Raw genomic sequence first — 1,153,433 nt, 5'->3', positions numbered from 1 at the left:
GAAGAGAGACCAGGAGAGAAAGCAGAGGGAATGGGCTGCCTGAAGCTAGAAGTCCTCTCTCTCCAAATTTTCCTAAGCCTGATGTCTAACAAAAGAGGAAAAGTTTTGACTACCTCCAAAAAGACCCAGCCCCTTCTCTTCTGGGATTTGAAATCACTACTGTCTGTCCTCAGGAAGCTGATCTGGAGTCTGGGAAGCAGTGGGGAGGGAGGCAGAAAAGCACGAGAGGCACCTCTACACATCCATTCATGCTTCATGCCTTCATTCAGCAAACGTTCATTAGAGACAGTGTGAAAAGGAAGTGATATGCTGATGTAAATGTCACAGGAGACCCTGACTATAGGACAACCTAGTGGGAAAGAATGAGAAAATAACTAGGCAATTAGATACAGTGCAAAAACTTGTATGATATGTGCAGTCAGGGATGGAAGGGGACTCATACAGATGGCATTCACTCAGCATTGAAGAGTCAGACAAGGTATCAGAGGCTGAGTCTCAAGGAAGCACAGTGGAAACCAGGGGTAAGCGGCCAGGCGTGACATTCCAGGCAGTGGAGCAATCGTGTGCAAAGGCTTGGATGCAGGAGTGATCAAGGCCACTGGAGGAATTAGGAATGAAATGCAAGTCATTATTATGGCTGGAAACTAGCGCGGGAGGCGCAAGAATGGTGAAAGGTAAGACTTGATCACAAGTGTACGGGGAACAGCTCATAAAGGCTCCTGTGGACCAAGCTGATGGGCTGGGCCTGAACACAAGGACCATGGATCATGTCTACTTATTTCTGCTGAAAGGATGGTGGCAGCAGCCTTGGTGCATTATTGTAGAGTACAAGTTTTTTGACTAGTACAGTGGTTTAGTTTTTGACACCCCATTAGTCATTCTGAAGTTCTAAAATAACCTATTAATGTGTCCTGAGGAATAAGCCAGAAGGATTGAACTGTAGCTAGAGCCAGAGGTGAACTTGAACACCAACCTAGTGCCACTAAAAAAAACATTTTCATTGGTATCTTGAGAAAGAAAGAAAGAAAGCTCTGTGTTGCTTTGGTAGAGAGCTTCAAAACCCTTTCCCTGAAATGAGGAAATGCCAGAGATAAAAGCCAGCTCAAGTCTGGCCAATCAACACATATTAATCCTATGGCTTGTGAGCAGTGATCTCACTGTAAAATATAACAATAATTCATCTCAGGGAATTATCTTTCAGCAGAAAGTCAAAACTGCACATGTTTTCAGTATGTACTTTTTGAAAGAGGAAGAGGCAAAGAAAATATAAAAGTTAAAAGGAAGGAAAGAAAGAGACAAAGAAAAGAAAGAGGAAGGAAGGGAAAAAGGAAAGAAGGAAGGAAGGAAGGAAAAGTAGATCTGTATGTATTAAATCTTGGTGAGGTTGGCACTTAAAATTCGAGGAGTGTTTTCAGTAATGAGCATAACATTTGAACATATTCTATAGTCCCCACAAAATATAGAGTTCAGCAGTTCCTCCCAGACCCCAAGGTTTAAATGAAACCCACAGGTGTCGTAAGGAATCAAAGGGTCTCATCCCAAAATACTTAAGGTGTTCTTCCTATTGAAGTGGAGCCTGTAATATTCAGTGGGTTCCTCTGTTAGGTTGGTGGGAAGGACTCATTGTAATTGTTGGGTTATCAGCCTATTTAGGGACCGGCTGTCCTCCACCAAATTCCTCTGAGTCAAAAAGGAAGTGACACAGTAACAGGAAAATGTCTTCTTGTAAATTTCTTTAAGCATAGACATACTTTTCAAAGGCTAATTCCAAACATCTCAACATGTGGGTTATTGACTATTTCAAAATAAATTTAATAGAAAAATGTTTATCATTGTCCTAAAATCATCTTCTAAAAGAGATGATCACAGAAATGACTCTTGTTTTGAGATTTTTTTTTTTTTTGCGGTAGGCGGGCCTCTCACTGTTGTGGCCTCTCCCGTTGCGGAGCACAGGCTCCGGAGGCGCAGGCTCAGCGGCCATGGCTCACGGGCCCAGCCGCTCTGCGGCATGTGGGATCTTGCCGGACCGGGGCACGAACCCGTGTCCCCTGCATCGGCAGGCGGACCCTCAACCACTGCGCCACCAGGGAAGCCCGGAGATTTTTGATGACAAGAAAGAGACTCAGTAAAGTTGCCCCAGAAAGAGGGTTTTCTCGTATAGTTATGCTAGGCTATCAGGAATCTCATTCATGTGGAACCCAGCCTTGGGAAAGCCAAGCATCTAGGATTTATGGAAAAAAAAAAAAAAAAATTGCAAGGGACCTGGACCAGATGGCTTGAGGACCGGGTCAGCGCCTTCTGTTCTCAGTGGCAGGACTGCTGATAATTTTTCTAGCACTCTACTATGAACTACCCTGAAATTCCCCTTTGTATTTCCTTAACCCTGTGTTTATTTGCTTCTCCTTTTGCTACCAGTTCAGTGATTTATTTCATCATTTCTTAGAGAGAAAATCTGATTTGCTCCTTCTATTACATAAGAAAAATATTGTTTACAAAGTCTCTGTCTACAAGAAAATTCTATAGCTAAACACACACACACCAATTAGCAAAACATCTCTTGCATACTTTAATGCATAAAATAATTAAAATTGAAACTTCACATTGGTGAGTCTCTTAAAAAATTGCACATAGCTTCCCCCATAAAATTCTGTAATGCGTAAGTGACTGTGCTAGGTGTGGTACAATACACTGTAAAGGCAACTGAACAGTTCTTAGGCAAGTTGACTCTTTTTCTTACTTTTGAGGTCTTAGAGACGTGCAGAGAATTCCCTTAGTGCATTTATTTTCTTGTCCTGATAAAGCGTATACAAATTGCAGGAATATTTATAATTATTTGTTTGGTGTTGCTAAAAATATTTTACTGTGTTATAGTTTTGCTTATATGGTATATTCTATGTATGCTGTAAGGTACTGTATTAGGTTGGATCGTATTTTAATTTTTTCTTGGTGAGGGAGGGAGCAATATTAAGTATTTATTGTTGATACGAAGGATATAAGGGCTGCTGGGAATTGGGGGTCAGAGAAACCCCTGGACTTTCTGGTTTGAGAAAGGACATGATTCCTAACCCTGCCCTGCTGATTCTAAGTACAGGTTTCCCCCGAGATCTGCAAGCAGGGTGTTCTTATAAAACCTTTCATAAGCCAAAGTGGCAGAAAGCAAAGAAGCAGTTACCTTAGGACACATCTTGCTAACAGATGCAAAGAGTAAACCGAGACAAAGCACAGATGCTCTCTCACAGACACAGTTCAAAGCTATGGCGGCTTGATGCTGAGTGTACTTCCTGAAGAAGGAGCTTGGTGGTGCCACTCTCGCTGCTCAGGGTGTGTGCTGCCTCTGTTAAATGCTTGCTGCAAAACAGATGCCGACGCTATTTTCAATTTTCACCTTTTTTTGGTAAAAGTGAAAAGTCTCTTTGGATTTCTATTCGTGAAACAGGTAATAATGTAGGTCCTTCATAAAAGTGAAGTGGCATAAAGCCGGGGACGCGTGCAATTGGAAATTGTCAGGAAGAAAACATAAAGATCCTACAGTGAAATCGCAAAAGGGATAGAGGTCTTAGACGCAACTTGGCCTCTGCCTTAGTCTTGTGGCCAAGAGGCAGAGTAATTCCAAGTTTTCAGAGAGTGGATTTGGAAACTGATCGTGACGCTGTGCTCCTGGGGGCTGGCTTGGCCCCGAGGCAGGGGCTGCGGGAGAGAACCTGGAGGGCTGCCACGAGGGGACCCAGGCCAACTTGCTGTGGAGCACCAAGGAGGGGCGCTCCTCCACCCTCATACCCACAAGAACCACTGTGGCCTTGACGGGGAGCAACTCTGACTGTGGCAGCAACAGGCACCAAAATCTCAGCTCCAAACATGTGGGCTCAGAGATGTCCACTGACAATGGCTGTAACAAATAAGGACTGAGCAGTTCTGCTTCACGTGGAAGCAAGGGTGAATGACTCCCAGATTCAGCTGAGTGGCAAGAAGAAGCTGACTAGTTTCTTGGTATTCTTAAACATTAAGGGCTTTATTTCCTAAAAACTGGTGTGGAAAGGAAAGAAGAAGAGAGGATGAGTCCAAATGAGCTTGAATTGCTGCCGATCTGGTCCATGGGAGCTCACTGATGTTTACGTAGGTCACTACAGGGAGGCCCTATTTTGCACCCCACAGCATAACATGAGGTAACCCCGCTAACAGGTAGCAAATAAACATTGATGCTGTGCACCATAAGCTCATCTCATTGTATCTCAAGATTCCTGGGAACCTAGAAAGATAAACTCACCAGAAGTCTAAATAAACGGAGATGTGGTGATGTCAACGGAGTTAAGCATTTTAGACTATGTGATGGGGAAACAAAAAGTACGAGCCAAGATTTGCTGAAGGTATTTGAAAGTTTCACTGCATTATTAGGACACCGAGATTATTTATCAAACTGCCCTAATTATTACAAATCTGTCTCGCATATTACGTGCTAGAGTTTTCCCAGGAGTCGTATCCTATGATTTTTACTCATTTATAGTGAACTGAACCATTAACTTATTTATTTATTTATTTGTTTGTTTGTTTTTTGTGGTACGTGGGCCTCTCACTGTTGTGGCCTCTCCCGTTGCAGAGCACAGGCTCCGGACGTGCAGGCTCAGCGGCCATGGCTCACAGGTCCAGCCGCTCCGCGGCATGTGGGATCTTGCCAGACCGGGGCACGAACCCGTGTCCCCTGCATCGGCAGGCGGACTCTCAACCACTGCGCCACCAGGGAAGCCCCTGAACCATTAACTTTTAAAGGACTTTCTGTAAAAATTTATATAGCTAATTATAAGATATCTAAGGGCTAATTATTCATTTTGTGGATAGCTCATTCGTCCTCTTCCTTACTACATACTCATTACTTACGAGCTGATCAAAAGATGAGCAATAAAATGTAGAGACCATAGAACAACGGTTCTTGAATTGCAGTTCTCTAAGTCACCTAAGATCTTTTCATTAATGCATAGTCACCCATTTTCTGCTCCCTTCCCAGCCCCCAATACCTGTAGAGACCTGACACTGTTGTCCTGGGAAAAGGGTAAGGATTCTGTAGTTTAAATAAACACCCCAGGTGGATTCTGACCCAGGTGCTCCCAGGACGGTGCTTGGAAAAAACATACCAGAGAGCTTTGATTAAATAGCTTTAACAGCTCTGCTATAAAGTTTAGTGAGAAAACAGGGTAAGGAATTCCTTAGCCTTGTGTTTTTGTATGAGGTTATGCATGCCCTTATTACCTCCAAAACCAGGTAGGAAAACTGAGGTATGAAAAAATTAGTGGTTATTTAAATGATACAGAGATACCCTTGTGGGCAGAAGAAGAGAACTGCAGCCTGCGCTTTCTGGGCCCCCCCCAACCTTACACAGTATAAACTTCAAACACAATAGGATGACAACCAAGTGTAGATCATCTTATTTTGGTTGGCTACAGTGAAGCCCATTCAGTCCTGCTCAAATGTCATGTGGTAATACATCCTCAATAAAAATAACAGCTGCATATCTCCTATCTTGATGTCTGTAACCCCTTGTTACAGAGCATTATAAAGTGAGACTGGAGCCTTCTGTACTACAAATGAGAGGGTTTGCTTAAGAAAGAATTACAAGCTCTTTAATTAATCATACTCTGGTTCCACTTCCTACTGGAGCACTAGATCTCATTGTTTTCAAAATATTGGTCCATAGTTCTGAGAACAGAAGCAGAATTTTAGAATTTCTGCTGACATATCAAGCGTATCAGCACGTTGGTGCCCTCCAGAAGTAATCCAGCATTTGATTATACTCCCCTCAGATACTTAGACACTTGCTTTGCCCATGCTGCTTAAACAACCCTGGTTGCAAAAATAACTGGATCTACTGAGGCCAGTTAATAAGCACATAACTCTCCAGGCTGCAAGAGAACTAGGCGAGGCCTTATGTACTTCAGCAAGGATTGCATTGGAAAATATTTTTATTGCATTACATCTGGAATCATTTTTGGGGGGACATGGGCTGTGGCATGAGTGGTGGTCTTCTCACTAAATTTAATTTATATTTATTAATTAATTCACAAAGCAGGAAATAGGATTTTTTTTTTTTTGACTAGCTCAAACTTCTGGATATTTCCTTTCCTCTTTATTCATCCAACAATCCAGATTTCTGGTTCTTCAAATCGAATTATACCATCTTTTAAGTTTAGAGAGTGGATAGGAAGACATTTTTCAACAGTTGCCTAATTTAAAGATGTTCTGACACAGTATTTTGCTTACTTATTTAGATTTTGGTTGCATACTTAAAAATTAATTCAGTTATCACAGTCTGAGGCCAAAAGATATTTCGCATTGCCTATTACTTCAGTGGAATCCAATAATGTTCGGTTACTGAATAAAAGAACTATGAGAATGAACCAAATTTGTAATAGTAAAGTAATTGGTGTGTGGTATATGCTTCCATGGAAATTATGTCATTTTCCAGTGCATAAAATACAGTCTTTTCTTAGGGTCCTCTATGTGAAAAAAGAAAATGATGTTAGAATGCAGAAACAACAAGCTTGCATGCTTATTTTTATATCCAGAATCATGGTTTACATGCAAAAGGAAAAGAAGACCGTGAACCCTGGGCATAAGCACAGATTCCCAAAGCACACCTTGGTAATTCTGAGACCCCTCCCCTCAAAATATTCTGCATAAATTACTGCACACAGAATTTTGAATGTATTTCTGTGTTCCCTGGAAAATAAAGTAAATCTCCTATAGCCAAAACCACAAATGGAATGGTCGGTAATATGCAAACAAGGAAGGGGAAGATTGTTCTGAAGGCACATTCCTTTATCAGAGCTGTGATTCCAAGATTAAACCTTCTGTTGGCCTCAAGATGGAAAAGCTACCTTTGAACATTTCCTATTAGGCAGAGACCTTTTAGAAGGTCCAGGATTAGGATTTAGATTGTTCCAGGATGATAGCATTGTCTGCTTTCTGGCAGAAGCAAATACAAATCATATCTGTAATTAGGCCTCAAGAGTCCCAGAGATTAAATTATATTCAGTGCACACAATGAAAAAGACACTGTGACTGGGGTCAGGAGAAATCACAATGGATCTAAATCTCCAAAAATTTTCTAAAGCAAAATATGAGATTATGATAATTGCTAAAATTATAAAATAAAATTTTACAAAATTATTCTGAAGAAATGATTAATGATGATTTGAATTTAATGAATGAACAAGGAGCAAGTAACTATTAAAAAAAAAAAGTCCAAATAGGTTTGGATAAAGAACCATAAAGAAGTGTTATATCTCAAACAAACTGAATTAAAAAGTCAACTGGTGAATTATACAGCAAATTAGACATAGCTGAAAAGAGAATTAGAGAACTGTAAGATCAGTTTTAATAGATTATCCAGAATGCAGCAAAAACAGGTAAGGAGATGAATTATATGAAGGATATTAACAGGCATTAGAGAGAGAATGATAAAGTCTAAGCAAAGTATTGAAATAGTGGCCTGGTTCCTCCTGATGCTTATAATAAAATGAGAGAAGGGAGAAATGATTTACAGACAAAATTGTTCAGAATAAAAAGAAGCAAAGCTTAAAGATTTGAAAAATTATCAGCCTAACCATACTGTAAAAAATGCAAAACTGGAGCTGAACGAGAACCCTAAAGGTGTGGCCAATGACTATTTCATAAGGTGATTAGTACGGATCAGCCATGTCCACAGACGCCAGGAGTTATTCTCCAAGATGATAGAAGAATGACCTGGGAAGATAGTTCAGCGATCTGAGGTACTGCCATTTCCATCACAGGCTCAGAGTGTACGAGAACAGGGAGCAGAACGGCTTCAAAAAGGGGGCCCGTGCTCTCTCTTTCAACACGCCAGAAGTCCTCCACCCGAAGTTGGTGGGGCAGGGCTGCCCAGAGCCATGGGGTCCCACCCAGAAGAGGAAGGTGGCTGTAAGAAGCTTCAGGGACTTGGGGAAGAAACAGGAGAGAAGAAGAGGAGTTGATGATTTATATAGGAAGGGATGAGCACAGGGATATTATTAAACTTATTAATTGTTTGGGGTTGACACGGAAGATGGTTGGAAGATTTTAATGAAAGAATGATCATAAAACAGCTGGATAAAAATGGTTCACAACCAGTATTTTCAAATGACTAAAAAGAGGCACAGATAACTGAGCTACAGTGAAAGACAGGAATACAGAATGGAAATAAAAGTTCTGCAGTTAGATATTCCACATTATGAGGGACAGTAACTCAAAGTACTGTGGAACCCCTAGGTGGCGGAGATTGGTGTCATGCCAAGGAAAGGGGCCACCGGTCTATTTGTTACCAAATCTATCTGTAGTTCTAACATTTCCATCCACTCCTCCAAAACCGTGCCTTGGGACTCAGGCCCCTTCTCAGGAACCCAAGTTAGAATCAAACTCTTTTTCGATCCACTCCCAACTCTTTGACCAAAATAATTTTCATCTAGTCTGGAGTAGGAAAAAGTAGGTCCTAGTTGATTTTTTGTGTTCCTTCAAATTTACTGATCAGTGCCTGAATCTCAGATTCAAGACTAAATTCCACACAATTGAATACTTACAGCAATGAGAATTAACTATCTACAGTTACATAGAGCAAGGTAGATAAATCTCACAAATAATGTTGAGTAAAATAAACTACTACTATGTGCAGTAATTTATGCGGACTATTTTGAGGGGAGGGGTCTCAGAATTACCAAGGTGTGCTTTGGGAATCTGTGCTGGTTCCCAGTGTTCACTGTCTTCTTTTCCTGTTGCATGTAAACCATGATTCTGGATATAAAAATCAGCATGCAAGCTTGTTGTTTCTGCATTCTAACATACATGCACATACATGTATGATTTCATTTATATGAAGTACAAAAACAGGCAAAATTAGTCTTGGCTATTTGAAGTAATTTAGCCTTGGGAGAGTATAAGAACTTCTGGCATAGTGGTATGTTTTCTAAGGCTTAGCCAGTGTTAACTGAATTCCTGAATGCAGCCATTCAGCACTCTCCATCTGTAAGGAGTGGGTGGATAGGTGAGCTAAGGCAGTTCTCTAGGCTTTCAAGGCGTGGAAAGGTTGCAAAGAATCCAGCGGTTTTGTGTGTTTGGTTGGGAGGACATTTCTGTTGCTGGAAGTGCCAGTGGGTATACAGAGATTGGAATCTGGGTGAAGATGAAGCCATGGGTATGGTCCTCCAGAGTAGAGGCAAATGGCCAGGACCAGGGCCCTAACAGTGCATGCCAGGATATTTTTGCTCAAAGTCAGGGGCCATCAGTTCTTCCTAAGAGGTCACTAACATGATTATTAATCAAACAATTCCCTCTGATAGCAGGAATGTGCAAATACCCAGAGGACCCCATGGGCATCCAATGTAGATCTGAAGATTATTTGATTCCTATCATTATGGGTCAATGAAAGCCACACTGTGAACCCAGATGCTAGATATAAGCCCAGGTGTAAGGAGAGGAAATCTGAAAGACTGTGCATTTTACCTAAAGAGCTGTGCGTTTATCTATGTTTAAGGGATTGCAATGGATTAATTTTATTGCTTTGGATGGCTTTGGGCTGAAATCTAAATGTTCTTTGCTTTTTTTTTCTTAACTGATGACTGGGGCAGGGGAGGGGAAGGCACCTAAGAGAGATCACAAGAGTTAAAGGCTGAAAAAAGAGACCCATTTTCTTTGCATACCTGAGTAAAGTGAGAGAAAATGTGTGTCTCCATTTCACCCGAAAAGTCCTTTCCTAAAGGCAGGGCCAGCTCAGCAAGACAGTCAACGTGAGCGGAGCAGAGATTAGCATTCTAACTAACTTAGACGTGACCCAGGGAAAGCAGGTCCCTCTCTGTGGGTCACAGTCCTGAGAGCCTTCTGTCACATGGCTGTTGACTCCTGTCTCAGGAGGGGAGGGGGTCTAATCGCCAAAGTACAGGGAAGTGCTGACTTTCTAGTCCTAGTTCAGCCTCCATTCAGTGAGATCCGTGGGTTCTAGATTCTTGATTAGGTAACCACTGAAGCTGGTATTTTTTCAAACAAGTGTGAAATTTTCTTCAAGATAGGACAGCCTAAATAGATATAGTGTCTCCTACTAGCATGGCCCTTGTTTGATCATTTTGAAGCAATTACTCTGCCTTTTCTGGCTTCGTCTGAACCTTGGAAAAACAAATGCACACACCACTGTAGCATATATTTCCACCTTGGATTATCCACTTGTTAACTTTAGTCACTAAAAGATTATGGGTTTGGTCATGAATCCTCTTCTATAATCTCACCCTCATCACTTTGCCCTGCATCTTCCCTAATCCATCTTCTTATTGCTCCCTATCCCTTCCCACTGTTTTCAAAACCACAGTTTCCTTGCAGAGGGTTCTCTTTAACCTTTACTAACCTCTGTTCCATCTACTTCCCTGATTTAAATGAGTTGACTCTCCCTTGGTGACACCACGTCCCTCAAAGCAGCTTAATCTCCCACAACCACATATCTCCCAATTAAGGGATGAGATTGACCAGCTCCGTCTTCCTCTTTGATGCTGTACCCCATCACCCCGCATCGTGCTCAGTCCCTGTTCTCTTGGGATCCTGTTTTCCAGGAGAAGCCTCTCTCACCCTTCCATGGACACACTTCCTAGAGCTTGCCCTCATTTACTGCAGACTTGGAGGTTCACAGCCTCCCTCCTCCCCATTCCCACCATCACTCAGGTAAGGTCTACAAGACCAACACACACAGTTCCTTCATCTCCTTAACTTCAAACATTTTCTCCTTTCATCTTTGGCAGGACTAGAGCTCCCGTCCTCACACAAAACCCCTTTCTCTGACTACAATCATCTGTGTTTACTTCCTCCTTTATTTTCACTACATCTAGCCAAGTCACTCGGGTGACCCCAAGAGTCAGCACCACCTCCCGTTTTGTGCCATAGGCACCTCACTTACCTCACCCTAGTCCCAGCTACGATCCTATTTCATCCGGATTGTCAGGCTACTATCCTTCCGTTTCACTTCTAGGCAAAACTCTCACTCAAAATCAACCCAGCTGCTTGCCTTCTCTGCTTCTTTATCTCCTGCTGGAGATGGACTACTCAACTGCACATACTGAATTCACTAAAAATTCAAGATTTCCAACCTGAACTGAGGACTCAGTGTTGTCACACTTCTGAGGATGGGTGTGAGTTCACACGGCCATTCCCCACAGTGGCTATCCCGCCGTTTAGCTGTCCTTTCCCAGCAACTCCAGTGGCACTGCTTTCCTGGATTCCACGACTGAACAGGGTCTTCTATTGCTGTTCTTGGAAACTGTGCATCGCCCTGTGAGAGCACCCATCACTGTGTGTTCATGACCTGATCCCTCACCAGGAGTTAAGCTTGTTGAGGACAGGCATATGTTCAGTACCTAGAATAAGGTCTCATTCATACTAGACATCCCATATACATTTTGAAGTGAATCAATAAATTAATGAACAAGGGAACTTACTAACCATGAGCCTTTCACCCAGGCCTTTGAACTCAGACCAGTGTTCACTTAAGTGTAAAACAGAAAAAATAGTGCTTTCTGATACTTAGTAAAAAGATTATTGTGTCGGGCTTCCCTGGTGGCGCAGTGGTTGAGAGTCCGCCTGCCGATGCAGGGGATACGGGTTCATGACCCGGTCTGGGAGGATCCCACATGCCGCGGAGCGGCTGGGCCCGTAAGCCATGGCCGCTGAGCCTGCGCGTCCGGAGCCTGTGCTCCGCAACGGGAGAGGCCACGACAGTGAGAGGCCTGTGTACCGCAAAAAAAAAAAAAAAAAAAAAGATTATTGTGTCATTAAATGGGGTAAACCATGTGAAAGTACTTCGTGAGTAGCACAATTGCTTCACAGATGTGGAGCAAAATATGGCATTGCTATGTTTACCTTCATAGGCCATTTTTTTTTCACATCATCATGGTTTGTAATGATGACATCATTTTCAAGTGTCTCAATTTTGAGGCCATGTAGCCAAGGAGTTGCAAGTTAGATCACAGAATTATTCAATAATGAACTTGCCAAGTTATGTTTTCGTAGGATATTAATTGAGCATTAACCTGGAAAGCTGAGCCCTACAAATCATAGTAGAAATAACCCCACATGTGAATCATTAATGTTTACTGTTTTTAATAAAGGATTATAAAAGAGATTTTAGGTTTTGTTAGGAAAAGATCAATTGTCTTCAAGTTTAACAAAATCTAAATCTATTAGAATTAAAACTCTGGAAAGAATACATTTTATGTTTAGCAAATCATAACTATTTTATGACATGATTATCTTGAGAGTCATTGAGATACTTTTATAATTCTTTGCAGTTTAAATTTAATGGGCCGTGGATCTTACTTCAGAAATTTTACAGCTTATTCTTTTGACCTTTCTATGAATCAGTTGCTTACATATATTGTTACAATCTTTGCTTGTGATGCTTTCAATTTTTCCACTAAAATAACCTAAGAAAAGGAGAATTTTTAAAACTAAAATTATGTATAAAAGAAATTAAGTGCCTTATTCCGTATTATAAGAACAATAAAATGTAAACGTATCAGTAATCCTTTTCAGTTTGATTCTTTTTATTGAGCACTTATAATTATTGAGTAAGATATAGCTCCTTCCCTGCTAGCATTTACTAAGGAAAATTAAGTTTGGAGCTTTCATGGAGTTCATAATATATCAAGAGAAACAAATCTATTTTTAACTAACTATAAGTCAAATGTACTATAGAAAAGGTATAACAAATAAAGTTCTTTGGAAGGAAGAAAAAGTAACAGTTCTGCCTAGAGAAACTGAAAAGTCTCAGGAAGTGATTACTTTTAAAATGATTTCTGAAGGAAGAATAGGCATTTTGGAACCAGAAGAAGAGCTTTCAAGATATAAGAAATTTCTAGAGCTAAAGTATGAGGGTATAAAAGGATGTGGTATGTTTGTAAAAATGACAAACTGCTATGCTTAGAGCAGTAGTTTTCAAACTTCAGCACACAGGCTTGTTGAACCCCACACAGCTGATTCAGTAGCTGTGGGGTAGGGCTTGAGAATCTGCGTTTCTAACAAGTTCCCAGGTGATGCAGATGTGGCTGTTTTGGTAGGACAGTGACTATACTTGATAAAAGTTGATACTGTCCAAGAATTTTAGAAGACCAGGTTTAAAAAAAAAAAACGGTTGTAGCCAAATTATAAAGATACTTGATATACGAGCTCAGGTATTTTTAGTTTGTTTTAGCTAATTGGAAACGCAGGATTGAAACTGTATTTTACAATAGATTGGAGTTGGAAAAGCCCGTAGGCCATTGAAATAAATGGCCTAGTTATTAATAGGGGATTAGATGGGAAAGCCATCAAGGATACATGGCTGACAGGGCCTTGCAATTTCTTGACTTTGGAAAAATGGGAGGAAGAGTCTTAGCGTTTTTGTGAGTCTTAGCATTGGTTACCTGGGGATTTGGCCATTCACCAAGTTAGGAGCCCCAGGAGCAGGCACACCTCCAGACTAGGGGTGGGTGCAAGGCAAGGGGAGGGGACTGAGAATGTGACAGGACTGATTTTAAGGTGCTAAAGCACACCCAAGGGCAGGGGCCAAAGAATTACTTGGAAATTTGTGTCTCGAACTCAGAAGAGTTGGAAGGAGGTTTGATGGATATGCACGTCCGAAATAAGGAAAGTCAGGAGAGTGGGTGAGATTTCTCAGGGAAATATTGTGATCAGTAAGAGGGGAGGATTAAAAAAATAAATCCAAGGACTACCCAAAAAGCACAGGGAAGAAGCCAATGTGGGTTGCAGAGCCTGGAACTTTCCAAATGTTGATAAAATATGAACTTAATATTTTGAAACAAAAGAAATTTTTTTGTGTGCTTGCTATCCATAAAATTTGGGGAATTTTCCTGAAATCTGGCATTACCCTGTTGAATGTAAGCATGCTTTTCTGAGTGTTTGTGGACTTGCTATAATGAATTCTGTTCAAAAACACAGAAGAATTTTTAATTGAGGTTAGAGGGATTAGGAGGCTTGTTAAGCTATGCCAAGATATAAAGCCCTAAAAGTTTTTAAGCGGAGGATGACATCTTGAAACATTTGTTTAACAAGATCTTTTTGGCCCTTGGAGAGGAGAATGGATCTTGGAATGTGGACTGGATACAGGGAGACATCTGGCTTAGAATATGTTGGTGGAAATAGAGAAGTGGTGAATGAAATGAAGGGGTACTAGAGATGTATAATTGACCACCTCGCATTTGGATGCACTTGAGATGTGGAGAAAGTGAGACGTTAAGAATAGCTTCTTAGTTTCACCAAACGTAAAACAGATAGCTAGTGGGAAGCAGCCGCATGGCACAGGGAGATCAGCTCGGTGCTTTGTGACCACCTAGAGGGGTGCGATAGGGAGGGTGGGAGGGAGATGCAAGAGGGAGGAGATATGGGAACATATGTATATGTATAGCTGATTCACTTTGTTATAAAGCAGAAACTAACACGCCATTGTAAAGCAATTATACTCCAATAAAGATGTTTAAAAAAAAAAGATTGTTAATAAAAGAATAGCTTCTTAGTTTCTTATTTGAGGACTCAGATGGAGAGTACCACCACTGGGTGAAATGTAGGGAAGAAAAAGGTCTAGTTCATTGAGGTGAGTATAGAGACAGAACTGAGGATTAATGTAAAATGTTCAATTTGTTTTCTGAATCTCAATTGAAAGAACTATTCCAACACTACAAGGTTATCCATGAACTCACTGTTATAAAATAACATGGAAAAAAAAAACCAGGCAAATTCAGGTATGAACTTAAGTATATATTTTGACTTTAAATATTTCAATGGAAAATAAAACTTTAAAAAATTACTTGACCTCTTTTACCTATTTCACTTTTCAAGAATTGTGGGGAACATGGGAATTTTGATTAATTTGAGAACTTTTAGGCCTAGTCTACATATGTACAGTATAAGAAACTTTTAAAAATGCGAAGACTAAAGCTAAAATCAAACTCCAGGATTTGTTAAGTTTTTCTTGATGATTTGAAAATGTCCAAATGAATGAGCATCTGATCCCTTCAGGAAGCCTGATGATAACACAGGAGAATTATTCACTCAGAACGAAAGCTCCAGAATGCGTTAGGAGCAGTTGGAAGCAGATACAATTACATCAGGTGAAGTTCTTTCATGACTGCTGGAGTTGCTCCGAGGTGAAAGAGAAATGCAGAAACTTGGGACTCCAGATGGCAGGAGATCTATTTTTAGGCCAACAGAAACTTATATTTGGTTGGGGCACTTAATAGAATGAGTAGCAGAAATGTGTTGAAAACGTAATTTATACCTGCATTTGAGAGTTCAGCATGGAGCAGATGGGAGCAGGTGCCATGGAAACAGTGTAGGTCAGCCAGCAAGTAGAAAAAAAAGGGAAAAGAGCAAATATTTTAGTGACAAGTTACTCTGAAATTTTGGTTTTTCCTAATCCTTGCTGAGATATTTACAAGTAAAAAAAAGTGGAAGTAACCAGTATACAGGAAATTTCATTCTATGCTGGAAAAAAAAAATTCGAAGGTAAGCCAATTATTTAGAACTTAAGACTCACCTTCCCAAGGGAAAAAAATTTTTTAAAGTCATAATGGTGGTTAGATTTTCAGGCTAGTCAACAAAAAGCTCCTTTAATAACTGCTGATCTATTTTACTGTGAGTCTGAAGTTAGGTTCCTGGAAGCAAGAGATCCTGGAGAAGATGAGGAAGAGGAAGAAAAAGAGAAAAAAGGGAAGTCCTTTTGCTTTTCCAAGTGCATTTTTTTTTGATGGAAAAACTGAGAAACATCTTTCTCCAGGGCCACTCTCTATAGCCCATAGTAATAGCTCAAACATCCGCAAGACTGTGTGGCTCCCACTCAAGTCTGCTTTTCTCACCTGCTCCACCGGGTTTAGGCATCTCCTCTCTCTGTGCCTGTCAAGTCCCTTTCTCCCCAACAAGAGACAGAGCTGAGGCCCATCCAGGCATCATGACAGCTGAGAGCACATGGGATTTGAAATGAGAAAATCTGGGTTTAGCTATTGGCTATAAGTCATATGAAATTTAGAATTGGGGTGCCATCTCAAACTCTCTGCTTCTGCTTACACATTAAAAGCAAAGTTGTGACTAATTTAACGTCACAGATTAGGGTGAGAACTTACTGGAAAAAAAAAAAAACTATGTAAAAGTGAATTGCAAGGTGGAAACTGTAGGGTGCAAAAATTGTTAGTGTTGTTATCAAATTTTATATTAAGAAAAAAAGTTGACTGAACTAAATTATCTAAATGTGTGAATTTCTTAAGAGCCGACTCTAAAGGCTACAAGGTATGGATTGGTTTGATTTGTTAAAAAAAATTTTTAACCAGAATAAATATCTAGTTAATGAAATTTTAGGAAAAAAATTAACTGAAGTGAAAAAAGAAGTTAGAGGAGAAGGTATTTTTAGCTACTGAGATCCTGCCAGGAAGTATACCACTGTGGTTACTAAATTTCCCTCTGCATAAAATTGGACTGATTGTACCTGCTTCTTGCCTACCTGCCAACATTTTGAGGCAAAGTTTGTACGTGTGTGTGAAAATACTTGGCACCCTTAATAGTAACTGTGCTATGTATGTTATTGTTACTATTCAAGTTCATTTACCATCAAAGTTAAAATCAGATGTCCGAAAAAATCAGATTAGATACAAAATATTTTACTACTCTGTAATATTAAAATTTACATTTTCAAGGTGATAGTAAGCATCATTGCAAAGTGTTTCTGATGGTTTACCACTTACTTGTATGACTTAGTACTTTAACCAGGGGATAGGGTTGTCATCAAGCTGGGTAAGTAAGAGTTATGCTTCTGCTAAGTAGGGCACTTCAATCCCTGTCCCACAGAACCATGGGCACTTTATTTCCATTCTTCCTGTACTCCTTTCCTCATCTTAAGAAAGAAAGAGATAGAAAAATGATGCTATACTTAGGAAAACCTGGTCTCTTGTAGGAAAACAGAAAATCCAAACTAGCTTGCAAGGTAACAGAACCGAAAACTGAAGGGAAAAGAGAGAGTGATTTTCCAAGATCACTAGAAGTCTGTTTTAAAGCTAAGTTGCAACAGGAAGGAAGCTGCGATTTCAAATAGGGCTTTAAAGTTAAGGATCCAATCCAAACTGTATTACTGCGAAGATCCTATTGTGATGGTAATGACATGGTACGTGGGAAGTGGTGGTTTTACTTGGAATGGAGAGAGAAAGAAACTTGCCATGATTGATGTACCATATGAGGGTCAAACCAGAAAATCACTAACTTGCTGACTGTCCAACTAAGTGAAATTGGGTTGCTTATTTTCCTAAGAATTCCAAGTTTTGTATATATGTCTGTGCTTGTGGGACTACTTCATAAATTGAATGCAGTTTCTTTGCAGGGGAGGGGTGTTATAATTAACATTAGAGTCACTTTCTATGGGTTTATGAGGGGTCCCTAATCCAAATCAGAATTGTCCACTCACCAGTGCAACGGAAGACCACCCAAGTGGTCTTCCGTGGTTTGTCCTAAGTTTCCTACATTTTAGCAACAGGCTATTGAAGGTAGCTAATGGGAGATTATGTGTCACCAATCCAAGTGTTTCACAATTTGGCTTGGGATCCAAAAGAAATAAATTCGAGGTTCCATTATTTTCAGAGCATTTATAAGACATTACTAGAACCATTAAGGGGATTAAGTATCTTTTTGATATTTCATATTCATTTTAACCTTTCCAAGCAGATTAAAGTGTATGAACACATTTGAAGGTGAGCCATAGCAGTAGCAAGTGCTTCTGAAGGATGCTCCTGGACATCCTTTCTGAGTGAAACAGGGGAGACTGGTGGTTGAATAAAGAAGGGGTCAGCATTTTTCTAAAGAACCATCACCACCAGGCTTGTAGTGCTCACTAAAGAGAGAAATGTAAACTCGGGCTTCTCAATCCAAGATGACTGAATTTTACCAGATAGGTTAACGTTCTGGTAAAATGAAAGAGCCTTCAAAGAAAAAAATAAATAAATCAAGACTGCATTTTACTTTCTGGGGAAAACGGCTAGACTTCGACTGAAAAAAAAATGACTAAATATAAAATAACTCATCTTTCCAAAAGAGGGACTTAAAATCAGATCTGAGACTCTTTTAAGTTTTTCCAGAATTCTTAGGAATCCACTTTTCATCAGCTCCAAAAGAACAGTTCTTTGAGAATACACTGCTGTAGACTTTTCTGAAACACAATAACCATTTCTTTCAAAATAATTTAAAACAGTTAGGCACCAATATAATGAATTATAATGGAATAAAAAGTAAGAAGTCTTTGAAAATCTAATATGTCTTTAATTGATTTTAATTTCTTTAGAGGCATGAAATAACAGTTAATAGAGAACTTGCTATTTAGTGTTTAATGAAACAAAGCGATCATCTTGAACTTTTCAATTTCCTGTTAATACGTTTTGAATTTTGAAAAGCTTGAAAAATGCTTAATAGCTTAGATCATCTTTTCTCTACGAGGGTTCCTCTTCTGAATCACAGAATACAGAAACTGAATGTAGTGACAATTTCCTCGATTCTGTCAAGGATGGTACATACTAATATTGTTCTTCATCTTCGGAGAAAAGTTAATTCATTACATACAATGCATAATTTATAGTTCTTAATGCTTAATCTTCTCCTGGGGTTATATTTTAACTGGCTTCTTATTGGGGTGTTCCGTGGCACTATTTCATTTTTTAAATTAATGAATTAATTTATTTTTATTGAGGCATAAGTCACATACAACATTAGGTTAGTTTCAGGTGTACACCATAATAATTCAATATTTGTATATATTGTGAAAAGATCACCACAATAAATCTAGCTAACGTCCATCACCATACATAGTTAAAGAATTTTTTTTTCTTGTGATGAGAATTTTTAAGCTCTACTCTCTTGGCAACTTTCAAATATACAGTCCAGTACTATTAACTCTAGTTGCCAAGCTGTACACCCATGGCACTATTTTAAGTGCATGCCATCATGATACATTGAGGGTCCATTTTTATTTAATATGTTCTTCTCCTCTCTGCCTTTTTGTAGTAAAACACTTAAGGTCCACTTGTAAAACCCATGTCAGGGGAAAGAAGTAATGTGTTGGGAGAGCTTTAGTCATTGTACCCTCCCACCTCTCCCACCTCCAGTGATCTCTTTAGCTCTCTTCCGCCTTCCTGAAAAATTTAAAAATATTAAAAGAGTCTTCATACGAACAATTTGGGGGGTCAACCTCATGTAAGGTTTCTGTGGTCCACAGGTCAATGCCCTGATCAGATACTTTAAACTAAAGCAATGGGCTTTGCCAAGTTGCCAGAAACTTAGGTCCTGTCCCTCCTGTAATCAGTAAACTATAAGAACAAATGGCTCATCAGTCACTGGTTTCCTGACACTGTAGAACTGTCAGCTCGGTAACAAATACTTCACTGTTGTCTATAATTCTAAAATATTAATGGTCAGTTAATGACAAGAGAAAACTTCTATACTACTGACAGGTTATATTCCAATAAAACCTGGCTTGGCCCATGAATATTTGAGTGTTAGAGTTCTTTTTTTGAGAAGAAAGCTAAGGAAAATGTAACCTGCAATATGTATAACAAGAAGTCTATTGACACTCGAACTTGCGATTCGATAAAATATATTTGCTCAAGAACCAAACTGTGAAGAGGGAAAAACTGAAGAGGGATAAATGAAGGATAAAGGAGATGGTGTTTAAATTACGGGAATATTTTCAATTAAAATCCTATTATGAATAGGTTTGTCCATAGATGAACAAAAATGTTTTCTATATAGTTGGTTTGAGGGCTATACATTACAAAAGAAAGTATTTTAAAAGATTCTAACTTGGCATCAATTCTTACAACCCTGGGCTGTAGACAAGATGGAGCAAAGCTAGAGAGAGAGAAGACAGACAGAGAGACAGACAGAGGTAGAAAACAATTCCCTGTGTTAAATCTGAAATAAGAGAAAGGCTATAAATTACACTTTTAAAATATCTAAGGAAATTGTTTCGAGAAAGTGTGGGTCCTCCTTGGAAAATTAACCTCCAGGGTCAAGTTGAAAAGAATCAGCCAAGAACTCAACAGGTTAGACTAAAATCCCATCCCCACTTCCATGCTGACTGTAATGGAATAGCCTTGTGGATTTTCCAATACAATGGATTTCATACCCTTTCTTGTAATCATTAAAGAAGAAATCTCAGAAGGCTTGGAGGGTTGGTTCACCTGAGTTTATTGAAAGATTGAGTCCTTCACAAAATTACAAAGCCTTCTCTTCCAGTCAGATTAAATAATAAGGAACCAAAAATACGCGTTCTCGCAAGTAAAATTCTCTCTATCACAAACGCAGAAATGTTACTACACCATGAAAAGAGTTAAAGGAAAGACTCCCTAACTCCAGATGATGTATGAATATCTGTATACCAAGAGCTTCAGTTATGAAGATGTGGTACTGTCCTATGAATGTAGTTCTATATCTGTGAGGGAATAAGATACCTGCTAAGTTCCACTCAGGGATCCAAGAAATGTTTGTGTAATTGGACGTTCTACTCTGCCAAAATGATAGAAACATGAGGAGAAAATTGTGGGGGTCTCTAGACAAACAACTAGACTTGCTATGACCCAATGTAAATAACTCACTCTTTCTGATGGAGAACCAGCCAGGCTCAGAAAAAGCTGTGAATGACTTCATGTCATTGGGAAGTCAAAAAAGAAAAGGTGTAAAGAAGGCAGTGAAAGGAGAGAGATTTTTCAAGATGCAAGCAAATGATAGGATGATCATCATGTACACACTACTTCAACTGCACTCTCATTTTACACAGAAATATATAATTGAAAACTTAAGTAGAGGTGAATTTAAAAATCAGCCCCATAAGCCTGTTTTACGTCTCATTTCATTTAAAAGAAAGGCAAAACCAAAACAAAGTAAAACAAACAAACAAAAACATCTAATTGGGTAAGACTCTACATCAGATGTTACCTTAAGGTCATTGTTATCTGCAATTCACAGGAATTTGGCAAATGCATTTATAACTTCAGAAAACATATACAAATAATATTTTAAATTATGAATTGGTGCTATGAAAAACAGATGACTGACTCTACCTAAAGTATGACTCTCAGACAAGACAAAACAGAGTTTATCAATACTAAACTGACACTAAGAAAAATGTTAAAGGGTCTTCTCTAAGTGGAAAAGAAAAGGCTATAACAAGTAAGTATCTATAGGAAAGGAAAAATCCCACTAGTAAACGCAAATATATAATAAAGGCTGATGATCAACCACTTAAATAAGCTAGTATGAAGATTTTAAAACTTGTAACTCAAGTATAAATACAATAATCGGTAAAAGGATACAAATGAAGATGTAAAATATGACGTCAAAAACACGAAGTGTGGGGGAAGGGAGTAAAAAATGTAGATATTTTGGAATGTGTTTGAATTAAAGAACTCCCTGTTTAAAACAAATAGATATGTTATAGGCCGACATATATGAACCCCATGGTAACCACAAATCAGAAACCTGCAATAAATACACAAAAACAAGAAAGAAAGGAACACAGGCACACTACTAAAGAAAATCATCAAACTGCAAGGGAAGAAACTAAAAGAAGAAGAAAATAACATGGAAGACCTACAAAAACAACGGGAAAAGAAGTAATAAAATGGCAATAAGTACATACCTATCAATAATTACTTTAAATGCTCCAATCAAAAGAAATAAGGTGGCTGATTGAATATTAAAACAAGAACCATCTATATGCTGCCTACAAGAGAATCACTTCAGAACTAAAGACACACACAGATTGAAAGCGAGGGCATGGACAAAGATATTTCATGCAAATGGAAATGACAGGAAAGCTAGGGTAGCAATACTCATATCAGACAAAATAGACTTTTTAAAAAGTCTATAACAAAAGACAAAGAAGATCATTATATAATGATAAAGGAATCAATATAAGAAGAGGATATTATACTCATTAACATGTATGCACCCAATACAGGAGCACCTAAATATATAAAGCAAATATTAACACACATAAAGGGAGAAATTGACAAAAATAGCTTAATCGTAGGGGACTTTAACATCCCCCTTCCATCAATGGACAGAAAATCCAGACAGAAAATCAATAAGGCAACAATGGTCTTAAAAAACACAATAGACCAGCTGGACTTGACAAATATCTATAGGACATTCCATCCAAAAAATAGCAGAATACAAATTTTTTTCAAGTGAACTTGGAACAATCTCCAGGATAGATCACATGCTAGGCCATAAAACAAGTCTCAACAAATTTAAGAAGATAGATATTATATCTAGAATTTTTTCTGACCACAGTGGTATGAAACTAGAAATCAATCATAGGAAGAAGAATGGGAAATGCATGAATACTTGGAGACTAAACAACATGCTATGAAAAAATAAGAAATCAAAGAGGAAATCAGAAAATACCTTCAGACAAATGAAAATGGAAACACAACCTTCCAAAATCTATGGGACATAGCAAATGCAGTTCTAAAATGGAAATTTATAGCAATACAGGACTACAACAAGAAACAAGAACAATCTCAAATAAACAACCTAACCTACCAACCAAAGGAATTAGAAAAAGAAGAATAAACGGAGCCTAAAGTCAGCAGAATTAAGGAAATAATAAAGACTGGCAAGGAAATAAATAAAATAGAAACAAAAAAATAGAAAAGATCAAGGAAACTAAGGGCTAGTTCTTTGAAAATATAAATAAAACTGATAAAACTTTAGCCAGGCTCATCAAGAAGAAAAGAGAGAGAACCCCAATAAACAAAATGAGAAATGAAAGAGGAGAAATAACAACTGATACCACAGAGATACAAACAAATCATGAAAGAATACACAAAAAGTTATATACCAACAAGTTGGACAATCTAGAAGATACGGACAAATTTCTGGAAACAACCTTTCAAGACTGATTCAGGAGGAAACATAATCTGAACAGACCTATCACTAGTAGTAAAATATAATTTGTAATTAAAAATAACTCCTAGCAAACAAAGTCCAGGACCAGACGGCTTAACAGGGAAATTCTACCAAACATATAAAAAAGAGCTAATACCTGTCCTTCTCAAACTATTCAAATAAATTGAAGAGGATGGAACACTCTCAAATTCATTCTATGAGTCTACCATTACCCTGATACCAAAACCAAAAACTCTACAAAAAAAGAAAATTACAGGTCAATATCTTTGATGAATATAGATGCAAAAGTCCTCAACAAAATATTAGCAAATCAAATCATACACCATGATTAAGTGAGATTCATTTCAGAGCTACAAGGATGGTTCAATACTCGCAATCAATCCATGTGATACACCGCATTAATGAAAGGAAAGATAAAAATCACATGATCATCTAAGAGACAAAGAAAAAGCATTTGACAAAATTCAACATCCACTGTAATAAAAACTCTCATCAAAGTTGGTATAGAGGGGACTTAACATAATAAAGGTCATTTATGACAAATCCACAGCTAACATCATCAGTGGTGAAAAGCTGAAAGTTCTTCCTCTAAAATCAGAAACAAGAGAAGGATTCCCACTATCTTTGACAACTTTAAATGGAGTATAAATAACCGATAAAAATATTGAATGTTATACACCTGAAACTAATATTGTAAATCAACTATACCTCATTTTAAAATAAATGAATACGAAAATATTGCTTGAAAAAATAAAAATAAAGAGGATGACTCTAATTTCTACAGTTTATCAGGTACATTCATACTCCAGCTTTAATTAAAGTGGATTTATATAAGAAACAGTTTTAGAATTAGAGGCACAGAACTGAAAGGGACTTTGAAGATTATGAAATAACTAAACTTATCTCTTATGATTTCTTTTCTCACAAAGGCCACTTTGAAGGGATTAATATTTTAGGTAGCACATGTGCTCAATTTATGAAAATTATCTGTGCAAAGTGTTAATTTATAGATTTCCTTATCCATCACTGCAAAAACCAAGTTATTCAAAAATAGGTTAACTGTGCCCAACAGAAGGCAGACATTTGTTCTTTAACCTTCAATTTACTAAGAATCTTGAGACTGACCAAATGGGTACAACCAAGAACTGATGATTTTGATTTCCTTTTCATTGGGAGAACCTCGAATAAGGCTGGAAGGCTGAAATTGTAACAGAAACAATGGGGAATGTTCAAAAAAAATATTCCTAAAAATTAGCAATTTTGATGATGGAGTCCAGATTGTGGGTATATTAATAAACAAAATGTACATATATAATAATAATGTAAACATTTTCTTTGCACATTCTTATAGTCATTCAAAGAATCCTTAATACTTCTCTGTTTTTTAAGGAAAAATTAAAATATAATTAGTTGTTATGTGGTGCTAGAGTCTAATACTTTATAACAATTTGTTTAAAATGATGAAATGTTTCACCGCAAATTATTAACAGTAACCCCCAAAATGTGAATGAATAAGCAAGATTTTTTTCTTGCCTAACTTTATTCAAAAGCTTTACAACTTAAAGCTCAAGAATTAAACATCTGGAGTCTGATATTTTTTTTAAATGAAGAGTTTAGTATTCCATTCCTGTCTATGGCAGAGTAGTTTCCATCAGACACCAGTCCTCCTGCTGAGGACAACTAGAAAAACTGGATAAAATATTTAAAAATACATGAAGCATCATAGAGCTTTCAAGGCAAGACAACTTGAGGGAGCAAGGGACACATGGGGAAGTGAGCCCAATAGTCAAGTTTGCTTTCCCCTGCAGGCATTTGCTGATTCTCCAGTGACAGGCTAAGAGATAGAAAAGTACAGTGGGAGCATTCAGAGCCTCATTAGTATGGGAAGTCAGAATTGGAGTTCAGGGCCCAACAAAGAGTAGGCATTCTGGTGATTTTCCCAGGCCTTTTGTTTCAGACACAATAGTAGTAAGGAGTAACTTAAAGAAAAGGGCACATGGTGAATTCACCAAAATAGACCACATGCTGGACCATAAAACAAGGCTCAATGAATTTCAAAGAATCAATATCACATGGAGTGTGTTCTCTGTCCACAATTAGAAATCAGTAACAATAAAATAGCTAAAGAAAACTAAAATATTGGAAATTAAACAGTTCTAAATAATCCATGACAAAAGTAATATGATAAATTATAAAATATTTTGAACTGAAGGATAATGAAAATATACCATATCAACATTTGCTTTTTTATTGCTTTTAATTGCTTTACATGTTTATATTAGAAAAGAAGTCTAAAATCGATAACCTAAGGTTTCACTTTAAAAAACTAGAAAAGAAGATCAAAGTAAAGCCAAAAGAAATAGAAGAGGATAGCAATAAAGATAAGAAATAGAAAACAGAACTAGAATATCCAGAGCAATCTTAAAAAGAACAAAGTTGGAGGAATTTATACTATTTGGTTTCAAGATTTATTATAAAACTATATTAATCAAGATGCAGTCACACTGACATAATGGTTGACAAATTCAACAAGCAGCAGACTAGATAGCTGGGAAAAATAACCACTTAAATGGTCACTTGATTTTTGACAATGACAGCAAAGCAATTTGATGGGGGAAAGGAAAGTCTTTTCAACAAATGGTGTGAGAATAAGTGGATATGCATTCCTACCTCATATCACACACATAAATAATTTAAGATGGATCACAGACCTAAACACAAAATCTAAAACCATATGCTTTTTAAGGGAAAATATAAGCAAATATTTGGTCACTTAGAGATAGGCAGATATTTCTTTTCTTTCTTTTTTATTGAAGTATAGTTGATTTACAATGTTGTGTTGGTTTCAGGTGTACAGCACAGTGATTCAGTTTTATATATATATATATATATATATGCATATATATATGTATATATACATATATATATACTTCAGATTCTATCCCTTATAGGTTATTTACCAAATATTGCGTATAGTTCCCTGTGCTATACAGTAGGTCTCTGTCGGTTACCTATTTCACATACAGTAGTATGTATATGTTAATCCCAAACTCCTAATTTATCCCTCCCTCCCTTTCCCCTTTGGTAACCATAAGTTTGTTTTCTATGTCTATAGGTCTATTTTTGTTTTGTAAGTAAATTCATTTGTATCTTCTTTTAGATTCCACATATAAGCAATGTCATATGATATTTGTGTTTCTCTTCTGGCTTACTTCACTTAGTATGATAATCTCTAGGTCCAACCATATTGCTGCAAATGGCATTACTTCATACTTTTTTATGGCTGAGTAACAGTCCATTATGTATGTAGATATATATACCATATCTTCTTTATCCATTCATCTGTCAATGGAGATTTAGGTTGCTTCCATGTCTTGGCTTTTGTAAATAGAGCTGCAATGAACACTGGGGTGCCTGTATCTTTTCGAATTATACTTTTCTCTGGATTTAAGGCAGATATTTCTTAGATGGGTCACAGAAAACAAAATCCACAAAAAAAATGATAAAATAGGTTTCATCAAAATTAAAATAGTCTGTTATCAAAAGATACCATAAAAAATGAATAAGCAAGCCATGGAGTGGAGAAAATACCTGCAGGTTATATACAAGACAATGGAGGGGACACGGGGTTCATGCCCCGGTCCAGGAAGATCCCACATGCCGCGGAGCGGCTGGGCCCATGAGCCATGGCCACTGAGCCTGCGCATCTGGAGCCTGTGCTCTGCAATGGGAGAGGCCACAACAGTGACAGGCCCATGTACCACAAAAAAAAAAAAAAAAAAGAATTCTGATTACCCAATAATAAAAAGACAAATACCCCTATCAAAAATATGGGCAATGATTTAAACATACATTTAACAAAAGAACATAAATAGCCAATAAGCAAAAGTGTTCAGCGATATTTGTCATCAAGGAAAAGCAAATTAAAATAAGATACTACAACATATCTACAAGAATGGCTAAAAAAAAAGTAATAATAAAAAATGATGACAACACTAAACATTGGTGAGTCTGTAGAGTGGCTGGAACTCTCAAACATTGTTGGTGGGGATGTACAATGGTCAACAATTTTTGAAAAATAGTGACATATTTTTATTAAAGTAAACATACATAATTCCACTCCTAGGTATTTTGCTCAAGAACAATGAAAATATATGTTTATAAAAAAGACTCGTATGAGAATTTTCACAGCAGCTATATTTATCATAACCAAAAACTAGAAACAACTCAGGTGTCCATCGATAGGAGAATGGATAAACAGACTGTGATACAGTCATACAATGAAATGTTACTGAGAAATAAAAAAGAAAAAAGTACACAAAAAACATGGATGAGTCTCAAAAACAGTATGCTGAGTGAAAGGAGCCTTAGACGAAAAGGTATAAAATACTAGAACAGAGAAAACAAATCTATGGTGGAAAAATCAGAACAGTGGTTGACTCTGAGAGGGTAGGGACAGGGGTTGACTGAGAAGCATGAGGGAACATTCTTTGGAAAACACCGGTGTATGTATTTGTCAAAACTCAGTGAATTTACACTTAATAGTTAGCATTTTATTGTATAAATATTATATCAAAAGAAAAAATAAATAAAAACCAAAGAACTTTATTTAATTAAAAAAATCTAAATATTTATTTATTTTTGTTTGTTTGTGGTACACGGGCCTCTCACCGCTGCGGCCCCTCCCACCGCGGAGCACAGGCTCCGGACGCGCAGGCCCAGCGGCCACGGCCCACGGACCCAGCCGCTCCGCGGCATGTGGGATCTTCCCGGACCGGGGCACGAACCCGTGTCCCCTGCATCGGCAGGCGGACTCTCAACCACTGCGCTACCAGGGAAGCCCAAAAATCTAAATATTTAGAGAAAAGTATATTAATGTGTGTAATTTACTTTTAAACGCACCAAAGAAATCCCATGGATTAGTGAAATGATGAGGATGCAGATCGATGGATATGTGATATTAATAAAGCAAGTGTAGTAAAATACTCATATTAGAATCTACATGGTATGTATACAAGTTTGCACTACAAAATTCTTTCAGCTTTGCTGGATATGTGAAAAAATATAACAAAACATTGGAAAAAATGAAGGCAAAATAAAGTCATTTTCACACACACACACACACACACACACACACACATACACAAGACAATTTACCACCAATAGATTTCACTAAATAAATTAGTAGGGGAAATTCTGAGACAGAAAGAAAATGATCCAGGTTGGAAGCATGGAAATTTAGGAAGGAAAGAGTGTAACAGAACAGGTCAATATTTGGATAAACCTAGACTATCACTGACTGAGAAAACGATATACGTGAAATGAATACATGAAACAACAGTGTTCAAGGCAGAACTGGAGTGAGTGGATTTAAAATGTTCTAAGATTCTTTCATATATTTGGTAACAGCACCAATTTATATTGGGCTAAGTCAAAGTTACATTTCATAACATCTAGGGTAAACACTGTATTAGTTTCCTAGGACTGCCATAACAAATTACCACAAACTGGGTGTCTTAAAGCAGCAGAAATTTATTCTCTCACGATTCTGGAAGTTAGGAGACCAAAATAAGGTAGTGGCTGAGCCATGGTCCCTTTGAAATCTCCAGGGAAGAATCCTTCCCCATCTCTTCCAGCTTCTCGTGGCTCCTGACAATCCTTGATGTTTCTCAGCTTGTGGCGGCACTACTCTAACCTCTGCCTGCACTGTCACATGGAGTTCTTCCCTTGTGTCTCTTTGTGTGTCTTCTCTTCTTATAAGGACAGCAACCACTGGATTTAGGGCCCACCATGATCCAGTATGACCTCATGTCAACTAATTACCTCTGCAAAGACACTATTTTCAAATAAGGCCAAATTCTGAGGTTCTGCATGGACGTGAATTTTGGGGAAACACTTACCAACCCACTTCAAGCACTAAACGAAAAGGAAAATATGTAACGAGCTAATAAAGAGGGAAATGTAAAATATAAAATACTTGTTAACCCAAAAGAAGTAAAGAGAAGAGATTAAAAGAACTATCAGCAAATGGATAAATAGGAAATAGGAAGATAGGGGATTTAAATGTCAAATATCAGTAATTATAGCAAATGGAAATTGACTAAACATTCCCATTTGAAACAAAGATTTTCAGACTAGGGGAAAATCTCAATTACATGTAGAGTTAAATTATCTGAAACAACTGCATTAAGGGCAGAACTGTTGTCAGTGGAGTTACATAAAATATAAGAATACAGAATGTAAAATAAATAAATAAATAAATAATAAAAATTTTTAAAATTAAAAAAAAGAATACAGAATGTTTGAGAGTAAAAGGATAAACAAAATACTATGTAAACACTGATCAGAAGAAAGCTAATATTGCTACACTAATATCAGACAAAGTAGCCTTTAAGACAAGAAGCATTATTACAGATAGAGATATATTTCATAATAATGAAAGGATCAAGTCACCAAGAGGATAAAAAACATTCTAAACGTACAGGCATATAATAACATAACCTCAAACATGTAAAGTAAAATATAAAGAACTTTTAGGACTGATACAGAAATTAACAATCTAAACATCTCAGTAACTGATGAAAAAAAGACAAAAAAATCAGTAAAGATATAGAAGATTTGAAGAACACAATTAACTAACTTGAACAAATTGACACTTATAGAACAGTGCAACCAATGGTTGCAGTATACTTATTCTTTTCAGAACCACTTGGAACATTCACCAAAATTGCAGGGTCATAGCAGTGATCAAAAGATTTCAAAGTACTGAACTCATTGATGAAATGTACTCTGAATACAGTGAAATTAAATGAGAAGCCAATATAAAATGATAACTAGAAAATCTCTAATATTTAGAAATTGAACAACAGAGTTATAAATAATTTGTGACTCAAAAAGGCAATCTAAGTAGAAGGTAAGTAACATTTCAAAATGAAGTGAATGATAATGCAGCCATGACATAAATTTGTGGAATACAGGTAAAGTGTACTTAGAAGGAAATGTAAACTTTATTTATTGGCATGTATTAGTCATTAAGAAAAAGTGAAATCAATAAAGAAGTAAGAAGAAAGAGAGGAAGAAAAAACAGAAGAAAGAAGCAGAAAGTAATAAACTGGAAAACAAACATTCAATAGAGAAGAGTACCAAAAGGCTAGTAAATTAATAACATTTATAAGGCTTCGGCAAGATCGAGAATAAAAGAGAAAATACAAATTACCCATGTCAGAGATAATATAAAGAGAAACATTACTAGATCCTACTGACATTACAAAAATAAAAAGAGGATATTACTTTTTCGCCAATAAATTTGAAAAGTTAAAAAATGGACAAATTCCTAAAAAACACAACTGTGAAATTGTCACAAAAAGAAATAGAAAATCTGTATAATTCTATATCTATTAAAGAAATTGAATCTGTAATTTAAAACTTTCCTACAAAGAAACTGAAGGTCCAGATGGCATCACAAGTGAATTTATCCAAATTTTACAAAAACAGGAAATAGAAAAAGAGAGAACACTTCCAATTCATTTTATAAGGCCAGCATAACCTTGATACAAAAACCTGAAAGGATATTTATGAGAGAGGAAATTGCAGGCCAATGTCTATCAGGAATACAGTTGCAAAATCTCACTAAAAATATTAGTAAAGTGAAGCTTGCTATACATAAAAAGGGAACTAGGTCATGACTCAGAAGTTTTATTCCAGCAATATGATGTTCATTGAACACATAGTCAATTGACGTACTTATCACATTCAGAATATAAAGAAAAAAATCATATCATCTCAGTAAGTGGATCAGATTTAATAACGATTCATGATTTATTTGAAAAAAATTTCTTAGCGAACTAGAAACAGAAGAGAACTACTGTAATTGATTTTTTAAAAATCTACAAAAGGGCTTCCCTGATGGCGCAGTGGTTGAGAGTACGCCTGCCAATACAGGGGACACGGGTTCGTGCCCCGGTCCGGGAAGATCCCACATGCCGTGGAGCAGCTAGGCCCGTGAGCCCTGGCCGCTAAGCCTGCGCGTCCGGAGCCTGTGCTCCGCAACGGGAGAGGCCACAACAGTGAGAAGCCCACGTACCGCAAAAAAAACACCAAAAAACAAAAACTACAAAAACCCTACAGCAAATATTAAACTTAATGGTAAACTATTCAAATCCCCGCCCCCCCCTCCATCCCAGAGATCAAGAGTGGAACAAGGATAGCCCCATCACTTCTGTTCAACATTTTTCTAAATATCCTAGTTAATGCAAGAAAGAAAGACAAAGAAATAAAAGGTATAAAAATTGGAAAGAAATAAAACTATTATTTGTAGACAACTTGAATATAGAAAATCTAGATAAACTATTTCATTTAGTAAGCAAATACTACAACCTTGCTGGACACAAGATTCAAAAATTAATAGTATTTTAAAATAAACCATTCCTAAATAAACAATTAGAAAATGCAACTTGAAGACAAAATTAACACTCACCTGGCATCTCTACACATCAAATATTAGGAATAAATTTAACAAAAGATATGAAGAACCTCCATATAGTAAAGTGTAAAACATTATTGAGAGATAGAAAAATAATACCTAAATAAGTGGAATAAATGTACTCTGCATGAATCAGAAGAGCTATTATTTCACAGATGCAGACTGCTCCCAAATTAATCTATAGATTCAATGCAATCCTAATCAAAATCTCAGAAGACTTTTCTTTCAATGAAAATTGATAAATTAATTATAATATTTATGTGGAAATGTGGTAAAGTGGCAAATACTGGACCAAGATTAGACCAGATATTCTAGAAGAAGAATAAAGTCAAAGGATTTACACTAACACATATTCAAAATTAATATAAAGGAATAATAATTAAAAGTGTGGTACTGGTGCAAAATTAGACAAATAGACCGATAGAACAGAATAGAGAATCTAGGACACCCACCCATATGTGGATACCTGATTTATGGTAAAGATGGCATTTCAGAGTGAAAGAACAGTCTTTTCAATAAATGATACTTGGTCAATTGGATTTCCAAATAGAAAAACAAATGATTCTTGATCACTACCTCCTACCATAAACAAAGAAATCAATTACAATTAGAGTGCTCATCCAAATGTGAAAGGTGAAACAATGCAGCTTCTAGAAAATAACATAGATTATTTTATAATCTCAGGAAAGCAAAGATTTTAAAAATAGAACGTAAAAAGAAGTACATAAAAGAAAAGATTAATAAGTTGGACTGTAAAAACTACTATTAATAAGAACTACTATTTATCAAAATACACTTAGAATGAAGAGGTAAATGGCTAGAGAATATCTGTAATGTGTATATAAAATAACAGACATATCTAGTATATACTGAAGAACTATAAATCAATAAGAATGTATGGATAACCCAATTTTACAACTGCATTGAGTAATGACCAACACTGATTTATTGTTTTTAAAGCACTAAGGAGGAATAGGAATAGTCTCTTCACAGAAAAGGATATCTAGTTTGCCAATAAATATAGGAAAAAGTGTTCAACCTCAAACATAAGAGAAATGAAAACAAAACTATGATAAGATGCTAGTACGCCCCCATCAGAATGACTAAAATTTAAAAACTTAACAATCCAAAATGTTGAGGAGGATGAAGCAACTAGAATTCCCATAAACTGCTATGTGGAGTATAAACTGTTGCAACCACCTGGAAAATTGAAAGTACCTACTAATGTTAAATATGTACATAACCCAGCAATTCCATCTATAGATATGTACCCAACAGAAATGCCTTAAACATGCACCAAAAAATCATGCAGAAGAATGTTCTTGACAGAACTATTCATAACAGCTGAAAGCTAGAAAAAAAATGAACTGTCCATGAAAAAAATAGAATGGGTAAATAAATTGTGGGATTATATAATCAAATACTTGATAATAATGAAAACCAATAACTTACCACTACACCTAGCAACATGCATGAATTTCCCAAACATAATGTTGAATAGAAATGTCAGATACAAAAGGCTACATGATGAATGATTCCATTTATATAAATGTCTAAAAGAGGAAGCACTAATCTATGGTGTTAGAAGTAAAGATAATGGTTATTTGAGGGAGAAGAGGTTACAGTGACTGAAGGGGTTTTTAAGGATGATGATGTTCTAGTTTTTGCTCTGGGTGGTGCTTACTCAGCTATGATCACTGTGAAAATACACAAGCTGCACACAAATGAGTTGCATACAACTCAAGCTGCATACAGATGAGTTGTATATATTTCTGAATCTATTTCGTACTGCAATAAGAAGTTTACTTAAAAATAAAAATTAAATCCATAAATAATGCATTTTTGAAATACTTTTCTGTCACTTTCCCAAGTCATTAAACTGCTTGGATATAAGTAGACTTGTTTCTTTTTTTTTTTCTTTTATTTATTTTAAAATTACCTTCAGTCTTAAAGCAAATATATTCCTTGAAATTTGAAAATGAGAGTTGTAAATTGATACAGCCACTATGGAGAACAGTACAGAGGTTCCTTAAAAAACTAAAAATAGAATTACCATATGACCCAGCAATCCCACTCCTGGGCATATACCCAGAGAAAACCATAATTCAAAAGGACACATGCACCCCAATGTTCATCGCAGCACTATTTACAATAGCCAGGACATGGAAGCAACCTAAATGCCCATCGACAGACGATTAGATAAAGAAGATGTGGTACATATATACAATGGAATATTACTCAGCCATAGAAAGGAATGAAGTTGGGTCATTTGTAGAGATGTACCTAGAGACAGTCATAGAGTGAAGTAAGTCAGAAAGAGAAACACAAATATCGTATATTAATGCATATATGTGGAATCTAGAAAAATGGTACAGACGAACTGGTATGCAAGGTAGAAACAGAGACACAGATGTAGAGAACAAACGTATGGACACCAAGGGGGGAAAGCGGGGATGGTGGTGGTGGTGGGATGAATTGGGAGATTGGGATTGACATATGTATAAAATAGATAACTAATAAGAATGTGCTGTATAAAATAAAATAAAATTTTAAAAAAGAGTTAACTAAATTCTTAGTATAGAATGAATTCCACTACTAGTTGCTTATATATGGATCCCAAATATTCTCAGTAATATTTTGTCATGGATTTTTTTCTCATTGATGTTGTTATTTTCTATGTTCTGTCACATTACAGAATAAAAGGTATTTAAAATGGAAAAAAAAAAGAAAGTTAACATGATCTGCACAGTTCTTGAGGAATCCAATTAATCCAATTAAAAATGAAATGAAAGCTTCTCATTTGGTTTCACTTTCCCATCTTGCATTAATACAACTGTCATGGTTTATTCCTTGTTAGCTATTCCCTATTCTCCCTATTCTGTTTCTGCAGCCCAGTTAGACTTTTTTTTCTTTCTTCAGTTGAAGTTTAGACCTTGCCCCCTCCAAACCCTATCGAATTTGCCTGAAATCCTTGAAAAAGGATGCTGGAAGCTGATGACTTTTGCTCTGGGTTTATCTGTATTTCTTTCTTAGGTGCATGGCAGACAGTCTGGTGGCGAGAAGGTTGGTTGATTTTTTAAGAAGTTTCAGATCTAGACTAGTCCACTACCAAAGACTAAATATTCCTAGTTAATGTCTACAATGCATTGCATAGTAGTAAAAGAATATGTCCTGTACAATTATTCTCTAGAACTGAAATTCTCACACTTTTTGGTCTCAGAACCTCTTCACACTCTTAAAAATTATAAAGGACCCCTAGGAAGCTTGGTTTATGTGGTTTATATCTATCAATATTTACCATGTTAGAAACTGAGAAATTTTAAATATATACATATAAATTATTTTAAAAATAGCAATAATATACTCATTATATCTCAACACATGCAAACACATGTTGATGAAAAATGATTCTGTTTTTCAAAACAAAAGTGAAAAAAGTTAACATTGTTTTACATTTTCACAAATCTCTTTAATGTCTGGCTCAGTAGAAGACAGCTGGACTCTCATGTCTGCTTCTGCATTAAATCTGTTGAGATGCAATATATCATGAAGTTTTTAGAAAACTCCACTGTATCCACATGAGTGATTGAGAGTGAAAAAGGCAAATAACATCATATACTGTAACGAAAATAGGTTTGGCCTCGAGGATACCCTGAAAAGGTCTTCGGGACCCCCAGGGATCCTCAGACACTAGGACTTGATCTAGAAAATTTGTCATATTTCTTTTTTGACTACCGTATTTCGTCAATTTTTATAAATGTTCCATGTGGTGTTGGAAAAAAAAAGGTATCGTAGGAAATTACACCTGTAATGTAATTAATATAAATGTAGTATCAATTATTTAAATATAATATGAAATAAGTTTGCTGACCTTTGATTTATAAATCAAAGGTCAGCAAACTATGACCTGTTTTTGTATGGCCTTTGAGCTGATTATGGCTTTACATTTTTTCAAGGGTTGTTCACACACACACACACACACACACACACACACACACACACACACACAGATGCATATGTAGCAGAGACCATACATGGCCTGCAAAGCCTGAAATATTTGCTATCTGACTCTTTACAGAAAGTTTGCAGACCGCTAAATAAACTACCAATTGTATTACTCAGATCAGATATAACCATATATATTTTTTCTTCTGCTTGGCAAAATTTAAAAAAAAATCAGTTTGTTAAAAGCCTCCCAGTATGAATATGAGTTTTATGGCATCTAAGAAGTTTTAAGTTTCGTATGTTTTGACAAGTAGAGTTTTTTCCACTTCTATCCTTGAATTTTATTTGTTCCGATTTTAATATTGTCACTTAAGTTTTTAATATTCCTCATTTTAATGTGTCTCTTGTAAAATATGTTGTTGGATTGTATATTTTAATATAATCTGAGAGTATATGACTTTAAGTGGGTTCATTTGGTTCATTCATATTTGTTGTACAAGTAATATTTGCTCTTTTTTCAGTCATCTCAGTATCTCACACTCTTGTTTTTAAATTTACTTTCTAACTTTAACCATCTGCAATGCATGTTCTTTGATTTTCTTAATTCTCTACTAATTTGTAAGGCATATGATCCATTGTAATACAATTAGTAGTTACTAATATCCATGCAAATACTTAAAGCACCAATGTGAAGAGTAAAACTATCTATTCAAGAAATCCAAGTAAATGAGAAATAAAAATTGCCATAGCTCCCATTAATTCTGTCAGGGTCTGTGCAAAGCATTTGCATAAATCAGCTCATTTAATCCTTAGAGAAGTCCTTTGAGTAGGTTCTTCTTACAGATGAGGGTTCATGGGGCTTAAGTAAACTGTCCCCAGTCACCCTTCCAGTAAGTGGCTGATGTGGAAGTCAAAGACTGTCTGGCTGCCTCTCCAGACCCACCATTAGCTATATACTTTGGGCTCTTGCCAAGCTGGCCAGTCTGTCCCAGAGAGCCCAACAGGCAGGCTCTTCCCTTGCTGCAATATTTTCTCCCATTCTACCCAGTCTAGAAGGAGTTATGGTGGATTGTGTCTGTGAGATCCACTGCTCCCACAGAAACACTTGTGGACTCCTTAGAAGTGTTGAACAGGTTCACAAAACACCCCAGAGAACTTGGGAGGGAGCTCTAGGGTTTTAGGTCTGATGGGGGCCAGAAAGGATGGTTATTCTGAGCTCTCAACACACCATTGTCCTTTAAACTCCAAATTCAAGCTACACATCCATGTGGCCCCTGCCACCTTATTGGCCCATTTTAAGAGGGCCTGATTGGCCCTCTTAGAACAAAGGTGTTCAAATTTGCAGTATCTACCTATGTCCAAGGTCTCTGTTTCTTAGTATTTTATTTTATAACGTGTGGTTTTCCCTTCTTTCTCTTTTAGACCATAACCTACTTAGCATTCAAATGTGCCTTAAAAAAAAAAAAATCCCACAGCATTCTAAATTCACATGGAGCCAAATAGTTTATAAATGTTCTTGTCTGACTACTCCTTATAATTTTTAAGATAATAAGAAATAAATAATGTTAACATATAGTTTGAATTTTGTCATAAAGTCAACCCAAAGATGAAAGGACAGATTATGTCATTTACATTCTCTGTCATCCACTTGAATCATCCATAACTTTTTCAAGCAGCCTACACTTGGCATTGATCCATGCAGATCCTTCAGTGGGATGGAGGAACAGGCACCTGAGAGGTGCTGACTCACATGCTGCTCTGAGCAGCAGGCTGGCATAAGCCAGCAGGGTGGAAATGGAAGGCCTTGGCCACCCAGCAGGAGGAGCACCCAAGTGCCTGCTTAGTCTTCTGCATCCAGCCCAACGCCCAGGCAGCCTCACCTCTTGTGTAAACAGAGCAATGGAAGCCTACTGGCTAATCCTTCAAGGCTCTCTCTGGCTCTTTTCGCCCTGATCGATGAGAGTAAAATTCTGTACAACAGAGTATGGAACTTTAGATAATGTATTATGGCTACAAATCACCCCTATTTTAAAAGAAACAGCAAAGGCTAGTAGGAAAGAGCTTCAGGGTTGTGGTTGGCTTGAATCTCGGTTGTGACATTTATTAACTATGAGATTCACTTGTGCCTCGGTTTTTCCATCTCTAAAATGCAGTAATAATAGCACCTCCCTCACAGGGTGGTTGTGAGGATTGAATAAGTTGATATATGCAAATTACTTCATGTCAGCAACATGGTGAACATTTAGAAGACACAGCCATATCATTATCTTCATTTCTATTACATTTTTATTGCTTCTTCACCTCTACCCTCTTCTCCTCCTCCTGCCTGTCCCTCTCACCTGATTTTCTCAGTGACTTAATTTTTTATGTGATCTTTGTAAGCGGCCTCACACCCTTGAGAGCAAGATGGTTTTACAAATACATTCTTACAATAAAGAGAAGGAAAGAAGGGGAAGGAGAGAGAAGGGAAGAGAGGAAGAGAGAGAGGGAAGAAGAAAAGGGGAGGATTGTGTATGGAATTAGTCAGGGCAGAACTTTCACTTACCATTTATTTAAGGTCACCCACTCCCTAACTTTCTTATCTAAACCCTCTGGTCTCCTGGGAAGAAGGGAGTGTGATCCCTTGAAACATAGGACCCTGCCTCCTGGGACATCTCTTCCATCTCTGGCCACAGCGCCCTGTCTTTGCCTTTCCTCAGAGGCCACACTTGATGTGTATCTAGTCACTCTTCCATCTCTAATTGACCAAGAATTCTGTCCCACTCTCAGGATCATTCTCCAGCAAGCACTAGGCAGTCATCACCCATCAGAGCTGGCCTGTGACATAGAGCAAAGACACTGACGCCACCTTTCCATCTTGGTCAAGGCATTGCCATCCCAGGAAGCCCACTGGCCTCCCTTACGGTTTTAACCTCATTAAACACTTTGGAGAGGGAGCTCGTGATTCTCTCTGCACATTTGACTTAAAGCAGAGTGTGGCTGGAGTGGGGTCGAAGTGCAAAGCATCACTGGAAGGAGCTCCGCAGATACAATTAATATCTACACCCCACTTCTTTCCATAAAGGATTTGTGGACTCTGATTAATTATTACTAATAAAGTTTTGGAAACTAGCACCACACTTCCCCAAAATGAGCGTACATATAATTATTTTGCCTTTGAAAAAGGGAGTCATGGAATAAAGAGATTGAAATTCACTAGTAAAGATAACATGATTGATGACCGTGACATATTTCATATTGAATACTCTGTGTAGTTTTGGGGCCACGAATCGCAAGAGCCTGGGAGTGACAGCTACTCAATTTTAGGAATCAGTCAGCAAGCAACATACTAGGCAGAATCTGATGTGGGTACCTGACATTTAATGCTGTGTAAACGAGCCAGAGGGCTCACAGAATCGCTTCTGTAGCTGTGTGACTTTTAACGAGTCATTTGATCTTTCTACTTCAAAATCTTCTTTTCTGTAAAAGGAGGGAGATATTCGAAGAAATCACTAAGAAACCTTCTTTTCTGGGATTTGACCCTTGTAAGTCCCACATTACAATTTAATCATATATCTGTTAAGTTGATTGACATGCTTTAAAGAGATACTTGAAACTTTTTCTGAGCACCTCTTCCCTCCTTCCCTTAATTTCCAACTCTGTAACAGCTTTAACTCTAAGAATAGAACACGGCATTGAAATGAGCTGTATACTTCTGCATTTACATGGAAAAATTCTTATAGTGGCTTTATTTGCCTTGTGTGGCTAGATATTTAGCCCCTTAATTTCAAGGCAATAATTCATCCATTTTATTCAACGATGAGACAAGTGTGTATCTGATTCTTTAATTACAGTCACAAGGGACACCATTCCAACTGAGCTCTGCTTCCTACTGAGAGGCCATGTTTTTTCCCTGCAAGATTATACGTGAACAATGGTTACTGAATTAAGTGAAATCACAGAGTCCCTAAAAATAGATACAGGTATATTTCTTTCTACTTGCACCTCATCTACACGGTAGCGGTTCTTCTTACAGGCATTAACTTGCTGTGGTTGATCCTTTAAAGAGGTTCTTGATTTGGTTCTTCCTTAAAATTATCCTCAGGAGAAAAATACCAGAGAAACCTGAAGGTTGCGAATTAACTCAAGCATAGTAGCTTTCTCCTGCTGTAACTGCCACTTGCTAACTTCCCAATTAATTCTTCGCACCCGCCCTCCACCCACCTACACCCTTGCATATGATCTTAGTTATTTGACACAATCTACTAGAATCAGTATAGTAGCACCTTGATTAGTATTCACAGTAATTGCTATTCCACAGATCCTTAGTAGAATGTACTTATTTTCTTCCAGCAAATTTTCAGGTTGCTTAAGGTCAAGCCCATTTCAATGCAGGAGGAGGCATTTAATAAACACCTTATTCTTAGACACAAATAATTCTTTGCTTTGTCGAGGTTTAATTCCTCAAATTGCATCCTATGTGGAAGGACCACATAGAAGGGATCATTGTTTAAAGGGTACAAGGTGAGTTGGTGAAAAAAAAAAAGAAAAAGACTGGGAGACTGGGATGATCTCTGATCCAGCAGCAAAGAAGTTCTGAAATGTGGAAGTGCTTCTCCACTGGAAAAGCCTAATTCTCCATTAGTGGATGACAAAAGAGATTTGGAAGGAATTATTTTTTCTAGGCGGGGTGGGTCCAGTCCCTCTGCTTCAACATAATCACAAAAATGCCCAAATAAATGTGTGAATACATACACATGGGCACAGAGGGCAGTAACTCAGAACTCCAGCAAATATGTCCACAGAATAATTCTACTTTTGATGCATTAGGAAGCAAGCATTTTAAAGACTTTTGTCTTATTTGACTTTCTATCCCCATTCTCTATCATGGCTTCTGTAAATGGTGGTCAAAATACATGTCACTGACCAAGTAAAGATTAATAACAATAACTAAGCATTTTAATCACTCGCCTTTATTTTATTTAATATAATACTAATAAAATGCTAAAAGGTATATTTTTTAGTATCCTTATTTTATAGAGAAGGAAACAGATTTAAAATAATAGTTTACTTGTCTGAGGTCTGTCCCCACCAGAGACCATGATCACTTAAATCACTAAGACTACCTTTTTTCCAGGTGCTTCCAGGAAAACTCTGAAAAACAAATTACTTACATTTTCCAAAAGATTTTCTTATAGTCATTGGAAATTGAAGGCTTCTGCTATTCTCATTTTAAAGGCTTGTAAAAGAGTAACTAAATAACTTCCATATACACCCAGCAAAAATTAGATGGAAAAGAACATCATTTTATGTTTTGTCTCAATGCTCATTCCATAGGATTTGAACTGAAACAGTCCTTCCCCCCATTGTACTGAATATTTTATTAATAACTGCTGTAGGCTCAGTTGAATCATTGGCCTTTGTCAGATTTTCCCGGATCTCATCTTGTCTTTGCTGGCTCTCATTTTGAGCCTGGATTTCTGCTTAATATGATTTCAATTGATTAGGCGGTACTTTGTTGTCTTTTAGGAAGGTCATACGAAAGGCAATAACAAGTACAGTATTTCACAGAGTGGAGCCTACTGCTGCCTTCTCATCTGCTATATTAGCCATTTGTTGTATTTCCTGTGTTGACAGTTGAGACCCTAAAGGATCAGCCTTTACAAACTTATATTTACTGTTCATTCATCTCAGCAGTTTATAAAAAGGGTTATTCCTGAATAATTCAATGTAAAAACCTGAGCTTGGGAGAAAAGACTACTACTGGGGTGGTAAGCTGCCTGATTTAGTTACACACAGCACAGGAAAAAATAAACCAAATATACTTTGTAATTTCACTCTAAAAGTCGTTTCTTTCCTTTACAGAAATAAAAATTTGCCTATAATATATTCCTGCTGGGCACTCTGTTGTCTTGTGTCATTCAAAAACAATACTCAGTTTGTCTCACCTGCAGAGATTTATAGATTAATCTTTAAATCTCTGATTAGAAATTCATATATGTGAATGAAATGCATGTTGGTCTTTGGCTTTTCATTAAATATTTTTTCTGATTATAAACAATTATATTCTCATTCTGGAAAATATGGAAAGTGCTAAAAAGAATAAAGTAGGAAAAGAAACAAGTTACATTTCTTTCAATTTGTTGGACTATTTAAAATTAAATCTCAGATTGCTTCAGTGGGAAAAGAGGAATTCTAGAAGTAAAGACATAGATATTTTTTTGTCTGGGGTAGAGGAACCAAATTAGTAAGTGGAACTCAAAGAAGTATTTATTTCACATGGAATCAAGAGTCAGAAGGGTGAGCGGAATAAACGTCATTACATACAATAGAGTTATTTGGGGTTTTGCGGAATCCAGGCCCTGCTCTTGGCCACCAGCATCACCAGCAATGAGAGAGTTGGTCAAAACCAACAGTGGGTTGGAAATACCTATATCCTGGTATAGCACTTTGAAATCCACAAATCACAAATAACTGACATTATTTCATCCTCTAACAATGCCATGAAATAGAATTTATTATCCTTTTAGAGAAAAGAACACTGAGTCTCAGAGAGGTTAAGTGGCTTTACCAAAGCCACAGACTGATAAGTGATCAAATCAGGACTACAAACTAGGTCTTCTGACCCTTAGAGTCGTGACTGTTCTGTTAGATTTGGCTGCGTCTACAGGATGATGATGATGATAATCACAGTTGTGATAAAGCCAACATTTCTTGAGCTCTTATTGTGTGCTTGGCACTGTTCTAAATGCTTTACATGCATTAATTCATTCAATAACATGATGGAATAATCCCCCCCAAAGTTCACAGTACAAAATTCTTTCTGCGTTTACAAATATGTAATTCCCCTTGGCATTCTGCAAAGTTATCACCTTCACGGTTCTGGAATCCAGAGAATTTATGCTAGATTGTGTGAAATGCTAGACAGAAGCATGGAAGAAGCAGATGGCCACCCTCAGGCCTAGAAAGGAGAAAATGGACCCTGACTAGGGAGGGAAATCAGTATTATTTCATACAATAAAAAGGCTGACTCACATTCCAAACAAAGTAAACCTAGCATTTTTTATCATCTTTCTCTAATTTGGAGCTATCGGAGAGTACAGTTGTCTTTAAATTTGATTATATATAAAGTCAGCTTGCAGAGGATTAGTGATATTTCATTACTTTGAAATTCTTGTTCAGTTGTTTCTATGCAAAGCATTTATTGAGGAATAATATGTGAGTTTTACTTTAGCAAAAACAGCAACATTTAGTTTTAATCATGGGTAATAGATGTATATATAAAACCAAAACTACTCTATAAAATATCTGTTGAAATTTCTTCAATTTTTTTTCCTTCTTTTGTTCCCGGCCCAGAGAATTCTTACAGAGCTTTTAAAAGTGGGTTTACCAGCTGTATGAGACACCTGTTGTGTCCAGTTTCACATCCATTCAGCCCACCTTTTCTCCAAACCTTACTATGGAAACCAGCTGCTAACAGGTGTACCTGGTCCGACAGCGCCACAAACCTCTCACTTTTTCATCACAGCACAGATGTTGTGGAAACCTGCCTGGCATCTGCCTCACAGCAACCTGGTTATGCAAAGGAGTCAGCACTCTTGACCAATGGGGAGCAGGTGTGGGTAAATGCTGTCTTCTATTGTGCAGGTGGGCAATTCCGAAGCAAATTCTGCAAGGCTTCTCCGAGGGTCCTGATGGAAGGGAGTCCCAGTTGCCCTCAGGCTGACCAACAGGAGAGCATTTATTTTTCTTTGCACTGGCCTGAACCCTTCCCATGGTTCACTCTCCCCAGCCTCCACTCTTGTTCTTTGGAATCACTTCCTAAAATAAACTACCTGTACACAATCCTTGGCTCCAGCTCTGCTTTCTGGGGGACCCCAGACTAAGACAGTCAGTTTTGCAAGTGGCCCTAGAAAACAGACCCTCAGGATGAGGTTTGGATTAGGATCTCTTCCTGGTCAGATGGTGGTAAGAGCTGCGTTGCTGATACAGCCTCCTGGGAATACTCTGGGCCTGCAGTAGCCGCACAATTCCTAAGACTCTCAGGGTAGCCAAAGGGAAGAAGGTACAGTTAATAGGTGAAGCCATAGCCTACGGCGCTTGAATAGTGCTGTAGCAGAGATCATCAAAGGACTGTGGAGTTGGCTGGCCTCCATCAGTTGCTTTTAAAACCTTAAACAATATAAATAAAATGACTCAAGATAGCCAACAATCAACTCTAAACATGCTGTCAAATCAGAAGGTCTCCATGGTAGCATTTTAAGAGATCTTCATTTTTGCAGCTACAAGGCAGACTCTGATGAAAATGAGACTGAGGATTTAATTATAATGGTAGTCAAACAATAAAAGAGATTGAATATACCTCCTCAATAGGCCACATAGGCAAAATCAGCCCAAGGAGGAAAAGAGTGGAATCCTAAGACCTAGGATGGGGAAAATTGGGTGGATGAGCCTGAACAAACTGAACTTCCAGATTCCCCTGTACCCTCTGGGAGCTCAAGGGCACAGGGCATATGTCATCCACTACAATTACAATGTATAATCTCCTGCCCAGTTTCCAGACCTAAGGCAGTTCACAGACACAAACCCCTTGGCTTAAGGGAGAGTTAGTCCCCTTGAGAAAGGACCTGCCATGACATCAAAAGTATGTACAATAAATATAGCCCCAATCCTTCCCAAAGGACATGTGTCCCTAGAATAAATAATTTGGGACTCAAGGGGTAGGAGTAGGATTGGTCCCTCTCACCATGACTCCTGTGATCTCTCTACCTGTGTCCCACCTGTGGAATGTGCACTCCCGTCTCCTACTTTAGGGTCTCTGAGGTCAGGGAGAAATACTTCCACCTGGGGATACTCACCTAAGGCTGTGACTGCTGCCTGGTCATTCGTGGCCCAACGTGCCAACAGAGCAGCAAACCAAGAAAGGAGTTGCCATACTGGAGCGGGTAACTGATTCCTATTACCACGAAGAGCAAGATTTGCTATGACACAGTGAAGGCATGAAGCCTCTAGCTGCTTCCAGGCCTAACAACAACTGTAAACGGCCAGTTGTAGCAACCTCGGTCAGACATGTGCCTGGCAAGAGATTCAACATATAGGGATGAAGGTCTATGTCTCTCTACCTGGGAAGCAGTAGAGATCAGCTGAACTGCTGGGCAAGAATGAGGGAAACCTAGAATAAGCAGTGCTGTCGGGAGAGAGCGATGAGCGCTTTCAGGGTTGGGGGGAGTGATTAGATGGAGCTTGCTGCATCAACCTCCCTGTGACAAGGCTTTTCACAGAAAGTCGCTGGCTGCCTTCTGGAAGACTTGATCATGGTTTGCACTTCATGGAGAGCACAGGTGGCTCTGGGTGGTTCAAAGTATAGCCAGTGCTGGCCTCTCTTGTGTGCCAGGGCCTCCTGTCTTCAAGGCCCATCTCTCACCATCACCATCACAATGGCACTAACTTTGCACAGACACAACCTGACTTCAGCCCACCTCAGATGCACCTCTTAGCTCTAGTTTTCTGCCTGGAGCTACTCTGATGCTGTGAGATGGGACTTCTTGGGGAGCTCTTCGGAATTCACCCACACCCAGCCCAGAATTGTGAGAGTTAATGTCATGCAGGGCAACCCTTAATAAGTGGGGAAGGGCAAGCTGTGGATAAATGCTCCACCTTCCCTCCCCTTGAACTATGGCTCAGGTCTGGGCCATAGTTCAGCAGTCACCTCAGAAAGTCCTGGCAGGGCCAGACCCTTGTTGACCTCAGTGGTAACCAAGCTAAGAACAGACCCTTGTTGGTTTTACTTTCTTCCTTATTTTACTCTTCCCTGTGCCTCACTCCTGATCTCTGGGATCACCTCCCCCAGAACCAACTACCTTCATGCAAACCTTTGTCTACTCTCAGCCAAGGGGGACCCAGGTTAAGACACCACTTAATATATTGCTATGTCCTGTGTTAAGTGATACCAACCCAGAAGTAATAGAAATACGTTTATGCCAAATTCAATTTTCCTGATAGTGGGCACCCAACCACTCACACTGTCCTCAAATCACATTCTTAAGGTATCTCTGCATCTTTTTCATTTTAAACTGTAAGTGGGAATTTTTTTAGATGGGTTTTTATGGGTGCAAGAACCAAAGGTTAAAGAAGTGCCGAGTGATCACAGGTGGAGCCTTATCCTTTGGATCACTGAATCATGGGTCTCAGACAATCAGGTGTCTGAGGCTGCCTTTCATCTGCTATAGATCGGCCCTAGCTCCCCTTTGTAAAATAGACAACTAGGGTTTGCTGACTCAAACTGACATGGCTTGGAATCTGCTGGGTAAGGATCACATAATTTCACAGTTGAGCTTGAAATCACTGTGCAAGACAATAACAGAGAAAGGAATAGCTTTTCTTAAATATTCTGCCCTGCACAAGATTACTTAAAATTTTTTCAATGCAACAAAATATGGTAGATAAGAACAGGTGTGCTGAGATGGGGAAGAAGCAGAAAATGCTGGAGCAATTTTTTTTTCTTTTTATTATTATTGCATTCAGGGCTCAGAGTAAACTTGTGCTTTTAATAGCATAATGAGATAGCTCATGAAGGCCCACATTTTGTTTCTTGAAAATTTTCTCCTAAGTGTTGCTAAAAAATAGAAAAAAATATTTTTCTTCTCAGATTTTGCCTTCTTAGAACCTACTTTCTGCCATAACTTATCAGACAAGCAAAACAGATATTTTTCTTAAAAGCTTCCCTCCCCATCCAGAACTGTCATGCCACTCACATTATTCCACCTCCTAGAATGTCTTGGAGGTGCTGATGTGGGTCACAGTGGCATCATATAATAGAATCAATGGGCAGTTATTTGTACCTAGGTTACTTGAGGTAAGGTTACTTGAGACAGGATGGTAACGAACGATTCAGTAGAGATCAGGTAAGAGAATTACCCATGAAACTGAACTTGTCCACTATAAGAAAGCATATATTACAATCAAGATTTATGAACTGAAAAATTAGTCGGCTATTTTATTACTTTCCTAGGGCTACCGTACCAAACCGAATGGCTTAAAACAACAGAAATTTGTTCTCTCATGGTTCTGGGGTCCAGAAGCCCAAAATCAAGATGCCAGCCGGGCCAGGCTCTCTGATGCTTCTAGGGGAGGATGCCTCCTTGCCTCCTCCAGTTTCTGGCAGCCCCAGGCATTCCTCGGCTGTGATAGCATCACTGCAATCTCTGCCTCCGTCATCACTTAGCGGTCTTCTCTCTTCATGTCTCTGCATCACCTTTCCTCGGTGCACGTCTGTGTCCAAACTTCCCCTTCTTTTAAGAACACCAGTCATATTGGATGAGCACCCACCCTAATGACCTCATCTTAACTAATTACATCTGCAATGACCCTGTTTCTAAAAAAGGTCACATTTAGAGGTACTGAGGGTTAGGATTTCAGCATATCTTTTGGGGGGACACAGTTCAACCCGTAACAGGTGTAATCTTTGCAAGCATCTTAGAAACAATCCTGCAGTTTCAAGTTCTCACAGTGAGCTGCTCTCAACTTGGGAGGACTCCATTGTTCATGTGAGAGGCTCTATGTGAGGACATACTGAAGCGCCATGGGAACGCCGGGAATTAGGTACTAGGACTGCCCTTGCTCATGAACTCATGTGCTACCTGGCAGCTCTACCCAATGTAATAGAGACCATTCTATCGATACAATAACTTGTATTTTCTTACGAGAGAACAAATATTACTACAAGTTCACTTCTAATTCCTCATTTCTTGTCTTTTGTGTGGCTTTTGCATCAGCTACACTTTACTGCCCGTGGATCTAATGATAAACAGAAATCACGAATAATGTGATGGCATTCTGAAGAGAAAGAAAAATTTCAGTAAATTTGTTTTATGATTGCATAAATATATGTAAGTATTTACAAATATGTATCGAGTGCCCATTATATTCAGAGACTTACTGATCACTTTTCCAGATACTATGTTGGGGGCTGGGGATGCAATAGAGAACAAGATTTATGATTCTTATCCACATGGAGCTTTGTGCCTATTAATTATCTTGCTCCTTTTAACGCTGCATCAAGACAGCAGAGTTTCAAGGTGGACTGGCTGGACATTAGTACCCATGGACAAAGACAGAGTTACCAGAATGTATGTGAACTCAGATTTTTAAAGATGAATTTCAGTGAAAAAGAAACTTAAAGCATCTTGTTGATACAAACTGTAATAATGTTTGTATTTATGATACTGTCACTTCAATTTCTTTTTTTCCACTGGATCTCATTCACAATGAGTTCCTTATGGCATAAATATTAGTGAATACTCACTTGGAGACAATGGGATTTCTGACAGAGATCATAGAGGTCTTTAGTAGAATGTATTAGGTACACAGTCATAACAGAGAGAAGGAAATAAGCACTAAATCCAAACTCAACATTAACACTAAAGAAGTGACAGGAATCACCATTTGACAACTTGCTGAAAGATTTCTGAATGACCCAAACCAGTCTGAAATGCAGTGGAACTCAGAAATAACAACATGATAAACTGTAAAAAGGATACTTCGAAAATATGTATATGTATGAATTTACGTGTATATATTTATAAGTAAATATATACACATATTATGTACATATGCACATTATACACACACACACACACACACACACACACACACACATCTATGGGGCTGTAAGGGGCCAATTCTCAGAAAACATGCAAATAAGGTCATGGCCTATTCTTTTCTTTCCCAGGGTTGTCAAAAATTGTTTTCTTGCTCTAGAGTTGAATAGAGCTTGTTTTTTGTTTTTTCAGAAAATTCCTGGGCTCAGGCAAGCAGTGTTAGGTGTCCAGATCGCCTTTAGAAGAATTATTTACTAAAGAATAATTGAGATCACTGCAATGCACCCAGAAACAGTAAATATGAACTGTTCTGATATACTGTCATATACACATCCTTACCCTCTGACTCAGCTTACTGGGGAAGCAGTGTGAATAGGGTGACTAGGCTTTCCAGGGAACTTTGCTTGGGGCAGTCCTGGTTTATGCTTGTTGCCCTGGCATAATTGTCAGTAGCACCCTGTTTTACTTCTAAAAGTGTCCTAGTCTGAACAATAAATTATTGGTTACCCAATAGACACAGAATCTGAAGACGAACTGTTAGATTTATCTAACAGATTTGTCTAAAATTTCACCTCATCCACACATGAAATAGGTCAATTAAACTCTAAACCTCAGTTTCCTCATTGGTAAACTATGAATACTCTTAATAACAATCTCTACATCCTAGTGTTGTTATAAGGATTACATACATTGATTAATAAATACCTGGCACTGTGCGTAGTTCACAGTTACTGCCCAATAAATACTAGCTGTTATTTTTATCACCACTGCATGATGCTGTCCTGATTTAAAACAGGGAGCACAGGAGCCCATCTCCCTTTCCAAAGCCACGTCTTGGAGTTGTACCTCTACCCTCCAAGTGCAGCCACCATTCTGGGTCTCTCTTTTAGAGTGTCCCCAAAGGATTTACAACCTGGATCTCTTTCCTTTGTCAGAAGTGAAGCCACTTGGCTTGTCTTCCAGATCTAGTTCTAAGCATGTCACTTTCAAGCTAAACCCCATCATTGCCCACTAGTTTTAAACTGAATTTTTGAAAATAGCTTATCGTTAGATTTCACAGGAAGTCGCATCCGTCACTCTGGGATTGCCAAGAAGGAGTGCTGGAACTATTCCTAATCTGTCTTCTGTTCTTTTCTGAGTGGGCATTCATGCTTGTACAGCCTGCGTCTTGGCCAGGAAGGCTTACCTCTGCTGGGAAGGTTAGGTGGGAAAGCAATGAAATTGTAGCTGGGAGCGGATGCCAGTGCGGCAGTGGCACGACGATCCAGCAATATCAGAGTTCCCGCCGAGAGAGAGATGGCGGTGGAAATGACGCTTTAATTGTCCTCGACACTGAAGCTCAGTTCATGGAGAACAGAAAACTGTTCTTTAAACAGATGGCAAACCTGTCCATCCATAACCAGGCATTTAATGAGATAAAACAGAGCAGCCAGGGCTGTAGGTGTGTGAGTCCAGACCATTTTGGAAGACATCAATTTAATTGCTCTTCTATTTTCGTGAAAGCTGTTCCCAGATGCCTTCGTTACCCTCTATTCTACCTTCCTTCTTTATTTTTATCTTTCCTGCCTTTCTGGTGTTTGGATCACAATCAGATGGACGGTTTCCTTTCCGGACTCCCAGTGCCATAGGTTTTAAATCACGAGCATAATTGGGGCAGCCTGGTGAAGCTGATGCCATGTGGACTCTGATGCCAGAGAGACCTGGGTGTGAATCTCTGCTCATTTAGTGGAAGTTTCCTTTTCTATAACATAATGATAGCACTTTCGTGAAGTTTGAAAAATGCAATACATGAAAAAAATACCAAGTATAGTTCCTAACCCTTAGTGGGTGTTCCATAAAAAAAAACAAAAACAAAACAAACAACAAACACAACAGTGGCTGCTATTATTACTATGCCCAACTTTTCTTACATGATGTTGAAATTAGGCTCTCCTAAGCTGCTCTTCTCCATTTATTTTAGGCCTTCAGCATAATACCCAGGGTCATGCCCAAGGAAATACAATTATATGGTACTCACGACCACTTTATTATGTTTACTCACTGTCCCATCCGAATTTCTCCTGCCCCTGTGTAAAAGCATTGCCCTTTGTACTGCCTCATGGAGTAGAAGACCAACTAGTTGATCCCAAGCAGTTATTTAAGTCCTATATATTCAATTCAAAACAATTAGGTTCATTTCTATGAATGTCCACATGTGTAAAAACTGAATGCTACAGAGGCAGGGAGCTGGGCATATGTCATGGCCCCTGCCTTTCAGGTGCTACCTGTGAAATAGTTACACCTGAATAAATGTATAAAATGATCCTCTCGAGAAAAAACCAAGATTCTCTCTTGGATAAATAGTTCTGTTTCTATTCTGTCCTTGGACGTTTTATAATCCCCGTGGTACCCTGTGACGTTTGTGAAGTACTAGCATCATTTCCGAAACAGTATCAGTTTCTGGAGAAGAAGCTCTTCCATCGTGGAGCTTTAGTACAGCTAGGAACAGAATAACTTAGCTATACCCTATTTTCCAAAGCTTAAAAATGAAATTATAAAGTAAACCAGAAGTTGAAAAGGAAAGAAAAAGTGATAACATGTGACAGTTAGCTGGGTGCCCATCTGGGAAGAACTAGGCTGAAAATGGAGCACAGGTCAAGGTCAGGAGTCAGCTGGGTAAAAGCCTGAACCACAAGAGCGGAAGTGGGAGAGGGAGGGGACGTAGGGTTCAAGGATGTTTGACCATGAGTGGCTCAGTGCCTGCAGGTCCTATAGTGTTGTTATCCCACAAGAAGGCCAACTGGCAGCAGGGATGCCCCCTGGGCAGGTGAGACAGCAAGGGGAGGGGAGCGTGCAACACAGGTGGCACGTCAGCTCTGCATGGTTTGGACAGTGGGCTGCTGCCAGACTCCTTTTTGAACATCTGTCCACTGACCTGGCAGATGTGCCACTGCTGGTCTTCATTAGGTGCTACGCACAGGTGGCGTCCAACCCAGAACAAGTCCCACCGTCCACTTTTGGTGAAGGTGGCCTCTCCCTCCCCCTGGTTTGCACCATCTCTTTAACTAGCAAAGCAGCACCCTATCATAAGGTTCTGATTTAAGAGATGACTTCATTTTAGCAATAGTGAGTGCTGTAGATAAAATATTTAAAAGCCTTATGGTTTTATTAACATTTTAAGAGTTCAAAGAATTATAGCTTTTAACATCCAGATTTTTTTCTTTTTTATGTTTTAGTATAGGGAAGGGATTTGGGTATATGTCCTCTCTTTCAAATCCTGATCTAAACCAAACAAGAGAACCTTCCTCACGCTAACAAGAAAACCTTCCTCATGCTAATTAGCTATAGCTTTATCTTAACAGTTTTAGGTTAATGATGAATTCTCTGTGAAATGGGATGGCTTTTTGCCCTAAGGCTAAGAGGAACCAGACCCAAATGCAAATGCTTTTAGGGACCAGACACCAATACAAACGGCAGAGTTTAAGGGCAATAGGCAATGGTAGAGGTGGTGGTGAAACAAAGGAATGCAGGCCCCACCTAAGGAGATTCAAATGCAACTTTTTTTTTTTTATGTGAAAAATAAAACTCTTCTGCAGGCTACATTTGATCAAAGGCTTTCATTTGCAAACCTTGCTTAAATGATTCGATATATTGCTTACAATCTAAATTTTTATTGCTAGGCATTTTGAAGCTTTGTTTATAAAACACAACATGTTGGTTCCCTTTCAAAATTCTCTTATTTCAGTAGATCCAACTTAACTTTCATAAATTTAGATATATTTTTGCAAATCTCTATATGACCTCCTTTGTTTCCACTGACTTTACTTTTTCAGACTGAAATGTGGGGTATGGCCGGTTGAGTAGAAGTGCAGTAGGCTCAGAGACATCTTGCTTGATTATATATATTCCAGTATTTGAAATTTACTTGAGAGCATGAGGTACACACATCTCAACACTGAGCAAATTCATTCATTAAACTGTTACTTTTCTGTTAACTCTTAATTCACAAACACTTAAAGAACACCTTCTATGTGAGGTACATAGTTTTCAAGTGAATTTTATTCTACAATGAATATACAATGTGGTAAGTTCTATAAAGGAGGACTGGATAATTTGATATGATTAAATAAGAGGTATCTTTTTTTGCCAGTTTGCCAGCCTGGCAAGTGGGAGAAAAATCACCCATTCTACAGAAAATTCTGTAAAGCAACATCTTAGCATAAAAAATTTGGTTCAACTCTTTGTCTTCATGCAGAACCCTTGTTTGTAATGGAAATTGGTGCTGTGGTTTCCAAGACGGAGTGCATAGGATAGTTTCAGAGGTTAGGCACTGCTTTGGAAAGATCATGAGATATTCTACCCCAGTACCTAGAACAGTACCTAGCACACTGATTATAGATACTCCATCAGTATTTGTTGAATAACTAGGTGAACGGATCATTCAAGGTTCACTTAAGAGGACTGGAGAGCTTTGTCTTGCTTTTGACACATGAAGCCCCTGAGGAATATGTGGGCAGTACTCACAGTGTCTGATATACATCACTGAGCTCACCAGGCTGTTTCCATGTGTGAAGAGAGATCTCTGCAATCACCTGACTCCAATTATAGGCAGATGGTCAGCGACAAACATGAGTTTACGGGGGAGCTCATTCTTCCCCTTTGGATAACTTAAGTGTTTCATACTATGAAATAAAACTCACTGATTAGGCATTAGATTCTTCAGTGCCTCCCAGAATAGCCATTTTAAGCACAGTGTGCATTGGAGTTTTAGAGTGGCAGGGCTAATTCAGTTACTTTGTGTTTGAAATTGGATTGGCAAGGTCTATGCTTTCTGAATTTCCTTGTGTAAGAGAATATTTGGTTTATCACAATACTAACATGTAGTACCCGGTAGTCAGTAACAATAAGAGATGTATGATATTGACCACGCTGTATGTTACAGCTACAAAGCACATAGCTATGGATCCCAGCCTGTCAGGGGATAGTTTAGATCCCAAACGTTCTGTCCTGGCCTCCTCATAATATTAACATTAACTGTCATTGGCTGAGCACTATTCTTTGTGAGGCCCGTGTCAGGGGCTTCATTTGCATTGTCTCTCACGTTAAAGGTGGCTCTTGCTATATACAGGTTAAGATGAAATAGCTGATGTACAAAGAGAAAAGTGCCTTGCCCCAAATCACGTACAAAGTGTCAAAGTCCTTGGGCACATTTGCATTTCATTGATTTTGTCTTTGGTTTCAAGTCCAGAAAGTATGGTTACTCTGTATTTCATTTACTAAGACTTACTTTATCACACATAGTTACAGCAATATAAAAGGTATAAAACAGAACTTAAGTGAACAAAAGCACAATAGGAGCCCACCACAGTCCTACCCTGGTGTTTACACTTACAGGCACAGAGACCTTCTGTCAGTTTTCTCCACACGAAACGCTTTTCACTTTCACACGTGTTGTTCCTTCTGTCTGGAGCGCTATTCCCTAAATAATTACCATCTTCCTATGACACCCCTATCTAAATCAGGTCACCCATTCATTTTTCCTCGGTACCCTGTAATTTTTCTTTAGAGCACTTTCTACAGTTTTAGTTGGTATTTAATTTTGTGTTTATTTCGTTAATGCTCATTTCTCCCACAAAGGTAGGAACCACATTTGTTCATGTCTTAGTCAGCTGTTGTAACAAAATATCATAGACAGGGTGGCTTAAACAAGAGACATTTACTTTTCACAGCTCTGGAGGCTGGAAAATCTGAGATCAGGGTATTAGCATGGTTGGGTTCTGGTGAGAGCCCTCTTGCTGCGTCCTCACATGATGAAGAGAGAGGGAGAGAGAGAAAGCTCTTTGATCTCTTCTTATAAGGGCACTAATCCTATCACAAGGATCCCACCCTCATGATCTCATCCAAACCTAATTACCTCCCAAAGGCCTCACCTCCAAATATCATCACGTAGGGGATTAGGGTTTCAACACAGGAACTTGAGAGGGCATACTTCAGTCCATAGCAGTTCACATAGGACAGTGTTTACCATAACACAGTTTCTCAATATTTACTTAATGAATAAATGAATGAATTAATTAAAAATGTCCAGAGATCTCTATGTCCCTTTGAAAGTTGCTAAATTACAACTGGAATCCAGAACAGGGGGAGTGCTCCAGCAACAATGTAAGTAAGTAAGTCTTTAAGCCAAGAGGTAAGTTCAGGAGCTGCTGAGAAACCAAGGCTACAAGTGAAAGAGCTACGACAGCAATGCTTAGAGAACTCTGAAGTGAACACCAGTGTAACAGTGGGTTACAGCCCACCGCTGGGGCTACCACGGTGAAGATCTGACTTTTTCTTTGTCTTCTCTCTCAGGCAGGGCTAGCTACATGATTTGTGTGGCTCAGTGAAAAATAAGAATGCAGGACTCCTTGTTCAAAAAACAGGGGAAGGTGCCATTAAAAGTACTAAAATATAAAGCCCTTTCCTTTTGTCGATGGTCTCTCTCAACTTGTTTTATTTTCATTTGCTATTTAATGTTTTTTTGTTTGTTTGGGTTTTTTTAGAAAGGGTTTTTTGTTTTTTTTTTGGCTGCACTGTGAGGCATGTGGGATCCTAGTTCCCCAACCGGGGATCAAACCCATGTCTACTGCAGTGGAAGCACGGATTCTTAACCACTGGGCCACCAGGAAAGTCCCTTAATGTGGTTTTAAGGTAAAACAAAATTAAACATTTTAATTATTAGCATGAATTTTACCACTGTGCAGTCAGAGTTTTAGATGTAAATATCAGAGCATTTAACTCCTACTTGAAATCACCAAAATTAGACAATTCATATTCTGCACCTTGTAGGTGCATATGTATTTCATTCTTACCAGCACTTCAGAAACACTGCACAAAACCAACTCAACTACTTTTATTTTATTTTGTGATAAGTGCACACTTTACCAACACTCTCTACCTTTGGCTTATTGATGAGTAAGGAAGGACAGAAAGGAAAGAGATCAATAGGTTGCCCTATTTTTCCCTCTCCTTCAATGTCATCATTTTCAGTGTATGTGGTTGGCTACTACAGGGAAGTACCAGGGCTAAGAAAGGATACGCTAGGATTCCTTGGCTGGCTGTGCCTTAGAACGCAATTGCCTTCTTTCTGGTTTGAACAGAAAACATGGGCTCTCAGGGATGTCAGTGTCTCCCCTTAGTTGTAAACATAACATACCTTGTCCATACAATGAGCCTCACCAAACTCCTACACATTGGGATTCTGTGCTCATGAATGAGCACAGAATGAATGAGGTGGTAAGGAACTCACCATCATGCTCCACTGTTCCCCTGGACTGACTTACAAAACAGAAGTTCACAGTCAACAGTGACAGGAAGGGAAGAGCATGAGAAGATGGTGGAGGGAGGTGGGTGGGGAAGGGAGGACCAAGACTTAGCCTGTTGTCTGAAATCCCACGTGTTCTTTCTTCTGTGTCTCCATTTTTTTCCCGATCATTTTTCATTTTTCAGTGGAGATAGCACTCTGTTTCTACTTCCTCCCTGAATCACACTGTTCAAAGGCAGCCTGCAATGGCCAGAAGAAGCCACTACCTTTGGCCCACTTTTCTAGCTAAGATCAATAAGGCAGTGGCGGTCACGGGGACAGGGCTCCCTGTGGTCTTGTACACAAGACTTTTGCCCTTTGTGGAGCCACCCATCTTCACTTAATGGCTTAAACTGTTTCTTTTTTTTTAAAGGTCACGTGAATTTAGGCATTAAACAAACTACCAGATTAGCCAACATCGAAACCTTTTTTTTCCTAACAACAACAAAGGCTCTTATAGCTAACACCCCTAAATAAAGAAGTACTTTAAATTAAACATATATGGTTTAAAAATTTTGCCTATAAATAATAATCATTGATAATTATCCCTCACCAGAAACTAAAGAATTGGTGTGTTTCCCATGTATAAACACTGACAACTACTCTATTTGCACAGAGCGTTACACAAGCAGAAATAGTTTCATTATTTAAATATTATCAAGAAAATCCTTTAAAAATAAAGGATTGTACTATACTTTATATCACATGAAAATGTAAGGTAACATGTGCAAACTGTTTAAAGTGCTTGTTAAAGATTCTTATAATAAGAAAGGCTGGGAAAAGTAGAGTCACATCTTATCAAAACAATCTAAGAAATCTTAAGAATGCTGCTTTTCTAGTAATACATAAATATACACGAACATGAGCAAGAATCCAAGTAAAGAAACAGTTCTTATTCATAGGATTGACAGTTTTATTATTACACCAGCCTGAAATAACATATAATGGTGTGTGAGTGTGCACTGGAGTTTCTAAAAGCAGCTTTTAAGATAGGCTTAACGTGAGAAGGGTTCAACTTTCTTCTTTAAATTCTGGAGGATGGGGTCTCCTGGGGATAAAGGGGAAAAGTGGAGATAAACTTTTAATGCAATCTCTATTCTTGCCACAATTTGTTGTATTTATTTGTTCAGCTCTATTTATTGTGTAGCCGCCATATGCCAGGTCCTGTGGATACAGTGAGGGCCTTGACAAATACACACTCAGCCTTCAGGAAGCTCAGAGCACAGGCCAGAAATAGTCTAGCACAGAGAACGTCACAGGGAAGTAAAAGGTATTTAGGAACACTTGGTGGGGGAACCTAGCAAGACCAAGGGTGGGGCGTCAGAGAAATCTTCCAGGAGGAAGAAACATCAAAATTAAGGGCCCTGGGATAAGTGAGACGTGACCAAGTCTGCAATGGGGGAGTGGAGAATGCTGAATCAGCAGAAATCCTGAGAAATTCTTTTAGGACCTGGTTTCCCCAGTTTTTATTAATCAGGAGCTGAGGCTCCTTTTAGATGATTTGAAGAAATTTCTAGGACTGAAAAAACTAAGTGCCTGTTATGATTGGTCTTGCGTTAGTTTGAATTTTGAATGTGTGTAAATAATTGATGAGGTTGAATCACAGAGGTAAACCAGCTGGGCACCTTTAGTGGGGGCCAATAAGAACCACAGCCACACCCAAAGAGTTGCACAAAAAGGAAGTGTGGTGTCTTCTTTGGGCCATGCTTTTGGGCACTAGGGAATGCCATCCTTTCTGGGTGAGGGAGCTGGCAATAAAAGTAGGTTATGAGTTGGACCTGGATGTACGTATGGGAGGGTTTTTTTTGTTTTTGATGTTATATACATCTAAAGGAACCTAAGACACACCTGTATTGAGGTGACTGTATTAGTCAGGGATCTCTGGAGAAATAGAACCAATAGGATGTACACGAGGAGATTTATTATAGGTAGTGGCTCACACAATTATGGAGACTGAGAAGATCTGCAAGATGGAGAACCAGGAAAACTGGGGGTATAATTCAGCCTGAGACTGAAGGCCTGAGAAGCAGGAGTGCTTATGTCTGAAGGAAGGAGAAGATGGCTGAACAAGCACAAAGAGCAACTTCACCCTTCCTCAGCCTTTTGCTCTATTCAGGCCTTCAACTGACTGACTGATGCCCACCACACTGGGGAAGGTGGTTTTCTTTACTCAGTCTACCTATTTGACGCTAATCTCCTTCAGAAACATCCTCACAGATACACCCAGAAACGTTTTACCAGTTATCTGGGCATCCCTTAGTCCAATCAAGATGACATAAAATTAATCATCACAATGATCCAACTGCCAACCACCGGCCATCAGGTACTGTATTCCAGGCAGAGGGAATAACATATTAAAAGACCCAGAGGCTAAGAGGCACCAACATCTCCAGGTGACAGGAAGTACTTAAATAAGGGTGGGCCAAGTGTGAGGCAGCAAATGGTGAAGGGTGAGTCACAGAGTAACCAGTAAGATTTCAAGTGTGTTGAGATTTTAGAATGCTGGAAATGGAAAGCCATTTAATACTTTAAGTAATGAAATGATATCATCAGATTTGCCGTTTCAGAAGAATACCCTGGCTGCAAAGTGGAGGCTGGATTTAAGTGAAGGCAAGACTGGAAGGAAGAAAAGTAATTTATCAAGGAGATGCGAGTGGCCCAGAGTTGGGAGTGGCAGTGGGCATGGGGAGATCTCGGACTGATGCACCTTGGTGATTTACCAGATGTGTGTCTCTGGGTGTGTGTGTGTGTGTGTGTGTGTGTGTGTGTGTGTAGTGAAAAAAGAGAGAGGTAAGGTTGACTCCCATGTTTACTGTTATGAGAACTGGGTGAATGGCTGGTGCAATCACCAAAAAAAAAAAATGGAATATAGAAAGAAAAGTTAATGTGTATAGGGTTATTCCAGAGGTTATTACTACATCTTACATGTCTCCTTGTATGAGAAATGGAACTGAGTGTTGCCAGAATAATGACCATAGCCATTTGAGGGGAGTGTTTTGGAAAATAAAAACATTTGTAAGGGAGAATGCACTTACATATTTGTTGCTGAAAGTAACTCTGACCTTGACTTCAACCTTCCCACGTCAACATCCATTCCCAATCCCACCCACCTAAATCTTGTCCTTCCTTTTGGAGCTCTAGGTACAAATCTAACTACTATGAAACATGGCAGCGCTTTTGAAAGGAGCCAGCTGGCTACTTCTTTCTCCAATGTAAAGCATAATGGACCTCCAAGGACAACAAAGTTCAAACAGATCTAAGCGAAAGATTAAGACTCAACCCAAGCCTTTGTTACTCATTTTATTAATATTCCTTTTTTTTTAATACCAAAACTTAGGCCTAATGTCCTGAGAAGGGAAGATTCATGCATATACCCTTAATATTAAAAAGCATTTTCTGGATCAACTGGCAAGAAAGTACTGTCATAACAACATCACTAATAATGATAATAATTTTATCTGCCTTTATTTATTGTCTACTATGTGCTAGTTGCTTCTTGAACATTATTTCTATACTCATATAAACCCTACATGTTTATTATCTCCATTTGCCAGATGAGCAATTGAGAGCAATGCTAAGTGGACCACAAAGGGAGTGCAGACCTTCAATGTGGTTTCCTTTCTATGGTCTAACCAATTACCTATACCTATAAGATAGTAAGAGCATATTTTGGAAATAAATCATTTGAAGTAAATAGATGTGGGCAGTGCTTTAGGCACTGTCTTAATCTTTCCCTCAAGCCTAGGAGTTTTGACATAAAAGGTTCATGATTGCTTAGCTATGAATAGACCACAATTTATTTTTTTTTCACCTGTTGATGGACATTTGGAATGATCTATTGATATTTAACATATTTTAACATGATATTGATGTTTATCATAATATTTAACAACATATTAAATATTCATATGTTGTTAAATATTCATTCCATTTTATTGCTGAATTGTATGCCACTGTATGAATATTCCACAATTTCCTGGTCAATGGGCAGCTTTCTTGCATGCAGTGATTTTAGGCCCAGGTCTTTTCATTCTGTGGTGTCACAAAATAAATAGGTTTGATGCCTATGCATTGAGTTGGCAAACAGATGTAGAGAATGTAGAGGTCTATAGTCACCTCGGCCCAGAAATAACCCCTTCTCACACACATACTCCACTGGCGAGAAATAGTCATGTGCCCTCTCCTCAATGCAAGTGTGTTGGAAAATGTAGCTGATTGGACAGCTGCTTCCCACCATACTCTATACTATGTAAAGAGGAGGTTGAGATTGGTGGACAGTTTTATGTCACTGTCATGGATGTTTAACCCATCAATCTTTTTTCCTTTAAAGTTTTTAACTTTGGAGTCATGTTTAAAAAATAGTTCTTCACTCAGGAATTAGAGAAACATTTGCCAATATGCTTCTAACAGTTACATCTTTTTAAACCAGGTAGCCTAACCTTAACACCATCCACTCTCCCCATTAATATGAAAGCACACTTTAATCAAATACTGAAAGAATTCTAGGGCTTCCCGGGTGGTCCAGTGGTTAAGAATCCACTTAACCCTGCCAACACAGGGCACACGGGTTCGAGCCCTGGTCTGGGAAGATCACACATGCCACGCAGCAACTAAGCTCGTGGACCACAACTACTGAGCCTGAGTTCTAGAGCCCACGAGCCACAACTACTGAAGCCTGCATGCCTAGAGCCCGTGCTCCACAACGAGAAGCCACCACAATGAGAAGCCCGCGCACCGCAACGAAGAGTAGCCCCCGCTCGCCACAACTAGAGAAAGCCCGCCCGCAGCAACGAAGAGCCAACGCAGCCAAAAATATATATATAAATGAATAAAATAAATTTTAAAAACTGAAAAATAAATAAAATAAAATAATTCTAACACACACACTTGGCACCCTTTATGAACTTGGCTGTGTTCTATTTCACTTTTGTCTTGGGCTCATACCAGCCCTTGAATATTTTAATTATAAAAGTTCTGTAATTAAAAAAAAATTCTCTGTGCCTCTCCCTCCAAAATTAGTCTTATTCTTTCAAAAAAAAAAACCTTTCCCATCATACGCTCATTTATACATCAACATAAGTATCTCTCCAAATCTCTCCCTCAATCCTAAAATAATCACAGAAGAGTTTAATTAGTAGATAGATACATACATACATACAAACATATATGACAGATAAACAGATCATAGACACATTTGGAGGATAACTGATATATTTTCAATGTTGACTTTTCTCATTTAGGAGCTTGGTATTCATATTCAAGTTTTCTTATGTGTCCCTCATTATGCTTTCAACATTACAAACCTGGTAAATATTAAATAAATACATGCTGAATGGATCATATTACCATACTGTGCACACCTCTCATTAGATTATTCCTAGGTATTTTATATTATACTTTTGTTGCTTAATAGAAATATCTTTTTCTATTACAGATTTAAACTGGTTATTGCTAGTATATGAGAAAGCTAATCACTTAGAAGAAATGTATTATGTTGTAAAACTTTCAGGACTGAGAACGTGTTTCTGTTGCTTTCATAAATGAATGATAGTTTCAATGGATATAGAATTCTAGGTCAAGAATATTTTCTTTTCACTGAAAACTACAGGCATGACTCATACTACCTAATAATATTTGTTACTGAGATGTCTGAGGTCAACTGGATTTTTCTCTCCTTTTGTTTAGCAACTTATTTTTCTTTCCCTGCTTATTTTTCTTTCCCTGTTGTATGCTTATAGAATTTTTACATTATCAGAAATTAAAATATGTTTATGTCTAATTCCTTCATTAATTTTTTTCCTCTGTCATAACCTAAAAATCAAATTTTTAACTCAGGGAATTTTTTTCAATGATTTAATAATTTTTGCTCCTTTTTCACATGCCTTGTGAATAATATGAATTTATATTATAAATATATTGATCTCCTAGGCATTTCCTCCTTGTCTCTATCTTTTCTCCATCATAATTATCTCATACTTTTCCTCTAAGCTACAGAAAAATTTTCACTATTTGACTTTTATTTCACTATTTTGTTGAAGTAGTGAATCTATGCTTCACTACCTCTATTGTATTTTAATTTGGGGAATTTAAAAAATCTGAAGTCAAGCTTTACTTTATGTAACTGATGTAGTTTAGCATCAGTTAAGAAAACAATTCAATATATTTTAAAAAACATTTTACTATTAATCTTCTAGTAAGTTTATTTCCTGGGGTGGGAGTGGTGATGGAATATTTCCTCTAAATTCCTTATACTAGTGCCTGTGTTTGGAACTAATAAATGTTTCCATAAATGTTATTTTTATAACTTAAAGTTTGTTCCCTTTTACCAACATCTCTCTATCTTCCCTTCAACTTTTTTTTTTTTTAGATTCTACATTTAAGCGGTACCATGAGGTATCTGTCTTCCTCTGAGGATCTAATATCTAACACGATAACTATAGCTGATAACACTGTATTACATAATTAAAATGTGCTAAGATTAAAATTTAAATGTTCTCACCAAAAAAAAAAAAAAATATCTGAGGTGATGGAGGCATTAACTCAGTGGGGGGAATCCTTTCACAATGAATAATGTATCAAATTGTTATGTTGTACACTTTAAATATCTTACAAACTTATTTGTCTATTATACCTCAAAAAAGCTGGGGAGGGGGGAGAATGATTTTTTTTCCTTGCAGTTTACTCATCCTTTAAATGGTAATCCCTGCTTGTTTAGTGCTGTTACTTAACACGAGTTGAACCAGAAATTGTCCCAGGACACAATTTACAGTTCCAAACAAAACCAGAGGGGCTTTACTTTTAACAGCTTAATTGTATTCAAAGTCCATTTTCTATCTGTGATTAGTAGAGACAGAACCGTAACCAGAAGACCCACGCTGTGACTTATATATGGTGGGAACCTGGAGTTAGCTGGGTACCACCCACTTCTCTTACCGGTGTGACTGCCTTAGTGATGTGTACAAGCTCCCACTTCACTCAACAGGCCTTCCTCACCAAATTAAGTCAGAGCTGCCACTTCCTAAAGTTCTGGCTAAAGGAAGGTTACACTAATCTTGTTTTATAATCATATTTCTTTCAGTAGCGCAAAGATAGCTGGGACATTTCTCCCTTTCTCTAATTGTAGACAACTGCTCTTAAATGGAGCTCACTGTCTCAATGTTAAATTTTAGTTAGGGCACCATCCAGGCAAAGTGTAGGCAGGCTGAGGGCCAGGGCCTGCAGTTCTGAGGATGGTAACTGTAAAGCCTCAAGTTCCCTTCTGGCCTTCCCTGGCTTACTGTCATCTCCATCTCCCTTCTCTCTTAATCTTAAGGGTACCTGTGGATTTCTGTCCTTTTAAGTCCCACATAGGTTCTTCCTTTGCATGAAATAAAAGTCAAGCTGGTTGATTTTCACCTAGGTTAGGGCTTACCTGGATTCTATATTCCTGAATTCCCTCCAACTTTCTCTTTGGTGAATAGTAGGTATCCTTTCTTTTCTTCTTTTCTTTATTTTCTTTCTTTTCTCTTCTTCTTTTGAGTGCCCAATCTGACGTTTCTCTATTTTTTCTAATGGAGAGATCAGAAAAGAAGGTGCTAAATATGTGTCATCAAATTATTATGTTGAACCGAAAGTCTACATTTCTGTATTAGTTTTCATATTCTAGTCCCATTAGCTTTAAATAGAGGAAGAATTTTATACCATGAATCTGAAGAAGGAAAAAGAAAGAAGGGAGGGAGAGAGAGAGGGAGGGAGGGAGGGAGGGAGGGAGGGAGGGAGGGAGGAAGGAAGGAAGGAAGGAAGGAAGGAAGGAAGGAAGGAAAGGAAGGAAGGAAGGAAGGAAGGAAGGAAGGAAGGAAGGAAGGAAGGAAGGAAGGAAGGAAAGGAAGAAAGGAAGGAAGGATGGACCCAGACAGCAAAGCTATCGAAACACCACACTGACCGGTGAATTTACAAGGATTAACTTTTTCTAACTGACAATAGTAAGACAGCCAATTAAAGCAGTGGAGGACACCTGGCAATATTAAAACATTTTGAAGGAAAAGTAACAGTAAAAAGAAATGTACTAACGTATGTCTAATTTCACTATCCAAGATAAACCCTTCAATCCACCAGATTCATCCTCTGGGTTTACAGCAGGCCAAAGTCAACGCTGACCTTTGAGAAACCTCATGTTGATGCCTTTGGTCTTTGTGGAAAACACTGGAGTAGCTTTAATTTAAAAGTTTCTCTGTCAAACAGCACAACAACTTGTTAAGGTGTTGCAGACCAAGTCAATCCCTCCAGCTTTACAATACCATCTTTTAGATTGTAAAACTGCCCTTGAAAATGGCTGGGGCAATTCTGGGCACTCTTATCAGCTCTCGTGGCCTGTTGGCATGAGAACTCTTGGAAGACAGATTGGTGTCCTGCAGCAGTTCACTGTGCTGGATGGACTCAATCCCTCCCCGGCACTCTCTCCAGCTGTCCTCCCTTCACACATGGCTACCTGGCCCTGCCCCCGGAGCTCTTCCTGCATTCCCAGTTACCTGGTATACCCTTCATTCGCTTGCCGTTTAAAGAATTCCCGTATTAAAGAGTCAAATGAAATAAATCCTCTCAAAGTTTACTTGCAAACAAACAACACTGCTAAAAAGTTAAGTTCCAAATAGTTTACTATAGTATACTGTGATGCAGATATCAAAAATGCTAATGAAGAAATTTTTAATGTAAAATTATAATGATATGGGGAAATTCTGCAGCATAAAGCAAAAATAAAAGGTTTACAGGGAAGTATATATCAACTGTGGAAAAGGAAAATGTATTCAAAAAAGAACGACAGAGAGTATACTAAAATGCTAATAGTTGTTGCCTCAGTATGGTAGCATTATGCATGATAGTTTTATTCCTTTATAAATAGCTCCATATTTCTATAAAATGCATCTTCTTGGACAATTTGTATTTTTTAATGATTTAATCACTTCAGTTTTTAATAACTTGAAATGTCAAGTAGATCACAGCACTTTATAAAATTGTCTACATAGTATGATTTCAACTAAAAATAATGTATAGATGACTTGATGAAAATATGGGAAAATGTTAATAGGCAATCTCTTCTCTAGGTGAGATAATGAGTGATTGCTACTTCATTTCATTTCAAAGTTCACCTATATTTTCAGACTGGGCACACTGGTGGTGTATTAATTTTATATTAGAAAATAATGCCTAAGGCAAAGGAGAAACAAGAAAACTGCTACGCTCCTAATACTCCTAGTAAACCACTGTGCTACAAATACTTTGGATAAAAGTTAAGAGTTGTTTTCAGAAATTAAAGATATTAGCTTCACATATTTCAAGATAACATATTTCACATTCCCCAGTTCACAAGTAGCAAATAGTTTCTCAAAAATATTTTTACCTCAAAGTGAAGTCAACTGAAATGAGGGGAAATCCTGTGAGAAAATTAAAAACAAATAAAAATAGAAAAGGTCTAGACAAAGGTTCATCATAAAACAAGGATTCTGGCAGGACTCTGAAATGGAATGAGAAGGTTCGTGAACATACACCTAAAGTCCAGGGCCCCCACTGCCGCCTTCTTCCACTGTTTTTTGTTTGTTTGTTTACAGCCTTTGGGAAGACATTTTGATCCACAGAGGCAAGTGAAGAATTAGATCTTCTAATTCTTTCTGCAGTGGAGATGGGTATGCTCGCTGCTTTCTCAGTCCAGGGAATTCACTGTTAAGGAACTGTGTATGTACATATCACCTGGAGAGGTATGGTGGTATGTTTCTTGGTGGGTGAATTAGGAAATTTTGTTGCTATTACGAAAAGAAGAAGTGTGAATATCGTCCAGTAGAGTCATCAAGCCATCCAAATTAGACTTTAATCCAGACATTTGCAAAAATCTGTGGTGACTTGATGGTTCGTGTGGAACTATACAGAGCCTCTATCTAAAACAAAAGGAACAGATGATTTATCCATTCAGGAAGAATGAGACATGATACTCAGAGGATGAAAATAAAATTCAAACAAATACCTATACTAGAGGACACCAGGCTTGGACCATAACTTCACTATGTCTATGCAAAGCAGAAAAGGAGAAAATAAATATTGAATCTACTTCTGTATTTTGTCATACCCTCAACCCTCCATGTAAAGAAATTAAAATCTTTATTCCACTCTCAGTAATTTCTTTTGGAAAAGAGATGCTTTAAGAAAATACTGGCAGTAAAGCTAAAACTTCTTTTTCATCTCCGATGAGAATTTGTTTCATGATTCATTTTGAACCATTGGACTCTAAATTGTTCTTTTATTTTTGTGTGTTCTTTTTAAAAAAGGAATTAATACATTTAGACACAGGACAATACAACAAATCCCATTTTACTATTCTCTGCATTCATACACAGAACGCTATTTTTTCAATTTCAAGGACAATTCACCATCAAAACATATAAATATTTAAACACATATAGACCCAAATAATGAAACTAACAATGCAAACATCAATTAATGTGCATATCCTACACACTTAAAGTTCCACACCACTTGAAGTGTATTGTCATTTATCTTGTATATAATTATAAGTTAGAAAACTTAGTATGCCTTAATTTTTTTTCAAATTGGAGAAGTTTATGGAGGGAATATTATGAAACATTAAGTGTACAACAAAGTGTTTGATTTTTATTGCCAGAATAATCTGTTCACTTGCTTCAAAATTGCCAATTTTCAGCTAAAGATCTTAAGGGAGCTCAAGGTGGCTTTTTCTGTTATACTTTTAACAAAAGTCAGAAAAAAAACTCAAAACAAACCCATGAAACCTTCAATACTTTCAAGCTCAAATTTCAGCCCACTGTTTATTTTTCTTTGTCCTCCCACTGCGCTAATTAAACAAAGAGCTTGACATTCAAAGCTGGTTTGGGAAAAGAAAGAGGGGACACAGCCAGTTGGGATTTGGCCCAACTACCAATAAATATGGAAGATAACAGTCATCTTAAGGGCTTTCATTATGACTTTATATTCATTCACTAAACTTTTCAAGATAGTAAAATGAATTAATGGGGAAAGGGAAAAAAGAAAATCTCACAATTATCCTACTTAGTGTTTAGGTTAGAGAAATTATACCTATTTGAAAGCAAAAACTTTAAATTATTATATTTCAAAATCCATTAGTTTCCGAAGAAGAATCTTCATTATACTGTTTATTTTCAAATTGAATCCAACTGCTCCACATTTTTCCTTAATACACTTTTCTATTTTATACCCCACCCCAAAAATGTCAGAAATATACTCAAATAAATAATTTAGGAAGCTTTTTAATCTCTCTTAAGAGTTTGTGTTAAATTTAGATAAACATAATAATATTTGTGAAACATTTCATCTAGAGAAGCTACACATTTTTATGACTCCCTTTTAGTTCTATAATTTTTGTTTTAATATTTTAAAATAAAATACTGAATGTAAAATTAATATATTATTATTTAAACATTCAAATTATATAGAAGTTTTTTTGTTTTTTTTTTTTGCGGTACGCAGGCCTCTCACTGTTATGGCCTCTCCTATTGCGGAGTACAGGCTCAGGATGCGCAGGCTCAGCGGCCATGGCTCACAGGCCCAGCCGCTCCGCGGCATGTGGGATCTTCCCGGACCGGGGCACGAACCCGTGTCGCCTGTATCGGCAGGCGGACTCTCAACCACTGCGCCACCAGGGAAGCCCTAGAAGTTTTTTTAAAAAGTTCCTATCCCTCATTTCTTCTCCCCTCAAATCTACGAGTTGGGTGTCTGTCTTGTCACATCTCCTTTTATAATACAGAAACATACAGAAACACACACACACACACACACACACAGATGGGGTATGGATCTCTATAGACAGTGCTTTACATGTGATCTGTAACTTAATTTCTTCTTTTATCCTTTCATTCTGGACATTCTTCTGTAACAGAATAAATAGAGCAACCCTATTCTTCTCATTAGAGGTCATGTATTCCATTTTAGGACTGTACCAGGATTTATTTAACCAAACCCTTATTGATGAGTAAGTCAGTTTTACTCTTAAACAAGTACACATGCATATCTGTAAGTCACACCACATGAAATAGTCTAAAAAAAAAAAACGTAAGCCCTCCTGCTTCTCCTCCAAAAGATCATCAATTTTAAAGTTTCTGGGGTTTTTTTTAGACTTTTGATGGTTAACATTATAACTTTTAAACAATAAATTTAAATGTGTTACTTTATGTTACTTGACACAGTGTTAATTTTCTTTAATTAAAATGAATAATTTAGCACACTTACAACTATCCCTTGCTTTGCTTCCCCTTCCCCTTTGTCTTCATTTTATTATTTTTATATTGTTAAACTTTGTAACTTTTATATTGTTTTGATAAACACAGTGAAGTCTTCCCTGCCAGTGCTTAAAGTGAGTCTAAGATCCAAAGGCAGTGAGACAGCATCTGTGGTACTTTGACCGAGTGTGGCTTCTTTGCTGCAGAGCCATATGGTGTGATGTGCCCATGAGAAGAGAACTCGGTCCTTGGTGCATACACACAATTTTTCCAAACGTTAAGGTCCAAACGGCTCTTCTCTAAGTTTGTTTTAGCTCTCTGGGCTGAATTCAGGTTTAATGGTAAGATGACAAAGCTTAGAAGCTGTGTGACCCACAGGTAAGCCCTTCTGTTTTCTGGGCCTTGTTCTCATTTATAGACTGAGAGAGAAACTAGTCTGCCTCTGCTGGCTTCAGCATTTTAATATTCTAAATTATTGAATATCACCTAGAAATGTGTTGCAGGTACAATGACACTGCAGCCCTAAAAGCAGAGTTCTAACAGCAGAACTTAATTCCACTTTTCTAAGTGACCCTAAGTGATTGCCAAAGACATGTTCTCCTTAATGCCTCCATCATTTTAGTCCTTGGGGATATTTTGAAAATATGAGGCCATCACCTTTAATGGCCTCATTGGGTGTTTTGGTCTGTCTGTCTGTTTTGCTGCAAAGAAGAACACTCCTATTAAATCCTAGTGTGTGCACTTTAAAATGTGATATTATCGTTTACCCTTTCCACGATAATCAGAGCTAACAATATAGATAAAGCTGGGATAATAGTAATACATTGTACTAAACAGAGCAAACAATGTTTCTTCCACACTTTTACACCCACAGCCTAGAATCATTTTCATTTCTCTCTCTCTAATCGTTGTGGGATTAGCACTGGAGATGAAAGATGGTGATTCAAAAGTCTGGATTGGGGCATACCAAGCAGTTACACTTGTAACCCAACCAGGGCCTGTATGCAGAGTCTTCCAGCCATTCTTATCAGGTCAGTAATCTTTCCTGGTAGACCTATCACTGCTGGTGTGATTTTGACACTTCCCTCTCTCTTTCTTCACCGGGGGGTCGGGGGTGGTGGGGGTGGGGGTGGCGACCCAACACTTTGGCCTTATCAGCCCCCACAAATGCTGCTCAGTGACTCTTCCGGCCAGTTCTGGCTCAGCGCGGTGTCTCCTAGACCCACTGACTGTTGGTTGCCATAACGACATTCAGCAGCCGAGGGAGGCCTGGCCGAGCAGCAACTGGGCCAGGTGGAGAGCGGGAGGTAGAACAGAGCTGAGCCACACCGGAGCCCCAGCAAGGATGATCAGGAGGCAGGTGGCCATAGGAAAGGAGGAAGCCTCTGCAGGGGCAGGGGTGGCGAGGAAGAGGCTGAACCCATCATTGCAAATTAGCAGGGTCTGGCCTCAGATGCTGCTGAAGTTAGAGAGGAAGAAGCTGGTGGGGAAATGCGGAAGGAGAAAATAAAAAGGTCAAAAAATATCACAGGGAAGCATAAGAAAAATGGAAACCAGAAAAAGAGACATTTCTGCAACTGAAGAAATGTCAACCTCAGATATTGTGAATATAGTAAAAGCATTCTTCTCCGTGGCCCATTTATGCTTACACCAACATTGTTTTAACATGAAATTAGAGGTAAAGGGAGAGACCAGCTCCAGGAGGGAAATATGTACCAGTCTTGGGTATGACAGACTACTGGTTCAGGCCTTATTTAAATTTGTAAACCATGGTTGAAAATACCTAATTTGCCTTCTTCCCTGAATTGTTAATGATTTCAATGAGTTGTTGAATATTCAGATACTTGGTAAACTCTAAAACATTCTACTGCTTGATGTAATGGCTCATCATTGCTTGATTTTATCATTATCAATATTTAATGGGCTTCTCTTTCACTCTTCCAATCTCATTTGAACCACTTCTGGAAGATTCTTTTCTTTCATTAATTATAGGATATTTGGACTCATATTCTTCTCACAGGAGGAACTGAGATTTATAATCCAATAAGGCCAGATAACTTTCATCTGCTCTAGTTACTATCAGTAGAAATGATACAAAGTTGTAACCTAATTCAATTCAAACATCCCTATCTATATTCAATCAAAATTTCTTGATGCTATGTATCTTTGATGGATTCCTTTTTCTCTGACCAAACTGCCCAGAACAAAGGAAAGCAAAATAAGGTAAAATATATATTGTATAAATGTATATTAGAGCGCAGGGCCAGAGCTGAAAGTGACTTTGGGGAACAACTAGTACAATGCTCCTTAAACTTTAATTTGAGATGGGTCATCTAATGATCTTGTTAAAATCAGATTCTGATTTGGAAAGCCCAGGGTGGGGCAAGACCGCAGTTTTAACAAATACCCAGGTGTGCTGATACTGTAGGTCTTTGAGAGGCAAGAATCTATTACAGTGGTAATCAAAGATTTTGAGTTGCAGAACACTTACTTTTAATAAAATCTGATAAAACAACTAAAATTACACCTGTGCACACTAAAGCAATGGTGGGAGGCCCAGAGACCTGGCTGTCCTCCCACAGTCCCCAGGGGCTTTTGAGTCATTTTCTAAGCACTTTCATGGAAGATCTTAAAATCTGTGGAACATGATATGAAATGCACAGGCTGATCTAAAAAATTCGTCTAATCATAAGAAAACAGTGTCTCAGGAGAGTTTAAATATCAATAAATGAAATCATAAGATTCTCTATCCATACACATATATCCAATACACATACACAAAACATTCACATGAAGGCATGTGTACAGGCACTCCAGAGAACGGTTGCTGCTTTTCAGCATCCAAACTCTATTTGGAGGAAGCAAACCAGAAGATTAAAGCTGACACTGTCTCTCTCTGTCCCTTGGCAGGTAAGGTGAGAGCAAGTGACCGAGATTCAGCCAATCACAAAAGCTCATTCCAGGGACTTCAGACCTAGATGGAATGAAGCTAAAATTCAGAAACAGCTATTTATCATTCATGGTGGTGACACTGGAAGCAAAAGTTCAAGAATGGTGGTTTGAGGAGTTACTATTCCAGGTTAATCATGGGAAATGATTGTAAGAAAAACAGAGTGACCAACATGATGAAAGTAAAGAAATGTAACAAGTGGAACAAATAGAATATAAAAAAGTGAGAGAGCAGAAGAGCTTAAGATGATTGGAAGAAGGGTTTCATATTGGTAAGTACACAGGAATGAGGCTCACGTTTGGGTTGTGCAGGCTAGCCCAGCTGCTACAGGGGCTTCAGTGGCACAACACTTTGGATAGTCTCTAAACTCCATGAGGGCTGGATTTTACCCACAAACCTTTGCAAAAGGTAAGTCTTTAATATTTGCCAAATGAATGACTGACAGATACACATCCAAACAAACATATATTCAGTATTTCTTATATGGTGCCATTTACAAACATGCAGGATAATAAGCAGAAAAGTTCACAAGGTGAGATTAGGACACTGACTACAATATCACCATGAACTTCAAAAGTAAAAAGAAATGAAGTCAGAAAAATCCTTCCTAAAATTTCTATGACCTTTTGACTACTGCTGGTAAAATTATGGAGAACTGTGGAATGGGAATGTATTTCTGCTTCCTTTAAGAAGCTTTCCAAATGAAAGGAAATAGAAAACTATCAAATTTGAAATAAAGACAAATGGTTGCTAAGGAATTAAAGGGACAAGATCACTGTGTTTAGTTTTTGGAAAGGGGAGTGAGCTTGGGCCAGAAGTAAAACTTCATCAAATTTTAGTCATGTTTATTTACTTATGATTTTCATTTTAATGATTTCATTAAAAATTTTTTGTTTCCTTGTTATTTTATTTGTATGTTTTCAGATTTGTTTCTTAGGTACTCAAGTTTTCTTTTACTGTTTATAATTTGGAAATCATTTTTCCCAACTAATGGTTAATTTACATGTAAAATACCTTTATAGGTATTTATTTAATTCTATATCTTTACCACTTCAAAAATAAAATACATGGATTTGAGAATTCCCCCACCCACACACATAAAATGAAACATTTTGCAAGCAATTATTCACACTCCTACTCTAAGATTTTGTTGGTGTTATTTGGAATTTCATACCCAGAATATTATCATTTTTTTAAACATTTTTAGTTTCTTTTGGAAGAATTACTTAAATGTTTTTCTATTGTTTTTAACTTCTCACCATATTAACAACAGAGATTTAAATATTGATTCTTTGATTGGTTTCAATTACTCACTACCCTTCTTTTTACAACACTATCTAATCCCCATTGGTTTTAATTATTCACCATATTTTCTTTTATAACACATAATCCTCATTATTTACTTTTTTAGTTTGATTCATTCCTCAGTCAGCTGGAACACTTTTTCAAGTTTTTTTTTTTTTTTTTCAGAAAAGGAATGTGGGTGAAAACATTTGGAGTCCTTTTATGTCTATTATTATGACTCTACTGCTTTCAAATATGAATGATAGCCTGTCTGGCTATAACATTCTTGGGTTTCAATATATTTCTCAAGAGTCTTGTGTTCGTTTCTCTTCCGTATTTTTCAAATTGTGGAGAGTCTGATGTCAACTTGAATTTTTTCCTTTCATAAACAAACTTCCTCCCCTGTCATCTTGAGGCTTTAATTTTTCTTTAATTCAGGATTTTCTTCATCATAATCTTAGATAAATGGTTTTCCCTGAGTTTTAATTCCCCACCACCAAGAAAACATTCTACCGTTCTTTCTTTGGGAGTTGCTTTTCCCGTAACCGCTCTGTTTTCTCCTGCATGTATCTGTGACTTCTCAGGGATGCCCTTTGTATTTCTGATTAGTACACTTATCTCCTTAATTCTTTTACTCTAAATTCTGGGACATTTTCTCAATCTGGTATAGTAATTCACTGATTCAGCTTCCTGGAATATTCAACATATATTTTTTGTTTTCATGCCATAACCAACCCTTGTTAATCATTCTTTTCATCTGAAAGCTATCTTTTCTGATAGGTGCCTTGTTTGGAGACATAATAGCTCCCTGAAATCACAAAAAAATTTTTTTTAATATTTTCACTCATTTCTTGCAGTTAATCTGTGCCATAGATTTGGAGAAGCACTTATTCTTCCACAGGTTTTCTGCTCTTGGATTACTGGCTATATATTAGATATCTGGTCACCTTTCTCTTTGTTCATCTTTACAGTTTGTTTATGTTTTTCTATTTTGTTCTATTTTTCAGTACTAAGAGAGTAAGGTGGTAACTGTAAAGTACACTGTGCTACTCTCATACACCAAATCAGTGGGAAAATAGAAGTATAGGTTTGCAGTAGATTTATTTTGTCACTTCAGACTTTCTCTTGACTGGGATAAAGGACAGTTCAAGGTCAACCATGCCAGTCGTCACTATTTCAGAGGATGTATTCACTGTGACTCTTGCTGGAGACCCTTTCTCTAAGTTGCATGACTACGTCCATTAGGCACTGGATGAAGCAGCGCGTGTTACAAAGCATGATGTCAATGGCACACACTCCTGAGAGAGAACACTGCACGTGTGCATCAGGGAGCTAGTATCACTGCACTTTCTCAGGGACGTCAGTACTGCCCACTCACTTCGCAGTGGCTCACCTTTGCTCAGGTACCTGTTGCAAACTTTCTGACGCCTGTGGGGTTTTCCCATCACCTCAGATTCTTGTTCCTCAGGCAGAATTCTCTATTGCATCTGTTGACTCATAGATTGATCAGTCCTATCTCAATCCTGTCTCTCCTCACTGTGTTTTATGAAAATTCTCCCAAGCACCTGATGTGAAAATGTTATCTTCCCCTCACTTTTAGTACTTTATGGGTTTTATTCAATTTGTATATCTTTTTAGTCATCTTAATTCTAAGTGGATGAGTTAGACAGTAGATGAAGATTTCCATCTTTATCCTGAGTGTCTTGCTTCTCACTTTTTTTTTTCACATTTCTGACAGTATGAAAACAAACTAATGCTATTTTTTTTTAAAAGCTGATCAGTGAACTGAGATTAAACTGGGATCCTGAAATCAGCTCTGTCCAACAGAACTTTCTGCAATGAAGGAAATGTTCTTCTGATCTGTTCGATTCAGAAGCCACCACTAGGCTCATATAGTTATTGAGCACTTGCAATGTGGCTCATACAACTGAGAGACTGAATTTTAAATTTTATTTAATTTGAATTTAAATAGCCACATGCACCAAGCAGTTAGTGTATTAGATAGCTCAGTTCTAGGTAAACATCATTTAAGTTTCAACATCTGAAATTGGAAGTCCTAGGCCTCACACTAAACTTATAAAATCATAATCTTGGGTGTTCTGGCATGGGGGGGATACATTTTTTAAAAGTTCTCTCCATGATTCTTAATGTGCACTAAGATAGTCTTAGATGGTAGGTTTGATACCAGGAATAATGGAAATGAGACTTGGAAGGGTAATGACCTTGTGTTCTACCGAGCTTTAATACAAACTAAGTAACAATGAGCTGTGCACATTAGAAGCTTGACTAGAAAATACTACACCTTTACCACTGTCCCCCTACCTTATCTGAGACAGACGTTGCCTGTCAATCACTGTGGACTTTTCTATGCAACCCACAAACAGAGTCCTTCTCAAACAGGATCCTGCAACCCCTGAGGATCAGTCCCAGAGGAGAATCATGTTTGCTATCTAGATCAGGGGTCTACAAATCTTTTCTGTAAAAGGCCAGATAGTAAATGTTTTAGGTGTTGTGGTCCATATGCTCTTTGTCACAACTCATTTTGTCAATGGAGCATGAAAACTGTCATAGACAATACATAAAAATGCGTGACTGTGTTCTAATAAAACTTTATGCATAGTGAAGTTCAAATTTTATATAATTTTCCCATATAAGGAAGTATTCTTGTTTACTTTTTCAACCATTTAAAAATATAAAAACTATTCTTAGCTCTTAGGCATAAATAAACAAGCATTGGGCTGGATTTGGTCCCCGGTGGGAGTTTGCCAACTCTCATCTAAATGACACCTAAGGTCTCTTCCATTTCTAATATTTTAGGAGTCAAAGCCTTTTTGCTAAATATTTCCTAGAGTAGGACATTAGTATAATACTTGGTGGCTCTTTGCGTCTTCTTATAACATAATATCAGGATCTGCACAATTCAGTATACAAAACACAGACATAATAGTGATAACTTCCTAAGGTAAAATCTCTACAACATGAGTGATTAATGTGAATATACGTATGAAGGCAAATATAGTGATGTCTTAGCTTTTTGCCCTTCAATTTGCTTAAAAAATTTAAACATTTTCAAGTAAATGTCTACTGAATTTTATTCCAACAAAACTTTTAATTGGAAAATACTCTAGTCATGCTATTTTTTTTAAAGAACAAACATTCTACTTATATCTAAATTGCAGTTATGTTCTAAGTTAGAACAATATTTATTTCTACAAATCTACTACTAATTTTAGTCAACATTTAACTTCTTTCTATGCATTTAAAGTGGATGAATAAGTAACAAAAGCAAAAGCTTCTTAGGGACCTGCTAGGAGACCACTGTGAGGAGTGTTCCCCAAACATCAGCTGCTATCACCCAATGACCCCCATTCACCATCCTACCCCCCAACCTATGTGACTCATGTTTCTAGGTCGGAACGTGTTAGTGTGATTGAGCATCAATCTCAGCAGGGCTCTGAGTTCGGGAACAACATACACTTCACATTTCCCAAACACCTACACATTACGCTTTGGTTATTTGCTTACCATTACTATTATTGCTGCCCATATATTTTATACTTCTTTTCATATTTCATTTATTACACAGTCAAGATAATAGAAGACAGTTAAACATCAATATAGGATTCTAAAGCATCCAAATTTTAAAAATAAGGACATTCTACTCTTTTTCAACTAGTATTGTGGATTTTTAAATTTTGTTTTGATTGTTTTTCTAAAGACTTGAAACACATTCTCACACATATTGGGAGGTCAATAATAATTTTTTTTATAAAGATTGCCTTCTTTTGAAAACTTCTATTTTCTTAACTTCTAGACTTGAATTTTAATTTTATTTTGCTTGTTTCTTTTTTATATATACTACTATGTTGAATGCAGTTTCAAAAGTCTTCTCTACCTAATACTCTTGATTCCAACTTATTTAATAAAATCTTCTTCCCAAATAAATGGGAAATTACTAGCAACCTCTGACTGGGTTGTTAATTACTATCCTGGGGCCAAGTTGATGTAGCATTGTCAACAATACTAAAATACAAAACCAAACACACACACACACACACACACAAAAACTGACCTACAGATCTTAAAACAAATATACTGAAGTTAAATAAAGAAAACATTTCATTATACTTGTGAGTCAGCACTTTTCTTCAGTAAAATTTGCTAAAAGACTGAAAATGAAAAAAAAAAACTTCATTAGAAGAAAAATACAGAAGCAACACTTCTGTACATGAATTTCAAACATAAAAAATAAGTAAGCATTATATAAAAATAAGAGGAAGAAATGGCAATATATTTCAAATAAAATGCTTAATGTTTTGCCCTATCCTGTTTAATCTACAAGATGATATTTAAAGGGGAAATATAGGAACTTTATAGCTAAAAGAAACTTTAAAAATCCCTTTATTTTATAGATAAGAAGCAAAGTCTGGAAAATGATGTGTTCATTAGCAGTAGAATCAGTACAGGAACACTTACAAGGTACTTTCTTAACCTGCCTGTGGTGGTGAGTTCCATTTAAATGATTTGATTTCAAGTGGCTTCTCTGGGGTCACTTATAAGTTTGATATAAAAAATAGCTCACATTTATAGTATATCTGCTGTATATATTACTTGTAGGCTGAGATCACCAGTATGTTAGTATTTCACCCTAAGGCCCACTATATAAGTAGCAACACTCATACAGAATTATTTCATTATTTTAGCCATCAGTGGGTAGAGGACTGTGAACAAATGACAACCATTCATCATCATCCACTTCGATTTTGTTCTTACAACAGAAAATACACATTGCTACAAACCGGTGCGCCTGACATGAATGACAAAGACTACGAGAGTATTTTCACTTAGGTAACAGGTATGGTTAAGTCAACACTTACTAACTGGGGAAAAGGCACAGACTTCGGAGTCTGAAATATCCAGGTCCAAAGCAAATGGTTCCCAGTACAGCCTATGGGCTCATGAATCTCTTTTCCCACATGTCAAACAAATTTATAATAACAGATAATATAGTACTATTTGTGAAGATGAATGACATTGAAGATAAAATACCTGGTAGAGTACCTGAAGTAACATTCACTTAACGACAGTATTCTTTCTCCCGTCTGTTACTCCCTGTAGGAGGTCCTGCAGTAATTTGCTAAATATTACCATTTTGGTCTGACAGAATTATTACAACTTTACATGCTTAACTGCTACAGTTACTGAAACAAGGATGATATATAATTGCTGAATTATAAAACCATTAGCCCAAGAGATTAAAAACCATCACAAGAAACTCAAACTTCTCATCTCTCAAGACCACAGAGCTGAAGTAGAGTGGGTGACTTCCCTTCTGTATCTTATGAGAAGCACAGAAATAGAAGTTTGGAAGAGTCAGACTTCAGACTTCTGGTGAAATGAAGCTAGTAGGCTACTTTTCTTTTTTTGTCTTTGCAGAAAGAAGAGGTTGGGGATTTGTGCTCTAACAGCTCCTTCAGTGACTCTCTAGAAAGCGGTGGGTAAAGAATTTGAAAATCTAAACTTGAAAGGGAAATAATATGAACATACCTCCATGCAATAAATAAGCAGCCCTGACTTACACACCAACCCTGACAGCTATTATTAGACCCCACTGGTTAATTAGACAAACATATTTGGCTAATTTCCCTTCAAATTTACCATCAGTGTCAACACATTTGGATAATCCTAAAAGGCTGGGAATTTACAAGTCATAAACATTTAACAAAATAGCTAAGCTTCTTAAAATACTTTTCCCATCTGTGTTAAACCACAGAAAATCTAACCGGAACAGCATTATATCCCCCAGCCTACACAAGTTTTTATTAGAGATAGTAAGTCACTTAGAGCTCTATGCTTTAAAGTGTAGGGGAGCAACACAACACAACACAATAAAAAAAAAAAACACACACACAAAAAAAACAACAACTTTGACCCAACTTCTATTACTTTTTTTTTTTAAGTTTCTTAGAAGTTTTATTCATTTAGGAGCGAGTTTATTTTTATCTTTAAATGTTTTTTCACTGTCTCCCTTTAAACCATCTTCTGCATTGTGAAGCCTGGCCTTTCCCCTATGACCTGGTCACCCTGTCAGTCCTCTTATGGATACTCTTATTCCCCTACTCTGCTTAATGCACTAGAAGTCTGGGCCTCGCTCCCCAGTGCAGCTTTCTGATTACTGATCAGTTCTCATCGTTTCACTTTTCTACACTGGAAGTCCACAGCCTCTTCACCATCGTTTATCACCCTTCCCCACTCACCATCTCTCTGCCTGATTCGTTACCTGCTGCCCCTTTCCTTTGGTCATCACTAGTGACTTAAACGTTACAGTGGATACTCTGACTCACTGCTGTTTACCTTCCTCCACCTTTCCGACCTTCCATTCCAGCAACCTCAGCCTCTAGTGAGTCCAGTCATATCCTATGGATCCTGACCCAACGCCTCCAAGATCCCAAACATTCTTATCTTCTCTGAGCGTGAGCTGATTATAGATCACACAACCCTTTATCTCCATTTCCTAAAAACTCTTTTGCTTTTGCTGAGCTCTCTAATTACTCATTTTCTAATGATCCCCACCAGTAATGCCTCTTGCCAGTTGGGGCTCTCTGGTTAGTCACTTCAATACTGCCCTCCCTGACAAATTAGGCACCAGATCTCTAGGCCTCCACTCACACACACGTTGCTTTTCTCAACGTTTTATTGCTTATGTTCCCAAAGGATGAGTGTCTAGGGGGTTATGTCCTGGTCTTCCCAAAGTGCGCAATCCCCATGGAGCTCAGCTTGATGGCAGAGTGGGAAGGAAGATGCCCTTCTACTCACTTTTCTGAATACTGCTTTTGTCACTTAGTACTCAGTGACAGGATTTTAGGCTCAAAGTTCCACATTTTTCCCTCCCATGAACAAACTCATCTGCTAAGACACTTCTCCAGGAGACATCTCCCACCACATACACACAAACAACATATACTTATACAAACTAAGCTAACAACCCCATATTATCAACAACAACAACATAAGCAACAGTCTTCCATCTCATAAGCTCTCCTCAAAATAGCCTCCCTGCCGCAACTCCCCAAGAAGCTTTTGTTTGCTCCGTTCATACTGACATTGCATTTCTGTTTTTCTGGAGAACCACTGCCCCCTACACATACACACACACACACACACACACACACACACACACACACACGGAAAAAAATACTATGTCCCCAAATAGATTTTAAAATATCTATTTGGCCTTCCTATTATACTAAATGCCAGCCATTGAGTACAAACTAATTGCTTTCTCTAGAATTAGTTAATCCATCATAAGGGTATAAAAATTCCATGAGTCAAACAGATTCGTGGCTCCCAATCACAGCAATTCTGACTTAGTAGGTCTGGAGTGGGGACTTGACTCTGTGTTTTAATAAGCACCCTACCTGCTTCTGATTCATGATTTTAGAATACTGCTTACCACACCCCAACTGTTGCTTGAGGACTAGCTTGAATGAGACATCAATCAATAGGATCCATAATACTATGGGTCTGCTCTTTGGGACATTTGTGCCATATGCCAACCACCCACCAGATTTATGATAGGAAGGCCTTCTAGAAGACCAATTTCCTTACATTCCTTTGAATGTTGCAGTAGACTAAGCAACTCTGCTAACATAAGACTAGCCAACTCTATAAACGCATTGCTGACCCCAAACATGTTCCTACCAAGCTCCCCTTCCTCTGGTTTCTATGGCACAAAGAGCACGAATAGAGGTTGAGACTGAGCTCACTGTAAAATTTCCTCTGTATGTCACAGTGATATAGTGATATATTATGTGCTTCTTTCTGATGTTTATGATTCTATTCACAGTCCAAATATTATTGCATTTATTAGAACATTCAAAATAATATTAAAAATAATGGCAATGATGAGCTACCTCTTTTCTTATTGACATTATTCTTCCTTAAAAAGAGCTTACTTGTAGTGCACAAAGCACTACTTTGATAACACTTGTATCAAAACATCATGGGGTTCTTGTTAAATAATCAGATTCCTGGGTCCCATTAAATGGTATTAAAATACTCTCTGGAAATCTGCACTTTAATACATACTCTCAGGTGGCTCCAATACCCACACAAAGCTCCCTGTGCCAGCACCAGCCTCTTGTTGCTAATCAGAATCACCTGCAGAACTTTTATAACCTATTCAAGCTCATCCCTGGACTTAAAAATCAAAAACTGATGGGATGGAGAGAAAAAGAAGATGCTGTTGGAAGGAGCTCCTCAGATGACTTTTTTTTTTTTAAAGTATGAAATTCAGGCTGAAGATGGAGTTAGTAAAACTTTCAGTTTGTGGCACATTATCATTATTGACCTGTGCAAGGCCCCCTTTTGTTTGGTTTGATTTACTTTTTCCCCCTTCAAACCACTAGCCCTTCTCCCATTTCATGTCCTTTGATATGTATGGTTATTGTAAAATATATAGGGTTGTTTTGCGGCCTATGAACTCTTAATTTGCATAAATATAACACATGATAGATTTTTTCCTACTGTTTTCATTCAATAATGTTTTGAACAGTTACACATGTTGTTGCATGTTCAGAGTAATTCATTTGCTAATCAGTTTCTCACTGTCGTGAAGGATTACACAGCATGCATTCGCATCAAAGATATTTCATTTAGCCATTTATCCAGGTCCCTGAGGAGCGACATCTAGGTCACCTCCAGTGACCCACCACCATAAACAAAGAGAAATAAGCATTTCACTGGACAACATGCTGCGTTATGAAAATTTTTCATGCTTAGTTTAACTGAGAACTGCCGGATTGCCCCCCAGACTGGCTTCATGTGTTTACATACCTACTTGCAAGTAAGGCTGAGCACTTCATGTACCTGTTAGTTACTCAAGACTCCCTCTTAGGAATCACCTATCCATATATATGGACCACTATTCTATTTGATCATGTATTTTTCTCTTTTTCATTTTCTTTTTTTTTAAACTGTTTGAGGCTATGACTGACATACAAAAAAGCTGTACATATTTAATGTGTAGATCTTAACATAAGATCTAGCTTCTTGACAAAAATTTAAGCGTACAATACAGTAGTATTATTAACTGTAGGCTCTACACTGTACAGGAGATCTCTAGGACTTATTCATCTTGTGCAACTGAAACTATGTACCCTTTCATTAATACCTCCCCGTTTCCCCCTCCCCCAGCCCCTGGCAACCACCATTCTATTCTCTGCTTCCATGAGTTTGACTATTTTAGATGCCTTATGTAAGTGGTATAATGCAGTATTTTTCCTTCTGTATCTGGCTTATTTCATTTAGTGTACTGACCTCCAGGTTCATCCATGGGGTTGGAAATGGCAGGATTTCCTTTTTTAAGGCTGAATAATATTCTACTATATGTATGCATTACATTTTAAAGAATAAATCTCTTTGAACGTGTGAACTTGTTAGTTTTGTATGTTGCAAATACCACTGCAATGTGTCATGTCTGTTTGCTTTGCCTATAATGACCTGATTAAACAGAAATTCTGAATATTATGACAAATACATCCTTTTCTCCCTTTAGTGTTTGTGCATTTGGGTTCATTGAGATGTTTAAAGAGTCCTTCTCCACACCAAGATACAAAACCATTAGCTTATAAATTTTTTTAGACTTATATTTTTATCCATCATCTTTAAATATTTAATTCTCCTGTGCTTTTTCTCTCACTTAATGGAATAGTCTAAACTTATGTTTCTTTATAAAGTGAGGCAGTTTCAACACTCCTAAGTAACCCACACTTTCTCTCAAGTTTTGTGCTATCTACTTCATATACTAAGTTTCCACATTTACACAGATCTATTTCACCATGAGTTGTGTGTTCCTGTGCCAACATTTTATCAATAAGACTTTACAACTTGTCTTAAATCGTTGTGGTGCACGTCATCTCTCTGTCCTACCTTTTAAAAGTGGATCTAGTTATTTGTGATTCTGTGTCGTGTATATGAATTTTACAGTGAGTATGTAGAGTTCTTAAAAACATCCTATCATAGTTTTTATTAGAACTGACATGAATTTACAGATGCATCAGTATTCATTCCACACATGAACATGCTATTCCTTTCCATTTATTCATTCTATTCCTTTCCATTTATTCATTCTTCTCTGTTGTTCAATGTACTTTTAAGTTTATTTCTTACTTGCTTTACACATGAGTTATGATATATTTTCTATTCTATTTATTATGATACTACTGCTGGAATAGCCGAATAGTTAATATTTCTGTTAATCTTGTGTATATGGTTATTTTGCTGACCTGTTATTTCTAAAGGTTGTCTGATGCTTTTGAGGGATCTTCTTTGGTAAATGATCATATAGTCTATTCATAAGTAGAGTTTGCATCATCCCTTCAGATATTTACCTCTTATTCCTTTTTCTCATCTTATTGTCTTGTCCAGGACTTTTGAAAATATCTTGAATGAAAGTGATCATCATGGGCATCTTCATCTGGTCTCACATTATAAAGTAAGTTCTTTCATACTTTCTTGAGTTAAATGTTTGAGCCAAGTTTTTGATAAAAGGCTTTATTAACATAAAGGATGATTTTCTTTTGTCTCTGATTTTTATTATAAATATGTGCTATTTAATCAAATTTTATTAAATGTTTTTTTTTCTCAATTTTTAAGATAATCATGTGTTCTTTCATGGACCATTAGTGTGGGAAATCATGTTGATTGCTTTTTGATGACCAAACCTACTTGTCTTCTTGGGATAAACCTGAAGGTGATATACTGCAATATTATATATAATCATAAATATATACACTTAGAATAATATATTATAAATGTATGTGTAAAACATATGTATTATACAGAAGATATAGACTACAATACAGATTAAATAAGCTAACATTTATGTAGCACTTTGCCTGTATTTTAATAAGTGAAATGGACTCTACATTTTGTTTCCCTATATTAACTTATCTTCTGTTGGTATCAAAGTAATACAAGTCACGTAAAATAAGTTGAGAAATTCTCCCTATCTTTGTATTTTTTTTAAACAACTTGTATAAAATAAACATTATCTGATCCTTGGAAATTTGAAAGAACATATATAAAATAACACCTGAGCTTCTGCATTAGCAACAAAGGAGGTTGAATAGTATTTCCATTTATTTAATGGCTTTTCTCTTTTTTTCTTGTGCCACGTTGGCAATATTAGGATAAAGATATATATTTTAACAAGATTTTAAAATATATTTTCATATAATTGTTCATAGAATTTTTACTTTAAAACTATTATAGTTATTTTCTTTTTAATTCTTGTTTTCATATTTTTACCTTCTACCTTTTTTCCTCAATGCCAGATTTTTCCATCTTATTTATCTTAAAAAAACTCCAGATTTTTCTTTAGTTAATCTTCCCTATTGTTTTTATTCTCTATGTCATTAATTTCTGCTATTATATTTAATATTGTGTCTAATATCTTTGGGTTTATGGTGAAACACTTTCTCCCACTGAGTTGAAAGCTTTGCTCATTTACTTTCCATATTTCTTCCTTTTGGATAAGTATATTTAATACTTTCAGTTTTTCCCTATGTGCTTCTTTAACTGTATCCAGGAAATTTTGATAGATTTTCATTCATAAAAATAATTTTGTCATTTTTAATAGTTTCTTCCACAAAAATGTTATTAAATAGTACAGTTTTTAGTTTTTAAGCCATTATTTCATTATTGATATCTAATTTTATTGCCTTAAGTTTAGAAAATAGTCTGTATGATGTTGATATCACACAACAGTTTATGTATGCAGGGGGAGGCGTTACATGAGTGTTCAAAAATAATATGAAACCTCTGTTTGTTGAACATAAATTTCCCTATATATTTATCAGTTAAAAATCTATTACCTTGTCGTTCTATTCAATAACTTTGAGTACTTTTTGATCTTTGTTTTTGATGTTCCTAAATTTCATTTTAATAGATTTGGATACAGTTTCCCCCTGCCCCCTTTAGCAATACTCTTTCACTCTCTAAGTCATTTTGACCTGAGGGCATTTCATTTTTCCTAAATTACGGTAAAATCTCTATGGTTAGTTTGACAATTAATTCCTTTCTTCTACTTATTTTAATCTCATTTTAAGAATTCTATTATATGAATGCTGACAATTCTGCCTTTATCCTTCCTACTTCTTAAATTTTATTTAAAAATTTCCATCTCTTTCTCCTTTCTTGTTGGCTCCTATAATAATTTATTCATCTGATTTTACAGAAACTTATTTGTTCGGTGGCTGTATCCATTCTACCATCCAATGACTTTTTATTGTTTCTAATCTACTATGCCATTTCATACTTAATTTTTCCAATTGGCTCTTGATAACTATTCACTTGTTTCTTTTTATCAATATCCTTTCTTACCTCTTTAAGAAACTTTCTGACTTTAAAAAGTTATTCTCTCTAGACGATTCTTCATAGGGATAGGTTGTTTAGTTTTTTTGCCTCTCAAAGGAGTTGTATTACTCAGAGGTTTTGTTATTATTCCCTAGGATCTCATATTTCCTTACCTGGCAATATACACCCGTAGGGAGGGACTGAAGTCCAGACCCTAACTTGTGCCCCTTCCGATAAGTTTAGGGGTGTGTGTATCAGGGCTCATTGAAAAAAGCCCCTGTCATGAAAGTCTGGGTTCACTGCTCTTTATCGAACAGACCCCCAGCTGATGGCCCTGCCACACAGAAAATTCCTATATCCCCATCTGGAAACTGCTTCCTCCCCAAAGCTACACCCCTCGCTTCTAATCACTTAGACTTTGGGGTGGATGGGGAGGAATAAAGGAAGGAATACTCATGAGTTGACTGGGCTACTTGTAATCCACTAACAGTGTAGGGAACAATCCCTGGACCGCCCTTGGGAAGTGTGGCCTGTGTTCTATCTCACAGTAGCACAGGAAAGGACGTTTGCCTTGTGATGTGTGTGGAAAGGCGGTTTGTAAACAAACACACACACATAAATGCAATGAAAAGGTCTAACCCCTTGGGCTCCTAGACTTTCTTCCTCCTGGGTTGCTGCATCACCCTTTGCCCAATCCCATCTTCTCTTTCCTAGGGGTTTCTCAGGATGTAGCAATATGGCTCTTGGTTTTATGGCATCGATATTATTTGCAGCATCTACAAGAAGGGAATCAGAGGGCTATATTTGTTCGCTATCTTGCCGGAGAGTAACATCTATCCCCAGGTATTTCTGATAGGTGTATTTCCCTCCATGTTGAAAATCTTTAATCTAATCTTTGTCCACTACAAACGATTTTGGCTATTAGTTTATAATAGATGGTGTTTCTTTTATTAAAATATGTGTCAACGTGCTTTTGTAATTACCTGAAATCAATGTTTTTTTTAGGAATGTATATGTATTTTTTCAAGACATCTATAGGAACTTTATGCAGATTGCATTATATTGACAGGGTCTCATATCTAAACATCCATATTACTGGATATATTTTATTTGATTATGGTGGATCATTCTTTTATTGTGTATTATTTACTTTTGCTTGTTTCATTTAAGGCTTTCTTATCTACTTTTATAAGTGAAATTTATCTCTATTTTCTCAAATTATTTTTATGGAATATTATTATTTAATAAATTGTCACATTTTCATCCAGAAATAAAAGGGATGACCACCTATAACTTTCCCTCGAATGTTGAAGGAATTAACCAATTAATCCGTCTATGGATTGGACTACATGAGATTTCCAATATCCAACTAGTTTTGACCAGGAAAACAGACATTTCATATGTTTTTATCCACATGAATATTAGAGGGAACACTCCCTATAGTTCTCATCAAGTTTTTACTTCATTGGGAGTAAACACTGATATACCGGTATATCATTTTGATTAAATGGAAAAGCATTCTTAATTTCTTTCCCAAACCTACCACACATATTTGGAATGATATACAGATGTATACTTTAAGAACAGTTCTAGAAAAATAAAAAAACCTATCCTTTTACTTACTAATCTTCTGGCCTATGATGTTCTAGACAAACAACACAGAAAAATTAAGTTTCATCTATCTATTGTCTTGTTTATTCTGGTCTTTCTTTCAAGGCAAGGTACATGGGATAAACAAATAAAACAGTGAACCAAGAATTCATGGGAGAGTCTTTTGAGTTCATTTTCTGGATGAGTGTTTCTCTACCCAAGCACCAGAACAGAGGAGCTTCCAGGAAGTTAGAGAATTGAAAAATAGGGCTAAAGAATGAGTCACAAGAGGGTCTTACCCTTTTACTAAGAGGGAGATTGGATAAAAGATTTGGAAAATCACTGCAACTTACATATACGTGTGTAGTTATCATGGACTATTCTATTTCTCAAATGCAGCATCTACTATAATTATTTTGTGAGGCTATGAAATTCTAGAAATAAATAACATTAAAATGCCACAGGTTGTGTTAAAGTAAAATAATATATTATTTATCATAAATTAAGCTGCATGATAAAAATTTGGGGGTTTTAATGATGAAGTACCCTTGGATAGAGTCCAGTATAGGCCTTCTACATAAAACATGTTTCAAAAGTGAAAGATAGAACAGTTATGTTGCCAGGGCAAAGTATCGAAAAACTGTATGTGACCCCTGTGTTAACCTCAATTTGCTCTGTGTATAGAGAACAATTTTAAAAGGTAAGATAGTGGAGAGAACTAAGTATTCACCCATTGTACCTTCAGAAAATACACTTCAGGATGTACTCACTGATTCCAGGATGGTTCAGGCTCATTAGAGCTAAGTTTGTGTTTGAGAAACCTCCTCTCTGTGAACTTTGTTCTTGCTTTCCCTGTGGTTATGATGGCTCCCAGCCCTCCTGTGCTGAGAATCCACATCTATTGCTTCTTTCATGACCTGTTTCAAAGCTCATGTTTTAAAGAAGGATCTCCTAAATATCCCCCCCACCAAAAGAAAAAAAATATTTCCTACCCTATTGACAACTCTCAGGTAAGAAAGTTGATTATAAGTCCTAGGAGAGTGAGCCATGCCCTTTATACTCCACAAAATTCTCTCTCACTTCTTAACTTTTCATTACTAGAGACCCTTTTGTGCGTTAGACATCGCCCTCTCCTTGAAATCCTCTTTTGAAAATACAAGTATCTGGAGAAGGTCAAACACGAGACCCTTAATATTGGATTCAATCTGGCTGGACTGAAAATATATTATTGTGATAAGAACAGTAACACTTGGGGTTTACCTTGATAATACCATCTCTCTGATAAACTGGAAGCATTCTATAAACCTTGCCAACTATAGTATATAATACTTGTTTCACATGGTTTTAAACTGGGAAATTATTCCCATTTAGGACAAAAAAAGACATTTATTAAATGGCACTAGGTGATAGGCAGTGTGCCCAGTGTTTGGGAATTATGAAAAAATGAAAGACACAGTTCCTCTCTTAAGTACAGCTGGGGCTCCAGTCCTTAAGTACAACACTTTTCCCTACCTGGTCTTAGGGCACCACTCTCCTTTCTCCATGTTATCTCATAGTGAGAATGATTTCATAATCACATATACAAGTTTTGTTCACGCCTGGTGGCAAAACTTATCAAGGCTTTTCTTAGTGCTGTTTGATCCTACTCTTTCTTACCATGAGTAGAAATAGCCTCCTAATAACACTGCTATGTAATTTGCAACAGTAACACTTGCTATGGAAAGGTCGTTAACCTCAATCAAAAAGATAAAAACAAGTAGGAGTAAAATCATTATCTTTTCTTTAAACTGTGTGGTGTTATACAACCTCTGAACAACAGGGCTATCCATACTTTGTCCACTTTCTTATACCAATCATATGTGTAAAAATCTTATTTATCTATTTATTTATTTGGTTGTGCTTAATTAACATTTGTATGAGTTTATTCTGAGCTTTTCCTGGTACCATCTTCAGGGCTACATAGCACTCTCTGGCCTTCTTTTGTGGTTAAATACACATTTTCTTTTTTTTTTTTTTTTTTTTTTTTGCGGTATGCAGGCCTCTCACTGCTGAGGCCTCTCCCGCCGCAGAGCACAGGCTCCAGACGCGCAGGCTCAGAAGCCATGGCTCACAGGCCCAGCCGCTCCGCAGCATGTGGGATCCTCCCGGACCAGGGCAGGAACCCGCGTCCCCTGCATCAGCAGGCGGACTCCCAACCACTGTGTCACCAGGGAAGCCCAATAGACATTTTCTTTTGAAATCTGAGTTCATAGAAAATCTTCTTCCCAGAAGCCATGTGCTCTAAATGATCTTTCAGCTTTCTAGTGAGAACTGGAATGACATGATCATTTATTTCCCAAGGTCCTCCTCATTTCCTAATCACCAGCCACTGAAGGACACCACCGTGGATCCAACAGCATGGACTCTGAAGCCAGAGTTTCCATTCTAACTCCCTGCATTAATAATTACTGCCTGTCACACAGTTATAAATCTGAGTCTTTACTTCCTCATCAGAAAAATAGGGCTAATAAGTGCTTCTTCAGTTGGATTCTAAGAAGACTTGATGAGCGGCTGAGTCACTTTGCTGTGCACCTGAAGCTATCACAACATTGTTAATCAGCTATACTCCAAGATAAAATGTAAAAATTTAAAAAAAAACAACACGAAGACTTCGTGAGATGATGGCTATAGAAAACTTGGAAGAGTCTGATGAATGTGAGCTCTTCCATCCCATTTTGTTGACTAGACTCAAGGCCAGAGTAACCATTCATCTGTGGATCCTTCTGGCTCTTCAGTCATAAGATTCTTCTGGGTACTCAAGAATCTATCAATTGCTCAGTATTTAGAAGAATGACATTGTCAACAGAAGACTAATTTCAATTCCAAAAGCATTTTGCTGTAATCTAAGGGGGATTCAAAGGTGAGAGAGATAAGGTTTCTGACACTAATAGCCTGAATACTTGAGTTATAATCTACATGAGGAAAGCATCAGCTGTATCTTCTCTCTCTCTCTCTCTCTCTCTCTCTCTCTCAGCAGTCTGTGGTGTGGTATCTCTTGGCAACATCATTTATTTTTTTCTCTCCTCTTATTTGTCCATATCCATTTAGAACATTGTTTAACATATCAATGTACTTTTAATGCCAATCCACTTTGTACATTAGATCTCTTTTCTTAAGACGGATTTCACCTCCTTTTCCACTGCCGTCATATACCCCTAAGACTCATCCCACCAAACCTTAGTGATAGCCATCATAGGGATTTTACTTATGTAAAACTGACTATATTAATCAAACGCCAGATGTCGAGTGGTTCATATCAAAACCAAAAATGACAATTTAGCCTCAGTGAGGTTCTACAGGTGCCGAAGGTGAATGTCATAAAGTGACAAAAGGAGGCAAATGTCATAAAGTGATGAAGGAGGCAGAAATATATCTAAGAGAAGATGAAATCAGACATGGGGCAAGAGACCACAATGAGTGAGGAGGGGGAGATAGAAAAATAAAGGGTACAGTTTTAAAGCTGAATAGGAGAGCAAACAACCAAGTCACCAGGCTAAAGAGATGAACAAGGAAAAACACTGTCATCACAAGTTGAGGGCTCAGGGGAACTATGAAGTCAGAAGGAAATCAGGAACACAAGAGTGAGAACTGGTCAGAGGAATTAAGGAGATCAAGATTTTGAGACAAATCAGATACTTTCCGAGGTAGCCTCTTTACTAGTCCCCGTTCCACCCAGTTTTTAAGGGGTACTACTCCAGACTCACTGAGGACTCGTATGAGTCCCGACGAGCTCAGCCTTAGTTATGCATACCGCCCACGAACTATCTACAGCACTTCTGAGAATTGCACTGTAATGTCCCATTGTACATCTTTGGTTGTAATTCACCTTCCTTCACAAATTTTCAAGACCTGCTTGATGAATTTGGGCAATCTTATGCCACACATACTTCTCCCTCAAGTGGATCTCAGCTAATAATACGGTACAGTTGTTAAGAAGTGAACATAATCACAGATACTTCTAATATTAATATAAATTTACAAACCAGATAACAGAACTTCTGGAACTTATGGTTTTCAAATCTTACCTAGAGTTCTTTGTGAATTTTTGGGCTGTGCCTTTAAGGAGTCTTTGAGAGGGCTTCCCTGGTGGCGCAGTGGCTGAGAGTCCACCTGACAATGCTGGGGACACAGGTTCGTGCCCCGGTCTGGGAAGATCCCACATGCCACGGAGTGGCTGGGCCCATGAGCCATGGCCGCTGAGCCTGCACATCCAGAGCCTGTGCTCCGCAACGGGAGAGGCCACAGCAGTGAGAGGCCCGCGTACCGCAAAAAAAAAAAAGGAATCTTTGAGAAACTTTAAAAAGACCACCAGAATGGTGAAAGCCCTGCACATTATTTTATAATTGAAATGTTTGATGGACCTGATTTTTATTGAAGATACTGAAAGGAGACAGGCTAGCTGATCTTGATATTTGGAATATTCACCTGTTAATAGAATAGATTTATTCTGTGGTATGTCAGAAGGCAGGACTAGGGGAAAAGAGAATGAACATTATAAGGAAGGAGATTAGAGATTTATACATCAGCAATACAGGTATCAAATCTTTCCGACAAAGCCTGATGCCTTGAGAAAGTGTGCATTCTCAATTTAGTCTTCAGCTCAACATCTCTCCTTAAAGTTCTTATACATGCCTTCAAAGAGGCCAGGTGCTGCACTAAAAATAGACATTCTGATTTCTAGTAACTAACCCTTATTACCTTTACTCTCAACTATCATTTCAGCTCTTGCCTTACTCTTCATACAGTTTTGAGTATTTTTTTTTCTTCCCAGCTACAATTTTTCTCTTCTTGACAAAAATGATTATTCTTCCCTCAGACTCCTCCAAGTTTGACCCATCAACCCTGTCACCACTCCCCTCCAATCTGCATTTGGCATTCATGCAGAAAAAAGGAAACTATATATCAGAAATTATATAAAAAGAGCTCGCACTGAATAAGAAATTTAACACCTAGGATTTATAATCCCTTTCAAAGGTAGGACACACTGTCTTATAAAATACATTTAAATTATTGGCATCTCTAAAAAATACATTTCTTTCTTCTGGGAGGATAATTGAAGAGAAAATCTTTAAATTTTTAGTTGTTTTAACCAAAGTAAAATTATATTTTACTTTGTGGATTGAAGATTAACAATTATTGAGGTAACAGATGAAAATATATTGGGATTTTTTATTGATGGCATGGTGATTCCACAGAGGCTAGACACTGCTGAGCAGGGATTTTCAGTCTTCTTTGGCATTCATTTTCACAAGTAAAGCACATGCTTATACAATTTATAAATAATATTTAAAGCAAAGATTGTGAATAAAATTCACTATTGAGCCCTTGCTCACTTGCAGTCTGGTCTGCTTTCTTGTGTTGGGGTAATGGGGTGGGATTCGAATGAATATAATGGCACTGCATTCAATCCTGGACAAGGGAGCTTGTTTCTGTCGTGTGTGGTAGTGGGGAAAAAACGAAGGTCTTATCCTTGCTTTAGCTCAGATCACCAACTATCTGTGTCACCTTAAAACAACCCATTATACTCATTGGCACCGTTTAAATAAGGAATCTGTTTAAATCAAGGTAATCTTGGGTCCCCAGAAAGCTACAGAAACCATGGGAGTTTGGGATCAGCAGATGCAAAATATTGTATACAGAACGAATGAACAAGGTCCTACCGTATAGCACAGTGAACTATGTTCAATATCCTATGATAAACCATAATGGAAAAGAATATGAAAAAGAATGTATGTATACGTATAACTGAATCACTTTGCTGTACACCAGAAATTAACACACTGTAAATCAACTATACTTCAGTTGTTTTTTTTTTTTTTTGCGGTACGCGGGCCTCTCACTGTTGCGGCCTCTCCCGTTGCGGAGCACAGGCTCCGGACGCGCAGGCTCAGCGGCCATGGCTCACGGGCCCAGCCGCTCCGCGGCATGTGGGATCTTCCCAAACTGGGGAACGAACCCATGTCCCCTGAATCGACAGGCGGACTCCCAACCACTGCGCCACCAGGGAAGCCCTATACTTCAATAAAAAAAATTTTTTTTTAAAAAAAGACAAGACGAAACCGTGGGAGCAGGCCAAGCAAGCCAAGCAGGGCAGGTGGAGAGGCATAGACACCAACCTTTACCTTGCAGCTTCTAAGACGTCAGTGGGGTCCCCCGGACTTGGTTTTCAGGAGTTGAGGGCCCGGCCGCAACGCACCTGACAATGCTTCGTGAGGCCCCGGGGAAGCGCCAGGGTCAACGGGAAACAAAGGCCCTACCCAGCCGCCCCCGCGGGAGAGGCTGGGCGGAAGCGTAAGGCCTGCCGGGACGGAGGTGGGCGGGCGCCGGCTTGCCGCGAGGCGCTGCGCTTGCTTGGCGTTCTTTTTGACTTGGTGCCAGGGAGCCTGTGGTTTGTTCCAGGTCGGCTGAAGCTGCCCGGGGAGCTGGACTGTGAGTGCAAGCCTGGCAACCAGACTGCAGCTCTATGAGTTCGTTGGCCTTGCGAGCAGGCCTCCCCCGGGTGGGAACCGTGACAGCAGCGGCACCCGTGGTTGACCGCTGCTAGATGAAGCCTCGAAGCACGCGGACTTGATGGCCTTAGTCTCCTGCGCGCATCCCTTACTGCGCGGGTCTCGAAGCTGTCATCAACCAGGCCGAAAGCAAACTGCTCAGAGCCCCGTAACAGGTGCTGCGCCACATCCTGCTCTGGTCCATGGGCCTGGGGAGGAAACATTTTCTGTGTTTACTGTCTCTTCTGGAAGCTCTTGCATGACACCAGAATGACATGTCTTGGGACAGAAATAATCATCAGTCGTAGGATATTGCCAGCTGAGCAGCAGTGACAAAAGGACCATCCCGACTGTGGGGTTACCTAGGCCCTGGCTGCAACGCCTCTGTATTCAAAAGCCCTTTTAGAAAGGGCTTTTTCAGTGATGTATCTTGAAAAGCACTCGGTACTTCTCGGTCGTAACCCACCAATCTACGTAAGGAGATGTGGATATAAAAAGTTGGAGAAGAAATGAAAACGATTGGAAGGAAAAGAGTACACTTCAAGTTTAAGGAAGCAGATACGCAGAAGTAAGCAGTATGGTGAGTACAAGAAACAAACTGCACAAAGAAAAGTACCTCTCCCAGTCTCCTCCACAACGCTTCACTTACACCCCAAAGGAAATACTAGGCTTTCTGCAGTATGCGCTCACCGGGGCATTTGCACAGCAATCTGTATGAATTTAGCCTATAGTATCTACAAAGGATGAAGCGTTAGGGACCAATTATAGTGGGAATTTCCTGTCAGACTCATTCTGCTTTCTCTGTGTTTTGTTTAGCGTTTGTTTTGTTTAGCGTTTGTTTTGTTTGTTTGTTTTGCATATGGGTAGCCAGAAGGGGCACACATGTGTGTGCATATAGCTGAATGATTCATCTGCTGGAGCTGCTACAACTAATATTTTTAATGAAACAGTTATTTATTGTGGTTAGCATTTGGCTTTAGTCAGGTGATGAGAAATGAGATAAATCTTCCAGTAAAGCCTATATTTTGAAATCCTGCCCCTGGGATTAGAGAGAGAGGATACAAACTTGCAAAATGCATAGAAGTTGGTAATGTACCTGCCTCCACCTTTTTATTCACTATTCATGATTCTTTTCACATGGGCTCTAAATAAGTGTTTCCTATTGCTGGCTGACTTAGCCTTGTTTGAACAACTTGTGAGCACAGAGGAAAACACTACAGTGAATTGAAAATGCATGAGCTGTTCAGTAATATTTAATACCATATGTGTTTCTGTTAAGACACATTTGGGACAAAATTTCTGGTTCTGTCCTGTTTCCATTGTTAAGTTTCCTTAACAATGTGTCATTATTTATGTCGTTTACATCCCTTATCCTAAAAGGTCTTAGCTGACTTAGAAAATGAGTAATAGGTAGGGCAAGTAGAACTTCTCAGAAAAAGTCCTCCATTTTTCATAGATTAAAAACACAACTATCTTTGGACATCTTCAGTAATTTAAAAAGTACACCCCACTGGTTGAGGAAAATAATTTAAATGATGGCCGCAAGCATGTTTAGACATTGGAGCATGAGGCAAGTTTAAAGGAGTTGCAAAATAAGCTCTTAAGTTTTTATTTTTATTTTTACAAAGTTGTTTTTGTTTTTTTTTCAATTAAATACTCCCTGTCCTGCACCCCACTCCACCTCATTTTCAGAATGTTCTCTTGCAGTGACAGTTAGCAGTGCAGTTAGTTATGGCCAAGGGGCTAACAAAATATTCCACTGGGGTTTTAGGAGCTTAATTTGTGGCATAAATCTCTGTTCTCAGGCCTCTGGTCTCAGACCCCACAAGGCTGTCAAGTGGTGCCAGAGGGCAGTAGGACTTAGTTATAAGTTTCAACTTTTATAGCATTTAACGTGACTCTAAGACAATTGTTTTCCACTGGATTTCAGATGAAGCTGGTAGTTCCTCAGGAGTCCCCCATCTGGGTTTCCATTAACCTTAGTAACAGGCTCAAATCCTTTTACATTCATGCTTTGTCTGCATCTGCAGCAGGGTGACGGTGGATGGAACAAATTACTCTTATTGTTTCCTGATATCCTTGCTCATTACAAAATCTTCCATAAAAGATGGCATCTTGTGGGTGGGATTTGTAAAAAAGACAAAATAGGAATGGCTTAAAGAGATTTTGTATTAAAATACCCTTTTGTAGAAAGATCTTTGTGCGTGTGTGTCGGGGTAAGGTGTTAACATAAGGATTACTGAGGTTAACTTAGATATAGAGAACTTCACCCTTTATGGGTTTATAGTTTATGCATTTTATAAGGCATATATTATATAAAGCAAAATCTGCCCTTTTTAGTGACTAGTTGCAAGCACAAGTTTTTACAAACGTGAACAGTCATGTAGCACTCCTGAAATCAAGCTATAGAATATTTCTATTGATCCAAAAAAGTTTTCTTGTTCCCTTCTGTAGTCAATTCCCTTCTCTTACCCTATACGGTAACAACCACTGTTGTTACAACCACAAACACAACCACAACCACAAAACCCGACGGTTTTGCCTTTTCCAGAAAGTCCTATCAATGAATTAAACATGTATGTAGCCTTTTGTGTCTGGCTTCTTTCAGTAAGCATAAAGTTTTTGAGATTCCTCCATGTTTTTACATGTGTCACTAGTTCCTTATTTCTTTTGAGTATCATTCCATTTTATGGGTATATATTTACACACATACACTTTTGTGTGGATGTGCCACAATTTGTTTGTTTACTTACTAATAGATGGACTTTTGAGTTATTACTAGTTTTTGGTTATTATGAAGAAAAAGACTATAAACATTCACATACAGGTTTTTGTGTGGACAAATGTTTTCATTTACCTTATATCAAATACCTAGAAGTGGGATTGGTAGATTGTGTAATTGTATATTTAACATTATAATAGGCTGCCAGACTTTTCCACCATGGCTGAACCTTGCTGGTGATTGTATTCCACCCAGCAAGGTATGAGCATTCCAGTTGCTCCAGATCTTCACCAGGGCTCAATATTGTCATGTTTGGGAAGTGTGTGTGTGTGGGGGGGGTGTTTGTTTTTAATTTGCCGTTCGATGTGTGTAGTTATATTTCTTTGCGGTTTCAGTTAAATTTGCCTAATGACTGATAATGCTTTATATGTGTCTAAGTGTGTCTATGTATAATGATGATATATATGCATGCATATATTTATTTAGGGCAAGTGTTACAATGCACATACTGTTTTACACAATGAGGACATGTTTTGTAATCCCACCTTGGGGGATTGAGTTTGACACAGTGGGAAAAGTGAGGACTTTGGAATTGGGCAGATAAGGGTTCGAATTCTGAGCTGTGTCACAGGGACAGGGACCACATGTTATTCACCCCTGTATCCCTCTTGTTGAACACCATCAGGCTTGAGGTCAGTACCACTGCCTGGTACCTTGGTAGTGTTGTACCTACAGCCTGAAGGTTGGTAGAAGGAAACCATGGTTTGTCACAGGACTGACAGCAGCCAGTGTTTGGACATTTAAACTTATGTTTTATCAGAGGATTAATGTTTCGTGTCAGGTTTACGTTCTCTCTAGCTGTTGTTTATGTACTCAGTTTGGCAAACTTAGGTGCAGAGCTCCACGAGGCTGTGGGAGAGTATATATTTGTCCTTGCTCAAGCCAAGAGCACATGTAGTTCTGCTGCCCCCAAACTCAAGTAGCCCAGGTATTCCAGGGAAACCTGCCCTTTGAGATAAAGGATGAAAGTGACTCAAATCCTAATCTATAAGCAGAGGGAGCTTGGATTTTGCTGATTCATTTTGATTTATGAATTATCATTGCTATACCATGTATGCTCTTCCTTTGTCAGACAACAAAACAAACCACATAAAAGCAGATATTAGACATCCCCATGCTCATAAAAATTCCTGTTTCTTCAAATTCAGTCCAGCATCCTGGTTTTCTGCCCAGATTTCTTTCTTCTGCCTATCTATCTAAACTAAATAAAACAGCAAAACCTTCTCTTATGAAAACCAAAATGTTTCCATTTTCTTATAAAGATTATCTCTTCTCTTTGTTCTTACCTCTCTTGTACAGCAATTTCCATTTCCGTGATTCTGGTTCTAAACTTCATCATTTCTTTTAAGACTTTCCTATAGCCCCTTATTTACATCCTTTTAATATGACCAGGTGTCTTTCTAAAGTATAGTCACAGACTCCTTGGGGGGAGAGGGGATGCCTCATGTCCCTTGCTTATAAAATAATTACAAGTTTCTTGCTATTAATATCTAAAATCCTTCGCAATCTGGCCACAAATTAACTTTTTCCAATGAACTTTTAACTTAAATATGTGAAAATAATTCAAAACTCTTAAAGTATGTCCCTAAGCTACTTCATTTTGTGAGTTCAAGACCAACATTTCCAAATGCCTTAGAGCTATTCCTCATGAATGTCTCTTACAAACACTTCAAGATCAAAATGGCCCAAATCATATTAATCATTTTTGTTATTTTATCCTCCTAAAACAATCCTCTAAGGATTAGTAAATGATAGACACGTTATAAATAGAGATAAGTATAACTTGACGGTGAGCACATAAACAGAGTTTGCTTCTTAATGTCCCTGGAATGAATAGCTATGGGAATTGAAGGTATTCTGATATGATTAACTAGAATATTTCTTGTTGGATCTTGCATATTTTGGGGTGGGAAGAGTTACCTGGTTAAGCAGATTTAAAATTTTTATCATTGATTGATTGATTGAAACTGAACTTATGTAATTTGCCACTTAATGCTAGGTCTGGAAGCATCAGTTGAGTGGCCTTTCTAAAGTAAGAGAGCCACAGGCAAGTTGTTTTGCATTGCTTTAATACACAGGTGTTATAGCTTGACAAATGGTATCCTTCTCAATACTCCTTTTATGCAGAGCTAGTTGCTGGGTGTGAATTTGCATAGGAACCAAGGAACCTCCCAGGAGCACATGGATGGAGACCACAACTCCTTCAATTTTGAGTTTCTATATTATTAGATATTTTCTGAATGATTTCAATACATGCAAATGAAATTCCTTGCCAGGAAATGAGTACTTTCCCATGTGCCTCACCCCTCCCCAACCTAAAAGGATGACAAAAGGAGATGGTGGGGTCTTATGATGGAAGGAAAGGAGTGTGGACTGAAGATGGGCCTCAAAGCCAGAGCCTACCTTGTCTGTTGAGTGAGGAGGTTGGTCTGCATGTGACATATGAGGAGGTTGGTGTGCATGTGACATATGACTGAGTCCTAACTCCTCTTGTGACCCAGCTATGCTGGCACAGTGGGTTTGTTTGGCAACAGTGGCAAAGCCCCAGGTACCATGGAATGTAAATTAATGAGGTAACATACAGTAGTGGTCAAGCACATGGAGTCTGCAGTCGATTGCTGACCTCAAAATCCATTTGGGGCAAGCTACTTGTCCATACCTCAGTTGACTCACCAGTAATATGAGAATATTAATATTACATATTTCCTAAGATTGTGAAGAGGATTAAGTGACTTATTACTTATAAAGTGCTTAGAATAATCTCTTGTTCATAGTAAGTGCCATATAGGTGCTTGTTAAATAAAATGAAATCTCAGGAAGCCAGTGGCATATCAACCTTGATCAAGTATGTCAGCGGTCGAACTGTCCTCTCTCTAGAAACTAGATTTGTTTCATGGAGATTAAAATATCTAATGCTCCAGTTACCTAATATATAAGACATTGTTCTCCTAAAATACAGTTTCATTTTAATTTTGTTTCCTTGTATATACCTGGATATTTTTAAAATTAGAATACAACATAGCTCTGTTGTTTTATTTAAAAATCCATAACTGAGTATCCTCTGACAATTCAAACAATTTTTCCCAGTAATGGTTTTTAAACCAATTGTACAGATGTAAATAAAATGCAAATGTTTTGATAGTGTTACATAAGGCTGTAGTCTTTGTGTGTACAAGTAGTCACATGTATGTAAGTCTGGCAAGTTGCAATCCCTGTTTATAATCAACACCAGAATAACACCAGAAAAAAAAGGTAGACTGTTTCAGAGTCCAACCCTATTAGAAATGACGTATCACATTAATTCTTCTCTCGTTTTGTGGCCTGAAACTGGACATTGTGCCATTTCGTTAATCTCAATAGATTCTGTCAGACATTTGGTCATCCTCTTTCACTAAAACTAAAAACTACGTTTCATTTTTTAAAAATGCATTGTTGGCCTCTCCCAGTAACCATGATGAAATGGCAACACCAAGGAAATAAAGCAGCATTAGCAAATTCAAACACAGTGTTTCCTTTAATTGCTTCAGGGACCTGAAAGACTAAAAGAACTATTGTATCCCCAGACAAGGTTGGCCTCTTTAGGAAAAAGCCAGGGACTTAAATAATGAGATTTCTGCACTTGGTAATCCTTCTCAGCAGATCATTGTTATAAAATCAAGCAGGATATCTTTTACACCTGAAACGTAAATGAAATGACGTCATTCTTGCAAAATATAAATGAAATGACATGTTAGTTTTGCAAAATACGAGTGCTTTAAATTATAGCTAGCACATCTTTTATTAACTCACTTATCCACGGGTCATTAAACAGTTTAGATCTTTGGAATATGACCACAGATATGAAATTAAACAAAAAGGTGGCCAATAATGACCACAAAGTTCATAATCTTTTTTTTTCAGGTTCCCATCTAGTCCTACTTTAAATCTAATTCCAACAAGTTTGAGAGACTGACTTCTCAACCCATGCAGATTAGAATTTATGTGTTTTAGGAGGGTAAGGCCAGAAGACATAAGTGTAGTCAGGTCATCACCTACTTGGCTTTGACGATGCTGGAAAACCATAAAAAACATACAGCATCTCACAAAAAACATGAAGTCATTAAGTTTAAGGGTAAGTAGCTATTTATACTTCAATAATACTAAAGAATATTCTACTGAACAGATATTTTTGAGTCATTAAAAATAGGTTATTTTAACACATTTTAGGAAGTTTCCATTTAAAAATATTTAATGGAATAAATTAAATATTTATGTGAGGGTGCTTACAGTGGCAAACTCATATAACTGAAAAATCCACTTATGTCCAGCAGCTCATTCTCTGTGGCCATTTCGTGTCTGTGGTTCTAACCTAGAAACACCATAAAACATACTCATCTAATGTTTCCTAATATTTTATCCCCATTTTTAAGTCAGAAAATATAGGAAGAAGATCTATATCATATAGAATAAGCTGAATTCAAGCCTAAGAGTTCATGAAATTATTTTAGAAACTCTGTTTATCTAGAGTTTCAACTATTTTCAGTGTCACAAAAGAGAACAAGAAGATGGAAGGTGATTTTTCCTTCCTCTACCACCTTATTCATTTTGCAACTAATTCATACAGCCATCACTCAGTATCACAGGACCTCTGTGGATACCAAAATCCGTGGATGCTCAAGTCCCTTATATAAAAATGGCATAGCATTTGCATATAACCTATGCATATTCTCCCATATACTTTAAATCATCTCTAGATTACTTATAATACCTAATACAATATAAATGCTATGTAAATAGTTGTAAATACAATGTAAATGTTACGTAAATAATTGCTGGTGTGCAGCGAATTCAAGTTTCCTTTTTGGAACTTTCTGGAATTTTTTTTTTCTGAACATTTTCTATCCTTGGTCAGTTGAATTTGAGGATGCAGAAGCTGCGCATACAGAGAGCCAGCTGTAATTGAGAGGCTCTGTGTAGTGCTTTATTCTTCCTCTAAATTTACCCTTGCTTGATAGAACAGAAAAACTTGTAAAGGTGCACCTTAAGTGCAGAGACGGCTAGAAGCATGGGAGCTAAAAAGGAAACCAATTCCTAGAACATACCAGAAAGAATGATGTGAATGAAGTGATGACAATGGGGGACATTTATCAACTGAAACCATATTTCAAAGATTATGCCTCAATAATGTAAATTAGTACTGGCATGCCCAATTTTTGTGTGGCTGAGGAAAACTTCACAAATTCAGTTGCCAACCTATCACAAACTAGTACAAGTAATATATATGTCCTCCACCAGTGTAGATTTGCAAATAGCACTCCAAAAAGTTCAAGGGCAAGACAGTGCAAACTGGTGATGAATTCAGATATGCCATTGGCCCTATCATTGCTCTAACGTCTCACAAGTATCCTTATTACATCTAGGTGGTATTTCTTTCCTAGAGTCAGTTATGGCCTTTAGAACACAAATGAACATCAGTAAACTCATTTTGTTTTGTAAAATTTAAAATTGTTCCTCCTTCAGCATATGAAAATATCTTATACAAAGTACTTGAGACCCATCAAATTAACCCTTGACACTCGTACAAGCGTGATAATCACACGTCCTTTCTCTGTTGACATTTTGAGTGTACTTGAAGAGAACACAAAAGGTGATTTGAACTGTGAGACCAGTGGTATATAGTCTCATCATACCACTTGCACTCTGAAAGATGATTTTGATTTGAGTTTTTATTACTTTGTTAATGTTTCCATTTATGGGATTTTCACTGTTTGGGATTAAACTTAAGGATGTTTTTTCGGCATTTACAACTGATTTGTTGGAGATGGTTTAAATTTGACTGCAGGGAGTCGAAGTGAAAATTTCTCCTTAGAATTTGTATGAAGTTTATATTTGATTATAATTTTAATGTCTTAAACCTTTAACAGCACAAGCTGCCAGCATAAGAAGAATGTTTTACATCATGGGGTCATTGAGTAGATTGTAGAGTTTCATTAGTACAAGCCTTGGGTAAAACTGGAATAGGTGACATTTGGCTTTGCTATTCATAATCTCATCTTTTTTTTTTTTTGCTTTCTCTGAAACTTGGTACAGCTGGTATTCCTTCTGGCCTCGAGCACCCCTGTGTGATCTCCTTCTTTCTATCGACCCACACTTGTTGCCTTAGGAAACGTCTGATTTCAGTTTTCATCTCTTTGTATGAATTTAGGTCTAGGTGTTACTCACATTGTGGAGGCAAAATTGATTGATTGGTCTCCTACTTAAAGTATTTCAGGCATCACTGAAGGTGGGAGAGGGGGCAGAGGGCCTCCCCAGTGACCTAGGGGTAAGGTCAGCCTTGATGTCATGAGCTCAGGTAGTCCAAGGGGGGAAACATTAAAAAGAAAGAAATATGAACCAAACTTATCAAATATTAATGAGTTGGGTAGAACTGAATTTTTTCATAGAATTTATTGCACTAACGTTGGCAGGCTGAAAGTCAGTTTCTGATTTATTTCTTTCCTGTTACAGACCTTAATTTGATTCAGGCAAACTATTTTGCAAACCACCCAGCATTTCTATGTTTTCAAAGTGAAATTAATCATCCTTTCCACCTGCCCATCCTTAGGCTATCACTGTACTAAGGACACTGGTCAAGGAGTGCTTTTACAAATCCCCAAGTCAGGTGTGGCTACATGTGTGCAGTAGAGATCAGTGAGGAAAAAATTAATGGCCGGAGGAGAATATGACATCGTCATCATTAGGAAAATGTTGGTCAAATAACCTATTTTGTCTTTACATAACCAGCTGCTTTGCATAATTAGATAGCATCTTAAAATACATATTACATGAAAAGATTATTTTGATAAATTTATAAAAGTCTGGATCTGATCCTTTTACCTCACTGATCTGAATGCTTCGTAAACTAAGCCCAGCTTCCATTCTCAGCCTTACCTCTGGACACAATTTAGTCATACTTATTTATTTGAGTCCATGCTTCTCAAATGAGGTGCAATGGCATAAACTCTGAGGTAGTAGTTTATGAGGTAGCCAGGACAACACAAAATTTATGAAGTAACCAGGACACACACAAAACCCAAGGGACACACTTGATACATCTTCCCAGAGCTTCAAATATTCCTAAAGAAAACATTGATTCACGTGGCAAGCAATTTTAAAACATTATTTATAAACAAATACAGGTTAAGTTTGGACTAGAATTCCAGATACTAATCTTTACTAATTTTTAAAATAAAGCAAAAAACGTCAAAGAAATTCTACTTTGGTAAGATTATTTCCATCCTGACCCTAATCTTGCATAAAAACTTTCACTCTATTCTTTAGGGGTATTTAGGAACAGATATCTGAGAAGTACTTCATTAGCTCCACCAGATTATTCACAGGTTCCAGAGCATTCCAGACGCTTGCTTGCCTCTGTACCTTTGCTCTAAGTAAGTGCCTTATTCTAAATAAGTTCCTTCTATTTAGAAGGAACTTGCCTCTGTACCTTTGCTCTAAATAAGTTCCTTATTCTAAATAAGTTCCTTCTATTTAGAACCCTTGCCCCATCTCATTTCTCTTAAGAATCCTTACTAAAGCATTGAGCCTGGATCAAAAAAGTTTTCTTTTTCTTTTTTAACGTTCCTTGAATACATCCCATCCTAATTTACAAAATAAACCTTTCTAACCCCTTAGCATTTTAATGGACAACTATTATTATATATATATTATACTGTATTATAGTTACATATTTAACTTCCTTTCCTTAGACTTGAGAGAATTTTAAGAGAAAGGACCATGACACTCTGGTTCCTTAGATCTTTTATAGTTATCTGTGTTAAGCATATATCAGGTGTTTCTTTTTCTTTTTTTTTTTTTTTTTCCTTTGCGGCACGCGGGCCTCCCACCGCTGTGGCCTCTCCTGCTGTGGAGCACAGGCTCTGGACACACAGGCTCAGCGGCCATGGCTCACGGGCTTAGCCGCTCCGTGGCATGTGGGATCTTCCTGGACCGGGGCACGAACCCGCGTCCCCTGAATCGGCAGGCGGGCCCTCAACCACTGTGCCACCAGGGAAGCCCTCAGGTGTTTCTTGAATGAATAATGAATTTTATTAATCTAATAACAGTGGCATATATATTGGTTCTCACACATGGTGGCTTCTGTGAGACTTCAGTTAATGTATTTAAAGATAGCAAATATTTTGAAATCAGGCCTGGGTTTGAATCTCAGCTCTGCTAGTTCTTATTTGTGTGAATTTGGGAAATCATTTAATTTATCTAAACCTCAGTTTCTTCATGTTCAAAATAGGGATAATAATAACTCCCTCAAGGTGTGGTTGTATGGATTCTGAAATGATCCATGCAAAATGTCTGGCACCTAGTAGGTGCTAAATATTGTTTCCTCCTCTAGACCTATCAATCCCTGCCTACGTGATATAATTTGAAGAGTGATGAATAAACTCCTAGCTCTATAAACACCCAATCCCAATGAGTCGGAGTCTCAGAAACCATGGTCAGGAGAGGGAGTGGGCTGGTTGAGTCAAAGACTGGGCAACTGGGACAAAGGGATGAAGTAAATGAAATATCATGTCTACAGTGGAATGTAAAACGTAGGAACAGCTCCAAAGCTGAAGTTCTACGAGTGAGCATCCTGACTGACTATAGATCCTAAACAAGATGGAATGTGTTGAATGGAGGGGCAGGTCTGCAGGTGCCCTGTGAAGCATCAGTAGGGGTAGGGGGTCAGCTTTGCTTGGAGCAGCTTTCACTGACCCCACAAGAAAAGAGAGGGTCTGTTAAAGCTTTTGAGATATTTAAAGACTTACCGAAAATACATCCCCAAAGCTTTGAATCTCCACCCATCGTATTTCCTCCTTGGGTGATTTGTGGAAATGGCCATTTTTTAACCTGAATTAGTCAAATCTGGCGGAAGAGCAACTTGGCATTTGATCAGAGATTGTTGCATCAGATTTAAAGACATGACAACAGTGCCTGCTGTCAGTCAAGCAGAAAGCAGAAGCTTGATGGGGTAAGAAAGAGAATGGGTAAATTTTGAGAGAAAAGGAAGTTGGGGAATAATTTAAAATGGGACACTGTCTAGATTCCGTTGGAATATTATCCAGCTATGAGATACACCGTGACTACCCGGAGGAGCTAAAAGGAGAGGGGTGTAGGATTGGGCAACTGCAGACAGGTGCTGGGGACATTGCGTCACGTCATATCACATCAGAGGGCCTCGTCAAGGCCCTCTCACTTCCTGCAAGCCCTTGTGAGGCTGGGAGCCTCTGCTTGGACCCCAGTCCACCATTCATCTGGTTGAAAATAAGAGGACTCGTTTATCCACTCAGTGGAAGTGGATTAAAAGAGTTCATAGTGGGTTTCTGAAGGATCATTCCCACACGTTATTGTCCTTTCTCTCTACTGTCCATCAGATAAGGCCATGCTGTAGCCAGTTTGGTGTAATCCTGTGTCTGCCCTTCTCCTCTCTCTGCTCTTTCATTCACATCCTCTGTTCCCTCCATCTCCCTCCTGCCTCACAACAGTGCCACACAGACAGCACAGCAAGATGAACCTGTGTTTTCCAAATATCAGGGCCCGAAATGGTATGTAGAGCAGCAGTTCTCTTTTCAGACTTTCCCTTGCCCTAACTTCACACCCTGAGTTCCTCTTTATCCTTTACCCATTTACACTAATCCCATGGTTTTAATAGAAGGTTCACTGACATCTGATATTTAAATGTTCCTTCTTGAAAATATGTAAACTTCAACTGATTAATGTAATTAAAGTAAAGCTCATGGGCACCACTTTGGAACTGGATAAAAATATTATCCAACAGAATAAAGATAAACTTGCTTGTTAACCACCAGTTCTCTTAGGAACATGTTCCCACATGGGATCTCTGTAACTGGTATGGTTCTTTTGGTTTGAGGCAGAGATGCTTTAAGGTATCATGTTGAGCCACGAAGGATCAGTTACCCAGAAGAACTAAGGGGAATATACGGTGTCTTTGTTATTGACACCCAGGCTAAAGTCAGGGAACAATTCAATAAAACTAATTAATGCTGATTTGATTCCACCTACAAATGTCACTGGCATAGCATTTGCGGTCATCTTAAGAAAATGTAGTCCTTCCAAGCATGGAAAAGCAAAATAGAGTACTTGTGAATTAAATAGCAAAGTAATTTAATAAGGTACGATTCTTGAAAACACATTTGCTGAAAAATTCCATAATGTTACATAGAATGTAGTCATAACTCGGCACAATTCTAAACAATCACTGACTTATTAGCTTCAAAAGACGTTTATGGGGTCATCTAATTGAACTTCAGCCACAGACGTACCCAAGATAGCTCGTTTTCTAGCATTCTGCTAAGCATATTTGAGACCAGAGATTTTGCAGTTTTCCCTCAGTAAAACAGTGTGAGGTGGCTGAGTCATCCCCTGACTTTACTGAATAGCAGTGGCTCTGCACCGCAGAGGTTGGAAGCGGTCTGCTCCCTCCCAGCCGCAGAAAATAGCAGGAAGGAGAATGAGCTGCAGAAAGGAGAAGGCCAGGTGGGGCCAGCCCTGTGGAAAAGGCTGAGTGTGACTTGAGTTGCTGAAGTTTATCACTTGGGAGAGTTAGGAACATGCTTGGCATTTATCAGGGATCGCTTGATCTGATTTAAATATATGAGCACTGCCACCCACTGTTACTACTACCCACTGTCATTGGGGGATGTGGTTCCACACCCCGGCAGCTCACGCCTGTTGTTTATAATTTCGTGAAATTACTGAAGCTTGCGATTTGGATCACTGGGTCTTTACTGGTAGCTTGAAATTCTTCCTGCAAGGGGATCTTGGTTCAGTTTGCGTGACTGTGACCTCCAGGTGTCCCACGACAGCCTCAATACTGTACAGCAAGGCTTCATCGTCCTTTTTGGAGCAGAGCCTCCTCGTGAAGATGAGGAACACTGTATATATATATGTACAGGATACACAGAAAGCTATGCAGACAGTTCCAGGAGGCTTGCAGACCCCTTGGCATCAGCCCGTTGGTCAATATCTGAGTCACCTCAGGCCACTGACATTACAGAAAGTAGCAAGTGCAACTGGCCAGACTGAAGACCTCACATTTTCTTTCTCTTTCTCTCTTTCTTTTTTTCTTTCTTTCTCTGATTTTAGAAACAGCACCACCAGGAGCAGGGACTTTCGCATATACAGTAAAAATGTACAGTATCTTCAATGCAAAGTTGGACAGGTGCCAACCCCCTCCCCCTCCCCACCCAGAAGCATCTTCATTTGAATTTAAAGGGGTGGATGAGTGACAGCAAGACTCTGTTCTCCTTCTGACAGGGCTTTGGCAGATCATTGGTTGTCATCAAACCTATTCCATTTCTTGCTCCCTGCCAGGAATTCCACCTACATGCCTGATGGCAATTAGTCCCTCGTAGGTGCTAATGAATAAAACGCAGCACGTAGACTTCACGAGGATGAAAAAGCCTACGATCCAGATCCAGAGAGTCACTCCAAGTATCAGTCCCCCACGCTGGTCCCCCGTCAGCTGTCGCTCTCACCCTGTCCAGCACGTGCTGTGCCAGGGCCGGCAAGCCCGCCCCTCCTCTGCGCACTTGGGCACAGGGAGTAGAAGGGAGCTGTCCGATGAGGACACAACTCAGCAGAAAGCACGATTTTAGAACCTCAAGTGTTAACCTGTTTTTCTGTTGCTGTCACAGGCCATGATGCTACCAGTTTAGGACAGTCTGTGTTGGGGCATGCGAGCTGAATCTCCAAACCAAAAATGCTTTAGAAGAAGCATTTAGAGACCTCGTCAGAGAGCATTCTGCACTGGGTGGGTTTCGGGGCTTGTATTATCAGTGGTTCCCAAGACTGGTTGATAATCAGACATCTCTAAGCAGCCTTTAAAAGTACAGATTCCTTGGTCCTGTCTCTGGAGAGTCTCTGCTGGGAGGTCTAGGATAGAGCCTGAGAATCTAACTTTTAAAAAAAATCTTCCCAGGTGAATCTGATACTCATGCCGGGATCGATACTCTGGGATTAGGTGAGCTCCTGTATCCCATCTAACTGGAAAACTCCAGGACTAGGTGTTGACTGAAAGACTCTCAAAGATTGTGCTCACTAGTCATCTGCACCTTTACTATGTTTTGCTGTTTAAAACGAGCAAAGCAGTTCTCTTTTGTAATGTGACCACCTATCAGATATAAATCAGTGTTCAAAAATTATTTTTAAATGAAGCTGTAGGTGATTTTTAATTTTTTAATACTTTTATTATAATTTCTAAATTTTATAACTTTACTGAAAAATGAACATGTATTTTTTTAATAATAAAAGCTCAAAAAATGTTATTTTTAAAGATCTTTCTGCATCCCAACAGAAGCTAATTTGGTCACAGAGAAAACTATATTTTAGTACTGTTGACGTCTTTTAAATCCTATGTGTTTTGACTTATGCATTTAAAAATATTGCTTAGAAAAGGGGATTATAGACCTCACCAGACTGTCACTTAGATAGTCCAACTTAAAAAAAAAACGTTAAGGACCCCGATACACCAAAGACCAGTTTGTTATTCATATTTCGCATGTACACAAACATTGTCTTTCTAGGATCTCAAAATATGTCATCAAACAATTGCAGCTAAAAAGCCTTGGAGTGACACCCATGCTTGCAGTTTGGTCTCCTCTGATGGTAGCAAACCAAAGAAAGTGATGAGAAAGAAATTTTTCTTCTAGTTTGCATGGGCTTCAAAAGTTAAGATAGTTTGAATAGGAATCCCTGGAGCATTTAAACTCCATCATGTTTATCAGAAAGAGAACTTAATCCAAACCCTTTGAGGTTTGTTCTTCTCTAGTCAATATCTATTACAGCAAAACAATCATGGTTCTAAAGTATAACAGTGAAGCGAGGAAGAAAAGAGAGATTTTTCTTTCTGATAGTGAAATGGGCAGGTGCAGTTGAAACTGAAAGGCCATAATTAAAACATTGTTCAGCGGAGGCATGGTAGAGGTTCATGCAAGACTGCACAAATCCTCCCCTGCCCCACACGGACGAGTTCAAGGTTTTGGCAGGAAAGGAAACCGAAGGTGCACTGCCATTCAAGAAACAGAGTCCTGGAGCCTGAACTTTAGTACCCTTGAGGGACACATGGCAGAAATTCTACACTGCTGGACCTACAAAATTGGCTTGTTTAAATCCATACATTTTGAACCACCTAAGAAAGGAAAGGAAAACAAACATTTTTAATTGAACATATAGTTACATGGCAGGACTTAGGCATATAGTAGGTTTTCAAAGCTCTAATGGAATAAGTATTATTATTTCTATCATATAGATGGGAAATTAAGCCTAGTTGTATAACTTGTCCAATGTCGGAATCAAATATATTTTATTTTTTACTGGCTGAATTATAGGATGGCCATTGACTACGTCTGTATATGATCAGATTAGAACATGCAGACTGAGAAAAGTGATGAGAACTGCGTTGGAAAATTCCTGGCACATCCCCTCAACTCATACCTGAGGCAGATCTTGTAAATCGATCACTGCGTTTTTTTTCCTTTCTGGCCCAGAAACGTGCCCAATGAAACATTCAAGGAAATCACTACAGATCACCTAGAGTTACCACATGGGTAACACCTAACACCAGGGCAGCCAGGAGCGGTAGGCAGGGTGAGACCCTAGAGAAGGTAGTCAGGGGCTGGTTGATGGAGCCCCAATTTCTAACCTCTTCCCCAGGCTCCATGGAGGGGCAATTCCATAGCAACTCTGTACACTCCTTAAAAGATCACCTAAGTGAGAAGATATTATCCTCTGATAATAGTTTATTGTGTTAGCTGTTCCACTGAATCATTTACAGGCTCTACATTCAAAGGAAATAGATTGCTTTAACACAAAGGATTTAGTCTCTGTGGAAGAAGTGACTTACTCCTTGACTAGAGGTTAAGGCGGCTTTCTTTCTTTCCTTTTATTTTTTATTATTATTTTTTAAATTTTGGTGGAGCATTCCCACATCCCTCGTGGGTAGCTGCCTCCTCTGCATATGGGTAAACCAGCTGTCCTTTGTTATGACACCGGCCCTCACAGTGTCATGGGTTAAGACTGGTGGGAGTTGACTGAGAACTTTGAACAGCGATGACGGGTGGAGGCTACTACCTGGGCCAGGTAATATTTTGCCAGGGTTCAAAGCCAGAAGGCCAAGACTTTTGACCTGGACCACCATCTTTCAGGCTGCAGGCCAAGGATTGCTGAGGCCTAATATAGGCAGGGAGTCAATCAGGAGAACTTAAGAGGGAAAAAAAAAAAAGATTCTGCCTTTGCTTAGTTCTCCAGATTGGCTCTCCAGATGGCCCTCTTTTCTCTGGTAAATTATGCAACAAGCTGCTTCAGCCGAGTTTTGCAGACCTGGATGATCTTGAACTGATTTCAACAAACGGGCGGACTTGTGGGGTTGCAGGGCTTTCTCCTAGTCCTTTCATCTGAGGAAGAACACTGGGGAAAGAAAGCCAGACAATTTCTGGCACCAGTCATAGAAATAGAGCAATAAACATACATAAGCACCATTGCTTTATGTCCGCCTTCATAAAAGAAATGATTTTGAAGAAGCTAAGAGGCTGTCTCATTAGGCAAGGTTAGAGTTCATCATGATTACTCCACAAAGAGGAATTTGGCCTTGCAAATTCTCACTAATTAAATGCCAGAATCGTTCTTCAGTAATATTGCTGGAATTGGAAATGAAGAAGGGTTGCTTTTCAACATAAAGAGGTATGAGGGTCTCACTCTCTGCTGTTATTAACATGTCCTGGAACCAAAATCAATAGTGCATGCAAATGAGCCTCTGATTATTTCTTTGATTCGGAGAATGTCTCCTCCCACCGTACCCTCCTGATTGAGGCAAAATGGATTAAGCTCCTCAAGCCCTGGGACTGCTCTGAGTGCTGAGGAAGGCGAGGTGGGGAGAGGCCACTCTGTGCCTTCCCACCCCCAGAAGCAGAATCGCGGCCCTGACACAGCTTCTTCCGGTCCCTGCACTGGAAAGTAGAGGCACTGGGACCAGATTTGCCACTGAGCAGGGAGGAAGGCAGAGTGAGAACAGGAGGGAGAGTCAACAGACCAGGTGGCGGGGGGAGCAGATGGGTAGGTGGTGGCTGAGCTCAAACTACAAAGTGAAGAGTTTTAGGAAAGAGGAACAACCCACTAAGAGCAACTTGGGAACTAAAATGAAAGAGGAAACAAATAGAAGATTCCATGGCAAAAAAAATTTTTTGAGATGATGAAAGTGTATAAAAGCCAAATTACAATCCACCCAGTCATCCATTCAAAGCTTGTTAGGCAGCTTTCAGACCCTGCACTGTGTGTTGGAACACAAATAGGAACAAGATATGGTCCCTGCTCATAGTCTTGGTACATAGGTAAGACCTTTAAAGGAGAATTAAAATATGATGTGATAAACTGCCTAAAGAGAAGCATCAGGTGATAGAGGGAAGAGTGACTCAACGGGTGAAGGTTACAGGAAACGCGACAGAAGAGGAGTTGCTTGAGTTGGATCATGAAGTTGATCAGGGTTTCCCAGATGACAAAGGGGAGAGAGCATTCTCAGCAAAGGGAGCGGCAAGGCAATGGCATGGATGAAGGGGTGGAAGACCCCACTCGAGGGTGAGACAGTGGTACTTCTGAGACAGTGATACTGCCTGAGAACAGGCTGTGGAGACAGGAAGTGGTCATCCAAGAATATGGAAGCAGGCTAGTACCAGCCTTACATGTCATGCTAGGAACTTTGGATTTTCCTTTGAGAGTATAGCACATTTGGAAGAGTTGGAAAGATAAAGTGATAAGTTTACTTAGTAGAGGGTAAGAGAAGGTAGGAAGGGAAAGGATTAATGAGTGTTTAAATTCTGGTTCCCCAAACCAGAGCTTCCTTAGTTTCCCTTCAAGCTTAAAGCCAATAGATACCTAGTAGAGTGGGGCCTGATCAATTTACTGACTCCAAATATAACTCACAGCTGATTTCATTATTAGTTATGCTTCTGAGAAGGACCACTGTAACCAAAGAGTGAAGAGAATGCTAGTGTGAATAATTACTATTTATTTATTCAAACACTATTCCTAGGAACACATTCTACAGGGCAAGCACTATGCCTGGCACCGGTTAAATGATGAAGAACATTACAGTTGTGTTCTGTGACCCCTTGAAGCTTCTGTTGACAAGGGAAAAACAGTAAACATATAAGTAAATACATAATTATAAATCATGATACATCAAATGAAGGAAAAGACCAGAAAACCAAAAGAGAAAGTAACAGGGTAGAGGGAGAGGACCAGTTTTACATGATATGTGAGTAGGAGTTTCATGAAAAGGGTAAGGTTGTAGGAGGTGGAAGGAGAAGGGTGTGTGATAGAATGAGTGAGATGACGTTGGAGAAATAGTGAGAACCAAAGTAGGCATGGACTTGTAGGCAGCTTAAGGGGATAGTCTATTATTCTCCATGGAATTGAAAACCATTAAATGGGATGCTTTAAGTTTTTTAAAGATCACTCTGGCAGTGGTGTAAATGGATCAGAGGAAGGAAAGATTAGAGGTGGACAACACCAGCTAGAGGGCAGTGGTCTAGGGAAGAGAAAACAATAGCTTAGAGAAGAGTTGCTCACGGAGATCCGAAAAACAGATGAGTATGAGTGTTTCTGAGGATCCGGTTAGAAAAAGCAACTAGAAAGCACTCTAAAGTAGAGGAAATGTAATCTATGGAGTTGCTTGTCAGGCAATGGAAGATAGGAAGCCAATAGGGGAGAGTGAGACAACCTTGAGCTTAAACAAGACACTTTTCATCCCTTTCAGCGAGAGGGACCAGGAAAGAAGGTGGCACCACTGGAGCTCCTGGGCTAGAATCACCTGCTTGAAAGTTGGAGCCATTGCAAAGATGCCACCTATCATGGGGTGGAGGAAGAAATACCCTTTTCTCTCCCTTCTTCCTGTTCTCCATTATCCTATCAATGCCCTCCATTTATGCAACACAGCCAGAAGCCATCTGGCATGGGAGCCTGGAAACATAATTTTCAGGGTTTAAATCCCCTATAGTACAGAACAGAGAAGATAAAAGGTAAAGAGTGACTCTGAGTACAAATAGACCCAGGACTGGTATAATATGTTACTTGTATTTTAAGGTAGAATTGACATGACATGGTGATGAGTAAGGAGTAGGGAGATGAGCAGGGAAGAAATGTCAAGAATGGTCGCTAGGTTTTTGGCTTGAGCTGCTGGTACCATATGCAGAACGAGGAAGATGTGGGACAGAAGTAGATTTGGTGAGGAAGAGTATAAAAAAAAATTCAGTTTGGGAGGGGTCAAGTGTAAGATGCCCATTAGATGTATATTCAAGAAGCCATTTAAATCAGGAAGTTGAATTTATAGATCTTGAGCTCAAAAGAGAAGTCAGAGCTTTTGATTTCAAAGTCGTCAACATTTAGGTTGTATTTACGGCCATGAAAATCAATGAGGTCACCAAGGAAGAGAATTTAAAGTAAAAAGATGGGGGCTTCCCTGGTGGCGCAGTGGTTGAGAGTCTGCCTGCTGATGCAGGGGACACGGAGGAGGAATAGAAAAGGAGATGGGGAAGCCCATGTTACCAAAACAAACAAACAAACCCTACCACTCTTTTTTTTTTTCCCAAGAGCAAATATATTTATTTTATGATAACATAAGAATGTAAGGCAGGTCACTTTACAGTTATATTTTATAATAAGAACAATAAACTAGAACTTAAATGAAATTCTTAATATGAAATGATTCTGAGAGTTACCATAAACCTTTCATCATAAAGTCTTCTGTAAAGAGTATGATACTAAAATTTCATGTATAGCTTCATCTTTCCAAGGAGTAGTTTGTAGAAGGAAATACTGAGAATAGCATACATGTATTTAGTACATTACTATTTTCAAAGCACTTAAGATTTTTTTAATTGATGTAAACAACAGTCCAGTGAGATAATTTTTACCTCTCATTTTATAGATGATAAAGTTCAAGAGTGATAATATGTGGAGAATCACCATAATTTACTACTCTTTTCCGTTTTAATTGATCCGAATATTTTATTTATTTGCATTTTAATATTATGCTGCGGTCTTATAAACAGATAAGTATCCGTTCACTCTGATAAACAGTAAAGAATAAAGGTTGCATAGGTAGTATTCCTTGGGAGAATGACAGAATTATAAAGAACCTTAATGAGCTAATTCAGTTTTTAATCTCTGTTTATGGGACTGCTCTAAGTAGCAGTTTCTCCATGTATGCAAGGTAATTTAGCTTATAATCAAAGATAAAAGTACGCTGCCTTTTTTCCATTATTTCAGATAGCAAATAATATCGAGAACATTCAGTGTAAGGTAAAATAGAGCTGAGGCACATTAAATGAGAAGGTAGGTATTTTCATTTAGTCAATCAACTGAATCAACCTTCAAAGCAGGTGAAATTGTACTATATGAAATCAACCCCTACCACCCTTGACAGCAAAATGCCTTCTGGCTACAAGCTACTTTTCTGCTCCCTTTTTAAGCAGAACTTCTTGATTCAGTTGTCTTTACTCACTGTCTCCAATCCTTCTACTCACGTTCTATCCTGAGCGCTCTCTGCCCAGGCTCTTACCCCCATGGCCTCCACCGCAACTGATTATGTCGAAGTCATTAACAACTTTCACATTTCTAAGTATGAATCAATCCTCAGTTGATCTTACTTGACCTACCATTTGGCTGACCACCTCACTTATAAGAATGAAAGGTGGTACTATTAATAACTATGCCAAGACAACAGGCATGATAGAAGACTATGCTGGGCAAATCACGACCGGTAGTCTTCCTGTCTATCAGCAGCAGTAAACACAGGTTTTCACTCCCTGCCTGATGCATGTGTCTTACTTGGCTTTCAGTGTGCCACATCTAGTTTTCTTCCTGCGCCACTGTCAGTTGTTCTCAGTCTCCTGTGATGTTTCTCTTGTCCACCAAACCACTTTGGAGGGCACTCCAAAGTGGCCCCAGACTTCTTTTCTTCTCTATCAAAGCCCATTTTCTTGGTGATCTCATCCAATAGCCTTGCTTTCAGATCTACCCGTGTACTAGTGTCTCTCAAATGTATCTCTCTAGTTTGAAAATCTCTCCAAACACAGATATTCAATTACACTGGTATACCATCTCTACAGCCAAAAACTCTGAACGTCCTCCCCAAACTTGTTTTGTGATCCTTCCCATTTCAGCTAATGCAACTCTGTGCTGTTTTCATACGGGTCAAAAAGCTTGGCGTCATCCTTCTCTCTCTCTCTTGCTCACAGCCACATCTAACCCATCAAGAAATTCCAGCATTTGCACCTCCAGGTATTTTCAGAATCCAGATGCTTCTTACCACATCTACCATAACCACCCTGGTCCAATGACTGAACAGCGGTATCCACCTCCTTGCTCCTGTCCCTGTCCCCAGGTACTCTTCTCAGCTGGCTTTTGCCAGAGTGATTCTGCGAAACAAGTTGAATCATGTCACTTATATGCTCAAAATAACCCAGATTTCTATGTCACTTAGAATACAAAGCCAAAGTCCTAACAAAAAACCTACCAAGCCCCCAAATAACGTTTCTTCTCACCACCTTGTCCTCATGCCTGCCATTGCCTTCTTCTCCTTGCTGGTCCTCGACAAGCTGGGAGTGCTTCTGACACTGGGCATCTGCTCTGGCTGTTCCCTCGGCCTGAACAGATCTCCCACCATTTACTCACGTGGCCCCTCCTGCAACTTTTTTGCTCAAATATCACTTCAGTGAGGTCTTCCCTAATCTCCCTCCTCGAAATTGAACCCCTTCATACCTCTTCCTAGTTTTTTCTCTTTTACCCTTATCATTATCTAATTAATATACTGTACATTTTTGTATCTATTTTATCGTTTGTCTCCCCACACTGGAATACAAGCTCTGTGAGGTTGGAGTTTTTATCAGTGTTGTTTACTGCTATATCCTAGCTCTTGGAATATAATGTAGAGTATAAACTCGATAAATATTTGTTAAATAATGATGAATAAGAGGAGCGGGTCGTAGAAAAAAAGAAAACCAGGAGGGGATTGTGTTACAAAAGCCAAGAGAAGGGAGTGTTTCACAAAGAATAGAGTGATCAGTGGCATCTAGTGCTGTTGAGACATCTCCTGACATGAGATTTGACATCATGTAGGTCCCCAATTATCAATGTATCGGAAAGAGAAGTTTCGGTGAAAAGGTGGAGGAAGAATACAGGCTGGAGGGAGATACAGACTGGAGGTTGTGCAGATTGAGTGGGAGATGATAAAGGGGATATACTTCAGCACACACAGCCAAGAAGCCTGGCAGTGACAGAGCAAGGGAGGGGGATGAAGATGAGGCAAATCAATGCCGTCATCAAAACCCAATTAGCCAAGTTCCAAAACAAAGAACTTTCTTTGATACTTGATCTGTCCAATCATAAAGTCCTAACAACTGCATCTCAATTCAATTCAATTCCATTTCAGTTGTTAGAAAGACCTCTCAATCCTACTCTTTCTTTCTGTTGTCATAGTTCCAGCTCTTATTTTAACAGTATTTCAATGGATTTCTTACCATTGGTAAATGAGCTAGCCTCAGGCTCATCGCATTTTTGGAATTCCCCTCAGGGGAATTAAATAGGCTATGATCACAAGATTAACAGAAGTAAGAACTGAAGAAAATGGACCAGAATAGCAGGGCTAATCTTCAAGCTCTTACTCCATCAACCCAACAGTCCAAAACCATGTACAAAGAGGTGCATCAAATTTAGGTTCAACCCTTACCTAAATCAATAATCAGTGGGTAATGAGCGTAGGGAAAATTGGGTGTGGTATCCAGAGCTCCAGGTGGCAGCTCTTCTCTGTATGTGGTGATTCTGCAAGCCACGGTAGGGCATTCACGTAAAGAAGTGAGAATACTGGTTGCATGGTGTATCCCTAGATAAAAAGAAACTGACAGGAGTAAATGGAGAGCTGATGGCATGGAACGATGAAATGCGTACAGAGAATAGAAGGAAAAGAGTGAATGGACACCTAGAGCTTGAACAGAGATTTCAGGCACAGATGGGTCACGTGGGGTGAAGGTAGACAGGGAGACTGTAAATCCTGGCTCTTGCTGGCACAGGACTCCAGGAGCAGGGCAGCAGGATATTTTCAGACCCTATTTTCTGAGGCAAGGAGACTCTTCAGTGTATCACCTGGTCTAGTTTTCATTGAACCAGGCTCTGACCTGGTGAAAAACCTAATCATGGATGCTGAGCTTGGGCTGCAGCAGGCTGGGGCTGACACATGTCTTCACACCCTTCATGCTCTCCTTTAGTTCCATTCCCCCCTCTTCAGGGATACCAGAGTTCTCTTCCTCAGGCACATTCTGATCACACCACTTTTGTGACATCAGTCACTTAATCATTTTCCATTTCACAGCCTGAGTCTAACTTAGCTTTCAAACTTTCATGCCCTTCCTGCTCTCATTTCCTAATCATGCAGAAAGGGCCACTCTTTACCTCATTAAGCTCATCTGATGCCTTTGCTACTGCAGTTCCCACTGTTGCAAGGCTTCTCCTTTTCCATTCTCTACCAGACAGACTCTTATTCATATGTCAAAGTCCATTTTACCATGTTTCTTCCCCAACTGTATATATTAATGTGTACTAATGAAGGACTACATCAAGTGCCATAAACTACAAGCAAGTGTCTTAACACTTGAAATAACTGCTCAGTGTTTTTTTATAGCATTTTAAAGCTATGAAAATGAAATGACCCAGATAAAAGTTGCAATAAAAACACTAGCGTTTCGCATCATCTTGTACTCAGGTGTTTCTGCGACACAGCATGTTATGAGACCATGGTCCCATATTTTTAAACTCATTTTTTAAAAAGACATCTTTAGAACTCATTAACAGTATCCCTGGCCTTTGTATTAGGTGAGGGACGGGTATGTTTAAAACAATAGTTCTCAACTGGGGGTGACTTTCGTTATGCAGGGGACATTTGGCAATGTCTGGAGACATTTTTGATTGTTGCAACTGGGGAGGGGAATGCTACTGGCATCTTGTGAGTACAGTCTAAACATGCTGCCAATATTAAGTTGTTATGGAGTAATTTATCTTAAAGAGAACTTTGAGAAGCCTGGAATGAGCACAGTACAGAGACAGCTTCTGTCTGATGCAGAGGAGGGAGCAAGGTGGAGTCAGATGCGTGAGAGCAGCTGACTGGGGCAGGAGGTGGCCCCAAGTGGACACTGCCAAACACAGCTCCACAGAGCTCAGCTAGGAAACCACTAACGTAGTGAAAAGAAGATGGGGGTTTAATTCATTTAGATCTGTGTTATAATCCTGAATCCACCACTTAGTAATTTCATAAATTTGGCTAAGCTCTTTAATCTTACCAAGTCTTAGTTTTCTCCTCTGAAAAAGAAGAATGGCAGTGATCACTTCACGAGGTCATTGTGGAGGTTAAATAGAATGTTTGTAAAACTAAGCCATTGCCTAGGAAATGGTGCTTAATATTTTTAAATTTGTTTTAAAATAAATTCTTTCCATACTAAAGAATGCCGCAGTTAGCCCCAGAAATACTGACTGGAAACTCGTTAAAGTTTGAAGTTTATGATTATAAATTTCACTTTTACCATTTAAACTATTAAGAAAGACTTTATAGCAATATTATTTTTAAAAGGAAGACATTTCAAAATCTACAATTTATAGGACTACCCATTTACCAAAACAATCGACAGATTTTATAAATAATGATTGATTGCATATTTCTACAAAGCAGAGGCGTGTGAGCTATTATGTACTGTAGACACACAAAGTATGAATGTAGATGTTATTGTAAGAGTGGGGCAGTAGACATCTATTGTTTCGCTTTCCTAGACTAGCGTACACCTTTCTGCTGGGAAATCTTTCTTCCGCCTTAACTGTGGGGTGTAAACAGGAGCTTCTCTTGGTTTATAAATCCCTCCCCCTCACCCACTGTTTATTGTTCCAGGGGAAAACATATAATCCAAGCTGGAATGATATTCTTGTCACCCTCCAGCTTTTCTGTACAGGTATGGACTCCAGATCCATATTATACCAATAAAGCCCTTTCCTGGGATTTTTGAGCTCGAGATCAGAGAGAGAAAAAGCAAGTCTTAACTCTCTCTGGTGGTGAAATTGGAACATATAAATCAGCAGGTGGATTTCCTTCAATCTGAGAAAATGAAATAGGAAGCAGAGTTGTGGGCATGTGTGTATACTGTGCCGGGTGGTAGGGACAGTGAAAGACTTCCTCATTCCAGGCGTACATCTGAGGCCTGGCTATGCACCCAGCCGAACGCCCTGCCTTTCCCCACGTGTGGATGTGAGTCAAGGAGTTCTCCCTTTGGCCTAATCTTGTTCTTGGATTTCTGTCACCTAAAACCATAAAAGTCTTTACTAATTCAAGTGAGTTATGCTTAGTCAAAAAATAAAAAACACTCTCTCTCTGCAAGTATCTAACTGGAGGCTATTATGGTGAGGGCTGAAAGAGTAAAAGATTTCTTCAGATAAACTACAATTTATAAGTTACAAGTTAGTTGTGGAAACTTTAAAAAGTTAAATAGATTAGTTAATCTATGTAAGTTTTAAGTTCAGTTGGGAGACAGAAACCACCCCAGTTATTTTAACAGAGAGAATCCAGTGTAAAGGGTTGTTAGTTATGTGTGAAAGAACTAAAAGAGTGAAAGGAGAATTCTAAGGTATCATGAGGTGGCAACTGCAGGAAACAGCCACTGCCCACAGGGCCGGGGGAACCAAAGGAGGGTGGGAATTATTCACACTTCCAAGCGTAGAGGAGCAGCCTGCTGGGGCCAAAAGCCAGGCCTTTGAGAAGGTGTCCCTCAGCTAGTGCTGGTACCTCTGAGGGGGCTTCAGGAGACCTACTCTGCCAGTGTAGGAAACACTGCCAGCTAGATTCAGCTTCTGCTCCAGTGCACTGTCACTGCTGGGGTGAAGAAGCATTGCTCCGGTGACACTCACCGACAGGGAAAGCAAGCCCTGCAGCCTTGCAGTCCCCTTCTAGCTTTCTCTATCAGCAGAGCCTAATATGGGGCCCACTGACAGGCAGAAATGCACTTTCAGAGTCCCAGGCCCTGAACACAAAGCTGATCATAGAAGATGGATTTGAAGCTGAGGGACAACAGCTTAATAATTGGCAGTCTATGAGGATGATGAAATATACGTCAGCAGAATTGGGGGCATATTATTGACATTAGTCTAAGAAGAACATTCCCTGAAAAGGAGTAGTTGTTTCATAAAAATTGTATCTCTTCTTCCAGTGAAAATTCAGTCTCATGAGGCCACTGTTAGAGGTGCCAAGGTCTTGCCCCTCCCCAGGGAGACACTAGTCATTTGTCTCCATTAGGGTCCGTGTGATGCCATCAGATCACCTTCCCAAGTTCTAGCTCTAATTATTCACTTCCAGTCTGTTCCCTGCAATTCAGATTCACCTTTCTCTTTCATCCTTTGCCTTCATAGAATGTCTTTTTCAGCTGTTGTCTACCTTTAAAACCCAACACATATTCTTTTCCCTTTGGGAGCATTTTCCAAACTAAAGTGATTTTTCTGCCTTCTTAGTTCCTAGTACGTTTTCTATGTTTTTCCTTTTTTTTTTTTTTTTACAAATAATGGTGATATGCTTTGTAACGTGGCTGGGGTCCATAGCCAGGCTCAGATCTCTCTGAACGAGAGAAAAAATTGGAAGAAACTGGAAGGAAATGTGAAGGAATTGGTGGGGAAAACTTGTGGCCTGGGCAGAAAGGCTCACCAGGCAGTCTGCATCCCGTGGTGGGGCTAGGAAGTGAAGCTGAAGCAATCCGCTCTTACTGGTACCGAGTGCCCTGTTCACCTCCAAGCTCTTGCACCTTAGGCATGGGACACTAATAAACAATCTCCAGTTCCTAACTGTTCTTGAGGAAGAATGTAAGGCTAACCTGCTGATCCAAGTTTGCTTTAATTCCAGGACCGGGCATGTTTAAGGCTGTGCTTGAGTATCATTATGGGCTTCTGGAGTTTGGCTAAATTTGACATTGCTTAGATTAGACAATACTTTGTATCCTCATGGGTCTTTACGTAGTTCTTTAATAAGCTACTATGTGTAAAGGAATTATATCCAATCTTTCCTGTGAAGATCTGCCTCCCCTATGGATTGAGAAAGAGACTTCTAATCTCTTTCTAATCTCTTAACCAGTTCTGTTCCAGGACTGAAACTAAATTAGATCTGGATAAAATCTGAGATATTATCTTATTTATATGGAATCCCCACAGTTGACTATGGACCAGACCATAATTACCAAAGACATTCTACTCATGGTAGAATCTAGAAACTGTATAGAGGGGCAAAAAGTTCTACACATAAACACTGCATTCTTCCTGGAATAAATCCTTCCCATGGAAAGATTTCTTGTGACAGGTGATAACAGTCTTCCCCAATTACTTGTAAAAGTAAGTTGACAGTACAAAATTTCTTTTGAAGATACTCTATTAAGTACACCTCAACCAATGTTTACTGTCAAGCCAGGAATTTATGCCAGACAGGTAGAATCATTTTCCTTTATAAACCTATTATTAGCATCAGATAGACAAGCAGGCTGCTAAAAGGGTTTTCATTAGCATTTGCACATTACCAAGAGACAAATATTTTATCTCCTAGTCCCTCCATATATAATCCCCAGTGAAAAATATAACTACTATTTATCATGCCATGTACCAAAGCCTGTGCTAAATGGTTTATGCTTGTATTTGACACTAAGATCAAATACTTAAATGGGTTGAAATCCATGGCCTTTGATAATTTTCAGGCCATGTACTTTATGTCAAGTGTGTTCACAGTTCATTGGTTTTGCTAGAAATACTTATTGAATGCAGTGATTTCCTCTTATTTCCTTGGTTTCTCCTTTCTAGGCAAGCAGTGAGTAGTGAAATGAGGAAAGATGGTTTCAAAACATACAAAACCTGTTCCTTGTGTAGATACAGCTTAAAGAATATAAACAGATGGGTTTCTCCCACAAGGACAGGTCATCATACCATCAGGGGAAAATGAGTTGGCTGCTGCTGAGTTAAGAAGCAATGAAGTCATTGCTATGCACATAATTAAAATGTGATATTTCAAGAGGAGTGAATCCAAGGAGGAAAAAAAGAAAAATTGCAGATAATACATACTGTGGTTGTGGCTTTGAATTAATATGTGCCTGGGTGCAGAAGAAGTAACGCAAACAAATGTCAGCCATTAAAAATAGGCAAAATAGGGCTTCCCTGGTGGCGCAGTGGTTGGGAGTCCGCCTGCCGATGCAGGGGACACGGGCTCGTGTCCCGGTCCGGGAAGATCCCACATGCCACGGAGCGGCTGGGTCCGTGAGCCATGGCCGCTGAACCTGCGCGTCCGGAGCCTGTGCTCCGCAACGGGAGAGGCCACAACATTGAGAGGCCCGCGTACCGAGAAAAAAAAAAAAAAAAAAAAGGCAAAATAACAAGACATTTAACTTGTAACCTTTTGCACCCCACCTTCCTCAACATACACCCTTAAAGCTAGTATTATTTACTTTTGCTAAGCTCCTTTGAACTATATAAGTGTTGTTAGACTGGATTTAGGACAGGTAGAATTGCTTGATGCACACCATTCTACTGTCTAATAGAAGCCCTAGTCAGGATATAATAAGACAAACCAATCCAGAAAACATGCATCCAGTTCACGCCCCTCTTGATGTTGCAATGACAGCTCTTGCATCTATATCTGAATTACTAAATGGACCCATTTAGGAAAGAAGCTCTTCTTGTCATAGCCGTTATCTGGCTTACACAGGTATTCACCTTTCTAAGCAGACTTAGGCCTAAATAAAGAAAAGAACACTATAGGATTTTGAACAATGGATCCTGTGCCCTTCCTGTCCAGGAAGCTGCCTAGTGAGGAGAAAACAGCAGATGCACAAGCAACTGTTATCTTGGGTAAAAGAGATGCTTTTCTTGGGACCATATCAGTTTCATGTTTATAGCTCCTTAGAAGGCTATATCTATATGATGACAGGCTTTCTGGTGAAAGCTGAGAAATTCAGTTGCAAATCTGAATGCTACAAAATGTGTGGCTATTTGGCAACGGGAGGATCAAACATCTGGATCTTTGACTCAGTTTTTCCATTTTCACCCAATATTTTCATATCGTGAAAAACACCAATTAAAAAAAGCAGCCAGTCTGGTGCTTTGGCTTTCTTAACAGCCAATTTGTATCTCAGAATGGTTGGACCAATTGATTGTTCTGCTCTACATGGCCAAAATGAACAGATCAAGATAAACATAGTTGGTCAGGTAGCTGTTCCGATTTATTTCAGTTGATATACTGGTATTGTGAACTCTAGCTAAGTGCTTTACAAATGCAAATAATTTCTGACATCTCAGAATTCAGTCCTCTATCAGGAGGTAGATAATCGTCATTTCTCTCCAGTTCTCCAGATAAAGAAATGGCACCAGGAGTAACATGATTTTCTTTGGGAAAAACACAAGTCAGTGTGTTCATTCTCTGTTAGCACTTGTGGGTTCCTCTCTCAGTGGGGCCTCAAACTGTCCAAATGAGACCAAACTACACATGAGTATTCACAGACAGCACACCACAGTTTACTTCTGAGGCTCTGAGGAATAGAATTACTGCAAGACTAAAAAAAGAAGAGACAGAAAAGTAAGAGAAATTGTATTGAAATTCTGTTTTACAGTGTACTATGTTGGAGTTTCCAAATATTCTAATTCTGGAGACTAGCCTACATTTTTTCAGGCTATCAATGTTAATATACTAAATGCATTTCATTTAGGAAATTAAGGGGTATGTGGATCAGGATAGAAATTATTGAGGTTATGATACAGTTTAGGTACAATTTCACTTGAGTAATACTAGGTCTAATATTAAAGTGGTAAGAGCCCTAGTCAGGGAATAGATTGTTTTTGGTAACATTTACATAATCAGGAAATGTTTTAAAAAGAAATGTAATTTATATACCTAAGTAGATCACCTTTGCATTATATATGCCATTCTTTTCCAGTAAACCTAGATCTACAAATACGAGTATAACCGTTTTTGTAGGCCGGCATCTAGGTTTCCATATGATGATGACTCTATAGCTGCCTTCAAGATGACATTTTTTTTCCTTCTGGCAAGGAATATGATGCTATGGAAAGATTAAAAAAGAAAAAAATACTAAGTCAAAGAATAAAATTGAAATAATATTTAAGGAAAATTATTTTCTTTCCATGTATTTTTAAATTTTACAGCTTTCAAAATAACCCAGCATACAGTACCCCTCAGATTGACTGACTCATCTCCATGTCCACACACTTTCTTTAAAAACAGAAAAATCATTTTTGAAAATGATCAAAACATAACATTTTGCTGGAACAGATGCCGTGCCTGCGCTCTGTGCCACATTTTTGTAGTATTTAAAATGAATGTTTCAGTTTTAAACACCACGACATGACTAATCGCCAGTGAGGAGGAAAGGAAGGTCCTAGAGGAGTCAAAGCTGGGGTCCTCCTGTACCCCACTTGTGAGAAACACTGTAGCGCTGGTCTGTGTGCACCTGGCACGTGTCCTAGGGCCGCCCCTCTCATGCTTTCTTCCCAGCAAGAAGTGTTTGTGAAAATTTAACTATCTTGAGATTCAAAGAAAAGGGGGCATGTTTTTAAATGTCTAAGACTGATATGCACTTTGGGGGGGATCTGTTTGTAATTTAATTTTGCATCTCTTATTATAGTCCATGCATCCTTTTAAGTACCATCTGAATTTTAACTTTTCAGGTTATATGCTGAATCCCAATTTAGCATAATATCCCAATTTATATGTGCTTTGCCAGCAAAGTATTTACAATGGTCGTTTTCCCTTTTAAAATTGGCCTGATTTGGAAGATAAAATATGTTGTGACCCAAAGTACAAAGAGTCTCTGTCCAGGGAAAAAAAATACACGGTACATTATTTTTCTTGTTACATTTTTTATGTTAGTGGATTTAGTGATGGATGGATAAAAATAGATGACACTTTAAATCAGGCTTCTCCACATTTCTGCAAGTTTGGAAGACCAGCTATGTGATCTTTTACTCTTCACCAGGGTAAGAGATCAATAGGGCTTTGCCCTCTAATATTCTGCTGATTGTCATATTACAGTTGACTTCTGTGACTGGCACAGTGGCTTTCCTCTTCTTCTCACACTTCCAGCTTCACATGCATGCCTCTGAAACCCGAGGAATCACTGAAGAAAACGTTTTCCAAGTAAAGGTTTTATAGGTCACTGTAGCATGTTAGGATCCTATGGATATCCCAACCATGATGACAGTAATAATAAGTATTCTTCAGTATCAGTCTGTATGCAGTAGGACTAAAGACCTCCTTCTATTTATTAATAAATATTTTGCTCATTTCTAATCTTAACACACATGTAGGTTTTGGCCTGCTATGAGCTCCAGAGTTTTTTGTTTGTTGGTTGGTTTTGTTTTTGTGGGATTTTTCTTTGTTTGTTTTGTCCTCATGGAGTTACTCAAATTCTGTATATTCTGGTCTTTGATGGGAAATGTGGGTTCATGGAGAGACACAATCAGACAATTCTGTCCCAATTTTTATATGTTTCTAAATGTGTAAGGCAAAATCTAGGATCTACCATTATGCTATGCCAGTCCACTGGAATCTTGTAATAATTATTAAGAGTTAATTTACCAACAAGGTTTCAATGGAAATATGGACAGAATGTGGGTGCATTTCATGATCCACAGTGTTGCAATTAGTGATAAACCACTGATACTTCATCTTCCTTACATAAAGTATTCGTCTAACCCTGTGTCTAGAGTATTTGTCAGGGACTCAATCACACATTACATAATACCATATTTTCCAGAGAGGAGTCATGGCTCACACCCTCAGAGCAATATGGTGAATGTATAGAAGGGATATAGCCAGGTGTGGAGCCAGACAGGGATGGGGGCTATGCATTCATATTTCTTTACGTCATCCTGATTTATCATTTTGGGGAAAGTTCTATTTAAGTGGATTCTTGAATAGCACAAGAAACCCTATGTCTCTCCCTAATGGATGGTATTTATAAATGAGGAAAGGGTTGATCATAAGATAGAATATGGAAATGGAGAAATCGTCAAAACATTAATCCAAGCAGAAACTACCTAACTCTATTGTTCCCACTGAAGCTCTGCAATGTAAAATGATCAATACATTTCTAGAAAGTATTTACATTTCATTTACTTTGTTTTGTTTTTTGTGGTACACAGACCTCTCACTGTTGTGGCCTCTCCCGTTGCGGAGCACATGCTCCAGACGCGCAGGCTCGGTGGCCATGGCTCACGGGCCCAGCCGCTCCGCGGCATGTGGGATTTTCCCGGACCAGGGCTTGAACCCATGTCCCCTGCATTGGCAGGCGGACTCTCAACCACTGCGCCACCAGGGAAGCCCTGTTTTCTTTTTTATACTAGAAAAGCTTTGGGAAGCTTATACATGTACTATATGCAAGAGGAGGTCAGGAAGACTAAAAAATATGACTCTTGGGCATCTAATGACCTAAAATGCTGTTGAGAATCAGCAATTTGAACTTATTATGGGGGTAAATAATTATTTGATAAATAGTGTCACATGAGAACATGTCACGTATATTTGAGACTATCTCAGGTGTTCCAGGATATTTCATATATTCCAGAATTATAATGATTTCTAATATTTTATTTCATTCTTTCATAGGTGCCTTTTCATCAGATGAACATTTTTTTTGGATTAGATAATATAATCACCGTTAATATAGCTTGGAAACCTTAAAGGCATCTAGAGAACAATTACATTAATGAATATGTGCATGTTTAGTAAACGCTTCAAGAAAGATAGAAAATAAGTTGGGACTTAAAGAATTACTGATTGGTTCAAGGGGAAAAGTTGAATATTTCAGGCAGTCAGAACAGAACAAGGAGGACCTAGGAAACTGGGAGATGGTAAGAACAGTAGTTAGCAAAGTCAGGGAATAGGGAGTGGAGGAAAATAAGGTTGGATGGACGGGAATTCTGGAAGATCTTTAAAATGAAGTAATGCAGGAAAGATTTGCCCTGGGGACCACCCCATGCTTTGATCAAGAAAAGTGACCACTTATTGTTGGACTTAGAAAGGTTGGTCTGATGGTGATGTGGAATAAAGCAGGGAAAGGACAGAGTTGGGGCATCCAGGCCAGAAGTTAGTGTAATAGTCTAGTTATGAAGTGACAAAGACCTCAGTAGCTAATTTTTCTTTTCAGTCATACAGAGATACTTTGCTGTCGACTTATAACAGCCCGGCGTCATCAGTCACCTCATTCAACAGACACAGGGTTGAGTGAAGGCAGTTTCTAAAAACCGAGCCACCTCCTACCAGTGAGGGGGCTCTAGCCTGCAGCATTTCCAGTCAGATTGGACCACAACACTTTTGTTCCATGTAGCATATCCTGGGACCAGGGGGCCACTGAACATAGTAAGAAAGGCTCGTATATGCAAATAAAAGAATGCAATATAGTCTCATGTGTGATATGGAATATAGATAAAATATAAAGATATATGGACATATAATTTCATTAGGATGGAATCATTTCATAACTGCAAGGAATTCAAGTAATTCAGCCTTTGCTAATTGCCTTTGGCTTTAAGGCTTGTCAGAATTCTTCTGCTCATTAAATTCATAATCTCTCCTTATGAGGGAGCATTGAGGACTCCAGTGAGGTGGTTCACCCACTCACAGCCCCCAAATCAGGCTGTCCATCATCTGAGTGTTTTTCTTCAAGCACACAAAGGCACTGTTTTCTCCTGGGCAGGGGCTTCCCCTGACCTCCCACCCACCCCTGTTAGGTAGGGAGCCATCCCCAGAGAGATGTGTCATTCTTGGAACGGAACATCCCTTGGCGAAGATTCACTGAGTAATCATTCAGCTAGAAGCATAAATCCACCCCGAGGGTCGGAAAAACCCATAGTGCGTGAGAATAATGGGCAAAGGGAGTTGCATTCCAGGCTATTAAAATAGACACAGACACTGAAGTGAATGTGCTGAGATGAGACAAAGGGAATTCTCCAAAATTCAAACATGGAACTCTGGGTGATAAACTCTTGCCTGGGTCGTGATTAACTCTTCAGTCACTCAGGAAGAGATCATTCTTGCCTTTTACTCAGGACAGTGAGGTGGTTTGATCTACACTGAGCCATTTTCTGTTGACTTCATGGAGCCTATAGGGAACACAAGCTTTCTTCCTTTTCCTCTTTCCTTTCTTCCCTGCTCCCCTTCCATCTGTGGCTATCACGTTGACCCTGAAAAAGACATTAGACAAAGGATTAGTCAGAACTCAGGATTCTCTGGTGAGTCAGAGCAGCCTACCTGCAGCCAGACAGGCCTGGGGCAGGGAGCAGAGTTGGCACCAGCCCTGCTCTGTAGGTTGGAACAGGAGCTGAGAGAGCTGTCCTTGCTGCAGAGGCTGGCGGGGAAGTTACTGCTGGGTGGGCTAGGCACAGGCCCAACAGGGATCAACATGTTCCCGTCACGATTCAGACAGACGCCTGGCACCAGGGGGTTCCAAGCTGGAGCCACCCAACAGGTGGGCAGAGCACTGCTCAGAAATTCAGACTGGCCAGGGGCTTGATTATTAAAAAGACAGGATATGGAAGGAGTGAGAACATGGACCCCTGGTCTCATTTGCCTCCCTTCTAACTATGTGATTAGGCAAATTACTGAACCTTTCTGAACCTCACTTTCAAATAATGTTACTAAGGCTTTTATTATTTAAGGGTGAAATGAAATAATAAAAATATCTAACATTTATTCAGCACTAACTATATGTTAGGTACTATGCAAAGAGCCTGCTATGTATAATCATATTTAATCCCCATGGCAAACCTATGGGATAAACGTCACAATGATCTCCATTTCATATGTGAGGAAACTAATACTCAGGTCATCAGCCGATAAGGGATGAATCCAGATCTGGCTTCAAGGACCGAGAGTTTAGCCAAATGTATATCCCCTCTGAAAAATCTAACACCCCTACCACTGCTGTAGGGGTTGGGGATGATGTTCCTGGCCCAAGTCCCTAGTGTACAACTCCAGTGCTTGGGGTGAGAGAGAGAGCAAAAGATCATAGCAAGGCTCTGGTCTTCTTCTTAGTCCAGAGAGAGCGCTGGGGTCCTGCTCAGTTTGTTGGAAAGGGCACCAAAAACAAAGTTCACCCTTATAAACTGTAGCACATCGAAGGGACTTGAGTACTAGGATCCATCAATAGAACTCAGTCTTCAAAATGGGGTGCCATGTGGGTGGGCAGGTAGCAAAGGAAGAGCTCAGGGATCAGCCCCAGGGGCAGTGGCCCTGGATGATCATCCAACACAATCAAGGAAATTAGGAAAGAGTAGCATAGACTGCTACGTGGAAGGTAGTTGAACCCTAACGCCCAGGTCAGGAGGCGTGGGAAATGTGGGACAGGATAGGGTCAGCATCAGTTCAAGAGCTGGAGCTGGACTGAGCTTGCAGGTTTGGGATATCAGCGGACTCTGGCAGAACATTAGAATTTATTCAGGCTGTTTCTTTAATATTATCATGTGTGATTTAGCATAGCGTACTGTAGTGCAAAATAGTGTAACGGAGTAGCACAGTAGTGTGTGGTGTGATGCGGTGTTGTGCCGTGTGGCATAGTTTGTTGCAGGGTGGTGCAGTACAGCATAATGAGGTGTAATATGGTGGCGTAGTGTATTGTAGGGTAGAGTAGCGCAGTGTAGCCCAGAGCAGCGTTGTGCTGTAGATCGTGTGCTGTAGCGTAGTTTGTTGTAGTAGACTGTAATGTAATATAGTGAGAGAACCACTGAGCTAGAAGTCAGGAAACTTGAGTTCTCATCTTGTCTGTGCCATTAGTAGCTCTGTGGCCCTTGGATAAATCACTTAGCCCTTTTTGGCTGGAGTTTCTTGTAACATGTAAAATGGGGAGGTTGGAAAAGATGATCTTGAAGGTCAGTTCTGAAACATCCCACAGCTTGGTCTTACTCATGAGACCTCTAACAACTTTATTCTCTGCCAAGATTTAGAGGTTGCTTAAACAGACTTTCCCCAAGTTTAGAATGCCAGATAATGTTCCTGGAAGAAAATAGAAAAGGAAAAAGCCCATAAATAGATTTTAGTACCAATCTAACATTAGGAACTAAATTAAATGAAAGGCTAACTTATTGCAATCCAATTCTGGTCATAATTCTTTGTGAAGTGAAAGGCATTCTTAGCCAAAATACTGGGAGGTCTGGGTAGCTGGAAACCAGTTCCAGAGAGTTTCCTTTGTTATACCCTTGGTACAAGCACAACTGCAGTACCTGGAGGTAAGCACTCAATTTGGTCAAAATTGCTGGACCAGATGATCCTACCAATCCAGATTACTGTTATCAGTAGTCAATTTTGACTGATTTATCCGCCAGAAGAAGTATGAATTCTGTACAATATTTTCAACTGAATTATTAATTGATCTAAAAATAAATGTACAAGTTTTAAAGTTAAATCATATGAAGAGGCTTATTGAAAAGCATAGAGGTTCTTTGTCTTACTCCTTTTGTCTTGCTCTAATCCTCCTGCCCCAAAGCAACCACTTTTGACTGTTTCACCTATTACTTCTGGTATTTACACAGTTTCATATTTATTAAATAATGTTATAGTACTCTCTTTTGATTCATCAATTTTAGACATTATCTGTTGACTTCCTGTGTTGATAGATAAGGCTTTAACTCTCTAACACCAACATTCCTTCTGAGTCCACTCTCCCACACTCATAACTTAGTACCATATTTTGAGATTGAATCAATATTCAGTGTTAACATTATTATGCCCCAGAAAATAGGGTGTACTGTGATTCCATTTCCTTCCTTCCTTTTGATTTTCCTTAATACAGGCCTTATTTTTGTTAATTTTCTTTGTATGTATTGTTAATTGTTTAAACATCTTCCAAAAACTTGTCTGTGAAGACTAATTTTTCACAAGGTAGATCACATCAGTTATCTTTCAGTGCCTTGTTCTGTTTCTTTTTGTTTTGAGACATCTCTAGGTCTGTTTCATAACTGTCACCCTGGGATATCCCTTTGTCCATCATCCTTAGAATTCCCTTTCTCCTTATTTGGGCTTCCTGTTCCCTGTGTCTCATGATGCCGTCTGTAATGACATGCTCCTTTGTTTTGAAGGAGCAGTTCCTTTAGCCATTCTGTCAGATTACAAATATAGTATTAGAGCAGGCATCATGATGATAACATGCCCTCGACACGCCTGTCTTTTGAGTCACAGCTTTCTAATTTAGACTGATTTCTTCAGTTCTGGGGACCGTTTTGTCATCCTGGAATTTCCCTTCTTCATCATTATGAATATTTCCTTGCTTCTCTTCTGTGTTGACTTGTCTGTTGTCTGAATCCTTTTTCTACCTTAATCTATTTCTAGGTTACTACCTCCTCTGGTGGAGAACTTCTTCCATTAGCTTCCTGAAAAAAGGTACAAGGGAGGCAAAATATTTGAGACCTTGAATGTTTGAAAATGACTTTATTTTTACCCATACAATTGATTGATAGTTTGGCTAGGTATAGAATCCTAACAGGGATTTCTTTTCCTTCAAAAGTTTAAAGAAATTACTCTATCACTTTCTTGCTTTCAGTCTGATCTAGAAAAGTCAGATTCCATTTTGATTATTGATCCTTTATGTGTATTTTGTTTTTTCTTTCTGGAGGCTTCTAAAACTGCTGGTTTTGTTCTTTTTCCTGGAAGAGTTCCTTAACTTTATTTTCTAACCCACTATTGAGTTTTTCCATTTCTGCTATCTATAATGTTTTTAATTTCCAAGAGATTTTTTTTTCTATGAATACACACACACACACACACACACACACACACACAGAGTTGATCCTCCTTATTCACAGAATTTGTAGTGGCACTTCTGTGATCATTCATAGATGTGTAGAACTTCAAGAAAATTTGAGTAAGTGGTGCACACATTCCCAGCTGAGGTCAAAAAAGGTGATACTTTGCCTTCTTTTTTCAGCTCTCATACCGTAAACAAGTGTCCTTTTCATGGTATAACTAGTGCCTCATATTCCACATTTTTGTGCTTTTTGTTGCTTATGTACTGATCAGTTGATGAAAATGTTGTCAGAGGCTCAAAGGAGTCTAAACCTGTATTTTCCCCTAGGGAACAATGATTCAGTATTCTCTACTTCAGAGTTGTAGTGACATTACAGAATATAGCCACCACTAATAATGAGAATCAACTGTATATATAATATAATGTATGTCTGTGTGTGTATGTATATGTGTATTGGTATAGTTTTCTTCTCCCTGCATAGTCTCTGTTTCTTCCAAGTTGCTTTTATTCTTCAATGTTAAGTGCCTCCTCGGTTATTTGATAGTATTTAGTTTCTTGATCATGATAAAAGTGAAAAACTAATAAGATGATTACATTCTCAGAGTGTGTGTGGAATCATGTTGACTTTGGGCTTCACTATTTTTGAAAAACCCAAGTATGTCAATATCCTTACAGTTATTTTTGGTTGGTCAGATTATCTAGAGATTACTTCTTTCAAAGAGTATACTCTTTTAGTTTTATGAATAATCGTAAAACTTTTCACCTCAATTTCCCTTTTCAAAATAAACCCTTAGAAAAAATAAAAAGGACAGATAAAAATTTAAACAATGGGGCTTCCCTGGTGGCGCAGTGGTTGAGAGTCCGCCTGCCGATGCAGGGGACGCAGGTTCGTGCCCCAGCCCGGGAAGATCCCACTGCCGCGGAGCGGCTGGTCCCGTGAGCCATGGCCGCTGAGCCTGCGCGTCCGGAGCCTGTGCTCCGCAATGGGAGAGGCCACAACAGTGAGAGGCCTGCGTACTGCAAAAAAAAAAAAAAAAAAATTTAAACAATGAATAGGTTCTTTGCAGTATAGTCATTTTGAGAAACTGTCAACAGCCTATATTCTCAATGATCAATTAAATAAGAAGAACATACAAAAAAATCTCCAGTGGAATATTACACAATCATCAGCTATTATATTTACAAAGAAATGTTAACATCAAAACAAATGCTTATCTTATAATAAAAACAAAGAGAACAATGTAAAATCTGGTGGGATCTAAACAATGCCAGAATACATGTGTAGATGGAGTTATGTCTAAATAGTAGGATTATGAGTGACTTTTATGTTTTTCTGTGTGTTTCATCATTTATTTAGCAAGTTTCCTACCATAAGCATGCTTTAAAAAGAAGAAAAGTTTATATCTGAGAACTAAGTGCTGATAGTAGTCTGCTTTCCTTTACTCCCAGTTTTCTATAGGACATAGTAGTAACCAGAACTAGGGTTAGCAACCATCTTGGTTTGCTTGGAACTAAGAGATTTCTCAGGACGTGGGTATTTCATTGCTAAAACTGGGACAGCTCTGGGCACACTGATTGCTGGTCACCTTATAACCAAAACGCTTAATGGCAGAAATATATGGCAACATGTAAAATTGTTTTGAAAACCAGATTATATTCTTCTAAATATGCAAAAACCATAAAAATCTGTTAACTCTGCACAGAAAACAAGTTTCATTGAATTATACTTACAAACACATTCAAGATTGCCTAAAAATTATAGCATCAAATATTTGGATTTGTGAAAGTTTAATTGTATTTTATGTTTTACTTTCTTTTATATTTGGTTGTATTTTATAGTTAACATGACACAGAGGGACTATGTTGTATTGTGTAATGCTAGAAAAAGTTGGGAGCTTGCCTCCCTCTTGACTTCTTCTCAATTTCCTTCTCCTTCTTTGCTCCATCCACCCAATTCCAAAGTCCGTTCCTGTGGTCTCTTCATCTATACTCTATCAGTGACCCAAAGCTATAGCTTCAGGTCTCACCTTTACACAGAGACTCTCAAATTTATCCTTTCTTCTGATTTCCAGTATTTAATTTTCATCTCTATATTTCCTGTCATTTATCATATCCCAAACTACTTTTCCCTCCCTAAGTCACCAAGACCCTGCAGTTCTCCATTCAAATTAATCACTGTACCAACATTCAGGTTTCCATCCATTTTCATTCATTCTGTCCCCTCACCATTCCCAAAGCAATCTATTGCTAAGCCTTGCCGATTTTAACTTCATAATATCTCTCTTCTTTGTCTATTTTGATAATTCCGGACTTTTTTGGCCACTGAGTGGTACTTTTAATATAGCCTCTAGCACTACTAGGAAGGCAAGCGTTTTGTTCTTTTAAATAGTCAGATGCCCGTACATTACTCTCTCTCCAGGTTCAGCAAAGTCTTCCTGCATCCCTGACCTCTTGCGTTTCTGAACTTGACTTCTCTACTCCATTCTAATTTTTATATCCACACCAGTCAGTGCTGGGCATATCTCTGACCTTTGCTTTGCCCTTCTACTTTGCCAATGTTTCCTGTACTATACTTTAGACAAACAAAATGTAGTTCTGTGGACACAATCTATGCCTCTACTTGCCACCTGGATGCATGCCAGACCTTGCTTGCCTGAGTATATCAGAAACTTGCAAATGACACCAGGAGACTTTCAGGATTTTCCATGTACTTTACCCATATATGAAAGTCAGGAAGATACATTCTCATCTTCTTTCCATTGGATCCCAGAGCAGGAGGAATATTAAGGATACAAAGAGGCTCCTGACAGAGCAGTAGAGTCCCTTCTTGAAAGAGTTCCAGAGGTATTTGGAGATCCTTCTAAGTGGCAGATTTCCAACTAAGCTCCATCAAAGGTAAATCTCAAGCCAAAAGGATACTACTATTTTTTGCCTCTTTTTTTTTTTTAACATCTTTATTGGAGTATAATTGCTTTACAGTGGTGTGTTAGTTTCTGCTTTATAACAAAGTGAATCAGCTATACATATACATATATCCCCATATCTCCTCCCTCTTGCATCTCCCACCCTCCCTATCCCACACCTCTAGGTGGTCACAAGGCACCGGGCTGATCTCCCTGTGCTATGCAGCTGCTTCCCACTAGCTATCGATTTTACATTTGGTAGTGTATATATGTCCATGCCACTCTCTCACTTAGTCCCAGGTTACCCTTCCCCCTCCCCGTGTTCTCAGGTTCATTCTCTATGTCTCCGTCTTTATTCCTGTCCTGCCCCTAGGTTCTTCATGACCATTTTTTTTTTTTTTAGATTTATAGCACCTAAAGCAGAAATCATACCAGCAGAGTTAGGTGGATCACTACCTCCAATGAAATAACTTGGCCTATGAAACTCTGAAGCACATCAGGTTGGAAGGGAGTCACAGCACTTCATAAAGTCTCTTACCTGTGAACCTGGTACCCATGATTAGCCCATTTGGTCGCCTCAGATAGAGAAAACATGTAACACTTGTATTGAGATGTCAGGATCAAGCTATGAGTTTGATTCCCAAGGGTACATACAGAAAAATCTTGCATGCATGGCAAATACAGAAGTGGTTTTCGACAGGACATTTTTTTAAAAGTAGTGGAACTCTCTCTTTAACAATTTTATTTGAAATCAAAATGTAAAGCAAAATTGGAATTATGTGCTTAACGCTGGTTAGGCATCTCTTGGTAGATTCCATTATAGCCTTTGGAGAACTCTAGTGTTCTAGGAAATTATAATTTGAAATAAATCATAATAAAGATAAACTTTGTCCACATTTCCATAGAGGAAAAATTACATATGCAACTGTCCCCCAAATTAACTCTGTCCCCTTTCTCCAAATACCTTAATGACGAGTTCATGATGACTTGGATTTAATGTGCTTAAGCTGATTGGGTTGGTGCCCTAAGGCACTATGCAAACCCCCAAAATCTAAGTTGATGGGTCTTCACTGACCTATACAATGGCATAGACATAGATGCACAACCTCAGGGTCGGTCCTAGTGCTTTCAGATTATCCCCATGTGCATACAACAATCAAACATTTTTTTCCATAACAATAGACTGGCTTATTATTTGCAGAAACTGAGGATTGCTTTATTCCACAACATTAAAAAAGAAAACACCTTGTTTTACCACAGAATACTTTTCACCAAAGAAATATTCAAACTTTCAATTTCTGTAGAATTGATGTCAGGTAACAGGAGTAGAGTGTACTTGTTGCCCAGTTTTAGACTCCTAGAAACGCCCTTGCACTTTGCTTTTTAAGTAAGGAGGAAAATTTTGTGCCTTGTTCCGGAAATTGAATTTCTTTCTTTCCTTCAGTTTTTTCTTGCCATACCAACAAATGGCATATCTTTAGAAAACAGGAAAACGTAGGAGTCTTCTCTTGAGAGAGATTGCCTACAACTTATAAAAGTCCAGTGATGCCTACAATTTATAAAAGTTCAGTGATATCATTTATCAGGTCAGCCAAATCACCCCTGTTTGTATCTGTAAATGCTGGACATGAGTCAACAAGTTATTGTGTAGACTTGGATAACTGACCAAATAAAATGTGAATTCAAAGCCCCTTTTAATTCAATTGCCCACTGATTTCTTCCTCAATTCTTAGAGCTGATGATCCCATAAACATAATTAGTAACTTCTTTTCATTTAAATTCTACTTTAATGTCAACAAGTCAGCAGCCCTTTCTTATTAATGTAGTTCATTCCAGAGTAAAATATAAATATGCTTTGCAGAACAGGATGTTAAAACTAAAATTTCTGCTGAAGTGACAAGATTCAGTCTTGAATCTCAAAATGAAGGGCCACACCAAAATGCAGAATTCATAAAGGAACTTATGGAGAACCAACCCCACAATACCTTCATCAAACTAAGGCCAGAAAGGGGGAATCAGAATAAGTAAAGGAGTTTTGAGGCATTGTCTTTCAAGAGAATTGTTATGTGAATGAGCCACTTCCAACCTTAAGGGGATTTGTTGGGGAGGTGGGGCTCTGGGAGTGGGATGTTGCTGCGTACTCTGCCTCACTTATAGAGCCATATGCAGAGCTTGAAGCATGTTCTTGGAATATGGGTTCCTGTTGGATTGCAGCCTTTATTCATGCCTGTGAAGGCTGTATGAAGGAAGTGGTTTAAAATGGTTTATGGCAGGAAAGAGAGAATAGAAGACTGCATTTGGGAAGTACTCTCATTCATTCCAGGGCAAATGGCGTGAGAGTTTTTCTCAAGTACCACACAGAAAAGAGAAGGCCTAGAGCTATCTAAGTCCTACTTGAGAGGATGCTTGGAAGGAAGGAGATTCATCAGAAGAGAATGGGCATGGAAAGGACCACCTGAGAACCATCATCTGAGTGGGAAGGGGCCTGCTTACCAGTCACCGGCTGAATAAAATCTCGGGGGAAAGGAGAGAAAAGGCTAACCATCCCCCTTCCCAGACGGTAGGTGGTTGTCCAATATAGGCCTTAACAGGAGGACGGGATGGAGGCGTCTAATCTTAGAATGAAAACTGAAATTATAATTGTTACCTTAACCTGGACATTCTAATTTCTCAATTGGCCAGTTTGCAATTTAAAGTGATTTTAGGTCTGCCTGTGACCCAGGATTGACTGGAAAAGTCTTAGTAGTAGAAGAAACAACCCCTTACCCCCAAATAAACTTTAAAAGAACAAAGGGAGACAAAGCAAAGTTGCATTTGATTACATTTTGGGTGCATTTTGGTCATGAGTTTTCACATATTGATTTATATTTGGATTGTTGAATTCAATTCAGTGAATATTTATTAGGTCCTTACTACAAGGAAAATTAATATTGTTTAGTTTAAAAAAAAAGTATGTTCTTTGGGGTCAGAAAACCTGCCTTTGAATGCCAGACTTTCACCTAACTCACAGTATTGTCTCAAGGAACTTGACTTCTCAGAGCCTCAGCTTCCTCGTCTGTTGACTGAGGAAAAGAAATTGAGATTATTTTGAGGATTGAATGGGATAGTGGAAAGACCAACAACTTCTTGGCATTTTGGAAAGTGCATTAAAATGGTCACTCTATAACACATAGTCCTAGGTATGTACTCTTTAAGTGAGCTCAAAGAAAGAATACTGGTATTTGTATCAAGAGATCATTTCTTTGTAATTTTGAACAAGTTCTTTCTTGTCTTTGGAGGAATTACTTTTCAAATGCATTAATTAAGCAGTCTGCAGACTCCTCTCCACAGTCATATAAGGACAGATATACACAGAATAACAGTAATCGTCAGTCGTATTAATACTGGTTAGCCACAATGACACACACCTCTGAAATGGTTATTCAAAAAGAAATGTTAGAAAATATCTTTTTAAACACATGTCTCATAATAATGAGTACATCTTGAGTAGTGCCTAAAATAGACTGACCGTGTACTTTTTTAGTGTCTAAAAAACGTAGATTCAGCACATCTAAAACCTCAAATGACTTATTCCAGGCTGTTGAAACCCCCATCAGTGAAAAGCCACTCATATTTTGGTGAAGGATGAGCCTACAAATTCTGCTTATTTTCTTCTACATTTAAGATCCTGAGCTATAACTGTGTGGACATTAAGATGACTAATACAGACTCTCTGGTCCTCAAGGAACTTAACAACAGAGTTGGGTAAACACAGCCTGGATGAACACAGTTACAAAGAAAGACATTTTATGCCAAATTCCAGGGTGGGGTGAGGTGACAGGGAGGCAGGTAAGAAAGTACCACAAAAGTTCTAAAAGAGTCAGGCAATTATCATTCAAACTAACCATCCCTGGCCTCCACCTCATGCTTTATAATTATATGGTCCTCTGACCCCTCCCCAGCTAGCAGTTTCCAAAAGACGGTAGAAATGCTCCACTGTGGATGACGTCATCCTTTGGCATTACTCACTACACTTGCAAGCTAGCCGGGACAAGGAATGTGATCTAGCCCTGTCAGGAGGATGCTGTACTTTCTCTGACCTGACTGAATACTTCACGGTCCTCAGACCCCTTTTTCATCCCTGGCCATCTCCACACACTTTTAATCATAGTATTATGACAAGGCACACTAACCATAATTCATATGTGGCACCATCAATCCCTTATAGGGGGCTGCAGTAATTTCCTTCCATTTACACTCATTCAGACTCTCTCTTTCTGGTTCCCAGTCTTCTCTTTATACTGTTTATTCTCAATCTGTGCTGGAGACTTGGGAATTTATTTTTCCAGTCCCTCAGAACTCTTTCTGTCCTAATGCCGCTAAGCTTTATATAGTTCCTTTTTCTAGAACTTTGACCCTGTCTTCATTATTTGACATTTCTTCACATGGAATTTCATCTGTCAGTTATCAGAATATGTTTTCCATTTGTCTTTTCACATCGTCCTGAATTTTACCACTGGTCTTCTCTGTAGGGATCTAATTCTTTACTTTCATCACCTTATTACAAATAACTTTCGTTGGGTAAAGTTATTCAGTAAGAACACATTTAAACATGCCCTTATGCCTCCTAGCAATCACTTTCCATCTTTCTGTATTTAGAAAAGTCAACAAAAAATTAACCTCCTCCAAAGGCAACAGCATGTTCTATATATTTATGTGCAAATGCAAAGATTGCTGCTTAAATGTACCTGCTATCCTTAGGCATCATTCTCCCAGAGAACAAAATTCAAAGGAGTGTCTTTGGGGATACCATTTTTAAAAGGGTCATCAAAAACTGTATGTCTCCTTCCGTTGAATATTTTATTATAACCACTTTTCAGTAATTTATTCATTCACGGGTGCCCCTAATTTGCATCAAAGTGTTAACTCCTTTCTAGATTCATTAAAGCTCTGATACCGTCTCTAACCCCTTAGCAGCATTTGACACAGTTGAGCACTGGCCTTGGCTTCTTTAACACCACACACATCTATTAGTCCTCATACCTCCCAACCACTCTTTCTTAATCTCTTGCTGGTTCCTTCTTCTCTGTCTAACTTGAATGATGAAGTCCTTGGGGTTTAGGTCCGGACCCTATTTTCTATGCACATTTTCCCCCTCGATGTTTTCATCTTATCTCATAGCTTTAGATACCATCCATATGATGATATCTATCAAAGTAATGTCTGAATCTCTCCTCTGAGCTTTTTTAAATTGAAGTATAGTTAATTTATAATTCTATATTAGTTTCAGTTGTACAACATAGTGATTCAATATTTTTACAGATTATAGTCCATTTAAAGTTAGTATAAAATATTGGCTCTATTCCCAGTTCTGTACATTACATACTTGTATCTTATTTATTTTATACCTAGTAGTTTGTACCTCTTAATCCCGTTCCCCTGTAATTCCCTCTTCCTAGAAAACTCTTCCCATAGTTCTTCTTATGAACGGGTTATTTTCGTATTTCAGGTCTTAACTCAGATATTACTTCCTCAGAGAATGTTCAGTGATTATCCTATTCTTCTTACTAGCACTTATCACTATCTTGTACAAGAAGAAAAACCACATGTTAATGTCAATAGATAACAGAAATAGAATTTGGCAAAATCCAACATCCATTCTTAATAAAAACTTCAACAAACTAGGAATTGAAGGGAATTTCCTCAACTTGATAAAGAATATCTACAAAAAACTTACAGCTAACACCATATTAATGGTGAGAAACTAGAAACCTTCCCATTAAGGTCATGAACTAAGCAAGGATTTCCCCTCTTTCTACTCTTTCAACATTGTAATTGAAGTCCTAGCTAATGTAACAAGACAAGAAAAGGAAATAAAAGTTATACAGATTGGGAGGGAAAAAATAAAACTTTCTTCACAGATGACATGATCATCTATGTAGAAAATCTGAAAGAATTTTTTAAAAAACCTCCTGAAATTAGTAAGACATTATAGCAAGGTTGTAGGATACAAGGTTAATATATAAAAGATAAAAGTCAGTTGCTTTCTAATATTTATATCACTAATGAAAAAGTGGAATTTGGAATTAAAACACAGTGTCATTTACATTAGCACCCACAAGGTGAAATACTTATGTATAAATCTAACAAAATATGTAAAAGATCTATATGAGGAAAACTACAAAACTCTGATGAAAGAAATTGAGAAAGAACTAAATAAATGGAGAGATATTCCATGTTCATGAGTAGGAATACTTAACATTTTCAAAATATCAGATCTTCCCAGCTTAATCTATAGATTCACTGCCATCCCCAAATCCCAGCAAGTTATTTTGTAGACATAGACAAACTGAGTTTAACATTTGTATGGAGAAGTAAAAGACCCAGAATAGCCAACATAATATAGAAGGAGAAGAACAAAATTGGAGGACTGGCAGTACCTGACTTTAAGACTTACTATGTAGTCAACTGAACTTTGACAAAGGAACAAAGGCAATACAGTTGAAAAAAAGTTAGTCTTTTCAGAAAACTGTGCTGAAATGACTGAACAACCGCAAGCCAAAAAAAAGAAAAAGTATCTAGACACAGACATTACAGCCCTCACAAAAATTTACTCAAAATGGATCATAGACCTAAATGTAAAATGCAAAAACTATAAAAATCCTAGAAGATAACATAGGAGAAAATCTAGATGACAATGAGTATGGTGATGACTTTTTAATCCATAAAAGAAATAACTGATAAGCTGGACTTTATTAAAATTAAAAATTTGCTCTGTGAAATACATGGTGAAGAGAATGTGAAGATAAGCCACAGACTCAGAGAAAATATTTGCAAGAGACACATTTTGCAAAGGACTTTATCCAAAATACACAAAAATACTCTTATAACGCAACAATAAGAATATGAACAACCCAATTAAAATGGGCAGAATATCTGAACAGACACCTCATCATAGAAGATATACAGATGGAAAATAAGCATATGGTAAGACCCTCAACATCATATCTCAGGGAATTTCAAAGTAAAATAAGATCTTGCTCTATACCTATTAGAATGGTCAAAATCCAAAACATTGAAAATGCCAAATGCTGTCAAGGATGTGGAGCAACAAGAACTCTCATTCATTGCTAGTGGGAATTCAAAATGCACTGCCAGGGCTTCCCTGGTAGCGCAGTGGTTGAGAGTCCGCCTGCCAATGCAGGGGACACGGGTTCGTGCCCCGGTTCAGGAAGGTCCCACATGCCGCGGAGCGGCTGGGCCCGTGAGCCATGGCCGCTGAGCCTGCGCGTCCGGAGCCTGTGCTCCGCAACAGGAGAGGCCACAACAGTGAGAGCCCCGTGTATCGCAAAAAAAAAAAAAAAAAAAAAAAATGCACCGCCACTTTTGAGGACATTTTGGCAGTTTATTACAAAACTAAACATACTCTTACCATATTATTTACCAAACATGTTCCTTGGTATTTATACAAATGATTTGAAACGTTATATCCACACAAAAGCCTGCACGTGAATATTTATAGCAGCTTTATTCTTAATTGCCAAAAACTTGGAAGCAACCAAGATGTCCTTCAGCAGGTGAATGGGTAAATAAAGTGTAGTACATCCAGACAATGGAATATTATTCAGCACTGCAAGGAAATGAGCTATCAAGCCATGAGAAGACATGGAGGAACCTTAAATGTATATTGCTAAGTGAAAGAAGCCAGTCTGAAAAGTCTGCATATTGTACAATTCCAACTACGTGATATTCTGTAAAAGGCAAAACTATACGGACAGTAAAAGAATCAGTGGTTTCCAGGAGTTAGGGAGGAGGAAGGAATGAACAGGCATAGCATAGAGGACATTCAGTGCAGTGAAGCTATTCCGTAGGACATTACATGGTGTGTACATGTCCTTATATATTTGTTGAAATCCATAGAATGTAGGCCACCAAGAGTGAATCCTAATGTGAACTATGTACTTTGGATGATGATGATGTAGCAATATTCATTGATCGTACAAATGTACCATTCTGGTTTGGGATGTTAGTGGGGAAAGCTGTGCAAATGTGGAAGCGGGACGTATATGGGAAATTTGTATCTTATGTTCAATTTTGCCGTGAACCTAAAACTGCTCTAAAAAATAAAGTCTATTTAAGGAAAGTTATATGTGATTTACATTGTCAGGAGAAACAGGATCCATCCCCCCCCACCCTGCCCTGAAGTCTGGGAAGTGTCCACTTGCCCTACTGTCAAGTTTGGAATCCAGCTTATAGGAAAAAGATGCCATAGAGAAAACAATAATCAACAGCAGTTAACAAGCTGTGATTGAACCATGTACAATTATAAATGACAATAGAAGTCAAGTTGTATGATTTAGTGGATTCAATAATCTGACTCACAAACCCTTAAAAAATAAAAGTTATATTTGAACATGTTAGAATACAATTTAGAAATAGTGTTTTCCAGTTTGGAAGTAGTGTGATCCAAACTGTAGTTGACAAAAGTAGTAATAATAATGGCCCTAACATGTCTCTAAGAAATGACTGTTTGAGTCTCAATAGCTTGGTCATTCATTTTTAAAATCCTTCTTATATGTTGCAACATTATGTGTACTTTTAATGTACAATTTATTTTTGGATTTTCAAAGTCTGTAAACCATTTAATGAAAAACATGAAACATAACAAATACAAAAGTCAAACAACATTTTTAAACAAACGTTCTTTGAGGAAAGAAAAAAAGTTGAATTAATTTATATAGCAATTTACTTTTAAAGCAACTCTGTAGTAACTAATACCAGTCATTTAACTGAAACTATTAATTGAATCAAAGAGAGGAAAAGGACCGTGAAGAGACATTTATGTCAGGTCAATTCTTCCAGATTGTAGGTTTAAAATATTAATTCAACAATCAATTTTTTTCACAAGGAAATTGAAATGCTTGACAATTCAGTTCCTTTAGGCCCTGTTTGAAGTCTTGTGTGGTCTGACTTTGTGTGGCCATTCATCAATAAGATGATTCATCAGTGGTTTTAGCTTCCAGCACACCAGAAGAGTTTAACTTGGGCATTGCTAGGAGTTACTCATAAAGCTGGCTTCTCTACTCTGTAAAGGAAAGGAAACCGAGAATAGAACCTTTATTTTATTATGTAGCTATAATTTTTTACATACTGGTGGCTTTAAAATTTTCATTTAAGAGAATAAGTTGTATCTAGTGGGTCTCAGTCAGGGTTCAGTTTATATAGGGAGTTAGCAAAAGAAAGAGATGTATCTTTCAGAAATCCAGAAAGTAGGTTGAAGGTAGTAGTGAGGACCTTTGACAAGCACTGATGAAACGAACTTCTCATCCTGAACCTCCCTGATGCTGTTTCCCCCACGTACTTTAATAATGCAAATCCATCGAGGGCTAGCTCTTAAAATTTTTCTTCCTTCCGAATAAGTTGTTGCATTACAAGTTTGATACCCACTGGTCCAATTAATAGATCTGTAAATAATTGCTTTTATTTATTTTTGGTTATCTGTGCGCTCAGGATGCATTTGTTTGATTTTTAATATAATTGAAGAAAATAATCCACTCATAGGTAGCTTTAAATTTACAGGGCATGGACACAATATAGAAAATTTAAATCTTCTACTAGGGCTTCAAGTTTAATTATATAATTGAATGCCTTTGTTAAATGATCAATAAGTAATCCATTTACAGTTCACTCTAGTCTATTTGACAAAGGAAAATTACATAATAGAGTTCCTTCTGGCTTGTGAATCCTCCTCTTAAAACATAAGCAGCCTTACTGACAGACAGACAACATAGGAATGCACAAACCCTCTTTGTGGAAACTACCATGGCAATTTCTAGCAAACAGAGACATATTTGCTCTGTTGTATCTGGAAGGTACTAGCAATACGTGTCAGTCTGACCTCTTTCTCTAGTCTCCTACATAGTTGGGCTTGGAACAAATCCCCATCTGTGTTATGGCTGTAGTACTTCTAATAGTTTGGCTTATGAGGTACATTTTTTTTTTTTTTTTTCGGTACGTGGGCCTCTCACTGTTGTGGCCTCTCCCGTTGCGGAGCACAGGCTCTGGACGCGCAGGCTCAATGGCCATGGCTCATGGGCCCAGCCGCTCCGTGGCATGTGGGATCTTCCCAAACCGGGGCACGAACCCGTGTCCCCTGCATCGGCAGGTGGACTCTCAACCACTGCGCCACCAGGGAAGCCCTTATGAGGTACATTTTTAAAGTGGGCTGCAGGCTTCCCTCCAGACAGACTTTTAGAGCATTAGAAGAATCCTAGAGCATCCCACACTTCTTCACAGTCCCTCACCAAGGGCCAGGTCCTTCAAAAGAGGTATGGCACAGGGTTCTCGTGAATGTCCGACAGAGGTTCCTCAGAGCCTGAGAGGACAGGGGCCTCAGGGATTGGTCAGACAACGGCACCATGGATCAAGTGTGCCTTAGTCAGAGGGTAATTACATCACACAAAGCAGCGAATGAGGAAAAGCTCAGAAAACAGCAATTTGCACAAATAACATGGAGATTTTTAAAATAGATTACCCAATCTGCTTTTGAGGATTGAATGGGAAAATGTGTTCATTAACATCCTGCGGGGTGTGTGTGTGTGTGTGTGTGTGTGTGTGCGTGCAGGTGCGTGCACGTGCGTGGATGTATGAATTTAGGTGTTATTAATATAGTATTGGAAATTTATTGTCCTCCAGGATAAACTAGTCACTCATGAGGAGATATTCAATGAATAGTTGATAGACATATCAGAATCAAAGTTAGATCTAGTATTGTAGTAGATAAAGTTAGTAATAGTAGATAGTAAATAAAGTTATAGGATTGGATTAGATCACCAAATGAGAAAATATGGAGACCATCTAAAAAGAGTACCAAAAAAAATAAGGAAGAGTACCTATGAGGATTGCAAGAGGCTTCATGTAGGAAGTGACATCTGAATTTAGATGTGAAATACTGATAATATATCAGTAGGCAGAGAGGTCAGAAAGGAAATTTCTGGCAAAATATTCAAATGTAGGAATATGTACTCAATGTTCAAGGAAGAGAAAACTGCAATTTGGAAAGTACACAGGTTGTACAGAGGCTGTATTCAAACATACTGGTGTAAAGTTAGGTTGAGGGGAAATGCCATACTTGCCCTATTAAGGTAGAGATACTTTAAAGATTTGTTCATGCTATGACCAGTTAATATAAAAAATAGAGATGATAAGGGGAAGAGAGGAGAACAGAGGAAATACAGAAAAGGATAATAATATGAAATAAAAACTGGATAGTAGTAGGGAGAGAAAGACTCTAGAGGAATAGAGAAAACTGAACAATGAGACAGACGAGGCTGAGATAAAGGAGAGCCTCTGGGAATTTAAGATTAGCATTCGAGGCCCTACCCTGGTGCTGTGCTGGACATGAGGTCCTTGGCCATGTAAAGCATCTATTAATGACTGGTTAGGCATGGCTGTCGGACGGCTCTCCTCTTCAACTCGAGTCTCTCCTCTGCCTGATATAACCATGTAAACACCACAGCCTCTAGGAGAGTCATTCTTGTCTGCCCTGAAGCAGAGGTGACCATGGCAGAAAAAACAAGTCTGAAGGTCAAGTCTGGCTCCTCAATCACAGGTTCCTCATCAAATACTAAACAGACTCAAAAGTTAGCAGTTTTGGGGCTTCTCTGGTGGCGCAGTGGTTGAGAGTCCGCCTGCCGATGCAGGGGACGCGGGTTCGTGCCCAGGTCTGGGAGGATCCCACATACCGCGGGGCGGCTGGGCCCGTGAGCCATGGCCGCTGAGCCTGCGCGTCCGGAGCCTGTGCTCCGCAATGGGAGAGGCCACAGCTGTGAGAGGCCCGCGTACCACACACACAAAAAAAGTTAGCAGTTTTACCCGAATGACAGTCTGTCCTTCCGTGTAGGAAAGAAATCTCAGCCTCCAAAAGATGAAAAGAAAATTCCTTTTGCAGTATGTATACCCTGGCTAGTCAAGGATAACAACTATTGCCTGTACTCTATGGCACACAAAGAGAAAATTCAGCAGATTACACATGGGTATTTTTGCCTTGTCACCAGGAGTCTCCATTTCTGGACCTCAAGTTAAAGTGCTGCCACATCCCCTTGTTGTTGTTGTTGTTATTCCCATACACTGTGCTGAACCATGGGAAGCACTGTGTTCTGACCAACCCCAGACTGCGTGGTCTGCAGCCTGGGCAGTGTAGGGTCCGCTAGACCCAGTAATGTCATCCCCCTGTAGTTGGTGCAACTGGAGATGGGGCTGTTATCTGTGAACTTGTGTCATCCCAAGATTTAATTCACCTGATTCATTTCCGTGCTGTGTTTTCCAAACTTCTCTTTGCAGGTTATTGAGACTCAGAAAAGCAGACTTTTGCTTAACTGATGACACTGAATAATAACTCTAGTCTAGTTTGCTTTCACATCGTTAACCTTATCACATTTCACACCAATTACAAATGGTTACTCACAATTGCAGCATCCTGCCCACCCCTAAACTACAGGACACTTTCACACTTCTCCTGATAAGTTATTTCTCTAGCAGGCCAAAATACAACGTTCCGAGGGCCTTAAGACTGTGGATTGCCCTGTCTTTTTGAACTAGGAGGGAGTGGGTGGGGCTAGAGAGAATTTTCTGAGTGTTTTCTAAGTACCAGGCAATGAACTAGGCTCAGTACATATTTTATCTCATTGAATCCTCACAGCTCTGCAAAGAATATATCATTATACTTATTTTATGATATAATGGATCCTTTATAGGTTGATTAACTTGCCAAAGATTTTACAGCTAGAAAGAATATGCTCATCAGTAAAGATCAGAAATGTTTATGATGTTATCTCACGATTCTGAATCTAGAAGCAAGGCTAGAGTTGAACAACCCCGCAAAACAGGGACACCCAAACCCAGGATACCTTCTTGTGTGTGTGTGTGCGTGTGTGTTCTTATTCTTTGGGATTCTTGTGCTGCAAACCCACAAGTTTTCTTAATATATACAAGTCTCTTTAGTCACTTGGGGAAGAAATTTCTTTAGCAAGTAATCCAATATTTCAGAAAGCTTATTTGGGTCTATTTGCCATAAGCCAATTTGTGTTTTTCAGGAGTCCTGACCTTTGTGAGTAATTATTATTGAATTTGAATGTGTTAAACTTCTTACTGTGTATTCCCATTTTTAACTATCTGTGTGGTGCATATATTCCGTGAAGGTCAGATTTCTGTGTGGTCCATATATTCCCTGATGGTCAGATTTTGGACTTTCATATGGCAGCTATCCCTCACAGACCCTTCCAAAAAACAAACATAGAAACAAACAAATAAATCTTACATTTTACTGCACTAACTCCTCAGTGGGCTTTCCCACCTATTTTCTCATCAGCTCCCCACAAATTCTTGAGAGATAAATATGAGCTTCCAATCAAATGACAAAGACCTTTTAACCTGCGGTTGAAGTATAATTAGCGTGCCACTTATGCAGAATGAACTTGGCACAGAGTTCCAAATACAACACATTTTAAGGGGAAAAAACCCCCACTGATTTCTAATTTCTGAACATTCCCAAACTCTCAATTACTGAGTTCATCAGAAGCCCCAAACTGCCCAGCCCTGAAACCATGGCCTTGGGCGTGAGGGAAGCTGGGTTGTTGTTGATAACTGGACATGTGTTTTTTCCACATGCTTTTCTCAAATCACAACCTGACATGGCTTGCTTTTCAAAATCATTATTGGCGTTCCTCAAACCCAAAGCACTCATCCTCCAGTGCGTAGCTTTTTAGCAGTGGAAATAATAGTGCTAGTAATACTTTATTCACTCCAATAATCCCAGTGATTTTTCCATACATCACCTCAATTACTCAATTGTCTGCTTGTTAATCAGACTAGCTTCTCTCCAAGTGTGGCCTGGGGGTAGCTGTGGGTCCCTGAAATTCTATAGAAGATCCTTGCAGTCAAAACTATTTTCTTAATAATAATAAGGCATTATTTGTCTTTTCAAATTCTCATTTTCTGAAGAGTGTACAGTGGAGTTTTCTAGAGGCTGCTATAACACCAATAGCAAAACAGATTGAATACAGAAGCAGATATAAGAACCTAGTGGTCTTCTATTAAGGAAGACATTGAAGAGATTTTGAAAAATGTAAAATCTATTTTTGTTCTGGAACATATAGTTTCTTAATATGTTATTTATGTTAACATGGGATAGGTTTATTATTGTTATTTTAATAAATTATTAAACATTTTAGAGTTTCTTCAGCTTTAATTTCTAATATGGTAACTATATAATTCATATAAACAAAAGCTCTTTTTAAGAGTGCAAAGTGGTCCTGAGACCAGAGAGTTTGAGAACCACTGATCTTAGACCAAGGTAAATAATTTCTTGTCAAGGAAGAAGCCAAAAACCTGATATGAGTCTGATTAACTTTTTTTAGAAATCTTACTGGATGAAGCAGCCAGAACAATGATATCTGGAAAAACTACTCCTGTCTCCACTGCCACCTTCCAAATACTTCCTCCTGAGTGTAAGCAAACTGCTTTTGCACACTCTTTCCTAAACCCCATCCGTGTAAATATATACATTCGCTCTGATTCCTCACTGTTGGAAGAAAGTAATTTCTTTTTACACACACACACACACACACACACACCCTTATAAACATAATTCTCTACTTTCCTCTTGTAACTTTTCTCACCACTCAGCTGTGTAGGTCAAGGGTTCACTGTTAGGACTTGATTTGCACCCATTCCTTATACCACTGGAGAAAATAAGGCAAGATTCAGGGGAAAAAAAAACCACTATTGAACAGTGCGTAGAGGAAGGGATTTGGAACACCACAAAATCCTTTTATTTTTGCCATTTGCACCAGACACTGTGAGTTCACACCAACTGTGGACTTGCAGAAGGGCTGATTTTCTTTCTCTGTGACCCAGCAGTAATGGCCTGCTCGCCTCTCTTACCCTCTTTCTCAGAACCTGGGAGAGAACAATGCAGCATTCTGGAGGTGTCAGGTAGCAGCTAGAGCTTGCCAACATGCTTGACACCTGAGTCCTCTAGTGATGGATACAGTAACTCCTCCTTTGGAGGTGGCCAACTCACTGGTGCCTGGAGACATATGGTGACTTCTTCCCTGCCAAAGAAACCAAGCCCCTGTGCCAGGGACTTAGCCAACCTTCCCAGGGGACGATAAGTGAGCACCCCCCGGCATTGTTGTTTGTTCGGAGTCCAGCAGCCCTCTCTGGGCTCCCGGGTATCACCGTGTCAGGCACACAGAAAAGGAGAGAATTCGATCGATTGATAGGAGAGACATGATAGAGAGGGCAGCATCCTTCTCTGATCTCTCTGCAGATAGGAGAAGCAACACAGTGGCGCCCACGTTCTGCTCCAGCAAGTCAGTCCCGTAGGCCAGCTCAGGAAAGGGGGCGCAAAGCAAAGGGCCTCCTGCTCTCGGGGGTTAAGTGACTTCAAGTTTCATCACTCCGTGCCATAGCGAGAGATTTATGCCAGCCTGGGTCATTTTTCCCTGGAGTTCCTGAGGACGCTTGGGATCCCTTCCTTTTTTTTTTCCTTCTTTCTTCTAAATTTTCTTATTTGTTTCATCAAGAAAAATAAAAAATCTGCATATGGTTTTTAAAAAATCAAACAAGTACAGAAAGTTATAAAATGATTGTAAGTATCCCATATTCCAGTACCCAACTTTTTTTTTCTACCCCTGGTGGCTACAACTAATAATTTTTTGTATCTAGGAAATAACTGTGTGTGTGTGTGTGTGTGTGTGTGTGTGTGTGTGTGTGTGTGTGTCTCTCCCCACAGCACAGTGATTAACAGTCCACAGTGCAGGATTTAGACTTGCACTGCCTGGTTTTGAATACTGGCTCCATCATTTGCTAAGACCCTGGGTAATTTACCTTGGCATTCTGACTCACAGATGGCCTACCTTTTAGAGTTGTTTAAGCGTGTAAAGGGCTTAAAATAGTACCTGGCACACAGTCATAATTAAATAAGTGCTGGGCATTAATACTTTTTATTATTAATATAATTAATATAATTATGATTTACATATAACTCCTTTTAAAAACTTGACACATACTAAACATTGATACTTTTAACTTTGCTTTATTTTTTCATCAAAATGAAATAGCTACAAGATATTTCCATGTAAGCACAGATCTACTTTATTCTCTTGAAATCGCCTTTTATTGTATGCATATACACTTCAGAAATTTAATTAGACTTCTATTAACTGGCATTTGGGCGTTTCCAGTTTTTTTCTATTATAGACAATGTTTGGAAAATTATTAACGTATCTCAGTGGTAAATTTCTAGCAGTGGAATGATATGGTCAAAGAATAAATGTATTTTTTAAATTACTTTTTCATTTTTAGCATTTGAAATTTTAATCTATTTGGAATTCACTTTTAGTAAGCTGTGAGGTAGGGATTCAGTCTTGTTTTCTTCCAGATTGATGACCAATCATGCAAATTTTATTAAATAAAACATGCTTTCCTCACTGAATTGAAAGCTTATTTGTTATATATTAAATTCTGGATCTTTTTTGAAAATTATATGTTTCAGATGTATAGCATTATAACTTGACATCCGTATACACTACAAAGGATCATCGTCACAAACCTAGTTACCATCCGTCACCACACAGTTCACCTCCTTCACCCATTTCACCCACACCCCATCCCCTTCCCCTCACTAATATGATTTCTGTATCTATGAGTTTGTTTTGTTTGTTTGTTTTGTTTTTTAGATTCCACATAAGAGTGAAATCATATAGTATTTGTCTTTTCCCTTCTGACTTACTTCACTTAACATGATACCTTCAAGGTCCATCCATGTTGTTGCAAAAGGCATGATTTCGTTCTTTTTTATGGCTGAGCTGTATTCCATTATTGTATATATACCACATCTCCTTTATCCATTCATCCATCAGTGGACACTTAGGTTGTTTCCATATCTTAGCTATTGTAAGTAATGCTGCAATGAACATGGGGGTGCACGTATCTTTTTGAATCAGTGTGTTGTGTTCTTCAGATAAATATGAAGAAGTGAAATAGCTGGGTCATATGGTAGTTTTATTCTTAATTTTTTGAGGACTCTCCATACTGTTTTCCATAGTGGCTTCACCAATTTACAATCCCACCAACAGGGTATGAGTGTTCCCTTTTATCCACATGCTTTTCAACGTTTGTTATTTCTTGTCTTTTCAATAATAGCCATTCTAACAGGTGTGAGATGATATCTCACTGTGGTTCTGATTCGCATTTCCCTAATAATTAGTGATGTTGAATATCCGGGTCTGTTTTTAATCTTTATTCTATTTCAATGATCTGTCTTGTTATTCTTATATACCATTTTCATTAGATGGTAAATACATTTAAAAAGGTTATAAGTTATGCCAATGTGGCTTATGGAAATGCTGAATCAATGCACAACTCCCATTTTCCCACACATGCCCAACTCTGGATATTATCAATCGATTTTTAATTATTTTTGTGAATCTGCTAGTTGGAAAATAGTATTTTTTATTTGAATAATTCAAAAGTAGCATGAACTACTTTTTTTTTTACAAATTTTTATTTGTATCTTGGTTTCTATCAGGTTGTTAGTATTCTTCATATTTATTTTTAAATGTTCTTTCTATTTCAGTAAATTAGCTTTTAGTCAACAATGTGTTTTAGTATTTTAAAAATTTATCTTTTAATTTCACTTTTTATATTTTTATTATACATTAGTATTTTATATAATGTTTAGTATTTTCCTTGATAGGGTCATGATTGGGATTTCTGCTTATAAAGATTGTTTGCACTCCTTTACACACACACATTATAGATGGATATATCTCTCACAAATTGTCTTCTAGATCTTTTGTGAATTTATTTTTGTGTGTACCAATTTTTAAGGAACTGAAATTTCTTTTGGTATAAGACCTCACAGGTCTTCTTCACAAGCATTTTGTTTGTGTTTGAAATGTGCAGCCTGTTCTTAACATTGTTTGTTGACTATTTTGTCTTCTTAATACTGATTTGGAATTCCAGAATTATCAAATACTGAAATCCACATGTTTACATGATCTCCAGTATCAAAATGAATTCATTATGAGAGCTCCACAATATGATTAATATCTGGTTTGATGGATATTACCTTCTTTCTGTTTTTCTGCATAATTTTGGTAACTACTCTTGCACATTGGATTTTTCCAGATGCAGTTTAATATCATTTTCTTAATTTCCCTAGCAGAAAAAAAAAATAAACAGGTATCAAACTGTGAGTCATTTAAACAAATCAAATTGTATAGGCTGGGTATTAAGATTATTAAAGTGTGTGATCCCTATAAAATATAGTCTGAGCATGTCTCTTCTCTACTCACAACCCTTCTAGGGCCCCCGTCTCACTCAGGCTGCAAGCCAGAGTTGTACTTGGCCAAGGGACCTGATGTGGTTCACTCCTGGCTGTCTCTCTCAACCCATCTCTGGTTACTTTCTCTCTTACTCCACACCAACCATTTGGGCCTGCTTGCTGTATTTAAACACCTGAATCCTCTCTCACTTCAAGGACTTTGCACATGACTTGCATCCTTGCTTCCTTTGGTCACAGCTTTAGATGCCACTGGTCAGTGAGGCCTTCCCTGACCATCCGGCCATGCTGTTTGAAAGAACACACTTTTAGGCAAATCTTCAGCACTCTATCTCCTTCCGCTGCTTTACATCTCTTCACAGCACTCATCCGCATCACTTATGGTATACTGTCTGTCTCCGCTCGCTAGATCCCCCTCCATGAGGTCAGGGACTTTTGTCTGTTTTGTTCACTGCTGTCTCTCCTAGGCCTAGAACAGTGCTTGATGTATACCAGATCCTCAATAAATACTTTTTGAGCGAGTGAATGAATAAATGAATGAATCTTTTCAAAATTCAGTGTCCCTATTCAAGACATGAGGTGGTTTAACACTTGAGTTTTCTTTCAAGTCCTGTACTTACATAAAAATATATAATTCCTATTTTTCTATTGTACAGGAAACATTTTTTCCAATCTATTTTTAAGTGGGTATCATTTGCACCCGGAAAGGCTATTGATTTTTTTGAGTTTTAATTTTGTAAATAGCTCCTTATTAAATGATATCATTCTAATCATTTTTCAATTCATTCTCTTGAGTTTTCTGGGTATCAATAGTATATTATGCAAATAATGATAATTTTTGCACCTGCACTCCAATTATTATACCTGATTTATATGTGTTCCTTAATTGCCTTAGCTACTATTTACAGAAAATGTTAAATATAGTAGTTACAGAGGGCATCCCTGTCTTGATTCTTAATAAGAATGCTTCTAGGTATTTCATCTTTAACATGGTGGTGGCTTTTTGTTGCAGGTATTTATACATATACATATAAAATACCCACATACATATACACACAGAGAATGTCACAGGAGTATCCATTGAGTTCTGTCAGTGCTCCTTTTTTTTAATTAGCAATTAATGTTGAATTTTATTAAATTATATTTTGATATATTTGAAATAATTATGTTTTTACCTTTTAATCTATGTATATGATGAATTATATGATTCATTCTTGAGGAAAAGCTATTCGATTATGCTGTATTTTTCTTTCAAGGTGGTGTCGAATTTTATTTGCTAATGTTTTAAGATCCTTGAATTCATATTTATAAATGAAATTGATCCCTAGAGTATATTTTGTCTACCATTTATTGGGTTTTCGATTTCAAATATATCACTTATCTTTATATTAGTTATTGCTTTCTAAAATTGTTTTAATCCCATTTTTTTCTGCATTCTTTCATTGATATAAAGCCTTTTTCCTTGTTTACTAATTTTCAATGGTGTCCATTTGGTTCTTGATATTTCTGATTTATTTAGTGATTCTGTAATTGCTTTTTTTTTTTTTTGATCCTGTATTTGTTTCCTTAGCTTTGAAATTGTATTCTGTTGTTTTAATGTTTTGTTCTTGATGTCTTTCTTTTTTAAAACTTTTTGTTCTGTTTAAGTTCCAAAAAGAAAAACACTCATTGCAGGGAATTTCCAGCCAGTTCCTGGCTGGTATCATCTTACAGAATGCAATCATTACCTGTGTTAGGCCTACTTTTCCTTTCCTCCATACTTATCGCAGCAGAATTTTTGCGTAGTTACCATCAGTGGTGTGTGAAGCTGATTCACAAGTGTCAAATCTTCACATCTCTTCCCAACTTCACATTCAGTGATGTCACTTTGGCAGGTTGAATTGGCTCTGGTGGGAGTATTTACCCCATGGCAATTGGCAAATGTTACATATTGGGGTTTTTTTCCCCCCAGAAAGCGTATTGTTAAAACATTTACCAGCATGATCCTAGTTACCATAATATAGACATTAATACCATGTAACCAGTTACCATAATATTTCTTTTCACCTCATTTATTACGAGCAAGGTGTAACGTCTATTAGATCTTTGTTCTGATAACATGCAGATGAATTCTCCTGGACATTCTGTCACCTTTTCTTGACTTTGTCCTTAGAGCTTCAGTTTGGAGTCAGGATAGTGTGTGTTTTCTTGAACTTTACTTCTCTTCCCCAAGAGTTTGGAGGGAGTAAGAGAAGGTGGCGCTTTTCTCCCTCAATAAGCCACTGTGCCTGGAAGCCTGATCTTTGCTACGCCTCCACCAGCTTGGTTAAGGGGTGTGCGATAGGGTTCACTTCCCCTGGCCTGGGGCCTCTCCTCATCTCCCTCCCAGTGCAGAAATCCCTTCTTCCACACCCCTTCAAGGTGGATCCTTAGAGAGGTATGTAATCTGCTCTCAATGTTCCCCTCCTCCACTTTACCCACAGATCTCCAGCAGCTTTCCCCTCCCCCTCCTAGCAAACAGAGGGGTCTTGCCCAGCTTTTTGCTTTTTGACCTCAGGTGAGATTTTGGAGTGTTAAAGAGGGTCTTCTAATTTTTCATAGCTTTCCTCTTTCTCCCCATCTCCTGCCTAAATACCTACACAATCCCTCTTGTCTAAGTCTCTCTTGGTTGGGCGATATTCATGAAGTTTTATTCTGGGTTTTTTCAAATCTTTTCCCAAGACTAACTCTGAGGGTCATGACTAAGAAGCATATCAATTTCCAGAACTGCTTATCTGTTTTTCTCTTTCCTCATTCATGACTTTGCAAAGATTATGATCTAAAGTTGTGCCTTTTTTTTTTTTCTGTAAGGTTTTGTGTATGTTTGATGCTGTATACTCACTTTGAGTTCATTTTGTTACATTTTAGTAAATAGATATTATATGATCTTTTTTCTCTTTACCATGTTTCCTGCCTGAAATCTCTTCCTTCTGGCCCCATTTTTTGATTATACTTGTCAAAGAAAAATAAGATATGATATTAATAATGTTATTGAGTGTGTCATATAGAAATGGATGAGCATTTTTCTTACCATTCTCCATTTACTCAAATAGGGCTGATTCAAGTTCAAGAAAAAATGTGGCTTCCGGTTAAATGCATATTGACTGGTTTTAATTCATAAAAGCCTTTCAAGTGACTATGAAATTCAGATTGGATTGGAATTGTTCTGTGGGGAAAACAATAGTTCATTAACTGTGTATGATAAGATATTAGGAATTACATTTAGTTATTTTAGACAACACGAAAAGCTACCAATCTAGTATCCACTATCCTACCTTGAAATGCACATATTTAGATCAAGTGATTTTTATGTCAAAAGTACAATTATGTATTTACAAGATATAGGTAAACACTTGTGACAGTTCTGCCCATTCCATTTCTCTTGACCAAGTTTGCAAGTTCTGTAAGGATCAGAAAACCTAAAGATGCTAGTTTCTATTGCTATCAAGGCAGGCAAGACCTGTAAGCATTGCCCTAAATAATCTTTGGTACCTAGTGAAATTGGGCAGTTCAAACAAATTCTGCAACAACAGAAATTTTGTACTGAACTCTCTGTCTTATACTGGAAGAGAATAAAATGATAAGCAGAGGGATTTGAAATTAGTCCACCAACACTGAGAAGTTTGATCAACATTTGCTGGGACCTACTTTCGACCACGCTCTACATATCTTGTATCATTTAATTGTCATGACAACTCTGAGGTGCAGGTGTTAGGATCCGCATTTGACAGTATGGAAATGGAGGCCCAGAGAAGTGGTGGAACTTACTGTAGATCACAGGGCTAATAAGGGGTGTTGGCAGACTTTTGGTGGAACTTACTGTAGATCACAGGGCTAATAAGGGGTGTTGGCAGACTTTTGGTGGAACTTACTGTAGATCACAGGGCTAATAAGCGGTGTTGGCAGACTTTTGGTTTAAGTCTGAACCCTTTTGGTTGTTCTATAACGCTTCCCCAAGCCGTCAAGAACATTCCATCCTTGGAAACTGCAATTACTCTCAGGAATGAATTACTGGGGCTTCCCTGGTGGCGCAGTGGTTGAGAGTCCGCCTGCCGATGCAGGGGACACGGGTTCGTGCCCCGGTCCGGGAAGATCCCACATGCCGCAGAGCGGCTGGGCCCGTGAGCCATGGCCGCTGGGCCTGCGCGTCCGGAGCCTGTGCTCCACAACGGGAGAGGCCACAACAGTGAGAGGCCCACGTACGGCAAAAAAAAAAAAAATGAATTACTTAGTTCTTGTCTCTGTGGCCACAGAGAGTCAGACCTACGGCCACTGTAGTTGGTAGGACTTGTTATTTAGACGCTGTCTGGAGGCTATGAGGGAGATAAAAAGTAGTCAGCAAGAGTTAATGACAAGGGACAAGGACAATTGACCTTATAACCTTGTTTTCCTAGACTCACTGAATCTTTACAAAGGCAGCCAAACTAACGAAAACAGAAACTTTGTACATTTTGTCAGTGTCTGAAGCATGCATACTTCTCCGTCTTGCAGGTAATGTCATGAAAGTTCACACAAGAATCATATATGACTATTTAGGTCAAGTGCCAGACTTAAGAAGTGGGTGTAAAAAGGAAAGAAACAAAATAAACCCTTCATTGTATTATTTTACCTCTATACTACTCTCCATTCGATATAGCTGATTTTGTTCATAAAATTTACTGCTTTCAATAAATGAATTATTCAGATGTTAGTCAAATTAAGTTAATTTTGGTCTATTGGTGCAAAAAAGAAAGTTGTGTCCATAACAAACATGTGCACCTACCAGGTACTTTGGAACAAAGGACACGAGGTGAGAATGACATTTCACTGTTCTCCAGGATCACCTCTACATGTAAAAATACAGGAAAATTGTCCTTCTGTTGTTTGAAGAGAATTGATTTTTATCTTGCCTCCTCTCTCTAAAAGGATGATGCTCAGTGTGTGACAAGGAGAAACAGAAATATCAGTATTCTGAGAGTGGGTTGCCATGAAAATTTGGCTTCCAATAACTTGATTAGAGAAACATGGAGGAAAAGCCAGATGTGGAGTCTTGAATACTTAATGGGGAATCCCACTGCTCCCTCCAGTCAGAGAGCAAGACTGAGCCAGATTTAAAGCCTGAGGGAGAGAGCCAGGGGGTCAAGGCACAGGGAGGTCTGGCCCAAAGAGCCTGGAGGATGATCACAGGATGGAGGAAATATCTGTGCAGAACAGATACACCCTAATACAGTCATCATACATTTAGCGTCTCTATTTAGGATGGTCTCTTATTAAAACATTCAGGCTCTCCAGGGAAGCTCATAGACTCAGGAGAGCTATTGCTTTGTTCTAGACCGAAGTCTGAACTGTTACTTGAGGGTCATTGAGAATACATCACAAGGGTGTCATCTGTTCCAGTGTTTTCATAATTTTCCCCCTATGCAAGGTTGACTGGGATAAAATCTAGACATAAAGTTAATGACCACATAGAGAAGGGAACAAGTTAGCTATTACCTTGCTCATTGACTGGATATAAACAACAGTGTCAGTGATTTCTGGCCACAAAACATGCCTTCTGATCTAAATTTTCTAAATTTGTTTTCCCTAAAATGTCGGTTTATGAAAAATTCACCTCCAAGTTCATCTATGTAGATTTACAAGGACTTTGAGTGTTAAGATTGGTGTAAAATTTTGAAAACCATTAAAACGATGACAACTTTCTAGTTCCTGACAACTGGAACTTATTCAGCACAGGTGTATTTTGATGAGGATATTTACTTGTGATGAGTGCTAATTATAAAAGAATAAAATTCAATCTCATTTGTAATGGGTATTAAAATGTCATTAAGTGCAGGCATTTTCTCTCATTTCCTTCAGGTGAGAGGGAGAAAACTATTTTCCTTTAGGTATGTTAAAATTATGGCCACTTGCCTTGATCCAGTTGCAATCTCATGGACCAGCTGCTGATCAGAAAGAGCATTTTTGGTGCCCAAAATGCCTGATTCTGATGGATTCCAAAGACACTATTACAACCTAAGATTCTGATAAAATGTGCACATGGTCAGGTTTTAAGAATATTGAATTCTGACAATCCACTAGCCTCAATGAAGTGGGCATTAGCCTGAGGACTATCAGACTCTTTCCAGTGAAAACATAATCAATCTCTTTGGTCACTGATAGAGCAAATAACCAGAGGTTGATTTCCAAATTTCAACTTACTTGTAGACCGGCCTGAACTTCATTGGAATATTCTGTTGAGGCCAAAGACCAGGGGGAAATCTCCTGAAAACAAACAACAAACAAATACAGTCCTTGTAATGATAAGAAAATATACAAGAAGCATTTTTTTTTCAAGCCTAGGCAAACAGATATATAGAAAAGGTATGGTGATTTTAGAAGTAACCTTATTCAGATTCATGATGGTTTGAGATCCTTGGGTGATCCTTAGTATGTACAAAAATAACTAAACAAACAGGGAGGAAATACAACTTCAGGAGCTATTTGAAGCACCTTTATTTGAAGTTATTACTATTACAATTCAAGATGTCAAATGCCAAAAGACATAAATTCAACATAAAGTTCAGCTATCATGTAGTTGTCCCAAATGTTAAGAGAGATTGGCTTATCTGTAAATGAAGAAACCGTGAGGACTGTATAGCTTTTCTTGTTTTGTTTTGTTTTTCTTTTAAAACATTACTGAGCTACATGCAGTATAGCTTTGGCTTGTGGGAGGGAAAGCCGATGTGATCCTTGTTCTGCCTCAAAATGCCTTTTGGATGACTTCCTAACTCCTTCTTTACTCCTATACATTTGGCATTAATTGTGCTTAAGGTTTTGGATGAAGCAGGAACCCAGAGAGACATTAAGTTGTATCACCCAATAAAGCATTCTCTGTTCAGCCTGATGCATGGCCTTCTGGATCTTGGTGGGGTCACTGTTGGAATATCAGGGTCTGCCTGTCCTGGGATAGCAGGAGCCATAGGAGAGCCAAGATGGAGACCTTCAAGTACTGGGCCACATGGGCAAACTTGCAACTCTCTTGATTGGGAAAAAATAGCTGAAACTTGGCTATTGGAACAGCAGATCCAATTGGCCTGAGGAACAGCAGATCCCTGGTGCCTTCTTCGAAGTGCTTTCCACCTTTAATTTAGATATTTCAAGGGAAATTTAATCCATATGTTTTGGATTCATTTGGACTTAACTCATAAATATGCTTCATCAAGTACTGCCAAGCTCTGTGTTCACCAGAATCAAGTAGTTTCATGGGACAATAGTGCAGAAGGAGGAAACTTGATATACAAGGGTCCATCACCCAAACAAGGAAAAGAAACCCTCTGGTTCAAACCACTATCTATAAATAATCTTAGAGTAGTAATTTACCCTCCAACACTGTCATGGTAAAATAAACCACTTATGACTGCATGGGGCACATACAAGTACACATACAATAGATATATGCCCTTTCCCAGAGAAATATCACAACACGTGGTCTTTCTCATCATCAGTTCCAGAAAAGTTAACGACTCTAAGAGGGAAATAGAGGGATCTACCTATTTTAGCAGCTTTTAAAGTCCTCGCAGACTCTTTTCTCTGTGTATCTCACTTTATGTCTCTTGCTTTCTGTCTCTGTCTCTGTCATTACATAAGACTGGGGCTCTGCCAGGCCACAGGCTAAAAGAACCCTTTTACCTTCCATGTATTTCTATTTGGTCAGATAATTTTGACCAACTTTACTTTCCCCAATATAAAATGATATTATATCATTGAATATGCTTTCTTCCAAACTAAATCTCCCTTGCTCTGAGATGATTTTACAGCTCCCTAGGGGGCTGTGCCCTGCAGGCTAAGAATCCTTGTGTGGTCACTGCTCAGAATAATGCAAAGGAGAGTGGCTCAGTGAGAATAGTATCACAGTCCCTCCCCATTCGTTTTTTTCCCTAAATATTAAAATGTGATAAGATTCAAGATGACCAGCTTCTATGTACTTTTAAACAAAAACTGTATTTCGGAGCAATATGTGATTTTAATATTGTCTGTGCTATAACATCTCTGTTCAGAGTTTTCAAAAATAAAGAAAGGGAATTTATGGCCTATTTCCAAATCAGTTCAAATTTCTTGTGCCAATGGCACCTAATACCTCAAAGGATCCGAGGGCATCTAATAACCAAATACACTTCAGGTAGTAGAGAAGCCTTTGGCAGGGTTGTTATCTTCACATTCTCATATTATAGAAAGTGAAAGGGGAGAGAATAGTGCAGGGTGATATGTCAGATGGGATTCCCAGATTCACGCACGCTGAATTCTCACTTTTCAGTGAGGATGGACAGTCGTGCCATGATGGACAAAGCCCTGCAGTGCAGAGTTAAGTTGGCCTGCGTTAATGTTCTCATAGGCCACATTCCCTGAGCATTTCTTACCTAAGACAGTGTAACAACAATTATGACGTCTGTTGGTTAGAAAGTCTGATGACATAGATGAATAATAATCAGATTGGGCAACTAGATATTAATGTAAAATATTATATAACTATCTTTTAAAATGCATAGCATCTTAGGCCAAATGTCCAGAGATTTTTGCCTTGTACAAAAGAACAACACTGCACATTTCCCCTTTCACAAGAAAGGACTATACATCTTTTTTTTTTAAGATTTTTTTTTTTATGTGAACCATTTTTGTGTGTGTGTGTGGTACGCGGGCCTCTCACAGTTGTGGCCTCTCCCGTTGCGGAGCACAGGCTCCAGACGCGCAGGCCCAGTGGCCATGGCTCACGGGCGCAGCCGCTCCGCGGCATGTGGGATCCTCCCGGACCTGGGCACAAACCTGTGTCCCCTGCATGGCAGGTGGACTCTTAACCGCTGCACCACCAGGGAGGCCCTATGTGAACCGTTTTTAAAGTCTTTATTGAATTTGTGTTTTTTTGTTTGTTTTGAATTTTATTTTATTTGTTTTTTATACAGCACGTTCTTATTACTTATTCATTTTATACATATTAGTGTATATATGTCAATCCCAGTCTCCCAATTCATCACACCACCACCACTTCCCCCCCGCTTGGTGTCCATACGTTTGTTCTCTACATCTGTGTCCCTATTTCTGTCCTGCAGACCGGTTCATCTGTACCATTTTTCTAGGTTCCACATATATGTGTTAATATACGATATTTGTTTTTCTCTTTCTGACTTACTTCACTCTGTATGACAGTCTCTAGGTCCATCCACGTCTCTACAAATGACCTAATTTCATTCCTTTTTATGGCTGAGTAATATTCCATTGTATATATGTACCACATATATTTGAATCTGTTACAATATTGCTTCTGTTTTATGTTTTGGTTTTTTATCTGTGAGGCATGTGGGATCTTAGCTCCCCGACCAGGGATCGAACCTGCACCCACTGCGTTGGAAGGCAAAGTATTTACCACTGGACCGCCAGGGAAGTCCCAGGACTATGCATCTTTTATTTTCAAGCTGGAGCAAGAAAACAGGTTCAAAACAACACAGAATTGGGCTTCCCTGGTGGCGCAGTGGTTGAGAGTCCGCCTGCCAATTCAGGGAACACGGGTTCGTGCCCCGGTCCGGGAAGATCCCACATGCCGCGGAGCGGCTGGGCCCCTGAGCCATGGCCGCTGGGCCTGCGCGTCCGGAGCCTGTGCTCCGCAACGGGAGAGGCCACAACAGTGAGAGGCCCGCGTACCGCTAAAAAACAAAAAACAAAAAAAAAAACACAGAATCAACTCACATTGTTCTTGTCCTCAGGCACAGCGTGTATCAGATGAGGCTCATTTTCCTCCCCTGTGCACTTTTACAATCAGAAACCCTGGTAGAGAATCTTCGAGGGGCCAACGCGGAAACGGTGCTTTGCCTACAACCCTAAATCCTTCCTGGTGGGTGTGGTGATTTGCTGAGGTATAACAAGCTCTCAAGAAAAGGAAAGCAGAGACAAAAGATGAAAGGGAGAAGAGAAACCAAGTAAGTAAAGAATGTTGACTGGTTTCCTAGCTGGTGAGAGCCACCAAATCCCTTTCCTGGTTCCAATGCAAGACAAACAGATTCACAAGGAAGGAATTGTACTTAGCAGCGGACTGAGGCAGCCTTAGCCTGCACAGCCAAACCCCGCTCAGAACCTTGGCCAACTTACCTGGGTTACTTCACCAGCCCTATCTACCTCCTTCTCCACCCACAGCCTCCAGGCATTAAACTGCTTCTGAGCAGCTGAGCTCCGCCCTACCCTGAGCCACACAAAGCCTCCATCTGCACATCTCTGTGTCACCAGTAAACCCTTCACAGTGCGGCGGTGGCATCACGGTTGGCGGTCACACTCCGGTGTCTTTCAAAGGGCAGTTTCAGCTTCTAAAATTGAATTTTCTAATTTTTGCAACACATCTGTGAGGTAGGGAGATCCAAGGTATTTCCCTCTAATTGAATTTTTCACGTGTTAAAGGTGATTAGAAGTGGTTTCCATTCAACCTTGTGTGGGTTTCCCTTTTTAATACTCAGAAATGCCCCAAATATATTATGATTGAATGAGGTGGGATGTCTCCCCTCAACCGAGGTGGATTTCCCTGGAGAGAGGCTCCTGTTAAGGCCAAGTGCCATTCTAAACTGTGAGGCACTACATTTAGTGTCGGCTCTAGTTCCTTTTCGAGGATTACCAGAGAAGAGGGGCCTTTGTGGAGAATGCTGGGGGTGGAGAAGTAGTGGCAGAAGGAATAAGGTCTGGGGAGCTCTTAGGAGAAAATGGGGGAGCTGCAACCTACTAGCTCAACAAGGAAATAGCGCCATCAATCAAGAACCACGATGGGAAAGATTTTAGAAAACCTGGGAACCCACGCAACTTTGGTTTTATGCCCCTTGTGCTTGTATTGGGATCAGCAATTGAATCCTTGTCCTGCAGGAGACCCAGCACCAAGTGGGGAAGCTGGGGAGACCACGCCACAGCCCACAGCCCTATGTTGAGCCACAGCTCGCCGAGGTTCTCCTCAAAGCGGACAATATCCCAATTCATCACTGGGATTGACATGTATACACTAATATGTATAAAATGGATAACTAATAAGAGCCTGCTGTATAAAAAAAAATTAAATTAATTTTTTTTTTTAAAAAAAGCGGACAATTTCTAAGAGGAATGCCAAGTGAGCCCTGAGCCAGAGAAGCAAGTCAGGCTAAAAGCAGACTGAGCTGTGGGGTTCTAGGACCCTCAGTTTTATAGTGTGACTGGTGCAGAGTCGCCATCACACGGAAAGGAGGTAAAAGCCCAGTGGGTTGTGGAGCGTGGAGAAACAACACCCTTCTTGGTCAGAAGAAAACCAGTCATTTCAGCTCTTCAGTCCTGGGAGGTTTCAAGCTATTAAAGCAGACACTTGATGTGTATGTCCATCTGGACCCCATCCTTTCTCTTTTGGTAATAGCACCTTTATTTTACCTGTGGAAACTCTCCCCCATTCTCAGCCCACCCCACTCTCCGTCTCAGTGTAGACAGGTACCCCAGCCTCAGTCAATTCATGCTGCTGGGCAACAGTGATTGGTAAAGGCTGGAGCATGTGAACGATTTGGGATCAAAGAGAGAATTGCTTAAGATTGTGTCAGCTGTTAGTAAAGAAAAGCTCTGTTCCCCTTGGACTTGTACCTGTGAGGCTGAAAGTCTGAAGTTCCAGGGACTAGGCAAGGTAAAACTGAATCCTCCTGACACCCTTTGGGTTCCTGAATCAACTCTGCTCCTGGACTTTCCAGTTAAGCAATCAGAAATAGTTCCTTTTCTGTTTCAGCTGGGTTCTGTCTGGTTTTCCATCACTTGCACCTAGAGATCCTAATACAGAACAGCATCAAGTTAAAAAAAAAAAAGAGCGGGGGGACTAGTACAAAAGCATAAAATTAAAAAATGAGCAAGCAGATTAATTTAACTAGAGTGAGGGTCCATATAGGAGAGTAATGAGAAAACCATATGATCGTCTCAATAGATGCTGAAAATGCATTGGACAGACTCCAACACCATATGTGATTTTTTTAAACAAAAGACTCAAGGAGAAATGGATGACTACTTCCTTATCATAATCAGGAACATCTACTTTAAACATCATACTTAGTGATGAAACAGTAAAGGCATTCTAATTAAAATTAGCCACAAAACGAGGTAGATAGATAGAACAACAATTTATAGATTTGATATTTGCACAAATTCCTGAAATGATTATTTTTCTTCTTTTGTTCTTGGAACTTTACCAAATGGTTTTAAAGTTCATGGGGAAAAAAAGCAGATGAGAACCGCTAAGACTTACTCTAAAAGATATTAAAATATATTTTAGTACAACAACAATACAAATGGTATATTACGGTATAAAAATTGACTGTAAAATAAATCAATGGGATTGTTCAATAAATTTGGTTTATGAAATTGATGATTTGGCCAGAAATGAAGTTAACTTTTATTTATTAAATATTTAATATTTAGCTGAACTTGCAATAAGTACAAACTTTCTAAAATTAAAAGATAGAAAAATAGGAAAGACAAGAATGTACAGGAAGGTATTGCACAGGAAATGATTAGTAAGTTACCTGGGCTATATACAACACATTCTAGGAAAACACAGATAAACATCAAACTGGAGAAAAGAATTACAACAAATATCTGAAGCTTAATATTCTTCATATATAAACTTTTTTTTTCCAATTCAATAAAGAAAATATGTATTTACTAACAGTCCTAACTAAAGGAGATGAGATGATCATTCTCAGGGCAAGAGATAAATTGCAAATGATCAATACAGGAAATGGGAACTCCTGCAATCTGCTAAAGGGAAAGAAAACTGTTTAAACCTTCCTGGAAAGCAATTAGGTCATGAGTGTCAAGACGTTAAAGAGTTCAGACTTTTTGACCCAGTGACTCTGCTGTAGGATGCATCCTGAGGATACAGTCAGAGGTCTAAACACACCAGTAAGAACAGGATAGTTCAGGGTGGCTTTACGTAGAACAACAAAAATGGACCCAACTGAATAAATAAATTTTAATACATCCATTTCAATTTTTTAAAAATCACAAAGATATTTTCTAACAATTTTTGAAAGTTATATAATTTGTAACATTATAAAGAATATTATTTATTAAATGTAGGTGATATAATTATAGGTTATTTTCATTACTATGAAAGTTTTTTTCAGATCCTACATATAAGTGAAATCATATGGTATTTGTTTTTCTCTGTCTTATTTACTTAGCATAATGCCCTTGAGGTCCATCCATGTTGTTGCAAATGGCATTATTTCATTCTTCTTTATGGCTGAGTAATATTCCATTGTATATATGTACCACATCTTCTTTATCCATTCATCTGTTGATGGGCACTTGGTTTTTTCCATATCTTGGCTATTGAAAATAATGCTGCAGTGAACCTAGGGCTGCATATTTCTTTTCTAATTAGTGTTTTTGTTTTCTTTGGATAAAAACCCAGGAGTGGAATTGCTATAGCTTATGGTAGTTCTATTTTTAATTTTCTGAAGAATCTCCATACTGTTTTCCGTAGTGGCTGCACCAATTTACATTCCTACCAGCAGTACATGAGGCTTTCCTTTTCTCTATATCTTCACCAACACTTGATCCTCTGACTTCATTCATTTTATAGCTGAAATTTTTTACCCTTTTACCAACCTCTCCTTATTTCCACCACCTCCCACCCCTAGCAACTACTTTTCTACTCTCTATTTCTATGTTTGACTTTTTTTGTCTTTGTTTTTAGAATTCACATATAAGTGATAGTGCGCAGCATTTGTCTTTCTCTGTCTGGCTTATTTCACTTAGCATAATGCCCTCAAGTTCTATCCATATTGCAAATGGCAGGATTTCCTTCTTTCTCATGGCTGAATAATATTCCATTTTATGTATACACACACACCCACTTCTTTATCCATTCACTAGGTTGTTTTCTATTGTAAATAATACTGCAGTGAACATGGGGGTGCAGATATCTCTTCAATATCCTGTTTTCACTTTCTTTGGGTATATACTCAGAAGTGAGATTGCTGGACCATATGATAGTTCTATTTTTAATTTTTTGGGAACCTCCCTACTGTTTTCCCTAGTGGCTGCACCAATTCACATTCCCACCAACAGAGCACAGGGTTCTCTTTTCTCCATATCCTCACCCACGCTTGTTCTCTCCTGTCTTTTTGATGATATCCGTCCAACTGGTGTGAGGGGATATCTCACTGTGGCTCTGATTTGCGTTTCCCTGATGATTGGTGATGCTGCACACCTTTTCACGTACCTGTTGGCCATTTGTGTGTCTTCTTTGAAAAAAAATGCTATTCATTTCCTCTGCCCAGTTTTTAATTGGGTTTTTAGGGTTTTTTTTTCTTCTTCTTCTTCTTTTTTTTTTTCAATTTATTTATTTATTTATTTATTTTTAACATCTTTATTGGGGTACAATTGCTTTACAATGGTGTGTTAGTTTCTGCTCTATAACAAAGTGAATCAGCTATACACATACATACGTTCCCATATGTCCTCCCTCTTGCGTCTCCCTCCCTCCCACTCTCCCTATCCCACCCCTCCAGGCTGTCACAAAGCACCGAGCTAATATCCCTGTGCCATGCGGCTGCTTCCCACTAGCTATCTACCTTACTACGTTTGTTAGTGTGGCGGTACGTGGGCCTCTCACTGTTGTGGCCTCTCCCGTTGCGGAGCACAGGCTCCGGATGCGCAGGCTCAGCGGCCATGGCTCACGGGTCCAGTCGCTCCGTGGCATGTGGGCTCTTCCCGGACCGGGGCACGAACCCGTGTCCCCTGCATCGGCAGGCGGACTCTCAACCACTGCACCACCAGGGAAGCCCTTTAGGGGTTTTTATTTTCAATTGAGTTGTGTGAATTCTTTATATATTTTGGATATCAACCACTTATCAGATATGTGATTTGCAAATATCTTCTATTCAGTAGGTTACCTTTTCATTTTGCTGCTGGTTTTCTTCGCTGTGCAAACGAACAGACAAAACAGAAACAGACACCTAGATAGAGAACAAACTGGTGGTTGCCAGAGGGGAGGGGTGGTAGGGGGATGGACAAAATAGGTGAAGAGGATTAAGAGTTTTGTACAAACTCCCGGCTACAAAAGAAATAAGTCACAGGGATGTACTGTACTCATAGGGAATATAGTTGATACAACTTTGTATGGTGACAGATAGTAACGGTTTTTATTGCAGTGATCATTTCATAATGTACAAAAATATCGAATTCTGTACACCTGAAATCAATGTAATATTGTATGTTAATTATAACTCAACTCAAAATATTTTAGTTTCTTTTTTTATTAAAGGAAGATCAGGAAGGAAAATAAAAGGCAAAACTGTAGTTAGTCATTTTAGATTGTCTCCTATTAATATAACAACCTGAAAGTGTCAGGAGTTTTTGTTTCCTTAATCAAATTGTACATTGATTATACATAAATGTGTGAATTTTTTATGGCATGCATTTTTACTTTTCATAAATTGGATTTATTAACATACAGTCATACTTTTATATATTTTATTTAAAGTTAACCTCAACTTAAAAATGTCTTTTTTAGAGACATAATTTGAGATAGGATCACCAAGGTCAGTTGTGCATGAATTGTTTATGTGGATAATTTCTGTCACCTTAACTATAAAGGAGAGAGGGAAGGAATCACTCTTCTTCCAGAGGTCTCCTGATACCTGTGCTTAGACAACATCTATGGGGTAAAAGATTAAAGATTTAAACTTTGAAATTAAGTGTCTTTCTTAGGTGTTTAACTCTCTCATAATATGTGGTATCCTATTGGGTATTTATTCATTCTGTTAACCTGTAGGTGTATTAGCTAAGCAAATGCTTTCACCTTTCTAAGCCTCAGTTTCATCATCTGTAAAATGGGAATTATGTGACACTATCAATGTCTAAAAGAGTGCCTGGTCACAGCAAGCACTGTGGACTCCAGCTCTGCTGACTCTCACTGGCATCCCTGGCCGATAGCAGTGCCACACGGCAGGTCACAGAAGTAGAGCAGCATGGTGCCAGCTCTGTGGCTGGGCCCATGTCCCAGATCTTCTTCTGCCCAGGCTGTGTTTCATTTCAGAAGAACATGACCTGGACACGCTCAGGGCAGAGGCATCTGTCCAAGTGGCTCTGATGGTTGGCCCCACGGTTAGAAATGCATTCTTTTGTAGGCCTTGTAAATCATTTACTGATAGCAGTAGTAGGTAAGGAATTCCCACGCTTGTTGCGCAGGTATTGTCTGTCACTCAAACACAAGGCCAGTGTACGTGAAGACAATTCACACCCTGGTTGCCATTGTCGTTCATGCTTCATAATGGCCTAAAGTTTAGAATAATCTGAAGTTGAGAATGTGCTGTATTAACTGCTAGCAAACTACCTGCCCAAGCGTACAGGCATACTGCCTTGGGCCCTTTCCTGCATGTGCCTGGGGCTGGGCTTTGGACTGGGGGGTTCTGATGGACAGAAGGAAGGACTTTATTGTTTTCTAAGTGATTCGATTTTTAAAGAAAGTTTTTGCTAACAATGCTACCTTATATTCCAGGAACAAGTGCCAGTATTAAGGTAATCTTTAGGCAGGTGCCATTGCCCATGGTGTGTTTACTTTCCTACAAGTCCCTTTTTTTTTTTTTTTTTTTTTTTTTTTACGGTACGTGGGCCTCTCACTGTTGTGGCCTCTGGACGTGCAGGCTCAGCGGCTGTGGCTCACAGGCCCAGCCACTCCGCCCATGTGGGATCTTCCCAGACCGGGGCATGAACCCGCGTCCCCTGCATCGGCAGGCGGACTCCCAACCACTGCGCCACCAGGGAAGCCCCAAGTCCCTTTTTAAGACCTCCAACTGAAGCACTGTTTTCAATAAGTTAGAGACTAAAACCACTTCCTCTGTTAAAATGCAAATACACATGGGGTGGGCAAAAGACATAGTATACCCTGTCTATTGTTCCTACCTTCCTGAGGACAGTTTCTGAGAGCAGGCTTACTGGGGCAAGTGGTGCTAGTCTCCGGACAAGAGGAAATGGTGAGGATGTAGCCCACCGCTGGGGAGGGACATTGGGAGGGGGCTGAAGACCTTGCCCTTTATCTCCCATGGCTGCTCCAGGCCACACCTTGCAGCACAGGGCACAGGGGTGTAGCCCCCTCTGCATGCACCCCCTCTCGGGGGCTCCACCCCTTTCATCCCTGTCCCTCTGTGACCCATGGCAGGCCCTAGGGATGTTTGTATGTTCTTCCTCATGGTTGAAGACATTTTCTTATTTCCTTCATAAAACCGGACGCTTGCACATCTTGGTCCCTGCCTAAGCTAGAGTTAAGGAAGCAAAATAAAAGGTCCTCTTACCCTTTCATCACATCTGGGTCAGAGACAAAGTGGGGAAGAGTGTTGAGAGTGCCCAACATCGGCAAGTCCCAGTATTATAGTAATCTCACTTTCTGTTTTCTCTAAAATTTGTTTAATCTTTTCCAGATTTACCAGCATAGACGATCACCTCATGGCCTGACCTTCTCCTGCCACACTGGAGGCTGGGCAAGGGGAGTGACTTCCCAGAGAAGAGGCTGCCCTTTAGCCAACGTCCATTGCTGCTAAGTTGTCCAGGAAATGGCCATTACAGTAGGTGCTTTTTTGAACTTTCTCATGTCCCATCAGCACCTTGATACCAGCACAGTTGGGGGCTTTTAAATATACCCGGTGGATAGGTAACTTATTCCCTTTTTCAAACTCAGATACTCTTGGCTACTCACTGTAAACTAAATACTTCTCTCCTTGGAAACCTCAGAATAGTTCTGTGTGATATCAAACACCTATGCTGGGAAGAACAGGAACAAACAAAGCCATAAGGGACTGCCTTTGAAATGGAGCCTGGGAACCCGTCAGCCACACTGAGTATTTGTTTGCTTCCCTTGTTTCCCCAGAACTGTGCTCACCTGGAGGCAACAGCCTGTACTTTGTCGTTTGTTGGGATGAGGCGGGGCAAGGGAAGGGAGGCACTTTGGCTGGCTTGTCAAAGCATCCCCAACAGGAGACGGTTTAAAAAGTTCCTATCTTGACTAACCCTCAACCTGCTGTTCCTTTCATTGGGGGACATGCCAAGGGCTGTGGCTGACTCAGCTTGGGCCCAATTCTGCTGTCATTACTTAAACCCAAAGCTCCTGGTTCCCTGGCTTTGGTGGGGAGTTTGCCCACACAGAGAGGGTAGGGACAGCACCCTGGCTAGGACTGGCTTTGCATTAGGTGCGTCTGAGGCTCTCATTTTCCTCTGTGAGCTCTAATTTCTGGCATCAAAGGAATGAAGGAAGCAAGGAGTTCTCTTTTCCAGAAGCAGCCCAGTTGAGGACACATAGGTTCCTATGTCACTCGAGCAGGAGGGTGGAGAGGGGGACATTGACTCTCCTCCCTTGATAATGGAACAAGAGGCAGAGTCTTTTGAACCTTTCAGGTGAGAACAGATGTAGTCCAGTCCCTTTAGTTGGGAGCTACTTCTTATAGGATGAGAAAGGAAGGGACTGTTTGGGTTTTTTTTTTAATTTTAAAATTTTTTTATACTGAAGTATAGTTGATTTACAATGTTGTGTTAGTTTCAGGTGTACAGCAAAGTGAGTCAGTCATACATATACAGATACCTATTCTTTTTCAAATTCTTTTCCCGTATAGGTTTTTACTGCGTATTGAGTGGAGTTCCCTGGGCTATTACAGTAGGTCCTTGTTGGTTATCTATTATAAATATAGTAGTGTGTATCTGTTAATCCAAAACTCCTAATTTATCCCTTCCCCCCATCTTTCCCTTTTGGTAACTGTAAGCTTGTTTGAGAAGTTGGTGAGTCTGCTTCTGTTTCGTAAATAAGTTCATTTGTATCATTTTTTTAGATTCCACATATAAGTGATATCATATGGTATTTCTCTTTCTGACATACTTCACTTAGTATGATAATCTCTAGGTCCATCCATGTTGCTGCAAATGGCATTTTCCCATTCTTTTGCATGGCTGAGTAATATTCCACTGTATATTTGCCTACCAACAGATGAATGGATAAAGAAGATGTGGGAAGGGACCATTCTTTACCAGGGTTTGAAATGCCATGTAGGACAAAGCACAGACCTGGCTGCCTGTGATTTTCTCTACTCCAGGGCTCTGCCATCAGGGTGCTGTGTCATCTCCCTATCTCTGCAGTCAAGTCATCAAGTTACTATGTAGCTTGGGTTCTAACTCCCCAAGGAATGATCTCGTTAGTCACCATCTAGTATAGAGTGTCCTGTTGACCAGAGCTTCTCCCTCGTCTGCCAGTTGGCTGACCTCTATCTAGATGGCTGCCTTTGGCCCCGATGCCCATCCCTGGCCCACAGGTGAGACCAGCTAGTGGGACCACATGGTATGCTTCATTTATGCATGAGGGATTGCCATGGCTCATGGCCTTGGATGGGGGCCATAAGTGTGGCAAACAGTCGGTATCATATTTTGTCCAGTTCTGCAGAGGCAGCATTGAGGTGGTGGTGGTGTGGGAAAGGGTGGTTGTTTGCTAAATACTCTAAATAATTTGAGGCACCAAAAGTTTGGCTTTGGTTCTCCTCTCATGGTCACACGAAAGTAAGGTGAGAAGCATTTTCCTAATTACTGGGAGGGACCCTTAGCAGCTTTGGCATATGGGGAATTTACCACAGAGCTAAGCTTTAGCACCCCAAGGATGTCAGTGCCTCATAGTGAATGTGGCCCATATGAGGGATCAGAGGGAGTGAAAGAGGTGACACTGGATGAGCCAAAGCAGGAGAGGGCTAGGATACTGGGTGGTTGAAGCCTGAAGAGAATGGACTGTAAGAACATATGGAAACCCTACAATGACTCTAAGACTTGATTGTGCAGCCTTTTGGGAAAGGCTGGGGCCCTAAACCGGCAGGTGTAAGAGGAGCCACTAAAACATGCGCTATGATAAGGAAAAGGACAAGAAAAAGTCCAAAGAAAAGGAGTAGGGAAAGAAAGAAAAATGAACTAAGGGGTAAGAACTTCAGCTTTGTACCGTGTAGGAATCAGCAGGCATTCTGAGATTTCATTCACTCAGGAGTTTAGAAAGAGATCCAAAATAAAGCCCAACCCAAGAGCAATTACTGTCACTCTTAGAGCAGTGAAGAGACCCAAGAGGTCATGTATACATCATGCCAGGTGGGGAGCAGCGTGAGTGAAGTTATAAGGAAAGTGCCATAAAGTGAAGGCTTGGGGCTAAAAATGGTGAGAGCTTTAGAGCTGGAATTGGCAGAGAACTCATGTTGTAATCCTGTGTCTTGTGGGGCAAACCGACTTGCCAGCCCAGTTGAAATCATATTCCATTATATGAGCTGCTGGCCTGCAGTTGTGCACTCTAGACATTGACGTCTTGACTATAATCGCCATGCCAGCCCACCAGGCCATGTGTTTGCCTGTAAAAATACCTGCAAGTGTTCCTTAACTTGAGGTCTTATGACAATAAAAGAAGAGATTTGTTGAATTATATTTTAATATACTAGTCAATGCAATTAATATATACTATAAATCATTCAATGATTTTTTAAAAGTGGCCCTAGGGCTTCCCTGGTGGCGCAGTGGTTGAGAGTCCGCCGGCCAATACAGGGGACATGGGTTCATGCCCCGGTCCGGGAAGATCCCACATGCTGCGGAGCGGCTGGGCCCGTGAGCCATGGCTGCTGAGCCTGCGCGTCTGGAGCCTGTGCTCCGCAACGGGAGAGGCCACAACAGTGAGAGGCCCGCGTACCGCAAAAAAAAAAAAAAAAAAAAAGTGGTAAAAGTGACTCTAGTATAAATTTGCAGTTTTTCTTCACTTAGGAGCTGTTGGGAGCTCATACGCTGGGGATGGTCTGCTCTCAAGCTCTGCTGACTTTCCTCCACCTAGGCGGTGCTCTTCTTAACAAGTAGATCTTTAATCAAGACTCCGTTTTATTGTGTCAGGGCTTTTCCTCGTAATTCCTGCTGACGAAGTTGCTCCAAGTTAACTTTCAGGACAGTCTTCATCAGGAATGGCTAATACTTTTTCTTCCTGCCAATCCCATCTGGAAATATTGACAGTCTACTGTGCTTGGGGCCCCAGGGATTGGCATTCTCTCCATTTCCCCTCCAGCTCTTCCTCTTTCTGTGTGGTTCCACATTAGCCCTGAGTTTCCTGCTTTGTATTCTCTGCCGCTGGCGGCCAAGGAAGGAGTTAAATTCTGCCCCTTGGGTTAGGTCAGAGCATCCCTGATACTAAACAGAAATACGAACTTGATGCCCCTTTTTGTGTAATGCTGGCAGGAATCCCCTCAATAACTGCAACTCGGGAATTGTTTATGTTGAGCCACTTTATACCTCCTTTAGTGAAGGTGTTAGTTATTTGAGCTTTAAAGCGGTTCAAGGTCTTCTACCACCACCCCCATCCCCCAATATTATACGTAGTTACTGAAATGTTCCGTACATACCTCCCATTATAAGGACTACTGCTGCCTACGCCACCGCTCCAACCATCATCACCACAACTTTGCTACCTTATACTTATAAGTATATACTTATACTATATTACTTCACAGTTTTCAAGGTACTTTCACAATCTCTACCCTATTTGATCTGCACAACCTCCTATGACCTATTCATAGTACCTGTTACTACTCTTTTTCCAAGTGAAGATCCTGAAGGTTACATGTCCCAGGGTCACGACTTGGCCCAAGAGCACACGGCTAGTAAGTGGCAGAGCTGGAAAAGAACAGATGCTCAAGGCATTCACGGTGCTCAAAGTCCTTCCATAGTTTAACGTCTTCCCCATCATTTGCCCAGCTCCGGAGAGAGCTGCTCTCTGAGCGCTGGGAACATGAAATTTGAAAAGGATCTGACGAACTAATCTACATATGCTAACATTCAATGCTGATAAGTTTCAACATGTCACCCCTCTCAAGGACATTGCATTTTAATGAGCTTCATTCGGTTATATAACGTGAAGGAATACTTTCCCAAATATAAAATTGCAGGCATAAGTGAGAAGTTAGCCGGGGACGTATTGGTGGAAAACGGGAACGTTCTGACATCCCTCAAATCACATCATGTCGAGGATCCCCATCTGACGAACTCCCTGTTCCTCACGAGGCTGCCCCACCTGGGAGGTGTGGATTTACACACCTGCCAGGAGCTTGAATACAGGCCTCCAGCTTCCTTTCCAGCCATGCATGGTAGGGTCTGTGTTTGCCTTTGAACTCACTCTTCAAACACACATTGGCTCTTCTCCTGCACTCTCCCCAGCGCAGTTTTGCTCCAGGGCTTGTCACACCCGGTGCTATCAGATCTCTGACCATGAGAAGAAGCAGCCCGGTGACCCAAACCTTGGCGCAGTGGCAAGCAGCAAGGGTTAACCGGTTTTGCACGAAGCAAGCCTGGCTCAACCCTGTGAATCTCTTTTTCACATTTGCTGCTTATTCATAACCCAAGCCCATCTGCTGCGCAAGTAACCATCAGCCGCTCCTGTTTCAGGTGTCAACCGCCCCAGCTGTTTCTCTCTCTCTGTAAACATGAAGGGGGGGAAGCAATTACCACAATATTAATATTCTGGCTTGATTATCTCTATGCAATGAAATGAAGACCGATGAATTCCCCTTGGGGCCCACCGTCACTTCAGCCCCACACAGAGCACACCTACGCAGCGTAGCGCAGGCTATCACCTCCCAGGAAGGCCCAGGTGAACCTCGGAGCTTCTGCCGTGACCCTGGCCACCTGGAAATGCCAAGGTGAATATGGTGTGTTCAGGGAAAATTGATGAGTCGCTTGGATCGTGCAGGGCTTTGAGAGTGAAGTCTACGTTGAAGTTAAGGAATGAGGCTTAAATATACCCCATGTAGCTCGGGATGACTCTTAGATCTGTTTTGATAGAGATTCCAAGAGTCATAATTTCTTCCATCAGCATTCTTTGGTTTAAAGTAAATGTCAGACAAAAGCTATCATCAAGAACATGTTTCCCTCTCTGGTTTTTCACTGCCATCCCGAGGCAACAGGAACTGGAATGATCTGACTCATCAAGAAAGCTTTCTTCATTATTTCCTAAATTTGTATTAGGCATCGGCACATCCTCCCTCGGTCATAAGCAGGCACCCAAGCACCTCGTATGAGGAGCTCCGAGATACAAAATTTAATGTGGACCGTTTCCTGCCCTCCTCAGACTTCATACTGCCTGATACTGGGGCAAGAACTTTATTTTATTTTTCTTTTAGGCCATACGGCATGTGGGATCTTATTTCCCTGACCGGGGATCAAACCCGTGCCCCCTGCAGGGGAAGTACGGAGTCTTAAACATTGGACCACCAGGGAAGTCCCAGGGGTAAGCACTTTAAAAAGGAGGTTGAATCAGAATCGGTCTGCCTGGCTCTGCCGCTTTCCACGTGTGACCTTGAGGTCCATGACCTGCTGGTGCCTCAGTTTCCTCATTTATAAGATGAGGATAGCACTGTTGAGAGGATTAAAGGAGTTGATAGGCACACAGTGTTTAGAACAGGCCCTGGCCACACTCAGTGAAGTATACATGTTGCTATTGTGCTGCGTCTCATATCTGAAAGGGATTTCATGTGATGGTGTCTGGGTGCAGGTACCGGGAAGGCCCCAGAGAAGAAGCATGTGTAAGCCATGCCTCAGACAAATGAACTCAAGAGTAGAAGAGAAACTGGAGGCCGCGGAAAACACATGGACATAGTGATGAAGGAATAAGAGTTCTCAGTATGTTCGAAGTTAATTGTCACCCAGGGGACAAGAGAGTTGGGTGCATGGAGGCAGGAAAGTGAGCAAGAGTGAGCAGAGGATTTAAGTTTGGAATAGATTAGAAAAGACCCCGAGTGATAAACCGAGGAATTGGGATGTGTTCTTATAAGGAACGGGAAGCCTTGGTAAGTTTCTAAGAAAATAACCTAAATAAATTCATATTTTGAAAAACTGTAGGAGCAGGCAGTTCGGAAGACTAAAATGGCAAAAGCACGGGGAGACTCCTGCCCGGTAAGTCAAGGCGGAGTCTGACCCAGGGCAGCAGAATGAAGACAAGTGGACAGGGCAGTGACCAGAGGGCCGAGGGGGTGAGCGAGAAGTTCAAACGGAAGCAGACCGTGAGGCTCAGGGTCCTGGCACGTGGGAGGAGGGAGACCCCCCTGCTGGCTTAGAGGACACAGGGGGACGACGTGAGTAGCAGTGAGACTCCCCTGGGGGCTGACATGGTGTTCTTGGTCACTGTGGGGGATTCCTGAGGTGCTCAAAGGCAGAGAGCAGGGCCTTCCCTGCAGCTGTACTTGAACAAGCCGCTTCTCCCCCCAGCGGCAGGTGTGAGCCCTGAGATTCCACCCACCTCCCAACGGAGCCAGCCAAGCACCGCCTCACGAAGGGAGGGAATCCTAACAGACTCTTCTTAGGCATGGAAGTTTGCTCAGCTTATTCTAGCTTGCTGTAAGAGTCCTGCATTTTATAATGGACAGTCTTATTTCATGAAGCAGCTTCTTCTGGTATATGTGCACGTGTGTATGTGTGTGTGCCAGAACACAGGTGTGCATGGGTGCACATGCATGTGTATGTGTGTGTGAGGGGAGGGGGTGGGTCCAATAAGAAGAGTTGAATTTGCCTGATAAAGTGTCGTGGGCTTCTAACCCCATCCTCTCACCCATCCCACTGCTCTGGAATCTCGTGAATGGCGACTCAATTCTTTCTTTCTGTTCAGTGTAGCCATACGCACCACAGTGGGGAACGTCTGTGGGTAGAACACCCTTCCTCTCAACAAGACAGCTCTGTGACCTTGAGCGGGTTACGTACCGTACCTGGCTTCCTCACGTGCAAATGATGATAACTGCAAGGGTTGTAAGAAGTATTGTAAGGATTGAATAAAATAAGGCAGCAAAGCCTCACGTCTGCTAAGTGCAAAGTAAACGTAAGCTGTTATCGTTGTGACAGGATGCTGACAAACTGACACGGCTCACGGTCAGGGGTGGGGTCGGACAGGGTGCCTTCTCACCCCAGGCCATGCTGTGTGCTGGAGAAGCCTGCAGTTCCAGCTCCGCCCCTGCGTGGCCTGTACCCCTCTGTGCCTGAGCTTCCCTTTGTGCAAAATGGATATGCTGACCACGCACCTTCTGCATCGACTTACTGTGAGCATGAAATTGTGTAAAGTGGTGTGAATGGTGCCTGGCGTCTAATAGGTACTACTGATACTTAAGTTTAGCTGCTGATACTTCTAAAGTAGAGGAAAGGCAGAGACAAGGGGACTGGTGTGAGGGAAGGTGTCATTGGTCCTGTCATTGAAGATCAGCTTTTCTGATGACTAGGCCCGAGGACACAGCAGTACTCTAGCTGTCCCTGGAACTGGCGTGTTGTGACTATAGGCTTGGTAGGCTGTCCTTCTAGTGTTGTTTCCAAACTGGAACTAGAAACAACTCCCAAAGTACCCTGCCAGAACGTTTTAGGTTGTCTCAGCATGATGACTTGGAGGGGTTGGCATTCCTTTGGATCTATGAATTCAAATTTCTCTTTTTAATTGAAGTATAGTTGATCTACAATGTTGTGTTAATGTGATTAATGTTGTGTGAAGACATTCAGTTATACATATATATACATTCTTTTCTCAAAAATATTTATTAAATATTACATTCCTACCCCGTCACCACTTTTTAAACAGTTAAGAACAAGATGGGAAGAAGAAGAGACACATGAAGCTAGCCCCAGGCCTAAGAGTTGCTGCTTGCCTGTGAACATGGGTGTCCCATTTTGAGAAATCCCAATACACATCAATCAAAAAGCTGCTAATCTTGTAAAAAAAAAAAAAAAAAAGGAGTGTAGTTTTCTGGAAAAAGAGTGAAGAGAATCAACATTTGCATTATCAAAGGATTCTTTGCTTCACGGGGAAAAGAAACCACAAAGAAAGAAAGAAAAGAAAAGAAAAAGTAAAAAATAAAATTGAAAAGGATTCCCCACATGGTCTGTTTAAATGGTATCCTTTCTTGGTGAATTTCAACCCTGATTCAATTTGCAAATATTGGATTTAGACTGCAGTGCGTAAACCATATGTTCCTGAGGAGGTTTAAAAACGTGTAAAGTGAGGTACCCCTGTAGGAACGATATTTAGGAGAAATTAAAGCAAACCAGAGAGAAGGAGCACGTTCCTTTGTAAAGAAATCGGGTAATTGAACTCAGAGTATGTGAGCTTGAACATCAGCTGAAAAACAGCTGCTCTTCAGAGGCGGATGAGCCAAAAGAGTGAGGTTGGGAGGAAGTTGAGATGAGAACTGTTTAGTTCTTTAATGCTCCTGTGTGTGGATAAAAGGGTGAGAAGGAGGGGATCTTCTTTGGCCCCAGCAGCGGTTCCAAGCAGTTCTAGAAGCTTCTGCCTCCCTGAATATGATCTTCCCGCATGGCGGCTGGAGTGGAGGACCAGGGTCACACACATGGAGCAGTGATGTAGCAGGGCCAGCGGGTCAGGCACCTGTGAAGCCGCAGCCATAATACATTCTTCAGGAGCTGCTTTTTGACTTAATCGAGCACAATTTTCCATCCCATATGTGCAAAGCATTTTATCCGTTAGCGTCTTCTTGGCTCCTTTGGGCTTCTTTCTTTCCATTCAAAAAAAAAAATCAAAAAATCAAAACTCCCCATACTTCAACTCATCACACACAAATATTTTGCTTCTGAAATCCACTCCATTTTCTCCTTGACGACTGGCATATTTTAACCTGTAGAGGTTCAACCGCCCTCATCTGCTTTTGATTAATGCAAGTTCTCTCTTTCCTGGGTCTGAACCCAATCACATTAAACAAGGTACTTTGCTAAGTGTTCTGAGGCGTAACAAGGGATCACGAACAGCTGTCTTAAAGGAGCTTACATTTTAATTTAATGTAATTTAACTTTAATTTAATTTCCATGTAACTGCCTGTCTGATTTTCTCAATTTCTACCGTAGAGTACCCCCTCCAAAAAAGAAAAAAAAAAACAAAAAAACACCAAATGCTTCTAGAAACTTGCAAACTGACACTTTAACTCTTGTGTAGTTGGGGAAGGTGGGGAATACACGCGTCTATGTGCATATGTGCGCACTCACACACACACAAAGATGCACAGATATCCAGAGTAACAACCTCAGATTCTATGTTGTAACCATGCTTTACTTAATTTTTAATTTAAAAAAATAATTTTTTTAGCTAGGAAATGCTGAGCATCACTTTCCTTGAAATGGTACTTTGCAGTTAACCAAATGAATGACATAGGTTGTGTCTTTTTTTTTATACCTCCTTCACCTATTTCTCTGACCCTGCCCCCCACCCCTGGCAACCACCAATCTGTTCTCCATACCTGTGAGCTTGGCTTTTGTGTGTTTGTTTGTTTTTTAAGGTTTGTTCGTTTTTTTGTTTTTTTTTTTAAGATTCCAGACATAACAAAGAGCACACAGTATTTGTCTTTCTCTGTCTGACTTACTTCACTTAGCATAATGGGCTCAAGGTCCATCCACATTGTCACAAATGTCAAGATTTCACTCCTTTTTATGGCTGAATAATATTCTACTGTGTGTGTGTGTGTGTGTGTGTGTGTATATATATATATATATATATATACACACACACACACATTTTCTTTATCCATTCATTTATCAATGGATACTTAGGTTGTTTCTATATCCTGGCTATTGTAAATAATGCTGCGATAAACACGGGGGTGCATTTTATCTTTTCAAGTTAGTGTTTTCTTTTTTTTTCAGATAAATACCCAAAAGTGAAATTGCTAGGTCGTATGGTAGATCTATTTTCAATTTTTTGAGGAATCTCAATACTGTTTTTGACAGCGACTGTACCGTTTTACATTCCCACCAACAGTGCATAACGGCTTCCTTTTCTCCACATCCTAACCAACATTTGTTAATTCTCATCTTTTTGATAATAGTCATTCTAACCAGTATAAGGTAATATCTCATTGTGGTTTTGATTTGCATTCCAGGTGACTGACGATGTTGAGCATATTTTCATGTACCTGTTGGACATCTGTATGTCTTTTTCTGAAAAATGTCTATTCCAATCTTCTGTCTATTTTTTAATTGGATGTTCTTTTCTTCTTTTTGCTACTGAGTTCTATGAGTTATTTATATATTTTGGATATTAGCCCCTTAACATATAAATGATTTGCAAAAATTTTCTCCCACTCAGTAAGTTGCATTTTCATTTTGTTGATGGGTTCCTTTGTTGTGCAGACGCTTTTTAGTATGATGTAGCCCCACTTATTTATTTTTGCTTTTATTGCTTTCACTTTTGGTGTCACGTTAAAAAAAAAAAATCATTGCCAAGACCATACTGCCTATGTTTTCTTCTAGAAGTTCTGTGGTTTCAAATCTTACATTCAAGTCTTTCATACATTTTGAGTTAATTTTTGTATATGGTGTAAGATAGTGATCCAGTTTCAGTCTTTTGCACGACTGTTCAGTTTCCCTAACACCATTTATTGAAAAGAACGTCTTTTCCCCATTATATACTTGGCTCCTTTGTTGTAAATTAATTAGCCATATATTCATGGGTTTATTTCTGGGCTCTCTGTTCTGTTCCATTGATCTATGTGTCTGTTTTTTTTTGTTTTTTTTTTTTTGCGGTACGCGGGCCTCTCACTGCTGTGGCCTCTCCCGTTGCGGAGCACAGGCTCCGGACGTGCAGGCTCAGCGGCCATGGCTCACAGGCCCAGCCGCTCCACGGCATGTGGGATCTTCCCGGACCGGGGCACGAACCTGTGTCCCCTGCATCGGCAGGCGGACTCTCAACTACTGCGCCACCAGGGAAGCCCTATGTGTCTGTTTTTTATGCCAATACCAGTCTATGCTGTGATCACGCTTTACTTTAAACAGTAACAACATTTTTTGGAATCTAGAATGAAAGGGCCTTTGACCTCAAGACCACATGTAGCCCAGAGGTAACTGACCATGGTGAAGATGATTTCAAAGGGGTAAATGCTGGACGCAGGAAGAGTAGCAAAGGGCACTGTTGCAGTTGTGCAAGAGTGAAATGACAATGACCTAAACAAGAAAATGATTGTGGGAAGGGAATGGAGTCAAGATATATTCAAAGATAAATTTGTAGGACTTGGTAGTTCCATGGATTGGGGGGGATAAGCAAAGTTTTGAGTCTCCGTTCACTCCCTTTTATCTGACCAGATTGTTAGGAAGTTGGCATTGATGTTCATGGAGATACAGAGCTCATGGACTGGAACAGGTATGGGGTGGAAACAGAACGAATTAAGTGTGGGACAAATTACATTTGAAATTACCATGGGAATTCCAAGTATATATATGCAGCCAGCCCTCATATATGTGGAGGAGTCTGAAGCTGAAAGGAGAAATCCCTGCTGGAAAGTAGAAGAATGACCCATTGGAGAGGGTCATGTAAGTCAACAACAGAGCAAGGATTAAGGAAGGGTGAGTGGACAACTATGTCGAGCAGCGTGGGTATCCTGTAGACAGGGATTGGGACACATCCACTAGATTTGGCAAAATGGTGGTTCTCCCCAGGCACCTGCTGTGACATGTTGAGAAAGTAGACAGCAGAGAGTTTGGGAGTTGGTAGAAGGCTGTTAGGCAAATGGCCATGACTGTAGCCACACAGATCATCACAGTAATCTTGGCATTTGTTCTGCAACTGCATGGCCTTTAGTTACAAAAGGGATTAGAAAAGCTTGGGACGCTCTCTGTGTAAAGGCAGATCCACGTGAATGCCCAGGAAACGCACTGAGTGTAGAGCATCATTCTAGTCTCTGGTTTCATCTTAAACCTGTCTCTGTCAAAGACACACGTACACGGCCAGATATGTGTGCCCCAAGAACGTGAAAGGACTCAGATTCTTTTCAATGTAGAATGGTAAGAATTTTAAAGATCAATACACATTGATGATCCTAGGAACATCAATGTATTTACAAAGCTCTCTCCACCCCTTTTCTGGTGTCGGATAGCAGGTTGGTAGATGACTAATACCAGCATTTTCAGGTGACAGATGATGTAATCGAATGGTCAGGAATCCTTTATTTACAGTTAAGAGGCATGAGATGTGATATTCAGAGATGGCTAGAACTCCAGAGCCTCACTCGTGTGCAAGAGATTTTGCAGGGATATCGATTCAACTCAGTTTCTCTACCAAACTCAGTCTCTACAAATCCTTGGATCCTTTAAAATGTAGATTAAGCAGTTCTAACATATGACAGAATTACAGAGCAACTCCGTATTTCAAAACACCTCTCTGAACAGGCTGACCTTTATTTTCAGAGAGTATGTGGTCAGTGCTTCCTGTAGCAGTTGTGATGCCTGTGTGTTGATATACCCATGTGGGCTGGCTGGTTCCCTGGGTACACAGCAGGCACTTAGAAAATGTGTCGGGTGGTTCGTGGAAAGTGTGCATTTCTAAATACCTGGCTAGGGTGAGATGTAGTCCACAGCTGTAGATCAACACTTTAGACCTTCTCTGTAACCCCAGATTCCCTCCCCATACCCCAGTCAGGATGACAGCTTCTGGTTGGTTCTCCTCCCATCTGAAACCACACTTGTGTAAGTCTCCTTCATCCATGGCTAGATGTACCCACTCACCAATTTCTGCCCCTCATAGGGACTATAAAAAAGCTCATAAAAATACAGGTGACTTAAGTGTGTGTTTCAGTTACTAGTTTTGTCTCTTGACCTCCTTGATCTGTTGAGCTTTGGGACCTTTGCCCACCTTTGCTAGATGACCTCTGACCCCTTCTAGGTAGAAGCAGCTCATCCCAGTGGTGGAGAATGTGACCTCTGGCACTGCCTGGGCTGACTTCCTAGTTCTGCCACCTCCTATCTTTGTGCTGTGGGCAAATTGCCTAGCCTCTCTGTGCCCTGGTTTCCCCGGATCTAAAATGGGGCTAAAAATAGAACGTCTCATCTGGTTATTATGAAGGTTAAATTAGTTAATACATGTTATGCGGCTGGAAGAGTGCCAAGCACATGGCAGACAGTCACTAGAGGCACTGTAGTTGCGGAGTTGTGGTTATTACCTAGTGCTCTAAGCTTCTGGGCCTATAGCTCCCCATTTCTGACCCCATGGAGTGGCCGATGGAGGAGCCCTGCGGAGCCTGGGACTGGGTGTCAGCTGGCCTCGCTGCCGGCCGCCAACGGCACAATGCACACTTTAGCCACAGGTTCTCGGGCAGCTCTCAGTAAAGACAAATGTTCACTTGGGGTTCGGAATTGCTCTCCTGACTGAAAGGAGGTGCAAAGAAGAGGAAATTCAAATCATTGTTCCCCTCAAATTATCTTCTATTGTACAGTGTTTGCTGATCCTTCGAGTTTTTAATTTACTCGCTCCTGACCCACTCAACTTCCAGGGGAAAAGAGAATTTCAGAGATGTTGTAGGATTGAGCAGGGGCGAGACACATAACAGGAAGACATGTGTCCTTCGTTTACGAGTCTTAATTTGTGAAACTTTCTTCATTTACACCAGTTTCTTAACCCCTCAGACAACTGGCGTCACCCATTCTTGTATGAAACTGCTCTCTCTCCATCACTGGAGAGGACCGAATCCAGCTGTCCCAGGTGATCTTCACAAGAAGCATAGGTGAGAGCCACCCTCCAACAGAGCTCCCAAGCTGCAGGTCCCCAGTGAACCCAGGCATATGATCCCCGTGGGGATCCTTCCCACATTTGGTGGGAAGGCACCCACATCAGCAAGCCCTAGGAAGGAAAAGGAAATCTGTCTTTTCTTACTATAACTCACAGGCCCTTCTGGGAAAGGGAAATGATGGTCCAGGTAGCCTTGGAGACATTGCTGATAACAGAGGCAAGAGGCTGGGGATGCAAAACTTAGTAGTGGCTGCAGCAGCAACAATGGCAGCTTGATTTATTGAACACTTACTATGTGCCAGCCATTGTGTTTAGTGCTTTATATGCATCATCCCATTTTATCCTCCCAAACCCCTCCTGTAGATGTTATCTAGTGAGAGACAACATCTAGTGTAGATGTTTCTTAGTGGTGGCTAAGAGGACAGGCTCTGGGGTGGGGTTTCTCAACCTCAGCACTGTTGACATTTGGAGCTGGGTAATTCCTGGTTGTGGGGACTGTCCTGTACATTGTAGGATGTTAAGCAACGTCCCTTACTCAACCCTGTAAATACCAGTAATATCCCTCCCCTGTCCCAGTCGTCACAGCCAAAAATGTCTCTAGACATTGTCAAATGTCCCCTGGGGAGCAAAGTTACCCCTGGTGAAGGATCATGGCTCTAGACTCTCAGAAAAAGCACGAAGAATCCTAGCTCCAACACTACTGGTATGGCTGTGGGTTAGTTTCCTCAATGGCAAATGTACACACCACATATTTCTAAAAATTTAACTGAAATAATTTCTGTATCGTGCTTAGAACAGCACCTGGCCCAAAGGAAGTTTCAGTCGATGTTAGCTCCTTTAATTACTTGAAGTTTTACCTTTCGATATATTTTTGTAAACAGATGAAGAAACTGAGACTCAGAGAAGTTAAATAACTTATTACATTCTCAGCGGAGGTGTGGCTGAGCCAGGTTCAAATGCAGACCATCTGCCATCAGAGTCGCATGCCCTCAACCTGGCTCTCCTGCGGGGTAAGCTCGGAGTCAGCCAGGCTGTAAACTGTCCAGCCACTGGCTCGGGGCTGGCTTCCTGGGGTCCTAGTGGGACACAAGCCCTGGAGCCTGGTGACTCTCCCTGACAGCAGCAGGGGCCGCAGTGGCCCGAGCAGCTCAGCCAAGGCGGCCACTGCGGTTCCCTGGCCTTTGACATTGTTTGTCAGCATCACAAGTGGCCGCTATCAGGGATTACTATTTGCGTATCCATGAATCACAATATACCAGATTCATAAGAGCCAGATGTCACAGCTGACCCAGACGAGGCCTCAGACAGATCCCACGCGTTTCATGTGTCAGGCCTATATCCATTCATAAAACAGCTCCCTTCCAATCCCCAAATATAAGTCTTGAGAAAAAAAATTCAAAGTTGGATGTGCAACTCTGAGACTAGTTGCAATTGATTTCCAGACCTCACCCCCCTCCACCATCCCCAGCCCTGCAGTCATCTTATACTTTTAATTCTGGGTTAATTCTTCCATGGTTCAAAGCGGAAAGAGGGGCATGGTATCCATCATTCGATCCCAGAAAAGGAAAGAGGAATTCAAAGACATATGTAGGTGAGCATAGCATAATATTAGTTTTGCTGTTGTAAATGTTAAAGCTACAGAAATAATTTGTGGTTAGACTCAGGGGAGATGTGCCACTAACACCCTCCCCTCTTTTTCTTTACTGTTTTTGTTTTTAAACTGTTTTTGGAGCCACTTTCTCAGAAGCACAGCTGAAAACCCCTTAAAAACGCACACACTCATGCACACCAGAGGGGTCTGGAGTAAGGATTTGAGAGGTTCAAGTTGGCTCCCCCTGTTAAAAATTACAGCTGCACCAAAGATGGTACAGAATATCAACCCAGGGCTCAGGAAACTCGTCTGGTTCTCAGGAATGAGAAAATGTATCTGTGCTGGATCAGACAGAAGGTAGAGGGTCAGGCTTCCCTCTCCTGTCACCACTCTGTCCAGAAAGAAAGGTCAGGGAGATGCCCACCGTGTCTGGCAGCATCCTGGTGGCTGGGTGCGGTCAAAACACAATGTCTGTCATTCATGAGTGGTCAAAAGACAGGGACGCATTTAAAAAAAATATGCGTGAAAAATCAACCTGGCGTTTAGTGTTACTCGGTTTTCGTTTCCACTTTTTGATTTCCTCCAGGGGCTGAAATTTAATCTCTCTTTTAGCAAACTGGAGCTGGCTCCTTCTCTCCCTCTGGCTTTTTCTCCCCAGTGGGCTCTCAGTGCCTACCCCACAGATACGCTCAGCCGATTAGGAAGCCTGTGCATTGTCACCAAGACCTGTTGTCACCAAGGAAATGTGTTGGGGCAGGTGCTTTCCATCCACCCCTCCGCACACCTTCAGCCCTGCTGACCCTGCTAATCTTCAGGTTCAGCAGTTGTCAGGTGCTGACAGAGAAGGCATCCCTTTACAAAACACACCCACCCTGGGGGTGTCCGTGCGTGCGAGCCTGTGTGCGTGCACCTGTGTGTCCCACTCTCCCACAAGGTTCCACATTTCCCATGGGTCCCACTAGTGCAGGAGTCGAAGTGACACGGCCTCAGTAGCTGTTCTAAGAAACTCTGGCCAAGGGCTAAGCTTGCCCCTCTTCCGAGGGTGTGCCCCCGGACATTCCTCCCCTCCCCAAGAGTCACTTTTGGTGAGACAACACAAACACCCTCACCCACTGTGCCCCCGCCCCTTGGCTTGATGACCTACATTACTGGCGAGCACAGAGTCATTTCTTAGTTTAACTTACATCCGGTTAGACACAGAGATATTTGTTAAGGCTACTTTGTGGCGGGTAAGAATACATCAGGGGTCACTCCAAATCCATTCCAAATCAGTCTTGCAGGCCAACCCCGCAGAGAACAAGAAGGAGGAAATGACTCACTCTCCGAGCCCATTGCTCTCTGTAATTCCTGAGACTCTCTCCTGGCACAGAGAGCCAGGGGCCGTCGCCGAGGTTCAGCTGCTACTTGAAATCAAGTCCTGCCTCTAACAGCACCCGTGCTCCCTGCTTTGCAGAGGAAGGCCCTGCCCTAATGGCATGTGTCTACACCCTGCCATTCTTGGATTGTACGAAAAGTGGACAGAAACAGCTTTCCCACCCACTCACTTTCTTGATAACCCTTAGAATGTCCGTTGTTGAAATAAGGTAGATTTAGTACATCGATAGCAAATGAGAATCACACATTTTCCCCAACTCACAGTACTTCAGCTCTGTTGTTTTCAAGCAAACAGATAGATTAAGTTGGAATTGTATAATCATGATACACCATCCTTCATTGGCCAAAACTTAGATTTCTTTACTCACTTGTCTCTCCAACCATCTACCCATTCATTGGAAAACACGTTAAGTGCGGGATCTGCTGGAAACAGTGAGACCCAGGGCACAGACATGAAGACACAGTCCCCGTCGCTGATGGGTTGGCCGGGTGGTAGATAGAGATGGGCAAGCAAACATGCACAATTATGTTGGCATCACGATCTGGATCTTCTGAAGCACAGGGCAGTGACATAGTGCAGGTGGTCAGTACCACCTTCAGGCATCAGGAAGGCTCCCAAGACTGAACGAGCAGGGATTTCTGGGCATGAATGTGGGCAAAGGTTAAGCAGACAGTGGGAACCCTTGGAGCTGTTTTGTGCCTCTGCCCTTACTCCTGGGGCTTTTTCTGCCTAGAGTCCCCTAACCCAGCATTAAGGAAACTGCTGGCACATAGTAGGCAGCTACTGTATGCCCACTGGGGAATTGATGAATAAATTCCTGACGATGGGTAGTTAAAGAAGCTGATAAAGATGTAGTAAATCAAAGAAAGTGGAGGCAACTACAGACAAGGCCCAGCGAACACATGGCACGTGAATAGCTGCCCCTGGAGTCCTCGTCCACGGCGGATACCATCCATGATCAGAGGGGTTTTCTGGTTGTGTTTAGACGGCAAAGGACTCAGCTCTGCACAACAGAGCGCTTGACTGGTGCACAAAGTGGAACCTATTTGCCATTTGCCTTTGTAGACTATTCATAGGAGGCACTTGACAAGGAAGAGTAAAATACATACATACATAGCATTAGAGATGAGACTAATTTCTTCATAAAGAGCCTTTGAATATACCTGGAGAAAGAATATGAGCTAGAACGTCTGCATAGCGCTCACATCTCGTATATAGTGACAAGAATAAGAGAAACAGTTCTAGAATGTCTGTACTTTTTTTCACTGTGATGTTTGTTTCTACACTGAACAAATGATTTGGATTGTCTGTGGGGTCCTGGGCTGTCCGAGGGTAAGATGAGGTTGGTGGAGTTGTAAGGATGAAGCGCTATGGAAATGCAGAGGGAAAGATGTGAACCTTCCAGCATGAGCACTGAAGACTGCTCCAGAGGACGTAAAATCGAGCTGCACTTGAAAACACGGGTCAGGTTTACACAGGAAGGAATTGTTAGAGAGATGACCTTTTAGGGAGGAAAAAGTAGCCTGAAAAAGAAGTCTAAGAATAAAAATTTGAGGCATGGGGGGGATTACAGGGAAGAGTATAATGTGTCCAGAATATGCACCATGCTAAGTGCATCCTGGGCATTAATTAACTAAATCATCTCTTAATCACATGTGGTGTCAGTCAGTACAAGGGTCAGGCAGACAGTATGCTCATATATTCATACTTTAGGGCCTTAAAGAAAATAAGTGACATTTTTAGGAAACAGAGGTTATGACAGTCACGGCCGATAAGAGATCCTTCATCATATCTATTTGGTCCTGGGAGAAAAGTCTGAACCACTGGCTCAGCACAGGGCTGTCTTTCCATCCCGGGACAGGACGGGTATACAACCAGATTTCCCAGCCTCAAAGGACTGCTGTAAATAGTAGATAAAATATATGAGTCTGGGACAAAGCCGGGAGCCCAGTCTGTACTTGGAGCACAGGAATTGTGGATTGTGGACAGTAAAGGAGTGTTTCTAGCTTCACCGGTGCATCAGGATCACCTGGAGGCTTCTTAAAACAGATTTCTGCCCCCCCCCCCCCGGGAGTTTCTGATTCTGTAGGTCTGGAGAAGGCCAGGACGTTAGCATCCTTGGGCAATGCTGCTGGCCCAAGGACTGCTCCGCGGGGACACCCACACTGGGCCACACTGCCTTTCTGTGCTGTGTCACTTGACACACCCACTCTGAGCCTTTACTTCCTTCTGCAACTGTAGACTCAGAGAGAGGGAGTTCATAAACTCATCCAGGGAAAAGTTTCAGACAAGCCATTAATTTACTACCTATTACTTAATATAAATGAGGAAAATCCAATGGTAGAACTTATTTCAGGCACTTTCGGTCATGAAGTGGAAAAGGATTTGGAGGAAGGAAGGATTGATAATGCTTTTGAAATCATACCTCTCTTATAGGTGAGATGACTGGAAGTCTGATGTAGTCAATATTCCTACGTAGCAAAAAGATCACTGCCTTCACCTGGCCCATGAATACCGCAGAATTCAAGTCCCTTTTTCATCTGTTCTTCTTTCCCCCTCCCCCTACCCTCCCCACCTAGGAGAGTACTGACCTGGGCACTCCAGAACAGCTTTGACTGACCCTTTTGCAATAGACAAAGCATCAGTTATCATGATATCCAACCCAGCATGGACAAGTTGGCACTGGTGGTAGGTCAAATACATTCCTCAAAATCTTATGCTTCCTCTTGAATGTCTAAATATTAAGGTTTAAGAACAGAAAACCCTAACCCCAGTCTGTCACTCAAGGATCCTGCGATTGCCGAGCGGAGGTTTAGAAAAGAAGCTGAGATTTTTTTTCTGGGAAACCACCAGTATTCCAGCAAAAGCCACAGCATAGTGAGAACTTCTGAGTAAAACTAGGAAATACCAGCTATGGAAAGAAATGGCAGTATGTTGACCATACATGTAAATAATTTCCTGCCCCCCCTCCCCCACCAGCCATCATCTCCAGGGGAAAATAAGCACATCTGTGTGGGAGAGTGTCTGCCTTCTTCTGAACACAGGTCAGGAGCCAAGTCAGTTAGGAGAGCCCCATGGAAGCACAAGATACACAGCTTCGAAACATCACTGGCCTCTCTCTCAAGTACAGTAATTGCCAGGGATGGTCCACAAGGTACACTCCTTCCTGACATGAGACCTTCCACATAGACCTCATTTCCAGTTGGCCCTCACTGGTGTGTGTTCATGAATATTAAGTAAAGGAACAAACATTTATTGAGCACCTTCGACGTACTAGACTTTGTGCTAAGTACCTTACACATAGTGATATCTTATTTAATCCTCACTCCAACCCTGTAAGGAATGTCCTACATTAACAGATGAAGCATAGGCCTAACCAAGGTCGAGCCACCTACTGAACATTAGTGATGTGATAAGATTCAATCCTGGACCTGCTTGAGGCAGAACAGCATCCAGCCATTGCTTTCAACAAAAGACCTGTCTCTTCGGTTGTTTTTTAAAAAATTATGTTAAAATACACATAATATAAAATTTACCATCTCTGCCGTGTTTAAATGTTCAGTAGTGTTAAGTATATTCACATTGTTGGGCAATCAGTCTCCAGAACTTTTTAATTTTGCAAAACTGAAATGTTCTACCCACTAAACAACAACTCCCCATTCTCCCTCCCCACATCCCCTGGCAACCACCATTCTACTCTTTGTCTCTAGGATTTTGACTACTCTAGGGACTTCATATAAGTGAAGTCATACAATAATTATCTTTTTGTGATGGGCTTATTTCACTGCACGTAATGTCTGCAGATTTCATCCACGTTGTAGCATGTGTCAGGATTTCCTTCCTTCTTAAGGCTGAATAATATTCTATTATATCTGCATATCACATTTTGTTTATTCATCTATGAATGGACACTTGGATTGCTTCTTTCTTTTGGCTATCATGAATAATGCTTCTGTAAACATCTGTGTGAAAATAGCTTTTCCAGACCCTGCTCTAATTTTTTTCTGGATATATATCCAGAAGTGGAATTTCTGGATCATTTGATGATTCTATTTTTAATTTTTTGAGGAACTGCAGTACTGTTTTTCATAGAGGCGGCCCCATTTCACATTCTCACCAATAGTGCACAAAGGTTCCAATTTGTCCATGTCTTTGCCAATGCTTGTTATTTTCTAATGGGTGTGAGGCATTATCTTGTGGTTTTGATTTGCATTTCCTTAATAATTAGTGATGCTAAGCATCTTTTCATATGATTGTTGTATATCTTCTTTGGAGTAATGTCTATTAAAATTCGTTGCCTATTTTTATTTTTATTTTATTTATTTATTTATTTATTTTGCGGTACACGGGCCTCTCGCTGTTGGGGCCTCTCCCGTTGCGGAGCACAGGCTCCGGACGCGCAGGCTCAGTGGCCATGGCTCACGGGCCCAGCCGCTCCGCGGCATGTGGGATCTTCCCGGACCGGGGCACGAGCCCGTGTCCCCTGCATCGGCAGGCGGACTCTCAACCACTGCGCCACCAGGGAAGCCCTTGTTGCCTATTTTTAAATCAGGTTATGCGTTTTATTTGTTGTTGTTTCATTTTAGAAGTTGTTTATATATTCTGGATATCAAACCCTTATCAGAGATATTATTTGCAAATATTTTCTCTCATTCCATAGGATGTTTTTCACTCTGTTGGTTGTGTCCTTTGATACACCAAAGTTTTTAATTTGAATATAGTCCAGTTTATTTTTTCTTTTATTATTGTGCTTTTGATGTCGTATCCAAGAAATCATTGTCAAATCCAATGTCATGAATCTTTTCCCCATGTTTCTTCTAAGAGTTTTATAGTTTTAGGTCTTATGTTTAGGTCTTTGATCCATTTTCAGTTACTTTTTGTATATGGTGTAAAGTAAGGGTCCAACTCCATTCTTTTTCATGTGCCTATCCAGTTTTCCCAGCATTGTCCTTTCCCTACTGGATGGTCTTGGCATCCTTATAGAAAATTATTTGACCATATATGCAAAGGTTTTTTTCTGGGGTCCCTCTTCTATTCCATTGGTCTATACGTCTGTCTTTATTCCAGTACCACACTATTTTGATCACTGTAACTTTCTAATGAGTTTTGAAAGTCAAGAAGTGTGAGACCTCCAATTTTGTTCTTGGTGAAGGTTGCTTTGTCTATCAAAAAACCTGTTTTGAAGAGATAATAATGACTTTATTATTAAAAATCCAGAAAGGGAATGGAGTTCTTAAACATACAAACTATTTCGCTTGCTTAGGATCAGTGAGTATAGATGTCAGAACCATCTTTCAGTTTGAGAGGATCATGTTTCATAAGAATTTGAAAATGTTGTCCCCTCCTTCATAAGTTAGGTCAGCTGACTTTAGAATTAGCCCTGCCTTGTTCCCCTGTCTTATCCCTACTCAGGGTCCTGGCTGAGTTTCTTGTTAGTTGAGCTGCTCTGGATGGAAGTTGTACTATATTCCCAGCCTCAAAATTGGGAGTCCGGGAGCAGCAGGGCAGAGGATATCAGTAGTAAACAGGAGATTTGTGGAAGCTCCATAGAGGGTTGGGGCAGTTCAAAAAAAATGGAGTTCCCTCTCCAGTTTTCAGTTTAGAGGCAGAGGGTTAAAGCCTGACCGAATAAAAACACCAAATTCCATAGGAAATACCTGTTTCAGTCCAAGGTACTGTGGCTGGATATGTGGAGTGGAGATGGAAACCTTTTCTCCTTCCTTAAAAAAAATACAATTAAAGAAATATGAGAAAAGACAATACTATGTTAGCGCATTGGAAGAGAGTGGTGGAAGAGAGTCCATGGGAGCCTGGAGACCAGTTGTCATGCCAGAGCTGAGGAAACATGAGCAAAAAGACAAGAACAGCAGTGATGGGAATAAAAGAAACCCAGGTGGTGGTTACAGAGATGTCTCAGGGTCCCAGCGCTAACCTTAAGTATTGTCCTAAGGCACCAGCAGGCTTCCTAAGGTAGTCTGAGGCACACGGTGGAGCATTACTCTGCTCCATAACTCTCCCACCCCCGGAAGCTCTCTCCTTCCCAAGTATTCCCAGTTCATCATCACTGTGGTCTCTCCTTCCAAGATATCCTTGGCTCCTAAATAAACCCTCTCCTCCCCCCACCTCAACCCCTAACAAACCCTAGACACGTGTGCACACACATACACACACACACACATAAACACACACACATACACACATGAGTCTCCCTTTTTCCTGTCTTGAGCCTGGTCTCACAAGCACCTGCTCCCCGGGTGTTGCTCACCCAGGGGATGCTGAAAAATTGGCTGTCAATGGCAAACACTTGATTGACAGGTGGCCTCAGGATACCTTCACTTGGATAAGCCAGAGAGGCATGGGGGACTTGGAATTAGAACAGGGTTCTCTGACTCTGCTCAATATATGTGGCAGCCTGGATGGGAGGGGAGTCTGGGGGGGAATGGATACACGCATATGTTTGGCTGAGGCGCTTTGCTGTGCACCTGAAGCTATCACAACACTGTTAATCGGCTCTGCCCCAATATAAAATAAAAAGTGAAAAAGAAAAGAACAGGGGTCTCTGTAGAGAAAGAGTTGCCAACGAAGAAGTGAGCAAAATAAGAGAGGTAAAGTAAAACAATAAAACCTATTTAAAAGGACTTGATAATTATGCTTTAAAGAGCAGTTTGTATTTCCCTGCTCTACCGCACACGGGCCCTGTGTACCAGGTCGTTTAATTCTGATAACTGCACTGCACGGTAAATGCCACCGTCTTCAGTTTGCTGCTGATGAAACTGAAGAGGAGAGAGAGGAGACCCATATGCTCTCTTTTATGGAAACTATGAGGTCGGGTCTGACCGGCAGAGATCTGGCCTCCTTTGATTAACCTGTTCTCCTTCTGTGGATAGACCCAGCTTTGGGGGAGTTCAGTCTGGGTTTATTAAAGCACAGTCATACTGCACAGGTCTGTTGAGAGAGGCGACTCCTCTCCCTCTTCTTTCTGAAACCCTTATTGAGCACAGAAGGGGTGAGTCCACAACTACTGAGTAAAATATGCCTGCTTGGTCTATTCAGAGCAGCGTCATTCGTATCCCACGTACGAATAGGTGTGAGGGGCGTACCCTGAGGGGTCAGAGACAAGAAGCCTCACCTGGGCTTTTGGCCAAGGTGCCATTTTTGAGGGTTAACTTCTCAGGGCCTCAGTTTACTGTCTGCAGCATGGCGGAGGAGAAGGCATCAGGGGGAAGTCTCCAGGAGTCCCTCAACACCCCCAAACAGCCCTGCAGCAACCCTTTGCTCTCACCCAGGAACCACAGAAGGGGACGAAGGGAGGGAAGAGGGACTCCTGGGGACTTCCCCCCGATGCCTTCTGCGTGTTGCTTGTCCCTTATTCTTCCCTCACCTCCACCTCCCTTTCCTCCTGTCCCAGCAACGGACTGGCATCCTGGTGACCTGGGCTGTATAATTCTCAAGGTCTTCTCCCAACCCTTCCCTCTCGCCCCCCAGTTCAGGATTTCTTGGGAAGAAAAATACAAGGATAAGAAGAACCGTTCGCCTCCCTTGCAGGGTGTGTATGGATTATAAGATAATTCTTTTCCTTTCCTGTGTTCTGAGTGACCCGACAACATTCCTTCATAGCAACTGCACTTTTATATGGATTAAGAACCAAATGTTGAAAACACAACAGAAAAAGGAATCTTATTGCAGTTTCCAATATCTGACCTGCCAAGAACCAGGAGCTTCAGGGAAGCTAAATCAATTACCTAAGAAGTTTCCATCTTTTCAGCTTTTCTCAAGAAAAGTTGGAGGGAGCCTCCAACCTATCTTTCCAAAAAAAAAAAAAAGTGCACACACGGCAGTGAACGGATAACAAAGGCATTTCCACCAATTCCGCATTGGATGGGAGGGCCTGCCTAGAGATTTGCCAAGAACACCGAAGCCAACTCCAGAAAGCTTCCTGGGATTGCATTTGAAATAGCCCTCTTAATTAGTGAACTTTCCCAGGTTGGTTAAGAAATTTGCACTGTTCCCCTGTCAGCAAACTCAATTTTTTGGAATTCAGCACTTTGAAGCAAAAAAAAAAAAAAAAAAGATCTAAGATCATGGACTGTATTGTCTTCTTTCTAGAATCTTATTGAAAATGTGTATTTTGTCATTTTTTAATTAATTTTTATTGGAGTCTAGTTGCTTTACAATGTTGTGTTGGTTTCTACTGTGCTGCAAAGGGAATCTGCTATATGTATACATATATCCCCTCACCTTTGGATTTCCTTCCCATTTAGGTCAGCACTGAGGATTAAGTAGAGTCCCCTGTGCAATACAGTCTGTTCTCATTACTTATCTATTTTATACATAGTATCAATAGTGTATATATGTCAATCCCAATCTCTCAATTCATCTCACCACCTCCCTTTCCCCTATTTTGTCATTTTTAAAAAGCTGCATTCTACCCAATGCAATTCACCTAACGTTTTTCGAATGCCTAAGTGTGTCCGGTTTGTTGAACGCCTGATGTGAAAATTCAGAGATTCAGTGTGAATTCAGGAGCTCACGATGTAGAGGGGAAGGCAGCCTGCAAAGGGAGATCTGTGAAGGTACGGAATCCATGCTTCAAGGAAGGGGGTGTCTCTGTGGGGAAAAATGAGTCTGCTTCAGGGAGTCAGGACAGACTGGAGAAAAAGGATAAAGATGAATGCCCTTGGCTGGCAAGGGGAAGAAGTCATTCCCAAGTGAAGGGGCTTCCTTTGTGCCTCCAATTTTACATACTTTACCTCTGTTCATCCACACACAACAGGTGGGTTTCAGGTCTTACAGAATTAGTCTTTCCACGTTATGAGTGAGGAAACTGAGGCAACGAGAGACAGTTACGTGTCCAGGGTTACAAAACCGTAAAGCACGGTTTGCACAGGCATCTAAGTCACAGTCTGGGAGTTAGATCTAGATGGAGGCCAACAGGCTTTGGTCAGAGGTGAAAGGAATGAATTCTGCTCTGAATACGGCAAGCTCGAGGTACACGTGGGAATAGATTAGCTAGAAATAAGGACCTGGGATTGGAAGAGAGCTGGGGGCGAGATTCAGGAGCATGGGCAGGTTGGTGACAGCTGGGGTATGTGTGAGAGTGAGTGAGATTGTCCTGGGCAGGCATGTGGTGAGAAAAGCAGCTGTAGATAGAACCCCGGGGCCACAGGAAGAGCCCGAAGACGGACAGAGAAAACGGGAGAGTGGCTGAAGCAGTAAAAAGAGAGGCAAAGCCATGGAAACCAAGACAGAGGAGAGTCTTCAGGAATGAACAGGGCCAGCCAATGCCATAAATGCTGCCAAGAGCTTACACGGGATGACAGCAGCCATTCCGTGGATGAAGACAGGAATGGGCATGCTAAGAAAAACAATTTAAGTAGATAATTTTTTCAAACACATTCTGTGTGCCCAGTACTGTGTTAATAGCTTTATATATATGGGCTGTTTAAATTTTCCCAGTATGAATTGTTGTGGATGTTACCTCCAGTTTACAAATAAGGAAACTGAGGGTTTGTTAAGAAACTTGCCTCATATCATCAAACTGGTTTGTCAGAACCAGATTTAGAACCCAGGTCTGTCTGTCTCATAACAGCACGCTCTTAAATATTACTTTTTTCCTGATGTAGAGAGATTGCTAACATAAATTGTCACAAAAGGTTTGATATTTACAAAAACTTTCTAGAAAGGGGCTTTAATGTGATTACCCTCCTGATGAGGTGGACGTGAGCTGTTCATCCATCACTTGTTCACCCACGCACTCATTCATTCATTCGTTCATTCATTCCACAGACATGTATTTCTTCGAGCATCTATAATGAGCCTGACATCAGGCAAGTCAGCAAAGATCCCTATGTGAAGGAGACCTGATTCCTCCCTGGAGGAGCTTTCAGCCTCAGAGCAAACATGTACCACAAAGATGTCCACTGCTCTGTGGTAGGCGGCGTGCGGGAAGACGGTGTTTGCACCCAGGGGCACCGAGGGCAAAAGGTTGCCCTTCCTGAAGGTCAGAAAAGATTCAGAGAGGAAGTGGCCGGATCTGAGTGTCAGTGGTGAGTCGGTGTTGTGTGGACTGCCCTTGGGGCTGGGACCGCAGGCAGGGGCAGTCCTGTGAGGGGAGGCTTAGGGCCAGGAACAGTGTAGCATGTGGAGCCACAAAAAGCCCAAGTGGGCTAGAGTGAGTTCTCAAGCATCAAGAAGCTGCCCTCTTCCTGATTTTTTGATATACCAGCATGCACCTGCATAATTATCTGAGGGCTATATTTATTTATGCCAACTCTTTAAAAATCATCTAGCTTCAAATTTAAAAAATCCACAAAATTGCTGTTTTGGTCAGTGGTTATTTATTCTTTTGTAAGATGTTAAAGTAAAAAAATATCCATTGGTATATCTTACAAATCACCTGTCGTGTGCATAATAAAGTATGAACCCCCTTTGAGAGCACAGAGATTAGAGTCCAGATTGGGGGGGTCTTAAACTTTCGGGTCTCATACAGCACTTGGAGAGTATAATGAAAACGATGGAGCCTCTCTATGTCACCCTGTGGGTACTAGCACACACCCTCACGTGTGGTATTTTGCATGTTATTTAAGAAACTAGCGGGGGACTTCCCTGGAGGTCCAGTGGTTAAGACTTTGCCTTCCAATCAGTGCAGGGGGTGCGAGTTTGATACCTGGTCGGGGAGCTAAGATCCTACATGACTTGCAGTTCAAAGACCAAAACATAAAACAAGCAATATTGCAAGAAATTCAATAAAGACTTTAAAAATGGTCCACACACACACAAAAAAATCTTAAAGAAAAAACAGAAGAAGGGAGGGGGGCAGTGGTTCCTGGATGAGAGGTCGGGGTACCCTGCTGTAGGAGTAGGCGGGATGCAATATGAATGGTCGTGTTAAAGCCTGAAAGAGCAAAGCTGAATCCACCTGCTCTTCCTCTTATTTGGATCCCCGGAGGCCACCTGGTTGCACTCAATAGCCAGAGGTATCATTTCAGAAACTTTGTCCTCTCAGCAACAGGAAAACGGCAGCCTTAAGAGGTCCAGGCAAAACTGCTGTAGAGTGCAGGGTTCCCAGCTCCGTGCTCTGTGGTGACTTCGATGGATGGGATGGGGGAGGAGGGAGGTGCAAGAGGGAGGGGAGATATGTATACGTGTAGCTGATTCACTTCGTTGTACAGCAGAAACTAACACAACATTGTAAAGCAGCTATACCCCAATTAAAAAAAAAAAAAATGCAAAATCAGCCTCGGCCTGCGTAGGTGGGGACTTCAGCCCTCTACTGGCTGAAGGGAAAGACTGAGGTAGCCCAGCAGGCAGCTCGTGGCAAAAAAAAAAAAAGCCACCGAGGTGCAGAAGCAGGGCCACTGCCCCCAGGCACGAGCAGGGAGGTAGGCACTTGGCAAGCCAAGCTGAGAGCGGGGGAGAGGGAAACTGCAGCCACCAACCAGGGGCAGAGCCACGCTATTCAGTCTCTTAGCTCCATTGCTGTGGCCGGGGCCCCATTAAGGGATGCCCCCCAGCATCCACAGAGAGAGGGCCAGACAACAAGTAATGCTTGTCTTCCGCTGGCAGAACAAGTCCACTAACCGGCCACTCTGCCTCCCCCAAAAAGGCCAGAAGAAGGGCAGACGGAAGGAAGAGGGAAGAAAGAAAAACAGGGAAGAAGGATCGATGGACACACAGAAGAATGTGTCTGCTGCTCCAAATGTGGCACCGTTTAAGCTCCCGTTAAATGGTGAGTCAACAAAAAGGTCAGCTCGTCCAGGGACCCAATTACCCTCCGCTTGGTGCCCAGGAAGGCCCAATTAATCCTCATTAGCTCGGCTTTGGTGGGGCTCTGAGCTCTCTGGCTCCTCCAGCTCCAGCCCGGGTTGTGGTCCTGGGTCCAAGCACCCTGCTGTGAACCTTGTTTTCTCAGAGCTCACACTTGGCTTAAAACTCTTGCTGGTTTGACCCAAGAAAAAAGAGCCTGTGGCCCAGAGGTAATGAACTGTTCTAAGTCTGTCTCATCTTTCTCTAAAATAAGAATTCTGTCGACTGCACAAATATGACACGAATCAAGACACGCCACACCCCCTCTCCCTTGCATACACTTACACTCAGTCTCCTGAATGCACGTGATTTGATTCTGAGTGAGAAGCTGGACCCTGTCAATATAGCCTAATGCAAATGCTTTAAGCAAAATGAATAGTATCATTAAATTGCTTCTGTCTCTTGTGTTCTATTGGTTTAACACCTATGATGATAAGCCTGCAGCCCTTAAGCTAAGCAGACAATTCGGTACTAACATCCTGCCCCTGGAAGGTACAGGGACAGGAATGACAGGTCCAAACCTCTGTGGGGATGGACACTTTGTCTTCTGACAGTTTCATCCTTTCATTTTAGTATTCTCATTCCCCCTCCCTCCTGCCCATTTTCTTTTCCCACATTCCTTATTCGCAACCCCCAGCCGTGCCCCTGCCCTGGCTCGATTTCAGTTTCCTGTTCCTAAAACCTTGTTCTCAGGCGAGGGCCAGCTTATTCACACAGAGCCATCACAGGCCCACCATGGGTCAGAGTTCCCTAAAGTCTGATCCAGGGACCGCCTGCAGCTGAAACACGTGGTGCGTGTCAACAATTTAAATCCTGGGCTCCACTCACTGAATCAAAATTTCCAGGAGTGGGAAATCGAAATAAGCATTTTAATTGTTTCCCAGGTTATTCCTCTGCGTACACACACACACACACACACACACACGAAAAAACCCGCTAAGATACAGCATTTGGCCTCCCAGGGCTATACGAGAAGTTTGTAAATCATACAGACTTGGCAATTCCAGGACAAGGAATGCTCTACGAGTTGGTCTCAGCTGGGAGATGTACGCACGTGTGTGGATGATAGAGTTGCTGCTCTGTATGTGAGCTTCTCACATCCAGTTCTCCACAAAAGGCCAACTGGAGAAGTTCAAGTGGCCATACCTCATCGCCCAAAGGCCAAAAGAGGGAGCTAGTCTGGTAAGAGTGAATGGGGGAAGGAATGCTGGCAAAGGCAGATGCGACAGGAAGGGTGAGGGGGGAAAGGTCTGTACTTGTTGATCTGAGTTCCTGCAACTTCCGAACATGTATTAGTAGGATGTCCCCACCGTGGTGGGATTAAGTGGGCCTGGAATATTGAATGACTAGACGCTCCTCCATTCAAACGCACTCACTTCAGGAGCCTGGAGATGAAGCCCTGGGTCATTTAGAAATTGAGCTCCTCATGGAACACAAAGTCTGCTGTGGCTTAACCAGTTTCTCTTCCTCATCCAATGACACAGCTGCAGGTAGGGGCTGCCACCTTTTTAAAATCCAAGGCTCCTTCTGTCTTTCTGACCTGCCCTCCTTAGAATGCAGCCTCGTCCTTACGGGGGTTGTATCCTCACCTTCCCTCTGTATTCCAGGCCAAAAGAGGAAAAGGGAAAGCACAAGGAGGAAAGGTGCCACTTCTGTCAGGAAAACGCAACTTCCCCTGAATCCCCAGAAATCTTCTGCTTCTCACTGGTGAGAACTGCCTGTAATAGCCGCCTCAGTTGCAAGGGAATGTGATAAAGGTAGCTCTTGTTTTAAAAATCTGGAACACTGTCTCCTTGAATAACATTGGGAAGCTTTAGTAAGGAAGAAAAGACACCTGGATACTGAGGAGGTAAGCAGCTTCAGATGCTCGTGGTGGACCTGGCAGAGGCAGGGGCTTCACAAGCTAAGGGACAGTTTCATGGACGTCCATTCACTCAGTGTCAGCCTAACACTGCTTACTCGATAAGGGTCGAGTAAGGGTCGATAAGTCCCCTGCAGAATCTGGATGCAAGCTCTCCCCTCTGACTTGGGGGTGTTCTAACATGTGACTAGGAATTTTCAAGGAGACATGACCCCATTGTCTGTGCTAACAAATAGCACTGTCCTCATAAGTGTAACATTTTGAGAGAGGTGACTCATGCTCACGTCAGAGTCTTCAGATGACTGGGTTTTCAGGTCATCACACGGCATGGAGGCTGGCTGGCTGGCTGAGGAGTCTTCATGGGGGCTCCCACGTCTCTGGGGACCCCAGGGGAGGAGGGCAAGAGGAAAGGCTGACAGAAACGGGCTGCGAACAATCAGAAAAGCTAACCCTTTGATCCATCGTCTGAGAGACGCGCCGAAAGTGTGACTGTGGTGCTGCTGTGTCCTCTGAGCATAGAGCTTCTCTGGGGACAAGCTAAGGAGAATACAGGCTACCACTACCGAGGACTGAACATTCAGCACTTCAATAAGCCCACAAGTGACGCACGAGTGATAACACGATGCTATACGTGAGAAGACCTGGGCTTACAGGAGGTGAAGGGACAGGCCTAAGGCACCCAGCCAGAGCACACTGTGGGTGCCTGTCTCCAAAGCTGGAGAGATGAGTGGATTAGACATATTGATTTCCACATTAGTAACCCAGGATGGCCTGTGATGAGTTTAGTCCTCTCGGGGATTATTTAGTGTTCAACAGAAACAGGAAATCCTAATGCTTTTCTTTTCTTGAGGCCTTTCTTAGACCTCCCCTGCTTCCTTTGTTCCATGCTAGTTTTCCCCACATATCTAGGCTCTCAGCCTCAGAGGAACTAAAGCTTACCTCCTTTCTCTTGGCTTCTAGGTCTACTGCTGTAACATAGGTACCCTCCACACTGAATTTAGGGGCAGGAGAAAGGGTCCAGACATGCGAGGCCCCTGCCTGACAGCCTGTGCCCTAGTCATCCACCAAAGGCTTCCCGAGTGCCAGGTTCAGAGCTAAGCGTTTTTCATGCAGGTTCTCATCTCATCCCCGAAACCTTATGATGAAGATCCCAATATCACCCCCGTGTCCACAGATGTGGAAAGTGAGACTTGGAGAGGTGAATTGCCTTGCAAAGAGGCAGAAGGCGTGGCAGCACTGTGATGACAACTGTGCTGTGCCAGACTCTTTTTTATTTTTCAATCTGCCTTTTTTTTAACTTTTTATTTTCTATTGGAGTACAGTTGATTCACAATGTCATGTTAGTTTCAGGTGTACAGCAACGTGATTCAGTGATAACGTATACATGTTCCAGATGCTTGAGTTCCACATGTGATAATGTGTATCTACTCAGCGTAAGCAGACCAAGGAGGAATGTCAGTCTTTCATATCGCAGACTCTCTGTGGTCTTTAGATGACATTAAAAAAATCAAATATGTCCCTGTTATGTCTATTTTCTTCTAATGTTTTCCCAGTGGGAGTTCGAGACGTCTCCACGGGAGACAACTGCGTTATATTCCCCAGGTGCCCTGCGGCATGTCAAGAGTGACGTTGCCATTGCCCTGAATGCCCCCGATTCCCTCATAACCACAGAGCACAGTGTGTGCAAAACGCACAGACAAACTTCCTGTATATTTGTCCCCTCCATTCCAGGCATGCTTCTTATACCACAGAATGTTATATGTACCCAGGAATTAATGAGTCTGCAAAGGGGAACTCCCCCTCCCCCCAATATAATACAAGCTTCAAACCTAGGCAGCCACAAGGCAGGATAAGCATTTTTCTGCTCACGAGCACGACAGAGCCACCAAGACTGGGAGCACCAAAGCCCTGGGCCCATCCTCAGCCCGGCCCCAGGAGAGGTCTTCCTTCTAGAACTGGTTCCTCCACTCATGGCACCCAGAGCCATCCTTTCCTCCTTTCCCTGGGATTCTTGCCTTAAAATTCCCCGAGAAGTCTACGGAAGGCAGTGGCAAAGGATGAAGCCCGGAGATTTTTAGAGGACCAGCCCTTTAAGGCCCTAGGTGGAAGGCCTGAACTTCTTTTTCCAGAATTGCTTCAGCTCCAAAAGTGAACCTCTGCTGGGTTCTGGAAATAATATTGATCTTTTAAAAATAAAAACACTTTTCAAGTATAAAACCTAAGAATCAGATACTCAGTATCTATGAAAGCCAGCATTAGGAAGGTGCCTTTGACGTGGATACGGATGGTATGTGACTTTCCACCTAGGTGTGTGTGTTAATGCTGTGTAAATACAATCAGATCGTATTTACCTAAATACACCCCAAATAATCACTTCTGAGATACCATAACTGTATCTCTTCTTCGACTTTTACTTTAAGTTCTTGTCGTGAGTTTCACTGAAGATAGACAGAATTAGCATGTCAAAATCAAACTGAATGTGGTCTTTTGCCCCAGACACCAAAGTTTCCCAGAGCTCCGTGGCTGAAGGGCAGCTTTTCTCCAAACCCTCTTTAGTGCTACAGAGATGGATCTGAAAGATCAAAGCTGTAACATAGAGGCAGCCAGTGCAGAGACCCGCAGAGACCTGGCAAGTAATGTAAACGGGAGATGCCATGTGAGTGTCAGTAGCAGTGGTGACCAGGAGAGGAACGAAGGCCTTTAGACACAGGCCGTCACCACTCTGTTGGTGCCACGAGCAGCCTCGGCTACGTGATACGAAGGGCTCAGTGCAAAATGAAAATGCAGGGGCCTTTGTTAAGACGGCAACGGCAGAGCATGAAACCAAGCACGGGGCCCTTCTCAGTGCGGGACAGAGTGTGACCATGCAGGTCAGGGGGCCCAGGAAGCCAGCCCTGGCCACATGGGTATGTCAGGCCAAGTTGACAAAAGCAGCGCACAGAGACTAGAGCTTGTTCGCTTCTTGAGACCTTTAAACCCAGATGAATGCCCAGCCTGGATGTTGTAGGAGGTGGCCTGGCCTGCTGAGGGGTCAGCACTGAAGGGCCCCGTCCTCTGCTGCCTTTCTTGGGGTCCACCCTCCACCGCTACCACCTGCTTCCAGACTTACAAATGCACACCTGTTCAGAGAGCCTGAGCTCAGCTGCACCTGAGTCTCTGATAACCTGGCAAGGAACTTTTCCAGAAGCTGTGGGCACATAGGTAGACTCAGGGTAGAGACCTAATACATCTTCCTTTCTCGTCCTTCCATTCTAAAACAGAATGGATGTCTTACAACCATAGTATTAAATGTTTTCACCTTTTTTTATACCTCATTGTATATTTAACTTTTTGTTTATTTTATAATTTGTTATTGTTTCATTTTAAAATTTTTATGCGTTGATTCTCTTAAACATGCAAAAGAATTACATTTCAAATAGAATATACAGACCTCCAAGTATATTTAACCTTAGATTGAATAAATGATGGCATCTGACCTATTTCTTTCAGATCCATATCTTTGTTTTAAGAAGGAGATCTTGCAGATATATTTGAAATGTTCCATATACTCCTTTCTCTTTTACCCAGAATTAACCACAGTCTTGAAGTTTTTATAACTTTCCCATCAAAAGTTTTATGTTTTGGGCTTCCCTGGTGGCGCAGTGGTTGAGAGTCCGCCTGCCAATGCAGGGGACATGGGTTCGTGCCCCGGTCCGGGAACATCCCACATGCCTCAGAGCGGCTGGGCCCGTGAGCCATGGCCGCTGAGCCTGTGCGTCCGGAGCCTGTGCTCCTCAATGGGAGAGGCCACAACAGTGAGAGGCCCGCGTACCACAAAAAAAAAAAAAAAAAAAAAATTTTATGTTTGGACACTTAAGTAGATGTATACTATTATTTTCTTTTTCTGTTTAATTTACCAAAATCATATATTTGCAAGTTGTTTTGTTATTCCCTCAACGTAGAATAGATCTATGTTGATACAGTAGATCAAGGAGTATTCATTCTAACTGCTGTTTAGTAAGCCCCTATACATATGAAGGAAAATTTATTGATGCCTCATGTGTGAGTCTTTCTGTTTCCTTCCGATTTTTTGTTGTTGTGAACAATGTGCAGTGAGGGTCCTGCTCTTTGGGTCTTCGTGCGAGCAGGTACATTTCTCAAGAATCTGTATCTAGTGGTAGTCTGAACATCGGCAAGTTGGGAGCAGCTTGGTGATATCCATCAGAGGCTGTTCCCATTTACTCCCCACATCAGATCTGAGAGTTCCCAAGCCTCAGATCCTCACCCACACTTGTTATGATGAGACATTATTTTTTGGTCCAGCCAGTGGGTGTGAAGAGACACTTCATTGCTGACTGAGTCTCCATTTCCCTGCCACTGATGGGATTGATATGTATTTCCATATATTTATTGGTCACTAGGGTTTTCTCTTCTGCTAAACACTTATTTGTATCCTTTGTCACTTTTGTAAAAAGTGGATTGTTTTCTCTCTTTTACTACTGTGAGGGAGTTCTTTATATGCTGAACATGGATTCTTTGTTGGTTGTAAGTGTAGCAAATATCTTTTCAGGGTCTGTGGTTTGCTTTTTCACTTTGGATTGCCTTGTGTTACACAGAGGATTTTAATTTGAATGTCACTAAATGTATCATTCTTTGCTTTTACCATTTGTGGTTTATGTTTCTTGTTTTGGGAATTCTTCTCTAATTCATGTGTATAAAGATACTCTCCAATGTGTTCTTTTGTTTAAACTTAACTTCATAATTTTATATGGATTATTAAGTATTTGTCCATAAGCATGTATTTTTTTTTAAATTGTGGTAAAGTACACATAAGAGAAAATTTAGCATCTCTCCAATATAGTCTTTGAAATATTTCAAAATTTACTCTCCATATGTATGTCTTTAATCCTCCTGGAGTGTAATTTTCTGTATTACAGAAATAGGTAATATTTCTGTTAGGTAGGATGTAATATTTCTGAGTATTTCTAACATTTTTTTTTCCAAATGGAGTTTTCTCAGGATTATCTATTTAATCGCACATTCTGTCTCCACTTACTTGTAATGCCATTTCTGTCATATATCAATTTCACGTATGTGTAGGTTGTCTTTCATTGGTCAGCTTGTGTGTTTCTTCACTAATACGCTGCTGTTTTAATTGTCATAGCTTGATCATGGTTACCGATACCAAATAAGGCAAGTTCATCTTTGTATTGTTAGGATGTTTTGGGCTGCACTGATACTGACAGAAGAAATGGGGTTTTATAAAATGCCATATAATAATAAGTCTGAAGGAAAACGGCTAGTTCTACTTCCAACCATCACTTTCTCATGAAGTCCCATTCAAAGACAGAACGAGGGGTGGAGACTTAAAAGGCATCCCTTGATTTTTATTAGGAAAAACCTATCCTTTCCCAGAAGCCCTGGTAGGGATTGCTCTTTACATGCCATTGCTCAGTTGCAGGTGAAATAGACAGCCATCCACCTGTACCTGGCAAAGAGAAATAAGATTGCAATGATCGACATATTATTGTGGCTTTGTCCATCTCTCCTTGTAATTCTGTTGTCCATTTTGACTTCATATGTTTTGGGGCTGCGCTGTTAGAACTTTAAAGATTCAGGATGATTATCTTCCCGGCAGATTGTTCCTTTTATTCTGATATAAGAATATATTTTCTATTTTTCTTCTTTCCCCTTAATAATTGTTTGTTGTCTTAAAGACTGTTTTACCTAACAGTAATATCAATATGCTGGTTTTCTTTTGATTAATGCTTTCCTCTATCTCTTGTCTCATCTCTTTCCTTTCAAATTATATTTCTTTACATTTTACACCTTTCTCTCACATATATCAGTGAGGATGGGTTATGTTATGCCGTGGTAATAAACAGTTCTAACATTACAACAGCTTAAAACAACAAAGATGTATCTCTCTCTTTCAAGCTGCAAGTCTCACAAGGCACCATGGGGAGCTCTGTTCCATTTCATCCTTCCCCTGGGGTTCAGAGCAGTCACTCTCCTAATCAATGCTAATGGTTGTAGCAGAAGAAGGGGGGAAAGTGATAACATCACGCACTGGATGTGAAGGTTTCCACCCCAGTGTGGCACACATCCCTCCAGCGTATGCTTTACAGGTCGTAACCAGCACCTTCCTCTCATTCCTAGGGAGCAGGCAAGTGAAATCCAAACCATGAGTTCAGAAGGAGAGTAAGAAATATTTAGTGAACAGCATTAATAACTATCATAAGTTGTATTTGAATTGTTAAAATAAAATTCAGTTTGAGAGTCTGTATCAATTGGTAAGTTTATTTTATATTTACTATGAATGCTGATATATGGGATGATTTGTGTTTTCTATTTATTTCCCTTACCGTTACTTTTTTTTTTTTTTTTTTCGGTACGCGGGCCTCTCACTGCCGCGGCCTCTCCCGTTGCGGAGCACAGGCTCCGGGCGCGCAGGCTCAGCGGCCATGGCTCACGGGCCCAGCCGCTCCGCGGCATGTGGGATCTTCCCGGACCGGGGCACGAACCCGTGTCCCCTGCATCGGCAGGCGGACTCTCAACCACTGCGCCACCAGGGAAGCCCTCTTTTTTACTTTCTAGCTATTCTTCAGACCTTCTCCTTGTCTTTGCTGCTCCATAGCTCCACTACAATGTGTCTAAGGGAGGATTTTCTTTTAATCTATGCTGTTTAGGATTCACTGGGATTCCTACATCTGAGAATTGATGTGTTTCACAAATTCTGGGAAATCCTCTGCCATCCTTTTGAATGTTGCCTCTCTTCACTCTATTTTTTCTTTCTGAAATTTTAAAAAAATTTTCCACATTCTAGTATTTTATTTTTATTTTTAATTTTTGACCATGTCGCATGGCATGTGGGATCTTAGTTCCCCAACCGTGGGATCAGACCCACAACCCCTGCATTAGAAGCACGGAGTCTTAACCACTGGACTGCCAGGGAAGTCCTCCATTCTGAAATTTTAATTTGACATATTTTAGACTGCCTACATCTATCCTGCTTATTGCTTAACTTCTCTTTTACCTTTCAGGTATTTCCAGATGCTGCATTACAAGTAATTTCCCAGATTTTATATTTTTGTTTGTTGATTCTCTTTTCTACTATATTTAATGTGGTCTTTAGTCTATCCTTAGAATTTTTTTATTGTATTTTTTTCTCTTTGTAGAAAGAAGCTCAGTTAGTTCTTTTGTTTAATTAGATTGTTCTTTTACACAGCGTCATGTCTTTCATCATGTTTTCTATTTCTTTTAAATAAAATATCTAATAATTTTAGATAATCTTGTTTTCTGGTTTCTTTCAGATTGTTCTATTTCTTCTGGTTCTTGGAGGAACGGGAGACATTCATCCTCTTTTGACTGTCCCTGTTGACCTTCCTGTGGTGAGTAATTATTTGTATTATGTGCAATGTTTTTCTTCCAAGTGCATCTTGACATTTTTCAGATTGGCATGTTTCCTCCTGAATGGTGATTTCTTACATAGAAAGTAACTCGTTGTCTGATTCTAGCAACATGTAGACCCAAACTATTGCAGACTCACCTTCAACTACAAACATACAAAAATTTTGGATAAACTATAACAACAGCACAGTTTTAAAAACCTATCTGAGGGGGAAGAATAGACGGCATCTCTTTTTTTCTCTGTAAGTCTCTTTAGCCCTGAGTCCTTAATGGTTTTGTGTTTTTAAGATACCCAAGCACTTCACCTGGGCGAGAGCAGCTTTCACGTTAATTTCTGAGTTGAGATTCTGCACCAGCTACAAGTGTTCATTTGATTGTCACTGTGCATGTGGCAGGCTGGACACTTATTTCTTTTTCTGTTCTTCCCTGAGCCCTGGGCAGAGCAAGCTAGGTGCAGCATGCCAGGTTGGTCCTGGTGGTTTTTCTGTGAAGGTCTTTCACAGAGTCAGTAACCTTCTAGGGTTCAATGCCAGTCTCAATTCAAGCACCATGCCTCATGGGGCCAAAGTCCACGTTTCCTGTCAGGGTGTGAGCACCAGTATTTCCGCCCATGAATGGTAGGACACCTTTCTAAATCTTATTACCCCACTACCACATCAGGCTGCCTCTACGTTAGGTCTGTGCTGGCCGGGAGTTCTCTTTTCATTTCTGGCAACTAGAGATTCATTTTAATATTTATTTGCTCCCCTTGATATGTTTTAGAAACTGCTGTGTTGTTATAACTTATCCAGAATTCTTATGTTGTGGCGAAAGGTGCAATAGTTCAGTGCCCCACGTTGCTAGAACCACTCGGTGCTCTATTTTCTAAGTGAGAAATCACTGCTCAGGGAAAAAAATCGCCAACCTATAATTACTTTTATAGAAGCTTATTAAAACATTGAATTTTCATAATGACGAAAACCTGGAAATACATATGTGAGTGTGTCAGAATGGCATCTACACCTCCAGGTAAGAAAAGTGTTCTCCATTGCATCAGTCACTTTTACCTTTTGTGTGTTAATCCAAGGCCACGTTGTTTTAAACCTGTGTTTCGATAACGAAACTTTTCAAAATTAACATATGGAACCACACTTTTGCTAAACTATTTACTTCTCATTTCTTGTTTCCAGGTTTAGTTTAATATTATCCTTCACTTCAGCTACCATACTTTGTAGAAAATGCGTTCTCTTGCAGAGCCAAAGAAATGTAAAACAAAAATGACACACACACATGTCCCAAAAGTGTCCATCTGTTCATTCACCCTTCTGGAATTTAGGAATTTTTTCATATACTAGTATGGAGACTTTTCCCCTTTAAGACTCATATATTTGATATTCTGTGGGACCTGGTAAATCCATAACATAACCTGAGATAAGTTCCAGGGAGTAAGATAACATTTGTTATTTACAATCCATTCAATCCCCTTGACAATTGAATGTTATTTTCACTCTAAGAGAAATGGTAAAACGAATGAGAATGAAAATTAAGTGCTGGGAGTTGGCAAAATAGGACTCTTATGTTGGTGAATATTGAACACAGGGAGAATGACAAGTGACAGCCAGCTAGGAATTATATTTCATGGGAAGGTACTTCATAGCCAAATATAGACAGAGGAGATTACTGCTCATTGAAATCCTGTTTTGAAATATTCCTTCAGATTGTTAAGAGATGTGTTTGTTTTCCTATAGCCAAAGCCCCCAGAAAACCCATAGCAGTTCTATTCCTTGCACCGTTCAAGACAAGAACCATTACCAATAAAACCCCCTCAGTCAGAAGCTATATTTACTGAATCAACCCTAATTACAGCTTTAGCTGAGGTTGTGAGGTCAAGAGAAGCAGTCACATCTTTCTCAGAGGAAAACATGAGGTTGGAAAATTTGATCTGCAGAATTTGTTTTCCCACCCCAAGTATAGGGGATCTATCCAAGATATACAAATAATGGTGCGTTTTCAGTTCTCTCTTGTAATCCTGAAAACTACAAAAACAGCGTTAAGGCAGCTGCTAATACATGAACAGGTTGGATCTCTGAAATGCATTCGTAAGTATAGGAACAAGAATGAAGGGAAGACCAGCTCAAAAACTGGGTGACAGTTTAGTCCTTTGAGAGTCACATTGTAAATCAACCCACAAGGGATCAGGGTCAGGAGAGCAAAGTCACTTTAAGACGGCAGAACTTGAAGGTTCCAATGTATCTATGACAGGTGCATGCGTGGATGACATGTAAATTGTTGTGATTCGGCAATTTATTGCTAAAGTTTTCATCATGAATCTTAACCTCGATCCAGTAACCTGGCACGTTGTGCTAAAGAGATCCTTAAAGATATACAAAGTAATCACATCAGTGTTGTTTACAGAGAAAAATAAAAAATAACCAAAGGTCAATGATGCTGGTTAAAGAATTGTTAATACTTGTTCACAATTATTTGTAAATGTTAGTAATTTCAAAATCATGTTACAATATAGTGCATGAAACCCAGGGAAATTCTTCAGTTAGCATCTTTATTTTTGTCTTCCACAGCTTCTTCCGACTTTATTAGGTAGGGGGAATTCTCCAGATGGAAACTTAGGGAGCCCCATGGTTTTTGTTTGTTTGTTTGGTTGGTTTTTTTTGCGGTATGTGGGCCTCTCACTGTTGTGGCCTCTCCCGTTGCGGAGCACAGGCTCCGGACGCGCAGGCTCAGCGGCCATGGCTCACGGGCCCAGCTGCTCCGCGGCATGTGGGATCTTCCCAGACCAGGGCACGAACCCGCGTCCCCCGCATCGGCAGGCGGACTCTCAACCACTGCGCCACCAGAGAAGTCCGGAAGCCCCCATGTTTTGTTTTAACCATTCTTAGCACGTAATTCTCAAATCTTAACACCTGGTTTTTGTTTTTGTTTTAGCACCTGGTTTTAATATAAAACTTCTCTATCTAACTCGGACCCTCTGCAGGCAAAAAGTCTGAAAGGGCTGGTGGTTCTTACTCATCCTCCACTCTGTCTCCTCACTTTCCCCCCATCTTCCTGAACTGTTCAGGGTTTTGGTCAGGGAGGGCAGGAGGAGGGAACAGGAAAGCTTTTGACTGGTTCTGTAATGAGAGGAGCCCTTCTCCTGGAGCCTGTTTGGAGGTCGAAGCTGTCTTTCTCTGGTTGGCCCTTTGCTGGCCTTTCCTGAGACCCACCACTGGACTTGCTTAATTGCATTTCTCTTGATTCTGTCATGTGTTCCTACCACTTAGCCACTCTCTTCACAGCAGCCCACTAGACAGAGACTTTATCAAGTCCCAAGGCCCCCAGGAAATCCTCTTGGGCTGCATTAAAGATGGTCTGACCAGCTTTCCCTGACTATGAGGCCACATCTGGTCCATAAGAAACATCCACCTTCCTTTTCTCTGAGGGCGGGTAGGCTCAGCCAAGTGCCCAGCTCCGCTTTTCAGTTTTCCAAGCAAAAGTCAGACGTCAGCCTAGTGCATCTCCCCCACAGAGGAGAACATATATCAAATCAATTCTGAGTGGTCCTTGAAGCTTTTCTCTTTTTTTTTTTTTTTTTAATTTTTTTGCGGTACGCGGGCCTCTCACTGTTGTGGCCTCTCCCGTTGCGGAGCACAGGCTCCGGTCGCACAGGCTCAGTGGCCATGGCTCACGGGCCCAGCCGCTCCGCGGCATGTGGGATCTTCCCGGACCGGGGCACGAACCCGTGTCCCCTGCATTGGCAGGTGGACTCCCAACCACTGTGCCACCAGGGAAGCCCCAGAAGCTTTTCTCTTTTAATCAAGAACTTGACGTGGAATGGAAAGCATCCCAGGCCCCATATTGGGATGTGGATTCTTATAGCTCCCTAACTGCTCTATTCATTGAAGTCCTTCTAAAACCATTCTCGATCTCCATGCTTGTCTCTTTATATACTTGATGTGAGGAAGGGGCCTAAGAACTATGAAACTCATTTTTTTAACATCCCCTTTGAAACCCCCACCATGTGGAATGTCTTATTTTCACTCCCTTGTCTTTGCCCTGCGTTGCATATCTGTATCTCAGTGGAAACTTCATGCCACATCTGGGGATGTGAACGGCCCTTATCCAATAACTCCAGCCCCTTTGATAATGTCAGTGTCGAAGCTTTGGGGGAGACTTTGTGTATAGAAAGGGAATTCCTGAAGTTAAGTTTGTGGGAAAGGTCTTTAGTCAACTGAACTGTTTTGTTAGAGGGAAAAAAAAAAGTGAAGAATATGATTTCTGTTTGTGAGAGGGAGAAAGCAAAAAGAGATTGGGAAGAGGGGAGAAAGTGCATGGCTGAGTAACATGGCTTAAAAACCGATGATCCCTAAGGAAAAGGATGTCTAATATTCAAGTGTAATGGCCTTCACATCCTGAACTTGAAGTCAGCTACGCATCAAACAAATCCTTGTTTGGATAATTTGTTGTTACTCACCAGTCAAGGAAAGAGCCTTATTTCCACATTTGGGTCTATGGCCAAAGCAAAATAAAGGAATAGCTGTAAGCTAAAGAGTGGAGAATGGAATTGAGAAGAAGCAGGAAGTTAGAGTCACAGGTGATCATTAGAATGTGAGACCCCAGGAAGTTGCCAAAATCCCGAGGAAAGCAATGAAATGAAGGACCAAGGCCTATTATCTAGATCACAAGGAGCAGAGAGACCCTGCTGACACCTGGCTTACGCATACAAGTGTACATATTAAAATGTCTGGAAGATGTTAACTGTGGTTATTGCAGGATGGTGGGATTATAAAAGATCACTATTTTCTTCCTCATTTTTTCCCACTAATATATGTTTCTTAGATTCTTCTACCATATTTTTGTAATTAGAAAAAAAGCAAAGTTGAGTTTAAAGGAAAAATAAGAGAAAAAATATGAATCAGAACCAGGTGAGTCAGGGAGACAGGAATCCATGGGCTCTACCTTGGCAAGTCCATTCTAGATGTAATGACCTGTTGGCCATGACACATTTAAATGTAAAACGGTATATTTCTATTTTGTTTTATATATGCATCAGTCTCTGAGATTAGGTAACATGCATCCATCCTGAAGGTACTTACCAAACAATAAAAATAAAGACAAATAGTAATTTTCAAAAATGTATTTCCCTGAAGAGCCAAGAAAGCTAAGGAACAAACATCAAACTGTAGTGACTTCAATAAGGAAAATGTTCTCTTACGGGGCCTTTGGATAGCCAACCACAAGCTTTGCCAAGATACATCTTGGTGGGTGTTGGGAAGGTGGGGACATTTTGTCCCCTAAGAAGAAAGCCAGGCATAGTGGTGGGGCTGGTCCTCGGGTTCCAGCCTGGCAATGGCTCTCTGATTTTCACAGAACCTCCCTCCACGTGTCTGCTGTTTCCTAAGGGGTATAGAGGGGGAGGGTGGCTGCTTAGGGGGCAGGTCTTCCAATGGTCATGGCAGCTGGTAGCCGAGGCTGTAGGTGCCAATGGGCAGAATTGTTTGCAAAGCTAGTGCTACTTGTAAACGAGAGTGGTCCCCAGGTAACCACACTTGGAGAGATGAGGTACATCTTGCCTTGTGTATGGAAAGGTCTTACTCTCCACCTCGATCAGAAATATAGGCTTAGCAGGGGACATGCCAGTGTCCTGGCTCCTCCTGGAAAAGGGCCTTGGGTTAGGTGAGTAGACTTTCCTTTACTAGGGCATCCTAACAGATGGAGAGAAAAGGAGAAGGAGGGCGGGAGGAGAGCAGTAGAGAGCTGTCACTGGTTCAGTCTAATAAAAAAAAGTAGGTTGACGGAAGTGACACCCAGATAATACAGTGGTACAAGGTTGGGCTCCAGAGTTTGACTGCTTGAATCTGAATCGTGGCCTTGCCACTTAATGACCAAGAACACATTTCTTTCTTTTTTTTCTTTTTTCTTTTTTAAACTTTTATTAGAGTTAACTTACAATGTTGTGTTACTTTCTGCTGTACAGCAAAGTGAATCAGTTATACACATATCCACTCTTTTTAGATTCTGTTCCCATACAAGTCATTACAGAGTATTGAGTAGAGTTCCCTGTGCTACACAGTAGGTCTTTGTTAGTTATCTATTTTATATATAGTAGTGTGTATATGTCAATCCCAATCTCCCAATTTATCCACCCCCCGCCTTTCCCCCCCGGGTAACTATAGATTGTTTTCTATATCTGTGACTCTATTTCTGTTTTGTAAATAAGTTTATTTGAACCATTTTTTTAGATTCCACATATAAGCAATATCATATATTTGTCCTTCTCTGCCCGACTGACTTCACTCAGTATGACAGTCTCCAGGTCCATCCATGTTGCTGCAAATGGCACTAAATCGTTGCCCTTTATGGCTAATATTCCACCACACATATGTACCACATCCTCTCGGTCCATTCCTCTGTTGAGGGACCCCTAAGTTGCCCATGACCTGGCCATTGTAAATAGTGCTGCAATGAACATTGGGGTGCATGCATCCCTTCGATTTATGGTTCTCTCTGGCTGTGTGCCCAGGAGTGGGATTGCTGGATCGTATGGGAGCTCTATTTTCAGTTTTCTAAGCAACCTCCACACTGTTCTGCCCAGTGGCTGCACCAGTTCACATTAAAGAACACGTTTCTTAACCACTCTCATTTGTGAAATGGGGATCATCAGGGGGCCAGTCTAACAGGTTACTATGAACATTAGATAAGCTATTGCAGAAAAGCACTTACCACGGTGCTCAGCACAGAGTCCATGATCAATGAATGTCAGCTCTGAGGACAGGTGTTAAGGCCTCTGGGTGGGCGGTCATAAATCTCTCTCTGCACCCACCCCTCTACCCCACTTCCTAACTTGCTTTCCCTCCTGGGTCCTCCCTTGTTGACCACCAGGCACCAATCTTCTTGCTTCTTACCTGAGATTGGCGTTCTTGATTTAATGAAAATCATCAGGGTTAGCCTGTTCAGTCAGTACTGAGCTGCCAGGTCGCCCAGATGTTCTGCACTGGTCTCCACCAGCCAGGAAGAGGGGTAATTATACAGGCTGTTTTTAATTGAATCCACTCAACAAGCTCCTCAAATAAGTATTATTATTAGTCTATTTTTATAAAATGTGTAAACCAGGGCTCAGATAGGATAACTTACCCAAACACACATAGGAAAAATAACCCAAACTGTTTTTTTTCTAATTTCAAGATGAGTGTCTAATTTTTGAAAATAAGACTGGAAAAAAGATAGGTTCTTTCTTCTTTTCTCTTCTCTATGAATATGTGAAAAAAAAAACCCAAATTATTTAACTTACCACTTTTTGAGTGTAACATTATCTAAATGCCGTTGAAGAATCACTAGTTCCACAAGAAGTTAACGCATAATAGACAAGAAAGGGAAAAAGAAAAATGCAAACAAAACACATTTCCAGATCAAAGCAGTTTGGGTGATGTTGGATTAAACCAAATGAGAAAAATTGATTTACTGTGGGAGTTCTCAGACTCTTCCACATGTAGATCTACAGAACTGTGGTATGAAATACTATATTACCCAAACTATTCTGGGGAGTTTTACATAGGAAATCCTTTTTGTTAATGGGAAATCTTTCTGGATTAATAGTCCTTCGAAGTTCTAATCTATTACCATTTGGTGAAGTTTTCAAATATATTTGACAGATTCTGTACACAACATTTTGAGATGACATGGAAAAGGGGCAAAATATGATGAAAATAAGTTTCTGTGGAAGTTACTGTTGTTAATAATAGAGTTCGTGATATGAAAATCTAAAAGTAGTGATCCCAGTGAAAACCAGGTGAGAGGTTTCCTGAATCCTGTGCGTGTGTATGCGTATGCATGCGTGTCTAAGGATATGTTTGTGTGTTTTAGCACAGAGGTATAAGAGCTTTTAATTTTTGCATTATTTATTGTTTTGGTCCATGTTCTTAGAGGAGCATAAAGCATGGTATTAAAAAGGTAATATAAGAATTGTTCTTGAGACATGATCACTCTGAGATGAGGAAAGGTAGAGGGAACGTGTAAGTAAAATAAATGAGTGTAAGGGGAAGACCAGAGTAATAATTTCTCAGTAGACAAAGTGGTTTTTCATGGCTATGGCAGGAAAACCACTGTAGTAGGGTTTCCTGGCACTCACTTTTTAAAAATTTTAAACAAAAATTTTTTTAAAACAGTTTTAGATTTATAGAAAAGTTATGAAGGTGGTACAGAGAGTCTCCACGTGTCCCAGACCCAGATTTCACTATTATTAGCATCTTACACTCATATGATACACTTGTCACAATTAGTGAACAAATACTGATAGCTTGTTATTAACTAGAGCCCACACTGTATTCAAATTCCCTTAGTTTCTATTTAAAGTCCTTTTCCAGAATCCCACCCAGGACACCACGTTACATTTACCTGTCATATCTCTTTGGGCTCTTCTTGGCTGTGACAGGTCCTCAGACTTTCCTTGTTTTCGATGACTTTGACAGCTTTGAGGAGTCCTAGTCAGGCATTCTGTAGACTATCCCTCAATTGGGATTTGTGTGATGTTTTTCTCATGATTAGTCGGGGGTTATGGGTTTGGGGGAGGAAAACCTCACAGATAAATTCATTCTCATCACATCATATTTTTAAAGCTGCCAAAGAGATGGTGGCAAAGACTATGTGTTCACCAAAACCTGTTTCTATTTTTACCTAAGCACATAGCTAGCCTACATTTCTTAGCCTGCTTTGCTAAGCGAGGTCATGAACCTGGGCTCTAGCTAACAGAATCCCCAAGCTTTAACCACAAAAAGCGTCCCATGGATTTTCCATATTATTCCCTCATTTCTCACCTGCTGGTCTAATGCAAAGACTTCAGTGGAGGACTCTGAGACCCTGGGAAATGGCAGAACAGTGAGAATGAAGGATCCTGGGTCCCTGAATGACCCCGTGGAGCACAGCCCCACGTGGCTTGCAGTACACTGGGATGGGAATAAGAAGTTAACCTTCGTTAAGCCACTGAGGTTTGGCGACTGTAAGAAACAGAAGTTAACCCTCCCTGAATCATATAGAGTTGATCAGGGTGAAGCTCTATGCTGGTCACAAGGTTGAGAAGAATCCATTTTTGAGTAAAACCCCTTCTCCTTTGTCAATCTGGCCAGTCAGGGTGTTTTCATAAAGAACCAGTCTTATGAGTACCCATTCCCTTTAACAACAAGTCCTTCCAGTCTGGAGGACTCCCTGAAACACAAGATCTTGGAAACCGCTCTGAATGCAGACACCGGGCTGAGAAGGGGTCTGCCCTGAGGGCCTGCCTCCTGGCAGACACACTCCTACTGCCACACACAGCCTGGGGACTTTTTGTGTGGTGAACTGTTGGCATTCAAGGGAGGAAGCAGGAAAGAGATTTGGGGGGATATGTGTAAATGGATTCCTGGGTTAAAATAGACAAATCTAGAAATAAAGTCACTCTGAATGTGTTTCCCACACAGCAGAGAGTTCACACTGGGTCTGCCATTGTCTCTGGGAGTTCATTGTCTGAAAGGCTCCACCAGGAATGGCCCATGGACAGTCTTGTTACCTCAGCGCAGTTGAATAGAAATGGCCTAATGCCAGTGTCCCTTGAAGGATGGGAAACTGAAACATCCATTCATTCCTACCTAGTTCTCCAAACCTGAGTGATACTAAGAATCATCTGGGGAGCACTTAAAAATCTAGAATTTAGGGCTCTACTTTCAAAGATTCTGACTCACAAGGTCTGGAGTAGGGCCTGGGAATCTACACTTTAAAAACACTACAGGAGGTAATGATCAGCCAAGTTTGAAAATCGCTGATCACAACCGTTTTCAGTAATCATCTACACTATTTTGCTGCATCAATCGCTTAAAATCAGCATGTGTGTACACACACACACACACACACGCATGCACACGCCATCAAACCATGCAAAGCAAAAAGCCTCCATTCACGCCACTATCAATTAATCAGTCTTCTTTCTGAGACAAGAGGCTCTTATTTGAGTTCCAGCTCTAATTCATTGTCCGTCTTTTCACTCCTGACTCCTTCAATGACCAACCAGACTGCTGGGGAGAAAAAGTCTTCTCAGTGTTAAGGATCCACATCAATATCTCCTGCCTGTAATTGTATCTCCCCTTTAATTAAAAAGTTCTGCTTGCAGTAATACTTGTCCTTGTGTTTAAAAAAAAATTCACAATTCTGGGAATTCCCTGGCAGTCCAGTTGTTAGGACTCCGCGCTTCCACTGCTGGGGGCCCGGGTTCGATACCTGGTTGGGGAACTAAGATCCTGCAAGCTGTGTGGCATGGCCAAAAATTTAAAAAAAATGTTTTTTTTTAATTAAAAATACCCCACAATTCTCAGGTATGTTATTGGGAAATGAATAGATTTCCAGTATATGCCATACGTGGGCTAATCTATGCTCTACATTTTCATTTGGTCATTCCCAGTTTCTCCAACCTGCTTCTCTGGGTATGAATGCTGTGTCAGATCCCTAAGGTATTATGTCTGCCATCTTCCTTCACCTAGCAGTAAAAGAAATCTAATGATAAAAACAGAAAGGGAATTCAGAAAGCTGAGTAAAAGTTTTCTTAGGGATCTTGTGTGGCCGTGCAACTCTCCCTAGTTTCATTTTCCGTTGTTTAAAAAAACATCTCTTTAGTCATCAGTTCAAACTGATTCCTGGGATTAATGTCAAGTTTCGTAGCTTTTCCCTTCAGGGATTATCACCTCCAGCCTGGCAGTCACATCCCCAAGTCCTCTCAGTAGCCTGGAAGAAACTGGAACCCACCAGGAGAGGCTGGGATTCTTTTACAGTTTTCAGATCCCTTTTATCAATACTTATAATGGTTTTCCAGTATGAAAGTGGTGAAAATTGAGGTGCAAGTAAAATGCCCCTTCTCACTTCTTAAATCTGATGTGAGACTGATGGGGCGGCCGCGAATTAATTAATAAAAATATCTAAATTTGATGTTTCTTTTTTAAACAGTAGCTAATATATGTAATGATCAAACTTTTATTAAAGAGTCACTGGACGTTCCACCAGAATATTGGCCATTGCAACTCAATCCATTCACCACATCGTCCACCCCCCCACACACACACATGTACTCATATACAGCCACTTATAATTTTTTTGGAAACAATTAGATTCACTTGCAGTTGCAAAACTTCACAGAGACATCCCGTGTACCCTTCATCCAGTTTGCCCCAATGTTTTCGTTTTAGGTAACCACAGTTCAGTATTAAAACCAAGAAACTGGCATAGGTACAATGTTGTCACACTTTAAAAAATATATATTATTATCTGCTTCTCCAGGCAAAGGCTCCTTCTCAGAAGCCGCTGACTTTCGCCAAATCAGCATCAAATCACAACTGCCCTCCCGTGTGAACCCAGGTTGGTGGATTCAGTCAAATGTTTTGGTTTGTCTTGGAATTAGATTACGGTTCCCCCAATTTAAAAAAACTCCCCAAAGGGGAAAAAAATCATCAAGCTAATTTCACATGGTGTGTACTCCAGTTATCCGTTGTTGTGTAAGAAACCACCCCCAAATGGAGTAACTTAACCACATTTATTTTGCTCATAAATCTGTGATTGGGACAGGATTTGGTGGGGACAGTTGATCTCCGCCCATCTGGATGAGTCCGTCTCGACTGGGAGGCTGGCTGCACCTGACATGGGCGAGGGCAGCGTGAGGGTAGGGCGCGGGGTCGTCTGAAAGCTCCCTCAGCCCCGTGCAAGTTTACTGCCTCAGCTGAGAAAAGTCAGAGAGCTGGGAGCTGGACCCCTGCGCTTCTCGGGCACGGCTCCCTCTGCAGTGTGGTCTCTCCTCAGGTTGCCTCCAGCACGGCAGCTTCAGGGAGAGTGTACTTCTTTTTTTTTAATTTTTATTGGAGTACAGATGTTTTACAATGTTGTGTTAGTTTCTGCTGTACAGCAAAGTGAATCAGCTATACATATACATATATCCCCTCTTTTTTAGATCTACTTCCCATTTAGGTCACCACAGAGCATTGAGTAGAGTTCCCTGTGCTCTACAGTAGGGTCTCATTAGTTATCTCTTTTATACATAGTAGTGTGTATAATATAGGTCAATCCCCATCTCCCAGTCCATTCCACCCCCCCTTTCTCGCTTGGTATCCATAAGTTTGTTCTCTACATCTGTGTCTCTACCTCTGCTTTGCAAATAAGTTCATCTGTACCACTTTTCTAGATTCCACATATAAGTGATATTATGCGATATTTGTTTTTCTCTGACTTACTTCACTCTGTATGACAGTCTGTAGGGCTGTCCACGTCTCTGCAAATGGCACTATTTCATTCCTTCCTATGGCTGAGTAATATTCCATTGTATGTATGTACCACATCTTCTTTACCCATTCCTCTGTCGATGGGCATTTAGGTTGCTTCCATGACCTGACTATTGTAAATAGTGCTGTGATGAACATTGGGGTGCATGTCTCTTTTTGAATTATGGTTTTCTCTGGGTATATGCCCAGGAGTGGCATTTCTGAGTCATCTGGCAACTCTATTTTTAGTTTTTTGAGGAACCTCCATACTGTTCTCCATATCGGCTGCGCCAATTTACATTCCCACTCACAGTGTAGGAGGGTTCCCTTTTTCAGGGAGGGTGTACTCCTTACATATCAGCTCAGGGTTCCCAAGACATGTGGGAGAGAGGCTGAGAGAGAGAGAGAGAGAGAGAGAGAGAGAGAGAGAGACAGAGAGAGACAGAGAGAGACAGAGAGAGAAGCTGTAAGCTCTTAATGGTGCAGCCTCAGAAGTCATGTAGCCTCACATCCATGATATTTTATTCATTGGGGTAGTTACAAAAAGGCACACTTTCAAAGACAGGGGATTTAGACCTCACCTTTTGTTGAAGCGTTGCAAAGTTTTGGAAGAGCGTGTGAGACCAGAAATGTTGTGCGAGATCAGGAGGATAAACAAACCACCGGAAAAAAAATCTAAAGAGATATTTCTCTTTTTTTTCAAAGCAGATAATCTATGTCATGATCAAACTTTTATTAGGTAGCCCCTTGAAATTCTTTCAGAATATTTGCCTTCCTCCATTAGCTCATAACTACAGCCATAAACACGCACACGCACATGCACACACACGTACACACATGTACAAAGCTTGATTTCAGAGCAGATAGAGACCAAGAAACCATGGCATTGAGTGTGCTGAGTCCAGACAAATGATATTTACACACACATCCAAATTGGAAGAGAAAAGGTATTTCTTTAGGTTTCAGACACTGTAATAGATAGAAAGCAAAAATGAAAACCCGTTGCAAAGTTCTAAAAAACAAAAATACATGCATATGTATACCTATGCACACACAGACATCACTTTTTTTTTTCTATTACTGTACTTTTATCTCTGTCCTCAGCCAAAGCTTCCTTCTCAGAAGTCAGAACTGACTCACTGGCTGTCCCTGAATCCAACATCAAGACACTACTCTCGGGACTTCCCTGGTGGTCCAGTGGTTAAGAATCCACCTTCCAATGCAGGGAACGCAGGTTGGATCCCTGATCAGAGAGCTAAGATCCTACCTGCCATGGGGCAACTAAGCCCACGCACTCTAAGGCCGGCACGCCACAACTGGAGAGCCTGTGCTCTGCGACAGTGACCTGACGCAGCCAAACAAATGAATAAATATTTTTAAATGTACACTTAAAAAAAAAAAAGACACTCTTGTCCCCTGATGTGGACTCAGGCTGGTGGGTTCAGCCAAATTGCTTTTGGTTTGTCTATGAACTGGGCTGTGGCTCCCAGGAGAAGGAACTGAAATGATCAAACTAATTTCACGTGATGTACTAAGAACGCAGTGCTACATGAAGGAGGTCAGTGATTAGTTTACCAAGCCATCCAGCCCTATGTAAATGACCTGTGATAAATGACTGGTCAGCCAAAAGAGCAGAAATCATGTCGTATTCCCACAGTTTGTAGTGAGATGCCATTTGTGTTTATCATTGTTAGGAAACAGCACAGTCGCTTGCGTGGGACAAAACTTTCTGCAATCACAGAAGTGACTTTTTAGTTAAAAAAACAAAATCACAGTATAAGATTTTATCAGACATTCTTTACTTGGATTATCAATGGTGGCTTGCAGACGGCCTTAGTGTGCTGACAGCCGTGTAATCCGCTTATACAGATATTGACAAGAGTTCTGAATGTGGAAATACTTAAACAAGGTCGAGCTCTTTGCCTTTTATTTAGGATTTTCATCGTAGATCCTGAGAGTCAGAAAGTACACCCACAGCTTCATCATGATACACTTCCTGACTCTGCATTCTTTTACTGGATTTTTCTTTCAGTTTCTCTGGATATAAGAGTAGTGCAGTTGAATAGACAATCTTCTCACCTAAAACCTACATGAATCTTAGGGTAGCCCTGTCCAGAGAGAAGTGAAGTAATCACAGTATAAATGAGGCATTTGGATAGACTGATGCTTCTTATAAGTCAAGATTATCTAATTTACCATCAAAGGTAAAGCTAGCTGTCACTTATCATTTTTTGAGTACTTGCCATGGGCAGGTGCCATGCTGACAGCTTTAGGTAACATTGCCTCTTTGATAATGACAAATTTCTATGCAGCTGGTATTATTATTACCATTCTACAGGTAAAGAAGCTGCAGCTCCTAAAGACTGAGGAACTTGACCAGGGCCACAGACACCTGGAGCCAGGTTGAACTCAGATTCGTCAGACGTGTACTGCTGCCCTAAGTCAGGTTAGTGCCCTGCCCTTGACAGAGACTTAAAAACTACACAGAAAGGCAATAAGGAGCTTTTGAGATGATGGGAAGAGGCACAGTGGAGTGTGAGCTAATCGAGTCTGGACCCTCCTGAGGAGTATAAGAAAATACTTACGAGTGATGGAAAGCTCACTGGAACTAATGTGGGAGGGTCCCTAGGCCCTGGAAAGAGGCTGGTTCTTAGAAATTTCCACACTTGAGAAACTGGGGGATCATTATTTTTCCAGCTGAACGGCAAATAACTGTGGTTCTAACTGTCTTGATTTGGCTTTGCCAGTTATTGGTTGACCTGGGGCTGCACTCAAGAAAGATTCAAGAGTGGAGTATGAAGTAAAACAGGGAAAGAACATAAAACATAATTGATGAAAGGAACTGGGTGTAATTCAGGGAAAAGACAGTAGCTCTGAAGTCATATTGTAAAGAAAACAAGCTGATCTGAGGTTGGACACAGCAGAAATTCTCCCACCGATGCACTCCCAGGGACTTCTATTTGTGTGCACAAGTGTACATCTGTGAGTCTGAGTCTCCATGGTTGGATATAAGTGGGTGGGTCTGCAGTAATTCTTGTAAACTGTCCAAGTTCCACTGGCAGGGGGGTGGGACTACTTACGCTGCTTCCTGTCCCAGGGGCTTACAGTCATTCTCTCACCTCTAATTTTCTCACCTCTAATTTTCTCTTATCTACTTTGCTCCAGATCTTCTGACACAGCGCTTCTCAAACTTTAACATGCTTACGAATCATTTGGGAAAGATTGTGAAGGTGCAGAGTGTTCCTTAGTAAGTCTAGGGTGAGGTCAAAGTCGCTGTATTTCTCAGAAGCCCCTGGGGGTTATGGATGCCCCTGTTGGGGAACCACACTTTGAGTCATGGGGTTCTAAACAGTGAAATCGTCCTAGCACAGGAGGATGAGGACGGTGACTGTCTCAAGAAAACAGCATTTTTCTCTGTCTTCCCACTCTTGTTGGGCCACTACACACCATTTTCTATAGGTTCTAATTTGTGGCGAGGGCTGAGGAAAGGACGGGCAGTAGGTGCCACAGTCCTAGGCTTGCTCTCTTGCTTTCTCTCCCATCCTCTCTTTGTCTGATCCCATCTGGATGGCTGGCCTTCCTTCCCCTCCAGAGGGAATTCCACTCAAACAGCTGCTTCCTCCTGGGTCTCAAGCAGTGTTCTTACAGAAGAGTTAGACTCTAGAGCTTGGAATCGAGCATGCAAAATCAGCTGTCCTAGCCTTCCACCCTCATTAGGGGGATGTCTAAACCATTCAAAGGGAGAGAGATGCCTATTTTCCTCACCCAAACCACCATCTTTTTTTTTTTTTTTTTTCCTTCTTAGCTGTTCATATTGTCAAACATTGGCGTGGGCCTTTGTTCAGCTGGAGACTCGGTCATCAAGACCACATTTGGATTAATTTGGTTCCAGGTCAAACAGTCCAACTTCACACATTTATCCCATGATTTCCTAATGCTATTGAATGACACATCGTTTTATTTTTCCCTTTGTTTTTCTCTTTCAACTAATTTATTTAATGGGTCCAAAATGGGGGACTGGACCATAAAAACATGTGGTATTCTAATTGGATTTTGAAAATGTGTAAACATGGCCCTTCAGTGGCTTCGTGTTACCATCTGGACCAAATAGAAACTTCTGACCCTTGATTCCAACTTGCCTCCACTTGCTCCACCTCGGTGTCCCATCTCATGTGTTCCTTCTCTCCAGGGTCTCTCTGCTCCAGCAAAGCTGGGCTTCTGATTTTTCAAAATCCATTTCTCAATTTCTGCTTCAAGGCCTCTGCCTGAATTAGTCTACAGAGGAGCAGCAAGTTTCTACTTTCCATTCTCTACACCTTTCAGAAAGGTTTTCAGATTTTGGCTCAAGATTGATGCCTCTAGGAATGTTTCCAAAATCAACCCCGACCACTCTTCAACCTTCTGTGATCCCCAGTCCATTTCAGTGCCTTCTGATTATTTTGGCAAAATTTGTGTTCTACTCATATATATTTATGTGTGGGCTCCCCTGGTGGCGCAGTGGTTGAGAGTCCGCCTGCCGATGCAGGGGACACGGGTTCGTGCCCCGGTCCGGGAAGATCCCACATGCCGCGGAGCGGCTGGGCCCGTGAGCCATGGCCGCTGAGCCTGCGCATGCGGAGCCCGTGCTCCGCAACGGGAGAGGCCACAGCAGTGAGAGGCCCGCGTACCGCAAAACAAACAAACAAAAACAAAAACATATATATTTATGTGGCTCACTGACTTATTTTTTTTTTTTTTTGCGGTACACGGGCCTCGCACTGTTGTGGCCTCTCCCGCTGCAGAGCACAGGCTCCGGACGCGCAGGCCCAGCAGCCATGGCTCACGGGCCCAGCCGCTCCGCGGCATGTGGGATCCCCCTGGACCGGGACACGAACCCGTGTCCCCTGCATCGGCAGGCGGACTCTCAACCACTGCGCCACCAGGGAAGCCCTCACTGAGTTCTTAACAGAAGCTAACTGCATGCTTCTTACGTGCTGGGTACTAATCCAGGTGCTGGGATCACAGTGAACAAGCAGGCAACGTTCTTAATATCGAAGAGTTTACATTCCGATTTGTAAAGGTGGAAAATGAGCCAAAAACAAATAAATAAACAATAATTTCAGATGGTGAAGAGTTCTTGCTATTGGGTGGTATAAGTCTATCGGGCAGGGTTAGGGTTAGTCAGTTTACTTTTGATCTGAACTCTCTGAATGCACTTTACAGAAACCTTTCACATACTGAGCAAACACTTGTAGACTCACTTTATTCAGATGTGCACATTCCAGTTTGCATGTGAATAAAACACGTTGGACCAGGTCTCAAGGGAAGGTTCTTCACGAGGCCATTCATGCCTGGGAAAACGTCACTGATGAGGCTGACCACTGATTTCACTGGTGAGAAAGGGCCACACTATAGTTTGCAGTGTAGCCCAGAGTTTCACAAACTTTAATTTCTCATTAGTTTTCCAAACTTTAATCAGATTTATCTGGGGTACTTGTTAATACTCCAGATGATTCTAGTGCAATTGACCTGTGGACCACATAATTAAACACTGTGTTATAACAATTTACTTGATAGCAATCAGGACACGGAGATGGATGAATGGATGGTGTAAGGATGGAAGGAAAGATGGATGCGTGGGTGACCCAAAGATCTTTAAGCTGGAAGCTGGAAGCTGAATTCAGGGGGCATGTGATACAACATATGCTCATGACTCTACCTTTATCCATCCTGTGGCTCTATGCCTGCGATTTGGGAAGGTGAGCTCAATTCAGCCTCTTTTCTCTAATTTTCGTGAAGAAAAAGCTTATTCTTTGAGCCCCAAATATAAAAAAGAAAACTGGTTTAAACAGGGTATGTGAAATGTAATCTTTCATTCAATTGCCCATCACTTACCATAGAACTTGAATTTTTTGGAACCACATTTCCCCCCCCCCCAAACAAGTCACTTTTAAGTCATGTCCAATTTTGCTAGTATAACAAGATATTTAATACCATTGGAATCAGAGGTACCTTCATATTCTAACAAGACCCATAAAGAAACCATCGTGCATGAGGACCGGAAACTACACTTTAGGGTGTCTGAGAGGCAGTAGGATGGTCCCACTGCCACCAAGCACCATCCTGCCAGGCCCTCCCCAGTCTAGAGGAGATGAGGGGGCGATGTGGGAATGACAGTACACTGGTACCAGTCTGTTCTCACCCTAAGCCAGGGGCTGGGAAGAGTATGTCTCCCCTTCTGAAACAAAGTGAGGGGGGCGGGCTCCAGAAGAGTCATTTATAATGACTGGGGTACTTGCAATAAAGGGGAATTGACATTGCATTCTTTAATTGGAGGCCTTCCGAACCTCCAAAGGTGTCAGACCTTCCCTTAGGATGTTTCCATTGCAGAGTGGCTGCTAGAGCTCTTGGGGGAGCTTGGTGTGCAGCCCTGAGGGGCGGCAAAGCATGTAGGAATATGCAACCTGTGGCCCTCTTCTTAAAATAGTTTTAAAGATTTTTTTAATGTGGACCATTTTTTTTTAAGTGTTTATTGAATTTGTTACAATATTGTTTCTGCTTTATGTTCTGGCTTCTTGGCTGCCAGTCATGTGGGATCCCAGTTCCCTGACCAGGGGTTCAACCAGCAACGCCCCACAACATTGGAAAGTGAAGTCCTAACCACTGGACCGCCAGGCAAGTCCCTGACCTTCTTTCAGCCTAGAAATTTCTGACGGCATGAGTATCAGAGCTTGGAGGAACTGTGGTGGAAATACCTAGGAAGGGCAGGATGGTCCCCAGCCCACCTAGTTTCCTTCCATTCTTGGATGATGTGAAAGAGGACCCCTGCCTTTCACTGGCTCCACCTGAGGGAGCCCAGATATTAGCAGAGGTGCTGGGTGCAGGAGCCATGGGATTCCTTCAATAGTCACCAAGTCAAGACCTGGGATGGAGAGCTAATGGCAGACATGGCTGAATTGGGGAGGGTGGGGGGAAGCTTAAAAACCCACATACTCCACCTGTGGTGAAACCACCAGTAGTAGATGGAACCAGGAAGAATCAGAACAATGTCCAGAGGTACCTCTCTCCCAAGAGTGAGTGGACATTTAAGGAAGGATTCTTGAGTCCCCTAGCCCTGCTTCAGGCTCCCAAGTATCTAGGTCTAGAGGAAGAAGAGGACAGCATTGATCCAGAGCCAGATCTTGCCCCCATCCTCTTTCTAAACAGTCAGAGTCGCAGCTCTAGCTGTAAATTGGATATGCAATTAAGGGTTTAAATTAAGCCACACTAAGTTTTAATTACCAAATGTGACCAGGAAGTTATGGAATACACCCAAGATTTTGTTAAGGGAGGAGAAAATAGTGGCTTCTACATAGCACAATTGAACACAGAGATTTAAAAAAAAAATACATACGGCTATCTCATTTTTCTTTGGATCTCAGTTGCAATTCCTTCAAGACCCCATTGTCATAGAAGGCTTTATTGAAAGCAATTTTCATGCTCTCATGGTCAAATAATCCAAGAATGTTTATTTCCCTTTTCTTTTCCTGACTTTTTGCACACTTCTGGTATTGCATAATACACTTTCACTCATCGATCACCCCATCTTAAACCTTTCCTTAAAATATCAAAGTCAAGGGCTTCCCTGGTGGCGCAGTGGTTGAGAGTCCGCCTGCCGATGCAGGGGACGCGGGTTCGTGCCCCGGTCCGGGAAGATCCCACATGCCGCGGAGCGGCTGGGCCCGTGAGCCATGGCCACTGAGCCTGTGCTCCGCAACGGGAGAGGCCACAGCAGTGAGAGGCCCGCATACCGCAAAAAAAAAAAAAGTTCAAAGTCAAGTATTTGGTCATTTGCAAGAGAATCTATCTGGCATTGAAGGCTAGGGCTCCAGAGTGACGGGATTAGAAGACAAGCCACAGCACTGCATCCGGTTCCCTGGGTGATATCCTAAGGCAGGCACACAGCAGAAATGATGCTCCAGCCAGACTCGGAGAGAAGCATGTGAGCCCCCATTCTGAGCGCATAGCTTGAGTTGACCTTTTGTTTACATTTAGTCACTCTTGTATATACTTAGCTTTATTCTGGATTAAGGAGGCCTTGACTTGATGTAAAATGCTTTTAGAAAAGTCTTTTCAATGAGGGCAATCTCCACTGATCAAACCAGACTGTGCAGACTGATCGGTAGGTTAACAGTAAGTCGGGTTAGTGGACAACTTGAGGCATGAGACCCACCCTTTATTTTTATCTGATGACTCTGAGAAAATCTTTGTTTTATTGTTACCAAAGTTAAAAACAAATATGTTTGAAAATGAAATCGTATTTGTGTTTCTATTCTTCAATTTTAAAAATAAATTTTGAATCTCTAATTCTAATATTTTTCCAGATCAATAAAATAATGTTTTCTTTTCCAGGAGCCTCCCTGAGGCCCCTCTTCTTTGAATTTATGTCATTTGTCTAACAAACTAATGAAGATGCATGTTATAATGGATCCCTTCACTTCAGGGGATGATTATGTAACTTTCAGAAATCATTCCACAATCTTAGAATAGTCATTCTTGAATCAGCCAAGATATTCAGTCAATAAATGCCATTCCATGTGATCATTACTATGACTGCCAAACTGTGCAATCTTAAAATGTAGGGGGGAAAAAAAAAGCAAGAAGGGTGAATATCCAGGATAAGACCAGGTATTTTGGGGCAGGAGGCTTTTCAGGTAGACCGGTCAGGTTCTACCTAAGTCCATTCCTACCTGGAAGTCTTCATCGTTGTCTTAAGCCTGGAGTCAACGACCATCATCCCCCTGAGAGTCTGAAACCTGAAACAAGCATATTTCTTTAAGCACCTTTGCAAAACTGCTTAATTTTCCATGAGAGCTCATTGCCTTGACCTGGCTCCTGGAATTCAAGAAAAGGGTGGAAAGTCGAGTCCAATAAATGAATAACTTTCAGGAACTTCAAACTTCATTATTTCTGATGGCAACCCAACGCGTTTTCCATTGTAAAAAAGGGGGGGGAAAAGGGCAGGTATTTTGTGCTCAAGTAGCTCTTTCTGAGCGAATGAACGCACGCAGTCCTCTTTACCCTGGTTGAGAGCCTCACATTCTATATCTTGTTGGCTCAGCCCGTCTTTGTTTCAAGTCCAGCCCCTGGTTGAGGGTCAGCTAACAAAAGACAGAATGAGGTTCAAATTCTTTAATTAGTTTTGTCAGTGATTCTCTGTGGTTGGCAAATAAAAGAAATACTTTCTGGGAGATCAGGTTCTCACACTGGAACTTTGGACAGGATAAAGCACTTGAAAGGCCAAGATCATTTTCAGCCCATTGTCCTAGCCTGTCTCTGAACTGGGCTTTTGCTAAAGAGCTTTGGAGCCAAAATTTTTATGTCATCCCCAAAATCATGGCCCACAGGTACCAATAAGAATCTCTCTTTCAGATATTAAAGCACAGAGACCTGCCGTCTTAGAAGGGCTTCATGAAACAGTGAACTCCGTGAGCCAATTGGGAGAAAAACAGTTTTTGTTGGTGAAGGTTTGTGAATGAGCACGGTCTGGGATACAGATTTCCTGAAATGCTCAGAGGTTGAGTCCTCCAAAGTGAGAGTACTTACAGCAGGATGAGGGTGGCTCACCAAGGATGCTGAAACTCGCTTAGAAGTCAATGTTGAAGGTGAAGGGAAAAAAAAAAAAAGGAAAGAAAAACTTTCAAAGAAGCATCTTTGGCATGACCATGCCCTTTCATACCAGAAAGTTCTATTCTTTAAACTCGATGTAGGTCCTTCTACGACTGACCACATACCCTGATACAAAGGCAATAACTAACCTAAAAACTATGCAACTTCGTTGATATGGCCATGTCCCGAGACAGAAATTCTTCGTATAGCACAGGATAAAAACAGGATTCCAGTTTTATCTCAAAAATGGGACACTGCAAATTCAGGCAAAACCCACAAAGGAGAAGTGACCATGTCTTTCCGGCTTATGCAGCAGCTGGAGCATGTCTGGAAGGAACCACACCCGCTGCCTCTTCTCTGACTCACCCCCTCCTCCCTCCTTAGGGAATACCCGCCTCACTTCCTGAGCAGGAATAGGTTTCATACGGAGGCACCTATTCTCTGCCCTCTGCCTCGGGGCACGGGGCAGGGAGAAGGTGTCCAATCTTACCCTTTCACAAATGTCTCTCTTGGGCAGTCTGACTTTCCTCTAAAGGCCTCTAACAAACCCAGATCACACATTCAGTTGAGGGGGAAGTACTTGATTTCAGTTGAGGGGGAAGCATTTGATTTTCCTTTGAACTTGACTGTCTAGGAAAAAGAAAAGTAATTCCTTGGCTAAAATAAGGGTACAAATGAACTTATCTACAATACAGAAATAGAGTCACAGATGTAGAAAACAAACATGGTTAGCAGGGGGTAAGGAGGGGAGGGATAAATTGGGAGACTGGGATTGACATAAACACACTACTACTATATATAAAATAGATAACTAATAAGGATCTACTGTATAGCACAGGGAACTCTACTCAATACTCTTTACCCATATGGGGAAAGAATCTAAAAAAAAAGAGTGGATATTGTAAGGCCAACTGGCCCGAGGCAGGGGAACACAATCAGATTCACAGGTTGCATCAGACCGAAATTCTCCGGACCACCCAGTTCCAGAAACTGCCCTGGAGACATTCCGGACCACCCAGTTCCAGGAACTGACCTGGGGACTTTGAACCCAGCCCAGCCTTCCCGCCTTTCGAGGGGCGGGACTAACGGTCCCCCAGGATACCCGAAAAGACCACCAAATAAGGAATACCCTGCGCCCTCCCAGATTCACCACACCCCTTTCCCTTCCTCCCCTATAAAATCTTGCCCAACCCTTGCCTGGGCGCGACTTCTCTGGCCCCTTTCTCTCGGACCAGTGAACCTCGCCCGGGAGCGCTCCCTAATAAAGCTCACTTGAAGCTTTCCTCTGTTTCGCGGTGCCGTTTGTTAAGATCCGACCTTACAGATATATGTATAACTGATTCACTTTGCTGTACACCTGAAACTAATACATTATAAATGAACTATACTCCAATAAATTTTAAAAAAAAAGTAATTCCTTGGAAGTATCACTTCAGACTTGGGGCACCAGATGACTCTCAAAACCATCTTGGGACCACATCGTGTTCACTGAGAAATTCAAACATCAAGACAGAAAACAGAAGAACATTGAGATACAGGTGATTTCTTTTCACAAGGGCAAAGCACTACACATGTAACTTGTAGAATATTCAACTGCATGGTGACTTTTCTGTGTTATTATCTGCCTCTTAATCCAACACACTGGACAAACGTTCCCAGAGCGCAGAGAAGACAGAACTTGTAGCTCACTGATGGGCCCTGACAGCTCTCCTCTGTCCTACCCTGCCCGCTGGGCCTCTGGTTATATCCGCAACGGTTACTTTCTGAACCCAGTGGTATTTGTGACTCTGCCCACGATGTCACCTGTTACTGATGTCTGCACATCAGGCTGGCCTCTTGGCTGCAACAATTACCTCCCCGTGCCCCAGTTCTGCAGCAGGGTTGGAAGTTTTCGTGCTGGGTCTTTTAAATTATTTCTTCTGCCTCCCCTGCTTTGGATTGCTCGAAAAAATAGCAACTAACAACAGTAAGGCTGTCTTAAATTTGCCCAAAAGAAATTGCCTGGGACTTTTCAGAGGCCACATTCAATTTATGAATAAATGAAATGGATCTTCTCGACCAGCCATGACAATAGGCACTGGCCTACATATTCAGGGCCTGAAAGAAGTTGAGGCAATGGGCCTAATGAGAAGCAGTCAGCGAATCTAATGAGAATCAGACAGAAGGCCTAATGAGACATTTAACATGCTCCCCCTCTCCCTCCTCTTCTGTTCGGTTTTCATGGGAATCTGTGTTTGGGGAGCTCAGTTGCACTGGCTACAACGGATACATATGGCCCTAGTGGGGTGATCCAGGAAACAGTAGAAAGGCATGGAGATGGCCAGGGATGGGGGGAGGGTGAACTTGGAAAATATACCCCCAGGCCATGATAATGTGGCTGGGGGTGGGGTGGTTAGCTGTTTCTTTTACTTATATTTTAATTGTATCTATGCCTTTTCCAGAATACCATAGAGTCATTGAGCTATTGGTGATGATACAGTAAACAGGCAGAGATTTCAATCTCATTACATCACTGCTTAGAGAGAAATCAAGAGGAAAAGTATGCAGGGCTGTTTCTGCGGCTGACGGTCGCCATTCAGAGAACAACGACTGGAATGTAGGTGCTGCACAAAGGGGGATGCCAGGAATAAAGTCCTGATGAGGCAGCGGTCCTTGGAACACTAGGTATTTTCATTTGTTGACCTTGGATGGAGGTGGCAGCTAGAGAAATAGCAGGAGCACAGACTTTCCTGAGTTACAGCTCTGTGTATCAGTTACCTGTGCTGGCGGTATGCAAAGGAAATACGTATGTGTCCGAGCCACCGTTTGAAATGTTGTCTGACCCATGGATCTATCGGTTTTGTAGTATAGCTTGGCTTTGACACAGTAGGCAAGATTTCTGTCTCATTATTTAGCTTGCAAGCCCAAGAAATTTGCACTGGTCCTTGTTGCCTGCCTATCCCATAACAGTCTCTGTGGATACACATACTCTCTTTGTTTAATTTGCTTGCCCCAGTACATGATTGAAATGCAACTCTATCCCTCTCTCTAGCCACCTATTTATTTATTTATGACAACTCTTCTTTTGGTTGTCAAGGTCTAACTTCCACTGGCCCACCTATATCTTGAGTTAAGGATCTGAAAGTAAATGAAACAGTCTTGTTCTTTAGTGGCGCCACCTAGTGGCCTCACATGGCAACACAGTCTCAGCGGTTAAATGACTAAGGATTTAGAGATCAGATTATCACCTGGGTTAGTGGGGCGTGGACAGAGCAGATGTGCACCAGCATTAATACGTTCCAGGTACCAGGCTCAGAATTCACATATTTCAGCTTTTTAAAACTTTACAAAAATTCTATAGAGTAGATGATATTATTCTTGAAATGCGGCTGTTCATATTGCCTAAAATTTCCTATGCGCAGAGGACTGTGCTAGATGCTTTACATAACATTGCCTTGTTTTTCCTAATAATGATATTATGAGGTGTGAATGATGTGGTCTTTTGAGTCTAATTGCTTGGATCTGTAATGGGCTCCAGCCCCTACTTGCTGTGTGACCTTGAACAGATTACTTAACTTCTCTGTACCTATAGTAACAGCGATATAGTAATAGTACATATCTCATAAAGTAAGCACTTGTAAAGTGTTTTTAAAAGTGTCTGACACATAGTAAGCATTCAATATATACCAGCTAGTACTATTATTAATAATAGCAGCCACAGCTACTGCCTCAGTGCAACTAAACATTGCTGGACAAAAACCCCACTATAACGACTGGTCTCATACATTTCATATCCATAAATCTCAAATGGACACTCAACAGTGGCTAGACCATCCTACATGTATTTCCTTTCCATGTTCACTTTTAAATTCCCCCAAACAACTATTTCCCACCCCTCTATCCTCATATCATTTACATCATGACCACTTCCACACTCAGCTGATGAACTTGCCTCATTATTGAGAAAACGATTAGCTAGGAGCTTTTTCATTTCTCCCCAGCCATATCTGCTGACCTACCTGTTCTCTGCCCTCTGTCTTTGATAAGGGATGAAGTTCCCATTCCCATCAAATGGTAACGGCTCTAGTCACACACACACCTGGATCTCATGTCCTCTAGTCTTTTCAAAGACTTGGCTCCTGTATTTGCTAAATCATCACAATTTTCCTTTCTCCTGGATCACTGCCATCAGCATACAAACATGCATCCTTAAAATAATCCTGCCTCGAGGCTATAACCCCTCCAGTTAACTCCCATTTTCTGCTCCCCGTTGTTCTAGATACAATGAGGATAAAAACCAATTCATTCTAATAGACCTCTATTTCCACCAAACCCATCAGTCTGCCTTGGTCAAGGTCACCCATGACCTCTATGCCACCAAATCCATTGGCGGCCTCTCTCTCCTGGCTTTACCTCTCAGCAGAATTTAATGCATCTTCCCAGAGTTGCTGGGACAACCAAGCTCGCTCTCCTGCTTTCACTCCCCACTCACCCACCTTCTCAGAGGAACCTTCATGTGTGGATGGGCTCACCTGAGAGCTCCATCCTAGCCCTCTTCTACTCTCTATCTGTATCTTTAACTTAGGAAATTCACCCAGATCCATCACGTTAAATATCACTTTCATAAGAGCTGAAACAAGGTCTCCCCAGTCCTGCCTTTCCTTGAAACTCCAGATGCAGATACCGCCTCCTGACTTGTCATTTCCATTGGAAACACACTGGTCCCTCAAACTGCCACAACAATAATTTTGATACCATCTTCAAACATGGTCCTTGTCCAGTTGTTGTTTTTTTTTTAATCGTTTGATTTTTGGTCTTTTTCGTCAGTAAACAGCATGACTGTTGACCAGTTTGTCATGTCAAAAGCCTGGGAACGTCTAGGAGGAGACTTCGATGCTTCTTTTCCTTTCTCGGCCTTAAAAACATGCTCTGCTTCTGTCCATGGCTCCCTACATGGACATTTCCCACTAGCAAAACCCAGTCATTCCTTACATGGCGGCCAAAGTGTGTCTCCTAACTTACCCTGATCTCATCCCACACATTTACAATCTACTAGCCATGCAGCAGCTACAGACGTTATCTGAAAATATAAATCAGATCACTTCCATCACTTCTCTCCTTTGAATCTATCTGATGGCTTCCTGTCACATTGTAACTTAGCCCAAATTTCTCACTCTGGCTTTCAAAACACAATAGAGCAGAGTATCTTCAAGAAAAATGACATGAGGCTTTTCCTTAATTCCGAGAGTTCTCCAGTAACTTTCCAACAAATTCCTTTCTTAACCTAAGTTAGCCAGAGTCTTAGTTGCTTAAAGTTGAAGAACTATAATTATATAGCCTGGGACTAGAATTACATTGAATGTCTGGCTCTTCATAGGAAAACGTTTGGGATGTGGGTGAATTATGGACCTATCAAGCAGATTGTGTACGTGCGTGCGTGTGTGTGTGTGTGTGTGTGTATGTGAATGTGATGAGAATGTACACAGGCACTCACAAACATAGTGATACTTAATAAGAACTTGTTGAATTGCTTTGAATTTGACTTATAATTTCTCTATGAAATCTGCCTTCTCCCAAACCTCAAAAACAAAACAAAACAAAACCCTCCCATCTTGTCCTGGAGAGGAAAAGAACTGGCAAATAAAGGCCTTTAGTATGAGACTAGGGGACAAGAGGCACATTGCCGTGGGCCCATGATACTTTTAGGAGCCCTCAACAATGTTTTACGTTCTTTTTAATCAGAAGAAAAACATAATATAATAATAATGAATACAACTTGTATTATGTTCGTCTTTATACTAAAGCAGTCATAAAATGTAATTTTTAATATTTTTTGTGGAGGAAGGGGTCACTGAAGGCATATATGCTGGAAAGGCCCCCATGAAGGTCGTACTATTGTCCTGTTCCTGGAAGCCTTGCTCTCTGCAGAAAAGACTGGGGAAGGGGCTTCGGGCTTTCTGGTCCCACTTGAATTTCACTGATTGGGGAAGGCCAAATGAAACCCAAATGGACACAGAGAAGCAAAAATAGAGGATTTCCGCTACATTTATTTTTTTGTTTGTTTAACAGACACTTATCTAAAGCTCACTGGATGCAAGACACTATTCTAATTGCTTTGCAATCACTAAGTCATGTAATCTACTGTCTCCTAGGTGAATATGAAGTGAGTATCAAACACCTTCACTTAAGCTCTGCTAGGCTACTTCCTTCTTAAGGTGGATGTTCTTCCAGGACCAAAAGGAATGTAAACACAGAATTTCTGAACTTGTAACTGCAATGTAGCAGGCATGAAATAGCTGAAAAACAACCACCAAAAAACTGTTTTTAAGCTTAAGCTATAGTGTCCAGTGTTGACATACTTATAATGTCCTTAGTGATGTTCATCTTGTTTCAGGAAAACAGAAAGAAAAGGACGAAAGAGAGAAAGAAGAAAGGAAGAAAAAAAGAAGGGAAGGAAGGAAGGAAGGGTGAGCTGTGAGCAATCTGAGAGTGTCTTGTGTCTTTCAAGGAGCTCCCTCACCCTAGAAGATGTCCTCCAACCTACCTTAATGAAGACCAATCTCCAAGTTTTCCCAAATATGAGATCAAGTTAAACATGTGTCACTTCAGCAGGTCACAGCACAGCAACGCCTGTCACCCCGCATTCTCTGGAGGTATGCACGTAACGGGTCATATTCACATTGGGTTTATATTTACGTGTGCCAGTGCCCATCAGTGATTAAATTAACTGTTAGAAAAACATAAATGTGATCGTTTTGTAGTCTTTTTCTTTTCTTTTCAATGAATTCCTCTCAGTGAAATTTCAAGCTGAAGCATCATTTGAAGCTGTGCTAAAGACAGATCACCTGAGCTTTTGTGAAGTCCACAACGAACCAGACTTGCTCTGGCTGGAGAATCAGATGGGAAGAAGCTCTTTGTAGACCATCCCATCTCAATCGTGGATGCTCAACAAACCAGGGGGCTTTCTAGAAGATCCCAACACTCAGGCTCTACCCAGACTGGTTAAATCAGAGTCTTCGGGATTGTACCTGGGCATCAACTTCTCTAAAAGCTCCCTAGGCTATGCTGGTATGCAGCCAGAATTCAGAAAAAACACTGATTTCTGTTTTGTAAATAAGTTCATTTGTACCATTTGTTTAGATTCCACACATGAGCGATATCACGATACTTGTCTTTCTCCATCTGACTTATTTCACTCAGTATGACAATCCCTAGGTCTGTCTGTGTTGCTGCAAATGGCACTATTTTTCTCTTTTTTATGGCTGAGTAATATTCCATTGTATATATACACCACATCTTCTTTATCCATTCATCTGTCAATGGATGTTTAGGTTGCTTCCATGTTCTGTTTGCAGCATGTAAATAGTGCTGCAAAGAACATTTTTTAAATTATGGTTTTCTCCAGATCGATGCCCCCAAAGAGAACTAGAGTCACAGATGTGGAAAACAAACTTGTGGTTACCAAGAGGGAAAGGGGGGGGGTCGGCAAATTGGGAGATTGGGATTGACACGTTTACACTACTGTATGTAAAATAGATAACTAATAGGGACCTACTGTATGGCACAAGGGGAGAAAAAAAAACAAAAACCACTGATTTCATACCAACTGAGTACTAGGACTACTAACGTCCCAGCTCTTTGTATCAACGGGGTGCTCTACAGCTGTGGCCTCTTCCATGTAACCCTACGTTTCTCTGTCTTTATTCTGGGATGACTTTTTAATTTAAAGTGATTATCTACTCAACTCACTAGTCCTAGTTTCAAAGTCATTTGGGAATTAGATCCTCATTGAAAAAGTGTGTTAGAACCGCAGAAAGGCTACTGAGAGCCCAGGGCTGGATCCCAGGACAACTGAGAGGTCCCCTAGGAGTCAGGATTGAAGTGCTCATTCACCAAGACACCAAGAGCAGCATCACCAAAGGGCAGTCTGCACCACTGTCAAGGCAGGGAATAAAGTCAAGGGATCAATGCAAAGAATACTGGTTTAGGGGGAAAGTGAAGATAATCATTTCTGTCCAACAAAGATTTCTTGAGGACCTACTGTGTTCCAGATATTGCACCAGGCACTGTAGGTACAATCCTACTGCCTAGGAGCTGAGAGTTTAAGGAGATATCACCAAATAATTTCAAAATTACATGGGAAGCTATAAGCAGAATGAGAAAGGATATCTGGTCCCAAGTGATGCATGTGAGTAGAACTTCTAGAACATACAACCTTACACAATCCTTGAGAAGTGAATGTCAGTGAAGCAAGTTACGGATGCCCAGGAAGTGGACAAAGCAAGGGCCAGGTGAGAGGTGGTGGGACCAGGACAGGACCAGTGCCACTGTGGTAAAGGTTGGTGTGAATGAGCAGAGTCAAATCATCAGAACTTCAGGACTGATTGGATGTGTGGCTTGAGTGGGAGAGAGTAGACTCTAAATTAAAAAAGTCAGGCGCCGGGAGAATGCTGCTCTCGGGACATGGATTTTGAAATGGGTGGAGACGGGCAGTCTAAGATAAAGGCTATGAACCACATGAGGGTCAGGGGTGCCAGCTTTTAATGGGGTGCCAGCTGTGTGGCTCAGGGTGGTGCAGCCTTGAGTGGTTAAGCTGGATGCGGCGTCTTCAGAGAGTGAGGTGGAAAGCTAGGTGCCTGTGTCCTTCCCTTTGATTCTGTACTTTACTCATCGCGTTGACAGTTGGGATTAGTATTTTCCTAATTCAATTGTTTTTGTAAATCCCCATTGGTCTGATGATTGATTACAGGTGGCTATAAACTAAGAAATGGTGGAGCATGGCTTAGCCTCCCCTTTCTCCTTCCCTCAGCAAACCAGAGGCCTGGAAAATCTTGGGGTTGCCTTGGGAAACGAAATGCACTCTAAACGAGGAGCTGAAGGAAGGTGGAACCTTTAAATTAACCTCCAGTGGAAACCCCAGCCTACTTGTTATGGTCATTCTTGGCACCAAAGGCCTCCCATATTGGCTCAAATCCAGTAACACAAAAATGGTAAAGTTGCAGGACAGAAAGTTGGCATGGACCCTGTGGTGATTTCCCTGTCCCACTGACTCCCCTGCCTTGGAATTCTGTGTAGACTTGGCTTCAAGGCACATTCCTTCAGCGTTCAGTAGGCAGAGGTGTCCGGCTCTTGCAATGTGTACGTGATTTTAAAAGAACTAAGAACAGGCTCTCAACCACTGCTTTCTTTTTTCAACCACTGCTTTCTAAAGGTCAAATCTCACTGCTCCAAGTGTGAGCGGGAAACACAAATATATTCCAGATCACACAGCCCACAGGTGCAGAAGCGGAGTTCTGCAAATTTCATGTGCAGACTGGCGGGGTCCTTTCTTTGAGTCTCCAGATGCACAGGGAATGTTTTACGTACAGGAAGACAGAGGCTACACAGGGACAGTTGGGCTTTGGAGAAAAAAAGTATGGACATGTAGTTAACTCTACCACAAATCCCCATATTCAAGCCACCAAGATAGGAGGGAGGAAGGAAGCATGCAGGGGGATTTCATCCACACATTCATTCCAAAAATGTGGAGTGTTTACTATATGTCAGACGTTTTCCAAAGATATTTTCCTGCCTGTGACAAAGTTGCTCACACTAGAGAAATGTGTTTCTTGCCACTTAGAAATCACTATGCAATTCAGGGAGTTAGAAGATCGGCATACCGTTTGCCTTTGATTAATGACATCACCAGGAAAGTGATTTTATGATTTTTCCTTTTATCTAACTAAGCTAGTCACTTTTCATAAATGCCCTGGAGAGAAACATACCCTGAGAAGTGGGTTTCACGAAGGAAGCAACCTGCCTGAAGGAGGTTGGGAAATGTCTAATTGAAGTGCAATTATTGGTCTCCCTTGTTCTCGATGAACAATTGCCAGGAGGCTCTTGCCATGGACAGCCATGGTCTTCGAATTCTCCACAAATAGAAATGCAAACCATTTTATGTGATGGTTATAGTAATGATGACGATATGACGATATGATGATATGATGATGGTAGAATAGGCTAAGGAAAATATTGAAGGAGGTAAGAAGAGTGAGAAAAAAGCACAATAATCTAAAACAATAAGGTGACGGCAATGTTCATGGACATTGATACCAGGGTATCATTCAATCAGAGGTATTTATTGGGCACCTATTATTTTCAGGTCATGCTAGGTGGTGGGGATATAATAATAAACAAAGAAATCAGACTTTCATGGAACTTGCATTATAGTGATGGAAGAGAGAAAACAGAAACAAAACAAAACATAGGATGCCAATTGCTGAGATAGAGGAAGAGGTACGGGGGAGGCCATGTGTGTACATGTCTAGGGGTGGGTGTTAATTTGTTTAATGGTGTTGGAGAAAGAGACTCCTAGAAGATAACATTTCAGCTGATTCCAGTGGCTAAAGGGAAGAGTCATTCTTTGGGCAAACAGAGCTGATTCTTTGACCTCCTCAGCATTTCTTTTCCTAGATTTGGAGCTGAGCTGGTGTACCCTTCATGTTCAGTATCATCAGTTTCCTAGGGAACACCTTTTGACTGTGGGACCGGGTGGACTGAGACACAGGGAGAATTTACAACCAGTGCCCACCTTCTGTGCTCTCCTCCGGCCACGTCCCAGATCTCCTGCTCTGTATGCTACATAGTTTCTGAGCTATTCCCTGCTTCTTCCCAAAATGTCAAGAAACCTATCCAGAGCTTGTGCACCAATCTCTTCAAAATAAGGCCATGGGGTTTGTTAATTCAGGTCAAGGAGCTGGAGAAGAATAATGGTAGGAAGCTGGCAGGCTTCCAGAGTGGGTGTAACTCTTTGGGAGAAGTGGGCCGTGAATACTTTCTTTGTTCTTTTCCCTCCTTACATTGGATTGGGTGTGTGTGTGGGGGTATTTTCATTTTTAGTATCAATGATACGGAAGAAACTGGACTACATCCTCTTACTTGGATGTGCTTTGTTAAAGTAGGTAGATGTCTTTACCTTTAAGCTAAGTGCACCCTGCACACAATTTGCAGTCTGGCCTTGGCTGTCCCTGTCCTGATTAGCGTCCCAACCTTGGGGGCAGGAGTGACCACACCATGTGAAAAAGGAGGGTACACAACAGATTTCCTGAGCAGCTTACACACCTTTCTCTCTGCTTTGCCCCTTCCTCGGGTATATTTAGGTCCCACCTAATAAGATTTGACAGTCTAGGACATAATCCTATAGTCAGGCAATTGGGTAGCTAAGCTGCTTCAGAACCCTTGTCTCAATACTCCTTTATAATTGTATAATGTTTTATTTGTTTGTCAAAGTTCTCTCCTATTTTCTCACCTGTTCTTCACAGTAGGGTTGTTAGAAAGCTTGTGCTATTTGAAAATCTCTGTTTTACAGATGAAAACTCTGGTCTCAGGGAAGCTGGGTTGCTAGTCCAAGGACATGAGAAGGTCATTTGGGAGCCCTGAGTGACATCTAGTTCTTCCGACTCTGAATCTGTTGCTCTTCAGCTGCATCTTAAATGTGCGGAACCCTGGGATTGGATCTCGGCCACAGGTGAAAATTCTTGCCAGTGGGAAACAAGTCACCTTCTTTCCTGCCTTCTCCCGGGGAGTGATCTGATCTCCCTGCACTCATGAAGGAAACTGCAGATGAAGCTGTTTCCTGTGCAGTGAGAGGGGAACATCCAACAATGGTGAGGACTGGTGACACCGAGAGCCTCTCGTTTCCCACCTCTCCTCCCCAGAAACCCTCCACCCAGGGCTTGGCCACGATTCCACCAATGCTTTCTGACTCAGGAGCTCAGCTCCAGGCGAAGGAGTTTCCAGTTAAGCTACACAGGATAAGCAGAGGCGATGGGGCATCCCCTTCACCTGCCATGACTAAGCTTTGTCCTCTATGCGGTGAGCAAACATAGCACACAGAATACCGAACACATCCAGGAGTGCCATGTCATGGGTGGCAAGGAGGGCTTCTAGGGAGCGAAAATAAGGGTGATGAGGTCCAGCTTCATTCATGACCTAGAACCTGACTACCCAAGTGCTCCACAAACCGGCAGGTCAGCATCACCAGGAGGTGGGGACTAGAAATGCAGAAACTCAGGCTTCCTCTGCAGCCTCTGGAATTGGAACCTGCATTTTAACAAGATCCCCCAGCCCTGACTCCTCTGTTATCTTGGTGTCTGTCCGTCTAACTCACAACACTTTTGCTCTGGAATGTACTTCTGGAATTCCTGCAACTTGCAGATGTTTTCTTTCCCCTCTTTATAGACAGCACTTCACTAGGGTTAAACTGCCAGTAAGCGCGACTGTGCCTTTGTCTGGTTCACTGCAGAGCCAAACCTCTTCCCTCAGTGACCAGAACTCTTCCACACAAGGCCTCTCTGGCCCACTCTTTCCAGGGAAGCCTTTTCAGAACAAGGGAAAAGCAGTTTCTTCAACTGTAAATACCTACTTCACAGGGTTGTGGTAATGGCTAGAGATTCTACACATGGAGCATCTAGCCCAGTGCCTGAAAAAAACAGATGTCCTCAATAACTGACGGGTTATTGCGGTGGAGATACGGGAATGCGTATCATACCTGGGGTGGACTTTTGCCATAAAGCTACGCAACATCCATATCTTCTTAGTATTTTGGAGGAACCATGGGGGAGAAGAGGAAGGCTCACCTTCCACTATGGGTGCTCTAAGGGAGGGTCCCTGTATGTGTGTGTGCGGAGGAGAGGGGGCAGGGGACACGTGGTAGAACTCAACCAATCAGAAGCTCTGCCTGGGGCTCTGAATCTGGAAGTGACTGGGCGCAGGGGCACCGCGCAGCACCCATCCCATCGGCCCACAGGAGGAAGCCTTCCTCCATCAGGTCAGGGCTCCCCCTCCGTGATCAAAACATGGCTGAGGGGGGCTTCCCTGGTGGCGCAGTGGTTGAGAATCTGCCTGCTAATGCAGGGAACACGGGTTCGAGCCCTGGTCTGGGAAGATCCCACATGCCGCGGAGCAACTAAGCCCGTGAGCCATAGCTACTGAGCCTGCGCGTCTGGAGCCTGTGCTCCGCAACAAGAGAGGCCGCGACAGTGAGAGACCCGCACGTCGCGATGAAGAGTGGCCCCCGCTCGCCGCAACTAGAGAAAGCCCTTGCACAGAAATGAAGACCCAACACAACCAAAAATTAAATTAATTAAAAAACAAAAACAAAACAAAAACACGGCTGAGGGAACTTCACAAACTTCACCACTTCAAACACCATCCAAAGAAAGAAAGGCCCTTCTGATATCCGCTTGTCCTGGGATCCGTTATCACTCATTGGCCCAGATTGTTTCGTTCCCATTATTATACTGATCACAGGGCTGAAGGTGGAAGCACTGACAGATATAAACCACTTAGGGTACACTCCTAGGACTGCAAGTGGCATCTTTCCACCCAATGTCATGGCTCAACAAGAGGAAATAAGTCCCCCCTCACCCTCACCCCGACCCCAAATCAATAAGGATACAAAAGGTGAAATGAGAATATATGCTGAGGAGGAAACCAAAAAACCTCTACAAAAATTAAAACTGTGCTAAAAATATTTTTATGGACAAGGTCGTATATTAACTGGAAAAAAAAATCAAGTCGTAAAAACAGGATTTTCAGCATTCTTCTGTTTCTTTAATTATCTATCTATAAAACAGGATATATAAAAGAATGCTAAGAATAACAGGCTTATGGGGGATTTTTATTTTATTCTTGATGCTTATCTCAATCTTTTACTTTTTTCTCTATAACAAACATATTTTTAAACACGTACTTTGTTTCTTTAGCATCATTATTATCCTCAACATCAGTATCCACATTTTAGCACCCATCCAGTTCTACAGTATTGTATAAAATTAGTTTGGGTTTTTTTGGTATCATTTTACTTTTTTTTTTTGCCTTTTTAAAAAAAATTTATTGGAGTGTAATTGATTTACAGTGCTGTGCTAGTTTCTGCTGTACAGCAAAGTGAACCAGTTATACATATACCTGTACATATTTCCACTCTTTTAAAGATTTTTTTCCCAGGTAGGCCATTACAGAGCACTGAGTAGAGTTCCCTGTGCTATACAGTAGGTCCTTGTTGGTTATCCATTTTATGTATAGTAGTGTGTATATGTCAATCCCAATCTCCCTATTTATCCCTTCCCCGCTCTTACTCCCGGTAACCATAGTTTGTTTTCTATATCTGTAACTCTATTTCTGTTTTGGGGCATATACTGGGAGAAAACCATAATTCAAAAAGATACATGCACCCCAATATTCACTGAAGCATTATTTACAATAGCCAGGACATGGAAGCAACCTAAATGTCCATCGACAGATGAATGGATAAAGAAGATGTGGTATATATATGTACAATGGAATACTACTCACCCATAAAAAAGAATGGAATAATGCCATTTGCAGCAACATGGATGGACCTAGAGATTATCATACTGACGGAAGTAAGTCAGACAGAGAAAGACAAATAGCATATGATATCGCTTCTACATGGAATCTAAAAAAAGGGTACAAATAAAATCAGTTTTGTTGAAACATCTCTTTGTGATGTTATTTTCTCAGTAGCTTAGTCCCTTCTACAAAAGATGCCTTCAAGGAAAGCACATCTTCTTTTAGAAAAACGAAGCCCAGAACCTGTTAGCCCTAGAAGGAGAATCTTCTACATGGGGGAGGGGTGATGAGGCAATTAAGTCTGCCTTCCTTTCCCTGGGATCTGCCCTTCCGTAAGGCCTCAGCCCCACCTACCACATCCACGGCGCTCTTAGACTTTAACACTTGTGCTCACGTTCAAACCAAACAACTTCTCATAGTTGCCTCTTTGCATAGCTGAAAGCATGCTGGAAATTTTACAAAGAAAAGAATTTACCAATGAATGACAAAAAAATGAATAAACCCCAAACACCATGATTCTATTACACATACCCAGCTCTTTAGGGAGTAGAGACGGAGCTCACACAAGTTAAACCATCTAGAACAAGAGGGTGGCATCCTACTCCTTGGATCCACCCCAGCTTTCTCCAAGCTTCCTTTTCTGTTCTTGAGAGGGAGAGAGAGAGAGAGAGGTTTCAAAGTGTTTCAATTAACCTCTCAGTTATAAGAATGGCTTCCACATAGGCCTCAGAACATCAACAGAAGTATTTATTTTATTTCTATTGGCTCCTCTGAGGGGATAATATATAAAATGTAGAATTATGGTTCCTGCTCTAAGAAGCTTACCATTTCCAGTGGGAATATCCAGCAAATGCCTGTAATTCTCGTTGGAGCCCCAAGAAGGAAGTATGGAAATGTTCTCCATTTATCACTGGGCTCATGGTTGGACGGTCTGTCTCCTGATCACCGCTTCCTCGACTCATACCTGACCCTTACAAACCAGGTGTAGTGGCATCTCTTCCACGAAGCCTTCTCTGATCCCCTGCTCCAAAATCACAGGATTCCTTTTCTTCTGAACTCCCCACATATACTGTGCTGTTCTTGGGAGACATTTCACAGTTTAATGAAACGATTCCTCACTGGGGGAAAGAATGGGGGGGACACACCCTCTGAGAAGCATAAAATCATAGTGACAAGAACAATAAATGCCCTGTATTGAGAACTTATAACCTGGAATAATATAAGTCTCTTCACAGTATCTCACTTAGTGATAACATCATATATGCTTCAAAATGATTATGTAACTCATCAAAATCACACAGAGAGAAGGTCCCATGCTTTAACTCCTGTCTGCTTTATTTATTCCAAAGGCCCTGCTTTGAATCACCAATTCCTCCTGAGAGTTTTCAAACGCCTCCCCAGACCTCCTCTCCTTCCACCCCTCCAGCCTGGGCTGTGGCCAGCACGTCAGGTCCGTACACACTTTGTCAACCAGTGGGTCCCCGGGCTTGGTGGCAGGGGGCTGCCTTCTGCTCAGATGCTGAGCTGAAACAAGACTGAAGACCACGTTTAGATCCTATTCATCTGCCTTGTCCCCCCTGCTGGGTTTGTACCCCTGCAGGGAAGTACCTTTTTTCATCTATCTGCCACCTTCCACATATACCAGCCCTGTGAAGTCTAGAACAATGTCTCACGCCTATCATTTCTGTATGAGTTTTTTAACTAACATATTTGAGTACGGGAAAGAACACAGGATAAACAGATTATGGAAGTGAAAATAATGTCAAGTGCATGTGATAACGTTTACCAGGGAAAGAGAGGCTTCCTGGAGGAGGTGATATTTTTCATTTCTTCTGGCTGGGAGGATCCTGACTTAGGAGAGATGAAGATGAATGGCAGCCTAGTTGGGGAGGATTGCATAATGGTCTGATGTAAAACATTTCTCGATGTTGATGAGAAATGATGATGCTGATAGAGTTCCTATGACCATAGAACAGATGAGCAAAAACATTTAATTCTGGGAATTTCTGTTTTCCATCCCAGGGATTATTCCTTGGGCCATTATCGCTTCAGTGGAGGAAGGTACTGGCTAAGAATAGGCTACTAATGTTTTCCTTAGAATTACAGCACACGTCAGAAGCGACTAATGACCCAGCGCTGCACTGTTTTCTTTTCATTTCAGTTGGCCTCAAACAAATAAACCCGATAAATATTATCAGAGTCACATATGCTCATTAAGGGTTACAGTCAGTGGCTATGTTTGTTTTACTGTGTAATAGATGATGAAACCATGGTGATGAGTGGAGTAAGCTGGGATGGTTTTCATATTTTCCCATCTTAACACTGGAGACTGGCTCATTGTTTTTTTCACTGGCTTGTATTAGAAATAGAACAGCTTACTAAAACACTTATTCATTTTGACATGTCTTAATGCAGTCCACACTCACATCTTCCAATCTACTTCAATGATACATGATAGATGTTTGAAAGTGGTCCTTAAATATAGCGTTGAATGGGAAATAAGTACTTCCAGGGCGTGGACAACCAGTGTAAAAGCTTTCTGTTAGGAATTAGTATTCTTTAATAACTTATTAATTATCCATAACCGAGGATTTTGTTGTTAATCATTTTATGGGTTAGAGAACAAAATCTGGCTCATGCTATATAAAATTTATGTTCTAAAAAGTCAAGATATACTGTACTGGCTTACTGTCCTTTTTCTTTTTTTTTTTAAGATTTCAGGCCAGTAAAAGAAAATAAGCACTGCAATTATTTCCTAATGAAAATACTACACATTTTCCTATCAGATCCTTACGGGCTTCATATATTTAAGGAGACTGTGAAAAACGATGTCTTCTCATTCCTCCATAAATTCTTTCCAAAATGGTAAAATTGTACCTGTAATCTGGCTGTCTGTAAAGTCTCCTGTCCCCTTCTGGCTCTAATTCATTATTCTGTCAACAGAGTGGACTTTCTAAAATACAATCTGATCACGTCCCTCTCCAGGTGAAAACCTTCAGTGGTTCACTATTAACGTAATCCAAGCCCCTTGCAGGACATATATGACTATTCATATCATTGCCTCTTTTAGCTCCTTTTCAAATTCTCCTTTCACTCTGTTATTACTCCCTTCCTATGTAATTCACAGTCATCCTGAACTCTATATGTTCTAAAACTTGCAAACTTTTGCCCTTCAGCCTACAAATAAACTCCCACTTAATGTTTCGGTTAAATTGTTTCATTACAACTCCACTCAAATGCAACTTCTATGATTTTTTTTTCACCTTTACCCCCAAACATCTAGTCATTCCCTTCTCTGTGCTCCTCTAATACATTCTTCAGGCGTTCATAACATATTTCCATCACCCTGCATTTTCATTATGTTTTAATGTCTACTTTCCCCCAGCCACACCCCTACACCCCCTGCTGAGGATTTTGTCTTTTTTGTAAGTAAAAGCTCAACACTGATATAATTGCTGGCCCCAAGCAGGTCCTCCATAAATGTCCACTTACAGCACAATTAAATGAATGAATCACAAACCACCCCTCATGAGGAAGAAACACACCCAGAGCATATGCGTTTTAATGCCCTGATACTAGTTGCTGTTCCAGACAGGAGTTCCAGACCAAAGCCAGAGACATGGTTCTGAAAAGTGTCCAGGGAGCTTTAGTTTCTAGTTAAAACCACATGTGCCCGAGAGAGCATCAGGGGTGATTACCTGAATGACGCCCACCTCCGAACTTTGTCCACATTAAAGTGGCGTGAACACATACACTGTCTTCTTTGAAAAGTTCCTTTGAGTCTCTGCTGAGAAGTATTCATTTAGAAGAAGAAAGGGTGATTATTAGCATGTCACCAACCAGACAGCAGGGACTGTTCAGCGGCCACTTCCACCGGGATTCAGGCCTGTGGTTAATTTCCAAACAGATTACAGAGACCTGATTTGGGAGGTGAGGTACGATCTTCTGGGGAAGGCTGCGTAAGGCCAGAGAAAATGGTGTCACACTTGACACTGATAAGGGTTCCACCAGCATCATCCAAACCTTCTCTGCAGTTATGCACTCAATGCCATTTTAAAACGGTAACCAACAGAATATAGTTCTAGAAACACAGAATGACACAGATGAAAACCTTAGAGAGAAATCTGTCAATACCCTCTATTATTCAGATGCAGACATAACAGTTTAGAAACAAGTTCTATCTGCATAAACTACTTGGGATATGGAGAAAAGAATATGGAGAAAAGGATTTAGGTGAAAATAATACATAGAGGCGGCAATTTGATGGAGTGGACGGGCCACAAGTTCTGGGGTCAGATCATCCTGGGTTCATCTCTTACCACCTGTCTGGCCACAGGCAAGTTACGTAACCTCTTCAAGCCTCAGTGTCTTCAACTGTAAAAAGTACTTCCTGCTATTTACTTCACAGGGTTGTGGTAATGACTAGAGATTCTACACATGGAGCGTCTAGCCCAGTGCCTGAAAAAAAACAGATGTCCTCAATAACTGACGGATTATTGCAGTAGAGATAGGGGCATGTGAATGATACCTGGGGTGGGCTTTTGCCATAAAGCTACACAACATTCAAATCTTCTTAGTATTTTGGAGGAACCATGGGGGACAAGAGGAAGGCTCACCTTCCACTATGGGGGTTCTACGGGAGGGTTCCTGTGTGTGGGCGGGGGGAGGAGAGGGGGCAGTGGACACATGGTAGAACTCAACTAATCAGAACCTCTGCCTGGGGCTCTGAATCTGGAAGTGACCGGCCACAGGGGCACCGCCCAGAACCCTCACCAGTCTCCTGCCCTGACCACATCCTGTATGAGGACTGGCTATCCGGACCCCTTTGGTTCCTACCTATGCTCTGAGTCTGAAAACCCGGGAGCTCTCTGATGTCCTCCAGCAAATTCCTCATTTGTTTAGGTTAAATCAACTTGATTTCTATTTCTGACTAGTAAGACTCTCACTATCGATACAATTCCGATAGAGGCAGACCGATTCTTACCAATCTATTTACCGCCTGCTGTTAACACACTTTGCACTATATCATTTCCTCAGTTATGACCACGGCTTAATTTTCTGTGTTCATGGAGGAAGAGTAGTCTACAAAAATGAGAAATTGGGAGATTAGGATTGACATATACACTCTACTATATAAAAAAATAGATAACTAATAAGGACCTACTATATAGCACGGGGAACTCTGCTCAATATTCTATAATGACCTATATGGGAAAAGAATCTAAAAAAGAGTGGATATATGTACAGGTATATGTATAACTGGTTCACTTTGGTGTACAGCAGAAACTAACACAACATTGTAAATCACCTACACTCCAACAAAAATTAATTAAAAAAATGAGAAACTGTGAATGAACCACAAAGTTTACTTTGAGTCACAAAATGAAGTCATTATATATACAAACCTAGGCTGAGAGCATCTCTGTATACTCTGAGTTCAAGGGTCTGATTGAAATGGCAGTGGGAGTGGGAAAGGAGAAGCCCGCAATATCCAGTCTCACTGAGTGAGAGCCAGTTACAAAAGAAATGGTCATCTAGGGCAGACATCACTTTGCGCTAAGTAACCAGTGACTCTCCAATGTTTTTAAGTTGGAGCGAAATATATGACAGATGTGTTGGCGCTAGAAACAATAAAAACAGCTCCTTAGATCGCCAAGAAGTGGGGGGGTGAGAAGGTAACACAATACAGGATAAATCAGGAGGGAGTGGGCAGGGCTGTCTGTTATGGTTGAGGGTAGCAAGGGGATGATGTGGTCGGTAGCAGTAACCAAAGCAGAAAACTGCCCTGAACCCCACCCTGAAGGAAAAAGATATACAACTAGAGGAACACAAGAGGGATAAAATGCTAACAGAAACTCACATGGGGCAATAACATTAAAGCACATACAAATAAATTTAATAAAACATAGGGAGGGAAATAATGACTCAGTATCCTGTGCTGAGTTCCCTGGTGGCGGTGGTTCTTAGCATCTAGGGCACATCAGAATGAGCTGAGTTAAAAATGCAGATTCCTGGGCCTCTTGCCCAATAGGGGCTGCTATAGTGCTTTTTGTGGGGGGCCTCGGATGTGTATTTTTAACCGGTTCAGAAGTGCTTCTAGTGCAGGTAGCATTACCTGCTCCAATCACAGATAAGCCCAGAAAGTTTTCTTAGTTTCCATAGGTACAATGTCAGGTTCATATTGTCCTGGGGTCGGGGGGCAAGGCTGCCTTTACGTCAGTTTCAAAGATCAGGATTGCCACCCAGCTGCACCCTCGCAGATTGCCACGTGTGTGGGCTTACCCCACCGATCCCTGGAGGCGACGCTGCCTCTCCCATGGGCTGGAGTGAAGCATCAAACCAAAGAGGATTATTCTCGAGCTTTAAGAGCTAATGAATTTGCCTTGCTAGGTTTTGAACCTGTTTGGGACCTGTCAGCCACTTCTTCCTTCTAATTTCTCCCTTTTGAAATGGGAACGTCTGTCTTCTTCCTGTCCCACCAATGCATTGTGGATGCATGCAACTTGTCTGGTTTCACAGGTTCACACTGGAAAAGAATTTTTTCTTTTCTTTTTTTTTTTTTTTTTTTTTTCCCCGCACGGCATGTGGGATCTTAGTTCGCTCCCTGACCAGGGATGGAACCTGCACCCCCTGCATTGGAAGCGCAGAGTCTTAACCACTGGACTGCCAGGGAAGTCCCTGGAGAAGAATTTTGCCTCAAGATGAATTATGCCTGGAGTCTCACCCTTATCTGGTTTAGGTGACATTTAGGTGAGACTTTGGGCATTAGACTTTAGAGTGGATGCTGGAAGGAGGTAAGACTTTGGGGGCTATTGGGGTGGAAGGAATGTATTTTGCATGTGAAAAGGTTGTGATTTTGAGGAGCTGGGGCAGAATATTACAGACAGAATGTTTATGTCCCCCTGAAATTCATGTGTTAAAGCCCTAACATCCAATGTGATGGTATGTGGTGATGGGGCCTTTGGGAGGTAGTTAAGGTTACATGAGATCATGAGGATGAGGCCCTTATGGTGGGATTAGTGCCATTGTAAGAAGAGACACCAGAGCACTAGTTCTCTCCCTCTCTCCCTCTCTCTCTCTGTCTCTCTCTCTCTCTTCCATGTGAGGACACAATGAGAAAACAGCCATCTACAAGCCAGGAAGAAGAACTTCACCAGAACCTGTCCATCTTGATCTCAGAACTGTGAGAAATAAATTTGTTGTTTACCATAAGTTGCCATCCAGTCTATGGTGTTTTCATATGGCAGCTCAAGCAGACTAAGACACATACCTAGGAAATGGCTGAGTTGGGATTTGAACCCAGAAGTCTGATTTGAGGACTTTTCCCTCGACCAACGACACTAGACTTTCAATAACCCTTTTTGCCAAAAGATATCTAGGAAGCAAGCCTTATCTTTTCTTAGAGTATGTTTCAGTCTCCAACATTTCCTTTATACCAAGGGACAGAAAAAAGTGTGACTTGATTGAAGGTTCCAGGTGCTAGGATTTAGTCTTCCTTCTGTAGCTAAGTGGTGGGACAGAAACTCCCTCACCTTTCCCCTCATGAAGCTGTGTAGACAGGCCACCAAGGCAAGGAGCAACTGAATCTCTCACTACAGGACTCAACCATGTCACCAACACCTGTGCCGAAATGAAGTTTCACCAGAGGTAGCCTGGCCCCCAAGGGGACCGCATAGCTGCCGTGAATCCAGGAGGGCCCATGGATGACACATACTCCAAGCAATGCGTCAGACCACTGTGCACTGACCTTCTGTGGTCTGCCAAGTAGGGAGCACTTGGAGAAAACACAAATATACATTTAGGTATAAAGGTAAAGCATTTTGCAACAGCATTCCTGGTCTTTAGATTAACAAGTACAATATATCAGGTTCACAGGTATTTGGGGGCCAGATGTGCATCTTGGTAAAGAGTTGGTGCATGGTTATAGGGTGGTGTGATGAACATCTTGGAAGATGTTCACTGAGTATTTACTGAGTGAATGAATGAGATGAAAGCCTCTGTGACAAGAGCTGAGCTATCCCTATGCGTGCCAGGATGTGGCAGTCCCCTGACAGGAGTCAAAGGAGCCTGGAGAGTAAGCACTGCCTGACTTGCCCCCTGGCCGACCTCTCGGTGACACTTGGGCTGGAGGGCAAAGAGAAAGGTGTTGCCGCCAATCAGGGCCATGGCGTGCATCCACGTGCAGTGCAGGGGTGCACCTGGGGGCTGAGGACCAGCCTGCGTGCCACGTGCCGGCCGTGTGCCCTGGCTCAGCTGTCTCAGTCCGAAGAGGGATGCTTTCTAGTCGGTCTGCCAAGAGCTGGGAGCCTTTGGTAATTCACATAAAGACACAGTAGGGCCATCCAGGACTCTGTCAATAACCCAGGGGAGTGCAGACCAGCAAGCCAGGTGGGAGCAGAAAGAACTTGAGTCTCAGGATGGCTGAAGTTGAAGGGTCAAGCGGCCGGCCCATCAGGCTGCAGAGTTAGCCTTTAGAGCACAGAAGGCCAGTAGCCGGATCCAACATGAAAACTTCCCACGGAGGCAAGAGTTGGTGGCACTGAGTAGGAGTTCACTGGTCACGTTAATGCACTCTGGCCCTACCTAATTTGGAGAGAAAAGCAAACAGCAAGGGAACCAGAGAAACAAGACAAAGGAGAGTAACCTTGTCTTATTTCTTTATCAAAAACAACATGCTGATTGGAAGGGGTGGTTTCCATTTCTGGTCAGAGTAGCAGCTTCATAAGTTTGGGTCCTCCTCCCCCCTCCCCCATCAACCCTAAGCATCTTGTCACCAAAGCATCCCTCCTTCCTTTATATTCCTTTTCCCATGGGCACAGATGGACCCAGGGAAAATGAGCACATGCAAGTTATGAATTTGCAAAGACTCATGACAGACTTTAAATAATCTACCCCAAGGGAAAACTAAGGGGATGGAAACATTTGCAAGGACGTTGTCATTCTTTCTAGTAGTAGTGCTGGGTCTGGCCCCTTCAACCTCAGAGCTTCATTCTCTGGGAGACAGATCAGCGGCTCCCTTCTGCAGATGGTCTATTGCGTTTGCTGTTATTAGCGACATTGCAACCTGTTCCCTTTCCTCTCCCTCCCAGCAGCAGCCAGAGTATGGACCAGTCGGCCCTTGAAAGAGGAAAGCTGTTCTGGGCATGAGTCTGCGGTGGGTTGTCTGTGCGTCCAGGCCTCCGCCTCGTACTCACTCCATCCTGATGGGGGCAGGAGGTGGAAACATTGCTAGACAGTCTGTTTCTGAAAAGGATCAACCTGCTGCTGAAAGATTTATCGTCGGGGAACTGTGAGGCAGGAGAAGGCCTTTACTTGAGCCAAAATTGGTCATTCAGAGTTCATTCTGTAACCTGATCATTTATTTATATTTTATGCACCTTCTCCCAAGGAGAAGAGGATGCATGTGGGACCATGACCTCATTGAATGTAGCGTGGTCAAGTGACTATCTCACCGGACAGCCTGTTAGATACTTTTGTGTGCAGCTCCTTGGAACGTTGCTTTAACCCTTTGGGTTCTGTGTGAGCTCCAATGAGCAGGGGAAGATCAGGTTTTGCCTCCTCTACTCACATACACTACAAATGATGACACACAGCTCTTGGTTCCAGCAGACGCACGCTCTAGACACAAATGTATCTCTCCCCATCCACTCCTGAAAGAGGACATGGCTGGTGAGAAGTGACAGAAGGCCTGGAAAAACTGAAGACGGGTTGTGGAAGGAAGATTCTTTTTGTAAATATTAATGGCCATTGTTCTCGTGAGATCACATTCAGTGACATGAAACATAACAATGGCTGGCAAAGGCAGTCACAACTTGGCACTGTTCTGGAAATCATAACAACACCTTCTCTGTCCACAATGCTTTCGGCCTGTCAGAGGGTGCTTATTCCATTTCTATCCATGGGTATTTCTAGTCTTACTTCATGCAGGAGATAACGGAGGTCTAAGGAATGAGCTGCCCAAAGTCATTGGCCAGAGCTGGGATGTGAGCTTGTTTTTGGATGCTAAGACCAGAGCTCTGTTCTTCAAGGTCCCTAAAACCACCTCAGGAGGATACTGGGGGCCATCGGTATCTTCAGGAAGCAATCTTGGAAGAAGCTGCTTGCCATTCCCATTCACCCCCTCAAGGTTAGGTGGGCCCCCTGGCTGGCTCCCTGACTCAAAATGAGCCTCCTTCTCTGAGAATAGCCATCAATTCATCGGGTGACCCCGTGCCCCCATGAATGAACCGTCCAACTCTGACCCTCAGCTAGCAGGCCCCCTAATCATGATTAGTTCACGTTGGGACGGACACCTCATCCTGGGTTGGCTATTTAGGTTGGAACAAGGTGACACAGACTTGGGCTTCCATGGAACTTATTTAAAATGGCTGAGAAGGGAATGCCCATAATCTCTTGTTGCTGAATCTCAGAAGCCACTCTTATCTCCCTGTCTCCAAGTCTCGTTTGGGATTCTCCAAAAGCTTCCTCTTCTTCCTGGAGATTGTGTGGAAGACAGTGGAGGTTGGTTCAGTTAACACACATTCTCAACCAAGCCCTTCCTTGCATTCTTCTTGTTCTTGCATCTAAGGGGAGCTATACTGTGGAGTTCTGGCCAAGGAGATGTAGGCAGCACTCCCTGGGCTGGATTATGGGATACAAAATAAAAAGGCAAAGATGTGCCCTTCCCATTTCTGGCTGACTGGGAAGTAGATGTTATGCCTAGAGGGGCAGAAACCATCTGGAAAACAGCTTTTTAAAAAAGCTGCACAGCTGAAATATCACTGAATCAGGATATCAGCCCTGGAAAGCCTACCGTAGACTTATAACATATATAGAAAGGAAAATACAACTATCATTTTACTACCTTGTGAGTTGGGTATTCTGATATCTGCAAAAAGAAGTAGCTTCTTGAGCTTAGAACAGAACCTTGCAATCCCTTTTAAACATAGCAAGCTGACTTAAATGATCTGAATATCTCAACTGTGACATGGGGACCAGGGAAGCCATCCATATGTAGAGATCCAGTGGAACACACTGTGTATTTAAGAAGGATGGCCCCTGAGATGCCTGCTTCTACATTTTCATTCCTTTACAGATTGGAACTCGATGAAGGTATCCTGATCAGGCATCTTTAGGCTATTTGAAAAGAAATGTATAAAAAACCTTGGGTAAAAAAGGTTATTGCGAATATAGAAGAAATGTGGAATGATCTGGAAAATTGACCAGACACTATAGTCAGTTTACATTCCATTTACTGCCCATTCATTCATTCATTCATGGATTTATTCATCTTGCAACTAATGTTTATCGACCACAAAGAGTAATGCCAGGTTCACGGATTCACAGTAAATATGATTTATCCCCTTTCAGAAAACTTTAACGTCTAGATCTGAAGGCAGGTGATCAAGCAGTTACTTCCTAAAAAGTCTGATGAGCATCTGGGTAGTTAGGATCTGCATATGTTTCATAGAAAAATGGGAAAATAGCTCAGCACGGCTAAGAACAAAAACTTCAAGCCCGCATCATCACCTTTTTTTTTTTTTTGGCTCACCTAGCATTTGTGCTTTCCCAAGAAAAGATTTGAGAGGACTGGTTTGAGACCAGTCAGGGTGAAATGCCAGTCTTGGAAGGTGACTGGATTCCCTCCTGCCCAGTCATGGTGGCTGTTTCTGGAGTGTTTACATGACTTTGCCAGGGCTGCTCCGGCTGCCATGACAAAATACCACAACCTGTGTGGCTTCAACAACAGAAACGTCTTTTCCCACAGTTCTGAACATTAGAAGCCCCAGATCAAGGTCCGGCAGGTTAAAGTTCTGGTGAGAACTCTCTTTCTGATTTGCAGACAGATGCCTTTTTGCTGTGGTCTTACATGGTAGAGAGAGAAAGCACTGCTATCTCTCCTTCTTCTTATACAGGCACCAACCTTGTCAGATTAGGGCCCTACCCCGTGACCTCATTTAACCTTTTTCACTTCCTCTCAGGCTCTATCTCCAACTACAGTCACATGGGGAGTTAGGGCTCTAATGTATGAGTATTAGGGGCGGGGGGGACAGAAACATTCAGTCCATAACAATGACTGATTCTTCCTGCCTGGAGAACATTCTTTATGGACATTACCGCAAGATCAGGAAGAAAGTTAGGGCCAATTTTCTTCAAACGTGGCTCTTTAGGTACGATGGACTTTTCCTTCAAACATTTCAATAGGAAAGGATGTGCTTCCCTGGTGGGCGGACACAAATAAACCACCTGGAGGGCACAGTCCTCAGGGTCTCTTCCCTGCAGAGCATCCAGCTTATCCACGTTAAGGAGATACCACATATGGCCAACAGGTATTTCAAATGATGTGTCCTGATGTGCCAGGACGCGCATGGCAAACCATGAAGAGTCACTGCTGGCCGGGGGCCTGGGTGTAGGGGGTGGATTAAGGAGAGAGGCACCCCGTGGAATACAAAATGTGCCTGAGGATCTACACTTGAGTCTCACACACATAAATAAAAGCCAGGGCTTCTAAGGTGGTTCTCTAATTGAGGTCAGGGTCAGAGATTCGCATGCTCATTTGACAGAAGAGGAAACCAAAAAGAAGTGAATACACCAAAGTCATGGGAAGAGTCTGTGATAACAACAGAGTTCCCCATATGGCCCAGACCACTGCAGCCACTACCAGGACGCATGTACCAGAGTCCTCGCCCAGGGGAGGCTTTGATCCAAGGACAAACCTTCCGTCCTGATGTAACTCTCTGATGGTTCAGTCTTGATTTTAGCAGTGTTAGCTACTGCTCCAGGGTCCTCGCCCGAAGTTTTCCTATATATTAAAGACAACACACCCGGAAAAGAGCGAGCACTTTCAGCAATAAAATTCAGATTGGCACAGACCAAGAGCCCCCAGGGAAGGAGAGTAAAAAAGTAAGAACTGCGTATTTCCACATCTGCTCCCAACGAGATTTATGTCAAATATTTTTATTATTTGACAAAAGCAATCCAAAGAATTATTTTGTTTTTCAGGATGCCTTGAAATGTCATTAAAATTCACCTACAAGCACACAGATACAACATACCACCTGTCTGCACTGTTAGATCAAATGAGAAAACAGAGCCCTGGGCCTCCTGAATAGGAAGAGACTTGACCTGCTACAGGCAGGGTAGGCTGCGGGGAGGAGACGCTGTTGCTTATCTTAGCATTTCTGTTCCCACCAACCTGGGGCAAGCAATCTATTTTCAGCTTGACACCAATCAGGAAATGGCTCTGCTAAAGTATCCCCCCTGTTAATACAATGAGACACATCCCTGGAAAAGTGGAGAACACCAACATGGGCCTGAGCGCTCAGATGAGAGGAAGTCATTCCTGGGCCAACATGGGAAATGCAACAGTCATTTTACAGAACACAACTGAGAAAGCAAACCTGCAAGAGGAAGTTTCTAGAAGGTCATCTGGTAACAAGTACAGAATGTCTACAGCAGTGCAAACTCTTTGGTTGAGTGATTTCATTCCTCTGTATTTACCCTAAAGATATTTTTCCATCCTTTTTTTTGGGGGGTCGTGCTGAACAGCTTGCGGGATCTTAATTCCCTGACCAGGAATTGAACCCGGGCCCTCGGCAGTGAAAATGCCAAGTCCTAACCACTGGACTACCAGGGAATTCCCTCCTAAAGATATTTTTTCATGTATAGGAAAGGATCCTTATTGTTCAGAGACAGTCCTTCACTGTTCTCTCGTGCTCCTGCACGCCTTGCTGGGTATGACAAGAATGCAAAATCCTTACCACTCTTTACCCAGGCCATTTCTCAGACTTGTGCTTAAAACAAGGGACCTTGAAGGATGAGGTAATGTCTCCTCCCGGCGCAAAGAGCGGGCTTGCTTACTGCTTACCCAGCAGAAATAGATTCCCTAAGCTCGATATTCCTCAGCTGTAATGCCAACCCACCGCAAGCACAGCATCCATCTGGGTCCATGAAATCACTGCTGTGGGGTTTGGGGGCCAACGGAACCAATGCCACGCTGATACTCCTGCTGTATGTTGTGCTGTAGGTAATAAAGTCCCTTGTCTCTGATCCAGGAGTCTTGTGTCATCTGCCAGCATCCACAAGACAGCAACAACATACTTCTGAGCTGGTAAGTAGGGTAAAATCAAATTCCAAACTTGACACTTAAGACAGTATTGTTTAGTAAAAAACAATGAAACTAAATGGCTCCAAGGAAAAACTGATGAGGTTAATTATGGTACATATGTACCCAAAGTAGGATGCAGGCATTTAAAATGACTTCAAGTTGCATATTGATTGACATGGAAATAATATAACTATTTTTGAGTGAAAAAAAACACTTGAGGCATCATGCTAAGTGAAATAATCCAGACAGAGAAAATCAAATTCTGCATTGTATCACCTATATGTGGATTCTAAAAAAAAAACAAAACTCACAGAAACAGAGAGTAGAAAAGTAGTTGCAGGAGCTGGGAGTTGGCAGGAAATAGGGAGAGGTTGGTACGAGTGCCCAAACTTTCAGCTACAAGATGAATAAGGTCTGAGGATCTAACATAAAACATGGTGACTATGGTTGACAGCACTGTATCATGTTCTCACACGCAAAAAAAGATAAATATGTGAGGTGATGGGTGTGTTCATTACCTAGATGGGGGGAGCGCTTGCCCAATGTATATGTGTACCAAATCTCCACAACGTACATTTTAAATATCTTATAATTTTATACGTCAGTTATCCCTCAGTAAAGCTGAAATTTAAAAAGACGAGATCTGCCACCACTATGAATTATACCATAATTCATCCACAAAGTCTGAGAGTCGGCCCTCAGTCTTGCTGACTCATGGCTACGTGGATCCTTTTAAAATCTCTTAGGTGTCTCCCCTCCAGCTCTGGCCCGATCTAGGTCCTCCCCAGCATCTTCCTGGAGATTACAATCACCTTCGAACTGGTCTCTGTCTCCATTCCACATCTCCCTAGCCCATCTATAACTCTGCTGCCACATTAATTTTTCTTAAAAAAAAAAAAAAAAAAAAAAAGCCCAGAAATCAGAGCATGTCACTTAAAAAAATTTTTTTTCTTGTGGTAAAAGTCACATAATATAAAACATACTATTTTAACCATACATAACTGTACAGTTCAGTGCATGGCCTTCTTTTGCTTCAAATACTTCAGGGCCTCCCAACTGCTGACAAAAAGTCCCCCATCGTCTGCTCCTGCTGGCCTCACCGAGTTTCTTTGATGTTGTCCCCCTCGCTCGGCCCCCCAGATGCATTCCTTTTGATTCCTTGCCCCTTCTTTATGGAACGCCCCACCCCGACCCTGTTGGGCAAATGCTTATTTCAAGATTCAGCTCCCCTGGGGAAGTGTGTCAGAACTGCCTCCCCAAGTTGAAATCCCTCCTCCTTGGAGTCCCAACGAGATCATATGCAAATTCATCAAAACACTTACCAGGGGTTTCCCTGGTGGCGCAGTGGTTAAGAATCCACCTGCCAATGCAGGGGACACGGGTTCGAGCCCCGGTCCGGGAAGATCCCACGTACCGCGGAGCAACGAAGCGCGTGCGCCACAACTACTGAGCCTGTGCTCTAGAGCCCGTGCTCCGCAACAAGAGAAACCACCGCAATGAGAAGACTGCGCACCGCGATGAAGAGTAGCCCCTGCTCGCCGCAACTAGAGAAAGCCCGCGCGCAGCAACGAAGACCCAACGCAGTCAAAAAAAAACAAACAAACAAACAAAAAAACAACTTACCATCCTGTGTCCTATCTTTCTCTCCTATTGGCTTGTGAGCTCTCTGAGGGCAGAGAACACATCTTATTTATATCATCCACATCTAGTCTACTCTGGGAACAAAAAGACTATTTATACATAAATGAAAAAAATACAGTGAAAACTTCAGAGCCCGAGTTCACTCATACTATCAAATCTTAATTCTGAAAAGTTCTAAGTTGAGGACCCCACCTGATGGACTCACTGTGCTGCCATCAATATTTTGCGGCCCGGAAAGGAATAAAGCAGGTGATTCCTACCTGCAAAGAATGTTGCTCTGGAAATATTTGTTTCTGTCTGACACAGGGTGGCCCCCTCTGCTGCCATTGGAGGGAGAACGAACACCTTGGCAAAGTCCACAACCCTGGGACAAAAGCCATGGGGAAAAACTGACCCTGGAATGGCATACTATGCGTCATGAGATTATCTTAGGAACTGAGCATACTAAGATGCTTTAAGCCTTTTCAATAATTTATTATTAATGAAAACATTCAAAGACAGAAACAAATGGCAACCTGGGCAGATCAAAGCAGGTGTGGGAAATAAAACAAGCAAAAGCCTTCAGACAGAATGAGTGATCCAATAGGACGTGAGCCTGAAACTGGACAGCAGGTTTCTAGATTCCATTGAAAACGTATCATTTGGGACTGGACTCTAAAACACGGACCAAATGTAAGTTTGAACTATATTTCTTCAGGATGACCCCTTTATCTGAAGCAGAGCATCACGTACGTAACAGTGCTTCCCAAAAGGTTTAAAAACATCAAGACGGATCCTGTGATAGGCCTTGACAAGCCATTTCTAGCACGAGGATTTTTGCCAAGAAAGGCTCTCCAACAGCCAGTGGCGTTTACAGAGCTCTCTCTTAAGTTAGGAGCAGGACAAGCCATCCTGACACCCATGTTGACCTGAGCTGGCCTCTCAGCTGGTTAGAGCAGGAGCTGGAAGGAAGGCATAACAGAGGGGCTGCTGGAAGGGACTGGGTCTCTGGGGGTGGCCCAGGACCCACAGGGCTACAAGCAGGCCACCAGAGAAGCCACGAGGCGAGCTTTAAACTCCCTTAGGCCTCCATATTGGCAGCGCTTAAAGTAGGAGTCTTCCGACAACCTGCGGCGGGTCTATGGCAGCCAGCCCTTGAAGGTGGAGCAGCAGCAGCCTTCTTGCTACTTGAGGTTTTGCTTCTGAAAATGCTTTTGCTCACCCCGCTTTGGATGCCTCCATCCTGGTTTACCAAACGTTGAGTCCTGAATCCTCACTCTACCTTTAGCAAGCACAGCCTTTTGTCTTATGATCAGCATGACTTCTTTTCCCACAAGCCCTGGAGGACTTTGGTTATCTGAAGTCTCTTTTGGCCTCAGGAGCTGCCCCTCACCTTTGAGGTGGTCTCATCAAGGTTGGAAACTAGTAAGTCTGGACTCCACAATGCATCAGTTCCTCAGCCACCCAGAGCTAGAAGCACCCTCCGAACCACATATACAGAAGTAGCATATTTCACTGATGGTGACTACCGGTGCTACCGCGGTCTGAGCTCAGCCATGACAACAGGAGGAGACTGACCTTGAAGCACTTGTCACAGCTGACAATGGCAAGCTCAGTGCCATTCTTTGATCCAGAGTTATGGGCACACGAAGAGGATGGTTCAGTCTGTGACCTAGTCGGTGAGTGTTGTAAATGATTTGTCGTACACGGGTTTATTTCATAAACATGTCAGAGATAGTGAGATTATCTTACCCTATGTCGTTCATTCTAGTTTCACAAAAGTAGGTAAATAAGACTCAGAGATAGGGACAGAAAGAGGCATTTGTTCTGACCCTTATCAGGTCCATTGTTCATAGAATAGCGTGTGTTTCACTTGGAAATTTCCTTAGTTTAATGAAAGAGGAAAAATATGGGTGGGTTATAGAGAAATCTATTGAAATTATTAAAATCACGCTCCACAGATTAGAAATAAACATCATATCCATGTTTTCTTCATTTGATTTCAGTCATAGGCTCTATACTAGGGAAGAAAAAGTGGGGGAGTGTCTTTTTATGGTTATTTCATGTATTTCTAGATGAGAAATCACTGTATTTTATTTCCAGAAATTCCCATGATTTGGGAAAAGTTATTCAAAGCTGCATAGCCAGAATTTATACAAGTATATCGTCGACTTCATTTTGATTGAGGGTGGGGATGTATGAGATCGGGAAATGGGGAGGCTATTTTATTTTAATTGCTTGGGTGGGAACGGATCTGGTTATCAGTTTCCTATGAGATGCACTCCGTGCTGAGGGGTTCTTGCTTGTCGTCGTCATTCAATGGAGATTCTGCGCTTCTCTCATGACTTACACATGAACTTGGTGACTTACAATAACACTTTGTGATCCAATCTCAACTTGCTCTTTTCCATCTGTGACAAGGATAACATCCCCGGCTCTGGGGCGCCTGGCAGCACCTTTTCCCTGCCAGTGAGACTGAGCTCTGACCCGTGCAGAAGCAGCAGCTACAGGAGGGAGAGCACAGGACTCGACAGTAACAGGAGAGATTGCCCAGGGCATGTCCATTTTCACCCCATTTGGGCAACATGTAGCTTCTCTGAGTAGCTCCTAAGTTGTGCTCCACGGACATTGAGCTTGGAGAAGGATATGCTCGGTCACGTCCAGGGTCATGGGATGGTAAGCACCAAACTTTCCAAAAGATGGCAGAAGGGAAGTACTACCAGATCTGATGGATCCACAAGTTCATTTTTCTAGGTAACAGATAAAGAGCTAAGTTAAACACCTCTGGTCTGGTTGAAACAGCTTCTAGAACAGTTTCATATGTTTTCTCTCCATTTGTTCCTTCAGAAACTTTTTCAGCCAAACCATGAATCTCTTTCCAACACAGAGCAGTCCTATTGCTCTATGGTTAAGTTAAACTTTTGATCACTCCTTAATAAAGTCCTTAACTTCTGAAGGGGTGAAAGAGGACAATCCATTACCAGTAAGAAAATATTCCTATCATAGGATCACTAACGGATGTCCAGAGGATGATGCAAAACAGTGTTGTTTGTTTATTAGTTTGTTTTCAATTTCTCCATTAATGCAGAATCCTCCTTGTGAGTCCTTTCTCTCCTGTTCTCTCTTCGAAGCCTTTATGCTCTGCTTCCTTCTTCCCAGAACCCTGCCTCCCAAGTAGTTGTCCAATTTACTTTTCCACCTGTAAAGTCACCATCAAAAATTCAGGGTCCTATTCGTCTTTTAGGTTCTTCAAAATTAAAACGCGTATGATAAACCTTTGTCTTGTTAATGCTACCCACTTCTTATTGCAGGACCTTGAAGTTCTCTGCATCTCTATTCTCTGACTAAAAAGAAAGAAAAGTTTCTGAGTAAGAAAGTGGTGGAAAAGGAAAGGAAAAGGGAAAGGAAAGAAAAAGAAAGGAAAGGAAAGGAAAGGATAGAAGGAGTGAAGAGAAAAAACGAAAGAAAAGAAAAAGGGGAGTGACAATAGAGGGAAAACTCTGTTCTGTGACATTTGAAACTAGGCCATTACCGTGACTAAATTCTTACAATTTTTTTGATTTTCAGCCACTGTTTTTTTTCAGTCATAGTATCTGCAAATTAGTGACGTTGAGCTAATATAAATAACTTTTCTTTTTCATTTTTTATTCTTTGTTTTAAAATGAAGGATTCAATCTCTGATAGTAGCTGCATAGATTATCTGATTCTATATCAGTTCTTTCAAAAGGGCGTAATATGTCTTTCAGAAATAGAATTGACAAATTCCTGAAACTTAAATCTACCAAAACACAAAAGTGTTTTTTTTATTTTATCTACTATGTTTTAATGTAAATATATAAAACTTTAAAAGAAACACCATATGCAGCTCAACTAATATGATTCATGGTGTTGTCATTAGAAATTGGCCAATAATCATGTTGAGGTGAAACAATCTTTACTTTGAAAATTACCAAACATTGTTCTACTTTTTAACAATAGTAATGTATAGGGCTTCCCTGGTGGCGCAGTGTTTGAGAGTCCGCCTGCCGATGCAGGGGACGCGGGTTGGTGCCCTGGTCCGGGAAGATCCCACATGCCGCGGAGCGGCTGGGCCCGTGAGCCATGGCCGCTGAGCCTGCGTGTCCGGAGCCTGTGCTCCGCAACGGGAGAGGCCACAACAGTGGGGGGCCCGCGTACCGCAAAAAAAAAAAAAAAAAAAAAAAAGGTAATGTATCTCTGCCTCTTTTCTCACAGTAATTGATGAGGGTAAGACTAAAATAAATAAATTCATGAAGAAAGGAAAAAGAGAAAGAAAAGAAGGAACAATGATAAAAGAATGAAAATACAATGGCCACGTGGGCTCATATAGCCACACATAAAAATTTGGCTTGAAGTCCCCGGGCAGCCAAAGCAAAGAAAGGGAGATACGGTCTTATTATTAGATAAGAAGAAATGTACTAGTTCCTCAGGGAAGCAAATGTATTTTTCTTGTATTAATGTCACAAGGAACTCATGCTGGTGGGGTCTCATCTGGGGAACACTGAGAGATGAGTTCTACAGGCGAGGATGCCACACAGAGTCCCCCTTAAAAATCGAGAGTACAGCATTAAAACACAACCTAATTTAGGCAGTTTTTAAACCCAAGTGTGAAGCTTTCTGTCCGCCAGCTTGGGTGAAGGCACTAATGGAGTGCTTAACCTTTAGACACTCTTGTTGAGACTAGATCACAGGCGGTTTACTATTGCCTTTTCAGTGCGGGCGTGGAAGGCCAGCAATGTGATGCGATAGTTGAAAGCAGATCCGTGGTCTAGACCAGAGAAACTCAACCAACCACATTCGGGGCTCTTACCACCAACCACATCTGGATCTCCGGCAGCTGTTCCACTCATCCATGGCTGCCCCACTCCCCCCGGAGTTAGGCCCTAGGGGTAAATACGGACACAACTTCTCACAGGGAGTTATTTCCAGCATATAAAGGATTGAGTATGCGCCTTCTGCAAACAAGGAGGAGCATATTCTTGGAGCCTATGCAGTTGGGACCATCCCTGTGGAGTTGCAGAGACTGAGACTGGAACAGCTCTAGGGGACAAAGCATCCTCACCCATGCTGCACACCACTGATGATGGTTTACAAAGTGAGCTTTATCATGCAGGGTGACTGGGTCCCAACCAGAGGGGGCCCAGTGCCTGTGACATTTGAGGCACTTTCCTAGGCTGGGCTTTCCTCAACCCCTCCCCAGAATCTGGGTCTCAGAGCCTACCCTCTCACTGGTCAGCACAGCACTGGTCCCCACAAAGATCTGATTTACTTCTGATTTTAGGATGTAATACAGTGTTTAAAATCAAGTTTAAATTTTAGTAAGTTCCTATCTATTTCCCTTCATATACTGTCCTTTTGACCTAAATGGGGATTTTTGCACCCCAAAAGACCTTCCCAACCAAGAACTAGATAAGCAAGATCCATGTTTATTCAAACATAGTGAGACAAATCTTTTTCAATCTATGGATGGTTCACTGATAGGAAATGAATAGGGAAGTTAGTAAGACATTTCAGTATCTTCACGACGACAAGAAATACTACATAGAATATGAAAACCTTTCTGAGAATTCCTAAAACCACTTGTTTGATTTGTCATTTAGTGGGCTGAGAGACATTGCTTCAAGGTGAAGGAAAAATAGTTGCTCTGGACAAGTCCAGGAAATCTCTCCTGGTCCTAAGGTCCTAATCAGGATAGATCAGCTTCACGTAAATGTGATCTAAACCTGCATTTGACATCTCTTCAAAGGATCAAAATACTGAACAGCATAAACGGACACACGCTAAGGATCACATATAACCAGAATGAGCTGTACTAGACTATTGATATATGCAAGTAATATTTCCCCATATTTATCCCATAGAGTGCCATTTAACATTATTAAATTTTGTATGCAAATGCATTTGGAAAGGAGTGTTCCATTTAATTTAACACAGCTCTCCTTAAGGAGAACACCACACAAACATTTTCCCCTACAAATTGGCTCCAGGTAAAGGCATGAAAGCGTATCCTACTGTTCAGGCTTCCAGAGACAATTCCGGAGACACATTCTTAAAAGTGGAGGAAAAAAACTGACGTCAAAAAGCTATCTACTTGGAGCCTAATACTGAAGTAAATCATGCATTAGTTGCATTGGAAAAAGTAAAAATCAATGAAGAACATCTCCGTCTCATTAGGAAGCTGATTTGGGAGGCGACACGGTCTCGCTCAGTGGGCAGAGGACCTTGGTGACAGCCTGCACTTGGCCAGCCAACACTATATTTATATCTGTTAAAAACATCTCTCACTTCTGGGTACACAAACCGAAATACTTGAAAATGAAACAAGTGTAATACGTACGTGCGGGAATAATTCAAATAATTAAGAACTGGGTACAATTTGAAATCGTATAACTTAGAATAAAGAACTTGTGGAAATTTCCAGCAAAGGTGCCATAGATGCTTAAAGTACAATCCCTTTGGTTTGGTCAGTTTCTTCTTGGCCATTACTAGAAGGGGAGGAAGCTGGAAATACACTCTTCTCCAGATGATCCTCCTGGAAACCTGCCTAAAAGGGCGACATGTAGATTTGAAAATAAACAGGCTGAGGCCGATTAGGGTAGAAATGTTTCCAGGAGCTGATCTGTGACATTTCTATCTAACAAGAACATTGAACTCTGCCATGTTCCTTATCGAAAGTCAACCTGGAGCTATTGTGTGATCTGCCCAGGAAGGGCCAAGTCACCCACCTATTTCCCATCGAAAAGCATGCTATTTTCATTACATTGATGGTGGACTTTTCAACTTCGAACTCCCCAAGCAGTCATGCAAGTGTGCTGCCACCCAAGCAAAACTCACTATTTTCTTGCGTGCTGCTGTTATTGTTGTTGTAGTTGTGTGCCTTCGTGTATCTGTATGTGTGCGTATGTGTGTGTGTGTGTGTGTGTGTGTGTGTCTTTGAAGGAATCCACATGGTAGGGGCTGGGAATTCTTGGGGAGGAGTCTATTGAACTGGGTGTCACTCAACTTGAAAGATCTGGAGACACCAACTGGCCACTTGAGGAAAGAGGACGGCAAGCACCCAGCTCGGTTCTATCTTAGGTTTGATTGTATTTGAAGCAAGTATAGAAGAGCTGGAGTCTTCTGGGTCTTCCCCTGACTCTTCATCAATGAAAGGTGGGAGAAGAAGGCCAGCCTAGCAGAAGCCAAGGCCAGGGAGTGGAATGACTGATAACAAAGGAGAAAAGCAAGAGACAGACGACAGGGTCCTGGAGGCACCAGGGAGTCCTCAGTGAGGGACCTCTTGGTCACACTTCTTCATCTTCTTTGCAGGGCAGGGAGGGGTGTTGTGTATGAACCCATCTGCCTTCAGAGCCTTCACTTAGAGAGCACCAGTATGCAGACAAGAAGTTTAGCCTTTGAAAAAGAGTTAACTTGGACTTGGTAAACTATTTCAGTTTGAAGCCATTCAAGATTTTTTTTTTGGCCTCACCTCGTGGCTTGTGGGATCTCAGTTCACACCAGGGATTGAACGCAGGCCACGGCAATGAAAGCCTGGAATCCTAACCACTAGACAACCAGGGAACTTCCGCCATTCAAGGTTTTTCAAGTATTTCTAAATACTTTTTCACTATGTAATTGGAAGTGACCTGATATGGGGGACGTGGGGAGAACTCACATCCATTTACAGTAAACCCGGATAGTGGTATTTCCTAATATCATCTGTGTGTACACAGTATTTTTCCCTTCTAAGAGAGCATCCAAATCTTGCAAGAATAAACATTCACCTTCAAAAATCCTTAGGGTAAGTTAATACTTTTCAGATGTGCCAGCTCAGATGTCATATCACCATTGATGTGTGTATGACTGCTGCTGAACACTCACTGAAACACATATATATGTGTGCGAACTGATGCATTAAAGTTAGTATATACATAATGAAATATAATACTGAAAATTTCATTTAAAAAAAGAGAAAGGAATTCCCTGGTGGTCCAGTGGTTAGGACTCTGTGCTTCCACTGCAGGGGCACGGGTTCCACCCCTGGTTGGGGAACTAAGATAGATCCTATATGCCACACGGCATGGCCAAAAAAAATTAAAATAAAATACAAAAAGAGAAAATATGTAGAGGCATTGGAAAGACTGGAAGAAGAACAAATGGAAAGAGACACTCCAAACTTCTCCAAGTTGATGTACCATATATTTGTAATGTTTCTCTTTAAAATAAGTATTTTTAGTGCCACTAAAGATCAGTCCTCTGAATTTCCAACATCTTTTAGATTCATGGGGCATTTGAAAGTATTTACAGCATCTTGTGTATTGAGCAAGACTTTCTCTGGTTTCAAACAGCATTGTCTGGGCCTGGAAGCAAAATAGAGTATCCTTCTGATGGCACTAATGGGACCCTCCTTCCAAATACTGATGTCATTATGTACAATGGCTGCAAGAATAAATTTATATGGGAACAAAAGACTGACATGAACACAAAATATATATATCTCAAGTCTCAGCTCCCAAAGAAATAGCCAAGACCACTATGAGAAACAACCTTTGAAGTGGGGAGTGCAGATGAGGTGCTACGCCCTTTTGTGGGTAGTTGTTTTTCCCCACCACACGAAGGGCTCATAATCTAATGGTTATCACTGGCCGTTGAGCAATGGAACATCAAAGGTTTCTGGGGGAGTAGAGTTACTGCCAGGTTTGACACTAAATCTGTTTGTGGGTCATATTGCAGTGTGAGTGACATGAATAATAGAATGATGGAGAAAGTTATCCATTAAATGTTGCATTAGTGATCTATCTTGCAACTAACTACCTTGGAACACAATCACGGGTGGCAATTCTTTTAAAAATTATAGCCGTGTTGGTAATTTCATGTGTAGAAGGAATGGCATGACTATAACAAATAGATAAACTATAAAAACTATTTTCTGTTTCACATTCAGACTTGTGCAATATCACAGTACATGAGGACCTCCAAGACATCCATGGGGTTGCTTTGTAGAAACAAACTAGCCTAAGGGTATGTCTGTACTTTGCCAAACACAGAATGAGAAAGGATTAGCCATTTTTTTGCGGTCTTCAAAATGGCAATGGAGGCTTCACTGGCTAAAGGAGAAGAAGCTGTCTTGCTGCATACTGGATACGATAAAACTCAGACATTCCTGCTGTTATTCTTTATTCTACCAAGAAACTGCGAATGAACTTGATGCTCTACAGAAGCAAGAAGAGATATAACAATTATAAACACATGCACATACAATCAGAGCCCTAGAATACATAAAACAAAAACTGACATAGCTAAAGGGAAGAACATACAATTCATCAATACTGGTTGGAGACTTTGATACAACACTTTCAATAATGGTTACAGCAACTACAAAGAAGAATAACAAGAATATAGAAGATTTCAATAACACTGTAAACTGACTAGATCTAACAGACAACTATAGACGTCACCCAGCAATAGCAGAACACATATTATACTCAATAGCCAGACTTATCAAGAAAAAAAGACAAGACTCAAATCAATAGAATTAGAAATGAAAAAGGAGAAGTAACAACTGACACTGCAGAAATACAAAGGATCATGAGAGATTACTACAAGCAACTATATGCCAGTAAAATGGACAACCTGGAAGAAATGGACAAATTCTTAGAAATGCACAAAATTCCGAGACTGAACCAGGAAGAAATAGAAAATATGAACAGACCAATCACAAGCACTGAAATTGAAACTCTGATTAAAAATCTTCTAACAAACAAAAGCCCAGGACCAGATGGCTTCACAGGCGAGTTCCATCGAACATTTACAGAAGAGCTAACACCTATCCTTCTCAAACTCTTCCAAAATATAGCAGAGGGAGGAACACTCCCAAACTCATTCTATGAGGCCACCATCACTCTAATACCAAAACCAGACAAAGATGTCACAAAGAAAGAAAACTACAGGCCAATATCACGGATGAATGAACATAGATGCAAAAATCCTCAACAAAATACTAGCAAACAGAACCCAACAACACATTAAAAGGATCATACACTATGATCAAGTGGGGTTTATCCCAGGAATGCAAGGATTCTTCAATATACACAAATCAATCAATGTGATACACCATATTAACAAAATGAAGGAGAAAAACCATATGATCATCTCAATAGATGCAGAGAAAGCTTTCGACAAAATTCAACACCCATTTATGACAAAAACCCTCCAGAAAGTAGGCATATAGGGAACTTTCCTCAAAATAATAAACGCCATATATGACAAACTTAGAGCCAACATCGTCCTCAATGGTGAAAAAACTGAAAGCATTTCCACTAAGATCAGGAACAAGACAAGGTTGCCCACTCTCACCACTATTATTCAACATAGTTTTGGAAGTTTTAGCCACGGCAATCAGAGAAGAAAAAGAAAAAAAAGGAATGCAAATCGGAAAAGAAGAAGTAAAGCTGTCACTGTTTGCAGATGACATGATACTATACATAGAGAATCCTAAAGATGCTACGAGAAAACTACTAGAGCTAATCAATGAATTTGGTAAAGTAGCAGGATACAAAATTAATGCACAGAAATCTCTTGCACTCCTATACACTAATGATGAAAAATATGAAAGTGAAATTAAGAAAACAATCCCATTTACCACTGCAACAAAAAGATTAAAATATCTAGGAATAATCCTACCTAAGGAGACAAAAGACCTGTATGCAGAAAATTATATGACACTGATGAAAGAAATTAAAGATGATAGAAATAGATGGAAGAGATATACCACATTCTTGGATTGGAAGAATCAACGTTGTGAAAATGACTCTACTACCCAAAGCAATCTACAGATTCAGTGCAATCCCTATCAAACTACCACTGGCATTTTTCACAGAACTAGAACAAAACATTTCACAATTTGTATGGAAACACAAAAGACCCCAAACAGCCAAAGCAATCTTGAGAAAGAAAAATGGAGCTGGGGGAATCAGGCTCCCTAACTTCAGACTATACTACAAAACTACAGTAATCAAGGCAGCATGGTACTGGCACAGAAACAGAAATATAGATCAATGGAACAGGATAGAAAGCCCAGAGATAAACCCACGCACATATGGTCACCTTATCTTGATAAAGGAGGCAGGAATGTACAGTGGAGAAAGGACAGCCTCTTCAATAAGTGGTGCTGGGAAAACTGGACAGGTACATGTAAAAGAATGAAATTAGAACACTCCCTAACACCACACACAAAAATAAACTCGAAATGGATTTAAGACCTAAATGTAAGGCTAGACACCATCAAACTCTTAGAGGAAAATATAGGCAGAACACTCTGTGACATAAAACACAGCAAGATCCTTTCTGACCCACCTCCTAGAGAAATGGAAAGAAAAACAGAAATAAACAAATGGGACCTAATGAAACTTAAAACCTTTTGCACAGCAAAGGAAACCATAAACAAGTCGAAAAGACAACCCTCAGAATGGGAGAAAATATTTGCAAATGAAGCAACTGACAAAGGATTAATCTCCAAAATTTACAAGCAGCTCATGCAGCTCATATAAAAAACACAAACAACCCAATCCAAAAATGGGCAGAAGACCTAAACAGACATTTCTCCAAAGAAGATATACAGATTGCCAACAAACACATGAAAGAATGCTCAACATCATTAATCGTTAGAGAAATGCATATCAAAACTACAATGAGATATCATCTCACACCAGTCAGAATGGCCATCACCAAAAAATCTAGAAATAATAAATGCTGGAGAGGGTGTGGAGAAAAGGGAACCCTCTTGCACTCTTGGTGGGAATGTAAATTGGTACAGCCACTATGGAGAACAGTATGGAGGTTCCTTAAAAAACTACAAATAGAACTACCATAGGACCCAGCAATCCCACTACTGGGCATATATCCTGAGAAAACCATAATTCAAAAAGAGTCATGTACCACAATGTTCATTGCAGCTCTATTTACAATAGCCAGGACATGGAAGCAACCTAAGTGTCCATCAACAGATGAATGGATAAAGAAGATGTGGCACATATATACAATGGAATATTACTCAGCCATAAAAAGGAACGAAACTGAGTTATTTGTACTGAGGTGGATTGACCTAGAGACTGTCATACAGAGTGAAATAAGTCAGAAAGAGAAAAACAAATACCGTATGCTAACACATATATATGGAATCTAAAAAAAAGAAAGGAAAATGGTCAGAAGAACCTAGGGGCAAGATGGGAATAAAGATGCAGACCTGCTAGAGAATGGACTTGAGGATATGGAGATGGGGAAGGGTAAGCTGGTAGAAAGTGAGAGAGTGGCATGGACATATATACACTACCAAACATAAAACAGATAGCTAGTGGGAAGCAGCCGCATAGAACAGAGAGATCAGCTTGGTCCTTTGTGACCACCTAGAGGGGTGCAATAGGGAGGGTGGGAGGGAGGTAGATGCAAGAGGGAAGAGATATGGGGACATATGTATATGTTTAACTGATTCACTTTGTTATAAAGCAGAAACTGACACACCATTATAAAGCAATTACACTCTAATAAAGATGTTTAAAAAGAAAAAGAGAATGCAAAAAAAAAAGTGCATAGAAAATTCTACAGGATACATCATGTTAGGCTATAAAAGGAGTCACAAAAAATTTAAAAGGATTGAAATCATATAAAATATAACATTCCATACAATGAAACAAAGTAGAAATCAATAACAAAGAAATTTGAAAAATTAAAAAATATGTGAAAATAAAACAACACCCTCTTAAACAATCAATGGGGCAAAGAAGAAATCACAGGGGAAATTAGAAAATATTTTGAGATGAATGAAAACAAAAATACAACATTTCAAAATATATGAGATGCAGCTAAAACAGTATGTAGAAGAAAATGTATAGTTCTAAATACATATATTTAAAAAGGAGAAAATCTCAAATCAACAACCTAACTTTCTATCTTAAGGAAGTATCAATGAGACTTCCCTGGCGGTCCAGTGGTTAAGACTCTGGGCTGCCAGTGCAGGGGGCACGGGTTTGATTGCTGGTTGGGGAACTAAGATCCTGCATGCCACAGGGCGCGGCCAAAAAAGAAAAAAAAAAGGATTGAAAGGAGCAAACTAAATCAAAGCAAGAAGGAGGAGGAAAATATTAAATAATAGAACCTAAATAAATGAAATGGAAAACAGAAGAATAATAGAAAAACCAACAAAGCTAAAAGTTGGTTTTTTGAAAAGATCAACAAACATGATAAACTTTTAGCTAGACAGGCCAATAATAAAAGAGAAAACTCCAATTACTAAAATCAGGAGTGAGAGAGGGGGCGTTACTACTGATCTTAGAGAAAGAAAAAAGGATTTTAAGGGAGCACTATAAACCACTGTATGACAACATTTTATATAACTTAGATGAAATAAGCAAATTCCTAGAAAGATACAAACTATCAAAACTGCATCAAGAAGAAATAGCCTAACAGTTCTAGAGGCTGGGAAGTGTAAGATCAAGGTGCCAGTGAATTCAGCTCCTGGTGAGAGCTCTCTTCTTGAGTTGTAAATGGCTGCCTTCTCACTGTGTCCTCACAGGGCAGAGAGGAAACCAGCAAGATCTCTCACGTCTCTTCTTATAAGGACATCAATCTCATCGTGAGGATCTCACCCTCATGAGATCTTATCACTTATCACCTCATCTAACTCTTATCACTTCTCAAAGGTCCCATCTCTAAATGTTATCACATTGGGGGCTAAGCCTACAACACATGAATTTTGGATGGACACAAACATTTAGTCCGTAATGCAAAACAAACTACTTGAACCTAGCAAATTTCTGATTGCCTTTATCCCCACTTTTCATTTTTGCTCTTTCACATTCTTCTGGTTTCTATCAGCAATTTCAGGAAATCACCTGATCCACTATCTATAAAGAGCCCATAAAGAGGAATTCTGTGGATGTTTGGCTAACACCAAACAAAGAGTCTAAGAAAAAGACAATGTTACTCAATTCTCAAGAGCTCTTTTCTGTTTTCCATTATAAGCTAAGAAGTATAAGCCTCAAGATTCCCATTATTATTATTGAAATATTGAGTAACAGCATGGCCCTGTTTAGAAAGAGTCAAACTGTATTAGATAGTATTTACTTAGCGTTAACTAGCTACTGTTAGTTCTTAATTAGAAAAATGAGCAATGGAGTGGAAATTTTTAAATGATAATTCATCCAATGTTCATTTTGTTAGGCTTGAGTATTAGGCTCCCTGAATTCTGTGCTTCAAGGAGAACACCAAAGTTGCACTGTGAAGAGGCCATTTTGGAGGCAATAAGAAGCCATCCAGTTTCATTATCTTGGTCTCTGGTGCAGCTACTCTGTCCTCTCCACTCTGAACTGGAGGTCTGCCAGTCTCACGCAAAGCACAAACCCCAAAGAGCTATTTTTGCTCATGAGTGCGTTTGTCGAGCTCTATCTGAAGGGCTTTACAGAATAGAGAATGGTAACACTTGGAATAAATGGTGCTAATATCACAGGAAAGTTGAAAGCATGCTGTAGTTTGTCACAATGGTTGTCTCCGGGAAGATAATATAGATGCGGATAACTGAGGGAGATGAATGCATTGTGATTGCATCTATTAAGTGTATTAAAGGGTAAGTCAAACAAGGCTCATTCCTTTCCCTGAAGCAATTCAAATTGCAGGAGTCATGCAGAAACCAGGCTTTACATGGGGGAATACCAGGTGGGCTCATCCCGTAAGATGAAAAACCATTCTCAGTGTGAAAGTTTAAAAAAGAAAGGAAGAAAAAAAGCTTTAATAAAAGAGTCAGGATGCACTTAAGAAAAAAATAAAATGATTCCAAGGGAAAGTCTTGGAATCATAAGCTCACTCATAACCCAGAGACATCACCAATTAAGCTTGGCAAGCTGTGGTCTGCTACAGTTCTCTTCTTCCTTGAAACAGAGACCACAAAGAGTTCTGGGCATAAACACTAAACTTAGAGAAACTTACATGTGGTCCACAAGGACTATTCATAGCAGCATACTGTCCATGTGACTGGAGAATGGATAAATAAATTATGATGTTACGATAGAATATTATATAGCAGTAAAAATAAGTGTGCATATAACACCATGATAGTGTCTTAGAAACCGTGAGTGCAGAAGGTTCACCTTGACTTCACCAAAGTATTGATGGCACAGAATTAATAAGCAACAGGCACTCTGCATGTTTCCTTCCTCTGTTCACATCACCTCGAGAGACTATGCATGTCTTGGGCACGTAGACTGAGTTTTACGCAAGGCTGTGTATTCGAGCCCCAGAGGTGGTCTTCCCTGCTAAATGTGCCCTGTAATGGGCACCGAGGTGAAACAGAGAGCTGAGGTCCTTGGACCTAGGCTGATGGCTGATGGGCTAATCCTCCCATTCAGTCCAGGGAGATCAGGGTCCTCGGCCTCAAGAGTGACTTGACTGAGTGAAGGTTAGAAGAGAGACCGGGATTCACTTAAGCAGAGAACGTAACTCAAAATGGGATATGCAATACCAAATGCCAGATTTTTGTTAAGGATGCAGGCGACAGTGCTGGACTAGAGAAAACTGCAGATTTACGGAAGAGATTTATGGTCCCAAAGAAGAACCTTGACCAGTCAATGCTCGTGTCTAGGAAAAGGGCAGATTGAAGAGCCTTTGGGTTTCTTCTGAAGCTAGAAATTATAACAAGTATTTTCTTCCTCTTTGGATTAAAGTAAAAGCACATGCTTCTTTTACCATCATTTATTGATGGTAAGTCTCTGGCTAAGTTCTTTATATGTATATGTGCTGTGGATGAATGAATGAGGCAAAAATGTGGTTCATTATCACCAATGAGCAAACTAAAGTCACTATGACTTAGAATTTGAGTCAAAACTGCTTAATGACCTTGATTTTCTGATTCTTCAAGGGCATTTTCCAGACCAAATATCTCTTGCATGGAATATCTTCAACATACAAAGCACGCAATTCTCTGATGGCTTCTGGCAGTCACTTTTTGCTAAGCAACTCTCATGTTTTTAATAGATACATGTATAACTGAATCAATGTGCCATACACCTGAAACTAATACAACATTGTTAACCAACTATACTCCAATATAAAATAAAAAGTTAAAAAGAAAAAAATCCAGGCGTGGGACCAGGGGTTCTGAGTTCCCAGATGGAGACCCCACAGGGTACACATCCTGAAGGAAACATTACTTATCTTTCTTTTCCTTCTACACACCCTCAGGCTAAGGAGTTTTCTTAAACTCCTTATATAGAGGCTCCAACTGAATCTCGAGTGTACCTGCCATGCCGTCCACCTCCCACCCTGGCTCACTTTCTGACCTTTCCGAGAGCACGTATGAAATGACCTTGTACCAGAGTGCCTGCTCCGGGTCTATCAGTATAGCCAAGGGCTGGGGCTTCCGTGACAGCTCAGGAAGCAGATCTCCCACTGGTAATTACTTCATGTTGCCCATGCCTGTGTAGAGCAGGCAAAAAGCAGTAAATAGCAATGGGACACACAGGGGAAGTAGAAGCCGATAAGGGCAGCTACATGGTCATTTTCCTGCAAGGTAAAGGCTACTCACTGTTATCAGCAAGTTGCTAACTTGAATCCCGCTCATTTGGGGATGAGATGAAACATACCGGCGGGTTCTTTCCAGGGAAGAGACAGTCATGGGGGACTTGGAGACAGGGAGGAAAGCCAGAGTTCTTTGCTTCTTTACAAGCAGGCGTGTGATTTGTTTTGCCTGAGGCTGTTGCCTCCGGCTCCTGAGTGAAAACCGAGAACTCTGCCCCAGGAGTCCGCACCCGACCACCAAGGTGTGAACTCGAAGGCAGGCTCCAAGAGCCACCTGACGGAGAAGGAGGGCATTTCCTTCTGAAGCGCCCAGGTCTCCAAAAAGGGCTGAAGGGCTTCCTGATATCTGGGCTGGGGTGCTGGTACTTCCTCCACCAGGGGTGCAGCTGGATGACATCTCTACCGCTGGTCAATTCTACAGAGACGCTGGGGTACGTGGCAATCATTTCACTAAGCCCCAAAGGGATCCCTGGGAGACATATAGTCCAATTCAGAGAAAAGTTAACCTTATTCATCAAAGAGCCCTACACTCCTCTAAACCCTGGCATAAAAATCAAGTGTCTCCCCTCACAGGTGTGGATAACCAAGAGGAAACAATTCAGGAGATAGCAAGATTTTTTTTTTCATCATATCTCAGCTAATACTGGAACACCTCGAGTCTCCTTTGAATTTGCAAATTAACTGACTCTAGTGGGGTTTATATTAATATTGTGGAAATAGATCACTTCTCCAGGTTGGAGTGGAAAAGACGGTAATATCAGATTTTAATAAATGTCTGGGGCCTATTGTGAAGTCGCTCTTTTCTCCACTCTAAAATCTTCCTTCATTTGATAATCATAAACACACACACACATCTCCCTTTCCAGCTGGGGCCCCGGCGAGTCAGGAGGGTACAACCACCACTACTCCTGGAAGCTTCTGGAAACAAAGGCCTCTGCAGCAGATGCTGGCTGGGGAAAGCGGAGGCATTTACTCCTGTTCTTGGGCCCTGACTGGGTCCTTCTTTGCCCCTGGAGAAAGTCTAGTCTCCTCACCTGGCTACAGTGGCAGTTCTTCGAGGTGAAAGCATTCCTGCCCACACTAAACCGGCCTCCAGATGCTGCCTCCTCTCCCCTAGGCCTGGAACCTTCCTTCCCCTAGGGGCTGGTCAGAGCCCCGTGACCCCTCAGAACCACTATTCATGCAGACGTCGGCTCAGGAGAAGGGGCACCAAGCCCAGCCTCTCTCTAGCGCTGTGGAGATTCCATTCCAGAGGCCTTGTAATTCCTCTTCCCCAGGACCTTTTTAACTCAGACAGATGCCAACAACTTTGAACTTTAAAAACACAGGGTTCAAGGACCCGTGCCTCCTTGGCTCTTAGGAGGGATCTGCTTTCCATGTGCAAATTTACCCACCATTCTTTGTAACAACAACTCCTCTTGGGAGAAAATAAACAAAAATAACAATTCCACCTTGCTAGCACCTACTAAAGCGAGTCTTGCAGGCATTAATGTTTTCAGTTTATGTTAGTGCATTTCCATCCATATCTCTAGAGCGCTGGCATTGGAAGTGCCAATATTGCCAGACCTATGGTGGGAGATGCATGCACAGAGGCTGCCCCTGAGGTCCCCAACAAGGAACAGTGACCCTGAGGTCCACACCAAGCTGTCCACTTCCAGCCTGGTTCCTTCTTCAGAGGAGCTCAGAGCGGGAGTGCTCATCAGAGAAACAGGACTGCAATTCAATTACCATCCGAATGAACATGTTTGACTTTTCTGTTCTAAATTTCTCTCCAAGACTTTCAGAAAACAAAGCTATTAAATATTTCAATCTTAAAGCTGCTGATTTTTCATTTACCTCTTGGCCACATCTTCTCACACTCTTTCTCTTTCTCTCTCTAATAACATCTGAAAAGCTGCCATCCTTTCTCTTCCATCTGAGGATTCTGGGACACCCCTGAGATGAAACAGAAGATCTGCCAGTTCTGGGCCTGATGATTTTCTTGCAGAGACAGGGCAAGAATAGCAGAAGAGGGAGAAGAAACAAGAGCGACCAAGACATGGTTCCTTCCCCTGAAAAAAAAATAACCATCTAGCAGGTGAGCTGGACCCATACATCATTTCAATGCCAGGTCATAAGTGGCTGAATTCTAGAACGCCTAGGACACTGTGAGGTCCCATGGAAGGACCTTTAACCCAGAAGAGGTGGGGGAAGGTAGTCGAGGACAAAAGTCAAGCACCAGAGAAGGTGTCCCTAGGCTGAGTTGCACAGGACAAGTAGGGGACATTGTAAGAAAAACCATGGAGGAAGAGAGGAGGAAGACCTGCAGAAGATGAATTCAGAGAATCAGGGGAGGCCAGACTGTGGAGAGCTGAATGCACTCTGGGGCGGGCAGGGCTTTGCGGGTGAGGTAACAGGGAGTCACTGAGAGGTTTTGCATGAGGCAGTGAGATGGTCAGATGGATCCTTCTGGCAGGAATCTGGAAAATGAATCCGGAGGAACGGCCGGTGGTTGAGAACGCTGGGACAAGACCTGTCAATCAGTTTTTACAATATTTGTGGCTAAGAGGTAATAAAAAGTGACTTAAGAACCCCTAGGGATGGGGTTATTTATGAGGCAAAATTAATAGGACTTTTTGAGTGATTACATGGAAAATGGGGGTGATGGAGGATGCAAAAGCAACTCCCGGGTGAGTGACTGGATGGATGATGGCCCCCAGCAATAGCATAGAGAAGGGAGACGGAAGCTGATTTTGAAGGAAATAAGGACATCAGGCAGCTTGTGCTGGCAGTTCCCGGGGACTTCCTGGCGGATGGCTGGTAGGCACGGGGCATAGGAGTGCGGGGCTTGAAGAGAGGTCATAGTGACAGAAATAGATGTGTGAGTCATCTGCACCTAAGCGGGGGACGAGGGCATGCGATTCAATGACTCACTCAGGAATGAGGAGAGGGGAAAGGAAAAACTCGGGAAAACCTCAACAGTGAAGCCCAACGCTTTCCATTCCTCTGAATTACATCAGAGTGTTTAGGGTCACTTTTGTCCCATCGCCAATTGTGGGGGGACTTTTTCATCTATTCAGAACCCCGCCCCCAGGCACCTGATCTTTCTGACAATGCAAAGAAAAAAAAAAGATTTGCACCAAACAATAGTATAAGAGGTTAAAAGCATTACCCCTCCTTGTGAAATTTAGACTCTAGGGGACTATGGCTGGTTGAATATTTTAATGCCAAGGAATCAACCACTAAGAATGAAATTTCAGGGGCAAACAGTTTTGAAGGCAAGGTGGCAGCAAGGAGTACATTCCCTCTCCTCTCCATTCTTGCCCCATCGTTTTATTCCAACTTTCTCCTTCCAGGATTCTGGTCTCATTCAGGGGATGCTGTGCATTTCACCCTGGAGAACAGCTACAAGGTCTGTCAGAGTGAAGTGTCTCTAATACAAGTAAATCATTCTCGTGCTAATTTGGGTCTCTTCTGGTAAGCATAGCCTTGATGCTAAAATAAACTAACAGAGTTTCTATATTATTCCCCTTCTTACTAAAGATTTCAGGAGGGTGGGGTTATGTGGTAGAGACTATTATTTTCCATCCAATTTCATTCTCTTCTCTCTAGGCTCATGGCTAGGCAACACTTCCCACTTCCCCTGGCAATGACCAACTGACTAGGTTCTCACCAATGCAAAGAGCCTGACACTCCTGCACATAGACCTTCCAGGATGTGGACAGGCTTCTCCTGTCCCTACTGCAGGTAGAGCCTGGGCATGGCTGCGCCTCAGACTCTACCATGCAGACGATGACAAGACCCTAAGGAACAGTGTAGTCACAAGATGAAAGGAATCTGGGTGCCTGCTTGGATCCCACCAGCCTTGAACTCTCACTTTGAACTTTAGAGAAAAACAAACTTTCTGTTCTTTGAGTCTCTCAATTTGGAATACCTTTGCCAAAGCAGCCTACCTCCCCTAACTAATGGAAGATAGAAGTAGTGGGTACGATGGGTAATAAAACCAAGATCTCCTCCTTCCTTTCAGGGGAGACTGACCATTAAAAGAAATTATAGAGAACACTGGAAGGCCGTTTATTAATGATTAGATGTCAAAGATATAAAGAAAGTTTACCAGATATTTGATAGCCATGCATTTTTGTCTGAAGTTGTCCCTATGTGGGGCTAATGCTTCTCAACTCAGAGGAAGAGAAATGGAAATTGTATGATGGAGAAGCTCTTGATGTTCCTAAATGAAGCCTTTGAATAACTGTTTGAGTAACTGCTTTGCTTATTGTTGTGTCAGGTATTTCCAGGCTATTCTCAGTACTTGACAAATTCAGTCTCTGAATTTCTACTGTCTTTTCTGACTCCTTCTGTACTTGAACTGATAGCTTCTGCCTTTTTCATTCTTAGTGATGGTCAATCAAATATGTGTCTTACATCCTACAACTATTCCAGACTCCTTACAGTTTTGTCAATAGCTTCATATATGGATATTTTAAAAGTATATTATCTGTGTATACAACGAAACAAATGAATAATAAATGTTAAAAACCTATACTGTATCACACTCAAAAAGTACCAGTAGCATGTCTCATCTTTGCTGACACATATATACAGACACCGAGTGGTGGCATGTAATAAAAATGACAGCCCACTGGTTCAGTAACAGAACCATTCCAGGCTGGACGTAGCTTTGGTTTTGAGAGCATGCCATGACTCACATGATGTTAGCAAGATTCAGTTTATTTCTCTTTATCTGCTTGGCTCTATTCTCAAAAGGACTCTTCTCTCATTGTCACAAGATGTCAGAAGCTCATGGGGCTGCATAATCTTAGGTTCGAATCCAGTGTGGTAACTCATAAGGGTCTTCCCTAGCCTTCTCAGAGTCCTGGGATTTACTTTAATTGGACTTGTTCTGGTCATATCCATCCCTCAATCAACCACTGTGAGCAGAATGCAACACAGTGATTGGATTAGGCCTCCATTCCTAGGCCTGTAAATGGATCCATGCCCAGACTGTGTGGACTGAGAGAGAGGAAGGAGTGAGCCTGAAACAAAATATTAGGTCTGTTCCTGAAAAAAGCGGAAATAGGTAATAGACAAACAACAACCCTCTACTATGATACACTTTTTAGCTGTCCAGCATTCATATACAATCTTAGTACTGTTATTTGTATATATATATATATTTTTTCCTCCTTTAATGTCTACATTAACATACTCAGTCCCCAGAAAAAGAAATTAAAGTCTCATTTGAAGTCCTGAACCCCACTTCAGGTTTGGGATTACTGGGTGATGTGCAGTCCTCACAGCCAGGCACCCAACACACGCAATACAATACTGGAGAAAGAACAGAAAATCAGAGTGGGTGGGAAACATGAGTAGTCACTGCTTCATTGCACATATAAACTTCCGTTTTATTTACTCATGTAATTCTATAACATTGGGACCTAGTAGGTAACTAGTGTTTGTTGAATGAATGAATGAATGAATACTCAGCTGGACAGGAAGAGAAAGGACTTCCTGTCCCACCAGTGGGAATGAGTACTTGCTCAGCTGGTCTAGCCATCCCTGTTCTCCTCTCTGAGGGTGACTCCAGTCCTCTGCCTTAGTGGCCAACCTCTCTGCCCTTTGATAGAACCTTCCTGATCTACTGTCCTCTGTGGCCATATCCTGGAATGGCATTGATGAAAATGCCCCCATATAAGCCCACTTTTTTGTTGCCATTTCTCAGATCTGAGGGCTTTCTTAGAAACTAAACATTCATAAACAATGGTTCTGGTTCCTCCTTTAGAAATGTTTCAGGTTTTACCCAGTTCCAAATAGAACTGCCTAGGCTAGTATCCAAAGTCAGAGATCTGGTTGGGTCATGGTCCTTTAAATTGGAATCCCACCGGAGAATTTCTGTTTCTCAGGAATAGGATAGGTGCCCTTTCCACCCCTGAAGTCCTTCCTTTAGTAACCTTCATCTTTGTGCTGCCCCAGAACAATCTGAAACAATTGTTGAGGTAAGAAGACTCCTCTGGCACTCAGGCAGCAACCACACATGCCTTATCAGTGTGGATCATCATCCTCTTTGTCATGTAGGAAACATACGACAGGAGGAGCTTGGCAGTGATATGAAAATAGGTTTGCCTCATATTCTAATAATAACTTCTGATATGGTTCCTACCTTTCTGACTTGCTTTGCACTAACTTTCGATCAGGGTAGAGAGTAAACTTTACTAACCCCCCAAAGATCCAGAGTATCCAATTCTCAACTTTCTTTTTTTGTTTATTTTATATTGGAGTATAGTTGATTAATAATGTTGTTAGTTTCAGGTGTACGGCAAAGTGATTCAGTTATACATATACGTGTATCTATTCTTTTTTTAAATTATTATTATTTACTTATTTATTTTTGGCTGTGTTGGGTCTTCGTTGCTGTGCGTGGGCTTCTCATTGCGGTGGCTTCTCTTGTTGCAGAGCACGGGCTCTAGGTGCGTGGGCTTCAGTAGTTGTGACACATGGGCTCAGTAGTTGTGGCTCACAGGCTCTAGAGCACAGGCTCAGTAGTTGTGGCACACGGGCTTAGTTGCTCTGTGGCACGTCGATCTTCCCGGACCAGGGCTCGAACCCGTTTCCCCTGCATTGGTAAGCGGATTCCCAACCACTGCGCCACCAGGAAGTCCCTCTATTTTTTTTAAAAGTTCTTTTCCCATTTAGGTTACTACAGAATATTGAGCAGAGTTCCCTGTGCTATACAGTCGTTCCTTGTTGGTTATCTACTTTAAATACAGCAGTGTGTACATGTCAATCCCAACTTTCTTATTCTACAGCTTTCATGCAGAAGCTCATCTTTCAGCAAAATTGCACTTTCCTTCATTTTTGATTTCAGATGTGCCAGCTTCAACATATTTTTTTTTTTAATTCTGGTGGGACCTTTATTTGTATTTTTTAAAAGGCCACTAAAAGTGGTTCACGTATTCTAATATCCTGAATTTCTCCTACCAACTCCCCAGTGAAGCATCTGTAGACATCTGGTCTAAGGTCCAAGATGCAGCAGTTTAAGAGACGGCTCCCCTACTGAATAACTTGGTTCGCCAGTTCCCTGCCGTGAATAAGTTCTCAGTGCTTTACACCATTGACTCAGCTCAGCATTTTCATACTTTAGGTCTGTTACTTACTATGCCTCACTCCTGGTTTCTGTGTCAGTCAAGATAGTATCTATGCTTCAGTTCCTAAATATAAAGTATAACAAGTAAACACATTAATCGACTCACAAAACTTGGAAGTCCAGAAGAATGTATGGCTTTGCATATGACTTAAAAAAAAGTGAGTTCTTGTCCCAGCTTTAGCAACCTGTCCTAAGACACACCAGTCACTGCGACAAAGGGAAAGCAATGTGCTCTCTGGGTCACGTGCTGGACTCCCACTCTTGGGATGAGGGTGGAACCCTCCCCAGGCACTCAGGACTGAAAGGGCGGGAGGGGAGAATACCTGGAAAAACTGGATATGTGGAAATAGCAGTGTTGCCTGGGTTAACTCAAAAATGAGCTAAAAAATAATAACCAAAAAAAAAAAACCTCTAACAGTTCTTTCAGTCTCTTTTTCAAACTTTCTGTGATAGTTTGAATTATTATTATTATTTAATTATTTTGTTCAGCAAATATTTCTTTCTTTCCCTTTCCTGTGTGGGTGAAGTTTATTTTCCTGCCCCACTGGTGCTTAGCTTGGCCCTATGTTTTTCTGTAGCTAATGGAATGTCAGTGGACAGGTCTTCAATGAGTTTGTGCATTTTGCTTTGGCTCTTCTGCTTTGGGAATCTTCCATGAAAAGAGCCTGCTGCAGATAGAGAGGCCCTTGCAGCCTGCATTCCAGAATAAACACAGGTACAGCGGACCTGAATCCAACTCACAGTGCCTAGAGGAGCCCGTTTTAGATCTGCAGCAGTCAGCCTGCAGAACTGTGAGCAAAGAGGGCAAAGCCTGGTGTCGTCAGCCGCAGAGCCTTGAAAGAATCACGCAGTGTTATTTTGGCAATAGCTCATTCAGACATTCTCGCAGTAGATGTACCTGAATTTCTTTCTAAAAGCAGAAATCTGTTAGGAATATGGGACAAAGGAACTTATCTTGAAGTTGCCTTTACAGAGCAAGGACACTGTTCTTATTTAGATTGTATATTTACTGGGGGCAAGCTAGTTGAGATTCGGGGATGGTGCGATGGTCTTAGTTCTAAAGTGTACATTCTTTTCCACTCTAACATTGCTGGACCAGGATGTGTTATAAAATCAATGTGCATGTGGCCTTGTGGTCGATGAGAGAGTTTCTTCATTTCCTCAGCCCCACCCTCGGTGTTGCGTCCTTGAACGGTAGTATCTTGCAGCCCAGCAACTCAGAAGAACAGTAGGGCTGGCAGGGCTGGAGCAGATCAGGGGTGTGCTTCCAGACCAGGGCATCAAGTGTTGAAAAAGCATCATTAAATATTGACAGAGTACAAGTTAACTGAAAGCAATGGAGCATTCTGTTGTGAAAACGAAAGTCCGCATTGGAATATGGTGAAGTCACCTCTTCTGGAGAATACGCTTAATGGCCTGAATGTAGTCTTTCAGAAACCAGGTTACTGTATCATGTAGTAACAGAGCAATTATTTTCAATTTGGAAATGTTTCAAAACAATTCTTACCAATAGGCCATCTTGACCATAAAAGCAAGCGTGGCCCCATCCAGCATGGGGAACTGCACCGTATCAATTCATGATGGATGGAGTCACTTAGTTCTTGCCTCATGAAAGTTGGAGATTGTCAACTGAAAATTTTCATTTTAGTTTATCTGATATTAAGCTGCTCTTTTTGATTCTAGCTAGTCAACAGTTTCAGCTGCTGAAGTTTTCCCACGGAACAATGTTATAATTAGTTGGATAATTGGAAGTTGTGTTCCTGACCAAGGACTCAGAAGCAGATAAATCATAGATATAACCAACAATATGTCATACAAGCAAGATACAGTTACCAGAAACCTCCAAAATCATTTGAATTAGTAAAATTATGATCCCAGGCCCATAAAATGGGCAGGAATTTACAAATAACATAAAATACAGGCCTAATGTATCATAAATTTAGCCAATCTAAAACTAATAGAAAGACAGCTATTGTAAACTTTGAATTAAGACTTTCGTAGGATAATGTGTATGGCCTGGGTCTTCAAGGAAAGAAAAGGAATTTTTCACAGTAAGTTTGACCGATGCATTCTTTATTCCTTAGTAAATTCTGCTGCTGTAAATATGTCAAATAAAAGCCAATACTGTTTCTTGAAATGCAAGACCTTGGGAAGACTGCTTAGGACAAAACACCAACAGATCTTAAATTTTAATTATTGACATGCCCATCTATCTCCGTATATAATTAGCTGGCTCGTGGGACATGTGTGAGCACGCGTGCGCACACACACACACACACACACACACACACACACCCTCCCTCCTCCATAATTCCTTTAGTGTCCATCTCTAAACATTGGAATGTGAGAAACACCACCAAAAAAACTCCTTTTGATGGTTCCTTTACACCAGCAGTTCTTAATTAACATGAATTTTCTTGATATTGAGTATGTCTGGAGACATTTTTGGTTGTCAAAACTGGTTGGTTCTACTGGCATCTAGTTGGTAGAGGCCAGGGATGCTGACAAATAACCGACCACGCACAGGGCAGTCCCCTATAACAAGGACTTGTCTGGCTCTAAATGTCAGTGTTGCCAAAGTTGAAAGACCCTGCTTTACACAAAGGTTCGTATTGTAGAAGAAAGGTGGATTCAGCCAGTCAGCTTACTTGGATAATTCTTGACAATCTACCTTATTGTTCAGCAGGAAGTGCCACTCATCAGTAGCCCTATCACAGTTAACGTGCAAAGAAAGCAGGAAACTGGATTATTTTGTTCATCACAGTGATCTTAGCCCAGTGTCTGGCATGTTAAGGTGGTTTAATGAATATTTGTTAAGAAAAGGAAGAAAGAGGAAGAAAGAAAGGAAGAAGGGGGAAAAAAGGAAGTGGATGGTGTTAGGACCAAAGTTTGCTCGATTTTGGTGAACTTGCTTCCCTTTCCTTTACTGTCTTCCAGAAAATCAGTAGGCACAGGTTCAGCTCACAATTACTGTTTACTAATTACTGCCATTAACGGCATATCATATTTAACTTATTGTGTTAGTAGTAATTAAAGGACTGTTATTGACGATCACTATACAAGGGTTCTTGTAGCAGCTCACAAATCGAAGATTTTTAGATAGTGTCATTGACTTTCAATGGTACTCAAAATTTAGAAGATTATTTTCAAAAGAGCAATCACAACATCTAAATAACCTAGGACTTCAAGCTTTTGGCAGGTTGTTTGTTTGTTTGGCATTGTTTTGCTTTGTTGTTTATCCTCTTTGGTCTTCTGGGTTTTCCCCAGCCATAAGCAATATCCTGGCAAAAGAGTCACCCTGGCTACTTTGAGGGAAGTGTACGGGAAAAACTGGAAAGTTATGCCTGCTAGCCATCTCACAGGGAAGGGGCTGGAAAGGGGAGGGGGACACGATGATATATATTAATAAAGTCCAGCCTTATTTTTAACACCTATTATCAGAATGCTTTCCTTCTTTCCCTAAATCACAATCCAGTGTCAGCATGGTCGCTGTCACAAGAAAACAATCAAAAACTAATAAACAAAACCCCACAGGTTTCTCTGTAAAGGCATTCTGACTTTGTTCAGGGCCTACCATAGTTTCTATGTGTAAAAGTCAATCATTAAATAAATGCTAAAATATTGAATGTATTTGGGATCTACCGTGTGCTATCGGCTATACTGGGTACTGGACACAGAGAGAGAAAGAATGCTTCTTGAGAAGGGAAACATGGATTACCATAAATAATGAAGCGCTGATCCATAGCTGGAAGAGCAGAGGAGCAAAATTGGAAGGCAATACAGCAAAGGCTGATTAGAACTGTCAATTTCACCAAAAGAACTGCATCCGTCAGCGCACTAAAATTCTTGGTCAACATTAGGCACACAGACAGTTATTCTTACTTCCTATCCCTTCTAAATGCCCTTATGTCACCTCTCAGTTTGCATTCCAACCACACCTTAAAAACATGAATCAACTGTCAAGTTTGTATCTCATTATAAAAATGGTCCATATTTTTATAGGCATCTATAGGCAGGCATCTCAATGTCTCTTAAACCCAACACGTGATAAATTAACTCTTTTCTGCAGATAGCAAGTAGCAACCTAAGTTTATAATTCTTGCTGCCTTCCATTAAAAGTTCATCTTCTCAGCCTGGGCATTTTGCCATTCTTCTCATATTTTGACCTAACATCCATCATCCTTGGTCTTAATCTTCCGTCTACAGTTTAAGATATATTTCTGGCTAAGCCTATGATTGCTTCCTGTCTCAGAGGCTTCATCTATTCAATGGGCCCTTTATAGGCCGTGCAAGAGCACTTTCCATGCTGAACACACACACAAAACCTCGACGACAACAACCAACAAAACCCAAAACACCGGACATCCAGGTTAATACAAGAGCAGCTGGATTAGATTGGAATTTTCCAACTCTGGATGCTTCTCTTCTTGTCACGAGCTTCCAACATGGAAACTGAAAAGTAAGTTAGGCCGTTGAACCCCAAATTAAGGAGGCAGCTGGCAATGTGAGCGCGTCCCTGGAGGGCGCCCTGGGGTGGGCTCCTGTCTAACCAGGTTGCTGTTTTTAGACTCAGACACATTGGCTCTAAAAGCCACCACTCTGTAGGAATTTCGTACAGATGAACCGCCTCTTCTGGAAACGTCCCTGACAAAGGCACTGGATGAGTCCAAACTACCTCATAACCTTGGAAGGTGCCAGAATAACCAGACAAGTGGCCTCGTCAAAACCTCTCATGAAATATCTGGAAGCAGGTAATAAGGAGAAAACGGAATTCCAGGTGAAGTTATACAGAAAGAAAAGCCAAGCAAAGGCAACCACGAGTGCAGGAGACCGAGGATGTTTCAGCATCAATTTCCCTCCCTCCCTCTCCTTCCTGGGATGTTGCGGTGAGATCAGCAGCTCACACCTCTGCCGTCTTCATGCTTCACTGCATCTAGTGACCGGCTCTGACTGTCATAAAATAAAACAACACTCAGCAAGTGCGCACTGGCCCACGGCCCGAGACCAGGAGCTGAGTGAACCCAGGGTGACACACAGCTGCCCCGTGGGGTAGTAAGTCAGAAGCAGGTGAAGGGACATCCCGTTTGTCCAAGTCACACTCGGAAAGCAAACCCAGTGTCCAGCAGCCTTGCTCCCAAGTGATCTATGGCTTTCCAGACCTCAGCCTGCCCTGGGCAGAGCCCTGGCCCAGGTGACCCGAGGAGGAACTGTTGATTCTGGAAAAGGCTGGGGCCGTATTTCTGCCACAACAAATGATCGGGTCTCCACTCTCTTTGACTTAATACTAATGTTATTACTATGCTTGCAGTATACGTTCATTTTAGAAAAAACACATGAGAAAAAAGAGTAAGTGACCACCCAGACATAGTTTTGTGGGATTTTAGGGTATTCCATTCCAAAGATTTTTTTCTGCATAAGACAGACCGGTGTATATTCTCCAAAATTGGAACCCTACTATCCAGAGTACTTTTTTTAAATGTAAATAAAACATGTATACAGAAAAGTGCACAGAAACGTGAACAACTCAATACAATCCCTATTATGTTGTAAAGCCTTCCTTCTTTAATAATTCATTGTGGTTTCTACAGCTACAAACAGTCCGCTGGGTTTTAACAGCCACTTGGTATTTAATTAGAGGGATCTTCCAACATTTGCTTAACCAATTTTTTGGTCCATATGTTTTAAGTGACTTTCCTGATGATGCCTTTCCCATTTTTCTCTTAGACTGAGGTTGAGTGTGAGTCTTTTTCTTACTGATTTATATACATATCTTACAAAAAAATAGTTACTTCTGAACATTTTGAAAATATAAAATAATGAAACTAGACTTCTATTTATTAAAGTTAAGAATTAAAAGTAAGAATTGACTCTCCCTCATAAGATAAATTAATTAACAAAGTTTTCTTGCTTTACTCTTTCAGTTGTGGTGAGGATGCCAGACTTTTATCTCAGGTTATAGCTGTAAAGTACAGTGTGTCTCAAGCATCATCCACATACCCTTCTCATCTTTACACAATTCCGAGTCAAAGATCCCATCCAGAAATAACATCGTGGTTAACTGAATGGGCTGTGCTGTTAAACAACTCTGGATTCGAGCTCCTTCTGTGACCTACTAGCCGTGTGACATTGGCAATATAATGTACTTAATCTCAGTTTCAGTTTTTTCAGCTGTGAAATGGGAAGAGTAATAACGCCGATTTCATAGGGTTTTTGTGAGCATTAGATGAGGCAACTTGCATAAAAATAATAAGAGCTACATGACAACTACATTTAGGCACAGCTTTACAGTCATAACGCCTGACACGGAATGATAACTTAATACGCAGTGGCTGTATTACACTCGTATTATTACACCTGTTCTTCACGGGCTCTAATGATTAGAATGAGAAATTCCAAGCCCAGGGAGGTAAAAGCTAGATTAAGCACCACCTGCTATAGAACTCTGTCTCAGTGACACTGATTTCTGTCTGCGAGTGCGACACAGAACATGCTAGTAGGTAGGCTAGGTCAGGGTGCAGAGATTGCATTTCTGAGCTGAGAAAGCATCTAATTTTCAGTGTGCTCAGGAAGGAGTGCAGAAGCCAGCAAAGCTCATGATCACACACCAGAAGGCCAAGTCCCCACTCTCACAATCTCTCTCTCTCTCCCTCTCTCTCTCTCTCTCTCTCTCTCTCACACACACACACACACGCACACACTCATACTTAGGACAAATGTTTCTCCTGATGAATAGATCCTTACTTCCAACAAAGAAAATATTTAACAATTGTATTCCCATTAGAAGTTTCTTTACAACTGAACTTCTAACTCCACAAATTTACCATTTTACAGAGATTGAAGTTGAAAGTGATGACATTATTTATCCACAAAAAAATACTGTCATCTAGGACTTGGAGGGCATTATCCTCAGTGAAATAAGTCAGACAGAGAAAAACAAATACTGAACGGTCTCACGTCTATGTGGAATCTTTAAAAAAAAAAAAAAAACTCATAGAAAATGAGTAGAATGGTGATTGCCAGGGGCTGGGGCATGGGGGAGAGGGGGAGAGGTTGATCAAAGGATAAAAAGTTCTAGTTATAAGATGAGCAGATTCTGGGGATCTAATATTCAGCATGGTGACTATAGTGAACAATATTGTATTATATACTTGGAAGTTGCTGAAAGAGTAGATCTTACATGTTCTCACCACACACAAAAAAGTGTAATTACATGGGCTTATGGATGTGTTAACTAAACTTAATGTGGTAACCATTTCATAATTTATATGTGCAGCAAATCAGCATGTTGTACACCTTAAACTTACAGAATGTTCTATGTCCATTATATTTTTTTAAATTGGAGTATAATTCCATTATATCTTAATAAAGCTGGAAAACACCAAAAAATAAATAAATAAAGCTAACTCACACAGATCTAAAACTTCTCTCTACCCTTTTTATTCCTTTCTGTTATCCTGAGCTTTATTTTAAGCACATGGCAGGAATTTTTATTATTTATTTTATTTTGAAATTTTATAGCTGTTCATTGATAGCAATTCATGGGCAGAAAGGACCCCTTTAAAAAATGTAAAGTCTCATTTTTGCTTTCAGGTGAGCAAACTTAGACTGAAACTTACTAAATATCTGGCCCAACTTCTAAGATGAAATATCTGAGCATTTATCTGGTTCTGGAATACAGCATAGAAAACTGTTTATGTTCATAGTTAAAATGTTTAGTACTTCTAAATATGTATAATTTTGTTTTTGCCTTTGCTTTTTGGAATAGGCCCACTGAAAAAGATATATATGTTACATAAAATCATAAATGTAACTCAATAATTCTACTTTTATTCCATTTTATATTAAACAATTATCCCTATCTATAGATCATTTAACATTGCTTTATTCTACTTTAATTACATTTGTTTAATTATAAATTTTAAAACGAAGTTTAAGTTTAGTTACGGTTATTATTATTTATGTTTAATAATAAGCATTACTGAGGATTGAAAAATAAAATAAAAATAAATAAAAATGCCATCTTCCACTGTTACTCAAGCAAACCTGGCTGAAATGATAAACCTAAAATGTTTTAATTGTCTTATACTAACCCTGGATATCAGTGTTGTCAAAGACTAGAATAGGAAGCCAAATATGTGTTTTAAGAAAGGGGTTACTATATATATTGTTTTTTCTCCAATCCAAAATCTCTATCCTGTACCTGAAGACAGTAGTATATGTCTTCATCTTCCAAATAAAAAAAATGTATTGTGGTAATATACATTAACATGAAATTGCTCATTTTTAAGTTCAGGGGCATTCACACTGTCGGGCAACCATCACCACCATCCATCTCCAGAATTTATTTTATCTTTCCAGACTGAAACGCTATACCTCTTAAACAATACCTCCCCATTCCTCCCTCCCCCGCAGCCCCTGGCAACCACCATCCTACTTTCTGTCTCCATGAATTTGACTATTCTATATACCCTATAGAAGTGGAATCGTACAATAGCAAAGAATTTTTTTAACTGCAGTGTAATTATCTTAATTTTAGTACAGTTAATCAAGCAAATTATGTCCTTTAAACTATAGGATCAACCCATCCTTGGTACATATACAAAGACCTCATGGTTTGGCAATGAAATCTAAGCCTCGGCCCGATGGGGACCTGCTTCCATCAGGCAAACACAAAGCCCCTTTCTTTACCCTATTTAGTTGAACCCTAAACAGTCTGACTGGCGTTCTGGGTTCTGCCTATATGCTTTGTGTTTCTGATGGTGCAAACTCAGTCATAAAAAAACATCTACAGTACTCGCTTTAAAAGTACTTGCTGCCACTTAACTGTAAACAGCCTTGTAATCTGGCTGTAAAAATTCACGACTTGCTGAAAGGAGCTATAATAAAGTCATAATGATTGCTGGTGTGAGCGCCGTCGGAGAGGCCGTGAATGGTTGGCTGGCCACGAAGCATGGTATGTCCGCTGGAAGCTGGGCGAAGAGTGGGTGACAGCCACACGGGACTGCCCTTAGAGAGGTTCACCTTTCCCGTGATCTTCAATGCCCAACTATATCAAGTGCTGATGAGTTCACGGTCGTTGGCCAAATGGGTCAACATTATCAGCCTTACTGGGGGGACAGAGGCTCCCTTCAAGACCCTCAAGTCCTTTGAACGCTGATCTTTCTTTTTGACAAAAGGATGTGGAGCAAAATTTGGAAATGAAGGCTAGAGATGGAGGCCATTTCATGCTAAAAACTGTCCTGATTGGGAGTCTAGATGCCACCCTTCACCTTTTGTGTGACGAAAGAAAGCTTCTCCTTTCTCCAGGGATTGCCAGAGGAAGGTTTAGCCAAGAAAGAAGGTTGTTTCTATTTTTTCTGAGGTGGGGGGGATATAACCAAAATGCGAATTGTGTCAGAAGTGACTTCAGGACCGGGAGTGACCTGGTACCAGTGGGCCTGTGTCTGCCATGCAGGCTCGGTGTCCAAGGAAGTTCTCAGAGTGAACCTCAGTCTCAACAGACCAGAGTCTGAACAGAGCTACAATCTCACCAAGACCATCCCTCTCTTCCTTCCCCGGGGCTCTTTTCTCCCCTTCTCAACTCTCTCTCTCACTTTCTGTGAGTCTCTACCCAGGGGACAGTGTGGACGTGGGGTCCCCTGCACTGGGAGCTGTCCCTCAGGTGACACTCGTTCTGGCTGAGGCCCATATAGATTTACTTCTCACCCCAGAAACAGCTGCACAGCCCTTCAGAGGAGGAGAGTTAGACTAAAGAAAACGGCTGCCTTGGGACTTCCCTGGTGGCGCAGTGGTTAAGAATCCGCCTGCCAATGCAGGGGACACGGGTTTGAGCCCTGGTCCGGGAAGATCCCACATGCCACGGAGCAACTAAGCCCGTGCGCCACAGCTACTATCCATTTCTCACTAGTGACCTCCCCAGTCATTGGTCACTGAAGTCTCTGTGTGACTATACCAATTCTTTGTAACCAAGCTCTGCTTACAATTCACGTCAGAGCTGGAAGTCATCTGGAATATCTACTCTGTAATGGACTTCAAGCTTCCCAAAGCCAAAGAGAATATGAATCACAAGATGAAACACCTGAAACAGCAAGGTCAGAGTCGGGACACCCTCCCCCATCCCACCCCTGCAAAACACACACACACACACACACACACACACTCACACACATCCTTCCAAATGTATTTATTTATTTATGCCCAATGGGCCAAATATAATCTCCGGACTTATTATTATATGTATATTTGCCCTCGTTTATCATGTTGAATTGCATGTGCTTTTGAAAACCACCTAAAATCCTTTGAGGAAAAATAATGTACAGACCAATCACCTCCTAAATGAAAAATCGACAAGGTGCCATTTTTCTGGCGAAGGCCCCCTCGCCCCTGCCCTGCGGTTCTCACTCTGTCCTGAGTTCCTTCAGCTCTCTTGGAAGCAAGCTTCTCTGCTCCCTGTGGTTTCACGCACACAGGTAGTTTCCTGAGAGGACCCCATGCTCTCCGTGGACGAGGCCCCTCGTATTTCTTCTGCATTTTTCTCAGGGTCCCTTGGCACCGACCCAGCCCAGGCCTGGGCCAGGAATATTCCTTTGATAACCAAACAAGCTCTATTGTTTTAGCCAGCCAGATCTGTAGAATGAACTCTGGAGATCAACAGCCTCAAAGGCTAGTTTTCTTTCACATCTACTAGGCCCACGGTCATGGTTTAAGTAATAGTTGTTGAGGACCAAGTGAGCATCTTTGAAGAAGGTGGTAGTGAGTGAGACAGCACGAGTCTGGGCAGCCTGCTTCACAAAGGCCACTTCCCCCTGGAGAAAGCACTGTTCTTTCCAGTGTCCTGGGCCACCAGGGGACTAGTTAAGTATGGGAATTCCCAGCTCCCCTCAGGGCCTGATGCAGAAGGCCCATGCTGGGTTCAGGAGTCTGCAGCGTTAAGAAGTCACCTGTCTGATTCTAAGCCGGGTTTTCCCAGCAAAACGGGTTAAGGATAAAGAGTAGCTTGGAAGGAAAGTCCTGTCCTCCTGGGAAGATGACACCTCCACCCCCAAGCCTGATGCCCTCAGAGCTGGGCAGGAGGTGGGTGCTCTAACCAACTCCACTGCCATTGCGCGGTATGAGCTTGGACCCGTCACTTCTGCTTCACGGTTGTAAGATGAACAAGACAACTGTCCACATTAACCTCCGGCATGGCACACGTAAGGCTGGACGTGGAGAAAAACGTTAACAGTTTCTTCAGGAAATCCAAAATCTCTCCTTTACCGTGAAAACACACTACTGAAACACAGGAAAGATGAAACCTCAAATGAGCATTATTCACTCTCATTTCAAGTAGGATGCTAACCAAACGCACACTCAGTAGCCCTGCAACACCTGATGTCTGCAGGACCCAAACTTCTCTATCTGCAAACCGCTGAGAGGCAAGAGTGGGCAGTAGAGGCTGAGGCTTTGGTGACGGATGGACGTGGGGTGACCCCAGCCACAGCTTCTCCTCACTGCAGGGACCTTGATAAGCTACTTAACCTCTCAGGGGTCTTGGTTTTCTCACCTGCAAAATGGGAGCGATAAAGCCAACCCTCTTGGGAGGAGAGAGGAGCTACGATCCCAGCGTAAGAAACAGAGGTGACCAATGCCGAGAAAGAAGTGCAAATAAGCGATGAGCTTCCGCAAGAGCCTGTGGGCTAATGAAGTCCGGGGCCCTGACAACGGTGTGCATTTTGGTCCTCCCAGTGGCTGACAGGACGCCGGAGGTGAGGAAGCAACTCAGGCAGATTGCACTGGCTACGATCATAGGCAATGAGGATTGAAACTCACCAGGGGCCACGCCCCAGGCTAAGTGTTTCATGGGCACCATCTCACTTAATCCACCCAACTAGTTCACCTTACAGGCAAGGTTCAGTAATCTGTCCAACATGGTGGAACATGGCCGTGAACTCCGATTTCAAAATCTGAACTACAGGTTTGCACGGGGGCAGAGAGGGGCCGGAGGAAGAAAAAGCTGGGGGCTTGAAGATGGCTTCACGGACACCATGGTGCTTGCCCTGGACCTTGCAGGACAGCAAGATTTGAGACAAGCAGAGATGGGGAGAGGATTTAAGAAGAAGCACAAGCCAACCTGGCAGAGCTAGAGAGCACAGCCTGTCCCGTGAGGGCTCTCTCCTCCTGGTGCACGCGGGGCAGCAGCTCCACAATGACAGAGGCTGTGGTCCCCGTGCTACTGTGATCCCCAGCCCTGGTGGGCAGCTGACGTGGAAGCTCCTCCTTGACTAGGCTGCCCTTTGTCTTCTGAATCAAGCTTAGTTTCTGCTTTGGAGCACAGCGATATGTAACAGTGCGCACTGCCGGGCTCGGGGAGGTACCAGGTTAAAGACTCAATTTCCTGGCCTCGCCACTCTGTGTCACCCTTTTTAATGACATTTCAACATGGAGAGGGTTTCTGGTTGGTTTGTTTTTTTCCCTCTTTAAATTAAACAGTAGGTGTTTTGTGTTTAATTTCCTTAAGAAAAAAGTGTATTGTGGGGGTGAAATGTTAAAAAAACATGTAGCAGGGAGTCTTGGAAGTTTATAAAAGCTGTATTGTGTGCTCGAAGGACTGGGGTTACCTTTTGGGAGCCTTTTCATTCTCTCGGGAACGCCCATAATGTAGTCTTATGAGTTTTGTTTGTGGTTGTATTTTCGCCTTCATTCTTTCTCTCCTTTTCGGCCAGTGCGTTTAGTCACGCCCTGAGTCGCTGGTCTTTTTATGTATTTCTCCGAGAGGTGTGCTGCTGACACAATAGCCCGGAGCCAGCAGGCTTTGAGCCACTTCTGTTCCATCACGTCATTACCTTCACACGGTGTATTTATAGCAGCCGGGGTGCCAAGGGGGACTTGGAGGTGGATGGAGGGCCAGGACGGGTAGGGAGGGCCTCACAGAGCACTTCTGTCCTGCCCATCAGGCTGGGAGGGGGCCAGGGGTGCCAGTCTGTCTGCAGAGAGAAGGGCGGAGCTACACACTGTCAAGCTCTCCCGCCCTGCCCCTCAGAGCCCGGGGTGCTGTCAGAGTGGCTGGGAGGCCACAGCTGGGGAGGAGAAGTACTGGGGGGGACCTAGTGGAGGGGGCAGGCCTGGCTCTGGACCCCTTCCCTGGCCCCCAGTGAGAGCCACTCCACTTTGATCTGACCCGTCATGGAAGTTCTAATTTTGTTTGCAGAAAGTCTTCTTCAGTTACCTAAAAGGTTTGTCCTTTATCTATGGGAACTCTCCTCTCCTAAGAAATGAACCATCTCAGGGCCCCTTGAGGCATCACCAAGTTTGCTCTCTGGCTCCCCTACTCCATCCCCTTCTCTGCTTCCCGCCCTTGAAATCCTCCAGGCCTTGTCCTTCGCTGAAGGCTCTTGGTGACCTGCTGCAACGGTCCCCCATGGGCTCGCTGCTTCTAGGAGATACAACCCACTCTCCCCAGCCACTGGAGTGATCATTCTACAACACAACTTAGATCCTGTCCCCAAACCGGGTGAAGCTCCTCTGTGGCTCAGCCACCTCCTAGAAGGTCAAGACCAACCATATTCACACAGACCCAAGGGCCTGCACACTCTGAGCCTTACTCGCCTCTCCAGCTGCTCCCCTGCTTCCCCTTCATCCCTCAGTATAGCAATCTCACGGACCCTTTACTGACCCAGTGATTGATTCGTATTTATTGAGCAACTATTGTGTGCCTGGCATGCTGTCCATGCTGAATGAGAAATGGAAAGATGCCTGCCCGCATGGAGCTTGCCTTCCACAGGAGAAAAGGGACAGAAACACGACCACACAAATCATATGGCCGGCAGGTGTTTCACAGAAAGCAAGGTAGGGGAGAAGAGAGGGGCCATTTAGTATAGGGTGTGAGACTAGGACTCTTTGGGCAGGTAACCTGTGAGCAGAGACCTGACAGGTGAGCAGCTAGGACAGGATCTGAGGAGGCAGCATTCTGGGGGCCCAGAAACAGGAGAGGAAGCCAGGGAGGTGGGTGGGGTCAGAGCCAGGGGAAACGGTTAGGACTGGTTCGATTGTGAAAGGAAACTATGGGAGCGTTGGAAGAAATTTCCATTTTTTAAAGACGGCCCCCCTCCAAGTTGCTGTGTGGACCAAAGTGGTAGAGGGGGATGGGGGAGGGGTGGCCTATTCAGGACCCCAGGCCTGTGCACCAAGGGGGAAGATGCTTCACAGCCCCCCTTCCTTCCCACCCCTGCCCACTGGCAATTTCAGAAGAGAGGAGCTCGGGCCCAGGAACGAATGTGAAGTAAGAACGAGGGGACAGATCTTTCCTGAAGTTTTGCTGGGAAAAGACCTCGTGAAATAGGACTGTGTCCAGCAGGCAATAACAGAGTCAAAGGAGGTCAGTTCACTTATTTTTTGGTTGGAGGAGATGTTGGTGATGGTGGGCTGTACTATGGGTACACGTGGGATTCCACGGCAAGGGATCTGAGTCTGTGAGGGCAAGAGCCCCCTCCCAGGCCCCCAGGAAGTGTGAGGAGTGGGGTGTGAGGCCTGGCCATCGCTCTGTTTCTGCTTCTAAAGGCAGCGAGGGCTCGTGGTCAGACAGCGCAAGGGTCCCCAGGAGCCCTCGTGTCAGGACTGCGGTGCTCAGAGATGAGGTATGAGCATCCCAGGGCCCTGTTTCCCAGCCCGCTCCTCTCGGGAAGGCCGGCCCCGCAGAGCACACAGCCCTCAAGTCTGAAACTAGCTGTGCTCCCAGGGAGCCCTGCAGGCCGTGTGCTTCCAGACCACCTGGCCCAGCCAGAAGCCACAGATCGATGGCCCCTGCTTTCCAGATGTCCCCCCGGGGCCACGGTGGCCGGTCAGCCCACCTATAGGTCAGGCAGGGCCCGCATCCCTGCCCACTGGGCTCCGCGCTGCCAACGCGGCCTGTGGACCTGTCTCGGGTCGCGGCTTAACGCCGGGATCTCCCAGCTCCCTCCGTCACAGTGTCACAGTCAAGCTCTAGCGCGACTGCATTTCCTTCCCTGCATTTTCTTTGTGCCACAATAAAATCAGTCAAATGAAACAATCACGGGGCATCAGGCCACAGGCTGTTTGTCTCAGCCTAACTCACTCTGACAGGGTGGGGAGGAGGGCAGCAGCCAGGGCTCAGGGTCCGGGAGCAGAATGGCCGCCGCCCTGCCCCAGCTGGATGCGTTCAGTACATGCAGGCTGGGTCACAGGGCTCTGCTCAGGCTTCTGCCGGGCACCTCGCCCCTCCTGGGCCTCCCCAACTCCAGCAGAGGCAGTGAGCAGGCCCATCTGGGCTGTACCTTCTTCCCTCTGAGGTCCGGGAACGCACAGGTCACCCCATCCATCCATCCTTCCATCCATCCATCCATCCATCCATCCATCCATCCATCCATCCATCCATCCATCGGGTCCCCGCTGAGATATTCCCAGCTGCCATCCCCAAAGGGCATCTGGCCTTCAATATTCTGTGACAGGGCTTTCAAGAAACCTATGTCCCTGCTTTAAAGCACAAGGCTGAGAATGTCATTCATCGTTGCATCCTATGCAAATCAAGCTTATCTGGATGGTCCAAAAACACTGCTGCCACCCTCACGTTGGGTGTCTCTCTACTCTGTGGTTCAAACTTCATGGAGAGCCATTTCTATATCTTCCCAGAGCCTCTCAATCCACACTGTGGGCAGAGGGGGAGAGAAGGGCTGCTGTGGGCCGAGAGACATGGATTTAAGAGCAAGGAAGCCCCCATTTCAACCCCAGCTCTGCCACTTCAGGGATCAAATAGGATGCTTAGTGCCAAACGCTTAGAGCCATGCCTTCCCAGTGAGCACTTAGGGCACCTGGTCCTGTGAGAGGCCGGCCACGTGGGAAGGCACTGGCCCCTCCCACTTCCAGATGCCACACCCCCTTGCTTTTCATCCAAACTCTCTGAACGCTTCTTTTCCGTGTCCTTTGCCTCCCCCTCCCAAACATGAAATTTCGGAGGTACTGGGAGTTAGTCCCAGAGCTCTGGCCCTTTCCTCTCCCCTGGGAAGCTCGGCCCTCCCACTTTTGTGTCTCCAGCCCACACCACTCCTGAGACACCAGAAGGTCCTAGATAAACAAATGCCTCCTTGAGACACTATTGAAATGTCTCAAAAACAGAACTCTTTATTCTCCTGCCAAAGCAGATCCTCAAGCCATATATTCCATTTCAGTCAATAATACCACTCACGGCCTGATGGCTGCATCTAGAAACTTAACAGGTTGTGTCGATTCCACCCTCTCTGTCTTCACTACTCTTCTAATCCATTATTGAACTCTGTGGTTCTATACCTAAAATAAATCTGAATCTAGACTTGTCCACATGACCCCCGCCGCGACCCTCTCAGCAGTCTAGATGATCATCACCTCTTATTCCGACCACCGCAGTAGCTTCCCAGCTCATTTCCAGCTTCCGGTCCTGCTACCACTCAGCCCATCTTCCAAACAAGCGTGGTCTTTCTTTCTCAAAAGTCAGATCATGTCACTCAGCCACTTCAGTCCCCCCTGATGACTTCCTCATTATATATAGAATTCAGTTCACATTACTCTCCAGGGCTTGGGATGCTCTATAGCATCCAGCCTTTGCTTTGCTCTTCAGCTTCATCCCAAGCCACTCTCCCCACCACTAGCTATGCCCAGTCTCCCCTGGTCCTCTTTCCCACCTCGAGGTGACAATCCGAGCCCACCTCTGCATGACTCTATCATGCACTGTCTTAGCTGTTGCATTATTTTGCCTCATTTACAAGCATGGCTTTCTCTCCCACAACCCTTGAGACTCATCTTCACATATCCTAGGCCTCCACGCCATATGATACACTGACACTTTTTGGGCAGTGCACTGTTAATAGGCTGGTTTCTTATTGTGCTTCTGTAAAGTCTTTTAAAAGGGGGAAAAAAAAAGGTGAAGGTCCTTCCACAACAGCATTAACATTTTGTTGTAATGAGAAAAAGTCGGGAAATTGATATCTAAATGTTCCCAACGCCGACATTAGTTTAAGTTCTCATCCACACCCTTGGCTGAGGCAGGCCACACCAAGTCAAGTCATCCTGCCCTTTGGAGCCCATTCATTAGAGAAGGGAAGTGTTTACATGGCCTCGGAATGATATAATGATTGCCTTCCCTCCCAGCAGGTCTCACCCTGTCTCAGGAAGACATCAGGGGTCAGCATCAGGCCGGGCTCCAGGCTGATGAGCCACACTGGGAGAAGGCCAATCATCACAGAAGGAAGGTTAGCTCCAGATGACTGAAGAAAGGAAATGGTACCTTTCCCTTGGAGGACTGAGGTTGAGTCTGACCTCAGTCTGATGCCATGGAAAACCACCTGGTCTGTCTGGCTGGGGATCCAGGAAGGGGAACGGGGGTCCCCAGAGAGGAAGACTCAAAGGCCAGGCTCTAGCCAGGGCTCTTAGGAAATCTTCACCTCCAGGTCTCTGAGGAGCTCAGGTGAGGCAGGTGTTGGGAATATTGACCCGTCTTATTTTTTTCCATTTGTAGGTCTGGTTGCATGAAAAGCAGGCAGAAGTGGCGGACAAGTGCACTTTGGAGAAGGCAGTAGAGGGGTGAAGCCAACAAGCTCTGGTTCTTCTCCAAGCCAGTACCTCTGCTATGGCACCCTTGAAGGACCATTGAATCAGGTGGTGAAAAATCTAGAGCTTACTTACATTATTGCCTCTTCTTCCTCTGACGCTATGACCATCACCACCACCTGAACACCGTCATCACTGCTCCACACCCCCTCCACTACCATCACTGCCACTGGCTGCCCTTTCGTGCCACTGAATTATTTGGCAGGTACCACTCGAGGTGCTTCGTGTTTACTTTTCATTTAATGTATCTTTAATAATGAGGAAACCAAGGTCCAGAGAATTCAGGCAACCTGACCACGGTCTATATCATGCAAGTGCAGAGCTGGAATTCTCACCCAGGTGTGTCTAACACCAGGGCTGTGCTCTCAACAACTGTACCAGATGGAAGATTCCCTTCAGGGAAGAAAAGAAAGGTTCAGGTGAACAAGCAAACCACCATAAAGCAAAGGCCAGTCCTACTGCACGCCTCTCCTGTTCCCAGTCACTGCTCTCCTTCTACTCACTCTATGTTCGGTGACTCCACCACACTCTTTAGAATGACCGGTTGTCTTCCTGTCCCTTGGGGCCGTCTCTCCCTTGCCCATTTCTACCAAGCAAAAGGTGCTCACCACGTTTCTACTAGTCTAAATTGCCACGGCCATTCTTGCATCCTCAGCAGGTCACTGTGACCTCTGTTTGAAAATTTCAGGAAAGAATAATTCCTTTCAAAAAAGCTCCCCACCATCTAGCATAGCAGGAAACACGAGCTGAATCTTAAAAGTTGAGGAGTGAACCAAGCTGAAGGGCATCCGCCAGCCTCAGCTGTCCACTGAGCTGGGACTGCACAGTCCGAGCGAAGGCCCATCTCTCCAGGAATCCCAAAGCATTTGTTCCCTCACTGGAAGGTTATAGGCGAGGGAAAAACAGACAAGTCGGGAAGCCTAGAGTTTCATTTTCAATCATGAACTGCAAAGAGTTAATGTTGACACAGACCCTTCCAGGGAGATAAGCAGTCTGTGGAAGGTTCCTGAGTGTTTTCTCTGCCTATGCCAGCAATTAAAGAGAGGATCGGCCAGGTAGCAGCTCCTGTTGCTGCCTTGGAAAATTTTCCAGTGGGCTTATCAGGCATAAACATCTTGCAGTGAGTCTGATCCCAGTTAAAGAACCAAATGTCAGGAAAGCCAAACATAAAACTTGCCTAGGGTAGGGATTCCTTGACAGACTTTTTTTTTCACTAGGTTTACAAGAGAGAGGATGTGAAAGGAAAGCCCAGTCTGATTTTATGAGCCATAATCATAGTATTCCTCTCTCTGGAACACAGAACTTTTCTGTTATTGAAGCTCCTGGAAACTGAACGAACTGGAGACCATGTCTGTGGTTGTGTGTCTTGCTTCCCCAGTCGGGTGCCAGGTCAGTGGGACCCTCCCTGGGGTAAGCAGACACGGTTTTTCTGTCCCTTCAGGGCTGAGGAAGAACTACATCAACTGCCTTAGTTATAGGTAAAACTGACACAGAGAGGTTCAGAAACGTTTCTAAGGTCACACAGAATATATGTCAGAACAAAGGTGTGATCTTAAGGCAGTTGGATTCCAGGGTCTACGCGATTAACTTCCATGTAATGTTGCCTATGGATCAAAGCAACTGACTCTCAGTGGAATTGCTGATCCCACATCCTTAAGGTCCTCAAGTCACACACAGAGTTGAGGAATAAATAGCAGCTGAGTGACTAGAGCCAAGGTCCCAAACCACCAGAGGCATGCTGCTTTGATTCCAAATACACATGGGAAAGGTCTTCTTCACCTCTTGCATCTCATGAGCTAGATAGATACCTAATTAACAAGCCTGTGTTGTTAACAAGCAAGCATGGCGAGGCCTAGTGAACTGACCACACAAACTCAAGTCGGGGACGTCAAGTTCTGATCGCCATGGTGTAATCTCTTGCTTTCAGTGAGGCAAGACAGCTGAGCCATGAGGAGGAGACTCAGAGAGCGAGTTGTGAAGATAATTCTCACTGGGCACTCTGTTGTCTGAGCTAAGGACTAGGTAGTGAAAAAGCTCTGCTGAGAAGGAGCAAACCAAACGACCCACATAATCCAGGAGGGTGGAAAAGAGCCAGGGAGATACGGGTCCAATTTTTTGAGGCCCCAAACCATAGGGAATCTTTCTAAGAAATAGCCAAGGACAAATGAGTGGTTCTAGAATAAATGAAATAAGATGAAACTGGTTTTACCTGCTAAAACACCAATTCTGATCACTCCTTTTTCTCCCCTTTAAAATCAGACCAAGAAATCGGCGACGTTATTGTTCCGTTTATGCAACAAAATGGATACAACTTCAAAAAGGCCAATGTTCCCCTGTAGCATCTTTATTATTTTTAAGTCAACTTTAACCCGAATTCAATGGGAAGCAGATTTTACATGCCCTTGGTGTGACTAACCCTCTAAGAGCCTTATTGTTTGTTCTCATAGTGAGCACGTCTATGTTCGTCTTCTGTTTATGACACTGGGGATCTTGAGAGCTCACTCAGACACACACACACACACTCTTGATGTGTGCTACAAATAATATAAATTCTACAGTGATCATTGGGTATTGCCTTTCATAGGGGGAAAGAGGATCTGTTTTCACTGAAGGGAATGGCTAAGGCGGCTAAGATGGTCCATTTATAACCCGACCATAAAGAAATCCCATCAGTTGATTATGCCCCACAGAACAACTGGGTCATTTTGACTGCTTTGGACTAGGAGTAAATAGAACTTTATGTAAAATTGTTTCTACTGGCCAGACTTCAAGAACTTAACGTTTAGTGTTTGATATTTCATAATCTTCAGAAATTAATGAATCCCCCCCCCCCAGTTTCAGCCTGATGGATCATCCCCTGATGCCTGGAGGGTAACAGGAGAACTTCCTGTTGGTGGCAGGTCTAGCCAGTTGCTTTCGTCTCTACAAGGACATTTCATAGCTTCCAAGACTTTGTCTAAAAGGAAACTTGGAAGCAAGCAAAGGTGTGAGAAAAGGAACCTTTCTCAGGGATTGAGACAATAATTAGAACCAGTGTTGGTTTACTTAGCAAACCAAGTGACTCTCTTTCTCTGCTGCCTTTTGCATCTGCCTTTTTACTACATTAGCCCTTAATGTTGCCTTAGATTATGCCACTTCCCAAGGCTTCCCAATTCAGTTTTTCCTGCTGCTCTTTCTGCAGTCGGCTTTCCCTAAAGTGGGAGCAAGGACCTCAGAATAAACACAACCCTTTTAACAACAAGGTTCCATCTTCACTCTCTCCAGGACCACCCTATTTGGGAGAAGCCAGTGTCAACTTCCACATGGAAAAGGATGTCTGGAAAAGACATCTGAGGTTATCTCCCAGCCCGCTGCTTTACTTGGCATGGCTAGAGTCATGGCAACTCTCATGTTAAGAAAGGGCGTGACAATATCCTCTTTCATATCGGGACACGGGGCCACCAGCATGTCCAAGCTAAAGCAAGAGAGGGAGCATTTGATAGGCAATAAAGTCGACTGTCATTCAGATGATCCAGTCTCCTAAACCCCATAAACAGGTGTCTGAGTCACAAGAGAGGAAGCAGTGGGTGCAACTGGAGAGGGCTGTTTCACTCAAGTCCCTGTAAATCGTTGAGTGCCCAACAGAGTAGCTTTTCTATTTGTGTAATAAAATGGAACATAAGTATGGAGGAAAGGAATTCTTCCTACTTAGAAGGAGATCAGAGCAGCCCACCAGGGAGTTCAGAGAACACAGCAGAGCTGTGTTCTTCAGGAGTGGCAGGTGATGGTTTCAAAGCAGCCAAGGCTTTGGGTGATGGGTCATGAGTGAATGACGGATACCTCCATGTTTCTGAGAACATGGGAGAGCATGTTATCCCATAAAACGTGGGAATAGTTTCAGGGTACTTTAGAGGAAACTAAAGGTCCCACAGTAGACGATGGGAGGAAGAAAAGGGTAGAGGGTATGTTTGTTATGCTTTTTAATCCCAGTTTTATATCTTACATACTTGTACAACTTGGCATAAAAATCATTCTACATGGCTTCTAAGAACTGAAGGCTTGAACGTCATTCTCCCTTGGGTCAACAAGAGGCTGATGGCCAGGGCGACCGTCCATGGCTTCATCATAATCCAGTCTCCTCCAGAACAGAGGGAGAATCTAACTGGCCACCTTTGTGCCATCACAACAGAACCTCTATCAGCTGGACTTCTTTGTCCTGTCATGAAACACTGGTTCAGCACAGGTCACAGAATCATAAACCGTTAGCGCTGGAAGGTACCCAAGAGATCCTCCGGCTCAATGATTTCTAAACTGATTTTAGTAAAATTTTTTCAAATGAAATTTTTCTTACACCTAAAAATATAAAATAAATACAGTAGCTATAATTCAATATGGCAGTTTGACCATAACTTTTTATTATTCTTATCTAATAAATAAAGATAGATTTAATTAGGGAAAAAAATCATCATTTTACAGTCACCAATGAAACAATGGATCTAGGCAATAATCACAAATAGATGCTGAAAACGTAAGATGGGAGGTTGATGGGGAACTTTTCAATGGAAGGGTTAATTCAACTGAGCCCATGGGTCAAATTTAGCCTTAGTAAAAGTGGGTTAATCAACTATATTGTGACTTCAGAAGGTGGCGTGACAGGAAGTACGTATGAAAAGTATCTATGAAGTACTCTTGCCTAAAAAATATTGAACCCTAATCGAATTAATCCTAAATATCAGTTTCCAGGACATAAAAAATAAATCAAGCAATACCATGAGGAAGCAATCAGCTAAATTCAGACTGTAGGACAGTCTGGCTTCGTCTCTCTACTTGATCAAAGGCATGTGCAGTGGACTTTATTATTTCCCAAATATTCATTCCCCCTTCCTGTAAGAGGAAGGATTATACATTTGTAAAAGGATCACACATTCATGCCTACTGCCTTTTGGCTGGCCACTCTCCTGGTGGAACTGTATACCTTCCTGCCCCATCAATCTTGACGGGGCCTCATGACTTGCCTTGGCCAATGGCAAATGAGGAAAAGAGACTATGTCATGTCTAATCAAAGCTTTGCCCGTCACTGCATGATCAGCTATGTTGCCCTTTCACTTCTGCCACAAGAACATCCTTACACAAACAGCCTGGGTCCCAGAATAAGAAGACCCATGGGGAGAGGCTGAGTCACTGCCGAACTCTGAAGACAATGTACAGTGTGAGCCAGAAAGAAAAACCTGTAATCTTTTTTTGTTATGGACATTGAGATTTGGGGGTCATTTGTTACCATGTGAAGCTGATAAATTTAATACCACACACACACATACATACACACACACACACACACTCACACACACAAAGAAGAACTGTTACAGAATAAAAGAAACTTAATAAATGTAGTCATTGAAGACATGTTGTGGACCATGATTGGACCTCAATTAAAACAACTCAATCTATAAAATTATTTGGGGATAACTGAAGCAATTTGGATAATGTTTGTGTACTATGTAGTATTAAAGAGTTATTGTTAATTTTGTTAGGTGAGAGAATGCTCATATATGCATGTATTTCTCAGGTAGAGATGTATACTGGGGTATTTATGGGTCAAATGGTATGGTGTCTGGGTTTTCTTTTGAATATTCCAAGAAACAATAGTAAGGGAAGAGATAAAATGTTCACAAAATACTGATAATTGTTGAAGCTGGGTAATGAGCACACAGAGGTTAATTATACCATTATCTCTAATTTTATGTATATTTTAAAATATTCCTTACAAATAAGTTTTAGATCATATCAAATAAGTTAAAAGGCATTAACAAGCAATGACAGACAAGACATGATGGGAGTCCCCTGTAGACAAAAAATTCCAAAATTTCTGGACGATGTAGTGTTTGGAAGAGTGGTTATTTAGAAAGTAAAGTTGAGAAAGTGTCATTCATGTGTGTGTATGTGTGTGTGTGTGTGTGTGTGTGTGTGTGTGTGCTGGGGGTTGACAGGGAAGAGTATCCTTAAAATGAGTGTGACTTTAAAAAAAAAGTGTGACAACAATGGGTGTGAGAGAGTCTACAAAAGCAACAGTTTATAATATCCACCCATCCACACACCTACAAACAGAATGAATAATGCCCAATAAAGTGTTTGTCTTCCAGGTGAAAAACAGGCTTCCAAACCAAAACAAAACCTGCTAATGTAGGCACTGATGCCCAAGAGCAAAGCACTCCAAAATCTGGCATTTTCAGGTCATGGTCAGCTCGCCACATATTCACCCTAAAGTAGAGCCTAACAGTTAGACAGTCATCCCTGCCCAGAGGAGGACCAACCAGGTCACCATTGCTTCATTCATAAATGTGAGGAGACTACTAAGGATCTCACTGTCCAACTAGAGAAAACGTGCAGCGTGACAGAGATGAACACGGAGGAAAAATGACGCAAGAGAAAACAGAAATAATTAGGAAACAGAGGACAATTTGTTTCTAAAAAAGGAAAAACTTTTGGTGAACAGTCTTCAGAGATATGAAACAAGATGGCATCCAGAAAACAAGAATAGGTTTCAATGAAAAAGGAAATGTCAGAGACAAAGAAAGTACTGTTAGAAATTAAAATGCAACTTTAACCCTCACTCTGTCCCATCCAAACAAAGAAGAAAAGATAAAAGAAGATAATGTAGGCCCTACCAGAAAAGAAAGAGAAATAGGATACTCTCCATCACTGGGAAGGTGAAGGAAGTATTGGGACACACAGAAGAGGGATAAAACTAAGTGAATAAGAGGAGGGTGGAATAGCCATTTATCTGTGAGAACAATGGACACCAGAGCTTTGTTTAGATATTTGGTGTTTTCATCATGTCTGGTTTGTCACCATGCATTTTCTGAATATATGGCACACACGTGTGCAGAAACAATTTAACGTGATGAGCATATTGTAGAAACGTTAAGCCAAACAAGAGTCAGTATCATAAGAAGTAAATCCTTGAGTATCTAATAACTCAGCCAGGCTTTTATTTCTAGATCCAAAAATCTCAAAGTCTAGCCTCTATATTAATTGTGAGCACTTGGTATAGAAAGGTTAAGGTTCCAAAAAAAATCTAAAATTCTCTCACATTGAAGTCAATTCCCTAGAGAAATTTCTGTGACCTTAGTTTTGAAAGTTGGCCGTTTTTGGAGGAGAGTTATGTTTGAAATTTTTGTAAAATGAAAAAAGTTACATATTGAGAAAAACTCTACTCACACCCTCCACCACCACCACCCCGACTCACGGAGTACACATTCATGCCTGCCGTACATTACTGAAAATCCACAAAACATGTCAAAATTACTTTCACACAGGCTTTGTCTAAAAATGCTTATCAAAGTGTTAGAAGCCACTTGGTAATGTCTGGGGAGAAAACATCCAGTGATGAACCTTGAAATCGCATGTGATTTCCAGTCAACGCACACAGACCCAGACACACATGTGGATATGACACGGAAGATATTTTCTGGAAGCTCTCGCTAAATTGTTTATTACATTTTATCTGAAGATCATTTCAAGTTTTGATGACAAGCCGTAACTCAAGAGAAACTCTGTTCAACTGAGACCATCCTTTGGCCAAAGGAGGCTTCAAGCTGGTTAAAATGATCAATACACAAAAGGAAGTTATCCCTTAAAAAAGAAATCACAAGTAGCCCTCAACTTCAAACGTTTTTGAACTTCATCCAGGCTCTAATTTAAAAAGGGGGTGGGAATCCCTGTATATATTGAAGAAGAGAATGTTTTTTATGAATTCTGGGGGAGGGTACTGTCAAAAAAGGAATGGCTGACCCAGGGGAAGTTAGAAGGCTGACAATGTGGAATCCTGGAACGGCTCCCCCACAATGGCTCCAGGAAACACAGGCCCCTCCAGAAGCAGCACAGACAGTGTCTGTTCACAGTGGGGACCCTGGTGCTGAGCAGCATTTGTCAAGAGTGGCAGCCCTGGGAGGGACGCACGCTCACAAATTCATTCCGCGCAATGATTCACTCACCCAACCCAAAGGGCTTTACTATCCCAGCAAACCAAGTCCACCTTCCACAGGCCTGAGACAACCTATATGGAGTTTGCAGAGGAACGTCTGATTTACGGTGGTGAAGCTTTCTTTCCTTCTCAAATAGAGCTCCAGCCTGCTGGGAGGAAAGAAGCCAAATAAAACACTTTCTGTATGTAGACTTCTAAGTCACAGGTGGCATCGGACGCTTAGTTATGTCTTCAGCTTGGTACAGACACATAATCCCCTTCCCTTTAATGTGTTAAAAAAGACTTCCTAGAAATTCAAACATGCCCAGCCTGTACATTTTTCTTGTTTTTTTTCCTGTGGAATAAATTGACAGACAGCTTGACTCTAGCATAATGTTTAAGAGAGTGGGGTTCCTGAGTACAAATGACAGCTCCAATGCATAAGTGCTCCATGACTTTTGGAAATTTGCTTCAGCAATCTAATTCTCAGTTTCCTCCCCTGAGAAATGTGGATGAAGGTCGTATCAACCTTGAACAGTTACTATGAGGATTAATTGAGATAATCTTCATAAAGTTAAAATATTCCCCTGCCCAGAGGTATTGTGGCTGCAAACAACGGAAATAGTAACTCAAACTGGCTAAAACAATAACTAAATGTGTGTTTCATACAGGCTGGAATCCAGAAGAGCAGGCTTCCAGCACAAAATGATTGACAACTTGATGGATTGTCAAAAACCTAGGTTCTTTCCCTCTGCCGTATGCTATTCTTGGCATGGGTTCATCCCAAAGCTGCTTCCTCTCCTGGTCACATTTTGGCTTCCTATGGCAACTAGGACTACATTATTTCTGATTCATAGTCAATAAAAAAGGGCAAGGTAAACCTTGCAGAAGCTTCCAGTAGGATTCTCTCATCCCAGTGGCTAGAACTGGATCACAAGCCCATCCTAAAATAATCAGTGCAAGTAGAACAGGATCACCATGACCAGAATAAAGTCATCTTTGGAGAAGAAAAGGATGTAGGGAAAGATCATTTACATACCTGTAAAGGTTGCCTCTTATTAGCATTATTGTCCATGTTATGTTGCCCCTACAGTTTTACAGACAGTTTTTCCAAAGATGCAACTGGCTATCGCTTCAAAGGTCTTGAAATAGAAAATGGATTTGTGTGTGTGTGTGTGTGTGTCACTTCAGGTTTATTTCTAGTAGTGGTCTAAAGTGATGCTTAAGAAAGATTCTGAGATGCCACCTACGCCAGGGAGGGGAAGGTAAAACAATCAGTTACAGGAATTGGCCAAGGGTGCAAGATATGGCTTCATCAATGCCAAGGGTAGAACTGAACAGCTGGGCATGTCCACTTGCATTCTTTCTCTGCCACTTTTTAACCTTTGGAACACACAGGACTACCTCTTCAAGACTTTCAGACTAAAACCAGGAGTGCATCTTCACCACTGAAGAATGAGTTCAACAGAATGGCTGGTCGCCCACATTTCGGAGAGTGTGAGCTTTCTCAGCAGACCAATTCAACAATATTCACTGAGCATTCACTCAGCTTCCTATTCTGTGCTAGGTGCTTAGCAGAATCCAAAAGAAGTGCAAGACACAAACTCTGTCCTTAAGAAATGTCCAATCTATCTCGGAAAAGAAAGCATATGGACAGTCAAGTGTTAAATAGTAGAACAAGGCAACCTAGAATTCAGGGTCCAAGGAAATTGCTAGAGCCATTTTAACTGGCCATGACTAAACTAACCAGGGAGAATCCCATAATTAACTGCAGCGCTGTTGTGCAGATTGGCATATGGGCTCGGCCTCAATCTGTACTAGGGACTGGTACTTTCCACGGAGCAGGCAGACAGATGGCCTCAGAGTTTTTCAGACTTTGCGTCAATGTCTCCCATGCGCTAACTGTAATCACAACCTTGACTTTATATAAATACATTTTCTTCCAGAGAAGGATGAATCCTGAAGCCTGATGAGGTGGTAAGTTTCTAGAGCTCTGAAAGTGTGGCAGTGGTTTCTCAAGGCTCCATCTTCCAACAAACCCTCCGGATTCACAGCTTGAATATGATTGATCTGATCTAAATGGCTCTGTACCCTTGGCCCTAGAGAATATATTACAAAGAGAATATATTGGAAATCACAAATACTCACGTGATTGCCCATCCCGATGCTGTGTGTTTACAACCTATGCGGAGCAGCTAAGTCTGATAAAAATGTATCGAGTAATAATAACATTTGCTCACCAACAGACAATTAATTCTGAGCACTGGATAGACAAGAAGGGACATGCTATAAAACTAGGGAAATGTATTTCTGGTTTACAAGGAATTCATAATCTGATTAAGCTGATATGACATAGATGTATGGAACACTATGTATAAAGCAACATATAAGACTACCACCTCTGGTCCAGGCCCTTACTGACTCACAGTCAGATCATGGCAGTCAGTCCCTTTGGAACCAGTCCTTTTATAATCCGTGTGCTCTATCACATCCACAGGGCCATCTTCCCAAAGTACAGCGGTGGGCAAGTCACTTCCTTGTTGGAACAACTACGTGGCATCCCAGTGCCCACCAAAAAATTACCCTCCTGGCTTTCCAGTCCTCCAGCTACCCTCTAATATCTGCTCCTCTCCGGTCTTCCAGTCTATTGCCAATAGAGCAGCCCTCTTTCACTAAATTCATTTACTCAAGGTCTCTATTTCCAAATATGTCATGGTTGCCCTGCCTCCAAAGCTTGCTCACCTGTGCATATAATACTCTTCCTGCCTTTACTTATTTAAGTCTCACTCTTCTTTGAAGAGGAAAATCTGTTTCCTACCTCATTACTTTCCTAAACACACTGGATTACAGAGACCCTTCCCTCCGCTGAACTCCAAGCGAACTGGCATTTCTTAGGTAGCACTGTGAGTCATTCTGCATCAATCTTATATAAGGGTCCTGCCTTCCCATCTAGGTTTCCAGTTCCTGGATGTTTAGGGCCTTGTCCCAATCCTATCTGCCCAAAGCTTAACAAACACAAGATCTTCAACAATGCTGTTGACGGTGACATAGTCAGGCACTGACTATGGAGCAGAGTAATCAGTTACAATCAGAGTGGACTAGAATGAATTTTCAAAAGCCTTACTAGTCAGGTGACTTTGCAAACTGCGTTTGGAAGAAAGGACAGGAATGGCAGAAGGGCAAACAAGAAGAGTGTGGGTTAAAATGGAGATGGCGGACATGGGAAGGAATGGGTGGATCTGAGAGCCTCACCATGTTCTGATAGTTGAGTAAAATCAACAGATTGGTACGGAAGTCTGGTGGCCACATGCCCTTCCCTTTGCATATCTTCTAGGTGTAACTTGCTTAGGGCCATAGAGTTGGCAATTAGGGCCAAGAAAAAGTCATCATCTAGGCTTAAATTCTATCTTATGACCTTTAAATGTGCTTCTTCTATTTAATTCTTTGAAATATTATTTCCTTGGGTGAGGTAACTTTTTCCAGTGGGAAGCTTGTTCGTGAGTTGTTTGTTCCTCATTTTAACCCTGTCAGAACAATTGGGCAGAACCGCAAATGCTGATTACTGTTTTGCACACATCCTTATTCTGCTTTTCATGTTCTTGGGTCCCCCTCGAAAACTCCACGTTGTAGCAAAGACCCTGTGACATTCATATCTAGGTTTTCAGGGCTGTCAGGGGATATCACGGGGCATGTGCTGCTCAAGGGGTCAGCTGGGTTCCACTGAGGCTGAAACTGAGATCCAATCCACTAGGTCTGACCTGAGATCCTTCCCATGCGGAACACTTCGACCTCAATCTCATCTCAACTCTTCCTCGAGTAGCCATCTACCGGGTCCATACAGCAAAGAGAGGAAGATGTGCTGAGGAATGTGTGGATTATATCCTACGTATTTAACTTTGCAAACTTTCTACTTCTCTACAGTTCTGGATCACCAGATACCCAAAAGGGGTCCTCTTAATTCCTCATTTAAAGTGCCTTTCTTCTTTAAACAGTATTATTCAAACCTGTCCATCAGTTTTGTCTATGTGTATGGCATTCTCCGTGCATCCACAGTATGACCCTAAATGAAAGAACCATGGAATGCAAGAACTTGAAATCTCAGAAGGATCTCAGAAATCATCTCATCAAAGCCCCTTCCTCTGTAGAGTCACCTACGGCGCTGGAGGGGAACACGGCCTGGCCACTCTCACCTAAGCATGTTACAGTTCTCTGATTCTATTAAGGACTAACACTTTTATCCTACAATTTGACCTGTGTCCTTAATGCAACTGCCGTTGTGAAGAACAACTGAGAATGTCTTGCTCCTTCCACTATAGAAGCACACTTACTGCAAAAAGTCAAAACAAGGATTTCACATTTCCATCAAAAAGAAAAAGAAAACACGTGTAGGCTTTATCTGGAGATCGTATTATAGCTCAGTGAGCCCAATTCCCTCCTCTCTTAAACTTATGTAATGTAAAAGAAAAAAGGACACAGAGGTGATGAGTCAGGCACCTGCTCTTCTCTCAAGTATCAGCTTCCTTCAGAACACTTTCGCAACAGCATTCCTATTAGTATTTCAGGTGAACAATTCTCTGTTGGGGGCTGTCTGTTGCTTGTGTTTATCACCATCCCTAGCCTCTACTCACTCCCTCATCAGGAGCACACTATCCTTGTGCTGCCCCTGTTATGAGAACCAAAAATGTCTCCAGACATTGCCAAATGTCCCATGGCGGAAAAGCTGATCCCATCCTTCTTGAGAACCAGTGGGTCTAGAACACACCATGAATGCGGAGGTGACTCTGAGGGGTCCTTTCAGAAGTTTCTTGTCAGTATTTGTGTTCCACAGGCTCCCACCTGCCAACTCTGACATCACTGCTATCATTTCCACCCTGGACTCCCACAAAGAGGCCAACACACAGCAGGCAACTCAGTCCCTTTTTCTCTATAATGCCTCCTCACAGGGCTGTACAGGTGTATCACACTTAACAGTGGAGATAACTGATGAAAATCATCACGTCAAAAGGTCAAAATTGAAAGTCACACATTAAAAAAATGACTTTTTGCCATAATCTAATGGGGAACTGTATTTGTGATCTATCGCTGTGTCACAAGTTGCCCCAAACGAAAGCTAACCTAATCTATTAAAAATAAAGCTGAAACAACAAATATGTATTATTTCACACAGTTTCTGAGGGTTGGGAATCTGGGTTAGCTGCACGGTTCTGAGATGTCGGTACGCTGTTGGCTAGGGTTGCAGTCATTGTCAGGCTGTACTGAGGCTGGAGGATCTGCTTCCAAACTCACTCGTGTGGCTCTTGGATTCACTTCCTCATTGGTTGTTGGACAGAAGCTTTAATTCTTTGTCATGTGGGACTCTACATAGGGATGCCTCACTCCATGGCAACTGGCTTTTCCCCAAAGTGAGCGACAGAGAGAGACAGGGACAGAGAGAGGCAGACTCAGGGAGACAGAAACAGAGAGAGGCAGAATAGATGCTTCAGTTTTTTATACCCTAATCTAGGAAGTGACGCACCATCCCCTCTGCTCTATGCTGTTGTGTCCACAGACCACCCTTGGTACAACATGGGAAAGCCCAGTGCACAAGTGTGAAGCAGGGGTGAGGCTCACTGGGCTGCCAGCTTAGGGGCTGCCCACTGTGGAAACCCCTCAGTAACTTAAATCTTTCTGGAGTTTAAGCTCTTCCCAGATTGAGAACATGACAATTTCTGATCATAAGTGTCCTCAGTTTCACCTGATGGTGGGAAGGAATTTGCATCTGGTCAGAACGATGACCTGGGGCACAACATCATCCAAAGAAACACATTCCGTTCCTTCCAGGACAATTAGTGGGTCAATTCATTTTAGAAGAATTTTCAACCAAAGCAGGTTTTTGGTTGCCCTCTTTCAATAGGAAAAAATAATTTAAAAACCATAGCACATATTATTCGCTATTTCAATCAGTCACGGTGCTGTAAAAACATCAAGGTATAAGTAGCAAGCCCTTTCCAGATCCATGGTAAAATAAAGGGCATCAAGCTTAGCCTCCTATAAGAGATGGTCTCTGATCTGTCTCCTGGCCAAACACAGACTTGTGAGAAGGACTCTGAAAGCACTCAAGTAACAATGGAGGATCCAGTGGGCTCTGGTCCCTCATGCCCTTCCTATGTGCTGCTCTGTGGATGGTAACTTGACAGTAAGCTGAGGGGAACATCCCCTAGCCCCGTCTTCCCATCACTATAGCTGCATGCCCCTCCCCATGGCTCAGCCTCCACTCCAGAAGGAGCTGATGTTCCCAGAGGCTGGGCACAGTGGAAATCATAATAAAAAGGTTGTGATGCTTAAAAAAAAAAAAAAAAAAATCTCTTCATCAAACAACATTTAATATTGAGATCCTTCTCTGAGTTAGAACTTTGCTTATAACAAACCACAACACAACAGTGGAATAAAACCACCTTAGTTTATGTGGGTCAGAAATGTGGGTAAGGCTCAGCCGGGCCATTCTTCTGCTCCACGGGGTAGTGGCTGCTTTCGATTACTCAGTTGTATTCATGTGATTGCAGAGGCGGGCTGGAAGTCTGGGAAAGATTCACTCACATATCGGGTGTCTTTGGGCTCCTCGAAGTGGCTCCTCTCTGAAGAGAGTGGCATGGGTATCACGGGATTCCTCAAAGGGTAGTGGTCAGAGGCCTTTCATGGTGGTCGATTTCCAAGAGCAAAAGAGGATGATGCTAAGCCTCTTCAAGGCTCAGCCTAGAACTGGCACTGTATCACGTCTACCCCATTCTGTTGGTCAAAATGAGTCACTTTTGAAAAGTTCTCTCATGTCAAACCCCCTCTGTGCTTAAAAATCCCTGGCCTAATGTCTTTGACTTCTAGACTCAGACTTAAAGGACTCATGTGATTGGGTCAGACCACCCCCAGACAATCTACCTATCTTATGGTCAACTGATTTTGGACCTTAATTATAGCTGCAAAATCCTTCCACAGCAGTACTTAGATTAGTGTTTGACTGAATAACTAGGAGAAAGTATGTGTACATCAGGGGCTGGGAATCTTAGGGACTATAGAATTCTGTCTACCAAAGTGAGACAACTGGTAACATTTGAATAATGTTTGTACATTAATTAAGAGTATTGTATCAACGGTAATTTGCTGGCTTAGCTAATTTTGTACATTGGTTACATAAAATGTTAATATTAGTGGAAACTAGGTAAGCAGTATATGGGAATTCTAAGTATTATTTTAATAGTTTTTGTAAATATAAAATTATTTAAAATAAACAGTTCAGAAAAAAAAAAAAAAAAAAAAAGCAAGTCACCAGACCAGCCCAGGTTCCAGGCGAAGGAAAAGAAAATGCATCTTTTGATGGGAAGACAGGCATGTGCCTATTGGGAGGGAGGAACTGATGGTGACCATCTTTGAAAAGTGTTTATTACAGGCACTATGAGTTAAAAAAAGAATGAACATCATAACCAGTTCTTATCTCATAGAACATGTAAGCTGGTGAGTGAGAGAATGTCTAGTGGACAGATACTTACTGTGTGTCTCCTATAGAGTAAGCATCATGGTAATCACTGGAGATGCAGCGGTGACTAAGATACCCACAATATTACACTTAATAGGAAAGAGCAATTGGTGACTAGTAATTATAACTCAGTGTGTGATAACTGTTATGGTCAGATAAATACAGAGGCCTGAGATAGCAAACAAGATGCAGAAATCACTTCCAATTGTGGAGATCAGAAAACGCTTCGTTCATGGGTTAAGACAAACACCAAGATGTACTCCCCTCTCCCCTCCACTCCAACCCTCTGAAATTGCTCCAAACGAATCGAGAGAAGTTATCTGTATGGTTCACTGCTGTACCTTTTATTTGGGGGGAATTACATTTTTCACTGAATTTGCTTATAGAGTAGATTTTTACACAAATGAGTATTTTCCTACTAATAAAAATTGTAATTCAAGCTGGAGTCATATATATCATCCTAGATATCTGTCGTACTTCTTTCATCTGTCCAAGGAGAATCTGAAATTTCATCGGAAATGGGCGTCACTCATTTCCTGACGTTCAGTACCTCTGATAAGCTATCCTTTGTTTACACTGACGTCTCTCTCTCTCTCCAGGTCTAGATTTCAGCAGTGTGCTGGTTGTTCTCTAGGGCACTAAATGGTGCCCCCTACGTGGTTAAGTCCAAGTGTTCTAGGCTCTATCATTTTTCCCAGCAACGGCCTTTGGGAGAGCTGCTTTTGATCCTACTTCATCAGCAACCTTACGGCTCCATTGAACCTTTAAAAAGATTCACAAATGGCAGGCTATCTCTGTAAATTCATACACAGAAAAATCTTCTGGAGTGGAGGGAACATTTTCAGGTCCTCTTTGGTAGACGTATATGTTCTTAGGATGTTTAGCAGTTGAAAAACTGTGATATCTCCCTGAGACGGCAGCCTGAGGAGACTTTCCTGAGGGTTTTGCTGACAGTGTTTGAGTTAAGCTGATCCTTTTGGGAACCCTGTTATTTCTAGAGCATTTGCAAAGGTTGAAATGAATGGATTAGGGTCTTTCTGCTCCTGATATGTCTTGCCCTTTACCCCTGATCCCCAAGTCCTGGGGTGCATGAGCTGTAGGGACACAATCTGAGGGTAGTGTCCGTGGTAATGATGGCAGGGTATCACTTAGTCACACTGAAGGTGATGGAGCAGAGGACCTGTGAGTGTGTCCACTTTAACATGATGGCCTCCGTCTTTTTCTTGTTTCTCGTGGCTATGCCATGCAGCATGTGGGATCCTAGTTCCCCGACCAGGGATCGAACCCGTGCCCCCTGCACTGGAAGCGTGGAGTCTTAACTGGACCACCGGGGAAGCCCCGACCTCCGTCTTCAGGCAGTAGCCTTCAGGGCTTCCCAGACACATTGAATAAGTGCATTAGTACACATAAATCTATTAGGACAGTGCTTTACATATAAGACCTTAACAGATATTGTTGTTGGTGTCATTATTATTATGATTAAGCATCAAATTTAACCCCAGTCACAGAACTCATAAGAAGATCTTCCAGCATTGCTGAACTATATCTATCATGTATCCTAAGAGGGAGAGAGAGAGGAAAGAAAAGAATAATAAGAGCTCTTATTTCACGCGGATGCAGAGTAAGCCTACTTCAACTTTGCACAGGAAATGAAAAGTACTAACTCTACCAGCAGAATCCTCTTCCTCCCCCAGCTGGGCCTATTCTAGCTCTGACTGTTCATTCTCCCAAGTTAAAAAACCTTCCCCCAGAAATGTACCCACACAGAGGCCCACCAAGCTACTCATTTCACCACATGTCAGCTGGGTCGTATGAGTGTAGCTGCACAAACTGATGAGTTTTGATCACTGTCATCTCTGCAGGGTTTTGTCGGTGACTTCAGCTAACTGAGTCACATAGCGAGGCCTGAACACCACCTCTGCTCGCGTGCTGGGCCCGCATCCTTTCACTTAGGTTTTCCCAGAAAGGAAATTTGGAGAACCAGACAAATGTTTGGGATGCAGAAGATGGGAAACAGGGGCCCAGAGACGGAAACCCTAGCGACTGGATATTTCCAACTCTGTCATATTTTTTAAGAATGGAACACTCTCCCATTTGCACAGTTCAGCAAATCAAGCTGAGAAGATTCAGGGTCCTGGGTCACTGGGCACTGTTTACAGAGGTGACCTGTGGGTCACTGCATTTCTGTTTTGCCCCCTCACCTGTGTCAATGCCATTGCAAGCATTTGGCTATCTATAATGACAATCCTGGAAATATAGTTCATTTTCTACGCCCCCTAAATAGTGAATCTTTAGCAGTCCCCCCAAAATAGACGCTACAATTTTCTTGACCCTCTGAGAAGAAAGAACACAGCAATGTCCATTAGTAGTATATTTCAAAGCTTTGATCAAGAACAGCCAGGAAGTCCTTTGTAAAACCTACAAACATAAATCCAAGTCTACTGGGGTGAATGTGTGTTACACATGTTGCCATGTCCCATACCAAGAGATGCTACGGCAATCCGAATTTTTCTCTAGGGTTCAGAAAGAGGTAAAGGGGAGGACAGAAAGATATTTTCCTGTGGCCGTTTTACATTAATTTCTTTCCTCTCAGTTGTGTGTTCTGAAGCTATGTCTTGCTTCATGGGCAGCATTTGTGCACAAGTTCTGGGTGACAGCAAGTTGTGCTCATTCTGCAGATGAGCAGCAAGAAAGCTTTGCTCCTCCAACCTCTGTGGTCAGGAGCCAAAGAAACCAATATGAGTTGAACAGACTGTCATGTGGTTCATTTGCAAAGAAAAAGAAAGGGGTGGGGGGAGACAGGAGGGGTGCGTCTGAGTGTTTTTCATCCTGTTGAAAGAAGAAAGCAAAGGGAACTAACTGTGAGGACCCAGCCTGCCTGTTTCACAGATGGCAAAGCCAAGGTACCGCCTTTCTGGAGGCCGTTTGACAGCAGTGATTAGGGGCAAACTACTAATCCCCCTTGAAGGCGGAGTAGCTGCCTTCTCCAAGAAAAAGCAAGAAACAAAGGGACTTCCCTGGTGGTCCAGTGCTCAAGACTCCACGCATTTCCACTGTAGGGGGCACAGGTTCAATCCCTGGTCGGGGAACTAAGATCCCACGTGTGGCAAGGCCAAAAAAACAAAAGAAAAGAAAAAGCAAGAAACAAAGGCCAAGGCTGAGTGCTGGAGCAGAAACATCAAGCTTCATGCCCTCCTTCCCCCTTCTCTGATGAGAACTCAGTCACAACAGCAAGACCCCAGCTGTCACAGAGTCTAGTCTCTGCTCTGTATTACATTTTATTTATTTATGTTTTTCTTAGCACTGGGGGCATGTGACAGGTAGCAAGCCCGAGGGCTCTGCCCCAGACTGGGGTGACATCTGGAACACTCCTTCACTTCGTTCCCTGAGTTTTGAGGGAGAAGGAGAGGGAGCCAGTTATTCAGGGCTCACCCCGCCCATGGATTAAGCCAAAATCGCTTGTGGAGCTGAAGTCATGGCCAGAATTACCACTAGTTATCCTCCAGATCACTGAGCAAGTCCTATTTTTCTCGAGGTCGGTGGTGGCTTTTGGTGTCCATGCTTATGTAACTTGGACAAAAAGAGAGAAAGAGAGAAAGAAGCGGAGGAGGAGGGAGAGGAAGATAAAGGAGAAGGAGAAAGAAAACATTATTGTAGAGAAAGGATGGGGAAAAAGTGAAAAGTCAAAAAGGAAGTGGAAATAAAAAAAGAGAAAGCAGAAAAAAATGGACTTACAGGGAGGTGTCAATTAGTCACTTTGCATGGCAACGATTCTCCTGTCACTTTAGACTTTCAAACCAAGGAAGAGCAGCCTCCATATTAGTTTCCTATTGGTGCTGTGACAAAATATCACAAACGCCGTGGCTTAAAACAGCACAAATTTATTATCTTACAGTTCTGGAGATCAGAAGTCCTAAATGAGTCCAAACTAGGTCTCACTGGGCTAAAATCAAGCAGGACTGCTATCCTTCTAGAGGCTCTAAGGGAGAGTCCTTTTTTTTTTTTTTGTGCATTTTTCATCTCCTAGAAGATGCCTACGTTCCTTCATTCGTTTCCATTTTCAAATCCCATAGCAATCGGAAAAGTCCTTCTCCCATCATGTCACTCTGACACTGACTCTTCCACACTTAAAGGCCCCTGTGATTGTATCAGCCCCACCAGGAAAATCCAGGATAATCTCCTTGTTTTAAGGTCTCCTGATTAGCAACCTTAATTCCCTCTTGCCATGGAAGGTGACACTATCCACAGGTTCTGGGAATTAGGACATGGGCCTCTTTGGTGCCTCTATCACAGCCTCTTATTAAAAAAAAAAGGATACAAATGACCTTATTTACAAAACAGAAACAGACTCACAGACTTAAAGAATGAACTTATGGTTACCAGGAGGCCAGGAGGGAAAGGTAGGCGGGGAGGGATAGATTGGGATTGACATGTACACACTGCTCTATATAAAACAGATAACCAACAAGGACCTACTGTAGAGCACAGGGAACTCTGCTCAACATTCTGCGATAACCTATATGAGGAAAGAATCTGCAAAAGAATGGATACACGTATAACTGAATCACTTGGCTGTACACCTGAAACTGACACAACACGGTTAATCAGCTATGCTCCAATATAAAATAAAAAATTTTTTAAAAATGTTGCAAAGGGTCAGGAGGCTGGGTCGTCCCTTTAATGTTAAGATCTTAAAGAATGGGAAAAAAGAACTATTTCTCCAGAAAAAAAATTTGAGGTGGGTGAGTTCCGTCTCCTGGGTAGCATTTGAGTTCCCCCCAGTGCCTGTCCTCCCTCCCGGCATTCACACGTCAGGTCAGGCTAGGCTCACACTGCGATGGGCTCACTAGGGTCCCCAGGGCCAACACACCCTTGGGTCTCCCTGACCTGGGCGTGCTCTCTCTTCCCTTCCACCACAACAAATTCACTTATTCCAACTCTCCTCCCTTCAAAACTCACATTCTCTCCCCCTAGTGTGTAGAATAAATGTATGGCTTCAAAGTATTTGCATTCATTTGTCAATAATACGTTAACTTCCTCGAGTGATACTAAAAGACACGGTTTTGAATCAGCTTTGGGGGAAATGTGTCTGTTGGAGGTGCTTATACTCCACGAATCCCACCACATAAACCTGTCCTGCATAGAGCCGGCCTGGTTTAAAAGTTCAGGTCCATTTGTGCCCAGAAGATAGCCTGGTATGTCTACACAGAGAAACCATTTAAGCATCATATGAGAGTAGGAATTTATAAAACACTGAACCCTGGTATTCCTCTACTAGGACTGTAAGAAGTAACACAATTTTATCCTGATGTCTGAGAAAAGTTCTACATTTCCCCTGTGATGTGTTTTTTATTTTCCCAACAGCTGTTTGAAATGGAATTATGTACCTTTTTTCCAGACCTTTTCATCCTCCTTATCAAATAATGATTGCACCACAAAATAGAGAGGGAAAAGAAGTGAGCTTGACATTCTGGCCTCCTAAGTGTCATTGATACTACAATCAAGGTGAACAACCATTTTCCGCTGGCATCCCGTGTCTGAAGAATCTCATGAATTTAAGGACTCACTATAGCGGATATTCTGCCACGAACAGAAGCAAATGCAAGAAAAATCTATTAATCTTGGGGGATGAGTTTGAAAATGAATAGCCCAGGGCCAGGGAATGGAGGGTGAGGACTGTGCCTTTCTTTCCCTCTCGTCTCCTTTGCCACATGAGCTGTCAGAGCAGAGGCAGACGATCTGGACCTAACGTTCTTTCTCAGCACCTGCTGGCCCAGGATCTGGAGAATGAACGGGTCCTGTGGATAAAGGCAGCATTGAGCCACATGGGACAGTGACAAGCAAGACTCACATCCATAAAAGCAGACCACATGCCGACGTCATGGGACCAAAGAGTCAGTGGTGAGCTATCAAATTCAGGTGAGATACAAGCGGGTGTGAATTTCCGTGCAAAAGGCTGAAAGCAGGGGTCTTGAAGTCTTATGCAAAAGCCCCCCACTGTGGGGTTATCTAAGAGGTTAACCCCACATAGTCTAATAGTCTAACGAGCTAGTATGAAATAACCTATGTGAGACCTCCCTTGTTTTTCTGTTTTTTGTTTTTTTTTTAATCATGATTGGGCTTCTAACTCCTAGTAGATGGACTGAACACGAAAGAACACCAAGTAACCCGGGGGAGTCACACAAAACGGGTCAATGTTCATTTCTCTTCTTCTGGGGAAACATTCAGCATATCAGAATGCATGATGGAAAATATGCTTGATTAACCAGAAAATCATGGCAGCAGAAAATTTAAGAAAAAAAATCAAGGGAAGGAAACCAGTTGCTCGTGGACACACATAATGATTAACCCGCGAAGTTTCAAAGAACTTTCTAGGCCAACCTCAGACACAAATCTGCCAGAAGGTAGGTCTTGACACAAAGTGAACTGGAGCATATGGTATCTTAATAGTATGTTTGGCTTTGGAAATGCATAAGATAATAGGTCCTGATAATTAAAACAGCACATTGTTTATAGGTATAACTTGATCTGGGACATGTTGCTAGAAACTGTAGCAAGCACAGTGTTTCTTGCAGGACTACTTATCTATCTGAACTTGAAACATATTCTAAATTACTTCTCTCACCTAATCAGTTGGGTAAGTGCTATCTGTTGGGTAATGAACAGGTTCAAAGTTCTCCTGGATCGTTTTGAGGTGTGTAGGTGGAAATCTGGACAGCTACATATACGATTACACTGGAGACAGTCTCCAATGGCAACTCTGCTAGGGACCAAGACTGCGCAATCAACCAACCGTGATTGATTTCAAGGTTTTAGAGGCATTTTGTGACCCTCTCTAAATGATCAACATCCTGCTACATATGGAGACCCGGATATTTAAGGGTTATTGCTCAGTAACCAAGTAATTTGCATTTCAAGACATCTACTTGGCTCACTAGGAGAAATGGTGGAGAAACGTCTTTCAAGGTATGTGTTTTGCCAATTCTCTGTCATCCAGCCTTTTACCATTTTCATTACTAATTGTATATACATGGAAGAATTTCATTTAGATGTCTGGCCTGAAGTGAATGTCTCCAAATATATATCTACGAATTAGCCACTGGGGGAAAAGTACTGAAGAAGGTATCAAATTACCCTTGCATGATGAAATTCTAACTAGTGGGATAACAGCGGGAGTTCTTCAGAATAAGTTGTCCACAAAGAGGAAAGCAGAGAGGACAATAAGTGTTTCAAGAATTAGTAGGCATTCTTCTAAAAAGTCCCAGGAGGCCTCATGAGAAGACAAACTTCCTATTTATTTGGAGTCCTTGATTCTACAAACATATTGGGGCTTACAGCATGCATAAATGGCTTGAATCTTCCCAATAAAAAAAGAACACCATAAGAAAACTAGCTCTAGGGGCTTCCCTGGTGGAGCAGTGGTTGAGAGTCTGCCTGCCAATGCACGGGACACGGGTTCGTGCCCCGGTCTGGGAAGATCCCACATGCCGCAGAGCGGCTGGGCCTGTGAGCCACGGCCGCTGAGCCTGTGCGTCGGAGCCTGTGCTCCGCAACGGGAGAGGCCACGGCAGTGAGAGGCCCGCGTACCGCAAAAAAAAAAAAAAAAAAAAAAGAAAAGTAGCTCTAAATCACAGTTTGAAAAATGAACATCTGTAATTTAATTTTCAATGACCACTTGGCATGTAATGACATGGCTTTAAGATATATGTGCCTAACAGCGTGAATTGTGTTCATATGAGGATACTCATCATGGGGTCATCTGATTCCTTGGTCTGTACCTGGGCTTGGGTGATTGGCACTCTGAGTGACAATTCATCCTGGAACATATAGGCAAATCAGCTACCACCTTCTGGACAGAAGATGTTTCTATATTTCGAATTCACCGACAAATACTTAAATGCAAATACTTAATATTAAGGCATGATATATTCTTCTACAGTGGATACTCAGATCACAAAGAAATATTTTCCTTTCATTCTCCAATTTATCATTATTTAGACGTTATTTAATACCGAGATAGTCATCTGGCATTCATTTAAAAACCTGTTGCACTTGTACTTGGCTCAAAATAAGGTACCAATTAAAGAACCACTCTTCACCCCCTACATCCCAAAATTCATTGGTGGAGACTGATTTTCTGCCATGTCTCATGAAATCATCAAAGAAATACAACATAAAGCCATTATTTACCCCCATAGGGGAGAACGGAGCTCAGTCTTATAATGGACATTAACAAATTCCATGGTTTAAATTACAGATTAACAAAGGGTTCATGAGCTCAAAATTAAGTTATTCTGTTTAAAATCAATCACCGAGACTGTCATTCTGCTTATTGCTTTGACTTCCTAACAAAGGTTTAAATGAGGACTTTAGGTGCAAGTAAAGAACGTCAAGAGATCTGCTCTTTTTCAGACCTGCGTGGGCTGGAGGGGCAAACGTTTAGGCTATTAACGTAATTAGAATGAGGAATGTATTTTTCCAGAAAAAAAAAAAACTTCACCCCCCCAAAAAAAATCCCACAAATCCACAATTAATCTATTATCTGGGGGTAAATGGTAAGGAATCAAAGGTGGGGTGCGTTTAGAAAGCACTAGATTCACTGATACCAGCGCCATTCTGGAGAGGCCAGGCAGGAACTCTGGAATCCCTCTAACTCTTCAGTGGCAGGCACCAGAACTGGGGAGCAGGGTCTGGAAAGGCGACTTTACCTTTGCTAGCAAAACGCATTCCAACTGTAGTTTTGCAAAAAAGCGTATTTCCTTTGTCACTCAACCTCATGTTGGGTCACCACTCCAGCGCTGAGCAGCTCTGTGATGGCCCTGTCATCGTATCTGAGGACCTCCTTCAGGATGTGCGTCGTGTGCTGCCCAAGCAGGGGGGGCGGGCTGGCCTCTGACATCTTTAACTCACTGTATCTCACAGCTGGGCCTGTCAAAGGGGGAGGAATGCAGGAAACCTGTTAATGACTAACCCTCAGAAATTCATCACCCAAAAAAAAAAAAAAAAGAAATTCATTACCCAAGCAGCCTGGGGTGTTTGCGGTGAATGCCAGGAATATCACTGCCGGTTACACCCTTGCAGATGGACCATCATTTTGGAAAGAACTGCATTTGCACACATGGCTTTTCTTGACTTAGCTTTATCCAACTGTGCAGTGGTCATCTGACCTGCCCACCACCATGCAGGGGGCCACATGAATATGCCTGGCCTGTCACAAAGACCCACAGGGGTAGGTCACTCAACTGAGTTGACTTTCTGGGTCCCAGAGAACAGTGGCCATGGGTACATAGTGTCTCTCTGAAGCTGGAAATCTGACCCCAGGTGAAGGTAACACAAAGGTTTACTACTCAGCATCTACTGTAGGGTTCCAAGATTCAGTTCAAAAGACCACAGATCAACTACACCTCAGCCAGACCCTGGGTGAAGCCTTTAGGTGGCAGAAGAGGTTATGGGTGCAAGCTTCATTGTCAGAGAGACTTCTGTTTGGATATCAGCTCTTCTACTTTCGAGCAGCGCCATCTCGGACTAATTACTTAACGTCTCTGAGCCTTGTGTTCTGCAACTAAACTGGGTATGATAAAGTTTACCACATAGACTTGATGTAAGGATTTAAATGAGATAATGGACAGAAAGCATGAAGTAAGCATCCCCTAACCCACAACAATGCACAAAACCTGCCGGCCACTATGATGACAAAAGCTGCCCCATCACCTCCCTTGATGCTTTGCAGTGCAAGGGGAAAAGGATGTTTATTGTCAGCTCTTTGCTGAGCACTGAGCCACTGCAAATAGGGTAACTCAAGAAATGCTTTCAACACCTGTTGGGAATGGATTTTATCATCCCCAATCTTCACATAATGACACTAAAGTTCCCAAAGCTAATAAGGTTTTGCTCAAGGTCACATGGCTAATAATTAATAGCACCAGGAAGCAAATCCATGTCCACCTGAGCTGTCTCACATTGAAGACCATGTACTTTCCATAACCTTAGCAGCCTCGTCTTGCTTCTCACTCTTCCATGGACAAGCTGGGGAACATGCTGTTTCAACAGATTTTACTTTTGTTGCCTCATTCAATAAATGGTATTTATGTTGGCTGTCCTTTACGTCTCACTTGATTAGGCTTCGGGAAAACAAATTAGGGAGTCACAAGGAGACTACAAAACAGTACATTTCTATCTCATAAAAATTCTTCCAGCCTCCTCTCGATTTGGGGAGCTCATAGGAAGAACAAATAAAACCAAAGCACATGTGGGTAACAGAATGTCAGTCAGTAAAGCAGCAAATGTGCTCCCGGCTCTTCGGAGAATTCCATTCAGAAAAGGTCATGTTGAGGAAGCCATTGTTGATGGAGAGAGAGGACACAGACCTCCTAAAACCATCCACCCCTGTCTGTCACCCATACCATGCACTCCAGATAAATGGCAACTTCCAACTGATTGCACAGTTTTCCTTCTCTGAAGCTCAGGGAAATTCCTTTTTTTTCCCCTTCTCACACTTCCTTTCAAATGCTCCAGTGTATGACTGTTTTTTCACGGGTTGGTCCCTTTTTAGGAAAGGAGCACACATTGGGAAGCAGTGTCCCCTACGCTCCCAGGAAAGCTGATAATTTGGTGTTTTAGGGATGTGTTCCATTTTGACATTAACCATGGTTTTCATCTAAAACTTGTCTTTCAAAAGAAGGACTCTGCTGAGCGAATACAAGGCTGAAGTCGAAGTCAGGTATGTGTTCCTTTCCTACTGGATGACCTGAAGCAAGACGATCAACTGGAAGATAATCACTTGACTCTTCAGGAATCTGGGTTGAAACACAGCTACCATTTACTGCTATTGCTGCTGCTGCCAGGAGTATTAGCAGTGGTAGCTACCGTTTCCTAAGAATCTAGGATGTGCCAGCCACTGTGCCAAATGTTTTACATACATGATCTCCTATAATCCTCACGGCAATCCTGTATGGATGTTGACGGAGGTTTAAGGTAAAAGGGTTAAAGTTAGGATCCAGGTTAGAAAATGAGAATAACTTGCCCAACATCATACAGCTAGGAAAAGTTGTCCTAGTCCAGGTCTGTTCCAAGTCCAGGTCTGTTGGGTTTAGGAACTTGGAGTTTTGTTAAAAAAAGAATGGGTTGAGGTGAAATTCACATAACATAAAATTCACCATTTTCAAGTGAACTATTCAGTGGCATTTAATACATTTGCAACGCTGTGTGACTACCACCTCTATCTAGTTCCAAAATATTTCCATTGCTCCTGAAACGGAGCAGGGCCCCACCTGTGGTCCTTGGCCCCCATGTCCTCCGCCTGCCTTTTGTCTGTGGAAAAACTTTAACCAAAGAATAAGTTTAATCAGAGAAATGAGAAAATGCAGAAACAAAGGAAAACCGTACAACAAGACTAAATAATAATAGTTGAGTCATTAAGCGCAGTTAAGGACCTTTAGTTCCTTCTCAAGGGCTATAGATAATATTCTGAGCCCTATCCTGTGAGCTGTCTTATAGACGCTGAAACCCCATCAGGTGGAAGAAGTTAACTACGTGATGGCCAGACTGTAGCCGTGACATTAGCTGCCACAATTCCAAGAATTGGCCTCAAGGAAATGGGAACAAACCGACCCTGGAACTGAAGATTAACTGTACTTAAAACAATCAGGATGACGCTGGTCAGACCAGCGATGACCGATTTCAAGATGACTGTCAGAGCTGACTGTGCTGTTTCTGCATGTAGCCCCTTCCTTCAACCTATAAAAGCTCTTGCCCCCTGACTGTGAGGGGTGGAGTCGGCCTTTGGACAGGCATCCGCCCTCCCCCGCATGGCCCCCAGTCGCCGGCATGCAAAATCAGGCAGACTTTCCTTTCTGCCAACCTTGCCTCTTTACTGGCGAGCAGCCAGATCCCACTTTCAGTTACACTCTCAGCAAAACCCTCATCCCTTAAGCAGTTTCTCTCAATTCTCCCCTCCCCTCACGCCCCTGGCAACCACTAACCTTCTTTCTGTCTCTAGGGATTTCTCTATTCTGGATACTCCGTATCAATGAGATCATACAGTATGTGACCTTTAAGTGTCTGGTGTCCTCCACTTAGCATAATGTTTTTGAGATTCATCCACATTGGAGTACTGTGATATTGGTACTTCGAACTTGGGACTTTTAACCTCCCTGCAGGGATGATGTATAAGGGAATTCTTCAGGTCCAGCCATAGGAAAGGGCAGTTCAACTTGTGTCACCCTCACTATGCACCATCCTTTCCTGGGAGCTTCCAGATCCACACCGAACACTATGCTACCAAGTTTGGGATGAAGGGCGTTTAACACTTTGCACAAAAAAATCTTAGAGAATTTAGGTTGGTGGAATGGTATTACTTGGTAATTTTTAGACTTGCTAGGATAAAGACACCTGGAAGATACTATATATTTGGAAAGCTTAGGCTTCTTTAAATAAATATAAGTTACTAAGTAAGCCATACTGCAGTTTATGAAATTGTATATACTTTTTCATATGCCCCTTCAGAAACCAGGTATTTTGCATATGACTGATTTTAGGAAGATTCTGAAGCTGGGGTTTGTCCATGTAATTTAATATCAGAGTATGGTATAGGTATCTGTACTGTACTGGCCGTTTTCACATTGTAATTTTCTATACGTTTCCTAAATACAGCAGTGCTCCCTTATCTGTAGGGGATAGTTTCCAAGACCCCATGTGGATGCCTAAAACCACAGATAATGTCAAACCCTATGTATACTCTTTTTTCTTATCCACACATACTTATGATAAAGTTTAATTTATAAATGAGGCACAGTAAGTGATGAACAACTATAACTACTGATAACATAGAACAATGGTAACAATATACTATAATAATAAGTTATGTAAAAGTGGTCTCTCAAAATATCTTACTGTACATATTTAATGCTTTTTCCATCTTAACTAAGCACCTATGACACACTGTGGCCTTAACTTTTGCAGTTTGAGGTGTGACAGCAAAACTAGCACAAATTTCTTTTTCCTTCTTCACAATTTCACAGATAGAAGATGCGCTCTTACTGTAGATCTCAGCGACCTCAGCTTACAGTTTATTCTTCTTTCCTTATTAAGTTGAGAACGTTCACCTTTTCACTTAAAAGAAGCTCTTTACAGCTTCTCTTTGGCATATCTGAATAGCCAGCATCACTACTCTTGTGCTTTGGGAACATTATTCAGTAAAATAAGGGTCACTTGAACACATGTGCTGCCACTGACGGACAGTCAATCTGATAACCTAGAGGGCTACTAAGTGACTAACGGGTGGATACGCTGGACAAACGGATGATTCAAGGGACAGAGGGGGATGGCAGGAGAGTTCATCACTCTCCTCAGAATGGCACACAATTTAAAATTTATGAATTATTTTTTTCTAGAATTTTCTGTTTAATATTTCTAGACCACGGTTGACAACAGGTAACTGAAACTTTGGAAAGTGAACCTGGGGATGGGGCAGAGTGAGGAGCTACTGTGGAGGATCATTTTGCCACATGGTTCATAAAAACCAGAAATTTACAGTCCCGTAAAAATATACATAGACACGCACAGTGAGACAAGGAAGGCAATATCTAGATCCCAGAGAAAGCTAAGTTCTCATGGGTCCATTGAATCCTGTCCTTGTAACCCTGTGCAATAATCCTATGTACCTGGGACGTCCCTCCCAGTCTAGGCTTTGCATGGAGGGTTCTTCAACTATTTGTTTCAAGAAGTAGAACATGTTTGACATAATTATTTACATCTAAGGTCCAGAAAGAATGATCTGATTTTCTGTTTAAAAAGAACGATGAGCAGATAAGTCACATGTTCTTAAATTACTTTTGGGCAAAGCAATATCCACACCCGCATATGCTTTCAAACACTTGAAAGCTGTGTGATCTTGAGAATTCTTAAAAGTCCCCGAGGGCTTCCCTGGTGGCGCAGTGGTTGGGAGTTCGCCTGCCGATGCAGGGGACACGGGTTCGTGCCCTGGTCCGGGAAGATCCCACATGCTGCGGAGCGGCTGGGCCCGTGAGCCATGGCCGCTGAGCCTGCGCGTCCGGAGCCTGTGCTCCGCAACGGGAGAGGGCACAACAAAGAGAGGCCCGCGTACCGCAAAAAAAAAAAAAAAAAAAAAAAAAAAAAGTCCCTGAGTCTCAGTCTACAGATTTCTAAAGTGAGGCTGGCAATACCTACGGAGGATTGGTTTGAGCAGTTGGGTAATACAATATGGGTAATAACATCAGTAATAATCAAATAAATGTGTATGAAGATAATGAGCCCCAATTTTGTTTATAAAACTAGCAAATCATCTTGTGGATGTCATCTTAGTGTGTGTTTAAGACGTCCGTGATTGGGACTTCCCTGGTGGTGCAGTAGTTGGGAGTCTGCCTGCCAATGCAGGGGACCTGGGTTCGAGCCCTGCTCTGGGAACGTCCCACATGCTGTGGACCAGCTAAGCCTGTGCGCCACAACTACTGAAGCCTGTGTGCCTAGAGCCCACGCTCTGCAACGAGAAGCCACCGCAGTGAGAAGCCCCCGCACCGCAACAAAGAGTAGCCCCCACTCGCCGCAACTAGAGAAAGCCCGCGAGCAGCAACGAAGACCCAACGCAGCCAAAAACAATAAATAAAAAATAAAAGAGGTCTGTGATTGGTAGGAATGCAAATTGGTGCAATCCTTCTGGAGGGAAATTTGTCAACTCAACATCAAGAGTTTTAAAAGTGTTCACACACTTAGATGGAGAAATCCTGCTTAAAAAAATTTTTTTTTCTATGGATGTAATCAGGAATATCGACAAATTTTATTGGCAAGGATCTAAATAAACAACTTTCTAAATCTCCTTAATACTCTTAATACCTCTCTCCTTCCCACAAGGCTTTCTAACACACAGCCTGTGAGGGTTCTTTGTGGGGCATTCTGAACTTAAAAAAAAAAGAAAGAAAGAAAACTTTTCCATCTTTTCTTAGCTTCCAAAGGTTACCTTGTTAAGAGTAGGTGTTTAGCAATCATTCCCTCATGTACTGTCCTCAAAGGCCTATCTCTAACCGCTTCCTTCTAGATAAAAAGGTCAAATAGTTGTAATACTGAAAAAAAATTAGGAAAATATGTCCAAAACTTTGGCACTGGTTCAATAAATTACAGTAACTCTAAATGATGGCGAACTGTACTATAATTTCAAGTTGTGTATTTTGGGGCTTTGAACGGCTATAACTGCCTTCACTCTCTCCTGATAAGCCACTGAAATAAAAGTACATGAGTTAAACAAACAAACATAAAACTTCATATGAGGAAAAAGGATGGGAGAGAGCATTACTAGTGAATGGGATATTCCAACAAATTTAAGAATGACATGGATGGGATCATGTTGATGGGGAAAAGAGGTAGAGAAAGCTGAAGCACAGAATATTCTACAAGGACACTGAGAGGAAGTCGATGCCAATTGGTCTACTTCACCTCCCCCAAAGCCTCTTTTTTAAAAATTTAATGTAATTAATTTATTTTTTTATATTTTTGGCCACTCTGTGCATGGCTTGCGGAATCCTAGTTCCCCGACCAGGGATTGCACCCGCACCCTTGGCAGTGAAATCGCCGAGTCCTAACCACTGGACCACCAGGGAATTCCTGAGCCTCTTTTCTTAAAATCAATGATTAAGAGAGAGACAGATCTTAGACTAGAAGTAGGGCTGAAAGCAGAAGGATTAAACGCCTCAATATAGACTAGTCTCACTGGTTTCTACTAGAAACTAGAAGAAAGTGAAGCTTGCTTTCAAATTTCTAAACGGAAATGACGTTAAACCTAGAATTGTATATCCAGTCAAATGGTTAATCAAATATGAAGGTATTTTCGAACTTTCAAAGATTAAACTTACTAAGTATGTTTCTTGAAGTTGACTCCAGTAAAACACTGGAGTAAATGAAATAAGAGGAAAATGTTGGTACGCATTGAGGACCAGCCAACAAGTGTAGGGAAGGAAGGTCCCAGAACGACAGCTTGGACAAGGCAGAGATGGAGAAGGACAGAGATCTTCAAAAGGGGGAAGTCTAAGGAGGCAGAAGAGCCTTAACTGTATAATCAGTATGACTGAGAGGCTGGAAAAAGTAAAATAACCAGATAAAGCTACATACGCAAGAAAAAAAGTAAGAACTAGGAACTCTGGAAAAACACAAAATTTGCCTAAGAAAATCAAGATTCAAATATGAAGCAAATTACAATGTGGCAAGATTTTAAGTAACTGATGGAATATAAGTAAAGAAAATCCATTTGACTTTGATGCCCAGAACATTCAAGAAGCGCTTATTATCTGTGTATCCTCTATAATGGCACAAAGCATAGTGCATTAGATTGTCTGTTAGTTGCTGTCTGCCCTATGCAGGCAGGAAAATGTCAACTGTATTTGCTAATTGGCCCTCAATGCCTTTTGTGGTCCTTCTAATGAAGATAACAGCAAGCATCTTCTCTTGAACACTTGTGATGACTGTGGACTCCGCTTTTTATTTGCATTATCTCACTGGACTTTTCAACTTATACAACAGAGAGCATTATAACTCGCATTTTACAGATCAAGAAATTGAGACCCTTTAAAGGGTTAGTTTGTCTAAGGTTACCCAGCTAAGTAAGAGATAGAACCAGGACAAAATGTCCTATACGTCAGACTCCACGGTCCATGCTCTGTCATTCAATACAAATGTGGTGAACTAATTATTGCTAACAATTAAAAATATTTGAATAAATACTATTTATATTATTTTATTAATTCATTTATCCACTAATTTATTCTACATATAATTTGTGAGTATCCCTGTGTCAAGATCTGAGCTATATAAGCTAGATATATGTTAGCAAACAAAATGTATCTAGACACTCCTTTCATGGAATTTACATTCTGATTCGGAAGACAGACAAATAGGCAAACAAATAAATAGTTTTAATTTGATAGAAATTATTAAATGAGTAGAAACCTAGCTGAAAAGAGGAGAATATTGCAGGCACGGTGGAGAGGGGTCATGGGGTAGTGAAGGACTACAGTAAGTTCCCTACATCCGAACCTTCAATTTGTGAACTTTCAAAGATGCGAACGTGCCCCTGGATGCCAGCTGTTGTACTGGACTACTGTACTTTTCAAGGTACTGTACTGTAAGATTAAAAATGTTTATTTTTGTGTTTGTTTTTTATGTGTTATTTGTGTGAAAAGTATTATAAACCTATTACAGTACTACAGAGCTGACTGTGTTAGTTGGGTATCTAGGCTAACTTGTGTGAACAGGCTTGATGTTCAAGGCACTGAAAAAAGTTCCAGGGTGGCTCAAACATCATTTGGTAGTTTCTAGATGAAGTTGGAGGGAGAGGCACAGGGATTTATAGGCTATGGTAGTAAACTTGGATCCTATTCTGAGTTCACTGGGAAGCAGCTGGGGCTTTAAGCAGAGCAGTGACAAGACTTAAATACTCGCGTTGCTGGGCAGAGAATGCGATCAAATGAGCTTGGAGGCTGTTCTGGGGAGATCAGAGGAGACGATGGTGGCCTAGACTAGGATGGTGCCTACAGAATTTAAGAAAAGTGGATGTATTTGAGAGCTATTCGGTGATAGAATGAGACGGCTTGCTGATGAAGTACAAGGCCCACCCAACGTAGTTGAGGAGGGAGGGAGAGGGATCAAAGGAGAACTCCCCTTTCTGAGTTGAGTAACTGGCGAGGCCATTTACCAGATGCAGAAGGCTGAATGGATTCACAGACAAGCCTGGGTGGAAGCAGAAGTCAAATTCTTTTTTGAAGATGCTGTTTGACTTGCCAATGAGATATCTGAGGAGAGAAGCCTTTAGCTATGCAAGTCTGGAATTCAGGGAAGAGTTTGGGCCAGGATATGTAAATGTAGAGGTCATTTACCATCTAAATGTCTTCATTCCAAAGCAGTATATTTCCAAGGCAATTGTATTTATTCCAACATCTCTGATGCTGAGGTTTTAAATTCGTTATTCAGGCAGCCTTTCCTCTATTATCTAAGTTCTATATCAAAATCTATTGCATCAAAATGGTTTGTGTCCCCAGGAAGCAAATTAAATGAATGAAAAATTAATCTGTATAGCTCATAAATTCGGAGATAAATGCATTTCTTGCAAAGAGGAATTCTTGGCCTTGAACAGACACATCTCCACTGACTTGAGGGGTAGAAATTAGGGCAGTTTTACTTGTGAAAGAGCTGTGGACACTGTGCTCACAGAAAGAGGCAGAGAAAGAAACGCACAGTTCTCTGAGGCTGAGTCATAGACACTCAGGGATTCCCAAAGGTGTGGATGTTTTTGATCTGCATTAATAAAGGCAATCAAACCAAAAAATGCTGAAAGAAGTGCACGCCACAGCAATCTCCAGCACTTCAGCTGGTACCAAACCTGGAACCCCAAGTGCTGTCCTTGTGAGGAGTCTACCTAGTCTAAGGATTGGTGGGCAAAGCCCTCACCAGGAAGGGGGCTGAGTGGCACAGCTTGTGGGTTAGACCCACTTCTCCATGAGGACTGTGTGTGAACTGCCCTTGGTCCCTCAGGAACAGTGTGTCAGATTCTAGGAAAGTGACAATGCCTTTGACCTCAACTTCTGCGGATGCCCATTCTTGGGAGGCTGAACTAATAAACCTCCAGGAACCCATAGGTCAAGAGCTGGAGGCTGACAAAATGCAAAGGTAGATGAGGAGGAACCTGTCCCAGTCTCTAGTCATACACGATGACATTGGCAACTACTACTTAGTGAGCCCTTACTGTATACCAGGCCTGGGGCGAAGAGTTTTGTATTTGTTAATCTAATTTGATCCTCACAATAACCTTAGAGAGTTTTTGCATTTATCAGTGCCTTTTATTCCTATATCACAGAAGAGGAACACGCAGCTCAGAGAGGTTATGAAACGTGTACAAGGGCACACAGCACACAGCAGACGCACATATAGATCTGCTGACTTCATAGCCATTGTTTTCGAGAAGTGACATGGCAAGAGGGTTAAGAGCGTGGGTTTGGGGAGCCAGAGGGTCTAGATTCACATCCTGGCTCTGCCATGTATTGAGTGTATCTCCTTGGGTAATTTACTTAAGCACCTGTGCCTCAGCATCTTTCTCTGTACAATGGGGATGAAAATGGTCCCTTCCATATAAAGTTGTGAGGATTTTTAGAACTTCTTAGAACAGAACCGAGCACACAACAAGCACTCAATACATGCTAGCTGCTGTTGTTACCTTTCCTTCTTTGCTGCAGTGCTGACCTTAGCAACCTAGATTCCTTAAGTAGAGCCTTGGTCACCTGTTAATTTCAGACTTCTACTTCCCAGAACATGGACAAGTGAGCTGCATTTCAGATTCACGACAGCAAGTTGGGGATAAAAGCCTTAACTTTTAAAAATCTTTAACAGTCAAGGATACGATTATTTAAAGGAAAAGGAAAAGGAAAAGGGAGGAAGGAACACTTTTTAAAAAAAAAAAAATCAATTCTATTCGTTCATTTTAGTTAAGGGCAGCTTTTTTTGTCTTCAAATACTAATTTTTAAAAAAGTTTTATTTTATATTGGAGTATAGTTGATTAACAATGTCATGTCAGTTTCAGGTATACAGCAAAGTGACTCAGTTATACATATACATGTATCTATTCTTTCTCAAATTCTTTTCCCATTTAGGTTATTACAGAATATTGAGCAGAGTGCCCTGTGCTATAAGGAAGGAACCTTTTCTTAAGCAGAACTTTTCAAATGTTTATTTCATGTATTCCTCACTACAACCCCTTGAGATAGGTATGTTTTCCCTTCCTACAGATAACAAAAGGGAGGCTAAGGGAGGTTGAATGATTACCTGATCATCTGATAAGTACATACTTACTATCTCCAACGGCATCATAACATACACCAGAAATTAATTTTATACTCTCTCGAATTTTAACTAGTTATGTTAAAAGGAACTTTGGAAACATGGGACTTATTTTACTTACTTAACAGACAACTTACTCTGTGCCAAACACTATTATATGTGCTTTTCACATTTGATTCATTCAGCCCAGAAGGTACTACTATGATCCCCATTTGTAAAATCGGGAAAACTGAGCAACACAGCAGGGAAGTCACAGAGCTAAAAGGGTCGCAGAGCTAAAAGGAGCTGAGCCAGGATTCCAAGCCAGAGAGTCTTGCTCCAAATCCCGAATCTTTGCCAATGGGCCACGCTGCTTCCCAGTAAAGAGGAGAAAGCAAAAGAAGAGAGAATTATCTAAGCTGGAAAATAAACTCGGGGTCTTGGAGTAGAACATGCCAGCTTCAGATTCTGTCTTCTGACAGTCGATTCCCTCTGTGTTTCTAGATCACAGTTCTACCAGATTTCTTATGCAACAGGTACTCATTACTACTTCATCTTTTCACATTAATTTGTCATACTCTGCCTATTTCGTTGTAGGAGGTCCTGGAAACACAGCAGCATCGATACGTTCTGATTTCTCATGTTTCTGAGTCAGGCAATGCTCTCCAAAGCTTTCCTCTCTACCCACCCCAAAAGGAATGAAGCCTTCACTGTGTTCTCTGTGGAAAGTTATCTGGTTCAAGACACAGGGAGGGCCCAGTTCCTGGTGTGCCAGAAATTCCTCAGACTAGCCCTGTGTCGTGTTTTCCATCTGTGGTTTGAGGCCCTTTGGTAACAAGACCCTGACTATTCTGTCTCATCTCCTCTTAGAAACCTTCCACGATTCTCTCAGGCTGAAAAGGGAATCTACCCCATATATGCAAACATCCCAAGCTACTCTAACTATACACAGAGTTTGAGCTACGTTTCTATAATCCAGACCAACTTAATAATGTAAACAGTTTCAGGAAACAGAGGTAGCCAAAAACATGTGGGAAACCATAATGAATATTCAAGTAATGGGAACATAATATCACATCATCACGAGGGAAGGGACCTCAACAGTCCTTTTTTCCAGAACTCCACGCACCTTCCGTCTTCATGATGCATTTCTAAGGCAATGAAACAACTTATTGCTCAACCTCACAGCAAACTGGCAAAGGATCAGTACTAAGGGTTAAATTAATTAACATAGCTGACCGTCCAATCATAATGGAAGAGAGAATGAATACAATTAAGATTAAGTGTGTGGGGTCTTTTCATTGGCTGGTTTTTTTTTTATGTCTGATATGGGTGTCAACTTTTTTTAAAAAATTAAGAATACTTAAAAGCAAACATCTGTTTCATAATATATGAAATGCTATATCGAAAGTTTTTATTTTGACTTCTTTGGACTATTGCTAAGATACGTACTATAGATACCATTTAATCTTCGAGGCTTACTACTGTAATAAGAAGCCAAGCTTCATTTCACTGAAAATAGTGACAGCTCCAGTACCAAGTTATTTCACAATTTCCCCTCCACTGCTTGAACTCATCATCACAACAATAACAATATCTTTTACATGGTGCCTCTCAGCCACAGTATCCAGGGCGCCAAAGGGAGCCATACAGTTAGAACACATTAAGCCCATTAGACGTGAGATAAAAACAGATAAAGCCATTTCAACTAGCATGGAATAGTGAAAAAAGGCCACAGAGAATAAAAATGGCTTTGGACATCTTGAACAGAAGGACTCAACTGATGGCACTGCTTATATGGTCCGGCATCCCAGAAGCTCGAGGCAACATGTGGTGTGTACCACCAACTTGGATGAGTCACCCCGTCTTGCCCAGGGTTCAGAAGCACCATGTATCACTACTGCTGTAACAGACTTTAATTCATTATTTTGGAGCTCAATAAAGATGCCTCAAGCCCCACTACCTACGAGGTAAGAGTATATTTTCAACTATGTCTGTGGTCCTGTGGTAGGCATCAGTGTTCATCAGATGTCCAGTTTCCACCTTCCAGGGCCACGATAGTGTGACATGTCCTGATCCCTTTGTGTGAGGCCGTGGGATTGGCCAACAAATTGTGAATGGGAGGGAAGTGTATGCCCCACCTCCAGGCCAGAACACTCAATGTCGAGGTAAGCCCCTCCAGGTCTCTCTGGTATAACAACTCCACCTTGCAAACCATGATGAACATGGGATGTGAGCAAGGAATCTATTTGTGTTGTTTTAAGCCAATGTTATTCGGGAACTGTTACTACAGCATGATCTAGCTTAGGGAGACTGATTCTATGCCTCAATTTTAAAACAGAGACCTATTTGCCAGAACCAGAGGAGGGACTCATTCATCTAGTCCCTCAGCACTCCTTTCAAAAGCATTCAGTTCAGATGTTCCAGATACTCTGAAACTCTCATTTTGTGTGGAGTCAAATTTGACCAGTGGAATGATGAGAACAGCTATTATTTATTGAGTACTTGCATGTGTTAGGCATTTGGTGGAATGCTTTTCATATATTATCTTGTTTGATAGACTAAATGACTTTTAAAAGTAGGACGATTATTATACCGTTTTATCAACAAAGGAAAGTGGGGTTAAGTAACGTTATCAAAACAACACAGTCAGTCAACTGAAGAGTTTTGTTAGAATTGAGGCTGGCTAAATACAAAGTGCATGCTCGTTAACACTAGGATATATTTCCTCTCTGCATAATGTGGAAGAAAATCTGTTCGCATATCAGTGGCTGAATAAATACCATTCTTTGGCAGATGGTGTTATAAAGCAGTACTGTATTATAAATACTTATATATTTCATGATTGCTAATCCATTAAGGCATTTATCTCTCATTTGATAAAGAAACAGGGTAACTTGCATTTGATTTATCTATCTTGTTCCAACCCACTGAAATGTCATAGTAGATTATCCACTTCCTGCTGGAAAAAATATATGGCCCATAAGGAAATGCTATCTATATTCATTAGCAAACACGCCATCTCCCCTCAAAGTGTGCTCCCCCAACTTTCAGCTGAGGTCTTTGAAAAATGTCGGGCTGGAAGAAACTACCCCCTGAGTGCTTCTTTCCAACATTTGTGTTTGCTTCTAATTATTTTCAAATTATTTTCAACACTTCTGAAAACGCTAGGAAGGGTGAAGAAACACCTTGCTGACAATGTGCTCTTTGCCAAAGTAATCAATCCTCCAGCTTCTTTTGCTTTCTAAAATTCTAATATTCAATACAAGCTCTTTGGGCACATTCCCAAGATTTTGTTTGGTTCGACTTCACCATGGAAAACAAAATTGGTTCAGCTGAAGTCTGTAGCCAGAACGTTTTAAGCTTCATAGACCTTCAAAGTAGTGACCTTCTCCTCACCCCCTCTGCCTCTGTGCTCCATTAAGGAAAATACCGGAAGAAGTTTCCAGGCGGAGAAGCCAGATCGCATTTAGGTTCAATTTTGAGAGGAGGAACTGAACAGAGCTGGAGCAGGTAGTTATTTGTGGCTCTTACCTCAAATGAGCTTTGAAAAGTTCTTCTGTAAACCTTGGAAGGTCTTTTTAAATTTAATAAAAATTGCCTGTGCTTCTTAGCCTTTCATCTTAAAGGAATAAGTCTTATATCTACCATATTCTTTCCTTTTCCAGGACTTTCTTAGATCACACAAATCACAGTCACAGCCCAGGCAAATAGAAGATCAAGCAAATTAGATCCTCAAACCTGCTGCTGGGAAAATGGGGGTGCTCATTATTTGTCACAAGAATTGATCTTAGTTTTTCTCTTTCACTTTGTCTCTGCAGTCCAGATGGAAAGACTATAGGAGAAGGTCCTTTCCCTCTATGCCCCTGTTTCCGTTTTGGCATCACCAGCCTCTCAATGACAGCACCCTAATCCTCAGCCTTCCCTCTGAGACCTCGTTACGCCAGTGGTCCTGTCCCTGAAACGTCTCTCACACCTCCCCACACTTCTGATCTTTTCTGCCACCTCCCTGGCCCAAAGCACTCTGAAATAGGAGGACCACTTGTCTAATCTTTTTGCCCAGCTGTTCCCTCCAGGCAACCTGTCCTCATTCTGCCTTGGACTGGATGCTGTGCGGGTCCCTGTGCCCACCTAGAAGGCGTCTCAGGTTGGCGATCCTCAAACCCAATTATTCTGAAAGATCTGTTCAGGCTAACTTGATGCTGAGCCTTTCCTTTTCTTCACAGTGCAAAGGGACAGCTCTTTTCTCTGACTCCCTGTAACATCTGATATGCTTCTCCTTTACGGTGTATCTCCACGTCTAACAGTATTGCCTCTTATGATCTTTTTTGAGACCATAATCAATGTTTTGCTCATCTTCCATCCCCCACTGCACCTACCACATGGTGAGTGTTCAGTAAATAATTAGTGGAAGTATTAGACCAAAAAACCCTAACATATTCCTAGATTAAGAAATGAGACTACTAGAAATATGTGAAATACAGAAGGAAACAGACATTAAGACTTGCAAATTAATATATTTTGCCCTAGGCGTCTAAATGGAGTCACCTTGACTCTTCTCTTCCTCTCACATCCCATTACCAACCCATCGGCAAATCCTTCTGGTTCCACCTTCAAAATATATACAGAATCCAACCACTTTTTACAACCAGCCTATTCCTGGCCACCATCACATCTTGCCTGGATTTCTGTGAGAGCCTCCTACCAGGTCTCCCTGCCTGCATGCTTCCCTGCAGTGTATTCTCAACAAGGCAGCTGCAGTCACCCTTTAAAAACATAATTCAGATCAAGCCACTCCTCTGCTCAAAATTCTGCAAAGTTATACCTTTGTAATTTTTGATGGCTCAGAATTTTGTTGAAGGATAGCCATCTCTCCTCCATAACTGTAAAAAACATTTTCATATTTGGTTTATAAACCCCAAACAGAATGATGGATCCAATTAACTTTTTTCATTTCTGTATCATCTGTTTCCTTGTAAGCACTTTTATATACACACCAGACTTCAGGATTTGTCCACTTATGTACCATATCAAGTGAATTTTGGTGCACAAACATAAAAAAAAAAAAAAATCTGCAAAGCTTTCCCTGTTTGACTCTTGACAATGGGCTCTGAGATTCCAAATAACCTTCTAACCTTCCCACTAAGCAGGTACCCCTGTGACCTCCCCTCCTGCATTCCTGCCCTTACTTACTCTGCTCCACTGTGCTGGTTTTCTTAACCAGGCATGCTCATCCTTAAGGGACTTTGCTCCAGCTTTTCTTTCAGCTTGGAACATTCTTCTTTCTGATATCTACATAGATTGTTTCCTCAAATCCACCAAGCCTTCACTCAGTGAGGTCTACCCTAACTAACTACCACCTTTAACATTTCTACTTGCCATTCTGACCCTGTCACTTCCAATCATCCTCACTCTGCTCTACTCCCTCTTTCTTCCATAGTACTTTTCAAATATGTCTGCCATTCTTTGCCTCCCTCTGCTAGAATGTAAGCTTTACAATGTCAGGGAGCTACGACTGTTTTCCTCAACAATATATTTGCTGAATACAAACGTATGAATGAATAAGTGAGTGCTTTAGTCCTAAATTCAGTTCTCAGGTTTCTTAAACAATGAGGTCATACCCTCAGACCTCAAGATTCTAGAAAAAGAAATCTTGTCAAATAGACCCAAAAATAAGGTGAAGCAGTGTTACTGACTATGAACCAAAACAGTCACATGTAAGCAGAAAAGCGTTCAATGCAATGTGTCTGTTCTCACTGAATCTGGCCTATGCAATTGTGCAACTTGCATGTATGCTACCCATGAGGACAGACACCTGTGACATTCTAAAGATGCAACATTCCAGCAGCTGTGTGGCATTTTTGAGTACAGAGATTCATACCACAGACTGGATGAAAACAGGTGTTCAGGAGAATTATCAAGCTCCATGAGGGCAGGAATCATATCTGTTTTGTTTGCACTGTCTAGAAGCCGGTAAATTGGGATGCTCAATGCATATTTGTTATGTGAGTGTAGGAATAAAGAGAAAGGATCCCTATTATTTTCAGAAATAAACAAGGCAGTAAAAAGTAATTTTGCTATTCACACAAAGGAAGGTTTGACTACCTGGACGTTGGTACAATGATACCAAATTTTACCTCAATTTAATTTGTTTAGAAGTTAATTTTTTATTATGACAATAATATGGGGGACTCTATGAACAATGTAAAATAGCTCAGAAAACACTGACAGACTTAAAAAATTGTTTATTATTCCTTCTTGGAAAGACAGAAGTTCTTTTGGATTTTTAATGACTGCTTTTCTGTTTCAAAAACGTAAGTCTTGGTTTTTATTTATATGAGAATATAATTTTTACAATTGCACGTTAATTTAATTTTGATTCCCATGTTCCTCTTTGTTAGTGGGTGTTGTGAATTTCACATAATAATAATAATACATGTCTGTTGTGGTGTACAAACACTTTCCTATTTATTGCTTCTTTCCTTTCCCACATGCTCCTCATTAGCTATTTAGAGTCTTACTTACAAAATGCTCTGCTGACTCTCCTGCACATGAATTCTGTGGTTATTCTTTCCTGGTATCTTTCGAATTACTTAAAAGCATTTAACAACAGTAAACAGGGCTAATAACTACTGAATATCTGAAATGTTGTTTTCGTTTTTTACAGTTTCACTGTAAATTTGAAGATAGTCATTGACTTTTTATATATTAATTAAATGCACGAGTAATATTCTTTCCCCTCATGGAGCTCTTTGCACAGTTTCCAAGAACACAAACTTGGTTCTCTTCTTCCGCTAAAGGTAGGGCTGGCTATTGTCTATGAAATACGTTAGGATATCTTCAGTGAATGCTGAGTGAGAAGACATTCATACCACATTGGAACTTCATTAATTTTGCCTGAGTAACAATCCAGCTTAAGTAAATGAAAAATATGAAACCTATCATTTCTTACAAATAAATGAAACTAGGCCAGAGATGTCTTGTAAATCCACAGTAAAACTTCCTTAATAATATACACAAGTGGATTGTAATTAATAAATCAATTCTTTGCCCACAAAAGGTACTTCTTTGTTTCAGCATGCTTATTTTTAGGAGCAGGTGAAACATTTCCTGTGTAATCATAATTAAGCCAATAATTCGTTCAGGAACTTTTTTTAAAAACAAGATAGCACAAAGATAAACCTCAAAATTATCATCTAAATATCTAAATGGTCATATATTCCAAATTAATGAGAACCAAATTTAAAATGTTACTCTTCTTAGGTCTCTAAGTTCACAAGGTCCATAAAACCAGACCTGGTCCCAGATAATAATTTGTAGATTATCATGAATAAGAAGGTCCTTGATGAGCAGTGATATAGGAATAATTTATCATCTGTATCCTTAAAAAAATAAATAAGAAATACTCCAGTGAAAAGGTTTCTACGTGACATTCTGAATCCCGGAGAAAAAGTCTAAACAATAATAAGTTTAAGAGTCCTCCCTGGATTAAACTTTCTCTGAAAGTTTTTGTACCTTAAAATTACATGAAGGGGGGGTTCCCTGGTGGCACAGTGGTTGAGAGTCCGCCTGCCGATGCAGGGGACACGGGTTTGTGCCCCTGTCCGGGAGGATCCCACATGCCACAGAGCAGCTGGGCCCGTGAGCCATGGCCGCTGAGCCTGCGCTCCGCAACGGGAGAGGCCACAACAGTGAGAGGCCCGCGTATGGCAAAAAAAAAAAAAATTACATGAAGAGGTATAAAACAGTTTATGTGAGGAAAGAGACTATTTTTGTTCACTAGAAAAGGATTTGGAGGTGAAACTCTATATAAAGAATATTATGGACTTGAAAACATCCAAATACATGATATATGTGTTAAGGAGAACCACAATTTTGTTTCCTATGAAACAGAACATTCAAAAAACCTTTAAGTGGCCACTCTAAAGTGAGTCTGATTGCCCAGCCCAGTGGTATGATGGCAAATATGTAGTAAACTGCACAAAGCATGTCTGAGAACGTTCTGAGCATCTTCTTGGGCAAAATCCAGAAAAGGGGAGCATCTCCAAATTCCTGTTTTCTTTAGAAAGAGGAGGTGTGCTTGTTTACTCCACCCTTTGTTGGTCAAAGCCATCCTACCAGAGACAAGACAGACGTCTCAGTGCCTTGGGGTTTGTCAAAGTGTGAGAAAAGAGCTTCCTACCTCAATTTTCCAGCTTGACAAGTCAAAAATGCATACTGATGGGCCTGGCCTTATACCTAGTACATCAGAATCTTTGGGAGGAAGGCTTGTTATCTGAAATGGAATGAGCATTGAACTTGAATCACTAAACTGGAAAAGCCTTGCTACTTCCTAGCTTTGTGGATTTGGGCAAATTACTCAACCTCTTTCAGCAACAGTGTCCTCATCTATAACATGAGGGTGATAACCGTATCTAGTTCATAGGCTAGTTTGGAGAATTAAATGAGAAAATGCCTGCCAAGCACTTAACCCAAGCACCTATTAAGCCCTTGCAAACTGTTAATTCTTCCAATTTGTCCTGTTGTAATTAACATCACAGGGTCTGAGGGGCAGGGGCAATGAGAATTGAGTTTCTGGCTTCATGATGGCTACTAGCAGTGATTCAAACTCATGCTTAGGATCTAGTCTGAATTTTAGTACAAAGAGACTCTTTCTAAAGGGAGGCTGTTTATTTCACCATTAGGAAATGGACAGTGAAATCTTAAAAATGTATTACATAAAAGAAATACCTTAGATTTTCATTTCTGACCTCTTTCCTCCCAAGTCCTTCCTCTTGCAACTAAAAAACTCTGGACATAAGGCAACAAAAAGTATAGGAAACAAGAATACGACTGCCAAGAGATCTTAAGACTTGAGGAACAACACTGAGGAGATTTTTCTGGGTTTCTCTGTGGCCTCCCATACATCCTGGACGGGACACTACAAAATCCACCAGCCCCAAACCACCAACAGACATAGACTAAATAAATGCCAACAAAAGCCTATTCCTCCTAGCCAGAAGACTAGGAAAAGGGTGGCCTAATGAACCCTAAACATTTTTTGTCAATATCTGCTGTACTCTGGCCGAACACCAAAGAGGGAGACCCCTCTATCACCGCTGCTTCATGGTTCCAGTGGAGCCAGGCTGAGAGCTGATCTTCTATCCTACCAGCCTCACCCTAATCCCACAGAAGCAGGCAGTGGCTCTCTGATTTCCCAGCTCTGTAATGTCACCAAAACCAAGGGTGAGCAAATCTCTTATCTCCCATCCAATAGGGCAGATGGTAATCTACTTACTCTGCCAGGATAATGTCATGGAAATCTGGAAGTGAGCTGAGTGGGGTTGAGAAACCCAGTGGGAAGCTGACCACACACACCAACTTGGCCTTCACACTATACCTCAACAGGGGGATAGCCTGCTTAAAAAAGGGAAGGTTGAATAGGATACAAAATCTCAGAATACAATGTCCAAAATGCCCCAGATACAACTGAAAGTAACTCATTATAACCACAACCAGCAAAATCATAACTTGAATGAGAGAAGGCAATCACCAGGTGCCAATGCCAAGATAAACCAGATGTTGGATTATCTGACAAGGATCATAAAGCAGACATCATAAAAATGCTTCATAAATTATCATGGGTTCTCTTGAAACAAATGAAAAAATATAAAACTCAGCAAAAATAGAAATCATGGAAAAGAACCAAAAGGAAATTGTAGAACTAAAAGACACAATAATCAAAATAAAAAAAACTTACTGATGGGCTCAACAGCAGAGCGGAGATGACAGAGGACAGAGTCAGTAAACTTGAAACCAAATCTATAGAATTTATCAATCTAACAACAGAGAGACAATGTATTTGAAAAAAATGAAGAGAGAATCAGGACAATAACAAAAGAGTTAACATTTCTATCATTGGAGTCTCAGAAGAAGACAGGGAAAGAGTGGGATGCTTTGAAAAAGTATTCAAACAAATAATGGACAAAACTTTCCAAATTTGGTGAAAAACACAAGTTTATAGCTGTAAGAATTTGAATAAACTTCCAATAGAACAAACCCATAGAAACTCATGCCAAGACACATCATAAGTAAACTTCTGAAAACAAAAGACAAAAAAAAAATCTTGAAAGCAATCAGAAAAAAAAAAAAGCACATTACCTATAAGGAAAAAACAATTCAGACGATGGGATTTATCATCAGAAACCACAGAGGACAGGAGAAAGTGGCACTTTTAAAAATTACTGAAAGAAAAGAACTGTCTACTGTAAATTCTATATCTGGCAAAAAAATATCCTTAAGAAATGAAGAGGAAATCAAGACATTCTCAGATGAAGGAAAACTAAAAGAGTTTGTTAGTAACAAACCTACCCTTAAAAAATAGCTAAAGGAAATAATAACAAAAGGAGACTTTGAGCTTCAGAAAGGAAGGAAGAATATCCGAATGGGTAAAAATAGGGGTAAATATACAGATAGTCCCCAATTTACTGTGGTTTGACTTACTTACAATTTTTCAACTTTACAATGGTGTGAAACTCATACGTATTCAGTACAAACCACACTTTGAGTTTTGAATTTTGATCTTTTTCCTGGCTAGCAATACATGATACAATAGTTCTTTGTGATGCCGGGCAGTGGCAGCGAGTCACAGCCCCCAGTCAGCCACACAATCATGAGGGTGAACAATCAAGACATTAACAACCATTCTGTACCCATACAAAATTAAAGGACTTAAATGGAGTGAAGGTCTCTATACCTCACTCGAACTAGTAAAATGTCAACACCAGTAGACTGTGATAAGTTATGTATATATTACATAATACCTAAAGCAACCAGTTTAAAAATTCTATACAAAGATATACTCTAAGTAAATGAAAGCGGAATTCTGAAGATGTTCAAATAACTCACAGAAAGGCAAGAGAAGAGAAACAGCAAAAACAAACAGAGAAAAAAATTCTTAAGCTGTAACATATCCCTAATTACTTAAATGTAAATGGTCTCAACTCACCAATTAAAAGACAGAGATTGGCAGTAAAGGATAAAAAAAATACTGACTATTAGAAACTCATTTCAAATTTAATAACAGAGGTAAGTTGAAAGTAAAAGGTCAGATATATATCATGAAAATACTCCTTTAAACAAAAGCAGTTGACTATAGTAATATCAGACAAGGTAGACTTTAGAGCAGAGAAAATTACTAGATACAAAAAGGGAAATTACAGTAAAGATGAAAGAATCAATTCAACAGAAATACATAAGAATCCTAAATGTGTATACACCAAACAACAGAGCAGCAATGACACAAAGCAAAAACTGATGCTACTAAAAAGAGAAATGAACAAATACACAATTAGAGTTGAAGACTTCAACACCCCACTCTCATAAATTGATAGAACTAGACAGAAGATCAGCAAGGATACAGAATTGAACAACTCAATCAACCAATGTACCTATATTAACATATATAGAACATTCCACCCAACAGGAGCAGAATATACATTTGAAAATTAGTAGGTTCAATCCACCATACCAACGGGTTAAAGAAGAAAAATGTTACAATAGCATCAATTCACATAGAAAAAAGCATTAGACAAAATCCAACACCTATTTGTGAAAAAAATTCCTAGCAAAATAGGAATACAGTATACATCCTCAACCTGATAAACAGCATTTGCAAAACCCAACAGCTAACATCATATTTATGGTAAAAGACTGAATACTTTCTTCTAAGATTAGGGACAAGGAAAGATGTCTCATCTTACCACTCTTATTTGACAAAGTACTCTAAGTTCTAACTGTCATAATAAGGCAAGAAAAAGAAGTAAAAAGCATGTGAGTTAGAAAGAAAGAAATAAAACTCTCCCTCTTTGCAGATGACATGGTTGCCTATGTAAAAAATCCCAAGTAATCTACAAACAAACCAAACAAAAACCTCTCAGAACTAATAAGTGAGTTCAGCAATGTTGCAGGATACAACATAAATACACAAAAAGTCATCACATTTCTATGTATTAACAAGGAAAATGTGGAAACTAAAACAAATAATGTTTCCAATCACTCCAAAGAAAATAAACTTAATCAGTAAACTCAACTTGTACAGAACAAGTATGCTGAAAATTACAAACTGCTGATGAAGAAATCATAGAAGAACTAAGTAAAAGCAGAGATATACTGTGTTCGTGAATTGGAAGACTCAATGCGGTAAAGATGTCAATTCTCCTTAAACTGACATATGTGTTCCAGGCAATTCCTATCAAAATCCAAGAAAGTTTTTTTTGTTTTGTTTTGTAAACACAGGCAAGCATACTCTAAATTTTATGTGGAAAAGTAAAATATCTAGAATAGCTAAAACAATTTTGAAAGAGTGAAGTGAAAGGAATCACTCTACCCACTCTTAAGTATTATATACAGCTATAATACAGTGTGGAATCAGTGGAGAGATAGAAACATAAGTCAATGGAAATAGAGAATCCAGAAACAGACCCATACAAACATGGCCAATTGATGTTTGAAAAAGCTGCAAAATGAATTAAATAGGAGAAAGATGGCCTTTTCAACAAATGGTGCTGGAGCAACTGGCTATTATAGGCAGCCTAACCTCAACCTCAACCTAACCTCAACACTCTATAAAAATTAACTTAATGTAAAAAATTAATTAATTAATTAATTAACTTAAGTCACAGAGATAAATGTAAAATATGAAACTATAGAACTCAGAATAAACACTTAAAAAAAGTCTTTGGGACCTAGAACTGGGTGAATAGGTCTTGACACCAAAAGTAAAATTCACAAAAGGAAAAACTGATAAATTGGACCTCATCAAAATTAATTTTTTTTTTTCCATGAAAGACCATGTTAAGAGGATGAAAAGACAAACCACAGACTTGGAAAAAATAGTTGCAAACCAAATACTGACAAACTGAAAAACAGGAAATATCAAACAATTCAATTAGAAAATGAGCAAAAGACATTTCACGGAAGAAAATATATAGGTGGCTAATAAGCGCATGCAAAGATGTTCAATATAATCAGTTATCATGGAGATGTAAATTAAAACTGCATCAGAATGACCAAAATAAAGAATAGTGATAGCATCAAATCCTGGTGATGATGCAGAAAACTTGAATCGCTCATACACTGCTGGCCGAAATTTGAACTGTTGACACTCACTCTGGAAAAAAGTATGACAGGTTTCTTTCAAAAGTATCCATACATTTACCATATGATCCAGCTACTGTACTATCGTGCTCCTGGACATTTACCCCAGAAAAATTACAATTGGTGTTCATCCAGAAATCTGTTTGCAAATGTTCAAAACAGCTTTATTTGTAATAGCAAAAGCTGACAATAACCCAAATGTCCTTCAACGGGTGAAGAGTTAAACACTGTTAACATTCATTCCATGGACTATTATTCAGCAATAAAATGAATGAAGTACTGATACAAGCAACAGCTTGGATGGATCTCAAGGAATTTATGCTGAGTAAAAAAAGCCAAAATCAAAAAGTTACATACTGTATGCCTCCATTTATAGAACATTCTTGAAATGACAAAACTATATAGATGGATGGAGCGGGACAAAATTCTTGAAATGACAAAATTATATAGAAGCGGGAAGGGTGGGAAACGGCAGTACCTATAAAGAGTAGCATGAGGGATCCTTGTGATAGAGCCGTTCTGTTTTGGCCACTCTGGTGGTCACATGAATCTACATGTGTGATAAAACTGCACAGAATTAAACACACACACATACTAATGAGTCATGTAAACTGGTGAAATCTGAATATGATCAGTGAATTGTATTAGTGTTAGTTTCCTGTCTATAATTTTGCCTTATAGTTATGTTAGGTGTTACCATTGGGGGAAACTGGATGAAGGAATTATTTCTTACAATCTCATATAAATCTACAATTATCTTAAAAACATTTTTAAAAGCCGTAAAAAGACAATGAAAACAAACAAAAGCAATAACTTACATTTGATTAGTGATTTTCCTTTTTTTTTTTTTTTTACTACAAATTATTTCCTATATAACTCCACATCTCAAGAAAATGGAAGATACTAATGATTTCTTCCCAATAGAAGATACTGGATATTTCTCTAACCTAACTGGATGGATCCTGAAATTGGGGCATGGAGAAGTAATTTTTCTGGACCAGAGGGCTTAATAATAGGTCAATGAAGATGTACATCAAACCAAGAATAAACTTTGCTTTGAATCCAAAAAGATGTTTATCTTTTTTAAAAATTTGAAGCCAAATGAGAATATACAATACAACCATCAAATATGTTCTCCTGCTGAATTGTTGGGAAGCCTTGGGGGATGCCTACCATGTCACACAAATCTGTTCATACTGGGTTGGGGGCAGTTAACGCAGGTCCTTTCTTGGAAACACTCTTTCTGAAGATCTGGCAGCAAAATGTGGGTGCTGTCAGAAGGAAGGTACTAACAGAACTTAGCATTAAGTTAACTTAATATGAATTGCAGAACTTCTGCAATCAATATTTCAACATGCAAAAAATGAGGGAAGGTGTTTTGAAGCAGATAAAAAAAATCTGAAGAACTCAGGAAATATTCAGAAGCAATATAAAAAATAATAGTCCACATTTAGTAATCTGAAAATTAGACATTAATTCTGTTATACATTTGCTTTTAAATTTTTCAGTGAATCTGGATGAGACAAAGGACCAAATTCCAAAGCTGTTAGCAAGGATACCACCAAAATAACAAAAACAACAACAACAAAAATTAAATGCATGTTTCAGGTGCTCAGAATATGGAAGATTTGTCTTTTCCCTTATTCTAGATATTATACCTCTATTTTTACAGACTAAAATCATATGGTATCTTTTAGTAACCCCACCAATCCGTTTATTTGCACTGAGTTTTCAGTCAAATAAAACCCTGCAATAGGGTTAATGTGGACATTGCTCTAGCTAATTGAAATTTTTTTGTATCCTAATTCTAATAATGTCTCCATGAAGTGGACCACTTGCATACTTGTGAATACTTCAGGTGCCAAATTCAATTAATGTCATTGGTTTTGTAACAGATGCAAATTTATGGCCTCCTACACCTTTCCTGATGTAACTGATAAAAATGTTGACAACAGGAATGAGGATATATCCTTGGAAAACTCTCACCATCACCCACCCCTAGCCCCCAAATCATCACAGTTTGGATCCAACCATCCTCAACTCAGTTGGACTCTAACAGTATCCAATCCATTCTACTCTGTTTTATCCACAAAGACTTTCCTGGTAATCGAGATTTTTTAATTGAATTTCCTACAACGTATGTTACCTTTTCCAGAAATCTAAAAACAGATGCTGAAATTTTTTTTGTTTGTTTGTTTAAGAAAAGTAAGAGGCTTTTACAGCCCAAAAGACAACTCATCAACCCTGGAGAACAGAGGATGCACTTAAGAGTCTTGGCACCCCGGAGTGGGCAACTGTCACATTTTATGTTAAAACAATGCCGAGAACAATGTCTAACAATCCTACTGATTTTCAAACATTAATAAAGGTGAGGTCCTGCTAACCCTCTTGTACAAAACTATCTGAACTGGAGGTAGAAGACTACGCACTGCCTTCACCACTGTCCAGCTGGGATGTTTTAGAACCAAATCTCTTATTGACTCCTTCAGTCTAGAGACAAATAGAGCAGCTGATCTCAAAGCAGGCAGCTATACGGTAATGATGTAGCATGTGCCACCATCCTGAAAGGCATGCTTGTAGAGAAACATTGCAGGACACCATTATTTTTAACGTTTCTCCAGCTTGAAAATGGTTTGTGTCCATGACTTCAGTTTTCAAAAGACACAATGCAGTCTGGGACTTTAAGAGAATGTGGCTAATTAACCAGTAAGTTTATGAACACATGTTGAAGTGGCCAAGCACTAACTAGGTTGCATTCTCTTACAGAAAATAGTCATTTAAAAGGACTCAATCAAGTCGATGTTTACTTTCCACGTAGAATTTTGCGTCACAAACTGGAGAGAAATAATTCTGCAGGTAGGAAAAAAAATGCTTTCCAAATAGGAAAGCTTCTTGAGTTCTTAATGTTTCTTGCTCTGTCCAGGGTCTTGGAATACAAACTATCTCAATTCAACATTCCTACATTTGGCGTTTGGATAAAGATTTGTTTTTCCTCCAAGAATCTGCAACTAAAATGTGATCTGTTTGATTATTGTTTGGAGAATTAAAAACATAAAGGACTATGTATTAGATTCTCCTCTAGCAGGACAACAAAGAAAAAATAGGCTGTTGGAAAGGGAGATTCTGCTAAAGGGAGAACATGCAGCCAACAGAGCACAACGTTGTGTGTTCTGAGGCAACCGCGGCAAGTAGACGTGGAGGACCAGAGGTAGAGTGGCCGGAAATGGAGATGGTCTGGAACAAATGCGGTGTCTAGGCCGAAATCTTCCTCTTCAGATAATTCTCTGTTGCTACGAGTGCTTGAAAAAAACCACAGTAGATGGATGGAAGTTTGTGCATGTCCCTCCCTTCTTTGTTTTGTGTCAGGACAAAGAATACTGGAGTTTTGGAGACCGTGTATTCTACTGTGTAATACTAGATATAATACTAATATAGCATTGAACGGGATAGAAAGTGTTTTCACACGCATATCACAACAACAGATGCTCACAATGACCCTGTGGAGTTAAGGGTGATTATTCTTCCCACTTAACGTTAAAGGAAAATAAGGCTCTGAGAAGCTATGTGTTGCCTAGAGTCCCCAGTTAAGGAAGCAGAGCAAGGACTAGGGCCTTAGGAGGGATACCTGTTCTGGGTACTTTTCGTGACTCTGCACTGCCACCCACATCATCAGAACTTTCCAGAGACGTCAGGACATACACATTGGCCATGCTCCCGACTTACTGTTCACGTTCTGTCATGGCTCAGCCTGCTCAGGTCACTGTACCACATTACAGAAGACCCTCCAACACACTCTGGGCCCTGAAACTGGAGCCACTACTACACATGGGTTCTAAGCACAGCCTACTGCCCTGCCAGAGGACCGTACTTTGGGAGCCCTCTTTTGCTCCTGGAGCCCTTTACTCCCCGCTCCTTCAAATGCCCAGTATCCTCCACCACCCAAGGCTGACAGACAAGCAGCCCTGTTGAATCCAGCTGGGCTGGGGGCAGTGGCAAGGAGCATCTTACCCAGAGACAGGAGCACGAGCTGAAGCATGTGAAGAGAAGTGGCCCTGGTGTCCCCATTTGGAACTCAAAAGCCTATTTTCCCGCAGAATCGATGTGACGGATGCTGACTGGCTAGCGAACTTCAATAATTCTGGAGGATCTAGTGGTATCTTGGTTGGACATTACACAGGGTTTCATGGATGACCCCAAGACCCCATCCATCATTGATAATATTGTTTCTAAGGGGAAATGTGTTTCGAGTTTCACATGACAACCCCTCCAAAGAAGTTCTAGCAAACAAACCCATTTGCAAGTCGGGCACCGTCTGTCTTCCAGTACTAGCTGTTCTCCCACTTGTTCCCCTTGACATAACCTGTGTTCTCACATCCAACTTCTGGGTGGCCCACGAAAACTATTGCTCCTCTGAGACTACAGCAGGTGTAAGCAATGAGTAGAAGGTGAAAGTTCTGGGGAAAGGTCTCCGCAGTAGAGGGAGGGAGTGAGGAGAGGGAAGAAGGCAGAGTTGGGCTCATTCACGGGACAGCAACGATGGATCAGTAAGCCTGTGATGCTGACAGGCTACAGGGACGGCCTTTTACGGGAATTAAAATGGAACTTTTAGGCAAGCAGGATGCATGTCATTAAGAAAGCACAGGCTGTGGATGAGGCAGGCCCGGGGTACATCCTGTCACTGAGGAGAATGGTCATTTTAAGCTAAATATTTAACCTCTCAGAAGATTCAATTTTCTCATCTCTAAAATGGAGATAAGGTTTACTTCTCAGAGTGTTTGTGAAGATCATAATAATTTTGTAAATGTGACCAGCACAAGCCCTGGCAGCAGACAGCAGGGATGTTACTTTTTCTAGCTTTCCTTGAGAGATGCAGTGTGATGCAGGGGACGATTAGAGTAAAAAGGAGTGGGTTCGAATTCCACTCTGGAATGGGCACCAGTGAGAGCCTGTGGACATCCTCTGAGTGTCAGTCATCTGTGCTGCTCCAACAGGACTTCCTCAGAGGGCTTTGGTGGCTAGTAAATGAATTAATGTGTGTGTGAATGCCTGCCACCAGCTGGTGCTTGAGAAGGATTATGAGTTCAACATTTCAAGAACTGTGTTTTGACTGCCCAACTATGATCTAGAAAAATGATTCTGGAGTGTGGGGAAAGAAAGCCACAGCCTGTTATGTTAGATGGGTGGCAGGGAAGTTTCTCTGAATAGATGAGATTTGAGCAGAGACCCAAATGGATAGAAGGAGAAAGAGAGAGAGACAGAGGTAAAGAGAAAGAGAGCCATAAAAATATCTAGGTAAAAGGATTTCCCCGGCAGTCCAGTAGTTAAGACTTCATGCTTCCAATGCAGGGAGCGCAGGTTTGATCCCATGGTGCAGTGTGGCCAAAAAAAAAAAAAAAAACTAAATTAAAAATAAATAAAATTTTTTTAAAAATCTAGGTAAAGAGGCATCCAGGCAGAAGGAAGACCAAGGCTACAGGCCAGGCCCCTGGGGCGTGTGTGGGCCTGACTGAGAATCAGCGAGAAGGTCTCAGAAGGTCATGGTGATGGGGGGCAGGGAGCAGGGAAATGATGGGCGTTGGAGGCCCCGGTGGCCCAGAGACTGTGCACTCTGCAGACACAGAAAGGACTCTCTACTCAGTTCTGAGCATAGGGAGGCCCTGGGAAGGTTTCGAAGAAGCCATCTAGAAAGGAGACGGAGTGGCCCAAGCACTGGGAGGTGACGGCCGTCAGTGGTGAAGGTCAGAGGTAGCGGTGCTGGACCAGGGGGGCAGCGGCAGGAGGCCCAGATGTGTTCTGGTCGGGTGTGGATTTTGAAATAGAGCCAGTAAGATTTGCCAGTGGGTTGGTTTGGAGAGGGACAGAAAGAAGGGTGCTAAAAACAGAACTGAACTGTTTTCGCTCTAAAGGTGATGCTATTTACTGTGATGGGGAATAGCTTGTGGGGGATCAGTGTTCTATTTTGAGCAGGTTGCATTTGATGTACCCTTTGGCGGTCTGTGTAGAGAGGTAAGGCAGACCCTGGAGCGTGGGGAAGGGTGCAGGTCTGGAACAGACACTGTGGAAGCCTCAGCAGGGTAATGGTCTGAAAGGCAGGGACCAGACCCGGTTGTCTGAGGAGTGGAAATAGAGAAAAAGGAAGCAGACTGAGCCACCCCGGGGCAGCATTAAAGGTCTGCAGTTGGAGGAGACACACTCCATCAGTGGAAATTAGCAGAAGGGGCCCTTTCTAACTAAAGGTCTGCATGTTTCTTTTGGTTATTGCTTTTGTTTTCTTTTAACTAAAAAACAAAAAAAAAATGAAGCATTTCAAACATACTGAATACCAAAAATAAAATGACTGACACTCCACCCCAATTTGTAATTTGTGAACACTCTGCTATGTTCGTTTCAAATACAGCAGAAGTCACGCCCTTCCAGCCCCACCCTCTCCTTTCCTTTCCAGAGGCTTCAGTGGGCCGATGAGCCTGGCATGTGGAAAGTTCTCAGTAAAGGTCAGGCACAGTGATGCTGGTGAGGAGTGACATGGTTGTTACCGTTATGATGACACTGATGTGGATCCTCCTCATGCAATTTCTAGCTTTTATTACATAAATATATCTTCATGACAATGTACAGTTCGGTGTGGTTTTTTGAAATTAACATAAATGGTTGATTTTTGGACTATATTGTTTTGTAACTGGCTTTTTTAAACTCAATACTGTGTTCTTGAGATGTCATTTTTTTTTTTTTTTTTTTTTTTTTTTTTTGGCCGTGCTGTGTAGCATGTAGGATCTTAGTTTCCCAACCAGGGATCGAACCCGTGTCCCCTGCAGTGGAAATGTGGAGTCTTAACCACTGGACCGCCAGGGAAGTCCCGAGATGTCACTTCTTAATCTATTAAGTCAGACACAGTTTAGGAAATAAGAGGAAGAGGAGGAAACAAACTCTGCAAAGAGAGTAACGTGAGGGAGCTTGGGAAATCCCAACAGACACACCAGCACCTTTGTCCATCCCTTCATTCTTTTCCTCCCTCCTTAATTGTGTAGCTATTTCAGGGGAAGGGGGTCTCACTCAATGTTGAAGCCATATTAAATGCTAGCTTCACAAGCACTCAAGCCAGGAAGGAACCCTAAAGACCACGTGGTCCCATAGCCCCCAACTCGCTCCACTGCCCGAGCCCCAACTGTTACCAACTAGAGTTCTTGGCCTTCCCCAATCAACAGAAATTGACTAGAGGCCAGACAAGAAATTCAGGCAAGGCTTTATTGGGGTCCCTGCTGCAGCAGGGGGGAGCGAGAACAAACCACAGGTACCCCTGCTTGCTCGCTCCCTGAAGCGGGGGCAAGCTTGTTTCTTATATGGGGTGAGGGTAGGGGTGTGTCCAGGGGTCTGGCCAGAGGGGTGGCTTGGGTGTTCTGCCCACCCCTTAGGTGGTGTTGCGTGCAGGGGGCACGCGCAGTACCCTGCTTTTACTCCTGACACCATTTTTTGCTCCATGTTCTTCAAAAGTGGCAGTTGGGTTTTTTGGTGTTTTTGTATCTTTTGGGTCCAGAATTTGCCCCAGCTGGGCATGCACGCAGTTATTTTTAGTCCCATTCAGTTTCTTTGTATTTTGTTCTCCAGGAGAGGTGTGTCCAGGTGCAAGTATTTGCAGCAAAGTGTCCCAGATCCCAGCCTGTCTCATGACAAAGAGCCATACAGCGGGTGACAGAGTCCTCACCCCAAGGAGTTTCTTGCGCTAGAGCAGCTTCATTTTACCCATGAATTGACGAGCACACTCACTTCTGCCAGAGAAGTAAAACTGAACATAGAAGTGATACTTGCTGGTTACTGTTATTCTTCTGCTCTCTCATATTCCAATTATGTTTTATTTTTATTTCAGAGTCTTCATAGAACAGGCAATGTTTGGATTTCAGCTCCAAAGAGATGTGGGGAGACAGAGGGCACATTCCACATAAGGATCCAGGCATGAACTTCCAAGTGGCAGTTTGACCCTCGTCGTCGTGGAGCTGAAGCTGGAGGACAGGACTAGTTTTCAAGCCCCTGCTGCCAACGTGCACTGGAATGGCAACCTCTACGCTGGGGGTATCAAAGCAGCGCGAAGAGACAGGCAAGCCCCTCTGTGGCTGGAGGGTCTCCATGCTGTGGTGGAGTTTTGTTGCTGTTGCTCTTGTGAAGTTCAAGTTCCTGTGGCTTTTTCCCTCTTGCCAGCCTTGCTTGGGCCCCAAGGAGAGTTGGATGGTAAAGACTCCCTTGAGGACAGGCTGGGCATGAGGGCTTTTAACATGTTAATTGATGTTAATTGATTAGAGAAAAGCCCGGGCGCCCCAAATCAGAATCAGCTTGCGGCTGGTGAGCAGAGAATCAGCACTTTGGCCCCTAAATGGGAGCAGCTCCGTGGGCCCCTAGCCTGTGCCAGCCTGGACTGTACCTGCCTCTCTGCTCCCTCCCTCCTGCCAAGCCATTTAAGGCTTCTCGCCCTTTTCCTGAGGCTCCAATCTTAAAGCAGCAGGTGCCTGATTCCAGTGGGATCTTCCCACCATGGAATGTCTCAGAGCCAAGCAGCACCTGCCTCCCATCCACCCTATCACCTCTGGTCCTTTGCCACACGCACTTGTGGGTTTCATCTGACCTTGCACCCTGACTTCGCTCCAGAATCTGTGTCTTTGTGTTTTTCTTTCCTATGCTTTTCTTTCTCTCCTGTTTACTGTGGCCCAAGCTCTGGAGCTTCTTTCTTTGTTTGTATGAAGGGGGAGTTCCTTCAAGTCCCCTGTTTTGTTTTTAAATTATGTATGACACAAAGATGCGTCCAAAAGAAAAATAAGACAGGAGAATCTAGTAGATTTGGCGGGGGGGAGGTGAAGAAAAGCAAACTTGCATCCCATTTTCCCAAATCTCGACCATATTTCTTTTCTGGGCCACATTCTCAGTTACTCACCAAAGTCCACTTATTTTGTGCCTTAAGGGATAGGCAAAGACGCCTTCCTGCTCAGCACGTACTTAATACTTAAAAGAAATGCCCTTTCTTTGTCTGGTGAGGTACTTGTTGCCAGCAGTGGAAAGTCAGGGCACCCAAGAGGCAAACTCTCTGGAAACCCGGGGCCAATTCCTCTGAAGATGGACGCCTCATGGGTGATTCAAAAACAACCCGAGTCCGAATGAACTGCATTCCCCACATACTGCTCAAAGAATAATTCTTTCTCTTGAGCTGTGTACTTTCTGAAAACCATTTCTCTGGCCCTCAGCAGGCCCGGGCTTTGGTTGTGAGGCCCAGAGGTCTAGCTTCTTCACCCAACGCTTGCAAAATATTTATAGTAAATTCAAATACCTTCCATAGATTACTCTGATTCTCCGACTGATTTCTCCGCCAGCTGTTTTCTGCCTGATTCATTGTGCAGATTTCTTCCTAGTGTAGTGGATATTCCCTAGTTACCTCCCGTAATACTAGGTCTTACAGGTGTAGAGCATGTTTGTAATGCTTGTTCATACACTCTCAGGGAAAAAAAATCATAAAATGCAATCTTATGTGTAATTTTCCTGAATACTAAGTGCTTTGCCCTAAACTTTAAGATAGTGTATCAGTTGAAGGATGCCAGGAATGACTTCACCTCGTGTACATGTACCTGTTATAAATTATATTCATTTTAAAATTAATTTCAAAGCCAGCTGTTATTGTTGCTAAAAGTAATCTCTGATGGTATGCTTTAGCAACTACCATTTAAAACTTAGAGACAACTAGCTGAGCAATCTGAGGATTTAAAAATACACAGCCTCTGGATTGCTTATTATGGTTTTACATTTTGAGTGTAAGTTTCCTTCTTCATTATGTTGTCTGCAGCACTTAATAAAATGAACTTTTATGGAAAAGAAGAAAATACATATACATAATGTTGGAACTTTTGAGTGATTTATTTTTCCTTATTTTTTCTACCACACTCATTTAATTATCTCTACAGCAATGCTAAAATTGAAAGGCTGGTTCCTATTCCACGGGAGTTTGTTGGAAGTTCTAACTGGCAATGCAAGTACCTATGCAATCTTAATCCAAGGAGACAGCTCCTCTAACTGGAAGGTTGTCTGTTTTGACCATCAGATAGCTGGGCAGGATGGGGTACCTTCCCTAACTTACTCAATGAGCCGAGTCAACTCTGACAGTCAGAGCTGGGAGGAAGTATCTCCTTCAAAGTGAACACACATTGAATTCCACCCACCATTTTCCCTTATTCATGGGGAGTGGTAGTACTTTTGAAAAGTCAGGTTTTTTTTTTCCTTTTTGAATGTAATTGACACAATGAATATATGTAATATGAAAGATAAGAAAGAAAGAAAGAAAGAAAGAAACAAAGAAAGGAAGGAAGAAAGGAAAGGAAAGAAAGGAAGGAAGGAAGGAAGGAAGGAAGGAAGGACGGATGGACGGAAGGAAGGAAGGAAGGAAGAAAGAAAGGGGCTTCCCTGGTGGCGCAGTGGTTAAGAATCTGCCTGCCAATGCAGGGGACACGGGTTCTATCCCTGGTCCAGGAGGATCCCACATGCCGCGGAGCAACTGGGCCCATGGGCCACAACTACTGAGCCTGTGCTCTAGAGCCCGCGAGCCACAACTACTGAGCCCGCGTGCCACAACTATTGAAGCCCGCATGCCTAGAGCCCTGCTCTGCAACAGGAGAAGCCACCGCAGTGAGAAGTTCTTGAACTACAACGAAGAGTAGCCCCCTCTCACTGCAACTAGAGGAAGCCTAAGTGCAGCAACGAAGACCCAATGCAGCCAAAAATAAAATAAAGTAAATAAATTTAAAAAAAAAGAAAGAAAGGGAAAGAAGAAGGAATCTTCAGCTTATGTTATTCATTTCAAATTAGGTTTCCTCAGAAAATCTGCAACTTTAAAAATGTTCTTCACTCAAGTCATAGAGAGATACAAATAATAAGTATATAGATTCAAACTCTTCTAAGTAATGCTAAAAACAAGGCAGCCAATGCTCCAACAAGGGCAAGACCTCACCCGTCTCTTATCACTGTCCATTTTAGCTTGACAAAAGCATGACCACATGTCAAAGACAATGCCATATGTTCACCAAAAACAATTTAGTTTCCTCCTGGGCATACAGGAAGCTACATTTCCCAGTTTCTTTAGCATTTAGCTTTGGGCCATGAGTCTGAATTCTATCCAATGGAACACAAGTGAGGGTTTTGTATGCCACTTCCAGAGCTGGCTACCAGCCTCTCTCCCCTCTGCCCCTTTAACCAGTAACCAGTAACCAGGGGACCACATATTGAAGGTGGATAAGAAGAGCCTAGATTCCTGAAAGACTGCATGAGATGATGTCATTTTCCCCATCACCACACTGGACTATAACAGGGGCAAACAAGAAATAATTATTTGAGATCAGGGTTTGTTTATTATAGCAGCTAGCATTACTTCCCAAATAATGCACACCATATTCTACCACACATGTTCTCTGTGTTGTTTATTTCCTGCCTCACCCATAGTCATCATTTTATGATTAAAAATATAGGAAAACTACTTCATCCACACAAGTGCCTCTCCCTACCTGATGTTTTTCCTCTTTTTCTTTCCTTCGTCCTTGGCTCCCCAACACACACACACACACACACACACACACACACACACACACACACACCACATCTTTACCTTTACACACCCCTTTTCAGTTTTGAATTGGTATGCAGGCTTGGCAGCACAGATTTCTTGGGCTTTCAGAACATCAATCAGCTTCATGGCTATAGGCAAAGTTCTTTCCTTAGGGAACACTTTTTATAAAGCAAGGGATATATTTTGCTTTCTCCAGTCAGAGTAAAGTTAAGGATCCTTGTCACAAGCCTGAATAAGAGGGAGAAATTTTCTGTTCACCGCTCACTGTCATTTTCTCTTTCTAACTTCTACTTCCCCTGAATTATTGATTAATCTAGCAATTACCCAGTGACCACTTTAACGTGAGTTCTTTGAGGAAAAGGACCAACGCTTACTGCCCGTTTATCCTCAGTATTTGGCACCTGCTAGGTGCTCAATAAATGTTGGCTATTCTTTAATGATAACATTATAAATCAGGAAACAAATCAGCTTTAACTCTATCAAGAGGAATTAAGACAATTTCATGGGACTAGGACAGCTGTCTGGCCCTTCTCATGGTTATTTGAATCCCAGATCTGAAGCTGAAAGGAAATGAAATTTTAAATATAAATACCACTTTTTAATTCATCTTCAAATAACTTCTCTTTCTTTTTCTCTCCTCTCAAAAGAAAAAGAAGGAAGAGGAAAAGAAAGAAAAGGAAAGGAAACTTCTAAGAGGCTCATTTTCTTCTCCAAGCAGAAAATGGAGGTCTCAAATGCTTACAAAATCTGCTGCTTCCATCTCACATTTACAATCAGCAGTGAAGTAGAGATAGGTGGAGGAAATGAAAAACTACAGGAGTAGAAATTGCGTTTGCCGAGTACAAATGTAAAACTCCAGTTTCCACCTTCATTCTCCAGTGTTAGTTTTTGAAATCCCCATAGTAGGAAATCCACTTGAAATACGTTTGCCTTTGGATCTATTTTTAAATGAAAAAATCTTAGTGCTTCTGGTATATGTATGTACTAGAGACAGTCTTAACCTAAGACATTAAGAGAGAAGCCTGGGGGCAATTTATCAATGACAGAGCCCAACACCAGAAGAGAAATTCTAATGGCTTTTTAACAAAGGTTCTATTTTTAAGACCTAATTGGCTTATCCACAGGGATTATTTCTGGTATTAAAGTTTTCAAAAAGAGATTGTTCCAAGAAATTCAGACAGGATGTATGGTAAAAATCATCACTAAGGTGATACAACAGCAGTAAATATTTATTGATGGAGAATAAGAAGCTCTGGAATACCTGGGGACTTGCCTGCTATTGTTGTGAGTTATGAGAGACATCACAACCAAGGCCTGCTGTAGTTTTTCTTCTTGCAGCCAGAGAAATAAACGCAACCCTGAGAGTCATCAGAACATCCAAGGGGACTCATGACCTGTCCCCTGGGAATATTTGGTCAAACTCCTGCCTACAGATTCTTCAGCTTCCCAGTCTTCCTCTTTTCCTATTCCCTTTAGTCCTCCTAGCTGTCCACTGGCATGGTATTTCTCCATTTCTTTAACACACTCACTTTTACATTTTAGTCCTTCTTCATATTGCTCTCAGAACTTCTCCACACCCAGTAATATCTGGCTGCCTCAGATAGGTGAGTCCACTGGGGAGTGTAAATATGGATCAAGTGAACGACGGTGCTCTGCCAGGTTCCCTTCCAGCTCTTTAGGGACCCTGGACTATTGATCATCTTCTCCCCTGTATATGCAGCCTTTGTTTCTCTCTGCTCATTTCTTCCTATTACAAGTATCTTCTATCTTAAAAGACAATCTTGTCTTGGAAGCATATATTCTATTAGCTCTGGTACTGTATCTTCCTACCTTCCTTCCCACAAAGACTGGTCTATATTCCCTGTCCCTACTAGCTCACTTCCCATTAACTCCTCAACCTACTAAAATCCAAAACCCGGCTTCTGTCTCCACCATTCCACTGAAGCTATTCCCCTTGGTAGACCAATACTTCCACATTACCAATGTCCACGGTACTAAAGAAGAGGCTTTAAAACAGGTAGCATCTTCTGGATCCACTGCCGCTTGCTGAAGAAAGCAGTTCTTGGTGGTTCTTTATGAAGAGGTAGTTCATATTGCGGGTACCACGTTACCTTGCCTCCTGGCTACAGCTGACCCCAGGGGGTGGGTGTATACCAGTGACCCAAAGACTAGCAATCTATAGACTAAGAGGTCCCTGTCTAATTAGAAACATGGGGGTGAATTAGCCCAACTGGAATCTGTCCTTGAAAGACTGGTCTAGAGATGGAATATGGCAGTGCAACCAAAGCACGCAGACCTCCACAGACAGCCAAAGAGTTAGGTTGATGGTAGGCAGCCTAAAGAGAGATCATGAAGCATCTCCTACACAAAGGGATTGTGGAACCTCCTCTATGTTCCCATAGTTTTTTTCAGGAGGCAACAAGATATCCTGAGTGCAAGAGTTTATTTGTATCTTGAATGGACTTCTAGTTTCTGGACTGTCTTCCATACTCTACGAGGCCTGACTTTTCTGGAGTTCCTATTCTCCCTAAACCTGGCTGCATAACTGGCGTTCCTGTCTACTTCATTTTCCTGAGTGTGTACTTACAATAAAGCCACTATTGCTTCATAAAACTTGAAGGAACATAGTCTTTGGTAGCAAAAAGCCCACATAAGTAATAGAGACACCCAGCAGACATTATCTTATGTCTGTGATATTTGACTCTGCTGATCACTACCTCCTTCTATAAGTTCTTTTTCCCTTGGCTTATGTACAATTCTTCTTGGTATTCGAATTCTATGGCTCTGTCTTTTCTTTCTTCACTATCTCTGTTTCCTCATTTCAACCCTTAAAACTGGTTATTCCTCAGGCATACCATGATCCACTTTTCTTAAATCTATCAGTATATACTATCTCCCTTAAGAAGTACATACATTATTCAGTCATAAAAAAAAGAATGAAATAATGTCATTTTTAGCAACATGGATGGACCTAGAGATTATCATACTAAGTGAAGTAAGTCACACAGAGAAAGACAAATACCATATGATACCACTTATATGTGGAATCTAAAATATGACACAGGGACTTCCCTGGTGGGGCAGTGGTTGGGAGGCATGGGTTTGAGCCCTGGTCCAGGAGGATCACACATGCCACAAAGTTAAAAAAAAAAAAAGAGTACATACATACATAGTCATGGCTCCAACCTCCATGTAAATCCTAATGACAGCTGCTTGCTGGACAACTTATCTTCATGGCATATCACACAAGATCCTCCAGTTCCACATGGTGAGAACCAAAGTCACCACGATTTTGCACAAAATACCTCTTTGTCTTGAATTCCTTCCATTAACAGATGATACCCTTGTTATCCTAAGAGCCCCAGCAAGTAACACAATTCTAAATACAACACAGGCTCTTTATTTATTTATTTACTGGTTGGCCATGCCACGTGGCATGCGGGATCTTAGTTCCCCAACCAGGGATGGAACCCATGCCCCCTGCAGTGGAAGCGTGGAGTTTTAACCACTGGACCGCCAGGAAGTCCACTCCATGCTTTAATTACTTCCCAATAGATCTTTACCCCGGCCCTCCTCCACTGCTGCCTTGTTCTGGTTCTTCTCCCCTGAGCCCCCCTTGATCACTGCTCCTACTGGGTACTCCCACTGTGCCTTCTGTATACCTTCCACAGCATCAACCTGCTGTACTGACAGCTGTTGGCTTCCCCATCTGCCTCTGTTAAGACTGCAAGTTCCTCGTGGGTAAAGATCCAGGTTTAGCCTCATTTGTACTTCTACCACTGAGCACAATGCTGGCATACTACAGGTACATATTAATGTTGAGTAGATAATAAATGACTAAACAAATAAAAAGTCAGACTTGCCTGCACTGTTCCAGCCTCCTAGCTGCATCAAAACCCATTCAACTAAAACTGGGAAATGTAATATTGAACAACAGAGGGGTTAGTTCTGTCGACTGAAAAAAAATGCATAACCTAAAAGTTGAGAATTAGGTTTTATTTGGTGGTCTTTCTGAGGACTTCAAGCTCAGGAAGCAGCCTCTCAGATAGCTCTGAGGGACTGCTCCAAAGGGGTAACGGAGGAGCCAGGATATACACGGGGTTCTGCAACAAAGACCAGGCAGTGGGAACATCAGAAGATTACTGTTAATTAAAGAAAATCAGACATCTCAAGTTAAGGAATTTAGCGCTTTTCTATGTATGGAAAGATGCAAGAGTCTGGGTTCATTGAAATCATTCCTTCGGTGTGCAGCTTAGGTATCTAGGGCTGGTATCATGTTCCTTCCCATCCTGAGTCCCCTCAGGGCCACTGCTGCAGGTGGCTGCAGTGGCTGAGGGCTTGTGCGGCAGACATATTTCCTCTGTAGTTCATAATCTCCAAACCTCTCCCCTCAAAAGGGCCTCTCTTCCCAAAAGACACTAGAAGACAAACACGTCCTCCTGACTCCCATCCCATCCCCTTCTCAGAGTCTCTCCTTACAAGGCCTTCATGCAGCTCTTATTTGACTTATGTGGGGACTCCTACCAAACAGAGCGTGGCTCTGAAGTTAATGGCCATAGCTAATACTGTAGAGCTGTGATGACCTCACTCGTCAAGGTTCTGTTCATTCCATATGTAGGGAGGACCTTTACTTTTGCACACAATGGGGTTGCTGAAGAATGGCCTTAACAACTTCCTTAGTCTGAAAACTTGAACTGTTGTCTTCATGGGCCATTGGTTCAAAAGGAAGGATTTGTGAAAGAGCTCGAGGAACGAAATACTAGTATGATGCCTCTTTACTTAAGTTAATCCTAGACTCTGTTGATGGTAGGAAATCCAGTTACCTTTTGCTGTGTGTGTGTGTTTGTGTGTATGAGAGAGAGAGAGAGAGAGAGAGAAGGAAAGAAAGAGAGGCAGGAAGAAAGGAAGGAAGGAAGGAAGGAAGGAAGGAAGGAAGGAAGGAAGGAAGGAAGGAAGGAAGGAAGGAAGGAAGAGGGAGGGAGGGAGAGAGAATACATGTACGAACACAAATGTACTTGTATGTGTAGAATAAAATATAGAGTCACCATTGCCCATTTTGATTTGCCCCCACTAACGGAAAAAGGTATTAGCATATATGGTGGAGAAAAATAGATTTATATAAAATTTTACATGAAAAACTATAGATGGGAAAAATAATATGAGCTAAAATTTATTTAACACTTATAATATTCAGATACTATTAAGAACTTTACAAGCATTATCTTTAAAAATTCTTATAACAACCTTGTTTATAGATAAGAAAACCAAGCCTCTGATGTAGCTGAGTCACTTGGCAAAGTAACAGAACCAGGATTTAAAATTAGGTGGATTCATCTTCAAATCATGTTTCAACAGCTATAACACGCTGCTGATCAAATTTACCTTATCAAGTCCAACTTGCTAAGTTTCCAGATAACAAAACTGAGGCCCAAAGGTGTGAAGCAGTTTGTCCAAGGTCACACAGTTGGTTAGGGACAGAGTCAGGACCAGCCATGAACTACCTACGGGTAGCTTGCCTTGCCATGGAAACACGTGATTCCTGAAGACCGATAACAATGAATAAGAAAGAAAAGTCTGGGAAGTGAGCAAAATAAAGTCAGATGCTTTCTGCTTCTGCCTGACTTTGGGATGGCCTGCATTCTGTTTCCTATAAAATTGCCAAGAGACAACAATTACACTCATGGGAAGGAAAAACAGTCTGTTTGAATGACACATACAAGAGATATTTTTGCATAAAAGCAGGGAATCGGGCCACTTACAGCCTCTTAAAGATCAAAAGGCCCTTGGAAGAATGTTCTTCCTCACCACCAGCTCCTTATCCCAACCCACAGCTGACTGACTTCCTTATTAGGCTTGGACAATGGAAGGGCAAAGAATTTAAACCAACTAGGCCTTGTGAAGCTCAGAAGAGTAAGGCTTGGGGAATGGAGGCAATGTCCCCTGGGAGCATGGCTGGAAGTAGACCGTTTGGGCCATGAGGGTGGAGACAGTGCCCAAGCACATGGATGCCTCTGTATTCAGACCTGGCTGAACACAGTCCTCTCAAATCTAAGGCTTCCTAGTTTTCTAGATAGCTCTTCCCACTTGTCCGAGACCCCAGGCTTCTGCTGCAGGCTATCTGATATCCTCCACTTACAGGTGAGGCTGGGGGCCAGTCTTCAAGAAAGGAGTCCTTCCAATGCTCCCAGGAATTAAGCAGCTCTCTGGGACTTGGAATCCACTGCTAAGCCTACTCCAGTGCTTTCCCTTGCTGGCAGACAGGGTAAGGACAGGGTGGCCTAGGGACATGTCCAGTATAGCTATATGGCCCTTCCACCCTTTCATCAAAACTCAAACTGCCCCCAAGTTAGCCTCTTCATGGTACTGAGCTTCTGTCTGTCCAGCTCCCTCCCATAGACCCTTCCTCAAGGGCTATTATCCTTTCCTAAATCTCAGCTCATTGACTAAGTTTTAGTTATATGACCTGGTCCTTTGGCAGTCTGCTTACTTCTGCTGAGAAACTGAGTAATTTCCTCCAGACTCTACCTGCCTTGGCATTGAGCTCTCCACGGATTCCCCCTCCTCAGTGGCCCTGGTTTATTGGAAATCTATCAGGTGAGGCCTCAAATGCTAATAGAACTGGCCTGTGGGTTGTCAATGATTCTCTCCAATTTGTGAGATTATAAAGAAACAGTTACTGCAACCGCTGCTAAGCTCCCATGACTTCTACTGCTACCATTACTAATTACCATCCTTTGGGTGATGGGCATTGTGCTAAGTGCTTTGCATGCATGAACTCATTTAATCTTTACAACTTTAAGAGGTAGGTAGTGGATATCCATCTTATTTCCATTTGGTAGATCAGGAAACTGATATATAAATGTTGAAGTGGTTCTACATGGAGAATAGCTTAGGAGTCTTCTGAGATATTCATCATCTCATCCCTTAAGGCAGCTGGGCCAGACTCTCTGGCCTCTGCCTCAAGCAGCCCCAACTGTTTACTCCAGGGTTCTTACCCCAGCATCTGTACAAATATTATCATTTTTAAACGTATTCCATGACATTAAAAATGTTGCGAAGCCCTAGCTTAAGCAACTTTGTTAAGTGGTAGAGCCACTCTGAATTCGAATCTGTGGAAATCAGAACCTGAGCTCAAGACAAACATTCATAATGATTTTTTTCCTAGTGAAACAAATAAAAGGGGAGGGAGTAACAAAACCAAGATATAATTCTCCAAGGATGAGTATAAGAGAGCAAGATTAATCAGAATCACCATAGTTTCAGTAATTTTATAAAACTGAGAGAGAAGAGTGACAAAGTCCAGAAAAGAGAGGAAAATCAGGTTGAAGAGGGAGGTTAAAATGATGATGGTTGAGAGGAGAAGGCTAAACCTGTCTTGAATAGAATCTCAGTACTCAAAGAGTTCCTCAGGAATAAATCACACTCAACGGACAGGATAAAACAGGGTGGACTTTGGGGTGAACATCTGTTAAGTCTTGACCACGAGTCTGATGAAACCCTGAAACTGACTCTTCAGGACCACCTGGAATCCTCTGAGAACAAAACCCTGTCAATACTGCAGGGTTTAGACATCCTCCTTCTTAAAAGCTGGAATTTAGTCCAAAATCTCTAGCCCTAGGTACTTATAAACTTGAAATTTCTTTAAGCTTTTAGTTTTATTCTATAGACAAAAGATCTCATTAAACTTAGTGGTTTTCACTTGGATGCTTGATATTTTTGAGGGTTTGGAAGTATATCTACTCATTGCTTCTCAGGAGGTTCCCCAAGTGTTTTCCATGACGCATGTGCTGTCTCAAGGAGCCTTTTCTTCTCACTGCTCTACACTTCTGGTGTTTGTCTCTGAGGCTCCTTAGATAACATTACACACACACACACACACACACACACACACACACACACACACACACACTGATTTTAGACCAAGTCAGAGCAACACCCTCATTTTATGTTACTACAATAGCTTGATAATACACATGGAACCATTTACTATGTTCAAAAACAAAGCACTAGCATTTTTATATTAAAAGCAACCCCAAAGGAATATGTGCTCTTTTCACAAGGACATGAAACAAATGACAGCTGCCATTAAGTCAACTGCACAGAAGAACTACTGATTCCTGACAGTGGAAGCATTAACAGTTTCCTAGGCCGGATTCACGTTTGAATGATACCAAAGTGATTGCGCCCCAAATGGTTTCCAAGAACTTGAACTTTGTAAGAAAAGCTTCGAGAAGGTTCAAACCAGTCTCAGTGTCTCTGTCATACCCTCATGGCCACAAGAGCTTGCATATACCCCTCTCTGCATAAAAGCAAGTCTCGTTGCTTTTAAGGTGTGGTCAGGTTGGGGGTCAGCTTGAGGTGAAGTGGAGAACCCCAAACATATTTTGGCTTCCAGACAGGAAACCAGCAAATGGTTTTCTTTCTAACTAAACCCAAGTAAGAAAAATGTTCACGTCTGTTTTGATGAATGAGTTACTCAGAAGCAGTGAGCTCATCTGTTTTGGCGTCCAGAAATTGGTGAAGGCCCACAAAAATAGTAAACAATGCCTTTCTAGCTTTGTGCCTCAACCCAAACAGTATGTTACATGCAGCCAGCCAGATTCTACCCGTGGACATACCAGGATGAGTCCCACTGTAGCCAATGAAAATTACGTGAGAATTTCTGGGGGGCAGAGTTCAGCTAGGGAGCTATGCACGAGGATCCAAGGACAGGGTTTGAGCCCAGAACTTAGCTCAATGGGTTGGATGCACGGGCCTTTCAAGACAATGCCTTTTTTCTTTGCAGTCTATTAACTAGCATGCTTCATGCAGGCATGGGAAAACTGATCCAGGAGCCAGTGAACCCTAAAACTGTCCAACTGTCTGAAGTCATACTATAACAAGACAGAGTCATTTTACTTCTGATGTGTGCTTTCGTGTAGACATATCTAAGCTGACCACAAATAAAAGTGAAAACAGATCCAGAGAAGTACAGCAAACAATGGAAAACAAATGGATTCTGGAGTTCAGATGACAAGACTGGTTTCGTATGCCCCCATATTTTGCCTTTTTTCCCCTAAAACTGTTTTCTTAGCATTTCTAGCATTATTAATGGAATTAAATTATTCCACATGGGTGCAGAATCAGTCCCATGGTGCCAACATTCGTTTTCTGCACTCCAGCTGGGAGAAACACGGCACTTTCATGACAGCGGCCCTGATCTTTTATTACGGCAGTTTAGGACTCGGTGTTTACCCATGGGAAGGCGGGCATCGTTCGGAACATACAAATGACAAGGACTTTGTTTGTGAATACCTCATCGTGTTTTCTAACAGATGCTTTCACTTAAGGTATTCAGTCCTTGAATCCCCACAATGTTGATTACACCGAAAGAATGTGTTTGTCTGAGAAGGGCAACTGCCTGGACAGTCATGTTCTTAAGAAGAAGGAGGACAATCCCACTCTTGCCCCCCTTAAATATAGAAATAGATGCAGGGCGAGGTGCAGTATCCCCTGGATTCCTTCTCTTAAAGTTCACATTATCTAAGAAATACTTATTAAGCATCTTTTACGTGCCAGATACTTTTCTAGATGCTAGAGAGATAGCAATTAATTTAAAAATCACCAAGTGACCTCTCTCATGGAGCCTACATTCTATTTGGTGTGGAGAAAATAAACAAATGTATCAATACTTCATTGCTCAATTCAGCATTTGCTTACATTTTTGCTCAGCATCTCTTCTCTAGTTTTAAGTCCAATGCTAGATTTCTGCCCTAGGTGTATAATGCTGCCAAAGTGTGTAAGCTTTTGGAAGGCAGGATGAGGTCTAGGTGCCTTTCTTTTCCAGGCAATCATCAATTCCTAAATGACTATGATCAGCATCTTTGAAACAATGAATAAAATACTATTGTCTCAAAATCTCACGTTCCATTCAGTCACTCTACTATATGGATTAAATTCTGTGCAGTGAAGTGGATCTTTTTAAATGACTAGATAGAAAAAGTCATAGGAATCACTCTTTTCTTCCTCTTCCAAAAGCAAATGTAGTCAGTGCACTACTCTGCCCACTATGGATTGTCATAATATGCTTTATACGCTCAAATAAAGCTAGCATTTAAAAAATACCAAATGCGATGGCATGGATGTGCCAAAAATGGTTTTCAATTTACTATATGATTTTCTTTAGAACTACTGCTTGATTTCTTTCGGTTCACCTAAAACAAATGTCTCCCTAGGTGCGTGATTATATTGTGTATGTGACTATTTATATAGCTGGCAAAAAAATTAATGGTAATAGTGTCTACTATTTTTAATAGTTCAAAAATCTTATTTTGGAAGATACTCTTGTTTCCTTCTTGAGGATGGAATAAGAAGACACGACGTGAGGGAAGGAAGGACCACAGGAAATGTGATTTCATTAAGATTTAAATGAAAATGTGTCTTTCTGAGGCATATGGCAGGTAGTTAACGACACAGGCTTTGGAGTCAGAAAAAATTGGCTTGACTCCTGCTACACCAGTTGTATAATTTTAGGCATAGTTGAACCTCTCTAAGATCAATCTTCCCATCAGTAAAATGAGAACATTTTTCTTATAGAGATAGCAGTTGTGAGGGTAAAATGGAACAACATCAAATGGAGGACTTGGAGCAAGGTCTGGCATGTCTGTAAGTACTCTATACATGGTAGCTGCTTGTTATTATTACTATAATCAGAAATATTGTTATTTTACTTTACTATTACATGATCAAGTAGAGAATCTTGCTTGATCTTGACCACGTGCAGCAAGGAGAAGAAGAAAAAGTATAATAGAAAAGTTTTGTCTTCCAAAACACAATTACAATTGAAAATAAAAATTGATATTTTTATTATATCTCGCTATAATCAACAACCTGGACTAAATATCTTTTTAAAAGAAACATGAACCAATTTCTAACTTCCCATAATCAGGGAGTGAAAGTTAACATGTTTAAATGGAAAACCATAAGTAATCTTTTAATTTCATTCGAATTTCTTATTGTAGCGAACACAAAATAGAACAAAAAAATAAATGAAATCCAGTCATTTATAGATCTTCTGGTGCAAAGTGGGCTGAACTCTGAATAGGAAGTAGGGCAAATGGTTACACTGAATGTCCCCACTTTGAGCTTCAAATTCGCAAGAAGTTGGCTCTTCAATATTGTGCTTTCTACCAGCTAGCCGTGAAAGTATGTGCTGCCCAAGGGACGCAAAGGATGCCCAGTGGTTTTATGGTGGGTATTTTTAATGAGCCTGATGAAATGTACAGCTTCTGTATATCCCCACTTGATGGGAGTTGGGTTATCCTCTTGGTTCCCCAGTGGGTCTCAGAGAGGAAGCTCTTCTGCTTACTACTTGGAATCACTAGGACACATTGGGGGAAGGTGTATACACGGCTTTAAAAATGACAAAGGGGAACTCAGAAGGATTTTATAGCCTGAACAGAAAACCTAATCCATAATGAAGGAAAAGGGGGATCAGAATAGACAGTAAATGTAGACCCATCAGTAGAAAGAGGCTTTTGAAGTTTTAAAATGCTATTTTGGTGATGATCAAATTGAGAAGTCAGAAAGGAGACAATCTGAAAGTGCGTGACTCTGTGTGTGTGTGTGTGTGTGTGTGTGTGTGTGTGCGCGTGTGTGTGCTGACACCACTGAGGAAATTTCCATAGGGGATAGAGAAAAAATTCATTCACCCATTCTCTACAACCCTGCCTCTCACAGCGTATCTTCAAGTCATTTGTCTGGTCTAGTTTGAAATGACTAAGTGATGGGGTTTCCAAAATGTTCCCAGAGAGACTATTCTACAGTCTACAAAATTTCACTGTTTCCTCTTATTTAGCTTAATTTTACTCCACTTCAATTCACTGTTTCTATTCAAGGGGAAAAAAAAGGAAGCCTGTTCTTTAAATTCATGTCATAGGAAACAGTTTCTGTTTTCTTTTCATTTTAATGATTGGGTTTCTCTGAGGCTATGCCTAACGTTTGCTAGAAGGGATACAAGACTATAAGCCAGTTCTTTTCTGGTTCAAAAGAGCTGTATTGGCTCACGTGTGAGGTCAAATCCTCATCGAGCTCAACTGTGAGGGCATTTTTAGTTGCATCTACCCTGGCTCACAGGGGCCTGAAGAACATCTGATAAACCATACATTACATAACATCTTTAGGGTTGTTTTTTTTCCCCATTCCTATGCCCAAGATACATAAATAAGAGTTTAAAGTTCAGCCCAATTTGAAATGTCCACAAGCTTTCATTTCTAAACTTACTTCCTCAGAGGAGCACACTGACATCTGCTGTGCCTCCCAGAAGAAGGGGCAACCTCTCTTGAAAAAAATCAAGTCTTCATTTTCCTGGTTAAGATCTTAGACTATTGCCAACTTCTTCAAACCCCTTCCCTCACTGCCCAAGTGAAACCTGCCCAGGAAGATGAACTTGAATTCTACAAAGTTTCTTATCTAGGACACCTCCAGAAGACAGGGGAGAGGTTTAGGATAAAATTTTAGTTTCTTTCCATCCTCTCTGAAATAAACCAAGCCTTGTGAGTACAAGGCACAGATCTCTAATGAAATATATCTCAGGCGCCCTTAAGATGCTCTGAATTGATGGGAGTGATTACATTAATGTAGACCCCAGGCTCCAAGACATGCTGGATCAGAAACTCCTGCAAATGGGGGCAAAGCTAATAAATGCCCTGGGGGATGTGTATGCACGCTCAAGCACGAGGACCTTGATGGAATCAATCTTTTTGACTCCACCCGGGAGAGTGTTTAGAAACTTTTGATATTTATGCACTTCCTTACATGCATTGTCTTTCCCTTTTCCCCTATGTATACTCACAATGGAACCATCCTCCATGCGGACAGCTGATCTGGTTCACATGAAATGCAGACAACCAGAACTGTGGGACTGCTCTAGGTCAGCACAGCAAGGGAGTTGGGAACATGAAGCCAGCTGCCACTTACTGGCTGTGTGACCTTAGCCATGCCGTCTAACTGCCTGTGTCTCGGTTTCCTCATCTCTCGAATAGTAGTAATAATAGCACCTACCTCATGGGCTAGTGTAAGGACTATATGATTCACTTAATTGATATTTGTAAAGGGCTTAAAATAAAGCCTGAGATACAGTAAACCACTCTCTATAATTGCAGACACAGCAAATTTAGGACTCTGTGGTTTCAACTTCTGTACACAGTATAGCACCGTCTGTAAACCCTGTACACCTTCTTGGGTAGAAAATAAAGAAACAGAGAAACTTGAATCTATGGTGAGCAGTGGCAGAAAAAAAAAAAGAAAGCTTGGTCTCTGTGGAATCTAGAAGGAACAGCAAAGACCTTACCAGAACATGAGTGCAACGCCCCAGACCACAGACACCCTCAGACAAGGCCACCCCTACCGTTCAGGGCAGAGAACATTAGCGAGAGGCTGCCAGACAGCTCAGACCCCACCGTCATGTAAAGGAGAGGAGTACGTCCTGCTTTTTGGCTGGGTAGGCAAGAATGAATCTTTGGACACTCATGACAAGGACTCTTGAATGTCAGAAATGAAAACCAATGTCTGCCTGGAGCACAGTGTCATTTTCGAGGCCCACGGTGACTAAAGCCACCCTCGCACTTGTGCTAACAAAGAATGCCCCTTTAGACAAAAAGATTCTGAAGGAAATCTTGCTGACTTTCCGGAAGAGAGTCCTTCCTAAATTTGTTGCCTGGCTTTGTCTGTGACAGGTTCGCGATGGTAATGACTTTTTCGCGGCAGGTATTCAGTATTCTGCTTGTTTCACAAACTTCCTTCACTGTGTTTCGCAAGCTACTGCCAAGGGGTAAGGCTTCTCCATGCCAGGTTTTCTGAAAAATTAATAAATCTACTGCCATAATCCTCACTGCCTCAACTGACAAATGTAATAAACGACAGGATACAAAACCCAGGTTTCCTAATGGGGTTGCTTTCCCGCGCCACTTTTTTTTTTTTTTTCTGTCTTTGACAAGTTTTACAGAGTAGCACTTCTGAGACGTGGTCAAGTGCTATAAACCTAACCCTTAGCAGTTTCCTCCTTAGCTCAAATAATCTAAATATTTTATTAATGGTAAAGGGTTTCACATGTCAACTCTCAACCAACCCACCCTGGTCTATCCCTTGCCTCTGTCTCTTCTTCTGGTTGTTTGGATAATTTTCTTTAAAAAAACATACTTCTGTCAATATTTCAAACAAAACACACAGGATATTTTTTCATACCCTTTCTTTAGAAGTTTTCAAAAGTAGCACGCTATTTCTAAGCACATCTATCAAAATGTTGCAGTAAAACCTTGATGTCGGTTAAAATGAAAACGTGTTGGCTTAAGTGTGTGGATATGTCAGAGGGCCGATTCCAGGAGATCCAAAGGGCTTTATGGTGCACAAAGGGAAGGGGGCGGGTGGCTCCAGACTCCCTGCTTGGGAGAAGCAGTTCTGGCAATCTTTCGGGACTTTGGAGATGTGACTGAAGACGGGTTTGGGCCCAGGATCTACTCTGCCTTGTAGGAGCCCCTTTGTCCAAGATGGCTGTGGGCATCCTCTAGTATAGCAAAGCTATTCATCCACGTAGGCAACAGCCATCTTCCTATAGCAAAGATCTGCAGAGATTTACAATGGTGCCACGGTAGTTTTTAATAAGGAATGACAAGTTATTACCTATTTGTGAACCTAACGTTTTGGAGGTAGAGTCCATTTAACAAAAATATTTTTTTAAACAAAAGAGAAAGCAACATTTATTACTAAGTGCTATGTCAGCCAGTGTTTGAGGAACTTAGATATTTTAGCTCCTTGGATCCACATGATAATTATGATAATTCTGTGAGATAAGTTTCATTTCCCTCACTTTAAGGTAAGGATTATGCTCAGAGAGATTAAGTAGCGTTCACAAGGCATGTACGGTAAAGAGAAAATAAATGGTGGTATTTGAACCCTATAGCATTAGACAAAACAATGTATGTTCATTTAAAATCCAAGATACCAAAACACTTCGAAATGCTACCCACTAGCACTAGGAGGTATTGTTTGCTAAAACGGATTAAAATTCACTTCTTATTTTGATTAAAGCTATGTTAGCAAGTGATGAATGCTGACTTTACCTTTTACTACAGTTAACTTAAAAATATTTTTCCTGTATCTTCTCACTTTATTAACATTCTGCCTCAGCAATCCTAAACACATAGTTTTTTTATGTTTATTCATTTGTACAGATCTCAAAGTAACTCACAAAAAGGAGTGCACCACATAAAACAACAGAATTTGTATCAAAGGTGCCAGAGTCATTCGTCATAATTAATTAATCTTAGCACACTCATTCATTCGACATACGCATTAATTGATCCAAGCTTTATGCAAGGAGCTCAGGATAAAAGATAAATAGAATACGGGTTTACACTCAAGAAAGTCACTGGCTAGAGAGGAAGACATAATAGCAAGTTATTATTATAACACAGTTTGATAACTGCTAAGAAGTGTAAGGAGTGTAAGGCAGCTTGGCGAATCTGTGTGTGGCTGGGGATTCCGTCAAAGTTGCTGATGCTTGAATTTTGAAGGAGGGATTACAGCTTTCCTGGTGTGCACTCCAAGCAGAGGAAATAACATGAAGCCATGCATCTGCACAATGCTGCAAATATGTCTGAGTGGCTCATGCATGCAGCAAGAGTTTGGGAGTGGAGCAAGACAGGCAAGGAAGGTGGACAGGGTCCTGCTTATGAAGTCTTTGTACTCTAGGCTATGGCATTTGAATTCTGACCTGTAGGTCAAGGGTATACAGGGGGGCAATCTAATATTGAGAGGCCCAGAATCTTACAAGTACCTACCACTTATTTGCATCACTTCTAAGCAAAGCAACCACTGGCCATTCCTTCCGGGATCCATGCTTTTTATCGTGTGATCCTGGGAGCTTGAAAACAATAAACTGGGTTGGGAATCAGTGCCTGACTCAAACCAGTGGACATGAGAAAGTCCATTCGCCTACCAGGTAGATAGGATGGGAAATTTAGGGATGGAGAGGAAGGGATCGATTTGAGAGGTGTATAGGACTTGGAACTGAGGATTCTGTTGACCGGATGGCTGTGGGGATTGAGGGGAAAGAAGGAGCTTAGGATGGCTGCAAAGTTTCCAGTGACAGTGACTGATAGGACCCATAATTCAGAGACTAGGCACAGGAAGAAGAAGGGATTTCAGAGGATAGATGACCCGTGTAATCTGAGAAATCTTGAGTTAGGAAACCGAAATAACTGAGTTGTATATTATGAAGAGAGTGGTTATATTTTCCAAATGAAAAACTGGTTTATAAGGACCTGCCTAGGATGCAGGGGTTTTTGTGAGAAAATAGGGAGGTACATATTTCAACTTGGGCTATTACGAGAGCCCACTGCTGTGTACTTTAAATTAAATACTGATATCAAAGGTTAGTTTTATAGTTTAAAAAATCAGTTCATGTTGTGCTATTTCATAAGCACTAACCTAAAATGCATAGAATTAAACTGTGCATCCCTACTCTGCTCTCTATCCTATCAGACGTAGGAAAAGTTATCACAGGACTTAAATGAGGCCCCTCAGTTTGCCCTGTTGGCTACAGATTGAGGAAACTTAGTCATGACCAGCAGAAAATGCTTTTGCAGAAATGTCCTGATCTGCTTACGACTTTGCTCACACCCCAGTCAGCCCTGGCTCTACCGTGCCTTTTGCTCTTCAGATGTTCAGCTTCCAGGCTGCCCCTGGCTCATCCCCAGGGACCAGCCAGGGGCTCAACCATTGCTGCTCTCCACTCACCACCATCCTCTCTTTTCAGCACCTGCCTCACGCCCTAACCGCTGGGGTTACCAGTTGGCGCCAGGCTTTCACTGGTTCACTGGTTTCGAGTCACTGCATAAAGTCAAACTCTTTCTCCAAAATGGCAAAGATATAAAAAAAGATATGAACTGTAGCCACACCTGCTGTAGAAGGCAATACAGCTTTGTGATGAAGACCGGGGCTGTGGTGTCAGAAAAAAAAAGTTGGGTTCAAATCCCTGATCTGCCATTTACGGTGTAAGATTTTGAACATGTTACTTTAGCTTGGCAGTTCTCTAAGCCTCATTTATAAAATAGGGATAATGATGATAGAAGCAGCCTCCTAGCTTTTGATGTACAAATACAATAATACGATGATATATGACCACTGCCTAACCTGGTACCTAACAGAGAGTAAAAGTTCAATATCTCTTCTTCTCTTCCTCTTCTGTTTTCTCATTATTATGAATTCTCCAGAATATGCTTCCTGTTAATGCAAAAATCTACCAAGTTGCCATCTTACAAAACACCTTCTCAGAAATGCTGAGGTCACTCCCTACCTTTCAATTAGAAGTTCTCTCCTTAAAACATCTGTAATGTTTTCATCCCCCTGGAATCTCTTTGTATATATCCACTTGTTTACATGGGTTTATGGCTAAATGGGACACCAACCAATTGGATTCCAAACCCAATACTCACCCTCACCCTCATTGTCCTACTTCAATGCTATTAGACATCGTTTACTATTTAGGGGACTCAAGGCACCATCTTTTTTTTTTTCCCTGAAAAGTATTTTTGGTACACAGACAAACAGAGAAAGGGAAATTCTGAAAGGAAAGAATTCTGAGGTCTAGGATCCAAAGGGGTTATTATAAACAACTAAGAGTGTTTAAAAAAGAAAAAAAAAAGAAACATTTAAAAGAAGTCGAAAAATTACCTCGACAGGACCCTTTTCATTTATATTGCTTCAAGTAAAAGATCACATATTCAAAATGTTCCTATTAATTTTCATACGCTGCACTCACTCAGAATGCTTGACTATTTCGCTTCATAATGTTTTGGCACAAAAATGTAAATAACATTGCACTTCACCTTCCCAAGTTCCCACAGTCTATTTTCTGGGTAATAGAGGGAAGAATACACCAAGAGTCAGAAACTGTGAACATTCTGCTGGTTGGAATCCAAACGTAGTTTTTAAAAAAGTTTTCTGTCACAACTTGTTCTTGGGAGTTTGCTCCCTGCCAACCAAAAACTGATTTTCAGGAGAGCACAAACCCTCTTAAAAATCAGACAAGATGACAATATCTCTGCATTGATATGAACGGGAACCCTATTAAAATATCAATTTTCTACTTCAGGTTTTATTTTCCTTAAGAACTTCTGGAGCATTCCTATTTAGCTGTTTTCAGGAATGGTGCCAACGTTCCTGTCACTTAGCGAAAGACAGGCTCTAAAAGCATCTCAATTTGAGGATGGGGTACTACTGGAAATAGCAGCTACTTACAGAATGTTCCACTGTCATAATAAAGAGGAAGGGAAAGTTAAAAGAACTGGGTTCTAGTCTTGATTCTGCTATCAACTACTTCTTTGGTCTTAGGGAGTTCATTTTTACTTCATGCCAGCTTTCCTCAAGTGGCTCCGGAAGTACACCCATCCTATGAGTTACCCTACTCTCAAAGATGCACACGCATATTACACACAATTTCTTCACTAAGGAAATCTGTAACTTTGTTTAACTCAGTGTTTCCCAAGCTTATTTGACCATGTAATTACAGATTAGTGTTCCACAGAACTCACTTTGGAAAGTATTATTTTAGGTATATATTTACTCGATAGAAAAAAAAAATAAGGGTATTAGAAAAGATGTACAGGCATACCTTGTTTTATTGCTCTCTGCCTTATTGCACTTTGAAGATAATGTGTTTTTTACAAATTGAAGTCTGTGGCATCCCTGCATTGTCAGATGATGGTTAGCAATTTTTAGCAATAACGTATGCTTTAATTAAGGTATTTTATTGTTTTTTTAGACATAATGCTATCGCATATTTCATAGACTACTGTATAGTGTAAACATAATTTTGACATGCACTGGGAAACCAAAAAAGCCCTATGTGCTTCACTTTATTGCGATATTTGCTTTACTGCAGTGGTCTGGAATTGAACCTCCAATGTATGTCCATATGGTAAGATTTCTATAAACTTTTGCATTGCCTGATTGCTCAAAATGTCTGTGGCATGAAATGAGAATTGGAGAATGAAAAAAAACTTTTAATTAAATTTTAAAAAGGACATGGAACCTCTGGTTATGGAAATAAGGTGGATTAACTATCATGAAAAAACCTCTTGATAAAAGATATTTTTAAATGTTAGGATATATTTTTAAAATAGTTTACATGTATGGCTGAGTTAAGAAGAAAGGACAAGAAATCCTTTGGTGGGGGGTAGGGAGGGCTTGGGGGAGGTAGGGAGGACCCAATAAACAGAGAACATCATAAAAAGTTAATTCAGTGAATTCTGAAGCCAGCAGCTGCCCCAAGAACATTTACCATTGCTTACTGTCCTACAGTTGTGGTATAAATGACCACTAAATAATAGAAAACATAGCCTAAGGGTTGTACAAGGTGAGAGGTCATATTTGGGCCCCATATTCCATAAAGCTGAGATCCACCCAAACTGTTATAAGCTCAATAAAATGGTAAATTAGCAATAAAATTCCACCTCACATGGCACAATGGCAAGCAAGATTCTATGTCTCATTCTGATGAAGATTAATAAAATAATTTCCTTGAGAATGTACAACCACAAGTCAGTCCTCATACAGGTTTGAAGCTTAAATTCATACCATTTTGACAGTCACAAAAACTATAAGGTGAAATGTAGTTTAAAGAGTCATTAGGTTTGAAGTGCCATATGTCTACCAGAATCCAATACAAAGGAAAGTGCTCTCAATCTAGGCCTCAAAGAATTCCGACAAAGTCCCAATGAACAGAACACACAAAACATACCTGAAAATAAGAGAGCAAAACAAGTAAACAAAGAGATATTCAGTTATTTCAGATATTAGATTATCAGTTGCAGTATATAAATATGTTTAAAGGAATAAAAGGAAGAATCAAAGTTATAAGAAAAAAGCAAAAGTCTATAAGAATGATCAGAAGTATTTGAAAACACACCTCCTAAAAGTGAAAAATAAAATCATTAAATTAAAAACTCAGTGGAAAACTTAAACATCATTAGACACAGCTGAAGAGGCATTTAGTCAATAGCAAAACAGAACTGAAGATACTACTCAGCATACAATGGAAGGAACAAAGAATTTAAAAATATGAAAGAGAAGCTAAAAGACATGAAAGATAAAGTGTTAAGGGTTAACACACATCTAATTGGAGCTCCAGAAGGAGAGAATATAGAGTCCACACTGGAAGAATTTTCCAGAATTGGTGAAAGACATGACTTCTCAGATTCAGGAAGCCTAACAAATTCCAAGATAATAATGGGAAAAAAAATCAATAAATCCATATTCAGACACAGCTCAGTAAAACTGAAAGAAAGAAAAAGGCCAAGAAAAAAGTTTAAATTGAGCACGAGAGAGAGAAAGAGAAAAAAATTCCTGCAAAGGAACACAGATAGCTGACTTCTCAAGAGCAAAAAATGAAGCCAATCTTTTTTAGATTCTTTTCCCATGTAGGCCATTACAGAGTATTGAGCAGAGTTCCCTGTGCTATACAGTAGGTCCTTATTAGTTATCTATTTTATATATAGTAGTGTGTATATATCAATCCTAATCTCCCAATTTATCCCTCCCCACCACTTACTCCCAGTAACCATAAGTTTTCTACATCTATGACTCTACTTCTGTTTTGTAAATAAGTTCATTTATACCCTTTTTTAATATACTTATGTGTATAGCTGATTCACTTTGCTGTATACCTGAAACTAACAGAACACTGTAAATCAACTCTACTCCAATAAAATTTGTTTTAAAAGTGAAGCCAAGGTATGCTACTAGTTGGTGCAAGTGACCACATAAAATATTCTGCAATCATGAAAACAAAGTAAAGCAAATGAGAAGCTGATCAGTTAAGTGACTAACTAGAGATAGGATATCATTAATGTTGCAACCATGGTCACACGGACCAGATAGCTACCTTAAGTCCAGTATATTCCATAAGCATATTTTCTTTTGGGGAATTGATAGGTTGCTCATGAATGCAGAATCTGGACAAGGGGAGTTAGGTCAATTGAAGATCCCTTGAAATATTTCTCTCACCAAAGGGATGGTTTTCAATACAAGCTCAGAATATTCAAGTCTGTTGACAATGACCAGTGTTGTGGACAAGGTCAACGGCTTCAGGAGCCTCCTGACAATTGGGCTGACGGTACTTGGACGGGATTGTGATGGGCACAGGTGACATTGCCTCTGTAAAACTCCCTAGCTCTCCACTCTAGCCCTGTTTCAGATGAAAACGTTTTTAATATACATTGCTCTTTTCTATTCTAAGACAGGAGCACATGTTCATATTTCTAAAGTCATGATGTGTCTTAAGATAGATGTATAGATTTAATGTGACTTTAAAAAAATCACATCAATGCAGCTCTGGCCACCAGACAGGAACTCTCTCTTCCATTGTAACTGAAAAATTTCATGTAATGCCTTCTATTTACCCGTCTCAGGTCAACCCTTAACCAGTCAAGTGTGGCCAGAGGGGCAGGATCAAATTGGTTGCTCACAATCTCCATGTGTGGGGGAGGAATTTCCCCAGAAAAATGAGAGACTAGACCAACAAGACAGAGAAGTAAGACAGAAGTGTGTAAGGCCAAATAGGTGCTGTGTTCATAGTATTCTTAATTCCAAAGGGAGCATCTGTCAGAAACAAACCAATTCATTAAAGTAACATGTTTATAAGAGCAGGGTGGCAGCCCAGGTGAGATCTTAAATATATTTTTATATTGTTTTAACAGTAGGAATTTGAACTGAGGTAAGACAAAATGTAAATCCAGGAATAATATTTCCATTTTTTATTCCTTCCTGCCTTTATTAAACATTGGCCTTGGGGCTTCCCTGGTGGCGCAGTGGTTAAGAGTCTGCCTGCCGATGCAGGGGACACGGGTTCATGCCCCGGTCCGGGAAGATACCACATGCCACGGAGCGGCTGGGCCCGTGAGCCATGGCCGCCGAGCCTGCGCGTCCGGAGCCTGTGCTCCGCAACGAGAGAGGCCACAGCAGTGAGAGGCCCGCGTACCGCAAAAAAAAAGAAAAAAAACAGCATTGGCCTTGATTGCAAAAACTTGCCAACATTCTACTGTTTGTTTACATGGGACCTATGGAAACTACCATCTTGCTCTTAAACACTTCTAATGTGCAACATTATGGTTACTCTTTCAAGCATACCAACTTGATCTAGTTAGCAAGCCTTACAGACCTCTGATCACTAAAGTAAATCCACAGTCCCTGCATTTATGGAATAAAATATCCAGCATGAAATAGTAGTTCCTGGAAACAGATCAGTTAGAACGATGGTTAAGCAAACTGGCCAGTAAAAACATTCTTTAATTTTTAATAATTTTGTTTCCATCTTTAAGCAAAATTACTCCTCTATGATGTATAGACAGTAAAGAGTTGCACAAATAGTTTACAGTAACGGTTATTTGATGAAGACAAATTTATGTTACACTAATTTTAATCCAGTGGTCTTACCTTTATCATAACAACTTTTATTTTCTTAATTGAAAAGATACATTTTATGTAAACAGCAAATGCATTTTCTGTCAAATATAATTAATGTCTTATAAATAAAGTTTATGAATTTTGTAAGAGAAAAGATTTTTGTTTGGCTTTTGAACAATCTTTGCAAAATAGCTTTCTCTGCTCTTTTGACATCTGTTAGCATCTCCATATCCTGGAAGCATTAAGTGTATTATGCTTTCAGCTGGAAACAAATAAGAACAAATCTCAGCCACCTCATTTTATAAATCATTTAATCATTCGTAATATTCTTTGACTAGCATATAAAAGGACGGCATCAAAAAAGCAATTTAATTCATTGCTTATAGGTGGAAGTAATGACCATCAGTCATTGTCTGAGGACAGAATACAATACTCTATCTAAAACAGATCACACTCATATAGTTTTTCATCACCCTATAAATTGGAGTGCTCCTGAAAAAATCACCGATGATATCTCAAATTTATATTTTTCCAAGGTAAAGTGATCAGAGTTGTGCACATAAGTAAAGATGTAGTGACATAATATTCTTGAATTATTTCAGTATTTCATTGAAATTAATTTTATTTGTCTGAAAATAATTTCTACTGCCCATCCTGTTATTCTATTATCCATTGGAATTGTTCTTTAAATCTGAATTAGAATTTCAGAGCAAAGATATTTTAATAAAATCCTTCTCTTTATATGTTGGCTTTTTACTAAGTATTTGGTTTTTCATATTAGTATATATCTAAAAGTTGTGCAACAAGCAGTGCAAATTCAATGATGGAGAACTTACTTGCAGTACATTTTATCTTCCTCATATATATATATACAGATAAATCTTGCTTTGAAGGCAGTCTTTGGGATCAGCCATTCTGACCTTGAATTTTACCTCCGGCATTTACTAATCAAGGGAACTTGAACACTTTCCTAACCTTTCTGAGCATTGTTCTTTACTCATTTGTTCAGTGTGGAAATCACACTCACCACACATTGAGTTTTATGGGGATTAGGTAAGTTGATCAGTATAATACCTAGTGCAGTGCTTTGAAACAAAGGGTACAGGATAAAAATCAGTTTCTTTCTGGGACTTCCCTGGAGGTCCAGTGGTTAAGACTTCGCCTTCCAATGCAGGGGGTGCAGGTTCAATCCCTGGTTGGGGAGCTAAGATCCCACATCCCTCATGGCCAGAAAACCAAAACATAAAACAGAAGCAATATTGTAACACATTCAATAAAGACTTTAAAAAATGGTCCACATCAAAAAACAAATCTTAAAAAAACATCCATTTCTTTCTATATTTTAATCAATAGAATTATAATATAAAATAGACATTTTCTCTTTAGAATTCTCTATTTTGGGGGGGGGGCTTTTTAAGAAGCAAGTGACCTAACTCAAAACGTAACTCAAGCCCCTCTCCTCAGGCAACCACCAGTTTGTTCTCTGTTTCTATGAGTCTGTTTCTGTTTTGTTTTGGGAGACAAGCAAAATAGGTGAAGAAGATTAGGAGGTACAAACTTCCAGATGAAAAAGAGGTATCTTTGCCAATAGTTCCAGCAAGAATTCCAGAATTTTCTCTGATTATCTTATCTGGTTATGTGTCTAACCCTGAACTAAATTCTTTGGCCAGGAGACTTCAATAGACTCATGATTCCTCATTGACCAAGGGAGAAGGTAGCAGCCCTACCTGAACCATGATGAGAAGGAAGAAACATAAGAGGGACAACTGGGAAGTAAAAGCTGACACAAATGTGAGAAATGTCTAAACTTGAATATATACCCCATCCCACACAGAGATTCATCTGAAGAGAATGGAAACTTTATAGGCTCAATATGTTTTATCATTTCCCTTTGGTCCTTCCTTATATGTTCTGTTTCTTTGCATAGATGTCTATCTCATTGCTAAGATTTTCTACTTTTTCCTTGCTTTCAAGTGTGTTTGCAATTGCTTGTTGAAGCATTTTTATGATGGCTGCTTTAAAACCTATGTTAGACAATTCCAACACCTGTGCCTCTTCAGTGCTGGCCTCTGTTGATTGTCTTATTCAAGTTGAGATTTTCCTCATTCTTGGGATGCAGAGTAATTTTTTATTGTATCCTAGACCATCATGGGTATTACAAGACTCTAGATGTTATTTAAATCTGTTATGGCAGGGGAAAGGAGGTACTGCCTCATTACTTCAAGGTGGTGGTGGAAGCCCATATTCCCCTCTTGGTCTCCATTGACACCTTGTGGTGATGGCGGCAAAAGAGATGGGAGAAAGCTCCTCAATACTGCTAAGCAGGGGTGGAAGTTCAAGTTCCCACTAGGTCTCTGCAGATACCACTCTGGCCCACAGAAAAAAAGAGTGCCTGGTTACTCCTATCCATGTAGCTTCCAGTGACATGGCAGGTGGAACGGGTGGCTTACCATTACTGGGAGATAATTAAAGTTCAGGCTTTCTACCTGGCCTCCTCTGACACCACTCCAGCATGGACGGGGAAGAATGCCTTGTTACCACTGGGTGGGAATGGAGGTCCATGTTCCTCATGGGTCTCCACTTTCACCATGGGGGCTGTCTTCATTACAGCCAGACAGGAATGAAGGTCCAGGCACCCTTCCTGGCCTTCTCTGACACCAACCTATTATGGGTGTGTGTTGTGGAAAGGCTCTCATTTCAGCTGGGTAAGGGCAGAACTCTAGGCCTCCTACTTTGTGTTTCCTGACAGAGGTGGGAGTGGGATTGTGTGTGTGTGTGTGTATGTGTGTATGTGTGTGTATTTGAGTGAAGTAGGGAGGTTATTGTCGAAAAGCCCGACAAGTCTTCTGTCATTCTGGTCTGCACCTTTTCTAGTCCTTTGGCAAGAGAGAACAGGCATTTCTTGCGGCTTGTTTTTTTCGTGGGATTTTTTGTCTTAGAATTATTTGGTTGCCAGCTTCTTCAACACCCCATTGGGGATACATGAGGCAAAAAGAAATCCCAGGGAACTCACTGCCATGTCGATCCCTGGGTCCCTAGATCCCTAGCTGGTTTGCCTTCTTTTGGCCACCTTTTAGTCTTCTTATGTTTATCTCTAATATTCACTTTTCTCTGAGATTTTGGCCCCTTAATGCAGACTGCCTTAAGAATCCCTAAACTCAAACCCAGTAAAACTGGTGAAAGCTCTAAGTAACCACTTTCTGGTGGGCTTCTATGCTGTGCATCAAAAATGGTACTTTCTTAGGTGGGCAAAATGAACCAGTGTATAGGTGTCACTTTAGTACATTTCCCTTCCCTTTGAGATGTTGACCCTTGAAGTCCTAGCTTTCTTGGTAGTTCCTCAGTGCTTTTCAAACAGATTTTTTAAATTTACCAAACTTTTTTATTATTTTTATTATTCAATTGAGGGTTGGTAAACTACAAGCTAATCTTCCCATTACCAGAAATGGAACTCTCAGATATGTCCAAAGGGTGTTTATATAGCATTGTACCTGGTATTTTCTTTCTTTGTACCTGCCCTGGGCTAATAAATTAATACTGATGGTGAAGGCCACGGTTAGACAGATTCCATTTGTAAAGTTCACTGGGAAATGAATAAGATGTTTACTAATGGGCTAGTAGGTATTTCCTATGGCTGATATTCAGCTTGTGTGCACTGGTACATCCATACTGGTTACTAAAATATCCATATATTAATTACTCAATAATTGCTGCCCTCCATACCTCCTTGGGATCCCACTGAACTTTCTAATGATCCAAAATATAAAGGTCTAACAGCGGATCAGGACACACCTTCAACAGTACTGCTCTGATGTCAAGCCTAGCATCCTACCATTTTTGATGAGGGTCCAGGCTTAGCTGTTGTTAAGTATTTTGAATACCACTCCTGCATACACAAGAGCCATGTTTGTTTTTTCTTTTGTTGTAGGGATTAATTCTATTTTCCTCTTGGTTATTTCCATAGAGAATTGTTTGGCATGGCTTTTTCATTTATTTGAATGATATGCAACAATACAATTAGCAAAAATATTCAGAATTGTTTCTGCTAATGAACTCTATTTTAATTTCTAGTCTATGAATATCTTTACCTTTCATTAACATAATTAAAATCAAACCTAATTGCCAGGTTAAGCCAAATAATTCCTGATAAGGCCAGCCTCACAGCTGAGATAATTTTTTCTTGTTAATCAAAAATGCTATGCTGAACACATGAAAATAAGAACACTCTATAACACGTCTTACAGAAAATAATCGTTGCTAATTCATTAATAGTGGCCATCTTTATTTTTCTATTATTCATAGTAATTACTTCTCAAACTGTGGTCTCAGTGTATTATTCCCATTATGCTTCTGTGATAACATGCTCAAGTTTCACAAGAACATATGAGAATTTTGTGTTGTGTTTCCTACCAGCCTTAATCAATATTTCACTTATTAACTTTCTATAGGCAGATTCAAGGCATTCATTAAGCTAAATTATTTTGTTTTGAACTAAAATACAAGCAGAAGCCTAAGTAATGATTTTGCTAAATTGTAATGCAGTGGCAAAATCTCTGCTCCCTCATATTTTTTCACTCTGAAACTGACCCATTTAGAGGATATTGCATGCAATATTTTAATGCCTTAACTTTTTTTTTTTAAATGCCTTAACTTTAAAAATTCTTTTCTTCATATGCAACTTTGGAAATGGTGCCGTGCACCGCAAGTAAAAGGGCAAAGTGCTTATATATGTATTACTAGGGCAAAGTGCTTATATATGTATTAGTAGTGCCCACTTTTTTTCACTATTGTGAAAAAAAAAGCCTTGGAGGCTTTTCTTGGATCTACCTCAAGTTCCTGGTTACTAATTGGGTGCAAAGAAATCTCAATATCAAATTTATCCTGTCTAACTAGGACTAAACTTCTTTGTGACTGACATATCTGAAACTACTGTAATGATTGGGTTACTAGATACAGGAAGACTGCCAGCTGGTCGGAATTCATTTCATTGAGCTAATTTAGTCATGCTTCCTACCCCTAAAGAATTAGTGAAAAACAGGTAGCCAGACCAAGTGAACCTGTAAACAGCCCTCTTGTCCGTGGACAATAAAGCAGTTTATGCTTCCTTATAGACGAAACAGTTCATATCAATTTTGTACACATTCTGGCTCACTTTGAGAGGCAGTTTTCAGCTGATAAAATGTACACAGAAAATGCAAAATTTATCAGTATCAGACGGGCCTGGGGAGAATGGCAAGGCAGGAATTGACAGACTAAAACCACCTAGCTGTTGGCCATGATTAGAAATGTGAATGTTCCCTTCTAATTGGTCTCTAAAAAAATATTTTGCCATCAAGATGTAATATGCACTATTACCTTGTCTTTATGGGATCCTATAGATAGATGTATGTTAATATTATTGATTTCTGACAGTAAGTAAAGCTTTATTTATTTCAGAGCGAGGAAATGGAAGCTCAGCCTAATTGGTGACCTGTTCAAGGTAACAAAAGACGTAAGTAGAAAAGCCAGATTCTAACTCTTAGTTCAATGTCCTTTCCATTTGACCACAGTCTGAGTAATACCTGCATATACTCTAATCACGTCTAATAATGCTGTTCCAATAATTAACAAGGAATTTCTAAGTCATTTCAGTATTACATTCATAATTGTTTTAAACTTATTTTTTTCCCTCAGTCCTTTTTACAGAAAAGATGAACTAGACAGAGGTCAAAGAAGGGGCACCCTCTGGTCAAAGAGATCAGGAATTCCCAGGGTATTAATAAGGGATTAGTCTATGAGAATTCCTCCCCAAAGCAAGTGAATCTAGTCCTCCGAATTTAATCTTTAGTAATGTAGGATTTTAATGATATAAAAGTGTTAGAAATAGCTGTGAGAAGAGAATGACCTAAGCAGTGCTGAATGGTCCACTTGAAACACTGAAAATGAGAATGACAAGAATGCTGTTAGCCCTGTCCAAGGGAGACATCATCAGAGGAGCTTAAGTCTCAGATAACTACAAAGACACACCGATGAGTGGAGCAGAAATAATCTTTCACAAGGTTCTGAGATCACTCTCGCCCAACAACTGCTCTAAACTCTCTGCTTCTATTTGCTCTGAAACCAGGCTCAAACCATTTTGCTAATACCAACTTGCCATACTAGGTTTTTAGACTAAGAAGAAGGTGCTAAAGGCATGGATAGAAATATCCAAGCATTGTGAAAGGCTTTTCCTGCTCAACAATTTAATACATATTCATTCAACAAGCACTGATTGAATCACACACCCATGCTCAACACTGAGGCATCAAAATAAAATAAAATAAAGATACCATTGCCTTTTACAAGCTTAGAATCTAACTGGCTTTTTGGTGCAAATTACTTTTATGTGATTTTAAAAGGCATGAATCAATTTTCTCAGGGCCTAAAACCTCCTGTGTGAGTAAATCACAGCGATCCAGGTCGAATAACTGAGGAAAACTCTGAGAAGCTCAGAGGCGAGAGCAAATCTAGCATCCCACCCTAAATATACTGACATTCAGTCATATCCACATCAACACTGGTATGTTTTCTCAATAATTCACCAAGGGCCATTTCCTTTAGTAGGACATAGTCAGGGGCCTTCAGAAGTTAGCACCGAACAGAGAGTCTACCACAAGGAAGGGGCATCTTACTACTACCCCTCCTGGGCACGCCTTACTGCCTCTCTCTTTAGTGCCCTAAAATAGACATGAACCAATTAGTTTTGTTCATTAGTTTCAGCTAACACTGGCTGAAAATGTCTGAAGTTTCCTTCCTCAATATTAAAGAAGAACAAAGGAGAAATAAGAATATTAAACATTCAAAGTTTTTTATTCTTACCATTTTCCTTGGAGAATATTTTAGTTTTCATTTTTGTTGTCATTTTGTTATTTTCAGCTTTTTTTCTCTCTCTGTTTTTTTTTTTTTTTAATTGAATTATAGTTGATACACACAGACAAGCTGATCAGGAAAAGCTTTCTGACTGTGTCAGAGCCAGTTGGCCTGTGGGGTTTGAAAGTCCTATCCCCTTCTTTATGGGATTCCCTGAAAAGGGGGTGACTACTTAGACCCCAAGAACTAAAGCAACTCCACCAACAAGGAAGCCCAACGCCCCCTTCCTAACACCAGCTGGCCTCCACACGTAAGCTTCAGAATGTTGTCCCCATCCAGAGTTTTTAACAAAAGACACAATTTCCATTCCAGTTTCTGGCTGGAGGTCTGATTAATCATTGATACCAGGAAGAAATCCCTGATCAAAATGAACTTTCCTCAGGGCAGAAGCAACCAAAACCCGTATCTGACAACAGCATTGTAACCACACAGCCCTGGTGTGGGAAGAGCTACACGTGGGAACGTATCCCTTCACTCATTCCTATTGACTGTTGCCCTTTTCCACAAAGGCATGGTAGGGAAGGAAAAGGCAACTGGTTGTTAGAAAGACTAAATAAAGGAGGAGAATGAAAGTGCTTGAGTTTGCTGGACATCCCAAGCTACTGGGGTAAAAAGAACCTTCATCGTGAAATAACTGTGTTCTTCCAGTCTCCTGTTGCTCTTGCTAAACAAGAATGTGGCAATGTCATGAGATGGATTTAGTCTGGAAAGGGGCAAAGAATGAGGCCCATGGCACTACTTTTAACCTTGACAACAATGAAATTTTTTCTGGATCCTCCTTATTATTTTCAGACCCAATGAACCTGTGTGCCAATCCAAATACATGCAGCCCTCAAATTTTTTTTTCTAGGCTTTTTCTAGTGCTTTAGTGTGAAATTAAAAGCAATGATCGAAGTTTGGTGGCTGCAGGAGCACTTCTGCTAAAGATTTTATTTGAATCCTTTGGTTAGGAAAGGAAGGAAGCTTACAAATCTCATGTATTTACTGTTTAGCTTCTTTATGTCATACACCACAGACAATAACCAAAATAAACTGGTGATGATACCTGAAAATTTTTGCATAGGTTTACCTTACTAGACTGTCTGAAAGTGAAAAGAAAGGAAACAAAGCAAAAATATTTATACTGGCAATAAAAGTATGAGAAAACTTAAGAATTAGAAGTTATTGATGAATTGGTAAAGCACACTTAAAAAGTATGGATATAAAAAAATAAATACAAGGATATAAAGGATACAGTAGCACTATGTAAAACCCTGATAAATGTGTATTGAGAAAAAATAATACTTTAAACTTTCTAGGAAAAACAATGGTCTATTTATTTATACTGTACTTCTAAAAAAGGTATATACCTTTTTCTCTTGTTTTCCTGGAAATATTTTTTTTCTAAATTTGAAAGTAATATTGTAAATATTTAGAAAAAAATACTGAGTAAAATAAAAAAGTTAAAAATTACCCATAATCTTGCCACCCAGAAAGAGTTGTTATCCTTAACATCATAACATTATTATTCATATTTTGATGTATTTCCTTCTTCTAGACATTTTTTTGGGGAAGGCATAAACATTATATCAATTATATAAAAGCTTGAATATTACATAACAATCTAAAAATTGAGTTTTAGACAAATAACAAGCTCTAACACCTTGATAGGAAAGAAGATTAAAATAAAAGAGAGATAACTACCATTTGACGATAAAAAGGCAGCTAAGGAAGCTAAGGAAGTAGTCTTGCCTGCGAAGCTGGTAGACTTGCTAATTCAGTGGTAGGGAAACAATTGCTAACTCATTACTGTACGTTCCACTTGGGCCACATTAGTCCTGAAATTTTAAAGAATTCCATTCATTCTCAGAAAACATTTATTCTTTCTGTTTTGGTCTGAACTCATACAACTACTGGTATGCCAAAGCCTCAACCCATGCTGTAACTCAACACTCCACTATAATACATATACGTGTATATATATAAACACAAATATATGTGTATACCAATGTGTGTATAAGTATATATGCTATGTGTACATATATATATATGTATATATGCACACATATATATGTGTATATATACATATACATATATATATATATATATATATACACCCTGTACCAGAAACCAGAACATTTTATTAGAATTTGTTTCTTAGTCCTGGCTCATCCCTAGTGCTGGTGGACAACTGAAGCATTTTTCCTGAGCCTGAAGATTTGATTGTTATGTAAGTTTTATTATGATAACATGGCTATCATTGTATTAAAGGAGGAAAGGTTATCAATTCTGATGATGTCCTTTTAATTCCAAGGGAGTGTAAGATGGAAATGTATTGTCAGAAGCCCAAGGCTAAAAATATGCAGTCAGAAAGCCTTGAGAATAACTATCTTGGGTATATATAAACAACACTGCTACATTATGTGCATAACTAAAGAGAAACAGCTAGCTGATACCACTTCAAGGAGAAGGAGACTATAACTGTACATGGAGAAGAAAAACTGAGATGAGCTCTCTTCAAAAGCCCATGTGACACCAAAACTAAGTAACAAAGTCTTTAACATGAGGAACCCAATGCCCAAAGAATGCAGAAAGATAAAATCAGCGATGTTGTACTTTCTTTTTTCTTTTGGTGAACTTCATCCTTGGAAATATTTCCCTTCTTCCATTTCGAAGATTTATAATGTAATCCTTTATGCTTTAATGAACTTCAAACTGTTTCCCCAAAATGTTTAAAACTTTTCAACGTTGGTGTTTTTAAATTTTTTAAAGACAAGAAAATTTAAAAAAATAGAAAAGAAAAGAAAAAACCCACACTAGGAACTCCAAGTCCTGCCAATTTTTCCTTCCTGCCAAGTCCTATTAGTATAAATGAAGGGTTTATTTTAAGAAATGCCTGATAAATTACTCTACACAATCAGTAATGAGGGTACTGTCAGCAAAGGAGAATCATTTCCAAAATTTTCCTTGGCATTAAGGAGCTAGAGCCTTCTAAGCTCAAACTGGGTTATGTGGCCCCAGCCCCTGTGGAATCTATAAATCTCTCCCTTCTCCTCAGAGGACAGAGGAGTGGGCTGATATGTGTAACTACCGAGGTTTCTCTGTGTCAGCTTACGGTTTCTGAAAACTGCAATGAAACACGGTCATTTTCAAACTTTCCCCGTCAACAGTTTCTACCACTCTTCAGCGTTCCTTTTCTTCTTGGGCTTTGCCCCAGAGGAAAATATTAAAGACCTTAGGTTTTTATAGTAAAATGAAAAATACAGGCCAGGATGAAACAGAAAACCAGCATGATGTAAAAAGGAAAGGGGCAAAGAGCTTCATATTTCTTTTAGGCCATAAACATTCACTCGGTGCACCCGATGTGACTTCGGAGAAATACAAAGGGTAGTGATGTAGAGACCACAAGTCACTACTCAAACGTAAGAGCAAAGGAGGGCAACAAAGGACCACTTCTTTTGGAAAAAGGAAGAAAGAAAACTGCATCAGTTAAAGAATCTGTGGATAACGAAAACCACGATGGTTACCATTCAACATGGGAGTCGAGAATCATCTTCATGGCTTCTCCGCAGCCCCCCCATGGCTCTCTGTTCCTCTTTACTCAGCCAGCGTGTGAAACCCATTGCATTTTTATTAATGAAAACCCTGAACCGAGAGCTCAGAAATAAGAGACATGCAGTGGTATCCTCCATCCCTAAACACTAATGGAAAACTCCCTTGTCTTAAAGTTTTATTTTTCTAAAGGGAGAAATAGGTGGATGTTCTTTTTGATTAATTATGGCAGCAAACCCCTACAAAGCTGTTGGGGGATGAAGAGTTTAAAGTTTGGAGTCTGTTATCTGTAAAGCTTTTTTGTGCTCTTTAGAGGAACAGCATTATAAAAGTTAATGTGCAAATAAAATAAACAAATACCTCCAGGCCTTGCCCACCCATGAGCAGTGCAGACTGGTCCCCCTCAGTTTTGCTTGGCCCACTTATAAATCCCCCAGTGATGGGCTTCCAGTACTTCTGCTGTAAGACTATCTTCCAGCCACCGACTAAAAGACTTCCACTTACTCTTAGCAGCATCTGTATAATGTTTGTGGTGACCCTGCATCAAAATCTTGTTAGGCCTCCAAGTAGGAGACCAAAGTGTTTCACACAATTTATACTACTCATATTTTGTATTTAATATGTTTAAACACTAGGATCGGAGTTCAGCGTTTAATGCAGTGCAGTCTGTACACAAGCTGACTAAATTACAGATGAACAGAGGAGATGCTGCATACTTCCTCCAATCTTATAGCAAGAGCAAAGATACCAGCTCTTCTTAGGAAATATTTATAAGTTCCAAGCATTCTTAGCATCATTAATAGCAAACCTCACAATGGTCCTTAGAGGTCATCGAGAGGAACTGATTCCCATTTTGCAGATGAGGAAACTGAGACCTGGAAAGAGGTTGGGTGACTTTTTCAAAGGTAAGGTCAGAAACAGAGACAGAACAAGCAGGACCCCGCAGGATCTCAGACCCCGGAGCCATCCTGCCTGATCTGCTTCTTCAAGGATGCTACTCACAGGCTCACTGGGCTACTTACGTCCTCTTCTCAAGGTAGGGGGTGAGAGTATTGGTCAATGTCCATGTTAACATTTCTTAGGAGGCTGGAAGGAGGCCAAAGGGGCTGGATAAATGGCCTGTAATCATGGCTTGACTTGTACTTGGTAAAAGCCATCCAGAACATAACAGTGGAGTGGAAAATCTCCCCCGTAACCAAGACTCTCAGCCTCATCTTGCCTACCACAGAAACATGTTCCTACAAAAAAAGAAAACTTACTTCTCAGGTCTGATCCCTAGTTGCTACTAACATCATGTATCATTAATTAGAAAAGTCAGGGTAAGAAAAGCATAAGCTTTTTACCAAGCAGGTCCACAATATTAATTAATATTCCTCAGCCTCCAAGCCTACGATCCACTGATTATTTTCTGATCTTTGACAGAGTGTACAGCAGAATGTAGAGTCCTTTCTTTGTAGTCTCCCCTTACCTTTGGGTGACAGAGAGCATTCCTAGATCATTAAATTATGAGATAAGCCAATGGCAATACTTACAGGAAAAATGAGTGCTTCTGAAAGGATTCTATCTCAGCCAGAGGAAAAACATAGTGAAGATGGATGTAAATTTCACATGGTCTAAATTTCTAAACATAACTTTAAACCTACTGTCAACCCTCTGGAGCCAGCTTTGGAAGCGGCTGGCTCCTGTACTGTTACACTCTTCCCCAGGCAAATCCAATCTGTTCTTACGATTCTAATTCTGGCCTTGGTCATTCTATCCTCATACCTGTAAGGGCGCTGGGAGCACTGGTATCCTGAAGAGGCTGCAGAGGCAGCTGTGATGTGTATGGTCTGATTCTGCAACCTCTGGCCATAGCTGATTAAACCAATAGAGCCCTGACTCAAGGGGAGCTAAGGGGTCTCCGTCTGTGTGATATTATGATCAGTGGGTCGGCTTGGAAAAGATAAGTGGTCTAAGTCCTCTCTGTGGAATCAGAGGTGGGAAGCTAAGCCTTGCAACAAACAGGTAGCGGTAGGCGGAGCTGGGGTGGCCATAGGGGTCAAGCATCTGCTGGATTTATGAGTGGAGAGTGACTACGGATGCACAGAGGAAGCCAGGTGGGAAAGGGAGAGGAGAGTAAGGGCATGATGATTCAGAGAGACAGAGATGCCAGGTTGGTGCAGCTCAGCTTCTGCCCTTGCTGAAGCTGGTCATTCAGCTTCTCCCACGCACAAACTTTCAATAAATCCTGCTTCCCGTGAGGCAACTTAAGTGCATGTCTGTTTCTTGTAACCAAAAGAGCCTTGAGAAGAACAAAGGCCCCCAAGGAAATGATTAAAGACCTTCTGGGATAGTCAAACCTTTGCATCCACCAACAGGCACACACAGCTCTCCCCAGGCCCAGGGCAATGTCAGGACTCCTGGAAGAGGGCGCCCCCTAGTGCAGCTCCTGGTTGCTTAGACTACTTCAAGCCATTTGGTCATTCTTCCTCTCAAGTTAACAAGAAGTGTCACTGAAATGTAATACTACTCATACTTAGATTAAAAGATGACAAAAACAAAGCCAATGGATACGAAAAGAAATCCCACCAAGGAGACACAGATAGGGATACAGCTATTCATTTTGGATCTGATGTCTTTTTACTCTAAGACTTAACAAGGATGTTAAGTGGTTAATTTTACCACTTCCTAAGGAGTACTCCTGATGCTCATGGAAAAGGTAACAGCGCCCCATCTGATGCATCCCTCCATACGTGCCTTTGTGTTCAAGCTCAGGAGAAAAAAAAAAAAAAATAAGTAGGAACAATCCCTAGAGACTAATATCTGGGTCCAGGCACAAGGATATGAGATCTGTGAGTGTTTGGTGAGTGTGAATCCAAGCAACCTGTCCCGATGAAGCGTAACGAAAAGCCATCTACAGTGGAAAAGCAAATACTTCCTCATCCTTGCCTCTGCTAGTGAGATTTTTAACTCAAAACTTCATTTCTTCACAAGGTATTTTTCATAGATGAGCTCCCCATGACACCCTTCTAGAACTTTTAAGAACTTTAGGGCCTTCTCAGTGGATTTCTACTCTACTACAAAGTATCTTTTCATTAAGGTTTCAGCGTGCTCCCTGAGGAGAAAAATCTGTTTGTCTTGGTGTTTATTACACAGAGCATGGTTCCACGAATGGCAAATTGATTTTATCCTGCATGCCAACGCCAAAGGATTGTTTGAGCCCTGTGCAAAGAAGGGTTCTTTAAAGCCAAATGGCCTCTATACTTGGTAAGAAAGAACCCAGGATCGATTAGCAATGTCCGGCACAGGCAGGGTATGGAAAAGAGCCAGCGTGCTAGAAACTGATCCCCTTTAGTTTACACCTTAAATGTATCGGCAAGTGTTCGATTTAGCACACTGCATTTTTAAGCTGAGCCCAAAACTTTTCTGCTTCAACTTTCCCTTCCAGGTAGAGGTGCTGACATTCAAAACTAAAATAATATACAGAAAATAACATTGATATGAAATGTTGCCTCTAAGTTCTGATAAAGTAACAGTAACTAATTAATAACTGAAACTTCCAGAAGAATATGAAAACTCAAATCCAAGAAGTAAGGTTTTTCTCATGATTTGAAAGAATCATATGCCAGTTAAAGAGAAATAACCATAAAAATGAGAAAAATAAAAAGTAATGATATAATAAACTTGGGCTTAAGTCCTAAAAAAACTCAAAAATTCTCTCACTCCAAGGCTAAGTTCTCCCTTCAGAACATATGTGTGTTTTTTTTTTCTTTTTTCCTTATTTTGATAATTGAGAAACTGAGGCATAGTGAAAAGGAAAAACTGATTCAAAGGTCCCGATGTGAATCAGTAGCAGATTCTGGGCATAGAATATAAGACTTGATTTGGAGCTGACTTGTTTTAGCTCTCAGACACCTGGATTCCACAGCTGACTTTGACAGAACAGGATCAAGGCAACCGCTGGGCACCTCCTTGAAAACTGCAATATGGCCCGGCAGGAGACTGGCAGAGGCTCATGGTGGGCGGGGCTCAGGTGAGTGGTCAGGAAATTACTGGTCTGAAGGACAGTATTTCTCAACTTAATAGAGTCTTCAGAACAGAAACTTTAAAATCAGGAAAAGAAGCGCAGTAACAATTCCAGAAGCTGAACCATTTCTGAAAGCCTCATCTGTGTTCAAAATATGTATCGAGCCCCTCCCTCTGACATTATATGATGACTTGATTCTATGTTGCTGCTTCTTCAAAGGAACTGGGAAGACTGCACCTATACTGGCTTATTTATACTTTCATGAGAGGGGATAAAGTACAGAAATAATCCACTTACTTTACACTTAAGCCGGAGACAGTTTAATATCTTCGGCTTGCCCTCTGAAAGGATAAAGTGCATCTGTCTAAAATCAGACCAGATTCTCCCCACTGGAAAAGGAAAGCAAAAGGTTGGTACAGTGCAGTGATTACAGAATCAGACTCACTTCAGCTGGAATACTGGTCCTGTAGCTCACGAGCTGTGTGACCTTAAACATATCCTTAGTCTGAACCCTGGTTTCCGAATCCCTAAAGCAAAGAAAATAGTATCTACCTTGAAAGATGAAAGAATATTTTTTAAATAGTGTATGTTAGGCATCTGATCCAATGTCTGACAGAGAGTACTCAATGCATAGTAACTATTAGCATATAGATATAACTCTCAGTATTGTCACCTGAGAATGCTTGTGGATGTTCGCTTTCCAGGAAGAAAAACTGGGACTCAATGTCCTGCCAAAGCCTTCAGGTATAAGTCAGTGGTTACACCTACTTGTAAGTCAGGTATGTAATTGGACCAAGGACACCCCACTCATTATGAGCACAGCTCATTAGAATGTGCTGGCCCTTAAGACCACCTCCTTTTAGTACAAGTTACATTAATGGTTATTAATGGTAAAGTAGGTTATTTTCAAAACCTTCAGAGGTATTCAGGCAACTCTTATGGCTCTCAAATAAATGTTTTTGTTTTTTGATCTGTTTGTTTTTGCTATCTCTTCCTTGCAGAAACAAACCCCAGTAATACCACAGTTGAAATTGCATGGTATGGGACTTCCCTGGTGGCTCAGTGGTTAAGAATCCACACGCCAATGCAGGAGACACGGGTTCGAGCCCTGGTCCAGAAAGATCCCACATGCTGCGAAGCAACTAAGCCTGTGCGCCACAACTACAGAGCCTGCGCTCTAGAGCCCGCGAGCCACAACTACTGAGCCCAAGCGCCACAACTACTAAAGCCTGTGCGCCTAGAGCCCATGCTCCGCAACGAGAGAAGCCACCACAATGAGAAGGCCGTGCACCGCAATGAAGAGTAGCCCCTGCTCACCACAACTAGAGAAAGCCTGCGTGCAGCAGTGAAGACCCAACACAGCCAAAAATAAAAATAATTAATTAATTAAAAAAAAAAGAAATTGCATGGTATGGCAAGCTGTTACCAAAAATAAGTATCAAATTGTGAAATACGTGAAATATGCATTTTCCCAAAACAAGCATTTGGTCCATTTGAAGCAGCAAATTGTCTTGCAATTTAAAAGATGTGAACCATTTTATTTAACTTTTCCTCCCTTCTTTCCTGAATGCTACTAACAGGAGAACACTAATGACCATGAAAATTCAAGATACTTAACATCTTGAGGATCAGGACAAATTTGTGTTTTTTGCCAAAATGCCTTAGTTGTTATATTTCACAATTGCAGTATTTGGGGTAATTGAAAATATGAAATTTGTAGCAAAAAACAACATAAAATCAAAACCCAGAAGTCTTTTCAAGGTTTTATAATCTGTATTCAAATACCATCAACACCAGAAATAACTGTTAGGAAATTTAATTGCATTTGGGCAAGACACAGTGTCTTTGACCTACAGGTTCTATGTGAGCATCTAAAAACCAAAATGCAGCAAAAATCCACATGATCAGCTGTCTCCCCATCTCTATAATGAGATGAGAAAACGCCAAATTAATTTCCTGGAACAACTGACATCTGGGAAACTTTTAGGGTTAATGTTTAACATCTATTTCTAAAAGGCAACATATATATATAGATATAGATATAGATAGATAGATAGCTATAGATGTAGATATATACATAGATATATATTAAATAATCTATATAGTATTTGTGAATCATCTTAACTTCATATAATACTTATATATAAATATATTTATAATATGTAATATATTGTACTTATTGAGTTCTCTTTTATATAAATTAGAGCAAATCTTTCAGTTTTTGTTTTGCCTGCTACTTTTGAAGGCATTCTTTTGGCAACAATAATGTTTGGGCACTCACTAGATAATTTAAATCTACTTTATAGAACTCCTTATCTCCCCTGTGACTTGTAGAAGGATTGTTTTGTAACCTTTGATAAAAGGGAAGCAAGACTGATTTCCAAAACTCTGAAATAATCACAAACTTTACACAATTTTGGTGAGTCTTAAATTAGGGGAAAAAAAAAAACCAAGTGTAACAAAAGAAAGATTTTGTTTCCCAGATGAATTAGGCAGTATTGTGGAATCCTAAAATCTAATGTAGTACATTTGCCCTCACTAAAAGTTGTTCAACACATTTCTGTACAAAACAGATTTATAGCATCCATTTTCACTCTGATTTCCTGTTTCTCTGTCCATCCACCAAGCAAGTATTTGGAAGACTACAATGGCTATGTGGAGTGTTTTAAGAGTTGACCTAGGAAGTGAGCAACCCTCTGGGAGCAATTTGATTGGTTAATAGTAGTTCTGAGCCCCATATGTGAATCTTTATGACCGCACAGCTTCAGGAATGAATTACTTGACCTCAACTTTCTCCATAGGGGTGCACACCTTAATTTTCCACACTAATTTTCAAATGGAATTACAAAAACACTTTACTTATCTAGAGGTCAACTATTCTACAAACTTAACTACCTGGAACACAGACAAAAAGCAAGCAAAAATGTCTCCGTGCAGCCAAAAGTGATGTCATAAAAACCCACAGATTTTCCCCATCATAGTTTCATTTACCTGGATTTTATTTACAGTTCTGATGACTATACTGAAGTTGTTTTTGAACCTGCAGCAGATAGGAAGAAACAACTCATAAGGGCAAAAGAGGGACTGTTTGAAGCATTTAAGTAAGAACAATATGCTAATTTTAAAAAGCACTAATTTAAGATTATAGCAAAAGGACAAACAACCGCATATGCCTAAGTCTATGAAGACATCACTTATTTAAAACATAATAATTAGCATTCTTAATGATTATAAAAACAGAAAACTTTTCAGTTTATTCAAACCACATTAATTAAGAAAGCCAACCAAGCATTTAAGTCATTTTATAAAATTTCATCAAATAAGAAAAACACTTCAAAAGGATTATCAAAAAGGATAAGCTCTGGTGATTTATCTATCGTCCATCGATTGAGAAATCAATACAGGATATTCACCTCTGTACCATAACTCATTCCCTCAGGGGGGAAAAAAAAAGATTTTTAAAGGCCAAAATCTAAATTAATTACAGTAGATCGAATTACTGAATTTGGAAAAAGCATATCTATCCAGTGCTGGATGATCTAATAGTAATTTAAAGAAATGTTTTTTTGTGAACTCAAACATGGAAATCTTTTTTTTAAACCAGAAGCACGTTTTCCTCCAAAGAATAAAGGCTTTTATCTACAAACCACAGGAACTTGAAACAATCTGCAAGGCTTGAGTATGGGCTAATACTCAGCAGGTGGTAATAGGAAAATCCGAACCACAGCCAGAAACTGAGCTTTCAGGAAGAGTAAGTTGCCCTCTTTCCTAGTCTTACATGCTTTTGGTGTGGAAAGGGAGGAACAAGGGAGAAGTGAGGGACGTACATCCTGCTGAGGATGGAGAAGCAGGCTATGTACGGCCAACTCCAGGGAGTGAAAGGGGCACTACTAATGATCATGCTGAGATAACAGGCGTACATTGAGACAGTCCCAGGCAAACTAGAACATATGGTCACCCTAATTTTAAGGAGCAAGTTGAAAAATACTCTGCTAATTAACTGTACTCTAACAATTCTTGAGGTAGAGGATCGTGGAAACATATGAACAGGTAATTCACAAAAGAATTCCATAGAATACCCTAAAATATGGTCTCCCAGATTCTTACGGTCATTCAGTCATTCCCTCAGTTAACCTCAGTTGATAGCTACTGTAACACATTACCATTTTAAATAAAATCTCTCTTCCCTACTAGACTACAAATTTTTTTTTTTTAAGATGTTGGGGGTAGGAGTTTATTTATTTATTTTTGCTGTGTTGGGTCTTCATTTCTGTGCAAGGGCTTTCTCTAGTTGTGGCAAGTGGGGGCCACTCTTCATCGCGGTGCGCGGGCCTCTCACTATCGCGGCCTCTCTTGCTGCGGAGCACAGGCTCCAGACCCGCAGGCTCAGTAGTTGTGGCTCATGGGCCCAGTTGCTCCGCGGCATGTGGGATCCTCCCAGACCAGGGCTCGAACCCGTGTCCCCTGCATTGGCAGGCAGATTCTCAACCACTGCGCCACCAGGGAAGCCCAAGATTACAAGTTTTTAAGAGCAAGTATCATGTCTTTTTTTTTTTTATTACATTGACTTTCAAGTCTGGTGTATTTTATTTCTTCAGTAGATGATAAATATCTGTTAATGATCGAAAGAGTATCCTTAAGAAAAATGAAGACCTGTATACTGAGAACAATAATGACACTTCTACTGTCCCATCTAATCTTAATCTTACTAGGGTCAAACTAGTTGTTTGAACTGAAAGAGTGCTATAGGATTCTAGATTTCTCCAGACCATAATACCTTTCTAGTATTTATGATCTCATGACACTGTTAATGCACATTTCAGAAAAGAGGGATATCAGAAGAAAGATCGCTAGAAACAAAATTATGTATTTTTATCACTCAACAGATTTCTACTCAATAAATTTATTAGTCTACCTCTTAACTGGATAGTGTTACAGTTACCTACATAATTTGGTTACATTAATACAGATTAGGGTCCACATGCAATCTGCTGCATTTTAATGGATTAAATTGACATAAACTTCCCTTGATCACATTTTTTTCTAAACTATCTTTACAGGGAAAAGTGAGGTGGGAATGTAAAGGAAATCTAAGTACAGTATCACCACCCCCTTCTCCATGGGGGATAAGTTCCAAGACCCCCAATGGATGCCTCAAACCTCAGACAGTACCAAACCCTATGTATACTATGTTTTCTCCCTATACATACATACCTATGATAAAGTTTAATTTATAAATTGGATACAATAAGAGATTAACAATAATAATAGGGCTTCCCTGGTGGCGCAGTGGTTGAGAATCCGCCTGCCAAGGCGGAGGACATGGGTTCGAGCCCTGGTCCGGGAGGATCCCACGTGCCGCAGAGCAACTGAGCTTGTGCGCTGCAACTGCTGAGCCTGTGCTCTGGAGCCCGTGAGCCACAACTGCTGAACCTGAGTGTCACGGCTGCCGAGGCCTGCACGTCTGGAGCCCGTGCTCCACAGCAGGAGAGGCCGCCGCGGTGAAAGATCCCCGGTTGCCGCAACTAGAGAAAGGCCCACGCGTGGCAATGAAGACCCAACGCGGCCAAAAATAAAATAGATAATAAATTTTTAAAAATTTACACTTAAAAAAAACCAATAATGATAAAATAGAACGATTATAACAACATACTGTAATACAAGTTATGCAAAAGTAGTCTCTCTCAAAATATCTTATTGTACAAATTTAATCCCTTTTCTACCTTAATTGTGGCCATAACTTTTGCAATTTGAGGTGTGACAGAAAAACTAGCAGGAATTTCTTTTTCCTGCACAATTTCATAAATAAAAGATTCGTTCTTACTGTAGATCTTAGCAACCTCAACGAACCTTTTTTTTTCTTATTAATTCGAGAACTTTGAACTTTTCACTTTAGGCTTTCTCTTCGGCATATCCGAATTGCCAGCATCACACGCTTGTGCTTTGGGGCCGTTATTAAGTAAACTAAGGGTCACTTGAACAAAAGCACTGCAATACGAGGACAGTGGATCTGATAACCAAGACACTACCAAGTATGGAGCAGGATACGCTGGCCAAAGGGGTGAGTCATGTCCCGGGCAGGATGAAGCAGGATGGCACGAGATTTCATCACTCTACTCATAGACTAGCACTCCGTTTAAAACGTATCAATTGTGCAGGGAACTCCCTGGCAGTTCAGTGGTTAAGACTCCATGCTTCCACTGCAGGGGGGCACGGGTTCGACCCCAGGTCAGGGAACTAAGATCCCACATGCTGCACGGTGCAGCCAAAAAACAACCAAAAAAAGTATGAATTATTTATTTCTAGAATTTTTCATTTAATATTTACTGACTTCGGTTGACTGCGGGTAACTGAAACTGTGGAAAGTGAAACAGATAAGGGGGTACTACCGTAGGTCTTGTCATATGCAGAATTCTAACTTTTAGAACCATAAAATACACACATACACACACACGGCTACATTGGCTATATGTTTGGATGTACACTCTTAAATAATTTCCTAGGAATTGCTGCAAAACTATTTTAAGAGCATAAAATGCAGTACAGCTTAAATTAAAGTATCTCCTCAAATCTCAAAATTTCTGGGATGCTGCCATCTGAAAACTCTGGGGTTAATCTATTCATTCACTCAGTATAAATAAATTTTTATAGCTACTTTGCTAGGTAATACAGTGACAAAAACTGAGTTCCTGCCTCAAATTGTTCACATTCCCATGTAACAGACAGCCAAGGTAATAAAGGCATTTGACACAGGTAAAGTATTCACAGGATGTATGGGAGCACAGAGCAGGGACAACTAACACAGTTGGGGTAAGGAACATCTTCTCAGAACAGGAACCACATAATCTGAGTTTTAAGTGATAGTGTGACAGATAATGGTTCATTGTCAATTAATATCCCTTTCTTTCCTCCACAGAAATAGAGCATCTGGTTTTTAGTATGGTCAATGCCACCCCTCACCCCAAGATAAAAACTACATTACCCAGCCTCTTTCCAAGTGACTAAGTACTTGTTAATGTATGTGAGTAGAGGTATAATTTGATAGCTTTCAGGAACCTTCCCCCAGAAGACAGCTGGAATGTGCTCCTTTTCCTCTTTGTGCTTTCCTCCATCTTTCTGACTGGAATACAGATGTGATGGCTGGAGCTCTAAACACTATCTTGTACTATGAAGACTAAGACATACTCTAGGGGAGGCAGAGCAATGAGCTGGAAGAAGCCTGATTTCTTGTGGACATCCCAGAGCTGAGATGCCACACCAGTGCCAAACTGTCGTCTTCCAAATTGTCACAGGAGAGAATTAAACTTCTATTTAATAACGTTGTTATCTGGGGTCTCTGATATAGCTAAACATAATCCTGATGGAGGCGAGTAGAAGTTATCTAGACAAAACAGAATATAAAAGCCATTCACTACAGAGGAAACAACACACGCAAAATAACAGAGGCAAAGTAGCATGGTGCTTTAAGGAAACTTGTGAAGTTCAGCATGACAGGGGTTCAGGAAGGAAATAGATGGGCAAGTAGCAGGCTCGATCGTCATGCTAAGATGTTTGGATTTAATTACACATGCATAGAAGTCATTCCAACACATATGTAAATTAAAAAGGAAAAATCCATTATAAAGGAGCAACTTTACATAAGGCTCAATCTAAGAACATAACTGGTATTGGGGGAGGAGAGTGAGACGGCTATATTTCTTTCACTGACGTATGTATTTTGGCCTTGGCTAGCTTGCTTAGGGCTCAAATAAAATTCCAAACACAGTCCAGAGAAAGGTAGGTATATTAGTTTCCTGTTGTCACTGTAACAAACGATCTCAAAATTAGTGGCTTAAAACAATCCAAATTTATTTTCTTACATTTCTGGAGGTCAGAAGTCTGAAATGAGCCTCACCAGGGTAAAGTCAAGGTGTGGGCAGAGCTACATTCTTTCTGGAGGCTCTAGCAGAGCGTTTTTCAGCTTCTAGTGGCTGCCTACATTCCTTGGCTTGTGGCCCATTCCTTCATCTTCAAAGCACATCACTCCCACCTCTGCTTCCACCATCACATCTTCTCCTCTGCCTCCAATCCCTCCTGACTCCCTCTTATAAAACTATCCTGAGGATATTCCAGGATAATCTCCCTAACTCAAGATCCTTAACTGAATCACATCTGCAAAGTCCTTTTTGCCATATAAAGTAACATTCACACGTTCCAGGAATTAGGACATGGGCATGTTTGGGGACTACTGTTCAGCCTACTACACAGCAGGGAATCAGGCAAAAAATTCAGATTACAAAATGGAAAATTCACTCACTTTAAAAGCCATTTAGGTCAATTCTCTACTCTATACTTAAATATAACATTCCCGCTAAGTCCCCACCCACTGTCTACTTTGATTGAACTCTACACTTACTGCCATGTTCACTATCTTTCCAGGAAATCTACAGTCCGCTCTCCCCTTTTTCTTTACTGCTCCACAGGTAAAAAGTTTGTCCTTATTTTGAGCCCAATTCCCTACCCTATAACATCTCACAGTCTCAGCTCTGTCCTCCGAAGGCATATGCCTTGCTAAGTTAACCACTGTATCTGAGATGTCTAGTAAACTTGCCCAGGGCAGGACCTGAGTTCCAGGTCCTCACTCTGCTGGCTGCTCTCTCCTTACAGAACAATTCGTCACACGTGCCTCCCCCGTCCAGGTACACTGTGCGGTAGTCCGACAGTGCAGGGTGCTGATGCTTGTTTGGATGCATGATCAGGCGTCTACATACAAAAGGAATGTCATAAACAGATTAGGGGTATCATGAATGTGTCGCCAGCAGCATAAACCATAATGAACGTGAAGGTGTTTGGACTGTAATATGGCAAACGCAACGTTATTTGAAAGTAAATAAACTGTAGGGCCCAGTTGTTACGCATCCAGCATGGTCTTCACAGCAAATATTCTTTTAAAGAGCACCATTCGGTCTTGCTGAACACTTCCTAGAAATGACGACAGAAAGATAGGGTGGTGTATGGGTTCTTTAAAACATATTCGTTGTTGGCATCTAGCTATCCAAATAAACTGAACAGATTTCTGGGTGGCTTTGCCCTCTGGTCAAAAGATGACTCCCGTAGAGTGGCCTAGGAAAACTAAAACTTCACCTTGATATCCTGCAGAGAGATCAAGAGTCCAGGTGGCTATTAAGGACCCCAGGAAACTCCTGGGGACTGGTTCAGGGTGCAGGAAACAGCCTTGAACTCCTGCACACTGACTGCCGGGATCCCTCCAGGAGCAGTTACTGCTTCCACTGAAGCTGAGAAAGTTCTGAGAAATAGCTTGTTAAGCAGCTAGAGGCCAGCGCCTCTGAACTCTACTGAACAGAGAGGAAAACGCTCAAGATGAGCTGGAAGCAGGTTCGGGGTGATGCTCTGCTTGGCTTTCTGTCCCTTGATCCTCTTCCCCCACTTCTGCAAACTCTGGGGACTGTGCTCAGAAGATGCGCAGCTGGTCCAGTCCTCACTGCGTGCTGCACCCATCACTTGCTCGACTTTGCCCTGAAGCCAAGCCTTGCCTTTTTTTTTTTTTTTTTTTGCGGTACGCAGGCCTCTCACTGCTGTGGCCTCTCCCGTTGCGGAGCACAGGCTCCGGACGTGCAGGCTCAGCGGCCATGGCTCACGGGCCCAGCCGCTCCGCGGCATGTGGGATCTTCCCGGACCAGGGCACAAACCCGTGTCCCCTGCATCGGCAGGCGGACTCCCAACCGCTGCGCCACCAGGGAAGCCCAAGTCTTGCCTTTTGCTCAAGTTTTGAAGAGTAGTTTCTGCCTTCTCCCCGGGAGCTTCGTTCTGTCCTTAAAACCATTCTGGCCACCTTGTCCTTCCAGAATCTGGGAAAATCGATGATTCCATCTTGCTCTTGCCTTCTTCCTTCTTATGCCAGGATTTGACTTCTGCTCCTGAGCTCCAGCCCTGTGGCTGAGGCCTTGCCAAGCAGAAGGATCTACCTGAGGTCCACTGCATACTGTTTGCTAGGGTTCTGTGATGTTCCTTGAACCTACAATCTCTGTTTGTGTGTTTTGTCAGGGCCCCTTGCCATCTCTTGGTAAATCGACACCGTATTTACCAGTTATCATGCCCCTCCTGATGGGCTGGCATTCTCTGCATTGCCCATGGACAGGCTGTCCCCTGCCATTCCGCTGGCCCACCCCAATGAATGTGTCCAGGTCCAAGTTCTTACATCACTGGGCTGCTCCATCCTGCTAGGGTGACCAACCCTGCCACTCTGCTCTGTGGTTTGATATAAGACCCAGGGATCAATGAACGATCCTTCAGATTAATGGCATTTTTCAAAATGCACCATTAAGATAGTTTTTGGAGTGCTAAGTCTTCGGAATACCATACAATTTTCTTTTATAACACATGATTATATAATTTTCTTTTATAACACAGGTGGTGTGATGAATTGGGAGATTGGGATTGACATGTATACACTGATGTGTATAAAATGGATGACTAATAAGAAAAAATAAAAAATAAATAAACATAGACAGGTTATTTGTGAGTTAAAAAAAAACAAAACAAAACACATGATTTACATTCTAGATGCACATCTTGTGTGTATGGAAGTATATAAGGAGGGTTTTTTTTTCCCAAGTAGAGGAATCAATATTATACTTTTTATTAGAAAATTCTATGAAGAGACCATCTATGTTATTAAAAAGAAAAAAGATAGGTTAATTTCTACTAATCTATTTGTTTTTAGCCTTATGGTTTAGGTGAACTTTTCTCTTTGCAAAATACAGACTTAAAGGTCTTAACTCACTGAAACATTTTCAAAAGCACCTAATAAGTAAATAAGGCAGACAGTACATATTCACACATTTCTTACTTTAGTGGTAGAGATGTTGTATTATACAATGATCATTATTAAAATAAGGTCTCCCTTAAGTACAGACTCCAGTGTTCATGCCTACACTACTATGCTCAGTCCGTTGTCTCCAGCTAACATCACTAAATTTTCCCCAGCACAAAGCAGACCTCGTATACGTAATAACAACAATAACTGACATTTGTATAATACTTAAAATATTTAACACAACACTTTCAAATACGTCACATAAATACACATACACTTCAAATTGGGTATATTAGCCAGAAGTATAGGATTGGATTACTTCTATTAAAAATATGTGTATGTATATATGTATATCCGATAAAAATATGTATATCCACTAAAGTCTAAAACTGACAGATTTTCCAGACAAAGACAAATATCATAGGGTATCACTTATATGTGAAATCTAAGAAAATGATACAAATGAACTTACTCACAAAACAGAAACAGACTCACAGACATAGAAAACAAACTTATGGTTACCAAAGGGTTGGGGGGAGGGATAAATTAGGAGGTTGGGATTGACATACACACACTACTATATATAAAACAGATAATCAACAAGGAGGTACTGTATAGCACAGGAAACTCTACTTAATACTCTCTAATGACCTATATGGGAAAAGAATCTGAAAAAGAATAGATATATGTACATGTATGACTAAATCACTTTGCTGTACACCTGAAACTAACATAACATTGTAAATCAAATATACTCCAACATAAAATTTTTTAAAAATTTAAAAAGATATTTAAAAAACGGACAGATTTTCAAATAATCCAGTAGTCCTAGTAGAGTGTTATAGGCGGAAAAATATGTTTCAAAGGCTTAATTCTCACTAACATATTGAGATTTACATTTTTATTAGAAAAACAAAAGTAAATCGACCTTAGGATTCGCAGGAATTAGGGGGAGACAAAAACCCAACAGGCATTAATACCTATAATATAAAAATATAAAACCGAATTTTGTTGTTAACACCAGGATCGGCACCAGAATTTGTCTATGGATGGTATAGATTGCTTTTTCTACAGTTTTTGGGGTGTCATGGTTTCAACCGCCTTTTAGATTTCAACCATATATTACACTGCAAAGATACGAAGTTATAACAGAGTTCCATGTGTTTAAGTAGAAGAGTACTGAAATAAACTTCTCCCTTTTTCCCACCTCACACGAAAGTTTAAATGTTGACATTCCCATTCATATATGTGAAGTATTTAATAAGGGTAAAGAAGAGCGGTCCAAAGAAAATACATGGCTGAAAACTTAGAGGGTGATGCTTGATATTCAGGAAAAGCACTGGAAGAGGCTGGGTTGTCAGAGCATTTCCCTGCATATAAGAGAAGGTGCACTGGTTGACAGAAGTGAAAGATTTAGACCATTTCAGAAACCGTTCAAATATGTGTATCCACTCTATTTTTTTCCCTCATGAATTCCAGCTTTTTTTCCCCCATGAATTCCAGCTTTTTTTCCCCCTTTATTTGCCTTTCTTTAGTCTTCTTTGTTATTACCTCCTATGCTCCTTTAAATAAAGACAATGGAAACCAATGGTAAACAGGAGTCAAATTTGCTTTTTACATTGGTTTGGAAATCTCTGATTCTAAAGTTAATTTTTCTTTTGGCTCAAATACTCAAATAGATGATGTGAAGGCCTAAAAGTAAGTTATTTTCTATGTCATGGGAGACACACAGTTTTTGTTTTCTTTTTTAAAACATCCTGCCCCTGAAAGCATCTGTATCCAACTCTGGATCCCAGGCAGAGGGTTTGAGGGATGACTGAATGCAAAGAGCCCAAGAATCATCTTCAAGCAAAGTTTGGTTCGGTTTTGTTTTTTAATGAAAAGAATCCAGTGTCATAGAAAGTATCTTGGTATTTCAACTGGAATGGCTACCTTTGGTTTGGAGTTCCTATAGCTTTGGTTTAAGACCAATGTGTTTAAATGACACGTCTTTTGTTTTTTTGGACTTACTGGAAGATTTCACAATTCAAGATGTAGGAAAACAGAACAGAAAGAAAACTGTCTGTAATTCACTGCAAATGCAGGGACATTAACTAATTAAAACTCATGGATCTCAAATGTCAAATATGGAGTAAGCTGTCACTTACACTTTCTGAGGACTCAGGGACCCTACTGCTATACACAGGCAAAAGATACTGAGGAAAACCTTGGTGCCATTCGGAGTATAACTTGAGCTACCATAAGCACAAAGAATAATATATCTACAAAACAGAAATAGAGCCATACATGTAGAAAACAAACTTACGGTTACCAGGGAGGAAAGGGGGGAGAGATAAATTGGGAGATTGGGACCGACATCTACACACTACTATATGTAAAATAACGAATAAGGACCTACTGTGTAGCACAGGGAACTCTACTTAATACTCTGTAATGACCTATATGGGAAAAGAATCTAAAAAAGAGTGGATATATGTATATGTGTAACTGATTCGCTTTGCTGTACAGCAGAAACTAACACAACATTGTAAATCAACTACACTCCAATAAAAGTTTTTAAAAATAAATAAAACTGGAATAATAAGTTCTCTCCTCCGAAAGAGCATGCTGCCACAACCCGTGGTCTGCTTTAAAGAGCTGGGTGAGAGTCCCAGCTGTAATCTTGCTCATGTCCAAGAAATTGACAGCTCACCTTAAACTCCAGGCCACAGAGGGAGGAAATCGGACTGGGGTTACTTCCACGGGAAGCGCTGACAGGGTAAAGGCCTTACCGGGTCCAATTCAGTGAAACGGCTCCAATTAAATTTCATTTAAAAATATAATCTTCAGGATTATATTGTCTTGTTTTTAAAGTCTACTCCACCCTACTCTCTTGAATGATTCCAGAAGAATTGTTTAAGTAACTTATTTTTTTTAACCTTCCTGTCAGATCTGGTTTTTCCATCAGTCTTAATATACCGTTTATATTTTTTTTTTTAGGAAAAGAAGAAAGCATTATAAAGATAGCCAAACAAGATGATATATATCATCTCTGCTAAGGTCCTGCTATGGAACTGAATTCCTTAAGTTTGAAATGCGTTCCATGAATGTAAAAGACATAAGCAGTCAGTCCTGATGGCTAAAAAAGGCGAATGAGGTAACAGCAACACGGATGGCTGTTTGTCTCAAATGTCCTATAAATAGGAATGTGAAATTAATTTTTTTTCAATCTACATTCTCTCTATTGAAGGAAAATGCTCTTCAGTGGTAAGCTGAGGTTAGGTGTTTAAATTAAAATTTGAGTTGTCATTTCCATGCTTGTCATTTGGGAACTTCTTACTGAAGTAAAAACGATACCAAGGTGCACATTTCCTAAATTTCCTGTAAAACTCTTGAATGCAGGATGCCACTTTGCATCTTCTAATCGGGTCTACTGGATTTATCTCCCCCTGCTGTATGTGCACTGCAGGACAGTTGGAAAGAGGGCTTACCCGAGGCCTGCTATTGTGACAGCTGGTGGCTTTGGCATTTTCGTATAAACATGCAAGCCGAAGAGAAATTTCTCCTTTATAATTGGCCCCATTTCCCCCTTCCTGGGACATTCCACAACGCCACCAACAATGAAGTGCTCAGAAAGGAGGAATTGTTTCTGTTTATGTGAAAATCGATCTGAACTCCGTGAGGCAAGGGAAGGAATAACAAAAAGCTTCAAAGACCACAAAGAGAAGTTATAATCAAATCTGGATGCTGTTTCTGAGATCTGACAGAGCTGCTCCATACACCCACTCTGAATGCGCAGGGAGCTAGGACCAACTGCCTTTTCGTCTAGCCCTGCCTGCTTCATTCCCTGCATCGCCCTGGCCAAGCTGCTTGGTGAAGCCGAGCCATGGTCCTGCCTGGGTTAAGCGCGGGTAATGCTCTTAGCGACCACCCAACTCTCAATCGCAAGTGAAGCGCCTCACACGCTAAGCCGCTGGTCGCAAGCTTATAAAAGCGATGACCAAAGAAGCCTTCAGAAGGCAGCAAGAGGACATGGATGTTTGAGTCACTTGGAATTGAATGCAAACTCACTGCCACTTACTGGTCGTGTGACCTCGGTCAGCTTACGTGATTTCTCCGAGGCTCAGTTTGCTCATCTGTAAAATGGGGATGCTAGCGTCTCTCTCAGAGTGTCCATAGGAAGATTAGCATCTATATAGGTAAAGCACCTAATGCAGAGTCACAAAGAGTTCGCTAGTTTCATCAAGTGCTCTTGATGGTAACTACCCTTACTACGCTTTCCATCATAAGCTATATCTCCACACACAGTGTAACAGAATGCACAGATTTTCTATGATTCTTACCAGCCAGGATAGTACTATAATTCAGCTTAAGGGAAAACACATGTAGAGGCTTGAAGCAATCCTAAGTGTTGTTACCATCTCACAACATCCTGGAGCAAATTAACTATTGTGCTCTATTCTTCAATGTCTGCCCCTAAGAAACATGAAATGTATGCATCCTTTTTAAAGGAAAAAAAAATGTTGACACCAGGATATAAGAAAGAAAAGTTTCATCCTGAATCTTTATCCAAATAACTCCACTGACTTCCGCTGGGATGGCAGTCGAATCACCCTTACGGGTAAATACTGTTTCCCTGATAGGCTTCAATTCCAGCCTCCCTTTTGGTGCTTAAAGCCCATTTCTTCTCATCTGCCACATTAGGCAATTAATTGGGTCTTTATAGGCAGCTATCATACACCCCACTGTCATCGCTACTCAGTCATACATCTTAAATTCTCCACATCTTGCTACTTAAACCCTACCCCTTAATCACCTCATCATCTTTGTCACATTTAAAAAATTTCCTTCCACTTAATCAACTCCATTTTCTAAGCTAGAGTACGAACAATTGTGCAGGATTCTACTAAAGCAGCTTTCCTGAGGCTCAATGAAGAGGAAGCATTTTCTTCTTAAGTGATTTCTTTAGATCCCAGGATAGTTTTTGCTTCTAGTGCAAGAGCATCACCATGTGAGCTGTTCCTGATCTGCACTTCGGTGTTGCCCTCAATCCATTTCCATTTTTAATGCCTTTGAACAAGGCTCTCACGGGTGGAGGCTGCACCAGCTTGAAGTAAAGGTGCCCCACTCCCACTACAGCCACTCAGCCACCCAGACACCCCCGTGGCCGTGCTCCTGGCTGACCCTCTCCTGCCTGGTGTTCATGGGTGTTCAGCCCTCACAGGAGAAAGAAACCTCTCCTGACATTCTTCAGGACCCTTGGTCCCTCGAGCTAAGAAACAATAAAAACTTCTGATCCTCAGAAGATGGGCAGCTTTCTATTTTGACTTCCCTCCCCTTTTGTTAGTGTCAACTAGCCAATTTCTCCAATGAATGACCATTACAACCTGTTCCATGTGGCTCCAAGGGACACACGTGCCCAGTGGAGTGACCCACAAAATGCTTTTCCATGGGATCTGAGTAAGAGCTCTGGAAAGAAAAGGGCACCACTGTCAAATAACTTCAGGAAACATGACATCTCCCTCTTGGAGACTCAAAGCTGTCTTAGAACGTTCATGGATCTGAGAAATGCCAAGGTAGAGAAAATCCATGGACCTTTGTTTAAGGCAGTTTCCCAACGGTGTTGGACAAGAGAGTCATTTCTTGGTGAGACAGCTATGAGGACGTCAAGAAGCTGTAGGGTGTGCAGAGTGTATTTTGGAAATGCTGCACCGTTCTGCGGTCTTGCTCTCATTCCCCCTAAACAAGCTGTGACCTTCTCATCTGCAGCCTCTGAATCATTTTCACCTGCACAATCTGTCTAGCACAGTGCTGTTTCTGGAGGATGCTCTCACACCGCTGTGGTCTCCACTGACGCTGTGTGTACAACACATTTATCCAAGAGTTTCAAAGCTGGTTTGGCCCTACACACATATCTGGCAGCGACGGTCCAGGGTTCCCCGGTCCCCACTGCATTTCATTTGATTGGTCACTGTCAAACGCCCCATTAGATGAGCTCCTTGTCAGTCAGCACTTGGCACAGAGTAGATACTAGATAAATGTTCAATGAAAGAATGATTTGTTTTACTGTATTTCTCTAAGAAATATGCATGATTATTTCAATGTCCCATGTTTGAAAAATAACTAATAATGTGGCTAGTTTTATTTTCCCCCAAGAGTTGTGGCTACTGTAGACACTGCTGAGAGTTTATTAATTATCTACAACGTGCTTCCACTTACTCCTACGTGCTGGGTCCTTGGCATGAATTGTTATTTAATTATCGTAATTATCTTAAGTGTTTGATCTTCATATTGCAGAGAAGACAGATGTCACTGAGACAGGTCAGGAAGGCTGATCAGGAAGGCCTAGTATCGCCAACCATTTCTGGCAGAGCTGAGTTTGTACTCAGGTCTCCCTGACGGAGCCTAAATGCACTCCTCTCTACACCACACATATACGCCCCATGCACATGGGAAAACAGCATAGAAGTTAGCTGATTTTTTCTAGTAATCATATATTTTATTGCGGTAATATATATAACACAAAATTTACCATTTCAACCTTTTTTCATGGGTGCAATTCAGTGGCATTGAGCACATTCACATTGTTGTGCGACCATCACCACCATCATCTCCAGAACTTTTCCATCTTCCCCAACTGAGACTTTTCACCCATTAAACCCTAACTCTCCATTCCTCCCCCACCCAGACCTGCGGAACCACCCTTCTACTTTCTGTCTCTATGAATTTAACTACCCTAGGTCCCTCATATAAGTGGAATCGTACAGAATTTGTCACTAATTTTTTTTTTTTTTTTTTGGCAGCACCGTGTGGCATGCAGGATCTTAGTTTCCCAGCCAGGGATCAAACCCGTGCCCACTGCAGTGGAAGCACTGAGTCTTATCCACTGGACCGCCAGGGAAGTCCCTAACTTTTAAATTCCTGCTCTGGCCATAGTAGCAACCACTCACTTGGAAAAAATATCACTGTAACGTTCTTGTACCAGCACAACACTGTTTGCAGGTTAATTAAAGTTGCTTGAAGGGAACTGGCTTTAACTTGAAAATAAACCCAGCCCCCAGCGAGCAAGAAGAAATTTGCCCACATAGTACCAGTGCCACAGAAAGGTCACTGCAAAGATGAGAAATCTGGGTAAGTCAGCGTGGCAGCCTAACATCACGGGTCTTTTGATGATTGAAACCTGCATATATGTCCCAAATAATTCCCCCCCCCCTTTCAAACTGCTTTTCTGTTAATGTGTGAAAACAGCACAACTTGAGGGAAATGTAATCCACATGTTTTGGTGCATTTACACTTATATGCTCTTGAGACTTGAAATGGCCTAACAATATATTTTCTGATGGCTTTTTTTTTCATAGAAACACAATAATAGACTGAAAACCAAACTTAATCCCCAAAGGACGGAGGCTCAAATCAAAGTTCAAATTCTTGAATTTTAACATTCTTTTTTTTTTTTCCCGGTACGCGGGCCTCTCCTGTTGTGGCCTCTCCCGTTGTGGAGCACAGGCTCTGGACGCGCAGGCTCAGCGGCCATGGCTCACAGGACCAGCCACTCCGCGGCATGTGGGATCTTCCCAGACCGGGGCACGAACCCATGTCCCCTGCATCGGCAGGCGGACTCTCAACCACTGCACCACCAGGGAAGCCCTTAACACTCTTAAATAAATTTCCAAGCTCCTCTTTAAATGAAACATTTAAAATATGTTAATCAGCCTTTAGACTAAAGTTGTAAGATAAAAAACTCAATAACTGGCTCAACCTTCCTTTTGGGCTCAACTTTAGGGGACAGTAGGAAATAGGAAAAAGAGGACAGATTTCAGAGATACTCAGATCTGGGTTCCCATTGGTGCTGCAATATTTAGCAAGTCTCAATTTTCTCAACTGTAAAATGGACGTAATAATGTATGGCTTACTGAATTTTCCTAGAGATTAAACAAATCGTAGGCATAAAGGGCTCAGAGAGAGACAGAGAGAGAGAAAACTACTCAACAGATGTTCACTTACATTCCCTTGTTTCAAATTTGAATATTCCACGGCAATGAAGCTATTAAAATCTATTCACAAAATACCTTATATGCAGTACTGTAAATTACATTTTTCCTTTAAACTGAAAGAATGCAAAAATCAATGTCATCAAAGCAAGACAAGGCACTAAAAGGTGAAGTCAGTTACTTAAGTTCACGTATCAACTTGAAGGCCCAGCAACCAAGAGAATGCAGTTTATGAAGAGTTTATGGGAGGTAAACTGTCGAGGATATTCTGTAAGTCTATGTGGGGTAGGATTTCTCTAGCTTTTTGTGCCTGCAGCATCTTGTTGATGCTTTTATCTCACTATACTCTCTTCTGAAATCCCCCAAATGTCTTGTACTACCTTATTTTTCATTTTTAATCTAATTAAAATCAGGTTTTCTCTTAATTGCTTGAAAAGCGTATGGCTTCTTGCAATAACCTGGAGTATAGGGTTCATTGGAACACTTTCAACAGACACAGGGTTCTGAGTAGTTTTGACTAAAGGGTCACCCACCCTGAGAGTCACATGGCCACCGTGACTTACATGATGCTCTGATGAAGGACAAGTTGGGAAGCATTTCAAGGCCCCTCATCCCTCCCCCTCTAGGCAGTGTCCTAATCTTACGCAAAGGATGAGCCCAGGGACACGGTGACCGCTAATGCCATACCAGATAAAGATATGACTATAGGGGGATACGGTCCCAAAAAACTCGGTACAGAGCTAACACAGAGAAGACAGCATTCACTCCTGCTGAAAAGGAGATAAGCAATGAATTTCAAGACCCAGCTCAATGCCAAATAAATCCTTAAGGTTTGGAGGTGATGGCATAAGTGGGATATTGCACATGACCCCTTGGTTAGGTTAAAATATCTGAAGGTTCTTATTTAACCCTTTTACTACCATTTCTTCACCTCCACCAACACTTATTAATATTTACAGTACAGTGTGTGCCTCGTCAAAATTAAACTATAATCCTTTGATATAAGAAGATAGCTAACTCTACTGATATTTTCTCTGGCTAAGTCTTCTTAACAGGAGTAAATCTTGACACCTTAAGGAACCATACTTAAAGAAAACAATTTTCCCCTGGGATGCAGCCCACTTGTCATCTCTTCATGGACCACAGAGTCCCTGCCTGGCAATGCTGGAGGACAGCAAAGCCATTCCTCTCTCAGAGAGGACTAAAATGACCCCTTCTCCAACCCTAAATAAACCCGGCAATGAGGTCAAGCAACTCCTCCCGGCTGAAGCCCACTTGGAGGCAAAGTTAATGTCACTTCCTAATTATCCAAGTTAACTCCACAACACGGAAGTCCAAACTGGAAGATAATTTCAAGCCTTTTGTATTTAGCTATTACATAGTATCCGATTCTACTTCTCCAGCCAGTTCACATGCCTAATTACATTTAATTAATTTATTCTTTAAAGATCTAGCATAAAGTCAGTATTTAAATAAGATCCAGAAAAAGACTTCTCTGGGTACCCAGTGAAAGCTGGCAGCAGCGAATATAGCAAGGACTCCAGAATTGATCCCAGAAAATGCCTGATCCACCTTTTAAGACAAAAATGACAAGAAATGCTTTACCATCATTGAGACTTCCACTCTTCCGGTGCTTCCTGTGGCTTTTTATTTTTGTTTTTATTTTGCTTTGATTTCTATGTTTGGGGTGACATTCAGTGGTCTAATCAGATGATGTCAAATACACCTCTAACCTCAGGGGTCATTCTGCATAGTGATACTTGAGAAAACACCCCAAACAATGTAGAAGTCCAATTAAGTATGCACCCAGGAAAATTCTTTAGCCATATTTAGAAATATGAATTTCTAATAGTGAAAACAACTCTGCACCCCAGAACTTCACTGATAACTCAGGACTGATTTGGAACATGAGTTTCTGGCCTTTTGGACAGATGCACTTATCTTAGCGCCTCGGTTGATGAAGATGGTTGAAGAGGAACAACTGAGATCTTGGCCACCTTCCCAGTTCCGAGTAACAGGAACGTGAATTCCCTGAGCGTGAAAGCCCAGCTCTCACGGAATATTTCTTCCTCATGGCACAGATAAGCATCGTTGATGGAGATCCCTAAGTCATATCAGCGATGGTAACTTGCCTCTTAGGGCTTCTCCAGTTGCTGATGGAAAGACATTCCTGGGGATGCTATTCCCTCCTCCTGTTTCCTCCCTGCTCTCCTAGGAAGGAAAGTCACTCTGGCTATTCATTTCTCACTGAACGGTAACAATGTCTACGACCCTGCCTCATGGGAACGGGATTTCCAGGGAAGGCTGCAGGCACTCTGTCAAATCACCTGAGAATATGCTGATTTATTTAACTCTCAGGGCATTGCCGTGGGTTAAGGGTTTAATCAAGTTAAAAATAATCGAGGACTTTGGGAAGTACCATGGCTAGTCTATTTGAAAATCCACTTCCCTGCCAGCTCTCTCTCATTCTGTTGACAGACTATAGACCCTTCTTTTCATCTCTTTCCTCTTTTTTACCACTTAGCCTGGTCCCTGAAGGAGTATGCTCTTTCTAGAACATAGATTATGCACTATACACAATGCGAAAACTTTGCACACTCTTCCTGTTGTCATCTGAAAGATTTTTCTACCTGGAAGGAATAACTTATCTCACCTTTCACTCTCAGATTGGTTTTACTTAAAATTCCTTATGAGAACCAACATATTTAAACTTTACGGAGGAAGACAAGCTGAAACTTTTGTGCCTCTTTAATTTGTCTTTTTCCCTAGTAAGATTTGTGACAGCTTTCCCCATTGCTGTTATCCATTACTGAAATTTAACTAAACTTTGAGGATTTGTGATTTCAGAAGCATCATCTAATTTTCTATGTAAAGGGGAAAAAAAGCTAAAAGTAACGGGGAAAGCTGAAGGCGTGTATAGCACAGAGAGGAAGATCTGCAACCATGCCAGAGACTAGGTGGTGACTCCATTTAGTATATGTACTTCAAACTGGAAACAAACTAAGAAGTAAAATAGATCTCTTTCAGATAGCTTCCACAGGTAGTCAATCTGTTCATAAAAAAATGCATACTGCTTTAAATTGTCACAAATCATCTTTTCAGTTATTTTCCATCTAGTAGCTTTTTTATCCTAATTATCATCCAGAAAACGTCTGTTAGGTACTTCCTTGGTACAGAGGGCGCTGGTTAGAGTTTAAATGACAGCATCTTTGCCCTTCAGGAGCTTTACAAAAGAAAGGTGTCTTAGATCATCACTTATAAAAAAGTCTTGCAAAACATTTGGAAATACAGTATGTTAGATAATCAAATAAAGAAGTACATTCAGCTTCTTAGAAAGTCACTATAAAAATCCAAATGTCAATATTCGAATACTTTGGTTTGAGCTACATTAATTCATAGTGGGGACTGTTCTTCCTGTATCCAACGCTCACTAGCTAAAAATTGTGGCAGGTTCCAAATACAAATATTAAAATACTGTGGGGAAAAACTTAAGAAAAGTTTTATTTAAAAGAACTTAGAGCTGCTTTCTGAAAACACAGATCAAGGGACCAGCAGGCAAGGGTAATTCAATTTAAAATCATTTTGCACGATAGAAGACGGCTTCCCTCTCACAGCCCTGACACACTCACCACTCAAATACTTCCCAGAAGTGCTGCTGGAATCAAATGACCACCGTGCACATTTACGGGGAGGTATTGGTAAAAGGTTATGGTGAGAAACTAGAGGTGTGCATCAAACTCTACTTCAGTGACATCCTTTGAAGTTTGGAACTCAGCACCAAGGCTGTTCTGGCACCTACACACTACACGGAAGGACAACGTGTTCCTTTCTGGCTACAAGGCCAATAGCCAGCGGTATTATAAGAAGATGCAACTAGTGAACGGCTCAGTGGAGAGTGGCAGTCCTTTGGAATGTGATAACTAGTGTAAGATCTTCCCACTAAAATCACAAATAACGTGATGTTTATATGATGGCCCACCTCTTATTGAGGAAATGTCGTAGGGCCTTTAATGTCCTTCTTCACCTCCGTAATTAACAAATGAGAATTTTATCAGTTTCACAGTTTAAAATTCAGGACATTAGAAGTTTTATAAAAATTTTCAATGGAGTTAGAAGCATTTTGGAAATTACACCTAAAAGCAGTCAGTGAGAACACCTGCCCAACCACGTTTGACATTCCTCCCAATTTCCTCCTCTGGGTCCCACGCCACCCCCAGATAGGAGAGACCTGAGACCTCAGCATAGGTCTCCTTTACATTTTGATCTGTTTGTAATGTGACCATTAGCTCTATCTGAGGTCTTATTCTCCTGGCCTCTGGCTACCTCTCCAGGGTCATCTCCATTCCTGCCCTTACTCAGCTCCTCCGGCACCACGCTCAGCACCTCCCCATCCCTCCCTCAGCCCACACCAGTTTGGCCCAGCTGACAACTGGTCGTAGGTCACGTGTCTGCTTACATTTCATTCTCAGGGACACCTTTGCTGATCCCACGCTCTAGGTGAGGCTTCCCTCATCTGCGCTTTCAGGCCATCCTGCTGTTGCCTCTGGTTCTCCACGGAAACGCCCATCTCACTTTTCTGAATTTATTATTCAGAATAACAAAAAAATTTCCTGGCAAACTGTAAGCTCCATGAGTGACTGGGCCCGTCCTGGGTACAGCCCTAACACCAGAGCTTCATATAACGTATGGGACACGGTAGGTTTAGTGAGTTAAGTTGTGTGTGTGAGTGTGGGTGTGTTTAAAGTTTTAGCACTCAACCAGGTTACCTTAGTTAATTATGAGCAAATTAGTAGACTGTGCCCACTGTGCTGACACTTCTGTCACTAAACGAATGGTGAGCTAAAACTACTGACTGACTACTCCACTCACCAGGGGCTCACAGAACACCAGATTACTTAAGCTGGGCAAAGAGATATGATGCATCTTCTCATTTATACTCCAATTAATAACTAGTTTTTTTTGTATCTTTCTACCTTTAACTGTAAAATAGGATTTAAAGGTCGAATGAGAGAGTAGTTTAATAAACAAGAATGAAAGAATGATAGTATTAGCAGAACTACATTTCGTATTTAGAGATAATTCATGACTATTAACTAGTTTGCATGTTTTAACTATGACACGTATATACACAAATGAAATTTCTGTCTTAACTGTTTACTAGAGATTGGAGGTGGTGGGAAACGATATGAAAAGGGAGCATGTTACAATAGATATAAATTAACAAAGGAGATAGTTTGGACTATACTACTTCATTTATTATTTTAATATTGGTAATGGTTACAAATATTGGAACAATGTATTAAGTGCTGACGATAATTATTTAAGTAACAAAAAGAAATTTTGAAGAGGTAAATAATTTCCCATTCCTGTTCAAAGTGTCTTCAACATTGGTGGACGAGCACCTTTAAGGTTTTAATCAATTAGCACTCTCCTATACAGGAATTCTAATGTGAGAATCTGAGGGAATGCTGTGGATTTATACATCTCTAAAAAAGGTGCCATAAATACTGTTCTCCAAGAGACAAATTTCTCATAATGACTAAGATGGAAAATCCTTCAGGCAAATTAGTGCAACATGTAGAAAATTCAGTACTGTTCACAAGAGATTCATTAATAACAAAAGTAATATAAATAAGTAGTTTTAATTATGATTTTCACTGTAAATATAAAGATGCAGACATATATGTAAATCAGCAGAACTACATTTAATGAATCCAAAAATGTGTGTCCACTGGCTAACTAGAAAACAGTGCAGCATAAACACCACTTTTAGCTACACCCACCTGTCCTGTTTTAGCAGATTCGCCTCACTGAGGCATTGTGGGAGAATCTGAGTTATTTCTACAGCATTCATGAGGTTCCCAATGAGGACATTCCTTACAAAAAAAGGTGGAACTATCATCCGTAAATAATATCAATGAAAAGGACAAACCACAGGAAAATTTTAAATTATTTACTGATAAATTCTCTTTGCATTTAATATCTCATCCTGTCTGAGTGGTCTCTTACTGGGATACACTGAATTAGGAGATACAATAGCAACTTCTTATCTTATGTCTATGAGCAGAATTGTCTCTCCCCTTCATGGGGAGTCCGGATGTGCTGCCCTCTAAAGACACTCAGATACTAATTCCAAAAACAATCTAAACACATCCATTTCATCTCAAATCTGAGACTTCCTTTGTTGGTAATTCTATAGAGAGAATATAAGGTCAGTCAATAAGACAGATATACCAAAAAGATGCCTAAGCCCTATAAAAATTAAAGAAACAAAAATAAAAATTTCCAAAAGGAGATTAAAAAGAGATTGCTGTAGACCTGAGAATTATATTGTAGTAAATTGAATTTTGGGCCCTAGTTATTTACCCCTCCCTCTGCCCATGCCTTCACCATGTAACTTTACAGTTTCTCTTAAAAAGAGAGATATATTTTCCCCAACCCCATATAGCCTAACACTTGCTTTGGCCAATGAGTTGTGGGCAGAAGGGTCTGTTAGTTCTGCAAAAGCTCTTAAGTGGCATTGGGGTTTCTGTTTGCCTTCTTGCTCTTCTGGCATTGCCATGAGAAGAAATGAGAGGCACATGGAGCAGAACTGGGCCTAACTCACACTGGAGCCAAGTCCAGCCAGACGTGCATCTAGAAGCAAAGCCACCCAGGCAAGTCCAGCCTCGATCAGTCATCTACCATCCAATCCACATGCACGGAATAAATAAATGCTTATGCTTGAATGTTACTGAGATTTTTGTGGTTATTTGTTACACAGCATTATCGTGAGAATAGCTAACTGATACACATACATTAAAGTGAGCAAAAGAGGTATGCATTCTCCTTTAGGAGTCTGAAAAAGTATTTCCTTCTTGATTGACTATTTATTTACCAAGGAAAGTCAGTAAATGCACATCTGACTGACAGAGAGTTACATCCAATGAGTTCATTCTAGGTTGGCCTCTGACTTACTTTTTCCCTTACTATCATGCTAATAACTGTTATTAACTTTCAAATGTTTATCTTATTCTCTCATGTGCTGGGGATATCAATGTGGTATGACCTCATCTGTAAACTTGTGGAATTAAATTAGATCGGTGTTTCTTGAATTATTCTTTAGGGACCCATGGTTCCAAAGAGGTGTTTGGAGGAGTATAGCATGATGAAAGCAGGGGAAAAAAGGTAAAGAGTTGGAGTGCTAACTTATCAATTGCAAAATTCGACTTTGATCTGTTTTAGATAGTTAGACTTCATTTGAGAAATCAGTTCCACTGTTTAAAAATTAAAGTCAAAAACTACTGGACAAAATGCTTTTTCAAGTCTTCTCATACTGAAAGCACTATGATCACATTTTTTGGCTTTGACTACCCCCTTCTCTTTCTCGCTATTACCACGTCCTTAATTTCAGATGCCGACTGTAACCTGAAGTCTTGTAATAACTTCCTAACTTGGCTCCCTGCTTTAAGTTACAAGTTGTGTCATTTCACTCCTCTGCTTAAACCTAGAGTAAAACTAAACCTAGTGGGGCCCTGAGGCTCTGCTTCTCTCTTCAGTCTCCATTCCTGCCCCTATTCCTTCACTACTTATTTATTCATTATTTAATTTTTAATTTTTAAATTTTTTAATCTTTATTGGAGTATAATTGCTTTATAATGTTGTGTTAGTTTCTGCTGTACAACAAACAAAGTGAATCATATATCCCCATATTCCCTCCCTCCTGAGCCTCCCTCCCACCCTCCTTATCCCACCCCTCTAAGGTGGTCACAAAGCATCAAGCTGATCTCCCTGTGCTATGCAACAGCTTCCCACTGTTGCATTTTACATTTTACATTTGGTAGTGTATATATGTCAATGCTACTCTCTCACTTTGTCCCAGCTTCCCCTTCCCCTCCGTGTCCTCAAGCCCGTTCTCTACATCTGCATCTTTATTCCTGCCCCGCCACTAGGTTCATCAGTACCGTTTTTTTAGATTCCATATATGTGAGTTAGCATACGGTATTTGTTTTTCTCTTTCTGACGTACTTCACTCTGTATGACAGACTCTAGGCCCATCCACCTCATTACAAATAACTCAATTTCGTTCATTTTTTATGGCTGAGTAATATTCCATTGTATATATGTGCCATGTCTTCTTTATCCATTCATCTGTCTATGGACACTTAGGTTGCTTCCATGTCCTGGCTCTTGTACATAGAGCAGCAACGAACATTGGGGTACATGACTCTTTTTGAATTTTGAGAAAATTTGAATTTTCTCAGGGTATATGCCCAGTAGTGGGATTGCTGGGTCATATGGTAGTTCTATTTTTATGTTTTTAAGGAACCTCCAAACTGTTCTCCACAGTGGCTGCACTAATTTACATTCCCACCAACAGTGTAGGAGGGTTCCCTTTTCTCCACACCCTCTCCAGAATTTATTGTTTGTAGATATTTTGATGATGGCCATTCTGACCAGTGAGAGATGATACCTCATTGTGGTTTTGCATGTCTCTGAGTGATGTTGAGCATCTTTTCATGTGTTTGTTGGCCATCTGTATGTCTTCTTTGGAGAAATCTTTCCTCACTTTCCGTTCTCGTTTAAAGCATACCCAGCTCTTTCCCACCTCAGAGCCTTCTCATAAGCTGGTCCCTCTGCTCGAATGCTCTTCCCCTATTCTTCAATGTCAACTTCTAACTCTCCTTCAATTCTCAGTGTCCAAGTCATCCTCTCAGAGAGGCTTTTTCTGATCAACCTAAACTATCACAGGTCCCTCTGTCCCCGTTACTCTCTACGAAGCACACTGTTCATACCCCTTCTTTGCACGTATCATGACTTACAGTTACAGAAACATTTCTTGGTTGCTTTTACTATATGACTTTCCATTGAGTATGAGCTTCATGTGGCCAAGGGCCAAGTTGCCTGGTTTATTTTTGCATTCCCAGGACCCAGAGCCTGGCACATAGTACATACTCAATAATATAAATGAATAAATGACTTTCTTAGCTTTTATCAACATTCTTTTTTCCCACTACTTTTCTATACCATATAGCATTTCCCTGTTAACATGTGATCCCAGTTTCTGATATGCTTATACCTGCTCTCTCTCTTAGTTACCTCCCTTAATTCATGTATAACGTTCCTTATACTCCTGAATATCAGAACTTTCTCCTTCAATTTGCTTTATTCATCATACTTCCTTCCTCTCATTCTTTTTGTTGGCCAGTGGCCATGATCTGATCTGTTCTAGGACATTATTATCCAGCTGATCCCAAATCTTACAATTAGGTTATACCCACAACCAACTTAACAATAGCAGTTATTCAAGAAATGAGATCTGATACCTATAGAAGTAAATACTTATGTCATTTGACAGATGTGACTGAGGGATTTGGGAAATACCCAAATTTCAAGCAAGGCGACCAGGATATAGTTTCAGGAAAACAATGACCAAAGTTATATTCTAACTGATTTCCTTATTCTCTGTCAAAAGAAGAGAAAAAAAAATGTGTATGATTTGTGTATAGCCTAGAAAATAGGGATGCGATGGACAAGAATGTGGAGTGTCTTTCTAGCAATGACCAGAGTAGAGACAGCAGATCTGAGGAACGGTAATGTCACGATCACTAGAGAAGTGCAGTCTGTTGGGGCCAATAGGTCGATCATAAGCTCTCACTACAGTTTGGATGCTCTGAGAGTCAGGCCTGAGGTTTCTCCCTAGAAGTGAAAAACCTGGCACTTTGACTTAAGGCCAAAATGTCTTCAGTGAGTTTGTTTGGTATGAGTCAAGTTACAAATATTCAATATATTCTGAGTTTACTGAAAACATTTAGTTTCTTGATCGACAAAGCTAAGATCCATACCTTAAACCACAGTTCAGAAAAAAAAAAAAAGAAAAAAAAAATGCCCTGGCCTGAGCAGTCAGTAGCCTTGCTTGGACACCACCTCTATGGTGCCTGCCTTTCTTTCTCATTCTCATACAAACCAAGCGTAACTTCAGAACATTTTCCATATCTATCGCCATCTATCCGTTGGCCATAAAGCACTTGTGTGAGTACGTGATTCCACAGAATGGAGTTAGGTAATACAAGCATTTTTTTGTCACCCAGACAGAGTGAAGACACAAGTCCACAGCCTCTGCAAACACGCTTGTGGGTGTGATTCTAGGGTTCCCCTTTTACCCAAAATGAAAAGTTTAGATAATGTCTTGACAAGTTGTTTGGAGGGTCATCAACTACTTGCAGTGATCAGCACAGGGGACAAGTTCATGAAGGAAGGAGTTAAGAAAAATAAAAATTTTCAAACCTGGGACTGATATCTTCCCCACAGTCGGATGTTTCATCTCCATAACGAGGCCATTGTGCAACACCTTAAAACGTAAAAACAGAGAGAAAAATAACTTACAAAGTAAAATTATCTTCAATCTCAAGGAATATGCAAAGCCACCTGTTCAATCCATTGAAGAAAGATATTGCAAAACAGATTTGTTTTAACATCTTTATTGGAGTATAATTGCTTTACAATGTTGTGTTAGTTGCTGCTGTATAACAAAGTGAATCAGCTATACGTACACATATATCCCCATATCCCCTCCCTCTTGCGTCTCCCTCCCACCCTCCCTATCCCACCCCTCTAGGTGCTCACAAAGCACCGAGCTGATCTCCCCATGCAATACAGCTGCTTCCCACTAGCTACCTATTTTTCATTTGGTAGATGTATGTCCATGCTACTCTCTCACTTGAAATGTTACTTTGAAAGTAAATATTTGAGGTTAAAATGTTTCCATCTTATATTAAACCCAGTGAAGCCAAAAAGAATTAGAAGACTCAAGGGCTAGCAAACTTGACTTTTATAAAGTCTTCACACCCTTAAAAATGTTATTTGCTCCTAAATACAGGGTATGATTTTCCCCCTTTCATCTATGCTTGATCCTCTGAATATTAAAGCTCAGCCTTTGCCTGCATGACCTCATAGCAGGATTGGGCCAAGGTCAACTGCAGAAGGACAGGATGGGAGGAACCAGGAACTGGAGCCCTGGAAGTTTATTCAGCGGAAGGGGTGGGGAGTCAGTCCAGTTTGAAAGGTGAATCAGAGTATCCAGAAGGCCCAGTGACTGTGGGAAGTAGAAAGATCAGAGCTGCTGTGACAAGCAATGAGCAGAGACAGCTGACAGGGAGTACAGCGTAGGACCAGGTCAGAGGCCTGAGCAGGAGACTGAAACCAGAGATGTTCTCAGTGGTAACAAGGCCTTACTCATAAGACTAGGTTTCATAACTAGGACTCCACTACCCTGGAGTCAGGGGGATGGAGACAACTGAGAAAACAAAAAGCCAGGAACCCCATCCTAGAGGGCTGATTCGATCTCATGCATTGGACCAAGATAGGTATTTGGTGTCCCATCAAGAACACAAGGTAGACTTGGCCTCGGGGTTAAGACTCAAGGCAGTTACTAGGACAGGGACATTCTAGCAGAGCCCAACCAATAGAAATGTGACTTGATGCTGAATTGCTCGGCTACAGAAACAGAGCTACTTAAATCCTTGGCACCGTAGTTTAAATCCTTTAAACTATATAAATCCTTGGCTGTAGTTTTTCCCAGGGGGTGGGCAGGAAAAGAAAATCTGCCAGAGATCAAGTGCCCTCCAGCTGTAGGTAAAGGATGAGATGACGGTATGGAACTAGATTCTAGAACATAAAACATGAATTACTGGAGGCAAAGTGTTCTGTCATACGCAAAGGAAAATGCTACAAAGTTGTCTTCTTTTGTTAGTTTAGTTTTTAACAACTGGAGGCTACCTGAGTATACTGTTTCAAAGAACCCCCAAATTCAGTTTTTTATTACTATTACTGGATCTTCAGTGAGACACATATGGGTGACTTACATATGAATAGTGCTTCACCTGCACTATCTACCAAATGCAGAGCTTCTCTCTTCCTGTTCCACACAAAGAAGTATTTCAGTGGCCCTGTGAACTTGTGGACCACAATTTCATGCTATCATCCCAAAGAGTAGCAGTAGTAATGGTTCTCTAGCATTTTGAGCCTCAGGTAAAAGCAAGATCTGCACATGCCTATCCTTATCATAATCTTTCCACAGAGCAAAAGAGCATGAAATAAATAAACCAATAAAAATGTTTTCTCACTTGGAATACTCAGGGAGAGAGGACACATTTCTTGGCTTTCATCTATTTCCGGTGAGCTTATTGGTCACGTTACGGAATAAGCCATCCATACGACAACCTCCTGGATGACTTTTTAAGGTTAGAACTATAACTCTGCTATGGCTAAATATCCTGGCTTCCACTGTTTTCTTTGGGAATGGTCGCCACTTTGGGGGTGATGCTCTTTACACGACCATGTCAAACCTCCCCATTAAGGGTGATGCCACACCATAAGGAGATCTTTCCAGGGATGCCTTGCCTTTCTTTTGGAATTGCCAGTTTTGCACCCAAGAGCTGGCCAGAGAAAATTCTTGCCGGTGTTTGAGCTGTGCTATAATTTAATTCTGGTGTGCCTCATTCTCAGCACCCGCCCAGCACAGCCTCCTCCTTCGTGGGGGTGAGGGCTAAAAGCCAACGCGAGGTGCTAAATCTCAGTTCTACTGAGGACAGGAACAAAAATACCACGCTAAATTTCACTCGAAACAATTATCTGCACACTGAATCATTCTTCTCTTCTCGTATCTCTGTTGCCCTCCTGACTACCTCTTTGTAATAACGCTGCAGTGCTACTCACAAAAGACAAAAGTGAGTGTTCTCAGCTAAATATAACTTAACTGATAGTGTTAAAATTAATTAACGCTGAATTTTAATCATGTAGCAAACGTTAAGTGTCAAACGTGAAGGGGTAGTTGTTAAAGGTCAAGGGACATACGTCAAAGTTTGTAAAGCAAAAGCTAGCAGTTGATTGAAGTTTTTCATGGAAGCAGCTTAAGGAGTGTAGTTCCTTCAGCTCTAACCCTCACTGCTGTCTATAGGTGACAATCCCAATATGAAACTTTCTTATCTAACTGGATCAATTCCTTTGCATTGACAATTGTTCAGTTTTAAGCAGAAATGCAAATTCTTCTTACGCTTGAAAGGAAGGTAACTGCAGCCTCTCATTTTCTGTAGTATTTTATACAATTACGAGGCAAATGGGCTAGTCTGAGCTCCCATCTTCAGAAAGAATTGACTTATCTCCCTGCTTGGTTGCCACCCACCTTTTTATGTGAAGTCTGAGGTCCACCAAATTCCATTGGCTTTCTTCATGAATCAGGTCAGATTATCTCAGAACAACTGAGGCTGTGGCACTGCTGTCCCTGGAAACCCTGCCTGATGACTCGGAACCTTGGAAAACTCTCCAGCCTTGTTTGTTGGGCAAGTCCTGCTCTGCTTCATGACATATTCAAGAATCCCAGAACCCAGGCAGTCTGTCTGGATTTTCACATAACTCTCTCCCGCTGCACTTCAGGCCTGTGTCGCATCCTAACTTCACCGGAAATGCAGGAACTGCCACTTGTCACCGTTTGTACGACATTTCTTTGGGAATAGTTACTAAATGTTTCCCTTTCCTTTCCTCATCCAGGTGCAACGCCCCATTCTCTACTACCTTAACCAAGAAATTCAAATGTAGAGTGCTTCTTTTTCTGACCACTAACAACGCAATGGGGACCTCAGCCTTAGGGACCTCAAACTGCCATTTTCCTTGAAGGGAATTTCATGCCTGGATCCGCAGTCTGGCCATTCAGGATATTCTTTGTTTCATAATTAGTTATTTTAAAATAAGGCAAGGGGCCTTCCCAAGAACTCTGATGTGGATTTTGTCCTTCTCTTACTTATTTTATCCTCCTTCGATCTTTCATGGATTGGTAGCTCTTCTAAATTTCATTTCTTCTTGAAATTTCAAAAGCCTATTCTTGACAAGAATAGAATTGTAGACACTGCACCCATCTCTCCAGCACAGTATCAGGCCTATTTAAAATAAGGTCTCTCTTCTTCAAGAGTTTAACAGATTGACAGCCTAATGACAGAGTCAAATGGTAATGTATTAATGATGGGGGGGAAGAGAAAAATGTATACCTTAAAGCAACGTGGGAAATAAAATTTGAAGGGGAAGTGAGAAAGTCTTTTTATAAAGTCCTATGGCAGGAATGGCAGCAAAAAGTCTGTAATACAGCAGTAGCAAGAAAAAAAACGTTGAAAAAAACAAAAATCAATACTCACTATATAAGCAGTGAAAATCTCTACGGAAAGCAAGAGATCTGAGTCCAGAGTAGAATTAGCAAGCCATATTCAAATAAAAAGAGTGCCAGCATTAAAAGATGGACACAAATGATATGGGTGAAGACCTTATCAAAAATCAATGGGGACTTCCCTGGTGGTGCAATGGTTAGGAATCCGCCTGCCAGTGCAGGGGACACAGGTTCCACCCCTGGTCCGGGGAGATCCCACATGCCGCGGAGTAACTAAGCCCATGCGCCACAACTACTGAGCCTGCGCTCTAGAGCCCACGCACCACAACTACTGAGCCCGTGCACCACAACAACTGAAGCCCGCGTGCTCTAGGGCCCGTGCTCTGCAACAAGAGAAGCCACCACAAGTGAGAAACCCGCGCACCACAATGAAGAGTAAGCCCGCGCTCGCCACAACTAGAGAAAGCCCGCACACAGCAACAAAGATCCAACATGCCAAAAAAAAAAAAATCAGTGTAATACCCTCAATGACATTAACAATGATGCACAAAAGATAATCCATCTATCCATTCGCCATGAATAGAGACATGACCTATCCATTCAATTTGACAAACATCATAGAGCACCTACATACTAGACGATATGGAAGGGCAGAAACTAAAAAAGATGAATGAACTGGCATTCAAAGTGCCTATAATTGGAAGGTAGGCAATGAGACTTGAGCCGATTTTTATAACAGTGTACGTTCCATAATGAAGGAGTAATATCCAATGAGCAAAAAGTAAGTAACTCTGTCTACCTTGGAGGAAGCTGAGGTTGTAAGTCAAGAGGTCAGTAAAAGTCACAGAACAAAGAAGATACTGAAATAAAACATTAGGTTGACAATTACAATGATAAATATAATAATGGCGGCTATCGCTCAACAAAACTCCTTAAGGGTCAGGCACTGTGTTAGGAGCTAAAGAGTTACCTCTTAGTGAGACGATTAACTAGACTAGGTAGAATTACTATCACCTGCATTTCCACTGATAAAGTGACGGAAGCCTAAAGAGGTTAAATACTTGCCCAAGGCTTCATAATTAATAAGTGGCTGACCTTGGATTATAATTTAGGTGTATCTGATCCTAAACTCTTAGCCAGCTGGACATTTAGTAAAAGGAAAAAGTAGACGAGCATAATTTGATTTACCATTAAAATAACTAGCTGATGTGGTCAATTCTGTAAAACAAATCAGTCAGTTCATTGCGGGGAGGGGACAGGTAATCCACCAAATGGCTGGCTTTGCACCATGCAGCCCAATTAATTAATGAACTGAAGTGTTCCCTTCTAGGTGGCCAAGGATAGTCTGGCTCCCACAGAAATAAAGGCTGTGGAAAGAGGAAGGATTTTGGTCCCAGCCTAGCACAGATGTTGAAGGGGACAGACCTAGAGGGTGACCTTGGGCAAGACACAAGTTCTCTGAGGCTCAGAACCCTCCTCAGTCAAAAGGGGGCAATGATACCTGTATCTCAGGCATTTGTAAGGATTAAGTGAGATGAGGACTGTAGAGCGGTGAGCATGGTGCCTTGGACAGAGTAAGCTCAAGATAAATGGCAACTGTTTATCATTACTGAAAGACTAGGTTAAACTCTGGCTCCACCAAGGATGAGCTGTGTGGCTTTGGGACACATTCACTCATGCAACAAACAAACGTTAAATGTATTAACGGTCATGATTAATAATAAGTATTAAATGCATATGAATGTGCTGGACATTGTTAAGTGCTAAGGAAAAGAAAAACTGGGTCACAGAACAAGCAAGGTCCTTGCCCTCAAAAAGCTTATAGGCTGTAAGGGAGACTTCTGAATTAAATGATACACACTGGTCTATTATTATTACATAATATCTGTTTAGTTCTCTGTTATATTTCCAGTGCCTTGAACATTATCTGGCACTATCTGGTAGATGCTCAATAGTATTTTGTAGGATCTATTGAATTAAATTTATTTATTTATTTGTTTGTTTGTTTAATTAAGTAGCAAGTAGCTCCTCCTGGTTTCTTCATTATATGGGTGGGGGAGTTGTAGGGAGTTCTCTGTTTTAAGCTTTTAATAAATACCTAAAGTTCTCAAGACACAGAACTATTTTACTGGGCTTGCAAAATATATTCACTTTTAAGAACTTAGTTTTTAAGTCCCATTGTTGCCCTGCAATTCCCTCAGCTTCCTAAAGCTTTCCAGGTGATGTTGAATCTGTCCTAGATACTGCGCATTCCAGAGGCCATGGTGAAGAAGCTCTGCAAGGATCATGGCCATTAACCATGAAGAAAACCCAAAAAGGGTGACCTACGAATTCAGCAGAAACAACGGGCACGCACATTACACATGTACAGTCCATCTGCCACACTTGAAGACAGTAATCACAGCATTCTTATTCGTTGGGAAAACTCAGAAAACCATTTTCAAAATATGCAATAGCATCTTAGGAAGCAAAAGAAGCACTGGAGTAATCTCATTTACTGTATAGTAGTATATTTTATCAATGCAGTCATTCCTTTAGCTCAATAGAAAATAACCTTGGAATAATACTTGGAAAGTTACATAATCAAAGGCATAACTTACAATTAACAAATTCAAAGTTAATTCAACTGTTACTGAAAACTATGACTACAAAAAATGCAAAAAGAACATATAAATTCATTAAAGAACTGACATGTAATCTCCTAACTTTACTTACATAATGGAAATCAGGTTTAAATGCTGACATTTTCGGGTTTCTTATTTCTTTTGAAACAACTACTGTAACCTTTTTTCTGGTGCTAATAATGCACACGACTCAGACTTTTCCTTCTTTTCTCTAATTAAAAATATGAATACTAATCATCCAAAGAGGTATTATAATATATATTATTGTTTGAGTGCTAACAAAATGAACACCCATGCACCCAACACCCAGCTTAAGACACAGAACATCACCAAAATGTTTAAAGCCCCAAGTTTGTCCCAGTCCCTCCCTCCTCTACCACCAAATAATCACTCTCCTAAATTTTTTATCATTTCCTTACTTTTAAAATATTTGTACTCCATATTCATTTTCTCTAACAATTTAGTGCTTGTTTCCACCTATTTATAACATGTATATCAGTGAAATCATGAGTATGTATTCTTCTCTGATTTGCTTTTTCTCTTAACATTGTTAGTGAGATTCATCTATTTTGAAGCTTGTGGCCATGGGCCAATTATGGCCATTAATGTAAACTATACTATTATACAAATGTATCGTAATGTATTAATTCATTCTGCTCTTAACGTTGTTTCCAGTTATTTCACCATGACAAGCAATGCTGCTATTAACCCATCTCTTCATGCAACATACACCTAGAGCTAGAATGGCTAAGACTTAGAGCACATGCATCTCAACTTGTTAGGTAATTTCAACTTATTTTTCTAATTGGTTTACCAACCATTCCCACCAGCAATGAATATTATTTTCAGTTGCTTTACATCCTTAGCAAAACTTGATATCATCAGAGTTTTTAGATTTTGCCAGTCTAATCACTGTGAAATATTATCTTGTTGAGGCTTTAGATTTTATTTTCTTGATTACCAGTAAGGTTGAGTATATTTTCCCTGCTTAATAGCTATTTATATTTCTTCAGTGAAACGCTTGTTCAAGTCATTTGCATGTTTTTCTATTGGCTTAATTATTTTTTTCTCATTGATTCATAGAGTTCTTTACATATCCCAGTTATGAATCCCTCACTGGAACATAAATTGAAAATATTACGGCTTTATTTCTCACTCACTTGCTGATGAAAGAAATCAAAGGGGACTTAAATAAATGGAGAAGCATACCATGTTCTTGGACTGGAAGACTCAAGGCAGTAAAGATGTCAGTTCTCCTCAGATTTATCTATAGGTTTATGCAATTCTTACCAAAATCCCAGCAAAGTTTTCTGTGTATATAAAGAAGCTTATTCTAAAATTTATTTGGAAAGACACAGGACCCAGAATAGCTTAAATAAGAATAAAGTGAAAGGGAATCAGTCTACCTAATATTAAGGTATACTATATAGTTGCTATATACTTTAAGAGAGTATGGTATTGGCACAGGGATAAACACACAAATCAATGGAACAGAATAGATGTCAGACATATAACCACACAAATATGCCCAAATGATACCTGACAAAGGTGTAAAGGAAGAAGGATAGACTCCTCAACAAGTGGTATTGGAACAATTAGGAAGAAAGAAAACAAAAAAACACCCCAACCTAAATCTCATCTCATAACTCATACAAAAGTTAACTCAAAGTGGATCGTGGACTTCATTGAATAATTTAAAACTATAAAATTTAGAAAAGAATCTTTGGTATTGCTATACAAAAGATCATGTTAAGGGGATGAAAAAAGCTAAGACCAGGAGAAGTATTTGCAAGCAATATATCTGATAAAGGACTAATATCTGATATATATATAAAGAATTCTTACAACCTAAGAGTAAAAAGCAATCTAATTAGAAAAAAGGCAAAAGACATAAACAGACATTTCACTAAAGAGGCTATACTGATGGTAAATAAGCACATGAAGAGATGTTCAATATCATTAACCATTAGAGAGTTGCAAATGAAAAGCACAAGGAGATATTACTATACATCTATCAGAATGGCCACGATTTTTTAAAGTGACAGCAAATATTGGCAAAGAGAAACTGGATCACTCATACGTTTCTGGTGAGAATGTAAAATGGGATAGCCATTGTGGAAAACAGCTTGGCAGTGTTTTAAAAAGTAAACGTGCAGCTGCATACGACCCAGCAGTTGCATTCCTGAGCACTTCTCCTTGATAAAGTCAAAGTTATGTTCATACAAAAAACTGCACTTCAATGTTCATAGAGCTTTATTTGTAATAGCCAAAAATTGGAAACAACACAGATGTCCTTCAACCAGTGAATCATTAAGCCAACTGCGGTACATCCATAGTATGAAATACTCGCAGACGATGAAAAGGAACAGACTATTGACTCATACAGCAACCTGTATGAATCTTGAGGGAATTATGCTGAGTGAAAATGGCCAGCCCCCAAGGGTTACATAGTATATAATTCCATTTACATAGCATTCTTGAAATCATAAAATTCTAGAAATAGAGAATAGATTAGTGGTCAAGGTTAGAGAAGAGATGGGAGTGGAGGAGAGGAAGGTGGGTGTGGCTTTAAAAAGGCAACAAGAGGGATTCTTGTGATGGAACTGTTCTGTATCTTGACTGTTATCAATGTCAATATCCTGGTTGGGGTGTTGTAAGATAGTTTTGCAAGATGTTACCCTTCCCGGAACCAGGGTAAAAGGTGCATGAGATCTCTGTATTATTTCTTACAACTGCATGAGAATCTACAGTTTTCTCAAAATAAAAAGTTTTATTTTCAGATGTTTTAAATTTGGATTTCCATAGTTTGTTTTTTGAAAAACTGAATTGAATTTTGTGTATAACATGAAAAAGAATTTGATTTCGTTTTTTCCCTTAGAACAATTTTGAGCAGTCCTTCTTTTCCTTCTGCAATACTAGCTCTGCTGCAGATCATTTCTACACATGTTGGGCTCTTTGTCCTGTCCTAAGGGTCTGTTTGTCTGCCGCACTGCCGACACCACACTGACTAAATCACTGTAGATTTATCGTAAGTACCAGTGTTTCATTTGTCAAGGTCCTCACCCAACCCCTGCCTTATCCTTTGTCTTCAGGGGTTCCTGGCCCTTTACTCTTCTCTATAAATTTTGACGTCAACCTGTCAAATTCCAGGAAAACCCCATTGGGCAGAAATAATAACCTTACAATGTTAATGTTACTGTACTCCCCATTAAACATTTACTTTAATAATTTCCATTTATTTAAGTCGTTTTTAATATTTGTATAAAGTATAAGCATTTTTCCATAAAGGATTTACACATTTTTCATTAGCTTTATCCCTAACAAAAACAATCTATTTTAGCTGATACGGTAAAATGAATCATTTTTTAATAGAAAACTTTGTTTATTGTCTAGCATATAGAAATGAAATTAACTTTAAAATTTTGATTTTATATCTGGCAAACACTCTTGTTTTTTTTCTTTTTTTTTGGCTGCTTTGGGTCTTCATTGCTACGTGCAGGCTTTCTCTAGTTGCTGAGAGCCGGGGCTACTCTTCGTTGCAGTGTGCAGGCTTCTCATTGCGGTGGCTTCTCTTGTTGCGGAGCACAGGCTCTAGGCACGCGGGCTTCAGTAGTTGCAGCACACGGGCTCAGTAGTTGCGGCACGTGGGCCCTAGAGTGCACGGGCTTCAGTAGTTGTGGCTCACGAGCTCTAGAGCACAGGCTCAGTAGTTGTGGCACACAGGCTTAGTTGCTCTGTGGCACGTGGGATCTTCCCAGACCAGGGATGGAACCCATGTCCCCTGCATTGGCGGGTGGATTCTTAACCACTGAACCACCAGGGAAGTCCTAAACACTCTTATTAATTTGTAGATTCTGTTAGGTTTTCTATAAAATTAATTATATTATCTCTGAATAATTATAGTTTTGGTTTTCTGTTCTAATTCTTATACCTTTTATTTGACTTTTTTATATTGCTGGCTAGGATTTCCAGTAAATTGGTGGAGTCTTAGTAGAAAGCATTTTTATCTTTTTCCCAGTTTTAAAGGAAATACACTTAATGTTTCATCATTATGTTTGCACCAAGGTATTGTAGGCACACTTTATTAGGTTAAGAAATCTATTCCTAGTTTGTTGAAAACTTGTATCATAGATGTTGACTTTTATAAAATTATCTTAATCCATTTATTAAGAGGATCATATAATTTTCCTCCATTAATCTGTTAACATGAGGAATTAACTAATTTTCTAATATTGAACCAAACTTACATTTCAAGAACAAACTAATTTTTGAGTTCTGTTTGCTAAGGTTTTGTTTAAAATTTTCTTGTATCTATTGCCATGAGATTGGCCTGCAATTTTCCTTCCTTGTATTGACCTTGTTTAATTTTACTATCAAGAGTAACTTTAATTCATAAAGGGAGCTACAGTAATCCTCCTTTTCCTATTTTCTGAAAGTGTTTATGTAAGATTGTAATTAACTGGTCCTTCCTTCAATACCTGGTGGAAACTTACCTACAAACCACCTGCAACTGGTGTTTTATTAGTGAGAATTTTTTTTTATTATCAATGTCTTCTTTTAATCATACAGGGCAATTCAAATGTTCTATTTTTTCTCGAATAAGTTTCAATAATACATATTTTGCAAGCATTTTACCACTCCACTAACTTGTCAAATTTACTGTCTTAAAATTGTTTATTACTTGTCATATAATTTTAGAATTCTTATATCTTCCCGGTGAGTTGAAATTTGTATTATTATGCAGTTACTTGTTGCAGAATAATGCATTTTTTATACATCTTTATTGGAGTATAACTGCTTCACAATGCTGTTAGCTTCTGTTGTACAAGGTTAATCAGCCATATGTATACATATATCCCCATATCCCCTCCCTCTTGAGCCTCACTGCCACCCTCCCTATCCCACCCCTCTAGGTCATCGCAGAGCACTGAGCTTATCTCCCTGTGCTATATGCTGCTTCCCACTAGCTATCTACTTTACATTGGGTAGTATATATATGGCGATGCTACTCTCACTTTCCCCAGCTTCCCCCCTCACCCCTGCCGTGTCCTCAAGTCCATTCTCTACATCTGCATCTTTATTCCTGCCCTGCCACTAGGTTCATCAGTACCATTTTTTTTTTTTAGATTCCATATAAGTAGTGTTTTAAAGTTATACTAGCTTAATTTTGGTTTCTGTCTTCTTCATATATCATTTTATGCCTATACAGTCAACCTTTCTAAGTTCTAAGTTTTAGGTGTGTCTCTTGAAAATAGAAAAATCACAGTCTTTATCTTATTTTTCCTTTGTCTTGTAACTGGAGGATTTCACACATTTACATGAATTGAGATTACTAAAATGTTTGAATTCATTTCTAGCATCTTAGTGCCTCCATCTGTCCCACCGTTAAAAGAAAAGTCCCATTTTGCCTTGTTTGAGATTGACTGAGATTTCCCACATTTCCTAGTTTGAAGATATATATCTATACTTTCACTATTCTTTTCCTCTAGAAATTTTAACATGCATATTTAACTGAACAAAACAGAAATCTGACCAACACCAATCCAGTTATCCTCATGCCAAATTACATGCCAGTTGTTCTCAGATTTTCGCAGTTCCTGGTATGTCTCAGTAATTTTTTCACAATGCTCCTAGGCAAAAAAGAAGAACCCTTTGTTTTGTTTATTAAGTGATTATGTCAAAACAACTTAACACATATTTGTGTCCTAATAACTTAGTAGCCATTTGAAAAAAGCAACAGACATAAATTGAAAGGAACGGCACGGCACAACTTCTCAGATCTCGGAATAAAACTGAATACTTTCACTCTCATTTCTTGTTTCACATTGATTTTATCTTGGTACTTTTTTTTCACAGAAACATCCATCCAAAAACCCAGTTTCAAAAAGAAATAATGTAATCAAAAGGAACGTAGTACAATTCAACACTGAAACCATAAACTGCCTTGAGCTAGCATTCCATGCTGTACAACAGACATTGCTGTGTCCCTTAGAAAATGTTAACATCTTCTGGTACCCCTGTGCATTTATGGGGATGCCACAGGTGCCTCAGCATATAGACTGGGAACAACAAGTATATGCTATTGTTCAAAATTTTGGTTCTATCTCTTTTTTTAATTCAAAAATTAGACAGTATTAATATTGTTTTCAATGTTTTTAACTAACATCATGTCTACCACATTTTTTGCTCATTTTTTTTTTAAATCATAGGACTTCCTTCCATGGTTGCGTTCCCTCTTCCTGTAGGATAGTCATTAGAATTTCCATAGTCATCTGTTTAGAGTAAACTCCCTTGGTTTTTATCTTCTTAGAAGTTACATTATTTTGCTCTCATTCTGAAAGATAGCTCTACTGGTTACACATTTCTAAGCTGACAGTTTTTTTCTTTTGGCACCTTGATGATATTATTCCACAGTCATGTGGTTTTCATCATTGTTTCAAGAAGTCGGCTGTTGGTCTAATTGCCACTCCTTTGTATGTACAGATCTACCTCGACTTAACGAGGCAGTTATGTCCTGATAAAGTCACCATAAGTCACAAATGCACTTAATACACCTAACCTACCAAGCATCACAGCTGAGCCTCGCCTACCTTAAACATGCTCAGATCGCTTATGTTAGCCTACGGTTGGGCAAAATCTTCTAACATATTGCCAATGTTATAATATAGGGTTGAATGTTTCATGTAACTTATTGAATACTGAAAGTGAACTACAGAATGGTTGCCTGGGTACAGAATGGTTTTAAGCCTCTTGGTTGTTCACCCTCGAGATCTAGTGGCTGACTGGGAGCTGTTTGCTGCCGTGGCCCTGAATCACAAGAGAGTATCTACTGCACATCACTGGCCCAAGAAAAGTTCAAAAATGCAAAATTCAAAGTACATTTTCTATTGAATGCCTATCACTTTCATACCATCATAAACTGAAAAATCTTAAGTCTAACCCTAGTAAGTTGAGGACAAGTCTGTAATCTGGTTCCCCAGCCCCCGTTCCCCTCCCCCCATGGCTCTGGGTAATTGAAAAATCTTCTCTATGTTTTTGGTTTTCTACCATCTTTCTAGGCCTCAATTGCTTTTTCATTTAAACTAATTTTTATGTAATCAATTGTGCCTTCAATACTTCATGAATCTGAGGAATCAGGTCTTCAAAAGTTCTGGAACATGCACATATGGTCACCTTATCTTTGATAAAGGAGGCAGGAATGTACAGTGGAGAAAGGACAGCCTCTTCAGTAAGTGGTGCTGGGAAAACTGGACAGGTACATGTAAAAGTATGAGATTAGGTCACTCCCTAACACCATACACAAAAATAAGCTCAAAATGGATTAAAGACCTAAATGTAAGGCCAGAAACTATCAATCTCTTAGAGGAAAACACAGGCAGAACACTCTATGACATAAATCACAGCAAGATCCTTTTTGACCCACCTCCTAGAGTAATGGAAATAAAAACAAAAATAAACAAATGGGACCTAATGAAACTTCAAAGCTTTTGCACAGCAAAGGAAACCATAAACAAGACAAAAAGACAACCCTCAGAATGGGAGAAAATATTTGCAAATGAAGCAACTGACAAAGGATTAATTTCCAAAATTTACAAGCAGCTCATGCAGCTCAATAACAAAAAAACAAACAACCCAATCCAAAACTGGGCAGAAGACCTAAATAGACATTTCTCCAAAGAAGATATACAGACTGCCAACAAACACATGAAAGAATGCTCAACATCATTAATCATTAGAGAAATGCAAATCAAAACTACAATGAGATATCACCTCACACCAGTCAGAATGGCCATCATCAAAAAATCTACAAACAATAAATGCTGGAGAGGGTGTGGAGAAAAGGGAACCCTCTTGCACTCTTGGTGGGAATGTAAATTGGTACAGCCACTATGGAGAACAGTATGGAGGTTCCTTAAAAAACTACAAATAGAACTACCATAGGACCCAGCAATCCCACTACTGGGCATATACCCTGAGAAAACCATAATTCAAAAAGAGTCATGTACCACAATGTTCACTGCAGCTCTATTTACAATAGCCAGGACATGGAAGCAACCTAAGCGTCCATCAACAGATGAATGGATAAAGAAGATGTGGCACATATATACAATGGAATATTACTCAGCCATAAAAAGAAACGAAATTGAGCTATTTGTAATGAGGTGGATAGACCTAGAGTCTGTCATACAGAGTGAAGTAAGTCAGAAAAAGAAAGACAAATACTGCATACTAACACATATATATGGGATTTAAGAAAAAAAAATATCATGAAGAACCTAGGGGTAAGACAGGAATAAAGACACAGACCTACTGGAGAATGGACTTGAGGATATGGGGAGGGGGAAGGGTGGGCTGTGACAAAGCGCGAGAGAGGCACGGACATATATACACTAACAAACGTAAGGTAGATAGCTAGTGGGAAGCAGTGCATAGCACAGGGATATCAGCTCGGTGCTTTGTGACTGCCTGGAGGGGTGGGATAGGGAGGGTGGGAGGGAGGGAGACGCAAGAGGGAAGAGATATGGGAACATATGTATATGTATAACTGATTCACTTTGTTATAAAGCAGAAACTAACACACCATTGTAAAGCAATTATACCCCAATAAAGATGTTTAAAAAAAAAAACTTTATCTTCAATAAATGATTAACTCCCCCCCCCCCAAAAAAAAGTTCTGGAAAAATCTCAACTATGATCAAATACTGCCTCTACCTATATACTCTCTATCTTCTCCTGGAACTCCAATCAGATATATATTAGCTAGATATCAGACTTGATCACTCTTATACTTGCTCTCTCTTCTTTGTCTCTCTGGGCTGAGTTCTAATTAACCTATTCATATCTATGTACCAGATCACAAATTCTCTCTTATGCTGTGGCTAATCTACCATTTAATGTGTCTGCTGTTCAGCTATGCTTTATCCAGAGATGATTTGCATTTGTTTCATCCAAGTGAAGCACCAGCAAAATGGGACCACATTAAATTAAACTTCATGCTTATAGATTTAGAGGTCCTGAATGGAATTAATTCCTGCCTTATATACAGGATACTACTAGGTATGTGGCTAAGACATCTCATGAGAGATTTTTTTCTCTCCATCTCTCCTGCAGAAGCCAAAGTCAAACAGGCCAGAATCCCTACTGTTTCCCTCTTCAGTCTTCCACACAGGTTTTAAATTTATTTTGTTGTTGTTGTTTTTTTCACCTAGTTCACCCACTGAGAATGCTGACTTCTGGATGTCCAAGTTTTATTCCGAAGTCCAACTCCCCACCTAGTGTGTGATTCAGGATTTCTGTCCTAGCCCCATTTCTTATGACCCAGGAATTTCAAGTTCTAAGCCCACAGGTATCAGTCAGTGTACACTTCCATGCAGGTGTGTCTTCTAATGACTTCTATACCAGGAGGTTTTCTCTGCTCACATACTCCTCCACTCTGACAGAAACAGAGTTTCTTATGATGTCATCATGTCTTCTCTAAGCTATACTTTTCAGGCTTAATTTGTTACTCCAAACTTTCCCAATATTAATTAGCCTGGGGAATAAGAAAAATAACTATTAAATGAAAGAGAATATAATAGAATCTAGTGAAATATAAAGGTGATTTATGAACTTTAAAGTCAGGATATTAGAAGTCCAGACTTACGTCATGTATTTTTTATTTTCTGGCTGCACCTCAAGGCATGCAGGGATCTTAGTTCCCCGACCAGGGATCGAACTCGTGCCCCCTGCAGTGGAAGCACGGAGTCTTAACCACTGGATCGCCAGGGAAGTCCCCGGACTTACATCCTCCTTGGCACTGGGACGTTTAATGAAATTATCCCAGAACCAGTTGCTATAAACTTTGGTGAAAGTTGAGAAAGTATTCTTTTCCCTCCAGCACAGGGGCCTGCAAAGCCCTATAAAAGGAACCATTCCAAGAGGTGATCAGCAGGGTGATTGTGTGTGCTGTCTTCACTTAGCATGAACCAAATAATTCCTTCTTTTTTAGGAATTATTCAACTGCCCCCTGGGAGAAGTGAGTTTTGATTAGTTCTAAGAACATGTCAGGAGGCTGTGAATGTATCATCTTTCTTGCTGGATTTAGTCCTCTGCTCCCAGGACACTCTAAAGATGCTAGGCAAAGTTCGGGTGTCCAGCCTAGGATGCATACATAACCTGATCTACTTTATTTAGTGAAATAGTTCTTGATCTTATTCAATATCGTGCAAGTAAACATTTTTCTTCTTAATATCCATTAGTTGATCAAGAAATCATCCCTTAAATGTGAATCACTGCCAACCACTCTCCTCTTTCAGAGAACAAAGTAACAAAAGAGTGTGAGAAGTGAAAAAGCCAGTTGGATGAAAATATAGCATGACCATAAAAAATTATGTGGACCCTCTGAGTGGGCAGAGTCTTCTAAGTGACATGTCAAGGCTAGACAGTGTAAGCAGCATGAATGTAAAGAAAGGACAGGGGTGAGTGTGAGGAAATAGCCCTGCCTACCTCATACGGGGCAATGTGCATGCCCTGTCTCATTTTATCCATACAGAAGCCGAGTGACATGGGTGTTATTATCTCCATTTCTTAGATGAAGAGACAGACTTGGGAAGGTAAAATGACTTGATTAAGATCATAAATAAAGCGAAAAAGTGGCACACCCATGTCTCTCTGACGGCAGAGCCTACACTCTTTCTACCACATTATGCTGTCTCTTAAGTGTTCAACACCACTTCCCACTACAGTAAGATTCTAGTGCTCCTGATCTGGGTGCCACACAGATATAAGGGGAAGGAATCACTGGGGACACCAAATATTCCAAATGATTAAGCAATTTGTCATTTCCTCTGTTGGCTTGAGTGCCACCTAGAAGCTTGGATATAGTAAGATGCAAGTAATATTTTATTGGGGGCTTCCTTTCTGCCTCCTTGATGGTAGTGTGTTGTAAACTCTACTTGGGATCTAGTGACAATAAGACATCTCCTTAATTGGAATTGTAACGTGTTCCCTTAGTAAGTCCCCAGGAATATGAAGGACAGCAGGGTGTAACAAAGCACCAGCATCTGCTTCCTTAACAATCTCTTCTTTAATAAAGTCATGCGTGCCAAATGCGTTTAAGACTCGTTATCACTCTTTACACAGTACGATATAAGTTTAGCCAGGAAAGGTTTTCAGCATCAGGAAACCACAGAGGAAATGATGTGGCACACACGATATCTAAACAGCCACAAAGCAGAACACCAGTTGATAAATGTGATTATCCAGTCCTCTACCATGAGGAAGCAATATCGTGTGTTTACTTTATGTCAGACGTTCCAGAGAACCATAGCCACCCAAGAGGCAATCAAGTGACAGTCCTATGGCTCCAGAAAGATCATGGGTGCTGCACACCACATCCTCCTTGTACCTGATTCATCAATCACGAAATCAGCTCAGGTTCAGAAAACAACAGAACTGTTAGGATAATTAGCATGTCTCTAAGCACAAACCACTGAGGTGGTGGTTCTAAAATTCACTGAATTCTGTGTTTTCATTTTATATTTTGGTTTGGTTTTCACAGGAACTTGTGTTGGTGGGGAAATATCTTGCTTGCTGCAGGCGGATGCGCGTTTGCTGTAGGGCAAGAGATGAGGAGAACTATTTTAGGAAGGAGCCTGGATGGCTATGGGTGGGGGAGCTGATACTGATCCCTGTGAGAAGGGTCACTGATAACTTTGTGGGCAATTGACCCTTGGAATACACCAAGAGATTTTTATCATCCAGAAAGGGCTGAGTCATACACACACACACACACACACACACACACACACACACGTATATATATATAATTTTGGCTTGAATTAGCTGGAGTGTGGGATGGAGGGGTAGGGATGGTCATACACAGAAACTAAAACAGAAGAGACATGAACCCATTTGAGAATTAGGCCTGAGACCCTCTCAGACACATTTGTTTTCCCAGCTGACTTTTTGCATCCAGTGGCTCCTAATTTCAATCACACATTATCAACCTGCCTCACAGGCACATTTTCCAGCCTGGATAGTCACAGCACTGTCACATCTCAATGGAGCAGCCAGAAAAGTGGTTCTTGCCTCTGCTTTGCTTAACTTGAGTATCATGGGAAACACTGTCTAATAATTCTAGCTGTGTGATCCATCTTCCTATTTATAACCTGGCTTTATCTTTTGGAATTGACACTTGACACTACTATCCCGATTTGGTCATTTTGCTTCTGCTCACAACGAAGACTTTCCTTCAAGCTGAGCCCTGTGGTCAAATACACATCTTGTTTTTAGCCCAGTCCTTGAAACAAACCTTACATTGTATATAGTAGCCACTCAAAGATATCGAGTCCTAATGCCTGGAACTTGTAAATGTTACCTTATTTGGAAAAAAAGAGTCTTTGCAGATGTGATTAAATGAAGGATTTTAAAATGGCAAGATTACCCTGGATTATCCAGGAGGGCCCCAAATGCTATCACAAGTGTCCTTGTAAGAGAGAGGCAAGAGGAGACAACACCAACACACCTACGAGGAGGTGGCAATGTGACCAGAGAAGCTGAAAATGCAGTGAAGTGGCCACAAGCCAAAGTACACCTGGAGCCGCCAGAAGCTGGGAGAGGCAGGGGAAGATTCTCCCCTACAGCTGTCAGAGGGCCTGGGGTTTGTGCCAAACACCCTGGACCTAGAGCTGTGAAAGAATAAGTATCTTGCTTTAAGCCCCCCAGTTTGTGGTAATCTGATACAACAGCCCTAAAATACACAGTACCTATCTCTTAAGTTAATCCAGATATACCGTCAGGAGCTAGAATTCTCAGTTTAGTTCATGCACCCCAATCTAAACATCAAAATTCTGCCTGATCTTTATAAATCTCATTTATAAAGCCAAATGGGACTCAGAGTTTCTACATAAAGGAGACAGGAATATTGTGAGCAGCATGCAGCCATGCTTCAATCAACTAGATGGTATTTGACTGAAATTATTTTCATGAAGGAGTAGTTTTTAATCCTATTTTTGCATACTTTTGGTGCTAGCTTTGCCACTTTCAATAACCTGGGAGAAACTTAAATCTACATACTAGTTCCACATCAAATATTTCTTTCTTCCACTTCAGTGATTTGCTTATGCAAATTACCTGACCTCAGGTACAGGCTGGTGCTTCGTGGGGGAATGTGCACCGTATAAACGAAGATACTTACTATCCTCACTATTTTGGTTCATTTGTAGGACGCAGTTATTTTCTGATGACTCGCAAATATTGACTTCCTCAAGTTTTTCCTCAGTGTGTGAAGGCATGATTTGAGATGACTGTATAAGATATTTATAAAGTCTTAGACAGCTTCTGGCACACAGTAAGCATTAAATACACTTAGCTGTAATTATTATTATTGTTGCTAGTATTTTGCTATATAAAGCCTTCTTAATGAAGCCATCTCCCTTGGGTAAGAAACCCACGAATTAGACGTACAGAACTGCACTCTAGTGAAACAGCTATATTCTGAGGTGTCGTATTTTACTTACATAAGGTAAAAAAATATATATATTCAAAGAAGTTGTAAAGCCCCCTTTTTTCCCATAGGTGAGGCCTTCAGGAAACTCCTCTTTTCTTTAAGCTGCATTTAATCCTAAACAAATATACTTAATAGGAGAAAAGCCATGCTAGTTAAACATAAGCAATAAGATACTATATGCCTAAAGCAACAATGAAATACCATATTTTATTGGCAACCTTTGTAAATATGTATATTCTTAAACAAGGAGATACCTTTCAAGGGTGAAAGGAGACACATAATTTTTACCTTGAAGGTAAAGATCTAAATGTATGTATCTTTTTGAGAAGGTTTTAGTATATATATATATATGAAGAACTTAAAAAAATACACCATTTGACCAAGTAATCCTAAATTCTGTGCCTCTGTTCCAAAGAAACAGTTTTTTAAAAGGAAAAAAACCTTACACGTAAAAATGTTCACCTCAGCACATTGTAGCATTATCAAATTGGTAATAACCTAAATCTTCAAATACAGAATAATAAATAACAATACAAATATATAGGCAGCTATTAAAATTATGTTCACAAAATTGTTTAATGACACAGGAAAGCTAAAAATTCAGGATACAAATTTGTATGAAGAGAGTCCCAAATATTAAGGGAAAAAAAAGAATGAAAGGAAATATACCTCACTTATTTTGTACACAAGTGTCTAGAACCTCAGCATTCCTAGGGTATGCAAAATTATCTCTCTGCCTATTGTAATGAAATATTTCATCTTTATGACTCATGCAGAACTAGATAAAAAGGTTATATTAAATTTATAGTGACACTGTCAAGAATCAAAGTTTGAAAACCTCAGTTCTCACCTGAACAGACTAATTTGGAAGAAACCACACCTATGTGGAAGGATATGGTATTTCTTGCTGAGCCCCAGCACAGCTATCAGATATGAAAGGCATAACTGAATGTTTTCAATGGAATGGTCTACATTTGTCAAAGTACGAGTGTAGGATGAAAAAGAACTCTAAAGGCCCTTGGGACTCACCTAAATGAAAAGTGCTTACGAAAGAGGAGAGCAGTCCAGTGGGCCAGATTCTATTGCTGAAGATGAAGAAGGCTGCCTGGAAAATAGTTTCCAGAATGTTGCAGCTTTATATCCACTGAGACTTTGCATTCTGGGAACTAGATTTTGCATTCAAAAATGAATTCATATCTCTTGGATAAGCCAAAGAATAACTTCCAGGGGACAGCAATAATAAATTTCCTACTAAAGAAATCATGGCATGGAAAAGTATACTTGCGAAAGGCAAAAAGAATCTCAAAGGTCACGAAATCCTTGTATGGAAAGTTACTGCCTTAGCTCACAGTGAGCAAAGGAGTCACTAACAATAACATGATACCATCCTACTAATCTATTATTCAGTATTTGACAGCCCACGGGGGCCTCACCTGTTTCTCCAAACACAATATACACAGTCAGTGCAGCCCTTCAATCACACACACTGCTCTGTCTCAAGAGCTTTGCGTAAGCACCTCATCCATCTTTCACCTGCCATGCAAGTGTTGTGCCTTGTTTATATATCATTCTTTGTTTTCTTAGTGCACAGGCTTTTGGCTGTAAGCATGAAACCCTCCCCTGATGATCAAACTTGTTCCTCGCATGGAAATGCCTATTCCAAGCAGCACCTGTGGAGTCCATCATAGTGTGTACCACCATGGTGGTGGCGAGCCAACCCAACGCCAAGGTCCTCCAGAAAAAGACCCTGGCAACTCAGCTGGTAGATTACTGCATGGTTGTGGAGCCTCAGCTTCTCTTTTACCCCGCTCTAAAGGTAATCTCACTCCACGAACTATTATGCTGGAATATAAGATGTTGACCTTTACAGACATCTAAAAACGAGTTTAGTAACTGGGGCGTGCAGGTTAGTCTGTATTAGGTAACAATTGCCGGTATTTAATAAGTGCTTACTGTGTGCCATGCATTTTGCATGGATTATTTCCTTTCACTGTCTGTTAGCCCCATTTTACAGACCAAGAAACTGAGGTACAGAGTCTATGTAATTTGTGAATGTCACCCAGCCAGTTTAAATGGCAGAGCTGGGATATGAATTGAGCACGCCTGGTGCCAGAGCCAAAGCTGCCAACCTCTGTTCTATACTGTCTTCCACTTACTGCCTTCCTGACTATAAAGTTAGCTATTATTTTTCACCAGGAGTTGCTTGCTGCCCCTCTCTGTAAAGTTCTATACTCTCCTTGCTCCCTCTGGTGGGTTCCTTGCCTAAAAAATTTATTGTCACAAATCAACACTGTCAAAGGGTTTGAGGTAGTAGAAAATGGAGGAAAATCCAATTTCTCCATGGAAAGAGTCTGGGACTTCCATCAAGAGCACAGCAATTCTGGGAACCAGAGACTTGGATTAAGTCTGTGGAGAAATAGGATTGTAAGGTAGGTATGAACGATTAATTATAGGATTCAAGCGATTATCTCTAGGAGAGACCATATCAGCCAAGCGCTAGGACAGAAAGTTTTGGTAAATTCTAATAGTTAAAAGAGAGAAGAAACAAATGGAAAGGCTTGGAAAGGCTGTGGGAAAGGACACGTCTCTACCCCATCGTCTTCCATGACTCTTAGTGTGTCATACTGGTCACCTACTTAATAGGTAGGATTTTAATCTAGAAGAAAATACTTTTACAAAGAAAAGTCTAAAGAGACTAGATCTTAATTATTCTCACCACACACACAAAAAGAAATTGTAATTATGTGACGTGTTAGAGGTGTTAGCTAACACTACAATGGCAATCATAGTGTCATATATAAATGCACCAAATCAACATGTAGTACATCTTAAATAAATGTTATATGTCAAATATATTTCAATTAAAAATGAAAATAAATAAAACAAGATCAGATTTTTTTTAAAAAGAAAAGAAAAAAGTGAGCAAGCAGGAACTCAAAAGATTAAAAGATTAAAAATGGGTAAGACTTCTAAGCTGGTCCCTCTCTACCAGGACAGAAAATGAATTGTATCATTTAGATATTAGCATTCTAAGAAGAAAGTTTCAGATAATACATAGCTGTAACAGAATACTCTAAAGAAAGGTCTCCCATTTTTCGATCATCCATTCATTCATTTACTCATTTACTCCTTCATCTACTTAGGCTGAAGTGTGCTCTTAACCAGTGCTTCAAACCCTAGCATGCATAAGATCCCCTGGAGAGCTGGTTTAGAAGATTTACATTTCTGAGACTACCTTCCCAACACGCTCCCAGGTGATGCTGTTGTTGCCAGAACACACCTTGAGTAGCAAAACTCTATATAACTGCATGAGAAGACCACTGGATGTGCACATCCTGGGAGGGGAAACAAGGCCAGGCTGCAGTGATTGGGGGAAACCGGAGCTGGAAGGAGTTCACAACAGCTCCCATCCGAGAAGGCACTGCTCTAGTCAAGCACTTCTCTCAACCACTCTAAGTCCTTTTAGAGTTTTAACAGGGCTGTAAAAATGGGCTACTGGCAAATGCAGCCAAAGGCGTTTTTATCATGGCAGAATAGATGTTTAAAAGGATTTTCCTTTTGTTTTTCTCAAACCTTAAATAAAATGAGTTTGCTAATGTTTTATCTGTTTCCAATTTGTGTTTTTTATAAATAAAGGATATCGAGTTGATTCCAATAGAAGTCTGGCTTTCAGGCATATGAGAGAAACATACATATGTTTTGTATGTATAAATTTATATATACATATATATACATATACTCTGTATAACATGTCACATGCATAATAAACATATATATTACACATCCAATACATATTCAAACTGCATTGTACTGACTTCAGAGGAGAGATTAGTAAACTACTTGCTGTACTTGGATCTCAGATTCCAAGCCATTGCATTCAGCCAGCCCCAGATCTTCTTAATAGGAGAGAGGAAGGACCAAGTATGCCACATAGACACAAATAGGCTCAGATGTGGCAAAAGCCATCTGTGTCATGTCCTCCCACTTGCTAGCGCTCCCATGTGAACAAATCCTCCTTGCATGTTTTGATTTCTCAGGTTAAGAGAACAACATAGTCAATCATGTGCTCATTTTTTTGCCTCAGCTGAGAGTTAAGTCTAGTGCTCAAGTGATCTCATCCCAGGCCCTGGCCCTTGGAATAAATATCTTTTCATTTTCTTTGCATGGTGTCTGGTCTTTTTCTTATTTTAATTTTGTTTTGTTGCCCATGTGTTTTGTTACCAACTGCCTTGAATCCTTTAAGGAAATAGAATGGAAATACATAAATATTGATGCATTTATTCATTCACCAACAGCTGCTAAGTGTCTATTAAGCGATAGGTACTGGGAATGAAGAGGGGGAAGATCTCCTATCATGAAAATGCAAAGAGAAAATAGACGATTGCAATGTGTAGTGGTTAAGGGATCGATATCCTCAATGTATGTCTCAAGTAATGGGATATAGTGTGTTATTCAATAAAAGGAAAATCAGTTATTATATTATTTGTCTGAAGGAACACGGTAAAATAAATGTAGACTTCCACATGTGAGATTTTTAGAACTAGAAGCCAAGCGTCTTTTAGGAACACCTAATTTTCTCTGTCTTCATTGGCATGATAGATCATTGAGCACCATTTTTATAAAGTGCACAAAACTATTAAAATGAACATGCGCATGATCTTTGTAGTTCCCTCTCTGAGCCAAGAAACTTCAAAATGTTGACCTTCTAGGAAAGAGGATTAAATTATCCATTTGGTCTGTTTGGACCAGTTTCCCAAGTGATAGATGTAAAGTAGTACCTTGCAGGGATTCGCAATTTGTTTTAGGTCAGCTTGAGGAGGCTTTAAAACTGCTAAGAGGATTTTTGATTGTTTTGTTTTGCTTTTTGTGTCGAGGGCCAACCTAATCACAGCTGGTTTAAGCATGGCCAACCTAATCACCACTGGTTTAAGTAAGGCTAACACCAAAGCCCCTCAGGAACAGACACACTAGCTGTCTCTGTCTGCACTCATCCGCCAGGAATCTTACACGTTTGCTTCACACTTGTACTCTGCTGCATTGTTCTCATGCCCAAGCCTGTGCATTCTAGTATGCTGAAAACCGCATGAAGACTCGGATTCACTTTTTCCTTAACTTTCATTTGTCTCATTCATCAGATGAAGGAATCAATAAATAAATCACTGAGTCTTGCCCATCATTCATTGGCCGTCAATCCAGGAAGAAGCAACTCTATGTGGTTGGTCACTAAGAGTGACATTGTGAGCCCAGGTGTCTCTCCTCTAATGCTACTGGCTGAAATGAAGCCATCGTCAAGGTTTATATACAAAATAAAGGGTGAGCCCTCCCCAAATCTGACTTACTTTCCTCATGAAGTTAATTCCTTGTAAGGAAAAACTCTTGCCTTGGCAGGACAGTTGCACATAGCCTGCGTTCCAGACTCACCAGCTGTACAAGGGGTGAAACATCTGTGCCCAGGGTTGTGGGGAACAGAACACTCTCTGGCCCTTTGCCACACCCTGGCCCAGGACCTTCACAGCACCCATACTACAACTCATCAGATCCAAGAGAGACCTGCTCTGATCCTGCCTCCAGAAGGGGACCGTGAGCATCTTAAGAAAATGCAGATTCGTCAGAGCTCTTTCAGGGCCACTATATCTGGAGTGGAGAAACACGTGGTGTTAGAATGGTCCTTCCATCTTCTGTCTCTGTGGATGTGACTCCAAAACAACCAGTGGAAAAGTGAAAATTTCATTTTCATGCAATTGGTTTGACTGCTTGGTTGGAATTGACTATATTTGGTCTAAAACTGACTGTTTTCTCATTGAATGAGCCAACATTCCCAAGGAGCATTTAAATGAGCTCTGTCGTCACAGCATGGGAATGGCTGAGCCCTGCACCAAGGTCTATTTTCACTTGATTATATGTGTACTTATTATACAAAAATAGAGCAAAAGTATGATTCTGCCAAGAGACTCTCCTACATTATAGTATAAGAGTGAGCTACGATTTCTTTAAATTGAAGAGCTGCATGCTTGTTTTCACAGCTGTCAGCCTTCTTTCTGTTTAATTTTTTTCCCAATTGGTGTTATTCATTGTGGTTAATATTTAGGAGAATTTACTGGTAGCAAAATGTGCTGGTTGGCAACCCAAAAAGAGGAAGTCCTCTACTCTGTCAATTTGCGGTGGATGGAATTGTTCATATAAAATAAAAATTGACTGGGAAAATGACCCTAAACACAGGCCAGCTTTCTTTGTATTTAAGTGGATAGGTTTTCTCGGTCATAGGCTTCTACAAGGCCTGCTTTCATCCTGGAACAGAATTATATATGCAGTTCTAAAATCTCTCATGAAAGGGCAGTCTTGAAATGCTTCCAACTCTGGAAGTCTCATTGGGAATCGTATTTTCTACTTCAAGCTACGCAAAACAAAATTTCAAAAGCTTCCACCCCTTCACAGATTGTACACATATGCCTAAACAGTGATAAGAAACTTGATCCCCACTGTAGCAACTGCAAACCAGAGGATACTCCTCTGAGGCAAAGAATGTCCAGGTTATAGGAATGGAATGAAGTCGTTGAAGAAAATGGTCAGTTATGGAATGTTCTGTGCATAAGTATGTCCATTAACTAAGAAATGAACTGAAATTACTAATGGATTTCATAATGGCCACCAAGCAGCTGCCAGTTGGCTGTAGCTTGGTGACAGATGGTAGTGACTGATCTGGACTAGATGTGACCTAGAGATAGTCCATCATTTATTAAATTGTAGTCCCAAATAAATTCCCTGCATTGCAGCATTTCACCACTATGTCTCACAGTGAGATGCACTGATAGCATTCCTTATCTGCCACCGCTGTTGCAGACAGCAAACTATTCAAATGGCTTCCATGTAACACTCAGTAAAGAAAGTCCATAATGCCTCTCAAGAGATGGAGAAAAAAATGCAGCTTGAATGAGTGCCACTTGAGCGAGGTACAGGATAAAATGAAAGCACCGTTTTGTGCTAATCTGGTTTGTTACCTCCCAGCACCAAGATTTACCCCTCAGCTTTTTTTTTCTTAATCAAAGTGTTCTCATTTATACAGCAACTGACAGGTAGTGACTGTTTAGGTTCTACTTTCACCCATCAACACATCCTCAGAGTGAAGAAAGCTGCTGCAGACCGGCTCCAGGACCTGCCTATTTAGGGCTCTTGCATAAACAGTCACTCAAGTGGGCACATCAAAAGCCCCAATTACTGTCACCAGACTCACTGTTGGAGTATTTGGGAAAATGAACCTTAGCTGTGCTTTCGGAAGCTCAAGTTCATAAAGACCAGGAGGGAAAAAATTTCTATTGCTATAAATCCAGGTAGAACCTAGAAAGACACAGAGAAAATACAGGTCTGTTTTAAAATCTTTTATGTAACATGTGATAGACCTTCCTTTGTGTTGTCAAAACACCATGTAGCTTCTTGTTCTATTTCAAAGATGACAGGTAAAAGAAGAGCTTTAATATAAGATATATGCATTCAAGAAGCAAAATGTAAAATAGATAAGTGGTATTTGGTCACAGTAAGGTTACGTTTTACTTGTTTCAAAGAAAGAGAATACTATTAACAAAGCTTATACTTAACATATTACCCTAATCCTTTTATTAAAAAAAAACAAAAACAAAAAAAAACCTTCTTGTTTAGCTGGAAGAAGCCTGAGTAATAAATGCTATAGTCTCTGTTCTCACACGTGTCCACTGAAAGGCCCCAAATGGTAGAGAGGAATAAACAGGGATCCCTCAAAGATTTGGGGGAAAACCCTACAGCGGCTGACCATGGATAAAATTTCTTTGTAATCTCACACCTTACACTACAACTGTATTCAAATTTTGCATTTGACTCTACTGCATATCCATTTTTCTATGGATTAAAAAAATACTATTTAACATTGCCTCACTACATAAAATTAATGCTCCAAGCAGCTGTGACATATTTATCCTATAGCCTTGTGAACCCCTGCCACATCCTCTTGTACCTCTGGATATTTCTGTGCCAAACTTTGACAAACAGAGATCTAACCCAAGTTGCTCAGTTGATAGATAATACTTGAGCCCCAAGAGTTTGTGACTTAACCAAGTCACATGACTCAAAAATCACATGAGATTAAGTGACTTGCCCAAGGTCACACATAGCAGTGGAGAGACTGGAATCTAGATTTACGACTGTCACACCAGCACTGCATGTGCCTTGTGTGGTAACCAAAGACTGCCTCGGACATTTCATCTGAGCTTGCGTGTCCTTGCACTAGAACTCCATGCCTTCCGATTTCAGGAGCTTGATTGCCTCTTGCCTCAATTTACCCATCAGGTTTTCTTATTTATCCCAATTCTCCCTCTGTATTCACCCAATTCTCAATCTCATTCTGCTTTCAGGTTTTCTGTTGTGGTCTTTGGTAACTCTTTGCCTGACCCAGTTTTCAGCTTTGCTGTCCTTGGATTGGTGGCTTGTAGAGGTCCCATACATCTCGAGGCCCCCTGACACATGCCTCTTCAGGGCTAGCTCCAGCTGGGTATGTTAACAAAGGGACGAAAGCGAGAAGAACAAGAGGAACCAAAAGCTCCCAAGGGAGATCAGAAGTGGAGAAATCGCCTGGATGCGAACACCGGACAGCTAGAGCAGCAGAAGAGTTCATGATGATAATGATGATGGTGACGGTGACAGATGAAGCAAAGAGCCTGGAACAGACTGGGAAATAGACTGGGATACAGAGGACTGCAGAACAGGGAAGGGAAAGGATTGCCAGACAGTCTCAGAAAGAATAGCATGAGCAAAGGCCCACATGTCAGAGAGCAGGGTACAGCCAATGCCCTAATGGAAGCCCTGCCTGGTAGAAGGCAGAATGGGATGGAGTCAGTGGGGCAAGACGAGCTTAGGAGGCTGACAAGTGCCAGATCATGTATGGCTTTGTAGGCTGTGTTAGGGAGCTTGGACATTATCCTAAGGACGATGAAGGGATATTAAAAAGTTTAAACATGCAGTAACTCAGTAAAATTTGCATTTTAGGAATGCTGCCTAGGAATTCTCAAGATCAACCTTAATTGCTGAAGGAACCATATTCAATCACCTTTTCAAAGTGGTCTCCTTTCATATCAATGGGTTGTTTTTTTCTTTAAAATTCTATATTATATAGTCTTTGAGAAGGAAGGAATATTTTTGTAGTCTCTAATATTATAGGAATTTGTTCCCAGAGTCTGTGGCAATAGTGTGGACAGTGGCTCAAACACAAGTATGTGGAATCCATTTCAATAAGTATTACTTAAAATACTCAGTTCTTTCACCGAAAAAAAATGTCACTGCAGAATCACTTAAAAGTGTTTACGTAGGGCTTCCCTGGTGGCGCAGTGGTTGGCGCCGATGCAGGGGACACGGGTTCGTGCCCGGGTCTGGGAGGATCCCACATGCCACGGAGCGGCTGGGCCCGTGAGCCATGGCTGCTGAGCCTGCGCGTCCGGAGCCTGTGCTCCACAACGGGAGAGGCCACGACAGTGAGAGGCCTGCATACCGCAAAAAAAAAAAAAAAAAAAAAAAAAAAGTTTACGTATATACCTAAATCTCCAAACTGCAGATAGCAATTTTAAATAGAAGACCAAAAGCTGTACTATTATTAACCAGCCAGAAAACCTAGCAGTTCATTTATCAGAGAAAAAAAGTGTATAAATGCTTGACAGATGAAGGCAATAGCCATAATGTTATGACTTTATTTGAATTACATTATATAGACAAAGCACGCTGACCCATCGGCCTCAAGTTACTACCCGGTTACCTATGGTAACAGATATTTTCCTCATTACTTAATAATACCAAATCTCAAATAAGTATCACAACATGAAAAACAGATGTTAAAATGTGACACTCAAAGTCAGGTTACATCAAATACTTGTTAATTTTTAAGTGCCTGGTTACTTCCCAAGAATTGTTTCTGAAAATTTTCACAAGAGTTTGTTGGATTTGGTTGCAGGGGTTAGAGTCTTAATACGTACAAAAGACACAAATACGAACCTGACTTGTTATTAATCAAAGTAGCAATAAAACAGGGAGAAACTAGTTTTTATACCAGAAGGCTCACTACTTTGCATGCAATATGATTTTAAACAAATGACTGAAATCAAGGGCATAGTTTATATTTTTAGTTCTATAACTTTCATTTGTATTCTCCCCTTAATATTTCAAATAATTTTAGATTATTAAAGGCATGACTCTCATTTTAAACAGAAAATAACTTTTCATTATTATATAGCTATAGATGAGTTTTCAAAATATATAAATAAAAGAGGATATAATCAAAATATATAAATAAAATCAAAATATATAAATAAAATCAAAATATATAAAAAAGAGGAAAATAGAATTCTCCTTATGGCACCACCCTCAGTAACCACCTCAAATACAAAGTTAGTTTCAGAGTTTTTTTCTCTGTATTCACATATTTTTTTTTTTCTTGGAGAAATGGAATCAAACCAGCAAAGATCTTTCGATGCCAATTAATCTTCATCAACAGCATCATTTTTAATGACTGAAACAGTGCCCTGATGTAGATATGCTATAGTTTGTTTAACTAATCACTTATTCCTGAACACAAATCATTCCAGTGTTTTGGTTTTATAAACATTATGGCAATGAACAAATATGTAGCTTAATCTTTCTACACATTCTTGATTATTTCCTCAGCGTAAATTCCAAGAAGTAAAATCTGTAGGTCAAAAGGATGCATGTTTTAAAAACTTTGGTACCTAACTGCTAAACTGCAGCCAGAAAGATTGTACTGTTACCTTCCCACTGGAGGTGAGTAAATGACATTTTTCTGTCATGTTGTTTTTTTTCTAGTTTGCTACCATACTTTCTTGATCCCAAGAGGCACATTTTCTCATCCTTAAAAACAAGTCACATTTTACAATTGATGGCATATCATATTTGTTAATTCTGTTTTTTATTTTTTCCCTTTCTGGTGATACTTACAGTGTTGTATCATATTATCAATGTCTTAAGTGTCACAAAATTTAGTATTTGCCTTCATATGTGTGGCTAGGTTTAACAGATACACAGAAGATTTTAGTTTTTATATAGTCCAATAGTGTCTTCATTAGCTGTCACGCTCATGATTTCTCTGATTTTGTGTAATAGTCACCTGTGTTTCCTCCTGTTATTATATTTTGCATTTAAATCTTTAATAAACTTGTTTAATAAACAATTTGTAGAGGTTGCTCTAGGTTCAGGTTTTGAACTCACATTTTAGGGCTTCTGAAGGGACTCTGGTTTTAGGTGTCAAAAGCCAATCGGGGTCTGCCCTGGTGGCGCAGTGGTTGAGGGTCCGCCTGCCGATGCAGGGGACGCGGATTCGTGCCCCGGTCCGGGAAGATCGCACATGGCGCGGAGCGGCTGGGCACGTGAGCCATGGCCACTAAACCTGCGCGTCCGGAGCCTGTGCTCCTCAACGGGAGAGGCCACAGCGCTGAGAGGCCCGCGTACAGTAAAAAAAAAAGAAAAAAAAAAAAAGCCAATCGGCCATTTTGACTCCCTGACCTATCACTGCTTCACTCACAAACTAGTGTTCCTCCTTGTTGGCATCCATTCTTCTGGCCAACCGGAGTCAGTCAGGAGGGCTTACTGTGCAGTGCTGGAAAGTCTCTGCTTTCAGTACTCAACAAAACTCCACAGGAATGGATCGAGAGCCCACCAGGGCAGCACGATAAACTCGGCACACACCCGTCACCCTGATCAGCAGCTGCATTCACAAGTTCATCTTTTACAATGCCTGCATCCAGGCAGTGCACTCAACTAACCTTTGATGAGCAGCTATTCTGTGCCTCGAATTCATGACAGGCAGATAGGTCTGAAAATGTTTCTCAGAGACCAGCCAGCAAAGTGCTATAAAATCCAGTCCTTAGTTTACTAATGTACAATGGGAGAACGAAGGAGTAAACAATGGTCCAAGAGGAAGGGAGGAGAACAGAAAAACCACATGGAAGAGGAATCTGAAGAATCAGAGAAATCTGAAGATGTAGAGTGGGGATATGAGAGCTTGGAACACCTTAACATGTAGATATGGGGTCTGTATCAGCAGGCTGTTTGGCTGAGGAAACTGCAAGCAGACCTGTGGGCTTGGGCATTGAAATGACAGCGAGGGTTAGGGTTAAGTTGGGGGAAACTGAAAAAGAATCAGACAGAAGATACTGTGAAGAGGTGAAATTAGGACTTGAACAACTGATTGAATATGGAAAGGAAGGGACAGAGAAGTCTGGGAAGATTACCCATTTAGTAGCTTGTATGCTTGAGAACATGCTTGTACCCATCCACTGAGACAGAAAACACAGGAGGGGCAAAGGTACACTCAGTTTTAGACGTGTTGAGTTTGAGCCGCTGAGGCAGATATATCGTAGTAGCTATGCTCAGCTCACAGTTGGGTTATCTGGAGCTCAGGAGAGAGTCAATCACATCCAACTGTAAATTACTTTAGCTCATTTGCTTTCCTAGTGGGAGCACCCTTGAGAAATGAGAGTTGAGCTTTTTTGCTTGTTGTTTGTTTTGTGGGAAGCAGAATCCATGGATGGAGTGGACATTGGGTTCCCAAAAGGCAGGAGAGGGGAGGTCAGAAAACAGGAGAAGGGGCTTTAGGAAGGCAACAAAAGCAAGCCAACTGTTCTTTGCAATTGTGCAAATTAGGCCACAGATGCGAAATTTCCCCATCTCATCCCCCCCAACCATTAACACCTCTGTTGTGTTTGCTGTGCTGTCCATAAACTACTCATTCTTCGCTGTACAAACGAAATGAGTAAGTGCTCAAGAATGACCTGTTTGTACTAGGTTAGTCTGTTTTAAGAACAAGAGAGAGATTTTTTTAAAAGATACTGTTTCAATAGTATTAAAAGTGTGATTTTCATAATCCAAGTCACACCCCTGTAATTCTTCTTTTTCAAGACAATCTTAGCTCCTGGCAGGTGGAAGGAGGAGGCATCTTCACAACTCAGTAGGTGTACAGACCTGTGATTTGCGACCCAATTTCTGGAATATGATATAACTCCTCTGTGAATTCGATTTTTCTCCCGTTAAAGTAAAGAGTCAGAAGTAACACTATCCAGGGTGGGAGTTTCAATTGATAAGTTGCCTTCACGAAAGGAGGAAAGGATGGATGGGAGCTGTGCAAGTATTAAGTATTTCACATACATATTAGTTTTATATATTATCCTGTGCAGTTTGACTTGTAAAAATTCAAAGATTTTCTCGCTTCCTCCAGGGTGTTACAATCAGCTTTAAACAGGTCCAGAGTTAAATTTGCTTCTGAGAACAAGTGTTAATGTCACTTAATTGATAACAGCCAATGTGAACCTTATTATTTAAGACCTATGCATTACTAAATGGTTTCATTAAATAATGGAGAAGAACTTTAAAAAGAAAAACAAAGAAAACCCACACAAGCACATGGTTTTCATTTGGGGAGTTAGGGCTGGAGAAAGGCTCAGCTCTGAGGCTGACTTCATGGCTTCGGGCAAAACTGGGAGATTAAACAGAAACTACAGCAGAGCCATAGCTCTCGGTTTTCAGAGACACTGAACACAGTATATGACAAATCTCAGGAAATCTTTTGTCTTTTTGGAGTGGGGGGAGAGTGAGTAGCTGTATTTCTTTTTTGTTTTCTTTTATTTTCAATAATTAATGTTAGCTAAACAGTTTCACCATGGGAAGTGAAATAAAGTTTGAAATATTTCTTAGTTTAATAACTTTGGAGAGTTTTCTACTGGCAAAAGGGAGGTGGATGCCATATTACATCCCCTTATGTGGTCAAAATGCCCCCCTTCCAAAAGAGGAAAGAGAATATGAAGAAAAATATAAGGCATGAGGGTCGGGGGAGAGGTAGGGGTTTGAGAAGGTGTGGAGCTGGAGTTTGAAGGAATAAGTGTTTGAATGATTCAAGCATTTCTGTACACAACTGACACTTCCCAGAAAAATACTCAAACTGACCACTGCTAGATACCTAAGTCCAGAGCAGGACCACATGTGCGACAGGATATTAAAGACCAAACAAAGGTGAACACAAAATAAGAGGTTGCTGTGGGTCTAGACCACCTCTGTAGGACCTGCAAGGAGGTAGCAAAAATTAGCTTTGTAACTCTTGACAGCCACCAATGAAATGTTGGCGAATGATGGCCTTTATAGTAATAATACCCTCTGGCCATGTAAAAGTCCTCTTTCCCTCAAGCTTAATAAGAGAAGTTTAAATAAGACAACTAAGAAAAGAGGAAAGGTTTATTATACCTGCTGGGTTCAGAGGCTGGGGCTGAGGAAGCGCTAACAGATCAGGTGCAGGGAAGGCACTGTCTGAGCTAAGGGACCCGTGGTCAGATTGTCTGGGTGGGAGACTCTGAGAGTAATTCATGACAGCACACCATGAGAGGGTCAGCTGTGAGCTGTCTCCAGGCCCAGAGGGTCTACACCAGATCATCCAACACCAGTCAAGTGAGGCCTTTTCTGCCCTACTCTCTCCTTGGGTCCCTCTCCTGGCAAGAATGAGGGTCAGGGGATAAATGACAGGTGAGGAAAGGCAACCGAAGCCAGCCATGCGTCCCTCTTCTGTCCCCCACCCCAGTGGACTTCTGAATCAAAGTGGGCCAGGGCTAGGGGGGATATAAGAGTTATCGTTTTAAAATAAGTTCAGAGATATTATTATTCCACTGTAATTGACACAGGAATTACATTTTAGATGAATCTTGTGATTGCAAGCAATGTGGGAGACTTCTTACTAGCAGATCACTGAAAAAGTGATGGGATCTTCCCAAGATGCAATGGCAGGAAAACCCAAGGGTTTAAAAAGCACAGAGGTGTGACACCTGCTCCTAAGTTTAACTCTAGGGGGATGTGAGGCCTGCAAATGCCAAGGGCTCCACTGGGTCAGAGCCTCCATCCTGTGAATGAGGCACATTCAGAGACTCAGTGTTGAAACTGCGATTCAACATACTTTTTTGCAAGGATACCATATAACTAGAAGTTATAATAAATAGAAGAAAAACAAACATACTTACATTTTAGTATATGGCCAGAATTTCTCTACAAGTAAGAGTTGCATACTCAAACCAAGTTTTATATGATCCTAAATTCTCTATTTTTCTCTACATAGGCAATTGGTAGTTTTCCTTCCACACTGCTTTATGCTATGGGGGCTTTTACATAACATCCTACCACAAATTAGGAGGAGAAATCAACTGACTTAGGCTACATAATGTCAGATACACACTGCTTTCCAGTTCTGGCTGAGGAAAAGCAATATGCTTTATTTGACTAGAAAATATAGCTGATCTGTTCTTATAAAATTACTTGTGGCTAAAAGGAGGTAGGTTATATTTTTCACCAGACCTCACTAACCTCCTTCTCTCTTAGTATCCCCCCTTTACCAAAGAGCATATCCTAAAAGTTACAAGATGATTGTCTAGCAATCAGTATAAAATAATTTGAATACTCAATCATTGATTCATCATGTCAAATCCCTATTTACCAGGCAAAGTAGCTATAGTCTATAAAATTGGCGTGGACTTGAATGTTTGTCCCCCCACCCCACCCCCAAGATTCCCATGTTGAAATCCTAACCTCCAATGTGGTGGTATTAGGAGGTGGGGCCTTTGGGAGATGACTGTGTCATGAGAGTGGAGCCCGCGCACGGGAGATTAGTGCCCTTATAAGAAGAGATACGGGAGAGCGGCTTCCTTACTCTGCTCTCTCTGCCATGTGAGGATACAAAGAGATGACCCTCTGCAAACTAGGCAGTGAGTCCGACCAGACACGGGATCTGCCAGTACCTTGATCTTGGACTTCCAGCCTCCAGAACTGTGAGAAATAAATGCCCATTGTTTAAGCCACCTAGTCTGTGGCGTTTTTGTTACAGAAGCCTGAGCTAAGACGTTCACATAGAGGGCAACAAAGTCAAAGTCAATTTCAAGTGCCAGCTCCTCCCCTTGAGACTGGGCCACCTTGGAGGTCAGGCAGGCTTGCTGAGGCTGTGTCCTCCCTTCCACGTGGGCCTCTCTTACTGTAGGACCATGGTAAGGACCCCCGCCATATGGTGAGGACTACCTATATGTAAACCAGGAACCTCCCCTGCACACGTCAAGGTCTGAGTCCCTTCAGGGTAAGTGAGAAAGACGAGATTGGATACTGTGCCCAAAGGGTTCACAAGCTTCCCATCTCGTTGGGGATACAAAGAGACATTTAAACAACATACAGATAAAAACTGAATTCACAAAACAGTGTCAATTCCAATGAGTGGCTCAAAGAGTTAGTGCCAGGATTCCACAGGAGGAAGTGAAGGATGTGAGCAGAAGTGTTCGGGTTTCAAACGATACGGGTGCAGAACTTGGGGAGGGGGTTGAACTGGCAAAGAGTAACAGGCATGGGAAGGTTTAATACGGACGTTGCAAACTGGTGGCTCAGTTGTAAGATTTCACAACAAAATCTGATTTCGAGCTTCTCTTCTAAACACAGAGGCTGAGTCTGAGTTGGCCCCAGGAGAGGAGGTGTGCCACCCTCTAGCTCCCCACAGCAGTCTCCGGCTGAGCTTCTCCCACCCTTCGGCCTCCCCTTACCAGTGGTCCCTGACTGGCCCTTGTAGGTACCTGGGATTGCTATTCTCTGAGTTAGAAATGTCACTGACCTTGTTAAATGGTGATCCTAACCTGACTGAACATCAACCTACCCAGGCAACCACCAGCTACTTCCTCTTCCTTTCTGGACCCCATTCCACTGGCAGGAACTCATATTCTAACACCTCAAGGGGTGCGTTCCGCACTCTGAACATAGAGAAACTATAGGCAAAGCTTGAATTTATTTTAGATGGCATCTTTGCAAACAAAAATTCTTAAAGGAAATTTTCTTAAATTAAGATCCCACCGAAAAAGAGAACCAAATGATAATAAAACCTCTGAGGAGGAGTAGGGCTGAGTTTTCAATAAATTGATGATTATTAGCTAGGCTTCCCCACTCCAATAAAAGTATCTAGTTTCAGAATCTTTTGTTTTTCCTGGACTAGAAAGTTTTTCTTATCCTTTTTTCTTCAAGCATGATTTTAGAAATCTCTTTTAATCTCTCTCTCTCTCTCTCTCTCTCTCTCTCACACACACACACACACACACACACACACAAATCCCTAAAATCATTCCTTTTATCAAGATCTAGAGGAATGTAGCATAAAACATTAAGCCTCACCCCCTTCGGTGCCCCTTACTTATCAGCTATAAAATAGAGGCTGGCACTGTATCTTATTCTTCCCATAAACTGTGAGATGGATCACAAGTAATTTGTTCCTAAGGCCTGTAGAATAAAAATGTACTAATAACTTTTTTCTATATAAATAAACAAAAGCAAATTTAAGATTATGTGTGTAGTAATGTGTTTCTGTCTTGCATTCGACAACACTTTCTGGAATGGGAAAGAGGTGTCCCTCCTTACAGCTAACACTCAGAGAGTGTTTTATAACTCACGGAGAGATGGCAGTTAACAGTGAGAAGTAAAACTTTGAAGAGAGGAACAATATCTACAAACTATTTCGTAGAAAGTTTGCTGAATGTGATGTAGTGGACATACACCCCTACCCCTTCTTCTTCAAGAAAATTTCAGTAAAGATTTATATGACTTCCAATGCCTTTCGGAGTTAAGATTTGGGTTTCTTTGTCTCGGGATGACTTCAAGGAAATCTTCAATGTGATACATTCTCAAAGTTGTTCTCCCATCCCTGACTAGCATCAGCAAAACCTGGGAACTTGGCCCCACCCCAGATATGTATCAGAAATTCTTGGATGGGGCCCAGCAATATGTATGTTAAGTAGCCCTCCAAACGATTTAGATGCATGCTGAAGTCCGAGAACTACTGCTACAACCTAGGGCGAGTAGCCATTATGGAGGATCCGTGTGTAGTGGAGACACTGGTGTCCACCCATACAGACCCCCTTGACCAGCCAGTGCACCCATCCTCTGGCTGCTTTGAGGAGTAAAGCTGAGCACTTACTCCTGTGACTTCTTCCAGGGATTTACCCATGGCTGACAGAATGAGGAGAGATGGCTGGGAAGCCACCTACCCGCCACCCTCACCCCTGGGGCAGCCAGTGACCAACTGACATAAGAAACTGAAGCTGGACCCTTTGAAGGGCAGGACAGCTCATGCCTGTGAGTCCTGTGCTTCAGGCCAAAGCTAGACTTTACCTAAGACCCCTTCTCCTCCCCTATCCTGACCTCTTCACTCTCTCACAGGGCTTTCCTAAAGACTACTCCCTCATTAAATCAGTGCACCCAAATCCCTTTCTCACATTCCGCTTCTAGGGAACCAGACTAAGACATTATTAATAGTTTTAATGATTACAAGTGATTGCAAAGCTTTTCTTAGGGCCATGACAGGTGGGAGTAGTTATCGTTTGGTGAGGAGAGGAATGCCTAAATAGGAGATACCCATAGGAGTCTAAGTATAGTGTTGACTAGACAAGACTGAGATGAAGACTTAACATCTTCCAGGCAAGTTTACTTACCTAATTAATCATTTACTTACTTTTTTAAAAGATTTATTTATTATTTATTTATTTTTGGCTGCATCGGGTCTTAGTTGCGGCACACGACTTTGTTGTAGCACACAGGCTTCTCTCTAGTTGTAGCGCACAAGCTTAGTAGTTGTGGCTCGCGGGCTCTAGAGCGCAGGCTCAGTAGTTGTGGCACATGGGCTTAGTTGCCCCGCAGCATGTGGGATCTTAGTTCCCTGACCAGGGATCAAACCCGTGTCCCCTGCACTGGAAGGCGGATTCTTTACCACTGGACCACTGGATCACTAGAGAAGACCCTAATCATTTACCTCTTTAATTCAGTGAGAGCTCTGAATGGCCCTCCAAGATGTGCACACTCTAGGCAAATCTCCTTCCTTCTTTACCACAAGCTGGAATGGAAAGGAAGCATTTATGAAGGCATTGAGTCTCAGCCATCCAGACTGAGTTAGGAACAGGACATCATTAAAGTAATTTCTGTGCTTTAATGACCCAGGAAGCGTTTTAGTCCTGGTCCCCCATGATGACATTAGCTCGCTTATATTTCATAAAACAGCTCCCTGGTTCCTATCGTTGTGTGGATACTGTGAAGTTCTGGGAAGTTTCACTGAGGCCAAGTCCTATTCTCTAAAGCCACAATGTAAGGAACAATTTATTTCCATCTCATTTTATTCAAAGTACATAAATATTATTAAACAATACCATGAAAGAAGACATTTGATATCATCTATGCTAAAAGCTAAAAATTTCTACTTCATTTTTTGCTTCCAATAACATCTATTCTTTGCTAAAATTTTACTGTCAGTTTTTAAATGCATGGAAAAAATATTTCATTTACAATTTATAACTCAGAGAGTTTTAACAGAGGAAGTCAATTCTTCAGAAGGGAACAAAACCTCACCAGAGCTTACTTAGAAACAATATTTAAGGCTTACATCCATGGAGATTTCTAATACTTCTCTTTTAAGTGGAATTCAATTTTCCCATTTGTAAGCATCCTGGTGTTGGTGGTTGTGGAGTATGTGCCTGTGCTCAGGTGGTTTAGGGAAAATGAGAAGAATGAAGGTGCTGGTTTTAAAATTAAACCTGAATCTTTCACATGCCTTAAGGATCGTGTCCAAAAAGAAATTGCTTTCCTTGAGACCAAAGGTACTATCACACCATTCAAATGCAAAGCACCAGAGGTTTATTTATATCTTCTCCATGATTTGTTTCCCAGATTTAGCTTTCTACAAACACTTCCTTCAGGAAAACACACACTTTTCCTTTCTTGCAGCCCAATTTCCTGTAGGAGCGCCTCTTTATGAAATGGTAATCACAGGATCATTCCTGTGTTTTATAGTGGCAACTCAGAAGCAAAACACTCATATATGCATATACAAAACACCTCCCAAAACAAAATGAGGATGAAGCAGGAAAAAAGAGAATAAAGATATTTTCTTCTTTTCCCAAACTGCCTCTTTTTTTTTTAAGAGGAGTTATTGCAGTATTTTCATAGCTTACACTGGGATTTCAAATCTATACCCTTCATTTAAAGGCAGATTCTTCCTATAGTGTGAGACAGATTCATGTAATCTGAGTCACTATTAGAGTTTGGTTCAAAGAAGCTCTACCTTAGGCAATTACAGAATACCCAGGGCTGCTCTTGGTGCTCGTGTGTTCCAAGGTGAAGATGAACAATGAGGGTGAGTAGTTTTCTAGGTGTCAGAGCTGTGTCATGACCACAATCTTTGTAACAACTCTCTTAAGGAATAGGACTGCTCATCTGACTTAAGTGAGAGTCTCTGGGGCTGTATCCACAAAAGGAAAAAGAGCGGGCAGCAGGGTTACATAGCCTAGCTTTCTGAACACAAAGCTACCATACAAAGCTATCTTGTAAACCCCTGACAGTGCTGTGGTTTCCTCTAGATTAAGCCTTAGCAAGGTCCCGACAGACAGCTGCCCACTGGGGGTGGTCTCGGGAACAAGGCAAGCTGTCCTGCTGTTGAACGGATATTACTACCAATAGAAGAAGCTACTGCCGTGAAAACACCACCCAGGGAGGAAAGAGGAAGTTTCCGATTATTGATTGCTATAGACTGAATGCATGTGTCCCCCCCAAATTCATTTCAAAACCTAATCCTCAGTGTGATGGTATATAGAGGTAGGGCCTTTGGGAGGTGGTTAAGTCATGAGGGTGGAGCCCTCAGGAATGGGATTAGTGCCCTTATAAAAGAGGGCCTAAAGAGCTTCTTCTCCCCTTCTGCCCTGTAAGGACAGTGAAACCATGGCAGTCTATGAACCAAGAAGTGGGCCCTCACCAGACACTGAATCTGCTGGTGCCTTGATCTTGGACTTCTTAGCTTCTAGTACTGTGAGAAATAATTTCTGTTATTTATAAGATACCCAGTTTATATTATTTTTGTTACAGCAGCCTAAATGGATTAAGACACTGATCATCAACTTCAACCTCACTCTTATAACAACCATATTTTCCCTCAATTCTAAGACTCTATCATTCTGACCTTTCAAGAGGGAATAGGAAATACCATCAAGATTGAAGGCACTTACCAATATAAATAAATAAAGACATATTTGCCATAAATAAAGAAAATATTATATTGTTGGAAATCATAATGATCATAAAAATATTAGACTACATTGAGCCCTTCCTAGGCTATATATCCAAAGGCAACAAAAGGAAAAAAAAATAAACAAGGGGGGGCTACATCAAACTAAAAAGGTTCAGCAAAGGAAACTATCAACAAAACGAAAAGGCAACCTATGGAATGGGAGAAAATATTTGCAAGTCACATATCTGATAAGGAGTTAATATCCAAAATATATAAAGAACCCATACAACTCAACAGCAAAACAAACAAAGAAAACAACAATTTGATTCAAAAATGAGCAAAAGATCTGAACAGATATTTTGCCAAAGAAGACATACAGATGGCCAACAGGTACGTGAAAAGATGCTCAACATCACTAATCACCAGGGAAATGCAAATCAAAACCACAATGAGATATCATTTCACATCTGTTAGAATGGCTATTATCAGAAAGATAAGAAATAACAAGTGTTGGCAAGGATGTGAAGAAAAGGGAACCCTTGTGCACTGTTGGGGGGAATGTAAATTGGTGCAGCCACTATGGAAAACATTATGAAAGTTCCTTAAAAAATTAAAAATAGAATGACCATATGATCCAGCAATTTCACTTCTGGGCAGTTACCCAGAGAAAATGAAAACACTAAATTGAAAAGATATATGCACCTCCACGTTCATTGCAGCATTATTTACAATAGTCAAAATATGCAAACAAGTGTTGATGCATAAATGGCTAAAGAAGTTGTGGTATACCTCTTGCACTGCTGGTGGGAATGTAAATTGATACAGCCACTATGGAGAACAGTATGAGGTTCCTTAAAAAACTAGAACTACCATGTGACCCAGCAATCCCACTACTGGGCATATACCCTGAGAAAACCATAATTCAAAAAGAGTCATATACCACAACGTTCACTGCAGCACTATTTACAATAGCCAGGACATGGAAGCAACCTAAGTGTCCATCGACAGACAAATGGATAAAGAAGATGTGGCACGTATATACAATGGAATATTACTCAGCCATAAAACGAACAAAATGGAGTTATTTGTAGCGAGGTGGATGGACCTAGAGTCTGTCATACAGAGTGAAGTCAGTCAGAAAGAGAAGAACAAATACCATATGCTAACACATATATATGGAATCTTAAAAAAAAAAAAAAAAAAGGTTCTGAAGAACCTAGGGGCAGGACAGGAATAAAGATGCAGATGTAGACAACGGACTTGAGGACATGGGGAGGGGGAAGGGTAAGCTGGGACGAAGTGAGAGAGTGGCATGGACATATATACACTACCAAACGTAAAACAGATAGCTAGCGGGAAGCAGCCGCATAGCACAGGGAGATCAGCTCGGTGCTTTGTGACCGCCTGGAGGGGTGGGATAGGGAGGGTGGGAGGGAGACGCAAGAGGGAGGGGATATGGGGATGTATGTGTATGTACAGCTGATTCACTTTGTTATAAAGCAGAAACTAACACAACAATGTAAAGCAATTATACTCCAATAAAGATGTTAAAAAAAAAAAAGAAGTTGTGGTATATATACAATGGAATGTTATTCAGCCATAAGAAAGAAGGAAATCCTGCCATTTGCGACAACATAGATGGCCTTTGAGGGCATATGCTAAGTGAAATAAGTCAAACAGAGAAAGACAAATACCATATGATCTCACATGTGGAATCTTAGAAAACAAATGAACAAACAAAAAACAAGCTCATAGATACAGAGAACAGATTGGTGGTTGCCAGAGGTGGGGTGGGCACAAATGGGTAAAGGGATTCAAAAGGACCAACTTCCGGTTATAAAACAAATGTCATGGGGCTGTAATGTGCAGCATGGTGACTGTAGTTAACAATACTGTGTTGCATATTTGACAGTTGCTATGAGAATAGATCTTCACAGTTCTCACCACAAGAAAAACAATCTGCAGCTATGTACGGTGACAGATGTTACCTGGATGTATTGTGGTGACCCTCTCACAAAATGTACAGATATTGAATCGTTATGGGGTACATCTGAAACTAATACAATGTTGTATGTCATTTATGCTTCAATAAAAAGAGAGAATAAAAAGAATTACAGGTAGATAAATAAATAAATGAAATACATTGCCTCCTTTAACCTTCATAAAAATTATAACCCTGAGGCAGATAAAAGTTTTCTCATTTTACAGATGAGGAAGTTGAGGCTGAAGAAAAATGAAGGAAATTAAGAAAAGTGATGGAACCTTGAGTTTTGTGACTCTGAACTCATGCCCAGTCCCTTCTGAGTTTCTGAGATGTGCTACCCTAAAAGGGAGACACCAGTAGGTGCAGCAGGTGGTCCAGCCCTCCCCGCTGTACCAATGAGACTCATGGATAAATTCAAAGAAATAAAGGCAATCATTTCACAACAATAGCACAGTTAAGTAGCCCAAGGCCCTGGTGTAAGCTCTGTTGTTTCTCATGGCATAAAAATCAAATCCCACTTCTGCCATGACCCAAATTGTAGGAGGTAATGTAGTAAATTGGAAGAACAATTGCCCTGAGCTCTGAAAGATCTGGGGTTTATAATCATTCAGTGCTGGAATATAAGGGTGAAATTTCTAATTAGTGTCAAATGATCATCTATAAAATAAATGGTTCTGAGAAAATTTGAAATTACAAGATAGATTCCCTACCTCTCAATAACACCAAAATAAATTCCAGATGAATCAAAACATTTTGAATAAAAATGAAAGCATCAAAAGCTTTGTGATGATGGAATAATTTTGCATCTTGATTGGAGTGATCAGTACATGAATCTATACATGTGATAAAGTGGCACAGAATCATGCACACACATTGTACCAATTCCTGATGTTAATAGTGTGCTATAATTATGTAAAATGTAACCTTTGGGGGAAATTGGGTGAAGGGTACACAGGACTCCTCTGTACTATTTTTTTTTTTTTTTGTGGTATGTGGGCCTCTCACTGTTGTGGCCTCTCCCGTTGTGGAGCACAGGCTCCGGACGCGCAGGCTCAACGGCCATGGCTCACGGGCCCAGCCGCTCCGCGGCATGTGGGATCTTCCCGGACCGGGGCACGAACCCATGTCCCCTGCATCGGCAGGCGGACTCTCAACCACTGCGCCACCAGGCAAGCCCCTGTACTATTTTTAAAACTTCTGGTGAAGCTCTGTCTCAAAAAAGAAAACAAAAATAAAAATAAAAATTGAACATAATCATAAAAGAAATAGAATAAGGTAAAACTGAGTGGCTGAACTTGATGTGGGCAAGGAAGAATTCATTTTTTTAATTGATAAATTTAACCATATAAAAATTGGAAATTTCTGAATGTCCAAAAATACGAACTGGAAAGGCAAACATTAAGATGTTTTCCCCATAGCTGACAAATGAGAGTTTAGAAGTATTAATATGATTTGTATAGTGGTTAAAAGTGTGGACTCTGGAGCCAGACCGCTAGGGTTAAAATTATGACTCTTATCACTTGATAGCTGTGTGACTTTAAGAAAGTTATCCTCACTGCCCTTCAACTTTACCATCTGTGAAATAGTATCTGGAACACAGTATCTGAATAGTATCTGGAACATAGTAACACGTGCAGTATTAGCTGAGTTAGTTGTTGTTGTTATAATAGATACAATTCAGTACAAAAAAAAGATAAATCCTTCTGTGATGCCAGGCTCTCTGCTATTCAGGATCTGGCTGGCTAAACTCATTCTGCATAAGACTGGACAGACTGCCCTGATAGAACGAAATCCTCAGGCTGAGTCAGGCCTGGACATTGATCCCAATAGCTGATGATCTGTATTAAGTGACCTCTCCCCTGTGGTCACCTGTGAGCTGGATCTCTTCTCTCTTCGATGTGTCCACCTCTGTGGTTATGCGCCCACTTCTCTTCTCGTGCTGTGCCTCTAGTCCACTGTAATTTCGTTAACAGGATAATTGTAAGAGGCCCCTGGTGTCAATAACCAGTGTCGTAACCCGCACACTCCCATACATTAGCTCTGTTAACCCTCACAGTGTCCTTAGGTAGATATTACTACTATCTCCATTTAGAGAAAAGATGGTAACTCACAGAAGCCACTGACTTGACCAAGATCACACAGCCAGCAAGTAGTAGCACCTAAGCTCAAAACCACTTTTTTCTAGCATGGGCTTTTGGACAACCTTCTTGACTCCTGACTTTTTTCTTGCTGTTTCTTGTCAGTGTTCCAAACAGTAGTACACACCATACAAGTCTCATCTGGACAAGTCAGCTGCTCCTATAGTTGGGTCACACTCTATACAGGAATACACATTGCTTTCCGTGCTCTTATGATGTTTTAGAGCTCTGTCTCCCCAGACAGACTGGAGGCTCACAGAATACAGGGACCACGTGTTGACATTATCTGGTACCCACTCAAAACAATTAGTGCCGTGGCCTGTAACTTCAGATCGTCGGCCCCCAAATCTGGAACAGTGTTTTAAAAAGATGATCCATGTTTCTGTTTGAGAAACTCTTGTGTGTATGAATGACCACCTGGGATTATGAGTATGGAAGCCTGAGTGTCAGGTAGCCTGATACCAAGAAAGAGGAAGAGGATTTGCTTTATTGCCAGCTCTTGGGACCAAGAACAAACTTTTGTAAAATCACTATTTAGTGTGACCTTGGGCAAGTGGATAAACTTTACTGGATCTCTCTTTGCGCAATGTAAAAGGAATCTATCACTTTGCAGGAAATCTACTCTATAAGATGGTACCTCCAATCCTTCCAATTGCCAAATAAATTTGAGTATCTATAGAGAGAAAGGGGAAGGTGGGAGGAGAAGAGGGCTCAAAAAACACATTCTGAGGGAATGCTATGGACCAATGTAGAGCTTCACCTGTGCTGAGCTCTCCAGGGCAAAATTATTTGAAAGAACCACGTCAGTTGGACCCAGGCAATAACCATCACGCATAGAGGAGACAGGCCGACACAGGTATACGTACACATATTCCCCCCCACACACACATACAGAATGTATACTTCTCCTGTTACAATACTCGATGTGGATATCATTTAGATGCTTTTCCTTGGGATAACAAAAGCGGGTACAGGAATGTTAGAATGGCTGTTATGCGCACAGAACAGAACCAACCTCTAGTCAAAATCTTCTTGCACAGCATGTGGGATGATTTAAGAGTAGCATGGTTTTTGACTGTAAAAGAATTCCATGTTCAGCTCTGGTTTATAAGTGAGGGCCCTGCAGGATAAGAAAGCAGCCCAGAAAAATGCATTTCAGTGATCTTTTATTGAGCTGGAAATCCCACACTGGAGCTAGCAGGGTATTAATAAGAACGAACACCTCACCCCACAGTTCTCTCAACCCCGAAAGCGGGAAACAAGACTAAATTTGATAAATTACTATGAAACTGAAAGCAGCTTTACAGTAGGCTGACCCTTAAAATAGAAGGTTAAAGTGAGGTGGACTCAGTGCCTTTAAAATACGCATAAATCTAATGTACCAACACCACACGCTCGACACTGCTGATCACACAGGAGGAAAATGAGGATGGACGCCCATCAGCCAAGAAGCTGAGAAGGTAATTTGAAGCTCTTAGAGGTAATGAATAATGATTTAACTTGGCTGTCTTGACTTTGATGTTTTTATGGAAAAAGTCACATGAAAATGTGTTTTCTACTCCATTATTTCCCTCCTCTGAAACCGTGCCAAGTTTCTTTCACATTAGAAAAAAATACCTCAACAGAATGAAAGGTTAGAAACTTGATTTTAAATTTCTCCTTACTTGTTCTAACAGCCTGCCTGCCCATCCAGCCCAAGTAGTAAGATGCAAAAGAGACCGATCTGGTCATTGATAATTATCTCTTTATCGCCACCTAGGCAATCAGAGGCAAGCCAGCTGCCTTCTAGCTGCCCTGCGTCCTGCAGAATCCTCCGGCCTTTGGTGGCGGTGAGGGTTATTTGGGGAAGCTAGTCCTTGGCTGGATTTAAAGAAAGGCTAATGACAAAGAGAGAGTCGCATCCTGTGATGATGTAACCCAGGTGGATCTCACACTAATCTCTGAGTTTCTTCTGCATTTTGACTGCTTCACCTTGGCAAGCCTGTGTCAGCTAAGGGTTATAACTGTGCCCAGAGGTACAGTAGGGGCTCTGAACCCGAGGCTGAGTTTCTAGAACATCTCCCACTAACTCACTGCTTGGCTCCAGGCCACACATAAATTCTTCTACAGGTCAGTTTCCTCTGCTGCAAGGTAGAGGGAAGCTCCCACTTACCTACTTCACAGAGCTTCTCAGGGGAGATATAACGAATTGAAGTGGCAGACCATGCTACATTTTTAGAATTGCTCTAAAGATTCTCAAGAGTCGAAAATACACAGCTACTAAACGCAGCTCACGAGATGAAATATGGTAGAAGGCAGATCTGGAAATTCACCTTCTACCGATGCTGAAATGGCTCGAGGGCTTGGAACAGCTCCTTCAATCTCTATGTATCTCTCTATTTCCCTAAATAAACTGTGGCATTTTTCAGATGCTCATCTGGAAAATGTTCTGCATACAGCTGGCATATAATCAGTGTTTTCCAGGATACCTGTCTTTCCAAAAGCAGGTAGCAGCTACCTCTCTGAAAAGTGCAGTTCCTCTCTCCGGAGCAGCCAGCCTGCCCCGCAGTGCTCTTCAAAGCTGCCCACACCTCTGAACACTGGAGTGAGCGGGGGGGGGGGGAGTGTGAGCTCAGCTTTCACAAGTGGCTGGAGTGGCTGAGATACCAGTACCCTGCCACACTCACGTCCTAGGACAAGTTCAGCCAAAGCCACATTGAAAGGTGGTTGCTTAATGTCGGCAGAACTTTTCAGGAGGCACCAAATGAGGGTGCGTGGGTAGGGGAGTGGGCAACTGTGTCATAAATTGAAAAGTCCGAACACATGTTTCCTGTCCTCATATTTAAAATCTCTGAGGGAAGAGGAAGCTGGCCTCAGGGGCCTGGGGCTTTCCTGAAGCAACTATCCAAGGAAAGAATGATAAAAAAAGAACCACAGTTTTAGCAGGACCACTACCAACCAAACCAAAGAGGGGCAAGAGAAGGCTCCCCCTCAACCCCAACCTTTGCTTATAATTTTCAGACAGGGTCTGCCCTAGGAAGCTCCTCAGAAGAGACGTGAGGTTCGGTTTAGTTTCTGGGATACTTCTTTTCCTCAATAACTGACTACAGTGGTACCTGGTCTTCTCATGCTCCCACTATAGATCCATTTAAGAAGCTCAATAAGAATCAATGGGGACTTCCCTGGCAGTCCAGCAGGTAAGGTTTTGCCTTCCAATGCAGGGGGTGTGGGTTCGATCCCTGGTCGGGGAGCTAAGATCCCACATGCCTCGCGGCCAAAAAACACCCAAAATACAGAAGCAGTATTGTAACAAATTCAATAAAGACTTTAAAACCGGTCCACATTAAAAAAAAAAAAATCTTAAAAAAAAAAAAAGAATCAATGACTTCATTTTGCCTCACATACCTCCTAGTGATTCTAACAAAATGTCCTGCCTGCTCAGCAAGTATCCCTTGCTATCTCAAATCAGGAAAGAAACCGATTCAAACGGAGACTATAACTTAGACATAAAACCATCAATATAGTCAATGAACACATTTCTTTCACTTGATTTCCAGGACAAGGGCAAGTCATGAAGCATTGCCTCTGAGATCTGTCAATTCTCAGTCACAACAAAAACACGAATAATTGATTTGAAGCAGAACAACTGGAAAATTGTCCAAAATCCTCAGACAGCATGACTGGCCTATTTCCTTCAGCATTCCAACTTACTCAAGCACTAGTCTGTTGGGAAGGTTTCCCACAATGAATACCCTGCATAGATTCAATGCTTCATTTCTCATTTCAAGATCACTTAAGTCCTGCAATATAAGATTCTACTCAAATAAGGCCGGAAAAACCCATCAGTTAAGAAAAAGCTAAGTTCTCCTTAATGCTTTAAGAGTCTCCAGTCCTAAGATGGGACCGGAGACGTGAGTGCAGGCCCACTTAGCTAAAGCACGTACGCGGCATACTTTAAAACGCAGCGTGTAAGGAGGCCCTTCAGGAGGCTCCAAGCATCTTCAGAGTCCCAGGAACTGTATTGGACTCACAAAATTTAGAATCGTCCACCCACACCATCTTCTTCTCGTCCTTGTTCCACCCTCCTCTGTGAATCGAGAGACACGTGCAGCTGCCCACAGCAATCACAAAGATTTCTCCAATGAAGCAAATCCCAGCAAAAAATGAAAAAAAAAAAAAAAATTCCAGGAACACTCCCAGAATTTAGTGGTTCAGGGGTTAAATCAAATAGCCTGGGTTCCAATCCTGATTGTGCTGACAATTAAACAATGAAGAGCATGTAAGCACCCTTTATATATTTCCAGTTTGATAACATGAAGCAACATATGTGACCTTCATAACAAACCTCTGAGCGAGAAGGGGAGTCTCTGGCATCCCGAGCTGACAGATGAGCAAGGTCTGCATGACTTGCCGAAGGTCCTATTTCTATCTCGGAAGAGCTGTTGTCACACACAGCCTTCTTGCTGGGTGTCCGTCCCGTGTGGCCTGAGCTCTCTGTCTCCCCAGGTCACTACTGCTCTCACCTGCACACACATACGTACTCACTCTCCACCCCCCGCACCCCTAGAAGCTGGTCTCACCACACCAGGCGCTGTCACTCAGTCATTCGTGTACTTATCTTGTGTTCCTAAAGGCTGGAGACTTCGTTGAGGACAAGGAAACTGTGAGGCCCATCTTTGATGGTCAGAGGAGGTGGTACCACATCTTGTATGCAGCATGTGCCCCATAAATATTTGGCAAATTGAGCCAAATGTAACCAATCTGATAAAACTGCAAAACAGGTCAATTTTGTGCATCCCATATCCTGTAACCTCTCGTTCTCAACCTCAACTCCTATCTATCAAAACCTACTCAGAGATCTTTCAAACACATTAAAAATACTGTGTGACTGAGAAGAACTTAAAATGTTGTACACCACTGTAGATAATGAACTTGAATATAAATGGATGTGGCTCTACTAATTCCAGGCATAGCCTCAAAGTCAGGGACGACTTGGAAGTGTTAGGGCTCTCCCAGCAGGCCAGAAATCGCACTGAGAACACAGTGGCACTTCATTCAGCCTGTGCCAACATCACAGGCATCTACAGTCACCCACCTTGGTTTTCTTCATCTATGAGTTGAAAAGTATGAGTCACAAACTGTTGGAAGTATTTTTAACTCACCAATTATTTGGATAGTAAAATGTAGTGCTTCAACCCTCACTGAATGCTAGAGCCAATCTCAGCAACCAATTAGACAGAGTTGACTTTGAAATCAAAGTAAAAGTCCAAGCAACAACGAGTAAACTATTTAAAAATATGATGTTGATATCCTGAAATGTGTAACTCAAAGCATCTGTGAACGCTCCACACAAATCATGGGGTGTAACTGCTTCTCTTTTTTTTTTTTAACATCTTTATTGGAATATAATTGCTTTACAATGGTGTGTTAGTTTCAGCTGTATAACAAAGTGAATCAGCTATACGTATAGATATATCCCCATATCTCCTCCCTCTTGCGTCTAGTCTCCCTCCCACCCTCCCTATTCCACCCCTCTAGTTGGACACAAAGGCTGATCTCCCTGTGCTATGCGGCTGCTTCCCACTAGCCATCTATTTGACATTTGGTAGTGTATATATGTCCATGCCACTCTCTCACTTCGTCCCAGCTTACCCTTCCCCCTCCCCATGTCCGTGTTAGCACACGATATTGGTTTTTCTCTTTCTGACTGACTTCACTCTGTATGACAGACTCTAGGTCCATCCACGTTTTTATGTCTGAGTAATATTCCATTGTATACATGTGCCACATCTTCTTTATCCATTCGTCTGTCTATGGACACTTAGGTTGCTTCCATGTCCTGGCTATTGTAAATAGAGCTGCAATGAACATTTTGGTACATGACTCTTTTTGAATTATGGTTTTCTCAGGGTATATGCCCAGTAGTGGGATTGCTGGGTCGTATGGTGGTTCTATTTTTAGTTTTTTAAGGAATCTCCATACAACATCAACAAAACAAACAACCCAATCCAAAACTGGGCAGAAGCCCTAAATAGACATTTCTCCAAAGAAGACATACAGATTGCCAACAAACACATGAAAGGATGCTCAACATCACTAATCATAAGAGAAATGCAAGTCAAAACTACAGTGAGGTATCACCTCACACCAGTCACAACGGCTGTCCTCAAAAATACTACAAACAATAAATGCTGGAGAGGGTGTGGAGAAGAGGGAACCTTCTTGCACTGTTGCTGGGAATATAAATTGATGCAGCCCCTATGCTTCTTCCTCTTTGATGTGGACCATGTGAACAGGCCCGGTCCTGAAGGAGGCAACACCCTGAGCTCCTTCTCAGCCCTGAGCTTGTGTTCCAGTTACAAATGGACTCGCTAAGGTGTCTGCATACCATCCTGAAGATTCCCAAGACTCAGATCAAGGCAAGTCCACCCTCTAGCCTCAGCCTTTCTGCTTACACTCTGAGCCATCCATCCTGCCCCTGCCACCTCCTCCCTGGCACCTCCAGCAGCCTTGGTTCAGGCCGCCAGAACCTGCGACTCTCATCGCAGCGGCCTCTGAGCCACCAGCACCCGTGCCCCAGCCGTGCCGCACTGGCCGGCGTCTCCTCTGTCTCCACCTCCGGGACTCACTCATGCTGCACCTCCCCTGGAACCCCCACCCCAGCAATTCCCACTCCTCCTTCAAGGCTCAGCTCACACAACCTGCAAGTCTCTACTGACGCCACAAGGCTGAGTTGGAATCCCTTCCTCTCTGTTTTCTGAAAATCCTGGACATATACCAAGCACAGCATTTATGACGCTGACTAGTACTTCCTCTTAAGTTCTCTACCTTGTGTCCTCGGAGATCCTGCAAGGGTCCGGCACATTGTGAGCACCAAGGAAAGAACTCGTTGGCTGACTGATTAATCGAATGAATTGACAGCAATAAGGTGCAGTCTCAGCCATCACCTCGGACCACCGGGAAGAAACGGCCGAAAGTTGTTTGAGATGTTCCTCTTCCTCAGTGCCTAACACAGAGCCTGGTGCACGTTATCCGTTAGTTAAATGAAACTGAACCACATAATTCTTGCCTTGCCTTCTTTATTCATTCGACCATCATTACTGATCACCTACTAAATACATGTATTTCACTAGGCACCGTGGAAGCAACAGCCAGGTCAGCCAAGGGTCTAGAGGTGTGATGGATTCATAGAGAAGTCATAGAGGTCGAAGTGAAATGCCAAGTATTCTCTGCAGGGGAAATAAGGATGATTTAGCTACAGAGATGAGTTTTGAGGCAGATCTTAGATGATGAGTACGGGAATATACACTTTTTCTGAGCCTTTTAGCTGTGTGTGTGTGTGTGTGTGAGTGTGTGCGCGCACACGCGCGTATTTTGGATATCTGCTACTACCATCCGCAAAGTACCCTGGTATGAATATTTATGCAAATGTTAATTACACGCTATAATCTAAAACTCCCCTTGTTTATCTTCTGCCAACACAATGTCCTTCTGCATGTCTAACATTTTAGCTGTTCTTCAGATGACAGTTGTTTTACATTCCACAGACCCTGGTTCACCATCCCTGAACTGCTTCCTCTCCAGAGCCCTGTTAATCTCTCATGTTTATTATCATTTTTTCAGCTGCAGTCATTGTGGACAGTAGTGTTTTCCCCACAGTAATAAATATTCATGTATTTATGAAGTAATGAAGAGTTGATGTCAAGTCAGCAGCGAATGAAACACAACATTAGATCGATTAGCATTCTCACACCTTCCTAGAGACTCAGTTGCTTCAGACAAGAGGCCGAAAGTTTGGAGGCTTTGATAATGACTACAGGATGGGAAGAAAAATAAAAGTTACAGTTGGCTAGTTAATGCTCTGGGTGTCATTTCTATTTCACAATAGGAAATGGGTAGGAAGTCTTTTCACCTTATTTAATTTATCCTTTGGAGACTGAGATAGTCTACTTACCCCAAACACAAGATATAGTCTGGGTTGTGAGAACTAGAGTCCTCCTAGGAAATGAGGAGTTGCCTGCAATGCGGACTCCTAGTTTGAACTCAGACCCATACCTCTGACCTCAGACCTCCACTCAAAGGCACCTACTGGCTCAGAGACAGCTATTGTAGGGACACAAGTGTACGTTTCTGTTTCTACGATTCCTGTCTGATGGTGTGTGAAGATTAATGCAGAGTTCGTTTAAGAGAGCTTTGAAATATTAACAGATATTTGCTGGACACGGGTGCATCCAGGTGTGCACACACAGTGTACTAAGCGGATGTTCATGAGACATATGATATTAGACAGAAAAAAGAAAAGAAGAATGAGGATGGTTTGATGGAGTAGTGGTGGTATAGGGTGGTAGATAAATACTTCGTACTTGGAAAAGATTTGTAGTCCTAGCTCTGCCACTTACTAGCTGGCTGACCTTTGGAAATCTACTCAACCTCTCCAGGCCTTAGTTTCATCATGTCCTTAATGCAATGCTTCTTACCTGGGGGCAGTTTTGCGGGGGCCATTTGAGTGCAGATGGCAATTTCAACCCCCTTCAGTAATACCTCATACGTACTCATCTTATGGCCAATGTCGACCTTAATCTCTCCTGAAACCAAGACTTAGATCACGAAACAAAGGGGTGGTCAGCACAAATGTGTGCTGATTTTCAAGCCAAAGCCACTAGAACTGACCACGTGACTCATTAGCGTTGGACCATCCTATCCCACAAAATATTTCTAGGCATATGGTCCAGATTCTTCCTGCTACTGCTTGAGGCCGGGTGCTAATTTTATCTTAGAAAGTGCAGCACCATTTCCTAGGCAGTGATACCTTCTGAAAGGAGAGATCTAGCCACTGAACAATTCTGGTCAAGAATTGTTTTATGTCTTCTTTGGTTTGTTTGTTTAACAAGACCAAAAGAGGACAGATTCTCATCTTTCTCACTGACTTAACCAAGGGCAAGGCTCTAGATAGAGACCAGCAAGAACAATGTGGAAATTGTTCACTCACACTGTGAATCATTTTCAGACAATTCCCAGAAAATCTGGGATAAGTTAGGTGTAAGAGAGATAGATGACAGTATGTGGAAAACTTTATTTATGAATGTTAATAAAATTTCTATTGCAAAGGAAATACTAGAGACAAAACTGAAAAGCCCTACATTGAGAAGTGAAGCTTATTCCAGCCTGACTCTGAGATGCAAGCAAGCCAAAGACCGATTCATTAAGTGCCAAGTTCAAGAGAGGGATGGCAGGCTACAGCCACAGCTGGAGAAGTTCTCCTCTGCAGGGTTTTGCCAAGAGCCTGATCACATGCTTTGCAAACCACGACAGATATGTAGGGCAGCCCTGACACCCTCGCTGAACTTCCCCCACGTCAGATTTTTGCAGCATGGAAACAAGTTGGTAGGTTTTGGATGAAAGGCAATCTTCCTCATTCACACTTGGGGCCTCTGAGAGAAACTTTCAAAAATGCAAAACAACAGTGGCAGCTTGTCAAATTCAAGATTTTAATTCTTACAACATCTGGAGATCCCTTTTGAGGACAATGGCTGATACAACCAGAATGGACTTGAACTTATATAAATATGCGCCCCAAGAAATATCCAGATCCGTGTTGGTTATACGATGGATACTGACACCTCTGATTTGTCTGAGCTGTGGGAACGTTTTCCAAAAGTATGATGAGGACACAGCAGGGTGATGTTTTTGTGACGGTTTGATATACTGACTTCTATTTCCCACAGGTTGGGATAAAATCATTTTAAAACAGTTAACTGAAAGAAGTACCACTCCTTAGAACCTTCCAGGTGATGGAAAGAGTAACTTTTAACTGCGTACGTGTAACTGGGATTTGTGAAGAAGTGAATATCAGTTAAAGTGGCATCAAGGTTAAGATGAGGGTTTCAAAATTCTAATGCTGAGGAATACGCTGAACATTAAAAAGGTTTTCTTTAGCTAGCTAATCTTTATTCCATGATTATACCTTCCAGCAAATGTGCCCAATGCTCTACACTCCTTGGTAATCAAAGAGTATGACTACTGAAATCCAAAGGTCTGTGTTCAAATCCCAGCTCTGATACTTGTGTGACTTTGGGAAGCTTATCTAACCTCTCTGGCCCTCAGCTTCCTCGTTGGCTAAATGGGGATGATAATGGTATCTGCCTTATGTGGTCATTGTTTTAAAAATTAAAGGAGTGAATTCATGTAAAGCATTTTGAAAGAGCAGGACCTGATGCGTTTTAAGAGTTCTGTCAGCTCTAGCCCTCGTTATCTAACGTCATCTTCACGCAGATTTCATGAGGTCAGCGCTCTCCACCACTCTCATCTCACAGATGATGAAAGCGAGGATTTGAGAGGTAAATATAGCTGCCCAAGGTCAGACAGCTCACAAGGGGTAGAGCCAGTGCTTGAAATCTCTCTCTCAAAGCTCAAGCTTGCAAGCACTCACTCTATAATATATTTGGGAAAGTAACTGAAGAGCAAGGGTTGGTCTTTCCTTCTAAAGGAAATAACAGCTGCTAAGGCAGAGATTAGGAACGTTCTTAGTTCAGAAAGTAGCTCTCCATAACCCTCCAGGGGCATCTACGATGCCTTTCCTCTCCCCAAAGCACTTATAATAGGATTGAAAAGGTTTGATTATAAAGACAAACCCTATCAAAACTCTTCTTCCTTCAATTTAACCAGGTCATTTCTTAACACTTAGCAAAAGCATGAATATCTGAACACCATTCTCCTCTCCTTCCCCAACAAACTTCTTGTCACAATTAAGTCTGCTGTCGGTAGAATTCTGCCGACTGAGTCAACTTCAGCTGACTTCTGGGTGAAGGCAAAGAGGCCTAGCAGGCTCTTGCAGAATTTTTAAATGAAGGTTAGTGTTGGTGCCTGAGCACTATTTGTACCTGCCCTTCTTCTGGAACCCTCTCTCCTCTATCAGTCTCCCTTCCACACCTCCTCCCTCCCCAATACACAACACCCATCCCCAATACACAACACCCATCCCCTATACACAACACCCATCCCCTATACACAACACCCATCCCCAATACACAACACCCATCCCCAATACAAGCTCTATGAATTGTTCTTGGGTTAACGAAAGTGTCCATTGTGGTAGCATAATCACAACATCGACAAATTTTTCAGCTCTATTTTTCTCATCCAGTTTCCCCTCAGTGAAGGCTCCCATTCTTAGTACACGTTAAAAGAGACCTTTGGCATTTTCCGTGACTGTGCCGTGGAAGTCCATAAATCAGGACCTTCAAGCTTTCAAATTTTTGCTTTTGCTGTTCTTATTTCCTAGACCTGAAATACCTTTTTTTCCCTACCCTATCCTCCACCTCTTTGCCTTCTTAACTTGGCAAACTCCTACCCCTACTGTAAGGGGAAGACAAACACCATGCTGTCACCGCAGTTTTCCTAGACCACGTGAACATCTGTGTCCCCTGCAAGGCAAAACTGTGACCTTCTCTGCATTCTTCAATTACTCACAATCCTATAGCATTAACACACTGTTTCATAACCTTTCTCTGTTTAGCACCTAGTATAGTCTTGAGATATAATAAACACTCCGTAGGGTTTATTGAAAAAGACCCTTAAAGTGTGACTAAGATACATGAGGCAGAGATGGTATAGTGAGAAAGAGTATAATTTTTGATATCAGAGAGATATAGGTTTAAATTCTGGTTCTACCACCTCATAGCTATGTGATGGCAAGACCTACCTCTATGAACCTCTGTTTCTTCATCTATGAAACAGACAGAATTAAATAAGAAGGGGATATAAACATTTTTGCTGCATGGTGCCCACTCAAATTTTTGTGTCTCTCTTGGCTTTTGCGCACATTATCTTCCCTTTGTAATCCTCCTCCCATCCCCGCCCCCACCCCATTTCTTCTTCTTAGAACAGAGGAATGCCACTGTTAAAAGTTTGGATAAAGGGGAATTATAATGACATGTTATAGGAGAGTCCCTCCAAACAGAGTCCAGAAGGGAGAGATCCATCTGACTTGACTACCACAAACCTGATATCAGGGATGGTCCTAGTATGAAAATGAATGTAGTATTCTTAAGCCAGTGGACTTTAATGATTTCTGGCCCCACTGACAAAATCAAAATCATCACCATTATGGAGCAGACATAGCAGGATATCTTGGTTGGGCTCCATTAAATGTAATGCATCTAACATGGTTACTCTGACTCCACACTCACCAGAAACCTGGACCTGCCTTCTGGGGAGAATTATGGATCATAATGACTTTGCCTCTTTCCTATGGCTGTGATATTTCACCATCAGAAAGCAGCATGGCTTCTGATTATGATCTGGCTGTGAGGAGAAAATCTCTGGTCCTATTTCAATCCTAGAGACAAGAAAAAAAGTCTTTCACATAAATTAATCCGTTTTCTGGAGTCTACCACAGACGCATATACAGTGCATCTCAGCATGAGACAATACTGATTGACCTTAAACACAAAAATGACTTCTTACATCTTCAAGGAGAGTCTAGATCACACTAGGACTTCATTAAACTTTGTTTTATTTCTCCTGTTCCTATGGACTCCATGTGTATTCGTTGAGATCCTTAGCACTCCAACAGAAGAGAGCCCCAAGCTCTGTTTTTCCTAGGTCCTCATCTTCTGCCCCCAAGAGGAAAAGTCGGAGAGCCAAATGCAAAAGACCCAAGTATATTTGGTCTTTACGGACTCTTGCCTTTGCCACTGGAGGAGAAACAGACCTTGTCAGTGACTTATGGTCAAAATGTTTAGGTCCTCCTAAAGACTCCAGCTTAAACATTTATATGAATGAATCTCTCTTACTCGTCCATTAATGTGACTTACAGCAAGACCTATGAAAATGTAGCTTTTCAACAATTAATGTATAACCTAATCAGCCATTAGAAGTCAGCACTTAAGAAAGAGAATATTTGATTTATAGAGTGCATATAAAGGTGACTAGGAAGAAAGTCTAAAGTCTAAAACATTTTCTTGTTCTAAACTTTTTTGAACAGAAGTCAACTCATGTCACAAAAATGTTCATGTTCATATATATGATGATACTGTAAATACAAGTTTTAAAAAGAGCTGTAAGGCAATAGTTGCAGACAACCAAATTGTAACCATTATGTTTACCATGTTAGCCTAAGTCCCAACCGCTACATGTTTTCGGCATCGTTTTTTTGACTCAACAATAAGGGCACAAACGTGAATATTTTGTTGCTATTCCAAATGCATAAGAGAACAAATCCATTTATCTAAATATGAATTTGAAACTCTTTGGAGTGTGGTGGCCATATGCACCAATCCTTAGAAAGTAAAAGCAAAATATTAATTTCCCTTTCTGTTGGAACACTTGAGGTTTCTGACATGAGGAACTGATCCTATTAAGTGGTAATTTACAGTGGCTACTTACTGCTTAAATGTGGGAAATCCACAGGGGTAAATCATGGGAATTAAGGAAGAGAGTACCGTGAGTAAAATAATATGCACAGCTAATCCTCATCATTCATTCTGTACCATTCTCCCCCATCCAATTCCCCATCCGCTTCTTCACCTTCCACTCCATCCATCTGATTCCCTGACTACTCAATTAAATGAGAAATGCCTGGTGAAGTTTGCTACAAGAATTTGAGTTGCACCAACAGACTTGGTCTATTTATAAGAAATGAGCCTTCTGCCATGGTCTCCGAGAAAGATCCCTGCCTTTGCCATATGAGGCCCTTCACAGAGTGAGAAGGAAAGAGCTATGGAACAAGGGAAAATTTTGTCTTTATGAAAGCCAGCAGGCCAGTAGCAGAAAGGCTCCATCTGAAATCTAAGACAGGTATTCCATTAAGTTTGTTAAATTATCTCATTAGGAAATCACTCATAATAATCTTCCTTGTCCTTTGAGAGTGACATTCTAAACAAACTATGCTGCTCTCTCTTTGCTTGGAAATGTATGATTTTTTTTAAAAAAAATTCAGATGTCAAAGATAAAATACTGCCTCCCCATTATCTTCATTTTCCCCAGAACTAGAAGGTTCATCACTTGCCATTAATTGGACAGTTAAATCTTCTCTAGAACAATGAGATGTCTGCTCTAGCAAAGACTTCTTTTTCAATTACTTGATAGGCCTAAAATGAGTAAACAGAGAGAAAAATGCAGGGCAGTGGAAACTGGAATACATATTGATTGATTTGTGGCTTTCTGAGCAAGTCTTAGTTATGTTTTCAAAGAAACACCAAGTTGAGTCTTTGCTTCATGGAATTACGTAAGTTTCTTCCTTTCCTTCATTCGCTGACAAATTATATACTCAGGCCCCACAGTCCTATAAGTCAGCCTTTAAATAAATCTATTTAATTTCAAAATTCCATAGTGGGACTTAAGAACGTTTATGCCCCCCCCCAAAGTTTCGTTAAAATATGAGTAGAGAATTTAAATAATCTCATCCACAAATATATCATTTTAATTTATTTATATAATATAAATTATTATATGATAATATAATGTATATTATATACTATGTGTTACATATAAATTATTTTTTAACTAAAAAAGAATAAAATTTCATTATAGGAGATTTGGAAAATGCATAAAATTTTTTTTAAAAAGGCAATAGCTACTCATAATCTCTTTCCCAAACACAGAGTGTTAATATTTGAGTATATTTCCTTCCAAACTTTTTTATTTTGCATATTAACTTTACTATAATTGTGGTCAAAGTGTGCTAGAAACTTTGTATCTTACTATCTCCTCTTAAATATTATATACTTTAATGCTTTGATGATAATCTATTATTTAATACAACTATTTTGGGGCTTTGGGAGTTATTTTAAATTTTTTATTATTAATGGTATCTTGGAGACAAACATAATTTCAAGATAAATAGAAGTTCCATAGCAACTATTCCAGTGATTGGGATAGTTGTTGCTGTTTTTTAATTTATTGGGGCAAATCGGAACTCAGAAGCAAAATGGCCAGTAGGTCTTAAATCATCTCACTTTAGATGTCTGGCCACAGTGACCCTTTTTGGACCCTGCAGATTCAGCTGAAATTTTGGTAAAAGAGGGAGATTGGGTCTCTAATGCCATCTACTGCAATACAGACATAAGCAAGAAGGCTCAGTCTATGGGACCAAGATTCATTGTACCATGGAACTCCAAAGGTCTTTACTTACATAGCAGTAATATATACCCACCATAGCCTTAAGAATTCTTCTAAGATTTTTGCATTTCTATGACACCTTCTGGGTTAAGTCTTAACATCTCAAATATTTAATAAACTTTACTGAGGGACAAATAGCTCCATATTACCAAATCAGTTCCTCAGTAAGTTGATGGACAAAAATGAAACAAAACAAAACAAAACAAACAAACAAAAACACTTCTGGGCCTGTAACTCCAAACATACACAAAAGAAATGGATAATTTATCTTCTCCACTTCCAAGTACAGCCACCTCCCCTCTGCTTGAGACTTGTTGACTTGTAGAATCTGGAAGATCCTCTGCGAAGGCCCTCAGAGGATCCTCAGGGGAGAGTGCCAAAGAGCTTGACAAAAGTCTTGTGAAGTATGTGTGGCTAAAAATAATTGAAAGTAGGGGCTGATGCTTGCCTATCATCTAGTGATTACTGAAGGAGGGAGGTCTGTTGCAGTGGCCCATATCAACAGAACATGAAGCAATTGCAGTGTAGTATGGTGTTGGCTGGAAGAAGAAAGTGTAGGCACCCCCATTCCAGTTCCCCATGGGACTCTGAAGCTGTGGAAGAGCAACTCAGTTGTTGCTGAGCTGCTCAAGAAGGAACACAGAGGTTAGAGGAGCTGTGAGAGCTCTGGGGCTCCCAAGAGGACACCAAAAGAGAAACTAGGAGGCAATGCAGGTAGAAAAAGGATTGGGGTGACATCAACTACTGGTACAGCTGGAGGGAAATGAATTTGCCACTGTGAGGGGGAGCTGGAGTAAAGTTGAAAGTCACCACAAGATATCACAACCACTACATGAGCAGAGTCCATCGGTCAGTGAAAGTAAGACAGAACCAGATATAAGAATACCTGCTCACAACCAACAAGTGTCCACTGATGTCATATCTCTGCTTTCCCATCTCTCCTCCTTCACCAATGGAGCCAGGCCTTGCCTGGAGAGGGACAATGAGACATGGTAGGTGGAACACACACATGCTTACTATTACTCCCTTCTAATTCTCCACAAAAATGATCGTAAAGGAATTTTTTAAAGGATAGACTTAGAAGGACAAAGAGAAAAGGAGAAAAGGGACATAAAGTAAGAGATGGTAGCAACACTGAGTAAGCTGAAAATGCAGTGGATGAGTGGTCATTAACTTAGAGATGGGAAAAAGCTAAAACTGTGGATTAGAGGGTGGGGTACAGTGAGAAACAAGCCAGGTTAAGCTGAAAACATTCAAATCCTGGAACTCAAGGCACCAGCAACCTCCAAAGAGTGGGGCTGTGGGGTAAAGCTGAAAGCAAGAGCATTTGTAGGTGGTTGACTCTTGGCTGCCCCTCCTCGTGCTTTCTGGAAAGGCTGAGCACCATCCACAGCTGAGGACAAAAGAGATAATCCATGCAGCAAACTAGGCAATTCAGTAAAAGGTCTGCACGGCCATCATGAGACTCCCCAGCCTCCTTCCCCCGCTTTGCTCATAGAACACGGACACCCAGGCTTAAACCCCATAGGCAGAGATTTGTAAGATTTCTCTCTAGAGAACTGAACAGACCAAGGATCTAGATCTGTAGATGTTGATATGTGGAGCCCCTCAATGAAAAAGCCTTCTTATCAGCCTATGCTCAAGAAGCTACCCGTCAACAAGGCTTCCAGTCAGCTTTTTACTGTCACATTCTTCAAACTTATGGTTACCAGGGGATAAGGGGGAGAAGTGATAAACTGGGAGACTGGGATTGACATATACATACTACTTTATATAAAATAGATAACTAATAAGAACCTGCTGTATAACACAGGGAACTCTGCTCAGTACTCTGTAATGGCCCATATAGGAAAAGAATCTTTTAAAAAAAAAAAAAGAGGGGATATATGTATATGTATAACTGATTCACTTTGCTGTACACCTGAAACTAACACAATATTGTAAATCAACTGTACTCCAATAAAAATTTTTTAAAAAATAGATAGCCAATGCTGTCTTTCTATGCACCAAGCATCATTCCAAGCACATTTTAATTTTTTACGCAAATTATTTCATTTAATGTTGTACGCATTTAATGTTTTGCACATATACAGATAAATTTATTTAATCATCATAAAAACTATAAGGTAAGTACCATTATCACCCTCATTTTTTCAAGTAGGAAACTGAGATATATAAAGACTAAAGTAACTTGCTCAAGGTCACAAGCTACAAGGTAGTATGGCCAGTTTCACAAACTTTCAATATGGACCCAGGGCCCATGCTTCCAATCTCTACAACATACTGCCCCCAAACGAAAGTAGAGACAAAGTCAAGGAAAAAGGAAAACAATGCAAACAGGCAACCAGGGACCAGAAGAAAAGGGTAAATCAGTTATAACACACTTACTCAATTTACTCATTGCATACATTAGAAAACAAAAACCAGAAAACCAAGATGTTCTCTTCAACGAACAAGAGAATGTGGGAGCAGAAGATTCAATACATGTAAAAGAATTGTAGCATTAAAAGACAAAAACAGAAAACAGGAGAGAAAACGAAGACAATCTATCTAGAAAAAAACTGTGGTGATATAGTTATCAAAGAAATATATAAGAAAACTTCCTGATTGAATGAGTTCATGAATATCCAACTAGCTTAATCAATGATAAAGGATTCACATTAAGAAATATCACTAAAAAGACAACCTACTGAATGGGAGAAAATACTTGCAAATGACATGGGTGATAACAGGTTAATACCCAAAATATATAAACAGCTCATACAACTCATTATCAAAAAAACAAAGAACCTGATTTAAAAATGAGCAGAAGAAATGAACAGACATTTTTCCAAAGAAGATATACAGATGGCCAACAGGCACATGGAAAGATACTCAACATCACTAATCATCAGAGAAATGCAAATCAAAACCACAATGAGATATACCTCATACCTGTCAGAATGGCTATTATCAAAATGTCTACAAATAACAAATGTTGGAGAGGATGCGGAGAAGAGAGGACCCTCCTACACTGTAGCTGGGAATGTAACTTGGTGCAGCCACTATGGAGAACAGTATGGAGGTTCCTCAAAAAACTAAAAATAGAACTACCAGATGATCTAGAAATTCCACTTCTGAGTATATATCTGAAGGAAATAAAAACACTAACTCAAAAAGATATATTAATCCTTTATATTCATTATGCTAGTTGGATATTCACGAACTCATTCAATCTGGAATGCATATATCACTGCAGCACTACTTATAATAGCCAAGATATGGAAGCAACCTAAATGTCCATCAATAGATAAATGGACAAAGAAAATGTGGTATATATATACAGTGGAATATTACTCAGCCATAAAAAATATGAAATTCTGCCATTCGCAACAACATGGATGGACCTAGAGAGTATTAAGTTAGTGCAATAAGTCAGAGAAAGAAAAATACTCTGTATTATCACTTTTTGTGGAATCTAAAAAATGAAACGAACATATATAATGAAACAGACTTACAGATAGAGAGAACAAACCAGTGAAAGAGGGAAGTGCAGAGGGGCAGATAGGGCTGTGGGATGAAGAGATACAAACTGCTATGTATAAAATAGATAAGGAACAAGGCTATATTGTATAGCACAGGGAAACACAGCCATTGTTTTGTAATAAGGTTAGATGGAGTATAAACTATAAACATATTGAATCACAGAGCTATACACCTGAAACTAATACAGTACTGTAAATCAACTATACTTCAACTAAAATAAATAAATAAACGAAGCATTAAAAAAGAACAACATGGGAATGCATATATATTTCCAATATCTTCTTTCACTTCCTTTAGATATATACACAGAAGTAAAATTGCTGGATCATATGGTAGTTCTACTTTTAATTTTTTGAGGACCCTCCATACTGCTTTTCATAGTGGCTGCACCGCACCAATTTACATTCCCACTAACCATGCACAAGGGCTCCCTTTTCACCACATCCTCACCAACACTTGTTCTCTCTCATATTCTTGATGATAGCCATCCTAACAGGTGTGAGGTGATATTTCATCATGGTTTTGATTTACATTTCCCTGAGGATGAGTAATATTGAGCATCTTTTCATGACCTCTTTCTTAACTAGAACATCAAAACCATTTGGAATTTACACGGAGTAACTGGGAAATTGCTCTTGTTAAAATTTCCAATCACTGAAAAAGTCCAGGATTTTTTCTCAAGCAGAAAAATCATCTACAGTAAATTCTGAAAGAATAAATCATTGATATAAACTACTGACAAACTACAAAATAAAAAAGAATCCTATTTCCACCCCTGATATGTTACAAGGTCTAAACTCTGCTGAAATAATAACGGTAACAGAAATGGAATTGATTCTTTCAATTTCCACACTATATATTGACTCTTCATTTTCAGATCTTCTCCTTTTGGAGACATCAAAAAATCAGAATGAAATAATATGAGGTCTACATTCACAAAATGAACAAAGAATAAAAACTATTTCAAGCCAGATTAAAAAACATACAAACAAACAAAAAAAAACTTCCCTTCCTCCTCCCAGGGAGAGTAAAGGGATTTTTTAAAAATTTTTCTTTTACCTCAGTTTTCTTTTTTTTTTTAAGAGAATTTATTTTTTATTTTTTTTATTTATTTATCTTTTGGCCACTCCATATGGCATGTGGGATCTTCGTTCCCTGACAAGGGATCTAACCTGTGCCCCCTGCAGTGGAAGCGTGGAGTCTTAACCATTGGACCACCAGGGAAGTCTCTGCCTCAGTTTTCTATGTAACTCCCTCAAGGTCCCCAGTACGTGGGGTGTACTATAGAGAGGGATCAGATGTTTTGAGGTTAATGTCTCAGAGGAAGTCTTCAGTTGTCCTTTGCTAGTGGAAAGGTGCACACACTTAAAGTTTTGCTTAAGTTTAAAGAAAATGCAAGGACTTTTCTAATGTAAGTGTGACTGTTACCTCATGTTGAATGGGTCATGGTAATAAACTGGACATGGTTCTTCATCTCATTAGTCATTACTGTCTCTAGAGCCTCACTTACTGTACTACTACTTTAGTACCAGACTGTCACCCCCAGATAGAATGACCTTGACTACACTGCCACGCATCCCAGATTTGGATCTGGCACCACGGCCTCCGTAACCAAAGAGAGCATACAAAATGCAGAATGGGAGATACGTGATTCCCGATCATAAATGTCAAAATGCCCTCCAGATCAGTTTACCAATGTGAAATATGGAATTTTTTCCCTATAAAACCTCATGAAACAAGGAGTGGTTATATCCTTTCTTGGAGGTGGGGAATATAATTACCTTTGACAATAGGATGTATCCTGGGGCTTTCAAAGCAAAACTATTATGCCTTTTACTTTTCTTTTACTTTTTTTTTTTTTTTTTGTGTGTGTGTGTGTGTGCAATCCTCTCTTAAACATTTGGTCTACAGATGGATAGACCTGTGATTTTAAATGGCCTAATGAGCCTCAGACAGACTTCTAAGTAACACTCATGAATAAGCCAAAGAGAGAGTCTCAGATGCTAACATTTATCGTACTAAGAACTTCTCTTCTGTTTGCAGATCTTTTTCCCTTTTAGAAAGTTAACACTTATTGAACATAATATATCCTGAATCTTTGGCAGGTGTTAAGCAGCTGACTTTAATTTTTTAAAGAACCAAATCCATCTATTACCAAACCAAAAAAAATTAGCTCTATTTATTTAGGTTATTTTGACAGTAAATCCTTCCTCTCTAGTCTGTCCTAGGAAAACGATTGCATTTCTCTGTAAAAATAAACTTTCCGTGAAGATTAAGACATGAGCTCATGTGGACTTACTCCTTAAAAAACTGAAGGGTCCAAAATGCGACATTACATTTTCTTTTCTCTAACCCTTTAATTCAGGATGGAGGGACACAAATCAGCAATACTGGCTTAAAAATGAAATAGTATATCTTTCTATAATGGCACAAAATGCTATGGCATGGCAAGTGGCTTTAAGTTAAGGCATTGTCTAGACTGGATGTGAAATCCCCAACATGGGAGAACACTGCAGTAAGAAGGGATCAATCACAGGAGAGCAAATGAGATTTGGAAAAAGGAGGGGAAAATTAACAAAGACAAACTAAGTTTTAATTCGTGAAAGGTTTGACCTTGGACTCAGGACTCTACCCTAACATCTGGGCTTTTTTTTTTTTTTTATCATAAATTTGTCAATGTTTTTGCTATTTTACCAACTGGCTGTCTTCCGCTGTCTACGCCAAAGTGTTCTCTGCCTTCAGTCACCAAAATAGGGACTAAGACAACAAAATAGGAACAGGTGCCTGGAGTGCTACTCATTGTTAAAAAGGACCTTGGCGTCACTGAAGGGACTGGCATGATAAAGGCTGGTTGGTGAAGTGGGATGCAGACTTGTCCAGTTTTCCAATGAGTTGCTGCTCTGATATTATAACTTTCTTTTAAAGTATTCCAGCATGGACAGGTGATGTATCCATGTGGGTTCATTTTCATCTATACCCTTGGGCTGGTCATCTGTGCTAATCAGGAGTACACACTCCAGGCTGGTTAGCTAGCATGGGAAACATCTTAATGAAAAGACAACTCCAGATACAATTATCACAAGAGAGTCCTCAGCTATCTCCAGATCTGATCAATACCAGGGGCTTTGTTCATTAGCATGACGGATATTTTTTTTTAAAATAGAAATATTCTTTAATCAATGAAATTAGAGGCAAGATGTGTGATAGAAATATTGTAATGGCACTTCTACCTTCCCATAAATGAGGTTTAGGAATGTGGTAAAAGCTCAATTGTCTAAACTCTTTAGAATGGTGGCCTTGGCTCTCCAAAGAAGTCTTGTGTCCAGCCTCTGATTTGAAAAAGCATTGGTCACCACCTTCTGGAACCACAGGCAGCTACCAGGTCAACCAGAAATCACCTATAATTTATGAATAACCAAATTGGCTAAGGTCCTTTAACAACAGTGGTCAAGAGATCTTCCTAAAAACCTGGGGCAAGTAAACCAAACTGGTTAGTGTAGGATTAATTGGATCAAAATACCTATATTTTCTTCATGTCAGAAAAAACATCTGTCCTCCCCTGTGTCTCATATAGATATACCATATGAGCAGATCACCCCTGGAAAAAATAAAAATAATTCACACCGCTCACCGTGTGCTATTGCAGTGGAAATTTTTCTTATTATTTTGTTAAAAATCACCCAGTGATGTCTGGCTTTTTTCAGTGTATTTACTCAGGAAGGGAAAGAAGGATTTCCCATCGATACCCTGTTTGTAGATTGTTTTCTTTCATTTGGTGACTGGTAGTTCAGAAGGATTTTCCTGGTGAAGTAAGGAGGTATGGAAATTTTTTCTTGACAGCTAAATGTAACTCTAGATCAAGCCTTTTGTTTACTTCATCACACATTCATTCATTCCTGCTCATGGATAGGGAGCAAAGAAAGTGGTTAAAAAAAAAAAAAAAAAAAAAGGTCTTTGCCAATAAAACAGTGTGAAGCAGGAGATGAAATAGGAGCAGTACCTTATATTTTTGCTGCTGTGGCAGTCTGTCTCCAAGATGGCAACCAATGATCCTTGCCTTGTGGTATTCATGCACTTGTGTGGTATCCTCCCATATTTTGAGGGCTGACCTGCATCATCAGTAGAACATTATAGAAATAATGGTGTGTGAACTGAGAGCAGATCATAAAAGACACTGCAGCTTCTGCTTTGACCTCTTGAAGCTTCTTCTCTGGGAAGCCAGTTGCCATGCCCTGGGGAGAGGCCTACTGGAGAGGAACAGAAAGCTACCACGAATAGCCTGCACCAATTTGCTGGCCGTGTTTCTGGATCATCTTGAAAGCAGACCATGCAACCCCAGTCAAACTTTCAGATGACTAGAGCCCAGGCCAACAAGTAACCACAAACTCATGAGAGACTCCAAGGCAAAATCGCCCATCTAAGCTGCTCCTGAATTCCTGACCTACAGAAACCATTTATTTTGTTTAAAGTCACTATATTTTGGAGTAATGTGTTACATAGCAACAGATAACTAACACAGCTGCTAACCCAACAGCATTTTTAACTCTATTTTCTTTTGACTGTCATATACTGTAGAGATTTTAAAAAGCAAGACGCTCATTTTCTTATTAGCCTCCCTTGTAGCTACAAGCAGCCCAGGAACCAATTTTGACCAATGAGACATAAGGAGAAGTCTACTAAGGTAGTTTTCTTATAAAAGGAACTGTTACAAAGGAGAGTTCACTTACACAGCTTCCGTCCCCATGTTTCTGCTTTGAAAATAATGTCTTGAAGCTGAGGCAGCTTTCTTATAGCTGGGCTGCAGTAGGCATGAGAATGAAAAACTAATAGCAAAGGACTGTGGGGCAAACAGGAGAGAGCTTAGGTTCCCGATAACACTGCTGTCCAGGTGAACTAGTGCTGGCTACATCCTATCACCTTGGTAGGTGATTAAAATAAACCCTATTTTTATAGCACTACTAGCTGGGGTTTCTATTACTTGCAGCTGACAGCATTCCTAATTGATGCAGACTCTGAATGGAAGAGGGACGGCTTTAAATAACAGGCCCTAAAATGTTGAATTGGCTGATGAGAAGGGAAAGGACAACAGGCTATGAGATTCCAAGTATTCCTGTTTGGAAAGAGGATTACCTTGGTTATACAGTGATGAAGCATTTGTTTTAACTGTTGCCTGTTGGGATGCATACTGAAGAAAAGATGTAGCATTAGGGGAAAATGTAGAAAAGCTGGTTGTAATAGCTTATTTTTCCAAGCACCCTATTTCTTCATATTTCAGAATGTTTAGAAAACTCACATGGGGAGGTGAGTAACTTTTCTGGGCACTTTACGGCACGGCATGTCAAATAGTAAGAACTTTTACACACATACACACACACACACACACACACACACACACACACTGAGTGGTCAGGTCCTTCTGATGGCTTTGGGTTTGTATGCTTGGTTTACATACAATCTTTGTATGAAACTAAACAGGCAACTTTAAAACATGAGGTATTTTTTTTCCTTTTGGCTTTCCTCTGTTTTGATAAATACCAGTCAAGTAAACTTTCTGTAAATTCTGATTTATACTTTTCCCATTTAGCCCATGAATGGGAAATAAAAACTGGCAGGCATAAGAGCTCATAAAACTTATTTCACTTTTTGATCTACAATAAAATAACAATCATTAGAAGAGTAATAGTGGGCTTCCCTGGTGGCACAGTGGTTAAGAATCCTCCTGCCAATGCAGGGGACGTGGGTTCGAGCCCTGGTCCGGGAAGATCCCACATGCCGCAGAGCAACTAAGCCCATGAGCCACAACTACTGAGCCTGTGCTCTAGAGCCTGCAAGCCACAACTACAGAAGCCCGCGTGCCTAGAGTCCGCGCTCTGCAACGAAAGAAGCTACTGCAATGAGAAGCCCGTGCACTTGCAACGAAGAGCAGCCCCCATTCGCCACAACTAGAGAAAGCCCACGCACAGCAACGAAGAAAAGAAAAGTAATAGTAACCATATATCAATCCTGTACTGTTTTAAAGCACATTATATGCATTATTTTATCCAATCTTCACAACAACTCTATAAGTTTTAACAGTCCTTTTTGCCAAATGAGAAAACTGAGGATGCTTACAAAGTAGGCCCAGCCATCGTGCGGCTCCAGACTTCTGCTCTTATCATTATGCTCTAATTCCTCCTAATGTTTCTATTACTGTTAATTCTATTGCTTGAATATTTCTCAAGGTTGTCTCCTTCCCTGATGGCCTCCACCTCCTCACTGATCTCCCTGGCTCTCCTCCAATCTGACTGCAGCCACAGATGTCTTTCTCGAGTCTATACTTGCTCATGTTTACACACTGTCGTTTAAAGAATTAAGTCAAAGCTCCTTGACAGGGCACTTCTGAGTTCTGTGTCACTCACCCTTTACTTGCCCCCCAGCCTCTACTCTGCATTCCTCCCTGTTTTGACACCTCTTTATACCTCCTCTTAATACTCATTTGATGTCCTATCCATGCTGGGTTTCTCCCACTTACCTAAGCTTTTTCTGTCCCAGACTTTTGCAGTCAATGCCGCCTCTGCCTGGAGCACTTCCTCTGACTCTTTTGGTCTGAACTCTCACAGGCTTTTCCTCTTAGACATCACTTCTGAAGCACCGTGTGCTTCTATAAATTTCAGTCCTCACTGGCTTGTCTCTCTCTTAGCTTGAATGTATAAATAATTTTCACCACCGTGCTCCCGGTGTTCAATATAGGTTCAAGTCATTCATTCTTTAAAAAAAAAAAAAAACGCTTGTACCCTCATTTAAATAAAAATTGACCAAGACACAGCCCATTCTAAAGAGTGAACAATTGCTAAGGAACAAAAGTGAAGCTGTACTCCACCCATTAATTTATATTACAACTAGCACCATCTTATCAAAGTAAAGCTTTGTTGGCACACTGCGTGCTACCCACACATATAGACAACATTCTGCTAGTTTCACAGATACAGCAAAGATCCCAGGCACCTGGCCTAACTGAACTTGCACATTTAACTAGTCATTCTCCTTGTAAAATATACCAAATTTTCTACACAGGAGAATGTATGTGTATATAGCCAATGTACATTTTATACATGTATTATGGAACATATGGAATTACACATTAGAATATTCTATATATATAATTATATAGTCTCTCTATATAATTAATTATAATTATCTAACAGAACAGATTCCCTTTCAATGTTAAGAGCTATGTCAGCCTAATTCATGTCCTCTATCACCTTCCTAAACTCTCTGAGTAGACCAGATTCAATCAAAACTTGCTTTCCCAATATTTAGCATCCCACTGCCACCTTCTACTCCATGGGTGAGAGAACACCTCCTCTTTGTCTAAGAAATCACCAATTTAATTTTCTATACCTCTTACTATCACCAATACAGATTCTAATACTGCTATGTACTTAAATATTTCTTGAAAACTATCCCTGTATCAACACCCTCAAAAAAAATTAACCTGGATCTCCCCTTATCTATTTTTTAATGACAGTCATTTTTAAAAACTTCCCTGTTTAAGATTTATTTTAATTTTTTATTTCCCATTGGATGAAGCTATTCTTTCTCAGAAATTCAAGCATGTCCACAGAGGCCAGAATTTTGGGTCTCCATCCAACTTCTTTCCTTCTGTGCTTGATGGACATCCTCTGTGGCTATCAAATGGTTCACTATTATCTTTGGTTTTCGTAAGTGTTTGTCTTTTCTTATGTCTTCATGAGTATTTGAGTTAGGAAAGGGCATATCACAAAATGTAAATATGATGCCATTTTGAAATGAAAGGCCCTGCCTGTCCTTCAAGGATCTCTCCTTCTGCCGTAGGTGGCACTAACCAGCTGTATTTCTTGGAAGAGAAGTGACAAATTAGGCAACAGGGCACTTGGCACGGCAAGGTAAACAAAGTTTCCACAGACTAACTCCTGTGGTCAAAGTCTCCATTTTATGCAGTCACTCTGTATAGAACGTTCACTCCTCCTAGGAAGAAATAGCATTCAGTACTTTAGTAACAAACTTGTTCTTTCAGAAAAAGAAAGAACAGCCTCACATTTTAAGCCTTTTACATTTCTTCCCTTGATAATACAGTTTAATTTTTAACTACTCTTCCTCTCCAAACTAATTTCAGTAGAACTTTTGAAGTTTAAAATCTGTGACTGGTTTTCATTGTCATTACTATTGTGGTTGTTTTGTTATTGTTGGGTTATTTTTTTGAATTTTATTTATTCTTTTGTACGGCAGCAGGTCCTTATTAGTGATCAATTTTATACACATCAGTGTATACATGTCAATCCCAATCTCCCAATTCATCCCACCACCACCCCTCCCCCGCCACTTTCCCCCCTTGGTGTCTATTTCTGCCCTGCAAACTGGTTCATCTGTTGTTGTTTTAAGTGACTTTGGCAGGAAATCAGTTTGGGGAGTAGAAAAGGTATCTAGAAAGATATCTGTAATATCTTCGAAGGTAGCAAAAACTTGTGCAAAATTGGGGGAGGAATTATCTCCAACAGGATTAATAAAATCACAATGCATACAATTTTTGGCACTGAAACATAAAATTGGCTCCAAAGCACAGGTAATTTTGTTTCAAAGGCCAGCTACTGTTAATAATATTGCAATGAATCTATGTTTGCAAATATTTCATTGAGATAACTGTTTTCAATTATCTTGAATATATACCCAGAAGTGGGATTGCTGGATCATATCCTATTTTTAATATTTTGAGGAACTGCCATATTATTTTCCAAAACAGCTGCACCATTTTACATTCCCAGCAGCAGTGCCTGAGGGTTATAATTTCTCCACATCCTTACCAAAACTGGTTATTTTCTGGTGTTTTGATAGTAGCCATCCTCCTGGGTGTGAGGTGATACCAGCTGTGGGTTTGATTTGCACTTCCCTGATGCTGAGCATCTTTCATGTGTGTTGACATCTGTATATCTTCTTGGGGAAAGGTCTATTCAAGTCCATTGCCCATTATTTGGTTATTGGGTTACTCGGGTTTTTGCTGTTGAGTTGTAGGAGCTAAAAATGAACATTTTTCCATGTCATTTGTATATCATCTTAGCTGAAGTGTCTGTTCATGTCTTTTGCCCATTTTCTAATCAGATTTTTTTACTGTGGTATTGAGAATTTTTGTTTGTTTGCTTGTTACTAGAGTATTAGTCCTTTGTCAGTTATGTGGATTGCAAATATTTTCTCCCATTCTGTAGCTTGTCTTTCATCCTCTCAACGGGGTACTTCAGAGAGTAAAGTTCCTAATTTTGATGAAATTCATCTTACCATTTTCTCCCTTTATGGATTTGCTTTTATGTCAAGTCTAAGAACTCTTTGCCGAGTCCTAGATCCCGAAGATTGTCTCCTGTTTTCCTAAAAGTCTTATAGTTTAATGTCTTACATTTAAATCCTGATACATTTCGAGTTAAATTGTTGTATAAGATAGACAGGTTTATTTTGTTTATTTGCCTATGGATGTCCAATTTATCCAGAACCATTTGTTGAAAAGGTCATCTTTCTTCTATGAATTGATTTTGCATCTTTGTCAAAAATTAGTTCGGCATATTTATGGGGGTCTATTTCTGGGTTCTTTCTTCTGTTCTATTGATGTATGTTGTCCCTCTTCCAATTCCACACAGTCTACTGTATACACACAGTATACTGTAGCTATATACGTCTTGAAATTGAGTAGATTAACTTCCCCCGCTGTATTATTCTTTTTCAAAACTGTTTTAGCTAATCTATATCCTGTGCCTTTAAACTTAAAATTTAAAAGAAGTTTGTCTGTATCTTGCTGGGATTTTGATAGGAATTGCATTCAACCTATACAGTCGTCCGTCGGTATCTGCATGGGATTGGTTTTAGGACCCCTCGCAGATACCAAAATCCAAGGATGCTCAAATCCCTTATATAAAATGTCATAGTACAATTGGCCCTCCGTATCCATGGATGGAACCCACAGATACAAAGCGTCGACTATGTATCAGTATTGAGACAAGTGACATCTTTTCTATGTTCAGTCTTCTAATCCATGGACATGGCATGTCTCTCCATTTAGTTAAATCCTCTTTGATTTCCTTCAGCAATTTGTAGTTTTAGCATACAAGTCCTATACGCGCTTTGTTAGATTCACACTTAAGTGTTTTATTTATTTATTTATTTATTTGCGGTACGCGGGCCTCTCACTGTTGTGGCCTCTCCCGTTGCAGAGCACAGGCTCTGGACGCGCAGGCTCAGCGGCCATGGCTCATGGGCCTAGCCGCTCTGCGGCATGCGGGATCTTCCCGGACCGAGGCACGAACCCGTGTCCCCTGCATCGGCAGGCGGACTCTCAACCACTGCGCCACCAGGGAAGCCCTACTGTTATTTTTGAGAGATTGTAAATGGTACTATATTTTTAATTTTACTGTCCAAAGGTTCATTGTCAGTATATAGAAATACAATTGATTTTAGTATGGTTAACATGCATCCTATGATCTTACTGAGCTCACTTATTAGTTCTAGTTTTCTGTAGATTTCTGATGATTTTCTATGTAGTCAATTATGTCACCTGCAAACAAAGACCATTTTATTTTCTTCTTTCCAACACTTATGCTTTCTATTTCCTTTTGTTGCCTTATTGCAGTGGCTAGTACATGCAGAGCTTTGCAGACACTCTTCATTAAGTTGGTAAATTTCTCCTCTATTCCTATATTTCTGAGAGTTTAATTATGAATGCGTTTTAAATTTTTGCCAAGTGTTCTTTCTTCGTTGACTGATATGATCACATGACTGTTCTTCTTTAGCCAGTTAATATGGTGGATCCATGGTAATCCATAGATTGGAGGACTCAACATAGGAAACACGTCAGCTCTCCCCAAATTGATGTATAGGTTTGACCCAATTCCTTTCAAAACTTCAGCAAGACACATATAAGCTTGTATTTTCAAATACTGTACCTTGCATCTCTGGAATAAACTCCACTTTGTCACAGTGTATAACTCTTTCTACATATTGCTGAATTCTATTTACAAATTTTTTTTTAAGATATATTTACTTCTATATTCATGAGGAATATTGATCTGTAGTTTTCTTTTCTGTACTGTCTTGTCTGGTTTTGGTATCTGAGTAAAACTAGCATCATAAAATGAACTGCAGTGTACACTATCTTCTTTTAATTTCTGAGAGAGATTGTGTAAAATTAGGGTTCTTTTTTAAACACTTCCTTGGGGGAGTTTTAAAATTATGACTTCAGTTTCATTAATAGTTATAGGGCTATTCAAATTATCTATTTGATTATTTAATTATTTTATATTGGGTGAGTTGTGATAGTTTGTGCTTATTGAAGAAGTGGTCCATTCCATCTAACTGTCAAGTTTATATTCATACAGTTGTCCATAGTATTCCTTTATTATCCTTTTGGTGATGTCTGCAGGGTCTGCAGTAATATCCATTCTTGATATTACTCATTTCTGTCTTCTTTCTTTTTATCTTTGTCTGTTTTGTTGAGGTTTATCAATTTTATTAGTCTTTTAAAGAACCAGCTCTTTGTTTCAATGATTTTCTCTATTGCCTTTTCTATTTTTAATTTCATTGATTTCTGCTCTTACCTTTATTAATTCCTTCTTTCTGCATCTGTTTTATTTTGCTTTTTTCCTAGGTTCTTGAGGTGGGAGCTTACCTTATTGATGTGAGACTTTTTTTTTTTTTCTGATGTTTGCATTTAGTGCTAAAAATTTCCCTCTCAGTGCTGCTTTAGCAGCATCCTGCAAATTTTGATACACTGTATTTTCATTTTCATTGTGTTCAGTTTTTTGTTTGTTTGTTCTTTACTTCTCTTGAGATTTCCTCTTTTATCCATGGATGATTTACTTATTTACAAGAGTGTTGCTTAGTCTTCCAGTGTTTGGAGAGTTTTCTATTATCTTCCTGCTACTGATTTCTAGTTTAATTTCATTGTGGTCAGAAAGTACACTCTACGATTTCAATTCTTTTAAATTTGTTGAGGTTTTCCTTGTGGTCCAGGGAATAGCCTATATTGGTATACGTTCTGGGGACACCTGGAAAAAATATGTATTCTGCTACTGTTGGATGTCAGTTACATACTATTGGTTGACGGTGTTGTTGAGTTCTTCTATTTACTTGCTGATTTTCTGTCCAGTTGTTCTACAGGTTACTGAGAAAGGAGTGTTGAAATCTCCTACTATAATTATAAATTTGAGTATTTCTCTTTTCAGTTCTATCAGTTTTAACTCACGTATTCTGCACTCTGTTACCTGCTGCTTACCCATTTAAATTTGCTATCTCTTCTTGATGTATATACCCTTTTATCATTATATAATACCCCACTGTGCCCTGATAATTTGTTTCGCTCTTAAGTTGACTTTATTTGGATATTAATATAGTCACTCTTGCTTTCTTTTGATTAATGTTTTCAAAATACCTTTTCCCATCCTTTTACTTTCAACTTACAAATTTTATTATATTTGAAGTGAGTTTCTTGTAGTCATGTTTTATAATCTGCTCTGCCAATCTTTATTTTTTAATTGGTATATTTCAACCATTTATTTACAATGTAGTTTTTTTATGTTTTAGGACTTGAGTCTACCCTTTTGTTTTGTGTTCTGTTTTTCTCTATTTCTTTTTCCTGCCTTCCTGTGTGTTACTTGTATATTTTTTTAAATTCTATTTTGGTTTAGATATGGTGTTTTTATTGTATCTCTTTATATAGCTTAGCTATAGTATTTTTGAACTGTATCTCTTTATATAGATATTTAAGTGGTTGCTCTAGGTATTATATATGCCTATTTTTAACTGTCCACAGGTATTGTCATTTTGCCGGTTTAAATGTAGAAACTTACTACCCTTTTACATCTCTTTACCCTCTTTTGTTTATAATGGTCTTACTTAGTTCCTCTACATATTGATACATTTAGAACCAGCTCAGTGTCTGAATTTTTGCTTTAACACTTAACCATAATTCAGAAAATTCCAGAGAAATCTCGTGTATTTACCCATAGTTTTACTTACCATGTTCTTTCTTCCTTCCTTATGTTCCAAGATTTCTCCTTCTCCCTCCTCCAACTTTCATTTTTATTTACAGAGTTGCCTTTAGTTATTATTTTAGGGTAGGTCTGTTAGTGACAAATTTCTCTTAGGTTTTTTCAGCTGAAAAATGTCTCTATTTTCCCTTCATTCCTGAAGGATTTATAGGAGGTTCTGGGTTGACAATTCTTTTCTTTTAGCACTTGAAAATTATTGTGCCAATTCTTTCTTGGCGTCTATGACTTCTGATGAGAAATCTTCTGACATTTGAATTGTTTTTTCTCTATAGGTGAGGTGTCATTATTTTATGGTTGCTTTAAAGATTTTTTTCTATGTCTTTAGTTTTTGGAATTATGATGTGTTTGGCATGGATTTCTTTGGTTTTTCTCCTTCAAGATTTGCTTAACTTCTTAAATCTCTACATTTATGTCTCTCGCCAAATTTGGGAAGTTTTTAGTTATTATTTCTTCCAGTACTTTTTCAGCCTCACCCTTTTTATTCTGTCCTTCCAGGATGCCAATAACAGGAGTGTTAAATCCCACAGGTCCCTGAGGCTCTGTTCACTTTTTTTTTTCCAGTCTATTTTCTCTCTGTTTTTCATATGAGGTGATTTCTAACATTCCATCTTAAAGTTTATTGATTTTTTTTCTCTGGCCCCTCCACTCTGCTGTTGACTCCATCCACTGAGGGTTTCTTTAAAAAAATATTTTATTATTTTTAGTTCCAAAATGTCCACTGGGTTTTTTTTTAATATCTTCTATATCTTTGCTGAGACTTTCCATTTCTTTGCTTAGACTTTCTATTTTTTTCTTTTGTTTCAAGCATTTCATAATAGCTAGTTCAAGCATATTAATTATGGCTGCTTTAAAATATTTGTCAGGTAGTTCCAGCATCCCTGTCATCTCAGTTTGGGCATCTACTGATTGTCTTTTTTCATTAACCTTGAGATATCCCTAGTTCTTGGTATGATGAGTGATTAAAACCTGTGCAATTTGAGTATTATGTTATGAAATTCTGGATCTTATTTAACCCTTCTGTGTTAGTTGGCTTTATTTACTCTCTTTCAGCAAAACCCTTTCCTCTCCTCCCTCCCTTCCTTCTTTCCTTTTTACTGTATTTATGTATTTATTGGCACATGGAACATTAAAATGGATTGAATTATTAAGTCCAAGACATTTCACATAACCCTCTCCTACTCTGCAAAATCCCAGCAGTTTGGAGGGGAATAATCCCACCTTTGGCTTCAGCGGTTAGCCTCCTTTAGCCTAAGCCATTTTCAGGTGCCCCTCTGCCCTCATCAGCATTAAAGATTTGGGAACAGGCACATAAGCCAGGCTTAAACCTTTCAGCACCTAGTGACTCTCAGGCCTTAGCTATAGTTTATTAGAAATGTCCTAATTGGCCCAGTCAAACTAAAGCAAAGCACCCTCCTTCTCCTCTGAAGGTGACTTAGGAAACATGCAGCCATAACTGCTGCCGGCAGCAGCTCTGTGACCTTGTAGAAAGTCTTCTGAGGACAAAACAAACATATGGAGAACAGAGACTCAAAGTCCGAGCCCTGATTCACCACACCCAGGGCCCACACTATGCAGGATTTTCAGTTACTTAAGTCAATAAATCAGTAGTTCTCATCCCTGGCTGTCCATTAGATTCCTCTGGGAAGCTTATGGATACCTGAGACCCATCCTGTTTAAGTGTTCTGAGCTAAGTCCCTGGCATTTATATTTTTTAAAAGCTCCCCAGATGATTCTAACACTCCTCCAAGGCTGAGAAGCACTACAATCAATCCTCTTTATTGTTGACGACTACTGAGTTAGGTTTTCCCTTACTTGCTCTTGAAAGCATTCTAACTCCATATTTCCAAAATTTAACATGCATAAAAAAATCACTTGATGATTTTCTTAAAATGCAGATTCTTATTCATGGCTCTACAGTTAGTATTAGTTTGCTAGGGCTACTATAACAAAGTACCACAGCTGAGTGGCTTTAAAAAAGAAATGTATTCAAATTCCGGTATCTAGAAGTCAAAAATCAAGGTATTGGTAGGGTTGGTTCCTTCCAAGGACTCTGAGGAAAGGATCCGTTCCAGGCCTCTCTGCTTGGCTTGTAGACAGCATCTTTGCTCTATGTATGTCTCTCTGTGTCCAAATCTCCCCTATTATTAGGATACCAGTCATATTAGATTAGGACCTACCTTAATTACCTCATTTGGACTTGATTACCTCTGTAAAGACTCTATTCCAAATAAGGTCACAGTCTGATGTTCTGGAGGTTAGGATTTCATATAAGAATTTTGGTGAGACACAGTTTTCATCCAAAATGGGTGGGGATTGATTATTTGCATTTCTAATGAACCTCCAACTGATGGCCATACTGCTGGCCCATGGATCACACTTTGAATTAGCAAGGTCCTACCTGATATGTTTCTTATGCTTAAGACTGAGAGGAATTGAAGCCCTGCTATATTCCAAGATGAATGGCCTTGCATCTACCTGAGGCATTACCAGCTAGTGGGCAGAATGCTAGAAATGGACTACTGGTCATGGATGTGGTATGGATTAATTTAAGAACACATGTACAAGAGACCACCCCACTCACAGAGGGTCTCCTCTAAGAGAGCTAGTTGGGAGGAGGACCTTTAAGTAACCAAACACATACAAATTCACTGTACCAAAAGGCCAGAAATAATTTTCTCTTGATGACTTTAAAAATAATACTTTTACATAACTTTCTTTTTTCACAATGTTTTCAATATTTTTGAAATATGTATGTATTATATTAATAAGTGGAAAGAAATGTTATTTTTAAAAGAATTATCCTTAATTAAAAAGTAAACAAACGGAAGCAATAACATCGACCGGGTCTGTATCTTTATGAAACAGGGCAGTGATTCTTTGCTGCAGTATCTGAGAGACCCTGGTATGCTAATGTTTTGCGATTGTTTGGACATGATGCTGAAGTTTTATTAATGTCACTTAAAGTACTAAAGTCTTCCTGTTTTCTATGTATGGAAACCGAGACTACTGCTCATGTGAGATTTTGGGGCATAAATTTGAAGGGAGTCTGGTCAGTGAAGTTGCATGTTTTTTCACTAGCCATGTTCAGCTTCACAGATACAGGTGTGACATAAGTAGACAGTTGGACTTAACCAGACTTGGGGTTTTGCCAGTCAAATACAAAGAAAGGAGAGAGAAGTAAGGAACATGAGATTGCAAGAAATGTCATACTGCTGGGCAATGGAATCCCGCCAGTAGGCGGAGAAGTGAAGGCACAAGGAGCATAAGGAACAGCTGAAAAGAGACACAGCAGAGATTTTAGTGGGAGAGTCCTCAGGTAGAGCTGAGGGAGTGAGAGCTAGAAACACAGGAGGTGATGGCCATTCTGGGCTGTTTTTATGAAATCAAGTTTTCTGAAGTGGTACAACCTCTAGGATATCACTGCCTGAGTGAGCTGCCAACAGGTGGTGGTAGAGATCATGGAAGCCAAGGAGATCAAAGAACAGAGAACCCTGCGTGTTGTTCGAATTATCTGCTTGGATGTGGAAACTGCTAAAAATAAAAGGAAAAGTGGTCACGAGTGAGATAATGACCCAAATGCTGACATATTCAATAGATAAGAGGGGCCAGGAGGCCAACAGATGACAACAGAAAGGGCTAAGAGTAATAAAGTCTGATGACACGCATGTCAAAGACAGAAGAGGGAAAGACAATTTAGAAGCAGAAGACAGAGAAAGGTGATACCTACCTGGACTTCTAGCCCGGATATATGTGGAGTAGGCAGAAATCAGAGCTATCATTGGACAGGTCTTGGAAGAGAGGCAGTGTGCTCAGGAGACAGCCAGGTTGGGTTATAGTCAGAGCACTTTCCAAGCAAAGGCTGAGACTGTGGGGAAGTTGATGATGAGAGATCACGATGGGGAAGTCAGGAGAGTGAGGGAGCAGAGCGTGGCAAGTGGGACGAGACTGAGACGTCACAGAGCAGTGGCAGAGGTGGAAGGTGGGGAGTTCTGAAGGAGACTGAGGACGTGAGGGCTGATGGGACCGGTCTTGGGTGTGTGCACTCAGTGACAGGCAAGCCCGGGAGGCCTTGTGGCTGCTAGATACTACAACCCAGGGAATGTGGTCCACTACCTACAGGGAGGGGCTCTTTCCCAGAACATCTGGCTATGCTCTCCTCATGGGTATCCCGCTTCACATGTGTGCCATGTTAGATTTGTGAATGCCGTCCTATGACAGCAATGACTAGCTGTCTACCAAAGGTTCATACTCTCCTTTCTTACTGTAGGATGAGAAGCAGCTTCCTAACCTGGGACTACATGTCCCAGATACCTCCCCTCACCCCAACCCTGTGAAATTAGATGGAGGCATGAAATAGGTGCAGCTAAGTTCTGGACAATATGAACAGGAGTGATGCATGTCACCGCAGGCCTGACCCACAAATACTTCTTTCCCATGCTTTCAGTCTTATCCCATTCACTGGCTGAATGTAAAGGTCATGGTGACACTGCAGGCCTCCTATTAAATACAGCAGAGCCTTTCTCAGCCTGAAGGACTATACACAGCAAGTCTTCTGATCAGGAGACTTTATGTGAGAACAATATAAACTTATGTTGAATAAGCCCCTAAAATTTCAGGGTTTATTTACTACAGCAGCTATCGTTACTTTGACCAATATGTATCTATCATGTGTCTCATAATTGGACCCAGAGACCTCTTCAAAAATTTACTAAGATGCAGTGTCCCTACCACGCACCAACTATGACCCCATACCCCCTCCCTAGCTCATGTAAGGAGAGGACTAAGAAAAGGCGGGAGGTGAATGCTGGTTTTATGAGGAGTACAGCATATGTAGGGAAAAGGAGAGACAGGTATGCCGCACACCCAAAGCCAAGCGAGAAAAAAGTAAATATGTGAGGTGATGGATGTGTGAATTAATTCAACGGTGGGAATCCTTTCACAATGTGTGTGTGTATATATATCTCAAATTGTCATGTTGTACACTTTAAATATATTACAAAGTTATTTGTTTATTTATTTGTCAATTATACCCCAATAAAGCTTAAAAAAATATAAGATATCTGCCTCTGCTATTCCTCCTGCCTGACCCCAACAGATAAGGATCGAAGTCTAGAAGAGGGTGGGAAGAAGGTAAATCACACCCTTCCACTCTAAAGGAGAAGTCTAGCCTGTGAGAGGAGAAAGACAAGGCTTTAAATTGAGTATCGCGTTAGACTAATATTTAAAAAACTGGAAATATTTGGAGTCATTCCAATATGATGTTAAGAGATGGGAAAGTAGGAGAGGGGTCCAACATAACAGCTGGTAAAAATCAAGACCATTTTCTGTTTCCATCTCAATGAGTTGAGATTCCTCAATATAGGGGTGATACATCATATAGTCATTCTGACTTGTAACTATTCAGAGGTTAATACAGAAACACCATATAGAAGAAATATGTAGAAGTCAATAGATAGAAATGTATGGGTTAACTGAAGACCTGATACATACAAATAGAGGGACAATGTGGTTGACTGCTTGGGGCTTTAGAGTTTTGAATAGTGGTGTTGTTGTGCAGTTAAGTCACTGGGTTTGTTGTTAATAGACCGAGGATCGCATCCCAGCTCTATCACTTAAGAGCTACAAGAGCTTTACAAGTCACCTATCCTCTTTGACCTTAGTTCCTTCCTCTGGAAAATAGGGATTATGAAAATCTACTTCATGAGATTACTAATTAAAATGCACTAGGGCCTAACTTAACACTTGATATAGAATATGCAGTCCTGAGAGACACTTAAATCAGAATTTGATAACTGGACATTTATATAAATGGTAGGATAGTTTTTATTCTGACCTTGTTGTCAATGTCAAATACAGCACAGATACAGTACTGACAGAGTACTACCATGACCAAATTATTCCTGGGCTGACAACAACAAAAGAAATGGTCCCTTCCTGACTCATCAAAGGGGAGAAAAAGCATGATACACACACACACACACACACACACACAAAAGTCTATAACAGTTACACGTATACATATAACTATTTTCATGGAAAATTGATTTATAGCTTTAAAGAAAAAAACAGCCTTAAAACCATGTAACCCCTAATGCATCCTTTCCCTAAAGCCATAAACACACCTCTGGTTATCCCGTCCAACAAAAATATACCACAGCAGGTGGAGTCACAAAGAAGTAAATGGTTTCAATCTTTTCATTCATTTTAGTCTATTCCCTCAACAAAAAGTTCAACCTGCAGGTGCATGCAGCATACTTCTGCAATGACAAGAGTAGTGTATCTTTGTAACCGGGGCTTTGCCTAATGATGTGTGAACTAAATGTTAACTGCAGCAAAATGACTCCAAGCCAAGAAAGCCCCCGTCGAGGGTCTCGCCTGGAAGAGGGGCTAAGCCACAGGAACACACCAGAGTAGGGTTGGATCTTTGGTCCCTGGGAGATCATCATTACTTCCCTTACCTTCACGTTCTAATGTTTTGAGGGCAGTGTGTGAGTTAAATTGGAATTTTCAGTTTGCAGACATTCCTCACTTGAGGGTCCAAATTTGATTTCAGGCTGGAAACGAGCATCTAAATGAGTTTGAGAGAGGAGTAGGTTTTAAGAAAAGTCAAACCAGTCAAAGTAAAACACTAACCAATTATCGTAGGGAAGCAGTTTCACATCTGGAACTGGTTATACGTGGAACAGAAGGAAGAGTTTTCTTAGGACAGTTGGTTTAATTATATTTTTAAAACAAGAGAGAGTAACCTAGGAATGCCAGCTCATCTCAAATGCAAACAGGTCTCCTCGAGCGAGTGAATATATTTGTTTATCATTTCAACGAGAATCATTAGTACTCTATCCATAAGAGGTTTCTATCAGTTGTTGATCAACAAAGACAAATTTTCAAATGGCCCTTTGAGGTGCACAATTTGTCTGGGAGTTTTTGTGTATTAGGGTCAAATCTAGGTGTTCAGACATCTTGTCTCTTTTAAAAATGAAAAGATGCCGTGAGCAGAAGCATGGTTTTGGCATCAGACTGACCTAGATTTTAATTTTATTAGCTGTGTGACTTTGGGAATGTTACTTAATCTATCTTTATCTTTTCCTTATCTGGGAAATGGGAATAATTCCTATCTTGAATAGATCTCTGTTCTGGTTATTACATTAAATCATATAGCATATGTAAAATACCTAATGATTATGGGACTATGTGGCTATAAAAAGTATTCCACAAAAGTTAATTCTCTTGACTCTCCCTTTCTCTCTTTCCTCTATCCTTTATTAATTTATTTTTCTAAAAGCAATACATTTTTGGCAAATACAGTGAGACAGGAGGTTACATGTTCCCTATGACTTAAAATTTCAGTAGCATAGCACAAAAGAATAAGAAATGAAATACACACATAGATTTCAAAGTGTTTGCCTTTGGATATCTCAGAAAAGTTTATCACTGTAGTGAAAGGCATTTCATGGAATGTATCTCCTGACATGTATTTTTATGACTGTAGCAAACTGTACCTTTATGCTTTCTCCGCTGCCTACCCCCAACCCACCAAAAATTGTCCACAGCGGCATATTACAATTTTTGATTCACCAAAATCAAGGCAATCACAGGGCCCTGGGGTTACAATACATCTTGGAACTGCCTTTGTAATCCATCTCTTTCGAACATTCGGGGTTACCAGTGGACAAGTTGGCAAACGAATACTTTGCCCAGCGTGGAGGACAAAATTCTGCCTTGCAATGAAGAAGTTTAGTGTAGCTAAGAAAGAAGCTGAAAAGCAACGTTTTACTCCCGAGGAGCAGGTTATGACCTTTCAAAAGAAACTCAGCCAGAACATTTATATCACATTAACACCAGTGAATGGAAAAGAGAGAAAGGTCAAGGATATAAACGTATTTGTGAAGGCCTCGTGGCATGGGTCGTTTTTATTGCCTTTCCCTTACGTTTTTCTGAGGTTGATCATACATTTCATGAAATTAATAGTAATCTTTAATCCTTTCTATTTTCCCCACTTGAGTCCAGGTGCAGGAGCAACGAGGATGAGTTCGGGGACTGAGAGTGGCCCGGTGCTGCTGCTGGGACCAAGGAGATCAGGGTGACAAGTAAAGATGGTATCAAAAACACCAGATGCTACCGACCCAAAGTGGTGGAACAATGCATCCGAATTATCAAAAGAAAAGAGAGACGTTTGTCCACATTTTTAAACCCCTAAGGACAGTTCTCAGGCACTTAGACTCGGTCTTTGTGTGTATGATGCACAGAGTGCAGGACGAGATAGAGTCGATACTTAAATGACATGCGAGAGAAGGGAGCCGCTTGATGTGGTTGAGCATTTGCTCTCCTTACACTCTGTTCTGTTTATAAACATTCCAGCTATGTGAATAATAAAGAGCCAAGCCCAGGCCTTTGTCATCCCTCCATGATCTTTCTGGTACTGAAGGGGCTCCGGAGGAGGTGTTGAGTTTTTGTGTGCTAAAGCTTGTCAAGGGCACATCAAAATGTAATAACGAAATCAACTACCAGACAGATTGGATGGCAGATTTTGGCAGCTAACAGGGAGCTTTCTCGTTATAGGACGTGCAAGCTTGTGGGTTGCACTGCAATTAGAAATGAATTTTTTTCTTCTTTGCCTGAGCTCTTCTTATACTTTTCATTCTCATAAGTGACAACAGCAAAAGACTACTTCTCACTGCCTAATGTACTCTATCCATCTCCGTGTTGCTGAAGTGACTGGTATCTTAGCATCAAATTTTAAAACATCAAATCAGTGTTCTTCAGTGTTTAAGAGACTGTGATACTTCAAGGAAAAGTCAGGGATATACTGCTTAAACTAATTCTCTTGAATTTTTTCTGTGGGTGCAAAATATCCTTTTGGTACTTTTTGTAATTGTGGTGGTGGTGGTTTTAACCATATGTCTCCAGTAGGAAAGCAAGATCTTTGTTTCTTAACAGCTGATGTGTACTTGCTACTGTGTCACACCGGAGTCCATAATACTGTTAGTGACAACTAAATCATTTCCACAGAAGCTAATTATAGCATTCGGGAAGGGAAAAGCAACACTAATTTTCTGCCACTTAATAGTCAGATTTCATGTGAAACAACCGAGTGAACCAGGTCAACCTGTTTTTCAGAGGTTAAAAGTGGGACACCCAAAGTGGTAAAGTGTTTCCCCCAAGATTTACAGCCTAGCTGGGCCAACATTAGGAATACATGCAACTGATCAGGCGACTCCCAGATTATCCTGGTTGTTGAAACCATAAACAATCCTGGAAAGGAGTAGAATAGGAGCTGAAGGTGAGGGGAAAGGAGAGAAGTGATTGAATTCAGCCTTTTAAATAGACTCAAGGACTGTCCATTCATGAGTCAGCTACCATCTTAAGCCATTGAGCACAACAGGAAGGTTGATGTATCCAACTGTTACAAAGAGGAGATGTAGAGAACAAATGTACGGACACCAAGTGGGGGGCAGTGGGGGTAGGATGAATTGGGAGATTGGGATTGACATGTATACACTACTGATACTATGTATAAAATAGATAAACTAATGAGAACCTACTATATAGCACAGGGAACTCTACTCAGTGCTCTGTGGTGACCAAAATGGGAAGGAAGTCCAAAAAGGAGGGGATATATGTATACGTATAGCTGATTCACTTTCCTGTACAGTAGAAACTGACACAACATTGTTAAGCAACTATACCCCAATAAAAATTTATTAAAAAAAAAAAACAACGAAAGAGGAGGTAATAGACAATAAAGTCACAATGCAGTTTATGTTTTTTTTTTTTAACAGGATCAGAGGTTTCAATTTTAGTCAACAACAATAATAAAACCTCAAGAACTGGATAGTAAATCCTTAAGAGATAAGAAGAACTAAAGAGAGGAACTAGCCCGCATATTTATCACTCTTTTTATTTTACTGGGAGTGAGAGGAAATTTATTTACACATCCAAGATTTCTTTGAATCAGCAACAATTTTTTAATGCATTTAATATGTACCGGGTGCTATACTAGTTTCTGGGATTACAGAGGTAAACTAGAAACCTCCTCTGCCCAGCCATGATCAAGTAAAAGTAATGAGGAGATAGAGGTGCCGAAACCAACTCATGCACAGAGATGGAATTATCATGTCTCCTCTTCATGGAAACGAATCTGGAGCTGAGTCTTGAACAAGCATTTTTAAGACAAACTTGAATGAAAGGACATAATAAGCAGAGGGAAAAACACCAGTCAAAGCAAAGAGGGTTGGAGTACAGCGTGAGGAATGAGGCTGGAGACTCAGGCAGATGTGAGATTTTGAAGAAGATCAAATATTCCACAACAAGGAGTTTGGACAGAAAGAACATTCAGGGGCTTTAAGAAGGGGATGACATGATCTATGCCTTTTATTAAGAGCTTTAGGCAGCACTGTAGCAAACGCATTGAAGAGGCTAGTATTATTATATCAATACAGATTTTTCTTTCAAAACAATGTTTGGTAGCAGCCACTAGTGCAATTCCCCTAACTTATTTCCATGAAAACACAGCAAAAGTAAAAATACACCTAAAACCAGTATCAAGAGACAATGTCCAAATCTAAGAAAACAGGCAATAATTAGAAGATAGTCGAGCTAGAGTGAGATATGCCTATCTCCCTAACATCTCCCCAATATTCTACTGCAGCCAGAGACTGAAAACCAGAAAGCCATGGTAGTAAACATAGGGGGAGAAGGTCTAGAGGTAGAATAGTAAATTTTGGAACACAACTCTGGGATCACAAATGTCATAGTGTTTCATGTATTTAATCAATTCATAAAACCAGAAAAAGAGGCAGGGAAGAAGTCAGTTGTTCCTTCAATGGGACAGAGGTTCATTATAATTTAAGCCTGTTATGAAATGGGAGACAAATACATAAACCTGCCCTCCATGTGCAGAACTAAGAAATCAACTTGGTCTCAGGGTATATAAAGGAAATTCTAGTTGTCTTGTTCACTGAAAAATACTGAGTCATGACCCTTGTTTGAAAATAAGTGAGAGGAAAACCAATATGGAGAAAATAATTTTCAGAAAAAGGGAGGAAAACAACAGTACCCACGAGATAAGAAAGAAAAAAAAACACTTCATAACACTGATTTCTAGGCTGAGAAGAAATTTCAAGAAAATGTTTGATTTCCTCAATGAAAGACAAGAAGACAACTATGAATAGGAACAAATAATCTTAAGGAAACAACAGGCTAAAATAAAAAGATAAAAGGACAAAATTAAAAGGGTAATAACAAAATGAAAAAATATTGCAAGGACACTAAAATCACATACTAAAATTAAAATAATATTTAAATTTGCACTGAGGGTAGGGCAGAAGCAATGACACAAAAAACTCAAATAAATTATGTGGTGGTGGGCATTGAAGTTTTCTTAGTACAAAGGAAAAAACCAAGCAGAAAGAAGGAAATGAGAGCTACAGATGATCAAAATTATAAAGCCAAGTTGAGGCTGAAAGGTGTTTTTGAAAAAAAGGATGAAATGAAAGAAAAGCAGCAATAATCAAAGATATAAGAAGATAAGGTTTCCTTGAGATGAAGAAAGACCTGTGTAACCAGACTGCAATGGGTGACAGTTTATAGTTCACAGGAAAACAGATGAAAAATTGCATGTCTAGGCACATCCTGATAACATTTTTAAAGTAAAAATTAGGTGACGAAAACTCCAAGTTCAGGAATACAAAGCAACAAATTTTGATCACTCTTAGCAATATCCTTTGTGATGTTAAATACCAAATGACACTGGAGGAACATCTAATTTATTGCTAATATTTGGTTAAAACATGTCCATGTAATCCCTGCTAACCATTTCTGCCAGAAACAGGTTACCAGAAACAGGTTATAAGAGGAAGCGGAACATTTCCCCCAGAAGCATATGCCCAACAGCAGTCTAAACCCTCAGCTTCCTGTAAAAGATCTCAGGTGATTCAGACTTCCTCAGAAGTATAATTTTAAAACATTATCTATGAGCAGAGAGCTAAAACCAAGATGTGGTAGGAAACCTCTAAGATGGCCTCTGATGATCCCCATCTCCTGATCCCCAACTCCTGGTATATGTGCTTTTGTGGAATGGCCTCTCCTTGAACATAGATTGAATTTAGTTATGCCTTTCCAAAGCATTAAATGTGACAGAGGTAGCAGAATGATACCTCCAAGATTAAGTTACAAAAGACTTGGCTTCTGTCTTGGGAATCTCTCATTTTCTCCCTCCCTGAGGATTCCTGCTGCGACGTTGTAACCTGCGCAGTTGAGAGGACCACTGGCAAGGAACTGAGACAGGCCACCATCCAAGAGCCTGTGAGAAGTTCAGACCTTCAATCCAACAATTTATGAGGAAATCAACCCTGACAACAAAACTCAGCTCCCCAGTAGCCTTCAGATGAGAATGCAACCCTGACTAGCATATCAACTGCAGTCTTGTGAAAGTCCTTCAGCTAGAGGCACCAATTAAACCATGCCCAGATTCCTGACACAAGAACTGAAATAAGAAATGATTGTTGTTTTAACACATTTTTCACCAGAGATGTATTATGGCCACAGACGTTAGTTTCTGCAAAAGTCCCCTGGTCAATAACGTGTTAAACCACAAAGTGTTGGGTAATTTGTTATGCAGCAGTAGATAACCAATATATAACAAGTTGACACTGAGTAAAGAATAAGGAGATAGAAAGTAAATCTTTGACTGGTCTCTGGGTCACTTCATGTTCTGAAATTTCTACCATATGGCCTGGTTTTAAGTAACAGAAAATGAGTCTTGCTCTTGAGACAGGAGTCACCTCTGATCTCAGCAAGCACTTAATACAAGCCCATCAAGTCTCTGACCATGGGCTACACAGACTAATCCATCAATTAATACATCAATCAACCTATCTTTGATACTAAAATAAAATGTACAATAAAATCTTAAAATAGAAGATATAATTAATGTAGAACATCATAATCTAGGTCTAATCTAGGTCTAAATCTAATTAGGTCTAAAACCTCAGAATTTATTTGGAAGGCCTGATAGTACAGTGGTAGAGAACATAGCTCCAGGAGTAGAAGACACTTGTTTGAGTGATGGCTCCAGGAAGGATACCTAATAACCTTGGGAAAATTCCATAATCTCTCAATGCTTCAGTCTCCTCACCTGTAAAGCAGAGATATGCTATTACATGTATAGCACTAGAGCATATTACTTACTCAGTAAATGTGAGGTATTATCACTATATGTTAAGGGCTAACAATGGAAAAGGGAAAAAGTAAATTTGCTCAACTCCTAATCTCAAGTATAGGCAACTCAAATACTGTTGTTTCAATCTGAATTCTGACAATTTGAAAAATGTAGGTCAAGAATGGTTTGGAAAAATGTAAAGGTAACAGAATATAGATATTTCAAAACACTGGAGAAGATATAAGCAAATAAAAAGACCCCCCCCCAAAAAATGTAGGACAGGAAGCATATAAAAACATCAAATAAATCAAAGACATGAGACTAAATACATTAATGATAGTAACAAATGAAAATTAGATTAAGCCCTCCAACTTTTTTTAAGGAAAATGTTTTTCAAATTCAGTCAAAAAACAAAATATTACTACTGTATTCATTTCCTAGGGCTGCTGAAGTAAATTCCCACAAACTGGGTGCCTTACAACAACAGAAGTGCATTCCATCACAGTTCTGGAGGCCAGCACAGGGTGAGCACTGTCTAGAAAGAGTCCACCCTTGCGTCTCTCTAGCTTCTGGTGGTTGCCTGCACTCCTCGGCCTCCCCGTCTTGTAGTTGCAGCTCCCTGATCCCTGCTCCCATCTCCAGGTGGGCATCTTTCCTCTGTGCATGTGACTCTGTTTCTAAATCTCTCTCTCCTTATAAGGACACTAATCATTAGATTTAGGGCCAACCCTAATCTAGTACAACTTCATCTTAACTCTAGTATGTCTAAAGATCTTATTTCCAAAGGAGGTCACATTCACAGGTACCAAGTGTTAGGAATTCAACATATCTTTTAGGGGACAGTTCAACCCAGAGCAGCTATGTGCTATTTACAAAAGCACACCTAAAAGTAATCAGAAACAATTAGAATATGTGACAATAAGGAGATAGTCAAATTAGCGTATATTCATATAATAAAATATTTAAAACCTACTAAATATGCAAATATTTTCTCCCATTCTGGGGGTTGTCTTAGTTACAAAACATAAACAGACTCACAGACTTAGAGAAGGAATTTATGGTTACCAGGGGGTAAGGGTGGGGGAGGAGGGATAGTTAGGGAGTCTGGGATTGACAGGTACACACGGCTATATTTAAAATGGATAACCGACAAGGACCTACTGTACAGCACAGGGAACTCTGCTCAATATTATGTAACAACCTAAATGGGAGAAGAATTTGAAAAAGAATAGATACATGTATATGTACAACCAAATCACTTTGCTGTATGTACATCTGAAACTAACACAACATTGTTAATCAACTATACTCCAATATAAAATTAAAAGTTAAAAAAAAACCTACTAAAAATCAGATTATGGAAGAATAATTAATATGTGAGAAAATGTTAGTGATATGATATAAAGTATATTAAAATATAAATAGATAGTTAAGTAGGTAAACAGATATAATAACTTCAAATCATCTATGTACATATATATATATATATATATATATATATACACAGAAAAATACCTTAGAGGGAATGCACTAAAATATTAATAGTGGTCAACATAGGCTGGTAGGATGAGAGGTAATTTTTTTATCATCTTCATAATTTGCTATACTTTCAATATTTTCTTACAGTTAGAATATTTTTTTAGACTTTCATAATCTGTTTTTCTTTTTAACAGGAAAAGTAAAGTATATTTCTCATAACCATCTTCAGATGGTTGTGGATATGCCTGCGTGTTTTTTGAAGGAATTTAATGAACCTCCAGGACTGGATGGGATGTGGAGTGGTTGTAAATCTACAAGCAATGTTAAGATCACACAGCAAATAACCTGGGTTTACAGTCAGAATATGGTGCTTCCTGACAGTATGAACTTGGGCAAATAACCTAACCTCTCTGCGTCTCAGAGTCCTGACCTCTAAGCTGGAAATATAATAGGATGTTATTTAGGACATCAGAACATTATTTTAGCAAAGTTTTTCCTAATATATTCAACAAAAATGACAGGTCAGTGGCTTTCTATCTACAATCTGGCCAGCAGTTTCATAAGGTATATCTGATAGTGTTAGTAGGAATAGAAGTGGTGGTAGTAATACTGAATCTTCTAAATAGTCCACGGGTATAACCTAATTGAGTGTATTTCCCTAAAATGCAGTATGATGACTTTAATGACACACAAGACATAGAGGTCCTAAAGTGATTGTACAGTTCCCCCTGCCCCTCCCCTAGCAAACACACAGGTTAAGTCGGATACACTTCCCAGTATTATTTGATATCCTTCAAGTGCCTTGATCTTATAATGATTTAATGTTACAGACTTTCAGTTACTTGTCCAGCCCCCAGCGAAACAGGCCACAGAAGGTGCTTGAAGGCCCTGATATTACCAGCTCCTATCTGTTCCTGCCTTGCCCTGTCAAACTGCAGGTGCTGAAGGCCTGGGACCTCGGCCCCGCCCGGCCTGCTAAGCGGTGTGTTCAGAGCACTCCCCGCAAGAGCAGGGCAGTCTGGCATTTGCCCACTGCACTAGCAGCCGCAGAGATGCTCAGTTTCTGACTCAGCACCACCACCTCCCTCACCCTGACCCACACCGGGTTAAGTAAGTCAATCATGTAACAAACATTCACGGAATACAAGGACCTGTACTAGATACTGAACAAAATAGCACCTGCCCTCCCGGAGCTGAGTGAATTAAAGCGCTAAACGAATACAGAATTATGCATGGTGATTAGCAGCACGAAGGAAATAACAGGGTGCAAAGAAAGGGAAAAAAGAACAGAAAGAGGTGACCCAGTTAGACTGGGGAAGAGGGAAGGCCTCTTGAAGGAGGTGACAATGAGGTAAAAACCTCAATGATGAGAGGAACAAGCTAGGCAAAGTGTTGGGGTCGGGAGAGGTTAGGGAATGTTGGATCAGGGTCCTGAATGGGAAAGCAACAGACGAGTTCAAATAATAGAAATGAAATCAGCGTAGCGGTGCAGGGGAAGGAGGAAAGATATGGGTATGGGTTAGATAAACAGAGGCCAGATCTAGCAGAGTTTGGTCTCGTGGGGCACAGTAAGAAATACATTTTGATTCTGTTTTGACAGTAAGAAGAAGGCACTGATAGGTTTTAAGCAAAGGAACAACAGTTAAACGGTTATTCAAATTATATTTTTATAGGATTGACTGCTTTCCGGAATATAGAGAGAAAAGAGAAAGGAGTGGAAATGAGGGGACCAATAAGGAGACTAAGTTCCGTATGAAGTGTAATTAAGCCTTCAACTAGTGTGGTGGCAAAGAAATGGATGCATTTGAGCTTTAGGCTGGGCAAAAAATGACAGAGCTTGCTACTCCTTTGTATATTGGGAAAAGGAAGGAACCAATGGTCACTGCTGGATTCTTGCTTGAGCAAAGTGGCTGGATGGTAGGGCCACTGACTGAGGGGAGGACAGACTTGGAGAAAATCTTCTTGAGGGGCTGGTGGTGATGGAGTTGAAAACAGGAATGACAGCTAAGTTTTCCAAATGTGATATTTGAAATACCTGGAAACCTAGTATCCACAGGGAAATGAAGGAGGCAGTTAGACATACACATCTAGAACTGAGATGTGGGGTCTGAGCTCAAGATGAAAACGTGAAAGCTGGTCCATGTCAGAACTGCCCAGACCTTGTGCGACAGTTCCCACCTCGACGAGAGCCTTGGCCTGAATGCCAGCTTGGTGGCCTGGGGGACTGACCTCCCACCCAACGCTCCTCACCGAGGTGGCGGCCTTGCAGCCAACTGAGGTCTACCCTTGGATCCCGCTGGGTTTCCCCTCATGCAGACTGAACTGACCTAGAGACGCCCTGCCAGGATTCCAGACCCCAGATCTGCCTCCTCTGATCTGGATCCAGCCTGGACCGGACCACATGCCTGCACTTTATCAGGGGCTTGCATTTTAAATGAGATGGTGGAAAGGCAGTGCCTCTCCGCAGGAGATAAATCACAGCGTTTGAGGGACGTGAGGGTGGGAAAAATCTTGGGACGGATGGTCTCCTTTGTGTTCCACTGAACAGATGTATGCTCATGCAGTGTGAATGGAGGGGTATGCGAGGAACGTAGTCCTGAGAGTATTTCTTTCTTGCCCACATAGTCCCTGGCCCTTTGTGCACAGCTGGCCCTGCCACACCACACAGCAACCAGGAGAGAGAAGAGAGCCACGGTCAACAGCACCAGGCCCTGGAGTTCCTTTAGGACCATCCTCTCCCTTGCCCTCTAGATCAATGACTCCCTGTCTTGCTGACCAGATCCCTGAGGGTGGGAAGGGCATTTGAGGCAGAGCCCCTAGGAGGGAAGGCACAGAGTTCAGACACAGCCTGTGTGGGAGCCTCACACTAAAGTATGTGCTGACTTGGTGACTGAGACACAAAGGAGCAGGACCTAGCTTGTGGCAGCAACTGCGGCCAGAACAAGGTTGACTCACATGGGTTCCAATGCATTAAAGAGCCCTGTGTCATTCTGACTGGTGTGAGGTGATACCTCATTGTAGTTTTGATTTGCATTTCTCTAATGATTAGTGATGTTGAGCATCCTTTCATGTGTTTGTTGGCAATCTGTATATCTTCTTTGGAGAAATGTCTATTTAGGTCTTCTGCCCAGTTTTGGATTGGGCTGTTTTTTTGTTATTGAGCTGCATGAGCTGCTTGTAAATTTTGGAGATTAATCCTTTGTCAGTTGCTCCATTTGCAAATATTTTCTCCCATTCTGACGGTTGTCTTTTTGTCTTGTTTATGGTTTCCTTTGCTGTGCAAAAGCCTTTAAGTTTCATTAGGTCCCATTTGTTTATTTTTGTTTTTATTTCCATTACTCTAGGAGGTGGGTCAAAAAGGATCTTGCTGTGATTTATGTCACAGAGTGTTCTGCCTATGTTTTCCTCTAAGAGTTTTATAGTGTCTGGTCTTACATTTAGGTCTTTAATCCATTTTGAGTTTATTTTTGTGTATGGTGTTAGGGAGTGTTCTAATTTCATTCTTTTACATGTACCTGTCCAGTGTTCCCAGCACCACTTATTGAAGAGGCTGTCTTTTCTCCACTGTATATTCTTGCCTCCTTTATCAAAGGTAAGGTCACCATATGTGCGTGGGTTTATCTCTGGGCTTTCTATTCTGTTCCATTGATCTATATTTCTGTTTTTGTGCCAGTACCATACTGTCTGGATTACTGTAGCTACCAACAATAAATGCTGGAGAGGGTGTGGAGAAAAGGGAACCCTCTTGCGCTGTAGGTGGGAATATAAATGGACACAGCCACTATGGAGAACAGTATGGAGGTTCCTTAAAAAACTAACAATAGAACTACCATACAACCCAGCAATCCCACTACTGGGCATATACCCTGAGAAAATCATAATTCAAAAAGTGTCATGTACCACAATGTCCACTGCAGCTCTGTTCACAATAGCCAGGGCATGGAAGCAACCTAAGTGTCCATCGACAGATGAATGGATAGAGAAGATGTGGCACATATATACGATGGAATATTACTCAGCCATAAAATGAAATGAAATTGAGCTATTTGTAGTGAGGTGGATGGACCTAGAGACTGTCATACACAGTAAAGTTAAGTCAGAAAGAGAAAAACAAATACCGTACGCTAACACATATATATGGAATCTAAAAAAAAAAAGGTTCTGAAGAACCCAGGAGCAGGTCAGGAATAGAGATGCAGATGTAGAGAATGGACTTGAGAACACGGGGAGGGGGAAGGGTAAGCTGCGATGAAGTGAGAGAGAGGCATGGACATATATACACTACCAAACGTAAGGTAGATAGCTAGTGGGAAGCAGCCACATAGCACAGGGAGATCAGCTTGGTGCTTTGTGACCACCTAGAGGGGTGGGATAGGGAGGGTGGGAGGGAGACGCAAGAGGGAGGAGATATAGGGATATATGAATATGTATAGCTGATTCACTTTGTTATACAGCAGAAACTAACACACCATTGTGAAGCAATTATACTCCAATAAAGATGTTAAAAAAAAAAAAAAAAAGCCCTGCGTCCACTGGCTCTCTCAGCTGGAGTAAGTTTCACATGCCAGTGGGAATGGGACACTGGAAGGAGGCGGGAAGAGGAGATGGGCAGGGGAAGCATTCTGAAATGTATCATGCCGCAAGCAGGAGAGACAAGCTAAGACAGCAGCGCAGCAGTGCAGCTGAGGAAAGGCGTAGGATCTGCCTTCCCCCTGGACCCAGGTGCAGAGATGAAGATGGACCCACAAAGGGACCCTGGTGGACACCACGAACCAGTCTGAGAAGGGCACATCGCGGTGAGGGCAAGTGCCGCACGGAGTCTGCCCCAGAGGGAAGTAAAGAGACAAAGGAACGAAGGCAGGGGCTTCCTCCGGGAGCTGCAAACTTCATGCCAGGAGGCACAGTTCCCTGACAGCTTGCAACTGGCAGGCACATCTGCTCGTGACGGAACGGAGAAAGGGATCCTGAGATGAAAGGGTTCCGCATGTCTGAGCACAAAACACTGTGCTTGAGCCAGTTGCTCTTGTCAACCAAGACTGAACTCCCTGCTTTCTGGTAAAGACCAGATCCACCTATGACAGTTCACCAGGCTGTGAATTAAACTGAACTGCAGGCAATGTGAAGAAAAGCAAGGCACCAGGACAGAAGAGTGCAATCAGTAATGAGATTTGCTTATTAATCCAATGTGCAATTATTGTGCACCAGGTGTAGGCACAGCCCAGAACAAAAGAGGCAGTAAGTAAGGAGGGAAGAGGCACACAGCAGGACAGATTCTTAATCTAGACACGGAAGCCACTGCTCTACAGGTCAAGAGATTGGTGGGGCAGTGGGGAGATGGGCTACCTACCGGGGAAATCTAGAATTAATGGCCAAGGAACAGGACTTAGTTTGCTGGAGTTTCTCCAAGGAAATTTCCTCCATCTCCCATCACTCCTACAGTTTCAGAGAAATGGATACAGGAGTCACACCAGGATCGGTCTGTCAACTTTATTACCAGTAAAGCTGCGTCAGAAACCGTGGCTAGTACCTGAGGTCACAGTCAGGCACCCATCCCAAACTGCAGGTTTTCCCCAATGCAGGGTAACAGCCTACCCCATCCGGTTGCCACAAGGGGCAAAGAACAAGCCTCGCCTGTAAGCAGACTGGGCTGACATAAGAAAACCCAGGGGGGCTGAGCCACACGAAGTCAGTGACTCTCCCCCAATCAGGCAATTAAATAAGTCCCCCTCTCCTTTGGGAAGGGTCTGGAAGGAAGGCTGAAAGTTTCCTCCCTTCCCAGTATTTCCAGAAGGACAGATGTTTCTATTTTATGGGCCTCAGTAGGGATGCCTGGAAAAGGAAGAAAATTACTCTCCCTGCAACGTACTGGCATATACTGTCAGATTGTACATTTTGATATTTAGGGGAAAAATTCTAATTCCTCAGTGAGCTAGAAGAGGGCCTAAAGATCATTTGGTCCAGTGGTCTTCAAATTTTTTTTTCTTTTAGTTGCTGAATTCTTTCTTTGAATATAAAACACAAAAGACAGTGCTACTCTGGCTGAGAGGTAAGAGGTGTGGAAAACCCAGGCTGGACCAGTGAGGATGGCTCACCCTCCCCAGCAGCCATCCAAAGGTAACTCAAGAGGATCCCTAGGACTTCCCGCTATAGTTTCTAAACCTCTGAAATGGTTTACTATGCTAGGAAAATGCTAACCAGAGAAGTTACATGACTGCCCGAACTGTGCAGCTGAGTCAATGGTGGAGATGGAGCTACTAGAATCCATCATGGTATCCTGCACCTCGACAAGGGCTTGAAAATAACACAGAGAGTTTCAACTCATGTGGAAGCGATCCTTATTAGTACTGGTCTCATTTCTTTTTCTACTACCATACATCTCATCTACGAATGTCCACTGGTCTTAGCAGAGGCTATACTCAGCAGAGTTCACACTGAACACCACCATTGCTGCTGATAGAGATCTTTACCAAAGGGTAAAGAATCATGATCAGGATGATTCAACTGAAGGAAAAAGGATAAAAGGAGCTTCTGGGGTGACCTCCAGCACTATAGCTTGAATGTGCCTTTCTGTCTCTCCTTCCCAGAAGGGACCAGTCAACAAAGATAACAGATGTTTGTCACAATAGACAGCTGCTGGTTAGAACTGACTGTCCCCACTGTAACCCTGGCCCTCCATGAGAAAGGGGTGGTGAAGGGGGTATTTCCAAACCAGAAGGATAAAACCTATTTGGCTAGTGAAGACAGAATTAGGTTGAATCATGAAATCACGTGAAATGAAAACATTGAATCATATACGCTTTTATAAATTATAAATGGCTAAATATTGGCTCTTTTATGTGTTTCAACCTGTATTTCACTGGCCGGATCCCCAACCAACCTGGACCTCCCAGTATTCCAGGCAATAGGCTCTGGTCCATGTTCATTCCTGATTCTACTTCTTAACTTAGCACCAGGACCAGAAACAATGGTGTGGCCTTTGATGTTAGGTTACGTGTGTTCTACCAAGGACAACTGTGCATGTCAGAGGCATTCTCTCATGCCCTTCCTCTCCCTAACACTGGCTCCTGTCCATCCCCCTCTTTCCCCTGACCCTAGTTCATGCCCACACACCTGCATCAGAGACTGCACAGAGACCACCAACTGATTTCATACTGATTACTGAATGCTTACAATGCAGAGCAACTTTCCCTACTGTTAGAGGTCACAGAAGAGCCAGGAACCAGGGTTAGAATCTCTGCATTTGATCACTTACCCTACCCAAGAACATTCTCAAAAGTATGTAAGAACATACTTATTTCTATTATCCCTCTCTTAATTATATCCAGGGCATAATCCCTGCAAGGCACATGCACGGTTTAACAAGCCACTCTGTGAGCGTCAGGGGAAATCACATCATCACATGTTAGCAAGCCAGAATATCACTATTACTAAACTTACTTTACAAAACAAAGTGGGGGTAAAAAACAGGGGAAGGGAACTTCGAACATCAAACAGGATTGATGGGCTTATCATCATTGCGCTACATTACAGGGTGACCTCGGCAGACTGGAAATTGGGTTACATCAACAAACCTTTCACTTTAAAGTGTGAGATGAAAGAGTGCCTCCCCTCACATTTGCAGTATTACTGGCTCAGGTTTAAAGAAAGTATGCAGCCAGGTACGCGTGTCACATTTCAATCTGTGATATTGACATGGATGTGAAAACCCAAGCCTTTGAAACTGAGCCTTTCATATGTCGAACAAAAACCTGAAACGCACTCTGCTGCAAAGACCTGAAGGAGAGAGAAGGTAAGATGATAAAGGGGAAACCTTTACACATGAAACATTTCTGAATTCTCCTGCCATGGGCCGTAACTCAAGTCTGCTAATGTAGAGCTTAGTTCAGATAATTGACGTTGGTTTGTTTGGTTTTCCTCAATATCAAGGCTTACCTGCCTTGAAAAGATTCCAAAAAGTCAGTGATGTGTGGCCAAAGTAAGGAAAATTATTTAACAGAACCAGCCTTCCTTAAGATCAATTCAGTTATAGTCCCTGAGTGCCACCCACCCAATAGTACCATCTTCTCGTTTATTTGTTTAGTTAAACTGGTTTCTACAGTGTTGCCTCAGCAAACCCCCAAGCAAGCAGTGAAGAGCTCATATACTGTATGCAAGCTTCACTAACCCTCTGCCAATGATCTCTGTATTTTTTCTACAGTATTCCAAAAGGAACACATCTCTGCCTTGTACTTTAAGTGTTTTACTAGTGTTGTATTTTTGACCTAGAGGTTAACAGATACCAAGCCATATAGCACATCCTCTGGCTTAATCAATAGGTACATATATAGGAAACAGAGGAAATACAGACAGAGGATGTCTTAACTTCCCATAAATCATTTTAAGCAAGGTCCTAAATTCTGCCCACTCATGACCTTCAGGTTAAGGTAAAGGAAGGGTTAACAGATATATCACAAAGAGCATTTGAACTCCTTGTAAACAGGAATGAAAGGCGATCTGCTAGTAGGTGATGATGCAAAACAACAGTAAAACACAAAGATGCCCTAATATTTTTAAAACCTTGAAAACATCTCCAGCCCCAGGTCTTTCCTTGGCTTCGGGCCAAGGAAACAGAACCCCAGGATGCATTACCCTTCCTAATTCTTCATAGTCTGCTTCATTTGGCAAAGGGCCTAAACCTAACCACAACAGTTAAAAAGAAAGGCTTACATTCTACTATAAAATATACAAATCATGAAATGTATACAACTAACAAAAACAGTCTCAGCACTACTTGATGAGAGGAATTTTGTGTGGGTTTTTTTTTTTTTTTTTTTTTTTTAATTCGGCATTCCAGTAATGTGAAACCACTGTTTAAGGTAGAAAATCATTTTTCAATCTCAGGAAACATCGTTACTAACTGCCAAAAGCCAATCCATATAATAAGAACTATTTGCTAATGCTGAACACCTGCATTTTTATAGATAGCCTCTCAGGACAGCTGTAGCCAAGTCTTCGAGTCTACTGATACAGCAGCTGAGCAAAAACAGAAAATTTGTAGATAAGAATGCTTGCTGAATTAGCCATGCATGCATCTCTACTAAGTCTGGTGTATTTACTGGTGGACTCTGATAGTCATTAGATACAATAAAGAACATACAAAATATGTCCAGGATAAGGATCCCAGCTGCTAAAAGCTTACATCTTGAGGTGGTAGGATACACAAATCAAAACATACTAAAGGTATAAACATATATCATGCTTATGGAAGCCATGTGTAAATATTTATTTCACTTCCCATGGTTAGTTTTAGCTTTTTTGGTTTCACTGTTTGATTTTCTGACTTACTAGGTATAATGGAAAAAGACAGCCACCAGAAGTTGGAAGGAAGGGTTCATTAAGAAGGTGCAGGGCTGCCCTGGTGGCATAGCGGTTCAGAATCCGCCTGCCAATGCAGGGGACACGGGTTCGAGCTCTGGTCCGGGAAGATCCCACATGCCCTGGAGCAACTAAGCCCGTGTGCCACAACTACTGAGCCTGTGGTCTAGAGCCTACAAGCCACAACTACTGAGCCTGTGTACCACAACTACTGAAGCCCGCGTGCCTAGAGCCCGTGCTCTGCAACAAGAGAAGCCACCGTGATGAGAAGCCCGTGCACCGCAACGAAGAGTATCCCCCGCTCGCCACAACTAGAGAAAGCGGCGCACAGCAATGACGACCCAACGCAGCCAAAAATAAATAAATAAAATAAATAAATTTATAAAAAGAAAAAAGAAGGTGCACACATTGCTTTATATTCTTCTGAAATGAGGACTTTCTAGCAAGCATCTTAAGGAGAGTTTACACATTCTCACATACTTGTTCAAACATAGTGATGTTGAATCGTTATAGCTTTTTCACTGCAGTGGTCTCTTCTAACCAATAAAACAAGAACCAGAGAAAGAAGATTTTCATGTTATTACCACAAATAATAAAAGCATTTATTCAGCACCTACTAAGAACCAGAAACGGAATGAAGTCCTTTATAAACACTGTCTTTAACTCTTACAGAATCTGTATCATGCTGCTTCTTTTGCCAACGTTTAGTTAGCACTGACTTTTTGCCAGGCATTGTACTGGAAATGGAGTAGTTAGTAGAGTAGATGTGGTCCCGCCCTCACAGTTTACAATCTTGCCAGGAAGACATACATACAAGGAGTACTAACAAGGGAAACGGGTTATTAAGGAGGAGTAGAGCATGCCAGGGAACGCAAGCTCAACCTGGCCAAATGGTGCCAATTCTGTAAACTGCACCAGAACATTCAGAAAAAAACGTGCTGAATAATCACATTCATCCCCAGAACTTTAAGTCAGCCCACTGTTCACTCAATTCAATCTGTATATCTTGACATTTCTATTTAAATAGGATACCATGCAATCAGTTTTCTCTGGTTGACTGTGATTTCAGCATGTTAATAAGGTGAGAGGTACTGGAAGAGCTCTTAAATGCAAAGAAAAGAATAACTGACTTTTCTTTCCTTGGATTTCAAGTTTTTCTAATGCCCTCCTCTCTAGCACACGTCCTACCTCTATCGCCAAAGCAATCTGTTACTCCCTCTCCCTTCACCCAGCCATGACACTTTTATCTCCATCACCCTTCTCCAAGGTTCTCTTACACCCCAGGAACTGCATCCCTATTCCATCCTCTTCCTAATACACGCCCCATTTCCCCTCCTCCCTTACTGAGCTCTAGAGCACCTCTGCACACTAGGATTGAACAACTCCCAAAGGCAGAAAGGACAAACTCATATAATTCTCTGGTATTCGGTCCTTGCCTCACTTGAAGCAGAAAAGAACTTTTCTGGAAGCACTCTAATGCAGCTTTCACCACTTTGGGACATGTGCTCAGTCATTTTGGTCTTAAGAGTCTTCAAAAGCAGGCACCAGTAAAGTGCCAAACTAACCAGAGTTCTTCGACATGCACGTGATGGATGATCAATCACATGGGAGTGATCCAGTCACAGCTTCTCCTACTGTCTTGTGTCGGGAAAGCACTGCAGAATGCATGTGAGGAATGTTATTAAAGGGAAAACCTTGAATCTGCTTTTTTAAATAAACCACTCTAAAATTTCACTTAACTAGTAGTAACAATTATCTATGCTTACAACACACCTTACAACTAAGGCGTCGTGGTTACAAACCTGCCACCAAAAATAATTGCAAAAGGTTTGAAGACAAGGACTAGTTACCTTGCCTTCTAAAGGCAACTGACTTACTTTTAAGGAAATTTACTATATGATAGAGGTAAACTTCCAAAATAAAGACACACATCAGCTTTTTTTATGGCACATGATCTGAAGGCACAAGTAGGTCTGATAAAATATAACACATGTGTGCAAGTATTTACCCCGTAGCATTTTCTGAGAAATTCAAGCAGTATCACCACAAATAACAATAATGCTATCAAATACTTCCAAAAACTCCAAAACAGTCAGAAGGAGGAATACTATGAAACAGCCCAAAGTTCTCCTTTCCACATTGGCTGATTGTGTTCAATTTTACATCTACTAAACCTTTCCTTTTAAAGAATCTTCCGACCACTATACTGCATTCTCAAAGGAGTACATTTCATGCTGTTAGCATAATAATCAATTAGTTAGCAGGAGGATGTTATCACTGTTGTAAAACTAAGAAACCACAGAGGTAACATATTAGAACATTTGTTGAGGTCCTCAAAACAGGAAGAAACCAAGCTCTGGCATTCCTAATAAAGAACCATCCCACTGAAATGGGGACAGCCACTTTTCTAAGGGTAGTGAGCCATGTGCTGCGGTAGCTTACTAACTAAGGTCTGACATTAAGGAATGAACCACAAATATACCAGAAAGTCATTTCTGTTTCTGGGAATGGCCTAGGGTCTAGAGCCATACAAAAGATCCCAGGGCTGACTGCCCACCTCCATTCACTATTAAATACTTTCTTCTATTACTTTTCAGAGATGCTGGTTCCTATATCTCAGCCACGCTTCTCCTTGATACCAGACACTGAACTGAAATGTCTCAGTGGAGGTGCCAGGTGCCACAAGCCAGAAAGGTTCTGGGCCTGCTGCTCACTGCGTGGTCAGTCCTAACACAGTGTTCGCGGAGTCCCAGTGCAACTTTGTGAGTCATTGAGTCTACTTGGCTTTTCCTGCCCTTGATGAATAGAAAGAGGAAGCTGGGTTTAAAATGTTGAAAATCTCGGGCTTCCCTGGTGGCGCAGTGGTTGGGAGTCCGCCTGCCGATGCAGGGGACACGGGTTCGTGCCCCGGTCCGGGAGGATCCCACATGCTGCGGAGCGGCTGGGACCGTGAGCCATGGCCGCTGAGCCTGCGCGACCGGAGCCTGTGCTCCGCAACGGGAGAGGCCACAGCAGTGAGAGGCCCGCGTACCGCAAAAAAAAAAAAAAAAAAAAAAAAAAAGTTGAAAATCTCCATTATAACTTCCCTGTTAGTGAGTTCTCCCTGGAGTGAAACAAAATTTCACTCATCAAACATAAATGGAAAAACGTGTGCTTCATCAGGCATCCTTACCTATTATAAGTAGCTCCCCTGTTGGGTTGCTCACCAAATAAAATTGGAAATAGCTTATTCCAAACTTTTCTAGATCTTACAGCCCAGTGCTAGCAAAAGTCAGCACTCCTTTCATTAGTAGTATTTGCCTTTGTGAAGTCCCTGCCAGGAAAAGGAGGGGTTAGGAGTTCGTACCTTTCATGAATACTTTGGGGACATACATGCATTCAGAAGGAATATTTAAAATACATTAAGACCAAAAGTCAGGCACTGATTAATTAGAATGGGTGCAGACTATGTTACTGTGGTGGTAAAATATACATAACGTAATATTTACCCTTTTAACCATTTTAAGTGTACAATTCAGGGACATTAAGTACATTCACAATGTTGTGCAACTATCACTACTATTATTTCCAGAACTTTTTTAGCATCCCCGAAAGAAACTCTATAGCTCTTATACAAAAACTCCCCATTCTCCCCTCACTCCCAGCCCCTGGTAATCTCTACTTTATTTTGTATCTCTACGAATTTGCCTACTCTATGTACCTCCTATAAGGACGATAGGGGTTTTAATGTCTATCATTCTTTGATACTGCTGCTCATCAAAAGGTGAGTCTAACTTGAATATGGATCTGCCTTAGTGACTCACTTCTAATTAACAGAATGAGTCAAAAGTGGCCTTGAGGAAACCATAATTCGAAACGATACGTGCATCCCAATGTTCACTGCAGCATTATTCACAATAGCCAGGACATGGACACACCCTAAGTGTCCATCAACAGATGAATGGATAAAGAAGATGTGGCACATATATACAATGGAATACTACTCAGCCATAAAAACAGAAAAAAATAATGCCATTTGCAGCAACATGGATGGACCTAGAGATTGTCATACTGAGGGAAGTAGGTGAGACACAGAAAGACAAATATCATATGATATCAGTTATATGTGTAATCTAAAAAACGGGTGCAAATGAACTTATTTACAAAACATAAGCAGAGTCACAGATGTAGCAAACAAACTTATGGCTAACAGGGGATAAAGGGGGGGAGGGATAATTTGGGAGATCGTGATTGACATATACACAGTACTATACATAAAATAGATAACTAATAAGAACCTACTGTATAGCACAGGGAACTCTACTGAATACTCTGTAATGGCCTATATGGGAAAAGAATCTAAAAAAAAAGAGTGGATATATGTATATGTATAACTGATTAACTTTGCTGTACACCTGAAACTAACACAGCATTGTACATCAACCATACTCCAATAAAAATTTAAATAAATAAAAGTGGCCTTGGGTGACTTCAAGGCTAAGTCACAAAGACCATGCAGTTTCCACCTGGCTTCCTCTCTGTCTCTTACCCTTGGAATCCAGCTGCCATCCTCCAAAGAAGCCAAGCAGCCACATGAAAAGATCAAGTGTAGGTATTCTGGCCATGGCCCCAGCTGAAGTCCCAGCCAATAGCCATCATCAACCACCAGACATGTGAGCGAGTCTTTAGATAATTCCAGCCCCCAGCTTTGGAGCCACCCCAGCTGACACCAAGTGAAACAGAGATAAGCTGGCCTCTTCAAACCCTCCCCAAACTTCAGATTCATGAGAAAGATAAATGTTTTAATCATTCTATGTCACTAAATTTTGAGGTAGTTTGTCATGCAGCAAGAGATAATTGAAACACCAAGCAATCAGGGTCAGTGCTGGCCAGTAACATCACATAGGTGTATATCAGCTGAATAGCAGTCCTCTAAGTCTCCCATAAAATAGATCAAGCAAAAAAATCAGAAACTCACTCCAGGAACTCTTGGAGACAAGATGGCTTCGGAATGCTCAATTACATGAGTTCATAGTAACTTAGACCGAAGTTAAGGAAGGAAGGAATCAACAGTCTTGAATGAACTAGCGATACCTGAGTATCTGCACAATAGCTAGTAATATTCAAACCTTGGGAGAAAATTAGAAAATACTTAACTGAGCATTAGATATATTCATATTATTGATGAATACATATAATTATGAGAGAAAACATCAACGATGAGAGAAAACAGTGGATAGAAAACTAATCCACTGGCAAAATCAAAGTATATTTCTCCTTGATAAGAAAACAAAATTCAGATTTTGGCTATTTTAATCACATGTCCCTTAACTAAATAAATACTGTTGACAAAAACAGGTTAATAGATGATCGTGGTGGCAGAAAGAGAGATAATACAAACAAACTCTGTCCTGCCTGGCAACAACATGGCTAAAAGAAAAAAATTAACGTTTCAAAATATTACTTCAACTTAAAGCTTCCATAAAATGTGTTTACAAGTAGACTTTTGTTGTTTTGTGTTAATTTAACCTGATTGGCACTCTGTGCTTTTTCTAGCTATGAACTCATGGCTTTCTTCAATTCTAGAAAATTCTTAGCTATTATCATCTGTTGTATATTGTCTTTTCTTCATCCTATCCTTCTGGAACTCCTATTAAAAATATATTTCAATGTCTCCATTCATCCCGACTCTTCTCTTTCATATTTTTCATTTATTCCTTCTTTCTTTTCTTTTCTATCTTCCCTTCCTTCCTTCCTCAATATTCTATGTAACCTACTCAGTTCTATTTCCCATTTCATTAACCACTGCTTCTACTGTGTCCAATCTATTTACTCTCTTCATTGGAGTCTTTTTTTTTTTCAGTTTTTAATCTATACAAAAAATTCATTTTCAAGATTTCTAATGGGTTCTTAGATGCATTTATCCACACTAGTTTCAAATTTTTTGATTTTTTTTATTCACAATTTTGAATTACTGTTTAATTTGGATACTAGTCCTTTTTTATTCTTTCAAAGATATATAAAATAATTTTATTGAAATCATTTGACAAATGCTTGATTATTTCTTATTCCTCAAGTGTAATTTCTCCCACTCGTTGGGTACACTTGCTATCTTTCATAATCTTGAATTTCCACATAGTCTTAAATTTGGGCTTTGTGAGTTCTTCTTGCCAGGGAAATTTTATTTGTTTTGTTTCTTTGCTTTTATCCTATCCTAAACTCACATTCGTATAGTGGGCAGTTTCACCACTGCCTCAGCCTGACCTGAGAGTCCACAGCTCAGAACTAGGTCTTATTCTAGAAGCTTGGGACATTGCCCAATGGGGAGCTGACAGTCCCAGTCTGTGTAGTAGCAAATGAAGTCATTACTGGAAAATCCACTGGAATGAGCAACTAGCTCTGCTTCCTCTCCTTGCATGTCATTTCTAATTCAGCCCCTGACATCATGGAGCGCATGGGCCCCTGTGACTCACCATGGTGGGTACATTTTTTAGTACCTCATGGGGCTTGGACTACTGGGCCTGCTCCCACTTTCCAGTTTCAGTGTCCTGGGTACTTCAGCTTCTGCTCACCATGTGGATTTTCCTTCTATTTTTGTTCATCAGAGATTTTTATTTTAAATTCTGCTTTTAGTGAAACTCTGCTTAAAAAAAAAAGTTTGTTTTTGTTTTTTTTTCAATTTTCTGTGTTCCAAATGAATGGGGAAGTATACCCATTCTGTCATCTTGACCACAGAGGAAAAAAATTAGGATAAAAGGAATTCTGTTCTTTCCCTCAATTTTGAATGAAAATCCCTATAATTTTCATAGTTAAAAATTTCATCTTTATCATGAAGAGAAGGTAAAGTGAGCCTACCACTGCATAAAATAATATATTTGCTCTGAAAATACTACTACAAAGCAAGTGTTCTAGGTAACGCAGGAATCTGACGAATATTTGATTCAGTACTAGTACTACCAAAAGAATACAACTTTTAAATACATGTGCATATTTATGCAAAAGCAGAGGACATGTAACACACGTTGCACCCTCACATGGGAAATAAACCTTTTGCAGATCTCCACAGCTCTGTTTAGGAGCCTTTAAATCTTTTGAATTACTGAGTTTTGCTTTTTTTTTTTTCAATTTAATTTTATTTATTGATTATTTATTTATTTATTTATTTATTTTGGCCGCGCTATGAGGCTTGTGGGACCTTAGTTCCCCAGCCAGGGATTGAACCAGGGCCCTCAGCAGTGAAAGCTCGGAGTCCTAACCACAGGACCACCAGGGAATTCCCTATTTTTTTAATATAAATGTTAAAGGTTACTTTCCATTTAAAGTTATTACCAAATATTGGCTATATTCCCCGTGTTGCACAATACATCCTTGAGCTTATCTTACACACAAGTTTGTACCTCTCACTCCCCCACTTGTTTATTGGGCCCTCCCATACTGGTAACCACTAGTTTGTTCTCTGTATGTGTGAGTCTGCTTCTCTTTTTGTCATATTCACTAGTTTGTTGTATTTTTTAGTGAATTTTGCTTTAGATTCATAGCATAAACAAGCTCATAGGCAAGTGACAACTGGCCCTTCAGCTCTTCTAGTTTTCAAAGACAAGTTCTGATTATCTGATTTTGCACCCAGTATCATTTTCCTGGCTGGAGGTGCAGATGATTCAACACATATACCGACAACAGACTTCATATAAACACTTGTCTACATGTCAGTTCAATGGGAGCAAACTTTAATACATTCAGAAACTCTGAGCTGAGTCAGTCCATTTCGGTGTAGGCTTGTCTTTCTACAAAAAGGTCAGATTCTGCATATGGGACGTTGCGTTTATAGAAAGTTTGTTTTCTTTAAAAAGGAGAGATTCTCTTTTAATCCTATTAAGTATTAAATAGATTTGAAAAAAAAAAACAAATACTTTTGATTTCAATTTTATTAAAATATGTCTTTATAGGAACTCAGAGGTAAAGTTACTGAGTACCTTCACTGGGCGATACAAAGAATGTGTAAGACACAATTCTTCCTCTAGCCGATTTTATAATATTTACAATATAGTTGTTTTATAATATGTGAAGAAACCCTTATAAATCTGTCTCTCTCTGATTCTCCCCCTCTCTCCCTCCTCCCCACCCCTTCATGGTTTTTGAAGATATTCTCCTAGAGATACACTTAAAAAAAGTTCCCTTAGAAGAAGAAAACGCTCTTTACAATGCAGTCTGTATCCAGTTTTATGAAATGTGCAGGTTATTAACAGTAATTTTAGTGGAATTTATAAATACTATTGTCCTTCAATTTCAAGAGAACTCATAAACTAGTCATTGTTGTTTAATATTTATAAATGAGAGATTCTAAATCTCTTTTATGAGGCAGAAAAAAAATCATACTTTCAAAAATTTGTGTGACACAGTTAACACTCATTGTTTTTTGAATAAATTAACATGATTTTACACAACCTGTGTGGAAACAGCTACATAACTTAATATTTTTCTTCTTGCTCAAGCATAGAAGGGCAAGAAAGAAGAAAAGAATTGGTGGGGGTGGCTCTACATTGTTTTTAAATTTTTATTGGAGTGTAGTTGCTTTACAATGTTGTGTTAGTTTCTGCTGTACAGCAAAGTGAATCAGCTATACATATACATATATCCCCTCACTTTTGGACTTCCTTCCCATTTAGGGCACCACAGAGCATTGAGTAGAGTTCCCTGTGCTATACAGTAGGTTCTCCTTAGTTTTCTATTTTATACACAGTATCAATAGTGTATATATGACAATCCCAATCTCCCAGTTCATCCCACCTCCCCCTTTCCCCCTTGGTATCCATACGTTTGTTCTCTACATCTGTGTCTCTATTTCTGCTTTGTAAATAAGATCGAATATGCCAATTTTTTCAGATTCCACATATATGTGTTAATATATGATATTTGTTTTTCTCTGACTTACTTCACACTATTTACAGTAGCCAGGACATGGAAACAACCTAAATGTCCATCAACAGAGGAATGGATAAAGAAGATGTGGTACATATATACAACGGAATATTACTCAGCCGTAAAAAGGAACGAAATTGGGTCATTTGTAGAGATACGGATGGACCTAGAGACTGTCATACAGAGTGAAGTAAGCTCCACATTTCTTTTTCAGGTTTGCCTAGTTTCTCTTCATGCTGAGTGAGGATGACTAGGAAGTGAAAAGTGAATTGCAGAAGGACAAATGCTTGAACAGTAACACCCATGGCCATCTCAGAGCACCTAAGAGGGGACTCAGAGGTAGAAGATTCAGCTGAGAAAGTTTGGCATTTACTAGCCATAAGCTTTATGCCAGGCCCAAGATAAAAGGGCATTAATTCTCATCTTTCAGCAAAAGGCAAGCAAAAGAATATATCAGAGCTTCACTAATAGACGTTTTTCTAAAGAAGATAGTCAAATGGCCAAGAAGTACATGAAAAGGTACTTGACATCACTAAATGTTAGGGAAATGCAAATCAACCACAATGAGATATCACCTCACACCTGTTAGAATGGCCATCATCAAAGAAACAAACAAAAACAAAACAAGAGAATAATAAATGCTGGCGAGAATGTGGAGAAAAGGGAACCCTTGCGCACTGGTGCTGGGAATGCAAATTGGTGCAGCCACTATAGAAAACAGTATGGAGTTTCCTCAAAAAATTAAAACTAGAACTACCAGATTATCTGGCAATTCCACTTTGGAGATATATCCAAAGGTAACAAAATCACTAGCCCAAAGATATCTGCACCTCCACATTCATTGCAGTATTATTTACAATAGCCAAGACATGGAAAGAACCAGAGAGTCCATCAGTGAATAAATGGATAAAGAAAATGTGAATCCAGCCATAAAAAGCAGGAAGAAGTTCTGCCATCTGCGACAACATGTATTGACCTTGAGAACATTATGCTAACTGAAATAAGTCAGACAGAGAAAGACAAAAACTGTGTGATCTCACTTATATGTGGAATCTAAAAAGCCAAGCTCATAGAAAAAGAGATTTTTTGGTTGCCAGAAGTGGGAGGTGCTGGATGGGGGAACTGGGTGAAGGTAGCAAAAGTTACAAGCTTCCAGCTATAAGGTTGTATATTTGAAAGCTGCTAAGAGACTAGATCTTAAAAGTTCTCATCACAAAGAAAAAATATTTGTAATTATGTGAGGTGATAGACGTTAACTAAACTTGTGGTAATCATTTCACAATATATATGTGTATCAAATCATTATGTTGTACACCTTAAACCAATATAATGTTATATATCAAATGTATCTCAATAAAACTGGGAAAAAAATTCAAGAAAAGAAAAAAAAAAAGGCTTTGCTGTGATGCTGACATATGGCCAAGAATGGAGGGGGACTTCTATCCCAAGAGGAAATCAGTCTCAGGCTCAGATGGATCGTCCTGAGTATCTAGTGGTACCAACTTTATGACACACATACTTATGAAAAACACCATTCCAGGGATACTGTGATGAATGAGGTCCTCCTTCCTTGGAGCTAGCATTCCAGTAAAACAGTTAGAAAGGGCTCTGGGCTGTGGGCATCTGCAGGGGGTAAGGTCAGAGTCTAAAGAAAGAAGCCAGTAACTTCAACAACCATGCTGGGTTAAAAGTCAAAGGTGGGGATAACTCCAAGTTCTCAAAGGAAAAAGTTCAAATCCCTGTAGAAATAAAGCAGACTTCTATTTTCCTAGAGAAAAGAGAAAGCCCTGTCCACGAGCAAGGGAATCTCAACTCAGTGGTCTTCTCGCTACGTCTGTTATACTCTACCTGGAATTTTGAGATAGAACTGGTCTTAGGTCTCAGAAGTGGTGGACATCTACAAGAAGAATCTCATCCAAGAACTCCATGGTATTACCTTCCTGATTACAAAAAGAAAAAGTCTAAAATCGAATCACTTTATCCCTCCCACAGTTACCCAGATGCAAATTCAGGCACAGTGTTTCCGATCATGAAAGGGCTCTTTTGCCAACATGTAGGCCAACTACTGATTTGGCTCTTTGATGAGTAAAAACAACCTCTTGAAGGTTCAATCTGTAAAACTAAATCTAAACAGCTGGTGACAGGACAACAAATGTCCCAGGGTAATCTCATCCAGGATGCACACTACATTAAAAGACCCATTAACATGCATATACGGCCAAAGTTAGGAAGAAAAGGTGTTATTAAACATAAATCAGGAGTGCCTGTTTAAGGCTAAATGGTTTCTTGTTACATAGAAACAGCGCTGAGAGAAACCCGGAGTCATGCAGAGTAAAGCTGCACAAGACATCTATGTTACAATAGAGTGCTCGTGATAACAAATACTGTTTCCTAGCTCCACTCCGTTGTTCTTTTCTACCATCCTAGATCATGGGGTTATGAAGGCAGGAGACAGTAAAGTGAAATAAAACAACTCTGGACTTTGGACAGAGTTGGGTGTGAATGTCAACGTAACCACTTGCTAGATAACCTGGGTCAAATTACACAACCACGCTGAGCCTCAATTTTCTAATCTGTAAAAGAGAGATATTAATGACTATCTCAGAGGAGTTTCATGTGAAACAAATGAGATCCCCTCTCTCCCTCTCTCTCAGACACACACATCCACATATCCACACATGCACACCCCAAACAATTAATTCCCATTCTGTTAGCTCTGAATCTTGTGTGTACGCTATTACACAACTTTCAACATATTTGTTATAAATTTGCCTTCTCTACTAAACCAAGAGCTCTTTGGGGACAGAACATATATCTCATTATCTTTCTGTCATGAGGATTCAGAAAGGTCTTAGCATAGAGCAGGTACTCAAAAAACAGTTCCTTTTTGGCTCTGTTTTTCTAACATTCACTGTGTTCATGTCACAAGAGCCCTCTCCTCCATTTAAGATAGGAAATGAGAACAAGAGAAAGACAGCACCTGAGTTCCAATATCACAATTGTGCACATGCAAGATCCTTTTACCACAAATGATGTTACAGTGAGAGATCTGCTATTTCTACTTTTTGCTTATCCTTGTTTTGTGGTTACTCCTTTCTAAGAAACAGTATCTTGGTTCTCAGATACTGGGTTGAGCAACTGTGGATGGAGAGCAGGTATTTTATCATGCAAACAGAAGCAGCAGGAGAGAATGAAGAAGCAGATCTCCTCCCCCACTTCCTGAGTGGAGCAGGACAAGGGGTTTCCTTCTTCAGTGTGACCTGACAGGTTGCTGGCATCAAAGGACTCTAGGTTTGGTCTGAGAAACAGCTACTGGAGGAGCAAAAGGGAAGAGCAGGTGAAGTCAGGGAGTTGCTGGCAGAGCAGGGGTTTCCTGAAAGCACAAAGAAGGGGGTAGAGGAAATTTTGGGAAGCACAAAGTGTAGGACTGAGCTGACCAACTGAGGGGGAGGTAAGGGCCGTTCTGTGCCTAAGTGTAGGTTTAAATGGAGAAGCAGGAAGCCAGAAGTCAGGGGGAATAGAGGCAGGCTGCCCCTGAAATCTTTCTCCCCTGAAGTGCTGGGGTTTTATTTCCCCCATTGAAATTGGCCTCAAAAATTTAGAGATGTTTTTCCTCAAACTCTGTAGCTTCTCATTCTAACTCTGCAGTTCACAAAATGGAGCTCTGCTTGTGGACTGACAGATCTTTTGAAGGGTCATTACATATTTTACATGTAATGTCAATTTTATATTTGGATAAAATATATAATCCAGATTTCAAGATTGATAACTCTTGATACATACATAATCTGACAGATGAGGCAGTCGAACTCTGATCACTACTTCTGAGCAATAACTTACCTGGCTCATTCTCAAATAAAACAACTTGATTCTCCACTCAGTTACTACAGACTATGTGACTGTGGACAACACAGTCAAGGTCAAGGTCAAGGTCAAGGACAACCTTCTCAAGGTCCTTCAAAATTAACCCCCTCCTCCTTCCACACTCCCACCCCCTTTTCTAGCCACATAGGATTCCTGGAGGTCCCCCAAATCATGTTCATAGCTGGAGTTTTGAAGTCCCTCTACCTCTTGACAAATCGAGTCTACCTTCAAGGCCATCCTCAACGGTCTTCATCTGAGCACTCTGAGGGCCCTCGGGAAGAGAGGAACAGAGAATCTTCTCTCTGCCCTTAGTTAATGACTTACTCTCTATATGAGGGACACTCTGATTTCAAATGATTGGCTGAATTATTTAGATCTCACATGTCCTGAAGGGTGGCACACAAGGTTCTTTCTTTCTGGACAAATATATAGTTCACTGATTTAAACCACATAAATTATGCTCAGTAAACATCAGGCTGTGTGTTGGGCTGGGCTTCTGTTCCTGATCTTATGGAGATCACCGTTTAGTAGAAAATGATTAAACAGTTGGGGAAATGGAAAATCATACTGTGATGAGGCGAGTACTACGATAGAGAAAAGCAAAGGGTGCTAAGAGATGATATGGAAGGAACAAGTCCCAGGCAGAGGGGTCAGGAAGGGAGGAGGGAGTGGCTCTGGAGCAGCATCTTCAGGGTGAGGACACCTGGGGCAGCAGGAGCAGGGGGGTGGCAGTCCCTGGGCCACGGATGGAGAGTGTACACTCTGGGACCGGACGCCGATCCATGGGAACACAGCATGGGCAGTGAGAGGACAAGAGAAGCGAGACGGAGCGAGGGGCGAGATGGAGCGAGGAGCGAGACGAGGGTTTTCGGTTTTGTACTGGGATACTGAACTCCATTCCATGTATAGCTGGAAGCTGTTGGGGGATGGCTGTAATTGGAGAGACCTCTTAGGATGCTACTGTTATAAAATGTGAGAAACAATGAAGGCCTAAATGAAGCAGTGACAGTGAGAGTAAAGAAGGGAGGGTGGATTCAAGGAAGCTATTTTAAAAGTTCTCTCTGGGGAATTCCCTGGCATACCAGGGAGCAGGACTCAGGGCTTTCACTGCCACAGCCCCGGGTTCAATCCCTGGTCGGGGAGCTAAGATCCCACAAGCCGTGTAGCCATCAAGGTTCTCTCTGTGTAACTTAATGACAGGTTGAATGCGGGGGCTAAGAGAGAGCCAGGTCAAGGGTGACCTCTTTGTTTCTGACCTGAATGCCTGTTATTGGTGAGCTACAGAAAGAAAGGCAGATTCAGGAGGTGAGACACGGAAAGATTACGAGTTTAGTTTGGCAAGTGTTTGAGGTCTTGTGGAACAAGGCAGAGTTTCCAGATGACACGTGACTACATGTGTCTGGCCTATAGTAGAGGGACAACTGGACTGAAAACAAGAATATTGGAAATGCTGGCATATATGCGGTTGCTGAGTTCTGTTTAGAAGCAAAAGAAGAATATATAGAATAAGAAGTAGGTCGTGTATGTTATGACTATGATGGAACTCTATTAAGAGATATTCAGAAGCCAGAATCCTAAACTTTGTCTTGCCACCGAATTCCCAAGCTCTACCCTTTACCCTCAAACTCCCATCACGAGTTCCTCAAGGAAATACAAGCTTAGAGGTCAAGAACTAAGATGAGGCCAAAGTGTATGCTTTCCCACTGTAACACTCCACCACTATACCTTCACCAGTGTAGAAAGTCTCTGGGTGAGCGAGACTGGACCATCCATGCTCTAAAATCAGAGGCAGATGCAAAGGATCTACAACACATGCAAGAAGCTGAGAGGCAGCTTAGCCCATTTGCCCTAAACTGAAACACAAGTCTCAGTCCTCTGTAACTGACCACTCTGGTGTCAAGGAAAACTGTGTCAAAGGAAAGGCAAACTGAGGTAAACAAGAGGACAAAGCAAGGGGTTTTGCCATGGTCTAGAATAGAGACTGTTTAATCCAGACACCAAGGTATTCTCCGGATAAGGTATTTCCCTAGCAGTAATGGCTCCAAACCCATATTGCTCCCAGTTTCATGGGAGGAAGAGAGGGACTGTCTAAGGGTAATAATCAAGAGATAGAGAGTGAGAGACTCCCCTGCACGTGGTTCTAATAAATGTCATTGCCCTTGATCCCACTTAATCACCCCTCTTCCTTGGGGATGAAGTTAGGATTCAGAAGTTACTAAGACTTGCCAAGAGCTCCCACTGAACCCAAAAGACCAAACAAAGGACGCTGATAAATATCTAAATTTTAGGAACTGACAAAACAAAGAGGAACTTTTAAGGAGGTGCCTGAGAGGGAAGACTAAAAGGGCAGAAGGAAAAGTACAAGAGAGTGTACATTTCTAGAAATCATGAGAGGACAGAATTTAGAAAGGACAAGTAGTCAAGAGTATAAAATGCTATTGGATATGACAACTACAAGGGTCATAAGTGGCCTCAGTATAAATGGTTTTCAGTGGAGTAGTATAGGACCAGAACCTCTGACAGTGGCAAACAGGAAGGCACACAATTCTTATATATGCTAAGATCTGCATGGGTTAGAGCATGGATTGAGAATTCCACTTTTACATGACAGCTAGCCAGCAGTCCTCAGAACTGGCTAATGGCCAAGATATAACAGAATTCTCAGCTAAGTTAGAAGGTACCTCAATAACATGGTCTTTGCTTAGTTAGTGCCCAGATGGCTCATTTGAGTTTCTGACCACCAGATGGTGAAGTATCACAAGAGTGTTCTAGTTTTTGATGAGCTGTGAACCTATACATTCTCCTTTCCTGCTTACCATTTGGACAAATGTGGGTTAGTATTTCTTTTGGAGCTGTAGATGAATAAACTTTTTTATCTTAAATTTCATGCTAAACAAAGATGAGAAGATAAAAGAAGGCCCCATAGGACATCAAACTCAACATGTCCAAAACACACACACACACACACACACACACACCAGCAAAGAGGCAGAAAGAAACAGAGAAAACAAATTTCACAGTCTGGTATTAGATTAAAATAAAATACCTACACTAAAGTTACACTAATATTAATTTTGTTAGATGATTTGAGTCCTAGATTCAAGTCCTGGCTGTGCCACTTACCAGCGATGGATCTTGGGCAAGTTACTTATTCTCTCTTAGTTTCAGTTTCCTTTTTGGTGAAATGGGCTGAGAATAATAATATCAAACTCATAGAATTGTAAGAATTCAGATTAAGAACACATACATATAGCATGACTCCTGGTGCAAAGTAAGGGCTCAATAAATGTTATCTAATTGTTATGGCACTCAGAATCTGGCTGGGCCTCCAGTGGATCATTATGGACCTCAATACTAATTATAGCATATGTACTATTCGAGATAACTTGCACTCATAGAATACACATAGCATAAACACCTATACATATGCATATACATGTGTGTAACAAGACAGTTTCTCCAAAAAGGCAGTCTCCACATTATAAAGAGCTTCAATCTAAAAATATATTGATACGAACGTTCTTTGATTCTAGAAATGTTTTTCCGCTCACAGAAACACTGACTATAATAAAATAATCACAGAATTCTAGGACCCAAATTAACTTTATAAACAACGATACTAAGGAAAATGTAATAAAGTGAAGTGAAAATATTCAAGCTTCAAGGGAATTACTGGATGCTGAGAATATATTGGTCCAAGATCTATTCTAACTCTCTTCTAGTTATCAAGAGACTGAAGAGTTAAAACTTGGGGGTAAAAATCCAAGACACTCTTGTAACTAGGGGTCCAGGCAAGACTTAGTTCTTAGTTTTCACCAGTCAGATGAACTTACATGAAATTTTTTAAAGTCTTTATTGAATTTGTTACAATATTGCTTCTGTTTTATGTTCTGTTTTTTCGGCCACGAGGCATGTGGGATCTTAGCTCCCTGACCAGGGATCGAATGCGCACCCCCTGCATTGGAAGGTGAAGTCTTAACCACTGGATCTCCAGGGAGTCCCTTACATGAAATTTTGATTTTGAATAGTGAGTCATGTGGAGAGAGAAGCAGAGTGTGAAGATCCCACTTTCTATGTGGTTCCTGAATTGAGTTTTTCCTGGATTAGTGGTCACTGTTGCTTTCCTGAGGGCAGCAGAAGAAGCAGACCTCTGGGAGCAATGGCTTCCTTATCGTCAGCTTCCTACAGAGGTGGTGGTGGCCTCCTTGACTGAGCACAGCAGAAGGGTTCTGGGAGCTTGCCTCTAGGACGTCAGCCTTCTAGTCCAGCTCTTCCAACAGTTTTGAAGCACCTAATCCCCTGAATCAAACCTTCATCTACTTAAACTAGCTATAATCCATCCTGCTGTCTGCAGTGGAACTGTCCCTAAACAAGAGAGATGAGCAGAGTAAATACGGCTCTGGATCAGGGTCCAGGCACTGCTCATGCAAATCAGACTTTCTGAGATCCCTGCATTAGCGGGATCTAATTACCTAATCAGCATTACCTGTGCTGATTCCCACTGTTGAATTCCCTCCACTTCAGAGCCCATAGAAACTAAGGATATTTGCAAAACAACTTTCTATCAAAAAACCACATGGGATTTCCGTGGAGGAACTGAGGAGAAGGTGGAAGAACAGAGACATTTCAGAGGTAGAAAAGGAGGTATCTGTATGTATTGGTTGTCTGCAATGTAGTTATGTGAAAGATAGGCACTACCTGTAGTGGAAATACTCAAAAAGCAGCTTTGGAAAAGCCAAGCTTCTTGGATTCCACCCCAAGTTAACTCAATCAGAACCGATGAGGGGTGGCACCTAGGAATCTGACAACTGTGCTGGGGAGTAAGGTTTGAGAACCAATACCGTACAGCAAGCATGCTTAAACAGAGAGTAAATGTCAACATTTTTACAACTATTCACTTTCAGAACTAATTTAGAACCTGAAAAGAGAAAGATCACTTTATGTAGGACACACGTTCCCTTCTGGCTTGCAGTTATTGATGCTAAAAGGAGCAGGATTTGCTGTCAGGTGAGATCTCTCCATTCACGGTGACAGGAACCCTTGTGCAAGCCAGAGAGCCTGCGGGCTGTGGATGTCTCACCTGACGGGAACCACCGACTTAAGGAGAAATTAAACGGCATCCTCTGATGATTCAATCCTATCTGCCCAATCAGTGCTTCTAGAGAAGCACAGTGGGGATGTTTTGCGCTTCTGGTTGAGAAAAAACACGTGCACCCCAATGTTCATTGAAGCATAATTTACAATAGCCAGGTCATGGAAGCAACCTAAATGCCCATCGACAGACAAATGGATAAAGAAGATGTGGCACATACATACAATGGAATATTACTCAGCCATAGAAAGTAATGAAATTGGGTCATTCGTAGAGATGTGGATGGACCTAGAGATTGTCATACAGAGTGAAGGAAGTCAGAAAGAGTATATTAACTCTTATATATTATATTATACTCTCATATATTAACGCATATATGTGGAATCTAGAAAAATGGTACGGATGAACCAGTTTGCAAGGCAGAAACAGAGACACAGATGTAGAAAACAAACATATGGACACCAAGGGGGGAAAGGCTGGGGGGGGGGGGATGAATTGGGAGATTGGGATTGACATATATATCACTAATATGTATAAAATAGATAACTAATGAGAACCTGCTGTATAGCACAGGGAACTCCACTTCACTGTTCAGTAGAAACTAACACAATACTGTAAAACAACTATACCCCAATTAAAAATAAATAAACACATAAATGAAAAGAAGATATCTGCCAAATTATTGGATTGGTACTAACCACCCAGCCTCACTGTGGTGAGCACCTTGCCTTTGAACGAGCCCATTTAAGCAACAAAGCACAGTACATTTGGATATAAAATCATTCAATATAGTCAATGTTGATAGCATAAAAATCCAAAATCTAAAAGTCAGTAAACTGCTATATTCCAATGAACACAGGCACATGATTTCCCTTTGAGGATGTGAGAACCGTGCTCACTCCTTCATACATTTAGAGACACGATGTGCCACCAACCCTGCAGAGGACTTCCTCTCATGGGCTTGAAGCCACCTCCATCTCTTGTCTACATGCTTTACAATCTTCACCAAAAGTAGGAGCTGGATAACAGGCCTCTTCCTCTTGGCATTCAGAAAGAGCTCTATTTTCATTTCTTTTTTAAATATGTAAATAAATGTTTATTTCATTAAAGTACCCCCAAATTTTTTTCCAGCTCAAAATGGGCCTTCCTAAGTGTGTGGGTTTTTAAAAAATTTTTATTGGAGTATAGTTGATTCACAATGTTGTGTTACTTTCTGCTGTACAGCAAATTGAATCAGCTATACGTATACATATATCCACTCTTTTTTAGATTCTTTTCCCATATAGATCATTACAGAGTATTGAGTTGAGTTCCCTGTGCTATACAGTAGGTCCAAGCAATTATATGCAAATAAAATGGACAACTTAGAAGAAAAGGACAAAACTTAGAAAGGTACAACCTTCCAAGACTGAACCAGGAAGAAAGAGAAAATATGAACAGATCAATCACAAGTGCTGAAATTGAAACTATGATTTAAAAACTTCCTACAAACAAAAGCCCAGGACCAGATGGCTTCACAGGCGACTCCTATCAAACATTTAGAGAAGAGTTAATCCTTCTCAAACTATTCCAAAAAACTGCAGAGGAAGGAACACTCCCAAGCTCATTTTATGAGGCCATTACCACCCTGATACCTAAATCAGACACAGATATCACAAAAAAAGGAAATCACAGGCCAATATCACTGATGAACATAGATACAAAAATCCTCACCAAACCCCAGCAAGCCGAATCCAACAACACATTAAAAGGATCATATACCATGAACAAGTAGGATTTATCCCCGGGATGCAAGGATTCTTCAGTATACGTAAATCAATCAGTGAGATACACCATATCAACAAACTGAAGAATGAAAACCATATGATCATTTCATTTCTTATTATAAGAAAAATGTACATAAAAAGCTAAGGAGAACTGGAAAAGTAGAATATATAATATACATAACATCACCTTCCCTCCACTTCTAATGTTGAAACCATCTGATATATTGAAAAATACTAAGAAAATCGGCTGATGGGAGAATTTCAACTAGTAATATAAAGGGAAAGAAACTGATATTTATTGAGCATTTTCTGAATACCAAGCACTATGGTAGGGAAGTAGGTATTAAGGGAAGATCAGCAAATGGCCACGGGACACACAAGAAGATGTCAAACCAGGATTAGGCCCATGACTGTCCGGGCCCTTTCCCTATGAGCTCACTCATTATTGTTAAAAAGGGGAAAAAAAGAATGTTTACTTAAGCACATTTCATTTAGAAATACAGATATCCAAATATACACTTAACATGACTTGCAGATTAAGCTCCGTTCTTTGCTGGATACTGGAAAAAACACATATTCCCAGAAGGGAGCTGAAAATAGTTGCATCCCTCAAATTCTATGAAGAGTCTCTCAGGAGGCAGAAAAATGACACGGAGCCTGAGGAACTGCCCCAGGGGAGCAAGGATGCCAGAAGGTGGACTAGAACATTTAGGAAGAGAAGTGTTCTTTTGACCACTAGGTGGTTGAGTAGCGCAGTACTGTAGAGAAGAAGAGCTTGGAAGTGTCAGTGCCTGGCCCAAGCAGGACCCACTGCTTTCTAACTCTGTGCCCTCTGGGCAAGTTGCTTAACCTGTTTTATTACTCAAAAGAAAAGACAAATATGTACTTCACAGAATGTGAACATTTTTTTCTTTTTTAATTTTTATTGGGGTATAGTTGATTTACAATGTTGTGTTAGTTTCAGGTGTACAGCAAAGTGAATCAGCTTATACATATACATATATCCACTCTTTTTTAGATTCTTTCCCGATATAGGTTATTACAGAATATTGAGTAGAGTTCCCTGTGCTATACAGTAGGTTCTTATTAGTTTTCTACATAGGCCCCCGATTCTTCTCCAACAAGGGTGATAGCTAGCCTCTGGTTTGGGTCTGCTGTTCCGCCTGGGTCTATCCCTCCAATAGAGCTATACTGTGTTCATGTAGCTGGGGGGAACCTCATCTCAATAGCGTGCACCAGGGTTCCTCCTGGAGAGAAAACTGTCTTTGTTTAGAAAAATACCCTAATAAGTTGTTTGGGGTAGAAAAGGTGAGGTTCTGGGAGACATGGTTAAGAAAGAGGCAGCAAACAAAGCCTAGCTGAAGAATGGCCAGGGATTCTGAATTGAGGGATGACAAGAAGAAAGGGAGGGGGTTGAATGGGTAGGAGTGGGGGAGGGAGTGGGAGGGGGTAGAGGAGCTGAGAAGGTCTGGACTTGGGGTGGCAAAGGAATGCAGCCAATAGGAACTTTCTGGTGGCAAAGTGGCTTAAGAATGTTTACGAACAAGTATGCCTCCCACTCTGCTGAAAGGTTTTGCTGGGATATAAACCCTCTCCTGTTGCCTGCAGGTCTGCTTATGGAAGAGTGCCATGTGGGCGTGAGCTGGGGATGAAGCGGGGATGCTGGTGCAGGGAAGAGGATGGAGTTCCCCTTGGGGCCAGCCTGGAGAACCGGGAGGGAGCAAGGTGGCTGGGGGAGATAAGATGCGGGAGGTCAAGAGTTCACCAGGAATTGGGAGAACTGGGTCGAGAATGTGCAGAAGTCTAGAGGATGGCACTGGAACCTTCCAGGAGATGTGAAATGGGGGACTGAGACAATTTTATTTAAATCTCAAAGGACAGGGCGAACTCAGAGTCAAGGACGACCTCCGCTAACATCTGAGTCACATTAGCAATTCCAGATCAGGAGGCGGGGCGGGGCCTTGTTTGTATTTTACAGAGAAAGTTTTTTCTTCATATGAAACATTATTTGGAAGTCCAGTGTGAAAACAAATAAAAGATCATCTGTTCAGCTTGGTGTGTGTGTGCAGATGCATGCGTGTGTGCGTGTGTGTGTGTGTGTGTGTAAGAGAAAAAGAAGAAAGAGGGGAGAGGCAGAGCCATATCTACTTGCTTCCTCCACTTTTCATCTTCCTCTCACACATATCGCAGTTCTTCCCGTGATTGGGGAACATCACGGTTTTAAAACCATATATAAAGGTGCACCTGGCTATTTTTCAAAGAAGGAGTGCATGAGGTAAGCAAGCAGGTCTCAAATCAGACAGCCTTTACTCCCTGTGTGAGTCTAGACAAATTACCTTGACACTTTTTTATTCTTCATCCACAGGTGGGTATTTAAAAGACCTCACAGGATGACTGTGATGATTAAAGGCAAAGTTATGCATAAAGTATACTAAAAAGTGCTTAACCATTACTGTTACTGTAATACACTTTCTTTGCACAGGAATAATAAGCAGATGGTTTATCAAACAATTTCCAGGTTGGCAATTACCCAAAAGAGATCTCAGTAGAGAGATGGTCCACAGTGAAAGGAAGCTTCCTGGGGGACACACCAGGGGTGGGGGGCTCTGGGGCAGCCTCAAACCAAGGGGAGAGTGAGGGAATCTCCAAGGGGAAGGAAGGTCCTCTGCCCCATAAGAGTAACCACCAGACACCACGCCAAGTCAGAGGGCGTCTGACTTATAACACACAACCTAAGTTACTCCATTAATTGTTCAACTCAAGTCCACTGGATTGACTTACTAAGAACCACATGCTGACTCTTCTTAGTATTTTAAAGGACCCTTAATTAACGTTAGCAGAAATAAACTGACTAAAATATCAAAACCCAATGTCCAGTGAGACATGATGTCTTGAGACAGAAGGCAGAACAAAATATCAGTGAGAAAAAAATATTCACGACTCTACTGCTCCAGCCTTATTCTAAAATGCAGAAAGAGCAATCATCAGGAATCTAAAAGTTCCTTACAAAACATAATTTTCTCTCATGCCACCCCACCAAATTCTTGATCACACACTGGGACGTATGTGTGTGTGTTCCCAAAACTTAAAAGACACATATTATCTGAGCAAATAATCTTCTAACAAAGTCCAACAGCTGAAATAGTGCATGTTTCCTACAAAAAAAAAAAAATCTCGGAATTGTATTGCTTTTAAAAAAATTTATTAATCATTTTCTATAAAAGGAGATGTTAAAAAGTAGATGGAGTATAAAAATGATTTGTGTAGCCTCATAAAACAATAAACTGTACTTTGTAGAATGCAGAAAAATGAGAGAGAAATTTAGCTCTCTTCTATTTACAGCAGCCATGTGAAATCCAGGGCAGAGTCCAGCTCTGCACAGTTCACACTGCCCAGGCAATTTAGTTCTGTGGGGTATGTATTTGGGGACAAAGTTTGGAATCCTGGGGAGGGCTGAAATAGAATAGCACTGCTTATGTGTTTTTGGAAAGAAAAGTAAGACAGTAGTACCAAGACTTGGGAAAACAGCCCATAGTAAGACTCTGGAGTCACTGGTACAGGGAGGTGGGCAAATGGAGAAAGAGAGTTAAAAGCCTGAAGGATAATGAAGTGTAGCCTTCCCTTGTGGAACCAAGGAGTGGTTCCATATGTCTTTATTGGCAGGGAGATTTCTAGAAAATCCTGTTATCAAGCATCAGAGAGTTTGGACAGAGATCAAATGAATTGCCCAAGGTCACACGCTGTGTCAGGGCAGACCCAGAGTTAGAACTCTTAGCCCTGAAGTTTCCAATCTATTGCTTGGCTCCTTAAACCACAAATGCTTGTCAAGGAAAAAGTCTCCCTAGAGCCGAGGCAACACAGCTGGAGAATATTAACCCATAAGTTTAAAACAGACAGAATTTCACTGCATCACAGATCCATAACCTCTTTTGGTGGATACACAGGGAAAGCTGGAGGGCAAGGGGCTGGGGGGACAGGAATGGCTGAGAAAACAGAGAAACTATATGAGGTGATCAGATAGTCCTACATCAAACCATCACCCTTCAAACAAACACACACACACACACACACACCACATTCTATTAAACGTTCCCGGTTGAAAAAATTGAAAATACTTGTCTGAGAGAAGAATCATTGCTTTAGAATAAGTCATTGGTGTGTGTGTACGTGTGTGTGTTTTCCTTAAACCCAGAAAAAAGACTCCTATTAGGTCAATAATTAGTTCTGTTCGATTAGAAGATGAAAACAAACGAAACGAAATGAAACGAAACGTGAAGGCAGTGAAGTCTAAGACCACTGAAAAAAGTACCTTTCACCTTCTGAATGATCTCCTTGTATTTTCTGGCCTATAAGCCTTGGGTTTGCATCCTTTCTTGGCCATTAACTCCACTGAGAACTTGATTAAAGCTATGGTCCTCTCCCAGGGAATAGTTTATGGACTCATACTCAGAAGTTTAATATTAAAATTTTAGGAGTTCAAAGATTCCTTAAGTCAAAGAACCCCCTTATGAGAAGTCCTGTTGTAAGAGGCTTTGCAATGCTCAGAGGAAGATGTGAATAGCATTGACTGGTCCACTGGTTTCCAAAAACTTGTCCATGAGCCAGCTGCCTTGTGTCACATAGGTCACTTGTTAAAAATACAGATATCTGAATATCTTAGATCCTAATGGATCTGAATTGGGGGGGGGGGGCGTGGCTACAGGGGTGGAGCAGGTGCCATAGGAACCAGTGTTTTAACAAACATTCCAGATGATTCTGATACACAGTCAGACTTGAGAACCACTGCTTTGGACAGTTGCTTAGTGATGCTATTAACTATTTGGAAACTGAATGTGATAAAGGTGACAGAAGTTGGAAGAGAGGTGTGTAAGAACAGTGATCATATTTTCCATTCCTAATTTGGGACTAATGGCCTAACAATGGCAAAAATATTTGCAATCTGGCCCATCCTAGGAAATCTGGGACATATGGTCATCATGATATAAGATGAAAAATGTCTGAGAAACCACTGCTTTAAAGATAAGATGACCAGATGGTCTACATTAAGACGGAAAGTTCCATCATTTGATTTCACATCCTGCATCTCTGATTTTCCCTTGCCTGTTACCTTCTCCTCAAGCTATCAAGGCACCTTCTTCCTTTTATCACCAGATTTCTCTAACTGCTGCATATGTCAGGAAACCACACTCTAGCCCCTTCTGATCAGCCTCAGGGCTGATCTGCAGGTCAAGACCAGCCTCCCCTGTTCTCCTTTGCTTTATAAGCAAAAGCCCCAGAGATTTAACCTAGTTCCTTCTCCTTAGGTAGCTACTTCCACCCACTCTACCCTTGAGATTCTGTCCTCTCAAGAAACGAGCAAAAGAGCAAACTGCAGCTCAGCATCTCCAGCTGACTCTCTGAGAGTATTCACACCAGCCCAGTTTTATCACTGATCATCACAAGGAGAAAGTCAGGAAAAATGAAAATAACAAACACGGAAAAGCTCCCTCATTCACAGTGATCTTCCTGTTGTACTCACTGGGCTATAATTGCTGATTTCTTTATGTATATTAAATTTCTTGCTTCCCATTTATTTCTCAACCTGTTATGATAATAAATATTATAATCATAATTATATAGAAAATATATATTATATAAATAAATATAATAAAATTGTCTTAGAAAATAGAATGAATAAAAACACAAAATAAATTGTTGGTGCATACTTACAGAACTGTTTACTGGGACTTCCCTGGAGGTCCAGTGGTTAAGAGTCCACACTCCCAATGCAGGGGGCCTGGGTTTGATCCCTAGTCAGGGGACTAAATCCTGCATGCATGCTGCAACTAAGAGCCCGCATGCCGTAGCCAAGATCTTACACGCGGCAATGAAGATTCCGCGTGCCTCAGCTAAGACCAGGCGCAGCTAAATAAATAAATAAATATTAAAAAAAAGAAAAAGAACTGTTTGACTCACTGTTTCAGAAGCAGCAAAAGGAAATGGGCTGCAAAACACAAAACATACTCCTCACTGGACTTACCATGGTGGTTTGCCGTATGATACATACTGAAATTAGATGCTGAATTAAACCAAAAAAGTCAAAGACTAACACAAGAAAGAGCTTACCAAGAATGTGTCCACCTAAAACTAGACATTTCTCCCAGCATTTTGCCACCTTGTTCCTCGTGCTACTTACTTAGCTAACAGTGACTAAAGCAGTCCTGTAAATTAATGTAAACAATCCATTTGAGTTTGAAATGATTATTTTTATCATTATCATTATTACAGCCATTCATTAGTGCTATGTTAAAAGCTGTAATCTATGTTATCTCACGTAATTTTTTCCAAAAAGTTTGTGAAGTAGGTACTAGCTTCCCACATTTTAGAGAAGTGGTAAATGAGGCCCAGAGAGATTAAATATGTGAGCAAAGTCACACAAATTAAGTGTGCTTGAACCAGTGCTGTGTTTACCAACCAGCTCTTTGGGGTCAGGGGAGAGTTCTGGTTTGTAATATTTGCTGCTTCCCATGGTGTAAATACTCCCAGCAAGGGATTTCAAACTGCCAAGGTGATGTTACTGAACATGGAGTTGGAAAAAGATGCGCATGGTCCCATCTTGTCAGCTGTGGCATCGGCCCCAGCACGCCATGGCTTGAATCCAGGACAGCCTTATTCAAAAAGTGCTAATTCTTTCGCTGCAGCATTCCTGTGATCATACATGAGTTTGGAAATTGGACACTGGCCATGTCTCTATCCTGGCAGTACCAAACAATCTGTAGAAGATGGCATATTTTTTAATTCACTGAAAAGGTAAAATATAGAAGAAAGCCACCAAATTACCCTGTTGTTACCGTATAAAGACAGAATCAAATGTGAAAACTCTGTGGACAACTTTGAAAACTGAATTGGAAGTAATATAGCCAAGAAACATCATATAAAGTATGATGAGTCTACTAATGGAAAATATCAGCATTCTTTGCATTTTTTTCCAAAACCAGACGTTATAATCCAATAAAGAGAAGTCATACTACCCAGTGCTCAGATGCAACACCCAGGGATTTTTTCCTTTGTTTCTTTCATCTGTATACCACATTGTGCTAAAATCATTCAAATGTCTTTTACTGGTTACTTTCCAAAATACCCTAATATTCATCTTCTAGGGCAAAAGTTATAAATCAAGTCAATGTCTACAATTCCAGTCTAACTCACAACTACTAATGAAAGAGAAAGGAGAAAAGCATATCAACCTTTTGAAAGATGAGCCTAAGTCATCCATAAGTGACTTTTCCCAAATAAAAAGACAGAGGAGTAGAGGAAAAGGCAAGTCTCCAACATCAACTTTAAAACCAATCATTACCCTGGTGAATTCACAAATTCATCACAAATGAATTTGAGGGAAAGGAATTTTTAAAAGGCTTTGCTTGGCTGAAAAAATCTATGAGATAAAAGGTAAGAATTACTTTATGTATGATTACAAAACTAAAATAAATCTTCCTTCTATAACAGATTCCATAAACCATATCATGAAAATATGTTCTATGTTAAAAATTTCAAAAAAAATCATAAACCTGATGGGAAGACCACTTATATCAATGTATAAAGATTGGCAAACACAAAAACAAATCATAAAATTGTCAGAAGTGATTTGCTTTGAGATTTTAATATAAAATGTTGAAGTACTCTAAATGAAGAAAAAACAAGAAAAATTAATAGATGAATATCATTTGGCCATGTGAAATACAGAATTTATTTTCTCAGCCGTTTGTCAGGAAAGTTCTTCCATTTTAAAACTACTGGGTGAAATACATAGGATGGAAAAAAATAATACAAATATTAAAGAATTAACAGACAAGACAGAAGGAGTTATGACTAATAATTTAGCAGTTTCAATAATTTAACAAAAATTTAGCAGTTTCAGTAGTTTAATAAAAAGTAGCTCTACTAAAATGAGAATGCAAGAAGAAGGCCCAGCAGTATCTTTGACATATGGGTTCTTATAGAAGCAAACATGCCCACAGGCCTTTATAAATGACAGAATTTCCTCTCTGAAAGGATATTTGGAAGGCATTCCAAAGACTTACCTAATCAATGTGGAATCTCCACAGGATCCCTGGCCAGGGTGGGCAAGTTGGTGGAGGGGCAGGGGGCTTGGGGGAAGTGGGAAGAGACCCGTGTCTACCCCAACACTGGCCCTGACAGAAAATCTGCCATCTCTGGGACACATTCTGACGTTAAACACTAATTACAAGACGTGTATACGTTCAGACTACTGGTCCTAATTATGCCTCCTAGAAGACAGAAGACAAGCAATGGAAAGAGTATAAGATTTAGAAACAGAACAATCAGACTCAAATTCTGATGTCATCGCCATTAACAAGGATAGGCCAAATCATTTAGATGCTGAGCCTCGGTTTCTTCATTGGCAAAGCAGTGACATAAACAGCTACCTAGAAAGATTATGAAGATCAAATGAGATAGCTATGAAAAGTGCTTTATAAACTGGAAGTTGCCGTATAAATGACAGATAATGTGAACTCCAACAATTACTTCTTACTATTTCCATCTATTTGACAGTCCCTAAATTATTTGAAAATAGCTACCAAATGCTGCCAAGGGTATCTGATGGGAGATAATTTCATGTTCAAATCAGAATGTATCAAAACATGCTACCAGCCTAGCTGTCACCTCTTAAGTGTTTCAGTTTGTTAACGATAACAGAGTCATTTGGTCATGTACAATTCTGAGACAGTAGTATGCCTACCACTTCAGTGATGCACATGGTTACAGTAAAGGTCTGGTTAGATTCTGATACCTTCTGGCAATAAAGCATTTCCTGTTGGATTAGATGTACAGTGTGAGAGAGTCAAGTGTGGTTCTAAGAATTCTGGCCTGAGCAACTGGAAAGATGAAGTTGTCACTTAACAGAGGAAGTGAGGAAGGAAGCCTGTGCACACAGCAGGTCTAGTGAGAAGATCAGTTAAATTTGAGATGTTAATTAAATAACTACAAAGAGATGTCAAGTAGTATTCCTACAAAATAGGGATGAAAAGACCTATTAGAAAGATATTAGTGGTATATAATGTCGAAGCCAGCTCAAGAGCTCTTTGAAAATAATTCTTGAGATGTTAGCTTTGCAACAGGCCTTAGAAAACAACTGGTCAAAATTAAAACAGGAAATCAGTGGCAATCTCCAAGAACAATGCCTTCTAGAAAAAGAATGTAAAGAATTACAAGAAATACACGGTGCAATCAAGGAGCAGCGTTACAAAAAGTAGAAATATATTTTTTTTCTCTCAAGTATGTAAAAGAAAGGCAACTAAAAACCGGAAGAAAAATATGATCTGAGACAATCTAATGTAGTAAATACGAAAAACCTGAAATAAGACATGATTTTGAGCAATTGGTACAATGTAAGAAATAATAATTTATTTGGCATTTTTTGAATAGCACAGAGGGGATGTCAGTGAAACCATCAAGAAGAAAATACAGTCATAGTTCTCCACTAAAAAAATATATGTTATTGATTTTCAATATTGACAATCAATTTATAGGCAGAGACCTAAAGGTTATGAAATTTCTGAGATATTTTGACTGAAGTCTTCCAAGATTTTAAAACTTAACTCTTTAATACCACTAACAGTTATTTTGATATATGGTATCCTTAGAGAGGATCTACAGTTAATTTTTTAAGTAGCCAAGTTTCTTTTTTTCCTTGAAGAGCTGGTCAGTGAATAATAATTTTTTTTTAAAGAACTCTAACCAGTTGAATTTATATCTGAATTTTACTGGACATCTGAACTCTTTTACCATGAGAATCAAAACTTCTTCTTTAAAAAAATATGTCAAAAGCATACATTTCATGGGCAAACTTCAGATAGCACAAAAGTATAAAGCTTCAAGCTTGAGAGAATCCTTGGAAGATATCTTATTCAAAGCCCAGGACTAGATGACCTTTCAATGCTTTCATCTAACCTTGATCATCTAAGGGTTTTCATTACGACCCACATGACAAAGGTGTTCTAGACATTAAAATGGTGTTCATCCATCTTTTAAAGACAGAATTCCAGGCTTTAGGAATGACTTCTTCAAAACAGTAAGAAGTGCGTAGACGCAAATGCCTTTGGAATTTTTTTTTTTTCAAATATTAAGCAAGAAGTTAAAAAATAAAGTCTGAGTTAAAAAAAAAAGACATAATATTCATTTGCCTTGTAGCATGATATTAAAAAAGTCATAAATATTCCTGACCTTCAATCCGCTAAAGATAGGCTTTTCATATTTGAAGTGGAAGTATTTACTACCTGGGTTCATTTATATGCAAATGGAAAATCTAGATTTTTGCCATGACAACCAACATTAATCAAATAAAAATGTGTTGCTCCCAAGCCCACAACATTCAAAATGGAATGTCACCTGAAGCTTTCAACTCCCCTCAAGGTGAAAGTTGGAAGGGGGGCCACACCCACTTCTACTGAAGACTTTTGCTCAAGGACCATAAGAGCCCTTAGTCCACTGCTACCTTCAGGGTCTTTCCTCTTCCTATTAATTGCACAGTGACATAGTCCACAACATGTTTGAAATGGACTATTTATTCCTGAAATAATTTTCTTCTTCTCTGAGGGTAACTAGGTTCGTATTCCTATTCCATCATTGAATAGCTCTTGGATCTTGCGCAAATCACTTGAACTTTAGCCTTGATTTTCTCAAAACTAATTTATCATACCTAATTCTTAGGTTTCTTTAAAGAATAAAGAAGATAGCATATGTAAATATGCAAACGTATTGTACAGTATCTGGTACATAATAGGCATTTAATAAATATTAACTGCATTCTGCAGTCATATATTTATATTTTTGACATTTTAGATAGTGATCCTGAAATCAAAAGTATACAGAGACGTTTGCAGGAAAAGAAACTGCTCCCGTTTCTAAGAGTTAATTTAGGGCATTAATTAAGCCCCAATGATATTAAACATTTTAAATGGTATGGGTAACTTTCAAGAAAACAAATTCTTCTATATCTCCAGCAATAATGATTTGCTTTACTTTCTGTGCAGAGAAGGGCCTCACTCTTTAAATGTGAAAGCACGTCGTGTACAATCAAAAGAACAAAGCTAAAGTGGGGAGGAAGACTCAATTTTTAAAATAAAGTTTATATTTGTAATGAGGTGGATGGACCTAGAGTATGTCATATGGAGTGAAGTAAGTCAGAAAGAGAAAAACAAATACTGGATGCTAACGCACATATATGGAATCTAAAAAAACCGGTACTGATGAACCTAGTGGCAGGGCAGGAATAAAGACACAGATGTAGAGAATGGACTTGAGGACACGGGGGGGGGGGGGGCGGGGAGGGGAAGCTGGGATGAAGTGAGAGAGTAGCACTGACATATATACACTACCAAACGTAAAATAGATAGCTAGTGGGAAGCAGCCGCATAGCACAGGGAGATCAGCTTGGTGCTTTGTGACCACCTAGAGGGGTGGGATAGGGAGGGTCAAGAGGGAGGGGAAATGGGGATATATGTATACGTATAGCTGATCCACTTCGCTGTACAGCAGAAACTAACACAACATTGTAAAGCAATTACACTCCAATAAAGATATAAAAAATAAAATAAAGTTTATACTAGGTCTTATTATACATAGCAATCTAAAAATTGTATTTGCCCCCAAATGATCTTTACGTGTTCCCTAAACAATCAAGAATTACAGAATACCACAGAACCCACATTTCCATGCTCTAAGGAACCTAAGAGGTCATGTATTCTGCCCAACCTCTTTGAACAGATGAGAAGTCAAAGCATAGGCAGATGAAGTTCACTCCACAAACAGGTGTTGGGTACCTGCTCTGTTTCAGTCAGGGAGCCCATCTAGGTCTGAACTTAACAAGGTCACCAAGACCTTCTGATTTCCCGTCCCCTATTCTTCTAGAATACCCATTTCCTGAGAGCAAAAATTAAATTTATTCTCACCTAAGAATTAAAGGGCGCAAATTCAAACACCACCATAATAAGTCATCCTGTTTACTACAGTACTAGGATTAAGAGGTTCTGGAAAAATGGTTTTCTGGGTACCTAAGGATGTCCAGAAATAGTTTTGTTTTCATCCCTATTATAAAAAATTATCAGTAATTTACTAATCGATATTGTACTGCCTTGTATTTGTAAAAAGAAAGAGGAGGGGGAAGAATAAGAGGAGGGGGCACAGGTCGGGGAGGGGGAAGAAGAACAGCTTTGAGGATTGAGGAGCTTATAGCACCCTTGACAACCTGACTGTAACTAGGGTATGTAAACTATTAGATTAGATTTCTGATGGATGCAGGATTCAGTATAGAATTAGAGAGTGTTTTTAAGCTTATTCTGTTTTTCTTTTTCTCATTTACCTTTTTCTGTCATTTCCTCAAGTTTGATACAAAGGAAAAACACTCTAGTAAATTCTGAATTTAGGATTTTCTTGTTGTTGATAAGCTGTGGTATGATATTTATTTAATCTTTTAAAACTAACAGCACAATTACCATTAAGCTGTGGCCACCTTTCCTTATTTTTGTCTACGAAAATGACTACTGTATAAACTAGCGTTTCCCAAAGCATGGCCCTCAAACATTAACTGTAAGACGCTGCAGGAAATAAAGATGCCCGTCACATAAACAGAGTGTATGATCATCTCCTGGAGACTGACGCGTTCATTGGGTTAGTAAAGGCTCTACGAAGTCCCGCAGAGGGGAAGCCTGGTTATGTTGCATACGCCAGTGCTTCCCAAACTAATGTAAAACATTACACGTTTTCAGCAGAGTATCTATTAACATCCTCTTAAGTGCCATTGTACAAAACAGACCGAGGAAGAAGGCTGTAGCCACGTGGAAACCTGTTGTATTCTTGAATGTAGAACTCAACAAAAGGAAGAGAAAGCAAGAAAAATGAAGCAACATCCCTTACAGTCAACTGGATAACGGAATGGGTTTTGAAACAAACACTGCCTTGGGTTTGTGTATGGTTTTTGGTTTATCTTTTTCCTTCCTTCCCAGGGATATCCCCTGAAGGAAACTGTAGGCTTTCAGACAGCAGAGACTGTAAAAATCCTAGGCATATGAACTAGCATAGATAAGGTATTCAAAATCCAATGGAAATAACTTAGAAATTAATTAAATCAAAACTATAGCCTATAGCATTCACTACTGTACTATTTAGAAATACTGGGTGCATGATAGGACTGGGCGGGAACAGCAAACATGCATGTCAGCTGTTGCAAGAAGCCTACACCACTTGGCTTATCTTCCAAGAACAAAGGAATCAAAGACGACAAAGGCATAGTGTCAAGAAGTCATCGCGTGTGCTTTTTTAAAAAAATTAATATTTTTTCAGTGTAGTCGATTTGCAATGTTGTGTTAGTTTCTGCTGTACAGCAAAGTGAATCAGTTATACATATACATATATCCACTGTTTTTTAGATTCTTTTCCCATATTACAGAGTATTGAGTAGTGTTCCCTGTGCTATTCAGTAGGTTCTTATTAGTTATCTATTTTATATACAGTCGTGTGTATATGTCAACCCCAATCTCCCAATTTAGTTTCCCCTCATTTCCCCCTTGGTAACTATAGGTTTGATGTTTTCTACATCATCTCTGACTCCTTTTCTGTTTCGTAGATAAGTTCATTTGTGTCATATTTTAGTTTCCACGTATAAGCTATATCACATGTATTTGTCTTTGTCTGACCTACTTCACTCACTATGACACTCTCTAGGTGTGCTCCTTGTCACTGTGTGTGTTCTTTGTCTTTCTCTCTCTTCTCAGTCTACCCCAGGTCTGGAAAATAGTCATGATGGGGCTAAGTGAACTCTGATGGAAATAAACTGCCTAAACACAATCCTAAGGGCCCAAAATAAATGTAGCAATCATTCTGGCATTTTCATCCGGTGCTCCCACTATCAACTCCAGCTGTGTAAGCAGCTTCATCGCGTCCTTCCTAAAGCCCTGTGATAACAGCCCACACTCTGACTTTCAGTGTAAGACAGTCACACACACAGACTTTCAGAGGCAGTCTGGTATAGCTTATAGAAGTATTCATTGAATTTGGCTCCCAGGATTTAATCTGTGACTCTAAAATTCAAAGTATAATTGTGAATTACAAACGTAATTTTATTTCTAATAGCCATAATAATGTTAGCTAATCTTATTTGAATGTTACCATATGCCAGGCGCTATACAAAGAGCTTTAGGTAGGTTTTTCTCCTTTAATCGTCACGGCAACCCTGTAGACATAATCATCCCCATTGTACAGATGAGAAACCCAAAGCACAGAGAGTTCAGGTAGATATCCCAAGATTGCACAGCTATCAGTAACTGTTTACAGATTCACGGAGATGATATTCCAATCTAGGCAGACTAACTCCAGATGGTTTCCTCTAAACCCTGATAACATGCTGCTTCCCATAAGTAAAGCAAAAGCTTCAGTTCTGATTGGCAAATGGAGCAAGTAAAAACAAAAGAATAATTCATAAAGGTCCTGATTTTTCTTGGTTGTGTGGTGGGTGAGTGTGTGCTCTGTAGCATGACTGCCTCGGTTCAAAGCCCTGCTCTGCCTCTAAACAGCTATATGCCTGTGAGCAAGAAGTTAACCTTACTAAAGTCTCAGTCTCCTCATCTGTAACATAAGGCTAATAATAACTAGCATTTATAGAGCACTTACTAAATGCCATGCATTTCATATACTTTGCATATACTAATATATTTAATTCTATGAAGTAGGAACTGTTATTACCCTTAACGGATACTTAGGTAATCGTAGAATTAAATGTTTTAACGCATGTAAAGAACTTTGAATGATGCCTGACATACCATAATCGATAAATGTTAGCCATCAAACATACCACCACATACACTGAAACTTCATAACACATTATTACAATCATAATCATCATCATAACAGCATCAAAGGGATGCTGCACCAAACCAGTGGTATATTATTTTTTAAAAGGAGGGGGTAATCTAGGTCTCCAGAAATGCTTTACAATATAAATTTATAAAATAATAACAATAAAAAATGAGAACTGATTATAAGAAGGCGGCTCTATGATAGTGGTTAAAGCAGCAGCTCTGCATACCGGCTGCCCAGATCGGAAGATCACCTTTGCTACTTAACAGCTGTGTGACTTTGGGCAAGTGGCTTACCCTGTCTGTGCCTCAGTTTATTCACCTGTAAAATGAAGGTAATAAAAATGCCTGCCCTTAGAGGGTTGCAAAATGAAGATAATAATAATATTTGCTTTCTAAGATTATGAGGTTTAAATGAGATAATATATGTAGCATATTTATAAAAAAGCTTGGCAGACACTCAAAAAACAGCTAGTAGTAGTAGTAGTAGTAGTAGTAGTAGTAGTACTATCACTACTATCATTACAACTACTGCTGTGCAGTTCTACTACATAACTCAGTATATCTTGTGACTGTTTTCCTCATAGGATTATTGCCCCAAGACAAACAATGGGGCACATATGACATAGGGATAGCATTTGATTTAGAATAAACCCAACACTCTGCATGAAGATCCAATATCTCCATTTCCTGAACTTTGTAAAATGACATCCAGTATGTTTTGGTTCTCTTTCAATCACATCTCAAAATCAGTGATCTAAAATGGAAAACTTCCTAGGGTATTATTCTTAATAAGTCATTACCAACCACCATGATATAGCACAGGGATATAAATGACACTTTAAAGAAAACTGAATTTACTGATAAATTATGGTAATTGTTTTACTTGAACAAGGGAATAACTGTTCAGATTCACAGTCTCATAGCCTTTTCATTTTCAATGTTGGAAAAGGAATTATACCTCAAAGCATATGGTCATTCTGGATTTTAATTACTAAATCTGATGTACCTTGATTATATAAAAGTATGAGAAAGCGAGAATGTACAGCAAGTATACATAAAGGTGTCCACGTGTACTGTTAACAATGGGACATCAAGGCCTCGTGGGGAACCAAGCATGCTTGGGGAAATGTCTAAAAAGCACGGCCTTCCCTAAAATCTACTTCCTTCCCCAGCCTTCCCAGTTTTGGATCAGGGGAGGAGTGTTGATCCAGACGGTAACTCTGACCTGCACTCAGTTGCTTTGAGAATTACCATAATTAATCTTAAACTGACATGGGGCAACACTGAGGCTCACAATGGAATTTGAAGCCAGGAGCACGAATAATCCCCTTGGCCCAAAGTGGAGGCACACATACTACGCTGTTAAAAAATCAGGATTATTCTTCAAACCAGCACTCTGACCCCAAGGGGAGCCCAGAAACCATGGGGATTTGCTGGTCTCTTCTAAGAATACCCCATTTCCAAACACTCCGTTTGGGAAGTGCCAAAACAAATGCATTTTCCAAGAGAGAGCAGATGAGGTAGGTGTAAACTGACCCAGGCTTTTCTTACCCATTACAAGTCAAATGTCTGGCTCATTTAGGAACTAGATCTCTTCTAACAAAAGAGTTAACTAGATTTTTTTTCTTATTTATTTATTTATTTGTTTGTTTATTTATTATATGAATACTCCCCCCTACTCAAAAAACTTTATGAGATCACTAATAAAAACCACATTTTAAAAATCAGGGCCAAAACAACTAAGACCCCAGCTAAAATATCACAAGGTGAACATAATTTGGGCGACAGATTCAGTTTTAAGCTTCCTGATGTTCAATGCGAGAAGGACAAAAGGTCTCCAAGAATTAAGTCAAAGGCGCTGAAGATAAACAGCCAGATTTAAATGATTATTCCAAAATTACAGGTCAGACTATTCCAGCGAATGTGTGTCTACTGAAGACTCACAGAACTATGCCACATTAATTGTTTCAGAGCAACATCCGGTTGCCCTTTCCCCTAGAAAAACCTCTAGGTTCTACAGAAGGATGGTCTCCACAGACAATATTTCAGTTCTTAAGATAGGTCAATGTTTTTATTTTAAACCAAAGACATGGATTATTACCAAGTAATGGCCACTATATTGCCAATAATGCACTCTTACTTTGCTAAAAACGAAACAAAAACAGAACAAATGAAACAAAAAACTCCCTGTTTTGTACTGTGGACTTATCAAGATTTCAGAAAGAGATCAGTTCTCATTAGTTAGCCCAATGTATTTGCATGGCAAAAGCTCAGTAAATGTGCTGAGTCAAATTAGGCCCAATTCTTCAGGTATCAGATATATTATTAGAAGCCACAGCTGTCCTTTTCACGTTATTTATTAAGGGTTTTAAGTGCAATTTTAGAAGTGTCCATATTTATGGAAAATAAAGTGTATGAAAGAATGAAATCATTGTAATATATATTTTATAAGGAAGAAGGAAGAGAATTTAACATGTAGTGAAAAACTACCCTGTATCTCATTCTAGTCTCTAATACTTACATACATTATCTAATTTACTCCCCACAATACAGGCATAATTTGGAGATATTATGGCTTCAATTCCAGACCAGTACAATAAACTGAATATTGCAATAAAGCGAGTTTCAAATTTTTCGGTTTCTCAATGCACAAAAAATTATGTTTACACTATACTGTAGTCTATTCAGTGTGCAACAGCATTAGTACTTTTAAAATGTACATCCCTTGAGCCCTTGTGGCTGATGAGAGAGTCAGGAAGATGCTCATGGGCATGGACCTGCAGTGGGTCTTTAAAGGACTGGTAAGAAGGGTGATGGCCTGGCAGAAGACCGTCGTCCCCATGATCGTATCTTGTGGCTTATATTAGGCACTTGGTTTCTTCATTGCCAGACACCCTGGGACTTCAGGGAGGCGAGTGGTCCCCTCCTGGAGGGCCACCTGAGCCGTGTGGATGCCGACAGCTCAGGACAGCCAGAGAAGGCATATTTTCTTAGGTCACATACTAAAACATAAGCCATGTGGCCGACAGGGTCCTGGTGCTCCAGCTGGGTATCAGGCCCAAGCCTCTGAGGTAAGAGAGCCGAGTTCAGGACACTGGTCCACCAGAGACGTCCTGGCCCCCTGTAATATCAATCGGCGAGAGCTCTCCCGGAGATCTCCATCTCAACGCTAAGACCCAGCTCCACCCAACGGCCAGCAAGCCAGTGCTGGACACCCTATGCCAAACAATTAGCAAGGCAGGAACACAACCACACCCATTAGCAGAGAGGCTGCCTAAAATCATAATAAGTTCACAGACATCCCCAAACGCACCACTGGATGCAGCCCTGCCCACCAGAAAGACAAGATCCAGCCACACCCACCAAAACACAGGCACCAGTCCCCTCCACCAGGAAGCTTACACAACCCACTGAACCAACTTCACCCACTGGGGGCAGCCACCAAAAACAACGGTAACTATGAACCTGCAGCCTGTGAAAAGGAGACCCCAAACACAGTAAGTTAAGAAAAATGAGAAGACAGAGAGACACACAGCAGATGAAGGAGCAAGGTAAAAAACCCACTAGACCAAACAAATGAAGAGGAAATACGCAGTCTACCTGAAAAAGAATTCAGAGTAATGACAGTAAAGATGATTCAAAATCTTGGAAGTAGAATGGAGAAAATACAAGAAACGTTTAACAAGTACCTAGAAGAACTAAAGAGCAAACAAACAATGATGAACAACACAATAAATGAAATTAAAAATTCTCTAGAAGGAATCAATAGCAGAATAACCGAGGCAAAAGAATGGATAAGTGACCAGGAAGATAAAATAGTGGCAATAACTACTGAAGAGCAGAATGAAGAAAAAAGAATGAAAAGAACTGAGGACAGTCTCAGAGACCTCTGGGACAACGTTAAATGCACCAAAATTCGAATTATAGGGGTCCCAGAAGAAGAAGAGAAAAAGAAACGGTCTGAGAAAATATCTGAAGAAATTATAGTTGAAAACTTCCATAGTATGGGAAAGGAAATAGTCAATCAAGTCCTGGAAGCACAGGGAGTCCCATACAGGATAAATCCAAGGAGAAAAACGCCAAGACACATATTAATCAAACTATCAGGACAGGAATAAAGACACAGATGTAGAGAATGGAGTTGAGGACACAGGGAGGGGGAAGGATGAGCTGGGATGAAGTGAGAGAGTAACATTGACATATATACACAACCAAAAGTAAAACAGATAGCTAGTGGGAAGCAGCTGCATAGCACAGGGAGATCAACTCTGTACTTTGTGACTACCTACAGGGGTGGGATAAGGAGGGTGGGAGGGAGACGAAATAGGGAGGAGATAGGTATGCATATAGCTGATTCACTTTGTTATACAGCAGAAACTAACACAACTCTGTAAAGCAATTATACTCCAATAAAGATGTTAAAAAAAATTAAATACAAAGAAAAAATATTAAAAGCAGCAAGGGAGAAGCAACAAACAACATACAGGGAACCCCCATAAGGTTAACAGCTGATCTTTCAGCAGAAACTCTGCAAGCCACAAGGGAGTGGCAGTACATATTTAAAGAGATGAAAGGGAAGAATCTACAACCAAGATTACTCTACCCAGCAAGGATCTCATTCAGATTCGATAGAGAAATTAAAATCTTTACAGAGAAGCAAAAGCTAAGAGAATTCAGCACCACCAAACCAGCTTTACAACAAATGCTAAAGGAACTTCTCTAGGCAGGAAACACAAGAGAAGATAAAGACCTACAATAACAAACCCCCCAAAATTTAAAAAATGGTAATAGGAACATACATATTGATAATTACCTTAAATGTAAATGGTTTAATGCTCCCACCAAAAGACTGGCTGAATGAATACAAAAACAAGACCCATATATATGCTGTCTACAAGAGACCCACTTCAGACCTAGGGACACATACAGACTGAAAGTGAGGGGATGCGATATTCCATGCAAATGGAAATCAAAAGAAAGCTGGAGTAGCAATTCTCATATCAGACAAAATTGACTTTAAAAGAAAGACTATTACAAAAGACAAAGAAGGACACTACATAATGATCAAGGGATCAATCCAAGAAGAAGATATAACAATGGTAAATATTTATGCACCCAACACAGGAGCACATCAATACATAAGGCAAAGGCTAACAGCCATAAAAGGGGAAATCAACAGTAACACAATCATAGTAGGGGCCTTTAACACCCCAATTTCACCAATGGACAGATCATCCAAAATGAAAATAAATAAGGAATCACAAGCTTTAAATGACACATTACAGAAGATGGACTTAACTGATATTTATAGGACATTCTATCCACAAACAACAGAATACACTTTCTTCTTAAGTGCTCATGGAACATTCTCCAGGATAGATCATATCTTGGGTCACAAATCAAGCATTGGTAAATTTAAGAAAACGGAAATCGTACCAAGTATCTTTTCTGACCACAATGCTATGAAACTAGATATCAATTTCAGGGAAAAAAAACTATGAAAAACAGAAACACATGGAAGCTAAACAATATGCCCATTTATGATAAAAACTCTTCAGAAAGTAGGCATAGAGAGAACTTACCTCAACATAATAAAGGCCATATATGACAAACCCACAGCCAACATCGTTCTCAATGGTGAAAAACTGAAACCATTTCCTCTGAAATCAAGAACAAGACAAGGATGCCCACTCTCACCACTATTATTCAACATAGTTTTGGAAGTTTTAGCCACAGCAATCAGAGAAGAAAACAAATAAAAGGAATCCAAATTGGAAAAGAAGTTGTCACTGTTTGCAGATGACATGGTGCTATACATAGAGGATCCTAAAGACGCTACCAGAAAACTACTAGAGCTAACCAATGAATTTGGTAAAGTGGCAAGATACAAAATTAATGCACAGAAATCTCTTGCATTCCTATACACTAATGATGAAAAATCTGAAAGAGAAATTAAGGAAACACTCCCATTTACCATTACAACAAAAAGAATAAAATACCTAGGAATAAAGCTACCTAAGGAGACAAAAGACCTGTATGCAGAAAACTATAAGAAACGGGTGAAAGAAATTAAAGATGATACAAACAGATGGAGAGATATACCATGTTCTTGGATTGGAAGAATCAACATTGTGAAAATGACTATACTTCCCAAAGCAATCTACAGATTCAACACATCCCTATCAAACTACCAGTGGCATTTTTCACAGAAGTAGAACAAAAAATTTCACAATTTGTATAGAAACACAAAAGACCTGAAGAGCCAAAGCAATCTTTGGCTGAGAAAGAAAAAAGGAGCTTGGAGGAATCAGGCTCCCTAACTTCAGACTATACTACAAAGCTACAGTAAACAATACAGTATGGTACTGGCACAAAAACAGAAATATAGATCAATGGAACAGGATAGAAAGCCCAGAGATAAACCCATGCACATATGGTCACCTTATTTTTGATAAAGGAGGCAAGAATATAAAATGGAGAGAAGACAGCCTCTTCAGTAAGTGGTGCAGGGAAAACTAGAAAGCTACATGTAAAAGAATGAAATTAGAATAGTTCCTAACATCATACACAAAAATAATCTCAAAATGGATTAAAGACCTAAATGTAAGGCCAGACACTATAAAACTCTTAGAGGAAAACATAGGAAGAACATTCTTTGACATAAATCACAGCAAGATCCTTTCTGACCCACCTCCTAGAGAAATGGAAAAAAAACCCAAAAATAAACAAATGGGACCTAATAAAACTTAAAAGTTTTTGCAAAGCAAAGGAAACCATAAACAGGATGAAAAGACAACACTCAGATTGGGAGAACATATTTGCAAACGAAGGACAAAGGATTAACATCCAAACTGTATAAGCAGTTCATGCAGCTCAATATCAAAAAAACAAACAACCCAATCCAAAAATGGGCAGAAGATCTAAATAGACATTTCTCCAAAAGAAGATATACAGACTGCCAACAAACACATGAAAGGATGCTCAGCATCACTAATCATTAGAGAAACGCAAATCAAAACTACAGTGAGGTATCACCTCACACCAGTCAGAATGGCCATCATCAGAAAATCTACAAACAACAAATGCTCGAGAGGGTGTGGAGAAAAGGGAACCCTCTTGCACCGTTGGTGGGAATGTAAATTGACACAGCCACTATGGAGAACAGTATGGAGGTTCCTTAAAAAACTAAAAATAGAACTACCATACGACCCAGTAATCCCACTACTGGGCATATACCCATAATTCAAAAAGAGTCATGTACCACAATGCTCATTGCAGCATTATTTACAATAGCCAGCACATGGAAGCAACTTAAGTGTCATTCAATAGATAAATGGATAAAGGAGATGTGGCACATATATACAACGGAATATTACTCAGCCATAAAAAGAAATGAAATTGAGTTATTTGTAGTGAGGCAGATGGACCTAGAGTCTGTCATACAGAGTGAAGTAAGTCAGAAAGAGAAAAACAAATACCATATGCTAACACACATATATGGCTTCTAAAAAAAAAAAAAATGGTTCTGAAGAACCTAGGGGCAGGACAGGAATAGAGACACAGACGTAGAGAATGGACTTGAGGACACAGGGAGTTGGAAGGGTAAGCTGGGATGAAGTGAGAGAGTGGCATGGACATATATACACTACCAAATGTAAAATAGATAGCTAGTGGGAAGCAGCTGCATCGCATGGGGAGATCAGGTCGGTGCTTTGTCACCACCTAGAGGGGTGTGAGGGAGACGCAAGAGGGAGGGGATATGGGGATATAGGTACACATAGCTGATTCACTTTGTTACACAGCAGCAACTAACACAACATTGTAAAGCAATTATACTCCAATAAAGATGTGTAAAAAAACAATAAAACATACGTACCTTAATTTTAAAATACTTTATTGCTAAAAAATGCTATCCATCATCTGAGCCTTCAGCAAGTCGTTATCTTTTTGCTGGTGGAGGGAGGGTCTTGCTTTGATGTTGATGACTGATCAGATGGTGGTTGCTGAAGGTTGGTGTGGCTGTGGTCACTTTGTTTTTTTTTTAATTAATTTTTTTATTTTATTTATTTTTGGCTGCGTTGAGTCTTCGTTGCTGCGTGCGGGTTTTCTCTAGTTGCGGTGAGCGGGGGCTACTCTCTGTTGTGCTGCACGGGCTTCTCCTTGCGTTGGCTTGTATGGTTGCGGAGCACGGGCTCTAGGCACATGGGCTTCAGTAGTTGTGGCACATGGGCTCAGGAGTTGTGGCACACAGTCTCAGTAGTTCTGGCTCGCGGGCTCTAGAGTGCAGGCTCAGTAGCTGTGGTGCATGGGCTTAGTTGCTCTGCGACATGTGGGATCTTCTCGGACCAGGGCTCGGACCCATGTCCCCTGCATTAGCAGGAGGATTCTTAACCACTGCACCACCAGGGAAGCCCCTGCAACTTCTTAAAATAAGACAGCAGTGAAGTCTGCTGCATTAGTGACTCCTCCTTTCACGAAGGATTTCTCTGGAGCAGGCAACACTGTTTGACAGCATTTTACTCACAGTAGTACTGCTTTCAAAATTAGAGTCAATCCTCTCAAACCCTGACTCTGCTTTACAACTAAGTTTATATAATATTCTAAATCTTTCATTGTCATTTCAACCACCTTCACAGTATCTGCATCAGGAATAGATTCCATCTCAAGAAACTGCTTTCTTTGCTCATCCATAAGAAGCAACTCCCCGTCCGTTGAAGTTTTATCCTGAGATTGCAGCAATTCATTCACATCTTCAGGCTCCACTTCTAGTTCTAGTTCTCTTGCTATTTCCACCACATCTACAGTTAAGTCTTGAATCCCTCAAAGTCATCCATGAGGGTTGGAAGCAACTTCTTCCAAATTCCTGTTAATGTTGATATTTTGACCTCTTCCCATGAATCACAAATGCTCTTAACAGCATCTAGAACGGTGAATCCTTCCCAGCAGGTTTTCAATTGACTTTGCCTGGATCCATCAGAGGAATCATTATCTGTGGCAGCTATAGCCTTATGAAATGTACTTCTTAAATAATAAGACTTGAAAGTTGAAATTCGTCCTTGGTCCATGGGCTGCAGAATGGTTATTGTGTGCTAAGGCAGGCACGAAAACAACATTAATCTCATTGTTCATCTCCATCCCAGCTCTTGGGTGACCAGATGCACTGTCAACGAGCAGTAATATTTTGAAAGGAATCTTTTTTTTCCAAGCAATAGGTCTCAACAGTGGGCTTAAAATATTCAGCAAAGCATGTCATAAGCAGATGAGCTGTCATCCATGCTTTGCTGCTCCGTTTATAGATCAAGGAGTAGATTTAGCATAATTCTTAAGGACCTTAGAATTTTTGGAATGGTAAATGAGCACTGGCTTCAACTTAAAGTTGCATTAGCCCCAACAGAAGAGTCAGCCTGTCCTTTGAAGCTCTGAAGCCAGGCACAGGCTCTTCCTCTCTAGCCATGAAAGTCCTAGATGGCATCTTCTTCCAACAATAAGGCTGTTTTGTCTACATCGAAAATCTGTTGTTTCGTGTGGCCACCTTCATTGATTATCTTAGCAAGTTCTTCTGGATAACTTGCTGTAGCTTCTATATGAGGACTTGCTGCTTCACCTTGTACTTTATGTTACAGAGACAGCTTCTTTCCTTAAGCCTCATGAACCAGCCTCTGCTGCTTTTCTCCTGTAGCTTTCTCACCTCTTCCAGCCTTCACAGAGTTGAAGAGAGTTAGGGCCTTGCCCTGGATTAGCTTTGGCTTAAGGGAATGTTGTGGCTGGTTTGATCTGCTACCTAAACCACTAAAATTTCTCCACATCAGCAATAATCCTGTTTTACTTTCTAATCATTTGTGTGTTCCCTGGAGCAGACATTTTAAACTTCCTTCAAGAACTTTTCCTTTGAATTCACAACTTGGCTCACTGTATGGGGCAAGAAGCCTAGCTTTCAGTCTATCTCAGCTTTCCATGTACCTTACTCACTAAGCTTTATCATTTCTAGCTGTTGATTTAAAGTGAGGGACGTGAGACTCTTCCTTTCACTTGAAGACTTAGAGGTCACTGTAGGGCCATTAATTGGCCCAATTTCAACATTTTTGTGTCCTGGGGAATAGGGAGGCCAGAGAAGAGGGAGAGAGACGGGGGCTTGGCCAATTGGGGGAGAAGTCAGAACACACACAACATTTATCAATTAAGTTCACCGTCAGATACGGGCGCTGTTCCTGGCACCCAGAAACAGTTACTACAGTAACATCAAAGATTACTGATCAAGGACCACCACAACAAATATAATAATAATGAAAAGGTTTGAAATATTGTGAGAATTACTGAAATGTGACACAGAGACACTAAGTGAACGTATGCTGTTGGAAAAATGGTGCCAGTAGACTTGTTCGATGTAGGGTTGCTGCAAACCTTCAATCTGTGAAAAACACAATACCTGGAAGCACAACAGAGCGTAGTGCAATGAAAGGAGTTATGCCTATGAGTCTACTGTGTAGACACTATCATTATCATTGTTTAACAAATGAGGAACCAATGCTCAGAGATTCGATAATTTAATCAAGATCACAGAGCCAGCAAGAGAAAATGACTCCATATATATGTCATTGTGAAGCTCATGTTATTCCCAGCATTCTCAAAAGAACTCTCACATAGCAGGGCACGTGATAGTAGGCCCATTTTGTAAGTGAGGAAACCAAAAATCAGAAAGTCAGACTGCCTTTCTAGTGTACGCTGGAGCCGGAACTAGAAGTTACAGTTTTTCTACCACATCACAGTTGGCATGATCTAAAGAGAATAATTTGTAATAGTGGTTTCACTGATAGAAAGTCTGCAACATTCTGAAGACAGAGCTTAAGTTAATAAATAAAAATAATGTGTTTTCTTTCTTTCCTTTCTTTTTTTTTCCTACCCTTTTTGGCTCATTGGTAAATAGACTTTGTAAATTTATTTTATTAGTGAATTCAGCTATTGTACTAAAAGTACAAAGGGATATAATTGAGATAAACTAAAAACATAATAAATGAACTAAAAATATACCATTTTCACAAGGGAAACCACAATTTTCTAGGCTACATTCCCTAGAGCTAGAGAATATACTTTTAATGAGCTTTGAGTAATCACATAAATTGAAAACCTAACCTTGTAATGCCTGATAGTGATCTAAACTACTTAGCTGTGTTTTGTATTATACCACAAAACATTGGTTTGTTCACGAAATGTAACAAAATATCATGTGTTATTCATACTTTGGCCTTAGGCTTACATGTGTTGAAACCATAATCCCCGATGTATTTCAGAGTATGTTTGGACAACCAAAGTTACTCTATGAAAATGACCCAAAAGGAAAACCCTATTCCATTAAAAACACAAATTGCTAAGAGTTAAATGTTTAAGTATTGCCTAGAGTGTATAAAGAAGATTTAAAATATAGTGCTCATTTTTCCCACTTAAAAAAAAACAAAAAAGGAACATTCAGGAACCATACAGGAAAGTTGTAAATTAGCTATATCCTGATCTACTTCATATATGTTGCATTATGTAACGTGGAAGAAACAAGATACTACATCCCAACAAAGAACTGCTTGATAGCAAGAGCTTCAGATTCAGAGAGAGAGGGGTTACCCTGGCTGCTAATCTGGAAGACTTGTCAGGGTAATGTCAAGGGTTAACATTAAACATCACAGTTTGGAGGTTCTCAAGTCAAGATACCTGAAGCCCATCTTGGGGATGTTTATGGACATTTTTAGGCTGTAAATTCTCCAAGAGCAGTGCTGTCATAGTTAAGAATGTGAACAATGGGATCAGAAACTACATTTGAATCCCAGTTCTGTAATTCACGAGGTCCATGACCTTCAGAAAATCACTTCACCTCTCTGAGCCTTAATTTCCTCATTTCTTATATACTCAATACTCAAATACTACTCACTTCCCTCACTGGGTTGGGAGGATTAAAAGAGATGGCATATGTAAAATACTTACCAAACTTCCTAGCAGCTAGTAAGCACTCAAGTTTTAGCTACTACTATTATTATTAATAATATTTTATGAATAATCATTGTGTTCTTAGTACCTAACACAATGCCCACAAATATTAAGGAATAAATAATGTCTGCAAACTGAACTGAGCTTTGTGGCCAAGAGTTTGAAATCTTACACTACTCCACTTAATTACAAAGGAAACCTTTAAAGCACCATTATTCAAACTCTGGGAAATATTGGGGTGGTCATCAAATAAGACTGGGAAATCTAAGTTAAACAAAATCAGTATTTTCTTTCCCGCAGAACTTCTCAGAGCCTTTAATGTGACGATGTGAGTTATGAATCCTCTAAAGAGGTATAAGATACAGCCTTCAGTGCTTCTTAAATTTACTGCAGTTTCCTCATCTATAAAACATAAGATATTACAGTATGATTTCTAAATTCCTCCCTCCTTGTTGAGAGGTTAGAATTATAGGCATTTTTCAGAACTAGTTATGCATATGAATATACATAAAAAATGAATGTTGATTCCTCCTTGAGATCAGAACAAATTGGATCTTTTTCCATTTTCCCATTCCAAAGCCCACCCCAAATGAACACCATCTTTGACACTTTATCACATATATAACTTAATACTGGCTTTAACCTGAATAGATCAAGTTCATGGAGAGTTTATTTTTAAGTCGTTTCTGATTTAATATGATTTTTTGAAAAATACATTGACATTAAATCCAAGATGTTAAAGCTAACAAACTCCACAATGAAGACTCAATCATGTAGGAGAACATTAAAAAACAAACAAGCTTTACTTCTGAATAGATTTCTCATTAAGATCAAATGTTACCCAAATCCACATCCTTGACAACATTTGACATTTAAAAACCAGGTAATGAAACTGTCACTTTACTGAGTAAAAGAGAAGCATGAGATACTCCAATTTTGCCTCTCCCCCTCTCTCCACACGGAGACTCTTCTTGGCATTCTCACTGATTCCTCGGGCTCCACGTGGTGAGTCCCAAATCTCCCCCATTAGCCATTTTCTCTCTTTAAGCTCAAGACCCATACCCATATTTAGTGCGTATCCTTACATGCAGTCACCTCAAATTCAAAGTGAAACACGTTATTGCTACGAATCATTTTCTGCTTACCCTGGAATCACTGCCGGATCCACTACTCAAGTTTTCCTCCTTCTTCCATCTTCCTCATCCTCCATATCTAATCAGTTTCCACCTCCGTTTTCCAGTTAATCCTTTTCCCTGGATCCCCACTCTCATTCTTTTTTCTTTTCTACTCCAATAGTTTGTTAAACAGCCTCCTATTTGTTGGTATTTGGACATTCCCTCACCCACTATCCCTCTTCCACCTTCCTGAGATATTTCTAAAATGAAGAGCAGTCATTATACTCTCCTGGTTACAATGCTTCCATGACTTCCCATCTCCAGTTGTACAAAATCCAGTCTGCTTAGCATGCTAGATAAGGCCCTTCACAAGCTGGCTCTAAACAACCACTCTAGCCTCGCTCCACTCTCCTCTCCACTTCTTGGGCTCCAGACTCTCAAGAGACTCTGCCTTTCTCCTTTTTTTTTTTCTTTTTTGCAATTGTAATAGCTGAATAAATATAAATTTATTTTATGATTTAATGTAGCATTTCAAAACAGTTCCCATTATCTTTAGTCGCCATTATAATTATACATTTCCCCCTAGAACTATTTATTTATTTTTTGAATGAATTCAATTTTTTTTTCCTTTTTCTAACTTTCGATTTTATACTGAAGTATACTTGATTAACAATGTTGTGATAGTTTCAGGTGTACAGCAAAGTGATTCAATTATACATATACATGTATCTATTCTTTTTCAAATTCTTTTCCCATTTAGGTTGTTACATAATACTGAGCAGTCTCCTGTGCTATACAGTAGGTCCTTGTTGGTTATCTAATTTAAATATAGCAGTGTGTATACATGTCAATCCCACGCCTTTCCTGAGTCACACACAATACCATTCTTTCTCTACCACCTACTACCTGCTATGTCCCACTTTGTCCAACGGGCAAACACATAAACATCTCTCAGTATTTCCCTCTCCCATCCTACGAAGTATATATTAACTTCTGCCCCTTCGAGGTGCTGTGATCCCGACCTTTGCGTTTCCCCAACAACTTGCACCTTTTTTTTTTTTTTTTCCCCCGGTACGTGGGTCTCTCACTGTTGTGGCCTCTCCCGCTGCGGAGCACAGGCTCCGGACGCGCAGGCTCAGCCGCCATGGCTCACGGGCCCAGCCGCTCCGCGGCATGTGGGATCCTCCCAGACCGGGGCACGAACCCGTGTCCCCTGCACCGGCAGGCGGACCCTCAACCACTGCGCCACCAGGGGAGCCCCCGCGCCTTTTCTTATTAATGACTTTTTATGTTAAGAGTCTCAAAGTCCCGCTCTAGACTGAGCTTCTCAAGATTCTAGGCATCTCTTTCATCTCCCATCTCCTAGTGTCCTACACAATCCTGCACGGTGCCTGGTATAGATAATGTTTGCTGAATGACAAAAATAAATAAATAAACACATGAAATTCAAATACAATTTTAAGCCCTGAAATTGGAATATTATGGTTAAAAAGAACTATGTTAAACGTAAGGAAAAGTGTTCAAATATGTCAAAAATCTTGTACTCTCCCCACAACGTGACATTTGTTAAATAAAAGGTGTGAGTTAATAGGTGATTCTCCTTGTGATTCCAATTACTCTGAACACAAAGACATACACTTTGGTGTAACAGCGCCGTTGAACTGAATGCCATTAGAACAAGATTAAAGCCACATTGGGCACAGAAAGGAAACGGGTGCGTATGGAGTCGACCGGCGTAGAACATAAAATGAGTTTGTGTCTGTTTATTTGCTCAGATTAGACTTGAAATTACACTAAACAACCCAAGTCTCTGTTTTCATGACCATCATCCTGCACCAGCAGAGCATCACCCCTGAGAAGAAAATCTGCCCCTGCGTTGGCAAAAGCTTGAACTCCACTAGGCCAGGTGCTGCGCGGCGGCCGCAGGTGTTGCTCTGCCCAGCAGAGGGCGCGCAGCCCCCAACACCGAGCAAGGCGGGTCAAGGAAGCCGGCGAAGCCGGGGTGAAGTTTAAGAAACCAAAGCCTCGGAATCCGGGTCAGCGCGCTGACCTCCTGTCCTCGCCTGCTCCCTGGCACTCTGTTCCGTTCTTCCCACTCACAATGAGGTGTTAGTGAACTTCCAGATCTCAGGCACACCAGTTTTGGAGCAAATGGGGAGAGGGCAAAGGGGAGGCTGTTCACGTAGGGGCGTGATGATTTCTTGGAAAAGGAAACTTTAACTCACTTCTACTGAGCATCACAGCTACAGAAAGCATCCCAAACTGGTTCTATCATACATTCGGGTTCCTCCCTCCTAAGAGTGAATAGTAAGCACAGAAGTGGAGGCTTTCAAAATGCCCCTCCCCCCAACTCGAAGGAAAATGATTTTCTGCCCTTAATGATTTAGTTCGACATTTTAGGCATCAGAAGGATAACATTAAGGTCGTCAGGCTATTAAAAGGCTGAATGGGGGTAAACTCCTTCCCCTAAACATCTATTTACATTTTATGAGGGGTAACTAGTATAAGAGGAGGAAAAAATACTACATCCTCTCACATTCTAAAGACAGATGCTTCTGGTGTCCAACTTAAGAATCCACTGATCTCGAAAGGCAAACTAAAAAATACAAAATAAAACAGATTCATGTGGCTCTCAAGGAACCCACAAGTGTCCTTTCTGTGCTTTATTTGAGGAGAACAAAGGAACATCACAGTCCTTATGGGGAGCTCGTTTGTCTGCTGTTAACCCCAAAACGTGTTGAGAGGAAGCAGAGAGCAAGGGCTACTTGTTAACACTCAGAAAGGGCACACGCATTCACTTCGTTATACAGCAGAAACTAACACACCACTGTAACGCAATTATACTCCAATAAAGACGTTAAAAATAATAAAATAAAATAAAAAGAAAGGGCACATGGAGTATTGTCTTATCCCCTCAAAATACACCTCAGGCAGAGAGGAGAAGTCTTCGTAGAATCTTACCCCTGCATTGAGGAGCCTCCGTCCCCTCCTGGGCAAGGGTCTAGGAGCAGAATGGGAAGTGACTGTTGGAAGGCTGTGGGTGCTTCTGGCTGCCTGGAGGACAGAGTAGGGAGCTGGGGAGCAGTGAAGGTGAAGCCTGGCATAACTCACTGTAAATCATGCTAAGGGGTGTGATTGTACCTTGATGCCGTAAGAAGCCACTGAAGAATTTTAAACAGGGAGTGACAGGATTAGATTTGCATGGTGGGAAGATCACTCTAGAAATAGGAGATAGTGGGGCAGGCTTATACAGATCAAATATGAAATGCTCAACCCGACGTCATGCTTATTAATTAGGATAAGGCATACAGCAAGATCATGGATTGGTTTTTGAAGAACAAAACATACCAAATAAGCGTGGGGACTTTCCTCCATTTCTAGTCCATTTGCCTTACCCTAGACTCAAGTCCCCATGCTTTGCACAAGCTTAAGGGCCACCATTTATACAGACCACAAGGCCAAAACCACTTAAACTCAGAATAAAATCTGAAGCGAACCGACTTGCAATCCTACTTTCCAATTATAAAAGTATCATTTGTTATACAGGAATTTAATTTAATCTCACAAATATTTTTGGAGCAGCTACTGTGTTGAAACCATCGTACAAGACTCTGCTGGGAACTCTGAGGTTAATAAAATGCAATCTCTTTCTTCTAGAAACTCACAGACCACCTCAAATCAAGTAAAAAGGAAAACACTTTTTTTAAATGTGTTATCTTGGGCAAATAAAAATACTAATGAAAGTACTTTTTGTTATTATGCATTTGTAAAATATATTCATATGTATCTAAGCTTTTTTAGTCTCTAACACCCAATTCTCCAAGCATAAACATACAGTTTGAATTTAGGAAAATCAAATTTAAATCAGTATTTTTTCTATATTCTTAGGTTGTATTTCTCCTAAAAATAGAGGCTGGATATTCTAAAAGCACATCACACCAAGTTTGAGAATAACAAAATGAAAAATGTATCTAATTTCTCCTAGAATTTAAGAAACTCAGACTATAGTTCTTTTCTTTTGGACCCACTTATGCTTAAAATGATGTCAGCCCACTTGCTCTGAAATCCCATCACTACTGCTGGTCTGAAAAGCAGCCACCTGGAGCATTAGGGAGACTCCTGTCATTTCCACCAAGCAAGTGGGCAAATCCTAAAGCCACTGTTCTGTTGCGAAGGATGCTGGGACTACTATAAATAATGTCTAGAATGGGACTGCTAATACTATAAGGGAGTGAGAGTGTACCTAGAAATAATTGAAGTGCATGACAAAAAGAATGAAATATCTCAGAAGGGAAGGAAATAGTTCTAAGTAGGTTCTCATGAGGCCACTCTGACTTCCTACTGCTTCAACGACTCAGGCTTTGGGTGTGTTTGTTTGTTTGTTTGTTTGTTCATTATTCCCCATGCCTGGAGTAAGTCTATACCCATAGCTTGAGGGTAGACCTACAATTTAATCCTGTATTATAGCAGACAACATTGAGGGAGAGAGGAAATCTACTTCACTCAACAAAGTTGAGCTGAGACTATTTAAGGTGAAACCATGCTTAAAATCCTAAGTATTGTTATACGAAGAGGACTTCAAAGTAATGACATAAATTAACATTTTTAGCTCCAGTACAAAATTGAAATAGTTTGTTTATAAAAGGCCAAAGGAACTATTTCTAATTAGATATGCTAGATGCTTTAAAATGAAAACTTTCAGGCAAAGGGCAATTCTGGATTTTTAAATACACTTTGAATTTGGCCATTTGAATGTCTGATCTTATTTTGTGTGATATTTTATAGGCCAGGGCTTTCTTCAGCAGGGCTGCTGTCATTCAATACTGGAAGGGAAAAGGGTGAGGTTACTGTTATATCATGGAATTTCGTAATAATGAACCACAATGTGAAGCCAGGGTTTTGTGTGGTTAACATCGTTATTTCCGTAACGGACTCAAAACCTTCAGAAAAATGCTTCTAAGTAGTAGTACAGTGTCACTCAGAAATCCACTGCACTAATAGCACACAGATTTGTGGCAGAGACATATGTGCTTGGCAGTTACACTCCACAAGGGAGCCTGGTGTCTGCAGGTCCATGACTTCTCCTGTGGTTCCTGATCAGATGAGCTAGGAGCTTCAGTCAGCACAACGAGACAGAAGATAAACTTGAGCGACAAGGAATTTTTAACGTGTACCTCCAGACGTCGAACACTACATATTCCCGATTTGTGTAATTATTACCCTGGAAGCTATGTTCTTCCTTTTGTATCATCTGAGTGCAGGACCTTACACATGGCTTGAATGTGCTCGTTTCCCTACTACCATGAGCCGTTGTGAATTTCATGTAAATATGTGACCTAAAAAACATAGCCCCTATCTCCTCTTCCTTTCTAGAACTGACATCAGATTCATAGAGTTCCATTTATGTCGCTATATTAGAATGACAGCGGTACATGTCATGTTTCAACCAAAAAATACTGGAACAAAGTATTGAACATAGGTACTGAAAAATGCACTTAAATACCACCTATATCAAAGTAAAAATGGATTTCTTTGAACTGTCTTTGATTAGAGGACTTTGAGCACCATCCTCACCCCGTGGACATACCTTGTGAATGCTACACAATGGAACCTAATCCACAAGACTTATGAGGAAAAAAACATCTCTAATCTTGATTCTTTAGAAATTCTGAACGTGTACGTCCCCTTGACCAAGAAAAGAAAAGTGGTTTACTCTGACTTTAATGAATTCTATTTTTTCCCAAAATGTTTGAGGCTTGATTTTTCCAATCACATAGGAAGTCAAGTATTAAGTGTCCTGTGTCTCCAGCCAGAGAAAAAGGAACAGGGATTGTTACAACTTTATCTCCTGAACTGATGTGAAAGCCCTAGAGATTCAGCTGATGCACAGAGGTTCTCTTGTAAAACTTCTGACATTTACAAAATTAATACCTTGGATGACATTCTGCAAATACGTGGTAACATCAGCCTTGATAACCCATTCATCTAGCGATAAGGATGCACTGGATTCTGATGGAGGGATTTTCAGCATGTGCACTTCAGCTTGGTTAAAAAAAGACTTGCAATGAAGTAACTTTTTTTTATATGTGCAGGGATCCAGCTTGAGTCTAAATTGGGGTTTACACACAACTGATGAATGGATGGATAAGAACTCTGGCATTTATACTTTTGTTGGAATTTTTTTGCTTTTGTTTGTTTGGGGGGTGGGTTCCTGAAAATGAATAATAAAATGATTTTGTGTACATGTCCAGCAAGGGACTGTAACAGGCAGAACAGTCTCTAGTCTCTTGCAAGTAGAGCTCCCAATACCAGTCCTGCAGAAAGAAGGACTGCAGGTAAAGCTGATAGGGTGCTTTCCTTGATGGGCACAAGGAATTTGCTCCAGGGCCCAACAGACAAAGTTTAACTGCAGAGAGGAAGAGAGACATTCTCCTCACTGTGTGCAGCCCAGTATAGCTTCCCCCACAAGGGGACATGCAGGGATCCCAACACCACAGTCACCTTGAAGAAAGAGCTTGAAGAGTGCGTGGTGCCAGCTCTTCTGATACAGACACCAGTATTCCTATAGCAGCCCTGGCACTGCCTCTAACTGACTTCCTGGGGTTTGGACCCCAACAAGGGGGTCTGGGCTAGAGTGGGAAAAATAAGAAAGGACTGTTTAAGCACTATTTACAACAGCCAAGACATGGAAGCAATTTAAATGTCCATTGAGAGATGAATGGATAGATGATGTGGTGTACACACACACACACACACACACACACAGTGGAATATTACTCAGCTATAAAAAAGAATGACATAATGCCATCTGCAGCAACATGGATGGGCCTAGAGATTATCAAGGTAAGTGAAGTAAGCCAGACAGAGAAAGACAAATATATGATATCACTTATATGTCGAATCAAAAATATGATACAAATGAACTTATTTACAAAACAGAAACAGACTCACTGACATAGAAAACAAACTTATGCTTAACCAAAAGGGAAGGTGTGGGGAGGGATAAATTAGGAGTCTGGGATTAGCAGATACAAACTACTATATATAAAATAAATAAACAACAAGGTCCTACTGTATAGCACAGGGAACTAGATTCAATATCCTGTAATAAACCATAATGGAAAAGAATATGAAAAAGCACATATACCTATATCTATATTTATATATAATTGAATTACTTTGCTGTACACCAGAAACTAACACAACATTGTAAATCAACTATACTTCAATTTAAAAAAAAAAGAAAAAAAAAAGAGAAAGGACTGCTTAAGGGTGGGCCTCTTAAGAAACCTGGAGTTATACTAGTGAGCAGCGATGATACTACAATTCATTCGTTTCATCCACAAGCTGGTAAGCCTAGGGAAACGGTTCAGAAATCAAAAACAATTGGACTTTAAGTTTGTTTCTAGAAGGAACAAGAGAGTCTTGAAGAAGAAAATCAGATGGGCACTTTGGGGGAAGAGAAATACTTGTAATCAATAAGATTACTTGTATTACTCAGAATCACGCTCATACAGGAAATCTTGTAAAACAAACCCTTCAGGCGGAGACTGAGCCGCCTTCTGAGGGACCGGCTTTGGTGCTGAAGTTAATATGACCCCCAAAGCAAAAGCAAGTAAACCACTGCAATTTGGTGTAAACAGCATAGCTATCAACTAACCTCCCACGTTTCATTTCCTCAACATTAAATAAAGACATTCCTACCTCTCCAATTTATAGTCAACAATCTAATTTCCTAATTAATGAGAATGCACAAGCTACCCACAAACTTCTCAGAACATTTCCCCAACGCCGTGGTATCCGGTGGTGAGAAGAACAACTGGTGGCAAGCCAATCTCAAGCACCAGCCTCTGAGGCTTCCCTTAAAGTGCTGGTTTCAACCTCCCTTTCTTGCATCTGACTGCAAAGCAGGGCTGCTTCCTGTGGCAACTGAAGTGGGCAGCAGGAACCCGAGATGGCATTTTGTTCAGAAGGGAGTGAGGAGGAAGGTGAGCCACTTGGGTTTCTCTTACGATCCCATCTCGACAGCCACCATCATCTTTAGAATTGTGGGTGGAAAAGGATACAGTCCTGGAGATGGAGATGATTCTCTTTAGAAACCACTATTCCTTTATGAGTATTTGGAAAGTCCAACATGCTTCCTCCCTCCAACTCAGTTTAAAGAGAATACTCTCAGTTCTAGAAGTCATGTATCACATGTGAGAGGTTTGAAAATTGGTACCCTATACACAGCAACGCTGGGTTTGGGATGATGGCTGTCATTTACTGGTCGAAGTTATCATCTTACATCACCTTCTTTGCCATCTTGTTTTCCAAATAATATCCTACAGTTATTTCTTACTCCCTGCGTATCCCAATAAGCTCCTTTCCAAATGGATGTCTCATCAGAGCCCCACCTGCCCAGCCACTCTGGGTTCACTATTTCCCTAACACTTTCATGTCTACAAGAACAGTCCCAAAATGCCAATCAGAGCTTAGTGAGATTTATCATTCTTCCTGTATATGACAATTCTATTGACCATTTTGTTTCTAACTTTTCAAAGTTTTTGAATAGCTTTATACTAATATAGCCATAATTATGATATAATTTCATGAATGTAAGTAAAATTTTCCTTTAGTTAATTCACCATTTTATTTGTTTGGTGATATTTAATAATGATTTATTTTGGTTTTGCACATTTATGAGATGAGGAAGAACTTTGCATATCACCACTAGTGAGCTTTAACCAGAATTAGAATTTTTAAAACTGAGTGCTAAAATACCCTTTACAAATCATATCATTCAGTAACTAAAGAACCAAAAGCCTAACGCTGCACTGTGCAATATGATATTACCAGCTGTAGAGCACCTGAAATACAGCTAGTCCAAACTGAGATGTGTCTTAAGTTGAAAATACACACTGAGTTTTGAAAACTTAGTACGAACAAAAGAATATAAAACATCTCATTAATAAATTTTATACTGATTACATGTTGAAGTGATAATATTTTGCTCATATTAAATAAAATATATTATCAATATTAAAAAAAAAAAAAACAGTCCCTCTTCCTGTAATGCCTTTCTCCAGTTTTCTACTAGAAAAAGAAAATCACATACTTTGAGGCTCAAATCAATGATCACTACTATGAAGTGGAAAAATAAGAAAAGTATTTCCTGTATCAGTCAGGATAGGTTAGATTATGCTACAGTAACAACAACCCGAAATCTCAGTGGCTTAAAACAACAAAGATTCCTTTCTTTTCCAGGCTAAATGACAACTTTGGGTCAGGAGTGGACTCTGCTCCATTTAATCACTCACGGATCCAGGTTCACGGAGAAGCAGCATCTCCAGCATTTAACAGTCCACTGTGCCAAAGAGAATGAGAACTCTGTAGGGTCTCAAGACCAGATATTAAATGCTTTGGCCCGAAAATGACAGCCTCTGTTCACACTTTGGTCAGATCTAGTCACACAGTCCCATCCCACTATAAGAAAGCCAGGAAGTACAATTCCACCAATGTCACCAGGAGGCAGAAAGCTTGGAATATTTGGTAAACAGCACAGATGACTACCACATGACCTTATTTGCACCCCAAGCTTGTAAAATAGTTAATACTTGTTACAATAAATTGAATTATATTTTACTGAAACAGGTTTTCCTATTGATTTAGTTTGAATTAATAAAATGCACATTGTTTATCGATGTTATAGGAGTCCTTGTATCCAGTCTGAAAGATTCTAGAAAAACCTATTTGAACCTGAAGGGACACACTACACAATTACATCTCTAAGAGCTTCTGCTAGGACAGACCAGTTCTTTGTTTGATAAATATGTTGGGAAAAATTAATTCAACTCTTAACAATCATATATTCATAAGTTAATAATTTTTTTCAAAGGAAGCAGAGTCTGATGAAAAATAAAGGTTGATTAGAATAACAAAAAGATATAACATCTAAGTCCTCACCTTCTACCTACCTGCTGTTTAACTTAAAAGAGTCTCATAAGCTCACATGCTCCAGTTTTTCTATCCAGAAATGGATAGCATTAATTCATCCAAGTAACAAATATTCATTTAACATCCACTGGATACAGGCACTTGGCTGCACTGTTAATACAGCGATTAAGAGGCAAAACTGCCTGATCCTTGACCTCATGAATTTTATAATCTGTTTACCACTAGTGGTCAAACTGGGTTCTAAATAATGGAATGTGGTAATACAGGTGTGGATAAACATAAGAGGAAAATTACTAAGACTTTCACTAATCTGTTCAATGCACTGGTATATGAGCCCCCATGAGGAGGTAATGGGAAACGTAAAAGATAGGTAGATGAACACTTTAATAGCTAAATAGAATAGCTGAGAGAAGATCTCAACCATCCCTGACTACTGGACCTCAAGCAGGCAATGAAACATATGTCCAAGTATTAAAAAACAGGCAAAGTTGAAGCTGTCAGTGGGCGGCCCCTTCATGGAGGTGAAGCCTTACGTTTCCTTGTCTAGCCCATAGGGCCTTAAAGAGTTCTCCTTTGACCTCCTAGGTATTTGACTTAGAATAATTTGTGCATATTTAAAGAATTCAATTTCCTAAACAACCTAGGAAAACTTAACACTGGCAGCCACAACATGCGACATTACCAAAATGCTCTTGATACGCTCACAAAAGCCGTTGGAGAATTGTGTCTGTGCCTCTGTGGTCCTTTTACTCTCGGTAGTATACCAACGTGGCTTCCAAGGACGTGGTGTACTCACAATGCCTACTGTAGTTTTATTTTTTAGCTATTTTTATTGGAAAGAGTAAACTATTAAAATACAAAGGATCCTTTTAAAGCCACAAAGGAAATGTGCAAAAAGCCATGAAAAGGATAAGAGATGATTTCTAAACTGAACAGTTGGTTTTATTAACAATAACAAGAAAGTAAGTCACACAGTTCATAAGTCCTCCCAGATGAGACATGTGTGGGATTCTCTGTCTGAAAAAGAAGCTTAGCTTATAAACATGTCAGCCATGTTCTGAATAAAATGAAGATTTCACACTATGTGGGAATGTGACCATTTGCCCTTAAATGTGTCCAGGATTTAGTGTTATTTTAAGTTGCTTTTCCTTCCAATTATTTGTCCTATTTAGGACATTTTCCCATCAACTTTAGGCAGGGGAAAGGTACCAGTAACTGCTTTTGATGAATATAAATTGTTTAAGCTACTAAGCTTAAGATCATAGGTTATCAACCATTGGTACAAATTCTAAATCCTACCCAGCTCACAAGTATAAATAGTCACAGGTATAAATAGGTATAAATATAAAAATGTTTTAACATTTGTTGGCAAAGACCATCTCTATATTCTGGTTTCCACATTTCACGTTTAATGAGTTGTGGTAGCTGAGTGATTTGGAAGAAGACGGTGGTGGGTGATATAGCTGTAGCTAGTTCCTAACATTATGTTGAAAATTTACTGCAGTCTTCTTTTTAAGGCAAAAAAAAAGAGAAAAAAGTAAAAGAAAAGAAAAAGTAGAGGGGGTATCTAGTAGCCCATTGAGATACAGAGCATGAAGGGACTTGCTAAAAGTTCCCAAAGTTTCTCTTTTTCCAGGCCCCTGTCCAAGAAGTACTGTGAGGACTTGTCCTCTCTTTTTTTTAATTAATTTTTATTGGAGTATAGTTGATTTATGATGTTGTGTTAGTTTCTGCTGTACAGCAAAGTGAATCAGTTATGCATATACATATATCCACTCTTTTTTAGATTTTTTCCCATATAGGCCATGACAGAGTATTGAGTAGAGTTCCCTGTATTAGTTATCTATTTTATATGTAGTAGTGTGTATATGTCCTCTGCTTCTTAAATGTTGTCAGTCTTATCAATCTCAACTTGACAATTAACTAACTACTCCCCACTTTCTACAAAGTGCTTTTTTCCATAGGCTCTACTCCACTCACTTCTCTGCTCAAGGCATTAATGGATCATAATAATATATTATAGCAGAAATTAAAGAAGCACAATACATTTCCTGAAGCCTCCACAGATGGAAAGGCGGAATGGAAAGAATACAGCCTATAGCGTCATCCAGATCCATCACTTCATAGCATTATGACGTAGGCCAAATAACTTCACCTTTTTAGGCACTCATTTTCATCAACTATAATATGCAGGATAACAGTTTCATCAGAGAATTGAGGCAGATAATATATATTTAAAAGCACCTGCCTAGCTCACTGTAAGCTTTAAAATTTTTGGTCTCTTCCTTAGAATATTAAATACATGGAGAATAGGGTTTCTTCCTAATATCTGATAAAAATTCCTTCTTTATTTCATTATCAATGGCAATGGCTGCTCTAAAGCAAAAACGATTCAATGATGAGACAGAAAAAGGAGACTGTCGATAAATTACTCCTAGGGGAAAAGATACTTTAAACATGTAATCTTCTTTCTAAACCTAGCAGAGTGGCCTGAGGAGTTGTTGAGGTGGACTTGGGGAAGCCCAAGCCAACGAGACTTTGGGTTGCTGACCTGACTTAAACCAACACAGCTGTACTTTGTTCTATTCTATATTGACCACGTATAAACATTGGATTTAAGAAATGCACCAGGTAATTCCCTGGTGGCACAGTGGTTAAGAATCTGCCTTCCAATGCAGGGGACACAGGTTTGATCCCTGGACCGGGAAGATCCCACATGCCACGGAGCAACTAAGCCCGTGCGCCACAACTACTGAGCCTGTGCTCTAGAGCCCGCGCATCACAACTACTGAAGCCTGCGTACTCTACGGCCTGTGTACTGCAACTACTGAGCCTGCATGCTGCAACTACTGAAGCCCGTGTGCCTAGAGCCCATGCTACGCAACAAGAGAAGCCACCGCAATGAGAAGCCCGCACACCGCAACGAAGAGTAGTCCCCGCTCGCCACAACTAGAGAAAGCCTGCGCACAGCAATGAAGACCCAATGTGGCCAAAAAATAAACTTAAAAAAAAAAAAAAAGAAAGAAATGCACCAGTGATGGCCTACTTATGATTTTCTTGTTGGTGCCACACAGGTCCTGATTGTAATCCTGTGAACAGAGAAGGGGTTTCCCAGAAGGGGACAGCTGTTCTCACTATGAATAACCCTGGGAAAGTTTCATAGTAGGGCAGGTAAATCTGGGGTCAATGTTTGACCCAGATTCCCAGCCTGGAGACCTGAGTGGTTTTGGCGGTGGAGGATTAGCTACCCCTGCCTTGTCGGGGAGGCTGAGAGAGGTCAGCAGCTGGCCTGGAAAGAGTCTGGGCTGGATCTGGATTTGTGCTGCTATTGAGAGTTATTTTCCTGTGTTGTATTCTCCCTCTGTTATCCCCAAATCTTTTACATGTCTCATACAATGTGATAGGGTAGGCTCTGATGGACTGGGGTGATTTAGCTAAGGACCTGTGTCCACATGTGAGAAAAGCAATCCAACGTCTTTCTTTGGAAACTAAAGTGTGGAGTGGTAGTCACTGTCACTGGGAAAAGACACCTAGCCTTGCACACTCTCCCAAGGCAACCATTTGGTGACTTGAAGAGTCTGAACTAGATAAACAGAAAACTAAAGGGGGTGAATAAAAAATGTTGCCTAGAATCACAGTCTTGAGGATACACACACACACACACGCACACACACACACATATTTAAATAATTCTATGAGATTACTGAACAGAGTGACAAGTCACAATGATACCGATTACTGGTTTTGTATCAGTTCAAAAGCAATTTTATATTATTTTAATTAGATCACTATGAAACTTTGTTATATGTAGATGTAGAAATTTAATTATATATCTATTTGTAGTGCAACAGAATTATTTCCTAGCTAGCAAAAACATCAGACTTCAGTTTTCCCTGAAAATATATGCATTGTACTACTCAGGATTCTAGGAAAAAATGGCAGACAAATGACTGAAAGATAAAATCAAGGTAAAAAATAATAACATTTGTTCAGTGCTTTAAGGCCAGCAAAGCATCTTCATATTCATTATTTCAGATTTCACATTAGTAAATGCAGTCTATTCTTAGAAAACAAACTTATGATTACCAAAGGGGAAAGATGGGAGGGGGGATAAACTGGGAGTTTGGGATTAACATATACACACTACTATATGTAAAGTAGATAACCAGCAAGGACCTATTGTATAGCACAGGGAACTCTGCTCAATATTCTGAGATAATCTAAATGGGAAAAGAATTTGAAAAAGAATAGATAAATATATATGTATAACTGAATCACTTTGCTGTACACCTGAAACTAATGCAACATTGTTAATCAACTACACTCCAATATAAAAAAATTTTTTTTAAATTATCTATATGTTAATAAAATAAAATAATAAGGTGTTCACCAAAAAAAGTAAATGCAGTCTATTCAAAGAATAATACATCCTGTAATTTACTTTCCCTAATAAGAATATTTTAAGATTAATCAGGATTATTTAACTATTATTATATAAGATGCTAATAAAGCTTGAACCTGGAGAAATCCTAACAGCAGAAAACCAAGAAAAATGCTTAAATCGTAATCATTAATTAATCTTGTTTATAGTTCTTTATTAAGATTAATCACTCTTTGAGCATGAAACCCCAAGCATTAGATATGTGACTATGGGAAAGTTACTTAACTACTATGTATATCACCTCTTCAGTTATAAAACAGAGATAACCCCTAATCTGCTCATAGACAATGGAGTGGGCTGTAAAATATTTTGACATCCCCTCTGCCTGAAAATTACACATATCTATGGTTTTATGAACTCACAACAAAATGAGTGAAGACAGAGTCACGTAAGCCTTTCAGATGATTAATTCTGCATGACAGTTTTCTTGGAAATATTACAGGAGGAAATAAGTATATGCAAAAAGATATCCATTGTACTATTGTTTCATACAGTGGTTTTACTGTAAAAACAAGAATTACATTATGCATTGGGAAATTTTAAAGTAAGCTTTCAAAAGGGCTGATGACTTCATATGGTAGTTATTTTTCACTTAAATAAAAGGAAAATGGGATAAAGCATATAACATCCTACCATTCAGGTCTAATTAAAATATCTCTTCCTCTTTCACCTCCACCCTCTTTCCCATGCCGATGGCAAATAAACACCAAGTTGAATAAACATTTACCGTGTCAACTCATGTTAAATACAAATTTAACTGCTTTAGACACACACACACACACACGTTTCTTTTGAGTCTTCAATTCCTACATCGTTTTTCTGTTATATGTGTGTATACACATATCATAAATATGAAGATATGTTTAGACACAAAAAAATTTAGAATTATTTATTTTTCAAAATAGCCTAAGTCAGAAGAACCAACCATATTCCCACCTGCCTTTGTGAAAATAAACTTGGACCTACTTGTAAGCCTTTCTTTCCTTTTCAGTCAGGTTTATTGAAGTGCAATTTACATATAGTTAAAATTCACCCTTTATAGGTCACAGTTCTATGAGTTTTGACAAATCCATAATCATGTAATCACCACTACAATCAAAATATAGAATGTTTTCATCACCCCCACCCAAATTCTCTTGTTTCACTGTAGTTAATCCCCCCTTTACCACCAGCCCATGGCAGCCACTGATCTGTCTTCTGTCCCTATAATTTTACCTTTTCTGGAACGTCATATAAATGGAATCCTACAGTATGTAGCCTTTTACATCTGGCTTCTTTCGCTTAGCATTATGCATTAGAGATTCATCCATGCTGTTACATTTATTTCTAGTTCTATTACTTTTTATATTGCTTAGCAGTATTCCATTGATTGGATGTATTCTGTTGTTTACCCATTTACCAGACGAAGGACATTTGGGCTATTTTCCACTTTTAAGTCTTTCTTAACATGTCAGAGCATGAGACAATACAGTATGTCGGTATAAGAGCTTAGGTTTTTAAGCTAGACAGGCTTTAGTTCAAATCCCAGGTCAGCCATATGTTAAATTGCACCCTTGGGCAAATTACTTATATTTTCTGAGTCATAATATTGTGAAGATTAAATTAGCATGTGACCTGTAGTATCAATAAGTAGCTGCTATTATTATTACTATGATCTCTAGTTCTCAAACTCTGCTTTACTTCAAGTCTTCAAACTGATCCTAAACATAACATCTTGAATTACCTCAGAGCTTCTGCTGTATCCTTTCACTTAAAATATATCCCCCCTTCTTTCTGCGTCCCATCTTCAAGACCCAAGTGCATCTTCCTCCACCAGAACTTTTCCAACTCATAGTCCACACCTACCTTTCCATTCTCCACATTCCTGTAGCAGGCATTATTCCATCTGGTAGCCACTACCCATACATGGCTTCTTAAATTTTAAATTAATTACAGTTAAATAAATTTTTTTTTTTTTTTTTTTTTTTTTGCGGTACGAGGGCCTCTCACTGTTGTGGCCTCTCCCGTTGCAGAGCACAGGCTCCGGATGTGCAGGCTCAACGGCCATGGCTCACGGGCCCAGCCACTCCGCGGCATGTGGGATCTTCCCGGACCAGGGCATGAACCCGTGTCCCCTGCATCGGCAGGCAGACTCTCAACCACTGCACCACCAGGGAAGCCCCAGTTAAATAAATTTAATCCAACTCCTCAGTCACGGTAGCCACATTTCAAGTGCTCAGCAGGAAAATGTGGCTAATGGCTACCATACTGCGCAATGAAGATAAAGAGTATTTCAATCCTCACAAAAAGTTCTGTTGGACAGCACTACTCAACATTCAAAACTGTAGAGTTCCATTTAGAACTAGGCTATAGGAAATGGAAGATGGTGGAGGAGTGAGACGTGGAGATTGCCTTCCTTCCCACAACTACATCAGAAATACATCTACATGTGGAACAACTCCTACAGAACACCTACTGAACCCTGGCAGAAGACCAAAGATCTCCAAAAAGGCAAGAAACTCCCCACATTCCTCGGTAAGGCAAAAGAAAAAAGATAAAACAGAGACAAAAGAATAGGGACGGGACGTGCACCAGTGGGAGGGAGCTGTGAAGGAGGAAAGGTTTCCACACACTAGGAAGCCCCTTCGCGGGCGGAGACTGTGGGTGGCGTAGGGGGAAGCTTCGGAGCCGCGGAGGAGAGCACAGCAACAGGGTTGCGGGGGGCAAAGCGGAGAGATTCCCGCACAGAGGATCGGTGCCGACCGGCACTCACCAGCCGAGAGGCTTGTCTGCTCACCTGCCGGGGTGCGGGGGTTGGGGGCTGGGAGCTGAGGCTCGGGCTTCAGAGGTCAGATCCCAGGGAGAGGACTGGGGTTGGCAGCGTGAACACAGCCTGAAGGGGGCTAGTGTGCCACGGCTAGCCGGGAGGGAGTCCTGGAAAAAGTCTGGAGCAGCCGAAGAGGCAACAGACCATTGTTTCGGGGTGCGTGAGGAGAGGGGATTCAGAGCGCTGCTAAACGAGCTCCAGAGACGGGCACGAGCCATGGCTATCAGCGCGGGCCCCAGAGACGGGCATGGGACGCTAAGGCTGCTGCTGCCGCCACCAAGAAGCCTGTGTGCGAGCACAGGTCACTATTTACACCTCCCCTCCCGGAGCATGTGCAGCCCGCCACTGCCAGAGTCTCATGATCCAGGGACAACTTCCCTGGGAGAACGCACGGCGCACCTCAGGCTGTTGCAACGTCATGCCGGCCTCTGCCGCCGCAGGCATGCCCCACATCCATACCCCTCCTTCCCCCCCGGCCTGAGTGAGCCAGAGCCCCCGAATCAGCTGCTCCTTTAACCCCATCCTGTCCAGGCAGGGAACAGACGTCCTCAGGCGACCTACATGCAGAGGCGGGTCCAAATACAAAGCTGAACCCCAGGAGCTGTGCAAACAAAGAAGAGAAAGGGAAATCTCTCCCAGCAGCCTCAGGAGCAGCAGATTATATCTCCACAATCAACTTGATGTACCTGCCTCTGTGGAATACCTGAACAGACAATGAATCATCCCAAAATTGAGGCGGTAGACTTTGGGAGCAATGATACATATTTTTTTTTCCTTTTTCTCTTTTTGTGAGTATGCATGTGTATGCTTCTTTGTGTGATTTTCTCTGTATAGCTTTGCTTTTACCACTTGTCCTAGGGTTCTGTCTGTCCAATTTTTGTTTGTTTGTTTGTTTTTTTAAGTATAGTCTTTAGCACTTGTTATTATTGGTGGATTTGTTTTTTGGTATGGTTGCCATCTTTTTTTCTTTCTTTTTTCTAATAACTTTTTAATTTTTTTAATTTTAAATAATTATTTTTTATTTTAATAACTTATTTTATTTTTTTCTTTCTTTCTTTCTTTTTTTCTCTTTTCTTCTGAGCCATGTGGCTGACACGGTTTTGATGCTCTGGCCGAGTATCAGGCCTGTGCCCCTGAGGTGGGGGAGCTGAGTTCAGGACACTAGTCCACCTGAGACCTCCCAGCTCCACATAATATCAAACAGCAAAAGCTCTCCCAGATATCTCCATCCCAATGCTAAGACCCCGCTCCATTCAATAGCCAGAAAGCTCCAGTGCTGGACACCCTATGCCACACAACTAGCAAGAAAGGAACACAACCCCACCCATTAGAAGAGAGGCTGCCTAAAAATCATAATAAGGTCACAGACACCCCAAAACACACCACCAGACGCGGTCCTGCCCACCAGAAAGACAAGATCAGGCTCCATCCACCAGAACACAAGCACTAGTCCCCTCCAGCAGGAAGCCTACAAAACCCACTGAACTGACCTTAGCCACTGGCGGCAGACACCAAAAACAAGGGGAACTACGAACCTGCAGCCTGCGAAAAGGAGACCCCAAACACAGTGAGTTAAGCAATATGAGAGGAGAGAAAAATATGCAGCAGATGAAGGAGCAAGGTAAAAACCCACCAGACCTAACAAATGAAGAGGAAATAGGCAGCCTACTAGAAAAAGAATTCAGAATAAGGATAGTAAAGATGATCCAAAATCTTGGAAGCAGAATGGAGAAAATACAAGAAACGTTTAACAAGGACCTAGAAGACCTAAACAGCAAACAATGATGAACAACACAATAAATGAAATTAAAAATTCTCTAGATGGGATCAATAGCAGAATAACTGAGGCAGAAGAACGGATAAGTGACCTGTAACATAAAATAGTGGAAATAACTACTGCAGAGCAGAATAAAGAAAAAAGAATGAAAAGAACTGAGGACAGTCTCAGAGGCCTCTGGGACAACATTAAACACACCAACATTCGAATTATAGGGGTTCCAGAAGAAGAAGAGAAAAAGAAAGGGTCTGAGAAAATATGTGAAGTGATTATAGTTGAAAACTTCCCTAACATGGGAAAGGAAATAGTCAAGTCCAGGAAGCACAGAGAGTCCCATACAGGATAAATCCAAGGAGAAACACGCCAAGTCACATATTAATCAAACTATCAAAAATTAAATACAAAGAAAAAATATTAAAAGCAGCATGGGAAAAACAACAAATAACATACAAGGGGATCCCCATAAGGTTAACAGTTGATATTTCAGCAGAAACTCTGCAAGCCAGAAGGGATTGGAAGGACATGTTTAAAGTGATGAAAGGGAAAAACCTACAACCAAGATTACTCTACCCAGCAAGGATCTCATTCAGATTCAATGGAGAAATTAAAACCTTTACAGACAAGCAAAAGTTAAGAGACTACAGCACCACCAAAGGAGCTTTAAAACAAATGCTAAAGGAACTTCTCTAGACAGGAAACACAAGAGAAAGAAAAGACCTACAATAACAAACCCAAAACAATTAAGAAAATGGTAACAGGAACATACATGTTGATAATTAGTTTAAATGTAAATGGATTAAATGTTCCAACGAAAAGACACAGACTGGCTGAATGGATACAAAAACAAGACCCTATATATGCTGTCTACAAGAGACCCACTTCAGACCTAGGGACACACACAGACTCAAAGTAAAGGGGGGCTTCCCTGGTGGCGCAGTGGTTGAGAGTCCACCTGCCGATGCAGGGGACACGGGTTCGTGCCCCAGTCCAGGAAGATCCCATATGCCACGGAGTGGCTGGGCCCGTGAGCCATGATCGCTGAGCCTGCACGTCCAGAGCCTGTGCTCTGCAACGGGAGAGGCCAGAACAGTGAGAGGCCCGCATACCGCAAAAAAAAAAAAAAAAAAAAGTAAAGAGAAGGAAGAAGCTATCCCATGCAAATGGCAATCAAAAGAAAGCTGGAGTAGCAATCCTCATATCAGACAAAATCGACTTTAAAAGAAAGACTATTACAAGAGGCAAAGAAGGACACTACATAATGCTCAAGGGATCAATCCAGAAGAAGACATAACAACTGTAAATATTTATGCACCCAACATAGGAGCACCTCAATACATAAGGCAAATGCTAACAGCCATAAAAGGGGAAATCGACAGTAACACAGTCATAGTAGGGAACTTTTAACACTCCACTTTCACCAATGGACAGATCATCCAAAATGAAAATAAATAAGGAAGCACAAACTTTATATGATACATTAAACAAGATGGACTTAATTGATATTTATAGGACATTCCATCCAAAAACAACAGAATACACTTTCTTCTCAAGTGCTCATGAACATTCTCCAGGACAGATCATATCTTAGGTCACAAATCAAGCCTTGGTAAATTTTAAAAAATTGATATCGTACCAAGTATCTTTTCCGACCACAATGCTATGAGACTAGATATCAATTACGGGAAAAAATCTGTAAAAGATACAAATACATGGAGGCTAAACAATACACTACTAAAGAACCAAGAGATCACTGAAGAAATCAAAGAGGAAATCAAAAAATGCCTAGAAACAAATGACAATGAAAACACGATGACCCAAAACCAATGGGATGCAGAAAAAGCAGTTCTAAGAGTGAAGTTTATAGCAATACAATCCTACATCAAGAAATAAGAAAAATCTCAAATAAACAACCTAACCTTACACCTAAAGCAATTAGAGAAGGAAGAACAAAAAAACTCCCAAAGTTAGCAGAAAGAAAGAAATCATAAAGATCAGGTCAGAAATAAATGAAACAGAAATGGAGGAAACAAAAGCAAAGATCAATAACACTAAAAGCTGGTTCTTTGAGAATATAATAAAAATTAATAAACCATTAGCAAGACTCATCAAGAAAAAAGGGAGAAGACTCAAATCAATATAATTAGAAATGAAAAAGGAGAAGTAACAACTGACACTGCAGAAACACAAAGATCATGAGAGATTACTACAAGCAACTCTACGCCAATAAAATGGACAACCTGGAAGAAATGGACAAATTCTTAGAAAAGCACAACCTTCCGAGACTGAACCAGGAAGAAATAGAAAATATGAACAGACCAATCACAAGCACTGAAATTGAAACTGTGATTTAAAATCTTCCAACAAAAGCCCAGGACCTAACGGCTTCACAGGCAAATTCTATCAAACATTTAGAGAAGAGCTAACACCTATCCTTCTAAAACTCTTCCAAAATATAGCAGAGGGAAGAACACTCACAAACTCATTCTACAAGACCACCATCACTCTGATACCAAAACCAGACAAACATGTCCCAAAGAAAGAAAGCTACAGGCCAATATCACTGATGAACATCAATGTAAAAATCCTCAACAAAAAACCAGCAAACAGAATCCAACAGCACATTAAAAGGATCAAGTGTGGTTTATCCCAGGAATGGAAGGATTCCTCAACATATGCAAATCAATCAAGGTGATACACCATATTAACAAACTGAATGATAAAAACCATATGATCATCTCAACAGATGCAGAGAAACCTTTTGACAAATTCAACACCCATTAATGATAAAAACCCTCCAGAAAGTAGCCATAGAGAGAACTTACCTCAACATAATAAAGGCCATATATGACAAACCCACAGCCAACATCGTTCTCAATGGTGAAAAACTGAAACCATTTCCACTAAGATCAGGAACAAGACAAGGCTGCCCACTCTCACCACTATTATTCAACATAGTTTTGGAAGTTTTAGCCACAGCAATCAGAGAAGAAAAAGAAATAAAAGGAATCCAAATCAGAAAAGAAGAAGTAAAGCTGTCAGTGTTTGCAGATGACATGATACTATATATAGACAATCCTAAAGACACTACCAGAAAACTGCTAGAGCTAATCAATGAATTTGGTAAAGTAGCAAGATACAAAATTAATGCACAGAAATCTCTTGCATTCCTATACACTAATGATGAAAACTCTGAAAGAAAAATTAAGGAAACACTCCCATTTACCATTACAACAAAAAGAATAAAGTATCTAGGAATAAACCTATCTAAGGAGACAAAAGACCTGTATGCAAAAAACTATAAGGTACTGATGAAAGAAATTAAAGATGATACAAATAGATGGAGAGAGATACAATGTTCTTGGATTGGGGGAATCAACATTGTGAAAATGACTATACTGCCCAAAGCAATCTACAGATTCAATGCAATCCTTATCAAACTACCAATGGCATTTTTCACAGAACTAAAACAAAAAATTTCACAATTTGTATGGAAACACGAAAGACCCAGAAAAGCCAAAGCAATTCTGAGAAAGAAAAACGGAGCTGGAGGAATCAGGCTCCCTGACTTCAGACTATACTACACAGCTACAGTAATCAAGACAGTATGGTACTGGCACAAAAACAGAAATATAGATCAATAGAACAGGATAGAAAGCCCAGAGATAAACCCACGCATATATGGTCACCTTATCTTTGATAAAGGAGGCAGAAATGTACAGTGGAGAAAGGACAGCCTCTTCAAGAAGTGGTGCTGGGAAAACTGGACAGGTACATGTAAAAGAATGAAATTAGAACACTCCCTAACACCATACACAAAAATAAACTCAAATGGATTAAAGACCTAAATGTAAGGCCAGACACTATAAAACTCTTAGAGGAAAATATAGGTAGAACACTCTATGACATAAATCATAGCAAGATCCTTTTTGACCCACCTCCTAGAGAAATGGAAATAAAAACAAAAATAAAGAAATGGGACCTAATGAAACTTAGAAGCTTTTGCACAGCAAAGGAAACTATAAACAAGATGAAAAGACAACCCTCAGAATGGGAGAAAATATTTGCAAACGGAGCAACCAACAAAGGATTAATCTCCAAAATACACAAGCAGCTCATGCAGCTCAATATAAAAAAAACAAACAACCCAATCCAAAAATGGGCAGAAGACCTAAACAGACATTTCTCCAAAGAAGATATACAGATGGCCAACAAACACATGAAAGGATGCTCAACATCACTAATCATTAGAGAAATGCAAATCAAAACTACAGTGAGTGGCTTCCCTGGTGGCGCAGTGGTTGAGAGTCCGCCTGCCGATGTAGGGGACACGGGTTCGTGTCCCGGTCCGGGAAGATCTCACATGCCGTGGAGCGGCTGGGCCCGTGAGCCATGGCCGCTGATCCTGCGCGTCCGGAGCCTGTGCTCCACAACGGGAGGGACCACAACAGTGAGAGGCCCGCATATTGCAGGAAAAAAAAAAAAAAAAAAAAAAACTACAATGAGGTATCACCTCACACCAGTCAGAATGGCCATCATCAAAATGTCTACAAACAATAAATGCTGAAGAGGGTGTGGAGAAAAGGGAACCCTCTTGCACTGTTGGTTGGAAAGTAAACTGACACAGCCACTATGGAGAACAGTATGGAGGTTCCTTAAAAAACTAACATTAGAACTACCATATGACCCAGCAATCCCACTACTGGGCATATACCCTGAGAAAACCATAATTCAAAAAGAGTCATGTACCACAATGTTCATTGCAGCTCTATTCACAATAGCCAGGACATGGAAGCAACCTAAGTGTCCATCGACCGATGAATGGATAAAGAAGATGTGGCACATATATACAATGGAATATTAGTCAACCATAAAAAGAAATGAAATTGAGTTATTTGTAGTGAGGTGGACGGACCTAGAGTCTGTCATACAGAGTGAAGTAAGTCAGGAAGAGAAAAACGAATACCGTATGCTAATACACATATATGGAATCTTAAAAAAAAAAATGGTTCTGAAGAACCTAGGGGCAGGACAGGAATAAAGACGCAGATGTAGAGAATGGACTTGAGGACACGGGGAGGGGGAAGGGTAAGCTGGGATGAAGTGAGAGAGTGGCATGGACTAATATATACTACCAAATGTAAAACAGATAGCTAGTGGGAAGCAGCCGCATAGCAGAGGGAGATTAGCTTGATGCTTCGTGACCACCTACAGGGGTGGGATAGGGAGGGTGGGAGGGAGACACAAGAGGGAGGAGATACGGGGATATATGTATATGTATAGTGATTCACTTTTTTATAAAGCAGAAGCTAACACACCATTGTAAAGCAATTATACTCCAATAAAGATGTAAAAAAAACAAAACAAAACAGGTTACATAATATAGTCATAGTCTCAGTTTTTCTGTGCACACAGTCTTATATTCCATCCAAAGCTAATTAGGAGCACTCTTCTGTGCCAGACACTCTGCCAAGAACTGAGGATCTTTAGACCTGCCTTCTAAGAGCTTATCATCATATGAACATTCAGCAATGATGCATCATCTTCCAGGAGATCTTTAGCCACCTGGACAACAAATGCTGAAGGAATTTAAAAGAAGAAATGATTACCACGGTCTGGCTGGTAGAGAAGTGGATCATTGAACGTTTAGGACATATATGAGAAGGAATATTCCACGTAGGTGGAAGTGTGGGCAGCACCCTATCTGATACTTTTAGTATGCTGCTTTAGATGCTTTCCAGAGCATCAAGTTCAGTGCTAGACACAGAGGGGCATAACTAACACACTGAAAGTGGAGGAACCGAATGACAAGGAACAGGAATAAATGCAGGTAGTCAAGTTGCAGAGGGTGACACGTGACAGACAGTCATGTGATGAGGATCCAAACAACAGACACTCAAAGCAGATCCAACTAAGGGCAGATTGGCAAAGGTAGGTACAGAGCAAATCCAGAGGCAGGGGCTAAGAAGCAAAGTCAAGTCGAGTTGAAAGAAATGAAATAGATGAATAGAGAATAGGCAATCAAAGTGATATCGCGATAAACACAGGCTCAAGAAGGACGGCAGTGTCCAAGGGTTAGCACAATGCAGCCAGAAATAACTCATCACCAGAGAGATTGAAGGATGAGAGAGCGAGTGCCCATACAGGAGGCCAGACTGGGGAATGCAGCCAGTTTGGAAACACTGTTCCAGCTATCTTTTATTCCTGATGGCTCCACGTGGGATGGTTTATCTTCCTGTCTCAAATGCTCAAATGACATATGGAAGTCATATAAATCTTTTGGATAGGCTGTGTTTATCGGCTAAAGGCAAGATAGCTGAACCCTTCATATGAATATTTTTAAATTAAGCACAAAGGTAAAAATCTGCAAAAAGTATACTGAAGTGTGAGGTAAAAAGTAACATGCTTAGGTTTACTGGCTTTCTGCAAGGCCCTAACTGCCCTAATGGTGTCCCTCCATTTTTCCATTGCCTTAGTTGGGCTTATATTTGGCTTGAGTGATATGCTCAAGAAGCTGCTTACAGAGACATGGTTTCAATTGCTCGTTGTTGGATTCCACCACATGTGTTTTGCCAAAAGATTGAAAGAGTCACAGAACAGTGTTCTTCCTGGCTTTGTCTAAAGTTAAAGGAATATCAAAGAAAGTATGAACTTTTTAAAGACTAAACCTTTGATGAGAAATCAAATGTGTTTTTAGAGGATAAGGCAATAAAACAACAACAACAAAACTCAGCAGCTGTAGCCCAGTCAATTCTGAATGATCTGAACACTGTATGTTTCAAGAATCAATCCACATACTATATCACTTACCCCTCAGGCACAAGGCCATGACTCACTGTCTGAAACCACAATGCTCGTAGAATCTTCAGAGCTTCTAGAATAACCACACTTGGTCCAAGCCAGCAAAGGACAGGAAGCCCATTAAGAATTCCCCATTTTCCCCACTACAGTCTACAACCAGGAGAAGCTACCTACGCCACTGGCAACTGGTGCCTGGATCATTCCAATCACATCTACTCAGGGAGGATTCTGGGAACTGCTGGAGGGTGACTTGAAAGACAAACCATCAAAGTCAGTTTAAATATTATGAAAGGATTAAGCCGTGATATCATCTGCAATGTACTTGCATTAGAAGACCCTGGTTTTCGAATTTCGCGGTTAGACAAGGACGTCAGCAGTCTCTCCCGAGAGGGAGCAGAATGCCATGTTATCCTGGGAAGCCAGAGTCACTGCTGTTACATCAGAGACAGATCTATAATGGTAGGAGAAAAGCAACCAGCATAAAGATTCTGCCACAGATGCATGGTACTGTAAATAGAACACCAGATTTATATCAAGATGCATATTCGAATCCTAGCTTAGTATAATCCCTTAATTTCTCCTGTCATCAGCTTATTCATCTGTAAAATGGGATAACACATCCCTTAACGACCTTGGTGGGGTTTTGTTACAATCAAATGAGGTAATGGCTGGGAAAACGCTTCGTAATCTGCAGATCACTACAAGCACACGGGAGCCATTATCTGGTCTTTTTCCCTAAAATGCTGTTCCTTGGAACTCACTTAGCCTGGGGTTTTCCAACTGCACTTCTAAAAGAGCATTTTTGGAGCTACTCAAATGAAGACTTACACAAAATATGAGTATCTGTTTTCTGCTTCTTTTTCTCTGATCCAAGGAACTTGCTTCCTTTCACAGATTTAGCTCTTTATGTCATTAACTAAATTTAAATCATGCCTAAAGACTTACTTGTTTGGCATCACAGTTTCATATCCTGTTTGGTTTAATTTTTTAAATTCTTTTGTAAAGCACTCCAAGATGTTTGCATGAAGATCATTCAACAAACGGAAGCCTCTCTTGAATACACACACAAGGACACACCCACATCGAGGGGAAGAAACATAATACAGATTTTTGTTAACACGGTAAAACAAGTCTACAGAAAACAGTTCCTAAAATTACATTTGCTGCAACACTGTATGGCCATTTCTTGGCTGAGAGATCCTTAACTCCCTCAAAACCAACTGGGAAGGATAATGTGATCTTCTAGAACCCAAGTCCACCAAGGCATACAGACAGAAGATATCAGGGTACAGTTCAACATAGACACAGTATTTTCCGTGAAGCAGGCATCCTGGCAAGAGAATATTCCCTAGTGTTTCACCATTTATCAAGAGACTAACCATCAGGTCCTGAACTGTGTTACATAAGCACAATACCCTTATTGTTAGCAGCTGTTCATTGGTCAGCATTGCACAACTGACCAGGTGCATGGCAGGATGGAGTTTTGTCTTTATCCAAAGATTCAGGGTAGCTGGGCTCAGGACTTGTTCAATGATGGTGAAACACTGGTTCCAAGCCATCAGGATTATTATAGCCTTTAAGGTACTTTGCCAATGTACACATATGGGGTAGAAATTAAAGCATGCTGCAGATACAAAAAGAGCCATTGGTTTAATTTGGAAACATTCTTTTTGATTTTGTATGTTTAAGACTTGATTTTAAGCTTAATTGTCTGGATGTTTAGGAAAAATCATTGACTCAGTGTCACTAAAGGTCATCAGACAATTCTAGGGAAGGTATATTTTGAATTATCAATGGCAAGCATGTTTGATTTTTAAATGATCACTTTAAGATAAATATATAATGCTAAAATGCGTTTATGAGAAGAATCAAGGAAAGATCTATCCATGTACAACTGTTTTAGAGCACAAGAAAAATCCATCTCCTTCTATAGTCAAGAAAAAAAATTATTTCACTTTAAATTAACCATGGAAGTTCAGGTTTTTATATTAAGACAGGAATTTCCAGGCTATTTTTTTCACCTTTTCTCTTTACTTTGTTTTGAGTTTTTCAAAATATATCTTCCTTTACTGGTATACCTCTTTATTTAATGAACCTGTTTTCAAAAGTTTCAGATAACCAGTTAACTGTTATTTAAGAGTAATATGTTGTAAAGTAAGTTATAGAGCTGCCAATTTTTGTGTTCAATAAATTGTATTTTCCTAGTAAGGTTTTTGTGTTGGTTTAGTTTTCTAGTAAGTTATAGCTATCTATAAAATAGAGCTGTAAGTTGATGCAGGCTCTATGGAAAACAGTATGGGGGTTCCTCAGAAAACTAAAAATAGAATTACTATATGATCCAGCAATCCTGCTCCTGGGCATATATCCGGACAAAACCATAATTCAAAAAGATACATGCACCCCTATGTTCATAGTGGCACTATTCACAATAAACAAGTCTTGGAAACAACCTAAATGTCCACTGACAGATGAATGGATAAAGAAGATGTGGTATGTATATATACATACACACATACACATACACACACACACACACACAAAATGGAATACTACTCAGCCATAAAAGAATGACATTAATGCCATTTGCAGCAACATGGATGCAACTAGAGATTATCATACTAAGTGAAGTAAGTCAGAAAGAGAAAGATGAATATCATATGATATCACTTATATGTGGAATCTAAAATATGGCACAAATGAACCTACCTACGTAACAGAAACAGACTCACAGACATAGAGAACAGACTTGTGGTTGCCGAGAGGGAGAGGGGGTGGGGGAGGGATGAACTGGGAGTTTGGGGCTAGTAGCTGCAGACTATTACATATAGAATGGATAAAACAACAAGGTCGTCCTACTGTATAGCACAGGGAACTAGATTCAGTTTCCTGGGATAAACCATAATGGAAAATAATATAAAAAAGAATGTATGTGTATAACTGAGTCAAATCTGCTGTACAGCAGAAATTAACACATTATAAATCAACTGTACTTCAATAAAAAAATAAATTAAATAGAGCTAACCTAAGGCTCTTTGAGGGAAAAAAAATGACAGTATCTAGGAGAGATTAATAATATCAGATTTATTACAGAAAATGCCATATACTGACATCATTAAATCACTGTTCTCCTAACCTTTTTGGATAGAGAGCTAATATATACTAAGCATGTGCTCTGTGACAGGCATGGAACTGAGACATGTGCCCAGTGCAAGAGCTGCCATCAGTCTCCCCAACGTAGAGATGAAGGAACTGAGGCAAAAGGGTTTAGAGAAAGCTGGAGACACCTGACTGCAGACACTTGCTCTTACCCAGCAACCTAATTTTGTCTTTGCAGCAATAACCGGCGGGAGAGGAACAGGCCTTCAATAAAAGTCCTTTGCTGTAGCAGTATAAACAGATTCTATCTCAACATCTGGGCCACAGTGGATCTTCAGGACAGATGAAAAACTAGTATCCACAAAAAGAGGACTACCAAATATTCAAATTATGAATTATGTTTGCAGCACTTTTATTAATGAAAAACACTCTTAAGACCCTGTGGCTTGATTATCCTGTTTAGTGGCAAACAGTGACTAAATTTTGGTTCTGGTTGTGAACTATAATAATGGCATTCAAATACGTCATTGTTGAGAGACACTAAAACCATTACACAATTTGTTAATATGCCCTCAATTAGGAAGTGACATTTAGATTCTATCAGTGAAGCGTACACTTCACAATCCTGCCAGTGCTGCCATTTTGAAGGGGATGGCTCCATTTTCAGACCAGGCTGTAGGTGTAGGTTTATAGCCTGTGATGATCTATTTTCCATGTAAGGAAAATAAGCATGTTTTTATGTTTGCTTATTGTTTCCTGAAGGAATCTCTTCTAGTGACTTTTCCCTCTTTATGCTTATAAAGAATGGTGCATGTTTGTTCAGGACTGGAATTTACAGTAGGTTCTGTGAGAGATTGCGTGTGCGTCTCTGTTCAGTACTTTCAGTACCAAAGTGTAAAGAAGAAAGATTATGTTTCCTGAAGTTTTGTTACCCTAAATTAGACATGCAGGAGGAGGAACATTCACTTCTGTGCCCGATGGTTTCTTGTCTTTAGTTTCACGGACTAGTCTTTACAAACATGGAGGTGATTTGGGAAGCTTCAAGATTCTCTCGGCTTACTTTCCAGGTGGACTTCTCCTTCCCCTACTGTAAATGGCAGGCTGAGCAGAACCTCCCTAAATTAGGTCCTATTTGTACTACATCTTGCAGAAATTATTCAAATATTCTAGCCTGTGGGTTTTCCTATTTCTTATTTCCTGTGCACATACAGTATTTTACTCGATATGCATCAGGAAAAAGGTTATACACACATCATGTGGGAGGCAGGGTATTAAATGTGTGGGATAAAATCACAATTTTGAAACAAAAATAAAGTAGTCCCCTTTTAGGCTTCCTCCACAATTACCATATTTTAGGAGAAAAATTAATTTCTATATCTTTCTCCAAGAATACAGTAAAACTAAAACAAGTTACTGTCCATCTTCTTCCTTTAGTTTTGAGAGTAAAACATAAAGTATGAGAGGTTTACAGACTTTCTGGAAACTCTGAAATGTAAAGTACTCTTTGGCTGGCTAACTCCCTCTAGGCTTAAATGTTGTTCAGCTGCCCTGCCCCATCCCTCATTTAAATTATATCCCCACATCAGTCTCTCCTTGCACCCTTTTCAATCAAGTAAGAGCATTCCTGTAATTATAAAGTGTAAAATGCCCTGCCTCCTCTACTTAATTGTAAACTTAAAAAAAAACTGTAACCATTATATACCCAGTGCCCATCACAGTTCCTGGCACATAATAAATGTGGATTAAATTAATGATTAAATAAACAGGAAAATAAACAACAGGTTTTTTTTAACAAGGCTGTTTAAAGAAATAGTCTTAATTGCATTATCCTTTGCTAGTGCAAGTACGATTTCATACAAATCCACAATTACAAATTCATCAAGAAATATCATGTGCCTCCCTCCTGACCCGTCACATTTGAATGCCTTTGCTTTGTGGAGTCACAGTGGGCTGAGTTCTTACTTCAGCTCTAAACAAAGCCCAGGGCAGGACTAGATACACCTCCTAGGATGTTTTGGGATACTGGTTGGGCCTTTAGCAGAGTGGCTTGGGTATCTGGCCTACAAAGCGATTTAAAAGACAATGTAATGAGGTACCTGGACAAACTACAAGTCTTCTAGCATTTTCACTGAACTTTTTTCACTAAAACATAAATATTTTAAATGCTTATAGGGCATCTTTTCAAGTAGAATAGTCACTACCTTTTGGCAAACCAAGAGTCTGTCATCTCATTTAGACAGAAAACCAACAGACAGATATACGATATACACCATACATGGAAAACTACGTCTTGTTCGCACTCAGGTTTCAATTAACTAATGGATTTCTCTTTATAAGTTTGTATTACAGAAACAAAGCTCTCGACTAAGCTTTTCTAATGGCTTAATAATTAAAGATGTAATAAATCTAGATAAGCTAGTCAAAGCTGAGGTTTGTTCCCTTATGGTGTCGACCAGGACTATAAGTTTGCTTCAAATGGCTGAATAAGTTACCACATATAAGTTATGTATAAAAGTATCCCTTCTGTCTTAACTCAGAGAGGTGAATTCTCTCAGAAGGAAAGATAGCATGAAGAAATGCTAACTCCACCTAATCCCTAAGCCACTCTGCTCCAGTCCGGGCAGAACTAAGATCAGCAAAAAGCGCCTACTTGCTTTGGCCTTGTGTTAGCTAAAGTCCATTAGACTTTGCACACGGATCATCATCTGGCCTGCAACGCTCTAGTCCTGATCTCCAAACTGAGTTCCCCCTTCACTGCAGTTTCTGCTGGCGAGATTTAGTCACTGTCTTCTGACTAAACCCTCTAGAATCTAGACACTCCATGTGCTAAGGCATCCCCACACCATTTATGTCTGTTTCCATAAAAATGGATGAGTGTACACTTGTTTATGTGTTTTCTCTGTGTGTGTTCTTGGGCCCTTTCATGTGTCTGTCTGGCTGAACTGAGGGACTGCAGAGTACTTCCTGCAGCCCAACCACAGCAGGAAGGCTTGGCTCTGTGCTTGGACCTCCAGGAGGATGCCACCGAGGACCTGCTGCGCGGGGGAGGAAGCTGCACAGTCTCACGGCTCCTTGGTAGCACTCTGCAGCAAGGGAAGGCTAAAGGAATTGCAGAGCCCTGAAACCACAGCTCAGGTTGTTATGAGGCAGGGTTAAAATGTCATTTCAGTTTCTACAAATCACTGAGTCTCTTAAACCATGTAAATGTGTTGCTGATACTACAATGAAAAGAAGAGATGCTAGTGACAGTCATTATATGGTGAAATGTTTCCCCTTTATTTGTTTAACCATTTACCTCTCTGAGGTTCTAACAGAATAATACAAAATGTTAACAAAAAAATGTAGTCCACTAGGTTGTGAGCTCTATGAAGGCAGAGAGCACTACATTTTGGGGGCAGGGGTCGTTGTTGTTACTGTATTTGTTGTTCATTACTGTACTATCCCTGGGCCCTCACACAGTGCTTGGTACATTGCAGGCCTAAATTGATACTTATCAAGTGCTTACAAGTTCTAGGATCCATTCTGAGATGTGAGGATATAGTGAAAAACAAGACACAGCTCTTGCTTTCATGAAGTTTATATTCTATTTGGGGGTAGGAAATAGAAAATAAATAGAGAATTCAATAAAGAAGAAAATATCAAAAAGTAGTATGTGCTATTAGAAGTTGTTAGAGAGAGGGGCTGAGGAGTGAATTTAGATGGAGTGGGTAGGAAAGGTCCTTTTCCCTGAATGACAGCCAGGAGAAGATCACAGTACTTCTCAATCTGTCTGCCCATGAGAATGACCTGGAGAGTTAAGGAATCAGAGACTGATTCTACTGGGCTTAGGTGGTGGGCCTGGGCATCGGTACTGTTTAAATGTCCCCAAGCCAACTCTGAATGGTCAGTCAGGAATGAGAGCCACTGAAGAGGAAGTACCTTCCAGGCAAAGAAAGAGCTAATACAAAAGCCTTCCCATGGGACTCAGCAATGACTAATAAACCTCTGATGAGAATCACCTAGGGAGCTTTTAAACATCCAGATGCTGTTACCACACCCTAAACCCATTAAATAAAGACTCAAGGGCAGGGAGGGCCAAGCATCAGTGTCTTGGAAAATTTCTCAGGAGATTCCAATGTACAACTAAGTGTGTCTGACTTAGGGTGACCAGTCATGCTGGTTTGCCCAGGACTGAGGGATCTCCAGGGATGTGAGACTTTTAGCGCTTAAAATGGAGCTGTCCCTGGTAAACCAGAATGGTTGATCACTCTAGTTAGACAAGTGGTTCTCAAAGAATGGTCCTAGTGAGTCAGAAATGCTGGGGGTGAGGATGTGCAGGCAACAATCTGTGTTTTAAGAGACCTTCCACATCATGGAGGCTAAAGTTTAAGAACCACTGCATTAGGGCAAAAGAAAACTCTGTGTCTACAATACAGATACAGTTAAAGAAGCAGACACTGGTAAGAAGAGTGAATGAAGGAAGGGAGAGATGAATGAATGAATGAACTCACTAGGATATCTTCTAATAATGCCCCTACTATGGGACGAATATTAAAGTCTCTTTGGATTTTATGAACACGTAAGCCAGCTGAAAGGCATATTGTGCTCAAGCAATGAAACAAATGTTCATAGGCTCAAACTGCTGTGAAACTCCTAAGAATACAGTACCTTGTTAATAGAACGCCGAAAGAAAACTACTCACAGTCCAAAAACGCGTACTCGTTACAATCTCCTGAAAGAAATCAGAAATGAGAAGCGCTCTGTCTTGCCATCAAGGCTGCCTTAGTACTAGAAATGTGGTGGCTTAATCCATCGCTCTCCACTCCCAACTCAAGCGTTTGACTTCTGCCAAGCAGGTGGTGAGGCCAGCAGGAGGCAAGCAGGACCTCGGGGGTGTCACATTATAGATACGTAAAAGGGATTGCTCCTCTTTGGACCCTCTTGCTTCCTGGAGATCAAACAAGGAGAGTCTCTGGACTTGATTCTGAAAAGCTGGGCCTACTGGGATCCTTGGAGCCCAAGATACTGAGGAGTACTGAACAGGTAGGTGGAAGTGGTCTCCCACTGAGGCTGACACACAGTGTGGAAACCAGGGAACAGAGAGGCTTTCTGGTGTCTGGACATGAAACTCACCATTTGCTTGTTGCTGCACTGAGATCAGAGGCAATCTGCCCTCTACCGTTCCCACGCCCACAACTACCTGTGTTACCCTAACCAGAGGATTTAAAAAACAAAACCAAAAAGCACCATAATCTCTAAATTTAAAAATTTGTTATGTAAATTGGAGAGGTTGGTCTCTGTTGAGAGTCAAATTAGTAGCCTAGAAAATCAAAGAGAAAACACATGAAGAGACAGAAATTATGAGAGAAGGATAAGTCAACTAAAGATAAATCCAGGGACGCTTAGCATCTGAATAATGGGATTGGGGGTCAGGGGAGGGACAGTAGGAGCAGGAACTAATAGAGGAAAAATAGTTACTAAACAACAACAACAAAATCCTCCAAGAGGAAGAAAGCCTTGAAAGAGTCCACTGAGTTTTAAATAAAATTGATGATAAAATACATTTAGACATATACTATTAAAAATTCTTTAAATCCAAGACTTAAAAACAAAATTTTATATTCTTCCAGATTGAAACAAGTTTCTTTAAAAAAAAAAAAAAAGAATCAGCCATGTATCAGACTTCTTAAAGTTGGAAGTTGTTAGACAATAAAATAATATCTATAGATTACCTAAAGTAATGAATTGCAAGCCAAAGAACCTCCACTTATTATTAGGCTGGAAATAAATTCGTATCTTTAGATATGTAAATATTCAGGTAACAAATGACCTATACATCCAACTAAAGAAAATACTCAAGAAAACAAATCCACTGAAACAATAAATATGAACAGAAGCCTCAAGAGAAGATTAAGAAAGGAGGAAACATTAATGAGAAATAAATACACACACACAAATATATATATTTATGCACATATGTTATACACATATAATTAAATCTGTGGATAATGATACATTGACAGACTGTCTAAAAATGTATAAAACACATGCTAAATAAGGACTACTGACTAGGAATGTAATGTACAGTATGATAAACATAATGAGCACTGCTGTATGTCATACATGAAAGCTGTTAAGAGTAAATCCTAAGAATTCTCATCACTAGGGGAAAAAATGCTCTTTTTCTTTTATTTTGTATCTATTTGAGATGATGGATGTTCACTAAACTAACTGTGATGATCATTTCATGGTGTACATAAGTTAAATCATTATGCTGTACACCTTAAACTTAGTGCTGTATGTCAATTATGTCTCAATAAAACTGGAAGGGAAAAAATAATAAACAAACAAAAAATAAGTAAATAAATAAATACTCCTGAGATAAGAGCTCTACCATGAGAGAAATTTTAATAAATTCCAGAACTTAAAATATTACATTAGCTCAGTACAACCTAGAGTTCAGGATAAGGATATATGGAAAAGAGGAATAGATAGTAAAGGTTTTCTATAGGCTTTATTCATCTACCTGGAAGAATAGAGTATACTGGTAAAAGAAACTTTGGTATTTTGATTTCATGTGGTAATCGAGGAATACATATAAGATTATGAGTGCTGGAAAGTGAAGACAACCATTAGTGGAATAGGAAACTAAGAAAGGGGAATAAAGTAAATAAATTATGACAGAAAATTAACATAAATTTTTCAAAATGGGAAAAGGAAATAAATATTAAATGTAAAGTAAAATGGGGAAAAAACTACTAAATGTATCAGTGGTAAAATAAATATGAATGGCCATGATTCTCCCAATTAAAAAAGAGACTGACAGATTCGATTTTTTTTTTAATTTTTTTTAACATCTTTATTGGAGTATGATTGCTTTACAATGGTGTGTCAGTTTCTGCTTTATAACAAAGTGAATCAGCTATACATATACATATATCCCCGTATCTCTTCCCTCTTGCATCTCTCTCCCTCCCACCCTCGCTATTCCACCCCACTAGGTGGTCACAAAGCACCGAGCTGATCTCCCTGTGCTATGCAGCTGCTTCCCACTAGCTATCGATTTTACATTTGGCAGTGTATATATGTCCATACCACTCTCTCACTTTGTCCCAGCTTACCCTTCCCCCTCCCCGTGTCGTCAAGTCCATTCTCTAGTAGGTCTGTGACTTTATTCCCATCCTGCCCCTAGGTTCTTCATAACCATTATTTTTTCTTTACATTCCATATATATGTGTTAGCATACGGTATTTGTCTTTCTCTTTCTGACTTACTTCACTCTGTATAACAGACTCTAGGTCCATCCACCTCACTACAAATAACTCAATTTTGTTTCTGTTTATGGCTGAGTTCGATTTTTTAAAATTAAAACAAAGTAATAAAGATTTAATATAAATAAATGAACAAAAAGATAGGCAAATGCAAATAAAAAGAAGGAAGAAGTACCAATATTAATACAAAAATATGGTGAACATAATGACAGGAAATTTTAGTTTTAAAAAATATACGAATACCAATCATGAATCTGGATATATGAAACCACAACATAACTAAATATTTAAAGCAAAAGAACAGAAACAAATAAAAAATGGTCAGATCCATGAGAGGAGGATAAAACTCTCATAGAAAACTTACAGTCTCAGTCTTACTGGCCTGAAGAGCCAGAGGACAGAACACAGGGAAACTACAGCTACTGGAAAGTGAAGGGAGATCCGAGAAAGGAGAGAGCCAGAAAGCGGGAGCCCATAAACCTGATCTCATGGGTGACGACCCTGAACTATGCATATAGCACTGACAGCTGAGGCTAAGAAGAACTGAACCAAGATTTGAGATGCAAAGGAGACAGGGTTTGCAGTTTGAATCCAGCAAAATTCAGCACCTGTTTTTAAAAATCAGCATTCTTAAAAAAAAAAAAAAAAAATCAGCACTTTTCAGGGAAGTATACCAAAATAGAGTCTCTACTACAGATCATTCACAATGACCAGAAAACAATCCAAATTTACTCAATATACACCTTCTCCCACCCCCAAAAAAATTTTTTTAAGGAAATACAACATTTTTAAGAGAAAGAAACAAACAATGGAAATGACTCAGATATTAGAACTAACATTCTGAGAGGTTCCCGCTCGATCTTCCTTCCTCTCTCCTTTGCTCAGGGTAGACGTGCACAAGTCTGAACAGCTCTCCAAGCCTTGCCCAGCTCCTGCTCCATTCTCTCTCACAGGTGCTTTGTCTGCTAGAAGCCTTGTAAATTCAATCTCACCTTGGTGTCTGCTTCTCTGAGGACCCAGTTACACAACTGATCTGAGAAATCTAAACCTCTGAACTGATGCCCTGGTGATGATTCTCAGACTTTGGTGCTCTTGACACTTGCAGGTCTTATGAGAACACAGATTGCTAGGCCCTACCTGAGACATTTTGACACTGAATTGGCATGTCTAATAACTTTCCAGGTGATCCTGATGTCACTGGGGCCACACTTTGAGAACCACTAGTCTACGTTTCACTCCCCTTCGCCCCAGGGCAACAGGATGACCAGGGAGCTCACCGATGATATTTCCAAATGTGATTGTATGGTTTCCAAACCATGTCCTGAAGAAATCTGATGCTTGGGGATCTGCTACAGGAGGAAAGGTGACGCTTAGGAGGCCGGTGTCCACCCCTCTCCCCTACCTCAACCAAAACAACTCTTAAAACCTGTTTTATATATTGATCCTTCATTTGATAAAAGAGTTCAAATGATGAGAAATATATTTGAAAACAATGGCTCTAACAAAACTCAGCCAAGCCTTTGCCTTTAAAATGAGGACACTACTGACAACTCCTTCCTTCTGGTCTGGCTGGCTACCTGTACTACACTGCCCAGCAGCTATTCTGAACAGCCTTCCCCTATGACCTCATTCTAACTTTCACATTCTAGGTCCGCAATAACACTCAGGTCTCCAAGAGCCTTCTGGTTTCCCTGATTCACATGTTCTCTGCTCCCAATGGACTGGAAGTAGCTTTCTTAGAAGCTTTTAAATCCTAGCTGAGAAGCACTTTCCTCTGGTGAGGACAGACCTCTTTATCTTCTTTCTCCCTTGCCTTTTCAAAACCTGCCACTCTCATTTGACAGCTGCAAGGCAGAAGACAAAATAAAGTTAATAACCAAAAGCTGCTAACATTCAACCTTCAAGCTGCTGCTCTACCAAAGGTCAACACTTTTCATTAGTTTTAATCTTTTTAAACACATTCCTGCTCTGCCACTAGAGCTGAGTTGCTCAAAAAGCTAAATGAAATTTATGATCCTTATTTTTTATCTTTATGTAAATAAAAGGGCCCATCTTTTACCGTTAGTACTAATTGACAAATGCTCAACACGAGCAAACAGTGAATTATAAAAGGCTGACTGTTCAGCAATATGGTCTAGTTCTCACAACCCAGGACAAGCATTACACATGACATAACTATTCGGGTACAGGTGATTCAACTTGAGGAAACCTAAGAGATTTTTAAGTTCTCTTCCTCTTTACTATTCTATATATGGCCACTTAAAGAACCGACAGGACTTCTGAGATTAAAAGAAGGAAAGAAAACGAGTTGACGTTTATGTTTGATACTGATTAGAAGTTCTGACAAAGAATTTAGTGGGAAGAAGCGACAGGACAACTTCTATGTTTTGGACCAACTATCAACTCAAATGTCATCTCCTCTTCTCTGTGATCCTTAGATAATTAAGAGCTATCTTCCAGGGGTTAGAATACTGAACTCATTCCTATTAAAAAAAAATACCGATGGTAAGAAGTTAACTCAGACAAGTTGTACATGGAAATAAAGGCAGCAATAACAAAGAAGACTGAGGGAGGCTTAGTCCCCTTCTTTCAAAAGTACAATAGTTTAGACATTTTTCATATGGATGGCGGTGACTTTTGAACAAATGTGAGGCAGACAATCCAAAGAATTACCTGCAAACTTCCAAAATTTCTCCCAACTCCCCCTCAACTACCGATCATTCTTCTACCTTGTTGAAGTATCAGACATACTGAGAAAAAGTGCTTAATGAGATAAGGATGGATGTAATGAGGGGAGAAAAAAATCTTGAACATTAATTCCAACGACTGGATTTGAATTTCAGATTCAACCACTCAGTAAACTCCAGATGAGCACTCATTGCGTTTCAGTTTCTATATCTATACATAGAGTAGGACAACTTAACTTCCCAGGACTGCTGTGAGGATTTAATGGGATGATATCTATAGGAGCAACTCCTACAGTTATTTGTAATACTAGGTGCTCAATCAATGTCAGTTAATTGAAAGTAAAAACCGATTCACCCATAATCTGTGGGGAGAGTGAATAGGACCTCCTTCAAGATGACATACATGTTCAGAAACGTAATTAGGAATAAAAGTTAAAGGGGTTTAAAGTTATTTAGAAGTTTGTCCTATAAAGAATTCCATTTTTCTATATTATGGAAATGAGGATAAAGAGATATAAATGAATGAATGAATAAATAAATATAACACAATGTAAAGAGTGCTCATAGCCACACACACACGAACAGTTGCTAGGGTACACAGAAAGGACAAGCTGCCGGGGGTGAGGGGAGGTGACTGTCCGGGGAAGGCTTTACTCGGCACAGAGACATTCAGAACACTTGAGCCTTGGTTATAAGTGTGAGTTCATCAGACAGATGTGGTGAGAGGAGGCGGCTGGGGGGAGAGCAGTGAGCATACCACACAGAAATCGTGTGTTCATATAACGTATGATTTCAGAATTATATAATTTCATAAATTCACCATGAAAAACAAGAAGGAAACATCACAGGTGGATAAGACAAGCCCATTTATTACGTATAATTTTAAGTGGAAGAAAACAGGTGAAGTAAGACATCGGAATAAAGCTCTCAGATCACGTGGTCCAGGGGAAAGAGCACCAGGAGTTCAATGGTCTGGCTCAAGTCGAGCCCTACCAGCCACCACCTGTGTGATGTGATCTGGGGTAAATCGCTTCAAACGCTGAGCCTCAGTGTTCTCATCTCTGAAAACTGAGAGTTGGCTTAGCAGGTCATTAAAGTATCTGTCATCTCTATAAACCCTAGGACACAATGAAAACTGAAGCCCCATTTTTACATACCTATTAATAAAAACAGATCAGTAAAGCATTGAGCTCTTATTAAAAAAAAACTGCTGTTTGAAAACTCCACAGTACAAAAAAAATTCATACACATAAAGTTTATGTGTGTATGTGTGTGTCACGGCTTACTACTTAAGGGAAAAATAGACTGGATTAAGTCACACCTGGTTAAGGTGAAAGGGGTGGGAGAGAAGGGAAGGAAAAGGAATTTGAAATGTCTGCAGACCTCATTAGTGCCCTGATACCAAATGATTCAAGGACATCTTTGGCTTTGATTCAAACAGTTATTCTGTTCCGAGTAACATGACGACAATCTAAAGATCCACAGCTGGACTCTGGAAAATCTTGTCTGATATTTTCTGCAATAAAAGTAACAATTTTGCTGTATAGGTTGTAGGACACAAGACCATTTCAGAAAGAATCCTGTCAAAGCCCAGGGCTCAGAGGACCTGCTTTATGCAATTTTGGTAAAAGATGTGATTTGTTTTTAAGTTGCTCTGGTATTAAGAAAGGCTGAGCAAGCAGTTTGGAGAGGTCACAGCTCAAGTTAAAACAAAAAGTGAACGTTTGTGCTCACACATTGTGATGGGACGCATTTTTGTTACTCTAATCTTCCTCAGTCCCGGGGTTTCTCAGACCACTCTCCAAACAACACCGAGGACAGATCTCTTCATCAAGATGAATCACTTACCCACATGGCTTATATCCCGTCTCCTCTTGTTTCACAGAGGTCTGATGCCACAACAGATGCTACCAATGACACCACTTGATTTCGAAATAAGGGGGCATGCCAGATCTTTCTCAAACACAGCCTTTACTCTTCATTAATCATAGCATCACTGAAATCTAAAGCCAGCGGGGACCTCACACATCATCAATTTAGCCACTTATTCTTAAGGAAGAGTTAATAATTTAAACACCACAGTAATATGATGAGATTAAAATCATACATTTCTTCCAGAAGTGTTAAGCGTTTTTCCCAGATGCCTTTTTCCCCCACTGCTCTTTAAACTAAAGATAATCCCCATTAAGTTTGGGCACAGATGAATTCAGTAAATAATGCCACTGCCTCCTCATGACCTGCAGGGATTGTTGTAACACAAATGTACCTGCGATCCTAACAAGGCCTTCTACTCCAGCTCCCCAACCTTCCTTCCTTGATCCCCACGAAGCTCTCCAGAATCGTCTGACCACTGATGAATGAACCCCAAGCCATTTGAGGGCCAGTGATCCCCCAATATTTCTAGGAATAAATTTACTTTTCAAGGCTTCCGGGAAGATGGCGGAAGAGTAAGACGCGGAGATCACCTTCCTCCCCACAGATACACCAGAAATAAATCTACACATGGAACAACTTCTACAGAACACCTACTGAACCCTGGCAGAAGACCTCAGACCTCCCAAAAGGCAAGAAACTCCCCCACGTACCTGGGTAGAGCAAAAGAAAAACAAATAAACAGAGACAAAAGAATACGGACGGGACCTGCACCAGTGGGAGGTAGCCGTGAAGGAGGAAATGTTTCCACACACTCGGAAGCCCCTTCGCGGGCGGAGACTGCGGGTGGCAGAGGGGGAAAGCTTCGGAGCCGCGGAGGAGAGCACAGCCACAGGGGTGCGGAGGTCAAAGCGGAGAGATTCCCGCACAGAGGATCAGGGCCGACCGGCACCCACCAGCCCGAGAGGCTTGTCTGCTCACCCGCCGGGGCGGGGCTGGGAGCTGAGGCTCGGGCTTCGGTCGGAGCACCGGGAGAGGACTGGAGTTGGCGGCGTGAACACAGCCTGCAGCGGGTTACTGCGCCACGGTTAGCCGGGAGGGAGTCCGGGGAAAAGTCTGAAGCTGCCGAAGAAGCAAGAGACTTTTTCTTACCTCTTTGTTTCCTGGTGCGCGAGGAGAACGGATTAAGAGCGCTGCTTAAAGGAGCTCCAGAGACGGGCGCGAGCCGCGGCTATCAGCGCGGGCCCCAGAAACGGGCATGAGACGCTAAGGCTGCTGCTGCCGCCACCAAGAAGCCTGTGTGCGAGCACAGGTCACTCTCCACACCTCCCTTCCGGGGAGTCTGTGCAGCCCGCCACTGCCAAGGTCCCGGGATCCAGGGTCAACCCCTCCGGGAAAACGCACAGCACGCCTCAGGCTGGTGCAACGTCACGCAGGCCTCTGCCGCTGCAGGCCCGCCCCGCACGCCGTGCCCCGCCCCCCCCGCCTGAGTGAGCCAGAGCCCGCGAATCAGCGGCTCCTTTAACCCCGTCCTGTTAAAGGAGAACAGACGCCCTCCGGCGACCTACACGCAGAGGCGGGGCCAAATCCAAAGCTGAGCCCTTGGGAGCTGGGAGAACAAAGAAGAGAAAGGGAAATCTCTCCCAGCTGCCTCAGACGCGGCAGATTAAAGCTCCACAATCAACTTGATGTACCTGCATCTGTGGAATACATGAATACAACCAATCATCCCAAATTAAGGAGGTGGACTTTGAGAGCAAGATTTATTATTTTTTCCCCTTTTCCTCTTTTTGTGAGTGTGTATGTGTATGCTTCTGTGTGAGATTTTGTCTGTATAGCTTTGCTTCCACCATTTGTCCTAGGGTTCTATCCGTCCGTTTTATTTTTTTTTTTAATTTTTTTCTCTTAATTTTTTTATTTTAATAATTTTATTATATTTTATCTTACTTTATTTTATTTTACTTTATCTCATTTCTTTTTTTCCTTCTATCCCTCCTTCCTTCCTCCCTCCCTCCTTTCTTTCTTTCTTTCTCTCTTTCTACTTCTACTAATTCTTTCTTTCTACTTTTTCTCCCTTTTATTCTGAGCCGTGTGGATGAAAGGCTCTTGGTGCAGCAGCCAGGAGTCAGTGCTGTGCCTCAGAGGAGGGAGAGACAACTTCAGAACACTGGTCCACAAGAGACCTCCCAGCTCCACATAATATCAAATGGCGAAAATCTCCCAGAGATCTCCATCTCAACAGCAGCACACAGCTTCACTCAACGACCAGCAAGCTACAGTGCTGGACATCCTATGCCAAACAACTAGCAAGACAGGAACACAACCACACCCATTAGCAGAAAGGCTACCTAAAATCATAATAAGTCCACAGACACCCCAAAACACACCACCAAACGTGGACCTGCCCACCAGAAAGACAAGATCCAGCCTCATCCACCAGAACACAGGCACTAGTCCCCTCCACCAGGAAGCCTACACAACCCACTGAACCAACCTTAGCCAATGGGGACAGACACCAAAAACAATGGGAACTACGAACCTGCAGCCTGCAAAAAGGAGACCCCAAACACAGTAAGATAAGCAAAATGAGAAGACAGAAAAACACACAGCAGATGAAGGAGCAAGATAAAAACCCACCAGAAGTAACAAATGAAGAGGAAATAGGCAGTCTACCTGAAAAAGATTTCAGAATAATGATAGTAAAGATGATCCAAAATCTTGGAAATAGAATAGACAAAATGCAAGAAACATTTAACAAGGACCTAGAAGAACTAAAGATGAAACAACGATGAACAACACAATAAATGAAATGAAAAATACTCTAGATGGGATCAATAGCAGAATAACTGAGGCAGAAGAACAGATAAGTGACCTGTAACATAAAATAGTGGAAATAACTACTGCAGAGCAGAATAAAGAAAAAAGAATGAAAAGAACTGAGGACAGTCTCAGAGACCTCTGGGGCAACATCAAACACACCAACATTCGAATTATAGGGGTTTCAGAAGAAGAAGAGAAAAAGAAAGGGACTGAGAAAATATTTGAAGAGATTATAGTTGAAAACTTCCCTAATATGGTAAAGGAAATAGTTAATCAAGTCCAGGAAGCACAGAGAGTCCCATACAGGATAAATCCAAGGAGAAATATGCCAAGACACATATTAAACAAACTGTCAAAAATTAAATACAAAGAAAACATATTAAAAGCAGCAAGGGAAAAACAACAAATAACACACAAGGGAATCCCCATAAGGTTAACAGCTGATCTTTCAGCAAAGCAATCTAGAGAACAAAAAACGGAGCTGGAGGAATCAGGCTCCCTGACTTCAGACTATACTACAAAGCTACAGTAATCAAGACAGTATGGTACTGGCACAAAAAAAGATCAATGGAACAGGATAGAAAGCACAGAGATAAACCCACGCACATATGGTCACCTTATTTTTGATAAAGGAGGCAGGAATGTACAGTGGAGAAAGGACAGCCTGTTCAGTAAGTGGTGCTGGGAAAACTGGACAGGTACATGTAAAAGTATGAGATTAGATCCCTCCCTAACATCATACACAAAAATAAGCTCAAAATGGATTAAAGACCTAAATGTAAGGCCAGAAACTATCATCTCTTAGAGGAAAACATAGGTAGAACACTCTATGACATAAATCACAGCAAGATCCTTTTTGACTCACCTCCTAAAGAAATGGAAATAAAAATAAACAAATGGGACCTAATGAAACTTCAAAGCTTTTGCACAGCAAAGGAAACCATAAACAAGACCAAAAGACAACCCTCAGAATGGGAGAAAATATTTGCAAATGAAGCAACTGACAAAGGATTAATCTCCAAAATTTATAAGCAGCTCATGCAGCTCAATAACAAAAAAACAAACAACCCAATCCATAAATGGGCAGAAGACCTAAATAGACATTTCTCCAAAGAAGATATACAGACTGCCAACAAACACATGAAAGAATGCTCAACATCATTAATCATTAGAGAAATGCAAATCAAAACTACAATGAGATATCATCTCACACCAGTCAGAATGGCCATCATCAAAAAATCTAGAAACAATAAATTCTGGAGAGGGTGTGGAGAAAAGGGAACCCTCTTGCACTGCTGGTGGGAATGTAAATTGATACAACCACTGTGGCAAACAGTATGGAGGTTCCTTAAAAAACTACAAATAGAACTACCATATGACCCAGCAATCCCACTACTGGGCATATACCCTGAGAAAACCATAATTCAAAAAGAGTCATGTACCCAAGTGTTCATTGCAGCTCTATTTACAGTAGCCCAGAGATGGAAACAACCTACGTGTCCATCATCGGATGAATGGTTAAAGAAGATGTGGCACATATATACAATGGAATATTACTCAGCCATAAAAAGAAACGAAATTGAGCTATTTGTAATGAGGTGGATAGACCTAGAGTCTGTCATACAGAGTGAAGTAAGTCCGAAAGAGAAAGACAAATACCGTATGGTAACCCATATATATGGAATTTAAGAAAAAAAAAATGTCATGAAGAACCTAGGGGTAAGACAGGAATAAAGACACAGACCTACTAGAGAATGGAGTTGAGGATAAGGGGAGGGGGGAAGTGTAAGCTGTGACAAAGCGAGAGAGAGGAATGGACATATATACACTACCAAACGTAAGGTAGATAGCTAGTGGGAAGCAGCCACATAGCACAGGGAGATCAGCTCGGTGCTTTGTGACCGCCTGGAGGGGTGGGATAGGGAGGGTGGGAGGGAGGGAGAAGCAAGAGGGAAGAGATATGGGAACATATATATATGTATAACTGATTCACTTTGTTATAAAGCAGAAACTAACACACCATTGTAAAGCAATTATACTCCAATAAAGATGTAAAAATATATATATATTAAAAAAAGAAAAAGAAAACAGAGAAATTAAACTCTCTGCAAATGAAAAATAAATAAATAAATAAAATAAATAATATCATTAATAAAGAAAAAAATACTTTTCAAATATAGACTATAAACCTGATGGATTTTTTGTTGGGGAGACAAAAGAAATATTTTCGCTGCTGCCCAACCAATAAATGTTCTATAGCCCCCCCCACACACACCCTGAATTTTTAGAGGCAATTTTCTACATGAAAATTTGCATGCACAGTGCAAACTTTCGGGCTTTCCTCCTGGAAAGCCGATTTCTCATACACCTTCCAACAAACACTGACCACATCCCGACTAAAGCTTAAGTACTGTGTAATGCTAAGCAGACCTGGGCCTGCAGGAAATAAGATGCCACATTCAGGACAGCTGTCAGCACTTGTGCTGCACCCGGCCTTCCACACATTCCTCCCCTGCAATTAGCCAGAAGTGAGGTTTGGAGGTAAGCAGACAGCTTCTGATCCCCAAAACAAGGGAGAAAGTCACTGGATTGCTGTTTTGCAATACTTTGCTGAGGTTGACCACTGGCTGAAACTATTTCATTTCTATGTAAGTGTTGCTTACTAACCCATTTCTCCTGAGACATCTGAAGATCATCTTACACATTCCTACATAATCCCAGAGAATTCTAGAATACCACAAATTCACGCCTTATTTTTAAGAAACTGGTGCCTGACAAAAGCTTTTCTGAAGACCAAAAAGCATCTATATGATGAATCCTGATGCGTTTAGCAAAGGCTCAAGTCCAGATTCAAGCCAATGGATTTTATTCATTTATGCATTCACTCAATGAGCATCTTCTTGATCATCTAATTTGCTCAAAATACTGTGGCAAATGCTGAAGTTGATATGAAAATAGAAGAAACAGCTTCTCCCCTCAAAGAGTTAATAGTTGTGTGTCCATGTACAACTGTGCACTCCTGTGTGCAGGAAGTTTAGTCTAGAATTTTGGGATAGGAAAATAATTACATGCATTTCCAAACTGCAGAAATCATTAGACATGGAGCGCAAAACTCCAATTCTCACTTGAGCTCCCATTTTCTCACAATGCATTTTGTAGTCAGATGAAGAAAAATGTAATAAAATAGATGATTTATAGTTAAATATTGATCCTCATTTAGACAGTGATCCCCAACACTTTAACTGTTTAGTTTCTCTTAGTCAATATTAATGCATTGGGGGGGCTATTATGTGAAGAAGTAGTTAACACTTCCAGATAATTAAAATGTGGTAAGCTTAACTACGGAAAACACAACAAATGCAATTAATTTTTAAAGATCTTTTATAAAACCATTATAGACTGAATTACCAACTGAAAGGGCACAGACGTGGTATTCTGGTCATTAACCAGCTTTTATACAGGAGGACACTGAAGTCTAGAAGGAAAGCGGTCCATTTATAAAAGCAGATAGATTTGGCCCAGAGGAGACTGTTTATGCTCCAAATTCATGGCTCTTTTACTCTCACTTTTAGACACAATTCTAATTAGTCTGGTTATGTGATTCTTCAACCCAACAGAAGGCAAATTAGAAAGGAAAGAAGATCAAGTCACCAGAATCAGATGCAAAAGTTGCTGCAAAGTCAAAGAATGAACAGCAGTGAAGGAAGAAGTAAGAGGAAATGACGTCAGAACATCACAAAATAAAGACATCACACACATCACAAAATGTACAGCAACCTGGTGACATTAAATTAAGGACAATAGCCCTATGCACATTAAGAACCCCTCAAGTTTAACTGCATTTCAGTCTATCACTTGCGCTCTCTCGTTCCATTCTCCTCCCTCACCAAGGTCTAAACACCCTCTTCTTCAGTTCTGCAAACTTGCCAAGGTCTTTCCCACCTGAGGGCTTTGCTCATGCTGTTCTCTCTGCTTGGAACTCTTTTCTCCCCATCATTCACATCCTCTTTCTTGAAGACTCAGTTTATACAATAACTGTCACTGGATGGGCACTTAGCAAATACGTGTTGAATAAATTAATGAAAGAATAAATATCAATTATGTTAACCCTGTGTCTTTCAGAAAAAGCTATCTTTAGTATATTCTAGCTAAAAAGCAAAGAGTGAAATATATACAGTATGTCCACCAAAAATGTTTACAATGAATCAGTCTCAAGAATAAAAGCAGTAGCAACTCCAGGTAACTAGAAAAGTTCTATTTTCTGAAACGTAATATAATCGCCACTGAGCCACTATTCCAATGCAGTCATTTCTCTTGAAACCTACACTTTCCTTACTATGCAAGCAAGGTTTGATGACAATGTAGTGATGCAGCCTTCATTCTTATGGAAGCAAGCTACACATCATTAACTCTGGATACCATACTTCACATATTGGGGGGAGAATAACTGCATAAGTTTCTGCCTATTAATTTTTCCAAATAATTAAATGAAAAGCAATATTAACTTTATGATTTAGGGATTAAAGATTTAATAAGATTAAAAGCTTTCTGATGCCATTTTCTGTTCCGAATAAACCACAGGTCAAAGGGATCAGATGGTTTGATTGTTTTTTATAACGTAACTCTCAACTATCAGTGAATTAATCCAAAGTTCATTTTTTTTATGATCTTTCCACATTCAGATAATTGAGATCTTACAGAAGAAATTCAAACCCACATTTGTATCCTCTCAATGATCTGTCAGTCCCAGTTGCTCAGTTCACAAGTCTAAGGAAGATTCCTCTCTGCCCTAGCTGTGCCAATTCAACCCAGAATGGGAAACATTGAGTTCTGACACCCTTAAGAGCTACCAAGATTTTGTGATGGAAGTGAAGCTGACAGTTCTGTCAGGGATGTGAGAATCAGAATCAGATCCAGCTCATTCCTGCAGAGATGTGCTGGCTCTAAGGACCTGAAGATAATAAAAGCAAGTTTGGTGGGTAAAATGAGCAGATACAAGTCAAAGACACACGGGAAGAGATATTGAACAAAAGGGTGATTTTTCACACCTTACTAATTGGGTGAACGGTGACTTTGCCAAAGGTTCTGCAGCCACTGGAAGAAAAGGAAGGGGTGGGTGTCTGCTTAGGGTTCTGCTGCTCCTTTCAAGCTAAACTTCCTGCCCCCTAAATCTCATCTCCCTTATTTGGTATGTCAGGTAATGGAGTTACATGTCCCTGGTAGTATAAATGTCCTACAATGAGGCTTTTCATGATCCAAAGTCCCATTACTCTCATAAATTAAATATATGATTTTTTAAAAGTCATCTTGGGCCAATACATATATTCCCTGCAATCTCTTAAACAACCTTCAAGGTAGATGCTATTATTTATGTTTTGCAGATGAGAAAAACTGAGAATCAAAGAGAAAAGTTAACTTACCCAAGATCACACAGCTAGTAAGTAGGAGAGCCAGGGTATAAACCCACATTCTTCAGAACTACACTACTCTCTTGCTTTCTACTGTTGCTGATAGAATTCCCTCACTGAGAAATTTAAGTGTTTTCTGCTAAAGGAAGACATTTTCCTTTTATAAAATGTCAATTAAAGAAAATCTCCACATATGTACGTAAAACACTTCTGTAAGCTTGAAATACATAAATAATAACTTTACTTGAGATAATGTCCTGGGTTTCCCAAGAGCCTTATCATGTCTACAATGCCATTGCCCAGCCCCTGTCTGAACATGCCATGTCTCATGCTGATGCCCTGCAAAGGCAACATTGCTGGCCTGCAAAGGTGACATTGCTGGCAATGGCGGCATTGAAGCAGCCAACCTCTGGGAGCTGAGAAGCAAATTCTCTTTAAAAGGGTTTTTGAGGCAACTGCTAGAACAGATTTTTATTTTCTTTAAGTTTTGTTCAAGAAAGACCTTTAAGATAAGGAGAGACTTTTATAAAAAAAGTTACAGATTTCTAGTTTTGGGTTTTGCATTTGCTTTTGTCCCTGGCTTGGAGGTGTGTGTGTGTGTGTATGTGTGTGTAAGACTGATAAGATAAATAAATATATTTACTGATAGATAAATAGTCTTACGCATATACTTATTGTGTACCCAGTTGATTAATTTAAAAATGAAGAAATGTGGTCCCACATCACAAAACAGCCATTTGACTAACTTTCCACTGAGTTAAAAATGCTAGTTTGTCCATTATACCCAGAGAGACGTGATCTTTCTTCCTGGCGAAATAAAAGAAATACAGATTTTAGGTTCTTGCCTCACCACGTAGCCTCTCTCAGAGGCTGTGTCATCATTTGCAATGCAGAAATCTCTAAAACCCCAACTTCAGAAAGTTACATCGAGGCTCAAATGAAATCATTTGTGTGAAGACCTTTTGTAAATGACAAAGTCCAATAAGCCCTCATATTAGCCAGTGTCTTATCTAACTCAAAACCTACCTTTTTATACTATCATAAGGGATTCCTCTCAGCAAAAGTCTCTGTACCTTCAAAAGGTTGTCGTGTTGCTGAATTTGACATTTCTTTTGATATTTTACATTTGGGAATATCTTTTTTTCCCCAGGAGTTACCATGATTCTGATCTGAAGACACAAATAATTTGGAGAAGCCTACTTGCAGGTGTGGTGGCTTCTATGCTCCTGCACAAGGGTGAGAAGCTACCTTACAGTGTATTAGAATGTTGGCCAAAGGAAGAAGAGAGGGTGAGAATGACTTTGAAAGCAAGACAGACTTAAACTGGATTGATGTTCCCTGAATCACTTCCTTCAAGGCTCTCACGTTAAGATCAGTTGGACAAAAGGCCTAATGACCAGGAGGAGGAAGTATGATGTCCATACTTAAATGCCCAGAGTGCAGAAGGAAAACCCTATTCATGTTGCATTAATATTTTCAGTAACTTTTCAGATAATATCTAGGCCTATAATGATTACAGTGTGGTTAGGAAATGAACAGTAATGAACAGTGTTGAATCATTTCATCTTCTAAGAAAAACATCAAGAACAAAGTCTAATGATTATCCCTAGCAAGTAAAATATTGCAGACCACAAAATAGTTTGCCATTCTAATCCATTTCAGGCATAAACAAACACATACTTGCATGTACACACACATACCCCTACACGGAAACCATCGTCAAAAGCTGAAAGAGTTAATTTAGGCCTTGGAGACAACCGGCTTTAAGTACTGGTTCAAAAGCTCTTAAATAGCAGAAAAATCAATACACTTTTATCAGACTTCAGTGTTTATAGAAGCAATACAAAACAGGATTTTGTTAAATGCATATATTACGCCAGATCAAACTGTAAGTTAAAACATCTGTGTCCAAGTTAATCTCAGATACAGCATGGAGATTATTTGAATTGTGTGTTTCCTTTTGTGACCTTTTTAGATGTGGCTTTTGGGGGGTACAGATGGGGAATAATTTTCTTAAGCTTTTAGTTGCCTGCAACAGTGCCAACAGTTGAACATAACAGCAATACTTTTTTAAGTTACCCAGATGAATAACAAAAAAAGAAAGAAAACCCCTTTAGTAATTTCAAAATAGTGTTGTATGGGGAATCTTAAAAAATAAATTATAGACACATAAATATAGGTATGTGCATCTAAGATTGCTATAGGCTATCCATGACATAAAATTTTCAATTAAAACCACTTTTATGAGCAATAATCACATTCTGAAAATGTGATTATACACAACTTGCTAGTGGATTATACTACTTCCCCGATGAAACAAACCTTGAAACATAGGCAAATAGAATGTACTTAGTTTAACATGCACCAATGTTTTTAACACAATAAAGTCTATGGAAAATGTCTTATACTAAAGTCCTTAGTTCTTGTTTGGAGGAGACAAGAAAACAAGAACTGAAGTTGATGGAAGCTTTCTTTTCTTAGATCTGTTTTTAAGGGATGAGACATCTGTAAATCAAATCCATTTTGACTGAAACAATAAATTTGATTCAATTCTGAAATGTCATTTCAAAAGTGTAAGAGAGATATGCATGGGACCCCTCAAGGTTAATGACAAGCCTGGTCTCTGAAATATGTCAGGAACACATTGGCACCATGTAAAAATAACAGCGGAGCCAAACCAAAGTCACAATGGCCAAATATCCCGAAAACAGGGCTCTAGGACAGGAACTTGCAGATCTAATATTAGTTGTATCTTCGGTAAGTAACTAAGACTTCTTACGATTAAATTCCCTTAATGAGTATTTTTGGTATAGTAATGCTATTCCATCTTTGTTTAGTTGGACAAAAGACATGAACCTAAGATTAAGAAGCAGAGTCATTCGACAATCTACAGATATTGATTAAATATATATTATGCCCAGGCTCTGTTTTAGGTGCTAATAATATAATGAACAAAATAAAATACCTGACTTTATGGAGTTTATACTTATATTCTAGCGGAGAGAAAGGCCACACTCAGTATTTATATAATACCAGGTGACGATGAGTGCTATGAAAAAAGATGAAGAAAAGGGAACAGAGAATAAAGGAGTACTAGTACCATGTCAGGTAAAGCCTTTCTGTTGAGGTGATGCTTGAGCAGAGCCCCGAATAAAATGAGGGAATAAGCCCCACGGATGTCTACAGAAACAAGTATTCCATACAGACAGAACAGCAAATACAGGATTCCTAAACATGTGCTTGCTTAGTTTGCTTGAGGAACACCAAGCAGGTCAGTGGGGCTGGAGCAGAGTGACAAAGCTGGACAGAGGGAGGAAATAAGGTGAGAGAAGTAACCGGGGCGAGATGGTGTTCAACCCTGGAAACCCCGCTGATTGTGATGGAAAGCCACTGGAGGACCTGAGCAGAGAAGGGGTGTGAGGATCATGGTACGCGAAGACTAGCACAGGCCACATCAGCTTCTACCTAAAGCAGAACTATGAAATCCTCAGCACAATGCCTAGCATATAACAGATGATCAATCAACATTTGTTGAATGAAAGAATAAAATGAACCAATATAAGATATGGTGGTGACAGCCTATGCCCCAGTAAAAACTTATTTACCATTTGACCTTTATTCCTTTAATCAAAACCACGTTCCCAAGCCTGCACTCCAGAGCCCACGAGCCACAACTACTGAGCCCATGCGCCTAGAGCCCGTGCTCCACAACAAGAGAAGCCACTGCAGTGAGAAGCCCATGCACCGCAACGAAGAGTAGCCCCCGCTCGCCGCAACTAGAGAAAGCCCGCACGCAGCAACGAAGACCCAACGCAGCCAAAAAAATAAAATAAAATAAAAACTTTAAAATATGTGGTAACCCTTTTATCTGTATCAATTCTCTAACTCAGGGCTAGCAAACTGCAGTCCTGACATCAAATCCCGCTGCTGCCTGTTTTTGTAAATATTTATTGGAACCCAGCCACACCCATTTGTTTTGTATTGTCTATAGATGCTTTTGTTCTACTACAACAGAGGTAAGTTGCAACAGAATAACTGAAACAGAGGCTGTAGGGCCTGCAAAGCCTAAAATATTTACAATCTGGATGAGCCTTTACAGAAGAAGTTTTGCTGACGACTCCCTCCCTCCAATCTAATTTGCAGAAGAAAAGTACTATGTATGTGTCCAACTATCTCTTCTTCCACCTTTATCTTGGCTTGGTTAGGTTTTTAATTGTCATAGTATGAGTTTCCAAACCAATGAGTCCACATTAAATTATTAAAGGTTTAGGAATGCACCACAGTTTTGTTTTGTTTTGCATTTTGCTTTATTTAGCCTCAGTTGCAAGGTGGTATCTTCAAGGTGCTGATAGACACGAGAGACAGTAGGTAACTGCAGCCTAGTGGAAATAGTTCTGATTTGGGGAATAATCTAGAAAAGTCTATCCAGTGTACCCAGATTCCTACTATGAATTTCTGAGGATGGATACCACCAAGCTTATCTCTTCAGCATCCTGGAGAGAGCACTTTCTAATTTGCTCTAAATACCTGCCAGCAGCTATCCACAACCCTGCTTCTCGGATCATGTTCTAAAGTAACTGTCAGTTCTTTAATTATCGAAATTGATTCCATGCTTCCACTTGGAATGTAGAAAGCCACAAGAGGTCCTTACCCTCATAATGAGAAAACCCAAAAAACTTACAATGATTTTTCTTGAGCACATCTTAGAGCTGAACTAGCAAGGGAACCAGATGAACCAATTTCCAAAGAATTGACAAGCCCTTCCAAGGAGAAATGGGCCATAGAAACTATTTCTCCTTTGGCAGAGCATAGGAGGAAGGGGTGACGGCCATAAAAGCAGCTAGGAAGAAAACAGCTAAAATTTTAACAAATCCTTCAAGTCCAAGGACAGGACGGAAGCCACAGATAAGGACCAGAGGCTGGAGAGAGCCCTTCCAGTGGCACGTGCATGCAATTGGCATCAGCTGTCAGTAGGGGGCAAGCATTAAACCCCACTCACTTCCCTGGACCCTTCTCTCATGAGAGGTAAGCCTTAAGCTCCCAAGAGAAGGGCAGGAAATGCTTGGGCTACCAGAGCAAAGGCCAAGATGCATACTTCCAATATATTTCATTCTAACCTCAAATTCAACATGTCCAAGCCAGAACTCATTTTCTTTCTCTCAAACCTCTACTATATTCCCTAACAACAAACAGTGCTGCCACCCATCCAGTTAGCACACCACAAACCGTGGAATTCATCAGGACTCCTCTGTGGCCTTCATTCCTTACAGTGAAATTGGTTCTTCTTCCTAAATATCTCTCAGACCTAAAAGGGACAGCCTTTTAATTCCCACTGTTAGGACTTAGTTCCAACTCTCACAATCCTCTCCAAGCCTGTTAAAATAGCTTCTTATCCAATATTGGTATCTTCAGTTTCCTCAGCTTCTGCTCATACAACATTGATCAATTTCTGCCCCTTCTTGAAATTTTTTAGTTTCTCCATATCCTACAAGATGAAGTCCAAACTCCTCAGCATGGCAGAAAACACAGGGCCCATCCTGAACGCCCTGTCCAGCCACACTGAATGAATTACTATCACACCAACCTCCTGCACCCTTTACACCTCAGTGCTTTATATGGGTCACTTGCTCATCCTAGAATGTTCTTTCCTGCCTTTCCTACCTGGTAACCTTGCATTCACCTTTTAAGTTGAAGCGCCTACTCCTCTGTGCAATCTTCCCTGTGCCTCCCTGTGGCTGAGCACACCTTCCTCAGCTCTGGTGTGCTACCTGTTACCTCCTCGGCTAAGTTATGATGCTCTCAGAGCAGAACAGTTGATGCCACTGTGTCTCATTCCTGTCAGTAACTTCAGCTCCTTGCACAATTCCTGGCACACAGTAGATGTTCAGTATGTGGGCTGACTAAATTTTAAGCCAAAAGTGAAGACAGAGACAGGACAACTCTTTCCACGTCTCACTTTCTTGCTTTTTTCTTTTTTTTTTTTTTAAAGGATTAGATTGATTGACTGGTTTTTGGCTTCGTTGGGTCTTTGTTGCTGCGCACAGGCTTTCTCTAGTTGCGGCGAGCGGGCCTACTCTTCATTGCGGTGTGCGGGCTTCTCATTGCCGTGTGCGGGCTTCTCATTGCGGTGGCTTCTCTTGTTGTGGAGCACGGGCTCTAGGCCCGCGGGCTTCAGTAGTTGTGGCACACGGGCTCAGCAGTTGTGGCTCACAGGCTCTAGAGTGCATGCTCAGTAGTTGTGGCACATGGGCTTGGGTTGCTCCGCGGCATGTGGGATCTTCCCGGACCAGGGCTCCAACCCGTGTCCTCTGCATTGGCAGGTGGATTCTTAACCACTGTGCCACCAGGGAAGTCCCTCACTTTCAATAAATGATTAACTGTTAATGATTAGTACTACTAATGAGAGGGAACTCAGTTCTCCATATCAAATGAAATATATTCTTCTGTTTCTACTTAGACCTTCTGAAGGAGATTTAAGGAAAAGGGAGCTAAACTTTCTCATTCCATTTAGAGAAGAGAAAACCCCAATAAAGGCTTTATAGATGGTTTTTGCACTCCAGCCTTTGGTAAAATAGATGTGCTTCATCATGGTGGCATGGCATTGCTAGAGTTCTGTAGCAAGCTGCTTTTTACCTACTTGGGCAAAAAGGCTTGTATCTAGGTCTTACCCATTTGTGAGTAATTTCTGCAGGATACGTGTTCAGTGACAGCATTCCTGAGTCCAAATACTGGCAATGCTTTAAGGAAAGGACAATGTGGTGATAATCACCGTTTAATTTCAAGTGTTGCATATTTGTTTCAAATTTCAAAACATTTCCCAAGGCATTTTAAAGAAAGTCACCAAGTATGTTTAACAAACAACATATGGAATGCTAATTTTGTTGTGACGCTATACTCTAATACAGTAAGAAACAGATTTTTCACAAAATCAGCAGATTTGCAAACACTAATTAAGAAACATTCAAAACTAGCAAGGTCAATTTAAAAATCCATTTGAAAACAAATATTACTTGTCTTGTTAGTTCTAGTAATTTCTCACTAGGGATTCACTGCACATCAACAAACTTCCACTGTGCAAGTTTTTCAATGCAGATAAATAAATAAAGGTTTACTTTCAACTGTCAATACAAAGCCAACCAGTGAGGTTTGGAGGGTTGGGTGGAAATAACCAATTTGCCTCTATCGGTATAATCTCTAATCAGGAATCTAAGATTCTTGGGGTATAGGATTTCCACTTAACTTAAGATACATCACTCCTAAGAGACTTTCCACGAGTTCTGTGCCTGCCATAGGGGAGTATGCTCTGATACTGTTAACTCTGTGTGTGAGAATGATTCTCTGCCTTGTGTGAAAAGAGCAAGGAATGCTAAGAAACCACTTTTACAAGTTACACTTCAATGCTGCCTTTTGCCCTATGGCCATTCCTTTTTCTGTCTCTCTGTCCATTGACCATGTCATTGTTTGTAAGGTTCTCCACCCAAAAAGTGGGAGGAATGTATATATAAGTATACACATATGTATGCATGCATGTATCGTGTGTGTGTGTGTGTGTGTGTGTGTGTGTGTCACTTTCCAAATGCTCAGATTTTAACCAGTGGGTATTGACTAAGCATTCACATGGTCAACCTAGGTATATGTACCACTCATCTCTTGTCAGACTTAACTCCACACACAAGGGATGGACAGATGTATTATATTTACACTCTTCAAGAACAGATCCACCAGTAACATCAACCTGTTTTAAACAGTATAATTTATAACACACCACCCTTTCACCTAAGAACCCTAGACCAACAACAGAAGAAAAGCTGATGTGAATCCAAGTAGCAAATATAATACGACATATCCAAAGGCCAAAACTTTTTTGTATTACTTTGACATATTATTGTTCCGTCTCTTTTATACTTGTCTTGTTTCAGAAAAGATTTAAAGTAGTTTTGTGTGAAATAAATGTGAGACTGGCTGAAGTTTGGAAAGTTGTTAAATGGACTTTGGCCTTTTGATCCCATTATATTCCTTTTGATGAAATTTGACGTAAAATAACGTATATTTGAATGAGTCAGTCCTCTGTCCCACAGACTCCCAACACTGCCTAAATGAAGATCAAAACGTCTTAAGATAAAGATGTAAAAGTATGAGAGGCAAAGGCAAAAATATGTCAGAGTAAATGTTATGGAGATTTGTCAAATGTCATCTGATTTCCTTGAGGTACAGCACCTCACAAACAAATGCACCTTCTCTTTTTCTTCCTTCTTTCATTTCATTTCACTATTTATGATAAAATGAGGAGAATCTGAGGCTATGGGCTGGGAAGGACCATCTTAACCAATGAGTGATTGAATTTATTCTTGTGTGATTTAATTTATTCTTACATCTAGGGCTTTTGCCTATAGATACAGAGCACAGCAACTAAGACACAGACACTGGAAGTTTTAAAACACTATTTATTGCTAAGTCTAAAACACTCAAATACCATAGTACAGTGATTGCCAAATCTGAATTAGAGTTTGTGGGGTTTTTAAAAGTTACTCTTCAGGGGAACATTCCAGCTCTATGGAGAGGTGTGATACATAAGAAGATGGAGTATCTGGCTGGAGACCAATTTGCCTATGAGCCCAAACCAAGTGGACTCATATGGATAGCTTTTATAAAATCATAAACGGTAAAGCTGAAGAAAACTCTAGGCTCGGACTGCTTTATCGCATCAGTAATTAAACTGGACTCACTGCACTCGTGGGGTTACTGCAAATTCTGACTAAACCTAAAGAATTTTCAAATCATCTAACTATTCCTTTATTTATTCATGTTTATCCACAGTGTTCTTTTGTTTCTCTGCTTTTAATTGGATGTTTAAAATTTTACAGCTCTTCAGAAACTTTGTTTAAATTCTCACAGACAACTTACATGTACTTCTTTTGTGCGAGAGAAAAGAAATATTAGTGAGACAGATATTAAAGTCCCAGAGGCAGAACAGCAATAACAAACTGAAAGACTAGAATTAATGCATTCTTTTTTACTCTGGTATAATATATATAACATAAAATTTACCATTTTAACCATTTTTAAGTATACAACTGCATTAAGTGCATTCGTCACGTTGTACAAACATCACCACTATTTATTTCCAAAACTTTTTAAATCATTCTAAATAGAAACTCTGTACCCATTAAACAATAACTCTTTGACCATGAAATAATAACTCCCCACTCCTTCCCCTCCTAACCTCTACTCTACTTTCTGTCTCTATGAATTTGCCTATTCTAAGTACCTCATAAATGGAATCATACAATATTTATATTTTGGTGTCTGCCATTTCACTTAGCATAATGTTTTCAAAGTTCATTCACATTGTAGCATGTTTCAGAATCTCATTCCTTTTTATGGCTGAATAATATTCTATCATATACAACATTTTGTTCATACATTCATCTGTTGATGGACACGGGTTGTTTCCACCTTTTGCCTATCGTGAATAATGCTGCTATGCTCATTGGTATGCAAATATCTGAGTGTTTGCTTTCAAGTCCTTGGGATATATAACTAGGAGTGGAATTACTGGATCATATGGTAATTCTATGTTTGGTTTTTTGAAAAAACTGCTATACTGTTTCCACAGCAGCTGTACCATTTTACATTCCCACTTAGCATGAGGGTCCCAATTTCTCCACATGTTCACCAACATTTGTTACTTTCTATTTTGTTTGTTTACAATAGTCATCCTAATGGGTGTGAAGTGGTATCTCATTGTGCTTCTGATTTACATTTCTCTAATGACTAATAATGTTGAGCATGTTTTCATCTGTTTATAGACAATTTGTATATCTTCTTCAGAGAAATGTCTATTCAAGTCCTTTTTTGAATTGGGTTGTTTCTTTGTTGTTGAGTTGTAGGTGTTCTTTGTATACTCTGGATGTTAATCCTTGTCAAATATATGATTTTCAAATCAGCATTTACTCTGTGCCAGGAAACATTTTAAGTGCTTTACAAATATTGATATATTAAATCCTCATAACAACCCAGTGAAGTACCATTTTAACTCCATTTTATGGGTAAAGAAACTGAAGCACAAAAAGCTTAAAGCCCAAGGTCTCACAGCCAGTAACTGGTAGAACTGGGACTTACACTCAGACAGTCTGGCTCCAGGGTCCATGCTCCTAACTATGACGCTGTACATCTTTTCAAGCACTCATTCATTCAACAAGCACTTACACAACACCTTCCAAGCGATTTATTAAGGAAGTGCTCCCAGGAGAACTCTTTAAGGGAATAAGAAAAGCAGGATACAGAAGGGGAAGAAGCCAAACAAGGGTTTGATTTCAGGTGAGGCCCCTGCCTCAGCCTGATCCTGTGAGTGCTGTGGAGCTTCCAAGGCAAGGTAGCTGAGCTTTCATACTGCTGCATCAGTCACTTAGCTATAGGTCACTCTGCTAGGGATGTAAACTCCCAGACAATTCCAGCTCTCCACATGTCTGAGTGAAGCGGCTCTAGTAGTTCAAGTTTAGTCCTCTGAAGAAAGTTACAAGTTGGTAGGGACAAAGTATGCAGAAGCTGGAGGATGGATACACAGAAGTGGTCAAGTGGATCCAAAGGAATCTGGGTAGAACCAACAGAACCTTCTGTTTGTAAGGCACTGTACTGTACTGAGCATGTGAAGAAGCAAGATAAATGAGACTAATATGTTTGCCTTCAAAGAGTTTATATGTTGGTAGCAAAGCCAAGACAGGCACCCTTTATACAGAATTGATGGCAGTAAATACTATAAGAGGGCAAACAAATTGCTAAGAAACTGGAGAGAAGAGACCATACAACAACTGTTTTATGCCCTGGCTGAGGGAATCATAAAAGATCACTGAAGAGGTAGCATTTGATCTGTGTGTTACAAATGGCAAGATCTGGGGAAAGCCTTCAAGATCAATCACACTACATGTGCAGCCACACAGAGGTATGAAGGGACTGACAGTGCTCAGCAACACTGTACTTCCAAACATAATGCATTCCAAAAAAAGTGTTAGAAATGCAAAATCTCAGGCCCCACCCCAGACCTACTTCATCAGACATTCAGGGATGGGGTCCAGCAGTCTGTTTTAATAAGACCAGCAGGCGACTCTGATGCACGCTCCCACTGGAGAGACACTGTTGTCCCACCCCCTGGACTACAGCCCGGGGAAAGCGCAACTAAGCTGCATGTGCACTAGGCCACCTGTGACCCTGCTGCCTGCCCAAACCATACCCTCCCACTCCCTCTCTGGAGTGAGTAACAGCAAGGCATGAAAGTGGACTCGATGAAGGGACAGCCATGCCGAAGAGCAGCCTTTTGTGATCAACAGGCTTAAGACCCAGGTGATTCAGAGTTCCATGAGGCCCATTCAGTGAGAAAAAACATTACAGAGAGGAGCAATTTCACTGATCAGAGGGCAGAGTGTGGACCACCATGAGAGCCATCTTCCCCATCCATCTCCTGGAAGTTCTAGAAGTTCTTGCTCTTCCTCCTTCCTTGAGGACTGGGCCAGCTCCAGGGGCTCACAAATACCCACCTTACTCCAGAAGATGATAGGCTAACGGTTTATGCCAACGGAGGATGAGGCCAGGCAGCACCACCAAAGTTTGAAATCACATATCAAACAGCATTTAGGAGACCAGGTCATTTCTACAGACATGAGGAAGTGATTCATTCGAAGAGACCGTGAATATGTAATATGTAAAAGTATACTTTATGAAAGAATAGCATAGTTTAGTGGGACAGGACATACAGAAAGGAGTCATGGAAATATGATTTGGGAGGACAGGCATCCTAGGTCAAGGTGAGGAACCATTGGTCCTGGGAGTGAAACGAACAGAGACTGAGCTTTAGGTAAGTGTCCTGGAAGAAAAGAAATCTCTTAGGAGGCTCAGAAGCAGAACTATGGAAAGGTAGAAAAATTTACGAGAAATTGTCAAATATTTGGCTAAAGAAAGATAGGGGACAGTTTTCTGCAGACTGCAGTTATCAATAAATAAGATAAACCTCTTCTACTGAAATCTGAATTTTTTTTTTTTGGCTGAAACAGAAAATTTATCCTTACCCTCAAAACAATGGTCATTAAAATCATCCACCCACCAAAACACAGTACAGAGAAGCTGTAGCCATACATATGCTGATTAACTCTCATATTTATCATAGAAGAGTTCTAAAACATGGACAAGCTAAATGATTCCAGGTGTCTTTAAGACAAATACATGCAATCACACTTTTAGCTTAAACCTACAAATACACTCATTCCCTCACAAAGTTGGCAGGTTATAAATCAACAAAACGCTACTTGACATGCCACTAAACTCTCCAGATCTGTTGTTAGGATAGGTTTAGAGAAACCATTCCCCCTCGGAGTTAGACACGGTCTTATTGTTGGCTCATCATAAAAAAGTTAACAACTGCATAGTGTTTATAATTTAACAATAATAGCGAATATTTATTGAGTGCTTACTATGTGCCAGGCCCTATGCTCTTTACATGCTTTACATCATTTATTGCTGAGGCACAGAGAATTAATTGAAATGCCCAAGGTTACACAGCTTTTACACAGGAGAGTCAGAATTCAAATCCACATCTGCTGACTCCAGAGCCAGAGTCCAAAGTACTAAGCAATGTCTCTTTACACGTGATCTCTTTTCATTTAATCTTCCTAAAAATGCTTTACGGTAGTCATTATCACCATTCTACAGGTGAGGAAGATGAGACCCAAAGAAGTTAAGTGTCAAGTTCAACAAGAGTCCACCAGGAAGATCTAACCAGAGTTATCTATTCCCAGGGCATTCTGCTCTACTACCTGTGACAGGAGTTACTCTGATTGGGGGCGTCCTCAGTATTCCTAAAACATACCAATATTTTCTGAGAAAGAAGTAGAACATTTGAAATACAGTGTAGCTGAGAGCACTGAAGATGGACGTGCAGACACATACACACACACACACACACACACACAATGTGGCAGCTTACTAAAGGTAATAGTGGTGTGGGAAGAGTCTACACTTAGCTTTCCACCATCATTAATGTAAATATATATTTGTATAAATATATACAGCTATATATGTATATAGATATAGGTAAATATATAGATACCTGTTTTCAGAAAGAACTGAGTAATCACATGGACTAGCTGTGATTTCTAAAAATCCATGGAGGAATTATTATCTGTTATTATAAAACATAATCATCTTGATAAAGAAAACATTAAGCATTTACAATGGTTTTAAAAAAGCGCTGCATCGTTCAGCCTCAGCTTTCCTGGTCTTATTCTATATGATGCAACATCTCAGAGACAACATCAATCTAGAGAACAACCATATAAATTCTGCTAACTAAATAAAGGCCTTTTGTGTTATCTGAATGTAATTTTTCTAAAAGAATCATTCCTCATAGTTAATTCCTAGTTATTCCCTAACTTGAGGCCATTCCCCCAATCCGTATCTCCCTTTCTTTAAGGCACCAATATTCATTTTGAAGAGAAGTATAACATGCCAATAAACACTGCAAGGTATTCTTTAAAATCTGGAATACAGCCCAAAGGTATTACCCATCCAATTACTTCCATAAACTATTGTTGCCATTATGAACACTGTTTGTCAATATTGTTTTAAACAAAATGCATTCCGAAAGTAAATTATCTCTGCTCCCAACACAGAGATACTTCATCCCCACTCTTCAGGAGAAAATCCAGAGCCATCTCAAACCCTGAATACAGAATGACAGATGTGAGCGCAGGCAGGTACAAAGTCTGCAATCACAGCCATAGCTTCATATAAACAGAAATCAGTATTTCCCAAGTCCTGTGATTAGGTCAGGAAATCTCAAATCCCTGAACCAATTGATTAATAGGACTATGATGGGTTCAGGAAACAAAGCAAGGGGGGTGGTTGGATGAGGCTGTGCAACAGAGGTCGTACTTAAACATAATTTGCCCTTTTCCTTCCGTGCCTTCGGGGAAAGTGTGATGGAAGACGTTACCCAGATAGCAGCCTCTGTGTCCGGGCAAAGTTCTAGGTTATCGTTTATGTATCCTTCTTGGACTTTGATCTGACAAAGAAAATGAGTGGAGCAAGCCGGGCAAACCCCCAATGCCTGGTAATCGTGACGGATGAACACAGGGTTGAACAGTTCCATCTGGCCTGGCAGGCCAGCACCAGGCCCCGCGTGATCTATTCGCAGCGTGAGCCCAGGTGTAGGGACCAGGCTCCAGGCTCGCCGCGTGCAAGCCTGGCCGTTAACCGATGTGAGCATAGGGGAACTTATGAGAAAGCATGCAACATGAACGTCAGTCAGGAAATGGTTACAAATTAGAAAAAGAAAGAGGAATCCTGGGCAAAGGGGCCTCTTACGCCACAGTAATAAAAGTAACTTCCTCTTTTCCCTAGTTTCAGAACCACAGAGTAGAATTCTCTCCATATGAAATTCCTTACAAGTCACATGTTGCACTAAACCACTGCCTGTCCCCTTCAATGTACTCACAGGATAGTCACATAGAAACAGATGTTCTGGCTTTGCTATCATGCTGTGAAGGGAAACTGTCCCTGTGACATGGGAAACGGTGACCTATGCCCTCTCCAGAACAATTCTCAAGCACCTCAAAGATGCTTTTGGCCTCTAGACAATCTGCATCCTGAATGTTTGATAAAGCTCTCCAAGATCCTCTAGCTCAAGTTTAATGACTCTGATAAAGTGTGTACGTGAGCTGAAAGTGGCCCCTCACAGCTGGCAAACCAGGGGTGACGCTGACCTGTGAAATAACAGTCTTTCTGTCATTCTCAGGCTGGCTAACTGAGCACCACTGCAGTGCATTAGCTTCCTGGGCTGGGTCATAAGTATTCACTCTCTTATCTGTGTTTTCAAGATTATTTGTGTGTGCCTATATTATGGCACTCATCCTGTCCCACTGTAATCACCCATATTTATGTTTGTGTCTCCAACTAGACTGTTACTTATTGTGGACAGAAAGTATGTCTTCTACTGCCTCGAATCCACAGAACCTAGCACATACAGTATCCCATTCATGTATGTTCAGTGAATGAATGAATATACTTCAGTCTGAATTGTCAATATTTATTATAACCTAGCAAAATATACATTTATTTTTCTTTCTATTTTAGATTGTATACTTCCTTGTGATTTAACGAAACCATTTTTCTGTTTACAAACCTTGTGAGAGAAAACTTAAATATGTTTTAATGTTATATGTGAGTATAGGTTGAATATGTTTATACAGGTGATAGTATTCCTGGTAGCATTCAGCCCAGAAGTCAATTCTCTCCCTTCAAAGAGAGGGAATATTTGGAGGGAAAATAAAAAGGACTTCAAATTCAGCAGAAGCTGTGGGGAATAGGAGAGCAAGAAACTTGTAATCCATAAAAACAAAAGTGGCCCAAGCGAACAATCAGGAGGGGGTCCTAGGAGTGCCTATTAGCCAAAGAGCATGCCCGCTTGAATGTAGAGGGCCTGAGACATTGGAGCGAGGGCCTCCAGGCAGCAAGCCACTGCAGAGACACAGGACACTGCAGCCTGATGAAATGGAGCAGGCTGCCACGGGAGGAAAAAAGCGCAGGGGAGGCAAGAAAAGGAAACAGGCCAAATGAGTAAAAGAGAAAGCAAGAGGAAGGCGAATGCTCCAGTGAGACTTTCAAGCCAGATCAGGAGAGCTCTAGTAACACAGTAAATAGGTCCTGAGGAAAAAAAGGTGAAATGTATGGCAACCTTGCAAAACATCTAGAGCACCTTGCAGGACAGCAAGAGAGAGCATGAGGGTAACAGGGAACGGGAAAGGAACAACGACTCTTCTGGCTACAGTTGGGGGCCAAAGAGAAGTTATGTTAGTATATGTGTATTCGTCTGTAATGCTCAAATAATCAGTAAATTTAATGTTTTCTCCATAGCATAAGATTACATCGTTCTCAACTGAATCTTTATTGGTTACAAGTCTCAGGGTAAGACCGCTGTTAGGATATTGTTATTATAACAAATGCCTCAGTGTGAGGGCCACAATAGCCATCCTCTCTCCAAGCAGGAATAAACAGTTCTTGCCTGGATCTGCCTCTGCTCCTGCCTTCCTGTCCAAGAGTAGAAGAGGTGGAATGGAGCAGAATTTGTCCCCCAAAGCAAACGCAACCTCATAAAAGATAGGTATTAAGAGAAGATGAAATCCAGACTGTTAGATATCAGGAATACGTAGTACCACTAGCCACACCTACCATACAAATACTCCCTTCTTATAAAAAGAGATGCAACCAATAGCAGAAGAGAAGATGTAAGACACTGATATCCCATAAAACTACTGGAAGACCCAAAGTCACAGATGAACTCCAGGACAGTTTAAACTCAATTAAAGTGTCCCTTCATCAGGCAATAGAGCCACTATTATAGATAACCATTTTTTCCAGTTTTATTGAGAAATAATTGACATACATCACTGTATAGTTTAAAGTGTACGGCACGAAGGTTTGACTTACATATATTGTGAAATGATTACCACAATAGGTTTGGTAAACATCCATCATCTCATACAGATACAGTAAAAAGAAAATTTTTTCCTTGTGATGAGAACTCTCAGGATCGACTCTCTTGGCAACTTTCTTATATATCATTAAGCAATGTTAAACTACAGTCATCAAACTGTACATTACATCCTTAGTACTTATGTATCTTATAAATAGAAGTTTGTACGTTTAACCATCTTCCTTCAATGCACCCCCCTCCATGCCCTGCCTCCGGTAAACGCAAATCTGATCTCTTTTCTATGAGTTTGGTGGCATTGTTTTTGTTTCCTAGGTTCCACATATAAGTGAGATCATATAGTACTTGTCTATCTCTGTCTGACATTTCACTTAGCATAATGTCTTCAAGGTCCATCCATGTTCTCACAAATGGTAGGAGTTCCTTATTTTTTATGACTGAATAATATTCAATCGTATATATATTATATGTACATCTCAGAACTTTTTTTTTTTTTTTTTACACGGGCCTCTCACTGTTGTGGCCTCTCCCGTTGCGGAGCACAGGCTCCAGAACCGCAGGCTCAGCAGCCGTGGCTCACAGGCCCAGCCACTCCGCGGCATGTGGGATCTTCCCAGACTGGGGGACGAACCCGTGTCCCATGCATCGGCAGGCTCGCAACCACTGCGCCACCAGGGAAGCCCTCAGAACTTCTTTATCCATTTATCCATTAATGGACACTTAGGTTGCTTCCATGTCTTAGCTATTGTAAATAACGCTGCTATGAACATGGGGGTGCATATATCTTTTCAAGTTAGTATTTTCGTTTCCTTTGGATATATTCCCATAAGTGGAACCGCTGGATCGTACGGTAGTTCTATTTTTATTTTCTGAGGATCCTCCATACTGTTTTTCACAGTGGCTGCACCAATTTACGGTCTCACCAGCAGTGCACAAGGGTTCCCTTTTATCCATATTCATACGATCATTTGTTATCTCTTGTCTTTTTGGTGATGGCCATTCTAACAGGTGTGAAGGGATATCTCATTGTGGTTTTAAGCTGCATTTCCCTCACGAGTAGTGATGCTGAGCATCTTTTCATGTACCTGTTGGCCATTTGTATATATTCTTTGGAAAAATGTCTATTCAGGTCCTGTGAGCATTTTTAATTGGATTATTTGGGGGTTTTTGCTATCGAGTTGTATGAGCTCTTTATTTATTTTGGAAGTTAACCCCTTATCAAATATATGGTTTGGAAATATTTTTTCCCATTCTGTAGGTTGTCTTTTCAATTTATGACTGTGGGTAGTCATCCTGAACTATTGTTTATAAAGACTCTCAACCGTTCTCTCACCTCAACTGTCTAGTCCTTGCAGTCTATCTTCTGTGACAAACTCAGAGTACATATCCTAAGAGAAACCCAATTATGCCATCCCCTGCTTAAAATCCTCTCCTCATTGCCTGCAATACCTATAGAATGAATTCTGAGCTACTTAGGGTGGCATTGAACATTCCTCAGAATCAGACTGCAATCTACTTTTCCAGTTTTATCTTCTACCACTTTCCTCCTCCGTCATCCTCTTTTTTTTTTATACTAAACTAGACTCTTCAACATTGCAGGATCAAATATGTATTTTCAGATGTTCATACTGCCCCTTCATCCCATCTCCACACTTATAATTCACTTCCTACAACTCACACACCAAAATCCTACCTTTCAAGGTCCTGCTTAAATGTCTTTTCCTCAATGAATCTTTCCTCAGTCCTTTTAGTCACAATAATTGTTCTTGCCTATATCTGTAAATAACCTTACATTAATGGCTAATTACATCCTCACAGGAAATTGACATACTAGAGAGTGGTGTGTGTCCAAACTTCCAGCTGGATGATAAACTCCTTAGGCAGAAGTACACTAATGATGATCTTTACATTTTTCTCCTAAACAAAATTTCAGCCAGTTGCTTGCAGTTCTTTAATACTTGCTGTACTTTCATACTCAATTTAAATTTAGAGATCATTCCAAGGCTTATTAGGGTATATCCTTAGTTATTACAAAAAAGTACTCTATTTTTATTATTTTTATTTTTTATTATTATTATTTTTTTTGCAGTACGCAAGCCTCTCTGTCGTGGCCTCTCCTGTTGCGGAGCACAGGCTCCGGACACGCAGGCTCAGCGGCCATGGTTCACAGGCCCAGCCGCTCCGCGGCATGTGGGACCTTCCTGGACGGGGGCACAAACCTGTGTCCCCTGCATCGGCAGGCGGACTCTCAACCACTGCGCCACCAGGGAAGCCCTAGTGCTCTATTTTTAGAACTCAATATTTTCTATCCATAATTCATTAATCAAGTCTATAGAAAGTCTAGATCAGACCAAATATCGAGTAAAAGCCCAAACAATAAAATGACAGTGAATGTCTTATTTACAAAGGGCCACATCCATGTCATTAATTAAATGGAACAATTTTCTCACAGAACATCATACCAGGGCAAGCACAAGAGTTTCCCAAATAATTTTGTATCTATTGTATATGACCTGGATTGTTAGCTATATGTTTACATGTGGAAATAGTGTCTCTTGGGTTTCATTGCACTTTCAAACATAACCATTGCAATAATCTACACAAACTGCTCAATAACATGTGTCAGTTGACAGAAAGATTGAGAACTTTACTATTTACATTTAAATTGTCCTGTGAGCTATCAAATTTTCAAAGCTGATAAAACCTATACAAGATAATTTCTTTAGGTTTTAGACCATGGAACTGAAAACAGTCTAACAATCCACAATAAATTTACTAACAACTCAGATCAATTACTATATATTTGCTTATACATACACAAAAATATAAAATATGATTCTTCCCTTTAAGAAGCTGAGAGCTAATTTGAGGACTAAAATTCACACATGAAAAAAGAAAAGAACACAAGGCAATATAAAACTGAGGTCCCTGAAATAGATTTGTTTTAGAAACATGTAGAAATCAGTTTGGATTAGAAAGTGAAAATGAGGCAAAAGAGTTCAGAGTTAGTAGGAAAAAGAAAATTAAAATTCACGTGTAAGGATACAAAATTAATGCACAGAAATCTCTTGCATCCCTATACACTAATGATGAAAAATCTGAAAGTGAAATTAAGAAAACACTCCCATTTACCATTGCAACAAAAGGAATAAGATATCTAGGAACAAACCTACCTAAGGAGACAAAAGAACTCTAGGCAGAAAATTTTAAAACACTGATGAAAGAAATTAAAAATGATACAAATAGATGGAGAGATATACAATGTTCTTGGATTGGAAGAATGAACATTGTGAAAATGACTATACTACCCAAAGCAATTTACAGATTCAATGCAATCCCTATCAAACTACCACTGGCATTTTTCACAGAACTAGAACAAAACATTTCACAATTTGTATGGAAACACAAAAGACCCCAAATAGCCAGAGCAATGTTGAGAAAGAAAAACGGAGCTGGAGGAATCAGGCTCCCTGACTTCAGACTATACTACAAAGCTACAGTAATCAAGACAATATGGTACTGGCACAAAAACAGAAATATAGATCAATGGAACAGGACAGAAAGCCCAGAGATAAACCCATGCACATATGGCCACCTTATCTTTGATAAAGGAGGCAAAAATACACAATGGAGAAAAGACAGCCTCTTCAATAAGTGGTGCTGGGAAATCTGGACAGCTACATGTAAAAGAATGAAATTAGAACACTCCCTAACACCATACACAAAAATAAACTCTAAATGGATTAAAGACCTAAATGTAAGGCCAGACACTATCAAACTCTTAGAGGAAAACATAGGTAGAACACTCTATGACATAAATCACAGCAAGATCTCTCCTAGAAAAATGGAAATAAAAACAAAAACAAATGGGACCTAATGAAACTTAAAGGCTTTTGCACAGCAAAGGAAACCATAAACAAGACAAAAAGACAACCTTCAGAATGGGAGAAAATATTTGCAAATGAAGCAATTGACAAAGGATTAATTTCCAAAATTTACAAGCAGCTCATGCAGCTCAATAACAAAAAAACAAACAACCCAATCCAAAAATGGACAGAAGACCTAAATAGACATTTCTCCAAAGAAGATATACAGATTGCCAACAAACACATGAAAGAGTGCTCAACATCATTAATCATTAGAGAAATGCAAATCAAAACTACTATGAGATATCATCTCACAGCGGTCAGAATGGCCATCATCAAAAAATCTACAAACAATAAATTCTGGAGAGGGTGTGGAGAAAAGGGAACCCTCTTGCACTGTTGGTTGGAAAGTAAATTGACACAGCCACTATGGAGAACAGTATGGAGGTTACTTAGAAAACTAAAAATAGAAATATATGACCCAGCAATCCCACTACTGGGCATATACCCTGAGAAAACCATAATTCAAAAAGAGTCATGTACCACAATGTTCATTGTAGCTCTATTTACAATAGCCAGGACATGGAAGCAACCTAAGTGTATATCAACAGATGAATGGATAAAGAAGATGTGGCACATATATACAATGGAACATTACTCAGCCATAAAAAGAAACGAAATTGAGTTATTTGTAGTGAGGTGGATGGACCTAGAGTCTGTCATACAGAGTGAGGTCAGTCAGAAAGAGAAAAACAAATACCATATGGTAACACATATATATGGAATCTTAAAAAAAAAAAAAAAACGGTCACCAAGAACCTAGGGGTAAGATGGGAATAAAGACGCAGACCTACTAGAGAATGGACTTGAGGACACGGGGAGGGGGAAGGGTAAGCTGTGAGAAAGTGAGAGAGTGGCATGGACATATATACACTACGAAATGTAAAATCAATAGCTAGTGGGAAGCAGCCACATAGCACAGGGAGATCAGCTCAGTGCTTTGTGACCACCTAGAGGGGTTGGATAGGCAGTGTGGGAGACGCAAGAGGGAAGAGATATGGGGATATACGTATATGTATAACTGGTTCACTATGTTATAAAGCAGAAACTAACACACCATTGTAAAGCAATTATACTCCAATAAAGATGTTTTAAAAAAATTCACCTGTAAGAGTTTTTTCTAAAAGAATAATTACACATGCGCCCAAAGCTACATGTGCAAAGTTGTATCTCAGCATAAAATGGAAATAATCTTGGTATCCAGGGGCTGAATTACTTAACAAATTATCGGACATCCATGAAACAAATAGAGTTGACACTTCAACAACTCGAGGGTTAGGGGCACCAGCCCACCCGCAATGTAAAATCCACATATAACATTACAGTTGGCCCTCCATGCCTGAGGTTCCACATCCACGGATTCAACTAACCACGGATTGTTTAGTACTGTAGTACATATTTATTTAAAAAAGCTTACATGTAAGTGGACTCGTGCAGTTCAAACTGGTGTTTTTCAATGGTTAACTGTACTATGAAATAATTTAAAATAACCCTTTCACAGGCATATGTGTATGTGAATGGAAAATGATAATATATCAGAATAAGCATTATATATAACATTTTATAAAGCTAATGACACAAGTGAAAGCCTAAAAAGCTATAAAAGAGGTTACCTCTGATCCTTGGATTAAGGAAAATATTTATTTCCTTCTTTTGTTGATCTCTATTATCTGCATTTTTATGGTAAACATGTATTTCTTTTATAATAAGAAAAATAAACACCAAAAGGGTTTCTCAGTACCTCAGAGCAATCTGGCACTCAAAGTCAGCATTCCCTCCTCTTTCTGTGTCCAAGAGAAGATCTAAAAAGATTAAAGTCCATGAGAAAGTTTTGAAATGAATTAAAATGCTCTACTAAAAAGAAAAAAAGAAGACAGACATTTTAACTTCTTAAGGAAGGTACAATAGTTAGCTTTATGTGTCAACTTGACTGGACCACGAGGTGCCCAAATATTTGTTCAAACATTAATCTGAGCATGTCTGTGAGGAAGTTTTTGGATGATGTTAACATTTGAATCCATAGACTGAATAAAGCAGATTGCTCTCCTTAATGTGGGTGGCCCTCATCCAATCGAGACCTGAATTAAACAAAAAGGCTAAGCAGGTGGGAACTTCGCCTGCCTGACAGTCTGAGCTGAGACCTTGGTCTTCTCTTGCCCTCAGACTAGAACTTACACTATTGTCTCTCCTGATTCTCAGGCCTTCAGACTCAGGCTGGAACTACATGACTGGACTTCTTGGGTCTCCAGCTTGCCAACTGCAGCCCCTGGGGCTTCTCAGCCTCCATAATTATGTGTCAATTCCTTATTTATGTGTTTATTTATTTATTTATATCCATCTGTCTATCTCCTACTGGTTCTGTTTCTCTGGAGAACCCTGAATAATGAAGATAAGGGATATTTAATTTTTAAATACGCTTAAAGAAGGTTAATCTTACAGTTGTGTGCAGGATGGACTAGAGTTGGGGAAGGCCAGAGGCAAGAATCCAGCTGGAAAGATGACTGCAGAAAATGGGTAAAAACGATGAGAGGATGGAAGACGGCCAGGGATGAAGCCAGTGAGAAAGGCAAGCTTTTGGTGCTCAGAGAATCAATAGGACTGAGTTCTAATTCTAGCTGGGCTATTATGCCCTGGAGTAAGTAAGTCACTTCCCCTCTCTAAGACTCTGATTCTCGCCATCTATAAAAGTGATTTGTTTACACCAGAAATCCTCCACGGTCCTTTTCTGTTCTATAAATCTAAGATTCTACTATGATAGGAAACAATATTTAGATGCTTTTATTCAAACCGTGAATACACTGGCTTAACTTTGTTCTTATACTATACTGAATATTCCATCAGTGCTCAATAAATAATACATTAAGCAATCTCTTTTGGACATCACGGTTTAATTGTAAGTAAGGCCTGGAAATGCCCTGCCTTTTGGCAAAGTCTTTGCAATATCAATTACTTTATTAACTTTGCAAACATATAATGGAAAAATGGGCACATTACTTTGAAACAGACCTGTTTTAATCCAATCCTCTTTCTTAATCATGGAAAAAGCCAATTTAGAGGAATAACACATTTCATATCAGATAATTTATTTATAATGAAACATTAAGTCACTTTAGGACTTGATGCAATTTGAAGTTATTGCACAAGCATTAGGTGAGGTTCCAGTAGACCAGACAGTCATGCCAGTTTGATATGTGTGCATTCCCTTTCCCATAGGTCTGCTCTGCTTAATGGCCTCCTATATCTGAGTCTAAGCTAGCCTAGGAGGAAAAAGCCTTAACTTTATTCCAAATAGAAATCTCATGTCAAATTTGGGAAGCACCTGAGTACTGTATCTGAAGATTAACTTCCTCGGATGTTGAAATTCATGTGATCCACATTACATATGAATCTTATATATAAAATAAGATTATATAAAATTCTTATATATAAAATTCTATCTATGAATTTTATAGATACTCATGGTTAAGCCCATCTGATCAAATTAGGACAATCTTACAAACAAATCACTAGGCCACAGAAGAAGTAATAAACCCACAGAGAGGGTACTGCCTCACCCACATTCACCAATACCACCTTCATCCAAATCATACAGTTTTCTGGGTATTTCCTGAGTCAGAAGTTTGAAAGAACACACCCATGATTCTTCTGTGGCTGGCATACTACTTAGTTATTCTCCGTATGCCTGGAAAAATCAATAGAAAAAAAGAAAGACGGAAAAAGGGACGGCACACTAAATCTCTTTTCAGCCTGTTGCCTGATCTCTTAGAACGTGGACAAATGGACCAGTCCTTCCTTTCATAAAGTCTTTTTCCTTCCTTTGTCTTGGGTGCTTTTTTTTTTTTTACAACTAAACCTGGATCTAACAGCATTTAATGTCCTGAAGCTTTCAGGTAAGGCCATATTTTACATCAGATTTTATTTCTGGTCTTGGCAGAAAACTTGGAATTAAGCTATTAAGTCCGGATTTCTCATCTAGTCAACTCCAGGAAAAAGTACAATAGAGAAAGGAAGAAAGAGCCAGAGACCCTGACCAACAGGAACTATACTAAACCAGAAGAAAAGTATTCTACTTGTGATCCAATAGAAAAGAAAAAAGAGAGGCTCAACATTTCCATCATCAAATGAGGACTCCTTCCAGGGGAGGGGCTCCGTGGTGAACCTTTCCCTGACTTTTATCCAGTAATACTGAATATGTCATGACTCCTTTCAACTCTACCTCCTCATTCCATGCTATTAATTGAGGTTTATGTGCTCTAACCTATTATTTCTAAAGAGGGAGAAAAAGGAGAATTTCTTCCAAAACTCTCTGGTTCTCCATCCCCACCTGCCTTCATTTATAAAACAAGCCATCTAAATCTCTCAGGCTATTTTTTCCACCAGCTTGTTTATAGTGTGGTAATGATTATGCTAATACCAGCTGGGAATACATCTATGTGGACCTGCTGTGTGAGTGTGTGGAGTGGGGCAGGGCTCTATAAGCGCCTGAGGAGAACAATTCAATAAAATTATAGTACATGTGTAGCCCTTTTCCCATATTTACTAGTTTGTTGTAAGCTCCTTCTCAAATGGGAAATAGACCATGTTTCCTTTGCAGAGGGATAGTTATTGAATAACCAAGACCATGTGTTCTGCTACATCTTATTCGTCTGAGCACTCTGTAGCTATTTTCTAAACCAAATTAATAACAGTATACTAAAGTTATTTCCCCAGTGAAAACTTCTGGCTACCAATGGTGTCCGTATATGAACCTCACCGTCCCCAGGAGCACAGGTAATCACAATGCGACCAAGTCCATGGTGCATCCAAGCGAGGAGAATGCAGCTTTCATGGTATGCAAGGGAAAACGACACCCTCTAATTAAATAATATCGTTTACACAAGCCATAGAGTATTACATCACTTTCGCTACAAAGAGAAGAGAATGTGAAATTTCAGAAAAGACAGATAGTTATTTAATGTGTAACTTGTCACCACGGTCAGCTTCAGCATAATAAAATGCACATGGAAAAATCGCTTGCAGCAAGCCCCTTGCATAGCAGACTCTTGCTTCGTCTGTGTTCGAGGGTGAGTGTGTGTCTCTGAAGGAAATGATACCTCTCCTTTGCTCACACACACACACTTGCTGCACAATGAGCTTCAAATAGCATTTCAGAGATGTGTCTGCTGGATGCTGGGGGCACAGAGGCAAGAGGCTGGCAGTGAGCCTCCTGTGTGGTAGGAGAAGCAGCAAATACCTCCTTCCTGCAGATCAAGGAAATGCACATCCACATGACAGCTAAAAACTGGAGAAGCCAGTATGTGTACAAACTGCTCTTCTTTATTTTTACCCCCAAGAGCCAAGTAAATTGTAAGCAAAGACAATACAATTCTGGTAGCAAACTGATCACAAAAGGGATTTCCAATTTTTCTACTACTTTATTCCAAATGACAGTACCTCCTTACCCAGGATGATTTTTGCCACATCAATGAATTTTTCGGCACCCAAGCTTGGAAGAAAACAGAATCCTGTTCTTTCAACAAAACTTTCAATGAATGTTGCCACGGATGGAGGTTTTGTAACATGTTCCTATTTCAAATAGGGTGCTTTTGTTCCCAATCCAATATATAAGCATGTATGCTTATTATTCCAATGCACTCTATAAAATCCCGATTGGGGAGATTTTAGTTCCATTTGGACATCACAACTCAAACATTCAATTCATTCCACAGCACGTTCTCTCTCTCCAACTAAAAATTCTTTCTGTTGTTTCAGATGTAAACTTAAAATGTTAATTATAATTCACACGTGAGAAATCTTTGTAACAGTTGGAATCAGAAATAGTAAGGGTTAATGGTTTAGTCCAGCAGATAAACTTTTGCAGGTTTCCATCTGAAAGTCATAACATAACCTTTTATTCTGTGTGTCATTGGTACAGAAGGTTTTTCAAGGCAGAGTTCTTCAAACTGCAAGATGTTAAACAGATGTACTGTAGAGTCTTCCAGGTCTAAACTATGAAGAGTCTGTTTTCAGTCTGTGTGTGGAGTCCTCCATTTGTTTTATTCTTTTATAAAGATCTTCAGGTTTGGGTATCTCTTCTGTTATAATTATTTTGTTGCTATTGTTTCTTAAGCTGCATGTTTGTTTAGAACCAGATTTTAAAACATACTCTTTTTGAACTAAATAAGAAATATTAATTTAAATTCTGCCATTTAAGAGCATGTTTTAGCAGGAAAATTCTGCTTCCTATAGCAGGTGCTGGAAGCCCAATCCCAGATGTTGTGATGAGTAAATAGCAAAGGAAGAATTTGAGAAATGGGTAGAGATGCAAGAAAGAGGAAGGCATAAATGAAAAACAGACCTTTTGAAACTTCAGGTCTCATAGGCTATCACTAAAAGCCCCTTCTAAACATTTTGGCTTTTGTTTTCCGTGGGTGGACTTCTATACATAACAGTTTCTCATGCTGCAAATGCCACTTTCCAAAATGTGGGAACAGTCACAGCCACTGGCCTGGCTATTCATTTCCAACAAACCAAATATATCCCTATATCGACCAGAATGAGATGTCCTATATTCCAGTTCAATAAGCTAAGGCAAGGAACCCTGTCTTATAGATGTGGCCATTTCTCCCATCTTTAACTGCATTGAAGTCTGGTGTTTAACAGTATCAAGGCAGCATGATAAATAGGGTTCTCTGTAGCCTAACCCTCTGTCTTTGTAGTTGAAAGGCCGTTTTGCCCCTTCTGTTCTTACCCATTTGTTACTTGGAGGGATTTCAGAAGGCATAGCTCTAACAGGGTTAGCAGGGCGCTTCTAAATGTTCTCTCCTGACGTAGCTTGATGTTGGCACTGGCCCCGCCATCGTTTCAATGAGAGACACATGAGCAGAAAGGCCTTTTTAAAAATACGGGCAGCTTCCTTCTCGAACATCCTTTTGCTATCAAATTAATCAGCAGTAAGGGATAATTAAAGCCATACATAGCATAGGGCTGAGTTTGGACTACTTTAACCACTTCACTACCCAGGCCCCTCTGCATCTACCCTGACGGAGGAATAGAGAGCATGGCCGTGAAAGGAAGTCTAGCATATGGGTTAAGAGCACAGGCTCTGGGGTCAAATATACTGGCTTTTCGTCATGACCAGCACTTATAGGATGTGTGGCTGGAAGGTTACTTACCTCTTTAAGACATGGTTTCCCCATCTGTAAAGATGGTGATGATGATGGTGGTGGTGGTGGTGGTGGTGGTGATGAGTAGATTACAGATGTGATATGGCCATTGTGAGGATTAATTAGGAAAGATGCATAAAGGACTCAGCAAACAGCCTCACACTTAGTCCTACACGTTAGCTATTATTGCATTGCCGCACCTGTACCCTATGTTCCAACCAAAGTGAACCCCTCTCTCCTCACTGAACCCTTGGCCTCCGCCACTGTATTGCCAAGCATTTGCTCGTCCTGATGCTATTCCCTGGAAGGCTCTCATCATACGTCCCAATATGTACTACCTGTACCAGCATCCCATCTTTTCCAATCTCTGTCCAAATTTACCCATCCTTCAAGACACAGATCAAATGCCACTTCCTCATGAAATACTTCCTGAACTCTTCAAGTTCTGACCTTTTACTGCCTTGAATCCCCACGATTTTTGTTATTTCTGCTGTAGAGGGTTGAATTGAACATAATACTCATTTACTATCACAAATTATAATCATTGCTTCATGAATAGTCCCTGAATTATATTTATTTTCCCTTTTATTCCCAATCCCCATTCCTAGTCTCCTCCTCCCATAGGAAAACATTCTAATACACTAAGTTTGTATCTTTTTATTAATAATTATTCTTGGAAAATATGTATTGTTTTTATGCACACACAAACTTATTTAAATGAATACTGTGATCGATCTCATTCTGGTTCCTCTACTTCTCCATGCTCTTTCGTGATCCTTCTGTGTTGCTATGGGTATTTCTAACTGCTGCATAATACTCTATGATGTGCATTGCCTACATTTTACCCACACTCTTGACAATGAACTCCTGGCCACCAGAAAAGAATATCTTCATACATGACCCCTCATGGACTTGTTTGGGAATTGTTATTGGGATATAACCAAACAGTAGATCATACATGACCCCTCATGGACTTGTCTGGGAATTGTTATTGGGATATAACCAAACAGTAGAATTGCAGGGTCACAGTAGTAAGTCCTCTACATACGAACGAGTTCTGTTCTGAGACCATGTTCATAAGTCCAATTTGTTCGTAAGTCCAGTTAAGTTAGCCTAGGTACCCAACTAACACAATTGGCTATATAGTACTGTACTGTAATAGGTTTATAATACTTTTCACACAAATAATATGTAAAAAAACAAACACAAAAAATAAAACATTTTTAATCTTACAATACAGTACGTTGAAAAGTACAGCAGTGCAGTACAAAGCTGGCTACAGGGGCTGGCACCAAGTGAACAGGAAAGAAGCGTTACTGACTGGAGTGGGGAGAGGAGGTGGGAGATGGTAGAGCTGAAGGATCCTCAGCAATAGGAGATGGAGGGCAAGCTGCAATTTCACTCACGCCTGATGTTGATGGAATGCACGTTCGCATCTTTGAAAGTTTGCAACTTGAAGGTTCATATGTAGGGGACTTACGTAATAGGTAAGTCTTATCGACCAAGTACTGTCAAACCATTCTCCAGAATGTCTGCACTAATATGCACTCTCAACAGAGGTGCACATCGGCCTCTACATACCCACATCTCTGCCAACATGTGGCTCTATCCAGCCTTCTAAGTCTTGCTACTTTATTCAGTGTAAACTGACATCTTATCATTGTTTTCCCTTGCATCTCTCTGCTTACTAATGCATTTACTCTTCATGGTTCTATTTTTCTTGGGCATTTGGCTTATATAGCCTGAAGATTTTTCATCTGAAACTCTTGTCTTTCCTCCTCGCTCTCTGCAGGATCATAAATTCCTTTAAGGTAGGAGCATAATTATTTTTCTAATTTTTGCACACAATAGAGAGGCTACCATAACACCTGAAGAAAGACATAAAACATGTACACAACAATAAACTGAAAGCATGGGAGTATGTGTGGATAGGAACAGTTACAGAGAAAAATGAGTGCTTTGAAATCTAAAATAAGAGGGATATGGTTCATCCTCTTCTTGCTAAAACCGTGATTTCCCTTGGTCAGCTGAACTGAAAATGACAGCACCCATTTACTATCTCAAACACCATAGTGAAGGGTAGGAAGAAGCTGCTAATGTGGAGATTCTACTGTGACATCTACAATCAGTCCCCCATGATCAGATGTGCAAGTGCATTCCCTTCATTACTCACTTTAAGGACCTAATGGAAATTACACTGGCAGCTTCACCTTAGGAACCCCCAAAGCCCTGCTCTTAAATACAAGATACAAAATCTGGTTAAGAAGATTCTCCTGTTTGCCAACATTAATTTGCCCTAGAGAGTAGGTAGGTATTTACCTAGTAGCCCATGCAGATAGCTATGCTTTCTATAACTTTCCTGATAAGGGTAGAGCAACAGTGGTCTCACACTTAATTAACTCTACCGTCATGCACACTGGCTTGATTAATATCATGAAAGCTGACAAGCCACACAGCATGATGATCAAGAACAACGTCTTTGGAGTCGGCCTGACCTGGTTAGAATTCTGACTCTGTCACATGCCAGCTCTGTTACTTTTTTATTTCTTCTGCCATCAGTTTCTTCATTTGCAAAATGTGAGCAATGAGACTGGCTTCATAGGTCTATTGTAATAACCAAATGAAACAATGGTACAGTACTTGATAAATGGAAGTGATTTTATTATGCTTATCATTCCCCCAACCTATTCTACACTATCAAGATGAAAGCAATCGATGAAAATATGCTACTAACATATGAAATAAGTCTTGGAAAGAAAGGTCTATGCGTGTGATAAATGATTAAGTGAGAGGTTTTCCTTGCAAAATTGAATTGTATTTGCTGCAGTGGGGAAAATACACTATCTTAAGAAAGATTTGGTTCTAGTTTGAGTCCCAACTATACCACTTCCATGCTGTGTGAGATTAAGCAAGTAAGTCCCTTGACCTCAAACCAGTATGCAGACTGCTCTCAGTAGGGAAAATACTATCTACTCTGCAGACACACTGTAAAAATTTGATGTGATAATAAATGGGAAAGTACTTTGCAAACTGCAAAACAGCATCCATAAAACATGTTCAGTATCATTGGTTTCCAAAGGCTGACAGAACCTTGGGTATTATTGGCACTTAGTTGGTGCTCAAAACAATAATCTATTCCATGATTCAAAATGTCAGAAGCATTTTTCTAGGGATTAAATAATGTCGGTAAAATTTTTTATCTTTCACCTTATCGTTGAGAACTTTCATTTAGTACTTTGGAAATCAGAAGATTCTACATAACATTTGAGACAAAAGGAAAGAAACCACCATTTCCCTAACTCTATAAGGACCAACAAGAGAAATGTGTCTCTTTAGTGCCAGTGAAGAATTTTGCTTCTCTAGAACAACTGTTTACTTTAATCTTATGAAAACCCTGATGCTTGTAAGTGATCTGGTTTCCTTCTTTTTGCTGGCTGCTAGAAATCTCAGAATGAAATCTGAGATCACTTCTGAATGTGTCAGGCTACATAGCATTTTATATTTTGTGTTCTCACCTCTTTGCAGACATATTTTAGTATGCCTACACATACTCTTCTTTGCCCAGATTTTCCTACTTGCTCTTTCATCTTCTTGAGCAAGGAAATTAAAAATAAATAAACAGAATAATCTCAATGACTAGGGAGAAGTGAGTTTGGGGCTTCACTTTAGAGCTTTTTAAAGGAGAGCCATCTTTTATCTGTGTGTCTTGCTCCTATCCCTGGGCAGAACCAAAGCATCTCACTCAATCTTTCTTCATTTGCACACCCACTTTACAGAGACAGGGGTCTTATATATTCAGTCTTTGCTCAAGAAAATGTCCCTGGTGAAATTTTAATGCTTACTGCTTACCGTTCCTTTGTGTCTTCAGCACCTAGCCTTAATCTTTGCTTTGGTTTTTGTGGAGAAGCGTTTCTTGAAAACATTACCCAGACTATTAGCTTTCATATTCTAATCTTTAATATTCTGAACTACCTTTAAAACTAAACCTACCTTGCCTACATGCAGTGCTTATATAACAGTGGTTCTTACTTTGTTTTACAGAGCTTCAACCTCTAACTAGGAACCTAGAGGGAAAAATGCCCTGCTCTAATTAAAAAACCAAAAACAAAAACAACTTTGGTGACCGGAACTGTAACCTTATCTAGTTAAGTGTATTTTAGGAAGGAGGGGAGAGAATATTTTGACTGTGAAGATAAGGTCATAAGCCTGCATTTTCTACTGTAGGCTGTACACAAATTCTAAACTTTTTATATTGTTTTATATCTTCCATACCAGGACATTTATTTGGTAATCAGTAATAATCCTAATGGTTTCATCCTTCAAACTGTTCTCAAACATAGTCTCAAAATCCAAGCATTAAAAATTAATACTAAATGGATAAATATGTTCATTCCCTTGATTGTGGTGATGGTTTCTTATGTCAAAAATGTCAATGCTAAATGATGCAAAAATAATAATAGTTATCACTGTCATTAATCATAGTGATAAATTTGAACTACCAAAACACAGCATGGTGTGCTTTGCCATGCATGTATTTTCTTACTTGACTTATTATAAGAGCAACATCAATAATACAATTAAATTGATCACCTACAGATGAATGCCGTTGAGGCTGTAAAGGGATTAAAGTAAATCAGGTAAAGGAAACGATATATTTTGTAGGTATCCTTGGTCATTAGTCTAACAACAGGAAGAAAAGAAATTCAAATATATGCAATAGGGCACATTAAATGACTCATGATGATAAATCATGTAGGACATACATGTTATTTTCCAAACTTCCCCAAATAGAAATTCCCTTGTTCATAACATAGTCTGAAGTTAGGCTTATGCTACTGTGTTTTGACTTTTTAAAAATCTCTTTAAGAATATTAAATTTTTACTATCTGGTAGTTTCCCATTTATATTAAACATTATTAGAAAAAGTGTTTAATAGTCATTTGGATTATACTAAATTCAAAATCTTCAAGATCTCTGTTAAGAGGCCAGTACATTTGAATGTTAAAGGGACCCCACAATGAAGAATTTATAATGCTTTATCTATTCAGAGCTGTATAACCACAAAAATTATTTCTCAAACAAGCACATGTGATTTAGTCTCCATCCACATCTAACATTCTAATGCAAATTTGTTTTCTACTGTTTATAAATTACTCTAAACACCAGAGTTGCACATGGTGCGTATTTAGAATTATATTGAAGTAGTTAGTGACTACTTGGTTAATCATAGTGAAGCTTTCAGAACTAATGAAAAAAGCCTTAAAAGTACTCAACTAATTCACAAGAAAAACTCCTGATAAGCTTTAATTGTAGATTTTATAGTTTTAATCCAAATTTTAACAAAAATATGAAGAATACCAGTTTTTGGTTTTGTTTTGTAATGGTTAGGCAAATATTTCCCATCAGATTCAGTGGCCAGGTTCAATAGGAAATGTAGCTTTCCTGCACCTGGGGCTCAATAGTCTGCCACACTGCTTTGGCAAAAGAAAAGTACTATTCCCAAAGGGACACAGGCTTATAGGTAGGATGGTATGGAACTGCAGGAGAAAGAGGCTCCTTTCTCAAAAATGTAGAAAGACAAGGACCCTGGTGGCATTACTTGAACCCCTAAATGCAACCATTCCTGAAACCAGAATGACTCCCAGACATTAGCAATGGTGTGAATCTATAGCTTCATTCTTTTTTGTCTTTAATCTATTTTCAATTGGATTTTGGTCACTAACAACTGAAAGAGTCTAAGATGTCAGTGGGGTTTTTTAGGGGGTTTTTTTTGGTTTTTTTAGATTTTGTGGTTTATGTCCTATTGTTCTGTCAGATGTCATCTAGTGCATAACTTAGATCTTTAGAATCTTCTGATGTTAATTTGCTTGAAAACTAGATAATCGTGTCTCAAATGAATAAAGTAAAGCTAAAAAGTAAAGTAAAGGTCTAGGAAAGTCTCCTTTAAGAGAAATTTATCAGCTTCTCTCTTCTCCCCAGGCTGAGAAAGACGTCCCTCCTCTCATCTCCCATAGCAGCACCACATGGAAACTAGTGACTTTCATATCTGTAAATTCCTTGGGGACCAGGACCAGGTCTTTCACCTCTGTATCCCCAGAGCCCAACCAGATACTTAACAGGTAGCATGCCTTCAGGAAATGCTAGTTAAATTAATGGGTCTCAGCATCACCCAGCTAACTACCTCCCTGGCCCTACTTGGCTAGCTCACCTCCAATTCTGAGAACAGCCATCCCAAAACTTCCCATTCTCACATCCCTCACGATTGCCTTGCTTCTCCTCTGACCATTCACAAATAATTCTTCCTCCGACTTAACTGAGAAAATGAACAAAGCAGGAATTCCCTCTGCTTCCTGTCCCTTCACCTTTAATCCACCCCTCTCTCTCCCTTCTTCCTGGCAGTCTCAGAGCATAAGGTATCTTTTCTCCTAGGTTCAGAATATAGCTCTTCCCATTTCCTTCATGTTCAAGATCTTACTCAATTTGTTATACTCTTTCTTTCTCTAGAATATGCAACCTCTTCCTCCTCATTGTTAATGCCTTCTCTGAAATGTGTAAGTCTCCCTATCTTTGGTCCAACATCCTCCTTTAATTATCCCTATGACCTTCCATTTACAGCCAAGCTTCTGGAAAGATCAATGCAACTGGTTTCCTCACTCCTATGAACACTTAGACCCATTCCACTAGGGCTCTGCCTCTCCCATTCCAAGGACACCCACACAAACAACATTTGTTGGCACTTGTACAATTTTGCAAACTTATCTCCTCCAAGAATTCGATCTTTAGTCAATGATTTGGGGTTCTTACTAACTTTAGTTACTTGGCAATAATGTTAAAATAAAAGTCTGAGTTATAATGCTTCACAGAAATGGGGAAGTCAAGCCATAGTGCTAATGGCAATTGGGTGAAACAACTGCGTGTCTTCTTCATACAGATCTGGCATTAAGGTATTCATAGAGAACACTGCTGTTTTAAGCCTGGATTCTGCATACAGCGTGAAATTCAAAAAATTAAGTGATACAATATGTAAGAATTTATCTCAAATAATTAAAATTTAAAGACAAATATATTTTAAAGCATTTTACTATTTAAATAGATAAATGATAATTGGGATACTACACTTTAAATCAATACAAATGTGTCCTGCCATCAAAAATTTAATCTACAGAGGAACATCACTCACAAATCATTGAAAATATTCATTAAGTACACAAATAAGTATATTTAAAATAACTGCAGTTTTGGAGTGAATTCCTTTGTGATCAACTGTCACCAATAAATTATAAAAATATGTTAAGAAAAACAGAGAGTAGGTGAAACTCATGGTTTGCAAACATCTTATTTCTCGAAAACATGTTTACCATTAACATGGCATAAATAATTTTTCAACTCTGACTAAAAGCTTTCAGAAATTATTGGAAAGAAAGATAAAGAAAATCATTTTAACTTAAGACTTAGTGACTGGATTCTTAAAAATATGTCCAAATTCAATATGAAATCATTGGTATAACAAATTCTTATTGAATACTGTTAATGAGATTAATGTCCTTCAGTTTATTCAATATCAGATATGACAACAGGTAGTCCACCACAAAAACAGAATCTAGTTGTGTAAGATACATTCAGTCAGCATCAGCAGCCATCTTAAACAGAAATTGTGGAAAACAGTGAAATTGTCTTACATAGTTTTTTTTTTTAATTGCACCAATTCAAAATTACTTTTCAAAAAATTTAAATCAGGCCTAACATCATACCATTAACACATGTAGACATTTTGCTGCAAATTTAAGTGTATGTATTCTGTCATACATATCTTTTGGATTTAAAAGTGATAAAGTTTTCAGAGGAAATGGTAATTAAAGAACTGCAAACTGTCCCCAATATGATCAATTCTTTGTATGCATCTGCAAAATGATTAGCCGTTATCAAAGAATCAAAAAATAGAGATTAATAATATGCCAGAAACACAGGTGCAAAATTCCTCAACAAGCAGAATCCAACAGCACATTAAAAGGATCATACACCATGATCAAGTGGGGTTTATCCCAGGAATGCAAGGATTCCTCAATATACGCAAATCAATCAACGTGACACACCACATTAACAAATTGAAGAAGAAAACCCATAGATCACCTCAAAAGATGCAGAAAACTCTTTCGACAAAATTCAACACCCATTTATGTTAAAAACCCTCCAGAAAGCACACACAGACGGAACTTTCCTCAACATAATAAAGGCCACATATGACAAACCCACAGCCAACATCGTTCTCAATGGTGAAAAACTGAAACCATTTCCACTAAGATCAGGAACAAGACAAGGCTGCCCATTCTCACCACTATTATTCAACATAGTTTTGGAAGTCTTAGCCACAGCAATCAGAGAAGAAAAAGAAACAATAGGAATCCAAATCAGAAAAGAAGAAGTAAAACTGTCACTGTTTGATACTATACATAGAGAATCCTAAAGATGCTACCAGAAAACTACTAGAGCTAATCAATGCATTTGGTAAAGTAGCAGGATCCAAAATTAATGCACAGAAATCTCTGGCATTCCTATACACTAATGATGAAAAATCTGAAAGTGAAATTAAGAAAACAGTCACATTTAGCACTGCAACAAAAAGAATAAAATACCTAGGGATAAACCTACCTAAGGAGACACAAGACGTGTATGCAGAAAACTATAAGACATGGATGAAAGAAATTAAAGATGATACAAACAGATGGAGAGATATACCATGTTCTTGGATTGGAAGAATGAACATTGTGAAAATGACTATACTACCCAAAGCAATCTACAGATTCAATGCAATCCCTATCAAACTACCACTGGCATTTTTCACAGAACTAAAACAAAAAATTTCACCATTTGTATGGAAACACAAAAGACCCCAAATAGCCAAAGCAATCCTGAGAAAGAAAAACGGAGCTGGAGGAATCAGGCTCCCTGACTTTAGACTATACTACAAAGCTACAGTAATCAAGACAGTATAGAACTGGCACAAAAACAGAAATATAGATCAATAGAACAGGATAGAAAGCCCAGAGATAAACCCATGCACATATGGTCACCTTATCTTTGATAAAGGAGGCAAAAAAACACAATGGAGAAAAGACAGCCTCTTCAATAAGTGGTGCTGGGAAATCTGGACAGCTACATGTAAAAGAATGAAATTAGAACACTCCCTAACACCATACACAAAAATAAACTCTAAATGGATTAAAGACCTAAATGTAAGGCCAGGCACTATCAAACTCCTAGAGGAAAACATAGGCAGAACACTTTATGACATAAATCACAGCAAGATCCGTTTTGACTCACCTCCTAGAGAAATGGAAATAAAAACAAAAATAAACAAATGGGACCTAATGAAACTTAAAAGCTTTTGCACAGCAAAGGAAACCATAAACAAGACCAAAAGACAACCTTCAGAATGGGAGAAAATATTTGCAAATGAAGCAACTGACAAAGGATTAATCTCCAAAATTTACAAGCAGCTCATGCAGCTCAATATCAAAAAAACAAACAACCCAATCCAAAAATGGGCAGAAGACTTAAATAGACATTTCTCCAAAGAAGATATACAGATTGCCAACAAACACATGAAAGAATGCTCAACAACACTAATCATTAGAGAAATGCAAATCAAAACTACAACGAGGTATCACCTCACACCGGTCAGAATGGCCATCATCAAAATGTCTACAAACAATAAATGCTGGAGAGGGTGTGGAGAAAAGGGAACCCTTTTGCACTCTTGGTGGGAATGTAAATTGATACAGCCACTATGGAGAACAGTATGCAGGTTCCTTCAAAAACTAAAAATAGAACTGCCATACGACCCAGCATTCCCAGTACTGGGCATATACCCTGAGAAAACCATAATTCAAAAAGAGTCATGTACCACAATGTTCATTGCAGCTCTATTTACAATAGCCAGGACATGGAAGCAACCTAAGTGTCCATCGACTGATGAATGGATAAAAAAGATGGATATATACAATGGAATATTGCTCAGCCATAAAAAGAAACGAAACTGAGTTATTTGTAGTGAGGTGGATGGACCTAGAGTCTGTCATACAGACTGAAGTAAGTCAGAACAAGAAAAACAAATACCATATGCTAACACATATATGGAATCTAAAAAAAAAAAAAAAGAAACAAAATGGTTCTGAAGAACCTAGGGGCAGGACAGGAATAAAGACACAGACGTAGAGAATGGACTTGAGGACACAGGGAAGGGGAAGGGTAAGCTGGGACGAAGTGAGAGAGTGGCATGGACTTATATACACTACCAAATATAAAATAGATAGCTAGTGGGAAGTAGCCGCATAGCACAGGGAGATCAGCTTGGTGCTTTATGACCACCTAGAGGGGTGGGATAGGGAGGGTGGAAGGGAGATGAAAGAGGGAGGAGATATGGTGATATATGTATACATATAGCCAATTCACTCTGTTATAAAGCAGAAACTAACATACCATTGTAAAGCAATTATACTCCAATAAAGATGATTTAAAAATAAATAAATAAATAAATAAATAATGTGCAAGAAGCTACATAATTTTTAAAAACATGTTAGACTTGCACTACGGTGCATTACCGGGTGTGACTGAAATGTTTCCAAAGGTTATCGAAACAATGGATGTTGCGGAAAATGACTTTTCAATCAAATAAATAGGTGGCTGGTAAATCACAGGATTTGATGATACTACTTTGTAAATCTGAATTTACATTTGGTTTAAAAATTTTTTATCATATGCTAAGTTATAAGAATTCTTTCTAAAGAGATTAAACATAGAATTTTAGAATTTTCTTTACTCTTAAAAGTAGAAGTGGTTTCAAAATAGATTTGCCAAAGGGTGGAAAATATATCAAAAAATATTCTCCAAATGCATAAAAATCAATAAAACCTTCAGCTCAGAGAAGTTAAGATTATAAATTTTTTACTTATACCTTTCTCCATATCTTTCATAGAAAGATAAATACTGATATTTAATTACTATTCTAAAACTGTATTGCTTAGATTAGATTCAATATTATTAAATTGAAATTTACATTTTGAGGTCAATAATTTGAGCAAAATAAAAGGAACTTCAGAGCTACTTTTTTGTTTGTTTTGTTTGTTATTTTTTTTGCCACGCCACGTGGCTTGAGGGGTTATTTGTTTCCCCACCAGGGATCAAACCCGGCCCCGGCCGTGAAAGTGCGGCGTCCTAACCACTGGACCACAAGGGAATTCCCCAGAGCTACTCTTTAAAAGAAATAAACACTTAAACAATTGAGGATGTGCAAAAATTTTATAGATGATGCAAACATGATTCCCAGATTTTAATTTTATTGTTCAACATAAAATTAATTAATTTTTTTATGGTTGAATCATCTTTCTATACTCTGGCTCTTTATTTAATACAAACTTCATAACAATGCTCCTTGCATTTCATGGCTATTACGTGGTATATTACTTTAGCTTCTAGTGTTATTTAGTAACTCATGTTCTATTCTCAATTACCCAAAAACATTTTTGTAGTGGAAGGAAGGGTTTATCAAGAGATTTAGTAACCCTCACAAATTTTAAAAAGCAGGAACTGCTAACCTTAACCAACTAAACTGAACTAAAATACCACAGTTCTATTCATCTGCACAAGCAGAGAGACTAATGATGTGGTGCTGATTTAATTTCATCATAATTAAAATATTGTGTTTAAAATTCACATGTTAAACATTATAGGTCTTAAAGCTTTATTGTTCTGGAACAAAATGCTGATACTACCATTTGGATGACATGATGGAATCAGTATGTTACTTTATGAAAATCCTTCCTTAATATTTAAAAAAAAAAGTTGTCAAATGTTAACATGAAATGTCTTCTAAAACCTCTTGCATGCTTACTTAGGATCAACTTTGGAGAATTCAACACTACAGATTAAAAGTAATCTGAGGCCACCCACAAACACGCATAAATACACACACACATATACACACACACACACTCAGTTTGTGGTGTCACACTGGAAATGTCTGTTAATTTTTCATGCTTTATTGGGTCCCTTTAAATAATCTTGTTACATATTAAAAAAAATAATAATATAAGGAATCCTATAGGTTCCCTCACTCCATTTCAGATAAATTACATACACACATACACCTGGCTAAAGCCTAACATGGACCTCTCCTAGGGAGAATGGGCCCTAGGTTAATCAATTTGCCCTTAAAAAAGATTATTCCATATGTGTGGTCCCCAAAGGAGCATAAGACATGGGTGAATTTTGTCTTGTCTTGTTTTGTCTTGAGTTCTAAAATAAATTCTTTTAATGTTTCGCTGTTGTAAAGGCACTGTAAGACATTAAACCATTCAGTAGTATTGGATCCTTATTCCTGAAGAAATTAAGCAATGATTTTGACCAGCCTCATATAATAAAAATCCACATGAGGCCACCCTTCCAGTCTGCCCTATCCTTTAGGCCTGTTCCCTCAGCTATCTGATCTCACCTTCCAGGCTTCTGGACAAGTGGGCATTCAGAAAGACTAAACTAAGTACTGTTCCATACATGTGGTAGAAACAGTTTTAAAATATCTCATGCTCAATACAAACTATAAGCATATGGCTATGGAGGTAGATAGGAACTTCTTACCTGTTACAATAAGAGCAAGAACTATTACTATTATTAATACATTTTTTATACATCTTTATTGGAGTATAATTGCTTCACAACGCTGTGCTAGTTTCTGTTTTATAACCAAGTGAATCACTATACGTATACATATATCCCCATATCTCCTCCCTCTTGTGTCTCCCTCCCACCCACCTATCCCACCCCTCTAAGTCTTCGCAAAGCACCGAGCTGATCTCCCTGTGCTATGCGGCTGCTTCCCACTAGCTATCTACTTTACATTTGGTAGTGTATGTAGGTCGATGCTACTCTCACTTCACCCCAGCTTTTGAGTAGTTTATCTAAATAGCATTGTTCATAACCACAATGCAATTCTAATTCAATACTCGCTCACATTTTATGACTGATCATATTTTATGACTGATCATACTGTTAAAAACAAAAGTGGCCATTGAGAAGTCCAATAACTCCTTTGCTGTGGTAGTGAGAAAAGCACTGGATCTGTGGTCAGAAGATCCAACTCTGCTGCTTACTGTGTGGCCACAGGCAAGATGCTTAAGCTCCCCAAGTCTGTTTCCTCATCTATAAAACAGGCATGACACCACCTACCTGACAGAGTTCTTGTGAGGTTAATCCTGAGATAGTTTATGATCTGGCTTCCACCCTACTTTTCAACTCTCATATCTAGCCACTTCCTCAACATGCGTCTTATGTTCTGATCACTTCAAAGTCTTTGAGATTCTCTAAAGGTGTCACCTTCATTCTTCCCCTTTGTTTTGAATGCCTTCTTCCTCTGTTTACTTAGATAATACGGATTAATTCATTAACACTCAAGGAACCCTTCCCTGACCACCTCCAAGTTGAATCAGCTCATCCTCTAGGCCCCAAGATCAACCTGTATAAATCTTTAGCCTAATATTTACCTGTTTATTGGTCCAACTCCCTGACTACTCTCTACACTGCTTGAATTCCAAAATTATGCCTTCCATCTCAACATGTGTACCTAGCACATGTAACCCACAGTGGGAAAGAAAACTGGACGATGATTAAATGAATGCATAACATAACACAGCAGAATTGAGCTTAGTTATTTGTGATAGAGTAGGAATTCAGTTTAGGTTAGCTGAGTCTGAAATGTAAGCCCTCAGAGATGATGGGTCCTATGGTTCACCACCATGTAACTTCATTTTCGTGACTTAAACTTCTGAAAAATAACCACCCGTGGTCCTGAGATAGGTTTTATAAAGAAAATGAAAAGCATCATCAAATGAATCCCACATATGGTCAGCACACTCTGTGAAGAGTATTTTTTCTTGTTTGTATTAAGTTAGCATCAAGAACTTTCGGCTTACAAATCCCATGAAACAGGCAAACTGACACACAAGACTTCAATATACCACAAAGCTAAATTGTAAGCATGCTCTTCTCAAGTTTCAGTGTGGTCATTGAATTCGACTGCTTAGCAGTAGTAGTTGAAGGGTTATATACACTTCCTGCTTTGGTCAGCTTGATTCTTTATTAAAACAATTGTATCTTCATGTCAAAAAATACATATTATGTTTCGAATAACAGTAAAGGCACAGGAAGAAAACTGATTCCAAATAGTCATCTTCTGTGGCTAAAAATTACAGAACAAACTACTCCCAACTTGCTATGTTATAATTAGAACTGTTCAAAAGGAACAAAAATTAGCAAGAAAGCAAGAAACAAATAAACCTTAAGAGTGAATCACAGTCCTTCTAGGTATAAACAAATGCAGCTTTGAGCTTCTTGAATTAGGGAACTAGTTGACAAAGGAGGCAGACTGCAGGCGGATGATTATGTGGGCAGAGATATGCAGGATAGGATGTGAAGGAGAGAAGTTGGAGTCAGGTGAACAATTAGGTTAAAAATCTCCAGACACTAGGGTTCTGGGGGCGTGTGGTCTACACTGGGCTGAATGAACTGTGTTTATAAACTGCCCCATTTCCAGACCTTTGAAAACACAACCTTTTATGTACTTTTGAACACAGAATGATTATATTAACTAATACTTTCTGTAGTGGGGATGAAATTTATATTCTACAACTCACTTTACTTTCTATCCCTGATTATATTTTCTTTAAAAGCCTCATTCTTACTGATGGCAAAACAAAAATTTTTTAACTTGACAATTAAAAGGAAATCATTCTTTTTCCTCTTCCTTCTTCCCCAGATGGTGTTGTCTGTGTGAAGAGGAGCAACTGGTTCCTTTATCCTCTGGGTTCTCTCTGGCTTCTGCTGAGATGTCCTGTAATTTGCCCAGTCTACTGGGAATCCTCTGCTAGTGACACTGATTTCCCTGGCTTGGATTTTTATGGTGTCAGGTTGGCACCCACTGTTGTTGACCATGGAACTTGCCACTGTGCCTTGGTGGTGAGGTCTCCACGTTCTGCATCCTCCTTTGGTCCATTGGTCCTCCCAGGATAGGGATAGTGGAGAGGGAATGGGGAAGAAGAAGCCTTCAGCTGATCTCTCTGCTGCACTGTGCAGGATGCAGGGCTCCACCCACGAACCCTCAGCCTCTCCCATCAGTCATTGGTCCTCTACCATTCCAGTGTCATGTTGGACATTTTGCCACGACAAACGTTCTGCAACCTCCCAGGCTTTTCCCAAGTAAATGGGAGTACCGACTTGCAATGTTCTTGAACTCAGACACATCTATAAATATTTTACTTCTCCCCTCCCAGTTTCAAGATGCCACCTTAAGGTGGTAGGATACAGAGCTGAAGGTATTCTGTCAGCTTTCTTGAACTTCTTCTCTTGCAATGATTCTCTCCAGTACTGGGAGGTTTTGTCCTTCCCATATTATGGGAACTTCCCATATGTTCTGACCTGTTCTCTGCTCTGCTCTGTTCTGCTCCATGATCCCCACTCCAAATTCTGACTTATAAGAAAATCATAACACACATCCGTTTTTTTTTTCTTTCTCAAAAAAGAATGGCTTTTGCAAGCAAAAGGTGCTTACTTCAAGACTATCTTGCTATGGATGTAACCAATTCTATTTGAATGTTCAAAGCCGAATGATGACTGTATTGCTCTCAGCTGGGTCATTCCTTCCCCAAAAGTAATGGATATTATTGATTTAATGAGTTGGAAGACCCAAGGAACAAGTAGAAACTTGGGTTTATAAGTAATCTAGACCCACTATTTTAGTCTTTCCAAAATATCTTCCATGTGCAACTCAAGTCCAAATATACAGTTCAGAAAAATTCCTTTATGTGAAGCTATATTTAACTTGAGCCATTCTTAACAGTTTCAATATAATTTAAAAATTACCCTTTTTCATACAAACTTTTCATTCATCAGAGAAAAGAGAACAAAAATAAAAATCACAGATCCTTTCTCATTAAGCAAAAGAATCTAAAATCTACCGGCCTGAAAGAATTTTCTGTTGTTAATGTATGAGGAAATTACTGTGATGGAACGTGGTTTCTAATATGTAGAAATATAACCCATGACCAAAATATCACATACTCAGTTTTCATAAACATGGGTCTGATTTTATAATATTTAAGCCATTTTAAGTCTGAACCATTCCCAAATGATATTCTAAATAGCAATTTACACTGAAGTTATCGTAATCTTCTCTCTTTTGGGGAAATAGTCAATCAAGCAAGGAAGTCCACTCAAGGTAAATAGTAAAGGCTAACACTGATTATGCCTATTATGTGCCAGGAACTGTTCTAAGGGCATTAATGTACTATTCCTTCTCTTTCAAGAGAAGTATACTCATTATCTTGATTTTACAAACTAGGAAATGAAGGCACAGAAAGGCTTAGTAGGTTTCTCAACATCACTCAATGAATAAGCACTAGAGTCAGAATCTGAAGCCAGGCAAACTCACCCCTAGTCTTTACATCCAACCACTATTCTGTGCTGCCTCGTAGGTAAAGGACATGTGGGGGGCATTGAGTTTAAACTGCAAAAAGGAAAGAACTAGGCACAAAAGACTCTGCTGTCTTTAAAAGGACAAAAGAAGGGACTAAGATTCCATATTTAGAGCTGGCATGCCAAATAACTCCCAGAACCATATGTTTCATATGACCCAATCATTGGGTCTTTCATTTCTGATCATTTGACATTTTTAAGCATGAATCATCTAATGAAAAAATTACAGGGCTTTCTTTTGAACACATTGTTTATTTGTCACCAAGAGATCTCAGATATACTTTAAACAAATTCCTGCTATAAAGGAAAGACTACATACCCTCATGAATGGCACAATCCAAAAAAAGAAATTATTTAAAACAGCTCTAACACCTTTTCTAAATTTCCTACATTGTGAAATGACAGCAGTGTCTCCCTTTCAACACTGCCTTCTAGTCAACGTAAAAAGAAATAAACCATCCCCACATGCTCATATTTGGTGTTTACTTTTCCGTCAGTCATCTAAAATGGGACGCGGGAAAAGGGATGTGTCTGTCTCTGTTAGAAAGAGAAGAAAAGTGAAGGAAAGAAAATCTAACGCAACAAGAGAGTTGCCAGATTTGAAACTGATTGAAAGAGTTTTGTGTCACCAAACATTTTTCAAAGACCTATCAATCTGCAACTCTTTTTATAAACCAACCTGTAATGACTGGTGTTTCCACACATTTTCTTCACACAGTTGCTTCTGCGTTTGGCAGTGCCTTTGATTTGAAAAGAATTTCAAACTTTAGATGATCACACAGAACCTTTTTGGCATCATGGAAAAGAATATTTAGATCATAATGACTTAAAGGAATGTAAGCTAGAGTTCCAAGTAGTTTAAACTTTCATTACAGAGATGCCGAAAGCCACATTGCTGTGCTTACAAGTATAAGTGATGCCACTTGTAACTCTGACTAATTAAATGAGAATTAAAAAGGGTGAGAAAAAAAGCACAGATTAAAATTACTATTAAATGACAAATATACATTCTACAGTATATCAAATACCAAAATAGACCCAAACACCATCATCATGTTCCTATCCACATCTTCTGGCATCAAGGGAAGTCCACCTTGGAAAAACCAACAAATCCTTAAAATAACAGAAAAGTGCCAGCACTAACAGTGGTACACTTAGTAACCCCTGTAACAGTCAAAGAAAGTGGAGTAATGAAATTTGTCACCTGCTGACTGCTTTCTGCTGCTTCAGAAAACAAAGTGTACAGCAGACTGGGGTTCAGGATGTACAGCCAGAAGAGAATGGAATTCCTAACTGCAAAGTAACTGAATCCATTATGAATACAAATCTCATTCCCCTCTTCCCACCCCCAAAACCACTGGTTCTCAAAAATTCAGCCCGCAACCAGTAGCATCAACATCATCTGAGAACTTGTCAGAGTTCTCAGGCCCCAACTAAGACCAACTGAATAAAAAATGCTGGGGATGAGGCCCAGTAACCTGTGTTTTCATAAGCCCTAAAGATTATTTTAATGCACACTAAAGTTTGAGATCCACTGCCTTAAACATCACAACCTGATCAGCAGAAAAGTAGAGATGCCCTTCTTCAGTCTGAATCCTAATAGTAATAAAAATTACAATTATTGAGAGCTTACTATGAGCAAAGTACGCTTCATGACACATTACTTGTATCTGCTCATTTAATCCTTATGCAACCCTATTAACTACTATGCCCATGCAACTCATTAGCTAGACAGGACACAGTGAAACTAAGTTACTGAGAAAAGACAGTGCTATTATAAGAAGAATGAGTTTCTTGAATGTACATTTATCAATAGCAAAGGAAGCATAAACACTAGGAAGCCTGAAAAGAAAATTCTTATGTAGCTTTAAAGCAACTTTCACTGGTAAAAAATCTTCATAAAAATTTGAAATTTCTCTTGATAGACGAACAGGTCGAGGTTTAGGTTTTTTCATGAATTAATTTCTTGAAACGGTTCCAGTCTGATACCCTTCATTATGGTCCAGAATGGGAACTGGACTGAGTCCAGCTAGCCAGCTGCACTGAATAGTTTGGTCACAAGTAAGATGGAAGATATTTCAACCAGATTGTTCTCAGGTCTGACCAGCACAAAGTTCAAACACCATCTTTTATGACCCTACTCTCATCCTCTCAGCCTTGTATAATCAATGGATATTCTTAGCATCAGCGGACAGGAAATATAAAGGAACTCAAGATATAAAACATGATTGTGTCTAAGTGTTTAAATGACAGCTAAAATCAGGAAACAAACAGCTGCCTCTTTTTTGTTTCCTTATTTAGTTCTATTACCTCTTCCAGTAACCCAGGCTTGAATCCTTGTGTGTCTCCTTGAGCACTCCTCTTTCTTCACTCTCTCATCCAAATCACTAAAGCCGAAAATTATTTGTTCAGACTCTTCTATATGTCACTTTCCTTCCATTCCAACCTCCCCTACTTTATCTCAGGCTCTTATCACCCCATGCTAAATTACCAAAATGTTCTCTTAATCTCTTTGTCCCTTATATTTATTATGGAGACCACTGTCAAATAAAGGCGCTTTGAACATGATGCTTCCTTCCTCAAAACCCATCAGAAATACTCCATTACTGACAGGGTAAAGTCTAAACTCCTTAAACAGAAATATAAACATCTTCACAGCCTGTCTCCAGCTTTATCTCCAACTGTTTCCTTATGTGAATCCTAAACACGAATCACAGTTCTATGGTCACTGTCTCTAAAACACATCATGAATGTTCCAGCAACTCTTCTCCAGCCCCGGCCACAGCTTCAGACAAAAGATAATAGATGTAAAATGCCAAAGGGAGAATAGGCATTAAAGCAGAGAATAAAGTCTGTTTACTAGCCAGGATTTAATTATAGATCAGAGCTTCCAATTTGATTATTCTGCTATATGGAATTTACAACTGTTAGGAAAAAATAATAAGTGTCTAAAAGTCTAACAGAGGTCTTTGGTAAACCTACATAATAGCATTTGGATTAAATATTAAGCAAGTGCTATTCCAGATGCCAAGGATAAACACATTTATAAGGGAAGAGGCTCCAGAGGCTCACTGAAGCACTCTCCTTTCTCTCTCCATAAAACTGCTGCTAGAGCCACAGTTCCTGGGATTTGACCAAATTCACTGTTGAAGGAATAGGAATTCCTATTTGCCCTTCGGAAATAACCCTCCAACTATCAAAACCATTCCACTGAGTCCTTCAAATATAACTATTAAAAAACTAGGAAGAGAGGACCTTCAAGATGGTGGAGGAGTAAGACGCGGAGATCACCTTCCTCCCCACAGATACACCAGAAATACATCTACACGTGGAACAACTCCTACAGAACACCTACTGAACGCTGGCAGGAGACCTCAGACCTCCCAAAAGGCAAGAAAGTCCCCACGCACCTGGGTAAGGCAAAAGAAAAAAGGAAAAACAGAGACAAAAGAATAGGGACGGACCTACACCAATGGGAGGGAGCTGTGAAGGAGGAAAGGTTTCCACACACTAGGAAGCCCCTTCGCGGGTGGAGACTGCGGGTGGCGGAGGGGGTAAGCTTCGGAGCCGCAGAGAAGAGCGCAGCCACAGGGGTGCGGAGGGCAAAGCGGAGAGATTCCCGCACAGAGGATCGGTGCCGACCGGCACTCACCAGCCCGAGAGGCTTGTCTGCTCATCCGGGGCGGGCGGGTCTAGGAGCTGAGGCTCGGGCTTCGGTCGGAGCACGGGGAGAGGACTGGGGTTGGCAGCTTGAACACAGCCTAAAGGGGGCTAGTGCGCCACAGCTAGCCGGGAGGGAATCCAGGAAAAGGTCTGGACCCGCCTAAGAGGCAAGAGACCATTGTTTCGGAGAGCATGAGGAGAGGGGATGCAAAGCACCGCCTAGACGAGCTCCAGAGACGGGCGTGAGCCGTGGCTATCAGCGCGGACCCCAGAGACGGGTATGAAACACTAAGGCTGCTGCTGCCACCACCAAGAAGCCTGTGTGCGAGCACAGGTCACTATCCACACCTCCCCTCCCGGGAGCCTGTGCAGCCCGCCACTGCCAGGGCCCCGTGATCCAGGGACAACTTCCCCAGGAGAACACACAGCGCACCTCAAGCTGGTGCAACGTCATGCTGGCCTCTACCGCCGTAGGCTCGCCCCACCTCCGTACCCCTCCCTCTCTCGGGCCTGAGTGAGCCAGAGCCCCCGAATCAGCTTCTCCTTTAACGCCCTCCTGTCTGGGTGAAAAACAGATGCCAGAGGGCAACCTACATGCAGAGGCAGGGCCAAATCAAAAGCTGAACCCCAGGAGGGCTGTGGGAACAAAGAAGAGAAAGCGAAATTTATCCGTGCAGCCTCAGGAACAGCGGATTAAAACTCTACAATCAACTCAATGTACCCTGTGCATCTGTGGAATACCTGAATAGACAACAAATCATCCCAAAATTGAGGCAATGGACTTTGGGAGCAACTGTAGACTTGGAGTTTGCTGTATGAGACTGACCAGTTTCTGATTTTTATGTTTATCTTAGTTTAGTTTTTAGCGCTTGTTATCATTAGTGGACTTGATTATTGCTTTGGTTGCTTTCTTCCTTTTTTTAAAAAATTACTTTTTTCAATTTTAGTATTTTCTTAATTTTTTATTTTAATAAGTTTATTTTATTTTATTATTTTCTTACTTGCTTTCTTTTTTTTCCTCCCTTTTCTTCTGAGCCATGTGGCTGACAGGGTCTTGGTGCTCCAGCTGGCTGTCAGGCCTGAGCCTCTGAGGTGGGAGAGCTGAGTTCAGGACATTTGTCCACCAGAGACCTCCCAGCTCCACGTAATATCAAACGGCAAAAAAAAAAAAAGCTCTCCCAGAGATCTCCATCTCAACACTAAGACCCAGATCCACTCAACGACCAGCAACTTACAGTGATGGACACCTTATGCCAAACAACTAGCAAGACAGGAACACAACCACACCTATTAGCAGAGAGGCTGCCTAAAATCATAATAAGTTCACAGACACCCCAAAACACACCACCAGATGTGGTCCTGCTCACCAGAAAGACAAGATCCAGCCTCATCTACCAGAACACAGGCACCAGTCCCCTCCACCAGGAAGCTTACACAACCCACTGAACCAACCTTAGCCACTGGGGACAGACACCAGAAACAACAGGAACTACGAACCTTCAGCCTGCTAAAAGAAGAACCCAAACACAGTAAGTTAAGCAAAATGAGAAGGCAGAGAAATATGCAGGAGATGAAGGAGCAATGTAAAAGCCCACCAGACCAAACAAATGAAGAGGAAATAGGCAGAATCCCTGAAAAAGAATTCAGAGTAATGATAGTAAAGATGATCCAAAATCTTGGAAATAGAATGGAGAAAATAGAAGAAACGTTTAATAAGGACCTAGAAGAACTAAAGAGCAAACAAACAATGATGAACACAATAAATGAAATTAAAAATTCTCTAGAAGGAATCAATAGCAGAATAACTGATGCAGAAGAACAGACAAGTGATCTGGAAGACAAAATAGTGGCAATAACCACCGCAAAGCAGAATAAAGAAAAAAGAATTAAAAGAATTGAGGAGAGTCTCAGAGACCTCTGGCACAACATAAAACGTACCAACATTCAAATTATGGGGGTCCCAGAAGAAAAAGAGAAAAAGAAAGGAGCTGAGAAAATATTTAAAGAGACTATACTTGAAAACTTCCCTAATATGGGAAAGGAAATAGTCTATCAATCCAGGAAGCACAGAGAGTCCCATACAGGATAAATCCAAGGAGAAACAAGCCAAGACACATCTTAATCAAACTATCAAAAATTAAATACAAAGAAAAAATATTGAAAGCAGCAAGGGAGAAGCAACAAATAACATACAAGGGAATCCCCATAACGTTAACAGCTGATCTTTCAGCAGAAAATCTACAAGCCAGAAGAGAGTGGCAAGAAATATATAAAGTGATGAAAGGGAAAAACCTACAACCAAGAATACTCTACCCAGCAAGGATCTCATTCAGATTCGATGGAGAAATTAAAAACTTTACAGACAAGCAAAAGTTAAGAGAATTCAGCACCACCAAACCAGCTTTACAACAAATTCTAAAGGAACTTCTCTAAGCAGGAAACACAAGAGAAGGAAAGACTACAATGACAAACCCAATACAATTAAGAAAATGGTAATAGGAACATACATATCGATAATTACCTTAAATGCAGATGAATTAAATGCTCCAACGAAAAGAACAGACTGGCTGAATGGACACAAAAACTAAACTCGTATATATGCTGTCTACAAGAGACCCACTTCAGACCTAGGGACAAATACAGACTGAAAGTGAGGGAATGGAAAAAGATATTCCATGCAAATGGAAATCAAAAGAAAGCTGGAGTAGCAATTCTCATATCAAATAAAATAGATTTTAAAATAAAGACTATTACAAGAGACAAAGAAGGATACTACATAATGATCAAGGGATCAATCCAAGAAGAAGATAAAAAATTTGTAAATATTTATGCACCCAACATAGGAGCACCTCAATACATAAGGCAAATGCTAACAGCCATAAAAGGGGAAATCAACAGTAACACCATAACAGTAGGGGACTTCAATACCCCACTTTCACCAGAAGACAGATCACCCAAAATGAAAATAAATAAGGAAATACAAGCTTTAAATGACACATTAAACAAGATGGATTTAATTGATATTTATGGGACATTCCACCCCAAAATAGCAGAATACACTTTCTTCTAAAGTGCTCATGGAACATTCTCCAGGATAGATCATATCTTGGATCACAAATCAAGCCTTGGTAAATTTAAGAAAACTGAAATCATATCAAGTATCTTTTCCCACCACGACGCTATGAGACTAGGTATGAACTTCAGGAAAAAAACTGAAAAAATACAAACAGATGGAGGCTAAAAAATATGCTACTAAATAACCAAGAGATCACTGAAGCAATCAAAGAGGAAATCGAAAAAATCTAAAAACAAATGATAAAGAAAACACAATGACCCAAAACCTATGGGATGCAGCAAAGGTAGTTCTAATAGGGAAGTTTATAGCAATACAGTCCTACCTAAAGAAACAAGAAAAATCTCAAATAAACAACTAACATTACACCTAACGCAATTAGAGAAAGAAGAACAAAAAACCCCAAGATTAGCAGATGGAAATAAATCATAAAGAACAGATCAGAAATAAATCAAAAAGAAATGAAGGAAACAATAGCAAAGATCAATAAAACTAAAGCTGGTTCTTTGAGTAGATAAACAAAATTGATAAACCATTAGCCAGACCCATCAAGAAAAAAAGGGAGAAGACAGATCAACAGAATTAGAAATGAAAAAGAAGCAACTGACACTGCAGAAATACAAAGGATCTTGAGAGATTACTACAAGCAAATATATGCCAATAAAATGGACAACGTGGAAGAAATGGACAAATTCTTAGAAAAGCACAACCTTCTGAGACTGAATGAGGAAGAAATAGATAATATAAACAGACCATTCACAAGCACTGAAATTGAAACTGTGATTAAAAATCTTCCAGCAAACAAAAACACAGGACCAGATGGCTTCACAGGCGAATTCTATCAAACATTTAAAAAAGAGCTAACACCTGTCCTTTTCAAACTCTTCCAAAATATAGCAGAGGGAGGAACACTCGCAAAGTCATTCTGTGAGAACACCACCACCCTGATACCCAAACCAGACTAGACGTCACAAAAAAAGAAAACTACAGGCCAATATCACTAATGAACACAGATGCAAAAATCCTCAACAAAATACTAGCAAACAGAATCCAACAGCACATTAAAAGGATCATATAACATGATCAAGTGGGGTTTATCCCAGGAATGCAAGGATTCTTCAATATATGCAAATCAATCAATGTGATACACCATATTAACAAATTGAAGGAGAAAAACCATATGATCATCTCAATAGATGCGGAAAAAGCTTTTGACAAAATTCAACACGCATTTATGATAAAAACCCTCCAGAAAGTAGGCATAGAAGGAACTTACCTCAACATAATAAGGCCATATATGACAAACACACAGCCAACATCGTTCTCAACGGTGAAAAACTCAAACCATTTCCACTAAGATCAGGACGAAGACAAGGTTGCCCACACTCACCACTATTATTCAACTTAGTTTTGGAAGTGTTAGCCACAGCAATCAGAGAAGAAAAAGAAATAAAAGGAATCCACATCGAAAAAGAAGAAGTAAAACTGTCACTGTTTGCAGATGACATGATACTATACATAGAGAATCTTAAAGATGCTACCAGAAAACTACTAGAGCTAATCAATGAATTTGATAAAGTAGCAGGATCCAAAATTAATGCACAGAAATCTCTGGCATTCCTATACACTAATGATGAAAAATCTGAAAGAGAAATTAAGGAAACAGTCAAGAAAAAGAATAAAATACCTAGGAATAAAGCTACCTAAGGAGACAAGAGAGCTGTATGCAGAAAACTATAAGACATGGATGAAAGAAATTAAGGATGATACAAACAAATGGAGAGATATACCATGTTCTTGAATTGGAACAATCAACATTGTGAAAATGATTATACTACCCAAAGCAATCTACAGATTCAATGTAATCCCTATCAAACTACCACTGGCATTTTTCACAGAACTAGAACAAAATATTTCACAATTTATATGGAAACACAAAAGACTCCAAATAGACAAAGCAATCCTGAGAAAGAAAAACGGAACTGGAGGAATCAGGCTCCCTGACTTCAGACTATACTACAGAGCTACAGTAATCAAGACAGTATGGTACTGACACAAAAACAGAAATATGGATTAATGGAACAGGATAGAAAGCCCAGAGATAAACCTACACATATATGGTTACCTTATCTTTGATAAAGGAGGTAGGAATGTACAATGGAGAAAAGGCAGCCTCTTCAATAAGTAGTGCTGGGAAAACTGCACAGCTACATGTAAAAGAATGAATTTAGAACACTCCCTAACACCATACACAAAAATACACTCAAAATGGATTAAAGACCTTACATAGGCCAGACACTATCAAACTCTTAGAGGAAAACATAGGCAGAACGCTTTATGACATAAATCACAGCAAGATCCTTTTTGACCCACCTCCTAGAGAAATGGAAATAAAAACAAAAATAAACAAATGGGACCTAATGAAACTTCAAAGCTTTTGCACAGCAAAGGAAACCATAAACAAGACCAAAAGACAACCCTCAGAATGGGAGATAAAATTTGCAAATGTAGCAACTGACAAAGGATTAATCTCCAAAATTTACAAGCAGCTCATGCAGTTCAATATGAAAAAGCAAACAACCCAATCCTAAAATGGGCAGAAGACCTAAATAGACATTTCTCCAAAGAAGATATACAGATTGCCAACAAACACATGAAAGGATGCTCAACATAACTAATCATTAGAGAAATGCAAATCAAAACTACAATGAGGTATCACCTCACACAGTCAGAATGGCCATCATCAAAAAATCTACAAACAATAACATGCTGGAGAGGGTGTGGAGCAAAGGGAACCCTCTTACAATGCTGGTGGGAATGTAATCTGATACAGCCACTATGGATAACAGTATGGAGGTCCCTTAAAAAACTAAGAATAGAACTATCATATGACCCAGAAATTCCATTACTAGGCATATACCCTGAGAAAACCATAATTCAAAAAGAGTCATGTACCACAATATTTATTGCAGCACTATTTGCAATAGCCAGGACATGGAAGCAACCTAAGTGTCCATCAACAGATGAATGGATAAAGAAAATGTGGCACATATATACAATGGAATATTACTCAGCCATAAAAAAGAAACAAAATTGAGTTATTTGTAGTGAGGTTGGTGGACCTGGAGTCTGTCATACAGAGTGAAGTAAGTCAGAAAGCAAAAAACAAATACCTTATTTTAACACATATATATGGATTTTAAAAAATATGGTTCTGAAGAACCTACGGGTGGGACACGAATAAAGATGCAGACGTAAAGAATGGACTTAAGGACATAGGAAGAGGGAAGGGTTAGCTGGGACGAAGTGAGAGAGTGGCATTGACATATATACACTGCCAAATGTAAAATAGATAGCTAGTGGGAAGCAGGTACATAGCACAGGGAGATCAGCTCGGTACTTTGTGACCACCTAGAGGGGTGGGATACGGAGGTTGGGAGGCAGACGCAAGAGGGAGGGGATATGGGGATATATGTATATGTATAGCTGATTCACTTTGTTATACAGCAGCAACTAACACAACAATGTAAACAATTATACTCCAATAAAAATGCTAGAAAGAAAACAAAACTAACAAGAATCACCAATATTTTAGGGAAACCAACAGAGTGATAAAAATGTTCCAAACAGAAGTAATCCCTCAGAAATAAGAATTTCTGAAACAGAAAGAACTTTTAAAAGGATTATAATTATTATAATCAGTCAACAAGACTAAAGAAAATATTTGCATGTTTCAAAAAAACACTGTTAAAAGAAAGAAGAATAGAAAGGAAAGAGGAAGAGAAGGAAGACTAGGAAGAGAAGAAAGGAAAGAAATAATGAGTATATCTGAAAATTAAAACGACTGTGACTGAAATGAAACAAATCAACAGATAAGTAAACATTAATATAGATATGGATATGGATAAATATTCCATTAGTGATTTGGAAGATCGTTAAGAACCCTCCCAGAGTGTAGTAGAAAGGACAAAAAGTAGGCATTAGCATATACACTAAAGATAAGAAAAAGACATAAGGAATCAGCATTTGGCGTAGAAAACACAATGAGCATTCTTTACCAACAATTTGATGTCCAGAGAAACATATAGAAAATTATTAAAATAAATGAGTTTAATCATCCATACAGAAACAATATCAACCTATAAAATCACTAGCCATCTTTCACGTGAGCAATCACAAATTAGAAGATGAAACCCTTAAAAATTTCATTCAGAATTCAAATAATACTCCCATGATAACTAAAAGTAATGATAAAGTACATGTACAAAACGTATTTTTAGAAAAACTGTCAGTCTTAAATCCTTGCAAAACACCATACTCCTGGATGGGAAGATTCAATATTGTGAAAGTGTAAATTTGCCCCCAAATTAATCTGTAAATTAAAGAAAGTCACTAATGTCATTCTAAAAGCTATGTAAAATAGATTCATGAGATGGGCAAGAACACATTTTTTAAAAAGAAAAGTTGGTCTAAATACCATGCAAATATAGTAATTAAAAACCAGCAACAAACTAATCCAGGGATTAGTTTATCTTGGCACAAGTAAGCCAAGATAAATATGAAGATGTTCATCTTCTCACTACGTGTATTGTCAAATGTTTCAAGTCACACATGTACCATCTAAAGGAATTTCTCATTTCCATATACCAATGCGCATTCTTTGAAAATGATTAGATATTTAAATAATTCGTAAAAATATAATTATAATATATAAATAATAATTTATGATTTTACAACAATTAAAAGTAATTCTTTAAAAAATGAGAATTGCTTACCATAGCATTGTTTACCACTGCACAATACCCTTAACCATTGCATAATAAATATTTACATGGAAATTTTTTGTCCCTACTTTTAGGTACAAAGTGCAACTTTATTGTGTCCATTGAGTCAATAGAGGAATGGATAAAGAAGATGTGGTACATATATACAATGGACTATTACTCAGCCATAAAAAGGAACGAAATTGGGTCATTTGTAGAGACATGGATGGACCTAGAGGCTGTCATACAGAGTGAAGTAAGTCAGAAAGAGAAAAACTAATATCATATATTAACGCATATATATGGAATCTAAAAAAATGGTATAGATGATCTTATTTGCAAAGCAGAAATAGAGACACAGACGTAGTGAACAAACATACGGATACCAAGGGGGTGGTGGGAGGAACTGGGAGATTGGGATTGACATACATATACTATTGATACTATATATAAAATAGATAACTGATGAGAACCTACTGTATAGCACAGGGAACTCTACTCAGTGCTCTGCGGTGACCTAAATGGGAAGGAAATCCGAAAAAGAGGGGATATATGTATACGTATAGCTGATTCACTTTGTTGTACAGTAGAAACTAACACAACACTGTAAAGCCACTATACTCCAATAAAAAATTTTAAAAATTTAAAAAAATAATAATATTGGTTCTCTGTTATAGACCAGTACAGCAGGCAGAATAATAACCCCTCAAAGATGTCCACATCCTAATCCCCAGAACCTATGAATGTGTTATTTTACACAGCAAAAGGAGTTTCCATGTGTGATGGGGTCAAGGAGATTAACCTGGATAATCCTGGTGTTATCACAAGGGTCCTTACAAGAGAAAAAGGGAGGCAGCAGAACCAAAGTGATGTAGTATGAGAAAGACCCAACTGGCCATTGCTGGCTTTAAAGATGGAAGGAGGTTGTGAGCCAAGGAATGTGGGCACTTTATAGAAACTGGATAAGGCAAGGAAATGGATTCTCCTTTAGAGCCTCCAACTGATTGGGACCTATTTCAGACTTCAGACCTCCAGGATTATAAGATAATATATTTGTATTGTTTTAATCCATTATGTGAAAATTTGTTTTAGCAATAATAGAAAACTAATACAATCAGATACTGTAGTAGGTTATAAAAATACTAAGATAGCTTTTTGCCTTTGAGATCACAGTTCTTTCAGTGGAAAAAATATACAGAAATTATAATTCTTAAGATAGATGTTAAATGTCAAGGTATAAGACTTTCTGATTCTTTTCAATTATTCATAATTTCATTATATCTGCTGATAGTCTCACGTTAGAAATCTGTAGATGTTCTAGATGTCTGCGTGTTAAATAAAATTGACTTGGGGGGTTTGATATTATTGATTGAAGGAAATAAAACTTACAACTTTGTTCTAAATATCTCAGTCATTCTATTAGAACATTCTTCATGTCCTTCTGAATTCTACTGATAATGTTATAAATTATTTATTATTGAAATAGGGATAAAAAGGGACATATTTTCTATATTTCATTGTCAGCTTCACTTAACAGTTTGGCAGACATTAATTATGACACATCACTAAGCATTTATGCATAAAATAGTTTATGTAACAGATTTTGAATCCTGAAATTTTTAGAAAGTAAGCAAAATGTTTGTGTAAGTGGGAATTTCTTAAATGGGATTTAATCAATAAACAACATGGGAATTTACTACTGAGGAAGAGAATTGCTGGCATTGCCCACAGGTGTTTAGAGCCTCACAACAGTAGTGTGAACCAGTAGGCAGCAGAGACAGAAGATGACTTGTAAATATGCAAATAGGAAGAACTGTTTTAGCTTGTAATTTGGGGGTTACTCCTACAGCACCAGCAAGTAGGTCTACTCATCAACCAAAACTAAGAGGGAATAGGGCAGCTCAGCCTAGACACCCCCTTGATGGAAAATTTCAAATATTTATGAGATGTTTTCCTTCGTGGTACATTTAAAATTTCCTACACCAAGTTTTCTCCAAATTAAATTGTTTCCATAAGACTTTCAATATCAGTTAGGGTCAAGTCAGAAGTCAGAAATCATACTGTTTCTCTTTTCAGAGACAATCTAGTTAGAAGAATTCTCCACCGAAGTTGTTAGCTAGGTAACTGAACAGATATAAGGGAACTCGAAGGCGTTCCAAAGGTAGCAACTACAGGAAGCAGTTACCCACTCCTAGGACTAGAGGAAACAATAGTTATAAATTTTTAGGGATTGACATATATACACAATTGATACTATGTATAAAACAGATAATTAATGAGACCCTACTCTATAGCACAGGGAACTCTACTCAGTGCTCTGTGGTGACCTAAATGGAAAGGCAATCCAAAAAAGAGGGGATGTATGTACACGTACAGCTGATTCACTTCACTGTACAGCAGAAACTAACATAACATTGTAAAGCAACTATGCTCCAATAAATTTTTTTTTTAAAAATTAGAAAAAAGAAAAGAAATTGTTAGAATTATCAAACTTAGAACCTGAGAGGATGGGGCCATGGAGCTAAAACTCAGATCTCTGAGCAGTGCTGGCGAATTACAGCTGGTTTCTCTGAGACAGGACATTTTGAAGTTAATTCTGCAGGTGTTGGGAAAACCTCAAGCTTAATTCAGCTGCTGCCACCTGGAAGAACTGCTGCTGCCAGGGTGAAGAAGTGCTGTTGGGGTGATCATGGGGAACCACAAATGAACCAGAGTCCCCGGAAAGAAAGCAGAAAAAAAATAGGAAAGAGAAGGTCTTTCCTTCCTCTCTCTACCTTGCTGATTCCCTCTAGTTCCTCCTCTAAGAGTCCAACAGGGAGTCAGGTTGCAAAGTAGAAATGTGGTTTAGAATCCCAACTCCAGCCTCACCAAGCAGTATATATAGAAGGGCGGATATGCAGCTGAGAAACGACTTAGTAAGTGGTCCACTGCTTTTGACAACTCCTATCCCTGAATACCTTTTCAAAAACAACAACAACTCTACCCAATGTTTCCAGTTAAAAATCTGGATGCAAATGAAGACATGCTTTCTCCAAACTCTGTGGAGACAAAAATCTCAAAAATCATGGTATCCATCCCTGTGCAACGTTTATTCCCCAAAATGAGTCAATCCCCTTTGAATTTTCTCTTACCTAGCATTAAATGGAAAATAATCTCTGAAAAGCTATAAATTAAGAAAAAGAAAGAGACAGAAGAAACTTAATATATACAAATATATATGTATATTCATACAAACATGAAAAATAAGCAAAGAGGAAAATACACATAGCTGCTACAGTCACACTTATGTAACTGGTCAGGAGCCTGTCACTGACGTTTATAACTTCCTTTTTTCACTATCTAGTGAACATGGAAGTACTAAGAGGCTCCTAAGAGAATGCCCTGGGTTTCAGACATAGTTTTCCCTGCCCCCATTCTGTGGTACCAACTCTATTTTCCCTTGGTATTCAGGATCAATTACCCCTGCCAGCACTGACCACATTGGTTCAGCGAAGCCTGTTGCTTCAGTGGGATTCAGAGAATCCCCAAATAGTCAGGTGGAAGTCTCATCTTCCATTCAATGAATTATTACTGCATCACCTGGTAGAGGCATTCTTTCCTTAGGAAACAAGATCATCAAAACAGCAGAGCTTAAAGTGGTGGAGAGAGCAGCAAAAATTCTGAGAATGTATATTATTAGATATTATAGTAATTTATAATGGTATCTACTTACAGAACTCCATGGATTATTCAAAGATATGTGAACTCACCCAGCGACAGTGAGTGGTACATAGGAGACACTAAACAAATAGTAATTAGTAGTAGTGACAATAGTAGTAAGTATAATAATAGCTTACATTTATTAGGCCTTATTGTGTACCAGATACTGGACTAACAAATATTTATGTTATCTCATTTAATCATCCCAACAACCCTACGATTGCCAAGATTATAGTCACCATTTTACAAATGAGGAAACCAAGGCTTAGAGAAGAGTGACTTGTTCAAGATTACACAACTAGTGACAGAGACAGCTACTGATTCCAAAAGCCATGTGCTTGATTAGTAAGGAAAGAGACAGGAGAAAGGGAGGGAGGGAAGGAGGGTGAAAACAAGAGACAGAAGTCCTTGAAATTAAATTGCTCAATTAGTAATGGCAATACTTTTGATCTTAAAGACTGTGCGACAATAAATGCACATGTACCCCCCACTTAAATGCAGAACAAGTGAAACAAGAGAATTGCTTCTATCCTGACCACTCCCAGTTTTACTTTTATCATAATTTTCCCTAATCTAGGTTTTTCACCTGTATTCCTCAGAGCATGAGAATTCCAGGTATTTTAAATCCTTCATCCACTCTTGCAACAAAATTATTTACTACTTCTGGGTTGAAATCTTGTTTTAGAACCAAAATATTAGCAATTATAACTGAAGTTATTCAATCTGAAGGATAACTATAAGAGAATGTGTTGCCTTTATACTTTTCCATCCTTTCTCCTGCAATGTAAATTGTGGTAATAAACACCTCCTTCAGCGACTCTGCCGCGGCACAGGAGTGAGGTGTCAACTTCTGAAGGCAAAATGATACCCTTGATTCAAGTTATTTTGCCTGGGATACTTTGGTCCACAAACCGGAAGTACTACAGAAGTGAGAGCACAGACGTGGTGGCGAGTTCCTCATCTCAAATTTGGTTTGTCCAGGCCAGGAATTTGTTCTGTTCTCCTTCCTACTGAGCAAATGACTTGAAAGAGTCCTAGTTGTTTAAATTTTGTAACATTTTCTTAAAAATATAATGACTGATATTTTTCCAGAGTCCTTTCATATCCATTATTTCACTTGATCTCATGATAACCTTGGGAGATCAATATTATCACCATTTCACAAATCACAAAGCTGAGGTTTACAGGGGTCAACTTACTCAAGATTGTAGGACTGAAACTCAGATTTTCTCACCCACATTTCTTCCAAACCATGAAAGCCCCTGGAAAGTTTAACTTTAATTGGCACCAGAATTTCTTCAACCTGTCTCATCTCTAGCCTTTCTAATTATATCAACACTATATGCTGACAGTTACAGGCATTTTAGTGTTGTAAGAATATTATGTCTCTTTTTAGTACTTTGTTTTTATTCCACATGTCTAGGAAACTTGCTATTGCTATCCCTCCCTAAATACGAATTGGCTGACAATCCTAATTTGGACTTTTCTTTTTCTTCTAGCTCAAGAAAAAAATTCCTTTTGATTATTCTTTCTGTCTATATTAAGTAAGCCGATTTCCCACTTTTTATTCCCAAACTTTAAAATTAGAAGCTATTCAGCTTCCTTTTCAAAAAATTAGTCTAAATTCTAAAGCATCATATAGTATAACAGAGTCACATGCTATTGGTAACTGTCATTTTCTCAGTACCGGGAATGAATGAACAGTTGAATGAGTTTTTCAACAAAGTTGAAGTTTGTTGGACACCTTTACAAATCATCCTAATTCTGCACTAGAGTTTCATCAAATTCACACTGCCTCTGTCTTGGCAATGTAAGCCTCCCCTACTGGAAGGAAAATCCATTTGTATTATTAAGCAAAATAATTTGTTATTATAAGCGAATAAAATTTATCAATAGCCTGTCATCATTTATGGATTGACCCCATTATAACACTTTTTATTATAAATTCTACTCTTCTAACAATTTATTTAAGAGATTTAACTCAGACATATGCTGTCAGGATTTTCTCAACCTTTTCCTATCCTCAGCTCAAAGAATTTTTTGTATCTACTCTCCATATAGCATCTTATGACAAGTCTTACACAGTGTCGTTTCATTGTATTTTTGTTTAATTATTTAAATTATCTACTTTGAAATAATTTCAGACATACAGAAGAGTTGTTACAAAGTTACAAAATAGTTACAAAGTTTCTGTGTACTCTTTACCTAGCTCCTTCTAATGCTAACCTCTTACATAACCATGGTACAATTGTCAAAACTAAGAAACTAATATTGGTACGATACTATTAAGTGAACTATAGATTTTATTCAGATTTCACCAACTTTCCCACTAATGTCTTTTCCTATACCAGAATCTAATTCCACATTACTAAATTACTATTACTGTTATTATTACTACTGGTGATGCTACTGGGACTACAGAGTTAACGTGTGTCTTCCAGTTCTTTCTGCTGTGAAGTTATTACTCTTCATATTGTAATTAATGAATATTTGGAGGGGAGAATGGTGATGTATTGCAAATATCATGTTTCTCATTAAACACTTACCCACTAACTTAAGCACTCACTGGTAGATTTTGCCTACAGTAATCATTACTGTGATGTTCTAATGGTGATTTTCTATTTCCTTCATTCCTTCTACACTTATTAACTGGACTACTTTTGTAAAGAAGACTTGTCCCTTATCACCCATTTATTTATTTATTTACTCATTTATTACGCCAATATAAAAAATGGATATTTATTTTATTATTTGAGTTGTAATTCAAATAATTTTGTGTTTTTTGCTGTTGTTTGAATCATTTCTTGTTCAATTTGTTCTAACTTTGGCTGCTGGGAGTTCTTTCAGGTTAGCTCCTATATCCTTTCCATGTCCCCATACTTTTTTTTTTTTTTAACATTTCCTTATTTTCTGGCATCACCAGACGTCCAAGCTTATCTTAGATTTTTTCCTGTGCAAGCCCTGGAATCAACTACTACTCCATGAAGCCCTGATACTTTTTAATAGGAGAATGATATTTAGAAAGCAAGACCTGGAAGCTAAGTATGTTCATGACTACTGGGGAATCACTGCTTCTAGGACATCATGTGTATGCATATTAACCAATGCATGCACACATATCTATATTTACTTCTGTATCTATGTATCTGTGTATATTAAGAACACATGGATTGATACTGATATCTCTGATTTCAATCCAGCACCGCATGTCATTCTATTATTCCTACCATGGTTAGTGATAACCTCTTTTACAACATAAAAAAATCTGGCTTTCATTATCTACAATATATTTACTTATTTGTTCAACCCTAATATACATGTAAAGGAGTCTGAGAATCGCTAACCCATGCTCATCTGAAAAACAAATTTACCAACTACATAGAGTACATTGTTTGTATGTGATAATTTTTGTCTTTACCCTTATAGTATCCAGTCAAAACACCGTTTCCCAAAGTTTTAGGTCAGCTCCTTTCCTCCCTACCCCTTTCAGTGTAGTTATGTCATTCACTTGTCACAGTCTAGATTGCATCTTGGGTTTTTTTGACATCCTGGTTGATTTTTTATTAACGCACATACTCTTTACAGTGTAGAGATGAATGGATTTTGACAAATGCATAAAGTCCTGTATTGACCATCGTAGTACCATACAAAACAGTTCAATAACCTCCAAAATTCCCTTGTGCTGCCCCTTTGTAATCAATCTCTACCCCCACTCTTAACCATTAATCTGTTTCCCAAATCTATACTTTTGCTTTTCCTGGGATGCTATATAAGTAGAATTATATAATATGCAGCTTTTTGTGCCTGGCTTCCTTCACATAGCAACACGCACTTAAACTTTGGCAGGTATGTTGGGGAGGATGGAGGGTGGTATTTGGTGACTTCCAGAATGATGACATGAGGAGCTCCACAGATCCACTCCTCAGTGAAACAACCACAGCTGGTGAAAATCATTACCAGAAACAAGCACTGAAAGTTTCTATAAATTATACTAAAAACATAGAGCAAAGGAAGAAATATTTATTCAGTTAAATCTACTAAATCTCAGTAAGAAAAGAAAAATTCTGTGGCACTTGAACCACAACTTCCCAACTCCCCTCTCTTAGTGGCTCCTGAAATCAGCAAGATAGAAGCTCTACTCCGAGTGGGTGCATTCAACAATATGGGGTTCCTGATCCACCCACCCAGCTCCCAGTGAAGGGCTAAGGTGTCTCTTCAGAAAAATGCATGCCAACAGCACTTCTCACCTCCTACTCCATCCCCCAGCTCAGTATTGCAGAGTCTCTGCTTCAGGCAAGAACTTTAGAGGTCCAGGGCTGGCTTCTTCCACCCAGCAAAGACCCATAGACCAGAGGCTCTACCTCAGGTACGACAGGCCAAGGATATTGAGATCCCAGTTACTCTTTTCATAGCTTGATCATAGAATAGAGGTTCCACACTGGGAAAGGCAAACAAAGAAGACCAGAAGCTACCACTCCCACCCAGTGCCCCGCTCACAGAGCAGGGGTGTCACTCTGAGAGAAGTGACCACTGTCCCTGTCTCCAACTCCAGAGAAGTGTCTCAGAGACTTTACCTGATGAGAGAAGAAGGCAATAAGAACAGAAAGCTCAAGAGTTCTCCCAAAGGCACTGACTGTATTTGGCAAGAGAACGGGGAAGTTCATGAGTAAGGATGCTCTCCAAAACAATAGAGATGTGCTGGTAGGCAATTAATAGGAGGCTAGTAGCTACATGAAAGAAAAAAAAAAAAAGTAAACTGAAAGCCAGATTATTTACCAGCAAGTACCAGGGAAAAAGAAAGCTAAGTAGATCCCTCCTGTGATCAGGACAAACCGTAAAGACTGGCCTCAAAAACCATCCCTGCAAAGGGGGACCAATTTAATTGGATCATACTGTGGAGTTATTTATGCTCAAGGGCATTGCTAAAAACAATACAGGAACAACCTGGAAATTAATGGAGCCTAACAGCAGGCTGGGGATGTGATAGCAACAGAGGCTTTTGAAGAGATTAAGGAGAGGCAAAGAGAGCTCTGCTAAAACCACTGTAATCCCAGGGTGACTCTACACATGTCTGAGGCTATACCTTCTGAATGGAAACATTAGAGGCCAACTCTGTTGGGGGGGGGGGCAGGGCAGGGGGAAGACCTCAATAAAATCAGTCCAGGAAAGTCATGAAACAACTAAACAAGAAGCATTGCAGAGGGCTGGTGGGGGACTCCATATCCAAAGTTGCTACAATACATTATCTAAAATGTCTAGTTTTCAGCAAAAATAATGAGACATGCAAAGAAACATGAAAATATGACTCATACACAAGAAAAAGGGCAGGTAACAGAAACCGCTTGTGAGAGTATTCAATTGTAAAAACTTAATGGATAAAGACTTCAAAATAGCCTTATAAGTATATTCAGAAAACTAAAGGAAACCATGCTTAACGAATTATAGGAAAGAATGATGAAAACATCTTGCCAAATAGAGAATATCAATAAAGAAAAAGAAATTATTTTAAAAGGACCAAATAAAAATTGTGGAGTTGAAAAGTAAAATAACTAAAATAAAATATTCACTAGAGGGGCTAAAAAGTAAATTTGAACTGGGAGAAGAAAGAATCAGCAAACTTGAAGATAGGTTGATAGAGATTATGCAATCTGAGAAACAGTGAAAAAATAATGGAAAAAAAAGACAGTAAGAAGTGCAATACTATTAAGTTCACTAATTAAAAAAAAAATTATACCTATACATATATGAGGCCAACTCATTATATAAGTTTTCAACTCATTATATGAGTATTACCCTGAAACCAACACCAGACAACACATAACAGGAAAACTACAGACTCTTATGAATATATAAACTACATCTCTTATGAATATAGACAAAACAAATTCTCAACAAAATACTAGCAAACCAAACATAGCAACACATAAAAAGGATTATATACCATGACTAAGTTCAATTTATCCCAGGAATGCAAGTTTGGTTTGACAGCTGAAAAATCAATTAATGTGATACCACATGTCAATTAAAAAAAAAAAAAAAGATCATTTCGACAGATACAGAAAACCAACACATCTTTATGATAAAAGCATTCAACAACAAATTCAAAGTAACTGCCTCATCCTAATAATAGGCATCTATGAAAAGACCACAGCAAATGTTATACCTAATGGTGAAGGACTGAACGCTTTGCCCCTTAGATCAGGAACAGACAAGGATGCCTGCTCTTGCTACTTCTATTCAACATTGTACCAGAGGTTCCATCCAGGGAATTCTAGCAAAAATTGAGAAGGAAACCATCCAGATTGGACTGGAAGATGACACGATCTCATATACAAAAAAATCCCAAAGAATCCCCATCCTTCCAAAAAGAAATGTTATTAAAACTGATAAATGCATTCAGCAAGATTGAAGGATACAGATCAATATACAAAAGTCTTTTTTATCTCCATGTGATAGTAATTAAAAATACGAAAGTAAAATTAAGAAACCAATTACATTTACAATATCATCAACAAGAATAGGATACTCACGTAAAATTTAACAAAGAAATACAAGTCTCATACAACAAAAACTACAAAATATTTTTGAAATAAAGAAGACTAAATAAATGGAAAGACATCCATCTTCATGAATCAGAAAATTTAATATTACTAAAATGGCAATACTACCAAATTGATCTGCAGATTTAACACAATTCCTTTCAAAATCCCAACAGACTAGGAGAAATTGGCAAGATACTCCTAAAATTCACATGAAAATGCAAAGGGCCGGGAAAAACAAAACAACCTTCTAAAAGAAAACCACAGTTGGAGTACTCACACTTCTTCTTTTCAAAACTATGACAAAACTACAGTTCAAGACAGCGTGGTAACAGCAAAAGGATAGATATACAGACCAATGGAACATAAATAAAGCCTCACATTTACTGTGAAATAATTCTCAACAAGGGTGCCAGAAAATTCAATGAGGCAAAGAACAGTCTTCCAACAATTGGTTTTGTACCATTGGTTATCCATATGCAAACGAAAAGAGTTAGACTCCTACCTCACCCTATATGCAAAAATCAACTCAAAATAGATCATAGAATTAAATATAAAAGAAGAAACTATAAAATTTTTAGAAGAAAATATAATCATAAATCTTTATGTACTTGGATTAGTCAATGGTTTCTTTGATATGACACCCAAAATAAAAACAAAAGAAAAAACAGATAAATGAGACTTCACCAGAATTAAAAGCATGTGTGCTTTAAAGAACACCATCAAGAAAATAAAAAGACAACTCACAGAATGAAAGAAAATATTTGCAAGTCATATATTTGATTAAGAACTTGTATCCAGAAGATGTAAAGAACTCTTTGAACTCAATAATAATAGACAAATAGCCCAATTTTTAAACAGGCAAAATATGTGAATGGACATTTATCCAAAGTAGACATACAAATGGCCAATAATCACTTTAGAATATTTTTAACATCGTTTTCCTTAGTGAGATGCAAATCAAAACTACAATGAGATACCACTTCATACCCAGTAATGTGGCTGTAAAAAGAAGGAAGGAAGGAACAAAAGAATGAAGGAAGGAAGGAGGGAGGGAGGGGGGAGGGAGGAAAAGAAGGAAGGAAATAAATAAGGAAAGATAGATAATAAGTGTTGGCAAGAATGTGGAGAAATTGGAACCTTCACACATTGCTTGTGGGATTGTAAAAGAGGGCAGCCACTTTGGAAAAAAATTTAGCAGTTCCTCAAAAAGCTAAACATAAGAGTTACCATATGATCCAGCAATTCCACTACTTGGTATATACCCAATGATATAAAGCCTTATGTCTTCACAAAGCTTATATATGAATTTACAATAAAAGCAATATTCAAATGTGGATATAACCCAAATGCCCATCAACTGACGAACGGATAAGTAAAATGTGGTATACCTATACAATGGAATACTATTCAGCCATATAAAGCAATGAAGTACTGACACATACTACAACATGGAAGAACCTTGTAAACATTATGCTAAGTAAAATAAACCACTCAAATAAGGACACACGTTGAATGATTCCATTTATATGAAATGTACAGAAAGGCAAATCCATAGACACAGAAAGTATATTAGTGGTTACCAGGGGCTGGGGGAAGGAAAAATGGGGAGTGAATGCTAATGTGTTTTCTACTAGGGGTTACGAAAATGTCCTGAAATTAGACCCTGGTGATGGTTGCACAATTCTGTGAATGGGCTAAAAAACATGGATTTATACTTTAAAAGGGTAATTTTACAGTATGTGAACAATATTTCAATAAAACTGTCATTTTTTTAAAAGTCACATACTGTATGGTTCCATTTATATAACATTCTTGAAAGGACAAAATTATAGTGATGGAAGACAAATTAGGAATGAGGCAGTTGTGGTAGCATAACGGAGATCTTTATGGTTATGGAAGAGTTTGGTGTCTTGACTGTGTTCATGGTTACATAAATCTACGTACTTGTGTATTAAAATGGCATAGAACTGTATACATACACTGTACTAAAGTCAGACTCCTGGTTTTGTTATTATACTATAATTATGTAAGATGCAATCATTGGGAGAAACTAAGTGAGGAGTCCACAGGACCTCTCTGTACCATCTTTGCAACTCCCTGTGAAGCTAACTACTTCAAAATAAAAAGTGGAAAAAAAATTCTGAACTCCAGTGATCTTCAAATCTCATCTTTATCAACAATAGCCTAATTATTAACTTAGCTCCCCATGAGTTCCTTAACACCCAAAAATTATACCCTGGGAAGTAGATATAACATATTAAAGGCTTTGAAGCAAATACATTTCTCATAGCAAAGAAATAACTTGGTCTTCCTGTTTATTAATTAGTCTTATATTTGCTTAGTCAACCAAGTATTGCTATTCTTTCCCTCCATTGTTTAGCACACTAATTTGCACACAGTTGGCACTCATGAAATATTTGATCATGAATGAATTCTGAATCTTCAGGTCTCAGACAACAAACTGAGCTCCATTTCAATGCTGTAAAGCCTAGTCTAAAGGTAACATCAACATTGTTTAGGGAATCTTCCTTTTTCCATATTTAAAGGCTTCATTTTTTAGAGTAGTTTTAGGTTTACAGTAAAATTGAGAGGCAAACAGAGTTCCCAGGTACCCCAACTCCCACACATGCATAGTCTCCCCCATTACCAACATCTGCCACCAGAGCCCCACTGCTGCAACTGAAGAACTGACAATGACGCATCGTCATCATAACCATCTAAGGCATCTTCTTTTCCAAGTCCAAGTTTCTCAGACTCTGAAAAAATATAGTCCTTATTTAATTGTGCTTCTAATATAGTTTGTATATACTTCTCTGAGCCTCTATACCTTGCAGCCACCACTATCTGTGTGAGAATTTTCTAATTTAAATAAACCCTAGACGCATTCATAAACTTTTACGGGATAAGAGTTAACTTTTTCAATGACATGATGGCACTGTGTGCCTTGGGTCAGACGATCCCAGAGTACAGAATGGCATCACGCTTAGCCTGTGTCTGCCCCTGCACACGGGTGTCCCCACGCAGTCAGGTCCTGGCTTCCGCCTGTTTTAGTGACAATCTGAGGATAAGTAAAATGGAGCTCCATGGGACTAGGAACTGAATCTTATCTTGGGGAAAGCTCTTTAAAACAGATTTCACAATCCAAGATGGCTAGGAGTAGAGCTTAGAATGGGATATGTCAGTCCTGTTGCAGTTCAATAAATACCATTCCCCAACATGCCCGCACACATCTATATATTAACGTAGCTGACTTCCTGTAACCTGGGGCGTACTTCTTCCCAGTGCTCATTCACTGGTCATATATAGTTTGATTAATACCCGAATTAGAGGTGATGAGAGGTTCAGTCCCAGATTTATGGCTGACAAGGTATAAAACAAAGAATGAATAGCTATAATGATTAAGTTCCCATTAACTCTGATAATGTATTTTTTTTGGTAGGCTGTGTCAAATATGGCTTGGACCTTAGAACTTCTATTTTCTATACTGAATCTCTACTCTGGGACTAATAGACACAACATATGTCATATATAGGTGTACACAGGCATACCTACATCCTATATTCTCCTGGGCTTCATAGCTACCCAGTATCACCAGAATACACTGCTGCTGGTATGAGTACATCTGCTGCACTTCCAGGAGCTGGCATCATACTACATGTTCTGACAAACAGTTTGGATACAGATCAAACTCTTCAGCATGGCATAAAGTATTCCATAAAACGGCTCTTGGGTTCTCCATTTTCACCTCCTACCATATCTCATCCACACTCTACGCTCCAGCCATAACACACCACCTGCCCTTCTCACATTTCCCCAGGCATTTTTCACGTATCCCATTCCCTTGCTTGGTTGCTGCTTCTGCCTGAAATACCTTCCCTTCCACTATGGCATTTTCCAGAAAACATCTAATCATCTTAAAAAACTAATCAATAAAAATTGCCTTCATTTTAAACACTTTATGTGCACTATCTTCTCTCATTGAAATATTTTTTAAAAAGATGAGGTCAAAATCATTAAAACATCTATTTTATAGAGGAGGAAACTGAGGCATATGAGGGTTGAGTAATGCCCAAAGTCATCTAGTGAGTAAGTGGCAGAGCCCAAATAAAAGTCAGGTCTGCTTATCTAACAATATAAACTGCATACACCTTTTTTTCAGTTTGGTAGGAGCTTTCTAACTTATCCTTTGCCCATTTTTGTCATGTTTCTAAATTAAATTCATAATTTATTTGTGTAAAAAAAAAAGTCAGGTCTGTCACAACTAGAAAGACCATGTTCATAACCATGACACTCTCCCCTCTCCAAAGCATTCTACATTTCTACATTTCCTTGGGGAATCTTCTAAAACTCCAGATATCCTTAACTCCATACTGACTTGTGTTATCAGAATCCCTGATGCTAGAGCTCCAGGAACTAGATTTTGGAAAAGTTCCCCAGGTGACTCTAATGCACATCCTGTTTGAGAATCACTGCCTGATGATATAAAAGGGCTTACAACAACTATTGACACTTAGTGTACCACTAAGAAACTGGATAGCTTCTGAAACCAATTGTGAAAATTTAACCATTTTTCATAAAAGTTAAAAGAGACATATCTATTTTGCAAAAATGAGAATCTGTAGAGAAGTATTTCCAAGAGTAACTGCATTCTGGTAACATTTTAATTACATTTTATAAACTAGCAAAAATCTGTTTTCTAAAGAAAAATGAATTTAAATTATCTTTCATTTAAATTCTTGACAAGGGATCAACTACAGTTGTGTGAAAAAGATCTGAACATTTGATTGCGTGTGTTGCTGTCTTAGTGGTCCTCAGGCATCAGAAATAAAATCTCAACTATGATGCAGAAATATCAATAATAGTTCAGGCTTCATAACTACTCAGAGTCTCACATCCCTGAACAGCAAAGAGAGAATTATTATAATCAGTCAATTTGAAATGTGAGAAAAACAAGTGCAATGGCATATAAGAGCCCTCTGATATTTTGATAAGCATTGTTTTTAAATGATGGACACCTGAGAAGCAATAAAACTTTAAATTTTATTTTGCATGTTCTATAGAGGACTCCCCTTTGACACTTCACACTTTCATTTTTTTAATGCAAGGCTCTTTACCTTTGTATTTATACAATGTGAGGTATTTGAAATAAAATTTCTGTGTTCTTTTTTTTACTTTTTATTTTGAAATAATTTTAGGTGGACAGAAAAGTTGCGAAGCACGGTTCTCAAATACTCATCACCGATCTTCTGCTATTAACATATAAGATGTTGATAGCAGATGTTTGGTTATCAAAAGCAAAAAATTAAAATTGAAACAATATCACTAACTAATCTCGAGACTTGGAATTTTGACAAGTGTCACACTAATGCCCTTTTCTCTGGACCAGGATACAATCTAGTATCCCACATTGCAAATAATTGTCATATTTTTTTTAGCATTCTCCAATCTAGGACAGTTCCTCAGTCTTTGTCTTGCATAACCTTGACACTTTTGAAGAGCACTTGTCAGGCATTTTATAGAATTTCTCAATTTGAGTTGGTCAGATATTGTCCCACAATTAAATTTGGGGCAAGAAAGCGATGCTATGCATCATAAGGAAAGATTCATGATGTTGTCAGAGCTTATTACTGGTGCTACTAACTTGAATCACTTGGTTAAGCTGATGTCAGTAAGAGTTCCCCACGGTGAAGTTCCTAGTTTTTCTTTATAACTGAGAAGATAAAGAGGTACACTGAGATTATACAAATATCCTCTTGTCCACCATAGTTTTAGTACCCTTCAACAGTTCTTTGTTGCAATAATTATTACTGTGATGTTTACCTAAAGATAATTTCATATTTCCCTGATTCTTTTATGTTTATTAGTTGAAACTCTACAATCTAAAGAGTTCTTTGCATTCTTCCACATTTACTGACTGATTCAATTATTTATTTATATCAGTATGGAGTCATGGATATTTATTTTATTCTGTGGATTACAGTCCATTACTATAATTATCTTATATTTGTTTTGTTATTCAAATTGTCCTGCGTTGGCTACTGGGGCCTCTCTGAACTTGGCTCGTTTGTATTAATGCCTTTGCCACACGTTCCCATCATTTTGTGGGCACTTCCTTACTTCCTAGCACCACAGGAGGTCCCAGCTTTGTATTATATTTGCCGTGAAAATTGGTGAATGATTTAGTACTGCTCAGAAACAAGAAAACAGACTCTTTCTTAAAAAAATTTTTGCCCCGTCTCCCTGACCATTGCAGGCTCTGATACCTTACTCCTCTTTCTGAGAATTCTGTTTTCCTTCAGACTCCAAAACACTGCATTTGCCAGAGAATGCTGAGTAAGTGCTAGGTAACTGTCAGATGACCAACATAGAAAATTGACATTTAAGGAAAATAGTTTAAGGACAACCTAACCACTCATTCCCATAGGTCAAAAGACGTTCTTTCTTTACTGTAGCAGGAAACACTTTACTTTAACAAAAAACTAAACAAAATCCCAATATATGAAGAATTCAAAAGCAATAATGTATTAATCTAAATATATTCATATAAATGTTCAAAACTATAACATCTGCTTACCCGACAATCAGTATAAAAGTTGGAGTCCACTGTAGTTCCAGTTATTTATTAACCTCTTCATTCAATTTATTTCTATATTTTCTTTTGATTAGACATTTCCTAAAAATTCTAATTTGCATGAAAAAGTAGTTGCAAAGTACATGAACTTTTTGAGTTACTTTAACTTAACAACTGTGTTAGGATTCTCTTCAAGAAAAATGATCTAGAAACTTTTTTTTAAATATTAAGAAATGTTTGCTTTAAAGTTGAAATGTTCAGGTTCCAGGTACTATGAAGCAATAAGTATACTCTACATTGTCTCCCACTGAATGCAGCTATAAAACCTGGACAGAATAAATGAAGCAGCTTTTTAAGGACTCAAAAGTCAACAGCAGCAGACAGAGAGGGGAAGAACAGAATTCAAACACTACCATATAAGTGGAAAGTTTATCAGTTTTTTTTTTACTGTTGTATCCCCAGGTCTGAACCCAATCACATAGGAAACAAACTGAGCACTGGGACGCTGCTATAGACAAATGTTTGTGCACCCCTGGCCAAATTCATACATTGAAACCTAGTCCTCCAGTGGGATAGTATTTGGAGATGGAGTCCTGGGGAGGTGATTAGTTCAAGAGAATGGAGCCCTCAAGAATGGGATTAACATCCTTATAAAAGAGAACTCAGAGAGCTCCCTCACCCCTTCCACCATGAGAGGATCAAGTGAAAAAAATGGCCGCCTATGAACCAAGAAGTGGGTTCAGATAGTGAATATGCCAGTGCCTTGATCTTGGGTTTCCCAGCTTCCAGAAATGTGACAAATAAATTTCTGTTGTTTATTAGTAACCCTGTCAATGGTATTTTTGTTATAGCAGCCAGAATGAAAATAGGTGCAGACAAAGAAAGCTCCAGGAGAAGCCTCCAGTTCTGGCTCAAGGAATAGGAAAGGGAATGCATAACACTCAAAGAGAGCATGGAAATCTCCTGGTTTTTGCTTTCTTTTATCCATTTCCCTACCCCAGCTCTCAGGCAGTACTGAGGTGAGAGTGGTAGCAGCAGCTTTGACTAGAAGAGGCAATGGGAACCAGCAAAAGCCAAAATCCAAAGAAAGGGGAACGTCCCTTTAAGTTTGATGGAACAGCAGTTTCAAAAAAGTGGAGTTAAATCCATTGTTCTTTTCCTATCTCTGTCCGGCTGCCACCTGGTCCCAAAGACAGGAGCAGTTATGGAAGTGCACAGGAGAACAGGATAACTAAAGCCATAGCATTCTGGCCAGAAGACCAAAAAGAGGCACCCCAGGAAACTGGAAATTACCAAGGAGGTCATGAGAAAGAGGCTTGGGAATATAACTGCATAAGGCTGTTTATGAATTTCTGGGCATACGCACATACTGAATTCAACAAACCACACTTTGAGAACTGAACTAACAGATACAACACCACCCAGATCTCAGGCTGGCTATTAGGTGGTGAATACACATCACAGATTTGGATAGCTCTACAGAAGTTTGGAAAACTGAAGTGACATTAGAACCATGGCCCACAGAAAGCTAATCAGAACATGCAGCCTGAGCCCAATCACCTTGAAACCGCCAAGTGTGATATTCTGACTCAACGGCTTATGCCTGCCCAGGAGTGATCACTAGGTAAAAGATAAAAACAAGTGGAACCAATCTGAGCTGGGACATCAGAAGCTGTGAACTGCAGATAAAAAAGACTTCACAGAATTAGCACAGCCAAATCACTGTTGTTTGACCTAGTAAGCAACAAACAAAACAACCTCTGGGGTAGGGGGATCTAAAATGTCCAGATATCAACCAAAAATTATGACACATGCAAAGGAACAGTAAACTGTGTCCAATACACAGAAAGAAAGAGCTGGCAATAGAAACTGCCTTTAAAGAGGCCCAGATGGTGGACGTAGCAGAAAAAAACTTCAAAGCAGCTATTATATACATGATTGAAGAACAAAAGGAAACCATGCTTAAAGAATTAAAGGAAGATATGAAGACAATGCCTCATCAAAGAGATAATATCAATAAAGAGATAGAAATATTCAAATTATTAAAAGGAATCAAATGGATATTCTGGAGTTGAAAAGTACAATAACTGAAATGAAAAATTCACTTGAGGGGCTCAACCATATATTTGAATTATCAGAAGAAAGAATCAGCAAACTCAAACTCAGAGGTAGACTAATAGAAATTATTCAGTCTGAATTTCAGAAAGAAAAAATAATTAAGAAAACGAAACAAAGTTTCAGAGAAATGTGAGACACCATTAAGTGCACCAACATACACATAATTGGGGTACCAGAAGAAGAAACAGATGAATCAAAGAAATAAAACTTTACAAATTTTATGAAAAACATTAATTTACCATCCAAGAAGCTCAATGAACTCTAAGTAGGATAAATGTAAAGAGATCAACACACACCCAGACACATCATACTCAAAATGCTCAAAGACAAAGAGAAAATCCTGAAAAGAGCAAAAGAAAAATTACATCACATAAAGGGAACCCAATAAGATTAACATATAACATCTCATTAGACACCATGGGAATTAGAAGGCAGTGAAGCAACATACTCAAAATGCTGAAAGTAAAAACTATCAAACAAGAATATTGTATCCAGCAAAACTATCTTTCACAAATGAAGGCAAACTAAAGATAATCCCAGATAAACAGAAGCTGAGAGAATTTGTTGGCAGCAGACTTACATTACACTGAACACCAAAGAAAATTCTTTAGGATGAAAGTAAATGACCCATACAGCACTACAAATCCACACACTAACGCACATAAAGCATACCAGTTAGATAATCATGTAGGCATTTACAAACAACAGTGCAATTGCATATTTCTTCTCCTTTCTTCTCTTGACTTATTCAAAATGCTACTGCAATAAACAACATGTATAAAAGTGTACTTTTGAACGCATAACATACAGAAATGTAATCTATTTGACAATAAAGAGCACGAGGGAGGTGAATAAGAGCAAAAAACATGTGTTGGAGTAAGGAAAGGACATCAAATCCAACTTAAATCTAGAACTCAGATCAATGAGAAGAAATTAAGAGGGCAAAATAGCATACATAAGATTAATATTAAAAATTCTATAAATATAAATTAGCTCTCATTTCTTTCATCAGCTTCCTTGAAAGACTTAATATTACATAACATTTATAGAGTAACAATTATAACTGTATTGCTGAGTTTATAATATACATACATATCTATAGGAGTTATATAGGAGTAAAGTTTCCATATTTCACTGTAACTAAGTTGGTATAAAACTGAAGTCAAACCTGATAAGTTAAGATATACATTATAGGCCTAGAGAAACTAATAAAAAAAATCACCAAAAATCACTAAAAGAATTTAAATGTTACATTAGAAAATACCCACTTAATGCAAATGAAAGCAATGAAAAGGAAATAGAAAAATAAAAACATGAAACAGAGAGCAAATGTTGGCTGGAAATCCTATCAATAATAAAAGTGAGTGTGAACGGCTTAAACAATTCAATCAGGGTCTTTGAGAAAATAAACAAAACTGATAAACCATTAGCCAGACTCATTAAGAAAAAAAGGGAAAAGACTCAAATCAATAGAATTAGAAGTGAAAAAGGAGAAGTAACAACTAACACTACAGAAATACAAAGGATCATGAGAGATTACAACAAGTAACTATATGCCAATAAAATGGACAACCTGGAAGAAATGGACAAATTCTTAGAAAAGCACAACCTTCTGAGACTGAACCAGGAAGAAATAGAAAATATAAACAGACCAATCACAAGCACTGAAATTGAAACTGTGATTAAAAATCTTCCAACAAACAAAAACCCAGGACCAGATGGCTTCACAGGTGAATTCTATCAAACATTTAGAGAAGAGCTAACATCTATCCTTCTCAAACTCTTCCAAAATATAGCAGAGGGAGGACCACTCCCAAACTCATTCTACGAGGCCATCATCACCCTGATACCAAAACCAGACAAAGATGTCACCAAAAAAGAAACCAACAGGCCAATATCACTGATGAAAATAGATGCAAAAATACTCAACAAAACACTAGCAAACAGAATCCAACAGCACATTAAATGGATCATACACCATCATCAAGTGGGGTTTACCCCAGGAATGCAAGCGGATTCTTCAATATATGCAAATCAATCAATGTGACACACCATATTACAAATTGAAGGAGAAAAACCATATGATCATCTCAATAGATGCAGAGAAAGCTTTCAACAAAATTCACACCCATTTATGATAAAAAAAACCTCCAGAAAGAAGGCATAGAGGGAACTTACCTCAACATAATAAAGGCCATATATGACAAACACACAGCCAACATCATTCTCAATGGTGAAAAACTGAAATCATTTCGACTAAGATCATGAACAAGACAAGGTTGCCCATTCTCACCACTCTTATTCAACATAGTTTTGGAAGTTTCAGCCACAGCAATCAGAGAAGAAAAATAAATAAAAGGAATCTAAATCAGAAAAGAAGAAGTAAAACTGTCACTGTTTGCAGATGACATGACACTATACATAGAGAATCCTAAAGATGCTACCAGAAAACTACTAGAGCTAATCAATGAATTTGGTAAAGTAGCAGGATCCAAAATTAATGCACAGAAATCTCTTGCATTCCTATACACTAATGATGAAAAATCTAAAGAGAAATTAAGGAAACACTTCCATTTACCATTACAACAAAAAGAATAAAGTATCTAGGAATAAACCTACCTAAGGAGACAAAGACCTGTATGCAGAAAACTATAAGACATGGATGAAAGAAATTAAAGATGATACAAACAGATGGAGAGATATACCATGTTCTTGGATTGGAAGAAACAACATTGTGAAAATGACTATACTGCCCAAAGCAATCTACAGATTCAATGCAATCCCTATCAAACTACCAATGGCATTTTTCACAGAACTAGAACAAAACATTTCACAACTTGTATGGAAACACAAAGACCCCGAATAGCCAAAGCAATCTTGAGAAAGAAAAACGGAGCTGGAGGAATCAGGCTCCCTGACTTCAGACTATACTACAAACCTACAGCAATCAACAAAGTATGGTACTGGCACAAAAACAGAAAGGTAGATCAATGGAACAGGATAGAAAGCCCAGAGATAAACCCACGCATATATGGTCACCTTATCTTTGATAAAGGAGGCAAGAATACACAATGGAGAAAAGACAGCCTCTTCAGTAAGTGGTGCTGGGAAATCTGGACAGCTATATTTAAAAGAATGAAATTAGAACTCTCCCTAACACCATACACAAAAATACACTCAAAATGGATTAAAGACCTAAATGTAAGGCCAGACACTATCAAACTCTTAGAGGAAAACATAGGCAGAACACTCTATGACATAAATCACAGCAAGATCCTTTTTGACCCATCTCCTAGAGAAATGGAAATAAAAACAAAAATAAACAAATGGGATCTAATGAAACTTCAAAGCTTTTGCACAGCAAAGGAAACCGTAAACAAGACCAAAACAAGACCTCAGAATGGGAGAAAATATTTGCAAACGGAGCAACTGACAAAGGATTAATCTCCAAAATATTCAAGCAGCTCAAGATAAAAAAAACAAACAACCCAATTCAAAAATGGGCAGAATACCTAAATAGACATTTCTCCAAAGAAGATATACAGCTTGCCAACAAACACATAAAAGAATCGTCAATGTCATTAATTATTAGAGAAATGCAAATCAAAACTACAATGAGGTTATCACCTCACACCAGTCAGAATGGCCATTATCAAAATGTCTACAAACAGTAAGTGCAGGAGACGGTGTGGAAAAAAGGGTACCCTCTTGCACTCTTGGTGGGAATGTGAATTGATACAGCCACTATGGAGAGCAGCATAGAGGTTCCTTAAAAAACTAAAAACAGAGGTACCATATGACTTAGCAATTCCACTACTGGGCATATACCCTGAGAAAACCATAATTCAAGAAGAGTCACGTACCACAATGTTCACTGCAGCTCTACTTACAGTAGCCAAGACATGGAAGCAACCTAAGTGCCCATCGACAGATGAATGGATAAAGAAGATGTGGCACATATATACAATGGAATATTACTCAGCCATAAACAGAAATGAAATTGAGTTATTTGTAGTGAGGTGGATGGACCTAGAGTCTGTCATACAGAGTGAAGTAAGTCAGAAAGAGAAAAACAAATACCGTATGCTAACACATACATATGGAATCTAAAAAAAAAAAAAAAAGTGGTTCTGAGAAACCTAGGGGTATGACAGGAATAAATACATAGACGTAGAGAATGGACTTGAGGACATGGGGAGGGTGAAGGGTAAGCTGGGACGAAGTGAGAGAGTGGCATGGACATATATACACTACCAAATGTAAAACAGGTAGCTAGTGGGAAGCAGCCGCATAGCACAGGGAGATCAGCTCGGTGCTTTGTGTCCACCTAGAGGGGTGGGATAGGCAGGGTCGCAGGGAGACGTAAGAGGGAGGGGATATCGTGATATACGTATACGTATAGCTGATTCACCCTTTTTTTTTTTTTTGCGGTACAAGGGCCTCTCACTGTCGTGGCCTCTTTCGTTGCGGAGCACAGGCTCCGGACGCGCAGGCTCAGCGGCCGTGGCTCACGGGCCTAGCCGCTCCACGGCATGTGGGATCTTCCCAGACCGCGGCACGAACACATGTCCCCCGCATCAGCAGGCGGACTCTCAACCACTGTGCCACCAGGAAAGCCCTGATTCACTCTTTTATACTAACACACCATTGGAAAGCAATTATACTCCAATAAAGATGTGAAAAAAAATAAAATTCAATCAAAAAGCAGATATTTGCAAATTGGATTTTAAAAAAGCAGGACCCAACTATATACTATCTATGTGAGAGATACTTTAGATTCAAACATGCAAACAGGCTGAAAATAAAAGGATGGAAAAAGATGTACAATGCAAACCACAACCATAAAAGAGAGTGGGTGGTTATATTAAAAAATATATATATATATAAATATCAGAAATATCGAAAATAGATATTAAAAGAAAACATGTTATAGAAGTAAAGAGAGAGACATGATGATAAAAGGGACAATCCATCAGGAAGATATAACCATGATAAGCATATATGCACATAACAACAGAGCCCAAAAATACATGAAGCAAAAACTGACTGAAAGGTTAGACAGACAATGCAACAGTATGAGGTGGAGAAGTCAACACCCAACTTTCCATAATGGATATAATGACTAGGCAGAAGATCAGCAAGGAAATACAAGAGTTAAACAATGGTATAAACAAGACCTAATAGACATCTACAGAATACTTCAACAAAATATACATTCTTCTTAAGAACACATGGAACATTCTGCAGATCGATTCTATGATAGGGCATAACATAAGCCTCCATAAATTTGAAGAACTTGAAATCACACAAAGTATGTTTTTCAAACACAGTGAATACAATTAGAAATCAAACTTAGAAAGTTTGAGAAATTCACACAAATATGAAAATTAATCAAGACACTCTTAATCAAACTTCTGAAATTAACCTTTCTTTAAGAGCCAATGGATTTTGAACAAGAGTGCCAAGAAAATTCAATGGGAAAAGAATAATCTTTTTAACAAACGATGCTGGAACAATGAGATAAATTCATACACACACACACACACACACACACACACACACGCACTCAAAATGGATCATAGACCTGAATATAAGACTTAAAAATTGTAAAACTCTTATAAGAAAATATAGATGTAAATATTCATGTCCTTAGGTTAGTCAGTGGTTTCTTAGTACAACACCTAAAGCACACTGACAAAAATAAAAGAGATAAATTGTAAATTCAGGGTGCATTTTTAACTGCTGAGTTCTCAAAAAACATAGAACTCCATTCCAAGCTCCCTTTAGGTGACAAATACACCATTTAGTATCTATTCCTCCTTCATTATTAATCATTTTAGAAAAGTTCTTAAAATATCAATAGTGCTCAGTCCTTGTCGATCATTGTTCATGTTCAGTACTACCAATAGTACAACTAGAATGTTTCTAATGTACGTAAATAACTACAATAAATGATACTTAAAAGTATCTTTATGCGCAAAGGGAGTCAAAAAGTACAAACTTCCAGCTATAAAATAAATAAGTCATGGAGATGTAATGTACAGCATGGGGACTATAGTTAATAAGCTATATATTTGAAAGTTGCTGAGAAAGTAGATCTTAAAAGCTCTCATCATAAGAAAAAAAAATTTTAACTATGGATGGTGATGGATTTTAAATTGATTTATTGTGGTGATCATTTCATGCTATATACAAATATCTAATCATTACGTTGTACACTTGAAACTAATATAATGTTATATGCCAATTACACCTCAATAAAAAAGTATTTTCATTTGAATACATATGTGAAATCATAGCATTCCGTATTGGCATCTGTTTTAACTATTTAAAAATAACAAAAATTCATTTTAAATTTCCACTTAAGAAACTATTTAAGCTATGGGAATATTTAAACCCATTATTTTCCTGATTACAAAGTAACATACGATTGTTTTCAAGAGAATAGTTTTACAAAATTGAGATCATACAATATACACAATTTTGTATGCTGCATTTTTATTTTTATAAATGAACACTTTCCATGTCATTCCTCAAAACCATGAGATAAAGGCAATATATTGTTCCACTGTATTGATAAACTTCAAATTATTTAATGTATACTTCTATTAAAAATGGGCAAAGGACTTGAATAGACATTTTTCCAAAGTAGACACACAAATGGCCAACAGGTACATGAAAAAGTACACATCACTAATCATCAGACAAATGCAAATCAAAACCACAGTGAGATATCACTTCACACCTGTTAGGATGTCTATCATGAAAAAGACAAGAGAGAACAAATGCTAACATGGATGTGGAGAAAAGGGAACCCTGTGCTCTGTTGATGGGAAGGTACATTTGTACAGCCACTATGGAAAACAGTATGGAAGCTCCTCACTGTGATTTTTATTGGCACTTTCCTGAGATTACTCTTTCTTGGTTCCTATTTTTTACTCATCAAAATAATAAATTATGTCTTTGACTTGAAAGTTCAAGGCTCGGTAAAAGTCAATGCTTATACTATGAATCTCTACTCTGAAATAGGAGATAAGTGGAGTCTGATGAATAAACTGTGAGAAAGAGGAGAGACAGAGAAAATAACTTTTGCCAAAAATAAAAATAAAAAAGTCTTCAGACTTTCTCAGATCACAAATATCTTCAAAATTACTGAATAGAATTGAAACCCTCCATTAAATTCCGCTTAATCATTGAGAAGGAATTTATTAGTAATATGATAAGCTAATTACAAAGAGTATTTAAAAGGCTAAAGAGTTCTTTGGTAAATTTCATGATTAAGACATTTTGCAAGTCTTTGTCAGATTTTAAGCTTTTGTTAATTAATTAAATAGGAGAATCTCATGATGCTTTATACCTATCATTTCTTGCTACTAAAAATACCCAGAGCATTTTTGTGTTACTCTTCTGTGACACTGGACACTTTCTACCTTAAACTGGACTGTACAACCTTCCTGAATGCTTAATAGTTTCATCTTTGTCCTATTGCTTCACTGTTTTCCTTCATCCCTCCCCTGGCCAGATACCTAACACAAGACCACACAGGACTTCCCTGGTGGCACAGTAGTTAAGAATCCACCTACCAATGCAGGGGACAGGGTTCGATCCCTGGTCCGGGAAGATCCCACATGCCGTGGAGCAACTAAGCCCGTGCACCACAACTACTGACCCTGCGCTCTAGAGCCCACGTGCCACAACTACTGAGCCCACGTGCTGCAACTACTGAAGCCCGCGGGCCTAGAGCCCGTGCTCCGCAACAAGAGAAGCCACCGCAGTGCGAAGCCCGCACACCGCAAAGAAGAGTAGCCCCCACTCGCCGCAACTAGAGAAAGCCCGTGTGCAGCCACAAGACCCACCGCAGCCAAAAATAAAAAAAATTAAAAGACCATACATATATAGCAGGCCAGAAATTACTATTTGCTGAACAAATAACTGAGTGACTGACTGAATGAAAAAGTGACTACAGTCTCCTCTGCCCTGAACCATGCCTTTCATGAAAATAACAAAAAGAGAGACTTTTCTTTAACATAAATTCTATTACCTTTTTTCCATCAATGTCAATCAGGTAATGTCCAAGGCATTCCAGTTAGATATCTAAATATGTAAGTGTGATAGCTTAAAAAAACCCGATGCATCCAAATTTCCTAGGTATACATAAAGAATGAACATAAAATGCCAGTAATGTAATACTAAGACCTTAACTTTTATTTGACATTTCAATAGGTTTCCTCTTACATGATAACGCATGAGGGTTTTTTGTATTACGATTCTTTTCAACACAACAAAATAAAATTGGATATCACTGTCTTATATTTTAATATAAAATTGAATCCTTAAACTTTCAATTTTTATTTCATTTGATCACTTACGTATGAAACAGATTATTTTTTCCAAAACTGAAAATATTATACCCAGGTATCACAGAACAAAATGTCTGAATTTGTTGACTATCTGAAATGTGTCATATATACTCAGAGATATACATAAATTTTATTTTTGTATCTCTTTTGTCTACTAGGAATTATTTCCAGACATACTGTTTTACCTCAGATCTTCATCAACTGTTTTCCAGTTACAGGGAGCACTGTATGTATGTATTCCGCAGCAGTATTAGAAACAAGGATATAATTTTGCTTGATTTGTATAACCCTCCCAGGGCTATGCAACTGCATTTCAATAAATATTAACTAATGTCATTCAAAAGGCAATCTTTAAAATGCATCAGTAGTGCATGTGTGTATGTATGTGTGTGCATGTGTGCACAAGTGTGTCTGCATGTATAAGGTAGAAAGGACTTGAAAAATAGCTCTGTATTTTGGGGAGCTTCTGACACTCACTATATGAATCCTAAAGGCTTTTTTCCCCCAGATGCTCAGATATTTTGCCAAAATGTGCTAAAACAAAGTCACTTGGAGAATATGAGCTAGCCTAGAGATTAATAAAGCCTCCAACTTCACAGGCTTCCACAAATAATGATATGAAAACAACAGATAATTTTAAGCTATCAAATATTTCAAGACTTCACTCTGTTTCTATGACATATTTATCCCATACGAAAGACTGGCTACAGGAGTTATAATGGCCTTCTGGGACAGGAAGAATAAGGTTTCTGTAGAAAATGTTAAATTAATCTTGATGGTGATGCAAAGTTAAGGAAGGGTTGTTAAGGGCTGGCTTGCTGCCACAGGGTGGGGTTTTATTTTGGTATCCTTTTAGAGTCTGCAGGTGTTTGGCACCAGTTAAAATCAGGGCCAGCTGTGATATTTCAGTTCTGATATTTCCCTCCCAATAGTTCTCAGAAGTGATGCTTCAGGGTGATGTCTTACACCTGATGGATTCAACTTGTGTGGTATAAATGTGAAGACTCTGTTAAATAACACCAGTTTTCCTTTGCCCTCTCTTCCCCACCCACAGGTCATGGCATCAAGGAGAAAGAAGAACATTCATCAGAGGTTCAGTCATTCATATACACATATATTTTTTAACTGAGCATTTCATTCAAAAATGGTGATACACTAGAACCGCCAAATTTACGGTCTTGAGCAAAATAGAAAAAGCAGGATAACACATTCTCTTTTGATTCTCATGGTAGATAATGATGCTTTTAAACCCTCTCAGTGGTGAGATCCATACCTATTTTTGCAGGAATTTGAATAGTTTCTATTAAAAGCTGCATTTTCTTTTAAGTCTGTTTGGGCTGGAAAACCTCAAACCACAATGTATTTCATGCACATGTTCCCAAGGGTATGTTAAATAGGACCATACTGAGGTCATCTAGTAAGTTTTTTAAACTTTTTAAGAATTCCTTTAATGTACTACACAATCTTGGCCTGATTAAAAGAAGATATTTTAAGAAAGCACTTGGAAACATGACTATTAAAATCTACATGCAGATAATCTATATTATACTTCTACAATGCACAGAGTTTTCCACAGATAATTTATCATTGAGGGATAAAAAACAATAAAACTACCACTAAAAGGGTTTTGGATCAAAATTTCTCAGAGATAGCAGTAAATACAGACCAAAATCTCCTGTAGTATTGCTGATTGACTTAACAGTGGATGCCTGCAGGATCATTTTAACTGTGCAAAGGTCTGTAGCATATAATCAGAGGATAAAAGGTAGACACCCTTGCATCTATCCAAGAAAAAAAAGAATCATTTGTTGTTTCAGTTGAGTCAAAAAGGCAAGTTTTCTCAAAACATGAGACTATGAGGAAATTATTTTGGTTAGGAACAGTTTCGACCATCAAGCAAATTTTGTTGTCTACCACGTTCAAACCACAGATGAAACATAAATGGTCCACTTGATAAGTAGACCCACAGAAAATTATCTCCTGCTCTTTGATGCTTCTAATCTTTTTTCTTCTTTCTTTTTTTGGTTAGACATACCCCTTTCCACTTCATCAAAGTCTCACTTCCTGCGCCATGTTCCAGGCCTTGTACTTCACCCAAATCAATTTTCAGTTGAACTAGCAGCTGTGCTGGCACAGCGCACATGGAGAGCTGGGCCACGGGCGCCAGCGGTGCGGTCCCACATCTGAACAGAAGTGGCCGGTTCCATGTACCCAGGGCCAAGAAACTCCACAGCTCGTCAGGGGAAAAACAAGGGAGGACACCTTGAACGGAAATCAGACTTTTACGGAAAACAAAAAGATTTTCAGTAATCAGAAAAATTACTGAAGGGCTGAGAACTTCTTGGCACAAAGTCTGCAGACGGATTTTCTTAAAAGGATATTAGTTAGACCTTGATTTTAAGCTAATGATCCCCATCCCTGCAGCTACACTGGATTTGCCTCTATCCACTAAATAATAAGTAAAAGAAAGTGTTTTTTAATAAAAATATAACCATAAAGGGCACCATAACCAGAGCTATTACCATTTACTAAACTTTTACCATCTAGCAATCCCTACTATGTGCCTTTGATAAACACTGTCACATTTAACACTTACAATATAGAGAAAAGATTCTATTTCATCACTTTACTATTGAGGAAACCAAAGCCTAGAAAACATAAAACTGCCCAACACTTCTGACTCCGTGGTCTTACTACTGTATTTATTTTATACAAATTTTTTTTAACTCCCTGATTTTTTCAGCTTCTACATTCCTTTCAAAATACATAATGATAGGGAATTCCTTCTAAAAGAGCCAAACACTTCCAGGCATAGGGGAAAGATGGTGCCCTTACGTCTTGTGCCAAACAGTCCTACGTACAATTGCCATAGTCATCTTTGCTTATTTTTTACTTTTTTCACTTTTTATTTTATATTGGAGTACAGTTGATTACCAATGTTGTGTTACTTTCAGGTGTACAACAAAGTGATTCAGTTATACATACACATGTATCTATTCCTTTTCAAATTCTTTTCCTGATTAGGTTGTTACAGAATATTGAGCAGAGTTCCCTGTGCCATACAGTAGGTCCTTGTACTAATATTACACTGCTCTCTAGTCTTTCTAAAAGTCCAGATAATTTTATACACACATTTTGGTGTTTAAATTCCAAAGAAGAATGAAATGGTATATAAGAGACCAGCTCTACGCTATTGTCAATAACTATCACTGTATGATTAAGAATTTTTGATATTAGAATTGTAACAATTAGAATCTACTTTTTGGTGGATAAGAAGGCAGTTTTCAAAGACTTTTGGGGTAGTAGGAAAAGTTGGTATCCTGACTTAGAATATCACTGTTCTCCATTTGAAAAATTGTTTAAGAACTAAAATAAGCCATAGACCAATAATAGAAACTTCCTGCAGGTCCAAAAGAGTTGAGATACAAAAATTAAAGTAATTAAAGTGAGCTACAAGGGAAAATTGGGAATGAAAATCCTAATTACCCAACATTCAATCCGTACCAGCCCATAAAGTGAACAATTTTAAGGATGGGACCTTGGATCCTTGTTTATCAAAGCCTAAAAAATAAGTAACACTTGAATATATCTAATAATTTTTAAAATAACATTTTTTCCTTTGGTGCCTTTATTCCTGATGAAACACAGATGGAGCCAACAGAAGTGCTGATGGAAAAACCCTCAGGAATTCTCTCTAGAGAAATGTGCCCTCAAACTGAGTTAAACAGGAAGTCCTACACACCTTGGTTCTACTTTTAAGCAGGAAAATAATGGTGAAACCCACCCATTCCCCTACAACAGCTTAAAGCCAAAGCTTGAAGTGAGAAAACTGGCCCTCTGGTCTACATTCAGGGTGCACAAACTGCTACCTCATCACAAGGAATCACCAGCATTAATCACTGATGTAGTGGGGACCCTTTCACAAAGACTCAGTCCATATCAAGTGGGCAACCCTTTTCTCCAATTCTTATTGACCGTTCTTTCATTAGGAACAAAGTGTTGCCATACTCACAATCTTGGCAGAAAAAAATAGCACAGAGCAGAATTCCTGCATTCATTCACCTTTTTTTCTCCAGTAAATATTATAATCATTGAACTGAACACAGTTCAATTATCCTTTAAACAGATATTCATGTAACATGAAGGTACCAAAGTTAGAATTAGGTCAGTTTGCTCCCTTAAAAAAGTATATTCCATTTTCAACAATTCATTTCAAAGAAAAATCTACCACTATAAAAAATGAAAAGAATAAAGAGAAAAACTATAATTTTGAAATGACAGAAGCTGACAGACACATGAATAATCACGGCGAAAGTTTCATAGAAAAAGGCAGTTCCTCTACATTGTGGGATTAATATGTGAATCTGAGAAATGGTAAATTGCTTGCAGTGATACTGATTAAAGTAATAAAATCAAAACTTATTATTTTGACATTATCTAAAAAAAATCATTTGAACAATGTTATAGAAGAAATATTTTTTCAGATGATCCTTATTTCTGTACCCCAAGAAGGAGTCTGTAAGCAATGTATAGCACAAATCTCTATTCAAGTACATTTATTCTCCACGAGTAATGCACATTAATCAAAGCATATAGAAAGCCTTGCATCAGCAGAACTAATGATGACTTGCTTTGTACATTTTAAGACAGCCATACGATGAGAGGGGGACTACAGCTGTGAAGGTCCTCCCATTTCTTTCTGCAGAGAATGATCTCTGCGTGCCTGACTCCAACCTTTCAATTGTCTATATTTCTATTTTTCAGCAAAAACACATGCCCTGACCTTGGATACTTTATGGCTGCTGAAGAAATATTTTCGATCAGATACATATAAAAGTATGATTGTAGGCTGCCAGTGCTAAATTCTGATTATTTTTATTTCAGACCCACACCTTAACGTAAGAGTAAAAAATCAGGTGATGTGACTTAAGCTCAAGATCAATGGCTAATGTACACTTATATGAATCAGTCTGGATAGAAAAGAGAGGCAAATTCTTGTGGTTTTAACCGAAACATACTAAAAACTTCAAAAAACAAACCTGGGGTTCTGCAAACACATTCTTCATGTTGTTAATTGGGCCATACGGGACTCCACTGCCTTCGAAGAGGTGTAACCACTTGCTGGTCATTTCTTCTTCAAACCTAGGAAGAGACCAAAAAAGGATGCACTTTTATACTCTAAAGAATGTACACAACGTGTTTTCTCCTGCGGCCCTCTTTGAAAGCAACTGATAATGACAAAAACATGTTTCTTTAACTTTCCTTGTGCCTAGTTTTGAGAGAATGTTGCCAATATGAAACAACTTGAGTTGCCCTGTAAGTTATAAGAATAGCCACTCCCATCCCCTTGTTTGCAAATCCACCATTAGAGTTGAAATTCCTCCTATTTCTGACCCTATGAACTTTTTGACAGAGAGACCCTTGGAGAAGAGAGATTATGTAGAAAATGGTATTAACTGAGCTTCAAATGTGGTATTGAGCACTTGATGAATTTAATGATGATAATATAATGTTACTGAAGTTTTGAGCATAACGTCATTGTGCAGTGTTTTTTAGGTCTCAGGCAATAGTACATGAGGTTAAGATAGACACAGATATGCTAAATTATTCCTCAAAACAAAAAATAAACTAATGAATTGGTTTTAAAAGAAAGCTGTATGTTTTACCTCCATTACTCTTAAAGCACACCAGAATTAACAGCCACAACCACTGGCCTAAAAAAAAACCTTAATTACTTATTTACTTGCACTGTGGTTTACCAATTAGAACAAATGGAGACATGTAAAGACTAATACCTCAATTTAGCCAACAACCCTCAAATTCATCCAAGTCCTTTACCTCTGTTTTATTTTTACTATAATTTAAAATTGGACTTCACAGACACAAAAGCTTATTTGATTTCCTTTCTTTTCTCTATTAGGTCTTAAGGAAAGGAGACCTAATTCATTAATGAGATTTACTGTTTTTTAGTCCTCTGTTAAGACAGTGAGCACAGAAACAAAATCTTGGATCCTCAAAGACAAATAAACACTCATAGTTTGTAATATATGAAGAATTTGACAACTGTTAATTGTTAAAATAGCAAACTATTTTTAGTTAAGTAATAATCTAGGTTAAAAGAAATTTTTAAAAAGCATTAGCTATAGTAAATTATTGGCAGCAAGTAAAATGCTTCACGAATATGGGAGGGCTAGTGGAAGTGTAGTAGAAATAGTTAATATTCATGGGCTTCTATTCAGCTCTCTCAGACGTAGCTAAAATTAATTTCAGATTAGCAGATTCTATGGGAATTATGTCAGAGAAATGCACCTTTTCCACTATTTAAAAAAAAGATTAAAAAGTGTCAATACTTTGAGAACACTTCTCTAATTGCCATCTAATAGATAAAAAGAAAAGAGAAGTTTGAATTAACATACTCTAAAAGACAGACTACTATATGAACAACTATGTTCAATCATATAAATTTTTTACACAAGAATCTGATAAAAATTTTTAATGAAGGTAGTATACATTTCACTAGGAATATAATTAATCCTATTCACACATCCACTTATTCTACAACCACCTAAGGAGCGTCTACTCTACACCAGGCATTGATTTTTGTCTTTAAAAATAATGCCTTCCCCCTTTTCTTTCCATTATGATAAAGATTTTTCATTATACACATTAATTATGGCCCAGTAACGTTAACTATCCCTATTTAGTACGCAGTAAAAGACTTCACTTCTAAATACTGAAAAATATTCTTTCATGGGAACGCCACAATGCAAGATTATATGTTTTGAATTAGTCAATTCTTCGCATCCACATTTTCTTTTCAATGACTATTAAAGTCATCTCCTGGCGGAGACTTGCTAAGATATATATAGATATATATCACCAGAATGATATATGTTGAAAGAATAAAAGAGGTACTTTGAACCTGGAGCCTTTTAAATCAGGGTGTTAATTATTTAAGTTTTCATAAACAGAGTGTTATAATGGTTACTCTGATGAATTTTCAAGACATAAATTTATCACCACTGGACTCACCCAAGTGGCCTGAAAGATCTGCACAGAAAATGCATGTCAATATCTCAACAAACCCATAGCTGCAGGCTTGCCAACAGAAAACTCAGGGGAATAGTTGAAGTTTTAGTATTTATATAAGCTTTTCACCACTGGGCAAAAGGGAGGGATTTATTTCATGTTATGGAAAACAACGGATGCACTTTGGATATGAGACTGGGGAGAGAGGCAGCGTCTGGAGCTGCAGTTGTGACCACTGTTTGTGTATTTGAGTGGGTGTGGGCGTGGAAGTGTTCACAAATGCCTTAAACTCAATCAGTCAGAGACGAACATCACTGCATTCCGTTACTCCCAGAGGACACATCCATCATTTTCTTCTGAAAATCTATCTCTTGATCTAAATCTGATGTAGAATCCTTTCCTTTATGCAAGAAAATCTGTAAGTGCTTGTTTTTATGAACCACAAAAATTCTGCTAAAAAAAAAAATGGAAAGAGCTGATTTAACTCACTCAGGGCAACACAATCCTGAAGATAAGACAAGAAGGGTGTCCCTGGATCCAGTGTAGTAAGTCTCGAAGCTAGGGCCTCCTCTGGGAAGTTCCTTGGAGATTCATAAAACAATTCAGACTTAATTGTAAACTTACTAAATCAACCCATATATTTAATTCTAGATTTTTGTTGAATTCACTTGATGCCGAATGGTTATTATTAATCAGATTACATCATTTAGGCAGATGAAACACTGCTGCTTAAAGATAGACTTGAGTTTCAATTTCTTAACATGAAAATTTAACTTAGAAAACGAACCAAAAATTCTTCTCTTTTGAGAATGGATTAAAGTTGCAGCCAAATCCAAGGCCAGAGAGCAACTAATAAGAGATCCATGCCATGAAGGTGGGAGTTGAAAATAATTATAACATTAATGATTAATAAATGCTGGTCATTAATTGTTTGATCTATATTTTGTAGATTTTATCCTCATAAGCACATTATAAGGTAAGTATTATCCTCCTTTGACCAATAGGAAACTCAGGTTCGGAGAAATTAACTTGCTCAAATTCATATAGCTCCCCCCACCCCAACTTTTTTGAGGTACGATTGACAAATAAAAGTCATATGTATTTAATTTGTACAACATGATTTTTTAAGGTGAGCAATGTGATGATTTAACATACGTATACATTGTGAAATGATTACCACTATCACAGTTACCATTTGTGTGTGTGTGGTGAGGACACTTAGCAACTCCTCTCAGCAAACTTTAAGTATTTGATACAGTATTATTACCTATAATCACAATACTGTACATTCGATCCTCAGAACTTTTCATCTGACAGCTGAAAGTTTGTACCCTTTGACCAACATCTCCCAATCTCCCGCACACCCTAGCCCCTGGCAACCGCTGTTCTACACTCTCGTTCTATGAGTTTGACTTTTTTTAGATTCCACACATAAGTGAGATCATGCAGTATCTGTATTCCTGTGTCTGGCTTATTTCGCTTAGCACTAAGATGCTTCTTCACTTTCATCCTATATACCTCATGATATATCTCTTTACATTAATACTCACTCATTCATTCCTGATGCTTTTAGCAAGAGTTTTTTTTTGCACCAGTCATGGGGATTACAATGATAAAAAAGAGACAGTCATCGTATTCAGAGATCATATAGTCTAATGGAGAACAGAGCTATCGAAATTTATGAATTGCAGTGCAGGATGCTGAGACAAAAATATGAATGAACAACTTGCAGTCGAAGCACCAAAGAGGGAGACCTGCACTGGGCCTGGGGAGTCAGGAAAGCATTCAAAAATGAGGTGACATTTGAGCCAGGTGTTGAAGGATGAGTTAGAATTTTCCACGTGAAAGGTGGGAAGAAGGATCTTCCAGGCAGAAAAAGCAATGTGTACGAAGACTCAATCTGGAAAGAATGTGAAATCTCCTGTGCCTTGAGCGGCAAAAGAGGAAATGGAAAAGGGAGGTTAGAACCAAGAGTGTGAGGCATCTGGTGAGCTATGCTAAGGATATTGGATTTCCACTGGCAATGAGGAACCCAGAGAGGTCTTTCAGTAGGGGACTGACATAATCAGCATTGATACAGAGAAGTGAAGGATATCGATGAGGCTAGAGAAAAAGAAACTTGACAGGAGGCACCATGCTGTCTCCCTCTGATACTTCTTAAACCTGCCTCTCCATCAATATCTTCCATATTACTGTCAACCAGAAATAATAAGTTTTTGTTTGAAAAAATAAGTTTTCCAGGCATTCTTACCCTTTTTTGTTACTATCCTATTTATGTTTCCAATCTATCATTACTGCTTGAGCCTCTGATATATGACTTGGCCACCAACACCTTTTCTTACTCAGTCTCCAAGGGTCTCCAGTGACCACTTGGGTCTGCCAATATTCTGTTCACAGTCCGAATCCCACCTGCTTTCTGTGCAGTATTTGACGCTGTTGACTATCTTATCTTTAGGTCCTATGATACCTTCTTGGATTTTTAATACCTCTTTGGCCATTTCTGGTTTTTTTTAAATTAATTCTTTTACCCTTTCCTTCCAGTCCCAATATTCTTCATTTTCTTTTAAGCACTTAAGTAATCCTGTCATCTCTATGCAGATGATACCCAAATCTATTATTTCTAGCCCTGACCTTTCCTCAGTTCCCCTTTTCTAGTTACCATAGAATATTTCCACTCAGATGTAGTATTATCCCCATAAACACGACTTGCCCATGGATGATTAAAATTTCCATTTGCCCCATAAACCTAATATTCTCCCTTGCCTGAACTCAAACCCTTGGCTAAATCTGGAACTCCTTCTTCTCATCATTTATCATTTATACATAATTGCCCTGTAGAAACAACTTTTCAAAAGTTAAGTTTTATTCCTCTATTCCCACTATTACTATCACAGTTCAAGCCCTTGATTCGTCACACATGGACTACGGCAATAGTTGATTAAAAACTTACTGCCTCCAATTTTCCCCCTTTCCATAAATCACTCATTTTAGATATGTCTCAAATCTGTCCAACTATTTCCTTCCCCAAGATCATTACCTTCTCTCACACTAGAGAAACAGACGATTTCTTGACTGTTATAGCCCCATAACTTAAAATACAGTTGGCACTCAATATTTGCTAAATGAATGAACATATGACTATTTGGGAAGAATAAGAGGGTCTTGTTTGTTTGCCTGGTGCGCCGCAAGCCAAACGCTGAGACGATGAGGTTTGCAGCATAGAAAGGGTTTATTCCTGAGGCATCCAAGTCAGGAGACGGGAAAAGTCTCAAATCTGTCTCCCTGAAGGCGAGGGGCTGGGGATATTTATGGTATAAAAAGTGAGGCAGGGGGAGCATGGAGAAAGGTAATTTGAGATAAGGAAAAGGAGAGGCAATCGTTGCTCTGTGCAGATGCAACCAAGCTACAGGTTTCTGCATGGGAGACATGCTCAGAAAACGGCAGCATTAGCATGCTGTGAGGGTGGAGATTTTGGCCCTCAGACATCAAAAGGTCACCGAATGGACATTTGCACGTGCCCAGATGGAGGGTGGGAGGTCTTAACCAGTCTTAATCATCTCAAGCTCAAACTGGACACAGCTGACTCCAAGTTCCTAAAAAACAACTTGGACAAACATCCTACTGCCCAGGCTATGTGACCCTTGGAGGACATACAAGCTTTTATAGAAACAATCAAAGTAAGCCTAACCAGTGAAGGCAGGTCACAATTCACCACTTATCAATGGCTAACTGATAACTACCCTCGGTTTCATCTCAATCACATTAGCTTGAATTAGTGGGGTGGAGTATCTTCTCCTGAAACCTTGCTGAGACTAGTTTTATTCAGATACTGAGGTTGGGAGGAGGAAGACAATTTGAGGCCCTTAGCTTTTTTTTTTTTTTTTTTGCGGTATGCGGGCCTCTCACTGTTGTGGCCTCTCCCGTTGCGGAGCACAGGCTCCGGACGCGCAGGCTCAGCGGCCATGGCTCACGGGCCCAGCCGCTCCGCGGCATGTGGGATCTTCCCGGACCGGGGCACGAACCCGCGTCCCCTGCATCGGCAGGCGGACTCTCAACCACTGCGCCATCAGGGAAGCCCGAAGCCCTTAGCTTTAAATGTAATATCACAGCACCTCCTTTTCCTTCTTTTTCTACACTGGTCTCTAAATTCTGTATAGCAGTATGTCTTATGGAAAATAGATCGCTAGTTTCCAAAGACCAATTTACAAGTAAATGCTTCAGACATAATGTTTCAATTTAGGGACTTCCTATGATCCAGAGAATCATAAGATCCCAAGAATTCAAAAGATCTTAAAAATCATCTATTGTTTTCTATGATCCTACAAAGTCATCATATTATGTATACTGAAAATATTTCTAGTAATAGGGACCATACTGGCAGTTGTTACTGGAAGTATTCAAACACAAGTAGTGTGCTACAATAGAACAGTCATGAGATGTGGATAGATTTGGGAATGAGTCACAGCCCCAGCACCTCCTATCTGTATGACCTTAATAAAAACATCAATTAAAAACGTTCACAATTTTTTCAAATCAAAGCAAACATTTATTAAACATTTACCGATTGCAAGGCTCTGTGCTAAGCAGATTACACACATTATTTCATTTAATTCTCATAACAATCCTGTTAGGTAGGCACCATTATCATGCTCATTTTAAAGATGGAGCAAACCAAGATTTAGAGAGTTTAAGTGGCCTTTTCAACTCGTATCAACATGAAGTAGTCAAGCTAGAAGACTATCCTGAGTCCAAAGCTCATGTGTTAACCACCACTTTCTACTGCCTGACCCTGGGCAGCAGAGTACAGGAGAGCAGATCAGAGAAAGTTTTGTGAGTGATGTGCTGCTGAAGACCTGTCCGACAAAGGGCTTGAAAAGGCAGTACAGCATCTTAGTGCTACTGTTAACTGAGAGCCTTTTACAATATGATAATATGTACTGGACACCACGAGAAATACTTGGCATATATTATTTCTTGTCCTCATAATCCCATGAGGTGAGGTTTATGATCCTCATGATTGAGGAAACTAGGGCACAGAGAAGTTGAGCAGAAGTGTATGGATCAGAAGGCTCAAAGCTATAAGCTGGCGAGGTCTTGAACTGGTCTTTGTCAATGCTCCTTCAGTAGGGTAGACCCATTAGACGCCAGTGTCAATCCAGTCAAATCTAGCACACAGTGCCACCCTTAGGCCATTGGCAATTCAGCTACTGTTTGCCCCAGAGCTGGGGGAGGAAGGGAGGTTAACTCTATACTGGGTAAGTTGTCTGGGTTCCAACTATTCGTGACTTCCTTCCCACCAACAACTGATCAACCCTGTGGTCTGATAAGGTCTCGTAATATTGGCCACCATTTTTTAATCTCAGCCTTTCAAGAACTCTATGAGAAAGGACTCATTACTCTTAATTTGAAGATGAAAAAATTGAGACTCACACTCAAGTCCACATTTCAGGCTCAGAGCTCATCTCACTATAATACACTGTTGCCATTTATAAAAGATAATCAATAAATAAAATTTATTGAAAAGACAAACCTGATTTTTAATCCTAAGCTCACCTAACTTTGTGACCATGAGTAAATTGTTTAACTTCTCTGAGCTCCAATTTTCTCTTCTGTTCTAAGGAAATTATAATCAGTTGTAAATTGCTTAGCACATCACCTAGCATGTAGTAAGTACTCAAAATGGTATTTACTTAGTTGTAAGGTCACATAACAAAAATGAATACAATAATAAAATATGTCTGTAACTTCAAATCCAAGGAAGGAATTTTAACAATTTATATAGCAACTCCTACTTTTTGCTGATCATAGCTCAAATATTTTCTGATTATAAAGGTCTAAGCATACTAATATCAAATCATTCCTATGTTGTACACCTAAAACTAATAATATATAATATATATCAATAATCTCTCAATTCTAAAAATTTAAGTCTAAGCTTTTGGGAGTTCTAAAATATATTAACATGTTACTTTGTTGTTTATTCATTTCTTATTCTAGAAAATATCAGTGTTTGCACTGAAGCCTCTGGGGGATTGGTGATGACACCAGTGTCGGGAATCCCAATCAGTCTTCATTACACTTAGAGATCCCATAGGAGGAAGTGACAATACAGAGATTTCAAACTAGGCAGGGGGTAATAAAATAAACACATTTTACCAGGCTAACAGTCAGCATGGTTGAAACAGTTTAAAGAGGTACCAACATCAATATAGCTTGTGAAAAAGCCACAGAAGTTAAAGATCTTGTATTTTTGCCTCATTCTAACGGTTAAGACAAAGTCCAAGGCTTCGATTCCTATCAGTGATAAAAGAAAATGCCTGCTATGGCACATGCTGTGTCCTTACCTGGACAAGGCCTCATTTCCCTAAAAGGCCCAGGGTGCTCCCTGGACAAAATCTGGTGCCTTCCTAGAGGGATGGAATGGGGAGGGTGGGAGGGAGACGCAAGAGGGAGGGGTTATGGGGATATAGGTACACATATAGCTGATTCACTTTGTTATACAGCAGCAACTAACACAACATTGTAAAGCAATTATACTCCAATAAAGATGTTAAAAAAAAAAAAAAACAGTCAATGACAGCAACTTGGAGCAAATGAAAGGTTTTCTTTACCCTTATCTCTTGCTAGACTTTATGAGATGCTCAATGACACTTTCCTCCATGACTTTTCAAGTTTCCGGAGCAGAAAATAGGGTAAGTGTGGGGCAAAACTGAAATCATATCCCTCTTGGTTTCATGAACTCTTTCCCACTTTTGGGTCAGAACAGAAAAGGATTTCAAGGAGATTCTTTGGTAATAGTCTAAATCTTTGAATCCTGGCATTTTTCCCACATAAAAATTCAGGGCTCCAATTTGGAGTCTAGTTAGTTGTCTTTTCATAGAGGTTTTATAGGAAAATTCAAATGTAACATACTAACATATTAGAATATGACTTTATGTTACAAAAGTATTCTTTAATTCACACAATGATTTCTTCATATAATTGGAAATATGAATCAACTTTCAAAAAAGTTTTGTATATTTATGCATAAGTAGAAAGGTATACCTGTCTTGTTGCTATACTATCTCTACGGTAGAGTTGTGGACTTGCCAACTACAGAGTTCTGAAAATAAGTTTGGATGTTTATACACCCGAAACCCAAAACCCATCAATCTTTTTAAATTTGCACATATTAGTTCCATCCCCTTAAACAAATAAAATACAACTACAATGGTGGACTCCCCTATTAGACCATGAGGGTGGCTCTCCAGGATAGTGGAGACAAAGCTCTCCTAACACACCACCTTCTTGATATACAGAAAACTAGACCCAGAAAATTGTGTCTTTAAATTCAAAATAATTTTGTGAAAAACCCAGAAAGCTAAATAAATATCTTGCAGAGACTGAACAAAAACATTGGAGAATTACAAAATCCATTACTCTGTAAGCCAGTGAGAAGTGAATACAAAACTGTGGAAAGACATACTGTCCATATAACATAAAAGTTTTGGGATGAGTTTATGTCAATATCATAGCAATGCTTCCCAAAGACTTTTTTTTAAAATTATGGTTGTTTCTGAAGTATTCTTCTTCTCCAAGTACTGTCTATTTTACTCAATGTCTCTTTTTTTCTTTTTTGGCCACCGCATGTGGCATGCAGGATCTTAGTTCCCAACCCCAGGGATCAAATCTGGGCGCCCTGCAGTGGAAGTGCAGAGTCCTAACCAGGGAATTCTCCCCAAAGATTTTTAAAAGAAAATTTAGGAGTATTCGCCACTAGAGTTAGTTTATAGCACAGGGAGATCAGCTCAGTGCTTTGTGACCACCTAGAGGGGTAGGATAGGGAGGGTGGGAGGGAGACGCAAGAGGGAGGAGATATGGGGCTATATGTATATATATAGCTGATTCACTTTGTTATATAGCAGAAACTAACACACCATTGTAAAGCAATTATACTCCAATAAAGATGTTAAAAAGAAGATAGTAAGCAAAAATATAGGTAAATACAAAAAAAAATTAAACTTATTTATTTTACTGTTGTGAAATATTTCAAATATGCCAAAAAGTGTAGGAATAAAATGTATAGAGAAGGAAATAACATAAATACTTATGTGCCCTCACCCACTCACATTGTTAATGAGTCTTAGCATATTTGCTTTACATCTTTAAGAAACAAAATGTTACAGACACAGGCAAAGCCCCTTTGGTGCCTCTCCTTGACCTTTTTTCCCCTTTTTCTTCATGTCAGAAGTAACCACCATCCTAGAGATCTTGTGCATCTCTCTGTTCATGCTACTGCACTTATATTACATATGTGTGTATCTGTTTAGATGAATCCATAGTCATTATAAAGTATCATGTTGTGTGTTTTTAACCTTTACCCTGCAACTTGCTATTCTTATTGAACATTTTAATTTCAAGATCTATACATCTGCATGCATATAGATTTGACTCATTTATTTTACCCACTGGGCACATCCCTGTGTGAATATTCCACAATTTATCTTTCCTCCTATTAATGATCAATTGTTTTCAATTTCTTACTATTGCATACAATGCTTCAATGGAACCTTATACATTTCTCTGTTTGGTCGTATGGGATTGATTCCCCAAGGTATATATACAGAGGTAGAACTGCTGAGTCATAAAGCAGGCACATTGTCAGCTGTCTTCGATTTTGCCAAACTGCTCTGCGATGTGGTTGATGTCAATATCTGCTTCTACCATGCTCCATATTCTCACCAACTTTTACGGTCAGAAGAAAGTTCTGCCAATCAGATAGAGGTGGAATGGTATCTCACGGTTACTTTAAGTTGTATTTCTCCCAACTGGAGAAATTAAGCATTTTTTCATAAGCTTAAAGGCTATTAGACTTTTGTTTTTCTTTTGTTTCTTTCCTCTTCATATCCTTTGCCCCTTTTTCAGATGAACTGCTTTTCTTTCCTTATTGACTTATAAGAACTTTTGCATAATCTAGATACAAATCCTTTATTAGTTACATGCATTGCAAATTTCTTCTCCTAGACTATAGCTTGTCTTTTGGCTTATCAGTATTTATTTTTTCATATAGAAAAAATTAACTTTAATGTAGACAAATTATGATTCTTGTCCTTTAAGGTTTTTGGTTTTTGTGTTGGTTTAAGAAACAGTATCTAGCTCTTAACTTTGCCATGAGGAATTAGATGAATTAATACTTTGAAGGTATTTAGAACAGTGTAATTGTACAATTAAATGGTACATAAGTGTTAAATAAATAATACTACACTAACATTTCTGGGGAGGCAAACTTGGCAGGAAGAGGAAGAAACTAGAATAGAAGTTATAGAAACAAAAATTTGGTACAGGGCTACATTCCATAAATATATTGCCTATAGGAAATGTGTCTTTGGACAAATCTGAGTAAACCCAAACCAAACCAATGGGATTCCATAACAACCAGGCTGGAGTCTACAATGCAGCAACTATAAATAGGCCTGTGACACTTCTATAACCCACAGAGAAACAGCTGGAATTTGTTGGTCGGCGTTTCTACCGTAAACAGAATCACAGATTTAATATTTCCTGTAATTTCCTTAGACCTTATTTCCTCTTAGGAATTTATCTCTACATATTACTAATAAATTATGGTTAAAGTTATCTTTTTTTTTCCCCGCTAGTATTCACTAGCTCTCTCCTTTGTCTGCATGTCGATTCACAGGCCACACAAAAGATGGTAAAAGAGTCCATCCAGGGACTCCAACCACTGCTTTCTAGTGCAGGGTCATTACGGACTTTTCATACAACTTGCTCTTAAATACAACAGGACACTTACTAAGCTGATCAGCCACTATGTCTTACGAGTCAGACTAATTATTATTACCACATTAATAATTCGGGTCCATACTAATGATCACTCACAGTTCCAAAACATGTTCTGCTTTGCACAGATTTTAAATGAAGAGTGGATCATGTATGATAATGGTTTGGACTGACCAGCATTGCTGTGACTGTCCCTACAGCCTCAGTAGGGGCTCAGCATCACTGCAGATATGATGCGGGAAAGTTGCCCACACTGCCAAGGTCCAGCAATACCTCACACCAGGGCTCCTTATATCAAAAAATAAGCCTCTTGAATCAAGATCTCTTTGTAAAAGACTACTAATAGGGACTTCCCTGGTGGCACAGTGGTTGGGACTCTGCCTGCCAATTCAGGGGACACGGGTTTGAACCCTGGTCCGGGAAGATCCCACATGCCACGAGGCAGCTAAGCCCATGCGCCACAACTACTGAGCCTGCACTCTAGAGCCCGCAAGCCACAACTACTGAGCCCACATGCCACAACTACTGAAGCCTGCGCGCTCCAGGGCCTGTGCTTCACAAGAGAAGCAACCGCAATGAGAAGCCTGCGCACCACAACGAAGAGTAGCCCCCTCTCGCCGCAGCTAGAGAAAGCCCATGCGCAGCAACGAAGACCCAACACAGCCAAAAATAAATAAGTAAAAGTAAATACATTTATTTAAAAAAAAAGACTACTAATAAAGCAATACATAATTATTGTAGAAAAATATTTAAATGTCAATAGGCACAAAAGAAGAAACAAAATCAACTATAACCTTACCACACAGAAATAATTTTGATTTATGCATATCCTTTAGCATTTTGTATGAATTTATATTTCTTAAAAATTTAAGAGATCACAATGTTTTTTTCCCCTTTTGACTGTGTTAAAATACGCATAACATAAAATTTACCATCTTAACCGTTTCAAGTGTACAGTTCAGTGGCATACATTCACATTGTTGTGCAGCCATCACCACCATCTGTCCCCATAACTCTTTTCATCTTGTAAAACTGAAATTCTATACCTATTAAACAATAAATCCCCATTCTTCCCTTCCCCCGATCCCTGGCAACCACCATTATACTTTCTGTCTCTATGATTTTGACCACTCTAAGTACCTCTTATAAGTGGAATCATATAATATGTGTCTTAACATAATGTCTTCAAGGTTCATTCACATTGTAGCATATTTTCTTCCTTTTTTTTTTTTTTTTCTTTTTGCAGTACGCAGGCCTCTCACTGTTGTGGCCTCTCCTGTTGCAGAGCACAGGCTCTGGACGCACAGGCTCAGCGGCCATTGCTCACGGGCCCAGCCGCTCCGCGGCATGAGGGATCCTCCTGGACCAGGGTACGAACCCATGTCCCCTGCATCGGCAGGAGGACTCTCAACCACTGCGCCACCAGGGAAGCCCTATTTTCTTCCTTTTTAAGGCTGAATAAAAATTACAAAACATTGCTGAAAGAAATTAGACATAAGTAAGTGGAGACATGCCATGTTCATGAATTGGAAGACTTAATATTGTTAAGATATCAATTTACGCAAAGCAACCTATAGATTCAATGGAATCCCTAAAACCCCAATGACGATTTTTTGCAGAAATAGAAAAACCAATCCTAAAATTCAATACACAACCTCAAGAGACCCCGAAGAGCAAAAACAATCCTGAAAAAAAAGAACAAAGCAAAAAATCACACTTTGTGATTTCAAAACTTACCACAAAGCTACAGTAATCAAAAGGGTATGGTATTGGCATAAAGACAGACATATAGACTAATGGAATAGATGAGGGAGTCCAGAAATGAACCCACACATTTATGGTCAAGTGATTTCTGACAAGAGTGCCAAAGCCATTCAATGGGGAAAAGGACAGTTTTTTCAACAAATGATGCTGGGAAAACTGATATAGTATATCTACATGCAAAAGAATGAAGAAGTTGGACCCTCACCTAACACCATATACAAAAATTAAGGCAAAATGCTAAAACTAATGCTTTTGACTATCTGTTTATCTTGCTTTATAAAATGCCTGATTATATTCTTCCAACAATTATATATTGAGTTTTCCTTTTTCTTATTAATGTGTAAAAGGTCTTTTATATTAAGAATGTTAGACCAGTTTTGTATTGATATTTACCTTAAACTTTTATTTATAGTCTACAGAATTCTTAGAATAATTCTGGTTCTCAAGGACATAGGTGATAATAGAATTAGAATATCCCATGATTACTCATTTGCTTTATACAGCACATAAACAATAATCTCGAATAACTATCTTAATCCTACCAAAACCAGTTGTGATTCTGTAAAAAATTTTGATTATGCTACCCCACTTCCACCCTCATGCTTAACATACCATATTTATGTTTCTACATGGTCAGAATATATAGCCACTGCATATTATCCTCTTTCCCTATGATTCCCATTTATATATATATATATATATATATATGTAGCTCACCACCAGTCATTAGGTCATTATCTCTCAGTCATTTTCCTTATCTGAAGCTTATCCTTTAGCAGATTAGTCAATGCTTGCATATTAACAATTTGTATCCTTTATACTTGAAGGTCAGATTTGGTGGTTATAAAAATCCTTGGTTCTCTTTCTTTGAGTGTCTTAAAAATATTACTCCCTTTTTTTCTGGCATAAAGTGTTGCTCCTGAAAAAAACCTCATAATTTAATGTTCTTTCCCTTGTAAGTTATGTGTTCTTTTTGCCTAAATGCCTGAAAGATTTTTTTTTTCTTTGAAGTCCAATAATTTTACTCTGTCTTACTATGTTTTAGCATTGATTTAGGGGGGAGTCAGTTTTCTCAGATACATGGTGGACTATTTCATTTTTATTTTCAGTAGCTTCAAATCCTTTACTTTTTTTTTTTGTTTGTTTTTGTTTTTGCGGTACACGGGCCTCTCACTGTTGTGGTCTTCCCCGTTGCAGAGCACAGGCTCTGGACGTGCAGGCTCAGTGGCCATGGTTCACGGGCCTAGCCGCTCCGCGGCATGTGGTATCTTCCCGGACCGGGGCACGAACCCGTGTCCCCTGCATCGGCAGGCGGACTCTCAACCACTGTGCCACCAGGAAAGCCCAATCCTTTACTTTTTTTTTTTTTTTTTTTTTTTGCGGCATGCGGGCCTCTCACTGTTGTGGCCTCTCCCGTTGCGGAGCACAGGCTCCGGACGCACAGGCTCAGCGGCCATGGCTCACAGGCCCAGCCACTCGGCGGCATGTGGGATCTTCCCGGACCGGGGCACGAACCCATGTCCCCTGCATCGGCAGGCGGACTCTCAAACACTGCACCACCAGGGAAGCCCAATCCTTTACTTTTTTAATTCCATGAAGTTTCCTCAAATTTTAGTGACTATCTTAAAAGTGTGGAAACATAGATAATATTATTATGGTTTTATATATTGAAAATGTCTCTTATAACATTATGTATATTAGCTGATGCTTCCAGTAATTATAGACATCCTAGTGTTTCCAGCATTTGTTCTGTTCCCTGCTTTGGTTTTGTTCCTCTGAAACTCCTATTATTCATGTGGTAGATTTTTGTCACTCTCTTCAACATTTGACACTTTTCCTCCAATTCTTGTTTGAAATATATTTTTCCACTACCTTTTAATTTTTTAATTGTCTTTATTTTCACTCTCTATTTTCCTGAAGAATTATCTCTTGTCGATTCACTCTTGTGTGCCTTCTAATTTAATCTTGATTTTTTTTCTCCTTTTGTGTCTTAATATTTTCCTGAGTTCTTTTGCTTAATTTCTGTGTCTTTCTAATTCTTAGTCAAGTTTGTTTTTTTAATGTCCTATATCATTTTTAATTTTTTTGTTCATTTTTATCTATTGTATAGGCATGTCTTTATGGCATGTTTTCATTACCTATAGAAATATTATTCTGTTTATTCCCTTTTTAAATTCTTATAATAACTTTGTGTACGATTTGATCTCAGCACTTTTCTCTTGCTTTTTCTTTTGTATGTAAAATTAGTTTTCCTGAACTTTTAGAAGAAGGCTTGGCTCAAATAGCCTTGCTAACTTCATAGAAATCTTTCTTAGGTTTGTGTGTGTTCGTGTGTGTGTCTGTGTGTGGTGGTGTGGTGTGTGTGTGTGTGTAGTGTTAAAGAAATATATGGTAGGCTTACTTTTACAAATTTCCTGGCTCTATTCGCCTCTGTCACTTTTATCTGTATCTTATCTCTCTTATCCATACCCTGCTGCAATTTTTACTTCACTCCCTGCAGTTTCTCAATGTGAAGCCCTCTCCTGGAGGGTGGTTTTCAAGAATTCATAGAGGCTATACTGCCCCAGTCTCTTCAGATGTTCCCAAAGACCCCCTGCACTCACCGCCTAGTTTTAGTTGCTATTCTCAGAATTGCCCTGTGCTTTCCAAAGAATATCTGTAGATGATTTTGGACACCTCTATTTTTTCTCTTACAAATGCTGATATTGTTCAGATCGCATGGCTTTTGATGGTTTGTTCCCACTCACTTATACTTTGGAATTCAAGAGGATTCCTTGTCATTTTTTGTTTTCCATGTTTTTCTCATTTTGTTCACTAAAACGTAGCTCTATTTTTAAGGAGAGATTTGGGAAGATCCAAAAACTATCTACCACAGCCACCACCATCTTCCCAGAAGTTCAAGGCTATTATTTTAAGAAAATTGGACAGGCTTCCTTACAGACACTAATAAGGTACCATTTTGAGCTCAAAAAACAATCATTTATAATTCAATTTGTATTCCTTTTCCTGGGCCAAGTTTAACCTCTTATCTCCTGACCAACACGCATATTTTCATTACTTCCTTGCAGTCTTGCACTGGATTAAAACGTATCACCCAAGTGATTTATGAAGTCCACCTCTTCTAGTTCCCAAAAGCCACTTAAAATGCACATTTAGACCATCAGCATCATATCATACATAATCTAACTCCAAGTATATGGTAATAGAAAGCAACATACCATTAAATGCAAGCCTGCAACTTCTCCTTCATTTTCCTGTTTTTAATATGTCTCCACTGAATTTAATTTAAATATATTAAACAAAGGAAATTTTCAAATGAAGTATGAAAATCTACTGCTTCACAAATCTACCCATTTTCTCATCTGGTGTCTTCATGAATAGCCTTACAAAAAAGAACATTATTTTGTTACTGTACATAATACACTAACATGAAAATGGCATAAAGAAAAAGTTACAGGCTATACAATGCTATTTCTGATTTCAAAGGATCCCAGAGGCGGAATGAATTTTTCTGGCAATTTCCTCCAATCCTTGAAACCCAGAAGAGTGGTCATCCAACCTGCTTTGGCAGGCATACAGTACAGGAGGTTCTCAGCCAGGGAAGGCAGCACTTTCAGAAGCAACTCACCTCATATTTGGGAATCTCTTAATAAGAATTCCAGCTTCCCAATCTTTCTGCGCTTTCTCATTTTCCCTAATTCCACTCACACTAGTCTCCTTGCCCTGTTAGAGATTCTAAGATCCCTTCCAGGTAAGAACCAGTGCTGTAAATGTTAGAGCAAATGTTCACATTCATCCTAGAATCTGCCCCTGGAAACTTCCTACTATTGATCCTTGCTGAGTCCTGAGGAGCCTCATGTTCTTCCCCATAACAGTGCTTCAGTATTTTAAAACAACAGCCATGCCCTTCTAAAAAGTCCTCTCTTATATAATTTAACCAACCCATAGCTCACACATCAACAGAAGAAATATTTCATTCAAAGGGAAAAGATGAAAATAAGTCAAAACAAGAAGACAAGCTCAATCCCACTTATAATTTAAGAAATACAAGCTAAAATATTTGAGGTATCATTAGATACTGTAAGAAATGGCAAAAATTAATGGTCACATATTACTGAGGTGTTACAAATTAACTCAAATTTTCTTGAAAACAATTGGTTAAGAAGTAATAAGAACTATAAATCTGTTCATTCAGTTTGAATGACTCCATTTGTACACTAATAACCAAATCAAAGACTTCAATAGCAGCAAAAACATTTTATAAACCCTAAATGCCTAGAAAATAGCAAAATACCTTCGTATGCTGCAGAATATTTATACAACAGATTAGTATACAAGCAACTTAAAGTAAATATATAGCCAATATACACTAAACGCTTTATATAATATACACAAAAATACTTTAGCAAATGCAAAAACAGAACTCACAATTATATGTGCATATAATTATATCTAATTTTGTATATACATTAACAAAACTCCAGAAACAATTTGGCAAGATATAAATAGAACTAAATGTTCATCACATTCTCTTTCTTTTCAAGATTTTTCAAACCCTTAACAACAACAACAAAAAAGCAAGCAGATTTGATTAAAGCAGTCTCATGGCTTCATAGAGCACATGGGGATTTCTGTAAGTACTACAGGACAGGAAATGAGTCTGGCTTGTTCCCTGTTGTAGCCTTTTACTAGGACAGAGCCTGACATTTGACAGTTGACATTTATATGGCATATACTATGTGCCAGACACTATTTTAAGCACTTAACATAGATTACACATTTAATACAACAACCCTATATCCATAAATACTATCGTTGTTCCCATCTGATAGATGAGGAGCCTAAAGCACAGACAGGTTTAAGTGACTTGCCAAGATCACACCTTTAGTGAGAGTTAGAGCCAGGATTAGAACGTAAATAGTATGAGCTCCAAAACCCAAGCTCTTCCCATTCTTCTCCCATGCTACACCACCTCAATAAATGAGGTGAGTAATAAAAGGTGGCTTGAATATATGCATATCTGGATGAATGGATGGATGGCTTGATCGAGCAATGGATAAATGAGTTATTTGGGTTTAGTCTCTTGGAACCTGGGAAAGGACACGGATATATTGAGCACCTTCTCCACTCTGGCACGTGCTAGGTGCTTTCATAAATTACCTCACTAAATCACAGTAATAACTTTGCAAGGATGCATGATTATTGCCTGTTTTTGAATACGAGGAAACTGGGTTTTGCTCAGTAGATGTTGAATATTGGAAAAGTAACCCTGGGACTCAAAATGATGCTTGACAGAGTGGGAGTTCAATATACATTTGTTGAATGAAGGACTTTAAAGTACCTTTTTTAATACTGAGAAAGGGAAGTAGTATTAGTTAGCCAATATGGTTTTCTTAGAGGAAAATCACACCAAGCCAATCTCCTTTTCTTTTTTGATTAGGTTCTAAACAGGCATGTGAGAGAAATACAACGGGCAAAGTGTTCCTTGATTTCAACAAGGCTACTAACAAGGTCATTCAAAATATCTTCATGGATAAGATGGAGAAAATGTAGTTTGTATAATGACGTAATTGTGTGAATTGGAAACCAGTAAAGATATACCCAGAAAGTTCAGTTTCAATCGTGGGGAGTAAGGGTGGTTCCTGTTCTTGAAGCTAAATGAGGGTTCGGATGATGTCATGTTGGTCAGATTTGTGAATAACAAGAAGCTGGTTAAGACAGCTATCAAGTTGGTTTCAACGGAGCCAATTTTGTTTTAAACAAAATTAATGAAAAATATATGTAAGTCCGAAAATAATAAATGCACAAAGAGAAACAAGGCTTAGGAGCCGCCAAGATTTTTTTTTAAAGGACGTTTTTGTGGTTACTTAATACAAGTCGACATGCCACATGGCGGCCAAATAAGAGTGAACACAAACTTCAACAGAACTCTGTTACTCAAATTAACTGCCACCCCACTATACTGGCCCCCAGCGAAATCCCTACAATAAGTAATACTTATCAAGTGTTTGCCATTTGCCAGGTGCTCTGCTGAGGGCTTTACCTATATTTACTCATTTAATTCTCTCAGTAATTCTAGAGGTAAGGATTATTATTACCCCCAATTTACAGATGAAAAATATATGAAACACAAAAGTCATACACCTTGCCTAATATCTCATAACTAATAAGCCAGGGCAAGTACTGAAAGATGAACAGTCTAATTGGAGCTTCAACTTATCTTAACCACAATTCTATTCAGTCTTTCGGGCCCTCTGACACCAATAGTTGTAGAGGCTGTAGACGGCACACTCCATGTGCCCTTAACCAACATGAATGAGCTCTACAGCAGCTATAGACAGTTTCAGCCTGCTGACAGCTTCCCATATCAAATGCTTGCACCTCTTCTTCATCTGTGGGCTTCTCACTGCCTCACTTTCCTCCTTGCTGATTGTATTTCTTGAGATCATTTCCCTAATAAATTACTTGTACCCAAGTCCCTGGATCAGGGTCTGCTTTTGGGAAAACCCAACCTAAGATACCACTTAGGTTGGATACGTGGTTAGTGAACCTACTAACTTAAGTAAGTATTTACTTAATTTAATTACTTTAAGAATTTAAATAATTTATAAAGCATACCATAGACAGCTCTGGCATTAAATATACATTCTTCGATTGTTCTATGTTCTGAGCTACACTAGAGCATGACTTGGAGGAAAATAAAAGGTGCTGACATGATTTTCCTGTAAGCCACCAACCAAACCCAAAGGCAGCTGAGAAAGAAAGAAAAGGGAAAATGGCATAATAATGGGAGAGGAATATGAGACAGGAACTTTGAATTTAACCATTATAACTCAAGTAAAATTTAGGTCTTTGCCCACCCATGGACTCCCAGTGCCAAATTATAAAACTGGCTCATTCTCAAGAATATTTCTGAGAGGGGAAGTCCTTAATTCCTTAATTCATTTTCTTTTTGGATATGCTCAAAGGAAGTTACTGGTACTTAGAAATGTAAATCAAACTGGGCTGGTAAAACTGGAAAACCATTTCTTGGTCCTTGGTTAAATCATGCTACCATTTGTTACTACATTTGTAGATCACAGTCCTAGTCTTCTAATTCCAGGGGTACTTTCAGGTGGTGGTAAAAACTGCCATTGATAGGTCAGTAATGCTAGGGTGCTGCTATCTTACAGAATGAACAATTCAGACTTAGAAATACTTTGGAAATGGGAAAAACAAAGGCTACTTAAGGAGGTATCCTAAATGCGATCTTACTTTTTAGCTATTTCATTATACTGGAAAACAGTATTTTAATAATTGAATGTCACATTCAACTGCTATTGTTGCCTGAGAAAATTAAGGTAACCAATTATCATAAAATTATTGACACTTCTCAAATATACAGCTTTTGCATGTACATGTTGCTTTAAGATGCTTCATATGGTTACAGTTAAAATAAGTATGTAAGTTTTATTGAACAATACAGTAAACAACCACAAAAGGCATGCGTAAATTGTTAGTAGATTCCGCTACGTATGGCAGAATTCATTGGTGGACTGTGTTTCATCAAAACATTCTCTTTCCCACTGAAAAATGAAGTTTTGTAGCACGCAAACAAAAGACGTGGGCCTTTTTCTTCTTACCAAGTTTACACTTTCCCTCACCATAAGTCAAAGCAAGAAAATATACAACTTTCTCAATGAATTTATAAAGGAGAAAACTACAACTGAAAACAAGTGAAAAAGTATAGGACATTATAATAAAAGTTTAGGTATTTATCCACAATAACATAAAAGTTAGAAAAATATCAGAAATGCCTTTGATTTTGATATTCATGCTAAAAGAAATTAAGAACATAAATTAATTGACAAGAAATATTTCCCTAAATAGCATAAACTTCTTACATTTATTTTGACCTCTGTGGTCTGTGTTCTTCTTGGCCCTTAATGACCTAAAGTTTATAATAAAATCTCTTGTATGTCTACCAAGTAGGTCAGAGCACAGATTTTTTTTTTTTATTTTGTGGCTATTTTTGGTATCATGTTGTTTGCGCTCTTAAAAATGGGTGTGTACTGCAAGTTATTTGTTAGTTTTATCCATTTATTGATCATTAATATGTTCATATTAGAAAATTTGAAAAACAGAGAAATGTAAGGATGTGAAAACAAATCTTACTTATAATTCTATCCAGAGACAACCACAGTTAATATTTAGCTATGCAGCTGATCTTCAAACAATGCAGAGGTTAGGGGCACTGACCTTGTGCGCAGTCGAAAATCCAAGTATAACCTAGAGTGGGCCCTCCCTATAAGCAGTTCCTTCATGTCCTCAGTTCTGCATCTGTGGACTCGACCAACCGTGGATCATGTAGAACTACAGTATTTACTATTGAAAAAATCCACATATAAGTGGACGTGCACAGTTCAAATCTGCGTTGTTCAACAGTGCTTTCTCTTTTGCTGTTATTCCTTCTAGTTGTCATTGTTAATATAGTTTATAACTTTGCCTTTTCAAATTAATATTATATAATAAACATTTTCCTTCCTATGAAAAATTATCAGTAAATTTAATTTTTGGTGAACGTACAATATTCCAAAGTATTTACTTGTTTCCCTAATGCTAGATGTTTATGTGCTTTGCAGTATCTCATTACTGTGTACAACTCTGCAAGTGTATTTATCTTGATTCCTCTAAAGTGTTTTACTAGGACATCATGGATGAATATTTTGAAATAGAATTACTGAGTCAGTAAGAATGAACACTTTAAAGCTCTATATGCCTATTGTCCAATTGCTTTCTCCTCAGCAGAGTACGAACCTATATGTCTTACCACACATTAGGCAACATTGTTTATATTTACTAAATATTTGAATGATTAAAAAGAGGAAAAATCTATTTGTGCCATTTTTATTTGCATATATTTAATTACTAGTAACACCAAATACTTTTTCATATTTGACACCAGGATTTCAGCTTTTACGAATTATTTCTTCAAGTTAATTTATTGTAGGTTTTTTTCTGATCTATTTCTTTTTGTAAAATAGCTATCACTACCTTTAGTTATTGTTGGAAATATTTTCCCTACTTTGTTGGGGTTTTTTTTCAATTTATTTATGGTGTTTTAACACTAGAGGTGTTCTAATATATAGTGGGGATTGTCCTCTCCAGTAGTTTTTAATAATTTATTTAGTCAATTTATTCTCAAGATAAACTTTAGAATTTATTAAATTGCAAAAATAACCCTGTTAAAATGGTGTTTGGAATTTTAGTAAACTATCAATAATAAGAAAAATTGACATCTTAACAATATTTAGTCTTCCTAGTCAAGAAATTTTTACAGTTTTTCTTCAGGTAAATCCCATACATATCTTTTTACTAGTTTCTCTAGGTGTTTCATATTTGATGTTGCTACTTTTAACCATGTATGGAATCTCTCCTTCATTAAATTTTTGGATTAAATAGGAAAGTACTATTTTCTATACACTGACTTTGTATTTGGTCACAAGCTTAACTCTCTTAGTTGTAAATTTTTCTTAAAAATATCACTGTTTTAATTTTATATGCAGTGTTATTTTTTAATACTTTCTTTTTTTAGTGAATCATTGTCATAAACAAGCTATACTTGGTAGTATACATTCAGAGACCAACTTTATTCTCTCTCCCAATTTCCAACCCACTCTCTGGATTTAGTATTTCCCAAACCCTGGATAAAATTTGGGAAAGATCCCACAGTCTTTCCAATCTGTCTTAGGTAACGAATACATAGTCCCTTTGCTCTCGTATTAAAATAATGTAGTCCAGTCCAAGAACTACATAATTCTACTCTAGTGTACTAAAACAGTAAAAGTCAGAACTCCTATGCAAGTTCAAGTCCTAGGTTTTCTATAACTTTAATACCCAAGATAAGCTCTACTTAAATGCCGTGATTTATTCTTTCAATATAATATTATATTCTACCTGATACCACTTTAGTACATATTTCTCTAAATCAGATTAGATTAGATACTCTGATTTCCCAAACTGTGTTCCAAGGCACACTAGGATCCCTTGACATGTTAACAGGAGTTAGGATTCGTGGAGTAGGGAGGAGCAAGAAACTTCCTCTGGCCACATAAGCTTGGAAATCACTGCTTGCTACATTTCTCCAAAGAGATTCATAATACACATTAGCAAATTAGTTGTCTTCAGTGTGAATCTGCGCTGGCCTCATGACTCATTTTGAGTAACGAAATGTGATGGAAGAGACATTGTGCAAGCTCTAGAGCCAACACCTCAAGAGGCCCTGTCGCTTCTGCCTTTGCCTTTTGAACCAGTGTCCAAAGATTACCGTGTAGGAAAGCCTCTCTAGCCTGACAGGTGAAAAAGATGAGGAAGGCATCCAAGTCACTCCTTGTGGCCAGGAGCCAACCCCAACCCGTCAAATGAGAGAGTCCATCCTGGGCTTTCCAGCCCAGCTGACCATCTAACTGAAAACAATCCCATAAATGGGCTCCTCCAAATCCAGCACAACTACCCAGTCAACCCTCAGAATCATAAAAAAATAATAAATCACTGTTGTTTCAAAACAGGGGTTGGAAAACTGTGACCCATGGGCCACATTTTAGTCCACCTCTTTTTGTGAAACCCTTGAGCCAAAAATGAACTTTAGAAGTGATGTCATTAAGATGGTGATATAGATTGTTCCGGACTTCACTCCTCCTCACCGGAAGAACTAACAACTATTCAAGAACAAGCCACCAATGAGAGAATTCTAGAGTCTGAAGCACTCACCGCTACCACAGAAACCAAGACAGACTGCATGAGAAGAATAAGAGAAGCAGCTGTACACTGACCACACTGCCCCTCTCCCAGGCCAGTGCAGCACCACACAGAGAGGTCTCTCCTGAGCCTCTGGTTCCTTCAGTGGGAAAGAGAGCTGGGGAGACAACCAACCCCGACCCCAGCATTGCTGGTTGCTTTGAAGGAGTCCCTACTTCGATCTCACACCACGGGGATTGCAGGGAAATCTTCAGGGCTCAGCCACTGGGAATCTGACTGTGATGAAGAAGGGGGAGGGGCCTGCAACAACCAGCACACTGATCTGGGCAGACTGAGCTCATACCTGCGGCGCCCACATAGTAATCCCAACCAGCTGCCTTGCTCATCTGCAGAACCAAGTCAGGGGTGTGCTCTGACCAGGAAATTCAAAGGGGTGCAGATTTGTCTGATTCATATCCTCAAATGAGGAGTTTGGATAGCCCCAGAGCAGTTTGCCCATGCCCACGCAAGGATCTGAAACACAACCCCATGCACTGTGGAGAGTGTCTTTGGCCCCATCTGACCAGAAGGGCTGGCAACAACTCCTGGAAGCTGTGCAGCAGGCAGAGCTGATCACCCCCAGAGCAAAACCGGTGTGGAGCATCCCCATGTTATGCACAGGCAGGGGCATTCATTCATAACTAAAGCTGAGAGTAGCTCCTCCCAGAGGGAGGAGAGCCTGTTTAGGAAATTGAGGGTATCCCAGAGCTATTCCTCCCCTTCCTGCCCAGGCAAGGGAGCTGAGATATAGCCCCACTTACTGTGGAGTGTCCTCTGTCCCCATCTGACCAGAAGGGATGGTGACAACTCCTGGAAGCTTTGTGGCCCAGCAGCACTCAAGCCAAGAGTGAGGAGATAGAGCTGATAGTTTATAGAAAAAGCCAGTGATCCTGTCCTGTCAAGGAACTTGGGGTGTGGGTAGGTTTGAGTTAAGATAGCAAAAAGCTTTACCAGCTTAGGGCTTCCCTGGTGGTGCAGTGGTTAAGAATCCACCTGCCAATGCAGGGGACATGGGTTCGAGCCCTGGGCCGAGAAGATCCCACATGCCGTGGCCAACTAAGCCCGTGGGCCACAACTACTGAGCCTGTTCTCTAGAGCCCACGAGCCACAACTACTGAAGCCCGCGTGCCACAACTACTGAAGCCCATGCACCTAGAGCCTGTGCTCCGCAACAGGAGAAGCCACCACGGGCTTCCCTGGTGGAGCAGTGGTTGAGAATCTGCCTGCTAATGCAGGGGACATGGGTTCGAGCCCTGGTCTGGGAGGATCCTACATGCCGCGGAGCAACTAGGCCCATGAGCCACAACTACTGAGCCTGCGCGTCTGGAGCCTGTGCTCCACAAAAAGAGAGGCCGCAGTAGTGAGAGGCCAGCGCACCACGATGAAGAGTGGCCCCCGCTTGCCACAACTAGAGAAAGCCCTCGCACAGAAACAAAGACCCAACACAGGAAAAATAAATAAAATAAATTAAACTCCTACCCCCAACATCTTCTTTAAAAAAAAAAAGAGAAGCCACCGCAATGAGAAGCCTGCGCACTGAAACAAAGAGCAGCCCCTGCTCACCACAACTAGAGAGAGACCGCACATAGCAACAAAGACCCAACACGGCCAAAATAAATTAAATAAATAAATAAATAAATTTATTTAAAAAAAAAAAAAAAAAGCTTTACCAGCTTCAGAGTTGCCTCGCTCACTGCACCCGGGAAGGGAATCTAATTCATAGACCTGCTCATTACTGACTACAGCCTTCAGCCTGTCCAATCAGGGAACCTAACCAGAACACATAAGAAGCTGCACAGCCTATTCAAGAGCCCTATGTACATTAGTTCTTGAACAGAAAGCACAGTCCGTGGCTTCCCCCATGTGCAGAGCAAAACTGGTGGTCTCACCTGACCAGGGAATTCAGTGCACACTCTGGCCTGATTTGAGTCCTCAAACAACAAGCTTCACAGTCCCTGGGTCCTGTCCTGCTGCCCTGCGAGGACACGGAAGCTAATTTATACCCCCATTTACTACTGAATATTGTACCCATTCCCAACCAACTAGTAAGCTTTACCAGAGAATCCAGACAACTGCAGAGTCCATCCTACGGCCTCATTTGGGTAGGAAACCAAGCCAGTAGTCCTATCGAACTCTTATTAGCCAGTGGAACACACCACCATCCCCATCCTCAGAACTGGAACAGATGCCTTGCCCCAAAACAGATCATCATATCAGGCCCTACCTGCCCAAGAACATTACCAGCAACACACCCAGAAAACCAAACTGAGCTAACTGGTGAAGAACTGTCTCTGCCAAAGCAGAACTTTGAAGTCTGGAAGAGAACCCTGATTACTCAAACGCACAGATACCAGCATAAGGAATCAAAGGTCATAAAAAATCAGGTAAATATGACACCACCAAAGGAAATTTTAAAAACTCTAATAACTGACCCTTAAAAATTGGAGAAATATGAACTGTCAAAGAATTCAGAACAGTCCTCTTAAGGAAGTTTAGTAATCTACAAGAAAATACAGACAGACAACTAACCAAAATTAAGAAAACAATGCAGGAACAAAAGAAGAAGTTCAACAAGGAAACAGCAAGCATCAAACAACAGAACAAAACACGGAAATACTTGAGTTGAAAAATATAATAACTAAACTGAAGAATTCAACAGAGTTTCAAAAATAAACTTGACCATGTAGAAGAAATAATCAACAACCTGGAGGAAAAGACATTGGAAATTACCCAGTCAAAAAAGCAAAAAGAAAACAAAAATGAAAAAGAGTGACAGGGCAGAGGAGCTTCAAGATGGTGGAAGAGTAAGATGTGGAGATCACCTTCCTCCCCACAAATACATCAAAAATACATCTACATGTGGAACAACTCCTACAGAACACCTACTGAACGCTGGCAGAAGACCTCAGACCTCCCAAAAGACAAGAAACTCCCCACGTACCTGGGTAGGGCAAAAGAAAAAACAGAGACAAAAGAATAGGGATGGGACCCGCACCAGTGGGAGGGAGCTGTGAAGGAGGAAAGGTTTCCACACACTAAGAAGCCCCTTCGCAGGCGCAGATGGGTGGTAGGCAGGGTTCGGGGGAAGCTTCGGAGCCACAGAGGAGGGTGCAGCAACAGTGGTGCAGAGGGCAAAGCGGAGAGACTCCCGCACACAGGATCGGTGCCGACCTGCACTCACCAGTGCGAGAGGCTCGTCTGATCACCCGCCGGGGCAGGCAGGGGCTGGGAACTGAGGCTCAGGCTTCAGAGGTCAGGTCCCGGGGAGAGGACTGGGGCTGGCGGCGTGAACACAGCCTGAAGGGGGTTAGTGCACCACAGCTAGCCAGGAGGGAGTCCGGGAAAAAGTCTGGAGCTGCCGAAGAGGCAAGAGACCATTGTTTCGGGGTGTGTGAGGAGAGGGGATTCAGAGCGCCGCCTAAACGAGCTCCAGAGACGGGCGCGAGCTGCAGATAACAGCGTGGACCCCAGAGATGGGCATGTGATGCTCAGGCTGCTGCTGCCGCCACCAAGAAGCCTGTGTGCAAGCACAGGTCACTATCCACACCTCCCTTCCAGGGAGCCTGTGCAGCCCGCCACTGCCAGGGTCCTGGGATCCAGGGACAGCTTCCCCGGGAGAACACACGGCACCTCAGGCTGGTGCAACACAACACCAGCCTCTGACGCCGCAGGCTCGCCCCGCAACCGTACTCCTCCCTCTCCCCGAATCAGCTGCTCCTTTAACTCCATCCTGTCTGAGCGAAAAACAGACGCCCTCAGGCAACCAAAACGCAGAGGCGGGTCCAAATCCAAAGCTGAACCCCAGGAGCTGTGCGAACAAAGAAGAGAAAGGGAAACCTCTCCCAGCAGCCTCAGGAGCAGCAAATTAAATCTCCACAATCAACTTGATGTACATGCATCTGTGCAATACCTGAATAGACAATGAATCATCCGAAATTGAGGAGGTGGACTTTGGGAGCAACGATATGTATATTTTTCACTTTTTCTCTTTTGGTGAGTATGCATGTGTATGCTTCTGTGTGTGATTTTGTCTGTATAGCTTTGCTTTTAACATCTGTCCTACGGCTCTGTCTGTCCGTTTTTTTTTATTTTTGTTTTTTATTACTTAAAAAATTTCTTTTAATAATTATTTTTTAAATTTTTTTATTTTAACAACTTTATTTTATTTTATCTTCTTCTTTCTTTCCTTTTTTTTTTTCTCCCTTTTATTCTAAGTCATGGGGATGACAGGCTCTTGGTGCTCCAGCCAGGTGTCAGGGCTGTGCCTGTGAGGTGGGAGGGCCAAGTTCAGGACACTGGTCCACAAGAGACCTACCAGCTCCAAGTAATATCAAACGGCGAAAATCTCCCAGAGATCTCCATCTCAACACCAGCACCCAGCTTCACTCAACTACCAGCAAGCTACAGTGCTGGACATCCTATGCCAAACAACTAGCAAGACAGGAACACAACCCCACCCATTAGCAGAGAGGCTGCCTAAAATCATAATAAGGCCACAGACACCCCAAAACACACCATCAGATGTGGACCTGCCCACCATAAAGACAAGATCCAGCCTCATCCACCAGAACACAAGCACCAGTCCCCTCCACCAGGAATCATACACAACCCACTGAACCAACCTTAGCCACTGGGGACAGACAGAAAAAACAATGGAAACTACGAACCTGCAGCCTGCGAAAAGGAGACCCCAAACACAGTAATTAAGTAAAATGAGAAGACACAGAAACACACAGCAGATGAAGGAGTAAGGCAAAAACCCACCAGACCTAACAAATGAAGAGGAAATAGGCAGTCTACCTGAAAAAGATTTCAGAATAATGATAGTAAAGATGATCCAAAATCTTGGAAATAGAATGGAGAAAATACAAGAAACATTTAAGAAGGACCTAGCAGAACTAAACAGCAAACAAACAGAGATGAACAACACAATGAATGAAATTAAAAATTCTCTACAAGGGATCAATAGCAGAATAACTGAGGCAAAAGAACGGATAAGTGACCTGGAAGATAAAATAGTGGAAATAACTACTGCAGAGCAGAATAAAGAAAAAAGAATGAAAAGAATTGAGGACAGTCTCAGAGACCTCTGGCACAACATTAAACGTACCAACATTTGAATTATAGGGATCCCAGAAGAAGAAGAGAAAAAGAAAGGGACTGAGAAAATATTTGAATACATTATAGTTGAAAACTTCCCTAATATGGGAAAGGAAATAGTTAATCAAGTCTAGGAAGCACAGAGAGTCCCATACAGGATAAACCCAATGAGAAACATGCCAAGACACATATTAATCAAATTGTCAAAAATTAAATACAAAGAAAAAATATTAAAAGCAGCAAGGGAAAAACAGCAAATAACACACCAGTGAATCACCATAAGGTTAACAGCTGATCTTTCAGCAGAAACTCTGCAAGCTAGAAAGGAGTGGCAGGACATATGTAAAGTGATGAAGGAGAAAAACCTACAACCAAGATTACTCCACCCAGCAAGGATCTCATTCAGATTTGATGGAGAAATTAAAACCTTTACAGACAAGCAAAAGCTAAGAGAATTCAGCACCACCAAACCAGCTTTACAACAAATGCTAAAGGAATTTCTCTAGGCAGGAAACACAAGAGAAGGAAAAAACCTACAATAACAAACCTAAAACAATGAAGAAAATGGTAATAGTAACATACATATTGATAATTACCTTAAATGTAAATGGTTAAATGCTTCAACCAAAAGACACAGACTGGGTGAATGGATACAAAAACAAGACCCATATATATGCTGTCTACAAGAGACCCACTTCAGACCTAGAGACACATACAGACTGAAAGTGAGGGGATGGAAAAAGATATTGCATGCAAATGGAAATCAAAAGAAAGCTGGAGTAGCAATTCTCATATCAGACAAAATAGACTTTAAAACAAAGACTATTACAAGAGAGAAAGAAGGACACTACATAATGATCAAGGGACCAATCCAAGAAGAAGATATAACAATTGTAAATATTTATGCACCCAACACAGGAGGACCTCAATACATAAGGCAAATACTAACAGCCATAACAGGGGAAATCAACAGTAACACAATCATGGTAGGGCACGTTAACACTCCACTTTCACCAATGGACAGATCATCCAAAATTAAAATAATTAAGGAAGCACAAGCTTTAAATGATACGTTAAACAAGATGGACTTAATTGATATTTATAGGACATTCCATCCAAAAACAACAGAATACACATTTTTCTCAAGTGCTCATGGAACATTCTCCAGGATAGATCATATCTTGGGTCACAAATCAAGCCTTGGTAAATTTAAGAAAATTGAAATCTTAGCAAGTATCTTTTCCAATCATAATGCTATCAGACTAGGTATAAATTACAGGAAAAAATCTGTAAAAAATACAAACACATGGAGGATAAACAATGCACTACTTAATAACCAAGAGATCACTGAAGAAATCAAAGAGGAAATCAAAAAGTACCTAGAAACAAATAACAATGAAAACACTATGACCCAAAACCTACGGGACACAGCAAAAGCAGTTCTAAGAGGGAAGTTTATAGCAATACAATCCTATCTTAAGAAACAAGAAACATCTCAAATAAACAACCTAACCTTACAACTAAAGCAATTAGAGAAAGAAGAACAAAAAACCCCTGAAGTTAGCAGAAGGAAAGAAATCATAAAGATCAGATCAGAAATAAATGAAAAAGAAATGAAGGAAATGAGAGTAAAGATCAATAAAACTAAAAGCTGGCTCTTTGAGGAGGTAAATAAAATTGATAAACCATTAGCCAGACTCATCAGAAAAAAACGAAGACTCAGATCAACAGAATTAGAAATGAAAAAGGAGAAGTAACACCTGACACTGCAGAAATACAAAGGATCATGAGAGATTACTACGAGCAACTATATGCCAATAAAATGGACAACCTGGTAGAAATGGATAAATTCTTAGAAAAGCACAACCTTTCGAGAATGAACCAGGAAGAAATAGAAAATAAGAACAGACCAATCACAAGCAATGAAATTGAAACTGTGATTAAAAATCTTCCAACAGGGGCTTCCCTGGTGGCGCAGTGGTTGAGAGTCTGCCTGCCGATGCAGGGGACATGGGTTCGTGCCCCAGACCAGGAAGATGCCACATGCCACGGAGTGGCTAGGCCCATGAGCCATGGCCACTGAGCCTGTGCATCCGGAACCTGTGCTCCGCAACGGAAGACGCCAGAAGAGTGAGAGGCCCACGTACCGGAAAAAAAAAAAATCTTCCAACAAACAAAAGCCCAAGACTAGATGGCTTCACAGGTGAATTCTAACAAACCTTTGAGAAGAGTTAACACCTATACTTCTCCAACTCTTCCAAAATATAGCAGTGGGAGGAACACTCCCAAACTGATTCTACAAGGCCATCATCACCCTGATACCAAAACCAGACAAAGGTGTCACAAAGAAAGAAAACTACAGGCCAATATCACTGATGAACATAGATGCAAAAATCCCCAACAAAATACTAGCAAACAGAATCCAAGAGCACATTAAAATGATCATACACTATGGTCAAGTGGGGCTTATCCCAGGAATCCAAGGATTCTTCAATATATGCAAATCAATCAATGTGATACACCATATTAACAAATTGAAGGAGAAAAACCATATGATCATCTCAATAGATGCAGAGAAAGCTTTCGACAAACTTCAACACCCATTTATGATAAAAACCCTCCAGAAAGTAGGCATACAGGGAACTTACCTCAACATAGGAAAGGCCATATATGACAAACCCACAGCCAACATCGTCCTCAATGGTGAAAAACTGAAACCATTTCCACTAAGATCAGGAAGAAGACAAGGATGCCCACTCTCACCGCTATTATTCAACATAGTTTTGTGTTTGAGCCACAGGAATCACAGAAGAAAAAGAAATAAAAGGAATCCAAATTGGAAAAGAAGAAGTAAAACTGTCACTGTTTGCAGATGACATGATATTATACATAGAGAATCCTAAAGCTGCTCCCCGAAAAGTACTAGAGCTAATCAATGAATTTGGTGAAGTAGCAGGATACAAAATTAATGCACAGAAATCTCTGGCATTCCTATACACTAATGATGAAAAAGCTGAAAGAAAAATTAAGAAAACACTTCCATTCACCATTGCAATAAAAAGAATAAAATATCTAGGAATAAACCTACCTAAGGAGACAAAAGACCTGTATGCAGAAAATTATAAGACATGGATGAAAGAAATTAAAGATGATACAAACAGAGGGAGAGATATACCATGTTCTTGGATTGGAAGAATCAACACTGTGAAAATGACTCTACTACCCAAAGCAATCTACAGATTCAATCCCTATCAAACTACCAATGGCATTTTTCACAGAACTAGAACAAAAAATTTCACAATTTGTATGGAAACACAAAAGACCCCAAATAGCCAAAGCAATCCTGAGAAAGAAAAACGGAGCTGGAGGAATCAGGCTCCCTGACTTCAGACTATACTACACAGCTACAGTAATCAAGACAATATGGTACTGGCACAAAAACAGAAATATAGATCAATGGAACAGGATAGAAAGTCCAGAGATAAATCTACGCACTATGGTCACATTATCTTTAATAAAGGAGACAAGAATATACAATGGAGAAAAACAGCCTCTTCGATAAGTGGTGCTGGGAAAACTGGACAGGTACATGTAAAGGAATGAAATTAGAACACTCCCTAACATCATACACAAAAATAAACTCTAAATGGTTTAAGGACCTACATGTAGGCCAGACACTATCAAACTCTTAGAGGAAAACATAGGCAGAACACTCTATGACATAAATCACAGCAAGATCCTTTTTGACCCATCGCCTAGAGAAAGGGGAAAAAAAACAAATGGGACCTAATGAAACTTAATAGCTTTTGCACAGCAAAGGAAACCATAAACAAGACCAAAAGACAACCCTCAGAATGGGAGAAAATATTTGTAAATGAAGTAACTGACAAAGGATCAACCTCAAAAATTTACAAGCAGCTTACGCAGCTCAATAGGAAAAGAACAAACAACCCAATCCAAAAATGGGCAGAAGACCTAAATAGATATTTCTCCAAAGAAGATATACAGATTGCCAACAAACACATGAAAGAATGCTCAACATCATTAATCATTAGAGAAATGCAAATCAAAACTATAGTGAGATATCATCTCACACCAGTCAGATTGGCCATCATTAAAAAATCTACAAACAATAAATGCTGGAGTGGGTGTGGAGAAAAGGGAACCCTCTTGCACTGTTGAATGCAAATTGATACAGCCACTATGGAGAACAGTATGGTGGTTCCTTAAAAAACTACAACTAGAACTACCATACAACCCAGCATTTCCACTACTGGGCATATACCCTGAGAAAACCATAATTCAGAAAGAGTCATGTACCACAATGTTCATGGCAGCTCTATTTACAATAGCCAGGACATGGAAGCAACCTAAGTGTCCATCAACAGATTAATGGATAAAGAAGACACGGCACATAAATACAATGGAATATTACTCAGCCATAAAAAGAAACAAAACTGAGTTATTTGTAGTGAGGTGGATGGACCTAGAGTCTGTCATACAGAGTGAAGTAAGTCAGAAAGAGAAAAACAAATACCGTATGCTAATGCATATATATGGAATCTAACAAAAAGGTCATGAAGAACCTAGGGGCAAAACTGGAACAAAGACACAGACCTACTAGAGAATAGAGTTGAGGATATGTGGAGGGGGAAGGGTAAACTGGGATAAAGTGAGAGAGTGGCATGGACATATATACACTACCAAACATAAAACAGATAGCTAGTAGAAATCAGCCGCATAACACAGGGAGATCAGCTCGGTGCTTCCTGACGACCTAGAGGGATGGGATAGGGAGGGTGGGGGGAGGGAGATGCAAGAGGGAAGAGATATAGCAACATATGTATATGTATAACTGATTCACTTTGTTATAAAGCAGAAACTAACACACTTGTAAAGCAATTATACTCCAATAAAGATGTTAAAAAAAAAAAGTGACAAAGTCCTGTGGGGATTATGGGACACAGTGAAAAGAAACAATATTTGTGTTATAAGAATTCCAGAAAGAGAAAAGAGAGAGAAAGAAACAAAGTATATTTAATGCGAAAGCGTTGAAAACTTCCTGAATCTGGGGAGAGAAATGGACATCCAGATCCACGAGGCCCAAAGGACCCCAAATAGGGGTATAGTGAGACGCATTATAATTACATTGTCAAAAGTCAAAGACAAAGACTTTAAAGAGTAGCAAGTGTAAAGAGTGAAGCTACATAAAAGTGAACCCACATAAGAATATAGGTGGATTGCTCAACTTTCCAGACCGGGAGCAAATGGGATGACATATTCAAAATATTGAAGGAAAAATAACTGCCAACCAAGAATTCCACACCCAGCAAAGCTGTCCTTCTGAAATGAAAGAGGGTAAGGTCTTACCCAAACAAACAAAAGCTGAAGAAGTCCATTATCACCAGACCTTCCTTACAAGAAATACTAATGGGAATTCTTTGGGTGGAGGTAAAAGAACACTAACATCATAAAAGCATAAAAAGGTGGTGTAAATCTCACTGGTAATGGTAAATATATAGTCACAGTTAGATTCTGCAATATGGTAATAGTGGTGCATAATTCATATATGACTCTAGTTTGAAAATTTTTTTAAAAGAACATAGTAAAGATAACCAAGGCTACAATAATCTGTTATTAGCTACACAATATAAAAGCATGTAAATCATAACAACAATAACCTAAAATGGGAGGAGAAGGAGACGTAAAGTGTAAGGTTTATGAATTCTACTGAAGTTAAGCTGTTATCAGTTTTAAATAAGTTTAAGATATTTTACGTAAGCCTCATTGTAACCACAAGGGAAAATTCAGTAGTAGTTGCACAAAATAACACAATGAAGAAGTCAAATAATACTGATATTAAAAGACATTGAAACACAAAGAAAAAGACAGCAGGATAATAAACAAGGAACAACAGATCTACAAACCAACCAGAAAAAAAGAAAATGGCAATAGTAAGTCCTTACCTATCAATAATTACTTAAAACATAAAGGGATTACTTTCTCCAATTAAAAGACATAGAATGGTTGAATGGAATTTTAAAAACCATATCCAACAATATGCTGCTTACAAAAAACTCATTTTAGCCTTAAAGGCACACATAGACTTGGGAGTGAAGGGATAGAAAACCCCCATTTTAAGCAAATGGTAACCAAAAAAAGCAGAGGTAGCTACACTTATATCAGAAAAAATAGACTTTAAACTAAAAATGATAAAAAGAGACAAAGAAGGTCATTATATAATGATAATGATAATATATCAAGAAGCTATAACAACTGAAAATATTTATGTGGCTAAGACTGGAGCACCTAAATATATAAAGCACAAACTAACAGAGCTAAAAAGAGAAATAAAGAGTAATACAACAATCTCTGGGGACTTTAATATCCCATTCTCAACAATGGATAGATCACCCAGGGAATCAATAAGAAAACAGCAGATTTAAACAGCACTATAGACCAATGGAACTTAGCAGACATATACAGAACATATCCAACAACAGCAGAATACACATTCTTCTCAAGCACATGTGGAACATTTTCTAGGATAGACCATATGTTAGGCACAAAACAAGTCTTAGCAAATCTAAGAAAACTGAAATCATACCAAATATCTTCTCTGACCACAATGGCATGAAACAAGAAATCAATAACAAGGGGAAAACTGGAAAATTTACCAAGTCATGGAAATTAAATATTAGTCTCCTGAACAACCAATGAATCAAAGAAGTTGTTAAAGGGGAAATAAAAAAGTTTCTTGAAACAAATGAAAATGGAAATACAACAAACCAGAACTTATGGATGCATCAAATGCGGTTATAAGAGGGAAATTCATAGCAACAGACGTCTACATTAAGCAGCAAGAAAGATCCCAAATAAGCAATCTAACTCTATGCCTTTAGAAACTAGAAGAAGAAGGACAAACTGAGGCCAAAATTAGCAGAAGAAAGAAAATACTAAAGATTAGAGCAGAAGTAAATGAAAGAGAACAAAAAAAAAAATAGAAAAAGATGAACCAAAGCACGAGTTGGTTCTTTGAAAAGATAAACAAAATTGAAAAACCCTTAGCTAGACTAACCAAGGCAAAAAGAGAAAGGACCCAAATCAACAAAATTATAAATGAAAAAAATTGACATTACAACTGATGTCACAGAAATTCAAAGGATCATAAGAGGCTACTATAGTCAAATATACGCCAACAAACTGGACAACCTGGAAGAAATGGAAAAACATTTCTGAGAAACATATAACTTACCAAGACTAAATCAAGAATAACTAGAAAGTCTGAATAAACCAATTACTACTATGGAGATTGAATTAGTAATAAAAAATCTCTCAACAAAGAAAAGCTCAGGACCAGGTGGTTTCACTGGTAAATTTTATCAAACTACAAAGAAGAATTAACAGCAATCTTTCCCAAACTCTTCCAAAAAATAAAAGGGAAGGGAACACTCTCAAACTCATTTTATGAGGCCAGCATTACCTTGATACTAGAACCAGAGACTGATACCACTAGGAAAGAAAACTACAGGGCAATATCCCTCATGAAAACAAATGAAAAACGTCTCAAAAAATACTAGCAAACTGAATTCAGCAGCACATTAAAAGGGCCATATACCATGATCAAGTGGGACTTATCCATGGCATGTAAAGATGGTTCAATATATGTAGATCAATCAATGTGATAGAAAAAGAATCATATGATCATCTCAAGAGACGCAGAAAAGCATTTGACAAAATCAACATCCATTTATGATAAAAACTCCTAACAAATTAGACATAGAAGGAACATATTTCAACATAATAAAGGCCATAAATGACAGGCCCACAGTTAACATCATCTCTTATGGTGAAAAGTTGAACACTTTTCTTCTAAGATCAGGAACAAGACAAGGGCGCCCACTCTCACCACTCTTATTCAACAAAGTACTTGAAGTCTTAACTAAAGCAATCAGGCAAGAGAAAGAAATAAAAGGTATTGGAATTGGAAAGGATGTAGTAAAAGTGTCTACCTTTGTAGGAAACATAATTTTACATATAGAAAATCCTAAAGACTCAACCAAAAAACTGTTAGATCTAATCAACCAATTCAGTAATGTTAAAGGATACAAAATTAACAGTCAAAAATCAGTAGTGTTCTCTACACTAACAATGAACTTTTTAAAAAAGAAATAAAGAAATTAATCCCATTTACAACAGGTTCAAAAACAATAAAATACTTAGGAATAAATTTAACTGAAGAGGAGAAAGATCTCTACTCTGAAAACTACAAGGCAGTGATGAAAACAATGAAGACACAAATAAATGGAAAGGTATTCCATGTTCGTGAATTGAAAGAACTAATATTGCTAAAATGTCAATACTATCAAAAGCCATCTATAGATTCAATTCAATTCCTATTGATATTTCAATTGCATTTTTTACAGAAGTAGAAAAACACTTCTAAAATTTACATGGAGCCATAAAAAATGCTGAGTAGCCAAAGAAATCCTGAGAAAGAAGATCAAAGCAGGAGGCATCACACTTCCTGATTTCAGACAATGCTATAAAGCTATAGTTATCAAAGCAATATGGTACTGGCATAAAAACAGGGAAATAGACCAATGGAACAGAATGCAGAGCCCAGAAATAAATCCAAGCACAAACAGTTGACTAATATTTCACAAGAGAGCCAAGAATACTCAGTGAAGAAGGGACAGGTTTTTAAATAAATGAAACTGGGATAACTGGATATTCACATGTAAAAGAATGAACCTAGATCTGTATCTTACACCCACTCACAAAAATTAGCTCAATATGGATTAAAGACTTAAATGTAAGACCTGAAACCACGAAACTTCCAGATAAAAACAGAAATAAAGCTCCTTGACATGAGTCTTGGTAATGATTTTTTTGGATATGACACCTAAAGTACAAGCAACAATATCAAAAATAATAGAAAAAGGTACAGGTGAACCTATTTGCAGGGCAGATATAGAGATGTAGAGAACAAGCATGTGGACACAGCGGGGAAGGGGATGGTCGGACGAATTGGGAGATTAGGATTGACATATATACACTACCATGTGTAAAACAGACAGCTACTGGGGACTTGCTGTATAGCACAGGGAGCTCAGCTCGCTCCTCTGTGATGACCCAGATGGGTGGGATTGGGGGAGGTGGGGGGGGTGGGTAGGAGGGAGGTCCAAGAAGGAGAGGATATATGTGTACATATAGCTGATTCACTTTGTTGTACAGCAGAAACGAACACAACATTGTAAAGCAATTATACTCCAATAAAATAAAATAAACAAGTGGGACTACATCAAATTAAAATGCTTCTGCACTGTAAAAGAAACAATCAACAAAGTGAAAAGACAACCTATGGAATGGGAAAAAAAATTTGTATACCATATACATGAAAATGGGTCAATACCTAAAATATATAAATAATTAATTAAATTCAACAGCAAAAAACCCCAAATAACCTAATTTATAAATGGGCAAATAGACATCTCTCCAAAGAAGACTCATAGATGGCCTGCAGACACATGAAAAGATACTCAGCATCACTAACCATCAGGGAAATGCAAATCAAAACCACAATGAGATATCACCTCATGTTTGATAGAATGGCCATCGTCAAAAAGAAAGAGATAACAAATGCTGGCATAGATGTGGAGAAAAGGGAACTCTTGTGGACTGTTGGTGGGAATGTAAATTGGTACAGCACTATGGAAAACAGTATGGAGGATCCTCAAAAAATTAAAAATAGAACTATACATTCCAGATCTGGGATTATATCCAAAGGAAATGAAAACATTAACTTGAAAAGATATCTACATCCCCATGTTCATAGCAGCATCATTTGCTATAGCTAAGGCTTGGAAAAAATGTGTCCATCAATGGATAAATGGATAAATAAATTGTGGTATACATAGAAAATGGAATATTATTCAGCCATAAAAAGTGGGAAAGTCTTACCATTTGTGCAAACATGGGTGAACTCTGAAGGCATTATGCTAAGTGAAATAAGTCAGACAGAGAAAGACAAATACCATATGATCTCACGTATATGCAGTACTAAAAAAAAAAAAACAAAAACAAAACCTCATAACCTCATAGAAAAAGAGATCAGACTTGTGGTTACCAGAAGCAAAGAGGAAGGGAGATTGGAAGAAGGTGGTCAAAAGGTACAAACTTCCAGTTATAAAATAAACAAACACTAGGGATGTAATATACAAGGCAACATGGTGACTATAGCTAACACTGCTATATGATATGTAGGAAAATTGTTAAGAGAGTGAATTCTGTGAGTTTTCAAGAAAAAAATGCATTTTACATTTTTAAATGATTGAAAGAAATCAAAAGAATAATATCTCGTAATGCATCAAAAATGTATGAAATTCAGCTTTCAATGTCCATAGATAGAGTCCGTTTGGAATACAGTCACACTCACTCATTTAAGTATTGTCTATGGTTGCCATCTTGCTACAACAATAGAGTTAAGTAGCTATGATGAAGACCACAAGGTCCGCAAAGCCTAAAGTATTTACTACCTAACGCTTCATAGAAAAAGTTTTCAGACACATTTTAAAACAGTTTTAGGATGATTTGCTACACCACAACTGTTAAATATGATTTTAAATTTTTCATCCCATATTAAATTTTTTGGCTTACATGCTGTTCTTTATAGTTATATCTATGCTTGTATATTTAAATTTGTTATTAATTTTTAGAATATTTCATTGTGGTTAGTTTTTCTTTCTTGAAGCTTACTAATATTTTCTCTGTAACCTAGTCTGTAATCAGTGTTTTTAAATGTTCCATAGACACTAAAAACGAATATGTGCTCTCTGTTAGCAGGGTATGCAGTGTGACATATGTCTACTACCTCCACCTCATTAAATATGCTAAATAAAATCCTCTTTTTATTTACCTATATTAGAAAATAGTTAAATTATTACAAAATGATTATGTCTCTCACCGTTTCTGTTTGTAATAGTTCTAAATTTCTATATTTTAGAATTTATTTCTATATTCTAATGTGTTTAAAAATAGCTTGGAACCACCAATTACTCTTATTTTCCAAATATAGTATATATCAATGGCCACCAAAAAGGGCCAATCCCAGAGCCACAAAGATCCAGGCCAGCATTCTGATTTTCCTTTTTTGTTTCCCTTCATTAAATTGAACAGAGTGCTGAGACTTAAATAAACTCAGACATTCCAATGTCTGGATTTTTCTTTTTCCAAAGTTAGCAAATGAGAAAAGAAAAACAATTCACAATAGAGGGAAGAAAAATCATTAAGAAAGAAAAAATGCAAATTTAAAAACTGAAAGATTAAAAGTTGTGTGTGTGTGTGTTCGGGTTGGGGGGCGTGCAGAATGTTCACTTAATTTCTTTTCCTACCTAGGATTATTCGAAATACAAAATTTCTAGTTAGAGAAAAGGAAAATAAGTGATTGGCCCAGGAGTGCTGTGGAAAAAGGAATCAGGAGATTCCAATTTGAGCCTCACACACCAGTGGGCTGTGTGATACTGGGGAAAACATATTAAACCAGAACTAAGGTAGGTCCAGTCTGCCTTTGGAAGCAGTGAGCAGCTTGCCAAAACTACTGTGGATTGTCCAGGTGAAGACGGCCAGGAGCAGCTGGTCGCTAGGGAATGTTCCAGGATGCTGGACAGCTGGTGGAAATCAAGGCTCAGCAGGGATGTCAGCTGTCAGCACTGGGAGAGAGGTGGAGTCAGCTCTCACTAGAAACATCAGTTGATGTCAGATCAAAGGACCAAGGAAGGCCTACGCTGGAAAGCTGAAGCTAAGAAGAGATAAGAATAGAACCCAAGCGGGGGCAAAGTAGTTGCAGAACAGAACTCAGTCTAAGCCAAAGGCAGGCAGGAAATTGGGCAGGGCAGGAATGAGTCTAGGAGTCTACGGAGCAAACCGAGTGTCAGGAGAAAGAGTCAAACTCCAGCTTCTCTATCCAATTCAAAAGTCAAGGGCAAAAGAAGGTCAGCCAGCAAAGTCTGGAGAGCTGTGCCTACACCCTCCCAAAAGGAAGGCCTTTCGAGTTGGCTTTGTGGAATCTCCCACCAGATTTCAAGGGGTCTCTGGCCATGATGCTGTTAAATTCTAAGTTCTTACACATAGGAAGGGGTTAAGTTCAATGATATCCCAGGTTCTGTCCAGCTCCCCACGTGTTTAGGGCTCTATCATTCTATAAATCTAAAAATATACATTAAGTTCCAAAGGAGAAATGAGGGTATTAAATGTTTTATCCAGGGAAATAGAGTTTACTGGACTCCCTCCCGCCACCATCCTCACCCCCCCTGCACATACGTATAAATATCCCACCACTACCACCTAATTCTTTCTACTAAAAGGCAGTGTGGAATGTTTTATAGCCCTTCTGGAAAAAAGGAGGGGGAGAGAAGGAGTGGGATGACATTCCATTCCATCCTGACTCACTTAAAGATATCATTTGATTCTCAGTCACAAAGAATTCTCTTAACAGGGTAGAAAGAGCCCTGGTCACGAGGAGCTTGTTTGGAGTTGCAGTGGTTCCCTTTGCATTCTGTAAGCCAAAAGGGATGCATTCCAGGGCTGTGTTTCTTTCATTCTTTTTCCCTCCAGGCTGATTTTATAGTAACAACAAATAGCCACTTAAATCTATCTCCAAATGACCAACATTCAGAAAATGTACCACATAAAATATAGACATTTTACAAGGGACCATCTATTAGCTGATAATGGCAGAGCTGCCATGGAATGCATAAGAAAACAAATGTGACCCTCACCAAACGTCAGATCCATTTATCCAAATCAGCCCTCTGCAGTGGATCCCAGATAAACCTACAATGATATGATTCAAAGCATTATGAAAGGTTGGGGGGAGGGTTACAATAAACTAAATATGTAGGTTGAGGATATATAAAAATCACGTGAAATGCAGCCTCGTTAGATACGAGTAGTAGGCAGGAAAAAAAAGAAGGCTGGCAGAAGAGATTTTAAAATGTGATCATATGGGAAAGAGAATATTAGACCAACAAAAAAGTTTCCGTGGGAGAAAACAGTAAGTTTCTCTATGTATATTAAAAACATGTAGACATGGGAGAGTCGATGGTTGCCAGGTTTAGAGGGGAGGAATTAATCCGGGTTAAAAGAGACTCGCATAGCCTCCCAGCCCTGGCAAAAGTGTCAGTGAGGGGAACTTAATCTCTGGGGCTCCTGACTGCTCTCAGCCTCCATTCTGCTTTTCCCTCACCTTAGGCAGGGCTTTGATGATTTCTCCACTTTCCCCGTATTAAAATCTAGTCTGAGGAAAGGGCCTGGGGAATTTTATTTACTCTAAGGAATATGACTACATGCTTTAACACTCCCCAGCCCTGTGCTGTTTGAAGCTTAAGAGCGGACAAACTTTTAAGCCCCTAAAATCTATAATTGCAGAATTTCAGCAAACTATGTGTAAGGAAGGGTTATATTCCATGGAATAGAGGTTCCGCCCAGTCCTTCTAAATTATATCATATTCGTGGCCACTGATAAAACTCTCCCTCTTCTCTAAGCAAGCCACTTTTTCAATGGAGCCTTCCTGCAAGTAGCTAAAACCCACATAGGAAAGTGATAAGTGATATCCATGTATTATTTAATTGTAAAAGAGTTCAAATTGTGAATGACAGGATAAGGACAGGAAGATGGGGGCGTGGAAGGCAGGCAGGAGGGAGGATTGAAATGGGGATTTAAGATGGAGGGTAGGGGAAGGGGCAAGAGATAGAGGGCTGTCTGAGGTGAAATATGTGGTAGTTTTATTTTCTACTAAAAATGAAAATTAGGGATATTATAGATATTATTTAAGAGAAAAGTAAAGTCAACAGTTTTCAGGAAAGCCAAAGATACCCATTAAAACTTTGAAAATCTTAACCATAAAAATGACACAGGAGAACTCATGGATGTATTTTATTTCAGAGTTCAAAGACCCTGACTGAAGCTTTTCATAGAGTCTATTAACACAGCATAGCAACTCAGGAACACACGAAAGTGCTTCATTCTTTATGAGGGTACAACCACAAATGCATGGAATAATTTAAGTGGAATGTTCACAAGTTCCAAATTCATTGCCCACACTGAGAAACAGTGTTTCTTGAAAGGGAATAGTATATGAACTATTAAGGTCCACTTTGGGTTTGAAAGAAAAGAAAAAACAAGCACTATTAGTAGCCTTTATTAGGAGCACTGTACAAAGTTAAATGTATTCCTGAGTCTTGTGAGCTATTTTTAATTTTTTTAAGAAGTTGAACAGAAATCATTTGTTTAGCTGCAAAAAGGTCATACAGGCCAACTAGAATGTCATGCTTTACGTCTGCTAGAATTAAATCAAATCAGTACAATAACACTAGTTATATCGTCCTAATCAGGATCTGATTGGCAGTTAAATGAAACTTTATTAAATAAAAATTGTGGAAGGTAATTCATATAATAATTACAGTTTGGGAGAGGAAAATCTCTCAAAACTTGGCATCCATGAATAAAAAAATGACATAGGAGAACTCTGATGGCAAAAAACGTGGGAACTGTAATTTCTGATTCTTGAGGATTGAGGTTCTCCTCAAATATACTGAGCACTGTTGTTTGCTGAGGGCCATGCTGGCTGCTTTCATGCCTGTCTTGCTTTTTAATTCTCACAGTGATGCAGGTATTCTTATACGTACCGTATATATGAGAACCGGAGGCTCAGAGAAATCAGAGGATCTGCTCAAGACCACAGAGTTAGTGGAAGGCTCTGGTTTCAAATTCAGGCCTTCTGACATTCTGTGATCATACTACAGGCCTCCTAGGTTAGTTTAGAAAAAGTTCTCATTTCTGGCTACCACTGCTCTCCTCTTTTTATTCTGACCTGACATTGGGTCTCTTCCCTTTGGCCAGTTTGCCAAATTGGGATAGCTTTGCCCCTCACTGGTTCATACATTCACTAACTGAAAGAACATCTAGTGCCAGGGAACCAAAGAGGCACCAGAAATAAAAATCAAAAAAGACAGTCTCTTACGATGTGCATAGTCTCTTACGATGTGTCAACGTAGGCTCATCAGTTATAATCAGTGTACCACTCTGGTGAGGGATGTTGCTGGTGGGGAGGCTGGGGGAGAGGGCAGGGGTTGGGGGGTAGCAGAGGGTACATGGGAACTCTCTGTACCTTCCTCTCAGTTTTGCTATGAGCGTAAAACTGCTCTTAAAAAAACTGTCTCTAAAAACAAAAAGATAGTCTCTGCCTTAAGAAGTTTACTGCTGCGTCAAGGTGGAGGATTAATAACAGCTGAACGCAATAGATGCTTTGATTCAGCAACATACGAGGGGCCGCTTTAAACAGACAAACGAGAGGAGAAGAGCTCCCAAAACTTGTGCTCATTTTAAAAGACTAGTAGCAGCCAGTGAGATGAAGAAGCTTCATCATTTTAGTGAAAAGCAATGAGCTTGTGGGAAGACACAGCAGATTAAAAGACCAGGCCAAATTATAAGATGGTTCTAAGGCAAAAGTGGGAGATGCAATTACATGTGTTAAATAGTTTAAACTTTATCTTCAAAGCTGTGGAGACTCCCTGAAAGACCTAGGCAGGGAAGTGGAATGACCAAATTTGTCTGATGGAACCAAGATGTCCGTTTTTAAAAATTAACATTATATTTAGGCATCTTTGAAGTCACAAGCCCTCCATGAACAGCCCAAAAATGCTCCAGGTCCAACTCTCCAATATTCTGAACAAGTATATTAAAAATAACTTGACACCAAATTTAAAAAGGTGAAGCTCTTTAATAAGTTCTGGATTCAATTCAACAAATGTCCGTTTAGCACCTCTGTTTAGAAGGCCGTGAACTACAGCATTTAATTTCACAGTATTTTAATACAGTAAACTGTGAAAATAAGCAGATATTCAATTGCATACCAGAAACTTGACTTCAGAAAAACCAAATCATTCAAAACCAAAAATAATTATTTATTTTACTAAAGGTATTGCCACAGTACTTTATTTTTTTTTAAACAGTTCATATGTGGGGTTTTTTTCCACATCTTTATTGGGGTATAAATGCTTTACAATGTTGTGTTAGTTTCTGCTGTACAACAAACTGAATCAGCCATATGTATACATATATCCCCATATCCCCTCCCTCTTGAGCCTCCCTCCCACCCTCCCTATCTCATCCCTCTAGGTCATCACAAAGCACCAAGCTGATCTCCCTGTGCTATGCAGCAGCTTCCCACTAGCCATCCATTTTACATTTGGTTGTGTATATATGTCGATGCTACTCTCTCACTTCATCCCAGCTTCGCCTCACCACCCACCCCCGTGCCCTCAAGTCTGTTCGCAACGTCTGCATCCTTATTCCTGCCCTGCCACTAGGTTCATCAGTACCGCTTTTTAAAATTCCATATATATGCGTTAGCATATGGTATTTGTCTTTCTCTTTCTGACTAACTTCACTCTGTATGACAAACTCTAGGTCCATCCACCTCACTACAAATAACTCAATTTCATTCCTTTTTATAACTGAGTAATATTCCATTGTATATATGTGCCACATCTTCTTTATCCAGTCATCTGTTGATGGACATTTAGGTTGCTTCCATGTCCTGGCTATTGTAAATAGAGCTGCAATGAACATTTTGGTACATGACTCTTTTTGAATTATGGTTTTCTCAGGGTATATGCCCAGTAGTGGGATTGCTGGGTCGTATGGTAGTTCTATTTTTAGTTTTTTAAGGAACCTCCATACTGCTCTCCATAGTGGTTGTATCAATTTACATTCCCACCAACAGTGCAGGAGGGTTCCCTTTTCTCCACACCCTCTCCAGCATTTATTGTTTGTAGATTTTTTGATGATGGCCATTCTGACTAGAGTGAGATGATACCTCACTGTGGTTTTGATTTGCATTTCTCTAATGATTAGTGTTGCTGCACATCTTTTCATGTATTTGTTGACCATCTGCATGTCTTCTTTGGAGAAATGTCTATTTAGGTCTTGTAACCATTTGGTGTTGAATTTTGTCAAAAGCTTTTTCTGTATCTATTGAGATGATCATATGGTTTTTATTCTTTAATTTGTTAATATGGTGTATCACATTGATTGATTGGCATATATTGAAGAATCCTTGCATCCCTGGGATAAATCCCACTTGATCATGGTGTATGATCCTTTTAATGTATTGTTGGATTCTGTTTGCTAGTATTTTGTTGAGGATATTTGCGACTATATTCATCAGTGATATTGGTCTATGGAGGCTAAAGAGTGCGCTGCTAAATAACCAAGAGATCACTGAAGAAATCAAAGAGGAAATCAAAAAATACCTAGAAACAAATGACAATGAAAACACGATGATCCAAAACCTATGGGATGTAGCAAAAGCAGTTATAAGAGGGAAGTTCATAGCAATTCAAGCTCACCTCAAGAAACATGAAAAATCTCAGACAATCTAACCTTACACCTAAACCAAGAAGAACACAGAAAACCCAAAGTTAGTAGAAGGAAAGAAATCATAAAGATCAGAGCAGAAAGAAATGAAATAGAAACAAAGAAAACAACAGCAAAGATCCATAAAACTAAAAGCTGGTTCTTTGAGAAGAAAAACAAAATTGATAAACCTTTAGCCAGACTCATAAAGAAAAAAAGGGAGAGGACTCAAATCAATAAGATTAGAAATGAAAAAGGAGAGATTACAACTGACACTGCAGAAATACAAAAGATCATTAGAGACTACTACAAGCAACTATATGCCAATAAAGTGGACAACCTGGACGAAATGGACTAATTCTTGGAAAAGTACAACCTTCCAAGATTGACCCAGGAAGAATTAGAAAATCAAAAGTAATGAAATTGAAACTGTAATTAAAATCTTCCAACAAATAGAAGTCCAGGACCAGATGGCTCCACGGGTGAATTCTATCACACGTTTAGAGAAGAGTTAACACCTATCCTTCTCAAACCCCTCCAAAAAATTGCGGAGGGAGGAACACCCCCAAACTCATTCTACGAGGCCACCATCACCCTGGTACCAAAACCAGACAAAGATATCACAAGAAAATTATAGACCAATATCCTGATGAACATAGATGCCACAGTACTTTAAAAGGTAAATTTGTCTCACACTGTTAGTTTTATTTATGACAACTTAGGGTAACCAACATTTTAGGAATGCCTTCACTAGGACTATACTGACATATGCTTCCCTAACATGTGTAGCATTTTTCAAAAAGCAATTTAAAAGTTGTCATCAGTTTCTCTCCAAGCTACTTCTTTTTCTTCTATGATTTATTTTTTCCTCCGTATAAAATTACACTCAGTTTGATATTTCCTCCTTTGATGTGAACTATCTTTTTTTCCTCACCTGCCTAATTTTATTTGTCCTTTAAGACTCATCTCAACTGGAAAAAAAAAAAGACTCACCTCAGCTGGCACTGTCTGCAGGAAAGCCTTCCCTGACTTGCCCAGATTGAGGTAGTCGCCCCTTCTCTGGGCTCCCACCACCCTGTGTGTATGTGTATAGTGGCACTTCACACACACTACTTAATTCATTGCTTTGCTTGTTTGTTTTCCTACTTAGACCAAGAGCCACCTCTTCTTTCATCTCTGTATCTGCAGGACAAGGGCACACAGTCAGTGGCCATTAACGCTGATGAAGAGAGGAAGCAGGAGGAATAAAATGAATTGTATTTCTATTTTCCCTATTATTTCTCTTTTCCTTCATCCTCATTTCATGTCTTCCTATTATTTCTCCCCAACTACTAATACATCATCATAATCCTTCTCTTCTCAGTATCAATACACACCATGATTTTTAGTCTCTCCCGCGAGGTCTGAACTATTGCAAAAATGCTGGTCCCGTGTGTGGGTAGCACAGGTTGAGGAGTTTGTTGCTCCTTAGCTTTGCAAAGGAGGGGTTTGTTGTAACAGACTCTGCATTAGTCTCGATCTTATCTTTTCTTCTGTGTTTTAGCTGGGGACTTTTAACATGCTTTAGTTTTGCCTCGCTTTTGGTCTTAGCAGCTGGGTAAACAGACTTTCTGAAACACCCTGGATAAAATGGCAAGTTCAAGGGGAAAGTCTTCCACCTTTAAATTAAAAAAAACACAAAACTTGCTCACGGCCACAGTTGGGGAATAGTAACACCTGAGAGCACTTGAGAGGGATTGTGTTTGTGCTGGCTATGGAAAACTCCGCTGATGACAAAAACATGCAGCTGCCTTTCCAAGTGAGGCTGACAACTCTCAGGGAGCAGCATCAAACTGAATTTAGCAAGAGTGACAGAAAAGCGAGGTAAATGACTGACATTCCTGGTAGGCACTTTCTAAAGAGTCTATGAATTGCAGAGGAGAATGCAAAGAGAATCACCTGATTCTAAAACACTTAAATGAACGCTTGCCATGGGCAGGAAAGTTACTTTGGGAAATTACTCAGGAAATTAATCAAAACTTAGGAAAAATACTTTGGAAGGAAGATTTTGAAACACAAGAGGGAGCCTTTATTTGTATTTAGGAGAGCAAACTTTGTAAAAATCCATAAATGCTTCTGTTTTCACTTTTGGATATCGAATTGGATGAAAGGGGTGCGACGTTTTGTTTTGTTTTGTTTTTAAGGAACACCATGAGCCCATCATCACTAGAGATTTTTTAAAAGTTGTCTGAAGTGCAAATTCACTCTCACAAACCCCTCTACATTTTAATGTATTTTAAAGATTTTCCAAAATAGAAATATAGGCTGATGAAAGTGTCTATGAGCATTAAAGCTAAGTTTTATGATGTAATGTTTAATAGCAGACTACAGGGAAAAACATGGTATATTCACATGGTAATGTAGCTACTGTTACCAAAAATATGCTTTCCTATAGAAATGACAGGAAAACCACACACACAGAAAACTGTAGCATGTGCACTGTAATATGCTCACGAAAAGACAAAAAGACAATAAGTTATTAGCAGGCACAGACTGTAGCTGCAATACTTTTGTAAAGCAAAATTTACAAAAAGTTTATATGAAAAATACGGACAGCTAACTTCTTAGGCATATCAAAACACATGTTTTTATGGAAGAGGTCTTAAAGAAAAGTCTTCTAGAACGTCTACAAGGTTTACTCTAATGAAAGTCCAGGCAGGCAGGGAGTTTAGTTTTGTTTTGTGTTTGAAGCCATCTTCCTTGTGCCCAAAACAGTCACTGGCACATAGTAGGTAGTCAATAAATACGTGTTAAATAGATGAGTAAGAGAAGGAACAAATGAGAAGCATGTTCCATTGAAACTCTTGAGTCCCTAGGTCTCTTCAGGTGTGGAAGGAAGTTTTTGCTGGTTCTAAGTTGCTGGAAAACTTCGAGCTCTACCAGGTAGAGTATTCCCTTCAAGATGTCTCTTCAGGGTGGGGGGGAATGGGTGAAGGTGCTCAAAAGGCACAAACTTGCAGTTATACAATAAATAGGTCCTGAGGATGTTATGTGCAGCATGGTGACTATAGTTAATACTACTGTATTGTATATTTGACAGTTGCTAAGACAGTAGATCTGAAAAGTTCTCATCACAAGGGAAGAAAAAGATTTGTAACTGTGAGGTGACAGATGTTAACTTACTAGGGTAATCATTTCAGAATATATACATATATCAAATCATTATTTGTGTGCCTTAAACTAATGCAACATTATATGTCAATTATATCTCAATAAAACTGGAAGAAAAAAAAAAAGACCTATCATCAGGTTACACAGAAAACAGAAGTTGTTGACAAGCTAACTCATTTTATGGCCAAAAACTTTCCTTTGTTTCACAAGTTTCAGAAACTCCTTTATCATAAACACTATTATAACTTTTACAGCATGATTTTCCTGCCAACTCCCCCTACTCTCTCCCTCTGGACCCACCTCCCTATATTATTCCTTTATATTGAGAAAAGGTGGAAAGGAAAGGTCATGTCAGATTGTGGAAGGCCATGATGTCAGAATAAAATGACCAGATCTAATCATGTAATTAATATAGAGCCATTAATATTTTGAATATTGGAAAAACATAAAATCATATCATGAAAATGAGACATTTTACAACATTCACAGAGACTTCTGAAAGCCCAACACTTAACAGTACTAATGAATCCAGGGATATTTATTCAGAAAAACAAATGATAAGGTTATTGATGGGACTGAATCAATATCCTAATCTTCCCTGGTCATCATTGTTTGATCCACCACGGAGGAGAAGAGACCTGAGCTGGAAGAGACTGTAGAACTGCATCCCACAAGACACCACCAAAACACGTCCACACACCAGCCCAAGAGAGCAGGGACCCTGGCCTCTGGGCACCCAAGAGCCTCTCTGTGGTCTGTGTTTTAACAGCAGGATGATGATGAAGGCAAGTCCCTTATCAAGTTTCCTCTCTTAAGACTACCCTCCAGTCTCTTCTTTACAAGTTTGATTCCTTAAGTCTGAATAAAGATATAAGAACCTATGGGTTCCAAAATGCTGAAACTCCCACTTCTGGGTCTATAAGAGGAGAAAGAAGAAGGTGTTAGGTTATTTAACTCACCCCAAAAAGAGAAATTTGAAATTAAACTGTTACAGATGCTGCTAGAAGTCTGTCCACAATAGAATTCTATAACAGAATTTAGCAAGGAATACAGGTTTTAGGACACAGGAAACCAATAATTTAACTCTGTGGTTCTTAAAGTTAGAAGAGTGCTGGCAACTCAGTAACAAGATGACACGTATCTGCCTAGGTTTTGTATTTTTCTTCGGTCCATTCTTCTCACAGCATGGATGTGATTTATTTAGACTCTCCAAGAGCTTTTGATAAGGTTCTCACAAGTGCCTGTTATTGAAACTTGGTAACCGTGGTGTGAAAGGAAAAAGGCATATCAATGAATTAAATGAATCAAAAACTGCTTGAGAGGCAAAGAGGCAAAAAGCAGAGATAAAGGGCCAATTCTCATGGGGTGAAATGTTAATGACTGAGGGCTCTCCGGCTTTGCAGTAGAATCTGAGTTTTATTTAACTAATGACCAAGAAAGGGGAGACCAATTCTCATTCCCCTCTTCTCTGCATATCAGTCCCACACACAGAGGCCCCATTGGTTGAAGGAGGAGATACAGGCAGCATAGAGAAGTGCTTAAAATCCAGGAAAAAGCAAATAGGTAATGAATGCAGACTCATGTAGAGGTCCCCAAAGGAGAAGGGAAGAGGAATAAACATAATATTAGCAGAAGTTTTTTTCTAAGAACTTTCGCTTGTTTGTTAGTTTTTTAATACAATTTTCAAAGGTTACACTCCATTTCGTTATTAGAAAATATTGGCCATATTCCCCGTGTTGTACACTACATCCTTGTAGCCTATCTTACACCCTGTAGTTTGTACCTCCCACTCTCCTACCCCTGTATTGTCCCTCCCCCACCTCCCCACTGGTACTCAGTTTGTTCTCGATATCTATGAGTCTAAGAACTTTGATATATCTATGCTACATGGAAACACAAGGGCATTTTCAAAAGACAAGATATTGTATTTGAACAAAAGTCCTTAATTTATTGGTTTGATGAGAGCAAATGTTCCATACTGAAGAACGGTTCACATGGGCATTGAGATCCACAAAAACCACTATCTATTCCTATAGATCGAGAAGTTAGATGTAAACAAAAGTGAAACTGATAGGAAAGAATAAGAATTATTAACTTTTTCTGAGGCAAACTTGAAAAATTGATACAGGTTTTAACAAAAGTATAACCTGACATGAATGGAATAATTTGAAAATCAAATACTCTAATTGGTCAGCATTAATCCTTTATGACTCAATCTGCCATTTTCAAAACATCAACATGACAAACTACACAGAGAGGCTCAGAAAAGCCAACAAGCTCTTGACTGAACCTCCCTTATCTCAGTTTCCTTATCTGTAAAATGGAAATAATAGAACTTCCCTCACGGGATGATTATAAGGGTTAAATGAGATCGTGTATGTAGAGCGATTCATACAGTAAATGTAAAAAATGATGTTGAATTATTACTGTTAGTATTTATGATAGACTAAACCCAAACACTTACATGCCACAGAGAAGCAACTAATGCAAGCTATTGTGATGTTCTTATTTGTATCGTTGTTATGATGCAATACTTAGAAAGACATGTGAAATACTTTCAAACGCTTTCAAACAAAGAAAAACATAGCTTTAAAATATATTTCCACTAACGAATTTTGTAAAATGAAAGATAATTATAAGTTAATCTAAATAAGCCAAAAAGAGCACCATAAAATGCCAGATAAATGCTAATAACATATTAATTCTTAAAGGTACAAACAGTAGAGCCAAGCTTACCGTGTCGATAGTATTTTAATAAGCTCTTTTCTATTCTGTACCCGAAGGTGGTTAGTTCTATACTTGGAATCATCAATCAGTTCAGGCAAATTCAAGATCTAAAAGGGAAAAAGAATTTTAAAGTGGAATTCACAAAATTTTTGTGTACCTGCCTGTGGGTACTAGTGTTCAGGACATACCACTCCATCCTCAAGACCATTCCTTGCTGGTCTTTATACTTCTTAACACAAGGATATACGGAGGGAAGGATCATGCAGTTAGGATGGGTCATGCTGGTGACTGGTTTTCTCATTTATAAGAAGTTTTTACTACATTTAAGCATGTGCCTACATACAGGAAAACCGAAAAGCAGTTATCAGACCCCCCGTAATATCTTGTACCCATTTATGAGAATATAGGAAAAGAGTTATCAGATTCCCACAGTAAGTCTTATCTAGAGGAAACAGAGATAGAGGTACAAATTGGGTAAAACTGACCTAATTCTAAGAACCAATAACATAAGTGCAAGTCTGCACTTACATCAAGCTAATAATCAACATATATCTTGTAGGTACATTCACTTATTTGTTCCACATGTAAATAAAATAGTATTATCTGTCCCAGTAGTCCTATCCAGGATGTTGTACAAGGTGCTAAAATAAAGGGGAAGCATACACACTTGCCCCAAATGCTTACCGTTAAAACAATGTCAAATTAAAAGATACTCCTCCTATAGAAGTGTCCCTATTTTTCTTTACTATGACTCCCTGAAGGAATAACAAATAGAAGTGCTTTTATATACTTCCTCTTTTGCTCCTCCTCAGTAAAGAGAAAATCTATCCTGGAAGTCCCAGTGGACATCTTGCAATTTTAACAAGACCATAATGAAAGTACCAAGTGGATTTGGAATGGAAAAGAAGTTTTAAAAAGAATGTGTGGAGGCAGTGTTTGGCACTTGCGTTGGAAAGTCAGAAGGAGCATTTATGGGCTAGGGGCAGGCCATGTGGCCTACAGAAAGCTTCACGACCTCTATTAATGTATTTGCCTTAAATATAAACACTTAATGGTTTCATTTGTTTCCCACAGTTTAAATAAAGTCAATCCATTAATCATCTTACAAAGGAGAGAGAAGTGAAGAAGATTCCCTGAAGTAAAGAGAGCATCTCAATGGTGTAATTTCTCTTTCACATGTTTCACTTATTCATTTCCTTTAGGAATAATAAAGACAGCATTACTCTCTCAGATTTTAAAAAGTGACACCATATACAGTGCCCTTTCTAGAAACCTCCCTGTCACCACACCTGATCCAAGAATTGGCCTCAAGCCTTATCCAGGAATCAAAACACACCCTCCCCCACCAAGAGTGAACAAGTCATTTCAAGAAAAAGCAAGTGCCTTCACTAGATCACATGTTAAATTTATAAATGTGGCCTCACCCAGAATACAGTGTAAGCTACATAAAAAACTACTCAGTGTTTGCACTCAATGGTAACTGGGGTGCACTCATGTCTCCTTCTCTGAATATGACTTACTGGACCTCTTTTCTCTTTGAAAGTTGGTGTTAAATAGTGGGTAAAGTAATTATCCTTCTGTCTTCAACTATGCCAGCATTCAAAATGTTTCTAGAGAGACTGCTTCAAGAGCTGTGGTCATAACCATGCTTTAGGTGCTTGAAAGAGAATGCTGCCTGGGACAAAATGAAACAATGTAAGTGAAAGTGCTTGACATATTAAGCATTAAATAAATGTGAAATATTCCAAGTAGGTACTGTTTCTCCCCAAAGAGATACGAAAGCATGTGTTTGTTCAAAAAAGAAGGATGGGAAAGAAGGGAGAATGTAGGGGAGGTTATCTACTTAACTTTCATTTCTTAAGGATATTTCTATTGGATATAGAATTCTGCAGTTACGGTTCTTTCCTTTCGGCCCTTTAAACATGTTGTGCCTCTTCTCTCTGGGTTCTGCCGTTTCTGGCAGGAAAGCTGCAGTCAATTGAGTCAGTGCTCCCCCAAATGTATCAACAACACGTCGTTCTCTCTGGGTGCTTTCAAATGCTTTTTCTTGGTCTTTACTTTTCAGCAGTAATATTTTGATGTACTTGGGCATGGATTTATTTGGATTTATCTTATTTGGGGTTTGCTGAAATTATTAAATCTGTATGTTTTTAATCTTTCACCAAATTTGGGAAGTTTTCAGCCATCGTTTCTTCAATGGCTTCAATTTTTTTCAGTCTGTTCTCTTCTCTCCTTCTGGGACTACAGTGACATAAATATTAGATTTTTTTGTTATTGTCCCACAGGTCCCTGAGTATCTGTTCTTTCTTTCATTTTTGGGAGGGGACTATCTTTTTTTCCTTTCTGATGTTCGGACTGAATAATTTCTATTTATCCATCTTCAAGTTCCTTGACTGTTTCCTCTGTCACCTCCATTGTGCTACTGAGCTCATTCAGTGAGGTGTTTGTTCCTGTATTTGGTGGTTGTATTTTTCAGTTCTAAAATGTTCATTTGGTTCTTCTTCAAATCTTCTATTTCTTTTCTGGACATTTCTACTTTTCTATTTATTTTAAGTGTCTGCGATGCTTGTTGGAGTATCTTTATAATGGCTGTTTTAAAGTTTTCATGAGTTAATTCCCACATCTGTATCATCTTGGCATTGGCATTTACTGATTGTCTTTTCTCATGCAGGTTCTGGTTCTTCATATGCTGAGTAATTTGGGATTGTATCCTGGACATTTTGAATATTATGTTATGAGCCTCTGAGACTTGTTTAAATGCTACAGAAAATTTCTGTTGTTATTGTTTTTAGCAAGCAGTTCACCTGGTTAAGTTCAGTCTGCAAGTTCCAACTCACCTTCTATGTCCTTTGGTTCTACTGTCAGTTCAGTTTTCAAAGCCTTTGCAATTGCTTTTTGAACCTGTGCCCTACTTAATGGTCATGCTGCAACCTGGGAAGTTGTCTATTTGTTAATAGTTCTCAACATCGTCGGTGTCCTGATTAGGACCAGATCAATGCATGTGCAGCTCAGGGGTGAGCGCAGGAGTTCACAAACAACTTCACAGATCCCTTTCTGAAGCTTTTCCCTCTCTGCAACTAGAGCTCCCCTCTAGTTACCCTACTCCCCAGCATACTTCCAGGGCAGAGCCCAGTCAGTGGGAGGGCAGAGGAAAAAGCATCAAGGACTCAGCCCTGTCTTTTGGGATCACAGCTCAGATACAAGAAAGGTCCCCTTCCTCGGAGTCTGGCTGCTGCTCACCCACCGCTGCCGCTACAGGACTGCTTGGAGGCTGGGGGGTGAGAAAACGAGAGGACAAAAAGGGAGGATGTCCACACTCTCTCTGACATTAGACTCCACTTTTATGCTCCCCGCACCAGGAATGAAGGGCATCTCCTGGAACTCAGCTCTGTTCCCTGGGGCCCACTCCCAGGTTTCAGGCTGTGTTCATGTAAAGGAATAATCAGAGGGAAAAAATGGTAAACTTACTGCCAGTTTAGAGGTATTTCAAATTCTGGTATTCCTTCCCAATTTTCCTGCTATTACTTACTTCTCACAGTCCTCATACAGATGTTCCATGCATTCTGTACAGGTTTTATCACTGTGTTCCGTGGGTGGGACAGGGAGAAATGTGCTTACTCCATTTTACCCAGAAACAGAATCTCCACACTTAATTGCTAGAAAGACCATTTATTAAGTTCATGCTGTGAGCCAGGGACTGAACTAAGTGTTTTACTTATCTAATCTAACTTTTAAAAAACCCCAAAAGTTATATATTAGTATAGTTATGTATTATAACCTTCCTTTCATCATGAGGGCACTGATGCTTAGCAAAGACTAAGTGCCTTTTGCCAGAGATCACCTGACTGGTTCCAAGACTCACAGAATGCCCTAGAATTCAAATGTCCTCAGACCACCTGCTCTAAATTCAACTATAGGGCCTGTTAAAATTGAAGTTTCCCATGCCTTACCTCACATACTAAGTCAGAATCTTTGGGACAGGGGCTCAAGGAGGTTTCCTATGCATGCTAAAGTTGAGAACCAATGTATACTGCCTCCAATAAAAGAAACTTTCAGTCTATATGACTTTTAAAAGGATGTCAGTGTATTTCAAATAGGAATGCCCATTAGTGTTGGCATCAATCAACTTAGAATAGCTTACATGTGCTCATGTTCCCTACCCTTCCGTATCATGTTAAGGGACATAAAATAGGGTTTGTTATAAGCCAAGGTTCACTTTATGTGCAAGAAGATTTTCTGAAGCCCAAGCCTTGAACCCAAAGCTCTTACTGCCACTCTGATCCCTGACAGTAAGAGTATTCTAATAGGGCCCCTCCCAACGAAGGTATTAGTCAACCAGTGTATCAAACTCTCTTTTGGAAACAGACTGGGCGTAAGTAAATTCTACTCATTCGTCACAAACAATACTGCCACATTTCTCCCCAGGAGGTAGAGCAGCCCTGTCTTTCATGATGGACTTTAGTGGCAAAAGAATAATTTTGATACGCTCATTGTCTAACTTGGGGTCCTCCACTTCTACAAGGCCAGCCTGAACTATAATACCCTCCGTAATAGATAGAGCTGAAGAAAAAGTACCTAGAAAAAGCTCGCTTACTATATATGGGAAGGGGGAGAACCTTGCATCAAATAAGGAAACAGATGATTTTTTTTTCCTTAGAAAAGGTTTTTAGGACAAGTTTACATGTAAAGGTATAATTATAAAGGTGAAAAACTCAAATCAGATTGCAACGTTTGCTGAAGATGCCTAGTAAACGATGTAGATAACAGTAAAATCCTATACACATAAAACTTTTCTTCTGAGGATCTCAAAGAGTTTTATAGACATTGCCTTAATGGCTCATAACAGGGATTATCATTCCTAACTCACATATGGGAAAAACAAGGTCAAGTATGCCATTCTCCAAGGCCCTCTGCTAGTCTCCTTTTTAAAAAATGTGTCATAACACACCATAACAATAAGTCATATTTTAGTACTAAAACTGATGGCAAATATTCTGCTTTGAAATAAAAATCTTTTTCAAAAAAAGTTCTTATGGATATTTATGAGGAAGTTCAAAAGTTTTAAATTGATCAGCAGTAATGAATCAAAAATAAAAAGAATTCAGTGCAGCTATTTTCAACAGTGAAGAATATGTCAACCAGTAATTTCTACCCCCTCCCCACCCTGATTCTGGAGAGAGAAAACTCCAAAACATATGGCCCAGGAAGAAAATCTGTCCTTGTTTATAGCAATGAACTGGCTTTTACATCTCTGCAGCTAGAGTACGCAAATGACTTCACAGGCAACAGCTTCCGTATGTTTTATATTTTTAACATTGACCATTCATAATAAAGGTTCTTTGATCCCAGATCAAATGTTTGAATCAATTTTCTCTACACTTACTCAGAGTCACCATTATAAAAGCTCCCCTCCTTCCCACCTCAGATGTTCCAGCCCTTCCTGCAATTGGAACTATCTCCATTTGTCACCTTCTCTGCGGTACTTCCCACCCCTTTGCTGTGGTTTTTAGCTGTGCTCGTTAACCTCTCATACGAAAGAGGCACAGCAATAAATAATTTTTGTACATAATAAGTTAACTGCAGTAAATAAGGTTCCTCTAAGGAATTCACAGGCATCTTTATTAAAACTGAAAGCTCATGGTACAAGGAAAAAGAAACCTTTCCCAACCAGTAAAAAATCCTCAACAGGTAAGGCCTTTCTCTACATGTAAGAAAAATAAACTTTATATATATATATATATATATATATATATATATATATACACACATTTAAACTAGATTATTTGCCTGGGATTAGAACTCTAAAAAGTGAACTGAAAACTAAAGCCTTAAATAAAAACAAAAGACCAGAGTCTGGATAAATAATAAAAACATCAAATTGAAAAAAATGTCCAAGCAATGCTAAAAATTGAGAATATCTTCAATATAAAATTACTTTAAATAATTCCAAGGCCTTTATTTAAGGCCTTGTTTAGGGACAACATTTTTGTTTTTTTGTTTTTTTTGTTTTTGACTGTGTTGGGTCTTCATTGTTGCACGCGGGCTTTCCCTAGTTGAAGCGAGCGGGGGCTACTCTTTGTTGCGGTGCCCGGGCTTCTCATTGTGGTGGCTTCTCTTGTTGCAGAGCACGGGCTCTAGGCCCGTGGGCTTCAGTAGTTGTGGCACGTGGGCTCAGTAGCTGTGGCTCGCAGGCTCTAGAGTGCAGGCTCAGTAGTTGTGGCACATGGGCTTAGTTGCTCCGCGGCATGTGGGATCTTCCCGTTTCAGGGATCCAACCTGTGTCTCCTGCATTGGCAGGTGGATTCTTAAGCACTGCATCAGGGAAGTCCCCAGGAACAGTATTTTTAACATGACAATTGCTAAAAACTTAAAACATGAATTTTGCAGAACGGTACTCATTAAACAAAGACTAATTTGAAGAAAAAAATTAATTTTCTAGTGGTAAGTAAATAAATTTGGTAGTAGAATAACTATAATTGGGCCTAATTATATCTTGTGGGGTTTGAAAAAGAAGAAGAAAAAGAAAGAAGAGAAAAAAATCTTTTTCCTTCCATATCTTGGCTATTATACGTAATGCTGCAGTGAGCATAGGAGTGCATATATCTTTTCAAGTTAAGTGTTTTCATTTTCTTCAGATATATACCTTTAAGTGGAATTGCTGAATTGTATGGTAGTTCTATTTTTAACTTTTTGAGGAATCTCTATATTGTTTTCCACAGGGGCTACATCAATTTACAATCCCACCCACAGTGCACAAGGGTCCCATTTTCTCCACATCCTCACCAACATTTGTTGTTTCTTGTCTTTTTCATAATAGCCATTCTGGACAGGTGTGAGGTGAGATCTCACTGTGGTTTTTTTTTTTTTTTAAACTTACTACTATTGGTTTATTATAAAGGATACAACTCAGGAATAGCCAAATGGAAGAGATGCACAGGGCAAGGTATGAGGTGGGAGGGTGCAGAGCTTCCATGCTCCACTACCCTCCCATCACCTTGCTGTCTTCACCAGAAGCTCTCTGAATCTTATAGTTCAAAGGTTTTCATAGAGCTCAATCTCCAGTCCCCTCTCCCCTTACTGGAGGTTGGTAAGTGGGGCTAAAATTTCTAACCCTCTAATCACTTGGTCTTCCTGGTGACCAACCCATCCTGGGGCTATCTAGAGACCCCACCCTAAGTCACCTCAGTAGCATAAACTCAGGTGTGATTGAAACGAGCTTGTTGTGAATAACAAAAAACACTTCCATCATTCAGGAAATTTCGAGGGTTTTAGGAACTCTGTGTAAGAAATCGGGGACAAAGCCTAAATATATTTTTGTATTTTACCACTTTCTTTTGTATTTTACCATTCTTTCTTTAGAAAGAAAAACCCACTTCTATCCTACCACCCAAATATGGTCTGTATTAGCATTATGGAATACTTCCAGGCTTTTTTGTGAATTTTGAGTATTATATTTATATTAGCATGGCAAACATTTTATGCTAATATTTATATTGAAAAAACTTATCACTATTGCTTTATGAATGTCACTCAGATCTCATCTTAATGTTATTTCTTCAGAGAGACTTTCCCCTGACAACCCAGCCACTATTTTAACACAGTAGCCTATTTTAATTCTCTGCATGGCACTTACCATGGATCGTTTTGGAGTTTTGTTTATTTATTTATTATCACTCTCCCACTGAGCATCTTTCATGTACCTGTTAGCCATCTATATGTCTTCTTTGGAAAGCTGTCTATTCAGAACTTCTGCCTATTTTTTAATTGGATTGTGTGGGTTTTTGCTATTGAGTTGTATGAATTCTTTACCTATTTTGGGTATTAACCTATAATCAGATATATGATTTACAAATATTTTCTGCCATTCAGTAGGTTGCCTTTTCATTTTGTCAATGATTTCCCTTGCTGTGCAGAATCTTTTTACTTTGATGTAGTCCCACTTGTTTATTTTTGCTTTTGCCAATAAATCTTCACGAAGACTGATGTCAAGAAGCTTACCACCTATGTTTTTGTCTAAGGGTTTTATGGTTTCAGGTCTTATATTGAAGACTTTATTTTATTTTGAGTTAATTTTTGTATATGATGTAAGACAGTCGTCCAGTTTAATTCATTTGCATATGACTGTCCATTTCCCACCACTATTTATGGAAGAGATTGTCCTTTCCCCATTGTATACTCTTGGCTCCTTTGTCATAAATTAACTGACCACATATGAGTGAATTTAGTTTAGGCTCTCTATTCTGTCCCATTGATCTGTGTATCTGTTTTTATGCTATGCCATACTGTTTTGATTACTATAGCTTTGTAATATAGTTTGAAATCCAGGCGCATGATGCCTTCTCCTTGTTCTTCCTTGTTCTTCTTTCTCAAGATTACTTTGGCTATTTAGGGTCTTTTGTGGTTCCATATAAATTTTATAATTGTTCTATTTCTGTAAAACATGCCACTGGAATTTTGATAGGGATTGCATGGAATCTATAGATGGCTTTTGATAGTACTGACATTTTAACAGTATTAATTCTTCCAATCCATGAGGACAGAATATCTTTTCATAATATCTTTTCATTTATTTGTGTCTTCTTTAATTTCTTTCATCAATGTCTTACAATTTTCAGTCTATGGGTCTCTCACTTCCATGGCTAAATTTATCCCTAGGTATTTTATTCTTTTTGGTGCAACTGTGAGGTTGTTTTCTTAATTTCCATTTCTTACAGTTTGTTATTAGTGTACAGAAACATAACAGATTTTTGTATATTGATTTTTATATCATGCAACTTTGCTGAATTCATTTACTGTTCCAATAGATTTTTGGTGGAATCTTTAGGATTTTCTAACTATAAAGTCATGTAATCTGCAAGTAGAAGTAATTTTACTTCTTCCTTCCCAATTCTGATAAATTTTCTTTCTTTTCCTTGCCTGATTGCTCTAGCTAGGACTTCCAATTCTATGTTGAATAACTTTGGTGAGAGTGGGCATCCTTGTCTTGTTCCTGATCTTAGAGGAAAAGCTTTCAACCTTTCACCACGGAACATGATGTTAGCTGTAGGCCTGTCATATATGGCCTTTATTATGCTGAAATATGTTCCTTCTATACTTAATCTAAGAGTTTTTTATTATGAATGTTGAATTTTGTCAAATACTTTTTCTATGCCTATTGAGATGATCATGATTCCTTTCTTTCATTCTAATAGTATGATATATCACATTGATTGAGTTGTGTGTGTTGAAACATCCTTGCCTCCCAGAAATAAACCCCACTTGATGATGGTGTAAGATCCTTTTAATGTATTGTTGAATTAAGTTTGCTAATATTTTGTTGAGAATTTTTACCTCTGTGTTCATTAGGGACATTGGCCTGTAGTTTTCTTTTCTTGTGGTGTCCTTGCTGGGTTTGGTATCACAGTAATGCTGACCTTGTAATATAAATCAGGAAGTGTTCCCTCCTCTTCTATTTTTGGAAGAGTTTGAGAACAACTGGCACTAATTCTTCTTTGAATGTTTGGCAGAATTTACCAATCTGATCCTATACTTTTGTTTGTTAGGAGGTTTCTGATTACTAATTCAATCTCCTTACTAGTAATCAGTCTCTTCAGATTTTCTATTTCTTCATAATTCAGTCTTGGAAGGTTGTACATTTCTAGGAATTCATTCATTTCTTCTAGGTAGTCCAATTTGTTGGCATATAATTGTCCATAATAGTCTCTTGCAATCCTTTGTATTTCCGTGGTATCAATTATGACACCTCCTCTTTCATTTCTGATTTATTTTTTGAACCTAGCTAAAGGTTTGTCAATTTTGTTTACCTTTCAAAGAACCAGCTCTCAGTTTCACTGATCTTTTCTATTGTCTTCTTAGTCTCTATTTCATTTATTTCCCCTCTGATCTTTGTTATTTCCTTCTTTCTGCTAACTTTGGGCTTTGTTTGTTCTTCTTTCTCTAGTTCCTTGAGGTGTAAGTATAGGTTGTTTATATGAGATTTTTCTTGTTTCTTGAGGTAGCCATCTATCGCTATGAACTGCCCTCTTACAACTGCTTTTACTGCAACCCATAAGTTTTGGTATGTTGTATTTCCATTTTCCTTTGTCTCAAAGTATTTTTTTAATTTCTTTTAATTTCTGCGTTGATCCAGTCATTTTTATAGTTGCATGTTGTTTAATCTCCACACATTTGTGATTTTCCAGTTTTTTCTTGTAATTCGTTTCTAGTTTCATACCATTGTGGTCAGAAAGGATGCTTGATATGATTTCAATATTCTTAAATTTATTAAGACTTGTTTTGTGGCCTGACATATGATTTATCCTGGAGTATGCTCCATGGGCACTTGAGAAAGAATGTGTATTCTGTTGCTTTTGGATGGACTGTTTTCATATATCTGTTTAGTCCATCTGGTCTAACTTAAGACCAATGTTTCCTTATTAATTACCTATCTGGATGATCTATCCATTCATGTAAGTGGGGTAGTAAAGTCCCATACTATTATTGTGTTGATGTCTAGTTCTTCCTTTAGCTCTGTTAATATTTGCTTTCTATATTTATGTGTTCCTATGCTGGGTGAGTAAATATTTACAAATGTTATATACTCTTGTTGGACTGACCCCTTTATCAGTATGCAATGCCCTTCTTTGTCTCTTATCACAAAAGTCTATTTTGTTGGATATAAGTATTGCTACCAGAGCTTTGTTTTGGTTTCCATTTGTATGAAATACTTTTTACATACATTCATTTTCAGTCTGTCTGTGTCCTTACATCTGAAGTGAGTCTCCTGTAGGCAGCACACATATGGGTCTTGTGTTTTTATCTATTCATCTACTCCATGTCTTTTAAATGGTGAATTTAGTCCATTTACATTTATAGTAATTATTGATAGGTATGTACTTATTGCCATTTTGTTAATTGTATTCTGATTGTTTTCTAGTTCCTCTGTTCCTTTCTTTTTCTCAGAAAAAAAATCCTGGCATTAAAAATCCCTTTAAAATGACTTTTCCCTTTTTGTTTGGACGAGTAGACAGCTCAATTTTTAGCATAATTTAAGCTACTATGATTCTTCATTTAAAACTACAGCCAGATACATCAATTTTACAAAACCAGAGTGCTAATTTAGACCCTATCCTTAGGATTTGTAAGCATAGAAAAAGCATACTTTTAGGTGCTAACACAGGGAGTCTTGAGTATAGACTTAGCAACATTGCTCTAGGCAAAACTGAATTTTCCTGGCTTTGTGCAAAATGAGTTGTTGCATATGTTATCCACCCATCCCAAATATTATAGATTACCTTGCACACAGTAGCAAACTGTTGGTTATTTCCTGCTCCAACTACGAGATATCCATCCTTGGTTTTAAAAGCCTAAAATAAATACATACATACATAAATATATAATTTTACATATTGAGAATACCACAAAAATTGTCTTTAATTTTTCAAACTTTTATATAGAATCCTTGTTCTAAAGTAATGTTATTAGTTAAATCAATATCAACTAATTAGTATATTTTTCTCTTATATTTGCATAGTTGTCATTTGAGGTTTTCAAAGCACTTCCTATCTCTTCCACTAACTGTTATATCATTGGAAGCAGGGGGGAAAATGTGTGACTTAGAAAAATAAATACTGGATTTTCATAACATCAAATTCTATATTCATTATAGTATGAATTAATGTTGGGTTTTCCCCAAACTCTGTGTTTTGTTTGTTTCCAGTTTTTCTCATAGGGCAAAAAGAATGACGGTACATTGTTTTCTACAAAGCATACGAAGAATACATGGAAAAAAGGAAGGAAATAAGGGAGGGAGGAGAGAAGGAGTAAAGAAAGGAGAGTGGGGTGGAAGGAAGATGAGTAATGGAGCTATATTTTTGTCTTTGAAAATCTTAGATATAAACTTTTGGGTAATTTTCACTTTCTAGTAAGTGAAAAATGACACACCTGGACCTTGTGTGGCCTTATGTATCTGAGAATGCCTGTTCCTTTTAGGAGACACGGTCATTTGGTAAAAGCCAGAGACATATTAGTAACTGATGCCTCCACCTCCCATAGCCTTAGCCCCATGGAGTACTTTGCAGCCCTCCCTGATCCACATTTGATCACAGTGATGGTCGGAGGAAACAAATTTTACCCTCAGAAGGCCTCATTCCTGCTTTCTTTAAGTAAATGAGTTGCTTTAGTTTCCTCTCTATGTAAAACTTGCTCTGTATCTTCAACTACTTTTTCTTCACTTACTCCTGCCTCTGAGAAAGATAACTTCTATCTTCCTTGGCACATCTTACTCCTAGGCTAATGACCTTAGTTCTACCTTTACTCACATCCTTCAGAACCCTGCTCAATTAACTTTTATGTCTTCATTTCCACTGGATCCTTTTCTTCTGCTTACATGTAAGCTCGTGCTTACACTAAAAATATTAAAAATAAAATAAAATTTGGGGCTTCCCTGGTGGTGCGGTGGTTAAGAATCCACCTGCCAACGCAGGGGACACGTGTTCGAGCCCTGGTCCAGGAAGATCCCACATGCCGCGGAGCAACCAAGCCCGTGCGCCACAACTACTGAGCCTGTGCTCTAGAGCCTGCATGTCACAACTACTGAGCCCGCGAGCCTAGAGCCCATGCTATGCAACAAGAGAAGCCACTGCAATGAGAAGCCCATGCACCGCAATGAAGAGTAGCCCCCACTCACCGCAACTAGAGAAAGCCCACACATAGCAACAAAGACCCAATGCAGCCAAAAATAAATAAATAAAATATATAAAATTTTTAAATAAATAAATAAAATAAAATAAAATTTGCATCAATCCTGACACCCCTCTCAAGCTATCTTGAAACTTTCCCCCTTCCCTCTATCTCTAAATAATATTAAAGTGCCAGTTCTTCACCAACCACCACATTCCAATGCCCTTTGTCATCAGGATTCTTATCCTAACACTACGCTGAAATAATTCTTTCTTGACCCCTCTGTATTATTTGGTACTGTTAACCATACCCTCCTTCAGGAAAGTGTCTTGTCTCTAGGCTTTGTCTGGGTTCATCTCCAATCTCTCTGACATGTTTTCCACATGCCCCTTTTACAGGATTATCTTCTCCTAACCTTCAGCATTACTTAAGCATCTGTATTTGGTCTTTTACTTCACTTGCTTCTTATGGTAGCCACTAGCCACACGTGAGTATTAAATTTAAATAAACTAAAATTAAATCAGCCAGTCACAAAAGACTACAAATTGTGATTCCATTTATACGAAATGTCCAAAATGGGCAAATCAATGGAGACAGAAAGATTAGTGCCTGCCTAGGGCTGAGGAAGTTGGGGAAATTTGGAAAGTGACTGCACTAGTACCGGCTTTCTTACTGAGGCAATGAAAATGTTCTAAAATTCACTGTGGTAATGGCTGCACAACTCTGTGAATGCACTAACAACCACTGAATTGTACAGCTTCAATGGATGAATTGTATGGTATGTGAATTATATCTCAATAAAGCTGTTATTAAGAAAAATTAAGTTAACAGTTCAGTTACACTGACATACTAGCTACATGTCAACCATTCAATAGCTATATGTGGCTAGTGGCTGCCATGTGAGACAGTCCAGATAGAGAACATCACAGAAGGTTCTGTAGTACAGTGCAGGTAGACTCAGTTGGTTGACTGTATTTTTTTTCTTTTATTCTTCCTATACACTATGTGGTATCTGAAGAATTGGAGGCAATTAATAAATGGTTATAAAATGTTAATAAATCACTCAAATGATTGCTTCCGTATAATAGAGTTGTGGCAAAAATGGATCTCAAGCAAAACACTATAATCCGGTTTTATTCTATTTACATTTTTGCTTGATTTGGAAATTAATGCTACTGAGATATTACATGAACCATTTTAAATGTTTGTATTCCCTTATCCACCGGGCAAGGGAATATAAAAGTAAAATTAGTGTTATACCTAATGCATTAGTGTTTCTTAAACTGCAGAAAGGAGGTCTACAACAGAGCTATGACAGAGAACAAGGATTTTGAGCAGAGATTTCTCAACAAACCACTGATAATTACGAAGTTACACGGGTTGTTTGTTGGCTTTCTTTTTTATGGGGAAAGGTGAGTTGGGGAGTGGATAAGTAATGTGAAGTAACAACGTGTGTTGCCAAGTATAACATGAAGAAAGGTTTTCAAAATTTTGGATCAGTGACATGTTCAATGAGTTTACATTTTGGGGGGTGTTCATTTCCTTTTAATTAATAAAGAAGTGCCTGTTTCTTCCTTAAGCCTGAACCATAACATGAAACATATTTTTACCAATATAATTTTTTTTTAAATTTTAAGCAGAGGTAATTAGTTAATGACCATTGGAAAGTAAACACTGAATAGCAGCTCAGCCACCAGGATATAATTAGACTAAGGCTCACCAAGTAGATTTATTAGGATGAAGGTAAGATTATGAGTTCTTTACATGATTATTTGTTCCCTGTTATTATTGCTACAGTGTTCATTTAATAAATATATTTTAAATAAGAATTTTAAAGTACTATATTTTGCTATATACTGAATGTTTATATCCTCCGCAAATTCATATGTTGAAATCCTAACCCCCAGTGAGATGGTATTAGGAGCAAGAACACAGCCATCTCCAAACCAGGGAGTAGAGGCCTCACAAGACATCAAATCTGCCAGCACCTTGATCTTGGACTTCCTAGCCTTGAGAACTGTCAAGAAATAATGAAATAAGAAATAAATGTCTGCTGTTTTAGCCACCCAGTCTATGGTATTCTGTTATAGCATCCCAAATGGACTAAGAAATTGGTACTGAGAAATGGAGTGCTGTAGCAAATACCTAAAAATGGGGGAGCAGCTTTAAAACTGGGTAATGGGTAGAAGCGGGAAGAGTTTTGAGGTGCGTGCTAGAAAAAGTCTGCATTGCCGTGACTGGACTCTTAGGGGCAATTCTGTTGAAAGCTCAGAAATAAAAGAGAGTTAGTTGTAGAGAAAGCCTCAGTCTTCTCAGAGAATACCTAGGTAATCCTGAACAGAATGCTGGGTGTAAAATTCATATCGATGAGGTCACAGAAATGAAGAACATGATACTGGAAACTGGAAGAAAGGTGATCTTTGTTATGAAGTGGCAAAGAACTTAGCTGAATTGTGTTCATGTTCTAGCGTTTTGTAGAAGGTAGAACTTGCAAGTGACGAAACTGGATATTTAACTTAAGCTATTTCTAAGCAAAATATTGAAGGTGTGACTTGGCTCCTCCTGACTGTACAATATAAATAAATATAAATATAGTGCAAGTTAAAGACAAGCAAAGAGGAAGCAGAAATGAAAGATTTGGAAAATTCTCAGCCCATCAGTACTGTAAAAAATGAGAAAGTATGGTCAGAAGGAAACACTAAGGGGATGGCCAAGTGACCGTTTAAGGAGATGTCCTTCAGTAGGTGAATGGGTAACGCACTATTATACGTCCAGAAAACGGAATATTTTTCAGCACTAAAAAGAAATGAGCTATCAAGCCATGAGAAGACACGGAGGAACATTAAATGCATATTACTAGGAAGCTAATCTGAAAAGGCTACATACTGTATGATTCTCAACTATATGACAATCTGGAGAAGGCAAAACTATGAACAGAGTAAAAAGATATCAGTAGTTGTCAGAGACCGTGGGGAGGGAAAGATGAATACGTGGAGTATAGAAAATTTACAGGGCAGTGCAGTGAAAATACTCTGTATGATACTATAATGGTGGATAAGTGTCGTTTGTCTAAATCCATAGAATGCACAACACCAAGTGTGAGCCCTAATGTAAACTATGAATTTTGGATGATTATAGTATGTCAATGCAGTTATACCAATTTTACATGTGGAGGCTGTGCATGTGTAGGGGGAGGAGATATATGGGAAAATTTCTATACTTTCTGTTCAATCTGGAACCTAAAACTGCTCTAAAAAATTAATTTAAAAAAAAAGAAAAGCAAGAAGCATCCTCGTGGTGATGATAACGTTCTGTATCTCAATGTCAATATCCTGGTTGTGATATTGCACTAGAGTTTTGCAAGATGTTACCAATGGGATAAACTGGGTAAAGGGTACACAGGCTCTATCTCTACTGTTTCTTAAAATACATGTGAATCTACGATTATTTCAAAGTTTTTCTTAATTAATTTTTTAAAAAGATGATGGCATATTAGATTAGGGCCCCGACAACAGAGGAGGAAGAAAATGGGTTCAAGAAATATTTAGGTGGTAAAATCTACGCATTTGGTAATCTACTAGTTGGTAATGACTTGACTATGATGGTTAAGAGTTGAAGGCTGAGGAAGAAGAAGGTGTCATGGGTAACATTTAGGATTCTGAGGAACTTTTGAGATACTCCAGTGGAAATTTCAAGTGAGCAGGACTTGGGGACCAGATGAAAGGCTGAACTGTAAATAAAACTTGGGAGTCACTGGCTTATAATCTATAAGTGAAGCTATCACGTAGATGAAGTCATTTAGGAAGAGAGTTCAGACTGTAGAGCGGGAAATAAAGGGAGCCAAGGGATAATCTGAAGGTCACCCCCATTTGAAGCCCAGGCAGAAGAGGAGTTAGCCAGGGAATAAGATGAGGACTGAAGAATGCCCACAAGGTAGTCTTTCATCAACTCAGCAAGTGCTGTGCTGGTGTCACAAAGTGGACAGAATGCAGTTTGAAACGGATCAAGCATTAAGCAACAGTTACGGAGATGGAGAGAGAACATGTGAACATCTGTTTGAGAAGTCTGGCTGTGAAGGGGAAGAATAAGCAAAAGACTGAGAACACAGGATGGGCATGGGTGCAGATACAGGTCCCCGTGATGGTCTGGTGATGGGAGGTTGAGGAAGTTCCCAGTGCTTCTATTTGCTTGTGAACTAAGGGGTGAAGTCATCAGCTGAGAGCAGCGTTGGGATAAATGAGACTGGAAGACCAAAAAGAGTGGAGACATTCTGATGTATCATTGAAGAGAAAGGGACAGAAAAGTGGCAAGATAAGCATAACTGGAATGCTGAAGTGCTGAGAGCCCAAATGAGTGATTTTCTCCATCATCTCTCAGTTTCAGACATAGAATAAATGGATATTTGCATTCTCTAGCGTTTTGTCAGATGGATATGACAAAAGATACAGGTGTAGGAAAATTAGAAAACTAGCCAGAAGGTTATTGAACCATGAGCTATGGACTATCTAGATATGGAAGAAGGTGGTAGAGATAGGAGGAGGTTATGGATAGGGCAAAGGGAGAGGTGTCAGTGGATAAGAAATCCTGATGAAGTCAAAGACCAACCATAGTGGGAGTAGTTGAACATGCACAGTGGAAGACAGGAGACTATGGATGGTCAAAATGTAAAACGCTTCATTTAGTGTTTACTGAAGCGAAGCAGTTTCAATGTGAAGTGAGAGCTACAGTGTGAGGTGACTAGAATAGTTGCTGATAAAAGGTAAGGACTCAATAAATATCATTATTATTAAATAGTTACTAATATGCTGGTTCCTACATAAAAGGAACTCCCTAGTGCATTCTAACCCTTTGGATCTTGATTCCTGGGCCCTTATCCACTCTGCAAACTCTCTTACCTCATTGCCTTGGTCACCTCACTCCCCATACCAGGCAAGATTAGTGACCACATGCTATGCACACACACACCTCTAGCAGGTTTTCCATCACAGGGAGAACTCAAATCAAAAGCATCAGACTGGCCCACAAACACTCAGGGCTGGGATGTTTCTCTTGTAAAGAATTTAAGCCTCTGGGGCTTCCCTGGTGGCGCAGTGGTTGAGAGTCCGCCTGCCGATGCAGGAGACACGGGTTCATGCCCCGGTCCAGGAGGATCCCACATGCCGCAGAGCGGCTGGGCCCGTGAGCCATGGCCGCTGAGCCTGCGCTCCGCAACGGGAGAGCCCACGGCGGTGAGAGGCCCGCGTACCGCAAGAAAAAAAAAAAAAAAAAAAGTAAGCCTCAAGAGGAAAGAAACAATTGCTTCTGCATGAAATGATGAGAGAAAGGGCAGCAAGTGTCTGTAGTTTTGAAAGGATAGGCCAACACCAAGCCTTTCCTCAGAGCAGACCAGATTTCATTATTCCTGAGAAAATAAACCTCTCAATGTGAGCTGTGCTTACTCAAGGGTGACAAGTTGCACTGGTAGGGAGACCACACAAATTGCATGGTTCTCTTCACATTCTAGTCATAATCAACCCCTTCTCCTTGGGAAAAAGGTGGTTTTCAGGCTGAGAAAATACTGATGGAACAAGGGATTAGATATCCCAAGGAAACTGCACAACTTATGAGCACATTGGGAGACATGTAAAGAGGACACAGGGATTCAAAGTTTAGTTCCTGTAGTTAGAGCAGTTTCAGATGTAAACTGTGACCACACCTGAGAAACTGAAGGGGAGAGATGTAACATACAGGGGTAGAGAATATTGAGCATACAGGAAAGCAGCGAAGTAAGAGGTCAGTCAGGAATTCCCACTGCTCTTGAAATTGCTATTGATCCCCAGATACCCTGCTTTCTGAGCTTCCAGCCATGCTAACCTGCTCTGACGACGTCTTCATTACTGAGCTGACAGAACTACAGAAGAACTTCTAGAAGTTCTGCATCAACTCAATATATTATCAGACGATCAAATGGGAAAAGGAAAACAGGAACTTCCTCCGTCACCCTCTCAAACTCCTGTATCGGTGCATCAGTATTTTCTGTGATCTAAAAATGGTACATACAGTTGGTAGTGTGTCTACTTCAAAAACAAGAGCACCAACTTCAAACCCTCCTGGAGCTACTTAATTTTTAACAAGATTTTCTTCCACAAAAGGTAACCTTTGCTAAACGACTTCATCACCCACTGGAAAGAGACATTCCATGAAGTTTAACTCATGGCCATGAGAATGTTTTCTGGAATGTCAAGAAGTTATGACTTTGGGTCTGTGCTAGTACATCGTGACAAATTTAGAGCACTATTTCCTACCACTAACAGTTCAGTTCACCTTATGGCTGAGCCAGATGGCAATGAGACACAAACTGCTTACAGCTCAAGAACAGTGTCATCTATGGGACAGAACTGTGCAAAGTGGTAAAGGAGCCAGGAGGCCCTAATTTCACCTACTACCTACTTCTCTACACATTTTTTCATGGGGAATAAGCAGTTTTGAACACCCATTTCTGAATACTAAATACAAGCCCTTGTCCTGAATTCTAGAATAGCTTTGAAAGCAATATTATGTACTGATTTCCTGCCACCCCAGATCCAGGTCAGGATTTTCCAATACCATAGGAAGTTTGAATGTTCCTTGAGCTCCTTCAAATCAATTAAATCCCATTTCAAATAAAAAATATTTAGAATTTTCAATCACTCATTATTTGATACTAGGTGTGCAGGCAAGGGCAAGAAAGGAAATGGAAACTGTCCTATTTTGCATCTTCTTCACAAATTATCAGTGGATATTATTTTTCTTAAAAAAGAAGTCCTTTGTGAGGAAAGCCAGCTGTTATTCAAGAAGGCAGCCATCGTGTATCTTGGACACAATGTACAATGGCACATGGGGTTGCTTTTCCTGGAAAGTATGGGTTAGAAACCAGTTTTGATGATTCTGAGTCGACTGTTTTATAAATTGATTGTTTTAAGCCAGATTGTTTGGAAGAGCCTGCCCAAAGCACCTACTATTTAACGGAAAGTAACAAAAATTTCTGGACAAGAGTCCACACTGATTTTTCAGGAGCACTTCAAGGTAAAAATTCCTTGACTGTGTTAAGCATTTTTTAAGTGCTCTTTGTTTTATCTCCAACATGTTACAACAGTCATAGTTCCGTCCTAGTTATGTACCATACATGAGAATATCATTTCTGACAATGAGCCTACATTTATCCAAGACTAGTTAAAAGCATTCATAGGCTAGAACTTTATTCAGGCTGTCACCATGACAGTTCACCTTCAAGCAAAAAATATAGCTAGAACAGAATATTAACCACAGTTACAATAACAATATTATTGTAAAGTGGATTATAGAGTGGATTGCCAATAAGATTTTTGAAACATATTTTAACTCCATCATGTCTCAAGATTTATCAATGACAAAATGTAAGGCACACACGGTGAGACTGGGATTAGGGGAGAGGCCTGACATTAGACCTACCCACTAGACCTGAAGAGGCACTGGAGTACCGGTCCAGTTGAACGTGGAATTTCAGCCCAGAGTATAGAAAGTGTGAATAAGCATGGCTTAGGAAGGCATTCAGCCAGATAAAGTATGGGGGTATAGGAAGGGAATGGAGTAAGAAATTTTGACAGACTAGTTCTTGAAAGTCTGACAGTAGGCAGTCGGCTCCTGAGATTTATAGGCAGAGGCTGCAGGATCCCAGTTATGGGAATGAGGTTCAGAGACTTGCCTCCAAATTCCCACATGAAGAATTGTGAAAGAAAGCCAAAGGGTGGAGGGATAGTAACCAGGTAGTTAACTAGATGAGAACCTCAGAGAATATAAGCAAAAGCAGAAGCCCAAGCCTTTGAACAAAGACATATGAAGCAATGACAGTGACATCAGGTGAGCATGGGAGCCTGGCTGGCAGATAAGAATTTAGAGCCTGCTGCAGCTACACCAAGCATCTAGGACAATATCTGGCATAACAGAAGCTTAATACATTTTATTAAATCAAAGCCGATGTATTAATGCTCGATCACAGCAAACCAAGCGATTCAAGAAATACTAGACAGTATACAAAAGGCTTGCTGGCAAAGCTAGGAAACATGAAGTAGGAAAGAGGAGGAAGTGTCAGGGACCCAAAGGTGAGGACTCACTGAGAATGACAAACATGCTCAGAATTGATTCCCACAACAAACTTCCTTCTTCACAGGTTATTGCCTAAGTTTAAGGGTGAAGATAATTTTAAAGGGAGATGGAGACTATAACTCCATGAGGACTTCCGGATGTATCCTGTAGTTGGAACAATGCAAGACTCAGTCCCCCTAATTAAGTACTTATTCATTCTACCACGGTCAAAATTTTGCCCATTCACAAGACAGCCCTTCCATTTTCAGAAGCCATTCAGTTGGCCTGAAAGATCTCTTCCTTTACCTCCCTAACACTCAAAGCCAAGGGTTTGTTAACCCATTGTGGTGTTTGGAGGCAAGGAACTTGTTATCCTATAGGATGGTGAGGAGAAATCTCCTAGCATCTCACCACAGGGCAGGACCATCAAAGATGCATTCATACTGCCACCACCTCCAACCATCAATTCCATCATCATCACCCCAAACCGGTACCCACAGCAGATGTTGCTGTGTAACTCCGACATTCCCTCTTGAAGCATATAGGATCAGCCTTAGTATTCTTTCCAACAAATAACCCAGATAGCTACTACAAAATAATTGAACATTAACTGGAAGTAAAATTTCTTTTGCATCCAAATATAAAATGGGTTCCTGTACAGAGGCTTGGAATCTAAAGTATACAGGTTCGCAATACATCTTTGCGCTTGGCCCAAAGATCATGGGAAGAACTAATGGCTACTCAACTTATGCAGTGAAGAATAAGTGCTTATGGTAAGGCCCGGCTGACTCACAGGAACAAGTGAAATGTAGTCCTCATGGGATAACCAAGTATCTTAAACAAGTCAACTCCAGGGTCCGAAGAAGCTTAGAGGAAGGCTCCATTTTAAATATTTATAGACATCTCTAACTAAGGAAAGTGATGGAAAAGGTGGTAGGCTGCAAGCAGCTGGTAGGACCTTGATGAGATGGCCACATTCCAGGATCTGAACCAGTTCTTTAAAGGACTCATTCCTTCTTCTGTGTGATCAGGACCTGGGAGCCTAACCCAGGCCATCTGTCATGCATGTGAGATTAAGGAAGAGACCAGAATGATGAATTGCTACTGTAGTGAGAAATAACTATATTAGAGGCCAGAATCTTTGAAGACTAAATGATCAATGAATTCTCTCCCTGGGAAGCTAAAAATCAGAAGGCAAAATTAACAGAATTGAGCATGGATTAATTGTTTCTTGTCTCAAGTCCTTATGAATCTGGAAACTGAGTGAAGCCTGAATCTGTCGATGGAAAGGTCAGTAGACCCTTCTGTGTGTGCCTCTAAGAAGAAGGGAAAAACGAGCCCAGGCTTTTCAGCAGAGGGAGTCATGCTGAATTGCTAGAGGACTGAAGTCTCAAAATGTACCTCAACTATTTCCATTTCATGACATACAAGAAAAAACAATATGTACTCTGAATATTATTCTGTACATTCCTGTTTCAATCACTGGTGACCCAAAAGCGCTGGACTCACTCACATGGGCACATACACCACAACTGAGGTCATGGGAGTGTTATGCAAGGTTCTTTTGCGTCAAAATTTAGACCAACTAGGAAGTTGTCCCTTCCAAAGTAATTTAACATCAGAGCCATTAGAAGCATTCTTCCAAAACAACCTGAAAAAAATTTTTCAGTAAGTCCTTCCAGTAGGTCAAAAGGTGAAGAAAGCAATAATTCTTTTCTCATCTCCATAACCACTTAAGAAAAGGTATTTGGTATTTCTATGACCCCTGCCAACATTAACAGGTCATATTAGCTAAAAGGTCAGGGGTTACAGGAGATTGTTTTATTTCAGAGTTTATTCTCTGTTTGAATAATTGTTTCATTTCAGTTCCTCTGGGATTCATGCTCTGTAAATAAAGATGGGAGCTAGTTAAGCATTTTTATGCATAATAGAATGTGCTGGAAATAATTTACCATTGCTTGTCTTCTCAAACACTAAAATTCTTCATCCCAATTATGGTAAATGTTTAATTTGCACTCCTCCCTCAACACCCCCGAAGCAGCAGCTCTGTACATAGGGTGACCGACCACTCCTCATCCCTGGTTGACGAGACTCACGTGGGTATTACTCCCAAGCCAGCCAATCGATTCACCGATCAGGAATCAATTACATCAGCTTGACAATTCAAAGGGCCACTTGGGGGTGGGGCTGGAATGACCATATGAGGCTTAAGTAATTAAGTAAGAAAGCCTCAGAAAGACTAAAACTGAGACAAAAGACCAGACTACACCGAAGAAACAGACAAGGACTAAGCAACTGCCGCATGCCAGACGGCATCCTGATTCCCATGAAATGGAACTGAAATGGAACAGAGATTTCTGCAAAATCTCTGTAGCTTTACAATAGCCTCCCCTTATCCACCCCCCCCATCCCTGTTTATGAGTTAGTTTGACTGCATTTCTGCTTGTTAGAACCAAAAAAGATTTAATCCTAGATTTCCTAAACTGTGCTATATGATGCAAATTCAGGGTCAGTATCTGAAGTTCTCCTGCACACTGGAGTTTGGGGGAGTAGTGAACAAGAAGGCTGGGTCTATATCTTATGGACTTATGATGTGCTTGCTCCACACAGGGCCTGACATATAGGAGGATCTCATATTTATTTGAAAATGGATTTTTACAGAAGATTTTAAGCCATTATTTCCCAAATTAGTTTCACAAAACACTGTTCCGTAGCGTGTTAATAACAATGTTCCCTCTGTTTTTCTCTCTCAGCACCACACACACAAAACTTTTCTTCACTTGAATAAGTTTGAGAAATGCAAGCTCCACAGCTTTTTTACTCTACTTTTCAAAACCCTTAATGTGCTAGCAAATTTATGAATCTCCAAAAGGGGCCTAGAATTTTAAAAAAGGAGTTTGCCGAATTAGTTTGATCATGAAACTCTTTTGGTAAGAAAGCCAATTAATTTTTCCCAGAAGAGTGTTCCACAGAAAAGTTTAAAAAGGGCCAGGCAAACTGTCAGGACTATACAGGAGCAAGGACCCTGATGACATCCAGAAGAATCTATAGAGTGTGACCTTTCATTTTCTTCAGTGTTGTTTCACAAATTAACTGATATATTTAAAGTTTGATTTAATATTATCCCCTAAAGAATAAACTACGTTTGCAATTTTATATAAGTCCCTAAATGAAGGCTTTGGCTAAATGCCAAGAGAATACTGATTTATTTTGCCTTAATCCATATTTTCCATCCAATAAAGTTCAGTTTTTAAAATATGATAGCTAATTATTTAGACAGGGTGTCTTTTAAAAAATGATCATGAAATCTCATTCATCAGGTGTTCTGAGAAGAAAATGACATTTGCGAAGACCAAATAGTTTAAGTTCTTCAGGAACTTCCCTCCACATGTTGTTCAATTAATGTTCAGTTTTTAATTACCTAACTAAATATAATAAATTATTTTGCTCTCAGATAGTAGTCCGTCTCTGCTTCCATTCCCTACCATTCATTCATTCCTCCCTTCCTTGCCTGGGATGGCTCCTATTCAGCACTTCACCAAATCTACTCTCAACTGACATCTTAATCACAACATTTTTTTCTCAAAGTCCTCACTTTTTTTGATCTCCTTGCCCTTCCTAACCACCCTCTCCTGTTTTACCCTGGAGAGAAACTATGCAATCTTACTTCCTTCCAATCCAATTCCTCCGACTCTGTGGGATTTCTGTGCTTTTCTCCTCAGTCTCTTTCTTCTCCTTCAGCTCTGTGATTGAACCATGACTTCTACAGGAATTCTCTTTGTAACACTGACCCACTTCCAAATTCTTGTCCTAAATTTTTCAAAGTTGGTAATCAAAACTGAACCACTTAACTACCATCTAAACCAGGACTGTGACAGGTTAGAAAACCCCCTTGGGAAACCATCATAAAGCTGGAACACATAAAGGGTAAAAGTGTAATGAGAAAGACCCATTCATGAGAAAAGGTGGGAGGAAAAAAGACTTCCTTGAATAATCCGAATCATGGCTTTTCCTTAAAGAGGTTCAAATCTATCAGTAGGGTCTGAATAGCGAAAGCCAAAAAAATGGTCCCTGCTTTCCATCAGGTCCCTTAGGGTGCCATGCAAGAAGTAAATACAAACGCTATTTAGAAGGACACCCTCAACCTAAATTGAAAAGGATTTACACTGAGATAGCCCAATTATCTTTGAGCCCACAATCCAACATTACACAATATACAAGGAAATAAGCTACTATGAGCAGGAGTTGGCAGAAACAATAAAGAGCAGAATCAGAATCACAAGATCTTCAACTAATGGTGTTTACAGATAGAAAACATAAAATAACCATGGCTAAAATGTTTTTTAAAATGAGGGGTCGATTCAAACATATGAGAAAAGTATAAGTTACTCTCAAAAAAGGTACAGTTTTTAAAGAACAAGATAGAATTTTTTTAAATAAAAATATAATTGATATTTAAAACTCAATGGACAGGTTACAGAGCATATCAGAAAGCTGAAAGGAGAACTGCTGCCTGGAATAGAGGTTTTTAAAAATTAGCTAGAATTCATAAAAAAGAAGAGATCAAAAACGTAAAAGTGATATTAAGAGACAAGGAGGTTAAAATTAAAGCATCCAAATGGAGTTATAAATGGAGACAACAGAGAAAATGAGGGAAATGCTATATATGAAAAGATAATGCCTGAGAATTAATTCTGTAAACTCAATGGATCCCAAGTGGAACAAAGAAGAAGAAACGTACATCTAAATAAACCATAATAAAACTGAAGAATATCAAAGACAAAATAAGAATGTTACAATCATCCAAATAAAAAGATAATCTGTCCTTTTTAAGAATGTCATTTAGATAGGTAGCAGAAACATCTATAGCAATAACAGAAGTCAGGTGATAATTCTGAGATATAATAACAGGCAATATAGGATTTCTTTTCCACATAAAAGTTTATACCTAACTAAAATATTCTTAAAGAATAATCTTGAAATAAAGTCATTTTCAGACTAATAATGTCCAAGAGAGTTTATCACCACCAGATCCTCACCAAAGCAATTTCTAAAAAAATATGCTTTAGAAAGAAGGAAATTAAACCTAGAAAGAATGAGATACAAAAGGGAATGGTGAGAAAATAAAGTAAAATATAGTATTTGAGTGAATCTAAAACACTAATATTAAAATAATAATAATAATTAGTAAGGCAGTAATGGGGATGAACCACTAAGATCTCCCTTCAACAGAGAACCTGATGTGGGGTGACATCAGCAAGATGGCAGAATAGGAAGCCCCAGATCCTCTTTCCCTCAACAACAGTACATAGACCAATTCCCTTTATGAGAAATCCAGAAAATGGTTAAGAGGCTTCTGCATGCCAGGTCCCCAGGCAAGTGTGAAACCAGTCACATCAAAGCCAGTAGGAAAATTTGTGGCACTCATCTGCCATACCCCGCCCCCAACCCCTACTCAGTGCATCATTATTGGGAGAAAACTCCCAGTTGCTGGCTTCTTCCTGGGGAGGGAAAGAGAAGACTGAGACGTACAGCCACTGTGCAGACTTTTTGAGATGCTGCCTGAGGGACGAGGTTTCTGTCTCACTTGTCTCAGAGAACTTACAGGACACAGTATACCCTAGATGCCTGGGGGCTGCTGAGGGAAAAAAAGAGAGAGAGAGAACTGGGTGGCATCTACTATTCCAGAGGATCCACAGTATGACAGACAGAGGTGTACAACGAAGTGGCCTCTCACTCAAACAGGGAAAGAGACGAGTAAAGTATGCATCCAATTATTCCAGCTCTTCAGGGGGCTGCTTAAGCAACTGGTTTCTGCCTCTCCAGTCTCAGAGCACTTATGTGACACAACATACACTAGATACCCGGGGGATGCTGAGAATAAGAGAGCTGGGAGTTTGCTGCACATCTAGAGAAACTGCAGTACTGCAAACAGACACCAGAGGGAGGAAGAGATTATGAGATCCTGAAAAGAGAAAGTGCAGTCCAGGGAAGATGCGTCCACCAAAAAGGTTTAAAAGGCCTCCAGAATCTCTAGCTAGGCTGATTGGTAAAGGTCTTTCCCTTTACAGAGCCAGCACATAAAGACTGGAAAGGTGGCTGTGGTTTTCCAAATGCATGGATCCCAGCACAAAGTTGTAAGGCACATGAAGAAACAGAAGCATGGCCCAATCAAAGGAACAAAATTATTCTACAGAAAGCGACCCTAAAAAAACAGGTTGCTATGAATTACTTGACAAAGAATTCTAAACAGCCATCATAAAGATGTTTGATGAGCTCAGGGAAACTATGCATGAATAAAATGAGACTATCATTAAAGAGACAGAAAATACAAAGAACTAAAATGAAATTTTGGAGCTGAAGAATACAGTAGCTGATTGAAAAAATTCACTAGAGTTTGTGTTCACTAAGTTAACCAACAGCAGACTTAACCAGACAGAAGAAAGAATCAGTGAACTCAAAGATGAGCCATTTTAAATTATCCAGTCACAGGAGCAAAAAGAATAAAGAATGAAGAAAGCATAAGGGACTTACGAGACATAATAAAGCAGACCAATATACACATGTGGGAGCCCCAGAAAGAAAACAGAGAAAGGTGCAGAAGGACTATTGGGAGAAATAATGGTTAAAAACTTCCCAAATCCAGGGCTTCCCTGGTGGCGCAGTTGTTAAGAATCCGCCTACCAATGCAGGGGACACAGGTTGAAGCCCTGGTCCAGGAAGATCCCACATGCCGCGGAGCAACGAAGCCCATGCATCACAACTACTGAGCCTGCACTCTAGAGCCCGCGAGCCACAACTACTGAAGCCCGTGCACCTAGAGCTCATGCTCCACAACAGTAGAAGCCACTGCAATGAGAAGCCCACGCACCGCAATGAAGAGTAGCCCCTGCTCACTGCAACTAGAGAAATCCTGTGTGCAGCAACAAAGACCCAATGCAGCCAAAACTAAATTAATTAAAAAAAAAAAAAAAAACTTCCTAAATCTGGGGGGAGAAATGGATATCTAGATTCAAGAAGCCAAAAAAACCTCAACTAGAATGAACCTAAAGAAGCAAGTCCTTCCCTATCAGTAATTACTCAAAATATAAATGGATTAATCCCTCCCATCAAAGGCATAGAGTGGCTGAATGAATAAATTCCAAGCTGAAGTTCAAGATAGAAAAAAAGAATATTATTTATTGACTTCTCTATGAATTCACTAATTCTCTCTTGCTGTGTACCAACTGTGGTTAAATTTATCTAGTGGGTTTGAATGTCAGACATATTTTGGTACTCTTTAATGCCTATTAATTCATTTCATATTTCTGTTGAAATATCCTATCTTTTTATCATCATTTTATCCATCTTTTCCTCTGTTTTTTTAACATATTAATCATGATTAATTTTGAAGTCCTTGTCTATTAATTCCAGTATGTGGACCATCTCTGTGTCTGCTTCAATTGATTATTTTATACCTTCCTTACCAGTCACTTTTTCCAGCTTTTTCACATGTCTACAAATGTGTCTGTTAAAAATTATAAAGGATATATTGCAAAGGTTCTGGATTATGTTAACTTCCTATAAAATTCTGGGATGTTTCTGTTAAGTTTTGTTCTGATGGGCAGGTTGAATTACTTAAAAGATCACCTTGATCTCATCAAGAATTGGCTTTAGCCTTTGTTAAGGTTGGTCTATTTCAGTACTGTCCTTACTCCTAGACTTTGGTCCTTACTCAGAGGGTGTAGTCTTTCCAGGTTCCCAAGATAATAGTACAAAGGTATTGACAAAGCCTACTTTTAGCAGAGCACATCACAATTTATAAAGAATTTTCATAGATGTTATTTTATTTGATCAGACAGGTTCTCTTACTAAGAGAACTAAAAGAAAGGATTCAGCACATACCACAAAACATTCAAAAGTTCTCCAGATATAATAAACTATTCCTTGTCCCAGAATACTTGTTCAAGTCACCAATATTCATTCATTCAATACATATCTATTGTTGACCTACTATATCTTCTTCTGGGTAATATATTAGGCACAGGGGGAGACAAATATGAATAATATACTCTCAAAAAGTCCAATATAAAAGCTTATGATCTTGTGGACAAAGGGAGAAATGAGAGGGCTGACAGAACCGAAATGTCTTCTGTCTCATTTGGTTTCAACATTTTCTTTTCATGGTTGTATTTTGGCTTAGAAAGAACATACAAATAACTGTTTCTTATTACTGGTGAATTTATTTGTGTCTTCTCTATTAATCTTTAATGCACAGGCTTGGCATATATCATGCCCATGTGATTTACCCCCTCCAGCTGCTTCAGGTTGCACAGATTTCCCACAAAACTCCATGATCAAAAGACAGAAATTAAGATGTATAAAGAGCTTAGAAAAAAACAAGTATTTCCAAGTCTATTGGAATACATCAGACATTTATGGTGGGGACAAATTTCTTGCTCAGGTTTCTGGAATTCAAATGGATTTTCAAATGGCCTTATCGAAACCTGGAGCCGCATTTTAGAACTAAACTGTAAATACAGCTGTAGCCAGTCATCGCATCAGTTAAAAACTCATTCTGAAGCAGCAGAAAAAAAAAAAAAATCTTTACAAAATGTCATATCTAGGGGCTTCCCTGGTGGCGCAGTGGTTAAGAATCCGCCTGCCAATGTAGGGGACATGGGTTCGAGCCCTGGTCCGGGAAGATACCACATGCCGCGGAGCAACTAAGCCCATGTGCCACAACTACTGAGCCTGCGCACTAGAGCCTGCAAGCCACAACTACTGAGCCCACGTGCCACAACTACTGAAGCTCGTGTGCCTAGAGCCCATGCTCCACAACAAGAGAAGCCACCGCAATGAGAAGCCCGTGCACTGCAACGAAGTGTAGCCCCCCACTCACTGCAACTAGAGAAAGCCCGCACGCAGCAACAAAGACCCAACAGCCAAAAATAAATAAATTTATTTAAAAAAAAAAGAAAGAAATGTCATATCTAAAAGAAGATGTCTACTGGCCATCAATGATAAGTTTTAAAGTAGCTAATAACAATAGATATTAACTTGGTGTTCTTTAACAGTTATCTTTGTATAAGAGTCCAGGAGGGAAGGCCACCAGTGATCTTTGAATCTAGTCAGGATAAGCTCATTGAAATTTGTCTTACACTCTGAATCTCTTTTGAGTCTGGGATGTACCCAGCTCACTTGTATACACTGGAAAGCGTAATATTCCCTGTGTTGCACTCCTTGAAAATACTAAATACCCACCTTGTTGCCCTGCTCAGCGAACAGGTTTCTGTCTCAATTTCTCTACTACGTACCTCTTTTATCTGTTCAGACTAGAATGTTATCCTAAATTGTGAGTGACTTTTCCAGGACTCTGAGAACCTAATAAGTTCTCTAAGTACTTCTGTCTCAAGGGATAGAATTTTCTCCCTGTAACAGATCTCCCACCACGAAGAGCCTGATCACTTGGGATTATAGCGATAGCTATTCTTTACTAAGTGGTTATATTCGTGCCGGACTCTATGCTAAATTCATTTCATGAATTACCTTGCTTATCAGCACATCCGTAAGATGTAGATAGTATTATTATAAAGTTACTGTAGAGGAAACTGAAGCCCTGAAAGATAAGCAACTTCCTCAAGCTATTAGTTAGCAGAGCCTCCCTGGAGCTAAGGTGCTACTGCTTTTCTGACTTTGAATATACCACCCCACTACTTCGATATCTACCTAAAGCTTGCCTTTCTGGTTCAACCTGACATCCTTAGATAATTATTACCTGATCATAACCAAGATCATAATATCCTTTATAAACGGTGTATGGGTCCATTCAGGAAATTTCACGAGGGCCAGCCTCTGCCACCCAGGTAAGGGTCCCTTACTTTAAGCCTTACACAATCTTTTCCTTCAGCTATATGCTGAATGTCACACATATGTATGCTGAGGGTCACTTTGTAGAGCCCCAGTGCCACCTCTCCTAAGTAATAAAAGCCTCAATTTTGTCCGGATCCAGTTGTCATTTCTCGCCCCTGAATGTTCGGTCTTAGAGACAAAAGACCTAGATTCTGCTACTAACTTACTATACAGCCTTAGGCAATCACTTAAACTTGTCAGGTCACAGCTCCCTCACTTATAAATTTAGGGTGTTGGACTGGTCCCTTCCAGCTATTAAATTCTGTGATTTTAAGATCAAACATGAAATCCTGATAGGAGGACTATAATAAAACAATGAAGAAGAAAGAAAATGGTCTGGTCTAGAAGATCTTGCTTATTTTATTATGAGTGTTTGGGGCTATTTTATATATGTTTACATGCACTTAGAGACATTTAAAATGAGGACATTTTATAAGGTAAGAAACAAGAAAGCCCTCACACACATGAGATTTAAAATGTAGCTCCAGAGTTCACAACACCCTCATCATGTATAAATAGAACATAGAATTTACAACCACTTGCTCTGCAATATATTTCTTCTGGCTGAGAGGTAATGTCAACTACATGAGCTTCTGAGAACACTAACCTTCGTGCTTTATGTTGCTGAGTAAAGTAATACTACTTTGTAAAGACATAGTGTCCTTAGGCACTCAATCTAATCATTACTGTGGGTTGGTTTTTGTTGTTGGTGGTTTGTTTTTGTAAATAATTATAATTGTCCCATTCATCAAGCACCCACTATTGGGTCTGGCTCTATGCTTGGTAATTTACGTGCATAATCTCATTCTTCCAACAAGGCTGCAAAACATGTATGACTATCCTACTTTACTCATAAGAAAATCAGGTCTCAGAGAGTACAACAGCTTAGCTAAACACTGTTAAATAAGAAACCAAGTGTGTTGGGCTCCGCTCTGCCATTCTTCTCAAAGTAACATAAATCTGCTTGCTATTTAAATAATAATAGTAGTAAAGTTTATTGAATCCTTATTGTGGAATAATGCTTGTAAGGGTCCCAGCAATCTTCTCAGTTAGACACTATTATTATCTCCATTTTACAGGTATGGAAACTGAAGCATAGAGAAGTTAAGTAATTTGTCCAGAGTTACACAGTTTTAAAAGATCAATGCTTTCAAACCCCTTCCTGCAAACCACCTACAATGTGGCAGAGGCTCTAGGTCTAGAGGGAAAGTACTCATTTCTTCTCAAGTTTCACAAATTGATATGTACGATGATTAGACTGATAAGGCAATTATTATAGAGTCTCAAATCACGGAATTCGTCCACATCTACTATTTTTCCACACATCTACACATATATCAAGTATGTATAAAAAGAAATTACCTTCCAGCCTTGCACATGTTCGCACATTCCTGTCACCATCTCAACTGATTCAGTTCCCTACACCTAGCTTCCCTTCTTTATGAAAAGTGCATAGGCAAGTTTCTCTGCCCATACCAGTAAGGCCAATGATGATGATGTTATCTTTTTTTTCATTTGCATTTGATTTTTATTGAAACATAGCTGACTTATAATGTTTCAAGTGTCAGCAAAGTGATTCAGTTTTATATATATATACACACACACATACACACACACATACACAATGTTCTTTTTCAGATTCTTTTCTATTATAGGTTATTACAAGATATTGAATGTAGTTCCCTGTGCTATACAGTAGAACCTTGTTGCTTATCTATTTTATATACAGTAGTGTGTATCTGTTAATCCCAAATGCAAATTTTTCCCTCCCCACCTTTCCCCTTTGGTAACCATAAGTTTGTTTTCTATGTCTGTGAGTCTATTTCTGTTTTGTAAATAAGTTCGTTTGTATCTTTTTTAAAGATTCCACATGTAAGTGATATCATATGATAATTGTCTTTCTCTGTCTGACTTACTTCACTTAGTATAATAATCTCTAGGTCCATCCATGTTGCTGCAAATGACACTATTTCATTCTTTTTTATAGCTGAATAATATTCTATTGTGTATATATACCTCATCTTTATCCATTCATCTGTTGATGGACACTTAGGTTGCTTCCATGTCTTGGCTATTGTAAATAGTGCTGCCATGAACACTGGGGTGCATGTATCTTTTCAAATTAGAGTTTTCTCCAGCTATATGCCCAGGAGTGGGATTGCTGGATCATGTGGTAGTTCTATTTTTAGTTTTTTAAGGAGTCTCCATACTGTTCTTCAAAGTGGCTGCACCAATTTACATTCCCACCAACAGTGTAGGAGGGTTCCCTTTCGATGATGATATCTTTTAAATTCTTTCATGATCAGCTATTTCTAACGTTTGACACACTACCCCACCATGGCAGAGCATACTTTAAAATTTAAATGTCAAAAAAATAATTTATGAGGGATAGTGTAGTTTGATCACCTAAGACTTGTTTTTACTTACTGAAAATTGAGTGTACGTAGTCTGGTACCAACCCAAAGAGAGACACATAACAAATATTTTGTCCAAGAAATGAGAAAAACTTCAAAATAGGGAGCATAAATAATATATGGCCAGTTGTAAAATATGTTTTAAATATCATTAATTCCAAATAAAATCCTTGATGTTGTAAACATACACTGTGCTAGAGTGTTTAAATATATATACACAGAATCAAATTCTCCACTGCAACATTAATTTTCCATTACCTTTTCAATAGTATCCTATGAAAACATACGCATATTCAAGACGGATACTTTATAATAGTAACACATTGGAGCCAGTGTAATGAGGTTTATGTCAGTATTTCCATTTAAGCTACTTTTTTCAGTAGGCTAATGACTGGACCATAAAAATGCAGTTAAATGAAATCTGGCATGTGTGTTCTTAGTAAGTAACATTTTTAAAAGTGAAAAGAAAAAAAAAAGCAACCGTTGACCATTTAGAAGATTTCTTTTTCAATTATTTTGAGGAGCAGGTACTATAAAAGAAAGTTATACCAAAGCTTTTAGCAATTAGATTTATAAATATATTTTGAAAGTCTGTTGCTAAATATAGTCTTACCTTTTTTTACAAAATAATCTGTGATTTCAAGTACTTTGATATACATGTTCTTACCAGATACGACATGCCTCAGCAGCAACATTAATATTTTTCCACTGTCACTAATCACAGTATTTGGGAGTCTAGGTATTCCTACAAGTGTAGTATGCCAAAGAGTAATAATGGAATTAAATGTGAAATGATACTCCACTTAAATGTTTACCTGGCTATCTGTTGACAGAGTTGGAAATATGGGCCAGGCATCAAAGACATATAGGTTAAGGTGTCAGCTCTGTGGTTTGCTACTTTGTGCGACCCAGGCAAGGTATCTAACCTCTCTGTGCCTCAGGCACCCCATTTTTAATCTGATAATAACAGTACCTATCTCATAGGATTCATTCATTCACAAAATTGAGCACCTACTGGGGCAAATATCCATAAACTAGACTTCTTGGAACTTGCTTTATTCAAACACAGTTTATGGCCTTCTTAAATCATGGAAAGTTCTCAAAATAAGTACTAGTACTAAGAATTAGTGATTACATGTCCTAGAGAGGCTGTTTGTTGTCACTCTGGTTAGTTCTTTAAGACGGCAGGGATGAAGTGCAATGAACAGCCTTCAATCTCATTGATAATTTGGCTACTGCAGAACATCTGCTTAGTGTACATGAGATAAGGTAGCAAATCTACCCAAAGCACCTGATGTTTAATATAACTAATATTCACTGAGCATCTACTTTATTTAAGCACAGTGCCAAAGATCATATTCAGTATAAATTGACGGGAGTGTCTTGAAGAGATACAACTCCAAGTATAGGATTCTTTTTTTTTTTTTTGGACTGTAATCGCTTTACAATGTTGTGTTAGTTTCTGCCCCACAGTGAAGTGAATCAGCCATACGCATACACACACCCCCTCCCTCTTGGGCCTCCCTCCCCCTCCAGCCCACACAACTAGGCCATCACAGAGCACGGAGCTGAGCTCCCTGTGCTATACAGCAGGTTCCCACTAGCTATCTATTTTACACGTGGTAGTGTATTTATGTCAAACCTAATCTCCCACTTCATCCTACCCTCCCCTTCCCCTGCTGTGTCCACAGATCCATTCTCTCAAGTGTAGGATTTTGATGTGAAGAGAAAAGAATGAATTCTAGGGACTTCCCTGGTGGTCCAGTGGTTAAGAATCCGCCTTCCAACACAGGGGACACGGGTTTGATCCCTGGTCGGGGAACGAAGATCCCATATGCCGCGGGGCAACTAAGCCTGTGCGCCTCAGCTACTGAGCCCGCCTGCTCTGGAGCCTGTGCACCACAACTAGAGAAGCCTGCATGCCACAACGAAGATCCCACATGCTGTAACTAAGACCTGATGCAGCCAAATAAATATTAAAAAAAAAAAAAGAAAGAAAACAAACAGAATGAATTCTACATAAAGGAAAAAAAGACATATGCTAATACAGCACGGAAAATAGCCAGGAACTAACTGTCACAAAGGGTTCAAAGATAGTGGAAAATGAGTCTGAACAAGAAAGTATAGGCCAAATTGTGAAAATTCCAAGAAAGTGCTTATATATGATTCAATGAAAGTTGTTGACAGTTTTTCCAAAGGTTTAAATGATTAAATGAGATAATACATATGGTAACTTTTAGCACAGTGCCTGCCACGTACTAACCACTAAAAAACATACTGGCAAATAAATAATTTATTAAAAATTTAATTACACCCCATTCTTAACACTAACAAAATACTACCAACATAAACATGGAATCATGCAACATATTTCTAACCCCTCCCCACCTGCTCCCACCATCTTGTATGTATATTATAAATTTAAGACTAATTTAGAAGCATTAAAATCCATTTTAATTATATTCCACCAACTTCCAGGAATCAAAAGAAAAGGTACAAAGAGTTCTTCAGGTCACCTAGACCTGGTCTTGATAAAGGAACAAATAACACAAGTGGTAGATATTAGAATTCAACTGTTAGGCACCAGATCACCAAAACATGGTCAATATTTTAATATCTAAGGGAGAGAGCTGGGGCAAGATTAAGGGCTCAAGCCTAGAAGAACAGAGCCCTTCTCTGATAACTGCTCAGAAGGACCTGCCACTTTCTGTGAATGAGTCACAATTCAGTGCGAGTGCACAGTCTTAGGGATGGTGACAAGTATCAGCTTTGGAGAATTCTCAAGGAAGCACTTCCTGACCTCCTTAAGAGAAAGCAGAAAGCAGGATCATACTTAACTGTTTGGCTCAACACTAGGTCTCCAGTGCCTGGCACACAGTAGGTAATCAGTAAATATTTGTTGAAGGGACAGATGACAAAACAAATCAACAGGCACATGGAATTAGGGCCAATCATCCTTCCAGACTGGAGGGCAGGAGGAATGGTGAGCCTGGATTCTGGTAGAGTACCCTGGAGCCTGGTCTGGTCAGGACAAGACGTAAATTGTCACTTGCCCTTGTGCACTCAATGAGAATGTTGATGATGCTAGAGGTGAGGTATTGGGGAGAAGACAAAGGAAAAGGCAGGCAACAGATCTCCAGGAACTTGACAATAAGATGGAGACTCAGATAATTAGATGAAGGCGGAAAGTAGAAGGTTAAGGCTAGAAAAAAATCCCCAGACCTGCAAAGGATAGCTCCTAAAGATCTTTGAAGGGTCCAGGGGTCTCAGTGGGTTGATATGCATCTAGTATTACAGCTCTCTAGCTGGCTGGATAAGATAGACTTTGCAGATGCAAAGACGGGGGAAGATAGAGAAGGGGACTCCATGAGAGAGCATAGGGTGGAAACTGAACTGATCAGATAAGAACAATGGATTGATAAGAACATAGGTTAAATAAAGGGAATACCGAAAATACGGTCAGAAAAAAGTCTTGGATTCTTTAACAGCTTCCAGGTTATGGAAGCTGGATTTTAATCAATAAACCTTACAGAGCCTCTGTAAATTCGTGAGCAGGAGAGAGACCTGATCAAAGCTCTGCTTCCAGGTTCAAGAGAGTATATATTAGAAAAAAAGAGGAAAGGGTGTGGCTTGTATAATGGTTCCAGGCAAATGAAAATTAGATAATAAGGTAGGGTTGTGTCCATGGAAATGGTGATGCAAATCACAGCAGCACAAAGAGCCAGTAGAAGAATCTCCCCCATAGTACACTTAGAGACCTCAAACGAAATGTGCAGACATCATCTTTGTAAAAAGCAATTGACATAATTTGATCTGACTCTTGCCCACCTCTCTACCTCCATTTCCCATCATCGCTCTCGAGAAACTTTTACCACAGAAAGGAGCAGCAATACACCCCATCTAGTTACCTACCCACTTAACTTCACAGAATGCTATTACTTGTCATCAGAATGTCCTATCCCTACCCTCTTCATATATCCACTCTTTCTCATGTTTCAGAGTTCACCTCAGCATCTGATTTCCCTAAAGTTCTCTGATCTCCCTGCCGTCCATATACTCCCATAGCAGCCCTCCATATCTCTATCGTGGTGCCTACCGCGTGCTAAATGTTGATTCAGATTTTCTGTTCTCCCTGGTTAGGAGCACAGGCTCCTGTTCCTGCAATTTATCAGCTACATAGCATCCTTGGGCCTACTCTCTTCTGTGAAATGCGGAGAATATCTATTGTGCCTCACAGGAACACTGCAAGGAGTGTATGGAACAATGAACGGGAGCTGATTAATACAGTGACTGGCATGGCAGAAGGATTGAACAATACAGCTCGTTCATTAACCCTTCTTGTGCACTGCAGATTAAACAATGAAGCACACCAGGCTATTTGCCTGAGGTGACCCCCCACATCAATGACCAGACAGACTTCCTACCAAGACCTCAGTCTCTCCACCCCCTTGCTTCCAGATATGCCTCTTGGCACTGGACCTCCTCAACAGTGGATCCAGACTGTAAATTCACAAGGAGACATGCAAGCTCTTGAATCAATTCCTCCTTTCCTCCCACAGATATCACACAAGAAAAAAAATGCAATGAGAGAGCTACCTAAAGAACAAACTGAACTTAGCATATCTTTGTGGCCAGAAAAAAAATCAGGGGAAAGTAGCTTTTTACAGACTAATAATTATAACTCTCCTCCCTTCCCTTCTAATTCAAGCCAAAATTATGTATTTTCTTTCTGTAATAAATCAGGTGATTCATGAGTATATTGGGGATTCTGTTGAGGCTTAGAGTTGCCTAAGCAATATACAAAAGTGGATGTGGTTAATTAAGTAAAGGAAAAAAAAATTAAATTCCTGCTATCAGATCTCTCTTTACATTAGTTTTTAGTACCTTTGTCATCAGCCAAAGAAATTCAATCAGCAAAACCCATGAAGAACTATCCATTTACAATATCCATTTGCAATATGTAAACATGAACCTTGCCTTTTGTTCCATGCAACAGGAACTCACTGCTCCGTGAATGACCACATTCCGTTATGATTCTGCTGCATCTCATTGCACCAAAAAACTTAGTTAACATACTTTACACTGATGTTCTTCTTTAAAATTATATCTCTTGCCATAATAACTTCCAAATATATTTACAGGACTCTACTGTAGGCAGAGAGTAAGGCAAAGAATTAAGCATCATTTCAGGACCCTGGAGAATGTTAAAAATTCTGGTTAGAAAAGTATTACAGTTTATGGGTTCCAACACTTAATAAGGCATTGTAATTTCTTTTCACTATTTCAGAATTAAGTTGTCCAACACTCAGAGAGCAAATGGAAAAATGTCACTTCCTCTGTTTTACAAATGAGAAAATAAAAAAGACAATGCTTTTCATTTAAAGAAGCTCCTGGTAACTGACAGATAATACAAGTAATGCTGTCACTACCTATCCAGATCACACCTCACTTACTATAATCTGCCTGCCTATAACACCTGCCCCCAAAGTGGCTTAGTCCTCTACCACGGGATCCCAATCTTACCATAGTTGGTGGGAGTTAGACAATGGCACTTGACCAGTGACAGCTCATCCAGAGGCTAGCCAGTGGCCTATGCCTGACCAAAACTTTGAGCTGGTCCAACCTCAATTAGTCTCCCTAACACTTGATACTGGGAAAAGAAGAGAGTGAGCCATTTAAGAAGCTCGTAGTAAAAATATGCTACGAAAGTGAGTCAGGGACATGTCAAGGCAACAATACATGCACCCCAAAATAAGAAAGGGGCAAAAACAATACTGAGTAGTTGGTAAGGAAGCCAATCAGTGGAGATCACGATACCATCCAAAGAGAAGCAGAGAGGCAGAGGGACCAGTTCCCAGAGAAGACCATGCTCCTGAGACTTCCAACCTGTGAATCCTTACAATAAACCTCCTTTTACAGAGTAGCTCTCTGCTTGCAATCAGAAACATAGTGACTTCTGACATAGTGTCTACTGGATAATTAGTACAGCTCTTCCAGAATTAAAAAAAGAAAAGAAAAGAAAAGAAAAAAGACTATTTCACAGGAATGTAAAATTCAAAACCATAACCAAAGGGAAGAATTTGTTCTGTTTAAACATCAAGAATATATACAAATTTAGGGTTAGATTGACAAAAAAATATATATATATATTTGTCTTAAACCAGTTGATATCACATGAAGCTTGAGGCTCATATGAAATACACAATGCTTATGATATATATTAACTTTCTCCTCTGCATAATAAATTACTATTAACTTAGTGGCTTAAAACAACACTCACTTATTATTTGACAGTTTCTGTATGGCAAAGGTCTGGGCATGGCTTAGCTGGGTTCTTTTTCCAGGGTCTCAAAAGCTAAAATCAAGAGGTTAGCCAGGCTGTGTTCTCATCTGGAAGCTTGACTAGAGAAAAATCCCCTTCCAAGCTCCCTTAGCTTATTGATTCATTTTCTTGTGGTGGTAGGACTGAGGCCCCCAGCTAGCATTCTCTTCTTTTTAAAATGCATTCTCCACTAAAGTATTTTATAATTCAATAGCTCAACTTGTTAATAAAATTTACTTCTGATTTCGACTAATGCATCAAACCTCCAAAGATTTTTTAAAACTTAAATTTTGTGCCAAATAAGACATTTATTTGCTTCTTTATATCTGAAATTATTCATACTAGTACAACTCTATTATAGCAGTTATCACACTTCATTTTAACTATTGTTCTACTTCTCTTTCTTATCTCCTATAGTGTTAATTCTTTCCAGGCCTTATCTGTCATGCATAGCCCTTAGCAAAGTTTTTGGCCCATAATATTCTCTCAGTAAATGTTTATTGAATTGGTTTAAACAATACAGAGACCTTGAATTTAAGGGATTTGAAACCATATTCTAAAACTTTTTACCAGGAAGTCATGGCCTAAATAAATATTACTGATGCCGCTTTCCCCCCAACACCTATTCCATGACTTCTCCAGGGCAAAGAGACAGCCAGAATGGTCGAGCCTGTCAGCTCAGGGCAGTAATTCAAATGCAAGACTACGATGAAATCTCTAAGGGAGAAATTAGGCCCAGGACTTTATTCTACTCTGGGACAGGGGCCAGCAGAAAAGGTGCCTGTGGCATCATTGAGGATTCCACAGCTCAAAGGCCAGCCCAGGAGACTTAGGTACCTCATGGAACAGAGATCATCCCTTAAGTATGCTGTCCCAGGAGGACCCACCCAATCTCCTTGATCCCAGAGAAACTGTAGGAAAGTCATGATGAGAGGTTAACGTAGTCCCAACCACTGTATATAAGAAAGATGAAACATATGCAACCAGGGAGACCTGGGAGCAAAGAAACGTGTCATCACAGAGCTTCATCAGAGGACCAGCAGCTGACTAGTACAAGGCTGGTCTCCTCCCTACAACCACATTCAGGTCCACTGTGATCTAAATACTTGACCTGCCCATTGAAAGTGAACAGAGTCATGAGTAGACAAAGAAAAACAATAAAGCTTCCAAGAAGGTATAAGGAACTAGGATTAACACCAAGAACACTAGAACAGACAACTCCTGGAGAAACAAAATGGCTAGAAGAGGCAGATGACAATTTTTGAAAGAAATAAATATAATAAGAAGACTGAAAGAGATTCAATTATAGGGATTTTCTACACATAAAAAACATAATTGTTGAATCACGAAAGTAAGTAGATGCAGAGTGGTATTGGCAGAGGAATTGATACATAAATCGATGGAACAGAATGGAGAATTCAGAAACAGACCCCCACAAACATATTCAACTAACTTTTGAAAAAAGTACAAAAGCAGTTCAGTGGAGGAATGACAGCTCTTTCAACAAAAGGTCTGGTGCAATTAGACATCCTTAGGTCAAAAAAAGAAAGAAAAAAGAAAAAGAATCTCAGACTTTGTATAAAAATTAACTCAAAATGGATCATGGACTTAAATGCAAAACATAAAATGTACAAAATAGCATATAATAAAACTTTCAGGATCTAGGGCTTGGCAAAGAGTTCTTAGGCTTGACACCAAAATCACAATCTATAAAAGGAAATATTGACAAATTGGACCTCAAAATTAAAAGCTTTTGCTCTAAGAAAGACCCTGTTAAGAGAATAAAAAGGCAAACTGCAAAGTGTGCGAAAACATTTGCAAACTACATATCTGGGAACTCTTCAAAATTCAACAGTAAAAATAAATAAGTAAATCACACAATCAAAAGAGAAAATGGGCAAAAGACAAGAGACATTAAAGAAGATCTACATATGCAAATAAGCATATGAAAAGATATTCAACATCATTAGTGACTACAGAAATGCAGATTGAAACCACAATGAGATATCTCTACTTATCTATCAGAATGGCTAAAATTGAAAAATGGTGCTCACAGCAAATGCTGGTAAGGAGGCAGGGATTCTAGACCACTCATGCATTGTTTGTGGGAATGTAAAATGATACAGTCTCTCTGGAAAATAGTTCAGCCACTTCTTACAAAACTAGGCATGCCACTACCATACATCCTAAAACTGCACTCCTGGACATTTATCCCTGAGGAATGGACACTTAGGTTCACAAAGAAATCTGAATGAATGTTCTCTTAGCAGCTTTATTCATAATACCCAAAAACCAGAAACAACCCAGATGACCTTCAAAGGGTGAATGGTTAAAAAAATTGTAGTATACTCACACCATGGACTACTACTCAGAAATAAAAAGGAGTAAAGTATAGATAGATGTAATAACTTGAATGAATCACCAAGGAATTATTCATAATGAAAAAAGCCAATTCTGAAAGTCACATACCATATGATTCTATTTATATAATATTCTTGAAATGACAAAATGAAGATAAAAAAGTAAATGTCAGAAATAATAGATGATACAAAATTATATTTTGGGACTTTAGTGGTGCTCCAGCAGTTAAGACTCCACGCTCCCAATGCATGGGGACCGGGTTCGATCCCTGGTCAGGGAAATAGATCCTGCATGCCGCAACTAAAAGATCTGGCATGCCGCAACTAAAAGATATGGCATGCCGCAACTAAAAGATCCCACATGCCGCAACTAAGACTGGTGCAGTCAAATAAATAAATAAATTTTTTAAATTATATTTTTAGATAAGTATTTTATACCCAGAAAACTCAAAAGACCCTAAAATTAAAGCTACTATAATTCATAAGTTAATTTGATAAGGTGACTAGATATGTTATACACAGAACCAACATTTTATACCTAACAAACACCACTCAGATATTAAAATAGAAAAAAATTGCTATTCACAGAAGGAAAAAAAAACTATTTAGTTATAAAATTTTATTCTTAAATACAAAATCAGATTTGAACAAGTAGATAGGCAAACTATGTCCTTGGAAAGGAAGATTTTATGTCAAAATACTATAAATGTATATTCTTCAAAAAGCATATACTTTGAAAACAATCCATTTGAATTACAATCATTTTGAGTTATGTTAAAATGATTTTAATATTCAAATGGAAGAATAAATGTCTAAGAAGAGAAAAAATGCGAAAACAATTTTAAGTTGAGGACTTCCCTAACCATCTACTAAAACTTACTAAAATATCATCTTAAACAAGAAATACACAAATAATTTAGTGGCATGGAAGAGAATCAGTAGTAGTTCCCAATATATACAAGAAGTTAATATGACAGAGAATTTTAATTTAGTAAGAAAAATCTATTTATTCATAATGCTGTCAAAACGATCCATTTGTAAGTAAATTAAGTTGGACTTTAGTTCCCATCATAGAAAGAAACGTATTTCAAACGGGGTAAAGATACAATTGTAAAACATAAAACAAAAATAGAGTAAAATTTAGGGAAATAAATGTTAGGTAGAACTTTTAATCAAGGCCTTTTTAATCAAAGGTAGAAAATCCACAAGTTCTAGGAGAAAAACCAGACACATTTGACTATATAAAAAATAAACACAGTCAAAGATGAAAAATGGATTGGAAAAATATTAAATAAAATTTATTAATATAATAAGATTTCTATATATTGGTAAAGAAAATATGAAAGATGGATTGGAAAATACTACATATTAAAAATTTAATAAAATATTAGTAGTAGTAGTATAAGATTTCTGCATACTGACAAAGAAAATATAAAAGCAAACAAAAAGATATATTAGTAGGAAAAGCAAATATCCACTAAACATATACAAAGAGAGTCAAACTCAGTAAGGGTCAGAGGACTAACTATTAAAACAGCAGTGCTCTTCAATTTCTTACCCATTCAGTTGGCAAAAAATTTTAAGGGTGGTAACATCCAGTATTAGAGAAAATTAAAAGTAGGATAAGAGCACTTTCATATACTGTTGGCAAAAATGTGAATTGTGGGACTTCCCTGGTGGTCCAGCGGTTAAGACTCTGTGCTCCCAGTGCAGGGGGCCCAGGTTCTACCCCTGGTCAGGGAGCTAGATCCTGCATGCTGCAACTAAGACCCAATGTAGCCAAATAAATAAATAAATAAATAAATATTTTTTTTTAATGTGAATTGCTTCTTCATTCCCTTAGTTATGACAATACCACTCCTGACAATCTCTCCTGTAGATATAATAGCCATAGTTTATTCATATATAAAAGAATGTTTATTGCAGCATTTATTATAGTAGGGAAAAATGGAAACAATATACTGTCCATCAATAGAGGAATAAATCATGTTACATCCAAGCCATGAATTATTATGCAACTATTAAAAAGAATGTCGTGGAAAGAGAAACTTTCATGATGTACCAAATAAGTATTAATACCCTTTCTTTCCATTTATCCATAAAATAAAGAAAATTGTAAATCATTGCTGTGATTTATATTTATTTGATTACTAATGCTACTAAATGGCTTTTTCATGTTCTTATTAGCCATCTGTATTTTCTTTTTTTATGAATTATCTCTTAATGTTGTTCATTTTTCTGTTTGAACTTTCATACTTTCCTTATTGGTTTACAAAAATTCTTTATACATAAGGACTCACTCTTTGACCATCAAATCATGTTATAAACATTTTTATTTGCCATATAATGGTATATGGAGTGAGCTTCCTCGCATACAGATGTTACACACATTTTTAAATAGTTAAATCTATCAGTAATTTAATTTGCCCTCACATTGGACTTAAAAAGTACATTGCCACCCAAAGCGTACAGAAATATTCTACCATATATTTTTGACGTAATCATAAAGTTTTATATTTTTTTACATGTAAATCTTTAATCCATCTGGAGTTTATTTTGGTGGAAGAAGTGACTTAGGAATCTGACTCTCCCATTGAAGTAGGGCTTTTGCCTGAAACAGCAGGCAGGAGCTCCAGGAAGGAGGTCAGACATAGCCAAACAGTACTTTTGAGGGGAAGCCAGGAGGTAAAGAACTAGCTATGGAAAGCTGACCCACAGCACAGCAATTTCCCCATGTACAGAGAATAAACCAAGCAGAGGAAATTTCCCCGCTTGGATGTCCCTTGCCTCCAACTTCTTCCAGATTGCTAGGCCACTAATATAAATTTACCCTACCCACCATTCAACTGTAGCTTTTAGGAAAGGATCCTAACATCTTACAAGAAAATACTAACAAAACCTAAAAAGAATCCACCCATGCTATTTATTGGCAAAAACAAGATCAGAATAAATCTTTTTCATTTAAGAATGTATAAATAGGGCTTCCCTGGTGGCACAGTGGTTGAGAGTCCGCCTGCCGATGCAGGGGACACGGGTTCGTGTCCCGGCCCGGGAAGATCCCACATGCCGCGGAGCGGCTGGGCCCGTGAGCCATGGCAGCTGAGCCTGCGTGTCCCGAGCCTGTGCTCCGCAACGGGAGAGGCCACAACAGTGAGAGGCCCGCGTACCACACACAAAAAAAAGAATGTATAAATATAAAGCTGAAATGATACCCATAAAGATATTATATCCTACCAAGGGAAATAAATACAGCATGTAAGAGGTAAAGAGAATATTTTAACGTAACTATGGCAGGAAACATAAGTAAATTTTAGAAACCATTTATCTATGCTCTCAAGGAAATCAAAGAAAACTGTGCACTCTCTGAACAAAAGGAGTAAAGATGAACTAAGAAAAACACTTATACAAAAAAAGGAAATAGATAGATTCACTAAAAGAATGCAGGGAGGAAATGAAGAATGCCTTTAATAGAATTTAAAATTACACTAAAATTTGTAAAGCTCAGACTCTAAACTGCAGAAAATCTAGTAAGTCATGCAGAAGACAAACTTATAAATCTAGCTAACACTGTTCAAAGAAAGGGACAAAAATAGTATAATGGTCAAAAATGATAAAAAAAATACGTTAGATATAAAATGGAGATTCAATATATAAATAATGTGTTTGATTAAAGAAGAAATCTAAACAAATGATACAAAAGTATCTAATATTGCATGAAAAGGGGCTTCCCTTAAAAGAATAGTTGTTACTGTTTTTATTTTTTATTCTTATCTTGGAAGAATGAAGAGAGGAGAATAAGCATCAGCTAGTTTTACAAACTACAATTTCTCTGATCAATAACAAGAATTTTGTCTTGGTCAGCACATTTGGCCACTAAAAGATTTTAGTTCCTGCTTAAACTTTGTCTTCCTAACAAGATAAAGTAGATGCACCAGCAAGAATTAAGCACTCTATTTTGAGTCAAACTTAGGAGAAAAAAAAGCCAATGAGGGCTTCCCTGGTGGCGCAGTGGTTGAGAGTCCGCCTGCCGATGCAGGGGACACGGCTTCGTGCCCCGGTCCGGGAGGATCCCACATGCCGCGGAGCGGCTGCGCCCGTGAACCATGGTCGCTGAACCTGCGCGTCCGGAGCCTGTTGCTCCGCAACCTGTTGCTCCGCAACGGGAGGGGCCACAGCAGTGAGAGGCCCGCGTACCGCAAAAAAAAAAAAAAAAAAAAAACAATGCGAGGAGAGTGGTTTCTGATGTGATAGTCATGAGGACTTTGGACAACCAGCAGAGTCTCTGGTCTAATAGACAAGATTTTGTGGGTTGAGAACACTATAAAAGGAATAATCAGACATGAAACCCTACCGGTGCCCTCTGACTTCCACTTTAGAACAAGAAATCATTTACATCGTATTTGCCATCAACAATGCCCAACCAGAGGAACAGCATTTGAGCACTTGAACAAGGTTAGGAAAAGTGGATGAGGTTGGGGGAAAGGGGGTGGGAAGAATACCCTGCCATATTTTTGTCCATGATACCCAGTAAATTTCCTTCTATAAATGTCTGATTCATTGGCTTATGTCAGTGGGTTAGGGAAGAGTGAGAAGAGCCATTTTGCCCAGTCTATATTTTTGTAGCTTAATCAGCGTTTTTCTGTAACAAATAAAATTACTAAGCTGAATAAAAATCTGTATCTGCTAACCAAAAAACTTCACCCTATATAGGACACAGCTAAATAAACCTAGATAAAACCTGATAAATATTTTTAATAGTCTTAAAAAAAGTATTGTTTAAAACAGAAGATTGGCCTAGATCACATCTTCACAATACTACATATGGAGTAAAATATATAGCCTTTTAATGGGGAAAGGCTGCTTCTCAAGAATTCTATATCCAGAGAAACTTTCACTCACTTATAAAGACAACAGAAATATATTATCAGATATGTAAGGGCTTATAAAATATACCACCCATGTATGCTGGAGGAAAAGTAAAATGCTTGGAGGCATATTTCAGTCATGGACAGGTTAAGTAAGACAAAATAACTCATGATATGCAAACAGTGCTATAAAAGAAATGGGAATGAGTATTGCCACCACTTAATCTCAGAATTACATCCCAATAGCTGCTAAAATATAAATAGAAAAATAGAATAATTATTATTGAAATAAAAGATACATGAGTTAAAAATAGCAATTTAAGTAGTAACTGAGATCAAATAAGATATGCAAACAAAAATCTGGAAGTTGTGGGGTAATGAAAGTAAAAGAGTGCAAATTCTTTCAATTCACATCAAGGGAGACAATATGGTTTGTTTCGTAATGTGGGTAATTAGAAAAGTATATTTTCAAGTAAGGTTTTTTAAAACAGAAAAACAGTCTTTAGAGCAAATACAGACCCACTAAATTACTAGAAAGAACAAAAAGGCAAAACAGCAATGTTTCAAAAGACACCAAAGAAAGGAAACAGCAGAAAAGATTTCCATAAATTCAAATCACATATGTGAGTAGAATGAAATATATCAGTAATATACAAATAAGTATTCAAAGAAAAAAACTACATCTCTTTGCCTGTATGCAGCTTAAAGTTGATAAAGAAAAATGGTTGTATCGAACTCCTCTACAAATGTGAAGGAAGGGAGTACTAGAGTCAAGCAAATTTTCTGCAGATTATCACAAATCCATGAGCTGTGTAACTGCAGCTTGCCAAATCATTGTGTTTCTGGGTCTGATGTAGTTCCTTTCCTGCCTAATTTCGAATTAGTGAAGAGAAATAATAAGCCATCAAATTAAGAGTTACTATGTAAAAGAAAAAGGGGGTTTGTGGATGCTGAGGTGATTCAGTTCCTTCTTACAGAAGTATTAATTCACCCCTACACTAGAAACACAGCATCTTAGTGGGTAGGTCTTTTTCTTAAGCCTCCATGGCTCCTTAGATTAGGTTGTTATTAGAAGTACATTAAAACACAGTAGCTTTAAAAATGAAAATAGTTCTATAATCAAGGTGTGTTGATGTATTCCAAAGCTAGTAAACTTACCTAACCTTTTGATTGCCCTTCTTTGGATCCTTCCCTTGTAGTGGGTTTTCTTCCATTAATGGTGAATTTTTCTGTTTAATTAAGATACAATATATTTCACACAAATAATTAACCTTGCCAATACAGTGTTTTTTTCATACCAAAACACGTATTAACAATCTTGGCAATTTGGGGCATTAACTACAAAACATTTTAGCTTACATGCCAGATTCGACATTATTTTTCTTCCTTTGAAAGAAACTCAGCTACTTCAAGTTTTATCTTTATTTCCTTCTCTAAATGTTATTATTAAAGTATCTAGACAGCTCTTTCAGAAGGGCTCCATATTGTTTGAAGACTATATTCAGGGTAGTCCTAGCCTCTTTCAAAATATTCTGAATAACTATGGGCAGAAGAGCCCCAGTGCCAACTAATCAAAAAGCAAAAGGCAAGGCATGTTGGAAATGTAGTACTTGAACTATTCACTATCCCAAGTGTTATCGGTGTATCATATGTAAATGGAAGCTGAACTTGAAACCTGGTTTTTTTAACTAGGCACAAATTAAATGTCCTCTCACTGCAAGCACAGCATACCTAATACCTCTAAAAGTATAAGGCAGTGAATAGGCCGTTTTGAATACTTGTTCCTTGGGGTGTTTACTGAAGCTTTATGGAAACTATTGATGTTTCCTTAGTATCCTTAAAGTTATGTCCAGGCTTTAAAAAGTTTCTCTGTAGGAGAGAAATGGTATTTATACCATGTTTTTAAATTCTCTAAGATGAGACATCTTAGCTGCTTTCCAGGCTTTTAAACTATTAAGGCACTCAACTTGCCTACATGTTACTAGAAATACTTTTAAAGCTTGTGATGTGGTCATCTAGAAAGACCTTTTGGGGAAACTTCACAGTCCCAGTGTCATTGCCATACAGCTTCATTAGAATTCTTGAACCACAGCTGAAATGAGGCTATTATTTTTTAGTTCCCCCAGATACCACTTAGAACTTTAAAACTAAAGGTGGTAGGTAAAAACTTAAGGAGTCTTAAAAAAAAAAAAAAAAGAAAAGAAAAGAAACTTAAGGAGTCTTTCCATTATCTTAGGTGGCAGGAAACTTTGTAGTTTTTGAGGTTTAACACATTGTATCTCCCTAAATTAACATTAATCACTATGCTAATGAGTATGTAAAACATTCATTTGCATTGCTGCATTTTGTACCTCCCTCCATTAAAAGTATAACAGCCAAAAAAATAAATAAAATAAAATAAAAAGCATATCTAAATCAAAATTATTTGCAAAAATTTAAAATAAATATAAGAATAATAACAATAATAGCAAATACTTATATAGTGCTTAGTATGCTCTAGGCACTATCACAGGCATTTTATATTTAGTTACTCATTTAAATCCTCAAAACATCCCCATTTTATAGATTACATAAACTGGTTAATCAACTTGCCTATGGTTATATAGGAATTAAGTGCCACAGCCATGCTATACATTGATAACCAGGAGCATCTGTCACTTAAAAGAAAGGAGTATTAACAAGTATTTTAAAGTAACTGTATTTAAAAGAAAGCATTTAAAAGAAACTGTAATGGGAAAGTTACTTTCAAGTCAAAGGACTCCTCTAGAAACATTGCCCTATAAAAAGACATCACCTTCAATTTACCTCCAAATTTTTTTTTACATAATGACTACCAAAAGATTACAGGAAAGTACATTTGATTTGAATGACTTAGAAAAGTTTCCAAGCATCAAAATCAACAAATCATTAGTATCCTTCCAAGGAAAATAAGTAAAACAGGACAAAAGAAAACATCTGAACTCAGGGGTAGGTTAGTGAGTTATGGTAATAGAAAACTATTCCAGCCTCACTAGGGAACGAATCGGATGGCTCTTATTTCAGAGAATGCTTCCTGTTTTAAGCTAATATAGTCTAGTTTAGAAGAAATACAAATGGAAATGCTCTTCTAGTCTATGTTGCCAATTCTTCTGTGTGCATTGAGAAATAAACTGGGGGATACGAGGTGGAGTAAAAAAAGAGCACTCCTGTTACCTATATTCCTGTAAAAGCCTTCTAAAAGCTCAGACCTGCCAAATTCTTTTGCTGAAGATTGCCAAAATTGAGCGAGGAGAGATCAAAATCAAAGTATTGTCAATGTTTTCCATTCTTCAGTACTTATAGACTGAGATCAATGTAACTTTTTAATTCTTTTCTTGGCATGGTCTTCTTAAGTTCTGAAGCTATTTCTATCCTTTTATGACTTAAACTGAATCACTTTTAAAATATATATCAGATAATAAATAATGACATTCATTTTGTTTTTTAATTTTTGCCACGTTTGAGTACACACAAAATTTTATGTCTTCATCAACTTAAAAGTTATAAGATTAAATGAATGTTTACCTTTATTTCAGATAATATACTGACAAATGCTTTCTGACTTTTATTGTTTTAATAAAACAAAATAACTGGAATAGTTTTTAAACTTTAAAAGCCATTTCATCCAGCCCTTGAAATTATCACATAGCTACATTTATTATATTTTTATTCAGAGCCAAGTAACTCAGGAAAAAATGTGGCTTGAATCAACAAAGAGATGTTGACAGCAAAATTTTATCTTATGACATTAAGGTAAATTGTAAGTATTTTTCTATACACTTTTGAATTTGAATTCTCATTTTCATTCATATTTCCTGTTTTCTTTGTTGTCTTTCAAAAGAAGGTCTTAAAGCTCCTTTTGTTCTTTTCTTTCTTCAAAAAAATGTATTTAAGGGCTTCCCTGGTGGCACAGTGGTTGAGAGTCCGCCTGCCGATGCAGGGGACACGGGTTCATGCCCCAGTCCAGGAAGATCCCACGTGCCGCGGAGCGGCTGGGCCCGAGAGCCATGGCCGCTGAGCCTGCGCGTCCGGAGCCTGTGCTCCGCAGCAGGAGAGGCCACAGCAGTGAGAGGCCGCATACCGCAAAAAAAAAAAAAAAAAAAAAAAAAGTATTTAAGTTTTTATTTTTCTGAGGTAGACTTTTTCAACATGTTTTAAACTAAGAACCTAGACTATCATTATATTTCCCAGTTTTCTGTCCATATGTATAATTTAAAGCTCAGTAAAAATAGCAAATGAAAAAGAGAGGGATCCTTTGTTTCTATTCCCAAGCCAAATGATCATTGTAAAAATTCAGAATTCTCTAAGCTGTCATTGAATATGAATGAGCACCTAAAAAATCAGTACATTTTGCTATGTTATTTACTCTTTAAAAAACTTCTCAAAAGACTAGGACAGATTTTTGGCATATTTATCCCTGAGCTATACTTTTATGACCAAGTTACAATATTCTGAATAAAAGAGATTTGTATAAATTAACTCAGAATTGAACAAATCCTAAACAGATTAGCTCTCTAGTGAACCTAAATAAACCACTTTACTTTCCTAATGGCATCACAGTTAAAATATGCTGTGAGAGCATTACAGGATTTCATAAATTGTAAAGGATATTCCCTGATTGTTAAAAATGCTAATTTTATAAAATATTTTCTATAATAAGACACATCGATATTATAAGAAGCAAAGTAAATGTGCTCTGTAATACTTAAAACATTACATATTCAAATGCTAATTTTAAAGCAGGAAACATATTACCTTAATGGTAATGAAAAAGGAAAAGACATTATCCTCATTATAAAAATGGAGAAATTGAGGTTCATAGTCGTATAACACATCTCCTATCACCCTTATATCACCTATCACTTTAAAACCAGCATAAAACACTGAATGCATTGTGTTCACCTGGGGATAAGGTCACTGCATCCTCACAATTGGGACTCTCTTACTCCCTACAGCCCTGTGACTAGGTATCAACAGACTGATGCCATAGCCTTGTCTGAACAGTCCAGGAGGAGGCCCTTCTATTAAACTCTTCTGCTGCTCTTGGGGACATGCTGGGGGCACTGAGGGGGGAAGCAGCTCTCTCATATCTTTGATCTCCTACGTGGCTTGCAGAAAGGGGATGAGGTTTAGTGTTGGGTTTTAGGTGATGAAGAGGCCTAGAAATTAAACTACATACCCCAGCTCAGCATACCAGAGAGCTTTGCTATGGTGTTTTAGACTAAAGCCCAGCTAATTCTATAAAGATACCAGAATTGGGAACAGGTACCACTTAGTCCCAGCACTGCTAAGGCACATTCATCTGTCAGCAGTACAGACCTGGCAGAGCACGGGATGATCCTAAAGAGTCTCTGCTGGCCTGGAAAGTATTTTTCTCTATGAGAAGCTATGTTATCAAGACACCAGGACATCAGAATCCCCTTTATGTGCAAAGATAGACCAACAAATGCAACTAGAGACCTCTCCCAAAGGAATGTCTTCCTCAGACCAAGGAGGACAAAGAAGAACAACAAAGATCACTGCTGAGGTACCCACTCCTATGCAAGGTGCCAAGAGCCTTGCCTGGCTTCCTAATGAGAAAGACCAACGTCACTTTCCCTCTTTTACATGATTTTTATCATGTCACTTCCCCTCTTTTATCATGGAACAGTAGCTCTGTAAGGAACCTCAATGGCTCTAATTCTTCATCTCTCTGATGAGAAAACTTAGCCCTAGCGAAATGCAGCAACTTGAACGAGGTCACCCAGTCAGAGGTAGAGCTTCCTGAGACACAGGCAGGGGCTCTCCCACTGCACAGAGCAGTGCTCCTGTGTCTGCCTCAGCTCCTAAGTGACCTGTACCCATGCACTTTGCATTGGGACCCTGAATGAAGCCAGCACGGCTCCTCACCTGATCCCTGCCTTATCTCCTTTTCCTGTGTTGCTAAAACCTGAAAAAGACAACTCACAAAAGAAAAGAAATAAGTAGCCAAGACCAGAATGCATGATTCCATCTAGATTGATTACCTTTCATCAGCCAGCAAGCTAGTCAAAAAGAATCTCCAGGAGCAGATGCTGCTTCGAAAATTAATCTTCAAAGAGATTAAAAGGGCACGTTCACACTGTAAACTCAACCTGTTTGCCACATAGATAGAGAAAACAGGAAAACATGCTTCCCATCAAACTGTGTCAAGTGAGTTCCATTCCCCTATGAAGAAACTGAGTAGAAATAACTTATGAATCATCTAAGGACATCAAAACCAGAGGCAAGGGCAGACTCAGATAGAGATTAAAAGTTTTAGCTACTCTGACCTGTGTTCAGGTCACAGTGACCTGTTTGGATTGTGTAAGCATTCCTCCTGAATCTTAGAATGGCTCCTGCATTTTTATGACTGTGTAACTTTTCCCTTTTTTGCCCAACATACTCACAGTTTAAAATATAGTTAATGTTCCTTCTTTGCAAACACTATTCCTCTGTCCCTTTAGGCTTGCAAAAGGGACAAAAGTCAATGTTCCTGAAAGTGTTATCACTGTTTTTAATACAATGAGATAAATAAGTTGTACCACATCCAAATATGTGATGGATAAAACACGATCCAGCTTCATTCAGCATGACAAGTCTTGTCTTATCTATTAGTGAAAAAGACTTGCATGGGACTCTTTACTTACTGACAGAAGGATTTTTATATTAGTTGGCTTATCTATTTCCTTGTTTTTTATGCCAGGTCGGCAGCAAAAGCACTTGCATTTTTGTACAAAACCTAATAAAATTACGGAAAATGACAGCAAAAAGAAAATTATTATGCTTAACATATAGTTTATAGTCCTCTACTTCCCAAAGGGAAAAATAGAAGGAAGGTGGAAAAATACATGTAAGAATGAACATAGGACGTGAGGAATATGGTTACAGTTTAAAATGTAACACAGATATAGAGACCAGATAATGCCTCTATGCATACAATCATGCCTCTAGCCCTTTGGAAATTGCAAAGTACAATGTGAACTTTCCAGTAAACTCTCTGGTGTTCCCACCTAAATCCATGGAAGACAGTAGTCCTCATCACTAAAACCACGCATAAATCAGCGAGTTGGCAGTACTTGTTCTGGAGAGTACAAGGCTTAGGCTGTTTGGAGACTGAACTTCCTCTCACCCTAAGGAGGGTGGATCCTACCTGATCACGATGAAGCAATGAGACAGAACTTTTTAAAAGCTTAGAAGACAGAGACGGACAGACAGATATTTTACTTCCAGAACCATGTAAAGTATTGTAGCTCTTCATAAAATGCATATATGGATTCCCATCCCAACACAATTAGGCTAGATACATTCTCAAAAGTGGGTTTTTAGGAAAGAACAGAAAGAAAGTAGGTGATAAACAATATCTGCAAAACAAAGAAAAATGTCGCTGCTTTCGTATGAGTACATTGTTACTGGGCTTTACTTTTCTACCTTATCATCAGTTTTACTTCAGGGAAGTTTATAAAAAGAAAAAAGAAAATATGTTCTTCTCACAACAAAAGTTGCCTGTCTTAATTGAAGCAGGTGATTTCCAGGCCACAGGGTGTCAGAAAGCACAGTAAGAGCTGGCTGCTTGGTCTTCTATGTCAGCCATGAACTGAGCTCCATAACCTTCTCTATTTACTCATCTAAAAAATGAAAACAGATTATACTAAATCATGTCTAATGTCTCAACCAGCTCAACAGAAAGACTGAGGCAGAATCACAGAATGCTTCATAGCACAGGCTCTAGACCCACCCTTCCTAATCATATGACCTTGGGTAAGATACTTAACTTCCACATGCTTCAGTTTCTTTATTTGAAAAAGGGGGGCGGGGGGACACGGATAATAATATTTCATAGAGTGAGTGTAGGGTAAAGAAGATAATCCATATAAAACATTTAAAATAGTACCTGGCACATAGTAAATGCTCAATTAATATTAGCTATGTTTATAATGAGTGCTTACTAAAAGTGGTTTTATGAAGCAATTTGGAATGCTCATTTAAAAAAAAAAGCTGTTGCAACCAAAAATATTAAAGGGAGCAACCTAGAGCATTTTTGAAAGAGCAGCAGGAAGAAACAGGATCGTGGTTAAGAAGAGAGGAGTCCTCACTAAACTAGAGTACCCTTAACAGATGGGATAGGCTTGTCCTTAGGGATACTACTTTATTCAAATACTACATATTCACCAAGCTGCTTTCTGCTCTTGATTTATAGCTCTTTTTATTTCTAGTTTTATGTAAACTTCCCTTCTAAGAAGAAGGATTTGCTATTTTAGGTTATTAAACTAGTTTCTAGCTAAAATCAGAATTGAGTCACTATGAGTCCATTTTCCCTAAGACTTAATCACTCCTTAGATTAACTGAGTGGCCAATTCCCAGACTGCAAAATTGGAAGAACAAACCCCAAAGAATAAAGAATCCTCAACCTACCTTTCCAGAACTCTTCACAAGTTTAATTGACCATTTTTTGCTTCGGCCCTAACAGTGTCCTGCTTAAGTTAATAAATTAGCAGCCTCTCACATTCCGTTACACTTCCATGTTTCCTTGTCCGGTCCTCATTGCCCACCACTTCCACTTTACAGGGTTGTAGAACACCCAGAAGGCAGAGCCCTTGTCTAGACAATCTCAAGGTCTAACCCTCTTGCTACCTTGTGCATAAAAGGTCCTTTAAAAAATTGAAGTGTGGGGCTTCCCTGGTGGCGCAGTGGTTGAGAATCCACCTGCCGATGCAGGGGACACGGGTTCGTGCCCCAGTCCGGGAAGATCCCACGTGCCGCGGAGAGGCTAGGCCCGTGAGCCATGGCCGCTGAGCCTGTGCATCCGGAGCCTGTGCTCCGCAACGGGAGAGGCCACAACAGTGAGAGGCCCGCGTACCGCAAAAAAAAAAAAAGAATTGAAGTGAACTGAGCAAGGCACTACTGTATCCTATATTGTCACACAATGATTCTTAGAGTAAGTGTAATAAAAGCCCAAGTAGGCTTTTTGACCAGCTGGTAATGAGGAAAAATTCCCCTTTTTATGACCAGACATTCTAATTTTTTAAAAATATATCTGAGGCTTGTGAGATATGGCCTAGGCCAAAAGGAAAAAAAAAACAAAAAAAACAGCCAGTTATCTTTTCTTAATCTCAGAATTTAAGAAAAATAATTCAGGATTGACAAGAAGGAGTAAATCATGGTTAAAGATTAACATTAAAATGAAAGAAGGGTGTAAAACAAAAGTACTTTAGCAACTTCAAAGGGATGAATTAGGCTGCCTTTTTATTTTCATTTTATTTTATTTTTTTGGCCACTCCGTGAGGCTTGGGGGATCTCAGTTCCCCGATCAGGGATTAAACCCGGGTCCTGGCAATGACAGCGCCAGGTCCTAACCACTGGACTGCCAGAGAATTCCCTAGGCTGCTTTTTTGATGAATACCTGTATTGGAGAGTTTCATCTGGCTCTGTTCAAACCCATCCAAGTACCTCTCCACCCCCACCACTGCCCTGGAGTACAGCTCCATACCCTTCATCTCTGGGGATTGGGTTGATGTGAAGTGTGGTATGTGTAGCAAAGGACACTGAGAAGTGGGTTGCCACCTAGGTAAGTAGAGCAGGAAGTAAGCAAAATATGGAGGCACAGAAATGCATCACATGACACCAGCTGAAAGTCAAAGGAAGACATGCTGGCAGGAGGTGAGGTTCTCACTAAATGCCAACTAGAAGAGCAATTCATGCAAAGTCCTTGCCACTTCCAACACGTTAATAAATTCTGCTCCGATGGAGACTATAGTTGGCTCCCAAGAGAATCCCATGAGAATGGGTACTGGGCAACCTCTAGATATAAACTCTGCTCCTGTTCTTGAGCCCTGTCTAAGAGCCCTATCTCCTCATTCTACCCTTTTCCATTTCTCCCACCAACTCAGGGAATCTTATCTAGTTTTGGTGATGAGAAGCCTTGTTCCAGGTTCCATTCTTCTTTCTTGTGGCAAAGGTACCTCAGTTTTTTCTGGGAAACCATCCTTCTCCCACTGTCAATTCAAGCACTTGGGTAAAACTGACTTTACTCCTTGAGAATCAAAGCAAGATCATGAATTAAAATAAGTTAATCTTCCTACACAAACTCTTTTCAGAAAATAGAGGCAGAGGGAACACTTCCCAACTAATTTTATGAGGCCACCTTTACCCTGATACCAAAACCAGATACAAATATTACAAAAAATATATAACAAACGAATATTACTCAAGAACATAGACATAAAAATTAAACATACACTAAATTCAGCAACTTATAAAACAAATCCAAAACATCATGACCTTTTAGGGTTTATGCCAAGAATCAAGGTGAAATTCACTAACATAATTCACCATGCTAACAGAATAAAGAAGAAAATTCACATAATATCTTAATTGATGCAGTAAGGAAATTCAGCACCAATTCATGATTTTTTAAAAACTTCTCAGCAAACTAGGAATAGAAGGGGACTTCCTGGATCTGATAGATGAAATCAATGAGAAACCTACAACTAACACCATGCTTTATGGTGAAACACTAAACCATTGTTCTCAGTCATCAGGAAAAAGCCAGGATGCCTGCTCTTACTCTTTCTATTCACCATTACACTGCGGCGGACCTAGCCACTGCCGTAAATCAAGAAAAAGAAGACATACAGATTGGAAAGGAGAAAGTAAAATAAGTTAATGTGCTCACTTATGTTTGGAAATGGACATATGACCCAAATCTGAGTAATGAGGTTCAACTCCTGATTTTGAGTATAACTCTCTTTCTGCTGTGCTGTCTTTTATTGTGGTGAAGAGACCCTCAAGCTTCTGGAGCCCATAATACAGTCTGAAAATAGAACCACTCCATTAGGTACAGGGCCTAAGAAGGATCCTAGTGACATCAAGCCATGAATCAAGCTGGTTTGAGAGTACTTCTATCACTGGGCCATTCAGTTATATGAAATAATAAACTCTCTTTTTGGCATAAGACAATGTGAGTTATCACCTAAGAGTCATAATTTTTCTCATATCTTCTTTCATACCTTAAATCCCCTCAGGGGTTAGACTTTTGAATTCTTTTGCTGCTATATTTTTCTTGCCTGAAGGTTGACTATAAATCTAACTTGAATAGGTAAAATAACAACACAAAAATCAGTATATATAAATATTATCCTGCCACATGTGTGATAAATAAATGTAACTGATGAAAACAAATTTTTAAATCAAAGTTAGTCCTCTGTAAACCTCTTCACCAATGTAAAAGAGTGACAATGTAGATTCATCTGTTATACTCCTTCTACATTCACTTTCCATACTACAACAGCAGTGGGGTGGCAATCAGACATGGCAAATTTGTGCAATGTAGACATATAAGACATTTATTTTATTTTTACTGATTATGACCAAATTCATCAGGAAATATGAGAAGTATGCAGTATAGTACACATTACATTTTAAGCATGAAGGCTCAATGTAATTCTTTTATCTACAACCCAAGATTATCTCTTTATAAGTCCATTCCTCATTCACTGCACAAATTCTTCCCAGACCCCTCCAAAAATCCTTCTCCAAAATCATGCTAACTAAACTACATTTTTCCCACTCTGATTACGCTATGCTTGTTTTATCTGTGGCTACTGTCACTATAAAATTATTAATATGAAGATTGAACCTCATAATTGAAGTAATTTATTCTTTGCTAAGACCTTAGCTCTACTTGATCAGACCGTCTTAGGATGGGCTAACCCAGAGAAAGACCCTATTTGTTACATGATCCCAGAAAACACAAATTTGGGAGAAATAAAAGTGAGATCGGGATGAGAGAAAAGCAAATAAAGAACATGTTAATGATCAGGTTACTGCTGTGGCCGACTGAGACTCAATCCCACCAGGATTTACTGACAAATCACATACAATATACCTCAGAGTTACCTTACTGAGGAACCGAGAAGGTGGAATATTTGGAACTGAGAAGGTGGAATATTCACCCACTGACTGTCATCCTTCACTGGTTGAGGGTTACCCAGGGGCGCCTTAACTCCATGGCATTTCTGAGCTGCCTTGTGTAAGTTAAGCAAGCATGTATGACATGGAAGTAGGGGCCTGAGGCAAAAAATCAGAGAGACACAGATGCTTGGGCTGGGAAGCTGTCAGTGACTATAGGAACTATCTACCACACACAGAACTCAAAAGTAGATGGAAGAATGGAATGTCAATAGCATCGGTTACACAGTCCAACTGAGCTTGCAAGTTACCTCATCCTGTGATCACAGAAAGACCAACATTCTTCTGTCTCCTCCTCCTTAGTATCTCATGGATTTCTCTACAGTCTCCACATGCCTCTTCATTCACCTTCTTCACATATTATATTTCAACTTCTAACATAGATACAACTCCCACATTAAATATAACATATTCCCCTTTGATCAATATTCTCCAAAAGATAAAAGAAACTTTACTTGATATAAACTGTCCCTTTTTTAACCAGTCTACTTTTAGTCTTCTCAAGAATGACCTTCTTGAGGAAACGGGAGCATTAACTTCCAAGAGTTTCAAGAATAAAGAAGACATGGTTCCAGCTCTCCAGCTGCCTAGCAAAGGAAAGATGTCAAGGTCACAAATAACTAAAACATAAGGCAGAATGAGCTAAGTGCCATAAGAGAGGTACATACAAAGTGCTTTGGGGGCTCAACGGAGATAAATATCGCGTCTAGTTGGCAGAATCAGGAAGGATACGTGAATAAGGGGCCTGTGAGCTGAGCTCTGAAGGACGACGGATGGGATTTTGTCAGTAAAAGGTGGCTACAGGGCTTTCTAAATATAGAGAATATTATAAGCAAAGCTCAAACCACAGAAAAATGCATGCTCCTTTGAGAAACAGTCCGGTTTGGCCGAAGCATAATGTACACATCACAGAGGTGTACTGGGAGATATGGCTACAAAAGTCTACTCTGCATGTATTTTTAACCCTTTCAGTAATCTATCGTAAGAGCTTTCAACGCTTAAAAGTGGAATGATGTTAGTATCTCTTGTGGTAAGGTCTACCAGCTGCGTATTATTTTTTAATACCAGGTTACTATTCATATTTTAAAATTTCTACAAGGTCAAACTTGTTGAAAGCAAATGTAGGAAGTCAGAGGGGGATCATTCCCTTAAGGTCATTTAAGGATAGCATTAAATTTTAAAAGCCTACGATCTTTTTTGTCTTTGTTTGTCCAAATACTGCTCAAAGGACAAAGTGATAGCTTGTATTTTACAAAAGAGGTGGAATGAGGTAATAAAAAAAGATGAATGAATAAAATAAGACAATATTTAATGCTCTCCTCAACAGGTGCCTGAATCTACACATACATGTGAGTTTAAAAGGAAATTAGCCAAAGTAAATAACGTGGGAAATCAATATTAAACACATTTGTATGCATGTGGTTTTTCTCCCACATCCTGGGGGAATTAACATTTTAGACTTGCTACAGTTCCATTATTAATCTTATTCTTACCAGAGTCAAATGGGAAGTAAACCTGCTGACGTGTAATAACTGAAGCTAAAAGGAAATTCTTTCTTTCTTACAGAATAATATTTTAGTTCAGCTTGAGGACTGTTGTAAACAGTCCTAACAGTTGTTTTGTCAACCCACAAATACACAGTCTTAGTCTAGCTCTTATGAACACACAATAGCATGAGTTCATCTACATCAGAATATCAATTAGTACTTTTCAGAGCACACTCCCATATATTTAATCTTTAGAATAATTCTGGAAAGAAAATTGGTCTAAAAAACATTATCCTCATTTTGATTAAAAAAGCAAGGTTCAAAAAAAGTTAATAGGCTTCCTCATGTCCAAGCTGTAACGTAGTGTGTTGAGTCCCACTTGAACTTTCTTTCCAACTTAACCTGAGTCTGAGAAGCAAGGCTTTGCTAAATAATTCACTTTTTTAATCTGTGCAATGCAAGAAAAGGTGGGGGTCGCTTCTTTTAGGAACGGGCTCACTAGGAGGGTAAGACCTAGTCTGTAGACATGTAATATTCTTCCACAATTTCCATGACTGTTCTCCCGCAAAGCTAGGCTAAGATGACCTCTTACACGTTCTTGGTTGTAGTTCTCTGGAGTCTCAAAAAAGTCCTCATTAGAGGCTATTGATTAAATTCAAGGTGTTTCTTAAGAAAAGTTTGGCCCTGCCGCCAAGAACCACAGTTTGCCTGGTCTGTATGAAGACAGATCTCTGTATATGTGCTGGAATATAAATTAAACCTTCCTTTTAATAACAGAATGTCAACGTTCCACTTGTGTCCCTAAGCCCTAAAACCAGTCTATCTGAATTGTTAAGCGATTCAGAACACCTGGACGACAGCTTCTTACCACAGACTTCTCCTTAAATGCTCTCTAACTTTCATTAAAAGGTGACCGAGACAACAGGGAGGGATGAAGAGGATTCCCTATTTTCTGAGCTGAGTGGGAATGAGATAGTATGGTCTACAGCAGATTAATGATCCTAAAAATTGCATACAATTTACTTCAGAATCTTATTAAAATGCAGATTCTGATTCAGCAGAACTCACTCAAGGCTCAAAATTCTGCATGTCTAACTCCCTTTGAGGTGATACCAATGCTGTTGGTTCAGGACCACACTCTGAGCAGCAAAGGTGCTCAGAGGGATCTGAGAACTGCAGGCTATACCTATATGACCCACGAGCTAATGGAAATCAAAAGAAAAATAATATTTCATGACATGTGAAAATTATACAGAATTCACATTTCAGTGTCCATAAATAAAGTTTTATTGAAACATACCCACGCTCTACTTATGTATTATCTATGGCTCCTTTTTTTGAGCTATGACAGAGTCGAGTAGTTGTAATAGAGACTGTGTAGCCCAAAAAGGCTAAAATATTTCCTTTGTGGCCCTTTACAGAAAACATTTCTGACCAATGGTCTAGATCAGTGGTTCTTAACACTGGCTGCATAGTCAAATCACCCGGAGCTTTAAGAGATATTTATGACCTTCTACCACACAAAATCAGTCAATCCAGAAGCTCATGGGGTGACCCTGGCATCATTTTTTTAAAACTCTCCAAATGATTCCTATGAGCAGTCATATTCAAAAACCACAGATCTAAAGGAAATATCCCCTTCCTACCCCTGTCTCAGCATCTATAAACAAAGTCACCAAAGTCAAAGCTTAAGGTCCAAGTCCTCAACTATTCACAGCTTGTTCCTGCAAAACCACTACGAACTAAGATACAGTCCCTAGCACAAGTCTTTGGGGATTTTTTATTGCTCTTCTTAACTCCAGCACTTCAAAACTAGTAAGAACCTTCACTACTCTCTTCATCTCTCACCACATTTATTTTCAAGAATTGTCATTGCTTCCTTCTTCCTCCGGATGACTGAAACCAGCAGGTGTGTTGTCATTGGACCGTCTAATGCATGTGACCTATAAGTGATCGACAAGTGTATCCATCATGATTCCTTTCTTTCTGTAAAGGAATGGCCCTATAAACCCATGCAGGTCCATGTCTCTTTACTCCGGCCCTAGGGCCTCATCTGGGACCTGCACATTGGTCATACCTTCCTCTGTATCTTCAACCTCTCCCTTTCCGTGGCCTCCTTTCCCACATCCTAGAAACCTGCTAAATTCTACTCACTCCCCTCCACAAAAAAATAAATAAATATTCACCTTTAGCTACTACTCAATCTTTTCCATTTATCAACCAGAATACTTGAAACAGAATTCCTTACTTGCCATCTCAATTCCCAGCCTAACATTTACTTTTAAACCCAATGTGTCATAGTTTCCCTCAACACTATTCTATTAGATCTCTTCTTGCAAAAATCAAGTTACCCATGTTGCCTAATTTAGTGGACATTTTTCAACCTTTATCTCATAACACTGCTCTACAGCACTGCCACCCATTTATCATTTTCCTGAAATTCTGTGTCTCTGATACCACACACTGTTGGTTCACCATATCTCTGATTACTCTTGTTCTGTCTCCTTGGTAGGCTCCCCTTTCTTCACCCAGGTAACCCAGTGGTCCACCTGCAGCCCACTATTCTCACTTGAACCATGACCTCAGTCACTCTAAAAGTTGCGCCTACCATAAAGGTTTATGATTCCTAAGCCTGACTCCACCTCAAGTCCCTGCCCAGAATGTCAGATTCATATAGTCAACTTCCACTGTCACCACTTGGCTGTACCAAACCCAATATGCCCCCAAAAAAGCTCATTTTATCCTCTGCCTGCCCCTCTTCCTGTATTTCTCTGTCTTAATTGGTAACTCTACAATCCACCCAGGTATATAGGCTGGAAATCTGGTACTTATTGTTTACTCCTTCATCTCCTCATCACCCAGAGCTAATAAGCACCATCAGATTCTGCAAATTTCTCTCTTAATTACAACTCAGATGGGTCCCCTACTACGATGAACCTAATCTAAAGTCTTCAGCATCTTTCACATGGAAGACTGAAACTAGCCCCCCTACCACCAGTTTTGTCTCCTAAAAGCATCTCCTTACCCATTCGAGAGGGATTTATCTGCAACACAAATAAACTATGTCAGTTAAATGCCTGAGACCTGTCAGTGTCTCTCTACCTTATAATATCATGCTTAAGCTCCTCAACATAGATTCCCCCAAATTTGGACCTTACCTCTCTGGCATCATCCCCTGTCTCACTTAATACTCTCAGTACACTGCAAGTAACAGCAATAGGATCCCCTATTTGCAGAACCCTCTACCTGAAATTCCTTTCTTCTCCCCCGCTACTCCCCCTACCCCTTCACAAACACCTTTTGCTGATTCATATACTTTAAGACTCAAGTCTCCCGGTTTGGTTGTGTCCACCTCCGTATGTCCACAATAGCCTGTGCATTTCTATATTATTCATATCATAATGCAGTAGCTAAGAGAACCTGCTAATGACAGAGATCTGGATTCAAACCAGTGCTCCAACATTTGTCAACATTCTTACCTAAAAAAATCATATAACGTCTTTAACACCTCATTTCCTTCGTGTGTAAAATATTCACTTTACTGCTTTGTCAGTGAATTAGGGAGGTACAATGCTTAAGATATAAACTGGCACAAAGTAAGAACCCAATAAATTAGAATTTTAGTTGTTATTATCAATGTTTTTTGTTGATTTTAAGATCAGAACACCAAACTATGATGTGTGTTCAGTAATTCTTCAAAAGTCTTACTTTTGCAAAGGAATCTTTATCAACTTAAGTTAGTCTTTTTAGTGTTCACAAATATCTCTCCCTTATAAAAAGAAATCATCTGGATAATTTAATAAAACAATAAAAAGAAAAAAAGTCTGACAATGACTTGCCGATGAAAAGATAGGGGAGCAGTAGTATTTCTCACAATAAATGAATATCTCAAACATATTTTTAAAGTTCTTACTTGGTAAAAACACATACTAAGAACTATAGATGACTTTCTGGGGAAGAAATTATCCCTTTTATTAAATTATTATGAATTATCCACACATGAACTAGGAGATCCTGCTTTTAGTTTACTTCAGAGCATGATAATGTGAAAAAATAAAATGTGATGTTCTAAAAGGACATCTGTTAATTTTTAAAATGTTAAAACATTCTGAATTTTGTTTTTCCAGTGATTTGTATTAAAATGGATTTCAATTCCAAAACCCAAATTTTCTCATTATATCTTAAGCCTGTCCATTACCCTAAGGAAAATAAAATGCAATCTATTACCATAGTGCCCACCTGCCTGCTTCATTAAGTAATGTCTGTAATTACAGTATATTTTTCAGGAGTGTGTTAAGGAGGACCCAACAAATATATTCCAGGTGTGGACTCTACTCAGCAAACAACCAGATTCATTTTTATTTCGGTCTTAATATTGTGGTAATTTTTATTAGATTTCTACTTCGTTTTCCTACTTTCAGTTGAAAGCAGTGTGCAGGCATGTAGGGGACGAAACTCGGCACAATACCAACGGAGGCTTTTACAATTAGATGCACCCACACCCCTTTCTCCACCACATCTAGGAAGAGGGTACTTCTTTCTGTACCTGCCGCCAATTTCAATTCACCCACTGACAGGCTGTTTCCTTAGGCAATGAAAAAGACTCCTTAAGTCTCCTATTTCTCCTCTGTGAAATGGGGATAATAATATCCACCACAGAACGGTAACTCGCATAGTGCCTGGACACATTAATATTATCCCCTTCCACAACACTTACTGAGTGCAAGCAGGGTTCTAGGCACTTTATGTATATTAATTCCTCTAATCCTTTAACAGCCCCATGTGATAGGCACTATTATCATCCTCCTGTAGCAGATGAGAAGCCATCTGTCAATCACAGTTCTGATTATTTCACAAGACAACAGGACCAGATAAACAGGGATTAGCACTAACCACTCCAGGGGGTTCAGTAAGGGAAATAAAACCTAATGCCCTAGGACAGCCACTGCATGGAATGAATTAACTTCCCTTCTATCAAACTGGAAAGTACTATCCACAGGAGAATTGACAAAAAATAGTAGCTCAAATAGTTTTTTGGGTTCCATTGCTTAGTAGAGGAGCCCCAACAGAGAAAAGGCAGTACAACCCTCAACCCTGTCAAACTGTTCTCTACCTTTGCCTCCATGTTACCGATAGCCATATGTCCTATTTGCCCAAATTACAGAGCTCCGATTCCCTGTGGTAAAGAAATCAAACCTTAGAAGTCAGACAGGAACATTTGTTTTTGAAGGAAATGGGATACAAAATCTATGCTTAGGGACACGGTGCGATAATTTGTTGAGATATTAGTTAGCTTTTTGATTTTGCTGCTACTGAATAACCCAAGAGTGAAGCAACATTGAGTAGTTCTTATTTTCTATTTCTCCTTCTACTCCACCCCTACCTTCTGAGAAGATGGCCAGACTTTCCGCACTCCCTTGCCACAGGTAGGCTGCAAGCCTCAAGCAGAAGTGGCCTGAAGAGAACCTCCCTTCCTTGCTAGAATTTTCCAAAAGCCTTGTGCTATGGAGACAAAAAGAAGCCACTGCATTTGGGGTGAGACTGGAAGATAAAGGTGGGGACAGGTGTGGCACAGCAGCAAGAGGAAGAAAAAGATTGCCCCCAGCTTAAGGGAGAGCTGGAGGTCTGTGGGACCTCCAGAGAAGGGACCCACAGCTTCCCCCTTGCGAACTTTCAGGAAGGAAGTTCGGTCTCCATAGGAAACAACAGCAAAGTGGCCCTACAAGCATGGCTCCATTCAGAGCACCTGAGTCCACCTGGGTCCCCACATACTAGGTCACACAATAATCCCAATACCATCAGATTCCAAGGGACTGGCTGGGGAGATAAAAGTAGGTCCATTACGGGCTCAACCAAGGGGCTTTGGAAAGGGGGGGAAGGCTTTATTCACTCCGTGTGACTCTCACTGTCACAGTGAGTGAGAGCCGTGGATGCTAAAAACACTCTGCAGTGTACAGCACCACAAAAGCTGTTCCACCAGATGCTAGTACACTCTGTCGAGAGAAACTGGTAAACAATGGGCATCAAGGGGGAAACGGATTTGGACTAAAAGGCCAAGGATTGCCCTCGAGCACTGTTCTGTGCAACCCCCCGTGATCTCATCCGCACAACTTTGGAAGAGAGGGGGTCCCCGCATGCCTGAGAATGAGCTCCCTTCAAGCTGGTGGGATCGGAGCTCAGTGTTGGAATTAGGTTGACTGAAAAGAAATAAGTAACATGGCATTTCTTATACACCGGAGCTTAATGAGAAGACAAATATGACCCATAGATATTTCATTTTTAAGAATACAGTGTCAGGGACTTTCTGAAAGCATGATAAGCTCTCGCTCATCCTGTCTCCTGCACACTCCTGAAGATGCACTGCATTTTGCACTGTAATGGTTCTGAAGGTGACTTTCCAGACGGCATCTGTGTCCTAGTTCAATGAAGAAAAATCCAAGCCATCCTTCTCGTCCCTAAGAGAACATCCATATTTCTTTGTGCTGACTTTTTTATGAAAATGGAAGAGTGATTATATTTTTAAAGTTTTATTTTTAAGCTATTTTATTTATAATCAATAAAATATGGTTAAGCATCTGTATATGCATCCATCCCACCTAACAATTGTTACATGTCAGGAGAAGACTGGCAAGAAAGGACTTTGGCAACACTATATAAAGTGACAAAAATTATTACTTCATGAGAAATATCCACACATCACATTAAAAGTGAAGTAAACAGCCACATGCATTTTTTAAAAAATAGAATTAGAAAGAGATGTGAAGCATCTTCAACTTTTGTAGAAAAATTAGTTGGAAGAAAGGAATAAAACATCATTTATGTAGCACCTTTCCTGAAAGTGAAGAAAACCATTACAGGATATAATTAATCTTGAGACCTCTTTGCTAAAAAGAAAGAAGGGGCAACATGATCCCTTTTGGGAGAAGCAGCACAAATTCAGATTACTTGCCTAAGGCAGTGATTGGCGGAGATGGGGTCAAAATCCTACATGAAGATTAAGACGCTTGTGAAATCCCATTCTCTTACAAGCACTACACCTTTTTAAAAGATAACACTCATTGAACACTATGTACAAGTCACGATGCTTTATTCTTTTTTATTTTTATTTTTATTGGAGTATGGTTGCTTTACAATGTTGTGTTAGCCTCCACTGCACAACAAAATGAATCAGCCATACACGTACAGATATCCCCTCCCTTTTGGACTTCCCTCCCATTTAGGTTACCACAGTGCATTAGGCAGAGTTCCCTGTGCTATACAGTATGTTTCCATCAGTTGTCTATCTTATACATAGCATCGATAATGTATATCTGTCAATCCGTCTCCCAATTCCTCCCTCCCCACCTCTTTCCCCCTTGGTATCCATACATTTGTTCTCTACGTCTAGGTCTCTATTTCTGCTTTGCAAATAAGATCATCTATACCATTTTTCTAGATTCCACATATTTGCATTAGCATACAGTATTTGCTTTTCTCTTTCTGACTTACTTCACTCTGTATGACAGTCTCTAGGTCCATCCATGTCTCTACAAATGACCCAATTTCATTTCTTTTTATGGCTGAGTAATATTCCATTGTATATATGTGCCACATCTTCTTTATCCATTTCTCTGTTGATGGACATTTAGGTTGCTTCCATGTCCCGGCTATTGTAAATAGTGCTGCTATGAACATTGGGGTACATGTGTTTTCTTGAATTATGGTTTTCTCTGGATATGTGCCCAGCAGTGGGATTGCTGGGTCATATGGTAGTTCTATTTTTAGTTTTTTAAGGAACCTCCATACTGTTCTCCATAGTGGCTGTATCAATTTACATTCCCACCAACACTGTACGAGGATTCCCTTTTCTCCACACCCTCTCCAGCATTTATTGTTTGTAGATTTTTTGATGACGGCCATTTTGACCGGTGTGAGGTGATAACTCATTGTAGTTTTGATTTGTAGCATTTCTCTAATAATTAGTGATGTTGAGCGTCTTTTCATACAAATCACTATGCTTTAAATACTCTTCTCACTTAAATCTTGCTGCAATCTAAAGAGACAGATGTAATTTTCCTCATTTCACAACTGAAGAAACCGAGGGCAGTGACATTAAGTAGTTTACATGGGATCACCCAGCAAACAAGTACTGAGAGAATTCTAACCAGAGCTGCTGGACTCAAAGCCTATGCTCCGAGGCATGAGTCCTCCTTCCCTCTTTACCCCCCACACAGTGAAGAGGCTGTATGCATTTCAGAACTAATACTGATTATTCCTAGTAGCCATCAAGGACTCCGGCAGTGACAAAGCATGAACTGATAGGACATATTTTCAACTTCCTTGAAATGCTATGATCATGAAAAGAATCCTGGCTTTATCTTCCATGCTACTCAATACCCTTCCCCTATCATTAATACTAATCATGCCTTATTTTAAGGTATTACTTTTTTAACATGTCTTCCCTGTCAGACTATAAGACTCTTGAGGACAGAAAAAGTGTTCATCATCATTTACCGCTAGTCTCAACACCTAAGCACAGTGCCTGGCACAGAGTGGGCTCTCAATAAACCTGGTTGAATGAATGAATGAAGGTGCCAGGGCAGCCTTGTGAACTAAGGGAAGCACGGCACAGTGGTGGCACCTGGCTCAGTAAGACTTCATTGTCAACTGCTGGATCATGATTGACTAGTAGAGAATCTATGGTCAAAGGAGACAAAGCAAGAGCAGAGGTCGACAGTAACTAAAGCCCCACCTACCTACAAAGCCTTTGAAAACTCTTTACTAATGGCTACCCCCCCACCTAGGCATGAAACTCTCACACTTGATTTCTTCATGTTTTGAACATCACACTTACTTCCATCTTTAAGTTGCATATATTCATCTTTGTATCACCAGCACACCATACAGCACCTACATACTCAACTTTTCTCTATCTTCTACCCAATGTACTTAGCATTGACCGACAGCTACTATTAGTTTATGCCCCTTTTTTATAATGGCTGTCTTGTATCCATAGTTTTTATCCACAATCAAGCTGTAACTCATATCCCAAATTTATTTCCCACTATCCCTCCCTTCACCCGTTTTAGTGTCATCTGAAGAGAACTATACCTGCTGATGCCCTGACAACTTTCTTGCCTTTGCTCATGCAGTATATTTTGCACCAAATGCCCTTCATTTTCACACCTGAGCCCAGTTCAACTATCATTTCCTACAGGAAGGCTTCACAAACTCATTCCAAATGGACATAACCCTTTCCTCATCTCAATTCCCACATTTTATCTGTATTTTTTTGTTGACAGACATAACTTTACTCTGTAAATTCAGATATTGCTTTATATTCTCAACTAGATGGTAAGCTCTCTAAAGGCAAAGGCCATACATCATTCACTTCTTTATCTTCCACATCAAGTAGAACAGGGCCTTCTACATAGTGGCTACTTTGTAACTATAAGTTGAGTGAATAAAGGAATGAATAAAAGGTTAAGTGCATTTTTTGTTCAGTTATTCTTAAGTCTTGAATCTGGCTTAACGAAAATAGCATTGCTCATCCATACATCATAAATCCTAATTCAGTTTTTCTCATAAGCTAGCTACGAAATTCAGGCTGGTTACTCCACGGATTCGAGTTTCCTCATCTGAAGAGAAGATGAACTACAGCTGATCTCTCAGGCCATTACCAATATGTAAAAATATGACAGTGTAAAATACGTGGATAATTCCAAGCAGAGAAAACACAATTCCCCTTACCTTTGTCTAGTAAATTTCAGTCTTTCTTCAGAGTTCAACTCATCATCACTTCTACAGAGAAGTTTCCCTGATGACCAGGACTACATCAAATCCCGCCACATAACGCTCATACAGCACCATAAACTTCCACTTTGCAGGATTTACCATACTTATCATTTTTGTTTCTATGATTATTTAATTAAAGTCATCCCCTGTATATTCAATAAGATGAATGAATGAGTGTAATTTGTTTTAGAATATAAGGTTTTACAAAGCAAAAACATTTTTTTCAGTAGTTCTCTTTGTAGTTATATAATCACATATGTTTCAGCACTTAAATATTTTCCAAAGATGATGGACAAAGCTAGGTGGTCACAACTTCAAAGAGTTAACATAGTTTTCAAAGAACCTAGCTTGTCATTTCATCAAAGTTTGTATGTTCAAAGAACATGGTCTCTGATAGACTTTTTTTTGGCCATGCTGAGTGGCATGTGGGATCTTAGTTCCCCAACCAGGAATTGAGCCCGTGTCCCCTGCACTGGAAGCGTGGGGTCTTAACCACTGAACCACCAGGGAAGTCCCTCTGATAGGCTTATTTCTAAGTGGGAAATCTCTTTTGTTTTATTTCAGCTTTTTCTTATTTTTATCTGTACTTTTTTCTCTATTCAAAAGAAATTTATCTATAAAACAACTCATCCCATGTGTTTTCTTGGATCATTAGTTAGGTAAAAATACCAATTTAGAGATTCTTTTTATGATGTAGAAAGTAAGCCCCCTAATATGAGCAGGAAAAACAAGAATGTTTCTTTGTAAACAGCTACAATTTAATATTTGATTTTTTAAACCACAAACAGAAATTTTAAAAATATCAATGGCATCATCTTTTTTTTAATATCTTTATTGGAGTGTAATTGCTTTACAATGGTGTGTTAGTTTCTGCTTTATAACAAAGTGAATCAGTTATACATATACATATGTCCCCACATCTCTTCCCTCTTGCATCTCCCTCCCTCCCACCCTCTCTAGTCCACTCGTCTAGGTGGAATGACAACATCTTTCAACACTGCAAATCTTCAATGTGAATAAGGAAAGTCTAAAACTTATCTTAATGATAAAACTAATCCAAGCAGTAGGAAATAAAACCTGAAATGCTTTCCTTGATATAAACATTTGCAACTTATTGGTTTATTTTTCTTTATCCCATGAATACTTTTGAATTAACACAAATACACTTGATTTAACAAGCTGTAACATTTTATACCTCTCTAACTCCACACAAACCATTATAGTTAGTACTATAATTATGAGTTAAAGGTATGACCTTAGACACAAAGCCAAAGCTTTCTATCTTCTTTCATGTGCTCCTTTCTGTACACTTGGGGGGTATTCCTTTCCATAAAAAGGAGAAACTGACTGACACATGACCTCTTCCTATCCAATAAAGTGGAGTGCCAATCCTTGAGAGTGATGTTCCCTCAAGGGATGACACAGTATGAGCCAAGCTCACTTCCACCTTAAAATAGGTTTTCACTTTTTTAATCACATGTATAAACATGTGAAGGATAAACGTACAAGCAATAAAATTCTATTCCTGACAACATAATTCTGAAAGTCACTAGATCATGCAAGATTCTGAATAACATATTCATTCTATCAGAAAAGCCACATGCTCTTAAAACAGGTTATATAGAGACATAGGAAAATAAATATACTAAAGAGCAGTGCTTATTTTTTCAAATAATTTAGGTGTTTTTTGAAAAATAAAAAACCACTATTAAATAAAAATTATTACTGTATGTCTTAATTATCACACTCAAGAAATTTTTAGAGTTATACAGACACCCCCCCTTCCCCGATGGTAGGAACTACAATTACGCCAGTTCTGCATAGTCAGCAGCACTTGGCATGATGGGTTGGATGAGTAAGTTAAGTTCATTGACTCCTTCTAAAATAACTGGCCAGGGCTTCCCTGGTGGCGCAGTGATTAAGAATCTGCCTGCCAATGCAGGGGACATGGGTTCGAGCCCTGGTCCAGGAAGACCCCACATGCCGTGGAGCAACTAAGCCCGTGCACCACAACTACTGAGCCTGCGCTCTAGAGCCCACAAGCCACAACTACTGAGCCTGTGCTCTAGAGTCCATGAGCCACAACTACTGAGTGCACGGGCCACAACTACTGAAGCCCACATACCTGAAGCCCATGCTCCACAGCAGGAGAGGCCACTGCAATGAGAGGCCCACGCACCACAACTAAGAGTAGTCCCCGCTCGCCGCAACTAGAGAGAGCCCGCGTGCAGCAACAAAGACCCAACACACAGACAAAAATTTTTAAAAATAAAATGAAATACTATAACTTTCCAATGAAAAAAATATAAAATACATATAAGCACAAATGACTGACATGAAAAAAGACCACTCATTGTTTGGTTACTTAAACAAAACTGACATTTTTCCAAATGTTATGAAGGTATATGGTTTGATGGGGTTTTTGTGTGTCCATTTGTTTGTGATTTTTAATGATTAGGAGTTTTAGTACAGTGGGAGAGATGGGGGGATGATATGATATGGACTTGCCAATATATTCCTTATTAAAGTTTGTTTTGGTTTTTTTTGGCTGCGTCGGGTCTTAGTTGCAGCACGCGGGATCTTCGTTGAGGTGTGTGGGATCTTTCGTTGTGGCATGCAGCTTGCCTCTAGTTGTGGCATGTGGGTTTTCTCTCTCTAGCTGTGGCGCGCGGGCTCCAGGGTGCATAAGAATGTATTAAGTTTTATTACATCCGTACTAGCTAGGATGGATCTAGGGTGTCTCCTAAGACATAGAAACAATCTCATCACACTGATTTGGAAATTACTGAATTCTGTATTTTTTTCTGAACAACCAGTCAACAAATATAGGGTTTTTTTCTTTTTTTACAAAAGCAAAAATGGCAATGCTTTATAGCCGGTTTTCAAAAGAACTGGACTTTTAAAAAACAAAATTGTAAAGGTTTCATAATCACATTTTAATATTTTACCCATGTGAACAAAAGATCAAAGTATTATAAGACTTGGGCAAAAAAGCCTAAGTAATACAACTCTCTTATAATATCCCTGCAAGAGTGAGCTAAAAATACAATTTACATATTATCAAAAGTTTCTTATTAATATTATTATTACTACTATTACTACCACAACTACTACTATTACAGCCCGCCACATTCAGGAGCACACAGACCTGCAGCACAATGCTATCATAAAAATCAAATTGACTCTTGAAGAAGCAAAGGATTCAATGAACCTAAAGAGGTAAAAGAAAATGGATTCTATTTCTCACTCTTCTCAACGCATTCTACTGTACTCCACCTACTGAGAATAGATATTAATACATCTTTCATGCAGATAGCATTGTTTCAGTAGCACAAACGAGGTGTGATCACAGTAAGTAACGGGCCTTACTAACTAATTATAAGCCAGAAAAGAAAGGCTACATACACACTCATTTTTCTAAAACCAACATTTTCATTTAATAGACATTTACTAAAGTAAATAATTCTATATCATTTCAGGGGAAGACAGTAAAAAGAAAGAAGCGAGTCATGAAACCTCTACCCCAAAAACCTAATAAAATAAATACAAAAAAGGAAAAGAATCAAAAAAAGGGGAGAGAATGGAGTTGTAGAAACAAAGCTTTTGTATAATATTGAAACTAAGTTACTATTAACATGAACTAGATTTTTATAAGCTAAAATATTCATTGTAGCAGGATAACCACTAAGAAAATAACTCGAAAGAATATAACTTTTTAAGGAAGGAATTTAAATGGTACACTAGAAAATATCTATTTAACAAAAGCCATATGTTTAGAAAACGCTTGTTCAACTAAGTCATTCAAATTCAGACTTTTTAAAAAAACACCAGACTTGTCACACCAGACTCATCTGCAGGCTGAATTCAGTCCATGAACCACTCTTTCAGTTTGTGACATCCCTGGTTCTGCAGATCTAGATTTTGCCCTTCCTTTAAGGCTTTCAAGTACTACTTCTCCTATTAAAATTGTGATGATCTCCTCAATCTGTATTAATACTTTGCCTCTGTCTCCACTTGATGGAAAGAAAAAGTAAAGAATATGGAGCCAGAGATTTGGGATAAATCTATCTGCTCATCTATGATTTAAGGTAATTAATATCTCTGAACCTCAATGTTCTCATCTGTAAAATGAAGATAACAACACCTACCTCACAAGGTCATTTTGAAGGTTGGATCAGAAAATACATGTAAAAAGCACCATACAAATATTAATTCAGACTATAATTGCTGATTTTCCTCATCTTCATCCCAGAAAGTGGCTTTCACTCATGGGCGAGATTAATATTCCTCTTTTCTCAGTCCTATATGAGCACTTGCCCAACAAAGTGCCTGACGCACTATTAATATTTTGCCTTATGGGTTTATACGCATCTCTAAGTATGGTGCCATGTAACTCTGTTGCTTCACTAAGAATTTCAAGTCTAACTTCACAGCAAAAAAAATAAGAAATGAAAAAATATTAACCAGAACATCTTTGTATTTGACCAGATAACAGATGGGGTCCTAGTTATATATGCCAATAACGGCAAACATAAAAAGAAAAAATTAATATAGCTATTCTGTACCTACCTTTATGAACTCTTTATGATAATTCAACTTGCAAATACTTTTTATCTATGGAGTATGTGAAACACCCTCACAGATTTCTATTATTCCTGTCATTGACTCATTTCTATCAAAACTGAGTTATCTTGTCAAAACTCCTGGAAATACTTTCCAAAATTAATTTGCCACAAACAGAATGAGTCAATCAGAGATTAATCACCTGTTTATCTCTGCTGTTACTTACAAAAGTAAACTTGCACTCAACTTCCAATATCAAGGACAATCAGAAATACACATATATAGACAGAATGAAGCCCTCAGTATCTTCCTAATTTGAGTTGAAGGACTTCCCTGTATTATATTCCTTCTTTAGGAGTACATACTCTCCCACTGAAAATTCTCACATGTCAAAATGAGTGTCCTAGGGCTTCCCTGGTGGTGCAGTGGTTGAGAGTCCACCTGCCGATGCAAGGGACGCGGGTTTCATGCCCCGGCCCGGGAAGATCCCACACGCCGTGGAGCAGCTGGGCCCGTGAGCCATGGCCGCTGAGCCTGCACATCCGGAGCCTGTGCTCCGCAACGGGAGAGGCCATGACAGTGAGAGGCCCGCGTACTGCAAAAAAAAAAAAAAAAGAGTGTCCTCAAATTATGAGGGTATTATTAACTTAAAAGTAATTTTTAAATATCATAATGCTCTTCAGGGATAAAAAATCTATAAAGCTTTAGGGCTACTTTTCACTGATCTAAAATTGATATAAATCATTCTATTACAGCAAAGTGGAAAACCTATATTTCTAGAATCTTCAACTTCTCCATACAAAGTATAAGAAGGAAAAAAAAATGTAGCTTCCTAATTTAACTTTAAATCCCATCATCTAGGAATTTATACTATCATAGTTTTACTCCTTTGGACTTCACTGGTAGTAATTTTCACCTATGAATTCTCTGCAACTGTTTAGTAATAATTATTGCTATGACATACAATTAAACCACATGATATGTTTTTTATACACAGTATAAATTTTTTTTTTTTTTTTTTTTGCGGTACGCGGGCCTCTCACTCTTGTGGCCTCTCCCGTTGCGGAGCACAAGCTCCGGACGCGCAGGCTCAGCGGCCATGGCTCACGGGCCCAGCCGCTCCACGGGATGTGGGATCTTCCCGGACCGCGGCACGAACCCGTGTCCCCTGCATCGGCAGGCAGACTCTCAACCACTGCGACACCAGGGAAGCCCCCTCCATATTCTTTATTGGGCTCTCTTCTCACTCTAGGCCAGTGCTGCTCAAACACTGCCCCAGGTCATCCTAGAGCAATTCAGTCAGAATTTCTGGGGACAGTTCTTAGGCATCAGGATTTTTTTTTTTTAAAGTTCTCCAAGTGATTCCAACGTGCAGTCAGGAAAGAAAACCCCTGCTGTTCATCCCCCCCCAATAATCTCATCCACTCAGTCATTTTAATTGTCATGTTTATTCCAATAACTTACAAATCTATATCTCTAGTTCCCACCACCTTGGTCATTCAAAATAAAACAACCACTAAACCACAAAATAAAATTTCATTTTTTTAATCGACACATTTTAAGATATGTTGAAGTTTAAATTATTTCTTTCTAGATTTTTCTAATTTTCTCTCTCTTTTTTGAGGGGTGAAGAACCTCTGCTTTGTTCGTATCCCAAAAAACTGATTAGATTCCCTCCTGGGAAATGGAACACGTGCTAGCACACCTTTCCAAAACTGCAGACATCTGGCGGTGGGGGGTGGGGGGGGTCTCAATTCAGAGGTCCTGTAAGCACTAAAAAAAATCAATATGCCTGCAAAAGAACTCATCATTTTCCCATGTCCCCAGACAAAACCTGCTCTTCCTCTCACCGAATGACTGGCAGCTAAAGTAAAAAACTTGGGAATCAGGATTTACTCCTCCATCTTTCACATCCTCACCCTCAGTTATTGGCCAAGTAATATAATTCTAACCCTTTAATAGATCATGAATCTGTTTGCTTTCTCTCCATCCCCATGGCCACTGTGTTCTGTTGCCTGGGGTACCGCAACACCCTCTGAACTGGTCTCCTCGCCCACAGTCTTTACTTGTTCCGCACTACTACCAAAATCATATTTCTAAACACAAATGTTTTTCGTGTACTTAAAACCTTTCAGAGGCTCCTTCCCACCCTTAGGATAGTGTCTGCATTTCACGACATGGTTTCCAAGGCCCTTAGAAACCTCTCCAGATGCTTTCACTGCTCCTGCTGCTGCTAGAACCATCCCCTCATCACTCATTCACCTCGCTTCAGCAGAGATTTCTTTCTTCGGGGAAATCTTCTCTCGTCTCCCAAAGCCAGGTTAGGTGCCCCTTCCACTCATGGCCATGTCACCACGCAATTACTCTGTTACCGCATCAGTCGCTAACTTGATTGTCTCCCCCGCTACAAGTGAGCGCCTCAGAAGCAGAGGCAATGTCTTATTCTTCATGATTGCCCATGCCTGGCACCTTGTAAGTGCTCAGTATTTGTTGAAATAAACAATGAATGAATAATAGCCCTTGTAGTCCTCGCAAATCTTATTAGTGAAATCTGCATTTACCCTCTCCAAGCAACGTTAGGATTCAAGAAAAATAGTTGTTAAAAAGAAGTCTTGCTCACACATGCACAGCAGACCCACATGCTATCCTGTGGATATTAAAAGGCTGGAGTTCTGCCCCTAGGTGCAGCAGAGACTAACGCAACACTGTAAAGCAATTATACTCCAATAAAGATGTAAAAAAAAAGGCTGGAGTTCATTCATCCAACATTTGTAAGTAGTTACTTTCACTCTGTCCATAATAAGCTTGTATTATGCAGTGTCAACAGTCACCTAGTCATCTTAAATTAAGAAATATTACAGTATGAAATCTGTCATTTAATATAAATAACAGCTACCATTACCATTCTGTAAGCACTGTGCTCAGCAGCTGACACATATTGTCTCATTTAATCTCCACAATCAAGCTCTGAAGCAGATCATTTTACAACTTCTCAGAGGAAGAAACCAAGGCTTGCGAAGGGTAAGCACCTAGACTACAATACGGTTAGGATGTGTTAGCCAGTATCCCACCCTTATAGCAGAAAAATAAACCGAACATGAAACTTGTACTTAATATTGCCATGTCATGTCCAATCTTGCTCTAGTAAGTGACAGAACACAAAGTTAAGGCTGCTGGGGTGAGAAATGCCTCCGAGTTGATAAATCAGTGTGTATCCATGGAACATAGCCCCATGCCAAAGAGGATGCTGAAAAGCTTACTGAGGATCCTGTGCCCAGCAAAATGGAGTTTGAGGCCCTGAGCAGGTACACCAGCCCAGTGAACCCGGCTGTCTTCCCCCATCTGACCGTGGTTGTTGGCCACTGGCATGTTCTTCACCGCCTGGTTCTTAGTTCATGAGGTCACCTCCACCAAATACACTTGGGATATCTACAAAGAGCTCCTCATAATCTTTGGTGGCCTCACTCTTCATGGGCTTTGGAGTCCTCTTCCCGCTGCTCTGGGTCGGCATCTACGTATGAGCTCCCAAGGGTCCCAACCAGGCGGCTTCACTGAATCCCTGCTTTTGTAAATTATTTATTTTACTATGCTGGAAGTGTCCCACCTGCCGCTCACAATAAAGGCAGATTTGTGACAAAAAAAAAAAAAAAAGCTTACTGAGTTCTATGAGTGCAATGTAAATGAGTTTGAAAATGTAGTATAAAATGTACCTCTGGGGCTTCCCTGGTGGCGCAGTGGTTGAGAGTCCGCCTGCCGATGCAGGAGACACGGGTTCGTGCCCCGGGTCCGGGAAGATCCCACATGCCGCGGAGCGGCTGGGCCCGTGAGCCATGACCGCTGAGCCTGCGCGTCTGGAGCTCTGTGCTCCGCAACGGGAGAGGCCACAACAGTGAGAGGCCCGCATACCGCAAAAAAAAAAAAAAAAATGTACCTCTGGTTAACAATCATATGTCCCACATTTACCATATCTTAGAGGCAAACCAGATTCCTGAAAGTCCATATTAATTGGGGAGGGGGGTCTTTGGTTAAATAGTCTAGCATATTAAAATAGCTAAAATACACTGAGTTCACCCTCCTGAAAAATGCAATTAGCTACCAGCTTCTTTGGCTTGAAAACCTTGTCTTGTTGAAAATTCTTTCATTTTCTCCACATAACCTTTTAAAGGAATTTAATTATGAAATCCAACTGTAAAGAAACTTATTGAAATAGCCTGCAGATTGTTTTATTTGCTACACCTCCCTCACACCTTAATTAACCAAAATAATATTAACTCTCCAGTTATTATTACATAAATTAGTAACCTGGCCAAAATGATTCCCAGCTACTAAACACTTCATGCTCCTCGAGGCTAGCCTCTCTCTATTTTAATGGCTCTAAGATTAAACAATTCATTTTCATCTCACTATCTTTAGGATCCCATATATTATGTAAGATATACAGTAAATCTTTCATTCATCCAATAGACCTTTATAGGCTTATTATATGCCAGAAATTGTCTTCTACTTACTTAAAAAAATACTTATTGAGCATCTATGTGTTGAGGATTTAATGGTAAACAAGATAGCCAGGGTTTCCTAACTTTGTATGCCAAGTCCTAAGGCAGGACCTAGACATCTGTATTTTTTGGTGTCTCTGAGATTTTACTCATTATCATAGATCAGCAATTGTCGGTAGCAAGGGTCAGCAAACAATGGCCTGAAGGCCAAATACAGCCTGCTGCCCATTTTCATAGGACCACAGAGAAGAATTATCTTTACATATTTACATAGTTTTTAAAAATCAAAAGAAAAATAATATTTCATAATAGATGAAAATTATATGAAATTCAAATTTCAGTGTACGTAAGTTTTATTAGAACATGATCATCTGATTACATCTATGTCTGCTTTTGCACTACAGAAGTTTAGTTGTTGTCTAAATGTCCATTGACAGATGAATGGATAGAGAAGATGTGGTGTATATATAATGGAATACTGCTCAGCCATGAAAAAGAATGAAATAATGCCATTTGCAGCAACATGGACGGACCTAGAGATTGTCAGACTAAGTGAAGTCAGTCAGACAGAGAAAGACAAATATCATATGATATCACTTATATGTGAAATCTAAAATATGATATAAATGAACTTATTTACAAAACAGAAACAGACTCACAGACATACAAAACAAATTTATGGTTACCAACGGGGAAAGGGGGTGGGAGAAGGATAAATTAGGAGTTTGGGATTAACAGCTACAAACTACTATATACAAACTACTACACATAAACAACAAGGTCCTACTGTATAGCAGAGGGAACTATATTCAATAACTTGTAATAAGCCATAGTGAAAAAGAATATATATATATACATATATATATATATATCTCTGAATCACTTTGTTATACACCAGAAATTCACACAACATTGTAAATCAACTATACTTCAATAAAAAAATAAAATTAAAAAATTTATTGGTTGTGATAGAGGCCACATGTGGCTCTTTCACTCTCACTGCTTTGCACACCTGCTTGTTGTACCATGAATCACAGTGATGCAGTTATAACTCAACAGCATTTCAAATGTCATATGTATTACCTTACCATAATTTTTTTTTATTACCAGTGCATACCCATCATACCAAAACAAGAGAAGTGTGCCATACTTTCAGTACACACTGGAAGATGGACCATGCTGTTACTGAATTAGGTGACAAAGCACTTTATTATTCAATGACACTCTATCTATACTAAAAGAATACAATATATGCCAGATTAAGCACTCATCACAGTATTCCCAACTCACAGAAAATCCAGTGGGCAGAAAATATTACAAAGTCAAAACAGGCTATCTCACCACAGCAGAATTTCTTCACCGAAGTAAAAAATAAATAAATAACAGTGAGACTGCAACCAAAGTGAGTTTGTAAGTGGTTCACTTGTTAGCCAAGCAAGGAAGGACATTTACCAATGGTGACTTAAGTCATGTTTGATTGCAGCAGCTGAAGCAATGGGTCCAGAGAAAATAAACTTGTTTGGTCTTGGCAAGAACAGTTGTTCAAAGAGTTGAAGACACTGGGAGCAATATCAATATAGTCAATTTAAAAATGAGACAAATTATTTTGAGAGGTTTCCCTTGGCTTTGGTGAGATGACAGATGTCATGGGTACTGCTCAGTTGTTCTTTATACCAGGAGTCAATGCCAATTTTGAAGTGACTGAAGAATTAGCCTATATGAAAGGCTGCACAAAACAACTACAAACAAGAATATTCACACGAATTAAAAAAAACAATAATTCAATACAACTTAAGTGAAATCTGCTAAGATGTGTTACAACTTAGGGTGGTAAAAATTATGTGTGGAGCAAAAAAAGGCTTGGCTGGACAAAGTTACAGAGCTTGTAAAAATGTATGGTTAAAGCCTATGGTTATTCACTGTATTATTCATCAGGAATTCACTGAGGTTATTCACTGAGGAGAATATTTGAATCTCTCATGTGACATTAAACCAATAGTGTTAATAGGAATCTTCATTTGCTCTGTGAGCTTAACCATTGTTAGTCCTATGAAGTTTTCTCAGAAATAGAAGCTGAATAGCCTGACTCATTCTACCACACAGCAGTTCTATGGCTTAACAGTATAAAGTTCTACTGTGATTTTTTTAAGCTCAGGGTCAGGAATGAGTCTTTTCTGAATTAAAAAAAAAACAAAAAACAAAAAACCCAACCCCCAACCACTACCATTGACCACAGAATAGCTTTGGAAATTAGCTTTTCCTGTGGACTTGATAATCTTTTTCAATGAATTCTACCTAAAATTACAAGGCAAAATAGCACATACATGCCAAATTTTTATAACAGTAAAGTCATTTCAATGACAATTAATGTTAAGTCATTTCAATGAAAACTAATGTTGTTTGAATCAAAAGTAAGGTTGGGCTACTTTACATATTTCCCATGATGGCAAAGGTTAAAACAAATAGTGAGATTTCATATCCACACAAATTTACAGCAGATATATTTTGTGAGCTCAAACTACAGCAATGTTTTTCAGATTTCGATGCAAGTGCAAAGGAAATTTCCATATTTCAAAATCCTTTTAACTGTGCAATTAAGGAGCTTCCACCTAACTTTCCATTCTAAGTGATTAATCTGCAATATAATGACATGTAAAAGGAAAACATCAGGAGAAAAAAATCTAATAAATTCTATAAATGCCTTCCAGGCAATGAATATGCTCAATTAAAATCAGAAGCTTGTGGATTGATAGCACTATTCGGCAACACCTTACTGTGTGAAAAGACATTTTCAAAGATGAAATATGTAAATTCTTATTACAGGTCAGCATTACGCGATAAACATTTACAATCAATTCTGATGACAGGGAACAATAACTTTGCACCCCAATTAAGTGAAATGTTATCCCCCCCAAAATAATTATACTTTTCTCATTCGCAAATCTGTATTACCAAAAATACTCTTCTCAATTAGTATTATTTTAATTTAATCAAAATCTTGCGGAAATTTGTTTTTTCTCGTATCGTATAAGTACTTACATAGCATCTTCAACTTCACCTCTTGACCTCCAAAGCCTAAATTTGCTTTTTACCAAAAAAGTTGGCCAACCCTTGCTCAAGAGAGTTAGTGGTAAAGCACCCCAGAATCTCCAAGGAGCAGTAACTCTTTATATTTTCCAAAAGTAGAATAGGTTACAAAAGTATAAAAATACAAAATGGTCACAGATTATAACTGCTATAAATTAAAAACTCTAAGTATAACCTTGACTAAAAGAGGAACAAGAGACAATATACCTCCTAAGACTCTTACCAAAAGATTCTGACACAGATTATGACTTTAGGAATGATGAAGAAAGAACCTACTAAGGTTCAATGGGGCTCACAGCCTCCACAAAGACTCCAGGGTCCCACTCATGGTTGAAAATCCAGGGATTCCAAGTAACAAAGAGAAGGTAAGCAGAATCTAGTGGCCTGGAAATTAGGGTCCTCCCCATTTATGTGGGCACCATGCTCATCTCCTGGATTTATATGGAACTCAAAGGAGAAGGCAGGCATCAAAATAATGACTGAAATACAATTTACCAAGATGGGGTAAAGGTTCAGAGCCAAATCTGAGTTAATGTAAAAAAAAATTACATTTGTGGACAAGAGTCATAACTGCTATGTGGCATGGCCAACTTCCTAACCATGTGAGGATTGAATGGAATAAATTATGTATTTAACAAAGTGCCTGTCCCCAAAAGTCTTAGCTATTTATTAATATTTATCCAGCCTGCTTCTGGATAAATCTCCTGCTTCTACTCTCCTTTCTCATTTCTGCCTCCTGTGCTCCTTGTCATTCCCCAGAGTTGCCAATCATCTTTTACATTTCTGTGCGTCAGTACATAATGTTCCTTCTCCCTGAAATTAACATTTCTCCCTTATCTCCTAGTTATTTTACTTTACCCTTCAACCTCCATCCTTTCTCAGCCTGCTCTGCCCTGCTTGGTGCTCTGGACACTGACCCAATGGGCTGCAGTCCCAGTTCCCTTGCCAGCTGACTTTTCATTAGGTTTAGCCAATGGGAGGCACCAATGGGAAGAGAAAGAGTTCACAGAATTTCTTCGCAGCTCCCTCACAGCTTAGGCACTGTACCTCTGGAAGTAGCCAGGTGTCTCCACGACTACAGCGTCAACCAGGCAGTGCCTCTTCTGCAGTTTCAGCTCTCACTGGGCTCCAAGAACTCTACTTCCTTCTTGTCCCTTTGGCCCTATGGAGAGATAATAGTCTCCCACTTTTCCTACCTCTTTATCTGTTCTTTGCCCTCTGCCTCACTGTTGTATGTAGTATCTCCATTTGAAGTATCACGGCTGAATTTGTCTTTTGCTGACCCTTTGATTGATAAATCTGCCTAGAGCATTCTTATTCAGCCTTCTGCATTCAGTTTGAATAGATGCACCTCTATGAAACCCTATTTGACAACATTTTCCCCAGGATGAGCTGGGTACTCCCTTGTTGGTTTTCTTCTCACGCTTCCTTCATCACATTGTGATTGATTTTACATATCCCCAATAGACAGTCAGCTCCTTAAGAAACAGAATCATATCTTGTTTACTGATAAATCTCTGGCACCTTACATGTAGTATGGAGAAAGGATGAGAGGAAAAAACTGTAAATATCCTTATTTATTCTTTGACAGGGATCAAGGCAGAAGAGAGCTGGAAAATGTCCTAAAATAAGAAATATATCTATCAATAGAGCTACCCAGCCTGGTCTTATTTATTTTCCTCAATGTAGCTCTTTTTCTTTTTTTTCTTTTTTCTTTTTTAAAGATCTAATCGGCTCTATTAGGCAATTCATGAACTGGGCAGCATCTTATTTAGCAACTAGAAGGGTGTTCCCAGTGGTTGTACAAAGTGGAAGGTTTTTTTAAAAATTGAGGTATAGCTGATTTACAATAAGTTTCAGGTGTACAACACAGTGATTCACAATTTTTAAAGATTATACTCCATTTATAGTTATTATAAAACATTGGCTATATTCCCTGTGCTGTACAATATATCCTTGTAGCTTATTCATTTTATACATAGTACTTTGTACCTTAATTTCCTACCCCTATCCTCCCCTTCCCCCTTTCCTCTCCCCACTGGTAACCACTACTTTGTTTTATATATCTTTGAGTCTGTTTATGTTATGTTATATTCACTAGTTTATTTCATTTCTTAGATTCCACATATAAGTGATAACATATGGTATTTTTCTTTCTCTGCCTGACTTATTTCACCAAGCATAATGCCCTCCAAGTCCATCCATGTTATTGCAAATGGTAAAATTTCACTTTTTTATGACAGAGTAGTATTCCATTGTGTATATACACATCTTCTTTATCCATTCATCTACTGATGGATACTTAGGTTGCTTCCATATCTTAGCAATTGTAAATACCGCTGTTCTGAACACTGGGATGTTCATATTAGTGCTTTTGTTTTCTTCAGATATATACCCAGGAGTGGAATTGCTGGATCATACAGTAGTTCTATTTTTATTTTTTTGAGGACCCTCCATACTGTTTTCCACAGTGGCTGCACCAATTTACCTTCCTACCAACAGTGTACAAGGGTTCCTTTTCCTCCACATTCTTGCCAACATTTGCTATTTGTGGTCTTTTTGGTGCCTGCCATTCTGACATGTGTGAGGTGATATCTCCTGGTAGTTTTGATTTGTATTTCTCTGATTATTAGTGATGTTGAGCATCTTTTCATGTGCCTGTTGGCCATCTGTATGTTTTCTTTGAGAAAATGTCTATTCAGGTCTTCTGTCCATTTTTTAATTGGGCTGTTCATTTTTTGGATATTGAGTTGTATGAGCTGTTTATATATTTTGGAGATTGATCCCTTGTCGGTTGCATCATTTGCAAATCTTTTCTCCCATTCAGCAGGCCGTCTTTTTGTTTTGTCAAAGGTTTCCTTTGCTGTGCAAAAACTTTTAAGTTTAATTAGGTCCTATTTGCTTATTTTTGCTTTTCTTTCCTTTGCCTTGGGAAACATATCCAAAAAAATATTGCTACGGTTTACCTCAGAGTATTCTGACTATGGTTTCTTCTAGAAGTTTTACGGTTTCCAGTCTTACATTTAGGTCTTTAATCTATTTTGAGTTTATTTTTGTATATGATGTGAGAAAAGGTCCTAATTTCATTCCTCCATGTGTAGCTTCCAGTTTTTCCAGCATGACTTATTGAAGAGACTGTCTTTTCTCCGTTGTATACTCTGGCTTCCTTTGTTTGACTAATTGACCATAACTGTGTGGGTTTATTTCTGGGCTCTCTATTCTGTTCCATTGATATACGTGTTTGGTTTTGTGCCAGTATCATACTGTTTTGGTTACTGTAGCTTTGTAATATAATCTGAAGTCAGGAAGAATGATATCTCCAGCTCTGTTTTCTTTCTCAAGATTATTTTGGCTATTTGGGGTCTTTTTTGTTTCCATACAAATCTTTAAATTATTTGTTCTAGTTCTTTGAAAAATGCTATTGATATTTTGATAGGGATTTCACTGAATGTGTAGACTGCCTTGGGTAGTATTGTTATTTTCACAATAATAATTCTTCCGATCCATGAATATGGTATATCTTTCCATCTGTGTGGCACTTTTTTCTAAAAATTCTTTCTCAGGATCTCAAAACAAATATAAAAATGAAAGCAGAAAATAGTGATAGACACCAAAAGAGCTTCAACAGGAGCCTGAGACAAACCTAGTATCTCCAATTTTGTCAGAAGTTAGTGACTGAAGTGGAAAAAAAGAGATGGGGAAAAAAGCATTCAGATGCATTCATGTTTGATATTGATGAAGCTGACGATAGTTATCATATTTCTTGTACTTAAGATGTTGTAATATTAAGATGAATTGATAGAAAATATCAAATTTTATATCATATGTGGCAAAAACAAAAGATCCAAGTCTATCAAAAAAAAAAAACCTAACAAAATATATCTTGAAATGACTAAGATATAAAAGCAGAAAAACTGATACCAGTTTTGCTTAAAAACTGAGTTTATCTTTACTACAAGAGAAATTATCTTTACTATAAGAGTTATTTACTACAAGAATAAATATCTGAACCCAATTTCAGAAAACTGATTTGGGTTTTTTGCTGTTGTTTTTTGAGTTTGTGTTTGTTTTGTTTTGTTTTTACCCATTCATTAGGTATCCTTCAAGCTCAGTGTGTACACAAATTACCTAGGGATCTTATTACAATGAAGACTGATTCACTAAGTGTGAGATGGGATCTGAGACCCTGCACGTCCATCAAGCTCCCAGGTGAGACCTATGTTGCTGGTCTGTTAGCACACTTAGACTACTCAGACGAATCCTTATGAAAAAATGATCTGTTCCTGTTCTTATGGTTTCATTTTAAAAATGTTTCCCAAGGCTTGGCTGCATCAGAATCACCTGGTGGCTTGGGAAACCATAGATTCTTGTATCTTGACTGTGGTGGTAGTACATATGTGGTAACATTGCGCAGAACTAAAGACATACACATAAGTGCATGTAAAAATAGTGAAATTGGATCTCTGCGTTATTTCTTCCAAGTGCATGTGAATCTACAATTATAACAACAACAACAACAAAAAAAACAGTAAATCCCCCACAAATCACAGATTGCTAGGCTCTATCCCCAGAGTTTCTGATTCAATAGATCTGGGATGGTGCCTGATAATTCACATTTCTAACAAGTTGCCAGGTGATGCAGCAAGTCTAGAGACCACACTTTGAAAACCACTGATGTCAAATAATGGTTTTCTTCTCTGGCTGCACATTAGAATCACCTGGGGAACTTTTTGAAAACTCTCAATGCCCAGTCCCATCATAGAACAATGAAATAATAATTTCTGGGCATGAAACTTGAGTATTAATATTTTAAAAAGGCTTCTTGGATGATTTCAATGTGAAGCTAAGACTGAGAACCACTAATATAAAAATTTAAATCTCCATTTCCTCAATCATAATCCCTGTCATTTCTGAAAGAGGTACAAGTATAGCAAATTTTTCATAGGTTTAAAAAATAAAGACAGAGGGCTTCGCTGGTGGCTGAGAGTGGTTGAGAGTCCGCCTGCCGATGCAGGGGACACGGGTTTGTGTCCCAGTCCGGGAAGATCCCACATGCCGCGGAGCGGCTGGGCCTGTGAGCCATGGCCGCTGAGCCTGCGCATCCGGAGCCTGTGCTCCGCAACGGGAGAGGCCACAACAGTGAGAGGCCCGCGTACCGCAAAAAAATAAGTAAATAAATAAATAAAGACAGAAAATAAAAGATGAGTTGACAAAGCTGCCATTAAATAGAACTATGTTTTCATCCCAAACTCTAAATGTGATGTCAGCTAGTCATTAAAAACTGCTTACAAATGTTTTCTTAACAAAATTAAGAGGTTTTCTAAAAACAGCATGTGGAACTCTGATCACAGTTATTACCTAACTCAAAAGGGTGTTATGTGAATTAACAAGATAATGCTTATAAAAGCTTGGAGAATCTCAGAAGGATAGTGAAAAAAATACAATCACACTATTATTAGTACATTATGCTGAATCCCAAAATAAAGCTAATAATCCATTCAAGGAAACAGTAACATAATTTGTTTACTTTTTAAAAGGGGATAAATAAACATATATATTTTCATGTGGAATCATAAAAATTTGACCAAAAGAGATAAATTATTGTCATATTTCAGGATGGAAAATACTTTTTAAGCATAAAAACAATAAAAGAGGTCAAAAAAGAAAAATTATCAAATTTAATATCTATACATAACATTTTGTACATTACAAACCTAAATAGAATTTTAAAACAGACTGGGAAAGAGTAGTTACAACAACTGTAAGATGGACATGATATTGTCAACCTGCAAAAAGCTCATAAGAAGACTCACACCACAACAAAGAACACAGGTAATTCATTACTTATTTAATAAATGAGAAAAACATTCATAATCACTAATAAGGTAACAAATGAAAATAAAACAATAATGAGTAGGATTCACCTACCAGATAGGCAAAGATTTTTTTAAACGATGTATAACTTATAAGAAAGAAGTTGACATGAAAAGTATTATCTGTTACTCTTCCTAGATCCCCATTTAAATGGATTTATTTATTTAGTCATTAATTTTTATATATTAGAAATCATTTTAAAAAGAAGAATAAGGACAGTACTGGAATAAAGGACACTGGAAGAGAAATGTTAAGGATTTTCTGCCAAGTATATTCTAAATGAACCAAAATAAATGAAATCACTGGAGATCCACTGAAAACTCACAACTTGAAAACAACATTGATAAAAATATAAGAAGATCTTGTTAAGGAATGAGATGATGATACAACAGGTGGGGAGCAAGGGGCACAGCCTTCATTTGCAACTAAGAATAAGCAATATTTGAAAGCAGGGCTTGGGGAGGAAGCCCCAGAATTTGTGCACTGACACCATCAAACAAAAAGAAGAAAAGGAACAAGAATGAAATTGAAAAGACATAATAAATAAGGAAGACAGAGACCCAAAATAAAGATAATTTGGTATTTCTAAAAACAGATAAAAAGATAATGGAAGTTCACCTTCCTAATTTAAAAAAATTGTAAATTTAAAAGACTCAAACATTGATAAATGAAGACCATCCTAAAAATACTCTGCTACAAATTTTAAGAAAAAGAAATCACCATTTTGATAAAGATGAGATTCTTAAAAAAAAAGAACCTGAGTTAAATTGAAGTAAGAAAAAGAGGATCAATCATCAAACACACAAAATTAGAGAGACCTGGTGACAGAGGTGACTCATAAAACAAGAGAAAACATATTTAGAACAATGATCATTAATTAAGCCAAATACCTGAATAGACAAATAACTATTAGAAACTAAAACTTACCCCCAAGAAAAGGCACTGCAACCATAGTTTTTTGAAAAGATTTCTTTTATCAACATTCAAAGAAAATATACTTCTTCTGTTACATAAAGAAGTACAACTTCAACACTGCTAAGAGACTAGCTCTTAATGTACTCACTACAAAAAAGAATGATAATTATGTGACATCACAGAGGTGTTAGCTAACACTAACTATGGTGGTGATCTCATTGCAATACATAAATTCATCAAATCAACACATCATACCCCTTAAACGTACACATTATATGTAAATTATATCTAAATATATAAATAATTTAAAAAGAAGATAAAAAAGAAATTCAAAACAATAAAAATGGAAAAGTGGGGCTTCCCTGGTGGCGCAGTGGTTGAGAGTCCGCCTTCCAATTCAGGGGACACGGGTTCGTGCCCCGGTCCGGGAGGATCCCACGTGCCGCGGAGCGGCTGGGCCCGTGAGCCATGGCCGCTGAGCCTGCGCGTCCGGAACCTGTGCCCCGCAATGGGAGAGGCCACAACAGTGAGAGGCCCGCGTACCACAAAAAAAAAAAAAATGGAAAAGTGGCTAATTTGATCCCCAAATCTAGCACTGCCCTCATACTACAACCTAAAACACAATAAAGAAAACTAATGACTCTTAGAAAAACATATAAAAAATTTAAGCACAATGCTACCAAATTAGATAAGCAGCTTTTAAAAAGAAAAGTAAACTGTGATTGAAGACAACTGGTCCCAGAAATATTTGAATAACTCAATATTAAGAAATCTATTATACTAATACATTAATCAGTAAGTGAGAGAGAAAATTCTTGCAAAACAATGTATATGTTTAATGCAATTCCTAATAAAACATTAAAGGGATTTTTTCACTCGAAAAAAATAATTTTACCTATTTTGAAAGAAGTCACCAACAAAAATATCAAAGTAAAAGATAAAAAGGAAAAACAAGGGGTAGATGTTCGCCACAGAATGTTAGAGCACATTATGAGTCACAGAGTAACACAGATTTGAGAGGAGATAAGAGTACAGAGAATAGAGAGGTCAGAAAAAAGTCCAACATATGTAAATTTAATATATGATAAAATTGACACTTTGAACAGTGGACAAGGAATAAATTGTTTAATTAAATATTCTGAAATAATTAGTATATTATTAAGAGAGAAAAAATTGTTAAAATTTACTTCATATTACATACCATAATAAATTATAGATGAATTTTAAACTCGAAAAATGGGAAAACGAAAGTATATCTGTAATGGGAAAAAATTAATTACTCTAAAAATATAAATTTTAAAGAAAAGTGATAGATTTGATTACATTTTAAAAAATCAAAATATTCTACATAAATTAAACCACCACATACAAAATTCACATGCAAATAACATCAGAAAAATATTACAACTGTATATCAAAAGATTAATACCCTCAACATACGAAAAGTTTTACAAATCAATAAGAAATTAACTCCACAAATGGTTAACTGAACAAAAAATGCAAATGAATTCACTAGCCAATCACCAACAGAAAAATCGCAGCATAGAGAAAGCAGAGCAGGTAAATCTCTAGGGTTGGGCTAGAGTATGGCACAGTCACAAACAGCAAGTGCTGACAACAGCTAGAAAGAGTGTGACAGGACACTAAGAACTGAAACAGGAAAGATAAGCAGAGGACAAATCCCTTCTATGACATGTTAAGGAGTTTACATTTAAACTCAAGTGATAAAGATGTGCCATTGATGCTTTTCAATGAGATCAGGGACAATAATCAAATACAAAAATCAAATCCATACAAACTTTTAGAAAAACCCATTGGGTAATTTCCATCTTTTATTTTCTAAAAAATCTTTGACAGAGTTATACACATGCCTATTCAACACAGCCTCATTTTTAACACATGGGACATTAAAAATCATGTTTTTGAACATGATCCTTAATATGACAGATGTACCAGATAAAGAAAAACTGAAGATATATTTACATTTATATGCATATACATACATATACACATCTCTACAAATCTAGGAATACAAATAAAAACACAGATAGATATACACATTATACAGAAACAGATGCACACACCCATAAAAAAGAGAAAGACCTGACTGGAAAAAAATGCACACAAATTTTAGTAGTAGTTATATTATCTCTTGAATGGCGGATTTCAACTAATTTTTCTTCTTTAATTTTATTATCTATAAAAAATTAATGTTAAGTTATCAAAAGGGTCTACAACATACAATCAAATATTTATAAAAGTCTAAGTACAGCCTATGAGGTAGATGCTATTTTACATCACTTTTACAGCTGAGAAGCTGAGGCACAGAGAAGTTACATAACTTTCTCACTGTCATACAACCAGAAAATTGTGGAACCTAAATTCAAACCTAGACAATCTGGCTACATAGTCTGCTTTTAACCACTACCCTATCATTCTTTTCTCTATGTTAGGAATGAAAACAAAAAACAAAACAATGGGTACAACAAAGTTGTTCTTTTTTAATTATGAGACAATATGCTTAACTTTATGACAATAAATTAGAGTACTTAGAATACAAGGGCAAAGTTCTAGGAAAAATATAACTCAATAAAACTGACTTAAAAAGAAATAGAAAGTTTGTATAGATCTTTAACCAAAAAATAAGTCTGTAACTTAAAATCCATCCATCCAAAAACCACTAAGCCCATATGGTCTAACAGATTATTTCCACCAAACTTTTAATACTCAGATAATTCTAACCTTCTAGAGAAAAGAAAAGTAATGGATAGTCCCTATCTCATTTTATGAGACTTACATAATAACATAAAAACCAAAACCAGACAAGAACAATATGAGAGAAGAAAATTCTGAGCCAGCTTACTTATGAAAATTGATGTAAAAATCCTATATGAAACTCTAGAAAAATAAATTGATAAGTGTGGAAAAACAATACATTATTACCAATGGGTTCTCCTGGGAATGCAAAGATGATGTGATATTAGAAAATCTAGTTATATAATTCAGTTTCTAGCAATATCAGGCAAAGTTGAAGATACACACACCTATGACCCAGAAATTCTACTCTCAGTTATAGATTTCAGAGAATTTCAGACATATGAACAACAAAAATAATATATAGGAATGCTCATAGCAATGTTATAAAAGTAAAAAAATGGGAAACAATACATGCATCTTTCAACAGGTGAATGGTTAACAAATCATGTCATACTGAAGGAATGGAATAATGCAAGGCATGAAAAATGCATGTATTATAACTACATGTATTAATACAGATAAAACTCATAAAAATTAGGTTGAAAGAAAAGAAGGCAATTTTCAGAATGCTGTATCAGTACATTATTTATGTAAGTTTTAAAAATATGTGAAACAGTACTAGATAGTCTATAAAGATGTATACCTATGTAATACAAGGATAAAAGTATTCATGATATTGATAACACCAGACTTAGGATGGTGTTCATCCCTCTATGGCAGAGGAAAGGGAATGAGAGGTCACCTGGATGCATTCTTCCATCCATGCTTTGTACACACCCAGTCGTGGAATGCTCAAGCCCTCTCCTCCCCATTCTCCCTTCTTCACCTAGCAAACTCTACTCAGTCTTCAAGGTTAAGATCAAATTTTATTTCCTATTGGAAGCCTTTTCTGACTCCCTGGGTTACTTGCTCTTCTGGGCTCCCACAGTTCTCTGTACAAATCACAATTAAAGCAGTAATCACATAAATTATTTGTATATCAAAATCCTGTCTTCCCTGCTATGGCTCCTTAAATGAATTCTGGAGGATACCACTAAAAGAAATTCAATTAAATTCAGCAAATACCTCGTTAGAGCCAAGTACTATGAGCCTAATCCTTGGCTGGTGCTATGTTGCTAAACACATTATATGGCTCCTGCCTTCAAAAAGATTACATTTACAAAAGAGGGGGGAAAAAGGACAAAACAATATATATAAAACTTTTAGAGAACTATGCAATCAATCAAACACTACTGTGTATTATGTAAAGAGGAAAGAGAAATTTTTGAGGGTCATGAAGGAAGTGGAATTCAAGCTGGAACTCCGAGAAAGGAAAAGGCCAATTGAGAAATATAGAGTGATGCTGACTGGGTCTTCGGAGACGCTTTACAACCAGGGTCAGCTAACTTTTTCGGTAAAGGGCTCATTGTAAATATTTTCAGCTTTGCAGGGCATACAGTCTCTGCCAAGACTCTTCTGTTATAGGACAATAGCAGACGTAGATAATACATAATCAAAGGAGTGTGACTACGATTTCATAAAACTTTATTTATTAACACTAAAATTTAAGCTTCACATAATTTTCATGAATTACAAAATTTTTTTCTTCATTTGATTTTTCTCAACTATTTCAAAATGTAAAAACTATTCTTGGGTTTCCCTGTGGCCCAGTGGTTAAGAATCTGCCTGCCAATGCAGGGGACATGGGTTACAGCCCTGGTCCGGGAAGATCCCACATGCCGCGGAGCAACTAAACCCATGTGCCACAACTACTTAGCCTGTGCTCTAGAGCCCGCAAGCCACAACTACTGAAGCCCATGCACCTAGAGCCCGTGCTCCGCAACAAGAGAAGCCACCGCAATGAGAAGCCCGTGCACCGCATGGAAGAGTAGCCCCCGCTCGCCACAACTAGAGAAAGCCCGCGTGCAGCAATGAAGACCCAACGCAGCCAAAAATAAATAAATAAAATCAATAAATTTATTTTTTTTAAAAATCTATTCTTAGCTCACATGCCACATAAAATCAGGCACAGGATGGATTTGGCCCATGGGCCATGGTTTGCCAACCCCTGCTCTGAAGGACTAGCAGCTGCAATACAGAAAATAAAATAAATCAGCCTGAGGGTGGGATCAGTATTAAAAACTGGTAATGGATGCTAAACAAGGGAAGGTGAAGATAGGCCTGCATAGTAAGGGCCTTACAAATATCAAGGTAAAATAAACACACTAATAAATAATGCAAACAGAAATATCAATGAGGCAAGTTTCTATGAAGTCATGTGGGTAGAAATACATCCCACCTTATATTCCTCATCTTCATCCATAAAATAAGAGGTTCTGAATGAGTGATCTCTCAAGTCCCCTTTCTTCTCTGTTACTCTGTTGCCTACAAATCACAAGAAAGGTAGCTTTCAACTAAGTATAACGTCCTTAGTGACAATTAGAGCTGTTCAGAAATTAAATTGTCTCCCCTGTAAGAAGCTAGTTCCTTGTAGCTGAGTTGGAGAGAAGACAGATCAACATCTTCCTATACCAAGTTAGAGCCTGAATGATTTGGTCCAACCAGGAGACTCTACTTCCATCATGTCCCCCCTGATACTACCTTCAGGGCTTGCCACGGACCACCATACTAGGCAATTTCACATATATTCAATTTGGTCCTCATAAAAATCCTTTAAAGACTGAGTCAGGATTTGAAACTAGGTCTTTCTCATACAATCAAAACCAAAAGAATGCAGAGGCATAATGGTTTTGCTTCAAGCGCACCTTTGGTTTCACAACCTTCCAACATTCGCTGGGCTATTCAGAAGGATGCAACTATTGATACAAGGACTCCAAATTCCTTTCCTGGTCCCTAAAGGAAAGCAGGTTTCTAAATAATTCAGAGCCCACAGTTTTACAAGTTTAGTTTGGTTTCTTTTTGCCTAAATTGGTAGCACTGCTTACATTACTGAGCCTCCCTGCCACTTTCTTGTCCACTTATATGATCTTTCAAAAGCTTATTCCTGTTGAGCTATAATTTCACTAGCCAAAGGAGCTTAGTCCTGCACCCTCAGGTATTTCATTGTGTACATACTCTTCTAGATGATCTATAAATATGTATAATAACCAAGTCCAGCCGAAATCCCTGGAGGCACCTCACTGTTTACATGTCTCCACCAACAGCAGGCTCATACACCCTACGTTCTGTTTCCTCTACTGATACCTATGTGTGACAAAATCTTCCTCCTAATACCATGGTAACACAATTTGGAATAGCTTTGTTGTGAAACTTTGTAACGGACTCCTTGAAAGTCTAAACAAATTACATTTGTTGTTTTTTTCCTGGTGCTTATTCCTCTTCAAACAATCCAGCATGTCATGGAAAACAGACTACTTTCCTCCATTCATTACACCAAGTAGTCAATGATCCTACCACTTTTGAAGTCCATCAGTATGAATGAGATTCACCGATAGATTGTAGGGTGTCCTCATTAGAAAGGAAGCAAGAGTGGAATTCACTCATACTGAAGAGTGAGTACAAGACTTATTTTACATTTTGGTCAATTTATTCCCTTGAGTTTCCTTAGCCCTTTATAATGGATGCCATAAAGTTTCAGCAATTTACTTATATCCAGCATGTCGATCAGGTAGAACATCCTGTTCCCTGACCACTGTTTGATCTAATACTATATCTCTCACCTCTTTGCTTCAAAAGACATGATGACAGAGGAAATTTTTATGTTTCAACAAAGACCAAAGCAAAGAGTTCATTGAGCCCCTAGATCTCCTTTCTTCCCCATGAGCACGTCTTTTGCACCCTGATCATCAAGCAGTCCCATGGAGTTTCCAAGTGACCTTCTGCCTTTCATGTATAAAAAAGCTTTTATTTCTGGATTGCAGTCTTTTCTGTGCTGTTTCTTGAATTCCTTTACAGTCTGACTGGCTTCTTATTTACACCTGACCTGTCACACTTTGAGGCATTCCCTGTTCTCACTTGAATAATCTTTTGCCTACTTTTTTCCCTTATATTTGCTTCTTTTACTTTATGAGATGGATGCAAAAGTTTTTATAGGAGCTCCTAATCTTTGGTATGTGACATATTTTCCTGCCCTACCACTAATGTGTTTAAAGCATTTCCAGGTTTCCTATAAGTTACAGACTTCTTAAAATATTACTTTCAATTTTAACTTAAAGCACACATTGATTTGATCATAGTTCCATTTTCTAAAACGGAGTAATAATATAACGGAATTTTTTTCTCTTTCACTCCCCTTCAGAAGGTTGAATGTAATTGAGTTGTGAGCATTATTACAATAGTCACAGATAATTTCTTACACCAATCCCTGTCTAATCTTAGGCCCAAGTCCAGTATAATTCCTTTCCCTCCTTAATTCTAAAACTTCTTCCCCTATGAAGCAGACATTCATGTGAGATCTTTCAGTCTCAGGGTACAATTTCCTTCGTAATTACTATTTGGTCTAAATTTCTGGTGTTATCAATAGAATTTCGATATCCTGACCCTAATTCAGTTGGTCTTTGGCAGGAATCCGGGGATGGGTCCCAAGAGGTCTGAGAAGCTCCTGAAATCATGTGCAAAATCATGCATGTATATGGGTATGTGTACTTTTCTGAGCAAGGATTCCATAGTGCCCATCAGCTTCTCAAAGTAACTCTGAGCAAAAAGAAAGAAAGAAAAAATGTTTAAAAGCCACTGGTCCTTAATATCTCTAAATATATTCTTATTACTGAGCATGAATTTCTCATCCTCGGTGAATTTCTTTGTCCAGCATTATTTTGTACATTTTCTGTTTTTATTATACTTATTCTGTTTTCATCATTTCTATATATAAAATGTCATAATCCCATCAGCTCATCCATCCCTAAGAGTCCTATAGATTTCCTAACTCTGCAGTACCAGTTTTCACTAGTTTCTAAATTTTCTCCTTCTACCAAGCCTGTGAAAACCAAATGGAATTGTGATCCTTACCTGCCACCAATCATTCTATCCACTCTGTTTTATACTGGAGTTTACATGCATTTAAACACTTGGGGCTTTGCTTTTCTACAAAACTGTCAATTTCCTGTTTACATGGATGGAGAGTTTCGCCATCCCAACCTTCCCCCAGTACACCACAGAACCCCCTTCTTCTCTCCCTCCTCCTTCCAGCCACCACCACCACCCTAGCGAGTCTCTGTCAGATTGGGTCTCATGCTTCCTCTGCACTTAGCAACTTTCTCCCAATTTTTAGGTTAAACTGTAAACTGCCACCTAACAGATTCACTATACACAGAGCTCATTTTCTGGCCCCCCATATTAACACAACACCTCAATGCACCATTATATTTGCTGAACAAACCTCAGATTCTTTTGCAATCTACACAGTAACACCATTATAAGTTTTGTTCCCTATCCCCCAGCTTCTTCGAACTGGGACTGACCTTACTGATTTGACTCCTTGAAATGGAAACAAGAATGATATGGTAGGAAGAAAATAATAATCCATACCCCTTTTAAGGTTTTTTTTGAGAAAGCATTTTAAACAATTATCAAAAATATATATTAAAGTTAACTTTGTTAAAACAAACAAAAAAAACCTAATGCAGACTCCAAAGGTCTAGCAAGAAAAATAAGAGTATATTTTTAAGATACAGAGTGCTTCTAATTCTTTAGTATTTTATATCCTCTTCTGTTTGAGGCAGCACACTAATACTATTGCGGTTACATTGAAATCTCCATTGTTCTTCATCAACAGGATATTATCAAATCAAACCATAGGGCAGCTTATGTTGGAACTGCCAAAACTCCTACAAGGGTGTTTTCAGGATGAAAGGTCTCTTCGGACTGCCTCACAGTAGCTTTCTGACACTGTTGCTAAACCAGGTAATGTTCCAGTGACCCCCCCCAAGAGTTACAGCTATTCGAAGTCTAGAGGTCCTCTCTGAACCAGAAAGGTCATTCCAAAGCAGTAAAGGTAATAAAGAGCGGGCAATCCGGAATTTGCATTGCAAAAATCCAATTGAGATTTCACAGTTTGCGTCTTCGAGTTTGTTTCTCTTGAGAAATAATGGTTAAATTGGTGAATAGGACCATGGTTCAGCCTGTGATATGGCTGTACTGACCATACTAACAGTGCTAACTATGCTCAGTTCTGATGAACTTGACCACCATTTTATGACAGAGGGGAATTTTCATTGAGGATTCCAGTGTGGGTTGTAAGAACTTCTCTCCTTGTTGCAGTGCTGGGATCAACGTCCTCCCTACCACTCTGCATGGTACTGATCTGCTCCCCATCCACTCATCTCTCTCACACACACACACACACACACACACACACACATTTGCCAGGCAGAGGGAAAGGACAGCTCCTTGACTTGGATCTGTCCTCTGGTGGAGAAAAAGTGTAGGAACAAGGGCTCCTGCCACAGGAGGAGGACTGTGTTTTAACAACCGAGAGATGGGGACAAAAACTATAGGATTGGGGTCTGTGGGATGGGTACAATATGGGGATTAAAAAAAAAAATGGGGATAACAGCTACCATCTGCTGAACATACACCATGTGCCTGACTCTAGGCCACGTACTTTATATGCACTGTCTCACTAAATCATCACCACTGCCCATGAGGCAGGTAGGATTGTCCCTATTTTACAAATGAAGACACTGAGGCTCGGTGAAATGAAGCAATTTGCCCAAGGTCTGTCTGACTCCAAAGCCCATGCTTTTAAACAATACATCTAAAGTACGCTGCTAGATCTGGTAGCATCTGCAGTCTTAGCAGCAACAGTTAAAAAGGAAATCCAACAGTGATGGGGATGGTGGTGTAAAATCCTATCAACTTGCAGAAGTAGAAATTTAGACCGTGGCTAGGAATGGGAAATGAGCATTTCAAGCTTGTTTTCCATAATTTAGATACTACTTTAAAAAAATGAAATTGATTCTCCATAAAATGCTTGAAAATTAATTCTGCTCCTGGTCATTAGAAATCACCTCATAATAAATGATCTTGCAAAAAGGACTCTAAACAGTCAAAGTAAATACTATGGCCACCTTAATTATTTGGAACAAAGGAAAGTTATATTTAAGCTAAAACCGTGTTGTTTTCACATCAATAAGAATATTTACTAGACTGAAATCAAATTAAACATTTTTTACTCATTTAGTGATATTATAAATTATAAATGCCCCTGCCACACACCAAGAAGAGGAAATACACACAAAAAACAGTCACAAAACACACCCAAGTGCACATACATACACACACACACACACACACACACACACACACACCTACCTGCTACTTTACTACTTGTTTGCTACCCTTGTTAACTGAAACAGACGAAAAACCACATCAGACTCAGAGGGAGGAGAATTTTGCAAGAGATTGATTTATTTCAAGAACTAACTTTTCTCAAGCTGGGCATCCGGCAAAAAATTGGATAGTCTAAAGCATAGTCCTTAACCTTTTCACCTCTCATTCCTAATATTCAGACCTAACCAGTGGTTAACAGGACTTGTCCTAGGGGCCTCATATATCTCTGAAAGTCCATCATCTCCCTCTGGACCTTACTTTATCTGTAAATGTCCCTTATATCCATCTTCATGGCTGAAACCAACGCCCTTCAAGGTTACACTTGGGACACTTCTTTCTAAGCAGAAGTGGCCTTTTTTGTAAAACCGCCCCTGAGACACCCCAAGAATTCAGAAAGGGCTGCCCTTCCTCCAACAATCACACAGAGGTTGATGCTAATTTCAGGATACAGCCTTGCTTCCTTTCTGCTCTCAGTCATTTCTACAGAGATCAAACCTGTACGTTTATTCTGCGCCACTGTGCTGAGCAGGCCAGGATGCTGTTCTCTTTGAGTCAGTCAGTCAGAGCGACTGCAGCATAGTCTGTGCTAAGGTTATATAATGACAGAACTAACCCAAGCAACAGGAGGCTTGAAGGACGGAAAAATGGAAGGTACAAGCGCTAATTCCACAAAACGAAAATCATTCCCAGGCATCTCTCTCCAGGACTGTGAACCAGAAAGGGTAGTTTCACCTTAAATAAGCAACGTGTATATCAGCAGCTCTAAGGATGGGGAGGAAATCACCTAATAACGTGTTCATATTCACGGATTCTTCCAAGTCCTCACTGAAAAAAAAAAAAAAAAAAAAAAAAAAAGCCTTTCCATTACCAGGTTACAAGAGTGACATCTAGTGGACCCATAATGCAATGACCAAAGGGATTTCACACGCATACTTGAGAGCAGGGCTTCTCAAAATCTAATGTGAAAACACATCACTTGGGGATCTTGTTAAAATGCAGATTCTGGTTCAGTAGAATAAACGAGACTCTCATTTCCAGCAAGCTTCCAGGTAATGCTGATGCCACTGCTCCATGGCGCGGCAAAGACCTAGAGCATTTCACACCAGCTTTTACCCTCAGGAAAGAAGAGAGAAAAGGGACACTTGAGAATCATTTCCAGGTTAAAATTAGGTCAAATGAATTATTAACATGATTTTTCAAAGAAACAAAAAACACGTTCCTATTTCACTAGCCCCACTCAGTATACACACTTAGCATCTCCTGTCTAAGCAGAGTCCTTGCACCAGTACCCCTTTCCCTAAATGCCAGAAACAAAACTAGGATGGAAAAGAGCATACTTCACAGCCATATTTATACATGTGGACATGATGTGCTCAAGTCTCCAACATAGGTTCACTTCAGAACTTAACATCGTATAGTTTTTCTTCCACTGTATGATTTTATTTGCCCAATATTGAATTATATTATAGCAGTAATTTGTACCATATCAGAACTCAGTTCTTTTTCCCCCAGGTAGCCTGCACCTGAACAGGGAGCCATCAGGGTATTGTATCAGCGCTAAGCACTCCTCCTCAGAATTTCAACAACACTTGCCCTGGACACCCCTAAGAACGGAACAGGATGTGTGACTACATCCAAGTCCAACTGTTTCCAGAATCCAGTCCCACGTGATTTACCTGAGCCAAAGAGCCTTGAGCTCCACGCAGAGTCACCAGGCCAGACTCTCAGCTGGGAGGTAATGTGTGTGCTCCCCCACAGAGGAGCTCTGCCAGGCATCACACCAGCTCCTGCCAAGGCCTCCAGCTCAGCTGGATTAGACCCTTTAATAAAGGTTCTAGGTCACAGTTCTAGGAACCACCAACATCAAGGAAAACGAGTCTCTCTTTTCCCAAACACACCACAAACATGTACAAAGCCTACCGTCTAGTCCTGTAGAATCCTTCAGTACAAGTTGGTTGACCTAGGACAAATAATCATTTTTAACCAGTGGACCCTGTATTTCAAACAAGCAAACAAAAAGTGGAGCTGTTCTGGTTGAAATGGGGTTGGAACACTTGGAGATCTGCCTTTTTGGCCTCTCCCCCCACCCCATACCCCTGAATGTCCACTTCTTCCCACCTCGACCTCCAAACTCACAAAGATACCATTTGAAAACCAGAAACTAGGAGTCTCACAATAGCTAAGACATCCCGAGCTCCTAGACTGCTCAAAGACAGTATTGTTCTCATTCATCACATAGATGGAGCGAGAGATAGCTGTTTCCCTATGACTTGACTTAATTATGATTCTAATACAATTTTAGCATAGGCAGTCAAAGGATTCTTCAGAAGATGTACAACCTGATTTCCTGAATGAAATTAAGTCATAATTAAGGATCTCAGTAATGAGTAAACAACAGAATTGTTTATATCTCTTCAATTGCTCTTGGCAGTCCTAAAGGGGAAATTATGTAGAGGAAAATGTCACGTAATTCTTCCTCAAAAGTGGGATGAAGATAGAAAACGAAACTAAACATGTCAGTTTAAGTAAGTAGCATCACATCATCTGCCTATATAGTATAGTTCCCCTGCCTGGGTTAGAACCCCAGCTACACACTTATATGTGACCTTGGGCAAGTTATTTAACCTCCCTGTGCCTCATCTGAAAGTGAGGATAATAGCTTTGCCTGTTTCACAGGGTTGCTGTGAGGATGGAATTAATATATATAAAGTACTTAATAACTGACACATAGCAATCATTCAATAAATGTTATCGCTGTGATTATAATGGTTATTATTAATACAATGTTATTAAGTCAATAATATTAATATTCTTACCTAACTGATTATTCAAAATGGCATTTTATTCTTTGGGGTAATTTTAGCCAAATTTGATAGGCATAAACAACATACAATCCTATCAATTATCCATATATAACGAGGAGAATATTGAGGATCCCAGAGAAGCTGATAAGATCCTAAAGGAATTTCAGATTTATTCCTTGAGATACATTGTCTTTCCTTGTGCCTCTTTCTATTTTACCTCTTAGTGAAATGCATTAAAAAGACCATATTTGTCAACTGAAGGCAATACTGACTTAAAAATCACAATGGTTTTTGCAGTCATACATGTTTATTCTTTGTGCAATATGCTCTCCTTAAACATCATGTTGCCTAATTTATTTTAAATTTAGGGATTTTATTTGAAATCAAAGAAAGCTGAAGCTTTTCTAGGGAGAAGCAGAGAGGGTGGCAGCTATCATGCCAGTAGCTAGCATGTCTGCTCTAATTTTATGTGCCTGTTGGACTGCCCCATTACCTATATTCTTAGGACTGAGACAAAATCCTAGCCAATTGGTTTCAAAGTAACCAGGATCTTCAAGTAAATGATTTTGTTTTGTTTTAACAAGAATTCCAAATTCATAAGGATTAAGACAAATATAAGCTCTAAAGCAAATAATCAAAAGCTACCTGGACAAAACCTTTAGAACAAAAGGGGCGGGGGAAATTCAGACAATTCATGCCTTAAATTAAAAAAAAAAAAAAAAAAAAAAAACCTTTGAATATTCTAGCTTGTCAGTGCTAAGTAATCCAAAAGTTTGCAGAAACCTCTGAGACAGAATCTAATGTATTTGCTGTCACCTGCATTTTTGTTCCCAATAAAAAATCTTCAGGTATTTTTTTTACTCGTTAGAGATTATCAAAGTTCATTGCAATCTTAAGGTTATAAGAACAGATGTTCAGAATATTCTGTAGTTCTCTCACTTTTAAAAACTGAAAGAGAAATCTCCACAATTTTTGGCTCTCAAAAGGGTAGGTATGTATCTTTAATAGAAATAGGTTCCCATCTTGTGGACTCCTCAGAGAATACTTCTGAAAATCATTTTTGCCATGTTTCATTTAGTTAAGTATGAATTTATGCTAAATCTCAATTTACTAATAAACACATCAGTAAACTAGAAGCCTTATTCCCTTTGACAATTGAGTGGTGGTGCTATATATGATTCTCCTCAAACTGTATTTCTTTCAATAATGCTACATTTGAGCAATGGCTCAATACTACAATTTCTAAAAAATATCTGAGAACAGTTGTTTTTTTTAAATAGAAAAGTAGCACAGTACATTGCCCTCCTTTTCGTTTTTTGTGTTTTTTTTTAAAGAAAGAAATTAAAGTGGAAATTCCATTAAGAAAGAAAATCAGCTATGTCTCTTTATTTATTCTGCCCCTAAGCTGCCGTGGATAGTTTTCATAGGGACTATTTCATAGTTTCCTAGAAACTGTTTTACAAAGTTATAATTATTACTTCAACTACAGAAATAATAACAGGAGCCACCTTCCACCACGTGCTTACTAGAGTCAGGTACTACACAAAACACTTAGCACGCACTATCTCATTTAACTCCATCAATGAACGTGGAAACAACTATCATCATCACCTTTTTGCATAGGAAGCAGCTAACACTAGGGATATTAAAAGACTTGTCCAAGATTTCGCAGCCATGAAGTGGCAAAGCCAAGTTATGAGCCCAGGTCTGTCTGACGCCAAAGCTCAAACCCTCTCAGCTGTGCTTGCTGTATGGGCTCTGAGTTCAGTGAAATCAAGGGCCTAGTTTTTCCTCATTTGGAAGCCTTCTGGAACTAAAACAGTGCCTACTCCATAGGGGGCTCAAGAACTGTTGCTTATTTATCAGGAGTCATTTGAAAGCATGAATGAAAACATGGTAGAGGGAAACCTACAGTTGCCGCATAGCTCAGAATTCAAATATAGTTCCATAGCCAGGTCACTTATTAGGTTTGGGACCCTCTAAAATCATAATAAATAGGTCGTTTGTCAAAGAGATGATGGAAACAGATCAGAAGAATTCTATCTGCCAAAGAAACTAAAAGACAGGTAGCTACAATGTGTCAAGCACCAAAAGAACCACTAGTTCAGATATAGTGAGAAAGGAAACAAGTTTTGAAAACTTAAAACCATGGTTACAATCCAGGCCCTTTGGCTTTCTAGCTATAGCCATAGGAGAGTTGGTTCACCTCTCTAGATGTCCCTTTCATCCATATAAAATGAGAAAGAAAAATATACATATATGTAGATATATATCCCAGTCACATGATATGTGTTCAATGGAAGCCAGCATGTTTACCATTACTCTTATTATCAATGCATCAATTAAATATATGCAATGTAATCATATGCTTGTTTAAACTGTACTTGCGAACTTCAGCAAATGAATGCTTTACTGCTACTATGGTTCAAAGAAAAAGTCACACAAGAAACAGATGTATATCATTCACATTTTGGCTTTTTAAAACATCCTTAACATGGGTTAAAAGAAAAAGATTCCCAAGGTTACCTAATCTGCTATGATTTAACAGCATTTTGATGTTTTTCTAAGGAATGATAGCAAAGTGCTGTATCTCTTCAAACTTGGAATTTACTGCCTGTCTCAGTCTCTGCTTATGCCAAATTAAATATACAGTATAAGGTCCCTACCAGAAATAACATAGCACAGTTTCCTGCTCTATTCCTTGGTTGAATGAGCCCAAACCGAAGAAAGGGAGACATGGTTTTATTCAATCATCTGAATAATTGTTTTCTTCACTCTCTTGAATTGGAAGCTCTTGGTGGGGGAGGAGAAAGTTTGAAAGAAATCACCATGTGAATTATCAGGCCATTTAAAGGAACAATTCTCTTTGAAGGCCCTACATTTGAAAGGCTCAAGAAAAAGCTTAAGAAGAGTATTCTTATTAATGAACTGACCAGAAAGTCAGCGTCCCCTGATAGTCCCCGGCACTCAAACTCCTGAGGCTTCAGAGTGCTGTAAAGTCTCTTTACCTGTGAGGTACAAATGGCACTGCAGAATAGAGGTTGCAGTGTTTCCTTCCAGCAGACACCACCCAAAACTTTCAAGAGTTTTGTCCTATAAATAAGAGCACGAAGAAATGGGATGGTAAATGGAATAAGACATGCCCCAGAGTTGGGGGGTTAGGGTATGGGGGGGGGCGATGTCCAAGGCTGGGTTTTTTTAAGTGAAGGACGTGATCATATATTTAACCAATGACAGATAATACAGGTGATGGAAGAGATCGAGTGCAGGAGCAATACCTTTAAATCGGCAAACTGTGGAAAGGGACAGTTCATTCACTGTGATAGGAGGAAATGAAGTTTGAGAGTTATGGTAGAAAAAAAATGCAGCAGTTCTCTTCTGGTTGCATCAATTTTTAGTGTCATATGAGACAAAGTCTTTGCCTAAGGATGAGGAGAGAGGAGGAAGACTTGAAGAGAGAGAAGATGTAAAATAATCGTATCAGAGAGAGAGGATAAATATGTAGATAAATGTGGCAAGATTGCTGAGTAAGGCTGGGGAGAGACAGCCATGAACATAACATGGTGGTTATGTTTTTCCCCAGCCATATTCACTGCTTCAGTCAGGCACGGAATAGATGGACTATTAAATGCATTCAGCACTGGGATTTGCCAGTGGAATATAAACGACATGGTGCAGTCATCAATAATAAGAAAGTCTAGGTCTACAGTCTTATCATTGTGACGGGCAGCATCAACATCACCTGGAATCAGAATCGGCATCTTAACGGGGTTTCCAAATGATTCATGTGCATGTTTAAGAGAAATAAGTGTGGGGAAGCCAACTGAAATAGGAAAAGATTAAGAGCGATAGGAGGCTATGAGCAGCCAGGCTGTTGCTTTGGTCCTCGATGTGTATCATGTTAGTCATATATCTAAAGAGGGGTGGCCACACTGATAACTGCACATATACATAATAAACAAAATATATTCTTTTTGAAGACCAGCTGCTTTCTCTGCACTCTCCTCTCCTGTCCCTAAAACACTCCTGTCTTTACAAATATAATTGTTTGAAGGGTTGAGAAACATTGAACTTAATACCAATGCATGAAAAATATTAACATGAGCATTATGTAATGATCAATCCCTTGGGCTAGGTACTTCTCAGGGGCAAAACCCACTGATAATGGGAACAAAAGGAGCACTGAAATCAAAAACTCCTTTTAAAAATCTGAATTCTCAGAAAAGCCTCCACTAAGATGTTCAAGCAGCAAAATGCTTATCTCAATTCTGTATACTTTGTTTAATTCACTCATTTTCAGAAAGGTGGCAGCCAAAGAGCAGGGAGGAAAGGGCCCAAGTGGATAATCAACCCAAGAAGTTAAGAACTGCATGTATACAGGGACTTCCCTGGCAGTCCAGTGGTTAAAACTCCGTGCTTCCACTGCAGGGGGCACAGGTTCGATCCCAGTTGGGGAACTAAGATCCCACAGGCTGCACAGAGCAGCCAAAAAAAAAAATTGCATGTATACAAAATAACACACAAATCAAGGAGCACTACTTTTCAAAAAATTTCATTTCATGCATTTGAGGTCCTTGATCCCCAGAATCCTTCAGAGTTCAATAAAATTGAGAAGGGAGAGGGATGGACTGGGAATTTGCGGTTCGTAGATGCAAACTATTACATTTAGAATGGATAAACAAGGTCCTACTGTATAGCACGGGGAACTATATCCAACCTCCTGGGATAAACCAGAATGGAAAAGAATATGAAAAAGAACATCTATATGTGTAAAACTGAGTCACTTTGCTGTACAGCAGAGACTGGCACAACGTTGTAAATCAACTCTACTTCAATTAAAATATAAAAATAAAATGAAATTTTAAAAAATTGAAGAGAGTGAGGTGGCCACCGTAACTAATTCCTGAGACCATCAGAGTCTTCCGTCATAGGCTTTCAGCCCAAAACTCAGACAACTCAAATGAGATGCAACGCTTTAATTATTGTAGAAAACTGAATTATAACTGCCCTGTAACTCACCCATAAAAATATTTCCCAAATCTATTTTAAAAAATTGAAAACAGACCAGGGTCTACAAACATATCTAGGCTCCATCTTGGTATACTAGCTTCATTCAAGCTAAATTTGCATTTGTTCCTTAATCACAGTGCTGAACCCGTTCTCCATCAAGAGGAAACAAATTAATTCTGGGCTTTTGAGGAAAGTCCCTAGTAGATCTTCTTTTATTTCTTACAGATTATAAAGCTGCAATCAACTAGATCAAATAAGCACGGTGTCCATTTTACGTAACTGGGGCAATTCCAGAAGGAAAAGTACATTTCTGTCTTCAATGCAAAGAAACACACACACATACACACACACACACACAGAAGTCTCCCATATCTTCTACCTATAATAAAAATAGCCGATGATTCTAAATTTCTTTTCACCTCACAGTGAAATAATTGAGAGCACGCCCAAGATGCCAGAGCTCTCGGTGTAAACACCCAGGAGGGATACTGAGGTCTACACAAAAGATTTTTTAAAGACATTCTGTTCTTTAAAATAAGCAAAAAATAGACTATAAATGTTATACTTGAACATAGCGAATACCTCCCTATGTGACATGATTTGGAACTTTACTCTAAAGCCTTCCGACTCACAGATACTTTCTCCATACACATCAAAAACTGAAGCCTGAACTTCCAACATTTGAGATGAATTCCCATGGTTTCCAACATTGTCCTCTGTTGAAAAGGTTGAAGAGGAGTTTTTGTTTTTATTTTTGAAAAGTCATGGTTTCTTCACATATTCATTCACACTAGCCAAAGTAAGTCAAGAATTTCTGAGGACAAGTTTAGACACTTAATAAAGAACAGCAGTTCCTGAACCATCTGCTTTGCTCAAGAACTGAAGATGTGTCACACGCAAATTTTCATTTTTCTCCAACCCTGTGAGAATATTATTGTCAGCTGGGGTAGGTAACATTTGGTTTTTAATTGACATGGCGAACAAACCAGGCTTTATAAAATGGGTACAATCAGTGTGTCTTTTGGGTGAAAAAAATAAAAGCAAACCGTTATCTGAGTCTAAAAGTCACTCACTTTCAGCAAGTTCTTTTGATCCATTCAAGTGTCCTGTTACTAATCTTCTGATGAAGAAATGTGCAAAACACAGAATTTGAAGTGAATAACAGAACCTTGTTATAGTCAAACAAAGATATATGACAGAAAACCCTGAAAGTCTTTTTTTAAAAAGGAATCATCTCTCAAACTCATATCATACAGAACTGCAGATTCTAATAGACTGATCCTATATTGCTGTATTCTTACCTGGTAAGGAACAATACTTCCGTGAGCTGTGCCCCAGCGCCGCGCTTCCTCTTGGCCAATAAGATAATTCACAGCGACGTGAGTCAAACATGCCACCTACCAGAAGAAGAAAAAAAAAAAGCTACTTTATCTATACTCATAAACAGAAGGTTATAATAGGAATATTCTCGTTTGATTTCACTTCATGTCATTGTAGAAGAAAAAAGGAGAGAGAAAAAATTGTCTTGCTTGGTTAGAAAATATGCAGGCAACCACACTTTCATCATACAAAGAAGAGAAGAGCAGTATTACATTATTGCGCGAGACTAAGTACTGAGTAACAGTCAATTGAGAAATAAAAACACGGAAACACTCAGCTCCTGAAAAGATCACCTGAAGGCAGAGGTTAACCCAACGGATGGAACCCTGGTCCAGCCTTTAGCATCGAAGCCATGGCAGAGTACATCAGCAACTAGTACTTTCCCTTCCCCTTTTACTTTCCATCAAGATGACACAAAAAGAGACTGCATCATCACTGAGCAGGTGAACTAGTCAGGAGCCACATTCCTCTAAACTTCTCATAACACGAAAAAATAATAATAATAAACCTCTATTTTGTTTAAGTCAGTTTAATCAAGTTTTCTGTTCCTTGTTGCCCAAAGCATTCTTACTGGCACAGAGGATCGAGATTACTTAACTTTTTTTAACTCATTAGTGAATCATTCTCATTTAAACAAAAATTACTCTACTTCTTTCAACTTGGTCCTAGGATCATATCCTCATTATTATACTTGTCTCAGCTTTCAAGAACTACAAATCTATTAAAGGGGTCATCTAAAACTGTAGGGTCAACCTCTGACTCTTGGAGTATTTCATATATAGATCTTAAAAACCTATAATAATTCAATTCCATACGAGGATAATGACTTGATTCCTGGTCATCTGCCACAAAGGGCTTATGTTCCAATGACTATCCATGCCTCCAAGGGCCCAGAACTATGGAAAGGAGGTGACCAAATAACAACTTTCCATAGTTTCCAGATAAAAGCTTCGGGCCTCACAGCATCACCATGATCTAACAGGCGCTGGCTTTTCTCGTTCTATTATCATCAGATGCGATTAGGAATCCAAGCCACCAAGCCAGCAAGTCAAACATCCCAAATGGAGACTGGCTCCTGGAGCGACTCAAGGGGTGACTTTTCAGGGCTTGGTGCTGCAACCTGTCCTTGCCTTCTACCTGGCATGGCAGGTGTGCCTCCTACAAGGGCCATCAATGGGGCTCAGCCTGGATGAATCTCCTTGCAGCAGCAGCCATTCTCCTTTACTTTTTTCTTGGGATTTACACTCACTTTTATGTTCATTTACTGCTTTGTTGAAATTGGAACTGCCTTACGGCAGCTGGTTTGGCTATACTGCCCAGGTGGCAAAACTAATAAACTTTGAGTCATCCACTTCTGGACCTCCATCTGGTCTTGGGCATTTGAACCATGGAGCATTCCAGGGCTGCCTGGGGCTGCCTGGGGCTAATCATCGTTTCACAGATCACTTCTGTGTCTTTCAAAATGGAAAATCAAATCAACATTTTGTAGCAAAAATGTACTGGATGGGAAGTCCAGATTCATGGTTCCTAATTTCTGTCAACCTCTAGTCGTACAACTGTAGGTATTTAATTTAACCACATTGACCTTCAGACACTTCCTCTATAAAATCTTGGGCATTTGACCTAAACCAATTGTTTTCAGACTTTTTAAAAAAAAAAAGCATAACTCCTGTATCAAACCAAATAATGCACGAACAATACATAAGAAGATAATACCCCACACGGTCTGGCTGAAGGAGAGGCACGTCTACAATGCCACCCTAGGAAACGTGAACACAGAACACAATTTGCAGATTAGTAAATGGTCTTAAACTTGCTTCCAAGGTCTATACTTCTGACTCTGTTCTTCTTCTTAACAATATAGCAGATAAAAAGCTACCAGGGATGCAATAGTAGTTGTTTTCCCATGAAGGCTCTTCCTGAAACTGGGGAAATTTTCTCAAGCCTGAGGTTTTACTCTAAGAAAGGTGTTTCTTTGATCTAGCCATGTTGGCGAGGGGGGAATTGTCCCTTTCAAAAAGTCTAGTGAAAGTCACTCTCTAAGGAGCTCTGGTGCTACTGGAGGCCAATAATTCACATTAATAAAGGTAATTCTTTGCAAGCAAAAAGTCACAAGGGGCTTGGTATTTCCACTTTTCTAATTTCAAAGTCAAGTGATAGTCAATAGGCCAACAACAGCAAGGGCTGCAGGAAGTAGTGGGCTGACTGGATGGTTACAGGTTAATGTGTAGCTCCTAGATTGACCTGAAATGGTTTCCAGGGGTGGGCATGGGCTGGATGCTAGGCTAAAGGTCAGCCTAGCTGCCTCATTTCTTGCCCACTACCTCATTCTTTCTTCTCAATTTTGACTTTGGTGTTTCTGACCCTGCCTTGAAAAGCTGTCTTTGACAACCGTTGAATAAAAAGAGCCCCATTTAGAGTGAGTCTGAATGAAGGGTCAGAATTCATCTCACAGACTGTTTTCCAAATGGAAGATCATACCCATTTTCTCCACACAACGGTAGCTCATGAAAACAAAAAGCATTTCAGAACTAGCAGGCTCCCACTGGGCAGGAAGGTTAAATAAGATTTTACGCCAGTTGCCATCCATGAAAAAACAAAGTGTGATTTGTCAGTGATGACTCAGAGGCAAAGCTGGGGGGCAATTCTATTTTAAAAAAGAGAGCAACAGGGCTAAACTTAGCAACCCAATGTTTAAAAGGAGCATTACAGATCTGAAAGTAATCTATTTACAAAGACGTATTTTTAAGGCAAGAGAAGGGGAAGAAAGTCAACAGCTATGACATGATTATGTATTAAAAATCAGAGGCTTCCTGGCAATTAATGACAAATCTTCCACAAATCAAAAGAATGCAGGATGTGACTTTTAGGTTAATAACTACATACTGTATACCTATTCTAAATATTGCATTAGATCGTTACTTTCATCCCCTAAACTTAAGCTCATTATTTCATCATGTGGATGCCACATAATTTACTCAGAATGTTGCCTTTATACGGTTTCATCTAAATAAAAAAGCCAACTTTGGTTTAATAGTAATCATTCTGACAGCAAAATTATTATTTTAGATAGCATAGTGGGTCCTGATATTCTTTGTGTCTAACCAGGAAACCAATGGGGTTGTCAAAGTGGATCTCAAAAGGCACAGCCCTAAAAGGCTTGAGAAAGAATATGCCCAATTATTTCCCAAAGTGTCCTCATGGTGTCCATCACCTCGTTTTACCTCTACCTAATGAAGATCAAGCTAAAATAATATAATCTTTCATCTCCAAAAGGACAACCAAGTATCACAGTTAAAACGGGGAAAACAAGATCAGAAGTATGGTCCGTTGCATCAAAATGGGTAATTTTTTCCCTCCTGCTTCTTTGCATATATTCTGGCCTCCAACTAAGCTAGACAGAACACCAGTCGTGATCACTTCTGCACCTGCCCAAATCTGCATCCTCTCTTCAAAGTCCATTTCCACATCGCTGTCTCATTAAGTCCCCACATCACCCAAGCAAAAAAATATTTTCCCTGCCTCTGAACAAATACAACACCTTAATTTGCCTGACTCCTGACTTTTGCACTTTCACAGTCGGCTACATACTACAATAGAATTATAAGATTACTTCCCTTCCCCTGCCCCCGCCTTTCCCCTAAACTAGAAAGACCTAAATCAGTAGTTCCTAAACCTAGTGGTACATCACAATCACCTGGGGAATTCCTGGACCCCACCCAGACCTACTGACTCAGACTGGAGCCTGGGAAGAAGTAAAAGAACCAATGTACCATTAATTGTACACAGATTTGAGAACCAAAGCCGTAGGAAACTCCAGTCAAACTCCTTAACGTTACAGATAGATAAATAAAGGAACAGAGAAGGTAAATAATTTATCTGATGTCACGTTGTTGGCTAGTGGCAGAACTTCACTCCAACTATAGCGCCTTCCTCCATGCTACAATATTATTCAATCACTCCTTTTAAATTGGGAACTATTTCAGGGTAAGAATTATGTATTATAAACCCTTTGTATGTACTCATAGCAGCTAAAATAGAACTTCACACTAATATTGTTTAAAGCGTGAATGAAAACAGTAATTACTATTTATTTATTCAACAAATACTGAACTGCTTTGAGTGAGGCATTATGCTAGGTACTGGCTATACATAAGTAAATGAAAAAGAGGTAGTCCTGCCCACTTTGGACTTAAGAATAGTGGAGAAGACAACTAAACAAACAGTCATAGGAACTGCCATGGGGAGAGGAGATGGAGGAGAACTTTAAAAACAAAGAGAATAACATGTGTGAAAGCCCTAAGGCAGGAAAGAGACTGGCATACAGGAAGAAAAAAAAAAACAAAACTGAAAGTAGACCAGCGTAACTGAAGCATGGCAAGAAAGAGACAGGAAATGAAATTGGAGAGATTTACAGAGGCCAGACCATGCCAGTCCTTGCAGATCATGGTAAGGAATTGTACTTGTACATCTTTCAGATGATCATTTTAAAATCACAAATCATATCATGTCATCCTTCTACTTAAAAATCATCGGGCTTCCCACTTAAAATGATGCAACAGAAGAATACAGTGGGAAAATGTTCACAAATTTTTTAAAAACTTTTTTAGAACAGTTTTAGATTTATAGAAAAAATACCAAGATACTACAGAGAGTTTCCATATACAACACACCCAGTTTCCCTATTATTAACAGCTTACATCAATGTCATACATATTTTACAATTAAAAAACTAATATTGATGAATTATTATTAAAGTGCATATGTTCAGATGTCTTTCATTTTAACTTAATGTCCTTCTTCTGTTCCAAGATCCTCATCCACATTATGTTTATGCCTCCTTAGGCTCCTCTTGGCAGTAACAATTTATCATACATTCCTTGCTTTTGATGATCTTGACAGTTTTGAAGACTACTGATCAGGTATTTTGTAGAATATTCCTCACTGGGATTTTTTTTTAATGTTTTTCAAATAATGAGACTGGGGTTATGGGTTTCGAGAAGGAAGACGATAAAAGTAAAGTGCCATTTTCCACACAGCATATCAAAGGTACATACTATCAACATGATTTATCACTGTTGGTATTGACCTTGATCACCTGGCGAGGTAATGTTAATAAGATTTCTCCACTGTCAAATCACTCTTTTTTCCTCCCCCTGTCCACGCTGTACTCTTTGGAAGGAAGTCACCACGCACAGTCCACACTTAAGGCATGGGGAGTTGTGCTTCTCCTTCCTGAGGGCAGTGTCTACATAAACCATCTGGAATTCTTCCACACAGGAGATTTGTCCCTTCTTTCCTATTTATTTATTCATTCAATCATTTATTTATATCAGCACAGACTCATGGATATTAATTTTATACTCTGGCTTATAATACAATACTACTGCATTTTATTGTTCAAATCATTCCAGTTTTGGCCATTGGGGGCTCTTCAGTTGGCTCCTGTGCCCCTCTGACATACTCCCCATCATTATGTGTTTTTTTGTTTTCAGCACTTCCTTCCTTTGTGGCACTACAAGATGCTCCAGGCTCATCTTTATGTTTTCTGTTGCAGTCTTACAGGAAAGCATAAAGAGAAGACGAGTCATGCAGTTAAAAAAAGGAACTAATATTTATTTCAGTGTAGACAAGAATCACATTCATTCACTCAATTATTCAAAAATCTTCATATTGCACCTCCTACATGCCAGGAACTCTTCTAAGGCACAGGGATACGGCAGTGAACAGGACAGATATTGTCACACTTGCATGAAGCTCACATTCTAGTGTAAGATACATTCAGACATAAACAAGAAAACATCAGGAAATTATAATTAATGTGAAGAAAATGAAATGATCACAGAGAGGGCTCTTCTAGACTAGCAGGTTAGTAAAGGCCTCTTCGACAATATTACATCTTATCTGAGACCTGGAGAAGGCATGTGAAAATCTAGAAAAAACCTTTCTAGGCAACAAGATCAACCAATTAAAAGACTGCATTGTGGTAAAAAGCTTACCATATTTAGAAACAGAAAGAAGCTCACTGTAGCTGGAACATAGTAAGTAAAAGAGGCAGTAGTATAAAGTGAGGTCAGGGAGGTATGCAAGGGCCAGATCATATGGGTCCTTACAGGCCTGGTAAGGACCTGGGATATTATTCTAAGTGTCATGGGAAGCCATTGATTTATATAATTAGATAAACTGGTTCTTATTTGGAGTATAAAGAGGCAATGAATGAAACCAAATTATCTCACATGACGTAGGTATTACAACTTCCATTTTACAGATGGGAAAACTAAGCCTAGGGAGATTAAGTATCTTGTCCAGATCTCACAGTTGGTGAAGAGCAAAACTGACTCACACTCAGATACTCTATCCTCTAAGCCATCCTTACACCACTGCCTCCTGTCTATTTAACCTCTCTGCTCCCAGCCCCTCTCACCCTAGGAGTGCTCAGGTTTACGTCTGTGTCCTATATATATTCTTGACTTCACATTTTATATTCCCTGCAGGGCCCCCCAGATCACTGGAGTAGTCTAGAAGCCATCCACAATCCCTCAGCTGTCCTCTGCATTTGCTTAGAAAGCATGTCATTAACTGAATCGATTAATTCTCCTCACGTTCTTCTGCTCAGCCTCACTCATTTACTAACTGTAAAACATTTTCTGGGAGAAATATGTTAAAAGAGAAATTAAGAGGCTAGCATTCATGGAGAATACACCTTTCAAGGTGGAAAATTCTTCAAAAAGAGCCTTCATCAGAGTGTTTAAGATCCTGACATCTCTCTTTTTCATCTTGATTCCATTACTCTGTAGGTCAAACTTCCTATGCAATTTAATCTGCTTTGCTTTGTCCCTCACACCTTAAGGTAGACTAATTTCTTCAGAACCACTAAGGATCAATGAGGAAAAACATTCAGGAGTAGAGAAGGTATTTTGGCTATCTCATGTTGAAAGAAGAATAAGAATTCTAACTATTTATACTACATTTATCATTTTACTTACTAATGATCAAAACTAATACTAAGCACTTATTGTGCACTGTTCTAAGCATTTTATGTGAAATATCTCATTTAATCCTCATAGCAACTATATGAGAGACATGTTCTGATGAACCCATTTTACAAATGAGAAAACTGAGGCATGGAGCAGGTTAGTAATCTGCCCAAGGTTATGCACCTAGTAAATGGACAAGCCGGGACCTGAACTCAGCTACTCTGGATTCTGTCATTCTATACTAAATTACGTACAGAATCAGACTCCTTAGGATTTCTGAGTGGCCCTGATCCTGGAAAAGTTTTATAGGACCGGTTTTACTTGGTTTTAAAAAAAAGTGATTAAGCATCCTTTTCAATTAAGTAAACATCTACAGATAAGTTTGATCTTAATTACTACACAATACTTAAAGTAGTATTCATTCAAAGTTTTCTGCTTTGCTACAACTATGCCTTGGCTTCTATTCCAATGTAATTAGAAATAAACTTCAACCTACAAACATTTTACCTGTAAACACCAATAAGCCAGTAGAGCTGTTATGTAAATTTTAAATCTCTACTTTTTATTTACTTAGCAAAAAAAAACATATTACCATATCCTTCTCTTCATGGCAATTTTTTAACTTAATGGAAGAAACACACACATTTCACATTCCTCTGAATTATCACTAACGATAGTCAAAGCATATTGATGTTTACTTTATATACTGAACTCAAAAGAAAAACATATTTGCATTACACTCAGAATAATTTTGCCAATCCATCTGAATGAAAATCAGACATATGAGGAAACTGGATATCAAATGCCAGAAGGTAAGACCAGACAGCAAAGAGAGACAGAATTTCAAAAGCATGTTTAGGATAATACATCAAACATATTTTTTACCATGAACCACTGACCCAGTCAATCATTTGACTGAAAAAGTGTGATGAGTAAGTGAAAATGTAGAAAAGTAACATTTAGTGACATGATTTACTTATTTATCCCTATGATGGCATGTCTTCAGTTTCAAACATCTTCTTCAAATATGATTCCACATTTTAAATAACTTAGTTCTTTAAATATCTTTTTAGAATAAAATAATACACTGTTCTGCAACACTAGTTTTTAAAAGAAGTTCAAAGAATGAAGTTACTTTTGTTTACTGCTTCCTTCAGGCATTTAACAGATATTTAATAAGTGCTTATTACATGCAAAACACTCTGTCAGGTACAGTGGGAGATCCCCAAATCAATAAAACAGAGTTCCATCTCTCAGTAAGGTTAAAATCTATCATTCAAAACAGAAATATTTAGTTCCACAAGAGACTTTTCTTTAAAAAATCAAGTAGAGATTAAAAAAGTGACATTTGAGCAGTCCCTTCAATAAAGGGAATTTAGCCTTACAAACACAAGGAAAAGGACCTTCCATGTGAAAGAAATACTGTGTCCAATGTCACAGCAGAGAGGACAAGTACTGGGTTTTTTTTCAGTGAATACATGAATGAATCAACGAATGGAAATAAAAACTGAAAAAAGGCATTAGATTTGATGACCAGGAAATCATAAATGCTCATTAAGATGCAATATCAATAAAGCAGTGGAAACAAAAGCCAGATTCAAGGGGGCTAAGAAAATGAAAAGAATGTGGGAGGCGAAAGAATATTTTAGAGGCTTGTGTAAAGGTCTGGGAAGGAGAGAGACTAGACAGTAGCTCAAACAGGTGTGCAGGAAGACAGAGGTTTTATTTTTGAAGATGGGGGGGAAGATCCTGAAATTCATTTAATTATGCAAGAAAAAAGAATAACTGAAAGTGTGGAGTCTTAAGCAAGGTGTAAGAGGACAAGAAAGAAAATACATGTGAATGGGTTATGGTTTAAAATACCATCTCCCAGTGAGGTCTTCCCTAGCTCACTCAGATGGGGTCATTTCCTCTTCTCTCTGTCCATTAGTATTAATAGAATGGAAGCTTCTGGAGGGAAAGAACTTGTCCGACGCGTTTGATGCTCTCTCCCCCGCAGCAGAAACATAATCTGAGACACACTATAGGCACGCAGTCATTATTAAACTGGTAAATAAAGGAAGGAATGATACAGTTTTCCTCTAATTTTGGAGTAGAATCTTCATGAAGAAGGAGAAACCTTTCAAGTGAAAAGGAGGAAAGTTGGATGCAATCCCCACAGAAAAGCAGAACAGTAGGAGGCATCTTCGTAGAATGAGAAGGACAAGCTGATGTTTGCCTTTTCCTCTAAATCCTGCCTCTGCACACTGGAGTCACACAGAGCAAGTCCATTCATCCTTTTACCATACACCAAATGGATAATCACAGAGGCTGAGTTGCCTGAGGCCTCACATTCAGAGTGAGGAAAGCAACAAAGATGGCTTACTAACAACAACGGAATCCTCAGGGGTTAAGACCTCATTGAGCTAAAAGTGAGTATATGATTATGCAAAAGATTCATGGATGGGTAGAGAAACAAAATAACTCTTCCCTTAAGTCACAATTGGCCTAGGAATGGGGGTGGGGTGAGTCTTTAACAGGGGGACCAATAGGCTCTTCAAGGAAGCACTAGGCAATTCAGTTCAGAGGTCAAAACGTTGAATAAAGGTTGACTCCCAAATTTCACAATTTGTATGCAAGCACAAAAGACCCCGGCCACCCAAAGCAATCTTGAGAAAGAAAAACAGAGTTGGAGGAATCAGGCTCCCTGACTTCAGACTATACTACAAAGCTACAGTAATCAAGACAGTATGGTACTGGCACAAAAACAGAAAGACAGATCAAAAGAACAGGATAGAAAGCCCAGAGATAAACCCATGCACATATGGTCACCTTATCTTTGATAAAGGAGGCAAGGATATACAATGGAGAAAAGACAGCCTCTTCAATAAGTGGTGCTGGGAAAACTGGACAGCTACATGTAAAAGAATGAAATTAGAACACTCCCTAACACCGTACACAAAGATAAACCTGAAATGGATTAGAGACCTAAATGTAAGGCCAGACACTATAAAACTCTTAGAGGAAAACACAGGCAGAACACTCTTTGACATAAATCACAGCAATATCCTTTTTGACCCACCTCCTACAGAAAGTGAAATAAAAACAAAAACAAACAAATGGGACCTAATGAAATTTAAAAGCTTTTGCACAGCAAAGGAGACCATAAACAAGATGAAAGGACAACTCTCAGAATGGGAGAAAATATTTGCAAACGAAGCAACTGACAAAGGATTAAACTCCAAAATAGACAAGCAGCTCATGCAGCTCAATATCAAAAAAACAAACAACCCAATCCAAAAAAGGGCAGAAGACCTAAATAGACATTTCTCCAAGGAAGATATACAGATTGCCAACAAACACATGAAAGGATACTCAGCATCACTAATCATTAGAGAAATGCAAATCAAAACTACAGTGAGGTATAACCTCACACCAGTCAGAATGGCCATCATCAAAAAATCTACAAACAATAAATGATGGAGAGGGTATGGAGAAAAGGGAACCCTCTTGCACTGTTGGTGGGAATGTAAATTGGTACAGCCACTACAGAGAACAGTATGGAGGTTCCTTAAAAAACTAAAAATAGAACTACCATACAACCCAGCAATGCCACTACTGGGCATATACCCTGAGAAAACCATAATTCAAAAAGAGTCATGTACCACAATGTTCACTGCAGCTCTATTTACAACAGCCAGGATGTGGAAGCAACCTAAGTGTCCATCGACAGAGGAATGGATAAAGAAGATGTGGCACATATCTACAATGGAATATTACTCAGCCATAAAAAGAAAGGAAATTGAGTTATTTGTAGTGAGGTGGATGGTCCTAGAGTCTGTCATACAGAGTGAAGTAAGTCAGAAAGAGAAAAACAAATACCATATGCTAACACATAAATATGGAATCTAAAAAACAAAAAAAAAATGGTTCTGAAGAACCTAGGGGCAGGACAGGAATAAAGACGCAGATGTAGAGAATGGACCCAAGGACATGGGGAGGGGGTATGGTAAGCTGGGAGAAAGTGAGAGAGTTTCATGGACATATATACACTACCAAATGTAAAAGAGATAGCTAGTGGGAAACAGCCACATAGCACAGGGAGATCAGCCCAGTGCCTTGTGACCACCTAGAGGGGTGGGATAGGGAGGCTGGGAGGGAGATGCAAGAGGGAGAGGATATGGGGATATATGTATACGTATAGCTGATTCACTTTGTTATACAGCAGCAACTAACACAACATTGCAAAGCAATTATACTCCAATGAAGATGTTTAAAAAAAAAAAAGGTTGACTCCCGTGACCCTGTAGATTTCCTTCATTGTTCCCTGGAGCCCAGGATGCTTCTTCTACAGAAAGTTGTGCTCATTTTGGGAAGAGCTCCCTACATTTTGTGTAGTTATGCTAGTTCAGGTTACCTTCTCCAATTCTCTATTTTGTCACATATTTCCTCTAGTTCTGATAACCTCTGCCTTTATGTCCTGGTGACCTTCTGTCACTGGAACCTAGAGGGTATTATGCTCAGTGAAATAAGTCAGACAAAGAAAGACAAATACTGTATGTTATTACTTATATGTGCAATCTAAGAAATAAAACAAACTAGTGAAGATAACGAAAAAGAAACATACTCACAGATTATAATAGAGAACAAACTAGTGGTTAACAGTGGGGAAAGAGAAAGGGGGAGGGACAAGATAAGGGTAAGGGATTAAGAGGTACAAACTTCTATGCATAAAATAAATAAGCTACAGGATATATTGTACAGCACAGGGAATACAGTCAATATTTTATGATATCTATAAATGGAGTATAATCTACAAAAATTTTGAATCACTGTGCTATACACCTGAAACTAATATAACATTGTAAATAAACTATACCTCAATAAAAAAAAGCCTTCCCCATCTTAATATTAATAGAAAAACCTTTTGCATTTTCTTCTAAATATAGATTTTCTCATATCCAGGAGATGGAAAGGACTACATACCCTTGGGATTATACTTACTTTTATATCCTGATTTTTACATTTAATGAGAATTTCCTCATATTTGTATATATTCCTTAGAGCTTAATTTTAAATGCCAAAAGAGAAAAACGGAAATTAGCCATTAAAGGCAATATCAGCAGAGGAACTGGAGTGGACATTGTAATGCAAAGGGTTAGGAAAAGCAGGAAGCAAAAACCTCAAATACAAATAATATGTTAAGTTTGGCAGTGAAAGGGGGAAAGAGATAGAACAATAGCTGGAATGCATAGCCAAATCACCAAAAAGGGTGTAAATGAAGATTGTTCATGATGTTACCTTTTCCAGGGTATACAGACTTTAATAGAAAATTAATGAAGGCCCAAAAGGCTTGGAGCTAAAGGAATGAATCTCTCTTAGTGGAATTTCAAGCATCTTCCCAAGTTCATGGGAGAAAGATTTTATAATCAAGGGAGGCATTTTCCTAGAAACTTTAAGTCACAGAACTATATAAAACAACCCTGAATATAACAACAGTTTATAAACCAAGCCTCGGCATGAGAACAAAATTAACTAACTTACACACTCTGCCTACATCTGATCATTCTGAGTGACTGAAATCTAAGAATGTCAAAGTGAACCTGATGATGATTTTTGTCTGGCCATGTCACACTGCACCGCTCTCCTGAGCTTCTGTGGAATGGTTCCCAGAATAACAGGGAAGACTCACTAGAATGCAATACATAATTAAGTTCTTTACTGGTGACTCTTCTTAAAGTGACCTCATGGGAGTTCCGGGGAAAGGTGCAAAGCCAGGTGTGGATTAGGACAAGAAATCATGTCGGTGATCAAATGATTCAGCAGGTAAAATATGTATTATGTCACTGCACTTCAAGCAAAAATTCATGCAATGAATACAGATACACAGTGCCAAGGACTGCCCTGTTAATTAACAGAAACCAACTCAGTGATGAAAAACAACAACTCTAAGAACAGCAAAAGAAAGAAAACACATTCTATACTTTATATACTATTTCTGTTTTATTTGGAAGTTTAAAAAATCTTGTATTTACATTTCATTTTTTCATCCAGGAAATATTTATTGTGTGATTACTTTGTTCAGGCAGTGTGTGAGGTGCTGGGTATACAGTGGTGAAAAGAGATGGATTCTCTGCCCTCATGGAACAGAGTCTAGTGAGAAGACACACAGCAAACACACTAAAGCCCAGCGACGTGAAGAGTTTAGGGGCAGAAATGTGATTGGAACCAGGCCTAGGGGACTTAGCTCAAAGTGGAGTTTGCAGGACAAGCACATTCTTTTCACACTTTCTCGCCCCTTCCTCCTACCAACACACACAAAATGGTTTGGCAAATATAACAGTCATCTTTACTAATTTCAGAGTCACTTCACAGGAACAGAAACAATGAGAATATTTCACTATATTTACACAAACACTTGGCCAATCTCTCCTCTGTTCTAATACATCTCAGCAAAGACGAAAATCAACTCAACTGATTTCAGAACCTCACTAATTTATATCACAGTCAGAACTCATCAACAACAGCCCACATGGCACAGGCTGGATGGCTTTTAAGATCTAAGCTGCAAATTGTAGATGAGCTTGGGCTTTTCAACATCACCTCTAAGAGACCTCAAAGGTACACCGACATAATCAGCCTTTGATGATACACTGTATCATATATCCGTAGTCTCACATGTCTCTAATTCAGTACATTTGCATATGATCTGCATTCTAACATATCCACAAATATGTTTTTATATGCTAGAAGACTGTAATATGATAGAGCCCTTTAGGAGTCATTCTGCTTTGTTGTGTCAATTCTCATGTTCATCAGACAATGATCATTCTCCCAGCCACATCCTCCACCTACGCCTTAACCACAACTGGAGGGCTAGACACTTCTGAAGAGGGCATAGTCTCTGAGCCTTTTTGACATCCTCGGCAGTCTGGTGGAAAGAAATTTGGATCCTGAGTCAACAGGCCTGAGTCTCAGTCTCAGCTTATTAGCCCCTTACTGCAAAGTCCTGAGTCAAGTTTGCAAAACATCACTAACCTCCTCATAGCTGTTTGTGGCTTCAGAACAATATTGTAAAAGTGCTTTGAAAACACTCAAAAGTGTGAATAATGAAAAATTATCATTTAAAAAACATATTATCCAAGCAAATACAAGCCAAACAGCAAACACAGGGTTTTATGACACAACAATTTAGTAATTTCAATTAATTAGATTGGTGTTTTCCATCTTTCACTGATACAAATAATCCATCTAGGAAAAACAACTCCCACAGACTGCAAACCAGGTTAGTCAGCTTTAGAAATTCCAAGTATATTTATTGTTTTTATTAATCAAAGAAGAATTTCTGAACTGCAAATTTTTTACCTTTTACAAATATTAAACACACATTAAAACACAACTGGTGGGCTTCCCTGGTGGCACAGTGGTTGAGAGTCTGCCTGCCAGTGCAGGGGACACAGGTTCGTGCCCCAGTCGGGGAAGATCCCACATGCTGTGGAGCGACTGGGCCCGTGGGCCATGGCCGCTGAGTCTACACGTCCGGAGCCTGTGCTCCACAACGGGAGAGGCCACAACAGTGAGAGGCCCACATACCTCAAAAAAAAAAAAAACAAACAATTGGTTTAGAAAAATACCAGTGGAACCATTGATTAAACACCTGCAGTTTGACTATAAAGTAGCAAAATTTGATTTCTTTTTTTTTAAATTAATTTGTTTGCTTTTATTTTTGGCTGTGTTGGGGCTTCATTGCTGCGCGCGGACTTTCTCTAGTTGCGGTGAGCGAGGGCTACTCTTCATTGTGGTACACAGACTTCTCCTTGTTGTGGCTTCTCTTGTTGCAGAACACGGGCTATAGGCACGCAGGCTCAGTAGTTGTGGCTCGTGGGCTCAGTAGTTGTGGCTTGCGGGCTCTTGAGCACAGGCTCAGTAGTTGTGGCACACGGGCTTAGTTGCTCCGCAGCATGTGGGATCTTCCCGGACCAGGGCTCGAACCCGTGTCCCCTGCATTGGCAGGCGGATCCTCAATCACTGCGCCACCAGGGAAGCCCCAAAATTTGATTTCTAATAAGATTTCTAAGACAAGTGCTATCAGTTTACCTCCAAAGGTTGTAGGTTGGCAGCTCAATGAGCATGATTCAGTTCATTAATGTGTTTTGTTTGGCCTACACAGTATTTCAAAAATTGAAAGGTTTTATATAAAAATTCAGATTTCTTGCATCAAAAAATGCAAATCTGGCTACTCTAGTGGTGGAGAAGGCTTATACTGGCCCATAAGAGCAACTGTTAATATCTCTTCCAAGCATGTTCAGTAACAATCACATTAGAGGCTTGAAATGAGCAATGTAGGAATATTTACACCACAAGAATTGGCAAATGCTATGGATTGCAGCTTTTTTTTTCTTTAAGAAAGCTAGTTAAACACTTACAAGCACACCCTACACTTGGGACCATAAACTCACAGGGCAACAACTGACTGGACTGAGTAGTAATAACTATGCCCTCAGATAGGATGTGGACTTTTTAGTCCATATCCACCACTATTCCCTATTGTTTTTTGTCTGGCTTAGTTCACTCATTTTAATTACCTGCCCCACATATTTATGCATTTGATTTTGCAACTCCTGGTTTACAGTCACACTCTTTTCAATAAAACTCTTAGATGATAATAAAGAAAAAAAGCCAAGTCACTGTGCTTGCTTGATAATTAAAAACAAAGAGCAGGCTTAAATTCAACACTGTTGAACAAACTGAAATACCATCTTTAGATTCCTTTTTCTCCCTTTTCTAACCATTGTGTTATTTAAGTAAAAAAGAACATTGTAACAGATTTCAAGTCATAAATTGAGCAGTTAGCAAAATGAATATTTTTAAAAGATAAAAATATTATTTAATTGTACATTCTTAAACAAAATATGAAAAACTGAGAATTTTTATTTCTAGAGGTAAAAACATCTTTGCTTCTCAAAACTACGAAGTCTTTTTTGGTTTGTCTGAAGACCATGTATGGATATTTGATGGAAATCTTGAAAACCTGGCCAGAAAAATTCCTACACAAGGCAAACCTTTGATTAAATGACTCTATCAATAAGAATGTCTGAATATGAAACCAGATATGAGAGCAGGCAGGAAAATTCCCTTTCATGTCACATTACATGGATTCATACACAGAGGACTGCTGCTTAGCCTGCCCTAATACTAGGTCTGTGCTTCCAAAGACAATAACACTTTCATTTATCACTCCCTTCCCTTGGGGCATGAGTATCATAGTTCTACCCACTACAAGAAAAGCATTTTCCCAAAACCACTTCCAAGGTCCCAAGAACAAAAATAAAAGACAAAAATTAAGGAAAGAGCACAGACCAATGGAAGGTCCTGAAACAGTTCCAATCAACGGGTCTTATATTTCTGGACACTGTCTTCGCAGTAATCACTACCACCAAAAGGAAGGGGCCATGTGAGCATTTGTCAGGAGTCTCTGGCTCAACACACCACTTTTAAAATTCTATCTTTCCTCCTGGACCTCCCGCTAAATTTGTTTTCAGTCTCAGACCTACCTTAGCTTGGTTACTGGTCTTTTCTTTTTTTCAAGATGCTCAAAAATAACAAATATTTGGACTTCTAGGCTAGCCCCAAAATTATAATAAGGCCATTTTTACAGTGGAGAGAAAACAAGGAGATTAAAGAAATAGAAAGAATGGAAAGAAGGAAGGGAGGGAGGGAGAAAGGGAAGGAAAGAAAAAAAAAGGACATAAAGCATGTTTTGAGCTAACATGAGAGAAAGGGACAAAGTTTTAAAAAGAGGAAGAGGAAAGCAACTGTCCTGTGTCCTTTTAGATTGCTCTTAATGTAAATTTTGGGGGTGGAATCCAAATACTGGTATTACTGATCCTCTTGAAAAAATGTTGCCTCTAATCTTTTGCACACTCCTATGTACATTAGACAGTCTCGAGTGAACACGGGAAAGCTCAAGAAACGATCCAGATACAGTCAAGGGGAGTTTGTGATAGTACCAAAAACAAAACAAAGGAAAACAATAGCAGAAAGAAAGAGTTTTACCTGTATTCAGTAAAGTACCAGCTACACTTACTTATGTTGAGCCTTTCTTCAGCGTATTGATTTTTACCGATTTAAAGCTAAAGGCCTAGACCTCAGTTACCTCAAGAATAACAGTTCTTTTAGAAGAACTTGAGGTGAACCAGAGTACTCTTACTCAAAATTCTCAGGTTCGTACTGCAGCTGACTAGCAAAGAAGTATTTCCTGGACGTATAACGAATTATCTCAGTTCTCCGCCTAGTCTAAAGCACCAGCCAGCATCCACGGGCCTCACATGCATATTTACAATAAGCAATATGTCATCGGTGTTTTTAACTTAATTTTGGTTGAGGCATTTTAACGTATACATTCCCTCAACTTAAAAAAAAACAAAACGCAGTAGCAAAGCAATACTTTTATTTTTTAATGTTTACATGCTAAATAATTGCAATAGGTCATCAAAAGTAAAGGCTTTGGGGTAAAAATAATCAGTCTCTGCTGCAACCAGCATGCTTGTCTGTCAGTGTATGAAGGGTTAAGGAATGTAGTAATACGGTGAGAGTGTGCTGAAAGGGGGCTGAAGGAAAAGGAACAAAAAAGGTGGAGACAATGGTAATAATAATATAACAATAACAGCTAACACTTACTTAGTGCTGACTATGTAGTGGGCACTGCTGTAAGCACTTTACATATATAAACCCATTTTAATCTTCATAGCAATCCAGGAGGCAAACATTGCCATCATCCCCATTTAATGAATGAGGAAACTGAGGCACAGAGCCCATTTCAAGATTTGCCCAAGGGCCTCAACTACTTAGTAGCATATTGAGGATTTAAACTAGTCTGAGAGTCCATGTTCCTAACCACTAACCCAGAGGCCTGAAGAGGAAGGTTACCAATGGAAAGAAGTTAATTCAACAATAAGGTTAAAATTAAGTTTAAAAAAAACAACGGGGGGGACCTTGAAGATGGCGGAAGAGTAAGACGCGGAGATCGCCTTCCTCCCCACGGATACACCAGAAATACATCTACACGTGGAACAACTCTTACAGAACACCTACTGAAGGCTGGCAGAAGACCTCAGACCTCCCAAAAGGCAAGAAACTCCCCCACGTACCTGGGTAGGGCAAAAGAAAAAAAGAAAAAACAGAGACAAAAGAATAAGGACGGAACCTGCACCAGTGGGAGGGAGCTGTGAAGGAGGAAAAGTTTCCACACACTAGGAAGCCCCTCCGCGGGCGGAGACTGCGGGAGGAGGAGGGGGGAGCTTCGGTACCGCGGAGTAGTGCACAGCGACGGGTGCGGAGGGCAAAGCGGGGAGATCCCCGCACAGAGGATCGGTGCCGACCGGCACTCACCAGCCCGAGAGGCTTGTCTGCTCACCCGCCGGGGCGGGCGGGGCTGCAAGCTGAGGCTCGGGTTTCGGTTTTGGACGGAGCGCAGGGAGAGGACTGGGGTTGGCGGCTTGAACATAGCCTGAAGGGGTTAGTGCACCACGACTAGCCGGGAGGGAGTTCGGGGAAAAGCCTGCACCTGCCGAAGAGGCAAGAGACTTTTTCTTCCCTCTTTGTTTCCTGGTGCGCGAGGAGAGGGGTTTAAGAGCGCTGCTTAAAGGAACTCCAGAGACGGGCGCGAGCCGCGGCTAAAAGCGAGAACCCCAGAGACGTGAGCGAGCCGCGGCTAAAAGCGCGGACCCCAGAGACGGGCGGGAGACGCTAAGGCTGCTGCTGCCGCCACCAAGGGGCCTGTGTGCGAGCACAGGTCACTCTCCACACCCCTCTTCCGCGGAGCCTGTGCAGCCCGCCACCGCCAGGTTCCCGGGAACCAGGGACAACTTCCCCGGGAGAACGCACGGCGGGCCTCAGGCTGGTGCAACGTCACGCCGGCCTCTGCCGCAACGTCACGCCGCCTCTGACGCCGCAGGCCCGCCCCGCACGCAGTGCCCCTCCTTCCCCCCCCTCACCCCCGGCCTGAGTGAGCCAGAGCCCCCGAATCAGCGGCCCCTTTAACCCTGTCCTGTCTGAGCAAAAAACAGACGCCCTCCAGCGACCTACACGCAGAGGCAGGGCCAAATCCAAAGCTGAGCTCCTGTGAGCTGTGAGAACAAAGAAGAGAAAGGGAAATCTCTCCCAGCAGCCTCAGAAGCAGCGGATTAAAGCTCCACAATCAACTTGATATACCCTGCATCTGTGGAATACCTGAATAGACAAGGAATGATCCCAAATTGAAGAGGTGGAATTTAGGAGCGAGATCTATGATTTTTTTCCCTTTTCCTCTTTTTGTGAATGTGTACGTGTATGCTTATGTGTGAGATCTTGTCTGTATACTCTTGCTTCCACCATTTGTCCTAGGGCTCTATCCATCCATGGTTTTAAAAAAAAATTTTTTTTCTCAATAATTAACTTTAATTGTAATAACTTTATTACACTTTACCTTCGTTCTTTCTTTCTTTCTTTCCGTCCTTCCCTCCTTTAGACAACGAATCACCCCAAATTGAGGAGGTGGTCTCTGAGAGCAAGATTTATGATTTTTCCCCCTTTACCTCTTTTTGTGAAGGTGTATGTGTATGCTTCTGTATAAGATTTTCTCTGTATAGCTTTGCTTCCAACATTTGTCCTAAGGTTCAATCCGTCCCTTTTTTTTTTTTTCTAAATATTTTTTAATTCAATAACTATATTATACTTTATTTTATTTTTACTGTATCTTCTTTCTTTCTGTCTTTTTTCCTTCTTTCCCTCCTTCCTTCCTTCCTTCCTCCCTCCCTCCCTCCTTTCTTTCCTTCTTTGCTTCTTTCTTCCTTCCTTCCTTTCCTCCTTTCCTTCTTTCTTTCCTCATACTTCTACTAATTCTACTTTTTCTCCCTTTTATTCTGAGCCGTGTGGATGAAAGGCTCTTGGTGCTCCAGCCAGGAGTCAGGGCTCTGCCTCTGAGGTAGGAGAGCCAACTTCAGGACACTGGTCAACAAGAGACCTCCCAGCTCCACATAATATTAAATGGTGGAAATCTCCCAGTGACCTCCATCTTAACACCAGCACCCAGCTTCACTCAACGACCAGCAAGCCACAGTGCTAGATAACCTATGCCAAACAACTAGCAAAACAGGAACACAACCCCACCCATTAGCAGAGAGGCTGCCTAAAATCATAATAAGGCCACAGACACCCCAAAACACACCACCAGACGTGAACCTGACCACTAGAGAGACAAGATCCAGCCTCATCCACCACAACACAGGCACTAGTCCCCTCCACCAGGAAGCCTACACAACCCACTGAAACAACCTTAGCCACTGGAGACAGACATCAAAAACAACGGGAACTACGAACGTGCAGCCTGCAAAAAGGAGACCCCAAACACAGTAAGATAAGCAAAATGAGAAGACAGAAAAACACACAGCAGATGAAGGAGCAAGATAAAAATGCACCAGACCTAACAAATGAAGAGGAAATAGGCAGTCTACCTGAAAAAGAATTCAGAATAATGATAGTAAGGATGATCCGAAATCTTGGAAGTAGAATGGACAAAATGCAAGAAACAGTTAACAAGGACCTAGAAGAAATAAAGATGAAACAAGCAATGATGAACAACGCAATAAATGAAATTAAAAGTACTCTAGATGGGATCAATAACAGAATAACTGAGGCAGAAGAACGGATAAGTGACCTGGAAGATAAAATAGTGGAAATAACTACTGCAGAGCAGAATAAAGAAAAAAGAATGAAAAGAACTGAGGACAGTCTCAGAGACCTCTGGGACAACATTAAACGCACCAACATTCGAATTATAGGGGTTCCAGAAGAAGAAGAGAAAAAGAAAGGGACTGAGAAAATATTTGAAGAGATTATAGTTGAAAACTTCCCTAATATGGGAAAGGAAATAGTTAATCAAGTCCAGGAAGCACAGAGAGTCCCATACAGGATAAATACAAGGAGAAATACGCCAAGACACATATTAATCAAACTGTCAAAAATTAAATACAAAGAAAGCATATTAAAAGCAGCAAGGGAAAAACAACAAATAACACACAAGGGAATCCCCATAAGGTTAACAGCTGATCTCTCAGCAGAAACCCTACAAGCCAGAAGGGAGTGGCAGGACATACTGAAAGTGATGAAGGAGAAAAACCTGCAACCAAGACTACTCTACCCAGCAAGGATCTCATTCAGATTTGATGGAGAAATTAAAACCTTTACAGACAAGCAAAAGCTGAGAGAGTTTAGCACCACCAAACCAGCTTTACAACAAATGCTAAAGGAACTTCTCTAGACAAGGAACACAAGAGAAGGAAAAGACCTATAATAACGAACCCAAAACAATATAAAAAATGGGATAGGAACATACATATCGATAATTACCTTAAATGTAAATGGACTAAATGCTCCCACCAAAAGACACAGATTGGCTGAATGGATACAAAAACAAGACCCTTATATATGCTGTCTACAAGAGACCCACTTCAGACCTAGAGACACATACAGACTGAAAATAAGGGGATGGAAAAAGATATTCCATGCAAATGGAAACCAAAAGAAAGCTGGAGTAGCAATTCTCATATCAGACAAAATAGACTTTAAAATAAGGACTATTACAAGAGACAAAGAAGGACACTACATAATGATCAAGGGATCGATCCAAGAAGAAGATATAACAATTGTAAATATTTATGCACCCAACATAGGAGCACCTCAATACATAAGGCAAATACTAACAGCCATAAAAGGGGAGATTGACAGTAACACATTCATAATAGGGGACTTTAACACCCCACTTTCACCCATGGACAGATCATCCAAAATGAAAATAAATAAGGAAACACAAGCTTTAAATGATACATTAAACAAGATGGACTTAATTGATATTTATAGGACACTCCATCCAAAAACAACAGAATACACATTTTTCTCAAGTGCTCATGGAACATTCTCCAGGATAGATCATATCTTGGGTCACAAATCAAGCCTTGGTAAATTTAAGAAAATTGAAATTGTATCAAGTATCTTTTCTGACCACAACGCCATGAGACTAGATATCAATTGCAGGAAAAGATCTGTAAAAAATACAAACACATGGAGGCTAAACAATACACTACTTAATAATGAAGTGATCACTGAAGAAATCAAAGAGGAAATAAAAAAATACCTAGAAACAAATGACAATGGAGACACAACGACCCAAAACCTATGGGATGCAGCAAAAGCAGTTCTAAGGGGGAAGTTTATAGCAATACAAGCCCACCTTAAGAAGCAGGAAACATCTCGAATAAACAACCTAACCTTGCACCTCAAGCAATTAGAGAAAGAAGAACAAAAAAACCCCAAAGCTAGCAGAAGGAAAGAAATCATAAAAATCAGATCAGAAATAAATGAAAAAGAAATGAAGGAAACGATAGCAAAGATCAATAAAACTAAAAGCTGGTTCTTTGAGAAGATAAACAAAATAGATAAACCACTAGCCAGACTCATCAAGAAAAAAAGGGAGAAGACTCAAATCAATAGAATTAGAAATGAAAAAGGAGAAGTAACAACTGACACTGCAGAAATAAAAAAAATCATGAGAGATTACTACAAGCAACTCTATGCCAATAAAATGGACAATCTGGAAGAAATGGACAAATTCTTAGAAATGCACAACCTGCCAAGACTGAATCAGGAAGAAATAGAAAATATGAACAGACCAATCACAAGCACTGAAATTGAAACTGTGATTAAAAATCTTCCAACAAACAAAAGCCCAGGACCAGATGGCTTCACAGGTGAATTCTATCAAACGTTTAGAGAAGAGCTAACACCTATCCTTCTCAAACTCTTCCAAAATATAGCAGAGGGAGGAACACTCCCAAATTCCTTCTACGAGGCCACCATCACCTTGATACCAAAACCAGACAAGGATGTCACAAAGAAAGAAAACTACAGGCCAATATCACTGATGAACATAGATGCAAAAATCCTCAACAAAATACTAGCAAACAGAATCCAACAGCACATTAAAAGGATCATACACCATGATCAAGTGGGGTTTATTCCAGGAATGCAAGGATTCTTCAATATACGCAAATCTATCAATGTGATACACCATATTAACAAATTGAAGGAGAAAAACCATATGATCATCTCAATAGATGCAGAGAAAGCTTTCGACAAAATTCAACACCCATTTATGATAAAAACCCTGCAGAAAGTAGGCATAGAGGGAACTTTCCTCAACATAATAAAGGCCATATATGACAAGCCCACAGCAAACATCATCCTCAATGGTGAAAAACTGAAAGCATTTCCACTAAGATCAGGAACAAGACAAGGTTGCCCACTCTCACCACTCTTATTCAACATAGTTTTGGAAGTTTTAGCCACAGCAATCAGAGAAGAAAAGGAAATAAAAGGAATCCAAATCGGAAAAGAAGAAGTAAAGCTGTCACTGTTTGCAGATGACATGATACTATACATAGAGAATCCTAAAGATGCTACCAGAAAACTACTAGAGCTAATCAATGAATTTGGTAAAGTAGCAGGATACAAAGTTAATGCACAGAAATCTCTGGCATTCCTATATACTAATGATGAAAAATCTGAAAGTGAAATCAAGAAAACACTCCCATTTACCACTGCAACAAAAAGAATAAAATATCTAGGAATAAACCTACCTAAGGAGACGAAAGACCTGTATGCAGAAAATTATAAGACACTGATGAAAGAAATTAAAGATGATACAAATAGATGGAGAGATATACCATGTTCTTGGATGGGAAGAATCAACATTGTGAAAATGACTCTACTACCCAAAGCAATCTACAGATTCAATGCAATCCCTATCAAACTACCACTGGCATTTTTCACAGAACTAGAACAAAAAATTTCACAATTTGTATGGAAACACAAAAGACCCCAAATAGCCAAAGCAATCTTGAGAACGAAAAAAGGAGCTGGAGGAATCAGGCTCCCTGACTTCAGACTATACTACAAAGCTACAGTAATCAAGACAGTATGGTACTGGCACAAAAACAGAAAGATTGATCAATGGAACAGGATAGAAAGCCCAGAGATAAACCCACGCACATATGGACACCTTATCTTTGATAAAGGTGGCAGGAATGTACAGTGGAGAAAGGACAGCCTCTTCAATAAATGGTGCTGGGAAAACTGGACAGGTACATGTAAAAGTATGAGATTAGATCACTCCCTAACACCATACACAAAAATAAGCTCAAAATGGATTAAAGACCTAAATGTAAGGCCAGAAACTATCAAACTCTTAGAGGAAAACATAGGCAGAACACTCTATGACATAAATCACAGCAAGATCCTTTCTGACCCACCTCCTAGAGTAATGGAAATAAAAACAAAAATAAACAAATGGGACCTAATGAAACTTCAAAGCTTTTGCACAGCAAAGGAAACCATAATCAAGACCAAAAGACAACCCTCAGAATGGGAGAAAATATTTGCAAATGAAGCAACTGACAAAGGATTAATCTCCAAAATTTACAAGCAGCTCATGCAGCTCAATACCAAAAAAACAAACAACCCAATCCAAAAATGGGCAGAAGACCTAAATAGACATTTCTCCAAAGAAGATATACAGAATGCCAACAAACACATGAAAGAATGCTCAACATCATTAATCATTAGAGAAATGCAAATCAAAACTACAATGAGATATCATCTCACACCAGTCAGAATGGCCATCATCAAAAAATCTAGAAACAATAAATGCTGGAGAGGGTGTGGAGAAAAGGGAACACTCTTGCACTGCTGGTGAGAATGTGAATTGGTTCAGCCACTATGGAGAACAGTATGGAGGTTCCTTAAAAAACTACAAATAGAATTACCATATGACCCAGCAATCCCACTACTGGGCATATACCCTGAGAAAACCAAAATTCAAAAAGAGTCATGTACCAAAATGTTCATTGCAGCTCTATTTACAATAGCCCGGAGATGGAAACAACCTAAGCGCCCATCATCGGATGAATGGATAAAGAAGATGTGGCACATATATACAATGGAATATTACTCAGCCTTAAAAAGAAATGAAATTGAGCTATTTGTAATGAGATGGATAGACCTACAGTCTGTCATACAGAGTGAAGTAAGTCAGAAAGAAAAAGACAAATACCGTATGCTAACACATATATATGGAATTTAAGGGGAAAAAAATGTCATGAAGAACCTAGGGGTAAGACAGGAATAAAGACGCAGACCTACTGGAGAACGGACTTGAGGATATGGGGAGGGGGAAGGGTGAGCTTTGACAGGGCAAGAGAGAGTCATGGACATATACACACTAACAAACGTAGTAAGGTAGATAGCTAGGGGGAAGCAGCCGCAAGGCACAGGGATATTAGCTCGGTGCTTTGTGACAGCCTGGAGGGGTGGGATAGGGAGAGTGGGAGGGAGGGAGACACAAGAGGGAAGACATATGGGAACATATGTATATGTATAACTGATTCACTTTGTTATAAAGCAGAAACTAACACACCATTGTAAAGCAATTATACCCCAATAAAGATGTTTAAAAAAAAAAACAACAACTGAGGTTTTACCTTATAGAGAAAAATATATATGTTGCATGCAGATTAAAATGTTCTACCTAATAAACACAATATAAATTTAACAGGTACTTGGCAACAGATAACAAGTGCAATGACAAACATTAGAATGAATATAAGAAGCCTTCTCCAGAAAGATGTGAGCACAGTATTTTAACCACACAAGAGGTCCTACTTCTAGTGCATCTCGTGAGCCCACAGTGCCACCCAGTGATAGTCGAGGTGAACCACGTGTATATCCTCTGCAAGTTTCCATAATCTTTTCTGTAACTAATACAGAACTTTCACATAAAAAAGGAAACTTGGATTAGTAATAACCTATCTTTTATTTTACTATAACTTTTTCCAAATTGCCCTTACATTTAAATTTCCTCTCCATTATTTCTTAACATATGACTGTGACAAGACCAACCAAAACTATTAACTTGAGGGCTGAGAGAGCTTGCTTGCTGAAAATTTAGAAGAGTATTTCATTTTCCCCAAGAAATCATTCAAAATATTTGTTTACAGCATTTCATTCACCCAGTGAGTACATAATGCTGTCACCACATAGGGTATTTCAGTGTTTCCTAACATAACCTTTCAGTTACTGGAGTATGGAGTTCAGAGCAGCCAGTGAGGAGGGCTGAAAACATCTGCTCCAAACAGCAAAGCAAAATGTGAGCAGGTCCCCCATCAGCAAGCAGTACCTGCACTATGGAACCTCCAAAAAGAAACAGATGCAGCAATTAGGCACGTGGTGGAGGAGGGAAGGGGGTGGGGTCAGGAGGGAAGCTAGGCAAGCATCAAACAAGACAAAATGTATCTATAGACCTAAATAGACAGGTGATCACTTTAAAAAAATTCTCCTACAAGGAATGGTTACATTATGAAAACTGAATTCTAAAGTTTAGTTTTCATCCAAAACCATAACATTACAACTGATTATACCACTAAGACAAAATAAGACAGGGCTATATACCCCTGGAAGGAATTCAAGAAAGATTCATCAGTGAGTTCTTCTATTAAGATTTTTTTCTGAAATATTCACCAAATATTTAATAGTAGTTATTGTTAAGAAGTAGAATGACCAAAAAACTTTGAGTTACAAAGTTACACATTTGTATATTTTTGGCATTGTTTTCCAGGCATGTATTTCTTTTGTTAAAAGTGTGGAAAAGTCCTGTGCTCCACTGTATTATAATCATTAGGAAGAAACCCTGAACAGTAAGACATTTGTCTCTACTTTCTATATATCCCTTATACATTTCAATCATTGTGCAACCGATATTTTTACATACACTAATAAAACACAGCTTTTGCTTAAATTAAAATAATACCCTTCACCACAGAACTACTTACAAATCTAATTATTTTATAAAGTATATTTGTCAATTAGCAGCTAAGCCAGCTTTTAAATTCTTTCATTTTTAAAATGCCGCGATTGATAACATGTCTATGGGAGTAAACATGATTAAAAAGACAAATAGGTGAACTTTGATCACCAGTATATGAGAAGTGGAGTCTTGAGGTTCATTTCTGTGGCCCCTGAAATGTCTCTCTGCAACTGTTTCCCTTCAAGTCCAGTGTTGAGGATGACGAGTTCACACACTCCTAGAGACTGCAAGTCCCATTGACAAATCAGCTGACTTGCAGTTAGTCCATATCATCATTGCTAAAGTTGTGTTCAATGTACCATATAGTCATAAAGCTGTAAGGTTCTTTCTAAGCCATTCTTCGTTCTTTTAATTCCCTGACAAGCTAAAGGTCCCATGGGACCCTGTAGAGCAAAACCTCAAATACAGTGATGCCCATAACTAAATCCACAGGAACCAGCCAAGAAAGTTGTTACAAATATGATTTGAGTCTGGAGTAAAAATTATTTGGGGAACTCTAATGCTATTTAATTTTAAGAGTATCGGGATGACATATGATAGGGATTCACCTTGCAAGTTTACTCTAAGACACACCTTCTTTTCCAATTGCGACCCACAGGTCTACTGCATCAAAGTCACCTGGGATGCTGCTTCCAAGTGGCAGACTCCTGAGTCCTGCCCCAGACCCACTGGATCTGAATGCTTGAGTGTGAGGCCCAGGAATCTGGTTTTTTCCAAAGCTCCCTGGACTCTTACACACCTATTAGAATGGCCAAAATCCAGAACACTGACAATACCAAATGCTGGTGACCATGTGAGCTACAGGAACTCTCACTCATTGCTGGCTGGAATGCAAGATGGTGCAGCCACTTGGGAAGACAGTTCAGTGGTTTCTTACAAAACTAAACATAATCTCACCATGTGATCTGGCAATCGCACTACTGATATTTACCCAAAAGAAGTTGAAAACTATGCCACTCAAAAACCTACGCATGGATGTTTATAGTAGTTTTTTTCATAGTTGCCAAAACTTTGGTACATAGAGACAATGGAATATTATACAGCACTGAAAACCAATAAGCTATCAAGCCATGAAAAGACATGGAGGGAACTTAAATGCATATTACTAAGGGAAAGAAGCCAGTCTGAAAAGACTACATACTGTATGATTCCAGTTATACGACTTCCTGGAAAAGACAAAACTTTGGAGACAGTAGAAAGATTTGTGGTTGCCTGGGTGTTGCGTGAAGGGGAAAGCAGAAACGAATAGATAAGAACAGAGAATTTTTGGGGCAATGAAAATATTCTGTATGATTCTATAATGATGGATATATGTCATTATACTTTTAAGCAAACTCACAGAATGCACAACACCAAGAGTGAACCCTAAGGGCAACTACAGGCTTTGGGTGATTATGATGTGTCAATGTAGGTTCATCCTTGGTAAAAAATGTACCATTCTGGTGAATGATGCTGATACACTCTGGTGAGTGTAGACTACTCATCTGTGGTGCAGCGGATATATGAGAAATCTCTGTATGTTCCTCTCCATGTTGTTGTAAAGCTAAAACTGCTCTAAAAAATTAAGTTTAAAAAAAAAGCTCACTGGTGACAGTCATACATCATAAGTTTGGGAATCATATTATCGAACAGCAATTCTTAAACACTGCTGAACATTAGAATCATCTGGAGAGCTTTTAAAAATCCCAGTGCCCAGGCCATGCCCCATACTAATTAAACCAGAATCGCTTGGGGTGGGACAAGAGCAGCAGTTTTTGAAACTTCCCAGATGATTCCAACGCACAGCCAAGTTTAATCATCAGTGCTATAAGGCCTCAAAGTGCAATTTAGAGAACAAATTCAGACTTCCTGGGTGTCAAGCAACACTCAACTTGAGATTTTTAACAATAACAACAACAACAAAAATGTTTACTACCCAGGTCGTCATGGTGGCAACAAAAAAGACCTAATTAAGATGCCATAAAAAAATAACATTAAGTCAGAATTAAACATGGAAAAATCCTCATTACCAATATAACAACAGAGAAAAAACAGGGGGGTGGGCTTCTCTGGTGGCGCAGTGGTTAAGAATCTGCCTGCCAATGCAGGGGACACGGGTTCGAGCCCTGGTCTGGGAAGATCCCACATGCCACGGAGCAACTGAGCCCATGCACCACAGCTACTGAGCCTGCGCTCTAGAGCCCGTGAGCCACAACTACTGAAGCCTGCGTGCCTAGAGCCTATGCTCCACAACAAGAGAAGCCACCACAATGAGAAGCCCGCTCACTGCAACGAAGAGTGGCCCCCGCTCACCGCAATTCAATTACAGAAAGGCTGCGTGCAGCAATGAAGACCCAATGCAGCCAAAAATAAATAAAATACTTTTTTTTTAAAAAAAAAGAAAGAAAAAAGAGGGGGGAGGTTTTCAACAGTTAATTTGAGTCAAACAAGGACACTTATTAAGTCCAGCCTTCACTGACCAACAACTTATGCTTGAAATATTGCGAATCAGCTTTATTATATAACATGATGGAAGAAATGAACAATACTACGCGATTTTTTTCATGCTATTACAAATCAATGCGCAATAGTTTGGGGATATTTAGAAGATGCTGAAGGAGAAAGTGTATCAAAACAAACTAAAATTTCAATAAGGCACCAATGTCAGAGAAATAAAATGATTCAGCAAGCTGCTTTCTCAAGTCAAAGCCTTTTGTAGTTCAGACTGAAAGATGCATTTTGCTTTCCCTCACTGGCTTACAAGATAGTACATTATTAAACTTGAGACAACATATCCCAATACAATGGACTTGAAACTAGAGTCACAGAATTTTAAAAGCATGTCTTTACTGAAAGAAGTACAAATTTCAGACTTAAACTGCACCTATAAATTGAACAGAAAGCCAAAGGAGAATGTACTCATTTTACTATTGCAGCCTGACTTGAGTTCAATAGAATCAAAAATATAAAAGAATTACAGAGCTATTTACTGGAAGGAAAGTCATCATTTCAGAAAAGATTCAATGGTTTGCATGATTTCAAACCAAGTTTTAAGTTTCTGCAGCTTCCTTTAGAAAAAAACCTCAGAATGTATCTGTATTGTCATCTACCTTATAAGAGTGGTTCAGGGCTTCCCTGGTGGCACAGTGGTTAAGAACCCACCTGCCAATGCAGGGCACTCGGGTTTGAACCCTGGTGAAGGAATATCCTGCATGCCGCAGAGCAACTAAGCCCGTGCGCCACAACTACTAAGCCTGCGCTCTAGAGCCCGTGAGCCACAACTACTGAGCCGCACGCCACAACTACTGAAGTCTGCGTGCCTAGAGCTCACGCTCCACAACAAGAGAAGCCACTGCAATGAGAAGCCCACGCACCGCAACGAAGAGTAGACCCCACTCACTGCAGCTAGAGAAAGCCCACACACAGCAACAAAGACCCAACACAGCCAAAAATAAATAAATAAATTTATAAAGAAAAAAGAAAAGTGTGGTTCAGTTTTAGGAAGAATTGACTGAACTCAAAACAAACTATCCCACCAAGAAGACACAGTGTTCTTGGAATTTTAGAGATAACTATATGGATTCTAGAGCTGCCCCGAAATTTCTGGCAATTGCCTCTCAACAAGGTTTTAATCCTCTGCCCCTATGAAAATCCACCTAAAATATAAAATTGCTGAAAAATCATTGATGTAAAGCTTGAATCAGAAGTGATATGGACATTCACTTGTACAGAACATGAGTTTTTTTAATATTACTGAAAATTTATATATAAAACCCAAACTATCGAGATAGCTTCATCCACCAGAGGGCAGACAGCAGAAGCAAGAAGAACTACAGTCCTGCAGTCTGTGCAATGAAAAGCACATTCACAGAAAGACAGACAAGATGAAAAGGCAGAGGACTATGTACCAGATGAAGGAACAAGGTAAAACCCCAGAAAATAACTAAATGAAGTGGAGATAGGGAACCTTCCAGAAAAAGAATCCAGATTAATGATAGTGAAGATGATCCAGGACCTTGGAAAAAGAATGGAGGCAAAGATCAAGAAAATGCAAGAAATGTTTAAGAAAGACCTAGAAGAATTAAAGAACAAACACCTAGAAGAATTAAAGAACAAACAAACAGAGATGAGCAATACAATAACTGAAATGAAAAATACACTAGAAAGAATCAATAGGAGAAAAACTGACACAGAAGAACGCATAAGTGACCTGGAAGACAGAATAGTGGAATTCACTGCCACAGAACAGAATAAAGAAAAAAGAATGAAAAGAAATGAAGACAGCCTAAGAGGCATATGGGACAACATTAAATGCACCAATACTCGCATTATAGACCTCCCAGCAGGAGAAGAGAGAGAAAGGACCCGAGAAAATATTTGCAGAGATTATAATACTCAAAAACTTCCCTCACATGGTAAAGGAAATAGCCACTTCCAAGTCCAGGAAGCACAGAGTCCCAGGCAGGATAAACCCAAGGAGAAACACGTCCAGACACATATAATCAAATTGACAAAAATTAAAGACAAAGAAAAATTATTAAAAGCAACAAGGGAAAAATGACAAATAACATACAAGAGAACTCCCATAAGGTTAACAGCTGATTTCTCAGCAGAAACTCTACAAGCCAGAAGGGAGTGGCACAATATATTTAAAGTGATGAAAAGGAAGAATCTACACCAAGATTACTCTACCCATCAAGGATCTTATTCAGTTCGACAGGGAAATCAAAAGCTTTACAGACACGCAAAAGCTAAAAGAATTCAGCACCAACAAACCATCTCTACAACAAATGCTAAAGGAACTTCTCTAAGTGAGAAACACAAGCAAAGAAAAGGACCTCCAAAAACAAACCCAAAACAAGAAAATAGAAATAGGAACATATGTATCAATAATTACCTTAAATGTGAATGGATTAACTGCTCCAACCAAAAGACACAGGCTTGCTGAATGGATACAGAAACAAGACCCATATATATGCTGTCTACAAGAGACCCACTTCAGACCTAGGGACACATACAGACTGAAAGTAAAGGGAAGGAAAAAGATATTCCATGCAAATGGAAATCAAAAGAAAGTTGGAGTAGCAATACTCACATCAGATAAAATAGACTTTAAAATCAAGAATGTAACAAGTGACAAGGAAGGACACTACATAATGATGAAGGGATCAATCCAAGAAGAAGATATAACAATTATAAATATATATGCACCCAAAACAGGAGCACCTCAATACATAAGGCAACTGCTAACAGCTATAAAAGAGGAAATCAACAGTAACACAATAATACTAGGGGACTTTAACACCTCACTTACACCAATGGACAAAACATCCAAACAGAAAAGTAATAAGGAAACACAGCTTTAAATGACACAATAGACTAGATAGATTTAATTGATATTTATAGGACATTCCATCCAAAAACAGCAGATTACACTTTCTTCTCAAGTGCACATGGAACATTCTCCAGGACAAATCAAAACTTGGGTCACAAATCAAGCCTCAGTAAATGTAAGAAAACTGAAATCATATCAAGCATCTTTTCTGACCACAACACTATGAAATTAGAAATCAATTACAGGGAAAAAAACATAAAAAACACAAACACATGGAGGCTAAACAATACGTTACTAAATAACCAAGATATCACTGAAGAACTCAAAGAGGAAATCAAAAAATACGTAAAGGGCTTCCCTGGTGGCGCAGTGGTTGAGAGTCTGCCTGCCGATGCAGGGGACACGGGCTCGTGCCCCAGTCCGGGAGCATCCCACATGCCACGGAGCAGCTAGGCCCGTGAGCCATGGCCACTGGGCCTGCACGTCCGGAGCCCGTGCTCCACAAAGGGAGGGGCAACAGCAGTAAGAGGCCCGCGTACCGCAAAAAAAAAAAAAAAAAAAAAAAATACGTAGAGACAAATGACAACGAAAACACGATGATGCAAAACCTATGGGAGGCAGCAAAAGCAGTTCTAAGGGGGAAGTTTATAGCTATACAAGCCTACCTCAAGAAACAAGAAAAACCTCAAATAAACAATCTAACCTTACACCTAAAGGAACTAGAGAGAGACGAACAAACAAAAGCCAAAGTTAGCAGAAGGAAAGAAATCATCACGATCAGAGCAGAAATAAATGAAATAGAAACAAAGAAAACAATAGCAAAGACCAATAAAACTAAAAGCTGGTTCTTTGAGAAGATAAACAAAATTGATAAACCTTTACCCAGACTCATCAAGAAAAAGAGGGAGAGGACTCCAATCAATAAAATTAGAAATGAAAAAGGAGAAGTTACAACAGACACCACAGAACTACAAAGCATCATAATAGACTACTGCAAGCAACTCTATGCCAATAAAATGGACAAATTCTTAGAAAGGTATAACCTTCCAGGACTGAACCAGGAAGAAATAGAAAATATGAAGAGGCCAATCACAAGTAATGAAATTGACACTGTAATTAAAAATCTTCCAACAAACAAAAGTCCAGGACCAGATGGCTTCAAGGGTGAATTCTATCAAACATTTAGGGAAGAGCTAACACCCATCCTTCCCAAACTCTTCCAAAATAATTCCAGAGAAAGGAATACTCCCAAACTCACGAGGCCACTATCACCCTGATACCAAAACCAGACAAAGATACTAAAAAAAAAAGAAAATTACAGACCAATATCACTGATGAATATAGATGTTAAAATCCTCAACAAAATACTAGCAAACAGGGCTTCCCTGGTGGCGCAGTGGTTGAGAGTCCGCCTGCCGATGCAGGGGACACAGGTTTGTGCCCCAGTCCGGGAAGATCCCACATGCCGCAGAGCGGCTGGGCCTGTAAGCCATGGCCGCTGAGCCTGCACGTCCGGAGCCTGTGCTCTGCCACGGAAGAGGTCACAACAGTGAGAGGCCCACGTACCGCAAAAAAAAAAAAAAAAAAAAAAATACTAGCAAACAGAATCCAACAACACATTAAAAGAATCATACACCATAATCAAGTGGGATTTATCCCAGAGATATAAGGATCCTCCAATATATGCAAATCAACCAATGTGATACACCATATTAAAAACTGAAGAAAAAAAACCATATGATCATCTCAGTAGATGCAGAAAAAGCTTCTGACAAAATTCAACACCGATTTATGATAAAAAAAACTCTCCAGAAAGTGGGCACAGAGAGAACCTACCTCAACAAAATAAAGGCCATATACGACAAACCCACAGCAAATATCATTGTGAATGGTGAAAAACTGAAAGCACTTCCTCTAAGATCAGGAACAAGACAAGGATGTCCACTCTCGCCACACTTATTCAACAAAGGTTTGGAAGTCCTGGCCATGGCAATCAGAGAAGAAAAGGAAATAAAAGGAATACAAATTGGAAAAGAAGTAAAACTGTCACTGTTTGCAGATGACATGATACTATACATAGATAATCCTACAGAGGCCACCAGAAAACTACTAGAGCTAATCAATGAATGTGAAAGTTGCAGCATACAAAATTAATGCACAGAAATCTCTTGCATTCCTATACACTAACAACGAAAGATCAGAAAGAGAAATTAAGGAAACAACCCCATTCACCACTGCAACAGAAAGAATGAAATACCTAGGAATAAACCTACCTCAGGAGGTAAAAGACCTGTACTCAGAAAACTATGAGACATTGATGAAAGAAATAAAAAATGACACAAACAGATGGAGCGATATACCATGTTCTTGGATTGGAAGAGTCAATATTGTGAAAATGACTATACTACCCAAAGCAATTTACAGATTCAATACAATCCCTATCAAATTACCAATGGCATTTTTTACAGAACTGGAACAAAAATTCTTAAAATGTGTATGGAGACACAAAAGACCCTGAATAGCCAAAGTAACCTTGAGGGAAAAAAACAAGAGCTGGAGGAATCAGACTCCCTGACTTCAGACTATACTACAAAGCTACAGTAATCAAGACAGTATGGTACTGGCACAAAAACAGAAATATAGATCAATGGAACAGGATAGAAAGCCCAGAGATAAACCCATGCACATATGGTCACCTTATTTTTGATAAAGGAGGCAAGAATATACAATGGAGAAAAGACAGCCTCTTTAATAAGTGGTGCTGGGAAAACTGGACAGCTACATGTAATAGAATGAAATCAGAACACTCACTAACACCCTATACAAAAATAAACTCAAAATGGATTAAAGACCTAAATGTAAGGCTGGACACTATAAAATTCTTAGAGGAAAACATAGGCAGAACACTCTTTGGCATAAATCACAGCAAGATATTTTTTGACCCACCTCAAAAATAAACAAATGGGACTTAATGAAACTTAAAAGCTTTTGCACAGCAAAGGAAACCATAAACAAGACGAAAAGACAACTCTCAGAATGGGAGAAAATATTTGCAAACAAAGCAACTGACAAAGGATTAATCTCCAAAATATATAAATAGCTCATAGAGCTCAATATTAAAAAAAAAAAAAACCAATCAAAAAATGGGCAGAAGACCTAAATAGACATTTCTCCAAAGAAAACATACAGATGGCCAAGAGGCACATGAAAAGCTGTTCAATATCACTAATTCTCCGAGAAATGCAAATCAAAACCACAATGAGTTATCACCTCACTGGTCAGAATGGCCATCATCAAAAACTCTAAAAACAATAAATGCTGGAGAGGGTGTGGAGAAAAGGGAACCCTCTTGCACTGTTGGTGGGAATGTAAATTGATACAGCCACTATGGAGAACAGTATGGAGGTTCCTTAAAAAACTAAAAATAGAACTACCATATGACCAAGCAATCCCACTACTGGGCATATACCCAGAGAAAACCATAATTCAAAAAGACACATGCACCCCAATGTTCATTGCAGCACTACTTACAATAGCCAGGTCATGGAAGCAACCTAAATGCGCATCAACAGATGAATGGATAAAGAAGATGTGGTACATATATACAATAGAATATTACTCAGCCATTAAAAGAACAAAATTGCGTCATTTATAGAGACGTGGATGGACCTAGAGACTGTCATACAGAGTGAAATAAGTCAGAAAGAGAATACCAAATATCATATATTAATGCATATATGTGGAATCTAGAAAAATGGTACAGATGAACTGGTTTGCAAGGCAGAAATAGACACACAGATGTAGAGAACAAATGTATGGACACCAAGGGGGGAAGGGGGGAATGGTGGGATGAATTGGGGGATTGGGATTGACATATATACACTAATATATATAAAATAGATAACTAATAAGAACTTGCTGTATAAAAAATTAAATTAAATTAAATTCAAAATAAATAAATAAAACCCAAACTTTCTATAGCCACTTCCACCTGCTAAGGTGGTGAATTAGCTGGCTGAGGTGGAAATACCAACTGGAGCAAACAAGAGGCTAGCCAAAAACTGAAGAGGAAACACTGGGTAAAGAGATGTCCACAGGGAATATTGGAAAGCTCCACCATATTCCTGGGAATCTAGAAGGCCACATGCATGTGCAGAGCTGTGTGCATGCACAAGAACGACCCAAGAAGGCCTAATATTTTACTTATAGCCGACCTTGAGGTTCTGCACAAGCATGAGTGAAAGAAGAGTTGTAAACTCTGTCCCAACACACAGAGTGTCTCAGCAAAGGCGAAGAGATAACATTGGTTCAAGGCAGTTAAGAAATTCTATGCTTAATCATCAGCTGACCACTAAGCTAACTGAACACAGTGGCTTCAAAAGACAAAGAATAAAGACTTTATAAAATTCATTCAGAAAAGTCACTAAACAAAGAAACAACAACAGTGAATAGCAACAACAACGAACCCTTGAGCACAGGAGAAATCTGAACTCCATAGTTTCAACACTCTATTATTTAAAATATCCAGTTTTCAACCACACACACAAAAATTATGAAACACGCAAAGAAACAGGAAAGTATGACCATTCACAGGGGAAAAAAAGGCAGACAATAGAAACTGTCTCTGAGAAAGCCCGGTGTTGTACCTAATAAAGACTTTATTTTTTTTAATATTTATTTGGCTGCGCTGGGTCTTAGTTGCAGCACGAGAGTTCTTTGTTGCCATGTGCAGAATTTTCGTTGCGGCATGCGGGATCTTTAGTTGCAGCATGTGGGATCTAGTTCCCTGACCAGGGATCAAACCCAGACCCCCTGCATTGGGAGCACGGAGTCTTTTTTTTTATATATATAATTGTTAGTTAACTTTTTTTTTTTTAACATCTTTATTGGAGTAGAATTGCTTTACAATGGTGTGTTAGTTTCTGCTTTATAACAAAGTGAATCAGCTATACATATACATATATCCCCATATCTCCTCCCTCTTGCCTCTCCCTCCCACCCTCCCTATCCCACCCCTCTAGGTGGTCACAAAGCACCAGCTGATCTCCCTGTGCGATGCAGCTGCTTCCCACTAGCTATCTATTTTACATTTGGTAGTGTATATATGTCCATGCCACTCTCTCACTTTGTCTCAGCTTACCCTTCCCCCTCCCCATGACAGAGACAATCTTGAAAGTAGCAAAATAAAAGCAACTCATCACACGCAACAGATCCTCCATAGATTAGCACCTTAATTCTCACAAAAAAATCATAGATGCCAGTCAGCAGTGGAATAACATATACAAAATGCTAGGGGATGGGTGGAAGAACATCAACCAAGAATTCTATACCTGGCAAAACTATTCTTCAAAAATAAAGATGAAATTAAGACATTCCTAGGTAAACAAAAAAGGAAGGATTTGTTGCAAGCAAACCTGCCCAATAAGAAATACCAAAGGGCTGAAATGAAAAACAAAACACCAGACAGTAACACAAATCCACACAAAGAAATAAAGAGCAGCAGTAAAACTAACTAAAATAAGTAAGTATAAAAGACAGTATAAATGTACTTTGTTTATAAATATTTTCTTCTCCTACCTGATTTTTAAAAGAACTGAATAGAGCTATAGTGGTAAACCTGTGTTGACGGGCATACAGTGTATAAAGATGTAATTTGTATGACAATAATAGCACAAAGAGGAAGGGAGGGAACAAAGCTATACTATAACAAAGCAAGTTTTTACATGCTTTTCAAATGATGTCAGTATTAATCTAAACTAGACTGCTTTAGATTAAAATGTTAATTGTATCTCCCAGGGCAACACTAAGAAAATATGGAAAATACGTGTGGGCGCACGTGCACATGTGCACACATAAACACGCAGTGGGAATTAAAATAGTACACTAGAAAATAACTATTTAACAATAAAAAGGCATTAATGGAGGGACAGAGAAATACAAAAGACACAGAATTTAGAAAACAATAGCAAAATGGCAAAGAAAAAAAGCAGAGATTGGCAGAATATGTTACAAAAATTGATCCAACTATATTCTGTCTATAAAAGACATATTTTAGATTCAAAGACACAAAGAGATCAAAAGTAAAAATATGAAAAAAATATACCATGTGTAATGGGCTGAATTGCGTCTCTCCCAAAATCCGTATGTTGAAGTCCTAACCCCAGCATCTCAGAATGTGCCAAAATTTGGAGATAGGGTCTTTCAAGATGTAATTAAGTTAAAATGACATCACTAGGATGTGCCCTAATCCAGTATGACTGATGTCTTTACAAGAAGAGAAAATGTGTATTCAGATATATACAGAAGGAAGATGATGTGAAAACACAGGGAATGATAGCCATTGACAAGCCAAGGAGAGAGGCATGGAACAGTTCCTTCCCTCATGGGCCTCAGAAGAAGTTAACCCTGACAGCACCTTGATCTTAAAGTTCTTAGAGTTCAACCCTCCAAAACTGTGAGAAAATAAATCCCTGTTGCTTAAGACACCCAGTCTATGGAACTTTGTTATGGCAGCCCTAGCAAATAATAGATCATAAAAATGGTAACCAAAAACAGATTGAGAATATCAGAAAAAAGAGACTTTGAGGCAAAAATTGTTACTAGAAGCAAATTATACACATTTATAATACATTTATATAATTATAATAATATTTATAATAATATATAATAATTATAATAGTACATTTTATAATAATAAAGTGGTCCATTTATCAATAAGACATAACAATTATAAACATATATGTACCTAACATCAGAGCACCCAAAACATAAAGCAAAACTGACAGAATTGAAGGAAGCAAAAAACAATCCAACAATAAGAGATGGAAACTTAAATATACCATTTTCAATAATAGATATAGCAACTAGGCAGAAAATCAACCAAGAAATAGAAGACTTGAAATGCAAAAATGCAAATCAAAACCACTTCAGACCCACTATAATAGCTAAAGTAAAAATTATGGGGAATAGCAAGTGTTGACAGGAATGTGAAAAAACTGTAAACCTAATGAATTGCTGGTGGGATTGTAAAATAGTGAAACTGTTTTAGAAAAAAACTGACAGCTCCTCAAATGTTACACAAAACTTTACCATATATACCAACTAGACCGAAGAAACATCTATATAACACTCCACAACATCAGCAGAATACACATTCTTCTCTAGCACACCTGGACCATCCTCCAAGATAGACCAAAAACAAGGCTCAGTAAATGTAAAAGGACTGAAACTACATAGTGATTGTTCTCCAACTACAATGGAATGAAGTAAGAAATTAAAAATACAAGGGTATTTGGGAAATTCACAAACAGGTGGAAATTAAACAACACATTCCTAACAACCAATGGATCAAACAAGAAATCTCAAAGGAAATCAGAAAGTGATTTAAGATGACTGAAACAAAACACAACATACCATAACTTACGAGATGAAGCTAAAACAGTTCTTGGAAATTTATAACTGAAAACAACTATATTAAAAAAGAAAAAGACCTCAAATCAATAACCTAACACTCCTCCTTAAGATACTACAAAAAGAAAAGCAAACTAATCCTAAAACTAGCAAAAGGAATGAACTATTAAAGATAAAAGTGGAATAAATGAAATATAGAGTATAGGAAACCAATAGAGAAAAATCAATGAAATCCAAAGTTGGTTTGTTGGAAAGATCAACAAAATTAACAAACCTTAAGCTAGACTCACCAAGAAAAAAATAAAGAAGACTCATTTACTAAAATCATGAATAAAAGAGGGAATATTTGTACTGACCTTACAGAAATAGAAAGGATTCCATGAGAATACTATGAACAATCATATGCCAATAAATTAAATAACCTAAATGAAATGGATAAATTCCTACAAAGACACAAATTACTGAAACTGGCTAAATAATAAATAGAGAAACTGAATAGACATATAACAAGTAGAAAGATTGAATTAGTAATCATAAAACTTAACAAAAAAAGCAGCAGCCCAGACTTTTTTAGCTTCACTGGTGAATTCTACCAAATAATTAAAGAATTTGTACCAATTCTTCACCAATTCTTCCAAAAACTAGAAAAGGAGAAAACAACTCATTCTATGAGGTATCTTTCTGATACCAAAAACCAAGAAAACCATCACAAAAAAAGAAAATTATGGAGCAATTCTCCTTTTTGAATACAGACCTCAAAATTCTTAGCAACATACAAGCAAACTAAATATAGCAACTTTACCAAGAATTATAAAGCATAACCAAGTGAGATTTTTCCAAGGATTACAAAATTGGTTCAATATACAAAAATCAATATCAATTGTTAATCAATGTTAATCAATAATCAAATAACATATTAATAGGATAAGTGACACAAACCAATTAATGGTCTCAATAGTTACAGAAATAGCATTTGCCAAAATCCAACACCCTTTCATCATACTAGTGGTGAAAAACTGAATTTTTTGCCCTGAAATCGGGAAAAAGAAAAGGATGTCTGTTCTTGACACTTCTATTCAACATTGTACTTGGGTTCTTTCTATCCAGGGCAATGAGGCAAGAAAAATAAATGAAAGGTGTTCATGCCGGAAAGAAAGAGAAAAACTATCTCTATTCACAGATGACATGACCTTGTATATAGAAAATCCTACAGTATACACTAAAATATTCTTAGAACTAAAAACACAAGCCCAGCAAGGTTGCAAGATACAGAGCAATATACAGTCATTATGTTAAGCTCCATTGCTCAGTGCTGACCACATTACTTATCAAAATTATCCTCCCAAAAGACAAGTCAAGATTTGTTATATTTGTACACTCTTCTTAAAAGCTAAAACATATTCCCCAGTCATCCTTATTCACCATAACACTGCCAAGAATAACAGCGTGCTTGGCACTGGGCACTCAATAAACATTTAAGTGAATAAATAAATAAATGAATGAATACTGGGAGCACCTTATACCCTAAGGATAAGTATAATACAGTCTCTGGATCCAGACTGAGTTCAGGTCCCAACTCTGCTATTTACTGGCTGTGTGACACAGGGCAAGTTACAGTGTTATTCTACGCCTCTGCTTCTTCCTCAGTAAAATGGGAATAATAAAACTGTTGGGGAAATAAATCAGTTAATATATGCAATGTGCTTAGAACTGTGTTTAGTGTAAATGTTACCTAAGTTTTACTATGTTTTTAAAGTCACTCTCAATGATTCAACTTTGGAGAATATAAACAGCCTATACAATACAGCATCTACTCCAAGGTCAGCAAGTTCATAGCACTCTCCCAATGTTGCACCTTTATATTATTATTGTTAATAATCACAGCACTCCTTTTCCAGAAACTGTCTCAATCTTCTCAATACCAGTCTCCAGTCAGCCCAAGAGGCAGAAAAGACAAACACTGTTTGCCGTTCTGTGTTGCTTCTACTATCATTCTACAAAAACAGCACACCAGAACTCAACTTTTGCTCTACAGGCTTGATCTAGTACCCTGACAATAAATTCACTCCCCACAAAAAAGAACAGTCCTCTAACTGATTTCTAACTTCTAACAGGCCTACTAGTCATAGAATATTGGATTATTATTTAAATTAAATGTCATATCTCATGTTTGTTCTTCAGGTAAGTATTAATAAATGGCCAGATTTACTGTTAATGCCAACTTCTAAAGAATGTCTTTCACTGGGCTTTTTGTCAGTGCCTAGAACATGCCAAGTTTTGTCCTGCTTCAGGCTTTTGCATTAACTGTTCTCTCCATCTGGAACATCTTGCCCTGGCTAACAGAAGTATCCCTGCTATCTTTATGAAACTGTTGCATATCCTTATGCAAATTTATCACTATTACTTGTTTATTGTCTGTATATACAACTACAATGTAAATTCCATGGGGCAGGAAACTTGCTGGCTTGTTTATCATTTATTGTATAATCTGGCATAAGAAACAAGTGTGGATGGATGGAAAGATGGATAATGGATGGATGGATGGATGGATTCTGTGAGTGCAGATTCAACTTAATTTCTTAGTCCCTAAAGTGAGTATCAATAGGTTTAAAAAATAGAGACCAACATCATAACTTTAAAGTGAAAATATATTTAGTATATGGCATTTACCATAATGGAAAAGTAAACTAAGCATATATAAATGGCTGAAACCAAAGCAGTTTCCTTTTAGCCCTCAATTAACTAGAAAATGAAATCAACCAGAATATCAAAATTTCTAAGCACTTCAGCTAATCAAGATCTTATTTTACACTGGTGCTATATAATGACTCTAGGCTACGAAAAAATTAAAAGTTATTCGTCATTATTCCTCATACACATTCTGTGAAGAGCCAAAGTGATTTCCCTGGAAATTAAATCTCAGTCACCATGCTTGCTGCCAGTGGTTTACTTATCCTTTAGCTGCAATGATGACATAATAGTTGGGGCCAAATAGATTCCACTGGGAATCAGCTGGTCCATAACTTAGGACAGGTAAAGAGTCACCATTAACTAGCAAATATAGAAGGATGTAATTACTACATTTTATTCTACATAAAATTTTCCGACCCTAGAAAGCACCAAGATGGAGGTGGAAGTGATTAACTTAGCAACAAAAACAAATTGTTCTACTCTAGTAATAGAGAACAGAGGTGATTCTAAGACTGTTAAACCCACCTTTAGGAACAGTCAATTAAGTTCACTATTCTACAAGATCCTTCAAAGACAAAACCTAAATTTGGGGAATATCCATCAACACCAATGGCTCTTTCTCCTCCTGTTTCTTTTATATCTTTATCTTAATTATGTTTCTATTTTTCAAAACATTTTGAAAGCACCAAATTGTTTTAAAGTATCTAATGAGAATTAAATTAGATCACAATGAAATTTGTCTTCTGGTTTTATTCTATTCTCCTTTGAGATATTCTCCCACTAGTAATTATCAATTATTACAAGTTAAAACCCCTGGTTTCCCTCATTATGGCTCATGTCATATAAAAATATGACATGTCCACAAATATAACTAAAGATTTCAGTTATATAAAACCAGAGCATCCTCTCAATACACTTATATTTTGCTGAATCTTCTTTAAACAAAAAATAGTGAACCGTGTTTTGTAATGCAGTCAACTTGTATTCAATCCAACCAATAGTATAAAATAATAACAGAAAATAATAGATTATCTAAAATCTTTGCAGTTTTCTTTGGAAGTCATCTGATTTTTCATTTTTTGTGTGTGTCTTTATCTACCTACTTACTCATCTTAATATTATTTAAATTTTAATATTCATATATCCCCTGAAATTAAATTGATAGAGCAGTGGGAGGTCTTAGAGAATTAAAGAACTGAAGTTAGACTAGGATTAAAAATTGGCCACAAGTGACTAAAGACTGTCAGCCTGGCATGAGCCTTCAAGGCAGGAATGCATTAGGCTCCTCAGGGAAATTCAAATGCAAATTTGTAGTTCCCAGATTTCTTCAACTTTCTGATATTATCCTTTTTTTTTTTTTTTTTTCCCTCTCCCTACTCCAGTCTCTCAACTTCTTTGGTCACAGACTGCTGCTTCTCCATCTTTCCACCCTCTATTTACCCTTCAGGATAATCTTAACTTTCAGCCGCCACTTCCTTCCTGTATACAGGATTGTCTTTCCTCACAGATTGGGACATTTGAGACTGTTCTCAAGGTAATTCTTCCGGAGCTGACTTACTAATTAGGTAGAGTGCCTAAGGCCCACAATACTTTAGGAGTACACAGAAATGTTTTAATTTTAATTTATTTTAAAATCTGAAGAAAAAAATGAATATGTAATACCAGTAAACACACAATAATTAGTTATATTCATCTTTATATGAATGCAGTTATAAATATAATTCTTAACATTTTTATGGAGGAAAGGACCCATGAAGGCAAAATTTTCTAGGGCTCACAGAAATCTTAATGGTCCTTGAAGTCTTCTGAGTCAGCCCAGCCTTACATCCCTCCCCAGTCAAAACTGGTGCATTCTAGCCTCATGGGTAAGACCCAGACCAGAGGTGACTATAAAGTATTTCAAAATCTGATTTATGGTGATGGTTGCAAAATTCACTAAAAACTGTTAAACAGTCACCCCTGAAATAGGATGAATTTTATGATATGTAAAATATAACTCAATAAATTTTTAAAGGTATAGATTAAATAGGAAAAGCAAAAACACAGGTGTATCTAAAAGACACAAAAGTATCAGATTATTATACTTGTTTGAATTCAAAAGTTTATCCATAAAAATGTGCTATAATAATGAGTTAAAATCTCATCTACCCTAAATATGAACAATCTACAAACAAGGAAAAAAAGGTGAAATAAAAAATTCCAAAACATTCTATATGTGAAAATAATTATAGAAGTTTGGTGCTAAAAAAAACCTAACTCATTGTAGTAGTAATTAGGGGAGCCTGGTTGCAATTAAGTACAGGAAGGATATTAAAACTTTCAAAAGATATTTCTGTAAGCCACAACAGAAGAATAAGAGCAACAGAATAATTGGAACCACATCCAAACCCACTTCCTTGTTATTTACCAATATCATGTAAAGAATACTGTTTAGATGCTGACATTAGACAATCTTCAGTTGACAACTTTAAATCATATTAAGACTAAGAAAAAAAAAATCAAAAGAATTTTATGACAAGGGTTAAAAGTTTATAGCCTTGAAACCACAAAAAATTTGGGGCCCACTACAAACCACATCCCGACAATTGTCATGTTTCTACAATGAAATGGTTTTGTTGTGGTTGAGGCAATCATTTCTGAGTTAATTATTAGCTACTATTCAAATCAAGTGCAATTTGTCTGTTGTACATTAGATCACTTCTAAGAGAGGGGGTACAAAATTTCATTTTTAGCAACTGATACTGAATGTTATAATCATTCATTTGTCATCCTATGCAATGCAATCAAAATGAGTAGAAAACTATGTTTTTTACCACTGCATGAAATGGCAGTCATTTTCCAGGCAGCCGAAATTAAGTTCAAATGTTATCTGCTTAATGCAAGTGAACATTTATATAAAAAAAAGAAAATGAATACATTTTTTAAAAGGTGAAGTTTCCTATTACGTTACTTTGAAAAGTATCTAGAAATAGCACTTCCTATTTACATAAAGCAGATTTTAATCATTTTGTGGTTTGGTTTTTAGATCTAAAATCTACAAATGTTATCTTAAATTGACAAACTAAGTGAAGTTAGTCAAGATTTCTCTAATATGAAAAGATATAATAATTATGATAAAATCATGTCAATAACCATGTTTTTAATCTCAGCATATTTCTAACATTGTGAAATATTTTTTCAATAACCTAATAAAATTAATGCTACTCATCAGTAGTATACTTTCTAATAGACAAAGAATTTGCCATATCCTTTGTTGCACTAGAACTTCAAAACAACCCAGTATGTTAGTATAGTGAACATCTGTTGATTGGCTCCCTATCATCCTTTTCCCCTTCCTCTGGCCAAAAAATAACTCCACCATTCTTCAAGGAAATCATCTCTCCCCAGTCAAAGCCATGTGGTTTGGGGAGTTAACCCTGTCCCTTGTATTAGGAATGGCTTAAGCCAATCAATATAGCTTATCTTTCAGGACTCATTAATTGGTTCAGGAATATTTCACTTAACCCAGTCACTTAACAGTCACAGTCTTGTGTTCTGGGACTTCTAGGAAAGGGCACTTCCTTTCTCTTCCATGGGAACTACTGAAAAATTCAGAAACTTTCCTGGGTGGTACAGTGGAAGGATGTAAGATCTAGAACAAGAATTGCTAAAACTTTAGCTCTTCACAATGAAGAATGGAGAAAAGGGGAGAGACAAGGAGAAAGGCAGAAAGCACAGAATAGGAATGAAAACAGGAAAGGAAAGAAAGACAAGCAAAAAAAAAAAAAAGACAGAGAAAAGAGATGCCCAAGGCTAGAGAAGCACACATGAGAAGAAAAGAGAGAGTCCAGAGCCAAAGAATAGGGCAGAGGCAAAGAATCAACAAAAAACGGAGCTTAGGCTGCAGTGGGTTCAGAGAATGAAAAGGCTTTTATCACCCATTGTGTTGCACTTCAGGAAGGCTTCAGCATAAATTATTACCTGTACCACTGCCCTTTGAAACTCTGTAACACTGTTCACAGCTCAGAGGTTATTTTGAATGTGGCAACGGTAGCAGTATCCAAGGAGACATAGTCTTTGGTTGAAAGACCATCACCTAACAGAATTTATAAACAGAAGCCTTAAAAAGTTAAAATCCAGATTCCTAAGCATGATATATGAGGCCCAACCACATTCTGCAACCCCGTTAGGGAACCACAGGGACTATATATCACCTCCAACTCTCCCATACAACTTGGCTGCCTCTACTAGTAAACTTTGAACAGCTATGTCACCTCCCACTCCAAGCTACCTAGCACAGAGCCTGGGATACAGTTAGTGCTCAGTGGACTAGAGCTGAAACAAAAAATCCAGTCATCCCATGACTCCAAATGCTATTTTTTCTCAAAATTCTCATATTTCAGCAAAAACACTTGTCCATCAGGTTAAAGTCCATGATGGCTTTCACTCAGTGGATCTAAACATGATTAGATAATGACCCAGAAGAGCCCACTTTGTTGCACTATCTTACTGTAGCTCTTGGTATGCTTTGGGGAGGTGGGGGCAGTCTTACTATGTGTTTCCTTATTACTGAGTGCTCTTTTGCTTCCCCTGCCTCTTACTCAATTTGCCTTCTCCCCTTTAGCTTCACCACAGGAAAGCTGGGGCTTGCCTGTCCCTCAATGTCAAAGCTTTTCCTTCATTAAGCAGGGGAAAGAGAATGATTCAGGATGTCAGAAACCAGAGGTCTTGCTGTGACTCTGCTGCTCAAGTAGGTCAACCTCTCTTAGCCTCAGTTTTCTTATAAGTAAAATGAGAATAGAAATACCTGATCTACCTATGTACCTCCAATGATAATTATGAGAGCAAAATAAAATAGTAGATGTGTAAGTGCAAAGCTCTAAAATAAGGCATAACAGATTTTTATTGTTAAAAGGTAGTTAATGACAATGGCCAAGATATAGAAACAATGTAATTGTCCATCAGTGGGTGGAGAGATAAAGAAAATGTGGTATGTACATACACTGGAATATTATTCATTCATAAAAAAGAAGGAAATCTCGTCATCTGCAACAACATAGATGGATCTTGAGGGCATTATGCTAAGTGAAATAAGTCAGACAGAGAAAGACAAGTACCATGTGATCTCACTTATATATAAAATCTAAAATTTTTTGAAAATTTTATTTAAAAAATATACCAAATTCATAGCTACAGAGAACAGATTGGTGGTTGCCAGAGGTGAGGGATAGGACATGGGCAAAATGGGTGAAGGGCGTCAAAAGGTATAAACTTGCAATAATACAATAAATGTCATGGCGATGTAATGTACAGCATGGTGACTACAGTTAATAACACTATATTGCATATTTGATAGCTGCTAAAAGAGTAGATCTTAAAAGTTATCACAAGAAAAAAAATTTTTGTAACTATACATGGTGATGGATGCTAACTAGACTTATTGAGGTGACCATTTCACAATACATACAAATACCGGATCATTATGTTTACACCTGAAACTAATATAATGTTATATGTCAATTATAAAAAGGTAGCTAATGAGCCTTAAATACACTAATAATTTTAGCTACCTTTGACTGGGTTAGCTACAGCACAATAGGCTAAATCACTGCTACCATGTTTGCCAAAAGCAAATCATTTCATCATTTGTGTTTATCAAGGACTTATCCTAAGTCAATGATTTTCTACTTTTTTCTAATTTTCCCTAAGCAAGTTTAAGGGTTATGAGGCATACCCATTGGTAACAGTGGTTCTCTGATTGATCTCCAAAGATTGTTAGACCTGCTATTTGACAAATACTGGGCTGGGCTTTGAGGATACCGCTATAAGCAAGAACAAACATTATTCCTGCACACATGGAGCTTACAGCCTCAAGGAGCAACATGAACAACAAATATAGACACACACCCAAAGTGTGCATGAGTTTGCATTTACTGTACCCTCACTTTGAAACAGCCCTACCAGTGATTCCACTCACCTCCATGCCCACCCCCATGGAACCACACACCTCCAGACTGTGAATCACTGTGTTAGGTACTAGAAGAGAATTCAACTCTATAATACTCTACAAGAGAATTTTTTCCAAAGCTAATTAATTCATCATTGACATATTATAAGAAAAGCAGTCTGGGTAGAGATCTGAAGACCTAAGCAGAGCCCCAAATACAGGACCAGCTACATAATTTGTGAGTACTGGTGCAAAGTGAAAAATGTAGGACCTCTCATTCAAAAAGTATTAAGAATTTCAAGGCAGTGACAGCAGAGCATTTAAATTAAGCCTAGTGCCTTCTGTGACTGCATAGGTCACACACCTATGAAATCTTCACGGCTTCCATATTTACTGGATGTGCAATTTTACCCAATCACTTAACCTACCTCGAGTTCCTTACAGCTATAAAGTTAGGAGAGGAAGGAAAAAACTTTCAGCTTCTTCCCAGACCTGACATCTGCTTCTCTGTTAAGAAGAGAGATCATTCATTTGGAGAGAGTTCTTTTACCCTTTTATTATAACCATTAAAACCCTGACTGTGACTCAAAGCTAGTGTTGAAAACTCATAAAAAGTATTTCACTTTCAATCGTATTAATGTTTTTTTACTTCTATGCACTACCTTAATTTTGTCTAAAAGAAAAAAATCTCCAAAGCAGAGTTCCAAGATTTCTATTTTCCCATGTATGCCATTTAAACCTGAAATTCCCAACTGAGGTCTTTGTCTATGAAGTAATTTTTCCCACAGTAAAATGTCTCCTTGTACAAGTTAGATATTTTCTTTTTTTCCCCCTCCTTGAAAAATTACCTATTCAAAATCAACTTCCACATATGGTACAGCATCTAGGTTTCATCCAGTGAAAAGGAGGCAAACATAACTGACAGCTATCTAAACCAAGGGTTCTTAATCTGGAGCTTATGGTAAGAATTTTGGGAAGTAATTAACTTGAATGAAAAAAAAATTATAACTTTATTTTCATCAACCTCTAACTAAAATTTAGCATTTTTTTCAATTATGCATGTAGACAACAAACCACAGGAGTATTAGCAGTACCTAAGTATGACCTGATCACCAGTAAATATTCTACATATTTTCTTATAGTTGCAGATATCTCAAAATATCATTCATGCTCAACACTACCTCAAAATTGCAAGTTACTGAATCCACTAACAGACATCCTGTTTTAATGTATTAATAAAACATCATATGTACTATTATAACACAAAATTGGTTTTTACATTGAAATAACTACATCTCAATATAATTAGCTCCCTCTGTAATCCTAAGTATCTCATTCTATGCATTTAAAAACATAATTGTGAGGAAAGGTTCACAGACTTCACCAGATTACCCAAAGGGTCCATAGCACAAAAAAGATGAATAAACTCTGGTAAAAAGAAGTTACAGAGCTCGCATGACATGAAACAGAAACAACTGTACTCCTGTCTCAAAAACAGTAATAGACCTATTCTAATAAAAACAGTCTTTAGGGCTTCCCTGGTGGCGCAGTGGTTGGGAGTCCGCCTTCCAATGCAGGGGACACGGGTTCGTGCCCCGGTCCGGGAAGATCCCACATGCCGTGGAGCGGCTGGGCCCGTGAGCCATGGCCGCTGAGCCTGCGCGTCCGGAGACTGTGCTCCACAACGGGAGAGGCCACAGCAGTGAGAGGCCCGCATACCGCAAAAAAAAAAAAAATCTGGTTCAACAGCAATGTCTACATTATAACAAAATCTTTGTGGTCCATTTATTTTAATATGACAATACCAAGGACACCAAAACAGAACAGCTTTTGCTGTTGTTTTGGTTTTTTTTGGGGGTGGGGGAAATTCTGTTGTTTTGTTTTTTGTTTTTGCACATGTGACCACAGGATTTGATATGCAAAAGTGTAACACAGATACATGTTTTTATGCCACTATCTAAAATGTTATTTGGATTGGTACCTGGGATGACAGTAGGTTACAATCAATGAACAGTCCTTTTCCGGTTTTATATCTTTGTATCAATCCAGCCATAATGGCTCCATATGCATAAAGGCCAGTGGCAAGATCAGTCATGGCCACTCCTGGACGAACTGGATCTCCATCCTGATTTGAGGGTTAGGTTGAGAAAAACAGAGAAACTGAAAATTAAAAACATCATATGAGTTCACAAATATCCTAAGGTCAAATAAAAGAAAGAATTGCATATCATGTGCACACATACATACACACACAAGAAGTACAACAAATTGCTGTTGGTGGTAAGGATATATTTACATTTGCTGTATATTTATTATTTTTCTGAATCCACCCCCTACCAACAAAACTAAACCAAATCAAATGAAATAAAAGACTTTTAAAAACATGTCTAAAGTTCCTTCTTAATATATTTTACATTATTCATACCAAAAAAAGTGAATAAGTGAATTTGAATTTAAATGAGTTAATCTGTTGGAGAGGAAAGAGTTAAAGAAGTATTTTTTTTCTTGTTGGGTTAGGAGGTTCTCCCAGGAAAGAAGAGGGCAGAAGACCTGGTCTAATCTCCTTATAAGCATGCTAATAACTGGCAAATACACTAATGGTATTTGCTTTAAAAAAAAAAAAAGAATTTATATATAAAAGGCTTTTAGCAGGATACTCCTGCTTTAGAATTACTACAGTAAAGAAACCTAGCATCTATAGATTTATGGGGCATAAGGCATGAGCTATGCAACTATCTGGATATAAAATGGAAATGTTCCAACAGCCCATCAGTTTCGTGTAATATGAGGTGAACCATGTACTCCATTTGAGATCTTATCTACTGCTCTGGGTTTGAGAATTTTGTTATTGTGAGAAAAAAGGCACTGGGGTCCTATCTCAATGTCCAGGAGCTCCTTCTGCTTCTCCTGTGCCTTTTTATTGCTTGAATCCTTAAAATTACAAGTAAAGCTTGATACCGATTCATGTCAGTCTTATTGACAATCCAATCCTTGACCCATATGTAAAGATATTAGAATAGTACCAGGCAAACAGTAAGTGCCCTATAAAAATTAGCTATCAAATTATTTGTCAACATTATTATTAATCATTGTTGTATCAGATAGTTCCTATTTTTCACTACCTTGAATTCTGCCAAGTCTTTCATTGCACATAATGCCTAAAAAAACCTATATTTCACCTAGTTGATTTATTCATTCATTCACTTCCTTATTCATTAATTCCAGCTGTTGTTCAGTCATTTTCAGAAGCTAATTTTGCCTTTTCTGAAGCCCATACATAAACTATGTTTATCATCTTACAAGACAGCTAAATTTGTTTAAAGCAAGTGAGACTGTATAGCGACTAAACTATTTTTCCCTGCTCTTCAACACAATTTCAAGGAAGATATTGCCATAAAAATTGGAAACTTCTGGGGGCCTTCTAACTATTATTATTGGAAAAACTTGTAGTGGCGTGAATCCATAAATTTAAAATTAATACCGTCATTTGGATTTAAGATTATTTAATGTATTAAAAGTGAGAGGTAAGTTCAAATTTAAGTTTATAGACATCATCTGCTTTCTTACTATAATATTAATATAATCATATTTCTTGAGAAGTTTTCTATACTTCTCAGAGCAGTAGGAACAAATCATATAATAAATCCTTTATATTACATTTTAAGTCTCCTGAAAAATGGAGACTATACCCAATATTCTAAAAGTATCAATACATTATCCAGAATAATAGCATGATATGTATGAACATTAACTAAATATTGTCATCCATACATTAGAGACAACATTGTCACTGTTAAAAATGACCATTTGTGCCAAATAAGTTTAGTGAAATACTAATTTAAAGAGGCTTGCTAACACACTTTAGATTCGAAGTTATATATAGGCTGAAAATAAAAGCATGAGAAAGGATATATCATGCAAACAGAAGCCATAAGAATGCTGGAGTGGCTATACTAATAGCAGACAAATAAACTTAAAACCAAAAAAGCTCTAGAGAAAAAGAGAGAAATTTTATAATGGAAAAGGGTCAATGCATCAGGAAGATATAACAATTAAAATCATACATGCACCCAAAAATTGAACCACCAAAATACAAAAAGCAAAAGTGACAGATTTGAAGGGAGAAATAAACCCTTCATGAATAACAGTAGGGATGTCAATACTGAAATATGAATAGTGAGCAGCACAACTAGATAGAGGATCAAAAAAGAAATAAAAAATTTAAACAACACCATAAACCAAGTATACCTAATAGATATAAAATGCACATTCTCAAGTGCACATGGAACATTCTCTAGGACAGACCATATCCTAGGCCAGAAAACAAGCTAAAATAAATTTTAAATGAGTGAGTTCATACAAAATATATTCTCAGATCACAATGAAATGAAATTAGAATCAGTAACGGGCATATTTGAGAAACTCAAAAATATGTGGACAGTAAACAACGTTACTCCCAAAACACCAATGAGTAACAGAGGAAATTATATAAGAAATTAGAAAATACTTCAAGATGAATGAAAATAAGGGCACAACATACCAATATTTATAGATGCAGCTAAAGCAGTATTTGAGACAAATTTACAACTGTAAATACCTATATTAAAAAAGAACAAAGATCTCAAATCAATTACCTAGCCTTCCACCTTAAGACATTGAAAACAAGAAGAGTAAACTAAACCCAAAGCAAGCAAAAGGAAGGAAATACATATTGGAGCAAAAAATAATGAAATACAGAATAGAATTCCAATAGAGAAAATCAACAAAACAAAAAGTTGGCTCTTTGAAAAGATCAGTAAAACTGACCGACTTTTAACTGAACTGTCCAGGAAAATGAAAAGAGAAGCATTCAAATTACTAACATTAGGAGTGAAAGAAGGAACATCACTAACAACCTTGCAGAAATAAAAAGTATTACATGGGAATACAATGAAAAATTGTATACCAACAACTTTGATAATCTAGATGAAATGGACAAATTCCTAAAAAGGCAGAAACTACTGAAACTGACTAAAGAATAAATAGAAAAACTGAACAGACATATAACAAGGAGAGAAATTGAATTAGTAATTGAACTTCCAACAACAACAACAAAAAGCTTTTTTTAGCTTTGCTAGTGAATTCCACCTCTTTACAAATACTTCTGAAACCTGGAAGAGAGGAAACACTTCTCTACTCATTCTATAAGACCAGTAAAAACTGAGGTCAAGCCACACAGAAACATCAAAGGAAAATAAAGCTATAGACCAACATCTCTGATGAATGTGAACACACACCAAAAAATTCCAACAAAATGCTAACAAACTGAATCCAGCAACATATAAAAATGATTATGCACCATGACAAATCAGGATTTTTCTCAGGAATGGAAGGTTGGTTTAACACTTGAATATCAATCAACATAAGCATATGATAAAACTCAACACCCTTCATGATGAAATACTCAACACCAACACACTAGGAATAGAAGTGAAATTCTTCAATCTCATAAAGGGCAAATGTGAAAAAAACAAACAAACAAAAAAATAGCTAACCTCATAGCTAAAGGTGAAAGACTGAATGCTTGGCCCCATTAGGAACAAGACAAGGATGTCTGCTCTCATCACTCCAATTAAACATTATACTGGAGGTTTTAACCAGTATAATTAGGAAAGAAAAAGAAATAAAAGGCTGGAAAGAAATAAATAAAACTACCTTTATTTGCAGGTGACATAATTTTGTATACAGAAAATCCTAAGAAATCCACCAAAAAATCTGTTAGAACTAATAAGTGAGTTCAGCAAGTTTGCAAGATACAAGGCATTATACAAAAATCAATCTTATTTCTACACAATAACAATAAATAAACCAAAAATGAAATTAAGAAGCAATTTCGTTTACAACAGCATCAAGAAGAATAAAGTACTCAGGAATAAATTTAACAAAAGAAGTATAAACTTAAACTTTGAAAACTACAAAATATTGTTGAAAGAAATTAAAGAAGATCTAAATAAATGGAAAGACATCCGATTGTCATGACTTAAAATTGTTAATACTGCAATACTCCCAAACTGATCTACAGATTCAGTACAGTTTCACCTATTGAAATCCTAGGTGCCTTTTTTGCAGAAATAAAATCTGATCCTAAAATTCATATGGAAACTCCAGGGACAAAGAATAGCCAAAACAACCTAGAAAAAGAAGAACAAAGGTGGACACATACTGCCCAATTTTAAAACTTACTACAAAGCTACTGCAAACAAGGCAGCATGGATGGCACAAGGCAGATATACAGACTACAGAAATTCTCACCTTCAATTCATTTTTGACAAGCATACCAAGATAATTCAATGGGGAAGGAATAGTCCTCAAAAATTGGTGAAAAGGATGCAAAAGAATGAAGCTGGACTCCCTCCTCACACTATATACAAAATTAACTCTAAATGGACCATAGACCTAAACGTAAGAGCTAAAACTATAAAACAAAAGAAAATATAGGAGTAAATCCCCATGATCTTCAATTTGGCATTGATTTCTTAGATATGACACCTAATAGCAGCAAAAGAAAAAAGATAAATGGTACATCATGAAAATAAAAATCACATGTGTTTCAAAGTAAATGATCAAGGAAATGAATAGATAAAAAATGGGAGAAAGTTTTTGCAAATCACATATCTGATAAGGAACTTATAAACAGAATTTATAAAGAATACTTACAACTCAATAAGAAGACAAATAACCATTTTTTAAATGGGCAAAGAATTGAATAGACATTTCTCCAAAGAAGATCTACATATGGTCATTAAGCATATGAAAAGATGTTCAGCATCATTAGCCATCAGGGAAATGCAAATGAAAACCACAATGTGCTTATAACTCAAAACAATAAAGACAACCCAATTAAAAAATAAGCAGAGGGTTTAAATACACATTTCTCCAAAGAAGATATACCAATGGCTAATAAGCACATTGAAAGATGCTCAACATCATTAGTCACCGGGGAAATGCAAATCAAAACCACAACGAGATACCATATCACACCCACTAGAATGGCTATCATGAAAAAGAGAAATAATAACAAGTGTTAGCAGGGATGTGAAAAAAATTGAAACTCATATGCCACCAGTAGGATTGTAAAATGGTGTAGTCGCTGTGGAAAAAGACTGGCAGTTCCTCAAAAACTTAGATATAGAGTTACCATATGACCCAGCAACTTCACTTCTAGGTATATACCCAAGAGTATGAAAACGTATGTTCTCCCAAGAAACATATGCACAAATTTCCATAGCAGCATTATTCACAATATCCTAAGAGTAGAAGAAACCCAAATGTCCATCAACTGGTAAATGGATAAATAAAGTGTGGTACAGCCAGATGATGGGATATTTCAGGCAATAAAAACGAAGTACTAATACATACTACAACATGGAAGAATTCTGAAAACAGTACGCTAAGAGAAAGAAACCAGTCACAAAATGCCACATACTATATGATATCATTGTTATGAAACATCCATAATAGGCAAAACCACAGAGAGAAAAGTAGAACTGTGGGCTGGGGGCAAGTAGGAATAGGGAGTACTGTTAATGGGCCTGGGGTTTCTTCTGGGGATGATGAAAAAGTTCTGAAGTTGATTGCACACCTCTGTGAATATACTAAAAAACACTGAATTGTACACTTTAAATGGGTGAATTACATGGTATATGAATTCTATCTCCATAAAGCTGTTTTATTTTTTAAATACCATTATAATGCTGGTAATTAAAGCAGAAAAATAGAAATAAATAAATTTTAAAAATCTCTTTAAAGGTCTGCTAAAGAACATGTACTTAGTGGGAACTCTAGAAGTTACATTTCATTCAAGGCTGCTTGGTAGCAATAATTAAAGAAGATGTACCATTTGTATTCTACTGTAATTCAGAGATGACTATGCTCATACTTTGGAAATCCCTCATAATCATATTCCTGTCATCTAAGAATTGTCAGCATGCCAGAGGAATAAGAAAGTGAAAATAAATTACCATTTAGTAAGCAGAAAATCCCACAGAGAACCACATTGTGGCTGTGAAGTGACTAGGTATTCCCAGGTGCAATCAGGCAGAATCAGAGAAGGGGCTGTGTGTCCTCATGGAATCAAACTCCCCTTCCACACCTGGAGCTCCATAGGAGCCCTAATGCCGTGACAGTACTAACCAATGTGCCTCTTCTCCTCAAATCTGGGATAAATGGGGTGGTACTTTTTATGTCAATGGGTATAGGAATTCATCACTCACAATCTTTAGTAAAAATATATTTCAGGAAAAATGGGTAACTAACTGACCTTGTTAAGCAATATGCCCTAGAATCTCATCATAATTTGGATTTAAACTTATAAGTAGACTTTTGGAAATGAAGTAAAATTTTTATTTTATTTTTAATTCTAGAAATCAATAGTAGAATGTTTTTTTTCATGGTCACTTAGAAACTGCTTTAAGTGTATTCGGTTCTTTTGATAAGTTAATGTAACCTTTTTGTAAGAGCAATTTATGATGATTTTCCTATAAAACTAAAATGAGTGTGCCTCTCATCAAAAAAACTACAAGAAAAAGAAGATTCTACTTAAGAGTTAAGACACAGAGTTATAGTTAGAGGACAAACTATAATATAAAAATATTAAGAGTCTTCCCGATCATTCACTTTACATATTCATTTGTGTATCTCTCCATTCTCACTATTTCAATGTTATTTTCATATATTTTCTCATCCCCCATTCATTCATGTATTCAAAAACTCATTACAGGTAAAACCTGAACATTAGTGGAAAAACTAGGGAAGTCTGAAAAAATGTGGAGTTTAGTTAATAGTATCATACCCGTGTTAATTTCTTAGTTTTGATCATTGTACTATGATTTTGTAAAGTGTTAACATTAGGATGAAGGGTATAGGAACTTTCTGTACTATGTCTACAACTTTTCTGTAAGTACAAAATTGTTTTAAAATTTTAAAGTTGATAAGTAGAACCTGAATTAGTTCTTTAAAAAATAAAGTTTGAAAATTTCAAAGTGGTTTTTATTTTTAGAAAATTATGCAATCTAGAGAAGAAGGGGAAAAAAATAGGCAACCACCTATAAAGGTGTTCATTTGTTTCCTTTACATCACAATCTCCTAAATTATAAAATTAAAAATTTAAAAAGATTATTTCCCAAACACAATTTAAGACTGCTTTAACATTTCATTCATTTCTCCATATCTATTCTCACTACTTTCAGAGTTTGCCAAATGAAAAAGAAAAATGATGTGTTTTTCTAAGTTATTCATTAAAACCTTGTCTGGTTAAAAAGTACATAAGAAACTTTAAATCAGTTCTGGCACACGTTCAATAAAGAGGCATGAATTCTCCCACCAAGAATTTTTCTCCTTAGTCATATTACTCAACCTAATTACTTCATAAAACAACAAAAAATGTTAAAACTTTTTTAAAGTAGTTGGCTCCATTTTCAAAATAAGAAGTTATTGTTAAATATGTCCATGTCTCTAGGTCATATTTTTATTTCAAAATGAGGCATTCATTATATAAATGTAATCTACAGAAAATTTTGTTTTTACTCTAGGGCACATGAATTTTATAATGATCTATTTTCCAAAATATGAATTCTTCTACTATTTACTAACTGCATAACCTTTGGCAAGTTCTTAGCCTTTGTTAGTTTTTTGGTCAATTGTAAAATCTTGCTAATAACAAAATCTACCTCATCAGTTGGTATGAAGATTAAATAAGAAAAGGTGTATAAAAAAACTTTTTATGAATGTAAAAGGTTGCACAAATGTGACTTTTTTAAGATACTTGGTGTAGTGCTCTAGAAGACCCATCAGAAAGATTTGACGGGCTCACGGGAAAAGGCCAAGATGGGAACCTCAATCAAGGAGAGAGGAAAGAGGGAACAGATGTATTCATGAGATACTTAGAAATTTGAATTCATAGACTTGGATTATTGATTGGGTGAGGGAGGGGTTAAATTAAATGAATTGTGGGGAAAATCAATAGGAAATTAAGCTTCTTAATATGATGGTAATATTTTGATTATGAAAGCTACCATAAGTATGACTTGCAACCCTAGTTAGGAAAAGTATCTTTAGTAGAAATAGAGAGAGCAGCACAGAGAACAAAGTGGTATATTCAGATCAAATGAGGGTTTTAGCGACTAGGAAGAACACAGTCACCACAGTCACTGCCTTCACACTTTATGAGCACAGACTCTGGAACTACACAGTATCTGAACCTTCTGTTCCAAGCACAAAATCTACTCGAGCCATTCACTGATGCTAAAGAATATGCTTTTAGCACAGTCACATACAAATTTTCAGAGTAACATTTCCCCTACATGAAGGAAGTTCTGTTGAATGGCTGAAACACGGAACTCAAAGCTGTAAATTCTACTAGTAGGTGCCTTCACTTTTTCACCTATAAATAGGCATAACAAAATCTATCACCTATGTGCCTCAGTGACACTATGGAGTCCTCCAACCTAAATCACATATTTTTAGAACTTGAAAGGATCCTATAGGTAAGTCCCCGTATCAATGGAGGCAGGGAAGCAGGAAAGTATACAGTTGTTAAGAGATCAGTCTCTGCTGCTTACCGGCAAACAGATCCCTGGTAAGACAGAGAAAAGAGAGCATTGTAATGCACTTCATTTAGGCTAACAGTGTTGCACAATACCAACAAGAGAAAGTCTTTAGAATGTTCACCTAGAACCTGGAAGAGGAAGATCATTTTTCTTAATCACATCCTGAAAGGCTCAAAGTTCCACCCCATCTCCCACCCACACACCTCCTTCTCAGCCTCAACAGAGCACAAGTCAGAAGCCACAAACACAAGAAACTGGGATGCCAGAAGGAGGGAAGTAAAGAAAGATTTAAGAAGATGAGGGAGAGAAGAATCCATCCTCCTGATGCACCTGCCACACCAGATAGGCGACTCAAGAGAAAACGTAACAAACTGACTTGTGCCATTCTCTGGATCCCACGTGGATGCTTGCTGACCTAATACTAAGAATTTCTTTCTAATAATAAATTAAAACTTTCTACCCTTCCAAACATTAAAGGTACAACTTAGAGGAATCGGACTTATAGAAGGCAAAATTCTATACTGCACTTTAAAATCAGTACCTAACTTTTTGCACAACCCTTAGGAGCAAGCAATCCTTGTTATAGATGAGGAACAGCAAGGTTACCTAAATACCGTAAGATGTTACAAGCGTTTAGCAGCTAAGTTGGAAAGAGACCCCAGGTGACCCTGAGTCCACTGCCTCTACCACATTACTGGATTCAATTACCTTCCTTAAGGTTTCATGACCAGGTCTGGATACTTAACTATTTTGTATTTAGTAAACCAGTAAGAAGCTAGCTTCGGGTCTCCTGCATGTTCATAACGTCATGTACAACTTCATGCTCTTCAAAGTGCTTTAACATATGCTGTCACATTTAACTCTCAATAAGAATTCTGTAAGTACCAATAGTATCTCCATCTTACAGATTATGAAAGAAACATTTAGATGATAAATTAACTTGTCAAAGTCACAGAGAGCAAATGGTACAACTAGAACTGGAACTCAGAAATTCTGGCCCCAAAGCTTCTGATCTTTTCACTACCACCTTGCCTCCATGTATTATTCTAATTCCAATATTCATCATCTCTCCTTTACAGACAATCACTAGAAAGCAAAAATTTTAAATGAGTGAGTTGATTTGTCATTTCTACAACTACAATTAAGAAATAATCAGTTCTGATGTGGGCTGGTTTGTTCTACAAAATTTAAGTGAATGGCAAGCAATTGAATGCATCTACAGAAAAACGTGTTTTTACCACTCTGAAAAATGTAAACCAAAACCTTTTTCAGAAAATAACTGGAAGAATCCATTCACTGGGAGCCTGCTAAATTAAAAAGATAGACAAAACTGGGAATTCCCTGGCGGTCCAGTGGTTAAGACTTCCACTGCATGGAACACAGGTTCGATCCCTGGTCAGGGAAATAAGATCGTTCATACTGCACAGCACGGCCAAAAACAACAACAGCAACAGCAACATCATAAATAAATAAATAAATATAAAAATTTATTTTAAAATTTAAAAAATTTTTAAAGTAGACAAAACTACAAATTTTCAAAGATCCCTTAACACGCCAAACATACTATTTTCTTGTCCAGAGATTAAATACCATCTAAATTATTCTGAGTTAGCTCCCACAGTGAGATGCCCAAAATATCATCTAGCCTGGCTGTCCCCTTGAGTTTAAATAGGGTTAGACTGAGAGAAAATGGAATGGATGGTTGGGGAATTGTGATATTTTAAGGGATGGCCTAAGAAACTATTTGAAAAGTTATTTTGCTTCTTTCCATGTTGTTCTTCAAGAAAAAGTTTCCTAGTTATACTTTCTGTGCTACAGCTTTCAGTGCTAATGGATCAGAGAAAAGCAAAAAACAAATCTAAACATCAATGTCTCTAATTTCTGAGACAAAACAACTTTCACACCCACTAAGATCGGCATATAGTCAATCCTATATTTAACAGGCCTCCTCTGAACTCAGTCTTACATATTCCAGAAGTAGCTCCAGACCTTTATAAGAGTTGTCTATTTCTGGTATGATTTAGGTAAGCCATACCTAGAAGCAACAAAACAGATGAACTCTTGAGGATGTTCCCTGTCTTATAATTTTACCTATTTCATTTAATTTTCATTTCTCACCAATAAATGATGTCTCAAAGAGCTACACTATGGATTTTGAATGCAATTACTTTTGAATGAAAAATCTTTCTACACCAGTGTTAAAAGTTATCCAATACAGTGCTTCCTGAACCCTCCAAGATAAACTGGATAGAATCACTCTGTGTAGTTGTGGTGGCCACATGCATGGAGTTGCCAGAATAAGCCAAATAAATGCAGCAGATGATCTGGTTTAAAAAATTATTTTACTCTTATTTAGTTATGACAAAAATTAGATGGAACCAGTGACCTATTAAGGCCAGTCTTGGAACACAATAATAAACTATCAGCACATAGGAGAACATTTAACTTTCTGCTGTCTATGGCAGTACATTTGTTTCATCCAAATGGATTATCAAGTCATTAAGATACAAGTTTTAAAAGGTGGAAAACATCCTTTTTTACTCGCTCAAAATTGCTATCTAATGTATCAAGAGATAGCTTCTCTGTTCCTTTCATTCTGGTTGTCTCTTTGATAATTAGGTTCAGACACTAAGAGTAGAAAATGTTTATATTGAGATCATAAGGCTTAGTCCATAACCAATTTTTGCCACAGGCAAAGCCAAGAAAAGATCACTTAAAGCTACAAAAAGTCCATTGTTACTAGCAGATTTCTCCACCAAGTGGAAAGACTGTGCCTAAATCCCACCTACTCTTTACGTAGCATTGCAGCATGTTGAGAGACTGTGACAGATTGTATTTTCCAAAGATGGTTGCAATATCCCCTTCCACATGCCCTTTTAGTACCTTAACATTCCCTGCCCCCATCAACAGGTGGAGTCTAATTCCTTTCTCCTTCATTCTGGGTGGGTTTGTGACATGCTTGTAACCAATAAAATTTTGCAGAAGGGTTACAGCATGACCTCCACAACTATGTCATAGAACATATGTATTGGTGACTTTGCCTTGTTTACTGGAACACTTGTGGAGGTAAGCCCTGAGCCCCCATATAGACAGTCTGACTGTGGAGCCCTGAGCCCCCATATAGACAGTCTGACTGCTCTAAGGCCACATACTGTAAGGAAGCTCAAACTAGCCCATGCAGAGAGATGACGTGAAAAAGTCCTGAGATTAGATGGGGAGATGCCTGGCAGCCCCAAGCTGCTCCAGCCCCCACTGTTCCTGCTTTGACCGCAATTGCTTGAGAAACCCCAAGCCAGAACCACCCAACTGAGCCCTTCCCAAACTCCTGACCCATGGAAACTATGAGAGTTCATAAAATGACTGCTCTTGTTTTAAGTCACTAAGTTTCAAGGTGATTTTTTACACAATAATTATTAGCAGAATAGAGATCAAGGCTTACAAATGACCAAGAAGAAAACTAGCCTACAATGCAGAAGGAATACCTGGGAAACAAAAGAATATAAACTACAGTTCTTGTCCCAGTTTTAGGTGTTCCAAGATCCCTCTGAAACTACGTGCAAAAATTCTGTATGTTAATTTCCTAGAAGACGTTTGATAGCTTTCATCAAATTCTCAAAGAAGTCTATGACTCTTTTAAGATATATTAAAGATTGATTCATAATTTTGGAGGAGACTTTGCAACTAGTTTGGATGACTGAAGCAAACAATGAATGTGAAGGTATGATAAGAAATGAGGCTGAAAAGACAGTCTCGTCAATAAGTGGTGCTGGGAAAACTGAACAGCTACATGTAAAAGAATGAAATTAGAACACTCCCTAACACCATACACAAAAATAAACTGAAAATGGATTAGAGACCTAAATGTAAGGCTGGACACTATAAAACTCTTACAGGAAAACACAGGAAGAACACTCTTTGACATAAATCACAGCAAGATCTTTTTTGATCCACCTCCTAGAGTAATGGAAATAAAAACAAAAATAAACAAATGGGACCTAATGAAACTTAAAAGCTTTTGCAAAGCAAACTACAAACAAGACGAAAAGACAACCCTCAGAATGGGAGAAAATATTTGCAAACAAATCAACGGACAAAGGATTCATCTCCAAGATATATAAACAGCTCATGCAGCTCAATATTAAAAAAACAAACAACCCAATCCAAAAATGGGCAGAAGACCTAAACAGACATTTCTCCAAAGACATACAGATAGCCAAGAAGCACATGAAAAGCTGCTCAACATCACTAATTATTAGAGAAATGCAAATCAAAACTACAGTGAGGTATATCACCTCACACCAGTTAGAATGGGCATCATCAGAAAATCTACAAACAACAAATACTGGAGAGGGTGTGGAGAAAAGGGAACCCTCTTGCACTGTTGGTGGGAATGTAAATTGATACAGCCACTATGGAGAACAGTATGGAGGTTCCTTAAAAAACTAAAAATAGAATTACCATACAACCCAGCAATCCCACTACTGGGCATATACCCTGAGTAAACCATAATTCAAAAAGACACATGTACCCCAATGTTCATTGCAGCACTATTTACAATAGCCAGGTCATGGAGGCAACCTAAATGCCCATCGACAGACAAATGGATAAAGAAGATGTGGTACATATTACAATGGAATAGTACTCAGCCATAAAAAGGAATGAAATGGGGTCATTTGTAGAGACATGGATGGATCTAGAAACTGTAATACAGAGTGAAGTAAGTCAGAAGGAGAAAAACAAATATCATATATTAACGCATATATGTGGAACCTAGAAAAATGGTACAGATGAACTGGTTTGCAGGGCAGAAATAGAGACACAGATGTAGAGAACAAATGTATGGACACTAAGGGGGGAAAGTAGCAGGCAGGGATGGTGGTGGTGTGATGAATTGGGAGATTGGGATTGACATGTATACACTAATATGTAGAAAATGGATAACTAATAAGAACCTCATGTATAAAAAATAAATAAAATAAAATTTAAAAATTAAAAAAAAAAGAAAGAAATGAGGCTGTATAGCAACCAAAGACAAATCATGAAGGCCTGATATTATATATCTAATGAGGTTAGGTTTATTTGTTTATTTGCTTCTCTAACTATGATAGGAAATAACTGAAAGGTTTCCAGAAAAAGTTCCAAGGTCAGTTTTATCGAATACAAATTAAATATCACTGGCATCACTTTGTAGATTAGAGAGGAGTCATAAGAATCATAAGGTTTGAGAGTTGAGGCAGGGAACCAAGTAGAAAATTACTGCAATTATTCATGAAGAAGATCAGAGGCCAAACTAAGTCAACAGCAGTAGGAATGAGAAGATGGAACAAACGGTCACAAGAGTTAGAACACAGAACCCAGACTTAGTGAATGTTTGGACAGAAGTTTAAGTTTCTGGGTTTGGGTTAATAGTTCAATTGAGATAGGATAAAGGAAAAGAAAAATAAGTCTGCTGAACTGGTTTTTTGTTTGTTCAGTTTAAGGAGTATATCCAATCAAGAGTTGAATATGCCAACCTAAAACCCAAGGGAAAAAGAACTGGGTGAAAGATATAAATTTGAGAGCCAAAACATTATGTATGGTAGTTAGAACCACGCTAGGTTTGAGATATTATCTAGGAAGAACATATTGAACAGTGCTACCCAACAGAAATATAAGGTGAGCAAAATAAAAACTACATATGTAATTTTTAAAATTTTACTAGCCATGCTAAAAAAAGTAAAAGGAAACCAGTGTAATTAATTTTAGTAATATATTTCATTTAATACAATGTATCTAAAATATTATCATTTCAAAATGTAATCAATTTTTAAAATTATTAATGAGAAATTTTACATGTTCTTTTTCATATGTCTTTGAAATCCATTGTACTTCTTACACTTACAGCACATCTCAATTCAAACCGGATGCATTTCAAATGCTTAACAGTCCCATGTGGCTAATGGCTGCCTTATTAGAGAGTATAAAAGAGTAAAAAAAATAGATGAGGTCAAAGCACAGAATTCTGGGCACAATCATTACTTTAAAAGCAGGCTGAGGAAAAGGAGGCCACGAAGAAGACTGAGAAGGAGAGAACAGCTATGTGGGAGGAAAACCAGGAAAGACATATTACGGGAGACAAGGAGGAAAAGAGCATCGAGGAGGGGTAGGTGGCCAACACTGTCTACTGTCACAAAGTGAGATAAGAAAGGAAAAGTGAGGTAAGTCAGACAGAGGAAGACAAATATATGATATCGCTTATATGTGTAATCTAAAAGAAAAATGATACAAATGACCTTATTTACAAAACAGAAACAGACTCACAGACTTCGAGAATGAACTTATGGTTACTGGGCGGGGGGAAACATGGTGGGAGGAATAGATTGGGAGTTTGAGATTGACATGTACACACTGCTATATTTAAAATAGATAACCAATAAGGACCTACTGTAAAAAATAAATAAATAAACAAACAAACAGAAAGGAAAAGTATCCGCTGTAGTTTCCAATTAAGAGGTCACTAGTAACCCTCCCAAGAGCAATTTCATTGGTGAGGGGGCTATGGAAGCCAGAATGCAATGGATGGAGGAAAGAAACAGAAACCACATGCCCTTTTTTCACAAAGTATTAACAGTACCTCTTATTACTTAAACCAGTGATTCCAAAACCAGGTGGATTATCAGAATCTCTCAGAAGGCTTTTCAAGAATACAGATATACAAGTAACACCATCCCAGGTTTGTTTCATTAGGTCTAAGACATGGGAATTTATGTATCATTTAGAGTTGCCTAAGCAATTCTAAAGACTTCTGGTATATAGTAAAATCGGAATCAGTGTGCCTAAACCTGAAAATCCTTAATTCAATCAGGCTCTGAAAGTTTTGTAGGATTACATCCCATAGTTCTGTAGTGAAAAGTTTCTCAACATTTCTTATCCCTCAGGACAAGGATTATGATTTACTAGCACAAATGTAAGCTTTATTAAAAGTTCAAAGTTCTTTTCCAGTGACTATGACTTCAGGCCAAGTATTTATTATTTTTGCACTTGCTTATCCTCAATCTATAAAAAGAATGACTTAGAGATGACTAAAAGTACGTCTGACTCTACTTAAAGGCATCGTTTTTACACAGATTTAAATATTAATCCTCCTAATATTTTAGAACTTTTCCGGCCAAAAGTGCAGAAGTCTCCTCCTCCTTGAATATGCAATGAAAGACAGAAATTAAACTATTTTCTCAAAAGTTAATGTGGAAACTATTCCTCAGTTACAACTAAACAGGGTTATGGTTCTCAACAGCCAGTCCAGGGGGCAACATGGGTGAGAAGAACATGGTTCAGAACTAAGACTAACTGAGCTAAACCTTATTTCCCTTTATTTCTTCAAAGCTGCACATTGCCCTTTCAGGGACCTCTTTAAGCTCCTCCTTTACAGTCCCTTTACCCTGATTTTACTTAGATAAAAATGCTTGAGTGTAGAATACACATTGTGATTTGTCATGCAGTCCAATCTCCTAGAGAAGTTACTAACTCAGAATTTAAGCTCTCATTAACTTTCCATCAAAAGTCTCTGTGGTTCAAACAGCCACTCAAGACACTCTGCATTTTCCTTTTTACTGTGTAAAATGACAGTATGAATTAAACACTACATCCTTGACTAGCCAATCTTTCCTACAAAAGAGCTTTTAAAAAAGAGAAAGAAATTCTATTGTATTAGTTTCCAAAATAAAACAGTACATAAAGACTCCTAAAGCTGAAAAACTCTCAAAGGATCATTTGGTCCAACTTCCTGCCTTTAGGCAGGTAAATTTCTAAATCATCCAGGAAGATGCTTATCCCTCTCTCCTTAAAGATCTCCAGAGGAAACAGAGCAGTTATTGAGTATCTAATACATGCCAGGCATGCACCAGAAAGGGAAAAGGAACTAGCACTATTTCCCAGGTGTTTGCCTACACATTATCTCATTTAATCTGAGTACATTTTCCAAGACGTGTGTTAGTACTCTCATTTTTACAAATGAGAAAAACAAGGTTCAGAGATGTCATGTGGGACTGGGATTTCAAGCCAGGACAGGATCTTTCTCTCCGCCATGCTAACAGAAACCGCATGACCTGTTTCTTCATGCACGGCAAGGTTCAATATCCTGATGGTCAAAAAGCTCTTCATTTAGCTAACTAAAATATCTTCTCTGATATGGGCTCATTTTCTCTTATTCATTGTTCTACGAACAATAAAAACAACTATTCCACATCCTCCCCAAAACAGATGAAAATGGCACTCAAATCATTTCTTTGCCTTATCTATGGCAAACAAATCCAGTCCCTATAGACTTTCTCATTGAAGAAACTATTTTATATCCCTGGGATAATTTTGGCCATTCTTTTTAGGATTTTCTCTGATTATAACACTTTTTCAAAGCATGATGACTCAAAACGAACACAATGCTCTCAAAAGTAACCACGTACTGAGATAGAAAAAAAAAAGGGGGAGGTTTTCTCTTTCATAAGATTCAGAAAGCAAAAACATTAGGAAAAAACTTGTTTAAATGACTTTTAATCGTTACCTCAAGCTGAATGTTTTTTCCAAATATTTTTTACCATATTTTTCCAGTCACAACCCAAAAATTCCCTATTCACATTTTCTGAGTATGAGGCTTATATGAAATGTTCCACCCAATAGAAGACTCTCCTTTTATTTTTAAGTATGTTCGTTAAAGAACTCCAAAAGGAATCTCAAATGCTATAGCTATTGCTACATGTATCAACCTGTTATTATCAAACTGAAGTTGAATCCTTAAAGATTCCAAATTCATATATAGCAAATAATCAATGAGCACCAACTCTGTAGTGGATCTGTGTTATACTCTAGGGATATACAAAAATATCCCAAAGACACTCCCTGAATTCAGGCACTTACATTCCAAAGTCAGAGACAGATCGACATACAATAAGCAACATAATGAAAATTACACTGGAGCATAGAAAAAGAAGTGGCAAATTTTCCCTAAGGAAGCTGAGAAAAAAACCAAGTCATAAAACATGACCAAAAGTCCTGTGTATCTAGTTAAGGCTTTCAATAGGGGCACTACTGGCATTTTGGAGGTGACATTCTAGATTCATGAGCCTGTCCCATACCTTAAGGATGTTTACTCATCCCTACCCCAAGCACTAAATACCAGTACAACCCAACCATCCCACACATCATTTTAAAACTCCCCTGGAGTGAAGATTACTATCCACAGATGAAAACCATTGCTAGAGCACAGGATACCTCAAGCTCAGAAATGACATAAGAAATAAGTAGGTTAGGGACTTCCCTGGTGGTCCAGTGGTTGAGAATCCGCCTTCCAATGCAGGGGACGCAGGTTCGACCCCTGGTCGGGGAACTAAGATCCCACATGCCGCAGAGCAACTAAGCCTGTGAGCCTCAACTACTGGGCATGTGAGCCACAACTAGAGAGCCTACGTGCCACAGCTACAGAGCCCATGTGCTGTGGATCCCACACGCCACAACTAGACAGCCCGCACGCCACAACTAGAGAGAGGAGCCCACGCACCACAACGAAAGATCCCGCATGCCTCAACAAAGATCCCACGTCCTGCAACTGAGACCCCACGCAGCCAAAAATAAAATAAATAAATATTTTTTTAAAAAGAACCACTTATTTAAAAAAAAAAAAGATGGGGGAAGACTATTGTGCTTGTTTTTCAGTAGAACATCTCTGAAAGGATGCAAAAGAAAAGTGATACCATTGACTGTCTCTGAGAAGCGGGTGAATTGAGGACAGAGGGAAGGAGATTTACATTGTAAACTCAGATACAGAGTGACAAAGACAAACCTGGTTATTATATAGAGAGCTCTCTTTCACTCTTAAAAGAGTCCTGATTTGTATGATAAATTATATAGTCAACATACTTGTTTCTTGTAGATTTAGCATTATGTGAATGTATTACCTCTTCAAAAATACAATACAGTGCTTTTGGATAGCAATGTAAGACTATTTTCCTTTTGTGTAATTGTTTGTGTGTCCTTAGTTTTTAAAGGGGGAGATAAATATCTAAGAAGCATCGCTTGTAAACTTGATGTAATCCATCCTGCACATATGGACCAAACTAATCTTAGGAAGCACAGCTTTCATCATGTCACTCCCCTTCTGAAAAACCTCCCTAACTTCACTGTGAGCAAATAACATCTCAATTTCTTTGCTTAACCTTGAAGACTTTCCAAAGCATGGCCTTAATCAAGTTTCCCCCACTACTCTGAAACTGTAACTCTCAGCTCTTCCATGGCTGGCCTATTGCTCTTCTCTAGGTATGCCTGATTCCTTTCTACTTCCCTATCTGTGTTCACTCTGCGATCTCTACTAGGAATGCCTCAATCCATCTGAATCCAATTCACCTTTCCAGGTACCGTTCAACTCAAATCCCACCACTTTTCTGAAATCCCACTCTGAGCCACATTTATATTTTACTTGTAGTAAGTTATAGTAATTTCTCTCCAACAGATTCCATGTAGGCCATAAATTAGATTTTGAAGATTTTATTAATTAAATTTTTAAAAAAATTTGAAGAGCATCTGTTATACGGGGCACAAGGACATAAAGTTGAATAAGACGCTTTCCCTACCCTGGAAGTTCTCACAGAAATAGCTGACAACTGGCACTATACCCCCTTGCCCTCACACATCTACCCCTCTTGGTTGCTTACAAAAAACTTACCTCATTGTCAGCATCACATATGCAGACACACACACACCCAAACACTCACCCACACACATACACACACATTCCCCAGCCCCAAGCCTCTAGGATCATGAAACTCAAGGGCTTTCAAAGGCTGTTTATTCCCAAGAAAGGATTAGAAACTCTCTATCTTACAGTTCTCTATATTGCCTGCTACCTAATGCTCCACTTAATTTTATGCAGTCTTCTATCATTTTCTAACTTTCCATGAGTATGCATCTAATCTAGTCAATCAAATTATTACTTATAGAGTAACTTATTAAATTATTTATGGTATGTAAAACAATACTATTCACATATGGTCAATACATCTTTTTCATTGATTGATATAATTCTTGATGTTTAAATGTAAGGTGAATTATTACTTAGAACACGTATTACATATGTCTGAGTCATTTACTTTCCAGAATCTCTCATACTCATTGGTTTCATTCTCAATACCCTCTGCATATTCCCTATGCATTAAAAAAATTAGATAGATGATAGACAGACAGATAGATAGATAGATAGATAGATGATATCCCTTTTGAGTAATAACTGGTTAGCATAGAGCCATGAACATAAAAAATAATGGAACATAATTTTATTTGGAGCACAAGACTCTAATTTAAACATAATATATAGACCTTAACAAGTCATTAACTTCTGTCAGAGTCTATGCAAAGGGATTTTTAATAATAACACCTCTCATAATGTTTCCAAGTGCGATCTGCAACCATCTCCATCAGAAGCGCTTGGGGCCATCATTAAATAGGCATATTTGTGGGCTCTACCCACAAATCAGTATCTCTGAGGGTGGAGCTGAGGAATCTACAGATATACCAAGCAATTGCTGACTCTTATGGGTACTACATTACATTATACATGTTTATACTTTTACATTCTATAAAAGACATTTATTTTCTCTTTACAATATCTGGAAGAGGAGCTGTGTGAACATCACTTCCAGATGCACTTCATCGAAAGAGAGAAGCTATACGATATGTTCCAGATCACATAGCACAGTGCCAAGTATTCATTTATTCATTCATTCAGCATTTATTTATTGAGTGCTTAGAAAGTGCCAGGCTCTGTTCTAGGCAATGAGATACCGCAGTGAGCAAGCAAAGACCATGGTCTTATGAGGCTTATGCCCTCCTGGTGCCCCTTTTAGGCAGCCAGGTAAACATTACACAGGAGTGAATGAGATACAGCCAGGCCTCCAGACTCTTAGTTGACTGCTTTCTCACTCCACCAAATGGTCTATTCACTACAGTGCAACATATCATATCAATAGTAAGCATAAGCAAGATGCAAATACAATAAAAATCAGGCTTCATTCTTCAGGCAGCATGGAGAGTGGCTATAGTACAGAAGGTACTATATATAGCTAGAAGATGTAAAGCAGACTGGGTTCGATGTATGGCTTTAGCATTTTACATACCTGGGCACCCTGTACAAGTTACCTAAGCCCTTAAGCTTCAGTTACAGAATTTATCAATACCTACACCTGGAAGGATCAATGTAAGAATGAAAACATAAAAGCATATGGAAAACATCAAGCATGGGTCTAGCACAGTGTAGGTACTCAACGTCAGTTCTCTTTTCTCCGTTATCAAATCTGAATTTTATCCAACAATACCACAGCATTACCTAAAAGGCTAGATTTTAGATTTAGTTGGAGGTAACTGTAACTAGTTTGCTTAAATCTCATCATAAAGACTACTTTCATAGATTTTATCCTATATTACACACTTAGCTGATGCCCCTTTGGGATAAAAATAATATTATGAGTCCACTATAGAAAAACCATGCATTTTGAGTTTTCTCATCATAATAATAGTCTATACTTTGGGAACATCACTCATTTTCCAGGCAGAAATATATTAGATCATCACTAAAAATATGTATATATGATAATGTATCTTTCCGTCTCTTCAAACTCTTAACTAATATAGTAGGTCCATAAACAATAAGTTCCCTGCATCTCCAACCTCACTCTTCCCCTTCTTTGCTAGCTCACAATAATCCAATGAGACTAGCTCCTCAAACCCACCAGACTCTCCAGCATTTAGATGTCATGCATGGTGTTGCCCTAGAGTCACCAGGTTAGTGCTTAATTGCATCCCACCTTAAATATCTGGCCCTCAGAGAAGCCTTTCCTGACCAACCATCCTGACAACATTAGGCTGCACTGAATAGGGTGAGGAAGCCTGGGTTCCAATCAGTCATCTGACAACATGGAGTTATGCTACAGCACAAATACACAGCTGGGCAGGTAGATAAAACTTCATACGCAACATGATATAACTGGCAACAGTGCATCTGCATTAGCTGGTTAAAAATATCAGCCAGGGCTCTCAGAAGTGATCCCTCCTGTGGAACTTCTGCTGAGAGGCTTGGTGAACTGTCATATACTGCTGGTATCAGGGGGAAACAACTCCTTAAAGGGGGATTCCCAGCATGGGCTGATTCTCTTCAGGCTGCTTTTATCCTTTGCTGTCAAACCACATTTTGCAGAATCTCTGGAAGTATTAAAATGGCCCGAGGCACACTGTTATATACGTCAGTAGCATCCTGTACTCTTCTTTAGAGCTCTTTTTACTTGTTTAATATTTCTTTTCTGTTAATGTTTGTCTTCTCCATTTAAGGACCGTGCCTACCTGTTGCCTGTTTAATTCCCAGTAACTGCCATAGTAGCCAGCATACAGAGGATTCCCTCTGTATATGTACAATAACCATTCATTGGGTGGATGAATTGAGAAGTGAGAGATGTGTCCGTGTGAAAGAAGCCGAGTTTATTTAATGTAATACACATGAAGTACCTAAAATAATGCTTGGCATATAGTAAGCATGCAATTAGTGTTGTTGTTATTTGTTAACCAGAACAAAAATCTCCTGAGGATAATACAAGAGGTGAGTTACTGACTGATAAATAATATGGTTGAGCACACGCTGTGTGGTTATCCCTGTCAGAATATAGCGCAGTGTACTAAAGGAGTAAGCTTTCACCTCATCTACCTCAGGTGTTTTTGAGTTAATTCATTTTAATATTTGAATATACAAATTTAAAAGTCCCATATCTTTTCACATATTCACAATTGAGTATAATGCTATTAAATAAAACCACCCACTCACAAAAATAATGTCTTGACCATATAAGTATCTCTATGGGAAAGAGCAAAGAGATATATATCCATGCTTCATTCTCTCAATGGATAGAAAGAAAATTGGTGCCCTTGAATATTGTAAGGAAAAGCCACACACATTTTTTCTAAGACTTGTGAAAATGAAACAAAGAAAGTACAAAAGACCATATATTTTAAGTCACTGAAATCCCAACACCTACTCTAAAATAATAAAAAGAAGTAAAATCTGTAAAAAAAAAAAAAAAAAAGACTTTAGGTCATTCTGCCTCATTTTATCCCAACACTGCAGCAATATTTCCTGAAGAATTAACTGAAGAAAGTGGTTCAGGGAAGGAATACCTACTGGAAAAAGTTTTTTAAGGCTATCAGTCTAATTTGTTTTGGAAGTGGATTTTTTTAGTATTTTTATTTACTAAGCTTTCACACTTTCTTTTTACTTTATTTAACGGCATGTTTAGTTTTCCCCAAGAGTCCATTTTCTAAGAGTCTTTGATCTAACCATCCACATTTTGTTCGTCTATATACTTTTTGGGAACTTCCTATCACCAATGGAGAAGGAATGTGGTTATAAAATCAAACAATTCTTTCACTGTCAGAATCTAATGCATTAACAATCAGACACAACTATGTCCGAGAATTAAGTAACAAATTTTAAAATAAACAACCACTTATAACACTCCAGAGGGAAAAAGAAACCCTCCACTATGTATATACATCAAATGAAAGTACTCTGGTAGAAATGGACATCCACGGACTAGTCTAGTCAGCCATTCTACTTCACACGAGGAATATTCCTAAGTCACACAAAGGTGCCTTTACTAAGCTTGAATGATATAATACATATGGAAAATGTGTTCTCCACTTGATCTATTGCTTCTTGCTAAAAAGGTTGTTCTTTTCCATGGGGCCATAATGACATTAAGCCTCAAGTACATTCATAATAAACATTTCCATTTTTAACATCATTCACTTTCCGTGGTTTTTTCCTAAAATTAACTCATGTTTAAGCCTATGGGGTTAGTAAAGATGAAAATCTCTTTGGAATAAATAGGGGGAAAAATATGAATATTCTAAAGAAGGATACCTACTTCAGGCCCTGTGATGTGCATCAGACCAGAAACAGCAGAGGCAACAGCATCGTACCCAGCTCGCTGAGACAGTGGACCTGTCTGACCATACCCTAAGACAACAAGAATAGACATATTCAGCACCACCCAGGGAGAGCAACAGTACAATAGTGTGTTAAAAACCATCTGTATCCAGAAATCCTACAGCATTTTGTTACTATTAGGTCTATACTATCCCTTGAAGGAGGCTGTAAAATTTAATTATGGTGTTATACCCCAGAAGGTTGCAAACTGGTGACTCGTGGGCCAGATCCCCATTGTACACATGTTTTGTCTGGCCTGAAGAGTGTTTTGAAATGTTTTACTTAGTTTCCAACATTTAAAGATCAGGAGATAGCACATAATATACAAATTTCTGGCTTTTCTTGAAAAACCAGAAAATACATTCAAAACTCGGCTCACATCCTCACATGGCAATAATCAATTAGAGTTGAGTAATAGTTCTTCCCTTTACACAGGGCATAAATTCTCCAATTTGCCACACTCTACACCCCTCCTTAATCCTTTATGCTTCAGTCTGATTCAATCATTAACTGACCTTCCAGACTCCAATAGGTACTTGCTACTCCTGCTGTATACAAAACAATATACAAAGTAAAACAAAACAATGTCTCCCTAGGTTCTATTTACATATTTTTTCAAGTATGCAAACAAAATATAAATGATAATTTAAAATTTGAACATAAATAGAATTAATACGTCTCCTGCCAGTGCTTTTTAGGATTACAAAGAGAAGGTGAAGGTGTCACTTTTTGTTGCCATCAGCAAAAATTAAAAGAACATAAAGGGACTTCCCTGGTGGTCCAGTGGTTAAGACTCCATATTCCCAATGCAGGGGGCCCAGGTTCAATCCCTGGTCAAGGAACTAGATCCCGCATGCCGCAACAAAGTCCCAGCACAGCCAAATAAATAAATAAATATTTTTAAAAGAAAAGAAAAGAAAAGAACATAAAAATATTTTATCCTGCTCTCCTCAGTCCTGGTGCTTACTGTTGGATAATAAAGGTTATATGAGGAGCTACATAACTGTGTCTCCAAATCCCATATATTTTGCTTGCTTCTCCAGCAACCTGGAACACTCTCTCTCTATTTCACTCCATATATGTACATACCTCACATCCTCCAACTCTGCACTGAAATGTCTCCTTATTAGAGAGGTCTTCCCTGAAGAACTTTTATGAAACATCACTCTCACTTTTCACTCTTAAGCCCCCTTACCTCATTATATTTGACTTCACACCTCTTATCACCACAAGATATATAATATAGTTTATTTATTTTCTGTATCCTCCCTACTCAAAGGTATGCTCTAGAGAGTTTTTTTCTATTTAATTTACTGCTGTATTGCCAGCATCTAGAATAGAATTCAGTAACGGTTACCAAATGAATAAATGAATGAATACTGGTTATATAAAAACAATTATCTTTAAAAAACAAATTAATTAATAAAGAAACTAAAGAGGCTTTTATTCTGTTTTGTTTTCTTTTTGAACAAAATGATGATATAGGAGGCCAATTTCCTCCTCCCATGACACAGTGCTTGTACAGCTACACACAAAGCACTTCTCTCTGAGAGAAATCTGGGAACTGAGAAACTAGAGAAATCCAGATGAATGACTCCTATACATTGGGCAACAGAGACAATACCCATATCGAAACTGGTAGGAAAGGCTGAGCCACTCTCATCATAAACCTCACTCCAGGCACAGAACCATACAATTAGGAGGAAAACCCAAACTCCCAGCTTCTCCCTGAGGAACAGGCAGTACAGAGATCTAGTGTCTCAACCTTTAAGGCTCCCACCTGAGAAACAGTCCCCTAAAACTCCTATCTCTGATAGCCAGCATTCATGAGTCCTACAGGACTACAGCAAACAAAGAAGTTACTGATAGCATCATAAGCACTGAACACAACTATCCCCCCAGGTCTCAGGACTGAAGAAGCAGCGAAAACATGCATCTCCCAGTCTTTCCCTGGAAAGGGTTTGACTTCATACTTTACAAGCTGTTGCCTAAGGGTCTAGACACTAATTGACAACATCTAACTGATCCTACCTGGAACCTGAAAGAATCAGTGGGTGCTTACCCCACCTTCTCCATCCAGCTCACTCCAAAAATAAAACCGGGTCACCATCATCTCTCTAGAAGGACCTTCTACACATGTCTTGTGCCCCACCTTTTGCAGCTACCGCCTGGGAGATGGGCCCCCAGATCACCTGGCTCTGACTGTCAACAGTGCTTGCAGTTAACAAGTCCCCCTGGACTATAGCAAACAAATAAGCAGTTTGTAATGGGCTCAGGGCTCAGTGCAAGGGAGAATACAAAAAGCCTACCTCCCAGTTTCTCCCCAGAAAGTGCCTGATGGCATACTTTCCCAGCTGTTGCCTGAGGGTCTGGCTTCTAATCAGCCTGTATCTAAGTGCTGACTACAATCATCCCCTTTGGAACTTAGATGGGTCTTCTCATACCCTCAACTAGTAAAAGGCATGAAGAAGGACAGTGGCTTGGACAGTCACAAAGGTTTGAGAGGCATCCAGGTGTTCAGGCTGTGCTGATTAACAGGATTCATCTCCTACACAAGAACATTCTCTCAAGACTGAAAGAGGTGCTGTTTAGCTAATGCACAAAAACCGACACAAGCATTCAAGGAAAATGAAGAAACAAGGGAATATGTTCCAAACAAGAGAACAATATAAATCTCCAGAAACCAACCTTAATGAAACAGAGAAAAGTGATTTACCTGACAGAGTTCAAAATAATGCTCAGAAAGATGCTCACAGAAGTCAGGAAAGCAATGCATGAACAAAGTGAGAATTTCAACAGAGACTGATGATATTACAAAGTACCAAACAGAAAGTACAGAGATAAAGAATAAAATAACTGAACTGAAAAATTCAACAGAAAGGTTCAACAGCAGACTAGATCAAGTGGAAGAAAGAGTCAGTGAATTAGAAGACAGAGCAGTGGAATACATCCACTCAGTGAAGAAAAAAGAAAAAAGAAAAAAGACTAAAAAAGGAGTGAAGATAGCTTAAGAGACTTATAGCGCACTAAAAAATGGGCCAATATACACATTATAAGGATCCTAGAAGACGGGGGACCTTATTCAAATAAATAATGGCTGAAAACTTCCCTAACCTGGGGGAAAAAAACAGACATCCAAATCTAGGCAGCCCAAGAAGTACCAAATATGATGAATCTAAAGAAATTCACACCCAGACATTATAATTAAATTGTCAAAGACAAAAACCTTAAAAGCAGCAACAGAAAAGCAACTTGTTACATACAAGGGAACCCTCATAAGACTATCAGTGGATTCTACAATAACCTTGCAGGTCAGAAGGCAGTGGGATGAGACATTCAAAGTGCTGAAAGGAAATAAAAAAGACTGCCAAACAAGACTACTCTACCCAACAAAACAGTCCTTCAGAATTGAAAGAGAAATAAAGAGTTTCCAGACAAACAAAAGCTCAAGGAATTTATCACCACTAGTCTTACAAGACATGTTAAAGAGATTTCTTCAAGCTGAAACAAAAGGATGCTAATTAGTAACATTAAAACATATGAAAGTATAAAACTCACTGGTACAGATAAATATATGGTTAAATTCAGAATACTCGAATATTGTAATGGTGGTGGGTAAATCGCTTATAACTCTGGTATAAAGATTAAAATTAAAAATATTAACACCACCTATAACTACAATAATTTGTTAATGAATACACAATATTAAAAAGATTTAAATTGTGACATCAAAAACATCAAATGTTGGAGAACAGTGTAAAAATGTAGAATCTTCTTATACATTTGAAGTTAGGTTGTTAGGTCAGCTTAAAACAGACTATTTTAGCTATAAGATATTTTATGTAAGCCTCATGGTAACACAGTGCAAAACCTACAGTAGATACACAAAAGAGAAAGAGAAAGAAATCTCAGCATACCACTACAGAAAATCATCAAATCACAAAGGAAGAAAAACAACAGGGAAAGAAAGGAACAAAGAAATGACAAAACAACCAGAAAACAATTAACAAAACGGCAATAGTAAATCCATAACTATCAATAATTACTTTAAATGTACATGGACTGAATTTTCCAATCAAAAGACACAAAGTGACTAAATGGATAAAATGAACAAGACCCAAATATATGCTGCCTACAAGAGATTCACTTCAGCTTTAAGGACGCAGACTGAAAGTGAAGGCATGGAAAAAGATACTCCATGCAAATGGAAACCAAAAGAAAGCAGGGGTATCTACTTATATCAGATAAGGTAGACTTTAGGACAGAGACTAAAATAAGAAACAAAGGTCTTTATATTGATATAATGATAAAAGGGTCAGTCTAACAAGAGGATATAATATGTGTAAATATTTATGCACCCAACAGAGAAGCACCTAGATATATAAAGCAAATATTAACAGACCTGAAGGGAGAAATAGACAGCAATACAATAATAGTAGGGTACTTCAATAACCCACTTTCAACAATGGCTAGATCATCTAAACAGAAAATAATAAGGAAATATTGGACTTAAACTACATGTTAAACCAGATGGATTTAACAAACATTTACAGAACATTCATCCATCAGCAGCAAAATACACATTTCTTCTCAAGCACACATGGAACTTCCTCAGAATAAATCATGTGCCACAAAACAAGTCTTAATAAACTTAATAACACCAAAGTCATGTCAAGCATATTTTCTGACCACAATGGTATGAAACTAGAAATCAATTACAAGAAGAAAAGTATAAAATTCACAAATATATAGATATTAAACAACATGTTACTGAACAACCAATGTGTCAAAGAAGGAATCAAAACATAAATCAAAAAATTCTTTCAGTCAAATGAAAATGGAAATACAACGTACCTAAATTATGGGATGCAGCAAAAGCAGTTCTAAGGGCAAAGTTCATATGATGAACTCCTACATCAAGAAACAAGGAAGATCTCCAACAAACAACCTAACTTTGTACCTAAAGTAACCAGAAAAACAAGAATAAATGAAGCCCAAAGTTAGTAGAAGGAAGAAAATATCAAAGAACAGAAAAGAAATAAATAAAAGAGAGACTAAAAATACAATAGAAAAGATCAATGAAACTAAGAGCTAGTTCTTTGAAAAGGGAAACAAAATTGGCAGACCTTTAGTTAGACTCACCAAAAAACGAGAGCAACAACTCAAGTAAATAAAATCAGAAATGCAAGAGATGTTACAACTGACACCATAGAAATACAAAGAATCAAAACAGACTACTATGAACAATTACACCAACAAATTGGACAACCTAGGAGAAATGGATAGATTTCTAGAAACTCCAAGACTGAATCATGAAGAAACAGAAAATCTGAACAGACCAATTACTGGTAAGGAGATTAAGTCAGTAATCCAAAACCACCCAACAAACAAATGTCTAAGACCAGAGGCTTCACTAGTGAATTCTACGAAATATTTAAAGAATTTCTATTCCAGAGCAGCTAGTTTATAGCTGTAAAGGGCATCCTAGACCAGACTTCCAGTCTTGAACACAATGGCTTTTAAACCACCAGTATCCCCAGCATAAAACAGGCCTCCAGGAGCAGAGAGAAACTCCGCCGTAAGGCAGGAACACTAAGTGCTAGTGAACCACCTGCTATCTCAACAGGAAGTCAAGAGAATGAATTAGCTTCAGTCCGCTCTAGGTAGAGAATATCAGGAGCTCAGGCTTCTGGCCAGGAGCCCAAATGCCTCAAATGAGACAAAGAGAGGCCCCTCACCCATCAGCACAACTCTAAATGAAGTCTTCTAAACAAAGGCCTGCAGGAAAACATGCTCAAAAAAACGAACAGTTTGCTAAATAAAAAGGCACCATAATACTTGCCTTGTGATATAAATTCTCTTGTTCAGCTTACAACAAGGGGGAGGCACAAATATCCTAATTACTTTAAATTACAGCTTCCAAGTATTTCTATTAAAGAGAAATATAAATAGTTACTCTCACGGAGGCAGTATGGCATAGTGAATAAGAGGATGAGTTTTAGGATTGAAAAAAATCTGAATTGAAATTATAGCTCTGCTAACTACTAAATCTTCAACAATTCATTTAATCTCTCTGAGCCTCAATGTGCAGAGTATTCACATTTATCTCATAGATATATTATGAGGATTCAATTTGATAACACAGCATAAGCAAAGTACATTACATTGAGAGCTAAATATACTTAGTTAATAAATATGCACTGATTAATATACTAATAACATAGTAGCTTGCCCTTTCCACAAAATATTGAGAATAACAAAAATTGCCTTGAGGTATGTTTAAATGATGAGGAGGATAAATATTCTAAGCATTGCATTTATGTTGTTTAACAACCCATTAAAACTGAAAGTTTTTGTACTTGGAAACTAGCACATGTTCATTTTAGAAAAGAAACTTGACAATAATAACATATTTTTGGTAATATGAGTCAAAAATTATTCCACCTTTCACCTTACACTTAACTACTTAAATACTGACAACCAATACCATAATCAACAAATATTTATAACAATACATTTAAAAATTTAAAACAGGAAACTGACATTACCAAAATGGTATTTTGCAAAGATTACTCTGGTGGCAATGTGAAGACTGAATAATTTATTAATAATTTAACAAAGAGCTGAAAAAATGGTAAGCACGGGATACAGATAGTTCTTTTTAATTTTATTTTTAGTTTTACAATTCCAAAAAAGACCATGATCAAAATCCAAATTACAGAGGAAAAATTTAAGCATGTTAGTTCTATTTTATATTCAAGTAAGGGAGGTAAGGAAAACCAAGGAGGTTATGGAAAATCAGAGAGGAACATCTTTCTCTCTCTCTCCTCTCTCCTCTCTCTCCACTACCCCACCCCCTTACTCACCCACATTCATTTTAAGGAGCAATCTCGCCATCTTGTGGCTCTTACGAACACTGACTATAAAGCAAAACTTGAACTTCCAGACATAAGCAAAAAATGCAAGGGAAGGAAACTAAATGGAAAAGATTTCTTGTCTTTTAATATTTGCCCTGAATACCAGATGCTCTGGCCTGCCCACTCCTGGTTTCACTCATTTTTCTTCTTAATCATGTCTAACTTTTTGTTTCCCTTTTCTCCTTAATCAAAACAGGAGTATGTTTAAAGTTAGTATCATTCCAGCAGCTATAGAAACTCCAAAAATAGATTGTTTATCTGAAAGGAGAACAGAAGCAATAAAATATTTTACAGTAAATAATGTAATCCTTCAAAATATATACAAATATCTGGACTTCTTTCCCTGATCATTTTCTAGTGTATAGATTGTTTCTGAATTAAAAGATTATGAACTCAATGCATTTTATTTTTAAAAAATATTTATTTGCTTATCTGTCCACTGAAAAGGCCTAGAAGCAAAGACTAACCCAGCAGCAGTGAGCGTCACCAGTATCCAGACGGTGGTCTCTAAATGCCATTTTCCACTAAAAGAAATTAAGATTCCTTGGGGAAATGGTTGATTACAGGATAGGGCAGGAAATGTACAAAATGCACCTGGAATATATTGTTATACCAGAAACCAAAGAAGCTATCAGACTATTAGTCATGTCAAGAGTATGCAGAAGCCAACTTAAAAAGGCCTCCACTGGCCAAAGATGGGACCATTTTGAGTATCAGTAAGGATAACAGCTGCAGTGGACTGAAACACAACAACTATGTTAAATTCTGTGAGTTCCTAATGATATTTTTTTTAATCATTAGGAAGATACTAGGGAATAAATTCATTATTATGACAATTGGTAAATAGAAAGAATTCGCATCTATCCTGCCTTTCCTTAATGATCTATACTCAGGGTAATCAGACAGTTGATGAAGGGAACATTATTTTTCTGGAAGTGTTCCAATCAATATATGAAGAAGGAACGGCAGAATCAGGGTGTCATCATTTTGTAACTCCTAATGGATTAACAGATCTAGGCAATCACCATCAATGGCTGCTAACATCACAAACAAGAGCAACAGCCAGCCCATGTGCTCCAGGGGAACTACACACCACCTTCTATGACATATTCTTGACCAAAAAAAAAAAAAAAACCTCAAACCAAAATCTGAGCAAACCTATAGATATGTCAATTTGTAAATAATAACAAGGACAAAAATTAAACAACATGGGAATGTAATCAGCAAAATTCAACCTACCCAGCAGGACAAAGTGGGTTTTTTTAAACAAATAAATTTTAAGAAAAAAGAGATTGAGAAGCAACTATAAATTAAAGGAGATTTAAGAGACATATCAATCAACCGCAATAATTAGACTTCATTTGGATCCCAATTCAAATTAACAAACTATAAAACGAAAGAGAGAGAGAACTGGGAAAATCTGAACATCAACTGCATATCTGATGATATTAAGGAATTACAGGGTTTCTTTAATTTACATGTGATGACACTGGGTGTTTATGCTTTAAAAAGAGTCCTTTTCTTTTAAACATATTCTGAAATATTTAGAAATGAAATGATATTAAGTCTGAGATTTGCTTTTAAGTAATGAGGGGAGGGAGAATAGGTGGGGTTGTAGGCAAAATAAGATTGGCCATGAGTTGATAATTATTAAGCTGGATAATGTGCACCTCAAGAGCCATTATACTATTCATTCTACTTTTATGTAACCTTAAAATTTTCCACCACAAAATGCCAAAAAATAAATAAATTTAAGAATGGCATGCAAATTTCATTTTGTATGTCTAAAAGTACCCCAAGGAATATTAGAGCTGAACGGACCGGGGGCAAAAATTCTTGCTTTACAGATGAGAAAACTGAGGCCCACAGAGGTTAAGTGACTTGTCTAAAGTCATAAAGCCAGTCAATAGCAAAACTAGAACTAACACTGAAGTTTTCAGTTTCCCAACCTGGTTCTCCTTCATCTGTACAGGATGTCTGAAGACTCTTAGCCACTTTCTACTTTATAGGATTAATTCAGAAACAAATTCAAGACCCAGTCTCAATAAAAGTTTTTGGTTTTTCTAATTTGTGTGCTTTGTTTTGTAGACATCTCCCTTATCATACCTTTTTCCTCCACTGTGACAATTAAATGAGACATTTAGTAAATGGGCCAAAGTTTCACATTCTTATGGCTTTTCACTCAACTTTTTCAATTGGCATTGTGAAAAACCTTCCTGTTGATCTGAAAGATTTCCCACAATCATACCTTGCGTTTAATAGGGTTTGTCCTTCTGTCACATGCATAATGATTTAGATTCTCACAGTCACACCCTGTTTTGGTGGATTATTTTTTCTTTTTCCCTCAGGTCACAGATACAGCATTTTTAACTGTAAGATACATACATTTCTACATGCAAGATTACAAAACTAACCTCAGCAGGATTCACTGAGATTCCTGTAAACCTCAATAGGGCAAGAGACCTCGCTGCAAACATGCTAACCAATCAAAACTAACACTTAACCAAGGACTCCATAAAGCAAGAGTGGCAATTTAGGGTGATGGCGGTAATAATAATGATAATAGTTAACATGTACAGAGCACTTGCTATGTTCTAGGAACTGTGCTGGTGCTTTGTATGTGTTATCTGATTTAAGTCTCACAAGAATTACATGAGGTAAATTTTATTATCCTATTTGAATTACTATTGAGAAAAATGAGGTTCTGAGAGATTAAGTGCCTTACCCAAGGTCACAAAGCTACTTGCTGTGATTCTGTAACTAATTATCGACGTTTTGACACTCATTACAATGTAACCATTTTTGGAAAATATTTCTATGAGTATTAATAGTTCATACATTGTTCAAAGACCAAAAATGTGACTAATATGGTTTGCTACCTCAATAACCTATGAAATTAGATCCCCCAATCTCTATCACAGAGAGGCAGCAAAATTGGTTGAATAATCGTACAGCACCTAAAACATTTGAAATACTAATAAGTATATGTTCCTAGTCAGAAAAGGCAAATAAATCTGTAAATTAAGCAGTATGACTACAATGCAGCAAAAAGAAGCATACTAAGAAAAAATGCTTATACTGATGATAGCTGGTAATACAGAATTACCACTTTTTTATGATATCCAATTTGATGATACTAATATTTAAAAATATATTTTGTTTGACAATTGCTTCTTATGCATACGTTTCATTTCCCCCAACTAGTTAGTATAACACTAAGCAGACAGTGGAAACTTAATAAATACTCATCAACTGACTGGTGCATATTTTTGTATTTTGTACTGTTTCACGCATGCCTATGATATTCTTCACATAAACTATCAAAATAAATGTTTTTTTACAGGGCAGACTAGAGTAAGGGGTAACTGGGTGTCAAGATACTATCTTGCTTTTAATATACAGTGTGTTTTTTATGGAAAAGAAATAAAAAGTCTTCAAAACTCTCATCATCCAAACAGTCTACAGTTGCAAAAGCTCTGGTGATCATGCCAAAGCATCCCACTAAAAGTGACTTTAACTACATGCCCAATCATGTAAGTACACATACACACACACACACACACACACACACACACACACACACACAGATTATCCGAAATCTCAGAAGACTTATTCAAATAGGAAGGGAAAAACTATTATAAATCACAATGATATAATGAAAATAAATTGCAGAATATGCCCTTAAATTAAGAATTCAAATATATTTTCATGGAATCTATTCGAAAGAAACTACTAGGAGTTACATCTACATTCCAAGAGTCAATATTTTGTACAAGATGAATGCAGCTCACATTCTGACAGATGCCCCATAAAATTAAAGAATAAAGAGAATTACCATTTTATATATTTTTCATTTTCAGGAGAAAAATCAAATTTTAAATTACATAAATATAAAACATGAGTAGATAAAATATGAGCAGAAAAGAAAATAAAAACCCAGCCAGACTCTCACATAAAACCAATTCCCTATAGCTGATTCCCACACTCCAAATAGCAGCACCACGTCAGCCTATGAAGGGACATTTTAGGCAAAGAACACAGAAATGTTCAGTACTGACCTCTTTACAGAGACTAAACATCATCTCAAATCAAATCCAGATAAACGGATAACTCAATTCAGTAACAAATTAACAAGAATCACCTTTAGCCTTGTTCCACTGCCAAGAGAAAAGTACTCAATTAAGCACAGTCTACATCTTTATTTAATAGAGATCAATGAAAAACAAAGAATAAAAGTGACCCAAGTAAGAATGATATCAAACAAAATCCAGTAATCTTTGAACTGCCCAAAGTTGGGAACAAAGTCTTTCCAAAAATGCAGACTTCTGAGTAAGCAGTGCTTCCTGAGTAAGCAAATACACATAGTTACACCAAAGCCCAAAACAGAGAAATAAATAACATGAAGCCAGGAAAAACAGTATAACATGTAACGGTGCTGGGTAAAATAATCACTTGCAGAATAAACTAATGGGTTTTAAAAGTTTGCAGTTATGAGCATATCTAGTGCTCAGATCTTGGTTCTTAAATACGATTCGCCCCTCAATGGAATCAGGGCTCCTTGGAGAAATGGTTAATTCCAGGCTTGGGGGAAAGGGTGTGGGGGAGGACCTAAATAAACGTGGAGTATCTTGTGCCAAAAATTAAGAAAGTGCTCAAAGGATGATGAGGACATATCAAAAATATACAGGGGATAGTTTGAAGGTGTTCCCACTGGCCAAATCTGGACAATTTGAGCAACAAAAATAAATCATGATAGTAAAGGATTGTAACTGATTGAATAACGTATGAATAAAAGAGCCCAAACTGACATAAATAAATAAAGGAAAGAGAGAGCTCTCCCTTGTAGTAAAAAAGGAAGTTCATAAATGTAAAAGAAATGGTGGAATTAGAAAATCACTATTTAACATCATCATAATAATAGTAAACTCAGGCAAGAATCATCACTGTATGATAAAAACAGTGGAGACAGTTTGAGCAAGTAAGAGAATATTTACATAGTCTTAAAGTATAACCCCCCTGCCAACACTATATTCTTTTAACTATAACAGGTAAAACAATAACTTTACACTGGAGAAACCTAGCAGATACCATCTTTAACCCAATCATCAAAGTTACATTGCTAGCAATAGACAGCTTGCATTACCCGATACAATGCACTGAGAAGAACTCAGCATTACTTCTCTGGCATGACTATCAAAAGTACTTAACCTGGATCTACTCATAAGGAAACATCAGAAAAATCCAAATTGAGGAGCATTCTACTAAAATAATTGACCTGCACACTTCAAAAAATGTCAAACCGGGCTTCCCTGGTGGCGCAGTGGTTGAGGGTCCGCCTGCAGATGCAGGGGACGTGGGTTCGTGCCCCGGTCTGGGAGGATCCCACATGCTGCGGAGCGGCTGGGCCCCGTGAACCATGGCCGCTGAGCCTGCGCATCCCGAGCCTGTGCTCCGCAGCAGGAGAGGCCGCAGAGGTGAGAGGCCAGCGTACCGCAAAACAAAAACAAAAACAAAAAATGTCAAACCATGAACTACACAGAAAGACCCAAGAACCACAAAGAAAAACCCAGATTAAAGGAGGCTAACGTGACATGACAATCAAATACAATGCAGAGTTTGGGTTTTCCTTTGCTATAAAGGACTTAATTGAAACAACTGACAAATTATCAATAAGGTCTCTAAATTATATACTAATATTGTTTCAGTATTCATTTACTGATTTTGGTAATTGTACTCTGGCTACATAATAGAATTCCATTTTTTTATAAAATACAAACTGAAAAATGAAGGGGTAAAAAGGCATCACATGTCTGTGTCTTATATGGTACATAAAAAATGTAAGTAGATTAGACAGATGATACAGATGATAGGTAGGTAGGTAGATAGATACATGGCTAGATACACAGATACAAGCAGAAAGGATAAAGCAAAACTATTTGTATATCTACATCTATGGAATAACAGACTATACAAGTAATTAGTTAGAACAGGAACCTGAAAACCATTCAACTTGCCCCCATGTTTGAGGAAGAAGAGGAAGAGGATGAGGGGGAGGCAGCAGCAGCAAAGGCAGAATAGCTAACATTTCTTGAATACTTCCTAAATGCCAATCATGTCACATACATTATCTCATTTAATCCTTACAATAAACCCTAGAATTTGCAGATGAGACCATTGTACTTGGGAAGGTTAAATAACTTATCCAAAGTCACCTAAGTTATAAGTGATAGAGCCAATATTTCAACCCATCTACAGGGGACAATGCCCCCACCTCTCTTTGCCCTGTCTGAATCTGAACAGTTCCACCTTTATCTGTGTTGGGTCTATATGTAAGATATTTGAAGAAAAGGTGGGATAACCTCAGAACACTAGATTACACTATTCTCCCTCACGCTGTTCCTGGCTGCAGTTAGAAAATCACTTAAGAAGACAAAAGACTAAGGTTATAAAGAGATCAGGGCAAGCTAATTAAAGCTGCTCACCAACTCTAGTGCCTTAAAGCAAAACGTGAGGAAGGAAAAGAGCACTTACCACAGTGCTCAAATCCCAAATAGGAACCTGGAGAGTCATTTCATTTTTAATAAATTAGTTACAACATTATGTTCCACTAACATTGATTTGATAAATATCTACTGAATATCAACTATGTGGAAATAGTATTTTCAAGAAAATCAGTAGCACTTGGGAAAAAACATTAGTGCCCAATAGTGACAGAATACAGCTCTCTGTAGCTCCCCATTTGCTCAGTTTCTAATGCCTGCATGGTTGGCCAGAACTGGAGGGATGTGAGGAAAAGAAGAGGCACGGTCAGCAAGAAAGGTCTTACTTAATTGGTACTATCATAGTGAGTTAGTTTGGTTGCTCTCTGGGCTTGACAGGAGTTTAAAGCCTACTTGTCACATGGGGCACTTTACTGGGTTCTTCAAAGACCTCCCCCACCCCATCAGTGGGCATCTCTCACCTCCAGGGTGAATCTATCTTTTTTCCGGCTGATCACTTTTGAGTCCTTCCTCACTCCCAGTTGTCATCAGCACCACAAGCTTCCTCCTGCCCTCTTAGACAGGGTCTTAACCACACAATGTTTTTCTCTTTCTCACCCTGATCCACAGAACAGCAGTGGCTTCCCAAACCACAGCCCTCCAGACATCCTCTGGCTCTCTAAATATCTCAGTCATGAATCACATATCAATCTACTATCTACCAAGCTCTGGGGAACAAAAACCAAATCCTCCCAGAGGTTCCACTGAAGGCTCCTTCTCTTGGCTTGAGGTTATACATTTTATACAACTATTTCTTTTGAAAATATAAATGTTTAATAAACAATTTTCATTTAAAAATGACTATGGAGAACCAAGATGGCAGAGTAGAAGGACGTGCTCTCACTCCCTCTCGTGAGAACACCAAAATCACAACTGGCTGCTGGACAATCATCGACAGGAAGACACTGGAACTCACCAGAAAAGATACCCCACATCCAAAGACAAAGGAGAAGCCACAATGAGACGGTAGGAGGGGCGCAATCACAGTAAAATCAAATTCCATGACTGCTGAGTGGGTGACTCACAGACTGGAGAACACTTATACCACAGAAGTCCACCTACTGGAGTGAAGGTTCTGAGCCCCACGTCAGGCTTCCCAACCTGGGGGTCTGGCAACAGAAGGAGGAATTCCTAGAGAATCAGACTTTCAAGCCTGGTGGGATTTGACTGCAGGACCTCGCCAGGACTGGGGGAAACAGAGACGCCACTCTTGGAGGGCACACACAAAGTAGTGTGCGCATCAGGACCCAGGGGAAGGAGCAGTGACCCCAGGGGAGACTGAACCAGACCTACCTGCTAGTGTTGGAGGGTCTCCTGCAGAGGTAGGGGGTGGCTGTGGCTCACTGTGGGGACAAGGACACTGGCAGCAGAAGTTCTGGGAAGTACTCCTTGGCGTGAGCCCTCCCAGAGTCCGCCATTAGCCCCACCAAAGAGCCCAGGTACGCTCCAGTGTTGGGTTGCCTCAGGCCAAACAACCAACAGGGAGGGAACCCAGCCCCACCCATCAGCAGGCAAGCAGATTAAAGTTTTACTGAGCTCTGCCGACCAAAGAAACAGTCAGTTCTACCCACCACCAGTCCCTACCATCAGGAAGCTTGCACAAGCCTCTTAGATAGCCTCATCCAACAGAGGGCAGACAGCAGAAGAAAGAAGAACTACAATCCTGCAGCCTGTGGAACAAAAACCACATTCACAGAAAGACAGACAAGATGAAAAGGCAGAGGGCTATGTACCAGATAAAGAAAAAAGATAAAACCCCAGAAAAACAACTAAATGAAGTGGAGATAGGCAACCTTCCAGAAGAAGAATTCAGAATAATGATAGTGAAGATGATCCAGGACCTCAGAAAAAGAATGGAGGCAAAGATTGAGAAGATGCAAGAAATGTTTAACAAAGACCTAGAAGAATTAAAGAACAAATAAACAGAGATGAACAATAAAATAACTGAAATGAAAACTACACTAGAAGGAATCAATAGCAGAATAACTGACGCAGAAGAACGGATAAGTGACCTGAAAGACAGAATGGAGGAATTCACTGCTGCAGACAGAATAAATAAAAGAGAATGAAAAGAAATGCAGACAGCCTAAGAGACCTTTGGGACAACATTAAATGCAACAACATTTGCATTATATAGGTCCCAGAAGGAGAAGAGAGAGAGAAAGGACCAGAGAAAATATCTAGAGAGATTATAGTCGAAAACTTCCCTAACATGGGAAAGGAAATAGCCACCCAAGTCCAGGAAGCACAGAGAGTCCCATACAGGATGAACCCAAGAAGAAACACACCAAGACACATAGTAATCAAACTGGCAAAAATTAAAGACAAAGTAAACTTATTGAAAGCAGCAAGGGAAAAATGACAAATAACATACGAGGGAACTCCCATAAACTTAAGAGCTGATTTCTCAGCAGCCACTCTACAAGCCAGAAGGGAGTGGCATGATATACTTAAAGTGATGAAAGGGAAGAACCTACAACCAAGATTACTCTATCCAGCAAGAATCTCATTCAGATTCGATGGAGAAATCAAAAGCTTTACAGACAAGCAAAAGCTAAGAGAATTCAGCACCACCAAACCAGCTCTACAACAATTGCTAAAGGAACTTCTCTAAGTGGAAAACACAAGAGAAGAAAAGGACCTACTAAAACAAACCCAGAACAATTAAGAAAATGGTCGTAGGAACATACATATCGATAATTACCTTAAACGTGAATTAAATGCTCCAACCAAAAGACACAGGCTTACTGAATGGATACAAAAACAAGACCCATATATATGCTGTCTACAAGAGACCCACTTCAGACTTAGGGACATATACAGACTGAAAGCGAGGGGATGGAAAAAGATATTCCACGCAAACGGAAATCAAAAGAAAGCTGGAGTAGCAATACTCACATCAGATAAAATAGACTTTAAAATCAAGAATGTTACAAGTGACAAGGAAGGACACTACATAATGATGAAGAGATCAATCCAAGAAGAAGATATAACAATTATAAATATATATGCACCCAAGATAGGAGCACCTCAATACACAAGGCAACTGCTAACAGCTATAAGAGAGGAAATTGACAGTAACACAGTAGTAGTGGGGGACTTTAACATCTCACTTACACCAATGGACAGATCATCCAAAATGAAAATAAATAAGGAAACAGAAGCTTTAAATGACACAATAGGCCAGAGAGACTTAATTGATATTTATAGGACATTCCATCCAAAAACAGCAGATTACATTTTCTTCTCAAGTGCGCACAGAACATCCCCAGAATAGATCACATCTTGGGTCACAAATCAAGCCTCAGTAAATTTAACAAAATTGAAATCATATCAAGCATCTTTTCTGACCACAACGCTATGAGATTAGAAATGCATTATAGGGGAAAAAAAAACGTAAAAAACACAAACACATGGAGGGCTAAACAAGACGTTACTAAATAACCAAGAGATCACTGAAGAAATCAAGGAGGAAATCAAAAAATACCTAGAGACAAATAACAATGAAAACATGACAATTCAAAACCTATGGGATGTAGCAAAAGCAGTTCTAAGAGGGAAGTTTATACCAATACAACCCTACCTCAACAAGCAAGAAAAATCTCAAGTAAACAATCTAACGTTACACCTAAAGGAACTAGAGAAAGAAAAAGCAAACAAATCCCGAAGTTAGCAGAACGAAAGAAATCATAAAGATCAGAGCAGAAATAAATGAAATAGAAACAAAGGAAACAATAGCAAAGATCAATAAAACTAAAAGCTGGTTCTTTGAGAAGATAAACAAAATTGATTAGCCAGACTCATCAAGAAAAAGAGGGAGAGGAATCAAATCAATAAAATTAGAAATGAAAAAGGAGAAGCTACAACAGACACTGCAGAAACACAGAGCATCTTAAGAGACTACTACAAGCAACTCTATGCCAATAAAATGGACAACCTGGAAAAAACAAACAAATTCTTAGAAAGGTATAACCTTCCAAGACTGAACCAGGAAGAAACAGAAAATATGAACAGACCAATCACAAGTAATGAAATTGACACTGTGATTAAAAATCTTCCAACAAACAAAAGTCCAGGATCAGATGGCTTCACAGGTGAATTCTATCAAACATTTAGTGAAGAGCTAACACCCATCCTTCTCAAACTCTTCCAAAAAATTGCAGAGGAAGGAACACTCCCAAACTCATTCTATGAGGTCAACACCACCCTGATACCAAAACCAGACAAAGATACTACGAAAAAAGAAAATTACAGACCAATATCACTGATGAATATAGATGCAAAAATCCTCAACAAAATACTAGCAAACAGAATCCAACAACACATTAAAAGGATCATACACTATGATCAAGTGGGATTTATCCCAGGGATGCAAGGATTCTTCAATATATGCAAATCAATCAATGTGATACATCATATTAACAAATTGAAGAATAAAAACTATATGATCATCTCAATAAATACAGAAAAACCTTTGACAAAATTCAACACCCATTTATGATAAAACCTCTCCAGAAAGTGGGCATAGAGGGAACCTACCTCAACATAATAAAGGCCATATACGACAAACCCACAGCAAACATCATTCTCAATGGTGAAAAACTGAAAGCATTTCCTCTAAGTTCAGGAACAAGACAAGGTTGCCCACTCTCACCACTGTTATTCAACATAGTTTTGAAGCCCTAGCCACGGCAATCAGAGAATAAAAAGAAATAAAAGGAATACAAATTGGAAAAGAAGAAGTAAAACTGTCACTGTTTGCAGATGACATGATACTATACATAGAGAATCCTAAAGATGCCACCAGAAAACTACTAGAGCTAATCAATGAATTTGGTAAAGTTGCAGGAAACAAAATTAATGCACAGAAATCTCTTGCATTCCTATACACTAATGATGAAAAATCTTAAAGAGAAATTAAGGAAACACTCCCATTTACCACTGCAACAAAAAGAATAAAATACCTAGGAATAAACCTACTTAGGGACACAAAAGACCTGTATGCAAAAAACTACAAGACACTGTTGAAAGAAATTAAAGATGATACAAACAGATGGAAAGATATACCATATCCTTGGATTGGAAGAATCAATATTGTGAAAATGACTATACTACCCAAAACAATCTACAGATTCAATGTAATTCCTATCAAATTACCGATGGCATTTTTTACAGAACTAGAACAAAAAATTTTTAAATTTGTATGGAGACACAAAAGACCCCAAATAGCCAAAGCAGTCTTGAGGGAAAAAAACGGAGCTGGAGGAATCAGCCTCCCTTACTTCAGACTATACTACAAAGCTACAGTAATCAAGACAATATGGTACTGGCACAAAAATAGAAATATAGATCAATGGAACAGGATAGAAAGCCCAGAGATAAACCCACACACCTATGGTCAACTGATCTATGACAAAGGAGGCAAGGATATACAATGGAGAAAAGACAGTCTCTTCAATAAGTAGTGCTGGGAAAACTGGACAGCTACATGTAAAAGAGTGAAATTGGAACACTCCCTAACATCATACACAAAAATAAACTCAAAATGGATTAGAAACCAAAATGTAAGACTGGACACTATAAAACTCTTAGAGGAAAACATAGGAAGAACACTCTTTGACATAAATCACAGCAAGATCTTTTTTGATCCACCTCCTAGAGTAATGGAAATAAAAACAAAAATAAACAAATGGGACCTAATGAAACTTAGAAGCTTTTTCAAAGCAAAGTAAACTACAAACAAGACAAAAAGACAACCCTCAGAATGCGAGACAATATTTGCAAACAAATCAACGGACAAAGGATTAATCTCCAAAATATATAAACAGCTCATGCAGCTCAATATTAAAAAAACAAACAACCCAATCCAAAAATGGGCAGAAGACCTAAATAGACATTTCTCCAAAGAAGACATACAGACGGCCAAGAAGCACATGAAAAGCTGCTCAACACCACTAATTATTAGAGAAACGCAAATCAAAACTACAATGAGGTATCACCTCACACCAGTAAGAATGGGCATCATCAGAAAATCTACAAACAACAAATGCTGGAGAGGGTGTGGAGAAATGAGAACCCTCTTGCACTGTTGGTGGGAATGTAAATTGATACAGCCACTATGGAGAACAGTATGGAGGTTCCTTAAAAAACTAAAAATAGAATTACCATATGATCCAGCTATCCCACTACTGGGCGTATACCCAGAGAAAACCATAATTCAAAAAGACACATGCACCTCTATGTTCACTGCAGCACTATTTACAATAGCCAGGTCATGGAAGCAACCTAAATGCCCATCGACAGACGAATGGATAAAGAAGTTGTGGTACATATATACCATGGAATATTACTCAGCCATAAAAAGGAACGAAACTGGGTCATTTGTTGAGACATGGATGGATCTAGAGACCGTAATACAGAGTGAAGTAAGTCAGAAAGAGAAAAACAAATATCGTATATTAACGCATATATGTGGAACCTAGAAAAATGGTACAGATGAACCTGTTTGCAGGGCAGAAATTGAGAGACAGATGTAGAGAACAAACGTATGGACACCAAGGAGGGAAAGCCGCAGCGGGGTGGGGTGGTGGTGTGATTAATTGGGTGACTGGGATTGACATGTTTACACTGATGTGTATAAAACTGATGACTAATAAGAACCTGCTGTATAAAAAACAGAAAAAATTTTTCCAATGTATTTATGAACGTGGAATGGAAAAATTTGTTTTTTCAATCCCTATTGTAGTATATGGTAAAGCATTAATTTTGTTTTAGTTGGGCTCTGTCTTCAAGGTCCCTTGTAAAATATTTTCTGTTAATTTCTTTACTTGAGTCCTTATGCCTCAGTTTTTGTTGAATAATAAATTATGTCATTGTAAAAAAAAAATAAAATGACTATGGAAAAATGCACCAAATCTTATGTAGTTATCTCAGGGCGGTGCCACTGTATCTCATAATTATTTTTTTTTATAGTCCTCTATTTTCAAGGACTTTTCCAAAATGAATGTTTATCACTCTTATAATTAACAAAAGAGCAATTTATGTTTTCAATTTTAAAAATATATATAATGTAAATATCTGGTTTATTCTATAATTAAATCTCCAACAAATGATAATTACAAATATATTTCCCAATATTAAATGAAGACTGCGTTTTTTGTTTACTAAGTGCATTGGAAATGTCAAGAGGAGATCTAACCATACTCATCTTTGGTATCTCCACTGATGGTGAAGACACTGACTCTAAAAAATCAAAACAAAAATTGTCCAGTTAGTGTATCTTCAATACGAAAATGTGGTTTTATTTCAATAAACTTATCTTCCTCATCGTCTGAGCTAAGCTAACATTAAGATGACTTTACATTTTCTTTCAACAATCCAAATAGCAAAGGAAGATAATTCAAAACATTTTGTGTCAGGGAGAGTCAGCCCAGGTTCGAAACTTTTCTATGGTTAATCCAAAAATAAATAATTTAGAATCTACCATGTTGGAATAAGAAACTAAGGTGAGGATAGCATTATTCCATAGGAAATGGATAGTTCTACTTATTTGTGGAATTGTGCCAGAATAGCAAACTTCCCACATTATATGAGAAGCTATTGTATAAATAGTACTGTTGCGGCCCTAAATGAAATGGGCTTGATGAAGTGATTAAAGACTCAGATTTTGTCATCTCCACACGCAACTTAGATTAAGCAGTATGTTCCCCCATTATCACTCAGGGACTAGCAATTGGCCTGATGGTCTGATAGCCTGAAAGTACTTAGTTCATGACTTATCACAAAGACTTTGTGATAAGTCATGAACCAATACTAAGTTTCCTCCTGATACAGTCAAGTTCCAAAGCCAGCTTTACACTTTTAGTTAATACTAACTTTGCATCAGATGTAAATAAATATCTGGAACACTCTGGAAATATCATTAGAACCAGATGAAATATCAGGCAATATATCAAAAGTGGTTCTTCTAACTTCTGGGTTAACATGGCACCAGACAGCCATGCCAGTATGCTTTCTCTCAACGTCTCATCAAAATACCTATGGAAAATACCTATGGAGAGATACAATAAAGATCCAAACTGGGAAAAAAAATAGGGGAAAAAAACCTTTAAAGGGAAGATAACATCACATACCATGTTTAGTGGAGAATTTCCAATAAAAGCATCCTTGGTGCAAAGGATTTAGGAGTACATTCCTGAATGATAAATCATATGTGTCCTATTCTAAACCAGAATCATACAGGCCACCTTCAAATGAGTAGAAAAAGATTTTTTTTTTCATATGCTCCTATTCAAAGAAAAACCTGCCAGAGATTTAGGGTAGACTTCCTTATCTTTATGAGGTCCTAATTAACTGATACATTTTATAAAACACTGAACAAAAGAGTTAGAATTTTAAGGAAAAAAACAGGGTCAAAGCGATTTTTTTTAACCAGTCCCTTTTAATTTCTACATTAAGATATTACTTTGCACTGGCTTTTTCAGCCCTTTGCTGATAAGAAGTTTTAAATTTTTTTATTTTTGTTTTATTGTGTCTGTTTGACCTTTGTTCTAGATATCGAAACATCAGAGTCACCCCCTACCATCAGCATACCTGGTGGAGAGAAGTTCATCCATGGAAAATCTCCACAGATACAGCCTGTTCACTACCTCTCAAAGAGACAAGGTGACCTGACTTTCATAATTGAGATGACTTATTATGGTAACATCCAACTACAACCTTTTTTTTCTCATTTGGAGCACTGGGAACCAGGCTACCTCTACTCTTTAATAGAAATATTACTACTACCAAGTAGTATACACACACAGTTCCCCAAAGAGTGAAATAAATAATTTTGCTGAGCATCTCTTGCTTTCATCCCCTTTTTCTTTCGAAGTTTGAAAGATTGTTATTTATATGTCTTTTCTCTCCCACCCTGCCGCATTCATCTACACTCTACTTCATCTTTTTTTTAATTGAAGTATAGTTGACTTAATAATATTATATTAGTTACAGGTGTACAACATAGTGATTCAATATTTTAACAGATTACACACCATACAAAGTTATTATAATATTATATTCTATATTATAGATATACATTATTGTTATATTTTATAATCTATATTCCCTGTGCTGTATATAATATCCCTGTGACTTCTTTATTTTATAACTGGTAGTTTGTAGCTCTTGATCTTTCTTTTTTTCTTTTTCATTTTTTTTTGGCTGCTTCAGGTCTTAGTTGCGGCACGCAGGATCTTTCGTTGCGGCATACAGGCTCTTCATTGCAGCGCATGGACTTCTCTCTAGTTGTGGTGTTCCAGTTTTCTCTCTCTACTCATGGCGCACGGGCTCTAGAGCACGTGGGCTCTGTAATTTGTGGCACATGGGCTCTCTAGTTGAGGCACTCAAGCTCAGTAGTTGTGGCACATGGGCTTAGTTGCCCCCTGGCATGTGGGATCTTAGTTCCCTGACCAGGGATCGAACCCAAGTCCCCTGCACTGGAAGATGGATTCTTTACCACTGGACCACCAGGGAAGTCCCTCTTAATCTTTCTTTTAAATTGGGTAAATTGTCCTCTTGGAATGGTACTCCCTAACCATGCGTGACCAACTCAAAGGGACACTAATGACAGTTTTTCAAGCCCATCTTTTTCCAGGATTATAACATGGCAAGCGGCCAAATATCTCTGCCCACAAATGTAAGATTTTCCAAGAATACACTGCCACCGTCGTTAATTCTAGAATCAATAAACTGCATGAAAAATCAACAGACAGCTTTCCAGAACCAGAATTTGGGTCCTCCATCAGCCACATTCACTTTTCTGATTCTACAGCCATTCAGAGACTACAAATTCCAAGTACACAATACAGGAGAAACTGGATGAGGATTGGTAGATGTGCACAGCAGGCTGGGATGCTTTGATACCTATGGAAAAGCACTGTATGTAGGGGTGGAGACAAGAATAATTCCATAAGCAATTCATGCTGAAGTGGTTGGCAGGAGAGGGGAACACACTTCCTATGGTATCTGGGGCCCTAGTTTAATCATTGTATCAGGAATTTAAAGCAAGAGACTAAAAACCTTGGTGCAGCAAACCTCTCCTAAATTCAGGTATGGATACTACAAACAATTTGCCATTCAATCTAATATTCAGAGAGAGGAAACACCAGCACCCAAGGGGACAGCCAGAGTAAAAAAGAACACTCCCCCAGGAATATCCTAACATATGGCCTGAACCTCCTGATTTCCCTGTAGTCCTTTTGTCCTTCTTACATAGACTACGAATAAATTACACCATTCTTCTTAAGCAAATTTAGCCAGCCATGTCCCTTTATGCTCTCTTTTAAGCTATCTGTACATCTGTACCAAGACAAAATTTTTAATTTTTTTTTTGAACATGAAAATCCTTTTTAAAACACTTCTATTTCCCAAAACACATAAAGAAGGTAGAATGGGCTTTCCTGTGGATGGAAGCTGCAGGTAAATTTCATTTTTGATCCGCAATCTCTGTCCTTCAACAGGTAATTAAAGCCAGATATTTCCTAAAAGGTCTGGGCTGTGAGTTGCAGTCATCTACCTCCACTTACTAATGGAGAAATATCAGTTCTAAAATCCAGAACCCTTGATAGCATAGAACTTCTAAACCCTTAGCTATCTCTAAATATTATTTTCATTTGATAAGAAATAAATGACACACTAAACTCTTTAACTGGTCACTGTGGGCTGGTATCCTGAAAGTTCTGCATCATTGTGATTAAAAATATCAAATTATAACATGGCCCTGAAAAAGGAGACTTCATTAATTTTAATAGACCCTAAAATATCTGCTTGTGCTAGAAACTTTGGGGATCTTTCTCAGTCCTTTACCTCATTCCCGACCTCATCAAGACCGATCAATTTTACCTCTGGATTATTAGATATAAATATTCCCTCCTCCCTATACAGTCTTTCTACTTTAACTAAGTCTCAGTTTAGACCCACAATGAAATGAAAAATCTTACCATAACCCTAACTCCCTGTTCCTGGTACTTACTTCTGAAACACAAAGAGGTACAGATCATAACCCTATTCAAAATTTCCCAGTGAGTTTCCAGTCAGAGATAGTGAACTCAGGCATTGCAATTCTCTCTCCCAATTCTGACAGAAATAACCAAATAAAAAATGGGGAAAACCTGCATCTGTGCCCTCCAAATGCCTAAAGTTTAGGAATTTCTACTAAATACAAATTCAAATAGAATTTGAGTTTGGACAAAGGTCTGGAAGTGTAGACGAGTAACTCACCTCGTTAAGCTTCACTTCCTCCCAGGAAAACAAACAATAGAGAGCATATAGTGGTAAAGGCAGGGCTGGGCGAGACTGCCAGGTTCGAAGTCAACTGCCTACTAGCAGAGCAATCCTGGACGAGCGACAAATTCTTTGTGCCTCAGCTCTCTCACTCAAAAATTATGAATGGTAACAGAAGTTACGTCATGTAGTTATTGAAAAGATTATATCAATTAACACGTGTAAAGTGATGAACAGTGCCTAGCATTTAACGTGTTCAATAAACGCTATTATTATCCCACTACGACGTAGACTGTGATTCCAGTAACAAGCGCTTGAGAGAGCCACACTTAATGTAGACGTCAATAATGCCACATTGCTAACCTAGTGTTTGCTCTAATATAATTTTTATTTCATACAATATATAAACTTAGTTTATTAAGTTAATGGTACTATAAGATTTATAACAGGAAAACCGACAGTCACACTTCCCTATGTTCATCAAATACTATCACCCAAACGACAACCACTTCCAACACTTTCAGCTATTTCTTCTAGTATATTTACCTTAATACTTTTAAATATTACTATTTCTTGAATGTCAACTTCAAGCATTAGGTATTAGCTTTCTATCATGGAAGATATGGATTTTGCTATCTTACATCATTTCCCAGATATAAGTATTTATATTATTATGACTATGAAAATATTGTCCACTTCCAAGCCACATTATCTTTCTTTTCCTCACCATTTTGTGTGCTTAGTTTTCTACGTGCCTATCCCTAAACCCTCCCCCTACCTTTCCAATAGAATTGAATTTCCGATATGATGGCCAAACAGATCAGGTAATTTACTAGTTCAATTTTTTTTTAATTGGAGACAACTTCCTGCAGTCCTGTGTCCTCTTGTCCAACCTGGATCAGCTGCTCTCTAGGCCTGCTGCACAACTGGTCAACCAGGGCTCTCCTTCCCCTCTCTCCTCTGTTGAATTCTTTGTTTCCTAGATCCCACGTCATCGTTAATATTATTATTATTATTATTCCTCTATTTAGGTGGAAAACATCCTTCAGTAGCTTCCTGAGAAAGTATGCAAAAGAAGTAAAATTTCTGAATAAAACTTACATGGCTGAATTTTGGCTCAGATTACAAAGCAAAAATAACAGCACTTTAATACAACATATAATGAAGTAAGCAGAGAAAGCAGCATTGAGCCAGAGAATGTGAGAAACATCATCAGAACATGAGGAATTAACATATTTTGTTCACAGTCTCTTCCCTGAGAAATGGTTGCTTGAGAGCAGTTTCCTCTCATTTTAGAGTATCACGGTACACATGCTGGAGCTGAGGGTATGTGGAAGGTAAGTGTCTGGAGCACTGTGGAGGGAGGAGACTAGAAGACTCAAGGTATGAGAATAATACTTCATATTAAGGTTGCATCACTTCTGTAGATTCCATTTGCGCTCTTATTTAATCCTTACAATAACATTTTAGGGGGAGGCACCAGCACTGTCCCCATTTTACAGCCAGCTAACACAGGTTAAAAGAGATTAAATTACTTGACCAGAGCTACATAACCAACAATGACAGGACTGGGACTTCAACCCAGGTCCTCTGACCACCAAGCCTTTGCTTTCCATTATGTAATCTCATGAAAAATAGTTTATGACTAGGATATACCCAATATAAAACTTACATAACACAATCTGAAATATATTTAGTGACTTCATGTCCTTAATATCTATAGAATAATTTGCAGTTCTGAAAGAATTTTTATGAATTACATCTCAGACTCACTAGCAGCCTATGAAGTAAGCAGGACAAATTTATTCCCATTTTAGAGATAAGGACATTTAGGCTCAGATCAGTGTAATGAATGCCTCCAAGGTCACATGGCACTATAATACAAGTCTCATAAAACCTTGTTGAAAGCTTTCAATTATGTTGCATGATATTTTTTATAATTGATAAGCAATTAATATTGATATCATGGTTACAAGATTTGCCTATATATAAATTACGCCAATTGTTTTATTTTATATGAGATAATATATAATAAGTGCTTAGCACCATGTCTCATACATAGTAAACACTCAATAAATATTAGATATTATTTTATATAGCCAAGCCAAATGTAAAGTTTTTCATGATTCCATTTCTGCCTACTTCTGTAAGCCTTTTCATTGTAGAGAATTATTTTCATTCTTGGGAATGTGGGCACAGGACTCAGATTCCTGGCTTTTACATCATAATGTATTTTCTAACCTAAGTATCCTCAGGGCCTACACTCAAAAGGGAACAAATAAAGTACTTTTTTTCTGTCCATTCTGTTGTGTCATCCTGCCTTCCAGCCATGAATACCAAATGCCCTAAATCTGGGACCTGCAAATTTCTTCCATTAAGGGCCAGATAGAAAATATTTTTTAGACTTTTCAGGGTTTGGGGGTCTCTGTTGGCAACTACTGATCTCTGCTATTGCAATGCAAAAGCAAACATAGACAATATGTAAACAAATGGACGTGGCTGTGTTCCAATAAAACTTTATTTTTTTACAAGAGACAGCTGGCCATATTTGGCCCACAGGCACTTCCAGCCCCCTGCTCTAGATAAGCAAGTCTGAGAACTGCAAGGAATCCAATGAAATGTTGGGAGTGCGGAGGTGGAAGAGGTAGGGCCATGAGAGGGAAATGTATTTTAACATACTACCTCTTCACACCTTGTCTCACAATCTGAGATTCCTCCTGTGCCTTGTCCCACTTTTGCCCCACTACCTATACCTGAGGAGTGTCTAGGCCACATTGTCCTTTGTTCAATGCTTTCCTAATTAGAATTTTATTGTTTTAGATAACTTTGTGACTCAAGATAGTCAAAATAATGGACCAAATAGCTTATGTCCAGTAATCCCCATGACTTTCAGGAGTAATAAGTAGTTCAAGTCCAAATGACAGATCAGATATGAAACGGTGGAGGGATTAGAGGGCACGTATCCCACTCAAAGAAGTAAAAGACCCACAGAAACACTGAGGACAACAACTGAGGACTTTGTTGTTCACAATTGATATTGTGTACCTTCAACTAAACACTGATAGGTAAAAGCTCTAAATGAGGGTATTTTTGTGGACATGCACATATTAGTGTAGTCACTGCCTCCATATGCTGAGTTAGAAACAGAACTGAAGGTATGTGGAAGGCAAGGGCCCAAGTTACTGTGGGAGAAATAGAATAAAGATTCAAAATACAAAGATGGTAACTGAACAAATAAGATTCTGGGTGTATCTAACTGAGGTGAGGGCATGTCCCACACTACCATCGTGGCTTTCCTCAGAGCTGCAAGAAACATGACTGAAGTTTCTGACTGGAGTAGGAGAAATGTGCCCTCCTAGAAATATTTGGGACTGTAAAATTTCATTTCTCAGATTGAAAGTTTTAAAATAACTATAATATTTTTATTTTGAAGTAAAATCAGCAATTCTCATAGAACTCTCATTATTATAACTATTCATCCTAATAGGCAATTCTTCTCTTCAGAAAGAATTCATTTAAATTCCCTTTCCTCAGTCCTTTGAGTATTTCCTAGACAATGTTAGGAATGCAAAATTATTTACAACAGAATGATAAATATAGGGTGAATAGCAATAAGAATCTAAAGATGTAAAATTAGCATATGGAGTAAGATTTTGACCAAAACAACAACAAAAAACCCTGGTATTTTCGTCAATATTTAGTATTAAGCAAATGACAACTATAAGCTAATCCCATCAGATTGAAAAGAAATAAAAGACAAAAAGAGCTTTTAATTTATACATACATGAATCAATTGATTATTAAACAAAGGAGTGTTTTATATATTCAATACCTAGTCATCACATATTTGTATTTGTAGACCACTATTTAAAACACAGTACAAACAACATTTTCTTGTGGTTGTGACATAGTAATTAGAATTTCACAGTACACTTTGTAGTTTAGACTAGCCTTCTTTTTTTACTTTTTAAATTTTTTCTTTATTTTTTAACTTTAATTTTTTTAATCATGATAAAGTATACATAACACAAAATTTACCATTTTAACCATTTTTAAGTGTACAGTGCAGTGGTACTCACACTGTCACTACTATTCATCTTTAAAAATTTTTCATCTTCCCAACTGACACTCTGCATCCGTTAAACAGTAACGCCCCATTTTCTTTCCCCCAAGCCTCTAACAATCATCATTCTATCTTCTACCTCTATGAATCTGACTACTCTAGGTACCTCATAGAAGTGGAGTAATACAGTATTGGTCCTCTTGTGACTGGCTTATTTCACTTGGCATAATGTCTTCAAGGTTCATCCATGTTGCAGCCTGTGTCAGAATTCCCTTCCTTTTCAAGGCTAAATAATATCCCATTGTATGTATACCACATTTTATTTATCAATTTATCCACTGATGGACACTTGGGTTGCTTCCAACTTTTGACTATTTTTGAATAATGCTGTTAGGAACATAATGCAAACATCTGTTCAAGTACTTGCTTTCAATTCTTTTGGATATATAATCAAAAGTGGAATTGCTGAATTATATGGTAATTCTATGTTTAATTTTTTGAAGAACCCCCTATGTGGCTTACACCATTACCCATTCCTACCAACAGTGCACAAGGGTTCCAATTTTTCCACATCCTCACCAACACTGTTAACTTTTGTTTTTTTGATAGTAGCTATCCCAGTGGATATGAAGTGGTATGTTACTGTGGTTTTGATTTGCATTTCCCTAATAATTAGTAATGTTGAGTATCTTTTCATGTGCTCACTGGCAATGTGTATATTCTCTCTGGAGAAATGTGTTCACATCCTTGACCCATTTTTTAATCAGACTGTTTGTTAGAGTAGTCTTTCTTATAACCAAATGTTTACCAAATTTTTTAAACTTTGGTATTTTTCACTTGATAACTTTTTGTGAATTTTATGTTCTTTACAAAACGGATTCACTTATTCCACAGTCTGATATTCTATCAACATCCCTTATCTTTCAGGGTGTACAACTGTTACTTACTCAACATACTTTGACCTTTGTGAAGCTACTATGGTTCAAATAAGGGCTGAAAGTTGTAGTACTGCACTAATGCTGGCTTCGAAGGCCATCCAAAGAATGAAAAAATTCATTAGCATTCATGAAATAAATGCTATCTAAATTTTATCTAACATTCTTTTTTTTATCCTTTTAAGCATAACATTTCTTCCTATCTAGCATTGCTTCTTTAATTTGTGGATTTATATCCCAGACCTATTACCATAAGGGGAAACAATTTAGTTCTGATGACAGGATTTTTGGACTGTGGCTAAGTCTTGGCATGTTTATCTGGCACGATCTATGAAACATTTGATTTGTGAAGGTTTTGAAATAACTACTGCTTTGACATTAACTAACATTGTCATCTTTTTCCCTTTTGTTGGCCCCAAGTGGTTCTTTGAACTGGGAACCAATATATCCATATATTAGAAATCAGAGACCAAAGGTGAAACCAACTGATTCTAGATTTATACCATATTTCTAGGCTCAGGTTATCTCTTTGCTTTTAGAATTTTAAAGCATTGAGAAAACAACTCAAGTTCATTTTCAAGTCATGGGTTTCTCTTTTATCGATCAATAGTACGACAGAAATGAAAGTGTCTGAGAACTGAAGAAGCTCAAACACATATTTATGTATAAAATTGTGTCATGAGATGGTGCTCACTGCATATCCCTAATTATACCCAGCAGAGTTCTTTTAAGAACAGCAATTTTGTCTCTTTCAGCATAATGGGGAATCATTTTATCCATGTTCCAGTCCAGTAGATTTTCTTAATCCCACAGTTTCATAAAAACTTCCCAAGGAAAATTAACATAATGTTCCTTATACCCAGTAACAATTCAGTATCAGCTTTAAAGTGGGATTTGCTACTGGGAAAAAATATTTATTTAGAGATTATGTATATGGAAATGACTGACCTTTTCATTTGTGTCTAAATAATTTAATATGTATACAAAATTAATCAAAACACTTTTAGTTTACTAAATATTATCTTTTCGTACTTAAAAATTTCAAACACAGATATCTCAGGTTTACTCTACTTAATGTTATTCTTTACTACCTGAAAAACATATTTCTTCAACAAACTTTGAGTTAAAGAATGTTCAAACAGGACTCTCTTGCCTTAGTTTCAGCTGAGGCTTCAAACCCAAAAAGAATGCCATAAGTGCCAGAACACCAATGCAGGTCATGCTAACAGACTATGAAACCAGTTTCACTGCTCTTAGCTTACCATCCATTTCAGGGTATGTGAGAAAAGGTGGAAAGATAAATGAGACCTTTAGCATGAATTTCCTTACAAAGAGTTGTTAGCCATACAGATGGCTAGCAGGCACATGAAAAGATGCTCAACATCACTAATTATTAGAGAAATGCAAATAAAAACTACAATGAGGTACCACGTCACACCAGTCAGAATGTCCATTATTAAAAGTCTACAAGTAACAAATTCTGGAGAGGGTGTGAAAAAAAGGGAACCCTCCTACACTGTTGGTGGGAATGTAAATTGGTGCAGCCACTATGGAAAACAGTATGGAGGTTCCTCAAAAAACTAACAATAGAGATGCCTTATGATCCAGCAATCCCACTCCTGGGCATATATGTGGACAAAACTATAATTCAAAAAGTTACATACACCCCTATGTTCACAGCAGCACTATTCACAATGGCCAAGACATGGAAACAAGCTTTATCCAGATGAATGGATAAAGAAGATGTGGTACATATATACACTAGAATACTACTCAGCCATAAAAAAAGAATAAAATAATGCCACTGGGAGGTACATGGATGGACCTAAAGATTATCATACTAAATGAAGTAAATCAGAAAGAGAAAGACAAATACTGTATGATATCACTGGCATGCGGAATCTAAAATATGACACAAAAAGGATCTTGCTGTGATTTATGTCATAGACTGTTCTGCCTATGTTTTCCTCTAAGAGTTTGATAGTGACTGGCTTTACATTTAGGTCTTTAATCCATTTTGAGTTTATTTTTCTGTACGGTGCTAGGGAGTGTTCTAATTTCATTCTTTTACATGTGGCTGTCCAGTTTTCCCAGCACCACTTATTGAAGAGACTGTCTTTTCTCCACTGTATATTCTTGCCTCCTTTATCAAAGATAAGGTGACCATATGTGCATGGGTTTATGCCAACAAACACATGAAAGAATGCTCAACATCATTAATCATTAGAGAAATGCAAATCAAAACTACAATGAGATATCATCTCACACTGGTCAGAATGGCCATCATCAAAATATCTACAAACAATAAATGCTGGAGAGGGTGTGGAGAAAAGGGAACCCTCTTGCACTGTTGGTGGGAACATAAATTGATAAAGCCACTATGGAGAACAGTATGGAGGTTCCTTAAAAAACTACAAATAGAACTACCATACGACCCAGCTATCCCACTACTGGGCATATACCCGGAGAAAACCATAATTCAAAAAGAGTCATGTACCAAAATGTTCATTGCAGCTCTATTTACAATAGCCAGGACATGGAAGCAACCTAAGTGTCCATCAACAGATGAATGGATAAAGAAGATGTGGCACATATATACAATGGAATATTACTCAGCCATAAAAAGAAACGAAATTGAGTTATTTGTAGTGAGGTGGATGGACCTAGAGTCTGTCATACAGAGTGAAGTCAGTCAGAAAGAGAAAAACAAATACCATATGCTAACACATATATATGGAATCTAAAAAAAAAAAAAGGTCATGAATAACCTAGGGGTAAGACAGGAATAAAGACATAGACCTACTAGAGAACGGACTTGAGGATATGGGGAGGGGAAGGGTAAGCTGGGACAAAGTGAGGGAGTGGCATGGACATATATACACTACCAAACGTCAAATAGATAGCTAGTGGGAAGCAGCCGCATAGCACAGGGAGATCAGCTCTGTGCTTCCTGACGACCTAGAGGGATGGGATAGGGAGGGTGGGAGGGAGGGAGACGCAAGAGGGAAGAGATATGGGACATATGTATAGGTATAACTGATACACTTTGTTATAAAGCAGAAACTAACACACCATTGTAAGGCAATTGTACTCCAATAAATATGTTAAAAAAAAGGAGTTATACAGCAGAAACTAACACAACATTGTAAAGCAATTATACTCCAATAAGAATATTAAAAAAGAAAAAATAAAATAAATAAAAAATATGACACAAATGAACTTTCCTACAAAACAGAAACAGACTCACAGACATAGAGAACAGACTTGTGGTTGTCAAGGGGGAGGGGGGTGGGGGAGGAAAGGATTGGGAGTTTGGGATTAGCAGATGTAAAATATTATATAGAGAATGGATAAACAACAAGGTCCTACTGTAATAGCACAGGGAACTATATTCAATATCTTGTGATAAACCGTAATGAAAAAGAATATGAAAAAGAATGTACATATATGTATAACTGAATCACTTTGCTGCTCAGCAGAAATTAACCGAACATTGTAAAACAACTATACTTCAATAAAATAAATTTTAAAAAAGAAAAGAAAGAGTTGTCGGCATGCTGTGCATTTCACCCTGCCATAGGGTAGAGTCAAGCTGCTTCCTCTTTACTTCAAGCCACATGAGGGACACTTCAAAAAAAGCATCTGAGGTCTGGGCCTATAGTTTAGGAATATGAAAGTACATAATGACTGGACACATGCCTAAAAAAGTACCAAAAGCAAGAGACTATGGTTACATCAGTGAAAGGCAGCAGAACTAAAAGATTTGGGAGTAAACTTCACTCCCAATGCTGAGGAAGAGCAAGAACGAGTTTTCCCCATGGGCTAAGTGGGCCAACAGGAGAGTAGAACTAGTTCATCGTAAAGGGAATTCTATTAACATACACACACTACTGTATATAAAATAGATCATCAACAAGGACCTACTGTAGAGCACAGGGAACTCTACTCAATATCTTGTACTAATAATGGAATGTTCCTATAACAGAAAAGACTGTGAAAAAGAATACATATATATATACACACACACACACACACACGTAACTGACTCACTTTGCTGTACACCTTACACTAACACAACATGGTAAATCAACTATACTGCAATTAAAAAATTACAAAAATTAAAAAAGGAATTCTATCCATGAGGGCTGCCTATAGGACAAAGTGACCTTGACCTGAACAGGTGGCCTCTGTATACATAAGACTGCACAAAGCCAAGGACTAAAGAGGGAGAGCTACAGTCTAAAGTCTCTGAAAAGCCTACAAAGCTCCCCATAGGACAATTTGCCACCAACTGAGCTTCAGGCACACAGTAGGCTGCAATGCAGTGCCCAACTACCCCCATCAAGCAGAAGCTCTTTTATACCCATTAACTCACTCTCTTCCCTATGAGGGCCTGACTCTGAAACAATCACAAAGAGAAGCTAGCAACAGGGAAGAGATGGATCATGGAGGAATGAAGAAACTGACTATCCTCTTCCAACACACACACACACACGCGCGCGCGCGCGCGCGCACACACACACACACACACACACACACACACACACACACACATACTCTTCAAGTTTCCAGGAAGTCAGGACAAGTTGGAGAAAGGGAAAAGTCATAAATTGTGCAACAGTCTGAAGTTTTGATTTTAGATTGGACTGGAATTTGTAATACTTGAAATAAAATAATCGGAAAAAAAGTCTGTAGGACTTTCCTGGGATTTCACCAATGAGCAAGGAAAATGAGTCAAGAGTGCAGGTTTGCAGAGGTAGGGTGGGAAAGAGTAAAGTTTCTGCTTACACTCCACTGAGTCCAACTTGTGTAACACATCTGTTATATGTGTAAGGGTAAAAAGAAGTATTTAAAGATAAAAAGATTATGCCCTTGGGGGATAAAATGAAGCCATAAAGTCACTTTCTGGAGTCCATCCATGTCTACAGACAAAATACAATCTCAGTCCTTAGTTTTACGGGCTGTGCTTTGAAATCTTGTATTTATGTGCTAAGTTTCTCTTCCCCTGCAGAGACGGTGTCATTGATTAAACTATGAGTTTGGTACAAAATGGTAAATATGTTAAACCACACTTTTGCTAGGGATCACGGACCATAAAGTTGGACAGATGACCACAACACTCTAAAATTCTGGGCAAAAAAATGTTCTGCTAGAAGGGGAGACAACAGAGACATCTATAATTTAGACCAGTAGTTTCCAGTTATTTTGACTGTGAGGACCTCTTTTAATGTCGTGTCTGTAACTGATTGTTTATTCAATCTAGAAATGATGCTTAATGAACTAAACTGGACTATTATTTTTAGAGGTTAAAAAAAACTTGCACATTGTTATTCCATTTGACTTAGTTCTGATTCTTTCTCTTTCTTCCTTCATCCCTCCCTTCCTTCCTTCCTCACTCCCTCTCTCCCTCCCTTCTTTCCTTCCTTCCTTCTTTCCTTCCTTTCCTTCTTCCCTCCTTCCCTCCCTTTCTTTCTTGTTTTTCTCCCCTTCAAAATTTTTATGGGTTTAGAGTGCAGGCAGACTTCTAATTATTCTTTTTTAAAAGACATGGTTATGTGGTGAATATGTATAAAATGATGAAAATATACATATACACAGACGAACTCACTCCATAAGAATCCAAGTGCAGCAGTGTTTTGTTTTGTATTATCGTTGCCATGATATAGTGTTGGATGCAGTTGCTAGATGATTTGCCATATCCATCTGGGCTCATCGTTCTCTGTTATTGACTCTGAAACACCATGGGAGCCTTTAGTAATCTAAAGAAATTTTATCTTAATAGCTACTCTCTCAAACATGAACCTTATGTCAAGACCAATGTTTATAACGAAATTCTTCAATGAGACAATCAGTATTCGATTTCCACCTCTTTCAAAGATCATTTTTGATATAATTTGAATCATATCCCTCTACTGCTCAAACCCCTTTCAGCACACCATGGCACTTGCACACCTCTATGCAGTGTCTTCTCAAGCATGCTGTTCCCAGTTATTGGTATCCTAGGCACACTGGCTTTCTCTTAGGCCTTTAAAGGTAGCTAGATCTTTCCTACCTCTGCACGTGGTGTTCTCTGCCTGAATCGCTCCTCCCCTTGCTCTTTGCATGGCTGGCTCCTTCTCATACTTTAAGTCTATTAAATGTTACCTCCCCAGAAAGGACTTCCTTGACCATCCCATTTACTTATGCATCCCCTGCTCTACTAATCTCTACCGCAGTACCCTGTTTGATGCTTTCATGACAGCACAACTTGTTAGTACATGCCATGCTCTCTTCTTAACCTGTTTATGAAGTGTCTCTCACACTAAGCTGTAAGCTCCTTAAAGGCAGGAACCATGTCTGCATTGTTCACTCTGTACACTCCACAAAGCCAGGAATCTACAGAAGCTCAAGAAACATGTGCTGGAGTGGTGGGGGTGAGGGGCAGACAAAGGAAAGGAATGAGAAAGGAAGGGACAATTTGGGCATTTCTGAATCATTTGCTGTTGTTATTTCAAGCATAAAACGGTATTCAGAATGGGGCTTCCCTGGTGGATGTAGGGGACACGGGTTCGAGCCCTGGTCCAGGAAGATCCCACATGCCGCGGAGCAACTAAGCCCGTGCGCCACAACTACTGAGCCTGCACTCTAGAGCCTGCGAGCCACAACTACTGAGCCCGTGTGCCACAACTACTGAGCCCACACTCCGCAACAAGAGAAGCCACTACAGTGAGAAGCCCACGCACCGCAACAAAGAGTAGACCCCGCTCGCTGCAACTAGAGAAAGCCCATGCACAGCAACGAAGACCCAATACAGCCAAAAATAAATAAATAAATAAGGGTATACAGAATAACATAACAAATACTCATGCATCTGCCAGTTGGCTATTTGGCAAATATAGCTGAAGTCCTGTGTGTATCCCTGTCCCCCTTCCCTCCCTCCCCATGCTCCAGGCGTAATCATTCTCTTGAGTTTAGTATTTTTCATTACTACGAATATTTTTATATTTTAATCACATACGAGTAAACTACCAAAAAATATATATTTTATATAATTTTAACTCTGTATGAATAATATCATTCTGTATATCATCTTTTGTAACTTGTTCTCAAAAATTAAAAAACTGCTTTGCAAACTACTTTCCTTAAAAAAAAGACGAGAAATTTTATTTCAAGGGTAAACACAATGTTCCTACCACAAAATTAGTTTAGTCAATAACATAATGTAATGTTTATCCTTTTAGAAAGAAAGAGTAATGAAGTTAACATGAAGAAAAAAAGTAAATTCTTTAAAATGTGGTAGCATTCTTATTGCTAAGTGTATATAATTAATAACATGCACAGAAGACATGAAGGAAAGAAGATAAAAGTTTAAATTAAATTGCTAAGGAAAATATCATTGTACTTCTAAAAGTAAAGAAAGGTAGAGAATGGTCACTTTGAAAAAAATATACTTTGAAAAAATATAGATATGTCCCTTCAGAGATTCTCTCCACCCAGTGGTACACAGGAAACACTACAGTTTGCTCAAAAAGGAATTCGTAGTGAATTCTACTGATAGCTTTTTAAACACTGCCCCCTAATGTTCACACTCAGCTTCTTCTGAAATGACAAGAGGACCGTGCTAATAAAAATAATAGGGTCCTTCCTCCCTTGTGATCAGTGTAGCAGTTTTGTCCTGTAGACCAGATTTCACAGACTGAGGCAGTCTCAGCCACACAACGGTCAGAATGCATTAAACTCCCAACCACTCCAAGGTTACTCTCAGCAGTAAGGGCAACATGTGAGTGAGAACAGACTATTTGGGCTTGGAAAGCACTGACAAGACATCAATACCACTGGGAAACATCAGGAAAGTCTAGGACCCCAATAATAACATGTGCAACTTTAGACTGATCTAATCAGTCTTATTAAAAAAAACAAGCATTGATTACCAAGAATATCAAACTTCTAAAAAAGGAGAGATGGCCCTTGCTTTAGATACACACAAACTCATGACTCACAAATGACGGCTGCTTCCAAAAGAATCTGTTGAAATTTAGACTCCCTGATGAGCAACTCTGTTCATGACTCCCACCGCTGCCAATATGATCCACAACAAATGAAAGAGAATAACAAAAATATATATTCTCAAGGAGACCTGTTCAGTGTCTTGTAATCACAAAGTCCATGTCATCACTTAACAATGATACATGTCTAAACAGAGAAAGCCTAGAAGCACTTAATACCAAGTCAAGAAGCCTGAGTTTTAAACCCATTCGCCGTTAAATAGCTGTGTGACCTTAGGTCCCTCAGCTGTTCTGGGTCTGTTTCCTTATCAGTAATAAAGAAGAGAGAGCTGTGTGAACGTTTTTCTAACGATTGTCAGGAGGTGGAGATACACAGGATTACGGAATAAAGAGGGCTGCTTTTTCAGACTACATATGCCTCTCCCCATCACCCCTTCATGCCCCATCGCTATTACCAAAAAGCATATGATACTCCCATTTTCCCCTTAGCTGAGAACTACTGAGAACTATAATCTATCTCTAAGGGCCTTTGCCACACTAAAATGTTAATACAGGATCTGAGAACTGGAAGAAAACTTAAAAGAGATTCTCCAGTCATAAGACAAGGCCCAGAAAAACTTTTGATTCTAACTGTAGTTAGATACAGATGTGAAACTTTGAGGAAGTGTGAGGCTTCCCAAGTGGATTAGCATTTCATTTAGCTGGGTGATGTGATGAAATACATTATTATTCCCAATCTTCACCCTTCCCGGATCCCATGCCCTTTTCAATGCGACTTTGTAGTTCCTGCCACTAGAGTATTATATTTAACCACCTCTTGGTATTAGGCTTGGCCATATGACTTGCCTTGACCAAATGAATACTAGCAGATGTGATGTGAGCAGAGAGAGGCTTTAAACGTGCTTGTGAGATTAAGTTTGTTCTCTTGTGCTCTTGCCTTTCACTATGAGGAGAACACGTACTTGGTAGCCACTGGTCCAAGGAGTGTAAGACAGGTGCAGAACAGACCTGCAACTTGGAGCCAAACCTAACGAGTCTAGATCAGCTGAATCCCAGCCAATCCACATTTATGACAATGAGAAATAAATACTTACTGTCATGTAAGATTTTGCATTTGTTAGTTATGCAGAATTCTTATGGTTATAGGGTAATTCAGAAGATAATAGTTCACCTATTTTAATATTTTAAACCTCAGCATTTCCATTAGATTGTGAGATTCTAAGGAAAAATCTCTCCCTCTCTCACACACATATAAGTATTTGATACCCAGACACAAAAACAAAAGTGTGATTACAGATCTATATAATAGTACATCTGAAAAAGAGTCAGATCTAGTGGCAAAGATCTACTATGTCCAGAACCTATCTCTCGTGCTGTTCAGTAGAGAAGTTAATGATCACTGGGCTCTTTGATCTAAATCTAAAATAATAACAATTGTCCAAATATTGCAATTATAGCTTATTTTATATGAAAATACCACCACAAAGACAATTACACCACGAAAAGCACTACTTATACTAAAGAAATGTGTCACAGTCAAAGTATTATAATATCTCAATTAACCTGAATGCACAGAAATAGGAGTATTTTGGTTCTTATAATTTTACGAATAACAAAGATTTTTAAGATAACATTTTTGTGGCTTTTATAGTAAAACAAGATTTTCAGATACCTATTTTAAGATAAATTTACTGAAATATAAGGAGTAAAGTTTTTGTTTGGTTCCCTTTTAAAATATTTTTTAAATGTACTCGTTCCCTTACTGCCTTAGGAAAAAACCTAATGCATAGGGACCTAGTAACAATAAGTGAATATTTACTTCATGGTACGGACTCCTTTGGTACCTTAAAGCAATGATCATTACATTAGTGCTATGGACGAACTACATAAGAAATAACAGATGAGGCCAACTATGCCCTAACCCCAGGCTATCCTCTTAAAGTTTCTTTGGAAAATGTAAACATAACATTTACCACTTACACTTATCTCTGAAAAGTAGAATGCAAAAAAAAAAAAAAAAAAAGAGGCAACTATTAAAAACTCTTTAGCCAAGTTCTGATTATTCATTCATGAGGTAAGAAACTCCCATGTGCTCTATATCGTGTGCTGAACAAGAGCCTGAAGGATAGTGGGGGAGACAGACAAGTAAAGAGTAAAATATGGTAGACAACAGCCAACCCAGTCTTCAGGGATCGAGAGAAAAAGTCTGCACAGAAGCAATGACATCCAAGGTGAGATCTAAAGGACAAAGACAGAGTTACCAGGTGAGGCAGGGGATTAGTGTTCCAAGCAATGGGAACATCGTGTGTAAAGGCTCTGCCGTGAGAGCGAGTGTGGTGCATTTAGGAGATGCGAGTAATTCAGGTCCATAGGTGCTTTATGCTTTATGCTTTTCTGCTTCAACTGTCTATGAAAATAAACCCTTTCCTCACTTCGCCTCCGGGTTCTCCTCCCATCTCACTGACGATTCCTTCACGACTTCCTTCACTGTGTCATCATTGTCTCCTAAACATCTACTCATGGGAGTGCATCAGGCTCAGCCACTCAGACTCTCCTTTTTCTATCTACACTCACTCTGTAAAAGATCAAATACAGCCTTCAAATACCATGTACTTGCTCATAACTATAAAATTTTACATCTCCTGACTCTTAGATCCAAGCCCTTACTCTACATTTCAGGCTAGACTTGGACTTGACATTCCAAGTCCAAACGTGATGTTCTCCCTCCCAAAGCTTCTTTCCACAGTCCTACTCGACTCTGTAAACAACAATTCTTCTAATCGCTCAGGCCAAAACCCTACAGTCATCCTTAACTCTAGTCTTTCTCTTATACTCACATCTCATCCATCTGCAAACCTTACCCCCTTTTCTCGAAAACATTCAGAATTCTATCACTCTTTAACGACCTCGACCACTGCTACTCTAATTCAAGCCCCCATCATCTGTAGCCTGGACTATGTCAATAGCTTCGTAATTGTTCTCCCACTACCCTTGTCCTCGACCGTCTATTCTTAACACAGTAGCTAGAGTGATCCTTTTAAAAATGTCAGGTCGCATCATTCCTCTGCTTAAAACTCTCCATTAGCTTACAATCTTACTCGAAGTAAAAGCCTAATTCCTTAAGAGCAGCCCACAAGCCCTTACTAACCATCATCTTACTAACCATTATCTCCCTGATTTTCTTCCTACTACATTCCCCCTCACTCACTCTGTTTCAGCCATCCTTGCTGGTCCTCAAACAGGCCCAACACAGTCTTGCCCCAGGTCCTTTGCACTTGCTGTTCCCCTTGCCCGAAACTCTCATTGCCAATAATGATACGATTCACTCCTTTACTTCATTCAGGTGTCGGCTTAAATGTCCCCTTTATCAATGAAGACTTGTCTCACCTCCCAGTATAAAATAGACCCTCCTAACCTCATCCCCCTTGCCCTGTTTAGTTTTTCTCTTTTGACCTTATCACTACTGCACTCAAATACAAACACAAAAGAATGTGTTTACTTATTTACTATCTATCTCCCTAACCTAGAATGTAAATCTGCTGAAGAGCATAGATATGTGTTATTCATTGCTGTATCTCAGAAGCTTAGAATACTGCCTGGGAGATCACAGGTCTGCAGTAAATATTTGGTGGATGAATTAATAAAATCTGAAAATCTTATAAATTATTCTGACAAAAGCTATTAATGTAACTTTCTATTTTAAGAATAACTTTTTAATACTGTATTCCTAATTAATAGCTAAGTGCTTATAAACTATGTAAAGATAATACAATCACTTTTTTCCCTTTAGCCTAAAGACATACTTATACACACACAAACACACACACAGAGTTCACCATCAAGGGCTGAACAATCTAAAAGACTTCATAGCACTCTTTTCCTTCAGTTGGCTTTAGCACTTTTGAATATATTGAAGCAGTATGCTGAGATCCTATGTTATCTCAAAGCCAATTAATATTTCACCTGTAATTCTACATATATTTAATAATAGTACCTTGTCAGTATTTGTGAAATATCAGTAGAAAAATTGGCAAAACTACAGGCAGACAATTCACAGAAGAAATATGAAAAATGTTCATTTAGGTTAATGTTCTTTAGTGATTAATTTTCAACAACCTAAAATGGCTCGGCAGGGAGGGAGAGCAGAAGCACCTCAAGCGCGAGGTTTCTTATATACAGAAAAAGACACAGAAACTGGAAAACCTCGCCACTGACGAGGGTGTGGTGCTGAGATACCTGTGATGGAACAGTAGACCACGTGAGGCGCTACCACGTCTATATCTTCATAGCCCAGCCCCATTGCAGACAATTTGCCAGGGACATAGTTTTCCACAAATACATCACAAACAGCTGCAAGCTGAAAGAAGAGGTGAAGATGAGTCAGACTTCTTAAGGGACTTCCCAGCTTTCAACAAATCCCCACATGATAGAATTCTAATTTCAGTAAACACAATTGATCCTCGCTTTGTAAAAGCCCAGAAAAATCACAGGAAAAGTAGAATTACAAAGTATTCTTAGATAAACACGAAGGCTCTGGTCAACTACCTGAGGTATTACTGCCAGTAAAACAATGGGTATTAAAATTTTCAGTTATTACCATGGTATTAAGTGGATTGTGCTTACATTAAATGTAAGAAATATCTAGGCTACATGGTCTATCTAAATATATTCTCAGAAGTTTAGGTAAAAAAATTAGAATATAAGTACATAAAATATACGAAAAATATCTTTTAACCCCTTTAAAATAAAACTAAATACAATGTCTTTACTACTCCATCCTTATTATGTAATATTCCTCATTACAACATGTACATATAGGCACTTAATACATGCAAACATGATTCTGAATTGCTTTCACACTTTCCAGATGCTTTCTTTCCAAAGAGTTTTAAATGTATTTAATGAACCAGTAAAAAAAAAAAAACTGCTAAACTATAACCCAGTAAATCAGTAACTGTCAGAAACAAAACCCCAACTCTGATTCCCAGATCACTGCAACAAGCCATCGTAAACCATAATCTTAAAATTCTTTTCAAAATTTCAATTGTGACTACATTCTTTTTTTTTTTTTTTTTTTTGTGGTACGTGGGCCTCTCACTGTTGTGGCCTCTCCCATTGTGAAGCACAGGCTCCGGACGCACAGGCTCAGCAGCCATGGCTCACGGGCCTAGCCGCTCCGCGGCATGTGGGATCTTCCTGGACCAGGGCACAAACCCGTGTCCCCTGCATCAGCAGGCGGACTCTCAACCACTTGCGCCACCAGGGAAGCCCAATTCAATAATTTTTTAATTGCCATGTTGACACAGATATACTCTCACACATCAAACTAATGTAATAGAATAAGACTCTGGACCAGGGGTGGGCAAACTTTTTTCATAAAATGTCAAAAAGTAAATATTTTAGCCTTTTTAGGCCACATACATTCCCTGTCACATGTTCTTTATTTTTCTTTAACAATCTTTAAAACTGTAAAATTCACCATGGGCTGTGCAAAAACAAACCTGATTTGGCCCACACAGTCTGCTAACCTCTGCTCTAGATGGAAAATAACTGAATTTACATAAACTTTAGAAGGAAACATCAATAAATTGAATGCCTGTTTGTTATTGTGTCACCAAATTTGGAGTGTGTTTGACTTAACAAAATTTAGGGGGAGGAGATCTTAGGAGGCATCTCAGGGAAATAAGCTGTTATCCTCCAGAGCTCCTGAAACAGGTACCAGGGGCCCAGGTGACCACCTGTCAGAAGAGGAATGATACATACATTAAGATACAAGACAGAGAGAGAGAAAGGTTTTCAAGTATGCACCCCAAATCTTAAGCCATACAGGCATCCTTTCCAAATTTCAGGTGCCAATTAACATTTGAGCTGCTTCTCACATGGGCAACTCTATGCAGTATGCCCCAGGGACAGCCCAAGTAGAGATGTGTTTATTTTTTGTTAATGGTTCTACCAAGCCTTGCTTGGAAAATGTGGAGGGAGAATGGGTGTTAGTATAAATAAAACACAAAGCTACAGTTACATTGTAATCTATTCCACATATTTTTCTGAGCTTCTATCTGCTACTTACACAGCACTCCTGCAGGCACTAAAGAAAACAAGCTGCATCAAACACATCTAGATTCTTATACCAGCCATCTCTCTGATACGTATTCTGCATGGTGCACAGTATAGTACCTTATGCAAATGACATTTGATAAATTATTTTTAATGTTAAAACTCTGTGTGGGTTCCTCAAAAAGTTAAACACAGTTAAGATATGACTCAGAGATGCCAATCCTAGGTATATACCCAAAATAATTGAAAGCAGGGACTTGAACAGGTACTTGTATCCCAATGTTCATAGCAGCATTATTCACAACAGCCAAAAGATGGAAACAACCCAAGTATCCATCAACAGACAAATAAATCCATCCAGTAAAGTAGAATATTATTCAGCCATAAAAAGGAGCAAAGTTCTGATACGTGCTACAACATGGATGAACCTTGAAAACATTATGCTAAGTAAAATTAACTGGACACAAAAGTACAAATATTATATGATTTCAGTTATATGAAATATCTAGAATAGGCAAATTCATAAAGACAGAAAGTAAATTAGAGGTTATCAGAGGCTGAGGGGAGAAGGAAGTGGAGAATTATCGGTTAATGGATACAAAGTTTGTTTGGAATGATTAAACATAAAAGAAATACACAGCAGTGATGGTTGCACACAATTATGAATGTCATTAATGCTACTGAACTGTACAGTAAAAATGGTTAAAATGACATTTTATGTTATATATATTATACCACAATTTTAAAACTTTTAACTATATAGGGTATTTGTATTTTTAGATTTCTATACCATCATAAATCACATTTCAATTCACATAAAGTATTCAGATGGATCACAAACAAATTCACTGTTTCAATAAGACAAGAAAATAAATATAATGAATAAGTTATATTAATAGAAAAGTATTCAGAATGTATAAACAGAAAACATTAAAAAACAATATACATGGTGTTATCTCATGTTTATTGGAAAAAATGAGTATACAAGGACATAAAGAGATTTGATACGATACACTAAAATATTAATCTTTTTGTCCATGAGCAGATACTACTTGTATAACAACAGAAAAAAAATTTAAGCTAAAAAGAGGTGTGCTCAGAGTACCATGTAGTATAACTCTCCGAAGTTATAAGAAAAATATGGAAAAGTTAAATTTAGAAGCTAAAGACTTCCACTGATAAAGATGCCCAGTAGCTTTTTATTATTACCCAAGAACTCAATATGTATGCATTATGATACTTATTGATAAAATATCCCTAGAAAAGTGTATAGCACAGAAGTTATTCTTTGCTCCATTTTATGAATATTTATTTTAAATAAACACATACTATCTATTTACTAGATACTGATTCTTAGTGAGTCTGCCATCCAACATATTCTCCCTCCCTCTCTCTTTAGGGATATTTACCCATTTCAAGATCACGTATGTTCCCTAAAGCGTTAACTAACGCATTCGTTAAAATTCTAAGCAGTGCAGCGCTGAAATCAGAGACATCACAAACCTCCCTGAGTTACATGGATCTCCACACTATCTACAAGTAATATACAAGTCAACTGCTTCAGTGGAGACCAAACATTTATCGCATTTCCCTGATACAAGGATCTACTAGGAAATAAAGTGAGGGGGGAAGAAAGAATTGTTCCCAGTTTTGCTGGTGATCACCTCTTCCTCATCTTGGCGCTCACAGATCACCTAATAATCTATTCTAGAATCTTACCCACAATAAGAAACAAGCACAATTTTGCATGTTAGAGAACTCATCATCTTTTTCTTTTCTTCTGGGAAAAAAAAATTTAGGAACAGACTGGATGAGCAAGATCAGAAATAGAGGGGAAGTGACGATAAGAATTTAACCACATTTATCAGTAAAGAAAATCATAAAATAATTTTTAAATGTATGTCAAAGAATGTCCTTACTCTTAGATGTATTCTGCAAATGCTCCTCCCCCTGAGCTATACCCCCCAGGAGATGTCTCCTGAAGGATTTAAGGACAAAGTTTCATATCTTTCACTTACTTTCAAATAGTTCAAAATCAGACACACACATACCACATGTATTCATATGTAAATAAACAAATATAGCAAAATCTTAAAACTGTTGCATCTAGGCATAGGGTAAATAAGAGTTCATTATACTACTCTTTCCATTTTTCTGTATGTTTGAATTTTTCATAATAAGATGTTGGAGGAAAATAAAACCCATGACACTGCTCTATTGGCCATGATTCACACCCACAATATGGATACTGCCATTGTCAACTAATTAACATAGAGAATTATTTGAAATATAGATGACGTGTTAGGAAGTTATCAAATCATATTGCCATGAAAATACATAGACTTTTCGAAGCAGAGCTTTCTTTTCTACACAACCTATTTTTGGTTAGCCTGGTTGACAAAGGAGTCATACTTTTTGGAGCTCTCATGTATCCAGCTGACTGCTTTGTATAATACTCTGGAACTGTATCTATAAACTAGACTCATTATATTGGCAATCATACCCACCAAGTTCTGAATACAAAGGTTGTTTTGCTACTTTTAAGACCAAAAGAGAAATCCATGCCAGAAAGAATAAAAAGACTAGGCAAAAAATAACTTTTCCTCTAGGCAGTAAGATATATAACTTATGAAATGTATAACTAGCTGAAAGCAAAAGATATGCAAAATGACTGCAGACAACCTATTAAAGTTTAATATGAGTTGAAATGTACTTTATCATTATCAGACATGAAGAGAAACCATGCCCATAATGAAACAATTTAAAATTGTTACAATCTGGTGGAGGACACAAGCAGGATCCAAAGAGAGTGAGAAAGATGTCCCAGCAAATTCATTTCTTTTGGTTAGAATTATACATGTAGGCCTAAAATACTCCAATGTACACTGATGTCTTAGGAGCAAGAGTTATGAATTCCACCTAACACTGCCCCATTGAAAAACCCTAATGAACTTGTAAAGTATTTGTTAAATCAAATCTAAAACCTTCACTATTCAGGATAAAATATCAAAATGTTCTGAAATGGAAGCAAATAAGCAGGAACTGTGAACATTGAAGGTGGAACTGAGAAACATAAACCAGAAAGAGAAGAATTAAGCACAATCTCCTAGATGATTCATCATCATCACCATCATAACAACTACTGAAAAGATAAAAAGAAGGGCCTGACACTACTGGGCACACACCCTGAGAAAACCATAACTCAAAAAGAGTCCTGTACCACAATGTTCACTGCAGCTCTGTTCACAGTAGCCTGGAGATGGAAGCAACCTAAGTGTCCAGCAACGGATGAATGGATAAAGAAGATGTGGCACATATATACAATGGAATATTACTCAGCCATAAAAAGAAACGAAATGGAGCTATTTGTAATGAGGTGGATGGACCTAGAGTCTGTCATACAGAGTGAAGTAAGTCAGAAAGAGAAAGACAAATACCGTATACTAACATACATATATGGAATTTAGGGAAAAAAAAATGTCATGAAGAACCTAGGGGTAAGACAGGAATAAAGACACAGACCTACTAGAGAATGGACTTGAGGATATGGGGAGGGGGAAGGGTAAGCTGTGACAAAGCGAAAGAGTGGCATGGACATATATACACTACCGAATGTAAAATAGATAGCTAGTGGGAAGCAGCCGCATAGCACAGGGAGATCAGCTCGGTGCTTTGTGACCACCTAGAGGGGTGGGATAGGGAGGGTGGGAGGGAGGGAGACGCAAGAGGGAAGAGATATGGGAACATATGTATATGTATAACTGATTCACTTTGTTATAAAGCAGAAACTAACACACGATTGTAAAGCAATTATACTCCAATAAAGATGTAAAAAAAAAAAAAAAAAAGGGCCTGAGAATGAAGACAATGGGAGTTGAGTCCAAGATGAGGGTCGCTGCCATAGACAAACAAGGCAGGGTGGGCTTCCTTCGTGGCACAGTGGTTGAGAATCTGCCTGCCAGTGCAGGGGACACGTGTTCAAGCCCTGGTCTGGGAAGATCCCACATGCCGCGGAGCAGCTAAGCCCGTGCCCCACAACTACTGAACCTGTGCTCTAGAGCCTGCGAGCCACAACTGAGCCCACATGCCACAACTACTGAAGCCTGCGTGCCTAGAGCTGGTGCTCCGCAACAAGAGAAGCCACTGCAGTGAGAAGCCCACACACCACAACGAAGAGTAGCCCCCGCCTGCCACAACTAGAGAAAGCCCGGACGCAGAAATGAAGACCCAATGCAGCCAAAAATGGAAAAATAAAATAAATAAATTTATTTAAAAAAAAAAACAAGGCAAGGCAATAATAACAGAGAACAATTTAGAAAAATCATATTAAGTTGCAACTGAAAAATAAAATAAAAACAAGCAAACAAACCGAAGTTATGCTATAGAAAAGATGTAGGAAAACAGGACAGTGAGATCAGGACAATTATCAAGCTTTGGGTTCAACATATATCTAGTAAAATTCTAAATTTGTTCGATTGATCCAACAGAACCAGAGCGGATGATCACTGATTCTGATCTTAATAATTAGAAGACGTTATTTTTCAATCAGCCAGATGATAAGGAAAGAAGCATCAGAGCAATGAAGCTAAAATTGATACTTTGATATAAAACAAATTTGGGGATTTGGTTCTCTAATCAAGGAGATTTACATCCATTACATTTGACTTCAAACTTTTTTTTTTTTAATTTAATTAATTAATTTATTTATGGCTGTGTTGGGTCTTCACCACTGCGCACGGGCTCTTTCCAGTTGCGGCGAGCGGGGGCACGGGCCTCTCATAGCAGTGGCCTCCCCTGCTACGGAGCGCGGGCTCTAAGTGCAGGCTCAGTAGTTGTGGCGCACGGGCCCAGCGGCTCCGCGGCATGTGGGATCCTCCTGGGCCAGGGCTCGAACCTGTGTCCCCTGCCTTGGCAGGCATATTCTTAACCACAGCGCCACCAGGGAAGCCCTAGACTTCAAACTTTAACAAGAATGGCAAACAAGTTTTATCTCACATGATGAATCCGCCTTCATGTGCACCGGGAACAATAATAATAGTTAATGCTGAATGAGTGCTGACTATGACTATGGCAGGCACCCTTCTTCACATTTTACACAATATTAACTCAATTCTAACAACCCTAAGAAGTAGGTATTATTACTGTCCCCATTTTGCTAATAAGGGAACTGAGGCATAAAGAAGTTAAGTAACCTGCCTGAAGTCACATGGCTAGTAAGTAAAGAAGGCAGAATTTGAATCCCAGCAGTAGAACACTGGGGTATTCCCCTAACCATTGTGCTGGCCCCTCAAGGAAAGATGCCAAGATCAGGTCTGCACACATCAGCCATCTGAATAGGTGTTAGAAAAACCTTGGGCTCTACAGTGATGTAGACCTAGGGTTCAAACTTCAGCTCCTCCCTTTACTAGCTATGTGATCTTTAGACAATCACTCAAGCCCCTTGAGACTCATTTCACCTCTTGTGAAAATGAGGATATAACACTTCATTTACAAGGAAAATTCTGAAGATTTGAGAAGATAATACGAATAAAGTACCCAGGCCTAAGATCTGATGCAGGGCAGGCACTCGGTCAATGGACACTAGTGCCATAACTGAACACTCTGACACGATGGAGAAATGTTAAACACAATATACCAGAAATTATAAAGCAAATTATACTTAGTATAAAAACGAAGTTAAACTCAAATGGCACTTACAGCAAAATTTCAGATTGCCAATGAAATAATGTTTTAAAATATTTTTACTCATATTCAAATCCCTAATTACAACCCAGGTGACAAGATGCCTTCTATAGAGCATACTGTACCTCTTTGATGATTTTCACCCCTTTTGGATCCTTGATATTAACAGCTATACTCTAAAAATTAAAAATATATATATTAAAATAGTATCTTAAAAATTTTTCTTATTGTTGACAGTTCAATAAGAGAGCCATTCATATTACAGATTTCTCCTCTTAAAGTAAATGCATTTTCCTCACGAAGAAACATTTAAATAATTTCTACTGATTTTATTTTCAATTCGGATATGTTAGGATGATAGTAAGGATTATAGTAAAAATTTTTCAAATAATAATACCAAATGTAGGCAATTAGCAATCTCCAAAAGAATAACAAATGTAACAAATCAACTGATTCCTCACTTTAATAAAATTATTTCCATTAAAAACCATTATAGGGCTTCCCTGGTGGCACAGTGCTTGGGAGTCCGCCTGCCGATGCAGGGGACACGGGTTCATGCCCCGGTCCGGGAAGATCCCACATGCTGCGGAGCGGCTGGGCCCATGAGCCATGGCCGCTGAGCCTGCGCATCCAGAGCCTGTGCTCCACAACGGGAGAGGCCGCAGCAGTGAGAGGCCCGCGTACCGGAAAAAAAAAAAAAAAAATTATAAATTCTCAAAAAACGTTTTAAGTTAGTAGAGAAGGAAAATTAATAAAAAGCTCTACTGTTTCTACTTGGTAACTGGTGAATGAATAAAATAAAATAAAATTTCACCCTATTGGGAATATTACAAAATATCTACAAAAAGGCATAGAAATAAACAAGCCACAATGATATCAAAAGTTTTGTTATTACAAGAGAATTACACAGGGCTTCCCTGGTGGCGCAGTGGTTAACAATCTGCCTGCCAATGCAGGGGACGGGTTCAAGCCCTGGTCCGGGAAGATCCCACATGCCGTGAAGCAACTAAGCCCGAGTCACAACTACTGAGCCCGTGCGCCTAGAGCCCGTGCTCCGCAACAAGAGAAGCCACCACAATGAGAAGCCCGCGCACTGCAACAAAGAGTAGCCCCCGCTCACCGCAACTAGAGAAAGCCCGTGTGCAGCAACGAAGACCCAAGGCAGCCAAAAATAAATAAATTACTTTTTTTAAAAAAAGAGAGAATTACACAAAGAAAGCAAAAAGGGGATAATATTCTTACTTTTTTATTTCGGTTAACACTGAGAAAATAAGTACTTTCTGTCCCCACAAAAGGTGGACCCCAAGTTCGTGTATCATCACCAGCTCCTGAAAACAATAGTATGAACTATTTAACCTTGAAACATCATGAGACATTTCAAATCAACAGGCTTACTCATATGTAAGTTCACAGATGTCTAAACAAGATCAGTGGAATTAGCAACCTGAAGTGGCCTTGGGACCTTGTTAGAACTGCCCAAACTCTTTACCTGTTCATGTAAATCACTAAATCCTCCCATAGCTTCTTTCACTAAAATCCATCCCTGAAAGTCAGAATCCAGAAGGGAATATCCTACTGGCAGTCTTTAGATTTAATAAATGGCAAGTCTGAGGGGGAAAAAAATTACTCTCCTACTTCAACAAACAAGTCAGCTCTTTCAGTGTTTTTAGCATTAAATGTGCAAACAAAATGTGGGGTCTACAAAATATTTTTGTTAAATACAATTTAAATCAGGATAATGATAAGTAAGTCTTTATGATAAAGTGGTATCTGAGGCTAGGTATAAAACAATGATAAATAAATCTATTTTTTAAATTCTGTAGCAATAAATCAGAAAAAGCAAAATAAGCTACTGAATAGCAAATGTCAATAATTTAAGATGCTATTTAGAATAAAATTTTAGTAGTCTAGGTCTTGCTTCAAAGTAAAAGTTTAAAAACATCAAAAATAGGGTATTTTATTCTAAACATCCACTTCAAATGATTCTGAAAAGTACTTGTGTTTGATTCAAAGATAACACTATCAAGTTACAGAAAAAAAGTTTTCTTTGCACAAAAAGCAAACAATGTAGATGGAGCTCAGAAAGTGAATCAACAATTAATAGGCACAAATTAGTATCACTTAAATTAAGATTTTTATAAGTTCTGATTAAATATTGATATTAGAAACTAATCACTACCTAAGTATTACTAGCCCCCAATAAGAGAGAATTTGTGAATACGGGTTAAAGTTTAAATTCTAATCTCATTTAAATGATATAATTAATTTATTAGCCCATTAGACCTTACCCACTGAAACTGATAAAGAAAAACAGACACAGCCTTTTAGAAAACAAAACAGAAGCTAAAGAATAGACTCCTTTACTAAAAACAAAAAACTAAAAACCTCACAAGAGAAAGCGAGAACACAGGACAGAGGAGAAAAGAAGCATTAGTTCTAACTGGGGATGAACTGATAAACAACACAAAGCAATAAATAGTAAGTATCAAACTGAACAGCATGCTCAAAACGTCAGGGGAAAAAATAAACTACAAGAGTCCACAAAGACAATCTCCTAGTAATAAACCGGTTATAGGCTTCACGGAAAAATGTATGTGTGAATCTGGATCTTCAAGATCAGATAGAACCTCCCAGAGGCTGGAGAGAGTCCAGCCACTTCCATTTTTTTGAAGGTCTCAATACATTAAATTAAAAAAAAAATTTGTTTTTAAGAGAGCAATGTCAAGATAAGGCTAAAAGTAGAGAGCTTATTTTAAATGTTTACATTCATCTCTTGGGTGGAAATAATGTCAGAAATCTAAACTGGAGGCCTACATGGCTTTCCTGCCCCACCTGGTCCTGGTGTATAACCTGGGTTTAAGAGACGCGGAAGGATAGGATATGTGCTGACGGCCCATGAAATGAAATAAGGGTTAAAGGTCACAAACTGGTAAAACTGGCAATTTGAGAGACATGTTTTATTTGACCCACACACAACTTAAAGTTTTTAAATATCTGCCATGATTTCAAAATCTAGAGATAGTATATAAAAATTCAGACTGCCTTTCTTATATGATATTTCAACACATTCATCCATTCAGCAAATAGTTATTGGGTGCCTACTATGTCACAAACACTGCTCTCTGCAGAGCAGACACAGCAGTGAACAAAGACCAACATCCCTGCCCAGGTATGCCTGCCTCCTGGTGACAACCCTGGAATAACAGCAGCATCACTGGCTGCCCAGCCCACTTCATTCATTTAGGTTACCTGCCTGGCCCTGCAGGCATAGCGTTTACACCCACCGAAAGACTCTAAAAAGAGAAGAAAAAAATATACTTAAGCTTGATACGCTCTTTGATTACTCAAATAAGAATAATCTAGTCCCAAGTCAGAAAACTACAACGAAATTTAATTTAAGAACTGAGGAAGTGGACACTAAAAGAGACTGAAATGTGAAAATACTGCCAAGGGACTTTTCTTCATATCTGTTGAATAACTATCTCGAAAAAACAAAATATATAATATGAACATTAAAACATACTGAGCAAAAGCGTTAAAGGAGAGAGACCAATTAGTAAGAAAAAGAGCAATGAACATCTGCTAGGAACAAAGCTTGATGCCTAGTGTATGGCTATGGGACATAATAAAGGCCTAGACTAAGGAAAGGGTCCCCCAGTGTGGAAATGAAAAAGTACAAAGGAGAAACAGGACTAAGCAAACAGGAATTAGTGATTTCTAAAATTAATAAAAATAAAGTCATTCCCTCAGTATTCATGAGGGACTGCTTCCAGCACCCGCTGAGGACACCAAAATTGGCAGATGTTCAAGTCCCATAATTGGCCCTCCATATCCACCAGTACAGCATCCGCAGATTCAACCAATCTCAGATCATAAAAGTACCCAATCTGTGGCTGGCTAAATCCATAAATGCAGAACCCGTGGATACGAAGGGCCAACTGTACAAATATTTAACCTAGTGATCAAATGAAATAGCAACAGAAATCATATTGGCTATTCTATCGAGAAATGGAAGACCCAATGCTTGAAATTAGAAAGTATGTGGTATTAAAACTGGATAGCAATGTGAAAATTAGAAGTTTTGTGGTACCTGTAAAAGAAAAAAAAAGATGTTCAGCTAGAAAGTAAACATTATTCAGCATGTATCCAGCAATGACCAAAAGTGATAAATATCACTGACTGGATAAATGAAGCATTATCTCTGGAAAGCAGGATTCACCAGGCTCTTCTATCACCTGGAGCCTGACAAGCACAGGGCCAGATAAATATAAAATATATAACATTCCCCATGCTGATCAGAGAATCTTCTGCTAACTGCTTTGGCCTCTTAAGAAGATCTATGTAGCAGAAAGTTGAATCTTCTAGATCATGCGTTCTACTTTATAGAGTTTAATCACTTATGGTAAATTAGTATGTTGATGTAATTATAAACTAGTTTCTTATGGGTCTTATAGATACATGTACACTATTGAAGGCTAGACCATTTTCACTAATTTGGGAATTCTGTTCCAGATCCATAAGCAACAGATCTTGAAGAATAAATAATAATGCTAATTTCTTGCCTTCCCTTCGTCCCCCAGTGAGGGAAGGCGGCCAGGCCCACTCTAACCTCAGTCTCAGCAGCAAGGCTTGTGTGGGGCTCAGAAGGGCCAGGATCAGAGCTGAGTGTCTGGATATTCCTTACTAGCTGTGTGACCGTGGACAAATCCCTTGACCTCTCTGTGTCTCTGTCTTCTTATTTATAATCTAGGAATAATAACAGCTCACAGGCTGTTGTAAAGACTGAATAAATTAATACAGGCAAAGTGCTCAGAATTGTGCCTGGCACTAACCGTTGTTAGCATCATCATTATTTACGTGTTGCACATCAGTTTCTACCAGAGGCTTCCAGGTGCATGTGAAGGATCTGGCTTAGGCCTTAGCCCTTGGCACGTATAAAGAGTAGAAAGAGATCTAATATTAGTATAGGTTCAGAGGAAAATAAAGGAGAAGGGAAAATAATCGCTTCATTTCAATTCTCTCCTCATCCCACATACAGGTACATGGACATTTAAAGAACTATTAAAAATATTTATTAGCTTGTTTCTATGTTTTAAAGAGAGAAGTAGTTTTACCTGGTCTTTCCACTTTTATAACTTCTGCTCCAAGATCTCCTAAATTCATAGTAGCAAAAGGTCCCGCCAGTACTCTACAATGTTAACAATGATAGATAAATTCATTACCATCTTTAAGATTTTTATATTAATTCTTTTCTTAATACTCCATCAACACAGACAAGCTCATATAATGTAAGAATTAAAATTGTTAAAACTAAAAAAAAAAAAAAATTGTTAAAACTGTTCAAAAAAGTGATTTGGCCATATGTATCAAGAGCTTTAAAAAGTATATTCCCTTTGATGCAGTAATTCTACTTTCAGAATTCTATCCTAAGGAAGAAACTGAAAGATTTCCTGAGGCAAAGATTTATGTACAAGGAAGTCTCATTTATAATATAAAAACACTGGAGGATGACTAGGTAATTATGTGCCAACTATATACTATAATAAAATATCTTATATTTTTTGTTGAATTTCGAATGACATGAGAAAATACTCAAAATATAACATTATGTTTAAAATGTGGATAAACCTGTAATTTCAATATGGTTCCAATTTTTATTTTCAAAAGTTATATATAATACATATAATAAGCAGATTGGAAAGAAATGTATAAGTATTATACTAATTGTCTCATAGAATGATGAATTTACAGGAAATTTTCTTGGTTTTTCTTTCTAAAATTTCAATGATAAGCTTATAAACACCTTCTTATAATCCAAGAAATAAATGCCTTTTTAAAGAAGGGGGAAAACTCAATCACCAAAACACAGATAAACCAATGCAAACCTTGTTAGATCCAGAATTCTTACACCCTCCAATGGCTTCATATTGTCAGTATCTGGCAAAGACAGAAAATACTTAAGTTGATTACTAATTGTTGGAAGGAATAATGCAGAATTCTTCATATTCTTAGTAATATCTATTACTACCAAATAAATAAATAAATTTTCCTTCACATTTCTGCTTTATATATAACACAGAAACCTTGACCCAGTCCAACTAAATCAATCTGTAAAAATTAAAGCCTCTAATACCAGATTATTCCCGATTTAATAAAGTCCAAAGCTACACTTAAGATAGTTTGTCTAATGAAAAATTTAAAAGTGGGACAAACTAATGAAAAATTTAAAAATGGGGGGAGGGGGTGTATAGGCTGAGCACAGAGGGTTTTTAGGACACTGAAAATACTCTGTATGATACTGTAATGATGGATACATGTCATTACACATCTGTCCAAACCCAGAATTGAGAAACAGAACTTTCCATTACCTGAAAGTTTTCTCCTGCCCTTTGCAAACTACCTCTCCCTCCATCCCCAACCTCAGGCAACCATTGATCTGCTTTCTGTCATTTTAGTTTGCATTTCCTAGAATTTTATATAAATGAAATCATACACTATGTACCCTGTCTGGCTTCTTTCATTCAGCATTATGATACTGAGGCTCACCCATGTTGTTGCATTTTTATGAGTAGTATCCTACTCTATGGATATACCACATTTGTTTATCCATTCAGCTGTTGATGGACACTGGGTTGGTTCCAGTTTTAGGTTACAGTGGATCAAGCTACTGTGAACATTTGTGTACAAGTCCGTGTGTGGACATGTTTTCATTTCTCTTGAGTAAATACCTAGTGGAATGGCTGGGTAATATGGTAAGTTTATGCTTAACTTTCTAAGAAACTGCCAAACAGACTTCCACAGTGTTTGTACAACAGCGCGCGTTCTAGAAACTCCACATCCTCACAACACTAGGTATTGTTCATCTTTTAAAGGTTAGCCATTCTAATGGGTATATGATGTTTCTCTGTGGTTTTAACTGGAATTTCCCTGTTGACTAATGCTGTTGAAAATCTTTTCATGTAATAATAGGCCATTCATACATCTTCGATTGTGAATTGTCTCACTGCTTTTATTTTTTTTAACTGTTTATCTTATAGTGGAGTATAGTTGATTAACAATGTTGTGATAGTTTCACGTGTACAGCAAAGTGACTGAGTTACACATATACATGTATCTATTCTTTTTCATATTCTTTTCCCATTTAGGTTGTTACATAATATTGAGCAGAGTTCCCTGTGCTATACAGTAGGTCCTTGTTGGTTACCCATTTAAAATATTACAGTGTGTACATGTCAACCCCAAACTCCCTAACTACCCCTTCCCCTGCCTCACTGTTTTTAATACTGAAGCAAAATATTCAAAACAGTGCAAAAATCCACCAACAGGTGAAATGTTAAATAAGCACCTGCATATCCATATAAAAAAATACCGTACCGATGTTAAGAAAAATGAGACATTTACATACCCTGACATGTAAAGTTCACCAAGATATATTCCTAAGTTAAAAAATAAATCAAGTTGTAGAACAAAATGTATAATATGATCCTATATTTGTAAAGATACATAATAACATTAATAACACATGTTGGTGTTTCTAGGAGCATTCATAAAATTCTACTGGTGGTTAAATCCTGGGGTAAGAATTTATGGAGAACTTTCACTAGCTACGTTATTTATTTCTGTAATTTTGCTTAATTGTGATTAAGTGTATAATCAGCAAAAAAAGAAAATGAAAAAGTGAAAACATAAAGAACAGAATGAGAGAGAAAACAAGATATTTTAGAGAAAATAAAACATAGAAAAAGACCTCAAATGTGAGAAGATATTTTGACAACATTAGGAATGAATGGACAAGTAATTCTTTATGTTACATAAGACTCCAAAACTACTGGTCTTATGTACTCATCTCTTTTGGGGCCCTTCTTTTATTTCAAATGATGCAGGAAATATATTTAGAGGTCTCTTCAACCCATAAATCTCATTTCATTATAAATCTATAAAGAGAAGTCTATATTTCTCTACCAATATCAACTCACAACCATAATAAATGTTGTTTAATAACACAAAACTTTTCAAATGAATTAATTTAACATCAGGCAATAGAATTTTACTTTTATTATCTGAGAAGATAACCAGAAAGGACTTCTAGAGCACATTTAAGTCAAAATCAATTAATGAGTTTTAAACAGTTAAGAGCATAAACCCTGGAGACTGACTGAATTTAATTCTCTGCTTCACTACTTGCTACCCTAGTGACCTTGACCAAGGTAACTTCACTTCTCTGAGCTTCAGTTTCCTCATCTGAAACACCTATATCATAGAGTTTGCAAGGATTAAATGAAATGTTATATGTAAAGTGCATAGTATACTTCCTGCAACATGGTAAATGCTCACTAAAACTCAACAATTGTTATCATCAATCTCACCATTGTATTATACAGTCACAATACCTATTAAAGTAGATAATCCAGATTTGAAAACAAGAGAAAAAAACATGACTCATGATTATTTCAAAGAACAGAAAATAACATATATGATTCTCAATACTCTATACTTTAAAAAAGATATCTATAGCCATATTTTGCCTGTTTGTGAAAGACCAGAATAGGCTGATTACGGGGGGAAAAGAACAGTTGAAAAGAGCATCAATTATAACGTAATTTGTTAAGATATATTGAGCAGCTTGTATATTGCTCTAACTTATTTGGCCTCTAGGATGGAAAGCTATTATGATGATCACAGCTGAGTAACCATGCAAAGCAGTATAACTATAATGAAGTTGCCATCAAATCTATGCTTGCCAGAGCTGCTTCTAGGAACTCCCCTGGTATTTGGCCCTAAGGTTTCCATGACACAAAGAAACTTCAGCAGCACCAGAGTAGATATAATTGACAGATGCCCACACAAGTGGCTCATCTGTATGACAGCAATCGTGGCATCCCTCCCCCACTGTACTAGTCAACTACTGAGACATTGAAAAAAAAAAAAGTCGTCATAAAACAAACTGATCGAATACCACTATGAAATACAACATGTGATATACACCGAAATGATTTCTTAATTTGATATTTTACAGAGAACTTAACTACCAGAACTTAGGAGTGAGACAGTAGGTGGATATCTCTTCAAAGCTTTATTTAGAATAGTTAGCAGGATATTTTCTTTCTAGCACAGGTTAAAAGTCTTGAAAGAAGCTCTGTTCCTAATAGTATAATTTGGCAGGTAATTTTAGGAGTTTAGAGTACTTGGAAAATTAGAATCCACTGGAAAACATTCCACGGAACCTAAAAATTTTCAGTTGTAAAAAGGTACTGTGGAAGTGATGCCAAAGTTACGAGGCAATTACACCATTTAGAGACAACCAGAGAACAAGAGCTAGATGGATAGTAACTTATAATAATTTATAATTCACCTTCCATTGACACTCAGTTTCTTGAGAATTGCCCTTCTCTTGCAAGGACCTGGCTATTACTATGGGATTTGCAATCAAACAGGTTTTTAAACTGTTGGATGCTACTATTTTAATGAAAACTTGAGAAATCTACAGGAAGAACAGTGGAAAAAGACCAGATAAAGGGTTTTTGAATGATAGGTAAAGCATGCTACAACCAAAGTACAAATCAGTGCTAATCCCAAATCCCTCTGCTCTTCTACATTTCCCGGCTTCTCTTGCAATTAGGTTGGGCCCAAATGCCGGGGGGCCTGGCCAATGAAACATAAGCTAATTCCAGCCCTGATCCTTAAAAACATCCCACAAAATCCTCCAGGCTTCTATACTCCTGCCACAGTGACCTTGGAAGCTACAATTTTCAAATAGTGTAGCTATATGTGCAAGAAAGATGTTTTATTGTATTAAGCCACTGAGATTGTAGGCTAATTTGTACCACCACCCCATCTAGCCTATCCTGACCAATGAAGAAACCAAGCATTGGAGAAGGAAAAATGGTAGCCTCTAAGCGATCATAGAGCATCAAAGCCAACAACTGGAAAGTCCATTTCAGGGGTAGGTTGTTTCACTGTTAGCAGCAGTCTTCAAACTGAGATATGTGAAGACTTTTGTAAGAAATGAATCATTTTAAAGAAATCAATTTCCAGCTCTTCAACTTTCATATACATTTTTTCCTAAAAATAAGCCTTCTTTCATGATAAGCCTTCTCCCACTGGGCAGAAGGAAAACATATTCCTTACACATTACAGCTCTTACCCTCATCTTAGTTCTTGTAAAATCTACTTGTGATAAAAACTTTTAAATATGAACTTAATATATGCAATGAATTGCCTTTCAAAAGTCATTTAGGAGAAAGACCACTGCTATAGACTGGCACGTGGAAAGGTAGAAAACAGCACCAATTATAGACTTTATAAATCAATTTATAGTTATAGGATTCACAACCAAAAGTCAGGAAGCCAGAGAAAAAAACGTCAGTGTTCAGGCCTCCTTAAAGGGCCAGCCTGAAGTGAACTACTCAGAGGATAAGAAGTGGCTGAAGCAGGTACTCACGGAGCAAATGATAGCAATGAATTACCAAATATGAATGCCCACAAACCCAAGAGGCCCCTGGAACTTCTCCGTGTTGGTGTGGTGGCTCTCCTCCCGGAGAAGACTGAGCAAAGGCAAGACCTTTGTGCCAACTAGGGAAAGGCATCCCTTCCAGGGGACAAACAGCAAAACGCCATCACAGGTACTTGAGGGAAATGATAATTATCACGGCAAAGAAGAAAATGTGTGCACGCGATGAGTGGGAAGGTGGAGGTGGGGCACCTGTGACTGTGAATGTGATGAGCCTCTTTTGACACAAAAAAGGTAGGGAACCCGATTTTACAGACCCACTGCAGATAAACGGAGGAGGAACAGAAGGGAAGGGAAGGGACAGCCTGGAAGAAGTGTGTGGACGGATACATATGTGAGAAAAAATGTCTTATGATTTTATTTGTTTTCGGGACTTCCCTGGCAGTCCAGTGATTTAAGAGTCCGTGCTTCCACTGCATGGGACACAGGTTCGATCCCCGGTGGGGGAACTAAGATCCCGCATGCCGCATGGCAGGGCCAAAACCAATAAAGAAACAAGCCCATGATTTGTTTTCAACAGCTTCCAATGGGTAATTCTGACGAGCAGGAGATGTCTACAGGGAATTTAGGATGCTTTCTGTGAAGGGCTACAGAACCCTCCCAGGAACTTCTCTTTAAGGAGTAAAGATAAAATTATTCTCTAAGGCTTTTAGAGTTTTGGGGGATGGAGAAAGAAGAATGAAAAGCATGCTTCCAAGGACAGAGGAAGGTCTTAAGGTGACCTAGCCATGTTCATGTTATAAATTCTTTTAAACTTTTCACACATTTCATCAAACTGTCCACCAGAAAGGCAGTATTAACATATACTGGCACCAGCAGTATATGAAAACAGTGTTCTCCACCATCTTCCGTAACCCTGCATATGATCACTTGGTTTGGGGAGCATATTGTTTACTTGTTTGTTGTAAATTTAACAGTTAAAAATTTGCATGCTACCACCATTTTAATTTGCATTTATTTAATGACCTCTAAATTACATTGTTTTTAACACTTGCTCTTTTTCTTCTCAAACATAATCTATTCTTCTCGTTGGCCCATATTTCTACAGGCGTGTTTACCTTTTTTCTTATTGATTTGTATGGATTCTTCGTGTAGTAAGAATATTAACCTTTTATGAGTCATAATTAGTAAAAGTAATTTTTCTTTACCTGCTGTTTGGTTTTTTGGATGGTTTTGGAATTTCACTTTCGAAAAATCATTTCTTTTACTTTCTGCCTTTGCTATTGTTTCAGAGTTCCTTCAGACTACCCGCACCTTCAGTGAGTTGCTAAAAGGACTCAGCACATAGTTGTATTCATGGCTAAAGGTTTATTACAGCAAAATGATATATGACCCAATCAGTCAGTGAAAAAGATGGGGCCATGCCAAGCTTCTTTTGTTGCTTCTTTCTCCAGCAACAAAAAAATTCAGTAACATGTGCAATGTTTCTGCTCAGGGAAGTCTATTACGGACCCAGAATCCAAAGGCTTTATTGAGGGCTTTTCACATAGGCACTCTCTGCTCAGCATACACCAAAATTCTGGACTCCCAGAAGAATAGCAGGTGCTCACCATAAATCCATAAATCACACTGATTGTACAAATCATCTAGGCACCCTTATTAATTAGGAAGCAGTTGAGTGCCAAATTCCCAGATGCCAAACAAGGGCCACACTTGTAAGAAGGTCTTTCTAAAGATAGCAGCCTGAGGCCTGCTATGTTAACTCTTTTCTGTACAGGTATCATGTTTTTCCAACCCCACATTATATACTCATGTATAGTTGGTTTTCCCTTTTAAAAAGCTTTTATTTTCCAATTTAAAGTATGTGAGGTTTATTTTTTTCTATTTATATATTAAATATTTGCTTCTTAGATAAGAGACTAATATTTTTTCTTGCCTTCTATTTTCCTAAACATTTCAGGTTTTCTACAAAAGGTACGTATTGTTTTTACAATTGGAAAAATACAAAGATACCAGTTCTGGCGACATTAAAATTTTACTTACTCCTTTTAAAACAAACATTTGTGTCTGGAAAAGAATAATCATACTCTTACATTTTTCTTCATGTCAAAGTATTCTGTCAACAATTTTATTATTTTCAATGAAAACTTTTATAAGTGTGAGTTAATGCATTAACACTTGCATTACACATGGGTGAAGAATATTAGTCTAAAAGAAATAAACATGTATAATACTTTTCACCTGTGCTTGACTACTGTGGATGGTGGATACATGCTTAGAATTGAAAAGAAGATGATTAACAGTAGTTTGGCTCTCAGAGGCAAAAACAAGTTACTTCTAATACCTGCTTTATCAATGAGAACATTACATAAGTGATAGTTAAGCGGTCTACTGCATTCAAGGCAGGTCTCACCTTATCAGTAAATGAGCTAATCAATCTCAGAGATGCCTTTACTTTTCTACGACTGACAGTCTTCAACATGGAACAGCTGACAACAGAACCTATATAAGGAAAACTGAGGTAACCTGAAAGGCTTCAGGAAATATTAAGATAAAGCTTATGCTCTAAGTATACATACAGTAGACCCTCTGTATCTGTGGGTTCCCCAAGTGCAGACTCAACCAGCAGTGTACCGAAAATATTTGGGAGAAAAAAATGCCAAGAAATTCCAAAAAGCACGATTTGAATATGCTGCACCTCCCACAACTATTTACATAGCAGTTGCACCATATTGTCAACTATTTACATATCATTTATATTGTATCAGATATTATCAGTAATATGGAGATGATTTTAGGTATACACAGGTTGTGTAGTTATATGCAAATACTAAACCATTTTATATAGTAAGGGACTTGAGCACCCTCAGTTTTTGGTATCCAAAGGGGGTTCCTGGAACCAATCCCCTGCAGATACGGAGGGATGACTGTACAAACATTTCTAGGGCTCTCTTCAGCAGCACATATACTAAAATCAGAACAAAAATTTCTATACATAGAAACTATTAAATACATTCTTCTGTCCTAAGAAGTGCTTTCATCATCAAAAATACATTTTGGGGGGGACTTCCCTGGTGGTTCAGTGGTTAAGACTCTGTGTTTCCAACGCAGGGGGGTGCAGGTTCAATCCCTGGTCAGGGAACTAAGATTCTATAGGCCGTGCAGCGTGGAAAAAAAAAATATATATATATATAAACTTTTTAATATCTATATGTATTCAAAAACATGAGGTTTTTGAAGCAGAGATCAGAGTTATTATTACTTACATCAAGAAATGCACCATTTTTCCCACACCTAATATGCCACAGGCGTCATAATGAGAGCTGGTGGACTAGGCGTGCACATATAAGGATTGAACCACAGGATAGGTCCCCAAAATTATAAATCTATTAGTTTGTATGGGATAGCTGCCCAGCAGCCACCTTCCCCCAAGAAAAGCAGAGAAAGCTTATCTCCCTAATGTAAGCAAATTCTCCTTCGGAAGAAAAGGGGATGATCCCTGGGTTCTAACCCTTTGGAATATAAATAAATGTCTCCAGGGGGAAAGATAAACTTCCCTGGGTTTACAATCTCAATCTTGGGAATGTCTCCAAGGCTCTGAGTTTTATACCCCTTTGAAATATAAACATAAACTTCCTGAGAGTTCTCTAACAATCATTTCAGTCATCCTTTAACTTCCAAGGCTTGCCCTTTAACCCAGGCTCTAGTTTCCTTGGCTTAGAAAGCCCTGACCATGCAGAAACATGAAAATATTTACTCCTTGGTAATAAGCAGTAAAACTAACCAAAGTATTTACTTTTGCAGCACTCATTAATACCTGACAGCTACCTAAAATACTGGCTTTCAAACCCTTTCTGGAGAGCCCTAGGAATTCCTTAGCAGTGCCCCAGAAGTGTCTTTTCAGGGAGGTAGTTAAAGTAGGGGACAGAGGGAGCAGCTACGAGACCCCAATTCCTGCAAAAAGCCATCTGCTCTCATAAAGGCTCTACAAAAAAAAAAAAAAAAAAATTTGTTTAATCTACTGAAAAAAGACACACCAAAAAATCTTAGGTAACCCAAATAAAGATCCTCAGTCTTATAGAAATAGACAAGGCCCCATTTTCACTTACACTTAAATTTCCTTAGTGGTACTCTTATACAAGTAAAACTTATAAAACATGCACCACCACAAAGTTAACCAATTAATCTGGGGGCTCCCCATATAACTCATGGGTCCTGAGAAAGTTCCTTGACGTTTTGCCTGTTGATGTCCTCTGTGTACAATGCCACTTGAAGACAGCACCTAGCCACTAACAGTGTCTTCAATAAAAGCACTATCCTACTGAGGATCCTGTTTTCTAATGCTGGTCCTCCCTAAAGAGTGCTGCAATTCTCTTTTTGTGGGAACAATACCTGTGTTACTCACAAAAGTGCTCTTTTCTCTCCACAGGACTCAGACTTAGTTCATGGGGCAGCCACCAAACTCTCATATACATCATCCCAATTCACTTTTCTATTTCCAGGTAATGCAACATAAAACTTCCTTCATCTCTCTTTCCCTGAACTCACCACCATATAAATAACCAACACAAGTATGTATCTGGGAACCTCAGACCCACCAGTTCAGGCAGCCAGACTGCAATTCCCAGGTTAATACTCCGGAAGATTCTAGCTACATTCACAAAAGTTCAATACTAAGGTTGTATCTACTAATCTTTAAATATCTAAAATAATATGCTACGCAGTACCACTATCAGAATTTTACATGCTTATTTATCTATTGCATTTTTCAAAGGACGGACTGAGTGTCAATTCATATTTCTTTACCTAGGAAAAAAGACAACTGCCTGGGATTCAAGAAGCCTGAGTTCTGGTCCCACATCCATTTGCTATGTGAATTCAAGCAAGTCACTTCACTTTTCTTGGACAATTTCTCATCTGTGAAAAGGCAAGTTGCCTATTCTCAGAAGTGATCCAAGGGGAATCTGGAGTTTTCATATAATTAAGAATGTACTCTCCCTCAATCCTCATATATACCTGAAAACATGATGACAGGCACACTGTCATGTGCAATCTACCTGTCAAAATCTACCTCCCCCGTTTCTAATGCAAGTTCATATGTGTAGAAGATAGCAGTGTATCACTATAGGAAAGAGCATTCCAGAAGTGTAAGGCAAGTAAAATGACAACTTACAGTACTTCACTCAATTCTGCAAAACATTTGCCAGTCATTTAAAAATTAACAAAGGTAATTTTGATCCCTGCCACCCTCATTTTTCTGCTCCCTCCCCCCAAAATGTAGATTAGTTGATGATATTAAAGGGGGTATTATAGGTGAGAATCACTGACCAATATGATGTGACCCACTCATTCATTCAATAAATATCTGACAGCTCAATTACCAGGCATTAAGCTAAGCACCAAAGACAATGTCCAGAAAGGTGCTTAGCTTTGGCCAGGACAAAAGCATATAATAAAGTGAATAATCTGGGATCCCCGGGCCTTAACTGCATCACAAAGCCTTGATGGCATTATCCTGCCTTGATTGGTTCTACAACTTGTATCTAAAGGAAAAGCTTGATGAACCGAATTCCCTCAGAACAAACCACCACAGGAAAGTGTGTGTGTATCTCCATTCATCAAGGACAGAAGCTGAGAAAACATCCCATTCTTCGGCTTTGCCACGTTACAGAACGTGTCAAATGGACAGTGAGGAGTGGCACCTGCAAGAAGGTTCACAGGCTGAAAAGCACAGGTCCAGGCTACCCATTAGGCCATGACTAAATGAGTCTGAAAATTCTTTAAGATTCTGTTTCCTACAAGATGATTTCAAGACTCACAGTGGACTATCATTCCCAGATTCGGAAGGTGCAAAGAAAGTTCTAGAAAACTGCAGTAAATCTAAATTTCATCTTCTAAATAAAATTCTGAGACAGGTATTCGGTACAAAGGTGGGGGGCTTTACATTAGGGGTCATTCTTGAATGATCACACTTTTCTTTTTAACCAAAAGTCTGTGAAACGATCATTATTTTAAGAGCTTTAGCCAAATGTTGCTAATTTTGAAAATCAGGCTCTCTGCTTCCTAACCAACTCGCTTACCCGCTTGCATTTAACAACAACAAGGAAGGGAGTAAAGTCCGGCCTCTGCGAGCACAGCCTCGCCCCCGAGTTATTTAAAGTGCAGCCGCATAGCACAGGGAGATCAGCTCGGTGCTTTGTGACCGCCTGGAGGGGTGGGATAGGGAGGGGGGAGGGGGGGAGACGCAAGAGGGAAGATATATGGGAACATATGTATATGTATAACTGATTCACTTTGTTATAAAGCAGAGACTAACACACCATTGTAAAGCAATTATACTCCAATAAAGATGTAAAACATAATAATAATAATAAAGTGCAGTCTGAAACCCTTCCTGAAATGTGGCTGGGGGTGCATTTTTCAAGGTATTTAAACTTGGGGGACAAGGGGGGAGGAGTAAGGGAGAGAGGCGAGTCCGCCCAGTAGGACCGCGCAGGGGCCGGACCCAGGCCTGGACGCCGGGCAGGGTGACAACGGGGCGACCGCGGAGCCAGGGCAAGAGGAGACGCGAAAGGCCAAAGGGCGGGCGCCGGGGGCAGCGGATACTTCTGGAAAGCGCGGCGCTCTCCTCAGGATGCCGCTGGAGTGGGGAGGCTGGGGCTGGGGTCCCTTTCGCCGCCCGGACCGAGTCTCGGAGGATACCTGACTGAGGGCGGCCGGTCCACAGCCCCCTCCCGCCGCCCCGGCGGGAGAGAAGGCCGGTTCTCCGCAGAGCCGCGACCCTCGCCAGCGTCGCCAGCGTCGCCAGCATCGCGAACCCCTCTGAAATCCTCCTTCCCTGCGTGAGTGGAGAACGAAGTGCGCGCGCGACCGCAGCCACTGGGGGCGCCCGCGGACACCTCGGTCCCCGCCCCCCGCCAGGTGGGAGGGGCCCGGCCCTGCCGAGCTCTCCGGGCCCCCCTCCATCCGTTCGGCAGGCGTCTAGTACGTCAGTCAGTGGCAACCAAAGCCCGCGAGACTGCAAAGGCCGTTGCTGGGGCCCGGGATTCGCCCTTTCCTTTATCCTTCTTCTTCCTCCTTCCTTCACTTAAATCAGCTGAATCTGTACCCAATTCGATAACCTACTTATCCCGCCGCCCCAGAGGAACCTTTGTGAGGCCGGAACCAATGTGGTCTATGGTGCTGGCGGGCGGAGGACTGTTTTGGTGAAGGACCACCAAGTGTCTGTGAACGGTTGGTCTCGACAGTTCCGGCGGGAGAAAGCGCCATTGAGGTCCTCGTTTTCGTCTTCTGAGATGCACCGACAGAATTTCCGACCCCCGACTCCTCCTTGCCCCAGCCCGGGTGTAGGAGGTTGGGGTAGCGGGAGCAGCTTCCGGGGTACCCCGGGCGGAGGCGGAGCGCGGCCGCCATCCCCGCGGGACGGGTACGGGAGTCCACACCACACGCCGCCGTACGGGCCCAGGTCTAGGCCCTACGGGAGCAGCCACTCTCCGCGACACGGCGGCAGCTTCCCTGGGGGCCGGTTCGGGTCTCCGTCCCCTGGCGGCTACCCTGGCAACTACTCCAAGTCCCCCGCGGGGTCCCAGCAGCAATTCGGCTACTCCCCAGGGCAGCAGCAGACCCACCCCCAGGTAATAATAGCCAGCGTTTGCCGAGCTCTTACTGTATGGCAGGCATGGTACTGATAATCCCCTTGCGTGGATTATTTTGAATCCTCTATGAAGTGAGATACTATCGTTAGCCCCATGTCGCAGATGAATAAACTGAGGCTCAGAGAAGTTAAGTATAACTTTCTTTAGAATGCTGTAAAAAGTTGCAGAGCTGTACTTTGTTTCTATAGTCCTCCTACTTTTAGCCAGTACACTGTCGCTCAAACACAGATTTCCCTAATTCCCTCTCCTTCGTCAGGGGCCTGGCCAGTTCGTTGCAGTAAATTATTCTGAGTCCCCGGTCTTCAAGGAGGAAAAAAAGCGAATGAATCCCCGGCATAGGGCTCAGCTCTAGGGTTACAGGCTAGTGCCATCTTCCTACTGATGGCACCTTTTCCCTTTTTTTCTTTTCTTCTTCTTTTTTTTTTTTTTTTTTTTTCATTTTGGCCTTAGTTTTTCAACTACATTGGCTTCTGCTCTAAGGCTTCTTTCTGGTATGTCTAGGATTCTGTGGTTTACATCTTAAATATGCTTGGTAGTTTTCCAACTTATGCTAAACCAAACCCATCCCTTTGAGTGTGGAGCTAATGAGATGGGAGGGTTCTAGAAATTTTGAAGCTGTAGGGTTAAAAAAAAAAAAAAGTTTAATTTGCTTCCAGAAGCAATAGGGAAATACTGAGGGAAAGACTACAGTACAAGTAATTTCTTACTTCATCACCAGTTTATAGTTTGGGAAAGTTATTACATTAGAAACCCAAAAGGATTTGAAGTGACAGTGGGCATAAAACTATCAATAAATTAGTATATCAAATAGGTTTAAATACTTTTTTAAAACACTAGATTAAAGGAAGGATGGACTTTGCAAGTGAACATATTTGGGTTCAAGACACAACTTTTAACTAGCAGTGTGATCCCCTCTAGCCTCTAAAGAAAAAGTACCAGTTACCTCTACTAAATGTCTTTTTAACTGATGATTTTTTTTCTAAAGGGTTCTCCAAGGACATCTACACCATTTGGATCAGGGCGTGGTAGAGAAAAGAGAATGTCTAATGAGTTGGAAAGTTATTTCAAGCCTTCAATGCTTGAAGACCCTTGGGCTGGCCTAGAACCAGTATCTGTAGTGGATATAAGCCAACAATACAGCAATACTCAAACATTCACAGGCAAAAAAGGAAGATACTTTTGTTAACATTTCTGAAATTCAACTGGAAGCTTCATTTGTCAGGAACATCTTGGACAAAACTTTTGCTTGTAATTAAGTTGAACCCTAACGTGGTGACTTTGAATAATTAGTTGTGTCTTCCTTCATCATATCAAGTATTTTTGGTGTTAGAGAAGACATATGGTAGGATAATTTGCAATATTTAGCTCTCTGGAAGTGCCTACCAATTTTAGAAGATTGACAGTTTCCAAATACTTAACATTCTTGGTTATATAATGGACATTTGTCTTTTAATGTTTTTCCAATGTTTCAAAATAAAACATTTTGTCTTTCTAGCTATATTGTGCTTTGTCATATGCCAAAGAATTATTAAAATAATGCTTTGTAATCACATAGTTAGAATTCGTAAGTATATATTTTGCATACTATTGAAAATGAAATAGACTGTCCTTTGTCCTGTAGACAGTTCTTTATTTGTTCATAAGGAAAGGGGGTAAAGGAAAAGAATAAAGGAGATTTCTATTCATATTATAACCATTGTTCTGCATGCATATTTTATGTAATGCTTTTGTAAAAATGCATTGAAACTTGATTGAAAGTTACAGAAACCCGCTTAAGCTTAAATTAAAAAAAATATTCATACCCTTCATACTCATTTAACTGCAGAGGACAAGGATAGACCTACTTCTTGCATAGCTATATTAAAGAATTCTCCATCTGAATTTCTCTACTCCACATCTCTCAGTATTGTGGAGTCATTTTCTCTTGAGGCCCAGGAAGATGGCTACCAGCAGTCTTAAGTCACTTCCATTGTGAAGAGAACATTTCCCAGCTCTATCAATCTCAGTGAAGACAGATTAGCCATGCTTAGGTCAAATTTTAGAGTCTTAATCCAATAACTATGATCAAGGCAGTGTGGCATGATTAGCTTGGACATGGATTCACCCCTACAATGAGGCAGGGTCCCATGGTCTTCAGCCCCACCAGGCCTCCCTGGACTAAAGAAAGGCTTTCCAAAGGAAGGAATGCTACATACCTATTCCTACAGTAATGGGGAGAAAATTGAAAATGTTGGGGATTTTCATTTTCCCCAACTAATTAAACAAAATCAAGTCTTATAACATTCAGGCTTTTTAGATATTTTAGGGTCACAATATATGATGAAAGTATAGCTAAAATTTTATTTAAACATTCCCAGAAAGAAAGCTTTAAAAGTGAAAAGGTTACACCACCTATTTGAGCCATAACCACTTCTATTTGTATGTTAGGTCTTTTCACAGAGGCAAAACAAAATGAGAAGGGAAGGATTTTAGATTAATAAAAGCTCCATGACACCCAGGACTACTACTACCAGTTACTAGCTTGGTGAATTATTTAACTTCTCTGTGCCTCAATTTTCTTATATGTAAAATGAAAAACTTAACAGTACCCATGTCATAGAGGTGTTGTGTTTGAGGATTAAATGGGTTTACATGTGTGAAAACTCTTAGGCCAGAGCCTGGCACATAGTGAGCCCTCTAAATGGTAGCTGTTACTTTCTCACTTACCCCTATATCCTCAGCTCTTAGAATGATGCCTGGAAAATAGTAGGTGCTTAATAAATATTTGGTGAGTGGATGCAGACATTCTGATTATAACTACTGTATTGCTCTGCCTTTATCTCCTATATATAAATAGTAATTTTTCCCCCAATGTTCTAAAGGGAATGTCCTTATTTTCTAACATCTTGTATTTCTAGATGATTTGAGGTCATGATGTATGATGAAAATTAGAGCAAGTACAATACTTTTGCATACCTTTTATTGAACTTAATAGGTAAGAAATATTATCTCTAGGAAGTGACATTTAGAAATAATTATTAAGCCATTGCTTGGAGATCACTGAATTATTGGCAAAAATAAAGGAAGTCAAGAAAGGTTTTATGCTAATGTATTTGTATCATATTTGGAAAACATTCAAATTATAATTGTTCTAATGGCTTATGTGCATTTTATTTTACTACTTTATAAGTGTAATGTTAACTAAATGTAAAATTTCTCTTCTGCCAAGTTACCAACATCTTCCAGAGGTCTGACCTTTCTGATTTTAAGAGAAACATTTTTGTCCTCAGGAAAGATACATTGCTTTACTGCTCTGGTTGGTAGTGTATATAGTTATCAAAGGTCTTTCGACATTGATATTGGTTTGTTTATATTACTAGCCTATTTTTGTTTAGCTGAGTGAAAGGAATTGATCATTCTTTTAAATGAAAAATGATTTTTTAAATTGTTCCAGAATACACGTTTTTACCTCTGCAGAGATGCTAAATAACTGTGTTAGGGAAATTTATAGTTAAGTATGCATCTTAAATATTCATATAATTAAAGAATGGAAGTATAATCTGTAGCTGGGTTTTCAAACACGGGTGTTTGTACTTCTGGGAGTATTTAACTGCAAAGGCAAAGATAGCTTTAAGGGGATTTTGATCCAGATCCTCAAATCCCAGATGTACTCTTTAGTTAAAATGATATGCTTAAAGAACATTTCCATGATCAGTGGATGATGCCAGTTCTCTTTTTTTCCCTTGTGCCTTTTCATAATTACCCTTCTCCCACTTGACAGAAGAAACCTATGGCAGGTTGTGTTTTTCAAAAATGATGCCAACAATATTTCAGGTCCCTCAGACTCTTCCAGTACCTTGCCTCTACCTCATCAAGATAGAGAGTTATGTCCCTGCCCTTTGAACTCAAGCAGACCTTTCTGACTGCCCAAGGAAGTACGGTGGAAGTTAACGTGTTTTCATCACAGGTGAAGTGTGGTCTTAGAAATGAGTTATGTTGGCCCATGTGGAGATACTCAGAACTCACATGTGTTGTCAATTAGGGAGATAGCGTGATGACAGTTTTTGTTTATAGGCCTTGCCTTTTTTGTCTCCTGACTATTCAAAAAGTCATTTTTCCTGTGGGTGAATCATGTGAAAGCAAAGAGAGCATGAACATAATGTGAAGGGAAAGGCACTTTATTTTTAGGAAACAATGAAAAAGTTGCTTGCCTCATTTATCTTAGAATATTTAAGATTGGTATACAGGCATGATGGGTTTTGGTGAATCTGCTGTCAAGCCAACTGTCTTTTCCCCATTTTCAATAATGATAAAGAACCTGATGAATATGTCTCAAACCTGTCTTAATAGCATAATTTGCATGATTTCAAGGAGGAAGAAGTTAAAATTTCCATGTTTCTTTCTGACATACTAACTTTACATCTTAAAAGATCATATTTCAGAGGTAAGTTCATGATTTTTATATTTTCTAGAGCATTTTTCAGATTCTTAGGAGAAACATTTTTATTATCCTTTGCCAGTTCATTTTTAGATTCTATAAATCCATATTAATTTTTTACCTGGCCCAAGTCTCCTGCTTATTGTCTCTGAGCCATTTCTTTGTTTTATTTTTCATTCCTACTATGTGTTTAGTTTAAATTAACAGAAATATATTGTGGATTTTACTGTAAATAAAACACATGATAGTCGTAAGTATACATTGTAAAAACCCAGAACTTAGTAATGACCCAACATCTTTTCTTTTTTGCTCTTAATTTCCACAGTCTAATTTTTCATCTAACCTAAGAAACTATTATTTATAATTATATATAATCCATTATATACCACTTAGTAAAAACACTGCCAACTAAACTATAATATGCTGTCAATTATAAGATGCCCCAATTTCAGAGATGTTAAAATGTACATCTTAGTTTGATAAAATACCATAAACAATACTTTTAAAAGCAGAACATGTATTTACATATAGGTTTGGGTGTAAATGTCCACAAAACATAGTCGAGGACAGTGCATTTAACTTTGGAAAACCAGCTTTACTTAGGATTAATTCTTCCTTCTCAGGTATTTATATTCTGTAACTTTCCAAGGATATAAGAAAGAAAATGGCCTGAACAACAAGGTCTTCAGTGAGGGTGGTTTTTCAATTCTTTGTTTTCAACAAAATTGAAGAAAACTTAATCAGATTGTTAGTTAAAGATCATTAAAAATAATTTGATGATCAGTTTATTATTTTTGGCATATAACTTAAAAGGTGTACAAGAATTAAGTGACATCACTATAACAAAAGTCTATCCCTTTTTATTTGTATGAGTGAGTTTTCTCAGCATTTATATCTATAGTTTAAAAATAGTAATAAAATTAATGTCTCATTCTAGCAATTAGCAGTATTTATGGTGTTTTTATTGTTTGAATAATAATGATAATCCAGATAACAGATAACTTGAACACTTTGAAGTTTATAGCCATTGGAAATGTTTTTTTTATTTCTAAAAATATTTTTTAATTTCAATAAATATATTTTTCATACATTTTTGAGACACAGATGTATGACAAGCTATCAGTAAAGGACTTTCAAGCATTACACTATTACAATGAGATAAAAATTACGTGGGAAAGTAAAATGGAAATATGAGTTGGGAATAAAATAGTGTACAATTTCCTACTGTGTTAAGGAGTGTTTTTAGATAGCAAATTACTGTGATAATTAGATTCAGTTGGATACTTTAATAATGTAATGGATTTAGCTTAAAACATCAATGTTACCGAAATGACTTCCTTTGCAATTTTTGAAACTTACGATAAAAGTGTATTTATGTTGACTTGAAAAGTATAAAAGGGTACATCACTTTTCAAAGTTACTTTAGGGAATATATGACTAAAATTTTTAAAGCTCAAATCATCAGAGGAGGGAGAAAGAGGAATATAGTAAACCATAAATCCAAGAGAAGTCAGGAAAAGAAGTAAATGACAGCAGTAAGTCCAAATATTCCAGTAATAACAATGAATCTTAAAAAAGTAAAATCTTTTAAAAGGCAGATTTTTAGATTGGATTAGATAGATGGAATCAATCTATTTGTTGGTTTAGAAAAGATAACATCTAAAATAAAAAGCTATAAAAAGATTGAAATTCACAGTGGGGATTTTAGCACATCTCTACTAGACATGGATATAACAAGCAGATGTAGAATTTGTAGGGATATAAAGAACTGGTATATAAAATAGAAATTATATATTTATATACAATATGTACACATTTTTTCAAGTACACAAGTATATAATAATTTTTTTTTTTTTTTTTTTTTTGCGGTACGCGGGCCTCTCACTGTTGTGGCCTCTTCCATTTCGGAGCACAAGCTCCGGACGTGCAGGCTCAGCGGCCATGGCTCATGGGCCTAGCCACTCCGCGGCATGTGGGATCTTCCCGGACCGGGGCACGAACCCGTGTCCCCTGCATCGGCAGGCGGACTCTCAACCACTGCGCCACCAGGGAAGCCCATATAATAAATTTTTTATAAGTTTTCTAAATCACAAAGACTCTGCAGATTTCAAAGATTTGATTGATAGGCAGATCATGTTTTCTGACCAAAATGTTCAATAAATTGAAAAACAAAAAGTACCCTCAAAAAAATAAGTCAATGAAACAAGTCAAAGCTATAGAGATTGTCAACAAAAAAGACTATTCTGTGGATTAACTAAAGTCGATAAAGATTAATGAAAAGGGAGTTCCCTGGTGGCCTAGTGGTTAGGATTCCAGGCTTTCCCTGCTGTGGCCCGGGCTCAATCCCTGGTCGGGGAACTGAGATCCCTCAAGTCGCACTGTGGAGCCAAAAAAAAAAGAAAGACAAAAAAACAGATTGATGAAAAAAAGCACAAAAGGAAAAATATAAACAATGTTAACCTTTGGTGTAACATCAGGAACTATGCTTAAAAAAAGAACTGCAGTAAGAAAACAAAGTGATGGAATCACCTAGAAGGATAATGCAAGGATAATCATCACTTGCATCATCCTTCTGTTTTCTTTGCATTGCCCTAAATCCTGCTTCATCTTTAAAGAAGGGATAAAAGAAGTCTAGAGACACAATCTCTGTAAATGTTTTTTTAAGCTTTTACTTGAGCACAATTAAGAATTTGGCATTTTTCATTTTTCACCCATAATGGCAAAGAAAAGAAAATTATCAGGTATTTCATGATTATTAAACTAATCAGCACTCTGGTCTCTTATAAGCAAACTCTCAGAGTATAAATTTTCAGATGACAATATCCTAGAAAGATTTTTCTCAGATTCAAGAATCAATGAGTGAACAATATATTTCTAAGGACGAAAGAATTATGATATTCTCATTTACTCAGTTATCCAGAAGGAAAGACTTCATCACAGAACTTTGTGACAAGAACATCTTTTATGTTTGTTAATCAGAATTGTAGGTAGACAAATACTAAAGGCAGGTGTGTATTCAGAATTGATTAAAAGGAAATAGATTATGTAAAAGTGAAAAATCAGTTGGATTTACCATTCTGATTGGTGTTTATAAATCTGAAAGTGAAAGTGTTTTGCAATTATGAAGCAAAAAGAAATGACCATCCTTTCCTTAACAAAAATATGACATCAAAGTTCTTAAATGTATTGCATTTTGAAGATGCAAGTGTAAAAAGAACAAGAAGTAATAATAAACTCAAGCCCATTAGAGATATATTTAAACTCTGGAGTCAAGGTTCATAAGATGAATGTATTCTAAGTTTGTGACAGTAGATGAATACCTATTTATGTTCGAGATGCTACCCGTCTTATGTATTAAATACTTCCAAAACCACGAAAATACTGAATAAAAATTTGGGTTTCCTATGTTTACATTCTTATTAAGATGTCTAACAAACTTCTATCTCTTTATTCTCTACATTTTGCCAAATAACTTTAAATGTTTTTAAAAATTAAAAGGGCCCATTGGACCCAGATGACAAATGATGACTAATTTTTTCTGGTATACTGATGATTAAATGAAGAAGTCATATTAGTATCAATAAAGGCTTTGAAAGTCACGCAAACACAGGATGACCAACTTTACACCATAGTATTTGAAAGCATAGGTGAAATGTGTTATATTTTAGAAAAATATTGATACATTATCAGTATTGACTCAAAAAGGAATAGAAAGTCAGAATAAACCAATAACCATGAGAGAGACTGAGTTGATAATCATGAGTTCTCCCCACAGATGATACAGACTTACTAAGCCTTCATGGAATACTTAATTCCTGTATTATAAAGACTTTTAGTTAAAAAGTATCCAAGACATCTTACACCTGTGGTATTAACTGATCTCAAACCAGGCCAAGGACAGTATAAATGGAAATTATAGATCATTTCACTTATGTACATAGTTGCTGAAAATCCTAAACAAGATATGACAATTCAGCAGTTGCTCACAAACAAACCAAGAAAGAACTGATAGGGTTTATCTCAGGATTGCAGTGATGGCTCAGCATCTGGAAATTTATTTCTATAATACATCTTATTGGTTAAAGGAAAAGATCTATACTAATAACTCGGTAGATGAAGAAAAAGCATTGCTTAAAATTAAATACACAGAAGTCTTCCAGAAGTGGGAAAGGAAGATATCTGAAGTGTGAAAGTTACAAAGGAAGCGATGAAACTGATCTTATGTACAGATAATATTACTGTCGGTACAACTCTAAGGGAGGCAGAATTTTTTGAACTATTTTTCTGGATCCAAGAAAAATATACAATTACAGCATTCCTACACATCAGTCAAAAAAATGCAATAAAATGCCTCTGCCTCCAAATAGCAATCTGCAATAAATCTTGGCGGGAAGGGGGTTGGGGGAGACAACAGAGAAAATTACAAAGCATTTTTGAAGAACTTCTTAAAAAGCACAACTAAATAGGGAGATATTATTCATGGATGGACATATTGTACATATGTCCATTCTCCCTAAATTAATCTATAAATTCAATCGAATCTCAAAATAAGTTTTGTGGACCTTGCAAAATGATTCCAATATTTATATGGAAGAGAAAAGTGTCAAGATTAGTAATAAAAATGTTGAAGAAGAAAAATGTAAGCAGGCTTGCTCTACCAGATAAAGAAATTTGTAAATCTAATGACTGATTGGTGTAAGAGTAAACAGACTAAAGAAACAAAAATAGAGAACTCAGAAACAAATTCACACATATATAAAAACTTGATATTTGGTTAATATAGCACTACAAATGAGTGGGGGAAGGACAGATAATAAGTGGTAATAGGTCAGTTTTTTGTGATTATGAAAAAACTTATAAACCCCAATTAATGCAGTTGAGACTTGTCTAAAATTGTACAGAATAGGATGTAATGAGAAAGCTTTCTAAGACTGGCAGAAGTACTTTGGGGAATGCAAATATGTTTAGAGGTTTTTTTAAAGGTCAGAGAATATTTACATAGCAGTTACCATAAAATCTAGGTTAAATGTACTTAAGTGTGTGTTTACTCAGAAGGACAAACACTATTCCTATAACATTCTTAGATTTATATTTAATATTGTCCTCCAAGTATTGTAACCTGTCAACATGAGATTATAGAAAAGGAAACTTTAAAAAATATTTGTGCATAAAACTTATGTTTACTTAGAGTTGTTATAGTAGGTTGAATTTGCTCATGAACTTTGTATAATAACCTTCTGACCATGACCTCGTTTTTATACTTAACTGTATTAAAAGAATTATACACCATACACAAGTGGGATTTCAGGTGTGCAAGGCTGGGTCAACATTCAAAAATCAACTGCTGTAATCCATCACATCAACAGACTAAAGAGGAAAAATCATATGATCTTATCAATACATGCAGAAAAAGCACTTGACCAAATCCAGCACCCATTCATGATTAAAACTCTCAGCAAACTTGGAACAGAAGGGACCTTTCTTAACTTGATAAAAAACATCTACAAAAATCCTACAGCTAATATCATGCTAAATAGTGAGAAACTAAATGCTTTTCCACCAAGATCAGGAGGAGGGCATGGATGTCCCCTCTTACCACTGCTTTTCAACATAATACTGCAATATGATGCAATATCATGCTAATGCAATAAGACCAAAAAAAGGAAGTAAAAGATATAGAATGAGAAGGAAGAAATAAAACATTATTTACAGATGATGTGATTGCCTGTGTAGAAAATCACAAAAAAAGAAAAGAAAGAAAGAAAGAAAGAAAAAACACCCTGGAAGCAGGATTAAGCAGTTATAGTTACAGCAAGGTTTCAGTATACAAAGTTAATATACAAAAGGCAATCATTTTCTTATATACCAGCAATGAACAATTTGAATTTGAAACTTAAAACCCAGTACCACTTACATTAGCAAAAGAAAAACAAACAAACCTTAGGTATAAATCTTAACAAAATATGTGTAAGATCTATATAAGGACAACTACAAAACTGGTGAAAGAAATTGTTTTTTAAGAAAATGGAGATATCCCATGTACATGGATAGGAAGACTCAATACTGTCAAGATATTCTTCCCTACTTTATAGATTCAACACAATTTCAATCAAAACTGCAGGAAGTTATTTTATGGATATTGACAAATTTATTCTAAAGTTTAATTGTAAAGGCAGAAGACCCAAAATAGGCAACACAACATTGAGAAGAACATAGTTGCATGACTGACACTACCAGATGTCAACTTACTATAAAGCTACAGTAACCAGGACCACGTGGTATTAGTGAAAGAACAGACAACTAGGTCAATGGAACAGAATACAGAGACCATAAATAGTCCCACAAAAATGTAGTCAACTGATCTTTGACAAAGGATCAAGGCAATTCAATGAAGAAAGGATAGTCTTTTCAACAAATGGTTCTGGAACAACTGGAAATCCACATGCAAAAAAAAGTGAATCTGGACATAGACCTTACACCTTTCACAAAATAAACTTGAATCAGAGACCTAAATGTAAAACACAAACCTATAAAGAAGATACATAGAAAATTTAGGTAACCTTCAGTTTAGTGATGACTTTTTTAGATACATCACTAAAAGCATGATCCATCAAAGAAAAAATAAGTTGGACTTCATTAAAACTGAAAATTTCTGTTATGCAAAAGATGCTGTTAGGAAAATGAAAAGATAAGCCACAGGTGGCGAGAAAATATTTGCAAAACAATGAGATACCATTGTTACAATAGTTAAGTCCAAAGGCAAAAATCCAAAACACCAACAACAACAAATGATGGCAGGATATGGAGCAACATGAACTTTCATTGCTGGTGGGAATTCAAGATGGTGTAGCCAATTTGGAAGACAGTTTGGCAATTTCTTAGAGAACTAAACATACTCTTTCTTACCAAACAACCTAGCGATCTCATTCCTTGTTATTTACCCAGATGAGTCGAAAATGTTTGTCCACACAAAAACCAGCACACAAATGTTGATAGCAGCTTTATTCATAATTGCAAAACTTGGAAGCAGCCAACAAGTCAAGTCCTTCAGTAGGTAAATGGATAAACAAACTGGTAGATCCATACAATGGAATGTTATTCAGCAATAAAGAAAAAAAGTTATCAAGTCACAAAAAGTCACGGAAGGCCCTTAAAAGCTTAACACTAAGTGCAAGAAGCCAGACTGAAAAGGCTACATACTATATAATTCCAACATTTGACAATCGGAAAACACAAAACTACGAAGACAGTAAAAAGATCAGATTGCCAGGAGTTGCAAGGGGTAGATAAGTGGAGGGAGGGATGAACAGGTAGAACACAGGATTTTTAGGGCAGTGAAACTATTCTCTGATGGTACTGTAATGGTGGATACATGTCATTATACATTTGCCCAAACCCAGAGAATGTACAACACACACAGAGTCTACTCTGTGATTTTAGTTTATCATGTGTCAATAATGGTTCATCAATTTTCCCAAATGTACAACTAATGCAAGGTGTCTATAACAGAGGAAACTGGAAGTGGGAGGAGAATGAGAGGGTATGGGGGAGCTCTTTGTATTTCCTGCTCATTTTTCTGTAAACACGAACTGCTCAGAAAAATAAAGTCTACTGATTTTTAAAAATTTGTTTTGCTCCAGCTTCTCTGTGGAAAACAGAATAGAAGATTGACAGAGTAGATTCCCAAAGACCATTCAGTAAACTACTGAAATAGTCAGGGTCAGAGATGGTTGTGCATTACATTAAGGTAATGACAGTAGAGCTGGAAATGGACGGTTCCAGGCATAAGAAGGTTGAAGGTATTAATCCTGTCGTTTGTCTCTGTGTGAGAGGAAGTATAATTCCTTCTTTGTTTTTCTCTCAGTCCTTATGTATAATCTGTGTTAAATATTTGTTTATGCCAATGCCACAGATTGAACTGTCACTATAATTGAAAAAAAAACAGAAAAAAAAATTTTTTTTGAATGCCCTGACTCCCTTGCACCCACAGAGTTCTGAATATAAATTCAGGCTTTCCAATTAGAGGCACTTGCTTAAGATTTGGAAAACAAAAGTGAGTCGGAGGCTGTCTTCAGTTGGCTTCTGGCTGTTACCAGTGGTTAGGAAGGTTGCAGTTTTCCTGAGATTCCAGTGTTCGTTAGCCAGCTTCCTAGATGTCTCCAGCTTCTTGATCTAATTCTCTAGTTCCTCGATGCAGCTTCATTTGTCTTCCTGTTGTCTGGATGCTGTTGCTGGTGGTGGGGTCTTCTAGTTTTAGCCCGGCCTTAGATGCAGTAGCCTCTCTAGTGGACTACTTTCTGTATTTTCAGAGAGCATTCCTCTCTCTGTATATGAATACCCAAATCTTGATGGGTCACTAACTTTCTGGTAGTTAAGAAATAAAAATAAAGAATAATTAAATAAATAATAAAGTAATAAAAGAAATGACATCAAACCCAATGCTTATGAGGCTAGATGATAATAGGAGTTCAAAGGAGACTGCCAGAGTTTTATTTTTCTTTAGGTGAGCACATTATCTGGGATAAATGTATTTGGTTGGGTTTTATGACTCTAGCACTCAAATTTCATTTCCTTTTTTTTTTACTTTATAATTAGGGTAAGCTTTCATCATAAGAAAATATCAGCATGCCTTTCTTTGGTTTTGTTTTGATTTTATCAAATGACTCTTAAACATATCTGTAATTTGATGATGCAAAAGCAACATTGGAATAAATACTGCATATTACCTTTCCCTTTGGTCTTTAAAATTGTTATTAATCCTTTGAAAGTCAGAATCCCTAATGTTATTGAAGCATCTTCAACATGCAGCTACCAGAGAGGACTGAAGGGGCAAGAGGAAACACTTGTCTTGCCATCTTTTTCCTAGCTCTCATTACATGTGAAAGAAGCTGAGAAATTAGTCACTTTTTACATTTGTACTAACTTAATGTCCAATACAGAAGTGCAGTGTTGCCAGATTTTCCCATTTTTTAAACAACTGGCAGAAATCTGGACTTTTTTACACAGAGGTAAAGTTAGTAGTCCCCTCTGAACCACAGAGACTGAAAGTAGAAGGACGCATAGTTTCCTAATAGAAAGCAGAATATTATTGACAAAGAGGGAATGAATGCTAAGTAAGAAAAGACATTCCACCTCCCAGCAGCCCAAGTTCCATATATAGGCTTCCTTCTATACACATTTTTTTGTATTTTTTTGGTTTTGTTTTGTTTTTACTTTATATTTTGAAGTTAGATTTACAGATAAGTTGTGAAGATAGTACAGAGAGTTCCCATGTAGCCTTCACACAACTTTGCCTGGTATTAACATCTTGGATGACCATAGTACATTTGTTAAAACTGAGAATACTAAACTAAAACTAAAATGCAGACTTTATTTAGATTTCATCAGTCTTTCCAACAATGATCTCTTTTCTGTTCCACAATCCAACCCAGGATTCCACATTGCATTTAGCATAGATACACTTCTTAAAAATAGTCAAACCTCATAAAATGTAACTATCTAATGTATATGTATAACAAAACATCTCCTTATAAAGAAAACTCAGAGTCTCATTATTCATTCATATTGGAGTTCAGAACTCTGGATGATTTGTATTTCTCTTTTCCATTCTAGATATAGCACAACTCATGGCAAACTATGGCTAAATTATACACTCAATCAATTCCACCATATTAATATGCAGTGGTAGAAAGAAAACAGGGTAATTGCAGTTGAAAGGAGGAGGAGGAAGACAAAGACATGAAGGAGGAGGAGAAGGATGGGAGGGAGAGGGAGGGAAGAGAGAAAAATGAAGGAAGGAAGAGAAGAAAAAAGGAAGGAGGGAAGGAAGAGAGAAAAGAAAGAAGGCAAAGAAAAGAAAAAAGAAACTTCCGTTAGGATGGGAGACAAATGAAAACATACAGTGGTCACCATATACATGTAACATATCCTAATTGAGAAGAATAGCAAAGGCTCCCTGTCTTGGCAGTGAAGTGAGGTTTTTGATCAGCTGTGGTTCTCTGAATCCCCTCTGTCCTTGTTATATGCCCATATCTTAAATGCTCACTGAGGAGTCTTTTTCCTTCAAGTGACTGCCTCTCTTTAGCAACCTACTTCTTGTTCTTATGAAGTGTTCTGCCTTTCTAGAACTGATTGACTTAACTTTGTTCCATTTTATTCTCTTACTTGTTATACTCTTATAATTCTGCTTCCAGTGAAGGGTTTCCCTTCTAAGTGCATTCCTTTATCTTGCATATAAAGGGATATATTTATTATATATCTGTATTTGTTCATTAAATATTGAGCTTTTTCTAGGTGCTAGGAGTAGAGAAGAACAGAACAACAAAACTCTGGCCCCCTTAGAACTTATATGGAAAAAAATTGTTAATGCCATAGAGAAAGTTGAGCTGGAAGGAACTTCTTTGTTTGGCAAGAAGAGATTTTTCTAGGAATATGGATAGTTTGTCCATAGTGACAGGAAAGAAGTTAATGAAATGAAGACAGTTAGTGAAAGGTGGGGGTGATACAGTAGGAACTTTGGCATTTCTCTCATTTATTTCTATATCTGTGAAAATAGGGAACAAAGTCACCAACTGAACGTGAGAATGGGGGAGTATTATGGGCTGAATTGTGTCCCCTCAAAATTTACATGTTTAAATCCTAACCCTCAGTACCTCAGAATGTAACTATATTTGGAGATAAGGTCGTTTAAAAGGTTATTAAGTTAAAATGAGGCCCTTGATGTGGGCCCTAATCCAGTGACTGATTTCCTTATAAGAAGAGGAAATGTGGATACACAGACATGAGACATGCACTCACACGGAGGAAAGACTATGTGAGGACACAGCAAGAATGCTGCCTTGGCAGCTCTAGCAAACTAATACAGGAAGGAAATACTGGAGATTTGAGTAGAGAAGAAAAAAGTATTAAATGATCATGTGAGAAAACGAGAGAATGAAAAGTATGAGGTAATTATGCTTTATCAAAGATGCCATTGATTGTAAGACACACTATTTTTTAGGTAACACTAAAAAGGGGAAAACTCTACCAATTAAAGTATGACATACCATAGTGGCATATATAAGACACATCCTCATTTCAGAGATTTAAGTGTGAACATCTATGCTTTAGAACTGATGAACCATGGTAGTATAACTGTTGGGTAGCCTTAAGGGCCCACGTGAGATTAGTGATCATGAAGTAAAGTGAAACTAGTGGGCATGGTTGAGTGTTTTTCCAGCAATGTTCAGCTGCACGGATGCAGACAGAGTGGATTTAAACATTGGGGATGTTGGGTCTGAACAGTTTTGGCTTTTTCACATGAATACAGGAAAGCAAGAGCGTGACAAGGCAGTTGCAGATGTGTATAAGGGAGTGAGAAAGGTGGTTGGAGTCCGAGTATTAGAGTGGGCTGCAAACTTGGGTGGGGGGAGGGCGTTCCAGCGTAGGGTAAGTAGTGTGCTTGAATTGAGGTTTGCAGGGGTCATGGAACTCGTGGCCATAAAGTCGAGGGTATGACAGGGACATGAGTAGCTGAGATGAGGTAGAGGATAAGACCATTGGAGGAGCGGCAGAGAAACAGAGAAGCCAAGATTTTAAGGATCATCCACACGGATGCTGAAATCAAGATAGAAATAGGACACAGTGATAGTGAGCCAGGAATTAAAATCTTCAAAGAATGGTGGGGAGGGTGAAAGGGGAAGGACAAGTCAGAGGTCAGTAAATAACTGCAGCAGGGAGGCATGAGTGAAGCAGTCTGATGACACAAGGGGCAAATCTCCATAGTTTTAAGGCATCAACAAGAACAGTCTGAAAGTGAAAATGAGCATCAAAAAGGACACTTAACTAGATTCCAGGCCCAGTGGTCCAAGGGAGAAAAACCGCCATCACTTGAGAAGGCCGCAGGGCAGTCAGTCCCCTCAGGGAAGAGCTAGATTTCAGTCAAAGCAAGAAGGCCGAGGGAACACCACTATTCCCTAACACACTGAGGATGGAATTCTAAGGTCAAAGTTGTTTCCCTTAGACTTTGCAGAAACTTATAGCATCCAGTGTTAATGGTGAGGGGGTGTGGTGCCAGTATGGTTCTCTGTCTTTTGCAGACTATTTGTTTTTATTTTCTCAGTATACAACAAATAAATGTAAAGTTCCAATAAAATTTAAAATTCTGAGATATTATTTTGACGTATATCAAGTGTGACCCTCATCATATATCTTGCTTTGCATTCCATGGACCTCTTCAATACAAGATTCATGTCTTTTTCAACTCTGGAAAGTTTTCTTCTAGTATTTCTTTGTTTATCTATCTCCATTCTACCTGTTCTCTCTTTTTGCAACTCCTATCAGATGAATATTGGGATATCTAGATCTAGCCTCCATTTCTCAATTTTCCCTTTAAACTTTTAATTTTTTAGTAGTGAATTTTAGGGAGGATCATTCCCAGCATCACTCAGCTTGATATTCAGGCTCACTAATTTGATCTTCAGCTGTGGATATTCTATTTTACAGCCCATCCACTTTTTTGTTTGTTTACAATCATGTTTTTAACATCCAAGAACACTGATCCTTACTTTGTCAGCCTTTTTTTTTAGATGAATGCCTAATAATAATTACAAGTGACTCTACAACATTCCTTCAACCCTGGTCTAAGTCAGTCATGGTAATCCCATTCCTCTTTTTGGTGACTGATTTGGCAACCTTTTTATAGGAGACAGTCTATAGCAACTCTTATATAACTTCTGAAGTTATTCATTCAAGAAATAGGTGTATGTCTTTGAAATATTTAAATCTGAGTAGAAAAGTCTGTATACACATTACAAATCAACAGAAAGCCTCAAAATACAAATTTCTAAAAAAGAGAAAAAGAAAACCAGTTTTAGCAAAAGATTAAAAACAGAGCCAGCAAGGTAGCATTAAAAAAAAAAGGGGGGGGGTGGGCAAGCAGAGAGAGTGTGAAATAAACTCACAGAAAGACCAATTGTAGTAATATTAAAACTGGACCTAGTAGAATTTAAAGTTTTAAAAGCTTGAATAAATGGAACAGAGATTAAGTAGTTATGAACCTGTATGTGGTGAATATAGCACTAAATATATAAAGCAAAAAGAATTAGACATATAAGGAAAAATATGTAATAGCAGTATAAGAATTTATTTTACATTTCTCACTCCTTGAGAAATAAGTAAAGATATAGAGAAGCTTACCAGTGTTTAATAATATTGATTTAATGCTTATGTGACAAATTGTATCAAATGACATACTTACCCTAAAGAAATATTTACAAATTTTATTTGCTTGGCAGGCTAAAAAGAAATCCTTAATAAATTCCCCAAAGCAGACTACATATACTGCCTATATGTAATAGAAAATCTGTTATTAACAAAAAAATAAAATATATCCAACGACCTGGAAATTGAAACACACTATTCTAAATAATCCTTGGATCAAACAAGCAATCAAATTTGCAGCCACTAAATATTCTGAAAACACAACAGTCTTAACCTACTGGATGGAAGCAAAGAAATAATCAGAGAATTCATAGCATTAAAATGGTTTCTTTTAGAATTAGAAGGAAGAAAGACAAATGGACCAATTATTCAACTCAAGAGGTAGGGATAAATAAGGGAAGTAGAAGAAAAGAATCAAAATCAAATTGTTAAAATAAATGAGAAGTATATGATAGATTTTTATTCCCTGGTGGTGAGAGGACAGAGGTAGAATGGGGCAAATCCTAACTAGTCCAATCAGGGAAAAGAGAAAAAACACACAAAGGATATTTAACAATAGATGATAATGTTTTTAAAACACTGAGATTATTAAGTACAACTGTATGCTAAAAACATTTTAAATATAAGATGGACTGTATGATGAATTTCAGAAAAAATAAAATTACCAACATTTACTCAAGAAACAGAACCCTGAAAAGATCAAGGACACATGAGGAAATGGAGAAACAGTGAAAGAATCACCTTCAAGAAAAAAGTCAGGTGTATTTGGATATAAATAAAACAGCATCAACTTCAAAAAAAAAAAATTCTCAGGACATATAAGCCATTCTAAATCAAATAAAACACAAGTTTTCCAGTTTCTTCTGTAACACTATCAAATGTTAATTAAAACCAGACTTACCTCTCAAATAAACATAACTACAAAATACTAAATACAGGGTTAGTCAATAGAATACAGCAGTATTTCTAATGAATGGCTCAGTATTAGATTCTACTAATATAACTGGTGCCTATCATCAATAGATCAAAGGAGAAAATGCTTTACAATGAAAAAGCATTTTAAAAAATTTAACATCTAATCCTAATAAATGGGCTTCATGAATATTCTTAACATAATAAACTATTCTATTTCTAATCTATAGCTTAGATTATACATGAGTGAAATACTAAAAAATTAAGACGTTCATAAAATCAGAAACAGAATGCCCATCATCATATTCAATCAACTGAAAACTGTTAGAAATAATAGAAGTAATGTGGCCAGTTTTTTAAAAATGACAGCTTTCCTATATAAGCAGACTAGTTTAAAATATTATATTATTTATAACAATATGAAGAGCCCATTTCTAGAAGCAACAACAACAACAAATTTTTGGAAACTCTTAAAAAAACCAACATATCAGAACTACAGTAAGGAAACTTTCAGAACTTTTAATAAGGAACATGCAAAAAACCACCAACCCAAACAAAAACAACAAAAAAACCCCACACTAATTTAAACAATATGTTTCTAGTTAAAATCCTAAAAGGATACTTGGTGAAAGTGATCAAAGTGATTCAGGAAGTCCCAAGGAAAAACAGGCAGAAATAGACAAGCTTTGAAACAATGGACAATTAAATTATGTTCCATCTTAAAACAAATACTGTGGCCTGATATGTGCTACACGTAGTTTATGAAGATCCAATACAAATGTACTTCTAACCAGAAGAGAAAGATCCGGGTGGAACATAACTGAAAAGCCCAGAAACAGACCCAAATAAGACAGATGACATTTTAAAACTATGGATAGGATGAACTACTTAACAAATACTGTTGGCATAGTTAGTATAGCCATTCAGAAAAAGTATAAAGTTGGATCCTTACCTCACAACATTTAGCAAAATAAATTCTAGAACAGTTTAGAATTAAGTGTAAAAGCAGAAAGCCAGGGAAGTAAAATAAAATTGTGTAAAAAGTAAAATAACCTTGGGCTACGGAAAACTTTTCTAAGGAGAAACCAGAAGGAAAAGAATAGATTCGACTACATGTAACTATTAAATTTTCCTTTATCAAAACACACCACACAGTATTTTTAAGATTATAGTTCACAAAGGGCTACGTACCTTCTATAAAAAGCTCTTCAAAGCAACAGAGGAAATACCTAATAACTAAACATATGAATAGTTAATACACAAAAGACATCCAGCTAGCATGTATATAAATTTCACTAGTAATCAGAGAAATATAAATTAAAACAAGATGACTTCTCACCTGTCAAAATGGCAAAGATTTAAAATGCTTGAATACCCAGCATAACTAAATGAAAAGGGAAAGTAATAGGAATGTAAAACTTGCAAACCTTTCCTGAGGGCAATATGGATATAGCAAAAGTTTAGATGGGCACTCTTTAGATCAGCAACTCCAAGGAAATAACGTACATTTGTGTGTTTGTACTTAAGCAGATTTTCCTCACATTGTTATTTATAACAGAAAAGTTAGAAATATTTTGTGTCCAGCAATGAGGAATTGTTAAGTTTTGGTTCTTCTATAAAGGAGTAATTTACAATCACTAAAAGAGGACGGAATTTAATTACTGACATAGAAGGATGTTCACAAAATATTATTAAATGAAAAACTCTAATTACAAAGCTATGGGCAGTATAATCCCACTGTTGTAAGAAAAGACATCCAACACATGCAAAATATTAATGGTGGTTATCTCTGGATGTGTTCCTACATTTTTGAATATGTACAAAAAGTAAAAAAGAAGGGTTCCAGGTTTAAAGTGTTGTCTATAAAGCATGACACAGCGGTTGTAACAAGTGCTCATCCTCATCAGATAAGATTATTTCTAAGAGTCTGTTCTGTATATGAGCAAGAAGAAAACAAGGATAAAAATAGCCTGGATTTTTAGGGCAGTTTATTTACAGACTATCAAATACAGTCTTTTTTCTTTTGTTAAACAAATGGCTTATATTAAACACATGAGATTTAGGAGTTATGAGACTTTACTAAAAATTCTTGCAAAAAAGCACACCTTTACAACAAATTAACTTAATTGTGAAAAAAATTAAAGTGTGATTCACTACAGAGCCTCATTTTCAATATGGCATTTTCAGTAAGAAAATTTTTTTTTAATGGGACATTTGATATGGTGAAAGGAATAAGACCCACAAAGTGTTAGTCTACACAATTCAAAGAGCAAGTTCTTTTCCCGTATGATCAAAATTTTGTTTTCCCCACCTTCAACTGGATCCCTTGATAGCTTTTATCTTAATAGCTTTTATTTTTAATTAAACTAGAAACAGTTTAAGAAATTATCTGGAGAGGCCTTTGGTAAGTAACAAACCATTTCTCCCCTTATAAAACCGATTAAAACTATAAGAACTTGAAAGAATTTAAAAGCAGTGTTTGTTTGCAGGCCTGCTGATACGGACCTTACTCCTACAAACAGAAAAAATGTTTAAGTGAAAGATTCAGTCTTATTATCTAATTGTTAGATATTTAGGTAACCATTGTTTTAAAAAAGAAAATGAGGCACCTCCTTTTTAAAGACTATCCATATATGAAACAAACAGCCTCTACAGGCTCCTAATTAAGTTTTCTAAAATTTTATTTCCCTGTTTTTTCTGAAGACTTTTTTTTTTTTTTTGCGGTACGCGGGCCTCTCACTGTTGTGGCCTCTCCCGTTGCGGAGCACAGGCTCCAGACGCGCAGGCTCAGCGGCCATGGCTCACGGGCCCAGCCGCTCCGTGGCATGTGGGATCTTCCCGGACCGGGGCACAAACCGGTGTCCCCTGCATCGGCAGGCGGACTCTCAACCACTGCGCCACCAGGGAAGCCCTAGAGCACTATCTTAACTCACATTCCACAAACTATTTTAATCAATAAACCCTTAAAATGAGTCTTAAAATTTCATGGGTGACAGCAACTCTCCAACAAATAATGGATTGAAGACTTGGGAAACATGAGTTGCATGCAGAAAAAGCTGCTGTATCTAGAAATACATAAGGGAATTTCACATGGGAGATAATAAATATATTCTTCTTTTGGTAGGTCCAATCTTTTTCTATTTTCATCTTCTCATTTGCAACCTGACTTACCTGTTTCTTTCAAAAAAAACTTAAGTAACATTTTATGTTCCTTAAATTTCACCCAAGAATACTCAGTGATTACTGCAGTTATTATAACATACAGAATTAGTGATTTCCCAACCCTGTTCTTTTCATTAATCCAAATTTACTTATTAAATGATATGAAAGGATGCATTAAGAGTTTTACTACCATATTTCATCAATTTTAAGAAACATTCTTTCATATAATAACATCTCTGAACTTGGGAAGTATATTACAATTGATGTATCTTAGCCTTGACTTGTGGTTTAACTGGCAACACTTTTCCTAACTAGTGCCTAAAATACTGTTGTCTCACAATCAATGCTGTCTTAGGGTAATATTAGGAGCTATAGTTCAAATCTTCAATTTCAAGCAACAATTTCCTTGTCCTCCCAGCCACTCTCCCAACATAAATACATAACTGAAATGTTAGGAAAAACTATCCAAACACAGTTCAATTTTATATAAAATATTTAATTTTTAAAACACAGGCTATTCATGTCACATAAATATCTTCAATTTTAGGTTAGCTGCTACGGTCAGCAGAATTATCAAGTGTGACTATTAAGAATAACTTAGATACTGTCACTTATAGGAAAGTCTAAAGCTCTAAGACTCACCATATTAAAATTCCAGATACTTGAATACTGTAGCTATTTTGCTAAATTTCAAAATATTTCTTCACTTCCTGCAATGTAGTTTTATTATAAGTTGTTAGTATTCAATATTCAAATAAAAGAAAAATAATTTTTCTTCCATTCATTTCTTTCTCCCCAACAACAAAAAAAATTCCATCAAAAGACATCAACTCATTTTATAGCAGTAAAATGGTGAATTATTAACTTGAAACTATTCTTACTGTTACCAAACTATAATGCTTCCCATGTACTGTTTTGAAATGAAGGTTCACAAGTCAGATAGAGAGCACAGGATTAAAAGACTGACTTTAGAACTGGAGCCATTTCCATTTGATAACAGTTGTTCCAATTTAAGATTCCAATCAAAAAATAAGTTACCGGGAGAACAGTTAAAACAAACGATGAGTTGGCACAGCTCTCCTTTCCAGAGTCTGTTTTGCCATTTCGTGCTAATGGCAACACTGGTTATTTACCTTTGGTTCCTTTCTAGGATTATTATAATGGTATGTGTGTTTGAGTGCACACACCAAGTTAGTTAAACTTGACACCATTACAGTTGAAATAAGGGTTATCCATCACTCTAAAATGAACTAAAATAAAGTTACTCTAGGTGTGGCAGAAGAAGTTGTAGTAAACCTCGTAGGAAGTGAGAGGAGAGAGAATAAGAGGGTTTTTTTACACTACTTTTTTTACTTCAGTAAATTCAACCTAAGCAATGTTTCTAGTTAACGAGTAAAATGAACAGTTAACTTTGTCTTAAAATGGCAACTGTATAACTTAAAATAAGGTGTTCGCCATCCCTCCCCCCATGAACTTTAACAGAATTATGCCAATTCTGTTATTAAGCCTTGTTTCTATGCTACTGCCCTCCAATTATGCATGGCAAAAGGAAACAGGGACAATGTGGCAGCCTGAAAGAAAATGGTACTCTGAAATTCTCATTTAGCTATTATTTTCAACCATTTAAATGACACTTTTCAGAACTTGTTCTCAGAAGTAACAAAAAATGCTGTTGGGAGTTGGACTCCCTTTCTTTGCTCTCACTCCCCTATCAAGAGAAGGTGGTAGTGGAAGGTAACACAACCCAAAGAAAAGGAGAAAGTGTGATAGGCAGAGGGAATGAACCTAAGAGGAACCCAGCAGGCAGCCCCTAGACACTTGAGAGCTCCCTGCCTCTTCAATACAATGCATTGATTCCCTTTAGAAGACAAATGGGCGTAAAGGTTAACTACTTTCTCAGACCTTAGGCTTACCTGTTAAGGCACTTACTTACCCTCCCCACCCCACCCATATTTTTCATATAAAACCCGCTATTTCATTTGAATGCATTTTGCTAGGCTATGATAATCTGCAAAATAAAACAAAAATAACGTTGACCATTTTTTTTTTATAAAACTGTTGCATCAAGAGAAAGGTTGTGTTTTATTTTCTGAAATGAGCACAAATTACACCTTTCACAATAACACTGAAAGCAGGTGCAAAGACTGACAGTGACCTTTGACTAAAGGTAGCTTTGTAAAAAGAAAAATACCAAATAAATCAGTGCCCTTTCTGATTGTTGTAAAACTGGAGGCGGGGAGGGGTTGGTTGTTTGTTACATAAAAGTTGGTCCAAACTTACAAAAAAGCACAAATGTGCATAGTTCAGAAGATCTGCAAGAGGGCCATAAAAGACTTTTATGTCCCTAAGATTAGCATCCACTTAAAACTGCAAGAATACAAAATAAAATTGTTAACTAGAATTTGTGAAGATGTACAATCAATAGATCTAGTTTTTTAGAACAGCATGAATTTAAGCAAAGTTTTTGTCTTTTTTTTTTAAACTATTGTATGCAAGACCCTTTTCCACATAAAAATAAAGCTGTTGTTGAATTAATATTATTCAAGTCTCTTGGATCGCTGCCTTAAACTGCAGCTAGAAAAGTCTTTCCAGATAAAAATGATGTGCCTGAGGAAAAACAGATACTCAGTATGGTAACCCTCTGCCTCGACCTCTGCCAGCTGATGTGCTAATGTGTCCCCTGTATCCTTGTGAATACCCAGGTCCTTGGGCAGGAGAAGTCCAGGTCTGTCCATGCATGAGGCCAGGGCCACCTGGGTTTTCCTGTAAGTTACCACCATAGTTATAGTTGTGCATCTTTGCTGGCAAAGGATGAGTACTCTCTGGCCCTGTGGAAGGGTCACTGCTGTTTGCCAGGACTGCAATGGGGCCATGGCTATATTCAAATCTATGGTCCTTGTCTCCACTAAACAACATGGGACCTGTATTGAGGTAAATGTCTCCATATCCAGCTACTGAACTGGGAAATGACTCGGAAAAGGCAGAAGGCTGAGGTGGACCACCAGAATGAGATGAAGTAGTACTGTAGTTATCCAAGGACTGAATATCTGAGTTTCCAATGAAGCTACGTCGTTCCAATGGTGGAGCAGAGGCGCCTCCTAGACCATCACTGCTCACATAAGGAGCAGAAGAGAAAGAAGAGGATCCAAAATTGTCCTTGTAGTCTGAAGGGGGCATATAAGTGTCTCCTGCTTGGTAGTCAATACCACTTTCTCTTTTGGGATCATCCTGGGGCTGATGCTGAGCAAGTAGCTGTAATAGGGCTGCTTTCACTCCAGCATGAGGGTCAGTTAACGAAGAACTAGTGGTGGGTACATGCTGGTTTTCTGTCCGATAATCTAGATCTTCTTCAGTGACTGGCGGTGGTTCAGGTGGCTCAGGAGGTCGCTGATCAGGAGGCAGAATACGAGGCCGATCTGGTTCTGGCGTGAGCTCCAATATCCTCATGTCTTGGTGCTGGATGAGGTCATCTTGCCCTAAGTGAAACAAGGCAAAAAAAGTCGAAAGTTACCATAGAAAACAAAAATTTCAAAATAGTTAATGTTTTCTAAAGAGCATTAGAAGTTATATCTCCGGCAAAACACACACACATACACACACACACACACACACACACACACAAAACAAACAAAAAAACCCAACCAACCAAACAAAAACAACCCAAAAGTCAAATGAAAAAGAAAAAGGTATATGTAAGTATTAAAATATCGCCTGCTACCATTTGAGTCTATGGTGACAGAAAAATTTTGTTGTATTTGACTTTTCAAAGGCATCTCACATGTACCTATTTACTGCCTGAAGAACAAAAGCTACTGTATACATAAAGTTTCTGCCTTGGTCAATCACCCTGCTGCAACTGGAGTGAAAGATTATTTCTTAACCATAGGTTCACATGAGAAACATTGATAGCATTCATGAGTTCTATCACCCACAGATAATTCGTTAAAGAATCAACTCCTAGGAGTACACGGACTAAGAAACCAACCTATAACCAGTGACCTGAGAATTTTCAGGACCTCTCCTAGCAAAGCTACTAAACACTACGCATTATAGCTAATCATCAACAGCAAGAAAACAGTGTGAACGCAGCCGTGTTAGTGGTCTGCTATCTGTACACTCACCCGACACCGGAGTGCTAGGTTCTGGAGGTGGCCTGAGTTGTAATGACGCTTCATGTCCCGATCCATTTTCCCTCTCTTCCAGTAGCACATCTTTCTGCTTTGACTGCTGAGCCTTTATTAACTGAGTCAACAGAACTGCAAATGCGCTCTGCACAGCCGCCTGGGCAGCATCAGTCTCCACTTTAGGCTGGACGTTCTGAGAAGAAGGCTGAATTCCTCCCAGCGGTTTCGAAGACTCCTGTTGTGGTGTTGATGGATCTGTCTGTTTTTCACCTGTTGCCAAAATTCCAGCAGGAAGGTTTATTTTATTTAGCTGCTGTTGAGTCTCAGAGTTTACCTTAATGTTCAACACTTGGACAAAATCAGCCACACTAACACTTGTTTTAGTTTGTAGTAGGTTTAGTAGGATTGCCAATTCACTGTGGTTTAACTGCTGTCCAGGGCCTGTTTTTACTAAAGACAAAACGTGTATTAATTAGAATTGCCATGATTCACAGCTCTCCCCACCCCACAGAATGGCTCTGTATTACCCTATTAAAATGTACATTCGTGGGACAGTGTTTGAGAAATACTGTGAAAAGGGAATCTCTTTCTAGTTCAATTTCATGTACATTGAAGATGTAACGGCACATAAAACAAAAAAGAAAAAGAACTGCAGTCCCTTTTGAATAAATTATCTTTAAGGGTAAATACTTTGAAAGGAAAACCAAGACCACCATTAGAACCCCATACTATAGACATGACCAGGAAATAGCACCTGAGAATGGGCACTGGATGATGATCATGATGATGACGACGACGATGACGACTATAATTTTAGGTTCCTTTCTGAGCATTTTATATCCTTTACTCCTCACAACCACCTTATAAGGCATGCTTTATTATTGGCCCCATTTTTTTTTTACTGAAGAAACTGACATCCAGAGTGACTAAATAACTTGCTCAAGGTCACAAACTCTGTAAGTGGCAGAGTTGAGATTTGAACCCAGGTATTCTGATTCCAAGAGTCTGAACTCTTTTTTTTTTAAATAAATTTATTTATTTTATTTATTTATTTTTGGCTGTTTGGGGTCTTCACTGCTGCATGTGGGCTTTCTCTAGTTGCGGTGCGCGGGCTTCTCATTGTGGTGGCTTCTCCTGTTGTGGAGCACGGGCTCTAGGTGCGCAGACTACAGTAGCTGTGGCTCGCGGGCTCTAGAGCACAGGCTCAGTAGTTGTGGCACACGGGCTTAGTTGCTCTGTGGCACGTGGGATCTTCCCGGACCAGGGCTCGAACCCGTGTCCCCTGCATTGGCAGGCGGATTCTTAACCAATGCGCCACCAGGGAAGTCCCCAGAGTCTGAACTCTTAACCACTCCCTGTACTGCTTATATAAAATAACACGTATTTTCTAAAAACCTAACCTTATCTTTGCAGTAAATTCAAACTGGGATTTTGTAGACTGTCTGATATAATGTCTTTTATTCAAACTTCTTATTTTTAAAGTTAAGCACTCTTGGTAAATTAGGAACTCCTACAGAAGCATGCTTATCATGTACATATAAGGTGGCATTAATTCATGACCACGATAACAGTTGTTTTTCTTTTTCTAATTTTCAGTTTAGACTTGTGATGGTTTACGTAGGTTCTTGTGCAAGTTTATCTGAGTCATACGTAACAACAAGGCTCAAATGTACATAATACTATATATGCTAAGTGATAATACAGATACTGATAAGCAATTTCCATAACCACAGATGACAGACTAATAGTACTCCAAGATGAAAAAGTGATGATTAATGCTTTTTTAAATATATTCTCTCTTTATATAGTTTGATATACTTTTCATTACTTCTTAATATTTTTAGAATAATTCAAAACAAACTCTTGCAAGTTCTCCTTGTGATCCGCAGGTATTAATAAGGAACCATGCTTGTTTGCTACACCCCAAGTGCCAGTTTTCCTCATTTTCCCTTTCATGTCTGTATTAACAGAGGTAGTCTCCATGTGAGCTCAGAGAAGTACAGTTTAACTGTGGTGTCTCATCTACACAGAAGGGGCATTTTTATTTCATGGCACTTATTGATGTAGAAAATGGAGCAAAGAGGATTCATTCCTATTTCAAAAAACTAGAAGCCTCACTTCTTAATATTGACAGTTTGAAAGGAGAAGAGAAGGAGGGAGGGAGGGATAAAATGACATTCTAAAATTAACAGAGTTGTAAATATGCAAAGCTAAGAAACAATAACAAAATGAGCCCAGAATTTTTTTATCAGCTAAAATAGAGTGAAATAATTACCCTCTATTCCACTAGGCTTCCTAGTGGAATAAGGACATCAGTTCCATGAAGAGAAGCAGAAATAAACACCTGGTAGTCTTATTAAGGAATATGACAACTGTTGCCTGGGACAAGTGACCACCATCCAAATTTCCTGTTACAACCATCTCAAATCCTTTTTCAGTAGTGGATGGTATATAAAACAGGTGACATAAACACAAACCAAGAAAACTTCTTGTTGCTTCTGTCTTTCTCCAAATTTTACATAGTTTTACCATGAAGAGAAATAATACTGAACTTGATATAGACAGCCCTCACTTTGTACAACAAATGAACATTTTTTCTCCTAAGCTACATATACATCAAATATTTTCATGTACAAGGGGAATTCACTATTTCAAGAAACTCTGAAGAATACTTTTGAACAACAAATAACAATTAATTTTGGTTTTTAAAGTAACATGTATTAGCACTTTAATGTAGTCTGACCAAGGTCAACCCTAAGCTTGTAGACTACATGGGAAAGCATTAAGGTAATCTTTCTCAAGCTTTCTCAGCTAATCTACTCTATATTTAACCACCAAAAGTTCAATCTGATCCACAGATCTGTTTTAATCAACTAACTGAGCAGTCAATACTTACTCATCTCTTAATAAGTGCTCGGCTATTTTTCATGTTTAATAAAACACCACCTCCACACATACATGTATTTATTTCTTATCATCTCTGTCTTCATAAAAACATTAAAGCTGAATGCTTGCTGGATTCATGAGGCAAAATGAAGGAGTGGATTCCATTTTTTTTAAAGTCGTTAACTAAATGAGAGAATGAATTTAACCGCACTTCTGACAACATTGAAGAGGTTGGTTCCTCGTGAAGAAGCTTACTCTTACAACAGATTGAGTCAGACGAAGAAATTTAACTTTCCCCAAAATACCCTTCTTTATCATACTTCAAGTCACTTCTGGCACAATATCAGATTCAAGTCTGAGATTCTATAATATATTGGGAAATATATTAAAAGTAACCTGAGGACATTACAAACAGTATGAAAGAGCTTCTACTCTGATTCCGGGCTGTTTTCCTTTATCTTTCTTCTTACTCCTGAAAAGCATCCACAGACACTGAATGCTGTGCCTCACAGAATAGTGTCAGTAAAAGACCTACTGACTCTTGCACTAGGGGAAAAAAGAAGACAGGGAAAGCTGACCCATCACTAATCATATGTAATTTGATGCCTTCTTTATAAATTAATCTCACCTTGAGATTGCTTAATATTGTGGTGCCGGTAGCAGTGAAACCTCTGTACTGGCACAATCGAATAACAAGGAAATGTTGAATTCAGTGTTCAACTTTTACCCACAAGTGCTTTAACACTACAGCAATATAATTAACGTCAGCCACAAAACAACATGAAGAAGATCAACCCATGGAAGCATTACTGACCAGGTGCTACATTCGAGTTGCCCTGAGATTTCAGTTGTGAAGACGGCAGCACACCCTGAGGCGTGTTAGTTCTGCTGTCATCCATGCCCAGAGACAAGTCCTTTCTGGGGGCTTTAACTGTAGAAACATCATCAGTCATGCCCATCTGCTTCTGTCTTCTTCGCTTTTTACTCCATAACTCATGACAATCTTGCCATAAAGGAAGGCTGGAAAAAAAAGTATTAAACTGTTTGTCCATGGCATTTCTTAACAACAACAACAACAAAATGATAATATATTTACTACATAGCCCCAAAGCTGCCACCCCCGCTCCCCCACAAGTTATTCTTGAAGATTTCACACACAGGCTTTGTAAACTCCTCCAACACAAATCACCCTTAACGCCTCCCTCCTTCAGGGCTTCACCTATACAGACAAACTATTTTTCTGTGGCTTCTGGATAATCAATGAATAATAACTTATTAAAACTATGAATGAAGAATGTATGTTCACAAAAATAGGTTACTATTAGCCTTGGTGCAATCTTTTAAAGCCAGTTTTTATCATAGTACAACATACATTGAATAGGACATGGAAAAAAAAAGGTGAAAAATATGCCACTTGCAGAAACTAGACACGGAATTAAAAAGTAGCAAAGGCTAGGACATAAATTTGCGAAAAACCTTCTAGTACAAGCTTTTTACTTTTTGAGACCCTCTTATTTGCTTCTATAGTCAAATGCTCTAGAATTAAACTGATGCTACAGAGGAGTTTCAAAAATAGATTGTAATCCAGGTTCATCAATCATCATTGAGAGTTCTGAATAACTAGCAACTATCAAAGTTATCCATAATTCTGAAACAATTCTACCTCGTGTAATTTCACAAAATTGAAACACTGCAGAATAACTTTTGTTTAAAGAAAGACAAATATTTGATTTATAAATATTTTCTTCTTACCCTAATAAAAAAATCCAGTGGGAAGTTACTATGATATCTATTTTAAAGATAAGAAAATTGAGGCTTGGAAAGGTTAATAAACTTGCCCAGAATATCTATAAATTCCCTTAAGCAGCCCCAACCTGGTCTTCAACCTGGATATGTTTACCTCTAGGGATACATGAAAACTTTCTGAGGGAGTATACCTGGAATTATTCTAAAAGAAATTCCATATCCATATGTCCTCTTTCCTAACATTGATATTTGAGAAGGGCCTGCATGTTCAGAAAGTTCTTTCACACGTCTTCTTTCACAATTAGTTTTATCTCATGTTATAAAATAAAGGCATATGCAACAATATGGTCAAATCTTAGCAATATAATATAATATTAAGTGGAAAAAAAAGTCATTCCCAACAAATTACAGACAGCATAACACTCTTTCATAAAATTAAAAGCAACTAAAATTGTAAAATATAACTTTTTATGAGTACATATAGATGGCAACAAAAAGTATATACAAAAGAAAACAGGGATGATGGTTACCTCAGGTGGAGGAAGGCAAGGGGGACAGGTTGTGGGCGGAGAGGGTATGATATGAGTAAAGTAGGTTATTGTCAAGATTCTAGCTTTTATTTGGTAAGTTCATGGCTGCTTATTAACATCATTTAAAATAACTAATTAAATTAAGTAACTAAAAGAAAAAAAGAGAGCCATGCATGGACTAATGATGAGTGACACAAGGATTATGATTAAACCAAGTCTATGCACCTGAGGTCCAAAAACAAAACAAAGGCATACCTCTCAGCCATCTTACTATGGTGCATTGCCTCAGCGTGTAAAAACCTCCTGGAGTAACAAACAAAGGGACAATTTGAAATATTGATATTGGGAAGCTTTAAGGCATCAAAAACCTGCCAAAGACTTTCGTGTGCGTGTGTGTGTGTGTGTGTGTGTGTGTGTGTGTGTGTGTGTGTTTACAAGATGTGCAACCTTAGCCTCTGTTGGGGTTATTCTGAATTCAGACATACTGCAGTACTGCAGAGTGGGGGGGCTGAAGTGATTTCATTTTTTTCCCATCTTGATGTTCAAGGAATGCATTGCTCTTGTTGGAGAGTCCCATGAGAATAAAGCAAAGAAATCCACTAAAAAGGGCTTCTGTTCCCTCCCACAATTAAAACGTTAAGAGATTCTTTATGGATGATCTCAACAGTAGGAAAGATAAACATTACCCAACAAATAGCTAAACAGGATAGAGAGGTTAGTGATGCTGACTATTAGATGTACCAGGAATGTTTCCAGGACAACCAAATTTTTAATGTGTTCTTTTCTAAAGGTTCAAATACCGGCTCAGCCACTTACTTATTGTGTCTCATAGGCAAGTAACTTGACCTCGGTGCCTCAGTTTGCTTATCTTTAAAAATGGGTTTAACAAGACAATCTACCTTGTGGAGTTCAGGTAATATATGTTAACATATGTAAGCGCTTGGACAGTGCCTCTCACATAGTAAGAATTATATTCATGTTTCGTCATTCAGCAAGGTAGTTTTAAAGTATTTTTTTATCGTATCATATCATGAAATATTTATTCCAATTATAGTTGATCGTATTTATCTTATGAATTGTTTAATGCTTTTAAGAAAAAATAAAATTATAGACAAGCTGCTGGCCTAATTCACTTCTTAGCAATACATACTCTTTTCATTAAGTACATTAAAAAAGTGACAGGACATCTAATAAAATTAATGGAGTTTTTTTTTTTTATTACCCCACTCATTTGCTTATTCCTAAAAAAATTGATAAGTTTAATACACATGGCTATTTCCCAAAGGAATTCCAATGCCTTTCTTCAGAGTCCTGACCTTCACATTTTATAATTTTAACTACCCATTACATATGACAAAGTAACGAGATGTTATATTGTTTATATAATTTTTTATTTAAATATCACATCAATATCACTATAATTTCAACCTGATTGCTTTAGTGATGTACTTAACAAAGATGTACCATAATTTATTGCTGGTTTACAGAATGTTTACCAAAATGTGTACTAACATATTTATTTTTAATGCAAAAGTGCAGTCGGGTGTGTTCTCATAAAAGTTAAGTGAATTTAGGTGATGTGCTTGACAATATGAACAGAATTTCCTATTATGTGGCAAACATTTTCCACAAATTGAATGGGATACATCTACAGTTCCAAGATTTTGACAAAAGCATATATTTTAAAAATGTAATAAGAAACACAATTTAGCAAATGGATTGGTTAAGTAGTACTGAAATTACATGTTGACTTCCTAACCTTTTCTAAGTATACTGGATTAAGAAAGTGCGAATAAAAGGAAAAGCAACAAGTATAAGAAGAAGTCATGTAATAAATATTGGTAAAGCTTCTTTGATTTATTTTCTTAAAATTTGAAAAAAAAATGATTAATGACTGGATAAGAAATCTTTGGCAAGTCATGTGGTTTCCAATTCTTTACTGTCACGAAAATTAGAGAAAGAATCTTAAGTTGACATCTGAAAGGTCATTAAAATAATTTTTGATGACAGAGCACTGTGATTTTGGGGACATAATGTGGAATAAGTTCAAAGAACTCAGTGATTTAACTATGACAAAACTCCATCCAGTCTCAAACGCTTATTTAAAAGAGTACTTACAAAAATGTTTAAATCACAATTAATGTGGAACTATATCTCACTCTAGAATAAGTAATATTAATTAATGGATATGCAAATTGCTTGGGGAAAAAAATCTCAGCACTATTTCATTAAGGTTGCATCTCCAACAAAATTTACTAATTTTTTTCTTTTTTTAAACTGAAATATGTACTACACTAATATATGCAATAACTTAATCAGAAAAAAGAGCCTCGCAGTCAGAGGAAATTTTTAAATTAAATTTCCATTTATATACATATATTTGTTTTAAAGAAGTACTATAGGGTAATCAATAAAATACTTTCAAGCATAAATATATGCTACATTAAAAATGTGCAGAAGCAATGTAAGTTCACACACACACACACACACACACACACACAAACCCAACAGTGTCCAATTGTTGAAGAGTTTGTTCATACATTTTCTGAGTGAATGTTGATGAATATCAAATGCTAAGGTATTTTGATTCCACTAAATACATTTACAAGATGATGTAACTGCTCTATTTTAAAGTGTCTACACTTAGACACTGAAACTTATACCTTTTGCAACTATTTGAACCCTTGATTTTTAAAATTTTGATATCTATTTAAAATGTGTTCAATACAGTTTTACCAGAATTCTTTCATATGGACCACTTAAACCAAGATATCAATTTAGTACTACCAATAACGGAAGAAAAATGACATTATATTCCTCTTGATGTGATACAGCAGGAAGCACCTATCACTACCCTAGGTAGCATTCTTGCCAAAAAAAAAAAAGAAACACTAATTACTAATCATGAGGAAGTAGTTAAAGTCAGACTGTAGAATGCTTTACAAAACAGCTAGCTCTTCAAAAATGTCAATGTTGTAAGAAGTCTTCCTCAGAGACTGAAGAGACATAACAACTAAATGAAATGTGTGAGCTTGGAATAAATTCTTTATCCAAAAAAACCAAAACCAAAACAAACAGAAAAACAGACTACAAAGGAAACTATTGTGCCAACTAGAGAAATCTGAATATAAACTATTAGCTAATACAATGTTAAATTTCTTATGCTTTATAATGATATTGTAGTTATACAGAATAAAGTTCCAGTTCTTATAGATAACATGGTGAATTATTTATAAGTGAAATGTCATTCCCACAATATAATATGCAAATAGTTCAGGAAAAAAAGATATGGAGTGATAAATCAAATGTGTCCAAATTTTAGTTAAGTGTTTGAACCTAGATGAAGAGCTATCACTGTTCATTGTAATATTCTTCCTATTTTTCTGTATAGAGTTGAAATTTTTCCAAATCGAAAGTTTAAAAAAATTCTTTAAAGGGATACTAAAGCCAAAGTTTCAAGACTGCTGATATATACTGATAAGCAAAAGAAATCCATGAAACAATTCAACAGTGGATGATTCAGATCCCTCAAGATGATAGATCATTTTTGCCTTCCAAATCATCCCACAAAGGCTATTCGCATACAATTCAGTAAAAACTAAAGCCAAATATGATGGTCTCACAGAACTATAATAAGACCAATCTAATTAATTAAGTGGAAGAGCCAGGATTTGAACTCCAAATCCCATGTCTGTTCCTTCACAATATGCTAATTGTTATTACATGGACACATTTTATTGTTATAGGGACAGGTTTGTTTTTGTGACACTCATCATCATTTTTAAAATTGCTAAGAAAATCTCTACAAACTTTCTAGATCCTATCAAGGAGAACCAAATGGACTGCTCTGTCCCCTTCCCGAAATCAATCCTAGAGAAATTACAAGAGCCACAAGGGAGTGAAGGTTCAAGAACCCAGCCATTCTGACGCCCAGACTCTGTGCATTCCCTGCCTCCCGACACCCACCTCCCACCATCAGACAGTAGACGCATTCCATACAGGCTTTTGACACTAATATTTTTATTCAGTGATAAGAATTTTCTACTGTAGAGTCTGCTAAGGAATATTTCAGAACCTCTTTTTGTTATAGAACTAACTTGAATTTGAGAGCTGGCTTCACCCTTTACTAGATTTGTATTCTTGGGCAAGTTTCTTAACCTCTCTGAGCCTGCTTCCTTCTCTGTAAAATGGTGATAATAATACTCACCTGTTAAGATTATAAAGATTAATGTAATACATGAGAAATGCTTAGCATAGCACTCAAAATTTTAGCTAAGCAACTAGTGTTGGCAGAAACAGGACTACAATAGCAGCAGCAATAACATTTTTTTTAGGATGGAAATATATTAATAAAATTAACTAGAGGAAGGCTGCTTCTGCTAGTCCTATGGTTAGCTGACCATAAAGCAAGGCTCTGCATTCTAGATGTGCAAATTATGTACACTATTGCTATTCTATTCCTTTTGATTTATTCTTTCTTTTGACTTAACTAATCATGGAATAGCTTTTGATAGCTACATGATGATGTTATTAATATTGTCCAGATTCTGCATATAGTAAAAAGTCACTTACTCTGGTGGAGGCATTTTTGAGGGTTCCACATCCCGTAGGAACTCACACTGAAGAGCCTGCTCTGCAGTGCAGCGCTTACTAGGATCCAAGGCGAGCATGTAATCAAATAAGTCTAGTGCAGCTGCAGGAATACTGGCATGAGAGGATTATAAAAGTCATGCATGTTCTTAGACTCAAGCTTAATGTTTCTTTAGGAGATTATTTTAAATATTAGCATTTTATAACATGTTTGTGATACTTTATTCCAGTAAGTTCCAAATATTCCTTTAAAGAAATATTTATTTTTACATAATTTTATAATTATTATTCTAAATAATTTGAAATTTGGCAAACAATAGTATATTTTACTGCTCTATGGGCAATTTGCTGTTTTAACATAAATTAAAAACTTAACAGAATAGTTTCCTACAACAAAGTAAAAAACTCAGTTCAAGTATCTTGTAAGCGGTTTCTTTAAAATTTTAAATGGTATTATTAAACTTCTTTCAGGTAAACTAAATCAAACACATAACTCCAAAGCACTGATTTCATAATGATGGTAAAATGGTAATTTGCATGTAGCAAAGGGAACTCAAAATTAAATGACATAGAAGAATTGTGATAGGTCGACCTTAGGTCAACAGAGGCTACAGTGACTTTAGAATTCTCAAGAAATAACTTAAAAAAAAAAAATCAACGCAATATGGATGTTTAAGCATCCCCTTCTTACAAAACAAATTCTTCTCTTAACTTTCGACGATATTGCTTCTTTGGTTTCATGGTGTTGAAATATGGTAGTTTGATTACATCAGGCCACACTGCAGGACATGGACTTCCACATATACGGCTGAACAACACACAAAAAGAAGTACATCAATATAAACTACACAGAAAAAAATCATACATACAACTGCTATACAAAACATCAACTCTTTTAAATATACAAATGTTGAAGTCCTGATACAATGTATACTAGTTTCATTAAATATTTTAGTTATCCCAAATCAATTACTTGTTTTAAGAATTCAATTTATTTTCAGTGAATGCTTCTAACACTCCAAACATTCCAACTCCTAGAAAGAAAACCTTCATATCTGCAAAATCAAATCTTAAAAACACAGGCAACATTCAAAATATGTTGAGCATATTTTGAACCAAAATTTAAAATGTTTATGCTAATAAACTGAGGAACTAGAGTTTAGTGTATGTCTTTCTCTGGTTTTATAGGTACCTAATCATCACCTCTTATGAATATAATGAAGTTTGCAATAATAGCAGAAAAGATTTCCTACACTGAAGAAGCCAACTGAACTGTAGACTGCTGCTGAATTCGATCAACAGGAGGACCCTAAAAGTCACATTCCTGAAACATAGAAGCTCTTCAATTTCAGTAGTGCCTCTGATTTCAAGGTATTTAGAAATTTTAACTGCTTTACTCTTTATCTATATCTTGAAATCCCTCATTATTATATTAATTAGTAAGTCTTTGTTATGGTAAACTGAAGAAATGCTATAACAAATAGCTCTAGCTGGTAAACATTTAAAACTAATGTTTTGATAATATGTAGATGAAAAATTGGTTAAATATGCTTGAGTATACTGAATCTCAAGAATAAATGTACATTTTTTTTTAAGAAGATGTTGGGGGTAGGAGTTTATTAATTAATTTATTTTTGGCTGTGTTGGGTTTTTGTTTCTGTGCAAGGGCTTTCTCTAGTTGTGGCAAGCGGGAGCCACTCTACATTGCGGTGCGCGGGCCTCTCACTATCCCGGCCTCTCTTGTTGCAGAGCACAGGCTCCAGACGCGCAGGCTCAGTAGTTGTGGCTCACAGGCCTAGTTGCTCCGTGGCATGTGGGATCCTCCCAGAGCGGGGTCTAACCCGTGTCCCCTGCATTAGCAGGCAGATTCTCAACGACTGCGCCACCAGGGAAGCCCCATTTTATATAAAATTATCAGCTAGTCTTCATATAGGAAAAGAAAATGTCCATGCATCACTGACTAAAAGTAAAAATATTCCATATATACATAAATATAAATACATGCACCAATGTACATAAGCAAGTGACAACTAAAGTTGCCAGACATCCTTTAGCGGAGCTTAAGAAAACTATGTCAAAACCACTCTCTCACTTTTGTATACTACATAATATACCCAAGCAACTAGATGAATATAATCAATCCCTGGCAGATTTATGTGCACCATAACAGAAGTATAAAATATAATGGAATAAAGAAAATGAAGGATACTTTCAACTACAGAAATACAAGAAAACGTACTCAAGTTAGAAAAGAGGTGCAGAATTTTGCCTACAACTCAAAGGATAAGTAAACAATAGACAGGTGGGAAAGGGAATAAGAGAACTATGTTACTGGCAAAGATTAGTGCATAGACAAAGTCATGGAAGTAGCAAAGTCTAAACATTTGTGGGAGGAAGACTAAGGAAATCAGTATAGGTGGAATTTAGGGCTAAGGGAGGTTTAGTTGGAAGCATTAGACAGGGGCCATACAATACAGTTTCAAGAGGCAGTCTGCCAACTATAATGAAGACAGAGTTTGAAAACGAACTTTAGAACTGAATCCTGTCTGTGATACTGGTGAAATTGCATTGCTTAGAATCTGTTGCTCTTTTGTAAAATGGGGATTAATTTTACTTTGGACCTGTGAAATTAAATGAGCTAGCACCTGGCTCATTAATAGCCTTATAATAAAAATCAGTTTCATTACCTCTTAGCTAAACAGTTTAAATTATTTTATGTGTTCTGGGAAGATAGTTGAGTGGGAAAATTATCTAACTGATAGCAGCATACAGGACGAAATAGACATTCTAAGACAGGGAAAAGTTTTAGAAATTAGGGAAGCAGACATGACAGCAGTTGATAACTGCATATTGGCAAAATCAGTGCCTGATGGTCAATTAGCTATCTCCAAATCATTTACTGAAGACATTTTGAAATGCATCATATGCTAAATCCCTAAATATCTGAGGTCTGTTTTGAGAATCTATTTTGATTTACTAATTTATCTACTCTGGTGTCAATATCATATGATACCTTTACATTTTTCATAAGACTTACAGGACAAACCCCTCTATCTACTCATTCCTCTAATTATTCTTTTCAGTATTTCCTTACAGATGAATTGTAGAATCAATACTGTCACACTCCAAAAGTAAGAGAATCCTGTTGGGATTCCACTGCTCCTCTGAATTTATCAATTTAGAAAGGATTGCTATCTTTACAAAGCTTAATATTTCCATTTTTATACTTCCTTTGGTTTTATACAGGCATACCTCATTTTATTGTGCTTTGTAGATTTTTATTTTTTTTCAAACTTCAGGTTTGTGGTAACCGTGTGTCAGAAAGTCTATTGGCGCCATTTTTCCAACAGCATTTACTCACTTTGTGTCTCTGTGTCACTTTCTGGTAATTCTCACAGTATTTCAAACCCTCCATCAGCCAAAAGACTACAACTTGCCAAAGACTCAAATGATGGTTAGTATTTTTAGCAATACAGTATTTTAAAATTTGGGTATACACACACAATGCTATTGCACACCTAACAGACTACAGTATAGCGTAAACATAACTTTATATGCACTGGGAAACCAAAAAATTTCTGTGACTCACTTTATTTTGATATTTGCTTTATTGTGGTAGTCTACAACGAAACCTGCAATATTTCCAAGGTATACTTATAAACTTCTTCAATTAGATCTTGTATATTTCCTTTTATGGGTTTTAGTTTTTGCTTTTTGAATGTGTTCCTATCCCTATTATATTTCCTAAGCAATAACTAGAAGAGTTTTGTTATAGGAAATGGTTGAAATTTGACATAAAAAATTTAGATCGCCATCTGAGATCCTATGGTTCCTAACATAGTTTTCTTTTAACAGTTGTTTCTTTGAGGCTTTCCAGGTTTGTCATCACCTATAATCACAATTCATCTATATTTTTTCAAACATGTATTCCTCTTTATCATCATGGTATGCTACATTATGTGGCAATTTCCAAACAATGTTAAAATGCTAATCATGCCACACAATATTAGGTAATTTTGTTTGGTTTCTGATTTTACTGGGAGTACTTTCATTGTTTACCACTGGGAAAGATGATAACTTTTAGCTTGAGAAACACAACACATAGTAAAGATATTCATAGACACATACAAATTCACATATACCTCCTGCTTAGAAAGCACTGATTTATTCCTTTTGACTATGGGTTTTATTTTTGTGGCTTTTAAATTTTAAAAGGATACTTCTTTAGTTCTAGCAGTTTGATTTTTAGAAACTCTATTACAATCATCACCTGCATTTTCTTCCCTGAGTTACTAATGTCATGAATTATATTTATGATGTTAGTAAGAGATTTTCGAATTAAGAGATTTTAGAATATTTAGTCATCCATTCGTTCAAAAGAGGAATACCACTTGAGCCTAATCAAAGTACTGTTATTTTAGTGTAATGCTGTATTCTACTTTTTAGTTGGTATACATCAGCAGTTTGCAAAAACGGGGTCCAAAGACCACTCGGTGTCCCCTAGACCCTTCAGGGGTCTGGAAGGTCAAAGGTATTATTAAGACATTATACTTTTCAATGTGTTGACTTTGCACTGATAGTGTTAAGCCAGTAGTGGGTAAAACTACTGGCACCTTAGCATGACTTGAGGCAGTGGCACCAGACTATTAGCAGTAAATACTCTTCACTACCACATAACCTTGGTGGGGAGAGAGGGGGAGAGTTTCACTTAAGAAGGCACTTGTTGAAGCAGTAAAAATTATTATTATTAAACCCTTATACTTGAGTACGTATCTTTTCAATATTCTTAGTAATGAAATTACTCATAAAGCACTTCAGTTGCACAACAAAGTGATAGTTATCTTGAGAAGCACTTGTGCAATTATTTGAGTTGCAAGCTGAAGTAGGTGCTTTTTTCATGAACCACCATTTTTACCTGCAAAAACAACTAAAAAACTATGGTCATTCATACTTGGGTATTTGCCAGACATTTTCTTAACCAGGAACAAAGTCAGCTTATTACTTCAAGGAAGACAACTGCAGCATTTACTGTCAATTATAAAATTCAAGCTTTCAGGAGAAAATCAGAATACTAGAAGACTTATATCTACACCATGAACTTGACAGTTTCAAAATAAATACCTAAAGGCTTTTCTGATGAGATTAGTGGTCATAACAAATACTATATAATGAAATGCTACACTTTAGAAGATTTGCTCAATTCAGTGATCCAGTATTATCAAAGGACCAATACATAATGTTATAAAATCATCACAGGTAAAATATCTATTCAGAGTGTAAGATAAACCAATGGATTTCAATATATTAGAGTACAAAATCTGTGGTTACAGACTGCACATTACAACTAACCTGTAAAAAGAACTGCCACTTACTGAAGTTTCAAGGAAGAATATGCACAATTATCTGAAAAGACTATTGAAAACAGCATATCACAGGTGTTTATCCAGATGTTTAAGCCAGACATTAAATGATTTATAAAAATGTGAAACAATGCTATTCATTTCACCAACACTTATTTTAGTTTGGGAAATATAAACTTTTTACAATTAAAATGTTATGTTAATATATTGTTTTAAAATGAATTAATAAATATTTTTACTTCCCAGTTTTAAATTTCAATACATACAATCAACATAAACAAGCTCCTGGGATCTTTCACAATGTTTAAGAGTATAAAGAAGAGACTGAAAAGATTAAGAAGTACAAGTCTAAAGAAATTTTTATGCTAATGATTTATGAAGGTATACATGCTTCACTTTTGAAAATATGGGAACTGGGCTTCCCTGGTGGTGCAGTGGTTGAGAGTCCGTCTGCCGATGCAGAGGACACAGGTTCGTGCCCCAGTCCGGGAAGATCCCACATGCCGCGGAGCGGCTGGGCCTGTGAGCCATGGCCGCTGAGCCTGCGCGTTCAGAGCCTGTGCTCCGCAACGGGAGAGGCCACAACAGTGAGAGGCCCGTGTATTGCAAAACAAAATAAATAAATTTTTAAAAATTAAAAATAAATAAATAAATAAAATAAAATATGGGAACTTTCCTTCTTTTCCTATATTCTGGAACAACCAAAACCTATGCCTTTAAAGTTGTAAAAATTTTACCTGTGTAACCTGAGGCTTTGTGTATGTGTGCGGGGAATTCTTCTCATTCCAAATCTACTTTTAATTTCTTCCATGATTGTTTTTTATTCCATAAGCAATATACATTGTGTGATATAAAGTTTCTTTCACTGGCTGCCAGAACACTTAGAGTTAAAAGTGTTACTCTCATATAAAAACATTTTTGCTCTCATTCATCCCTTTTTTTGTCCCCACCTATGTTTTTCTCTCTCTTTGCCATTACTTTTAATTCATGCTACTTCTTACCACAAAATTTTTGTAATCTGCCTAACGTATTTTCTGGAACCAGGTAAAGTACAAATCACTTGACCACTGTAGTGTAAAGCTCTTTAAGACAGATTCTCATTAGGATTACCATGCTTGATTCATTTATATGTATTTGTACAATGTAGACCCTAGAACTCATCATTCCTGAGGCTTTAGATTGGGGAAACATTCCAGCATTACTGCAAATAAGATGAGGGGAAGAAGTAAATAGGAAACACATTAATTTTTACAATCCTAAGCACATTATTTGTCCTGTTTTACTTGTGAAGAAAGAAACTTATAGCATTATGGAACTTACCCTAAGTCACAAGAGCAGGAAGTAGCTGAGCTGGCATTAGAACCCAGGCCTGTAAGATCCCAAAGCCTGCCCCTTTCAATATACTCTGCCACCTCCTTCAAACCAAGGAGACGTGTCTCTTTTACCAGAAACGTCCTTTTTTTCTTCATGTTTTAAAAATAATTAATGCTATAAAATCAAAATTGAAGCATCTTTTTTGTATTATTATAAATATTTGACATCTTACCAAAACCCAAAGACGTTTTGAAACATATAAAGCAGAAAGTAAAACAGTCCCTTCCCTAACCCTCTCACAAGTCCATGTTCAGATTAACAATTCCAGACTCTTTTGATGTGTTTAATTTGTCTCACCCATGTGGGATCAAACCAAAAACAGCCTTCTGTAAAACTGCTCTTTTCACGTGACAGTGTTGCTTTTGCATATCAACATGTCCAGATCTACCATTTCCTTTTTAGTAACTGTACAGTATGCCACTAACTGGATGGCTTGAGCTTTCTTTTTGTTTCCCATACGGTTCCCTAACTGACTTAACATGTCCATAAAATAATCCAAACACACTCATGCCTCAGGATCATGACTCTGCTGTTCACTCAGCTCTCTGCTCAGATGGTACCTATGGGAGAGATTTTCCCTGGCTCCATACACAGCGCTTCCTGCTATCATCTTCTATCCCCTGTGCTCATCACCACCTGATGTATTTTATTAATTTGTTTGTTTTCTCTGTCTCCCCCAACAAGAAAGCAGAAAAAGTTGTGTGCCAGTTACTAGGCACTGGGGATACAATTCCCAACCTCCACTGTATCGTCAGGACTCGTAACTGGTACACAACCAGCAATCAATAAATACTATTCAATTAACTCCCTAATTTGAAATGTCTACTGTATTATATTCTAAGGCCCATATGAACTTTCTTTACTTCTGAATTTCCTATATAATTGCGCTAATTCATCTGTGTATCTTGTGCCAGTACAAAATGGTTTTAGTTACTAAAATTTTGATTTAACATGTGATATGCCAAATTGTCCTTATTTTTTAAGAACTTTCCTAGCCATTTTCAGGTTCAGGCCTCCAGATAAACATTAAAATCAACTGTTGTTTTAAAAAAGTCTTTTGAAATTCTCAATAGGACTATAATGACTAATATACGATGAACTGCCATCTTAAAAAAAAAGGGGGCACAGGCAGAACCCAGGGCACGCAGATCTAATAGTGTCTGGTTCAGGTTCTTCTCCCTAAGAATGGCGGCTTCCACAGCATCCTGGGTTTTACCCCACTCATCTTGAGAAGGCTTCCGCGCATCCTGGAGGAGGGCATGGCCACAGCACTGGTTTTGCATTTTCAAGAGACACTGGGCGCCCTCACACTTCTCCTTGGCCAACTGGCGAAAAAAGTGGCTCACACCATCCAGAGTCACATTGCTGCGGCCGAAATAGAAGCCCAGAGAAAGCCGTGTGGCTGACAGGGTCTTGGTGCTCCAGCAGGGTGTCAGCCCTGTGCCTCTGAGGTGGGAGAGCCGAGTTCAGGACACTGGTCCACCAGAGACCTCCCGGCTCCACGTAATATCAAATGGCAAAAGCTCTCCCAGAGATCTCCATCTCAACGTTAAGACCCAGCTCCACTCAACAACCAGCAAGCTACAGGTGCTGGACACCCTATGCCAAACAACTAGCAGGATAGGAACACATCCCCACCCATTAGCAGAGAGGCAGCCTAAAATCATAATAAGGTCACAGACACCCCAAAACACACCACCGGATGTGGTCCTGCCCACCAGAAAGACAAGATCCAGCCTCATCCACCAGAACACAGATACTAGTCCCCTCCACCAGGAAGCTTACACAACCCACTGAACCAACCTTAGCCACTGGGGACAGACACCAGAAACAACAGGAACTACGAACGTGCAGCCGGCGAAAAGGAGACCCCAAACACAGTAAGATAAGCAAAATGAGAGGACAGAGAAACACAAAGCACATGAAGGAGCAAGTTGAAAACCCACCAGACCTAACAAATGAAGAGGAAATAGGCAGTCTACCTGAAAAAGAATTCAGAATAATGATAGTAAAGATGATCTAAAATCTTGGAAGTAGAACGGAGAAAATACAAGAAACGTTTAACAAGGACCTAGAAGAACTAAAGAGCAAACAAACAATGATGAACAACAAATAAATGAAATTAAAAATTCTCTAGAAGGCATCAGTAGCAGAATAACTGAGGAAGAAGAACGGATAAGTGACCTGGAAGATAAAATAGTGGCAATAACTACTGCAGAGCAGAATAAAGAAAAAAGAATGATAAGAATTGAGGACAGTCTCAGAGACCTCTGAGACATTAAACACACCAACATTCAAATTATAGGGGTCCCAGAAGAAGAAGAGAAAAAGAAAGGGACTGAGAAAATATTTAAAGAGATTATAGTTGAAAAGTTCCCTAATATGGGAAAGGAAATAGTTAATCAAGCCCAGGAAGCACATAGAGTCCCACACAGGATAAACCCAAGGAGAAACACGCCAAGACACATATTAATCAAACTGTCAAAATTAAATACAAAGAAAGGATATTAAAAGCAGCATGGGAAAAACAACAAATAACATACAAGGGAATCCCCAGAAGGTTAACAGCTGATCTTTCAGCAGAAACTGCAAGCCACAAGGGAGTGGCAGGACATATTTAAAGTAATGGAAGGGAAAAACCTACAACCAAGATTACTCTACCCAGCAAGGATCTCATTCAGATTTGACAGAGAAATTAATACCTTTACAGACAAGCAAAAGCTAAGAGAATTCATCACCACCAAACCAGCTGTACAACAAATGCTAAAGGAACTTCTCTAGGGAGGAAACACAAGAGAAGGAAAAGACCTACAATAACAAACCCAAAACAATTAAAAAAATGGTAATAGGATGATACATATCGATAATTACCTTAAATGTAAATGGACTAAATGCTCCCACCAAAAGACACAGACTGGCTGAATGGATGCAAAAACAAGACCCATATATATATACTGTCTACAAGAGACCCACTTCAGACCTAGGGACACATAGAGACTGAAAGTGAGGGGATGGAAAAAGACACTGCATGCAAATGAAAATCAAAAGAAAGCTGGAGTAGCAATTCTCATATCAGACAAAACAGACTTTAAAATAAAGACTATTACAAGAGACAAAAAAGAACACTACATAATGATCAAGGGGTCAATCCAAGAAGAAGATATAACAATTGTAAATATTTATGCACCCAACATAGGAGCACCTCAATACATAAGGCAAATCCTAACAGCCATAAAAGGGGAAATTGACAGTAACACAATCACAGTAGGGGGCTGTAACACCCCACTTTCACCAATGGACAGATCATCCAAAATGAAAATAAATAAGGAAACACAAGCTTTAAATGATACATTAAACAAGATGGACTTAATGGATATTTATAGGACATTCCATCCAAAAACAACAAAATACACTTTCTTCTCAAGTGCTCATGGAACATTCTCCAGGATAGATCATATCTTGGGTCACAAATCAAGCCTTGGTAAATTTAAGAAAACTGAAATCGTATCAAGTATCTTTCCCAACCACAACGCTATGAGACTAGATATCAATTACAGGAAAAAATCTGTAAAACATACAAACACATGGAGGCTAAACAATACACTACTTAATAACCAAGAGGTCACTGAAGGAATCAAAGAGGAAATCAAAAAATACCTAGAAACAAATGACAATGACAACATGATGACCCAAAACCTATGGGATTCAGCAAAAGCAGTTCTAAGAGGGAAATTTATAGCAATACAATCCTACCTCAAGAAACAAGAAACATCTCAAAAAAACAACCTAACCTTACACCTAAAGCAATTAGAGAAAGAAGAACAAAAAACCCCAAAGTTAGCAGAAGGAAAGAACTCATAAAGATCAGATCAGAAATAAATGAAAAAGAAATGAAGGATACAATAGCAAAGTCAATAAAATTAAAAGCTGGTTCTTTGAGAACATAAACAAAATTGATAAACCATTAGCCAGACTCATCAAGAAAAAAAGGGAGAAGACTCAAATCAATAGAATTAGAAATGAAAAAGGAGAAGTAACAACTGACACTGCAGAAATAAAAAGGATCATGAGAGATTACTAAGAGCAACTATATTCCAATAAAATGGACAACCTGGTAGAAATGGATAAATTTTTAGAAAAGCACAACCTTTCGAAATGAACCAGGAAGAAATAGAATATAAGAACAGACCAATCACAAGCACTGAAATTGAAACTGTGATTTCAAACCTTCCAACAAACAAAAGCCCAGGACCAGATGGCTTCACAGGTGAATTCTATCAAACATTTAAAGAAGAGCTAACACCTATCCTTCTCAAATGCTTCCAAAATATAGCAGAGGGAGGAACACTCCCCAACTCATTCTGCGAGGCCACCATCACCCTGATACCACAACCAGGAAAAGATGTCACAAAGAAAGAAAACTACAGGCCAATATCACTGATGAACATAGATGCAAAAATCCTCAACAAAATACTAGCAAGCAGAATCCAACAGCACATTAAAAGGATCATACACCATGATCAAGTGGGGTTTATTCCAGCAATGCAAGGATTCTTCAATATACACAAATCAATCAATGTGATACACCAAACTGACAAATTGAAGGATTAAAAACCATATGATCATCTCAGTAGATGGAGTAAAAGCTTTCGATAAAATTCAACACCCATTTATGATAAAAACCCTCCAGAAAGTAGGCATAGAGGGAACTTTCCTCAACATAATAAAGGCCATATATGACAAACCCACAGCCAACATCGTTCTCAATGGTGAAAAACTGAAACCATTTCCACTAAGATCAGGAATAAGACAAGGTTTCCCACTCTCACCACTATTATTCAACACAGTTTTGGAAGTTTTAGCCACAGCAATCAGAGAAGAAAAAGGAATAAAAGGTATCCAAATCAGAAAAGAAGTAAAACTGCCACTGTTTGCAGATGACATGATGCTATACACAGAGAATCCTAAAGATGCTACCAGAAAACTACTAGAGCTAATCAATGAAGTTGGTAAAGTTGCAAAATTAATGCACAGAATCTCTTGTATTCCTATACACTGATGATGAAAAACCTGAAAGAGAAATTAAGGAAACACTCTCATTTACCACTGCAACAAAAAGAATAAAATACCTAGGAATAAACAGACCTAAGGAAACAAAAGACCTGTATGCAGAAAACTATAAGACACTGATGAAAGAAATTAAGGATGACATAAACAGATGGAGAGATATACCATGTTCTTGAATTGGAAGAATCAACATTGTGAAAATGACTATACTACCCAAAGCAATCTACAGATTCAATGCAATCCCTATCAAACTACCAATGGCATTTTTCACAGAACTAGAACAAAAAATTTCACCATTTGTATGAAAACACAAAAGACCCCGACTACCCAAAGCAATCTTGAGAAAGAAAAACGGAGCTGGAGGAATCAGGCTCCCTGACTTCAGACTACACCACAAAGCTACAGTAATCAAGACAGTATGGTGCTGGCACAATAACAGAAATATAGATCAATGGAACAGGATAGAAAGCCCAGAGATAAACCCACACACATAAGGTCACCTTATTTTTGACAAAGGAGGCAAGAATATACAATGGAGAAAAGACAGTCTCTTCAATAAGTGGTGCTGGGAACACTGGACAGCTACATGTAAAAGAATGAAATTAGAACACTCCCTAACACCATACACAAAAATAAACCCTAAATGGATTAAAGACCTAAATGTAAGGCCAGACACTATCAAACTCTTAGAGGAAAACATAGGCAGAACACTCTATGACATACATCACAGCAAGATCCTTTTTGACCCACCTCCTAGAGAAAGGGAAATAAAAACAAAAATAAACAAATGGAACCTAATGAAACTTAAAAAGCTTTTGCACAGAAAAGGAAACCATAAACAAGACGAAAAGACAACCCTCAGAATGGGAGAAAATATTTGCAAATGAAGCATCTGACGAAGGACTTAATCTCCAAAATTTACAAGCAGCTCATGCAGCTCAATATAAAAAAAAACAAACAACCCAATCCAAAAATGGGCAGAAGACCTAAACAGACATTTCTCCAAAGAAGATATACAGATTGCCAACAAACACATGAAAGAATGCTCAACATCACTAATCATTACAGAAATGCAAATCAAAACTACAATGAGGTATCACCTCACACCAGTCAGAATGGCCATCATCAAAAAATCTACAAACAATGAACGCTGGAGAGGGTGTGGAGAAAAAGGTACCCTCTTGCACTGTTGGTGGGAATGTAAATTGATACAGCCACTATGGAGAACAGTATGGAGGTTCCTTAAAAAACTACAAATAGAACTACCATATGACCCAGCAATCCCACTACTGGGCGTATACCCTGAGAAAACCACAATTCAAAAAAAGTCATGTACCAAAATGTTCATTGCAGCTCTATTTACAATAGCCAGGACATGGAAGCAACCTAAGTGTCCATCGACAGATGAATGGATAAAGAAGATGTGGCACATATATACAATGGAATATTACTCAGCCATAAAAAGAAACGAAATTGAGCTATTTGTAATGAGGTGGATGGACCTAGAGTCTGTCATACAGAGTGAAATAAGTCAGAAAGAGAAAAACAAATACCATATGGTAACACATATATATGGAATCTACAGGAAAAAAACGGTTATGAAGAACCAAGGGTCAGGACACGAACAAAGACGCAGATGTAGAGGATGGACTTGAGGGCACGGGGAGGGGGAAAGGTATGCTGGGACGAAGTGAGAGAGTGGCATGGACTTATATATACTACCAAAATAGATAGCTAGTGGGAAGCAGCCGCATAGTACAGGGAGATCAGCTCAGTGCTTTGTGACCACCTAGAGGGGTAGGATAGGGAGGGTGGGAGGGAGACGCAAGAGGGAGGAGATATGGGGATATATGTATATGCACAGCTGATTCACTTTGTTATAAAGCAGAAACTAACACACAACTGTAAAGCAATTATACTCCAATAAAGATGTTTTAAAAAAAAGGCTTCCTAGCCAAAAACGAGATATGCCTCTCCAACACTTATTCAAATCTTTACAATTTTAGGTGAAACATTATAGTTTTCAGTATTCCTGGAGTATATATGGTGGTGGTTTTGTTAAACATGCTCTCCATTCCCTATGTTTCTAACTGGTTATTATTGATACATAGTCTTTAAAAGCTCTTGCTTTAGAATATATGTATTAGTATATAATATATATTAGTATGCTGTGTGTATATACACACATACTCTCTCTCTCTCTCTCACACACACATATGTGTGTATATACACACAGATTCTTAACACTTACCATTTTACCAAATTTTTTATTCAAGGAATTTCAGGTCACTTCCTTGCACGCTGCATGTATGCAATGCTATCAGATACAAATTATGATAGAATACCTCTTATTGGGTTCACTTTTCTAACACTACTAGTTAACTAGTTAGTGCTTCTAAAACACTCTTAAAATAATGATACTGCTAGTCAATTTTTTCTCATTCTTGCCTTTACTTCCAGTATTTCACCACTAAATATTATCTAGTCCGTTTGTGATACATATTTTATTGTTAAATATGCCTCTACACTTAATTAGCAGTTTATAATTTCAGCAAATGCCTATTCAACACTATCAAGATAGACATATTATTTTACATCTATTAAAATGATGAATTATAATAATGGAATTCCTAAAACTAAAACATTCTTGTATTCTTAGGATGACCCTACTTGACTCTGCAAGTTAATTTTTAATAAAACATTACATACTACTGGCTAATCACTCCTTTTAGAAATTTTGTATTAATATTCTGCAGAAGTTTTTCATGCTGTCTTTGTTAATTCTTGGTGTTTGTGTCATACCAACTAAAAGTTCCAGGAAGTTTTATTTACTACATAGTATAGAGAATTGGTTATAAGTTTAGATAGTAAGGTAAAACTATCTAGATTCAAATCTCAATTTTGCCACTTGCTAGTTGTATGACTCTGAACAAATTCTTCACCTCTGTAAGGTTCAGTTTTCTTAACTATAAAAACAACACACAACTTAACTGAAGTAATTCAGGTGAAATTCCTAGAACAATGCTTGTATCATGTATAAACTAAATAAATACTAACATCATTAATAGAAACCCTAGTATTAAATACAATTAGGAACAATAGTTGGCTAACTGAAAAAATGGGTTAGAGAAAATCATTACCAAAAAAAAAAAAAAGAAAAAGAAAGATACACAGATACATGATTTAAACATTTTATTTTAACTAAAAATGTATAAATGTGCATTTATTTCCCAACTTTCTGACATAGGGCCATGGCCTTCTCTTTCATCAGAGGACTCACTGAATGGAATTCTACATTAGCCAACTCTGTTAAGTCTTTGCAAAGCACTGCATCTGTCTATAGTTAATTAAACAACATATGTACAATAATAAAATGTTTGTATACAAAATGGGAAACAACTACCTCTTGGTCGTCATACTCTTCAACTGGTGGAATAAATACGTAGTCTTACTATAGAGTGGTAATCTACTAGCTGCAAATATTCAGCTTGCTATGTTATCAAGCTAGTATTATTTACAGATGGAATGTAGAGCAACAATTAGTCCAATAAGTCTGCTGAAGGGAAGGTTCACAGTACATGGGTATGTATGTGCCTTATACCAATATCTTCCCTAAAAATTCTCATCCATATTTTGAAACACTCATGCAAATCTTACAAGTTGCAATTTAATATTATTATATATGAAAACCAAAGCTCTTTAACAAAAAAGAAACTTATTTAAAATATTAGATAAAGAGAAAGATGATTAACACGTAAGTCCTATGACCTAGGCCCTATAATAGGCTCCAAATAATGAAGACCTATGCTAGTGAGTACATGGATGTATTTTGGTGTGTCTGCATACACATATACATATAAACACATGTGCATATACATATGTAAAAGAGTATTTCTTTAAAATATCCCCAAACATTAATTCTTCCATACTGCCACACTCCAAAAAAAACAGAATCTACCATTCATTCTCTCCCCCCTCATATTTACTCCTCCTTCCCAGTCTTATCTTTAGGAACTCAAACACATTAATCTAATCACAAAATATCTAGGGACTTAAAGATCCTTAATTTTACTAGAACAATTATCAAAGTGCCTGCATTCTAGTTTCTCCTCCATTCAGCAATCATCAGCCTTCAACAGAAACATGATGTTCTCCTAGAAACACAAGCGTGAAAAAATTTTAATTTCCTACAGATATTACAAATATTAAAATCACAAGCTTACCTTATTAATTCTAGTTGTGCAAGCTCCTGATTTGCTTGAAATATAGGTTTTTTAGTGAAGAGTTCACCAAGGATACATCTAATGGGAAAAACATCCACCATTACCAAATGGTATGATTTTACTTCACTACCAAGTTTCAAGTAAATTAACGAGTCAATAAGCCTATCTTACCCACAGCTCCATACATCAATAGCTGGTGTGTATCTTTCTTCTCCCAACAGCAGTTCAGGTGGACGGTACCATAAAGTGATGACCTTGTTAGTATATGGACGACTAAAAAACACAGAAAGCACTCTTTAGAGTTAGCATGTGTTAGAATAAGAGAAATTCTTTTAAGAAATATTATTTTGGCTAATCAAAGCAATCCTAAAATCCTAACTAAAACTACTTTCATCTGCCTACAGACATGCTATGACATCTAATACATGATCATAAAATACATCTGAAAGCAATGTGATTACCTGAAAAATTCCCTTAATATATAAAAATTAAGTTGTTGGCTTGTTTTAACTGTAATACGGTCAAAGAAAGATCTTTATATCAACTGTTGGCATGGATGATTTTGACCAAATCTGGCAAATCACTAATGTATGGCAAGATACAGTTCAAACTGTAACCACCACCTAACAAAAGTTTTCAACTGGGCATATCTTTCCTTGGCAATATTTCATTGATTTTAACCCACTTTGGTATGTGAATAGAAAGTATAGAAATGTAGACTGTAGTAGTTTGGGTCTACTCTGCCAGGAACCACTAGTGATAGGTAAGATACTTTATCAGATGATTCCTTTGTCACCTTCTAACAATGAGGACATATATATTTATATATACTACTACCACTTTGTCATAGAAGATATTATCTAGTAAGCTGTATAAGTGTTCTCACTCCTCCGAGAATGAGCCTGTTGTAGCTGATTCACAAGAGTAAAGACAGTCTAAGAAGTTAGAGGTAGTTCTTCGACTGTTCTGTGTGATCACGTATGTCTTTAGGTCAATTCTAAACTTCTCTTCCTTTCCAAATATCCTGCAAATCACAAGGATGCAAAGGCTATATCACAGGAAATTTCCCAGAATGGCTGTATTCCAAGCCCATTTACCTGAGGTTGGCTTGGACTCGGACCAGTTTGGGGAAGGAAAAAAAGGAGCATATAATTTATAAAGCAATTCCCTCTTGCCAACTGTAGGTCTGAAGTTCCAGGCAGCCTAAGACCTGAGTAGCCTGCTCCCACATTGCCAAATTTCTCCAAATAATTTAAACACTTAGACTGTAAGCCATAGAGGACACCACAGCATTACCACAGATAGGACTATAGTAACAGTGTGCCAAAGCCAGGAAAAAAGGATACTTGACTTTGGTATAAATTGTGAAAAGAGAAGATAGTCTAAGAAGTATGTTTTCAATAGCCAACTAGGATTAGATTTTTCTAACATTATTAAATTGCTTTTCTTAGTGATTTTTGCTTGTTTTTACTAGCATCACTTATCTTCACATAACGAGGAAATCTTTTAAACTCTATCTATTCTAATTAAGCTGGATTTAATCATTTAAAAATATGTTCACCTCTTTATGTCTTAACACCTTTTAAGTTTGAAATTCCTTCCCATTTTTCTCATTCAAACCTATACCTCCTTTAAAACATGGTGAAAGGCCCATCTCCATAAAGTCTAATCTTTTATTAACAACAGATTTATTTTTAAAGAAACGCTTGTTTTCATATTCTTAAATTTACACCATACTTACCACTGTAATGATCTATTTTGTTTTCTCTATGTTCCCAGAAAAATCAAAAGACCTCAGAGACCATTCTTTGTTATGAAAAAAACAGTACCCACACACTAAGCCCAGAACAATGTTGGGCATAGGGCAGACCTTTTACTGTATATGGCCCTGCAACTTTAGGTGACATACATGAATTAGGTGGGTGGGGGAACAAAGTCGGAGAAAATTATGATAAGTAGTTTTCTAAAACATTTCAAAGGTCTATGAGCATGTGAAACGTATGATCTTGCTACTAAGGTACAACTAGGTATCTACAGTCTCAAGAAAAATGTTTAAATTAATGTAAATCTGTCAGTAAATAGTTAATTTTTTATCTTTTTATGTTTAGAAATATTTTTAAATATATTTTAAAAAAATAAAAGTCTGCTGTATTATGTGGAGAAATTACACAAATTAAGGTTAGTAAATTTTATATTTAAATAAAAGATTATTTTATATGTGTGTTAAAAAGAAACAACAGATCCAAAATGGAGTTACTTGTGTTAACTCCCACACCAGCAAACCAAGACTTACTACCTAACCTAACTGCAGATTCAGCCCCTCCCAGGAAAGGCATCTTAACCAATTGGTCTGGAATTTCCCGGTCAGCACTAGCAAGGTCACCTGCCACACAGTCCCCTCCCATCCCTTAAAGGAAAGTGACCTTGCCAATCTGCTTTCTGCTAGTATAACTTTCTTGTCCCTGCCCCTTTCTGCCTTTAAAAACCTTCCATTTTGTATAGCTCCTTAGAGATCCCTTCTACTTACTAGATGGGATGTGGCCTGATTCAGGAACTGTTTAATAAAACCAATTAGATCTTCAAATTTACTCAGCTGAATTTTGGTTTTTAACCGTATTATATATCAATTTCTAGGCAACATTTAGAACACAGTCATCTTTAGCAGTTAAAATTAGACTAGTTCACTTTTTCATTAACTCTCATCAAATTCAGAAGTGAAAATATTTAGTACATTTTCAAAAATGATTAAACACAGAACTAGATGAACTATACTTCTAGGTGTACAGCAAAAGTATTTAATGTATACCAATTAATAGCTTTTCCAAATATATCCAAATGCTCAGTTTCTGTCAGAAGAAAAATAAGAACTACGTAAAAACTTGAAACATTCAACAGTAAAATTTGACATAGAAAGCTCAATTTTAAAACACTAATATAATCTCTAAATTGTGGAAATTCTTTCATTTATGAAGTAAATAAATATTCAAACTGATATATATTTTTCGTAAAACAAAGTACCATCCCAACATTTCTCTTTACAATCAATGAAATATCAACAGAATAAAGATCAAAGATTATCTGCTCAGTAACAGATTCCAACACTTTGCCCTTCAGGGGAGGTGTGACATGGTTACTGTCTTCCCTACCCTACACACCACAAGCAGTGCTATATTCCTAACAAAGCGAGCACTGCCTTAAGGGTATATCCCTAGGCTGGCAGGCAGCTCAGCCTTCTGTCTGGTCTGAATAGGTAAAAGGCAAACAGATGATCGGAGCAAGATTTTAGGCCCTTGAAGTATTTGGAGATTCTGGATAAATCCAAATTAAAATTCACAAACCACAGTTGATATCTCTGTTAAAGACCATTCTAAGAAATGAAAAAAAAAATCATATAATAGGAAATACCTAAATTAGCTTTAAAATGCTTCACTTTTCCAACAATACATAAAGTCTACACTTATTTCTTTTAGAGCATAACTTATATTTTTGAGAAAAACATGGAAAGAGTTCAGCTAGCTAAATTCATCGTATGCCCAAATGCCATGTCGCCTTCAGAATCCACTAGGTAAACACCTACCAAAACTACAAAAGAAATTTGGGACCTATTTTTAATACCAACCCAACTTCTAAGGTCAAAAACCCAGGAGTCATCCTTGTTTCCTTTTTCCTTCAAATCTCACATCTAATCTATCAACAACTTCTGTCAACTCTACATCCAAATAGGTCCTAAATGCAACCATTTCCCACGATTTCAAGGAAATCTGAGCCACTACCAACTTTTAGTCGGAGCCACTATTATATTTTTTCTGGTACTACTGCAACAGTCTCTTAACTAGTTTCCTGGCCTCGATCTCTAGCTTTCCTCCCCCACTTTTAAGTTTTTTAAGCATAAAACCAAGTCATATCAGTTAGTTGCTTAAACTGTCCAGTGATCTCCCACTGCAACTAAATAAAATTTATACTTTACCTCAGGTGATAAGACTATACACTGGAGTATCTCACTTCCTATTTTTACACTGGGCAACATCTTGGCCCCCTTAAACTTTCCAAGTCTGTTTCCAGGCCTTGCAGTTGCTGAGTTCCTTCTACTTGGAATGTTATCTGCCTAGGTCTTCATTAAGTTATCCTCTTCTCATCACTCAGGTCTTAGCTCAATTTTACTTCTCAACAAATTCTATCCTGGGCTTCCCTGGTGGCGCAGTGGTTGAGAGTCCGCCTGCCGATGCAGGGGACACGGGCTCGTGCCCCAGTTTGGGAAGATCCCACATGCCGCAGAGCGGCTGGGCCCGTGAGCCATGGCCGCTGAGCCTGCGCGTCCGGAGCCTGTGCTCCGCAAGGGGAGAGGCCACAACAGTGAGAGGCCCGCGTACCGCAAAAAAAAAAAAAAAGAGTTCTATCCGAACTGCCTTAGCCAAAATTAGCCAAGCAGCCACCCCCAAGCTCATGGTGTCCCTGCAGACACTATTTTATTTGCTTTGTAGCACTTGGTACTTTAAATTCTTTCCTCTATCCAACAGGTTCTCGTTGTCTACCTTCTTTCATGACTATGTAATGAGACCAGGGATTGATCTGTCTTTCTTATCTCTACTACGCAGCCAACAGGTATTATACCTAGGTCAGTGTCTGGCATACAGTAAGTACTTGGCAATATTTTTAATCAACTGATTTATGCCATAACTACATAACAATAAACACAGTCTTTTTCCTCATGCCCTTTCCCCATTCCCTTCTAATTTTACCCTACTTTCCTCCTTTTGATTTTTTCTCAGAAAAATAACTTAAATTTCTGTACCATAACATTACTACAGAAAAACATAAGTAATTTTTTTCCAATTGATGTTACCTTAGGATCACTTGCACATTCTTATCACACATGCAAATTTAGAAGTACCTGTATTTTAACATATCCAAAAGGAAATTTATTATCTTCTGCCGTAAACCTGCTTCCTGTTTCCTGTCTCAGCAAGCGGCATCACAGTTTATGGCAGAGACTGCTAAGCTGTCTTCTAAAATCTGTTCTTCCTTTCTTCAATGGGAGCTGCCCACCTACACTACATTTCCCACCCTCACTGCAGTTAGGTGTGGCCACATGACCAAGTTCTCGCCAATGGAACGTGAACACAGGTGCCATTTCTTGGCCTGGCTCATAACACCCCTCCCTCCTCTTTTCTAGCTTCTAGCTGACAGACATGGTGATAGACTTGGAAAGCATGTGAAGAAAGGCAGCAAATCTTCCAATCTGGATCCTTAAATGACTGTATGAAGCAGAGTCACCATTTGATCAAACAATATGGTGAAATATTCTCAATTGTGCAGCAAGGTAAAGTAACAACTGCTCCAGATTACTGAGTGAGAAATATAAACTTCTTATTCTTTAAGCCACTGAATTTTGAGGTTCTCTTTGTTGTAAGTTTAGCTTCTCCTAATTAATAAACCATTTATGCAATTCCTTAAGCAGCAATCTTACTGTAGGGGTAAAAGCAGGATGTGTCTACCAACACAATAGTCAACCATCAAGTTCTAACTATTCTATATCTTATGATATAATTCATCTCCAACTTTCCAACACCTATGCCCATTGCCTAGTTAAAGCCATAATTATCCTACCTAGGTTTTTTGTTTTTTTTTAATAATCACTACTTTTTTTTTTGGATGTGGACCATTTTTAAAGTCTTTATTGAATTTGTTACAATATTGCTTCTCTTTTATGTTTTGGTTTTTTGGCCACGAGGCATGTGGGATCTTAGCTCCCCGACCAAGGATCAAACCCGCACCCCCTGCAATAGAAGGCGAAGTCTTAACCGCTGGACTGCCAGGGAAGTAAGTCCCCCATATCCTACCTAGGTTTATTGCAACCCCTGTCTAACTGATTGCCCTTGCTTGCAGACTTACAAGGTCAATCTACTTTCCAAAGTGCAGTCAAAGTGATAGTATAAAATAAAATGCCAATGTTTACACCTTCAATACACACTGCTGCCTCTGGGAGAATATCCACACAAGACTTACAAACTTATTACTTGGTTCTTGCTCTGCCCACACTGAACTATCAGTTCCCTGAGAAGGCTTACCAAATGCTCATTTTCTAGAGCTAGGAGATAGAGCCAGGGAGAGAACAGAGCTGGCAAAAAAAACTTTCAAGAAGATAATGGTGCTGTAATTATGTTTTAAATGTTTTAAATGAACATTTTAAATAAGCTTTTTTTTTTTTTTTTTGCGGTACGCGGGCCTCTCGCTGTTGTGGCCTCTCCCGTTGTGGAACACAGGCTCTGGACGCGCAAGCTCAGCGGCCACGGCTCACGGGCCCAGCTGCTCCGCAGCATGTGGGATCTTCCCGGACCGGGGCATGAACCCGTGTCCCCTGCATCGGCAGGCGGACTCTCAACCACTGCACCACCAGGGAAGCCCTAAATAATCTTTTTAATGTACTTTTCAAAGTTAACACTGACAAAAGACAATGAAAATGACTGTTTTATTAAAGTCAAGGAAAAACTCATGATAATTTACTCAAAAATTTTACAAAATAGGTGCCATACCTCACTTTTTACCTTAGTGCTTAATGAGGAAAAAGCAAACACTGAGAAAGTATGCAGACAGAAGGACTTTAATCATAAAAGAAAATTCCAAGGTGGGTGGAGTTAGCAGAGAATAAAGCCAATCTCAAATCACCCAATTCAATATTCGTTTATAGTATTATGAAGAAAATATTCCATGGTATGACTAGGTTGTTGTCTTTACCAATGTAAAGACAGAAGTATAAGACACTGAAACTGTTTTTTTTTTTTTTTAGAAGATGTTGGGGGTAGGAGTTTATTAATTTTATTTATTTATTTTTGCTGTGTTGGGTCTTCATTTCTGTGTGAGGGCTTCCTCTAGTTGTGGCAAGCGGGGGCCACTCTTCATCGCGGTGCATGGGCCTCTCACTATCGCGGCCTCTCTCGTTGCGGAGCACAGGCTCCAGACGCGCAGGCTCAGTAGTTGTGGCTCACGGACCTAGTTGCTCCGCAGCATGTGGGATCCTCCCAGACCAGGGCTCAAACCCGTGTCCCCTGCATTAGCAGGCAGATTCTCAACTGCTGCGCCACCAGGGAAGCCCTGAAACTGTTTTGAAACTAGGACATTTAAATCCCAAGAAAACTAAAGTACTGATGTAATAATGAAAATAGATCATCCAAAGTTAGACAAATAAATAAAATCCAGTATCCTCAAAATTGAACATTTAGGACTTGGGCTACTAGGTTTGGCCACCCACTGTCAACATCCTAAAGACGGTCTTGTTTACATCACAAAGAGAAAACACAAACTGATGCGATATCACACATGCGATGTTTTTTTTTCTTTCACGGACTAAAAAAAAAAAAAAACTACATTATTGAGATATCTAACCAGTCTTTTCACAAAAAACATTCATCCCTACTGAAAAAGAAACAGGATGGAAAAACATATAGTGAGGTTCTTAGGTGTTACAGAATAAATTAATACTTTAAAAAGAAAACCCTAAAAATAGAAAAAGAACCACTCCAATTTATTCCCACAATTAAAATTAAATCCCAAGCAATAATTCCATAACCTAGCAAAACACACACACATAAAATCCCTCTGACATTAAATTAGAAAAAGAAAACAGTAACTCCAACAAGCTGTTCCTCTTGGACAGCTAGAAACTACCTTTGTAAAAATCCAGAAATAATGGTCTCGACATTAAATATTCTGAATTTCAACTTCTACTGAATATCTTAATCTGTAAATAAGTCTCATTAAGAATTTTTGAAAAGAAAGCAGACACTATTTCTTTGTCTACTAGGGAAGTGGCACCACCACCAGCAATACTTCTTTTATTTTCAAACCTTCTACTTTAATGTGGTTAACAAGATATTAAAGTGTAAAATCATCATAAAACTTTCATGAAATCTCAGGTAATTTTAAATATTTGATGCTATCAAAATATTTCCTATTTATAGACTTTATTAGATACATAAGGAGCTTTAAGGGAGATTCAGAAATGGAAATATCACACAACTTGCTGGAAGACTAAATGAGCATACTTCATTTGGAAAAAATAAAATATAATATTTGAAGGGCCAACAATTAATATTAATATAATTAATATAACATTTGAAGGATCAGAATTAATCAAGCAGTCACTATGAATGTGTTTTATGCTTTAAGGCATATAAAACACAAAAGTTTAAGATAATGATCCCTGTCTTTAAAATAACTACAATTCTAGCTGTAGTGAAAAGACAAGAACAAAAGTAAAAAGACCAGCACCAAGGAGGCAATTTTAATTCTGAATATAATTTCATCTACTCCCTGGACAAGCAGCAAGAGGTAATTCTTCCATTCACACCCTACATAGGTTTGGGAAAATTTAGTTTTGGTTTTAATGGCAATTTTATGAAAAGCCACTAGATGGCGATATTGCCTTCAAAAATGTTTAAAAAGCTATTTTGTTCACTAACTTTCAGAACCACGAAAGAAACGTTTTCCAATACACTATAAATATCTTAGAGATTTGAAATCCTTCATCTTAAAGTTGAGAATAATGACATACAGAGATATTACGTGACTTGTCCAATATTTCACAACTGGTAAAATGGAAATGCCAGGACTAGAGCCAAAGTTTCCTGATTAGGCCTTAGGATTTTGAGTTCCTTCCATTAAAAAAATAAACGTGTTAAGTTATAGTTTCTTCTCTAGAAAGTGAAATTAATTTCAACTTACATGTAAAGTGCATATTTTTTCATATGAGATGGTCACATAAAGTGAAAAAGATACTCCATTACTTGGAAAAGCATTGTAGCTAAGACTTGGTAAAATAAAAACTCACAAGAGGATTTATCATTGTGGCTATAAGTCTTGGGGAAAGGTGGACTTAAAACAGCTACTAAAAAACTGAACAGATATGAAGAAATGAGGCAAATACCTCTGTTCTCAAGTTCTATATTTCCCAAGGCCAAATAGAGCAAAGCATGAATACTGATGTTCAAAACAAGAAAATGATTCTTCAAGTTTAAAGGAATCATTTTCCCCCCTAATTTTAGCCCAGTGTTTCTTTCCTCTACTGTAGCACACATGACAGAGGAGATCCATACTGGTCACCCACAACCCCATGCTCAATTCCTACATACTAGCTGTAGTTCCATCAAGTTTTCCTCATATTCAAAAAAGATATACCGGGACTTCCCTGGTGGTGCAGTGGTGAAGAATCCACCTGCCAATGCGGGGGACACGGGTTCGATCCCTGGCCCGGGAAGATCCCACATGCCGTGGAGCAACTAAGCCCGCGCACCACAACTACTGAGCCTGCGCTATAGAGCCCATGAGCCACAACTACTGAGCCCATGTTCCACAACTTCTGAAGCCTGCATGCCTAGAGCCCGTGCTCCGCAATGAGAGAAGCCATCACAATGAGAAGCCTGCGCACTGCAATCAAGAGCAGCCCCTGCTCACCGCAACTAGAGAAAGCCCAGGCACAGCAACAAAGACCCAACATAGCCAAAAATAAAAATTAATTAATTAAAAAAAAAAGATATACCAAATCAAATAAGTGAGAGAGATGTAATTGATGCTACTACAGTGATAAGCTGAAATCTGCTCTATTTTGAAAAAAACAAGAAACCCTACAACAATTTCTTGAACACTTCATTCTACCTGTAATAGCTAATTACTTAGAAAATACTTCAAAAAATATTTGGATGGGGGTATTATGGTTTTCTTTCTGCTTATGATAACAAAGAAATATGGATGGAAATCATTTGCTGTATGTTTATTTCAAGAAATATGTAGAAAACTTGGGATAATACAGTGAATCTGCTAAAGGCAGTGAATTTCAGTATGTTATTAAAATTTACTAGAACAGTATGTGTATTTTAAAGTCATTCCATTAAATTAAGCCTACTTCTCTAACTGATTTTAAAGAAACTGGAATTATCTGAATCTGGAAAAGAGTAGTTTTAAAGACGTACATAACCCTGAAGGAAAGGATATTTTCTTATAAAACAAAATGATATACCAAGTTTTTAACTTACAAATTTGATTAAGCAGAAAATTTCAGTATACATTACCTGAAGATGCAAAGTTATGGGATTTTAAATTTCCTACTTCCTTAAGTTCAAAATTCTTATATCAATTCAGCAAGGCAATGGGGACCAAGGTTCAGTGAACACGCCACACCCCTGACACTCCATTGAAACCCAACATTCCATTTTAAAAGAGAAAAAAAAAAAATCAATGGGAAAATTACATATAAAATTTGGCTCTATACTCAGTTCTTCTGGAACATATCTATTCCAATGCGAACAAATATCTGCATAAAAAGAATCTATGAGATGGAAAATGGTAATTTAGCTGTTCTCCATCTCCACTGAAACCTAACACGAAAACAAGAAGAAAGGGATTTATAGTCAAAGTATGATAGACATATACTTCTATTAAGAAAGGATAACCAAACTACAGTGAAATCTCAGTTAACCAGCTAAGCAGGTAGAATCCTTAATTAAGAAGAATTTCCCCCTAAAGAATAGTCATTGAAATTTAGTCATTCAAGAAGTATACTTCAAGTGAAGTTTTGGGTTAAGTATACTTAAGGACCAATTTATTTTTTTCCCTCAAATTCTATCGAAAGGCACTATTATACACAATGGAAAGAATAAATAACTGGGAGTTGGAAAATTTGAGCTATACACTCTTGATGATACTATATATTGATAACAAATATTTTTGGATCTTTCAAGTCACTCAACCCTTTCTAGGTCTCCATTTTCTCAAACGCAAAATGAGAGTTAGAGCTGTTAAGCTCTAGAACAACTTCAAACAAACAAACAAGCAAAAACATACAACCTTTTCTTAAAATAAAATATTAATTAAAAGTGTAGTAAGTTAAATAAAGGCCGAAAAGCTCTGGCTAAAATAGGTATAGGGGACTGGAGCCCTGTCCATAACAAGCTGTCCATACCACAGCCTGAGTTTAACAGAACTCTAATGTATCCAAAACATACCATTTAAAAACCTCTAAACACTAAAAATAATTTTCAGAACTATGTCACAGGCGCTGCAAGATTAAAAAACAAATTTTTCACTTAAAAAAAAATTCAAAACGGGGATTTTTTTTTCAACTAACCAGAAACTGGCAAAGATTCAGTGAACATAACTAACTATTGCTATGAACTCCAATTAACTGATATTTTATTATATCCAATTATGATTACACTAAATAAATTATAGAACTGTCATAAGGAATTTATATATATATGTATATATATTAAAGAAATAATGCTGTCTGACAAGAAAGGAATGGGCTAATAAACTGGAGATATTAAACCCAGTTAATTTCATAGTTTATATAAAATTCCCTACTTCACAAAAATATTTTGAAATTCCGTATTATTCTTCTAAGAATAATCCTAATAAGACAAATCAATTTCACTACCATCAGGCACAAAATGAGCCAAGTGGGATACTTGGAATCCCTAACTTTAGCCACAGACACTCCACACAAAGAAGTTACACACTGAACTTCCTCACAATAGTTTGTTTAAATAAAAGGTTCTAGGGAGTTTAAAACACACACACATCTATATATAGATATAACTATAGTTAAAAGTTTTAAGTAAGTCCAAAATAATAATTAAAACAAAATATACAAGTTTAAACATGTAACATAAAGAGCATTTACTAAGGTTTTTCATTAAACCCCAAAATTACAAACATCTTAACGTCTGGACATGCATTAGAAATTTAAGCATGAATTTTATTTAAAAATTCCTAAGTTCATTTAAGAAACACTTAAAATGGCACATTTGAAAAGAAATTATATTTACCTCTAAGTATGAAAAAATCTATTATTTTTACATTGATTTAATGTATAAAATTTTGTAATTCAAATAGTCAACCCAACATGGTCATGGTATAAAACTTCATTATTTCATGTATTTAACCATGAAAAGAAAATTTCCTTTTTGTTAAAAAATAATCTATCAATATGGTATTCTTAATATAGCTTCTAAAACTGGTCGCTAATGTCCATAATATTCAATTGAAAATATTCTTACCTTTCTTCTGAGCTATATAACCGAGCAAGTCCAAAATCTGCAAGTTTTATCTGCCCTCTGGTGGAAGTAAGATAAAATGAAAAAATATTAGTCTACTCTGAATTGATCTTACACATTCATGTTCTATTCCTAGAACTAACCAAAAATTCACTGATATAACTGAAACTTCAATTATACTGCAGTACCCAAGGTTCTACAGGAAAAGGCAAATAGATAAACTCACAACAATATAAGGCAAAAATTAGTACTTTTCTTCAGATAATTTCAGCTACTATTACACTAGTACTGTTGTTATATTATTATGATATATATATAGTATATTATTATATATAGTAATAATAGTACTAATATAACAGTTTCTCGGTACTATTCAGTTCCTATTTAGAAAAGTACACTTCAATGAAAATAAAACAAAATGAGGTAATTCATACTACCTTAGTAATAAGACAAATTATTTGTTCAATTCCAGCCAATAATGTGCAAGAAATGAATCACATCATTTTAAATTTATGTTTAATTTTCCAGTTCTTAGAGTGACTTGGTGCTCTATAGAACACTTTCTACTAACTAAAATCAGGACCAGGCATGCCTCACTTAAACCAACAAATAGTACCAATTACAAGAGAATTATCAGAGTTCAGGTTATGCTGCCAGTGAAATATTTAACATAAGCTTTGAATATGTATGTATGTATGTACGTGCATATACACGTCAAAAAATGTTCACTTTACAACTGTGATGACTGTTTTTTTTAAAAATTCCAAATTAAAAAAGATGCTAAAACCTATTCTTAACCTAAAACTGAAATCACATCATTAATTATTAGAAGAACCATTCACATTATTTGGAAGAATATCAAATGAGAGGGTCAACTAAGTATTTTGGTTGGGGGGGTGCCTATAATCTTTATTACTTCCCTCCCCCCCACCCCCCCATGGAGGTATGACAGCTGTTATTGACCAACAACAACAAAAGAAAAGGGGTGATTAAGTAGTTTGCCCAAGGTCACTTAAACTACTATATGGTTTATGTATACTAGTATATTGATTCAAACTATTATGTGGATTCAAACTCAGGTCTTTATGACTCGAAAACCCCTATTTATATAAGGTCAAAGGGACTGTAAAGTTCTTTAGAGGTTTGATCCAATTAATCCTATTAAATTCCTTGGATTGAGGGGATGGATGAAACTTCAAGTCAACTAAGTATTATTTTACATACATTACAAACTATTATTGGAAGTTAATTAACTAAAGTATATTTAACACAACTTCAGACGTAGCCCAAGCTGTAATATTGATTTTTTAAAAATAGTCTGAGCAATAAAAACCTAAATTTTAAATCTTTTTAACAGAATCAAGGTATACATTATATAAGACTCATTTTAAACATATATATCAAACTCATATCATACCTATTATTTAGAAGAATATTTGAACACTTAATATCTCGATGCAAAAAGTTCTTCTTATGACAATAATCCAGACCTTCCATAAGCTGTCTCATGAATGACTTTATGTGATTTTCATTAAAATGAACCAAGCCTGATTCCAGTAGTCCCATCAGATCATGGTCCATATATTCAAACACCAGATAAAATGCACCTAAGAACAACAATTAACACATTAAAGATTTTGTTCTTACAACTTTTCTATAGGCTCAGAATTTTTTAAAAATAAAATGCTGGGGAGAAAATTAATCCTTGAAAAAAACTGCTACTTCTGTCATTTAATAATGTTCATGTCCTTCTCTCTGAATTTAATATCAATACCATCCCAAGGAACTATCTAGCCAGTCTTCTTCTCCCAAAGAAAACTGCTATGATATAAAATCAACACTGCTAATTTCCACACTGCATAGTTTCTGGGTATGATTGATGTAAAATAAATTCTTAGCTGTTTTACGTATTGAACAAATTGTCTCTCAGCAGAAGCTGAATAAAATCAGTATAGTTCATCAAAGAAAATTTAAAGATGTTGTAAGAATTACTTTTGATAAAAAAAAAAAAAAAAAAAGAGTCTGGGCCCAGTCGGGCTTTAGATGACTTCTATTAAGTTTTCAATAAACATATAATTTAATTCCTTTATACAGCTCCAGAGCATTTGAAAGCATACAAATTACAACTTTATTTTATAATACCAGCTTTTTAATCCTGCTACTAAATCCTAAAACAGCACATAGCACATACACAACATACATACGATAGATTCAAAATTCCTAAATGAAACTTGCACAAACTGAATCTAAAGCTATATCTACAAATATCTCAATCAGGCAGTTTAATTTATCAATTCGAGAATGGAAAAGCTAATAAAATTCAATACATCTATCTTTCAAAGTAAAAAAGTTATCAATATGCCAAAAAAAGGCATCTGAAGAAAGTTCATGATCAGTTCGTGATTAAAAACAGAGCAAAGGGAATTCCCGGACGGTCCAGTGGTTAGGACACGGTGCTTTCACGGCAGGGCCCAGGTTTGATCCCTGGTCCAGGGATCCTGCAAGCTGTGTGGCACGGCCAAAAGAAAAAAAAACAGAACAGAGCAAAGATTTCACAGTAAACTTGCAATAGGAAGATTCTTTCCTAAAAGTTTATAATGGTTCCTCTCTGAAACCAACTATTGTCATATTTAATAGTAAAATGTCAGATGCTGTACACAAGACAAGAATGTTCATTATTACTAACTATTCTAGAAGTTAGTAAGTAAAATTAAAAACAAAGTATAAAAACTTAAAGTGACAAAAACATGATTATTGGTAGATGAGATGACGATTCTAAAAGATCCAAAAGAATAAAAAAGTAGCTGCGTTAGAAAAAAATCATACACAAAAAATAAAAGACTATATATGCCAGCAACAATTAGAAATTAAAATTAGAAACAATTAGAAAGTAAAATTTAAATGACTCTGCAATAGAAAAAAAAAATACTACAAACAACTAGGAATAAACTTGAACAATTATACAAATTTATTAAGGATTCACCAAATTGTAAAATTCTATATTTTAATGCAATTTCAGTAAAAGGACCAATGATTTGTTGTTTCTTTTGCTGAAAGAACACTTGAGAAACTAACTCTAAGGTTCACCTTGAAGAAAACAAAACCAGAATATCAACCAAAACGTTTCTTAAACATTTGCCCTACCAGAAATTAATATGACCTACTGTACTATTGGGACAGATAGAAAAATGCATATAATATATACCAGAAAAAAAAATCCCAAATACGTATCTACTAACTATGAAAACAGCCATTTTAAATCAGTGAAGGAAAAAAAGAGGCAGAATAGTACTGGGACAAAGGCAGTAACCCCAAAGGCAGATTGGGAATTATACCAAAAACAAACCTATTAAAAAACTGACAAATTTCACTAAATAAAAATTTAGAAACACATATGTAAGAAATAAATATGAAATAGAGGTAAAAGGCAAATAAATGACAAGCTGAAGAACCTATTTGCAACATAACAGATTAATTTTCTTAATATAAAACAAAGTCTTGGGGCTTCCCTGGTGGCGCAGTGGTTGAAAGTCCGCCTGCCGATGCAGGGGATGCGGGCTCGTGCCCCGGTCCGGGAGGATCCCACATGCCACGGAGCGGCTGGGCCCGTGGGCCATGGCCACTGAGCTTGTGCGTCCGGAGCCTGTGCTCCACAGCGGGAGAGGCCACAACAGTGAGAGGCCCGTGTACCGCAAGAAAAAACAAAAAAAAACAAAGTCTTACAAATCAGTACCAAAAAGGACCAGTACTACAAGAGAAAAATGAAAAATGAAATTAACTGTCAATACACAAAAAATGCCTATGTACTTAATCTCACTATTAATCAAAATATACAAATCAAACAATATACCACTTTTAACTAAAGGGAAAATATTTCAAAAGAAAAACTACACTGTATTAACAAAGGTGTGAAATAAACAGACACTATTATATAGTGCCAGTAGTAAACTGGTATATTTACAAAATATAATTTGGCAACATGCACCCAAAGCTTTAACCATCATGTACCCTTTTACGTAGCAAGGGCTTTTATAGATATTTAGCACAAGGAGATAAAATATAGAAAAGATTTATCTATAGGCATGTTCACTAAAACCAATATAATAATAAAATACCTAAAAACATTAAGCAAAAAAACCAAACCAAATAAACAAACAAATGGGTTATTATGGTTCACCTATACCATACCATGCACTTTGAAAAACACTGTAGAGGTATGATATTGATATGCAAAGATACTGATGATATTGAGTTTAAAGTAGATTAACAAAGATTGTGTATTTGATCCATCTATCTCACTATCTTTGATGTTATTAAGTAACACAGTTACACACAGAGTATCTAGAGTAGCAAAGCCCAATACAACTGCTACTACCTACGTGTGGCAACTGAACACTTGAAATGTGGCTAGTCCAAATGTGCCTGAAGTGTAAAACGTACATGGGATTTCAAAAACTTACTACAGGGCTTCCCTGGTGGCGCAGTGGTTGAGAGTCCGCCTGCCGATGCAGGGGACACGGGCTCGTGCCCCGGTCGGGAAGATCCCACTTGCCGCGGAGCGGCTGGGCCCGTAAGCCATGGCTGCTGAGCCTGCGCGTCCGGAGCCTGTGCTCCGCAACGGGAGAGGCCACAACAGAGAGAGGCCCGCGTATCGCAAAAAAAAAAAAAATCTTACTACAACAACTAAAAAAAATAAAATATCTTGATAATTTGTTATATTGGTTACATACTGGAATAATCTCTTGATATACTGGGTTAAATAATAATATTATTAAAATGAACAGAGCTTTCAAAAATGAGACTAACCGATTATTTAAAATTAAGATATAATGTCTTGCATTCTGTTTCTATTAGACAGTACTGAATTAGAGTAAGAATTGAAACAGAAGAGCTAAAACTATCTCTGCATGCAGATGACCTGAATGTTTGTTCTCTGAAAGGACATATACATTCAATTTAAAAAACTGTTAAAAACAGTGACACAATTTAGAAAAACAGCAGAAATAAAACATACAGTAGTCACTGGGCTTCCCTGGTGGCGCAGTGGTTAAGAAACCGCCTGCCAATGCAGGGGACACGGGTTCGAGCCCTGGTCCGGGAAGATCCCACATGCCATGGAGCAACTAAGTCCGTGCGCCACAATTACTAAGCCTGCGCTCTAGAGCCCGCAAGCCACAACTACTGAAACCCCCGTGCCTAGAGCCTGTGCTCCGCAACAAGAGAAGCTGCCGCAATGAGAATCCTGCACACCTCAACGAAGAGTAGCACCTGCTCTCCGCAACTAGAGAAGAGCCTGCGCACAGCAATGAAGACCCAACGCAGCCAAAAATAAAATAAATTTTTTAAAAAAGGTCTAAAAAATAAAATAATAAAACATACAGTAGTCATTAACATAGCTACCAGTTAAAAGAAAAACATGGATGTCCCATTTATAATAAATAATTTTTTTTAATTTAAGAAATGTGCAAAATACGTCAGAGATAAATTACAAAACACTTTTAAAAGGCAAAAAACTATAAATGAAAAAAATGGATACATTCTTAGGAAGGCTCAATATGATAAAGATTTTCCCTAAGTAATTTATAAATTAAACAAAGCTCTATTTTTAAAAATACCTTGTTTTCTTCCTACAATTAGATAAGCTGACGTTATATCCACACAGGGAAATAACTAAGTAAGAATAGCAATGAAAATATCTGAAAGAGAAAGGCGGGGTGGGCACTAGGCTCTACCAGCCCAGACAGTTTAAGACAGAATAGTGAATTCCTATAATTAAAAAGTGTGATACTGCGAAAGGAACATGAAATAAAACAAATCCAGAATTATACCCAGGTATATATGGAACTTTAGTAAATGATAAAGATGGCATCATATCAATTCAGTGGGAGAAAAGATCAACCTATTATAAATCAGCAATATTGGGACAACGTGAATAGCCAGATAGAAATAGTTAAAACTGGTCTGTTCCTCACAACATATATACCAGCATAAAAAGCAAATGAACCAGTTCTAAATATAAAAAATAAAACCATGAAAGTATTTTTTTAAACATGAATTCCTTAATAACCTCAGAGTGGGGAAAACTTTCCTAACTAGGAATCAAACCAAGATGCAACAGGGGAAAAGGGGGAAAAGACTGATATAATGTGACTATGTAAAAACAAAAATCTACTGAGCAGCTGAAAACACTGTAAGCAAATTTAGAAAAATATAGCAAACTGGCAAAAAACCATTAGCAACTTATTCCAGATAAATTACTTATACCCACTAAAAAAGCCTCTCTAAATTGAAAAGAAAAAGATTAATAACCACACAGAAAAGTGGGCAAAAGACAGATAACCCAGACCACACACACAAGCAGTAGCCAACTGCCCTTAAACCAATGGAAAGTCGCTTAGCCTTGCTCATAATAAAAATGTATTTCTCAAGCTAAAACTTCACCACAATAACAAATTAACAACAGCTCAAATGTATGACACCAGATTCTAATGGCAAAGCTGTAAGGAACACTCTCATACACTGCTAGGAATTTGGCAATATCTAGCTAGCTTAATCATACTTAGCATTTCCATTTCTCTTTGACCTAACCAGCCCAATTCTACGGGCCTGTCCAACAATTCACTGACAAAAATACAAGATGGTGTAGGCAGAGAGCTATTCAAAGCAGCATTATTTCTAATAGCAAAAGACTGGAGACAATGCAAGCATCTATCAGTGGGAGACTAACGGAATAAACTACGATACATCCACACAGCAGAGTACTGTGTAGCCATATCTATCTACTGATATGGAGTAATTTTCAGTATATATAATTAAATGAAAAGAAACAGGAAGAGTAGAGCAGTTATTAATATGACATCTTTTACATAAAAGGGGGAGGGTGAATATGTAGCAAAGAAAAACTGTAAGGATGAACTAAACACTTAAAAAAAAAAGGTTGTCCCTGGGTAAGGGAGAGAACTGGAAAAAGGAATGAAAATGAGACTACTCTGAATGTGCCCTGCTTTACAGCTTTGAGTTTGGAACCATGTAAATGTTTCACATGATTAACTATACATCACCACACTGAAAAGGTTAGAAAAACAGTACCTGAAAAATTAGAAACAGATGAACCGTCTATACTAACATTAACTGATTATGGTATTCTGACTATATTATCCCTAGTGGGGCATATGCTAAGGACAAAAAGAACCAATAAGAAATCTTAAACTGCATTCAGTAGTCTTCTTAGTAATTAACATTGTTATCTTGAAATTATTATATGTATATTGTAGGACAATGCTAATTTCTTAGGAACCAAGGTTTTTAGTATTAAAAAAAAGACAAGTATAGGATCAAAAATTTATAAATCCCGCACTTTTAATTTTAAATTAAAATCATTTACAGTAGCCAGCCTCTAAGGTGACCCCAGTAATTTTCATCTGCTGGTATCCATGCCGTCCATTCAAGGATGGCCTGTGTGACCAACAGAATACTGAAGACGTGGTAATGTCACTGACCACCAAGGCTAGGTCATAAAGATATTGCAGCTTCCATCTTATTTTCCTGGATCATTTGCCCCGAGAGAAGCCAGCCACCAACCTGTCAGAATAGTCAAGCAACACTTGAAAGGCCCGTGCTAAGAACTGAGACCTCCCCTCAACAGTGGAACGACAGTTTGCTAGCGATGTGACGGAGCCACCCTGGAGTAGATTGTCCCAACCCTAGTTACACCTTCTAGTGACTACAGCTCCAGTCAACATCTCACTACAATCTCATGAGAGAATCCAAGCCAAAACCGCCCAGCCAAGATGCTCCCAAATTCCTGCCCAGAGAAAGTGTAAGAGATAATAGCTTCCAGCATCACCTCTGAAGTACAACTGCCAAAGAAGTGAACTTATATCTAAATAATCATCTAGATCTAACTTCCATTTATAGGAAATATCAGGGGTAGAAGAACAAGCTACCCGCCACCAAAAGGAAGCATCTGTCAAATCCAAATAGTGGTCTATTCTTCAATAAATAAAGGAGTAAAAATTTTAAAAGGCAAGAGTGGATACTGTAGATGACAACAGACTTAAGATAATAATTAACCACATACAATGTGCAGATTTCTTGTTTGCATCCTGATTCAAAGAAAGCCAACTATTAAAAATATTTTTGAGACAACTACATGAATATGGACAGTTAGATAATATTATAAAATTGCCAATTTTGTTAGGTAGGCCTCCTTCTTGTCTTTTTTAACATACTAGCAACTTCATTATAGATTATAGGCAGATAATCAAGAATTTATGTTTACAATATAATGCATGGGATTCACTCAAAAATAACCCAGCAAAATAAAAACAAGTCGGGGGAGAGAAATAAACAAGATTAGCAAAATGTGATAACTGCTAAATGTGAGGGATGGGGACAATGGGATTCATCATACCATCTTCTCTACTTTTAAGTATGTTTGAACATTTCAGTAATACTGTATTTTTTAAGTGTCTGAAACAAAACTAAATAAATGAAAATTTTAGAAGGCATTCAAATTATGCTGAATTAAGGGATATATTTATTATTCCCATATTTTTAATTTGGTTTTTATTTCTATCGAGGTTGTATAAATTTCGTAGTTTTAAGCAATGTTTTCAAACTGTGGGTCATGAAATCAGTTTAGTAGGTCACGACCTGCATTTCAAAAAGTTTTTTCTATTGCTTGATATTTTTTCCTATATTGTATTTAAACATTAATAAAATCATATGTAATAATATTTTTTATATAGCATGCCAAGTAAAATTTCACTTTGGTAGGAATTTATATGCATACATATGCTTAGAAAAATGTCCAATATCAAAATTCTAAGAGCAGTTTATCTCTGTGTGAGCAGATGGATGATTTTTACTTTCTTCTTATGCTGCCATCTTCTGACTTTTCTACAAGGAGCACAAATAATAATTTTTAAATATATTAACAACTGTGCCTAATATACAAATTTATAAGGAAAAAACAAATAACCCAAATGAAAGAAATGGCAATATCACAAATAAATATGCACATAGGAAATCAAAATTGTAAACATATGTAAGATGCTTCAGACCTCACTAGTAATCAGGAAAGTACTAATCAAAGGAACAATGAGAAACCATTTTCACCTATCAGATTGGCAATATCCAGTGATGTCCAAATGAAAGGAAACTCATACACTGCAACAATTTTTTGGCAAAGTATGCTGACAAAAGAAAATATCCCTTGACTTGCATATCCCACTTTTGGAAGTAACCTAAGGAAATATCAGCACCAGTATGCAAGTATACATGTATAAGCACATTTCTAGCAATATTGTTTGTAATGGAAAAAAGATGGGGAAAATTGAGTGCCCATCAAGGGAGAATGGTTGAATAAGCCCAGTATATCCATACCATGGCATATTATGCAGCTAGATAAAAGAAAGTTTTATCACCTAGAGATGTGTTGTATTCCTTAATAAGAAAAGTAAAATACAGAATTAAAAAAAAACAAACCCACAATTAGCACAGAGGACTTACGGTTTCTCGTCCAACAGTAAGGAGTCTGGAAGTCGCCACACCCATCCTCACAATGAGAAAACAGCAAAACAAACTAAAAATCAACAGTTCTTCTTAGATCCATCAGAGACTGAGGTCACAGAGCAAAGCACTGCCCCCAAAATTGGTGAGAGAGACAGGCAGATACAGAGAATCACCAGTTCACCAGAGGAGAGGCCCAGAAGCAGAAGCCTCCACAAGAACCATTACCTTGGTAGGAAAGCCTAAACTGTAATTGACAAATTGCTAGAGGCTCAGTGTGAACAAGTTTAAGAGTTAAAAACTCCAGGGGTTCCAGTCTTAGGGAAGCCCCCACCACCACCTTCTGTGAGTTTTATCACCAGGAACCCTACCAGCTTATCACACTGAAGATCAGAGATAAATCAAGTTGTTCTTCCAGCAAGGGGAGAGGAAAAACAGTCATGATGAAATACACCCTCATCATTCTGTTCTTTAACAAGGTTTGCCCTCAAGAGAAACTATTTTACCAGAGCCTAACCAACTGGGGTTCAATAAGAGCCTTATCAGCCGGGCAAAGAGGAAATATCCAACTCCAGAACACTCTAGCCTTTGACTTAGGGGAAAGAAACACTGACCTCCAGCACCTTTTAGCATTCCTGTCTCACTTCAGAGGGAAAAGAAACAAGAAAACTGATAAACATGTCTGAAGGATACAGGCTCACTAAAAAACTGAGACCAAATCACAGGACTACAGAACACTTCCCCTCCCCCCATAACTTACCATCATATATAATAACAGGGTACAACATATGAAAGAACTGCGTATCTCAGACCTTATTTAAGAAGTCTCCAGAGAAACCAAAAGACAACAGGGGAGGAAATCTTAGCCTCTGACACAGCTTCAGCAAACAATAAACACAACCTAACTGCTAGCCAGATAAACATAAAACCTTACACTAAAGGCCGATTTATCTGTTTATTTTATCCAATACCTCTTATCTGCCTTTCAATGAAAAATTACAAGGCATGCTAAAACATAGTCTGAAGAGAAAAAGCAAGCATCAGGGAGATTCAGATATAGAAGAGAAATTGGAATTATCAAACCAGGAATTTTTAAGTAATTATGATTAATGTTCTAAGGGTTCTAACGGAAAAATTAGACAATATGCAAGAACAGATGGGTATTGTAAGCAGAAAAATGGAAATTCTAAGAAACAACCAAAAGGAAATGACAGAAATCAAAAACACTGTAACAGAAATAGAGAATGCCTTTGATGGGCTCATCAATACACCAGACATACACGAGCAAAGAATCAGTGAGCTTGAAGATATGTCAAAAGGAACTTCAAAAAGCTGAAATGCAAAGGAAAATAAAGAGAAAAAAAGAATATCCAAAATGTGGGACAATTACAATATACATGTAAACGGGAATACTAGAATCAAAGGGGGAAGGGAGGAAGGAAGGAAGGGAAGGAGGAACGGAGGGAGGGAGAACAGAAAAAATACTAAAAGTAATAATGATTGAAATTTCCCCAAATGATAAATATCAAACCACAGATCCAGGAAACTTAAAGAATATAAAGGAGGATAAATATTAAAACATCTACACCTAGGTATATCACATTCAAACTGCTGAGAATCAAAGACAAAAAGAAAATCTTGATAGAAGCCAGAAGGAAAAAAAACAGCTTACCTTTACAATAGCAAAGATAAAATGTATACTGGATTTCTCCTCGGAAACCATACAAGCCAGAAGAGAGTGAAATGAAATATTTAAAGTGTTGAAAGAAAAAACCTACCAACTTAAATGAAGGTAAAATAAAATCTTTATTTTTCTTACTGATTGACCAAACAGTTAACAGTCTGTTCAAAAATAATAATAGCAAAAATGCATTCACTGAGTATAGCTTGTGGATAAGTAAAATGAAAACCAATGTTATAAGGGATGGGATGGAGGAAATAGGAATACTCTGTTATGAGGTACCTATACAACCTAAAGTAGTATAATGTTATTTTATTTTATTATTTTTTATTTTTTTGCGGTACGCGGGCCTCTCACTGTTGTGGCCTCTCCCGTTGCGGAGCACAGGCTCCGGACGCGCAGGCTCAGCAGCCATGGCTCACAGGCCCAACCGCTCCGTGGCATGTGGGATCTTCCTGGACTGGGGCACGAACCCATGTCCCCTGCATCGGCAGGCAGACTCTCAACCACTGTGCCACCAGGGAAGCCCTATTTATTTATTTTAAATTTATTTTATTTATTTTATTTCTGGCCGCGCTGGGTCTTCACTGTTGTGTGTGGGCTTTCTCTAGTTGTGGCAAGCAGGGGTTACTCTTCACTGTGGTGCGCAGGCTTCTCATTGCAGTGGCTTCTCTTGTTGCAGAGCAGGGGCTCTAGGCGCACAGGCTTCACTAGTTGTGGCTCACGGGCTCAGTAGTTGTGGCTTGTGGGTTCTAGAGAGCAGGCTCAGTAGTTGTGGCGCATGGGCTAGTTGCTCTGTGACATGTGGGATCTTCCCAGACCAGGGCTCGAACCCACATCCCCTATACTGGCAGGTGGATTCTTAACCACTGTGCCACCAGGGAAGCCCAAAAGTAGTAAAATGTTATTTTAAAGAGGACTTGGGCAAATTGTAAATGTATATTGCAAACACAAGGGCAACAACTAAATAAAAATTTTAAAAGAAGAATAGTTGATATGCTCAGAAAGAGAAGAAATAGAGTCATATAAAAAGACTAAGATAAAAGAAGGCAGAAAAAGAGTAGAAGAAAAACAAGCAAGGGCAACTAATAGAAAATATAACAAATACAGTAGATAATAATCCAACTATATCGACAAGTACTTTAAATGCCAACAGTCTAAAATACACCAATTAAAACACACAGAATGTTAGAGTGAATTAAAAAGGAAAAGAAAAAAAGACCCAATTGTACGATGCCTACAAGAAATCCACTTTAAATATAAAGACAGAGTAATACTAAGCAAAAGGAAGCAGGAGTAACTATATTAAATTTCAGACAGAGCAGACTTAAGAAAAAAAGAAGTTATCAGGAATAAAGAGGAGCATTACATAATGATAAAGGAGTCGATTTTCCAAGAAGACATAACAAGCTTTAATGTGTATACTGCTCAAAACGGAGTCTCCACTATTACAGTTGGAGACTTCAAGACCCCTCTGACATTAACTGACACATGCAATAAGAAGAAATCAGTGAGAACATACAGCACCATCAATCAACTGGATCTAACTTATATTTATATTAATATTTCAACAACAGCAGAATACATCTTCTCAACTTCCCATGAAACATTCACCAAGACAGACCACAGTCACAGGCGTAAAGCACACCTAACAAATTTAAAAGAACAGAAATCATACAAAAGTATGCTAATGGAATTAAACTAGAAATCAGTAACAGAAAGATAGCTGGAAAACTGCAAAATACTTTTTAAATTTTTTTCTAAATAACACGTGGGTTAAAACAAGAAGTATAAAATAAGTTTTTAAATATTTTGAAGTACATAAAAATAAAAACGCAATTTACCAAAGTACGTGGGATACAGCAAAACTATTGCTTAGGGGAAAATTACAGCACTGAATACACGTATTAGAAAAGAAGGCCTAAAATCAATAACCTATGCGTTCACTTTAGGAAACCAGAAAAACAGCAAAGTAAGCAGAAGAGAATAATAAAAATTGGAACAGAAATCAGAGATATTGAAAATGGGAAATCAAGAGGAAAAAAAAAAGTCAGTGAAACCGAAAACTGATTCTCTGAGAAGAATAATATAATTGGTAAGCCTCTAGCCAGGTTAACTAAGGAAAAAATTACTAATATCAGAAATGAAAGATGGGACATCACTATTGCTCCCCAAAGCATTAAAAGCATAGTAAAGGAATATATGAACAGCTCTATGCCGACAAATTTTATATTCTAGATGAAATGAACCAATAATTTGAAAGACACAATCTACCAAAACTCACACAATGAGAAACAGATAATCTGAATAGGCCCAAATCTATTAAAGAAAATGAATCAATAATAGCCTTCCAAATCAGAAAGCACCAGGCCCAGATGGCTTTACTGGTGAATTCCACCAGACATTTAAGGAAGAAATTGTACCAGTTCTCTACAATCTCTTCCAGAAAATACAAAGAGACAAGACTGCTTCCTAACTCATTCTACAAGGCCAGCATTACTCTTAATACCAAAACTAGACAACTGATCTTCAACAACAGAGCAAAGGCACTTTGGTATGAAAGGGAAAGTCTTCAACAAATGCTGCTTAACAAGCGGACACAGACATGCCGGGAAAAAAAAAATTCAAATCTAGATACAGACCTTACACACGTCACAAAAATTAACTCAAAATGGATCATAGACCTAAGGGCAAAATGCAAAACTAAAAAACTCCTGGAAGATAACAAGGAAGAAAACCCAGGTGATCTTGGGCTTGACAATGACACCAAAATCACAATCTGGAAAAAAGAAATGGTGTGCTTGTGAAAGAAGCTGGAGTTGATTAAAATTAAAAACTTCAGCTCTGCAAAAGACACCATTAAGAGAACGAAAAGACAAGCCAGACTGGAGAAAATCTTATAAAACACATCTGATAAAGGACTGGTATACAACATATACAAAGAAACCCTAAAACTCAACAATAAGAAAACAAAAAGCCCAATTAAAAAAATAAGCAAAAGATCTGAACAGATACATCACCAAAGAGAAGACACAGATGGCAAATAAGTATATGAAAAGATTATCAACATCATATTTCAATAGAGAATGGCAAATTAAAACAACCATGGGATACCATACATACTTATCAGAATGAAAAAATCCATAACAATGACAATGCCAAATGCTGGTGAGGATATGGAACAACAAACTCTCATTCATTGCTTGTGGGAATGCAAGATCATACATCCACTTTTCAAGACACTTTGGAAGTTTCTTACAAAAGCAAACATACTCTTACCATACAATCCAGCAATCACACTCCTTGACATCTACCCAAAGAGGCTGAAAACTTATATTTACACCGAAACTTGCACATGAATGTTTATAGCTGCTTTATTCATAATTGTCAAAACTTGGAAGCAACCAAGATATCCCTCAGCAGGTGAATGGATAAATACACTGTGGTACATCCAGACAATGGAGTATTGATCAGCACTAAAAAGAAATTAGGTATGAAGCCATGAAAATCCATAGAGCAAACTTAAATGCATATTACTAAGTGAAAGAAGCAAATATGAAAAGGCTACATACTGTATGTTTCCAACTTTGATGATATTCTGGAAAAGGTAAAACTATGGAGACAGTTAAAAAATCAAGTGTTTGCTGCGGTTGGGGGTGGGAGTGGGCAATGAATAGGCAGAACACAGGATTTTTAAGACAGTGAAAGTAGTGTGTGTGTGTGTGTGTGTGTGTGTGTGTGTTCCTGTCAGATTCTTTGTGGGGCTTTATATGCCTCTTGTCTTTATCTCTCTTTCTCTGTGTCCCCGCCTGTGGGTCTATCAAACTGTGGGGGTTTTTTTTCTTTTTTTTTTTTTGCGGTACATGGGCCTCTCACTGTTGTGGCCTCTCCTGTTGTGGAGCACAGGCCCCGGACGCGCAGGCTCAGCAGCCATGGCTCACGGGCCCAGCCGCTCCGCGGCATGTGGGATCTTCCCGGACCGGGGCACAAACCTGTGTCCCCTGCATCGGCAGGCGGACTCTCAACCACTGCGCCACCAGGGAAGCCCCAAACTGTGTTTTTGTTGGACTCTGTATCTCTGCTTGACTGACTGCCTGACTGACTCTCTCTCTCTCAGTTTATATACTTAAATATATATTTTTATTATTTCTATTTCCATTTTTGTGCATAGACAACGGTCTTGAAGGATATATAACAGGCTGTTAACCCTGGCTGGGTTGGGCAAAGTAGCAAGAGAAATGGGAAATTAATTGGTTTTTTTTTTTGGCTGTGTTGGGTCTTCGTTTGGGCTTTCTCTAGTTGCGGGGAGCGGGGACTACTCTTTGTTGCGGTGCTGAAGGTGGTTACTGCAGCAATAGCCCCTTCTTGCTCTCAGGCTCACACCTCACAAGTAAGAGGACCTCACTCAATACGTGAGATCTCAGGAAAAGTCTCAGCCTTGCGACAGAAAGACTGTAAGGTTCTAACTGGCCAGACCTGAACGACATGCACCTCGGGAGCTAGAAGTGAAGTCAGTTCCACAGTTACATGGACTAAGAAGAGAAAAAAGCTGGAACCTCAAAAACAAAAAGCTCAAGGCTATTATATGAAGTAAATAGGAAGTAGGGTAAATTGGTGGTAGCAGACACCAAAACATGTCCAATACAATATCTACCCCAAAGTAGGGCCAATATCAAGCTATATTCATGAAGCTGAGTTTTTCAACTTATATTAAATCTAGAACATAATGTAAAATTCCAATTCCTTTTTAGAAAACTCATGTAAAGCCAGAGACAAATAACAAAAAAGCTTTCTGAAGTACAAAAATCATTCAATTCCTGTTACTACCCCAAGTACCTGTAAAAATGGACAAATCTTATGAGTGTATAACAGTTGTTACTAGAAAATCCCTTTATACACTAAAATGACCCCAAATCCCCAAATCGGAAGTCTGGTACCTGAAAACCTAGAAGTGAAATTAACTTAAACCCTATTAACAAGTCCAATAATGGAAGACAAGTCAGTAAATAACTATTATGTTCACTAAAATAAAACACTAAAGTCAGAACATTTAAAAAAGAGTATATCAATGCAACTTTCCACATCCTAAATTAAAAATGGTCAATAATTCCATTACCTTTATGACTCAGCATGTTTGGCTGCCAATTCCCACCTGTCCTACAGATACAGACTAACTTAAATGAAAAAAAAAAAATGTGTGTAACCTTTACTTTGCTCAGCAGAGCAGGTATTTCTCAATCTTCTTACATAACACTCTAGTGTCTTCAGATTTCACGTAAAGCCAATGAATCGACCTCTGTATAACTCAGCTATCTCTTTCTTGCCAAGTAAGCTCCTGAGTTCTGAAAGTGGTACTTTTCTTAGTTTCTTTCCTTTTTATGATATTCTAATTTGGGTACATTTTATGTTAAGTAGGTTCTTGGCAACCCTCCTGCTGGTGACTGGTTTACAGATATGCAGGCATAAGTACATCTTCAAAGAGCCATGGGAAGCCAGGATGTCTCTCACCAGATACGAACAACTGCCTCTCCAAGCCATACTACGGTGAGAATGAAACAGACAGTATAGATAGCATAACTTGGGTCTTTGGTGACATCCTTAAGCCATTGAATCAACTTACCCTAAAGCCTGCCCAATCTCTGGACCTCTTCCTATGAAAGCTAAGAGATTTCCACACAGTTTAAACCATTCCAATTGGATTTTCTGTTACTCTGCTGAAATCACTCTAATACAAGTGAGATGGCTAATTTTATGTGTCAACTCAGCTACACTATAGTACCCAGATGATTGGTCAAAACCAGTCTAGATGTTGTGTAAAGGTATTTTTAGATTTAATTAACATTTAAATCAGTAGACTTTGAGGAGAGCTCAAATGTGGGTGGGCTTCATCCAATCATTTGAAGTCTTAAGAGAAAGGACTGAGGTCACTTACAGAAGAAGGAATTCTGCTCCAGACTGCCTTTGAACTCAAGACTGCAACATCAACTCCTGCCAGAATTTCCAGCTTGCCAGTAGGCCTTACAAATGACAGACTTGCCAGCCTCTACAATCATGTGACCCAATTCCTTAAAATCAATCTCTCTGTATATATGTATATACCCTAATGGTTTTACTTCTTGAAGGAATAAGCTCAACAGTTTTCCTTAAGTTTATTACATTTTAAAGAACAAAACTTTTTTTACAGATTTGATATATTAGTTGACAATAATAAATTGCACATATTCAGAAGGTATACTTTAAATAGTTTTCACACAGGTATACACTTGTGAGACTGTGGCTACAATTAAGATACTGAACACATCTATCACCCCAACAGGTTTCCTAGTACTCCCAGAATATATCTATCTGTAAAACAAAAATTGGAATAAACTTTATATATTCCTTTCTAAACTTTTTTCAGTTCATAATATAGAGGGTAAACAATTTTCCTTATTATCATTTAACTTTTACATAATTTTAATAGCTATATGGTATTCCACAGTAATATCATGCCATAATTCTGTTTAATAATCCTTTATTGTTAGATGGTTAAGTTGTTTCTAACATTTTGCTACTATAAGCAATGCTATGAAGAAGTCTCATAGCTACATCTATGTAAAGTCATGATTACTTCCTTATATGCTTCTAAAAATAGAATTGCTAATTTACAAGACATTACCTTTTAAGAAATAATAATTATAATATCAACGTCAAATATGTACAGAGCATTTAGTATGTGCCACATACCCTACCATGCCCTTAAACACTCTCTGAAAGTTATACCAATTTTCACTCTCAAGCATTACATAAATATACCCATCTATGGTCTATACACTGACCAAGTTTTTTAAAAAATCCTTGCCCTTCTCCAAATAAACCTCAATGTAATTCCAGTCAAATCTCCACTGATAAGTTTTCACAGCTCATATCCATCTAAATGCATGAAAATATGCAAAATCTTCTCTTAAGGGGGGAGAGGAGAGGAGACCCTTACCTACAGAAATTAAAAGGTAATATAAGGTTGCAATAATTGAAACAAAGTGATATGGCAGCAGGACATGCAAAAGGGTCAGTAAAACAGGAGACCCCAGAACGTATGGGAACTTGATTAAAGACAGCATAAGAGAATAAAATAAAAACAATTTAAATATCTAAAATTTCTGAACTAGAAGAGAAGTTGAAAAAAATACAGAAAAACATTCTTGTAATTTTCCAAAAGGCTAAGCATCAGACAAACCACTTTCCCTCAAAAAGCCCCAAAACTGACAGAATGACCATATACAAGATTTAAATTAACAAAGAACATAGAAAAAGGGCAAGTAACAGAAAGGAGAAAAATTATCTATGATATGTGAAACACATGAAGCATTAATATCCATATTTTAATAAATCTCTCCAGTTGGTAAGAAAATGCCAAAGGAAGAGGCACTTCACAGAAGAAATGGAAAAAACATGAAAAAAAAATTTAACCTCACAAGTAATAATAAAAAAAGTATTAATTTCTCTTTTGAGTTGGACAAAAACTGTAAAATCAATAATGTACTTTGATTCAGTAAACTAGCCATTCACACAAAATTGTAATAGTATGTAAACTGGTATAAGCTTTCTTATAAGTTAATTGGTCTATAATTAGTAACATAAAAAAGAATTGTATCATTTAACCTAACAACTCCACTTTTATGAATGTTATCTACAGGGCTTCCCTGGTGGCCCAGTGGTTAAGAATCTGCCTGCCAATGCAGGGGACACAGGTTCAATCCCTGGCCTGGGAAGATCCCACATACCGTGGAGCAACTAAGACCGTGCGCCACAACTACTGAGCCTGCGCTCTAGACCCCACGAGCCACAACTACTGAGCCCACGCGCCACAACTACTGAAACCCATGTGCCTAGAGCCCGTGCTCCACAATGAGAAGCCATCACAATGAGAAGCCCGCACACTGCAACGAAGAGTAGCCCCCGCTCACCGAAACTAGAGAAAGCCTGTGTGCAGCAACGAAGACCCAACAAAGCCAAAAATAAAAACAAATAAATTAATTTTTTAAAAAAAGAATGTATCTACAGAAAGACTCAAAGAAATACACACAGATTTACATTTAATGATGTTTGATAAAGCACTGTTAATAAAAGCTAAAAACCAATAACCTAAAGACCCATTTACGGGGAAAGTCTAGTAAAATAAAATATATCCAAATTACAAAACTACAGGGACTTCCTTGATGGTCCAGTGATTAAGAATCCGCCTTCCAATGCAGGGGACACGGGTTCGATCCCTGGTCAGGGAACTAAGACCCCACATGCCACTGGGCAACTAAGCCCACGCGCTCTAGAGCCCATGCACCACAACTAGAGAGAAGGCCCACAAGGCGCAACAGAGAGCCCACACGCCACAATGAAAGATCCCGCATGCCACAACTAAGACCTGATGCAGCCACATAAATAAATAAATATTTAAAATAAGTAAATAAATTCACACTAGAATTTTGAAAAAAACAAACTACAAAACACTATCTTGCTTTTTTTAAATGGCTGCATGATACACAAAATGTCTATTTTACAGAACATTGCATATTATGTCCTCAACTCTGTAAAAATTAATGATTAAACAAGGTGTATACTTGTTTTTCACAAAAAAATGTCTGAAAAGAAACTAAAGAAGCGGGAGCCGCTGGTGTCTCTTCATTGTTGGCCAAATGTCAGAGCATCTATGCATATGTCTCTCATCTACTCATTTATGTTCTTTATTTCTACATGTCCAGGGCTTTATTTCAACCAGATATGTTATTTTTATAATTCTAAAAAGTGTCAGGTAAGAGAAGTTCTTTTAAAAACACTCCCAGTTTTTGACAGGTAAAAAATATGTTGTACTTAAATTATGTTTCCTTTAACTACAGTGAGGCTGAATATTTTTGCTAATATTTACTGGAAATTATCAGTTTTTTGTTCCTTGTTCATGTCCTTTTCTGAGCTATAAAGGAGGACTGTGCCTATGTATTAAAAAGGACATTTGTGCCACAGATATTTCTTTTTAACATGAGATATACCTCTAAAGGAATGACATATGGCATAATACCCTCCAAATTCTAACATCTGATTTTTAACAAAATTCTACACACAAACTAAAAGAAATAAGAAATCTGAAAGTCTTACGTAGTAACTGCATGATAGATCAACTATTATATTAAGTCTCTTCTATAACATATCATATTAAGAGTGCTAGTACGTAGCACTCTAGAGTACTCTAGTACTCTAGTGCTAGCATATTAAGACATGCTAGTATGTAGGCTGACTTTATGGTAAGCATAAAGAATGGTAAACTACTACAGAGGTGAAAATACTTCACATATTATCTCATTTAAGCTTCACAATTACTCGAAAAGTATTATTATCTCCTTGTAACACACAAGGCATAGAGACGCTAAATAATTTGCCCATTATCACACACCTACGAAATGGCAAAAGTGAAACAATCCCCCAGCCTGAGTGTCCCATCCTCTTTATGCCATGAAGAAAAAGGTGTTATTCGCTTCCTCAGAGATGGCTCAAAAACCATAGGGCGATATAACAGCTGTCTTTTATTTCAGTGCCCGAAATGGTAATGATGCCCTAAGTGGTGCTCTGCCACTTCCACCCCTCACCACCTGCCTTTCCCCACCACAGAATTTAGCAGAATTCTTTCTCCTTATTGATGGTCATAGCACTCTATGGCTTCTGCAACTGGCATCTGTCCTACTGTCTGATATTGAGTTTCACTCTTCTGACTTCCTTTTCGTTGCCTGGGTTTGATCAACCAATGAACTCACTTTTTAACTTCTGGTGGGTTAACCAATCAATCACAGCTAGTCAGACGTGACAAGTTTTTCACCCTTCTTGACAACTTTTAGAAACAGAGACTACTTCTAGGCTTTCAGGAAAAAGTTTCTTTATTTTTAACTTCTGGGTCAGCACCATTCCTGATATATGATATCCACAAAATAAAATTTCACTAAAGAACTAAAACTGAAATATTCATTTCTCCCAAACATCCACCCTTTCTGCTTAATTATAAAAAATTATTATATAATGATCTATTTCTGCCCTCACAATCAATCTACCACCAAGCTATAATAACAGTAAACTTTACTGTGTGCTTACTATGTGCAATATTCTAACCTAAGTGCTTCACACAGTTTATCTCATTTGATACAACAAACCTATGAGTTAGGTACTGTTATTCCATATTCCAGCTGAGGAAAACAGAGAGTACGTAATAGTGGAAGAAGCAAGGATTCCAACTATACTCTTAACCATTATACATAGTTCCCATTACTATTACCTTATAACATCTGCCCAAAAATAACATATTTCTTGTTCAGCTATTCAGGAAATATTGGCAGGGAAAAGGAACCCCCCGCCCCCTTCCATCTCCACTTACCCCTTACCTACTTCCCTACAGATTCCTTTTAAACTCCTGACAATCCTTTCACCATAGATCGTATCTCCTGACAGGCACCTACACATTCTGACCTATGTTCTTTACCTCTAAATTTCAACACATGATGCTAACTCTGTATTTCCTTGTAACCCAAAGGAGGAAGTCATTACTAGTTAAGATTTTAATTTTTTTCCTTTAAAAGCATTATTTGCTATACTTTATTGATGTAACTAAAGCACCTTCCTATAACTTTTACTGATCATGCAAAATTCACAATCATGAAAGGTTCATTTAGTTATTCTGGAACACACTACAATCTGTTTCATAAATATTTTTCTCCTCAATTCAACTCAACAAACACTTTTTGATCAGTAACCTAAGAAACACATGGAGAGCAAGAAAACCAGATAGCAGGATAGTTTTTATGTAAATCACTCAAAAGATGAACATTTGTACTAAGTAAAAAAAAAAACATTTAAAATCAATTAAGAAAAACACTGATACTCTAATTTAAAAATGGGCAGAGGACACAAAAAGGTAATATATGGATAAAGAAATATAAATGGCACAGAAAACAGTTTTCTACACAGAAAACTGTTCAACCTGCATAGTAATAAAAATAATTACTAAAAAGACTGAATACTATTTTTACTTATCAGATTGCCAAAGATCAAATAAAATCACTATAAACATTGATCAAAACACAATATTTTTTTTTTTGGAAAAAAGTGGAAGTTAATATTTTGGTTCCTCTGCATAGTATTTAAGGTCAAACATCATTTTTGGTCCTAACCTACCTTTCCAGCCTCATCTTCTATAAAAGACCCTGTCCCTCCCCACAATACTTATCCCTCTCAATTTATATAGCATTTTTATCAAAATTCTTGAGAGCTAGTTGGGGTTTTCTTGTCGTAAGTAACATCTTTAATGTATTCACAGTCATTCAACCATCACCACAATGAATTTTGAAAATTTTCATCACCTCAAAAAAACTTCATACCCAATTAGCAGTCACTCTCCATTTCCAAGCTCCTCCCCAAGTCTCCTACAACCACCAATCTACTTTCTATCTCTCTCGATTTGCCAATTCTGGACATCTTATATAAACAGAATCATACATCGTCTTTTGTAACTGGCTTCTTTCACTTGGCATAGTATTTTTAAGGTTCATCCATGTTGCAGCATATATCAATCAGTATCTCATTTTTTAAAATCGTGGTAAAATAAAAATAAAATCTACCATCTTAACTATGTTTAAATGTATAGTTTAGTGGCATTAAGCTTATTTACACTGTTGTGCAACCATCACCACCATCTATTTCCAGAATTCTTTTCATCTTGCAGAAATGAAATTCTGCAACCATTAAACAATAAATACCTCCCCATTCTCACCTCCCTCCCTGGTAACCACCATTCAACTTTCTGTCTCTATGAATCTGACTACCTCAGGTACCTCACAGAAGTGAAATCACACAATATTGGTCCTTTTGTGACTCGCTTATTTCACTTAGCATAATGTCCTCAAGCTTCATCCGTGTTGTAGCATATGTGAGAATCCTCTCCCTAAGACTGAATAATACTTTATTACATATAAATATTTTGCTTATCAATACATGAATCCAAGGACACTTGGGTTGCTTTCCCCTTTTCGGGTACTGTGAATAATGCTGCTATAAACATGGGGTACAAAATCTCTTGAAGATGCTGCTTTCAATTCTTTTGAGTATAAACCCAAAGGTGGAAATGCTGGATCATATGGTATTGTAATTCTATTTTTTGAGGAATCACCGTTATCATTTTCCATAGCAGCTTTACCGTTGCAGATTCCCACTGGCAAAGAACAAGGGTTCCAATTTCTCCACATCTTGTCACTTGTTATTTTGTTTTTTTTTTCTGTTGTTTTTATTTTTACTTTTGTGATAATAGCCTAAATTTTTTTTTTTGCATGGGGCTGTACTGGGTCTTTGTTGTTGCACATGGGTTTTGTCTAGGTGCAGCGAGCAGGGGCTACTCTTCGTTGCAGTGCGCAGGCTTCTCACTGTGGTGGCTTCTCTTGTTGTGGAGCACGGGCTCCAGGCACGCGGGTTTCAGTACCTGTGGCATGCGGGCTTCAGTAGTTGTGGCTCACGGGCTCTAGAGCGCAGGCTCAGTAGTTGTGGCACATGGGCTTAGTTGCTCTGCGGCATGTGGGATCTTCCCGGACCAGGTCTCGAACCCGTGTCTGCTGCATTGGCAGGCGGATTCTTAACCACTGCACCACCAGGGAAGCCCAAGATTGTAGTTTAGATCACTGTGATATGGGATTATATATAAACAAGATTGGCCATGAGTTGATAATTGTTAAAGGTGGGCAGTGGGTACATGGAATGTTATTTCATTATACCATTTTTAAATTTATGTATATGTTTGATATTTTACATACTTCTAAAATTACATAAAGCAAATAAACCTTTTTCTGCAAAAACCAATGTTGGAATTTTCATAAGAGTTGCACTGAATCTGTAGATCACTTTGAGTAGTAGTGATATCTTAACACTATTAAGTCTTCTAATCCATAAACACAAATATCTGTAATTTATTGGTGTCATCCTTAACTTCTTGTTTTGAAATTTTCAGTGTACAATACTTTCATTTCCTTGATTAATTTATTCCAAGTATTTTATTCTTTTTGATGCTTTTGTAAATGGAAGTCTTCTTCATTTCTTATTCAGATTTTTCACTGTTAAGTGTATAGAAACGCAACTGATTTTTGCATGTTAATTTTGTTTCCTGCTACTTTGCTGAATTCATTTATTAATTCTAACTTTGTGTGTGTGTATGTGAAATCTTTAGGGTTTTTTACACATAAGACCATTCTGTCTATGAACAGACATAATTTTATTTCTTCCTTTCTAATCTGGGCATCTATTCTTTGTCTTGCTTATTTGCTCTGAGTAGGACTTCCAGCACTCTTGTGAACAGAAGCAACAAAAGCAGGTACAGGTATCCCCCATTTCTGGAAAGTCTGCTTTATGCCACTTTGCTTTTATGACAGACCTACATCAGTATCTGTTTTCGCTAACCAAAAGAAATCAGAGGAATTTTGCTTTTACAAAAGAAAGGTGAAAAGCAAAAATAGCATTCAGTGTTGATTTTGCAGTGAGCTGTTATAGAGGCAGCATGTACCCTAAACAGTGAGCGTGGCACTACCAAGCCCCCTCCCTGGCAACTACACTCAGCATCAAGCCATCATAACTTTGAACTGTGTCTGTGAGCACCTGTGCTTTATTTCAATTTATTTTGTGATTCCATTAGCAAGATGTGTCCTAAGGTAATTGATTCTTCCCTTTATGCCATTTGAGCTTACAAAGGGTTTCACAAGAACACTCTACTTTCGGATAGCTTGGGAAAACTACATCCTTGTCTTCTACCTGACTTTAGAAAAGTTTTTAGTCTTTCACCACTGAGTATGATGTTATTAGCTGTAGACTTTTCATATATGGCCTTAAATATGTTGATGCAGTTTCCTTCTATTCCCAGTTTGTTGAGTGTTTTTATCATGAAAGTGTGTTAAACTTTGTCAAATGCTCTACTGAGATCATCATGTAGATTTTCCCCCTTCACTGTAATAAAGTAGTGTATTACACTGATTTTCATATATTGAATCATCTTTGCATTCCAGGAATAAATCTCACTTGGTCATAATGTATAATCCTTTTAATACACTGCTGAATTTAGTCTGCTGAATATTCATCAGAAAAATTATTGGTCTATAGATTTCTTGTCTTGTAGTCTTTGCCTAGGTTTGGTACCAGAGTAATGCTGGCCTTACAGAATGAGTTTGAAGTGTTTTGGAATAGTCTGGAGAGGACTGGTGTTAATTCTTCATTAAAAGTTTGGTAGAATTCACCAGTAAGACCATCTGGTACTGGACTTTTTTTTGTTGGAGATTTTTTTATTACAGAGTCATCTCTTTACTGGTCTGTTCAGATTTTCTATTTCTTCATGATTCTTGGTAGGTTGTGTGTTTTTACAAATGTGTCCAGTTCATCTAAGTTATCCAATTTGTTGGTGTAAGTACTTCAATCCTTTTAGTGGCAGAGTAATATTCAACTGTATGAATATACCAGATTTTGTTTATCTATTCATCAACTGATTGACATTTGGGTTGTTTACACTTTGGGACTACTGTGAATTATCCTGCTATGAACATTGGTATCAAGTTTTTGTGTGGACATGTTTTTATTTCTCTTGGATATATCCTTAAGAGTAGAAGTTCTAGGTCGCATGGTATCTACACATAACATTTTGAGGAAATGTCAGGCTGTTTTCCAAAGTAGCTGTACCATTTTTTACAATCTCACCAGTAATGTATGAGTCTTCCAATCTCTCCACATCTTCCCCAACACTTGTTAATACTTCTCCTTTTTATTATGGCCATCTGACAGTGTGTATAAGATGGTATCTCATTGTGGTTTTGATCTGCATTTCCCTAATGACTATGATACTGAACATCTTTTCATATGCTTATTGGCCATTTGTATATCTTCTCTGGAGAAATGTCTTTTGAGATCCTTTGCCTACTTCTTAAACAGGCTATCTTTTTTATTATATAGTTCTTCATATATTATAGAGACAAGCCCCTTAGATACATGATTTATAAATATTTTCTCCCATTCTGAGTTGTCTTTTCACTTTCCCAATGGTGTCCACCAAAACACAAAAGTTTTAAATTTTGATGAAGTCCAATATATCTATTTTTTTCCTTTAGTTTCTGCTTTTTTTGTCATAACTAAGAAGGCTTTGGAGGGACTTCCCTGGTGGTCCTGTGGTTAAGACGCCACACTTCCAATATAGGGGGCCTGAGTTCAATCCCTGGTCAGGGAACTAGATCCCGCATGCCACAACTAAGAGCCCGCATGTCGCAACTAGAAGATCCCACATGCCACAACTAAGACCCGGCACAGCCAAATAAATAATAAAATTAATAAATAAATATTTTCAAAAAGAAGGCTTTGGCTAATCCAACATCATGAAAATTTACTCTTACATTTTCTTCTAAGAGTTTTGTGATTTTAGCTCTTATATTTAGATCGTTGATCCATTTTAGTTAATTACTGTGTATGTGAGAAAGGGATCCAATTTCATTCTTTTGCATGTGTATATCCACTTGACCCAGCATTGATTGTTGAAAAGCCTGTTCTTTTCCACTGACTTGTGCTGGTATCTTCATCAAAAATCAACTGACCATAAATATGAGGGTTGGTTTCTAAGCCCTCAATTCTATTCCACTGATCTATATGTTTTCCTAAAGCCAGTACCACACAGTCTTGATCATTCTAGTGTTGTAGTAAGATTTGAGATCACTATGTGTGAGTCCTCCAATTTTGTTTTTCTAAATTTTTTTGACAATTTTACCTCTTGAATTTTCATATGAATCTTAAGATCAGCTTGTCAGTTTCTGAAAAGAAGCTAGCTGGGATTCTGTGAGAGACTGCATTGAATATGTAGATCAATTTGGGGAGTAGTATGCATCTGATCCATGAACTTGTAATGTCTTTCCATTTATTTAGGTTTTCTTTAATTTTTTTTCAATGATATTTTGTAGCTTTCAAGGTACAAAGCCTTACACTTCTTTTGTCAATTTACTCCTAGATATTTTATTCTTTTTAATGCTATTATAAATTAAAGTCTTCTTAATTTCACTTTAGATTGTTCACTGCTAGTGTACAGAACTACAACAGATTTATGTATATTGATTTTGTATCCTGCCACCTTGCTGAACTCATTTATTAGTTCTAAGAGTTTTTTAGTGGATTACATAGAATTTTCTATATTGTGTGTATGTACACACACACACACACACACACACACACAAACTGATTAGAGATAGTTTTACTTCTTCCTTTCCAATTGGTTACCTTTTATTTCATTTTCTTACCTTATTTCCCTGGCAATGTTGAACAGAAGTGGCAAGAGCAGACATCCTTATTTTTCATAGTGGCCCTTTAACAAGTTGAGGCAGTTCCCTTCTATTCCTAGTCTGTTCTATTCCTGCTCTACATTTGAGAGTGTAAACTGGCGCATCCCTTCTAGAAAACAACTTGGTAATATGTGTTAAGAAATTGCAAAGTTCAAATCCTTTGACCTAATAATCCCATTTCTATAATCAATTTAAGGGAATAATCAGATATGAATAAAAGTTTTATGCAAAAGGACATTAGAATGGAAGGAAATCTGGTTCCAATGTCTATGGACTCACTGACTGCTAGGATTATATATGCTCATTATACAGGACCTTTATCACTCACTACTTCACTCACTACTTCATTTCTCACCAAACCTATAATTCAGAATTGGTTAGGACTTTTTCTAGCAGATAAAGTCCCTTGTCCGGTTAAAGGTATACGAATAGCTACAAATCACTGCTAGAATTTCCCAGTATAACACTTCAATATAGAAAACAGTAGTTGAAATGCCTGAAAGAACCTAAATATGCAACAATGGAGGAATGAAATATGGTCCATCCAAGTGACATATTATTCCAATAAAAAAGCATGTTATTAATGAAAGAAGCAGAACCTCAGCTTGGGAATAAATAATCATAAATATGAGAGAAGACACATTAGGAAAAATATAGAAAATTTTAATAGTGATAATATCTGGGTCATTTTATTTTCCAAATTTATAACAATAAACATCACTTTTATAATCAAGAAAAGAAAGTCTAACATTTTTCTTTCTCCTTCTCTGCCCCACTCAAAAAAAGTTACTAATTCTAAATAGTAGTACTACTGCACAAAAAGAGGGTATAGGATCTTAAAACTATGCATCCCTGGCCTAGAGCCTTAACTGGAAACTTCACATAAAATATCAGATACAAATAAATTGTACAACTGAGACTAAGTTTTATCTTTTACATGACAAAATGAATAACATAATATAGGCAGCCCCCAGTATACAAAAAATTTAAACTTACAAGTGACTTTCCATCCTGACTCAACATGCTGCTGGAGGCCCCACCATCACAGGAAAATTGTATCTTTAATAAAATAACCTGCAAGTTCATTTCTTTTTTAAGGTAGGAAAAAAAAAAAAAAAACAGAAGACACAGTACACAGTTGGTAGGTACAGACTCCTTAACAAAGTTCTCTTGCTTCTTTGGTAGATCCCACAGCCTGCATTAAATTTTTTCTCTTTTTTTGAAACTCAACACCTACAACTGAAATCCTGGCAATTACAGATTAACAGAGTTAACAATAAGGGAAAACTTCTGGGCAGAAAAAAGCCTGTCATTCATATATTAGTCTGATTTAGTTCTAGCAAGTACTGATCCACCTGGTTCCCAGAAACTCGGTTGAGTCGGGGACCAGATTTTTTTTTTACCTTGTGTATCTCAAGCAGTATTTATTAGAACTTGCTGATTTGATGAAAACGTTCCAGCTGCACTATCCAAAATGCAGTCAGTAGTAATGTATAACTACAGAGCTCCTGAAATGTGGCTAATGCAGCTAAGGAACTGAACTTTTAATTTTATTTAATTTTAATTAATTTAAATTTAAATAAACATATTACCTAGTGGCTACTGTATTGGCCAGCCCAAGTCTAGAACTGGCACAATAAACATGTACGGAAAGAACGAACAAATCGATCAACAATGCTCTCATCACAAAACCCACAAAATATTAGCAGTTCTATATTATGGGAATGAATTCAGATTTTTAAGAAAATGAGACAGGGAAGATAATTTTGAAGCAAGACTTTTATTTTTAGGGGATATGCCAATTTTTCATTGCCTCATAAAACACGTTATGACAATTATGAATTAGAATGGCCTCCTCCCTACTTATCCAAATAGCACCCATCTTTAACTTTCTATCTACTCCACAGAACATTCTCACCTTTGTATTTCATTCATTCATTTATTCAAAATTTAATGATAATCTACTGTGTGCTGCACACTATGAACACAGAGTAGAATAAAACTCAGTCTCTGTCCTCAGGCAGGCACTTCAATAGGAATAATAGATAAAAACATAATGACTAAGTTGAAATAGAAAACATCGTTATAGAACTGTGTATAACATGGAATGCAAGCATAGGGGAGCACCATGTGAGAATCAAGAGACTATAGAGGAAGTGACATTTAAGACTGCTTCCCTCAACCATATAATGACACTCTACCATAAGCATTACTATAGAAAACTGTTTTATTGATTTTTAGAAAAATTCCAAATTAAAAGATTACTCAAATTCCCTCATTAAACAAACACTAGTATTGAGAGCATTACAACTAACTTAATTTGTACAAAGTAATTTTAATACTGGTTTTCGTTACCCAGGATATTATGTTAATTTTAAGTACCAAAATACTATTTTGTTGTAGTGATACCATTATTTCAGTGTTTGTTTTTCATCTGAATACTAAATATTTACATTTTGATATGGAGATCAATGACTAACATTTTACTTTATACTGCATATAACTGCAAAACAAAAAGTGTCCTCTACCCAGAGAATTATAAACTGCATTAAAATTTTTCATTGAAAATTATTACATTCATTCAGAAATCATTTTTCTGTAAATTCATAATCCTCAGTGGAAAGAAGAAAATAACAAAGCAAAGCTTCTGCTGCAAAATAATTAACAGTCTAATTCAAAGACCTTACGAACAGGGAAGTATGAACACAAGACTACTGAAATTAATACAAGTAACTGCATCCCACACAGAAACTAAAGACCTAGAGGTATAGGAAATGTTTTCTTATACCTCACACTAACAATAAAAAGACTGAGAAACAGACAAAATAGTTCAAAGATTCCCTCAAAGAGAGTAAAAAGAAATGCAACTGCTTGAAGATGAAAACATTAGGAAAAAAATTTAAAATTATTTTGTCTGTCTCGCCTGCATTCCCTCGATTATTTCAGAGGAAGCTCCTTCAGCATCTATAGGTTTCTGCACAAAAATATACCCATGGTGAAACCACTTAACCATGTTTTCTTAAGGCCACTGTGGTGGAAAGTGGGAAGATTGGTCAGGTAAGGCCTCACTAATGAATAAAGCAACATTCAGGCAGAGAGCTAGAGAACGAGAAATTTGCCTTTTAAATCGCGCGCGTGCGTGCGTGCATGCGTGTGTGTGTGTGTGTGTGTGTGTGTGTGTTGGGGCTGGAGAGGTATATGCCCAGTGTAAAGAAAGGCTTCAGGGCAGAGAAGTGCACTGGCATATCTGATGACTCAAACGAGCGATGTGAATGGAGTTTGGTGAGCAATGAGAAAAACTGGATTGGGGTTGAGGTTGGAGAAATAAACAGGGATGTGATCACACAGATCAGGAAAACAGAGGTCCAGGGTATGTGGAGGAAAAGCAACTATATTAATTTGGCTATAGAACAAGATTAATGAAAAACAGTATTTGCACACCACCCTCATGCATAAAATCTTAATTTAATTCTCACTACACAGTAAGAGAAATAATGTTTCCCTTTAATGGGTAAAGAAATAACAGGCTCAGAAGAGCTAAAGGCCTTGCTGAAAAGCTAAGTCTCTAACCCCAGGCATTCTAACCCAAGTCAAACAGGTAACCTTTCTACTACACAATAAGAAGTAGTGAAAAATAACATGAAAAAGACAAACCCAGTTCAAAGTCAGACTAAGAAATATGGGCTTTATTATGGGAAAAAAACTAATGGAAGTTATATCAATTAAAAAGATGATTCTGATGATCTCCATAGGGCATACAGAATACTTTCAAACAGAGGTTCCTTCATAAAAAATGGATATCCATACATAACAACAATCATTTTTCTACTGTGTTCCCCAGAAGAATAAGATGGTGGATGTGTATAGCTGGGGATGGGAGGAGGCTAAGTACCATGTTCAATCAGAACATACCTACTTTTTAATCTGTTTTATGTTAGATTTAGTTTCAAAAAGAATTCTGCTCTTTGAAAACCACTGACTATAAGGGAGTCAACCTTAGTTCCAAAATCTTACTCTAAAGATCTAAAACCTGCTGGAGGTAGAGCATTTCTTTCACCCATCAAATACCCTATGTTAACTACTTTAAAAAGCACACTAATTTCTTTTCAGCTTTTTTTTGCTAAAAGCCAACAATATACCACTATAGATTATCAAAAGCAATTTCAGGTTAACATTTTTGCCGCCATACTTTTAGAAATAATACATACGCCTACCACAAAGTTTCCTTGTATGTTGAGACATTATAACATTAAAAATGTAAGGTAAATATATTCTAATACTACTATAAACTGCTTCTCAATCACTAAAAAATAAAGACTAAAAATTATATATTGAGGCCCCCCCAAAAAAATATTGCTAGTGAATATTTCATCTGTAATACCAATAAGTATGATGTTATCTAGGAGGATGGAAGGCGGAGCGAGGGATGGATTGGGAATTTGGGATTAGCAGATGCAAACTATTACAAATATAATGGATAAACAACAAGGTCCTACTTTATAGCACAGGGAACTATATTCAATATCCTGTGATAAACCATAATGGAAAAGAATATGAAAAAGAATATATATACGTAAAACTGAATCACTTCACTGTACAGCAGAAATTAATACAACATTGTAAATCAACTATAGTTTAATAAATTTAAAAAAATTTTAATAGAGTTTGATATTAAGGCAATATTTTTAATGTACCTAATAAATCCTCAAATGGTCAATATCAAAATCTATAAGTTAGCAAAATCATGAATACACAGAATTGGTTATGTAAATATGCACACATACCTTTATCCTTCTTAAAATCCAAAGCATCTTCTTTATCGGTCACTATTTCCTTCATATTGATAATACTCTGGTGGGTAAGCTGCCGGAGAATTTTAATTTCTCGAATTGCTGTAATGGGAAAGCCTTCCTTTTCATTATCCAGGCGTACTTTTTTTAAGGCTACCATTTCTCCTATTAGAAAAGTAAATAAAATCAGGTTACCAGCTGACAAAACTAAGTAACATTTAAAATTTTTATTTTATTTTTTAATATTATTTTTATTCTTTCTTTTCAGCTGCACCAGGTAGTTTGTGGGAATCTTAGTTCCTTGACCACGGATCAAATCCATGCCCCCTGCAGTACAAGCGTGGAGTACTAACCACTGGACCAGCAGGGAATTCCCTAAATTTTTATTTTAATTCATAATTTCAGTTCCTACCTCTTGAAATTACAAACCACAAAATATATTTTAGTTTCTAATATACCAAATTATAATATTTATGGTTCAAAAAGTCTCTGGTTAAATAAATTAAGGGATATTTATCAAACTATGGAATATTATACAACTGTTAAAAAGGATAAAGTAGGTCTATATGCACTGTTATTTTATACTAAGATATATTAAATGAAAAAAGCTAGATAACAAAGAGTAGATATATTACACTACCATTTTTTAAAAAGTGAAGAGGGGAGGCTAAATATACCTAATATGCTTATACATGCATAAAATCTCTCTGAACAGATGAGAAAACTCTGGACATTGTGCAGATAAGAAAATATGCTCAGATCTATTCCTGTCCAAAGATGCCCAGTTACCCAGTAGTAAAACTGGGATTCAAAATCTGGTTTAGCTCTCTCAAAACTATGTGCTCTTCCCACAACACTAAATGGCCTCATAATTTACATATGAGTGAGTTTTGTATCAGATAATCTAAATATTGAAACACACACAAATCCTATTATAAGAAAAAATTCACTGTAACAGAAGTTTGTTCATTCCACTTCTTTGTAGGGGAAAAAGAAGGAATTCTGTACTTACAAATTTTCCAAAGGAAGGACGTTTTTCCTTTTAATCATTAAAAATTACTTGATTTTTTTAATAGAAATCTAAAATGTATGATTCCTTGTTTTATAATTTAATCTCTTTTGATAATGCAGAATCATCATGATAAATATTACTTTATTGCTGCATGCTATAACTGCCTTCAGAGTTTCTATGCATAAGGTAGCCTCGCTTATACTAAGTGCCCTCAAACACCTATGCTATTTTATCTATTGGTTTACTTCAACAAGAAATTATAAATAAAGATTAAACACTGACTCTAAGCACTATTTATTAGTAAAATACATGGCGTCTAACACAGTTACTTTTTCCTCTGCCCCAAGGCCTTTTAAAACTTTCTCTCAGGGGACTTCCCTGGTGCCCCAGTGGTTAAGAATCTGCCTTCCGGGGCTTCCCTGGTGGCACAGTGGTTAAGAATCCCCCTGCCAATGCAGGGGACATGGGTTCGAGCCCTGCTCTGGGAAGATGCCACATGCCACGGAGCAACTAAGTCCATGCACCACAACTACTGAGCCTGCGCTCTAGGACCCGCGAGCCACGACTCCTGAAGCCCGCGCACCTACAGCCCATGCTCCGCAACAAGAGAAGCCACCGCAATGAGAAGCCCGCGCACCACAACGAAGAGTAGCCCCTCTCGTCGCAACTAGAGAAAGCCCGCGCGCAGCAACCAAGACCCAATGCAGCCAAAAATAAATAAATAAAATAAATAAATTTATTAAATACAAAAAAAAAAAAGAAGGAGAATCCGTCTTCCAATTGGGGAACTAAGATCCCACATGCCATGGGGCAACTGAGCCGGCATGCCCCAACTACTGAGCCTGTGTGCTCTGGAGCCCGCACACCACAACTAGAGAGCCCATGTGCCGCAACTACTGAGCTCACACGCTCTGGAGCCTGCGTGCCACAACCAGAGACAAGCCTGCGTGCCGCAACAAAGAGCCCAGGCACCACAATGAAAGATCCCATATGCCGCAACGAAGATCCCAATGCAGCCAAAAAAAAAAACAAAACAAAAAACCATGTATGTATATACACCCCATTACATGTACTCATATCTTACATAAGTGCATACATAAAATGAAACAAAAAACAAGATGCAACAATACCATGATAAATTCAAATTTAACTTTTTTTTCTGAAAATTCCTCGTTATACATTAGAAGAGAAACATGAATTAAGCACATTCCATAGGCCCAAAGATCCAAAGCATTTGGCATTCTTACCAGTGTCTTTATCCCTGGCCTTGTAAACTTGTCCATAGGTACCTTCTCCAATAATTCCGATGATATCAAATTTATCCACGCAGCGTTTTCCCCAGTCAATGTCTTTTTCTTTGATTTCACCATAGCGAGGCCCACATATTCTATCAAATATAGTTCTGAAGTTTTTATATACAATCAAGCAAAGTGAATAAACTGTTTAATACTCAATATCCACCCTCCATACCCAATCTTAAATCATTTATTTCCCCTCACCCTTGCATACTTGTGATCATCCAAGACAGGCAGCACTGTGAGGTGGTATTATAAATTATCATGAAAGTCAAGGTATTTCTCCATACTGACTCTCCTTCTGTAGACTAACACTTAAAGTGGGAAAGAGAAGTAATAAAGTTTGTATGAAGGACTTTCAGAAATACAATAAAATTTTTCAGTGAGGGGACAAAACCAACACCGGTTCAAAGATTCAAAGTTCTCTAAACAACCTCCAGAGTATTTTTTCATTCATTGACAATGTGTATATATTTATCTGCGTTCAAAAACCAGAAGTTTAATAATGAACTTTACCAAAAATCTAACCATAAAGCGTACTGACAAATTTAGACTTATGGCTAGATAAAATTATCTTAAAAATGGAAGCACCAGAAAGATTTTCAGTCTAGGAGAGTATAAAAATATTAATATTATCAACCCTTAGGAATCTACACTTTAAGTATGTATTATATATAACAAATATTTGATATTCTTCAAAAAGATATGTAATTTTGTAGTATCTTAATATTCTGGCAGGTAAGAGAATTTAAGTAAAGGAATAAAGCTACAATACTCAAGGAGAGACTCTTTATAAAGTTTTCTAGCTTTCTACTCCACACTAGAAAATCAACTCATATTCTTATACTAGACACTAGACACTACCTGAAACAGCAATTCTAAAATCAGATCTAACTCAGTCTTGCTTACACTTTCCCTTGGTTAAGCAGAAATAAAAAAAGGAATCATCATTCTCCCTCTGCCCTTAACTGATGAACAGGTTTCAAGGGAAAGAGTTATCTCTAGGCACTTACTTGAAGCTAATTTAGGATACAGATTTCAAACCTTCTTCCACTCCACCTCTTGCAAAATCAAGAATGCATTTAGTTATGGGAGCAAATAAAAGCAAAGGAAAACATAGCAGCTTGCCCATTACTAATTTTGTCTGGGCTCACTGAATGCTGATTTCCACCTTGCCCAATTTCAATATTTGTTTTTTAAATATCTTAATTATAGAAATTTTCTTCAACATATATAATATCCCAAGAAATTAATACATTACAAACTGAGAGGGAAAATTTAATTTGGTTTTATGAGTCATTCTGAATAAGTACTCAGGCAATTATGAAAAAAATTTTTTTTCAAAGCTCCAATAAAAGTTATTCATATACTTAAGTTGAAAGAATACATTTTTTATTATTTTAAATCTTAATTTTGGACTTTATGATTTTATGATCCAGAATCATCTCTGGCCAATTTAAGAGCAGGTAGAAAGCAAGCACATACTTAGGCCTCCTTTTACTATGTAACTGTGTTGCTGTTTTCTTTTCCTCTGGACTCTTTGAGAGATCATCTCCTCCTGGTAGCTCAGGGGGCAGTGGTAAATCAGCAAGTAAACATCGTAGTTTCTTTTCTACTTCTTTTTTAACTGCTTTTACTGAAATATTTCCTCGTAAGCTAAAAAGAAAGGAGTCAGACAAATAAAACACAAAAATTTATTTCATTGAGAAATAAAAATGCATTTATATAGCACACAATGGCAAAAGACTAAACTGAGTTTCTTTACTTTCCAGCTAAAATAATATACTATATTCAACTGCAAAAATATAAAATTTGGGGGCAAAAATGATACAGAATTAGATAAAAACTAAGGAAATCTGAACAAAGTATGGACTTTAGTTACTAATAATGTATCAATATTGGTTCATTAATTGTAACAAATGTACCATACTAATAATGCTAGATGTTAATAATGAAGAAACTGAGTGGAGGGTATATGGGAACCCTCTGTAATATCATTATAACTTTTTTGTAAATCTAAAACTGTTCTAAAAAAGTCTATTTTTAAAAAAGATATAGAATTACTATAAAACTGTAAATTAAAACTGAAAGTCAACTAGTCATGCTTTATGGGAAAATTCATTAGTTTTATAATAGCATTTGGTTTGATTCTGGTAGACAGACAAAAAGCTATTTTGTTTTAAGAAATAAACCACATGCTATTATTTATCTGGCCCATTTAAATAACTACAAAGAACAAATTTAGCTTCATCCCTTTTCAGAATTAATTTTTCCTGAATTGGACAATGATTCTTTAAAAAATTTTTTAAGGCTCTAGCTTATCAGAATTACAGGTGAAAATTAAGCTCAGTTAGTTTTATACTTTTTTGAATGTATTAAGACCTCTGATTTTTTAAACTATATCTTAACCTGGTAATTGATTATTTTAAACCTCCCAGACACTACAAAATCTGTTTAACAATATAACATGTTGAAAGAGAATATTACAATGATAATAAAATTTGGACTTCACATACTTTCATAGCAGTTATGAGTCCCAGAATTAAAAACTTTAGTGAAACTACACTACTGTGGTCAGAAACTACTAATGATGTTAACAATATAAATCATTTCATTTTAATTATAACTTCTTCTACTCATGTTGGACTTTAATATTATTGTACAATATACGGTCTTTTAATACCATCTGATAAAAACTATTTATCAATAAAATTGTGACTTTCCTTCACAACCCCATGTTACTAGAAAGTAATCTTTAATAGGGAAAACAAGCTCAAAAGGAAATTGGATTGCAGTTGTATTTTTATAGTAATGGTGTCATATAGCCCACTTTTCAATTTTCATGTCCCTCCATTCAACAAATATTCATTATACATGTCTATGTGCTAAGTATTACATAGGCACTATAGTTTAACAACAAAACAATTCACAAATACATTAAGATACATACAGTTCCTCTCAGAAAGGAGGTTATAGTCTTTTGGAGGCATCAGAAAGCAGCAGGATAAAGTACTGTACAGACTAATTTCCAGAGTAATATGGTACTAAAGGGTAGCTAACTCAGGACTGAAAGACAGTAAAAGCTTCTTTCTAGAAAAGGTACCACTTGAACTCTGTCTGAAAATAATTCTATTTAAAATAATTTATTTAGAGAACTGTAGTCTCTAACTTGTAATTAGACCTCAGTCCAAAATTTGCATTTGTCCAAAAATTCAAATCAATGGGGGGGAGGGGAGACTAGAAGTCTTAATTTTACTTATAATTTAACATTTAAAAGACTGCCTATATTCAAATATATCATTATATGAACTACCAAATTCAGCAAGGCTCCCAGACTTAAGAGAAATGAAATATTAGTTTCCAAAAATAACACTATATAATTAAAAACATTATATTTTCACTGAATACCTGCAATAACCAAAAAGGGTATGTGATGAGTTTTTAAAAGTCTCCATATACTACAGAAACAAAAAACAACAAAATGCCTTAACCAGAAATGTATAAGACCAAGAGAAGAAAATTAAAACATATGGCTGATGAACATAAAACTAGACCAGAATGAATGAAATGATGTTTTCATATGGGAAACTGTAATCCTGTAAATCTGTCAGTCTCCAAATTAATCATTGCATTTAACCAAGTCCCAAACAAAAATCAAGCAAGACAAGCCAAATGATCATAAAATCTGTCTAATAAAGGCAAAAAATGCCAACACTGGGCCCAAGTTCATTTATAGCAGTGTTGAAGTTGAGGCTGAATGGCCGGGTTATTCACTAACCAGTAATTTACTCCATCCCTTTACTTTTACATTACTACCTACTCCTATAATAGAAATCTGACTTTGAGAGCCAACATACTATGCACCTAAGAAGTTAAAACAAAAAAGTATTGGCAAAGAAATAATACAATATGTTAATAGAAAATAGAGTCCAGAAACACACAGATATCTATAAGAATTTTTATATATGGCACCACAAATCAGTGAGATAGATTATTCAGTAAATGACATTAGCAACAACTGATCTATTAGTCCACGGGTGATGCGAGAGAGCACATAATCAGACCATGTCTTTCTTCTACATACAATAACCAAAAACAAATTTCTGTGAGATGTGAGTTAACCTTTAAAAATGTTTTAAACCTGTAAGTTTTAAAGGAAAAATTATAGATCCAACTACACTCAAAATGGAAAACACCCATGTAGCCAAAAACAAAAATAAGTCTCAAAGACAAGCAACAGACTGTGAGAGGCACAGGTCAAGATCCCTAACATAAGCAGTACCTATAAATCAATTAGAAAAAAGATAATAATCTTAAGGAAAAGTCAGTATAAAACATGAACAAGCAATTCACTGAAAAATAAAGCCAACAAGTGTTTAGAAAGATGCTATATCTCAATAACCAGAAAAATGCAAAATTAATCACATATTTTAAAGATTTTCAAAATTGGCAATATTTAGTGTTAGTTGAAGCAGTTTCATACACTTGGGTGCATAAATTGGTACACAATCTTACTAAGATTCAATTTGGCAGTTTCCGTCAAATTTTTAAATGTGGATACTTTGACCTCACAACTATCCTATAAAAATTGCTCACATGTACATAAAATATTAATGTATAAGGAGAATTTAATAGCAAACAATTATAAATCTAAGTATCCATTAATCAACAGAATAGTTAATAAGAGAGTGATACATCCACTTCCATGTATAGGAATATTGAGCCTATCTCTACCAACCTGGAAAGATCTCCAACACATTAAATTAAAGAAAAAAAAAGAAGTGAAGGAATATTGTGCATGGTATGATCCTAATTTTTAAAAAAATGATTTATTACATGTAAACATATAGTTAACAGTCTATCTTATGATTTTCGGAGAGTAATGGATTCCAGGGCTGGGAGAGAAGCAAAGTTCAAAGTGAGCCTAAAAGATATTGTTTGGCTAGGAAGCAAGGAAGCACTCAAAAATAAAATGAGTCATATCAAAAGGACAAAGGAGTTAGCATAAAGGAGTTCCCACTGGCCAAATTTCAGACAATCAAATTTGGAGCATCAAAAAGAAGAGTGGTTCAATGTTCATTGCAGCTCTATTTACAAGACAGGACATGGAAGCAACCTAAGTGTCCACTGACAAGAGGAATGGATAAAGAAGATGTGGCACATATATACAATGGAATATTACTCAGCCATAAAAAGAAACAAAATTGAGTTATTTGTAGTGAGGTGGATGGACCGAGAGTCTGTCATACAGAGTGAAGTAAGTCAGAAAGAGAAAAACAAATATCGCATGCCAACACATATATATGGAATCTAAAAAAGAAAAAAAAATGGTTCTGATGAACCTAGGGGCAGGACAGGAATAGAGATGCAGACGTAGAGAATGGACTTGAGGACACAGGGAGGGGGAAGGGTAAGCTGGGACAAAGTGAGAGAGTGGCATGGACATATATACACTACCAAATGTAAAACAGATGGCTAGTGGGAAGCAGCCACATAGCACAGGGAGATCAGCTCGGTGGTTTGTGACCACCTAGAGGGGTGGGATAGGGAGGGAGGGAGGAAGACGCAAGAGGGAGGAGATATGGGGATATATGTATATGTATAGCTGATTCACTTTGTTATAAAGCAGAAACTGACACACCATTGTAAAGCAATTATACTCCAATAAAGATGTTAAAAATATATACTTATAATAAAATTTAAAAAAAAAAGAAGAGTGGCTATAAGTGATGTTGAATCAATCTCTGGCCGCACATGTCAGTAGTAGTACTCAGGAGTCTTAAAAAACTTCAATATGCTTGAAACATACAAACACTTTCAAAGCAAAAAGAGCAAAGACACAATAAAAAAGACAGAAAAGAAGGTGGGTCAAAAAAATTTTGTTAATGGCCAAGTATGAAATGTGCCACCATCTTGTTAAAAACAGATGCACAAAGAATACCCTCCTTAATAAGCAGTCACCTGGGCACATCCTGAATTCTTAAAAACATCACCACTAAAAATTTACCCCTGTAGCACATATGAAAAATAAAGTAGAGAACAACCAGTCTCACTGGTCCAGAATCACTAGATTCTCAGCAACTGGCTTATTCTCACTAATGAAGTGACTCAATTCTGCATTCATGCCTCTCTGTCCTGGACAGCCCACTCCAGGACTCATCAAAATTACAAATCACTACTCTTATGACCCTTTGGTGTTCCTAGAGAACAGTCAAACCTGCAAATACCACAATTAGAATAGTATAACTGGATAACACCTGATCATATTGGATGGGGTCCCTCAGCAACATTTTTGATTGTAGAAAAAAGATGCCTCAGAGGGCATGAAACACAGAAATTATATTCAATACTTTATTTTCTGTTTGTTTGAAATTATAAAATTGTCATAATGCTGGCCAAAGTGAGCACTTGCAAGACCTGCCCACATGGAATTTCTATCCACTTGTTTTCAAATTCTCAGATGTCAGCTAGGAAAACTAACCATATAGTTGCTTTTTAACAAAAAGGGGAAGGGGAGGGGAACAGCTATAATTTCTTCATAAAAATAAGAATGAAAAAGGTTAAGTCAACTGGCAAATATCACACAAGAGCATAAAACTTCTATCCTAGCATACATTTGAGAAACATTCTTAGAACTGCATTTACATTTACTCTTACCTTCATCCTCTTAAAAATGTTTCAAAATAAAGTACAAGCCACACCCCCAACATTCACAGCAGAAATGTGTAAACAATTTAGAGGAAAGCATAAACACATTTCCGTAATATGTAATTAATCTCTAATTGCAAAAAATTAAGTCAATAAAACACTAAAAAGTGATGTATTCGTAAAGCCACCTAAAGTAATAAATTTATAAGCCACCTAAAGTAATAAATTTATAAGGCCAATGAAAACACTTAGAATAACCAAGATACACGCTATTATCAACCAGGACAGACTCTCTCATAAAATGTCCTGTCTCCGGTAGTATCACCAAGGAATACTCAGCCAAAGAAAATACCAACATTTCTAATTCTCAAGCTCAAGCTGAAACATACATTGTATCCCAGGACAATGGCAATTTTTACCTGGAATTCTTCGCATAAGCCATAATTTTGTCATCCTACAAGCCATGTGCTTCATTTTAAGTTGTACACAATAAAGAAAATTAATTCACTTACTAACAGTCATTATAAAATTTTTTTGGTGCGGGTCAAATAATTTCTCATTTCAAACTTAGATTTTTCTTTAAACAGTCACTGACAAAATTTTTTGCACTTACCTATCAGCATCTTTATCTTCAGGCAGCATGGGAGGCAAAGGTAAGGGTGGTAAGGTAGAGGTCACTAAAGCCACATGTTGCTCCTTCTCCTTGGCTCCTGTGCTTGGTGTAAGTGGTTTGGTTTTCTCTTTAAGAGATACTGGTTCCTCCTTTGTAAGAGCAGATTTACCCTCCTTTCCAACTACAACTGCTTTCTTGGTGGCTTTATCTACAATCAAATTATTATCCACCTTTGCTACCTGAAGAGGTGGCTTTGTTTTTGCCTTGTCATTTTTTAAAGTTCCACTGCTTGAGGGAGAAGGTGCATGCTCAATTTTAAGTTTCTTCACGTCCTTCACGTGGTTGGTTTGTGATGCACTGGCACCAGTTTCTGTGTTCCCCTTGGTAGGTGTAGAAGTGTTTGAAGATTTGGCAGCTTTGGCAGCGGCCTCAGCAGCCTTAGCTGCTTCTGCAGCTTTCGCTGCCTCTGCAGCTCGTGCTGCCTCTGCAGCTCGTGCTTTTTTATTCTTGTTCAATTCAGCTGCCAGGCTACTCTTCAGAGTTAGTGTGCTAGGAGAAATGCTAGAATGACGACTTCTGGATCTAGACAATCTGTGCCTGCTACGAGATCTTGAATGCCTAGATGAGTATGGGCTTCTGCTTCGGGATTTGGCAGACCGTCTGGTGGAAGATAATTAAGATTTAGTCAGTAACTCAGAAAAGTTCAGTTTGAAGTGTACAAAAACTCCTAACTTGAGGCTGTGAAATGAAATAGAAATTACTTAATTTCCAAATCATAATATAGTTTTTGTGAGAGAATTTTTTAAAAGCAGAAAGTGCTTTTATTAAGTAGAATATTATCTGCTGGTTATACTTTTCCTGAAAATAGACTCTTGATCTCAGTCTGGCCTACAAATGCTCAAAGATGGGGCTGGATGAAAGTAGATCTCTATGAAAAGAAATACTGTTAAGAATTAGGAGGAAAAACTATGACAAGGCATTACTGCTGTCTCAAGAAAATAGAAGCAGTCAACAAGGACAACACCAATGGTAGAAGTAGCAGGGTGAAGTCTGACCAAACTTTTACCAGGGAGACAATTTCTACAACTCAAAAGCCCCCCATGCATAAGTTCAGGAGTAAGTAGTGCTCTGTCTACACCAAGAGTGAAAAAAATGAAACCTGTCATTAGGCAGTAAGAAAAAGTCTAAATCTTGGGAACTATCTAACAATGACTGTTCATTTCACTGCTCAAAAATCACTGGAAAACACAAAAATTAACGTATATTCAAAAGTATGGTGGCAACCAAAGTTTCTATGAAACAAATGCAGCACAGCACCAACAGAAATGAAGCTGAGCTTTTCAAATCCACACCTTATCAAAACTTTAAAAAAATATAAGACCAAGGCACTATTAGAGTACTTTGACATATTTGATATGGCTCACTTAATGCTCACATCAACCCCAGTAAAGTATCTGCAGTTTGTAGATAAAACTTGAATCTAAAATATTACCTGAAGTCAAATCCCAATCTCATTAGTAGTTGTACTGGTTATTATCTTGCTGCCACTACCCCATCCCTCCAATACTCTTCTGCCCTACCCTGTGCCCAAAGGAGGCTGACCTCAACAGATGCATCTTCTGGGTTCCAGTGCTATCCATCACTGGCAGATCAGAAGGCAGCGAAAAGCTGGATTATTTCTTTCCAGCTCCCTCCTTCCTATTGGTCACATTTTGTGGCAGAAGCTCTGTCCCTCTACCACCATGGCTCCTGTCAAGCAATGCCTTCTCCACAGCTCTCACCAGGCTCTAATAACACTATATTTTCCTTGCCCCTTCGAGCTTCCCTCTGTAACTAACGAAAACATCCCTTGTCAGTTTTCTCAATCCACCCCTATCTCTGTAGTCCTCCATTAAAGTTTCTTAAACCATCTGAGTTGGATTCTGTTACCTTCTAGAACCTAACTGTATGCCAGGTCTTAAACCCAGATCTTTTGATTCTAAAGTACGCAGAGTCACATTCAACACATTAACACACTACCATGGAGATAGTTCTTACTGAAATTTTGTAGGGGATTTCATTTGGTAAACGAAGCAAAGAAATTCCTAAGAACCCATAATTAAAGTGGGAAGAGAAAAGGAAGAACTAGAAATTTTTGTTTATATTTGGCATTAATATATTATGTAATATATACATATATATTACCCAATACATTTTACAATTCTAGTATGCAGACAAATAATGGTTAGATTTTGGATAAACTCAAATTCAACTTCTCCCTTATTCTTTCAGAAACATTTCAAAATGTACGTAGGGCCAATTAGTGTTCAGCACTGAGCTAGTGTTTCAAACCCCATACTTTACATAAAGAATTTGTGTAACATTATTTTAGGTTAACAGGAACACTGGTTTAGTAAACGTTTTAATCTAACACTTGCTTAACAAATATTCATATACATCAATCATAAAAATCATCAATGAGCTTACAACTATTCATGGAAATGAGAGGAAATGTTTAGCTAAATATAAAGTAATAAGTTGGTTATAAAATATCTTGGATAACTTTAATATAGGAACAAAAAGTGTCATAATATGAAACACTTGGCCACACTTTTAATTTCCTTTGCCTTCAGAATCTTGGACCTCAAAATAAGACTGCTATGTCAAGTTACTATCCCCTGATCACAGCAGGAGAAAGCAAAGAGACTGTCGTCTCATCAGAGGTAACAGCACAGAACTTTTCCTAAATTAACTTTCCCACACTAGCAAGATTCTGGTCATCAGCTTCATACAGACACAGAAATAATATTTAACTAAGAAATTTATAATAAGTAAACTTTACTTAAGAAAACAGATACAAAGATAAAATCCCAACATAAGTAACTCCTCTGGCCTATTAAAATTCTTATTCTGCACAGAATCTAGATAAGAAAGTTATCAGTAAAGACAAAAATTTTTGACCTATAAAATACATATTTCAGAAATGACATTTTTATGGTATTTGATCCCTAAACCAACTGAAATTCTTCTAGACACACACTCCATTCTTCTCCAATTTTTCTATTTCTCTTAAAAAGTTCCTTAACTTTTCAAATTTCCTGCCCTAGTAAACTTGTATTCTCTCAGGTATTGCATATTTGCTAATCAATTTCAATTACGTATTTACTATTTATAACAAACATATTTTGGGAATCTAAAATTAAATAAAAACACAAAACTCAAGTTTAGGTTATTTTTACTAATGATCTAACACTTCAGCCATACAAAGTTATGAGAGTAAGAGAGAAGTGGATCTCTAAGACTACATAATGAATTATGTCATGTCTTATAAAAAGAACTTAAATGGATGGTAGATAGCACATCCTTGTTTTATAGGTAAGATTTTTCTTCTTTTTAAAAATGTTTTTTCTAATATTTCTGTGCTGTAAAATTTACAGTGACCATATATTAGCTGTTTCTTGTTTGTTTTGAATGTTTTTAAGATGTTACAGAATCACGGGGCTTCCCTGGTGGCGCAGTGGTTAAGAATCTGCCTGCCAATGCAGGGGACACAGGTTCAAGCCCTGGCCCGGGAAGATCCCACATGCTGCAGAGCAACTAAGCCCATGCGCCACAACTACTGAGCCTGCACTCTAGAGCCCGCGAGCCACAACTACTGCAGCCGCATGCCACAACTACTGAAGCCCGCACGGCTAGAGCCCGTGTTCCACAACAAGAGAAGCCACCACAATGAGAAGCCCACACACCGCAATGAAGAGTAGCTCCCACTCGCCACAACTAGAGAAAGCCCGTGCACAGCAACAAAGACCCAACATGGCCATAAATAAATAAATAAATTTTTTAATTAAAAAAAAAGAAATTACAGAATCTTTTTAGAAGCTTTCGCAAATTCATACAACTCAAAGCAGAACCAGGGGGCTTCCCTGGTGGCACAGTGGTTAAGAATCCACCTGCCAATGCAGGGGACACGGGTTCGAGCCCTGGTCCAGGAAGATCCCACATGCCACAGAGCAACTAAGCCCATGTGCCACAACTACCGAGCCCGCGTGCCACAACTACCAAGCCCACGTGCCACAACTACTGAAGCCGGCACACCTAGAGCCCGTGCTCCGCAACAAGAGAAGCCACCACAATGAGAAGCCTGTGCAGTGCAACGAAGAGTAGCCCCCACTCGCCGCAACTAGAGAAAGCCTGGGCGCAGCAATGAAAACCCAATGCAGCCAAATATAAATAATAAAGTAAAATAGATAAATTTATTAAAAAAAAAAAAAAAGCAGAACCAGGATAAAAAATCCAGTATCTAAAACCCAACTGGTTAGTGCTCACTGTTAATTCAGTTAGTGTTCCTTAGAGAGAGAGCATGGTGTACTGTTCACTCGACTATATCACACAATCTCTCCAAGAGTCCAGGTCTTCTGCAATTGTGCCTAATTAGCAAACACTGATTCTTAAAATTTTTACTATAATAATATTCAATCCCTCATTATATAAAATAATATGTAACAGCAGTATCCAATAGAACTTTCTGGGATGGTGGAAACGTTCAATGCATGTGATGTCTCCTATGGTAGTCACTATTCACAATATTTTTTAGCCTAATTTTTCTACCCTGCTTATTTCACATGCTAACAGTAGCTATGTCCATTCAAATCTTGTTGCTAAGCCCCCATAAAGGTATGAAAGTGATTTCCATGCAAGGATGGTTCAACATACGCAAATCAATAAATGTGATATACCACATTAATAAAATGAAGGATAAAAATCATATGAGTATCTCAACAAATGCAGAAAAAGCGTTTGATAAAATTCAACATCCTTTCACTATAAAAACGAAACATATGGTTACTAGAGGGGAAAGGGGGGGAGGGATAAATTGGGAGATTGGGACTGACATATACACACTAATATATATAAAACAGGTAACTAATAAGGACCTACCGTATAGCACAGGGAACTCTACTCAATACTCTGTAATGACCTATATGGGAAAAGAATCTAAAAAACAGTAGATATATGTGTATGTATAACTGATTCATTTTGCTGTACAGCAGAAACTAACACAACATTGTAAATCAACTATACTCCAATAAAAAAAATTTTAATTAAATAAAAATAAAAACTAAACAGATTGGACACAGAAGGAACACACCTCAACACAATAAATGCTAGATATGACAAGCCCACAGCTAATATTATACTCAACAGTGAAAAACTGAAAACTTTTCTCTAAGATCAGGAATAAGATAATGATGCCCACTCTTACCACTTTTATCCAACACAGTATTGGAAGTCCTAGACATAGCAATTAGGCAAGAAAAAGAAATTAAAGGCATCAAAATCAAAAAGTGAAAAGGAAAATGTTCTTTGTTTGCAGATGACATGAACTTACAGACAGAAAACCCTTTAAAGACTCCACCAAACACCTGTTAGAATAAACAATTTCAGTAAAGTTACAGGATACAAAATCAGTATAAAAACTCAGTTGTGTTTCTATACACTAATGACAAACTGTTGGAAAGACAAAATAAGAAAACAATCCCATTTATAAAAGTTTCAAAAAGAATAAAGTACTTCGGAATAAATTTAACCAAGGAGATGAAAGAAATTGAAAAAGAAATATACGGAAAGATATTCCATGCTCATAAATTGGAAGAATTATTAAAATGTCCATACTACCCGAAGTAATCTACAAATTCAATGGAATCCCTATCAAAATTCCAATGGCATTTTTCACAAAAATAGGAAAAAAACCCTAAAAATCATATGGAACCACAAAAGACCCTGAACAGCAAGAGCAATCTTGAAAAAGAAGAACAGAGCTAGAAGCATCAACTTTCTGATTTCAAACTATATTGCAAAGTTACAGTAATCAAAACAGTATGAGACATGGACCAATGGAACAAACTGGAGTCCAGAAATAAACCCATGCACATATGGCCAATTAATTTTCTACAAAGGAGTCAAGAATATACAACGAGAAAAGGATGATCTCTTCAATAAATGGCATCGGAAAAGCTGGATAGCCATACGCAAAAGAATAAGACTGGGCCCCTATTTTAAACCACATACAAAAATCAACTCAAAATGGATTAAAGACTTGAACATAAGATTTGAAACCATAAAACTCCTAGAAGAAAAAGAAGGGGGTAAACTCTTTGATACTAATCTTGGCAAAGGTTTATCAAAAGCAAAAATAAACAAGTGGGGCTACATCAAACTAAAAAACTTATGCACAGCAAAGGAAACCACCAACAAAACAAAAAATCAACCTATAGAATGGGAGAGAATATTTTTGATAAGGAGTTTATATCCAAAATATACAAAGGGGATTTCCCTGGTGGTCCAGTGGTACAAAATCCGCCTTACAATGCAGGGGACATGGGTTCGATCCCTGGCCAGGAAGCTGGGATCCCACATGAAGCGGGGCAACTAAGCTCGCGCACCTCAACTAGACAGCCTGTGTGTCGCAAACTACAGAGCCCATGCGCTCTGGAACCCGCGTGCCACAACTACAGAGCCCATGCGCCCTGTAGCCTGTGTGCCACAACTAGAGAAGAGAAAACCCACACGCCACAACTAGTGAGAAGCCCACGCGATGCAACAAAGATCCCGCATGCTGCAACTAAGACCGGACGCAGCCAAAAATAAATAAATAAATAAATCTCAAAATATACAAGGAACTCATACAACTCAGAGAACAAAAAAAGCAAATGAACCAATTAAAAAGTGGGCAAAGGGGACTTCCCTAGTGGTCCAGCGGTTGAGACTCTGTACTTCCAATGCAGGGGGTGTGGGTTCAATTCCTGATCAGGGAACTAAGATCCCACATGCCATGCGGCACAGCCAAAAATTAATTAATTAGTTAATTTTAAAAAACATTTGTTTAAAAAAAAAGTGGGCAAAGGACCTGAAGAGACTTTGCAACACATCCAAATGGCTAACAGGTACCTGAAAAGGTGCTCAATATCACTAATCATCAGGGAAATGCAATTCCACAATGAGATACCTCCACACACCTGCTTGAATGTTTATTATCAAAAGGCAAGAGATAACAAATGCTGGTGAGAATGCAGAGAAAAGGGAACCCTGGTACACTGTTGTTAGGAATGTAAATTGACACAGCCACCATAGAAAACCATGTGGAAGCGAATCTAGAAGTCAAAAAATAGAACTATTGGCAATCCACTTCTGGGTATACATCCAGAGGATATGAAATCACTACCTCAAAGAAATATCTGTACAGGCATACCACCGCAATAAAGCAAATTTGCAATAAAGCAAGTCACACAAACTTTTTGGTTTCCCAGCACATAAAAAGCTATGTTTACACCATACTATAGTCTATTAAGTGTGCAATAGCATTATGCCTAAAAAAACAGTGTACATACCTTAATTTTAAAAATTAATGGTGTTGGGAAAATGGCACCAACAGACTTGTTCAATGCAGGGTTGCCACAAACCTTCAGTTTGTAAAAAACACAGTGTCTGAGAAGCACAATAAAACAAGATATGCCTGTACCCCCATGTTCACTGCAGTACTATTCATAAGAGCCAAGATATGGAAACAATCTAAGTGTTTATGAACAGATGAATGGATAAAGAAAATGTGGGCATGTGTTTAATATTATGCAGCCTTAAAAAAAGAGGAAATCCTGCCATTTGTGACAACACAGATGAACCTGGAGAGTGTTATGCTACGTGAAATAAGCCAGGAAAGACAAATACTGCATGGTATCACTTATATGTGGAATCTTAAAAAAAAAAAAAAAAAAAGTCAAACTCAAAGGAAGATAGAAGAGAAAGGTGATTGCCAGGGGCTAGAGGGTGGGGGAAATGGGGACAGGTTGGTAAAAAGGTACAAATTTCAGTTTTGAGATGAATAAGGTCAGGACTTCCCTGGTGGTACAGTGGGTAAGACTCCATGCTCCCAGTGCAGGGGGCCTGGCTTCAAGCCCAGGGCAGCGAACTAGATCCCCACATGCATGCTGCAACTAAGAGTTTGAATGCCACAACTAAGTAGCCCACATGCCGCAACTAAGGAGCTGGCAAGCTGCAACTAAGGAGTCCTGGAGCTGCAACTGAGGAGCCCGCCTGCCACAACTTAGACCCAGTGCAACCAAATAAATAAATATTTTTTAAAAAAGATGAATAAGGTCTAAGAACCTAATGTATATAACATGGTGACTATAGCTGATAACACAGTGTTGTAAAATTAGAAGTAATTTGCTAAGAGAGTTGAACTTAAGTATTCTTACCCCCCCCCAAAAAAAGAGGTAAATATGTGAGGTGATGAATGTGTTAACTTGATTGTGAGAAGCCTCTCACAATGTATACATATATCAAGTTATCACTGTTGACACCTGAAATATATTACAATTTTATTTGTCAATTATATCTCAACAAACTGAGGGGTGGGGGGGAATGATTCCCAAAGTGAAAACAAGCACTATATAAATATAACGTGGTATTATTTTTCAAAAACCGGCCTCTCTCAATCATCCCTTTAGTCACTGTCTCAGTCAAAACTCTAAATATTCCTGTAAAATTTGCCATGCATTAGTATTATAACAGCTCTATTAAGTTTAACAGTACTATGGCAGCCTCTTAAATTTACCCCTTGTTTCAAAACTAATCTGTATCTAATCCAGACTTACATGCAAAGTGAACACTTTCCTCTAAAATCTGCTCCCTGCCATTCTGTATTTTTAATTTCACCACTCTCCTCTACCCATTTACCCAGCTTAGAAATCTTCCCAGTTTTCTGCTGCCCATACCACATGCCATCAACTGTCTCATTTTATTGATTCTAACTCTACATTCCCTTACATCCATAATTCCTTGTATGTTTCCTATTCCTGCTATAAAAAATTATCCACAGATTTAGTGGCTTAAACAACACAAATGTATTATCTTACAGTTCTGGAAGTCAGAAGTCCAAAAATCAGTCTCACTGGGCTAAGATCAACACGTCACCAGGGCTTTGTTCCTTCTACAGTCTTGGGAAAATCTGTTTCCTTACCCTTTCCAGCTTCTAAAGACTGTCCGTTCCTTGGTTCATGGTCCCACATCATCTGACTTTGGTTCATGGTCCTTCCATCATAACATTTCCTCTCTCCCTCTGCTTCTATCATCACATGGCCTTTTCTGACCCTGACTTTCCTGCTTCCTTTTACAAAGACCCTTGTGTTTACATAGGACCTACAATCCAGGATAATCTCTCCATCTCCAGGATCCCTATTTTAATCTACAAAGGTCCCTTTTGCCAAGTAAAGTAACATATCACAGGTTCACATGGACATCTTTGAGGGGGCCATTATTCACATCTTCCTCTTCTATTCTCAAGGCCACTGTTCTATTTCAGACCTCATTACCTCTCCTCTAGGTTACCTTATCATCTTAAAAATAACTGATCTCTTTAAATCAAATCTCTCCTTGCCCCAATTATTTCTACAGACACCATAACCACACTAATCCTCACTTTTCAGTGATTATTACATGTCTCAAATTCACTCACTTTCCTTCTCTTTTTAGTAACTATTCCAAACCTTCACACCTTCTTCAAGCTCACAATACTCCCAAAGTCTTTTCTTAAAATCACTTTACTTCTTTTTCACAGAAAAAAACAAAGGTTATTGGGTATGTTTCCTGCCTGCAAACTTTTTTTTTTAATTTTATTTTTATTTATTTTGGCTGCATTGAGTCTTCGTTGCTGCACGTGCGAGGGCTTTCTCTAGCTGCAGCGAGCGGGGGCTACTCTTTGTTGCGGTGCGTGGGCCTCTCACTGCAGTAGCTTGTCTTGTTGCGGAGCACAGGCTCTAGGCACATGGGCTTCAATAGTTGTGGCACATGGGCTCAGTAGTTGTGGCTGGCGGGCTCTAGAGTGCAGGCTCAGTAGCTGTGGCACATGGGCTTAGTTGCTCCGCCCTGCCTGCAAACTTAATCTGTATCTCCATCCACTTTATATTCCACCTGATCTCAGAGCAGAGGTGTTCCTCTTTCTATCTAAGGCTAACTCCTGTAATAATACTTGCAATCCCATATTCTCTAGATCCTTACTTCAGAGTTTGGCCCACAAACCAAAGCAGCATCAGCTTCATCTGGGAATTTATGAGAAATGCTGTATCTCAGGCCCCAACCCAGACCTTCTGATTCAGAATCTGCATTTCAACAAAATCCCCATTATAGTTTGAGATGCTCTATGCTAGGCTCCTCTAGGGAGGAGGAGATGAGATGCTCTATGCTAGGCTCCTCTAGGGCTACTCCATTACTTGTGACTTCAACCTTTTGCTGTCTATTCACTATTTCCCCTCAGGAAATAAATAACTCAAGACTCTAAGATATTTAAAAACAGACAAGAAAAAACAAGCAATAAATGGCACCTTGATACTGTATCTTTATCTCTCCTTCCAATTACAGCCAAATTCTCATCCACCCCACATATTCCTCAAACCACTCTAATCTGGCTTATATGTCCTCACTGTAATCATTGAAGTGACCAATGACCTACCTCTGGAGGAAAAATAAAGGGAAAAGGAAAGAAAAATATCAATATCTATGATGACAATGTTGACTATACCCTTAAAAAACACTTTCTAACCACTTCCACTACCGTTTTTTTCCTGATTGTTTTTTTACTTCTATGGCCATTTCTCAGTGCTCCTTAAGGTTCCTCTTCTTCATTATATCCATTCTCCCATGTCCCCATGATAACTTAATTCATACATATGTATGGCTTAAATTATCACCTAAACATTGATTACCCCCCGAAGTCATCCTCCACCCCTCCCAAATATCCTAAATGCACCTTCAACACAATACAGCTGAAGCTATTAGGCTTCCTCTCCAAATCCACGCCCTTTCTCCTTAAATATCCCCTATCCTCAGGCAATGGTATCCACTGAAGTAGCAGAAATCCAGAAGTCATTCTATATTCCACCTGATCCCTTTCCTCCCTTCTCCCATATCCAACTGATCTCCAAGTCCTGTCAATTCTACATCTCAAGCATGTCTCCAATTTTCCAGGCTCTTTATCCCCTTAGCTACTATTTCACGAGGTCCTACCTCATCTTTTACTTTGCCCAGTGTAATAGTCTCCTTACCAGTTTCCCCACCTCGAGTCTCTACCTTTTCCAATTTACTGCCACCTGAATCTTTCAGTTACCCTCTATCAAAATTCTTCATAGCCTTGCACTGCACACAAAACCTTGTCCAGCCATCCCAAAGCACATAAAGTGTCAGGTCTAGAATGTTTCTCTCATGTTCCTCTCTTTTCCTATTTTATCTGCCTAAGCAAAGGGATACTTCATAGCAAAGCACAAATGTCTACCACACCTCTATAAAGCCTCCCCTTATTATGCCAGGCAGCTGCAGATGTTCCTTGAACTATGATCCTGCAACACTTCATTCACGTTTCATTAAAATAATAATGTCTTCCCCAACTAAACTGAGATCACTGAATTCTCATAGCCCTGACTAGCACAGACCTGGCACTGGCAGACGCTCAATAAATATTTGCTGGTAGTATTCCTACTGAATAGAATTCACCTTCCTTAGTCTAGTATTAACGTGCTGCATAATCTGTCTGGTCCTAACCTACCTTTCCTTATCAAGTTCTGAATCTGCCTAATGCTCCACACCGTTACTCCCACAGATTGACCCACTGAAATTATCCTCTTCTCCTCCATCTTCTATTGAAGTCCTATCCACCTTTCAAGGCCTAGTTCAAGAGTCCTTCCTTCTTCATAAAGCCGTACCACCAACTCCAAGAAAAAAGCAAGCTCTCATTTCTTTCAATCCCTATAGCACCTTATCTGCATCCTTCTTAAGATCTTTATCATTCATAACACTGCACTTTAGATGTTACCACATTATCTACTAGACTATATCCTCTTTAAGGCGCAAACACCAGATCTAATTCATTTTTGTATCACTCCACAGCCCTTAACGTAAGAACACACAGATGGTAGTCTTTTATTAAATAAACGAGCATACCACACTGACACCCACAGTTTACAAAATACTTTTATAGGCATTTTTCATTTGACTTGCTCTTTGTATCAACCAAGGCATAGAGAAAGCAGATGGAAGAAGTAAGATAAAGAGGGTCAAGAAATTTACTTAGAGGCCAGGAGCTATGAAAAGGTAGAGTCAATACTCAAGAGCAAGTCTTCTAGTTTAAAGCCAGGCATTATTTATTGCTACCACACCATACTACACCCTTCCCCTCCATTTATTTAAATCTTATCTGTCTTTATGGGTCAAGGTGAAGTCCCATCTCCTCTGTAACCTTCTCATTTGCTGAAATCATATAACACTTGTTACATACTGCCTTGTATTTTTATGTCTATGTTTTTTAAAAACATAAATTGGATTATACCACACCTTCGCCTAACACTCTCCAATGGCTTCTCAATGCATTTAGAATAAAATAAAAATCTTTTTTGTGATCCACAAAACCCAAATTGCCTCTCATCTTTATTATACCCTCCTTCACTCACTAGGCTCCAGCCACACAAGCCTCTTTTCTGTGTCTTCAAAGGGTCATGCTTTGCAACCTAAATGTCCGTCAACAGATGAACTGATAAAGAAGATGAGGTATATACAACAGAATATTACTCAGCCATAAAAAAGAATGAAATAAGGCCATTTGCAGCAGCATGGATGGACCTAGAGCTGATCATACTAAGTGAGGTTAAGTCAGAAAAAGAAAGACAAACATATGATATCACTTATATGCGATCTAAAAAAAAAATGATACAAATGAACTTATTTACAAAACAGAAACAGACTCATAGACATTGAAAACAAACTACCAAAGGGGAAAGGGAGGGGAGGGATAAATTGGGAGTTTGGGATTAACAGATACACGCTACTGTATATAAAATAGATAAACAATAAGGACCTACTGTATAGCACAGGGAACTATATTCAATATCTTATAATAAGCTATAATGGAAAAGAATCTGAATGAGAACAGATATATAGAGATAGAGACAGAGATAGAGATGTATAACAGAATCACTTTGCTGTACACCTGAAACTAACACAGCATTGTAAATAAATTATACTTCAATTTTTTAAAAAAATGAGAAAAAAGAAAATGGAAGTCACACTTCTTCTTGATTTGATACCTTAAAACATTGTTTTTTATCTTCCTGGGATGCTTAGATCATCACATAGCTGACGCTTGTCATTTAGGTCTCCATTTAATTATCAACTTCATAGTGAGGTTGATAAATTAGAAAGACAAATTAGCACATATACACCTCTCTTCTCCGCCAATGTCTTATTTACCACTATAACCCCAGTGCCTAAAACTATGTCTGGCATATAATAAGAGGTTAAAAGATATTTAATGAAGTGATTAATAAAAGTAAAGAACAAGTTATCTACTTCTCTGAATGTCTGCAAATACTAGCAGAATGCTTTGGGTAACTGATACCCAGCTAGTTAACTAATAGGCATAGGTCCACTGATAAAATTCTACTTAAACTAAGAAGATTTAGGAGACAGAATTACATTTAGTTAACTAGCTTCTTCATATAAACATTGAGATAAATTTATTACTTTTATTAACAACCTAACATTTTACATCCATTATCCCACAGGGACTTAATAAGCAAAACTAATTTTTCTAATGTAAAACTATATTTATTCCTTATTTTTAATAACTAGAGGGTCTTCTTGATTAAAAAAATAATTCAGTCACAGAAGAAATACAAATGGCCATTTAAGACATTTAAATGTTGTCTCCTCTCTGGTAACCAGAAAAGGCAAAATAAAATGTTGGTAATAAATTTACAACCATCACAATGGCAAAAAGAAAAATTCTGAAAATATCAAGTATTCACCAGAATTTAGAGAAACAGTCACTCATATAAATTATCAGAGGGAATATAAAATTGCTAACTAAGCCTTTTAAAAAAAGGCAATTTGGTAGTACCTATCAAATGCTTTTGATCTGCAATTTCACTTATAAGAACATATCCTACAAAAACATTTCCAAATGTGTCAAAAGTTATCACTCAGATATCCTTTAAAGGACTGTTTGTAATATTAAAAAAAAACCAAAAAAACAGCTTAGTGTCCAACAGTTGATGGTTAAATAAAGCTTGATAGATTTCATTATGGAATTCTATGTAGCCATTTGGAAAGATCTTCAAATCATACTGTTAAAAAAAAAAAAGTAAAAAACAACACTTATGGCATAATAACATTCTTAATGTTTATGTGTATATATGTTTGTATGTAAGTATATATGCAGAAAAAGGATGTACACCAATCTATTTACACGGTTATATATTTGGAAGGAAATGGGAATGAAAAGGGCATAAAGGGTAGCTTTCACATCTTGCTACATCTCTGTACAGTTTTCAAGCATTTCATATGTTTTAAATATAAAAAGAGTATAGGTTTAAAAAAGTCACAAAATTTTGTTGTATAAAACTGAAAAATGCAGAAAAATTTAAGGATAAACACCAACAGAAAACTTTAAAGATGAACACTACCAGAAATTACTACAAACCAGAATGTATAGTATTTTACAATGTTTTTTACACTGTCACTTTCTTTAATAAAAATGAAAAAAGTTGTATCAATTTATTTACTCCAGTACATCAACTGCTTAACTTCAAAGAATTAAATGTAGAAAATCATGCATGCTTAAGTAACACTAACTAAAGGAAACTACCAACCTTAGTGCATATATTTTCCATAATGAAACATTTTTCATATGTTTCTTCCAGCAGAGTCTATGAGGAAACTGATGTGGCCAATCACTATGCACATACTACAAAACAGGAGACTTCCTCTTTTCCTAGCCCATAGGACAATAGTGGATAATTACACAGGCTTGTGTGTAAAGGACACCATAGGACAATAGTGGATAATTACACAGGCTTGTGTATAAAGGACAACCAAAGCATCTGGAATTTTTCTGACACCAAAAATTAGACTCTGAGGGAAACAACTTTAATCAAAAAATAAAACAAATGCATTTATGAAAAATTCACAGCTAAAATCATTTTGTGGAGAAAGACTAAATGTTTTCCATACCTAATCAGGAAATAAGGCAAGGTAGTCCAATTTCACCTCTTCTAATCAACACTGAACTTGAAATTCTAGCTGCTATAATTAGGCAAGAAAAAGAACTAGACCAGGGGAAAATAAAGAAATAAAACGTTCTCTATTTGCAGATAACATATCTTGTATATAGAATATCCTAAGGAATCCGCTAAAAAACTATTAGAATTAATAAGTCAGCAAGATGGCAGGATACACGATCAATATAGAAAAATCTTCTGTAGGGAATTCCCTAGCAGTCCAGTGGTTAGGACTCAGCACTTTCACTGCCAGGGCCCGGGGTTCAATCCCTGGTCGGGGAACTAAGATCCTGAAAGACGCGCAGAGCAGCCAAAAAAAACAAAAAAACAAAACACTACTGTAGTTCTACACAGTAGCAATGGACAATGAAAATTTACTTACAAAACAAGGTCCTACTGTATAGCACAGGGAACTACTAATTCAATATCCTATGATAAACCATAATGGGAAAGAATATGAAAAAGAATATATATAACTAAGTACTCTGCTGTACAGCAGAAATTAACACACTGTAAATCAACTATACTTCAATACAATTTTTTTTAATTTACCCCCCAAAATTTAACTTACAATAATAATTCCCATTGCAATAGACTTAAATAGAACACCTAAGAATAAATTTAACAAAAGAAGTGCAAGGATTGTACCTACAACAAAAAACACCATTGAAAATACTAAGGAAAATCTAAATAAACAGAAAGACATTCCATGTTCAGGTATTAGATGACTTAACATTATTAAGATGGTAATACTCCCAAACTGATCTCCAGATTCAATGCAATCCCTATGAAAATCCTTAACTGCCTTTTTTGCACAAATTGGCAAGCTGATCCTAAAATTTGTGGGGAAATGCAAAGGATATCCCCACCACCCTCCCCTGCTCCCACAAAAAAAAGACAATAAACACAAAGTCAAAGCAATCTAAAAGAGAAAATTTGAAAGTTCATACTTCCTGATTTCAAAAATTACTACGAAGTTAGAATAATCAAGACTATGTCGTACTGGCATAAGGATGGACATGTAAATCAATGGAATAGAACTGAGAGTCCACAAAATTAACTGAAAATAGAAGATCAAGATGTAAGAACTAAAACTATAAAACTCTTAGGAGAAAATATAGGAACAAATCTTTGTGACTTTTAATTAGGTAAAGCCTTCTTAGGTATGATACCAAAGCACAAGCAACAAAAAGAAAAATTAACTAGACTTCATCAAAATTTAAAACTTTTGTGCTTAATAGATATCAACAAAGTGATACAACAGGAGAAAATATTTGCAAATCAACTATCTGTACCATAATTTATTTATCTGCCCCCCATTCAGAGTACTTAGGTTGTTTCCAGTTTTCGTTATTAGGTAGGAATTATTCATTCCATTTTACAAGTAGAAAGACTAGGGCTCAAAAAGGATAAGTAAATAAATTGCTTGATATTGCTCTGCTACAAAAGCACCAGAGTTACCACCTAAATTCACATCTGTATTATTTCTAAGTCTTTGCTTTTCCTTTATACTGTATCTCTACCCAGCCAACCCAAGGCACAAGATCTGCCAACCACATAGGAGTCTTTTGGTTGTTCTGTTGACCGCTGCCCTAGGAATTCTTTTTTCTTCTTCTTCTTTTGGGTCCATAACCAATGTCTCAAAAGCTAAGTGACTTGTCCAAAGTTACACTGCTACAATAGCCCAAGTGGTTGCCAACAAGTTACTTGCGGAAGACTCCATTTCTTTGTACTAAATTAAAGTTGACTCTCCCAAACACAAGAGTTTGTCTCTCTAGGAGAAGGAGAAATGTTGAAAGTCATATTAAGGGACTTGGATCCAGAATATATAAAGAACTCTTAAGATTCAACAATAAGAAGACAACCAGCTTTTAAAATGGGTAAAGGATTTGAATAAACATTTCCCCCCAAAAGATATACAAATGGCCAATAAACACATGAAAAAATGCTCAACATTATTAGTCATTAGGGAAATGAAATCAAAAGCACAATAAGATAGCACTTTAAACATAAGGATGTCTATGATTAAAAAAAAACAACTATTGTCAAGGATGTGGAAAAACTGGAACCCTAACATACTGCTGGTTGCGATATAAAAATTGATGCTGCCACTCTGAAAAACAGTTTGGCAGTTTCTTAAAATGTTAAACATAAGCTTACCATATGACTCAGAAATTCCATTCTTAGGTATATACTCAAGAGAAATAAAAACATATCTCCATGCAAAAACTGTACACAAGTGTTCAAAGGAGCATTATTCATAACAGACCAAAGTGTAAACAACCCAAGTATCCATCAACTGATGGTAAAATATGGTATATCCATATAATGGAACACTACTTTGCTAAAAATGAAATGAAGTACTGATACATGCTACATGTATGAGCCTTAGAAACATTAAGTTTAATAAAAAAAGCCAGTCACTGAAGACCATAAACTGTATGATTCCATTTATATGGAATGTCCAGAAAAGGCAAGACCATAGAAACAAGAAAGTAGATTGGCGGTTGTCAGAGACTTGGGGAGGTGGGAATGCAGAGTGACTACCACCGAGTTTCTTTCAGGTTTGATTAAAATGTTCTAAAATGAGTGGCAATGGTTGCACAACTCTGTGAATACACTAAAGACCACTGATTGCACTATTCAAAATAAAAGTAAATTGTATAGTTATTTTAAAAACTAGAAAAAGTAAATAACATAACACTGAAATGTTTCGTGTTTATTCTAAAAGTGTATTTCCTTTCCTTTATGTTCCTAATGGAACACTGAAAGTTAAAAAAAAAAAAAAAAAAAAAGACAGATGGCTGACTTTCTGCAGATTTGCTCAGGCAAACAAGTTCTAATCCACTGAGCATAACCCTGTCTTCATGTTTCACTGAATCATGTCTTGAGACGTGTTTTTGAAGAGAGAAAAAGGAAAGATGGTGAGAATAGCACAGGAAGGGCTTAATACTTGATTTGCATGAAGGCACATATTTTTGATTAGTCTAACTCTAGTCATCATGAATTTATTCATAGGCCAATATTAGACTCTGCTAATAGCAAAATTTATTGTAGTTCTATACACTAGCAATGGACAATCAAAATTAAATTACAAAAACAATACCTATTATAATAGCCTTAAAAAAAATACCTAGGAATTTAACAAAGTAGTTCAAGGATTGTACCCTGAAACATTTTTCAAAAATTGAAAAGATTAAGGAAAATCTAAATAAATGGAAAGACATTGCATTTTCATGTATTAGATGACAACATTATTAAGATAGGAATACTCTCAAATTAATCTCCGGATTCAATGCAATCCCTGTGAAATTGTTTATAAATTCTGAGGTGCTGGATATTTTATTATCCAAATCAATTTAGTATTATTTGTCAGGTATCTATCACCTATAGATACAACAGGTGGCAGGTGCTTAAGAGACACTAAGATTAAAAAAGAAACTCATGGAACTTAAAATCCAGTGGCTGGGGCTTCCCCAGTGGCGCAGTGGTTAAGAATCTGCCTGCCAATTCAGGGCACACGGGTTCGAGCCCTGGTCTGGGAAGATCCCACATGCCGCGGAGCAACGAAGCCCGTGCATCACATCTACTAAAGCCCGCGTGCTCTAAAGCCCGCGCACCACAACGAAGAGTAGCCCCCGCTCGCCACAACTAGAGAAAGCCCACGCGCAGCGACAAAGACCCAAAACAGCCAAAAATAATAAATAAAAACAAATAAATTTTTTTTAAAATCCAGTAGCTGATGCAAAAACAAATTATTATGGAAACTCTCGTCAAACTACACAAGTCAGAAGTGAAATAAGTCAAAGTACCCTGGGGGAAAAATACATATATACAGAATTCCATACCTAGCAAAAATATCTTTCACAATGGAGACTTTTTCAGACAGACAAAACAGCAGACCTGCATTAAAAGAAATGTTCAAAGCCATCCCTCTGGCCAGAGAAAAATATTACATTAAAATTTGGATCTACATAGAGGAAAGAGAAATGTTTGAAAAGGTATGTATAAAAGTAAGTAAATGACTTTTCTCATTTTAAATTTCATGTCTACACATAACATACATAAGTTATACATATGTAGAAATAAAACATATGACAAGAACAGTACAAAAGACAAGAAGAAGAAAATGGAGGCATGCTCTTGTAATGTTATATTATACATCAAGGTAGACTGTGATAAATTAAAGATGTATATTACAAAACCAAGGATGTATAAGCACAGGGAACTATTTTCAATATCTCATAATAACCTATAATGGAAAAGTATATATAAATTACTGAATCACTTCAATGTACACCAGAAACACAACACTGTAAATCAACTACACTTCAATTAAAAAAAAAAAAAGTTAAAAAGAAACCCAAGGAGAAAAAAACCTGTGAACATGAGTTAGGCAAAGTTTGAGGACACAGGCGATGACAAAGAACACAAATCATAAAAGAAAAAATTGCCAAATGAGATTTCATGAAAATTTAAAACTTCTGCTTTTGAAATTACTGTTAAGGAAAGGTGAGCCAGGAAAGGTGACTGGCTCACCTTTGCAAAACATGTATCTGATAAACAGTTTGTATCCAGAATATGTAGAGAACTCAATGAGACAAACAACCCAATTCATAAAGAATATGGACAAAACATTTTAAGACACTTCTCAAAAGACATGAAGAGCAAATAAGCATACAGAAAGATGCTCAACATTATTAGTCATTAGGGAATTGCAAATAAAACCACAATGATATACCACTATACCTCTACTAGAACAGCTAAAATCAAAGACTGACAAAAACTGAAGTCTCAGTGAGAATGTGAAGCAACTGGAATGCTCTTACACAGCTGACTAGAACGCAAAATGGTACAGCCATTTTGGAAAACAGGCTGGCATTTTCTTATGAAGTGAAACATTCACTTAATCATACAACACAGTAGTCCCACCCCTAATTTGCTCACAAATAATAAAAGCAAAAGATCTATATTCAAATGTTCACAGCAGCTTTGTTCATAACAGCTCAAAACTGGAAACAACTCAATTGTTTATCAACTGGGTAATGGGATAAGCAAATTGCAGTATATTCATAAATGGAATATGACTCAGCAATAAAAAGGAACAAACCACTCGAACATGCAACAACATCAGTGAATCTCAAAAGCTGGCTAAGTGAAAGGCAGACAACAAAGATTACATACCATATAATTCCATTTATATGACATCAAGAAAGGTAAAACTAATGTGACAGAAAGTAAATTAGTGGTTGCCAAGGACCACAGGTAAGAGTAGGGGACGGACTGCAAAGAGGCACAGGGAACTTTTGGGGGCAATAGGAATGTTCCAGTTAACATGATTGTGGTGATTCATCAAACCCATTTAATTGCACACTTAAAACTGGTGAACTGTACTATATGTAAAATTATACCTCAATAAAACTAGTTTTTAAAATGAATGAATGAAACATGTCCAAAGTACGGGGGTGGGGGTGGAGAACTCTAATTAATCCAAGCCTGGATATAATAAGTATTCATAAAAGTGATCTCAGGGCAATAAGCATTAAGAGAAATCACTTTGGGATGAGATTAATGAAGGCTTCATAGATAAGATGACACATGAACTACGGTTGAAAAAATGGACAAGTAGGATTGGCCAATTGAGGGTAGGGCATAAACTAACGTACAGGGGGCTTACAACTCCATGTTTTTAAAATGGTAAGGAGTCCAGTTTGTATTGTCATCAACACATACAGTGAGAAATAAGGTTATTTTGGGTCAGTCTATGGTGGAGAATCTTAAATGCCCAGTTCAAGAATTTGACTCTGTAAAAATGTTTTACAAAAAAATGACAGAATCAAAGTGGCATTTTGAGATTAATTTGAATGCAGAAAACAGGAAGGGCTCAAAGAGAAAAAGCCCAAATGCAATCAGAATCAACAATAAGGATGTAAGCTACTGAGTTTCGAACTAAATAAGAGTAGACCAGGGCTTCCCTGATGGCACTGCGGTTAAGAATCCACCTGTCAATGTAGGGGACACAGGTTCGAGCCCTGGTCCAGGTAGATTCGCATGCCATGGAGCAACTAAGCCTGTGCGCCACAACTACTGAACCTGCGCTCTAGAGCCTGTGGGCCACAACTACTGAGCCCACATGCCACAACTACTGAAGCCCACGTGCCTAGAGCCCGTGTTTTGCAATAAGAGAAGCCACCGCAACGAGAAGCCCACGCACCGCAACGAAGAGTAGCCCCTGCTCGCCGCAACTAGAGAAAGCCTGCGCACAGCAATGAAGACCCAACACACAGCAATGAAGACCCAATGCAGCCAAAAATAATTAATTAATTTTAAAAAAACAGAGTAGACCAAAGACCATTACAGCAGGACAAATTAGAACAAGCAATTCAGTAGAACTCAGGAGGGAGAGGAGGTAAGTATTACTAAGGTTTTGGCACTGGATGCTTGGGAGAAACTACTGCCACTTAAAACACGTGCACACGCACACACAAATCAAAAAGTTCTTAAAACTAGACGTTACATAAACAAGGTTAAAAGACTCACAAAAATACTAATACCACAAAAAACACTTAATATCTCTACTACAAAGAGCTCTTATAAATTAGAAAAACATCAAATAATGAATCAAGAAATCGGAACATCCAACATACAGATGAAAAGAAAGGCAGCCTTATTAGATATTAAAGAAACACAAATGAAAAAAAATAACGGGACATCTGACAACTCCAAGCGATGGTGGGACTGAAGAAACAGGCATTCTCACACTGTTGGGAAATATAAATTGGTAAAAGCCTTCTAAAAGGGCAATATGACAGTGTATCAGAACTATAAACCTGTAAACCATTTTTGACCCCAGCAATTTTATCCCTAGGAAATCCAATCTAGAGGAGATAATGGGCAAATGCACACAAAAATTCTGCGACAGATGCATAAACATAGAAAAAAACAAAAAATAAAAAAATAAGAATCTAGCAAAATGGACTTGGCCAAAGAAGTTATGGTATATCCATACAACAGAATACTAGGAGCCAATATAAAGAATATACTATGGAGTACAGGGCAAAAATAGCATTGTAGTATGTTATGTAAAATCTTATGTCCTTATGCATATACGCATAGAAGTCTAGAAGAATGTTCATCAAAATGTCATGGGGGTGATCATCTCAGTTAGCTGGATTCAAAGGGACTTTTAATCTCATACTTTTCTATACTAACAAAATTTCTACCATGAGCCTCTATTATTCTTTGTAGATATGTGAAAAATAATGAAGAGCAATATCAGAAAAAGAAATGACTCCAAGAGAAGTGAAATAAATTTAATGGTGGATAAATTAAGTTTGAAGTGTCAATAAAATACTTCAGTGAAAGTATCCCTATACAACTGAAAATGCAAAAAACGGAAAAGAAACAGAAAATGGGCATGCAGCCCATGAACTACTTTCGTTTTCAGTTCCTCTCACCACCTTTTTCATTTCCATTTTATGCAAATTCCAATTTTTAACCTAGACTTTAATCCTCTAACCTACATTTATTTTCCAAATATATTAAGAACACTAGATTCTACCATAATTTGCATGTGCAGAAATTCAAGGAACAAAATCACTGCGAATAAGTAATACATTTCATAATACTTTTGCTTCCAACACCCACTTTAAAGTTTACAAATATCTACATATGAAACAAAGCCAACCAAAAACAAAAATAACAACAAAAACTTAAATGATATTCATAGAAAGCATACAGAATAAGAGAAAAGATTTAAATGACCATAAATATGAATATTAAGCAACATTAATTTTCAGCTGGTTTCTCAAAAATAGCTATTAATTTTTCAGTCAGGAAATAAAAGCTTGACATACAGTCTACTCAGAAAATTTTCACCAAGAAAAACAGATCATTTATCTTGATCATACAATAGAGTACAAATATAAATACTAAGTCTGAATTTATTCTTTTTTTTTTTTTTTTTTTTTTTGGCAGCGCTGGGCAGGCAGCATGTGGGATCTTACTTCCCGGACCAGGGATGGAACCCGTGCCCCCTGCATTGGAAATGCAGAGTCTTAACCACTGGACTGCCAGGGAAGTCCCTGAATTTATTCTGTTCACACTAAAAGTGACTCCCAGCATCCTTGACTCATTCCAGTAAAGCATGAGCTAGAAGGGGGAGGTTCTTAAATTTTCTCCTTATAAATCAAAACAATTACTCCCCCCATCCTAGAGTATACGTAAACCAAAACAGCAAGTAAATTTAGAGATACAACTGGCATTTATGCAAAAGCTGGTTTGCATTAATCTGTGGACAAAAATATTCAAATTAATTCAACCACTAATAAATACACTTTGGAATTTGTCCTCTAGGAGCTTACAATCTAGTAGGAAAAACACAAATTTTTAAAAGCTCTACAGCAAAGATAAAATAAAGTGCCGTAGGAATATAAGGAAAGGAATTAACTTTTTCTGGATGAATGGAGTAAAGGTCTCAAGATGGTGGAATTTGAGCTGGGTTTTGAATGCAAAGCTGGAGGCAGAGAAGAGGAAAAAAGGCATTTGAAGCTAAAAGAACAGCAAATGGAAAAATGTAGAGAAATAAAAGTGCCTCTAAAAATGGAACTCTGATAGAATGGGACCAGATATAAAAGGCATTACCTGACAATGCATTAGAAAATTTGGACTTAATTAATGGAACTGATACAATCTAACCAAAATTTTCAGCAAACTCTCCTGAATAAAGAATAAATTGGGAAGAAAAGAATAACAGGAAGTCTGATTACAAATGAGGGCCCGAACTAAGGTACTGGAAATGGAATAAATATTAGTGTTAGAACAAAAATGTGAGAGAATGAGTAGATGTAAATGTCAGGCAAGGTTGGGTCAGAGAAGCAGCAAAACACAAGCCCATCTTGGGAATGAAAGGATTATAGTTTGGCGACTTAAGACAGTTCACTTAAATTCCCATTCCTTCTGAGTGTTTCTGCATTTATCCAACTATCCTGTATTTTTAACACTTTTGAAAATCATTTTAAGAATTCAATTCATCTAAGGATATTCATGACTTATTTCCAGTAAGTACATATCAAATCAGTATTTTATGAGTAATAGCTTTTTTAAAATTCTGGAATGTCTTCATTTCATGTATTTTTGAGCACTAGTTTCTAGGACAAAACGCTAAATAATCCACAACAAGAGATACTGCGTATCATATGCAAATGAATACTAATAAATTCATTTAAATTTCCATCTAGGGTATGCCCATCTTTAGATTCTCAGGGTCTCAATATTGTTCCGTAACAGAGGTTTCTGCTGCTTCTTGGTGGAAGAGAAGTTCCACAGGTTCAGAGAGAGAATCAATTATATATAACAATTTATTGTACTGATTGTAACCTGTCTGACTTGAGTGACTTCAGACCAAGACATCCCATGGCAAAACAACCCTCAATAACTATTATTAGTGTCTTCAAAAAATGTTTTTAGCCTCCTATTCATAAAACCTACAAATTAAAAGACAAAATGAGCTGAAAAAACCTTTAGATGAATTTGGTTTTTTTAATCTTCAAAATGCTGCAAACATGGCCAGGAAACAGAAATTAACACATAAATATCCAAAGAGGGGGTGAATTTTAGCAAAACAGATCATTAAGTGAGGTGGTCAGCTCCCTTGAACCCCATGTGAGGTTCAATACAGCACAATATCAAGAGCTGGTACTTCAAAATCAGCCCAGGGTTTGAATCCAAGCTGACCTTGGAACAAATCACTTAACTTTTTAGAGCTTCCGTTTCCCAATCTATCAACAGGAATGTTCCAACCACAACATGGGTTTTGGAGGTGAATATATGTTAAGTATTTATCAATGCCTGGCGTTCAGTAAAACCTAAATGTCAGTACCACTGCCTCTCATTCTGAACAGCCCCTCTCTTCAGTCCACCTGCACATTCATTATAAGGCCAATCAGCAGAATTATATGACTTCTCACATCCCAACAGTCAAGTAGCAAAGGAAATATGGTAACCAGGTTATACAGAGGAAAAAGGAAAGCTAAGAAGGGACTTGATGAAAAGCATGAGCAGCAGAGGGCTGAAGATTCAGATGTTGGCAAAGAGCAGGTTGTGAAGTACAAGTCAATAGAATAGAGAGGATTTATTCTAGGAACTAACACAGAGAAAATCTTCATTCCATGGTCTCAATACCATTTTGAATGTGCATGCATTTCCTTAAAAATATCTACAGTGACAATTCATTCATATATAAGCTCCATGTGGGCTGGAAAAAGACCACTCTGCTATTTCCTATAGCAAAACACACAGTCTCTATTAAATCCTTACATATCCAGGCCCACAATATTTCACATGTTCAATGAACGCCATCATTCCTTCCTTTACCCATTCAACAATTATTAAGAGTCTACTTGTGCCAGATACTACACTGAGCACTAGGAATACAACAGTCATCAAGACAGGATAATTACCTTCATGGAGCTCGCAATCCAAGAGTCTATTCGCTAAACAACATGGGCCACCTATCACAATGACTTAAAACTTTTTGCATTAAGCTGGACAAGAGAGTTCAATTAGTTATTCCAAAACAGTAATAACACATTTGTTATATTTAAAAATCAAGTTCTTCAATCAACTATTTTAACTATAAATTCTGGGCCCCATATTTTAAGCAGGACATTTGACAAACTAGGTATAATATAACGTGAAATCAAAAACTGTATGCAAAATGAGTTTTTTGACCCAGAGAAGAAAAGACAAAACAACTGTCTTGGGCTTCCCTGGTGGCGCAGTGGTTGAGAATCTGCTTGCTAAGGCAGGGGACACGGGTTCGAGCCCGGGTCTGGGAAGATCCCACATGCCGTGGAGCAACTGGGCCCGTGAGCCACAACTACTGAGCCTGCACGTCTGGAGCCTGTGCTTCACAGCAAGAGAGGCCGCGATAGTGAGAGGCCCTCGCGACGCGATGAAGAGTGGCCCCCGCTTGCCACAACAAGAGAAAGCCCTCGCACAGAAACGAAGACCCAACATGGCCAAAAATAAATTAAAAACAAAAAAAACCCAACTGTCTTTACATTTTGAAGGGGCAGTATACAGGTTTGCTCTGAACTATTCCAAAAAGTTAAACTTGAAGCAATTAGTAGAAGTTACGTGGAGGCAGATTTCTGTTTCAATATGAAGAATTCTAGCATTTCAAGCTATTCAATAAAAATTCCACCACGTTACATTTCTGTAATAGTCTGTAATATTTTTACACTTTGCAAAACACAAATCTTTTTTTCCCTTTAAAAAGAAATCGGCTTTATTGAGATGTAATTTAAGTACAGCAAAATTCACCAATTTTAAGTGTACATAAAACACAAATTTTCATTTAATCCTTGGAATAATAAAAAAAAACAAGTATTTCGCTGTTACAGTTTAGGAAACTGAGTCTCCCAGGGTGTTGCTAAGACACTGGGCAAACCAGAAAGTCCCAAATCTAATGGAATAAGCTGTCTCAAAGTAACATCTTCCCACCTCTAGATGTATACAGGCACACAACCAAAAGGCTGGATGTCAGGAATGTTGGCCAAAATATTCTAAAGCTTCTTCCAAACCCAACCACTTAGAAACACTGGTGGTCAACACAGACACCAGGAAAAGATTCAGTAATGAATGGTCCTCTAGAACGCAAGCCTCATGAGGGCAAGGACCTTGTCTCTCTTCATTGCTATATTCCAGTCCTTAAAACAGTACCTGGCATATAATATGTGCTCAATAAATATTTGCTAAATACAAGTTAATCCCAAATGCACATACCACTGCTCTGAAATAAATATAAAATACACAGCACTATCAGATAATAAAGGACCTCACTGAAGTATCCAGCAACTAAAAGGCCTGATAAACAAAAAATCCATTCCTAAGATTGCATCATACACTTAAAATTGCTATCTAAAGCACTGAAACTTTGACCTACTCCGTCAAAAACAAATTCATCTGCAAAAAATGCAAGCCTTTTGGCAAACCTATTTTAATTAAACTAAAATATAAACTCGTACAAGACACAGAAGCTAGATATGGTGAAATGAGTTTTCAATGTTGATAGTCTTTGCTTAAGGCATCAACTAGCATTGAAAGTGTGCTTGAACCCTGCAAGAATGAAGAGATTTATACAGCTGGTTTGGTTTAAAGACAAACACACACAAATCTCCACTCGCATCACATCTTTACACTTACTAGGCTGACGCTTCAAAGAGATCTAATTTTACTGGTACACATGTTGTATTGAGATTCAACATAACCGTGCTTAGAGGTACTCAGCAGCTGCTTGGCATTACTGAAAAGTAAAACCAATAGGAAAAAACAACGGCTGCAAACAATTCGTAATACCCTAAACTATAAGGCCTAGAATTTCTAGACATCTAAAAGAATTTAAGAACCTGTAATATCCTCAGAAGTTACTTTTAATTCATTTTGCTTAACAGATAAATATATATCAATGCACACACCATTTTTGGAGAACAGCATTATATAACAGGCAAGGCATTAACAGCTATATTAAAGAATTACTCCAATTTCACTAAAGTATACCTTTCAAAGATATCTGAACAAAGATCCTGACACTTAAAGGTCTATTAACTTTAAAGTAAGTGTAAACAGTAATTTAAAGTACTAGCAGATAGTGTGATAGTTTAAGAAACGTCCAGTACTAAGCCATTCACTCGGTGGCTACACTGGATTACACCAACTAGCTTATGTTTATATTACATTATTAGCAACTGGGTGTCACCACAAACCAACACAGAAACCACAATCTCATTATTTTTTTCCTACTTTTTAAAATCATGACTTTGGAAGATCAGGTAAAAAAAAAAAAACTATTCCACACAAGAATACCATAAAATGAGTATCTTCTTTATCTTACGAATTAAGAACCGTAAGCTTTTTCACATATGGAAAGAATGAACTTGACAGAAAGGCTGCTTTTCCCACCGCTGTACTAATCATAAGAAACATTTGCAACCCACATCTAACTCTGACATCAGCACCTGGCGCCGATTCTCCTTTACAAATGCTTACTCCCTAAGCTGCAATCCACTCCTAAGTCTCCAGCAACGAAACCTCTTCGGAGGGCTTTCAAAACTGTGACAAATCACCCTCCAGGCTGACCCAAAGCAACTGCGCTGGAAAAGCAAGGAGCAGTTTAGAGAAACCCGTTTAAATGGATTAACGCAACTCCTTTAAAACGGTGAACCCTTCCTCAGAACCCTTCCCCGCCAGAGCGAGGAGAAACTCTGCCGGACCTGTTGCTTTGTCCCCTCCGAAGCCCCCACAAGGTGCTCGGGGCGCGCGAAAACGCCCCTCCCCACCGGAAGCCCCGTGCCAGGTGAGGTTTTCTCGCCTCGCCGGCCGACTGGAATGCTGCAGCGCCCCATAGCCTCTTGCCCTGCCTCCGGGGCTCTGGCCGGCCCAGCCCGAGACAGACCCCGGGACGCCAGACTCACCTGATCACAGGGCTGTAGGGGCTCCGGGAGCGGCGCCAGCTGCTGCTGCTGTACGGGCTGGGGGACACGTCGCCGCCCCGCTCGTAGGAGCTGTGGCGGCTGTAGCTGGGGGAGCGGCGGCGGCTGTAGGGGCTCGGGGAGCGGGCCAGACGCCGCGAGTAGGGGCTGCTGCCGCCTCCCGCCGGGCTGGGGGACTTGCGGCTCCGCAGGCTCTGCGAGACCCTGTGGGACACCGGGCTGTCGTCCCGGCCTCCCAGCGGGCTCAGGGACCGCTGCCGCCGCCTGTAGGCCTTGGGCTCGGTCTTGTCCTCCCGGTAGGCCTTGGGCGGCTCCTTGTAGGCCGACGGCGGCTCCTTGGACGACTTAGTCCGGCTCCGGTGGGCCTTCGGGTCTCGGTCCTTGCGGCTGCTACTGCTGCTGGACGTGGCCGAGGCGCTTTTCCGGCGGCCGCCGCTGCTGCTGCTGCTGCCACTTTTGGCGGCCTCCACCCGCTCCTCGCCGCCGTGGCCGTGGCGGCTGCGGGACTTGGAGGCCTCGCCGCCGCCGCCGCCGCCGCCGCCGCGCTGCCCGTCCCGCCTCCGGTGCTCGCGGTGGCGGTCTTTGCTGCGGCCGCTGCTGCTGCGGCGGTCCCGGCGGGGCCTGCGCTCCGACCCCTCCCCGCGCCGCTGGGTGCCGGAGGAGGAGGCCGGACTCCCGCCGCTGCCCCCCGTTCCCCCGGCAGCCGTCGCCGCCGTTGCCGCGCTGACCCCCCCCAGCAGCAGCCCCTGCTCGGACTGGGAGCTTACATCCTCGTACTCCACCAGCGGGGTCACACCCCCGCCGCTACTAGCACCGCCACCGCCGTCCTGCTGCGGCTGGGGCAGCGAGAAGACCCGACGCTTCTCCGCCTCCTGCCCGGCGCGGGGCCCGCGGCGCCGCTTCTGCCGCCCTCCTGCGCGCCTCTTGCCTCTCGCCAGCCGCTTGACCTCCAGAGGGGGGCCCGGGCTGAAGCAAGAGGAGGAGGCCGCGGCGGCGGCGGCTGCGGCGGCGGCCGTGCCGGGAGCAGCCAGGAAGAGCAGAGGCGGCGGGGGCGGCGGCGGCGGTTGCAGGAGCTGCGGCTGCAGGAGCGGCAACAGCAGCGGCGGCTGCTGAGGGGACAGGAATCGCCTCCGCTTGCGGCGTTCCTCCAACTTCTTCTCCGCCCAGCTCAAGCCCCCGCCTCCCCCCAGCGCCGTGTCCGAGCTACTCGGCATCGCCTAGAGCCCGCCGCAGAGCGCGGCGCGGGTGCGGCCTCCTCCCGGGTCAGATCCTGGCCATCTCCCCCGCCGGAAACGGGAACGGCGGCGGCGGTGGCGGAGGGACACCGAGCACCAGGGCCGGCCGGGAGACGCGCCACGATAATCCGGGTCGGGACTCGGGTCCCTGGGTTCCAGATCACAGTGGGGTACGCAGCGGCCTCCGGGCCCGAGGGAAGCAGGGAATCCGGGCGGAGGAGCTCCCGATCGTGCTCGTCTTCCTAGCCTCGGCAGCAAAAACACCAGATGCGCCGGGCGCTGACCTGCGGGGGAGTCCGGAGTCCTCCAAGTGCCCCCGGGGGTGGGGGAGAGCGACCTCGGCCGCGCTCTCGGCTCCGGCAGCGCAACGCGGAAGTACCACCTTCGTCTCCGCTTCACTCCATCGGGCCCTGACGTTGGGTGCGAGTTCAGGGGAGGGGAGTGGGCGAGACAACAACACGCCTCCGCCGCCTCCTTCTCCTCGTCGACGTTGTCCTCCTGTGGTGGCGGCGACACACGGCGGGCGCCTCAGAAGTGGCCTGGGCCTGACAACAACTCCCGGCCTAAGGCCTCGCGCACTCTGCGGCCCGCAGGGACGGGCGGCGGGGCGGGGCGAGGCGGGGGCGACCGGGCTGCGGCTCACGGTTGGGGCAGCGAGTGTGCGGGTCTGGGCGGGGGGCTGTTTCCGGGGAGATGGGGGCGGGGGGGGCGTTTCTGAGTCTGTGGGGGTGGGTATGGGCCCTGACTTTCTTCTTCCTTCGGCGCGGCGAGCAGAGGTGGCGGCGCTGCCCCTTTCCTCCGCTCCCCCCCCCCGCCTCCACGAGGAGGCTCCTGGTGTGCGCGGCTGGCCCGCCTCGCTCCTCCCCTTCCCTCTCCGCTCCTCGTCAGGAGGAGGGAGGGAGATGGGACTTGCTGGTTGGGCCCTAACCTCCACAACCCCTCCTTCTAGCCTCGCTCTTTCGGCCTTTCCCCTCTTCGGCCCTGACGCAAGGCCGGGGGCGCGCACGCACGTCGCGCTCCGAGAAAGCCCAAGGTGAGTGGTGTCAGGGGCAAAGGAGGCGGGAACAAAGTTGCCGCGCACGGTCGTGCTCGCTCCCGCCAAGCGACGGGCGTCTGGCCCGGAAGTGAGGGAACGTAGAGACGGCTCCACTTCCGATGGGGGTGGGACTCTGTGAAGAAGAGTTAAAGAAAGGAGAGGGTTTGTGCGCCGCCCACTGCTGTCGCTGGAGAGTGTCGGGGTGACGGCGCGCCGGTCGTGCCTGTAGCTTGCGTCCAGCGCGCAGCACCGGCTCTGGATCTTCGCAGGCGCCGCACGGCGAGAGCAAGAATCTGGAGACTCAGGAATAATGCCATTAATGGTCTTCTGGGCTGGATAATCACCCCGTCGTCTCCTCTCAGCCAAGCCCGGACGGAGGTTGGAACAGCTGCGAAAGAGGGAGAGGGCACCCTGCAAAAGAGGGTGGAGATGGCGTTAGCTTAAACTATCTCTTGTACACCCAAGTTCCAGGCCCCATCTTGACCTAAAAACACAGTTGGAAATCCCAGTCTGGCGCTTCCATTAACACTGAAGTTTAAAAAAAAAAAAGTTAATACGAGGAATAATGAAACGTCGAAAGGAACTCCGGGAAACCCCAAAATTTTTACCGGCGGCCTTGAAGTCAAAACATCTCGCTCAAATGAGAGCTGCCCTCTTGGCACTTCACCCTCTTTCACCTTAACTATCCAAACCTGTGGGGCTGCAAAGCATAACCATTCGGTGACCTCACGTCTCATTTCTTGCATTACCAGGTTAGCCTTAACTTAAATGGCTTATTGGTTTGGGGTTTTTTTTTTTAACTTTAATTGTATTATAGGTGGCTTACAATGTTGTGTTTCAGGTGTACGCGAAGTGAATCAGTTATACATCCGCATATACCCACTCTTTTTTAGATTCCTTTCCCATATAGGCCATTACAGAGTATTGAGTAGAGTTCCCTGTGCTACACAGCAGGTCCTTATTAGTGGCTTGTGGGGTTTTAATATGGTTGCAAAGGGAAGCTGAGCAGTGCATTCAATGGCTACATGTAGTCACCCGTTTTCAAGTTTATTCAGTGCATCAGTTGGCTCTTAGTTCTTAAACACTTGGTACCCATCCATCATTCATGCCTTAATAATTTTAATACACTAACACTGTATCTCAGTCTGGACTCACCTAAGCTGAAATCAGACTTCACTGAAAGAGTACAAAGGGTGTTTGCTGAAGAATAGAGGAGGAGGCAAAGGAGTAGGTAATCTTGAAGGCAGTTCATTTCCCAGGAGGATAGGCCCTGGGTGGGCCACACAGTGGGACCTACCATGCAGCCAGAAGGATGTGGTAAATGCACTGGGAAACTGAATAGAAAAGTAAGGGACAAGGTGCCTAAAAACGTTTCTCCTTGGCAGTATTGCTGCCTGAAGTTCCTACAACCTAAACCAGTTAGCGAGAGGATTTTTCCAAAAAAATACGATCAACCTGCCCCATCATCCTACTTTGAAAAACCTGGAGTAACAGAACAAGGAGAGCAAAATGGATTTATCTAGCAGTTCATCACATACGACCAACTCCAGGTAAGAATATCATCTTCTGTTGTATACTTGCAAAGAAAACATGTTCCAAAATAAATGGGTAGCTTCCAGTCCAGGTTGCAAACAGAAAACATATACGAAAATATTTTTAGTGGGGTTCTGCCACCCCATATGTTTCTGCAAAGAGTCTGGGGGGGTGAGATGGGGAAAAGAGGCAAAAGCGAAGCATTCTGAACTCCCCAAAGATACCTGCCCCCCATGCATTGAAGTGCTAATGATTAACAGGGTTCAAACTCCAAAAACTGAGAAAGACCTTTAAATTAGAAGCCATCTGTTTCTATAAGCTTGTCTACTTATCTTCATGTAAAGAGACTTGAAGTTGCCACTTGGGACTGTGTTTTAGTATTTTACTGTTTGTGTGTTATGATATACTGTCTACTGGTTTAAGAGAGAGAGAGAGAAGGAGGTGGTAAGTTTTTTGCTTTCTTTGTTTATCTAATGGGTCATAACATACCTAATCAGCTGTTCTTAAAGTGTGGCCTGAGACTAAATAACGCTTTTTCAATGAATCATGCAATCAAAGCTATTTTCATAGTAAGACATGATTTGTCCTTATCATTCTTATTTTTTCACAAATGCACCATGGAGTTTTCCAGAGGCAACATGACATGTGATGACGTCATTGTTCTGATGGCTAATGGAATGTGTGCTTGTGTGTTCATATGTTTTCTAGAATGTTCTAAGGTATTAAGTTTCTGAAATGTGTAAACATTTGGAATATCTGCCTAACTCAGTGACCCAATATTTTCCAACTGACTAATGGATGATGTTACAAAATCACGAGTAAAAGATTCATTCAGAGTGCAGGACAGACTGATGTTTTTTAATGTAACCATACAAAAAGTTCATAGATCTGTTCTCAGATTCCACTTTATAACTAACCTTTAAGAAGCTACTGTGGGGACTTCCCTGGTGGTGCAGTGGTTAAGAATCCTCCTGCCAATGCAGGGGACACGGGTTCGAGCCCTGCTCCAGGAAGATCCCACATGCCGCGGAGCAACTAAGCCCGTGTGCCACAACTACTGAGCCTGTGCTCTAGATCCCACGAGCCACAACTACTGAAGCCCGTGCTCCGCAACAAGAGAAGCCACCGCAATGAGAAGCTGGCACACCACAGCGAAGAGTAGCCCCACGCCGCAGCTAGACAAAGCCCGCACGCAGCAACGAAGACCCAATGCAGCCAGAAATAAATAAATTAAGTTAATTAAGAAGCTACTGTGGAGTTTTGGTGTAGTATCAAAGAATAACCACAGTTATCTGGAAAAGCTATTAAAATACTCCCTCGCTTTTCCAACAACATGTCTTTTTCATACATTTCCACCAAAATAACATATTGCAACAAATTGCATAAAAAGGCTGATACGAGAATCAGTTTCAGTCCTACTAAACCAGTCGAAAGGAGATCTGTAGAAAGGTAAAACATTAATCCTCTAATATTTTTGTTTTGTAAAGATAGTTTCTTGCATTTAAATGTGTTAGTTGTGTTACTATATGATGAAGTTATTGTTATTTTGAATGACTTTTTTTTTCTTT

General features: G+C 39.0%; 3 protein-coding genes, 1 non-coding gene and 1 pseudogene across 13 annotated transcripts; 2 read left to right on the top strand and 3 right to left on the bottom strand.

Moving 5' to 3' along the window:
- Positions 1-224,653: 224,653 nt before the first annotated feature.
- Positions 224,654-1,018,571, bottom strand: SUGCT (succinyl-CoA:glutarate-CoA transferase). 4 transcript variants are annotated; one of them, XM_022593044.2, is made up of 14 exons: positions 1,012,991-1,013,176; positions 1,001,724-1,001,775; positions 1,000,953-1,001,026; positions 997,081-997,166; positions 995,964-996,014; positions 988,336-988,456; positions 946,334-946,425; positions 922,799-922,942; positions 872,488-872,583; positions 775,845-775,916; positions 764,581-764,678; positions 711,869-711,971; positions 426,686-426,749; positions 224,654-325,156 (listed from the first exon to the last, which is right to left on the bottom strand). In XM_022593044.2, the coding sequence occupies exons 1-14, from the start codon at positions 1,013,097-1,013,099 to the stop codon at positions 324,993-324,995; spliced, it is 1,326 nt and encodes a 441-aa protein (XP_022448752.1). In that variant the 5' UTR covers positions 1,013,100-1,013,176; the 3' UTR covers positions 224,654-324,992. The 4 variants fall into 4 exon arrangements, with proteins under 4 accessions (XP_022448752.1, XP_089773196.1, XP_089773197.1 ...); XM_089917070.1 differs by lacking the exon at positions 995,964-996,014 and having other exon boundaries at positions 1,012,991-1,013,177; XM_089917072.1 differs by lacking the exons at positions 224,654-325,156; positions 426,686-426,749 and adding an exon at positions 620,497-646,176 and having other exon boundaries at positions 1,012,991-1,013,175.
- Positions 257,359-257,431, bottom strand: TRNAE-UUC (transfer RNA glutamic acid (anticodon UUC)). The gene has a single exon. It is a non-coding gene; the product is annotated as a tRNA-Glu (tRNA).
- On the top strand, positions 842,161-843,353 carry LOC149748458 (dolichyl-diphosphooligosaccharide--protein glycosyltransferase subunit TMEM258 pseudogene; annotated as a pseudogene).
- Positions 1,013,261-1,043,664, top strand: MPLKIP (M-phase specific PLK1 interacting protein). Its single transcript, XM_022593049.3, has 2 exons — positions 1,013,261-1,013,922; positions 1,014,929-1,043,664. The coding sequence occupies exons 1-2, from the start codon at positions 1,013,584-1,013,586 to the stop codon at positions 1,015,127-1,015,129; spliced, it is 540 nt and encodes a 179-aa protein (XP_022448757.1). The 5' UTR covers positions 1,013,261-1,013,583; the 3' UTR covers positions 1,015,130-1,043,664.
- Positions 1,038,203-1,149,278, bottom strand: CDK13 (cyclin dependent kinase 13). Of its 7 annotated transcripts, XM_089917069.1 has the most exons (15): positions 1,148,044-1,149,278; positions 1,119,489-1,120,148; positions 1,113,713-1,113,883; positions 1,112,180-1,112,319; positions 1,109,915-1,110,085; positions 1,078,999-1,079,188; positions 1,077,585-1,077,641; positions 1,065,706-1,065,807; positions 1,065,535-1,065,612; positions 1,050,202-1,050,318; positions 1,049,493-1,049,624; positions 1,045,176-1,045,223; positions 1,043,459-1,043,664; positions 1,039,756-1,040,208; positions 1,038,203-1,039,110 (listed from the first exon to the last, which is right to left on the bottom strand). In XM_089917069.1, the coding sequence occupies exons 1-15, from the start codon at positions 1,149,273-1,149,275 to the stop codon at positions 1,038,260-1,038,262; spliced, it is 4,608 nt and encodes a 1,535-aa protein (XP_089773195.1). In that variant the 5' UTR covers positions 1,149,276-1,149,278; the 3' UTR covers positions 1,038,203-1,038,259. The 7 variants fall into 7 exon arrangements, with proteins under 7 accessions (XP_089773195.1, XP_089773191.1, XP_089773193.1 ...); XM_089917065.1 differs by lacking the exon at positions 1,045,176-1,045,223 and having other exon boundaries at positions 1,112,180-1,112,334; XM_089917067.1 differs by lacking the exon at positions 1,045,176-1,045,223 and having other exon boundaries at positions 1,039,756-1,040,028; positions 1,112,180-1,112,334.
- Between the last annotated feature and the right edge of the window lie 4,155 nt (positions 1,149,279-1,153,433).

This window comes from Delphinapterus leucas, chromosome 9, assembly GCF_059928025.1.
Source record: "Delphinapterus leucas isolate spDelLeu-1000000601 "Yukka" chromosome 9, BTC_Dleu_Yukka2, whole genome shotgun sequence".
Taxonomy (NCBI): domain Eukaryota; kingdom Metazoa; phylum Chordata; class Mammalia; order Artiodactyla; family Monodontidae; genus Delphinapterus; species Delphinapterus leucas.
Note: the sequence above shows the minus strand (reverse complement) of the source record. Positions and strands in the feature narration are given on the sequence as shown.

What these genes read in the sequence shown, in the direction of transcription:
- CDK13 (XM_089917069.1), bottom strand. Translation starts at nt 1,149,275, where the DNA reads ATGCCGAGTAGCTCGGACACGGCGCTGGGGGGAGGCGGGGGCTTGAGC. An exon ending in GGCCAGGGATAAAGACACTG is followed by an intron (nt 1,110,086 to 1,112,179) that starts GTAAGAATGCCA and finishes CTTTTCTAATAG; the next exon opens with GAGAAATGGTAGCCTTAAAA. An exon ending in ACCTAGCACTCCGGTGTCGG is followed by an intron (nt 1,039,111 to 1,039,755) that starts GTGAGTGTACAG and finishes TGTTTCACTTAG; the next exon opens with GGCAAGATGACCTCATCCAG.
- MPLKIP (XM_022593049.3), top strand. Translation starts at nt 1,013,584, where the DNA reads ATGCACCGACAGAATTTCCGACCCCCGACTCCTCCTTGCCCCAGCCCG. An exon ending in AGCAGCAGACCCACCCCCAG is followed by an intron (nt 1,013,923 to 1,014,928) that starts GTAATAATAGCC and finishes TTTTTTCTAAAG; the next exon opens with GGTTCTCCAAGGACATCTAC.
- SUGCT (XM_022593044.2), bottom strand. Translation starts at nt 1,013,099, where the DNA reads ATGCTGGCGACGCTGGCGACGCTGGCGAGGGTCGCGGCTCTGCGGAGA. An exon ending in AGAATTCTGGATCTAACAAG is followed by an intron (nt 1,001,027 to 1,001,723) that starts GTTTGCATTGGT and finishes TTAACATTGTAG; the next exon opens with AGTACTGGCGGGACCTTTTG. An exon ending in GTAACCTACTGTCATCCCAG is followed by an intron (nt 872,584 to 922,798) that starts GTACCAATCCAA and finishes TTCTTCTGGTAG; the next exon opens with GTGGCATGTTTGACTCACGT.